Below are 927007 nucleotides of genomic sequence, written 5' to 3' on the forward strand. Positions count from 1 at the left end.
CAGCACTTTGAGCACCACTCGTAGCTCCTGCCCACGGTCCCTGCCAGGCACGAGGGGGTCCTCGTCATCCATCTTGCCCTCCTCAGGGTCCCCGCTGCCCTCCACTCGCAGGCGGCCCTCATACACGTTGGTCCTTGTGCCCTGGCCCAAGTGGGACAGCTGCGGGATCATGTGGCACAGAATACCGCCATGGTGAAAGTTAGCAGCTGATCTCCCAGGGCCCCCAGCACCCACATCCCCAGGGGCCCTGCCCTTGCCCCGGGCCCCTTCCCTGCACCCACCTGGGTGATCTCCTTCTGGTCAACCCGGTGGAAGCTGAGCTGGCTGAGGTTGAGTGTCCTGGGGCTGGCCCGAGCCCCCCGCATGATGATGAGATTGGAGGTTTCTGGGGGCAGGCATCAAGTCATGGAGGGCGGGCCTGGGGGAGAGATGCCACATCCCACCCAGAGGTCCCCCTATCATCGTACCTCCTGGTTGGGGCAGGCAACAGCGACGCAGAGAGAAGCAGTCATCCCCGGCCCTCAGCAAGCAGCCCTGCAAGGCAGCCCCAAGTTCCCGAACGCTGGGGAAGGACCGGCCCCAGCCCTCCAGCACGAAGGCCCCGTCCTGCTGCTCAATGGGGAACTTTCGGAGCCGCAAGCTCTGCATGCCGTCTGGTGCCTGGCAGGAGGTGGCAGAGGTGGGAGCAGTAAGCAGGGGACCAGGCAGGGAACGTGTCCAGCCCCAGCCCCAGCCCCCAGCCCTGGGCTCACCTGGCTACGCTGGGCCACTGTGAGGATCAGGCGGTAGGGGTGGCTGGTGCTCCAGTGAATGAGGTACAGGCCGTCCTCGGGCCGCAGCTTGGCCTGCACAAATGGCTCCCTGGAAGGTGGTCCAGGGGGACTATCAGGCCACCTGGGGCCACTCTGGACCCATACCCGGGAACAATGACACTCATTACCTACTTAGAGGGCACACACACAGCTAGGACAAGTGTCAGACACAGCCACTCTTGTGGGGACACTAACTCTGGACACACAGCCACTTACATGGAGACACAATGCAGCAGCAGGCACACACCTGCTTTTTTGTTTATTTGTTTGTATTTTTTAGACGGATTTTCCCTCGTCACCCAGGCTGGAATGCAATGGCGTGATCTCAGCTTATTGCAACCTCTGCCCACCTGGGTTCAAGCAATTCTCTTGCCTCAACACCTCAACCTCCCGAGTAGCTGGGATTACAGGTCCCTGCCACCATGCCCAGCTAATTTTTATATTTTTAGTACAGAGGGGGTTTCACCATGTTAGCCAGCCTGGTCTCAAATTCCTGACCTCAGCTGATCTGCCAGCCTCAGCCTCCCAAAGTGCTGGGATTACAGGCATGAGCCACTGTGCCCGGCTACCTGATCTCTCTTTTTTTTTTTTTTTTTTTTGAGACAGGGTCTTGCTCTGTTGCCCAGGCTGGAGTGCAGCGGTGCAATCTTGGCTCACTTCAGCCTGGACCTCCCAGGCTCAAGAGATTCTCCCACCTCAGCCTCCTGAGGAGCCAGGATTACAGGTGTGCCCAGCTAATTTTTGTGTTTTCTGTAGTTAAAAGACCTTGCTACATTGCCCAGGCTGCTCTTGAACTCCTGGGCTCAAGTGATTCTCCCACCTCGGCCTCCTAAAGCGCTGGGATTACAGGTGTGAGCCACCACACCCAGCCTACTCCTACTCTTGTACTTGACGCCAGACGGGCCCTGACAAGGTGACACACACTCCAAGATTGGAAACAGCCATCAGGAGCCGGATGGGCACACACCCAGCCATGACCATCGCCACTCACAAGGGTGACACACGGTGGATGGCCAATCACACAAGCAAAGGACAACGATCCCAGACACAACTAATCACCCAATATGACAGGGCAACATAGGGGCCAGGGCATCCCAGACACAGAGGTGACACAAACATGCACTATAAAGTGTCATGGTCACATAGGTCCAGACACCTACATGTGCAGTGGCTGACACACGTGGTCCCCAAACACCTGTCTGTACGGGGGCAGCACACATATAGCCTTGACAGCAGGCACGGCCACAGGCCTCACAAGGTGAAATGGCCACTTCCCCCTCCCCTGGCATCACAGGTAGGACAAGGGACAGAGAGTCACAGGGCCAGTGACCAGACAAAGAGACAGTCACAAATCACGACTTGGCAGCACACAGGACAGCCACACACTCCCCTGCACCTGATGATGACATAAGTACCGACAACTTCACGCCCTCAGGCCCACAAGTCACACACAGGACCCCGCTGAGATGGTGACTCACAAGTTACCAGCACAGGCAGCCGCCTGCAGAGGTGGAAGCATCCAACATACGCCTGAATGGTCACCAGCGTCAGGGTAACACACAGTCCCATGAAAATCACCAGTTCTGTGCAATGACAACCTCAACACACAATGACAGTCATGGCCGGGCGTGGTGGCTCATGCCTGTAATACCAGCACTTTGGGAGGCCGAGGCGGGTGGATCACCTGAGGTCAGGAGTTCAAGACTAGGTTGGCCAATCTGATGAAACCCCATCTCTACAAAAATACAAAAATTAGCCTGGCATGGTGGCGAGTGCCTGTAGTCCCAGGTAGTCAGTTGGGAGGCTGAGGCAGGAGAATCGCTTGAACCCGGGAGGCGGAGGCTGCAGTGAGCTGAGATCATGCCACTGCACTCCAGTTTGGGCGACAAAAAATAAAAAAAAAATAAGACGTGCACCTACACACACACCCTGCACAGCCCCTAGGGCTCACAGTCTAGTTGGCACCCTTGGCGGTGGCCCCCAGCGCCCCCCACCCAGCACTCACAGCAGGGGTCCGTGGATCCCATCCCGGATGCTCATCACCAGCCGTGGGGGAGCCACCTCGTGGCACAGGTAGTGGCTGGAGTCGGCCGTCAGGCGGAAATAGCCGTCCACCAGCGACACGAAGGACAGCGCCGCAGCCCGGGAAGGCAAGCTCAGCTCCTGCCAGCCAGGGGCGCATCAGGTGGGTGTCCTCCCAGGCCATGATGGGCCCTAGCCCAGCCCCTACCCTGGGCCTCACCAGGCACTTGTTGTCCTGCCGGTGGATGCTGACACAGTGCTCTTTCAGCACCACGTGGGTGATGTCCCGGAAGTCACAGAAGTAGGCCCACAGTGGCTCCCGCGGCCTGTCTGCCGGCTGGCCGACTGCCTTGTGAGCCTTGGCCTTCTTCCCAAACAGGCTGGCTTGGGGGTTCCTGCCACTGCTGCCACTAGAACCCTGAACACCCAGCAAGTGGGGCAGAGGATGGAGAGGGCAATGCCCGTTTATACCTCCTGCACTTTCCCCTGGGGAGAGACTGGAGCCAGAAGGGCCAGGCACCAACCTAGGTTGACCTCCCAAGTCCCAGTGTCACAGGTGGGATGGGGACCCACCCCAAAATCATACACATGCTGGAAGCCGGACCCTTAGGGAAGGCAGAGAGAAGAATCCTGACCCCCTCACACCCAGGTGCCAGTCCCCAGATGAAGGGGTTCCCTGGAGGTGCAGACCCCAGAAATAAGGTCCCCAGGGGGTAAGCAGATGGAGGACCTTCTCCAAGAAACTGGCCCTAGCGGACAGGTGCCCCAGAGCCATGTGGGGAGAGGGCTCAGGTCAGCCACCCTCAGAGGCTAGGGTCAAGGATGAACACAGAAACCCACCCCAGCCCAACCTGAACCCCCAGGGCGGAAGGGGCGCCTTGCTCACCTCCTCCTTGTTCACCTCCTCCTCTACTGGCCACCACTGGATGCCACCAGTGCCTGTCACCAGCACCTCGTGGGTTGGGGGCCCAGCAGCAGACTCAGGGCCAGGGTCTGTAGGGGCCACCCCACTGTCCCGGATGTAGCAGGGCTCCCCCTCGGCCTGGGCCAGCAGCCTCAGGTGGCACACGGGCACACGCTCTGTGCCGAAGCGGGGTGCCAGCCGCTCGAGTGTGGCTAGGTATTTGACCATGACCATCTGCTGGGAGAGTCGGCCCGGCTGGAAGTCCCGCAGGAACCTGCGGAAGACGTTCCGAAGGCGCAGCCGGGTCAGGGCGCTGTGCTGCCGGATATGCCGGCGGAAGGAGCGCGGGATGCAGTCCTTGAAGCTGGGGGGAAACACAGTGAGGGGCTGGTCAGGGACCTGGGTTGCAGGCCCAGCTGGGTGACACAGGGCAAGTGGCTTAACCTCTTTGAGCCTCAGCTGCCTCATCTGGAAAACAGGCACACTAGCCAGGTGTGGTGACTTGAGCCTGTAGTCTCAGCTACTTGGGAAGCCAAGGCGGAAGGATCGCTTGAGGTCAGGAGTTCGAGACCAGCCTGGCCAACATGATGAAACTCAGTCTGTCTCTACTAAAAATACAAAAATTAGCTGGGCTTGATGGTGGGCACCTGTAATCCCAGCTACTCAGGAGGCTGAGGAAGGAGAATCTCTTGAACCTGGGACGCAGAGGTTGCAGTGAGCCAAGATTGCGCCACTGTACTCCAGCCTAGGTGACAGAGAGAGACTCCGGCTCAGAAAAAAAAAAAAGTAGAGGCACGGCAATATGCAAAGTCTACCCTGGCTCCCAGATGCTCAGGACATTTCCCCCTGCCTACACAGCGTCCCCACCCCATTCCCAGACACCTGGTCTTCTTGGCCACCTCCTCCAGGGGGATGCCATGGCGGAGAGCGAGGTGACAGAGGTGCAGAAAGGCCATGCCCAGGCTCTCATTCTTAAAGTGGTGGATCTCCTCCTCGGTCGACAGCTCCCACAGTGATGCCACGTCATTCACAAACTCATGCTTGCCCTGGGAACAGGAAATTGAGCAGAAAGGGAGGTGTGAGAATGCGTTCCTCTCTAGCCCAGAGGTATCCAATCTTCTGGCTACCCTGGACCACACTGGAAGAAGTGTCTTGGGCCCTACATAAAATACACTAACACTAATGATAGCTGATGAGCTAAAAAAAAAAAAAAAAAAAGAATATCGCAAGCCGGGCATGGTGGCTCACGCCTATAATCCCAGCACTTTGGGAGGCCAAGGCGGGCGGGTCACCTGAGGTCAGGAGTTTGAGACCAGCCTGACCAACATGGAGAAAACTCGCCTATACTAAAAATACAAAATTAGCCAGGTGTGGTGGCGCATGTCTGTAATCCCAGCTACTCCGGAGGCTGAGGCAGGAGAATCACTTGAACCTGGGAGGCAGAGGTTGCAGTGAGCTGAGATCATGACATTGCACTCCAGCCTGAGCAACAAGAATGAAACTCTGTCTCAAAAAAAAAAAAAAATCACAGCAAAATCTCAGAATATTTTAAGATAGTTTATGAATTTGTGTTGGGCTTCATTCAAAGCTGTCCTGGGCAGCATGCAGTCCGCAGGCCAGGGGTTGGACAAGCTTACTCTAGCCAGAGAACTCTAATTTCCTGCGTCTTACCACCTTGAGGAGGGGAGAGACCACCATTTACTGGAAAGGCCAAATACACAGCATACACCCCTCCTCTTGTCAATCTTGTGCCTGTGGCAGACATTACTAATCAATCACAGCACTCTATCCCCTTCAACCTGAACTCTTGGCTGGGCATGGTGGCTCACACCTATAATCCCACAATTTAGGAGGCTGAGGCAGGTGAATCACTTGAGGTCAGGAGTTTGAGACCAGCCTGGCCAACATGGTGAAACCCCGTCTTTACTAAAAATAGAAAAATTAGCCTGGGGTGGTGGCGGGCTTCTGTAATCTCAGTTACTTGGGAGGCTGAGGTGGAAGAATCGCTTCAACCTGGGAGGTGGAAGTTGCAGTGAGCTGAGATCACGCCACTGCACTCCAGCCTGGGCCACAGAGCAAGACTCCATTTCAAAAAAAAAAGATCGGCTGGGAGCGGTGGCTCACGCCTGTAATCCCAGCACTTTGGGAGGCCGAGGCGGGCAGATCACGAGGTCAGGAGATGGAGACCATCCTAGCTAACACTGTGAAACCCCGTCTCCACTAAAAATACAAAAAATTAGCTGGGCATGGTGGCGGGCGCCTGTAGTCCCAGCTACTTGGGAGGCTGAGGCAGGAAAATGACGGGAACCTGGGAGGCGGAGCTTGCAGTGAGCCGAGATCACATCACTGCACTTCAGCCTGGGCGACAGAGCAAGACTCCGTCTCAAAAAAAAAAAAAAGATCCCCAGATAGCATGAGTTGAAACCTATTAGCTATATTGAATCAGGGAGGGAAATGGGGGCTCCTCAACTGCCCCTAAGTCTCCCACAAATAGTCTTGCCACCCCAGCCCTGCTCATACCTGCTCAAAGAGGTACTCAAATGAGGCTGGGTCCAGGAGTTGCATCCCCTGTGCTGTCTGATCTGAGGATGCCTCGGTTCCTGGGGGCCCACAACGGTACACAGCCGGTTCCCGAGGATTCATGCCATGCCAGTTCCGGAAATAAAACCTGCAGGAAGGAGGGACGCAGCTGGGGCTTAGCACAGAGTCAGACCAGCTTCAGCACAGGAGGGGACGAGCTTTGCAAAGGTCTCCACCCACCTTATGCGGAAATATAGCATCAGGCTTGCATCTCTGGGGATCTCTAGGATGTGGTTTGGGGGCAACCAGACTTGGGCCTGAGCATCGAAGAGGGCAAAGAGATTGAAGCAAGGAGGAGTGATACCTGGATCAGGTGAGAAACGAGGTCAGGAGTCACGTCATTTGCTACCGTCAGCCCCAAAGACCCCCCAGACCCAATGTCTGCCTTCACACTCCCTCTGAGGCCCCCTCCCCCACCTGCAGCTTCAGTCTCACGTTGCCCCTGGGCAGAGGACAGTGCGTATGTTGCCCATGCTGTGGCCTCACAGGAGGACTACATTTCCCAGCCTCCCTTGCAGCTAGGATGGAGCCAATTGCACTGCTGGTTTCTGGCCAAAGGGCTGGGTACATTTCCAAGCCTGGAAATAAATTCTCTTGCCACCTTCACCACCCGAGGTATGATGAAGGCTTCTTGTGACAGATGGTGAAGCTGTAAGACAGAGGTGAACCATCCAACCTGTACTTGATTTTAAGTAAAACTTTTTTTTTTTTTTTGAGATGGAGTCTTGCTGTTGCCCAGGCTGGAGAGCAGTGACACGATCTTGGCTCGCTGCAACTTCCGCCTCCTGGGTTCAAGTGATTCTCCTGTCTCAGCCTCCTGAGTTGCTGGGATTACAGGTGTGCGCCACCAACCCCGGCTAGTTTTTGTATTTTTAGAAGAGACGAGGTTTCGCCATGTTGGCCAGGCTGGTCTCAAACTCCTGACCTCAGGTGATCTGCCCACCTTGGCCCCCCAAAGTGCTGAGATTACAGGCATGAGCCACTGTGCTCGGCCGATTTTAGGTAAACCTTGATTAAGATTTGGGGGGATTGCTTATTCCTGCAGCAAAACTAATCCTAGCCTGACCCACATAACTCTACAAACTGCTGCAATTGTCTGGCGTCTCCCTGAACTCCAGCCCCAAAGAAACATCCAGTCACCTCCTGGCTGTCTCCCCCTGGACATCACAGGCCCCCCCTTAGATATGGCTTGTTCCAAACAACATATCTTATCTGTGGTTGGCAAACTCCAACCTTCCCTTCCTCTGCCCTTTTTTTTTTAAGGGTCAGGGTCTTTCTTTGCCACCCAGGTTGCAGTGCAGTGGTGCAATCCTAGCTCACTGCAGCCTCAACCTCCAGGGCTCAAGCGATCCTCCCACCTCAATCTCTGGAGTTGATGGGATTATGGCTATGAGCCAGGGTGTGTGGCTTCTGCCCAGTTCTTCAAACCAGGAACTTGGTCCTTATCTTCAACCTCTCCCACCTGCTCCAAAACAGATCGGTCACCAAGACCTGCTCTTCCTGCACCCTCCATGTCCTGGGGCTCCATCCACCACCTTCAAATGCAAACCTCAACCCCAATCCAGTCTCCAGACTTGCTGTAATTTCCCACACCAGCTACCCAGGGTATCTTTCTTCTACTGATGTCATTTAAAAATTGTACCTGTCGGCCGGGCGCAGTGGCTCACGCCTATAATCCCAGCACTTTGGGAGGCTGAGGTGGGCAGACCACGAGGTCAGGAGATCAAGACCATCTTGGCTAACATGGTGAAACCCCGTCTCTACTAAAAAATACAAAAAATTAGCCAGGCATGGTGGCGGATGCCTGTAGTCCCAGCTACTTGGGAGGCTGAGGCAAGAGAATGGTGTGAATTCAGGAGGTGGAACTTGCAGTGAGCCGAGATTGCGCCACTGCACTCCAGCCTGGGCGACAGAGCGAGACTCTGTCTCAAACAACACAACAAAACAAAACAAAGAATCAGCCATGGCCAGGCTCGAGGGTGCACACTTGTAATCCCAACACTTTGGGAGTCTGAGGCAGGTGGATCACTTGAGGTCAGGAGTTCGAGACCAGCGTGGCCAGCATGGTGAAATCCCATCTCTATTAAAAAAAAAAATAGCTGGACCTGGTGGCATGTGCCTGTAATTCCAGCTACTTGGGAGGCTGAGGCAGGAGGACTGCTTGAACCCGGGAGGCGGAGGTTGCAGTGAGCCAAGATCGTGCCACTGAGCTCCAGCCTGGGCGGCAGAGTGAGATCTGAAAAAAAAAAATTGGCTGGCCATGGTGGGGTGCACCTTTAGTCCCAGCTACTCCGGAGGTTGACGCAGGACAATCGCTTGAACCCGGGAGGTGGAGGGTGCAGTGAGCCGAGATTGTGCCACTGCACTCCAGCCTGGCGACACAGCAAGACTGTCTCAAAAAAAAAAAAAAAAATGGTATCTGGCTGGGTGCAGTGGCCCATGCCTATAGTCCCAGCACTTTCGGAAGCTGAGGCAGGTGAAGCACTTGAGGGCAGGAGTTTGAGACCAGCCTGGCCACCAGAGCAAAACCTCGTCTCTACTAAAAATACAAAAATTAGCTGGGTGTGGGGGTGAGCACCTGTAATCGCAGCTACTCAGCAGGCTGAGGCAAGAGAATTGCTTGAACCTGGAGGCAGAGGTTGCAGTGAGCCGAGATCACGCCACTGCGCTCCAGCCTGGGTGAAAGAGTGAGGCTCTGTCTAAAAAAATAATAATAAAATGAAATAAATAATTTTATCTAAAGCTGGGTATGGTGGCTCACATCTGTAATCCCAGCACTTTGGGAGGCTAAGGCGGGAGAATCACTTGAACCTAGGAGTTCAAGACCAGCCTAAGCAACATAGTGAGACCCCTCATCTCTAAAAAAACTAAAAATAAAATAAATTAGCCAGGTGTGGCTGGAGTGCAGTGGTGTGATCATGGCTCACTGCACCCTCGACTTACTGGGCTAAAGCAATCCTCCTGCCTCAGCCTCCCAAGGAGCTGGGACTACAGGCGCACGCCACCATGCCCAGCTGATTTTTGTAGTTTTTGTAGAGAAGGGGTCTCACCATGTTGTCCAGGCTGGTCTCAAACTCCTAGGCTCAAGTGATCCTCCCACCTCAGCCTCCTGAGTAGCTGGGAGGCTGAGCTACTCAGCCTCCAAAGTGCTGGGATTACAGGCATAAGCCAGTGTGCTCTGCCCTGAAGTAGTGTTTATAATTTTCATATCCTCTACAATCTAGCCTTAAATGTTATGAACTGTGGCTGGGCACAGTGGCTCACGCCTGTAATCCCAGCACTTTGGGAGGCTGAGGGAGGCGGATCACCTGAGGTCGGGAGTTCGAGACCAGCCTGACCAAAATGGAGAAACCCCGTCTCTACTAAAAATACAAAATTAGCTGGGCGTGGTGGCGCATGCCTGTAATCCCAGCTACTCGGGAGGCTGAGGCAGGAGAATTGAACCTGGGAGGTGGAGGTTGCGGTGAGCTGAGATCGTGCTATTGCACTCCAACCTGGGCAACAGGAGCGAAACTCTGTCTCAAAAAAAAAAAAGTTATGAACTGTAAATGTGTGGTATTATACTGCAGACGTCCCTCTGCAATGTGCTTTTTCAGGCTACGAGAGGTTATAAAGCTTCATGCAGAATGACATGAGTAATTCTGGTTAAATTCCTTCTCCCGGCTGCGCAGTAGTCCAGTATTCAACCAGATTGCAATTTACTTAGGCAGTCTCTTATTGAGGGACTTTGCAATGGTCTCCCCTTTTCCATATGATAAACAAGGCGGCTCTAAACATTCTCATAAGTGTCCCTGGGAGCACATGAGCTGACTGTTTATAGAGTGACTGTCACTGTCCAGGAGTGGAACTATATGGCCTCAGGGAAGATGTTTCTGAGTTTTTGTTTTTTTTTTTGAGACGGAGTCTCGATCTGTCGCCCAGGCTGGAGTGTGGTGGCTCAATCTCCGCTCACTGCAAGCTCTGCCTCCTGGGTTCACGCCATTCTCCTGCCTCAGCCTCCCGAGTAGCTGGGACTACAGGCGCCCGCCACCATGCCCAGCTAATTTTTTTGTATTTTTTTAGTAGAGACGGGGTTTCACCGTGTTAGCCAGGACGGTCGCAATCTCCTGACCTCATGATTCGCCCACCTCAGCCTCCCAAAGTGCTGGGATTACAGGCGTGAGCCACGGCGCCCGGCCTGGGTTTTTTTTTTTTTTTGAAGCAGGATCTTGCTCTGACATATAGGCTGGAATACAGTGGTGCAATCATGGCTCAGTGCAGCCATGACCTCCCTGGCTCAAGCAGTCCTCCTGCCTCAGTCTCCTGAGTAGCTGGGAAATACAGGAACACGCCACCACACACAGCTATATATATATATATATATATATATATTTTTTTTTTTTTTTTTTTTTTTGAGACAGCATCTTGCTCTGTCACCTAGGCTGAAGGGCAGTGGCATGATCACTGTAGCTTCAACCTCCCGGGCTCAAGTGATCCTCCCACCTCAGCCTCCTGAGTAGCTGGGACTACAGGTGCACACCAGCACACAGCACACCTGGCTAATTTTTTGTATTTTTAGTAGAGACGGGGTTTCGCGATGTTGCCCAGGCTGATCTTGAACTCCTGGGCTCAAGTGATCCTCCACGCTTAGCCTCCAAAACTGCTGGGATTGCAGGCGTGAGCCACTGCATCCAGCTTTGACTGTGTTATCAAATCACTCTCCAAAGTCACACCATGGAATTATACTGCCCCTCTGTGAAGGGAGGATACCTCCCTGTGAAACAATATATATTTTTTTTAGATGGAGTCACCCAGACTGGAGTGCAATGTTGCAATCTTGGTTCACCGCAACTTCTGCCTTTCAGGTTCAAGTCATTCTCCTGTCTCAGCCTCCTGAGTAGCTGGGACTACAGGCATGTGCCACCATGCCCAGCTAATTTTTTGTATTTTTTTTTTTTTTGGATAGAGTTTTTGCTCTTGTTGCCCAGGCTGGAGTGCAGTGGCGTGATCTCGGCTCACTGTAACCTCCACCCCCTGGGTTCAAGCGATTCTCCTGCCTCAGCCTCCTGAGTAGCTGGGATTACAGGCGCCCGCCACCACGCCCGGCTAATTTTTTGTATTTTCAGTAGAGATGGGGTTTCATCATGTTGACCAGACTGGTCTCCAACTCCTGACCTCAAGTGATCCACCCGCCTTGGCCTCCCTAAGCGCAAGGATTACAAGTGTGAGCTACGGCACCTGGCCAATGTTTCATATTTTTGTTTTTTGAGACCGAGTCTCTGTCACCCAGGCTGGAGTGCAGTGGTGCGATCTCGGCTCACTGCAACTCCGCCTCCCAGGTTTAAGTGATTCTCCTGCCTCAGCCTCCCAAGTAGCTGGGATGTGCGTCACCACGCCCAGCTAATTTTTATATTTTTAGTAGAGACGGGGTTTCACCATGTTGGCCATGCTGGTCTCAAACTCCTAACCTCAAGTGATCTGCCCGCCTCAGCCTCCCAAAGTGCTGGGATTACAGGCGTGACCCACTGTGCCTGGCTTGAGACAACTTCTTAAAGAACCAGTCAAAAATAAAAAATAAAAATAAAAGAACTAGTCAGACTGCTTCACTCTCTGGCTTAAACCTTCCATGGCTCCCCATTGCTCCCGGAGAATGCCCAACCCCTTGACCCTTGATTCTGAGTACCCCCACCCTGGCTTTTGCCTGCTATGCCCCAATTTCAATTGTTACTTCCCCTTCCAAACTCTCAAAATTGATACCCCAGTCACCCTGAAGGTCTTTCGCTTCCTCAAACAGATCAAGCTCTCCGGGCCTCCATGCATGCTGTTCCCTCTGCTGAGCGTGTTTCACATCACCCGCACACCTGTCTGAATCCTTTAATAATCAGTCATGGGGGCGGGCACAGTGGCTCACACCTGTAATCCCAGCACTTTGGGAGGCTGAGGTGGGCGGATCACGAGGTCAGGAGATCGAGACCATCCTGGCTAGCACAGTGAAACCCTGTCTCTACTAAAAATACAAAAAATTAGCCAGGCGTGGTGGTGGGTGCCTATAGTCCCAGCTCCTCGGGAGGCTGAGGCAGGAGAATGGCGTGAACCCGGAAGGCGGAGCTTGCAGTGAGCTGAGATCGCGCCACTGCACTCCAGCCTGGGCGACAGAGCGAGACTCTGTCTCAAACAACACAACAAAACAAAACAAAGAATCAGCCATGGCCAGGCTCGAGGGTGCACACTTGTAATCCCAACACTTTGGGAGTCTGAGGCAGGTGGATCACTTGAGGTCAGGAGTTCGAGACCAGCCTGGCCAACATGGTGAAACCCCCGTCTCTACTGAAAATACAAAAATTAGCCAGGTGTGGTGGTGGGCGCCTGTAATCCCAGCTACTCAGGAGGCTGAGGCAGGAGAATCACTTGAACCCGGGAGGCGGAGGTTGCAGTGAGCCGAGATCACACCACTGCACTCCAGCCTGGGTGACAGAGCGAGACTCCGTCTCAAAAAAAAAAAAAAAAAAAAAAGCCGGGCACGGTGGCTCACACCTGTCATCCCAGCACTTTGAGAGGCCGAGGCAGGGGGAACAGCATGCATGTTCAAGACCAGCCTGACCAACATGGTGAAACCCCGTCTCTACTAAAAATACAAAAATTAGCTGGGCGTGGTGGCAGGCGCCTGTAATCCCAGCTACTCAGGAGGCTGAGGCAGGAGGATCGCTAGAACCCGGGAGGCGGAGGTTGCAGTGAGCCAAGATTGTGCCATTGCACTCCAGCTTTGAGGACTGAGCGAGACTTCGTTTCAAAAAAAAAAAAAAAATCAGTCATGGCCAGGCGCGATGGCTCATGCCTCCCAACACTTTGGGAAGCCAAGGCGGGTGGATGGCTTGAGCCCAGGAGTTTGAGACCAGCATGAGGCAACATGCAAAAAATACAAAAATTATCCGGGTGTGGTGACATGTGCCTGTAGCCCCAGCTATTTGGGAGACTGAGGCAGGAAAATCACTTGAGCCTGGGCAGTTAGAGGCTGCAATGCGTCATGATTGCACCACTGCATTTCAGCCTGGGCAAGAGAGAGACTGTCTCTACGAAAGAAAAAAAAAAAAAGACTCAGCCATCAATGGGGAAGTAGGAAGTGTTATAAAAATTGATTACAATGCCCCCATCCAGTCATGGAAAGCTGGGAATGGGGGAGGTAAGAGGAGTTTCTGGAGGAAGGTATATGTAACCAAAGCCGCCTTAGAAAGGCCTTTCCTTGGTTGGGCATGGTGGCTCACGCCTGTAATCCCAGCACTTTGGGAGGCTGAGGCAGGTGGATCACTTGAGGTCAGAAGTTCGAGACCAGCCTGGCCAACATGGCAAAACTCCAGCTCTACTAAAAATATAAAAACTAGCCGGGCGTGGGGTGTGCACCTGTAATTCCAGCTACTCAGGCGGCTGAGGCAGGAGAATGGCTTGAACCTGGGACATGGAGGTTGCAGTGAGCTGAGGTCACACCACTGCACTCCAGCCTGGGTGACAGAGTGAGACCCTATGTCATTAAAAAAAGAAAATTGGGCCGGGCATGGTGGCTCACACCTGTAATCCCAGCACTTTGGAGGGCCGAGGCGGGCAGATCACGAGGTCAGGAGATCAAGACCATCCTGGCTAACACGGTGAAACCCCACCTCTACTAAAAATACAAAAAAAAAAAAAAAATCTAGCCGGGCATGGTGGCACACACCTGTAGTCCCAGCTACTCGGGAGGCTGAGGCCGGAGAATCGCTTGAACCCGGGAGGCGGAGGTTGCAGTTAGCTGAGATTGCGCCATTGCACTTCAGCCTGGGACAGAGCGAGACTCCATCTCAAAAAAAAGAAAAAAAGAAAGACTGTAGTAGATATATTTGGAAGTGCAATTTCCTGTGCAGGAGGAGGGAAAGCCTTTCTTTCTTTTTTTTTTTTTTTTTTCTTTGAGATGGAGTTTCGCTCTTGTTGCCCAGGCTGGAGTACAATGGCACGATCTCAGCTCACTGCAGCCTCCACCTCCCAAGTTCAAGCAATTCTCCTGCCTCAGCCTCCTGAGTAGCTAGGATTGCAGGCACCTGCCACCATGCCTGGCTACATTTTGTATTTTTAGTAGAGATGCGGTTTCACTACATTGGCCAGGCTGGTCTTGAACTCCTGATCTCAGGTGATCTGCCCGCCTCAGCCTCTGAAAGTGTTGGGATTACAGGCATGAGCCACCGCACCTGGCCTTTTTTTATTTTTGAAACGGAGTCTAGCTCTGTCACCCAGCCTGGAGTGCAGTGCTGTGATCTCGGCTCACTGCAACCTCCATGTCCCAGGTTCAAGCTATTCTCCTGCCTCAGCCTTCTGAGTAGCTGGGATTGCAGGCACCTGCCACCATGCCTGGCTACATTTTGTATTTTTAGTAGAGATGCGGTTTCACTACATTGGCCAGGCTGGTCTTGAACTCCTGATCTCAGGTGATCTGCCCGCCTCAGCCTCTGAAAGTGTTGGGATTACAGGCATGAGCCACCGCACCTGGCCTTTTTTTATTTTTGAAACGGAGTCTAGCTCTGTCACCCAGCCTGGAGTGCAGTGCTGTGATCTCGGCTCACTGCAACCTCCATGTCCCAGGTTCAAGCTATTCTCCTGCCTCAGCCTCCTGAGTAGCTGGAATTACAGGTGCGCACCCCACGCCCGGCTAGTTTTTGTATTTTTAGTAGAGCTGGAGTTTTGCCATGTTGGCCAGGCTGCTCTCAAACTTCTGACCTCAAGTGATCCACCAGCCTCAGCCTCCCAAAGTGCTGGGATTACAGGCATGAGCCACCGCGCCCGGCCTGACTTTCTTTTTTTAATGACACTGGGTCTCACTCTGTCACCCAGGCTGGAGTGCAGTGACGAAACCATACCTCATTGCAGGCTTGAACTCCTGGGCTCAAGCGATCCTCTTGCCTCAGGCTCTCAAGTTGCTGGGACTACAGGCATGTACCACCATGCCTGGCTAATTTCTAAAAATTATTTTGTTGAGACAAGGTCTCCCTATGTTGCCCAGGCTGGTCTCCAACTACTGGCCTCAAGCAATCCTCCTGCCTGGGCCTCCTCAAGTACTGGGATTACAAGTGTCAGCTACTGCACCTGGCCAAGTTTTCTGATTTATTATATTTCTTGCTGTCCTCCCTACTAAAATTTCAGCTCTACAAAGGCAGTGATTTGCAGCTGCCACACAGTAGATGCTTACAAAATGTTCACCGAATGAACGGGTGGATGGATGGATGGATGGATGGATGGATGGATGGATGGATGGATGGATAGATGGATGAATAGGTGGGTGGGTGGGTGGATGGATGGATGGATGGATGGATGGATGGATGGATGGATAGATGGATGAATGGGTGGGAGGATGGATGGGTGGGTGGATGGATGGATGCATGGATAGGTGGGTGAGTGGGTGAGTGGGTGGGTGGATGGATGGATGGATGGATGGGTGGGTGGGTGGATGGATGGGTGGGTGGGTGGATGGATGGATGGATGAATGGATGGATGGGTGGATGGATGGGTGGATGGGTGGGTGGATGGATGGGTGGATGGATGAATGGGTGGGTATGGATGGATCGATGGGTGGATGGATGGATAGATGGATGAATGGGTGGGTGGATGGATGGGTGGATGGGTGGGTGGGTGGATAGGTGGGTGGATGGGTGGGTGAGTAGGTGGATGGATAGGTGGATAGGTGGGTGGATGGATGAGTGGGTGGGTGGATGTATGGATGGATGCGTGGGTGGATGGATGGGTGGGTGGGTGGGTGGATGGATGCGTGGGTGGATGGATGGGTGGGTGGGTGGGTGGATGAATGGGTGGATGGGTGGATGGGTGAAAGGGTGGGTGGATGGGTGAATGGGTGGGTGAATGGGTGGGTGGATGGGTGGATGGGAGGATGGATGGATGCATGGGTGGATGGATGGGTGGGTGGGTGGATGGATGGGTGGTTGGGAGGGTGGATGGGTGGGTGGATGGGTGGATGGATGGATGGATGGATGAGTGGGTGGATGGGTGGGTGGATGGGTGGGTGGGTGGATAGACGGATGGATGGGGCCCAGCTGCTGCTTGCACACCCACCCCAGTCCCCATGGTGCCAACGCCCCAGACTCACCAACTTTATGTGCAATGTGGATGCAGACTTCCTCAGCTGTCAGCGATGACTCACTGAAAGTGACCCAGGGCTCCCCGCCGCCTGGACCAGCCCAGTGCAGAAGCACCTTCAGGCCTCCCATGGCAGCCATGGGCTGGGCTCCATCCCCAACGGGCTTACTGCCCCTGGCCATCCCCCAGTGGCGCAGAGGCATGCTCCCGGCAGGTGGCTCAGCTGGAAAGGGGACAATCTGTCAGCTCCCAAGTCTCAGCCCAGAGACCCCTGTTAGCTCTTCAACCTTCCACCCACCCCAGCTAAGGCCTGAGGGGAAGATTCTGGGCTCCCATCTTGGCATGACATTAGAGACCCGATTCCCTCTCTGAGTCTCGTTTTCCACATTTATTGGACAGGGTTGGGGTATGCATCCCCACCTAGATCTCTCATCAACAATAACACTGAACCCTCCTCTCTTTCCACAAATTGACACAGATATAAAAATCTGCTCTGGCCAGGTACAGTGGCTCACGCCTCTAATCCCAGGACTTTGGGATGTTGAGGCAAGAGGATTGCTTGAGCCCAGGAGCTCGAGACCAGCCTAGGCCATATAGCAAGACCCTGTTTCTACAAGACGTTTTATTTTATATCTTATCTTATCTTATCTTATCTTATCTTATCTTATCTTATCTTATTTTTGAGACAGAGTTTCACTCTTGTTGCCCAGGCTGGAGTGCAATGGTACAATCTTGCTCACCACAACCTCTGCCTCCTGGGTTTAAGTGATTCTCCTGCCTCAGCCTCCTGAGTAGCTGGCGCCTGCCACCACACCGGGCTAATTTTTGTATTTTTAGTAGAGACAGGGTTTTGCCATGTTGGCCAGGCTGGTCTTGAACCTCTGACCTCAGGTGATCCACCCGCCTCGGCCTCCCAAAGTGCTGGGATTACAGGCGTGAGCCACTGTGCCCGGCCTCTACAAGAAATTTTTAAAATTTAGCCAGGCGTGGGGGTGCACATCTGTACTCCAAGCTACTCGGGAGGCTGAAGTGGGAGGATCTCCTGAGCCCAGGAGTTGGAGGCTGCAGTGAGCAGTGATCGCACCACTGCATTCCAGCCTGGGTGACAGAGTGAGACCCTGACTCTAAAAATATAAATAAATAAATAAATAAATAAGTAATAAAAATATATAAAAAGGGCCAGGCGCGGTGGCTCATGACTGTAATCCCAGCACTTTGGGAGGCCAAGGCGGACAGATCACGAGGTCTGGAGATTGAGACCATCTTGACCAACATGGTGAAACCCCATCTCTACTAAAATACAATAAATAAATAAATAAATAAATAAATAAATAAATAAAAAGTAAAATAAAAATCTGCTCTTAACACACCTCCCCAAAATAACCAGACAGGCAGATGTGGTCAAACATACCTGAGGGTGAGTCCTGGAGCTCCCTGTGTCAACTCAAGCAAGCCACTTAGCAATTCTGGGCCTCAGTTTCCCCATCTGGAAAAGGGAGGTCCTCAGGGTGTTGCCATCAAAAGATGGTTGTAATGTTTCAATATAGTTCCGCATATTACACATTCAGCACAGACCCTGATTCAGGCACACACAAAAAGAACAAATATGACCAAAACAAGAATAACATAATTGTTATTAGTTTCATCGTGGTGATGGCCTCTTTCAGGCCACAATTCTCCTCTCCCACATTTACCCCCATGAGTGACCTCAGTCCCTGTTGACTCCCCAAAGCCTAGGAGAGTTTATGTCCAGCTCCATCCCCCCAATCCAGGGCCTGAGCCTCCTGAGGGCGCCAGTATGGAAGTGGAGGGGCTGTCACTTCCACCCATGTTGCTGGTTTCCTCATCTGGAAAATGGGCATGTAACAGTGTCTACCTCAAAAGGCTGCTGGGAGGATTTAACGCGAGGAGGCAGAGAAAGTGCCTGGTATACAGTAAGCGCTTAATTAGCCTTTGCCATTAATACCTATTCATGTTATAGATGAGATCCCGGGGATGGGGCTTTCGCGGAGCCTACTTCCTCCTTCCTCCTTTCTCGTCCCCACTGGACCCAGACCCAGCTTTGAAGACAGGGTCGGAGTGAAGTTTGCAACTGGGAAGGCTGCACGCCCCCATGTCCTCCCCCCAAAACCTCTAAACCCGGCCGGCAACGGCGGGAACTGGGATGTGCACCCACCGGGCATCGGAGCAGTCCCGAGGCACCAGGTGCTCCCATCCAAGTGCAGCCTGTCAAGCGCAGCCAGTCCCCGCGGCTTCTTCCTGAGGACCTCCGGCCGCGCTCCTTCCGCGCCCGCGTCCAGACTCACCCTTCCGGGGGAACACAAGCTCGAACCCGGACCCCTCCCCGCTCCCGCGGGTAGCTACTGCTTGTCCCCCGCCGAGACGCCTCCTCCCATTGGCCGCCTGAAACGCACACGCCCATTGGCAGCTGCTCTGTTCTCCCTGCTCGTCACCATTGGATTTTTTTTTTTTTGCCATGGTGGCGGCACTCTCATTGGTCCTGGGGCTCATTCGTCACTCAGCCGCGATTGGCTGAGTCGGCACCCAGATGCGCTGTCGCTTCTGCTATTGGCTGGCACTCGGTGGACGGAGACGGGGGAGGGGCTTGCGAGAGGCGGGAGGGAGAGCGAAGTGTGTGGGCAACGCGGCCGGATCCTGGAGTTCCCCTCCGTGCTGTGGAATTGGGTCAGGCGTGTACGGTCCTGACCCTAGGACACAGCTGCATGTCCTCACCTCGGTGTTCAAAGCTGCACCGGCCACCATTCAACCCTCCGACGCCCTGCCCTTTGGCTTCCCCGTTCCATCCGGTCCTGTCTCCTTTCCCTCGTTTCTACCTGGCCGACTCCATCCTGCTGACTAGAATTCCCCCTCCTTCACTCCTGGGAGGCATTCCTCGCCCACCTGCCCCAGTCCTCTTCCTGATCACCTGCAGCCCTGTCCTCTGAAGCTCCCTAGCGGTCAGGGTAGCAGCTTGGACATCCCGCCAGACGTGAATTCAAATCCCCACTCCGCAAGTCGTGCCCATTTGCTGAGAAGCCTACAGCCAGAGCGTTTCACATACATTATCTCATTTGATCCTAGCAGCAATTCCCTGTATGGCGGCTCTTATTATCCCCATTTCACAGAGGAAGAAACTCAGGCATGAAGAGGTAACAAAGACCGTCCTCTGACCCTTCTTCTGTGCCACACCATAACCACTCCTCGACTTTGTCTTTCACCTGCCCAGCCAAGTCTTAGCAAAGAAGCCTATTAAGTCATCCGCTCATCCTTGATGTCTGATCAACTTCCTCATCTTCCACTTTTTTTTTTTTTTTTTTTTAAGATGGAGTTTCGCTCTTGTCGCCCAGGCTGGAGTGCAATGCTGCGATCTCGGCTCACTGCAACCTCAGACTCCCGGATTCAAGCGATTCTCCTGCCTCAGCCTCCTGGGTAGCTGGGACAACAGGCGCCCGCCACCACGCCCGGCTAATTTTTGTATTTTTAGTAGAGATGGGATTTCACCATCTTGGCCAGGCTGGTCTCGAACTCCTGACCTCGTGATCCACCCTCCCAAAGCGCTGGGATTACAGGCGTGAGCCACCGCACCCGGCCCTTTTGTTGTTAATTTTTAAATTTTGTGGCTAATTTTTAAATTTTTGTAGAGATGGGGTCTGGCTATGTTGCCCAGGCTGGTCTTGAACTTCTGGCCTCAAGCAATCATCCTGCCTTGGCTTTCCAAAGTGCTGGGATTACAGATGTGAGCTAAGACACCCAGCTCCATGGAGTTGGTCTTAACTGCCATGGCCAAGGGACATGTGGCTGCTTCTCTCTGAGTCAGAAAATATGGGTAAAAAGCCTCCTCACAGGGCAGCTGTGGACATTCAGTATGAAAATGCTGAAAGAGATCGGGAATGGTCTCTTTCACACCTGTAATCCCAGCACTTTGGGAGGTGGAGGCGGGCGGATCACCTGAGGTCAGGAGTTCAAGACCAGACTGGCCAACATGGTGAAACCCTGTCTCTACTAAAAATGCAAAAATTAGCTGGGCATGGTGGTGGGCACCTGTAATCCCAGCTATTCAGGAGGCTGAGGCAGGAGAATCGCTTGAACTTGGGAGGCAGAAGTTGCAGTGAGCCGAGATCACACCATTGCCCTTCAGCCTGGGCAACAAGAGCTAAACTCTGTCTCAAAAAAAAAAAAAGAAAAAGAAAAAGAAAGAAAATGCTGATAGAGGCCGGGCACAGTGGCTCACGCCTGTAATCCCAGCACTTTGGGAGGCCGAGGTGGGCGGATCATGAGGTCAGGAAATCGAGACCATCCTGGCTAAGGCGGTGAAACCCCGTCTCTACTAAAAATACAAACAATTAGCTGGGCGTAGTGGCAGCCTGAGGCAGGAGAATGGCGTGAACCGGGGAGGCGGAGCTTGCAGTGAGCCGAGATTGCGCCACTGCACTCCAGCCTGGGCGCCAGAGTGAGACTCTGTCTCAAAAATAAAATAAAATAAAATAAAATAAAATGCTGATAGAGACTTGTCCTGGCTGGATGCAGTGGCTCATCCCTATAAACCTAGCACTTCAGGGAGCTAAAGAAGGAGTACTGTCTGGGCCCAGTTCAAGACCAACCTGGGCAATATAGCAAGACCCCATCTCTACCCAAAATAAAAAAAATTAGTCTAAGGCTGAAGTATGAGAATCGCTTGAGCCCAGGAGGTGGAGGTTGCAGTGGGCTGAGATCCCACCACTGCACTCCAGCTTGGGCTACAGAGTGAGACTCCATCTCGGGGGGAAAAAAAATTAGTTAGTCCCAGCTACTCCGAAGGCTGAGGTGGGAGGATTGCTTGAGCCCAGGAGGTTGAGGCTACAGTGAGCCGTGATCACACCACTGCACTCCAGCCTGGGCAACTTGACCTCCTGGGCTCTGCTGTATTTTCTTCAGAGTCCTTATTGCAACCTGACATTTCATGGGAAGTTTCTTTCTTTTTTTTTTTTTTTAAAGAGACAGAGTCTTGCTCTGTTGCCCAGGCTGGAGTGCAGTGGCGCAATCTTGGCTCACTGCAACCTCTGCCTCTCAGGTTCAAGCAATTCTCCTGCGTCAGCATCCCCGGTAGCTGGGATTACAGGCGTGCACCACCACGCCTGGCTAATTTTTGTATTTTTAATAGAGACAGGGTTTGGCCAGGTTGGCCATACTGGTCTCGAGCTCCTGACCTCAGGTGATCCACCCGCCTTGGCCTCCCAAAGTGCTGGGATTACAGATGTGAGCCACCGCGCCCAGCTGGGTTTCTCTTCTTTCTTTCTTTCTTTTTTTTTTTTTTTTTTTTTTTTTTGAGACAAGAATCTCGCTCTGTTGCCCAGGCTGGAGTGCAGTGCTGTGATCTCAATTCACTGCAGTCTCAACTTCCCAGATTCACCATTCACAATCTTCCACCTCAGCCTCCTGAGTAGCTGGGACTACAGATGTGCATCACGATGCCTGGGTAACTTTTTTTTTTTTGAGGCGGAGTCTTGCTCTGTTGCTAGGCTGAAGTGCAGTGGCACGATCTCGGCTCACTGTAATCCCTGCCTCCCAGGTTCTAGCGATTCTTCTGCCTCAGCCTCCAGAGAAGCTGGGATTACAGGCGTGTGCCACCACACCCAGCTAATTTTTTTGTATTTTTTAGTAGAGATGGGGTTTCACCATGTTGGCCAGGATGGCCTCAATCTCCTGACCTCATGATCCTCACGCCTCGGCCTCCCAAAGTGCTGGGATTACAGAAGTGAGCCACCGCGCCCAGCCGCCTGGCTAACTTTTGTGTGTGTGTATTTTTTATAGAAATGGGCTTCCACCAACCCCGTCTCTACTAAAAATACAAAAATTAGCCGGGTGTGTTGGTGGGTGCCTATAATCCCAGCTACTTGGGAAGCTGAGGCAGGTGAATCACTTGAACCTGGGAGGCGGAGTTTGCAGTGAGCTGAGATCGCGCCACTGCACTCTAGCCTGGGCGACAGAGTGAGACTCTATCTCAAAAAAAAAAAAAGGAAAAGAAATGGGTTTTCACCATGTTGCCCAGGCTGGTCTCAAACTACTGGGCTCAAGTGGTCCTCCCGCCTTGACCTCCCAAACTGCTGGGATTACAGGCGCATGCCACCACACCCGGCTAATTTTTTAGTATTTTTTAGTAGGGACGAGGTTTCACCATGTGGGCCAGGATGGCCTTGATCTCCTGACCTCGTGATCCTCCCGCCTTGGCCTCCCAAAGTGCTGGGAATACCGGTGTGAGCCACCTCGCCTGGCCGGCTGGCTAACTTTTGTGTGTGTGTAATTTTTTTAGAAATGGGTTTTCACTATGTTGCCCAGGCTGGTCTCAAACTACTGGGCTCAAACTGCTGGGCTCAAGTGGACCTCTGGCCTTGACCTCCCAAACTGCTGGGATTACAGGCATGAGCCACCGTGCCCAGCCCCTGGGAAGTTTCTTTGAGCACAAGTTCTATTGCCTGTCTGCGGTTCTAGGACCGCACCAGAAAGAGGTCCGTCTGGTTGTCTGCTAAGCCCTCAGTGCCTGAGATTGTGCATCCAGCCCAGTAGGTGGCTTAAGAAGCCACAGCTGGAGGGGAATGAATGGCCTGGGAGCCAGGAATCCCTGGCTGTTGTCCTGCCTGCTGCGGGAGGGCTGGCTGTGAGCTTCCTCTCTGTCGCCGCTTAGAGTACAGTACCTAGAAGCCAAGAGTGCCAGATTTTTCTTTTTCCTTTTTTCTTTTATTGAGAGAGGGAGTTTCGCTCTTGTTGCCCAGGCTGGAGTGCAATGGCACAATCTCGGCTCACCACAACCTCTGCCTCCTGGGTTAAAGCGATTCTCCTGCCTCAGCCTCCCAAGTAGCTGGGATTACAGGCATGCGCCACCACGCCCGGCTACTTTTTTGTATTTTTAGTAGAGATGGGGTTTCTCCATGTTGGTCAGGCTGGTCTTGAACTGCCGACCTCAGGTGATCCACCCACCTCGGCCTCCCAAAGTGCTGGGTAATACTGGTGTGAGACACCGTGCCCGGCCTAGAGAGTGCCAGATTTTTCAACAGCCATTGGGGCAATGCTCCGTGATTAGATGCTAGAACACAGTGGGCCGAGTGGGCCTGGGACCCGGTATTCCCCGCTCCCAAAGGAACTAGAAGGAAATGCCACATGAGGCGATTAATAATAACAATGCTAGTCATACTCCCAGTAACGATATCAATTCTAACAATGAGCTGGTGCGGTGGCTGGCACCTGTAATCCCAGCACTTTGAGAGACAGAGGCAGGAGGATCGCTTGAACCCAGGAGTCCCAGACCAGCCTGGGCAACATAGTGAAACCTCGTGTCTACAAAAAAAATTTAAAAATTAGCTGGGCATGGTGATACACGCCTGTAGTCCCAGCTACTAGGGAGGCTGGGGTGGGAGGATCGCTTGAGTCCACAGGTTGAGGTTGCAGTGAGCTGTGATCGCACCACTGCACTCCAGCCTGGGCAACCGAGCAAGACCCTATCAAATAAATAAATAAATAAATAAATAAATAAATAAATAAATAAAGCTGACATTTTCCCAGCCTGCACACTGGGGCCGAGCGTGGGTATTTAGCCATCTCTGGGTCTTCTCAGTTTCTTTCTTTTTTTTTTTTTTTTGAGATGGAGTCTCACTCTGTTGCCCAGGCTGGAGTGCAGCGGCGTGATCTCGGCTCATTGCAAGCTCCACCTCCCAGGTTCATGCCATTCTCCTGCTTCAGCCTCCCGAGTAGCTGGGACTACAGGTGCCCGCCACCACACCCGGCTAATTTTTTGTATTTTTAGTAGAGACGGGGTTTCACCAGGGTTAGCCAGGATGGTCTCGATCTCCTGACCTCGTGATCCGCCCGCCTCGGCCTCCCACAGTGCTGGGATTCCAGGCACCAGCCACTGCACCTGGCCTCTTCTCAGTTTCTTTGCAAGTGGTATCAGCACCCCCACTTGACAATTGAAGAAAAGAGGCTAAGGAGGCTGTTTTGCCAAGGCCTGGCGCCTCCTGCCCAAACTCAGACCTGGTCCATAAGGGAGGCCCCAGACCCCACATGTGACTAACAGGAGGGGGTTTCCCAGGACTGAGGGGGTTCCCCAATGGGGGGCTTTCCATGCTAAAATTGGGACAGTCCTGGGCAGGCCAGGACAGTTGGCCACGCCACTACGGCGGGTTTCTCAGAAGGAACAAAAGCTGGGGGCTTCCCCTGGCTCTGCAAGGGCTGCAGGGAGGGGCCTCCTCAGAGCCCCCTGGGACCTGGGAAAAGCCAAGAGTTGATGGATTAAAAGTAAAATACCTTTGTGTTTTCATGAGTGAGAAAGTTCAGGGAACAGCCAGTCTCCTCCTCAAAACAACCATGAGATGGATTTCCTGGGAAATCTTTTTTTTTTGAGACAGAGTTTTTCCTCTTGTCGCCCAGGCTGGAGTACAATGGCACGATCTTGGCTCACTGCAACCTCTGCCTCCTGGGTTCAAGGGATTCTCCTGCCTCAGCCTCCCGAGTAGCTGGGATTAGAGGCGCCTGCCACCACGCCCAGCTAATTTTTGTATTTTTTGTAGACACGGGGTTTCACCATCTTGGCCAGGCTGGTCTCGAACTCCTGACCTCAGGTGATCCACCCGCCTTGGCCTCCCAAAGTGCTGGGATTACAGGCATGAGGCTACCGCACTCAGCCTCCTGGGAATCTTTCCACAAAAATTCTACGCTCCTTTGGGCACGTGTGTGAACCTGTGTTCTCTAGAAAATTCTCAGGAGCAGCCCCAAATGGGACACTCGGTGCTGGCCTGAGAGGATACAGAGGAGTAACTTACACACATGAAGGCTGGCACCAGACGGGCTGAGTTCAAGCCCCAGCTCCATCACTGTGTGATCCTGGGCGGCCCCTTAACCCCACTGTGCCTCAGTTTCCTCCTCTGCAAGATGTGACTATTTAGTCCCAAACCCAGAGGCATGTCAGGGACATCAAATGAGTTAATACACTTCATTAGCCAGGTGTGGTGGTGCATGCCTGTACAGGAGGCTGAGGCAGGAGAATCGCTTGAACCTGGGAGATGGAGGTTGCAGTGAGCCGAGATCGTGCCACTGCATTTAAGCTTGGGCAACAGAGCAAGACTCGGTCTCAAAAAAAAAATAAATAAAAGGACTGGTGGTGGATAGCCAGATGCAGTGTGTGTCTCTTGGCTGTAATTTGAGCTACTCAGGAGGTTGAGGCAGGAGAATCACTTGAGCCCAGAGGTTAGAGGCTGCAGTGAGCTATGATTGTGCCACTGCACTCCAGCCTGGGTGACAGAGCCAGATCCCATCTCTTAAAAAAAAAAAAGGGGGGGGCCACACATGGTGGCTCATGTGTGTAATCCCAGCACTTCGGAAGGCCAAGGCGGGCAGTCCTCTTGAGGTCAGGAGTTTGAGACCAACCTGGCCAACATAGTGAAACCCTGTGTCTACAAAAAATACAAAAATTAGGCCGGGTGCGGTAGCTCACGCCTGTAATCCCAGTACTTTGGGAGGCTGAGGCAGGTGGATCATGAGGTCAGGAAATCAAACCCATCCTGGCTAACACAGCGAAACCCCGTCTCTACTAAAAATACATAAAAATTAGCCGGGCGTGGTGCCAGACGCCTGTAGTCCCAGCTACTCAGGAGGCTGAGGCAGGAGAATGGCGTGAGCTCGGGAGGCAGAGCTTGCAGTGAGCTGAGATCAGGCCACTGCACTCCAGCCTGGGCGACAGAGCAAGACTCCATCTCACAAAAAAAAAAAAAAAAAAAAAAAAAAAGGGCCGGGCACAGTGGCTCACACCTGTAATCCCAGCACTTTGGGAGGCCGAGGAGGGCAGATCACGAGATCAGGAGATCGAGACCACGGTGAAACCCCGTGTCTACTAAAAATACAAAAAATTAGCCGGGTGTGGTGGCGGGCGCCTGTAGTCCCAGCTACTCGGGAGGCTGAGGCAGGAGAATGGCGTGAACCCCGGAGGTGGAGCTTGCAGTGAGCCGAGATCATGCCACTGCACTCCAGCCTGGGCGACAGAGTGAGACTCTGTCTCAAAAAAAAAAAAAAAAAAAAGCCAGGTGTGGTGGAGTGCGCCTGTAATCCCAGCTACTTGGGAGGCTGAGGAGGGAGAATCCCTTGAAACTGGGAGGCAGAGGTTGCAGTGAGCCCGAGATCATGCGACTGCACTCCAGCCTGGGCGACAGAGTGAGACTCAGTCTCACAAAATACAAACAAAATCTTCAATAACAAGGAATGCAGTATTTTGAAAAACTGAAATTAACACCAAAATGTGTATGATGAACAAAAATTATTATTATTATTATTATTTTTGAGACGGAGTCTCACTCTGTTGTCCAGGCTGGAGTGCAGTGGCGCGATCTTGGCTCACTGCAACCTCTGCCTCCCGGGTTCAAGCGATTCTCCTGCCTCAGCTTCCCGAGTAGCTGGGATTACAGGCACGTGCCACCACGCCTGGCTAAGTTTTGTATTTTTTGTACAGACGGGGTTCCACCATGTTGGTCAGGCTGGTCGCGGACTCCTGACCTTGTGACCCGCCCTCCTCGGCCTCCCAAAGTGCTGGGATTACAGGCGTAAGCCACCGCGCCCCGCTCAAAAATTAAAATTTTTACTCGGCAGGGCACACTGGCCTGTAGTCCCAACACTTTGGGAAGCTGAGGCGAGCAGACTGCTTCAGCTCTGTTCAAATCCAGCCTGAACAACATGGAGAGAACCCTGTCTCTGAAAAATAAATAAATAAAAAGATCTTGGAAGGTGTCTGAGGCTCAATCAGGGTTCCAGGAGTCCCCCTGCAGCTCCTACCTGTCGTTCTCACTCATACAAAACACTAAGGAAAGTTACTAGATTTGCAGCTCACTCCTGCCCCCTGGTGGTGATCGGCTTGGGCACAACAGCATTCCAGGGGTTTTTATCCAATGCTTTTGCAAATGTTTCCTGAAGGTCCCCTTTCTGGCACTGTGTATGTTGCAAGAAAAAGTCCGTGCTCTGGTGGCACCCACAGTACATGGGAGGTGACAATACACAGGTCTGTGTGAAGAAAGGCATGTGAGGCAGGTTTGGTGGCTGAGCATGAGGGGAATTAAAGTAGGTCAAGGAGGGCCTCAGAGAAGTGGCATTGATCTGTGGTCTGAGTGACAAGCAGTCCCCTCAGAGATGATGTCCCCCAGGAGAGGTAGGCATAAGTCTACTGGATCGGAGGTATTTCATGTCTTAAACTGATGTGAACCTGGGTATTTATTGTACTTTGATCTTAGCTCACTGCAGCCTTGACCTCCCGGGCTCAAGCAATCCTCCTGCCTTAGCCTCCCAAGTATCTGTAACTACAGGTGCGCCCCACTGCGCCCAGCACTGTTTTTTTTTTTTGTTGTTGTTGTTGTTTTTGAGATAAGTCTTTGTCACCCAGGTTGGAGCGCAGTGGCGTGATCCTGGCTCACTGCAACCTCCACCTCTCAGGTTCAAGCAGTTCTCCTGCCTCAGCTTCCTGAGTAGCTGGGACTACAGGCACGTGCCACCATACCTGGCTAATTTTTGTGTTTTTAGTGCAGACTGGGTTTCACCATGTTAGCCAGGCTGGTCTTGAACTCCTGGGCTCAAGTGATCCTCCTGCCTCAGTCTCCCAAAGTGTTGGGATTACAGGTGTGAGCCACGCCTGGCCGTGCACTCTTCTTTAAGACTTTTCCTGTGGCAGAAATATTTTGTGACTTTTGAAGACGGCCAGCAAGTGCCAAGGTCCCCGTTCAGAGAATCTGAGTGCCAGGTGCCAGTTGTCTGAACCATTACCTCACTTGTCCCCCTCACTACGGCCTGAGGAGGGCACTAGCGCGACGACGTTAGCCCTAAGAGCAGGGACACTGAGGCTCAGCGCATCACCCAAAGCCACACGAAGAGAAATTTCAAGTGCTCAAGGGCCAGCATGGAGTTGGGGACAACAGGGCAGCGAGGCAACAGGCAGATGGTGCTGGGGGCCTGGTCAGTTGCAGGGAGGACTTCGGCTTCTGCTCCCAGGGAGGGGAGTCCTGCGAGGCTTTTGAGCAGAGGTGGGACATGCCCTGACCTGGGTGTTCACAGGTACCCTCTGGCTGCTGCCTGTTCAGGGGCTGACTTGTAGTGGGGAATGAGGAGGAGGCTGGGGCAGGAATTAGAGCCAGAGGCGATGGGGACCTGAAGGCCATAGGGACAAAAGGCAGTGGTCAGAATCAAGAATGTTTGGGGGGGTGGGGCCAAGTGCAGCGGCTCACACCTGTAATCCCAGCACTTTGGGAGGCCAAAGTGGGAGGATCACCTGAGGTCAGGAGTTCAAGACTAGTGTGGCCAATATGGTGAAACCCCATGTCTACTAAAAACACAAAAAATTAGCCGAGTGTGGTGGCGGGTGCCTATAATCCCAGCAGGAGGCTGAGGCAGGAGAATCACTTGAACCTGGGAGGTGGAGGTTGTAGTGATCCGAGATTCCACCACCGCACTCCAGCCTGGGTGATAGCTGGACTCTCAAAAAAAAAAAAAAAAAAAAATCTGTTTGGGGGCAGCGCTGGCCATAGGGTGGGGAGATATAGTCCATCCAGGATGCTGCTCCAAAAGGTTGTAGGAAGCTGGAAAGGTGTGGGGTGCGGGCAGGTGCGCCAGATCCACAAAACCCTAGGGAATGTGACTTGGTTTGCAGATCACTACTGCCCTCTGGTGGTGATCAGCTTGGGCCACCCTGCATTCTGGAGGTCCAAGTAGGGACAAGGGAGTGGGTGGGTGAGACTGAAGGTTGGGGGCTTTTGAGGCCTCTGGAAGAAGACTGTTCCAAGTTGTGGAACAGCATGTGTGAGGCGAGGACCCACGATGGCTGGTGGGCAAAGGACCAGAGAAGCACAGCTCAGCCCCCAATATCCCACCAAGTTTCCCTCCCACCTACAAGAGATGGGCTGCCTGAACGGCCCTCCCAGCAGCCCAGAGAGCATCTGAAATCTTTTATTGGAAGATCATTGCTGTTTGCCAAATAGAAGACACAGACAGCAGACGAACAGTGAAAACAGAGCCCAGTGACGAGAGCCGGCCCCTTGGCTGGGGACCCTCCCCAACTACCTGGTAGACCAGCCTGGTGACCTCTGCCCTTCCCCGGACCCCCGGGCCTTTGGCATAATGCTGATGGGGGGCTGCAGGCAGTGAAGCCCCTTGACTCAAAGCAGAGACTTGAATGGGCGCTGGAGAGTGGAGACAGTGGAGAGGCCAGGGAGGGCTGGGCGGGCCCCCCAGGCTGGGCCGAGCAGCGCAAGTAGAGGAAGTCAGGAGCGGGCGAGATGGCATCTATCTGTTTTCTGAAAAGGGGCACATAGGGGCCTGGAAGCAGGTGGCGGTGGTAGCTGGGGCAGGTCACACACTGACATCCTTCTCATCGCCCGTCTTGGGAACAGCTTCCAGTAATGGGTCCCCAGGACCTGCCTCCTCTCCCTCCTTGGCCTCGCTGGCCTTAGAGTTGGGGACCCAGAGGCCAGAGTCAATGCAGCGCTGCATGTGGTACTTTGCGTCCTGTGAGGAGAAGGCAGGCAGATGAGGTGGGGCCGCCAGCCGGTGGTCCCCGTTGTCCCCGTTGTCCCTTGCACATCCCCAAGCTGGCTTCCTGCCTATTGATATTTTACCTATTTGAGACGGAGTCTCACTCTGTCACCCAGGCTGGAGTGCAGTGGTGCAATCTCGGTTCACTGCAACCTCCACCTCCCAGGTTCAAGTGATTCTCCTGCCTCAGCCTCCCAAGTAGCTGGGGTTACCGACGCCTGTCACCATGCCTGGCTAATTTTACTTTTAGTAGAGATGGGGTTTTGCCATGTTGGCCAGGCTGGTCTTGAACTCCTGCCCTTAGGTGATCTGCCTGCCTTGGCCTCCCAAAGCACTGAGATTACAGGCGTGAGCCACCGTACCCAGCTGGAAATTTAAATTTTATTTAACTTTAATTTAAATTTAGATAGTGCAATCTAGAACAAAAGCCAGCAAATTTTTTTTTGGTAAAGGGACAGACTAAATATTTCTGGTTCCGTGAGCCATATGGTCTCCATCACGACTCAACTCTGCTGTGGTAGAGCAAGATCGGTTGTAGATGATAGGGAAACAATTGAGTGTGGCTTCTTTGTTCTAATAAAACTTTATTATAAAGACAGGCAGTGAGTCTGGGAGCTGCGGTTTGCAGAACCTGGTCTAGATGGCTATGCCCATAGAAGCTTCTAGAAACTCAGGGCCAGTCCTGCAGCTAGACCCATTTTACAGACGAGAAAACCAGTGTGATCAACCAGTGAGCCAAGTGGTAGGAATAGGATCAAACAGTGTCCTACTTAGATTCAACGTCTATTACCACTTCCAAAAATATAGCCAGTGAGACCTTGTCTTTATAAAAACATAATTTAAAAAAAAATTAGCTAGATGTCATGGTGTCAGCCTGTAACCCCAGCTACTTGGGGAGGCTGAGGTGGGAGGATCACTTGAGCCTGGGAGGTCGAGACTGCAGCCTGGGTGAGAGAGGAAGACCCTGTCTCTCAAAAACAAGTAGACAAAATCCAATTAACAGCCAGCGTTTACCAGCCCCTGCCATGTGCTCACCTCCCTTTCCCACGCATTTTGTGAGCTGATATTGAGAGAAAATGTGGTTTGGATAAGGAAACTGAGGCTGGACTCAGTCACAGTAACAGTGACAGTCACGAAGGACATGCGCTCAAAGCTCAGCATTTATCTGCTGGATACTGGGATACAGTAGGTGCTCAATATATGTGGGTGTGTGCCAAGGTGACACGACCCCCCTTACTCCTTGGAGAAGCCTTGGAGGGGCACTTTCACCAGCCGGCTTCAGAGACTTGGGACACAGGGCTGGGGGAGACACACGGCCCGCCGGGAAGGCATGGGGCGCGGGGGTTACTCACGGTGGGGTCCATCTTGCTGATGGCGTCCTGCAGCATCTGCACGTCCTTCACATCGAAGCACTTCTGGAGTTCCTGGGGGTACAGAGGGGCTGGGGTCAGGGGCTGGGTCCCTGTGGCCCTGGGGGGTCCCGCTCAGGGTCTTCCTGCTGCCCGCCTGGGCCGGGGAGCCCCACCTCAGGGAGGGACTCGTAGACCTCGACGGGGTCCAGGCCGCCGGGGCCGAGCCGCTTCTTGCGCTCCTCCTCCTCGTACTCCTTCATGGCCTTCTCGATGCGCAGCTTGGCACGGCCCCGCACACGCTCCTTGAAGGCTTCCAGCTCGTCGTTGAAGCCCTCCATGTACTGGCGATCGGCTGTCTATGGGGGTTGGGCAGTGCTCACTGGACCTGGCCCAACGCTCAGGAGGGACTGGGGGGCCCAGGACCCTCCAGCCACAGCTCCTCAGAGGCGCCCCACGGTTCCCCAAGTCTATTCCTGACCTACATGAAGGGCTCCCCAAGGCCTGGGCTCCCCCGCCGGGGACCTCATCTGGCATTTGCCAAAGACCACCTGCTTGGGAGCCCTGCTCTACTGCAGATCTGAGACACTCATGTCCTCAGTGTCCCTGCATGGGCACCTCTAACTCAACATGGCCACCTCCCAGCCTGCCTTGTCCTTGGTCTCCCTAATCTCGGTAAGGATAGCCCTGTTCCTCCAGGTACGCAGGTTAAAAATCCTAGAGGCTAGGCCGGGCGCGGTGGCTCACGCCTGTAATCCCAGCACTTTGGGAGGCCGAGGCGGGCGGATCACGAGGTCAGGAGTTCGAAAACATCCTGGCTAACACGGTGAAACCCCGTCTCTACTAAAATACAAAAAATTAACCGGGCATGGTGGCACATGCCTGTAGTCCCAGCTACTCAGGAGGTTGAGGCTGGAGGATCGCTTGAACCCAGGAGGCGGAGGTTGCAGTGAGCCGAGATCGTGCTACTGCACTCCAGCCTGGGCAACAGAGTGAGACTCCATCTCAAAAAAAACAAAACAACAACAACAAAAAAACCCTGAGGCTGGCAGGCACCTGTAATCCCAGCTACTTGGGAGGCTGAAGCACTAGAATTGCTTGAACCCGGGAGGCAGGGGTTGCAGTGAGCTGAGATCACGCCACTGCATTCCAGCCTTGGTGACAGAGCAAGACTCTGTCTCAAAAATGAACTAAAACCCAAAACCCTAGAGGCACCCTCACCTTTGTCCTTTACCCACATATTCACCTGGGTACCTTCAGCACATCCTACTGCTCCCACATTTTTTTGTAATGCAGTTTTGCTCTGTCACCCAGGCTGCAGTGCAGTGGCAAACCACAGCTCAAACTCCTGAGCTCAAGTGATCCTCCTGCCTCAGCCTCCCAAATAGTTGGGACTATAGTACTCAGTCACCAAGCCTGGCCTGACCTCCACTTTTATTTAATTAATTAATTTATTTATTTATTTATTTTTGAGATGGAATTTCGCTCTTGTTGCCTAGGCTGAAGTGCAATGGCACGATCTCGGCTCACAGCAACCTCTGCCTCCCAGGTTCAAGCGATTCTCCTGCCTCAGCCCCCCGAGTAGCTGGGATTACAGGCACACACCACCATGCCCGGCTAATTTTGTATTTTCAGTAGAGATGAGGTTTCTCCATGTTAGGCTGGTCTCAAACTTCCAACCTCAGGTGATCTGCCCACCTCAGCCTCCCAAAGTGCTGGGATTACAGGCGTGAGCCACTGCGCCCGGCCTCCACTTTTAAAGTCTGGCAGAATCTGCCCACTTCTCTCCTCCTCCCTGGCCCCACCCTCTCCTGATCTAGGATGCGGTGACTGGAGGGGCTTGAGTCCCAGTGGAGAGGAGTCGGCCTTACCTAGAGCATTGTGGGCTGGTTCCCTGGGGAGGGGGCCTCCAGCCACCTGGCAGCTCAGGGACCCTACCTTAATCTTAGTGAAGAACTGCCGGAAGCAGGCCCGGGGGTCCACCTTTAGGCTCTTGGCCAGCTCCAGGATAAATTGCATGACGATTGTCTGGTGGGCCACCTGCTCCATGAGTGCACATTTCTGCCAGGAAGAACAGGCACAGCGTCACCAAGTGGCGGCCTCATGGCAGCGCCTTTTCACAGTCCCGGGGAAAGCTCCACTCACCTCCTCCACCTCTAGGTCAATGCACCAAATGACCAGGTAATTGGCTGTCTCCTCGCACACCAGGTGGACGTTGTCTGACAGGTACTTTTGGCTGTCATCCCAGCGGCGAAGCATGCCTGTGGGAAGATGCTGGCAAGGTGCTGGAGGGCCCTGGAGGCAAAGGGCCTGCCTCGACCTTGCCCCCCATAACCCACAAGCCCCACTCACCAAAGTGCTTGATCTGTTTCTCGTATTTTTCCACGAAGGTCTTGTGTTTCTGCTCCCTCACCTCCTCTGAGTCCTCCTCCGTCTTCTCGGGCTTGGTATTTACCATGCTCTGTGGTAGGGTGAGAGGGGGAGTGGGCTGGGGCAAGGCTGCGGAGCGCCTCGAGCGCGGCCGGGCGGGCCGTGGTCGCAGCGCCCATCCCATCCACGGCGGAGGTGGTGACGAAGCCATGAGCATCAAGGTGGCGGGAGCGTGGGCATGGGCCTTGGGGCAGATCAGAGGAGGGGACCGGTGGGGTGTTTCATCCGCCCGGCCCCCCAAGCCTGTCCCCCCTCCCACGTGGCCCCCGTCCATCCCTCAGCTCCCCGCCCCCCACCACACTCTTCAACTACACCACCGGGGTCCTCCCCTGACCAGGCATTGGGTGCGCATGCGTCCTGGTTGCAGGCTCTCTGGCTGCGCATGCGCACTGCCCGCCCCGCCCGCCCCGCACACCTTGCTGAAGCCGTCTTTGCTGAGCGTGTCCACGTTCCAGGGCATGCTCTTCTCCTTCTTGCGCATCTCCTCCAGCTTCTGCTCCCAGCTCCGCTCCTCCTTGCGCAGCTGCTGTGCCTCGGCCTGCAGGCGCTCCAGCTCTGCCTTGCCGCCCTCGGCCACCTCCAGCTCCTTCAGTTTCCTCTGGCACTCGGCCACCTTGCGCTTGCACTCGCGGCAGCCCCTGTCCAGTTCCTCCTTCTCCTTCTGGAACTGCTCCATGCGTTCCACCCGGGCCTGCGGGCAGGGACGGCCTATCAACTCTGGGGAGTCGTCTGTCCCTTACCCCCGCCCCATACCCAATCCCTGCACCGGAGATGGCCCCAGGAAAAAGTACGCGTCCACCTCCCGTGCCCTGGTCTCCCAGCTTCCGCCCCTGCGCCCACAGGTGCCAGCGCACACCCAAGTGGGGTCAGGTCCCTCCGTCCTCTGCTCAGAACCCTGGCGGCTCCCATCTCACAGCAGAACCCAAGTTGTCACCACAGCCTACATGGGCCCTACACAATCTGCCTCGGCACCTCCCCTGGTAACTCTTCCTTCCAGCTACACCAGCCCCTCACTTTTCTCACCTTTTCTTGAGGCCATTTTTTTTGTTTAAGAAAACAAAACAAAACAAAACAAAAAACAGGGTCTCACTCTGTCGTCCAGGTCAGAGTGCAGTGGCCCAATGATGACATACTGCAGCCTCGACCTCCCTGGGCTCAGGCGATCCTCCCACCTCAGTCTCCCAAGTAGCTGGGACTACAGGTGTGCACCAGCACGCCCAGCTAATTTTTGTATTTTCAGTAAAGATGGGGTTTGCCATGTTGCCCAGGCTGGTCTTGAAGTCCTGGGTTCAAGCGATCCTTCCCTCTCGGCCTCCCAAAGTGCTGGGACTACAGGCGGGAGCTACTGCACTCTGCGGAGCCCACTTTTTTCTTGAACCTCAAGGCCTTCGCACTGGCTGTTCCAACTACTTGGAATGCTTTTCCTTCAGAGCCCCCCACAGCTGACTCCATGGCACCCGTGCCATCTGGGCTCCATGTTGCCTTAGCGAGGACCCCTTCCCCAACCACCTTCCTGATGATGGCAACTTCCCGCTGCCCCTGTCTGGAATTCCCTGCCTCCTCAACATCAGCAACCACTAACATCATATGACAATTATTTATCACGTTTTGGGTACTGCCCCCCTCCAATGAATGAAGCCCTGCTCTCTAAATATGGGAACGTGTTCGCCATTTTGTTCCCAGAACCAGGAACGTGGCCTGGTGCAAAGCACGGGCTCAGCAAATGCTTGTTTTTTTTTTTGTTTTTATTTTGTTCAGTTTTGTTTGAACAAGGTCTTGTTGTCATGCAGACTAGAGTGCAGTGGTGTGATAATGGCTCACTGCAGCCTTGATCTCCCAGGCTCAACCTGCCTCAACCCCAAGTAGCTGGGACTACAGGTGCACACAAACCACCAAGCCTGGCTTTTTTTTTTTTTTTTTTTTTTTGAGACGGAGTCGCCCAGGCTGGAGTGCAGTGGCGTGATCTTGGCTCACTGCAACCTCTGCCTCCCGTGTTCAAGCAATTTTCCTGCCTCAGCCTCCTTAGTAGCTGGGATTACAGGCACGCGCCACCACGCCTGGGTAATTTTGTATTTTTAATAGAGACGGGGTTTCTCCATGTTGGCTGGTCTTGAACTCCTGACCTCAAGTGATCCACCCACCTTGGCCTCCCAAAGTGCTGGGATTACAGGCATGAGCCACTGCACCAGGGCCCCTTCTAGATGTTTCTTTGTTCCACCCATAACCTTGCCCCAGGATCACTGCCAAGGCCCTCTTAGCTCTGTCTCCAGCCCAGCATGCCCTCCTGAGCCCCAGCTTGGTGTCTACCTGCTTCCCGCTCACCCCAGCCCCAGATGTCACTCCCCAGGCACTCCTCTTTCTCCTTATAACAGTGCCTCATCTCCTCAGGCTCCTGGTCCCCGCCTCACTCCCTGTCTCCCTCAGACCTCCATCTGGGCCCCATCGGATTGTACAGGCCTCTCCTGAGACCCCTGCGTGGCTCCACCATCACCTCTCCTGAACCTCAGTGGAGGCTGCTCTATCCAGAGCCACTAATCAAACCCTGAAACCCTGAAACGTGCCACCACCTTCAATTGCTGACCCTCTCCAATCCAGGCACAGCTGCCACCAGGGAGGCCTGTGAAGCCCATGCATTTGACCACGTGACCAGAGTCCTCCCCACTACATCTTGGGGGGTCTGAATTCAGATGGGACTTCTGATCCTGGCATCCTGGTCCTGGGTCCCAGGCAGATACTGGCCCTCATCGTTCCCCGAAAGTACGGGCTCTGTCTTGCCTCTTGGCCTCTGCATGTGCGGTTCCCTTACCTGCTTTTGCACCCAAAACTCAGCTTCAACAGAGCCTTCCCCAAATGCTCCCTGCCTGAGGCACCACTGATCCCTAAAGGACCTCCTGTGACCATCTGACGATGTGGTGAGGGTGCTGGAGGACAGCCTTGGGGCAACGGCCCCTGGGTCCTAGCCCACAGCCACCATGTACCGGCTGGGTATCCCGGGCCATCCCCTAACCTCCTGTAACCTCAGTTTCCTCATCTGTCAAACAGTCAACAATGCTGACTGCACAAGCTCATATTGGAAGAAACTAAGGAGATGATTAGAGTAAAATGTCCCGAGCCATGTGGGCCCTCAGCACGCACCCTTCCTGTACTGGCCAGGGTCATTACCATCTGTGCAAGAGAACAATCTCTCTCTCTCTCTGGGGACCACTCTGGGGCCTCAAAAAGGAAATGTCCTTCAAATGCTTAGTTTAATTTCTGGCCCAGAGTACACGCTCAATAACTGGGAGTGGTTGTTACTACATGGTCACAGCACCCGGCTGTGCCACTGACGGGAGATGGAACTTTGGCCATGTCACTGAAACCTTTCCCAGCCTTGGTCTTCCCCTCTGTGAAATGGAGTCTCACAGGATCGCCGTGAGAACTGAATGACTAACTCTATGGAAAATGCTTCCAAAACAGCCCTCAGTAGGTGTGTCCCACTGTTACCATCTCCGTCCTTGTCACTGCCACCTGAATGGTCTGCTGACTCATTCCTGTGCCTTATCTGAGGCTGTGTCCCCAGGTTCTAAGGCAGGGCCAGGCAGAGCTGGCCCCTACTCTAATACCCCAGGGGACTGACACAGCCAGCCTGAGCCTCGGATTCCCCTATATGTATAAGGGGTCAAGAAGGCCTACGTGGTCGAGCGTGGTGGCTCACTCCTGTAATCCCAACACTTTGGGAGGCCGAAGCGGGTGGATCACCTGAGGTCAGGAGTTTGAAACCAGCCTGGCCAACATGGTGAAACCCCGTCTCTCCTAAGAACACAAAAATTAGCCAGGCGTGGTGGCAGGCGCCTGCAATCCCAGCTACTCCAGAGGCTGAGGCAGAATCGCTTGAACCCGAGGCAGAAGTTGTAGTGAGCTGAGATCGCCCCACTGCACTCCAGCCTGGGCGACAGAGCATGACCCTGTCTGAAAAAAAAAAAAAAAAAAAAAAAAAGCTATACCTCATGAGATAAACAGCAGCTGCAGGCTGGGCACAGTGACCCATGCCTATAATCCTAGCACTTTGGGAGGCCGAGGTGGGAGGATCACTTGAGCTCAGGAATTTGAGACCAGCCTAGGCAACATAGTGAGATTCCATCTCTTAAAAAAAAAAAGTTGCTGGGTGTGGTGGCTCATGCCTGTAATCCCAACACTTTGGGAGGCCAGGCGGGCAGATCATGAGGTCAGGAGTTCGGGACCAGCCTGGCCAACATGGTGAAACCCCATCTCTACTTAAAAAATACAAAAATTAGCCGGGCATGGTGGCGCGCACCTGTAGTCCCAGCTACTCGGGAGGCTGAGGCAGGAGAATTGCTTGAACCTGGGAGGTGGAGGTTACAGTGAGCCGAGATGGCACCACTGCACTCCTGTCTGGGCAACAGAGTGAGACTCCGTCTTAAAAAAAAAAAAAAAAAAAAAAAAAGCAGCTGTGGCCTCTCCAACTCCCTTTCTCCACGATGGGCCTGTGTCACCCTGGAGCCTGCCCACCACCCTGCAATCCGCTGCTGGGCTGCCACCAGTCTCCCCTGTGTCCTCTGAACAACTGCCAGGGAGGCCGCAGCTAAAAAAGGCCTCTTGGAGTTGGCGGGGGCGGCAGCCTGCCCAGCCTGGGCTTTACACCTCCTATCGGGGAGGGGCTGTAGCAGGCTGGGCAGGGGAGAAGCCACCCCAGCAAGCAGGGCCCACAGATGTCACTACCCTCCTGCCTTACAGTTAGGGAAACTGAGGCTCACAGAATCTCAATGTCATACAACTCATTAGAAGAAACCACTAACAGCAGCTGTCTCTGGGCAGGAGAGCCGGCGAGCTGGGGCTGAGAAAAGGGATTCATTTGTCCGCTTCTGGAAACTTTGAAATTTTTTTTTTTAAGAGACAAGGTCTTAGGCCAGGCTTGGTGGCTCACACCTACAATCCCAGCACTTTGTGAGGCTGAGGCAGGTGGATTGCCTGAGCTCAGCAGTTTGAGACCAGCCTGGGCAACATGGTGAAACCCTGTCTCTACCAAAAAGTACAAAAATCAACCAGGCATGGTGGTGTGTACCTGTGGTCCCAGCTACTCAGGAGGCAGAAGTAGGAGGATCACTTGAGCCCGGAAGGTGGAAGTTGCAGTGAGCTGAGATGGCGCCACTGCCATCTCAGGGTGACAAAGCAAGGCCCTGTCTCGAAAAAAAAAAGAGAGAGACAAGGTCTTGCTATGTTGCTCAGGCTGGACTTGAACTTCTGGGCTCAAATGATCCTTCTGCCTCAGTCTCCTGAGTAGCTAGGACTATAGGCATGTGCCACCACATGTGGCTACAGATTTTTTTTTTTTTAACCATGAACAGAAATTATTTAAATGATGATGATGATAATAGCCACTGCCCCAAAAGGATTACAAATATTAAATGAATAAGGTAAGCCTTACAACAACCTTATGGGGTGGACATCATTCAGATTCTCAGGTAGGGAAACTGAGGCACAGAGCGATCAAACAGCTCCCTGGCAGTCACGCAGCACGTGAGTGATACAGACAGAGCTGAGATTTGAACCTAGTCAGGCCTGTGCTCTGAACGACAGCAATCTCTCCTTCCCCTCCACAATGCTTCCTTCCAAACCTGCCCCAAGTTTTCCTGACCCAGTCTTAATTCATTCTTACAAAGGTCTCAGGGAGGTGGGGCCATATTATCCCAGGTTTCACATGGGCTCAGGGAGGCTTCTTGTGAGTCTTGCCACATCAAAGAAAGAAAGAAGCAGCAAGAGGTGGGGCTAGGATTGGAACCCAAGCTTGCCTGTCCTTGAACCTGTGCTGGAGACGCTGAAGCCCCCTGCCTCCCTTACATGCCACTACAACCACCGGGGTTCTCAGCGGCAGGACAGGAAAAGCTCTGTGCCAGAGGGAGGAGGGTGTGGCAGGTACACTACGCTGCAGGAGGGGGGCCCTCCCACCCGGCAGGACCAAACCATTCTCCACAGTAGTAAAGATTAACCTCTTTATGTGACAGAAATAGGTCTTCCCAAGAATAGTCTTTGGAGCTTTGAGGAAGTCTTAAATATTTCATAATAAAATGTTACACACGGCAAGAAATAGAAGCGCTAGAACTTTCTTCCCACACTCCAGTGGCTTGCTTGGCAGGTACACTACCCAGGAGACTCAGGATTTAAGGAATAGGTCTGGAAGTGGGACTGGGAGCTAGATGAAGAGACTAATGCCGTATTCCAGAGTATTCTGGAAGGATGGGAAAGGGACCTTCTAGTTGTTTCTGGATAAATGATGGGGAATTGCCCTATGGGAGGGTGGGGTAAGAGATCCTCACTAGAAGGTTCTGAGAGGTATATGCCCTTCGTTTAAGAGCACAACATGGCTGGGTGCGGTGGCTCACGCCTGTAATCCCAGCACTTTGGGAGGCCGAGGTGGGTGGATCAACTGAGGTCGGAAGTTCAAGACCAGCCTGACCAACATGGAGAAACCCTGTCTCTACCAAAAATACAAAATTAGCCAGGCATGGTGGTGCATCATGCCTGTAATCCCAGCTACTCAGGAGGCTGAGGCAGGAGAATCACTTGAACCCGGGAGGCAGAGGTTGCAGTGAGCCAAGATTGTGCCACTGCACTCCAGCCTGGGCGACAAGAAGGAAACTTCGTCTCAAAAAAAAAAAAAAAAAAAAAAAAAGGAATACAACAGACACTGGTATGTAATGCAGGCACACTCATTTGGGGTAGCAGGAGGTTAAACCTTTAAGTCTTAGTCATCCCATTGGCTCGTGAGCACTGAGAGGGTGGTGGGACATGGATCACCCAGGCTTGGGATTCTGGGGTCTGGATTCGGGACCTCTGTTGTGGTCAGATAGAAGAAGGGGTGGTGAATTTAGAATCAGACCAGGAGAGTCCCTGGATAAGAGCAGGGACAATTTGGGTCACAGAGTAGCTAACAGGCTGGGGACAAAAGGTGGGGTGGGTTTGGGGTTCTGGGCTTGAGTTAGGGGAGAGTTTCCAATGCTGGCTGAGGCTCATACAGGAAGCCAGTCTGGGAAGTGGGTGGTGACAGGGTCTGCAATACCAAGTAGGAGCAGGGGCTCTGGCTAGGCCGGAAGCCACGTGGGCAGGATTTCCTGGTATAATGGGAAATGGGTCTACCGGAGGCCAAAGGAGAGGCTGGAATGTGAGGCTCTATCGGGTTGGAGCTGGTAGTTAGATCCAGAGGGGAACCAGATTCCAAAACCCAAGTACTCGGTGAGACTAAGGATCCTGAAGGGGGACGGTTCTACACTCTAGGAAGGGGGTCCTGGGTGTGGGCAGGGACAGGAATATCAGAGTAGCACAGAGTTCCTTGTTCCGTTTAGAAAAGGAGTGGCGACTCCGGATCTGAATGGGAACCCCGGATCAAGATCCCGGAAAGTAGATCCCGGGACAGACCAAAGTATTGGGGGTCCAGACTACGGAGGTGGGGGGGCGATGGGAGATCCCAGATAGGAAGTGAATACCCGAATAGGATGAGGGATCATCTAGAAGAATTTGGGGTCCAAACTTTGAGGCAGAGTTCTGGGTATAAATGTTAACTGCCGAACAGAATTAGGGAGAACCCCCAAGACTCGTCTAGGGGACTCCAGACTATGAAGAAGTTCTAGGGGGTGAATAGGGAATCCCACGCAAAAATCGGAGCAGGGAGTGGGGGAGCGGAGATCCAGGGCAGGGACTCAGGGTCCCAATGGTACTGGGGTCCCGGAGTTGAATCGAAGCTCCTGAAAATCCAGACTGGGGGGGTGAGAATCCTAGGTGTGAACAGCGGGGTCCCTGGGCAGTATCGGGGATCACAACTCCGAAGCGGGGTCCGGGAGTGGGGAAAGGGATGGGCGCGCGCGCCTTACCTGATGCCGCCAGCGGAAGAGACTGGCCGTGTCGATGTTGGGGTGCGTCTCGTCTTCATCATCAGACACCTCAATGTGGTCCCACACGCTGTAGTCCACCATCTTGCCTTGGCGGCCCAGCCCGCTCCGGCTCGGGTGGCGGCGACGGCGGCAGCAGTGGAGACTAGGAGCGCGGAGCCCCGCCCCTTCCGCTTCCGCCGAGCGCGGGAAACCCCGCCCTGTGTGACGTCACATCCCTAGTAACCGCGGCAGCGGCACTAGCTACCCAGCCAGCCTTAAAGGGCCCTGCGTAAGTGTTCCGGCCCCCTGGAGTTCCCGCAGAGACTCCGCGTCATCGGGCGCTGGGGCTCCGCTAGGTCTCCTGGGGGCATATGAGTGCGCGCTTCAACTCCGAGCCCCCCTCATCTCCCGCCGCTCCACGGTGGGCGTTTGGGGTGGCAGGGAGGGGACGGTTGATGAGACTGAGAGGACTGTCCCCTCAGCCACGCCGCAGTGACGTCTGCAAGGGGTAGGGACACGGCGGGAAGGCCCTCCCCCTGCCCTTCGTAAACGGGGACCTAAGCCTGCGCTGGAGAGGGGCGCCTGATGACTCCTCGGACTTTCTCAGCCCGAGGAGGACTGGACCTGCCCTGGGGGTGTCTAAATCGGGGGTGGTATGGCCCTCCCCTTGCAGGGTTAAACGTGGAGGGGAGACTGTGGCCCTGCCTTGGGAGCTGGGGTTTCCCCGCCTCGGCAACAGCCTTCTCCTTGTCTTCCACCTCCTGCCATTCGCAGCGAGGACTCGCGCGAGCGCGCGCGCGCACACACACACACACACACACACACACGCACACACACACACACACACACTTTGGAATCACCCGGACCCCCTCAAAACGGGTCTCGGCTCCCCACCCCGCTGGCCGCTGGGTGTCGCTAGAGTCTAGCCCACGGCGCGTATTCCTGGCCCCGCGCTTGGTGGGGGGAATCGTGGAGGGGTGGAAGGGGGCTTTCCTTGTCGTCACAGTCTGGGGCCACGCATAGCCCCTCCCCGTTCGTCTTGGGGTACGCTTCCTCCGCCGGGGCTCTAAGGACTCCATTACTCTAAGCATGCAGGGCCTCGACCACCTCACACTTCCATGCATCCCAATCCACGCTTTGATACCAGGATAATAGGCCGTGTTGCAGCCTTGGGCCAGGATTATCTCAGATTAAAGGGTGCTCCCTCGGGGGTCAGGCTGGATAGGAGGAGCTCCAGCCACTCCGGTGAGGGGCGCCTCTTCCTAGTCTCCCCTGGAGCCGACGTTGGAGGCAGTGCCTGGAGAGAGCGAGCGAAGTTCTCCAGAAGGGGGAGGATTCCCCGGTGCATGGAGCGGGAAGGGCCATCGGACAAAAACGTCCTCCCGCTGCCGCCCTTCCCCCTCGCGCTTCATTCAAACCCGCGAGTGGGCGGGCAGGGGCGGGGGAGTCCCCATCTCCTACCCCTCCCTCTTCCCCTCCACCCTGGCAGTCCAGCACATCAGTGGCCGTCACGGCCCGGGCACGCGCGCGCACGGACCCACACCCCGGCGGCTCTCACAATCGCACACACACATACACACACACACCAGCAAACAAAGGGTCTGGACACCCCCGTCCCCTCCCGCCCCCCAGGCCAGGGAGGGCGGGGCATCCCCTCCCCAGGCCCCCCGCAAGGTAAGCTTGGGGCTGCGAGCTGCGGTGGGGAGGGGGACACGGTGCCACAGTGGGAGGGGGCCAGGAAGGTAGGGGGTTCCCCGGCTCCCCAGGAAAGTCGTACCCCCACCCCCACCGTATGCCCTTTAGGGATTCGGCCCCGTCATCAGCCTGGGGGTGTTTGGAGAGAATCCCAGATGTCGGGGATTCCCGGATAGGCGCGGGGGTCTCTTCCTGGCTCTGGAGACTGGAGCTGCCCAGCTTCAGCAAAACAGGGTTCCCGGAGCCTCAGCTTCCAGAACTGGGGATAGAGCGCCGGAAGCTTCCCCATCAACCCCAAGCATTTCCTAATCTGCCAGCACAGCACCTCCAGCCCTGGGGACTGAGGAGAGAGACCCCTAAGTTGCTTTGCACTGTCCCTCTGTCCCCGGTCCCCATCCCACCCCCATCGGTGCAAACCCTGCTATGTCTCTCCTGCCTGTGTGTGTGTGTGGGGGGGAGGTTTGCGGGAATTGGGAACGCTTTTTGGGGCTACCTTTGCTTCTTCTGCTACATCCCATAGCCACATACCACTGAGCTGCGGTGGGGCCCGGCAGGCGGCTTTGCCTTCCTGAGTCTCAATTTCCTCCTCTGCAAAGTGGGTAATGACACACACCTAGGATTCCGCGAAATCGTGCTCGCGGAGCCTGCTTTTGCGCCATCATTTTATTTATTAGCTCATTTCACATCTCTTTCCCAAGTGTCTACTTACGATGTACTGGGCACTGTGACCAGGCTTTGGGGCAGCAGCAACCAACAAACCCAGTAGGGGTCCCTGCTCCTGGCTAGTGAGGGAGCAGGATCCCTGTATAAACATACAAATCCCCGCGGGTGATTTCAGACTGTGAAGACTAAAATTCTGTCCTCGGACAGAGAGAGACTAGGGAAAGGCACTCAAGATTAAAGGAGAAGCTGGGCACAGTGGCTCACGCCTGTAATCCTAGCACTTTGGGAGGCCGAGGCAGGCGGATCACTTGAGGTCAGGAGTTCGAGACCAGCCTGGCCAACATGGTGAAACCCCATGTCTACTAAAAATACAAAAATTAGTCGGGCGTGGTGGCAGGCGCCTGTAATCCCAGCTACCCGGGAGGCTGAGGCAGAAGAATTGCTTAAACCCGGGAGGCGGTGGTTGCAGTGAGCCAAGATCACACCACTGCACTCCAGTTTGGGTGACAGAGCAAGACTCTGTCAGAAAAAAAAACAAAAAACAAAAAACAGATTAAGTAAGACTTCTGGATCCTGCCTGCCTTCCTCCTTGGGTCTGAGCTCATGAGGGCAGGATCAGGTCTAGAACAGTGCCTGGCACACAGTAGGTGCTCAATAAATGTTGAATGAGCGTGGCACCCTGGTGTGAGCCTGTAGTCCCAGCTACTCGGGAGGCTGGCTGGAGGATCCCAGCGACACCCATCTCTAAAAAAAAATAAAAACAAAAAATAAATCCTTAGCTGGGCATGGTGGCACACGCCTGTAGTCCCAGCTATTCAGGATGCTGAGGCAGGAGAATGGCTTGAACCCGGGAGGCAGAGGTTGCAGTGAGCTGAGATAGTGCCATTGCACTCCAGCCTGGGTGACAAGAGCAAAACTCAAAAAAAAGAAAATCTTAAATGAATTAAAGAGGGGATTAGTTTAAGACTAGATTCTAGAACTGTAGATTAGGAAGAAGGCTTAGCATAAACCAATCCACCCCACTCCCTTGAATTTGATACAGGAGACAGTGAATCCCAGAATGTCAACATTTCTACAAAATTGAAGATGGGCCCAGCACGATGGCTCACATCTGTAATCCCGATAATTGGGAGGCTGAGGTGGGAGGATCACTTGAGCCCAGGAGGTCGAGGCTGTAGTGAGCCATGATCACGTCACTGCACTTCAGCCTGGGAGACAGAGTGAGACTCTGCCTCACCAAAAAAAAAAAAAAAAAAAAAAAAGAAGGTGGTTAAAGCAAGGGTTGTGAACAGCTGTGGACAGAGACCAGAACTGAGCACTGTGTGCCCAGGAACTCATGGTGTCCAGCCAGTGCCCACTCTTCCCCACATAGCATATAGACACAGCACTGCTTTCATCTATTCAATATTTATTCAGCACCTACTATGTACCAGGTGCCAGGGACACAGCAATTAACAGAACAAAACTCCCTGCCCCAGTGGAGCTGACATTTAGTGGAGGAAACTGAAATGAAATAACATGATCAAAAAGATATAATGACACATTGTTATTAGGATACTGATAGAAATAGAGGGTGTGGCTGGGTGTTTAGAAAGACTTCCTGCAGAAGCTGAATTCAGCACACACACACTCAAACCCAAACATAATCCCACTAATACACATCACAGAAAAGTGGCCATGGGGACTGAGTGGCTGAGCAGAGATTTAAACCTGGAACCTGCATTTCTTTTTTCTTTCTCCTTTTTTTAACTAATTAATTTATTTATTATACTTTAAGTTCTGGGATACATGTACAGAACGTGCAGGTTTGTTACACAGGTATACACGTGCCATGGTGGTTTGCTGCACCCATCAACCTGTCATCTACATTAGGTATTTCTCCTAATGTTATACCTCCCCTAGCCCCCCACCCCCCAACAGGCCCCAGTGTGTGATGTTCCCCTCCTGGTGTCCATGTATTCTCATTGTTCAGCTCCCACCTATGAGTGAGAACATGCGGTGTTTGGTTTTCTGTTCTTGTGTTAGTTTGCTGAGAATGATGGTTTCCAGCTTCATCTATGTCCCTGCAAAGGACATGAACTCTTTTTCCTTCCTTCCTTCCTTCCTTCCTTCCTTCCTTCCTTCCTTCCTTTCTTTCTTTCTTTCTTTAATTGAGACAGAGTCTCACTCTGTCACGCCCAGGCTAGAATGCAGTGGCTCGATCTTGGCTAACTGCAACCTCTGCCTCCCGGATTCAAGTGATTCTCCTGCCTCAGTCTCCCGAGTAGCTGGGATTACAGGCACGCGCCACCACACCCAGCGAATTTTTTGTATTCTTAGTAGAGATGGGGTTTCACCATATTGGCTAGGCTGGTTGAAAACTCCCAACCTCAGGTGATCCGACCGTCTTGGCCTCCCAAAGTGCTCCCAATGAGCCACTGCGCCCAGCCCTCCTTTCTTTTTAAAGACAGGATCTTACTCTGTCACCCAGGCTGGAGTGCAGTGGCAATCGCAGCTCACTTGCAGCCTCAAACTCCTGGGCTCAAGCAACCCTCCTGCCTCAGCCTCCTGAGTAGCTGGGATTACAGGTGCACAGCACCACACATGGCTAATTTTTTTTTTCATTTCATTTTAAAGACGGGGTCTCCAAGAGTTGGAGGCTGCAGTGAGCTATGATCGCACCGCTGCATACCAACCCAGGCAACAGCAGGAGACCTGCCTCAAAAAAGAAAAGAAAAGAGATGGGGTGTCGCTATGTTGCCCTCACTGGTCTCAAACTGCTGGCCTCAAGCGATTCCCCTGCCTTGGCCTCCCAAAGTGCTGGGAATATAGGCGTGAGCTACTGCGCCCAGCCCCCGGAACCTGCATTTCTAGGCACTGTGAAATACTGTTTTCCGCTGCATCTTCACACAGTGACACCCCCACACACCTACACATTCATATTACAGTCACACAGGCACAGCCAACCTCTTATTCACATAGACCGATGTGGTATTGCCCTGACACATAGATTCCTGCGGGTACAATTCGGTTTCAACTATGCAACACTTAGACTCACAGAAGGTTCCACCAGCCCATTGGCACATGCACAGCCAGGTATGAAGTTCATGCACATATATGCATGTATTTGCACACACATGCCTGGAGTCCTTCACAATCCTTCCGAGACCTGCGTCAGCTTTGAGCATGGAGCTTGGGCAGCCGTGAATATTCAGGGCCATGGTGTGGGCAGGGGCTTTTATTCTCACTTCCCTGTTATTTGCTGCACATCGCCACATCCTTCTGTTGAAGGAAGTGGGGAGTGGGCGGGATGTCGGGCTGGGTGACATCAGCTCTCCTCTGCCAGGCCAGGCCAGTGGCTCCCAGGCTGGGCTGGTAGCTGACGGTGCTGACAACATGGGTGGGGGAAAAGGACTCTCGTGGCCTGAGCCTGATGCCAGCTGTCCAGAGCAGCCTGTGCTGCCATCTGGACCCCCATCTCCAGCGGCCTGCTGTCCAGGGAAGGAGAAGGCAGGCCTAGAGGCATCCCTCCACCCTGAGCACTCCCGGGCCCTGCCTCCCTCGCCTGGGCTGCAGCCAGGGCTGATTGCCGCAAATGTGCACTTGTGTCCTGACAGCAGTAAGGGGCATGTCTCTGCCTCTCTCGCCTGGCCGGCTGGACCCCTCCAACATCGTCTTCTTCATTGCTTTCTTCATTTCACAAATCCTTGAGACTTTGAGCAACAGAATTTGCAGAGCCTAGGGAAAATGCACACGCAGGGTTCCTCTTCAAGATTACAAACAATAGGCCGGGCGCAGTGGCTCACGCCTGTAATCCCAACACTTTGAGAAGCTAAGGCAGGGGAATTGCTTGAGGCCAGGAGTTTGAGACCAGCCTGGCCAACATGGCGAAACCCCGTCTCTACTGAAAATGCAAAAATTAACTGCGCGTGGTGGCAGGCGCCTGTAATCCCAGCTACTCAGGAGGCTGAGGCAGGAGAATCATTTGAACCCTGGAGGCGGAGGTTGCAGTGAGTCGAGATCACACCATTGCACTCCAGCCTGGATGACAAGAGCTAAACTCTGTCTCAAAAAAAGAAAAAAATTATAAGTCTAAGGCAAAGAAAACACAAGCAGGGCTGGGAGCGGTGACTCACGCCTGTAATCCCAGCACTTTGGGAGGCCGAGGTGGGTGGATCACGAGGTCAGGAAATCGAGACCATCCTGGCTAACATGCTGAAACCCCGTCTCTACTAAAAAAAAAACCAAAAAATTAGCTGGGAGTGGTGGCAGGCGCCTGTAGTCCCAGCTACTCGGGAGGCTGAGGCAGGAGAATGGTATGAACCCGGGAGGTTGAGGCAGCAGAATGGCGTGAACCTGGGAGGCGGAGGTTGCAGTGAGCTGAGATCGCGCCACTGCACTCCAGCCTGGGCAACAAAGCGAGACTCCGTCTCAAGGAAAAAAAAAAAGAAAGAAAAAGAAAAAGAAAACACAAGCAGAGTCAGGGGGATGGGAAAAGCAACAGGATATCTGAGGTCTGAATATGTTCTAGGTGTTTGAAGAACAACAAAGGGGCTGGTGGGTTGGCCAGACATGGTGGCTCACGCCTGTAATCCCAGCACTTTGGGAGGCTGAGGCAGGAGGATCACCTGAGCCAAGGAATTCCAGACCTGCCTGGGCAACATGGCAAGACACCCTCTCTACAAAAAATTTAAAAATTAACTGGGCGTTGTGGTGCTCACCTGTAGTCCCAGCTACTTGAGAAGCCGAGGCGAGAGGATCACTTGAGCCCAGGCGTTTAAGGCTACAGTGAGGTGTGATAACATCACTGCACTCCAGCCTGGGCAACAGAGTAAGACCCTTGTCTCTTAACAAAATGAAAATAGGCCGAGCACGGTGGCTTACTCCTGTAATCCCAGCACTTTGGGAGGCTGAGGCGGGCAGATCATGAGGTCAAGAGATTGAGACTATCCTGGCCAACATGGTGAAACCCCGTCTCTACTAAAAGTACAAAAATTAGCTGGGTGTGGTGGTGTGCACCTGTAGTCCCAGCTACTTGGGAGGCTGAGGCAGGAGAATCACTTGAACTCAGGAGGCAGAGGTTGCAGTGAGCTGAGATTGTGCCACTGCACTCTAGCCTGGCAACAGAACGAGACTGTCTCAATTTAAAAAAAAAAAGGGGAACAGAAATAAATTCACGTGCATTACTTCACTTCATCCTCACAACAACCCCATCAGATGGGTGTGAATATTATTCCTATTTTACAGATGACAAAACTGAGGGCCAGAGAGGCTGAGTAATTTGCTCTAAAGTATACAGACAGAGCTGAGAGATACTGTGAGTTGAGTTCTAGACTACCACAATAAAGCGAGTATCACAATAAAGTGATACAAAAAATTTTTGGTTTCCTAGTGCATGTAAAAATTATGCTGACACTATACCATATGTATATTAAGTATGCAATAGCATTATGTCTAAAACAACAATGCATATACCTTAATTTTAAAATACTTTATTAGCCTGGTCAACATAGTGAGACCTCATTTCTACGAAAAAAATTTAAAAATTAGCTGGGCATGTTGGTGCTCACCTGTGGTCCCAGCTACTTGGGAGGCTGAGGTGAGAGGATAGCTTGAGCCCAGGAGGACAAGGCTGCAGTGTGCTATGATCACAGCACTGCACTCCAGCCTGTGCAACGGAGTGAGACCCTGTCTCAAAAACAAAACAGAAAAACCTTAAAAACTTTATTGCTGCCCGGGTGTGGTGGCTCATGCTTATAATCCCAGCACTTTGGCTGAGGCGGGCAGATCACTTGAGCCCAAGGGTTTGACACCAGCCTGGCCAACATGGTGAAACCCCATCTCTACCAAAAAATACAAAAATTAGCTGGGCATGGTGGTGCACGCCTGTAGTCCCAGCTACTCCAGAGGCCGAGGCAGGAGAATCGCTTAAACCCCGGAGGCGGAGATTGCAGTGAGCCAAGATCACGCCACTGTACTCCAGCCTGAGCGATAGAGTGAGACCCTGTTTGAAAAAAAACCAAAAACAAAAACAAAAAAACCTTTCTTGCTAAGAAAAGCTAACCATCATCTGAGCCTTCGGCAAGTCATAATCTTTTTCCTGGTGGAGGGTCCTGCCTCAATGTTGATGGCTTCTGACTGATGAGGGTGGTGGTTGCTGAAGGTTGGGGTGGTTGTGGCAATTTTTAAAAATAGGAGAACAGGTCGGGCGGTGGTGGCTCATGCCTGTAATCCCAACACTTTGGGAGGCCGAGGCAGGTGGATCACTTGAGGTCAGGAGTTCAAGACCAGCCTGGCCAACATGGTACAACCCCGTCTCTACTAAATATACAAAAATTAGCCTAGCGTGGTGGTGGGCACCTGTAATCCCAGCTACTTGAGAGGCTGAAGCAGGAGAATCTCTTGAACCCAGGAGGCAGAGGTTGCAGTGAGCTGAGATGGCACCATTGCACTCTAGCCTGAGTGACAGAGCAAGACTCAGTCTCAAAATAAATAAATAAATAAGATAATAATAATAATACTTGAAAGTCAAATGTACTCCTTGATCAGTGGGCTGCAGAATGGACGCTGTGTTAGCAGGCATGAAAACATCTCCTTGTACATCTCCATCAGAGCTCTTGGGTGACCAGTTGCATTGACAATGAGCAGTCATATTTTGAAATGAAACTTTTTTCTGCACAGGAAGTCTCAACTGTTGGCTTAAAATATTCAGTAAACAGATGTGCTGTCACCCAGGCTTTGTTGTTCTATTTATAGCTCAGAGGCCAAGTACACTTAACATCATTCTAAAGGTCCCCAGGATTTTCAGAATAGTAAATGAGAATTGGTTTCAACCGAAAGCCACCAGCTGCATTAGCCCTTAACAAGAGTCAGGCTGTCCTTTGAAGCCAGTCATTGACTTCACTTCTCTCTAGGGTGAAAGTCCTAGTTGGCATCTACTTCCAATAGAAGACTATTTTGTTGGGCAGGCGCCGTGGTTCACGCCTATAATCCTAGGAATTAGAAACCAGACGGGGCAACATGGTGAAACCCCGTCTCTATAAAAATACAAAAAATTAGGTAGGCGTGGTGGCACGCACCTGTAATCCCAGCTACTCCGGAGGCTGAGGCATGAGAATCGCTTGACCTGGGAGGCGGAGGTTGCAGTAAGCTGCAATCTTGCCATTGCACTCCAGTCTGAGCAACAGGCTCTTCCCATCCCCCTGACTCTGACTCAGAAAAAAAAAAAAAAAAAATAGACCAGGAGCTGTGGCTCACGCTTGTAATCCCAGCACTTCGGGGGGCTGAGGTGGGCGGATCATGAGGTCAGGAGATCGAGACCATCCTGGCTAACACAGTGAAACCCTATCTTTACTAAAAATACAAAAAAAAAAAAAAATTAGCCGGGCATGGTGGCAGGTGCCTGTAGTCCCAGCTACTTGGGAGGCTGAGGCAGGAGAATGGCGTGAACCCAGGAGGTGGAGCTTGCAGTGAGCCAAGATCGCGCCACTGCACTCCAGCCTGGGCAACAGAGCGACACTCCATCTCAAAAAAAAAAAAAAAGACTATTTTGTCTACACTGAACAATTTGTTGTTGATTGTAGCCACCTTCATCAATAATTTTAGCTAGATTTCTTCTGGGTAACTTGCTGCAGCTTCTTTCTCTCTCTTTTTTTTTTTATTAAAACATGTTTACTTTTTAGGCCAGGCATGGTGGCCCATGCTTGTAATCCCAGCACTTTGGGAGGTCGAGGTGGGAGGTTTGCTTGAGCCCAGGAGTTCCAGACCAGCCTAGGCAACATGGTGAAACTCTATCACTACAAAAAATACAAAAATTAAGGCCAGGCATGGTGGCTCACGCCTGTAATTCTAGCACTTTGGGAGGCCAAGGCAGGTGGATCATGAGGTCAGGAATTTGAGATCAGCCTGACCAACATAGTGAAACCCCGTCTCTATTAAAAATACAAAAAATTAGCCAGGCGTGGTGGCAGGTGCCTGTAATCCCAGCTACTCAGGAGGCTGAGGCAGGAGAATCACTTGAACCCGGGAGGCAGAGGTTGCAGTGAGCCGAGATTGTGCCATTGCACTTCAGCTCGGGCGACAGTGCAAGATTCTGTCTCAAAAAAACAAACAAAACAACAAACAAACAAAAACCCAAAAAACAAAAATTAGCTGGGCATGGTGGTGTGTGCCTGTAATCCCAGCTACTCAGGAGGCTGAGATGGGAGGACTGCTTTAGCCCAGGAGGTCGAGGCTGAGGGCCACAATGAATGGGTACCATTTCTTGCTCTGTTTGCTGGAGAATACAGGTTACAATCAGAGTGGTGAGTGCTTTAATGGGGGTAGAAAAACCTGCAGTGGGGGCCCAGAACATGGACTGGGGCAGTCTGGCTGAAAAATGGAGGTGACCTTTAAGCTATCTTTTTTTTTTTTTGAGATGGAGTCTCGCTCTGTCACCCAGGTCACCCAGGCTGCAGTGCAGTAGCATGATCTCAGCTCACTGCAAGCTCTGCCTCCCGGGTTCACGCCATTCTCCTGCCTCAGCCTCCCGAGCAGCTGGGACTACAGGCGCCCGCCCCCGGGCCCGGCTAATTTTTTGTATTTTTACTAGAGGTGGGGTTTCACCGTGTTAGCCAGGATGGTCTCGATCTCCTGACCTCGTGATCCGCCTGTCTCGGCCTCCCAAAGTGCTGGGATTACAGGCGTGAGCCACCGTGCCTGGCCTAAGCTATCTTTATACATTCATCCATTTGTTCAACAAATGTCTGTTGAGGGCCCACCAGGTGCTAAAGGCTAGGTTGAAGAAATGATGTTTACATTAGTTTCCATTAATTTACATTGAACTGAAGTGCTAGCTAAGGCAATAAGGCAAGAAAAAGAAATAAGAACCAGACTGAGCATAGTGGTTCATGCCCAGCATGAACATGGGTTCATGTAATCCCAGCACTTTGGGAGGCTGAGGTGTGAGGAGCACTTTAGTCCAGGAGTTTGAGACCAGCCTGGGCAACATGGCAAGACCCCATCTCTACAAAACAACAAAAACAAAAATTAGCCAGGCATGATGGCGCGTGCCTGTAGTACCAGCTGCTACTCTGGAGGCTGAGGTGGGAGGATAGCCTGAGCCTGGGAGGTCGAGGCTGCAGTGAGCTGTGCAATGGTGCCACTGCACTCCAGCCTGGGCAACAGAGTGAGACCCTGTCTCAAATAAATAAATAAATAAATAAATATTAAAAAAAATAAAGAAATGAGAACTAGGCTGGGTGTGATGGCTCACACCTGTAATTCCAGCACTTTGAGTTTGAGCTTTAGTTTGAGCTCAGGAGTTTGAGACCAGCCTGGGTAACATAGTGAGACCCCAGTCTCTATTTAAAAAGTAGAAACAAAAGAACCAAAGTAGGGGATAAACCAGCTAGTACACAGTAGAACTGTTAGGAACATTACACTATCAGGCTCTCAATAATAACCTGACATTGAACAGGTTATTAAAAGCCTATTATGTTCCGGATTCTGTTCAGGACGCTCAGGAGATAGTAAAGAATAATACTACATTATTGTTAACATAATAATTAAACAAAGTTTTCGTGCCCTCCTGCAGCTAATATTCCAGTGTGAGGAGACACAGACAATAAATGTAATAAACAAATTACATAGTGTGGTATGAGGGGGGAAGAGCGGGAAAAGGGGGACCAGAAGTCCTAGGAGGTTGTATTATAATTTTAAGTGGGGGTGGGGTAAGAAAGAAAGAAATGCCTGAAAGGATGAGATATAAGCAAAGACCTAAAAGAGGTAAGGGACCTGCGGATTTTTTTTTTTTTTTTTTTTGAGATGGAGTCTCGATCTGTTGCCCAGGCTGGAGTGCAGTGGCCCGATCTCGGCTCACTGCAACCTCCACCTCCCAGGCTCAAGCCAGTCTCCTGCCTCACCCTCCCAAGTAGGTGGAACTACAGGCGCCTGCCACCACGCACGGCTGATTTTTGTATTTTTAGTAGAAATGGGGTTTCACCATGTTGGCCAGGCTGGTCTCGAACTCCTGACCTCAAGTGATCCACCTGCTTTGGCCTTCCATAGTGCTGGGATTACAGGCCTGAGCCACCGCATCTGGCCAACCTGCGGATATTTGGGGGAAGAGTTCCAGGTGGACAGAACTGAAAGTGCAAAGGGCCTGAGGCACCAGCATGCTTGCTGTGTCCAGAAACAGCTAGACCAGTGTGGCTGGAGCTGAGGGCAGGAAGGTGACTGGGCGTTATCTAGCAGGACTGTGTGGGCCACGCGAGGACTTTGACGTTTCCTCTGAGTGAGGTAAGAGCTATTAGGGCTCTGAGTAGAGGAAGATCATGATCTGAATCGAGTTCTAACAGGCTCCCACAGGGTCAGATGTTACCATTTATTAAATATTTACTGAGTGCCAGACACTATTCTGTTCAATATGGTTTGATCTCATTTCATTCTCACATGGACCCTGTAGGGAATATCATTCCATTTCACAGAAAAGAAACTGAGGCTCACAGAGTTTAAGACACTGACCCATGGCCGCACAGCAATAATCTTCAGCGCCTGGGTGCCAAGGTAAAGTAAGCCAGCCTCTCCCTCCCCCAAGCATTTCAGACAAGGATCGGTGGCTGCAGAGCGCACCCGTCTTCGGGAACGGCGTCTGTGTCCCTGTCTGTCTGTTTCTATTTCCACACGTCCCTGTCTGTCTCCACGCGCCTCTGCCTGTGCGTCCCCCATCTGTGCCCAAGCCGCCGTCTCTCTGCGCCCGGCCCCCGCACATCGGAGCTATTTCGGGTTTAAGGCTTAAAAGCCCAACAGCTCGGAGGAGACGCTTCCTCCGGCCCCCGGCTCGGACCACGCGCCGCACGCGGCCAGCTCTGGGAGCTCCCAGTTTTTTCTGCGGGATCCCCGAGCCGGGGAAGCCCCCGCGGGAGGAAGGGTGGGGGCTGGGGCGACCCGGGCCCGGAGGCTCTCGGCCCCCCAGTGGCCAACCCCGGCATTGACGCCGTCAGGAGCCCAGCCGTGCGTCAGCTGTCGCCCTGGCAACGGGGGCGACGTCACCACATTGGTGGTGCGTCAGTCCGCTGACGTCACGCCCCAGGAGAGGCAATAGGCAAGTGGCGGGGGCGGGTTCTAGGCCCGACCGGCAGGGGGAGCCCTGGGGCACTGATGGCAGATGCGTTTGGCTTGGTCTTGTAGGAGGCCCTGGCCCTGCCGACATGGCCACCGCAGTCCCAACGGCGCGCTAGGTTGGCGAGATGAAGAGGAGTCGCAGTGCCCTGTCCGTGGCAGGGACCGGGGACGAGGTGCGAGAGGAGGGGCTTGGGCTAGGGGCGGGGCTTCGCCCCTTGGGGGAGACTAGCGCCCTCTAGTGACCACGGCTATTTCCTGAACGTGGCTTCACTACCTCCAAGCTGTGAGGAGTTTGGTCCCCTCGTGCCTCAGTTTACCCCCTTGATTCCATTTTTTCTCCTGCTGCCCTAAGAGGCTCTCAGCCGGCCCAGGGACAGCAGGCAAAGGCTTCTCAAATGAGGAGAGGATTTTGGCGAGGAGGTGGGAGGGGGCGCTAGGGGTGGTGAGGTCTTGAGAGTCTCAGATGTGAGGGATGGGAGGGGGGCATTGACATTAAGACCAAGAGGGGCCCTCTTAGACGTGGAGGTTGGGAAGAGACCCTAAAAAGGTGATGTGTTAGAGAGGTCTCACACTTGAGACAGAATGTCTAGATGTGACAGACCCCAAGGCTGGGGCATCGAGAGGGGACCCCACAAAAATTATGGCTGAGAAGGGGCACTCTCAGACCTAAGGGATGGCAGGGCACCCTCTGTGTGAGGGGTCAGCGAGTGGCTCACACGTGAAGGGGAGCCTATACCGCCATTAACTACTCCCTTAGACAGCTAGGTAGGGGTGTTCTTGGGGAGAGGGGCTCAGAGCTTCCCAGCCAGGCCACGCCCCTATTCCACTTTGTCCCTCCCCAGAGGTCGAGGGAGACCCCCGAATCCGACCGTGCCAACATGCTGGGGGCCGACCTGCGTCGCCCTCGCCGCCGCCTCTCGTCCGGTCCTGGCCTGGGCTGGGCCCAGCCTGAGCCCTCGGACCCTGGGGTCCCTCTGCCGCCACGGCCCACCACCCTGCCGCTGCTGATCCCACCGCGGATTTCCATCACCAGGGCCGAGAACGACAGGTAGGTAGGAGAGGGAGCAGAGTGGGAGGTGGGTTGGGGAGGCACAGTGCCAACTGGGCTAGGTCCAGCCACCAGCCCTTCCCGATCTCCATGCTCCCTGCCGTTTGCAAAACTAGCTGCAACTTGTCCTGTGGCGGGCTGTGACACCCCTACCCCAAGGCACCCTTCGCAGGCTCTAGGAACCCCTTATTTCATTTTCCAGCTGCCTGAGTCAGCAAGGGGCAGGACTGAGGAAAGGGGTGTCATGTCTCCAGCCCCCAAGATGCTCCCATATTCACAGAGCTGGGGCAGGTTGATCAGGCGGCTGTGCACCGGCTTTCATGTCCCCGCCTGGGAGGATCAGGTTTCTTCTCCGCCTTGAAGGGGATGGTGGAGTCTTGGAAGGGGTCTGGACTAGTATTTTTCTTTCTCCTGGGGAGATGTGAGAAATATCTGCGAGCTCTGGGTTCACACAGCACCTCCTGCTGATTCTCATCTGGGGACCTTCCAGGTACCCAACCAGTTTCCCAGAGTACTCAACCCCCCTCTTGGCTCAAGAATGAGCTGGAAAGTCAGACAGCTGAGCTGGTCCTGGCTTCTGGCCGGCCCCTGCCCCCATGCCCTCCTCTGGTCACCGCTTTCGGCAGTTCCAATCCACCCCCACCCCCATCTACTCAATTGGAGGGTTCCAGGGTCTCTGTTTCCGTCATGGTCCAATGGTTCATTTCCAGATAGGGAGAGCAAGTGACTGTCTCTCGCCCCTGGAGCTGCTTAATTATACCTCTCCACGCCCATCCCACTAGCCTCAGGTCCAGATCAGTTTATCCCCCAGCTCAGGCCACCGCTCCTCGTTTCCTCCTTCTTCTGCAACCCCAGCTGTGTCCTGACACCCCCACCCACCTCACATTACGCACTCCCACCCGCTTCCAGATCTCTAACCAACGTTACAGCATACCCCGCCAAGAATTTGGCCCAGCCCAGGACTCTCAAATATGATCTGGGGAGAACTCACAGCCCCTGCAAATTCCCTAGAAGCCGTTTTGAGTGTGTAATGGGGGGGGTGTTCCTGAGAGAAGTGGGGAACACAGTTTTGGCCCTTGGAATACCCGGCGGCTGCTGATGGGGGGGCCGGTTTTTGCTCGGCGTTCGCCCACGCCGGGAGCCCCCTCTGGCGGGGAGAAAAGTGGCTGTGGGGGTTGAAGACCGGCAGTCTTTTTTTTTTTTTTTTTTTTTTTTCAAATAAGGAGAAGGGCGCGGGGGGAGGGCGGTGGCAAACGGCATCGCGTGCCCTGGGGAGCCCGTGACAGGGGGCGCACGGGGGCAGGGGTCTGGTCCCCGGGTCCCGCAGCAGAGCAGTTTCGCGTTCGAGCTCTTATCGGCGTGGGGGGGGGGGGCGGTGGGACACGCGGGCGCGTGCACTCCCCCCGCCCAGCAGCCATCCTTGGGGGGGTTGAGGGGGATGGGGGCGCACTCGGATCCCGCTCGCTCTCTGCTTGCTCGCTCGGCGCGGCGCTGGGGGAGGCGGGAGCGTGAGTCACGGCGACTCCCGATTTAGGTGCCGGAAGGGGGGCTCTGCTGGCGGGGGCCGCAGGGAGGAGGCTCGCCTGTTTACTCGCCTGAAAAGGGCACGGGGGTGCGCTCCGCGGCTACCTGGGACCTTCCTCAGTTTACCTCTGGCAGAAGCGCTTTAGAAGAGGCAGCGATGTATAGAGCGGTGGGCCGGCAGCTGCGGTATCCGCCACAGGGTGTCTTCCTGGAGCCACAAGGGAACCAATGGGACACACCCCAGAAACACCCCAGAGGCCCCAGGCCGACCACACACATACACTCACGCACACGCACACACTAACATACATAGACGTCCTCCGACACTACAGTCAGACGACAGAGGCCGAATCGCGTGCACAACTCCGCAAGCACACACCGACCACAAACGCATCCAAGCGCTTGAGAACACATTCACAGTCCCCAGGCCACCTGAAAAAAGACCACGTAGGGATGCACATCCTCCAAATAGGTAGCACATGTGCGCACACATCCTTCACCCACAGACACACACAGTTATACACACAGCCAAATCCAGAGAAACGGGCAGACAACAGCAGCCAACCACGTGCGCACACACACTTCCAGCCGACACTGAAAACACAGACAACCCTCGGAAGAGGCCACGTGCGCGCACATCCCGCCCCGGGCCCGCACCATCACTATCCTCCGACGCACAGACAGGAGATCCCACACACTCTGCCGCCGCCCGCTGCAGGTACCGCGCCGGTGGCACTAGGACCACTCCTCAAAAACTGCCCCCCGCCAGGGGTAGCGGCGAGGACACGCCAACACCGGACTCCGCCCTCGCCATGATGGACCGACTGACTGACACTCTGGCAACCAGTCCGGTGTCTGCTTCCAGATCGGATTAACCGTTTAACTCCTTCGTGCCTGTGCGCGCCGCGGCCAAGCAGGGTGCTTTGAAGACAGACGAGTTCCAGCGCCCCCTCCCAGCCCGGAGCGGGGATCTGCGTGGGCGGGAAGGGCCCCCCTCCTTAGGTAGCTGCCCCCCGCTGGCCCGGACGGAGGAGGAGGGGGGCGGCGCTGACAGCCGCGGCGGGCGGGGGGCGGGGAGGGGCGGGACGGGGCGGAGGAGCCGGGGCTGGCGCCGAGCGGGCCGCGGAACGCGGAGCGCGGAGCGCGGAGAGCGCCGCCGGGCACTGAGCAGAGCTCCAGGCGCCGAAAGGAAGCTGCAGAGCCCGGCCCGGGGGCGATTGGCCCGCAGCGCCCCCGGGTCTGTCCCCGGGGCGCCATGGCCCTACCGCGGCCGGGCGCACCCGCGGGGCCCTGGGCTCGCTGGCTTGCGCGCAGCTGAGCGGGGTGTAGGTTGGAAGGGCCAGGGCCCCCTGGGGCGCAAGTGGGGGCCGGCGCCATGGAACCCCCGACCGTCCCCTCGGAAAGGAGCCTGTCTCTGTCACTGCCCGGGCCCCGGGAGGGCCAGGCCACCCTGAAGCCTCCCCCGCAGCACCTGTGGCGGCAGCCTCGGACCCCCATCCGTATCCAGCAGCGCGGCTACTCCGACAGCGCGGAGCGCGCCGAGCGGGAGCGGCAGCCGCACCGGCCCATAGAGCGCGCCGATGCCATGGACACCAGCGACCGGCCCGGCCTGCGCACGACCCGCATGTCCTGGCCCTCGTCCTTCCATGGCACTGGCACCGGCAGCGGCGGCGCGGGCGGAGGCAGCAGCAGGCGGTAAGACTCCCCGCGGCGGATGCGCGCGGAACGGATGGGCGCGCAGGGAGGAGGCAACTCGAGCTGCCGGCCGCAGGGGGCGCTAGGATGCGGGTGGGGTCGGTTTGGCTGGCGGGGGCGGAGGGAATTCGGCTGCGGGGGCGTCTGGGACCTGGCCCCTGGTTGTGCGCTCTACGGGAGGCTTCCTGCTGAAGCCCATCCTGGGGTCCATTTAGGGGGCGCCACGCTGCGCGTGGTGTTAACGAGGTCTGGGTTGGGGAAGGGGGCTGCACACTTAGGGGTCTGTATTCTTGGTGACAGTGCAGAACAGCTGCTAAGCTGGGAACCACTTGGAGGGACCTTCCTGGGGGCACTATACTGAGGGCTAGATTCGCAGTGTTTGGGGTACTCTTGGAGCACTCCATAAGGGGGTGCCTGCTAGGACCAGGATCTTTACTTCAGGGTGGGGTGCTCTCAGGGTCCTTCTAGGGGATGGAGGACTCTATTGCGGGGATGTTAGTGGACTCCTCCTGCAGCAGCTGGGGTCAGAAATCCAGAGGGTGCCTCTTGGGGGAGCACTGTTTTGGGAGCCTTGCGTTAGATTGGAGTTCCCCTCTCAGGGCAAGAGTGTTAGCGTTAAGTAGCTGTTCAGAGGCAGGAAACAGTGGAGGGGGGGCGCAGTCCCAGCACAGAGGGAAGGAGTCCCTGACTGCAGAGGTGACAGCATAGTGAGGGTGCATGTGTGTTGAGCTTGGTCTCCTCTGAGGGTATTCTCCGATTGACCTCCGTTTGCTCCAGCTGTCCGGGTATGACCAGCTGTGGCTACCTCAGTTGTGTGCTCTGTGTGAGCTTCTGGGGTCTTGTGATGGTGACACGATGACTCTGTGTCCTCCAGGGACAGTGTAATTGTGACAGTGTGACTGTGTATTTCCAGGGTAGTGTGACTGTGTGTTTCTGGGACAGGGTTTGCGACAGTGACTGTGTGTGCTCCAAGAATGCTGTGACTGTCACAGGGTGACTGTGGCCTCATGGGATGCAGTGATTGGGATAGAGTGACTGTTTCTGCTCCTAGGACAGTGATTGTGCAATGGTGTTGGTGGTCTAGGGACAATGTGATTGTGACAGTGTCATTTCTGGCATGCAGTGATTGTGGCACTGGGGTGTTTACACTTGGGGAACAATGTGATTGAGTTCGTGGAACAGTCTGTGCTCCTTGGACACTGTGATTGAAACACAGTGGCTGTGTGTTAGTCTTCACCAGGTGCTCACGTCTGAGCGTCGGTGCTCTGACATGTGGTCTGTGTTCCCTCTGCCTGGTGTATCCTAAGAACTGGTGTCCTCTAACCACCTGGTGTTCTTAGTTATTGTTCCTCCTCTGATGGTGCTCCAGGGTCTGATTGCTTGTGCTCCAGCGATGTGTGCAACTGACAGCTTTGCCCGTGTGCTCTACCTGGATGCCCCACTGCTGGGGATATCACCAAGACGGTCAGATTTGGGCTCCTTATCCCTGGAGCTCCTGAGTGAGGCCTCTCTAAGATGTAGCCCTACTCTTCCTAAGTCTCTTTGGGGGTCTTCAGCAGTCATTGCAGCCCTCCAGGCCACCCCCACCTCTGTTCTGATCACCCCCCAGCCCCAGTCCCCCTGCACCCTTCTACCCACCAGGAAGCAAGTGTCACGGGCCCAGCATACATGGGCTGACATTTCCCAAAGGGAACTGGAGAGAGGCTGAAGGAAGAGAAAGTTGGAATCAACAGAAAATGCTAAAACTGGGGCAGGGGGCCAAACTGGCACAGGTCACTGTCCTAAGACACCAAGGGGTGGGTGAAGTGAAGTAGGTTCCAGGCCCCATTTCTTTGCAAGGCTCCAGGGACTCCTCCTAGCCTGGTCTCTGGGGCACTGAGTCTTAGGGGACAGTGGCTGAGTGGTAATAATCATCATTATTTTGGTGGGTATCCATCTCGCAATGGCTCACCCTCCGGCTCCATGCCAGGGACTTTTCCATATGCATCCTCATCCCCAGTGCCCTGGGTATTCCAGCAGGGTATTCCTGCTGGCATATGGAGAAACTGGAGCCCAGAGACAAAACCCTTTCTCTTTTTTTTTTTTTTTTTTTTTTGACAGAGTCTCCTCTGTCACCCAGGCTGGAGTGCAGTGGCGTGATCTCAGCTCACTGCAACCTCTGCCTTCCGGATTCAAGTGATTCTCCTGCCTCAGCCTCCGGAGTAGCTGGGATTACAGGCGCCCACCACCACACCTGACTAATTTTTGAATTTTTAGTAGAGATGGGGTTTCACCATGTTGGCCAGGCTGGTCTCGAACTCCTGACCTCAGGTGATCTGCCCACCCCTTAGCCTCCCAAAGTGCTGGGATTACAGGCATGAGCCACTGCACCCAGCTAAACCTTTTCTCTTTCTCACCCAAACTCACACAACCAGGAGATGGGGGAGCTGGAATTGCAACGCAGGTCCGCCCAATTCCTGTGCATCTTTGTATAAGTGTCTTGCCCTCTCTGAGCCTTAATTTTCCAGTCTGTAGAGTGGGGCTTTTGTTGGCACTGCCATGTGGGGGTCACTTTGAGGGTTCTGTGAGCTTGGAGATGTGTGTAAAGGACTTAACATAATCAGTAGATCTCCATTCAGGGACCTGGACTAAGGAGGGGGGACCTGGGTGGATCCCATTTCTCCAGGGTGAGTAGAAAAAAACAGGAACCTTAACCACATCCCCACGTAGACTCGGGTTTCTGTTTCACTGTGGGCCTGTGCACCCTTCAGTGTCTGTGCTGAGGTCCAAAGCTGGGACTGATGGGTGGGCTGTAGCTGGCATCAGTGCCAGGGTCCTCCCCCATTCCCAGGGAAAAGGAGGAAGGTGTCTGATGGCAACCTCAATGCTTAGAACAGGCATTTCTTCAAAAAGGGGGTTTTTACCAGGGCACATACAGGATTCAGTGCTCCCCACACTGGAGTTCATCCAGCTACCGCAAAAGGAGTCCAGCGAGCTCCCCCGATTTGGGTCAAAGGAATCCCCAGAGAGAGGGCACTGCCCACCCCCAACCGGAGATGTCATCCAAACCTCCCCTCCAGACCTGAAGATGTATGAGACGGCTGAGTCACGGCACAGCCACGATCTGTCAAGAGGCAGATGGAGAGGGAGGAAGAGGAGGACTTTGGTGGTGGGGGTGGGGAGCTGTCTGAACTGGGGACGGGGCCAACATACGGACCCTGCGTCCCCCCTCCCTGGGCCCTAAAACTTCCCCATCGAGGTGGGGGCACAGTGTGGCCCCAGGAGCAGGTGGAGGCAGCCGAGCTGGGGTATCCGTCTGGTCGCTGGTCTCTGTCTCCACTTGGGTCCTCGCCTCCCCCTTGTCCCTGGCGCTCCCAAGTCCCTGGATGTGGGTTGGGAGCGGGTCTCCCCGCGCGCCCTCTGCTGGACGACGAGGAAGGCACAGCCTGGGTGTGCGCTCCGAGCGCGGACCTGCTCCAGGGACGCCGCCAGTCCCGGAGCAAAGCAAAGTCGCCGCCACCGTCGCGGCGCCCGGTATTATTATTTTATGCTTATTGAGCGTCCTGGAGAGCGGGCGCCAGGCCGGCTGACCGCAGGCTGCGTGTGGGGTCCTCGCCCTCCCGGGCTTGGGACCAGGCCGCTTTCCCCATGCGCCAGCCCCTGCCACACGCTGCGGGGACTGTCGTCTGGAGGACAGGGAGGAACCTGGCCGAAAAGTTGCAGCCGTGGAGTTCCCGTCCCGCCTCTGCGCGCTTGCCCGGCAGGCCGGTGAACCCCAGCATCCTTGGCTCTGCGCTTCCTGCCCGGGAAACAGAGACCATGGGACTTGCCCAAGGTCACACAGCGAGGAAGGTGAGAATAGGAGTTAAAAACCAGATCTCGGCCAGGCGCGGTGGCTCTGTAATCTGAGCACTTTGGGAGACCGAGGTGGGCGGATCACGAATGAGGTCAGGAGTTCAAGATCATCCTGGCCAACATGGTGAAACCCCGTTTCTACTAAAAATACAAAAATTAGCCGGGTATGGTGGCACACGTCTGTAATCCTAGCTACTCGGGAGGCTGAGGCAGGAGAATCGCTTGAACCCGGGAGGCAGAGGTTGCAGTGAGTCGAGATGGCACCACTGCACTCCAGCCTGGCAGCAGAGCGAGACCCTGTCTCAAAAAAAAAAACAAAAAACAAAAAACAGATCTGCTCCACTGCAGACCGCTGGGTAACATTCACATGGCAGCCCTGCCCGCTGACTCGCTGTGTGACTTGGGGTCAGTGCTTGTGCCTCTCGGAGCCTCAGTTTCCTCATCAGTCAAACGGGGCTGAAAAATAAGAACTGTCCACCCCCAGGGCTGTGGTGAGGCTGATATGTTTGACGTAGGTGCTGGGCAGCCAGGAGCTGGTGTTCTGAGAAAGTACTTCCTCAAATGACATCAGCAGAGAGAAAGGGGGCGTCCCCCAAACCGCAAACCCGGCTGGTGGGGAAGGTGCCCCATATTTCATTGGTAACAGATTGACTGCAGGCTCTTATGACTTTAGGAAAACTGGGGCTTTGGACCTGGGAGAGCCACAGTCTGGCAGGGTGAGAACAGAATTGTGAGGGCATCTGAGCCCACTCTTTTCATTGTGGAGTATGAAAGAGTTCAAATCTGGCTGGGCGCGGTGGCTCATGCCTGTAATCCCAGCACTTTGGGAGGCTGAGGCGGGTGGATTATTTGAGGTCAGGAAATTGAGACCAGTCTGGCCAACATGGTGAAACCCCGTCTCTACTAAAAATACAAAAATTAGCCAGGTGGTAGTGGTGCATGCCTGTAATCCCAGCTACTGGTGAGGCTGAGGCAGGAGAATTGGTTGAGCCTGGAAGGCGGAGGTTGCGGTGAGCCGAGATTGGGCCACTGCACTCCAGTCTGGGCGAGAGACTGAGACCCTGTCAAAAAAAAAAAAAAAAAAAAAAAAAAAAAGGAAGGAGGGAAGGAAGGAAAGAAAAGAGTTCAAATCCACTTTTGGCCAGGCGAGGTGGCTCACACCCAGCACTTTGGGAGGCTGATGTGGGAGGATTGCCTGAGGCTGGAGTTTGAGACCAGCCTGGGCAGCATGGTGAGACCCTATCTCTACAAAAAGAAAAAAATAAAAGAAGTAAATCCAGCTTTTGTCCTGGACTCGCTGTGTGACCTTCACCTGTCAGAGCCTCAGTCTCCTCATTTCTAGCAGATTCGTTCATTCCACAAACACTGAGCGCCTTCAGAACTGTGGCTGAGAATGCTGTAGACCAAGTTTGTCCAACCCGTGGCCCAGGATGGCATTGAATTCGGCCCAACACAAATTCGTAAACTTTCTTAAAACAATGAGATTCTTTTTTTTTTCCCTCTCATTAGCTATTGTTAGTGTTAGTGTATTTTATGTGTGGCCCAAGACAATTCTTCGCCTTTCAGTGTGGCCCAGGGATGCCAAAAGATTGCACACCCTTGCCATAGACACATTCCCTGCTGCCCTGAAATTGTCAGACTAGAGGGTGAAGCAGAAATAGCAAGTAAAGGGCTGGGTGCGGTGGCTCAGGCCTGTAATCCCAGCACTTTGGGAGGCCAAGGCAGGTGGATTACTTGAGGCCAGGAGTTCGAGACCAGCCTGGCCAAAACCTGGCAAAACCCTGTCTCTACTAAAAATACAAAAATTAGCTGGGCGCACGCCTGCAATCCCAGCTACTTGGGAGGCTGAGGTGGGAGGAGGATTGCATGAACCCAGGAGGCGGAGGTTGCAGTGAGCCGAGATTGCGCCACTTCACTCCAGCCTGGGTGACAAAGCCAGACTCCGTCTCAAAAAAAAAAAAAGAAATAGCAAGTAAAGCTGTATGATAATTCAAGATGGTCACACATAGGATATGAAAAAAAGAGGGATCCTGAGGTCAGGGAAGGCCTCTCTGAGGAGGTGACATTTGAACAAAGACCCAAATAAAATGAGGGAGGTAAGGGCCGGGCGCAGTGGCTCACACCTGTAATCCCAGCACTTTGGGAGGCCGAGGCAGGTGGATCACGAGGTCACGAGTTCAAGACCAGTCTGGCCAGGATGTTGAAACTCCATCTCTACTAAAAATACAAAAATTAGCTGGGCGCAGTGGCAAGTGCCTGTAATCCCAGCTACTCAGGAGGCTGAGGCAGGAGAACTGCTTGAACCCAGGAAGTGGAGGTTGCAGTGAGCCAAGACCGTGCCAGTGCACTTCAGCCTGGGTGACAGAGCAAGACTCCGTCTAACAAAAAACAAAAGAGGGAGGTTGCTACATGGGTGTCTGATGGAAGAGGGTGCCAACCAGAGGGAAGAGCCAGTGCAGAGGTCCTGTGGTGGGAGTGTGTCTGATACGTTGGAGGCAAGTGTGTCTGAGGCAGAGTGAGCGAGGAGGCAGTGGAAAAAAAGGAGGGAGCGAGGTGACAGGCAGCTCATGTAAGGGCTCATAGACCATTAGGCCATGATCAAGGTTGGCTTTAGGCCTCAGTTTACATCTGGCTTCCTAGGACGGGACAAGCATCATTGGGCTGGAAGGAAACTCATCCATAAAGGGCTTGTGTAGCCTCATGGCTAAAATTCCTGTCTCTGAAGCCAGACAGCTGGGTCCATAATCCAGCTCTGATCTTTCTAGATTGGGAGACCCTAGCCAAGTCACTCCTCTCTGGGCCTTGGCTTCCCCGTCTCTGAAATGGGCCTAGTAAAAACCGTATTCCCAAGGGCTGATCTGACGAACTGGCAAAACAATTCAGGGAAGCTAAGGGCATTGAAACCTTGGTCGGTGAACAAAAATGCATTTCTGGGACAGGTATAGTGGCTCATGCCCAACACACTTTGGGAGGCTGAGAGGGAGGCGGATCACTTGAGCCTGGGAGGTGGAGGTTGCAGTGAGCCAATATCATGTCACTTGCACTGCAGTCTGGGTGACAGAGTGAGACCCTGTCAAAAAAAAAAAAAAAAAAAGAATATCACCTGGTGGGTGTCTGGTGGGTACTTTGTGAGGATTAAATGAGATCATAAGACCAAGTGTGGTGGCTCACGCCTGTAATCCCAGCACTTTGGGAGGCCAAGGCGGGCAGATCACTTGAGTCCAGGAGCTCAAGACCAGCCTGGGCAACATAGGAAAACCCCATCTCTAGAAAAAGTACAAAAAATTAGTCAGGCATGGTGGCGCACATGCTACTCAGCTACTTAGCTGCTCAGGAAGCTGAGGTTGAAGGATCACTTGACCGCAGGAAGTTGAGACTGCAGTGAGCTATGATCGTGCCACTGTACTCCAGCCTCGATGACAGAGTGAGATCCTGTCTCGAGAGAGAGAGAGAGAGAGAGAGAGAGAGAGAGAGATATTGAGAGAGAGAGAGAGAGAGAGATCATAGCTAGAGGCACTGGATGCACAGGAAGCTTTCTAAAGGGTTAGTTGCTATCATCACCATCATCGTCATTATCATCATCATCTATACCCTCTAGCTAGTATAGTGATTTGCATATTATAAGCCTTCAGTAAATATTTGTCAAATACTGATAATAACTGTAGCTCATATTGAGTGCTTACTAGGTTCAGACACTTTTCTGAGCTTTTTATGTGTCCATCCATGGGGTGAGTGGTAGTATTATACCCATTTTACAACTGGGGAAACTGAGGCTCAATGAAATGAAGTGACTAGCCCGAGATCAAATGGCTAAGAAGTGCCAGAGGCCACACGCAAGCCCAGGCTTCCTCACTCTGGGCCCCATGGCATCAGAGCCAACACTAGAGAAGGAAGGATATTTCACAGAGGTGGACTCGAAAATAGAGATTCACTGTTGGGCGCAGTGGCTCACACGGGTGGATCACTTGAGGCCAGGAATTCGAGACCAACCTGGCCAACATGGTGAAACCCCATTTCTACTAAAAATACAAGAAAAATTTGCCAGGTATTGTGGCACATGCCTGTAATCCCAGCTACTTGGGAGGCTGAGGCACGAGAATCCTTTGAACCTAGCAAGCAGAGGTTGCGGTGAGCCAAGATCGTGCCACTGCACTCCAGTCTGGGTGACAGTGAGAGACTGATGAAAAAGAAAGAAAGAAAGAGAGAAAGGGGGAAAGGGAGGAAGGAGAAAGGAAAGGAAAGGAAAGGAAGGAAGAAATGAAGGAAGGAAGGAAGGAAAATAAGGAAAGGAAGGAGAAAAGGAAAAGAAAGAAAGAGAGGGACGGAGGGGAAAGGAAAGGAAAGGAAAGAAGGAAGGAAGGAAGAAAGAAAGAAAGAAAGAAAGAGAGGAAGGAAAGAAAGAAAAGAAAATAGAGATTCACCCTCTTTTCTCTTTTTTTTCGTGAGACAGGGTCTCACTGTCTCAAGATGGTTTAGTGGCACCTTCATAACTCACTGCAACCTCAACCTCTTGGCTCAGGTGATCTTCCCACCTCAGCCTCCAAAGTAGCTGGGACCACAGGCTCATCCCACTATGCCCTGCTAATTTTTGTCATCTTTTGTAGAGATGGGATCTCGCCATGTCACCTGGGCTGGTCTCGAACTCCTGGGCTCAAGTGATCCGCCCACCTTCACCTCCCAAAGTGCTGGGATTACAGGCATGAGCCACCACACCTGCCTTCTAGGGGTGTCTTAAGAGTTGTAAGACACATCTCAGAAGCTGTGGGTGGCATTCTAGGTTGTCCCCAAGGACTGTGGGGTGCATCTTGGGATTCTGTTCTAGGGTGTGAGACTGTCTTAGGAGCTGGAGAGGAATCTAGTTGTGTCCCTGGGGTCTATTGGGGCACCCCAGATTTTGCTGGCATCTCCATGGTTACTAGGGCATCCCCTGAGTCTGAAGGCATTCCCGAGGTTGTCTTGGGGTCTCAGCACTTGTGGGGGCATCTCAGAGATGCTGTAGAACCATTCAGGGATTAAGGGACATCTGAGGGACTGTGGAGGTGTTCCTGGGGTCTGTGGAGAACTCTAGGATTTGGTGGGAACCTATATTCGGTCTATGAAAATGGCTCTGTGGGTGTGGGGGATTCTGGGGGTACTGAGGGAGGGTCTATGCATGATGGGATGATGAGAGTTGGGGATGATGGGGAGCTCTGGAGGAATTTTGGGACATCTGAGGAACTGTGGTGGGGGTTCTGGGATCTGAAGGGTTTTCCCTGGGCTCTCAGAGCACCACTGGCAGGGAGTTTGTGGGAGTGCCCCCAGAGATTTGGGGGCATCCCTGGCATTTGTGGATGCACCCTGGGATTCTCAGGGCACTCCTGGGGCTTGTGGCATGTCCCAGAAACAGTGAGAATACTGCTAGGATTATGGGGGCATCTGGAGAGCTATGAGAGTGCCCTAGGGTTTATGAGGGTGTCTCAGAACACCTCTAAGTTGTGCTGAGAAGCCCCGGGATTTGGGGGGGTACCCCTGGACTTCTTGTGTGGGGTTGTCTCAGGGACAATGAGGGTGCTCCTTGGGATTCTGAGAGACTGTGGGGTGGCTCCTGGGGCTTGTGGGGCCTGTCAACACCACGGGGAGTTTGCAGGAGTGTCCCCACAGATTTGGGGGTGTCCCTGGTGTTTGTGGGGACGCGTCCGGCGATTGTGAGGACATTAGAGCCAACGCGGGCGGCTTTGGGGTCTGCGGGAGAGTCCCCACCAGAGCCGTGCGGGCGCCCCAGACCCGCCCCGCCCTGGGGGCGGCTCCAGCGCGAAGCCGGAAGGGCCGAGGCGACAGGGCGGGGTGGGGCCCGCGGGCCCGGGGCTGGGCAGGCGGCCTGCGTGGGCCTGGCGGGGTGGGCGGCGCAGCTCCCCAGCGCCCGCCGAGGCGGGGCCGCCCCGCGGCCATGGCGCGGCCGCGCGGCCTAGGCCGCATCCCGGAGCTGCAACTGGTGGCCTTCCCGGTGGCGGTGGCGGCTGAGGACGAGGCGTTCCTGCCCGAGCCCCTGGCCCCGCGCGCGCCCCGCCGCCCGCGTTCGCCGCCCTCCTCGCCCGTCTTCTTCGCCAGCCCGTCCCCAACTTTCCGCAGACGCCTTCGGCTTCTCCGCAGCTGCCAGGATTTGGGCCGCCAGGCTTGGGCTGGGGCTGGGTAAGTGCAGCGCTGGTGGCCGTGGGTTCAAGTCGCCCCTGGCCACCTGGCGCACTCCAGGGTCTAGGGTTCGTGGCTCACTCTCTCCAGCCTCACTTTCCTCTTCTGTCACATAGCAGCGATCAAAATCATCCCTGACCGCCAGGGTTGCCCTGGAGACCTCTGATAGGGCATGCAGTAGACGTTTAATAAATGTTGCATCCTTCCCACTTCCTGTGCAAACCTGAAGCTGCGGTCACGCTTTGGAGGAGTGAGGGCGACCTGCCATCCAGGTCATGTGTTCATCCTGGGGTATGTGTTCAGTTCTGTCAGCCTCAGTCTACTGGCCTGTGAAATGGGGCCAGTCATGCCTTCTGTGGGTGGCCTTGCGGTGAGGCTTGGTGTCACTCCTAGTACCGGGCCACAGAGGGCAAATGGAAGTTCCCTTTCTGGCCAGACGGGGTGGGCTGCGGGGGCTTGAAGTCTGGGAGTGACAGGCCCCGAGGCCACATCCAGTCTGGCTTTCTAATGTCCTTATATCCTGGAGGCAGAAGTTGGCAGCCCGGAGTTGGGCACTGGCTGGCCCTGGGGGCTTCTCCGGGTCCTCAGCCTCCCCCTCTTCCACCTACTTTCCACGTGCAATTGAGGCACAGACTGAAGGAGGGCACGGCGGGGCAGGACCGGGCCCAGCGACTGGCCCCAGGAACGAAATGGGGCGGGGACAGAAGAGGAAGAGGGGCCAGGGCCTTTGGGAGCCCCGCGTGGGGTCCGCAGGGTGTGTGTAGGGAAATCGTTGCTTCTCTCCGGGTCTCTCTCTCTGCGTCCTGCGTCTCTGTCTCCACTTCTGTCTCTTCTGTCTCTGTTTTGTTTCTCCTTCCCACCGCTGAGCTGCACCTTCCCCTCCCCTGGGTTTATGTCACCCGGCCCCACACTCGAGTCCCGTTTCCCCGGGGGCGCACGGCGATCAGCGATCAGAGACCTCGAGCGGGCCCAGCTCGACGTCAGGGCGGGGAGGGGGGAAAGGCGGGGCCGGAGGCGGTGGCAGGAGGGCGGGCCCGGAGCCGGGAAACCGGAGCCCCGGGGCACCCCAGAGGCCTAGGAGGGAGGAGACGGGGGGGGGGGGGGGAAGTGTGCGTCCGACTCCGCAGGACCCCTGCAGGGGGAGGCAGACAGAGCGCCCGTGCGCTCCCCTCCCCCGTGCAGACCCGGGAACGCTCGACCGCCCGGGGCTGTCCCTGGGGGGGTCACCAGAGGCGTGGAGGCGGTGCCGGCAGTGGAGGCCGCAGACACCTTGGGCCTGGCCAGCAGCGCGCGCCACACCGCCCTGCCGCCGTCCCCATGCGCGCCCCGACGACGGCGCTTGGCTCCCATGCGCTCCGGTGCAGCGCCCCGGGCCCGGCCCCGGCCCCCTGCCCTGGCACTGCCCCCCACGGGCCCCGAGTCCCTGACCCACTTCCCCTTCAGCGATGAGGACACCCGTCGGCACCCTCCGGGCAGATCTGTCAGGTGGGTGGCCCGTGGCCAGTCAGTCCTCTCTTTTAATACTGAAGGGCACTGGCTGTGCTGGGGGGGTGGGGGTGCTGAGTCTACCTGGGTGAGTCCCCTAAGTGGCTTCCAGGATCTGGCTGGGGCCCCACCCCCTTTCCTGGCTCTAAAGGCCTGGGGTGCTGCTGAGGGCTTCTTGAAGGTGGCAGCCCTCAAAGTGGGTGCTGGGTCCATTCCTGCCTATCCAAGGTAGGACCCGTCACCCTCTTTGTGTCCTTAAACCTGAGCTTCTGGCATTCACTTTGGCTGCAAATATGGGTGTCCAGCGTCACCTGGGCTCCACTCCCAGGCCACTGGCCTAGAACCAGATCCCTAAGTCCCTGCCTGGCTCAGTGTCTCCAGCCTTACCTTCCCCACCCCCTCTCATGCTGGAGCTGCCAGGCTGAAAACCAAGCTGGGTTGGGGGTGGGGAGGGGAGATTCTGGGTCTCATGGAGGGTGTTTAGAATAGGCTGGACTGAGCTGGGGCTGTGAGTGGCCTTTAAGTTCTCAGAATTCTCAGGGGTTTCTAGCCTTGTTCTTGCTTTCCTGCTCCATGGTCTCTAACACAGACACACACACAGGGCCGCACACAGGGCAATCCGGGTCACCTGGTGTTTACCGTACTAGGTATGGGTCTCCTGGCTGCACCAAGAGGACCCTGCAGTTGACTCATGGCCACACACAGGTGACACACAGACCACAGCAACCCTGGCCCAGCCCTCGCACATCCTCGTCTACACTGCGTTCCTCCACAGTGGGGGACACTGTATTTTGGTGAGACACATTCTCACAAAAATACACACCCAGGGCCCACACATGTTCCTGTATGCTGTACTCCCACCTGCACCAGATACACACAGGAACGCACCCCGTGCCCACACAGGGGTCAGGGACTGTCACAGTATCAGTGCGACACGGTCTCATAAAGTCACCCAGACTCAGAAATACACAGATAAAGACACAGAGATGCACACAGGCACCCATGAGCACCCAGCCCCTGCTCACACAGGCAGATGTGCGATGCCACAGAGATGTCTATGTGTGATGCCCGGGGGCACACAGACCTCCCTCTCCCCCAGTCTCTTACATACTCAGCCCCCCAAAGAGCTGTGTCACCTGGCACTACGCGCCTGCCTGGGAGACACACACCAGCACCCGCCTTCAACCTCCATGTGACCTTCACAAAGCAAATGCCAGGCCTTTCCATAAAGGCTGCCTGGCACCACCTACAAGTGAGTCAGGTGGAAAAGCACGGGGAGCCGGGGGAGACACCAGGCCTGCCTGCCCTGTGCGCCCCGGGGGAAGACACTCGTCGCAGCTTTGTAGCTCAGCTGCCTGGGTTCAAATCCACATTCTAGGCCGGGCGTGGTGGCTCATGCCTGTAATCCCAGCACTTTGGGAGGCTGAGGTGGGAGGATGGCTTGAGCCCAGGAGTTTGAGACCAGCCTGGGCAACATAGTAAAACCTCATCTCTACAAAATAAATAAATTTTAAAAGAAATCCATGCTCTGCTACTAATAACCATAGTATTTATCCTTTATGTGCCTCAGTTTCTTTCTTTCTTCCTTCCTTCCTTCCTTTCTTTCTTCCTTTCCTTCTTTCCTTCTTTCTCTCTTTCTTCCTTTTTTTTTTTTTCAGGGTCTCGCTCTGTCACCCAGGCTGGAGTGCAGTGGAGTGATCTTGGCTCAATGCAACCTCTGCCTCCCGGGTTCAAGCAATTCTTGTGCCTCAGCCTCCCAAGTAGCTGGCATTACAGGTGTATGCCACCATAGCCCAGCTAATTTTTTTGTATTTTTAGTTTAGATGGGGTTTCTCTATGGTGGCCAGGCTGATCTCAAACTCCTGGCCCTAAGTGATCCATCCACCTTGGCCTCCCAAAGTGCTGGGATTACAGACGTGAGCCACCGTGCCTGGCCTCAGTTTCTTTGTCTGGAAAATGGAGCATTAATGCATGTTACAGTATAGCACAATGCCTAGCATGTGGTCTTCACATAAGTTTGTTTTTTTTTTCTTTCTTGAGATGGAGTCTCACTCTGTCACCCAGGCTGGAGTGCAGTGGTGCGATCTTGCCTCACTGCAATCTGTGCCTCCTGGGTTCAACCAATTCTCCTGCCTCAGACTCCCAAGTAGCTAGGATTACAAGCGCCCCGCCACCACGCCTGGCTAATTTTTATATTTTTAGTAGAGACAGGTTTCCCCATGTTGGCCAGGCTGGTCTCGAACTGCTGACCTCAAGTGATCTGCCCGCCTTGGCCTCCCAAAGTGCTGGGATTACAGGCATGAGCCACTGTGCCCAGCTTTTTTTTTTTTTTTTTTTTTTTGAGACAGCATCTCTATCATCCAGGCTGGGATGCAGTGGTATCATCTCTGCTCTCTGCAACCTCTGCTTCCCAGGCTCAAGCGATGCTCCAACAGGCATGAGCCACGGCGCCTGGCCATAGTTCTTGTTATTATAATCTTTACCAATGTGTTCGTTTCCCCCGCCCCCGCTCCCTAGCTTGTTTGTGTCCCGTCAGTCCCTGCAGTAGTCATCCCCCAAGGCCTAGACTCTCCCTGGGCTGCATAGCCCTCAACAAGCCCAATTTCATGCTCCCAAAAGCCCTGGTGGGAAGGCCTAGGGGCCACGTGGAGGGGGAAACAGGTAGCAACTTCATCTGAAAGTGTCACCAAATGATCAGCCTGAGGCCAGATGCAGTGGTCATGCCTATAAACCCAGCATTTTGAGAGGGCGAGACTTTGGGAAGCAGATTGCTTGAGTCTAGGAGTTCAAGACCAGCCTGGGCAACATGGTGAAACCCCATTTCTGCTTAAAAAAAAAAATTAGCTGGGTGTGGTGGTGTGCGCCTGTGGTTCCAGCTACTCAGGAGGCTGAGGTGGGAGGATCGCTTGAGCCTGGGAGGCTGAGGCTGCAGTGAACCATGATCGCCCCACTGCACTGCAGTCTGGGTGACAGAGCAAGACCCTGTATCAACACACACACACACACACACACACACACACAAACAAACAAACAAAAAACAATGATTAGCCTGCCTAAGAGGGAGTCTTGGGCGGGTCACTTCACCTCCAATGGAGCGTCTGGGCATGTGGCTGTGATGTAAGGCTGGCAGCTACCCCTGTGTCTGGGTTGCAACCTTGGGTCCCATGGGGATGTTGCTGGAGTGGCCTCTGGCCTAACTTTGGGCCACCCTGAGCAGTCAGTGGCAAGCCAGGGAGGGGTGACTCTCCATGGCTCAGGGATCTGATTCTGGGGCATCACTGGCCCTGACTCTCCCCTATCCCCACCAGCTCCCAGGCAGCAGTTCTATAGCCCTGTCCCCTCCCCTCTGTCCTCCCTCAGCCCAGGGGACATCGGGTCTTGAAACAGAAACAGCAGGGCCCCAGGGAGTGTCCTCTTCCCATCCAGGCCTCTGGGCTCCTGCTGACGTGAGCTGAGTCCCTTGGGGCTGGTGGATGTGCCAGGATGTGCTAGCTGGGCACCTGCTTGGGAACAGAGTCTCACCATCCTAAACTGCAGCTTAAATCCTAGGCCGGGGAGTTGGAGGTGTGTAGCTATGTTCCTCTCGCCTTCTCTGGAGCTGAAAAAAAATCCACCTTAGGAGACAGGACACAGTTCTCAGACAATGAAGCCACCAACCCCTTGTCTCCTTATGCCATGGGAATGTTAACAGGACTTATATGTTGCCAGGCGCAGTAGCTCACACCTGTAATCCCAGCACTTTGGGAGGCCGAGGCAGGTGGATCACCTGAGATCGGGAGTTCAAGACCAGCCTGACCAACATGGAGAAACCCCGTCTCTACTAAAAATACAAAATTAGCCGGGCATGGTGATACATGCCTGTAATCCCAGCTACTCGGGAGGCTGAGGCAAGAGAATCTCTTGAACCTGAGAGGCGGAGGTTGCAGTGAGCCGAGATGGCGCCACTGCACTACAGCCTAGGCAATAAGAGCGAAACTCCGTCTCAAAAAAACAACAAAAACCAGGACCTATATGTTAACTTATAGAGTGGGTTGGAGCCCTCTGTCGGTTAATGTGTATAAAGCACTTTCATAATGCCAGGCACACAGCAAGCATTCAATAAATGTCTTGTTATTATTACTGTATGCCTGAAAGGATCTAACCTGGCACCCAGGACACAGCAGGTGCTCAACAAATGGACACTATTGGCTGGGTGCAGTGGCTCACGCCTGTAATCCCAGCACACTGGGAGGCTGAGGCGGGTGGATCACCTGAGGTCAGGAGTTCGAGACTGGCCTGGCCAACATGGTGAAACCCGTCTCTACTAAAAATACAAAAATTAGCCAGGTGTAGTGGCGCACACCTGTAGTCCCAGCTACTCGAGAGACTGAGTCAGGAGAATTGCTTGAGCCCGGCAGCAGAGGTTGCAGTGAGCTGAGATCACATCACTACACTCCAGCCTGGGTGACAGAGTGAGACTCCATCTCAAAAATAAATAAATAAATAAATAAATGGACATTATCATCAAAGGTCCAAGCTGATGATCTATGATTATCTCACCTTAAGAACCTTAAGAGTGGCTTTTTTTGTTTGTTTGTTTTTTGAGACTATCCCCTAGGCTGCAGTGCAGTGGCTCGATCTTGGCTCACTGCAATCTCCACCTCCCAGGATCAAGTGATTCTCCTGCCTCAGCCTCCTGAGTAGCTGAGATCACAGGCGCACACCAGCACGCCAAGCTAATTTTTGTATTTTTAGTAGAGACGGGGTTTCACCATGTTGGTCAGGCTGGTCTCGAACTCCTGATCTCATGATCTGCCCGCCTTGGCCTCCCAAAGTGTTGGGATTACAGGCGTAAGCCACCGTGCCCGGCCTTTTTCTTTTTTTTTTGAGATAGGGTCTCACTGTATCACCCAGTCTGGAGTGCAGTGGCATGATCACAGCTCACTGCAGCCTCCAAATCCTGGTCTCAAGCAATCATCTTGCATCAGCCTCTTGAGTAGCTGGGACTATACACATGCACCACCATGCTCAGCTAACTTAAATTTTTTGTAGAGACAGGGTCTTGCTATGTTGCCCAGGCTGGTCTCAAACTCCTGGACTTAAGTGATCCTCCCACCTCAGCTTCTCAAAGTGCTGTGATTATAGGAATGAGCCATTCTGCTTGGCCCATTTTATCCATTTTCGAGTGTATAGTTCAGTGGCATTAAGTACATTCACATTGTTGTGCAACCATCACCACCATCCATCTCCAGGACTGTTTTTTTTTTTTTTTGAGACAGGGTCTCACTCTATCACCCAGGCTGGAGTGCAGTGGCATCATCACTGCTCACTGCAGTCTATACCTCCAGGGCTCAGGTGATCCTCCCACCTCAGCCTCCTGAGTAGCTGGGACCACAGGCGCACACCATCATCATGCCTTGCTAATTTTTTTCATTTTTTGTAGAGATAGGGCCTTGCCATGTTTCCCAGGCTGGTGTTGAACTCCTGGGCTCAAGCAATCCTCCCGCGTGGGCCTCCCAAAGTGCTGGGATTACAGATGTGAGCCACTTCACCCAGCCTCCAAGACTTTTTTTTTTTTTTTGAGACGGAGTCTCGCTCTGTCGCCAGGCTGGAGTGCAGTGGCGCAATCTCGGCTCACTGCAACCTTCGCCTCCCGGGTTCAAGCGATTCTCGTGCCTCAGCCTCCTGAGTAGCTTGGATTACAGGCACGCACCACCACACCCAGCTAATTTTTGTATTTTTATTAGAGACGGGGTTTCATCATGTTGGCCGGGATGGTCTCGCTCTCCTGACCTTGTGATCCGCCCGCCTCCGCCTGCCAAAGTGCTGGGATTACAGGCGTGAGCCACCACACCTGGCCAGGACTTTTTAATGTTCTCAGACTGAAACTTTAAGCACAAACACACCATTTCCCTATCTCCCCCAGCCGCTGGCACCCACTCTTCTACTTTCTGTCTCTGAGTTTGAGTACTCCAGGGACCTCATATAAGTGGAATTTCCTGTGCACTATTTGTCTTTTTCTGACTGGCTTATTTTACTGAGCATAATGTTTTTTTGTTTGTTTGTTTGTTTTTGAGACAGAGTTTCACTCTTATTGCCCAAGCTGGAATGCAATGTCCCAATCTCGGCTCACTGCAACCTCCACCTCCCAGGTTCAAGTGATTCTCCTGCCTCAGCCTCCGAGTAGCTGGGATTACAGGCATGTGCCACCACGCCCGGCTAATTTTGTATTTTTAGTAGAGACAGGGTTTCTCCATGTTGGTCAGGCTGGTCTCGAACTCCCAACCTCAGGTGATCCGCCCACCTCATCCTACCAAAGTGCTGGGTCACTGAGCATAATGTTTTCAGGGTTCATCCATGTTGTAGCCTGTGTCAGAATTCCTTTCCTTTTTAAGGCTGAATTCTATTCCATTCAATGGATATAACACATTTTGTTGATCCATTCATCTGTTGATGGACACGTCAGTCACTTCTACCTTTTGGCCATCGTGAATTACGCTGCTGTGAACATGGGTGTACATGTATCTGTTTGAGATCCCCACTTTCAATTCTTTTGGGGATAGACCTAGGAGTGGGATTGCGCGGTTGTGTGGTGATTCTACGTGTTTGTTTGTTTTGAGGGTTTTTTGTTTGTTTGTTTGGTTGGTTTCTGACAGAGTCTCATTCTGTCGGCCAGGCTGGAGTACAGTGGTGTGATCTCGGTTCACTGCAACCTCCGTCTCCCGGGTTCAAGCAATTATCTGGCTGCAGCCTCCCGAGTAGCTGGGACTACAGGTGCCTGCCACCACGCCCACCTGATTTTTGTATTTTTAGTAGAGATTGGGTTTCACCGTGTTGGCCAGGCTGGTCTCGAACTCTGGACCTCAGGTAATCTGCCCGCCTCGGCCTCCCAAAATGCTGGGATTACAGGCGTGAGCCACCGCACCTGGCCTACAAACATTTTTGATTGGGGTTACAGTGGTTCTCTCAACAGCAGGTAGGAATGGATTGTTTGTGAGTGGGGAGGAATCGGAGCAGCAGAGAGACCTGGTTGGAATGGAGAGTGCAGCAGGTGAGAGAGGAGGTGTTGTGACCTCAGGGATGCGAAGAGTCCAGGCCTTCAATAAGGTCTGTCTCTGGAACTCAAATCTGAGGCCCAGGAGGCGGGTCAGAGGCTGAGAGACGGGGTGGATGGAGGTAGGAGTGCCTCCTGGCTCCACAGTCCCTTCTCTTGGAGTGAAGAGACCAGCTGTCTGGAGGGGAGAGCAACTGGGAAACAGGACACGGGTAAAGGCCAGTTACAAGTGGCATCCTGGAGAGAAGGTGGCTCAGGACACAGCTGTCCCCAAAATACCCTCCTTGGCATTGCATGCAGGGGATGGAGGAACCCTAAGATCTTCAAAAGTAAAAGGCCCTTCAGGAACCATCCTAATAGGCGTGACATGGTATCTCCTTTTTTTTTTTTTTTTTTTTGAGACGGAGTCTTGCTTTGTCACCCAGGCTGGAGTGCAGTGGCGTGATCTTGGTTCACTGCAGCCTCTGCCACCCGGGTTCAAGCAATTCTCCTGCCTCAGCCTCCCAAGTACCTGGGATTATAGGCACCCACCACCACACCTAGCTAATTTTTGTATTTCTAGTAGAGACAGGGTTTCGGTATGTTGGCCAGGCTGGTCTCAAACTCCTGACCTCAAGTGATTCACCCACCTTGCCTCCCAAAGCGCTGGGATTACAGGCATGAGCCACCTCACCAGACCTGTATCTCTTTCTTTTGATTTGCGTTTCCCTGATGAGTGATGTTAAGGATTTTTTTTCATATGTTTATTGGCTGTTTTAATATCTTTTCTGCAGATATGCCTATTCAAGTCATTTGCCTATTAAGTCAAATTATTTACAATTTATTATTTATTATTTTGAGACAGGGTCTCACTCTGTTGCCCAGGCTGGTGTGCAGTGGCACGATGTCAGCTCACTGCAATCTCTGCCTCCCGGGTTTAAGTGATTCTCCCACCTCAGTCTCTCTAGTAGCTGGGATTACAGGTGAGAGCCGCCATGCCTGGCTAATTATTTTATTTATTTATGTATTTTTTGAGACAGAGTCTCGCTCTGTCATCCAGGCTGAAGTGCAATGTCGCGATCTCAGCTCACTGCAACCTCCACCTTCCGGGTTCAAGCAGTTCTCGTGTTTTAGCCTCCCCAGTAGCTGGGATTACAGGCACATGGCACCACGCCCGGCTAATTTTTGTATGTTTAGTAGAGACAGGGTTTTCACTGTGTTAGCCAGGATGGGCTCGATCTCCTGACCTCGTGATCCACCCACCTCGGCCTCCCAAAGTGCTGGGATTACAGGCGTGAGCCACCACGCCCAGCCAATTTTTTTTTTTTTTTTTTGGTTGAGACGGGGTTTCACCATGCTGCCCTGGCTGGTTTCAAACTCCTAGACTCAAGTGATCCGCCCACCTCGGCCTCCCAAAGTGCTGGGATTACTGGTCTGAGCCACCAGGCCTGGCCTATTTATTTTTGAAACAAAGTCTCCCTCTGTCGTCCAGGCTGGAGTGCAGTGGTGCGATCACAGCTCACTCACTACAGCCTCAAACATCCCAGGCTCAAGTGATCCTCCAGTCTTAGCCTCCCAGTAGCTGGGACTGCAGGCACACACTGCCATGCCTGGCTAATTAAACAAGTTTTGTTTTTTTGTGTTTTTTGTTTCTTTGTTTCTTTGTTTTTGAGTAGCTGGGACTATAGGTGCACACCACCATGCCCGGCTAATTTTTGTATTTTTAGTAGAGACGGTTTCGCCATGTTGTCTGGGCTGGTCTCGAACTCCTGACCTCAAGTGATCTGCCCGCCTAGGCCTCCCAGAGTGCTGGGATTACAGGCGTGAGCCACCGTGCCCAGCCCTTTTTTTTTTTAAGAGATGGGGTCTCACTATATTGCCCAGGCTGGCCACAAGCTCCTGGTCTCAAGCCATCCTTCCACCTCAGCCTCTGTTGATACACAAAAGTCTTTCATTTTGTTGAAGTCCACTTGTTTGTTATTGTTGTTGCCTGTGCTTTGGTGTCAAATTCAAGAAATCATTGCCAGATCTAATGTCATGAAGCTGCTAAGAGTTTTATAGTTTTGGCTCTTATGTTTAGGTATTTGGTCATTTTGAGTTATTTTTTTTTTTTTTTTTTTTTTTGAGATGGAGTCTCGCTCTGTCATCCAGGCTGGAGTGCAGTAGTGTGATCTCGGCTCACTGCAACCTCCGCCTCCTGGGTTCAAGGGATTCTTCTGCCTCAGCCTCCGGAATAGCTGGGATTACAGGCACCCACCACTACGCCCGGCTAATTTTTGAATTTTTAGTAGAGACGGGGTTTCACCATGTTGGCCAGGCTGGTCTCGAACTCCCGACCTCAGGTGATCTGCCCGCTTCAGGCCTCCCAAAGTGCTGGGATTACAGGCATGAGCCACCACGCCCTGCCTTGAGTTAATTTCTGTATGTGGTCCACCTCTTCAGTTTTCCCAGCACCATCGTTTTGAAAAGACAGTTCTTTCCCCATTGAGTAGTCTCTGGGGTTAGACTAGTAGGTAGATTTCAGGCTATGCTCTGAGTGGGTGCAAGTGGAGAGGGAGAGAGGATAGGAACCCCCCGCTTCCCCTTTCTAGGTCAGCCTATAGAGAGTCACCATAAGACTTTACTGGAATGGTCTCTCTACTAAGAAATAAGTTTGAAATCTCCTAGGCCTGCCAGGCACCTATAATCCCAGCACTTTGGGAGGCTGAGGTGGGCAGATCACTTGAGGCCAGGTGTTTGAAACCAGCCTGGCCAACGTGGTGAAACCCTGACTGTACTAAAAATTCAAAAATTAGCCAGATGTGCTGGTGCATGCCTGTAATCCCAGCTATCCGGGAGGCTGAGGCAGGAGAATTGCTTGAACCCGGGAGGCAGAGGTTGCAGTGAACCGAGATCGCGCCACTGCACTCCAGACTGGGCGACAGAGTGAAATCCTGTCTCAAAAACAAAACAAAGCAAAACAAAAATGTATAAGAAGACACGCTTTAGGCATAGCGTTTCATGTCTGTAATCCCAGCACTGTGGGAGGCCAAAGCGGGAGGATCTCTTGAGCCCAGGAGTTACAGACTATCCTGGGCAACATATTACTATTACTATTATTACCTTATTATTATAATTACTTATTACATATTACCTTATTACTATTATTACATATTACCTTATTACTATTATTACATATTACCATATTACTATTATCACATACTACTAATATATGTAATATTACTAATATTACATATATAATATCAGTAATATTATATATAGTAATATTATATACATGCATGTAATATTAGTAATAGTGCATATACATGTATGCAATATTAGCAATATTGCATATGCATATATAATACTAGCAATATTGCATATGCATGTGTATGTAATATTAGTAATATTACATATTACATATTACCAATATTACATATTACCTATTACTACAAAAAATTCAAAAATTATCTGGGTGTGGTGGCACGTGCCTATAGTCCCAGCCACTCCCGAGGCTTAGGTGGGGGGATCGCTAGAGTCCAGGAGGCTGCAGTGAGCTATGATGGTTCCACTGCACTCCAGCCTGGGCAACAGAGTGAGACCCCATCACTAAATGATAAGCTGCAAACTTGGAGAAAAATACATGATAAGGGATTTGTATCCAGAATATATAATGGGCCAGCCATGGTGGCTCACGCCTGTAATCCCAGTGTTTTGGGAGCCCAAGGCAGGTGGATCACTTGAGGCCAAGGTGAGGGCATTGCTTGAGCCCAGGTGTTCCAGACCAACCTGGACAACATGGCGAGACCCCATCTCTACAAAAAATACAAAATTTATCTGGGGGTGGTGGCATGTGCCTGTAGACCCAGCTGCTTGGGAGGCTGAGGTGGGAGGATTTCTTAAGCCAGGGAGGTGGAGGTTGCATTGAGCTGAGATTGTGCCATTGCACTTCAGTCTGGGTAAGAGAGTGAGACCCTGTCTCAAAAAAAAAAAAAAAAAAAATTAGCTGAGCTTGCTGGCGTACACCTGTAGTCCCACCTACTTGGGAGGTGGAGGTGGAGGATAGCTTGAGCCCAGGAAGTTGAGGCTGCAGTGAGCTGGGATTGCCCTACAGGACTCCAGCCTGGGCGATAGAGCGAGATTTCATCTCAAAAAAACACCAGGCCAGGCGCAGTGGCTCATGCCTGTAATCCCAGCACTTTGGGAGGCCGAGGTGGGTGGATTACTTGAGGTCTGGAGTTCGAAACCAGCCTGGCCAACATGGTAAAATCCCATCTCTACTAAAAATACAAAAATTAGCCAGGTGTGGTGGCAGGTGCCTGTAATCCCAGCTACTCGGGAGGCTGAGGCAGGAGAATTGATTGAGCCCAGGAGGCAGAGGTTGCAATGAGCCAAGATCGCATCACTGGACTCCAGTCTAGGTGACAGAGCAAGACTGTCTCAAAAAAAAAAAAAAAAGATAAATATAGATTATGTCAAGTAAGTAGTGGGATTTTAGTTTGTGTGTGTGTGTTTTAAGGAAGAGAAATAGTATTGGGCTGGGCACGGTGGCTCACGCCTGTAATCACAGCACTTTGGGAGGTAGAGGTGGGCAGATCACCTGAGGCTGGGAGTTTGAGACCAGCCTGACCAACATGGAGAAACCCCATCTCTACTAAAAATACAAAATGGGCTGGGCATGGTGGCCCACACCTGTAATCCCAGCACTTTGGGAGCCTGAGGCAGGTGGATCACCTGAGGTTGGAAGTTCCAGACCAGCCTGACTGTGTCTACTGAAAATACAAAATTTGCCAGGCGTGGTGGTGCATGCCTGTAATCCCAGCTACTCGGGAGACTAAGGCAGGAAAATCGCTTGAACCCAGGAGGCGGAGGTTGCGGTGAGCTGAGATCGCGCCATTGCATTCCAGCCTGGGCAACAAGAGTGAAACTCCATCTCAAAAAAAAAAAAAAAGTATTATGGTTGAAATTTTAGCTGGGTTGGTCAGGGGAGGCTTCTTTGTGGCAGTGACATTTGAGCAGAGGCCTGAAGGAGGGAAAGAGGAGCCGCTGCAAATCTGGGCTGGAGAAACAGCCTGTGCAAAGGCCCTGAGGCAGGACTGTGTCTGAGATTTTTTTTTTTTTTTTTTGAGATGGAGTCTTGCTCTGTTGCCCAGACTGGAGCGCAGTGGCAAGATCTTGGCCCTCACTGCAACCTCCGTTTCCTGGGTTCAAGTGATTCTCCTGCCTCAGCCTCCCAAGTAGCTGGGATTACAGGCATCCACCACCACGCCTGGCTAATTTTTGTATTTTTATTAGAGATGGGGTTTTGCCATGTTGGCCAGGCTGGTAGAGAACTCCTGACCTTCAGTGATCTGCCCACCTTGGCCTCCCAAAGTGCTGGGATTACAGGCATGAGCCACCTCACCCCGGCCTGTGTCTGAGATTTTTAGGGAACAGTGAGGAGGCCATTGTGGCTGGAGCAGAATGAGTGAGGGGGGAAGGGAAAGTCGTGGGACAGGACCTGTGAGCTGCAGTGAGGACTTTGGATTTTGCCCAGAGTAAGGTGGGATCCATCGAAGGTTCTGAGCAGAGGGAGGACTTGACCTCATTCAGGTGTTTCCAAGCTCGCCCTGGTGGCCACTGAAGAAAGACTGGGGGTTGAAAACAGGAGGTGGGTACTAGGGCAGAGGTGAATGCAACCAGTCCTGGCTGAGGGAAGCTGACCAAGGAGTGGGTGAGAAGTAGACAGATTCTGGATAGATTTTGGCACCAAGGCTGATTTGAGGTACGAAGGAAAGAGTGAATGATCCCATAAATTTTGGCCTTGGGGTGTCCCCAGCACAGCAGTGGGGATGGATGCACACCGGTGCTCAAGTTCCATCTTTGCAATTCTGTGTCTCCCGTCTCTTTTAGGGCATCTGTCTTTCTTTAACATCCTCCACTTGGTTGGGCGCAGTGGCTCAGGCCTGTAATCCCAGCACTTTGGGAGGCCAAAGAGGGAGGATCACATGAGGCCAGGTGTTTGAGACCAGCCTGGCCAACATGGTGGAACCCCATCTCTACTAAAAATACAAAAATTAGCCAGGTGCGGTGGTGCATGTCTGTAATCCCAGCTACGCAGGAGGCTGAGGCAGAAAAATCACTTGAATCCGGGAGGTGGAGGTTGCAGTGAGCCAAGATCACACCACTGCACTACTCCAGCCTGGGCCACAGAGCGAGACCATACCTCAAAAAAAAAAAAAAAAAATTCTCCACCTGAATGTCTGCCAGGAATTCCCTTAGGCTCCTCATCCCACCCCCACCTTTTTTTTTTTGAGACATTGTCTTGCTCTGTCACCCAGGCTGGAGTGCAGTGGCACGATCTTGGCTCACTGCAACCTCCGCTTCCTGGGTTCAAGTGATTCTCATGCCTCAGCCTCCCGAATAGCTGGGATTACAGACACCTGCCACCATGCCCGGCTAATTTTTGTATTTTTAGTGGAGACAGGGTTTCATCATGTTGGCCAGGCTGGTCTCGAACTCCTGACCTCAAGTGATTCACCCCCACTTGGCCTCCCAAAGTGCTGGGATTACAGGCATTACAGGCGTGAGCCACCGCACCCGGCCTCCTCATTCCTCTTGACCTCCCTAATAGCGTTTCAGCCTCCTGACCCCTCTTCTCGCCCATCCCCTGCAGCTTCGAGGCAGAGAATGGGCCGACACCATCTCCTGGCCGCAGCCCCCTGGACTCGCAGGCGAGCCCAGGACTCGTGCTGCACGCCGGGGCGGCCACCAGCCAGCGCCGGGAGTCCTTCCTGTACCGCTCAGACAGCGACTATGACATGTCACCCAAGACCATGTCCCGGAACTCATCGGTCACCAGCGAGGCGTGAGCATCCTTCTCCCCACATGCCAGTTCCCCCAGGCCTGGTCCTGCTGGAAGCTGCCCTTCCCAGCAGGGAGTCGGGGGGCACCCACCCCTATCCTCCTCAGCACTCCCAACCTGTCCTCCCCAGTGAAGGGTAAGCAGCACCCTGCCCCTCCTATAAAGGGCTCAGTTCCTTTTTTTTTTTTTTTCTTTTTTTCTTTTTTGAGACGGAGTCTCGCTCTGTCGTCCAGGCTGGAGTGTAGAGGTGCCATCTCAGCTCACTGCAACCTCCGCCTCCTGGGTTCAAGCAATTCTCCTGCCTCAGCCTCCCGAGTAGCTGGGACTACAGGCACCAGCCATCATGCCTGGCTAATTGTGTATTTTTAGTAGAGACAGGGTTTCACCATGTTGGCCAGGCTGGTCTCAAACTCCTGACCTCAGGTGATCCGCCTGCCTTGGCCTCCCAGAGTGCTGGGATTACAGGCGTGAGCCACCGCGCCTGGCCTCAGTTCCTTTTTTTTTTGAGACGGAGTGTCTCTCTGTTGTGTTGCCCAGGCTGGAGTGCAGTGGTGCGATCGCGGCTCACTGCAAGCTCCTCCTCCCAGGTTCACGCCATTCTCCTACCTCAGCTTCCCGAGTAGTTGGGACTACAGGCACCCGCCACCATGCCTGGCTAATTTTTTTGCATTTTTTAGTGGAGACGGGGTTTCACCGTGTTAGCCAGGATGGTCTCGATCTCCTGACCTCATGATCTGCCCACCTCAGCCTCCCAGATTGCTGGGATTACAGGCATGAGCCACCGCGCCTGGCCTCAGTTCCTTTTTTTCTCTTTTTTTTTTTTTTTTTTTTTTTTTTGAGACAGAATCTCACACTGTCGCCCAGGCTGGAGTGCAATGGTGCAATCTCGGCTCACTGCAAGCTCCACCTCCCGGGTTCATGCCATTCTCCTGCCTCAGCCTCCTGAGTAGCTGGGACTACAGGTGCCTGCCACCACACCCGGCTAATTTTTTCTATTTTTAGTAGAGACGGGGTTTCACCTTGTTAGCCAGGATGGTCTCGATCTCCTGACCTCATGATCCGCCTACCTCGGCCTCCCAAAGTGCTGGGATTACAGGTGTGAGCCACCGCGCCCGGCCCTCAGTTCCTTTTTTAAAAAATATAATAGTGATCGGGTCTCACTATGTTGCCTAGACTGGTCTCAAACTCCTGGGCTCAAGCGATCCTCCCACCTCAGCCTCCCAAAGTGCTGGGATTGCAGGCATGAGCCACCCTGCCCGCCCTCAGTTACTTTATAGCATGTCCAGCCAGAAAGGTGTGAGTGCCCACCCACTGTATCCTCCCACAGTGTGTACATCTCACCTGACCCACCCTCTGCCCTTCCTCCAGGTTTTCCTAAGCTAACCTCCCTTATCGTGACACTTGTTGAGGTGTGAGTTCCCCCTGAACCTGCTCAGCCTCTTCCTCTCTCACTGGGTTCCTCCAGGCCTTTCCACCAGCCATTGCTGTACACACCTCAACCCACTTGGTCCCCTTCCTGTTCACTGCTCCCCTCATCAAGCCCCGCCCTTGCAACATATTCACCTCGGGTCAGGCTTGGAAGCTCACACTCATAATCCTAGCACATTTGGAGGCTGAGGCAGAAGGATTGCTTGAGCTCAGGATTCTGAGACCAGCCTGGCCAACATAGCAAGACTTCATCTCTTTTTTATCTCTCTCTTTTTTTTTTTTTTGAGATGGAATCTTGCTCTGTCACCAGGCTGGAGTGCAGTGGCGCGATCTTGGCTCACTGCAACCTCTGCCTCCCGGGTTCAAGGGATTCTCCTGCCTCAGCCTCCCAAGTAGCTGAGACTACAGGCGTGCGTCACCACACCCAGCTAATTTTTGTATTTTTAGTAGAGACAAGGTTTCACCATGCTGGCCAGGATAAGATGTCATCTCTTTAAAAGAAAAAATAAATAAATAAAAAGGTCAGGCACGGTGGCTCACGCCTATAATCCCAGCACTTTGAGAGGCCAAAGTGGGTAGATTGTTCCAGGCCAGGAGTTTGAGACCATCCTGGCCAACATGATGAAACCCAGTCTCTACTAAAAATACAAAAATTAGTGGGGCGAGAGGCACATGCCTGTAATCCCAGCTTCTTGGGAGGCTGAGACAGGAGAATCGCTTGAACCTGGGAGGCGGAGGTTGCAGTGAGCTGAGATCATGCCACCACACTCCAGCCTGGGTGACAGAGTGAGACTCTGTCTAAAAAAAAAAAAAACACCCAACCATATTCACCTCTCCCCTCTCCCCTTTTCCACTTTGTCTCTTCTCCCCGGACCTACCTGAGCCACACTCCTTGACTGCCATTTCTTCCACGATCAGCCCTGGACACATATCCACCCTTATGCAGTACAAGTGTTCTTTCCCTAGGTCCCACAGAGTCCCCTCCCTCCCTCTCAGCCTCCCTGGGTCCAGCCTCACAGGGCATCTACCCCAGACAGTTGCTTCTCTGCGGACCCCTGACCTGCCTCTGTCCTCAATCACAGGCACGCTGAAGACCTCATCGTAACACCATTTGCTCAGGTGAGACCTCTTCCCAAATGGTTAAGGAGAGAAGGGGCTCCAATGCTCCGCCACACTTGGGGACAGGGCCCAGCCCCGCTGCCTCTCTAGGGGAACCCCACTCCTCACTGCCGCTCCCCATCCCAGGTGCTGGCCAGCCTCCGGAGCGTCCGTAGCAACTTCTCACTCCTGACCAATGTGCCCGTTCCCAGTAACAAGTAAGTGAAGGCTGGGCTGCAACAGCTGTGATCATAAGGTGAAGCATATGCGGGTTCTGCTCTCAGCCCTGCTGTGTGACCTCTGGCAGGCAGGTGACCTCTCTGAACCTCTGTTCAGACAACAGCTCCCAGAAAGCCAGAGAGCCATTGCAGGTCAAGTGCCTAAGACACAGAGGTGTTTTTTGTTTGTTTGTTTGTTTTTTGTTTTTTGTTTGTTTGTTTGTTTTGAGATCAAGTCTCACTCTGTCACACAGGCTGGAGTGCAGTAGTGCGATCTTGGCTCACTGCAACCTCTGCCTCCCGGGTTCAAGCAATTCTCCTGCCTCAGCCTCCCGGGTAGCTGGGATTACAGGCATGCACCACCACACCGGGCTAATTTTTGTATTTTTAGTAGAGATGGGGTTTCACCATGTTGGCCAGGCTGGTCTCAAACTCCTGACCTTTGGTGATCCACCCGCCTCAGCCTCCCAAAGTGCTAGGATTACAGGTGTGAGCCTCTGCGCCCGGCCCAGAGGTTTTTATAAATAAAGATTTAGGGGTCTGGATGCATGGTGGTGAGGCCACAGCCACAGTCCCCAGGCCCACCCTGGGTCTTGACACCAAGTTGCTGGGCAAATGGCATTCCATGGTGCTTCTGTTGCCCTTCTGCAAAGTGATGATCACAGCCAAGCGTGCTGGCTCATGCCTGTAATCCAGCACTTTGGGAGGCCAAGGCAGGAGGTCACTTGAATTCAGGAGTTCAGGACCAGCCCAGGGGAAACAAAATGAGACCCTGTCTCTAAAAAAAAAAAAAATTAGCCCAGCATGGTGGCATGTGTCTGTGGTTCCCACCTACACAGAAGGCTAAGGCAGGAGGATAGTTTTGAGCCCAGGAGGTTGAGGCTGCAGTGAGCTGTGTTCCCACCACTGCACTCCAGCCTGGGTGACAGAGCAAGACCCTGGTTCAAAAAATAAATAGATAAATAAAGTGAGGATTACAATAATGCCTCCCTTAGATAACTGCTGTGAGGAGAGGAGATGATGTCTAGAAAGTGCTAGAATATTGCCCTGCGTACATAGGAGTGGATCTTAATTGTTTCAGTGCAAGAGATGTGGCTGAGAGCTGCCAGTCCTTCTGGGGGTGGGGGATAGAGACATCCTTAGGGGCTTGGAGGATTTGTGGAGAGTTAGGCAAGAGAGCAGAGATCTTGGAAGCCCAGGACCTGACCTTAAGGCGGATCAGCCATGTGGTCTTGAAGAAGCTGTTTCACCTCCTTGAGCCTCAGTTTCCACATCTATAAAATGGATTTTTCTGGGACTCATTGAGGCTGCAGGCAGAGTACATGGCAGCGTCCTTAGGACACGGTGAGTTTTCAGACAAATGAAAATTGGCACTGTTCATGAAAGCGGGAGGCAGGGACCTGGTGGGGGGACCCAGGCTGACATTGCAGCCCCATTTTTTTTTTTCTGCAGGCGGTCCCCGCTGGGCGGCCCCACCCCTGTCTGCAAGGCCACGCTGTCAGGTAGCTAAGCCCAGAGGGGTGGGAAGGGGCCCCCCTTGCTGCCCCAGTGGGGGTCCCTCAGCCCCTTCCCCACCCAGCAGTCCACTCACCTGGCGAACCCCGTCACGGCGGTCTGGAGCCTCTGGGCTTCTGCCTACAGACCTTCTCAGTCACTACCCTGGCTGCCCCTTCCTTAGAAGAAACGTGTCAGCAGTTGGCCCGGGAGACTCTGGAGGAGCTGGACTGGTGTCTGGAGCAGCTGGAGACCATGCAGACCTATCGCTCTGTCAGCGAGATGGCCTCGCACAAGGTGTGCAGGTGGTGGGCAGAACCCCTGGGCGGGGCAGGCGGGGGCGGGGCCAGTGGGTAGAGCCAACCGCTGGATGGGACCAGTGGGCGCGGCCTGCGGATGGAGCCAGCCATTAGGTTGTTCCTGTGGGCGGAGATAGCTACTGGGTGTGGCTGATTAGGGCAGGGCCAATCCCTGGGCGGGGGCTGGTGGAGCTGGGCCCTATGGATGGAGCCAACCACTAGGTTAGGCCTGTAGCCGAGGCCAACTATTGGGCGTGGCTCATGAGGGTGGGGCCAATCTCTGGGTAGGGTCTATGGTATGGGGTCAGTCCCTGGGTGGGGCCAACCCCTGGGCGGCAGCTTCAAGGCTTGAAGCTCCTGTAGATTATGACTTTCCCCAGGGCTGGAGGAGCCTGGTGTGTGTTGTGGGGTGGGGTGTGTCTGTCTGGTTGTACATGTGTCAATAGGTGACCGTTTCCGTTGGGGGGTTTTATGCTTTTATGGTCTGCGGGGGTGTATCTGCGGCTATAGGTCTGCGTAGCCGCTGGTTTATTGGCTACGCATTTGCAGCGCTGGGGTGTTGGGAATAGATTCTGAAGAGTGGCACGCCAGTGTGTACTTGTGTAGGTGTATAGGTTTGCACGGGTAATTATGCAGGGTTATAGGTGTGTGGGGCTGTGCCAGAGGGGTGCGCATGTCTGCAGGGGAGAGTTGGACCAGATGGGAAACTGAATGTGTAGCTCTATGTGTTTGTGAATGTGTGTGTTTGCAGGGCCGTAGGGGTGACTGCAATGCTCCCATGTACAGTTGTGCAGACGGTGCACTGCACAACTCCAGGGGACACCATTCAGGAAGCAGGCAGTATGTGTGAATGATGCTTCCTGGAGTTGGAGAGAGTGGTAACAGCCCTTGTGGGCGGGTGCCTATCAAGAAATGATCTGTAGGTGGGAGTGTCTTTGTTGGGGGGTGCTTACAGCAGTGGGTGGAGGCTTGTATAGGAACATAGCAGTCTGAGGGCGATTGTGTCCCTGAGGGTGGATCAAGCATCTGAAATGTAGCTGTGTCTTTGGATATGGGTCTGAGGATGTTTCTGCAATGGTGTGTGTGTGTGTGTGTGTGTGTGTGTGTGTGTGTGTGTGTATTTTTGCATCTGTGAGTATATTTCCTTATGGATTTGTCGGGATATGTTTGTGTCCAAGGGCAGTGGATATTTGCAATGGTTGGAAAGTGTGTCTGTGGGTGTGTTTAGTGTGTGTCTGTAAGTGTGGCTGGCTGGGGAGGCCAAGGCGGGCGGATCACCTGAGGTCGGGAGTTCGAGCAGCCTGACCAGCATGGAGAAACCCCGTCTCTACTAAACATACAAAATTAGTCGGGTGTGCTGGAGGGTGCCTGTAATCCCAACTACTCTGGAGGCTGAGGCGGGAGAATTGCTTGAACCTGGAAGGCGGAGGTTGTGGTGAGCCGAGATCGTGCCATTGCACTCCAGCCTGGGCGACAAGAGTGAAAACTCCGTCTCAAAAAAAAAAAAAGAAATGTGGCTGGTATCTCGGTGTCTGTCTATAGGTGTGGGTCTGGATGTGGGTCTGGATGTGGGTCTGTGCCCTTGGATGGGGCGTGTCTGAAGGCATTTGCTATATGCTCAGCTGTGGACCTATAAGTGTGTTGGACATCAGAGTTGTGACTGTCTCCGGGTGTGTGTGTGTGTGTGTGTGCTGTAAGTGTACAACAGAAAGCATTTGAGTATCTGTGTATATTCAAGTGTCAAGTGCCTGGATGTGTGTGGGTGTCCCTGGAAGGTGTGTCTCAGGGTGTTTGTACATCTGTGAGTGTAAAGTGGATGTGTGTTTCTGTCTCTGGGTGTGTCCATGGAGGGGATGGGTCCTGATGGGGACAGCCCACCTAGGTTCTGGCTGAGGCCCATGGGCTCTGATGCCCCTTTAATACCCCCCCACCCCCAGCACCACCTGACATCCCATGCAGCCTGCCAGTGCTGCAGTGAGCACACACGCACACACACGGGTGCACACACAGAGCTCCGCAGCCTCCTCCTGGGACCCTTGCCCTGCCCCCCTCCCATGGGCACGGACCCCCCACCGCCTCCACCCACTGCCGCGGGGGGGCCCGTTGGGGCCCAGGGCTGGCGGGCCATGTAACCAGGGCTGCTGCTGGGAGCGCGGAGGGGAAGGGAGCCCCCAGCCCTGCTGGGCCGGCCCAGGCCCCTCCGCGGCTCCCCCTTCCACTACCCACCTGCCCGGCACCCCCTCCCCAGTGGTTGTTAACCCCGGGACTCCCCAAGCCCAGCCTCTGTGTGCAGCAGCCCCAGGCGGGCTAAGTCTCCAAGATGCCCTTGGTGGATTTCTTCTGCGAGACCTGCTCTAAGCCTTGGCTGGTGGGCTGGTGGGACCAGGTAGGAGAGTGCAGGGTAGGGGGTGGGCGGGCATCCTGGTGAGCTGGGCCCCCGGTGTGGGCTTGTGTGTGCAGCTGTGCACGTGTGTGGCCTGGAGATGAAGCCTTGTGACTGTCTCTGTGTGTGGCCCAGGGCTGGGCGTGGATGGCGGGCAGCTGGGGGTGTGTGACTCTCCCTGGGGGTGGACTGCGGGTCCCTCACTGGGTGTGACTGTGTCAGTGCCTGGATGTGTGTGTGTGTGTCTGCGATGGTGTGTGTCTGCCTGAGTATAGGCTTGTTTGCCTGGGTCACTGTGTGGCCCTGTCTGAGATCATCTGGCTCTGACCATGGTGTTGTGTGTTGGGTTGTGTGTCTGAGCCCAGAGCTGCCTGATATTTTGGGGACATGTGACCCCAAATGTCAGTGACCGCCTTATTTTGCATGCCCTTTGATCTGTGTGTCTGGGCTGTGTGACGCTGTGTAGGACTGAGAGCCTGTGATTGTGTGTGTGGTTGTGTGAGATTTTGTGGGTCCATCTTGTGTGGATGTGTGTGTCTCTGTACCCAGGGTCTCTGGGTGGCACCGGGAGGAGGGAGCACCCCGTCCAAGCCTGGGCCATGCAGGCTCACCCCTCCTGCCAAGTGTCCCTCCTGCTTCCCTGGACAGAGTCTGCTCCTGCTTTTGGGGTGCTGTGGCAGAGCTTGGGGGTGGGGAGCCAATGCCCTTTCTCCTCTGTGTACAATGTCACAGCAGAGGCCTGTGCAGAGTGGCATGGGGGGACCAGGAGGGGCCTCCAAGCCCGGTTTTGGGTATACTCTGTTCATCTGTGCATCTGTCCACCCTTCTGGGGTTGGGGGAGAGTGGGCTATGATGAGAACCCCCCTCCCCCTCCCCTGGGTGATCAAACTGGGATTTCCTCAGCTCACCATTCTCCCCTACCCCGGCCAAACCTTTTTGTCCCCCAGAGCTTGGCTACCACGTTCCCTTTTTCCAAACTGAGCTGGAGGCCAGGAGCCAGGACCCCCAGGATTGGGGTCCATGTCTGGGAACACTTGGGTCAGGGGCAGCTCTAGGAAGGCAAGGGTTAAGGGGCCTCCGGCTTGCCCCCCTTTTCCCCAGCTCAGCAGCTGGTTGGAGGGGGAGTTGCTAAGGAGACTCCCATCGCCATGGCGACGGGATTCTCCTGCTTCCCTATTGGCTCCCTGTTAGGCAGGAGCCCCTCCCTTCCACAGGTGCCCCTCTAGCTCCTCCTTGGGGGAGATGAGGAGGGAAGCCCCTCTTTCCTCAGGCAGGGAGGGTTATGCTGACCATGACTCCCCAAACCTGGGGACCTCCATCCAGAGCTGGGAGGACAGGAAAGGCTGACCCCAACCCCCCAGCAGTCTTATAGGGGCTCTGTTGGCTGAGCAGAAAAATAGGAGGGACTCATGGGGTCTTCAGGCGTTCTTGGGAAGGACTGACACCCTCCTCACCACTGTGCTTCCCCCATCATTTCTTCCTTGTTGACTCCTTTACCTTAGTTCAAAAGGATGTTGAACCGTGAGCTCACACACCTGTCAGAAATGAGCAGGTCCGGAAACCAGGTCTCAGAGTACATTTCCACAACATTCCTGGGTGAGTGAGGGGAAGCACGTGGGATTGGAGGGGGGACATTTGGGGTAGAGAGGGGGCTGCCCCTGACCGTGGGTCCTGTTGCTCACATCTTCCCAGGGACTCTGACTCTCAACTCCCCAAAGGTCACAGTCACCCTATCCAGGAACCCTCATGTTCCTGATGCCTCCAAACTCTGTGGGACCCCCAGCTTCTATAGAGCCCAACATCTGAAATCATCTGTGAGCTTAAAACCCTTCTAAACTTTAAAAAGCCTCCAAGCGCCGGGCGCGGTGGCTCACGCCTGTAATCCCAACACTTTGGGAGGCTGAGGCAGGCGGATCACTTGACATCAGCAGTTTGAGACCTGCCTGGCCAACATGGTGAAACCCCATCTCTACTAAAAATACAAAAAATTAGCCAGGCATGGTGGTGGGTGCCTGTAATCCCAGCAACTCAGGAGGCTCAGGCAGGAGAATCGCTTGAACCCAGGGGGTGGAGGTTGCAGTGAGCCGAGATCGCTCCATTGCACTCCAGCCTAGGCAACAAGAGTGAAACTCTTGTCTCAAAAAAAAAAAAAAAAATATTAGCCGGGCATGGTGGTGTGTGCTTGTAATCTCAGCTACTTGGGAGGCTGAGGCAAGAGAATCTCTTGAACTCAGGAGACAGAGGTTGCAGTGAGCCAAGATCACACCACTGCGTTCCAGCCTGGGCAATAGAGTGAGACTCCGTCTCAAAACAAACAAACAAACAAACACCTCTTTGTTTTAGCACTCACTTGAACCCGGGAGGCAGAGGTTGCAGTGAGCTGAGATCACGCCACTGCTGCACTCCAGCCTGGGCAACAGAGTGAGACTCTGTCTCAAAAAATAAACAAAAAAAAAAAGCCTCCAAGCTGAAAAGCCTCCTGAACTGAGTAGAACCCCAAATTCAATAGAATTTCCAAACTTGGATTGACTCCCTTCCAAACTCAGTAGACACACCCAAACTCAAGAGAGATGCCCAAACTCAGTAGAGTTCTCAAACTTAAGGGAAGTTCTGTGCTTCCGAGTCCACAAAAGGCCCCCCAACTTTAGCAACCTCCAAACTGAAAAACCCCCAAATTCAATAGGATCTCCAAACTTGGTATGACCCCCCCCCAATTCAGTAGACTCCCAAAATGTTAGAACCCTAATCTCTAGAAGATTATCAAGCTTAAGAACCTGTAAGAGGCAGGAAGAGGCAGCTCTTGCCTATAATCCCAGGACTTTGGGAGGCTGAGAAAAGAGGATCGCTTGAGCCCAGGAGTTCAAGACCAGCCTGGGCAACATAGTGAGAATCTGTCTCTACAAAAAAAATTAAAAACTAGGCCGGGCGCAGTGGCTCACGCCTGTAATCCCAGCATTTTGGAAGGCCGAGGTGGGCAGATCATGAGGTCAGGAGTTCAAGACCAGCCTGACCAACATGGTGAAACGCCATCTCTACTAAAAATACAAAAATTAGCTGCGCGTGTTGGCACACACCTGTAATCTCAGCTACTCAGGAGGCTGAGGCAGGAGAATTGCTTCAACCTGGGAGATGGAGGTTGCAGTGAGCTGAGATAGCGTCACTGCACTCCAGCCTGGGTGACAGAGTGAGACTCCATCTCAAAAAAAAAATAAATAAATAAATAAATAAATAGAATAAAAAACTAGTCGGGCATGGTGGCGTGTGCCTGTGGTCCCAGCTACCTGGGAGGCTGAGGCAGGAGGATCACTTGAGCCCAGGAGTTCGAGGCTGCAGTGAGACATGATTGCGCCACTGCACTCCAGCTTGTCTCAAAAAAACTAACACCTGTAAGATTCCTAATTCAATGGAACCCCAAATGCACCAGAATACCCCGATTTCACTGGAACCCTTAAGTTCATGGGTACCTCAAAACCCTCAAGCTAGAGATATTCCCCCAAACTCAGGATAATTTAATCCTCGCAGTTTATCACTACACTCCAAAGGCCCCCAAATTCGGGAACCGCCCAGACAAGCTCAAGAAAAGTGTTGGGGCTGGGTGCGGTGGCTCACGCCTGTAATCCCAGCACTTTGGGAGGCCGAGGCAGGCGGATCACTTGAGGTCAGGAGTTCAAGACCAGCCTGGCCAACATGATGAAACTCCATCTCTACTAAAAATGTAAAAATTAGCCGGGCGCGGTGGCGGGTGCCTGTAATCTCAGCTACTCGGGAGGCTGAGGTAGGAAAATCGCTTGAACCCGGGAGGTGGAGGCTACAGTGAGCCAGAGATCGTGCCACTGCACTCCAGCCTGGGCGACAGAGCGAGACTCTGTCTCAAGAAAAAAAGTGTTCGGTGTTTCCAGTACTCCCACCAGTGAGGGTGTGTCTCTGAGTTCTGAGGATCCACCCAATGGGAGCATAACATGTAAATGACCCGTATTAGGCCTTTTCATTGACTAGCTAGCTCCAGGTCACAATGGGTGACCTTGGCTCAGCTCTGGAAGCCCCTGAAAGCTCAGGAAAAGGGTTCCTGGGGCTGTCCCCCAGGCAGGCTGGTGCCAAGGTGGGCGGGGGGGGGGGGGGGCAGGGACATGGAGCCAGAGACCACCCTTCCCTCTCTCTTCCCAGTGATGCCACCCCCCACACCAGCACTCTTGGCCCCCATGCTGGGATCTTCCCCACCCAGAAAGGTTCCCTGGGTGTTCGGGGTAGGCAGCGGCTCTCCCTGGCATCCCCACCTCGCTTTCTGACTTCCCACACCACTCTCCATCCATATCTGATGATCAGACCGGGGCCATCCCAGAGCCCTGGGCCCCCACTCCAGCCCACCACCTCCTGGAAGATTTCCCACATCCCCTCTGGTTTCCTGACTCTGAGTAGCCAGCGGCATCACAGCTGAAAGGGTTCTGCCGTTTCGGGTGAGCCTTCCCCGTACGTGGTAGTGGGCTGAAGAATAAGGGAGCCTCCAGGGGTGGAAGGGTTGTTCACACTTGTTCCTGCTCCCCATCTTCTGCAGACAAACAGAATGAAGTGGAGATCCCATCACCCACGATGAAGGAACGAGAAAAACAGCAAGCGCCGCGACCAAGACCCTCCCAGCCGCCCCCGCCCCCTGTACCACACTTACAGCCCATGTCCCAAATCACAGGGTTGAAAAAGTTGATGCATAGTAACAGCCTGAACAACTCTAACATTCCCCGATTTGGGGTGAAGACCGATCAAGAAGAGCTCCTGGCCCAAGTGGGTGGGGGCTCAGTAGGGGCAGGGCTGGAGGGGGTGGTCTCCTGGGACCCTGAGAAGGACTGGGCATTGGGTTATGTCTTAGGCCAGGTTTCCCAGAAGCAGAGCTTGAGATGAGGGTTTGAGCCCATCTTGAGGCAAGCATGCTGGCTCTTTGTACCTCTGTATCATTCATTGCTTGGGGGCCGTCCCCAGGGCTGGACGTATCACCTCTTGCATGTAGCTCCTGTTGGGACTAGTCTTCTGGAAATGCAGGCAGCTGTGAGCCTTAGCAGGCAACACTCCCAGCTGCAGAGGGATTGGTGTACACAGCAGTGACGCTAATCCAGACTGTGCCCCCATAGTGTCCCCAACAGTCCAGACCGGTGTTTCACTCCTAGCTCTTCCAGGGGACAGCGGCAGTGGAAGTGATCCATCTTTGGTGGCTCACTCAGCTGAGGCTTATTGTAACCCTCTTTGAGCCACCTCCTCCAGTGAATCTTCCATTCAGTCACCTGGCCTTTAGTTATTTATTTTTATTTATTTATTTATTTTGAGATGGAGACTCGCTCTGTTGCCCAGGTTGGAGTGCAGTAGTGTGATCTCGGCTCAAGGCAACCTCCACCTCCTGGGTTCAAGCAATACTCCTGCCTCACCCTCCTGACTAGCCGGGACTAAAGGCCTGTGCCAGCACACCTGGCTAATTTTTGTATTTTTAGTAGAAATGGGGTTTCACCATGTTGACCAGGCTGGTCTCGAACTCCTGGCCTCAAGTGATCCACCCGCCTTAGCCTCACAAAGTGCTGGGATTGCAGGCGTGAGCCACTGCACCTGGCCAACTGGTGTTTATTAAGCAGCTACTATGTGCTGGCCCTTTTCTGAATTTTGGAGAGACATGGAAAATAAGCCCTTCTTCCTTTCTCCCCTGGGGCTCGTGAACAGCTTAGCTAAGAGGCTGAGCTGTGCTGGGGCCAGTCGTGCTGGGTTCCTATCCTAGCTTTGCCACTTATGAGCTGCATGATCTTGGAGAAGTCACATCGCCTCTCTGAGCCTTGGTGCCTTCACCTGCCAAACGAGATCAAGTGCTTAGAGCAATACTTGGCAGATCATAAGTACTCAAAAGACAGTGGCTGTGATTGCTTTCGCTATTTTGCAGCCCAGTAGGACGAGGGCAGTACATTCTGTGCTGTTGAACCTGTCACCCACTGGGTGAGCAATAATGGTGCTTCCTTCAGACCAAGGCTTCAAACTCCTAGGAAATGTTCTCCAGGGCCCTGAGCCTTACAGGCTTCTGACCTCTGGCCTCCGTCTCCACCAGGAACTGGAGAACCTGAACAAGTGGGGCCTGAACATCTTTTGCGTGTCGGATTACGCTGGAGGCCGCTCACTCACCTGCATCATGTACATGATATTCCAGGTGATGGGGACAGCTGGGAGTGGGCCCGGGTGAGGGGCTCATAGCGGGGCGCTGGAGGCCGGTGGAGGTCACCACCCTGCCCCTGCCTGCTCTCAGGAGCGGGACCTGCTGAAGAAATTCCGCATCCCTGTGGACACGATGGTGACATACATGCTGACGCTGGAGGATCACTACCACGCTGACGTGGCCTACCATAACAGCCTGCACGCAGCTGACGTGCTGCAGTCCACCCACGTACTGCTGGCCACGCCTGCACTAGATGTGAGTGACTGCCCTGTGAGTGACCGTCCCCATCTCTCTTTGTGACTGCCTCTTCAGCCTCCTGTGTGTCTCTCTGACCCTGTGTCTCTGACCTCCATCTCTCTTTGACGCCATTTCTCTCTCTTTTTTTTTTCTTTTTGAGACGGAGTCTTGCTCTGCCACCCAGGCTAGAGTGCAGTGGCACGATCTCAGCTCACTGCAACCTCTGCCTCCCGGGTTCAAGTGATTCTCCTGCCTCAGCCTCCTGAGTAGCTGGGACTACAGGTGCCCACCACCACGCCTGGCTAAGTTTTTATAATATTTTTAGTAGAGATGGCGTTTCGCCAAGTTGGACAGGCTGGTCTCAAACTCCCAACCTCGTGATCAGCCCGCCTTGGCCTCCCAAAGTGCTGGGAGTAGAGGCGTGAGCCACTGTGCCCGGTCAAAAATCTTATTTCTTAAAAAAAAAAAAGTTTTAGTCCAGGTGCGGTGGCTCACACCTGTAATCCCAGCACTTTGGAAGGCCAAGATGGGTGGATCACCTGAGGTCGGGAGTTTGAGACCAGCCTGACCAACGTGGTGAAACACTGTCTTTACTAAAAATACAAAAATTAGCCGGGCGTGGTGGGGCACGCCTGTAATCCCAGCTACTCCAGAGGCTGAGGCAGGAGAATCGCTGGAACCCAGTAGGTGGAGGTTGCAGTGAGCCAGGATTGCGCCACTGCACTCCAGCCTGGGCAACAAAGTGAGACTTCATCTCAAAAAAAATAAAATAAAAATTGCGGGGGGCTAGGCACGGTGGCTCACACTTGTAATCCCAGTACTTTGGGAGGCTGAGGCAGGTGAATCACCTGAGGTCAGAAATGGCCAACATGGCGAAACCCTGTCTCTACCAAAAATATTTTAAAAATTAGCCGGGCGTGGTGGTGGGAGCCTGTAATCCCAGCTACTAGAGAGGCTGAACCAGGAGAGTTGCTTGAACCCAGGATGGGGAAGTTGCAGTGAGCCAAGATCGTGCCACTGCATTCCAACCTGGGCAACAAGAGCAGAACTCTGTCTCAAAAAAAAAAAAAAAAAAGAAAGAAAATTAAATTTGAGACAGGGCCTTGCTATGTTGCCCAGGATGGCCTCGAACTTCTGGCCTTGAAGTCCTAGGCTCAAGTGATCCTCCCATCTCAGCCTCCTAAGTAGGTGAGACAAACAGGTGCTCACCACCATGCATGGCTTCAACTCTGTTATTCTAACATCCGTGTCTCTGCTCCCAGGCAGTGTTCACGGACCTGGAGATTCTCGCCGCCCTCTTCGCGGCTGCCATCCACGATGTGGATCACCCTGGGGTCTCCAACCAGTTCCTCATCAACACCAGTGAGTGGCCCTCGCCAGGGGCGGGGTTTGCTGAGTTGGAGGCGGTGTTGGCCAGGCTGGGGGCGGAACTAACTAGGCTGGAGGAGGGGCTGGCTGGCCTGGGGGCGGGGCTGGCTGGCCTGGAAAGGGGATGGCCGGGCAGGAGGCGGGGCTGGGGGCGGGGCTGGCTGGGCTGGAAAGGGGATGGCCGGGCAGGAGGCGGGGCTGGCTGGGCTGGAAAGGGGATGAACGGGCAGGAGGCGGGGCTGGGGGCGGGGCTGGCTGGGCTGGAAAGGGGATGGCCGGGCTGGGGTAGAGCTGACTGGGCTGGAGGCGAGGCTGGCCGGGCTGGGGAGGGGTTAGCTAGTTGGGGGCGGAGCTGGCCCTCCTGCGGTTGGAGCTGCACACGTGGGCCCTCCCCTGACCTCCGGGCTGGGCTGCAGATTCGGAGCTGGCGCTCATGTACAACGATGAGTCGGTGCTCGAGAATCACCACCTGGCCGTGGGCTTCAAGCTGCTGCAGGAGGACAACTGCGACATCTTCCAGAACCTCAGCAAGCGCCAGCGGCAGAGCCTACGCAAGATGGTCATCGACATGGTGGGCGGGGCTGGGGCGGGACGGAGCGGGAAAGGAAGCCTAGGAGTCGAGGGCTTTGGGGAGGAGTGGGTCTGAGTCCCAGAGGAACCCTCAACCTGGACAGAGCGGGCGGCTTCTACCTGGTGAAAACTTCAGAGGCCCGGGTCAGTCTGGGGGGCGGGTGTCAGCGGCCCCAGTGACGCCCCCTTGCCCGCAGGTGCTGGCCACGGACATGTCCAAGCACATGACCCTCCTGGCTGACCTGAAGACCATGGTGGAGACCAAGAAAGTGACCAGCTCAGGGGTCCTCCTGCTAGATAACTACTCCGACCGCATCCAGGTGCCCCCACGCCCCATCATCTAAGGAGGGAGGACACTCCCCCAGCCACACCTTTAGGTCTGGGTAGCTAACTGCCCCTTCCTCAGCCTCTTTCTCCCAAGTGGCCCATCTTCCTGTGTCCTTCTTTCTTTTTTTTTGTTTGTTTGTTTTTGAGACGGAGTCTTGCTCTTGTTGCCCAGGCTGGAATGCAATGGCGCCATCTTGGCTCACCACAACCTCCGCCTCCCGCCTCCCGCCTCCCGCCTCCCGGGTTCAAGCGATTCTCCTGTCTCAGCCTGCCGAGTAGCTGGGATCACAGGCATGCGCCACCATGCCCAGCTAATTTTGTACTTTTAGTAGAGAGGGTTTCTCCATGTCTGTCAGGCTGGTCTCGAACTCCCGACCTCAGGTGATCCCCCCCCGCCCCCCGCCTTGGCCTCCCAAAGTGCTGGGATTACAGGCGTGAGCCACCGCGCTCAGCCCTCTTTTTTTAAATTTATTTTTATTTACTTTGTATGTTTAAAGGAGAGTTGGGGTCTCACTATGTCACCCAGTCTGGTCTCAAACTCCTGAGCTGAAGTTATCCTCCTGTCTTGGCCTGCCAAAGTGCTGGGATAGCTGGCGTGAGCCACCACACCTGACCTCTTTCTGTCTGTCCCCTTCTCCATCTTCACTTTCCAATCCCATCTCTCCTTCCCATCTCTCCCACCATTTCCTCCCATTTCCCCCAATTCCTCCTTTCTTCTCATCAACTCCTTCCAGGTCCCCTGTCCCTCTCCCTAACCATCTTCTCTTCCCTCACCCCCCTTCCGACTCCTCCCATATTTTCTCCATCTCCCACACACCTCTCCCCGTTACCTCCTCTGTTCTCTGTTCTCCCCACCTTCTCTCCCTACTCCCTCCCTCCCCAGGTGGGAGATAAGAAAGCCTGAAAGCTGGGTGTGGTGGCTCACGCCTATAATCTCAACTACTCCAGAGGCTGAGGCAGGAGGACTGTTTGAGGCCAGGAGTTTGAGACCAGCCAGAGCAACATTGCAAGATCCTCTTTTCCTTTCCTTTCCTGTCCTGTCCTGTCCTGTCCTTTCCTTTCCTTCTTCTTTCTCTTTCTTCTTTTCTGTTTTTGGTTTTTTTTTTTTGAGATCGGGTCTCTCTGTCACCCAGGCTAGAGGGCACGGATCTTGGTTCCCTGCAAACTCCGCCTCCTGGGCTGCAGCAATTCTCCTGCCTCAGCCTCTAGCGTAGCTGGGATTACAGGTGCCTACCACCAGACCTGGCTAATTTTTGTATTTTTAGTAGAGATGGGGTTTCGCCATCTTGGCCAGGCCGATCTCAAATTCATGACCTCAAGTGATCTGCCCACCTTGGCCTCCCAAAGTGCTGTGATTACAGATGTGAGCCACCGCGCCCAGCCCCATTCTTTTTTTTTTTTTTTTTTTTTTCTGAGATGGAGTCTCACTCTGTCGCCCAGGCTGGAGGGCAGTGGCTTGATCTCGGCTCACGGCAACCTCCGCCTCCTGGGTTCAAGCAATTCTCCTGCCTCAGCCCCACTATAGCTGGGATTACAGGCATGTGCCACCGTGCCTGGCTAATTTTTTTGTATTTTTAGTAGAGACAGGGTTTCACCATGTTGGCCAGGCTGGTCTTGAACTCCTGACCTCATGATCCACCCGCCTCAGCATCCCAAAGTACTGGAATTACAGGCGTGAGCCACAGTGCCTGGCCCCCATTTCTTAAAAAAGAAGGAATGCCTGAGGTCTCAGACTGGGACACAGGCATAGCCTCTGAAGTTTCCCCTGTGCCCCAACCCCATGCAGGTCCTCCGGAACATGGTGCACTGTGCCGACCTCAGCAACCCCACCAAGCCGCTGGAGCTGTACCGCCAGTGGACAGACCGCATCATGGCCGAGTTCTTCCAGCAGGGTGACCGAGAGCGCGAGCGTGGCATGGAAATCAGCCCCATGTGTGACAAGCACACTGCCTCCGTGGAGAAGTCTCAGGTACAGGCTCGGGGCATTGATGGACGGGCACAGGGTGAGTCTCCCCAGCCCATCTTGGCCTGAAGTTCTGAGGCCCAGGAGCTCCTCCCCTGCCTTTCCACAATGCCAAGTTGTCCTGTTTTTGGTTTTGTTTTGTTTTTGAGACGGAGTCTCATTCTATTGCCCAGGCTGGAGTACAATGGCACGATCTTGGCTCACTGCAACCTCCGCCTCCCAGGTTCAAGTGATTCTCCTGCCTCAGCCTCCCAAGTATCTGGGATTACAGGCGTGCACCACCATGCCTGGCTAATTTTTGTATTTTTAGTAGAGATGGGGTTTCACCGTGTTGGCCAGGCTGGTCTTGAACTCCTGACCTTGTGATCTACCCGCCTTGGCCTCCCAAAATGCCAGGATTACAAGTGTGAGCCACTGCGCCCAGCCTCCTGTTTTTCTTTTATTTAGGTTTTATTTATTTATTTTGAGACCGGGTCTTGCACTGTTGCCCAGGGTAGCATGCAGTGGTGTGATCATAGCTCACTGCAGCCTTGAATTCCTGGGCTCAAGCGATCTTCCTGCCTCAGCCTCCAGAGTAGCTGAGAATACAGGTGCACACCACCACACCTAGCTAATTTTTTAAAATTTTTTGTCGAGACAGGGATTTGCTATGTTGCCAGACTTGTCTTGAACTCCTGGGCTCAAACCTTGGCCTCCCAAAGTGCTGGGATATGGGGTGAGTCACCATACCCGGCCTTGTTTTCATTTTTCTTTTTCTTTTTTTTCTGAGACAGGGTCTCATTGTGCCACCCAGGCTGGAGTGCAGGGGCGTGATCTTGGCTCACTGCAACCTCCACCTCCTGGGCTAAAATGATCCTCCACCCCCGCCTCCAGAGTGGCTGGGACTATAGGCGTGCACCACCACACTCGGCTAATTTTTGTATTTTTCATGGAGATGGGGTTCTGTCATGTTGCCCAGGCTGGTCTCGAACTCCTGGGCTCACTCAGTCTGCCTCCCTCAGCCTCCCAAAGTGCTGGGATTACAGGGGTGAGCCACCCTGCCTGGCCCCTCCCCACTTTATATCCTCCCTGGTGAAACCCAACCATCTGAGTTTGATGTCTCTACCCGTCCAGACCTGAGTTTCTAGGCCTCAGCACTGTTGACATTTGGGTGATCATTTTTTGTGCTAGGAGCTGCCGTGGGTATTACAGGATTCTTAGCAGAATCCCTGGTCTCTCTCTACCCACTAGATGCCAGAAGTATCCCCCTCCTCATTTTTTTTTTTTTTGAGACAGAGTTTCCTTCTTGTCACCCAGGCTGGAGTACAGTGGTGCAGTCTCAGCTCACTGCAACCTCCGCCTCTCGGGTTCAAGCGATTCTCCTGCCTCAGCCTCCCGAGAAGCTGGAATTACAGGCATGCGCCACCACGCCCAGCTAATTTTGTATTTTTAGTAAAGATGGTGTTTCTCCATGTTGGTCAGGCTGGTCTCGAACTCCCGACCTCAGGTGATCCGCCCACCTCGGCCTCCCAAAGTGCTGGGATTACAGGCATAAGCCACCGCGCCCAGCCTCCCCCTGCTCATTTGTAAAGACCAAAAATGCCTCCAGACATTGCCAAATGTCCCCTAGGTGTGCAAAATCACTCACACACACCCCATGGAAAACTAATTTTATACACTTTATAACGTAGTTATGTTCATAGGCAACTTCATAGCAATAGTTTGTGGCTTTAGCTTTTTTTTTTTTTTTTTTTTTTTTTTTTTTTTTTGAGATGAAGTCTCACTCTCGTTCCCCAGGCTGGAGTGCAATGGCGCGATCTTGGCTCACTGCAACCTCTGCCTCCCGGGTTCGAGCCATTGTCCTGCCTCAGCCTCCTGAGTAGGTGGGATTACATGTGCCCACCACCATGCCCTGCTAATTTTTGTATTTTTAGTAGAGACAGGGTTTCACCATGTTGGCCAGGCTGGTCTTGAACTCCAGACATCAGGTGATCCACCCACCTCAGCCTCCCAAAGTGCTGGGATTACAGGCGTGAGCCACTGCATCCGGCCTACTTTTTTTTTTTTTTCCTGAGACGGAGTCTCGCTCTGATGCCTAGGCTGGAGTGCAATGGCACAATCTCGGCTCACTGCAACTTCCACCTCCCAGGTTCAAGCAATTCTCCCTGCCTCAGCCTCCCGAGTAGCTGGAATTGCATTTAGCTTTTTAAAAAATAGGCCAGGTGCAGTGGCTCACGCCTGTAATCCCAGCACTTTGGGAGGCCGAGGTGGGCTGATCACAAGATCAGGAGATCTAGACCATCCTGGCTAACACAGTGAAACCCCGTCTCTACTAAAAATAGAAAAATTAGCCAGGCACGATGGCGGGCGCCTGTAGTCCCAGCTACTCGGGAGGCTGAGGCAGGAGAATGGCGTGAGCCCGGGAGGCAGAGGTTGCAGTGAGCCGAGATCGAGCCACTGCACTCCAGCCTGGGTGACAGAGCAAGACTCCGTCTCAAAAAAAAAAAAAAAAAAGTGTGTGTGTGTGTAAACTGCATCAATGTATACATTTTTTTGTTTTTGTTTTTGAGACGGAGTCTTGCTCTGTCACCCAGGCTGGAGTGCAGTGGTGCGATCGCAGCTCATTGCAATCTCCGCCTCCCAGGTTCAAGCGATTCTGTCTCAGCCTCCCAAGTAGCTGAACTACAGGCATGCACCACCACAACCAGCTAATTTTTGTATTTTTGGTAGAGATGCGGTTTCACCATGCTGGCCAGGCTGGTCTCGAACTCCTGACCTCAAATGATCCGACTGCCTCAGCCTCCCAAAGTGCTGGGATTATAGACATGAGCCACCATGCCCGGCCCATAAGCATGTTTTTCATTTCATTAGCTCCCATAATGTGGTGGTATCATCCACCCCATAGGCCGCCCATTTATACTTTCTTCCCCTCCACCAGGTGGGTTTTATTGACTACATTGTGCACCCATTGTGGGAGACCTGGGCGGACCTTGTCCACCCAGATGCCCAGGAGATCTTGGACACTTTGGAGGACAACCGGGACTGGTACTACAGCGCCATCCGGCAGAGCCCATCTCCGCCACCCGAGGAGGAGTCAAGGGGGCCAGGCCACCCACCCCTGCCTGACAAGTTCCAGTTTGAGCTGACGCTGGAGGAGGAAGAGGAGGAAGAAATATCAATGGCCCAGATACCGTGCACAGCCCAAGAGGCATTGACTGCGCAGGGATTGTCAGGAGTCGAGGAAGCTCTGGATGCAACCATAGCCTGGGAGGCATCCCCGGCCCAGGAGTCGTTGGAAGTTATGGCACAGGAAGCATCCCTGGAGGCCGAGCTGGAGGCAGTGTATTTGACACAGCAGGCACAGTCCACAGGCAGTGCACCTGTGGCTCCGGATGAGTTCTCGTCCCGGGAGGAATTCGTGGTTGCTGTAAGCCACAGCAGCCCCTCTGCCCTGGCTCTTCAAAGCCCCCTTCTCCCTGCTTGGAGGACCCTGTCTGTTTCAGAGCATGCCCCGGGCCTCCCGGGCCTCCCCTCCACGGCGGCCGAGGTGGAGGCCCAACGAGAGCACCAGGCTGCCAAGAGGGCTTGCAGTGCCTGCGCAGGGACATTTGGGGAGGACACATCCGCACTCCCAGCTCCTGGTGGCGGGGGGTCAGGTGGAGACCCTACCTGATCCCCAGACCTCTGTCCCTGTTCCCCTCCACTCCTCCCCTCACTCCCCTGCTCCCCCGACCACCTCCTCCTCTGCCTCAAAGACTCTTGTCCTCTTGTCCCTCCTGAGAAAAAAGAAAACGAAAAGTGGGGTTTTTTTCTGTTTTCTTTTTTTCCCCTTTCCCCCTGCCCCCACCCACGGGGCCTTTTTTTGGAGGTGGGGGCTGGGGAATGAGGGGCTGAGGTCCCGGAAGGGATTTTATTTTTTTGAATTTTAATTGTAACATTTTTAGAAAAAGAACAAAAAAAGAAAAAAAAAAGAAAGAAACACAGCAACTGTAGATGCTCCTGTTCCTGGTTCCCGCTTTCCACTTCCAAATCCCTCCCCTCACCTTCCCCCACTGCCCCCCAAGTTCCAGGCTCAGTCTTCCAGCCGCCTGGGGAGTCTCTACCTGGGCCCAAGCAGGTGTGGGGCCTCCTTCTGGGCTTTTCTTCTGAATTTAGAGGATTTCTAGAACGTGGTCAGGAATAGCCATTCTAGGCGGGGCTGGGGCCAGGGTGGGGGGCAGTCACTGTGGGAGGTCCCAGCTCCAGCCCCCCTCTGGTTTGCTGCCTCCTCTCCCCTCTAAAAAAGTCTTCCGCTTGATTTTGCACAATCCCGGCGATACTCCTGGCGATACTGACTAGAAAGTCAGGGAGCTGGGGGAGCTGTTCACTTTAGGATACGGGGGTGGTATGGAAGGGAGCGTTCACACCGCCAGCCTCGGGCCTGGGATTTGAGGAGGGCCCTAGACCTCCTCCACTCTCCATCCCCTTTCCCTTCCACTTTGGGTTCACTTTGAATTTTCTCCGTTTTTTGGGGCAGTGGCTCTGATCCACTCACCCCCCCGCCCCCCGCCCCACTTCTAGCTGCTTCTCCTCTTGTTTCTGCCTTAATAATTCCCACGGCCACAGGCAAGGGGGTTGCAGTGGCCGCCTGCACCTTGGATGAGGCAGGGCCAGGCGCCCAGAACCCCCATCCTGGCCGCACCCCCCTTTCCAGGGTCCTCCGGACCCCACCTTCCACACTCTGATCACAGCCCCCCTACCTTTTGCCCTAGGAGGAAGCAATAATGGTGTATACCCTCATTCTCATTCCTGGGCAGCCCTTCCTTCCACCCTGGCACCAAAATAATTTCTCCTCCATCCGTACCTTGCCTAGCCTCTCCCTCTCCCCCAGCTAGTCCCTGAGCAATACGGCAGACAGATGCAAGACCATTTTTCTCCAAGCCATGGGGGACTGTTTGGAAGGAAAGCCCCCTCTCTCCCTCCTCCCCTCGCCCTCGGCCTGGTTCTGCAGCTGGACCGACCTCATTCATCGCCTGCCCCCTACCCAATTCTGAGCACACGGTACTGTAGCCCCCAGTTCCTCCCTAGCCTTCCATCCCTCTGTCCACCCCAGGGGGAGGTAACCCCGCACTCACACTCCCTTGATGCTGTCTGTACAGGGTTCATATTTTGTAGCGAAAGTCGTTTTTGTCCCAGCCGGCGATCGGAGTGGGCCTTTTCTTTCTTTTTGTTCATTCTTTACCTTTTTTTCTTTTCTTTCTTTCTTTTTTGTACATACTGTAAGGTTGGTTTGTAAATTATTCTACGGAGGCAAAAAGGGAAAATAAAAACTTGCCCTTCCCTGGCTGACCCAGTCGGGAAGGTAGGGAAGGAGGTCTCCCGTTGGGAGAGTCTCTGTTCCTGCTGTATTATACAAACTGTACCATAGTCCTGGGAAAAGGGTGGACTCACCGCTGTTGTTTTATGGGAAGTCGTGTCATCCTAGGGGTTGGGGCTGGGCAGAGCCTGTCCCCTCCCCCCTTCTCCAGGAGCCAGGGGGTGACTGGAGAGACAGACCCACCCCCAAGCAGGGCTCCTCTCCCCAGGGTGAGCACAGGACCTCTGTAAGCTGCTTGTGTATTGTCCACTTTGACGATCAGTCATTCGGTCCGTTGATCAATAATCCTTCGATCTTGTCTCCAATTAAACCGAGGCTTTCACCGATTTTCCTGGCTGATGTGGCTTCATTCCCCATGTTGTTTGTTGAGGTGTCTCCCCGCTGCACCGTCTGCTTGGGTTGGGGAGGGAGTTTCTGTCCCTACTTGTTCCCCAGCAGACGGAATTGTGAAGTAGAGCTTGGACAGAGACATTCCCCAGCCTGAGTCAGGTTATAAAATGGAAATTCAAGCCATGCAGGGTTTGTTTTGTTTTGTTTTGTTTTTGAGATGGAGCTTCCCTCTTGTTGCCCAGGATGGAGTGCAATGGCGCCATCTCGGCTCACTGCAACCTCCGCCTCCCGGGTTCAAGCGATTCTCCTGGCTCAGCCTCCCGCGTAGCTGGGATTACAGGCGCCCGCCACCATGTCTGGCTAATTCTTTGTATTTGTCGTAGAGATGGAGTTTCACCATGTTGGTCAGGCTGGTCTCAAACTCCTGACTTTGGGAGATCCACCCGCCTCAACCTCCCAAAGTGCTGGGATTACAGGCATGAGCCATTGCACCCAGCCCCATGCAGTATTTAAAAGGGAAAAGATGTGGCTGGGCGCGGTGGCTCACGCCTGTAATCCCAGCACCTTGGGAGGCCGAGGCGGGCGGATCATGAGGTCAGGAGTTTGAGACCAACCTGGCCAATATAGTGAAACCCCGTCTCTACTGAAAAATAGAAAAATTAGCCGGGCGTGGTGGTGTGTGCCTGTAGTCCCAGCTACTTGGGAGGCTGAGGCAGAATAGCTTGAACCCAGGAGGCGGAGGTTTCAGTGAGCTGAGATCATGCCACTGCACTCCAGCCTGGGTGACAGAACGAGACTTTGTCTCGAAAAGAAAAAAAAAAAGGCAAAAGACTACCCAGTGCAAAGGCTCATGCCTGTAATCCCAGTGTTTTGGGAGGCCGAGATCAGCGCAGGAGTTCAGGACAAGCCTGGGCAACATAGTGAGACCCTGTCTCTATTAAAAATTTTAAAAATTGGTCAGGCACGGTGGCTCATGCCTGTAATCCCGGCACTTTGGGAGGCTGAGGCGGCTGGATCACCTGAGGTCAGGGGTTCGAGACCAGCCTGACCAACATGGTGAAACCCTGTCTCTACTAAAAATACAAAAATTAGCTGGGCATGGTGGCGCATTCCTGTAATCCCAGCTACTCAGGAGGCTGATACAGGAGAATTGCTTGAACCCGGGAGGCAGAGGTTGCAGTGAGCCGAGATTGTGCCACTTGTACTCCAGCCTGGGTGACAGAGTGAGACTCTGTCTCAAAAAATAAAAAAAAAATTTTAAAAAGTTAGCCAGTGGTGGTGGACCATCCCTGTGGTCCCAGGTACTTGGAAGGCTGAGGCAGGAGGATTGCTTGAGCCTGGGAAGTAGAGGTTGCAGTGAGACGTGCCCATGCCACTGCACTCCAGCCTGGACAACAAGAGCAAAAACTCTCTACCAAAAAAAAAAAAAAAAAATTAATGGCATGGTCTCTCTCTGTTTTCCAGGCTGAAGTGCTGTGGCACAATCAGCTCCCTACAGCCTTGAACTTCTGGGTTCTAGAGATCCTCCTGCCTCACCCTACCTAGTAGCTGGGATTACAGGTGGATGCCACCACACCTGGCCTAACCCACATACTTGAATGCTGTTAATTCCACTCACAGAGCCTAATTTTCCCACATTTATTAGGCTTTTTTTTTTTTTTTTTTTTTTTGGTGGCAGAGTGAGACTCTATCACCCAGTCTATAGTGCAGTGGTATGACATGATCATAGTTCACTGCAGCCTCAACCTCCTGGACTTCAGTGATCTTCCTGCCTCAGCCTCCCATGTAGGCAGGACCATAGGCGGGTGCCACCACGCCCGGCTAATTTATTTTTTATTTTGTAGAGACAGGGTCTCGGTTTGTTGCCCAGGCTGGTCTCAAACTCCTGGGCTCAAGCAATCTTCCCACCTTGGCCTCCCAAAGTGCTGGGATTACAGGCGTGAGCCACCACACCCAGCCCTGTTAGGCTGATTAACAAGCCCCTGGTTTTACCAATAGGTTTCTGACATTCATTATACTAATGAGCAAAACTTCTGAATATAGATAAAGATATGGATAGTGGAAATGTTTGTGATTTGGACCTTGATTAGAATACTGGCTGCCTCGGCTGGGCGTGGTGGCTCACTCCTGTAATCCCAGCACTTTGGGAGGCCGAGGCAGGTGGATCACCTGAGGTCAGGAGTTTGAGACCAGCCTGACCAACATGGTGAAACCCTGTCTCTACTAAAAATACAAAAATTACCTGAGCGTGGTGGCACGTGCCTGTAGTCCCAGCTACCTGGGAAGCTGAGACAGGAGAATTGCTTGAACCTGGGAGCTGCAGGTTGCAGTGAGCCCAGATTATACCACTGCACTTCAGCCTGGGCGACAGATCGAGACTCCGTCTCAAAAAAAGAAGGAAAAAAAAAAAAGAATACTGGCTGCCTCTGGGGCTTAATAAACCAGGATGCACATGAATACATACAGTGCTTGAGTAGGTAGACACAAGGGGGCACTAGACATATATTTTTATACAATGCATGTTCTGAAACATGAGAGCATCTTGCGTGGGTCCAAGGAAAAGTCCACCTGCCTACTCTGCCATTTGTTTCTAGTCCAGGGACTCTGAGATTTTTTTCTATTTTTCTTTTCTTTTCTTTTTTTTTTAGACGCGGATTGGTTCTGTCACCCAGGCTGGAGTGCAGTGGCATGATCAGGGCTCACTGTAGCCTAGACCCTCTGGGCCCAAGTGATACTCCCACCTTAGCCTCCTGAGTAGCTGGAATGATAGGTGTGCACCACCAAGCCCAGCTTTTTTTTTTTTTTTTTTTTTTTGGTAGAGATGGGGATCTCCTTATGCTGATCAGGCTGGTCTTGAACTCCTGGGCTCGAGAGGGAATCTGATTGGTGATCTTGGGGGCGATCTCTCTGAGCTTCACTTGTTTCTTCTACTAAATGGGGATATATTAGCTGAGTGTAGTTGTGCGCACCTGTAGTCCCAGCTACTCCGGAGGCTGAGGCAAGAGGATCACTTGAGCCCAGGAGGTCGAGGCTACAGTGAACTGTGATTGTGCCAGTGCACTCTAGTCTGGGTGACAGAGTGAGACACTGCCTCAAAAAAAAAAAAAAAAAGTAAATAAATAAAATGGGGCCAGGTGTGGTGGCTCACACCTGTAATCCCAGCACTTTGGGAGGCTGAGGCAGGCGGATCACCTGAGGTCAGGAGTTAGAGACCAGCCTGGCCAACTTGGTGAAACCTTGTCTGTACTAAAAATACAAAAATTAGCCAGGCGTGCTGGCGGGGATCTATAATCCCAGCTACTGGGGAGTCTGAGGCAGGAGAATCACTTGAACCTGGGAGGCAGAGGTTGCAGTGAGCCAAGATCGCAACATTGCACTCCAGCCTGGGCAACAAGAGTGAAACTCCATCTCAAAAAAAAAGAATTAATTATTTAAATAAAATGGGATAATGACAGTTACAGAGTTAAACAGTTGCTCTATAGTACGGTTTGGCTAGTAAAACTTTCTTTAAAAAAAAAAAGGTGTAGAGATGGGGTCTCACCATGTTACATGCCCAAGCTGATCTCCTCGAAGTCCTGGGCTCAAGCAATCCTCCTGCCCCAGCCTCCCAAAGTGCTAGGATTACTAGCACTTTGACCCTAAAATCAGGTGTGAGCCACTGTTCCCGGCCTCAGTAAAACTTTCTGTGGTAATAGGAATATTCTTTATCTGTGCTATCCAACAAGTCAGCAACTAGTCACATGTGGCTATTGCGCCCTTGAAATGTGGCCAGTTTTAATTTCCGGCCACAGTGGTGGCCAGAAGCTACTGTATTGGACTTAAATTCTAAAAATTCAGCCAGAGTTAATGGAAAATATTTAGGCTATACAAAGAGTTGTTTGACAACAGCTGTAAAGATTCACAGAAGATAGAACCTAGAAAAGTGGGAGGAGAGAAGCAGAGCTCGAAAAATAGGTAGAAGTTTTCAGGGAATCTGAACTTTGCAAGAAGTGAAAAGGAGACACAGACATTTTCCCCAGGGACTTTCAAATGGAGGCAGAGTCGGGAAAAGGGCTTTGGGCTGGGGGTCAGGAGGTGACAGCACTAATTCTAGCCTGCAGTGGACTGTGGGTGACCTTAGACGAGATTTCTCCTTCCAGGCCTCAGTTTCCCCAAGTGTAAAAGGGTGGGCTGGGTGCGGTGGCTCACACCTGTAATCCCAACACTTTGGGAGGCCGAGGCAGGCAGATCACTTGAGGTCAGGAGTTGGAGACCAGCCCAACCAACATGGTGAAACCCGCGTCTCAACTAAAAATACAAAAAGATTAGCCAAATGTGGTGGCACATGCCTGTACCAGCTACTCAGAAGGCTGAGGCAGGAGAATTGCTTGAACCTGGGAGGTGGAGCTTGCAGTGAGCTGAGGTCAAGCCACTGCACTCCAGCCTGGGCGAAAGAGCGAGACTCCGTCTAAAAAAAAAAAAAAAAAAGACCAGGTGTGGTGGCTCACACCTGTAATCCCAGCACTGTGGGAGGCCGAGGCGGGTGGATCACCTGAGGTCAGGAGATCAAGACCAGCCTGACCAATATGGTGAAACCCCGTCTCTACTGAAAATACAAAAATTAGCTGGACGTGGCGGAGGGCACCTGTAATCCCAGCTACTCGGGAGGCTGAGGCAGGAGAATCGCTTGAACCCGGGAGGTGGAGGTTGCAATGAGCTGATATCATGCCCCTGTACTTCAGCCTGGGTGACAGAGTGAGACTTTGTCTCAAGAAAATAAAAAAATTTTTTTAGGCCGGGCGCGGTGGCTCACACCTGTAATCCCAGCACTTTGGGAGGCCGAGGCGGGCGGATCACAAGGTCAGGAGATCGAGACCATCCTGGCTAACACGGTGAAACCCCATCTCTACTAAAAATACAAAAAATTAGCCAGGCAAGGTGGCAGGCGCCTGTAGTCCCAGCTACGCGGGAGGCTGAGGCAGGAGAGTGGCGTGAACCCCGGGGGGTGGAGCCTGCAGTGAGCCGAGATCATGCCACTGCACTCCAGCCTGGGCGACAGCAAGACTCCGTCTCAAAAAAAAAAAATTTTTTTAAAAAAAGGGCAGATGTGATGTTCGGAACACCTCCTGTATTGGGACAGACTGAAAATATGGGTCAAAAATGGCAGTGATGGCCGGGTGCGGTGGCCCACGCCTGTAATCCCAGCACTTTGGAAGGCCGAGGCCGGTGGATCACCTGAGGTCAGGAGTTCGAGACCAACCTGGCCAACATGGAGAAACCCCGTCTCTCTAAAACCCCAAAACTTATCCAGGCATGGTGGCACACACCTGTAGTCCCAGCTACTCAGGAAGCTGAGGCAGGAGAATCGCTTGAACCCGGGAGGCAGAGGTTGCAGTGAGTGGAGATTGTGCCATTGCACTCAAGCCTGGGCAACAAGAGTGAAACTCTGTCTCAAAAAAAAAAAAAAAAAAAAAAATGGCAATGACACATGACCATCAGCTGGCTCTCCAGGGTGGGGAATTCACCTTTTTTCCAGCAAAGGTGAACAAGGGCAGTGGGGCACAGCAGGGAGGCCACGTAATCTGAAGGAGGCCAGGGGAACCTGGGGAAGGAGTGGAGTCGGTTCATTATCTGAAATTGACATCAAGGCTTGCAGGCTTCCTGGTACTGGTCTTGAGCAAATGGCTCCGCCTCTCCCAGACTTTAGAGGGCTCTATCCTGTGCTAAACTTTTTAAGATTATCTCATTGACTCTCCAGCTGTTCTTGAGATATGGACTAGCATTGGTTCCATTTTGCAATTGAAGAAACTGAGGGCTGGGATGAGATCGCACAATATGGAGAAAATTCGAGGAAATAAGACGAGGACCTCGCTTCACCCAGTGCCTGTTCAACAGTGATAGCTGTCCCCATACTTTTATGTTATTTCAGGTGCACGAAATCTTGAGATGTAGGTAGTATTTCTCCCTCTCTAACAGCATAAAAACGTGTCAGTGCCGGCCAGGTGTGGTGGCTCACGCCTGTAATCCCAGCACTTTGGACGTGGTGGCGGGCACCTGTAATCCCAGCTACTCGGGAGGCTGAGGCAGGATAGTCCCTTGAACCTGGAAGGTGGAGGTTGCAGTGAGCTGAGATCATGCCACTGCACTCCAGCCTGGGCAACAAGAGTGAAATTCCATCTCAAACAACAACAAAAAAAAGTCAATGCAAATCAAAATAAGACATTTATTTTTTATTTTCTTTTGCAAAGCATTTTCACAGCTCATTTCTGTTCGTGCAAGCTAGAACATACAGCTTTCCAGGAATGGTCTGACAATATTTATCAAAAACATAACCAGCTGGGCGCAGTGGCTCTTGCCTGGAATCTCAGCACTTTTGGAGGCTGAGGTGGGAGGATCATTTAAGCCTAGGAATTCAAAACCAGCCTGGGTGACATAGTGAGACATGTCTGTCTGTCTTTCTTTCTTTCTTTCTTTCTTTCTTTCTTTCTTTCTTTCTTTCTTTCTTTCTTTTTCTTTCTTTCTTTCTTTCTCTCCTTCCTTCCTTCCTTCTTTCCTTCCTTCCTTCCTTCCTTCTTTCTTTTCTTTCTTTCGAGACAAGATCTCACTCTGTTATCCAGGCTCCAGGCTGCAGTGGCTAATTGCAGACTCAACCTCCTTAGGCTCAGGTGATCCTCCCAACTCAGCCTCCCAAGTAGCTGGTATTAGAAGCATCTGCCACCATGCCAGGCTAAATTTTTTTTTTTTTTTTTTTTTGCTCTTTTGTAGAGATGGAGTCTCGCCATGTTGCCCAGGCTGTTCTCAAACTCCTGGACTCAAGCGATCCTCCTGCCTCGCCCCCCCAAAGTGCTGGGATTACAGGTGTCAACCATCGCACCTAGACCTGAGACATGTTTCTAAAAAAAATTTTTTTTTTGAGACAATGTTTCACTCTTGTTGCCCAGGCTGGAGTGCAATGGTGTGATCTTGGCTCACTGCAACCTCGGCCTCCCGGGTTCAAGCGATTCTCCTGCCTCAGCCTCCCAAGTAGCTGGGACTGCAGGCACCCACCACCACGCCCGGCTAATTTTTTTATTTTTAGTAGAGATGGGGTTTCACCATGTTGTCCTGGCTGGTCTTGAACTCCTGACCCCAGGTGATCCGCCCGCCTTGGCCTCCTAAAGTGCTGGGATTACAGGCGTTAGCCACAGTGCCCGGCCAAAAATTTTTTTTTTTTTTTAGACGGAGTTTCGCTCTTGTCGCCCAGGCTGGAGTGCAATGGCACGATCTCAGCTCACCGCAACCTCTGCCTTCCGGGTTCAAGCAATTCCCCTGCCTCAGCCTCCCAGGTAGCTGGGACTACAGGGATGCGCCATGACGCCCGACTAATTTTTGTATTTTTAGTAGAAACAGGGTTTCACCATCTTGGCCAGGCTGGTCTCGAGCTGCTGACCTCATGATCCACCCGCCTCGACCTCCCAAAGTGCTGGAATTACAGGCATGAGCCACCGTGCCTGGCCAAAAAATATTTTTTTAAAGATGCAACTGCTTGGCCAGGCACGGTGGCTCATGCGTGTAATCCCAGTACTTTGGGAGGCCAAGGTGGGAGGATCACCTGAGGTCAGGAGTTCAAGACCAGCCTGGCCAACATGGTGAAACCAACCTCATCTCCACAAAAATAACAAAATTAGCCAGGCATGATGGTGGGTGCCTGTAATCCCAGCTACTCCAGAGGCTGAGGTGGGAGAATCGCTTGAACCCATGAGGTGGAGGGTGCAGTGAGCCGAGATCGTGCCGTTGCCCTCCAGCCTGGGTGACAGAGTGAGACTGTCTAAAAAAAAAAAAAAAAAAAAGATGCAAAGATGCAAATGCTCAAATATCTAAAGTAAAAAATGTCTCTATTCTCCTTGGTCAGAATAGTGAAGAATTATTAATAATCCAGGTGACCACTATTAAGGAGTTATTAAATTACTTTTCACCTATATGATGGAATAATATGCAACCATTAAAAATGATCAAGTGGGCTGGGCGCAGTGACTTACGCCTGTAATCCTAGCACTTTTGGAGACCGAGGCTCGTGGATTGCCTGAGCTCAGGAGTTCGAGACCAGCCTGGGCAACACAGTGAAACCCTGTCTCTACTAAAATACAAAAAATTAGACGGGCGTGGCAGTATGCGCCTATAGTCCCAGCTACCCGGGAGGCTGAAGCAGGAGAACTGCTTGAACCCAGGAGGCCGAGGTTGCAGTGAGCCGAGATTGTGCCACTGCACTCCAGCCTGGGCAACAGAGCAAGACTCCGTCTCCAAAAAAAAAAAAAAAAAAAAAAAATCAGGTGGATCTATGTTTATTGAAATGGCCAGAGATATTCACAGTCAGAACAGCAGGTTTCAAAATATTCTGTATTATATGATCCTACTGAAAAGTAACATGCAGAGAAAAGGCAGTTACCCATCCAGATATTCACAGTGTCTCCAGTGGTGGGATTAAGAAAGATCTGTGTCTTCAAACACTGCGGAAGGCCGCAGGGTCCTCTGCCTAGGAAAACCAGAGACCTTTGTTCATATGTTTATCTGCTAACCTTCTCTCCACTATTGTCCTATGACCCTGCCAAATCCCCCTCTCCGAGAAACACCCAAGAATGATCAATAAATACTAAAATAATTTTTTAAAAAAGAAAGATCTGTGTCTTGTGTAGTCTTTGACATTTTCTGAACATTTTGCAATGAGCATATATTACATTCATTGATGATCGATTGATTGGGACAGGGTCTCATTTGTCACCCAGACTGGAGTGTAGTGGTGCAATCACAGCTGACTGCAGTCTCGACCTCTCAGGCTCAAGCAATCCTCCTGCCTCAGCCTCCCAAATAGCTGACAGGCACCTGCCCCTGCCCCCAGCTACTTAAAAAAACTTTTTGTAAAGATGGGTTCTCACTATGTCGCCCAAGCTGGTCTCAAACTCCTGGGCTCAAGCGATCCTCCTGCCTCAGTGTTGGGATTACAGGCGTGAGTCACTGCACCCAGTCTATATTACTTTTATAATCAGAAAGTTATTTTATAATCAGGGGAAATGAAAAACATCTGGTATTTATTATCTGGGAGGCACAAAAACGTGGTGGATAAGCACACAGATTCTAGATTCAGCTTTCCTGGATTTTGGCTCCAACTCAGCCAAGTTAATGGCTGGGTTAGTCTGGGCAGGTTACTGGCCAAGGGGGGAAACCATGCCTCAGTTTCCCCCATTGTAAAATCCAAATAACAATAGCTTAGGTTTACCGAGAGGTTGTTATGTGACAAGCACTGTTTGTTTTACGTAAATCATCGAGGTAAATGCTCACAACAGCCCTATTAAGTAAGTACTATTATTATAAAAAGGGTCACAGGCATAGGCAGGGAAGGAGGTAGGGCTGGGAGTCGGAGCCCGTGAGCGCCCCCTAGAGTAGGGCTAAGGGGCGGGGGGGCGGGCTACAGCAGAATAGGGACCCAGCGCACTCGCAGAACGAGGGGGGAGGCGAGGCGAGAACGAGCGGGAGTTTTTTTCCCGACTACGATTGGCTGGTGTAATTGTCATCACTTGAAAAGGCAGCCAATGAGAGGCGCGGTCGCCTCGCTGGTGGAAGCCGAGAGCTGAGCGAAGTGAGGCGTGCGGAGCCAAAGGCGCTAGAGCGATAGCGGGAGCCCCGGACCCCGAAGCGGTTGAGGGGATCCAGGCCTCACAACGTCTTGAGAGTGGCCCCAGCGTCGTTCCTAGTCTCTTCGGCAGACCCCAGCGTCGTCCTTCTTTTCCTGAGAATATCCTGACACCAGTCGCCCGTTCCAGAAGGGGACACTTGGCGTCATCCCTTTTTTTCTGAGTGACCCCAGAGTCGTCCTCACTTCCTGAGGGGGATCCTGGCGTCATCCGCCCTTCTTGAGGGGACCCTGCTGTCACTACCCTGTCCTGATGGCCAGCACCGCATTGTCCTTTCTTCCCGCGGGAAACCCGGACATCATCCCCTCTTTCTGGCGGGGACCCCCATGCCATTATCCCCTCCTGAGGAGACCCCAGAGCCAGAGCCGTCCCCCCTTCCTCAAGGCTCCCCAGCGTTGTTTCTTCTTCCCGAGAAGGGGCCTGGTGCTGTTCCCCGTTTCCAGAGTGTTTCCTATCGTTGTCCTCCCCACACTCAGAAGGCATCTGTCATCCCCCCTTTTTCTGAGATCAGTCCCTTCCTCCTTTCCAGTTTAAGGCCGACCCCTGCAAACGCTTCTGTGGCACCCATAGATAGAAGGCCCAAAGACCCCCCTGTGCTCCCTTGCCCCCAATTGAGCAGACGGGAAGGCAAAAGACTCAGCTCACCCCATGAAGATGGGAAGAAACCGAAACTAGCTGATGAAGGAACTCACTATGCCACATGAGAAATCATTTAGGGCCGGGCGCAGTGGCTCACGCCCATAATCCCAGAACTTTGGGAGGCCGAGGTTATCATATAAGATCAGGAGTTCGAGACCAGCCTGGCCAACATGGTGAAAACCCGCCTCTACTAAAAAATACAAAAATTAGCCGGGAGTGGCGGTATGGGCCTGTAATCCCAGATACTCAGGAGGCTGAGGTAGGAGAATCGCTTGAACCCAGCAGGTGGAGGTTGCAGTGAGCCGAGATCACACCACTGCATTCCAGCCTGGGCAACAGAGTGAGACTCCATCTCAAAAAGAATAAATAAATAAAAAGAATTTGCCAGTCAACAACAATTTTTTTTTCTTGCCTCCCGGGTTCACGCCATTCTCCTGCCTCAGCCTCCCGAGTAGCTGGGACTATGGGTGCCTGCCACCACGCCCGGCTAATTTTTTGTATTTTTAGTAGAGACGGGGTTTCACCGTGTTAGCCAGGATGGTCTCGATCTCCTGACCTCGTGATCCGCCCACCTCGGCCTACCAAAGTGCTGGGATTACAGGTGTGAGCCACCGCGCCCGGTCAAATACAAAATTTTAAAACAACTTTTATATATACTCAGTTAAGGCAGACAAAACAAGTCTCTGATTATTTCATTCACTGAGGCAATATTAATTTTTGAGACACTTCCACACAGATTTACATTTTAAAAAAAATGTCAGGTGCGGTGGCTCACTCACACCTGTAATCCCAGCACTTTGGGAGGCTGAGGCGGGCGGATCACGAGGTCAGGAGATCGAGACCATCCCGGCTAAAATGGTGAAACCCCGTCTCTACTAAAAATACAAAAAATTAGCCGGGCGTAGTGGCGGGCGCCTGTAGTCCCAGCTACTTGGGAGGCTGAGGCAGGAGAATGGCGTGAACCCGGGAGGCGGAGCTTGCAGTGAGCCGAGATCGCGCCACTGCACTCCAGCCTGGGCGACAGAGCGAGACTCCGTCTCAAAAAAAAAAAAAAAAAAAAAAAAGGAAACTTAAGGGCCAGGCACGGTGGTTCACGCCTGTAATCCCAGCACTTTGGGAGGCCGAGGTGGGCAGATCACCTGAGGTCAGAAGTTCGAGACCAACCTGACCAACATGGAGAAACCCCGTCACTACTAAAAATACAAAATTAGCCAGGCGTGGTGGTGCATGCCTGTAATCCCAGCTACTCGGGAGGCTGAGGCAGGAGAATTGCTTGAACCGGGGAGGCAGAGGTTGCAGTGAGCCAAGATCACACCATTGCACTCCAGCCTGGGTAACAAGAGCGAAACTCTGTCTCAAAAAAAAAAAAAAAAAAAAAAAAAAAAAAAAGAGGCTGGGGGGTGGCTCATGCCTGTAATCCCAGCACTTTGGGAGGCCAAGGAGGGCAGATCAGGAGGTCAGGAGATCGAAACCATCCTGGCCAACATGGTGAAACCCCGTCTCTACTAAAAAAAAAATACAAAAAATTAGCTGAGCGAGGTGGCTGATGCCTGTAGTCCCAGCTACTCGGGAGGCTGAAGCAGAATGGCGTGAACCTGGGAGGCGGAGCTTGCAGTGAGCTGAGATCGCGCCACTGCACTCCAGCCTGGGCGACAGAGCGAGACTCCGTCTCAAAAAAAAGAAAGGGAAACTTAAAATATTCATAAAGATTAATCGAGTGAAAGGCCAGGTGCCGTGGCTCACGCCTGTAATCCCAGCACTTTGGGAGGCCGAGGAGGGCGGATCATGAGGTCAGGAGATCGAGACCATCCTGGCTAACACGGTGAAACCCCGTCTCTACTAAAAATACAAAAAATTAGCCGGGCGCGGTGGCGGGCACCTGTAGTCCCAGCTACTCGGGAGGCTGAGGCAGGAGACTGGCATGAACCTGGGAGGCGGAGCTTGCAGTGAGCCGAGATAGCGGCACTGCAATCCGGCCTGGGAGAAAGAGCGAGACTCCATCTCAAAAAAAATAAAAAATAAAATAACTGAGTGAAGGGGGACAGGTGCTTTGGCTTATGCCTATAATCCCAGCCCTTTGGGAGGCTGAGGCAGGAGAAACTCTTGAGGTCAGGAGTTCAAGACCAGCCTGGGCAACATAGCCTGCTTGGTGGCGTACACCTGTGGTCCCAGCTACTTGAAAGACTGAGGTGGGAGGATCACTTAAAACTGGGAGGTCATGCCTGTAGTAGTGAGCCTTGATCTGGCCATAGCCCTCCAGCCTGGACAACAGAGTCACTCTGTCTCGAAAAAATAAATAAAAATAAAAAAATAAACTGAGAGACGGCCAGGTAGGATGACATGTGAGGAGTAGACGGATGTAGGGTAGAAATAAAAGAGACCCCATGTAGGATAGTTGAGACTTGAGGGAAAAATAAACCAACTTCTTGGGTAATGTAATTATTAGTCTTTCAGGCCCCTGAAGCTGAGCGTAAATGAAGGCTGAGGCAACTGAAGTTGGCACTAGGAGATTCGGTTTCCTTTTCTTACCACCCTTATCAAGATAATTGCTTAATCCCGGAGGATCCTGGGACATGTAGTCTAAAAAGAGTGTTCCTGCTTTAAAAGGTGGCACCGGCCGGGCGCGGTGGCTCACGCCTGTAATCCCAGCGCTTTGAGAGGCCGAGGCGGGCGGATCACGAGGTCAGGAGATCAAGACCATCTTGGCTAACACGGTGAAACCCCAACTCTACTAAAAATACAAAAAATTAGCCCGGCGTAGTGGCAGGCGCCTGTAGTCCCAGCTACTCGGGAGGCTGAGGCAGGAGAATGGCGTGAACCCGGGAGGCGGAGTTTGCAGTGAGCCGAGATTGCGCCACTGCACCCCAAACTGGGTGACAGAGCCAGACTCCGTCTCAAAAAAAATAAAATAAATAAAATAAATATAAATAAATAAAAGGTGGCACCACAGGCCGGGCGCGGTGGCTCACGCCTGTAATCTCAGCACTTTGGGAGGCTGAGGCGGGCAGATCACGAGGTCAGGAGTTCAAGACCACCCTGACCAATATGGTGAAATCTTGCCACTACTTAAATATACAAAAATTAGCGGGACATGGTGGCACATGCCTGTAGTCCCAGCTACTTGGAAGGCTGAGGCAGGAGAATCGCTCGAACCCAGGAGGCAGAGGTTGCAGTGAGCCAAGATCACACCACTGCGCTCCAGCCTGGGCAACAAAGCGAGACTCTGTCTCAAAAAAAAAAAAAAAAAAGTTTGCGCCATAAAATTAGTTACAACCCTGAGCAGTGGATAGGGTGCTGGTGCTTGCAGGAGGGCGAGTCCTTTAAATAGGGAACTCCCTCAAAGCATGTGCACTTTTATTTGATTTATAAGAAATATCATTTGGTCCAAAGTTTTGAAGAATGAAACAGATGTTTGCTCTTGTTGCCCATGCTGGAGTGCAGTGGTTAAGATCTCGGCTTACCACAACCTCCACCTCCCGGGTTCAAGCGGTTCTCCTTCCTCAGCCTCCCGAGTAGCTAGGATTACAGGCATGTGCCACCACGCCCGGCTAATTTTGTATTTTTAGTAGAGACAGGGTTTCTCCATGTTAGTCAGGCTAGTCTAGAACTCCCGAGCTTAGGTGATCTACCCATCTGGGCCTCCCAAATTGCTGCGATTACAGGCGTGAGCCACCCCACCTGGCCCGGAGAATGCTACTTTTAAAAATAGGAACAAGCCAGGAGCTCATCCAATCTTGTTCCTTTTCTAACTTTCTTTCTCTGGAAATAGTTCCTTTTCTAACTTTCTTTCTCTGGGCCTCTTTCACCCAGAGGCCCACAAGAGGGTGCTGTCTGCCTTTTAGATGGAACTTCCTGACTCTGCCCTGAGGGTATTCATCCCAGAGCTATACCTCCCGGGTTCAAGCGATTCTCCTGCCTCAGCCTCCCGAGTAGCTGGGATTACAGGCACATGCCACCACGGGCAGCTAATTTTTGTATTTTTAGTAGAGACAGTGTTTCACCATGTTGGCCAGGCTGGTCTTGAACTCCTGACCTCAGGTGATCCGCCTGCCTCAGCCTCCCAAAGTGCTGGGATTACAGGCGTGAGCCACCACACCCAGCCTTATTTTATTTTAGAGTCAGGGGTATTGCTGTGTCACCCAGGCTAGAGTGCAGTGGTGCAGTCATAGCTCAGTGCAGCCTCAAACTCCTGGGCTCAAGTCACCTCCCGCCTCAGCCTCCCAAAGAGTTGTGATTACTGGCATGAGCCATTGTACCTGGACAGCCTGTGAATTTTACTTATTTATTATTTTTATTTTTGAGACAGAGTCTTACTCTGCTGCCCAGGCTGGAGTGCAGCGGCGCGATCTTGGCTCACCACAACCTCTGCCTCTCGAGTTCAAGTGATTCTCGTGCCTCAGCCTCCTGAGTAGCTGGGATTACAGGCGTGCACCAGCACCCCCAGATAATTTTTGTATTTTTTAGTAGAGACAGGGTCACACTACGCTGTCCAGGCTGGCCTCCCAACTCCTGAGCTTAAACAATCCACCTACCTTGGCCTCCCAAACTGTTGGGATTATAGGCAGGAGCCACCACACCTGGCCCAGCCTATGAATTTTATCTATTTATTTATTTATTATTATTATTTTTTGAGACGGTGTCTCGCTCAGTAGCCCAGGCTGGGGTGCAGTGGCGCGATCTTGGCTCACTGCAAGCTCTGCCTCCTGGGTTTACGCCATTTTCCTGCCTCAGTCTCCCAAGTAGCTGGGACTACAGGCGCCAGCCACTGCGCCCGGCTAATTTTTTTTTTTTTTTGTATTTTTAGTAGAGACGGGGTTTCACCGTGTTAGCCAGGATGGTCTCGATCTCCTGACCTTGTGATCCGCCCGTCTCGGCCTCCCAAAGAGCTGGGATTACAGGCGTGAGCCACTGCGCCCAGCCATGAATTTTAAATTATACAACTAAAGTGGTCTGCTGTGAAATGTTATCATGATCATTCTAACGTCAACAGTCTTGACAATTCTGCCCAATTTCAGCATTTCAGGTTTCCAGTACTTAACTCATTCCTAAGTAAATAATACTACATTACAAGGCAAGGTGACACACACCTGTAATCCCAGCACTTTGGGAGGCCGAGTCAGGGGATCCCTTGAGCCCAGGAGTTCAAGACCAGCCTGGGCAATAAGGCAAAACCTCATTTCTATAAAAAATACAAAAATTAGCTGGGCATAGTGGCACATGTCTGTAGTCCCAGTTACTGAGGAGGCTGAGGTGGGAGGATCACTTGAGCCCAGGAATTCAACGCTGAAGTGAGCTACTATCCCTCCACTTCAGCCGGGGCAACAGAGCAAGACCTTGTCTCTGGGAAAAAAAAAGAAAAACTTGAAAGAGAAGAACTATTGAGGAAGGAAAAGGGTGATACCTTTGGTTGTGTCTAAATTTACCAGGCTGCACGTGGTGGCTCATGCCTATAATCCCAGCACTGTGGGAGGCCAAGGTGGGTGGATCACTTGAGGTCAGGAGTTCGAGACCAGCCTGGCCAATATGGTGAAACACTGTTTCTACTAAAAATACAAAAATTAGCTGGGTGTGGTGGTGCGCAGCTGTAATCCTAGAGACTCGAGAGGCTGAGGCAGGAGAATCGCTTGAACCCTGGAGGAGGAGGTTGCAAAACTCCGTCTTGAAAAAAAAAAGTAGGCCGGGCATGGTGGCTCACGCCTGTAATCCCAGCACTTTGGGAGGCCGAGGTGGGCGGATCACCTGAGGTCAGGAGTTGAGATCAGCCTCACCAACATGGAGAAATCCTACTGAAATACAAAACTAGCCAGGCGTGGTGGCACATGCCTGTAATCCCAGCTACTCGGGAGGCTGAGGCAGGAGAATCACTTGAACCTAGGAGGCAGAGGTCGCAGTGAGCTGAGATCCCGCCATCGCACTTCAGCCTGGGCCACAAGGGCAAAACTCCATCTCAAAAAAAAAAAAAAATGACCTTGGGGAGCCCTAGGAGATGTGACTAGGAATTAGCTGCTTGTCTTCCAAGGCAGCTGAAACTGAAGGACAACTGTGTGGCTTGCCTACGGGGAGAAAGATGCCCTACATATAAAAATGCGATGGGCAAAGATTACAAACTGGTTTCAAATACCAGCCCTAAGTCAAAGAGGAGTGTGTTTCAGAAGAAGAGCCCTTTCTGGCCCCCGGTTTCAGGCCTCCAGCCCAGAGCCAGGGTGAAAGACACTAGTTAGTCTGTTCTTTATTTTCCTTGGAAAATTACAGGGTTACTTATCAACAAAATAACTGTCCATCCGGTGGGGAAGTGCCATCCGGTGGCTTCTATGTACAGGCCCATCCCTGGGAACCACATTTCCAGAGGGGGCCTCCCCCTGAGGCCCCCATTGGCCCCCTCCCAGGTATCCAAGAATAAATCACATGGTGACAGCTGCCGGCATGGGTGAGTGGGACCCAGGCCTATTACCCGGCCAGAGGGTTTGGGGGCCTCTCTCCTGGAAGCCTGCTCTTTCCACACCCCCTTTCCCAGCCAGGCTGTCTTGGACACTCCCGGGGCTCCGCTGAGGGGCACATGATTCCCGCTTTGGACTTCTTTTGAGATGTCATTTTAACACTGAGGCATCCTGGCCTCCCTTCCCGGAAGATGGGTTATTTGCAGTGCTGTCTTTTCTTTTAGTCCCGGTTTTTGTACAAAAACAATGATACTCCCCATTGGACTGTATTTTTGCCCAAGAAACAAAAGTGCCTCAACAGGTACAGTTCTGCTGGTCAATCTGCTTCCGGCAGGGCTCCATGGTGACAGCCACGCCCACCCCACTCCGGCCCGATGTCATTCGGGTCACCTCGCTCCAGGTGTCTGTATCTGGGTCGTAACACTCCACACTGTCCAGGAACGTGTGACCATCATAGCCTCCTGCGGGAAGAACAGAAGGGATGGTCACCACCTGTCACACCACATCCAAGAGCAGGGGACAGAAAGAGAGAGATGCAGCTGTGAGATGCAAAAGCAGGCCGGGCGTGGTGGCTCACGCCTATAATCCTAGCACTTTGCAGGGCTGAGGCAGGAGGATTGCTTGAGGCCAGGAGTTCGAAGCCAGCCTGGGCAACATAGCAAAACCTTAGTCTCTTACTAAAAAAAAAAAAAAAAAAAAAAAATGGCCAGGCTTGGTAGCTCACGCCTATAATCCCAGCACTTTGGGAGACTGAGGTGGGTGGATCACTTGAGTCCAGGAGTTTGAGACCAGCCTGGGCAACATGGTGAAGCCCCATCTCTACAAAAAAACATAAAAATTTAGCCAGGCTTGGTGGTGCGCGCCTGTAGTCCTAGCTATTAGGGAGGCTGAGGTGGGGAGGATCAGTTGAGTCTGGGAGGCAGAGGTTGCAGTGAGCAGAGGCTGCACCACTGTACTCTAGCCTAGGCAACAGAGTGAGACCCTATCTCAAAATAAATAAATAAAAATAGGAAAATAGGCCACTCGCGGTGGCTCATGCCTGCAATCCCAGCACTTTGGGAGGCCGAGGCGGGCAGATCACCTGAGATCAGGAGTTCGAGGCCAGCCTCGCCAACAGAGTGAAACCCTGTATCTACTAAAAATACAAAATTAGATGCGATTGGTGATGCACGCCTGTAATCTCAGCTACCTGGGAGACTGAGGTAGGAGAATCGCTTGAACCCGGGAGGCGGAGGTTGCAGTGAGCTGAGATTGTGCCACTGCACTCCAGCCTGGTGACAGAGCAAGACTCCACCTCAAAATAAATAAATAAATAAATAAACAAAAAATAAAAAAATAAAAATAAAATAAAATAAAGGCCGGGCACAGTGGCTCATGCCTGTAATCCCAGGACTTTCGGAGGCTGAGGCAGGTGGATCACCTGAGGTCAGGAGTTCAAGACCAGCCTGGCTAACATTGTGAAACCCCGTCTCTACTAAAAATCAAAATTGGCCGGGCATGGTGGCTCACACCTGTAATCCCATCCCTCTGGGAGGCCGAGGCGGGCAGATCACCTGAGGTCAGGAGTTCGAGACCAGCCTGACCAACATGGAGAAAACCCTTCTCTACTAAAAATACAAAATTAGCCGGGCGTGGTGGCGCATGCCTGTAACCTCAGCTACTCGGGAGGCTGAGGGAGGAAAATCGCTTGAACCTGCCAGGTGGAGGTTGCAGTGAGCCGAGATCGAGCCATTGCACTCCAGCATGGGCAACGAAAGTGAAACTCCATCTCAAAAAAAAATTAGCTAGGCGTGGTGGCACGTGCCTGTATTCCCAGCTACTCAGGAGGCTGAGACAGGAGAATCACTTGAACCTGGGAAGCAGAGGTTGCAGTGAGCCAAGATTGCGCCATTGCACTCCAGCCTGGGCAACATGAGCAAAACTCTGTCTCAAAAAAATAAAATAAAATAAAATAAAAATAAACAAAAACATTAAGCTGGGCGCGGTGGCTCACACCTGTAATCCCAGCACTTTGGGAGGCTGAGGTGGGCAGATCACCTGAGGTCAGGCGTTCAAGACCAGCCTGACCAACATGGTGAAACCCCATCTCTACTAAAATACAAAAATTAGCTGGGCATAGTGGCAGGCGCCTGTAATCTCAGCTACTTGGGAGGCTGATGGGGGAGAATCACTTGAAACCAGGAGGCGGAGGTTGCAGTGAGCTGAGATCGTGCCATTGCACTCCAGCCTGGCAACAGACTGAGACTCTGTCTCAAAAAACAAAACAAAACAAAACAAAACAAAAAACAAAACAGGCCGGGCGCGGTGGCTCATGCCTCTAATCCTAGCACTTTGGGAGGCCGAGGCAGGTGGATCACGAGGTCAGGAGTTCGAGACCATCCTGGCCAACATGGTGAAACCCTGTCTCTACTAAAATACAAAAAATTAGCCTGGTGTGGTGGCATGTGCCTGTAGTCGCAGCTACTCAGGAGGCTGAGACAGGAGAATCGCTTGAACCCAGGAGGTGGAGGTTGCAGTGAGCTGAGATCATGCCATTGCACTCCAGCCTGGGCAACACTGTGAGACACCATCTCAAAAGAAAAAAAACATTAGCCGGGTGTGGTGGTGCGCGCCTGTGGTCCCTGCTACTTGGGAGGCTGAGGCAGGAGGATGGCTGGAGCCCAGGCTGTTGAGGCTCCAGCGAGCTGTGATCACACCACTGCACTCCAGCTGGGCAACAGAGCGAGACCTTGTTTCTAAAAAAAAAAAAAAAAAAAAAAAAAAGGAAAGCAAAAGCAAAAGCAGTCCACAAAAGATGGGCTAGTCAGGACTCTTCCCCGCCCCCAGGGCCTCACCAAGGACGTAGATTCTCCCCTGGTGGACAGTGATCCCCAGGGCACTTCGCCGGTGCTTCATGGGGGCTACGAAAGTCCACGTCTCTGTTTCCACATCGTAGCGCTCCACGCTGTTCAGCTGGTCCTGACCATCATAGCCCCCAGCAGCATAGATACAGTTGTGCAGGACGCAGACGCCTAAAGGGCACCATGCAGAGAAGGTGACTCTGGGGGTCTGGCTTTGGGAACCCCAGCCATCACCTCCTTGAGGGAGACCTTTCCTCTCTCCTCTCCCTTCTCACCCTCAGAAATGAAGCGGGGAGAGAGAGAAGCTTGGACTCTATCAGAATCCAGGGCTTCTGTGGTTACCCCAGCATGAGGGTTGCAACAGGGGGTCTCTCCCAGGCCTGGCTCAGTTTCACCCCAGGATGGTAGGGGGTGTTCCTGGGTGCTCCCCTCCCTACCGTCCCCACCCACCTGCCCCGCTTCGGATGGTGTTCATTGCTGTGATCATTCGCCACTCGTTCCTCTCTGGGTAGTAACACTCAGCTGAATTAAGGCGGTTTGTCCCGTCAAAGCCCCCCACGGCATAAAGGAGACGATTGAGGACAGCCACGCCCACCCCGATCCTTCGTGTCAGCATTGGGGCCACCAAGTGCCACTCATCCCGCTCTGGCTCATACCTGCAAGGGCGTAAGAAAAATGGGGACAATGGCCATTATAGCTGACCTTCGTGGAATACTTAAGGGCCAGATACTCTTTTTTTTCCTTTTTTTTTTCCCCCTTAAAGAGACAGGTTCATCCGGCGCGATGGCTCATGCCTGTAATCCCAGCACTTTGGGAGGCCGAGGAGGGCGGATCACCTGAGCTCAGGAGTTTGAGACCAGCCTGGCCAACATGGTAAAAACCTGTCTCTACTAAAAGTACAAAAATTAGCTGGGTGTGATGGCAGATGCCTGTAATCCCAGCTACTCGGGAGGCTGAGGCGAGATAATCACTTGAACCTGGGAGGCGGAGGTTGCAGCGAGCTGAGATCATGCCACTGCACTCCAACCTGGGCAACAGAGCGAGACTCCATCTCAAAAAAAAAAAAAGAAAAAAAGAGACAGGGTCTTGCTCCGTTGTCCAGGCTGGAGTGCAGTGGTGCAATCACTGAAGCTTCAAACTTTTTTTTTTTTTTTTTTTTTGAGATGGAGTGCAATGGTGAGAGCATGGCTCACTGCAACCTCCACCTCCTGGGTTCAAGCAGTTATTCAGCCTCAGCCTCACAAGTAGCTGGGATAACAGGCACCCACCACCACGCCCGGCTAATTTTTGTATTTTTAGTAGAAATTGGGTTTCGCCATGTTGGCCAGGCTGGTCTCAAACACCTGACCTCAAGTGATCTGCCTGCCTCAGCTTTCCAAAGGGCTGGGATTATAGGCATGAGCCACCACACCCAGCCTGCAGCTATCAACTCTTGGGCTCAAGGAACCCTCCTGGCTCAGCCTCCTGAGTAGCTGGGACTACAGGTGCACACCACCGTGCCCACCTCCACTCGAACTCTAGTGCTTGCAGTTGTTCTCCAAGGATTGAGGTATCAGCAACTCCATTTTCCAAATGACAAAACTGAGCCTCCTAGCCATCAATTGCTCAAGTTCAAAAACACATCTGATAAACCCCTAGTGGCTCAGCCAGATCCCCCACTTCACAGATAACAAGATAACATCTCAGAAAGGAGAAATCACACATTCAGCATCACTCTTTGATGCTCAAAGAGTCCTTTAGGTCCGGCACAGTGGCTCACACCTGTAATCGCAGCACTTTGGGAGGTTGAGGTGGGAGAATCCCTTGAGGACAGGAGTTCAAGACCAGCCTGGCCAACATGGTGAAACCCCATCTCTACAAAAAATACAAAAATTAACCAGGCGTGGTGGTGGGTACTTGTAGTCCCAGCTACCCCAGGGTCTGAGGCAGGAGAATCACTTGAACCTGGGAGGCGAGGTTGCAGTGACCCAAGATGCACTCCAGCCTGGGCAACAGAGCAAGAGAGACAGGGTCTTACTCTATTGCCCAGGCTAGTCTCCTGGACTCAAGCAATCCTCCCACCTCAGCCTCCCAAAGTCCCTGATTATAGGTATGGGCCACAGTGCCTAGCCCAACAATTTCAAACTGATGGAACATTTTCCAACTCCGCACAAAGGAACCATATGGGTTTGTGACAGTCCCCTAAGCATTTCCCAGCCCCAGGCACAGAATCAAAGGTCACTGACTAGAACTCTCCAAGGAGCTTAGCTTCATCCTGAGGCCTCCACTCCCTGAAGACAGGAAGAGGAAACAGCCTCAGGAAGAATACCCGGATCTCAGTGTCTTGGGACTTGCCAGGAGCAGGACCCTCCGAGCCCACCCCCAGGCCCTGCCACTCACCTCTCCACACTGTTGTGGTGGATGCAGCCGTGGGAGCCGCCGACGGCATAGATGTGGCCATCGATGACCCCCACCCCGATGCGGTTACGGGGCACGCTCATGGGGGCGCAGGGCGACCACTGATTGGTCATGGGGTTGTAACAGTCCAGGGCGCTGGAGTCGGTGTTGCCGTCGGGCGAGTTGTTCCTGCCGCCCACGGCGTACAACAGCCCGCCCACCACGCAGCCGGCCAGGCCGCTCCGCGGCACCTGCAGGTCCGCCAACCGGAGCCAGGTGCCGTCACTGGGGTTGTAAGCCTCCAGGTAGCTGAGCGACTGTCGGAAGTAGCCGCCCGCGGTGTAGATCAGGCGGCCCACCTTGGGCGCCCGGCAGGGCATCACCTGCGTGGGCTTGTGCAGGGTGAGCTCCTCGAAGATCTTGACCAGGTAGTCCTTGCAGCGGGAGTCGGACTGCAGGATCTCGCACTTCTGCAGCTGCATCTGCAGGAAGTTCGGCGTCAACGAGTGGCAGCGCACGGCCCGCAGCAGCGCCTGGACGTAGAACCGTCGCTGTTCGCAGTCGTACTTGACCCAGTTGATGCAGGCGTGGAAGACCTCGGACTCGCAGCGCACGTTCAGGTCGTCCCGGCTGATGAGGGTCACCAGTTGGCAGTGGGACAGGTTGAAGAACTCCTCTTGCTTGGCCACCTGCAGAGGGCGACAGTGGGACGGGCTGACTCTCCAGTCACCCCCACACCTCACCAAGCAGGACCGGGACAAGTAACTTATCACTGCCGCTGACAGTCTCAGCTTCCTTATCTGCTAAATGGGGATTCAAATAATAGGAACCGCGTACATTGTGATGACTAAATGAGTTAATCCTGCCGGGCGCGGTGGCTCACGCCTGTAATGCCAGCACTTTGGGAGGCCGAGGCTGGCGGATCACGAGGTCAGGAGTTGAGAGACAAGCCTGGCCAATATGGTGAAACCCCATCTCTACTAAAAATACAAAAATTACCCGGGTGTGGTGGCACACGCCTCTAGTCCCAGCTACTCGGGAGGCTGAAGCAGAAGAATCGCTTGAACCCGGGAGGCGGGAGGCGGAGGTTGCAGTGAGCCGATATTGCGCCACTGCACTCCAGCCTGGGCGACAGAGCAAGACTCTGTCTCAAAGAAAAAAAAAAAAGAGTTAATACTATGTGCCAAGTATGTCATCAGGACTCAGGAAAATGGGCAAAGACTCAGTAGATCGTGTACCCTGGGGTATCATTTGGCTTTGGTTTTTGAGACAGAGTCTCACTCTGTCACCCAGGCTGGAGTGCAGTGGCATGATCTAGGCTCACTGCAACCTCTGCCTCCCAGGTTCAAGCAATTCTCCTGCCTCAGCCTCTCAAGTAGCTGACATTACAGGCACCTACCACCATGCCCCGTTAATTTTTATTTTATTTTATTTTATTTTGATATGGATTCTTACTCTGTTGCCCAAGCTGGAGTGCAGTGGTGTGATCTTGCTTCACTGCAACCTCCGCCACCCAGGTTCAAGTGATTCTCCTGCCTCAGCCTCCCAAGTAGCTAGGATTACAGGAGTGTGCCTCCAGAGCAGCTAATTTTTTTTTTTTTTTTGGAGACAGTCTTGCTCTGTCGCCCAGGCTGGAGTGCAGTGGAGCGATCTCCGCTTGCTGCAACCTCCGCCTCCTGGGTTCACGCCATTCTCCTGCCTCAGCCTCCCGATTAGCTGGGACTACAGGCGCCCGCGACCACGCCCAGCTAAGTTTTTTTGTATTTTTTTAGTAGAGATGGGGTTTCACCGTGTTAGCCAGGATGGTCTCGATCTCCTGACCTTGTGATCCACCCGCCTTAGCCTCCCAAAGTGCTGGGATTACAGGCGTGAGCCACCGCGCCCGGCCATTTTTTTGTATTTATTTTTAGTAGAGACGGAGTTTCACTATGTATTTTTAGTAGAGATGGCATTTCTTCATGTTGGCCAGGCTGGTCTCAAACTCTTTTTTTTTTTTTTTTTTTTTTGAGATGGAGTCTCGCTCTTTTGCCCAGGCCGGACTGCAGTGGCGCTATCTCGGCTCACTGCAAGCTCCACCTCCCGGGTTCACGCCATTCTCCTGCCTCAGCCTCCCGAGTAGCTGGGACTACAGGGGCCCACCACCGTGCCTGGCTAATATTTTTTGTATTTTTAGTAGAGACGGGGTGACTGTGTTAGCCAGGATGATCTTGATCTCCTGACCTCGTGATCCGCCCGCCTCGGCCTCCCAAAGTGCTGGGATTACAAGCGTGAGCCACCTCGCCTGGCCAGTCTTGAACTCTTGACCTTAGGTGATCTGCCCATCTCAGCCTCCCTAAGTGCTAGGATTACAGGCGTGAGCCACCGGACCTGGCCTGTTTTTGCTTTTGAGACACAGTTTTGCTCTGTCACCTAGGCTGTAGTGCAGTGGCACAATCATAGCTCACTGTAGCCTTGAACTCCTGGGCTCAAACGATCTTCCCACCTCAGCCTCCTGAGTCGCTGGGACTACAGGTGTGTGCCACCACGCACAGCTAATTTTCATATTTTTATGGTAGAGACGGGGTTTCACCATGTTGGCCAGGTTGGTCTGGAACTCCTGACCTCAAGTGGCCCACCCCCTTGCCTTCCAAAGTGCTGGGATTACAGGCATGAGCCACCGTGTCCGGCCGTTGGTCTTAAACTCTTGAGCTCAAATGATTCTCCTACTTCAGCCTCCTGAGGATTACAGGTGTGCATCACCATACCTGGCTTGGCTTTTTTTTTTTTTTTTTTTTTGAGATGGAGTCTCGCTCTGTCGCCCAGGCTGGAGTGCAGGGGTGCAATCTCGGCTCACTGCAAGCTCCACCTCCCGGGTTCACGCCATTCTCCTGCCTCAGCCTCCCGAGTAGCTGGGACTACAGGCGCCCACCACCACACCCGGCTAATTTTTGTTTTTGTATTTTTAGTAGAGACGGGATTTCACCGTGTTAACCAGGCTGGTCTTGAACTCCTGACCTCAGGTGATCTGCCTGCCTCGGCCTCCCAAAGTGCTGGGATTACAGGCCTGAGCCACCGCGCCTGGCCTCTGAGTTTTCTGTTTGTTTCTTTTTTTTTTTTTTTTGAGATGGAGTCTCGCTCTGTCGCCCAGGCTGGAGTGCAGTGGCACGATCTTGCCTCACTGCAAGCTCTGCCATCCAGGTTCATGCGATTCTCCTGCCTCAGCCTCCGAGTAGCTGGGACTACAGGTGCCCACCACCATATCCAGCTAATTTTTTGTATTTTTAGTAGAGACGGGGTTTCACCATGTTAGCTAGGATGGTCTCGATCTCCTGACCTCGTGATCCGCCTGCCTCAGCCTCCCAAAGTGCTGGGATTACAGGCGTGAGCCAACGCGCCCGGCCTCTTTTGTTTCTTTTTTTTTTTTGAGACAGAGTCTCACTCTGTCGTCAGGCTGGATACAGTGGCGTGATCTCGGCTCACTGCAACCTCTGTCTCCGGGTTCAAATGATTCTTCTGCCTCAGCCTCAGCCTCCTGAGTAGCTGGGACTACAGGCACGCACAACCACACCCGGCTAATTTTTGTATTTTTAGTAGAGATGGGATGTCTGAGTTTATTTTTTAAGAGACAGGGTCTTGCTCTGTCACCTATGGTGGAGTGCAGAGGTGCCACTGTAACCTCAAATTCCTGGGCTCATGTGATTCTCCTGCCTCAGCCTCCCAAAGCACTGAGATTATACGCACGAGCCAACTCACCCATCTTGTTTTTTAAAATGAAATCATTTTCTAAAATGGCAAATAGACTAAAAAAGGAAAAAATAAGCAATCACAATAGAATGTTGTGGAAAAAAACAAGTGACAGCTCTGGGCCAGCACAGTGGTTCCCACCTGTAATCCCAGCACTTTGGGAGGCCAAAGCAGGCGGATCACCTGAGGTCAGAAGTCCGAGACCAGCCTGGCCAACACGGTGAAACCCCGTCTCTACTAAAAACAAAAAAATTAGCCAGCTGTGGTGGTGGGCACCTGTAATCCCAGTTACTGAGGAGGCTGAGGCAGGAAAATCGCTTGAATCCAGGAGGCAGAGATTGCAGTGAGCTGAGATTGTGCCACTGTACTCCAGCCTGAGCAACAGAGTGAGACTCCATCTCCAAAAAAAAAAAAAGTGGAAGCTCCGAAGAAACCAGCATGAGTTGGAATTTTGATCCGACCACTTCGTAGGTGTGTAACTTGGGCAAATCTCTGAAATGCTCCATGTCTTGGTTTTCCTCCTCTGTAAAATGGGATTATATTAATGGCCACCTCAAAGTAAGGCTACTTCTAGGGTATACAGAGCCCTGGATAAATATTTCTTGTAGCCAGGTGTGGTGGCTCACGCCTGTAATCCTGGTACTTTGGGAGACCAAGGCGGGAAGATTGCTTGAGCCCAGGAGTTTAAGACCAGCCTGGGCAACATAGCGAGACCTCATCTCTACCAAGAAAAGATATAAAAATTAGCCAAGCATGGTAGCTCACGCCTGTAGTCTCAGCTACTCAGGAGACTGAGGTGGGAGGATCACTTGAGCCCAGGAGCTGGAGTTTGTGATAAGCAGAGATCGTGCCACTGAAGTCCAGCCTGGGTGACAGAGTGAGACCCTGTCTCTAAAAAAAGAAAAAAAAAAAAAAAAGGCCAGGTGCGGTGGCTCACACACGTAATCCCAGCACTTTGGGATGCCAAGTCGGGCGGATCACTTGAGGTCAGGAGTTCAAGACCAGCCTGACCAACATGGTGAAACCCCATCTCTACAAAAAATACAAAAATTATCTGGGCATGGTGACACATGCCTATAATCCCAGCTACTTGGGAGGCTGAGGAATGAGAATCACTTGAACCCGAGAGGCGGAGGTTGCAGTGAGCCGAGATCATGCCACTATACTCCAGCCTGATGACAGAGTGAGACTCTGTCCCCCACCCCCAAAAAAAAAAAAAAGGGGGCTTGGCGTGGTGGCTCAAGCCTGTAATCCCAACACTTTGGGAGGCTGAGGTGGGCGGATCACGTGAGGTAAGGAGTTCCAGACCAGCCTGGCCAACATGGTGAAACCCTGTCTCTACTAAAAATACAAAAATTAGCCAGCGTGGTGGTGCACCCCTGTAATCCCAGCTACTTCGGAGGCTGAGGCATGAGAATCGCTTGAACCCAGGACATGGAGGCTTGCAGTGAGCCGAAATCTTGCCACTGCACTTCAGCCTGGGCGATAGAGCCAGACTCAGTCTCAAAAACAAAAAAGGACTGGGCGGTGGGGGGCGGGCGTGGGCGCAGTGTCTCATGCCTGTAATCCCAGCACAGTTAGGGAGGCCAAGGCAGGCAGATCACCTGAGCTCAGGGGTTCGAGACCAGCCTGGCCAACATGGTGAAACCCCATCTGTACTAAAAATATTTTTTAAAAATTAGCTGGGCATAGTGGTAGGCACCTGTAATCCCAGCTACTTGGGAGGCTGAGGCAGGAGAATTGCTTGAACCCAGGAGATGGAGGTTGCAGTGAGCCGATACAGTGCCACTGCATGCCAGCCTGGGTGACAGAGTGAGACTCCGTCTCAAAAAAAAAAAAAAAAGTTGTCAGGCACTCGTCTATGTAATCAGTTTTAATCTAGTACCCCATGTTCATACAAACACAAGAAAGAAACACTGTATATGTTTCTCCTACTGTATAGACCACTTTCCTAGAAGCTGCAGGCCCTAGGACTAACGCCAGAGAACCCTGGGGCGTCTGATCAACCCCACATGTAACATAGAGGGTAGGAAAGAATCTATCCCTGAAGGAGAGAAATAGAGATCAGTGTAACATCCATCCCAGCTGGTACCAGCCAGTGGGGGACTTAGAAAATTTCCAGGAAGGAACACCAAGACATGGGACTCCCGAAGGCTTAGGGCCTGGGGCACTGCCCTGCTTGCCTAGGCTGAAGGGTAGTACTGCCTCATAGGACAGTTGGGAACAGTCAATGATGCAAAGGACATAAATCACTTAGAACAGGGGCTGGCCCACAGCAAGTGCTCAATAAACACTTCTTGGCCTGGTGTTGGTATGGTGCTTCATACCTGTAATCCCAACACTACGGGAGGCCAAAGCCAGAGGATTGTTCAAAGCCAGGAGGTTCGAGACCAGTCTCAGCAACATAGCAAGACCCTGTCTCTACAAAAAAATTTAAAAACTAAAAAATTAGCCATGCGTGGTGCTGCATACCTATAGTCCCAGCTACTCAGGAGGCTGAGATAGGAGGCCTCCTTGAGCCCAAGAGTTGGAGGCTACAGTGAGCTATGATGGCACCACTGTATTCCAGCCTGGGGACAGAGCAAGACCTCATCTCTTCAAAAACTTTTTCTTTTTTTTTTGAGACAGAGTTTCGCTCTTATTGCCCAGGCTGGAGTGCAATGGCGCAATCTCAGCTCACTGCAACCTCCGCCTCCCGGGTTCAAGCGATTCTCCTGCCTCAGCCTCCTGAGTAGCTGGGATTACAAGCATGAGCCACCATGCCAGGCTAATTTTGCATTTTTAATAGAGACGTGGTTTCTCCATGTTGGTCAGGCTGGTCTTGAACTCCCGACCGCAGGTGATCTGCCCACCTTGGCCTTCCAAAGTGCTGGGATTATAGGCATGAGCCACCGCGCCCAGGCTTTTTTTTTTTTTTTTTTGAGACAGAGTCTTGCTCTGTCGCCCAGGCTGGAGTGCAATGGTGCGATCTCGGCTCACTGCAACCTCCACCTCCCCGGTTCAAGCGATTCTCCTGTCTCAGCCTCTCGAGTAGCAGGGACTATAGTCACATGCCACTACACCCGGCTAGTTTTCTTTTTTTGTATTTTTATTAGAGATGGGGTTTCACCATATTGGTCAGGCTGGTCTCAAACTCCTGACCTCAGGTGAGCCACCCGCCTCAGCCTCCCAAAGTGCTGGGATTACAGGCGTGAGCCACTGGGCCCTGCCCTCTCTTGTCAATTTCTATAGATAATTTCCTTCACTGAGAAATGTGAAAACGAAACCAAAAACAGTATAAGGACATTGTGTGGACCAAAGAAAACATGACTAAGGTTCAGACTTACAGCTTGCAGCCTGTCACGGGTGTCCAATAAACATTTGCTGACTGCCCGAAAGGCTGGGCTACCCTAGGATTTGGCTGCTGTTCACTGCACTCTGCCCCACTTTGACCCCAGAGAAACCAGGGAGCCCAGAGACATATGAAGACCTCACCTTCCCCAGCTGTTCACCAGTCTCCCCACATGTGTAGACAAGGAACTCAGAACCCCAGTTGTTTTTTAATTTTTTTTTTTTTTGAAACTGAGTCTTGCTCTGTTGCGCAAGCTGGAGTGCAGTGGCTCGATCTCCACTCACTGCAACCTCCACCTCTTGGTTCAAGCGATTCTCCTGCCTCAGCCTCCTGAGCAGCTGGGACTACAGGCGCCCGCCACCAGGCCTGGCTAATTTTTATATTTTTAGTAGAGATGGGTTTTAGCTATGTGGGCCAGGCTGGTCTTGAACTCCTTACCTCAGGTGATCCACCTGCCTCGGCCTCCCAAAGTGTTGGGATTACAGGCATGAGCCACCACGCCCGGCCCCAGTTGTTTTTTGTTTGTGTGTTTGTTTGTTTAGAGACAGGGTGTCATTATGTTGCCTGGGCTGGTCTTGAACTCTTGGCCTGAAGCAATCCCCCCGCCTCAGCCCCTCAAACTGTGGAGACTACACCACCATACCCAGCCCAGAACCTCCTTTTTCTCCAGTTTCCTGCCTTGACATCTCAAGGGGAGACAGTGATGAGCACTCGTCCATCCCTGGTCCTTCTCCTGACACTGCCCCCAGCCCCACTTCCCCGCTCACCTCCCCAAAATGCATGTAGATGTACTCCCGGGCACGCTGGTGCAACTCCACACAGCCAATCTGCTCAGCGAAGTTGGCGATGCCGATGGCATTGCTGGGGTCCAGCTGCTGCACCAGGAAGTCACTGCAGGCACGGACAACGCTGTCGATCTGGTACATGACAGCACCGTTCATGACGTGGAGGACACACTTCTCGCCCATGGAGATGGAGGCCGTGTAGGCGAATTCAATGAGGCGCTCCATGACCTTGGGGTGGATACCCTCAATGGACACCACCTCCATGCCCTGCTCCCGCAGCCCGTTGGTGAACATGGCCTTGAAGACAGGGCTGGATGAGGCCAGCACCACCTTGTGGGCCATGAACTGGGCGGCCGGTGCATCCTGGTACTTGACCTGCAGTGTGACGTCACACAGCTGCTGGCTGAGCCGCAGCTCGTTCATGATGCCAAAGGCCTGCTTGGTATGATCCTCCAGGGTGTAGCTGAAGGTGCGGTTGCCATGCTGGGAGGGCGTCACCTCCGCCTTGCACTCAGTGGAGGCGTACATCACCGCGTCCCCTGCCCCCTCAGGGCACTGTGACTGCAGGGGCAGGAATCGGCAGCAGGCCCCAGCCCCGCTAGGCCTGGGATCTGGCTGCATGGGGTTCCAGAAGATAAGCAACACCACCACCTCTGGCACTCAGGGACCTGGAGGGGAGAGAGCACAGGGCAGAGGGCAGGGGTTGGGACTGGGCCAGCACCTGCCGGGCCTCGTTTTGCAAGATAAAGCAATTCCTAGGTCAGTTTTCCTGCAAAGTAGGTGAAGCAGAATCCATTTGCAAACTTGCAAACTTCCCCGACCTGATCAACCTGATTGGCCCAAGAGCCCATCTTAAAACATACATGAAGTCATGTCTCTCCCCTGCTCTGGATCCTCCAATGCCTCCCACAGTACCTAGTAAAACTGAACTCCTCAACAGCCTGCAAAGCCCTACGCAATTAGCCCCTGCCACCTCTTCCCTTTGATCACTCTGCTTCAGCAATCTGGCGGCCTTTCCCTTTCTAGAGCATGTTGAGCTCATTCCTTCATTTGCCTCACCATTTACTGGGCACCTACTGTATGCCAGGCACTGATCTGGGTGCTGAAGACACAGCAGTGAGCAAAATACAAAAATCCTACCCTGCCAGAGCTGACAACTGCAGGGAGGAGCAATCATAAACTAAAATAAGCAAGACCTGGAAAAACAGCTTCATGAAGAAAATTACAACAGCATTGTGACAACGTGAGAATCGGGTGCAGTTTGTTTGCTTTTTTTTTTTTTTTTTTCAGATGGAGTCTCTCTGTCACCCAGGCTGGAGTGCAATGGCTCGATCTTGGCTCACTGCAACCTCCGCCTCCCGGGTTCAAGCGATCCTCCTGCCTCAGCCTCCCGAGTAGCTGGGACTACAGGCGTCCGCCACCACACCCGGCTAGTTTTTGTATTTTTAGCAGAGACTGGGTTTCGCCATGTTGGCCAGGCTGGTCTCAAACTCCTGACCTCAAGTGAGCCGCCCGCCTTGGCATCCCGAAGTGCTGGGATTACAGGCGTAAGCCACCATGCCTGACCCGGGGTGCAGTTTTTTAAAATCTGGCAGACCAAGCCTCTTTGAGAAGGTGAGGTTGGAGCTGAGACAAGGATGAAAATTATTATAAAGTGGGAGGCTGGGGAGTAGTTTTCCAGGCAGAGGAAACAGTAAGTGCAGTGGCTCAGAGGCTGAGACAGTCAATCTGGAGAATTGGGAAGGAGTGCAGTGAGAGCTAAGGACTTAAGGAAGGGTTTCATGGAAACCCCTGGATCCTGGAGGGCCAGGAGATGAGTTATGTGTTTTGTGTTTTGTTTTTCGAGACAGAGTCTCGCTCTGTTGCCCAGGCTGGAGTACAGTGGTGCGATCTTGGCTCACTGCAACCTCTGCCTCCCGAGTTCAAGATATTCTCGACCGGGCGTGGTGGCTCACGCCTGTAATCCCAGCACTTTGGGAGGCCGAGGCAGGCGGATCACAAGGTCAGAAGATCGAGACCATCCTGGCTAACATGGTGAAACCCCATCTCTACTAAAAATACAAAAAAATTAGCCGGGTGTGGCGGCGGGCGCCTGTAGTCCCAGCTACATGGGAGGCTGAGGCGGGAGAAAGGCGTGAACCCAGGAAGCAGAGCTTGCAGTGAGCCGAGATCGCACCACTGCATTCCAGCCTGGGTGACAGAACAAGACTCCATCTCAAATAAAACAAAAAAAAGATATTCTCATACTTCGGCCTCCTGAGTAGCTGGGATTACAGGCACCAGCCACCACGATGGGCTAATTTTTTGTATTTTTAGTAGAGATGGGATTTCACCATGTTGGCCAGGGTGGTCTCAACCTCCTGGCCTCAAGTGATCCCCCTCCTCGACCTCCCAAAATGCTGGGATTACAGGCATAGGCTGCTGTGCCCAGACGTGAGTTACGTTTCAAAAGGAGTGGGGGATCTCCAAGTGGCTCCCCACAAGTGGATCTGCAAGTTCTCACTCCCCTCTTTCTGGGACTCAACTCAAAGTCTCCTCTTCCCTGTTTTATTGTCATCACTGCGCTTGTCAGGAACTGAAATGACCTCCTTTGCTTGTCTGTTGATCGACTGTCTCTCGTCCCCGGCCCCAGCGCCTCAAATGGCAGGGAGACCTATGTAGGTCGGCGTCGGGCCAACCCTCTCCTGTGCCTCTCGCCTGGGGCCTGGCACTGCGCAGGGGTCAATAAACGGGTGGTTGGCTAACTGCCCTGCCACCGTGCCTGCCAGAGCGGCCTCCTCCACCCTCCCTGGGTGCCACTCGGCCCCCACTCTGGTGCCAAGGCCCTGGGTTTGCCTCTTGGTCTTTGGCCAATCGGTCAACAATGCCCCTTGGGCACCGGGCACTTCCCCCACCCTACAAAGCGGCAAGTGGGCGACTGCGCATGCCCCTCCTGAGCCTCCACCAGGCCCAGTGAGGCGAGGAAGTGACCCCACCGCGGCCTCTCGGCTGCCAACCCCAGAACGCAGATCGAGCCCCTCAACGCCTCGGAGCCCCCGGGCCTCCTTCTGCGCAGCGCCTCCTGGTTCTCTCGCTCGGTTTCCGCCGCTCCCGGGCCACCCCAAGAGTTGCGCCGTCCAACAAAAATATCCACCCAGGTCGCGCCCTCCTGGCCCTCCGAGTCCTGGCGGGGAACTCGGAGGCGCCCTGGGCCGTGGCGCCCGTTTTCCTGGTCTCCGGGCACGGCCGCAGGGGCGCTCGCGGCCCGCGATGCCCGCAGCCCGGGCACATCCCGCCTCACTCACCCCGCCATGGCCGCGCTCCGGCTCCGCCTCCACCGCCCGAGCCCCGGCGCCTCCATCGCTGCGCGTGGGGGAGGCGCGGAGCGCGCGCAGGTCACCATGACTAAGCAGAGCCGGGCGCCCGCCGTGTCACAATAAAAGTCCCCGGGCCCTGGCCTCAGGCGGTAGGGACCGCTGAGGGGCCGCTCCCCACCCCCGCCCACGCCTGCTGTCGCCCAGCTGCGCGGCCACCACGGCGCCCAGCATGGCGGCGGGGCGGGGGCACGCGACCCTGAGCGCGCTTAGCCGCGTGGTCCGAGTCGCGGGGAGTCTGAACCCCGAGTTCCAGGCCTGCGCGCCCCGGCCCGCACCAGGGGTGGGGTGGACACCCCTCCCCGTCGCTGCTGCCCAAGCGCTCACCTCAGCCCCCAGGTCGCCTCCGTAGGGGGTCCCTCGGGGTGGGGATGGCCGGGGCGCGCAGGGGCTCCGGGCACAGTGATGCCACCCGCGCACTGCGCTTCCGGGAAGCCGGGGGACCGCGACCCAGTCCAGGAGATTCCTGCCTTACCTTGGCTGTAGGGGACCCGCGGGCGCCTCCGCCGTCGGGGGGCCTCGGCTCCAGGGCTGCGTGGCCTGCGGGGTCTTGGTTGTCGGTTGGGGAGCGGCCTCGGGACGCCCGAAAAGGAGGCGGGGAGAGGGCGGAAAGGGCGCGGCGGGAAAGGAGCGGCGATTCTCCCGCCCTTCCCGCAGGTGCCCGGCGCCCGTCGGCGAGGAGTGGGGCATCGGGCGGGGGCGCACAGCCAGGCCCCCCTTCTCACTGTCCCTTCCATCTCCCGATTTCGTTGCTGGATGTCTCCTCGCGGGGCTGCGCGCCACCATCTGCTATTCTCCTTTTAACAACGCACAGCGCCGGCCTCGTGGTCCGGCGGCCGCAGGATCTAGGGAAAATTATCTACCTCGCTAGGTTTTCTTTTCTTTTCTTTTCTTTCTTTCTTTCTTTTTTTTTTTCCTTTAGAGACAAGGTCTCGCTCTGATCTGCACGCCCAGGCTGGAGTGCAGTGGCGCAATCGCGGCTCACTGCAGCCTTGAGCTCCTGGCCTCAAGCGATCCTCCCACCTCAGCCTCCTGAGTAGCTGGGACCACAGACAGGCGCCACCACACCCGGCTAATTTTTAGTTTTTGTTTGTTTGTTTGTTTTTCTGTAGAGATGGGGTCTCGCAATGTTGCCCAGGCTGGTCTTGAACACCTGGGTTTAAGAGATCCTGACTCCATTGGCCTCCCAAAGTTCTGGGATTATAGGTGTGAGGCGCTGTGCCCAGGCCTCAGGTTTTCCTTGTCTTTTTTTTTTTTTTTTTTTTTTAATTGAGACAGAGTCTCTCACTGTCACCTGGGCTGGAGTGCAGTAGCTCGATCTTGGCTCACTGCAACCTCCGCCTCCCGGGTTCAAAAAATTCTGCCTCAGCCTCCCGAGTAGCTGGGATTACAGGCGCCCGCCATCATACCCAGCTAATTTTTTGTATTTTTAGTACAGATGGGGTTTCACCATGTTGGCCAGGATGGTCTCAAACCCCTGACCTCATGATCCGCCCGCCTCGGCCTCCCAAAGTGTTGGGATTACAGGCGTGAGCCACCGCGCCCGGCCTTCCTTGTCTTTATTTTTGATTTACTTCCTATCAAGAGGCGTGTGGCACCCGTCTTTGGGGGGTTCAAACCCTGGATCTGCCTCTTACCAGCTCAGTGCCCGTGGGCGCTTACTTAGTTCTCTATGGTTCAGTTTCCTCTCTATAAAAAGTAATAATATAATAGCACCTACCTACCAGATTATCATTAAGACTAAATGCGGGGCCGGGCGCGGTGACTCACACCTGTAATCCCAGCATTTTGGGAGGCCGAGGCAGGCGGATCACGAGGTCGGGAGATCGAGACCATCCTGGCTAACATGATAAAACCCCGTCTCTACTAAAAATACAAAAAATTAGCCGGGCGTGGTGGCGGGCGCCTGTAGTCCCAGGTACACAGGAGGCTGAGGCAGGAGAATGGCGTGAACCCGGGAGGCGGAGCGTGCAGTGAGCCAAGATCACCGCACTGCACTCCAGCCTGCGCCACAGAGCGAGGCTCTGACTCAAAAAAATAAATAAGTAAATAAAAAATAAAAATATTAAATGCGAATGCTGGCTCCCAAGAGACAGAAACCATTGCTATTTTTCATGACTGGGGATACTGATTTGTCATGCACACCGTTTATCATGTAACGTTAACTTTTAAATAAATGTATGTAAGTTTATTTTAAAGAATTCATCTAGGCTGGGTGCGGTGGCTCACATCTGTAATCCCAGCACTTTGGGAGCCGAGGTGGGTGGATCACGAGATCAGGAGTTCAAGACCAGCCTGGCCAACATGGTGAAACCCCCATCTCTACTAAAAATACAAAAATTAACCGGGCGTGGTGGCGGGCGCCTGTAATCCCCAGCTACTCGGGAGGCTGAGGCAGAGAATTGCTTGAACCCGGGAGGCAGAGGTTGCAGTGAGCAGAGATCGCGCCACCACACTCCAGCCTGTGCAACAGAGTGAGACTCTGTCTCAAAAAAAAAAAAAAAAAAAGAAAAAAAAAGAATTCATCTAAATTTCATCCAAATTATAATTATTTTTAAAAGATAGAGAGGCCAGGCGCAGTGGCTCATGCTTGTAATCCTAGCACTTTGGTAGGCCAAGACGGGTGGATCACCTGAGGTTAGGAGTTCGAGACCGGCCTGACCAATATGGTGAGACCGCCGTCTCTACTAAATACAAAAAATTAACCGGGTGTGGTGGTGGGTAAGTGAAGGTTGCAGTGAGCCGAAATCCTGCCATTGCACTCCAGCCTGAGCAACAGCGCGAGACTACGTCTCGAAAGGAAAAGAAAAAAAAAAAAGATAGATGGGATTTCGCCATGTAAGTGAATAATAAATGGAAACTCTAGGCCCCTGGAGCCTCCAGGGTGAATTTGAAAGATTGAACGTCCTGGCTCAGGGTCTGGAAGGAATCACGTGTAGGGCTACGTTGGAGTTACCCCGCTACCCCAAATCCTTGTTGCGTGTAGATGCAGTTCCAGACAGCTCCTCAGGGGGGCGGCCTAGATAGTCCGTGAACACGCTGAGTGGCCGAGGTTGTAACCAGCGCCTTCCTGGCACGTTGCAGAAAACAACCTCTCTAATATCTCTCAAAATCAAACCTACAGGTCCAGTGAGCCAGGTGCTTGTAGAGATTTATCCAAGGTGCACTCGCACACATACAGGAGGAAGCATGTGCACACATTCATTGCATTATAATGCATATCATGGCAAAAGGACTGGATCCCATTCACATGTCCCTCTGTAGAGCCCTGGCTTAATCAGTGGTGGCACATCCTTGCTAAGAAATACTATGCAGCCAGTTAAAAGGAGCAGTACATTTACTGTATGGATATGTACCTAGATCTTCTATTTTTTCTTTTCTCTTTTTCTTTTTCGATTTTCATTTATTTATTTATTTATTTATTTATTTATTTTTGAGACGGAGTCTCGCACTGTCACCCGGGTTGGTGTGCAGTGGTGTGATCTTGGCTTGCTGCAACCTCTGCATCCCGGGTTCAAGCGATTCTTCTACCTCAGCCTCCCAAGTAGCTAGGATTACAGGTGCCTGCCACCATACCCAGCTAATTTTTTGTATTTTTAGTACAGACAGCGTTTCATCATGTTGGTCAGGCTGGTCTTGAACTCCTGACCTCGTGATCCTCCCGCCTCGTCTTCCCAAAGTGCTGGGATTACCGACGTGAGCCACTGCACCCAGACTCTTTTTTTATTTTATTTATTTATTTTTCTTTTTTTGAGACAAGGTCTTGCTCTGTCACCCAGGCTGGAGTGCGGTGGCACAATCATAGCTCACTTCAGCCTTGACCTCCTGAGATCAAGTGATCCTGCTGCCCCAGCCTCCCAAGTAGCTGGGACTACAGTCACTCACTACCACACCCAGCTAACTTCCCCCCACCCTTTTTTTCTTTCTTTTGTAGAGCTGGGGCTTCACCATGTTGCCCAGGCTGATCTCGAACTCCTGGGCTCGACGGATCCTCCCTACTTGGTCTCCCAGAGTTCTGGGATTACAGGTGTAAGCCACCACGCCCCACCTCTTTTTTTTTTTTTTTTTTTTTAACAGGGTCTTGCTGTCACCCAGGATGGCGTGCAGCAGTGCAATCATGGCTCACTGCAGCCTCGAACTCCTGGCTCAAGCCATCCTCCTGCCTCAGCCTCCCAAGTAGCTGGGACCACAGGTGTATGCCACCACACTTGGCTAAGTTATTTCTTTTTTGTAGAGATGGTGTCTCACTATGTTGCCCAGGTTGGTCTCAAACTCCTGGGCTCAAGTGATCCTCCTGCTTCAGCCCTGCAAAGTGCTGAGATTACAGGCATAAGTCACTGTACCTGACCAGGCCTCTATTTTTTTAATGTAAAAAAAGAGCCAGGCCCAGTGGCTTACGCCTGTCATCCCAGCACTTTGGGGGGCCGAGGCGGGCAGATCACCTGAGGTCAGGTGTTCGAGACCAGCCTGACCAACACAGTGAAACCTCGTCTCTACTAAAAATACAAAATAAGCCAGGTGTAGTGGCGCATACCTGTAATCCCAGCTACTCAGGAGGCTGAGGCAGGAGAATCACTTGAACCCCGGAGGTGGAGGTTGTGGTGAGCTGAGATCGTGCCACTGCACTCCAGCCTGTGCAACAAGAGCAAAACTGCATCTCAAAAAAAGAAGTGCTATGGACCAAATTATGCACCCGTACCCCCTTTTCGTGTGTTGCAGCCCTAACCCTCAATGGAATGGTATTTGGAGATGGGGCCTTTGGGAAGCGATTAGGTCTAGATGAGGTCATGAAGGTGGGAACCTCATGATGGGATTAGTGTCTTTATAGGAAGAGCACACCAGAAAGTGTTCTCTCTTTCTTTTTTCTTTTCTTTTTTTTTTTTTTTTTTTTTTTTGAGACAGGCTGGAATGCAGTGGTGCCATCTCCACTCACTACAACCTCCGCCTTACAGGTTCAAGCAATTCTCCTGCCTCAGCCTCCTGAGTAGCTGGAGTTACAGATGTGTGCCACCACACCCAGCTGATTTTTGTATTTTTAGTAGAGATGGGGTTTCACCATGTTGGCCAGGCTGATCTTGAACTCCTGGCCTCAGTTGATCCACCTGCCTCAGTCTCCCAAAGTGTTGGGATTATAGTCATGAGCTACCTCGCCCGACCTGCTCTCTGTTTCTTTCCCCAACATGTGGGAACACAGTGAGAAAGCGGCTGTCTGCAAGCTCAGAAGAGAGTCCTCACTAGAACACAACCATGCTGACATTCTCTTTTTTTGAGACCATGTCTCGCCCTGTCGCCCAGGCTGGAGTGCAGTGGAGTGATCTCCGCTCACTGCAACCCCTGACTCCTGGGTTCAAGCGATTCTTCTGCCCCAGCCTCCGGAGTAGCTGGGATTACATGCGCATGCCGCCACACCCAGGTAATTTTTTGTATCTTTAGTAGCAACGGGGTTTCACCATGTTGGCCATGCTGGTCTCAGATTCCTGACCTCGTGATCCACCTGCTTCGGCCTCAGTGCTGAGATTACAGGCGCGAGCCACTGCTCCTGGCCTTTTTTTTTTTTTTTTTTTTTTTTTTTTTCCGAGACAGAGTCTCGCTCTGTAATCCAGGCTGAAGTGCAATGTCGCGATCTCAGCTCACTGCAACCTCCACCTTCTGAGTTCAAGCAGTTCTCCTGCCTTAGCCTCCCCAGTAGCTGGGATTACAGGCACCTGCCACCACGCCTAGCTAATTTTTTTTTTGTATTTTTGGTAGAGACAGCTGTTTCACCGTGTTGGCCAGGCTGTTCTCGAACTCCTGATCTCAGGTGATCCGCCTGCCTGGGCCTCCCAAAGTGCTGGGATTACAGGCGTGAGCCACAGTGTCCGGCCCCAGGCTGCCATTCTGATATTGGACTTCCTACCCTCCAGAACGATGCAAAAGTAATTACTGGGACTTAAGCCACCCCATCTAGGGTATTTGTTATGCAGTCCAAGCTGACTAAGAGCAAGACATTACAAAATGTGTGGGTATTGCCAGGCGCTGTGGCTCATGTCTGTAATCCCAGCACTTGGGAGGCCGAGGCAGGTGAATCACTTGAGCTCAGGAGTTTGAGACCAGCCTCAAAAAAAAAAAAATTAGCTGTGTGTGGTTGTGAGCTGTGTTGTGGTTTTGAGCTCTGTGGTTGTGAGCCAGGTGTGGTGTGGGGATATTTGGTCCCAGCTACTACACGGGAGGCTGAGGCAGGAGTAGTATTGCTTGAGCCTGAGAGGTGGAGGCTGCAGTGGGCCATAATTGTGTCAAATGCACTCCAGCCTGGGCAACACAGCAAGACCCTATCTCAAAAACCAAACAAACAAGAAAATGTGTGGGTGTGCAATATTTTTGCAAGATATACTTTTCAAAAAAATTTTTTAGACAGGTCTTGCTGTATCACCCAGGCTGGAGTGCAATTGTACAATCATAGCTCACTGCAGCCTTGACCTCCCAGGCTCAGGCGATCCTCCCACTCCAGCCTCCCCAGTGTCTGGGACCATAGGCATGTGCCACTGTGCCCGGGTGATTTTTTTTTTTTTTTTAGATAGTGTCTCACTCTGTTACTCAGATTGGAGTGCAGTGGCATGATCTCGGCTCCCTGCAACCTCTACTTCCTGGGTTCAAGCAATTCTCATGCCTCAGCCTCCTGAGTAGCTGGGATTACAGGAACCTGCCACAACGCCTGGCTATTTTTTGCATTTTTAGTAGAGACGGGGTTTCACCATGTTGGCTAGGCTTGTATCTAACTCCTGGCCTCAAGTAATCCTCCCGCCTTGGCCTCCCAAAGTGCTGGGATTACAGGCATGAGCCACCATGCCCGGCCCACCTGGGTGATTTTTGAATCATTTCTAGAAACTGGGTCTCCCTATGTTGTGTGGGCCTATCTCCAACTACTGGGCTCAAATGATCCTTCTGCCTCAGCCTCCCAAAATGCTAGGATTACAGGCGTGAGCCAACATGCCCTGCCAAGATATACTGTTAAGTCAACAAAGCAACATGCAGAACAGTGATAAATTTGTACAAAAAGACAGGAGGTGTATTTACATTTCATTTTGGCAAGGTGAATCCACAGACTAGCTCTGGAAGGTCCCCAGGAGTCCCACTGTGATCGCCACAAGGAAGGGGAACTGCGTGCTTTTTTTTTTTTCTTGAGATGGAGTTTCATTCTTTTTGCCGAGGCTGAAGAGCAATGGCATGAGCTCGGCTCACTGCAACCTCTGCCTCTTGGGTTCACGTGATTCTCCTGCCTTGGCCTCCCAAGTAGCTGGGATTACGGGTGCACGCCACCATGCCCGGCTAATTTTGTATTTTAAGTAGAGACGGGGTTTCCCCATGATGGCCAGACTGGTCTCAAACTCCTGACCTCAGGTGATCCGCCCGCCTCGGCCTCCCAAAGTGCTGGGATTACAGGTATGAGTCCACTGCGCCTGGCTGAACTGGATGCTTTTTAAATTTTCTAGAAAACTCATAAGCAAGTGTGCCTGTGTTCCAACTGGTTGGTTTCCCGTGTGTGTGGCCTCCAGGGGCACTCTGAACGTGGCCAGCAGGGACTTGGGGTCCCCCCAGTCTGGGACACCTGTCCCCAAAACACCGCTTTTTTTGAGGTTGCCTGCAGTTCCAAGGTTTCCCGGAAGGTGGAGCGCTGCAGTCTGAACCCGAAGCCAGACGCCCCCCAACCCGGCCCCAGGGCCCATCCAGCCGTTCAGGGGTCAAGAATGCGCCTGGGGACATGCCGGGGGCAGGGGCCAGCACGTCTGGAGCCTTTTATGGGCACAAACGGCGCCCTGGCATCGTTCCAACCATGAATGCAGACCCCCGTGGGAGGGACTGTTGGCATAGCCTTGCCAGACCCATCTGGAGGGGTCAGATACCAAGCCAGTGCCTCCTGGGGCCTGAAGCTTAAGCTAATGTCCTGGCTCAGACACTGAGACAAGGTAGTCACTGTCTGGAATTTCCTCATCTGTCTAATGGGGATTAGGAAACCTACCTTGCAAAGTTGCTATAAGGCTGAAAAATAGGTGTGTCCCAGAACTGTGCAGAAAACTAGCCAGACAAAATGAACTCTTACTTTAGGCCGGGTGTGGAGGCTCACACCTGTATCCCAGCACTTCGTTGTTGTTGTTGTTGTTGTTATTGTTATTTTGTTTTCTGAGATGGAGTCTTGCTCGGTCGCCCAGGCTGGAGTGCAGTGGCGCGATCTCAACTTACTGCAACCTCCAGCCTCCTGGGTTCAAGTGATTCTCCCTCCTCAGCCTCCCGAGTAGCTCGGACTACAGGCGCGCGGCACCATGCCCGGCTAATTTTTTTTTTTTTTTTTGTATTTTTATTAGAGGCGGAGTTTCACCATGTTGGCCAGGCTGGTCTCGAGCTCCTGACCTCTAGAGATCCGCCTGCCTCGGCTTCCCAAAGTGCTGGGATTACAGGTGTGAGTCACCGTGCCTGGCCTTTATCCCAGCACTTTGGGAGGCCAAGGTGGGTTGCTTGAGCCCAGGAGTTTGAGACCAGCCTGGGCAACGTGGTGAGAAATCATCTCTAAAAAAAAATTCAAAACATGTTTGGTGTGGTGCTCCAGTAGCCCCAGCTACTCGGGTTGGGGGCTGAGGCAAGAGGATCACTTGAGCACAGGAGTTCAGGAGGATCACTTGAGGCTGCAGTGAGCTGGGATTATGCCAGTGTACTCCAGGCTGGGCGACAGAGCAAGATCCTATCTCAAAAAGAAACCAAAAAACGGCCGGGCACAGTGGCTCTACCTGTAATCCCAGCACTTTGGGAGGCTGAGGCGGGCAGATCACGAGGTCAGGAGTTTAAGACCAGCCTGATCAATATGTGAAACCCCATCTCTACTAAAAATACAAAAACTAGCCAGGTGTGGTGGCGGTGCCTGTAATCCCAGCTACTCGGGAGGCTGAGGCAGGAGAATCGCCTGAACCCAGGAGGCGGAGGTTGTAGTGAGCCAAGATTGCAGCACTGCACTCCAGCCTGGTGACGGAGTGAGACTTCATCTCAAAAAAAAAAAAAAGGCCAGGCGCAGTGGCTCACACCTGTTATCCCAGCACTTTGGGAGGCCGAGGTGGGCGGATCACAAGGTCAGGAGATCAAGACCATCCTGGCTAACACTGTGAAACCCCATCTCTACTAAAAATACAAAAAAATTAGCCATGCTTGGTGGCGGGCACCTGTAGTCCCAGCTACTTGGGAAGCTGAGGCAGGAGAATGGCGTGAACCTGGGAGGTGGAGCTTACAGTGAGCCGAGATTGCGCCACTGCACTCCAGCCTGGGTGATAGAGTGAGCCTCCATCTCAAAAAAAAAAAAAAAAGAGAAACCAAAAAACCTCTTATGTTTTCCTAAAAGACATGATTTCATCACACAGGCTGGAGTTCAGTTATGCAAAAATAGCTCACTGCAGCCCCTGAGCTCCTGGGTTCTGGAAATCCTCCTTCTTCAGCCTCCCCAGTAGCTGTGACTATAGGCATGCGTAACCACAACTGCCTAATTTTTAAAATTTTTTGTAGAGATGGGGTCTCACTATGTTGACCAGGCTGGTCTCAAACTCCCAGCCTCAATCGATCCTTCTGCCTCAGCCTCCCAAAGTGTTGGGATTACAGGCATGAGCCACTGTGTCTGGCCTTATTTTGTTATCCTTTTTTTTTTTTTTTTTTTTTTAGACCGAGTCTCACTTTGTTACCCAGGCTGGAGTGCAGCTCTTTGCAACCTCCGCCTCCCAGTTTCAAGGGATTCTCCTGCCTCAGCCTCCCGAGTAGCTGGAACTATATGCGTAAGCCATCACACTTGGCTAATTTTGGTATTTTTAGTAGAGATGGGGTTTCACCATGTTGGCCAAACTGGTCTCAAACTCCTGACATCAGGTGATCTGCCCACCTCTGCCTCCCAAAGTGCTGGGGTTAGAGGCATGAGTCACGGCACCCAGCCTATTATTATTATTTCTTTTAATGAAGGATCTGAAACTGCATTTGAAGAAATTTTATTAACTGGGCATGGTGGTGCATGCCTGTAGTCCCAGCTACTAGGGAGGCTGAAGCAGGAACTCCAGGCTTGATCCCAGGAGTTCCAGGCTGCAGTGAGCTATAATTGTGCCCATTGCACTCCAGCCTGGGTGACAGAGCACAAGATCCCAACTCAAAAAAAAAAAAAAGAAAGAAAGAAAGAAAAGAAAAATAAAAAAGAAATTTTATTACCAGATAGGATTTGGCTGAGTCTCCCAGAGTCAAATTTGGGGGTGCCCCACCCTTGGCATTGTCCTTGATAACTTTATTCCACTCTTACACTCAATTCCTCAGTAATTCTGTCTGCTGCCTCTAAAATCTATCTAGAATCCACGGGGTCTGGGCTTAGCTGGAATCTCCATCATTGTTCCTGTGGCTCAGTGCAGCCCCCCTTCACCTTCTCTGGTTTTCAACCTCCCATGGAGGCCACAAGACACCTGTGATCACCTGAATTAGGGCAAGTCCCTCTTCTGCTTAGAAGCTTCTATGGCTCCCACCTCACTCAGAGCAAAAGCGAAGTCCTCTATATCACCCACAAGGTCCTTCGGGAACTACTCCTTCAGCTCCTTGTCTCCTCCCATTCTCCCCCTCCGTCCCTGCTCCAGGCACACCAGCATCGCTGCATTTCTTAGAACACATGGGCACATTTCAGCCTCAGGGCCTTTGCGCATGCCATTCCCTCATCCTGAAATGCTTTTCTTTTGGTCTTCCCAGGACAGAGGTCTCAGCTCACATCACAAGTCACTACCTCTGCAGAGAGGTCTTCCCTGACCACCATCACCATCTCTGTCGTTTGTCACTGGAATCATCTCCATTATTTCATCACCGAGTTCTTTTCTGTGTTCCCAAGCAGAACGTCAATTCCACGAGGGCACAGATTTTTTGTCTGTTTGTTCACATTGTGGGGTGTCGCTGCATAAATACATTTCCCCTGCATCTTTTCCGACTGCACCTTTGGCTGCATTTCCTACAAATTCCTTTATGTAAAAAGAACAAGTCTGTAAAACTTGGGAAGACAGTCGTGGGCCGAGGGTGTCAGTCTGCAGCCGGTTCTGATACCAGAGTCCGGGCGGCTGTGGGTGCACCGGGGCTGCCTGTGGAGCCGCTGGTGTCCAGCCCGTCGCGCTGGGGCGATGAGCGCTCCGAGCCGCTGAAGCTCCCATCAAGGCCCGGGGGCAGGCAGCGGCGCAGGCCCCCGGAAGCCTCAGCCGCGCTCGCCGACTGCTGGGAGCCACTCGGGTCTCTGCCGCAGGAGTGGCGTCCGCAGCAGACCAGGCGCAGGAGCGCGTGGCGCAGGTCGCGGTTGGTGAGCGTGTAGATGATGGGGTTCAGAAGTGAGTTGGCCATGGCCAGTCCCAGGAAGGGATCGGCCTGCAGGAGTACAGGACAGGTGCGCGCCGGGCACGCCACGTCGAGCAACAGCAGCAGGAAGAGGGGGCCCCAACATGCCACAAAGGCCAGGAGCACCACGCTGAGCGTGCGCAGCAAGGCCAGCGAGCGCGGCTTGCGACGCGCCCGGGTCGAGGTGGTCCCCGCAGTCCCGGGCCGTGCCGGCAGGCGCCGCGCGTTGGCGCGTACCTGGCAGTAGATGCGCGCGTAGAGTGCACAGATAGCGGCCAGGATGCCCACGAAGGCGAGCACGCAGAAGAGCACGTAGGCCTTGGCGTAGAGCGGCAAGACAGTGGAGCAAGCGTCCAGGCGACCCAGGCAATTCCAGCCCAGCGCTGGCAGGAGCCCGAGGAGCAGCGACACGCCCCAGGCCGCGGCTGCCATCGCCAGCGTGCGCCCCCGACTGGAGACGGGCGCGGGCCCCCTGCGCGCCATGGTGAGGCTGCGCTCCAGCGCGATGGCCAGGAGGCTCAGCACGGACGCAGTGAGTGCCACGAAGACGCCTCCCTCCCGTGCGAACCAGAGCGCGGGGGACAGTTTCAGCGTGAGCGGCCCCGACAGTAGGATGTTGGCGGCGTAGGCGGCGCCTGCCAGCAGATCCGACAACGTGAGGCTGCCCAGGAGCAGGAACATGGGAGCGTGGAAGCGCGGGTGGCGTCCGAGCACCAACAACACGGCTAGATTCTCTAGCACGATGAAGGCGCACACCGCCAGGCACACCACGGCGTCGGCGCGCAGGCCGGCACCCGGCTGGTAGCGCGCACCGCGGAGCTTGCCGGTGTAGTTGTAATGCAGGACGATGACCTCGCTCACCGGCGCCGGCCGCAGCAGCCCCGACTCCATGGGCCGCGCGCCCCAAGGCTGTTGGAGAGGCAAGATACGGTGTCAGGCCGCGGTCCCCGTAAGCACGCTCGCAGCAGCCGGCTAAGTCGTGGGAAAGGGGCCCTACCCACTGACCATCACCCCCTATACATGGTGTCCAAGGGGGAGTTCAGGATGGAGGGATAGAGTCCGTGGAGACAGACATACACACAAATAATATCACGAGGGAACAAGGTGACATAGTCCCAAAAAAAGGGACATTAATAACACATGAATGGCTGGGCGCGGTGGTTCACACATGGCTGGGCGCGGTGGCTCAGGCCTGTAATCCCCGCCTGTAATCCCCCCAGGCTCAGGCCTGAGGCAGTGGCTCAGGCCTGGGAGGCCAAGGGGGGCAGATCACGAGGTCAGGAGATCGAGACCATCCTGGCTAACACGGTGAACCCCTCCGTCTCTGCTAAAAACACAAAAAATTAGCCAGGCATGGTGGCACGTGCCTGTAGTCCCAGCTACTCCAGAGGCTGAGGCAGAAGAATCATTTGAACCCAGGAGGCGGAGGTTGCAGTGAGCCGAGATCGCATCACTGCACTCCAACCTAGGTGGCAGAGCGAGACTCTGTCTCAAAACACCCCCCCTCCCCACCAAACACACACACGGCTGGGTGTGGTGGCTCACTCCTGTAATTCCAGCACTTTGGGAGGCTGAGGCGGGAGGATTGTTTGAGGCCCAGGAGTTCGAGATTAGCCTGGACAACATAGGAGAACCCCGTTTCTACAAAAATTAGCCGGGACGTGTTGGTGTATGCCTATAGTCCAAGCTACTCAGTGGAGTCCCAGCTGAGGTGAGAGGATCACTTGAGCCCGCGGGGTCAAGGCTGCAGTCAGTGAGCATTGATTGTGCCACTGTACTCCAGCCAGGACAACAGAGCAAGACTTTGTCTCAAACACACACACACAAACACACAAGCAGGGAGTTCCAGAGACGTAACAGTAAACACACAGAACGCACACAAACGCAACACACACAGAAAGAGACACACAAATACAGCGACACACTACAAGGGCAAAACACACAGTCACACACTATCAGGGAAACTAAAAAATACATCATACAGGAACAGAGTGACGCAGGCAGAAAAACACAGCGACCAAAATTCAGTCACACGAATACAGGGTCTCCCACCCAGTGGCACAGGCCACAATTTCACAACCTCCACTCACACTAGCCTGGGGCCCAGTGCACCACACTCCACACTCTTGTCTCACTGCATACAAAGCTTTTTCCTGCCAAAACCCCCTCATCCACCCAAAACCCCATGAGAAAGTTGCTCCTTGGCCAGGCACAGTGGCTTTCGCCTGTAATCCCAGCACTTTGGGAGGCCGAGGTGGGAGTATCACTTGAGCCCAGGAGTTCGACACCAGCTTGGGCAACATACTAAGACTTCATCTCTACAAAAAAATTTAAAAATTAGCCAGGTGTGGTGTTATGCCCCTATAGTCCCAGCTACTCAAGAGACTGAGGCGGGAGGATCACTTGAGCCTGGGAGGCCGAGGCTGCAGTGAGCCATGATCGCACCCCTGCTCTCCAGCCTGGGTGACAAGAGAGAAACTCCGTCTCAAAAAAAAAAAAAAAAAAAAAAGTTGATCCTATTCACTCATTTTACTAAGGCAGAGCCTGAGGACAGGAGAGAGAATCCACAAGAGGCAAACAGACTCTTACAGAGGGGCACACATGTCATTAAACTGTAATAACACTCCTCACCTGCCTCTGTGACCTTATTAATCCCCACTTCCTTTAGTCCTAATTTACAGATGAGAAAACTGAAGCTCAAAAGAAATGCTTCGTATCGAAGCAGGCGCAAAGGTTTCCATGCTCCCACACAAACATCCATGCACAAATAGTCCCCATGCAAGTCCAGATGAGAAAGCCAAGGCCTGGGGAGGGGAATGGATCTCTTTTGCACAAGGCAGGGATGCGGACATCCCAGAGAGCTTCAGTCACACACAGAGAATCAAGGCAGGCAAACATAGACAGGAAGTCGCTGGCTCACCCATGCTGGAGGTGGGGAGCCCAAATACAGGGAGACAGGGTTACACATGCTCTGAGGGGGAGGCCAACCCCATCCGCCCAGCTTGCCCGGCAGCAGGACTGAAGTATGGAAACTTGCAGTGGCCCGGCCAGGAGGGGGTGGCCAGGGGATTCCAGCCACCTTCACCCCGTATCCCAGGTCCTGCACCCAGCTGGGGAGCCCCCAGCTTCCCCCTCCCCAGAGGCCTCCAGGAAAAGTTCGGAGAACTCCCTGCAAGGAGTGGTGCGCCTTTTTAGACCGGGAAAGTGGCCGCCAGGGCGACCCCCTCCGGGTCAGGCCCAGCCCAGCGCCCCCAAAGGTCCAGTGCAGTCCACTCACTCTGCGCCCTGGTCGTGCGCCACCCGCAGTCGCGCTGCCTTGAACCGAGTGAGCGGACGCCGCTCCGGGGGCGGGGCTGGAGCTGGCAGGCGAGGGGGCGGGCCAGCGACGCAAAGGGCCGGCGGTCGCCAGCAGTTGCCCCCTCCCCTTGGGTCCCGGGCACTCAGCCCATGGCTGCCAGCCTGTGCCACTCGCCGCGGCACCGGAGCGCGCCCCGGCGGCGACTGGCACAGGCGAGCCCTCAGCTGCCCCCTCCGGGCCTGGGCTGTCCTCCCAGGGACGCTCCATCGCGGTGGGAGGACTCGGAGAGGCGGGAAAGGGAGGGTTCTGCAGCAGGGCGGTCGCAGCCTGAGCCTCTTCTCCCCAGCGGAGGGGTCTCCTCTGTCCTGGGTGTCCGGGCACTGCGCCCTCCCATTGCCCACCCACCTGTGAACTGAGCTTCCTGGGCTGCACCCCAAGGACGCCCCGTCGATGATTCGGAGGGGTCTTCAGTGGGTTGCTTAGCAGGAGTCTTCAGTGGGGGCCACCTTAGCCTGAGTCCTCTCCCACCAGCAGATAGGTTCCCGCTGCTCCCGGGCACAGGCCCCTCCCAATTTCCCGCTCCCGCCCCCGGCTCAGGGCGAGTGGGGGTGGGGCGGGCCCGGGCAGGATTGTGATGGGAACTTGCCGCTCCTCAGATAAGGAGGGTCTCTCCTGTCCCACCCCCTGGATTCCGTGTTCCCCCGACCGATTCTCTCCCACCCTTATCGCTGACGACAAAGTGATTTACTCATTAATGGTGTTTCTGGGCTGTGTCCTTAGCAGACAGTAAACCCCAGCAATGTAAGAATTTCTTTTTTTTTTTTTTTTTTGAGACAAGATCTTGCTCTGTGGCCCAGAGTGGAGTGCAGTGGCAACATCATAAGTCACTGCAGTCTCGACCTCCGCGGCTCAAGCCATCCTCCCATCTCAGCCGGCTGAACGTAGCTGCTGGGACTCCAGTCGCTTGCAACCATGCCCAGATAATGAATGAGTGTCTCCCTCACTTCCTCTGTATCTCTCTCAGGAGGATCTCAGAGTCTCTCGCCTGCGTGTCTCTTTGTCTCTGCGTGTCTCTTTGCCTCTGCGTGTCTCTTTGTTGCTGTCTGTGATGCTCTCCCACGCCTCTCCCAGGCCACTGCTCCTCCAACGACCAGTCCCGCTGGCCCCGAAACGCCCCCACCCCGACTTCCCAGGAACTTCCAGACGGTCCCAGCTCTTCCACCCTCAGATTCAGGAAGGGAGGCTGGGTCCCGCTGCTGCGACCTTCTCCAGGACCGTGCCCTTTGCCCCTGATGCTTCAGGCCCTGCTGGCCGCGGGTGGGGTGAGGGCGCCCCAGGAGAGATGAGCCAGAGGCTGAGAATAAGTGTGGATCCGGGATACCCTCGTGGGAGGAAACTCAGGGGGCACTCAGGCCGGGTCAGGCCCCCATGTAGCCCCTTGGGGATCCCAGCCCTCCTGCCCCCGCTGTTCCCTCGGTGGGCAGAACCTTTCCTGCCTGCTCTGCTCAAAGACACAGCCAATGGGACCCGCAGGGTGGGACGGTGTTAACCCTTCAGTGCCAGGTTCCCCAGTCCTGTGGACCAAGCCAACTCCAATGGTGCCCACTGGGATGACCCCTGAAGATCTCCCAGCATGGCTGTGGCTGGCACCCAGTAGGTGCTCAATAAATGACCTCCTTCTGTAAAGGGGAAGCCGCGCCCCAGGGTGGGGAGGTGGCTGCTTCACACCTCCCAGGCGCCAATCTCACTTCTCTCGAAAATGGGGCTCTTCCGGCTGCGGGTCCCGGGCTCAGCAACCTGCCTCTCCAGCTGCCTCCCTGAACTTCTTTCCCACGAATTGGGACCCTGGGGACTCAGGCTCCAGGATCTCGACAGATGTTGGGAGTCCCATCCCTAGCTGCCACTCCACACTCCTGGCCACAGTTCTTAAAACTCAGATCACATTTCTTTTCTGCTCCAAACCCTCCCGTGGCTCCCTGTGTTTCTCAGAGTAAGTGATCAAGTCCTCAGTGAGGACCCCGCAAGGACAAGGCCATATGCCGTCCTGATTTGTCTCTTTCTGTTACTTCTGTGCCTCTCTCTGCTCCACTCTGCTTCTGCCTCCCGGGCTCCTCCGAGTTCCACACACACTTCAAGACTTTTGAACTTGGGGGCCAGGTGGCCTGGAGCACCCTTCTCCCCACCCCTTCCCAGCTGGTCAGCTGGTCACCTCCTCAGAGAGACCTTCCCTGATCTGTCCCTCATCTCAAATGGCAGTTGGCATTATCTGAAATCACCTTGCTTTTGCTTTTTTTTTTTTTTTGTAATCTCCCTTTATTGCCCAGGCTGGAGTGCAGTGGTGCGATTTGGGCTCACTGCAAACTTCGCCTCTGCAACCTCCGCCTCCTGGCTTCAAGCAATTCTCCTGCCTCAGCCTCCAGAGTAGCTGGGATTACAGGAATGCACCACCCCGCCCAGCTAATTTTTGTATTTTTAGTAGAGGCGGGGTTTCACCATGTTGGCCAGGCTGGTCTCCAACTCCTGACTTCAGATGAATCGCCCGCCTCCCCCTCCCAAAGTGCTGGGATTACAGGCGTGAGCCACCGTGCCCGGCCACCTTGTTCATTTCATTTATTTATTCATCTTTCCTAATGTGTATCTCTGACCTAGAGCCTCAGCTCCAGGAAGGCAGGTCTGTCCCTCTGCCCAGATTCCTAAAGGTTAAGGGCTCACAGTTTTTTGATTTTTCTTTCTTTTGTGAGACAGCGCCTCACTCTGTCATCCAGGCTGGGGCACAGTGCCGTGATCACAGCTCCCTGCAGCCTCGACTTTCCAGGCTTCAAGCAATCCTCTGCCCAACCTCCAGAGTAGCTGGGACCGTAGGTGCCAGCCACTGCACCTGGCTACTTTTTAAAATTTTTTGTAGAGACAGGGTCTCGCCAGGTTACCTAAGCTGGCCTTGAACTCCTGGACTCAAGCAATTCTTCTGCCTCAGCCTCCCAAAGTGCTGGGATTACAGGAGTGAGACAGGACTCAAGGTCTTGAGGCAGGCAAGTGATACCCACTGTGAGCCTCAGTGGACTTATCTGTAAAATTGAGATAATAGCCAGGTGCAGTGGCTCATGCCTGTAATCCCAGCACTTTGAGAGGCCGAGGTGGGCAGATCACCTGAAGTCAGGAGTTCAAGACCAGACTGGCCAACATGGTGAAACCCCATCTCCACTAAAAATATAAAACTTAGCCGGGCGTGGTGGCGCGCACCTGTAGTCCCAGCTACTCCGGAGGCTGAGGCAGGAGAATCACCTGAACCTGGCAGGCGGAAGTTGTAGTGAGTCAAGATCGCGCCACTACACTCCAGCCTGAGCAATGCAGTGAGACTCCATCTCAAAAAAAAAATAAAAATAAAATTGAGATAACCGCACCCACTCCAAGGCTGTTGTTGAAGATGAAATGAACAGTTGGAACAGAGCCAAGGTATACAATGAGAGCTCCACAAATGTCAGTGCAGCTATTATTGGTCACCACTGTATCCCCAAAGAAGAATTAGGGCAATGGGCTCATAAGGAATCAGCCCCAGACATTGCCACCACCCGCCCCCACCCCATACCTCCTCCCACACCCCACAGGCCAAACTGTCTCTTCCCGGGTTCAGGGCACCCCTGGCCTCTATGTTCCTGCTGTGTCTTGCAGCAGCCCTCCCGCCTGAAGCATGCCTAGGCCAGCACACCCGCTGGGCCAGTTCTGCTGCCAGCACCCTCGCCCACAGAGGCAGCTCCACCCAGCGCCCGCTCTTGCAGAGCTGGGTCTGCACCTTCGAGAGGGCAAACTGCCTCCCATGGTACCCTCAGATCCCCTTCACCCACTCCCATTCCCACCCTCCTCACTCCCCCTGCCCTTTTTTTTTTTTTTTTTTTTTTTGAGACGGAGTCTTACTCTGTCACCTGGGCTGGAGTGCAATGGCACTATCTGGGCTCACTGCAACCTCCACCTCCTGGGTTCAAGCAATTCTCCTGCCTCAGCCTCCTGAGTAGTTGGGATTACAGGCACGCGCCACCACACCCGGATAATTTTTGTATTTTTAGTAGAGACATGGTTTCACCATATGGGTCAGGCTTGTCTCGAACTCCTGACCTTGTGTTCCACCTGCCTTGGCCTCACAAAGTGCTAGGATTATAGGCGTGAGCCACCCTGCCCGGTCTTTTTTTTTTTTTTTTTCTTGAGATAGGGTCTGGCTCTGCCACCCAGGCTGGAGTGCAGTGCGCAGTGATCTTGGCTCAGTGCAACCTCCACCCCGAGTTCAAGGGATCCTGCCACTACAGCCTCCCAAGTAGCATGCGCCACCATGCCCAGCTACTTTTTTTGTATTTTTGTAGAGACAGAGTTTCGCCATGTTGCCCAGACTGGTCTCAAACTACTGGGCTCAAGTGATCCTGCTGCCTCGACCTCCCAAAGGGCTGGGATTACAGGCATGAGCCACTGCACCCGGCCCACATTCCCTTTTTCACAGCCCTGAAACTTAAATGTGGCTGCAGGGAGGTGTGAACTGACAACTTTCCCACAGCCAGAGAACAGAGAGGCAGGGTTTGGGGGTCTCAAACGGGAGGCCCGAGGGCCAACTCCAACTCACATGCACAAGGCTTGTTTGTGCAGCTCAGTGAGGTTTCACACTCAAACAGCTATCCGAACTGGACAGAAATGCTGCACTCTAGCCAGTAAATTTGTTTCTCTTAGAAGTACAAGGCAACAGGCTGGGCGCAGTGGCTCACACCTCTAATCCCAGCACTTTAGGAGGCCGAGGGGGGTGGATCACCTGAGATCAGGAGTTCGAGACAAGCCTGACTAACATGGTGAAATCCCAATCTCTACTAAAAATACAAAAATTAGCCGGGCATGGTGGTGCACGCCTGTAATCCCAGCTACTCCGAAGACTGAGGCAGGAGAATTGCTTGAACCGGGGAGGCAGAGGTTGCAGTGAGCCGAGATCGCGCCACTGCACTCCAGCCTGGGTGACAGAGCGAGACTCCGTCTCAAAAAACAAAAAGAAAAAGAAGTACAAGGCAACAATTCTGAAAATGCTTTCATGCTAACATTGAACAAATAAGTACACGTGTTGTAGATATGAATAACCAGGTTTCATACTGTTGGGGAAAAAAAATGACAAATAAGCCAGGTACTGCTGCATTGAGGTTATCAGTATGAGCTCAAGTTTATTTTAATAAATGGATAAGAAAATAAATATAGATATGTGACCAGGTGCTGTGGCTCACACCCATAATCTCAGCACTTTGGGAGGCCAAGGCGGGTGGATCATGAGGTCAGGAGATCGAGACCATCCTGGCCAACATGGTGAAATGCCATCTCTACTAAAAATACAAAAATTAGCTGGGCTTGGTGGCACGTGCCTGTAATCCCAGCTACTCGGAAGCTGAGGCAGGAGAATCGTTTGAACCAGGGAGTCAGAGGTTGCAGTGAGCCGAGATCATGCCACTGTACTCCAGCCTGGCAACAGAGCGAGACTCTGTCTCAAAAAAAAAAAAAAAAGCTGGACGCTATGGCTCACGCCCACAATTCCAGCACTTTGGGAGGTCAAGGTGGGTGGATCACGAGGTCAGGAGTTCGAGACAAGCCTGACCAACAAGGTGAAACCCCGTCTCTACTAAAAATAGAAAAAAATTAGCCAGGCATGGGGGTGCATGCCTGTAATCCCAGCTACTCAGGAGGTTGAGGCAGGAGAATCGCTTGAACCTAGGAGGCAGAGGTTGCAGTAAGCTGAGATCATGCCACTGACTCCAGCCTGGGCAACAGGGTAAGACTCCGTCTCAAAAAAAAAAAAATTTTTTTTTAATTAGAATGTGGTGAAGGTTGCACCACTCTGTAAAATACACTAAAAACCACAGTTGTATATTTCAAGTGTGTGAATTTGATGACATCTGAATTATACCTCAATAAAGCTGTTAAAAATTATATTTGACATTTATCAAGTGGTTAGTTCAAAGCGGGGCAATGTGCTGAACTTTCTACACCATGTTACATTCCCACCCAGAACATCATGTGAGAAGGAAAGGGACTTTTATGTCTCCACTTTATAGGTGTCCCAGATTGAGATCTGAGAGGTTAAGCAAGCTGTCCACAGTCACACAGAAATGGGGTGAACAAACTACAGAGGTCTGGCATTGGAGGCCTGGCAACCCTGGGCTTCCCCTCCGGTCCCCTGCTCCTTACTTGTTCTAAGCTGAGCTCATGGCATACTGCAATGATTTTAGTTTCTGCCACACACACATTCTTTCCAGCCTCCAGGTACCTGGATTTGCTGGTTCAATCCTTCTGCCTGGCTGTTTTCCCTTTTCTTTTTCTTTTTTTTTTTTTTTTTTTGAGGGAGTTTCGCTCTTGCCCAGACTGGAGTGGTGCAATGGCGCAATCTTGGCTCACCGCAACCTCCCTCTGCCTCCCAGGTTCAAGCAATTCTCCTGCCTCAGCCTCCCAAGTAGCTGGGATTACAGGCGCGTGCCATCATGCCTGGCTAAATTTTGTATTTTTAGTAAAGGCAGGGTTCCACCATGTTGGTCAGGCTCCTCTCGAACTCCTGACCTCAGGTGATCCACCAGCCTCAGCCTCCCAAAGTGCTGGGATTACAGGCGTGAGCCACCACACCTGGCCTGTTTCCCCTTTTCTTTCCACATAGCCTGTGAAATGAATGTCTAAGTGTGAGGGCACGAGAGACAGATGTAGAGAGAGACAGAGATAGAGGAAAGGTGCCGAGTCCAGAGCTCCACATCTCGGCCTGGGAGGTGAGGGGTGCCAGGGGCACCTGGAAGGGTTGCTTGGAGGGAACTATCCAGGAAATGCTTGGCCACCGACCTCCATCTATAGCGTTTAAAGCCATCTCTCTTCCTTGGCCTGGAGTTTAAGCCAAGCTATAATTCAGGACACTCCTAAGAGGATGAGGTCAGATTTTCCCCAGGAGAATTCACCAGGCCTGGGGGTGAGCAGGTGGCAGGAGAGAGGCATGGCCCTGCCAGAGTCCTCCCAGCACCTTGGGACAAGGTGTTCCCCTCCCCTCACTACTGTGCTGCTTTCTCTTCCCTTCTCCTTCCCAACTCAAAGCCTCATCTCAGAGCCTTTTAGAATCTCTGATAGACCGGGCACGGTGGCTCACACCTGTAAGCCCAGCAACTTTGGGAGGCTGAGGTGGGCGGATCACCTGAGGTCGGGAGTTTGAAACCAGCCTGGCCAACATGGAGAAACCCTGTCTCTACTAAAAAATACAAAATCAGCCAGGCGTGGTGGCACATGCCTGTAATCCCAGCTACTCGGGAGGCTGAGGCAGGAGAATTGCTTGAACCCAGGAGGCGGAGGTTGCCGTGAGCCGAGATCACGCCATTGCACTCCATCCTGGGCAAAAAGATCAAAACTCTGTCTCAAAAAAAAAAAAAAAAAAAGAATCTCTGATAAAATGTACACTAGGGGGTGGGTGCAGTGGCTCACACCCCGTAATTCTATCACTTTGGGAGGCCAAGGTGGGTGGATCGCTTGAGGCCAGGAGTTCAAGGCCAGCCTGGGCAACATAGCAAGACCCTGTCTCTACAAAATAATAATAAAGATTATATATATATATATATATTCACTCATGCGCAGTGGCTCATGACTGTAGTCCCAGCTACTTGGGAGGCTGAGACAGGAGGATCACTTGAGCACAGGAGTTGGAGGCTGCAGTGAACTGAGATTTCACCACTGCACTCCAGCCTGGGCAAAAGAGTGAGATCCGGTCTCAAAAAAACAAACAGAAAAAAACCCTCCAGGGCAGGCACAGTGGCTCACACCTGTAATCCTAGCACTTTGGGAGGCCAAGGCCGGTGGATCACTTGAATCCAGAAGTTCGAGATCAGCCTGAGCAAAATAGGAAGTCCCTGTCTCTATTTAAAAAAAAGAAAAAAAAAAAAATATATACACACACACACACACACACACACACACACACGTACACACACATATATATACGCACACATATATATGTGTGTATATGTGTGTGTGTATATGTATATGTGTGTGTGTGTGTGTGTGTGTATATATATATATATGCAGGGCGTGGTGGCTCACGCCTGTAATCCCAGCACTTTGGGAGGCTGAGGCGGGTGAGTCACCTGAGGTAGGGAGTTCGAGACCAGCCTGACCAGTATGGAGAAACCCGTCTCTACTAAAAATACAAAATAGCCCGATGTGGTGGCGCATGCCTGTAATCCCAGCTACAAGGGAGGCTGAGGCAGGAGAACCACTTGAACCCGGGAGGTGGAAGTTGTGGTGAGCCGAGATCGCGCCATTGCACTCCAGCCTGGGCAACAAGAGCAAAACTCCGTCTCAAAAAAAAAAAAATTATCTGTCCTCTGTGTATTCATCCCCACCTCTTCCCTAACCCCCGGCAACCTCTGATCTTTTAACTGTCTTCATAGCTTTGTCTTTTCTGGAATGTCATACAACTGGAATCACACAACATGTAGCCTTTTCAGATTAGCTTCTTTCACTTAGTGATAGGCAGTTAAGCTTCCGCCATGTCTTTTCAAGGCTTGATAGCTGATTTATTTTATTTTATGTTTTTTTACATACATATATATATACATATACATATACATATACATATACATATACACATATACATATACATATACATATACATATACATATATATATATACATATACATATACATATATATATACATATACATATACATATATATATACACACACATATATATATATATATATTTGAAACGGAGTCTCACTCTGTTGCCCAGGCTGGAGTGCAGTGGTGTGATCTCGGCTCACTGCAAGCTCCGTCTCCCGGGTTCACTCCATTCTCCTGCCTCAGCCTCCTGAGTAGCTGGGACTACAGGCACCCGCCACCACACCCAGCTGATTTTTCGTATTTTTAGTAGAGATGGGGTTTCACCGTGTTAGCCAGGATGGTCTCGATCTGCTGACCTCATGATCTGCCCACCTCGGCCTCCCAAAGTGTTGGGATTACAGGCACGAGCCACCGCGCCCAGCCTTTTTTTGTGTTTTTAGTAGAGACTGGGTTTCGCCATCTTGTCCAGGCTGGTCTTGAACTCCTGACCTGGTGATCCACCTGCCTCAGTCTCCCAAAGTGCTGGGATTACAGGCGTGAGCCAGAGCGCCCTGCTATTATTATTAATTTTTAGAGACAGGGCCTTGCCTTGGCGACCAGGCTGGAGTACAGCAGTGTGATCCTAGCTCACTACAGCCTCCAATTCCTGGGCTCAAGCAATCTTCCTTCCTCAGCCCCCTGAGTAGTTGGGACTACTCCTTATGCTTGGCCAGGCACAGCGGCTCATGCCTGTAATCCCACCACTTTGGGAAGCCAGGTGAGAGGATCACTGGAGCCCAGGAATTGGAGACTAGCCTGGGCAACATAGTGGGACCTCATTTCTACAAAAATATTAAAGAATTAGCCAAGTGTGGTGGGGTGCACCTGTGGACCCAGTTACTCAGGGGGATAAGGTGGGAGAATTGCTTGAGCCCAGGAGGTAGAGATTGCAGTGAGCCAAGATCATACCACTGTACTCCAGAGTGGCTGACTGAACAAGACCATGTCTCAAAATAAATAAATAAACAAACAAACAAACGAAAAAATAAACTCCATACTCATTTAGCAATCACTCCCATTCCCCCGCCTCCCAACCCATGGCAAGCGCGAATCTGCTTTCTGTGTCTATGGATTTGCCTTTTTTTTTTTTTTTTTGAGACAGAGTCTTACTCTGTCCCCCAGGCTGGAGTGCAGTGGTGTGATCTTGGCTCACTGCAACCTCCGCTTCCCAGGTTCAAGCAATTCTCCTGCCCCAGCCTCCCGAGTAGCTGGGATTACAGGCACGCGCCACCATGCGTGGCTAATTTTTGTATTTTTAGTGAAGGTGGGGTTTCACCAAGTTGGCCAGGCTGGTCTCCAAGGCCTGGCCTCAAGTGATCTGCCCGCCTCAGCCTTCCAAAGTACTGGGATGACAGGGGTGAACCACTGAGCCCCGCCAAGGATTTGCCTATTTTGGACATTTTATATCAGTGGAATCATATAATTTATTGTATTCTGTGACTAGCTTCTTGCACTAAGCATAATGATTGAAGGTCAACTCACATTTTAGAATGAATCGGTACTTCATTCCTTTTTCTTTTTTTTTTTTTTTTTTGAGATGGAGTCTCGCTCTTGTTGCCCAGGCTGGAGTGCAGTGGCACGGTGGGATCTCAGCTCACTGCAACCTCTGCCTCCTGGCTTCAGGTGATTCTCCCTGCCCCGGTCTCCCAAGTAGCTGGGACTATAGGCACGCAGCACCACACCCAGCTAATTTTTGTATTTTTAGTTGAGACTGGGTTTCACCATGTTGGTCAGGATGGTCTCAAACTCCTGACCTGATCCACCCGTCTTGGCCTCCCAAAGTGCTGGGATTACAGGCATGAGCCACTGCGTCTGGCCTTTTTTTTTTTTTTTGAAATAGAGATGGGGTCTTGCTATGTTGTCCTGATCTCATGGGCCCAAGTGATTCTCCCACCTCGGCCTCCCAAAGTGCTGGGATTACAGGCATGAACCATCGTGCCCAGCCCAACTTAATTCCTTTTTATGGCTGAGTAATATTCCATTGCATGGACAAATATAGGACATTTTAATTTTCTATTCATCAGCTGATGGACATTTGAGTTTTCTCTACTTTTTACCTGGCAAGAATAATGCTGCTATGAACATTTCCATACGTGCATTTTATATGTTTGTATGTTTTCTTATCTGTTGAATATATACCTAGGCATGCAATTGTTGGCTCATATTAGAACCTGAGGAATTGTTTTCCAAAGCAAACAACTAGACTCTTTTCTTTTCTTTTTTATTTCCTTTCCTTTCCTTTCTTTTCCTTTCCTTTCCTTTCCCTTTCCTTCCTTCCTTCCTTCCTCTCTCTCTCTTTTTTTTTTGAGACAGGGTCTCATTCTGTTGCACAGATTGGAGTGCAGTGTTGTTGTTATCATGGCTCACTGTAACTCCAAACTCCTCGGTTTGAGTGATCCTCCCACCTCAGCCTCCCGAGTAGCTGGAACTACAGGCATGTGCCACCACACCTGGCTAATTTTTTTTTTTTTTGAGACGGAGTCTCGCTCTGTTACCCAGGCTGGAGTGCAGTGGCATGATCTCGGCTCACTGCAAGCTCCACCTCCCGAGTTCACGCCATTCTGCTGCCTCAGCCTCCCGAGTAGCTGGGACTACAGGCGCCTGCCACCACGCCTGGCTAATTTTTTTGTACTTTTTAGTAGAGATGGGGTTTCACCGTGTTAGCCAGTATGGTCTCAATCTCCTGACCTTGTGATTCGCCCACCTAGGCCTCCCAAAGTGCTGGGATTACAGGCGTGAGCCACCGCGCCCGGCCTACACCTGGCTAATTTTTTTGTATTTTTTGTAGAGACAAGGTTTTGCCATGTTGGCCAGGCTGGTCTCGAACACCTGGGCTCAGGTGATCCACCTTCCCCAGGCTCCCAAAGTGCTGAGATTGTAGGCATGAACCACTGCACCCAGCCTAGACCATTTTCTAAAGCAATGGCACCACTGGCCAGGCATAGTGGCCCATGCCTATAACCTAGAACTTTCCGAGGCTGGTGTGGGAGGATCATTTGCCCCCAGGAGTTCTAGAACAGCCTGAGCAACATAACGAGACTCCCATCTCTACAAAAAATAAAAAGTTAGCCATGGTAATGTGCACCTGTAGTCACAGCTACTCAGGAAGCTGATGTGGAAGAATCACTTAAACCCAGGAGTTCCAGGTTACAGCGAGCCATGATCACACCACTGCACTCCAGTCTGTGCAACAAAATGAGACCTTGTCCCTAAAAAAAACACAAAAGAAAAAGAAGGAAGAAATGCATTTAAAAAAATAATAATAAGACCGGGAGTGGTGGCTCACGCCTATAATCCTAGCATTTTGGGAGCCAGAGGCGGGCGGATCACCTGAGGTTGGGAGCTCAAGACCAGCCTGACCAACATGGAGAAACCCTATCTCTACTAAAAATACAAAATTAGCCAGGTGTGGTGGTGCATGCCAGTAATCCCAGCTACTTGGGAGGCTGAGGCAGGAGAATCGCTTGAACCCAGGAGGTGGAGGTTGTGGTGAGCCAAGACCATGCCATTGCACTCCAGCCTGGGCAATAAGAGTGAAAGTCTGTCTCAAAATAATAATAATAATAATAATAATAATAATAAAACAATGACAATATTTTACCTTCCCACCGGCAATGTATAAGGATTACAATGTCTCTGAATCTTCAACAACACTCGTTAATTTCTTCTTTGTTTGTTTTTGTTGTTGTTTGTTTTTTGTTTTTTGTTTTTTTGAGACGGAGTTTCACTCTGTCACCCAGGCTGGGGTGCAGTGGCGCGATATCGGCTCGCTGAAACCTCCACTTCCTAGGTTCAAGTGATTTTCCTGCCTCAGTCTCCCGAGTAGCTAGGATTACAGGCGCACGCCACCATGCCCAGCTACTTTTTGTATTTTTAGTAGAGATGGGGTTTTGCCATGTAGGCCAGGCTGGTCTCGAACTCCTGACCTCAGGTGATCTGCCTGCCTCAGCGTCCCAAAGTGCTGGGATTAGAGATATGAGCCACTGCCCCCAGACCTATTTTCTGATTTTTATTGTGGCCATACTAGAAGACGTGAAGTGGTGTCTAATTGTGGTTTGGATAGTTATTACTAGCTGGGTGTGGTGGCTCACATCTGTAATCCCAGCACTTTGGGAGGCACAGGGGGGAGAATTGCTTGAAGCCAGGAGTTCAAGACTAGCCTGGGCAACAAAGTGAGACCTCATTTCTAAAAAGAAAAAGAAAACATTAGCCAGGCCTGGTGGTGTAGTGGTGGGCCTCTGCAGTCTCAGCTACTCATAAGGCTGAGGCAGGGAGGATCGCTTGAGCCCAGGAGTTCAAGGCTGCGGTGAGCCATGTTCACGTTACTGCATTCCAGCATGGGCGACAGAGCAAGATCCTATCTAAAAAAAAATAGAAACAGGCTGGGCATGGTGGCTCATGCCTGTAATCCCAGCACTTTGGGAGGCCGAGGCAGGTGGATCACGAGGTCAGGAGATCAAGACCATCCTGGCTAACACGGTGAAAACCTGTCTCTACTAAAAATACAAAAAATTAGCCGGGTGCAGTGGCGGGCGCCTGTCGTCCCAGCTACTCCGGAGCTGAGGCAGGAGAATGGTGTGAACCCGGGAGGCGGAGCTTGCAGTGAGCGGAGATCACCCCACTGCACTCCAGCCTGGGTGACAGAGCGAGACTCTGTCTCAAAAAAAAAAAAAAAAAATTAGAAACAGGCCGGGCACAGTGGCTCATACCTGTAATCCCAACAATTTGGGAGGCCAAGGTGGGTGGATCACCTGAGGTGAGGAGTTCAAGACCAGCCTGGCCAACATGGTGAAACCCTGTCTCTACTAAAAATACAAAATTAGCTGGGCGTGGTGGCACATGCTGTAATCCTAGATACTTTGGAGGCTGAGGCAAGAGAATCACTTGAACCCGGGAGACAGAGGTTGCAGTGAGCCGAGATCACGCCACTGCACTCCAGCCTGGGCGACAAGAGCGAAACTCCGTCTCTATTGATCACGACACTCACAGTGCAGTCCATCCTTCTTTTCTTTCTTTTTTTTTGGGGGGGGCTGTGGGGGTTAAGGTCTCACTCTGTCACCCAGGCTAGAGTGCAGTGGAACACAGTTTATTGCAGCCTTGACCTTCTGGGCTCGAATGATCCTCTTCCGTTAGCCTCCCAAGTAGCTGGGATCACAGGCATGCAACACCATGGCCAGCTAATTTTTTCATTTTTAGTTTTTGTAGAAATGGGGTCTCCACATGTTACCCAGGCTGGTCTGGATCTCCTGGGCTCAAGTAATTTACCCACCTTGGCCTACCAAAGTGTTGGGATTATAGGCATGAGCTCACTGTTTTACCCAAGCTGGTCTTGAACTCCTGGCTTCAAGGGATCCTCCAACCTCGCCCTCCCAGAATGTTGGGATTACAGGTGTGAGCTAACATGCCTGGCAAACAGCATACATTCTTTTTATTGCTTTAATAAAAATGTAATTTTGTTTCTCTTTGAAGGATACTGTTGAGAAGTGTAATTACTATGATGTATAATTTGTCCACGTAGGGGTACTTGCTTTTTTTTTCTTTACTTGACTCTTTGTTTTTTTTGAGGCAGAGTTTCACTCTTTTGCCCAGGCTGAAGTGCAGTGGCGCAATCTTGCCTCACTGCAACCTCCTCCTCCTGGGCTCAAGTGATCCTCCTGCCTCGGCCTCCCGAGTAGCTGGGACTACAGGCATCTGCCACCAGGCCAGCCTAATTTTCTTTTCTTTCTTTCTTTTTTTTTTTTTGAGACAGATTCTTGCTCTGTCACCCAGGCTGGGTGCAGTGGCACAATCTAGGCTCACTGCAACCCCTGCCTCCTGGATTCAAGCCATTCTCCTGCCTCAGCCTCCCCAGTAGCTGGGATTACAGGCGTGTACTGCCACGCCTGGCTAATTTTTGTATTTTTAGCAGAGATGGGGTTTCACCATATTGGCCAGGCTGGTCTCGAACTCCTGACCTCGTGATCCGCCCACCTTGGCCTCCCAAAGTGCTGGGATTACAGATGTGGGCCACTGCACCGGGCCCTAATTTTGTATTTTCAGTAGAGAACAGGTTTCACCATGTTGGCCAGGCTGGTCTCAAACTCTTGACTTCAAGTGATCTGCCTGCCTTGGCCTCCCAAAGTGCTGGGATTACAGGCATGAGCCACTGCACCCAGCCTCCAGTGTCTGGGAATGTGCCGTTTGTCTTACCAGGAATACATTTCCTTCCCCCCCTTTTTTTTTTTTGCTAACTCCTACTCATCCATTAGATTCCATGATAGACATTTCTAGCATAGACAACAATCCATTGAATGAAAAACTGCCATTTGCAGATAGCTGGCTCTCCTGACTAATTCTGACCATTGAAGTGGGAGTGAGGTGGCATACATTATTCTATATGTCTTTCAGTTCTGAACAGAGGCATCCAAAAACTTATGCATGGCTCTCCTGTCTGCCTCTTGCTCCTCTGTGATAACTGAAGCAGAGAGTTTCAGATAGTGCAGCCACAAGATGACGGGAGACTTGTCATCCTGGGCTCCTGAATGACTGTGTGGAGCTGAGCCCCTGCCAGTCCATATAGGATGAATAGCCTGAGGGAGAAATCAACTTTGATTGTGTTAAACCACTGAGCTTTGGGCTGGTTTGTTACTGCAGCAAATCTTGACCTACTCTGACTAATACAGAACCCAACTTAAATGTGGCTTCCCCAGAGAAGTCCTCCTGGATCACAGCCCCCAGAATCAGTTTCTTCCCCTTTTGTAAGCTTGTATGTTCTTACTTGATCATTACTGCAAACATAACTGTATAATTATTTGTGTAATGAGTTCATCATCTCTCTGCTCCACCCCATCTCCAAAACCCCAAGGGGAGACAACAGTGTGGATTTTCCATTGCTGCAGCCTGGACTCAAAATAGTGTCTGATGCATAGTAGGTACCCTGGATACATTTGTTGAATGAAAGAGTTTTGTGGCAGGGCGCGGTGGCTCATGCCTGTAATCCCAGAACTTTGGGAGGCCGAGGCAGGCTGATCACGAGGTCAGGAGTTCGAGACCAGCCTGGCCAATATGGTGAAACCCTGTCTCTACTAAAAATACAAAGTTAGCTGGGCATGGTGGCACGTGCCTGTAGTCCCAGCTACTCGGGAGGCTGAGGCAGGAGAATCGCTTGATCCCGGGAGATGGAGGTTGCAGTGAGCCGAGATCATGCAACTGCACTCCAGCCTGGGCAACAGAGTGAGACTCCGTCTCAAAAAAAAAAAAAAAAAAGAAAAGAAAAGAGAGAGAGTTTTTCATCCTTTCAGCCAAAGGCAGCAAGACCAGGCACAGTGGCTCATGCCTGTAATCCCAGCACTTTGGGAGGCCAAGGCGGGCCGATCTTCTGAGGTCAGGAGTTCAAGACCAGCCTGGCCAACATGGTGAAACCCCGTCTCTACTAATAGTAAAAAAATTAGCCTGGGCATGGTGGTGCAAGCCTGTAATCCCAGCTACTCAGGAGGCTGAGGCAGGGGAATCACTTGAACCCTGGAGGTGGAGGTCGCAGTGAGCCAAGATTGCGCCACTGTACTCTGGCCTAGGCAACAGTGAGACTCTGTCTCAAAAAAAAAAAAAAAGGCAGCAATTAGCAGGACTCTTTTATAGAACATCATTCATGTAACCCACAGGGTAATGGATGCATGAGAGGCGGGACTGGATGGCCCCAAGAAACAGGGGAAGTTTGACAAGGAACATGATCTATTGTGAGAAAGTACCTATCCACATAGTTAACGTTTTCTTCAAGACTGTAATTTGTTCCAACAACTGCTCTGCCTGGGAGGGATTTCCGGGCATGATTTATTTCACTAAGAGGCATGGGAACTGGGTGGAGATGCATGGAAACATTTTTTGAATAGTTGAGAGGCCCAGGATAAAATTCATGCACAGACGCCACAATGCAGTCAGTAGAAGGAAATGTTATCTTATTGGGTTCTACTCAAGGGCAGTTTTGAGTCAGTGCTCTAATGCCACCATACTGATTTGTTTTCTCAACTCTATTAAGGAATACTTGACATGTAATAAGCTGCACATACTTAAAATATTCCATAGCAGAACATGGGGGCACATGCCTGTAATCCTTGCTGCTCAGGAGGCTGAGGAGGGAGGATCACTTGAGCCCAGGAGTTTGAGGCTGCAATGAGCTGTGGTGGCGCCACTGCACTCCAGCCTGGGAGACAGAGTGAGACGATAACAAAAATAAAATAAATTAGCTGGCCAGGCGCGGTGGCTCATGCCTGTAATCCACACCTGTAATCCCAGCTCTTTGGGAGGCCAAGGCGGGTGGATTGCCTGAGCTCAGGAGTTCGAGACTAGCCTGGGCAACACAGTGAAACCCCATCTCTACTAAAAATACAAAAAATTAGCCAGGCGTGGCAGTGTGCACCTGTAGTCCCAGCTACTTGGGAGGCTGAGGCAAGAGAATTACTTGAACCCAGGAGGCAGAGGTTGCAGTGAGCGGAGAACACACCACTGCACTCCAGCCTGGACAACAGAGTGAGATTCCGTCTCAAAAAATAAAAATAAAAAATAAAATAAATTAGCTGGGTGTGGTGGCGCATGACTATAATCCCAGCTACTGGGGGAGGCTGAGGCAGGAGAATCGGGAGAATCGCTTGAACCGGGAGGCGGAGATTGCAGTGAGCCGAGATCGCAGCACTGCACTCCAGCCTGGGTGGCAGAGCAAGTCTCCGCCTCAAAATAAATGAATAAAATAAAATAGTCTAGTTCCTGTACATCTTCTCCAACACTCATTAAGGTCAGTGTTTCTCATTTTAGAGGTTCTAGAGGATTTTGGGGGGTATCTGATTTCTATGTTATTTTGAATTTTCCCGATGGCTAATGATGTTCAGATTCTTTTTTTTTTTTTCCCACAGAACCATTCAAGTGTAACTTTTTTTTTCTTTTTATAGAGACGGAGTTTCACTATGTTGCGCAGGCTGGTCTTCAACTCCTGGCCTCAAGCAATCCTCCCACCTCAGCCTCCCAAAGTGCTGGGATTACATGTGTGAGCTACCATGCCAGTCTTTTTTTTTTTCTTTATAGAGACCAGTTCTCACTCTGTCACCCAGGCTGGAGTTAGTGGCACGATCTCAGCTCGTCACAACCTCCGGCTCCTGGGCTGAAGCTATCTTCCCACCTCAGCCTCACAAGTAGCTAAGACCAGAGACATGTGCCATCAAGCCTGCCTATTTTTTTTTTTTTTTTTTGTAGAGACAGGGTCTCCCCATGTTGCCCAGGTTGGTCTCAAACTTGAACTCCTGGGCTCAAGCAATCCTCCTGCCTCAGCATCGCAAGTGCTGGGATTACAGTCATGAGCCACCGTGCCTGGCCATAATGGATATTCTTTTTTTTGAGACAGGGTCTGTCTCTCTCTGGTAACCAGGCTGGAGTGGAGTGCAGTGGCGCACTCACAGCTCACTGCAGCCTCCACCTCCTGGGCTCAATGCTCCCACCTCAGCCTCTGAAGTAGCTGGGACTACAGATGAGTGCTACCCTGCCCAGCTTTTTTTTTTTTTTTTTTTTTTTTTTTTTTGTAGAGACCATGGTCTCACTATGTTGCCCAGGCTGGTCTCAATCTCCTTGGCTCAAGTGATCCTCCTGCCCTGGCCTTCCAAAGTCCTGGGATTACAAGTGTGAGACACTGCACTCGGCTGAGAGTTTTGTTCTTACAGCCGACTTACAGATTCACAAGCAATGACACAGCTGATTAGGAATGATGGCAAGTGTGATCAGGTGGACCTGAGAACACACACAGGGCGACTTGCCCAAGCTGGAGGTCAGGACAGGCCTCTGAGCTGTGGGTGGGCAAGCTGAGGCCTGCTGGAGAAGAGGGAGAAACCGACTCCATTCATTTCCAGGCTTGCAGTAATTAATTCGCACAAACTAGGTGGTTTAAAACAGACGTGTATTCTCTCACAGCTCTGGAAGCTAGAAGTCCAAAGTCAAGGTTGGTGGTAGAGCTATGCCCTGTCTGAAGGCTCTAGAGGGGAATTCATAGCTGGGTCCTTCCTAGCTTCCCATGGTCTTTTTGTTTGTTTGTTTGTTTGTTTGTTTTTGAGATGGAGTTTCGCTCTTGTTGCCCATGCTGGAGTGCGGTGGCACAATCTTGGCTCACTGCAACCTCCACCTCCCAGGTTCAAGCGATTCTCCTGCCTCAGCCTCCTTAGTGCAGGTGCCTGCCACCACGCTCAGCTAATTTTTGTATTTTTAGTGGAGACAGGGTTTTGCCGTGTTGGCCAGGCTGGTCTCGAACTCCTGGCCTCAAGTGATCCGCCCACCTCAGCCTGCCAAAGTACTGGGATTACAGGCGTGAGCCACTGTGCCCCACCCATTTGACAAAAATTTTTTAAAATTAGCCAGGCGTGGTGGTGTGCTCCTGTAGTCCCAGCTACTCGGGAGGCTGAGGCAGGAGGACAGCTTGATTCTTGTAGTTGGAGGCTACAGTGAGCTATGATTACACCACTGCACTCCTGGGCCATAGAGCAAGATCGAGTCTCTAAAAATTAATCAATCAATCTGCAAAGACTCTATTTCCAAATAAAGGCACATTCACAGATACCCAGGGTTAAGACTTCCACATGAATATTTGGAGGACAGAGAATTCAACCCACAATCCAGGCTGACCTGTGACAGTGACAGTTATTTGGCATCCAAAGTGTGGCTACGAGTTCAATCTTGGAAAGCCTGGGACAGCCCAGCCAGGGGGTTCCTGAGGTGTAGGTGCGTGGTGACTGGCTTTTTTAAGGGCACGAATCTTTTGGGAGCAGAAGGAGGAAGACAGGAGGAAGGGAAGAAATTGTTGAGAGACCTGGGTCAGTCTCACCAGACTGAGTGCAGAAGCCGAAGACCCCTGGCCTCTACACTGGGCTCAAAGTGGTCAACTCCACGGCCAGGGGCAATGGCTCACACCTGTAATCCTAGCACTTTGGGAGGCTGAGGCAGGTGGATCACATGAGGTTAGGAGTTTGAGACCAGCCTGGCCAACGTGGTGAAACACTGTCTCTACTAAAAATACAAAAATTAGCCGGGCATGGTGGCACGCGCCTGTAATCCCAGCTACTAGGGAGGCTGAGGCAGGAGAATCGCTTGAACCCAGGAGGCGGAGGTTGCAATGAGCCGAGATTATGCCACTGCAATCCAGCCTGGGCAACAAGACGGAAACTCCAACTCAAAAAAAAAAAAAAGGTGGTCAACTCCAACAGAATGTAGTGGTGTGTGCCCATGGTCCCCCCTACTCGGGAGGTTGAGGCAGGATCGTTTGAACCCAGGAGGTCAAGGCTGCAGTGAGTACTGATTGCACTACTGCACTCCAGCCTGGGTGACAGAGACCTTGTCTCTATTTCATTACATGTTGAGATGATAACATTTTGGATGCGTTGGGATAAATAAAAAGAATTATTAAAATTGATATCACCTGTTTCTTTTTACTTTTAAAAAATGTGGCTAATAGAATATTGAAAATTATATTTCATGTTATTTTTCTACTGGATTGTACTTCTCCAATTTTGGGTTGGTTTTTTTTTTTTGGTTTGTTTGTTTTTGTTTTGTTTTGTTTTTTTAAACGGAGTCTCAATCCCGTCGCCCAGGCTGGACTGCAGTGGAGCAATCTCAGCTCATTGCAACCTCCACCTCCCGGGCTCAAGCGATTCTACTGCCTTAGCCCCCCGAATAGCTGGAACTACAGGTGCCTGCCACTATACCCAGCTAATTTATGTATTTTTAATAGAGACAGGGTTTCATCACACTGTCTAGGCTGGTCTCGAATTCCTGACCTCAAGTGATCTGCCCGCCTCGGCCTCCCAAAGTGCTAGGATTACAGGTGTGAGCCACAGCCGCCGGATTCTTTTCCAGATTTTTTTGGCATGATGGAATTTGTTTATAAAAATACCGTTCTAAGCTGAGTGGGGTGGTGTGTACCTGTATTCCCAGCTACTCGGGAAGCTGAAGTCGGAGGATTCTTTGAGCTCAGGAGTTGGAGACCAGCTAGCTAGGGCAACACAGCAAGACCCTGTCTCAAAAAAAAAAAAAAAACATTAAAATTAAAAAACAGCTAGGTCCTTCTAGCTGTTTGTGGATTTGAGGGGTCAGACATAGCAGCTAAGAGACCAGGGACTAGGATGATGGATGCTGGACCCAGGAGGGCAGTGGTGGGAATAAGAATAACAAGAACAGTCATAATTCACACTGACGTGGTGGAGACCATGTGCCTGGCACTGTTCAAAGCATTGTGCATATTCACTTCATCCTTCTCCCAAACACTAGAAGGGAGGCAGTATCACTACCCCATTTGGCAGATAAAGAAACTAAGACAGTGGCCGGGCACCGTGACTCACCCCTGTAATCCTAACACTTTGAGAGGCTGAGGCAGGAGGATCACTTGTGCCCAGGGATTCAAGGCTGCAGGAAGCAATGATTGCACCATCACACTTCAGCCTGGGCAACAGAGTGAGACCCCGTCTCTCTCTCTTTTTTTTTTTTTCCAATGAATCAATTTTATTTTCAGACTTTCATAGTTAGTCTAATTAAATCAATTTAAAGTTCTCACTTTCTTGACATGCTTAAGAAGTATAGTGTAGTGGGTGAAATCATAGACGCCGGAGACAGGACTTCCTGGGTTAGAATTCCAGATCAGCAACTTACTAGAATGAAACCTTGGCCACATTATGTCATCTCTTTGTGTCTCCATTTGCTCATTGCTTGGCGATAGGTGATTGTCTCACCGCTCAGCGATAGGCGATGGTCTCACCGCTCGGCAATTGGCGAAGGTCCCATCTGGGTCGCCAAAATGTGTCCGGAATTGGTGGGTTCTTGGTCTCACTGACTTCAAGAATGAAGCCGCGGACCCTCGCGGTGAGTGTTACAGTTCTTAAAGGTGGCGTGTCCAGAGTTTGTTCCTTCTGGTGTTCAGATGTGTTCGGAGTTTCTTCCTTCTGGTGGGTTCGTGGTCTCGCTGGCTCGGGAGTGAAGCTACAGACCTTTGCGGTGAGTGTTACAGCTCTTAAAGGCAGTGTGGACCCAAAGAGTGAGCAGTAGCAAGATTTATTGCAAAGAGCGAAAGAACAAAGCTTCCACAGTGTGGAAGGGGACCCGAGCGAGTTGCCCAACCCCATCTCTCAAAGAAAAAGGAACTGAGGCAGAGAGTGGCGAGGTCCCTTATCTGAGCCATCTGGCTGCACAGTCTGTACTGAGTGCAGAATCCAAAGACCCCTGGGCCTACACTGGGCTCAAAGTGGTCAACTCCAATGGAATGCGGTTGTGTGTGCCCACGGTGCCAGCTACTCAGGAGGCTCAGGCAGGATCACTTGAGCCCAGGAGGTCAAGGCTGCCATGAGTCCTGATTGAACCACTGAACTCCAGCCTGGGTGACAGAGTGAGACTCTGTCTCGAAAATAATACACTTGGGCACAGTGGTTCATGCCTGTAATCCCAGCACTTTGAGAGGCTGAGGAGGGCAGATACCCTGAGGTCAGGCGTTCAAGACTAGCCTGGCCGACGTGGCGAAACCTGTCTCTACTAAAAATACAAAAAATTAGCTGGGTGTGGTGGCGCGTGCCTGTAATCCCAGCTACTCGGGAGGCTGAGGCAGGAGAATCACTTGAATCCATGAGGTCGAGGTTGCAGTGGGCCAAGATCGCGCCACTGTACTCCAGCCTGGGCAACAGAGTGAGACTCTGTCTCAAAAAAAAAAAAAAAGGGAATTGGGGTTGGACGCAATCTTGAGGGTGGGGCCCTCACACCATTCTCCTGCCTCAGTCTCCTGAGTAGCTGGGACTACAGGCGCCCGCCACCATACCTGGCTAATTTTTTGTGTTTCACTGTGTTAGCCAGGATGGTCTTTATCTCCTGACCTCGTGATCTGCCTGCCTCGGCCTCCCAAAGTGCTGGGATTACAGGCATGAGCCACCGAGCCCGGCTGAGACCAGGATGTCAAGGCTTCAGTGAGCCAAGATCATGATGCCACTGCACTCCAGTACTGGCAACAGAGTGAGACTGTGAGAAAAAAAAAAAAAAAAGAAAGGAAGGCAGGTGAGAGGATATAAGATAAGAAGAGAATCTCAGCTGGGCGCGGTGGCTCACGCCTGTAATCCCAGCACTTTGGGAGGCCAAGGCAGGCAGATCACCTGAGGTCGGGAGTTCGAGACCAGCCTGAGCAACATGGAGAAACCCTGTCTCTACCAAAAATACAAAAAATTAGCCAGGTGTGGTGGTGGGCGCCTGTAATCCCAGTTACTCGGGAGGCTGAGGCAGGAGAATCGCTTGAACCCGGGAGGCAGAGGTTGTGGTGAGCCGAGATTGCCATTGCACTCCAGCCTGGGCAAAAACTCCATCTAAAACAAAAAAACAAAACAAAACAAAAAATAGAAGAGAATCCCACCAAGAACCATGCTGGCACCCTGATCTGGGACTTTCTAGCCTCTAGAACTGTGAGAAGCAAAGGTGTGTTGTTTTAGCCCCCAAGGCTATGGTATTTGTCACAGCAGCCCAAGGGGATAAAGACAGTAAGGTTGTGATAACTACTCCCATGCGGCGGGGAGGGGGAAAAAGGCAGGGAAGAGAAGGAGACCAAGGATGGAGATGGGGGAGAATTTTGAGAGTGGTAATCTTCGTGTAGGGGTGATATTTGAATAAAGACTTGCGGCCGGGCACAGTGTCTCACGTCTGTAATCCCAGTACTTTGGGAGGCTGAGGTGGGTGGATTACTTGAGGTCAGGAGTTCGAGACCAGCCTGGCCAACATGGTGAAACCCCATTTCTACTAAAAATATAAAAATTAGCTGGGTGTGGTGGCACATGCCTGTAATCCCAGCTACTCAGGAGGCAGGAGGATCACTGGTGCCCAGAAGGTCGTGGTTGCAGTGAGTTATGATCGTGCCACTGCACTCCAGCCTGGGCAACAAAGTGAGACCCTGCCAAAAAAAAAAAAAAAGACCTGAAGGAGGTGACGGAGAGCCATGGTAAGAAACGTGGTCTGGGCAGAGGGAACAGCAAGTGCAAAGACTCTGAGGTGGCATTGGCTCTGTTGAGTTTGAGAAAGGGTGCACTTGGCTGGTTGCAGTGGCTCAAGCCTGTAATCCCAGCACTTTGGGAGGCCCAGGCGGGCAGATCACCTGAGGTCAGGAGTTCAAGACCAGCCTGGTCAACATGGTGAAACTCTGTCTCTACTAAAAATATAAAATTAGCCGGGTGTGGTGGCTCACACCTGTAATCCCAGCTACTCCAGAGGCTGAGGCAGGAGAATTGCTTGAACCTGGGAGGCGGAGGTTGCAGTGAGCTGAGATTGTGCCAGTGCACTCCAGCCTGGGCTACAGAGCAAGACTCTGTCTCAAAAAAATAAAATAAAATAAATCAATAAATTAATAAATTAATGAAAGAGAAAGGGGTCAATTGTGATTGAAGGCGACTGGGAGGAGAGGGGAAAAAAGGAAAGTCAGGGAGGTGACTGCCCCTTTTGTGCCTTCTCCTTCTTGGATCACACCCTCATTCAAATCTTTCTTACCTCCTTCAGAGAGCTGAGGACAGAGCCCCGGGGCTGGCCACTAGAGGCCACCCTCTCCATGGCTCACAGGGTCACTGCATTGTCATCATGCAGTTGGCTCTCACTGAGCCCCAACTGTTCCTCAAATACCACTCTAAGCACTTTACATTGGTAAGTTCAGCTCATTCCCATACATCTTTATGAGTTAGACACATTTAAAACTTTTTCCTGGCTGGGTGCAATCGCTCATGCCTGTAATCCCAGCACTTTGGGAGGCCGAGGCTGGCGGATCACCTCAGTCAGGAGTTCGAGACCAGCCTGGCCAACGTGGTGGAATCCTATCTCTACTAAAAATACAAAAATTAGCTGGGCGTGGTGGTGTGCGCCCGTAATCCCAGCTACTCAGGAGGCTGAGGCAGCAGAATTGCTTGAACCTGAGAGGTGGTGGTTGCAGTGAGCCAAGATCGCACTAGTGCACTCCAGCCTGGGCAACAAGAGCGAAACTCCATCTCAAAATAAATACATAAATAAATGAAAATAAAATAAAAAATAAAAATTGTCCCTGGCCAGGTGCAGTGGCTCATGTCTGTCATCCTAGAACTTTGGGAGGCTGAGGCTAATCGTTTCAGCCCAGGAGTTCAAGACTAGCCTGAGCAACACTGGGAGACTCTATCTCTACAGAAAAATTTTTAAAAATTAGCCAGGGGTGGCCAGGCACGGTGGCCCACGCCTGTAATCCCAGCACTTTGGGAGGCCGAGGTGGGCGGATCACGAGGTCAGGAGATCGAGACCATCCTGGCTAACACGATGAAACCTCGTCTCTACTAAAAATACAAAAAATCAGCCAGGCGTGGTGGCGGGCGCCTGTAGTCCCAGCTACTCGGGAGGCTGAGGCAAGAGAATGGTGTGAACCTGGGAGACAGAGCTTGCAGTGAGTCGAGATCGCGCCATTGCACTCCAACCTGGGCAACAGAACGAGACTCCGTCTCAAAAAAAAAAAAAAAAATTAGCCAGGGGTGGTGGCATGTGCCTATAGTCCTAGCTACTCAGGTGGCTGAGGCAGGAGACTTGCTTAAGCCTCGGCAGTTGAGACTGCAGTGAGCCATGATCAGGCCACTGCACTGTAGTCTGGATGACAGAGCAAGACCCTGTCTCAACAACAACAACCAAAATCTGTTTGGGCCTCGCAAGGTTAGAGAAAAAAAATTAAAAAATAAAATAAAATAAAATATTTTCCTGTAGTCTCAGCTACTTGGGAGGCTGAGGCAGGAGGATCACTTGAGCTAAGGAGTTTCAGGCCAGCCTGGGCAACATAGAGAGAACTTGTCTCTATAAAAAGTTAACTGATTACTTTTTAAAACAAAGAGGTTTTTTTTCAGCCTTATTGAGGTATAATAGACATATACAAAACCATGCAAATTTTAAGCGTACAATCTGATGAGTTTTCACACCTGTGAAGCCACTATTACAGTTAAGATACTGAATTTATCCACAGCTCCAAAAAATGTCTTCCTGCCTGAGGTGGTGGCTCACGCCTGTAATCCCAGCATTTGGGAGGCTGAGGCGGGAGGATCTCATGAAGCCAGGAGTTTGAGACCAGCCTAGACAACATAGCGAGACCCCTTATCTACAAATAAAATTTAAAAAATTAACCAGGCATGGTGGCTCCTGTCTGCGGTCTCAGCTACTCTGGAGGCTGAGGTTGGAGGATCAGAGTTGGAGGCTGCAGTGAGCTATGAAAGCGCCACTGCACTCCAGTCTGGACAACAGAGCCAGATGCTGTCTCGACAAAACAAACACTGAAAAAAACTTTCCTGGAGCACTTCATTCATCCCTCCCTCCCGCGCCTGCCTACCCCTGGATTTTTTTTCCCTGAGCATAATTCTCATGAAGATTCGTCTATGTTGTTGCGTGTATTCCAGCCCTATTTTGCACATGAGGAAACTGAGGCACAGAGAGGCGTGGCTTGCCCCGGAGGTCACACTAGTCGATTTGGTCCCAGGCCAGGGCGGGTTCTGGGTCGGCAGCCCGCGCAGGTGCACTCGGGAGGCGGGGCGGGCGCTGCAGGTGCGCAGTCAGTCTCACCTGGGCGCCTGCCAGGAGGTCAGTCCTGGGCCCTGGGGGGCAGGACTAGGGGCGGGGCCAGGGGCAGGGGTTCCCCAGCTCTGCTGCCTCCGATAAGGGCCTGAAGGGGCTGTCGCGCTCCTGGCGGTGTGATAAGGAGGGCGGGGGGAGGCCGCGGGAAGGCGTCGGGGTTTGAGGTCCCCGCCTGGCGACCCGGGATCGGGGCAGGAAAGGCGGCTGGGCGGGGAGAGGGCGGGGCGGGGCGTCTGGCTTGGCCACGCCCACCGTCATCCGGGGTCCTGGCCCGCTAAGATGGCGATGGCTGCGGTAGCAGCGGCGGCGGCTGTTGCCTGGCCCGGTACCCTGGGGACGGGGGCCGAGTAGCGCCTTCCCCGGGCCCCGTGAACCGGCTGCGGGTCGCCCTTGGGGGGCAGCGGCCGCAGCCCCCCACCTGGGCCCTCGGTCCGCCCTCCCGGCGCGTCCATGAACTCAGTGTCGCCGGCCGCCGCGCAGTACCGGAGCAGCAGCCCGGAGGACGCGCGCCGCCGGCCCGAGGCCCGCAGGCCGCGGGGTCCCAGAGGCCCAGACCCCAACGGCCTGGGGCCTTCCGGAGCCAGCGGCCCCGCTCTTGGCTCTCCCGGGGCTGGCCCGAGTGAGCCGGACGAAGTGGACAAGTTCAAGGCCAAGTTCCTGACAGCCTGGAACAACGTCAAGTACGGTGAGGAGGGGGCCCGGAGATCGTGGGGGTGTCGGGGGCCGTTGAGGAAAACCAGACCCCGGTCCTGCCAGTTATCCCACCCTTGTTCCCGTCCTGAGTCACCTGTGGGTCCCCTCCCTGCCCGGCCCAGGGTGGACCTGTGGCAGGTCCAATAGTGTTTTCAAGCCCCGCCCATTCCCCTGTGTGACCTTGGGCAAGATCCTTTGCTTCCTGGCGCCTCCGTTTTTGCCCCTCTCTGTAAAATGGGTACAATAATCAGAACTACCTTCCTTCATCCTGAATTGATGGTGGACACTCCTGTAGCTGTCACTGGGGGCCCCACCTCCGACGGAATCCCCGGAGCCACCCCGGAGATAGGAACTAGGATCGTGCCCATTTCACAGATGGGGGAATGGAAGCGCTGTTGCTGTCATGCAAGTGCTTCATCTCGCTGGGCGCTGCCCCTACGTCTCCCCAGGTTGGGTGGTTAAAAGCCGGACCAGCTTTAGCAAGATCTCCAGCATCCACCTCTGTGGCCGCCGCTACCGTTTCGAGGGCGAGGGTGAGCTGGTGGTTGGGACCAGGGCTGGGGGAGGCCTCTCCACGCCCGCCGGAGTGTCCCTGGTGGCAGCTGACAGACCCGCTCTTGTAGGTGACATACAGCGTTTCCAGCGGGACTTTGTGTCCCGCCTGTGGCTCACATACCGCCGGGACTTCCCGCCCCTTCCTGGGGGCTGCCTGACCTCGGACTGTGGCTGGGGGTGCATGTTACGCAGCGGCCAGATGATGCTGGCACAGGGCCTTCTGCTGCATTTCCTGCCCAGAGGTGAGCCATAGGGGGGAAGGGGTGCACTAGGAGTACAGGGTCAACTGCCATATCAGCAGTATTAGAATTACTTACCAACTAAGAGTTCAAAGTCACGTTAGAATTGTGTGTCAAGTAAGTTTTGGAGAGATGAGAGTTGTTTATAAGAGTTTCAGCCGGGGTTGGAAACGGTGGCTCATGCCTGTAATCCTAGCACTTTGGGAGGCTGAGGCGGATGGATCCCTTGCGGTCAGGAGTTCAAGACCAGCCTGGCCAATATGATGAAACCCCATCTCTACTAAAAATACAAAAATTAGCCGGTTGTGGTGGCACACGCCTGTAATCCCAGCTACTCCCGAGGCTGAGGTGGGAGAATCTCTTGAACCCAGGAGGCGGAGGTTACAGCAAGCCAAGATCGCACCACTGCACTCCAGCCTGGGCAACAGAGGGAGACTCTGTGTCAAAAATAAAAATAAAAAAAAGTTTCACCAGGCACGGTGGCTCATGCCTGTAATCCCAGCACTTTGGGAGGCTGAGGCTGGTGGATCATGAGGTCAGGAGTTCAAGACCAGCCTGGCCAAGATGGTGAAACCCCATCTCTACTAAAAATACAAAAATTAGCTGGGTGTGGTGGCAGGCACCTGTAATTTGGCAAGGTAAAGCAGAGAATTGCTTGAACCGGGGAGGCGGAGGTTGCAGTGAGCCGAGATCCGTGCCACTGCACTCCAGCCTGGGTGGCAGAGCGAGACTCAGTCTCAAAAAAAAAAAAAGAGTTTTGGCTGGGCACTGTGCTGCATGCTTGTAATCCCAGCTACCTGGGAGGCTGAGGTGGGAAGATTGCTCGTGCCCAGGTGTTCAAGTCTGCAGTGAACTATGATCCTGCCACTGCACTCCAACCCGAGTGACAGAATGAGACTCCAACAATAACAGGTCGAGTGTGGTGGCTCATGCCTGTAATCCCAGCACATTAGGAGGCTGAGGCAGGAGGATCGCTTGAGCATAGGCATTCGACACCAGCCTAGGCCACATGACAAGGCTCCTGTCTCTACAAAAAAATTTTAAAAATTAGCTGAGTGTGGTGGCATGTGCCTGTGATCCCAACTACTCAGGAGGCTGAGGCGGGAGAATCTGTTGAGCTCAGGATTTAGAGGCTGTAGTGAGACGTGATTGTGCCACTGCACTCCAGTCTGGATGACAGTGAGATCCTGTCTTTATTTATTTATTTTATTTATTATTATTATTATTTTTTTTTTTGAGACTGAGTCTTCCTCTATCATCCTGGCTGAAGTGCAGTGGAGAGATCTTGGCTCACTGCAACCTCTGCCTCCCAGGTTCAAGCGATTCTCCTGCCTCAGCCTCCTGAGTAGCTGGGATTACAGGTGCCCGCCACCACGCTTGTCTACTTTTTGTATATTTTTTTTTTTATCAGAGAAGGGGTTTCACCATGTTGGCCAGGCTGGTCTCGAACTCCAGGCCTCAAGTGATCCACCTGCCTTGGTCTCCCAAAGTGCTGAGATTACAGGCATGAGCCACCGCGTCTGGCTGAGATCCTGTCTTTAAGTAACAAAAAATAAATAAATAAATAAGGATAAGTATATGTTTCAGGAATATGTAAATTCTGTTGAATTACGGGGTTCAGGAGCATTCGCATTGTGTGCGGTGCATGTGTAGATGGGACCTCTGCCCCCCACACACTAGCACTGTTTGACTATGTGCTCCATTCCACCAGACTGGACATGGGCCGAGGGCATGGGCCTGGGCCCCCCTGAGCTGTCAGGGTCAGCCTCTCCCAGCCGGTACCATGGGCCTGCCCGCTGGATGCCCCCACGCTGGGCCCAGGGTGCCCCTGAGCTGGAGCAGGAACGCCGGCACCGGCAGATTGTGTCCTGGTTCGCCGACCACCCCCGGGCCCCCTTTGGCCTACACCGGCTGGTGGAGCTTGGGCAGAGCTCAGGCAAGAAGGCAGGTGACTGGTATGGGCCATCGCTAGTGGCACACATCCTCAGGTGAGGGCTGCTGCAGGGATCACGGGAGTTGCTGGGTACCCGCAGGCACTCAGGCCTTCCCTCCTGCCCCCAGGAAAGCCGTGGAGAGCTGCTCCGACGTCACCCGCCTGGTGGTGTACGTTTCTCAGGACTGCACAGGTAAGGGGCTGGGAGCCAAGATCACAGGGGCCCCACCCTGAGCCAGACTCTGCCTTACCCGATTCTTAGAGTGCATCTTCCTCAGAGGCTGGAACAAGTTGTGGGGCAGAGGGACACTGGGGAAGGATGCAAGGCCTGTGCAGTGGGAGATAGTCCCTCTTCTCCGTCTCTCCCTCTGGAACAAGAAACTTCAGGGGCTTCTCCTTGAGTGATAGAATAGAGACATAAGGCCAGGTGTGGTGGCACATACTGTAGTCTCAGCTACTTGGGAGGCTGAGGTGGGAGGATTGCTTGAACCCAGGAGTTCGAGGTTACAGTGAGCTGTCATTATGCCATTGCACTCCAGCCTGGGCGACAGAGTAGGATCCTGTCGAAAAAAAAAAAAAAAAAAAAAAGAGGCCAGGCGCAGTGGCTCACGCCTGTAATCCCAGCACTTTGGGAGGCCAAGGTGGGTGGATCACCTGAGGTCAGGTCACTCTGTCACCCAGGCTTCAGTGCAGAGGCACGATCTCGGCTCACTGCAACCTCTGCCTCCTGGGTTCAAGCGATTCTCCTGCCTCAGCCTCTCAAATAGCTGGGATTACAGGCACGCACCACCATACCAGGCTAATTTTTCTATTTTTAGTAGAGATGGGGTTTCACCATGTTGACAAGGCCGGTCTTGAACTCCTGACCTCAGGTGATTCGCCCACTTTGGCCTCCCAAAGTGCTGGGATTACAAGCTTGAGCCACTGTGCCCAGCCCCTGTAATTTTTTTTTTTTTTTTTTTTTTTTTTTTTTTTTTTTTTTTTTTTTGAGACAGAGTCTCACTCTGTCACCCAGGCTGGAGTGCAGTGGCACAGTCTTGGCTCACTGCAACCTCCGCCTCCTGAGTTCGAGTGATTCTCCTGCCTCAGCCTCCCAATAGCTGGGACTACAGGCGCGTGCCATCACGCCCAGCTAATTTTTTTTGTATTTTTAGTAGAGTTGGGGTTTCACTGTCTTTGCCAGTATGGTCTCTCGATCTCCTGACCTCATGATCCCCCCTCCTCGGCCTCCCAAAGTGCTGGGATTACAAGCTGGAGCCACCGTGCCCGGCTACCTCTGTAAATTTTTTATGCAAAATTGTAGGTGTTTGGGAAAAGATTCGATTTTCAGAGAACCTTATCTCCAAAATGGGTCTAATCTACTTCTCTAGGAGCACAAAATGGGCTTACGTAGCTGCAAGGCAGGGGGCAGGAGAATGGGCCCAAGTAAATGGGACTGGAGGAGGAGGGACATACCAGGATATTTGGTTTAGGGGCTGAGTGCCCAGTGCTCCAGCTTCTGTATTGGCAAACCGAGGCATGGAGTCACTGAGGACCTGTCAGGCATGGGGCTGGGGAGGAGCTTGAGAGAACAGTCTCTACCTCTCCCTTCTGTATATACTTTTGGTCTACATCCCAGGGCCTCAGTTGCCCACTCTGTAAAATGGGGATGTCCACACCTGCCTGGAGGTCCTGGGATTTTCTGGGGGTGTTTGGGGGGCACTAGAATGATGATTTTGGTTAGTGATGACAGTGTTGCCCTCTGAGAAATTGCACGGTTGAGGTTGAGCCCCTGGGGTTAGAGGGCTACGCTGGGGCTTGAAGGGTGGCAAGAAGGTGACCTGCTGCTGTCCCGTCCCTCCAGTGTACAAGGCGGATGTGGCACGCCTGGTGGCCAGGCCAGACCCCACAGCCGAGTGGAAGTCTGTGGTCATCCTGGTGCCCGTGCGACTGGGTGGCGAGACTCTCAACCCCGTGTATGTGCCCTGCGTGAAGGTAGGTTCAGCTGAATTCTAGGACACCTCCACCTGGGAGCCCTCCAGACTTGTTTAGTTTGTGTTAGGGCTGCTGTTTGTGCAGCCCTCATCACTTTTTTTTTTTTGAGATGGAGTTTCGCTCTTGTTGCCCAGGCTGGAGGTCAATAACGTGATCTCGGCTCGCTGCAACCTCCGCCTCCTGGGTTCAAGCGATTTTCTTGCCTCAGCCTCCCAAGTAGTTAGGATTACAGGCATGCGCCACCACGACCACCTAATTTTGTACTTTTAGTAGAGACAGGGTTTCACCATTTTGGTCAGGCTGATCTTGAACTCCTAACCTCAGGTCATCTGCCCACCTCGGCCTCCCAAAGTGCTGGGATAACAGGCGTGAGCCACCACACGGGCCATCCCTTTTTTTTTGAGACAGAGTCTTGCTCTTTTGCCCAGGCTGGAGTGCAGTGGCACAGTCTTGGCTCATTGCAACCTCCGCCTCCCGAGTTCAAGCAATTCTCCTGCCTCAGTCTCCCAGGTAGCTGGGACTACAGGCGTGTGCCACCACGCCCGGCTAACTTTTGTATTTTTAGTAGAGACGGGGTTTCGCCATGTTGGCCAGGCTGGTTCTCAAACTCCTGACCTCAGGTGATCCACCCACCTCAGCCTCCCAAAGTGCTGGGATTACAGGTGTGAGCCACCACGCCCGGCCCATCCCTTCTTTTTTTATACTATGCAGCACCTGCTATGTGTGCTCCCCACTGTCCCGACTGCTGGGGATTCAGAGGGGAACAGAATAGGCAGGAGTTCTGAGTGTGCCTGCTGGGAGCAGACGTTCTGATGGGAGGATGCTCAGCAGTGGCTATGTAACCAAAGTAGCATCACTGTTTGGAATGAAGCCAGGCACAGTGGCTCAGGCCTATAATCCCAGCACTTTGGGAGGCCGAGGCAGGAGGATCATTTGAGACCAGTCTGGGCAACATAGTGAGACCCCCATCTCTACACAATTTTTTTTGAAAATATTCGAGTCTCACTCTCTTGCCCACGCTGGAGTGCAGTGACACCGTCTTGGCTCACTGCAACCTCCGCTTCCCAGGTTCAAGCAAATTTCCTGCCTCAGCCACCCAAGTAGCTGGGATTACAGGTGTATGCCACCACGCCCGGCTAATTTTTGTATTTTTAGCAGAGATGGGGTTTTCCCATGTTGGCCAGGCTGGTCTTGAACTCCCGACCTCAGGTGATCCACCCACCTCGGTCTCCCAAAGCGTTGGGATTACAGGCATGAGCCACTGCACCCAGCCTCTACACAACTTTAAAAAAACAGTAACCCAATGAAGGGCAGATGAGGGTAGCAGCAGAGCCTAGAAAAGCGCCTCTGCAGCCACCAGGCAAATGAGGAGCCAGAGGAGAAGTGCTCCAGGCAAAAGGAACAGCAAGACAGAGACCCTGAGGCTGGAAAGTCCCCTATGTATTTGCATCCGAATAAAAGCCAGTTTTCCCAGTGACCCACAGAGCCCGGCACTATTTGTCCACACCACCTTCTTGATGTCGGGATATCCCCCACCTTGACCTCATATCCTCCTCCCACACTCTGCTGCAGCCACAGGGGCCTCCTCACCTATTTCAGACACTCCCACCTCAGGGCCTTTGCGCTTGCTGCCCCTGCTGCTTGGAGCACTCTTTCAGCAGTGATGCATGTGGCTTTTTTTTTTTTTTTTTTTTTGAGACGGAGTCTTGCTCTGTCACTCAGGCTGGAGTGCAGTGGCATGATCTCAGCTCACTGCAAGCTCCACCTCCTGGGTTCATGCCATTCTCCTGCCTCAGCCTCCCGAGTAGCTGGGACTACAGGCGTCCGCCACCACTCCTGGCTAATTTTTGTATTTTTAATGGAGATGGGGTTTCATTGTGTTAATCAGGATGGTCTCGATCTCCTGACCTCGTGATCCTCCCGCTTCGGCCTCCCAAAGTACTGAGATTATGGACATGAGCCACTGCTTGGCTCCTGTTTTAAAATATTTTTTGCGTGGGGGGTTTTCCAGTGAGAACCAGAAAACCTGAGACAAATTCTAAAAGAGCTGTAATGTTTGACCTCTTTACTTAAAATCACAAGGCTCCCTTCCCTCTTTTATTCTTTTCCATATAGTTATCACCTCTAACACATGAGATAAATCATGTAATTGGCTGGGCGTGGTGGCCCACGCCTGTAATCCCAGCACTTTGGGAGGCAGGTGGATCACCTGAGGTCAGGAGTCCAAGACCAGTCTGGCCAACATGGTGAAACCTCGTCTCTACTAAAAATACAAAAATTAGCTGGGCGTGGTGGCGGGCGCCTGTAATCCCAGCTGCTCGGGAGGCTGAGGCAGGAGAACTGCTTGAACCCAGGAGATGGAGGTTTCGGTGAGCCAAGATCGTGCTACTGCACTCCAGCCTGTAATCCCAGCACTTTAGGAGGCCGAGACGGGCAGATCACCTGAGGTTAGGAGGAGTTCCAGACCAGCCTGGCTAACATGGTGAAACCCCATTTTTACTAAAAATACAAAAAATTAACCCGGGTGTGGTGGCGGGTGCCTGTAATCCCAGCTACTTGAGAAGCTGAGGCAGGAGAATCGCTTGAACTTAGGAGGCGGAGGTTGCGGTGAGCCAATTGGGCCACTGCACTCCAGGCTGGGTGACAGAGTGAGACTCCGTCTCAAAAAAAAAAAAAAAAAAAAAATTCATGTAATCATCTTCCTTGTTAGTCTCTCACACTAGGATGTCAGCTCCTGAGGGCAAGGGTTTTGTGGTCTTGATCACTGCTGCCCTCCAGAGGCTGGGTTCTCACAGAGGAGGTGTTTGCCAAGCGTTTGTTGAGTGGCTGCCTGACAGCACCTGCCTACCCTCCTCCCTGCAGGAACTCCTGCGTTGCGAGCTGTGCCTGGGCATCATGGGTGGGAAACCGCGACACTCACTGTACTTCATTGGCTACCAAGGTAGGCCCACCCCCTCCTCACTCCTCCCACCCCCCACCGCACCCCCACTCACACCTGCACCCCCTGCAGATGACTTCCTGCTGTACCTGGACCCTCACTACTGCCAGCCCACTGTGGATGTCAGCCAGGCCGACTTCCCCCTGGAGGTGAGTGGGAGCCCCAGTGTGTGGTTGGGGCCATGGCGGGTGGGCAGCCCAGCCTCTGAGCCTTCCTCGTCTGTCTGCCCCAGTCCTTCCACTGCACCTCGCCCCGCAAGATGGCCTTTGCCAAGATGGACCCAAGCTGTACCGTGGGCTTCTATGCTGGAGACAGGAAGGAGTTTGAGACACTCTGCTCAGAGCTGACCAGGGTGAGCAAGAGGAAAGCTGGAGTGGGGTGAGGGGGGCGGTTGGGCAGGGCTGGGGGTGAAAGAGGAACAGAGGCCTCGAGTCCAGCAGAGCTGGGGTGCTGCTTCCAGGCTAGGGGTCCTAACCTGGGAAATGTGAAGAATGTCCACCCCTGAAAAGGTGGGAACGCCAAAGCCCACTGTTAAGGCATCATCCCTTGGAGGCAGCTGTATCCAGGGGCTCAAGTGGTGGGAACCCTCCCTGTCTCTTGGCCCTGCTGTCCGACCAGGACTCTACCCTTATGGGGGCGAGAGATGGCCACCAGCCATTCTGGGCACCCACCCTGTGGTCACTGGAAGGGAAACGCAGGTTTTGCAGCAAAAATCCCAGGACTGTCAGTCTTTGGCTGAGCTGGGTCACATGCTCATGGCTGAGCCAATCACTGTGGCCAGGGGATGGAAGGTGCTGATTGGCTGCTCTCTCCTGGAGAGGTGGTCCTGAGAAGCACCTACTAAATAAACCTGGGCTAAGGAATATGGCTTGGCACTGTTTGTGGCTGACCCTGTCTCCCTCTTCCCGCCAGGTCCTCAGCTCCTCCTCAGCCACAGAGCGGTACCCCATGTTCACCCTGGCCGAGGGCCATGCTCAGGACCACAGCCTGGACGACCTCTGCTCCCAGCTCGCCCAGCCCACACTCCGGCTCCCTCGCACAGGGCGGCTCCTCAGGGCCAAACGCCCCAGCTCTGAGGACTTTGTGTTTTTATAAAGGGAGGGGATGAGGGGAAAGATACAACACTATTTATTTTTTTATTTATGTCATGTCGGGTGTGGGATCTTGAGCTCTGGCAGTGATGATGGTACTTCCTGTTGTCAGCCCCTCAAGCCCAGCTGCAACCAGTCTGGGGCCATTCAGCCAGGGACAGAGCCCACAGAGCCCATACACCTGTCTCCCACCAGCGGGGCCCTCCTGGCAGGGTAGGGAAGGAGGACCCCGGGCACCCCCCTCAGGGCCTGACTCACGTACTGTAGTTTGCACTGGACGCCCGGGCCCTCCCTGTCCCAAAGCCCCCTTGGGGGAACTGTGGCTGCTGGGGGCCAATAAAGCTGTGTAACTTGATCGTGGGTGTGGCTGGGCGCAGCGTTCTGAGGGGATGTGGGGTCTGGGAGGTGTCTCGAGGTGAGAGCTCCAAGTCACGGGAAGTTTAAGTCAGCCTCAGTTTCCACATCCATAAAATGGGACGACTTCCTTACCCACAGCTACACGTGTTTTTTAATTTTTTTTTTTTTTTCAAGAGACAGGGTCTTGCTTTGTTGCCCAGGCTGGAGTGCAGTGGTGCAATCATAGCTCTCTGTAGCCTCAAACTCATGGCCTTAAGTGATCTTCCTTCCCCAGCCTCCTGAGTAGCTGGGACTACAGGCATGTGTCACCACATTTTGTAGAGATGGAGTCTCGCTAAGTTGCCCACGCTGGTCTCCAATTCCTGGGCTCAAGTGATCCTTTCACCTCGGCCTCCCAAAGTGCTGGGATTACAGGCGTGCCTGGCCACAGATGAGAGGATCTCTGCAGCAGATAGTACTTGTGGGTGCGAGACCTGTCCAGGGCTTGATTTGAGGAGAGGAGCCTGAGGCCCCTGCCTGCTCCCTGGTGCTCAGGAGCTGTTCTTGGGCCCCTGTTGTTTCCTCCGCTGCCGGCCCAGCTGGCGGAAGTGCAGCCGTTTGGGGTTGAGGCCAAAGGCCTGCAGTCTCTGGCGGCTGAACTCGCATCCACCAAGCATCACAGTGGGGCCCAGCAGCCGTGCCTTCTTGGCCCTCCTCCGCTTCTGGGGGGCTGGCTTCTTGTGGGGTGATACAGGGGCTTCCTCTTCCTGTGCTGGGGGACTCTCCGGCCCCATCAAGCTGCCATCAAGGGCTGGCAGCTGCCTCTGTGGGCCGGCTTCATCTCTCTGTGGCTTCCCTGTGGCTTCCGCAGGTGTCTCTGCCCTGAGGGAGAAAAGTCAGGGCTCAGCCCAGGCCTGTCAAGATCAGGCCCATTCTTGAGCACGCATGCCCCATTTTACAGACAGGGAAAGGAGGGGCATAGTGAAGCAGCCGCACAGCGACCGAGGGCCTGCCTGGGATTCAGACCTGGGTTTCAGGCCAAAGCCAGCGCTTTTCTACGGAACCCAAAGACTAGATTGTGAGGCTGAGGATTCTGGTATTTGTGCCTGGGCCTGCCCTAAGCTAGTCACATCAATTAACTCATTTTAGCCTTTTTCTTCCTTAGAGACAAGGTCTTGCTGTGTCGCCCAGGCTGGAGTGCAGTCGCGTTACCATAGGTCACTGCAGCCTCCAACTCCTGGGCTCAAGCGATCTTCTCGCTTGAGTCTCCCAAAGTGCTGGGATTATAGGTTGGAGCACACACCTGGCCTCATTTTAGCTCTAAATAAACTGTGTGCATCTATCACCCCTGCCTTCTAGACTGGGCGAAAGCAATCCTAATAACAGCTAAGACCTATGGGGCATTTACCATATCTTAATCACTTTACGAGAATTAACTCATTTCATCCTCTGCAACTTGATAAGGCAGAACCGTCTCTATCTCCATCTTATGAGAAAGAGGCCCAGAGAGGGGTAGCGACTTGCCCAAGGTCACACAACGTTGGTGCCCATATAGGATTCGAACCCAGGTCTCAGAGCGGGGGGCGCTGCATTCCCAAAGTCATGCAACAAGAGGTTGACGGAGCCAAGACTCAAGCCTGGGCCTGACAGGCTCCCCACCCACGCTTCCCCAGCCAGCACTGCTTACTCTTCTCGGCAGAGTGACTTGAAGACCTGCCGCTTTTTCCATGAGTTCTGGGCCTTCTGGCTGTACGCCCGCTTGTCCCGCAGCTCCTCCTGCTCTGACCTGCAGACAGATGCCCCTGTGTTGGGTGCTCTGGGAAGTGCCCGAGGCTGCCCGCCCTGCCCCCTGCGCATGTGGCCCCGCCGCGCCCCGCCCCATCACCTGTACATGCAGGTCTTCTTTAGGGAGCACCACCGGTTCAGCTCCTTATCGTCAGCAGCGAGGATCTGCGTGGGAAGGGAGAGTGGGGACCTGCTGTGATATTGCCCAGGCGGGGCCTTCCCTGAGCCTAAGTCATGTCATTAGTCAAAACGGTAATGCCGCTACCACCCAGCAGGGTTGCCATGATGGCCAGAGACAGCTGATCTCTACAGAGGCCAATGATTTTTGTAGAGGTCAGCAGATGGGGTAACTGAGGCTCAGAGAACGGATCCTTGCCCTAGGCCAGATGGCTGGGAAGTTGGCTGAATTGATTCCAGTTTGAGCCTCAGGGCCCTTGAGCTGTCACCCATACCCGGCCATCCCCAAAGCCTCAGAACGGGCAGGGGTCGCTGCCAACCACCAGGCTTCCTAATTACATATGAAACTGTCATTCCCAGCCTCTAGGCCTGTTTCCAAACCTACTGGAAGGCCATCAGAAAGAGGAAGTGATTGAATGCCGATGGTATAAGCTTAGTACACATCGGCTATTTTTACTGACCATGAAAATGGTCGTGCACCTTCAGCCGTCATCAGTCAGGCATAGTAGGTACCCACAGCCTGCCAGGTGCCACACACTTTGGTCTCATTTCTGTTCCTTCCATAGTCACCAAAGTTGGGGTGCTATCAATTATTGTCTCACTTTACAGATGGGGAGTTGAGGCACAGATAGGGGAATCATTTGTCCAAAGACTCAGCTGGTGAGCAGCCAAGCCAGGGCTTGAACCCACCTAGGCCCCCTGGTTCCAGAGGACACCAAGTCTTTTGTTGAGACAGGGTCTCACTATGTCACCCAGGCTGGAGTGCAGTGGCAGGCTCACAGCTCACAGCAGCCTCAACCTCCTGGACTCAAGCAACCCTCCTACCTCAGCCTCCCAAGTAGCTAGGACTAGATCTCCCTATGTTGCTCAGGTTAGTCTCAGAACTACTGGGCTCAAGTGATCCTCCTGCTTCAGCCTCCCAGAGTACTGGGATTACAGGTGTGAGCCAGTGTGACCAGCCCTGCTACCAAGTCTTACCAGCCAGACTGCTGCTAATACATACTGACAGGAATAAAATAATATTGGCTGGGCCTGGTGGCTCACACCTGTAATCCCAGCACTTTGGGAGGCTGAGGCAGGCAGATCACATGAGGCCAGGAATTTGGGATCAGCCTGGCCAATATGGTAAAACTTATCTCTACTAAAAATACAAAAATTAATTGGGCATGATGGCACATGCCTGTAGTTCCAGCTACTTGGGAGGCTAAGGCAGGAGAATCATTTGAACCTGGGAGGCGGAGTTTGCAGTGAGCTGAGTTTGCACCACCGCATGCCGGCCTGGGTGACAGAGCAAGACACTGTCCCAATCAACCAATCAAAAAATAAACAAAAATAAAAAGTAATATTGGCTGGGTGTGGTGGCTCACACGCAGAATCCCAGCACTTTGGGAGGCCAAAGCAGGAAGCTTGTTTAGGCCCAGGGAGTTCGAGACCAGCCTGCACAACACAGTAAAACATCATCTGTACAAAAAATATTTTTAATTAAAAAAAATTAATTGGGCATGGTGGCACATGCCTGTAGTCCCAGCTACTTGGGAGGCTGAGGTAGGAGGATCAATTGAGCCCAGGAGGTTGGCACCACTGCACTCCAGCCTGGGTGACAGAGCGAGACTATGTCTCAAAAAAAAGAAGTAATATTTACGGGGCGTGCCATAGGTGAGGCACTGTTTTAAGCCCCCACCTTGTAGAAGGTAGTAATATTACCTTTGAGGTGAGGTAATGTTATTAGCACTGTCATTAGGACTATTAGCATTTCTTTTTTTTTTTTTTTGGCGCTCTGTCACCTAGGCTGGAGTGCAGTGGTGCAATCTCGGCTCATTGCAACCTCTGCCTCCTGGGTTCAAGCGATTCTCCTGCCTCAGCCTCCCAAGTAGCTGGGACTACAGGCGCCTGCCACCATGCCTGGCTAATTTTTTTGTATTTTTAGTAGAGACGGAGTTTCACCACGTTGGCCAGGCTGGTCTCGAACTCCTGACCTCAGGTGATCCACTTGCCTCGGTCTCCCAAAGTGCTGCGATTACAGGCATGAGCCACTGCGCCCAACCGAATATTATCATTTTCAAGATGAAGAAACAGCCTGCCATGTTGTGGCATTTCTGAGCAACAGAGATTGGGACTCAGGGCCAGCTTTCTACCCCTTCGGCATACCTGGTGCCCCCTGCAGTGTCCCTGCCTGCCCGGGGCCCCTACCTCCTCAGTGCTGAGGCCAAAGTCACAGGGCACCACTGTGCGGTACTTGAAGCGACAGGGCAGGTCGTCGATGATGTCCTCGTAGTCCAGCCGGTAATACTCATCCAGGTACTCCTCGAACGTCTTGTCCCCTGCTCGAGACAGAGCCAGGCTGCTGGGCTATGCCAGGCCCCGCGGTGCCCCCTGCCTACCCACGGCCTGCCCACCTGGGCCTCACCGGGTTCAAACACGGGCTTCTCCTGCCCCACGGCCGCGGCGAAGGGCGACTTGCGCTTCTTCTTGCCCGTCAAGGGGGCCTCGCGCTTTTTCTTCCTCGGCTGGCTGGGGTCGTAGTCGGCGTCCATCTGCCAGGACGCACAGGTCAGATCCCACCAGCCCCCCGTCAGGGCCCCTGGGACTCCCTCAACCCGTGATACCTACGTTGAAGTTGGGGTCCTCACAGTGCAGCTCCTGCTGGCTCCAGTCTCCCTCCTGCTCAGGCCCGTCCCACGTGTCCCAGTTCCAGTCGTCTGGATGCAGGGAGAACAGACAGGTGGGGCCAGGGTGGGACCTTGGGCTTCAGTCCCAGTCCCCAGTCCCCAATCCCCAGCCCAGTGCCCCAGCTGATCTCACCTTCAAGCCCTTCTTCTTCCTCAAATTGTGGCTTCTCCTCCTCCACGGCCCCGTAGTACTCGTCCCCAAAGCACTTCTGCAGGGTCAGGGCTGGCGGTTACCAGAGCCCACTCGAGACATAGGAGCTGAGCCCCCTACGATGCCGCCAATGACCCCCTCCTTGGCAACTTTACTCCTACAGCTAGGGCTCCCTACAGCCCTCCCAGCACCTAGCTCCTGAGGTGGGAGGCCCTGCATGTCCAGGATCCTCCGCCAACTCCCCTGCTGTCTACCCTGTGATGTACTGGCCGCCATTCAGTTCCACATATCCACAGTTCTTCGCCGTCCTACCCACCTTCGCCCCTGTGGTGCCCACCACCTGGTGCACTACTCAGGCCCCAGGTCTTTTTTTTTTTTGAAACAGAATTTCGCTCTTGTTGCCCAAGCAGGAGTGCAATGGCACTATCTCGGCTCACTGCAACCCTTGCCTCCCGGTTTCAAGCGATTCTCCTGCCTCAGCCTCCGGAATAGCTGGGATTACAGGCATGTGCCACCACGCCCGGCTAAGATCTTTTTTTTTTGAGACAGCGTCTCACCCAGTAGCCCATGCTGGAGTACAATGGCGAGATCTTGGCTCACTACAACCTCCACCTCCCGGGTTCAAGCGATTCCCTGCCTCAGCCTCCCGAGTAGCTAGGATTAGAGGTGCACGCCACTACACCCTGGCTAATTTTTTGTATCTTTAGTAGAGATGGGGATTCTCCATGTTGGCCAGGATGGTCTCAATCTCCTGACCTCGTGATCCGCCTGCCTCGGCCTCCCAAAGTGCTGGGATTACAGGTGTGAGCCACTGCACCCGGCCAGGTCTTTTTTTTTTTTTAAAACAGAGGCTCCCTCTGTCGCCCAGGCTGGAATGCAGTGGCATGATCTCGGCTTACTGCAACCTCTGCCTCCCGGGTTCAAGCAATTCTCCTGCCTCAGCCTCTCAAGTAGCTGAGATTACAAGCATACACCACCACACCTGGCTAATTTTTGTATTTTTAGTAGAGATGAGGTTTTACCATGTTGGCCAGGCTGATCTCGAACTCCTGACCTCAGGTGATCTGCCTGCCTTAGCCTCCCAAAGTGCTGGGATTACAGGCGTGAGCCACCGTGGCCAGTGAGAGCCATGTTTGTGTGAACTCAGCGTCATGTTGGGCCGGGATGAGGGCCGCACCTGCATGAGCTGGTCGTGCTGGGCAGGGTCGAAGTCGTCTTCAAGGTCCCCCTCCTCGAGGCCCAGCATCTCGTTGCCTGTTACTTTCCGCAGCTTCTCCAGCTTGGCCAGAATCTCCTTCCTCTTCAGGTTCTTCAGCTGCTTGAGCTCTTCCTGCTTCTTTGCTTTCTCCTGCAGGCCCAGGCAGAGAGGGGGAGGGCATGGGCTTTCCTCCAGGGCTGGGGGGTCCTCCCCAGCTCACCCCCCACACTCACCCTCTTCTTTCGCTCCCGAGTCTCTTCCCTCTTCTCCTTTCTGCGCTCATCCTTACGGCGCACGGAGGACGCGATGCTGCGTGGGTAGGTCTTGACCTAGGCGCAATCAGAAAAGCCCACAAGGGCCGCAGAGATGATGTGGGGTTCCCTGGGCCTGAACCCTGGGGGCTGAGTCCTCCCCAGCCCCAGCCACACACCGATGCTGAGTCCGGCTCCTCGAAACGGAAATTGTACTTCTGTTCAAAGTCCTCCTGTTTCTTCAGAAACAGCTCCCCTTCGTCTGAGGAGTCGTCCACAGCCAGCTGGACTGGGGGACCGTGGACCCTGAGGGGCAAGATGTGGTGATGCCAGGGGGCCAGCCAAGTGAGGTCGAGCCCCCCTTTCCTGCACGCCTGGGTACGAAGCGTATGAACTCATTTAATCCTCACAAGAACCCTACAAGGTGCACGCTGCTATTGTCCTCATTTTACAGATGGGGAAACTGAGGCATGAAAGTCTTGAAGCCGAACCAGGATTTGAGGCAGTGCCACCTGGCTCCAGAGCCTATACTCTGTGGCTCTGCCTTACAGAAGACTAACTCTGCCACCATCTGTGAAAAAAATACACACATGGTGCCCTCTGCCTCCTGGCCAGTGCCGCCTGGGAATACTTCATGAAGCGCACCCAAAATCTAGGTCCTGGGGAGATGCAGTGGCTCACCCCTCCTCTTCCTCCATTTCCTCTTCATCTTCCTCCTCCTCTTCCTCCTCCTCATAGCGTTTGTTGAGGATGTAATCCCGCAGGAACCGCTCCCCTTCATCCAACTCAGGGTCGTTCCAGTATTCCTTGAGATGCGTCTGGGGGTGACAGGAGACAGGACTCTGGTCAATGGAGGACAGGGAAGGAGGGCAGGCATGCTCACCACATGGACCTCACAGCCAGCCTCTGGAGTAGGTGACATTAGCCCCATTTTGGTTTCTTATTTTTATTTCGAGACAGGGTCTTACTCTGCCATCCAGGTGACAGTACAGTCGTGTGATCATAGCTCACTGCAGACCCAACCTCCCGGGCTCACAAGATCCTCCCACCTTAGCCTCCCAAGTATTTGAGACTACAGGTGCATGCCACCATGCCTGGCTAATTTTTTCATTTTTTTGTAGAGCCATTTTGCTATGTTGCCCAGGCCAGTCTCAAACTCCTGGCCTCAAGCAATCCTCCTGCCTTGACCACCCAAAGCACTGGGATTACAGGTGTGAACCACGGCACCCAGCCTATCCCCATTTAAAGAGATGTAGGAGCTGAGGCCCAGAGATGTACATATCCCATCTTCAGAGGGTTACTTTCTGTAAATAGGTTGGATGGACGCGGAACACGCGGTCTACTCCATCAGCGACCATGCGTGAGAACTCACCAGTTCCTTCAGGGAATCTGGGTTCCGAATCTCTTTCTGTCCCTTCAGCCACTCGATGTAGTCGGCCTCCTCCTGGGCCTGGGGGAAAGCTAGCACTGAGCATCCGCAGATGCCCAGCCACCCGCCACCCTGTCCCCCAGCAGTCCAGTCAGGCCCCAGTACCCACCTTCTCCTGCCTGGTTTTGGCACGTTTCTGCAGCAAACTGGAGCCGCCCTCCCCAGCGCCGTCCTCGTCCTCACTGTCCTCCACAAATGCCCGGAAGCTGCCCACGAGAGAAAACAAGCCTCAGGACAGGCAGGCTGGCCCCTGTCTGCTGCCCCAGTATTTATTTTATTTTGTAGAGCTGGGGTCTCACTATGTTGCCCAGGCTGATCTTGAACTCCTGGGCTCAAGTGATCCTCCCTCCTCTGCCCACCAAAGCCCTGAGATTACAGGCATGAGCCACCTCACCTGGCTGGCTGCCCCAAGATTAACCCCATTTACTAAGCCCTGAGCTCTCCTCTCAACAAGCTCAGAGCAGTGCTGTGATGTTATTAACCCCGTTTAACTGATGAGGAAACTGAAGCACATAGAAAGTGACAGAGCTCAATTTGAACCCGTGCCTATCCAACCCCCGAGCCTCAACTTTCCTCCATTGGGCCATTCCCGCCCACCCAGCCTCACCTTTCCTTGAGCTGTTTCTGTTCCTCCACATAACTTTGCGACGATGTCTCCTGCAGAGAGGGCCATAGGTCTCAGGCCAGCCCCAGGCCCCTCAGCCCCCCGACCCAGCCTTCACCCCACCCACCTGGAGTCTGTGATTGGAAGTCTCCCCGTCTGAGTTCTCCTCATCAACATATTTGCTGTAAAGGAAAAGTGGGGTCTTCAGAATATATCTTCCAGGGCCCGCCTGTCCCCATGCCCATGCGGAGCAGCTATTCCAAGCAACAGCTGGCGGGGGTCATCGGAGGGCTATGGAATCACTGAGACTCCTGCTCTCAGGGCTATCTGCGATTCTGGTGAGTTTCCAGCGTTTTTTTTTTTTTTTTCTTTTCCAATCATGGGTGACAGCATTTCTTTTTTGGAGCCAGGGTCTCGCTCTATCCCTCAGGCTGGAGGGCAGTGGCATGATCTCGGAAAACTGCAACCTCCACCTCCCAGATTCAAGCGATTCTCCTGCCTCAGCCTCCCCACGTAGCTGGGACTACAGGCGCCCACCACCACATCTGGCTAATTTTTGTATTTTTAGTAGAGACGGGGTTTCACCATGTTGGCCAGGGTGGTCTCAAACTCTTGACCTCAGGTGATCTGCCCGCCTCAGCCTCCCAAGGTGCTGGTATTACAGGCATGAGCCACCATGCCCGGCCTTTTTTCTTTTTGAGACAGGGTCTTATTCTGTTGCCCAGGCTGGAGTGCAGTGGCCTGATCATAGCTCACTGCAGCCTCCATCTCCTGGCTCAATCCTCCTGCCTCAGCCTCCTGAGTAGCTGGGACTACAGGTACACATCATCATGCCCAGCTAATTTTTAATTTTTTTGTAGAGGCGGGGTATGTTGCCCAGCCTGGTCTCAAACTTCTGTCCTCAAGCGATCCTATTGCCTCAGCCTACCAAAGTGCTGGGATTATGGGCATGAGCCACCATGCCCGGCCCAGGCTGCCAGCTTTTTTCCCTCTCCTGCCCCTAAGACCCCCATAGACCTGACAGGGCTGGGAACCAGGGGGTGGGGATGTAGGCCTTCTCCATACCCTGCCTTCTCCAAGATAACCTTCCTCTCGTAGTCCTTCAGGTACATGGGCCGCACTTTCTTCTGCTTCTCCAAGGCTTCTGGGTCCTCCTCACTGTCTGATGACGATGCTGTTAACCCACCAAAGACACCTGCCATCACCCACAACCCCCTTCTTTGCCGTGGCAGAGAATCCCACAGGGCAGGGCCAGGGTTAGACAGAGGATTCAAATCCCAAATCCACCAATTCCCAGCTGTCCAAGAGTATTGTGCTTGTCACCATCTGGTGGGGTTGGGGTCATTCAGTCAGTAATTCCTGCTTTGATTATTATTATTGTTGTTATTATTTATTTACTTATTTTTTTTTGAGGTGGAGTCTCATTCTGTTGCCCAGGCTGGAGTGCAATGGCATGATCTCGGCTCACTGCAACCTCTGCCTCCCGGGTTCAAGCTGTTCTCATGTCTCAGCCTCCCAAGCAGCTGGGATTACAGGTGCCCACCACCGCGCCCGGCTAATTTTTATATTTTTAGTAGAGATGGGGTTTCTCCATGTTGGTCAGGTTGGTCTCGAACTCCTGACCTCAGGTGATTTGCCTGCATCGGCCTCCCAAAGTGCTGAGATTACAGGCGTGAGCCACCGCACCCGGCCATTATTATTATTTTTTTGAGACAGAGTCTCACTCCGTTGCCCAGTGCATGGCGTGACTTGGCTTACTGCAACCTCCGCCTCCCAGGTTCAAGCGATTCCCCTGCCTCAGCCTCCTGAGTAGCTGGGATTACGGGTGTGCACCACCACGCCCAGCTAATTTTTGTTATTTTTAGTAGAGATGGGGTTTCACCATGTTGGCCAGGCTGGTCTCGAACTCCTGACCTCAAGTGATCCTCCCGCCTCAACCTCCCAAAGTGCTAGGATTACAGGCATGAGCCACCATGCCCAGCCTGATTAATTATTATAATTAATTTTTTTGAGAGTTGGAGTCTTACTCTTGCTCAGGCTGGAGTGCAGTGTCAACATCCTAGCCCACAGCTCACTGCAGCCTTGAACTCATGGGCTTAAGCAATCCTCCCACTTCAGCCTCCCAAATACCTGGGACTATAAGCGCACACCAGCATGCTCAGCTGAGTTCTGAATCTTTTGTAGAGATGGGGTCTTGCCGCCAGGCACAGTGGCTCACGCCTGTAATCCTAGCACTTTGGGAGGCCAAGGCGGATGGATTACCTGAGGTCAGGAGTTCGAGACCAGCCTGGCTAACATGGTGAAACCCCATCTCTACTAAAAATAACAAAAAAATAGCTGGGCGTGGTGGCACGCACCTGTAATCCCAGCTACTCCGGAGGCTGAGGCAGGAGAATCGGTTGAACCGGGGAGGCGGAGGTTGCAGTGAGCCCAGATCATGCCATTGCACTCCAGCTTGGGCAACAAGAGCAAAACTCCGTCTCAAAAAAAAAAAAAGAAAAAAGAAAGAAAGGCTGGCTGGGCGCAGTGGCTCACGCCTGTAATCCCAGCACTTTGGGAGGCCAGGGTGGGCGGATCACCTGAAGTTGGGAGTTCGAGACCAGCCTGGCCAACATGGAGAAACCCTGTCTCTACTAAAAATCCCAAATTAGCTGGGCGTGGTGGCGCGTGCCTGTAATTCCAGCTACTCAGGAGGCTGAGGCAGGAGAATCGCTTGAACCTGGGAGACGGAGGTTGCAGTGAGCTGAGATCGTCCCATTGCAACCCAGCCTGGGCAACAAGAGTGAAACTCCATTTCAAAAAAAAAAAAAGAGAAATGGGGTCTTGCTATGTTGGCCAAACTGGTCTCAAACTCCTGGCCTCAATTGACCCTCCCACCTCAGCCTCCCAAAGTGCTGGGATTAGATGCTTGAACCACCTGCCCAGCCTGGTGGAGTTGGAATCATTCAGTCAGCAATTCCCACCTTGAATAGTGCCAAGGACACAGTCATTAACTCCACCACCAGGTAATAACCTAGGCTCTGCTAAGGACTTGTGACTTGTGAAGCAATTCATTCAATAGTCAAAACAGATGAACTGTGTAAACTGGGTAAATCCCAATCTATCCTTAAAACAGCCCTGAGGGGAGATGCTACCGTTAGATATACTTTACAGACAGGAAAAGAGGCTCAGAGAAGTCAAGTCACTTCTCTGAATCCACAGTCAGGAAAGGACCCCGGATTCTGCTCCAGAGGAAGGAGAGGTTTAGACAGGAGTGGCCCCGGACCTGTTCTGTTATAGAAGGTGGCATCTTTCTGATAAATGCGGGGGTCCTTCTTCTTCAACAAGGAGAGCGTTTTGTAAAAGTCCCGCTCCTGCTGGGGATCAAATTCCTAGGGCAGGAAAAGGGTTGGGGATAGATTTCAGAAGGGAGATAATAAGAGCCCTGGCGCCAGCAGGTGAGCTCAGCGTAGGGATTAGGATGGAGGGGGGTGGATCTGGCTGGGGAGGTCAAACAGGTGGTCAAACAGCAGGAGGGAGAGGGGCCCTCTTGGGGTGGGCAGGGGCAGGCCACAGGTAGGTACAGGATATGGGTAGAGGAAGGTGAGGGGCAAGGAGAAGGTAATTCCTGGGGAAGACAAAGACTTGACAAGGGGCAGGTGGGCTGAGGGCACAAGAGAGACAGCGGGGAGGGGCTGGGCCAGGCCGCACAGTGGGGCCAGGATCAGGGCTGATGTGAGAAGTTGGGCGCCCCACGTGGCGCAAGGAGTACACTAAAAAATGGCTAGACTCTTGAGGATGAAAGAGGAAAGGGGGGGTTCTTGGGGGACAGAGTCGCCCCACACATCAGAGTGGGCAGGTGGGGATCGTGGCAGGGGAGAGAAAATAACGGGGATTTGGCTCCCCTGGGGAGAGGGGGGGCACTGTCTGTCCCTCATGGGATGGGGAGCGGAGGATGGGACGCTCCCGCAGGGCGCTCTGGGGTTGGGGGTTCCCCCCCGTCTACATCGGGGTCGGGGTGCAGAGGGGGGCTTGGACGCCTCCGCACGTCCAGGACGGGGCGGGGACGCGCACCACGCGCTCGTCGCTTGAGTCCGACTCGGAGCTGGAGTCGCTGCTGCTGTCTCGGTCCCCGTAGCGATCCTTCACTGCGGGACACAGACGGGATGCCCCCCCCCAGGTCAGCCGGCGGGGCCACTCGACTCCCCACTTCCCAACCGGCCGGCGCGCGCAGGCTCCCGCGCGCATGCGCCCCGCACTCACGCCGCTGCAGTTCCTCGCGCTCCCGGTAGCGGTTGTACCGCGCGGCAAACGCCGCGTTCACCCGCAGCTGCGACGACCCGCGCGGTTCCGGCATGGCGGTTCTGTGGCCCATTGCGCACGCGCATTGAGGAAGCCCTGGACGGGGCGGGGCCGCCCTCAGTCCCGCCCGCATCCACTTGTAAACGAGGCGTACCGCTGCTAACCCCGCCCCTGGCTTTTCCGGGATCCCTTTCGCCTCATCACCGCAGTCACCGCCCACGGCTACGCCCCTGCGGGGAAGGCCGCGGCCACCGCCCACCCGCCCCACCCCCTGTGCTCCGGGCACCCAGCTGACATCTGGGGGCCCTTTCTCCACTCGCGGTTTCCTGCTTCCCTTCCGTTCCGACAGCGAAAACCGCTGCCCCACCCAGCTCACTCACCCTGGCGCCCTGGGAATTACTATTCTCTCCCCTCACCCACCACATCCACGATCCGCGACCCCCGTCCTCATCCCCATCAACATCCGGGATGTGTAACTCTCCATCCCAGACTCAAAAATCAGAAGCCACCCGTGCTGTGATCATGCACAAGTCTTAATTTAATGGGTAAAAACATTAAATTATTACAACATTTTTTCCAATAAAGCATAATAAATAGAATCCATTTCTTTTAAAACGCTGTACAAGAGACTGGAAAACAAGCTTCCAACAGAATATGAATAACTCATAACTCATTCTACCTTCTTATTGATTTGGGACGCTCCCCCCACCCCCCATGCCTGAAGCAACGTGCACACTTCAGGTCTCTGAGCACAGCCGGCCAAGGCCACCAGCTTCTAGGCTCCCTGGAGGTCATGACTTCACTCTTAAATGCTCTGCCCTTGGGTCTCGTCTGAGGCCCCAGCAGCCTGAGGCGCAGAAGAAACTGAACCGTTTAGGTGGCTGTGGCCTGCAGGAGCCCTTCTCTGTCCAACACACCAAAAGGAGTGAGAAAAACAAATGAGAAACGTCCCCCAAACACTCACACCCCCAAAACCAACACCTATAAGCCACAAACTGTGCTCCTCCCCTACTGCAGCAGTGGGCAGGAGAAACAAGAAGAGAAAGTGTTTCTTCCCCTCTCTTCTGATACATAACCCCACGGGGTTCTCTTGCTGGAGAGGGTGACCCCAGATCACAGCGGGGCCACCATGTGGCCCTGCAGGATGTCCACGAGGTCCTGAGCCCCTCTCTGCAGTGCCAGCTCCAAGGGTGTGAGACCCCTGGCGTCCCTGCGATGGAGATCAGATTCAGCTGCCAGAAAGCTGACCACAGCAGTGTGACCCTCTTGAACTGCCAGATGGATTGGAAGTGCCCCGGTGCCATCAGGCACGTTGACATCAGCCCCGTGCTCCACTAGGACCTTCAGGGTGTCCAGGAATCCAGTGCGGGCTGCGTCATGGACTGGACTGGTACCGGAGGTGTCCTGGACATTGGGGCTGGCACCTTGCTTCAGCAGCTCCAGGGCGATGGCGGTGCTGCCAAACATCATGACCTGTGTGAGGGACAGAGGATCAGGAGGTCCTCAAGGGAGGAGGTTCCACAAAAGGGGTCACTGGAAAGAGAAGGGTCATCCAGAAAGAGGCATCTCCCAGAAACAGGAAATGCTAGAGGAGGGGTCCTCTAGTGAACGGAGAAGCTGCATAAGCCCCCAGGAAAGTTCTTCTGGGAATAGGGACCCCCCCCAAAAGCTGGTCACTCCCTTAAGAATGAGACCCCCCAACCCAGAGAACAGCCCCCCATGGAAACTTTCAAGGAACCTAAGACTCTCCCCCAAGGGACCAAAGACGCCCCCAGATATGGGCAATCACCAGGAAACAGAAAATCCCCTCCAGGAAATGGGCCCCCAGAGATGGAGAACTACCCCCAAAGAATTGATAGTCCTCATAAGGGAAAAAAGATGTCAAAGGAAAGCGAACCCCTTCTCCAGGAAATAGCCTCCTCCTACATAATGGTGATGTCACCTCAGAGTACCTGAGAGCTCCTTTCAAGAAGCGGGATTCCAAAAGTAATAATAAAAGAGAAACGAGACTTCCCTGTAAAATGTCTCCCAGGGAATATAGGGATGTCTTGCAATCTGACATTGTTCCTCCATTGGGGCCCCCATACTATATCAAGGATCCGCATAACCTTTAGGAATGAAGACCCCACCCCCAAGTAACCAGATTTGTCTCAGAGAGCCCCCTACAAAATGAGGAACCCCTAGAGACAGGACCTCTCCTTCCAGAGATCGGATCTCCCCATAGAAGCCCCAAGAAACGTGAGCCGTCCCCATGGAAACGGCATCCAAAGGAGCTGAACCCGCACCCACGGAATAAGAACCTCCCCAGGGAAAGTGAATCCCCGGCACTCAGAGAACCAGGAATCCTCCCAGAGAAGATGCTAAAAAGCTCTCCCCTCCCCCCACAACCTAGCCTCACCCACCACCCACCTTCGAAGGGGGACTGTGGGGGAACAATGAAAGCCTAGAGAAGAAGGACCGGTTCCCAGTGGGTCACCACCAGGGCCAGGAGACCAGAGAGGAGCTCTGGGGTCTCGATCCTCATCCCGCTTAGCCGCCCCGCCCCAACCTGGACCGGCCCGGCCTCACCTGCAGCGCCGTCTTGCCGAAGCGGTTGAGGGCGTCGGGATGCACCAGCTCCCGGTGCAGAAGGCGGCGCACCTCCTGCACGTCGCCCCGGGCCGCCGCCCCACTCAGCCGGTCGCCGGCGCGAACCTCCTCCAGCAGCATGTCGACACTGGCGGCCTGCAAAGCCCCCCGCCCCGCCCCAGCCCGGCGCTGTCAGCGCGGAGCAGCCGGCGGGCGCTGGCCCGAACAGCCCTCCCGGGGCGCGGCCGCGGTGCACCCGGCTGCGCTGCTCTCCCGTCCCGGCTCCCCAGCCCGAGACCCCGGCCCTCCCGGCGGGCTCCTCCCCCTGTCAGCCGGAGGACGGCGAGGGGCTGGGAGCCGGGCCCAACCCTCGGCCGCCCGCGGGGCCCTGCCCGGCGCCCGCCCCTTGGGGGCCGGGTCTCCCCCTAACTCACCCTCCCTCCTCCTCGCCGGGCGGGGTCTGCTCTGAGCCTGCGCCGCCGCCGCCGCTGAGGCAGCCGCCAGGGGGCGGAGCCAACGTGCTCCCGGCCACGCCCCGAACGCAACTGATTTGTTTTCTTACAAACTCGCTACTGTGTAGCGGCACCGCGTTGCCCGGCGCGCGACCTTACGGCGTTCCGCCCACAGGGCCTGCATAACCAGTGGCTGCGCGTCGCCGGGGAAACTTCGGGCTCGGCGTGAAACGCGTCGCTCCTGATTGGTCAGAGTGTGGCAACCGGTGGACCGCCGGCAATGGCGGGGTTTTCGGTTTTCAAATGAACCCGGCAGGCGGGAAAGAAGGCTGGTTTAACTGACCCAGGGAGAAAGGTCAGGGGCAGGGTCGCGCGGGCTGCTCTGGGACCTCGGCGCCTCCTGAGGGAAGGGAGGCAGGGCTGGAGCCACCCAATCCGAGGTTCCACTACTAATAGACATTCATTGGCCCTTACTACGAGCTGGGCGCTTTATTTCATTCATTTATTCATTCACTGTGTGCAGGGAGCGTCCTGGGAGCTGGACGCGCACATTCAAACAACCAAATAATATTAGATAGTGTCAAGCACCGTGAAGAAAGGGAAACGGAGAGACGGAGTGGATGAGGAAGGGATCACCCTGCCGGGCTCAGACTGAGCCAGCAGGAAAGGAGCCTGCAGCTGCCACGTGGGAAGGCCTGAGAGGACATAGTCGCAGCCAGACAGGGACTCAGAGGTCTTCGTTCAAATATTTACTTAGCACCTCCTAGAGGGGCCCGAGTGGAGAGCACGCCAGTCGGCCCCTGCTGCAGGGACACCTATGGTCTGGGGCCAGAGACAATAGTTAATTTTTATTTATATATGTATTTATTTTTGAGTCAGGGTCTCACTCCTGTCACCCGGGCCGGCGTGCAGTGGCGCGATCACAGCTCACTGCAGCCTCGACTTCCCGGGCTCAAGTGATCCTCCTGCCTCAGCCTCCCGAGTAGCTGGGACTACAGGGCGCACCACCACGCCCGGCTAATTTGTGTTTTTAGTAGATATGAGGTTTCACTATGTTGCCCAGGCTGGTGTTTTTTGTTTGTTATTTGTGTTTGGCTTTTAAATACAGATTTTTTTTTTTATGTTGGGGTTCTTGCTTTGTTGCCCAGGCTGGTCCCGAATTCCTGGGCTCAACGGATCCTTCTGCCTTGGCCTCCAAAAGTGCTGGGATTACAGGCGTGAGCTCCTGCTCTCCGCCAATAGTTAAATCTTTTTAGAGTGGTAGAGGACTGACCAGATGAGCCATTGAAACGGAAAGGCAAAAAGCCGGGCGCGGTGGCTCACACCTGTAATCCCAGCACTCTGGGAGGCTGAGGTGGGCGGATCACGAGGTCAGGAGTTCAAGACCAGCCTGACCAACATGGTGAAACCCCGTCTCTACCAAAAATATAAAAAATTAGCCGGGCGAGGTGGCGGGCGCCTGTAGTCCCAGCTACTCGGGAGGCTGAGGCAGGAGAATGGCGTGAACCCCAGGGGGCGGAGCCTGCAGTGAGCCGAGATTGCGCCACTGCACTCCAGCCTGGGCGACAGCGAGACTCCGTCTCAAAAAAAAAAAAAAAAAAAAAAAAATTAGCTGCGCCTGGTGGCACGCACCTGTAATCCCAGCTACTCAGGAGGCTGAGACAGGAGAATCGCTTGAACCCAGGAGGCGGAGGTCGCAGGAGCCGAGATCGCGCCATTGTACTCCAGCCTGGGCAACAGAGTGAGACTCTGTCTCAAAAAAAAAAAAAAAAGAAAAGAAAAGAAAAGAAAAAGAAACGCAAAGGCAGGGAGGGCCTCCCTGAAGAGGTGACATTTGATTTGAGACCTAAAGGTGAGGGAGGGAGACTTGTGGTTATATGGGGAAAAGCACACCAGCTGGGAGGCACAGCAGATGCTAAGGCCCAGAGGTGAGAGCGTGCCTGGTGTGGTACAGAGCAGGGGAGAGCAGGTAGGTGGGGTATCAGGATGGCAATTGTGCAAATCAAGCCATGGCTTTTTTATTTATTTATTTATTTTAATTTTTTTTTAATTTTTTTTTTGAGACGGAGTCTCACTCGCCCAGGCCAGAGTGCAGTGGCGCTATCGCGGCTCACTGCAAGCCCCGCCTCCCGGGTTCACGCCATTCTCCTGCCTCAGCCTCCCGAGTAGCTGGGACTACAGGCGCCCGCCACCGTGCCCGGCCTTTTTTTTTTTTTTTTTTTTTTTTTGAGACAGAGTCTTGCTCTGTCGCCCACGCCCGACCAGGCCATGGCTTTAATAAGATAGGAATGCCGAGCGAAGTGGCTCACACCTGTAATTCCAACATTTTGGGAAGCTGAGGCGGGTGGATCACCTGAGGTGGGGAGTTCGAGACCAGACTAGCCAACATGGTGAAATCCCATCTCTATTAAAAAATACAGGCCGGGCGCAGTGGCTCACGCCTGTAATCCCAGCATTTTGGGAGGCCGTGGCGGGCGGATCACGAGGTCAGGAGATTGAGACCATCCTGGCTAATACGGTGAAACACCGTCTCTACTAAAAATACAAAAAATTAGCCAGGCGTGGTGGCGGGCGCCTGTAGTCCCAGCTACTTGGGAGGCTGAGGCAGGAGAATGGTATGAACCCGGGAGGCGGAGCTTGCAGTGAGCCGAGATCACGCCACTGCACTCCAGCCTGGGCGACAGAGCAAGACTCTTGTCTCAAAAAAAAAAAAAAATTAAGCCAGGCGCGGTGGCTCACGCCGGTAATCCTAGCACTTTGGGAGGCCAAGGCGGGCGGATAATGAGGTCAGGAGTTTGAGACCAGCCTGACCAACATGGTGAAACCCCGTCTCTACTAAAAATAACAATAATTAGTGGGGCATGGTGGCGCACGCCTGTAATCCCAGCTACTCAGCAGGCTGAGGCAGGAGAATCGCTTGAACCTGGGAGGTGGAGGTTGCAGTGAGCCGAAATCGCGCCACTGCACTCCAGCCTGGGCGACAGAGCGAGACTCCGTCTCAAAAAAACAAAAACAAAAACAAAAATTAAGCCAGGCGCAGTGGCTCATGCCTGTAATCCCAGCACTTTGGGAAGCCGAGGCGGGCAGATCATGAGGTCAGGAGTTCGAGACCAGCCTGGCCAACATGGTGAAACCGGTCTCTACTAAAAATACAAAAATTAGCTAGGTGTGGTGATGGGCGCCTGTAATCCCAGCTACTCGGGAGGCTGAGGCAGAAGAATCGCTTGAACCCGGGAGGCGGAGGCTGCAGTGAGCCGAGATCGCACCACTGCACTACTCCAGCCTTGGCGACAGACTGAGACTCCGTCTCAAACAAAACAAACAAACAAACAGACAAAAAAAGCCAGGCGTGATGGTGGGCGACTACGACTATAATCCCAGCTACTCGGGAGGCTGAGGCAGGAGAATTGCCTGAACCTGGGAGGCGGAGGTTGCAGTGAGCCGAGATCGCGACACTGCACTCCAGCCTGGGCTACAGTGAGACTGTCTCAAAAAAAAAAAAAGAAAAAAGAAAAAAGGAAAAAAGAAGCGATGCTAACACGCGCCCTCTAGCGGCTACTGGGGGAACAGACCGTGGAGGTGGGAAGCAAAGGCAACAGCAGAGGACCAGGGCCATGACCCGGGACTGAGGAATGGACTGACACGTGTTACCCACTCCCATTGCAGCACTTCAGTAATGTCCCCAAACAAGCACATAGGCAGCGGCTAGATTCATCTTTTTAATGACATCCTAAAATTCAGAGGAGGGGCCAGCGGGACCTCTGGGCTCAGCGGCTGTGAAGGAGGGACCCGCAACACCCGCTAAGGCAGGTAATTGCAAGAAGGCACTCGCGAGGAGGACTTCAAGCCCCTCTTCTATTTCTTCATATAAAATCAGGGGGATGGGGAAAGCTCCAAGGGCGAGGGAAGCAGAGAGAGTTTCTCTCCCAGCCTATGGAATAAGGAAGAGGTGAGGAAGGGGCGGGTGCTGGGAGCAAGAAACTGCCAAGTCCAGGACCTGCCCTCACACAGACACACACAGCCCGCACCTGCCCTCCCTCTAAAATCTGCATCCGGGGCTGTAAGGAAGCCCCGTGTTCAAGCCCCCATCTCTTCTCCCTTCTAGCTGGTACGAAGTTGGTAATCTGCAGAGAAAGAATGAGGAGGGGCCATCTCAGAAATGGGGAGAGGGGGGCCGGGCACGGTGACTCACGCTTATAATCCCAGCACTTTGGGAGGTCGAGGCAGGTGGATCACTTGAGGTCAGGGGTTCGAGACCAGCCTGGCCAACATGGTGAAACCCCATGTCTATTAAAAATACAAAAATTAGCTGGGTATGATGGTGCACACCTGTAATCCCAGCTACTAGGGAGGCTGAGGCAGAAGAATTGCTTGAACCCAGGAGGTGGAGGTTGCAGTGAGCTGAGATTGCGCCACTGCACTCCAGCCTGGGCGACAGAGTGAGATTCCATCTCAAAAAAGAAAAGAAATGGGGAGGGGTGAAGGAAGAGGGACAGCCTCCCACAGCCCCTCAATTCATCCCCTATCCCAGCACTCATGATCAACAAGGCTAAGAATGGGGCTAAACACAGGTACTGTAACCATAGAAACAAGGCAGTTTCCAGGCAGCAGATGGAGGTGCTATATGTTCAGCCCCTTCTCCAAACTCGCGACCACCCTAGAACTGACGCTGACAACTGTCCCTGCTTTTTTTTCCTTTTTTTTTTTTTTTTTTTTTGAGCCAGGGTCTCACTCTTGCCCAGGATGGAGTGCAGTGGTGCAATCACAGCTCACTACAGCCTCGACCTCCTGGGCTCAGGCGATCCTCCCACCTCAGCCTCCTGAGTTGCTGGGACTACAGGTGTGCACATCACACCTGGCTAATTTTTATATTTTTTGTAGTGAAGGGGTTTTGCTGTGTTGCCAAGGCTGGTCTGGAACTCCTGAGCTCAAGCGGTCCTCCCACCTCAGCCTCCCAAAGTGCTGGAATTACAGATGTGAGCCACCACACCCAGCCAACTGCCCCCATTTTAAAGACGTGCAAACCAAGGCCCAGGGTGCCATGACAAGAAGGGGCAGTTTGCTTTCTTTTTCATTTTTTGAGACAGGGTTTCTGTCGACCAGGCAGGAGTGCAGTGGCACGATCTCAGCTCACTGCAACCTCCACCTCCCGGGTTCAAGCAATTCTGCCTCAGCTTCCTGAGTAGCTTGGATTATAGGCATACACCACCACACCCGGCTAATTTTTGTATTTTTAGTAGAAACAGGGTTTCACCATGTTGGCCAGGTTGGTCTCGAACTCCCGGCCTCAAGAGATCCACCCGCCTTGGCCTCCCAAAGTGCTAGGATTACACACCTGAACCATCACACCTGACCCTTGTTGGTTTTCTGAGCCAGAATGTGGTGAAAGCCTCGAGTCCCTACCCACTGCCTTTCCCTCACCCCATTGTCCCCAGGAGCTGGGCTGCCTTACCGCCACTCTGGGTGATGTAGCGAACCCAGGGCAGGGCCTGGTAACCACTTTTCTCAATGATCTTCATGTATCGGACCTGGAAGGGAATGAAAAGAGGTGGTCCAGGATTGCAGGAGGGAGGAGGCCAGGGCCAGGGAGAAAGAGACGGCTTAGGCCAAGCGGCTATGTGGCACAGGCTGGGATCGATGAGGGGATATCACATGGTCTTAGGGGGATGAGGTGGCACAGGCAACGGAATGGTGAATGGCTTTGGAGGTGGAGAAGGGACAGAAGTGAACAAGCCGGTGGGGAACAAGGTGGCACAGGCCGGGGGAGAGGGAGCACAGGCTGTGGGCAGATAAAGGTAACATTGCTCTGGGAAAGACCAGGCAGCCTTCAGAGGAGTGTTGACACAGGCCAGGGGACTGAGGTGACTCGAGCCAAGGGACAGGAGAGAGGGGAACCCACCGAAGTCAAGGGGAGGATCCTCCCTGCCTGCTTCTCTCACCTGGATCCCAGAGACGGTGAAGTAGGGGATCTCAAACTTGACCCCGATGGGGGGCCGGCCCTCCACCTCTTCCTTTTCCACACTGGGGAGGCCAAAGTGGGCTCGCATCAAGTACTCCTTGCCCCCCTGAGGGAACATGGGGGCATCAGGTACACGAGGGTCCGCCTACCCTCCCGAGACCTTCCTTTCAGCAACCCCTGGAGTCAGATCTGCTCACAGCCCATTTCACAGACAGGAAAATAAAGGCTCCTTAGCCTGGGCAACATATTGAGATACCATGTCTACAAAAAGTTTAAAAATTAGCTGGGTGCGGTGGAACATGCCTGCAGTTTCAGCTACTTGGGAGGCTGAGGCAGGAAGATCCCTTGAGTCTGGGAGTTTGAGGCTGCAGTGAGCCATGATCTCACCACTGCACCCCAACCTGGGTGACAGAGACTCACCAGGGAAGATTCTGACTGCAAAACCCAATCAGGGTTTTTTTCTTTTTTTAACTACCATGTCCTGTTTTACAGGCACTGATGATCCACCTCTCCCAAGATCATGGGGACAAACCAAAACCTCTAGTAGCCAAGGGATGTGGGTCACCTCATCCTGCCCATTTCACAGACAGGCAAACTGAGCCTCCTTAAGTGGAAATGGGTTTCCCAAACCCACCCAGCTCAGCAAAGCAATAGTGAGGAAGGTGAACCCAGGGCTGGTTTCCTCAAGACATTGGCAGGGGGATATTTAAATCCACACACTTCCCGTCATGGAAGTTTACACGTCTGTGAAATAGACTGGCCTGGTTTCAAGCTTGATCACTTGCATACATACGTACCTCTCTGATTTACTTGTATTTCTTTTTTCTTTTTTTTTCTTTTTTTTTCTTTTTTTTTTTTTTTGAGATGGAGTCTTACTCTGTCGCCCAGGCTGGAGTGTAGTGGTGCGGTCTTGGCTCACTGCAAGCTCCGCCTCCCAGGTTCACGCCATTCTCCTGCCTCAGCCTCCCGGTAGCTGGGACTACAGGCGCCCGCCACCACGCCCAGCTAATTTTTTTTTTTTTTGTATTTTTAGTAGAGACGGGGTTTCACAGTGTTAGCCAGGATGGTCTCGATCTCCTGACCTCGTAATCTGCCCGCCTCAGCCTCCCAAAGTGCTGGGAATTACAGGCGTGAGCCACTGCGCCTGGCCTTGTATTTCTTTTTTCTAAGTTTTTTTTTTTTTCTTGAGACAGAGTTTCACTCTGTCACCCAGGCTGGAGTGCGGTGGCGTGATCTCAACTCACTGCAACCTCCGCCTCCCGGGTTCAAGTGATTCTCCTGCCTCAGCCTCCTGAGTAGCTGGTACTACAGGCGCACACCCCCATGCCCGGCTAATTTTTTTTTTTTTTTTTTTTTTGAAATGGAGTCTCGCTCTGTCACCCAGGCTGGAGTGCAGTGGCGTGATCTCTGCTCACTGCAAGCTCCACCTCCCGAGTTCAGGCCATTCTCCTGCCTCAGCCTCCCAAATAGCTGGGACTACAGGCGCCTGCAACCACGCCCGGCTAATTTTTTGTATTTTTAGTAGAGATGGGGTTTCACCATGTTAGCCAGGATGGTCTCGATCTCCTGACCTCGTGATCCGCCCACCTCGGCCTCCCAAAGTGCTGGGATTACAGGCGTGAGCCACCGTGCCCTGCCCTAATTTTTGTATTTTTAGTAGAGACGGGTTTTCACCATGTTGGCCAGGCTGGTCTTGAACTTCTGACCTCAGGTGATCTGCCCGCTTCAGCCTCCCAAAGTGCTGGGATTACAGGTATGAGCCACCATGTCTGGCCTTTTAATCTTTTTTTTTTTTTTTTGAGACGGAGTCTCGTTCTGTTGCCCAGGCTGGAGTGTGCAGTGGCACAATCTCAGCTCACTGCAACCTCTGCCTCCCGGGTTCAAGCAATTCTCCTGCCTCAGTGTCCCGAGTGGCTGGGATTACAGGCATGCGCCACCACACCCAGCTAATTTTTGTACTTTTACTAGAGACGGATGTTAGCCGTCTCTATGTTAGCCAGGCTGGGATTTCAGGCGTGAGCCACTGCGCCCAGCTCCTCTTAATATTTTTATAGAGGCAGGGTCTCACTGTGTTCCCCAGGCTGGTCTCCAGCTCCTGGGTTCAAGCGATCTGCCCGTGTCAGCCTCTCAAAGTACTGGCATTCCAGTCATGAGCCATCACACCTGACTGGGTCTCTGATTTGTTCTCTGCCTTGTTCTCATGGCTCCTGGGCAGCCCCCACACTACTCCAGTCCCCTCCACCCCCAGATCCCCCGCCAGTCCCTGGTACTTACCGGGAAAGACTTAATACTCCAAATCACGACGTTTCTCTCCGGCACATACTTGGCGCTGCCCACACTGGTCTTGAATCTGGGGGAGTCGGCATCGCTGGGTACAGGCACAGATATCTCCACACCGTTGGCCACTGACTGTTTCTTAAACTGCCCCTTGGCCTGTCAGGGGAGCGAGCATGGGGCACGAAGAATTCGCTTGCTCATCCTTCAAATATTTACCAAGCCCTTTTTTTTTTTTTTTTTTTTTTTTTTTTGAGACGGAGTCTCACTCTGTCGCCCAGGCTGGAGTGCAGTGGCGCGATCTCGGCTGGCTGTAAGCTCCGCCTCCCAGGTTCACGCCATTCTCCTACCTCAGCCTCCTGAGCAGCTGGGACTACAGGCACCCGCCAGCACGCCCAGCTAATTTTTTTTGTATTCTTAGTAGAGACGGGGTTTCAGCATGTTAGCCAGGATGTTCTCGATCTCCTGACCTCGTGATCCGCCCACCCCGGCCTCTCAAAGTGCTGGGATTACAGGCGTGAGCCACCATGCTTGGCCTTTTTTTTTTTTTTTTTTTTTAGACGGAGTCTCTCTCTGTCACCCAGGCTGGAGTGCAGTGGCACAATCTCCGCTCACGGCAACCTCCGCCTCCTGGGTTCAAGCAATTCTCCTGCCTCAGCCTCCCAAGTAGGTGGGATTACAGGCATGTGCCACCACGCCCTGCTAATTTTGTATTTTTAGTAGAGACAGCGTTTCTCCATGTTGGTCAGGCTGGTCTGGAACGCCTGACCTCAGGTGATCCTACTGCCTCCGCCTCCCAACATGCTGGGATTACAGGTATGAACCACTGCACCCAGCCTGAAGGGGTCATTTTGAATCAGGCAAAGGTGTATGGTGCTGTCCACATGGAAGGCACCAAGAACAGGGCTTCTCGAGCCTCATGGGTGTGGGCCTGAGTTCTAACAGTTGTTGGCTGTGTATCTGCAGGCAAATGCCTTAACTTCTGTGTGCCTCAGTTTCCTCATCTGTAAAATGGACAGGATAAGGGTCCCCACCTTAGGATTGTGGAGGCCTGGGCTGAGAGGGCATATGAAAGGCTTGTTGAAAAAAGCCGGGGGTGGTGGGCCACACCTGTAATCCCAGCACTTGGGGAGATGGAGGCAGGCGTGGCGGCAGGAGCCTGTAATCCCAGCTGCTCGGGAGGCTGAGGTAGGAGAATGGCATGAACCCAGGAGGCAGAGGTTGCGGTGAGCTGAGATCACACCACTGCACTCCAGCCCGAGTGACAGAGGGAGACTCTTTCTCAAAAAACAAACGAACAAACAAACAAAAAAACCCTTCAGTCCATCACAGGAGAGTTATTATTTTATTTGATAACAGATTTTTTTTTTCTTTTTTCTTTTTGGAGATGGGGTCTAGCTCTGTCATCCAGGCTAGAGTCCTTGTCTCACTACAACCTCCTCCTCCTGGACTCAAGCAATCCTCCCACCTCAGCCTCCCAACTAACTGGCACTACAGGCACTCACCACTTTACCAGGCTAATTTTTGTATTTTTTGTAGAAACAGGGTTTCGCCCTGTTGCCCAGGCTGGTCTCAAAGTCCTGGGCTTAAGTGATCTAACCACCCCGGCCTCCCAAAGTGCTGGGATTACAGGTGTGAGCCACCGCACCCACCCGAGATCATGCATTGTTAATAAGCATTCCCCCAAGGCCCACCTTGACCATGATCTCCACGCGGCTGTGGGAGAACTTCTCAATGACAGACTCAATCCAGATCAGTGGCTTGACCTGTGGGAAGAAGAAGGGGAGAGTTCTTGGAGACTCCATGTTGACTCTCTTCTTTTTTTTTTTTTTTTTTTCTTTCTTTGAGACAGAGTCTCGCTTCTTCGCCCAGGCTGAAGTGCCATGGCGTGATCTTGGCTCACTGCAACCTGCACCTCCTGGACTAAAGCAATTCTCGGCCGGGAGCGGTGGCTCACGCCTGTAATCCCAGCACTTTGGGAGGCCAAGGTGGGCGGATCACGAGGTCAGGAGATCGAGACCATCCTGGCTAACACGGCGAAACCCCGTCTCTACTAAAAATGCAAAAAATTAGCTGGACACGGTGGCATGCGCCTATAGTCCCAGCTACTCGGGACGCTGAGGCAGGAGAATGGCGTGAACCTGGGAGGCGGAGCTTGCAGTGAGCCGAGATAGCGCTACTGCACTCCAGCCTGGGTGAAAGAGCCAGACTCCGTCTCAAAAAAATAATAATAATAAAAATTAAAAAAAACAAATAAAGCAATTCTCCTGCCTCAGCCTCCCCAGTACCTGGGATTACAGCATGTGCCACCATGCCCAGCTAATTTTTGTATTTTTAGTAGAGACAGGGCTTCACCCTGTTGGCCAGGCTGGTCTCGAACTCCTGTCCTCAAGTGATCCACCCGACTCAGCCTCCAAAATTGTTGGGATTACAGGCGTGAGCCACTGCGCTGGGCCCAGGGTCGCTCTTCAGCCTACCCCAACCTACTCCACCCAGATGGGGCTGGACCCTGCCTCACCTGGGTGCTGAGGCGGTATGACATGAGCTCAAAGTCACCATCAGGCGGGATGAAGGAGATGGTGCGGTCGTTGTCAAAGCGAGAGAGCCGCACGCACTGGTGGAATTTTACATCCTCCAGCTCTACTGATTTGTTCTTGCTGCCTGAAACTCAGAGTGGAGAGTGGAGAGTGACCCTGGGAACCAGGAAAGGATCCCTATCCCCACCTTTCCTGCCGACCACTGTCACCTATTTCACATATGGGGAAACTGGGGCCCAGAGAGAATGAGCAAAAACTGGCACAGTAGAGCTGGAATCTGAACCTAGTATCTGTACAGGATCTGGCTTGGTTTTTTTTTTTTTTTTTTTTTTTTTGAGACAGAGTTTCACTCTTGTTGCCCAGACTGGAGTGCGATGGCACGTCTTGGCTCACCGCAACCTCCACCTCCCGAGTTCAAGCCATTCTCCTGCCTCAGCCTACTGAGTAGATAGGATTACAGGAATGTGCTACCACCCCCGGCTAATTTTGTATTTTTAGTAGAGACGGGGTTTCTCCATGTTGGTCAGGCTGGTCTCAAATTCCCAACCTCAGGTGATCCTCCCTCCTCGGCCTCCCAAAGTGCTGGGATTACAGGCGTGAGCCACTGTATACCCGGCAGTGTCTGGCTTTTAAATATGATGCTGAGGCCTGGCGTGGTGGCTCACGCCTGTAATCCCCGAACTATGGGAGGCTGAGATGGGCGGATCACAAGGTAAAGAGATCGAGACCATCCTGGCCAACATGGTGAAACCTCGTCTCCACTAAAAATACAAAAAAAATTAGCTGGGCGTGGTGGCTGGTGCCTATAGTCCCAGCTACTCAGGAGGCTGAGGCAGGAGAATAGCTTGAACCCAGGAGGCGGAGGTTGCAGTGAGCTGAGATCATGCCACTGCACTCCAGCCGGGTGACGGAGCGAGACTCCATCTTAAATCAATCAATCAGTCAATAAATAAGATGCTGAGCCAGGCACAGTAGTTCACACCTGTAATCCTAGCACTTTGGGAGGATTGCTTGAGGCCAGGAGTTTAGACCAGACTGGGCAACATAGCGAGACCCCCGTCTCTATAAAAAATTTAAAAAGTAGGTGGTCCATGCCTGTAGTCCCAGCTACTCGAGAGGCTGAGGTGGGAGGATCAGTTGAGCCTCGGAGGTCAAGGCTGCAATGAGCTATGATCACACCACTGCACTCCAGCCTGGGTGACAGAGCGAGACCCCATCCCAAAATAAATAAATAAATAAGATGCTATTCTGTCTCCTCCTCCCAGTAGGATGTCATCTCTGTAAGAACGCGGGTTTGTCTTTTTCTTCACTGCTGTGTCCTCAGAGCCTAAAACTGCACCTGGCACCCAATAGTCGCTCAATCATGAAACAGCCTTTGCAGTCAGCCAATGGCTGCAATACTGGCCGTGATCAGCAGATGGTGAGCGAGCGCTTATTTCAAAACGGGCTGCGATTCTCTTAAGTCCCCACGTGGGGCGGGTTTGCGACTCCCCTGTGCATTTCTCAGAAGAAAGGTCCCCTAAATGCTTACGGCCAGTGAGCTCGAAGAGCACGCGGTCATTGAGGCCCAGCCGCAGCTCTGGCATTCCTGACAGAAACACCTTGAGCTTGATGGTACCGACGATTTCGCTCAGAAGGACGCTGCCGTTGGCATTGACCTGAGGGAGGACGTTGGGTATAGTTAGCAGGCATCAAACTCCGTCTCCTGCAGCCAGGCCGTGGAAGGGGTGCCGGGGAGGTGTGCAGGCTCACCAGCAGGTTGACAGACTCTATGACATCAATGAAGACCTCGTTCTTCTTATACTTGATACCCTCGGAGCGCCAGGACACAGCGTTGGTGACAGTGGGTGGCACCCGTGACTTGCCCGTCTCCAGCTTGTTGCTCTGCTGAGTGATGTACCTGGAGGGAGGGCGGCAGGGACAAGCAGCTGGACCCAGGGACACCTCCGTGGACCTCCTCCAGTTCCTTACACCCACAGTCCAGCCCATGGCTGCCTCCAGGGGTCCACTCACTCCTGCAGGATCTTGCTGTCGGTGGTCTGCGGGAAGCCAAAGTCCATGAGCTCGTCCAGCAACTCGTAGACGATGACAAAGTTGTCCCGGATGCTCTCCTCCTCCAGCTCCTTGAAGTATTCGCAGAATACCTGGGGGTTGGAGGAGAGAGAGACCCACAAAAGTGTGGCTATGGGTTGGGCATAGTAGCTCATGCCTGTAACCCCAGCACCTTGGGAGGCCAAGGCACGAGGATCACTTAAGGTCATGAGTTCAAGACCAGCCTGGGCAATATAGTGAACCCCTATCTCGTTTTTTCTTTTTTCTTTTTTTTTTCGAGACAGTCTCGCACTGTCACCCAGGCTGGAGTGCAGTGGCACTATCTCGGCTCACTGCAACTCCTGCCTCCGGGGTTCAAGCGATTCTCCTGCCTCAGCCTTCTGAGTAGCTGGGACTACAGGCACGCACTACCAGGGCCAGCTAATATTTGTATTTTTAGTAGAGACGGGGTTTCACAATGTTGGCCAGGATGATCTCGATCTCTTGATCTCGTAATCCGCCCACTTTGGCTTCCCAAAGTGCTGGGATTATGGCATGAGCCACCGGTGCCCGGCCATGAGCCCCTATCTCTAACAACAACAACAAAAATTTTAATAGGAGTTCGAGGCTGCAGTGAGCCATGAGGATGCTACTGCACTCCAGCCTGCGTAACAGAATAAGCCCCTGTCTCAAAAAGAAAAAAGGCCGGGCATGGTGGCTCATGCCTGTAATCCCAACAATGGGAGGCCAAGGGAGGCAGCTCACTTGAGGTCAGGAGTTTGAGACCAGCTGGCCAACATGGCAAAACCCCGTCTATACTAAAAATACAAAAATTAGCCAGGCATGGTGGCACCTGCCTGTAATTGCAGCTACTAGGGAGGCTGAAGCAGGAGAATCACTTGAACCCAGGAGGTAGAGGTTGCAGTGAGCTGAGATTGTGCCACTGCACTCCAGCCTGGGCAACAAAGTGAGACCCTGTCTCAAAAGAAAAAACAAAAAAGAAAAAAGAAAAAGTGTACTGAATGCTTGAAAAATTAGGCAAAAAAGGGCAGGTATGGTGGCTTCTTTTTTTTTTTTTGAGACTAAGTCTCACAGTGTTGCCCAGGCTGGAGTGCAGTGGCGAGATCTTGGCTCACCACAACCTCTGCCTTCCAGGTTCAGGTGATTCTCCTGCCTCAACCTTCCCCGTAGCTGGGATTACAGGCAGGTGCCACCATACCCGGCTAATTTTTGTATTTTTAGTAGAGAAGGGGTTTCTGCATGTTGGCCAGCCTGGTCTCGAACTCCTGGCCTCAAGCAATCCGCCCACCTTAGCCTCCCAAAGTACTGGGATTACAGGCATGAGCCACTGTGCCTGGCCTTTTTCTTTTTTTTTTTAAGCACAGAGACAAGAAGTCACTTGCTCAAGGTCACACAGTGAGGAAGCAGGGAAGCTGGGATTGGATGCCAAGTCCTTGGGCTTAGCTGAGCCGTATGCTCTCTGAGACATTCTTGGTCCCTGTCCTTTAGGGAGAGATGACTTCATAAGCAGCTGATGAGATGCAGAGTGATGGGGCTTTGATGGCGGATGCACAGAGACTCAAACAAGGCCCCAGGGAAGGGGTGAGCGTGGTGGCTCCCATGCTTTGGGAGGCCAAGGCAGTAGGATTGCTTCAATCCAGAAGTTCTAGACCAGCCTGGGCAATATAGCAAGACCCCATCTCTACCAGAAAAAAAAAAAAGGGAAGACCCAGGGAGATCTGGGAAGGCTTCCTATCAGAAAAGGATCTTGAATCTTGAAAGAGGCGGGCAAGAGGGATAGACGGATAGACCAGTTAGCCAATGGGAGGCTAGTACCTACCTCTATTGTCTTATACAGGAAGGAGTACACCAGGGAGGCATTGGCATTCTTCGATGTGGTGGCCACCACTGGGGCAGCAAGGTTAAGGAAAAGGTGCCATTTATGGAGAAGTAAATGGAATACAGACCCCGAACCTCCACCCTGTCCCTTGCCACCACCCTCATCTCTACCTGCCCCTGCCCCCCAGCCTAAGCCACAGAGATGTGCGGTGCAACTCCTGTCCTCAGCCCACCCTCTCTTGGCCTGAGCTGCCACCATCGCCGACAGCCCCCACACCCACCTCCAGGGACACCACGTGGGGTGGATACAGTAGAGGTTGCTGTGTTTGATCCATAGGAAGTGGACCTGGCCGTGGCTCAGCAGCGGGGCCAGGGCGCCTTCCTCCTCCCGCTGTACCAGCAAAGGCATGAAGTGCTCAATCTTGCTCATGGCCACATCGCCCTTGTAGTTGCGGCTGATCAATGGCTGAGGGTGGAAGGAAAGGACCTGGTCACCACCAGCATCCAAGAACCTACCACGCTGAGGAGGCACAGTGCCCGGTTCTGACCCTACTTCCTAGCTGAGGGGCTTGGGCAAGGCTCTGCCTCCTTGTGCCTGTTTCCTGCTCTGTAAAATGGGAGTGTGATGACAACAGCTAATGGGTCTAGGGCCCTCACTAAGTGCCAGGCTGTGTTTTATTAAAGGGTAGGCGATGGCTGGACGCAGTGGCTCACGCCTGTGATCCCAGCATTTTGGGAGGCCGAGGCGGGTGGATCATGAGGTCAAGAGATCGAGACCATCCTGGCCAACATGGTGAAACCCCGTCTTTACTAAAAATACAAAAAATTAGCCGGGCGTGATGGCGTGTATCTATAGTCCCAGCTACTCGGGGTGCTGAGGCAGGAGGATCACTTGAACCTGGGAGGCGGAGATTGCAGTGAGCCGAGATCGTGCCACTGCACTCCAGCCTGGCGACAGAGCAAGACTCCATCTCAAAAGAAGAAAGAGAGAAAGAAAGAAAGAAAGAAAGTAAAGAAGGAAGGGAGGAAGGGAAGGAGGGAGGGTAGGAGGGAAGGAAGGAAGGAAGGAAGGAAGGTAGGCAGGCAGGCTGGCTACTAAAAAAAGAGTAGATGTTTACTAACTTATTAGTTCTTGCCACAACCCTGTGGGGTAGATGTTATCATCATCTCCATTTCACACAGGAGAAGTGAGGTTAGAAACCATGTCCACTGGAAGCATATGGAAACTGGGGATTGATCTAAGGCATCCTGGGTCCAGAATCCCTGCTGTTGCCCCAGACTTCATTTGCACCAAAGTGGGATTATTTAAAAAAACAACAACAACAAAAAAAAAAAACAAAGAAGAGGCCAGGTGCAATGACTCACTCATGAAGACCAAGGCAGGAGGATCCCTTGAGGCCAGGAGTTTGAGACCAGCTTTGGCAACATAGCGGGATCCCTCTACAAAAAATTTCAAGAATTAGCTGAGCATGGTGGCCTGCACCTCTGTAGTCACAGCTACTCTGGAGGCTAAGGCAGAAGAATCAATTGAGCCTAGGAGGTCGAGACTACAGTGAGCTGTGGTCATACTACTGCACTCCAGCCCGAGCAACAGAGTGAGACCCTGTCAAAAAAAGAAAGAAGAAAAGAAAGAAAGAAAGAAGGAAAGAAGGAAAGAAGGAAAGAAAGAAAGAAGAAAAAAAGAAAGAAAGAAAGAAAGAAAGAAAGAAAGAAAGAAAGAAAGAAAGAAAGAAAGAAAGAAAGAAAGAAAGATGACAGTTCATATGATTGTGCCTGGTAGTCAGGAAGACACCCATAATAGTAAACACTTCTGTCTGGACACGGTGGCTCACGCCTTTAATCCCAGCACTTTGGGAGGCTAAGGCGGGTGGATCATGAGGTCAAGAGTTCGAGACCATCCAGGCCAACATGATGAAACCCCGTCTCTACTAAAAATACAAAAATTAGCTTGGTGTGCTGGCGCATGACCGTAATCCCAGCTACTCAGGAGGCTAAGGCATGAGAATCACTTGAACCCAGGAGGTGAAGGTTGCTGTGAGCTGAGATCACACCAGCCTGGTGACAGAGCGAGACTCCATCTCCAAAAAAAAAAAAAATTAGTTAACCACTTCCTAAGGTTGTTTTGTCCAGTGTCTGAACAGGGAGGACCCATGGCAGGTTCTCAAACATCTTAGCTCTCACTATTAATATTAATGGGAATATTATTTTCACCACCACTCTTATTTTGGCTATTAAATGACAAGACAGGCTGACTGCAGTGGCTCACACCTGTCATCCGAACACTTTGGGAGGCTGAAGCAGGGGGATAGCTGGGGACCAGGAGTTCAAGACCATCCTGGACAACATAGCAAGACTCCATCTGTACAAAAAAATAAAAATAAAAAATAGGCCGGGTGCGGCCGGGCGCAGTGGCTCATGTCTGTAATCCCAGCACTTTGGGAGGCCGAGGTGGGCGGATCACGAGGTCAAGAGATTGAGACCATCCTGCCCAACATGGTGAAACCCCATCTCTACTAAAGATACAAAAAATTAGCCGGGCGTGATGGTGCGCGCCTGTAATCCCAGCTACTCAGGAGGCTGAGGAAGGAGAATCACTTGAACCTGGGAGGTGGAGGTTGCAGTGAGCCAAGATCATGCCATTGCACTCCAGCCTGGGTGACAAGGCGAGACTCTGTCTTGAAAAAAAAAAAAAATACAAAAATTAGCCAGGCATGGTGGCATGCACCTGTAGTCCCAGCTACTCGGGAGGCTGAGGCAGGAGAATTGCTTCAACCCGGGAGGTGGAGGTTGCAGTGAGCCAAGATGGAGCCACTGCACTCCAGCCTGGGTGACAGAGCAAGACTCTATTTAAAAAAAAAAAAAAAAAAAAATTAAAAATAGCCGGGCATGGAGGGGTCAGCCCGCAGCCCCAGATATTCAGGAGTTTGAGAGCAGCTTTGGCAACATAGCGGGATCCCTCTACAAAAAAATGTCAAGAATTAGCCAGGCATGGTGGCCTGCACCTGTGTAGTCACAGCTACTCCGGAGACTGAGGCAGGAGGATCGCTTGAGCCCAGGAATTCCAGGCTGCAGTGAGCTATGATCGCACCACTGCACTCAAGCCTGGGAGACAGCAAGAGACCCTGTCTCCAAAATAAAAAAAGACAAGAGGAATAAAAGGACTTCAGGAAGAGGCAAGGCAGCCACAGATGGGGGGAGTTAGAGGCCCCTGTTCCAGTTGCCTTCCCCAGGTATTAACACTGTGGATGCCGACAGTGATGGAGATAATTTCAATTTGCTGAGTCCCTAATATTTCCAGAAAGGCCACTATGCTAAGTAGTTTACACGCAGCGAGTTGTATTAATTCTCATTGGGTGGGGACCTCTGTTGCTCCCATTTTTACATACAGAGAAACTGAGGCCCTAGGAGGCGAACCCCTTGGCCTCAGGCACAAGGCGAGTGGATGCTGGAGGTGGGATTCCCAGGGATTGCAGGGGGAGGGGGTGTTCCCAGACCTCTTCCTGGCCCGCGCGGAGGGGTCGCCCCTGAATCCCTGGGAGCGAGACCTCACCTGTCCGTCTCCCAACTCCTCATGCCCAGCCTCACCTTGCCCTTAACGTCCAGAATGAAGACAGCCGAGGCGGACATGGTGGCGGCCGAAGGACTTAGGAGTCGGGGAGGGAGCGCCGGGAGGCGATGGCGGCGCCGCTTCCTTCTTCCTGCGGAAGCGCCTGCGCCCAGGTGAGAGCCCAGGTGTGTGCGTCTTAAAGGGGAGGCGGCCAGGTGAGCAGCGCTGTCGGCCAACTTGAAGATGGCTGCGGGGCCGGGAGAGGTACTGCGACTTCAGATGGGTCTGCTGCCCCCCTTCACTTTCCCTAGCCACCCAGGAGTAATGACGGGTGGAGACCCCAAACCAATCAACCATCCTTCCATCCATTCATTCATCCTTCCTTTCATTCATCTATCCATCCATTCGTCCATCCATCCATTCATTCTTGCATTCATTAATCCATCCACGCATCCACTCATTTAGCCATTCATTAATCCATCTTCCATCGATTCATTGATCCATCCTTCCATTCGTCATCCATTTCTTCATCCATTTTTGCATTCATTTATTTGTTCGTCTATCCATTATCCATTCATCCATCCATTTATTCATCCATTCATTCATCCCTTCTTGCATTCATTCATTTATTCATCTTTCCATTCATCCATCCATTCATCCATTCTAACATTCATCAATTTATTCATCTATCCATCCATCCATCCATCCGTTCATCCATTCTTGCATCATTAATTTATTCATCTATCCATTCATCAATCCATCCATCCATCCATTCTTGCATTCATTAATTTATTCATCTATCCATTCATCCACCCATCTATCCATTCATTCATCCTCTCATTGATTCATCCATCCATTCACCTTCTTTCTCCTCTGTCTCACCCACACACGTCAGCCCCCATACAGCAGGGACTTTGTCTTGTTCATGTTTATGTCCCTAGTGCTCAGCACTGGGTGCTCAAAATTTGCCCAATTCATTCATTCACTCATTCATATAATAATTTTCACTGGTGAATTTTACTGACTGAATTTGAAATATTCATTCACTCAGTAACAGGAACTGTGGATATAATTCCGAGCAGGACAAATGTACTTGCTTTTATTATTCTTACAAATTTACTCTTATTCATTTCAAATAAAAAATTTATTTTTTTTTGTTTTTTGAAATGGAGTCTCACTCTGTTGCCCATGCTGGAGTGCAGTGGAATGATTTTGGCTCACTGCAACCTCCACCTCCCAGGTTCAAGCAATCCTCCTGCCTCAGCACCCCTAGTAGCTGGGATTACAGGCAAGCGCCACCATGCCCAGCTAATTTTTTTTTTTTTTTAGACTCCAGGCTGGAGTGCAGTGGCATGATCTCTACTCACTACAACCTCCGCTTCCCGGGTTCAAGGGATTCTGCTGCCTCAGCCTCCCAAGTAGCTGGGATTACAGGTATGCGCCATCACGCCTGGCTAATTTTGTATTTTTAATAGAGATGGGGTTTCACCATGTTGGCCAGGCTGGTCTCGAACTCCCGACCTCAGGTGATCCACCCGCCTCAGCGTCCCAAAGGGCTGAGATTACAGGCGTGAGCCACCGCACCCAGCCAAAAAACTTTTTTTGTAGAGACAGGGTCTCACTCTGTACCCTAGACTGGACTGCAGTGATGCAATCATGGCTCACTACAGCCTCAACTTCCTGGGCTCAAGCCATCCTCCTGCCTCAGCCTCCCTAGTAACTGGAACTACAGGCACAAACCGCCACACCCAGCTAATTTTTTTTGAGACAGAATTTTGCTCTAGTTTACCAGGCTAGAGTGCAGTGATGTGATCTCGGCTCGCTGAAACCTATGCCTCCTAGGTTCAAGCAATTCTCCTGCCTCAGCCTCCCGAGTAGCTGAGATTACAGGCATGCGCCACCATGCCCGGCTACTTTTTTTGTATTTTTAGTAGAGACAGGGTTTCTCCATGTTGGTCAGGCTGGTCTTGAACTCACGACCTCAGGTGATCCACCCGCCTTGGCCTCCCAAATTGCTAGGATGACAGATGTGAGCCACTGCGCCTGGCCACAACTAGCTAATTTTTTTTTTTTTTTTTAATTTGGAGTCTCGTCCTGTTGCCCAGGCTGGAGTGCAATGGCACAATCTCGGCTCACTGCAACCTCTGCCTCCCAGGCTCAAGCGATTCTGCTGCCTCAGCCTCCCAAGTAACTGGGATTACAGGCGTGCACCACCAAGCCCAGCTAATTTTTTGTATCTTTAGTAGAGATGGGGTTTCACCATGTTGGCCAGGCTGGTCTCGAACTCCTGACCTCGTGATCCATCTGCCTTGGCCTCCCAAAATGCTGGGATTACAGGCGTGAGCCACTGCGCCTGGCCCACACCTAGCTGATTTTTTTTTTTTTTTTTGAGACAGAGTCTGGCTTTGTCGCCCAGGATGGAGTGCAGTGGCGCAATCTCTGCTCACTGCAACCTCTGCCTCCCAGCTTCAAGCAATTCTCTGCCTCAGACTCCCAAGTAGCTGGGATTACAGGCGCCTGCCACCACGCCCGGCTAATTTTTTTTTTGTATTTTTAGTAGAGACGGGGGTTTCACCATCTTGGCCAGGCTGGTCTTGAACTCCTGACCTCGTGATCCACCCGCCTCAGCCTCCCAAAATGCTGGGATGACAGGTGTGAGCCACCGCGCCAGGCCAGGCCCACCTAGCTAATTTTTTTTTTTCTTTGAGATGGAGTCTCGCTCTGTTACCCAGGCTGGAGTGCAATGGCGCGATCTCAACTCACTGCAAGCTCCGCCTCCCAGGTTCACACCATTCTCCTGCCTCAGCCTCCCGAGTGGCTGGGACTACAGGCGCCTGCCAACACGCCTGGCTAACTTTTTGTACTTTTAGTAAAGACAGGGTTTCACCATGTTAGCCAGGATGGTCTGGATCTCCTGACCTCGTGATCCGCCCGCTTCGGCCTCCCAAAGTGCTGGGACTACAGGTGTAAGCCACCGCACCCGGCCCGACCTAGCTAATTTTTACATTTTTTGTAGAGATGGTGTATCGGTATGTTGCCCAGGCTGGTCTCAAACTCCTGGGCTCAAGCGATCCTCCCCCCTTGGCCCTCCAAAGTACTGGGATTACAGGCGTAGTCTGAGCCACTGTGCCTGGTTTGTGCAGATTAAATGAGTTATTCTGTGCAACGTGGTGTTGGAAGGGAACTTGGATGTAGCTGACTGTCAACCATGTCGCTGAGAAGGAGGAGGATGAAGATGATGATCTGGATGATGATGTAGCAGTTGAGAGCACAGATGCTGGGTTTGATTTTTGATACCACCACACACTGGCTATAAGGCATGGGCTGGTGAATGCACCTGCTGTGCCTCAGTCTCCTCTTATGTTAAATGGGTATAACAGCCATGGTGCCCTCTCCTGCAGTTGCATAGCCAAATACCTGGCATGGCCCCTGGCTCCATGCATGTTTCGTGCACACCAGCTGCTGCAGACCCAGATTCCACCCCTGGACTTTCCTTTTTTTTTTCTTTTGAAATGGAGTCTCAGTCTGTCGCCAGGCTGGAGTGCAGTGGTGCGATCTCAGCTCACTGCAACCTCTGTCTCCTGGGTTCAAGCGATTCTCCTGCCTCAGCCTCCCAAGTAGCTGGGACTACAGGTGCACTCCACCATGCCCAGCTAATTTTTGTATTTTTATTAGAGATGGGGTTTCACCATGTTGACCAGGATGCTGTCGAACTCTTGACCTCGTGATCCGCCCACCTCAGCCTCCCAAAGTGCGGTAGTTTTGAGGACAGGGCAGAAGGAAAGGGAAAGTAAACCTCAGCCTTGCTTAGAACCACCTTGCTTGGCTGAGGGAGGGAGATGTCCTGCAGGGCCTGCAGGGAACAAGACTCAGCCTACCCAGACCTCACTTGTCCTTTCCCCAAACCCTGCCCAGCCCTTTATCAGCCCCTGTAGGTGGGGACTTAGAGAACAGCAGCTATCAGGATCATCCACTTGCCTCTCCACCTGAAATTAACATCAACATTGACAGCAGCACTGCACTTTAATTAAAACATTATCATCTGGGCCAGGAGCAATGTTTCATGCCTGTATCCCAGCACTTTGGGAGGCCAAGGTGGACAGAGCACCTGAGGCCAGGAGTTTGAGACCAGCCTGGCCAACATGGCGAAACCCTGTCTCCACTAAAAATACAAAAATTAGCCGGGCGTGGTGACGCATGCCTGTAATTCCAGCTACTTGGGAGGCTGAGGCAGAAGAATCACTTGAACTGGGGAGGCGGAGGTTATAGTGAGCCGAGATGGCACCACTGCACTCCAGCCTGGGTGACAGAGTGAGACTCCGTCTCAAGAAAATAAATAAATAGAATGAAAAATAAAAAGTTATCATCTGGCACAAGTCTCCTTCGTGCCATCTTATAAAGGTAGAAGCAGGGACACAGAGAAGTGAAGGCACCTGCCCAAGCCCACGGCCCCAGAGCCAGGAGGCAGTTGACCCAGAATTCGAATCTGAGTCCCGGGATTTAAGAATCTGGTCCCAGCCTGCTTCCGCCTGCTTTGCTATATTGCTGGATGCAAATATTACTATTAGTAACACTAACTCTGGCTTAAATGGTGCTCACCATAAGTGAGGGTGGCCCTAAATGTCGCCCATGCAGGAATCCTCAAGACAGCCCCTTGAATTACAGAAGCCTATTTTTTTTTTTTATTTATTTGAGACAAGGACTTGCTTTGTCGCCCAGGCTGCGGTGCAGTGGTGCAAACACGGCTCACTGCAGCCTCAACCTTCTGAACTCAAGAGATCCTCTCACCTAGGCCTCTCCAGTAGCTGGGACTACAGGTGAGCAACACCACTCCCAGCTAATTTTTAAATTTTTTTTTTTTTTTTTTTTGAGACAGAGTCTTGCTCTGTCGCCCAGGCTGGAGTGCAGTGGCGCAATCTCGGCTCACTGCAACTTCCGCCTCACAGGTTCACACCCTTCTCCTGCCTCAGCCTCCGGAGTAGCTGGGACTACAGGCATCCGCCATCAAGCCCGGCTAATTTTTTTGTATTTTTAGTAGAGACGGGGTTTCACCGTGTTAGCCAAGATGGTCTCGATCTCCTGACCTCGTGATCCGCACACCTCAGCCTCTCAAAGTGCTGGGATTACAGGCGTGAGCCACCGTGCCTGCCCAATTTTTAAATTTTTTGTAGAGATGGGGTCTCGCTACGTTGCTCAAGCTGGTCTTGAGCTTCTGGCCTCAAGCTGTCCTCCCACCTCAGCCTTCCAAAACACTGAGATTACAGACACGAGTCACCTCCCCCAACTCTATTATCTTCATTTGACAGATAGGGAAACTGAGGCCTTGAGAGAGTAAGTGATTTGTACAATGTCATCCAGTCAGAAGAAGCAGAGCTGGGATTTGAGCTCTGGAAAGCACAAGGTTTTTTTGTTTTGTTTTGTTTTTTGTTTTGAGACAGAGTCTCGCTCTGTCGCCCAGGCTGGAGTGGAGTGGTGTGATCTTGACTCACTGCAACCTCCGCCTCACGGGTTCGAGTGATTCTTCTGTCTCAGCTTCCCAAGTAGCTGGGACCACAGGTTTGTGCCACTATGCCTGGCTAATTTTTGTATTTTTAGTAGAGATGGGGGTTCGCCATTTTGGCCAGGACGGTCTCAAACTCCTGACCTTGTGATCCGCCCGCATTGCACGTTGGCCTCCCAAAGTGCTGGGATTACAGGTTTGAGCCACTGCACCCGGACTTTTTTGTTTTTTGAGATGGAATTTCACTCTTGTTGCCCAGGCTGGAGGGCAATGGTGCAACCTTGGCTCACCATACCCTCCGCCTCCCAGGTTCAAGTGATTCTCCTGCCTCAGCCTCCCAAGTAGCTGGGATTACAGGCATGCACCACCATGCCTGGCTAATTTTGTATTTTTAGTACAGACAAGGTTTCTCCATGTTGGTCAGGCTGGTCTCAAACTCCCGACCTCAGGTGATCCACCCACCTCAGCCTCCCAAAGTGCTGGGATTACAGGGGTGAGCCATCGCACCTGGCCCTGATTATTATTATTATTATTATTATTATTTTTGAGGCAGGGTCTCTGTCACCCAGGCTGGAGTGCAGTGGTGTGATCTCAGCTCACTGCAACCTCCACCTCCCCAGGTTCAAGCAATCAAGCAATTCTCCCACCCCAGCCTCCTGCACAGCTGGGACCACAGGTGCGTGACCACCACATCCAGCTAATTTTTATACTTTTTGGTACAGACAGGTTTCACAATGTCGCCCAGGCTGGTCTCCAACTTGTGGACTTAAGTGGTCCACCCGCCTCGGCCTCCCACAGTGCTGGGATTATAGGCGTGAGCCATCTCGCCCAGCCTAAAGCCCAAGACTTTATGTTGCTTCTGCCCAAAGGAGGGGGGTGGTCCTTCATGCTCCCAGCAACTGCCTGCTGAGAAGGTCACCTAGGGGGATGCAGTCACTGCTAGGCCCTCACCCCAGCCTAGACATTGCTGAACCTCAAAATAACTCGTCTCCTGGCAGCCGGGCGTGGTGGCTCACGCCTGTAATCCTAGCACTTCGGGAGGCTGAGGTGGGTGGATCACCTGAGGTCAGGAGTTTGAGACCAGCCTGGCCAAAATGGTGAAACCCTGTCTGGACTAAAAATACAGAATTAGCCGGGGGTGGTAGCACATGCCTGTAATCCCACCTACTCAGGAGACTGAGGCAGGAGAATCACTTGAAACTGGGAGGCAGAGGTTGCAGTGAGCCAAGATTGCGCCATTGCACTCCAGCCTGGGGCAATAGAGTGAGACTCTGTCTCAAAAACAACAACAACAACAAAATGAAGAACTCATCTCCTGGGGCCCTGAGATGTTTTCAGGCAGTAAGCAGAACCCGAAAGCCTGGGCCCAGTGCCCTGGAATCTGAAACTCCAGGCTTGTTTGGCATGAAAAATTCATGAGCCCAAAAGCTTACTTGGGGTCAGAGAACAGAGCAGCTCTGTGTGCTGGCTCTGCCTGCCCCGCCTGCCCCACCTCAGTGGCGGCCTCCCCCATCCCCCTGAGGCTGTGGCCTTGTCCTAGTTCCTTCTGGATGCCTGGAGCCTCCTCCAGCCTCTCCCAGGGACCACGCCTCTAGGCCCTGTCCACAATCCCTTCTCCACACCACTAAAGAGATCTCTCTGAAACTCACAATTATTTTTTGACTCTCACTCTCACATCCTCTATGGCCCCCCATTGCCCTCCAACCACCCCCACCTGGCACAGTCAGACACCTGCTGACCTCTGCCACAGGACACCACCTGAACCTGCTGTCCCAGACACCCTAACTGCCCGAATTTCAGTTCCTCTCCTGCTGTCTCAAGCCATCCTCCCACCTCAGCCTCCCAAGTAGCTGAGACTATAGACACGTGCCACCACAGCTGGCCACCTTAGCCATTTTGAAGTGCACAGTTCGGTGGCATTAAGCACATTAATGGCCATGCAACCGTCACCACCATCCATCTCCAGAACTTTCTCATCTTCCCAAAGGAAAACTTCTCCCTATGAAACACTCCTTCTCCCTCTCCCAACCCCTGGCACCCACTCTTCTTCTTCTTCTTCTTCTCCTTTTCCTTCTCCTCCTCCTCCTTCTTCTTCTTCTTTTCTTTTTTTTATTTATTTTGAGATGGAGTCTCACCGTCACCGAGGCTTGAGTGCAGTGGCACAATCTCGGCTCACTGCAGCCTCCATCTCCTAGGTTCAAGCAGTTCTCCTGCCTCAGCCTCCTGAGTAGCTGGGATTACAGGCGCCCCCCACCACGCCCAGCTAATTTTATTTTTTTATATTTTATTTATTCATTTACTTTTATTATTTTATTATTATTTTTTTTTGAGACAGAGTCTCGCTCTGTTGCCCAGGCTGGAGTGCAGTGGCACGATCTCAGCTCCCTGCAAGCTCTGCCTCCCGGGTTCATGCCATTCTCCTGCCTCAGCCTCCCGAGTAGCTGGGACTACAGGTGCCTGCCACCACACCCGGCTAATTTTTGTATTTTTAGTAGAGGCAGGGTTTCGCCATATTGGCCAGGCTGGTCTCTTGGCCAAGCTGGTCTGGAACTCCTGACCTGGAGATGTGCCTGCCTCAGCCTCCCAAAGTGCTGGGATTATAGGCGTGAGCCGCCGCGCCCAGCTTTTTTTTCTTTTTTTTTTGAGACGGATTCTCACTTTGTCGCCCAGGGGCTGGAGTGCAGTGGCGCAATCTCAGCTAATTGCAACCTCCTCCTTCTCCTAGTTCAAGTGATTCTCCTGCCTCAGCCTCCCAAGTAGCTGGGATTACAGGCATCTGCCACCACGCTGGGCTAATTTTTGTATTTTTGGTAGAGACTGGGTTTCGCCATGTTGACTAGGCTGGTCTCAAACTCCTGACCTCAAGTGATCCACCCATCTCAGCCTCCCAATGTGCTGGGATTACAAGTGTAAGCCACCATGCCCAGCTACTCAGGAGTCTGAGGTGGGAGGATCACTGGAGCCCAGAAGATTGAGGCTGCAGTGAGCTATGGTTGCACCACTGCACTCCAGCCTCGGTGACAAAGCAAGAACCTATCTTAAGAAAATACTGTGCTGAGCCAGTTCCTGAGAAAACAAAATAGAAAACAAAACTAAAGAAAAGGCAAAAGTTCCTCCCAGCAGAGATGTGAGAGAAAAAGAAAAAAAAAGTCCCCTGTGACACCCCCATACCCCAATCTTCGTCCCTCTCATAACCACTGGCTGATTCAGATCTTTTTCAGCTGGGTTACATGCAGGGGGGTGTGTGTGTGTGTTTGTGTGTGTGTGTGTGTGTGTGTGTGTGTGTGCGCGTGTTGCCCTCTTTCTCTCTCTTTCTCCCATACCATATAAGACTATACAACTTGTGGATGGGCACAGTGGCTCTCACCTGTAATCCCAGAACTTTGGGAGGCAGAGGCGGGTGGGGCACTTGAGGCCAAGAGTTCAAGAGCAGCCTGGGCAACATGGCAAAAAATCTGTCTCTACTAAAAATATAAAAACTGGCCAGGTGTGGTGGCTCACGCCTGTAATCCCTGCACTTTGGAGGCTAAGGCAGGTGAATCACCTGAGGTCAGGAGTTTGAGACAAGCCTGGCCAACATGATAAAATCCTGTCTCTACTAAAAATACAAAAAATTAGCCAGGTATGCTGGCGGACACCTGTAATCCCAGCTACTCGGGAGGCTGAGGCAGGAGAATTGCTTGAACCCAGGAGGCAGAGGTTGCAGTGAGCCGAGATCATGCCACTGCACTCGAGCCTGGGTGACAGAACAAGAATCTGTCTCAAAAACAAAACAAAACAAAACAAACAAGCAACAACAACTATATATATATATATATATATGTATATAGACTAAGCTGGGCATGGTGGTGCGTACCTGAAATCCCAGCTACTCCAGAGGCTGAGGCACACAAATCACTTGAACCCAAGAGAAGGAGGTTTCAGTGAGCTGAGCTCGCACCACTGCACTCCAGCCTGGGCGACAGAGAGAGACTCTGTCTTAAATAAAAAAAAAAAAATACAACTTGCTATTATCACTCAACAATATGACCTGGACGCTACTCCGGAAAGCATGTGGTTGAAGGGGAAGGAAGTGTGTCTTGGGTGTAAAGTCGGACTCCCTGGGTTCAGATCCTTGCAGAGCCACGGGCTCATTATGTTACTGTGGGTAAATTACTTCACCTCTCTGGGTCACTTTCCCCAATTGGAAAATGATTATAATGATTTAATACAGAGTGCTTGGGCCAGACGCGGTGTCTCACGCCTGTAATCCCAGCACTTTGGGAGGCCGAGGCGGTGGATCATGAGGTCAGGAGATTGACACCATCATGGCTAAGACAGTGAAACCCGTTCTTCACTAAAAATACAAAAAACTAGCTGAGCGTGGTGGTGGGTGCTGTAATCCCAGCTACTCAGAAGGCTGAGGCAGGAGAATTGCTTGAACCCGGGAGGCAGATGGTGCAGTGAGCTGAGATCACGCCACTGCACTCCAGCTTGGCGACAGAGTGAGACTCCATCTCAAAAACTAAAACAAACAACAACAACTATATACACACACACACACACACATACACACACAGAGAGCACTTTACTGGGTGAGCCAAGATCGCGCCACTGCCCTCCAGCAGCCTTGGTTCAAAAAAAAAAGGTGCTTGGCCAGCATGGTGGCTCATGCTTGTAATCCCAGCACTTCAAGAGGCCAAGATGGGCAGATCGATTGAGGCTAATGAGACCTGGTCTCTATTTCAAAAAAAAGAAAAAGAGTTAAAAAAATATATAAAGCATTTAATACCTTGTCTGACACTGACTAAGCTTTCTATAAACATTCACTCTTTCTTTCCTTTTTTTTTTTTTTGAGACCGAGTCTCGTTCTGTCACCCAGGCTGGTGTGCAATGGTGCACTCTTGGATCACTGCAACCTCTGACTCCCAGGTTCAAGTGATTCTCCTGCTTCAGCCTCCCAAGTAGCTGGGATTACATGCATGTGCCACCACACTCGGCTAATTTTGTATTTTTAGTAAAGACGGGATTTCTCCATGTTGGTCGGGCTGGTCTCGAACTCCCGACCTCAGGTGATCCGCCCGCCTCGGCCTCCCAAAGTGCTGGGATTACAGGTGAGAGCCACTGCGTCTGGCCTTAGAGACAGATTTTCATCGTGTTGTCCAGGCTAATCTTGAACTCCTGTCCTCAAGTGACCCTCCTGCCTCCCAGAGTGCTGGGATCACAGATGTGAGCCACCACTCCTGGCTGTAAACAGTCACTCTTATTATAATCTGCAGGACCACCACCTTTTTTCTTAAACTATTTTAAAAATTCTCATTTTGAAATGTAACTTTTTTATTTATTATGTATACAAACACACATATATATTTGCATCATAAATGTTATTCCCAATATGGGACAGATTCCTTTCAACCCCCAGGTGAATCACATGGTACCCTGGAAAGACCTAGGAAGCCCTCCCTCCCACCATCTCCAGGGAGGTAGTGAGAACGGCAGGTGCTGGGGACTGGGAAGGCTTTGGAGTTTCCCAGCCTACCTCTTCTCCCTTTCTCAACAAAGGATACCTGTTCCCTATTATTCCCCTTATCCACTCTTCCCTTTTTTAAAAAAAACCCACAAAACCATCATTAGTAAAAAAACAAACAAAACCCCTTCAAGTATTGGGAGTTAGGGGTCCTGGGCTGGGACTTGGAGTTACAGGTCACCAAGGAAGAGGGAAGGGAAGAGAAGGAGGGGCTGTCACTTACTACTGCTGGCTTTCTTCCTTGCTGCATGCTATGGCAACTGTGTGTCGACCTCCTTTGCTGGCAACTGCACGTATGGGACCACTGAGCCCGGAATGAAACAGTCCTTTTTAAAAAACTTTTTTTGAGACAGAGTCTCGCTCTGTCACCCAGGCTGGAGTGCAGTGGCATGATTTCAGCTCACTGCAGCCTCCACCTCCCGGGTTCCAGCAACTCTCCTGCCTCAGCTTCCCGAGTAGCTGTGAATACAGGCGCCCGCCACCACATCCGGCTAAGTTTTGTATTTTAGTAGAGATGGGGTTTTGCCATGTTGGCCAGGCTGGTCTCAAACTCCTGACCTCAGGTGATCCACCTGCCTTGGCCTCCCAAAGTGCTGGGGTTACAGGTGTGAGCCACTGCACCCAGCCTAGAAGTTCTTCACTGATAAAATGTGAGGATATTTCTCAAGGTGTGTGATACTGATGTCAGCTCATTTGATGTTGAGATACTGATCCACCGAATGGAGGGTGCCACAGATGTTCAGGTCTTTCTTGAGTTCCATGACCACATTCATGCCCACAAGGGACTTGAAAAAAGGAATAGAAGAGCATGATGCTGGCGACCTGACCAGGAAGAGCAACACATATTTTATTTTATTTATTTATTTATTTGAGATGCTGTCTCACTCTTTCACCCAGGCCGGAGTGCAGTGGTGCAATCTTGGCTCACTGCGACCTCTGCCTCCCGGGGTCAAGCAATTCTCTGCCTCAGCCTCCTGAGGAGCTGGGATTACAGGCGCCCGCCGCCACGCCCGTCTAATTTTTTTTTTTTTTTGTATTTTTAGTAGGGACCAGGTTTCACCAAGTTAGTCAAGCTGGTCTTGAACTCCTGACCTTGTGATCCACTCAACTCAGCTTCCCAAAGTGCTGGGATTACAGGCGTGAGCCACCGTGCCGGGCCAGCAACACATATTTTAAAAGGGCAGAAGTCGGTTGGGCACAGCGGCTTACACCTGTAATCCCTGCACTTTGGGAGGCTGAGGTTGGTGGATCACCTGAGATCAGGAGTTCGAGACCAGCCTGGGCAACATGGCGAAACCCCGTCTCTACTAAAATACAAAAATTGCCACTGTACTCCAGCTTGGGCAACAGAGCAAGATTCTGTCTCAGAAAAAAAAGGCAGGCAGAGTACGGGGGAGAAGGTCAAGTATTCACAAACTAAACTAAGCTATGTAACTACAATTCTGTTTCCAGTGCCCAGAAGCTGCTCCTATCATCCCAGTAGTTATTACTACCCCAAAAGTCAACCACTGATATATGTTCTGTTACTATAGGTTGATTAGCTATGCCTGTTCTTGAACTTCAGAAAAAAGTGTGTGGTTTCTTTCACACAACATTATGCTTTTTGGGGAGAGATTCATCCATATTTTTGCCTGTATCAATAGTTTATTCCTGGACCAGGCGCTGTGGCTCACACCTGTAATCTCAGCACTCTAGGAGGCTGAGGCAGAAGGATCACTTGAGACCAGCCTGGGCACCCATAGGGAGACCCTCATCTCCACAAAAATTTAAAAAATTAGCCGAGTATGTCCAGGTGCGGTGGCTCATGCCTATAATCCCAGCACTTTTGGAGGCTGAGGGGGGCGGATCACCTGAGGTCGGGAGTTCCAGACCAGCCCGACCAACATAGAGAAACCCCGTCTCTACTAAAAATACAAAATTAGCCAGGCGTGGTGGTGCATGCCTGTAATCCCGGCTACTCAGAGACTAAGGCAGGAGAATCACTTGAACTTGGGAGACGGAGGTTGCGGTGAGCTGAGATCACACCATTGCACCATTGCACTCCAGCCTGAGCAACAAGAGTGAAACTTTGTCAAAAAAAGAAAGAAAGAAAGAAATTAGCCAGGCATGATAGTGTGTGCCTGTAGTCCCAGCAACGGGAGGCTGAGGCAGGAGGATCACTTGAGCTGAGGAGGTCAGGGCTTCAGTCAGCTATGACTGCACCATCGCAATCCAGCCTGGGCAATACAGCAAGATCCTGTCCCTAAAAAAAGAAAGAAGAAAACATTCATTCCTCATCACTAAGGAGAATCCCATGGTATGGGTGAAACCCACCATGGTTTGCTTCACCAATGATCTGTTAATGGGCATTTGGGCTGCTCCTAGTTTTTTTGCCCACTACGAATAAGGATACTATAAGGCTATCATGAACATTTATATGAATGTGTCTGTGGGTTTTTCTTTTCTTCACTTATACTTTTTCTTGGGTATATACCTAGAAGTGCAATTTCTAGGGTATTAACTTTGCAAGAAACTGCCAGATCGTTTTCCAACTGGTTGTGGCATTTTACATTCTCACCAACAGTGTAGGAGAGCCCCCATATGCTTCCCATCTTCCTCAACACTTGGTTCGACCAGTCTTTTTAATTTTAGCTATTCAGGTGGGTGTGCAATGATATCTCATCGAGGTTTTGATTTACATTTCCCTGATGACTTCGTGCTTTATTCTTTTTTCTTTCTTTCTTTCTTTTTTTTTTTTTTTTTGAGACAGGGTCTCACTCTGTCACCCAGGCTGGAGTGCAGTGATGTTTTCACCCATTTTTCTTTCTTTTTTTTTTTCTTTTTGAGACAGAGTTTCGCTTTTTGCCCAGTTCTGTTGCCCAGTTTGGAGTGCAATAGCGTCATCTCAGCTCACCGCAACCTCCACCTCCTGGGTTCAAGCGATTCTCCTCCTCAGCCTCCAGAGTAGCTGGGATTACAGGCATGTGCCACCACACCAGGCTAATTTTTTGTATTTTTAGTAAAGACAGGGATTCTCCATGTTGGTCAGGCTGGTCTCGAACTCCCGACTTCAAGTGATCCGCCCGCCTCGGCCTCCCAAAGTGCTGGGATTACAGGCGTGAGCCTCCGCACCCGGCCTGTTTTCACCCATTTTTTCCACAATAACTGTCAAGGCTGCAGGGAACACCCCTTGGTTACTACATCCCATGCACACACACCTGCAGTGGTTTGTCCAGGGTCAGTGCCAGACAGGAATCGCACCAGGTGAACATGACTTGGATATACTCTTTCTGCCAGGAAACATTCTGCTTCAAAGTATTCACTCACCTGATTTTATGTTATTAAACTCTAAAATTCTTACCAATCTGATGAATGAAAATGGCATCTTTTGGTATGTTCAGTGGTACACGGTGATCAATATTTACCTATCAATTATTTATCTATCCATCTTCTATTATTATTTTTATTTTATTTTATTTTATTTTATTTTTTGAGACGGAGACGGAGTGTCGCTCTGTCGCCCAGGCTGGAGTGCAGTGACACGGTCTCGGCTCACTGCAAGCTCCGCCTCCCGGGTTCACGCCATTCTCCTGCCTCAGCCTCCCGAGTAGCTGAGATTACAGGTGCCCGCCACCACTCCCGGCTAATGTTTTGTATTTTTAGTAGAGACGGGGTTTCACCGTGTTAGCCAGGATGGTCTCGATCTCCTGACCATCTTCCCGCCTCGGCCTCCCAAAGTGCTGGGATTACAGGCGTGAGCCACTGCGCCCGGCCTATTATTATTATTAATTCTTATTATTATTTTGAGACAGGGTTGCCCAGGCAGTGGCACAATCATAGCTCACTGCAGCCTCAAACTCTTGGACTCAAGTGATCCTCCTACCTCAGGCTCCCGAGTAGCTGAATTACAAGTGTGCCTCACCAAGCCCAGCTAATTTTTTAAATTTTTTGTACAGATGAGGGTCTTCCTATGTTGCCCAGGCTGGTCTGGAACTATTTGGCCCAAGCTATCCTCCCGCCTCAGCCTCCGGAGTGGCTGGGATTACAGGCCCGCGCCACCACGCCCAGCCTCAATATCTCCTTGACGATGAAATGCATAGATGAATGAATGAATGAATGACCTCTGTTTGCTCACCATGCACACCCTCAAGAGGGTTACTTGAGAGCTAAGACTGGAAACAAAGGTTGGGGCCCCACCCCTCCCGGGCCAGGCCCCGCCCCCGGTCCCCGCCCTCGCCCTCTCGAGGCTCCCATTGGAGGAGGCGCGCGGGGGCTGGCCCGGCGGGAGGGGCGGGGCCGGGGCCCGGGGCGGGGCGCTGCAGCCCGCGGAGCCTCCCGCCCGCCCGGGCTGGGGTCGCGCTGGCTCGGACTCCGCTCCCCGCCCCGCCGCGGCCATGGAGGACGAGCGGAAAAACGGAGCCTACGGTAGGAGCCGCCTCCGGTCAGGGGCCGCCTCTGCTGACCTGCGGGTGGGAGGACCTTGAGCCAGGGGGACATCTGAGACCCTAGGCACCGGCGCTGCGGCTGGATGGCCCTCCGCGCTCGGGCCCCCGCATCCGACACTGCGCGGATCCCACGCCCCCTGCTCTAACCGGGTCGCCCCGCGTCCCCTCCCCGGGAGCCCCAGCTCCCCCTCCGGCTGATGGGCCGGGGCTCACGGCGCATGCTCCGCCCGGGGAGGTCCCGTTATCTGGGCGGCTCGGATGGCGGGCGGGGGAGGGGAGGCGCGGCGATCTGGGCTCGGAAAAGAGACAGGGCCCTGACCTCCTCAAATCCCCCTCCTCTTCCAATCCCCTTTGTCCATTTCTTCCTCCTTCCCTTTTCCGCCAGAAGTAGCCGTCCGGGGCTTTTGGCCAGATGGGGAAACTGAGGCAAGACTGGGCAGACCGAATACCCAGCTGAGAGCCCACCGAGTCTGGCCAGCCGCCTGGAAACGGCGGAAAGAAGGGCGCCTTTGGTGAGGGGGCAGGAAGGAAGCAGGAAAAAATTGAGAAACTTTCCCCTCCCTGTGCAAGGGGCTGGCGGCTCCCACCTCCCATTTCGAGAGGTGCTGGCGACTGGAACTTCCTCCGGCGAACCTCTTGGGGCGACCTCAGGCATTTGGCCCCGGGGATGGGCCCAGGATGTGGGCTTCTCCATCACCAGCGCCCTGTGGTGCCGCCCTCCCCTGAATTCCCACGGTGGGAGGAGTTGCCATCCTCAGTTTCTCCTTTCTCTTCTCCATTTTGGGTCCCCAAGACCCAACGGAGCCCCAGCCCCACGTGATACTACCCTGGGGGCAAAGAAGCACTGTCGCGCCCCTCTTTGTGTGACAAGAACTTCCTGGAAACTGTGACACTGAAGGGCCCTGGGGAGGGGGCCGGAAACGGCTCGAAAATATTCAAGAAAAACAAGTTGGGTAGAGCTGTGCCTCCCTGCCCCCAGGGACTGTATGGCCTCAGGAGGCTGCCAGGAGAGACAGATCAGGGAGGCTGGGACCTTCCCTGCAGAGCCCAGCCAAGGGGAGGCAGCAGGACCTGGCCACCTCCCAGCACCCCCTCCCCAATTGAAGCTTCCAGCCCAGTCCCCTGGAGGGACCCCCTTGGTCTTCATTTGGGCTCAAATTCCAGCCCCAGTGGCTGTGGGTGCTGTGTGTCCCTTGGGTGTGGCAGGCTGTCTCTGACCTGAGAGTCTCAGCCTGAGGTTCTAGCCAGGTCTTGCCCGCTTGTGGGCAGCATCTGAGGGGGTCTTGGGTCTCTATGAAGTTTGGCTGGGACAGGGACGAGGGGCAGAATGGACAATGATATGATTCACCCAGCCTTGAATTTGGCCAAAGGATGGAATTGAGCTGTGGTCGGAGCTAGGCAGACCTCCCAGGCCCACACATGAGACAGGGGACCCTGCCAGACAGAGCCTTTGCTGGGCTTAAGGGAGTACCTTCAATCAACAAATATTTATTGAGCACGATTTAGGCAGGGGTCTAGACACTGGAAACCCAGCAGTGAATAGACCAGTGAAATCCTTGACCGCAGGGAGTAGTCAAGGGAAGGAATGTGTAATTTTAGGTTGTTGTAAGTTGTGAAGCAAAGAACAAGACGTCGTGTGATCTTGTGTGGCAGAAACAGCAGCGATTATTTTAGGTTACTAAGGGCTGGAGGTTGAGCCAGCCGTGGGAAGATTTAGGGGAAGTGTGTTTCACACAGAAAGAACAGCAAACAAACCACGTAGTTACTTAATTACATTTTGCCTTGGGGCCAAAGGGGGCATCTGGTTTGATTGCTTGAAGTAGGGGTTTTGCTTAGCTTGGAAGTAGTTCCTTCACATCAGAACCAAAAACCTGGGGGCCTTGGACTGGCCCATGACGTCCCTGATAGATGAAGGGAGCTTTCCCCTGGGGATGGTGTGGAAGAGGGGCTCACTTATCCTACCCTCCTGCCCCAGTGGCTTCCCATCCGTCATGAGTTTAGGGGCTGACATCAGACAAACCTAGGCTCAAATCCTGGCTCTGACACTTAGGAGCCGTGTGGCCCTGGGTGAGTCCGTGACCTCTCTGAAGCTCTGTGTCTTTGTCTATAGGACTCGGTGGACCACACTCACTGGTGGGGGAAGAATTTTGCATAGGCTGTCAAGCTCGATGTGCTCAGGAGGCCTCTGGGGCTGGTAGTACTGGGGACATGGCTTTCCCGTGAGCTGATAGAGAAGCAACCCAAGGCATTGACTTGGGTGAGACCAGGTTGGGCAGGAAGTGCATTCCTCAGCAGAGATCATATCTAAAGGAAGGCAGCAGTTCCAAGGGAAATGGGGAAATGGCTCTGGGCCCCGGCGGATGTCAGCAATGGGCATTGCCATCCTTCCCAGCCAGCCCACCCTTGGCAAGAGCAGTGCAGAAAAAGATTCTGCAATCCAAAACAATAAACTCTGACCATGGAGAAATAAAACTGGGGTCGGGGGGACAGTAGTGATGCTTATTTAAAAAACGGACTCTTGCCAGGTATTGTGGCTGACACCTGTAATCCCAGCACTTTAGGAGGCCAAGGCTGGGGGATCACGAGGTCAGGAGATCGAGACAATCCTGGCTACCACAGTGAAACCCCATCTCTACAAAAAATAACAAAAAATGCCAGCCACAGTGGTTCATGCCTGTAATCCCAGCACTTTGGGAGCCAAGGCAGGTGGATCACCTGAGGTCGGGAGTTCGAGACCAGCCTGACCAACATGGTGAATTCCCATCTCTATTAAAAATACAAAATTAGCCAGGCATGGTGGTGCATGCCTGTAATCCCAGCTACTCCAGAGGCTGAGGCAGGAGAATCGCTTGAACTTGGGAGGCAGAGGTTGCGGTGAGCCGAGTTTGTGCCACTGCACTCCAGCCTGGGCAAAAAGAGTGAAATTCAGTCTCGAAATAAATAAATAAATAAATAATAAAAATACAAAAAATTAGTGTACCTATAGTCCCAGCTACTCGGGAGGCTGAGGCCGGAGAATCGCTTCAACCTGGGAGGCAGAGGTTACAGTGAGCCAAGGTGGCGCCACTGCACTCCAGCTTAGGTGACAGAGTGAGACTCCGTCTCAAAAAAAAAAAAGGACTCTTGGCCAGGCAAGGATTACAGGTTCACACCTGTAATCCCAGCACTTTGAGAGGCTGAGGTGGGTGGGTCACTTGAGGTCAGGAGATCGAGGCCAGCCTGGCCAACATGGTGAAACCCCGTCTCTATTAAAAATATAAAAATTAGCCAAGCATGGTGGTGCACATCTGTAATCCCAGCTACTTGGGAGGCTGAGACAGGAGAACTGATTGAACCTGGGAGGCAGAGGTTGCAGTGAGCTGAGATGGTGCCACTGCACTCCAACCTGGGCTATGGAGCGAGACTCCATCTCAAAAAACAACAAAAACCAGACTCTGGCTGGGCAGTCGCTGATGCCTATAATTCCAGCACTTTGGGAGTCCCAGGTGGGAGGATCGCTTGAGCCCATGAGTTTGAGACCAGCCTGGGCAATATAGTGAGACCCTGTCTCTACAAAAAAATTTAAAAATTAACTGAGCATGGTGGTGCTCAACTGTATTCCAGCTACTTGGGAGGCTGAGGTGGGAGGATTGCTTGAGCCCAGGAGGCAGAGGTTGCAGTGAGCAAAGATAGCGCCACTGCACTCCAGCCTGGATGACAGAGGAAGACCCTGTCTCAAAATAAAAAGCAGATTCCCTGGTCCCATTTGCTAGAATACAATTCAGCCTGCAGTGAGGCCCTGGCACCTGATTTAAATATATATATATACATGTGGCCGGGTGTGGTGGCTCACGCCTGTAATCCCAGCACTTTGGGAGGCCGAGGCAGGTGGATCACCTGAAGTCAGGAGTTCGAGACCAGCCTGACCAACATGGCGAAACCCTGTCTCTACTAAAAATACAAAAATTGGCTGGGCACAGTGGCTCACGCCTCTAATATCAGCACTTTGGGAGGCCGAGGCAAGTGGATCACCTGGGGTCTGGAGTTTGAGACCAACCTTACCAATATCGTGAAACCCTGTCTCTACTAAAAATACAAAAATGTTCTTGGAATAGTGACGTGCACCTGTAGTCCCAGCTATGTGGGAGGCTGAGACAGGAGAATTGCTTGAACCCAGGAGGCAGAGGTTGCAGTGAGCTGAGATCGTGCCATTTCTCTCCAGCCTGGGTAACAAGGGCAAAACTCCATCTCAAAAAATAATTATATACATATATATTAAAATATATATATACACATACACATATATATGTATGTATGTATGTATGTATGAAAAGGTAGTTACTTACGGCTATTTTTTTTTTTTTTTTTTGAGACGGAGTCTCGCTCTGTCGCCCAGGCTGGAGTGCAGTGACACGGTCTCGGCTCACTGCAAGCTCCGCCTCCCGGGTTCACGCCATTCTCCTGCCTCAGCCTCCCGAGTAGCTGGGACTACAGGCGCCCGCCACCACGCCTGGCTAATTTTTTTGTATTTTTTAGTAGAGACCGGGTTTCGCCATGTTAGCCAGGATGGTCTCGATCTCCTGACCTTGTGATCAGCCTGCCTTGGCCTCCCAAAGTGCTGAGATTACAGGCGTGAGCCACCTCGCCCGGCCTCTTGGGGCTATTTTCTTTGAAAGGGATAATACATTCACATGCTTTAAATACAAAAGATACAAAAGATGTTACGGCTTTGAGATGAAAGTTTCCCTCTTGCTCTCCCACCCCGGACCATACTTTATTCTTTGTTGTTGTTGTTGTTGTTTATACACAGGGTCTCACTCTGTCACCCAGGCTGGGCTAGAGTGCAGTGGTGCGATCATAGCTCACCGCAGCCTCAAATTCCTGGGCTCAAGTGATCCTCCTGCTTCTGCCTCCTGTGTAGTTGAGACTACGGGTGTGTGCCGTGATACTCAACTAATTTTTTTTTTTTTTTTTTTTTAGAGGCAGGGTCTCACCATGTTGCCCAGGCTGGTCATGAAGTCCTGGGCTAAAGCAATCCTCCTGTACTGGCCTCCCAAAGTGCTAGGATTATAGGCGTGGGCCACCACACCCAGCTTTTTTTTGTTTATTTGTTTTGCCTAATATACATTGGAGAGGATCTCTTGTCAACACCTCCAAAGCTTCCTCAATCATTTATTATTATTATTATTATTTTTTTTTTTTTGAGACGGAGTCTCACTCTGTCGCTCAGGCTGGAGTGCAGTGGCGTGATCTCGGCTCACTGCAAGCACCGCCTCCCGGGTTCATGCCATTCTCCTGCCTCAGCCTCCCGAGTAGCTGGGACTACAGGCGCCCGCCACTGTGCCTGCCACTGCCCCCGGCTAATTTTTTGTATTTTTAGTAGAGACGGGATTTCACCGTGGTCTCGATCTCCTGACCTCGTGATCCGCCCCCGCCTCGGCCTCCCAAAGTGCTGGGATTACAGGTGTGAGCCACTGCGCCCAGCCACCCCGTTTCTACTAAAAATAAAAAAATTAGCTGGGCATGGTGGCATGCACCTGTAGTCTCAGATACTTGGGAGGCTGAGGCAGGAGAATCGCTTGAACCCAGGAGGTGGAGGTTGTAGTGAGCCGAGATCGCGCCACTGCACTCCAGCCTGGGCAACAGAGCGAGACTCCGTCTCAAAGAAAAAAAAAAAAAAAGGAGAGACAGGGTCTTGCTATGTTGCCTTGGCTAGCCTAGAACTCCTGAGTTGAAGGGATCCTCCCGCCTCAGCCTCCCGAGTAGCTGGGACTGATCACAGGTGTGTGCCATGGCGCCCAGCACAATCTTTTTTCACGGTAGCATAGAATAGTACATTTGTGGATGGGCTGTCTTTTATTTAGCCAATCAAAGGGAATATTTATTTTAAACTTTTTTTCGAAGTTGGAAATACATACATAAAAGGGCATAGATCCTAAATATATGAGGCTGAAGGAGCTTTCACAAGGTGAACACCTTATCTGGCCAGCAACCAGATGAGGAAAAAAGAACATTTCCAGGGCCCTGTCATGTGCAAGGAGGGCCTATTTGTATTATTATTTTATTAGTATATATATATTTTATTTATTTATTTATTTTTTTAATTTGAGACAGGGTCTCACTCTGTCACCCAGGGTTAAGTGCAGTGGTACAATCTCGGCTCACTGCAACCTCTGCCTCCTGGGTTTAAGCAATTCTCCTGCCTCAGCCTCCCAAGGACCTGGGACTACAAGATTCGAGTTACCGTGCCCGATTAATTTTTGTATTTTTTGTAGAGATTGGGTTTTGTCATGTTGCCCAGGCTGGTCTGGAACTCCTGGGCTCAAGCTATCCACGTGCTTCAGCCTGCCAGAGTGCTGGGGCTAGAGTCGTGAGCCACTGCACCCAGCCTACCTTTTTTTTTTTTTTTTTTTTTGAGATGGAGTCTTGCTCTGTTGCCCAGGCTGGAGAGCAGTGGCGCCATCTCAGCTCACTGCAAACTCCACCTCCTGGGTTCAAGCGATTCTTCTGCCTCAGCCTCCCCAGTAGCTGGGATTACAGGCATGTGCCACCACGCCCAGCTAATTTTTGTATTTTTGGTAGAGACGGGGTTTCACCATATTGGCCAGGCTGGTCTTGAACTCCTGACCTTGTGATCTGCCCACCTTGGCCTCCCAAAGTGCTGAGATTACAAGCGTGAGCAACCATGCCCGGCCCAGCCTACATTTTAAATTGAAGTATAATTTGGTTTGTTTTTGTTGCTTTTTTCTTTTTTTTCAAGACAGAATCTTGCTCTGTCGCCCAGGCTGGAGTGTAGTGGCATGATCTCAGCTCACTGCAACCTCCGCCTCCTGGGTTCAAGTGATTCTCCTGCCTCAGGCTCCTGAGTAGCTGGGATTACAGGTGCACCTCACCACGTCCAGCTACTTTTTGTATTTTTAGTAGAGACTGGGTTTTGCCATGTTTGTCAGGCTGGTCTCAAACTCCTGACCTCAAGTGATCCACCCGCCTCAGTCTCCCAAAATACTGGGATTAAAGGCAAGAGCCACTGTGCCTGGCGAAGTATAATTTACATACTAAAAAAACCACACATTATTAGTTTTTTTGTAGAGATAGAGTCTTGCTATGTTGTCCAGGCTGGTCTTGAACTCCTGGGCTCAAGTGATCCTCCCACCTCAGCCTCTCAAGGTACTGAGATTACAGGTGTAAGCCACCATGCCCAGCCCATAACTCTTTTTAAATGTACAGATCTATGATGTTACTCTTATTTATTTATTTATTTTTTGAGACAGAATCTGTCTCTGTTGCCCAGGCTGAAGGGCAGGGCACAATCTCGGCTGACTGCAGCCTCTGCCTCCTGGGTTCAAGTTATTCTCCTGCCTCAGCCTCCCGAATAGCTGGGATTATAGGCATGCACAACCATGCCCGGCTAATTTTTGTATTTTTAGTAGAGACAGGGTTTCACTATGTTGACCAGGCTGGTCTCAAACTCGTGACCTCAAATGATTCTCCCACTTTGGCCTCCCAAAGTGCTGGGATTACAGGCGTGAGCCACCGAGCCTGGCTAATGTTACTTATATTTAGATTGTTGGGTGGTGGCCTGTTTTTGTAAGGCTAGTGGGCTAAGAATGGCTCTTATATTTTTAAATGGTTGTGAAAAAAGAAAAAAAAATATATATATATGACAGATGATATGTGAACCACAAAGCTTAAAATCTTTAATATCTTGTCCTTAACAGAAAACATTTGCAGAGCCCTGGTAGAGAATTCTCCCTAGAGACTTTTCTTTTCCTTTTTTTTTTTTTTTTTTGAGACTGAGTCTCACTCAGTCACCCAGGCTGGAGTGCAGTGACGTGATCTCGGCTCACTGCAAGCTCCGCCTCCCGGGTTCACGCCATTCTCCTGCCTCAGCCTCCCGAGTAGCTGGGATTACAGGCGCCCGCCACCATGCCCGGCTGATTTTTTTGTATTTTTTTAGTAGAAACGGGGTTTCACTGTGTTAGCCAGATGGTCTTGATCTCCTGACCTCGTGATCTGCCCGCCTCGGCCTCCCAAAGTGCTGGGATTACAGTCGTGAGCCACCGCGCCTGGCTTTTTTTTTTTTTTTTTTTTTTTTTGAGATGGAGTTTCACTCTTGTTGCCCAGGCTGGAGTGCAATGGCGTGATCTTGGCTCACTGCAACCTTTGCCTCCCGGGTTCAAGTGATTCTCTGGCCTCAGCCTCCCGAGTAGCTGGGATTACAGGCATGTGCCACCATGCCTGGCTCATTTTTGTATTTTTAGTAGAGACGGGGTTTCACCATGTTGGCCAGGCTGGTCTGGAACTCCTGACCTCAAGTGATCCGCTCGCCTCGGCCTCCCAAAGTGCTGGGATTACAGTTGTGAGCCACCGCGCCCCGCCAAGACTTTTCTTTTGCCATTTCCCAATCGATCCCCAAGGTGAACATGATATTTATTTATTTATTTTTAATTTAAAAAAAAATTTTTTTTGAGAGGGAGTCTTATGATGTTCCCCAGGCTGGTTGAATTCCCCGGCTGAAGCGATCCTTCCCCTTCAACCTCCTAAGTAGGGGACTATAGGCATGTGCCTCTGTGCCGGGCTAGAGAGCATTATTTTAAAATATTATTTTAGGCTGCGTGCAGTGCCTCACGCCTGTAATCCCAGCACTTTGTGAGGCCCAGGCGGGTAGGTCACTTGAGGTCAGGAGTTCGAGACCAGCCTGACCAAGATGGTGAAACCCCATCTCTGCTAACACTACAAAATTTAGCCAGGCGTGGTGGCAGGTACCTGTAATCTCAGCTACTCAGGGGGCTGAGGCAGGAGAATTGCTTGAACCTGGGCAGCAGAGGTTGCAGTTAGCCAAGATTGCGCCACTGCACTCCAGCCTGGGCAAGAGAGTGAGACACTATTTCAAAAAATAATAAATAAATAAATAAACAAACAAGAGACCCGGTGCAGTGGTTCACTCCTGTAATCCCAGCTGTTTGTGAGGCCAAGGTGGGTGGATCGTGGTTCACTCCTATAATCCCAGCTGTTTGTGAGGCCAAGGTGGGTGGATCGCTTGAGTCCAGGAGTTTGAGACTAGCCTGGGCAACATTGCAAAACCCCTTCTTCCCAAAAATATGCAAAAAAATTAGCTGGTCATGGTGGCTTATGCCTGTGGTCCGAGCCACTCTGGAGGGTGAGGTGGGAGGATTGCTTGAGCCTAGGAGGCAGAGGTTGCAGTGAGCCGACATTGTGCCACTGCACTCCAACCTAGGTAACAGAATGAGACCCCATCTCAAATATACAAGTAAACAAATAAACTCTTACATAATAAAATTAATAAATTCCCTCTGTTCTGGCAGGGGGACTAAAAGCTAATTATAAGTAAGTCCTCAAGTCCATGGAAGATTTTAGCTTTCCATGTGAAAGAATCTTCTACAAATCTTTGGCTAGCTGTTTTCACCTCAGAGGTAGCTCAGCCAAGAAGTCTCCTTCCAGATTGTGACCTATTAATTTCTGTGTGTGTGTGGCATCTGGATCTTTTTAAAGCTTCTTAGGCTGAGCCGGGTGTGGTGGCTCACTCCTATAATCCCAGCACTTTGGGATGCCAGGGCGGAAGGATCACTTGAGCCCAGGAATTTTATACCAGCCTGGGCAACATAGTGAGACCCTGTTTCTGCAAAACAAAAAATTAAAAATTAGCGGGGCGTGGTGGTGCATGCCTGTGGTCCCATCCACTAGGGAGTCTGAGGCGGGAGGATCACTTGAGCCCAGGAGGTCAAGGCTGCAGTGAGCTATGATTGCGCCCCTGCACTTCATCCTGGGCAAAAAAGGAGACCCTGTCTCAAAAAATAAAAAATAAAAAAAGGTTAAATGTTTCTAGAAGCAAATCTCTGGTTTGGTGCCTAACATAGTCCAGCATACAGTAGGCGCTCTATCTTTTGCCCTTAACCCTTCTGAGCCTCCCCACCCAGATGCTGTCCTCAAACCCTTTGTCAAAAGAGGTGTCTGGGCAGCTGGCGATGCTCATTCCCCAGGCACAGACTTCTGGGAAGGCAGAGGCCAGTGGCTGGCTGTACGGGTGAGGCCTTGGGCCGCTGCAGCCCTTGGGGACTTGGCCAGTGTCCGGAAGCTGTGGGGGCTGGGTGGCATTTGATGTCCTGGCACCAGCACTGTGACTGGGCAGGCTGTGGCAGTTCTCTTATCGCCCACGCCCACTGCACTTGGGTGGGTCAGCCGTCACAGCCAGCAAGGCTGGCACCCGAAGGCTGCCTCTCCCAATCCTGGCCTTGTCCAACAGCTCAATTTTCCCAATTTTTCTTCCACACCATTGCCGCAACGTTATCTCTGCTTCTCCCAGTACCTGCCAAGGAAAAGGCCTGGGTTGGCTCCAGCAGGGCGTTGGTTTGACTCCTGGCTGTGCTCCTCACCAGCTGTGTGGCCCGAGCAAGCAACCTCAGTGTGCCCGTCGTGAAATGGGATCACACTAATGGTTAGTGGGGATTGGAGAAGTTTTTGTTTTGTTATTTTTATTTGTTTGGTTTTGGTTTTTTAGAGACAGTGTTTTCTGTCATCCAGGCTGGAGTGCAGTGGCGTGATCACAGCTCACTGCAGCCTCTGCCTCCCGGGCTCAAGCGATTCTCCCACCTCAGCCTCCTGAGTAGCTGGGACCACAGGCATGCACCACCACACCCAGATAATATAGTTATTTTTTACTTTTTATTTTCTTTCTTTTTTTTTTTTGAGATGGAGTCTTGCTCTGTCACCCAGGCTAGAGTGCAGTGGCGCAATCTTGGCTTGCCACAACCTCTGCCTCCTGGGTTCAAGTGATTCTCCTGCCTCAGCCTCCCGAGTAGCTGGGACTACAGGCGCCCACCACTATGCCCGGCTAATTTTTTGTATTTTTAGTAGACATGGGGTTTCACCACGTTGGACAGGCTGGTCTCAAACTCCTGACCTCAAGTAATCTGCCTGCCTTGACTTCCCAAAGTGCTGGGATTACAGGTGTAAGCCACTGCGCCTGGCCAAGTTGAAGACTTTGGCTGGGTGTAGTGGCTCATGCCTGTAGTTCAAGCACTTTGGGAGGCTAAGGCAGGAGGACTGCTTGAACCCAGGACTTTGAGACCAGCCTGGGCAACATAGTGAGACCCCGTCTCTTTAAGAAAAATGGAAGAGGGTGGTAGCAGAGTCAGAGGAGGACATGGAACGACGGAAGCGAGGTGGGTTTGATGTGATTGCTGTCTTTAAAAATGGAAGAAGTGGCCAGGAGCCAAGGAATGTGGGCGGCCTCTAGAAGGTGAAACAGACAAGGAAACAGATTTTCCCCTAAAATCTCCGAAAGAAACAGCCCTGCCTACACATCGATTGTAGCCCAGTGAGATGCATTTTGTGCTTCTGTCCTCCTGAGCTGTGAGATAATAAATTTGTGGTTTTTATTTATTATTATTATTATTATTTTTGAGACGAGTTTTGCTCTTGTTGCCCAGGCTGGAGTGCAGTGATGCGATCTTGGCTCACTGCAACCTCTGCTTCCTGGTTTCAAGCAATTCTACTGCCTCAGCCTCCTGAGTAGCTGGAATTACAGGTGCACACCACCACGCCCAGCTAATTTTTTGTATTTTTAGTAGAGATGGGGTTTCACCACGTTGGCCACGCTGGTCTGAAGCTCCTGACCTCAGGTGATCCACCTGCCTCGGCCTCCCAAAGTGCAGGGATTACAGGCATGAGCCACCGCACCCGTCCATAAATTTGTGTTTTTTTAAGCCACCAAGGCATTGGTGTCTTGTTACAGCAACGAAAGGAAATAATGCATTTGACCCTCAAACCACATGGGTGTGAGGGGCACCAACCCCCTGTGAAATTAGAAATCTGTGTATGCCTTAAGTTTTTGTAGAGACAGGGTTGTGATCTGTTGATCAGGCTGGTCTCCAACTCCTGGCCTCAAGAGATCCTCCCACCTCAGCCTCCCAAAATGCTGGGATTGCAGGCATGAGTCACCATGCCCGGCCTGCATATAACTGCATATAAGTCCCCCAAAACTTAATTAGTGATAGCCTACTGTTGACTCTTAGCCTTACGGACAACATATCAACATACACATATTGTGTCTCTGTATTATATATATCGTATTCTTACAATAAAGTAAGCTGAAGAAAAGAAAATGTGGCTGGGCGCGGTGGCTCACGCCGATAATCCCAGCACTTTGGGAGGCTGAGGCGGGCGGATCACCCGAGGTCAGGAGTTTGAGACCAACCTGGCCAACATGGTGAAACCACGTCTCTATTAAAAATACAAAAATTAGCCGGACATGGTGGTGCGTGCCTGTAATCCCAGGTACTTGGGAGGCTGAGGCAGGAGAATCTCTTGAACCCGGGAGGTAGAGGTCACAGTGAGCCAAGATTGCGCCACTGCACTCCAGCCTGGGTGACAGAATGAGACTCCGTCTCAAAAAAAAAAAAAAAAAAGAAGAAGAAAAGAAAAGAAAATGTTATTAAGTTGGTGCAAAAGTAATTGCGTTTTTTTTTTTTGCCATTCCTTTTAAGGGAAAAAATATTAAAATGTAAGGAAAAGAAAATACATTTATTATTTATTAAGTGGAAGTGGATCATCAAAAAGGTTTTCAGAGGCTGGGCGTGGTGGCTCACACCTGTAATCATAGCACTTTGGGAGGCCAAGGCAGGTGGATCATTTGAGGTCAGGACTTCAAGACAAGCCTGGCCAACATGGTGAAAATCCTGTCTCTACCAAAAATAAAAAAAAAAATTAGGGGCCAGGTGCAGTGGCTCATGCCTGTAATCCCAGCACTTTGGGAGGCCAAGGTGGGAGGATCACTTGAGGTCAGGAGTTTGAGACCAGCCTGGCCAACATGGTGAAACCCCATTTCTACTAAAAATACAAAAATTAGCCAGGCATGGTGGCTCACACCTGAAGTCCCCGCTACTCGGGAGGCTGAGGCACAAGAGTCGCTTAAACCCGGGAGGCGGAAGTTGCCGTGAGCCGAGATCACACCAGTGCGCTCCAGCCTGGGCAACAGAGGGAGACTCCGTCTCAAAAAAAAAAAAAATGGTCTTCACATTGAGTGAGCTGAGGAGGAAGAGGAAGAGGAAGGGGAGGGGTTGGTCTTGCTGTCTCAGGGGTAACAGAGGCAGAAGAAAAATTGTGTTTAAGGGGAACCATGAAGCTCAAACCTGTGTTGTTGGAAGGTTAACTGTCCAAACATTGACTTGGGAGCTGGACAGCTTGGGTCTGCTGATTGAAATCTTTCACACCATGGGCACCTTCTTTCTCTCTAGGCCTCAGTTGATCTGTCTGTCAAATGGGGATAATGATAGGAGGTGCTGTAAAGATGAAATGAGGCGGGCTGGACATGGTGGCTCACACCTGTGATCCCAGCACTTTGGGCGGCCAAAGCGGGATTGCCTGAGCCAAGGATTTAGAGACCAGCCTGGGCAACATAGCGAAACCCTGTCTCTACCAAAAATACAAAAATTAGCCGGGCATGGTGACATGTGCCAGCTGAGGTGGAAGATCACTTGAGCCCTGGAGGTCGTGGCTGCAGTGAGCCAAGATGGTGCCACTGCTTTCCAGCCTGGGTGACAGTGAGACCCTGTCTCCAAAGAAAAAAAAAAAAAAGGATGAAATGAGGTGAACCATGTAACATTTTATTATTATGTTTATTTATTTATTGAAACAGAGTGAAACTGTGTTCAATATACACAGTGAGAAAGACAGGGTCTCATTCTGTTTCCCAGGCTGGAGTGCAGTGGGGCAATCTGAGCCCTCTGCAACCTCCGTCTCCCCCGGCTCAAAGATTCTCTCACCTCAGGCTCGCAAGTAGCTGGGACTACAAAGGCATGTCACCACGCCCAGTTAATTTTTGTTTTTTTGTTTTGTTTTGTTTTGTTGTTTTTTTAGAGACGAGGTCTTGCCTGTTGCTTAGTCTGCTCTTGATCTCCTGGACTCAAGTGATCCACCCACCTTGGCCTCCCAAAGTGCTAGGATTACAGGATTGAGCCACCATGTCCTGTCTCTATTTTCACTTTTATTTTTAGAGACCGGGACCTGGCATAGTGGCTCACGCCTGTAATCCCAGCACTTTCGGAGGCTGAGGTGGGCGGATCACCTGAGGTCAGGAGTTCAAGACCAGCCTGGCCAATATGGTGAAACCCTGTCTCTACTAAAAATACAAAAACTAGCTGGGCATGGTGGTGGGCGCCTGTCTCAAAAAAAAAAAATAGAGACTGGGTCTTGCTCTGTTGCCAAGGCTGTAGTACAATGGTGCTATCACAGCTCACTGCCGCCTGTAACTCCTGGGCTCCAGTCATCCTCCCACCTCAGTCTCCCTGGTAGCTGGGACTACAGGCACGGACCACCACGCCCAGCTTGTTCTTCTTATCTTTTATTTTTTATTTTTTTGAGATGGAGTCTTGCTCTGTCGCCCAGGCTGGAGTGCAGTGGCGCGATCTCGGCTCACTGCAAGCTCCGCCTCCCGGGTTCATGCCATTCTCCTGGCTCAGCCTCCTTAGTAGCTGAGACTACAGGCTCTCGCCACCACGCCCGGCTAATTTTTGTATTTTTAGTAGAGACGGGGTTTCATCGTGTTAGCCAGGATGGTCTTGATCTCCTGACCTCGTGATCCGCCCGCCTGGGGCTCCCAAAGTGCTAGGATTACAGGCATGAGCAACCACGCCCAGCCCTTGTTCTTCTTCTTATCTTGCAGCATTGTTGCAAAGATATAGCGAGTTCCCATCCTGCGGGGTTTAGATTAGGCTCTCAGGGCAGAAACCATTAGTATTTGCTGTTCCCCTCCCTTCGTCCCCACCCAGCTAAGGTTAATAAGAGCTAATGGAACCCATCACAAGATATTACCAATGTTCCCTCTTTACAGAGAGCCCACAAAGCCAGGCCTTGAGCCAAGTGTATGCCAGGCACCTCTCTCTGCATTTTCAGCTCCATCTCACAGAGGAGTAACTCAAGTTCACACAGCTAGGCATGTCCCAGCTTTACCATTCATGGCACCAAACCCTCAGGCTCCCCAATCTTTTCCTGAGACAGCTGAGACTCCCTCATGTGTTCCCTCCCCGGTGCGGCCCTGTCATGCTCCTGCTCAAACACCCTCCATGGCTCCCACGTACTCATCAAACCTAGACTGGGAACGGACCGCTCAAGTGACTAGCAAAGCCCTTCCCTTTTCTGAGCCTCGGTTCTCTCTCCTATAAAATGGGTTGATGAAATGGCCTCCAGTATGGTGGAGAGGATCTGAAAGGTAGTGAGTTCGCTTTGCTCACCACTGGCTGTCTCTATGCAGCCGCTCACCCTCTGCCATTCTAGCTGACACCAGAAACTTCCGGTACTCCCTTGTCTCTCTGCCTTCTGGCTTTACCGGTCTTACTGCCTATCTGATGGTAGAAGTATTCTCTTATGCTTTCCCTTCATACTTGTAATAGTTTTGAGTTTTCTGTGTTTGCGTGATTAATCCATGTGGAATTTTTTTTCTTTTAGACAGTTTCACTCTTCTCATCCAGGCTGGAAGTGCAGTGGCGTGATCTCGGCTCACTGCAACCTCCGCCTCCCGGGTTCATGCCATTCTCCTGCCTCAAACTCCCGAGTAGCTGGGACTACAGGCGCCTGCCACCATGCCTGGCTAATTTTTTTTTTTTTTTTTTTTTGAGACGGAGTCTCGCTCTGTTGCCCAGGCTGGAGTGCAGTGTCGTAGTCTCGGTTTACTTCAAGCTCCACCTCCCGGGTTCACGCCATTCTTCTGCCTCAGCCTCCCGAGTAGCTGGGACTACAGACACATGCTGCCACACCCGGCTACTTTTTTGTATTTTTAGTAGAGATGGGGTTTCACCATGTTAGCCAGGATGGTCTCGATCTCCTGACCTTGTGATCTCCCCGCCTTCGCCTCCCAAAAGTGCTGGGTTTACAGGTGTAAGCCACTGCGCCCGGCCTTTTTTTTTTTTTTTTTTTTTTTGAGACGGAGTCGTGCTCTGTTGCCCAGGCTGGAGTGCAGTGGCGCCATCTCGGCTCACTGCAAGCTCCGCCTCCCTGGTTCACGCCATTCTCCTGCCTCAGCCTCCCGAGTAGCTGAGACTACAGGTGTCTGCCACCACGCCCGGCTAATTTTTTGTATTTTTAGTAGAGACGGGGTTTCACCGTGTTAGCCAGAATGGTCTCGATCTCCTGACCTCGTGTTCCGGCCATGCTCGCCTAATTTTTTTGTGTATTTTAGTAGAGGCAGGGTTTCGCCGTGTTGCCCAGGCTGGTCTCAAACTCCTGAGCTCAGGCAATCCGCCTGCTTCAGCCTCCCAAAGTGCTAGGATTACAGGCATGAGCCACCATGCCTGGCCTTTTCTTCCTAATATACATTCAGGGCTACTGAATAAAGAATTTATCCTTTCCCTGTAAATTCTACATGTATCATGTATACAATTCTTTTTTTTTTTTTTTTTTTTTTTGGATACAGGGTCACACTATGTCACCCAGGCTGTAGGGCAGTGGCGCAATCACAGCTCCCTGAAACCTGAACCTGAACCTCCTGGGCTGACGTGATCCTCCCACCCTAGGCTTCCCCAGTAGCTGGGACTACAGGCACATCATGCCCGGCTAGTTTTTAAAAATTTTGGCCGGGCACAGTGGCTCACATCTGTAATCCCAGCACTTTGAGAAGCCGAGGCAGGTGCGTCGCTGGAACTCAAGAGTTCGAGACCAGCTGGGCAACATGGCAAAGCCCAGTCCCTACAAAAAAATATAAAAAATTAGCCGGGCGTGGTGTTGTGTGTCTGTAGTCTCAGCCACTTGGGAGGCTGAGGGAGATGGGCTTGAGCTCAGGGGGTAGAGGTTGCAGTGAGCCGAGATCATGACACTGTACTCCAGCCTGGGCAATACAGCCAGACCATGTTTCAGAAAAAAAAAAAAAAAGTGTTTTTTTTTTTTTTAAGCCTCAGAGCCTACTTTGGCTCAGGAGGCTGCTCGATTTGCAATACAAAAAAGAAAAAATATTTTTGTAGAGACGAGGTCTCAATATATTGCCCAGGCTAGTGTTGAACTCCTGGAGTCAAGCAATTCTCTTGCCAAATGTTGGGATTACAGGCGTCAGCCACTACGCCTGGCCTGAGATTCATTTAAGTATAAAATTAGCAAATCTCCGCCGGACGCAGTGGCTCACACCTGTAATCCCAGCACTTCCAGAGGCCGAGGCAGGCGGATTGCCTGAGCTCAGGAGTTCGCGACTAGCCTGGGCAACACAGTGAAACCCCCATCTCTACTAAAATACAAAAAATTAGCCAGGCGTGGTGGCGTGCACCTGTAGTCCCAGCTACTTGGGAGGCTGAGGCAGGAGAATCGCTTGAACCTGGGAGGCTGAGGTTGCAGTGAGCCAAGATCATGCCACTGCACTCCAGCCTGGGTGACAGAGCGAGACTCCGTCTCAAAAAAAATCTGCAAATCTCCAACCTGGGCAACATGGTGAAATCCTGTCTCTACAAAAAAAAATCCAAAAATAATTAGCTGGGTGCAATGGTGTGTGGGTAGTCCCAGCTACTCGAGAGGCTGAGGTGGGAGGATCACTCGAGCCCAGCAGGTGGAGGTTGCAGTGAGCCAAGATTGTTTCACCACACTCCAGACTGGGCAACAGAGTGAGGCTTTGTCTCAAAAACAAAAACAAAAAAAAAATTACTGGGCGCTGTGGCTCATGCCTGTAATCCCAGCACCTTGGGAGGCTGAGGTGGGCGGATCGCCTGAGGTCAGCAGTTCGAGACCAGCCTAGCAAACATAGTGAAACCCCATCTCTACTGAAAATACAAAAATTAGCCTGGCATAGTGGTGTGCGCCTGTAATTCCAGTTACCCGGGGGTGCTGAGGCAGAAGAATCACTTGAACCTGGATGTTGCAGTGAGCCAAGATCGGGCAACAGAGCAAGACTCCATCTCCAAAAAACAAACAAACAAACAAAAAACGCAAATTAATTTTTAAAATATGTACCCTTAGAAAATTCTAAGCTCGTTTTTATTTTCAGTGTTCACTCTACATACATGTATTATATATTGTGGCTATTCATTCAACAAATACTTATTAAATGTTTGTTTTATGCCAGGGGCTATGCTGTATACTGGGGACGCAGCCGGAATGAAAGACACACAAATCCCTGTCCTTATGCAGGCAATAGGCAAGAGGGCAGATAATTAACAACCAATAAGCAAATGTCTAACATGTCAGATGGTGATAAGAAGCAAAATGTATCACATCTGTAATCCCAGGGTTTTGGGAGGCCGAGGTGGGAGGAAGGCTTGAGCCCATTGAGCACAGGAGTTTGAGACCAGCCTTGGGCAACATAGCGAGACACTGGTCTACAAAAAATTTTAAAATTAGGCAGGCATGGTGGTGTGTGCCTATAGTCACAGCTACTTGGGAGGCTGAGGCGAGAAGATCATTTGAGCCTAGGAGGTTTAGGCTGCAGTGAGCTATGATTGCTCCACTGCATTCCAGGCTGAGTGACAAAGCAAGACTCTATTTGATAATAACAACAAAGAGAAAGTCATAGGGGTCAGGTATAGTGGCTCATGCCTATAATCCCAGCACTTTGGGAGGCCAAGGTGGGCAGATCACTTGAGGTCAGGAGTTCGAGACCAGTAGTAGAGACATGGTAAAAGCCAGTCTCTGCTACTAAAAATACAAAAATCAGCCAGGCACGTTGGTGTGTGCCTGTAGTCCCAGCTACTTGGGAGCCTGAGGCAGGAGAACTACTTGAACCCGGGAGGTGGAGGTTGCAGTGAGCCTAGATGGCACCACTGCACTCCAGCCTGGGCGACAGAGCGAGACTCTGCCTCAAAAAAGAAAAAAAAAATGAAAGAAAGAAAAGAAAAGGTCATAGGACAGAGAGGAAAGGGATGGTTGGGTGTTTTTTTTTTTTTTTTTTTGGTTTTTGTGGGTTTTCTTTTAGATGGAGTCTTGCTCTGTCACCCAGGCTGGAGTACAGTGCCAGGATCTTGGCTCATTGCAGCCTCGACCTCTTGGTCTCAGGTGATCCTCCCACCTCCACCTCCCAAGTTGCTGGGACTACAGGTATGTGTCACCACACCTGGCTAATTTTTAATTTAATTTATTTATTTTTGAGACGGAGTTTCACTCTTGTTGCCCAGACTGGAGTGCAATGGCATGATCTCAGCTTGCTGCAACCTCCGCTTCCCAGGTTCAAGCGATTCTCGTGCCTCAGCCTCCCAAGTAGCTGGGACTACAGGCATGCACCACCTCGCCCCGGCTAATTTTTGTAGTAATAGAAACAGGGTTTCTCCATGTTGGTCAGGCTGGTCTGGAACTCCCGACCTCAGGTGATCTGCCCACCTTGGCCTCCCAAAGTGCTGGGATTATAGGCGTGAGCCACTGCGCCTGGCCTCACCTGGCTAATTTTTGTACTTTTAGTAGAGATGGGGTTTCACAGTGTTGCCCAGGCTGGTCTCGAACTACTGGCCTCCAGTGATCTGCCTGTCTCAGCCTCCCCAAGTGCTAAGATGACAGGCTTGAGCCACCACGCCTTGCCAAGGTGATATTTCAGGCAAGGCCTGAAGGCAACGGAGCTGTATGGATGTCTGAGAGAAGAGCATTCTAAGCAGAGGGACCGAGCAGCTAGTGCAAAGGCCCTGAGGTCAGACCATGCCTGCTGAGCGTGGGACGTACCCAGGAGGCCAGTGAGGCTGAACAGAGTAAGCCATGGAGAGAGAGAGGGAGGAGGTGAGGGCAGGGAGGTGACAGGGCAGGTCATGCAAGGCTTTGTGGGCTGTGGCGAAGAGCTGGGCTTTTTCCTCGGAATGAGGTGGGAACCATGGAGGTTTCTGAGCAGAGCAGGGATGTGTCCTGACTTAGGTGTGCACAGATGTCTCTGGCCGCTATAGTGAGGATAGAAAGTGTCTGTGTTGGTCCAGGCAGGAGATGACAGGGCTGTGTGAAAGGGTGGGTGCTTGAGGAGCAGGTGAGAAGAGGTTGGATTCTGGATAGCTCTGAAGGCAAAACTGATCTCAAGCAGAGAGGCAGCCCAGGTTCCTGGCCAGAGCACGTGGGAGGATGGAGCGGAGTCATGGGATAATCAGAAGCTTGGACAGGCCAGGCACGGTGGCTCACACCTATAATTACAGCACTTTGGGAGGCTGAGGTGGGAGGATCCCTGAGGCCAGGAGTTCCAGACCAGCCTGGGCAACATTGCGAGACCCTGTCTCTACTAAAAATACAAAAAATTACCTGAGTGTGGTGGCGCGTGCCTGTGATCCCAGCTACTCAGGAGGCTGAGGTGGGAGGATCGCCTGAGCCCAGGAGGTCAAAGCTACAGTGAGCTGTGATTATGCCACTGCATTCCAGCCTGGGCGACAGAGTGAGACCCTGTCTCAAAAACAAAAAAGCTTAGATGCCGCCGCACTGAGTATGAGATGCTCACGTGTGTTGGGGGGAGACAGATGTCACATAGGTGTGCAGCTCAGAGACAAGGGTTTCCAGAGGGCTTAACTTTTGGGACTCCTCAGTGTGGAGCTGGTGGGTGGGGCCTGAATAAATTGTCCCCAGGGCACCCTGTGTAGTTGGGAAGAGAAGAGGCCTGTGGCTCGCTCTCTTTGTCCACTGCTTGGAATGGGTAGGGTGGGACCAGCCAGCCTTTGGGCTGGCAGAGACTTCGAGAACCACAGGGCTTCTTTAGGAGTCTGGGTCACCCCAGGGCATGACCTGGCGCCTCAGGCCTTGCCTGTGGTCCAGGTGTTTAGACAGGGCCCCTCTGCTGGTGGCTACTAGGAGGAGAGGGCGCCTTTTTAAGGATAAGTTGAGTTAGTGACCAGAGCCCTGCCTGCGAGTCCTAGAGTCTAAGGCAGCAGCTACAATTATTGGACACCAAATGTATATGATCACGCTGACTGTATAACCTCATGCTGTCTGTGTACACCCAGCACTAAATGTATATTCCTGCTGAGGATACCTCCACACCACCTGTATAATGCCATGTTAACCAAATAATTGGCTGCACTATAAATATCTATAAATATTCAAGTAGAGGCAGGTTGTGGCGTGGTGACTCGTGCCTGCAATCCCAGCACTTTGGGAGGTTGAGGTGGGAGGATTGCTTAAGGCCAGGAGTTTGAGCCCAGCCTGGGTAACACAGTGAGATCCTGTCTCTATTTTTATTGTATTGTATTTTTTTTTTTTTTTGAGGCGGAGTCTCGCTCTGTCGCCCAGGCTGGAGTACAGTGGCATAATCTCGGCTCACTGCAACCTCTACCTCCCAGGTTCAAACGATTCTCCTACTTCAGCCTCCCCAGTAGCTGGGATTACAGGTGCCCACCACCACACCTGGCTAATTTTTGTATTTTTAGTACAGACAGGGTTTTGCCTTGTTGGCCAGGCTGGTCTTGAACTCCTGACCTCAGTGATCTGCCCGCCTCGGCCTCCCACAGTGCTGGGATTACAGGCATGAACCACCACACCCGGCTAATTTTTGATTTATTGATTGATTGATTTTTTGAGACACTCGCTCTGTCACCCAGGCTGGAGTGCAGTGGCACGATCTCGGCTCATTGCAACCTCCGCCTCTCGGGTTGAAGTGATTCTCCTGCCTCAGCCTCCCAAGTAGCTGGGACTACAGGTGCACACCACAACATCCAGCTAATTTTTGTATTTTTAGTACAGACGGGGTTTCACCAAGTTGGCCAGGATGGTCTCGATCTCTTGACCTCATGATCCGCCCACCTCGGCCTCCCAAAGTGCTGGGATTATAGGTGTTAGCCACCACACCCAGCCTATTTTCTTTTTTCTTTTTCTTTTTGGAGACAGAGTCTCACTCTGTCCCCCAGGTTGGAGTGCAGTGAGGCAATCTTGGCTCACTGCAACCTCCACCTCCTGGGTTTAAGCGATTCTCCTGCCTCAGCTTCCCAAGTAGCTGGGATTACAGGCATGTGCCACCACACTGGCTAATGTTTGTATTTTTAGTAGAGAAGGGGTTTCACCATGTTGGCCAGGCTGGCTTAGAAATCCTGATCGACCTGCCTCAGCCTCCCAGAGTGCTGGGATTACAGGCATGAGCCACTGCACCTGGCCTATGCCTGCTCTTTGAGGTCAGTTTTGGTTTCATACTTTAGCCTCATTTTGCAGTTGAGGAAACTGAGGCTTAAGGAAGATAAGCCCTTTGTTAAGTATCCTCTAGTTCAGAGGGTGCAGAAGGAGCATTTGAATTCAGGGCGACCCAGGAGGATGTGGGCTCCACAAGGGTGGAGATTGGGTCTCTCTGGTTCCTCACTGTATGCGGTGCCCCGCCCAAGGCCTGCACCCACTAAGGGCTGAATAAATACTTGTTCTAAGACCAGGCCCAGTAGTGCACGCAGGTAATCCCAGCACTTTGGGGGGCCACGGTGGGAGGAGCCCACGAGTCCAGGAGTTAAAGATGAGCCTGGGCAACATAGCAACATCCCATCTCTACAAAAAAAATTAAAAATTAGCCGAGTGCAGTAGAGCACCTGTAGTCCCAGCTACTCAGGAGGCTTAGTCAGGAGGATGGCTTGAGGCAGGGAGGTCGAGACTGCGATGAGCTGTGATTGCACCACTGCACTCCAGCCTGGGCAACAGAGGGAGATCCTGTCTCAAAAAAAAAAAGCAGCAGACAGAAAGAAAACTAATTTCCTGCACAGCTTGGAGAAGTTTTCAGCACCAACATTCCACAGTTGGTTGTCTGGGTTTGGGCAGTAGGCCGTTTTCCCTCCCAGTGCCTCAGTTTCCACACCTGCAAAACGAAGCCACGGAAACGCCCTTTCAGGGTGGCCAGGGGTTCTAGGCGGCATCGCCCGGTGGCAGGGTGTTCCCAGGGTGAAGCCGCAGGGTTCCCGGGTGGGGGCGGGGAAGGCTAAATGCGGCCGGCCGGTGAGTGGCGGGAGCAGCTGCAGCCCCGCCCGCGCCCTCCCGGGTCCCTTAGTCTGGGCAGCTGCCCAGCTCGGGCCGGTCTGACCGGTTTGGGCCGCCCCGCCTGGCGCTGTGCTGGGAGGAGCCGCCGCCAGTCGCGCGGTCAGTGCCTCCCTCCAGACTCGGGAGGGTCGAGGGGGCGCGGGAGAGAGCGCGGGCGGCCGCCGGGGCTGGTCGCCTGCAGGGATGGGGGACGAGCGGCCCCACTACTACGGGAAACACGGTAGGCAGCGACCCCCGCCCGTAGCCCCGGGCCGACCCCTCGGTCCCTCGGAGGGGGCCTTGAGAGAACATGGGGCGCAGGGAAGGGGGCTGGAGGGGGAGCGCAATTGCAAATCTGCGCCTGGAGCCTCCCCACCATCAGCCAGGCCCCTTCACCCCACTTATCCCCCGCAGCCTCGCAGACGACCCTCCTTACTCTCCCCTACCCGAAGGACCTGCCCCTGTACCCCTCTGCCTGGCACTGCTGCCGGCGCCTCCTTCCCCCTATCCCACCTCAGATCTTCCCCATCTCCACCTGGTTCCGTGGTGGTCACCATTTCAGCCCTCTTCCCAGTGGGTGGCCGCCAGTTAATAAGTTTGTTCACAGTTAGTGATCCCTCCTTCCTCCCCTGTCCTGGCCTGCCAGAACTGGGGGCTTGGGTGTGGTCACCTGGAGGTGGGTGAGGCAGAAAATTCCACAGGTCTCTGAATTTTATTCTTGCCAAGGCAAAGACACCCCTAGGGGCTTTTGGGAGGGGGCTCTCCCAGCCCTGTCTTGGTTCAGGTCTCCAATCCCATCCATCTTAATCTTCTTGACTTTCAGGAACGCCACAGAAGTATGATCCCACTTTCAAAGGACCCATTTACAATAGGTAAGAGCTCTGGGTTTTGGGGGGTTCTCCCCGCTAATACTACCCCAATCCCTGTCTCTTCACACCCCCTCCCATCTGTTCTCCAACAAACTGGTGACAAATATTTGAAACTTTTTTTTTTTTTTGAGATGGAGTCTTGCTCTGTCACCAGGCTGGAGTGCCGTGGCGCGATCTCAATCTCGGCTCACTGCAACCTTCGCCTCCCGGGTTCGAGCAATTCTCCCACCTCAGTCTCCCAAGTAGCTGGGATTACAGGCTTGCACCACCACACCTGGCTAATTTTTTTTTTTTTTTGTACTTTTAGCAGAGATGTTTCGCTGTGTTGCCCATGCTGGTCTCGACCTCGTGAGCTCAAAGCGATCCACCTGCCTTGGCCTCCCAAAGTGCTGGGATTACAGGTGTGAGTTACCACACCTGGCCTGGACTTAATTTTTACCATGTTTATATTTATTTATTTATTTATTTATTTTTGAGATGGAGTCTCACTCTGTCACCCAGGCTGGAGTGGTGCAATCTCAGCTCACTGCAACCTTCCCCTCCTGGTTCAAGCACGTCTTCTGTCTCAGCCTCTCCAGTAGCTGTGACTACTCAGAGGCTACTCAGAAGGCTGAGGCAGGAGAATTGCTTGAATCTGGGAGGTGGAGGTTGCAGTAAGCTGAGATTGCGCCACTGCACTCCAGCCTGGAGGACAAGAGCGAGACTCTGTCTCAAAAAAAAATAACAAAAAAATAAAATACAGCCAGGCACGGTGGCTCACACCTATAATCCCAGCACTTTGGGAGGCCAAGGCAGGTGGATCACTTGAGGTTAGGAGTTCGAGACCAGCCTGGCTAACATGGTGAAACCCTGTCTCTACTAAAAATACAAGAATTAGCTGGGCATGGTGGCGGGCACCTATAATCCCAGCTACTTGGGAGACTGAGGCAGGAGAATCGCTTGAACCTGGGAGGTAGAGGTTGCAGTAAGCTGAGATCGTTCCACTGCACTCCAGCCTGGGCGACAGAGTGAGATTCCCTCTCAAAAAAAAAAAAAAAGTCTAGCTTGGGCAACATAGCGAGACCTTGTCTCTACAGAATGTATATAAATTAAAAAAAAAATGTGTGGTGGTGTGCACCTGTAGTCTCAACTACTTGGGAAGCTGAGGCAGGAGGATCACTTGAGCCCAGGAGTTCGAGGCTGTAGTGAGCTATGATCATGCCACTGTACTCCAGCCTGGATGACGGAGTGAGACTCTGTTGCACAAAATTAAAAAATGAAATGAAATAAAAATTAAAATGCATGTGCCCTTTGGTACGGCATTCAAACGACTCAGGAAAATTTGTCCAAATAACACATGGATGAGGGTGTTTGCAGAGGGCAGATGGGCCCATGGTGCACACAGCACCAAGCCTCCTCCAAACACTGCCCCTCTGCTCCCCAGGGGCTGCACGGATATCATATGCTGTGTGTTCCTGCTCCTGGCCATTGTGGGCTACGTGGCTGTAGGCATCATAGGTGAGTAGAGAATGAGCAGGACTTGGAGTTGCAGGGTAGGCGGAGGCAGCCATGGCCTCTGGAGTGGGAACAGGGCTGGATCTGAGGAGTGGCAGTGTCTCAGTATCCCTGGATCTTTCCACAGCCTGGACTCATGGAGACCCTCGAAAGGTGATCTACCCCACTGACAGCCGGGGCGAGTTCTGCGGGCAGAAGGGCACAAAAAACGAGTGAGTTGACTCCTTGCGGCCTGGTGGGGCTGGGGAAGAGGGGGCAGAAGATTCTAGGCATTCCCCATCTCTCTAAGTCCAGTTAACAAGTGCTTATAGGCTGGGCGCGGTGACTCACGCCCGAAATTCCAACACTTTGGGAGGCCGAGGCAGGAATATTGCTTTAGGCTAGGAGTTCGAGACCAGCCTGGCCAACATGGCAAAACCCCGTCTCCACTAAAAATACACAAATTAGCCAGGCATGGTGGCACATGCCTGTAATCCCAGCTACTCAGGAGGCTGAGGCAGGAGAATCACTTGAACCACAGGAGGCAGAAGTTGCAATGAGCCGAGATCGTGCCACTGCACTTTAGCCTGGGGCACAGAGTGAGACTCTGTCTCAAAACAAACAAGCAAAAATTAAGTGGACGTGGTGGGGCACACCTCTAGTCCCAGCTACCCAGCAGGCTGAGGTGGGAGGATAGCTTGAGCTGGGAGGCCAAGGCTGCAGTAAGGTATGATTGTACCATTGCACTCCAGCCTGGACGACAGAGCGAGACCTGGTCTCAACAAAACAACAAGAAAAGAAAACAAGTACTGATAAACGTCCCACTACCCTCAGCCACTAGTCTAGTCCTTGGGGACACACAGCTCTAAATGAGATAGTAAGCATCCTGTTCTCTGGCAGCACACATTTTAAGGGCGGGAGAGACTGAGAGGGGACAGTCCTGGATTACGCGTCAGGTGGTGATGAACAGGTGAGACAACAGAGCAAGCATAGCCTGAGTGGCGTCACTTCCTGGCTCTGTGACCTAGGGCAGGTGTCTCAATCTCTCTGAACCTCGTTTTCCTCATCTCTAAAATGAGGATCATAACAGTCCCACCCTCATGGGGCTATTTTGATGGTTAGATGTGCCAATACATGTACAGAGCTTAGAATGCCACCTGGCATCGCTGGGCGTGGTGGCTCACACCTGTAATCCCAGCACACTTTGGGAGGCTGAGGTGGGAGGATCAAGACCAGCCTAGTCAACATGGTGAAACCCCGTCTCTACTAAAAATACAAAAAAATTAGCTGGGCATTGTGGCATGTTCCTGTAATCCCGGTTACTCAGGAGGCTGAGGCAGGAGAATTGCTTGAACCTGGGAGGCAGAGGTTGCAATGAGCCGAGATCGTGCCACTGCACTCCAGCCTAGGCAACAGAGCAAGACTCCATCTCAAAAAAAAAAAAAAGAATGGCACCTGGCATAGAGTTGCTGATGCTGCAGTTTTTAAACTATTATTATTATTATTATTACTATTATTATTTTGAAACGGAATTTTGCTCTTGTTACCCAGGCTAGAGTGCAGTGGCACAATCTCAGCCCACTGCAACCTCCGTCTCCCGGGTTCAAGCGGTTCTCCTGCCTCAGCCTCCCGAGTTGCTGGGATTACAGGCATATGCCACCATGCCCAGCTAATTTTTGTATTTTTAGTAGAGACGGGGTTTCATCATATTGGTCAGGCTGGTCTCGAACTCCTGACCTCAGGTTATCTGCCTGCCTTGGCTTCCCAAACTGCTGGTATTACGGGTGTGAGCCACCACACCCGGCCTATTATTATTATTACTATTATTATTATTTTGACACAGTGTCTCACTCTGTCAGCCAGTGGCAGGATCATAGCTCGCTACAGCCTGGAACTCCTGGGCTTAAGCGATCTTCCCACCTGGGCCTTCCAAAGTGCTGGCACAAGACAGGCCTGAGCCACCCTGCCTGGCCCTATATAAGATATCTTTTTTTTTTTTTGAGACAGAGTCTCGCTCTGTCGCCCAGGCTGGAGTGCAATGGTGCGATCTTGGCTCACTGCAACCTCCGCCACCCAGGTTCAAGCAATTCTCCTGCCTCAGCCTCCTAAGTAGCTGGGATTACAGGTGCCCGCCACCACACCCAGCTAATTTTTTGTATTTTTAGTACAGACGGGGTTTCGCCACGTTGGCCAGGCTGGTCTCGAACTCCTGACCTCAGGTGATCCGCCTGCCTTGGCCTCCAAAAGTGCTGGGATTACAGGTGTGAGTTACTGCACCCGGCCATATAAAATATCTTAAAGGAAACAATAGGCCGGGCACGGTGGCTCACGCCTGTAATCCCAGTACTTAGGGAGGCCCAGACTGGAGGATTGCTTGACACCAGCCTGGGCAACATGGTGAAATTCTGTCGCTACCAATAATAGAAAAAATTAGCCAGGTGTGGTTGCGCACACCCGTAGTCTCAGCTGCTCAGGAGGATGAGGTGGAGGATCACTTGATCCTAGGAGGTAGAGGCTGCAGTGAGCCAAGATTGTGCCACTGCTCGCTCTGTCTGGGCAACAGAGAAAGACTCTTGTCTCAAAAAAGAAAAAAAAACAAAAGAGGCCGGGCGCAGTGGCTCACGCATATAATCCCAACACTTTGGGAGGCTGAGGCGGGTGGATCACCTGAGGTCAGGAGTTCGAGACCAGTGTGGCCAACATGGCAAAACCCCGTCTCCACTAAAAATACAAAAATTAGCTGGGCATCGTGGCGGGCACCTACCTGTAGTCCCAGCTACTCGGGAGGCTGAGGCAGGAGAATTGCTTGAACCCAGGAGGCGGAGGTTGTAGTGAGCCCACATCACACCATTGCACTCCAGCCTAGGCAACAGAGCAGGACTCCATCTAAAAAAAAAAAAAAGAGAAAAATAAAAAAAGTTTTCTATAGGGTGGTTAAGAAGTCTTAACAGGTCGGGTGTGGTGGCTTACACCTGTAATACCAACACTTTGGGAGGCCAAGGCAGGCGGATCACCTGAGGTCAGGAGTTTGAGACCAGCCTGGCCAACATGGTGGAAACCCCATCTCTACTAAAAATACAAAAATTAGCCGGGCTTGGTAGCGGGCACCTGTAATCCCAGCTACTCGGGAGGCTGAGGCAGGAGAATTGCTTGAACCCGGGAGGCGGAGGTTGCAGTGAGCCGAGATCACACCATTGCACTCCATCCTGGGCAACAAGAGCGAGACTCTGTCTCAAAAAAAAAAAAAAATCTTAACAGTTTCCATTCTCCCTTCTCTAACTCCAGGAACAAACCCTATCTGTTTTATTTCAACATTGTGAAATGTGCCAGCCCCCTGGTTCTGCTGGAATTCCAATGTCCCACTCCCCAGGTAACCTGGTCCCCACCGTTCCCTTTTTCCTCTCCCCGCTTCCCATCCTTTTCCCCCTGTGAATGTGGGCTGCGACCTCAGTCCTGAGCAGTCTGCCCCAACTCCACCCAATCCCTTCCTTCTCCCCTCCCAGATCTGCGTGGAAAAATGCCCCGACCGCTACCTCACGTACCTGAATGCTCGCAGCTCCCGGGACTTTGAGTACTATAAGCAGTTCTGTGTTCCTGGCTTCAAGAACAATAAAGTGAGTTGTAGACTGTCCTGAGAGCACAGGTATGGGCAGTGGCAGTGTACTAGACTTGGGGACTCACCTCCCTCCATCTCTCTTGGCAGGGAGTGGCTGAGGTGCTTCAAGATGGTGACTGCCCTGCTGTCCTCATCCCCAGCAAACCCTGTGAGTCAGGGGATCCCAGGAGGCTCAGGTGGTGACGGGGAGGCTCTGCAGAGGCTCAGCCTGACTGGTGCCATCCTCTGCTCCATGCAGTGGCCCGGAGATGCTTCCCCGCTATCCACGCCTACAAGGGTGTCCTGATGGTGGGCAATGAGACGACCTATGAGGATGGGCATGGCTCCCGGAAAAACATCACAGACCTGGTGGAGGGCGCCAAGTGAGGATATTGGCGCACCGCGCCAGGGTCTCACTTTGCTGGGTGGGACAGGCAATCCCCTGTGGTTGGCCTGATCATGGAAGAGGGTCTGACCCGAGCCTTGTCCTCCTTCCCCCAGGAAAGCCAATGGAGTCCTAGAGGCGCGGCAACTCGCCATGCGCATATTTGAAGATTACACCGTCTCTTGGTACTGGATTATCATGTAAGTCAGGAGGGAAGGGGCCTCTCCCCTGGCTGCCCCCTCTAAGCCTGGCTGAGGGTGGAGTCTGTTCATGACCGTTTTCTTTTCCCCAGAGGCCTGGTCATTGCCATGGCGATGAGCCTCCTGTTCATCATCCTGCTTCGCTTCCTGGCTGGTATTATGGTCTGGGTGATGATCATCATGGTGATTCTGGTGCTGGGCTACGGTGCGTCACCCCCTCCCTGTGGCTTCTCTTTCCTGAATCCGCACACTGCCCTGCCCTTTCCCGTGGAAATGGCCCATCAGGAAAACAAAAAAAAGTCAGGCCGGGCGTGGTGGCTCACGCCTGTAATCCCAGCACTTTGGGAGGCCGAGGCAGGCAGATCACCCGAGGTCAGGAGTTCAAGACCAGCCTGACCAACATGGAGAAACCCCGTCTCTACTAAAAATACAAAATCAGCCGGGCATGGAGGTGCATGCCTGTAATCCCAGCTACTCAGGAGGCTGAGGCAGGAGAATCGCTTGAACCTGGGAGGCGGAGGTTGTGGTGAGCCGAAATCACGCCATTGCACTCCAGCCTGGGCAACAAGAGCGAAACTCCATCTCAAAAAAAAAAAAAAAAGAAAAAATGTCTCAGCACCGTAGTTAAGGATGCATACTCTGGTATCAGAATAGCAGAGGTTCAAATCCTGGCTTTGCCAATTCTTTGGGCAAGTGCCTCAACCTAACTGTGCTTCAATTTCTTTCTTTTTTTTTTTTGAGACGGAGTTCTGTTCTTGTCACCCAGGCTGGAGTGCCATGGCGCGATCTTGGCTCACTGCAACCTCCGCCTCCTGGGTCCAAGCTATTCTCCTGCCTCAGCCTCCCAAGTAGCTGGGATTACAGGCATGCACCTCCATGCCCGGCTGATTTCGTATTTTTAGTAGAGATGGGGTTTCTCCATGTTGGTCAGGCTGGTCTCGACCTCCTGGCCTCAGGAGATCTGCCCGCTTCAGCCTCCCAAAGTGCTAGGATTACAGGCAGGAGCCACCGCGCCCGGACTGCTTCAATTTATTTCTCTATAAAATGAGGGTAATTCATATTTCTAGTTGGCAAACTAAATGACAAGGAGGTAATGAGCAGATAAAATATGGGTAGGGGCCTGTTTAGTTCAGGCCTGTGGAATCCAGAGGCACAATATCGTGCTCAACAAAACAGTGCTTCATATTTTGGATTTTTGTTGTTTTTGAGTTGTTGTTTTGTTGTTGTTGTTGAGACGGAGTCTTGCTTTGTCACCCAGGCTGGCGTGCAGTGGTGCAGTCTCGGCTCACTGCAATCTCTGCCTCCCGGGTTCAAGCAATTTTCCTACCTCGCCTCCCGAGTATCTGGGATTACAGGCGCACACCACCATGCCCGGCTAATTTTTTTTGTATTTTTAGTAGAGATGGGGTTTTACCATATTGGCCAGGCTGGTCTCGACTTCCTCGTGATCTGCCTGCCTCGACCTCCCAAAGTGCTGGGATTACAGACGTGAGCCACCGCGCCCAGCCTTGATTTGTTTTTTGAGACAGAGTCTCACTCTGTCACCCAGGCTGGAGTTCAGTGGCACAATCACAGCTCACTGCAGCCTTGACCTCCTGGGCTCAAGTGATCCTCCCGTCTTGGCCTCCCAAGTAGCTGAAACCACAGGCAAGCACCATCATGCCTGGCTAAATTTTTAATATTTTTGTAGAGACAGGTTCTCCCTATGTGGCCCAGGCTAGTCTTGAACTCCTGAGCTTGAGCAGTCCTCCCGCCTTGGCCTCCCTAAGTGTTGGGATTACAGGCGCAAGCCACTGTGCCTGGCCCATATTTTGATTATTCCTTGAACTTTCCTGGAAGAAAAATGCTTGGCAATCCAATTTGAGGACACTCATAGTAAAATATTCATATTAATAGTGGTTTCTAGCTGGGTGCGGTGGCGCACGCCTGTAATCCCAGCAATTTGGGAGACAGAGGTGGGCGGATCACCTGAGGTTGGGAGTTCGAGACCAGCCTGACCAACATGTAGAAACCCCATCTCTATTTTTTTTTTTTTTTGAGACAGAGTCTCTCACTGTCGCCCAGGCTGGAGTGCAGTGGCGCGATCTCAGCTCACTGCAACCTCCGCCTCCCGGGTTCAAGCAATTCTCCTACCTCAGTCTCCTGAGTAGCTGAGATTACTGGCGCCCACCACCACGCCCAGCTAATTTTTTTTTTTTTTTTTTTTTTTTGTATTTTTAGTAGACACGGGGTTTCACCATGTTGGTCAGGCTGGTCTCGAACTCCTGACCTCGTGATCCACCCGTCTTGGCCTCCCAAAGTGCTGGGATTACAGGCGTGAGCCACCGCGCCCGGCCAACCCCATCTCTATTAAAAATACAAAATTAGCCGGGCATGGTGGCGCATGCCTGTAATCCCAGCTGCTCGGGAAGCTGAGGCAGGAGAATCGCTTGAACCCGTGAAGTGGAGGTTGCGGTGAGCCGAGATTGTGCCATTGAACTCCAGCCTGGGCAACAAGAGTGAAACTCCGTCTCAAAAAAAAAAAAAAAGAGAGAGAACTTAGACCATGGCAGCATATGATTATGATTCCAAGTAGGGGGAAAGGGTTCTGGAAGTTCTCTTCTGAAGGTGACACTTGAGCAGAGACCTAAGGATGTGTGGGATCCAGCCATGGGGAGAGAATGCACCGGGCGGTGGGAACTGCAAGTGTAAAGTCCCTGAGGCAGAAGCCTCGATGTTTGCTTCTGTTAAATGGGGGCAGTTGTAGCTGCTTTGCAAAGTTGCAGGAGGCACTGCTGGACTGAGCTTGTGGTTCCCCCATGCAGGAATATTTCACTGCTACATGGAGTACTCCCGACTGCGTGGTGAGGCCGGCTCTGATGTCTCTTTGGTGGACCTCGGCTTTCAGACGGATTTCCGGGTGTACCTGCACTTACGGCAGACCTGGTTGGCCTTTAGTGAGTCACAGTCTCCCATTCCTGCCCCCACATGAGGCCTTGGAGGGAGTGGGGAGCCCAGCCGGCTCAGCCTTTGCCCTTTGCAGTGATCATTCTGAGTATCCTTGAAGTCATTATCATCTTGCTGCTCATCTTTCTCCGGAAGAGAATTCTCATCGCGATTGCACTCATCAAAGAAGCCAGCAGGTGGGGGGCCAGGGTGCCAGGGGCCAGGATGGAGCTGTCCCTAGAGTTGTGTCTTTTGCCCTGACGCCTGTGTCTCTGCTCTTCCCTAGGGCTGTGGGATACGTCATGTGCTCCTTGCTCTACCCACTGGTCACCTTCTTCTTGCTGTGCCTCTGCATCGCCTACTGGGCCAGCACTGCTGTGTATCTGCCCCCAGACACTGATCTCTGACCCCAGGGATGGCTAAAGACCAACTTTGCCTAGAAGTGACCTGCAGCTTAGGGATAGGGCTGGAAACTGGTGGGAGAATGGATTCTTTCCCACAAAAGTCCCTGGGGTCCTCAGTCCTAGACCTCTGCTTCCTTAACGAACCTCCAGCTTCCTGTCCACTTCCAACGAAGCGGTCTATAAGATCTTTGATGACAGCCCCTGCCCATTTACTGCGAAAACCTGCAACCCAGAGGTGGGCGTCCCCGGGGTGGGGAGGGCAGGTATTGCCCCAGCAGGCCCCAGATGATTTGAAACCTCTCATGTCCACTTGGAGGTTCAGCAAACAATTGGCCCCTGTTGCATGTCCTGTGCTAGGTGTGGGGGAGGACGCACAGTGGGGAAGAGACTCTCTAACTGGATCGAACAACTTCCCAGGGCAAGCTGGCTTCCTCTCTTCAACTTGACCAGGCCTTCACCCTGGGTGCTAAATCACCCATTTTTCCCTACTTCCTTTTTTTTTTTTTTTTTTTTTAATAAGACAGAGTCTTGCTCTGTCACCAGGCTGGAGTGCAGTGGCATGATCTCAGCTCACTGCAACTTCCAACTCCCTGGTTCAAGCGATTCTCCTGCCTCAGCCTCCCGAGTAGCTGGGATTATAGGCACACACCAGCACACCAGGCTAATTTTTGTATTTTTAGTAAAGACAGGGTTTCACCATGTTAGCCAGGATGGTCTCGATCTCCTGACCTCGTGATCCACCTGCCTCTGCCTCCCAAAGTGCTGGGATTACAGGTGTGAGCCACCTCGCCCGGCCCATTTTTCCCCATTTCATTTCCTGTCTCCATGCCCTCTTCTTGACCCCAGTGATGGCCACGTCTTGTTTCTAGAATCCCTTCCTTTGCACAAGCCATATTCTGAACTCTTAATTCCTTCCCTTAACTTCAATCCCTATGTCTCCTGTCCTACCTCATGGTTTTCCTGGCCCCACACCTGATGCTCAGAGCCCACTGTGAACCCCTGGTGCCTCTTTTTGGACTCGGTTCTCCCTTCTCTCCCACAGACCTTCCCCTCCTCCAATGAGTCCCGCCAATGCCCCAATGCCCGTTGCCAGTTCGCCTTCTACGGTGGTGAGTCGGGCTACCACCGGGCCCTGCTGGGCCTGCAGATCTTCAATGCCTTCATGTTCTTCTGGTTGGCCAACTTCGTGCTGGCGCTGGGCCAGGTCACGCTGGCCGGGGCCTTTGCCTCCTACTACTGGGCCCTGCGCAAGCCGGACGACCTGCCGGCCTTCCCGCTCTTCTCTGCCTTTGGCCGGGCGCTCAGGTGGGCTGGCGTTGCAGGCAGGATGGGGTGGAGGACGAGGCCTGGCCCAGCCACCGACCACTCCCTCGGCCCGCAGGTACCACACAGGCTCCCTGGCCTTTGGCGCGCTCATCCTGGCCATTGTGCAGATCATCCGTGTGATACTCGAGTACCTGGATCAGCGGCTGAAAGGTACGTCCCACCCACGGTTCGCATTAGCTCCTGTTGCGGGGCGAGGCTGAATAGCGAACCAGGATTGGGTCTTGCTTGGAGGTGGGCGGGGCCAAGATAATAGAGCAGTGATGGGTTTCTGTCTATGACGGGGTGGAGTTCAGGAGTTGGCGTGATTGAGTCCTGCGATGGAGGAGCAAACCAGAGAACCTACTGGGTGGAATTCTTGCTGTTGAGGGGACAGGCCCAAGAGGCCTGGCCCACCATTGGTTATTACCAGAGTGAATTGGAGTGGTATATATTTGCGCTGAAGAGAGCAGGAATAAGACTGGTTTATTAGCCGGGCGCCGTGACTCACGCCTGTAATCCCAGCACTTTGGGAGGCTGAGGCGAGCGGATCACCTGAGGTCAGGAGACCAGCCTGGCCAACATGGTGAAACCCCGTCTCTACTACAAATACAAAAATTAGCCAGGCATGGTGGTGTGTGCGTCTGCAGTCCTAGCTACACGGGAGGCTGAGACAGGAGAATCACTTGAACTCCGGAGGTTGAGGTTTCAGTGGGCCGAGACCGAGCGACTGCACTCCAGCCTGGGCAACAGAGCGAGACTCCATTTCAAAAAAAGGAAAAAAAACTGGTTTATTTTTCTTAGAGGAAGGGCTCTGGGGCTGGGATTGATGGTACTTTGTTTTAGAGACAGGATCTCTCACCCTGTCACCCAGGCTGGAGTGCAGTGGCACCATCATAGCTCACTGCAGCCTCAAACTCCTGGGCTTAAGTCCCTGTCTCTTTGACAGCGTGGACTCAGGAGACCTGGACATTGGCAAGTGTGTGTGATAGGGAAGAGGGGATCCCTTCCAAGTCAGGCTGGTGTCCCCTCACTTCCACATCCCTTCCCTTCTCTTCCAGCTGCAGAGAACAAGTTTGCCAAGTGCCTCATGACCTGTCTCAAATGCTGCTTCTGGTGCCTGGAGAAGTTCATCAAATTCCTTAATAGGAATGCCTACATCATGGTGAGTGGGCCTGGGACCCCCAACCAACCCGCCAGCTCCTGCTGGGTGAGAGGACCACCCCCCATGCCCACCCAGTGGGTCTGATCTCTCCCTCCCACTCTCCTCCAGATTGCCATCTACGGCACCAATTTCTGCACCTCGGCCAGGAATGCCTTCTTCCTGCTCATGAGAAACATCATCAGGTCGGGAATCATTATCATCTTCCTCCTGCCACCCGCCTCTTCCCCTAGTCCCTGAAGCCAGCATTCACACCTGCCCCTCACTGTCCCCTGCAGAGTGGCTGTCCTGGATAAAGTTACTGACTTCCTCTTCCTGTTGGGCAAACTTCTGATCGTTGGTAGTGTGGGTGAGTGCCGCCCACCTAGCCTCTCGGGGTGTGGGAGCCTGATTTCTGTCTTCTGTGATGAGTGTCATCTTCTTAGGAGGCTGTTTCCTATATCCAGAACCCTTCGCCATCTTGCTTTCTTCTCCTTCTCCAGGGATCCTGGCTTTCTTCTTCTTCACCCACCGTATCAGGATCGTGCAGGATACAGCACCACCCCTCAATTATTACTGGGTTCCTATACTGGTATGGACCTCTGGGGAGAGATGGGGGTTTGGGAAGAAAGAGGTGTTGGGATTTGCTTGGTCTTCTTTGACTAGATAAATGTGGATAGAGGTCAGAGGTGGGGAATTGATTATTTATTCAGACCACAAACTTTTTGTTTGTTTTTGAATCAAGAGTCTTGCCCTGTCGCCCTGACTGGAGTGCAGTGGTGCAATCTTGACTCACTGCAACCTCTGCCTTCCGGGTTCAAGCGAATTCTCGAGCTTTTGCCTCCCGAGTAGTTGGGATTACAGGTGCCTGCCCCCACACCTGCCTAATTTTTGTATATTTATTTTTTAATTTTAATTTAATTTTTTTTTTGAGACAGACTCACTCTGTTGCCCAGGTTGGAGTGCAGTGAAATGATCTTGGCTTACTGAAACCTTCACCTCTCTAGTTCAAGCGATTCTTGTGCCTCAGCCTCCTGTGTAGCTGGGATTACAGGCACCTGCCACCACACCTGGCTAACTTTTTTTTTTTTTTGAGATGGAGTTTCACTCTTGTTGCCCAGGCTGGAGTGCAATAGGGTGATCTCAGCTCACTGCAACCTCCGCCTCCCAGGTTTAAGTAATTCTCCTGCCTCAGCCTCCCGAGTAGCTGAGATTACAGGCACGAGCCACCACGTGTGGCTAATTTTACATTTTTAGTAGAGACGGGGTTTCTCCATGTTGGTCAGGCTGGTCTCGAACTCCCGACCTCAGGTGATCCACCCGCCTCAGCTTCCCACAGTGCTGGGATTACAGGCGTGAACCACCACACCTGGCTAATTTTTGTATATTTAATAGAGATGGGGTTTCACCGTGTTGGCTGGGCTGGTCTCAAACTCCTGACCTCAAGTGATCCGCCCGCCTCGGGCTCGCAGAGTACTGGGATTGCAGGTGTGACCCACCACGCCCGACCTCAGACCACAAACATTATCAAGCACCTACTGTGTGTCAGGCATCGAGGTGGAGGGCTTCCCTCTAAAGGCCTTAGAGTTTGGGGGTAAACAGATACTCCTCCATAATGATATTGGTGAATGTATGATTGCAAACTGGGACATGCCACGAGTATGTCTGTATAGCACAGGGAACTGTTTGAAACTGTGGTGGGGGCTGGGCAGGTGTGGGGGGGGTCCAGGTGGTGCCATGCAGGTGATGTTGGATCTGAGATCTGAAGCTGCAGGCAATATCCAGGCAGAGGGAACAGTACAGTGGCCCTGAGGTGGGAGTGTGCCAGGAAGCAGTGGGGCTGACGTGGAAGGAGTAAAGAAGTGGAGATAAGGGCCAGGCACCGTGGCTCACACCTGTAATCCCAGCACTTTGGGAGGCTGAGGCAGGTGGATCACCTGAGGTCAGGGGTTTGAGACTAGCCTTGCCAGCATGGCGAAACCCAGTCTCTACAAAAAAAATACAAAAATTAGCGGGGCGTGGTTGTGGGCACCTGTAATCCCAGCTACTCGGGAGGCTGAGGCAGGAGAACTGCTTGAACCTGGGAGGCAGAGGTTTCAGTGAGCCGAGATCGCGCCACTGCACTCGAGCCTGGGTGACAGAGTGAGACTCTCTCTCAAAAAAAAAAAAGTGGAGATACGGCCAAGGAGGTTAACAAGGCTGTGGAGGGATTGAGCCTTCATTGCAAGGGCAGTATTGTATCTCAGTGTAGGTCTTGAAGCCCATTGACCTAGTTTCTTATTTTAGTTCCTCTATTTAGTAGTTCTAAGATGAGTAAGAGTAATCTTGGGCAAATTATTTAATCCTCTAAGGTCCACTGACTTTTTTTTTTTTTTTTTTTTTTCTGCGATAGAGCCTTGCTCTGTCACCCACGCTGGAGTGCGATGGAGTGATCTCTGCTCACCACAACCTCCACCTCCCGGGTTCAAGCGATTCTCCTGTCTCAGCTCCCTGACTAGCTGGGATTACAGGCATATGCCACTGTGCCCGGCTAATTTTTGTATTTTTAGTAGAGACGGGGTTTCACCCTGTTGGTCAGGCTGGTCTCGAACTCCTGACCTCAGGTGATCCACCCACCTCGGCCTTCCAAAGTGCTGCCAATAAAGGCATGAGCCCCTGTGCCTGGCCATTTCATTGTTTTGAATTTTTAATTTAATATAATAGAGATAGGCCAGGTGTTGTGGCTCAGGCTCTACTATAATAACAATAATAATAGAGGCAGTGTCTCCCTATATTGCCAGGCTGGTCTTGAACTCTGGACTCAAGGGATCCTCCTGCCTCAGCCTGCCAAAGTGCAAGGACTACAGGCATGAGCCACCACGCCCAGCCAGGTCCACTGACTTCAGTCAACAAATGTTTATCTAGCAGCTACCAAGGCCGTGTGAGTCTCCAGATTGCTAGGGATGCAGCAGTAAATGGGACTGGGTCTAGTGAGGATGTGAGCATTAAACCTGAAAGCCCTAAACATGCATAAAATTGCAGCTGCACCAAGAGCTCAGGAGGGGTGCCCAGTGCTAGGAGGACATAAAATAGGCTCTAGAGGCCGGGCATGGTGGCCCACACCTGTAATCCCAGCACTTTGGGAAGCCAAGGCAGGCGGATCATGAACGTCAGGAGATTGAGACCATCCTGGCTAACATGGTGAAACCCCATCTCTACTAAAAATACAAAAAAATTAGTCAGGTGTGCTGGTACGCACCTGTAGTCCCAGCTACTCAGGAGGCTGAGGTAAGAGAATCGCTTGAACCCGGGAGGTGGAGGTTGCACTGAGCCAAGGTCCCACCACTGCACTCCAGCCTGGGTGACAGAGCAAGATTCCGTCTCAGGAGGGAAAAAAAAAAGGCTCTCAGCCAGACGCAGGGGCCCACATGTATAATCCCAGCACTTTGGGAGGCCGAGGCAGGCAGATCGCTTGAGCTCAGGAGTTTGAAAACAGCCTGGGCAACATGGCAAAACCCCATCTCCACAAAAAAATACAAAAATTAGCTGGGTATGCTGGAACATGCCTGTAGTCCCAGCTCCTTGTAAGCCTGAGGTGGAAGGATCACTTGAGCCTGGGAGGTCAAGGCTGCAGTGAGCTGAGATGGGGCCACTGCACTCTAGCCTGAGCAACACAGTGAGACCCTGTCTCAAAAAAAAAACAAAAAAAAAACGCCCACTCTAGGTGTCGTAGGTGGTTTCCTGGAGGAGGTGGGACTTGAGGACTTGCTCTTTGAGCTGAAAGCAGAAGGTCGATGGGGCATAAATTAGATTTAAGTCAGGACAATAGCACATGCAGAGGCCCAGGGGTTAAAGAAAGCAAGGGTGAGGCTGAGTGCAGTGGCTCATACCTGTAGTCCCAGCACTTGGGGAGGCCAAGGTGGGCGAATCTCTTAAGCCCAGGATGGGTAATGGGTAACGTGGCAAAAACCCATCTCTACAAAAAATACAAAGGTTAGCCGGGCACAGTGGTGCACATCTGTAATCCCAACTACTCCGGAGGCTGAGGCGGGAGGATCACTTGAGCCCAGGAGGCAGAGGTTGCAGTGAGCTGAGATTGCACCACTACAATCCAGCCTGGGCTACAGAGTGAGACCGTGAGACCCTGTCTCAAAAAAAGAAAAAAAAAAAAGGCCGGGTGTGCGGTGGCTCACGCCTGTAATCCCAGCACTTTGGGAGGCTGCGAGGCAGGTGGATCACCTGAAGTCAGGCGTTTGAGACCAGCCTGGCCAACATGGTGAAACCCCGTCTCTACTAAAAATACAAAAATGAGCCAGGCGTGGTGGCACGTGCCTGTAGTCCCAGCTCCTCCGGAGGCTGAGGCAGAATTGCTTGAACCTGGAAGGCAGAGGTTGTAGTGAGCCAAGATCGTACCATGGCACTCCAGTCTGGGCAACAGAGTGAGATTCCGTCTCAAAAAAAAAAAAAAAAGACGGAGAGAGAGAAAGAGGATTTTGTGTGGATGGTGGGGCCCTGCCAGCGGGGGTGAGGGGTTGGGATGTCACTAATCCAAAGAGGGTTTCTCAGCAGGGGAAGGATGTGGTCCCAGCATAGGATGGACTCAGGGGGTGGGGGCTGCTCTGGGAAGGACACGGAGCAGGGACAGCTCGTTTCTCCTTGCCCAGACGGTGATCGTTGGCTCCTACTTGATTGCACACGGTTTCTTCAGCGTCTATGGCATGTGTGTGGACACGCTGTTCCTCTGCTTCTGTGAGTGACCCCTCACCCCAAACCTTGCTGGGCCCCGAATCCCTTCTTTCCACTGGGCATCACATCACCCTCCAACGGGGCAACACGCTTGCCTGCCCCCAGCTTCCCCAGGGCTTGGCTGTCCCTCGTCCTGGGTCCCCAGCCTGTCTTCCTGGTTTCCTTTTGCGCTTAGAAGCAGCTCCGACCTCCTGTCCACTGGCCCAGGCTGCAGCCTGGACGCTGCCCTGGAGCCCGCCCGCGCTTCGCAGTTTCTGGCTTTGACTGGGGGGAGGGGATCTGTGGCTGCCACTAACTCTGGTCTCTCCATCTGTTTTTTTTGTTTGTTTTTTTCTTCTCTCTTCCTCTCCTCCATGCCTGCTGGCTTCCCTGTTCTTCCCTGCCTCCCTCTTTCCCTCCCTTCCCGACCACCCCATTTTCCCCCTGCCGGTTCCCGGGGGGAGCCCAGGTGAGGACCTGGAAAGGAATGACGGCTCTCAGGAGCGACCCTACTTCATGTCGCCCGAGCTGAGAGACATCCTGTTGAAGGGGAGTGCGGAGGAGGGGAAGCGGGCAGAAGCCGAGGAGTAGAGAGTGAGGGAGACTGGCGTGGGGGCCAGGTTTCCTCCATGTAGACTGGGGGTGCATGAAGCGGGGGGGTTCCTGGCCTGCGAGTGTGGGGATCCTGTGTGTCCCTCGGAGCCCACTACAGTCTGCCCCTCTCTGGTCCCAGTGTGTCTGCTTTCTAACCCTCTGAGGCTTCTCTGTGACCCTCATCCACCTACCCTGTCCTTGAGGCCCCTGCCCGTGGGCTCCCCTCATGCCTCCTGCTCTGGGACCTCTCTCCACAGTGGAGGACCTGGAGAGGAATGACGGCTCGGCCGAGAGGCCTTACTTCATGTCTTCCACCCTCAAGAAACTCTTGAACAAGACCAACAAGAAGGCAGCGGAGTCCTGAAGGCCCCGTGCTCCCCACCTCTCAAGGAGTCTCATGCCGCAGGGTGCTCAGTAGCTGGGTCTGTTCCCCCAGCCCCTTGGGCTCACCTGAAGTCCTATCACTGCCGCTCTGCCCCTCCCCATGAGCCAGATCCCACCAGTTTCTGGACGTGGAGAGTCTGGGGCATCTCCTTCTTATGCCAAGGGGCGCTTGGAGTTTTCATGGCTGCCCCTCCAGACTGCGAGAAACAAGTAAAAACCCATTGGGGCCTCTTGATGTCTGGGATGGCACGTGGCCCGACCTCCACAAGCTCCCTCATGCTTCCTGTCCCCCGCTTACACGACAACGGGCCAGACCACAGGAAGGACGGTGTTTGTGTCTGAGGGAGCTGCTGGCCACAGTGAACACCCACGTTTATTCCTGCCTGCTCCGGCCAGGACTGAACCCCTTCTCCACACCTGAACAGTTGGCTCAAGGGCCACCAGAAGCATTTCTTTATTATTATTATTTTTTAACCTGGACATGCATTAAAGGGTCTATTAGCTTTCTTTCCGTCTGTCTCAACAGCTGAGATGGGGCCGCCAAGGAGTGCCTTCCTTTTGCTCCCTCCTAGCTGGGAGTGACGGGTGGGAGTGTGTGTGCCCAGGTGGGGGTGTCTCCTGGCTGGGAAGGAGGGAAAGGGAGGGAGAGTTTTGCGGGGGTTGGCAGTGGAGAGCAGGCTGGAGAGGAGATGGCTAATAGCTGTTTAATGGAAACCTGCTGGGCTGGAGGGAGTTAGGCTGAATTTCCCGACTTCCTCTGCCAGTTATTGACACAGCTCTCTTTGTAAGAGAGGAAAGAAACTAAACCCACCCAAGGGATGATGTCAGGGGGAGAGGTGGAGGGCAGATGTCCTGGGCAAACCGGGCCCCTCTGCCCACACACCTCACTTGATCCTTTTGCCAAACTTGTCAAACTCAGGGGAACTGGCTTCCCAGTTGCCCCTTTGCCATATTCCAAGTCCCCCTCAGACTTCATGTCTCTGCTCATCAGCACTGTCCCAGGATCCTGGAGAGGGAGAACTCCTGGCCCCAGGGGAAAGAGGGGGGGGTCTCCCGTTTCCTGTGCCTGCACCAGCCCTGCCCCCATTGCGTCTGCACACCCCTGCGTGTAACTGCATTCCAACCACTAATAAAGTGCCTATTGTACAGGTCCAGGCCTGGTGTGTTTGTTGGGGGCAGTGAGCCAGTGGCGGCTGGTAGGGGGAACCCCAGCTTCCAAGGCCCTAGGAGTCTCTGAACTAGGGCGATTCTCTCAAAGGGAACGAGGAGGGGGCAGGAAACCCACTGGCTGCTGGCTCTGCCTGAATTCCAACCTTCAGGCAGCTCAGATTTCCCGATTAGGCTCTAATCCCTGGACTCCAGAAGGCAGAGGCAGCCTGTCCACCTCCGCCATCACCCATCCTGGACACACGCCCCCAGGCCTCCCCTCTCTCAGGGCCCAGGCACCTGAGGTCCTGCAGTCACTATGCTCCCCAGCTACTTTGGATCTGCGAAGGGACTGACTGCCCTTGGGGTGGGCCCCACTGCCTGGAAGCTCGCTGCTGCCCCCTCGTGCCAGCTGCCAGTGTCAGTCACCTCCAGGCAATCCGCCCCAACATTTCAATTCTTTCCACCTCCTCTCAGGGAATTTTTCTTCAATATCCACTTTTTTTTTTTTTTTTTTTTTTCAGACAGTCTTGCCCTGTCACCCAGGGTGGAGGGCAGTGGTGCGATCTCGGCTCACTGCAACCTCCACCTCCCGGGTTCCAGCGATTCTTCTGCCTCAGCCTCCCGAGTAGTTGGGATTACAGGTGCCTGCCACCACGCCTGGCTAATTTTTTGTGTTTTTAGTAGAGACCAGGTTTCGCCATGTTGGGCAGGCTGGTCTCAAATTCCTCACTTCAGGTGATCCGCTGGCCTCGGCCTCCCAAAGTGCTGGGATTACAGGCGTGAGCCACCTGGCCCAGCCTTTTTTTTTTTTTTTTTTTTTTGAGACAGGATCTCACTCTGGCTGAAGCTAAAGTGCAGTGGTGCAATCATGGCTCACCACAGCCTCAGGTGATCCTCCCATCTTAGCCTCCCGAGTAGCTGGGACTACAGGTACACACCACCACACCTGACTAATTTTTGTATTTTTTGTAGAGATTGATTTTTACCATATTGCCCATGCTGGTTTTTTTTGTTTGTTTGTTTGTTTTTTGAGACAGAGTCTCCCTTTGTGGCCCAGGCCACAGTGCATAGTGCCACAGTGCAGTGGCACAGTCTCAGCTCACTAAACCTCCTGGATTCAAGTGATTCTCGTGCCTCAGCCTCCTGAGTAGCTGGGATTACAGGCGCGTACCACCACATCCAGCTAATTTTTGTAGTTTTAGTAGAGACGGGGTTTCACCATGTTGGCTAGCCTGGTCTCAAACTCCTGACCTCATGTGATCCACCTGCCTCGGCCTCCCAAAGTGCTGGGATTACAGGCATGAGCCACCAAGCCTGGCCAGCATTTTTGTTTGTTTGTTTCCAAGAAGGCATTTGAACCCAGGTCTTGGCTCCAGAGTCCTCAAGTTCTACCCTATGCTGGCACTGACCCCTTCCTCGATGCCTTTGTTTCCCTGGATCCTTTGAATCTGGCATTTTATTCAGCCCCAGCTCCTGTTACCATGCCCACCTAAAAAATAGCTCCTGGCGGCCGGGTGCGGTGGCTCATGCCTGTAATCCCAGCACTTTGGGAGGCTGAGGCGGGTGAATCATGAGGTCAGGAGTTTGAGACCAGCCTGGCCAACATGGTGAAAACCTGCTGCTACTAAAAATACAAAAATTAGCCAGGCATGGTGGCACATGCCTGTAATCCCAGCTACTCGGGAGGCTGAGGCAGGAGAATCGCTTGAACCCAGGAGGCAGAGGTTGTGGTGAACCAAGATGACACCATTGCACTCCAGCCTGGGCAACAGAGCAAAACTCTGTCTCAGAAAAAAAAAGAAAGAAAGAAAAAGATTTGTGGTACGATACATATAGCATAAAATTTGCCATCTCCATCTCTTTCTTATTTATTAAGCCACTGGGTCTCACTATGTTACCTGGGCTGGCCTTGAGCTCCCGGACTGAAGGGATCATCCCGCCTCAGCCTCCCAAGTAGCTGGGATGACAGGCACTCGCCACTGTGCCTGGTTTATGTTTAATTTTTTGAGGAACCACCATAGTGTTTTCTGGCTTCATGCTTTGGCTCCACTTCTGGGTTGGCTTCACTCTCTGCCAAGTTCCTTTATCTGGGTATATTCCCTGCCTCCAACCACACTGTGCTGTGATAGTTAATTTTAGGTGTGAACTTGGCTGGATTAGAAAATACTCAGATTTGAGCTGTGATGTGGTAAAAATAAGACAAAGAAAAAAAAAAAAACAGTGGCTGGGCTCCGTGGCTCACGCCTGCAATCAGCACTTTGGGAGGCCGAGGTGGGCAGATCGCTTGAGCTTGAATTCGAGACCAGCCTGGGCAACATGTGGAAAGCTTGTCTCAACAAAAACTATGAAAATTAGCAGGGTGTGGTGGTCATGCACATGTTGTCCCAGCTACTCAGTAGGATGAAGTGAGAAGGTCACTTTAGCTCAGGGGGTGGAGGGTGCAGTGAGCTGAGATCACACTACTGTGCTCCAGCCTGAGCGACAGAGCAACACGTCTGATAAAGCATTATTTCTGGGTGAGCGCCATCCAACTTGCTGGGGCTCCGACAGAACAGAAAAAGGAGAGAAAGCATTTTCCTCCTCAGAACTGGGACACTCTTCTCCTCCTGTCTTGACACTCCAAGACTTATACCAGTGATCCCTGGTTCTCAGGCCTTCGGCCTTGGACTGGGAATTACACCATTGGTGTCCCTGGCTCTGAAGCTTTAGGATTCAGACTGAGCCTCGCTACTGGCTTTGCAGGGTCTTCAGCTACTGGAGCTGCTGGCTTTTCAGGGTCTGCAGTCAATGCATGTGGTAGGACATCTCAGCCTCCATGATCACATGAGCCAATTATTCTGCTAAATCCCCTCTCATCTACCTACCTCCTATTAGCTTTCTCGGAGAAACCTAGTAATACACACATCATACATTTTCCTGGCCTTTTTTTTTTTTTTTTTTTTTTTTTGAGATGGAGTCTTGCTCTGTCACTCAGGCTGGAGTGCAGTGGCACGATCTAGGCTCACTGCAAGCTCCGCCTCCCGGGTTCACGCCATTCTCCTGCCTCAGCTCCTGAGTAGCTGGGACTACAGCTGCCCGCCACCACCCCCGGCTAATTTTTTTGTATTTTTCGTAGAGACAGGGTTTTACCATGTTAGCCAGGATGGTCTCGATCTCCTGACCTCATGATCCGCCTGCCTTGGCCTCCCAACGTGCTGGGATTACAGGCATGAGCCACCGCACGCAGCTACATTTTCCTGGCTTTAAGATGAGAAGTCTTCTCTTTTTTTGAGACGGAGTCTCGCTCTGTCGCCCAGCCTGGAGTGCAGTGGCATGATCTTGGCTCACTGCAACCTCCGCTTCCTGGGTTCAAGCAATTCTCTGCCTCAGCCTCCCGAGTAGCTGGGATTACAGGAGCCCGCCACCATGCCCGGCTAATTTTTGTATTTTTAGTAGAGATGGAGTTTCACCATCTTGGCCAGGCTGCTCTTGAACTCTTGAACTCTTGATCCACCCACCTCGGCCTCCCAAAGTGTTGGGATTAGAGGGCCAGAAAAGTCTTTTCTTGCTCCTAAGTCTCAGGCCTGGAGCTCACTGACTCTGACCAGCCTGATTATGATCATTTACTCATTGTAAATCATTGAGTCAATCATTGTAGTCAAGGTGTGGGCCTAGTTTGGGAGTCAGGCAGCAGGGACCTGCCATCTAGACTACAGTTTGATCAAGGGAGAGGAATGGTTCCCCAACAACTGTGGTCATCCCACAGTGTCCATCCCAGAGTGGTCACCCATGTCCACCCTGGGGGGGGGCAAGAAGGGAACAGGCATAGGACAAAAAGCTTTCGAGAGGGAAGTTAACTGGGTGTGATTGGGAGAGTGGGTGGAATCTTTCAAGATGAGGAAGACAATGAATAGAGAGGCTGTAAGGACAGCAGAGTCACTGAGAGTGACAGGACCTGTCTAGACTGACAGATTACAAGAGGGGGATGACCTCAATCTTCAACCAATGAGTGGGAGGGAGGGAAGAGAGAAGGAATAGCCAGATGACAGATGATGTCACTAAGGCAAGGAGGAGAGAATGGTGTTGTATACAGGGTTTGTGACCACTGAGTGGTGGAAGGACAAGGGCAGAGGTGCGAGGTCGGGTCAGGGTAGCAGTTCAGCAAGACAGGGCAGATGGCATCTTGTGTCTTCCATCCTTTACGGTGACCAGGGACTAGGAACCTGATGGATGGGGTTTATTGGAAAGTTGGGCTGAAAACTTTTTACTTCAAAAAATTTTTTTCTTTTTCCTTTTTTTTTTTTTTTGAGACGAAGTCTCACTCTTGTCCCCCAGTCTGGAGTGCAATGGTGCAATCTCAGCTCACTGCAACCTCCGCTTCCTGGGTTCAAGTGATTCTCCTGCCTCAGCCTCCCGAGTAGCTGGGATTACAGGTGCGTACCACCACGCCCAGCTAATTTTTTATATTTTAAGGAGAGATGGGGTTTCACCATGTTGGCCAGGCTGGTCTCGAACTCCTGACCTCAAGTGATCCACCCGCCTCGGCCTCCCAAAGTGCTAGGATTAGAGGGTGAACCACCACACCTGGCCCTTTCTTTTTTTTTTTAGACACAGTCTCCCTGTCACCCAGGCTGGACTGTAGTGGCTTGATCTCGGCTCACTGCAACCTCCACCTCCCAGGTTCAAGCGATTCTCGTGCCTCAGCCTCCCGAGTAGCTGGAATTACAGATGCCAGCCATCATGCCCAGCTACTTTTTGTACTTTTAGTAAAGACAGAGTTTCACCATGTTGGCCAGGGTGGTCTTGAACTCCTGACCTCAAGTGATCCACCAATCTCGGCCTCCCAATGTGCTAGGATTACAAGTATGAGCCACTGCCCCCAGCCTTCTTTTTGTTTTTATTCTTGAAAACTTTTTTTTTTTTTAATGTAGAGATGGGGCTGGGTGCAGTAGCTCATGCCTGTAATCCCAGCACTTTGGGAAGCCAAGGTGGGTGGATAACTTGAGGTCAGGAGTTTGAGACCAGCCTGGCCAACATGGCAAAACCCAGTCTCTACTAAAAATACAACAATTAGCTGACCATGGTGGTGTACGCCTGCAATCCCAGTGACTTGGGAGGCTAAGGCAGAATTGCTTAAACTCGGGAATTGGAGGTTGCAGTAAGCTGAGATTGTTATCACTGCACCCTAGCTGGGACTACAGAACGAGACTCCATCTCAAAAATAAATAAATAGATAGATAGATAAAAAACATAGAGATGGGGTCTCACTATGTTGCCCAGACTGGTCTTGAACTTCTGGGCTCAAGCAATCCCCCTGCCTCAGCCTCCCAAAGTGTAGGATTACAGGCATGAGCCAGCATGCCTGGCCAAGACAACATTTTTCAGGAAGTTCTGGTTGGATGGGGCACCCGTTCAAGAGGTAACAATCATAACCATTACTGTTTTTGAAGCTTTAACTCCATGCCAGGTACTGAAGCAACCCCTTGATGTTGAATTAACTCCGAATCAGTCCTCCTCCAAATCAAACCCTAGGAGGTTTGGGTTTGATCCAAAGACTGTGCTTGTCATCATGACCCTATCCGCCCTTTACTGTGTTTGGGGTCCCTGGGGCAAGAAACGCCTTAGCGGAATGAGATCTTCAAAAGCGTTTTAAGTAACCTTAGGCTCTCTGGAGTTGGGAGTCAGAAAACTAGTAACCATCCTCGTTCTGCCATTTGGCAGTGCTGTTAGCTCAAGCAAGTCACTAAAACTGACCTGTTCCGAAAAAAAGCCAGTCTAGGCTTTGTTATTAACATTCGTTATTATCACAGTGACCTTCAACAATTTAAAGCTTTAACCAATTTTTTGGTTTTGTTTTTGTTTTTTTGAGACAGGGCTTCTGTTGCCTAGGCTAGAGAGCAGTGGCCCAATCTCAGTTCACTGCAGCCTCAACCTCCTGGGCTCAAATGATCCTCCCACCTCAGCCTCCTGAGTAGCTGGGACTACAGGTGTGTTCCACCATGCCCTGGCATTTTAACCAATTTTATCTTAGTGCATGCCCCAATCATCTTACCAAACCTTTCTTCAATTTCCAGCTCTATTTGTGAGACAGATCTGAGGCACAGGAAATGAAATTAAAAAGCCTGGTGCAGAATAACTTATCAATTTATGTGAAAAACAAGAATATGATTATGCACCTCTGAAAATAAAACTCTACTGTAGTTACACAAAAAACTGTACAATGGCTGGTCGCGGTGGCTCACGCATATAATCCTAGCACTTTGGGAGGCCGAGGCGGGTGGATCACGAGGTCAGGAGATCGAGACCATCCTGACTCACCCGGTGAAACCCAGTCTCTACTAAAAATACAAAACATTAGCCGGGCGTGGTGGTGGGCGCCTGTAGTCTCAGCTACTCGGGAGGCTGAGGCAGGAGAATGGCGTGAACCCAGGAGGCGGAGCTTGCAGTGAGCCAAGATCGTGCCACTGCACTCCAGCCTGGGAGACAGAGCAAGACTCCGTTTCAAAAACAAAAAACAAAAAACAAAACTGTACAATGGCTTCTAAGAGGGAGGGAACTGGATGTCTGAGGAAGACTTTGTGCTCTCATGTCTTTGGCACTTTTTTTTTTTTTTGAGATGGAGTCTCACTCTGTCGCCCAGACTGGAGTGCAATGGCACGATCTCAGCTCACTGCAACCTCTGCCTCCCGAGTTCATGCCATCCTCCTGCCTCAGCCTCCCGAGTCGCTGAGACTACAGATGCCCACCACCACGCCCGGCTAATTTTTTTTTGTATTTTTAGTAGAGACGGGGTTTCACTGTGTTAGCCAGGATGGTCTTGATCTCCTGACCTCGTGATCCGCCCACTTCAGCCTCCCAAAGTGCTGGAATTACAGGCGTGAGCCACCGCGCCCGGCGTCTTTGGCACATTTGACGTATCATGTGACTATGCTACCTATTAAAAATCCACAGTAAAATGTAAATAAAATAGAAAAGCAGAGGGTACAGCATGCACTCATTTCTTTTTTGAGACGGTCTAGCTGTGCCATCCAGGCTGAAAAGTGCAGTGACTCCATCACGGCTCACTGCAGCCTGGACCTCCACAGCTCAAGTGATCCTCCCACCTACTCCTCCCAAGTAGATGGAACTATGGACACAGGCCATCACGCTCAGCTAATTTTTGTAGAGACTGGGTTTTGCCATGTTGCTCAAGCTGGCCTCAAACTCCTGGGCTTAAGGGATCCTCCAGCCTCGGCCTCCCAAAGTGTGGGGATTACAGGCGTGAGCCACCATGCCCGGCTAGGCACTCATTTCTGTAATTGTTGCAGGAAACAAAGGACCAGAGAGACTGACACGGGAAACAGGAGGATTTATTTAGATGTACACCGGCTCAGTGGATTTGTATCTGAAAAGCTGACCATTGAACAAAGACTGAGTGTGGTTTTTATAGGCAAACTTACAGAAGCAAAACAAAAGCAGTTAATGATACAGTCACAGGTCATGTAATCTATAGCATAACTGCTGACTTAGCATAACTTGTGGCTTTGCACAGCTGTTGGCCTTGCAGCTGTGTCAAAAGAAAAACAGAGTCTACAAATCTTACTAAATACAACCATTGGCAAACAGTCATATTTAATGGTTCAGAAAAGGAGAGACAGTAAAGGAATTTTTCTTTTCAACTTTGCTCCGGAGGAGGCTGTCTGGAGCCCATTCCTTTGGCCTCGACTTTTCAGTGTTATAACTGTCCTTGAAGTAAGCTGGCTAAGCAGAGGAAAACTTGTTCTTGTTTTCTTTTTAACCCTTACCCCCTGCCACATAATCACATCTTTACACTTCTTTTTTTTTTTTTTTTTTTTTTTTAAGATGGGAAGTCGGAGTCTCGCTCTGTCGCCCAGGCTGGAGTGCAGTGGTGCCATCTCGGCTCATTGTAACCTCTGCCTCCCAGGTTCAAGTGATTCAAGCCATTCTTGTGCCTCTGCCTCCTGAGTAGCTGGGATTATAGGCGCACACCACCACACCTGGCGAATTTTTTTTTTTTTTTTTTTTTGAGGCTGAGTCTCACTCTATCGCCCAGGCTGGAGTGCAATGGAGCAATCTCGGCTCACTGCAACCTCCGCCTCCTGGGTTCAAGCGATCCTCCTGTCTCAGCTTCCTGATTAGCTGGGATTACAGGCGCCCTCCACCACACCCAGTTAATTTTTCTATTTTTAGTGGAGACGGTGTTTCACCATGTTGGCCAGGCTGGTCTCAAACTCCTGACCTCAAGTGATCCGCCCACCTCAGCTTCCCAAAGTGCTGGGATTACAAGCGTGAGCCACCACGCCCAGCCAGGAAACCCATTTTCAACACCTCCTTGCTCTTTTTTTTTTCTGAGACAGAGTCTCGCTCTGTCGCCCAGACTGGAGTGCAGTGGCGCAATCTCGGCTCACTGCAACCTCCGCCTGCCAGGTCAAACAATTCTCCTGCCTCAGCCTCCCAAGTAGGTGGGACTACAGGCATGTGCCACCACACCCGGCTAATTTTCTTTTGTATTTTTAGTAGAGACGGGGTTTCACCATGCTGGCCAGGCTGGTCTCGAACTCCTGACCTCGTGATCCGCCCGCCTCGGCCTCCCAAAGTGCTGGGATTACAAACGTGAGCCACCGCGCCTGGCCTTCCTTGCTCTTCTTGCTCCAAATCCTGGGAACGTCTGAATCAACAGGCGGACATCTGTCAAACCTTCCTAGCAACTACGCCTGCGGATGGCCAACCTGACCCTGGAAGACAGTGGGGTTTAGTTAAGCACAGATTGTACATCGGGGGCCTCATAAGGCGCCTGGAAGCATTCAAGAACACCACGCTTGTAAGGACAAAGCACTCGGTCACGGGCGCCTTTACTTCGGAGCTCCGCGCTGCTGCTGGACGAGCGTCCGTTGAGTCCCAGCCCCAATTTTTCCAGGAAATGGCGGTGAGCCCTCTAGTGAGATATTTTTTGGCCTGGGCCTCAGTTTCTCCATCTGTCAATGGGGGAAGGGGAAGGCGGGCTAGAGGACCCCGACCAGGTCGGCTGCAGCCTTCGGAAGCTACGGCCCAGGGACGCCACACCAAGGCAGGTCTGCGGGACGAAAGAACCCAAGAACCCGGGCGCGCATTGGCGCCGGTCCCGGGCTCAAGGGGCAGCAACGAGGAGACGCTGGACCTGGCCGTTCCTCGCACACATCTCTAACCTTCTGTGCCTCTCAAGGGAGATGGGGTGAGCATAGCCACCTCCACTGGAGCCCGAAAATCCCCGGCCGAGATACCGCCACTAAAAAGGTACACATGCGTCAAAGCCTCTCGGAGCCATTTCCGCTAACGTACTCAGGGCGACGGGCGTAAGATGGCGGCCGCGCAGGCGCAAAATGTCGCAGCCGTAGGGAGGCTCCGCCTCTGACGCTTGCCTTGCATCACGTGGTAATGGCCGCTCAAAAAACGCCTTAGCGAAAACCAGAGCGTGCCCTCGTCACGTGATGGAGGACTCCCAGTACGGCAAAGGGAAGGCGCCAAAAGTTGTCAGATGGCGAAGGAAACCGCGAAATTCGCCATTGTCACATGATGGAGCAACCTATCGAAAGCGGAGGGAAAGGTGCCGAAGTCACGTGACTACGCACGCAAACACTCCCGCTTGCACCACGTGCAACTCACGCCCACCCCCTCAGCCCCCCCCTTATCTCTTTTCGCCCCTCCCTCCCATTTGGGTTGGGCCTGCGTCGAGGCGCAACGCGGCGTCAAAGGGGGCGGGGCTTCAGCCGGTCACGTGTTCCCGCACCTCCCCGGCGCGCGCCTGCCCGCCCGCCCGCTCGCCCCCGGTCCGGACTCCTCCTCCTCCTCTTCTCGCCATTGCAGTTGGACCCAGCAGCCCGGCGCGCACCGCGTGGCTTTTGGGGGCAGACCCCGGCGGGCTGTGGCAGGAGGGCGGCGGCGGCGGCTGCGGTCGAAGAAGGGGACGCCGACAAGGTAAGCGTCAATGTGGCGGCGGCCGGGCCCGCTCCCGCCTCTGCCCCTCCCCCCGCCCGCCCTCAGTGAGATCCCCACTGAGGGTTCGCGGTGACAAGGCTGGAGGGATCCCACGCTCGCCGCCTCCGCCCGGTTCCCTCATCCCGGCGCCTGGCCCGTTCCTCCCTTGCCGGCCTCGCTCCCGCGCTCGGCCGTTAACTCTCTTCCATTGTGCGGAGGAAACAAAATGGCGGCTGCGGCGGCGGCGAGGACTCGGTGCGCGCGCAGCCGCTCCCCCCCGCACGCGGCCCCTCGGCCGGCGGCGGCGCCACGCGCGGGGGGGTGCGCGCGCACCGGGCCCCCGGCTGCCGCCTCCCCGCGGCTGGGCTTTTGTCTGTTGCGGGGGTCCTGGGGACGCGCGCACGTGCTTGGAGCACACACCCCCTCGGGTCCCGAGTTCCGCGGCGGGGCGACCCCCCTTCCTCACTCCTTCCCTACCCCCTCCTCCTCTTTGTCCCGGTCCCGCCCCCGATTCCAGGAGAGTCCCAGGTTCCCGAGGCGGGAAAAGTCGCCTCCTTTGTCCTCACAGGTCGCGGAGAGGCGGACCCCCTCCTTGGAAGCCCCTTCCCACGCGGATTGCTGAGGAAGCCTTTGTGGGTTCGTCGGGTTTCCAAATCTCTGGTCAGCCAGGCCTCTCTCAGATCAGGGTCAAAACTTGAGAGGGTTTCAGCTTTTTCTTTAGTTAGTTTGTTTTCATTGTTGAATGTTTTTCCAGATTGTTAGTATTTGCCTTCTCTAGACCGGCAATCTACTTGGGTGCAAGCCTGGGCCCCGAAACGTGGATGCTTAAAACCCATTTCTACCTTTATTTTCTCAAGTAGTTGAACGATTGAGATTCTCGAGGTTACTCATGAGGTTCTGCCCCAGTTAATTCACCGCCTGGATGAATTATTTGGGGTGTACGGCGGTCTGCATGCTCCTCCCCCAGTTCAGTGGCCAAATTTGAGGAGAATGAGGGATCTCTTCTCCACATTTCCAACATTGTTTGCCAGTTGCTGCTTAGGTGACATGGATCAGCAACGAAGCGTCGGTTTCAGTGGTTTCTTTTTCTGGACTCCGGTAATTCACTGCTGCTGAATCTTTTTCAAGATTTTGCTCTCTTTAAAATGAGTGGTGTGATGGCATATTTGTGGTCCACATGGAATCGCGAGGTGCCATCCGAAGTTAGGATTCAAATTTAGGACTTTAAGCTCTCTTTTCCTCAGGTATTTGTGGATGGGAATCTCCATGGATTGCTCAGAGTGCTGCCACTGTCCCTTGTGCGTGATGCTTTGTGTGTGGTCTCGTGGGATGTAGTTACAGTAGCCGCCCAGACTGTGAATGAAGTGTGGGAACCAGGGCCTCATTCACAGCTGGAAAGCAGGAGGAGGCCGCAGGACATTGGCAGGTGCTCCTCTCCCTGTTCCGTGGTGCTGGGGCCCCTTGCTTATGTGGGTGGCTCTTGGTCCCTGGGATTTGTGAATGGAGTCTGCAGGCCCCAGTGTTGTCTGGAATATTCTTTAGTTCAGATTGGAGGCTAGCAATGACTGCCAGGCTTGGCCTTGCCGCCACTGGGCGCTATTTATCACTCTCCCTATCTTCCTGGAGCTTAGCCGAGTCTTCCTGGAGCTGAGAGGTGCCTAATTGTTTGTGGTTTTTCTGATTGAACTTGTTTGGTGCCTCTAGGCAAAAATTCCTTTGGCTCCTTCTAGTATTTTCAGGGTCTTGAAGGCCCATATTCCTGAGCATGAGGAATCTAAGTCTGTTATTTTTTCCTAAATTTTCATGTTAAATACCACGTTGACAAAGGACAGCTGCTAATATTTTGATCACACAGATACAGACGGTGCTCCCTGGTTAAGGCCTCCAGGTAGGGGACAGGTAGAGTCAGTGATGGGGAAGAAGCCTTCTGTAAGTCCCTTTCCTTTGGGTAGACAGTAGATTACCCTTTAGGCTTTAGCAAGATGTGGGGGTTAGAAGTCTTCTATTCTTGGAAAAGCCTTTAGTCGTTTTCTTTGGGCTGGGGCCTCTTCTCTTAGGGACTGCTGTCACCCTTTCTCGGTTTCTTTTGATTACCTTTCATGGCCCCAGAGGAGTGATCCCTTCCCTTATTTATACCTCTTGGACTTGTCATCCTGCTACATTTTGTCAGCAAGTTAATTCACCTTGTGCAGTTTTGAAAGATGTGTAAGTGTTAACATTTAGTATTAGCATTTATGGCCCAGGAAATTGTGACCTTAATATTTGAATCTTGCTTTTATTAAACCTTTACAGGAACTAGGATTTTGTAGGGTTTTTTTTTTTTTTTTTTTTTTGAGTTAGAGTTTAGCTCTTGTTGCCCAGGCTGGAGTGCAATGGCGCGATCTCGGCTCACCGCAACCTCCACCTCCCGAGTTCAAGCGATTCTCCTGCCTCAGCCTCCCGAGTAGCTGGAATTACAGGCATGCTCCACTACACCTAGCTAATTTTGCATTTTTACTAGAGATGGGGCTTCTCCATGTTGGTCAGGCTGGTCTCGAACTCCGAACCTCAGGTGATCCACCGGCCTCGGTCTCCCAGAGTTGTGGGATTACAGGCGTGAGCCACCATGCCCAGCCTTCTAGGTTCTGTTTATTGGATGCTTTTTATCTTAACAAAGTCCTGGCAGAGAAAGATTTGATTTGTTTCCATCAGGAAGTTTGGAATCTGAGGCAGATAGTGGTTTGAGTGTCATCTTCACACAATGAATGAGTAGAGATTTGGGGCCTGGGAGGCACGAGGCAAACTTTAGTTTCCTACTGAAGCATTTGTCCGTTTTATCTGAAACAAGTAGATTGCCGATCTGTATTATTATACATAGTAAGCTGCTGTTGAAATGGTTGTGAAAGTAGAGTAGGCAGGTAGGTGGTGGTTAGGGGGCCTCATCGGTGCTGATTTTTAAGAAATTTTTATGATATTTATGATCTGTTATAAATCCTTGTGAAACTTTTCCATGAGAACACTTCACGGGTGATTCCATTATGAATAGCAATTGGTGGCCGGGTGCGGTGGCTCACGCCTGTAATCCCAGCACTTTGGGAGGCTGAGGTGGGCGGATCACGACGTCAGGAGTTCGAGACCAGCCTGACCAGCATGGTGAAACCCCGTATCTACTAAAAAAAAAAAGTACAAAATTAGCCAGGTACGGTGGCACACACCTGCAGTCCCAGCTATTCGGGAGGCTGAGGCAGCGAATCGCTTGTACGTAGGAGGCGGAGGTTGCAGTGAGCTGAGGTCGTGCCGCTGCACTCCAGCCTGTGTGATGGAGCAAGACTTCGTATGAAAAAAAAATAATAACAATTGGAAATTCAGATACATTTAGCATCAGCTGTATTTAGGCATCGTGTAAAAGTGATGTCCAGTTAAAATTTAATTTAATTTTTTTTTTTGAGACAGGGTCTCACTCTGTCACCCAGGCTGGAGTGCAGTCGCGTGATCTCCGCTCACTGCAGCCTCTGTCTCTGAGGCTCAAGAAGCAATCCTCCCACCTCAGCCTCCCAAGTAGCTGGAACCACAGGCACATGTCACCACACCCAGCTAATTTTTTGAATTTTTTGTAGAGACAGGATCTTTCCACGTTGCCCAGGCTGGCCTCAGAACTCTTGGGCTCAAGCAATCTGCCCACCTTGGCCTCCCAAAAAGCTGGAATTACTGGAGTGAGCCCTCACTCCTGGCCAGAATTTACCTTTTTTCTCTTCTCATTAAATGTTTACGTAGTGAAGACATTGAAAATGTAGCTACTAGTTTTTTTTAAATTTTTAATCTAATTTTATTTTTTTGTAGAGATAGGGTCTTAAACTATGTTGCCCAGGCTGGTCTCAAATTCCTAGGCTCAAGTGATCCTCCTGCAGCCTCTCAAAGTGCTGGGATTACAGATATGAGCCGCCTTGCCCAGTGGCACTAATTTTAAGACAAAAATATGTTTACTGTCTGAGGGCCATTCTCTTGTGGAATGCGTGATCACCATGTATCATTTAGTCATAAAGTTGAATGTATTACAGTATGCAAATTTGCTCCAAATTATTTTTATAATTTTAAGTGATAGTAAGAAGTTCTGGCCAGGCGCGGTGGCTCAGGCCTGTAATCCCAGAACTTTGGGAGGCCGAGGCGGGCGGATCACAAGGTCAGGAGATCGAGACCATCCTGGCTAACCCGGTGAAACCCCGTCTCTCTTAAAAAATACAAAAAAATTAGCCGGGCGTGGTGGCGGGTGCCTGCAATCCCAGCTGCTGAGGAGGCTGAGGCAGGAGAATGGCGTGAACCCGGGAAGCGGAGCTTACAGTGAGCAGAGATTGTGCCACTGTACTCCAGCCTGGGCGACAGCAAGATTCTGTCTCAAAAAAAAAAAAAAAAGTTCTACTTTGCAGTGTGAAGTACATAATTTTCACTGAACATGCCCAACAGCTGTCCTTATCTTTTCGAGGATTTTGCTTGAAGCTGAAGGTTAAGGTCTTACTTAGATAAAGATAAAAGGTCTTGGAGATGAGTAAGTCTTCCAGGCCACTTTCTTTTCTGCTGCTTGCCTATAAAACTAGTTTCTCATATCAGAGTGTTGTTTTTTTTTTTTTTTGAGATGGAGTCTCACAGTGTCACCTAGGCTGGAGTGCAGTGGCACGGTCTCGGCTTACTGCAACCTCCGCCTCCTGGGTTCAAGTGTTTCTCTTGCCTCATTTCTCTTGCCTCAGCCTCCCAAGTAGCTGGAATTACAGGCACCTGCCGTCACGCCCAGCTAATTTTTTGTATTTTTAGTAGAGATGAGGTTTCACCATTTTGCTCGGGCTAGTCTCGAATACCTGACCTCAAGTGATCTGCTGCCTCAGTCTCCCAAAGTGCAGGAATTACAGGTGTGAGTCACAACGCCGGTTCTAATTTTTTTTTTTTTTTTTTTTTTTTTTGAGATGAGTCTCGCTCAGTCGCCCAGGCTAGAGTGCAGTGGCGCGGCTTACTGCAAGCTCCGCCTCCCGGGTTCATGCCATTCTCCTGCCTCTGCCTCCCAAGTAGCTGGGACTACAGGCACCCGCCACTACGCCCGGCTAATTTTTTTGTATTTTTAGTAGAGACGGGGTTTCACCATATTAGCCAGGATGGTCTCAATCTCTTGACCTCGTGATCCGCCTGTCTCGGCCTCCCAGAGTGCTGGGATTACAGGCGTGAGCCGCCGTGCCCGGCCAATTTTTGTATTTTTATATAGAGACTGAGTTTTCGCCGTGTTGGCTAGGGCTATCTTGAACTGGCGTCACTCAAGTGATTTGCCTGCCTCGGCCTCTCAAAGTGTTGGGATTACAGGCATAAGCCACCATACCTGACCTGCAGTTATTTCAAAGTAAAAAGGTTTTACTAAACAGTTAACATGTTTGGATGTTAGTATTTAATGTCCATGTGAGAGATGGTCTTTTTAAAAAAAAATCTTAACTGGAAAAATACAGTTCTGGGAGAAGTAAACATTGAACTGTATACTAAGTTTAAAAAAAATAATCCAAGGCTTCGCTCTGGGAATACATGGGGAAGGATTGCTTCTGCCTCCACCCAGATATGGGAGGATCTCTCAACCATGCTTCCCTTGCCCCCCTGCTGCCTGAGAGCATGCTGGAAAGAGGGTTTGATAATTCCCACTTGAAGTCATGTTGAATGTTTTTCTATGGTGGCAGATTTTAAAGCATTTCTGTTGGTTCATCCAAGAGCAGTTAATGTTTTTCTTTTTTTTTTCCTAAGGACTGGCTCTCACTATGTTGTCCAGGCCGGTCTTGAACTTCTGGGCTCAACGAATCTTCCTGCCTCGGTCTCCCGAGTAGCTGGTACTACAGGCATTCACAACTGTACCCAATTTAATCCTCTTCATACATTGCATTTGTAGTATTGTAGTTCACAAAACATTTCCCCATAGTGCCACCTTTAATCCTTGCTGTCTGCAGCCTGAGGCAGGTGGTATTTTCATCCTCATTTTTCACCCACCACCAGAAAGGTAAGTGATTTGCTGTAGGTCCCAAAGCTGCCAGGTTGGAGAGCCCAGGGGCAAATTCCAGGCTTCTGACTCTAGGACTGTGGGCACTCCACAACACTAGTGAGCCTGGAGTCCCGGGTCTCCAGAAACATTTGAGGAACAACTTGTATTTGCCAACTTTTTTTTATGAGATGGAGTCTCACTCTGTCGCCTAGGCTAGAGTGCAGTGGTGTGCTGTCGGCTCACTGCAGCCTCCGCCTCCTGGGTTCAAGCGATTCTCCCGCCTCAGCTTCCTGAGTAGCTGGGATTACAGGCGCCCGCCCCCACACCCGGCTAATTTTTGCATTTTTAGTGGAGATAGGGTTTTGCCATGTTGGCCAGGCTGATCTTGAACTCCTGACCTCGTGATCTGCCTGCCCTGGCCTCCCAAAGTGCTGGGATTACAGGTGTGAGCCACCATGCCCGGCTGTATTTGCCAACTTTTTATTTTGTCAAGGAAAATATCTTTAAATTAGTGATCATTCACCATTTCCGTTTTTCATAATTAGCAAGATTGTCTTTATCACCAAAACTATAGGAATAAAATAAAGGACAGTCCTTTAAGTTGAAAATATTTACTAAAATCTTTATTTCTGGCTGGGCGCGGTGGTTCACGCCTATAATCCCAGCACTTTGGGAGGCCGAGGCTGGCGGATCACTTGAGGTCAGGAGTTGGAGACCATCCTGGCCAACATGGTGAAATCCCGTCTGTACTAAAAATACAAAAATTAGCCAGGAATGGTGGTCTGTGGCTGTAATCCCAGTTACTCAGTAGAGTGAGGCAGAAGAATTGCTTGAACCCACGAGGCGGAAGTTGCAGTTGAGCTGAGATCACGCCACTGCACTCCAGCCTGGGTGACAGAGCAAGACTCTGTCTCAAAGAGAAAAAAAAAAAAAGCTCTTTGATATAATAATACTGTTGCAGTCTGAACTATGAACCATTGCACTGGACTTCACATTTTTAAATATTTCAGAATGGCATTGATAGCAAGATTTTAGACTGGCATTGCCTCGCTCGGTTGCTTGCTTTTTTTTTTTTTTTGAGACGGAGTTTTGCTCTTGTTGCCCAGGCTGGAGTGCAATGGCGCGATCTCGGCTCACTGCAACCTCCATCTCGCGGGTTCAAGCGATTCTCCTGCCTCAGCCTCCCGAGGAGCTGGGATTACAGGCATGCACCACCACACCGGGCTAATTTTGTATTTTTAGTAGAGATGGAGTTTCTCCAAGTTGGTCAGGCCGGTCTGGAACTCCCAACCTCAGGTGATCCACCCGCCTCAGCCTCCCAAAGTGGTGGGATTACAGGTGGGAGCCACTGTGCCCGGCCGGTTGCTTTCTAAGAATAATTTTCAATGTGCCCTTGATGGCGTGACTCTGTCAAAGTTCAAGGAGTCACCAAGACTCCTAGCTCAAGTGTATCATTTCAGCTCACAGCCCAGGATGGGCCAGCTCCAGAGGTCAGGAAACCAGGAGGTGGGTTGAGTCTCTGAATTTCAGAGCCTAATTTGGTCTCTCTCAAGTGAATATCCACTTCAGGACCATTCCCTAGAGTTGCTGGGAAGGCTGTAAGACTTATGAAATACCCCGAAGACAGGTGGGGCCATACCTGTGAGGGTGTTGCCACTGTACCTGTCCATTCCACAAACATCTGTTCATCCACTCATGCTGAACTAACTTGGGCATGTTTCTTTTCCAACAAGTGCCATGAACCTCATAGTGTAATTAGTGAGAGGTCAGAAAGATGGCCATTGCACCACAAACATAATGTTTTGTGGTTGAAGCTTCTGTAACTGCATGTTGTGGGTGGGCTGGATTCAGGAACAAAAGAAAAATGAATCCCTGTGTGTTAAACCATCCCAAACCACCAAGAAGTCATGTTTAAAATCCCAATACTTCATTTACCACTTGATCCTGCCTTGGGTTTGTTTTCAGAGAAGCTGCATGTTGCTGGTGCCCAGGATTGAATCATAAAAATTGTAAGAATAGGCTTTGCTGGTGCCAGGTTTGAATAAATGTGGTTGCAAGAACAGCATTGTTCATCGTTTCGCAGCTTTCGTTTAAAGTTAGATTAGTAGGGGCAGCGGAGTGTTGCGTGTGGGTGGGTGCTGTAGGCTTATTGCCAGCAGTGTGCCTCACTAAATATCCTCTTGAAAGGGAAGTTTCTGCTCACCCTGAAGACTGCTGGATCAGTTAGTGAGACAAATTCCAAGAAGCTGGCTTGGATGTCAAATTGGTCTTGGGCTCATAGAGAGGAATGGATTTGTTGCCCTGAAAAGGAGCGATAACTCTAGTTTTTAAACATTTGTTTTAGTTCAGATAATTACTGCCCTTATTCATTGTGTCCACCTGAGTCAGAAAGCATTGCTGCTGTTGCCTGGTCTAAGGGAGGAGGACCCAGGCATGTAACGGACTGCATGCTGGCCAGTTGTGGTGGTCAGAGCAAGCTGGAGGCCAGCGAGGCCCTTCAGGGGTCTTTTCAAGGGTCTGCCTTGGGGAGCAGAGGAAGATGAAGTGAGGCAGTCGTTATAGCAAGGGCACACCCACGTTTCTCATTTTGAACAGTGAAGAAAGCAGATGGAAAGCCACATGTAGGGCATTTGCTGAAGACAGGTGTGTTGGGGGCGTGTGTGTGTCCTCTGAGGCATTTTGGGTGGGGCGATATTTTGACCGAATGATACCTTGTTCTTCAGTGCTTCAATGGTTGATGGGGTGGCTTTTTTTCGAGATGGAGTCTCTCTCTGTCATCCAGACTGCAGTGCAGTGGCGCGATCTCGGCTTACTGCAGGCTCCGCCTCTTGGGTTCACGCCATTCTCCTGCCTCAGCCTCCCTGAGTAGCTGGGACTACAGGCACCTGCCACCACGCCTGGCTAATTTTTTTGCATTTTTTTTGAGATGGAGTCTCGCTCTGTCGCCCGGGCTGGAGTGCAGTGGCGCGATCTCGGCTCACTGTAACCTCCGCCTCCCGGGTTCAAGCAATTCTCCTGCCTCAGCCTCCTGAGTAGCTGGGATTACAGACGCCTGCCACCACGCCCAGCTAATTTTTGTATTTTTGGTAGAGGTGGGGTTTCACCATGTGGGTAGGCTGGTCTCGAACCCCTGACCTCGTGATCCACCCGCCTCAGCCTCCCAAAGTGCTGGGATCACAGGCGTGAGCCACTGCTCCCGTCCAATTTTTTTGTATTTTTAGTAGAGAGGGGTTTCAACGTGTTAGCCAGGATGCTATCGATCTCCTGACCTCATGATCCACCAGCCTCAGCCTCCCAAAGTGCTGGGATTACAGGTGTGTGCCACTGTGCCTGATAGTGGGGTGATTTTCTACTTCTAACTCTCTAATGTGTCACATGGCTTTTTTTAATAGATTGTCTGTATCAACTGGGGGTGAACTTTAGTCTTTTAACAATTTTCAGACTATGAAGTTTGGATGTAAACACCTCTAATGTGGGAAGTTAGTTTTTTTTAAAGTATCTGTATGGAGTTATGGATATATATAAATTTAATGTGTTGAATCTGTTTTATTTTAGTAACATCTTTTGAAAATGTTCAAACATAGAAAAAAGGGTGATACAATTTTAGTGAACACTTAGGCCGGGGGCAGTGGCTCACTGCCTGTAATCCCAGCACTTTGGGAGGCCGAGGTGGGCAGATCATTTGAGGTCAGGAGTTTGAGACCAGCCTGGCCAACATGTTGAAACCCCCGTCTCTACTAAAAATACAAAAGTTAGCCTGGCATGGTGGTAGGTGCCTGTAATCCCAGCTATCCGGGAAGCTGAGGCAGGAGAATCACTTGAACCTGGGAGGCGGAGGTTGCAGTGAGCCGAGATCGCGCCACTCCGCTCCAGCCTGGGCAACACAGTGAGAGTCCGTTTCAAAAATAATAATAATAAAAAATTTAAGCTGGGCGCAGTGGCTCAACGCCTTTGTAATTCCAGCACTTTGGGAGGCCGAGGCAGGCAGATCACTTGAGGTCAGGAGTTCGAGACCAGCCTGACAAATGTGATGAAACCCCGTCTCTACTAAAAATACAAAAAAAAATTAGCCAGGTGTGGTGGTGCATGTCTGTAATCCCAGCTACTTGGGAGGCTGAGGCAGGACAGTCTCTTGAACCTGGGAGGCAGAGGTTGCAGTGAACCGAGATCGTGCTGTTGCACTCCAGCCTGGGCAACAAGAGTTAAACTGCACTTCAAAATATAATAATAATAAAATAAAAAATTTAATGAACACCTACCTGTATGCACAGCCTAGGTTTTGCTGTGGGCATTTAACTGCTTGTGTTTCACATATTTGTCCATCCACTTATAATTCTTTTCACTTTTCACTTTATTGATTGATCAGAGACAGGGTTACACTTTTGTTGCCCAGGCTGGAGTGCAGTGGTACAGTCATAGCTCAGTGCCATCTCAAACTCCTGTGCTTAAGCAGTCCTCGCGTCTCAGCCTCCCAAAGTGTTGGGGTTATAGGCGTGAACCACTATGCCTGGCCAAATATATGTATATATATTTTTGTATATATTTTTTTAAATTTTATTTTTGTTTTTTATTTTATTTTTATATTTTGAGACAGAGTCTTGCTCTGTCGCCCAGGCTGGAGTGCAATGGCGCGATCTCAGCTCACTGCAGCCTCAGCCTCCCTGGTTCCAACGATTCTTCTGCCTTAGCCTCCTGGGTAGCTGGGATTACAGGTGCACTCCACTACGCCCAGCTAATTTTTGTATTTTTAGTAGAGACAGGGTTTCACCATGTTGGTCAGGCTGGTCTCGAACTCCTGACCTCAGGTGATCCACCCACCTTTGGCCTCCCAAAGTGTTGGTATTACAGGTGTGAGCCACTGCGCCTGGCCACTTTATTTTGATGATGCATTTCAAACTAAGTAGCAGGAAGTTGCAAGTCTTCCCTCTACATATTATTAACTAGAATTTAATATTTATTTACAGTTCTTTTTTGGGGTGGCGGGGGTCAGGGTCTCACACACTTTTTTTGCCCAGGCTGGAGTGCAGTAGCACAGTCTTGGCTTACTGCAGCCTCCATCTCCTGGGCTCAAGTGATCCTCCTCCCTCAGCCTCCTGAGTAGCTGAAATTAACGGCAGGTGCCACCATACCTGGCTAATTTTTTTTTTCTTTTTTTTTAAGAAGGAGTTTCGCTCTTGTTGCCCAGGCTGGAGTGCAATGGTGTGATCTCGGCTCACTGCAACCTCCGCCTCCTGGGTTCAAGCGATTCTCCTGCCTCAGCCTCCCGAGTAGCTGGGACTACAGGCACGTGCCACCAATGCCCAGCTAATTTTGTATTTTTAATAGAGACGGGGTTTTGCCGTGTTGGTTAGGCTGGTCTCAAACTCCCGACCTCAGGTGATCCACCTGCCTCAGCCTCCCAAAGTGCTGGGATTCCAGGCATGAGCCACCGCGCCCTGCCTACCTGGCTAATTTAAAAAAAAATTTTTTTGGAGACCAGGTCTGATTATGTTGCCCAAGTTGGCCTCGAACTACTGTGCTCAAGTGCCTTGGCCTCCCAAAGTGCTGTGATAACAGGCGTGAGCCACTGCTCCTGCCTCACTTTATTTTTATGATGCATTTCCAACTAAATAACAGAAAGTTCTAATCTTCCCTCTACATACTAACAAGAATTTAGTATTTATTTGCAGCTAGGTTTTTATTTTTTTCTTTAAAAATTTTTTTTGTAGATTCACTCAGGCTGGTCTTGAACTCCTGACAAGTGCTGCTCCCAACGTGGTGAGCCACCATGCCCAGCCTCTTTTTTCTTTTTAAATAATGCACAGATCTTTAGTATACCAGTCAGTGAATTCTGGCCACTGCATATACCCAACTCTTGTCAGGAGGGAGAATGTAACCTTCATCTCAGAAAGCTTGGGAGGGCCCCTTCCCATGTGATCCCTACCACCGTTCCCCAGAGGCTGTCCCATCACTGATTAGTTTCGCTTATTCTAGAACTTTATGTAGGTGGAAGCATGATTCTTTTTGAATTTGTTCCAAATGTAGCCAGTGGGACACCTCACAAGTCAGCTCCGATGTCCTCAGGACAAGACTGCTATAGTCACCAGTGCTTTGTTGCTTTCTGGCGCTCCGGTAGGATCCAGGCTCACTTGGTATATCCCCTGCTGCAGATTACGGTCCACTTCTCCCGGGAGCTGCTTTCAGTAGGTTTTTGTTGTTGTTATATTTTTGTTTATTTATTTATTTCGAGACATTCTCTTGCTGTGTCAGGTAGGCTGGAGTTCAGTGGTGCAATCTCGGCTCATGGCAGTCTCCTCCCCAGTTCAAGGAGGTCAAGGAGTTCAAGACCAGCCTGGTGAACATAGTGAAACCCTGTCCCTACTAAAAATACAAAAATTCGCCGGGTGTGGCGACACACACCTGTAGTCCCAGCTACTAGGGAGGCTGAGACAGGAGAATTGCCTGAAACTGGCAGGCAGAGATTACAGTGAGCCGAGATCACACCACTGCATTCCAGCCTGGGCGACAGAGCAAGACTCTCTCAAAAAAACAAAAAGTGTTGGCTTTGCATCGTGGCTCACACCTGTAATCCCAGCACTTTGGGAGACTGAACTGGGAGGATCACTTGAGCCCAGGAGTTTGAGACCAGCCCACGCAACATGGCAGCAACCCATCTCTACAAATAATTAAGAACAAAAAATCTATTATGGAATTTTTAAAACATGCACAAAAGAATTACAGTATCCATCACCCAGCTTCAACAGCTGTCAGTGTTCTACAGTCTTGTTTCATCCTTCTCTACTTTCCTTTTTTTTTTTTTTTGGAGACGGAGTCTTGCTCTGTCGCCCAGGCTGGAGTGCAGTGGCACGATCTCGGCTCACTCACTGCAAGCTCTGCCTCCCGGGATCATGCCATTCTCCTGCCTCAGCCTCCCTATAGCTGGGACTACAGGCACCCACCACCATGCCTGGCTAATTTTTTGTATTTTTAGTAGAGACGAGGTTTCACCGTGTTAGCCAGGATGGTCTCGATCTCCTGACTTCGTGATCCGCCCGCCTTGGCCTCCCAAAGTGCTGGGATTACAGGCGTGAGCCACCACGCCCGGCCTCATCCTTCTCTACTTTCTGCTCCCTGGTATATTTCAGAGCAAATACCAGGTATATAATTTTAGCCATAAATTTGTCTTAAATATGTGTGGAACAGTTAAAGTTGGTTCTTTCCAGCACAACCACAGTATTATTCCCCTAACTGAAGTAACTATAATTCCTTCATAAGGATTCACTTCATGAACAAGATTCCCAGTGTCGTTGCGACTATCCAGGGAAACCATAGCCAAGGGAACAGGCTTGGCAGAATCAGTGGCGAAAGAAGGCCCTGTGGAGCTTGACTCTGGCTCGGTGAAGAGACATGGGTGATGGAGGAGAGGATGCCCTTTGCACACACATCACTCACGCCTGGCCCTCATTGCAGCCTGGGAAGGCAGATTTTTTTCAACAGTAGGATCTAGTACCAATTGTTAGGTCTATGGGATATGTGCTGCATGCTTCAAGTAGGTTGACTTGTTTCATTTTCCTAGTCCTGCCGAGAGTAGAGGGGCCTCTTCCGTGTTGCTAATGCAAGAAGGAAGCTAGTGGCTGGGCAAGTGGGGTTTCAGGTCCAAGTCTGTGCAGAAGCTTTCCTTGGGCGATCGATCGAGTGGCTTGCCCCATGGTGTGAGTCTCAGGCATGTTGAGCCACTGAGCCCAGGGACTGGCTTTCTGCCCTTTTCATCCCATGCCCCCTCACACTCCTTCCCTCCTGCATCCCTACCCTGACATGAAGCCTTTGACCTCACCATGTCCTGTTGCTGGGCTTTGCAGGGGCATCATTTGACTCCTAGGGGTTTTTTGTTTTGTTTTGTTTTAAATGAGACAGAGTTTTGCTCTTGTCACCCAGGCTGGAGTGCAATGGTGTGATCTCGACTCACCGTAACCTCCGCCTCCCAGGTTCAAGCAATTCTCAGGCCTCAGCCTCCTGAATAGCTAGGATTACAAGCATGTGCTACCACACCCGACTCATTTTTTGTATATTTAATAGAGACAGGGTTTCACCATGTTGGCCAGGCTGATCTTGAACTCGCGACCTCAGGTGATGCCTCTGCCTCGGCCTCCCTAAAGTGTTGGGATTACAGGCGTGAGCCACCGCGCCTGGTGACCCCTAGGTTTTATTTATTTATTTATTGAGACGGAGTCTCGCTCTGTCACCCAGGGTGGAGTGCAGTGGCGCGATCTCAGCTCACTGCAACCTCTGCCTCCCGGGTTCAAGTGATTCTTCTGCCTCAGCCTCCTGAGTAGCTGAGACAACAGGCATGTGCCACCACACCCGGCTAATTTTTTGTATTTTTAGTAAAGATGGGGTTTCACAGTGTTAGCCAGGATGGTCTCGATTTCTTGACCTCGTGATCTGCCTGCCTTGGCCTCCCAAAGTGCTGGGATTACAGGCATGAGCCACCGCACCTGGCCGGTTTTATTTATTTATTCATTTATTTTTTTTGAGGTGGAGACTCTATTTGCCACGCAGGAGTGCAGTGGCGCAATCTCAGCTCACTGCAACCTCTGCCTCCCGGTTTCACGCTGTTCTGCCTCAGCCTCCCTAGTAGCTGGGATGACAGGTGCACGCCACCACATCTGTCTAATTTTTGTATTTTTAGGAGAGATGTGGTTTCTCCATGTTAGCCCAGCTAGTCTCTAACTCCTGACCTCAAGTGATCCACCCACCTTGGCCTCCCAAAGTGCTGGGATTACAGGCGTGAGCCACCTCGCTCAAGCACCCTTAGGTTTTAAAGTTTAACCTTGGGGTGTTTAAATTTTGCAGTTAGATTTGCTAGGTAGTCCTGGGTATTTTGGGAAGTTCTTGTTTTGGCAGCATGTCAGACTTTATCCTTGATGCTTGGGCCTTTCAGGTTTGAGCCTGCTCTGCTGGCTCGGAACTAGTTTAGTCGGAAGGGGCTGGCAGTTGCCTGTAGGGGGTAGATTCATCTGGTGTGTATTATGCTGATGGGGTTTTTTGGTTGTTTACTCATTTGGAAGATTTCAGTATGGACCAGACTGTTTGTGTAGAGTGGGAATTGAGTAGGTTGGAGTCGGCATGATTCTGAGACCGAAATAGTAATTATGGCTTCGTTTGTCCTGAAGGATTCTGTCGTGCACTTCAGTTGTCTCAGCCTCTTCAGAGTTGAACGTGATGTGGTTGTCATCGTCCACCTGATATTTCAAATGTTCACTTTTCGGGAGGTTCTTTCTTTTTCATTTTACAGAAGCCTTTTGGGACCCTTTGTCATATGTCTTTCTTCCTTCCACCTCTTCATTACCATCAGAGGTCAGAGCTCCTTCCCTCTCTTTTCCTTCCCCAAGCACCAAGATTTTGATGTGAACATCTTTTTTTTTTTGTTTTTTTTTTTTGAGATGAAGTCTTGCTCTGTCACCCATGCTGGAGTGCAGTGGTGTGATCTCTGCTCACTGCAGCCTCCGCCTCCTGGGCTCAAGCGATACTTGTGCCTCAGCCTCCCGAGTAGCCGGGACTACAGGTGCCCACCACGCCCGGCTAATTTTTGTATTTTTAGTAGAGATGGGGTTTTACAGCGTTGGCCAGGCTGGTCTTGAACTCCTGACCTCAAGTGATCCACCCATCTCAGCCTCCCGAAGTGGCAGGATTACAGGCGTGAGCCACTGTGCCTAGCATGATGTGAACATTTCTACCTGTAGTGTTTTTTGGAGAGCTGTTAATATTTTCATACTTGTAAAAATGGGCATATTTATGTAAAGGAAGATAAAAGAAGTAAAATACCATCTGAGTGGCTTGTGGGCCTGAAGTCAGTTCTGGCTTCTAGAAACCATCTGTTTTCATTTTTAGGGTGTTACGTAGTTAATGCCTTGGCTTAGCAGTGGTTACTTGGAAATAAAGATGTGTCCTGCTGTGTTGACAGGCCCTTCATGAGGCAGCACACATGTCATTCTTGCTACTGTGTACCTAGCTGCTGAAATGAATCCTATAAATTATATGAAACTAAAAAGATTTTCTGATCTTATAGAGTTGAAGTATTGATAACACCAAGGAACTCTATCACAATTTGAAAAGATAAGCAAAAGTTTGATTTCCAGACACTACAGAAGAAGTAAAAATGGTAAGTTTGTTTTTGATCACAGATACTGTTTCTTCACTCATGTACAGAGATGTTTGTAGCCTTTTCCAAAGCATTTGCTTCCATTACCATTTTTATTAGCCCTTTTGGATTATAAAGCAATATTATCTATTCTGTATTCCATTCTGATAGTGTAGGAACGAAGTCAGTGCCCCATTACTCCCACTGCCCAGAGACAACAGCTTTTCAGTTTGCTTGTCCCTCCTTGGTTCTTCAGTTGTGCTCCTGCAGGCTTTGCTTTTACACACGAGCGATATAGCATCATTCTGAATTGTGCAGCTTAAAAGATGAACGTTGGGCTGCTTGCTCTCTTTACATCATTTTTAACTTAATTCTCACATCCCTAGCGTCCAATGCGAATTTTTGTGAATGATGACCGCCATGTGATGGCAAAGCATTCTTCCGTTTATCCAACACAAGAGGAGCTGGAGGCAGTCCAGAACATGGTGTCCCACACGGAGCGGGCGCTCAAAGCTGTGTCCGACTGGATAGACGAGCAGGAAAAGGGTAGCAGCGAGCAGGCAGAGTCCGATAACATGGATGTGCCCCCAGAGGACGACAGTAAAGAAGGGGCTGGGTAAGTGAGGTTTTCCGTTGTCCTTTTCTTTTTTGTAGGGTAGCCAGGGTAGAGGTTGGCACCTGTTTTCTAAGAAACTCCAGCCTCTCTGGGGACCTCTGGGTTGTGGTCAGACTGAATTCCTCACTGAGCTGGGTGTTGGTCTGTCCCTCAGGGAACAGAAGACGGAGCACATGACCAGAACCCTGCGGGGAGTGATGCGGGTGGGCCTGGTGGCAAAGGGCCTCCTACTCAAGGGGGACTTGGATCTGGAGCTGGTGCTGCTGTGTAAGGAGAAGCCCACAACCGCCCTCCTGGACAAGGTGGCCGACAACCTGGCCATCCAGCTTGCTGTAAGTGTGGCCACCACTGCCGGGTAGGTGGGTGGGGGGGTGGTAGGCATGCTGATTGAGGATGTGGGGCCCAGGAAGAAGTGTCCTGCTAGGCTGTGCTCCAAGAAGCACATGCCACACTTGCCCTGGCACTTGCTGTGCGTGTGCCTTCTCAGTAGGTGACAACCAGGACACCACCAAGCCACAGAGATTCTGTGGAACCTGACTGCAGGGGTCATAAGGACCCCGTGCCTATTGTGTGCCAGGCTGCACCAGCCCGAGGTCATTGGGCATAAACTTCACGTCTAGGCTCCATTGGATGGATGGCTAGATAGATAGCAGAGTTGTTATCTCTTCCATTGGATCCAAAGCTGAATGTAAAGAATTTTTTTTTTCTTTTGGGACGGAGTCTCGCTCTGTTGCCCAGGCCTAGAGTGCAGTGGCTCGATCTCAGCTCACTGCAACCTCTGCCTCTGAGGTAGACAATTTTCCTACCTCAGACTCCCAAGTAGCTAGGATTACAGGCATGCACCACTACACCCAGCTAATTTTTATATTTTTAGTATAGACAGGGTTTCACTATGTTGGTCAGGCTGTCCTCTTAACTCCTGACCTCAGGTGATTCATCCACCTCAGCCTCCCAAAGTGCTGGGATCACAGGCATGAGCCACCTCGCCCAGCTGAAAATCTTTTCTATATGTTTATTTTTTATTTTATAAATAGAGATGGGTTCTTGCTATATTGCCCTGGCTGGATTCAAACTCTTGCCCTCAAGCAGTCCTCCTGTCCCCAGCCTCCCACAGTGCTGGGATTAGAAGTGTGAGCCACCACAAACAATTTTTTTTTTTTTTTTTTTTTTTGAGATGGAGTCTTACTCTGTTGCCCAGGCTGGAGTGCAGTGGTGCAGTCTCGGCTCACTGCAACCTCTGCCTCCTGAGTTCAAGCGATTCTCCTGCCTTAGCCTCCCGAGTAGCTGGTATTACAGGCACATGCCACTACGTCCAGCTAATTTTTGTATTTTTAGTAGAGATGGGGTTTCGCCACGTTGGCCAGAGTGGTCTTGAACTCATGACCTCAAATGACCCGCCCACCTCGGCCTCCCAAAGTGCTGGGATTACAAGCATGAGCCACCACGCCTGGCCGTTTTTATTTTTTTAAGATGAGGAAGGTTTCGCTCTGTAGCCCAGGCTGGAGTGTGGTTGCGCAATTATGGTTCACTGCAACCTCCACTTCCAGGGCTCAGGTGATCCTCCCATTGCAGCCCCCTGAGTAGCTAGGACTACAGTCATGTACTACCACCCCGAGCTAAAAGATCTTTTAAAAAAAAAAAAAACATTTATTTGTTTCATTGTGAAAGTATTGCGTAAATAATGGCTTCTGTTTATTGAGTGTTTGCTAAAGTCAGGCCCTCAGCCAGATGTGCTCTTCATGTGTGTTATTTCATCCTCCTCTAAGTGGGACAGATGATGTGACAGAGCTGCAGGGCAGCTGAGGAGTGGATCCCAAGACCCACGGCTGGGCTGTTTGGAGGCATCAGAACCTCTGCCAGCTGTTGCCTCCTCAGGACACAGTCCCCCTGAATTTATTTATAGGATAAGCAAAAAAGAAGTGTACAATCATCTATAAATCTTTGACAGAGTCTTGCTCTGTCATCCAGGCTGGAGTGCAGTGGCCTGATCTGGGGTCACTGCAACCTCTGCCTCCCTGGCTCAAGTGTTTCTCCCACCTCAGCTTCCCAAGTAGCTGGGACTACAGGTGTGTGCTACCACACCCAGCTATTTTTTGTATTGTCTGTGTGTATGTGTGTGTGTAGATACGAGGTTTTCCCATGTTGCCTAGGCAGTTCTTGAACTCTTGATGACAGGCCTGAGCCACCACAGCCTTTGAATCTTTGAATCTTATTCCTTGGAAAGAAAAACCTGATTTACTTTCACAATGCAGATTTGTGTTCTTTCACATGGGACTGACGATTTTGGGTTCAGGACAAAGATCAGGATTAAAATACGGAGCTAATGTAAATGCATTAGATACTTCTGCGGAGCTATTGTAGATGAAGCTGTGAAATTTTTCTAGTGACAATTTTCTTTTTTTTTCTCCTGAAGGTACATCAGCATAGAGGTAATTCCTTTTCTTTTTTGAAACAGTCTTGCTCTGTCACCCAGGCTGGAGTGCTGTGGTGCGATGTTGGCTTACTGCAGCCTCCGCCTCCTGGGTTCAAGTGAATCTCCTGCTTCAGCCTCCTGAGTAGCTGGGATTATGGGTGCCCGCTGCCATGTCCAGCTAATTTTTGCATTTTTAGTAGAGACCATGTTGGCCAGGCTGGTCTCGAACTCCTGACCTCAGGTATTATGCCCGTCTCTGCCTCCCAATAGTTCTGGGATTACAGGCGTGAGCCACTGTGTCCGGCCCATAGTGGTAATTTTTTGGCAGAGGGGGGTGTGGGGGCGGGACAGAGTTTCGCTGTTGTTGCCCAGGCTGGAGTGCAGTGGGGCGATCTCAGCTCACTGCAACCCCCGCCTCCCGGGTTCAAGCGATTCTCCTGCCTCAGCCTCCTGAGTAGCTGGGATTGGAGGCATGCCCCACCACGCCCAGCTACTTTCATGTTTTTAGTAGAGATGGGTTTTCTCCATGTTGGTCAGGCTGGTCTCGAACTCCCGACCTCAGGTGGTCTGCCCGTCTTGGCCTCCCAAAGTGCTGGGATTACAGGCGTGAACCACTGCGCCCGTCCATAGTAGTAATTCTTAAATTAACTTTATTCTTGTCTCTATCTAGCAAGGATATTAAGTGAAGTAAATTGTCATAAATGTTTCTACAGTAAAAACATTTGTGAGAAACCATTCCTTTTTTTTTTTTTTTTTTTTTTGGAGGTGGAGTCTCGCTGTGTCGCCCAGGCTGGAGTGCAGTGGCGCCATCTTGGTTCACTGCAAGCTCCGCCTCCTGGGTTCACACCATTCTCCTGCCTCAGCCTCCCGAGTAGCTGGGACTACAGGCACCTGCCACCACGCCCAGCTAATTTTTTGTATTTTTCGTAGCATCTCTGGTCTTTACCAGGTGAAGTTTCATCTGTGTTAGCCAAGATGGTCTCGATCTCCTGACCTTTTTTTTTTTTTTTTTTTTTTTTTTTAAGGGAGGCAAGGTCTCTTGCTCTGTTGCCCAGGCTTGGGTACAGTGGTGCAATCACAGCTCACTGCAGCCTCAAGCAATCCTCCCACCTCAGCCTCCTGAGTATCTGGGACCGCAAGCATGTGCCACCATGTCTGGCTAATTTTTAAAATTTTTTGTACATACGAGGTTTCATTATGTTGTCCTGGCTGGTTTTGAGCTCCTGGCCTTAAGCTATTTGCTTGCCTCAGCCTCCCAAAGTGCTGGGATTACAGGCATGTGCCATTGAGCCTGGCCAATAATTATTCCTTAAAGATGAAAATAATAGGTATTTTTAAAATCATTTTCAGTGGTTCCTTAAGAGGGGTGAATCACTCTCCTCCCCTGATAACATTTGGTAGTGTCTGTTGACAATGCGGTGTTGGGGTGCTGTGGTGCTGTCAGCACCTGATAGGTGAAGACCAGAGATGAACACCCTATCATGTGCAGAGTAGTCCCCCCAACCAAGAATTATCCAGCCCAGAAGGTCAGTTGTACTGAGGTTGAGAAATCCTGTTTCAGATTTTTCAATGTATTTATTCTCCTCCCAACATATTTACTTAACTTCCTTCAGCTTGAATTTTCTTCTTTCTTTGTTTTGTTTTTTTTTTTTTTTTTTTTTTGAGACTGTGTCTTGCTCTGTCCCCCAGGCTGGAGTGCAGTGGCACAGTCTCAGCTCACTGTAGCCTCCGCCTCCCCGCCTCAGCCTCCCAAGTAGCTGGGATTACAGGGCCTGCCACCGTGCCGGGCTATTTTTTATATTTTTAGTAAAGACAGGATTTCACAATATTGGTCAGGCTGGTCTCGAACTCCTGACCTCAAGTGACCCACCCACCTCGGCCTCTCAAAGTGCTGGGATTACAGGTGCGAGCCACTACCCTCAGCCAAAAGCTTGAATTTTCTTTGTCAAGTCATAAGAAGGTGGTATCAAGAATGAAAATAGTCGTGAGTGTCCTTGTAGATGTGCATTTGCAGCAAGTACATACGTTTAGATGCACCATAGGATACTGCACACTGACTGTTTCACTGCACACAGGGTTTATTCTACACTGGCTGCTCATCCCAGCATGGAAGTAGCAGTGGCTGGATGCCCACTCTGCAGTGTCCACCGCTTTCCCCGCAGCGTCTGTTTGAGGCTTCCAGCAGCCTTGTGGTGTAGTTCGTGTCATTAAGTCCATTATACAGATTAGAGTCTGTATGAGAGTGATTTATCCAAAGTTGATCAACTACTAAAGGGCAAAAGGGGGGTCTCCTCCTCCTGGCTCCTGGATCCGAAACTCTTTGCCATTGGTTTTTTTTTGGAGACTGAGTCTCACTCTTGTCACCCAGGCTGGAATGTAGTGGCGCGATCTCAGCTCACTGCAGCATCTGCCTCCCTGGTTTAAGCGAGTCTCCTCCTTCAGTCTTCTGAGTATCTGGGACTACACGCTTCCACTGCACCCAGCTAATTTTTGTATTTTTAGTAGGGATGGGGTTTCACCATGTTGGCCAGGTTGATCTTGAACTCCTGACCTGACCTCAGCTGATCTGCCCACTCAGCCTCCCAAAGTGCTGGGATTACAGGCGTGAGCCACCTCACCTGGCCTAACATTGCTTTTTTGTTTGTTTGTTTTTTTTTTTTTTTTTTTTTTTTTTTGGTTTTTTTTTTTTTGAGACAGAGTCTCGCTCTGTTGCCCAGGCTGGAGTGCAGTGGCATGATCTTGCCTCACTGCAAGCTCTGCCTTCCGGGTTCACGCCATTCTCCTGCCTCAGCCTCCTGAGTAGCTGGGACTACAGGCACCCGCCACCACGCCCAGCTAGTTTTTTTGTATTTTTAGTAGAGATGGGATTTCACCCTGTTAGCCAGGATGGTCTCGATCTCCTGACCTTGTGATCCGCCCACCTCAGCCTCCTAAAGTGCTGGGATTACAGGCGTGAGCCACTGCACCTGGCCTAACATTGCTTTTTTGTTTGTTTGTTGTTTTGTTTTTGTTTTTGTTTTTGAGATAGAGTCTCGCTCTGTCGCCCAGGCTGGAGTGCAGTGGTGTGATCTCAGCTCACTGCAAGCTCCGCCTCCCGTGTTCACGCCATTCTCCTGCCTCAGCCTCCCGAGTAGCTGGGACTACAGGTGCCTGCTACCACGCCCGGCTAGTTTTTTGTATTTTTAGTAGAGATGGTGTTTCACCGGGTTATCCAGGATGGTCTCGATCTCCTGACCTCGTGATCCACTCACCTCGGACTCCCAAAGTGCTGGGATTGCAGGCATGAGCCACGGCTCCCAGCCCTACCATTGCATTTTTAAGCACCGTTTGGAAATCGCTTCTTTCACTAGTTATCCCTCTTTCAAGTACCCAAAACGTGGCCAAAGACCTGGCCAATTAGAGAGACCCTGACATCCCAGGTGAAATCACTTCCGGGTCATCATACTCAAGACGTTGGCCTTTCTGTTGCAGGAATAGGTGGAGCCAGATAAAATTGTTGATTGCTTTGAGGAGAAAGTGTTTTGAAAGTTGCATTTTATTTTTTAGGCTGTAACAGAAGACAAGTACGAAATACTGCAATCTGTCGACGATGCTGCGATTGTGATAAAAAACACAAAAGAGCCTCCATTGTCCCTGACCATCCACCTGACATCCCCTGTTGTCAGAGAAGAAATGGAGAAAGTATTAGCTGGAGGTAGGGAGGCCGAGACACGCCGGCAGGACTTTGAAAATGTGGTGTTCCCTCACTATTCAAATGTGCTATTCAGTTTTAGACTGCTTTGGTATACGGTGTAGATTGACCACCTTTACTCTGAGATCACATCTCCCGTTGGCTTTGAGTACTTGGGAGTTTGACAAAACAGTCGCACTAAAAGTGAGTAGCACTTTTCATAGGGGACTGCACCATTTTCCTTTATCTTCATCCTTGAACGTTCTCAAACATGAATGTGGAAGTTGCTTTTCTATGGAGCCATTCTCTGGCTGTGGAGAAGTGTCCCTGGTGATTCCATGGTTTTAAAGATGAGACAACCAGATGGTTTCTGCATGAGCACCACGTTGGAGTTTACCAACAGCCTGTGCTGCAGCTGAGCTGAGGGCCTCTTCGTTTGTCCTCTGTCATGGCTCTTTTATCATTTAAAGTGACAGAAGCACAAAGAGCTGATACAGAGTTTTGGATAAAGTTTTAAACTGTTGTCCAATTTTTCAAACCACATCATTGGACCTCACGCTAATAATGTGCTCGCAGTCCATGGCCCGCCGCTCGCATGCCTGTCTTCAGGCCTTATCCAAACCCCTGGTGTGCAGATGGCAGAGAAGATAAACGCTCTGCTTGGCCGCAGCATAGGCTGGCATAGCGCCCTTGTTGCTGTTTACCTTTGGTTCTCATAGCTGATTCCGACTACCAAAGCCCTTCTAGTTGATCAACGTAGGGACGCTGGACCTTTGACCAACAGGACTCTCTCTGTCAAGGGCTGGGGCTAGGGCAGTCCCGCCTGGTGGGCGGAGTTGGTCCCCTTTGCTGCAGATGCCTTGGGATGGCTGTTGTGTGATGCAGAGAGGGAGTTCATTTCCTCTCCCTCGGCCTTTTTAAATTTTTTCCTATTGAACATTTTAGCATAGCTAATTTATTGGGAGAACATGGGGAGGAGGCAAGGGAAGAGGATTAGAAGATAGGCTCCACCTATCTCTCCCCTCCCTCATGAGATTATTCCTTTTAGAATAACTCCCCACTTTTGTTTTTATGTTTGTTTTATTTTTTCTTTTTCTTTCTTTTTTCTTTTTCTTTTTATTTTTGGAGGGGGCCTCCAATTTTTACAATTTCCTCACAGGGCAGAGTTGAATGTGCTCTAGTTTCTCCTTCCCTGGTCCAGGGTGGAGATGAATTCAGCTTCTGGGAAACTCAGCTGCCCTTTAGAAAGCTGCCACATCCCCTTTCCACCTGACAGAAACCCCTTGGTCAAACTGTGCCTTGTCTTCTTATTCCATCCATGAATAGAAACGCTATCAGTCAACGACCCCCCGGACGTTCTGGACAGGCAGAAATGCCTTGCTGCCTTGGCGTCCCTCCGACACGCCAAGTGGTTCCAGGTTTGCATTTTGTTCTTCTATTTGTCTTTTGGTAGAGAATTCCTAAGTTTTAACTTGGCTAACTGTCACCATAAAGATTCCTTAACATTGACGATAGCCGTGCCGAGCTTAGCACCTGCAGCTGCGCAGGTCCTAAAGGAGTGCACCTCAACAAATTCGACCCCAAAAGAGGCTGAGACTGAGTTGGTGGGCTGCTGCTGCTGCTGCTGCTTTGTGTTAAGAGTAACACTCTCTTGTACACGTAGTGACATTGCGGCTGGCCACAGCCTTGGTGGTCGCCAGTGTTGACTGTTTACCCTTGGCAAAGCAGCAACCTGACACTTGTGTCGTTCATGTTGACTTGTGCCCTGGGCGGTGCCTCAGACTGAAGAGCCTGTGTTTTGTTCCCCTAGGCCAGAGCCAACGGGCTGAAGTCTTGTGTCATTGTGATCCGGGTCTTGAGGGACCTGTGCACTCGCGTGCCCACCTGGGGTCCCCTCCGAGGCTGGGTAAGGCATGTTGCTGTGGCTACTGGGGGTGGTGTGTGCAGAGTCTTTTGGATATCCCAGGAACACTTGATGGTCACGGGGCAGGAGTGGCCTCTTGACGCGTGGCTGGTGTGTACTCTCCAGAGCTGCCTGTGGAGCTGCTCCTGCTTGCCACACCTGGGGTTGGGGTTGGGGCAGTGTGGGTCGGGGCCCTCTGCAGGGTCGCACAGCTCAATCCCAGGAGTGGGGGCTGACCAGGAGGTGGGAATGATCCCTCTGGGAAGGTTTGTAGATAGTCTCACGCAGGACCAGTTTTTGGCAGTTGCACCCTTTTTTTTTTCAGCTTGCAGTTGAGGTGGTTTTTATATTTGTAAATAAATGGTTAGATTTTAAGTAAGAAGTACTACATCATAACCTTAGCTTGGTCTCTGAGCTCACACAGCCTGCTAGGATGTCATGTCTGGTCCTTGAAGGCCCCTGTCCTAGATGCCCTGGCTCAGGCTTAGCCCTGAGGCTTTGACTTTACCCGACTGGTTGGCTATGAGTCCCACGTGTGCCCCGACCCACTCATGCAGTGACAGCTCCCCAGTGGCGGCCGGCCCCATCCTGTAGGCTCTTGGCTCACTGTCCCTCTTCCCTTTCAGCCTCTCGAGCTCCTGTGTGAGAAATCCATTGGCACGGCCAACAGACCGATGGGTGCTGGCGAGGCCCTGCGGAGAGTGCTGGAGTGCCTGGCGTCGGGCATCGTGATGCCAGGTTGGGGCCTTGTGCTTTGCAGGTTGCAGGGAAAGGACAGGGTTCCAGGCCGCCTCCTGGCGGGTACACTGACTGGGTTAGGACAGCAGCAGCCCCGTGTCCACCCCCTAGAGCTGAAGCATGTGACTACCCTCTGGCACCATCATATCCAGCCCTGACCGGGTCCGCAGCCGTCATTCAGAGGGCGGATCCGGGGCAGTGGTGACCCACTCCCACGTGACTTTCTTGCTCTGAGACACTTGTGAATTATTTCTGTCAAGGGCTGGACGCCGAGTGGGTCACCGAGCTAGGCATGTTTTCCAGAGCTGGGTGTGGATGGGGCGCGGGGGGTAACACACCTAGTTCCCTCAGCCAGCACACCTCTTCAGAGATGCTAAAAGATAATCCTCTGCATATCTTCCTTGTTTCCTGCCTTCAGATGGTTCTGGCATTTATGACCCTTGTGAAAAAGAAGCCACTGATGCTATTGGGCATCTAGACAGACAGCAACGGGAAGATATCACACAGAGTGCGCAGGTATAGTCATCGCCATTGCCAACGTGCGCCCTGACCCAGTCTGTAATCACTGGCTTCCAGTTCCATTACTGGGTATTCCCAGGGTAGCCCCTGGACTCGTAGGCTCAGGTCGGGGACTGAAGGCAAAAGGATTGTGTCTGATACAGGGCGCCCCAATCTGGGCTGCTTCTTTCCCCTGGTGCCATGCGTGGTTTTCATCTGCCCCCTCCCTTGGCTTGCTCGAGTGCCGTTTTCAGACACTGTGAGTGGTGCTGGGAGATGTGTTTGCTGTGCGGACTGCTCCGGGGGGACCTTCCCCTGCAGGCCCCCACATGGCTCCGTGTGGCAACCAGTCCCCAGGTTGGGGTCTCCTGTATTCCTTTGGAAGGGGGGTGGTCACAGGCTGGCCTTCCCCCACAGCAAGGCTGGGCTTGAGCAGTCAGGCTCTCCCCTGGCTGGTGGGGGACCCCTTGCTGTCGTAAGGGAGACCATTAGCAGCCCTTCAGCTCTGCCCCTCCTCAGAAGGCAGTAGTGAGCACACACTCCATGGCCGGGAGCACAGGGCAGCTGAGTCAGAGCCTCTTCCCCTTCTCCAGCACGCACTGCGGCTCGCTGCCTTCGGCCAGCTCCATAAAGTCCTAGGCATGGACCCTCTGCCTTCCAAGATGCCCAAGAAACCAAAGAATGAAAACCCAGTGGACTACACCGGTAAGCCTGCGGCGGTTGCCTGATGGCTGGGGCTCCAGGAAGAGTCACCATCTGCATCTCCCAGCCATGCCCTGGTCTCTCCTTGCAGTTCAGATCCCACCAAGCACCACCTATGCCATTACGCCCATGAAACGCCCAATGGAGGAGGACGGGGAGGAGAAGTCGCCCAGCAAAAAGAAGAAGAAGATTCAGAAGAAAGGTACAGGCCGGGCGCGGTGGCTCACGCCTGTAATCCCAGCACTTTGGGAGGCCGAGGCGGGAGAATCGCTTGAGCTCAGGAGTTTTGAGACCATCAGCCTGGGCAACATGGCGAAACCCCGTCTCTACAAAAAATACAAAAATTAGCTGGGTGTGGTGGCGCACCTGTAGTGCCAGCTACTTGGGAGGCTGAGATGGGAGGATGGCTTGAGCCTGGGAGGCGGAGGTTGCAGTGAGCAACTGTACTCCAGCCTGGGCAACAGAGCGAGACCTTGCTTAAAATCAGTGTTGAAAAATTTTAGAAGCTAAATAGGTAAAAAAGCAGGAAGGTGCAGACCTCCACTAGTGCTGCTGCTTTATCCATCTGGTCCTGTGAAGGCTCACCCTGAAGCTATGGGATGGCTGCTTTTGTTTCATTTTTCTCACTTGTGATTTCTGAGTCCTTTTAACAATGATGAGGCATGATTGGGGATGTGGAAGATGAGTAGGATGGTGGTGCTACAGCTGGAGGCCACAGGAGAGGTGCAAGCTGGGCTCAGTTTGTGTGGCTGCCCCACCCACTGTGTTACGCCACAGAGGCAGCCCTGGGGGTTAGGATTGGCAGAGCTCTCGTGGAGACCTGCCATCGTGCTGATCCAGAGCCACCTTGCTATTCTCTCTGTAGAGGAGAAGGCAGAGCCCCCCCAGGCTATGAATGCCCTGATGCGGTTGAACCAGCTGAAGCCAGGGCTGCAGTACAAGCTGGTGTCCCAGACTGGGCCCGTCCATGCCCCCATCTTTACCATGTCTGTGGAGGTTGATGGCAATTCATTCGAGGCCTCTGGGCCCTCCAAAAAGACGGCCAAGCTGCACGTGGCCGTTAAGGTGAGTGTGGCCAGCATCACTGTCTTCTAATAGCAGAACCATGGTCTTTGTTTTGGGCCCCTTCTGAGCCATTGTCTCTCAGGGAGGGCATGTAGATTCTAAAAATACACATGGTTAGATGGCGAGTATTTGCCAAGTCACGTGGCAAGAACGCCTTCCCACTGTGGCTGGCAGGCAGAGGGGTCCCCAAACATGATTGGGGCATTAGGGCCTCCTGGGAGCAGGAGCTGAAAGGAAACAGCCCTCCTCCAGATGGCTTCCCGGGTGGGTGCCTGTAGGCCATGAGGAGGCCCTGCATGCAGCCCTGCTTCACTGGGACCTTGGGGGTCTTGCCACCTCTGCAGGTGTTACAGGACATGGGCTTGCCGACGGGTGCTGAAGGCAGGGACTCGAGCAAGGGGGAGGACTCGGCTGAGGAGACCGAGGCGAAGCCAGCAGTGGTGGCCCCTGCCCCAGTGGTAGAAGCTGTCTCCACCCCTAGTGCGGCCTTTCCCTCAGATGCCACTGCCGAGGTGAGCACATGGTGGGCGCTGGGAGTGACTGCCTGGACAGAGCAGGCAGCCATGTGTCCTGTCAGTGAGGTGGTTACTGGTCCTTGTTAATTTGCCCCAAAAAGTGGACCTTTCAGGCCAGAAGTCCGCACAGGAAGCTGGGTGCTGCCCTCCGAGCCGTGTCGGGGAGGGCCTTGTGGATGTTGTCCCAGCATCCTATAGGCTACACTGGGGTGGCCTTGGGTTGATAACGTGCTGTTCAGAGGGGAGGCACAGGAAGGGGGCACATTGCTGGAAGGCCCTCACTAGAGTCAGTGGAGACTCTGGCAAGGGCTGGCAGTGTATGAAGAGCAGAGGCCCTGCCTCAGTCCTGCCACTCCTCCCATGTGACTGGAATGCCCATAGCTGAGTTTGTCGGTCTTCTTTTCTGTTTTCCCTGAGAACGTAAAACAGCAGGGGCCGATCCTGACAAAGCACGGCAAGAACCCAGTCATGGAGCTGAACGAGAAGAGGCGTGGGCTCAAGTACGAGCTCATCTCCGAGACCGGGGGCAGCCACGACAAGCGCTTCGTCATGGAGGTGCGCAGCCTGAAGCTGCCTGCTGGGGCAGTCCCATGGGGAGGCCTGGGGTCCCCCTGCCCCTGGAGGGAGGCACTGAGTCATCTCCATCTGCACTTTCCAGGTCGAAGTGGATGGACAGAAGTTCCAAGGTGCTGGTTCCAACAAAAAGGTGGCGAAGGCCTACGCTGCTCTTGCTGCCCTAGAAAAGCTTTTCCCTGACACCCCTCTCGCCCTTGATGCCAACAAAAAGAAGAGAGCCCCAGTACCCGTCAGAGGGGGACCGAAATTTGCTGCTAAGGTGAGCAGTGGCCCTTGAACCTCCTTGCCCAGGCATGGGTTCTTCTGCAATGTGAGCACGAAGGGAATGTCACTTCCCTGTGTTCTCTTCTAGCCACATAACCCTGGCTTCGGCATGGGAGGCCCCATGCACAACGAAGTGCCCCCACCCCCCAACCTTCGAGGGCGGGGAAGAGGCGGGAGCATCCGGGGACGAGGGCGCGGGCGAGGATTTGGTGGCGCCAACCATGGAGGCTACATGAATGCCGGTAAGGGCCCTCATACTGCACTGTCCCCGCCTTCCCCACGTGCATGCTCTGGGAACAAATGTGTGGGGCTCCTGGGGTGGGCCGGAGACACTGCTGGACCCCGGTAACCCTGTCTTTCCCTTTCCAGGTGCTGGGTATGGAAGCTATGGGTACGGAGGCAACTCGGCGACAGCAGGCTACAGTAAGTGTGCGTTTCTGTCTGTCTGACCTGGGAAGCAGCTGCAGTGTAGCGTCTGGGCCTGAGTTAGCAAAGGGTGGCCAGAGCAGCCTCGAGGAGGCTGTAGAAGGGGCACACACCTTTTTGCGGTGATTAGGTCAGACGGCCCTCGACCCCCACCCCTTCCCGGCCCCACAGTGGGATTGATTGTGTTAATACACGAACTCGTGTAACTGCAAAGTTCCTTAAAAGTTAGAATTTTAAATTTCTCTGCTTTAAGCCATGCGAAGCACCAATCTTGTGAATACGCTTTTCCGGCCAGTGCACAGCTCTTGTCTTGAGAAGGAGCCTTCATTGGGGGGTTACAGGAGCAGAGAAATCTAAAACATGAATTTCAAATGTGGCGCTCTGTGCCCTTTTTCAAAAGAATTCTAATTTCTTCTCTCTGCTCTGTCTCCCCCTTTTGTAGGTGACTTTTTCACAGACTGCTACGGCTATCATGATTTTGGGTCTTCCTAGAGCGTCTAAAAGTATTGCACACAAAATCAACTTTTTACTCCAATTTCCTCCAACTCCAAAACCCAAAGTGTCCGTGCTGTGTCCCTGTGCTTCACTGGGTTTCTCAACCGTGGCTTTTCACCGCAGCTTGTCTGAAACTCTTAGCCTGCAGAATTTAAGACAATGGCAGTTTTTATCGTGATTTGCCTTTGAACTTGGTCCTATTGAAGTTCACAATAAGTGGAAAACAATTTTTTCAGAGAATGTATTTTTGTGCAGAATTGCACAGAATTCTAGAGACAGCGTTGTTCGGCATCAAGGCAAAAGCCCACCTTTGCTTTTTATGGAAAGCATTACTTTATTTAAAGAGACAGACAATGACGCATTTTAATCTACCTTTGTCTTAATTTACAGCAGGTTTTGTATGAATTTTTAACCTTTTAACAAACTCCCAAATCTGGTTGATGCCTTTGACAGTGATGAAAACGATTTCACCACATCTGAATCCAGAGAAACCGGCTTTTTTTCTTATTGCGAGCATGTTAAAACGTTGGGAACATGTGGGGAATTGTATATTGCGCTGAATTAACTTCTCCCGCCTCTTGTAATGCTCTGGTGGGTTCTTGTTTGGGAATGCGATATTTTGTGGCTGGTTTAGCTAGAGAGTGAACTCTCAAAGGTATCAAAACTGTGCTTCCATTATTAGTGCAAGAAACAGACAGGCTTTAAGGGGTAGATGACGTGAAATTTTGCAAGTCTTAATTACAGCTGCAGATGCATGGGATTCTGGATTTTTTTGTTGCTTTTTAGTTTAATGGGACTTTAAAAGTAATTGAGGAGAAAGAACCGTGATGTTCCCTGTTTCTCCAGTAAAGGACTGGCTTTTGCTTGGGCAGAGGTGGTGCTGCTGGGTGTGCAGCTGCCACAGACTCCAAAGGCGTAGAAGTTTGTGCCAACACACGGAGTCATTCTGGCTCTCTGCTGAGGCCCCTGTTTTCTGGCAGGTGCCCTCCTTGGAAACTGGTTTTGGCTCTGATCAGCGGTTCTTTTTGCAGCAAAGCCTGCATCTGTGTTGACTTGCAAGATTTTGCGTTTATTCAGGCAAAAACTGGTCAAAATGGTTACTACATGATTTGTTCCCAGAGGTTTGAAACATTCAGTGAAACTTTTTAAAACTTTGATTGCATGATGTATTTTTTTTTTAGAAAGTTATTGTTTGAGAATAATGTCTTTTTATACCAGGAAAATAGTTATCCTGAATGACGTTGAAAACTCCCCCTCCCCTTTATTTTTTTTTAATCAATACATGTGAAAGTAACAAGCCCTCGGCCCTTGCGTCTTCATTCATTCCCGGCTTCAGGCGGGGCGAGGTGGTGTGCTCAGTGCAGGACACTGGGGAAGCTGGGGCTGTGGGGCTGTGGGGTGTGGGTCCTGGTGGGGGGGTTCTGAAGATCCCATCCTCCCAGTCTCCTCGCTGAGCTGCCGCATGTTCGCTTTCTGGCATTGTGGGACACATCCTCCCCCTTGGTGTCTTGGCTTTGTGATGGCGGGCGAGGGAGGAGGCCTGCCTGAAGAACACAAACTGAAGGTTGCAGATAGTTCTGTCCACGTTGTCATGCAGGCAGCCCACCACACCAGCGTGGGGTACACATCTCCAGTGGGTGGAGGCACGTGAGGACTCCCAGTTACCCTACCCAGGAGGCGGTGGGCCCTTAGTGTCCTCAATCTGGGAAGGAAGGACAGGCAGCGTGGGAGCCTCCCCTTCCCTCCCACCCACCCTGGGCCTGGAGGTCTGGGCAGCCTGACTGGGCAAAGGTGGCTGCATTCACAAGCCGACCCGCTCTGAGAGCCCAGGAACTCAGCTGCGCCTGGTGAGCGCTTGGGCGTTGGCCAGCTTGGCTGGAGAGCCACCACCATGACCCAGCCTCCCACCTCACCCACCCTCTGAGCCTTCCCACACCCACTGTGGAGGCTCCCTGTGTGGGGCTCCCTTGCAAGGCTTGGGGTGCAGCATTCCCTCAGCCAGTGCCGTCCCCTTTGTTCCACTCGAGCCTCTGGCGGGGCCGTGTATTGACAAACCTAGTGACCAGAAGTGGGGTCTCACTGCTACATTTTCAGCTTGCGGCTGAGAATGTAGTGGCTGCACTGCACACTTTCAGCCCTGCTGCTCAGCCCCACCTGCACCCAGCAGCTGTGCTGGGGACAAGGAAGGGGCCTCGGGAGTCATTAGGGCTGTAGGTCTAGGCCTCACCCGGCTTTCCTGCCCCAGCCGTGGCCACTGCCCTCTGCCAGCCAGGCTGGGGCTTGGTCACATCCTGAGTCACATGCTTGCATGAGTATCGCAAGGGAGGTGCCTGCATCATTGACTGAGTCTCGATTTGTCTTCCAAGAACCAAACCAGCTCAGACCAGTTGGTCTTCTCAGGATGATGACGGTCCGGGGCCTCTTTAAATAGCATCTTTTAGGGGCCTCCAGGCCTGTGCCTGTGGAGCCTGTTCCCAGCACAGCAGGGAGGAGGGGGGTGGCTGCTGCTTCTCTGGGGCTTTGCTTTTCCTGTCACCATTGGGGATCTCTGGGTAGCCGTCAGCTAGCTGTGAATGTCGTCCCGCGCTCGGAGTCCATCTCATTGTAATGTTGACATCCGCTGCAAAAGCTGCTGGCGCGTGCTGCTTGGCAAAGCCCCATTGTTGTCATCAGCTGCTGGGTGAGTGGAGCTGAAGGCTGGGCCAGCCCAAACGGCTGTGCTAAGGACCGGAGCCACTGCTCCTCTCCCTCCTTGTCCTACTGCCTCTGACCCGGGCTTGTGGGTCAGCCTTCAGGACCCATGGCTGCCGCCTGCCCTTCCCTCCCTTCCCCCTGCCCTTTCCCGTCCTCCGCCTGACCCACTGCCTCCCTGTTTAGGTCAGTTCTACAGCAACGGAGGGCATTCTGGGAATGCCAGTGGCGGTGGCGGCGGGGGCGGTGGTGGCTCCTCCGGCTATGGCTCCTACTACCAAGGTGACAACTACAACTCACCGGTGCCCCCAAAACACGCTGGGAAGAAGCAGCCGCACGGGGGCCAGCAGAAGCCCTCCTACGGCTCGGGCTACCAGTCCCACCAGGGCCAGCAGCAGTCCTACAACCAGAGCCCCTACAGCAACTATGGCCCTCCACAGGGCAAGCAGAAAGGCTATAACCATGGACAAGGCAGCTACTCCTACTCGAACTCCTACAACTCTCCCGGGGGCGGGGGCGGATCCGACTACAACTACGAGAGCAAATTCAGTGAGTTGGCTTCCAGAGCCCCTCGGCCGGGCCAGGGTCCAGGCCCCAGCAGTGCAGCCCACGGAGTGGCAGAAGCTCGGCACTGCCCAGACCTCTGGCTGAGGGCCTTAGGAGGAGGACAAGTGGTGCTGGCTGCGGGCGGGTGCTAGGAAGATGGGGCGTGGGACCTCATGGTGCCGTCTCCGCCACTCTCTCTGGTGTGTTCTCCGAAGGCAGGGTAGCTGAGGCCTCTGTCCCGAGGCCCTGGCTGTGGGTGAGGCTGCAAGGTGACTTCCTGGGACTTGCTCTAGAGAGTTTTGCATCCAGCCCCTGCAAGAGCCTGACCTCTCCGCCACCGCCTTTCCGCTTCCTCATGCGCAGACCCAGCAGGCCCGGGCTGCACCAGTGACCCAGTGGGGCTGAGTAGGTGTGTCCTTGGGACCCAGCAGCTGTCAGCAGCAGGCCAGGGACTTGACAGAGGCTGTGCTGGTGGGTCAGAAGGGGGTGCTGTGTGTCTGGTGCTGCTGGCTGAGGAGAGGCGGCTGCTGGGGTCTCAAGCACTTCCTCAGCTGCTGCTGGGAAGTTTGGGCTGCAGGAACAGATGGGAAGGCACCCCAGAGCAGGGCTTTGGAGCTTGGTGACCAGCCCAGCCCAGGGCCAGGTGACCCTGCAGGGCTCCAGCTGGCCCCTGGTACTTACCTGATGGGCTGATGTGCGACATTGAAGCAGGCAGGGAGAAGAGTTAGAGGCCCAGGGTCTGGGCCAGGGGCCGGCCGCGTCTGAGGCGCACCACAAGGCCCCCGGGCCGCCCAAGGTGTGTCTTTCCTGGGGCCCCTTAACCATCCTGTCTTCTCTCCCCCAGACTACAGTGGTAGTGGAGGCCGAAGCGGCGGGAACAGCTACGGCTCAGGCGGGGCATCCTACAACCCAGGGTCACACGGGGGCTACGGCGGAGGTTCTGGGGGCGGCTCCTCATACCAAGGCAAACAAGGTGGGCCTGGAGCCCCTGGTGGCACAGCATGGGGGGCCTGGCAGCTGCTGTGAAGCGGGATATGGACCTGGTGGGAGCAGACAGCAGCGTGGGCAGGGCTGCAGTGGCAGGTGGGCCCTGTGAGAACACGCACTCGGATGCACTGGCAGCTGCTAAGGCTTTCGGGAGCAGCCGGAGAGCCAGCAGTGTCCCCACGCTTAACCCCTGGTACCTGTGTGAAATGTGGGTGACACCAAGGCCAAACAGCTGTTCCCCCGGTTCTGGCCAGTAGCTCAGCCTTGGGCTCAGGTAGCTTCTCCCAGAAACGAGGGTCACAGTGGTCCCACCTCTCAGAGTCTTGGTGCCAGCCTGATCCAGTGATGTGTGGTAGGCAGGCAGAGCCGCACAGGAGCCCATAAGTCTTGCCCACCTGCATCCTGGCCGAGGCTTGGGTGTGGGCTGCCTAACCTGAGCCCCGCTGGCTGGGCCCCTCGGCTCTAATCCACCACTCTCTCTCCTAGGAGGCTACTCACAGTCGAACTACAACTCCCCGGGGTCCGGCCAGAACTACAGTGGCCCTCCCAGCTCCTACCAGTCCTCACAAGGCGGCTATGGCAGAAACGCAGACCACAGCATGAACTACCAGTACAGATAAGCCCCCGCGGGGCGGAGATTTCTACCTTCTGCACTTACTCCCCATCAGAAGATCGAGTTTTATGCATCACAGTTAACATGTCAGCTGGCCCTCCAGGCCCCCGCCCCCATCCCGTCCACGTTGCTGTGTCGTGAGGTGCAGCGGGTCACCCTGTGGCCCGTCCTGTGACCCATATTTAGCCGTGTTTGGGACTCCGTGTCTTCAATGGTTTGTTAGTTGCCATTACAACTTTGTCTGGGTAGAGTTTTTGAGTTTTTGCAGTTCAGTATCCCTCTGTCTATTCACACTTCGTGTTAGTGGTAACTCAGTTTGTCTTTAAATAGTTACAGAAGGGATACGTCATTTGTTAATGCTTTTGTGAAGTGAGTTAAACGAGCTTTCTGTATTTTAATGCTTTAGTGTTTCAGTTTTATAAGTGAAGATTTTATTTTAAAAACCAGTGGGAAAGAGTGGGGGGTTTCTTTTTATGTCTGGGTCATTCAGGCAGTACATCTGAATTAAGCTGAATGTAGACAAATAAAGAAAAACAAAACTGCGCCCGTCTTAGGCCTGGGTGTCTGACCCACCAGCAGTGCAATGGGCAGGTTTCCCCACTCTATTCCTGCTCTTGGGAAAGCAGCGTGGGCCATCAGGATGGTCCCTGGTCCTTAGAGAGGGTCCAGTTCAGGCTTCTAGACATTTTACTCATGCTCAGCGAAGGCTGGTTCCTGGTCCCCTGGGCTGTGTAGACCCGGTGTCCCACCAGGCTCCAGGCTCCCACCATCTACAGAGGGGCTTACAGCGCCCATTCTGGTCTTGGGGAACCCATCACAAAATAGGCTTTTTCTGCTCCCCGATTCTGGTGTAGTTCTAAGTACACAGTGATGTCCTCTGTAGGGGCGTGCCTGTGGTGGAACATAACGCAGTTACAAAAGAAAGGGCAGGTGAGGCCTGGGTAACCCCAGCCATGGACCGTCAGTGGCTGGAGGGAGCTTCGTGTCTGTGCTGGAGCTGCAGCCTGCTCGCCATCTGGAGGCTCAGTGGAGTGGGGAGTTGGGGTTCTCATACCAGCAGATTTCCCTAGAGCGTGATTCTCCCATCTGAGGCAATCTTGCCTCCCAGGGGAAATTTTGCAATGTTTGGAGGATGTTGTCACAGCTAGTAGCGGGTGCTCTGGGATCTGGTGGATAGATGCCAAGGATGCTGTCAAGCATACTGTACTGCCCAGAACAGTGGCCCATAGCAGGGACCTGCCCTATCAAAATATCAGGTGTATGGAGGTGGAGTCCCAACGCTAGAGCAGCCCTTCTCAGCTCCACCCTGCCCGGGGAGGGAGGAGGAGCTCTGGTTTCAGAGCAGTGCCGGGATTGCCTTTCCCCAGGATCTGTGTCGGCCATCCAGGAAGAACTGTACTGGCCAAGCCTGGGACCACACGTCTGCAGAGATCCTGCTCTGCTGGCCTGAGCCCCAGGCCTTGGCCTCCTGTGCTTGGGTAACCATGGCCACTGGGAAAAGCAAGGACCGTGTTTGACTTTCTTGGAGAGGTGAAAGAGGTGAAAGAACAAGTTGTGTGCTAGAAAACTTTTGAGGAATTCTTATTTGTGTTAGAGCAGAGGAGGTCCCAGATACCAAGTGGCGCCTCCCAGGAAAGGCTGGGAGAAGAGGTGGCCTGGAGTACCCCGAGATCCCAGCAGCGCACACAGTGGAGGGATGAGGATGGATGGGTCCTAACCCCTGATTTTGATGGGATGTGTTCATGTCCTATCTCCTCTCCTGGACACATTAAGGGGTTGGGACAAGAAGAGACTCCTGTGAGATCAGCAGACCTCGTGTTTAAGGAGAGAATGCCTGCCTGCAACACTCATGGAGAGGGACACTTCCTGGCCCCACCTGCTAAATACCTCCAAACTCTGGGCAGGCGCCTGCATTCTCAACACAGGACTTCCCTTAACAGTTTCCGGATCAGTGACCACCACCACGTTCAGGTTTCTGAATGCAGACCCACCACGAGGGATGGATTCCACCCGCCCGCCCTGCTGCAGATACATGCGGCACAGCAGGCACGTGCCTGGAGAGAACAGCTCCTGAGCACAGCACCCTTGGAGCCCTCACCCCGCTCACGATCCTCACCAGTGCTGATGATGCCGTCATGCTGCTGGCCTGAGACAGTATCCCAGCTACAACAGGACGACACCGGGTTCAGGAATATGTGGCTATCACCTTGAGCACTGACAGTGGCCTTCCAGGCTAGTTGCCTTCCAAACGCAGGTAGCCGACCTGCAGGAGGGCCTACAAACGGGCCCAGCAAGAGCTGGGCAACAGCTGGCTTGTGAAATGAGACACCTTGACCAATATGCTTTGGGTGGACGGTCTCCTACATGTTCAGTGGAGGCCACCAGGAGCATCCATGAGCGGGGAAGGGGTCCACACCCTTACATGGCAAGTTGATACGATGGGGTGCTTGGTGGATGGGCCATGGAGGTCCGTGAGCTGGAACTGGGCACACGCCATCCCAGAGGGCTCAGGATGCCCCAGGAAGGAAAGAAGGGCAACAGACTACACGATTGGACGTGTGTGGTTGACTGGGATGAAGTTGGAGGGAGGGGCAGGGCCTTGCAGGGGATTGGTACTGATCCCAGGGAGGAAGTGTTGGGGCTTCATGAACTAGGATGAAAGGAGGCCCCTGAGCCATGACAAGGGGCACATCCAGGATTTCCGCCACCCTGAATTTAGTAGAGCTAGTAGGCCCTGGTCGTCACTCTGGGCAGGGATGCCGTCAGCCTTGAGGGTCGCCACCCACCTGTGTGTTGCCCTCTGTCCTGGCAGGGAAACATACACCCCTTGTCTCACCACCAACCTTGCTTGTGTAGTCAGCAGGGCTGGCCCTGCCCCAAGGACTCACTGCATGTACCCGGACCCCTAGGCCTGGCCTTTGCAGCATAGTTGGGAGCTTCTGGATTCCATCTGCACCTGTGAGCCCCATGCTGGCTGTGCACTGCGCGGGCCTGAGACTGCTGGATACAATGTTGGGCAACAACTCAGCCAGCCTGATGGCAGCCTCAGAGGCTTACTCTAACCCATCCCAGAATAAATGGAGACTTCATGTGTTCATTGTTTCATTCACTCAACATGCGTTCGTTCATTTTTTAAGAGAGACAGGATATTGCTCTGTCATCCAAGCTGAAGTGCAGTGGTATCATCGTAGCTCACTGCAGTCTTGAACCCGAGAGCTCAAGCGATCCTCCCGTCACAGCCTCTGGAGTAGCTGGGACCACAGGGCTGTGCCTCCATGACTGACTAATTTTCTTGTAGAGGTGGGTCGCCAAGCCTAGTCTTGAACTCCTGGCCTTAAGCAACTCAGCTTCCCTATAGTAGCTGGGATGACAGGCAGCGCCACTGTGCCCTGCTGTCGTGTTTATTATTGCACAGTGATTACATGTCAAGTCTGGTGCTGGTTGCTGGGAACGAAATGGTGAACCTGCTCCCAACCCACATGTAGCTTCCAGGCACAAAGAGGGCTGTGTCACAGTGGGACAGGAAGTGCCTGTCAAGGCTTTCCCCTCAGGTGAGAGGATGGGTGAGTTGGACCCAAGAGTGTTAGGAAGGGAAGGGGAGGCCAGGCAGAGGGAATAGCTTGAGCAAAAATTCAGCTGGGGGATGAGGATGGGCTTCAAGAAGCTGAAGTCAGGTGGGTAGAGCATTTTGATGCAAAACAAAGGAATGCTGGGAAATGAGGCTGGAGGTCAGTGGGATCTTGAGGGCCCCCAAGTGGAGTGCCAGGCACAGGAGTTCTTGCCTTCTTTCTAAGGACAGTGGGGAGCCATGGATGGATTCTGACCTGGGAAGACTTCAGGCCCATTCAGGCTCCCAAGAGTATATATTTGTTTATTTATTTTACTTATTTAGAGATGGAGTTTCGCTCCTGTTGCCTAGGCTGGAGTGCAATGGCACGATCTCTGCTAACCACAACCTCCGTCTCCCGGGTTCAAGCGAGTCTCCTGCCTCAGCCTCCTCAGTAGCTGGAATTACAGGCATGTGCCACCAAGCCTGGCTAATTTTGTATTTTTGGTAGAGACAAGTTTTCTCCATGTTAGGCTGGTCTCGAACTCCCGGCCTCAGGTGATCCATCTGCCTCGGCCTCCCAGTGCTGGGATGACAGGTGTGAGCCACCGCACCTGGCTGTTTATTTTTTAAGATGGAGTCTTGCTCTGTCGCCAGGCTGGAGTGCAGTGGAGCAATCTCGGCGCACTGCAACCTCCGCTTCCCAGGTTCAAGCAATTCTCCTGCCTCAGCCTCCCGAGAAGCGGTAACTACAGGTGTGTGACACCATGCCCAGCTAACTTTTGTTTGAGACAGAGTCTTGCCCTATCACCCAGGCTAGAGTGCAGTGGCATGATCTCCGCTTACTGCAACCTCCGCTTTCTGGGTTCAAGTGATTGTCCTGACTCAACCTCCCTAGTAGCTGGGATTACAGGTATGCACCACCATGTCCGGCTTTTTTTTTTTTTGAGACGGAGTCTCACTGTCGCCCAGACTGGAGTGCAGTGGCATGATACCGCTCACTGCAAGCTCCGTCTCCCGGGTTCACGCCATTCTCCTGCCTCAGCCTTCCGATTAGCTGGGACTACAGGTGCCTGTCACCACGTCCGGCTAATTGTATTTTTAGTAGAGACGGGGTTTCACGTGTTAGCCAGGATGGTCTCGATCTCCTGACCTCATGATCCGCCTGCCTCGGCCTCCCAAAGTGCTGGGATTGCAGGAGTGAGCCACCGCGCCCAGCCAATTTTTTGTATTTTTAGTATTTAGTATTTTTAGTATTTAGTATTTAGTATTTTTGTATTTTAGTTCCACCTTGCTGGCCAGGCTGGTCTCAAACTCTTGACCTCGTGATCCACTCGTCTTGGCCTCCCAAAGTGCTGGTATTACAGGCGTGAGCCACACGGCGCCTGGCCTACAGTTTTTTTGTTTGTTTTGTTTTGTTTTTGAGATAGTCTCTCGCTCTGTTGCCCAGGCTGGAGTGCACTGGAGTGATCTCGGCCCACTGCAACCTCCGCATCCCGGGTTCAAGTTACTCTCCTGCCTCATCCTCCCGAGTAGCTGAGATTACAGGTGCCCAGCATTATGCCTGGCTAATTTTTGGATTTTTAGTAGAGATGGGGTTTCACCATGTTGGCCAGGCTGGTCTTGAACTCTTGACCTTGTGATTCGCCTGCCTCAGCCTCCCAAATTGTTGGGATTGCAGGCGTGAGCCACCGCTCCCAGCTGAAACTATTTTTTAGACAGGGTCTCGGTCTGGTATGCAGTGGTGCCATCATGGCTCACTCATCCTCCTGAGTATCTAGGACTACAGGCCTCACTGCCTGGCTAATGTTTGTTTTTCTTCATAGGGGCAGGGTCTCAGGTTGATGTCCAATTCTTGGCCTCAAGCCATCCCCTCTTCAGCCTCACGAACTGTTGGAATTAACCATTGTGAGCCACCGCGCCTCAGTACAGTTCTTTTGGTTGCTGAGCTGAGTAGGTGTATGGGAGAGGTGAGAATGGGGGCCCTGGAGACGACAAGAGGCTTGACTTTTGGAACATCGGAGCTGAGGTTTACAGTGATTTTTGCAGCTGAGTCCACTGGTCTTGATAAGGGAAGAGTTTCTAGACTCAAGAGGGTTAAAAACGGTATGTCAAAGAAAAGGGGCCCGTCCTTCTCATTCTCAGGGAGACCAGCATTCTCTCCACGGAGTAGCCAAGAAGTCCATGAACTCCCAGGTCTTGGGCCAGTGCTTTTGTCTTCTCAAAAGATCTGGCGCCTAAGGTCTTCTTGCTTGGCAACAGGGCAGTAGGTGGGTGGCAATGTCACAGAGGGACGGTCCCCACACGTCCGATGAATAAACTGGAGAAATCCTCCAGGCTATCGAGACGACCACCCGAACTCAGGGCTCCAAGGACCATTATTTCAGCAAAACCCCTAACTCTCCTCTCCTGAATGTTCTGTATTCCTCAGTCAGTGCTCAGAAGTCCGTATCCTGGACCCAGGACCTCAGCACCCGCTCCCTAAGGCCAACCATATAGTCCCCTGTTTGGGGGCTCCCCTGAGCAGTCGCGGGCGATCCCAGAGAAGGCAAGTTTCGGGATCTGACAGCCCCAGTCACGACCCTGGGTGCTGCGCAAGCCTCCATGTGAAGAGCGCGGAAACCGCCCCAGGCCTAGCTGCTGCAAACCACCGCTTCCAAACTTCCCGCCGGTCTCTAGGCTCCGGGTGCCCACCGCCCCTTCCTTCCTTCCTTTGCGCAATCAACAAGCTCCAACTCCAGATGGGATTTCGCAGGCCCTGCCCTGTGTATAAACTCTCTTCGTCCTGGGGTTGTCAACAAAATTTTTTTTTGGAGACGGAGTCTCGCTGTCGCCCAGGCTGGAGTGCAGTGGCGCGATCTCCGCTCACTCACTGCAACCTCTGATTCCCTGGTTCAAACAATTCTCCCGCCTTAGCCTCCTGAGTAGCTGGGATTACAGGCAAGCGCCACCACGCCCGGCAACAAACTCTTCTAATTGGCCGGACTCGCAGGCCCCGCCCCCACAGAGTGTGCCACTGCGTGGAGCGCGCCGCTCCTCATAGGGCGCTTGCGCAGGCTCCGCTCCCTGAGCGGCCGCTTTCCTGGTCTCCAGGCAACGCGTACGGCGCTGTCCACTGTGCTGAAGCCGCACACCAAGCGCCGCCTCTAGCTGCAGGCTCACGGCGCCCCCAGCTCTCCTAAGTGGGCGGTGCCAACACCCTAAAGCAGGGACCACTAAGCCTCCTTTGCGCCCTATCCCCAGTTTATCTCTTGGTAATAGGTAGAGCCCACTTCCCTCCACGTTGGCTGAGAAAGCCCTACCGTCCCATCCAGCTCAGAGGAAAGCCCAAGGCTTCCCGCGATTTCATGCCGTCACCTCCACACCCTCATCCGCTCACCTCCAGCCACACTGACCTCCGCGCTCACAACAGACAATCCAGACACATTCCCACCTCCAGGCCTTTGCTCTTAACTGTTCACGAGGCCTGGAGTGCTCTCTCCGATTCCGCATGACTCCTCCATCCTCCTTTCAGGCTCAAATCCCACCGTCTCAGTGAGCCCAGCCCTGACTATCCTGTCCTACTGAACACATTGACCTCTCTCTATATGTATGTATGTATATAATTTTATTTTTAGTTTTTTCGAGACAGGATCTTGCTCTGTTGCCCAGGCTGGAGTGCAGTGGTGCGATCATAGCTCACTGCAGCTTCCACCTCCCGGGCTCAAGCTATCCTCCTGCCTCAGCCTCCCGAGTAGCTGGGACTACAGGTGTGCAGCACTGCGCCCGTATAATTTTTGTATTTTTAGTACAGCAGAGGTTTTCGCCGTGTTGCCCAGGCTGGTCTCCAACTCCTGGGCTCAAGCGATCTACCTGCCTCAGCCTCCCAAGGTGCTGGAATTACAGGCGTGAGCCACTGCATCCGGACTAGAATATATTTGTTTAAGTGGGTGGATTAAGCCTCTTTTGATAATTGTTGAAGCTGGGTCATTGGTTACAAGGTGATAACTATGCAATTCTCTGTCCGTTTGTCTATGCTTGAAAAGTGTGTAATGAAGAATGTCAGGTGGCACAGTGATCTCCAGGAGGGGCAGAGAACCAGCATCAGGGGCTACACAGCTAGTGGTGGTACCCCAACGCCAACCCCACACATAGCCCAATCTCACAATGACTAAGTACAGAGACTGTAGTTGATGCTACAAGGATTACTGTGGCTGGAGACCAGATGTGCAACCACCTATAAACTTCCTGAGTGTAGCTTCAGTTTTGACATAAACTGTTCTTATTTTCATGAATCTCTGTGACATGGATGTAGCTGCCTCCAACTCCTGTCCCTAGTGTTTTCGAGCCCAAGGGCCTGTTTCTCCTTATCATTGGCTTTTTTCTTTTTCTTTTTCTTTTTTTTTTTTTTTTTGAGACGGAGTTTCACTCTTCTTGCCCAGGCTGGAGTGCAATGGCACGATCTCGGATCACCACAACCTCCATCTCCCAGGTTCAACCAATTCTCCTTCCTCAGCCTCCTTAGTATCTGGGATTATAGGTATATGCCACCATGCCCGGCTAATTTTGTATTTTTAGTAGAGATGGGGTTTCTCCATGTTGGCCAGGCTGGTCTCAAACTCCCGACCTCAGGTGATCCGCCCGCCTCAGCCTCCCAAAGTGCTGGGATTACAAGTGTGAGCCACTGTGCCCGGCCACCACCACTGGCTTTTGATCCAAATTGTGAATGGCAGAACCTGAGCCTTGTGCAGCCTGGCTGCAGGGCAGGCTGGGAAAGTAACTGTCAATTATAACTTCTATGGAAAGGCAGGCTTAGCCTTAAAAAATATGACATTCTCTCAATGCAGGGGTGTATGAGCGGGGTCAGGTGTTAGGTGGCCAAGAAAAGAAGGGGCTATACTAGCTTCAGAACAGCAAATCCAGGCAACCCTTAATCCAATCAGCCATTCATCCAATCATGGTGATTGCATTCTAAAATGCAGAGGATTCCCTCCAACATCCCAGAAGCTTTGGATAACCAAGAATTGCAGGCAGGTCAGAGCTCCAAGATAAGGTCACCCAGAAAAGAAAGAGACTCACTTTGGATAAGATAATGAAATGCTGTTTTTGGAACCTAAACCACTGAGAGGCAACATTGGCTGCACACAGAAATTCCTTGAGGCTTAAAACAAAAAACAAAAGAAAATTGATGACTGAGTCTCATCCCCATAGATTTTTTTTTTTAAGAGATGATCGGCCAGGTGCAGTGGATCACACCTGTAACCCCAGCACTTTGGGAGACTGAGGCAGGTGGATCACCTGAGGTCAGGAGTTCGAGACCAACCTGGCCAACATTGCAAAACCCTGTCTCTACTAAAAATACAAAAAATTAGCTGGGCATGGTGGTGGGCGCCTGTAATCCCAGCTACTTTAGGAGGCTGAGGCAGGAGAATTTCTTGAACCCGGGAGGTGGAGGTTGCAGTGAGCCGAGATCGCACCATTGCACCCTAGCCTGGGCGACTCTAATTTCTGGCCTCAAGCAATCCTCCTACTTCATCGTCCCAAAGTACATAAGCTACTCACCATAGATTTTAGTTTAAGTTGTCTGGGCATAGAGATAGTTAAAAACTCCACAGGTAATTCTATGTGCAGCCAAGAGTGAAAAACAGTGGTTCTGAAACGAGTGGGCATCAGAATAACACAGAAAGCTTGGCAAGAAGCAGACTTAAACACATATTGGCCAGGCGCTGTGGCAATCCTCCTGCTTCAGTCTCCCAAGTAACTGGAATTATGGGTAATTTTTTAACTTTTTTTTTTTTTTTTTTTTTGCCATGTTGCCCAGGCTGGTCTCTAACTCGTGGGCTCATATGATCCACCCACCTTGGCCTCCCAAAGTGCTGGAATTACAGGCGTGAGCCACTGCGCCTGGTAAACATTTTGAAAAATAGAAATATTAGCTGGGCACGGTGGCTCACACCTGTATCCTAGCACTTTGGGAGGCCTAGATGGGTGGATCGCTTGAGGTCAGGAGTTTGAGACCAGCCTGGCCATCATGGTGAAACCTTATCTCTACTAAAAACAAAAATTAGCCGGACGCGGTGGCTCACACCTGTAATCCCAGCACTTTGGGAGGCCAAGGTGGGAGGATCACCTGAGGTCAGGAGTTCGAGACCAGACTGGCCAATATGGAGAAACCCTGTCGCTACTAAAAATACAAAAAAATTAGCCAGGCGTGGTGGCGTATGCCTGTAATCCCAGCTACTCAGGAGGCTGAGGCAGGAGAATCACTTGAACCCAGGAGGTGGAGGTTGTAGTGAGCCAAGATTGCACTATTGCACTCTCCAGCCTGGGCAACAAGAGCAAAACTCCGTCTCAAAAAAAAAAAAAACAAAAAACGGCCGAGTGCGGTGGCTCACGCCTGTAATCCCAGCACTTTGGGAGGCCAAGGCAGGTGGATCACCAGGTCAGGAGATCAAGACCATCCTGGCTAACATGGTGAACACCGGTCTCTACTAAAAATACAAAAAATTAGCTGGGCGTGGTGGCAGGCGCCTGTAGTCCCAGCTACTCAGGAGGCTGAGGCAGGAAAATGGCGTGGACCTGGCAGGCAGAGCTTTCAGTGAGCAGAGATTGTGCCACTGCACTCCAGCCTGGGAAGCAGAGCAAGACTCCATCTCAAAAATAAAAAAAAAATTAGCCGGGTGTGGCAGCAGGCACCTGTAATCCCGGTTGCTTGGGAGGCTGACGTAGGAGAATCGCTTGAACCTGAGAGGCGGAGGTTGCAGTGAGCTGAGACTGTGCCACTACACTCCAGCCTGGGCAACAGAGTGAGATTCTGTCTCAAAAAAAAAAAAGAAGAAAAGAAAAGAAAGAAAAGAAATAGAAAAGAAAGGATGAGTGTTGTAGACAAAGGCAGGTGCAAAGGCCCTGAGGTTGGCTTGCTGGTGGGCAGGGGTGTTTTCCAGGCGGGTTTTCCGGGTGTGGCCTTACTAAGGATGCCCCACCATCTGGGCAACCGGCATCCTTAGCCTTTCTTACAGGATAGGGGGCTTGAGGCTCCCTTAGACACCCTCTTGGCCAGAGTAGCTCAGTTTAAGACAATTGAAAGGACATCTTCTGGGACAATAGCGCTCTCTGCTGGCCAGGACAGATATCAGATCCAGTTGTAATGATAACAATTACTATATAATATTGTATATTATTATTATCTTTTTTTTTAGGGTTTCGGTCTCACTCTGTTGCCCAGCCTGGTGTACAGTAGCCCAATCATAGCTCACTGCAGCCTCCAACTCTTCAGCTCAAGTGATCCTCCTGCCTCAGCTTCTTGAGTAGCTGAGACTACAGGGGCGTGCCACCACACCATGTTAATGTTTTTGTTTTGATTTTGTTTTTGTTTTTGTTTTTTAGATGAAGTCTCGCTTTGTCGCCCAGGCTGGAGTGCAGTGGCGCAATCGTGGCTCGACCTCCGCCTCCCGGGTTCAAGCGATTCTCCTGCCTCAGCCTCCCGAATAGCTGGGACTACAGGCACGCACCCCCACGCCCGGCTAATTTTTGTATTTTTTTAGTAGAGACGGGGTTTCACCATACTGGCCAGGCTGGTCTTGAACTCCTGACATCGTGATCCGCCCGCCTTGGCCTCCCAAAGTGCTGGGATTACAGGCGTGAGCCACCGTGCCTGGCTCACAACCTGTTAATTTTTTAATTTTTAAAACTTTTTTTTCTTTTTGACACAGAGTTTTGCTCCTGTTACCCAGGCTGGGGTGCAATGGCACGATCTCGGCTCACTGCAAACTCCGCCTCCCAGGTTCAAGCAATTATCCTGCCTCAGCCTTCGGAGTAGCTGGGATTACAGGCATGCACCACCATGCCTGGCTAATTTTGTATTTTTAGTAGAGACGGGGTTTCTCCACATTGGTCAGGCTGGTCTCGAACTCCCAACATCAGGTCATCCGCCCGCCTCAGCCTCTCAAAGCGCTGGGATTACAGGCGTGAGCCACCGCACCCAGCCACACCAGCTTAATTTTTTTTTTTTTTTTTTTTTTGAGATGGAGTCTCGCTCTGTCACCCAGGCTGGAGTGCAGTGGCACGATCTCGGCTCACTGCAAGCTCTGCCTCCCAGGTTCACGCCATTCTCCTGCCTCGGCCTCCGGAGTAGCTGGGACTACAGGTGCCTGCCACTGCGCCCGGCTAATTTTTTGTATTTTTAGTAGAGACGGGGTTTCACTGTGTTAGCCAGGATGGTCTCCATCCCATGACCTCGTGATCCTCCCTCCTCGGCCTCCCAAAGTGCTGGGATTACAGGCGTGAGCCACCACCCCCGGCCCTTTATTCAATCTTTACAAAGTCTTTATGCCGAGATGCTGTAATTCGCCACATTTTATCCAAGAGAAAATTATGGCTAAGAGAGTCTCTGATTGTAGCTCGAAAGTGCTAGGGATGGGATTCGTTCCCAGTTCAATTCTGATTCTTCGCTTTAGCGTGTTGTGGGTAGGAGTTAAATGGGCCCCCAGCCAGGACCAGGGGTTCAAATCCGTTGCCATGGTCCCCCGACGCTTTCCCGGGCTCCAGAACGGATCGCGTGGTCACGTGACAGCGGCCAACATGGCGCCGCCCACTGTGTGGTACGGCCCACGTGGTTCCGACAGTCAAGATGGCGGGAGCAGCTACCCAGGCTTCCCTGGAGTCGGCCCCACGGATCATGCGGCTGGTGGCCGAATGCAGCCGCTCCAGGGCCCGGGCAGGCGAGCTGTGGCTGCCGCATGGGACAGTGGCCACTCCTGTGTTCATGCCAGTGGGCACGCAGGCCACCATGAAGGGCATCACGACCGAACAGCTGGACGCTCTGGGTTGCCGCATCTGCCTGGGCAATACCTACCATCTGGGTCTAAGGCCGGTGGGTGGGCTCTGCCCGCGCGGGGAGGCGGCGAGGCGGCGAGGCGTGGGGAGCCATGGAGCGTCCTCCAGGCCCGGACACTCCTCCCAAAGTCAATCGACCAGCTGTATTGAGCGCCCCCAATGACCAGGCCTTGTACTGGGCGTGAAAGAGCAGCAGGGACTAAAGCTGGCCAGATCTGTCTCCCAAGAAGGGCCCCCAGGGACGCGGTCACCCCTAACCTGACACTTTCTTCCATCAACCCAGGGACCCGAGCTGATCCAGAAAGCCAACGGTCTCCACGGCTTCATGAATTGGCCTCATAATCTGCTAACGGTGAGCTGAGGAGAGAGCCGACGTTCTAGGGCCCTTCTCTGGAGTGAAGGGTCCCCATCTCCACCCCCTGACAGCTTTGCGGTGGGGTTTCCCTTAGGACAGCGGCGGTTTCCAGATGGTGTCGCTGGTGTCTCTGTCCGAGGTGACGGAGGAGGGCGTCCGCTTCCGCTCCCCCTACGACGGCAATGAGACCCTGCTGAGCCCGGAGAAATCCGTGCAGATCCAGAATGCGCTGGGTGAGAGGACCCTGGGGAGCCGCCTCCTTACCCTGTCTGTCAGGGGGTGAAGTTTACACGGGGCCTGTTTTTTAGCTGTTGTGTGGCTTTGAGCAGGTCACTCCTCGCTGAGCTTCAGTTGAACCAACTCAAAGCGGGGGTAAATAGTAGCAGGTCTTTGGTAGAATTGTTGACAAGTACATATGAGATGATGTCAGTAAATCTCCATCCCAGCCATGTAGTAGCTTAAGTATTATTATTGCAGTTTTTCTCTCATTAGCAAATTAAGACTGGACGTGGAAGCTCATGCCTGTAATCCCAGCAATTTGGGAAACTGAGGCGGGAAGATCACTTGAGGCCGGGAGTTGGAGACCAGCTTGGGCAATACAGGGAGACCCTGTCTCTACCAAAATAAAAAATAAAAAATAAAAAAAACAAATTAATTGGACAAATATCTGTTGAAATAATGGTGGCAACAAGAGGATTGGGGAGGCTTTAGGCTTCTCCCATATCCTCAATATCCTTCTTTTTTTTTTTTTTTTTTTTTTTTTTTGAGACAGAATTTTGCTCTTGTTGCCCAGGCTGGAGTGCAATTTTGCGATCTGAGCTCACTGCAACCTCTGCCTCCCGGGTTCAAGTGATTCTCCTGACTCAGCCTCCCGAGTAGCTGGGATTACAGGTGTGCGCCACCACACCTGGCTAATTTTGTATTTTTAGTAGAGACAGGGTTTCTCCATGTTGGTTAGGCTACTCTCAAACTCCTGAGCTCAGGTGATCCGCCTGCCTCGGCCTCCCAGAGTGCTGGGATTCCAGGCGTGAGCCACCACACCTGGCTTTTTTTTTTTTTTTTTTTTTTTGAGACAGAGTCGCCCAGGCTGGAGTGCAATGGTGTGATATCCAGTCACTGCAACCTCCACCTCCTGGGTTCAAGTGATTCTCCTGCCTCAGCCTGCTGAGTAGCTGGGATTACAACTGCTTGCCACCATGCCCAGCTAATTTTTGTATTTTTTGTAGAGACGGGTTTCACTATGTTGGCAAGGCTGGTCTCAAACTCCGGACCTCAGGTGATCCACCTGCTTCGGCCTCGCAGAGTGCTGGGATTATAGGTGTGAGCCACCACGCCTGGCCCAATATCCCCATTTCTTGATAAAGAACCATGGCAACACAGGGTCAAAACCCCTCTTCCCCTCATCATTCTAATAGATTGATGCTGTAGGGAGGAAGAAATATTTTTTCTTCTTAGATTCATGGCTGAAGCCCCTATAACAAAAACCCTTATAAGAAAAGAAGCCACGTGCTGGGTGCGGTGGCCACGCCTGTAATCCCAGCACTTTGGGAGGCGGAGGCGCGATCATGACTCACTGCAACAGCTGCCTCCTGGTTCAAGCAATTCGCCTGCCTTAGCCTCCCAAGTAGCTGGGATTACAGGTGCCCGCTACCACACCCAGCTAATTTTTGTATTTTCAGTAGAGATGGGGTTTCACCATGTTGGCCAGGCTGGTTACGAACTCCTGACCTCAAGTGATCTGCCCATCTTGGTCCCCCAAAGTGCTGGGATTACAGGTATGAGCCACTGTGCCCGGCCTATAAGTTTATTTTTTTATGTTTATTTATTTTTATGTATTATTTTGAGACAGAGTCTCACTCTGTCACCCAGGCTAGAGTACAGTGGCACAATCTCAGGTCACTGCAACCTCTGCCTCCTGGCCTCAAGCAATTCTCCTGCCTCAGCCTCCCAAGTAGCTGGGATTACAGGTGCATGCCACCACGCCCAGCTAGTTTTTTGTATTTTTAGTAGAGACAGGGTTTCGCCATGTTGGCCAGGCTGGTCTTGAACTCCTGACCTCAAGCGATCTGCCCGCCTTGGCCTCCCAAAGTGCTGGGATTACAGGTGTGAGCCACCATGCCCGGCCAAATATTTTTTGTAGAGATTAGAGTCTCACTACATTATCTGGGCTGGTCTTGAACTCCTGGCTACAAACAGTCCTTTGCCTTGACCATTCAAAGTGCTCATGTTACAAGCATGAGCCACTGTGCCAGCCCCCATGTGTTTTTTGTTTGTTTGTTTGTTTTTTCTGGAGATGGAGTCTTGCTTAGTCTCCCAGGCTGGAGTGCGGTGGCGCGATCTCGGCTCACTGCAAGCTCCGCCTCCTGGGTTCATGCCATTCTCCTGCCTCAGCCTCCGGAGTAGCTGGGACTACAGGCACCCGCCATTACGCCCAGCTAATTTTTTTGTACTTTTACTAGAGACGGGGTTTCATCGTGTTAGCCAGGATGGTCTCGATCTCCTGACCTCGTGATTCGCCCATCTCGGCCTTCCAAAGTGCTGGGATTACAGGCGTGAGCCACCGCACCCGGCCTCTTTTTTTTTGAAACCGAGTTTCGCTCTTGTTGCCCAGGCTGGAGTGCAATGGCGCAATCTCGGCTCACAGCAACCTCTGCCTCCTGGGTTCAAGCGATTCTCCTGCCTCAGCCTCCCGAGTAGCTGGGATGACAGGCATGCGCCACCATGCCCGGCTAATTTTGTATTTTTGGTAGAGACGGGGTTTCTCCATGTTGGTCAGGCTGGTCTTGAACTCCCGACCTCAGGTGATCCGCCTGCCTCAGCCTCCCAAAGTGCTGGCATTACAGGTGTGAGCCACCATGCCCAGCTAAAGTTCTAGCTTTTTAATGAATGTCGTAATTTTTTTTTTTTTTTTTGATGTGGAATCTCGCTCTGTCACCTAGGCTGGAGTGCAGTGGCTCGATCTTGGCTCACTGCAACCTCTGCTGCCCGGGTTTAAGCTATTCTCCTGCCTCAGCCTCCCCAGCAGCTGGGACTACAGGTGCCTGCCACCACGCCTGGTAATTTTTGTACTTTTAGTAGAGACGGGGTTTCACCTTGTTGGTCAGGCTGGTCTTGAACTCCTGACTTCAGGTGGTCCACCTGCCTCAGCCTCCCAAAGGGCTGGGATTACAGGCGTGAGCCACCGCACCCAGCCCCATATTTATTTTTTCGTCTTTTCTTTTTTTTTTTCTTTTTTGAGAAGGAGTCTCACTCTTTGACCAAGGCTGGAGTGCAGTGGCACTGTGTTGGCTTACTGCAACCTCTGTCTTCTGGGTTCAAGCACTTCTCCTGCTGCAGCCTCCCGAGTAGCTGGGATTACAGGTGCCCATCACCACACCTGGCTAGTTTTTATATTTTTAGTAGAGACGGGGTTTCACCATGTTGGCCAGGCCGGTCTCGAACTCCTGACCTAAGGTGATCCACCCGTCTCGGCCTCCCAAAGTGCTGGGACTACAGGCGTGAGTCACCACGCCTGCCCCTTTTTTTCTTTTTTGAGACACAATCTCGCTCTGTCACCCGGGCTGGAGTACTGTGGTGCAATCTCGGCTCACTGCAACCTTTGCTTCCTGGGTTCAAGCGATTCTCCTGCCTCAGCCTCCCAAGTAGCTGGGACTTCAGGTGCATGCCACCATGCCGGGCTAATTTTTGTATTTGTTGTAGAGACAGGGTTTCACCATATTGGCCAGGGTGGTCTTGAACTCCCGATCTCAAGTGATTGACCTGCTTTGGCCTCCCAAAGTGCTGGGGTTACAGGCGCAAGCCACCAGGCCTGGCCTGTTCTTTTTTTTTTTTTTTTTTTTTTTTTTTTTTGTGGAGACAGAGTCTCGCTCTGTCACTCAGGCTGGAGTGTAGTGGTGCGATCTCGGCTCACTGCAAGCTTCACCTCCCGGGTGCACACCATTCTCCTGCCTCAGTTCCCGAGTAGCTGGGACTACAGGTGACCGCCACCACGCCCGGCTAATTTTTTGTATTTTTAGCAGAGACAGGGTTTCACTGTGTTCGCCAGGATGGTGTCAATCTCCTGACCTGGTGATCCACACGCCTTGGCCTCCCAAAGTGCTGGGATTACAGGCGTGAGCCACTGCGCCCGGCTGTGGCCTGTTCTTTTTTATTTTAAATTGTTTTCATCTATTTATTTTCTTAATAATGGAGATGGGGTCTCTCTGTGTTGCCCAGGGTGGTCTCGAACTCCTGGGCTCTAGTGATCCTTCCGCCTGGGCCTTCCAAAGTGTTTGGATTATAGGTCATCAAGTTTCATTTTATGCCACTAAACCACTATGCTGTGCACCGTGGCTCATGCCTATAATCTTAGCACTTTTGTTTTGTTTTTGAGACGGTGTCTCGCTCTGTCGCCTTGGCTGGAGTACAGTGGTGCAATCTTAGCTCACCGCAACCTCCGTCTTCCGGGTTCAAGCGATTCTCCTGCCTCAGCCTCTTGAGTAGCTGGGATTACAGGAATATACCACCACGCCCGGCTAATTTTTGTATTTTTAGTAGAGACGGGGTTTCACCACCTTGGCCAGGCTGGTCTCGAACTCCTGACCTCAAATGATCCACCTGGGTTGGCCTTCCAAAGTGCTGAGATGACAAGCGTGAGCCATCGCGCCTGTTTTTTTTTTTTTAACCTTTTTTTTTTTTTTTTAACACAGCCTTGCTCTGTCATCCAGGCTGGAGTGCAGTGGCACAATCTTGGCTCACTGCTACCTCTGTCTCCCAGATTCAAGCTATTCTCCTGTCTCTGCCTTCCAAGCAGCTGGGAATACAGGCACGTGCCATCATACCTGGCTAATTTTTGTGTTTTTAGGAGAGATGGGGTTTCACCATGTTGGCGAGGCTGGTCTTGAACTCCTGACCTCAGATGACCTGCCTGCCTCGGCGTCCCCAAGTGCTGGGATTACAGGCGTAGTCACTGCGCCCAGTCAGCAGAGCCCTGCTGATGGACGTTTGGTTTCCCGGTCTTGCTGTGGCACGCCACATAGCAAGGGATCCCTTTGTATATTTTAGGATTTTATTTTGTGTAACAGGATAGGATTTTAAGCTGGGGAGAGGCAGGATCAAAGGCACATTCTGTAAAGCTCCTTCTGGCTGCTGTATAAACAGACCGGGAAAGTCACGTGGGAGTTAGCAAGACGGGGGATGGGGGGATGCTCTTGGGGAAGTCCAACTTGTCCCCATGTGACGGCAGGCTTTCCCCAAGCATTGCGGGCTTTCCCAGTGATGTTGCCCCCATCTCACCATCAGGCTCGGACATCATCATGCAGCTGGACGACGTGGTTAGCAGTACTGTGACTGGGCCACGTGTGGAGGAGGCCATGTACAGGTGTGTATATGCTGTGTGCATGTGTGGGATATGTGGTGGGAGGGGATCCTGGTCCCTGTAGCCTTGTCTCCTACCCCCTCACCAGGCCCCTGGGGCTTGTGACTGGGGCCCTGTTGCAGGTCAATCCGCTGGCTGGACCGGTGCATTGCAGCCCATCAGCGGCCGGACAAGCAGAACCTCTTCGCCATTATCCAGGGTGGGCTGGACGCAGATCTCCGGGCCACCTGCCTTGAAGGTAGAGCCATGCGCTGGCAGGCCCAGGGCTTGGCCATCGCGGAGGTCCCCACATGGGCCTGGCGTATGGCGGGACTGGATTGCTAATGTGTAGAAGGGCACTGCGCTAGAAAAAATAGCCGGAGCAAAGGCTCTCGGGCCACGTGCAGTAGAATGTATTGAGAGAATGGCCATGATTCCAGTAGTTAATGATCTTCTAGGTTTTTTGTTTGTTTGTTTTTGTTTTTTTTTTTGAGACGGAGTCTCAGGTGATCCACCCCCCTTGGCCTCCCAAAGTGCTGGGATTATAGTCATGAGCCACCGCGCCCAGCCTATTTATGTATTTATTTATTTTACTTTTTTTTTTTTTGGAGGGTGGAGTCTTGCACTGTCGCCCAGGCTGGAGTGCTGTGGCGCGATCTCGGCTCACTGCAACCTCTGCCTCCCTGCAACCTCCGCCTCCCGGGTTCAATCTATTCTCCTGCCTCAGCCTCCTGAGTAGCTGGGACTACAGGCACCCGCCACCAGGCCCGGCTAATTTTTGTATTTTTAGTAGAGACAGGGTTTCACCATTTTGGCCAGGCTGGTTTCAAACTCCTGACCTTGTGATCTGCCTGCCTCGGCCTCCCAAAGTGCTGGGATTACAGGCGTGAGCCACCGTACCTGGCCTCTTTATTTATTTTTGAGACACGGTCTTACTCTGTTGCTCCTCCTGGAGTGCAGTGGCTAGGTCAAAGCTCACTGCAGCCTCAAACTCCTGGGATCAAGCAGTCCTGCTTCAGCTTTCCAAAGTGCTTGGAATATAGGTGCACGCCGGTGTGTCCAGCCATGCATTACCTTTTACATGCAATGCTTTCTGGTGTTTTCTTTTCTCTTTCATTTAAAAACAACGACAACAACCCGTGCGTCATCAAAGTCATTTCTCAACCACCTGCAGTTTGACAAGCACCGCCCCATGGGGTGCTTCTCAAAGTGCTCTGAGGCTTACCTGCCCCAGCACAAACTACTGAAAGTCCTGGTAAAATGCAGCTCCCCTTCCCATGATCCGACCAGAGTTGGAGCTAGGGAAGGCCTAGGAATCTGCATGTAAACACCCTGTGTCCAGTTGGAGGATGCTCACATTACCTTCAAAACCTGGCCCCAGACAACGCCTGCATTCCTTTTTTTTTTTTTCTTTTTTTTTTTTTTTGAGACGGAGTTTCGCTCTTGTTGCCCAGGCTGGAGTGCAGTGGCGTGATCTCAGGTCACTGCAACCTCCACCTTCCGGTTTCAAGTGATTCTCCTGCCTCAGCCTCCTGAGTAGCTGAGATTACAGGCATGCACCACCATGCCTGGCTAATTTTTGTATTTTTAGTAGGGACAGGGTTTCACCATGTTGGCTAGGCTGGTCTTGAACTCCTGACCTCGTGATCCACCCCCACCTTGGCCTCCAGAGTGCTGGGATTACAGGCTTGAGCCACTGCACCTGGCCAACACCTGCGTTCTTGATGGCATGGCCTCTTCGGGTTGAACTGGGCAGCTGGGGCACAAGATAAGCCTGGACTTGGAGGCCAGACCCAGGTTTGAATCCAGCCTTTGGCATATGTAGCCTTGGACTAGTGGTTTAAGCTCTGCAAGCCTCAATTTCCTCTTGTTTCAGGCAAGTTGAACAATAGCACAATTCTGCAGCCCCTTCTGTGTCATCCAGGTCCTCAGAGCGAAAGTCTAAAATCCAGAACATTGGCCGGGTACCATAGCTCACACCTGAATCCCAGCACTTTAGGAGGCCAAGGCAAGAGGATTGCTTGAGACCAGTCTGGGTGACATAGTGAGATCCCATCTCTAAAAAAAGAGAATTGGGCCAGGCACGCTGGCTCACGCCTGTAATCCCAGTACTTTGTGAGGCCAAGGCGGGCAGATCACGTGGTCAGGAGTTCGAGACCAGCCTGGCCAACATGGTAAAACCCCGTTTCTACTAAAAATACAAAAATTAGGCCGGGCGTGGTGGCTCGCGCCTGTAATCCCAGCACTTTGGGAGGCTGAGGCGGGCAAATCATTGAGGTCGGGAGATCGAGACCAACCTGGCTAACACGGTGAAACCCCATCTCTACTAAAAAATAGAAAAAATTAGCTGGGCGTGGTGGCGGGCGCCTGTAGTCTCAGCTACTCGGGAGGCCGAGGCAGGAGAATGGCGTGAACCTGGGAGACAGAGCTTGCAGTGAGCCGAGATTGTGCCACTGCACTCCAGCCTGGGCAACAAAGTGAGACTCCATCTCAAAAAAAAAAAAATTAGCCAGGCATGGTGGTGGGCACCTGTAATCTTAGCTACTCGGGAGGCTGAGGCAGGAGAATCATTTGAACCCGGGAGGTGGAGGTTACAGTGAGCTGAGATCACACCACTGCACTCCAGCCTGGGCGACAGAGCAAGAATCTGTCTCAAAAAAAAAGAAAAAAAGAAAATTAGCACGCAAGCATGGGAGTGTGTGCCTGTGATCCTAGATACTTGGGAGGCTGAGGTGGGAGGATCGCTTGAGCCCAGGGGTTGGTGGCTGCAGTGAGCTATGATGACATCACTGTACTGCAGTCTGGGTAACACAGTGAGACCCTGTCTCAAAAAAAAAGAAGAAAAGAAAAGAGAAAAAACTTAGAATGCCCTGAAAAATTTGCAACTCATTTCATGGCTAACTTAGATCTCTCATTTTTTATCCCAGTTGTTACAAGTATTCACATATTTTTATTTTTATTTATTTTTTATTTTTTTGAGATGGAGTTTTGCTCTTGTTGTCCAGGCTGGAGTGCAGTGGCACCATCTCGGCTCACTGCAACCTCTGCCTTCTGGTTTCAAGCGATTCTCCTGCTTCAGCCTCCCGAGTAGCTGGGATTACAGGCACCAGCCACCACGCCTGGCCAATTTTTGTATTTTTAGTAGGGATGGGGTTTCACCATGTTGGCCAGGCTGGTCTCGAACTCCTGACCTCGTGATCCACCTGCCTTGGCCTCCCAAAGTGCTGGGATTACAGGCGTGAGCCATGTGCCCAGCCTATTTTTATTTTTTAAATTTTACTTTGGCCGGGCGTGGTGGCTCATGCCTGTAATCCTGGCACTTTGGGAGGCTGCAGTGGGCGGATTACCTGAGGTCAGGAGTTCAAGACCAGCCTGCCCAACATGGCGGAACCCTGTCTCTATTAAAAATACAAAAAATTAGCCGGGCATGGTGGTGGGCGACTGTAGTCCCAGCTACTCGGGGGGCTGAGGCAGGAGAATCACTTGAACCCGGGAGGCGAGGGTTGCAGTGAGCCAAGATGGTGCCATTGCACTCCAGCCTGGATGACAAGAGCAAAACTCCATCTCAAAAAAAAAAAAAAAAAAATTAAGTTCTGGGATACATGTGCAGAACGTGCAAGTTTGTTACACAGCTATGAATGTGCCATGGTGGTTTCTGCACACATCAGCCCGTCATCTAGGTTTTAAGCCCCGCATGCGTTATGTATTTGTCCTAATGCTCTCACTCCCCTTTCCTCCACCAAGTCTTAACATATTTTGTTGTACAAATATTACAGTGTTTGATGACAGGCTATTGGGTGTTTTGTTGTTGTTGTTGTTTCGTTTTGTTTTGTGAGACGGAGTCTCGCTCTGTCGCCCAGGCTGGAGTGCAGTCATCTGATCTCGGCTCACTGCAACCTCCACCTCCCGGGTTCAAGCGATTCTTCTGCCTCAGCCTCCTGTGTAGCTGGGACTGCGGGTGCCCATCACCACACCTGGCTAATTTTTGTATTTTTTAGTAGAGACAGGATTTAACCACGTTGGTTAGCCTGCTTTCGAACTCCTGACCTCGTAATCTGCCTGCCTTGGCCTCCCAAAGTGCTGGGATTGAAGGCATGAGTCACCGCGCCCGGCCCTTTTTTTTGAGATGGAGTCTCACTTTGTCACCCAGGCTGGAGTGCAGTGGTGTGATCTTGGCTCACTACAACCTCTGCCTCCCAGGTTCAAGCGATTCTCCTGCCTCAGCCTCCTGTGTAGCTGGGACCAAAGGCGTGCACCACCACGCCTGGCTACTTTTCATATTTTTAGTAGAGACAGGGTTTCACCATGTTGGCCAGATTGTTCTTCAACACCAGACTTCAAGTGATCTGCTTGCCTCGGCCTCCCACAGTGCTGGGATGACAGGCGTGAGCCACTGCGCCTAACATGACAGCTGTTACTCAGCATGTGGGATGTTTACTGTTCTCACATCTGGAAAACTCTGAATTCTGAAACACATCTGGTTCCAACAGTTTCAGCTAAGGGACTGTGGGCTGTGCCTCTTCTGAGTACTGAAGGAAAAGGTCTTGCATACAGCAGGCACTCAATAAATGTTAGCTGAGATCAGCAGTAGTCCCAGCCCCTAGACAGACAGACAAACTGATGGACCCTCTCCTCTGTCTCCCTCTCCGTCTCCCTCTCCGTCTCTGGCTCTGTCTGTCTGTCTCTGTCTGTTTCTCTGACTCTCTCCCTGAGCGACTCTGGAAGTCTGGGCAGGGTGTGTTCTGGGATTGAAGACCAGGCGCATTTCCTCTTCTGTGGCCCTCACCTTACCCTGTACCCTCAGAGATGACCAAGCGAGACGTGCCTGGCTTCGCCATCGGGGGCCTGAGCGGGGGTGAGAGCAAGTCGCAGTTCTGGCGGATGGTGGCGCTGAGCACCTCTCGGCTGCCGAAGGACAAGCCCCGATATCTGATGGGGGTTGGGTATGTTGTGGATAGGGAAGCCAGAGCCCTACCTGTGGGAAGTGGATTCCTGGGGACCCCCTACCCTGCTTGGGGAGGTGGCATTTGGGGGAAACGGACACAGGTCTGATCTGAGGAGACTAGGAAGACATGGCTGTCCCTTGGGGGCCATTCTGAGGGAATATGGCCCAGTCTGGGGCAGTGTGAGGGTTGGGAGGGGCCCTGGGAAGCCCCTGAGGTTCTCTGCCCCCTCCCGTCATGGCTGCAACCCCAGCTATGCCACTGATCTGGTAGTCTGCGTGGCTCTTGGATGTGACATGTTCGACTGCGTCTTCCCCACACGGACAGCGGTGAGGCTCTGGCAGAAGGAGGTCAGGGCGGGAGACGGGTGGGGGACTAGGGAGGCAAGGTTAGGGGTGGGGGGTGGGGAGAATGAAGCCCTGGGTGACGCCCCTTTCCCTGCCCTTCCTCTCCCACAGCGCTTTGGCTCTGCCCTGGTGCCCACTGGGAACCTGCAGTTGAGGAAGAAGGTGTTTGAGAAGGACTTCGGCCCCATAGACCCGGAGTGCACCTGCCCCACGTGCCAAAAGTAGGCAGGATGGCACTGGGAGCTGGGGCAGGGCATGGAGGGGACAGGGCCTGGCCGTGCTGAGCTGTCCCCTGCCGCTCTACAGGCACAGCCGCGCCTTCCTGCACGCACTGCTGCACAGTGACAACACGGCCGCGCTGCACCACCTCACGGTCCACAACATCGCCTACCAGGTGAGCCAGTGCCCGGGGCAAGGTGGGCGGGGGTGTCCTAGGTGCGTATGCCCCACGCTGACCTCCCCTCCCCGCAGCTGCAGCTCATGAGCGCCGTCCGCACCAGCATCGTGGAGAAGCGCTTCCCGGACTTCGTGCGGGACTTCATGGGCGCCATGTACGGGGATCCCACCCTCTGTCCCACCTGGGCCACTGACGCTCTGGCCTCTGTGGGAATCACACTGGGCTGACCTGGCATTGGGAGAGGGAGGGAGGAAGGAAGGGAGGGAGGGGCTGGAAGATACTGAAGGATTCCTTTTTGAAAGGTTTTTTTTATTGTAACTTACAGAGTGTGTCTGTGTCTTCTTGAGGAAGTGGCCTGTCTGGGTCCCCCTCCCAGTCTGAGCGTCATTGCAGTGGAATATCTCCCCTTCTCACCAATCATAACACGTCACTGTGGCAGCAGCGGATAGCTGGAAACCACCTGCCAGTGCCCAGCATGTAGGGCGTGCCCCTAGAGCGGGAGCTGCCACCTGCTTCCTGGGGCCCAGGCCCCCCAGCCACCTTGGAGGGAGGTACTGTTGGCCTCTCCTTTTTTACAGCTGAGGAAGCAGGCCCAGGGAAGGGAGGGAACTTGCCCAAGGTCATCACCATCAAAGAAATGGTATCTTGGCTTTAAGGCATACACTCCTAGTCTGACTTTTATAAATATGAGGCTTAATCTCCTATTTTTTTCTTTCTTTTTTTTTTTTTTCCGAGACTGAGTCTCGCTCTGTCACCCAGGCTGGAGTGCAGTGGTAGGATCTCGGATCACTGCCACCTCCGCCTCCCGGGTTCAAACGATTCTCCTGCCTCAGCCTCCCGAGTAGCTGAGACTACAGGCGCGTGCCAGCACGCCTGGCTAATTTTTGTATTTTTAATAGAGATGGGGTTTCACCATGTTGGCCAGGCTGGTCTCAAACTCCTGACCTCAAGTGATCTGCCTGCCTCAGCCTCCCAAAGTGTTGGGATTACAGGCATGAGCCACAGTGCCCAGCCTCTTTTTTTTTTTTTTTTTTTTTTTTTTGAGACTGTCTCCCTTTGTCATCCAGGCTGGAGTGCATTGGTTCAAACACGGCTCACTGTAGCCTCGATCTGGAGCCGCCACACCCGGTCTACTCTTGCAACTTGATGTTGCATGTACAGTCGTGTTCCATTTTACGGAGGAGGACACTGAGGCACAGAGGAATGAAGTTTACATGGTCACTGTCACTTTCTTAGTCCGTTCTGGCTGCCATATATAACAAAATACCATCAACTGGGTGGCTTATAAACAGCAGAAATTTATTTATCACAGTTCTAGAAGCTGGGAAATTCAAGATCAAGGTACCAGCAGATTCAGTGTCTGTTGAGGGCAAACTTCCTAGATGGCGATCTTTTCTCTAATCTCACATGGCGGGAGGGGCAAGGCAGCTCTCTGGGGTCTCTTTTATGAAGGCGCAGTGAGAAGCTCAGCAGGTTTGTGAAAAGAAAAAAAAATACATAAGGGCACAAATCCCATTCACCTAATCACCTAATCGCCTTCCAAAGGCTCCACCTCCAATTACCATCATGTTGGGGATTAGGTTTCATCATGTCAATCTTGGTGTGGTGGGTGATGGGGTAGAGGGCTGGTCTATAAACATTCAGACCATAATAATCAGTAAATAAACAGGCCCAGGATCTAACCCAGATATGATCAGTTACAGAGCTAGTGATCTTCACCAGCCTGGGCAACACGGTGAAACTCCTTCTTTACAAAAAATACAGGTGGTGTGCATCTGTGCTCCCAGCTACTGAGGAAGCTGAGGTGGGAGGATTGCTTGAGCCCAGGAGGTTGAGGCTGCAATTGCACCACTGCACTCCAGCCTGGGCAGCGGAGTGAGACTCTGTCTCAAAAACAAAAACCAGTGCTCTTCAAAAATGAAGTTTTTGAAATGGAAAAAGTAGGCCAGGTGCAGTGGCTCACACCTGTAATCCCAGCTACTCTGGAGGCTGAGGCAGGAGAATCACTTGAACCCAGGACGTGGAGGTGGCAGTGAGCCGAGATCGCACCACTGCACGCCACCCTGAGAGACAGCGAGATTTCGTCTAAAAAAAAAAAAAAAAAGGTTGGACGTGGTGGTGGCTCACACCTGTAATCCTAGCACTTTGGGAGGCCAAGGAGGGCAGATCATGAGGTCAGGAGTTCAAGACCAGCCTGGCCAACATGGTGAAACCCCATCTCTACTAAATATACAAAAATTAGCTGGGTGTGGTGGCACGTGCCTGTAATCCCAGCTACTCTGGAGGCTGAGGCAGGAATATCGCTTGAAGCCAGGACTTGGAGGTTGCAGTGAGCCAAGATCGCACTACTGTACTCCAGCCTGGGAGACAGAGCAAGCCTCCATCTCAAAAAAAGAAAAGAAAAGAAAAAAAAAGTCCAAGCGCGGTGGCTCACACCTGCAATCCCAGCACTTTGGGAGGCCAAGGAGGGAGGGTCATCTGGGTCAGGAGTTCGAGACCAGCCTGGCCAACATGGTGAAACCCCATCTCTACTAAAAATACAAAAATTAGCCAGGTATGGTGGCAGGCGCCTGTAGTCCCAGCTACTTGAAAGGCTGAGGCAGGAGAATCATTTGAACCCGGGAGGCGGAGGTTGCAGTGAGCTGAGATTGCATCACTGCACTCCAGCCTGGGCTACAGAGCAAGACTCTGTTTCAAAAAAAAAAAAAAGTGAAAAAGTAATACATGTATGTAATCCACAATTCAAATCACATCAAAAGTGCAACTACTTTTATCAATTTATGTATTTTTCCAGCAATTTTCCGTGTGTACATATGGTTTTCATGCATGTCAGCATCCTTCACACACAGTTCTGTACCTTGCTTGTTTTTTCCTCTTAGTATATCTCAAATTATTTATACTTCAGTACATGAAGAGTTTCCTCAACGTTTTTGTTTGTTTGTTTATTTGTTTTTGAGACGGGGTTTTGCTCTTGTTGCCCAGGCTGGAGTGCAGCGGTGCGATCTCAGCTCACCGCAACTTCTGCGTCCCGTGTTCAAGCGATTCTCCTGCCTCAGCCTCTCGAGTAGCTGGGATTACAGGCACGCACCACCACGCCTGGCTAATTTTTTGTATTTTTAGTAGAAACGTGGTTTCACTATGTTAGCCAAGCTGGTTTCGAACCTCTAACCTCAGGTGATCTGCCCTCCTTGGCCTCCCAAAGTGCTGGGATTACAGGCATGAGCCACCGCACCTGGCGCTTTTTGCCTATTTCTTTGAGACCTGGGGTTTTGGGTCACAAAACAGGCAAATGCCATGAGCCACCCTCCTCCTCTTTCTCCATCTTCTTGTGCTGCCTCAGGTCAGAGCACTTACCTGCTCCTGCCTTCTCACTGGGTTTCCTTGTCTCTGGCCTATTTGTCTCCAGAGGGGTCAAAACACTTCAAATCCTCCTATTTGTCTCTGTCCACTGTCAGGAGTTCCAGTTCCCAGAACCCCAATTTTGCCTACAAAATAGCGTGTCTTTTCACGGGGAGAGGATTTGTTGAGTTTTAGTGGGTACTCAAAAAGATCTAAAGCCAGTTGGGGGGGTTCACACATGTAATCCCAGCACTTTTGGGAGGCCGGCCTGTGAGGGTCGTTTGGGCGCAGGAGTTTGAGACCAGCCTGGACAACACAGCAAGACCCTGTCTCTATAAAAAATAAAATAAAAATAATTAGCTGGGCATAGTTGCGCACGTCTGTGGTTCCAGCTACTCGGGACGCTGAGGCGGGAGGATCGTTTGAGCCCAGGTGCTTGTTGAATTGAGCTATGAGTGCACTACTGCACCCCAGCCTGGGCAACAGAGTAAGGACCCAGTTTCTAAGAAAAGAAGATTCATTAGCTAGACGCGGTGGCTCACACCTGTAATTCCAACACTTTGGGAGGCCAAGACGGGCGGATCACTTGAGGCCAGGCGTTCGAGACCAGCCTGGCCAATATGGTGAAACCCCGTCTACTAAAAATACAAAATTAGCTGGGCGTGGTGGCTCACACTTGTAATCCCAGCTATTCGGGAGGCTGAGGCAGGAGAATTGGTTGAACCGGGGAGGCGGAGGTTGCAGTGAGCCAAGATCGCGCTACTGCACTCCAGCCTGGGTGACAGAGTGAGTACCCCGCCTCAAAAAAAAGAAAAGAAAAAAGATTCATGATCTGCTAAAGTTGAAGAAGTGGGGGAAAACATTGGAGTGTTAGCGGCGTCAAGATCGGGCGTGAGCAGAAAGGGCACAGCATTTGCAAAGGCGTGGAGGAGTGATTTTATTGCGTTCTATCCCTAGGAAGCAATGACTTGGCCTCTACCATTTGCAGAGCGCATTGGGACCCTGCTCCCAGAGCTGGTTTGCAGTCTGGGAACTGAGATGCGCTCTGGGACTTGTAGTTTTCCCCAGTGCCAGGAAACTCAAAAATCGAGACATCGGATCCCACCACGAGGTGTCGCCCTTGAGCGAGTACGGTGGGATCTATCCTATACTTCAGAAGGCTGTTGCAGACATCCAACAATCACAAGGAAGAACGGGAGTTTTTCTGATTGACAGATATGGTTCTCAATGATAGTCAAGATTCGGATGTTAAAGCCCGCCCTCTTTTGCCTGGTTGGCTGGAGCAACGAAGTGATATTTATATGAACCAATGGGAAATTCTTAGGGAACGAGGTAGTAGCTCAATCCCCAACACCATTGGTCCACATTGTCTACTGGCACGTCTGCCTGCCAATAAGATGGTGGAACTTCGCCAATGGGCAGAGCCAACGTGCCTTTTTCGGAAACACCCCCTTCCTCTCTTGACAACTTGCTTTCTGCCGCTATTGGCTGTTGCACAACAGTGACGGTTCTTTTGTCCAATAAGTCAGCAAGACGGTCCCCAGGGGGAAGGTTTACTCAACCATAGGCCCGTGCCTAGTTTTTATTGGCTAGTGTATCCGAGTGGCGGTGCAGCAGGCCAGTCGCGTGCGGCGCGAGTGCTTTGGGCGCAGCCCCCGGGGCCGGGGCGGGAGGTCGCTCGGGTCGGGTGTCGCCTGAGAACCGGATGAGGCGGCGACCGTGAGGCCGAGCCGGGAGCGGGCGTCTTGCCGAGGCCCGGGCGGGCGGGGAGCAACGGCTACAGACGCCGCGGGGCCAGGTCGTTGAGGGTCGGCGGCGGGCGAGGAGCGCAGGGCGCTCGGGCCGGGGGCCGCCGGCGCCATGGGCAACCGCGGGATGGAAGAGCTGATCCCGCTGGTCAACAAACTGCAGGACGCCTTCAGCTCCATCGGCCAGAGCTGCCACCTGGACCTGCCGCAGATCGCTGTAGTGGGCGGCCAGAGCGCCGGCAAGAGCTCGGTGCTGGAGAACTTCGTGGGCCGGTGAGCGGGCGCGGCAGGGATCGCGGGCGGGTGGCGGCCTAGGGCGCGGAGGGCGGACCGGGAATGGCGCGCCGTGCGCCGCCGGCGTAACTGCGGCGCTTGCGTGCCCGCGGCGGGGAACCGGACGGGGTCGGGGAGGCGGGCCCTGTGGGACGCCCTGGGCAGAGGACTCCCTGCAGGGGCTCCGGAGCAGGCCCGGGCCCCAGGGGCGGTGTCACGGGCCAGGGCGCCGTAGGACAGGAGGTGCGCTGGAACCCTGCGGTCCATCTGGTCCCAGCTTTCGTGGGTGAAGTCTGCCATCTGGTTGGCCGTGGGTCTGGGGTAGATCCCTCTTCTGCTCTTTCGGGCTGTCCATCAGAGGTGAAACCGGCCATCTAGATATCTATTGGGGCGACCGCTGCGGTCTGGCTGGCTTGTTCTTGTATCTGGAGCTGCCCCCGCCGTCTGGTTGGCTGTCTCTCTGTCCTGGGCAAGCCTCCCTGCCACCACCATTTGGTTGTCCATCTGTCCAGTCCCACCTGGCAGCCCCCTGCTGTCTGGCTAGCTGTCCAGGGTGACCTCTGCTGTCTGGCCGCCCATCCGTGCCCCTCACAGACTTTAACACTGAGCAGTCCCTCTGTTGGGTGACACCAGCTGGCCTCTACTGTCTGACTGGCTAGCTGACTCCTAGGGGACCCTGTTTGATTCTCTCTGGCTGACTCTTACAGCTTGATTCCTGGCTAGCGCTGGCTCCTCTCTTCCGTGTGAATTCTTCTGTCTGTCTGGCCATCTCCTAGTCTGCCCATGACTACCCCTGAGTGTCTGGCACAACGGCTCTGGAAAGGGGTGGTAGGAGGGTAGAGGGGAGAACAGAGCTGAAGGAGGAGGTTTGGACCCTACTTCCCCTCTCAGCTGGAAGGAGGACTCTGGGGGTACCTTACTTCAGGATTCCTTTCCGAGTGCTAGAACACAGGGGCCCGCCTCCCAGCTACAGCCTACAAATTGGGGGCCCTCCTTTGGAGCCTGGGAAGGGGCTTCTTGCGTGATCAGGCCTCAGTGGCTAGCGCTGGGATGTAGCCTTCTCTGGACAGCCTTGAGAAGCCGCGGTGTGCCCATCTGTCCAGTGGGCAAACTCCACTCTCTGGGGCTGTTTCCAGGATTCAGGAAGCAAATGAATGAGAACAGCCCGTGCAGCCACCTCTCCCTCCCACCAACCCCTCTTGCCTTTCTTGTCTCCCAGATGGGCGGCCACTTCTCCATTCCAGGAACTACTCATTTGTGGTGGTGTGGCTGCCAAATGATAACATCCTCCTCCTGTCATTATTGTCATTGTTATTGTTGTTATCATTGTCAAGGGATAATGTCCCTTCTTGATTCAACATCTTGAATCCCAAGTAAGGAGTGGGGTGGAGGCTGTGTTATCATCCCCACCTTAGCTGAGCTGGGAGGCTCAGAAGGGACTGTGATCACCCAAGGCCACTAGGCTGGCGTAAGGCCTTGTGTCTGCCATCCCAGAGCCTTGGGGCTTTGCTCCAAGCAGCACAAATCTCCTCTTTTGCTACCTTGTCTCTAGCTCATTGCCTTCTGTCTACCGTGGTGGAAAGGTGTGGACTTGCAGCCAGCTGGGCCTGGCCTGATCTCAGGCTGGACTGTGGTGTGGGCCCCTTTGAGTGACCATCTTCCTGCCTGCCCAGGCTTCTGGGACGGGGGTGGGGGGTGTTTGCAAAGCTCTGTCTCTTTCACTTGCCTTGTGACCTTGCACAGGTTGTCTTGGCCTCTCTAAGTCTTGGTTGACTCTCCTAAACAAGTTTATTTTATTTTATTTATTTATTTATTTTTTTTTTTTTTGAGACAGAGTCTCCCTCTGTCATCCAGTCTGGAGTGCAGTGGAGCAATCTTGGCTCACTGCAACCTCTGCCTCCCAGGTTCAGGCCATTCTTCTGCCTCAGCCTCCCGAGTAGCTGGGATTACAGGCGTCTACCACCAAGCCCAACTAATTTTTGTATTTTTAGTAGAGACGGGGTTTCACCATGTTGGCCAGGCTGGTCTCAAACTACTTACCTCAAGTGATCCTCATGCCTTGGCCTCCCAGAGTGCTGGGATTACAGGTGTGAGCCACCAAGCCTCGCCCCAGGAGTTCCAAGACCAGCCTGGGTAACATGACAAGATGCCATTCTACAAAAAATAAAAAAATTAGCCAGGTAGGGTGGTAGTCCCACACCTGTAGTCCCAGCAACTCAGGAGGCTGGCCCTGGGAGGACTGCTTGAGCCCAGGATGTCCAGACTGCAGTGAGCCGTGATTGCACCATTACCCTCCAGCCTGGGTGACAGAACCAGATCCGGTTTCAAAAAAAGAAAAGAAAAAGTGCTTACTTACCTAACGCACTGCCTGGCACATAGTAGGTCTACATGGATGGGGCTATTGTTGTTTATCTGGCTGGTTCCTTTGCTATCAGGGACAAAAGCTAACCAGAATGAAAGTGCTTTCACGTTACACACTTAAGCCTTATGAGGGAGGCATTGCTATAATCCCCATTTTACAGAGCAGGAAACTGAGGCTCAGATAGCTGAGCAGAACACTCTCACTGGAGGCTGTAAAGTGAGGAGTTAGGTGTTCTGGGTTGGGAACCTGGGTCTCTCTCCCATCCTTACCTCTCCTCAGTCCCTCTACCCCTTGCCTTTCTCTCCTGTCTACCATGGTGTCTGGCAGCTGCCGGCCAGTATGGAGCTGGTTCCTGTGGCGACCTCCTAGAATCCTGCAATGCAGGAGTTGCTCATTATATATATATTTTTACACCGAGTCTCACTCTGTTCCCCAGGCTGGAGTGCAGTGGTGTTATCTCAGCTTACTGCAACCTCCACCTCCCATGTTCAAGCGATTCTCATACCTCAGCCTCCCGAGTAGCTGGGATTACAGGCGCGCGTTACCACACCCGGCTAATTTTTGTATTTTTAGCAGAGATGGGGTTTCACCATGTTGGCCAGGCTGGTCTTGAACTCCTGACCTCAGGTGATCCGCCCACCTCGGCCACCCAAAATGCTGGCATTAAAGGTGTGAACCACCATGGCTGGCCTCGTTAAGAGTATTAATTCAGTACCTGAAAGCCAAAGTTGTAAAAAGGCCTCTCTTTGGGTATGAGGGGCTCAAACAAGGCTTACTTTTTTTTGGGGGGGTGTAAGAGATAAGGTCTCTCTTTGTTGCCGAGGTTGGAGTGGAGGGGTGCAGTCCTAGCTCATTGCAGCCTCGAACTCCAGGGCTCAAGCAATCCTCCTGCCTCTGCCTCTAAAAGCACTAGGATTACAGGTGTGAGCCATTGCGCCGAGCCTGGATTTTCTAAGGATGTGGTCCGAGTGGGAACAGCCCAGTTAGTTCAGCCCTATAGCTGGAAGTCCAGATCACTGGCTCTGGGGGCCAAGGCCTGCCTGCTGGGTCTTTTGTTTTACCTGCGTAGCTTTTGTTTTTAATAAGACTTTCCAGTGTTAGATTTCCAGTCAATATCCGGATTTCTTGTGGCTCTAAGACACTCAGATCTATAGAGTTCTGAGTTGTCATGCAAAGGCTGTGGGCCTAAGGCCTGGTTCCACCATGTCTGGCTGTGCGACTCGGCCACGTGGATTTGGCGTTCTGGGCCTCAGATTCCTTTTCTGTAAGCTGAGGGTGGTAACTGGTACCCTGGGGCCTAGATGGGTGATTGGGTGATGCGTGCCGAGTGCATGTGTCTTATACGCATGGTGGCTGTTGTTGTAATCAGTTTCACCTGGCGTTGCTGAGCCTTTGTCCCTTGTGGCAGTAATGGCTTCGATTTCAGAAGCACCAGTCACTGTCCCATCAGACTAAGAGTGGCCACTCCAGCTGCCACAGTCCCCACTACTCCCTAGCACTCACCCAGGCCTAGATCATTTTGCTTGGAGCCTCCTGGCCCTGGAACCTTTGAGTTTGAGACCCCTGGCTTGTCTGCGGTGCACCAGCAGATAGAACTTTGGCCCTAAGGAGAAAGGAGGGCATCACTCCCTCTTGACCCTTGTCATTTAGCCTCAGGGGCTGGCCAGAAGGAAGGCCTTAGGCATTCCCGCACCCTAGCCTCCCGAGTAGCTGGGACTGCAGGCACCCGCCACCACGCCTGGCTAATTTTTGTATTTTTAGTAGAGACGAGGTTTCACCATGTTAGCCAGGATGGTCTCAATCTTCTGACCTTGTGATCCGTCCACCTCGGCCTCCCAAAGTGCTGGGATTACAGGCGTGAGCCACCGCGCCTGGCCTGAGATAGGGTCTTATACTGTCACCCAGGCTAGAGTGCAGTGGCACCATCTCTGCTCACTGCAGCCTTGACCTCCTGGGCTCAAGCGATTCTCCTACCTCTCAGCCTCCTAAGTAGCTGGGACTACAGGCACGTGCCACCACGCTTGGCTAATTTTTCATTTTTTGTAGATACAGGGCCTTGCTGTGTTGCCCAGGCTGGTCTCGACCTCCTCGCCTCAAATGATCCTCCTGCATCAGTCTCCCAACGTGCTGGCATTACAGGTGTGAGCCACTGCGCCCAGCCTCCTCTTCATTAAAATACAAGTTATAATAGCACTTCTTTCCCTTTCTTTTTTTTTTTTGAGACGGAGTCTGGCTCTGTTGCCCAGGCTGGAGTGCAGTGGTGCGATCTCGGCTCACTGCAATCTCGCCTCCTGAGTTCAAGTGATTCTCCTGTCTCAGCCTCCCGAGTAGCTGGGACTACAGTTGCGAGCCACCACACCTGGCTAATTTTTTTTTTTTTTTTTTTGAGACGGAGTTTCATTCTTGTTGCCCAGGCTGGAGTGCAATGGCACGATCTTGGCTCACCGCAACCTCCCCTCCTGGTTTCAAGCCATTCTCCTGCCTCAGCCTCCTGAGTAGCTGGGATTACAGGCATGCACCACCACGCCTGGCTAATTTTGTATTTTTAGTAGAGGCGGGGTTTTCCCGTGTTGGTCAGGCTGGTCTCGAACTCCCGACCTCAGGTGATCTGCCGGCCATGGCCTCCCAAAGTGCTGGGATTACAGGCGTGAGCCACCGTGCCCGGCTAATTTTTCTATTTTTAATAGAGATGGGGTTTCGCCATGTTGGCCAGGCTGGTTCCAAACTCCTGACCTCAAGTGATCTTCCTGCCTTGGCCTCCCAAGGTGCTGGGATTGCAGGTGTAAGCCACCGCGCCCAGCCCCGTCTTCTTTAAAATAGGAGTTATAATAGCACTTCTTTCCCTTTCTTGAATAGGGATTAAGTGAGACAGTTTGGAGTGCTTGGCATAGAAGAAGTGCTTAAAACATTAGGTGTTGTTCGTTCATTAAAAAATGTTTCCTGAGTACTTTTACTGTGTGCCTGGGGACATGGCCCTGAGCAAGTTACCAGAACTTCTGCTCTGGAGGAGCTGGCCTTTCAGCAGGAAGCAAATAAAGGAGAAGCATGGGCCACTTAGTGGCTCAGGCCCACAATCTCAGCTCTTTGGGATCCAGGCGGGAGGATCACTTGAGCCCAGAAGTTGGAGACCAGCCTGGGCAACATAGACCCCGTCTCTACAAAAAATAAAAACATTAGCTGGGCATGGTGACACCTGTAGTCCCAGCTACTCAGGAGGCTGAGGCCGGAGGATGGCTTGAGCCTGGGATTTCAAGGCTGCAGTGAGCTCTGATCACGCTACTGCCTTCCAGCCTGGGCGGAAGAACGAGACCTCGTCTCAAAAAAAAAAAAAAAGGCGATAAGTATGATGGAAAAAAGGATCAAGGAGCAGGATGAGGGAGAGATCACAGTTGGAGGGGGTACATTTTATTTTATTATATTATTATTCTTTGAGACGGAGTCTCACTCTGTCTTCCAGGCTGGAGTGCAGTCACGCGATCTCGGCTCACTGCAACCTCCGCCTCCCAGGTTCACGCCATTCTCTTGCCTCAGCCTCCCGAGTAGCTGGGATTACAGGCGCCTGCCACCAGGCCCGGCTAATTTTTTGTATTTTTAGTAGAGATGGAGTTTCACCATGTTAGCCAGGATGGTCTCGATCTCCTGACTTCGTGATCCGCCCGCCTCGGCCTCCCAAAGTGCTGGGATAACAGGCGTGAGCCACTGCGCCTGGCCAGAGGGGGTACATTTTAAATAGGGAAATTGGTGACATTTGAGCAGAGCCTTGAAGGAGGCGAGGAAGGAACCCCTGGAGACGGGAAGAGAATCCAGTGCAAAGGTCCTGATGTGGGAGGATGCCCGGAGGCCAGTTTAGCAGGCCAGTGGAGGGAGATCAGATCTGGGAGATATTAGGGTGGGACCAGGCCTCTAGGAACATTGTGGGCAGGGAGGCTGTCTGAGCAGAGGGAAGTAAAGCTGGTGGCGCTACTGCTGTCCCTCTGGACCTGGCCAAGCTGAGGGCTCTCTCCTTTGATTTCCAGCTTCAACTCAGTTTTCTCAGTAAGCAGACTCCACAGGCATGTAGGCGCCCCGTGCCATTTTTCTTTTAATAAGAAGCAGCTGTGCCGGGGATGCTGGCGTTTCCAGCTGCGTTTTTATTTGGCCTTTGGTGATGTGTCCCTCCAGGGATATGTGGATGAGCCGCGGGGGCACTGCCTGTGCCTCAGTGGGTGCTGCACCAGTGCACATCGGATGCCCGTTGGCTCCTGTCCCTGACAGATGGAGGGGCACGTGATGTGTTCCTTGGGCTGGTTTGTCCCTTTAACAGATCTTATTAGTTTAGAGCCACTTGGAAATGACATCTTCTGTTTCCAGTGACTTTCCTTTTGGGCAAAGACAAATTGCATCTTGAAAAGGCCATACATGGCCGGGCATGGTGACTCACACCTGTAATCCCAGCATTTTGGGAGGCCGAGGCAGGCAGATCACAAGGTTGGGAGTTTGAGACCAGCCTGGCCAACATAGTGAATCCCGATCTCTACTAAAAATACAAAAATTAGCCAGGTGTGGTGGCGCATGCCTTTAGTCCCAGCTATTTGGGAGGCTGAGGCAGGAGAATCACTTGAACCCAGGAGGAGGAACTTGCAGTAAGCGGAGATCACGCCATTGCACTCCAGCCTGGGGGACAGAGTGAGACTCCATCTCAAAAAAAAAAAAAAAAGGAAAAAAGGAAAGGCCATGCAAGGCTCGGTTAGGGTGGTCTGCAGTGCTGGGCCTGCTGGAATTGGTACAGTCCAGAGGGATCTGTGGGAATATGGAAGGCTTGGTTCTGCCACACACCAAAAAAGTGACCTCACTTCTCTGGGCCTCAGTTTCCTCATCTGGAAAATGGGAACATGGTGGTCTCTGCCTACTGGGAGTGGACTGAGAATCACGTAGCAAATTGTTGTGAAACAGGCAGCATTTGTGATCTCGTTGGTTGGCTTTTGTCTCCTTTTATCTGGGATCAGGACTCTGATGACAGGTGTACGTTTCTTTTCTCTTGCTCTGTCCCCCAGACTGGAGTACAGTGGCGTAATCATGGCTCACTGCAGCCTCCAACTCCTGGGTTCAGGTGGTCCTCTCACCTGAGTCTCCTGAGTAGCTGGGACTATAGGCATGAGCCACCACACCTGGCTAATTACAAAAAAATTTTTTTGGCAGGGAGCGATGGCTCACACTTGTATTCCCAGCACTTGGGGAGGCCGAGGCGGGCGGATCACGGGGTCAAGAGATTGAGACCATCCTGGCCAACATGGTGAAACCCTGTCTCTACTAAAAATCCAAAAATTAGGTGGGTGTGGTGGCTCTCACCTGTAGTCCCAGCTGCTCGGGAGGCTGAGGCAGGAGAATCGCTTGAACCTGGGAGGCGGAGGTTGCAGTGAGCCGAGATCGTGCCACTGCACTCCAGCCTGGGCGACAGAGCGAGACTCTGCCTCAAAAAAAAAAAATTTTTTTTTTTTTAGAGACAGGGTCTTACTTTGTTGCTCAGTTTGGTGTCAAACTCCTGGGCCCAAGCGATCCTCCTGCCTTGGCTTCCCAAAGTGGTGGAATTACAGGTGTGAGCCGCCGAACCCGGCCTTAGTTTCTTTTTCCTTAAAGAGAAGGAACTCATCATTACTCTGTTGATATAAATGGAGTGCCTATCAGTGCAGGCAATGTTCTTGCTCTGGGGATACAGCCAGGACCAGGACATGCAGGCACGCCCTGTTCCCCAGATCCTGAAATATCGACCAGAAGTTGTTCCTGGTTCCTTTCTAAGTGGGAATCATGGCTGCAAACAAGTAATTGGCCGTGAGAGTTATTTACACACATTTTGTGTACGGTGATGAGAAATGGGAGAAAAAATGCCCAGCATCGGATCACCAGAGGTCAGGAGTTCGAGACCAGCCTGGCCAACATGGTGAACCCTCATCTCTACTAAAAATACAAAAATTAGCCGGGCGTGGTGGCAGGCGCCTGTAATCCCAGCTATTCGGGAGGCTGAGGCGGAGAATCGCTTGAACCTGGGGGACGGAGGTTGCGGTAAGCCGAGATTGCGCCGCTGCACTCCAGCCTGGGCAACAGAGCGAGACTCTGTCTCAAAACAAACAAACAAACAAAAACCAATGATAGGGGATTTGGCCAGATAAGCGTGTCCAGACAACCGACTATCAACTCGCTACTCAGAGGGATCTAGAAGAATCTTTAATGACCCAGAAAGCTGCACAAGACCTGTTAGGTACCAGATGAAATGGGCTGTGGGATCCTGTCTTGTTTAAAACGATTGTATTTGCTCAGTGAAAAGACCGGAAAGACATACTCTGCCCTAACCCCACATGTGAATCGTCTCCCCATGTGATTCTTGGTTTGTTTTTGCTGGTTTGGGGATTAGGTTTATAATCAGGAAGACAGATTTCTCCAAAGCTGCGCTCTAGGCTGTCCAAGTGCTTTTTCAGAGTTACTTATTGACGGATAACAGCCCTTGATAGGTTCATAACATTGAAATCCCCTGGTAATAACCTGGATTGTTTCTGGATGAGGGCGGAAGATGGCCTTGGGGACAGTTGTAGATTTAGAGAGGAGGTTTTCTTTTCTTTTCTTTTTCTTTTTTTGTTTTTTTTTGAGACGGGATCTCACTCTGTTGCCTAGGCTGAAATGCAGTGGCGTGATCACAGCTCACAGCAACCTCAACTTCCTGGGCTCAAGGGATCTTCCCACTTCAGCCTCCCAATTAGCTGGGACCACAGGTGTGCGCCACCACCCCCAGCTAATTTTAAGAAATTTTTTGTAGAGGTGGGGTCTCATTATTTTTTGCCCAGGCTAGTCTCAAACCCCTGGGCTCAAGTGATTCTCCTGCCTCGGCTTCCCAAAGTGCTGGGATTACAGGCAAGAGCCACGGCACCCGGCCTAGGTTAGATTTAGAGTTTTCAGAGTTGGCTTAGGCGGTAGAGGCTGGCCTTTGAATGGAACCCTGTCTCGCTGTCGCTCTCAGCGTTTATATTTGGCTCAGAGCCACATCTGCCAAACTTCTGCCCGATTTGAATGAAAGTGCTGAAATTATAGGCCCCTCGGCTGCTGAAAAAAAGTGAGAACATCATGTAAACCGTAATTTACTGGGATTGCCAACTACAAGCTGTAATTAAGCCCTTATTGTGTTAAAGCTTTGGAAAAATCCAAGCCAATAATGAGATATTTATAGGGCATTAGCTACAATCTGAATAAAGGGAAAATGTGGCCCTGCGTCTGAAGCAGGACTGCAAAGAGAGGAAAGACGCCTGCTTCCGGGTGCGTTTTGGGTTTCTGTGAATATTGGTAACTAGGTCCCTGCTGGGTGGTGGGAAATTTTCCCCTGTGGCGTCACCCGTAGCTTGAACCGGGAGCTGGATGACTGTTTCAGTTTCATCTGCTGCTGGACATTTATGATGTTAAGAGCCAGTGTTTATGGAGAATCACCGTGTGCCACATGTGCAAGATCTGACCAGTGTCTTCTCTGCCCAGGGGTGGCAGCTGCTGCTCTTAGCATCCCTGCTTTATAGGTAGAGAAACTGAGGCCAGAGAGGGAGACTGGCCTGAAGTCACACAGGGAGGAGGACAGAGGAGTTGGAGCTTGAACTGGATGTGGGCCCTCTAGAGCCACACATATGGCGGCTTTGGGTGGGAAGGTGTGGGCCTGACTCTTGAGAGCAGGGCTGAATGGTGGGCACCATGGCGTTTGTATCTGAGGACTGGGCCAAGATTACAGAGGGAGTGAGCAACGCGTGGCTTTGGATATGCATCGAGGTTGTCAGCTCTGTGTCCAGCCTGCGTGTGGTAAGCAGCAACCACTCTACACCAGTTGCTGGGCACCCAGCAGGGACTGGGACAGACAGGACAGGTGAACAGTTAAATGAGCAAGAACATTCTGGGGCAGGCACAGGGGCTCACACCTGTAATCCCAGCACTTTGAGAGGCCAAGGCGGGCAGATCACTTGAAGCCAGGTGTTCGAGACCAGCCTGGCCAGCATGGCGAGCCCCATCTCTACCAAAAATACAAAAATTAGCTGAGCATGGTGGTACTTGTCTGTCGTCCCAGCTACTTAGCAGGCTAAGGTGGGAGGATCTCCTGAGCCCAGGAATTCGAGGTTGCATTGAGCTATGATTGCACCACTGCGCTCCAGCCTGGGTGACAGCAAGACCCGGTCTCAAAAAAAAAAAAAGGCTGTATGCGGTGGTTCACGCCTGTAATCCCAACACTTTGGGAGGCTGAGGTGGGAGTTCGAGACCAGCCTGGCCAACATGGCGAAACCCCATCTCTACTAAAAATATAGGCAGGAGAATGGCGTGAACCCGGGAGGCGGAGCTTGCAGTGAGCCGAGATCGCACCACTGCACTCCAGCCTGGGCGACAGAGCGAGACTCCGTCTCAAAAAAAAAAAAAAAAAAAAAAAAAATATAAAAAATTAGCCAAGCATGGTGGCGGGCACCTGTAATCCCAGCTACTCGGGAGGCTGAGGCAGGAGAATTACTTGAAGGTTGCAGTGATCCGAGGTGGAGGTTGCAGTAATCCGAGATCATGCCACGGCCCTCCAGCCTGGGCAACAAGAGCGAAACTCTATCTCAAAAAAAACAAAAATAAAAATATTCTGAAGAGTGAGAAGCGGTTTGCCCTGTACTGCATTGGGTGGGGGAATGGCTGCAGGGGGCTGCTTCACATGTGGCTTGTTGGGATGGGTGTCCTGCAGTGGAATAGCCCCGCCAGGACTTGGGGGAACAGCATCGCAGGCCAGGGAAACAGCAGGTGCAGAGGCCTCGCACACACCCGGCCCGCTGAGTGCCCCCTGCGGACCGGAAAGGACCAGTAGGCACGTGAGAGTTAGGACGCTGCCCGTGGAATGCCGACTTTTCTAAATTTGAATTACGCAAGTAGAGCGTGGAGACAGTGTTCTTGGAAAAAGGGAAACCATTACAGATGAGGAAGAGCACACTGCCCAGCCCGTCCCTTCCTCCAGCTCTACCTGGGAGCACCACTGTCACTTCAGGGTATGTCTAGCCAGACCCCTCTGGTGTTTCTGTACTTAGGTACATGCTGGTACCTATAGAGAATACGTGGCACCATTATGGGTGGTTATTTTTTTTTTTTTTGGAACAGGTCTCACTCTGTCACCCAGGCTGGAGTGCAGTGGCACAGTCATGGCTCGCTGCAGCCTTGACATCCTGTGCTCAAGCCATCCTCCTACCTCAGCCTCCTGAGTACCTGGGACAACAACCACATGCCACCACGCCCAACTAATGTTTATAATCTTTTGTACAGATGGGGTTTCTCTATGTTGCCAAGGCTGGTCTCAAACTCCTGGGCTCATGCGATCCTTTCACGTTGGCCCCCCAAAGTACTGGGATTGTAGACATGAGCCACCTCTCCCAGCCACGTGCATATATTTGTTGAATGAAAGTAGCTAAAGGCTGGAAGTGGTGACTCACGCCTGTAATCCCAGCACTATGGGAGGCCGAGGCAACATGGCTTGAGCTCAGGAGTTTGAGACCAGCCTGGGCAACATGGTGAGACCTCGTCTCTACCAAAAATACAAAAATTAGCAGGCGTGGTGGTGCATGCCTGTACTCTTAGCTACTTGGAATCCCGAGGTGCGAGGATCCCTTGAGCTAGGGTAGCGGTGGAACTTGCAGTGAGCCCACACTGTGCCATTGCACTGCAGCGTGGGTGACAGAGCGAGACCCTGTCTCAAAAAAAAAAAAGTAGCTAAAAACCAGAATGGAGTGAATTTCACTGCACAGTCATGGAGGGGACCAGGCAGAGGACAGCCCTGGGTCTTGGTTTTGGAGACTCACAGCCTGCCTGGGGATGCAGGGACCCTGAAGCAAGGACATCTTCCTTTGGAGGAAGTGGAGATTTGCTCCATCTATATAAAGAGTAATAACAGTAATAGGCTGAGACCCTGAGGCTGGGCAGCGTGGGTGTCTATCTGCGTTGGCTTCGAGGGCTGTAAGATGGGGCTAGCAGCGTCCCCTCCAGGGTGGGAGTGAGGCCCTGTATGGCAACCTGCGGGGTGCCCCCTCTGACTTTTGCTTCCTGCCTGGCTGCTCAGTGGCCCTGGCAGGGGCAGGCACCACTGCTCTTTCTGTTACAAGAGACCTCCTTTGGATAAATCTGAACACGCTCCCATGGCAGACCTATGGGGCGGTAGACAAGAGGCCAGCAGAGCTGTCCCAGGCCCTGGTGACACCTCCATGCCCAGGTGAAGGAGGAGCAGGCTACTTGGAGCCTGCCCTGTGACACACTTTCGCGGTGATGAGAGCTTCTCAGGGCTGCGATCCTGGCGGGCCAGTCAAGCGGGCAGGAGCAGCCCCAGCCAGGGTGACCCTGCCTGCTGGGTGATACGCCCTGGCACGACCAGGCCAGCCCTGGGGAAAGCCCCCAGGGCGGATCAGGGAGGGACACAGCTGTCCTGGCCATGAGACTTCTGTCTTTTGTATGGATACACAGGGTCCTTCTAGAGGGTCACAGCCTCCACCCCCGGGAGGCCTACCAGCTGGCCGCGCAGCCAGGATCCTGCAGCCACCAGGACACTGCCTTTCCAGGTTGTTCTTTTCTTTTCCTTCTTTTTTTTTTTTTTTTTGAGGCAGAGTCTCACAGTGTCGCCCGGGCTGGAGTGCAATGCATGATCTCAGCTCACTGCAACCTCCACCTCCTGGGTTCAAGTGATTCTCCTGCCTCAGCCTCCTGAGTAGCTGGGATTACAGGTGTGCACCACCACGCCTGGCTAATTTTTTGTATTTTTAGTAGAGATGGGGTTTTGCCATGTTGGCCAGGCTGGTCTCGAACTCCTGGCCTCAGGTGATCCACCCGCCTCGGCCTCCCAAGGCTCTGGGATTACAGGCGTGAGCCGCCGTGCCCGGCCCCCAGGTTGTTCTTTTCTACATCAACATCAGGGGACAGTGACTGAGAGAGGCCACGAGCCACTGGCTCAGCTTGACGAAGGCTTCCTGTGGTTTGGGTTGATGTATCTCTCTGTCTTGCAACACTGAGTTCCCCGTTGTCTGGGCGGAAGCCAGTCAGACGGAAGCCCGGCTTCTGTGGTGCCTGCCCTGGTGGCCTGGACAGGTTGCTGGGAAGCTCAGGTCAGGCTGCTTTCTGAGGTGGGGAGGCCCCACCTGGAATGTGCTCCCAGCACTGGGTGAAAATTGATGCACAGGCTTGATTTTTTTTTTTTTTTTTTGAGACGGAGTTTCGCTGTTGTTGCCCAGGCTGGAGTGCAATGGTGCAATCTCGGCTCGCTGCAACCTCCGCCTCCCAGGTTCAAGCGATTCTTCTGCCTCAGCCTCCCGAGTAGCTGTGATTACAGGCGTGCACCATCACACCCGGCTAATTTTTTGTATTTTTAGTAGAGACTGGGTTTCACCATGGCCAGACTGGTCTTGAACTCCTGACCTCAGGTTATCCGCCTGCTTCAGCCTCCCAGAGTGCTGGGATTACAGGCATGAGCCACCGCGCCCTTAAACTCTTTTCTGTTAAAGGAGTTATTCAACTGTTTACTCGTTGTGGAGAAAAAAAAAAAAAAAAAAACAGGCCGGGCGGTGGCTCATGCCTGTAATCCCAGCACTTTGGGAGGCCGAGGCGGGCGGATCACGAGGTCAGGAGATTGAGACCATCCTGACTAACACGGTGAAACCCCACCTCTACTAAAAATACAAAGAATTAGCTGGGCGTGGTGGCGAGCGCCTGTAGTCCCAGCTACTCGGGAGGCTGAGGCAAGAGAATGGTGTGAACCCAGGAGGCGGAGCTTGCAGTGAGCCGAGATCGCGCCACTGCACTCCCGCCTGGGTGATAGAGCGAGACTCCGTCTCAAAAAAAAAGGAAAAACAATTCACCCTGTCCGGAAGTGCACAGAGTAAGGCTGGGTGTCCTTTGCATGGGAACGACCTCTAGCAGTCTGTGGCTCTTGCCAGATTTTTTATATATATATATATATTTCTAGGTGTGACTACCCCCGACTCATCCAACCAGTGAGCCTATAAGTCTAGTAACAAACGCTCCCGCTCCACAGTCCAAAGTCTCAACAGAATGTGACTGTCTTGCACCAGGTCCCTGCTATATTTAGTGCCTCCAAGAATGTTTGGCTTTTGTTTTCTGTTTTTTTTTTCTTTTGAGACAAAGTCTCGCTCTTGTTCCCCAGGCTGGAGTGCAATGGCGCGATCTCGGCTCACTGCAAGCTCCGCCTCCCAGGTTCAAGCGATTCTCCTGCCTCAGCCTCCCGAGTAGCTGGGATTACAGACACCTGTCACCATGCCCAGCTAATTTTTGTAGTTTTAGTAGAGATGGGGTTTCACCATGTTGGCCAGGCTAGTCTTGAACTCCCGACCTCAGGTGATCCACCCTCCTCGGCCTCCCAAAGTGCTGGGATTACCAGTGTGAGCCACCGCGCCTGGGCTGGTGTGGTTTTTTTTTTTTTTTTTGGAGACAGGGTCCCACTCTTTCACCCAGGTTGGAGTGCAGTGGCATGATGTCGGCTTACTGCAACCTCCCCCTCTCGGGCTCAAACCATTCTCCCACCACAGCCTCCCAACTAGCTGGGACCACAGGCGCGCACCACAATGGCCGGCATTTTTTTTTTATTTTCGGTAGAGACAGGGTTTCTCCATGTTGCCCAGGCTGGTCTTGAACTCCTGAGCTCAGGTAATCTGCCTGCCTCAGCCTCCCAAAGTGCTGGGATTGTAAGCATGAGCCACAACGCCCTGCCTAGAAATAATTTTAGATTTAGAGAAAATAAATAAGCTTCAAATTTACAGAAAGTACAAAGATAACACAGAGAGCTCCTGTACATCCTTCACCAGTGTCCTCTAATTTTATATTTCTTACAACCAAGAAATTAACCTAGCTACTCAGGAGGCTGAGGCGGGAGGATTGCTTGAGTCTAGGAGTTAAAGCCCAGCTTTGGCAACATAACCTCTTCTCTAAAAATAAATGAATGAGGCCGGACATGGTGGCTCACGCCTGTAATCCCAGCACTTTGGGAGGCAGAGGCAGGTGGATCACCTGAGGTCAGGAGTTCAAGACCAGCCTGGCCAACATAGCGAAACCCCATCTCTACTAAAAATACAAAAAATTAGCCAGGTGTGGGGACATGTGCCTGTAGTCCCAGCTATTTGGGAGGCTGAGGCAGGAGAATTGCTTAAACCTGGGAAGCGGAGGCTGCAGTGAGCCGAGATCGCGCCACTGTACTTCAGCCTGGACAACAAAAGGAGACTCCATCTCAAAAAATAAAAAAAAAAAAATGAATGAATGAAATTAACCTTGGTATACTACTATTAAGTGAGGCCTGGCGGGATGTTGTGGCTCACACTGTAATCTCAGCACTTTGGGAGGCCAAGGTGGGTGGATCACTTGAGGCCAGGAGTTTGAGACCAGCCTAGACAACATATCAAAACCCTGTCTCTACAAAAAATTGAGTGTGGTGGTATACACCTGTAGTCCCAGCCACTCGGGAGGCTGAGGTAGGAGAATTGCTTGAACCTGAGAGGCCAAGGTTGCCATGAGCTGAGATCAAGCCACTGCACTCCAGCTTGGGCAACAGAGGGGGACTCTGTCTCAAAAAAAAAAAAAAAAGGAAGGGAGGCCAGGTACAGTGGCTCACACCTGTAATCCCAGCACTTTGGGAGGCTAGATTGCTTGAGCCCAGGAGTTTTAGACCAGCCTGGGCAATATAGTGAGACCTCGTGTGTAGAAAAAAAAAAAAATTAGCTTGGCCTGGTGGTGCTCACCTGGAGTCCCAGCTCCTCTGGAGGCTGAGACAGGAGGATCACTTGAGCCCTGGAGGTTGAGGCTGCAGTGAGTGATGATTGCACCATTGCACACCAGCCCGGGCAACAGAGCCAGACCCTGTCTCAAAAAAAAAAAAAAAAAAAAAAAGCCAAAGCCAGAATGTACAGATTTCTTCAATTTTTCCCATATGAGACTAATTTAAAAAAAAATTTTTTTTTTTTATCGAGATGGGGGTCTTGCTGTCTGGAAGTATACATACTGAGAAATTTTATTTTTCAAACAAAATCACCCCTTTTCCTGTCTTAGGACTGGACATTGCATCTAGTTGTCGGATCTCCTTAAGCCTTTTTCTGGTCTGGGAAGCAACTCAGCCCTTCCTTGTTTTTTATAACCTTGGTAAGTCATGGAATGTCCCTCAATTAGGGCTTATCTGGAATTCTTCATGGTGAGCCTGGGGTGTGAGTTTTGGGGAAGAAGGCCATTGGTGAGGTGCCCCTCTCTTCTGTGAATCTTTTTTTGTTTGTTTGTTTTTTGTTTTTGTTTTTTTGAGATGGAGTCTTGCTCTGTCGCCCAGGCTGGAGTGCAGCGGCGCGATCTCAGCTCACTGCAAGCTCTGCCTCCTGGGTTCACGCCATTCTCCTGCCTCAGCCTCCCGAGTAGCTGGGATTACAGGCTGCCACCATGCCCGGCTAATTTTTGTATTTTTTTTTAGACGGGGTTTCACCGTGTTAGCCAGGATGGTCTCGATCTCCTGACCTCATGATCTGCCCGCCTCTGCCTCCCAGAGTGCTGGGATTACAGGCGTAAGCCACCTCGTCCAGCCATCTTCTGTGAATCTTATCAGGAGTATAGGATACCAACAAGACTGATAAATTATTGACAGTGATAACTGATGATGCTGACCTTGATCTCTTGGCTGAGGTAGGCTTGCTAGGTTTCCCCACTGGAAAGTTACTAGTTTTCTTCTTTTCATACTCTATCCTTTGGGATCATGGAAAATTTTATTTTTATTTTATTTTTGGAGAGTCTCGCTCTGTCATCTAGGCTGGAGTGCAATGGTGTGATATTGGCTCACTGCGACCTCCGCCTCCCGGATTCAAGCGATTCTCCTGCCTCAGCCGCTTGAGCAGCTGAGACTACAGGCGCCCACCACCACGCCCGGCTAATTTTTTTTTTTCAAGAGATGGGGTCTCGCTGTGTTGCTCAGGCTAGTCTCAAACTCCTAGACTCATGTAATAATCCTCTTGCCTCTGGCTCCCAAAGTGCTGGGATTACAGGCATTAACCACTGTGCCCGGCCTTTTCTGGCACTATTGAAAAGACCATCCTTTCTCCCTAAAGTTGCTTTTGTCTGGAATTAGTTGGCCATATTTGTGTGGGTCCAACCTGAACTGTCTGTTCTGTGACGTTGATGTATGGCTCTGTCCTTTCTCCAAAACCACATATCTTTCTTCTCTTTTTAGATAGAGATGGGGGCTGGGCACAGTGGCTGACGCCTGTAATCCTAACACTTTGGAGGCAGGTGGATCACTTGAGGTCAGGAGTTTGAAACTGGCCTGGCCAACATGGTGAAACTCCGTCTCTACTAAAAATACAAAAAAATTAGCTGGGCGTGGTGGTGGGTGCCTGTAATCCCAGCTAATTGGGAGACTGAGGCAGGAGAATCACTTGAACACGGGAGGTGGAGGTTGCAGTGAGCCAAGATCGCGCTATTGCACTCCAGCCTGGGCAACAGAGTGAGACTCTGTCTCAAAAAAAAAAAAAAAGAAAAAAAGAAAAAAATAGAGATGGGGTCTCACAATGTTGCCTAGGCTGGTTTCAAACTACTGGGCTGGTGATGCTCCTGCCTCAGCCTTCCACAGTGCTGGCATTATGGGCGTGAGCCACCACGCCCACTCATTTCTATATTGCTGTAGCTTTATAGTAAGACTTGAAATCAGGCCATGTGAGTCCTCTTTTTTCTTGTTTCTCAAAATTGTTTTGTCTAGTCTAGTTCCTTTGCCTCCACATATATATTTTAGAATCAGCTTGTTGATTTCATAGAAAAGATCATTGTGTATTAGTACGTGGAAAGCCACGGTATTAGTTTTTTGTTTGTTTGTTTGTTTGTTTAGACAAAGTCTCTCTCTGGCACCCAGGCTGGTGTGCCAATAGTGTTGGGATTACAGGCGTGAACCACTGTGCCCAGCTGGTACTGGTTTTTATAACTGTGTATTATTCCATCCACTGTCACTACTTCCCCAGGACCAGTACAGTTTCTGCCTCCTCAGTCTTGCACCTTTAACCTTGTCCTCACCCCCAGGCTGTTCTCCCTGCAGTGGACAGAGGGAGCCTGTTAAGAATATCCTTCCTAGCTGGGCGCCGTGGCTTACGCTGTAATCCCAGCACTTTGGGAGGCCGAGGTGGAAGGATCTCTTGAGCCCAGGAGTACGAGACCAGCCTGGGCAACATAACGAGACCCCCATCTCTACAAAACATTTAAAAATTAGCCAGGCATGGCAGCGCATACTTACAGTCCCAGCTACTCAGGAGGCTGAGGTGGGAGGATTGCTTGAACCCAGGAATTTGAGGCTGAAGTGAGCTGTGATCCTGTCAGTGCACTCCAGCCGGGGAGACAGAGGGAGACCCTATATCCTTCCTCTACTTGGAATCCTCCCTGGCCCTCAGTTCCCTCAGGGTAAAAATGAAGTCGTCCCTGAGGCTCCATGATGTTCTCATGCAGGTGAGGCGCTGTCCTACCTCATGGCTTTTTCACATGCTGCTTCCACTGCCTGCACTGCCCTTCCCCCAGATAACCCTGTGGCTCATTTCATCAGCATTCTAAGGCCTCTGCTTAAAAGCCTCCTTCTCAAAAGGCTCTCCCCCTGGCCACTCTGCTCAAACGCCCCACCCTGTTCTCTCTGTCCCCTTCCCCTGCTTAATTTTTCTTGGAACCACTTGTCATTCCTGTCATTGTTCCACCTATGCGTTTGGTTTCTTGTTTTCTTTTTTTGGGGTGGAGTCTTGCTCTGACTCCCAGGCTGGAGTGGAGTGGCGATCTTGGCTCACTGCAACCTCTGCTTCCCGGGTTCAAGCGATTCTCCTGCCTCAGCCTCCCAAGTAGCTGGGATTACAGGCGCACGTCAACATGCCCGTATATTTTTGTATTTTTAGTAGAGACGAGGTTTCACTATGTTGGCCAGGCTGATCTCGAACTGCTGACTTCAGGTGATCTGCCAGCCTTGGCCTCCCAAAGTGCTGTGATTACAGGCATGAGCCACCGCACCCGGCCTATTTGTTTGATTTCTCTTTCTGTCTCCCCCCACTAGAAGGGGAATGCCCCATGGTAGGGCGGTGCCCCTGGCTGTAGCGCAGTCCCTTGCATGGTGCCTGGCATGCGATAGGTAATCGGGGCACCCATCTCCCTCTCGGGATGCACTCATTGATGTACTTGTCAATCACTGAGCAAGACCCACTCAGCAATGTCTGCTGAGCCTGCTCTGTGCCAGGCTCTGACCTGAACTGCCACCCTTCTGGAGTCAAACAGGCCTGGTTGCCACCAAGAGGAGTTAGGCCTGGCAGAGGAGACAAGCATTAGTCTCACAACAGAAGGAAGTAGGCCGGACGTGGTGGCTCATGCTTGTAATCCCAGCACTTTGGAAGGCCGAGGTGGGCAGATCATCTGAGGCTGGGAGGTGGAGGTTGCAGTGAGCCAAGATCACGCCGCTGTACTCCAGCTTGGGTGAAAGAGCGAGACTCCATCTCAAAAAATAAATAAATAAATAAATAAATAAAAAGGAAGTGGAGACTTTCATTGAGATCAGTATCAAAGGGCACGAGGTGGCAGGGCATGGTGGCTCACGCCCATAGACCCAGCACTTTGGGAGGCTGAGGTGGGAGGATTGCTTGAGCCCAGGAGTTTGATACCAGCCTGGGCAATATAGTGAGACCTCATGTCAACAAAAACAGACAAAACAAAAAAAACAGGGGAGGGAGGGCTACAGGAGGGTGGGATGAGGACTGGCCACAGTTGGAGGCCAGGCCCTTCCTGGGGATCCCAGCGGTTGTTACTCTTTAAGAAGGACCTGGCCTGGTGTGGTGGCTCACGCCTGTGATCCCAGCACTTTGGGAGGTTGAGGCGGGTGGATCACTTGAGGTCAGGAGTTGAAGACCATCCTGGCCAACATGGCAAAACCCCATCTCTATGAAAAATACAAAAAAAAGTTAGTTAGCTGGGCGTGGTGGTGGGTGCCTGTAATCCCAGCTACTTGGGAGGCTAAGGCAGGAGAAGTGCCTGAACCCAGGAGGCAGAGGTTGCTGTGAGCTGAGATCGCACCGTTGCACTCCAGCCTGGGCAACAAGAGCAAAACTCCATCGCAAAAAAAAAAAAAAAAGGCTGGGCTCAGTGACTCACGCCTGTAATCCCAGCACTTTGGGAGGCCGAGGTGGGCGGATCACGAGGTCAGGAGATTGAGACCATCCTGGCTAACACGGTGAAACCCCGTCTCTACTAAAAATACAAAAGATTAGCGGGGCGTGGTAGCGGGCGCCTGTACTGTAGTCCCAGCTACTCAGGAGGCTGAGGCAGGAGAATGGCTTGAATCCTGGAGGAGGAGCTTGCAGTGAGCCGAGATCACGCCACTGCACTCCAGCCTGGGCGACAGAGCGAGACTCCGTCTCAAAAATAAATAAATAAATAAAAGAAGGACGTGTTCCCTTGTTCTTCTATGGGGACATGGGGAACTCCTGTACTGTTTTATTTTCCTGAAATATTTTTATTGAAATATAATTCACATACCATAATACCTAATCCTTTTGAAATATACTATTCAGTGGATTTTAGTATATTCACAGTTGTGTAACCAGCACCACTATCTGATTTTGTAGCACTTTCATTTCCCCTAAACCCATACATATGAAGCAGTTCCTCCCTCCCCCAGCACCTGGAAGCCACTAATGTCCTTTCTGTCTGTGAATTTGCCAATTTTGGATATTTCCTATAAATGGAATCTTACAGTATATGGCCTTTTGTGTGTGGCTTTGTTTATTTAGCATCATGTTTTCAAGATTCATCCATGCTGGTTGGGTGCAGTGGCGCACGCCTGTAATCCCAGCATTTGGGAGGCTGAGGCGGGCAGATCACTTGAGGGCAGGAATTGATGAGACCAGCCTGCCCAACATGGTGAAACCCCTTCTCTACTAAAAATACAAAAATTAGCTGGGTGTAGTGGCACATGCCTGTAATTCCAGCTACTCTGGGTGGCTGAGGCACGAGAATCTCTTGAACCTGGGGGGCAAGGTTGCAGTGAGCCGAGATCACTCCACTGCACTCTAGCCTGGGCAACAGAGCAAGACTCTCTCTCTCTCTCAAAAAAAAAAAAAAAAAAAAAAAAAAGAATTCACCAATGAAGCCACCTGGGCCTGGACTTTTCTTTGTGGGACGTTTTTTGAATACTAATTAAATTTCTTGTACATCTATTGAGTTTTTCTGTGTCTTCTTGAGTCAGTTTCAGTAATTTGGGTCTTTCTAGGAATTTGTCCATTTCATCTAGGGTGTATTTAATTTGTTAGAATAGTATTCCCTTATCATCTTTTTTATTTCTGAAAGGTTGGTAGTGATGTCTCCTCTTTATTTCTGATTTTTGTAATTTGAGTCTTATCTCTTTTTCTCTTGGTTAATCTAGCTAAAGGTTTGTCAGTTTGGTTGATCTATTCAAAGAGCAAATTGTGGTGGTGTTAACTTCTCTCTCCATTTTTTTAGTCTCTTTATTTCTTCTCTAATTATTTCCTTCTTTTCTCTTTGGATTTGGTTTACCCTCCTTTTCTGAGGTTCTTGAAGTGGAAGATTATTGAAATCTGAAAGTATTTGAAATCTTTCTCTTTTTTTTGTTTTTTTTTTTTGAGACGGAGTCTCGCTCTGTCGCCCAGGCTGGAGTGCAGTGGCACGATCTTGGCTCACTGCAAGCTCCGCCTCCCAGGTTCACGCCATCCTCGTGCCTCAGCCTCCTGAGTAGCTGGGACTACAGGCACCCACCACCATGCCTGGCTAATTTTTGTATTTTTGGTGGAGACGGGGTTTCACCATGTTGGTGAGGCTGGTCTCAAACTCCTGACCTCAGGTGATCCACCCACCTCGGCCTCTTAAAAGTGTGGGGATTACAGGCGTAAGCCACCGCGCCCGGCCAAAATCTTCCTTCTTTTTAAATACAGTTGCTTACATCTATGAATTTCCCTGTAAACCTGCTTTAGCTGCATCCATAAGTTTTGATATGTTGTGTTTTCATTTTCATTTATCTCAGCATATCTTCTCATTTCTCTTATGATTTCTTCTTTGATACATAGGTTATTTAGCAGTATGTTCATTTCTATATATTTGAGAATTTCTGAAAAACATCTTTCTTGTGTTCATTTCTAACTTCATTTCACTGTGGTTGGAGGAACTACTTTGTATGATTTCAATCTCTTTAAAATTATTGAGTCATGTTTTATGGCTTGGCCTCGAATACGGTGTGTCCTGGAGAATGTTCCATATGCACATGATAAGAATGTGTATTTTACTCTTGGGTGGAGTGTTCTGTACACATCTGTCAGGTCTTATTGGTTTCGTATTTTCTATTTCCTTGTTATCTTTTATTTGGTTGTTCCATCCATTATTATTATTTTTCTTGCCTGATACCAATGCTGATATCCATCCATGATTGAAAGTGGGGTATTGAAGTCTCCAACTTTCTTTCTTTCTTTTTTCTTTTCTTTTTGGAGACACGGTCTTGCTCTGTCTCCCAGGCTGGAAACGTGGTGGCATGATCATAGCTCACTGTAGCTTCTGTCTCCTGGGCTCACATGATCCTCCCACCTCTGCCTCCCGAGTAGCTGGGACCACAGGCGTGTGCCACACCCGACTAATTTTTGTATTTTTTCTAGAGGTAGGGTCTTGCTATATTGACCAGGCTGGCCTTGAACTCTTGGGCTCAAGTGATCCTCTCATCTTGGCCTCCCAAAGTGCTGAGATTACAGGCATGAGCCACTGTGCTCAGCCCCAAATTGGCCAATATTTCTTTCTTTTTTTTTTTTTTTTGAGACAGAGTCTTGCTCTGTCGCCCAGGCTGGAGTGCAGTGGCGCGATCTTGGCTCACTGCAAGCTCCGCCTCCCGGGTTCACGCCATTCTCCTGCCTCAGCCTCCCAAGTAGCTGGGAGTACAGGTGTCCGCCACCATGCCCGGCTAATTTTTTTTGTATTTTTAGTAGAGACGGGGTTTCACCGTGTTAGCCAGGATGGTCTCTATCTCCTGACCTTGTGATCCACCCGCCTCTGCCTCCCAAAGTGCTGGGATTACAGGCGTGAGCCACCACGCCTGGCCAATATTTCTTTTGTTCTGTGCTTTTTCCTTCCTCCCTCCCTTCCTCTTTACCTTCCTCTTTACCTTCCTCTTTCCCTCCCTCCCTTCTTTCCTTCCTTCCTTCCTTTTTGTTCTTGTTCTTTTCTTTTTCCTCTACCCTTCTTTCTTTTCCTTCTTTCTTTTTTTCTTTCTTTGTTTTTGCTTGATTGCAGCATCATGAGAGAGTCCTGTGCTTTTTTATAGCTGCAAGTATTCCTGGGTCGAGCCTACTCCCACTAACACTGATCACTCTCCCCCTTGAATTTTTAGGTTATTTCTAGTTTTTCCCCTCCTGCCAGAGACTTGGGGGTCCGCAGGCTTGTGTGTCTGCTATGCTCAGGGTGGATACCCTGCAAGGGAGTGCCATGTTGCATCAGAAGTGGATTTAGAGTGATGTTGCCAGGCCCACCAGGAAAGGCTGTGCCAAGGCTCTTTGCTGGGGTGCCAAGAAGAAGGGTCTGTGCCTGTTGTGGTGCCAGGCATTGACATCCTTCACTCCCACCCCCGTCACCCTCATGAACTAGTGAACTAGTCCTGTGGAATAGGGCCTTATGCGTGCTAGACCCTGGGTTTGTCCTGCTGACAACCCCATAGTGTAGGTGCTGTTATCCCAATTTCATAGAGAAACTGAGGGCTGGGGAAGTGGCAGCCTTCATTCAGTTCCTGCCGTGAGGCTGTGGCTGAGCTGCCAGGCTGCAGAGTCTTCACCCAATGATCTTGCTCAGTTGTCCCCATGAGGAAGCTGAGCCTGGCCTTCCTGTCTCTGGAGTCCAAGGTTTCCTTTCCTTGTGTGCCCCTGGAAGTGCTGTGTGGTGACCGGGATGGTGCCTGGCAGATGGAGATTAGACGCAGGTTGGATTGGTGCCTCATTGGTCAGGAGGGCTGCTCTTAGCTGTGTGCCAATAGACCGGATGACTTAATCTCTCTATCCTTGGTTTCCCCATCTGCAAAACAGGGTTGGCCAGAGCCCTGTGAAGGTGGAAGAAGGCCCTGTGTGCCTGGAGCTTTGTGCAGTGCCCTGGAGATGCTAGCTTGTTTTTCTTTCTTTTTTTTTTTTTTTTTTGAGACAGAGTCTCCCTCTGTCATGCAGGTTGTGGTGCAGTGGCTCAGTCTCCGCTGACTGCAGCCTCAACCTCCTGGGCTCAAGTGATCCTCCCACCTCAGCCTCTCAAGTAGCTGGGACCACAGGCGTGTGCCACCACGCCCGGCTAATTTTTTGTAGAGGCGAGGTTTCATCATGTTGCCCAGGCTGGTCTTGAACTCCTGAGCTCAGGTGTTCCGCCTGCCATGGCCTCCCAAAATACTAGGATTACAGGTGTGAGCCACCACGCCCGGCCGTGATGCCAGCTTCTTTTGCCGTGCAGCTAGCATTTGCTGAACACCTGCTGTGTGCCAGATAGTGTGCTGGAGGCAGGGCAGTGAACAAGACAGACGAGATCCCTGTCCTGTGGAGCTGATGCTCTAGCTGGGGGCCTGAGGGGTGGGAAGGAAGCACAGGTGCTCGGGTGAGAAAAAACATCATGCGGCCAGGCATGGTGGCTCACACCTGTAATCCCAGATCTTTGGGAGGCTGAGGCAGGCGGATCATCTGAGGTCATGAGTTCGAGACCAGCCTTGCAAAACCCCGTCTCTACTAAAAATACAAAAATTAGCCAGGTGTGGCTGGGTGTGGTGGCTCACACCTGTAATCCCAGCACTTTGGGAGGCGGAGGCAGGTGGATCACAAGGTCAGGAGATCGAGACCATCCTGGCTAATATGGTAAAACTCCGTCTCTACTAAAAATACAAAAAATTAGCCGGGTGTGGTGGCGGGTGCTTGTAGTCCCAGCTACTCAGGAGGCTGAGGCAGGAGGATGGCATGAACCCGGGAGGCGGAGCTTGCAGTGAGCCGAGATTGCGCCACTGCACTCCAGCCTGGGTGACAAAGCGAGACTCTGTCTCAAAAAAAAAAAAAAAAAAAAAAAAAAAATTAGCCGTGTGTGGTGGCGTGCGCCTGTAGTCCCAGCTACTTGGGAGGCTGAGGCAGCAGAATTGCTTGAACTCGGGAGGCAAGGTTGCAGTGAGCCAAGATCACGCCATTGCACTCCAGCCAGGGCAGCAGAGCGAGACTGTTTCCAGAAAAAAAAAAAAAATACAAAAATTAGCCAGACGTGGTAGCATACGCCCGTAGTCCCAGCTGCTTAGGAGGCTGAGGCAGGAAAATCACTTGAGCCCAGGAGGCGGAGGTTGCAATGAGCCAAGATCCTGCCACTACACTTCGGCTGGGGTGACAGAGCCAGACTCCATCTAAAAAAAAAAAAAATTCTTTAAAAATCAGGCACACAGTGTGATCTGACTTGCAGTTTTCCAAGCCTGTGGGGCAGGGAGCCTGGGGGAGGCTTTGCCCTGAGATGGGAGACTTGGCCTCAGGACATTAGAGCGAAACAGAGGAGGAGGGGATGGGTCTGGATATCCAAGGCAGGATCTGCCGAGAGATACGCTGTGGGGGTGGGACAAAGACCTCAAGAACGGGTCCGGGCTGTTCCTGTCACTTGTGACATTGTGGACTGAGTCTGCCTGGATATTTCCTTATGGGCTGGCTCCCCATCACCCCGGGAGAGTCTCGGGGTGGAGGGAACTAGAACGTGTTTGCCTGGAGGTCACTACCTACTCCCCTGGAAGGAAGGGGCTCCAGGAGGCTGGCTGTGGAATGCAGACTGTGGGTGGTGCCCGGCTGCCTGCCTCTAGTTCACTTGGGCCCTCAGGGTGGTACAGAGCTGGAAATCCATACATGGCTGACCACCCTGTAAGGGCTGCAGACACAGTGAGCGTTCACTTTGCCCTGGCAACTGGAACTGTCTCCTCCAGTCCTCACCACAACCGTTTTACAGAGCAGGACACCTGTTGCAAGATGGGAGAGACTTTGCTAACAAGGTCCCACAGCTGGCACTCACCAGGCTGGCTGGGGTACTCAGGCCACCCCTTGCAGTGGGGAGCAGTTAGGATGACACCGAGGACACCCCTAGGAGGGCGGAGTTGTGAGCTCCAGGACCCCACATTTGAGCAGTTTCCCCGTCACTCTTGAAAATGCTGCTGGGCCGGCCAGTTTCTTTGGGGTTTCTCAGTACTGCTGAAAGTTACAAGGTCAACACTGGCCTGCAATCACAGTTATAAAAAAGTTATAAAAGCCTGACATTCAAATCACGTTGGAGACTATAAAACAGCAAGTTTTTCATTTGCACACCTCACATGACCTCAAGCCTGCTGTCCATACACAGGAAATGGGGATGTGCGGAAAAAAAACCCGAAGTGGAGGACATCATCCCCCACGCATAATCCAGTCCGTGCATCGCACTTGACCTTCGGCACTGCAGCCTGCATTGCTCCCCGGACTAGCTCCCAAGATTGATTTAGCCAGTTCCCTGCCAGTGGACATTTAGGTCATTATCGGTTTTCATTCCACAAAGTACTGCCCTCAGGGAGTCGGCTGTCCTTGCCAAACCACTGCATTAATATGTTTCTGGGTGCTGGGGAAAGGGCGCTTAAGACCCCTGCCCTCAAGGTGTTGATATTCTAGTTGGGACTGTTAGATAAATGAGCAATTAGGCTGGGCACGCTTGAAATCCCAGGGCTTTGGGAGGCTGAGGTGGGAGGATCGCCTAGGCAGCATATCACTACAGAAAAACACAAATAAAAAAAGTTAGCTGGGCGTGGTGGCAAGTGCCTGTAGTCCGAGCTACTCAGGAGGCTGAGGGAGGAGGATCGCTTCAGCCCAGGAGTTTGAGGCTGCAGTCAGCTATGATTGCATCACTGCACTCCAGCCTGGATGACAGAGTGAGATCCTGTCTCTGAAAAAAGAGGTGCAAATAAACCAGAAAAGTACCAACTAGTGGGCAGTGCTGTGTTTAGAAGGAAAACAGGGCAACATGAAGGGGAGGTGGGCATCAGTAGGGGACAGACCTCTCTGAGGAGGTGACATCTGAGTTGAGTCCCTGGTAACCGGAGATAGCCAGGATTGTGGAAATACTTGGAGGAGATGAGATGGTCTTTCGAAGCAGGAGGCCAGCATGTGCAAAGGCCCTGCGACAGCAATGTCTGGCCTCCTTGCTGTTTCTTTTTATTTCATTTTTTGAGACGGAGTCTCACTCTGACCTATGCTGGAGTGCAGTGGCATGATCTTGGCTCACTGCAACCTCTGCCTCCCAGGTTCAAGCGATTCTCGTGCCTCAGCCTCCTGAGCAGCTAGGAGTACAGGCACACGCCACCACACCCCACTAATTTTTCTGTATTTTTAGTAGAGACAAGGTTTCACCATGTTGGCCAGGCTGCTCTCGAACTCTGGACCTCAGGTGATCCACCCACCTCGGCCTTCCAAAGTGCTGGCATTACAGGTGTGAGCTACCACGCCCGGCCTTTTTGCTGTTTCTTGACCACCAATGTGGCTGGAGGCAGGGAGTGAGGGGGTGGTGGGGGAGGAGGGCACGGAGGTGACAGGGCCATGGGGGGCACTTGGGAACTGTCAAACCGTCAAATGTTATGAGCAGAGGAGGGTCATGTTCTTACATTGTATCGAGTTTTCCTTTTTGTTTTTTTGAGATGGAGTTTCACTCTTATTGCCCAGGCAGGAGTGTAATGGTGTGATCTTGGCTGACTGTAACCTCTGCCTCCCAGGTTCAAGCGATTCTCCCACCTCAGCCTCCCGAGTAGCTGAGATTACAGGCATGCACCACACCTGGCTAATTTTGTATTTTTAGTAGAGACGGGGTTTCTCCCTGTTGGTCAGGCTGGTCTCGAACTCCCAACCTCAGGTGATCTACCTGCCTCGGTCTCCCAAAGTGCCGGGATTACAGGTGTGAGCAACCGTGCCGGCTTTTTTTTTGTTTTTTGTTTTTTTTTTTTTTGAGACAGTCTCACTCTGTTGCCCAGGCTGGAGTGCAATGGCATGATCTCACAATCTCAGCTCACTGTGACCTCTGCCTCCTGGGTTCAAGCGGTTTTCCTGCCTCAGCCTCTCGAGTAGCTGGGATTACAGGTGCCCACCACCACGCCTGGCTAATTTTTGTATTTTTAGTAGAGACGGAGTTTCTCCATGTTGGCCAAGCTGGTCTCAAACTCCTGACCTCGGGTGATCTGCCCGCCTCGGCCCCGCAAAGTGCTGAGATTACAGGCATGAGCCACCGCACTCAACCAATTTTTTTTTTTTTTTTAGTAGTAGAGACAGGGTCTCATCATGTTGCCCAGGCTGGTTTCAAACTCCTGGGCTCAAGAGATTGCGTGCCAAGGTGCTGGGATTATAGGCACGAACCACTGTGCTCAGCCTGAGTTTTACTTTGATTCGATGGGGCGAATGTTCTCTTTTGGGTATCATGGTAAGAGTTTCACAAACCCTTCCACCTCCTCTCTGAGGCAGGTGGCATCATTCCCACATAACAGATTGGGAAACTGAGGCACAAAGAGGTTACCTGACCTGCCCATCTTGTCCAGAAAGGAAATACTGGATTCCAGCCAGGGCCTGGAGAGTCCCAGAGCCACGATCACGAATTGCCACAGGTCACCTCCTGCTTTTGCTCCCAGCCTGTTGTGTCCCTTGGATGAGACCAGGGAGCAGGTGATGCCACGGCTTGAGTGCCAAGGGCGGGCCTCGAGCCGGGAGCTGCAGGATTCCTGATCAGGGAGGGGCTGCTGGGCTGGGAATGTTGGGGAGGAGTGAGGCCAGGAGTGGATTGTGGAAGTGAGAAGTCTCCTCATCTGTAAAATGGCAGATTTGGCCCATTGTTCTGCAAGCATTGGTCATCTGCCTCCTGCCTGGGTGTGTGTTGGGTACTGGGGAGAGAGCAGAGAAGGGGCCGATACGGGACCCTGCGCCCATGAGGCTGCCACTCTAATAGGATGTTGAGGTGGGGGCAGGGACAGACTGCAGCTGGGTGAACACATCAGGAACCCGGAAGATGCCAGTTGTGAGTGGCACTGAGCATTGAGCGGGTTGATGTGTGAAAGAAGGGGAGCAGCTTCCTATGGCGGGGGGAGGGAGGGTGCAGTTTGCTGGGAGCTGCCCGCCTGCTCTGTTAATGCTGCAGGAAGAAGGTTCCAGGCTGAGGGAACAGCCTGGGCAAAGGCCCTGGGGCAGGACAGTGTCTGGTGTGTTTCGGGAACATGGAGGAGGCATATGTGGCTGGAGTAAAGCCAGCAAGACAGAGAGTAGGGGGAGGTGAGGACAGGAAGGTGACAGGACAGGTCGTGCAGGGCTTGGGGGGCTGCAGGGAAAAGTCTGGCTTTTATTCCAAGTGAAGCGGGAGCCCAAGGAGGGCCCATAACAAAGGGGTTTACAGTGACATGGTGTGCACAGGCACCTTGTGGCTGCTTTGTGGGAGGCAGATTGTGGGGACCAAGGGCACGACTGCACTGGTGTAGGCAGGTGACAGTGGGACACGCTGACAGCCTTGGACGTGGAGGGAATTGAGCAGAATCAGGCCTGATGTGGAGGTGAAACCAGCAGGACTCGCGGCTGGACAAGGCGGGTGGGTGAGGGCCAGGGGAGCCCCAGGTCTGCAGCCTCGTGAGGGGTTTCTCCCCTCCCTGCCCTTTGGGGTGACCACAGGGATGCAGTGGCACCTACCTGCGGACACTGTGTGGGCCGAGCACTGTAAGGCTTGGGCGTCCTTGCTGGGTGACCAATGGCTATTGTTGGAAGGATGAGGCAGGGACCGAGGTGGGCAGAGGAGACTGGGCATGGGTCCCCACTTCTGCTCCAACAGAGCGACAGAGAAGCCCCTGAGGTGGGTGCGGGTGACTGCGGGTCTGCCTCATTGGTGTCCCACCCACATTCGTGTCCTGGCTCTGCTCCTCCCTCGCTGAGCGTCCTGGGCAAGTCCTGAGACTGAACCTCAGTCCACCTGTCTGAAATGGGACTTTTGGCCCTGGCATCCTTGTGACTTTCAACCCCTCTGGGGTTGTCAGAGGATTTGCCGCTATGTTGCCCGAGATGGGGTTAGAGACAGCCTGTTGGGTGGCCAGCGTTCCTTGTGTGGCTCTTATCAGAGTCCTGAGAGAAGAGGCCAGGGTGGAAATTGGCCCTGGAGTGTGGGCTCCTGCCGAAGCCTCTTCCTGTGGCCAGTGCCATGCTGAAGGCTGGCTGTGGTGTCACGTGAGCCCTCCCAGCCACATTCAGGCTCAAAGAGACTGTGCTGAGCATATGGTGACAAGGAAGGGATCCCAGCCCAGGGTCCTGGCCAGGCCCTGCCAGCACCAGGCTGCACAGGTGAGGGGTGGCTTGCCCTGGGGTGCTGGCTCTGGGCCACACTGCTGACTCACCCTCTGTGGGCTTATCTGTTGATTCTCCCTCCCATGGGAAGGCTCTGGGTTTGAGCCTGCATCGTTCCTGCACGTAGCCGTCCCCACCCTCATAGGGGCTGGAAGTCAAAAGGCGCCTGGTGGAGCCTTGTGGTCTGTTCAAAAAACGGTAAATAAACAGCCTGGGCTTCTGATCTGCTGGACTCAACCTGGCACCTCTCCCATCGCTGCTGGGTGCTGCCTCCCAGCTGCACCCTTCCCTGCCTGTCCCCTACCGCCTTCCTGGAGCGCTTATCCCCTTCCAGGGAGAGGTGGCCCACTTTAGAGCTCTGAAACCTGCTCTGGTGGGGTGAAGTGACTTGAGCCAGGCCAAGCCGGTGGCTGGGCCCTCTGTGGCAGACTGGAAGTGTCCTCCCATTTCATGGATGGCCAAGTCAGTGCCCAGAGAGGGGTAGAGACCTGTCCAGGGCCACACAGCCCAGGAGGGGCGGAGCTCGACTTTGAACCCAGGCTGCCTGGCTCCACAGTCTGGATTCTTCTTACCCATTCAACAAATACTTAATGAGCACACACTGTCTGGCAGGCACTGTTCTAGGTGCTGAGGATCTAGCAGTGACCAGGCCAGGTGCAGAAGTCTTGGCGTGTCACAGGACTAGACCTTCATCAGAGGCCGTTTTGCTGGGAGTGGGAAGGGGTGTGTATTTGGGAGGGAGGGGCGCAAGCCATCACACCTGCCCATGGCCAGGTAGGCAGGGCCTATGGGAGGGTTTCCTGGCAGAGGGAACACCCCCTGCAAAGGCCTGAAGGCCAGCAGTGCCAGAGAGAACTCAGAGGAGGCAGGTGCAGGGGGTGGGGCTGGGGAACCCGGTCAGCACTGGGACTAGGACTGGACAGGACGGGCTAGGACCAGTCACTTGGTTTCTGCAAGAGAGAAGCTTGGAGGCAGGATCTTCATTTTAGAAAGGTCACTGGGGAAGGTGGGAGGTTGGGCCAGGACCCTGGGGCCTGGCCTGGGCCCATGGATAGGAGGCCAGGTACTGAAATGATGCAATAGTACTAGGCTAGGTGCAGTGGCTCACACCTGTAATCCCGGTGCTTTGGGAGGCCGATGCGGGAAGATTGCATGAGGCCAGAAGTTTGAGACCAGCCTGGGCAACATAGCGAGACCCTGTCTCTGCAAAAAATAAAAAAATTAGCCGGGCATGGTGGTGTGTGCCTGCAGTCCCAGTTACTTGGGAGGCTGAGGTGGGAAGTTCACTAGGGTCCGGGAGTTCAAGGCTGCAGTGAGGTATGATTGTGCCACTGCACTCCAGACTGGGCAATATAGGAAGATGCCATCTCTAAAAAAAAAAAATTAGCCAAGCATGGTGACATATACCTGTAGTCATAGCTACTCAGGAGGCCGAGACTGAGGTTTGCCTGTACCCTGGAGTTTGAGGCTGCAGTAAGCTGTGATTGTGCTGCTGATGCAGCCTGGGCACAGAGTGAGATCCTGCCTCTAAAATAAATAAGGCCGGGCGCGGTGGCTCATGCCTGTAATCCCAGCACTTTGGGCTGCTGAGGCAGGTGGATCACCTGAGGCCAGGAGTTCGAGACCAGCCTGGCCAAAATGGCAAAACCCCATCTCTACTAAAAATACAAAGAAATTAGCCGGGTGTGGTGCTGGGCGCCTGTAATCCCAGCTACTTGGGGGGCTGAGGCAGGAGTAAGCTGAGATTGCGCCACTACACTCCAGCCTGGGTGACAAAGCAAGACTCCATCTCAAAAAAAAAAAAAGTTAATAAACTACTTAATTGTGCATCTCCTGTGTGCCAGCCCTACTCTATGCTTTGGGGATGGAATGTTGGAGGATCCCACCTTGGGGAGCTGTGTGTGAGCTCCCCACACAGCTCAGATGGGGGTATGGGGTCTGTATGTGAGCCAGAACAAAATGCAGCTAAGTGACATTTAGCATGTGTTAGTTCCACAGAGAAAAATGAGGCATGGGGGGTGGAGGTGGGAGAGGTGTGAATGGGGGTGAGAGAAGTCTCTGAGGAAATGTCATTCGAGCGGAATCACTCTGAGCTTGGCAAGGTTACCCTGTCTTACTGACGGGAAACCTAGACCAGAGAGGCCAGGAAGCCCGCCCAGGATCACACAGCACAGAGGTGGCCAAGCAGGGACTGGAATGCAGGGCAGCCTGGGTGCACAGAGGGCACTGTAGCAGCAGCAAAGGGAGAGGAGAGGAGTAGGTAGATTTCAGTACTCTCAGAATGCGGATGGGATCAACGAGGAGGAAGTAGATGACGGAGGCTGGAAAGTCACTTCCTGCTAAGTGGCCAGTGTCAGTGTTCCAGGCAGAGCTGCTTGGGAGGTGGTTTCTGGAAGGCTCCAAGTACTCCTGCTGCTGTGTCCCAGAAAACCCTTAGGGCCAGGCCCCTGCTCACCAAGCTCCTAGGAGACTTCTGGGGGGCTCATTTCGGAGGCAGTCCAGGCCGAGGGTGAATGTTGGTGCCCTTTGCATGCAGCAGTCTGGGAACTTTTAGAAGCAAAATCGGATAAGTCCCAGGGCTCCTGGCGCTCTCAGCCTGGCATGCGAGGCCCTCTGCGCCTGCCCTGCCCTGTCCTCAAACTCTCCCCTGAGAGCTGCGTCTCCGTCGCCCAGGCTGTGCCCTCCTGTGCCCGACTTAGAACTGTTCGGAATAACACTCAAAATTTTAAGGAAATTAAACACTCGAACAAAGGATTTTTAGCAAAGCAATTTTACTTCTGTACAGAGGGGTGCTTGTCCTTGGCCAGTCGCCATGAGAGCACACCTGAACAAAGGGACACGAGAGCCTTTATTCCTGATGCAAGTCCTGCTCCTGTACCCTCTCCCCATTGGCCGGGGTCGGGTCATACAATCTAAACCAATTTTGGTTGGCTAAACATTTGAATTTTTGTAGATAAGGTGGGCACGTAAAAGAGAGAGGAAAGGGGAAGGGATGTCTGTAGTGAACTAGAAAGTTAGTCTTCTTTGTAAATAAGGGAAGGAATGTGAGCTGGTACTGGTAACGCCTGGTACTGTGGCGTGCCTGGGCATCTAACAAAGCCAGAAAGGAAAAAGGAAAAAAGAGTGTGTATGTGTGTGTGGGGTACTATGAATTAAAAGATTGATCAGCCTGTTTGAAGAGAAACCTCATCATATTCCACACTACAAATACCCCAGGCCCAGAAAGTCACCTTCTCCTGCCTGTGCCCACAGCTCTGTGTTCTCTTGGGCGTCACTCCCGCCCTATGTTCTGAAGCTGTGATTGTCCGTTGTCTGAGCTGGGCGCTGGTGGCGTCTGGGGCATCACCATTGTCCTCACAGTGCCTGGCGCCTCAGACACAAAGTGGAGTCACAGGACAGCACAGGCCACAGGCAAACACCAGAGGTCCAAAGCCGGGCCCTGGCTGGGAGTTACTGGAGGGTCTGCCTAAGATGTGTTTGCTCAGAAGGCCAGGTGCCCTGGTGGTTAGACAGCTCAGGCCCTGTGCCTTCAGTCCATGTTCATGCCACCCCCAGATGCTGTGTGACCCTGGGCAGGCCCCCACCCTCTGGGCCTCATTTGCATCTGTAAAATGGAGCCAGCAGACCCATTTTAATGGATCCTGTCATGGTTAAATGGGTTAATAGGCAGGTGCAGTGGGGTCATTGCAGGGAGTTCAAGACCAGCCTGGACACCATAGTGAGACCTTGCCTCTACAAGAAACTTAAGGTGGCCTGGTGTGGTGGCTCACGCCTGTAATCCCAGCACTTTGGACTCCATTGCACTCCAGCCTGGGTGACACAGTGAGACTCTGTCTGTTAAAGAAACAAACAAACAAAAAAACCAAAAAACTTAAGGTGGTGGTGGGTACCTGTGATCCCAGCTACTTGGGAGGCTGAGACGGGAGGATCACTTGAGCCCTACAGTTGGAGGTTGTAGTGAGCTGTGACCTTACCACTGCACTCCAGCCAGGGCAGCAGAGTGAGACCCTGTCTCTATTTAAAAAGAAATCAAAAAGGTTAATAATCATGAAAAGTTCTCAATGCCTTGCTTGGCATAGAGTCAGTGTTGAATAGCTATTAGCTACTCTAATGTTTTGAACTCAGTAATGCGTGTGTATGATGCGGAATTCAAAGATGTCGGAAAACATGCAGTGGCTCCTTCCCCACCAGGCCCCAGCCGCCCCGGGTCCTGTTTTGTTTCCCTTTGGTTGTCTTAGTCACAAAGTACAGACTTTCTTCTGTACCTTTTCCTTCCCCTTCCCCCCTCCCCCTTCCCTTCCCCCCCCCACTTCCCTTTCCCCTTCCCCCTTCCCTTTCCCTTTTCCTTCTCTTCTTCCTTTCCTTTTCTTTCTTCAGTAAAACTGATCACTACAAACCTTTTCTTTTTTTCTCACTTAGTACACCAAAAAGGGAGTTACATGTCTAGAAAGGACAGGCTCTTTTTGTGTGTCTGTTGCTGCATAGCAGCATGGATAGGCCATAATTTATATATAAATACACGTATTTTATTCTATTTTAAAGGTTTTTGTTTTGTTTTTTTCCCCCGAGACGGAGTTTCGCTCTTTGTTGTGCAAGCTGGTGCAATGGCGCGATCTCAGCTCATTCCAACCTCTGCCTCCTGGGTTCAAGCGATTCTCCTGTCTCAGCCTCCTGAGTAGCTGGCATTAAAGGCACCCACCACCACGCCTGGCTAATTTTTGTAATTTTAGTAGAGATGGGGTTGCACCATGTTGGCCAAGCAGGTCTCGAACTCCTGACCTCAAACGATCCACCCACCTCGGCCTCTGAAAGTGTTTGGATTACAGGCGTGAGCCATTATGCCCAGCAATATATCTTATATATAAGGTGATTGAAAATATATGTTTTCAAAAAGAAAACATATTTTCAGTCAGCTTCCTTAGGTTGAACGTAATTTATATTTAACTAGTCCCCTGTTGCTGGGCTTTAAAATTCTTTGAGATCTGAATTTTTCGTCTTATTGAGAAACTAACAGGGTTGTAACAATTCTGTGGGCAAATTTTAATGGAATGTCCACCCTGTACTTTTGTATCTGAATCTTCACGAACATGTTCTCCTTGACTTGTGACCTTTTCCTGAGATTTCAGTTAGATATAGTTAATCGCTTAAGTCTTTTTTTTTTTTTTTGAGACGGAGTCTCACTCTGTTGCCAGGCTGGAGTGCAGTGGCGCTATCTCAGCTCACTGCAGCCTCCGCCTCCCAGGTTCAAGCGATTCTGCCTCAGCCTCCTGAGTAGCTGGGACTACAGGCACCCTCCACCTCGCCTGGCTAATTTTTTGTATTTTAGTAGAGACGGGGTTTTACCGTGTTGGCCAGGATGGTCTTGATCTGCTGACCTCATAATCTGCCCGCCTCAGCCTCCCAAAGTGCTGGGATTATAGGCGTGACCCACTACAACTGGCCAATCGCATAAATCTTAAACATATACCTTGATTTTCTTGTCTTCTTCTTCTTCTTTTTTGGAGACAGTCTCCCTCTGTTGCCCAGGCTGGAGTGCAACGGCGCAATCATGGCTCACTGCAGCCTCAGTCTCCTGGGCTCAAGTAATCCTCCTGCCACAGCCTCCCGAGTAGCTGACACTACAGGGGAATGCCACCATCCGCAGTGAATTACTTTTTACTTTTTGTAGAGACAGGGGCTCGTTATGTTGCCCAGGCTGGTCTCGAACTCCTGACTTCAAGTGATCCACCCACCTTGGCCTCCCAAAGTGCTGGGATTACAGGTGTGAGCCACTGCTGCAAGTTTTGATTTTCTAATAAATGATTGTACCTTGGTACCTACTGGCTAGATCAAGATGCAGGACTTCTTCATGGTCTCAGAAAGTCCCTCCTGCCCCTTCTAGTCCATTTCCCGAAAGGGAACCACTGCCCTGATTTCTATCTCCAGAGACTAGCTTTGCCGGTTCAAGTTCAAGTCCACCCTGTGACTCAGCAAGAGAAACAAGGACATGTGTCTACAAAAAGCGCATATGAGAATGTTCAGAACAGCTTTATTTGTAATAAATTCAAGCTAGGAAGACCCCAAATGTCCATCCAATGGTGACTAGACGAACAGACTGTAGTCCATCAGTGCAATGGACAGATTCGACCACGAAAAGGAATGAACGTCAGACACACGAAGCAGACAGGATGTCTGTGATTGCATCACATGCTGCTCCTGTGTTGTTTTATCGTTGACATCTTCCACTTGCACACTTCAAAAATAGTCATTGAAAGGATGGAGCAGGGGCACTGTTGTGAGGGGCACGTGCTGTCACCGCCGCTGCTGGTGATTCAGTGTCTAGCCAGCGCCGCATGGTTTCTGAGATGCTGCATTTGTCTTTTTTTTTTTTTTGAGACAGAGTCGTTCTGTCACCCAGGCTGGAGTGCAGTGGCGCGATCTCAGCTCACTGCAACCTCTGCCTTCCAAGTTCAAGCGGTTCTCCTGCCTCAGCCTCCCAAGTGGTTGCGATTACAGGTGTCCACCACCACACCCGGCCAGGGTTTTTTTTTGTCTTTTTTTTTTTGTATTTTGTATTGTTTTTGTTTTTGTTTTGAGATGGAGTCTCACTCTGTCACCCAGGCTGGAGTGCAGTGATGCGATCTCGGCTCACTACAATCTCCGCCTCCCGGGTTCAAGCCATTCTCGTGTCTTAGCCTCCCGAGTGGCTGGGATTACATGCTTGCGCCCCCACACCCGGTTAATTTTTGTATCTTAAGTAAAGGCGGGGTTTCACCATGTTGGCCAGGCTGGTCTCAAACTCCTGACCTCAGGTGACCCACCCACCTTGGCTTCCCAAAGTGCTGGGATTATAGGCGTGAGCCACTGTGCCTGACCTGAGACACTGCGTCTCTGATGTGCAAGATGCCAAGTGTCCCTGCCCCTCAGGTCCCTACCTGTGAGCTAGGTGGCCTGGGGCTCTGGTAGGGCCAGGGCCAAGGCTACTTGTGGCGTTCATGAGGTTAATACCCTGGGACAGCCTGGTGTCCACTGTGACTACTGTGACGGAAAGACAAGGGGCCATGCTAAGAGGTGACTTTGGGGTCTGTCACCTGCATGGGGGCGCCCGCTCGCTGTTTCCCTCGTTCAGTTCACTCCGCCTCCCAATTGATGTAGCTTGTTCCCTCAGTCCCCCTGCTCAGAGAACCCTCTCCAATTATCCCAGCCCCCAACCCCTCTCACCCCTGCAGTATGTCTTCCTCGCACCCACCCCCGTCAGAATGTTGGCGCCAGTGTCACCAGCACCTCCCCAAGTGCTCAGGAGCCAGTGAGAAAGGTTCGCTCCTTTTCATGCAAGCCATGAGCTGTGATGTTGTCCAAGTCTCGTATCCTGTTTGTGCCTCAGGCTCCTCATCAGCCGAATGGGAGGCTGACGGAAAGGGATTAGAGCTCAGGCATCAGCTTGAACTGGGGCACGTGGCGTGACAGGCCTAGTGCCTGGCAGGCAGGTCCCTCGGGCTCTTTGTCATCCTCAGGAGTGTGGCTCGAAGACAGGTAGCATCCCAGGCCTGGAGAGCTGACTGTGCTGCCTGTGGCTGCAGAGACAGGATGCAGAGGCCAGGGCTCGTCCCCCAGAGCCTTGCAAGTGTCTGTAGGGCGCTCCCCTCTGTCTTGCCTCCTCCCACTCTCTGGCTCTTCTCTATCCGGCCTGCCCTCAGGTTGTGACCATCCACCTCCCAAACTGCCCTGGAATCTGCCTACGGCCTGTCCACTGGCCTCCGTACCCCTGCCTGCCATCTCTCTGGTTTCGCCCCTGATGTCACTCACATGAACCACAGCGGTCACCCCCACCTGCCTCCTGCTCCTGCCCTCTCCTCTGCCCTGCATCAGCCAGAGGGGGGTTTAAAAGCTTACATTTGTTAATAATCTGGCTAAAGCTTAACATTTATTGTAATCCATCCCTAAATCCCAGCTGGTGGCATTGCTCTAACAGTGATGACCAGCCTCCTCATCATAATCCCCAGCACTGCCACCCTCAACCCCCCAGCGCTGACCACTGGAGGCTGCTTCTAAAACTTCAGCCCTGCTCTGCCAGCAGCGCCCCTGGGGGGTCTTCGTAGCCCTGTTGCCCATCACGATCCCTTTTCTCATGCAGTCCAGGCTGCAAGCCCCCGCCGAGGGCTTGGGCTGACTTGTTGTGTAGTCAGTGCTGTGTCTCTGCACCCAGCCAGAAGTGGTGGGACAGCCCCCCGGCTGACGGGCTAGAACCCATCATCCAGGGTGTGTGGAAAGAGCACATCTCCCCCCCGACGCCAGCCACTGGGTAATACATTCCCAGGAATTTCCAGTGCCCAGCCCCAGCTGAGAAACAGGTCTTCTGGAACCCTCCAGCACCCTCATCAGGGGTTCCCAGCATGGGTAGGGCCACCTGCCAGCTGGGAATGATTGTAGTGCTAGTGACACTCACTCAGGGACCCAGGATGCTGTCTCGTTCTGTACAGGGCACAGCTGTACAGTACCAATTGCCCTGTGTCCTGTACAAATTTTCAACGATCCAAACATCTAGGTGCAAAACCTGTTTGAAATTCTCTGTGTTGGCCAGGCACGGTGGCTCACACCTGTAAACCCAGCACTTTGGGAGGCCAAGGCGGGCAGATCACCTGAGGTTGAGTTCGAGACCACTCTGGCCAACATAGTGAAACCCTGTCTCTACTAAAAATACAAAAAAATTAGCCAGGCATGGTAGCGCGTGCATGTAATCCCAGCTACTCAGGAGGCTGAGGCAGGAGAATCGCTTGAACCCGAGGCAGAGGTTGCAGTGAGTTGAGATCGAGCCACTGCACTCCAGCCTGGGCAACAAGAGCGAAGCTCTGTCTCAAAAAAAAAAAAAAAAAAAAAAGAAAAAGAAATTCCCTGTGCCTAGAACCTTTCACCATTTTGTATGAAACAACAGAATTTCCTTTCGAGCCTTTAATGTACCCCGAGCCCACTGTTTCTACTTCAGTCCTCACTGGAAAGCTTTCATTTTCCTTTCTGAGTGTACAGGGTGACTTCCTGTCTTCCTCCTTGCTGGAATCCTGGTGTATTCACTGTAAGTCGGAGCAGGCTACTCCCTCTATCTTCTGGGGTGGTTGTGCCTGAGTCTTTTCCATTGTGAAAGACATGGAATTGATTCCTTTCTTCCTTCCCTCCTTCCTTCCCTCCTTCCTTCCCTCCCTCCTTCCTTCCCTCCCTCCTTCCCTCCCTCCTTCCTTCCCTCCCTCCTTCCTTCCCTCCTTCCTTCCCTCCCTCCTTCCTTCCCTCCCTCCTTCCCTCCCTCCTTCCTTCCCTCCTTCCTTCCCTCCTTCCTTCCCTCCCTCCTTCCCTCCCTCCCTCCTTCCTTCCCTCCCTCCTTCCTTCCCTCCCTCCTTCCTTCCCTCCCTCCTTCCTTCCTTCCTCCCTTTCCTCCCTTTCCTCCCTTCCCTCCCCTCCCTCCCTTCCCTCCCTTCCCTTCTTTCCTTGATGGAGTCTTGCTCTGTCGCCCAGGCTGGAGTGCAGTGGCACGATCTCAGCTCACTGCAACCTCCGCCTCCTGGGTTCAAGCGATTCTCCTGCCTCAGCCTCCTGAGTAGCTGGGATTACAGGCGTGTGCCACCACACTTGGATAATTTTTGTATTTTTAGTAGAGACGGGGTTTCGCCATGTTGGCCAGGCTGGTCTCAAACTCCTGACCTCAAGTGATCCGCCCACCTCGGCCTCCCCAAAGTGCTGAGGTTACAGGCCTGTGCCACTGCACCCGGCCAGGATATGTACTTTTCTTAAACAGCTCTGTCGAATAGTAATTTACATTCCGCGAAATCGATCCATTTCAGAATTAGTGGTCTTTAGTCATTTTACAGTCCTTTTTTTTTTCCCACACAGAGTCTCGCTCTATTGCCTAAGCTGGAGTGCAGTAGTGCAGTCATGGCTCTGTACAACCTCAGCCTCCCGGGCTCATGCCATCCTCCTCTCTCAGCCTCTCTAGTAGCTGGGATCACAGGCGTGGGCCACCACGCCCAGCTAATTTTAGTTTAGTTTAGTTTAGTTTAGTTTTTGTAGAGATGGGGTCTTACTATCTTGTCCAGGCTTTTACAGTTAATTTTAGTAAACATCACCATAGTCCAGATGTAGAACATTTTCATCACCCCAGAAAGCTCCTTCCCCTCCATTGGCAGTCACCCCCGTTCCCACATCCAGGTATCCACTGATCTGCCTTCTGCTTCTGTAGATGTGACTTTTCTGGACATGAAACACATCCTATTTTGTCATCAATAACTTTCCTCGTATTTTACCCATATACATGTGGCATTGTGTTGATTTAAAACACATAGGAAATGTGTTGATCTCCTGGGTATGGGGGAAATTTAACAAATACATGCCAGGGAATGGGCCCCCTGGGAGTACGGGGGGTGGGGCACAGCCTGCCAGAGGGAAATGGTTCTGGTCACTATGACCTTCCATGCATACCTTCCTGAGCTCTTCAGGCCTCAGGACCCTCCAAGACCAGAGCATTCCCCAGGGCCCAGCTGGGGTTGGTGCCTTTGCTGAGGTCGCCCAAATTGCAAGACAGAGTTGCTCCACCACATGTGGTCACACTTCCTGCCCCTCGATCCGGACGCAAGAGTAATTTCTGTCCCTCTCCCCCCCTCACAGGGACTTCCTTCCCCGCGGTTCAGGAATCGTCACCCGGCGGCCTCTCATTCTGCAGCTCATCTTCTCAAAAACAGGTAAAATGGGGCGGCCTGAGGTTCAGCAGGAAGTGGATGTGGATGTGTGGTTGCCAGGAGTTGCTGGGGGCGGAGGGTGGAACTTGGGTCCTGGGCTGTCATTGGACATTGAATTCACGTGTTCCACATGTGTGAGGAAATTGAAAAACGGCTCAGTGAACACTTACACACCCACACTGCAAGCCCTCAGCTGTGACCAGAATGCCAGGTGCCATGTGTGCTTTCTTTTTTCTTTTTTTTGAGACAGAGTCTCACTCTGTCACCCAGGCTGGAGTACAGTGATGCTATCTTGGCTCACTGCAACCTCCACCTCCCAGGTTCCAGCGATTCTCCTGCCTCAGCCTCCCAAGTAGCTGGGATTACAGGTGTGACCCTCCATGGCCAGCTTTTTTTTTTTTTTTGTATTTTTAGTAGAGACAGGGTTTCACCCTGTTGGCCAGGCTGGTCTTGAACTCCTGACCTCAAGTGACCCTCTCACTTCGGCCTCCCTAAGTGCTGGGATTACGGGCATGAGCCACCACACCGGCCCCATGTGTGCTTTTCATGTGTTATAGATAACCCGATTTTGCTGAACGCTTTCAAAGTCAGTAGCAGACGTGGTGACACATCCATCCTTCACGCCCCAGTGCACCTCCCCATGCAATAAAGACGCCTGTCTACAAAGTCCCAGCACCATGCCCCAGAGAACGAGTCATTCCCGCATGTCATCCACGTCCCAGTTTCTACTCAGCATGTCGCCAGTTGTCCCCCAGATATCTGGCTGGTTTTATAGCTGCTCTGCTCAATCCAATGCTATACTCTTTTGTAATCTCTTCTTCTCTTTTCATTAAAGCAGCCTCCCCATAATCACTTTTTTTATTTTTTTTAAGAGACAGGGTCTCACTCTGTTCCCCAGGCCGTGCAGTGGTGTAGTCATAGCTCACTGCGGCCTCGACCTCCTGGGCCCAAGCAATCCTCTCCAATCAGCCTCTCGGGTAGCTAGGATTACAGGTGCACACACCACCACACCCAGCTGATTTTTTTTTTTTTTTTTGGTAGAGATGGGGGTTATGTTACCCAGGCAGGTCTTGAAGTCCTGGCCTCAAGCAATCCTCCTGCGTCAGCTTCCCACAGTGCTGGGATTATAGGCATGAACCATCACACCAGCCCTCTACCATTGCTTTTTATTTTTTATTTTATTTATTTATTTATTTTTTGAGACAAAGTCTTGCTCTGTCGCCAGGCTGGAATGCAGTGGCGTGATCTCGGCTCACTGCAACATCCGCCTCCTGGGTTCAAGCGATTCTCCTTCCTCAGCCTCCTGAGTTGCTGGGACTACAGGTGTGTGTCACCATGTCTGGCTAATTTTTGTATTTTTAGTAGAGATGGGATTTCACCATGTTGGCCAGGCTGGTCTTGATCTCTTGACCTCGTGATCCGCCCACTTCGGCCTCCCAAAGTGTTGGGATTACAGGCGTGAGCCACCGCGCCCGGCCACCATTGCTTTTTAATCAGACTTTGACTCTTAGGGAGACCCAGCCTGTTGAATATAGTATGGCCTATGTGTGGATTTTTTCCTGTTCTTTCCTTCCCTGATCTCAGTGTATTTCTATTCTTCCCACCCGAGGCTGACATGAGGTGGGCGTATATCCCAGCTGGAAACCCCCTCGGGCCTCCTTGGGAAGGATCTTGGGTCAGAAGCTAGACCCGGGAGAGGTAAGGGTCTCCGTGCCCCTTCCCTGCTAATCTGCAACATCAGCTCTGGGCGTTCAACACTCAGTTTGTGTTAATGTCTTCTTGCGGCCCTTTTAAATACTCTCACACTGGGAAGGCAGCTGACACACACACCCCCATTCTACAGATGGGGAAACTGAGGCTTAGCCATGCTGCCTGCCTTTCCAATGGGCCCCAGATCTGGGACCTGCATCCAGGCAGATCTGACCTCAACGCCAGCTCTCAGCTTGGCCTCCCAAGACTCCTCACTTTCGTCCTCTGGCCCCGCCCAACCTGGCAAGAAGGCGTGTCTCCAGTGAGAGACAGCAGCCGATGGGCCCACCACCTCTTCTTTATGAGCTCTGCTATTTCGTACGCCACCGATGGGCCAATGGGCTGCCACCTCTGGGTTCAGGCGTCCAATCAGCTGTGCCAGGAATGGGCAGCCCCAAAGTCCTGAGAGTCACTATAGAAATCAGTGTTGGTAGTTTTCTGTTTCTCATTGAGCAGGATGGGGACAGATGTGCAAACTGCATTTTTATTTTATTTTATTTTGAGACGGAGTCTCACTCTGCCACCCAAGCTGGAGTACAGTGGCGGGTGATCTTGGCTCACTGCCACCTCCGCCTTCCAAGTTCAAGCAATTCTCATGCCTCAGCCTCCTGAGCATCTACAGGCATGAGCTACCACGCCCGGCTAATTTTTTGTGTTTTTAGTAGAGACAGAGCTTCACCATGTTGGCCAGGCTGGTCTGGAACTCCTGAGCTCAAATGATCTGCCCGCCTCTGCCTCCCAAAGTGCTGGGATTACAGGCGTGAGCCACTGGGCCCGGCCACAAACTGCATTTTTAATGAGTCCCTGGTGATGCTGCCAGTCTCTGGCCACACCACTGGGAGAGCCTGCCCTGCTTGGTTTAGGCTTGGAGCGGAGACTGCCCAGGTTCCCAACCCAGCTCCTAGGGAGGGACCACCACTGTGTTTCCTGTCTGGACAGTGATGACAATAACACCACCTTGTTAGCCTTAAAGCACACGTTATTTACTACATGTCAGGGAGGAGGGGAGAGAAGCAGGCAGAGAGCCTTGGCCAGGAGGGAGCACAGAGCGCAGGCCTACCCAGTACCTGACCCGGATGAACGATGATGGGTTCCTGATGTCTGTCCCCACCTTACAGAGGAGGGAGCCAAGGCTTCCTGACCACTTGCCTTAGGGCACATGGGAACATTGTCTTTAAAGCCCACCCTTAAGCCACCTCTTGGGGGAATGTGGCCTTAGGCCAAGGTGTGACTTGACCAGATCCTGTGGCTGTTGGTGGAAAAGGGACCACAGGGGCCAGTGCTGAGGCCAGTGCCCTGGAGGAGGCAGGAGTAGGTGCTGGAAGGGGTGGGGGCAGGTGGGGGATGGGTGTGGCAGCTGTGGTGGAGGTGGATGCATAGTTGCATCCTGTTGGGCTGGTTGAAAAGGGAGTTCCAGAAGTGTCCCACATGGGTGGGGCCTTTTCCTGCCTCCCAGCTTGCACCCCTCAGCCCCGCCTGATCATGGCATTTTCAGTCTCTGTCTCCTTTTTTGTTTTGTTTTGTTTTGTTTTGTTTGAGACAAGGTTCTGCTCTGTGGCCCAGGCTAGGGTGCAGTGGCACGATCTCGGCTCACTGCAACCTCCACCTCCCAGGTTCAAGCAATTCTTCTGCCTCAGCCTCCCAAATAGCTGGGACTATAGGCGCACACCACCTAGCCTGGCTAATTTTTGTATTTTTAGTAGAGACGGGGTTTTACCATATTGGCCAGGCTGGTCTTGAACTCCTGGCCTCAAGTGATCTGCCCACCTTGGCCTCCCAAAGGGCTGAGATTGCAGGTATGAGCTACCGCGCCTGGCAAATTTTTAAATTGAGATGAAGTCTTGCTATATTGACCAGGCTGGTCTTGAACTCCTGGGCTCAAGCAATCCTCCCATCTCAGCTTCCCAAAATGCTGGGATGACAGGGGTGAGCCCCTGCGCCCGACCAGGCTCCAATCTCTTATTGCTCCAAGTAGGTGCCCACTTGGTGCTGGGCCTTAGCTGATCTCCAGGGAGGCAGCGTGAGCACCTGGCATGGTCCCAGCCCCCGAGCCCAGCCTGTGAGTGTCTGTTGGATTCACCTTGGGGTTGGGGGCCCAGAGAGAACATTCTAGGTAGGGAAACAGCATTAGCAAAGCAGTGTGGGGAGGTGGTGAGGCTTGGGAGGGGCCAGAAGGCAGGAGGGACTGGGACTGGAAGGCATGTTGAGGATTCAGGCAGTGGGAGCTGGGGTGGCATGCATGGTGGCGGGAGACCACTGGCTGCCATGTTCAGGAGGGACAGTCAGGGACCAGAATGCAAGCGGGGAGTGGGGGATAGGGAGTGGCAGAGAGGCTGGCATGGCGCCAGGCAAGAGGCAATGGGGGCCTGGCCCTGGTGGTGCGGGCAGATGCCAGGCAGTCTAGACTGTCTTCCAGGCAAGGCATTAAGCAGCATAGGCACCCTTGCTGGGGGAGGTGGGTGGGAGGTAGGACGCCTTACTAAGAGGAGAGGAAAATGAACACATTGCGGGCATCAGTGATTGCTGGGGCCGGCGGGGCCTTGTGGGGTATACACCAGACCACGTGGCTCCTAGGGATTGGCAGCTGGCTCTCTGTGACCAAACTCAGAACCAGGCTGCCACCCTTTACTGGCCCGGGACTTGTTAAAGTGACTTCCCTCTCTGTGCCTTGGTAGCTTCATCTGTAAAATGGGGGTGATGGTGGCGCTGCCATCGTGGCCATGGCACCCCATTGGCTGTGGTATGCTGTCTCTTCCTGTGGGGTCTGATGTCCAAAGACAGGGCCCCCAGGGCGCAGCCCACGTTCCCCTCTGGTTCCCGCAGCTTGCCCTCATTCCAGCCATCCCCAGTGAACCATAACTTCCAGCCATAGAAGTTTAAACATTACCTAAGACCATAACCACCAGGAAGTTTGGTGGCCCATGAGTGAACCCTGCCCTCACTGGGAAGCAGCCCCGTAAACTCTGAGTGCCTGGGACTGTTCCTGTGTGGAATGTGCACAGTGAGGCCCTGTGAACCACCCCTCCCCACCGCCCTTGGCCTTGAACTGGCCTTTGGTGTGCTCACCGGAACCAAGGAAGAGATGTCAGGACCTGGCTCCAGGGCTTCCCATTGGCCTCAGAATCAAATCGAGCCTCCTTCTCAAGGCCTTGTGGCCCTTGCCAGTCTCTGGGACCTCACCTCCTCCTGGTCCCCAGCCACTGCCCCCATCCATCTCCCTCCTGATTCTCAGGCCCAGCTTGCTGGTTCCCACTGCTTGGCCTCTGTGCTCACTGTGCTGCCTGCCTGGAACGCCCTGTTCCCTACCTGCCACTGTCTGCTGCTCACCCGCACCTGGTCACTTGCCGCCTTCGTTCCCCGGTCCCCGGCAGCACGAGTTATCCTGTTCTTGTTTTTTCTTTTTCTTTTTTTTTTTTTTTTGAGATGGAGTCTCGCTGTCGCCCAGGCTGGAGTGCAGTGGCGCCATCTCAGCTCACTGCAAGCTCCGCCTCCCGGGTTCACACCATGCTCCTGTCTCAGCCTCCGGCGTAGCTGGGACTACAGGCGCCCGCCACCTCGCCCGGCTAATTTTTTTGTATGCTTAGTAGAGACGGGGTTTCACCGTGTTAGCCAGGATGGTCTCGATCTCCTGACCTCGTGATCCGCCCACCTCGGCCTCCCAAAGTGCTGGGATTACAGGCGTGAGCCACCACGCCCGGCCTGTTTTTTCTTAATGGACTCTCTCTGCGCCAGCACACGAGAACAGGCATGCAGATCGGCTCTGCCCAGCACAGGGCCTGGCGCCGAGCAGGTGCTCCGCATGCACGGCCGAGTGAACGAGCTCAAAGGGCTGGTGCTGTGCCCCTTCTTGCCTACTGGGCGGGAAGTGATGGGGGTTACTTTACCAAGCATCTTCCCCTGGTGAGCCTGGTCCATCACTCTGCCATTCCATCTGCAGCCTTGTATCTAGAGAGCAGACCAAGCTGGCGTGCGTCAGGCTGTGGGCTGGCTGGGATGCCTGCCCAGGCTGACACCTTCCCAGTGGCAATTTGTCCTGGACTGGGAGATATTTGCGTATTGCCTCGGATTAGAGAGAACTCAAGGGCTAAATGGGCATGGGAAGTGTTGTGTGCTGTGCCCACTTCTTGGTCTGCTGAAGGCTCTCAAAAGTCCTGCATGAGTGGATCCTGCCTGCTGGCGTGGTAGCTAGGGTCTCCTGATGGTGGCAGATCCCCAAGTTGTTCCCCCTGGTCCTGCCTGCCAACAGCAGGTTTGGGAAAGGCAGATCTCCTCTCCTTGCCTTCAGGGCCAGCCTCGTCATTGTGTTCTTTGCTGGGGGAACGGTGAGAAGATCCAGGGCAGAGCCCCAGTGTGCAAAGCACTGGGACCCTAGCCCAGCCCCTGAGGGTTCCCTGAGACTAACAGCTGAGCCGTGTTTGTGCTCCTGATGGGATTTGATCGCAGTCATATGGGAGCCCCGGCACTGGGTTCTGTGTCATTGCATTTTGGGGAAACTGAGGTGCTGAGAGAAGGGTAGGAACCCGGAGCTGGGTGTCGCTAGGCTGTGAAACCACGAGGCACCCCGAAAACTCTCCTCCCTCTCTCCCTCTCCTCACCTCCCCAAACCCTGCTGTCTTTTCTGTTGGGCTGAAGGCAGGTCTTCCCAGCAGGACCTGGGCATTTCAAAATTCTTAAGTAGTGCCAGCGGGCACGTGACCAGTGTGCTTTGAAGATAGGGAGGGCCATTCTCTGACCAAGGGCCTTCGGTCACTCTGGGGCTCCACAAGCTCCTTTGAAACAGGAGGCTCCGAAGACCTCCAGGGTCTCCAGGCCAGAGGTGACTGTGGCCTCTGGCAAGGGGCTGCTTCTTCATGTCCCAGGCCCCCTGACCCTGAGAAGGTGGCAGCTTGCACCTGTGGCTCCCTTCTGGGGACACCTCAAAGGGCCTGAGGTGCAGGGGATTGACTGTTTAGCACAGTGGGGCCCCAGTTGGGGGTTCCTGGGAGTGATGTCCTCCTAGGTTAGAGCACAGATTCTTTTTTCATGGATTTTAATTAAGCAGCTGCTGTATACGAGATGCTAGGGGGAACTGTGATCACACCAAGTCTCTGCTCTCTCAGAGCTCCAGCTTCAGTAGGGGACACAGGCTTGGGAGGGAGGCAGAACCTCTCTCTGGAAAAACCCGCAAGTACAACCAGTGGGCCCACAGTTAGGAGGCCCTGTGGTGGGCGAGGACGGCTGACTCCCTGGCCTTGGCAGCGTGATTGCTGGATGACTGCCCAGATTAATCCTTTACTCCTGCTGTGTGCCAGGCTGGGTCCCTCAGAGTCCCCAGGGCCTGATCACATGCCAGCTGCGAACCTCTCTGAGGGGGCCCGGGCTGACCCTCCTCCCAGGGAGCCCTCCTGGCTCAGGGTGCCGGGTGACAGTGGGGGTGTGTGTGGAGCTATCAAAATGCTTTGCAGTTTGCCGAGGAATTACAGGAACTGGCTTTGGTATCTGGAAATGCCTGTCTGCAGAGGGTGGCTGTGGGGTGCAGCTTGATGGCAGGGACCGGGACAGGCAGAGCCAGGGGTGGCTCAGTGGCTTGTTGGCTGGGCCTCGGCTGCTGCTGCTGTGGACAAGTTGACAGGGAACTCAGTGTTAAGGCCTCTGGCTGATTCTTTGGGCCAGTGGATTGTTAAAAAAAAAAAAAAAATCATCTCATCTCCAGCACTTGAGCGCATGCAGCGTTCCAGAGGCCCAGGCTAGGCCCTCCACTCTATTTCTCTTTTTGTCATTGTTTTGAGACAGGGTCTCTGGCCTCCCCTTGTCATCCAGGCTGGAGTGCAGTGGCGTGATCACAGCTCACTGCAGCTTCAACCTCCCAGGCTCAAGCAGTCCTCCCACCTCAGCCACCCGTGTAGCTGGAACTACAGGCTTGCGCCACCACGCCCAGCTAATTTTTAATTTTTTTGTACATGTAGGATCTTGCTATGTTGCCCAGGCTGGCCTCCAATGATTCTCCCACTTCAGCCTCCCAAAGTGCTGGAGTTACAGGCATGGGCCACTGCTCTCGGCCTGGTGGAAGCTTTTAAACCTCTATTGGGCTGGGCATGATGGCTCATGCCTGTAATCCCAGCACTTTGGGAGGCCGAGGTGGGCGGATCACCTGAGGTCTGGAGTTCGAGACCAGCCTGGCTAACATGGTGAAACCTCATCTTTACTAAAAATATACAAATTAGCCAGGCGTGGTGGCATGCGCCTATAATCCCAGTTACTTGGGAGGCCGAAGTATGAGAATAGCTTGAACCGGGGAGGCAGAGGTTGCAGTGAGCCGAGATTTCACTACTGCACTCCAGCCTGGGTGACAGAGCAAGACTCAGTCTCAAAACAAACAAACAAAAAACCTCTGTTGACCTGGCATTCAGCATTTACTTTCACCATGCCAGGGAGCCCTGTGAAGAAAGGCAGGCAGCTGCGGCAGACCTGGTCGGTGCCTGGGCCTTTTTCTCTGGTGTGGTTCTGTTGCTCACTGACCCACTAGGGAAGAAACGGTTTTCTGGCACCTGCTGTCCATATCCTTCGCCCACATGGAGGGGTTGGCCGACAGCAGAAGGATCTTGGAGGAGAGATCACAAAGAACAGCCCCTGCTGGCCGGGCGCGGTGGCTCACACCTGTAATCCCAGCACTTTGGGAGGCCGAGGCGGGTAGATCACGAGGTCAGGAGATCGCGATCATCCTGGCTAACACGGTGAAACCATGTCTCCACTAAAAATACAAAAAAATTAGCTGGGCGTGGTGGCGGGCGCCTGTCGTCCCAGCTACTTAGGAGGCTAAGGTAGGAGAATGGCATGAACCCAGGAGGCAGAGTTTGCAGTGAGCCGAGATTGCACTACTACACTCCAGCCTGGGTGACAGAGCGAGACTTCGTCTCAAAAAAAACAACAACAACAAAAAAAAACAGCCCCTGTCTTCTCTGATCCCCTGTTGGTTCCCAGCCTGCATGTGACAACCGGGGAAGGTGCCGTGCTCCAAAGTCTGGCATGTGAGTCTGGCTGCCTGGTTCCAGCCCCATCTCGTGTCTGCCCCTGACTGGGCGGACTTGGGTGGGGCAGGTGGTCCTTCCTGGGCCCGTTTCCTGGTCCTTGCGTTGGGGAATGGCCTGAGGTTCCGGGGGAACCTTTTGCAGCTCAGACACCTAGATTCAGCTTGCTGGGGAAGCCTGTGGCAGCCGGGCAGGCAGAACCTCCATTTCTCACCTAACATGCGTGAGTGTGCCCTTGGGGACACAGCAATGACCAAGGCAGATGGGCGTCCCTTCCCTGGTGGCATGGACATTCAAGGTAAAGCTCTCTATATTAGATTTCTTCTCACCCTTTGTCAGATGGTAGTAAGTGTTATGGGGAAACGAAGGCAGGGGAGGAGGGGGCTGGGTGGAGCAGCTGCTGTGGGGAGAGAGATCTGCAGGAGGTGGGGATGCTGTGTGACTTGAGAGAGTAGCTTGCCCTCTCTGGGCTCCTGCCTGTGTGTGCTGGGGGAACGATGGCGCCCACTGCCCCTGGTGCTGTCTTTGCCACATCATTCCTTGGGGACTTCTGCCCACCAGCTGCTCAGACCGTAGCTGTGCTGGCTATGCTCTTCCTGTGCAGGTATTGACTCTGAGTCCTCATACAGCCTGTTATGATGCGCATTTTACAGATCAGTAGACTGAGACCTGGGCAGGCCCTCTGACTACAGACTGAGCTCATTACTGCACACAGCGTGCTGCCAGTACATGCTGGGCTCTGGGGTGCTGGAGCCGCAGGTCCTGGCCCCATCAATACAATCCAAAGTGAGCTGGCTCTGATGAGGAAGAGGCCAAGATGCCCCACTCAGGGAAGTCTTCCTGGGAGAGGTGGTAGCCAGGCAGACCTGGGAGTAGGAGGAGGTAGGGCTGGGCTTTGTAGACACCACACTTGGTGGGACAGAGGCCTGCTAGGGAGAGGGCCTGTGTCCTTGCCACCAGCCCATCTTCCACGCCATGTCCCCCTGCACTCTTTGAAGGGAGATGGTCTCTTTTGGGGCTAAGCTGGGGTCCTGGAGCCAGAAGAGAACTGAGATTTGCTGTGGGGGGTTGGGAGCTGTTCCATTTTTAGTGGCTGCTACAGGAAGAGCGGCCGAGTGTTTCCCCTTGTCCCTGCAGAAGGCTGGAGTGTAACTGTCCTTGGGAACTGGGTCAGCTGATAGCAGGGCTGGGGGTGGGGGTGGGGATCCTGAATCCTCCAGCAGATGTCCTCATTGCCCTGATCTGGGTGGCCAGTGCCTGTGCTGGACACGGTCCTCAGTCATCGGAGCCCACTGAGTCTCCCCCTGACCCTGCAGAGAATTTCAAAGAGGCGAAGTTCCTTCCAGTGGCCTCACAAAGGCTATCTGGCTTAGGAGCCATTACCTGAAGCCAGAATTTCTGAGTTCCAAGTCCCAGCTCCATCACGGAACTTGGCCCAAGGCCCTTAACCCCTCTGGGCCTCAGTTTTGTCATCTTTGAAATGGGGATCTTAGAGATGCCTACCTGTCAAGGGACTTGTGAGGCGCAACGGGACCACACGCAGGGCCTGGCCAGAGTGCCGTAGTTTCTTCGGTTGCCATGATGGGACGGTGAAACTCCTCACACTCTTCTTTCTGCCTTGAAGATTCTAGACCTGGCTGGGTGTTCATCTCCCTTTTTGCCTTTGCTTGAGGCAGTTTATGGCATGGCTGTGTTATTCACGTCGCCAGGTCTCCTCCTGGTGGACGTTGAGGCCATTTTCATTTTTTTACTCTTAAAAACGACAGGGCAGTGCGCATCTTCGCATCTCCGGGGTGGGTCAGGTCTCTGACCTCTTTGCCAGTGTGACTTATTACCCCTTTCTTTCTTTGTTTTTCTTTTTGAGACAGTGTCTTGCTCTGTCGCCAGGCTGGAATGCAGTGGTGTGATCATAGATCATAGCTCACTGCAACCTCCAGCTCCTGGCTCAAATGATCCTCCCACTTCAGCCGATATTAATCCATTTTCATGCTGCTGATAAAGACGTATTTGAGACCGGGCAATTTACAAAAGAAAGAGGTTTAATGGAGTTACAGTTCCACACAGCTGGGCTGGGGAAGCCCCACAATCATGGCAGAAGGCAAGGAGGAGCAAGTCACATCTTATACGGATGGCAGCTGGCAAAGAGAGTGAGAGAGCTTCTGCAGGGAAACTCCTGTTTTTAAAACCATCAGATCTCGTGAGACTTATTCTCTATCACGAGAATAGCACGGGAAAGACCCACCCCCATGATTCATTGATCTCCCACTGGGTCCCTGCTACAACACAAGGGAATTATGGGAGCTACAAGATGAGATTTGGGTGGGGACACAGAGCCAGACCATATCAGCCTCCCAAGTAGCTGGAACTACAGGTGTGCGCCAACATGCCTGGCTAATTTTTTAAATTTCTGTAGAGACGGGGTCTCACTGTGTCACCCAGGCCGGTCTTGAACTCCTGGGCTCAAGTGATCCACCCTCCTCGGCGTCCCACAGTGCTGGATAATAGGCGTGAGCCACTGTGCCCAGCCATTTCCCCCTTATTTTTAGCATCACTACAGTAGCTGTGATCTCTGAGCTTTGGGGATATCCCCTCCCCAACATTTTACTCTGAAAATTCGAACATCTGGAAACGTCAAGGCTTTGTACAGTGGACACCTGTGTACTCGGCAGCCACCTTCCGTGATGAACATGCCTTATATTTGCTTTGTCCTCAATCTGTGATTCGGGACTGGATTTCTCTTGTTTCCTGGTGGGACCCACACTGCTTGTCAATTACTTATTTTGTTCCCCTTCATCCCAGTCTTGCTGTGACTTTCAGATACCCCCGGGTCTTATATACACTCAGGGTTATACCCAGAAAACATTTCTCCTGGGGGATTTGTCTCTAGGTAGGGGGCCCTCTTGAATAGTCAGGGGGAGAAAGAAAGACTCAAGACCAGCTCTGAGGAGGCGGCAGGGGTGCCCCTTCCCTCTACCTTGTGGGCTCCTTGGGGAAGAAGGACAAGTGAGTGCCATGAGAAATACCCCTGGGGATTTTGTGGAGCTGGAATGTGCTGGTGGACCATGAATCCACAAGGACTTGGGCATCGAACTCCCTTGACTGGGACCCACAGCAAGGGAGGCTCTGCAGCATCACCTTAATCAAATGGACTCACCCTCTCTGGGTGATGTATCCTGGTGCTTCCTCTTCTGTTCATCAGTCAATCAACAAATAAATGGCTGGGCGTGGAGGCATATGCCTGTAATCCCAGAAACTTTGGTCATTGGTTATGTCTACCTGTTTATTTTTGGGGGAGGGGGATTCATAATATGTCATGACGTATATTAACAGTTTGCAAAGTGCCACATGGGAACGTAATCTTCAGGATCTGGAAAGAGGCTCAGTCTATTCAGTCTATAGGAACCCCCGCCTCCCCCAAGACCCTTGTCATGAGAACGAATCTTTCACTCCCAAATTCCTAGAGTGACGATGATTGGGTCATTATTTTCTTTTTTATTTTATTTTATTTTATTTTATTTATTTTTTTATTTTTTTGAGATGGAGTCTTCTCTGTCTCCCAGGCTAGAGTGCAGTGGCGCAATCTCGGCTCACTACAACCTCCGCCTCCCGGGTTCAAGCAATTATCCTGCCTCAGCCTCCTGAGTAGCTGAGACTACAGGCATGTGCCACCATGCCAGGCTAATTTTTTGTATTTTTAGTAGAGACAGGGTTTCACCATGTTAGTGAGGATGGTCTGAATCTCCTGACCTTGTGATCTGCCCACCTCTGCCTCCCAAAGTGCTGGGATTACAGGCGTGAGCTACTGTGCCCAGCCTGGGTCATTACTTTCATTCAACAAAGCATTTCTCCCCGCAGTCCATGCGCACCCTGCCCACAGCTCTTTCTCATTTTCAGCATCTCTCTTCCCTTTCTAGAACATGCCGAGTTTTTGCACTGCAAGTCCAAAAAGTTTACAGACTTTGATGAAGTCCGGCAGGAGATTGAAGCAGAGACCGACAGGGTCACGGGGACCAACAAAGGCATCTCCCCAGTGCCCATCAACCTTCGAGTCTACTCGCCACACGGTAGGCAGCACGGGTGGGGACCCATCACTGACCGTTTCTGGTCGTTCATGGACAGTGCTATGGGTGAGCCTGTGTACTTCCACTCATGGGTATCATGTGCCCATTCACAAACAGTTGATATTCACACACACATAGCCCCTTGATCTGTATCTTCCCACTTGTGCTAGGTATGTAGTACCCAGACCTCTGTCTCAGCTTGAAGAAAGAGCATGCCAAGAAGTTGTTTGGAGTGGTGGGGGATTGCAGCCATTTCCCCCTTTTACCAAGGGCAGCCACCACTTGGCTCAAGGCAGCCAGATCTGCTGGTGCCTCAAGAGAGGCCAGAACCAGTCTTCTGTAAAATATCCTGGGTTTTTTTTTTTTTTTTTTGAGACAGAGTCTTGCTCTGTTGCCCAGTCTGGGGTTCAGTGGTGTGATCTCTGCTCGCTGCAACCTCCACCTCCCAGGTTCAAGCAATTATTGTGCCTCAGCCGCCCAAGTAGCTGGGATTACAGGCATGCACCACTACACCCAGCTAATTTTTTTTTTTTTTTTTTTGAGATGGAGTCTCGCTCTGTCGCCCAGACTGGAGTACAGTGGTGTGATCTCAGCTCACTGCAGTCTCCGCCTCCCAGGTTCAAGCTATTCTCCTGCCTCAGCCTCCCAAGTAGCTAGGACTAGAGGCAACTGCCGCCACGCCTGGCAAATTTTTTGTATTTTTAGTAGAGATGGGATTTCACCATATTGGCCAGGCTTGTCTCAAACTCCCGACCTTGTGATCTGCCCACTTTGGCCTCCCAAAATGCTGGGATTACAGACGTGAGCCGCCGCGCCCGGCCAAATTTTTTTTTTTTTTTTTGAGACAGAGTCTCGCTCTGTTGCCCAGGCTGGAGTGTAGTGGCGCAATCTCCACTCAATGCAACCTTCACCTCCCGGGTTCAAGCAATTCTCTGGCCTCAGCCTCCCGAGTAGCTGGGATTACAGGTGTGTACCACCCTGCCTGGCTAATTTTTTTTTTATTTTTTATTTTTTTTATTTTTAGTAGAGACGGGGTTTCACCATGTTGCACAGGCTGGTCTCGAACTCCTGAGCTCAGGCAATCCACCCACCTCAGACTCCCAAAGTGCTAGGATTACAGGCGTGAGCCACCACGCCCAGCCCATTCAGCTACTTTTTTGTATTTTTAGTAGAGATGGGGTTTCACCATGTTGGCCAGGCTGGTCTCGAACTCCTAACCTCAGGTGATCGCCTGCATCCCCCTCCCAAAGTGCTGGGATTACAGGTTTTAGCCACCTTGCCCAGCCAAATATCCTGATTTTAAAACTCTGCATTCAAACAGCAGCCCGGGGCCATAGACATCCTCTGGCCCAGAGGCACAGATTGCTACCATGATGGGTTCCTTGCGATAAGTTTTAAATTTGTTTTTCAATAAATGACACCTGCATGTGGCTCAGAATTCAAAAATTACAGAAAGGTATATCGCAAAAACCTACCTTGTCAACCAGTTTTGCACACATATTTTAGGTTCTTCAGATGACAATGCAAACATGAGCTGGGTGTGGTTTCACACACCTGTCATTCAAGCTGCCTGAAAGGCTGAGTCAGGAGGGTCACTTGGGCCCAGGAAGTCGAGGTTGCAGTGAGCTATGATCACATCTGTGAATAGCTACTGCACTTCACCTGGGTAACATAGCAAGACCCTCTATCTTAAAAAAAATGTGTAAGCAAAAAACATGTAAGCAATTGTGATTGTATCTATGTATATGTTGTGTATGTGTTTATCACTCCTTTTCCTTAAATTGTTAGCATAACATAAAAATCACTTATGCTTTTTTTGAGATGGAGTTTCACTCTTATTGCCCAGGCTGGAGTGCAATGGTGCAATCTTGGCTTACCGCAACCTCCACCTCCCGGGTTCAAGTGATTCTCCTGCCTCAGCCCCCTGAGTAGCTGGGATTACAGGCATGCGCCACCTCACCCGGCTAATTTTGTATTTTTAGTAGAGACGGGGTTTGTCCGTGTTGGTCAGGCTGGTCTCGAACTCCCGACCTCAGGTGATCGCCTGCCTTGGCCTCCCAAAGTGCTGGCATTACAGGTGTGAGCCACTGCGTTGGCCTATGCTTTTTTTTTTTTTTTGTATGCCTCTCAGAATGTTTCTTTATTATATATTTATTTTTTTTTTTTTTTGAGACAGGGTTTAACACTGTTGGCCAAGCTGGAGTACAGTGGTGAGATCTTGGCTCACTTCTTCTCCTGGGCTCAGGCGATCCTCCCGCCTTAGTCTCCTGAGTAGTTAGGACAACAGATGCACACCATCATGCCAGGCTAATTTTTTATATTTTTGGTAGAGGTAGGGTTTCGCCATCTTGCCCAGGCTGGTTTCGAACTCCTGAGCTCAAGTGATCTACCCATCATGGCCTCCCAAAGTGCTGGGATGACAGGCATGAGTCACCGCGCCTGGCCTCATCCATTTGTCTTTTGTTTTTGTTTTTTTGAGACAGTCTTGCTCTGTCGCCCAGGCTGGAGTGCAGTGGTATGATCTCAGCTCACTGCAACCTCCACCTTCTGGGTTCAAGTGTTTCTCATGCCTCAGCCTCCAGAGTAGCTGGGAGTACAAGTGTGTGCTACCACGCCCAGCTAATTTTTGTATACTTAGTACAGATGGGGTTTTGCCATGTTGGCTAGGCTGGTCTAGAACTCCTGGCCTCAAGTGATCCACCCACCTCGGCCTCCCAAAGTGCTGGGATTGCAGATGTGAGCCACCGCACCCAGCCTCATCTGTTTGTCTGTAATGGTTCTTTGGTATTGGCTGAATGGATGGGCTGAAATTTATTCAGTCATTTAGGTCTATTCCAGTCTGAACTGTCCTGATTTAGAACTGTGCCATTGAAATGGAGTAGGTAGAAGGTATCTGTAGGATGGGATCCTAGAAGGGGAGTTACTGGATCAAAGGTGTGGTTCAGGCAGAGTGTCAGGCGACATCCTCAAGTCTGAGCCCCGCGCAGGAACTTTGGTAGTCAGCTGGGTGGCTGCGGGCCTGTTTGTGCCTCCCCTCTCCTGGCTCTGAATGCCTTTCCTTCTGGTTTCCCTCCCAGTGTTGAACTTGACCCTCATCGACCTCCCGGGTATCACCAAGGTGCCTGTGGGCGACCAGCCTCCAGACATCGAGTACCAGATCAAGGACATGATCCTGCAGTTCATCAGCCGGGAGAGCAGCCTCATTCTGGCTGTCACGCCCGCCAACATGGACCTGGCCAACTCCGACGCCCTCAAGCTGGCCAAGGAAGTCGATCCCCAAGGTAACCCTGAGCCTAGGGCAGTCCCCTCTTCCAGGTGCCTCTGAGCATGGGATGTGCCCAGCATCCTTGGTTCCAAGTCACTGGCGTTCTCTTTAATCCATGGCCGCTGTAGGAAAAGGCCTCCTGGAACATGGCACTTCCTCCGAGAACCAGCAGTGCTGGTGGGCATCCCCTGGGAAGTCACTGTGTGGCAGTTGGACGGTCCTCCTTGGACATGGCAGTGCCCATGTTGCCAGAGTGGGAAGCTAGCCTAGGGCTGAAGGAAGGGCCCAGCGCTCCATCGCCCAGATGCGATCTTAGGTCCCATCTAGCTGTTACTCTGCTCCCTGAGACATGGTCCCCTCTTAGTCAGAACGGGAACTTCAGTCCTAACCCAGATAGCTGATGTGAGGACTGTTGAACTTTTGGGTTGTTTCTGATCTTTGCATGGTGAGATCGTCTATTTCCCTTCGAGTTGACACCCCTGGGCCCCTCTAGTCAGATCCTTCTACTGAACCCTCACTGCAGAATGTGAGCAGGAAGGGGCCCCAGGGAGGGCACAGCTGTGGCCCCCTTGATGCCCAAATTGGCACCCACCAGAGATCTTCACTCTGGCTTCCATCTGTCCCCAGTGTCTCATGCACATGCCACACATATAACACACACGGTTAGCACAGAGCCAGGCCCTCAGCCCCCGTGGGAGCAGTTGATCTGCAGAGGTGAGACTTTGCTAGAAAGACATCCTTGACTCTGGAATGACTTGTGGAGAGGTGGAATTGGATGGGATGGTTTCCAGAGTGGAATTTTAGCCATTCAGGCAAGAGGTAGTCCTGGAAACAGTCGTGTCAAACTCAAATGTTCCCTTGGGACTTTGCCGGCACTTGGAAAGTCCAGCATCAAAATCTGGCCCAGGAATCATGTTTACGTGAGGTTTCCCAAAGCCTGCAGCAGCAGAGGTTGTCCTTAATAACACAAATGACAATAACGGCCAGCATTTGTTGAGTATTTGCCGTGTGCCAGGCTCACCCTTATGACCACCCTGTGAGATCAGGGCTGTGACCATCTTCATTCGACATGTCGGAAACTGGGGTCCAGGCCTGTGACGTTCTGGCTTTCCCAGGTGATGTGACCTGGAAGTTTCAGGGCCAACTGGACCCCAGGTGGCTTGCAGCTGCCAGCTGATGCTCTTTCCTGGTGGCAGCCTCTGACCTCTGACCTCTGGGCTCTTTCAGGCCTACGGACCATCGGTGTCATCACCAAGCTTGACCTGATGGACGAGGGCACCGACGCCAGGGACGTCTTGGAGAACAAGTTGCTCCCGTTGAGAAGAGGTGTGGCTTTGGGGGTGCTGGGGAAGCAGGAGGATGGGTGGGGTCCTTATCATTACTGAAACCCCAGCACCTGTTCCCTGCCTGCCTGGAAGTCATTGCTTCTCCATTTCACCGTAACTCCTTCTTTCTTTTCCCTTTGAGCTATGTATCTTTTTCTTCTGATTTGTATGCATTCGTTTTTCAAGTGCACAATTAACACCTGCTGGTTTCTGAAACATTAGAAAACAAGTGTATAGAAAGAGGAAACTAAACTCACCCGCAGCCACACTTCCCCCAGACAGCCACTGGTGAATCTGCAGCTCCCAGCTCCCCAGGGTTTATAACTTTAATTAATTTTTTTATTACTTTCTATTATGAGCCTTCCCTTCCCTTTTCCTTTTCCTTTTTGTTTTTTGAGACGGAGTTTTTGCTCTTGTCACCCAAGCTATAGTACAGTGGCACAATCTCAGCTCACTGCAACCTCCGCCTCCCAGGTTCAACTGATTCTCCTGCCCCAGCTTCCTGAGTAGCTGGGATTACAAGTGGGCACCACCACGCCCAGCTAGTTTTTGTATTTTTACTAGAGACGGGGTTTCACTGTGTTGGCCAAGCTGGTCTCAAACTCCTGACTTCAGGTGATCCACTTGCCTTGGCCTCCCAAAGTGCTGGGATTACAGCCATGAGCCACCGCACCCGGCCTATTATGAGCATTTTCAAACATTCCCAAAAGTGTGGAAAAAAGTTCAAAGAATCCTCGTGGATGGCTTCCCCAGCTTCGGTGGTTATTATTATTATTTTCTTCCTGGAATATTTTATTTTTTCATTTTATTTATTTATTTATTTATTTATTTATTTATTTATGAGACGGAGTCTCTGTTGCCCAGGCTGGAGTGCAATGGTGCAGTCTGGGCTCACTGCAACCTCCACCTCCCAGGTTCATGCCATTCTCCTGCCTCAGCCTCCCGAGTAGCTGGGATTACAGGTGCCAGCCACCACGCGTGGCTAATTTTTGTATTTTTAATTGAGACAGGGTTTCACCATGTTGGCCAGGCTGGTCTCGAACTGCTGACCTCGTGATCCACCCGCCTCGGCCTCCCAAAGTGCTGGGATTACAGGTGTGAGCCACCGCACCCGGCCATCTTCCTGGAAGATTTTAACACAAATCCTAGGCACTGGCTGGGCGAGGTGGCTCACGCCTGTAATCTCAGTGCTTTGGGAGGCTGAGGCAGGAGGATGCCTTGAGGCTGGGAGTTCAAGACTAGCCTGGGCAACATATCAAGTCCCTGTCTCTACTAAAGATTAAAAAGTTAGCTGGGCATGGTGGCATACACCTATAGTCCCACCTACTTAAGAGGCTGAGGTGGGAAGATTGCTTGAGCCCAGGAGTTCGAAGCTGCAGTGAGCTATGATCACACTACTACACTCTAGCCTGCACAACAGAGCAAGATCTTGCCTCTAAAAAAAAAAAAATTCTATAAATCCTAGGCATTGTAGCATTTTACACATAAATACCCACATTTCTTTTCAAATACTTCCCCTTGCCATCCCATTTGTTTTTTTCTATACCATTCATTTGTGGAAGAAACCAGACCACATCCCACATTTGGGATTTGGCCAATTATTGTTCTCTGTTAGCTGGTAATTAGATCAGGTTCAGGTTCAAGTTCAGGTACAGATCTTCTGATAGGAGTAACCTAAGTATTTTTTATTTTATTTTAAAAATATTTTAAATATTTTGGGTCGGGCATGGTGACTCACACCTGTAATCCCAGCACTTTGGGAGGCCAAGGCAGGCGGATCACAAGGTCAGGAGATCAAGACCATCCTTGCTAACACAGTGAAATGTTGTCTGTACTAAAAATACAAAAAATTAGCCAGGCGTGGTGGCACACACTTGTAGTCCCAGCTACTCGGGAGGCTGAGGCAGGAGAATCGCTTGAACCCAGGAGGTGGAGGTTGCAGCGAGCTGAGATGGCGCCACTTCACTCCAGCCTGGGCCACAGAGCAAGGGTCTGTCTCAAAAAAAAAAAAAAAGAAAAATTTTTCAAGCATTTTATTTTATCGGAGCAGCAGTTTTAGGTTCATAGCCAAACTGAGAGGGAGATACAGAGATTTCCTATCAGCCCTATAGCCCACACATCTGTAACCTCTCCCACTTTCAACGTGCCCAGCAGAGCGGTGCATTTGCTAGAACTGATGAGCCTGCGTTGACCCATTGTCACCACCCCACCCCACATCCATGGTTGACATCAGGGTTCACTCTTGCTGTTATAAGTTTTTTTCTTTCTTTCTTTCTTTCTTTCTTTCTTTTTTTTTTTTTTTTTTTTTTTTTGACGATGTCTTATTCTGTCACCTAGGCTGGAGTGCACTGGGACAATCATAGCTCACTGTAGCCTTAAACTCCCAGGCTCAAGTGATCCTCCGAGCTCAGCCTCCCAAGTATTTGGGATTACAGGCATGTGCGATTGCTCCTGGCTAGGTTTTATTTTGTTTTGTTTTATTTTTTTCAGACAGAGTTTCATTCTTGTTGCCCAGGCTGGAGTGCAGGGGCACAATCTCAGCTGACTGCAACCTCTGCCTCCTGAGTAGCTGGGATTACAGGCACTCGCCACCACACACAGCTGATTTTTGTGTTTTTAGTAGAGATGGGGTTTCACCATGTTGGCTAGGCTGGTCTTGAACTCCTGACCTCATGTGATCCACCCGCCTCAGCCTCCCAAAATGCTGGGATTAAAGGCATGAGCCACCGTGCCCAGCCTTCTTTTGTGTTTTTTTAAAGCCATTCCTCCCCTCTGGCATCTACTCTAAGCTGCGGGCACCTCCTGCCTTTCCCTTCATGCTTAGCCGCAGTCATTTAGAGCATTTCTTTTACTCCTGGGTTTTCCACCTCGATGTCTGAGATAGATGTGGGGAAAAGTTCAGACCTTGGTTGCCAGCATCCCCCAGCACTGCTGAGATATTGAGTGGTGAGGCGACCCCGGATCCCAGGGGAATGCTGTCAGGGCTAAATTCAAAACCCTGTTTAGCTGTGAAGATCCGGGGCTGAGAAGCAAATCTGTGGCTGGCTGAGGTTTGGGGAGGATTTGCTGGTGCTAGAGAGGAAAGCAGACCCTACCCAACCCCACGCCCTACTACAGCCACCCCGACCCGGCTGCCCTTGGACACTGTTAGGCCTCCATCTTGGATCCTAAGGGCCTTTGGGGTCTGTGGGCACTAGCCAGGCTGAGGATTTGGTGATATGGGCCTCTTCCCCTTCCTCCTGACTCACTGATGTCCACAGCTGCCCTTCTCTGCCTTCCTTCCTGTTTCTAAGAACGAAGGCGCTTCCACTCTCAGCTCACTTGTAGGCCTGCTCCCGTTTTGTGACCTCAGGCTTCAGAAGCCCTCCCACTGGACCCTTTTTCCTGGCGTACTAATGACTCACAACTCCTCCTCCTTTACGGGAACCCAGGCTAGGCGTGGTGGCTCATGCCTATAACCCCAGGATTTTGGAAAGCACAGTTGGGAGGATGGCTTGAGGCCCAGAGTTTGAGACCAGCCTGAGCAACACAGCAAGACCCCATCTCTCTCTTAAAAAATTATCCAGGCTGGGCACAGTGGCTCACGCCTGTAATCCCAGCACTTTGGGAGACCAAGGCGGGTGGATCAAACCCCAGCTCTACTAAAAATAGAATTAGCTGGGTGTGTTGGTGCATGCCTGTAATCCCAGCTACTCGAGAGGCTGAGACATGAGAATCGCTTGAACCCAGGAGGCAGAGGTTGTAGTGAGCTGAGATTGCACCACTGTACTCCAGCCTGGGTGACAGAGTGAGACTCTGTCTTTAAAAAAAAAAAAAAAAAAAAAAATCCGTGTGTGATGGTGCACGTGCCTGTACTCCCAGCTACTCAGGAGGCTGAGTCCGGAGGATGGCTTGAGCCCAGGAGTTCAAAGCTGTAGTAAGCTATGATTGTGCCACTGCAATGCAGAATGGGCAGCAGAGCGAGACTCCATCTCTTAATTAAGTAAATCAAGCCAAATCCAAGCCAGATGCTTTTTACTGGCCCCTGCTGTTTCCTTCTTTGTGCTGTCACACAGGTGATGGTGACTCTGGCTTCACAGGGATCTAGGTTCAGATCTTGGGTCTCCTACTGTGACCTCACCTTGGCATGTCTTCGTTTCCCTCCTCCCTCTTGGATCCAAGAGAGATCTGGCGAGGATGAAGAGCAGTCACATCCCACAAGACCCTACAGGATAGATGACCGGCACCTCTCCCTTGCTTCTCAAGAGAAACATGCACAACCCCACTACAAAGAAAAGGGAGCACAGGCCAGGCACTGTGGCTCACGCCTGTAATTCCAGCACTTTGGGAGGCCATGGCGGGCAGATCATGAGGTCAGGAGTTCGAGACCAGCATGGCCAACATGGTGAAACCCCGTCTCTACTAAAAAAACAAAAATTAGCCAGGCGTGGTGACGCACGCCTGTAATCCCAGATGCTCAGGAGGTGGAGGTTGCAGTGAGCTGAGGTTGCACCACTGCACTTCAGCCTGGGCAGCAAGAGTGAAACTCTGTCTCAAAACAAAAAACCCCACAAAACAAAAACCTAGCCAGGAGTGCAATGGTAGGCATTCCACTTGGATTCTTTGCAACAGTGTGTATTGAATTATCCAGCTTTTCTCCCCCATATACTGAAGCGTTAACTTTCAGTTCTACCTCCTTCTCGGTGTAGTTTTGGACTTTCTTTTCAGTTCCATTGATCTCTCTGGACATGAATACCCTGATGTACCCAACTGTTTAAAATATACTCGTTTGATAGTGGATTTTAGCTCTTCCCTATTGCTCTTGTTTTTAAGATGTTATTTCTTTTTTTTCTTGTGAGACAAGGCCTCGCTCTGTTGCCCGGGCTGGAGTGCAGTGGGGTGATTACAGCTTGCTGCAACCTCGAACTCCCAGGCTCAGGTGATCCTCCCATCTCAGCCTCCCAGGTAGCTGGGACTATACACGTGTGCTACCACGCCTCGCTAATTTTTGTATATTTTTGTAGAGATGGGGTTTTGCCATGTTACCCAGGCTGGTCTGGAACTCTTGGGCTCAAGCGTTCCACCCGCCTCGGCCTCCCAAAGTGTTGGAATTACAGGCGTGAGCCACCGCACCTGGCCTTGAGATTTTTTTTCTTTTTCTTTTTCTTTTTCTCTTTCTTTTTATTCAGAGTCTTGATCTGTCGCCCAGGCTGAAGTGTAGTTGCATGATCTTGGCTCACTGCAACCTCCGCCTGCCGGGTTCAAGCGGTTCTCCTGCCTCAGCCTCCCGAGTACCTGGGACTATAGTCACGCGCCACCATGCACGGCTAATTTTTTGTATTTTTAGTAGAGGCGGGGTTTCACCATGCTGGCCAGGGTGGCCTCGAGCTCCTTACCTTGTGATCTACCCACCTCAGCCTCCCAAAGTGATGGGATTACAGGCGTGAGCCACCGCTCCCGGCCGAGATTTTTTTCTCACCTATCTTTGAATCTCAGCTTGTAGATTTCATCTGCCCCAAAGCTTTTTTCTGTCCCTGCGCACACAGGCTGGATGTGAGCTCTCCTTCCTCCAAATACTTAATGTTGCTCTTCGCAGCTGCCATGTGCATTCGCACCCTCTGTGTTGTTTCTGAGTAACATGTTATGACAGCTGTGAGTGCCTCGTGGGACAGGATCCATCTCTATACTTGAATCTTGCCCATCCCCGTGCCAGGTCCACTTGGCTCACCTAGCTTTGCCCCTGACCTGACTGCCTCTCCCCACAGGCTACATTGGCGTGGTGAACCGCAGCCAGAAGGATATTGAGGGCAAGAAGGACATCCGTGCAGCACTGGCAGCTGAGAGGAAGTTCTTCCTCTCCCACCCGGCCTACCGGCACATGGCCGACCGCATGGGCACGCCACATCTGCAGAAGACGCTGAATCAGGTACTGCAAGGGTTTGCACGTAGTGTGCAGTGGCATAGGCTGTGCACTGCACAACAGCTGCAATCCTCACTGGCACTTGTTTCAGGCTAGAGCAGCACTTGTTTTAGCAAAATGGGTTCAGTCCACATTTAGCCTAGGAGTTTGAGACCAGTCTGGGCAACATATGGAGACCCCATCTCTAGGAAAAATAGAAAAAATTAGCTAAGCATGGTGGCACATGCCTGTAGTCCCAGGTACTCAGGAGGCTGAGGCAGGAGGATCACTTGAGCCTGGAAAATCAAGGCTTCAGTGAGCCATGTTCATGCCACTGCACTCCAGCCTGGGCAATAGAGTGAGACCCTGTTTCAAAAACTTAAATAACTAAATAAAAGAAATGTACTTGATTCAGGGTCTGGTGAAGAGCAGATGTTCAGTGACTTGGTGCTGCTACTATTACAACCATCACTGTTATTATTACCAAAATTTTAATTATCATTGTAATTATTCAGTCATTTACCCAGAAGACTGTATGCATTGCCTGGGGTTGGTGACAGGGGGTTAATAACTCTTTTTTATTTATTATTATTATTATTATTATTATTATTATTTTTTATTTTTGGAGACACAGTCTCACTCTGTCACCTAGGCTAGAGTGCAGTGGCATGATCTTGGCTCACTGCAACCTCCACGTCCCAGGTTCGAGTGATTCTCCTGCCTCAGCTTCCTGAGTAGCTGGGATTACAGGCGTGTGCCACCACACCTGGCTAATTTTTGTATTTTTAGTAGAGATGGAGTTTCACCATGTTGGCCAGGCTGGTCTCAAATTCTGAGCTCGAGTGATCCGCCTGTGTCAGCCTCCTGAAGTGCTGAGATTACAAGCATGAGCCACCATGCCTGGCCTATCGTTCTCTTCTTGTAAGTAATTGATTCACATGGTGCATAAACAGAAATGGTATTAAAAGCTATACAGTGGGCCAGTGTGTGGTAGCAGGGGCAAGACGCTCCTCCTCGCTGTTTTCTAGCACCTTCCAGGGTGGCAGCAGGGCCTCAGCAGCACTCCAGCAGTCATCTTTTCATGCACATATCAGGGGGACACAGTGTCCACACGAGAGTAGGTTCCTGTCCTTGTAGAAGGCATAATTCTAATGGGGGAGACTGACACCCAACAAACCGCCAGATAAATGCACGATCAAGAATCCAGTAGGGGCGCGGGGGCCGGGAAAAGAGCCACCCAGAGAAGGCAGCTCAGGAGAGCAAAGAGGGAAGTCAGTGTCTAGAGGGAGGGGCCCTCCAGGAGAGGAAGCTGGGGTGCTTACAAACGGGAGTAGGGAGAGGAAGGGAAGTAAAACTCCGCAGCTGGCTGGGGCCTCCTGAGAGCCAGCAGTGAAAAGTCCAGCTGGCCTCCAGGGAGCCTGGAGGGGGCTCAGCCTCCTTCCACGTGGGGTGCTTCCCAGAGCAGCAGCGCCCCTTCCTCTCCATTTGCTCATGACTTAAGTGCCCTAGTATCCTGTCACAGACCAAGGGAAGGCCAGCGTAGCTCCCTGCCTTTCTAGGCAGCCCACATAGACGGGGGTCGATGGCCAGGGCTGCAGGGCAGGGACCCTTGGTCACGGAGGTCTTTGGGTTACCCCACTTGCTCCATGCCATAGATGTGAGGTTCCTTCATGCCTCTTTTCTAGCTCGCCAGACACTTTGTATTTATTTTTTATTTTTTTGATGATTTTTTTTTTTTTTTTTTTTTTGAGACAGAGCCTCACTCTGTTGCCCGGGCTGGAGTGCAGTGGCATGATCTCAGCTCACTCCAGCCTCCACCTCCCAGGTTCAAGTGATTCTCATGCCTCAGCCTCCCAAGTAGCTGGGATTACAGGCGTGCGCCACCACACTCAACTAACTTTTGTATTTTTAGCAGAGACAGGGTTTCACCATGTTGGCCAGGCTTGTCTCCTAATCTCAGGTGATCTGCCCGCCTTAGCCTCCCAAAGTGCTGGGATTACAGGCGTGAGCCACTGTACCCATCCCGGCCTTCCCCTCAACCCCAGATGGAGTCTCGCTCTGTTGCCCAGGCTGGAGTACAGTGGCACAATCTCGGCTCACTGTAAGCTCCGTCTCCCGGGTTCACACCATTCTCCTGCCTCAGCCTCCCGAGTAGCTGGGACTATAGGCACCCATCACCACACCCGGCTAATTTTTTTTTTTTTTTTGTATTTTTAGTAGAGACGGGGTTTCACCGTGTTAGCTGGGATGGTCTTGATCTCTTGACCTCATGATCTGCCTGCCTTGGCCTCCCAAAGTGCTGGAATTACAGTGTGAGCCACTGCCCCCGGCCCATGCCCAGCCTTTTTGATTTTTCAGACAAGGTCTTACTCTGTTGTCCAGAATGGATTGCAGTGACACAAACACGGCTCATTGCATCCTCAGCCTCCTGTACTCAAGCGATCCTTTTGCCTTAGCCTCCTGAGTAGCTGGGACTACAGGTGTGTGCTGCCACACCTAGCTAATTTTTAAAACTTTTTTTATCTTTTGTAGAGAGAAGGTCTCACCATATTGCCTGGGCTGGTCTCAAACGCCTATCCTCTAGTGATCTGTCTCAACCTCCCCAAGTGCTAGGATTACAGGCGTGAGCCACTGCACCCAGCTTTCTCTGTTGTAGGACAGATGGCCAAACTCTGCTTTACACTTTGCAAGTATAGGCTGATTTTATGGCTTTGTTTTTCTTTTTCTTTTTTTTTGAGACAGAGTCTTGCTCTGTCACCCAGGCTGGAGTGCCATTGTGTGATCTCGGCCCACTGCAACCTCCACCTCCCGAGTTCTTTCTCAGCCTCCCAAGTAGCTGAGACTACAGGCACCCACCACCACACCGAGATAATTTTTGTATTTTTTGGTAGAAACAGGGTTTCATTGTGTTGGCCAGGCTGGTCTCGATCTCTTGATCTTAAGTGATCCTTCTGCCTCAGTCTCCCAAAGTGCTGGGATTGCAGGTGTGTACCACCATGCCTGGCCCACATTTGTCTATTTTGAATCTTCCTTGCTTTTCTCTGTAGATGCAGATGCAGCCGGGGAGCTCATCTTGAGTGCATTCTCCACCTTTTCAGGGGCGATCTTTCCATCTTAGTTTGTAGGGCCTGTCCCCATGTGTGTTCATTGGCCCCCGTTTCCGTGGTCTGGATGGACTGTCCTTGCAAGCTGTTGCTTGTCCTCCAAGGCGTGGATAGGCCCAGTGCCTGATGTCGGCCCCGTGGGCTGTTTGTAGCCTCTTACACTCATGGGCAGCTCCGTGCCGTCTCCGTTCCCAGACATGAGTGTGTCTGTGGCTTGATTTATCTGTTGCTGTCTCTCAAGGCTGTGTGGTGTGGTGGCCGCATAGTGGCACCCTGGTGTTGGCCCTTGGTTGGGGGGAGTGTGTCTGCCACTCCCTGGTATCCTGCCCATGCCACCCTTTCTGATCTCTGACCTCTCTCCTGCAGCAACTGACCAACCACATCCGGGAGTCGCTGCCGGCCCTACGTAGCAAACTACAGAGCCAGCTGCTGTCCCTGGAGAAGGAGGTGGAGGAGTACAAGAACTTTCGGCCCGACGACCCCACCCGCAAAACCAAAGCCCTGCTGCAGTATGTACCCCGGCACCCACCACCACCACCACCCTGGCCCCTGCCTTCCATCAGCCACAGGGCCCCCTAGGCTGGGCACCACTCATCACTCGTCCACTCATTGATTCAGCAGACACTTGCTGCAAGCCTTCTGCGTGCCAGGCTCCATCCTAAGCATGGCATTCGCCCCAGTGGAGGGGACAGGTGTCCGTCCCTGCCCCTGGAGTGCTCAGAATGGGGGGAAGTGGGACGAATGGGACAAAAAACAAGAAAGAAAATGTATAGTGTGTTAAATGTCAAAATATGAAAGTGGTGCTAGTGTGGGAGTTGTCGGGAACAGCCTCCTTTAGAAGGTGAGCATTGGCCGGCCAGGAGCGGTGGTTCACGTCTGTAATCCCAGCACTTTGGGAGGCCAAGGTGGGTGGATCACCTGAGGTCGGGAGTTCGAGACCAGCCTGATCAACATGGTGAAACCCCGTCTCTACTGAAATTGCAAAATTAGGCTGGGCATGGTGGCTCACACCTGTAATCCCCGTACTTTTGGGAGGCCGAGGCGAGCGGATCATGTCAGGAGATCGAGACCATCCTGGCTAACGTGGTGAAACCCCATCACTACCAAAAAAAAAATACAAAAAACTAGCCAGGCGTGGTGGTGGGCGCCTGTGGTCCCAGCTACTTGGGAGGCTGAGGCAGGAGAATGGCGTGAACCCAGGAGGTGGAGCTTTCAGTGAGTCGAGATTGCGCAACTTCACTCCAGCCTGGGCATCAGAGTGAGACTCTGTTTAAAAAAAAGAAAAAAGGCCAGGCACGGTGGCTCACGCCTGTAATCCTAGCACTTTGGGAGGCTGAGGTGGGTGGATCACCAGGTCAGGAGATTGAGACCACGGTGAAACCCTGTCTCTACTCAACGTACAAAAAAATTAGCCGGGCGCGGTGGTGGGCACCTGTAGTCCCAGCTACACAGGAGGCTGAGGCAGGAGAATGACATGAACCCAGGAGGCGGAGCTTGCAGTGAGCTGAGATCACGCCACTGCACTCCAGCCTGGGTGATCGAGCAAGACTGTCTCAAAAAAAAAAAAAAAAAAATTGCAAAATTATCCAGGCATGGTGGCACATGCCTGTAATCCCAGCTACTTGGGAGACTGAGGCAAGAGAATTGCTTGAACCCAGGAGGTTGAGGTTGCAGTGAGCCGAGATCGTGCCATTGCACTCCAGCCTGGGTGATAGGGCAAGACTCCGTCTCCAAAAAAAAAAGATGAGTGTTGGCCAGGGGTGGTGGCTTACGCCTGTAATCCCAACATTTTGGGAGGCCGAGGCGGGAGGATCACTTGAGGTCCGGAGTTCAAGACCAGCCTGGCCAACATGGTGAAACCCCTGTCTCTACTGAAAATACAAAAATTAGCCAGGTGTGGTGGCAGGCGCCTGTAATCCCAGCTACTCGGGAGACTGAGGCAAGAGAATCGCTTGAAGCCAAGAGGCAGAGGTTGCAGTGAGCTGAGAACGTGTCACTGCATATCAGCCTGGGCAACAGAGTAAGACTCCGTCTCAAAAAAAAAAAAAAAAAAAGAAGTTGAGTGTCAGGCGAAGACCTGAAGCAGGTGAGGGCAGGGCAGGAGCCGTGTGGGATTAAGCCCGGCCAGTGCAAAGGCCCTGGGGCAGGACTGGGCCGGGCATGTCAGAGGAAGACCCTGTGGCTGGATGGAGTGAGTGAGGGGAGTGGGAGGAGGTGATAGAGCAGGTTGTGCAGGGCCTTGTGGGGCCTCAGGGAGGACATTGGCTTTTGCTGTGAGTGAGGTGGGAGCCATGGACAGTTCTGAGCGCAGGAGAGTCAGGACTGACTCAGGTGCTCACAGGCTCCCTAGCCGTGGTGGGAGAAGAGACATGGGAGAGCGGGTGGGAGCCAGACCTTGGCTAGGTTAGGTCCCTCTCCAGCTTGGCCTCTTAAGATCCACCCCATGACTTGGTTGGTGCAGCTGCTTAGCTGTGAGATTGGGAAGCAGGTGTGCCCCCACAATCCCAAATTCTCACTCGGGGACTCTTCTGCCTCTGACCTTTTGGCTTTTGGCCTGTAAGGGACCTTGAGGCACTGGAACAGCTGGACCAGAGCAGGTGACAGGGACACCTGGGTAGCTCATACTGCAGACAGTGCCATGCATGAGGCACTTCCCACAGGGACACCAGGAGGACACCGCCTCCTCTGGCCATCACAGCCCTGGCATCCCCCCACCCCCTCTGCCAGGCAGTAGTGCATGGTCGTGGGCTAAGGGGCCAGAGTGCTTTTATGCTCAGACAGCCTTGACTACGTTACAAAACACTTTCTACAGAGCAGATAGTGGCCCTTTGCAGGCTTCAGGAGGAAATTCATAGCCGGGGATGGTGGTGCACCCCTGTAATTCTAGCTACTTGGGAGGCTGAGGCAGGAGAATCGCTTGAACCCAGGAGGTGGATGTTGCAGTGAGCCAAGATTGTGCCACTGCACTCCAGCCTGGGTGACAGAGCAAGACTCTGTCTCAAACAAACAAAGAAACAAACAAACAAACAAACAAAACACAAGATTCAGCCTACTAGACTGAAGGAAGTGTTGTTGTGGAGGATTCAGCCTAAGGGTGGACCTGGGCCTGCTGGGTGACCACAGGCAGGTGATTGGACCTCTCTGAGCCTCATTTTCTGCACCTCTAAAGTGAGGGTCATAGCAGCTGTCATCTCACATGGCCATGGGGACAAACTGGCAGATTACAAGGTGCCTGTAATCCCAGCACATGGGGATGCCAAGTCAGGAGGATTGCTTAAAGCCAGGAGTTTGAGACCAGCGTGAGCAACAAAGTGGGATCCTGTCTCTGAAATTAAGAAAAAAAAAAAAAATTAGGCTGGGGACGATGGTTCACGCCTGTATTCCCAGCACTTTGAGAGGCTTCAGTGGATGGATCACTTGAGGTCAGGAGTTCAAGACCACCTTCACCAACATGGTGAAACCCTGTCTCTATGAAAAAATACAAAAATTAGCCAGGTGTGGTGGTGGGCACCTGTAGTCCCAGCTACTTGGAAGGCTAAAGCAGGACAATCACTTGAACCTGGGAGTCAGAGGTTGCAGTGAGCCAGGATCACACCACTGCACTCCAGCCTGGGCAGACAGAGCGAGACTGTATCTCAAAAATAAATAAGTAAATAAATAAATAAATAAATTTAAATACTACTTGTTAAGCCTATGGCAGGACTGGGCCAGGGGATGCCCATCACAAACAGTCCCTGTCCCCCGGGGCTTAGCACGTTACGTCATTTGTAACCAGTTGCCTTGCAGGGCCCTCCCTGCCCAGGCACTCTCACCATGGAGAAGCGCCACTGTTATCTGTGTCTCCTGTCAAGAGCTGGGCCTTCTTGCTTTAGCATTTTATCTGAGGGTCCAAGGTCCTCATGCAGACATGGGCGGTCTTTCTCGGTTCACGCCTTACAAGAGAACGGGAATTACGGTAATAGACTTCCCCCAGCCTGAATTCTGCACTTGGCTTTTCTCTTCTTGTTAAAGCAAAGCCTGGAGCCTTCTGTCTCCGCCTGGTGCAGCCCACAGACTGTTCATGTATCCCAGTGCCCATGGGGACACCCAGGGTTTTTTTGTTTGTTTGTTTGTTTGTTTTTGGCCTTAACCGATGCTTGTAAGTTCATCTGTGACTGTACAGGCAAGGATTCCTGCAGGGCAAAGACCCCAGCAGAGGGATCTTGGGTTAAGGAACATACGTGTTTAAAATTGATTTTTAATTTTTCATTTTATTTTATTTATGTATTTGGTGGTTTTTTTTGTTTTTGTTTTGAGATAGAGTCTCGCTCTGTCACCCAGGCTGAAGCGCAGTGGCATGATCTCAGCTCACTGCAACCTCCCAGGTTCAAGCGATTCTCCTGTCTCAGCCTCCTGAGTAGCTGAGATTACAGGCATGCGCCACCACACCCAGCAAATTTTTGTATTTTTAGTAAAGACAGGGGTTTCACCATGTTGGCCAGGCTGGTGTCGAACTCCTGACCTTAGGTGATCTGCCCACCTCGGCCTCCCAAAGTGCTGGGATTACAGGCATGAGCCACCATGCCCGGACCTCATGTATTTGTTTTTTAAACGGGGTCTCGCCTTGTTGCCCAGGCTAGAGTGCAGTGGTGCAATCCCGGCTCACCGCAGCCTCACCACTTGGGCTCAGGTGATCCTCCCACCACAGCCTCCCGAGTAGCTGGGAATAATACAGGTATGCGCCACCATGCCTAGCTAATTTTTGTATTTTTGTAGAGACAAGGTCTCACTATGTTACCTAGGCTGATCTTAAACTCCTGACCTCAAGCAAACCGCCTGCCTGAACTTTCCAACTATGAGATCGCAGACGTGAACCACCACGCCTGGCCTTGTTTTTTTAATTTTTATTTATTTTATTTTATTCTTTTGAGACAAGGTCTCTTGTTCTGTTGCCCAGGCTGGAGTGCACTGGTGCAATCACGGCTCACTGAAGCCTGGACCTCCTGGGCTCAAGCAATTCTTCTGCCTCAGCCACCTGAGTAGCCTGATCCTCAGGCGTGCACCACAGCACCTGGCTAATTTTTAAAGTATTTCTAGAGACTGGATCTCACTATGTTGCCCAGGCTGTCTCAAACTCCTTAGCTCAAGCGATCCTCCTACCTCAGCTTCCCGAAGTGATGGGATTACAGGAGTGCACCACCATGCCCAGCCCAACTCCCCCTTTTTATAAGGACACCAGTTATATTGGCTATGAGCACACCCTGTGATATTCTCTTGACTGATTACATCTGCAGTGACCCTGTTTCCAAATAAGAGTACATTCCGAGGTACAGGGGGGCAGGATTCAACCCGAATTCCGCGGGACACCGACCAGCCGGTCACAATTGTCCAGAATGCTCTGATTGTGCAGCGTGGGTTGGGCCTGTAAATCACCTCCAGGGCCCCCAGGAGGCTGGTGCCCAGGTGTGCTTTGTCCCCTGTGGCTGAGAGCAGGTCCCCAGAGTCTCCATCCTTGCCTAACCCTCCCCCTCCCCCCGTCGCCCAGTCTGTTGTCTGTCATTAGTTTAGTGCTATGCCTTTGCTGACCTTGGTCCTGGTTTGGTCCACAATTCAAATTCTCCATTCCAGGCTGGGTGCAGTGGCTCATGCCTGTAATCCCAGCACTTTGGGAGGCCAAGGCGGGCGGATCACTTGAGGTCAGGAGATTGAGAGACCAGCCTGGCCAACATGCCGAAACCCCATTTCTCCTAAAAGCACAAAAATTAGCTGGGCATGGTGGCGGGCACCTGTATTCCCAGCTACTGGAGAGGCTGAGGCAGGAGAATCACTTGAACCCGGCAGGCGGAGGTTGCAGTAAGCTGAGATTGTCCCATTGCGCTCCAGCTTGGGCGACAGAGTGAGACTCCAGCTCAAAAAACAAAAAACAAAAAAAACAAATTCCCCATTCCAGGTGAAGCATTAACCTAGGCCTTTGTGTGTCTCCTGGAAGGAAATTAAATGTGCACACCCTTTACTTCATGTGAGGAAAGAGATTTTGGGGATCTGGGCAGCTTGTGCTTGCCTCTCCCAGTTGGGGTATGAAGGAGACCCCCCTTTCTTTGGCAGCCCAGCCTTGGTGGCCCTGACAGTGGTCACCATTTGAGCAGTTCCCCTTTAGGAGCAAGTCCCCAGGTACTTCAGTAGATCATGATTTTTGGGAGGGAAACTGATGAAGGGAGACAGCCCAGTACCCTAAGGAGAGCAATTAGGAATGCTTAGGAAAACTAAAACGTGAACAAGATCATCCTACTTTTTTACTATTCACGATGCCAATAGGCAATGCTGAGAGACTCTTTTTAAGGGCCAGGCCCGTTCTAAGGGGCGACACATGTTATTACCACTTTTTGTCCATTAGATGAGCAATTGTTTACCAACAAAAATTTTCTTTCTTTTTTTTCTTCTTTTTTTGAGACAGGGTCTTACTCTGTCTCGCCCAGGCTGGAGTGCAGTGGTGCGATCTCGGCTCACTGCAGCCTCCGCCACCCAGATTCAAGCGGTTCTCCTGCCTCAGCCTCCCGATTAACTGGGACTAGAAACGTGCACCACCACACCCAGCTCGTTTTTGTATTTTTAGTAGAGACGGGGTTTCGCCATGTTGTCCAGGCTAATCTCAAACTCCTGGGCTCAGGTGATCTGCCTACCTCAGCCTCCCAAAGTGCTGGGATTATAGGTGTGAGCCACCGTGTCCAGTATATATATATATTTTTTAATAAAATGTGGTCTCACTGTGTTGCCCAGGGTGGTCTCGAACTCCCAGACTAAAGCCATCCTCTCACCTCAGCATCCTAAAGTGCTAATATTGCAGGCATGAGCCACCGCACCCGGCCAATAAAACATTTTAACTTGTGTGAAACCAGGTGTCTTTGCAGAATTACCATTAGTGGCAGCATTTTTTCTTTTTTTGTGGGCACACAAAATAACAGTGCATTTTAGGATCAGTGACTTCTTGGAGGTAATGAGATCTAAAAACATCTTCAGTCTCCACGAAGGAGGTAGATGTTGTTACCCTCAACCCATTTTGTAGATGAGGAATCGGAGGCTCAGAGGGGCAAAGTCCTGTCCAAGGCCTCACATCCCATCGATGGGTCAGGACCAACCCCAGCAGGCTGGGAGGTGGCGGGAACCTATGGAAGCCACCTGAATTGTGGGGAAGTGGCTACCTTTCCTTCCCAGCATCCTGTAAATCAAGTTGAGCTTCAGGGCAGAGGTGCTGAGCTTTGACCCCTGAACTTCACTCCTGTCTTCTGCAAAGTGGGAGGAATAAGTGGGCCTTCTCAGATCGAATGGGTGAATAATCGGAACAGGCTTAGCTTGAGCCTGACTCGTAGCCAGCATTTGCCATTGGGAGCTCTTGAATTTGGTTTATTTGTCTTAATATAGACAGAAGACATTTTGCTGCTGAAAAATGGTAAAAGAACAGTAAACCCTGGCTTGACTTGGAACATCATTCCAGAGTAGTGTGGAAACCTCCGTTTTGATGCTTGCTTTTTCCTTTTCCTCATAGGATGGTCCAGCAGTTTGGGGTGGATTTTGAGAAGAGGATCGAGGGCTCAGGAGATCAGGTGGACACTCTGGAGCTCTCCGGGGGCGCCCGAATCAATCGCATCTTCCACGAGCGGTTCCCATTTGAGCTGGTGAAGGTAGTGCCCCCCGGGGCTGGGCCCTCCCGTCTCTGGTCAGGCACCCTCCTGCTGGCCTCAAGCCAGGCCTCCTCCCAGGCAATAAGGTCTCAAGCTCCTACCTCTAGGCCTGAACTTGTGGTGGGCAGGGTGTGGCCTGGATGAGGTGTCCCCATGGGCTTCCTTTTCTGACACTCAGCTTTGAGGTTTTGGGCAGAACAATATGAAAACCCCTGTGTTTTTCCTCTGACAAAAGCCAATATACATTCTTTGCAAAATACATAGAAAATACAGATAAATTTACATGAGAAGATGTCCCTAGCATGTCATTGAAGAAGGAAAAAATAGGCATTGGAGCCAGCATGTGCAACATAGCACTGAGCTGATATATACAACATCCTTATGTATGAAACTGAACATGGATGTCTGTCTACAAGTGTTTCTTTGTATTTGCAAGGATGTTTGCAAAAATGTCAGCCCTGGGTGCTAGGATTTGGGACTTCTTTTTCCGTGTGTGTGTGTGTGTGTGTGTGTGTGTGTGTGTGATTTGCTTGAAGTTTTATACTGTTTACAATGAGCACATAGCATTTTTTATTAAAAAAACAAACAGTTTTTTAAAATCAGAGGAGCAAGACCAAATGCAGTGGCTCACGCCTATAATCCGTGGGAGGCCAAGGGGGCCTGATCACTTGAGCCCAGGAGTTCAAGACCAGCCTGGGCAACATGGTGAAACCCCATCTCTACTAAAAATACAAAAATTATCCAGGTGTGGTGGCATGTGCCTGTAGTCCTAGCTACTTGGGAAGCTGAGGTAGGAGAATCACTTGAGCCCAGGAGGCAGAGGATGCAGCAATGAGCCAAGATGGCACCACCGCACTCCAGCCTCAGTGACAGAGCCAGACCCTATCTCAAAAAAAAACAAAAAAAACAAAAAGAAAGAAAAAAGAAAAAGCTGGGTGTGGTGGTGCATACTGATAGTCTGAAAAATCTAAGTTTACATGAATTTATATTCCCACCAATATGATGAGAGAGTTGGTGTCATGTCATGCTTTCTGAAACTGGGTTTTAATTAATTAATTTGTTTGTTTATTTTTATTTTTTTTGAGACAGGGTCTTGCTCTTTCACCCAGGCTGGAGTGCAGTGGTGCAATCACAGCTCACTGCAGCTTCGACCTTCCTGGGCTCGGATGATCCTCCCACCTCAGCCTCCCGAGTAGCTGGGACTATAGGCGTGCACCAGCCCACCTGGCCAATTTTTGTATTTTTAGTAGAGATGGGGTCTCACTATGTTGCCCAGGCTGGTCTCAAACTCCTGGGCTCAAGCCATCTGCCTGCCTTGGCCTCCCAAAGTGCTGAGATTACAGGTGTGAGCCACTGTATCTGGCCAGTTTTCAATTTTTTAAATAAAATTTTGACGAGTTAAATATTCTGCCTTGTGAATATAGCCACACGTGGGAGAGAACGTTCCCCAGATGCACGCCTGCCACGGGGGCGCCCCGGGTGCCTCCATGCATGTGCTTGGTTTGTCTCTTCTCAGATGGAGTTTGACGAGAAGGACTTACGACGGGAGATCAGCTATGCCATTAAGAACATCCATGGAGTCAGGCAAGTTCCACGAGGAGAGTCACCACTGTTCCTTCCTCTCCGTGGTGCGACCCCCCAGCTAATTGGGTCACCCACACCTCTGAGTCCCTAATCGTTAGGCCTTAAGAGGGCTCTTGGATGGTTTTCTGTAGCTGCGAGCCCCTCCCTGAGGGTCTCCAAGGGCACATGAGGGTGGATGTGTCTTAGTCCTGCGTCCATTGCAGGCTTCAGGGCTGTCTGCAGCTCCTGATCAAATAGGGCTTAGTTCCTGCCCAGTCGGTTGGTGTGAACCTCATGCTAAACTAAGAATGCTCACTGCAGATTTGCCTGGGGAGGGGCGGGGCGGCACTGAATCAGGGTTTTGGGAAGCCAGCATGAGTCCCCATCATGGCTTCCTCGTGAGCCTCTTGGGTCCCCTCCTTATTCTAACAAAGGTAGTTGCTCCAGGTGTCTGCCCTTCCATCGCCGTGGGGTCCTCGGGTCACCCTGAGGGTTTCCGGGCAGTGGACTCAGGCATCCGACCCCACACATGACACAACCTTCATTCCTTGTTGGGGACCCGGCCAGGGCCAATGAAATTGCTGACCATGCTTTGTTTCTCTCTGACTTATCTCCCCTGCCCCCGGGTCTGGACGGTTTCAGGACCGGGCTTTTCACCCCGGACTTGGCATTCGAGGCCATTGTGAAAAAGCAGGTCGTCAAGCTGAAAGAGCCCTGTCTGAAATGTGTCGACCTGGTTATCCAGGAGCTAATCAATACAGTTAGGCAGTGTACCAGTAAGGTATTGCTCCCTCGGCAGGGTGACTCCTGACCTTGTGGAAACGGGGGTACGGGGGTTTGGTATCAGGCTCCCAGCGCCTCATTGGCCCCCACTGGTGCCTTTTCTCCCCATATCGCTTTGTGTCCGTGAACTTGGCCTCTCCCCAGAGGCTGGGGCAGGAGCATGTAGGCCTGGGCCCAGGCACACAGGGGAGTGCCAGGCCTCCTGGACTGGCCAGACAGATGCACAGTTGTCCCTGGGACCCTGATACCAAGCCTAGCATGTGTCTGATGAAATTGGGGTTTCACTGGGCTGTTGCTTTGCTGCCTCCTGGGAAGCAGAGAGGGACCCCCCGCGTCAACTGCTGGAGGCTGAGCTCCTTGAAGCTCCCTGGCTGTCACCCCTTCTTGACCAATGCCCGGCATTCTCAGACTTCCCTGGAGCCACCGACTTCTCTGTCCCTCAGCTCCGGGAATGGCCTGAATGCCAGCGACATCATGAGAGCCAGCTGGGGTCCTAAGTGCCCCTGCCCACCCCCTGCACCCCACGCTGTCCCCCAGGGGCAGCCCATTTTTGGATCCACTTAGTCACAGTGCCTCTATGCGCTCTCGACGAGCCACTGCCTCCACTCAGCAGGACGCGCCGGGCTCCCCCAACCCGCGCCAACGCCGCGGGCCTGGTTCCCAGGGCAGCACGCTTTGGCCAAGCAGCTGAAATGCCTCCCAGTGGGCAGTCTGTGCTTGCGCGACCACAGTGTCCCCAGCGCTCCGGGTTGCCAGGGAATTTCTGCTTGAGCCCCTCTGTTCTTAGTCTGGAAAAGCCCACATTTGCTGCTTAAGCTTCTTCGATTAGAAAAGGGAGGGGGAAAACAGTCCAAACAGGTTGGAAAACGCTCGTCCTAGAGCCAGGTGTCATGGACATGAATGTTAGAGGACTCCGCACACCTTGGCTGTCTGTCTGTGCAATGACAACCCCCCGTGGCCCTTCTGTAACTACACCCCAGACCGAGCCCACACCCCCAAACCCCAGACCTCTTTGATCCGAAGCAGCTTCCGGGGCAAATGCGGGCGCAGGCTCCCCCATGCATGGACTAATCAGATGACTCTCGTTTCTTCTCTTCTCTCTGTCTCCTGTCCTGCGTGTGTGGCCTGCACTGTCCCTGGGTGTCTTTCTGCCTCATCCTGCCCTCCGCATGACCCAGGACGGGGCTCTTCACCCCCGACATGGCCTTTGAAGCCATTGTGAAAAAACAGATTGTAAAACTCAAAGAGCCGAGTTTGAAGTGTGTTGATCTCGTGGTCTCAGAGCTGGCCACGGTCATAAAAAAGTGTGCCGAGAAGGTAACAGGTTTTGTTCTCATCTCCGCATTTGTCCCCGTCCTCCCCCTCCATGTGTTAGTCTCAACCCGAGCATCTGGAAAATTCAGCCTCGGCAGGAACCCCCTTCCGCCTACCAGTTGTCACTTAGAGATGTCGCCACCTTGCATTGGCAGATGGAATGGGGGGAGTGGCATCACACGTGGGTTGTGGCTGCCCGTGGGGGCGGTCAGCCTTTGTTGTTGCCAAACGCATTGCATTTACTAAGCAGTGCCCTTTCCTGGAACCCCTAGAGAAAGGGGTTTCCCAGCCAGCACCAAAACAGCAAAACACAGGAAACACATCATCTGTATAGCCCTGCATGTTCTCACAGTCTAGGCCACCTGAGAGTAACCATTCCATTTTCCCCGACTCGTGGACTTGACCCACACTGCAGAAGATGGGACTCCCCTGTGCATGAGGTCTGGTTAAGTTGGTGCTGCAGATGAAGCCTGGGGAGGTGGGGGCATTTGGCGAGTGTGTGCCACAGATACAGTGATCAGGAGTGGTTCTCTGCAAGGAGTTCCTATCGAGGCTGATGGCCCAGATACCCGCCTTACCATTCTAGAACAGACGCTACTCACTCACGCTGGCGAGGCCCTTCAGGGTTCCTGCTCTCACCCAGTGCTGGGCAAGAGGGGGGTGCCCTGAAGCCCTGCATGGCAAACATGCCCCTGCTTTTCTGCTTTCATGTTGCCTCCTGCCTCCTGCCCCCCGGTCACTGGCTGGAAAAGCAGCTCTGCTCTCCTGCTGTCTCCGGTCCACGGTGCCCCCACTCTTCTGCTCTTAGCTCCCAGCTGGACTCACTGGGGGCCAGGAGCAAGGTGTGGGCTCGGTGGGCCCCCTCATATCTCATTCCCCACCCCCCTCCGCATTTTCTACCTGTGTGGTTCATGTTGCTTCCCGTGCCACGAGGACCCCGCCAATGCGACCACTCTGCTTGTTCCCCCAGCTCAGTTCCTACCCCCGGTTGCGAGAGGAGACAGAGCGAATCGTCACCACTTACATCCGGGAACGGGAGGGGAGAACGAAGGACCAGGTACTGGCCTTTTGTCTTCTTTATTGGGTATAATTTACATGCAGTAAATGTCAAGTGTACTGTTCTGTGCATGCTGACAGCTGCATATGGCAAAGTAACCCTTACCTCAATCAAGATACAGAGCGGTTCCGTCACCTCCTAAAATCCCTGTCCCTATCATGCTGACAGCTGCATATGGCAAAGTAACCCTTACCTCAATCAAGATACAGAGCGGTTCCGTCACCTCCTAAAACCCCTGTCCCTATCATGCTGACAGCTGCATATGGCAAAGTAACCCTTACCTCAATCAAGATACAGAGCGGTTCCGTCACCTCCTAAAATCCCTGTCCCTATGCCCCTTTGTAGTCAACCTCTCAAAAACCCACAGGCCAGGCTGGGTGTAGTAACTCACGCCTGTAATCCCAGCACTTAGGGAGGCTCAGGCAGGAGGATTGCTTGAGCCCAGGAGTTCGAGACCAACGTGGGCAACATAGCAAGACCTTGTCTCTACGAAAACATAAAAAAATTAGCCAGGCGTGGTGGCGCATGCCTGTGGTCCCAGTTACTTGGGAGGGTGAGGTGGGAGGATCCCTTGAGCCCACAAGATCAAGGCTTCAGTAAGTTATGGTCGTGCCATCGCCCTCCAGCCTGGGAGACAGAGCGAGACCCCGTCTCTTAAAAAAGAAGCAGCAAAGGAAATCCCCAGGCCCTGGCCACCACCAGCCCGCTCCCTATCCTACAGTCCTTCAAGTGGACTCCCACAACGTAAGGCCCATTGACTCTTGACTCCCTTCCTGCCACCCTTCTTCCCTCCCTCCCTCCCCTCGGCGTCTGCATTTGGGAGCCAAGCGTGTTGTTTGTTGTATCTGTAGTTTGCTGCCTTGATTACTAAGCAATCTTCCAGGGAATGGATGGAGCACAGCAAGGACCTCCACTTGCCTGCTGGAGGGTGTTTGGGGTGCTTTTTGTGTTGTGGTTTTTTGTTTTTTTTTTTTTTTTTGAGACAGAGTTTTGCTCTGTCGCCCAGGCTGGGGTGCAGTGGCACGATCTTGACTCACTGCCACCTCCACTTCCCAGGTTCAAGTGATTCTCATGCCTCAGCCTCCGAAGTAGCCAGGACTACAGGCACATGCCACTTTACCCACCTAATTTTTGTATTTTTAGTAGAGAGAGATTTTCACTATGTTGGCCAGGCTGGTCTTGAACTCCTGACCTCAGGTGATCTGCCCGCCTTGGCCTCCCAAAGTGCTGGGATTATAGGGGTGAGCTACCACGCCCAGCCTGCTTTTTCTTTTTTTAACATTTAACGCTTTCTTGCAAAGGCATGCAAGCACACACCCCAAGTTGCTGCCTACCCCTCAGCTGAGACTGTCACCCACGAAGCACTGGGCCGTCCTTATACTCTCCTGCAGCCGCAGCCTCAGCCTCCCAAGTAGCTGGGACTATAGGCGTGAGCTACCACGCCTGGCTAATTTTTGTATTTTTAGTAGAGATGAGGTTTCGCCATGTTGGCCAGGCTGGTCTTGAACTCCTTAGCTCAAATGATCCACCCACCTCAGCCTCCCAAAGTGCTGGGATGACAGGTGTGAGCCACTGCTCCCAGATCTGTTTTGAGTCACTTTCTCTCAGTTGTCCTCTGTGTTCTTTTTACAACTGTTTGTTGAAACCAGAGCTTAATTAAGCCCTTGCTTGCTATGTCACTTTGTTTAAAATGGTCCCTCTCCCCTTGCCATTGATGGGGATGAAATGGGCTCATTTGTCCTGCAGGGAGGCGCCCAGTTTTGATTTGGCCAATTGCTCCCTCAGGGCACCAGTCCACCTATGCCTCATAGCTGCTGTAGCTTGGAAATTGTATCAAAAGTCTGGAAGAGTCTGATTCTTTTTGTTGTTACTGTTGGTAAGAATGCTGCCGGCCCTTCCACAGCCCCTGGTGCCCACCTGCCATGCTGCCAGGCCGGATCTGAGAGCGCTGGGTTGAGGAGACTCAGGCCTTACTAAACCAGCCACGCTCGCTCCCACAGATGGAGCACCCTGGCATTTTCCAGCAGGCGACAGGTCCGAGTGCCTTGCCCTACTTTATTCTCAGGAACTTGGAGGTGCAGTGAGGGGAAGTGACTGGCCAAGGGCCAGGGGAGTCCAGTGACGCGCATCCCAGCGCCTCCTCCCCAGCAGCCTGGCCTGTTATAAATGGGAATCAAGCCAGTGAGCTGCCTGGATCCATGGTTCCCATAGACCAACTTCATCCTGGGCAAAAGACAAGAAGGATGAGGGAGGGAGAGTTTCAGCAAGTGCAGTGGACTCATAAGCCCTGCTCCTCACATGAGACCTTTCTAGCTTGATAGCTTGAGCGTGTGTGTGTGTGCGCGCGTGCACGTGCACGTGTGTGTTTTATTTTAGTGTTCATAATTGGACAAATTAGCTTCGCAGTTTTAATGCAACACTTTGAACACGCCAGGCGCTAAAGACTTTACAGGCTGGACACGGTGGCTCACGCCTGTAGTCCTAGCACTTTGGGAGGCCAAGGCAGGTGGATTGCCTGAGCTCAGGAGTTCGAGACCAGCTTGGGCAACACGGTGAAAACCCGTCTCTACTAAAATACAAAAAATTAGCCAGGTGGTGTGGCGTGCGCCTGTGGTCTCAGCTACTCGGAAGACTGAGGCAGGAGAATTGCTTGAACCCAGGAGGCAGAGGTTGCAGTGAGCCGAGATTACGCCATTGCACGCCAGCCTGGGTAACACAGTGAGACTCTGTCTCCCAAAAAAAAGAAAAAGAAAAAAATACAAGGCAGTGGCTTGCAGTGGTTCACACCTGTAATCCCAGCACTTTGGGAGGCCAAGGTAGGAGGATCACTTGAGCCTAGGAGTTCAGGACCAGTCTGGGCAACATAGTGAGACCCCACCTCTACAAAAAAAGAAAAATCAGCCAGGTGTGGTGGCACATGCCTGCGACCCCAGCATCTTGGGACGCTGAGGCAGGGGGTTGCTTGAGCCCAGGAGTTTGAGGCTATGATTGTTCTACTGCACTCCAGCCTGGGAGACAGTAAGTTCTTTTCTCAAAAAAAAAAAAAAAAAAAAGCCAGGCGCAGTGGCTCATGCTTGTAATCCCAGCACTTTGAGAGGCCGAGGCGGGCGGATCATGAGGTCAGGATTTCGAGACCAGCCTGACCAACTCAGTGAAACCCTGTATCTACTAAAAATACAAAAATTAGCTGGGCGTGGTGGCAGGCACCTGTAATCCCAGCTATTTGGGAGGCTGAGGCAGGAGAATCGCTTGAACCCAGGAGGCAGAGGTTGCAGTGAGCCAAGATTGTCCCACTGCACTCCAGCCTGGGCGACAGAGCAAGACTCCGTCTCGAAGAAAAAAAAAAAAAAAACAAAAAAAACAACTGCACATTATTAAACCCTTGGCAGTTGGGCCTCCTGTCACCCCATTCCACAGCTCAGTAACGTGAGGCCCAGGGTCACACGGCCAATTAGTGGCTCAATCAAGACTCCAGACCTTGGGGACAGCGGCCCTGCCTGTGACTGGCACATTGGGCTGCGTGGCTGTGCTCTGTTGTCCCAGGCTCTGTTGCCTATGAGGGTGTGGGGAGTGCGACGCCAGCCCCTGTTCTCCTGTCTGGGAAGCCTCCTGGTTCCCACGCCTTCCCTGCTGGCAAGGCCAGGAAATGCTCTTGCCGCTGCCCCCCCTTGCCAGGCTTGGCCTTGTACTCACAGTGACCCCCGCTCTCCCCCAGATTCTTCTGCTGATCGACATTGAGCAGTCCTACATCAACACGAACCATGAGGACTTCATCGGGTTTGCCAAGTAGGTACTTTTAGAGACTGGCTGGTCGGGCGGCACCAATCCTCACTCTCAGATCCAAGGAGGTGACTGAGTTGGGATTCTCTGAGAGGGCAGGTGTCAGACAGTCTCTGTCGGGGGTCCTGGGGTGAAGGCAGAGCCAACTGAGAATATCTGGAAGCTCTCCTGGGCTGATAGTGGTCCACTGTCCCCAACCAACACGCCTTCTGTGAGGCATCCCCATGGTTAGTTTAGGGAGAGGGCAGTGCTATGTTCAGATCTGCAGGGAGAGGGGGAAGCCAGCCAGCTGCTGCACCCCCTCTCCTTCAGGACTTCTCAGAGCCTTTAGCGACCAGTGTGCAGCTTTTCCCAGACTCTGCCACTTCATGGACAGCATCTCATGGGCTCAGGGCTCCGGAAGCTGCTCTTTGGGAAATGCTGCCTGGGGTCTCCCTAGCTTCAAGGCATACACTGTAGATTTAAACCAGAACCTTCCGTGGCACCCAGATGAGGGCCCACATCGGGGAGCCCTGATTTCAGCAGGATGTCGATTCAGTGTGCGTGGTCTCAGGCATCACCCGCTGATTCCTTCAGCCCCTTGGCATGCTTAGGCCTCACTCAGATTGTTGGAGAGGCTCACGCAGGCCTTCCTGCCTGAGGCAGGCCGGGTGGTGCCGCTGGTATGCCCTCTCGCTGGGCCCTGTGATAGAGCAGTGGGCAAACCCACACCCAGCTCCCCACCCTCAGAGGAAGACCACATGCAGGGAACCGATGGGGACCCAGGGCGTTAAGGTGTAGTGTGCTTAGTGCTGGGCGGGGCCGTGCAGGGCTTGTGGGTGTCCAGAGGGCGGCCACTGGGCCTTGCCTTGAGGGGTCAGGCAGGCTTCCTAGGGGAGGGCCTCTAGAGCCAAATCTCAGGCTATGGAGTCACCAGATACAACATTTATCGGTGCACCTGACAAAGCTGATTGAGGATCTGTTCCGTGCTGGGCACCAGGTAGGTGAGGAGAAGGGAGGAAGGAAAACGAAGGAATGAGGGCCTCATCAGAACCCCTCCTAGAGATGAGCCGAAGTCCCTGACTGGGCCTCCCCTGCCTGTGGGTGGCAGCCCCCGGCCCTGTGCTCCCGGCCGCCGGGTGTGTGTGGGCTCACAGCGCTGGTCCCCATCTTTGGTTTGCTGCTGTTTTCCTCACCTTGATGTCTCTGCTTCTCACACTTCATCCACAGTTCCTTCTCACAATCTCTCCTGTTTTTCCTTTGACCACTCTTTCCTCTGGATTCCTGGGCCTTCCCACTTACCCCAGCTGTTACTATACTGAGCAGCTGGTGACCTGGTGGGTATTGCCTGCTGTGTGCCTTTGCCCTGGTGTGTGAACGGGGTACGCCCTGGCTGGGTGGCCCCAGCCCTGGGTGGGACATCCCTGGGGCCCGCTGAAGAGCTACGGGGTGCTCTCTCAGAGCCAGGGCCAGTGCTGGGCCTCTGGGCCAGGACCTTGACCGCACCAGCTGTAGCCCCTGCTGTTTCAGAGCCTGCAGGCTGGGGAGGTGGAGTCCTTAAACAAATTGTCACAAGGATGATGAGAGTAGGAAGAGAGGGTAGGGGATAGACTATGGGAAAGGGGAGCTGGGAATGTGGCCTGGAGAGATCTTCCTGAAGAAGTCAGGTGATGCCAGGGGGACCCAGAGAATTGGACCCAGGGAAGGAAGGCTACCAGACCAGGCAGGTAGAGGTAAGAGAGCCAGCGGCCAGGCCCCATCGCCAGGAGGGCCCTGCAGGTCCAGGGGAGGATTTTGGATTTTCCCCCAAGACACCAGGATGCTTCTGATTAGATCCAGGCCCAGGAGAGGGGCCACCTTGTGGGCTGCTATTTGAGGGAGCCCTGGCAAGGATGGGAGCCAGGAGGCCCTTAGGAAATAGCACCTCTGGAACCTCACTGTCACCCAGCCATCACTGTGGAGGTTGGCTCAGCTCAGTGCCACCTCCTTCAGATGCTGTTGATGAAAATCCTTCTTGTGCTTGAATGTTCTGGGCTTCCCATTGCCCTCCAAATGTATATTATAAACAGGGCCCAAGCCTGGCGCAGTGGCTCATGCCTGTAATCCCAATACTTTGCAGGAGGCCAAGGTGGGTCGATTGCTGGAGCCCAGGAGTTTGAGACCAGCCTGGGAAACATGGTGAAACCCTGTCTCTACAAAAAATACAAAAATTAACTGGGCATGGTGGTGGTGCGTAATCTCAGCTACTTAGGAGGCTGAGGTGGGAGAATGACCTGAGCCCAGGAAGTCAAGGCTGTGCTGAGCCATGATCACACCAGGGCTCTCCAGCCTGGGTGACAGAGTGAGACTCTGTCTCAAAAATAAATAAGTAAATAAATAGCCCAGATAAGAAGCCCTATAATAAACTTACTGAATGTTGGGAATATCACTGGATAAAATTCTGCCTTTGTTCTTAGTTTTCCAGCCTTTCCTGATCTAGAAACAGAAGCCTACTTTCTCCCTTATCCTACAGCCAACTTGGACTTTAAAACAAAACCCCCGAGGTAGTCAGCAAAGGAAGGTGACCAAGCTGACTTGCTTTTCCATATTGTTCTGAAAGTTTCAGCCAAAGCAATAAGAAAAGACAAGAAAATATGATGGATAAGTAACAGGAGATATATGTTGTTTGCAAGTGGTGATATGATTGTCAGAGTAGAAAATATATTAGAACCGTAAGGTGGTGGAGTAGGTGTCCACATATAAAATATAGTGGGATTTGTCTATGCCGGCATGAACTAGCCAGGAAGTAGGATGGATAAAGAAGAAAAGAGATCTGGGATTGTGGATGAATAAGGAACCTTATAGAAACACACCCTGTCGACCTTGGATGTCCTCTAAATTTGGGTCAGGAGTCATGCAAGATATGTGTCATTTCATGACCAGCAGCTGTCCCACAGTCTGATGTCTAAGACTGGATGGCTCTGTGGTTAGAGCCACTTACAGGCTGGTGTTGGGATCAAATGATGAGAAGAGTAGGAAGAAGGGCCAGGTGCAGTGGCTCATGCCTGTAATGCCAGCACTTTGGGAGGTGGAGCCAGGCAGATCCCTTGAGTCTAGGAATTTAAGACCAGCCTGGGCAACACAGTGAAACCTCGTCTCTACAAAAAATCAAAAATTAGCTGAGCATGGTGGTATGCACCTGTGGTTCCAGCTACTCGGGAGACTGAGGCAGGGGAACTACTTGAGCCCGGGAGGGTCAAGGCTGCAGTGAGCTGTGATTGCGCCACTGCACTCATCTTAGGCAACACCTTCTCACACTTCCCCTTAGAAACTCCGGGATTCTAGTGACATCTGGAAGTAACCTGCGCTTTAGTAAGTCGGCTGAGATGAGGGCCTAGAAGCCTCAATTGAACCAGATACATTTACTTGTTCCGTGTGCCCAGGCCGTTTCCCTTGCGCAGCTCTGTGTGTGCAGGGGGCTTCTCTCTGCCTCTACCTGTGGCTGCTCACTTGGTCCCCAGGGAGAGAACGGCCACATTCGCCTCTTCCCCTTCTTCCCCCCCGGCATCTTGTCCACGTGAACCCTGTCTGTTCTTTGGTTTCAGTGCCCAGCAGAGGAGCACGCAGCTGAACAAGAAGAGAGCCATCCCCAATCAGGTAGCACACCCCTCTGCAGTCTCCCGCTCTACCCTGGGGGCGGGAGGACGCTAAGTGACAGCTAAGCCCCCGTGATGGAGCTCGGCCTGTGTAAAGCCCCACCCCACAGCCTCAGTACCAGGCCATCTGCTCTCTCTAGAGGCCACTTAGGAATTGATAATTCTGGGAGATGGCCTGAGAGCCAACACTCTGGCAGGGCCTAGTGGGCACATTTTACCCACCCAGAAGGCCCTATGTGCCATCCAAGGCCAGGGTTAGAACTTGACTCTTGGCTGGGCACAGTAGCTCACACCTGTAATCCCAGCATTTTGGGAGGCCGAGGTGGGAGGATCACTTGAGGCTAAGAGTTTGAGACCAGCCTGGGCAACATAGAAAGACTCTGTCTCTACAAATAATAATATTTAAAAATTACCTGGGAGTGGTGGGCTCATGCCTATCACCCCAGCTACTTAGGAGGCCAAGGTGGGAGGGTCACTTGAGCCCAGCAGTTCATGACCATCCGGGGCAATACAATGAGACCTCATCTTAAAAATTAATAATAGGCTGGGCACGATAGCTCACACCTGTAATTCTAGCATGTTAGGAGGCTGAGGCGGGCGGATTGCCTGAGCTCAGGAGTTTGAGACCAGCCTGGCTAACATGGCAAAAACCCCATCTCTACTAAAAATACAAAAAATTAACCAGGCGTGGTGGCACGCGCCTGTAATCCCAGCTACTCAGGAGGCTGAGGCAGGAGGATTGCTTGAACCTTGGAGGCGGAGGTTGCAGTGAGCCAAGATTGCGCCACCGCACTCCAGTGTGGGTGACAGGGCCAGACTCTGTCTCCAAAAATAATAATAATAAAGATATAAATAAGAATTTTTCCCTTGAGCGGGGGTCTGTGACCTCTTTGAGCTTTCCAACACAGCCCCAGGGATTGGGAGCCCCTAGGTGAGAGCCGCTGGAAACTACATTGTCACTAGCAGCTCAGGGGAGCTTGGGATAGTTGAAGCCCCACACCTGGAGAAGCCCTGAGCCACAAAGGGTTGTACCTTGACATCTTAACCCAGCTAGAGGCCTTGTGAAATATGAACGGCTGTATCAATGCCTGCCTTCAGTACCTTATTATTATTATTATTATTTTGACACAGAGTCTCGCATTGTCACCTGGGCTGCAGTGCAGTGGCGCAATCTTGGCTCACTGCAACCTCTGCCTCCCAGGTTCAAGCGATTCTCCTGGTTCAGCCTCCTCAGTAGCTGGGATTACAGGTGCTCACCACAACACCAGGCTAATTTTTTTTTATTTTTTTCTTGAGATGGAGCCTTGCTCTGTGTCCCAGCTGGAGTGCAGTGGCACGATTTCAGCTCACTGCAACCTCCACCTCCCGGGTTCAAGCAATTCTCTGCCTCAGCCTCCTGAGTAGCTGGGATTACAGGCGCCCGCCAGCACGCCCAGCTAATTTTTTTGTATTTTTAGTAGAGAGGGGGTTTCACCATCTTGGCCAGGCTGGTCTCAAACTCCTGACCTGGTGATCCACCCGCCTCGGCCTCCCAAAGTGCTGGAATTACAAGCGTGAGCCATCACGTCCAGCCTTTTTTTTTTTTTTTTTTTTTTTTTTTGAGACAGAGTCTCACTCTGCCACCAAGGCTGGAGTGCAGTGGCGCGGTCTCAGCTCACCACAACCTCCGCCTCCTAGCTTCGTGTGATTCTCCTGCCTCAGCCTTCTGAGTAGCGACGATTACAGGAGCCTGCCACCACCCCTGACTAATTTCTGTATTTTTAGTAGAGACAGGGTTTCACCATGTTGGCCAGGCTGGTCTCGAACTCCTGACCCCAGGTGATCCACCCGCCTCGCCCGGACAAAGTGCTGGGATTATCATGCCAGCCTTTATCATTAATTTTTAAGAAAACCTGGACGGGCACGGTGGCTCACACCTGTAGTCCTAGCACTTTGGGAGGCCGAGGCGGGCGGATCACCTGAGGTCAAGAGTTAGAGAACAGCCTGGCCAACATGGTGAAACCCCGTCTCTACTAAAATACAAAAAATTAGCCTGGCATGATGGTGGGTGCCTATAATTCCACCTACTCGGGAGGTTGAGACAGGAGAATCACTTGAACCCAGGAGATGGTGGTTGTGGTGAGCCAGGATCACACCACTGCACTCTGGCCTGGGCGGCTGAGCGAGACTCCATATCAGGAAAAAAAAAAAGAAAGAAAGAAAAGGAAACCATAATCTTCGCAAAATTTCTGCCTATGTCCCTCCCTTCTCCCCATTGGGCAGGGGTGGGGGCGGGGACTCCACCATGTACCTTGCACGATCATAGAGCCTACTGGAAGGAAGAACGTAACCATTGCATGATTTATTTTTGCGCTTGCCGTAGGTAATACATATGTTGTTGCTTTTTTGTTTCTTGAGATAATAATGAATTAAATATTAACACCATGAATATGATTAATAGCATGTAATTTTTTTTCTTTTGCTGTTTTTTCCCCTGCTCTTCTCTTCTCCTGTTTTTGTGCTTTTCCTGCTTTTTCTTTGTCCCCTTCACGTCCCTTCCATCTCTTTTCCTTTGCCTGCTCTTCCCTGATTTACCCACAACCCTAACTTTGCATATTCAAAGGGGGAGATCCTGGTAAGTACATGCTTAGTGTGGTAGCAAACATTAGAGAATCTAGTGGTGATGGAGACCCCGCCCACCCCTAATATTCCCTGTTCCCCATCCCCTCCAAATAACAAAAATACTAAAAATCGAGCTAACCTGGAAACCCCATGCCGCAGCCGGCGCTGGACTGCACGTTGCCCTGGGTATAAGTCGACTCACACAGGCACTAACTGGACCGCCACCCTTGAAGGCGCACTTCTGCAGCCAGTTCCTGGCAGGTTTTCCTGGTTTCCTGTAGGTCAGGGATGGCAAATACTTACACACCGCCCCTGCCTCCCCTCACATCCCTGGCTGTGGAAGATCTCGCTTAAGCCAGACCAGAATTCATTCTTGGCACTGCCCCTCCTCCTTCTATCTCCTATGCAGATGTCACTCATGGATCAGAGCATATTTTTCCACATGGCAGAAATCTTGCCCTCTTGTGCCCATGGCAGACATGGCTAGTTGATCTAGCACTCTTTGCCTTGTGCCGCTCCTCTAGCACACGCCCATGGCAGACATTGCTAAGCAATCCTAGCATTCTTTCCAAATAAGCTTGCCAGCACTCCTGTTCTATAGCAGATGTGGCTAAGTGATTAAGGTATTGTTTTTCTCCCTATATGATACCCTCTTCTCTATGCATGGCAGGCATGACTAGTCAATCAGGAGCCTCTTTCCTAGATGCTGCCTCTTGTCCTCCAGATAAATTGATGAGGCTCTTCTGTTCCACTTACCCTTTCTCCTATCCTTGGCCTGTGACAGGCAACACTAATTGATCCTAGCACCGTTTCCTGCCACGCCCAGAATTCTCACCACAGTGCTTCAGGTATCTTGTACCAGTCGATTGACATGGCTCCCGAGATGAATCATATTTGCTGTCCATCCCTGCTGTGGGTAACACCTCCTTCCTTTGTGCAGAACCCTCAGCTGGGGCCCAGTGTGGGGCGTGAGATGGGCGTGAGGCCCAGTCCAGCCCAGCCCAGCGGGAAGCAGCCTGCTACTCATAGCTGAGAACTGAACCCAGCTCAAGGAGCTCACCTCTAGGCAGCCGGCCTCAGCCCGGCTCTTACACTTGGACAGCACAGCCTGGGCCTCCAGTCCTAGCAGGGGCTCCCTTTTGCTGGACATTCTCCCACTGCCAGCCACCAAGGCGCTGGTCATCCCTGCCACTGCCCTCTGGCGGGGCTCTTCTGGCAATCCCAGGGTCTTTCTTGTAGCTGAGCCGATCCTATGCCAGGGCCTCGCTGCTCCCAGGGCCTGGGTGTGCAGATAGGGCCATGGGTGGGGCAGTGACGGGAGGAATTAGTTGGCCTCGGGCTTGTGGTTTTCAGGTTCCTCATGTGTTCCCCCCAGTCCCTTTGAATTTGCCAGGCCAAGACCAGGAACCTGCTTCTCCCTTGTACCCCAAGAGGTTTAGGGGTTCCTCTTTTCCTACCAGAGGCCACATAGCCCAGCCCCGTCATGAGCGTGGCCGTGGCCTCTGGGTCTCCCATCTGTGGTTCCCATCTCTACCCGGGAGACTCAGGCCAGGACCCTCACCCAGGAAAGAGACTGGAGCAGCCTGCCAGAGGATCCCTGCTTTGCCGCCCCCTGCCTGCCCTGCCACCCATACCGCCCCATGTGCCTGCCTGCCTGTCACTGTGCACCCTAGCCCGCAACGGCCTGCCGCCTCTTCTGTCTCTCCCACCCCTACTTCCTTCTAAGCCCAGTCCCATTGGGATGTGTCCCTTGGATGCAAACCTGACTTTCTGCTGAGGCCTGGCTGCTCCCTTTCTCTGGCTCACAAGTGGTGGATGGCTAACGGGCCTTTGTTTGCCACCCACAGCTTGCAGCTCCCTAGGGTGGGATTTTGTCTCTGAACCCGTGTGGAGAAGGGCACCTCAGGGCTTCTGCCAGACGTCCTGCCCCAAGGCTTGGTGTGCCATCCCCAGCATGGCCCCGATCAGTGCCCTGGCCCTGTGGCCATGCACCCCAAAGTGTAGCGTGGGCCCTGTGCTCCAGCTCTGACCAACACTAACCCCGGCTGGAGGCAGGAGAGCCAGGCCACCGAGGGGTGTGCGGGCACATCCCTCTCCTTAGAAACCGGGCCAGGCCTAGGAGTATGGAGGCCTCACATTTCTCTGGGGGAGCACCGACAGCCTGTCTCCCTGTTTTCCCTCACCTGGTTGTCATTCAGTCATGGAACCAGGGTCTACTAAGCACTCGTTCTGTGCCCAGCTCTGGGCTGAGACAAGGCAGTGCCCCCACCCCGCTCCCCCCGGGTGAATGGAGGCATTCCCAGACTGCCAGACCTTTGGTGCTAACACCAGGACGTCCTGGACAGACCAGGAAGAGCTCGTCACTGCGTTCCCAGAGGGGATGCTGTGACCTCACAGGGGCTGCTGGCCTCAGCCCCCTCACCCACCACCAGGCAGCCCGTGAATGGCCAGATGCCAGGGGTCACTGCCTGCTCCAAACAACTGTGAGAGTCCTGTCTGCTCATCCCAGGGAGGGATAAGTCTGTACCCTTGGCCTTAACAAGGGGCGCCCGGTGGCATCTCATGCTGTCCCCAGCCTGGGCAGTGACTTCTGCATGGTCCAGGGGTCCCTGGGTACTCTTTAGCCACCTCCGTCTTCATGGCCACCTGGGGCTTAGCACTCACATCCAGCCACCAAGGAGCCGCTGGAGCTGTGGGCTGGTGGCCCTGGTTCAGAATGTCAGGCCCGGGGTGGGTCGGGGTAGTCCGGATGAAGCCCCTCCAGAGGACCGCCCCCGACTAGGACAGCATCTGGGCCCCAGAGGGATTCCTGGAGGCCCCATCTCTGGCGCTCCTGCCGTGCCGTGCCCTGCCATGCCCTGCACTGGGGGATGCAGGCCAGCCCTTCGCAGCTGTCCATGGCCATGCTCAGCCCACCCTTTGTAGCTTGGCCAAGTCTGTCAGTGCCTGGGTCCCAGGCCGCCCTGTGCGTGCCTCCGTGTGCTTCCTGCAGCTCCCAGGGCCCTCGTCCTGAGTGGGGTGGGGGGCTCTGCCCACACATGCCTCCAGCGGCCAGGGAGCATGGGAGCACAGCCCCCAGGCTGCCTGCCGTTAGTTGTCAGGTGAGTCCCTGCGCAGGCCTGGGTTCTGACCCCCACGCAGATGACAGCTACAGCCACACAATCCCCATCCATGGGGTCTCCCAGCCTGAAACCCTGATGTGTCAGTCAAAAGGATGACCACCAGGCTTGCAGCCAGCTTGGGACATGAGCCGCGCTCCTTCAATGTCCTTGGGGAGGGCCCCTGGGCTCACACCTTTGACCCTAGCCCTCTGTGTGGATGCTACCCTTGGAACCTTATCTCACGCAAACAAGTGCAGTTCCTCAGATGTCACATTTCATGTGCCACAGCCCCACACACAAGCCCCAGGGACTCCTCCCATGGGCCCCTTTCCATCAGGCCTCTGTGAGTCTATACCCCATCAGCCCCTGGCCCAGTGAGTCTGTCTGTCCGCCCACCTGCCCAGGTGGCGCCTCATGTTGGTTTCCTGCTGGAAATGCTTGGGACAGGGTGGAACTGGGTTTCCTGGGCTTTGGGGCTGGAGGTGTCTCTATTGCGGTCCCTGGCTTCCCACTGAGCTGTGGGCAAGGCTGCTGCGCTGGGGGATGGCTGGGGCACGGAGCGAGGTTCCCTGCTAAGCTGCGCGCTTTCCCCCAGGTGATCCGCAGGGGCTGGCTGACCATCAACAACATCAGCCTGATGAAAGGCGGCTCCAAGGAGTACTGGTTTGTGCTGACTGCCGAGTCACTGTCCTGGTACAAGGATGAGGAGGTGAGTGGCAGGCGGGAGCAGGGCTGCTGGGGTAGGTGGGGCAGCCAGGGAAGAGCGGGTGGGCGCTCCCTCTGGGCAGAACTCAGTCACTGCGCCACTCTGCCCTGAGTCACCATTAGGACTGTAACTCGCCGGGCACGGTGGCTCCCGCCTGTAATCCCAGCACTTTGGGAGGGCGAGGCAGGTAGATCACGAGGTCGGGAGTTTGAGACCAGCCTGGCCAACATGATGAAACCCCGTCTCTACTAAAATTGCAAAAATTAGCCAGGAGTGGTGGCACGCGCCTGTAATCCCAGCTACTCAGGAGGCTGAGGCAGGAGAATCGTTTGAACCCGGGAGGCGGAGGTTGCAGTGAGCCGAGATTGCGCCACTGCACTCCAGCCTGGGCGAGAGAGCGAGACTCCATCTCAAAATAAACAAACAAACAAACAAAAAACAACCGTAACCCAGGGCTGGAGAGCAGCCACCATGTGCCAAAAGGCTTACATTGTACCTGGCCCCCATGGGACCAGCTCCTAGAGTGCAAAAGGGAGATGGAGGGTGATGGAGTCACTAGCAGGCTAGAAACAGGCCCTGACCTCCAGTGCCACTGTGACTGCCCCGTGCTCAAGAGAAGGGGCCATGCCCAAGGGTCAGGGGCTCAGGCATGCAGCCAGCCTCCAGGGGCACCGGGGTTCCATCACTTACACCTCAGTCAGGCCCCTTGCCTCTCTGGGCCTCAGTTTTTCTATCTGCGAAGTGGTCTAGGATGGTCCCTGCCCACTGTGCGGTGCTTGGCCACAGTGTGCAGAACGATCCCCACATGCTCGTCATTATGGGAAGGAAGTGGAGAGGCCCCTGGGTGATGACTGCAGGGAGCAGTGTTGAGTGCTGAGTCATGGGAGGGACTCGTTCACTGCGAGTGAGGGGGCAGGCCTTGAGCAAGGATACTGCCAACCGGCCTCTGCTCTCCATGCTGACCCAGCATCCCTCCTGATGGTCCTATGTAGAAAAAGATACATAATGTTTGACATATTTATGGGGTCCCTGTGATGTTTTATTAGATGTACAGAGTATGTAATGATCACGGCAGAGTGTTTGTGGTGTCTGTCACTTTGGTATTCCTCATTTTCCTGTGTTCAGAACAGTTCAGGTCCTCTCTTCTGACTACTTTGAAATACACAAGGCTGGGCACGGTGCCTCAGGCCTATAATCCCAGCACTTTGGGAGGCTGAGGTGGGAGGATGGCCTGAGTTCAGGGGTTCAAGACCAGTTTGAGCAACATAGCATTACCCTGTGTCTATTAAAACCCAAAAAAAATTAGCTGGGCATGGTGGTGCATACCTGTAGTCCCAGCTACTCAGGAGGCTGAGGTGGGAGGGTCACTTGAGCCCAGGAGATGGAGGCTGTGGTGAGCTATGATCACACCACTGCACTCCAGCCTGGGCCACAGAGCAAGACACTGTCTCAAAAAAAAAAAAAAAGAAGAAGAAGAAGAAATAGACAATACGTTGTTGCATTGTTGGCTGGGCACAGTGGCTCATGCCTGTAATCTTAGCACTCTGGGAGGCTGAGGTGGGTGGATCACCTGGGGTCAGGTATTCAAGACCAGCCTGGCCAAACGGTGAAGCCCCTTCTCTACTAAAAATGCAAAAATTAGCCAGGTGTGGTGGCGCACGCTTGTAATCCTAGTTACTTGGGGGGCTGAGGCAGGAGAATCACCGGAACCTGGGAGGTGGAGGTGGAGTTTGCAGGGAGCCGAGATGGTGCCACTGAACTCCAGCCTGGGCGACAGAGTGAGAGACTCCCTCTCAAAAATAAAAACAGGCTGGGCGCAGTGGCTCACGCCATTAATCCCAGCACTTTGGGAGGCCAAGGCAGACAGATCACTTGAGGTCGGGAGTTCGAGACCAGCCTGACCAACATGGAGAAACCCCGTCTCTACTAAAAATACAAAATTAATCTGGCGTGGTGGCGCATACCTGTAATCCCAGCTACTCAGGAGGCTGAGGTGGGAGAATCGCTTGAACCTGGGAAGCAGAGGTTGCGGTGAGCCAAAATTGCGCCATTGCACTCCAGCCTGGGCAACAAGAGTGAAAGTGTGTCTCAAAGAAAAAAAAACACCAGACAATTGTTGTTAACTATAGTCTTAACTGCAGTCACCCTACTCTTCTGTTGAACAATAGAAGTTAATGCCTTTTCTCTAACTGTATGTTTGTACCCATTAACCCCACCTCTCTTTACCCCCTACTTGTCCCCACCTTTCCCAGCCTCTAGTATTTATCCTTCTACTCTCCACCTCTGTGAGATCCGCTCTTCTACCTTTTATTTTTTTAGCTCCCACGTATGAGTGACAACATGCAAGATCTGTCTTTTTGTGCCTGGCTTATTTCACTTAACATAATGACCTCCAGTTCCATTCATGTTGCTGCAAATGACAGGATCTCATTCTTTTCTATGGCCCTGATCAACCCGTTTCTTGCTTAATTCTCTTGACGTAACCATGGCTTAGTGGCCTGGAAGGGAAGCCACTTCTGTGTGATAGCTTGTTGCTACTCTGATGCGGTCCAGGTTGGCTTTCAAGAGTCCCTGGCAAAGAGAGCTGTGTTTTTCTCATTGTCCTGGTTGCTCTGGGAGAAGACTGCAGGCTGTCCTGTGAGCCATGGCTGTGTTATGTGGGCAATGGATTTGCGTCTGTAACAGAGGCCCAAAATGAAGGCTCTTAAAGAGATGAAGTCTGTTTCTTGCTCACGTCTCAGTGAGCTTGGTGACCCTGTGCTGCAAGGCTGTCCAGGGCCTGGCTCCGCGTCTCCTGTTGCCACCTTAACACAGGGCTCCCTTCATAGTTTAAAATGGCTGCCCCATACCCATCACCATGTAGCCTCTAGCAGCCCAAGAAGGGAAAGAAGGGCCTCTGTGTGTGGGAACTGTGAGTCCAGCTAACAGTTCTAGCACTTTCTAAGAAGGAAGTGGATATTGGTTGTTTCTGAGCGTGACAGCTGGGGCTTGACACCCGGAAGTCACCAGGATATTGGTTGGGTGGTGTCAACCCTTCGTGTCTCGTCTCCCCACCTATAAAGTCAGGACTCTGGCCTGTCCCCTCTGGACTGCGGGAACCAGTGGGGGAATTCTGGTACTTGAGCCCAGGACTGTGCCTGGCTCACTGCATGTGTCCCAGGTTTTGTCCTGGTAACTACCAGCATCAAGTCCTCCCAGCTCCTCTCTGTAGGAGGGAACCTACCCACCTACCCCCAGTGCACAGAGGAGGAGCTGGAGGCTGTGTCAGGTGCAGGGCCAGCTGGCCAGTCCCCATGGTCCCTGGGATGGCACAGCCACCAACTCAGTCCAGGCAACCTCAGTGGAGAGGCTGGGGTTGCCTGAGGCCCCTGGAGCCGCCCTGCCTGGCTCTCTTCCCCTTGGGTTTGGGGGAATGCTCTGTAGGAGTGCCCCCCACTGGGGACTTGCTGGCACCCAACCCAGCCCCAGGATAGGCAGGACTGGGCTTGGAAGTCCCAGACTTAGAGAGAAGGCAGGCTGGGGGGCCCCGGCTGGCCCCAGGGAGAAGCAAAGAGAGGCGGGCCTCTTGGCTATGGACCCCTGCTCTGTGCTGGGCTCATTGGCTAAGAGAGCCCACTGAGGCCACACCTGAGGAGAACCCTACTCCCCGTGAGGAAACCCTCACGCTTGCTATTCGGGTGGCTCTGTGGTCACCCCCATCTAAGGCTCTGAGCGGTGACTTGCCCCACATCATGGAGCGGGGGAGGGTCCCCCTGGGGTGGAGGCTTCCCCAGTGCACGTCTGCGGGCCCATGCTCCCTGACCTGAGGGACACCCCAGCCCGACATCCGAACACCTCCGCTGCAGCCCAGGCCTGATGTCCCCTTGACTGAGGACATTGGGGGTGAAAGGATCATCCCGCTCCACATGAGGCCAGACGCTCATCTCTGGAATGTTCCTGAAACCTCAGGAGCCCTGAGGCTTCTGCGGGACTCTGGGGCGCTGTTTCTAAACCCAGGGTGGTGGAGTCTGCTGAGCCACCATACAAGCATTTCTGGGGTCCCTGTGGAAGCTTCCAGAACCTCAGATCCAGCGAACCTCATGGGGTTGGGATGTGGGAGGAGTGTGGAGCCAGGCGTGGTCTGCAGCCTTCTCCCCGCCTCAGGCACCTCTAGGAACTCACGTGTCCAGATCGGATGGCTCCTCAAAATGGCTGGGGTGGGGTAGGGTGCCCTTTCTCTTTTTCTCCCCTCTTTCCGCCTTGCAGTGAGAAACCAGCCTGCGCTGTGGTGTGTGGGCTGTCAGGCCGGCTGAGAGCTGGTGCCCTGCCTTTCAGTTCAGGGCTGTGGGGACCTTCCAGGGTCCCCTGGGTGGGAATGCCAGGCCTGGGGCAGCGAGCCTTGGAGGAGCCTCTGGGCCTGAACCTCAGCCTGGCAGCTCTCTGCCTGGCAGCATTGCAAGTCTAGTTTTCAGATCTCCTCTTCCTTCACGTGAGGGGCCCTTCGTGTTTTTCTCATCTGAGAGTTGAAAGCCAGAGCCCCCGACCCTCCCGTGGAGCCCCACACTGGAGTCTGGAGCAGCAGTGGGAGAAGGGCCGGGCGCCGGCCGTAATGAGAAACAGCCGACCTGTGAAAGGGGCCCTGTGTGAGCCCCAGACACAAAGCAGGCTCCATTCAGGAGGGGGCAGCCATGGAACCTGACCCCCGCCACCACCCAAGTTAGGATCCCAGCAGGGACCCTTGGAGTCACACACGTGGCAGCCACCCCTGAGGAGGAGGCCACCCTCTTAGATGCCTCAGTGAGACACAAGACATCAATATCTCTTTATTTAAAAAATAAACAAGACATTTACAGCCATGGGGTGGGGATGGCAGACTGATAGGGCCAGGGCCTCCAACCCCTCGGCCGGCCTCGGGGCTCCCTCTGCCTTTCCCCAGTGCCTCTTCTCCCACCCAGGCCCTCGAATCTTCTATGCGAGGCTCTGCCACAGTGGGAAACGGGGTGGTGGAAAATGACACTCACCTGCCGGCGAGTTTGGGGGGCCTGTCTCGACGAGCCGCTCACCCAAGCCCAGCCTAACCAATGTGCAGACTACTGTACACATTGAGAGCCTCCTGAACAGGTAGTCTGAACACTGGGTTGGCGGGGCCGGCTATCCATCCTGCAGAACCCCCCAGGCAGACGCTGGGGCCACCAGGCCAGGCCGTGCCTCAGCACCTCTGAGCAGCCAAGGAAACCACCACTCTTCCCGAGACGATCCGCTCTGTCCCTTCTGACGTGGCAAGGCTGGGGCCGGCTCGCATCTGGAGAAAGTTCTGGGTTTTCAGGAAATCCTAAAGAGTGGGGGAGGCGGAGCAGGAGGCAGGGTTTGGGATCGTGGCTTCTGGGCTCAGGAGGAATGTCTGACTCTTTGGGGGTCGGGGGTGGGGAGGAGGGGCGCACACACACGTGTGTGTGTGTGTGTGCGCGCGCGCGCACGCGTGCGTGCCGGCAGCACCAGGAAGGCGGCCACTGATTTCTCGGCGGAATCGCACTGTAAACAGTTCCAGATGTGGCATTAGCTGGAATGGCCTGTGACTCAGTTACTTGGCCCTGCTGGCTGGAAGCTTCCGGCCGCGTGATATGATAGGGTCAGGGCAGCAAAGGCCCTTGGGCAAACGTCCGAGCCGGGGGCAGGGCTTCTGCAGAGCCCCCTCCCCTAGCCCCTTCTAAAGCCCCCAAAACTCTTCCCCGAAAGGTGGGAGGGACCCAGGCCCTGTGTTACCCAGCCTTGCCTGGGATGACGGGTGCAGGCTTTCTTCATCACCTTCCCTCCCTTGGGTCCGCAGCGGCATCCCTCCCTCCATGGCCACCGGGCCCCTCTCCTATGCTCTGCTCCCTCCATGGCCACCGGGCCCCTCTCCTATGCTCTGCTCCCTCCATGGCCACCGGGCCCCTCTTCCTATGCTCTGCCCTACTTCTTTGCCTAGAGCCTGGCAGGCTAATCCTGGAGCCGCTCACAAGAGCAACCAAAGAAAATCCCGGGTGCTCATGGGCACCAGCTCTGCAGTGGGCACCAAGCTCCTCCATCCTCCTTGGATAGATGAGGAAACTGAGATGAAATGGGAGGTGGCGGGGAAGTGGCTTGCCCGAGGGCACACGGCCAGGAAAGGGCAGGGCTGGCATCACCTCAACCATGCTGAGCTCCTAACGCCCTGAGGCTGAGCCCATGTGCCAAGCCCACTGCTTCATCCTGGCTCCCCTTGCAAAGTCCTGACAGTCCCAGCTGGCCCCCACTTGCCAGGGAGCCCCCGCTGCCTTCTCCACAGTCACTGTGGCTGCTCCTGAACTTGGAGGCGGCAGCCAGGTTAGGCTTTGTGCTGGGGCAGCGCAGTGAGGGGACATGAGAGGAGTTTCCAGAGACGGCCCAGGGAGAAGAAGGGCCAGGGGCACTGTGGGGAGGACTGGGCTTTGGGTCACAGAGACCTGGCCTCTGAAGTCCTGCTGTGGCTTGCGCTGCCTGCCGTGTGGCCTTCGGCAGCCAGCTTCCCTCTCTGAGCTAGGAGGGATCCGTGAACTGAGACCAAGCAGTGCATGGCATGGGTCCCCAAGAGCTGCTGCTGTGGCGGGTGGGCACACACATCACTGGGTGAGTGTGGGACTCCAGGGTGCCACCCCCAGCTCCGTGACTCGCCAGCCCCTTGCCCCTGGCCGAGGGGCCCACCTCTGAGCTGCCTCCCTAGCAGTCTGGACAGCCGTGGCTGGCACTTGGTGCTTCCTGAACAGGGCCAACCTTAGAAAGCAAGTGATAGGGCAGGTGCGGTGGTGCACACCTGTAATCCCAGCACTCTGGGAGGCTCGCTTGAACCCAGGAGTTTAAGACCAGCCTGGGCAACATAGCGAGACCCCATCTCTATTAAAATAATGATAATGATAATAATAAAGAAAGGGAGTAAGGCTTCTGCAGCACCTGGCCCAGGACCTATCCAGCCCCAAGATGTCCTAAAGCGGCCAAGGTTGAAATCCCAGCCCTGCTCCTCTCTGCCTCAGTCTTCCCCTCTGTAAAATGGCATCACAGAGGTAACTCACTCCTAGGCTCGTTTCAAAGATGGAGCCCAGATAAAAGTTCCATTCACTTCGTGCAAGGCGAGGGGCAGTTGTGTTGTGCGTGCCGTCAGCCACATGTCAGCAGTGAACTCAACAGGAGTCCCTGCCCTGGAGAAACTTGAGTCAGTCCAGTGGCAGTCAGCCACCTAGGTCAATAAGCACAGGCAGTCAGGCACCTAGGTCAACAAGCGCAGGATACGTGACGTGTTGTGTGAGGGAAAAGGAGGATGGAGGTGGGGAGGGTGCGGGTAGAGTTAGGGCAGGAGGGAGCCATGCAAGTGTCAGGATCAGGCAGTAGCCCGGTCGTCCGAAGGCCCTGGGGTAGGAACCCAGGTGGGATACTCAGGGAGCATCATGGAGGGCAGCGTGGCTGGGACAGAGTGACGGACGGGGAAGGGCCGGCAGATGGGCTCATATACAGCAGCGACCAGCATTGAGAAGCCCCCGGGGCTGGTGGTGGCGCATGCTACACGCTCTGGCCTGGGGCATCCTGAGTTGTCACGTGGACCGCTCAGGGTGACTCTTTTCCCTCCACCCTCAGGAGAAAGAGAAGAAGTACATGCTGCCTCTGGACAACCTCAAGATCCGTGATGTGGAGAAGGGCTTCATGTCCAACAAGCACGTCTTCGCCATCTTCAACACGGAGCAGAGGTGAGGGGCCCAGGGGCCTGGGGATGGCTCGGGGTGAAGACCAATGGCCTCATTCACACTCCACAACCTTCACTGAGCACTGAGCACCTGGCTGTCAGCAGTCCCTGCCCTTGGGACCCAGCTTTTAGAAAGGGGAGTCACGTGAGAAATAGCAAATGCCAGGGATGCTTCCCGTGCTGGGTCAGAGATGACCTCTCTGGGCAGAGATGAGGATGAAGGCAGGCTCCGAGTCAGTGGGAGCCATGGAGAGTTCTGAGCACAGGGTGACCAGGACCTGGCTCAGGTGCTTGCAGGAGCCCTCTGGTGGCTGAGAGGGAAACAGTATGAGAGGGTGAGAGATGGGGGACGAGGGCAAAGGCCGCTGCCTTGTCCAAGTGGGCGATGATGGGGCCAGAACCCATAGGGAAGGAGGGTGCAGATTCTGGGTAGAAGAGTCAGGCGGAGCCCTGGTGGGCATGGATATGAGAGAGAAAGGCACCAATTGTGACCCTGAGTACGTGGGCCTGAGCTCCTGCACTGCCCAGCTGCTGCCATTGGCCGAGGTGGGGAAGGCAGCGGCAGGTAGGCCTGGAGACAGCCAAGAGCTCCATTTAGGCCATGCCAAGGGAGAGGGTGCATCAGGGAGGCACCTGGGTAGATCGAGGAGTGTGATGTCCAGGAACGAGCTCCAGTCTGGGATGTGAACTGGGCAGTCACCATTGCGTGGATGGTATTTCAAGGAACGAAACCAGATGAGCTCCCAGGAGAGTGAAGCTGGAGAATGGGAGGCCCCAGGAAGCTCACAGTACATCTGTCCCATGAGGCGTAGCTGGAGACTTTAGCAGAGACACTGCTCTCAGGAAGAAACCCAGCTGGCAGGAGGGCTCTTCCCATGCTCACACAATCACGCTCATCCAGGAAGCAGGGCCCACCTGAGTCAGGGATTAGCTGTCAGTAAAGGCCCGGTGGTACCCTGAGACCTGTAGGCAGGCACTGACGTCCTCCCTGCTGGCCCCAGAACCTCCTTGCCTACTGCTTGGCTACACCCACCAACTCCAGCTGAGTCTCCTGGTTCCCTCCTGCTTTGCTCTGGCTGGCCTAAAGCTCGAGACCCATTTGTCCACCAGCTGGCCGTGAAAACCTTCATAGCTCTTCTAGGCTTGCCCCTGGCCATATGACACCTGGCAGCTGTCCCAGGTCCCTGAGCCGTGTGCCTCCTGTACAGGGAGGGTGACAATATTATCTGATATATCTTTTAAGAGCAGGTTCAGGAAACCCAGAGTAGTAGCTGCAAAAACAAGATAAGATGGTTGATAGTTTTTTGTGTAAATTAAGTCCAGACTTTAGTATCCCGGGCAAAGTGGAGCAGCTCCACAGGCATCAGGGTCCAGGCCCTGCATGTTCCTCAGGATTCCACCTGATATGCAGAAGCCGAGCTCTGCGGTGGGACAGGCCTGCCATGAAATCCTGACTTTTTTTTTAAACGGAGTTCCGCTGTTGTTGCCCAGGCTAGAGTGCAATGGTGCGATCTCAGCTCACCGCAACCTCTGCCTCCTGGGTTCAAGCGATTCTCCTGCCTCAGCCTCCCAAGTAGCTGGAATTACAGGCATGCACCACCACGCCTGGCTAATTTTTTATTTTTAGTAGAGACGGGGTTTCTCCATATTGGTCAGGCTGGGCTCGAACTCCCAACCTCAGGTGATCCACCCACCTCGGCCTCCCAAAGTGCTGGGATTACAGGTGTGAGCTACTGCACCTGGCCCAAAACCCCGACTTCTACTTCTTTGTCCAAAATGGCTGCCCAGACTCCAGCCATTGTGATGATGTCCCAGGCAGCAGCAGGAAGGAGAGGAGGAGCTACAAGGGCATGCCTCTCCCCACACAACCTCATCCAGAGGTCGTTCGGGGCAGCCACTTGCTGACCACAAACCCAACTCTCACTTAAAGGCTTTGTGGGCAGCTTGGCTGTCTTAACCACACCTGGATGTGGGACAGGAAAATGTGCGTGGCATGTGGCACGGGGCCTGGCCTGTAGACCACCATCTGCAAGCACTGTTTAGCATCCATTCCATTTATCTCCCAGCTTTGAGACCCTGGTTCTTTTTTCTTTTTCTTTTTCTTTTTTTTTTTTTTTTGAGATGGAGTCTTCCTCTGTCACCCACCCAGGCTGGAGTGCAGTGGCATGATCTCAGCTCATTGTAGCCTCCACCTCCCATGCTCAAGTGATCCTCCCGCCTCGGCCTCCCGAGTAGCTGGGACTACAGGCGCACACCACCATGCCCAGCTAATTTTTGTATTTTCTGTAGAGATGGGGGTGTTGCTGTGTTGCTCAGGCTGGTCTCCAACTCCTGAGCTCAAGCAATCCCCCTGTCTCAGCCTCCCAAAGTGCAGGAATTACAGGTATGAGCCACCATGCCTAAACTTTACAAAAATTTTTTTGTTTTGTTTTGATACATAGTCTCACTCTGTCGCCCAGGCTGGAGACAGTGGCACAATCTTGGCTCACTGCAACTTCCACCTCCCAGGTTTAAGCGATTCTCCTGCCTCAGCCTCCCGAGTAGCTGGGATTACAGGCATGCAGTACCACTCCCAGCTAATTTTTTGTATTTTAGTATTGACGGGGTTTCACCATGTTGGCCAGGCTGGTCTCAAACTCCTGACCTCAGTTGATCCTCCTGCCTCAGCTTCCCAAAGTGTTGGGATTACAGGCGTGAGCCACTGTGCCCAGCCAAAACTTTTTTTATAAAAAACACACAGGCCGGGCACGGGGGCTCACGCCTGTAATCCCAGCACTTTGGGAGGCCGAGGCAGGTAGGTCACGAGGTCAGAAGATCGAGATCATCCTGGCGAACACGGTGAAACCCCGTCTCTACTAAAAATGCAAAAAATTAGCTGGGGTGGTGGCAGGTGCCTGTAGTCCCAGCTACTCGGGAGGCTGAGGCAGGAGAATGGTGTGAACCCGGGAGGCGGAGCTTGCAGTGAGCCAAGATCGCGCCACTGCACTCCAGCCTGGGCGACAGAGCAAGACTCTGTCTCAAAAACAAAACAAAACACATTCGGGCACAGTGGCTCACACCTGTAATCTCAGAACTTTGGGAAGCCGAGGTGGGCGGATCAGCTGAGGTCAGGAGTTCGAGACCAGCCTGACCAACATGGAGAAACCCCATCTCTACTAAAAATACTAAAATTAGCCAGGTGTGGTGGCGCATGCCTGTAATCCCAGCTACTCGGGAGGCTGAGGCAGGAGAATCGCTTGAACCCGAAAGGTGGAGGTTGCGGTGAGCCGAGATTGCGCCATTGCACTCCAGCCTGGACAACAAAAGCGAAACTCCGTCTCAAAAAAAAAAAATAAATAATAATAATAATAATAAAGTTCTGGTGGACAGTGCTGCTCTGGGCTTTCCTGAAAATGCCCCAGTGGGAGCTTCCCAGCCACAGTTGGTGTCGAGGGTCACATGCCCACCTCTGGGGGCCCAGGAAAAGAGAAGAGTCAGCTGATCCAACAGAAACAAAGAAACTCAGACACTTGCCGAGCTTGTGCACAGCGCTCTTCTGTGTAGGCGTCACTCACGGTGACCCCTCAGCATGACCAGGTGAAGCCTGGGTTGGGTTTGGGTTCCTGATCAGTCAGAAAGACCCCTAGAGCCCATTCCTCTCGGCAGTCTGCCAGACCCATGGCAGGGTCAAGCTTGTGCCCCTCCTTCCCCACCCCCCCGCAGAAACGTCTACAAGGACCTGCGGCAGATCGAGCTGGCCTGTGACTCCCAGGAAGACGTGGACAGCTGGAAGGCCTCGTTCCTCCGAGCTGGCGTCTACCCCGAGAAGGACCAGGTGAGGAGCCGTCCTGCGCAGCCAGGCCCAGAGCCCCCACCTGGGAGAGGAAGCAGGGCTGGCTTTCCCCAGGACAGGTCATTTTCAGGCCATGTTAGCCAGGAGTCTCTGAAATCATGTAGCAGATGCCCACTTGAGCAAGCAAAGGAGAAATTGGGGGTACTTTGTCATCAGGGCCCAGAAAGTTCCCTCACGGAAGCCAGTGACCGGGGCACACAGGGGATGGGGTCCCACTTGCTTTGTTCTCTTCTCTTTTCCCCTTCCATCCTGAGGTAGAGTGAACATGGCCACCCTTGGCCCCAATATTAAAATGCCTTGCCGGGCACGGTGGGTGGTTCGCCCCTGTAATCCCAGCACTTTGGGAGGCTGAGGTGGGCAGATCATTTGAGCTCAGGGGTTCGAAACCAGCCTGGCCAACATGGTGAAACCCCGTCTCTACTAAAACTACAAAAATTAGCCAGGCATGGTGGTACGTGCCTGTAATCCCAGTTACTCAGGAGGCTTAGGCAGGAGATCGCTTAAACCCGGGAGGTAGAGGTTGCAGTGAGCTGAGATCACGCCATTGCACTCCAGCCTGGGCGACAGAGCAAGACTCCATCTCAAAAATAAAATAAAATGTCCCAAGGTTGGGTGTGGTGGCTTACACCTGCAATCCCAACACTTTGGGAGGCAATGTGGGCAGATCCTTTGGGCCCAGGAGTTCGAAAACAGCCTGGGCAATGTTGCAAAACCCTTCTCTCCAAAAAATACAAACATACCCAGGCATGGTGGCGCACCCCTGTAATCCCATCTACTCCAGGGCGCTGAGGTGGGAGGATCACTTGAGCTCTCCCTGGGAGGTTGAGGCTGCGGTGAACTGTGTTTGTGCCACTGCACTGCAGCCTGGGTGACATAGCAAGACTGTGTCAAAAAAAAACAAAACAAAAAAACAACGTTCCAATGCCCAGGTGAGGGGATCCACCCCAGCATCAGCCAGGGTCACCCCATTGTTTGGGCAGCTCTGGCCCAGGGCAAGCAGGCCTATCTGGTGCCAGTGGGGCTGTCAGGGGCCAGCCTGAGGTCAGTTATTGGTGGGACAATAGGGCAGATGGTTTCCAGAGAACCAGGACTTGGCCCAGGCCACAGTCACCCCTCAGCACCTCCCCTCCCGCTTGCAGGCAGAAAACGAGGATGGGGCCCAGGAGAACACCTTCTCCATGGACCCCCAACTGGAGCGGCAGGTGGAGACCATTCGCAACCTGGTGGACTCATACGTGGCCATCATCAACAAGTCCATCCGCGACCTCATGCCAAAGACCATCATGCACCTCATGATCAACAATGTGAGTGGAGAACTAAAAATGAGAAGGAGGTAGCTGGGTGCGGTGGCTCACGCCTGTAATCCCAGCACTTTGGGAGGCCAAGGCGGGCGGATCACTTGAGGTCAGGAGTTCAAGACCAGCCTGGCCAAAACGGTGAAACCCCATCTCTACTAAAAATACAAAAATTAGGCTGGGCGCGGTGGCTCACACCTGTAATCCCAGCACTTTGCGAGGCCAAGGCGGGCGGATCACGAGCTAAGGAGTTCGAGACTAGACTGACCAACATGGTGAAACCCCATCTCTACTAAATATACAAAAATTAGCCGGGCACGGTAGCTCACGCCTGTAATCCCAGCTACTCAGGAGGCTGAGGCAGGGGAATCGCTTGAACCCAAGAGGCAGAGGTTGTGGTAAGCCTAGAGTGCACCACTGCACTCCAGCCTGGGCGACAGAGTGAGACTCCGTCTCAAGAAAAGAGAGAGAGAGAGAGAGAAAAATACAAAAAGTAGCCGGGCATGGTGGCGGGTGCCTGTAATCCAGCTACCCGGGAAGCTGAGGCAGGACAATTACTTGAACCTGGGAGATGGAGATGGCAGTGAGCCAAGATCGTGCCACTGCACTCCAGCCTGGTTGACAGAGCGAGACTCCATCTCAAAAAAAAAAAAAAAAAAAAATGAGAAGGAGGCCAGGCACCCTAGGCCATACCTGTTTGTAGTCTTAGCACTTTGGGAGGCTGAGGCAGGAGGATCACTTGAGCCCAGGAGGTTGAGGCTGCAGTGAGCTATGATCATGCCACTGCACTCCAGCCTGGGCGACAGAGCAAGACCTTGTGTCCAACAACAGCAACAACAAATTTGAATGAATCACCACCCTTTGAACACCAGAATCTGCACGGCCATCCTCTTTGGGAAACCCTAGGGTTTCCGAGCCACACTGGGTCCATAGTCCCATCAAGTCCACTAACTGGAGTGAACACTGCAGGTGTGCGCCTTCTCTGAATTAACTTAGGCTGGCATCAGAATAACTGCAGGAGGGAGAACGGCCATCTTCCCCATTTCACAGACAGAAAACAAGGCCAGAGAGATCAAGTAACCTGCCCCAAGTTCCTTAGGAAAGTGGGAAGTGGGATTCAAACCCACGTTTACCCTGGTTGCAACCATACCCTTGGGTTGTGTTGGGCAGCCGCTGTGTCCTAATGATCTGGGGCCCAGCCTCTTCCTCATGGGCGTCACCCGCCTGGCCCCGGGTTCCCTGGAGACTCTCAGGGCTCTGGGCTCCTCTTCAGTGAAATGCAGCTGTACTGATAGTATCTCCAGCTCAGGCTGCTAGAGGGCTCAGGGCACTTGTGTATCAGGCCTTTGGCATGGCACTAGCCACTCAGGAAGCTTTATAAACCAGCTTTGGGGCCGGAGCAGTGGCTCATGCCTGTAATCCCAGCACTTTGGGAGGCTGAGGAGGGAGGATCACTTGAGCCCAGGAGCTGAAGACCAGCCTGGGCAACATAGCCATACCCCAGTCTCTACAAAAAATTTAAAAATTAGCTGGGCGTGGTGGCAAATGCCTGTAGTCCCAGCTACTCAGAAGACCGAGGTAAGAGCATCACTTGAGCCCAGGAGGTTGAGGCTGCAGTGAGCCATGATTACGCCACTGCTCTCCAGCCTGGGTGATGGAGCAGGAACCTCTTTCAAAAAAAAAGTGTCTTGGGTTTTGTATATGAATGTCAACCACAGAAACCTGCGGATCTAAGTAAAACTCCCACACAGGGTGTGGCTGGGCATGGTGGCTCACATCTGTACTCCCAGCACTTTGGGAGGCTTGGCAGGAGGATCACTCGATCCCAGGAGTTCAAGACCAGCCTGGACAACATAGTGAGACCCCATCCCTATTTAAAACACACACACACCTCCCACGTGCCATGCCCTCCCACCCTGTTGCTCCCATTCTCAGTAGTGATCAGTGTTCACAGTTTCATGGTGTCCTGGTATGTTTCCTCATATACCGATAGGATCGGAGACATATACGGTTCTTCTGCTATGAAATTTAAAATGCATATATCCTTTGACCCTGCAAGTTTACTTTTAGGAACTTCTCTAAGAGAGACAATTGCCCACGTGCAAAGTGAGCTTATACATGCTTATTGTTTTCCATGATGTTTTATAGCAGCCAAAGATGGGACATAATTATCCATTTTTAATAGACTCTTATAAAATAAAAATATTTTATTATTTAAGAAAATAATAAATCTGTCGGCCCAGCTACTCGGGAAGCTGAGGCAGGAAGATCACTTGAGCCCAGGAGATCGAGGCTGCGGTGAGCAAAGATCGCTCCACTGCATTCCAGCCTGAGTGATAGGAGTGAGACCCTATCTAAAAAAAAAAAAAGTTGTGACGGCCAGGTGTGGTGGCTCATGCCTGTAATCCCAGCACTTTGGGAGGCTGAGGCGGGCACATCACGAGGTCAAGAGACTGAGACCATCCTGGCCAACATGCTGAAACCCCCCTCTACTAAAAATACAAAAATTAGCTGGGCGTGGTGGCACGCGTCTGTAGTCCCAGCTACTCTGGAGGCTGAGGCAGGAGAATCACTTGAACCTAGGAGGTGGAGTTTGCAATGAGCGGAGATCATGCCACTGTACTCCAGCCTGGTGACAGAGGGAGACTCTGTCTCAAAAAAAAAGAAAAAAAAAAGTAACTGAAAAACTTCTGTATCCAGTAGGAGGTTCCAGAAAGGACAATGTATAAAATTCATGAACAGAAACTAGTAGTGTTTGAACAGAAGCCAGGTGGAAGATGTAACAGGATTAGCCGGGCGCAGTGGCTCACTCACGCCTGTAATCCCAGCACTTTGGGAGGCCAAGGCGGGTGGATCACCTGAGGTCAGGAGTTAAAGACCAGCCTGGCCAATATGGTGAAACCCCATCTCTGCTAAAAATACAAAAATTAGCCGGGGGTTGGGGGGCACGCCTGTAGTCCCAGCTACTTGGGAGGTTGAGGCACAAGAATTGCTTGGACCCAGGAGACGCAGGTTGCAGTGAGCCAAGATTGCACTGCAGCCTGGGTGACAGAGTGAGACTCTGTCACAAAAAAATAAAGATATAACAGGATTGGCTGGGCGCGGTGGCTCACGCCTGTAATCCCAGCACTTTGGGAGGCTGAGGCAGGCGGATCATAAGGTCAGGAGATCGAGACCATCCTGGCTAACAGGGTGAAACCCTGTCTCTACTAAAAATACAAAAAATAAGCTGGGCGTGGTGGCAGGCGCCTGTAGTCCCAGCTACTTGGGAGACTGAGGCAGGAGAATGGCATAAACCCGGGAGGCGGAGGTTGCAGTGAGCTGAGATTGCACCACTGCACTCCAACCTGGGCGACAGTGAGACTGTCTCAAAAAAAAAAAAGCAAAAACAAAAAAGATATAACAGGATTATTCTGCCAAGGTTAAGGAAATAAATAAATAAGCTAAAACAGGAGAAAAGACATCAATGGAAGAGGCAAGATACTAGAAATAAGTTGAATAAGAATCTCATAACCAGCCTGGGCCACATGGTGGAACCCTATCTCTAAAAAAATTACAAAACTTAGCCAAGCATGGTGTCAACGTGCCTGTCGTCCTAGCTACTTGGGAGGCTGAGGCAGGATAATTACTTGAACCCGGGAGGCGGAGGTTGCAGTGAGCTGAAATTGAGCCACTGTACTCCAGCCTGGGTGACAGAGCAAGACTCTTTTTCAAAAAAGTCTGGGGGTGGCCCCGCCCTGTGAGAGATGTTTTTCCAGCAGTCACTGTGGGTTCTGGGTTGGGGTGATACACAAGCCTGACCCTCCCCAACCCCTGCCCGCAGACGAAGGCCTTCATCCACCACGAGCTGCTGGCCTACCTATACTCCTCGGCAGACCAGAGCAGCCTCATGGAGGAGTCGGCTGACCAGGCACAGCGGCGGGACGACATGCTGCGCATGTACCATGCCCTCAAGGAGGCGCTCAACATCATCGGTGACATCAGCACCAGCACTGTGTCCACGCCTGTACCCCCGCCTGTCGATGACACCTGGCTCCAGAGCGCCAGCAGCCACAGGTCCGGAAGCCTGGTTCCCCTACCCTCAAGCATTCGGCCTGCAGGTTCCTGCCCTCCCTGTGTGTCCTGCAGGGTCCTGGCAGGAAACAGGACACAGCCCAAGGGTGGCACCCAGGGCTGGGCACTGTGGGAGCTGCTGCCCTGCTGAGGCCGGAGGAGGGAGAGAAGGGGTATGGGGGCGAGCCAGCCCTACAGCTCTAGGGCAGGACCCTGTGAATAAATACCCCGCCTGCCCTCTGCTGGTGCCTTCCATTGGCACAGCCCAAATGGAAGCTGGGGTAAGAGGCTGGAGGGGCAGCAGCCACAGGAGAGAGATGAGCCTCCTGGAGCACAGAGAAGGGCAGATGGGAGGCTCTGGAGGGGCAAACGCAAGGCGTGGCCAGAGCTGCTGCCGCCCCTGAGTTGTCCATTGAGGCCGTCGGGCAGGGAACCTCAGAGGGGGCTGCCTTGCAGAGCCCTGGGGGAGCCATGGAGTTCCTTAAGGGGAGGATATCGCACCCAGGCCTGCAGGTGGCAGGGACTGAGGCCCAGGAGGGAATCTGGATGTCTGGACAGGGCTTGCAGGTTCCACGGCCCCTAGAGATATTAGGGCTTGATCTGGAGGACTCTGGAAGTGTCTTTGGCTGTGAGGGTGGATCCCAGGCCCAAGGCCTGAGGGGGCCCTGTGAGTGGGAAGTGCCTGAGGGGGCCGAGGGCAAGGGAAGGTGGGACTGGCGCTCAGGTTGGGGTGGGAGGATCCCACTGCGCCTGCGCTGTCCCCATAGCCAGCCCCCACCTCAGGTTCTGGCAGCCACAGTGGCATGGCGGGGGCTCCTACTCCATCTGTATCTGTAGCTCACACCCTCTCCTTCCTCACAGCCCCACTCCACAGCGCCGACCGGTGTCCAGCATACACCCCCCTGGCCGGCCCCCAGCAGTGAGGGGCCCCACTCCAGGGCCCCCCCTGATTCCTGTTCCCGTGGGGGCAGCAGCCTCCTTCTCGGCGCCCCCAATCCCATCCCGGCCTGGACCCCAGAGCGTGTTTGCCAACAGTGACCTCTTCCCAGCCCCGCCTCAGATCCCATCTCGGCCAGTTCGGATCCCCCCAGGGATTCCCCCAGGAGTGCCCAGGTAAGGCCAACCCCCTGCCCTCCACCCCAACTGCCTGCACCCTGGGGTCTCTCCTCCTGTCTCACTTCCTCCCAGTGAGCTCTCACTACGTGCCCAGCTGCTGGAGTGGAGGAATCGTCCTCATCCCTATTTGGCTTGCGAGGAAACAGGCCCAGAGAGGCCAAGAGGCTTGTTCAGTGTCACAGAGTAGCGGAGCCCTGGTGACTCCGGGGCTCCCAGCTTGCCCTCTGCCTACTGGGGTGTGCCACCAGGCAGCTGGGGAACCCTCACACTGGGCACCTCCTCCCACTGTTTACCTTCTTCTCCTTCCTGCTCCTGCCTGCCTCAACCTACCGTGGGCCAGGCTTTATTCTCCCCACTTCTCCGGTGGGGAAGCTGAGGCCCAGGGAGGGCAGGGGGCTCACTGAGGGTCAAACAGCAGGCGAGTTGATGCCTAGGTTTGGCACTCCTGCCCGACACCCTGGTGGCTTGCGGAGGTCAGCCTGGGAACACCCTGGGGTGGTGTGTGGGTGGGGGCTGGGTCCTCAACCCAGGCCTGCCTCTTGCTCCCGGCCTCACTGCCGTCTCCCCCTCCCCACCTGTCTTTATTCTCTTTGCAGCAGAAGACCCCCTGCTGCGCCCAGCCGGCCCACCATTATCCGCCCAGCCGAGCCATCCCTGCTCGACTAGGCCTCGAGGGGGGCGTGCTCTCGGGGGGGCCTCACGCACCCGCGGCGCAGGAGCTTCAGTGGTCTGGGGCCCTCCGCCGCCCCTATGCTGGGACCAGGCTCCCAGTGGGCAGCCCTGGCCTCTTCCTTAACGCTGGCCCCGGTCCAGGGCCGGCCCCTGTGCCTGGCTGGACACCGCACTGCGCAAAGGGGCCCTGGAGCTCCAGGCAGGGGGCGCTGGGGTGTTGCACTTTGGGGGATGGAGTCTCAGGGTGGCAGAGGGGGGACCAGAACCCTTGACACCATCCTGAATGAGGGGTCCAGCCTGGGGGGGACTCTACCAAGGTCTTCTTGGGCTGGGAAAGCCCATGTAGGGCAGGCCTTCTATAAGTGCGGGCACCAAGGGCGCCTACATCCCCAGGCCTTGCTGGGGTGCAGGGGTATATCAACTTCCCATTAGCAGGAGCTCCCCAGCGGCAAGCCTGGCCCAGTGGGCTCGGTAGTGCCCAGCTGGCAGGCCTGAGGTGTACATAGTCCTTCCCGGCCATATTAACCACACAGCCTGAGCCTGGCCCAGCCTCGGCTGCCAGAGGTGCCTTTGCTAGGCCCGGAGCCGTTGGCCCGGGCCGGCCTTGCCCTATTCCTCTCCTCCTCCTCCTCCTGGGTCCCCCAGGGTGGCTGGGCTTGGGCTATGTGGGTGGTGGTGGCGGGGGGTCTTGGGGGCCTCTCAGCTCCCGCCCATGCCTCCCTGATGGGTGGGCCCAGGGCGGCCTCTCTCTGAGGAGACCTCACCCACTCCTCGCTCAGTTTGACCACTGTAAGTGCCTGCACTCTGTATTCTATTAATAAACTAAAATAAAGGGAAGACGCTGCTGGTGGCTGCTGTGTGGGCCTCTTGTGTTAGTGTTCAGGCTGGGGACATGGGTGCCACCTCCATCAGGCCTCCCATAAGGATGCCCAAGTCCCTGCACTCATAAGTGCCTCCCATCTCCCTGAGGGCTCTGCTTTCGGGGGTGTCACCTTTCAGAGGAAGCCACTCGATACAGGGGAGAGCTTTTACTTTCCTTAGCATGTGAGGAGTGGGAGCAGATATTCTCTGACCCCCTGCACACCCCCACGTGCACAGGCCTGGCTGCTGCCTGGTGAAGCGGGGACCCCAGCGCTCCACCCCCTTCCTACCCTCAGGCCCTGCTTCTCTCACCTCGTGGGGAAGCCCAAGCCTCGTGGCCCAACTGGGGCTCAGTTAAACTTTGCTTTCTGATTTTTCTCTTGTGCCAGGCGACCACCTCCATCGGCTCCCGCACGACCTTTCTTCTGAGCTTCGTGGGAGGCCCCTCCCACCTGTCTGGCTGCCCCCTCGGGGGCCGGTCTGTCCTGGCTGGTGTCCCTGAGCCCCAATCAGCAGGCTCTTGTGATTTTCTGACCATAATTTATTGACTCCAATGCCCAGGCCACACCACCCTTTGTTATAGGAGGCTTCTGCCTAGACTTTGGCCGGGCCATCCCTCATGCCTGTGTGGGGCCCCTGCAGGAGAGGGGCCGGGGCAGGTGGTCTTCCAGGCCCCCTTCCTGGCATTCTGTTACCAGACCTCAACCTGGCTTGGAGGGCCCAGGTTTCCTTGTTAGGCCCTGCCCCGCACCAGGCAACGCTAACACAGGATGGGAGGCTTAGGCTAAGGCACATTTACAGTAGAGGGGCCAGGAAATCCGAGGCTCACGTTCCAACGCTGCAGTGCCCACCATGTGAGATTTCCAGGACCGTCGGTGCAGCCACTGAGCCGTCCCTTCTACAAGCCAGAGGTGTTCCCTGCCCGCTGAGGACGGAAGGAGACTCATGGGGCCAGACCGCAGGCCCTGACTGCACACTCCCGTTTTGGCAGGAAACTAAAATTGGGGAGGGACCCCCAAGTCTCATATGCACACACCCTGCTGCCCCTCCTTTGTCCCGTTCTTCCTTCCATGGCAGGGGCTACGTGGGCACCGGGCGCTTGTCCTGGAAGAAGCGCTTGAGCGTGCAGACCTGCAGCACAGCCACCAGCAGCAGCACCGCCACGTTGACAGCTGACCAGAAGTTGACCCGCTCCAAGTTGCCCTCTTGCAGGTTGCGGTCACGTGCCTCGAAGGCCCGCAGTAGCGTGAGCATCTGGATGCTGCGCTCCAGCCGGGTCCGCATGGTCTCAATGGACTCCTACAGGGCAGCGGGAGGGGAAGGGTCAGGCCTCCCTCCACCCATCAGGGAGCAGAGACCAAAAAAACCGGGGGATACGGAGGGAGGCTGTATTAACCCTGGGAGGTACAGCTGCAAACACAGACTTGTTCAGGCTAAGTTCAAATCCTCACCCTGCCACTCACTGGCTGTGACCATGAGCAACTTAATTAACCTATCTGAGCCTGTTTCCTCTTCTATAAGCTTCCAAATTGCTGTGAACATTTAATGCCTAAATAAATGTACAAGGATGAGCATGGTGGCTCATGCCTATAATCCTAGCACTTTGGAAGGCTGAGGTGGGAGGATCGCTTGAGCCCAGGAGTTTGAGACCAGCCTGGGCTACATGGCAAAACCCCATCTCTACAAAAAATTAGCCAGGGGTGGTGATGTGCAACTGCAATCCCAGCTACTCAGGAGGCTGAAGCAAGATTACACCTGTAATCCAAACACAGGAGGATCACTTAAACCCAGGAGTTCAAGACCACCCTAGCCAACATGGTGAAACCTCGTCTCTACAGAAAACAAAAAATTAGGCATGGTGGTGCACACCCGTAGTCCCACTGAGGTGGCAGGATTGCTTGAGCCCAGGAGTTTGAGGCTGCAATGGGCTATGATCACACCACTGCACTCCAGCCTGAGTGACACAGCAAGACCTTGCCTCGCCGTAGCTCACACCTGTAATCCCAGAGCTTTGGGAAGCCAAGGCAGACAGATCCCCTGAGGTCAGGAGTTCGAGACCAGCCTGGCCAACATGGTGAAACCCTGTCTCTACTAAAAATACAAAAATTAGTCAGTCAGGCGTGGTGGCACAGCTATTCAGGAGGCTGAGGCAGGAGAATTGGCTGAACCTGGGAGGCAGAGGTTGCAGTGAGCTGAGATCGTGCCACTGCAATCCAGCCTGGGTGACCAAGAGAGATCTGTTAGAAAATAAATAAATAAGTAGTTAATTAAAATACTAATAAATGTACAGAACATATTTGCTTGTGGTTAAGAGCATAGTTGCTGAAACCAGCATGGGTTCAATACCAACTCTGCTAGTTGGTCTGTGTGGCCGTGAGTTGCTCAGCCATCTTGTATCTCACTTTCTCCACCTGTAAAATGGGGATGACTTGAGCACAGGGTCTGCTTCACAAGGTGGTTTGGAGATTTACGGTATGAGTTATTTATGATATGAGTTCCTTAAACCTTTACACCAGGGTTTATACCTAGAAATGAACTACTTTTTTTTTTTTTTTTTTTTTTGAGACGGAGTTTTGCTCTTATTGCCCAGGCTGGAGTGCAATGGTGCGATCTCGGCTCACTGCAACCTCTGCCTCCCAGGTTCAACTTCCACCTCCTGGGTTCAAGTCATTCTCTGGCCTCAGCCTCCTGAGTAGCTGGGATTACAGACGCCCGCCACCACACCCGGCTAATTTTTGTATTTTTAGTAGAGACGGGGTTTCACCATGTTGGCCAGGCTGGTCTCAAAACTCCTGACCTCAGGTGATCCACCCGCCTCAGCCTCCCAAAGTGCTGGGATTACAGGCGTGAGCCACCGTGCCCGGCCTGAAATGAACTACTTATTTTAAGAGCTGCTACTCTTACTATAATTCAGTTGGAGGGCACAACTACGGAGGGGAGGCTGGGTCAGCCCAAGGGGGGCACCCCAGGTGAATCCTAGAGATCTGGAAGGAGTGGCCCCAGCGCAGCCTGGACACACCTTGATGTCCTCCATTTTAACATCCAGCATCTCCTCGGGCTCCACAGCCTCTGCCCATCCTTCGACCTCCTCGTCATCCTGGAGGCTGTCAAAGATCAGTTCAAAGAACACCAGCTTCTCGGAGATGGTGCTGAAGGAGTTGTCAAAGCACAGCTTGTAGTCCCCGGCCTCCGTTGGCTCCACCCTGGGCAGACAGACACACAGACATGACCCAGGGTGGCCAGCCAGCCGACTCAGCGGGGCAGTCAGGGCGGTAACCTGAGGCCGCCTGGGAAGGGCAGGGCTGTAACTGAACCCAGGCAGGCATCAAGACTGAACTCACGTGTGTACCCCATCAGCCTTGCGGGACTCGCTGACCAACAGCACGCCCTGAGGGCTCTCCAGCGTGAAGTCCACGTCCAGTCCAGCACCTCCGATCACCTGGGGGGCAGGTAAGAGCGGGTGGAGGGCTAGCGGTAGGCCAAGGGCGCCTGCCGAAGAGGGCTACGGCTGAACCAACACTGATCAATACAGACCACCAAGGGCTTACCTGAACGGCGGCACACCCACACCCGCCCCAACCTGTCCCAGTGGCTGCGCCCCTTGCCTCCACCCTCATTGATATGACAGCTTGGGGTCCATACTTTCAGCTGACCACGCACCTACCAAAAGTACTTAATGGACGTTTACCTGACCACGCCCCTGGTTGGCTCCGCCTCCGAAAGAGGATAGGCCCAGCCTTTTTCCTTAGTCTAACCCCCGAGAAAGGCCTGTGTGGGCAACGCCCCCGCAGTTGACCTATCAGCACTATCGCCACGCCCACCAGCCAGAGTCCTGTCCTCTCAGAGGCTCCCTATACTTATCGATGGCCCCGCCCCCTCTGGATCTCTTACTCTAGCCCCGCCTGCTTCATTACTCCCTCCCCTTCCGCTCCCACACACCGTCCCCGCCCCATCTGTCCATCTCTTTCTAGCTCCGCCCCCGCGCTCCCAAGCACGGATTCCTCCCCCTTCCTCCTAAAGCGCGCCTCGCCTCGACCGCTTGGCCACGCCCCCTCTCCCTGACTCTGCTGGCCGCCCAGCCCGCGACCCTCTACCTGGTATTCGGTCTCGAGGCTTGCGTTGGCCGGCGCGGACTGGTAGAAACACTGCTTCCTCCCCGCCGGCAACAGGAACGTGAACTCACCGTCCTGGATTGGCGGGGGCCCCGCCCCTCCCACCTCCACTGGTGGCATTAGTAGCCACAAGGCCAGGGCTAGGGCCGCGCCGGCCGCCATCATCCGGGTCACCCTCTGGTCTGCAAAGGGGTCGCGGCTCCTTTAAGCGCTAGCCCTGCCCCGGTGCTACTCGGCGGAGCTCATTGGCAGTGGCTTCTGTATGTTGTCCGTAACCAGAGGTGCCAGGAGTGAAGGACCCCCCCACTAGAGGGCAGGCGGCCCGAATGAATGCCTGATGTGCCCAGAAACACTCAACCGTCTGGGAATATTTTTCTCAAAGGCTTCGGCTCTCTTCTCGGCCGCTGGTGGAGGAAAATTACAAAAATAAGTGCCATGATGGCGCATCTTTTGTAGGCAGTAGCTAAGACAACTAAAGTTACAGGCGGCAGGGTCCTTTTTAGTCACCTCCACGTGGTTTTCCCAGAGTGCGCCGCGCGTGACAACCTTTGGCGGGACCGACGTGGTGGAGTGGACCCAAAAATAGCGTCTAGGCGTGGCCCTGTACGCGACCCGTAGGGCTCGCCTATAAAAGGGCTGGGGCGGGGCGGAGATACCTGTGGCGTCGTGTTTTGCTTGCTCTGTGAGCGTGGTCCAGGTTCGACGCCTTTTGCGCCTTAGAGGCATCAGCGTATCAGTTTCCTCGTAAGTCGGGAGTGATGGAACGACCACCCTGTAGTGCGGCTGTGAGAATTGAGATGAGGCTTGGTTCATATTGAGTGCTCAGCTTTCCTGGCTTATAGACAGTGGAGGGGCGTGGCCCCACCATGCACCCCAAGGGTCTCAGACTCAAGGGCCAGCAGGTAAATAGAGCCATTACAGTAGCCTCGGGTCAGAAAAACGACAGCCCAGGTAGGAAGAGATAAGGACAGTGTGGGACTGGGAGCCACGTTGCCTGGTTCAGCTCCTGCCCCACCCATTACTTGAGGCATTCCCTCTGTTGAGCCTCAGTTTCCTCTTCTGCAAAATGGGGATAATAGGCCTACGCTACTGGGCTGTCTTTAGGATACGTGAAATGCTTGTTGAGTGCTTGCTTCCGCAGTGCGTGGGACATCACAGGCCCTCAGTAAATAATAATCTGTTATTTGGTTCCCGTCTAAACATAAACTGTGTACAGGGAGATGTTTAGTCTTCAAAGATAAACCCGGAAAAGGTTGGCAGGTGATGACAAAGATCCCTCAAATACAGCTGGCTGTTGTCAGCACTTTCCTGCATTTGGAGAATTTGGGGAAGTAGCTCTTTGTAATATCAGTTTGGTATTCCTTTTCACTCCAACTTTTTCTATCATTTACACTCACTGCTTGGACAATTTGAAGTAACAGTGGAGAACGGGTGACTCCTTTTCTTTTTTTTCTTTTTTTTTTTAATTTTTTTTTCCTTTTTTTTTTTTTTTTTTTTTGAGACAGAGTCTCCCTCTGTTGCCCAGGCTAGAGTGCAGTGGCGCGATCTCGACTCACTGCAACCTCCGTCTCCTGGGGTTCCAGCGATCCTCCTGCCTCAGCCTTCCGAGTAGCTGAGACTACAGGCACGTGCCACCACACCTGGCTAATTTTTTGTATTTTTAGTAGAGAGGGGGTTTCACCATGTTAGCCAGGATGGTCTCGATATCCTGACCTTCTGTTCCATCCACCTCGGCCTCCCAAAGTGCTGGGATTGTAGGCGTGAGCCACTGCACCCGGCCGGATTTTTTTTAGGACAGGGTCTTGCTCTGTTGCCCAGGCTGGGGTGCAGTGACGCCATCATGGCTCACTGCAATCTCTACCTCCTGGGCTCAAGTGATTCTCCCACCTCAGCCTCCTGAGTAGCTGGGACTACAGGTGTACACCTCCATGCCTAACTAATTTTTTGTAGACATGAGGTTTCCCTGTGTTGCCCAGGCTGGTTTCAAACTCCTGGGCTCAAGCCATCTGCCTGCTCCCTCACCCTCCCAAAGTGTTGGGATTACTAAAATTGATTTTTTTAAATACAGTAAAATTCACATTGCATAAAATTAACAATTTTAAGGCCGGGTGTGGTGGCTTACACCTGTAATCCCAACACTTTTGGAGGCCAAGGCAGGCGGATCATGAGGTCAGGAGATCGAGACTATCCTGGCTAACACAGTGAAACCCCGTCTCTACCAAAAATACAAAAAATTAGCCAGGCGTGGTGGCGGGTGCCTGTAGTCCCAGCTACTCTGGAGGCTGAGGCAGGAGAATGGTGTGAACCTGGGAAGCGGAGCTTGCAGTGAGCCCAGATGATGCCACTGCACTCCAGCCTGGGCGACAGAGCAGGACTCCGTGTCAAAAAGAAAATAAAAATAACCATTTTAAAATTAACAATTCAGTGGCATTTAGTACATTCCAGTGTTGTGCAGTGACTTCTATGTAGTTCCAAAACATTTTCATCGGCTCAGTAAAGATCCCTGTACCCATTAAGCAGTGATTCTGAAACGGCCTCGTTGTCTTGAGTAACACCCGGGGTCGTTGTCTCACAGCCACGAAGAACAAGGACCAGGACACACAAAAGAATGAGGTTGAGAACGAACGTTTAATAGGCAACGGAGAGTATAGCTCTCTGCTACAGAGAGGAGTCCCAGAAAAATGGGTTGCTGGTCCATAGCAAAATACAGGGGGGTTTATAGATGAGCTGGTGAGGAGACTTAGCCTGATTTACATAGGGGATGAAAAACTGGTTAGAACAGGTGTGCCATTTGCATAGGGTGTGAATTTCTGGTATCTGCTAATCTTTTATTATGCAGCCGGGGTCTCTACCTGAGCTGTGCCACATCGCCCATTTCTTTTTCTTTTTTTTTCTTTTTTTTTTTTGAGACAGAGTCTTGCCCTGTCACCCAGGCTGGAGTGCAGTGGCGTGACCTAGGCTCTCCGCAACCTCCGCCTCCCAGGTTCAAGGGATTCTCCCGCCTCAGTAGCTGGGATTACAGGTGCCTGCCACCACGCCCAACTAATTTTTTGTATTTTTAGTAGAGACAGGATTTCACCATGTTGTCCAGGCTGATCTTGAACTCCTGACCTCATGATCCGCCCACCTTGGCCTCCCAAAGTGCTGGGATTACTGGTGTGAGCCACCTTGACCAGCCCCATGTTGCCCATTTCTTAGTTCCTGTACACGTGGTAGCAAAAAAGGGGAGATGGAGCCTCCGTGTTGGATATGCCTGGCTCCCAGGTAGCCATTTTCTGTTGGTGCAGCTGCCAGCATTCCCACGTGCAAGCTTCCAGCTTCCTTATCTATGTTTGCAGCTTGAGTTTTCAGGCTGCTATTTATTAGAAAAGAAATGATATCAGGGGCTACTTTCTGTTAGAAAAGAAATTCTGCTGAGGACTCTTTGCCCTCACTGCCTGCCTAAATACTTTCTATCTCCTGTATCAACTCCTCATTACACTTTGCCCCCCGCCTCTCAACTAGCTATGTGCTTTTTGCCTCTAGGGATTTACCTACTCTGGATATTTCATATGAATAGAAGCAGACAATGTGTCACCATTTGTATTGAACTTCTTTTACTTAGCATGTTTCTAGGGTTAGACCATGTATCAATATTTAATTCCTTTTTATGGCTGAGTAGTATTCTATTGTATGTACATACCACAATCAATTTTTCTTTTGTTCTTTTTTTTTTTTTTTTTGAGACAGTCTCGCTGTGTTACTCAAGCTGGAGTGCAGTGGTGTGATCACAGCTCACCGCACCCTCCACTTCCCGAACTCATGTGATCCACCTCAGCCTCCCAAGTAGCTGGGACTACAGGTGCACGCCACCACACCTGGCTAATTATTTTTCTGTGGAGACAAGAGGTCTCCCTGTGTTACCCAGACTGGTCTTTAACTCCTGGGCTTAAGTGATTCTCCTGCCTCAGTGCCCAAAGCGCTGAGATTACAGTTGTGAGTCACTGTGCCTGGCCCCACAATTTCTTTAGCCATTCATTATTGAGGGACAGTAGAGTTATTTCAACCTTTTAGCTATTGTGAGTACAGCTGCTGTTAACATGTATGTATGTGTATTTTATTACTTGCGTTCAGTTCTTTGGGGTATAGATCTCGTGGTGGAATTGCTGGATCCTATGGTATTTCTATGTTTAACTTTTTGAGGAACAACCAAAGTGTTTTCCACAGTGGCTGTACTGTTTTCCATTCCCACCAACCACGTATGAGGGTTCCAGTTTCTCTACATCCTCACCAACACTTGTTACTTTGCATTTTGTTTTTTGTTTTGTTTTGTTTTTGAGACAGTCTCACTCCTTCACTTTGGCTGGAGTGCAGTAACTGCAATCTCCATCTCCCAAGTTCAAGTAATTCTCCTGCCTCAGCCTCCCAAGTAGCTGGGATTACAGGCACATGCCAACACACCCAGCTAATTTTTGTAATTATAATAAAGACAGATTTTTGTTTTTGTTTTTGTTTTTGTTTTGTTTTGTTTTGAGACGGAGTCTTGCTGTATTGCCAGGCTGGAGTACAGTGGTACCATCTTGGCTCACTTCAACCTCTGCCTCCCAGGTTCAAGTGATTCTTCTGCCTCAGCCTCCTGAGTAGGTGGGACTATGGGCGCATGCCACCATGCCCAGCTAATTTTTGTATTTTTAGTAGAGACGTGGTTTCACCATGTTGGCCAGGATGGTCTCAATCTCTTGACCTCGTGATCTGCCTGCCTCAGCCTCCCAAAGTTCTGGGATTACAGGCGTAAGCCACCGCGCCCAGCCTAGAGACAGGTTTTTGCCATGTTGACCAAGCTGGTCTCGAACTCCTGACCTCAAGTGATCTGCCCACCTCGGCCTCCTAAAGTGCTGGGATTACAGGCGTGGGCCACTGTGACCGGCCCTGTTTTGTATTTTTTGTTTGTTTGTTTGTTTGTTTATTATAGCCAACCTAGTGTATGTGCATTTCCCAAATGATTAGTAAGGTTGAGCATCTTCTTATCTGCTTCTCGGTGGTGTGTATATCTTCTTTGGAAAGGTATCCATTCATGTCTTTTGCCCATTTAAAAATTGGGTTGTTCATCTTTTTGTTGTAGGAGGTTTTTTAAACACATATTATAGAGAGGAAAAGATAGAAAAGTGAAACAAAAAAACTTCTCTAGCTGGACCCTCATGCTTGTAATCCCAGCACTTTGGAAGGCTGAAGCCAGAGGATCTCTTGAGCCAAGGAGTTTGAGACCAGCCTTGGCAACGTAGAGAGACTCTCCCGCTCCTACCACCATCTTTACAAAATAATAAAATATTAGCCAGTTGTGGTGGCATGCACCTATAGTCCTAGCTACTCAGGAGGCAGAGGTGGGAGGCTCGCTTGAGCCCAGGAGTTCAAGGCTGCAGTGAGCCATGATTGGCCCACTACACTCCAGCCTGGGTGACAGTGAGACCCTGTCTCATAAACACACACAAAAAAATACCCTCTCGCGGCCGGGCACAGTGGCTCACGCCTGTAATCCCAGCACTTTGGGAGGCCGAGGTGGGTAGATCACAAGGTCAGGAGATCGAGACCATGTCCCTTGAGTAAACAAAACCAAAAACTCTCCTCCCTAATTATTCACCAAATATTTACTGAGCCTCTGACAGTGAATAAAACAGACACTGTCAAAGCCAGGTGGAGTGGCTCACGCCTGTAATCCCAGCATTTTGGGCGGCCAAGTTGGGAGGATCTCTTGAGCCCAGGAGTTCCCGACTAGCCTGGGCAGCATAGTGAGATCCCATCTCCACAAAAACATTTTTTAAAAAATTAGCTGGGCATGGGAACAATCCCATTTCCTGAGGGAATGGGAGGATCTGTCTACTTTTCTTATCCTGATTCAAATGGAATGCCAGTGTGGCAACTCCTAGGATTTGTCACGAATGGGAAGCCAAGTGCCATCTTCAAAATTTCAGGTCTTAAATCTGGAGAAGGAAGCCAACATCCTTTTGGAGCCATGAATATTGTCCGAACTCCATCTGTTGCTCAGATTGGAATTTCAGTGGAATTATTGGACAGTATGGCTCAGCAGACTCCCGTAGGTAATGCTGCTGTATCCTCAGTTGACTCATTCACTCAGGCCCAGATGACACCAAGCCCATCTGAAATGTTCATTCCGGCAAATGTGGTTCTGAAATGGTATGAAAACTTTCAGTGATGACTACCACAGAACCATCTCTTGGAAAACATAATTTGAATAAAATACTTTTTTTTTTTTTTGAGACGGAGTCTCACTCTGTCACCCAGGCTGGAGTGCAGTGGCGCGACCTTGGCTCACTGCAAGCTCCGCCTCCCGGGTTCACACCATTCTCCTGCCTCAGCCTCCCGAGTAGCTGGGACTACAGGTGCCCGCCACCATGCCTGGCTAATTTTTTGTATTTTTAGTAGAGATGGGTTTTCACCGTGTTAGTCAGGATGGTCTTGTTCTCCTGACCTCGTGATCCGTCGGCCTTGGCCTCCCAAAGTGCTGGGATTACAGGCGTGAGCCACTGCGCCTGGCTAAAATAATTTTTAATGGAAAAAAAAAAAGTAGCTGGGCATGGTGGCACACGCCTGTAGTCCCAGCAACACAGGAACCTGACTCAGGAGGATCGCTTGAGCCCAGGAGGTTGAGGCTGCAGTGAGCCATGATTGCACTACTGCACTCCAACCTGTGCAACAGAGAGAGACCCTGTCTCAAAAAAAAAAACCAGAATTCCAGGTTGTAGATTCCTTCACCATATTGACTCAGGATTTTTCTTAGCCACTTTGCCAGCCGGGGACATCTATGGCCGGCAGTGCCCCCTACCACCCGCAAGGGCATGACACTGGAGGCACCCTGCCCACTCAGCCCACCTGTGTTATAGCTTGTATCTGCATTCGGCAGTTCTCAAGCTCTTGTCCTGCATCCAAGAAGAATGAGGAAATGCTGACAATTGAAGGGTGAAGATGGGAGGAGAATTTTTTTGAGCGACAGAACAGCTCTCAGCAAAGAGGAGATGTGGGGGTGTGGTTTATCTTTCAGTGTGGCTGGATCCGGGGCTTTTTATGGACTCAGAATGGGGAATGTGTGCTGATTGGATTGTGAGTGTGCAAAAAAGGTTAAAGCGAAGACACCACTCAAAGGTGGGTCCAACAGTATAGAAAACCAATTAGGAAAGGGTAGGTATATGCAAACTAGGTGGAGGGTGGGGATCAATCTGAGGAAAGCACGCCAAATAGAAGACAGATTCTCTGTCCAGTCCCTGGATTTGACTTGTAGCTTTGCTTTCAGGCTTTAAACTGTCTTTGGCTTGGAGGTGGGGTTTCACCAGGGACCTGCCCCTATCTGCCTAGGCATTTGTCTGCCTCTTGCCACTATCAATATCAATCAGAAGGCTTCCCTGACCCTGCTGTAGCTGGGTTGAGCCCCCTCGGCCACTGCCTCTGTTACTGCACTTCACCACTGGACTCTCCTTGTCTTCTTGTCTGACTCTTGAACGCTGAGCTCCTTGAGGACAGGAGCCATTTTCATTCATCCTAATGTCTCTGGCACAATTCTGGGAACATGATGATGCTCAGTACTCAGTTGGTGGAAAAAATAAGCCAGGAATCTCTCTTAACTCCATCTCCTGTACACCCAGTATACAGCCACAGAAGTGGCTTGAATGGATGTTTTTTTTCGCTGTCAGGTCAGATGATTGAGAAATATTTATGATGTGCCAAGCATGGTGGGAGACACGGGACACTGCAGGTAACAACACAGACCCCATCCTTGTGCTCCGAGAGGAGGAGGAAAGCTGTGTTAAGATATCATGAAGGCTGGGCATGGCGGCTCATGCCTATAATTCCAACACTTCGGGAGGTGGGCGGATCATTCGAGGTCAGGAGTTCAAAACCAGATTGGCCAACATGGTGAAATCCTGTCTCTACTAAAAATCCAAAAATTAGCCAGCCGTAGTGGTGCATGCCTGTAATCCCAGCTACTCAGGAGGCTGAGGCAGGAGAATCACTTAAACCCGGAAGATGGAGGTTGCAGTGCAGCCGAGATTGCGCCACTGCACTCCAGCCGGGGCGACAAAGTGAGACCATGTCTAAAAAAAAAAAAGGCTGGACACGGTGGCTCACGCCTGTAATCCCAGCACTTTGGGAGGCTGAGGTGGGTAGATTACGAGGTCAGGAGTTCAAGACCAGCCTGACCAACATGGTGAAACCCTGTCTCTACTAAAAATACAAAAATTAGCCAGGCATGGTGGCACACGTGTAATCCCCGCTACTCAGGAAGCTGAGGCAGGAGAATCGCTTGAACCCAGGAGGTGGAGTTTGCAGTGAGATGAGATCGCACCACTTCACTCCAGCCTGGGTAACAGAGTGAGACTCCGTCTCAAAAAAAAAAAAAAAAAAATTTAAAAAGCTAGGCGTGGTGGCTCACGCCTGTAACCCCAGCACTTTGGGAGGCCAAGGTGGGAGGATTGCTTGAGCTCAGGAGTTCATGACCAGCCTGAGCAACATAGCAAGACCCTGTCTCTGTTTAAAAAAAAAAAAGAAAGGCCGGGTGCAGTGGCTCACGCCTGTAATCCCAGCACTTTGGGAGGCTGAGGCGGGCAGATCACAAGGTCAGGTGATCAAGACCATCCTGGCTAACACAGTGAAATCCCGTCTCTACTAAAAAATACAAAAAATTAGCCGGGCGTGGTGGCGGTTGCCTGTAGTCCCAGCTACTCGGGAGACTGAGGCAGGAGAATGGCGTGAACCCAGGAGGTGGAGCTTGCAGTGAGCCGAGATTGCGCCACTGCACTCCAGCCTGGGCGACAGAGCGAGATTCCATCTCAAAAAAAAAAAAAAAAAATGAAGGAGGCTGGGCGTGGTGGTGGCTTACGCCTGTAATCCCAGCACTTTGGGAGCCCAAGGTGGGAGGATTACTTGAGCCCAGGAGTTTGAGACCAGCTAGGCAATGTAGTGAGACCCTTTCTCTACAAAAAAAAAAAAAAAATTTAGCCAGGTGCCGTGCATGCCTGTGGTCCCAGCTACTTGGAAGGCTGAGGTGGGAGGATCACTTGAGCCTGAGAGATGGAGACTGCAGTGAGCCATGATTATACCACTGCACTCCAGCAGCCTGGGCAAGAAAGCAAGACCTTGTCTCCAAAAAAAAAAAAAGGCATGAGGATGAATTCAATAAATTCAAGAATATTCTGTGTACTACCTTGACCAAATTGTATTAATATTTAGAGAATATTATACCAAACAACTACACCGTGTACTTGAATTTCTAGCGTACGTACAATGTGGATCGAGATACCCTGCACCATTCTAAAAAGTCAGTACATTTCAAAGTATTGAAATTATATGACCACAAAGGAGTTAAAAATCATTAACAGTAAGCTGCCCCCCAAAAAGCCCAAGTACTTGGGCATTAAGCAACACACATATTCTCTGGATCATAGAAAAGAAAGCACAATGGAAATAAGCAAATATTTCTAACTTAATGACGCTCAATATATGAAAATGTGTGGCATGCAGTTAAAACAGTTCTTGGAGGGAAAGGTGTACCTTTAAATGCTTGTATTAGAAGATAAAGGTGGGCCGGGTGCGGTGGCTCACGCCTGTAATCCCAGCACTTTGGGAGGCCGAGGCAGGTGGATCATGAGGTCAGGAGATCGAGACCATCCTGGCTAACATGGTGAAACCCCATCTCCACTAAAAATACAAAAAATTAGCCATGCATGGTGGTGGGTGCCTGTAGTCCCAGCTACTCAGGAGTCTGAGGCAGGAGAATGGCGTGAACCTGGGAGGCAGAGCTTGCAGTGAGCCGAGATCACGCCATTGCACTCCAGCCTGGGCGACAGAGCAAGACTCCGTCAAAAAAAAAAAAAAAAAAGAGGGTTTAAAGTTAATGAGCTGCCTGTAATCCCAGCACTTTGGGAGGCTGAGTCAGGAGGATTGCTTGAGCCCAGGAGTTCAAGATCAGGCTGGGTAACATAATAGGACCCTGTCTCTACAATTTTTTTTTTTTTAATTAGCCAGGTGTGGTGGTGGACACCTGTAGTCCCAGCTACTCAGGAGGCTGAGATGGGATGATCTCTTGAGCCCAGCAGGGTGAGGCTGCAGTGAGTCATGATCATGCTGCTTCACTGTAGCCTGAGCAATAGAGCAAGACCCTGTCTCAAAAAAAAAATGTTTTTTTGTTGTTTTTTTTTTGAGACAGAGTCTCGCTCTGTTGCCCAGGCTGGAGTGCAGTGGCATGATCTCAGCTCACTGCAAGCTCTCCTTCCCGGGTTCACGCCATTCTCCAGCCTCAGCCTCCCGAGTAGCTGGGACTACAGGCACCCACTACCACATCTGGCTAATTAAAAAAAATTTTTTTTTAATAAAAAGAGTTTATATAAGCATCCATCTTAAGAAGCTATTAATACAAATTTCTGCTGGTGAAGTTTAAATTTAAAAACAAAACATGAGCTAGGAAAAGAAGAGCCAATTGAACATAAGGTAACCAGAAAAAAGAAAAGAATAAAGTCAAGTCAAAAGGCAATAAAATAGAAAATAAAACAACAAATCCAAACTGTGGCACTTTGAAAAGATCAATAACAATGATTAGCTCCTAGGAAGACCGATAAGAGACAAGGAGACTTCACTAATTTATGTGTCAGGAATGAAAGAAGGAACATCACTACAGACCCTACAGACATTAAAAGGATAGTAAGGGGATATAAATAACTTTACACCAATACATTTGACAACTCTGATGAAATGAGCAAATTCCTTGAAGATACAAGCATGCCAATTGCAATAAAGGAATATTACAGGGCACTGTGGGAGAATTTAGCTAGGGGATTGTTCTAAGTCCAGAGGGGCCTGGAAAGTTTTCCCAGAAGTGCTATTTAAACTGAGACCTGAAGGAGAAGCAGGATTTGACCAGGTTGACAGAATTGTGTTCCAGGCCAGGGAAATAGTGTGTGCAAAGGCCCTGAGGTTGGATTGAACTTTCTGTGTCCAAAGAAAAAAGTTTACTCTAATGACGCATTTTGGTGTTTGATGACCACATGCCACATCCTTCTTGGGTCCAAACCCCCAAGCAAACCTGACTGGCTTGAACAGAAATGTTTAAAAAGATAAATGCAAACCCAGTAGTAAGAGAAACTTGGAAGTTTCTGGGCTGTAAACAGGAGGCAGTTTATCCTGTGAACTATATCACAAACTATATCCAGAATTGATCTGGAACTGGTATTCCCTTTCATGTGGCTGATCAAACTTCTGAGTCTTTTTCCTCCCTGTAACTTTACCTTGTGAGCATGCACTACCCACTAGGCGTTGCATTTCCTACTACAAGTTCTTTGAATCTAATGTCCACTGCTCTTTTTTTTTTTTTTTTTTTTTGAGATGGAATTTCACTCTTGTTGCCCAGGCTGGAGTGCAATGGCGCGATCTCAACTCACCACAATCTCCATCTCCTGGGTTCAAGTGATTCTCCTGCCTCAGCCTCCCGAGTAGCTGGGATTACAGGCGTGTGCCACCACGCCCGGCTAATTTTTTGTATATAGTAGAGACGGGGTTTCACCACGTTGGCCTGGTCTCGAACTCCTGACCTCAGGTGATCTGCCCACCTCAGCCTCCCAAAGTGCTGGGATTACAGGCGTGAGCCACCACGTCTGGCCTAATGTCTACTACTCTTAGCCCCATTCTGCAGAGCAGTATACTGAAGCCTCAAAGGAGGTAAGCCATGCCTGAGGTCACAGAGGCCAAGCCCTAACCACCATGTCCTCCCACTCCTGCCCATATTTGTTTAAATGTTGGTGCTGGTTAGGCTATGGTTTGTGTCTTGGGCATGGGTTTCCAAACATCCCACTGCTGTCACCCTGTCTCATTCCCAGGAGTTCTCTTAGAAGGAGAGACAAAAGGCTGGGCACGGTGGCTCACGCCTGAAATCCCAGCACTTTGGGAGGCTGGGGCGGGCAGATAATGAGGTCAAGAGATCGAGACCATCCTGGCCAACACAGCAAAACCCCGTCTCTACTAAAAATACAAAAATTAGCTGTGCATGATGGCTCCTGCCTGTAGTCCCAGCTACTCAGGAGGCTGAGGCAGGAGAATCACTCGAACCTGGGAGGTGGAGGCTGCAGTGAGCCGAGATCGCTCCACTGCACTCCAGCCTGGGCAACAGAGCAAGACTCTGTCTCAAAAAATAAAAATAAAAAAAGAGGAAAAAATTGTGAAAACCACCTAAACATCTCATCCATTTTTTTCCCCTCTAATCTGCAGAACCGCAACCAGAGAGGTGCGCGGGTCTGATGTGTGTTTGGGGAAGGGGTGGGGAGGGGAGAGAGTCCCTTTCAGTGCCCAAGCCTGTGTGTGCAACTTCCTGCCAGTGAGGAAACTCTCAGCTCGAGAATCAGCCCTGGTTCTCCTTTCCCCGATCTGGCCTCACAGGAGGAGTTGGCGGGGAGCCTTGGGCCCCTCTGGCCTCAGCCGGATTTCCCAGCCAAACGCAGAGAGAGATGCCCTGGACCATCTTGCTCTTTGCAGCTGGTGAGTCTGAAGCCCCCCTCTCAGATCCCCCACGCCTTTCCCCCCATCCTCTGTCCACCTTGCCGCTCCAGGGGCAGAAACCAGTGCAGGGGCTGCCGTTCTCAGGGCATCGAGGAGGCTGAGCCCTTGGCAGATGGGTTTTCCCCCTGAGCCTTGGAAACTCTCCAGTAGTGTTGGTTTTTTCTTCTTAGGCTCCTCATCACCCCCAAGTTTATGAATATCAGAAATATCACCCCTCTGGAGTCAGCTGTGCCCACACCCCATGATTCAGCCCCGCTTCGTCTCTGAAGGCTCCTTGAGTGCTGGGGCAGCAGGAGGGTCTACCTAGGGGGATATCAGTGTGGCAGGGGTGGGTGGGGGTTGGAGGCTGGACGAGGGAGGGTTTGTATAGACCTCACCTGGCCAGACACTCTGCTCAGAAGCCTGTGGGCAATCAGGAGAGAGATGGATCCCCAGGAGACCATCCTGCAGGAAGCCGTGCTCCAAAATCCGTATTCTTCACCCAAGCCTGGGAAAGGAGATAAAAGTCCTCTGCCCTTCCTTCTCCTGCCCTCCCTCTCACTCACCCCCTCCCCTTCCTGCCACCCACCTCACTCACCCCCTCCCTCCTGCCATGATGGCCTCCTTGCTGCTCCTTTTTTAATATTTATTTTTATTTTTAAATAGAGACAGGGTCTCACTGTGTTCTCCAGGCTAGTCTCAAATTCCTGGGCTCAAGCAGTCCTCCCACCTTGGCCTCCCAAAGTGCTGGGATTACAGGCGTGAGCCACTGCATCAGGTGTTTGCTCCTCCTTAAACACCCCCATTCCCCTTCCATCCCCTGGACCTTTGCCTATGCTGTTCCCTCTGTTGGAATGCCCTTCCCCAGCTCTCCAAATGGGTCCTTCCTCACCACTCAGGACTCAGCTCGTGGGAGGCCAAGGTGGGAGGATCACTTGAGGTGAGGATCTGGGCAACATAGTGAGATCCCATCTCTACACAAAATAAGCAAAATTAGCTAGCCAGGTTCACCAGCCTGGCCAACATGGTGAAACCCCGTCTCTACTAAAAATATAAAAATTAGCCAGGCATGGTGGCACATAGTCCCAGGTACTCAGGAGGCTGAGGCCACTGTACTCCAGCCTGGGCGACAAAGCAAGATTTTGTCTCTAAATAAATAAATAAAGTAATAATAAATTAAATAAAAAATAAGAGTATAGTTGTGTTGCTATGTAATAACCAATGCTATTATTGAAAACTGATGGCCAGGCATGGTAGCTCACGCCTATAATCCCAGCACTTTGGGAGGCCGAGGTGGGGGGAGTCACACGAGGCCAGGAGTTCGAGACCAGTCTGGCCAATATAGTGAAACCCCATCTCTACTAAAAATATAAAAATTGGCCAGGCATAGTGCCACATGCCTGTAATCCTAGCTACTTGGGAGGCTGGAGAATCACTTGAACCCGGGAGGTGGAGGCTGTAGTGAGCCGAGATCACACCACTACATTCCATCCTGGGTGGCAGAGTGAGACTCCGACTCACAAAAAAAAGAAAAAAGAAAAGTAATTCAACTACAGGGAGCCGTCACCATGTGCCAGGCAGTGTGGGGTAGGGTCACTAGCCTCCTGACTCACAGAAAACACAAGGCTGAGGGAGGGTGGTCTACTTGCCCGAGGCCACATAGCCAGGGCAGCCTCCACTCTCACCACGCACCCACCCACCTTACCCTCTGCATTGCAGGCTCCTTGGCGATCCCAGCACCATCCATCCGGCTGGTGCCCCCGTACCCAAGCAGCCAAGAGGACCCCATCCACATCGCATGCATGGCCCCTGGGAACTTCCCGGGGGCGAATTTCACACTGTATCGAGGGGGGCAGGTGGTCCAGCTCCTGCAGGCCCCCACGGACCAGCGCGGGGTGACATTTAACCTGAGCGGCGGCAGCAGCAAGGCTCCAGGGGGACCCTTCCACTGCCAGTATGGAGTGTTAGGTGAGCTCAACCAGTCCCAGCTGTCAGACCTCAGCGAGCCCGTGAACGTCTCCTTCCCAGGTAAGGCCCTTCTATGGGATCTCACTGCCGGGGGCTTAATTTTCTCACATGGACCTCTTGTGTGTACTGTTGACTCAGAGGCCTTCCCAGAAAAAGCCAGGCTTACACCCTGCCAGGACTTACTCGCCTTTCCTTTTTCAATCTTCTCAGCCAGCCCAAAAGGGGATTTGTTGGTTCACTGAGCTTAAGTCAGCTCACAGGGCCGACTTCAGGTATGGCTAGATCCAGGTGCTGAAAGCTGTCAGGGACCATTTGCCCCATCTCTGCTCCACATTCTTCTCCGTCTTATTGTCAGGCAGCCCGTCTCCCTCTTGGTGCCAAAATTGGTGCTGTGATTCTTCCCATTTTGCAGATAAGGAAACTGAGGCACAGGAGGTACACACCTTGTACACAGGTAACAGGTAGCCAGTCTGGGATGCCATTGCCTTCCAAAAACCATGAATTACACCTCCGTGACATACATTACTTCCCCTCTTGGCCACATACTTTTTTTGTTTGTTTGCTTTGAGATAGTTATGCTCTTGTTGCCCAGGCTGGAGTGCAGTGGCACGATCTTGGCTCACTGCAGCCTCTGCCTCCTGGTTCAAGCGATTCTTCTGCCTCAGCCTCCTGAGTATCTGGGATTACAGGTGTGTGCCACCATGCCCGGCTAATTTTTGTATTTTTAGTAAAGACAGGATTTCACCATGTTGGCCAGGCCAGTCTCGAACCCCTGACCTCATGATCCGCCTACCTCAGCCTCCCAAAGTGCTGGAATTACAGGCATGAGCCACTGCACCTGGCTTTTTTTTTTTTTTAAATGAGACAAGGTCGTGCAGACTAGAGGGCAATGGCACAATCATAGCTCACTTCATCCTCCAATTCCTATCCTCAAGTGATCCTCCCACCTCAGCCTCCTAAGTAGCTGAGACTACAGGTGTGCACCACCATGCCCAGCTAATTTAAAAAATTATTTTAGAGATGAGGGTCTAAAATGTTGACCAGGGCCGGACATGGTAGCTCATGCTTGTAATCCCAGTACTTTGGGAAGCTGAGGTAGGTGGATCACCTGAGGTCAGAGCTTAAGACCAGCCTGGCCAACATGGTGAAACCCTATGTCTATTAAAAATACAAAAAATAGGCTGGGCGTGGTGGCTCACGCCTGTAATCCCAGCACTTTGGGAGGCCGAGGCGGGTGGATCATGAGGTCAGGAGATTGAGACCATCCTGGCTAACAAGGTGAAACCCCGTCTCTACTAAAAATACAAAAAATTAGCCGGGCGCGGTGGCGGGCACCTGTAGTCCCAGCTACTCGGGAGGCTGAGGCAGGAGAATGGCGTGAACCCGGGAAGCAGAGCTTGCAGTGAGCCGAGATTGCGCCACTGCAGTCCGCAGTCCGGCCTGGGCGACAGAGCGAGACTCCGTCTCAAAAAAAAAAAAAAAAAAAATACAAAAAATAGCTGGGTGTGGTGGCATGCGTGTGTAATCCCAGCTACTCAGGAGGCTGAGGCAGGAGGATCATTTGAATCTGGGAGGCGGAGGTTACAGTGAGCCAAGACAGTGCCATTGCACTCCAGCATGGGTGACAGAGCAAGATTCTGTCTCAAAAAAAAAAAAGATATTGACCAGGCTAGTCTTGAACTCTTAACCTCAAGTGATCCTCCCACCTCGGCCTCCAGAGTAGCTGGGATTACAGATGTGAGTCACCATGCCCAGCATGAGCCACATAAGGTTTCTGAGCACTTACTATGGACCAAGAACTGTCTTTGGGCTTGCCCAAAGACATTCCAGGCTGACATTCCAGGCGGATGAGGACAGATGATAAACATGAAATCCAATATATATTCAACCTGCCAGCAGGGCACCAGATGAAATCCACCTGGGTGAGGATGTCATTATTTGAAGTAGAGTAGGGCGACTGGCCCCATGTTCTAATGGTCAGCCCTCTGGACTCTGAAGTAGAGTAGGGCAATCAGGGAAGCCCTCTCTGAGGAGGTGGCATTTGAGCAAAAAACTGAATGATGAGGAGGAGCCAATCATGTGGATATCCAGGGCATGTGTTGCAGGCAGAGGATACAGGATGTGCAAAGGCCCCGAGGCTGAAGCTTCCCTGGTGTGTCTGAGGAGCCCAGTATGGCTGAAGGATGGTGAACAAGGAGGAAAATGGGGAGAGGCGGGGCAGGGAGTTCACCAGGAGGATCGTGGGGGGTCTTGTAGACCACAGCAAGGATTCGATCTTTTCACCTGAGTGAGGGAACCCTGGCAGGGCTGATGTCCTTTTCTGATCTCTGAATGAGGAGGCTGGACATGGGTTATGGGTCAAGAAGCAGGAGGGAGGAGCCTTTGGTGGCCTTCTGTGTTACCATCAGTCAGAACTTTCCTGGCCGGGTGCAATGACCCACGCCTATAAGCCCAGGACTTTGGGAGGCTGAGGCAGGACGATTCCTTGAGCCAAGGAGTTCAAGATCAGCCTGGGCAACATAGTGAGACCCTGTCTCTACAAAAAAAAAAAAAAATTATTTTATTTTTTTTTTAGATAGGGGTCTTGCTTTGTTGACCAGGCTAGAGTGCAGTGGCGCAATCACAGCTCACTGCAGCCTCCACTTCCTGGGCTCAATCAATCTTCCCTTCTCAGTCTCCCTAGCAGCTGGGACTACAGCCGTGCACCACCACGCCTGGCTAATATGTCTATTTTTTGTAAAGACAGGGACTCACTCTGTCGCCCAGGCTGGAGTGCAGTGGTGTGACCCCAGCTCACTGCAATCTCTACCTCCGAGGTTCAAGCAATTCTCCTGCCTCAGCCTCTCGAGTCTCACTGCAACCTCTACCTCCGAGGTTCAAGCAATTCTCCTGCCTCAGCCTCCCGAGTAGCTGGGATTACAGGCGTGCACCACCATGCCCAGCTACTTTTTGAGTTTTAGTAGAGATGGGGTTTCACAATGCTGGCCAGGCTGCTCTCAAACTCCTGACCTCAGGTGTTCTGCCTGCCTCGGCCTCACAAAGTGCTGGAATTACAGGCGTGAGCCACCATGCCCAGCTCCCCCCAATTTTTTTTTTTTTTTTGAGACAGTCTCGGTCTGTCGCCCAGGCTGGAGTACAGTGGCACGATCTCGGCTCACTGCAACCTCTGCCTCCCGGGTTCAAGCGATTCTCCTGCCTCAGAGCCTCCCGAGTAGCTGGGACTACAGGCATGTGCCACCATGCCCAGCTAATTTTTTGTATTTTTTTTTTTAGTAAGAAGGGGTTTCACAGTGTTAGCCAGGATGATCTCAATCTCCTGATCTTGTGATCCGCCCACCTCAGCCTCCCAAAGTGCTGAGATTACAGGCGTGAGCTACCCCGTCCGGCTAATGTTTTTTTTTTTTTTTTTTTAATTAGGAGGGACTGCTGGCATGTGTCAGTAGGCTGAGGCAGGTGGATCACTTAAGCCGGGGAGGTAGAGGATATAGTGAGCCATGATCGCACCACTGCATTCCAGCCTGGGTGACAGAGGGAGACCCTGTCTGTAAAAACTTTTTTTTTTTTTTAATTTTTGAGACAGAGTCTCACTCTGTCGCCCAGGCTGAAGTGCAGTGGCCCAATCTCGGCTCACTGCAACCTTTGCCTCCCAGGCTCAAGCGATTCTCGTGCCTCAGCCTCCCGAGTAGCTGGGACTACAGGCGCCAACCACCACACCCTGCTAATTTTTGTATTTTTTAGTAGAGATGGGGTTTCACCATGTTGGCCAGGGTGGTCTTCAACTCCTGACCTCAAGTGATCCGCCCACATCGGCCTCCCAAAGTGCTGGGATTACAGCCATGAGCCACCGCGCCTGGCCCAAAAAAACTTTTAAAAAGAACTTTTTCACTGCAAAAAATAATCTTGTTGCCAGCCGAGGCCAACATGCAGCTATGACAGGGCAGTTCTCTGTCCTTCCCGGCCTCAGGCTCCTCTATCAAAGGCCCCCTTCTCTCACCTTGGCCTTGTGGCCTTGGAGTAGGGAGCTGACAACACCCCTTCTGCCCCAGGTGAATCAATGAACAAGGCTGACATTGTGAGAATACCAAGCGTCTGTCTTCTTCCCTCTTCTGGCTTAGCTCCTCACCTCCCTTGGGGTCAGGGCATCTCCTCTTTCTCCAGGAAGGGGAAGCGAAGTCTTGTGCTGAGAAGGTGACTCTGGAACTGCCACTCCCATGCCTGTGTGACTAGCTTCTGGGTGGATCTCAGGGTCTACCGTTGGGCTGGGGGTGGATGTCATCTGGCCACTGGCACCCAGACTGCAAGTAATAAAAACCTGACTCACACTGGCTCTACCAGCAAGAGGGGATTTGTTGGTTCACTGAGCTGAAGTCAGTTTACATGGCTGACTTCAGATATGGCTGGATCCAGGTGCTGAAAAATGACAGAAAGCATTTGCCTTCTCAGCTCCTCTTCTGTCTTATTCTCAGGTAGTTTCTCCCCCTCATGGAGGCAAGATTGTGCCCTGAAGCTTCAGATATATATTCTTTTTTTTTTTTTTTTTTTTTTTTTGAGACAGATTCTAGCTGTGTCACCCAGACTGGAAGGCAATGGCCCAATCTCGGCTCACTGCAACCTCCACCTTTTGGGTTCAATCGATTCTCCTGCCTCAGCGTCCCAAGTAGCTGGGATTACAGGCACGTAACACCTGGCTAATTTTTGTATTTTTAGTAGAGACGAGGTTTCACTATGTTGGCCAGGTTGATCTCGAACTCCTGACCTCAGGTGATCCACCCACCTCAGTCTCCCAAAGGGCTGGGATTACAGGCGTGAGCCACCGTGCCCAGCCATCTCTTTTTTTGTTTGTTTCTTCAGATGGGGTCTCTCTGTGTCACCCAGGCTGGAGTGCAGTAGCACGATCTCAGCTCAGTGCACCCTCCACTTCCCGGGTTCAAACTATTCTTGTGCCTCAGCCTCTGAAGTAGCTGGAATTACAGGTGTGCACCACACCTGGCTAATTATTTGTGGGGTTTTGTTGTTTTTTGTTTTGTTTGTTTCTTTTTGAGACAGAGTCTTGCTCTGTCACCCAGGCTGGAGTTCAGTGGCGCCATCTCAGCTCACTGCAACCTCCGCCTCCCGGGTTCAAGTGATTCTCCTGCCTCAGCCTCCTGAGTAAGTGGGACTACAGGCACGTGCCAGCACGCCTGGCTAATTTTTTGTATTTTTAGTAGAGACGGGGTTTCACAGTGTTAGCCAGGATGGTCTCGATCTACTGACCTAGTGATCCACCTGCCTTGGCCTCCCAAAGTGTGGGGATTACAGGCGTGAGCCACTGCGCCTGGCCAATTATTTATATTTTTAATATAGACAGAATTTCCCTGTGTTGGCTAGGCTGGTCTTGAGCCCCTGGCCTCAAGTAATCCACCTGCCTCAGCCTCCCAAAGTGTTGGGATTACAGGCATGAATCACCGCACCTGGCCTAAGATATCTATCCTATGCAATGCTAGCCAGAGGAGTAAACCTCTTTTCCCAGTGGTACCACCAAAGTCCCAGAGTTAGCTCTCATTGGCTCCACTTGGGTTACATGCTCATCCTGAACCAATCACAATAGCCAGGAGCGGGGGATAGGCTAATTGGCCAGACACAAAGTTTGCTAAGTCTCTTGGGTCCAGCTGCATTCATGTTCTTTGGTTGGGGGTTATGGGGTAAGGGCTGGCTACTCAAAGGTAACCTGGAGAGACGACACTGACCTGCCCACTCTCTTTTCTGATTTTCCTCCAGTGCCCACTTGGATCTTGGTGCTCTCCCTGAGCCTGGCTGGTGCCCTCTTCCTCCTTGCTGGGCTGGTGGCTGTTGCCCTGGTGGTCAGAAAAGGTAACAGCACGCAAAGCCTGGCACACAAGTTGCCAGTTGACAACTTCTGGAACGTGAAGATGTGCTTACACTCACAACTCACACCATTTTGTTTTCAGGTTCAGTAATTTGTTCATCACACCCCTTTTAAAAGTATTTATTTATTTATTTATTATTTTTCTTTTCAGACAGAGGCTCGCTCTGTCGCCCAGGCTGGAGTGCAGTGGCACGATCTCGGCCCACTGCAACCTCCGCCTTCGAGGTTCAAGCAATTCTCCTGCCTCAGCCTCTCAAGTAGCTGGGATTACAGGCGTGCACCACCATGCCTCGCCAATATTTGTATTTTTAGAAGAGATGTGGTTTTGCCATGTTGCCCAAGCTGGTCTGGAACTCCTGACCTCAGGTGATCCGCCCACCTCGGCCTCCCAAAGTGCTGGGATTATAGGCATGAGCCACAGTCCCCGGCCTAAAAATTTTTTATTTGGAGACTCAGTCTGTCACCCAGGCTGGAGTGCAATGGCAGGATCATAGCTCGCTGCATCCTTGACCTCCTGGGCTCAAGCAGTTCTCCTGCCTCAGCCTCCCAAGTAGCTGGGACCACAGGTGCGTGCCACCACATGCAGCTAATTATTTATTTATTTTTTTTAGGACAGGGTCTTGCTGTGTTGCCCAGGCTGGGTAACTCCTGGGCTCAAGCAATCCTCCCACCTCAGCCTCCCAAAAGTCCTGGGACCACAGGCACACACTACCACACCTGGCTAATTTTTAAAAAATATTTTTTGTTGAGATAGGGTCTTGCTATATTGCCCAGGCTGGTCTTGAACTCCTGGGTTCAAGTGATCTTCCTGCCTCAGCCTCCCAAAATGCTGGAATTACAGGCATGTGCCACCATGCCCAGCCAAATTATGTGTGTTTGTGTGTGTGTGTATGTGTGTGGGTATATATGTGTGTGTATGTATATATATATGTGTGTATATATATACATACACACACACACACATACATATATATATATATATATATATATATATTTTTTTTTTTTTTTTTTTAAGATGGAGTCTTGCCCTGTCACCCAGGCTGGAGTGCAGTGAGGCGATCTCGACTCACTTGCTCTGTTGCCAGCCTGGAGTGCAGTGGCACAATCTCGACTCAGTGCAACCTCCGCCTCCCAGGTTAAAGTGATTCTCCTGCCTCAGCCTCCCGAGTAGCTGGGACTACAGGTGCGTGCCACCACACCCAGCTAACTTTTGTATTTTTAGTGGAGACAGGGTTTCACCATGTTGTCCAGGATGGCCCAGCACTTTGGGAGGCCGAGGTGGGCAGATCGCGAGGTCAGGAGTTTGAGACCAGCCTGGGCAATATGGTGAAACCCCATCTCTAATGAAAACACAAAAATTAGCCGGGCGTGGTGGTGTGCACCTGTAGTCCCAGCTACATGGGAGGGTGAGGCAGAAGAATCGCTTGAACCTGGGAGGCAGAGGTTGCAGTGAGTCAAGATCATACCACTGCACTCCAGCCTGGGCGACAGAACGAGACTCTGTCTCAAAAAACAACAAAAAAAGAAAGAAAGAAAGAAAGAAAGAAAGAAAGAAAGAAAAATCTGAGGCCTTCCAGGCTGGGTGGGGTGGCTTGCCTGTAATCCCAGCACTTTGAAAGGCCGAGGCAAGTGGATCACTTGAGGTCAGGAGTTCGAGACCAGTCTGGCCAACATGACGAACCCTCTTCTCTACTAAAATACAAAAATAGCCTGGCCTGGTGATGCACACTTGTAATCCCAGCTACTCGAGAGGCTGAGGCAGGAGAATTGCTTAAATCCAGGAGGCAGAGGTTGCAGTGAGCCAAGATTGAGCCACTGCACTCCAGCCTGGGTGAAAGAATGAGACTCTGTCTAAAAAAAAAAAAAAAAAAAAAAAAAACAGAAATTGCCGGATACAATTAGGACCAAAATCTAACACATGCTCATTTCTTTTTTGTTCCAGTTAAACTCAGAAATTTACAGAAGAAAAGGTGAGATCATCCCTGGAGACCCACAGAGGGTGGTTTGGGGAAAGAAGGACACTTCCCTGGCAGGGTGGGCACTCCATGCCCCCCACAAACAGCGCCTCCTGGTGGGCATGCTGCGTAATAGGAACAGGAGCCATTTATTAAGTGCCTCCTGTGTGCTGGAGGACTGAGCTGGGACTCTCTGAAGCTGGAGCTCCTTATCCTTATGGCAGCCCTGGAAACAGGCACCATGAATAGCCCTATTTTACAGAAGAGAGGACTGAGGCTCAGCACTCAGTCACAGAGTGAGCAGTTTGCCCAGGGAGAGGCCCTTCCCCACACCCCTTTACCTCCAGCTGCCAGAAAACGGTCACAATCACTCTAGACACCCACAGTCAGTTTCTAAAGAATGCCCCTGGGGTTGTGCAGTGCCCAATTGCACTGTAGGTGATGGCCCAGGTTCCTGGGCACCAGGATGTCCTAACTGGCCCTGGCCTCAGTTTCTCTCCTCCGAGAGTGGGGAGACATCCTGCTGCCTGGAGATGAAAACCTGCTCTGGGGATTGAATCCCAGCTTCACCTGGCTGTGGGCCTCCTAACCAGGAGAATATATATATGTTTTTTTTTTTTTTTTTGAGATGGAGTTTCACTCTTGTTGCCCAGGCTGGAGTGCAATGGCCTGATCTCTGGCTCACCGCAACCTCTGCCTCCTGCGTTCAAGCAGTTCTCCTGCCTCAGCCTCCTGAGCAGCTGGGATTACAGGCATGTGCCACCACACCCGGCTAATTTTGTATTTTTAGTAGAGACGGGATTTCTCCATGTTGGTCCGGGTGGTCTTGAACTCCCAACCTCAGGTGATCCGCCCGCCTGTGCCTCCCAAAGTGCTGGGATTACAGGCATCAGCCACCGTGCCTGGCTTTTATATATGTGTGTGTGTGTGTGTGTGTGTGTGTGTGTGTGTATGTGTGTGTGTATATGTGTGTGTGTGTATGTATGTGTGTGTGTGTATGTATGTGTGTGTGTGTGTGTGTATATATATATATATATATATATATATATATATATATTTTTTTTTTTTTTTTTAGACGGAGTCTCACTCTGTCGCCCAGGCTGGAGTACAGTGGCGCAATCTCGGCTCACTGCAACCTCCGCCTCCTGGGTTCAAGCGATTCTCCTGCCTCAGACTCCTGAGTAGCTGGGACTACAGGCACATGCCACCACACCTGGCTAATTTTTGTATTTTTTAGTAGAGACGGGGTTTCACTGTGTTGTCCAGTCTGGTCTTGAACTCCTGACCTCAAGTGATCCACCTGCCTCAGCCTCCCAAAGTGCTGGGATTACAGGCGTGAGCCACTGCGCCTGGCCCAAGAGAATTTCCATGTTTTTTTCTTCCCCCGGCCAAGGGGCTGTCCCACAGTGTGACAGCTCCAGAAATCAGGATGTTACTGCTCTTCTGTGGGGAAGACCCATGGGTCAGTGGGTGGGGAGCAAAGGCTACATTTTGGGTGTGGTTTGGGGCCAGGGCTTTCCCGATCAAGCCTCCTGACTCAAGGGGCAACCCTGATCCCTGTCACTTTCTCCTGAATTCCTTTGCAGAGATCGAGAATCCTGCTGGGCCCAGATTAACTTCGACAGCACAGGTCTGTGCCTCCACACTCCTGACTCCAGTGGGGAAAGGATTACACCTCCAAATGCCATCAGGCCTCATCACACACCAATCAAATTTCTTCTGTGACTGCTTGTTCCCTTTAGGGTCAAAACACACCCTCGCCACCTCTTCCCCTGGGTTCTCACCTTCTCTCCTTTGACTTAACCTAAAGGTCACCTCCTCTGGGAAGCCTTCCCTGACTCCCTAGACAGGGTCTGTGCCTGCTACTTACAGGACCCCAGGTCCGACCATTCTTCTTACCCCTCGGTAGAAATACAATTAGGCGGCCAGGCGCGGTGACTCACAACTGTCATCCCAGCACTTTAGGAGGCTGAGGCAGGCAGATCACGAGGTCAGGAATTCGAGATCAGCCTGGCCAACATAGTGAAACCCCGTCTCTACTAAAAATACAAAAAAATTAGCAGGGTGTGGTGGCGGACACCTGTAATCCCAGCTACTTGGGAGGCTGAGGCAAGGAGAATCATGTGAACCTGGGAGGCGGAGGTTGCAGTCAGCTGAGATTGCGCCACTGCACTCTAGCCTGGGCAACAGAGCCAGACTCCATCTCAAAAAAAAAAAAAAAAAAAAAAAAAGGCCAGGCGTGGTGGCTCACGCCTGTAATCCCAGCACTTTGGGAGGCCGAGGTGGGCGGATCACGAGGTCAGGAGATCGAGACCATCCTGGCTAAAACAGTGAAACCCCATCTCTACTAAAAATACAAAAAATTAGGTGGGCGTGGTGGCGGGTGCCTGTAGTCCCAGCTGCTCAGGAGGCTGAGGCAGGAGAATGGCGTGAACCCAGGAGGCAGAGCTTGCAGTGAGCCCAGATCGCGCCACTGTACTCCAGCCTGGGCGACAGAGCGAGACTCCATCTCAAAAAAAAAAAAAAAAAGAAAGGGCCAGGCACGGTGGCTCACGCCTGTAATCCCAGCACTTTGGGAGGCCAAGGCAGGTGGATCACGAGGTCAGGAGATCGAGACCATCCTGGCCAACATGGTGAAACCCTGTCTCTACTGAAAATACAAAAATTAGCTGGGCATGGTGGCGTGTTCCTGTAGTCCCAGCTACTTGGGAGGCTGAGACAGGAGAATCACTTGAACCCAGGAGGCAGAGGTTGCAGTGAGCCAAGATTGCGCCACTGCACTCCAGCCTGGTGACAGAGTGAGACTCCATCTCAAAAAAGGAAGAAAGAAACAAAAATGAAACAATTAAGTGATCATTGGGTGCTTGCATATTTCATACTCATTTCCTCTGCTGAACGGCCAGCTCCATGGGGAAAGGACCATGTCTATCTCCGGGACTCCAGGGCCACACTTGCCTTCCAGAACATGCCATTCTGCCAGCTTCCCCAAGGGGGCGAAAGGCAGCCAGTCTGTCATGCAGGATATTCTCTTGAAGGCACCCCAAGCAGAGAAATGTATTCTCTGTACTTCATTCCTGGTCCAACACACACACTTATTGAGCACTTACTATGTGCTAAGATCTGAGAGGGTCCTTTCGTAACCAAGACAGATGTGCTGTCTGTCCACAAGCCCATTCTCCAATGGGAAACAGCCCGTGATGGCACCAGACTGTGTCTGGGACAAGGCAGGTGGTCCCCTGAGGAAGTGATGTTTTTCTTTTTTTTTTTGAGATGGAGTCTCATTGTGTCGCCCAGGTTGGAGTGCAGTGGCACGATCTCAGCTTACTGCAACCTCTGCCTCCCGGGTTCAAGTGATTCTCCTGCCCCAGCCTCCCGAGTAGCTGGGATTACAGGCACGTGCCACCATGCCCGGCTAATTTTTGTATTTTTAGTAGAGGTAGGGTTTCACCATGTTGGCCTGGCTGGTCTCGAACTCATGACCTCAGGTGATCCACCCACCTCAGCCTCCCAAAGTGCTGAGATTACAGGCAATTACAGGCGTGAGCCACCGCCCTTTTGTTGTTGTTGTTTTTTGTTTGTTTTTGTTTTGAGGCGGAGTCTCACTCTGTCGCCCAGGCTGGAGTGCGGTGACGCGATCTGGGCTCACTGCAAGCTCTGCCTCCTGGGTTCAAGCCATTCTCCTGCCTCAGCCTCCTGAGTAGCTGGGACTACAGGCGCCCGCCACCACACCCGGCTAATTTTTTGTATTTTTTTAGTAGAGATGGGATTTCACCATGTTAGCCAGGATGGTCTCGATCTCCTGACCTCGTGATCTGCCCGCCTCAGCCTCCTAAAGTGCTGGGATTACAGGCATGAGCCACCGCGCCCAGCCTGTTTTTTTTTTTTTTTTTTTTTGAGACAGAGTCTTGCTCTGTCACCCAGACAGGAACGCAGTGGCGCAATCATAGCTCACTGCAGCCTCGACCTCCTAGGCTGAAGTGATCCTCCCCTCTCAGCCTCCTGAGTAGCTGGGACCACAGGCATACACCACCACACTCAGCTACTTTTTAAATTTTTTTTTCTAGAGACAAAAAATTATGTTGCCCAGGCTGGTCTTGAACTCCTGGGCTCAAGTGATCCTCCCTCCTTGGCCTTCCAAAGCGTTGGGATTACAGCCGTGAGCCACCTCACCTGGCTAGAAGTGATGTTTAAGCAGAGACCTACAAGAATGGGTAATGGAGGCCGGGTGTGGTGGCTCACACCTGTAATCCCAGCATTTTGGGAGGCCGAGGCAGGCAGATCTCTTGGGGCAAGGAGTTCAAGACCAACCTGGCCAACATGGTGAATCCCTATCTCTACTAAGAATATGAAAATTAGCTAGGTGTAGTGGTGCATGCCTGTAATCCCAGCTATTAGGAGGCTGAGGCAGGACAATCACTTGAACCCAGGAGGCGGAAGTTGCATTGAGCCGAGATCCTGTCATTGCACTCCAGCCTGGGCAACAGAGTGAGACTCCTTCTCAAAAACAAGAAAAAAAAAATGGGTGATGGAGCAATTGGAGGAGAGCCTGGGGAGGAGGAGGAGCTGGCAGGTGCTCCTTCTGGAAGGCCTGAGATAAGACACCCATTTTCCTGAGGGCAGTGAGAGATACCCCTAGGAAGACTGTGTGTAGAAGGACTTGGTTCACTTTGTAGCTGTGAACAGTTCACCGTGCAGAATGGGTTGGAAAGGCGCCATAGAGGATGCTGGGAGATGGACCCCAATTGCTTCCCTGTGGGCTGGGGGGCAGTGCGGGGATGGCAGGGAGCAGGGAAGTTACAACTGGCCCCCAATCCTGGGTTTTCTTTCTCTTTCTGTTTCAGACATGTCCTTCGATAACTCCCTGTTTACCGTCTCCGCGGTGAGTGGTTCTTTTTCTTGGAACCGGTTTTCTGCTGACCGTCCTACCGGGAGAACGGGGCGGGCTCAAGGGGCACCACGAGGCTAAGTTGACCTGCTGTCTCTAAGCTGCGGGGGGGCTAGGAAAAGCCCAGAATCACTGAACAGGGACTCAGTAGTGAGCCGAGAGTTGGCTGTGAAAAAATCCCAGGGGGTGTGTTAATTGAAGGTGGTGACGTCAGGCTGTCTTGTGGCCACAGGCAGGCAGGCCCCTTGGTGGTATGTCCTGGCCTGGTCAGTGCTGCCTTTGGTCTCAGTCATGACAGCCCCTCAGAATGGTGACAGAGGATTCAGGGTGACCTGGTGGCCTCTCATAGAGGCTTGTGACAATCTGTGTCACAATCTGTGACAGGCTGTGGTCGGTCCCCTCTGGGTATAAAGAAAAGCATGAAGTTGCTGGGTGCGGTGACTCACGTCTGTAATCCCAGCACTTTGGAAGGCCGAGGCGGGTGTGGGTCAGGAGTTTGAGACCAGCCTGACCAATATGGTGAAACCTCATCTCTGCTAAATACAAAAAATTAGCTGGGCGTGGTGGTGCATGCTTGTAATCTCAGCTACTTGGGAGGCTGAGACAGGAGAATCACTTGGACCCAGGAGGTGGAGGTAGCAGTGAGCCAAGATTGAGGCATTGCACTCCAGCCTGGGCCACAAGAGCAAAACTCCATCTAAAACAAACAAACAGATAAAAATGAAAAAGTACAAATGCCAAGGCTACCCCAAAATGTAGCTGTGCAGAGAGTCCCATAGACCCAGGTTTAAATCCCAGCCCTGACACTGTGTGACAATGGGGAACAATATCCCCCAAAAGCAGAGGGAGGGATTTGTTTTTTTTCAAGACAGAGTCTAGCTCTGTCGCCCAGGCTGGAGCACAGTGGTGTGATCTCGGCTCACACAACTTCCGACTCCCGGGTTCAAGCAATTCTCATGCCTCAGCCTCCCGGGCAGCTGGGATTACAGGCACATGCTACCACACCCAGCTGATTTTTGTATTTTTAGTAGAGACGGGGGTTTCACCATGCTGGCCAGGCTGGTCTCAAACTCCTGACCTCAGGTGATCCACTGGGATTACAGGTGTGAGCCACCATGCTGGCTGGCTGCGGAAGCTGCTTTAGACAGGAGATCAGGAAAGTCTGAGATGGGTGACAAGCAGGAGGTGGGGAAGATTGGGGATGATTGATCCAGGCTGAGGACACATTTTTGGCACAGCCCAGTAAGCTGGGGTGGAGTGAGGAGTCGAAGGGGACCCCATGAAGAACTTTGATTTTACTGCTATTGAGCTGGGATCCCGGAAGGGTTCCTAGTATAGGAGGGAGGGGACCGGATTCAGGTGCACACAGGCGCCCTCTGGTGGCTTCTGCAGGAGGACAGATTTGGGGAAAGCGGGGATCAGTGGAAGGCAGGAGCCTGGAGACTGAAGAGCTGGGCCAAGCGTGCACCAAAGGGTGGGTGGTTTGGTCCAAAATGTTGGCAGTGGAGTTCGAAGAAGTGATCAGATGCAGGTTAGGGGAGATATAGGGGAGAGAAAACACAGAGCTGATTTTTGATGAGGGGGCCAAGGGAGAAGAGGGAGGCCAAGGAGGGTGAGGCTTGGAGGGTCAGGAGTGTGGAGTCAGCCACCTCAACCCATGGCGCCTGGGAGCAGATGGAGAGGGGAGTCTACAGTTCAGGAGAGAGGTCAGTTCTAGAGATAGACTAGGAGTGCCTGGGATACAGATGGTAGGAAGGAAGGGGGCTTGGCACGGGCCTGTGCAGCCCTCTGAGGTCTCTGCTTCCAGAATAAATCCTGAGGCCATAAGAAAAACCCGGCAGGCAGGGCTCAATCTAAACGTTTCCATGAGAATCCACACCGCACAGAACACCAGCCTGGTGATGCCCCCTCTCCCCACTTTTTGAGGTAGTTTTTATTTATTTTTGTTTGTTTTTTGAGATGGAGTCTTGCTCTGTCACCCAGGCTGGAGTGCAGTGGCTTGATCTCACTGCAACCTCCACCTCCTGGATTCAAGCGATTCTCCTGCCTCAGCTTCCCGAGTAGCTGGGATTACAGGCGCCTGCCATCGCGCCCGGCTAATTTTTGTATTTTTAGTAGAGACGGGTTTTCATCATGTTGGCCAGGCTGGTCTCCAACAACCGACCTCAGGTGATCCGCCCGCCTTGGCCTCCCAAAGTGCTGGGATTACAGGCATGAGCCACCATGCCCGGCCTTTTATTTGTTTTTTTACTTTTTTTTTCTTAAATTAAGGACCAGGCGTGGTGGCTCATGCCTGTAATCCCATCACTTTAAGAGGCCGAGGTGGGAAGATTGCTTGAGCCTGGGAGGTTGAGTCTGCAGTGAGCTATGATTGCATCACTGCACTCCAGCCTGGGTGACAGAGCAAGACTTTGTCTCAAACAAACAAAAAATTTCCGTATGAAAAGCATTCACATGTCAAAATATACAATAAAGTTTTCTTACTAAGCCATGCCTCTTCATCCATTGGTATTCCTTTCTGCAGACATACAGGTAACCACTGTTAGCAGCTGCACGTGGCAAATACACGCAGAAGTGGATCTGTACCTTCACCCACCACCCCCGCCAATTTTTTTTTGAGACAGGGTCTTGCTCTGTCTCCCACGCTGGAGTGCAGGGGCACCATCATAGCTCACTGCAGCCTTGATCACCTGGGCTCAAAAGATCCTCCAGCCTCAGCCTCCCGAGTAGCTGGGACCACAGACTTCCACCACCATGCCCAGCTAGTTTATTTTTATATATATATTTATTTATTTATTTTTCTTCCTTTTTATTTTTAAATTTTATTTTATTAATTTTTTGAGATGGAGTTTTGCTCTTTCGCCCAGGCTGGAGTAAAGGGATGTCATGATCTTGGCTCACTGCAACCTCCCCCCCTGGGTTCAAGTGATTCTCCTGCCTCAGCCTCCCAAGTAGCTGGGATTATAGGTGCCTGCCACCATGCCTGGCTAATTTTTTTTTTTTTTTGAGACGGACTCTCGCTCTGTCACCAGGCTGGAGTGCAGTGGTGCCATCTTGGCTCACTGCAACCTCAACCTCCCAGGTTCAAGCGATTCTCCTGCCGAGTAGCTGGGATTACAGGCGAGCGCCAGCATGCCCAGCTAATTTTTTTTTTTTTTTTTTTTGTATTTTTAGTAGAAGCGGAGTTTCTCCATGTTTGTCAGGCTAGTCTCGAACTCCTGACCTCAAATGATCCACCTGCCTCAGCCTCCCAAAGTGCTGGGATTACAGGCGTGAGCCACCAGGCCCGGCCTTTTTTTTAAGATACAGTTTCACTTTGTTGCCTAGTCTGGAGTGCAGTGGTACGATCTTGGCTTGCTGCACCCAGGTTCAAGCAATTCTCATGTCTCAGCTTCCCGAGTAGCTTGGATTACAGGCACATGCCACCGCGGCTGGCTAAAGTTTTTTTTTTTGGAGACGGAGTTTCGCAATTATCGTCCAGGCTGGAGTGCAGTGGTGCCATCTGCAGCCTCCACTTCTGGGGTTGAAGCGATTCTCCCACCTCAGCCTCCCAAGTAGCTGGGACTGTAGGTGCCTGATACCACACCTAGCTAATGTTTGTATTTTTAGTAGATACAGGGTTTCACCATGTTGGCCTGGCTCGTCTTGAACTCCTGACCTCAGGTGATCCACCCACCTCAACCTCCCAAAGTGTTGGGATTATAAGCATGAGCCACTGCACCCAGCCTAATTTTTGTATAATTTTTGTATATTTTTAGTAGAGACAAGGTTTCACCAAGTTGGCCAGGCTGGTCTCAGACTCCTGACCTCAAGTGATCTGCCCGCCTCGGCCTCCCAAAGTGCTGGGGTTACAGGCATGAGCCACCGTGCCCGGCCCAGAAATTTCTCATCCTCCCAAACTTGTCTCCGTGCAACACCCACTCCCCGTTGTCCCTCCCCCAGCCCCTGGCACCCACCATTCTCCTGTCTCTGTGGATTTGCCTCTTCTGGACATCTCATGGATATGAGATCACATGATATTTTTCCTTTTGTGACTGGCCTGTTTCGCTGAGCTTGATGTCCTCAAGGTTCATTCATGCCATACGTAGCCTGTGTCAGAATGTCCTTCATGGCAGGCACGGTAGCACATGCCTATAATGCCAGCACTTTGGGAGGCCAAGGCGGGCAGATCACCTGAGGTTGGGAATTCGAGACTAGCCTGACCAACACGGAGAAACCCCATCTCTACTAAAACTACAAAAAAAAAAAAAAAAAATTAGCCGGGCATGGTGGCACATGCCTGTAATACCAGCTACTCGGGAGGCTTAGGCAGGAGAATCACTTGAACCCAGGAGGCGGAGTTGCTGTGAGCTGAGATCACGCCATTGCATTCCAGCCTGGGCAACAAGAGCGAAACTCCATCTCAGAAAAAAAAAAGGAAGAACATTCTTTTTTTTTTTTTTTTTTTTTTTTTTTTTGAGACAGTGTCTCACTCTGTCGCCCAGACTGCAGTGCAGTGGTGTGATCTCGGCTCACTGCCACCTCTGCCTCCCAGCCTCCAGCGATTCTCCTGCCTCAGCTTCCCAAGTAGCTGGGATTACAGGCGCCTGCCACCATGCCCGGCTAATTTTTGTAGTTTTAGTAGAGATGGGGTTTCACCATGTTGGCCAGGCTGGTCTTGAACTCCTGACCTCAGGTGATCCGCCCGCCTCGACCTCCCAAAGTGCTGGGATTACAGGTGTGAGCCACCGTGCCCAGCCTGTTCTTCCTTTTTAAGGCTGAATCATATTGTGTTGTATGGATACACCAAGTTTTGTTGATCCATTCAATTGTTGATGGACACTTGGGTTGTTTCCACCTTTTGGCTGTTGTGCAGAACCGTGCCATGACCATGGGTATGCAAATTTCTTTTGGAGTCTCTGCTTTCACTTCTAGTTTCCTTTTGAAGCCTTATACTGCTTTGTCGTTGGCTGAAATGGTAAGGCAGCAGCTGACCTGTCTCTAGCTTTCCCCATTACCTTGCTGAGTGTCTGATATGCAACTTTGTAACACCCTTTCAGGTGGGATCGATTATTTTCTTTTTACGAACAAGGACACTGAGGCTGATAATGGGCCTAGGGTCACCCAGCTTGGGAGGGACAGGACTGTGGGTGGAACCCCCAGCCTGCTGTCAACTGAGTGGCTTTAGTTCTAGCAAATTCATCTCTCTTTAACTAGGATCAGGGTCAGGAGCCTCCAAGGCAGAGGAGGAGGTAGACTTTTGAGGAATGTTTTGCCCATGGGCAAATGGGAGGGGAGGAGGAGATAATACTATTTATTTTTTATTTATTTATTTTTTTGAGACCAAGTCTCACTTTGTTCCCCAGGCTGGAGAGGAGTGGCAGGATCTCAGCTCACTGCAACCTTCACCTCCTGGGTTCAGGTGATTCTCCTGCCTCAGCCTCCCGAGTAGCTGGGATTACAGGCGTGCACCACCACACCTAATTTTTGTATTTTTCTGAGAGGGTTTCACCATGTTGGCCAGGCTGGTCTCGAACTCCTGACCTGAGGTGATCCACCCACCTCGGTCTCCCAAAGTGCTGGGATTACAGGCGTGAGCCACTGGGCCCAACAGAGGAGATAATATGAATGGTTGTGTTCACTTAGCAAAGAAGAGCTTACGATGTGCCATTTGCTTTATCAGTTTTACTCTTTTAAGCCTCATAGCAGCCCTAGGAAGTGGTGGGTACTAGCATTCTGCCCGTTTTGCAGAAGGGGAAACTGAGGTATAGAGGGGTGAAGCCACACAACTGAGGTTACACTGCTATAAAGTGAAGGAACTGGTGTTTGAATCCATGCTCTCTGGTCCCCAGTTTAGCAGAGAGGAAGGCAGGAGAAGGGAAGACCAGGACAGGTGGGTGTGGGTGGGGGCGGGATGAGAGGAGACCTGCTGGGCTGGCAGAGTCTCAGGCTCAGAACATGGAGAAACCCTAGATCCTGAAACCCCAAATCACCCACTTCTGTGTTTCTTCTTACATGGACAAAGAAAACGATGCCAGAAGAAGACCCGGCCACCTTGGATGATCACTCAGGCACCACTGCCACCCCCAGCAACTCCAGGACCCGGAAGAGGCCCACTTCCACGTCCTCCTCGCCTGAGACCCCCGAATTCAGCACTTTCCGGGCCTGCCAGTGAGGCTGAGGACTGGGGGACCCCTCTGTCTCCAGGCATTCGGGGGCCTGAGGTCCCTCCAGCTACTTCTGGGGGGGCTCTGTCAGCCACTTTCTCAGGGAATTGGACAGAGGAAAGGAAGGGGAACCCTGGCCTTGGGATTTTCATCACAGAGGAGTGGGAGAGGGGACACAGGCATGGGCCTGGCACTATACAGACAACAGGAAGTTCCCCTCTCGACCTTCGGCTCCTCAGGACCACCAGAGAAGGAGATGTCAGGACCCCTTCTTGTCCCCCAGCTGGGCCATAAGACGTCCCAGGTCTCTGCACACCCGTGGAATTCCTCCCTTCCCCAGTGGGTTTTTGAGCATAGGGTGCCCTTGGGTGTGTTGTGTGTCTGCCTGCTGGCTTGCTTAAGTTATTAATTATAACACGGGTCAAGGTGTTCCCAGGCCTCTATGGAGTGGAATCCTTCAAGCTGGGGACCTCTGGATCCCATGGTTGGATGGCTGGGGGGTGGAGCGTGTCTGAATTCACCAAATTTGAAGCATCTCTCAAGGGCAGTCAGGGTGGTGTATGCGGAGCCTCCTGGGGGTGTGGGGAGTGCAGCAGTGCCATGCCAGGGTCTCTGCAACGGTACTTGCATTAGAGGGTTTAGGAGGTGGAATGACAGGGGCTACGGGTGAGGGACATGAAGGAGAATGAGGGCCCCTCGCAGTGGCTCACACCTATAATCCCAGCACTTTGGGAGGCCGAGGCAGGGGGTTGCTTGAGCCCAGGAGGTTGAGGCTGCAGTAAGCTATGATGGCACCACTGCACTCTAGCCTGGGCAACACAGTGAGACCCTGTCTCAAAAAACAAAAGGGGCCGGGCGCGGTGGCTCATGCCTGTAGGCCCAGCACTTTGGGATGCCGAGGCGGGCGGATCACCTGAAGTCAGGAGTTCAAGACCAGCCTGACCAACATGGTGAAACCTCGTCTCTACTAAAAATAAAAAATTAGCTGGGCGTGGTAGAGCATGCCTGTAGTCCCAGCTACTCGGGAGGCTGAGGCAGGAGAATCACTTGAACCCGGGAGGCGGAGGTTGCGGTGAGCTGAGATCGAGCCATTGCACTCCAGCCTGGGAGACAGAGCGAGACTCCGTCTCAAAGAAAAAAAAAAAAAAAAAAAAGGAATGAGGCGTAAATGAGGTCTAGGGAAGAGTTAAAGCTGGAGTGCTAGGAAGTGGCCCAAGCTCACTGGGTCGCCCAAAAGAGATGGGGCCACCCAAAATGAAGGGGGATGCAGAGAGAAGACGGGTTTGTGTGGCGGGAGAGGGGCCCTGCGCCGGGCCAGGCTGGACTCAGCATCGTTGGAGGAGGGGCTGAGAGAGGAGGGGGTCAAAGGATATCTTGTGCGAAAGGAGACAGTCAAACATTAAGGATTAAGAAGGCAATGTGGGCAGAGATGATGGGGAAGGGAGGAGGAGCGGTCGAATGTCGGGGAGGGGTCCTTTCAACCGGGCTCAGGTTGCTCCTGGAGGCCAGGGCTCATCGGAAATCGTCGGTGCGGGGGCGGTGGGGGGAAGGGTTGGGGGCGAGGCCCGGGCGCTGGCCACGCCCTTTCCCCCGCCCATTCCCCAGAGCGGGGCGGCTGACAAAGCGAGTCCGGGTGGGAGGGCGCGGGCAGGCACGGGGGCGGGGCCTCGTCGCGGCTGGGCCACGCCTCCCTGAGGGCTGCCTCACAAAGCCGGGCGGGCCCGGGGGGGTGGGGCCCAGTCTCAGGGGCGTGTCCAGGTCGGGGCAGGGAAGCCGCATCACGACGCGCGGCTGCTTGTGTGGGGCGGGGTACAGGGCGTGTCCACGCGGCCGAGCACCGCCCCCGCCGTCCCCGCACCGCCTCACTCGAAAGCAGCCGTTAATGAGGCGCCGGCCTGGGGGCGGGGCCCAGGCCTCCGAGGGGCGTGCCCGCGCGCCCGAGCACCGCCCCCGACGTACCCTCCCGCCCCGCAGTTCCCGGGCGGTGGAGCCACCTCACAAAGCGGCGACCGTTCTCGCGGGGCGGGGCGTAGCCGGTCCCGCCCCACGGGGTGCCCTCTCGTTCGCTCGCTAGCTCCCCGCGCCCAGGACGGCCGGCAGAGGGCGCTGCGCCACGGGGCCGGGCCGCGGCGACGGTGGCGGCGGCGGCGGCGAGGCGGCGCGTGGCCGGCAGGCGGCGCTGCCCGGCTCGGCCTCGGCCTGCACGGCGGCTGCGGCGGCGGTAGCGGCAGCGGCGGCGGCGGCGGCGGCGGCGGCGGCGGCGGCGGCGGCGGCGGCGGCAGCGGCGGCGGCCTGGGCCCGGGCGCAGCGGCGGCGGCGGCGGGGCCTGGAGCCGGATCTAAGATGGCAGCGGCGGCGGCGGCGGTGGGGCCGGGCGCGGGCGGCGCGGGGTCGGCGGTCCCGGGCGGCGCGGGGCCCTGCGCTACCGTGTCGGTGTTCCCCGGCGCCCGCCTCCTCACCATCGGCGACGCGAACGGCGAGATCCAGCGGCACGCGGAGCAGCAGGCGCTGCGCCTCGAGGTGCGCGCCGGCCCGGACTCGGCGGGCATCGCCCTCTACAGCCGTGAGTACGGGGCCCCGGGGCAGGCGCAGGGCCGGGGCTGCTCACGAGGCCGGCCCGGGGCGGGGGCCGGCGGGGAGGGGCCCTGAGCGCGGGGGCCTGGCGTGGGGTCCCCGGGACTGAGCCGGTGGCCTGCAGGGAGCGACCGTGGAGGGCCGGTGCCAGGGGACAGACAGAGAAAAGAGGGCGTGCGTGGTGGCCGGAGGGGCAAGGTGCCCAGAGTGAGCAAGGGAGCGCGAAATGGGGAGTGAAGGGCCTGAGATTTGGGAGGGGTGGGTGAGCAGGAAGTGGGGGGCTCTGAGTGGAAGGGGAATTTGGAGGACGCCAGGCGTGGTGGGCTTAAGCGTGGGGGAGGGAGGTCCGGGGTGCGGGAGAGGTGGGCGTCTCGGGGGCGGGCGTGGCCGCCTCTGCAGGGAGGAGGGTGGGGCGTGGGCGGCCCGGGATCCCTCTGGGGACCCCCTGGATAGCTCAGGACGGTTGGAAAGTGTTTGCTGGTCTGGGGCGCCCGCGAGTACCGAGTTCCACCGCTGTGCGAGGTGTGGCGTTCAGGACCCCCGAATGGGAAACTTCAGGATCTGGGGAGAGGGCCCATGCGGGGACGGTGGGAGCCGCAGGGTGAGCTCCTCGTGGAAACGTGGACGGGACGGGCCCCTTCCTGATGCCGGGCTTCGAAGTAAGAGCTAACAGCCTCCTCCCATCTTCTTTTGGGGGATGTGAGAAGCTGGTTACATTTTCCGAAGCTGCTTTCAAAACTGACATTTCACTGGGGGGAAAAGAAAATCACAAATGCGTTTGCCAGCACCCCCCACCCCCGCTCCCAGTCTTTGTAGTTCATTCTTCTTCTTGTTACTCCTTCTTATCTCTTCTCTTTGATTCCTTGTTCACATTTTGCTACTCTGTGTCATTTGGCTTTGTCTTTCAGGGCTTCTTGCACTGATGCCCTGGGGAACCCCTCAGGAGGCCTCTAGCTAGCTTGGGTCCTGTGTGAATTTTTTGCCACTTTGGAAACGGCCCGATTAAAGGAAAGCCCGAGGAGCAGTCCGTTCACACTGGGTTTTCCCTGCACCTCGACTTTGAAAACGTGGACTAAAGGAGTTGTGTCTGCTGTCCGAGGGTGCCGTCTCTTTTTGCTGGTGCAGAGCCTGGGTCTTCTTGGACCAGATGAGAGGGGAAGGAGGGTATTTCAGCGGGGGTTTCAGAGTTCAAGGCAGACACTCAGCTCAACAGAACCCCAGATCATAAGCAAAACCTATTCACTGGGCAAGCATTGGTAGCCAACTTTGTCCTGAACAGAACAAAGCGGGGCAGCGTTTCCAAAACTAGGGTCCCAGGGCTTATCCTCAAAGGAGTTCCAGGAGAGTTGGCTATCATTTTTAAGTAAACCTTTAAAAAATTTTTTTAGGACCAGGCGGGGTAGCTCAGCACTTTGGGAGGCTAAGCACTTTGGGAGGATCACTTGAGGTCAGGAGTTCGAGACCAGCCTGGCCAACATGGTGAAACCCCGTCTCTACTAAAAATACAAAACAGCGGGGTGTGGTGACATGTGCCTGTCCCAGCTACTCGGGAGGCAGAGGCAGGAGAATCACTTGAACCTGGGAGGCAGAGGTTGCAATGAGCTGAGATCGTGCCATTGCACTCCAGCCGGGGAGACAGAGTGAGACTCCATCTCAAAAAAAAAATTTTTTTTAGAACAATTTTAGTTTAGTTTTTTTTTTTTTTTTTTTTTTTTTTTTTTTTTGAGACAGAGTCTTGCTCGGTCCCCCAGGCTGAAGTGCAGTGGCTCAATCTCGGCTCACTGCAAGCTCTGCCACCTGGGTTCACGCCATTCTCCTGCCTCAGCCTCCCGAGTAGCTGGGACTACAGGCGCCTGCCGCCATGCCCGGCTAATTTTTTGTGTTTTTAGTAGAGACGGGGTTTCACCATGTTAGCCAGGATGGTCTTGATCTCCTGACCTCGTGATCCACCCGCCTTGGCCTCCCAAAGTGCTGGGATTACAGGCATGAGCCACCCCGCCCGGCCAGAACAATTTTAGTCTTATAGATGTATTGGCAACATAGTGAGATGTTCCTACCATCTTATTCCTGGAGTAACATTTTGTGTTTGTATTTGTGTTTTTGTTTTTGTTTTGTTGATACTCTTGAAAGTATTACTTGTTATTAAGACAGCACTTCTCTTTGAGAGGTAATTGGTAACTGAAACATTTTTTATTATTAGAGACAAGGTTTCACTATGTCACTGTGTTGCCCAGGCTGGTCTCCAACTTCTGAGCTCAAGTGATCTTCCTGCCTCCCAGAATGCTGGGATTACAGGTGTGAGCCACCCCACCTGACCGGAAACATTCATAAAAAGGAGAAAGTCCACATTCCTCAGAGAGCCTCAGTCCCAGATTCCCAGATGATATATCCTTAGGGTTCTGAAATAATTTTTTTTTACACTTTTTTGTTTTTTTTCTTTCTTTTTTATTTTTTTTATTTTTATTTTTTATTTTTTCAGACAGGGCCTCACTCTGTTGCTCAGACTGGAGTGCAGTGGTACAGTCTCAGTCTCAGCTCACTGCAGCCTTCCATGGCTAAAGTGATCCTCATACCTCAGCCTCCCTAGTAGCTGGGACCACAGGCATGTGCCACACCCAGCTAATCTTTCATATTTTTTGTAGAGAAAGGGTTTTCACTGTGTTGGCCAGGCTGGTCTCAAACTCCTGGGCTCAAGTGATCCTCCCTCCTTGGCCTCCCACAGTCCTGGAATTACAGGCATGAGCCACCGCACCGCCCTCTTTATCCTTAAGTAACATTGATATGGAGATAAAAAACATGGGTTCTTGGCCAGGCGTGGTGGCTCACACCTGTAATCCCAGCACTTTGAGAGGTTGAGGCAGGCGAATCACTTGAGGTCAGGAGGTTGAGACCAGCTTGGCCAACATGGCAAAATCTCGTCTCTGCTAAAAATGCAAAAATTAGCCAGGTGTGGTGGTACCTGCGACTGTAGTCCCAGCTACTCCGGAGGATGAGGTGGGAGGATCGCTTGAACCAGGGAAGCAGAGGTTACAGTGAGCTGAGATTGCACCACTGCATGTCAGCCTGGGTGACAGAGCAAGACCCTGTCTGAAAAAAAAAAAAAAAGCATGGGTTCTGGAGTTGGAGGTGATCAGTGCTGGGTGTATTAATTTCCCATGGCTGCAATAACAAATTATGACAGATTTTTGGTTTAAGACAACAGGAATGGATTCTCTCTCAGTTCATGGTCAGAAGTCTGAAATCATGGTACTGGCAGGGCCACAATCCCTGGAGAGGTTCTACAGGAAAATCCTTGCATCTTCCAGATTGCAGTGGATCCAGCTGTTGCTTGATTTGCAGCAGCGAAACCCAAGTCCCTGCGTCTGTCTTCACTCCTGTGTCTTGTGTCCTCTTTTTTCCTTTTTTTTTTAAAGTGAGATGGAGTCTCGCCGTGTTATAGGCTGGTCTCGAACTCCTAGGCTCAAGTGATCCTCCCACCTCAGCTGTTCTTTTCTTTTCTTTTTTTTTTTGAGACGGAGTCTGGCTCTGTCACCCAGGCTGAAGTGCAATTGCGCGATCTCCGCTTACTGCAAGCTCTGCCTCCTGGGTTCAGGCCATTCTCCTGCCTCAGCCTCCCGGGTAGCTGGGACTACAGGCGCCCGCCACCACGCCCGGCTAATTCTTTGTATTTTTAGTAGAGACGGGGTTTCACCGTGTTAGCCAGGATGGTCTCCATCTCCTGACCTCGTGATCTGCCCACCTTGGCCTCCCAAAGTGCTGGGATTACAGGCTTGAGCCACCGTGCCCGGCCCCAGCTGTTCTTTTCTTATAAGGACACTGGGCATTGGATTTAGGGCCCACTTTATATCTAGGATGATCTCATCTCAAGATCCTTATCTGCAAAGACCCTATTTCCTAATAAGGTCACCTTCACAGATTCCAGGGGTTACAACTTGGATGTCTGTCTTTTTTTTTTTTTTGAGATGGAATTTTGCCCAGGCTGGAGTGCAATGGCGTGATCTCGGCTCACTGCAACCTCTGCCTCCCGGGTTCGAGCGATTCGCCTGCTTTGGCCTCCCAAAGTCCTGGGATTACAGGGATTAGAGGCATGTGCCACCATGCCCGGTTAATTTTTTTTGTATTTTTAGTAGAGATGGGGTTTCTCCGTGTTGGTCAGGCTGGTCTCGAACTCCTGACCTCAGGTGATCCGCCCACCTTGGCCTCCTAAAGTGCTGGGATTACAGGTGTGAGCCACCGCCACCAGCCTCACATATGGCTAATTTTTAAGTTTCTTCTAGCGATGCGGTCTCACTATTTTGCCCAGGCTGGTCTTGAACTCCTGGGCTCAAGCAGTCCTCCTGCCTTGGCCTCCCAAAGTGCTAGGATTACAGACGTGAGCCACTGCGCCCGGCCAATAAATATTTATGTCCATGTTACTGACAGCAGTGTTCGTTGGTGTGGCATGGGAATGAGCTAGCTTTTCTAGGAGGAGCCCCCTATGCTCCAGGGCTGCCCCGCTGTCTTGGCTCACCGGCCATGGGAGGGAGTCCTGGGCCATGATCTGTACCTAACATAGGAGGCCCAGGAGAGGCACGTGGGGAGGACTTCCAGCCCTGTTCCTTGACGTCTGCACCCTCCAGGGGAAGGATGACAGCTGCAGAAGGGCCTGTCTCTGTCACTCTGTAGTGAACAGTTACTTCTTGCCATCTGAAGTCACCCTGGCCTACGTCCATGAGATTGGCCAAATGGCAACTACCAACACCAGGCCATTTTCCCTGTGCAGAGGGGGAGGCCCTTTGGCGTGGGCTTCCTGGGCTTGAGGAAGCTTTGGCATGGCCTCTGGAGTTCCTGGGCATAGGCTGCCCTCCCTTGGAAAGGAGGCAGTTTCTCAGGGAGGGGTGCCGGGAAAGAGAACAGAACAAACTCTCACTTCCCCAGCCCTGTGGCGCTCTTTCTGGAAATGACTGTGTCACTTTTCTTTCTTGGTCAGCACGAGTCAGTGTGGCCAGTGCTTTAGACTCTCCCATCCCCTTGGCTCAGAAGCTTACACAGCAGCATGGGCTCCGTCAGGGGCTAAACTTCAGTTTGTGAGGGGCATGCCATGGGGTGGAAAGTTCAGAGAAAAACCCTTTGTCCAAAGAAGGTGAAGAATGGCCTGCTGTCACCGAACCAGGGGCCCTTGTGACTTCCTTTGGTTACACTCCTGGGATCCCCCTGACAGCTGGGGCAGGGGTATAGAAGAGCTTGTTATGTGCCCCATCTTTAGGACATCTCGGTGTCAAGCTGGAGTGACAACAGGGAAAGTTAGTAACCCCAGAAAGGCATTTGTGTTTCAGCGGTGCCTGCGTGTGGCTAATGGATACCGTCATTTATTGAGCATTTATCCCGTACCAGACTGTGCATAAACTTGTGTTGACTCAAAATGCTTGACCTTGGGGGCAGCTAGGGAAAGGGCAGTGATATAAATTAGGCCTATGGGCCACATTGAGCCTGTGGCCTATTTTTATCTGTGTTTGTATTTTATTAGTGAGACAGAGTCTCACTGTGTTGCCCAGGCTGGAGTGCAATGGCATGGTCTTGGCTCACTGTAACCTCCACCTCCCAGGTTCAAGTGATTCTCATGCCTCACCCTCCTGAGTAGCTGGGATTACAGGCCTGTGCCACCACCCTGGCTAATTTTTGTATTTTTAGTAGAGACAGGGTTTCACCATCTTGGCCAGGCTGGCCTCGAACTCCTGACCTCAAATAATCTGCCTGCCTCAGCCTCCCAAAATGCTGGGATTACAGGTGCGAGCCACCGCACCCAGCCTGTGTTTTATTATTTATTTATTTTGAGATGGAATCTCGCTCTGTTGCCCAGGCTGGAATGCAGTGGCGCAATCTCGGCTCACTGCAACCTCTGCCTCCCAGGTTCAAGCGATTCTCCTGTCTCAGCCTCCCGAGTAGCTGGGATTACAGGCACATGCCGCCATGCCCAGCTAATTTTTTGTATTTTAGTAGCTCACTGCAGCCTCTAACTCCTGGGCTCAAGTGATCCTCTGGCCTCATCCTCCCAAGTAGCTGGGACTACAAGCACATGTCACCACCCTTGGCTAATTTAAGCAATTTTTTTAGAGACAGAGTCTTGCTGTGTTTCCCAGGCTGGCCCCAAACCCCTGGCCTCAAACCATCCTCCTCCTGCCTGAGCCTCAGAAGTAGCTGGGATTATAGTCACGAACCGCTGGGCCCGGTGTGGCCTATTTTTGTACAGACAAAGCTAAGAAAGGCTTTTACAGTTTTTGAGAGATTGATTAGGGAAAAAAACTAAAACCCAATCCACAAACAACAATAATCAGTTGAGACCACAGTGTCCTGCAAAACCTGAAATATTTACTCACTGGCCCGAGGCAGGGGAAGCTTGTAGACCCCTGGGATAAATGAATGAGGCAGGCAGGAGTTGGGGTCTGTGGGGAGTTTGGCCCCAGCCAAAAGAGAAACCAAAAAATCCTCAGGCCGAATAGAGCATACTTCTGAATTGTGTGAGCCCCTTGTGCCAATTGTGGCGCTTACTGTATGTTACCACTTACTCTGAAAAGAGTTCTGTGAGGTCAGAGATACCAACCCCAATTTACTGGTGGAAAAACAGAAATGAAAGAACTTGACTGGCCAAAGTGATGTGGTTGGCAGGCAGCAGAGATGGCTTTGGCATTCTGGGTGACTGGATGCCCACCTTAAATGCATATATAAGTGGTTCAGTGACATTTATCTGTTCATCACAAAGACCCAAAGTAGCAGAGGCTTAATTAAACACGATGGCATTTTATTTTTTGTGCTCTAATGCTAAAGTGTGAAGATTGTCAGGTGCCAAAGTCTCCTGGGCTCTTGGAAGTTCCCAGATCCAGGTCCTCCCCCCGGCTTTTTTTTTTTTTTTGAGATGGTGTCTCGCTCTGTTGCCCAGGGGCTGCAGTGCAGTGGTGTGATCTCAGCTCACTGCATCCTCTGCCTCCCGGGTTCAAGCGATTCTCCTGCCTCAGCCTCCCAAGTATCTGGGACTACAGGCGTGTGCCACCACGGCTGGCTAATTTTTGTATTTTTAGTAGAGACGGGGTATCGCCACGTTGGCCAGGCTGTTCTCAAACTCCTGACCTCAGGTGATCCACCCGCCTCGGCCTCCCAAAGTGCTGGGATTACAGGCCACTGCCCCAGGCTGATCCTCCACCATTCTTAAGGTGAGGTCTTGTCCTCAGGTTTCAGCATGACTGCTGGAGTCCCGCCATTACACCCTGGCTTCCAGACAGCAGGACAGAGGAAGGGACAAAGGAGAAAGGGTGCAAAGGTCACATCCAGGTGTTTGTTAAGAAAGGTTCCCGGTAGCTGATGCAAGGTGCTTCAGCTTTCATTTTGTTGGCTAGAATGTAGTCACATGATCACTGCCAGCTGCAAGGGATGCTGGGAAATGTAGTTTTCAATCTGAGCGGCCATGTGCTCAGCTGAATTTAGGGTTCCAGTTTCCATGGACAAAGAGAGAACATACAGGGAGTCACCTTGGCCACAGTGGGTAGGATCTGGACCTGGCCAGAATGTTGGGAAGGACGTTTCTGGGTTATGGAGAGGTGCTCCAGTGGGCCAGGGCTGGAGACAGCCACCTGGCTTGGAGCACAGGGTCCCCTGTGAGGAGTGGAGGGGCTAAAAGTGGAAACAGGGCTGGGTTGGAATCGAGGATTTTTTTGGTTTTTTTGGAGATGAATTCTCGCCCTGTCACCCAGGCTGGAGCACAGTGGCTCAATGTCATCTCACTGCAACCTCTAGCCTCCCAGGTTCAAGTCATTCTCCTGCATCAGACTCCCAAGTAGCTAGGATTATAAGTGCGTGCAACCACACCCAGATAATTTTTGTATTTTTAGTAGATACGGGGGTCTCACCCTTTTGGCCAGGCTGGTCTTGAACTCCTGACCTCAAGTGATCCATCTGCCTTGGCCTCCCAAAGTCCTAGGATTACCGGCATGAGTCACCGCACCCAGCCTCAGGTGAAATCTTAATGGAAGGTGTCCAGTGCTGTGAGCAGCTCCTGGTCACCAAGCACTGGCCCTCTGTGTAGGGGGTCTGGATGAGATGGGTGGGCAAGGCCTTTCAACAGAAGCTGGAGTGTGGTGTGAACTTGCTAATGACTTTGAGATGCCAAGCCTCACACACCTCAGACCAGGTTGGATTTAGCAGGTGGAGAGGCTCAGGAAGACCTCTGTGGCAGGTGTGTCTCCTTTCTGCGGAAACCTGCTGCTTCTAAGGTCTGCTGGAGAACCTGGGAGGTGGTGAGTTTGCAAAGACATCCAGGGAAGCAGCCACTTAAGCGAGGGCAGGATGGAGGGGCCCACCTGGGCCACACCTGGCTGCTTGAGGTGGCGAGTTGAGGCTGGGAGGGGTTTCCATCAGTTCCATCAGCTCAGAGCTAGGATTTTTTTTTCTTCTTTTTTTGAGACAGGGTCTTGCTGTGTCACCCAGGCTGGAGTGCAGTGACACGATCATAGCTCATTGCAGCCTTGAACACCCAGGCTCAAGGGATTCTCCCTCCCTCAGCCTCTCTACAGGCTGGGACCACAGGCGCACATCACCATGCCTGGCTAATTTTTTTTTTTTTTTTTTTTTGTAGAGACAGGGTCTCACTATGTTGCTCAGGCGGATGTGGAACTCCTGGGCTCAAGCGATTCTCCTACCTTGGCCCCCAAAGTGCTGGGATTACAGGTGTGAGTCATGGCAGCCACGGCTCCAGAGCTCGGGTTCTTAATCTGGTCTGTGGATGGCCCCTGGGGGCGGTCCCATGAGCCCCTCACAATTGGACACAGTTTTGCAAAGGGGTAAAAGGACAAGAATCGGTAGCTGTGACTGTGGATGAGCCTCTGAGCTTCACTTTCCCTCCCTGAAAGGGGGTGACAGTGGCACCTCCCTGGAGGTTTTCGTGGAGGGGAGGAAACACATGTAAAATACTTCACCCCAGTTGGGCACAGAGGCTCATGCCTGTAATCCCAGGTTTTGGGAGGCCGAGGCAGCAGGGCGGTTTGAGTCCAGGAATTTACAACCAGCCCGGGAAACACAGTGAAACTGTATCTCTTAAAAAATAATTTAAAAAAATTAGCCGGCATGGTGGCACATGCCTCTAGTCCCAGCTATTCCAGAGGCTGAGGCGGGAGGATTGCTTGAGCCCAGAAGCTTGAGGCTACATTGAGCCATAATCGTACCACTGCACTCCATCCCGGGAAACAGGGCAAGACCTTGTCTCTAAAAAAAAATGCTTCTTGCTTGATGACTTGTGATATATGAAAAGGAAGAAAGAAAAGAAAAGCTTTGCCCTGTGTGCCTGGCCCGAAGTAAGTGCTCCATAAATTGGCCGTGGTGTAGCTGTGGATTCTCTGCACATTTTTCTGTGCAGAACCTCCCCTGATTTCGGTCAGCTTCTCAGAAGGATCTGTGACTGAAAAAGGGTACCAGTTCCTGGAGGACAGCACCTGATTGGGGAGTGGAGTCTGCCCTGGCTGGTAAGGGATTGGGGGCTCTCTGCGCAGGGCCAGGACATCTCTCCAGGGACAGGCGAGAAGCTTTGAAAGGGCAGGAAGGAGAGGGCAGCAAGGTCAGATGCCGTGAGAGGTCAGAGTGAGAGCCAAGGGGCGGTCACTGGATTTCTGAGCAGGAGGTCACAGGTGACCTCAGAGAGCAGTCCCCTGGAGGGCTGGGGTGGGGGAGGGGCCAGCCAGATGGCAGGTCTTGGGGGAGGTGACAGTGGAGCTGCAGAGAGAGCAGGGGGGACGGTGACCTTTCCCAGCCCACTGAGACCCACTCTTTCATTCATTCAGCCAGAAACAGGCAGCGAAAGTGGACTCGCCGTCTCCATAGTGCGGTAGCTCCCATCCAGCCAGCTTGAAATGGTCAGCAGAAATTCACCAAGCGTCTGCTGTGCACCAGTTACTGTTTTAGGAGCCCAGGGATGTGGTGACACCCGAGATAAACACAAGGTCCCACATTTGCAGGCCTGGGGACATTGTCTGAGGAGCGCTAAATCAGCAATCACTTAAAACAAGCTGAGGGGCTCCAGGATGCTGGGGGAGGGGCTCTGCTTAGAGGGAGGCTGAGGGCAGAGTCGTGCTTGTGGTAAGAGCTCTAGCAGGGGCCAGCTGGCAAGTCCTGATCCACTCCTTAGCATCCCGGTGACCACTTTGTGCCTCAGTTTCCTTGGCTGTCAGTTGTGGATCTTGACATCGTCTACCCTAGAGGGTTGTTGTGAGTGGCGAGCTGATAGAAGTAAAGTGCTTAAAATAGCGTCTGGCACTGCAGGAGGGAAGACCTCCTCTGGGAATGAACTTGTGGGCCTGGCATGGCCAAGGGCATGCAGTGGGGGGGATGGGGAGGCAAGGGACGCCTGTGATGGAGGCTGGGCTCCAGCCATGCTGTGGCCCGCTGTGCTTTCCTGGCGGGGCGATCATGGGCAAATGCCTCAGTGTCCCCGAATCTCAGCTTCCTTATTGGTGGGAGGATTCGGTGAGTGGCTTCCCTGGTGGAAAGTGGCCTTGGCCAGAGTAGACATCTGTGGCTGGACTGTATACAGAGCCCTGCCCAAGTCGGACACAGCCCCCCAATCTCCAGTGCACTCTGTCTTTTTTTTTTTTTTTTTTTTTTTTTGAGACAGGGTCTCACTCTGTCGCCCAGGCTGGAATACAGTGGAGCGATTTCTGCTCATTGCAACCTCCGCCTCCCAGGTTCAAGTGATTCTTGTGCCTCAGCCTCCTGAGTCTCTGGGACTATAGGCATGTGACACCATGCCCGGCTAATTTTTGTGTTTTTAGTAGAGACGGGGTTTCACCATGTTAGCCAGGCTGGCCTCGAACTCCTAACCTCAAGTGGATCTGCCCGCCTTGGTCTCCCAAAGTGCTGGGATTGCAGACATGAGCCACCGTGCCCGACCTCAGTCTTGGGGAGCAGAGAGAAGGCAGACAGAGAACCCCATCTCCTCTGCTGGGGAAGTGGTCTAGGGAGCACCTTGAAGAGAATGGCAGCTAAGGAGAGGTAGGGGAGAGGCTGGCCTGGCCAGAGAGAGGTGAGCTGCAAAGGAGGGGGACCCAGGGGCCTGCAGGGTGTCTGTGGTCAGCCCTGCTACTCTCTGCCTTTCCTGGCTGGAATGCTATCCCTGGCCTCCCAGCACTCTCTGGGTTAGAGGCTGCAGGCGGTCCTGATTAGCACACATGGGAGCCTCACCTTGGGACCTTGTCCAGGGAACCGTGGTTCTCCCTCCAGTTTCCTCCCATTAAATGGAGGGGGCTTTCGAGGATTGGCCCACACCCAACATAGGTGAATCCTTGGTCTCCTGAGCCTGCTATGTGGCCTGGAAGAGAAGATGTATCCCAAGTTGTCCAGGTGTGGGGGTAGGTAGGACACAGAGTAGCCCTGGGAATCCTGCCCAAGACCCCCTCGTCCCCAGTGATTGAGGAGGAGTCCCTTTCCCCGGTGTAGTTTATCTGTCCCAGGGGCCTTCTCCGGCACCCTCTGGATCTGCTTCCTGATCTCACTCTGGGGAACTGCTTGGGGAGCTTCACGTTTCAGTCTCAAGGATCGCGCAGGGCGGACCCTCAGCAGCCTCCAGATCTGCCCAGAAAGTCCACGGTGCCGGCCCTGCCACTTCTTTGTTTGGCTTAAGAGACAGGGTCTTGCTGTGTTCCTCAGGCCGGCGTGCAGTGGTGCGATCATAGCTCACTGTTAGCCTTGAAATCCTGGGCTCAAGCAATCCTCCTGCCTTAGCCTCCTGAGTAGCTGGGACTACAGGTATGCGCCACCACGGCTGGCTAATTTTTTAAAAAAATTGGCTGGGAGTGGTGGCTCACGCCTGTAATCCCAGCACTTTGGGAGGCTGAGGCAGGTGAATCACTTGAGGTCAGGAGTTCAAGACCAGCCTGGCCAACATGGTGAAACCCCATCTCTACTAAAAATACAAAAATTAGCTGGGCGCGGTGGTGTGCGCCTGTAATCCCAGCTACTTGGGAGGCTGAGGCAGGAGAATCACTTGAACCCAGGAGGCGGAGGTTGCAGTGAGCCAAGATCATGCCACTGCACTCCGGCCTGGGTGACAGAGCGAGACTCTGTTTTTTTTTTTTTTTTTCGTTTTTTGTTTTTTGTTTTTTTAATTACGGGCCAGGTGCAGTGGCTCACACCTGTAATCCCAGCACTTTGGGAGGCCGAGGTGGGCGGATCACTTGAGGTCAGGAGTTCGAGACCAGCCTGACCAATGTGGAGACCCCTTCTCTACTAAAAACACAAAAATTATCCAGGCATGGTGGCGCATGCCTGTAATCCCAGTTACTCTGGAGGCTGAGGCAGGAGAATCTCTTGAACCCAGGAGATGGAGGTTGTGGTGACCACAGATCACACAACTGCACTCCAGCCTGGTCAACAAGAGCAAAACTCCGTCTCAAAAAAAAAAAAAAACAAAAAGACATAGAGATGGGCTCTCTAGTATGTTGTCCAGGCCGGTCTCAAACTCCTGGACATAAGCAGTCCTCCCCTCCTTGGCCTCCCAAAGATCTAGGATTACAGGCCTGAGTCACTGTGCCCAGCCCAACCTGCCACTTTGACACTACACAGCTCTGACTTTTGGTTGAAGAATCTGGAGTCCCCAGTTGCCCCCCCTCCCCCTGTGCTTGCCTTTGTTCCCCAAAAAGCAGTTACATGAAGGAAATGGAGACCAGGCCTAACCCAGGGCTGAAGGAGTTGGGTCTGGAGATTCTAGGCCCCTCCTGTGTCTCCTCTGGTGTTGATTCTCTGCATCGCTTCTTTATTTTATTATTTTTTTTTGAGACTGAGTCTTGCTCTGTCCCCCAGGCTGGAGTGCAGTAGCGTGATCTCAGCTCACTGCAACCTCCGCCTCCCGGGTTCAAGCGATTCTCCTCCCTCAGCCTCCCGAGTAGCTGGGATCATAGACACGTGCCACCACGCCTGCCTAATTTTTGGATTTTTAGTAGAGACGGGGTTTCACCCATGTTGGCCAGGTTGGTCTCAAACTCCTGACCTCAGGTGATCCACCAGCCTTGGCCTCCCAAAGTGCTGGGATTACAGACGTGAGCCATCATGCCTGGCCGCTTATTTATTTTAATTGTTGTTTAGTCAGTACACACACATGCCCAGGCCTTAGTTCTGTTTGATGCTTTTGACAATTATGGACACCCATGTCACCACCACCCAAAGCCAGACATGGAACTTGTTCCCCTCTGGGTAGGTTTGTTCAGTGGGACAGCCCCTCTTTCCCTGTCTGTTCCTCTCATCATTTGTCCCCTGCTGCCAGGCGGGGCATTCTTGTAAACAGGTCCAGACTGGGTTTGGGGGGCTCTGTGCCCCCCCACCCCTGCCAGGAGAACCCCCTTTTATTCTTCCTTTTTGTCTGTCTCTTTAAAGCGATTCATTAGCCTTGGCAGGCGTGGGTCTGAGCTGTTTTCCTTTATGTCGTTGGCAGGTCTTTCTCCCGCTAATTGTGTTCTCGGAGCTGGGGTTCATTTTTGCCGGATGTGTTACACATGTGCAAGCGTAGTGGTTTTATGTATAGAAAACCTGCCCAGCGGTGTGGGCATGGGTGCTACTCCTGGCGAGGACTGCAGAAAGGCCCCTGGCCAATCAGTGCTCTCGTGAAAGAGGGATGCTCTTGTTAACCATCCCGGGCAGGGGGCATGTGAATAAATAATCAAAGACTGGGGTGCCTCTTGCAGACTGAGGGAGGGACATTCCAGAGAATTTGCTGCATTCTTCCTTGAACAGGACGGGAAGGCGAAGATAGGCTGGAGCTTCCAGATTTCCATCCTGTGCCCTTGAGGGACCCTCTGCAGGAGCCTGGCTCTGCCTTTGAGCCCTGGAGCCCCTAGATGCAGGATGATGGGATGCCTGGCTCTTACTCCCGCTCACACACTCCAAGTCTCGCTATCAGGACAGCCCCCCACAGGGAGCCACAGCAGCCACAGCTCACTCCCTCATTTTTTTTTTTTTTTTTTTTTTTTTTGAGACAGGGAGTGCAGCGGTGTGAACACAGCTCATTGCAACCTCAACCTCCCAGGTTCAGTTCATGCTCCTGCCTCAGCCTCCCGAGTAGCTGGGACGGCAGGTGGCCCCACACCTGGCTAATTTTTTTCTTTCTTTCTTTCTTTTTTTTTTTTTTTTTGAAATGGAGTTTCACTCTTGTTGCCCAGGCTGGAGTGCGATGGTGTGATCTCAGCTCACCACAACCTCCACCTCCTGGGTTCAAGTGATTGTCCTGCCTCAGCCTCCCCAGTAGCTGGGATTACGGGCATGCGCCACCACGCCCGGCTAATTGTGTATTTTTAGTAGAGACGGGTTTTCTCCATGTTGGTCAGGCTGGTTTCGAACTCCTGACCTCAGGTGATCCACCCGCCTCAGCCTCCCAGCCTGTAGCTGGGATTACAGGCGTGAGCCACCGTGCCCGGCCTAATTTTTGTATTTCTTGTAGAGACGGGGTCTCAACCATGTTGCCTAGGATGCTCTCCAACTCCTGGGCTCATGCAGTCCTCCCACCTCGACCACCCAAAGTGCTGGGATTACAGGCGTGAGTCACCATGCCCCGCCCCCTCCCTCATTTTTATCTTTTATCTTTTTTTTTCTTTTTTAGAGATGGGGGCTGGGTGCGGTGGCTCACGCCTGTAATCCCAGCACTTTGGGAGGCTGAGGCAGGTGGATCACAAGGTCAGGAGTTCAAGACCAGCCTGGCCAAGATGGTGAAACCCCATCCCTACTAAAAAATACAAAAAAAATTTAGCCGGGTGCAGTGGCAGGCACCTGTAATCTCAGTTACTCTGGAGGCTGAGGCAGGAGAATCACTTGAACCTGGGCAGCAGGAGTTGCAGCAAGCCGAGGTCGCTCCACTGCACTCCAGCCTGGATGATAGAATGAGATTCCATCTCAAAAAAAAAAAATGGGGTCTCAATATTTTGCCCACGCTGGTCTCAAACTCCTGGCTTCAAATGATCCTCTTGCCTCAGCCTCTCAAGTAGCTGGGCCTCCTGCCTCAGCATTCTGAGGAGCTGGGCCTCCTGCCTCGGTGTCCCGAGGAGCTGGGCCTCCTGCCTCGGTGTCCTGAGGAGCTGGGACTGCAGGGGGGCACCACCATGCCCAGCTCACTCCCTAATTTGTATAAGAGGAAACTGAGGCACTAAAACTTTGGTGGCAGAGTTGGGATGTGAACCCAGGTTTGGCCCTGATCCGTTCACTTGGCCATCAGCCCTGCAGCCCCTCCTGCCACTTTTCCCACTCTCTGACTCCTCCACAGGGCAGTGCAAGGCCATGGAGGAAGTGCCTGCCCAAGGCTTACCCCTGCTGCTCCTGGTCCTTGTCCTGTGTCACCGTGTTGGCCATAGCGACCTCTTCCAGAGCTCGCCAAAGCCAGGGTCCCGTCTCCCCTGGTTCCTGCCGTGTGCCTGATTTCTTTGTGGCATCAGTAGTGTCTGCCCCCTTCGCCTGTGCCACATCTGGAATCACATCTGGCGAAGCAGCCTGCAGGTCCTGGGGCGGAAGGCGGCCTTCCTAACCCAAACATACTGTTCTCTGAGCCTTGGTGGGGCCAGAAGGGCTCCTGGAGCGCCCTGGGACCTGGCAGAGGGCCTTCCTGCAGCTTTGTGGCCCAGGACATCCTGTGTCTCTGGCTGATGGTCAAAACCTTTCCTTATTCTTTATTTTTTTTTAAATGTTTTACTTTTTGTAGAAGCAGGGTCTTGCTTTGTCACCCAGGCTGGTCTCAAACTCGTGGTCCCAAGCCATCTCTCTGCCTTGGCCTCCCAAAGCACTGGGATTACAGGCATGTGCCAGCATGCTCTGACTCAGACTCTTTCAAGAGGTGCACTAGGCAGGGACTTCAAGTGGGCCTCAGCCCCAGGGCAGCTTCTCCCTGACCCAACTTCGATTTCCTCCATTGGAGGCTGCCTCCGCTCCAGCCTCTCTGGAGCGCCCCCCTGTACTCCCCTCCTCTGGGTGAGGCCCTTTTGCCAGCCTGAAGGCAGGCCCCAGCCCAGCTTGCTGCACTGAGCTCTCTGTCCTTGGCAATGAGAGCCAGGGTGTGGAGGGTCCCAGTCGCTCTGGGAGATGATCCCCCTCAGCAGCCTGGGGTCTTCTTGCCGCTCCATGACACGCCTCATTCAGCCCGACCTTCCAGGCCACTGTGGGTGTCTCCTCTGCAAAGGGCCTCCTGCTGGCCTAGTCCCCATAGAGAGCTGCAGCCCAGCTCCTGCCATGTGTCACAATGTGACAGACCCTCTTTAGCACCAGGAAGCAGGCTTGATTGCCTCCTTGTAGTGGTGAGGCTCAGGGGTCAACTAGCCTGGCCTGGCATTGCCCAGGCCCAGAGCACAGGTAGAACCTGGGGTCCCCTGAGCGTGGCCCCCAGTACCTCCCAGCTGGCTCTCTGGAGGCTGGGATGGAATTTGGCTGTCTTTGGACCAGCTTCTGGGTCCCCAGCTGAGCCACCTGGAGACTGTCATCGCTCTGTTGCTTGGTTTCCCCTCTTAAAAATAGGACTAAGGTCGACCTGGAGGGTGGTTTGAGCACTAACCGAGGCCCTGCACAGCCAACACCTAAGAGTGCTTCCTGGGGCTCCATAAATCACAGCTTCAAAGTCTTGGCCCGCGGGAGAAGAAAGACTGGGCGAGCTGGCCCAGCAGACAGCATGTGGAGCGAGGGGGCTGGTGCAGGCCGGTTTTGTGGCTTTGCACCGCGCCCCCACCCCCTACCCTCCACAACCCCATGCTTTTCATAATTATCCACTAAGCTCCCGCGCTTTCTGGGGCTGTGGAACCCCAGCTCACATCTGCTGTCTCTTTTGTAGTGCACAAAGCCCCAGGCGGTGGCAGCTGATTAGCATGGATGCAGGAGACATTTGCATGTAATAGCTCCCAGTGAAGGGGGTGCCCCGTCTCTTTTTCAGAAAAGCCAAGCTCTTTGTCTTGGCCTTCTATTCTTGGGGTTGCCCTTCGCACACCCCACAACTGAGCAGACTGTCACCCACAGGTCAGGACTACAGGGGAAGCTGTCGACCCTTGAAGGTGGAGCTTAGGGACCAGACCTTAGAGGGAGCCCCCTACTGAGTGCCCCCCAGGCCTCTGACTGAAGAAGCTTCACAGTGATTTATGAGGTTTGGGTGTCCTCAGTTCAGGGGGCTTTCTCCAGAGCCCACCTAGATGGGGCACGCATTGAGTGCTCTGTCTCCTGAGATCTGACCTGGCAGTCTGGGGCAGGGGGAAAGGGCAGCTGCCCCAAGTAGTGCTTGGGGGCACCATGGAGGCCTTGGCCTACCTGAGATGCCAACAGGACACCCACAGACACCTCTGTTCCGTAGGTGGCTGCCTCTCAGCCCTGCCCATACACCACCCAGTGTCCTGTCACTGCGCAATTTGAGAATTTTTTTTTTTTTTTTTGAGACAGAGTCTCCCTTTGTCACCCAGGCTGGAGTGCAATGGTGCAATCTCGGCTCACTGCAACCTCCGCCTCCCCAGTTCAAAGGATTCTTCTGCCTCAGCCTCCCAAGTAGCTGGGATTACAGGTGTTCACCACCATGCCCGGCTAATTTTTTTTTTTTTTTTTTTGTATTTTTAGTAGAGACGGGGTTTCTCCAAGTTGGCCAGGCTGGTCTCGAACTCCTGGCCTCAGGTGATCCGCCTGCCTCAGCCTCCCAAAGTGCTGGGATTACAGGCGTGAGCTACCATGCCTGGCCCAGAATTGTTTATTACCTTCTGTAATCCTACATTCTTGGGGACTCCTGAAGTAGATTCAACACTTTGACTTTGTGAGTTGCCAATGCATTTCCAAGCCCGGATCCAACCGTGGACCCTGGCCTTTTGGGCCAGCAGAAGAGGTGGCTGTTTTTTCTCATGAAATATTTTTGAAGGAATGAAGACGAATGCAGCCAACACCTGTGCACTTCCCACCCTCATTTTAAGGAAACCTTGCCCATGGAATGAAGCCCCCCATCCAATCCCCTCCCCAGGGAACAGCTTTATACTAACTCTGGTGGTCGGCTTTTGGAGGGGCCATAAATGGCCTGAAAAGCTAACCTGTAACCTGTAAAGCTTAAACTTTACAGGTGGGATGTAAATGTTGAGGCGGGAGGATCGCCTAAGGCTGGGAGTTTGAGACCAGCGTGGGCAACATAGCAAGACCCCATCTCTACAGAAAAATAAAAAATTAGCCTTCCATGGTGGTGCATGCAAGCCTGGGGTCCCAGGTACTCAGGTGGCTGAGGCAGGTGGATTGCTTGAGCCCAGGAGTTTGAGACCAGCCTGGGCAACATAGGGAGACCCTGTCTCTACAAAAAATATAAAAATTAGGTGGTTTTTTTGTTTTTTGTTTTGTTTGTTTTTTTTTTTTTTTGAGACAGAGTTTCGCTCTTGTTGTCCAGGCTGGAGTGCAGTGGCGCGATCTTGGCTCACTGCAACCTCCGCCTCCCGGGTTCAAGTGATTCTCCTGTCTTAGCCTCCCAAGTAGCTGGGATTACAGGCGCCCACCACTACACCTGGCTAATTTTTGTATTTTTAGTAGAGATGGGGTTTTACCATGTTGGCCAGACTGGTTTCAAACTCCTGACCTCGGGTGATCCACCTGCCTCGGCCTCCCAAAGTGCTGGGATTACAGGTGTGAGCCACCCCACCGCGCCTAGCCTAAAAATTAGTTTTGTGTGGTGGTACATACCTGTGGTCCCAGCTACTTTGTTTTATTTACATATATATATGTATATGTATATACGTATATATGTGTATACGTATATACATATATACACACATATATACACACACATATATACACATGAATATATAGACACATATATACACATGCATATACACACACACATATACACACACACATATATATATATATATATATATTTTTTTTTTTTTTTTTTTTTTTTTCTTGGTATAGCTCTATCCTTCCTGAAGTCCCAGCTCCTTAGGAGGCGGAGGTGGGAGGATTGCTTCTTGAGCACAGGAGGTCGAGGCTGCAGTGTGCTATGACTGGGCGGGCCATTGCACTCCAGCCTGGGTGACAGAGGGAGACCAAAACTGAGTCAGTGTTCCCAAGCAGTGTGTGAAGCTGATTCTCTGTCAGCCACGTGCCAGATGGGTTGGGTCCCAGGGGTGGCCACCTGGGGGACAGGGCCAGACACTTGTTCTGGGCCCAATATGGCCTTGTGTCCAGAACTCTCTCGGTGGCTCCTTCTCTCGACCCTTTGCCTTGAGCCGGAGCACTGTGGGGACACAGGAACCAAGACTGGTGTTTTGTGCCAATGCCACACTACTGTGTGCCCGTGGGTCTTGGGCCGGGCATGGGTGGGTTCGTCCTCATGGCTACACAGTGAACCATGTGTTATTTTATTTTTCTAGACACTAAAGCTGAGGTGTCGGGAGGTGATGGTCCCTTGCTTGCAGGTGGCAGAGCTCAGGTTCAAACCTGGATCTTACTGCACCTGGCTCGTTTGGGAGGCCTCCCTTGCTGGAATGCAGGTCAGGGAGCCCCGATGCCCTTGGGCTGACTGCCCCACGTCCATCACACCCACTGAGGGCCGTGGGGTGGGTGCAGGGCTTGTTCTGGGAGATTCCAAGCTGAGGAAAGCAGGGCTGTCCGCCAGCCTCCAGCTGGGTCACAGAAGAGGCTCAGGGCCTGTTCCCACTCCCCTCCCCCAGCCAGCAGGGTCCAAAAGGATGTTGGGGGGGTGGTCCCCAGTCCGGCCTGCCCACTCTAGGGAGGGGCCCAGATAACTTGCGTAGACGCCGGCCCTCCCGCCCCCAGCCTTCGCCATTGCCTTTTGTCTGGCTATCTTTCATGTACAAGGGAGAAATTCAAGCCACTCAGGAGGGTGTAACATGAAAAGTCAGTCTCTCCTTCTCTCCGCACTGCCCGTGACCTGTGGTTTCTCAGGCACATACAAGCGCGCACGCATAAATCTCTCCTCCAACCTGCTGGGCTTCAAGTTATGCACGTTCACACAATGGCAAAGGAGGGTGCGGATTGAAAAGTATGACTTGCTTCCCGGAGGCAGCACTGAAGTCACTTTATTGTGTTTCCAGACAAGCCCCATGAATGCAGTGTGCACTGCCCCTCCTCCCTCTGTCCCTTCCCCGCCCATCTGTACACCTGTGGTGCGTAGGTTTTACACCACTCTGTGCCTTACGTTGTGGCTCGATCATTTAACATGTCAGTGTGTACCGATGGAAATTGATCTCTTTTAATTTGCCACATCTTCATTTATTCATTCTTTGATTAATTGATGGATATTTAGGTTTTCTGCTTTGGGGGCATTCAGATCCAGGTGTATCTCTGCAAGTAGAGCTTGTAGCATACATAAGGCCCTGCAAAGGGATTTCTGGGCCGGAAGTTTTTGATCAGTTGCTCAGACATAGTTCTGATGTGCTGGGGAAGTGCCCGTTCAGGGCCATGGCTGCAGGGCTCCTGGACACCCAGCTCCGGTGCTGGAGTGGGGTTGGGATTCGCCCAGAGGCCAGGGCTGCGCCAGAGGAGCCCAGGGTGACCTCATGGTCCTCAGATACCCGGGGCTGGGCAGCACAGTGGAACAGCTGCTCCAGAGCTTCTCCGAGGACGACATCGGAGGATCCGACTCAGGTTACGGCAGGAGAGGGAGGCCAGGCCGGGTTAGGGTTCTGGGGTTTGGGATTCTCTTCCGAGGCTGGCATTGATCTGTTGCTGATGATGGTAACAGCAGCTGCTCTTGTTTATGAAGTACTTAACACCTCCAGCTCCCTCCATTACCTAGGAATCCTCACTGCAGGGAGGGGTTTTCATCCCCATTTTGTGCCTATTTTATTTATATTATTTTATTTTTTGAGGCAGGGTTTTGCTCTTGTTGCCCAGGCTGGAGTGCTATGGCACGATTTCTGCTCACTGCAACCTCTGCCTCCTGGGTTGAAGTGATTCTGCTGCCTCAGCCTCTTGAGTAGCTGGGATTACAGGTGCCCGCCACCATGTCTGGCTAATTTTTTGTATTTTTCGGTAAAGATGGGGTTTCACCATGTTGGCCAGGCTGGTCTCAAACTCCTGACCTCAGGTGATCCACCCGCCTCAGCCTCCCAAAGTGGTGGGATTACAGGCGTGAGCCAACACTCCCGGCCCTGCCCATTTTATTTATTTATTTTTATTTTTATTTTTTTCAGATGGAGCTTTGCTCTTTTTGCCCAGGTTGGAGTGGAATGCAACCTCTGCCTCCCAGGTTCAAGTGATTCTCCTGCCTTAGCCTCCCGAGTTGCTGGGATTACAGGCATGTACCACCATGCCTGGCTAATTTTATATTTTGAGTAGAGACGGGGTTTCACCATGTTGGCCAGGCTGGTCTCGAGCTCCTGACCTCACATGATCCACCTGCTTCGGCCTCCCATAGTGCTGGGATTACAGGCGTGAGCCACTGCCCCCACTGTGCCTATTTTATTTCATTTTGAGACAGAGTCTTACTCTCTCCCCCAGGTTGGAGTGCAGTGGTGCGATCTCGGCTCACTGCAACCTCCACCTCCTGGCTTCAAGTGATTCTCCTGCCTCAGCCTCCTGAGTAGCTGGGACTACAGGCACCCGCTACCACGCCCGGCTAATTTTTTTTATTTTTAGTAGAGATAGGTTTTCACCGTGTTAGCCAGGATGGTCTCGATCTCCTGACCTTGTGACCCGCCTGCCTTGGCCTCCCAAAGGGCTGAGATTACAGGCGTGAGCCACCGCCCCCTGTCATTGTGCCCATTTTATAGATGGGGCTCCTGAGGCCAGGGGTGAAGGCAGGTGCTAGTTCGGGGGATCCAAGCCCTGCCAGACTCTGCTGCATGTGGGCTCTGACCTAGTGAAGTTCCAGGATGGTGCCCTGGGGCCGGGCTGTCAGGCCCTCCACGTGGGTTATGTCACCTCACCCTTTGGGATGTGTCAGGGTGGTGGTTGAACAGATGAGGAAGCCAAGGCCAGGGCTGGAGAACAGTGGGTTCGGCCCTGAACCCAGTCCCTCCTTGATAAACCTAAGTCCTCCTTGATGCCAAAGCCCATCCTTTCAGCCATCTCCCTGCTGGGTGACCCTAGGGTCATCTCTGCCGCCTCTTGGGCACATGGGTGCCAAGCCACACAGGAATGGGGGGAAGCTTCTGGTTCCCAGTTTGGAAACAAGGTCACCTCTGCCAGGGCAGTGGGGCCTGGCTCAGGTGTCGCCTCCTCCCGAGTCTGCCTGGAATCTGAATTGGGCCTGGTCCGCATGCATCAGCTTCCGTGCTTTCCCTCCTCTCAGCGCTTACTGCCAGTTCCTGTTGTCCGTCTCCTCACTGCCCTGCTGGGTGCTGTCTGCCTCCCACTGTGGACTCCCAGCATGGGAGGGCCGGGGGTGGCTCTCTGGTTCACCGCCAGGTCCTCTGTGCCTGCATGTGGTCCGGGCAGAGCAGGCTGAGCAGAGATGCCAGCTGAGTGGGCTTCAGAAAGCGTGTTTTTTTTTCCGTGCCTGTGGGATGGGAGTTGGCCACGGGGGGTCGGGGTGTCTCCCTCTTTTTACCTAACTCTCCTCCTTTGATCGGGAATATTTTCCTCTGGAAGGTGAAGAGCCCATGTTGTCTTTGGCAGCAGGAGGCGATTTAATACAAGACGTACCATTTGGACAACGGCTTCTACAGCTACCAGCTACTCCCCCGCCCCAGGTTTGCCGAGATAAATAGCTTTAATTATTCCTCCATTTGGTGGCTACAGTTGTGTTCCCCCTGGAGATGCAAGAGCTTGAAATGTGGCCTTTCTCCCCCGAGCTGCTGCTGCTTTTCTTCTTGCCCTCCACCTCCTTGTGTTTTTTTTTTTTTTCTCTCTCTCTCTTTTTTTTTTTCTTCTTGAAATGGGGTCTCACTCTGTCGCCCAGGCTGGAGTGCAGTGGCACGATCTCAGCTCACTGCAGCCTTGACCTCCCAGGCTCAAGGGATTTTCCTGCCACAACTTCCCACATGGTTGGGACTACAGGTGCGCATCACCATGCCCAGCTAATTTTTTTATTATTATTTGTAGAAGATGGGGTCTCACTGTGTTACCCAGGCTGGTCTCAAACTCCTGGGCTCAAGTGATCCTCCCCGCTCAGCTTTCCAAAGTGTTAGGATTACAGGCGGGAGCCACTGTTCCCAGCCGGCCTCCTTATTCTCTATCTGCCAAAGAATGTGGCCCTGATGTCACGACAGCATGGGAGGTTCTCTTTTTTTTTCTTTTTGAGAGAGTCTCGCTCTATCACCCAGGCTGGAGGGCAGTGGCGTGATTTCTGCTCACTGCAACCTCCGCCTCCCAGGTTCAAATTATTCTCGTGCCTCAGCCTCCCAAGTAGCTGGGATTACAGGTGCCCACCACCACTCCTGGCTGATTTTTGTATTTTTGGTAGAGATGAGGTTTCACCATGTTGGCCGGACTAGTCTCAAACTCCTGGCCTCAAGCGATCCACGTGCCTTGGCCTCCCAAAGTGCTGGGATTACAGGCGCAAGCCACTGTGCCTGGCCTAGGGATGGGAGGTTTGAAGGGACTCCAGGTCCCCCTGACCCAGGTCTAACGAGCCTCAAGGGCCCAAAGACCCCCTGCTTGTTCCGTTGCTTTCTGGAAGCAAGGGGGAGGGGAAGGAGGTGAACAAATAGTGCTGCTGTGTGGCCACCTGATGCTAAACATCTCTGCGTGGTGAAGCCACTTCCCCAATCAAGGCCATGCGCACAGTGAGGGCAGGCTAGCACTCCAACTTGGACACCTAGACCCCTGAACCCACTGCCCCCTGTGCTTAGGGAAGAGGCTGGGCTGCCCCTGCCCCTATCCCGGGGAGGGCATTCTGGTCAGTACCCATGAGTGCCCCTTGTGTGCTAGGTACTGTGTGGGTCATGCCCAGAGCCCTGGATCTGCGCTTTGTGGGGCTGTCAGGTAGGCATTAAATAATGAGCTGCCAGGCAGTGAGGGCTTGTCCGGGAAATGCTGGAGGACCTCTAGGAGGAGGTGACAAGGAAGCAGGGGAAGAGGGGAGGGTGATCTCTAAGGAGCATCAGAGGCCAGAGAGAACCTCTGCCCATGATCTTGACCGGGAGAGAGTGTTGAAGGCCAGCGAGGTTTGGCTGGAGTGACCCAGGGGGCAGCAGTGAGACTGCAGACATTGGCAGGGGGCTGGTTCCGGAAGGTGCTGGGGAACCGTGGGGCGGTGTGAAGCAGGCGGGTTGTGTTAGACACTGTGCGGCTTGAAGGGTGGACTGGGAGGTGACTGAGGCATGGTATGTCGCCCGGCACCATCTGCTCAGTGAGACCCTTGAGAGACGTCTCCCCGTTCTTCCAAGACCCTCCTGCATGCTGGGACCCAGGGCTGCCGTGGAGCTGCTTGCTGCCCCACCCACCATTCTCTAGTGTATTTTCTTCAAGTCTGGGGCTAGGGAATCCTTATACCTTAGAGTCCCCCAGATTCTGCTGCCCTGGGGGGCCAATAAGGAGGGGATGTGCAGCATGCTGACTCTAAGGCAGGTGGGGAACAGCAGCCAGTCCACCAAGAGCTGCCCTCTTCCCCATCCCCATTGCCTCCTGCCTGGCCAGCCATAGCACTTGGCTCCTTCCCTATCCTGTGTGACGGTGGGTCTCTCCCCACCCTGCGCAAGATCCCTCCCAGTGCTGCCCAGAGCCAAGCCACCAGTCCACTGGGGCCTCTTGCAGTCCCTCCACAGCGCCCCTACCCACATCAACCCACGTTTCTTGGAGGTCTGTCCCAGTAGCCTCCCAGGGCTCACCACACTGTCTGGGCCACCCCTGTTTCCCTGCGTTCCTGCACTCTTCCCCTTACTGGCATATCTGTCCCCAGTCTCCTTCCCAGGCTGGGTCAGGTGCCACCTCCAGGCACCTACAGAGTCCACCACTTGGGGATCTCTGTCAGTCTGCCACTCGGCTGTCCTCACCGCCTCTAGGATGGGGAGTGTGTCTCCATTGCCGAGTGCCTAGTGAGCAGATAGGGAAGTGGGTGGCGAGGATGCTGAGGGTCCAGCCTCTGCTCTGCACCTGTAATCCTTCCGGGTTTTGCAAATGAAGCTTTATGGGCACACAGCCATGCTCATTTGTTTACATATTGTCTGCTGCAAGGCAGAATAGAATCATTGTAGCAGAGATCAGATTCCCCAGCAGAGATCAGATTCCCCAGGAAGCACACAATATTTACTGTCTGGTCCTTTACACAGAAAGTCAGCCAAGGCCTGCTCTAGGAAGCGCAGAGACATTGGGTGGTGCATTGGTGAGGAATAGGGATGCTGGTGCCAGTCACCTCGGCCACTCTTGCTGTGTGACCTTGAGCAAGACACTTAACCTCTCTGAGCAAATAAGGGCATAGTGAGAGTAGATACTCCCAGAAGTGATGAGAAGAGGAAACAGGAGGTCGACATAAGGCACCGGAACAGAGCCTGGCTGTTAGAGTGTTGTCACTCTTATGTCATGTGACATCCCAGCCTCTGCAGGGTGTGGGCAGGCCTGGCTCATGGCAGCTGGGGGTTTGTGACCTGGATTCACATGGTGGAGGGCTGCTTCCTGGGAAGCAAGAAAGGCTGCCTCAAAGATGGGGCAATTTTTCTACCCCCTTCCCTGCAGTTCCAGCCCCTCCTCCCTTGGCCCCAGAGCTTCATCAGGGCCGACTGCAGTGTGGCAGGCCAGCGAGTAGCCCCAGGCTGGGTCCAGGGGTGGCCAAAGCGTAACACTCAGTCCGGGTTTGTGTTCTTTACGTTCCCCGTTGGAGACTCCACCTGGAGATCCCAGTCCCTTTCCTTTTACTGCAGGGTAAAGAAATGCTAGCTCTGGGCCGGGCACGGTGGCTCACACCGGTGATCTCAGCACTTTGGGAGGTCGAGGTGGGTGAATCACCTGAGATCAGGAGTTTGAGATCAGCCTGGTCAACGAGGTGAAACCCTGTCTCTAGGCTGGATGCGGTGGCTCACTCCTGTAATCCCAGCACTTTGGGAGGCTGAGGCAGGCGGATCACGAGGTCAGGAGATCGAGACCATCCTGGCTAACACGGTGAAACCCCGTCTCTACAAAAAATACAAAAAAAATTAGCCGGGCGAGGTGGCGGGCGCCTGTAGTCCCAGCTACTCGGGAGGCTGAGGCAGGAGAATGGCGTGAACCCCAGGGAGTGGAGCCTGCAGTGAGCCAAGATTGCGCCACTGCACTCCAGCCTGGGAGACAGCGAGACTCCGTCTCAAAAAAAAGAAAAAAAAAAAAAGAAACCCTGTCTCTAATAAAAATACAAAAATTAGCCAGGTGTGGTGGTGCATGCCTGTAATCCCAGCTACTCGGGAGGCTGAGACAGGAGAATCGCTGGAACCTGGGAGATGGAGGTTACGGTGAGCTGAGATTTTGCCACTGCACTCCAGTCTAGGCGACAGAGTGAGACTTAGTCTCAAAAAAAAAAGATACCCCAGCTGTGGCCTGGCCTCAATTGGCCTGAACTCACCACGGCCTCCTGGCTCTAGAGTCTGCTTTTTGGTCACCCTTGCCTGCTAGCCCTGCAGCCTGTCCCCCACCTCTCCAGGCCATGTGCACACAGTCCCCAACATGCGCCGGCTGATGCCGCAACAGTGGTGCTTTTTGGATTTGTCTCTAGAGGCCAACACAGAGGGCCTTTCTGAATCCTGGGGTCCTGCCCCCTTCCGCGGCTCCCATACTGCTCCTCCCCAGCTGAATGGCCGCTTTGGGAGGTGGTTGCTGGCCTTGAGAGGATGCCACAGTGAGTTTCCTGCGGGCAGGGCTGCATCTGTGGCGAGCACTGAATCGCCACTGCTGGATCCAGATGCCTGTGCGTCCCGGGCCCCAAGGCTCCCTTCTACCCTCCTCCTGGGGTGCTGTTCGCAAGCCAGGAGACAGGCTGTGCATTCCCTGCCTACTCAGAGGTGACCCTGGGCCAGGTGTGCGATGGCCCACTGGACCCATAGTAGCAGAGGGAGGGGAGAGGAAGGGAGAAAGTGGGAACAGCATGTGCAGAGGCCTGGGGCCTGGCCCATGTAGGGACTAGAGGGTTGAGTGTGTCCATGGGGAGGGGCCAAGACGGGGAGAGCCATGAGGAATGATGGGCACAGAGCTCAGAGGCTCGGGAGTCTCCTGAACAAAGAGAGGAACACGGCTTAGCTTGTTTTTTTTTTTTTTTTTTTTGGTTTGTCAGTATTTCCCAGGTGTCTTCTGTGTGCCAGGGACTAACTTGGGGATAAAGCTGTGACTTTGAGAAGCTGCCGGCTCCGCGGGCTTTAGCAGCTGCTGCTGTGATGAAGCGATCCACTTGCCCTCAGCCCCGGCATCTTTGGCCCAAGCCCAGCCCTAGCCCTGGCTGGGCACAGCCAGGCTTCACTTGGCCACAGGTCCTGTAGTTGCCTGCCTGGCGCCAGGTCAGAGAGGGACGCCTCAGGCAACATCGGGTTGCCAGGCTGCTTGGTAAACAGGCCTCCCTGGGCCCACTTGCTGTCGCCCAGGTGTGGCTAACAGATCGACAGTATCTCCTGCCCCAGGACGGGTATGAGTGTGGGCACCATGCCAAGGTTGGATGTCCCTTCCTGGGACCCACCCACAGCTGGGAGCACTTTATCTTGGGCCTCTGTGGGTGTAGTGAGGCTGTGAGTCTGGGGCAGTGGCCTGCTGACACCCTCCTGGCAGGGCTCAGGAGGTTCCTCCATGCCCTGCCCTCAGGAGGGCGGCACCTGGCTCCTGGGGTGGGAGAGAGTCTGGCAGGACTGGCTGGGTGTGGCCGGGGAGCTGCCCTTCAGGTCTCATATCTGTAGGCCCTCATACCTGGACTCGTCAGTTAGGAACAGTTTTCTTTTTCTTTTTCTTTTTTTTTTTTTTTGAGACGGAGTCTCACTCTGTCGTCCAGGCTGGAGTGCAGTGGTGCCATCTCGGCTCACTGCAACCTCCACCTCCCGGGTTCAAGCGATTCTCCTGCCTCAGCCTCCTGAGTAGCTGGGATTACAGGCACCCGCCATCATGCCTTGCTAATTTTTGTATTTTTAGTAAAGACGGGGTTTTGCCATGTTGGACAGGTGTGTCTCAAACTCCTGGGTTCAAGTGATCCGCCCACCTCCCAAAGTGCTGGAATTACAGGCGTGAGCCACCACGCCTGGCCCATTTTTCATTTTCTATTGAAACAAAATTCACACCTGTAATCCCAGCACTTTGGAGGCCAAGGTGAGAGGATCACTTGAGCCCCAGGAGTTTCAGACTAGCCTGGGCAACATAGTGAGACCCTCATTTCTACAAAAAAATAAACAAAATTAGCCAGGGGTGGTGGCATGTGCGTGAGGTTCCAGCTACCCGGGAGGCTGAGGTGGGAGGATGTCTTGAGCCTGGGAGGTCAAGAGCTGTTGTTTCATAACATGAAATTAGCCCTTTTACAATGTTGCATAACAATCACCTCTATCTACTCCCAAAATATGTTTGTCACCCCAAAAGGAGACCCCACATCCATTAAGCAGTTGCTCCCCATTCCTGCCTTCTCCCAGCTCTCAGCCACCAGCAGTGTGCCTTCTGTGACTATTTCATATAAATAGAATCATTTGTGTCTGGCTTCTTTCGGCATGATGTTTCTGCTATTCATTCATGTTGCAGCATGGCTCAGTGCTTCCTTTATTTTTATGGCTGAATAATGTTTCATTTTATAGATAAGCCATATTTGTTTATCTGTTTGTCAGTTTATGGACATTTGGGTTGTATTTCTATCTTGTGTCTGTCGTGAATAAGTACTGCTGTGAATGCTTGCATACGAGTGTCTGTTGGTTTTTTTTGCTTTGTTTTGTTTTTATTTTTATTTTTTTGAGATGAGTCTGGCTCTGTCGCCCAGGCTGGGGTGCAGTGGCGTGATCTCGGCTCACCGCAAGCTCCGCCTCCCAGGTTCCTGCCATTCTCCTGCCTCAGCCTCCCGAGTAGCTGGGACTACAGGCACCCGTCACCACACCCGGCTAATTTTTTGTATTTTTAGTAGAGACGGGGTTTCACCGTGTTAGCCAGGATGGTCTCGATCTCCTGACCTTGTGATCCACCCGCCTCGGCCCCCCAAAGTGCTGGGATTACAGGTGTGAGCCACTGCACCCGGACTTTTTTTTTTTTTTTCTGAAGCGGAGTCTCACTCTGTTGCCCAAGCTAAAGTGCAGTGGCGCTATCTCAGCTCACTGCAACCTCCACCTCCCTGATTCAAGCAATTCTCCCTGTCTCAGCTTCCTGAGTAGCTGGGACTACAGGCACCCACCATCATGTCTGGCTAATTTTTGTGTTTTTAGTAGAGACGGCATTTTGCCATGTTGACCAGGCTGGTCTTGAACTCCTGACCTCAGGTGATCTGCCTGCCTCGGCCTCCCAAAGTGCTGGGATTACAGGCATGAGCCACTGCACTTGGCCAGCTTTTTGTTTGTTTGTTTGTTTTTGTTTTTGTTTTTTTAAAGAGGTGGAGTCTTGCTATGTTGCCCAGGCTGGAGTGCAGTGGCTGTTCACAGGCAGTCATAGCTAACTGCAACCTTGAGCTCCCGGGCTCAAGCAATCCTTCCACCTCAGCCTCCCGAGTAGCTGGGATCTCAGGCATGCACCACCATGCCCGGCTAATTTTGTTTATTTTTTTGTAGCGATAGAGATGGGGTCTTACTATGTTGCCCAGGCTGACCTTGAACTCCTGGCCTCAAGTTATCCTCCCATCTTGGCCTCCCAAAGTGCTGGGATTACAGGCATGAGCCTGTGCCTGGCCCTGGCTATCTCTTTGTTGTTGAGTTAAAAAAGTTCTTGGCCCAGCCCAGTGGCTCATGCCTGTAATCCCAGCACTTTGAGATGCCGAGGCGGACAGATCACACGAGGCTAGGACTTCAAAACCAGCCTGGCCAACATGACAAAACCCCGTCTCTACCAAAAATACAGAAATTACTGGGTGTGATGATGCATGTCTGTAATCCCAGCTACTCAGGAGGCTGAGGCATAAGAATCGCTTGAACGCAGCTACTCAGGAGGCAGAGGTTGCAGTGAGCCAAGATAGTGCTGCTGCACTCCAGCCTGGGCAACAGATCAAGAATCTGTCTCAAGAAAATATATAGGCCGGGCACAGTGGCTCACCTCTGTAATCCCAGCACTTTGGGACGCCGAGGCAGACAGAGCGCTTGAGCTCAGGAGCTCAAGACCAGCCTGACCAACATGGTGAAACTCCATCTCTACGAAAACTACAAAAATAAGCTGGACGTGGTGGTGCACACCTGTAGTCCCCCAGCTACTCGGGAGGCTGAGGCAGGAGAATCCCTAGAATCTGGGAGGCAGAGGTCACAGCAAGCCAAAATTGTGCCACTGCATTCCAGGCTGGGTGATGGAGTGAGACTCCATCTCAAAAAATAAATATAATAAAAATAGATACAAAATAATTGTTGTTTCTTTTTTTTTTTTTTTTTTTTTGAGACGGAGTCTTACTCTGTTGCCCAGGCTGGAGTACAGTGGTGTGATCTTGGCTCACTGCAAGCTCCACCTCCCGGGTTCACACCATTCTCCTGCCTCAGCCTCCTGAGTAGCTGGGACTATAGGCACTTGCCACTATGCCCAGCTAATTTTGTTTTGTTTTGTTTTGTTGTATTTTTAGTAGACACAGGGTTTCACTGTGTTAGCCAGCATGGTCTTGATCTCCTGACCTCGTGATCCACCCATCTTGCCCTCCCAAAGTGCTGGGATTACAGGCGTGAGCCACTGTGCCCAGACTTTTTTTTTTTTTTTTTGAGACATGCTCTTATTCTTGTCACCCAGGCTAGAGTGCAGCGTTGCCATCTCTGCTCACTGCAGTGTCAACTTCCTGGGCTCAGGTGATTCTCCCACCTCAGCCTCCCAAGTAATTGGGACTACAGGCGCATGCCACTACACCGACTAATATTTTTATATTTTTAGTAGAGACGGGATTTCACCATGTTGCCCAGGCTGGTCTCAAACTCCTGGGTTCTAGTAATCTGCCTGACTCCCAAAGTACTGGGATTACAGGTGTCAGCCACCATGCCTGACCCTAAAATAGTTTTTTATATATTCTGGACACTAAATACTTAACAATAGATGATTTGCAAATAGTTCTCCTAAGAGTTTTCTTGTTTTAGCTCTTATATTTAGGTCATTGCTCCATTTGAGTTCTGTTTTGTTTGTATATGGTGTGAGGTAGGGGTTTAACTTCATTCTTTTCTCTGTGGTTATCCAGTTTTCTCAACAGTGTTTGTTGAAGACACTATTCTTTCCCCATTGAATGTTCTTGGCATCCTTATCAAAAATCAATTGAGGATAAGTATAAGGGTTTATTTCTGGACTCTGATTCTGTTCCATTGATCTGTGTCTCCTTTCTTTTGCCAGTACCACTACACTGTTTTCATTACTGTACCTTCGTAGTAAAATTTGAAATTGAGACATGGGAATCCTCCAACTTCATTCTTTTTCAAGACTGTTTTGGCTATTCAGGGTGATTGAGAACACTTTGCCATATTTGCACTCATGTTGTTGTTGTTATGATGGGCTATTCAAAAGCAAGCTACTGACATCATGGGAATTTGCCATAAATACTTCCGCATATGTTTTCTAAGAAAATATGCATTTCTCTACAAAACCACAATACCATTGTCACATCCAAATAACTTAAAATTATGGAATATGTAGTCCACACTCACATTTCCCTAGTTGTCTTTTTTTTTTTTTTTAATAGGATCTCACGTCTGTTGCCTAGACTAGAGTGCAGTGGCACCATCATACCTCACTACAGCCTCAACCTCCTGGGCTCAAGCGATCCTCCCACCTCAGCCTCCCAAGTAGCTAGGACCACAGGTGTGAGCCACTCTGTCCAGCTCCCCAGTTGTCCTTTATTTATTTTTTTGAGACAAGGTCTTGCTCTGTCACCCAGGCTGGAATGCAGTGGCACAGTCATGACTCACTGTAGCCTCAGCCTCCTGAGTCCCTAAGACAACAGGCGCATGCCACCATGCCTGCCTAATTTTTAAATTTTTTTGTAGAGATGGGGTCTTGCTATGCTGCCCAGGCTGATCTCCAGCTCCTGGGTTCAAGTGATCCTCCTGCCTTGGCCTCCCAAAGTGCTGGGATTAGAGGTGTGGGCCCAGCCTCCCCAGTTGTCCTGTATAACTTTTAAAAACATTTTTCGTTTGGCTCCAGCCCAGGGTCCCACTTTGCATTGCATTGGGCACTCCCCTCTTTCTTGTCTCCTGCACTCTGGAATAGCTCCCACCGTTTTGGTCTTTCCTGACATTGGCCTGTTCAAGGAGACCAGGCTGGTTGTCCTGTAGCCTGCCCCACAACTTGTCCTTTTCTGTTGTCCCTTGAAGATGAGACTAGGGCAAACATTTTTGCCAAGAATACTACAGATGATGCACCTGTCCCACTGCAGTATGGCAGGCAGGGGCACAGTGCCTGATTGGGCTGGCCCGTTCCTGGCATCGCTAAGTTTCACCATTTGGCTGGAGTGGAGTGGCTGCAGGTTTGTGGAATGAATGACTGGTAACAGCTATCATGATGGGTACAGGGAGACAGTGTCCTAATTCACTAGACCACTGCCCCGCCATTAGCCCCATCTGATGGTGAGAACCCCAGTTCCAGAGAGGCTGAGGGACATGCCTGTGTCACAGTGAACAAATGGCATGGATGGGGTGTGAACCCAGCGGTCTGACTCCACTGGCCACATGCAGTCACTGCTCTGCGCCCATCCAAGAACAGAAGGGCTCAGCCGAGCAGGGCAGAGGCAGCTCCAGCTCTGAGTTCCTGTGGGCCAGCACCATGCCTTGTGGCCCTGTCTGCCCACCTCAGCCTTCACCATGCCCGTCTCAGCCCTGATCATCCTGAGGACACAGGCTGTGTTCCTGCTGTCTGATCAGTCGCTCCCTTGTCTTCCATGTGGGCTGGGCAGTCAGGGCACCCGGCAATGCTGCCAGGGTGGTTTTGTGGCACTCTGGAAGAATCTGGGGGCACCAAGGGGAGGCAGCAGGAGGGCGACAGGGACCCAGGCTCAAAAGAAGGCAGCTGACAGGGCTGCACCGCTCACGCCAGCCTGTCTTCTCTCGTAGATGAAGATGTGTGTGTCTTTAAGTGCTCAGTGTCCCGAGAGACAGAGTGCAGCCGTGTGGGCAAGCAGTCCTTCATCATCACCCTGGGCTGCAACAGCGTCCTCATCCAGTTCGCCACACCCAACGGTACGTGGCCCTCCTTCCATTCCGGTGACACCAGCCCAAAGCGCCCAGAGCCCTGGTGGGCAGGGGCGTAGAGCCTGGCTGAGGGGTGGCCCGTGCATCCTTAAGAAGGCTCCACTGCCCTCAAAACCACATTCCCACATGCAGGTATGCCCAGAATACACTCTGGCCTGGGCAGACCCTGGATCCCAGACCCTCCCTCACCGGCTCCTCCGGGTCTTTTGGGGCTTGGCTTCTATGTCCCCACCTCCAAGAGGCCCATCCTGACCACCTGGGACCAGTCTTTCTGGCAGTGGCCAGCCCTGGGCCAGCTGTGACTGGGCCAGCTGTGGATGGAGTGAGGCGAGGTCCTAGAGGCAGGAAGAGTTTGCTCAGGGCGCAGAGAAGCCACCAGAAGGGCTTAACCAACCCACCTTGGGGGCACAGGTGGACACAAGATTCCTGACTAGGGGTGGGAGAACCCCAGGTGGATGCAGCCAGGGTAGCAGAGAGGTGTCCAGGAATGCCCAGGGCTGGAGATGGTCTGAAGGTCCCACCGCAGGCTTGGTTACCAGAGACCTGAAGTGAGTCCAGTGGTTGACACAGGTGCTGGTGCGAGGACAGCTGGAGGTGGAGAGGCTGCGTGCCCATGAGCCACTGCCGGCCTCCCCCTTGTCTCAAGGTAGCTGTGCAGTGACCCAGATGTACCTTGGGCAGCCTGAGCCCTCGGGGCCAGCTGTGTGAAGCTGCCATGCCTGGCTAATTTTTTGTAGAGATGGGTTTTCACTGTGTTGCCCAGGCTGGTCTTGAACTCCTGGCCTCAAGTGAGCCACCTGCCTCAGCCTCCCAAAGTGCTGGGATTACAGATGTGAGCCACCGTGCCCGGCCCCTTTTTTTTTTTTTTTTTTTTTTTTGAGAAAGAGTGTCACTCTGTTGCCCAGGCTGGAGTTCAGTGGTGCTATCTTAGCTCACTGCAACCTCCACCTCCCGGGTTCAAGGCGATTCTTATGCCTCAGCCTCCCGCGTAGCTGGGACTACACGTGTGTGCCACCGTGCCTGGCTAATTTTTGTGTTTTTAATATAGTAGACATGGAGTTTTTCATATTGCCCAGGCTGGTCTCAAACTCCTGGCCTCAAGTGATCCACCCGCCTCAGCCTCCCAACGTGCTGGGATTACAGGCATGAGCCACTGCACCCGGCCGTTCCCACTCTTAAGACTATTTGTATTTTAATATTTTTTATTTCAGTTCTGTCAGTTTTTAAAAGTTGTGCTAAAATCTACATAACAAAATGTGATCATTTTAACCCTTTTGAAGTGTGTAGGTTGGTAGCAAGCAGCACATTAACATTGTTGTGCAACTGTCACTACCGCCCATCTCCAGAACTTGCTCATCCCGAACTGTGTCTTTTCATTGTTTTTGAGACGGAGTCTCGCTCTGTCACCCAGGCTGGAGTGCTGGAGTGCAGTGGCGCGATCTCGGCTCACCGCAACCTCCATCTCCCAGGTTCAAGCGATTCTCCTGCCTCAGCGCCCTGAGTAGCCGGGATTACAGGCACGTGCCACTGTACCCAGATAATTTTTTGTATTTTTAGTAGAGACGGGGGTTTCACCATGTTGGCCAGGCTGGTCTTGAACTCCTGACCTCAGGTAATCCGCCTGCCTCCGCCTCCCAAAGTGCTAGGATTACATGCGTGAGCAACCATGCCTGACCGTGTCTTTTAATTTTTAAAGAGATTGTCTTTTAAATATTGTTTTGTTTTTTACTTGATATAATTTAGTGGCTATTATTCTATGTTAATAAATATAGCTTTATTTTATTTTATTTTATTTTATTTTATTTTATTTTATTTTATTTTATTTTATTTTATTTTGAGACAGAGTCTCACTCTGTTGCCCAGGCTGGAGTGCAGTCACACAATCTTGGCTCACTGCAACCTCCACCTCCCGGGTTCAAGTGATTCTCCCACCTCAGCCTCCTGAGTAGCTGGGATTACAGGTGCCCGCCACCACCCCTGGCTAATTTCTGTATTTTTAATAGAGACAGGGTTTCACCATGTTGGCCAGGCTGGTCTCGAACTCCTGACCTCAAGTGATCCACTCGCCTCAGCCTCCCAAAGTGCTAGGATTACAGGCATAAGCCACCGTGCCCGGCTTATTATTTCTTGTAGAGACAGGGTCTTGCTATGTTGCCCAGGCTGGCCTCTTAAACTGGGCTCAAGCAGTCCACCCGCCTCAGCCTCCCAATGTGCTGGGATTACAGTTGAGAACCACTGTCCCCAGCCAAATAGATAGAGCCTGCTTTAAAGGGCCACATACCATTGCATCTCTGGGAAGGGTGGTGATTGGTGATTCTCTGCCATGCTTTTCTTAATTTTTTATTTCATGTTTTTGTTTTTGTTTTTTAACGAGGCAGGGTCTTGTTATGTTGCTCAGGCTGGTCTGGAACTCCTGACAGCTGATCTGCCCACCTCAGCCTCCCACCTCAGCCTCCCAAAGTGCTGGGATTACAGGCATGAGCCACTGCACCTGGCCTCTACTGTGCTTTTCTGTGCCCCTGGCATTTGTCCAGTCCCCTCTTACTGGACATTGCAGTGTCTGCTGCCCCCACACAGATGCTGCCCTGAGCTTCTGGGTGGACTTGGGCTTATTTGCCAGAGCTTTGACTCCTGGGCCGGTGGGCGTGTGCTTGAGAGAGCTTCACCAAGCTGCCCTTTGGTGAGGAATCCCCAGGCCCACTCCCACCAGACAGCAGCCCCACATGCAGGCTACCTGCCCTCTTCTCATGTCAGTCACCACAGTGCAGGCATGGCTGCCCTTCATCTTTTCTTTGAACTTTGAAAATTGTTTTTCGGGGAAGAGAAATCACCAGCCCTGTATGTTCAAGGGAGAAACGTCAGGACATACGGCCATCCAGAACCTTCCCTCCCAGATGGCCACATGCTGGGTTGCTGACCGCCCCCCGGTGACTTGGCTTCCCTGTTCCAGATTTCTGTTCCTTCTACAACATCCTGAAAACCTGCCGGGGCCACACCCTGGAGCGGTCTGTGTTCAGCGAGCGGACGGAGGAGTCTTCTGCCGTGCAGTACTTCCAGGTGGGTTGTACTCCCCCTCAGCCAGGCCGCCTCCCCCCGGCAGCCCCCCTGCCACTCACCCGCAGGAGGCCACACAGCACAGGGAAGGCCCACCCAAGTTCCCGTCCTGGCTCTGTCCCTTACTGGCCATGTAGCCTTGGGCAGGTTTCCTCTGCTGGCTGGGCCTCAGTTTCCTCATCTGTGAAGCGGAGATGCAGGTGCCTGCCTGAGAGGGTTGCTGGAAGGATCTGAGCACAGGTGGAGCTCAGGGCCACAGGCGTTGTGAATAACGGTAGAGCAGTTACAATGCCCTGAGCGCTCCCTGCATGCCAGGCCCTGGTCTAAGCGCTGTCACATGCACAGAAGCACTTGGACCCTCCCAACAACGCTAGGAGGTAAGTGCTATTATTGTCCCCATTTTACAGATGAGAAAACTGAGGCTCAGAGAGGTTAAGTGACTTGCTCCAAGTCACACAGCTATATGCAACAGAGCCAAGATGGGAAGCCAGGTCTGCCTGATGCCAAAGTCTGTGCCCCTGCCCAGGTGCCACGCTGCCTCCCGATCGCCCGTTGTCTTACAGAGAGACACCACACCTCACCTGCCTGGCGCTCTGAGTTCTAGGGCTCTGTTCGATCTGCTTCTCTTCTTCTTTGGGGCCCTCAAGATGAGGCAGGTGGCCCCCGATGCCAGAACCCTGCCTGTGGCAAATCTTGAGTTCTCCTGGGCGGCTTCCAGGTCCAGGCGGCATCAGCTGTTGCCATCGGCTGCAGTGATAGTGGCGGTGTCCTCCTGGGGGCTGCCCTCCGGCTTCCTGCTCCCTCTCCTGGAGCTGCTAGTGGGGCCCAGGCAGAGGGTGCACGACCTCCCGAGGGAGGTTTGTGCCCTAGATGGCCCCTTGCTCTATCACAGGGCTGGCCAGGGCCTTGGCTGCCTCGTGCCACCATGTGCCCCGTGCCATCGGTATGTCTCTGTTCCAGTTTTATGGCTACCTGTCCCAGCAGCAGAACATGATGCAGGACTACGTGCGGACAGGCACCTACCAGCGCGCCATCCTGCAAAACCACACCGACTTCAAGGACAAGGTGAGTGGCCCGCGCATGTGCCCACCTCTCTGCTTCTGTCTCGGTTTTTTTTTTCTTTGCTCATTGATTTTATCTTTAATTTTCTCAGATTAGAAATGCATTTATCTCAGTTACTGCAGAGGCTGAGGCAGGAGGATCGCTTCAGTCCATGAGTTTGAGGCTGCAGTAAGCTATGATTCTGCCACTGCACTCCAGCCTGGGCGACAGAGCGAGACTCTTGTCTCTTAAAAAAAAACAAATAAACAAGGCCAGGCGCGGTGGCTCACGCCTGTAATCCCAGCACTTTGGGACGCCCAGGCGGGCGGGTCACAAGGTCAGGAGATCGAGACCATCCTGGCTAACACGATGAAACCCCGTCTCTACTAAAAAATACAAAAAAATTAGTTGGGCGTGGTGGTGGGCGCCTGTAGTCCCAGCTACTCAGGAGGCTGAGGCAGGTGAATGGCATGAACGCAGGAGGCAGAGCTTGCAGTGAGCTGAGATCGCGCCACTGCACTGCAGCCTGGGCAACAGAGTGAGACTCCATCTCAAAAAACAAACAAACAAACAAAAAAAACAAAAAGCAAGAAAAACAAATGCATTTGATATATAAACTCAACACAGCATGTACATTATAGGCTTGAGAGGCCTCTATCAGTTCCCTCCAAGATAGCCGCTACCCCTCAGTATGAGGTCTCTTCTTCAAGATTTTTCCCCATACAGACATCAGCGTATATTTTACAATTATTTTATTGAGCTGGGCAGAGTAGCTCACACCTGTCTGTAATCCCAGCACTTTGGGAGGCCAAGGCAGGGGGATCATTTGAGCCCAGGAAGTTGAAACTGCGGTGAGCTGTGATTGGGGTACTGCTCTCCAGGCTGAGCCAAAGTGCGAGACCCTGCCTCAAAAACAAAATAAATAAGCTTTTTGATATCACCAAATAATGTGCACTCATGATTAAAGAGAGAGAGAACAGAGCAGAACGTCTGTATTCAAAAGTAGAAATCGGCCAGGCACAGTGGCTCACACCTGTAATCCCAGCACTTTGGGAGGCTGAGGCAGGTGGATCACTTGAGGTTAGCAGTTCGAGACCACCCTGGCCAACATGGCAAAAGCCCATTTCTACTAAAATAAAATACAAAAATTAGCTGGGCGTGGTGGCAGGCACCTGTAGTCCCAGCTACTCAGGAGGCTGAGGCAGGAGAATCACTTGAACCTGGGAGGCGGAGGTTGCAGTGAGCCGAGATTGTGCCACTGCACTCCAGCCTGGGCAAGAGAGCAAGACTCCGTCTTAAAAAAAAAAAGTAGAAATGTATAATGTATTCCCTTCTCATCCCATTTGCCAGAGTTTTTGGTGTCTACCTTTTTTATTTTTTTATTTTTACTTTTTTTTTTATGAGATGGAGTCTTGCTTTGTTACCAGGCTGGAGTGCAGTGACACAATCTCGGCTCACTGCAACCTCCGCCTCCCGGGTTCAAGCAATTCTCCTGCCTCAGCCTCCTGAGTAGCTGGGACTACAGGCGCACACCACCAAGCCCAGCAGATTTTTGTATTTTTGGTAGAGACAGGGTTTCACCATGTTGGCCAGGATGGTCTAGATCTCTTGACCTCATGATCCACCCACCTCAGCCTCCCAAAGTGCTTGGATTACAGGCATGAGCCACTGCACCCGGCTTACTCAGAATTTTTGTTTTCTCTTTCTGTTTTTGGGGGGTTTTTTGAGACAGATTCTCACTCTGTCACCCAGGCTGGAATGCAGTGGCACAATCTCAGCTCACTGCAGCCTCTGCCTCCTGGGTTCAAGCGATTTTTGTGCCTCAGCCGGCCAAGTAGCTGGGATTACAGTCATGTGCCACCATGCCCGGCTAATTTTTGTATTTTTAGTAGAGATGGGGTTCTGCCATGTTGCCCAGGCTGGTCTCAAACTTCTGGCCTCAAGCAGTTCATCCGCCTCAGCCTCCCAAAGTGCTGAGATTACAGGTGTGAGCCGCCGCACCTGGCCTGTTTTCTCTTTTGAATCAAATGGGAGCCTGTTTTTTTCCTCCAAGTATTTTGGGGATCTCTCCACGTGGATCTGCATGGATCTGCCTCATCCAGCGCCTGGGTCACGCCCCCCTAGCATCGCTTACCGTCCCAGAGGATGGTAGGCCTTGGGCCCTGGGGAGGAGTTGTCTTGACACAAGAGTGTCTGCCCTGGCAGGGCCATCCCGAGCCTCCTCCTGGCCACTGAGGTCTGGGAAGGACGTCCTCCGTTGGTGAAGTCCCTTCCTGCTCCCCAAGGATGGAGATCCATTTCCTGGTTCATCTGGAGCTCTGATCAGTACCCTGAGGCCTTCCCACCTGACCCCAGCTTCCCCTGCAGGCACTCACCATGCCCAGAGCATTTGTCCTTCAAAAGCTCATGCCTGTCACCACCAGGAATGTCTGTCCTTGGTCTGCTCGTGTGGAAGCAATCCCACAAATCCAGAACAGGTGGTGTGTTCTCCCAGACCCTGGCCTGGACTCTGCCATGAGTGACCACCACGGGCCAGTAGCCCTGCGGGGAGCCCAGCCGGCCCCAGGGCTTGGGCGGCTCACCTGCCCCAGCCAAGACGGGCTGCTTCTCCAGGCATGAGTCAGCATGGAGCTGGGAGACACTGCCACCAACAACTCGGGCCCCTTTCCTCCATGCTAGAACTGCGGAGGCCCCGGAAAAATGCTTTTCAACTGCCAGTGAGCTTCCAGGGGAGGCCCGTGCCACTCACCCCAGACGATCCGGAGGCCTGCAGGCCACAGGGTTGGGGCCGAGCGGGAGCTTCCCCAGGGCTTCTCCTCCCGGAGGACTGGCCCATGGCTCATCTTGAGTTCTCGCTTCATTTTGACCAAGAGCCCATAAAGGGCAAACATTGAGAGTGAAGACAGACGCCTCATGATGTGCACATCCCTTATGATCACTGTCACCTCCCCATCACCGTCGCCTCCTATGTCTCGCTCTCACCTCCCACTCCTCCCTCAGATCGTTCTTGATGTTGGCTGTGGCTCTGGGATCCTGTCGTTTTTTGCCGCCCAAGCTGGAGCACGGAAAATCTACGCGGTGGAGGCCAGCACCATGGCCCAGCACGCTGAGGTCAGTGGCCCGCTGGTGCCCACCCAGCCTCGTCCTCGCCCATGAGTGCCATGCCGGCCCCAGCCTAGAGAAGCTTGGGAACCCCCAGGGGCCTGGGGACATTACTTCTGTGCTTTGGTCTCTTTATTGTCCCCAAGACAGTCATTTCAGGGAGGGGCTTCAGGGCCTGAGATGATTTTCTCTCATGGCCGGTAGTCAGGGCCACATGTCATTTCCCTGTTTTCTTTTTTTTTTTTTTGCACTGAAACCTTCATTCACAAAGTTCAAAACATAAAAGCTAAAAAAGAGCAGACAGCGTGCTCTCCTTCCCCACCCCAGCTCCCACCCCCAGCCCCATCATGAGAGAGGAGCTACGGCCACAAAGTCTGAGCAGAGCTATTCCGTGAGCGTCCTCTCGCACCAGTGGAGGCTGCACCCTCCATTCCCTGCTCTGCCTCTCCCATGGATCTGGGGTCGCCGGGGTCGTGGAGGGGCCATCTTTGTTCTGTCTTGCCGCCGCAGAGCACCCCTGTGCCCAGCCGTGCCGCTGTTGCTTTAGCTGCATTGTGTCCGCAGCGACACTCAGACTCCTTCCAGGTCTTCACGTGGCCAACGCTGCTGTCCTGAGCCCCTCTCCCACATGCGGTTGTGTCTGTAGGACACACCCTAGCCCTGGAATCGCTGGGTTGGGGGTGCATCCAGCTTTAGCTTTGGTGGCTGTTGTGATGTCTGCTCGTCCCCCTCTTTGCAGCCACCAGCAGTTGTCGACGCAGGGTGGGGGACCTAGGAGGCCGCAGCAGGGGACGGCCCTGAGGCAGGGCCGGGGTCACAGTGAACTCTCTTTTTTTTTGGGGGGGGTCTCACTCTGTTGCTCAGGCTTGAGTGCAGTGGTGCGATCCTGGCTCATTGCAACCTCCACCTCCCGGGTTCAAGTGATTCTCCTGTCTCAGGCTCCTGAATAGCTGGGATCCACCACTGCAACTGGCTAATTTTTGTATTTTTAGGCCAGGCATGGTGGCTCACACCTGTAATCCCAGCACTTTGGGAGGCTTAGGTGGGCGGATCACCTGAGGTCAAGAGTTCGAGACCAGCCTGACCAACGTGGCAAAACCCCATTAGCCAGGCGTGGTGGTGGGTGCCTGTAGTCCCAGCTACTCGGGAGGCTGAGGTGGGAGAATCGCTAGAACCCGGGAGGCAGAGGTTGCAGTGAGCCGAGATGGCGCCACTACCACCTCCAGCCTGGGCAACAGAGTGAGAATCTGTCTCAAAGAAAAAAAAAATAGTTTTTTTTTTTTGGTATTTTTAGTAGAGACAGGGTTTCTCCATGTTGGTCAGGCTAGTCTCCCAACTTATGAGGTCAAGCAGTCCGCCTGCCTCGGCCTCCCAAAGTGCTGGGATTACAGGCATGAGGCACCGTGCCCGGCCCACAGTGAGCTCTTAACAGGCTATGGCCAATCGCAGCCATGGTTGGGGCGCCAGCGAAGCAGGCAGAGGGGCACCCAATGCCCATGTGTGGATGGAGGCTGTCCCTTGAGAGCAGGTCTAGGGAGGGCCCCATGGCAGGAAGACGCAGGGAAGCCCACATGGCCCTGCCCGCCTGCAGGTCTTGGTGAAGAGTAACAACCTGACGGACCGCATCGTGGTCATCCCGGGCAAGGTGGAGGAGGTGTCACTCCCCGAGCAGGTGGACATCATCATCTCGGAGCCCATGGGCTACATGCTCTTCAACGAGCGCATGCTGGAGAGCTACCTCCACGCCAAGAAGTACCTGAAGCCCAGCGGTGAGCACTGGGGGGTACACAGGCCAGGCCCCTCGGTGGAGGCCCTGGCTGCCGCTGAGCCAGGCCATCAGTGCTTCAGCTCCCTGCTTACTGTCGGTGGCCCGGGGTGTAGGGAAGCCTGGGCTTTTCCCCCGCTCCCACCCCAACCCCACTCCAGCCAGCTGTGGCTTTTGGAGCCCTGGGCCCCAAACACGGCCAGACACCCAGCTGCCCACTCGCCCAGACAGGGTACACAGGATCTCCTGGCACCTCTGCCGTCCCATGTCCTGCTCCTGCGGGACAGCCTCTGGCTGGGAGTGGGGATTGGGACAGGTTCTGTGGTCAGCAGTTCCCCAACAAGCCCTGCTCTCCTCACAGTCCAGGAGGTGGGGTGGGCGAGCATGTGTGCAAATGCAGGGGTGTGGGTGCGAGTGTACGTGTGTGAGGAGGTGAGGTAGCTGTCTGGCAAGCCCATCTGTCACTTCCCATCCGTGCCTCTGGGTATGGCCTCTGGTCACTGGGTGACTGTTTCTTTTTTTGAGACAGAGTTTCACTCTTGTTGCCAAGGCTGGAGTGCAGTGGTGCGATCTCGGCTCACTGCAACCTGCACCTCCCCAGTTCAAGCAATTTTTGTGCTTCAGCCTCCTGAGTAGCTGGGATTACAGGTGTGCACCACCACGCCCAGCTAAGTTTTGTATTTTTAGTAGAGATGGGGTTTCACCGTGTTGGTCAGGCTGGTCACGAACTCCTGACCTCAGGTGATCTACCCGCCTCAGCCTCCCAAAGTGTTGGGATTATAGGCATGAGCCACTGTGCCTGGCCTGGGTGACTGTTTCTATTTGCCCATCTGTCTTGGGGTCTGTGCAGCCCTGACGCCTGAGGCATGTGCCTGTGGCTCTTCTCATGCTAGGTATGTGAGCGTCTGAGCATTTCTGTACAGGCAAGCAGCTGTGTGTGCGTGTGGCAGGGTACAGGTCCCCAGCCAGGGTAGCAGCCATGGGATGGAGCGTGGGCAGCAGCAGGCTGGTGGGGCTTGTGCAGGCAGGGGCAGGGGGGAAGCTTCCACTCTCATCTCTGGCCCGCCCTGGATCCAGGCCCTAGGGTCCTGGCTGGCTGTGCTCCTGGAGGTGGGAGGTGGCGTCCCACAGCTGTGTCTCATGTCTTGGGTGTGAGTATGGGAAGCAAGGCTGCTCCAGGGGCTGTGGGCCCCACTCTCCTCCCCTTCTGCCCTGATGGTGGGGATGGGGGTGGGGACAGCCCCAGCAGAGAGGGCCCCTCCCGATGGGACATGAAGCCAGATGGCAGTCAGGCTCTGTGGGCAGCTGCATGTGCCCCCGACGTCCCAGCAGCCAGCTTGCAGGGAGGGGGGAGGCCAGGCCTGTGCAAGGAGGACTCCTGTCCAGCTCAGGAAGCTCTTCCAGGGGTTAAAGGCAGCCCTCCCCTCTCCCAGTCACATGTCTTCTGGTCAGCAGGAGCCAGAGGTTCCTTCCAGGCTGGGTCACTTCCCATGGTGCCCCCAGGTCCCCCAGGGCAGAAGCCGCAGCATGTGCATCTCCCTCCCCGTTCCAGCAGCTGCAGCCCTGCAGCTCTCGCCTCGGGTACAGCCTGGTGGCGTAAGGAGGAGGCAGAGTCCCACTGATACCTCAGGATCTCCTCCCCCAGCTTGCAAGGCTGGGGGGCCCACATCTGGAGGCCAGGTGCTCCTTGGGGCAGGCGGGGCTGCGGGGCCCTGATCCTCCCTGCCACTGGCCCTGACTCATGCGTCTACCCTTGAGTCACAGAGGGAGGCCCTGCCCTTCCCTCAGTCTGTGTGCCCAGACCAGGCAGGCCAAGTGGCCCATCCTGCCGGCTGGGTGCCTGTGCCAGAACCTAGGCAGTCCCTGTGGTGTGGATTTGGCTTCCCCCACCTGGCTCTTGGCCTCAACTGAGGTCCCCAGCGGCGTTGGGGTAGCCCGGGGCCCACCACCCTCCCTCTGTCCAGAGCAACTTTGCTATGCTTTCCCGGCTGCACACATGCACAGACGGCAGGGCCTGAGAGGCAGCGCCTGGCCACATCCCGGGCACTGCCTGCTTCCCCGTGAGTCTTTGGCAGGTCCCTCACACCTGCCAGGTCTAGTAATAGGACATAAAGATGAGCCACCAGCCTCCCAGTCTCAGGTGGAATTCGTGAGCTGGTGCAGGTCAGGTACCCGTGGTGGTGATGAAACACTGATCAGAATAGGCGCTCGGTGCCACTGTCACAGGAGTGCAGGAACGAATGGATGACAGGCTGGGAGCACCCAGGGTTGGGGGTCTTGGGGTCCTTTGGAAGCTCTGCCAGGCAGTGTGGGATGTGTCACCTGACGCCAGCACCCCTCCCTGCCCCACTCCCAGGAAACATGTTTCCTACCATTGGTGACGTCCACCTTGCACCCTTCACGGATGAACAGCTCTACATGGAGCAGTTCACCAAGGCCAACTTCTGGTGAGTGTGCCCTGGGTGTCCCGCCTGGGCCCCACAGCCTGCCTTCTCAGGGACAGCCCCAGCTCCCCAGAGAGCCTGCACTCCTCTTTTTCTGAAAGACTTGGGCTAGATGAGGGCTGACTGGGAGAGAAGGCAGGGCTACCCCACCTGCCTCTTCTGCAGCCCTGACCTTGCTGTGGGGGTGGGGCCTGTCCACAGGTACCAGCCATCTTTCCATGGAGTGGACCTGTCGGCCCTCCGAGGTGCCGCGGTGGATGAGTATTTCCGGCAGCCTGTGGTGGTGAGTAGGGCCTCCAGGGTACTGCTGCAGTGATCACTTGCCATTGCTGTGCAGCTGTGCAGCCCTCAGGAAGCTACAGCCCCTCTCTGAGCCCTCTCCTCTGCCCTGCACAGCGCTCTCACAGAGATTTGGGCCAAAAGTGTCAATGCATGTAGACACTTAGCACACAGCACACATGCAATACATGTGGAACATTATTAGGTGAGGCTAAGGCAGAGGGGGCATTTAGGCTCAGGAGTTCAAGATCAGCCTGGGCAACACAGAGACGCCATCGCTATTTTTAAAATTAAAATAAATAAATAATAAAAATAAAAAAGAACCATTACTAGATGAATTTATCCTTGGTGAGCTGATGTGATTTATTGATTGATTTTACTTGAGATTTTTGATACATAGATCCATGATTTAAAAATCAAAAGGAAAAAAAAGCTAGGTGCAGTGGGTCACACCTGTAATCCCAGCACTTTGGGAGGCCAAGGCGGGCAGATCACGAGGTTAGGAGATTGAGACCAACACGGTGAAACCCCATCTCTACTAAAAATACAAAAAATTAGCCAGACGTGGTGGCGGGCGCCTGTAGTCCCAGCTACTCAGGAGGCTGAGGCAGGAGAATGGCGTGAACCCGGGAGGCAGAGCTTGCAGTGAGCCGAGATCGCACCACTGCACTCCAGCCTGGGCGACAGAGTGAGACTCCGTCTCAAAAAAAAAGAAAAAAAGGTTCCATTTTATTCTGTTTTCCCCCTGCTCTTGATGTTTTTCATTCGTTTTGGGAGACTCTTGGACTATCTTGGATACTATCTCTTTAAACACTACGTCTGCCCCATTCTTTCTCCTTCTGGGATTCCAATTACGTGTACAGTGAACCTTTTCACCATATCTCAGATGATTGTTATACTCTTTTCTGTCTTTTCCATCCATTTTTTTCTCTCATTTTCTTTTTCTTTTTTTTTTTTTTTTTGAGACGGAGTCTTGCTCTGTTGCCCAGGCTGGAGTGCTGTGGCATGATGTCAGCTCACTGCAACCTCCACTTTCCGGGCTCAAGCGATTCTCAGACTCCTGAGTAGCTGGGAGTACAGGCGCTTGCCACCACTCCCAGCTAGTTTTTTGTAATTTTAGTAGAGATGGGGTTTCGCCATGTTGGCCAGGCTGGTCTGAAACTCCTGACCTTAGGTGATCCGCCTGCCTCGGCCTCCCAAAGTGCTGGGATTACAGGCGTGAGCCACCATGCCCAGCGTGTTCAGTCTTTTGTGATATCACTGGGGAGTGAATGAGTGAAAAAAGCAGGAAATATTTTGGTGGTATTATGCAAATTTTGTATTATGATGAGGGTGCCTTGGAAGAGGCCACAGTTTGAGAAGGTGCTGCTTTATGGTACAGCCTTTGGTAATGTTAATGCAAGTCCAGTGGTTAGCCTCATTACCAATATGCTGCTGAACCACCCGTTAGCTTTTATTGTTTTTTGAAACAGGATCTCACTCTGTTCCCCAGGCTGGAGTACAGTGGCTCAATCACTTCATGGCTTACTTCAGCCTCGATCTCCCAGACGCAAGTGATCCTCCTGCCTCAGCTTCCCAAGTAGCTGGAACTATAGGAGTGTGCCACCATGCCCGGCTAATTTATTTTTTTGTAGATATGGGGCCTCACTGTGTTACTCAGGCTGGTCTTGAACTCCTGACCTCAGGTGATCCGTCCGCCTCGGCCTCCCAAAGTGCTGGGATTATAGGCATAAGCCACTGCACCTGGCGTTGAGCCTCTTATTAGCGGCTTTCTGCTTGGTGTCTTAGCCTCTGATGCCCTGCCTCGCTCAAAGCTCAGGAGTTGGCCAATTTCACAAGCGCACTGAGTGTGCACCGCCCACCTTGCCCTCCTGCACTTATTTCCCTTTGCTTTGACATCACAGCCCCTTGAATCCGAGCTGCCTTGGTAACCCTGAGCTCCCATTTTGCTTTCCCCACCCAAGGAAGCTGCTGAAAGGTCGAGGTGGCCGTTTTCTGCCCTCCCCATGGGGAAAAGGTAGAGGCCAGAAAGGGCTCCCTCCAGAAAGGGCATTTCCCTCCTTTCCAGGAGCTTGATCCCCAAAATCCTGGCCGCTCTGGTTGGTCACCAGTGCTTCCAACAACTGGTTTATTCTTTTCTTTGGATTTTATTCGGTTTACATAGTTCATGGCAGGTGTGTTAGTCGGATATAAACATTGCTGGGAGTGGACAGCAGCACTAGTGTTGTTGTTGTTTTTAAGAGACAGGGTCTCCCTGTGTTTCCCAGGCTTGATTCACACTCTCGGGCTTAAGCGATCCTCCTGCCTCAGCCTCCTGAGTAGCTGGAGTTACAGGCATACAATTCCACACCCAGCTAGCACCTAGTTCTTTAACTTGCTTTTTTGGTTAACTTGCTTAATGATTTAGCTTGGAGATCTTTCCTCATCTGTTCATAAAGAGCCTCTTCATTCTTTCTCACGTCCGCATGGTCTTTGATGGGAGAGCCATCACTGGTTTAATTAGATGGTTTCCAGTGTGTCGCTACCACGGACAATCTAATTATACATGTAAGTTTGTTGATGTGTTCATGTATCTGGAGGTTAAACTCCTGTAGTGCCAAATCTTTTATGTGGATAAACACTTGTCATTTGGAGAGCTGTCACCTGATTGCCCTCGGTGGCGTTGTGCCGGTCCCCTCCTCACGGCGTGTCTGGGAAGAGCAAGCTCGTTTTAGCTGCACAGCCTAGAAGCCGTGGGCAGACCTGGGGGAAGGGGCAGGGCTCTCCCCTCCCATGCTGGCCCTGGCGTCAGATGCCACGTCACACCTGTGGTCTCTCCCAGGACACATTTGACATCCGGATCCTGATGGCCAAGTCTGTCAAGTACACGGTGAACTTCTTAGAAGCCAAAGAAGGAGATTTGCACAGGTACTGGCACCCACACTCCATCCTCCCAGGCCTGGCTCAGGCCGAAGGTCAGGGCCACCCCTGGCTCCCGCCGGCATCCTGCCGTCCCAGGGCAGATGGTGGGCGGGGGCCCCAGGCCTCTGCACCTGGCACCCCCTCTTCTCTCTCGGCAGCGCCTGTCTGGCTTCCCCAGCAGCCACTGCCCTTTGCCTTCCAGGATAGAAATCCCATTCAAATTCCACATGCTGCATTCAGGGCTGGTCCACGGCCTGGCTTTCTGGTTTGACGTTGCTTTCATCGGCTCCATGTGAGTGCCGCAGAGCAGCCCATGCTGCCTCCTCCCCACTCCCAGGGCTTCCTGCAGCTGCAACCTGGCTGGGGGGGTGGAACATGGCTCCAGGTTCCACCATCCCTTCCAATGGGAGTGAGAGCCTGTCTCGGAGCAAGAGACTGTTGTGGGTGGGGTGTGTGTGTGTGTGTGTGTATGTGTGTGTGTGTCCTGTGTTCCCAGTGTCTGTCCCTCATGGGTCTGTGTCTGTCTCTTGGCACATGTCAGGGTGAGTAGGGATCTCGTGGTTGCGGGCCCCTCGTGTGTACATGTATGCCTGCTCATGTTTGTGTCTGGGACTGCCTGGGGGCCAGCCTGTCTCTGCTCCAGGGTCCCAGGGGTCCCTGGCAGAGGGGGCAGGTGCTTGGGGAGGACTCAAGGCATACAAGGTGGTGGCTCCAGTGGTGGCGCCGGCCCAGTCAAGTATGTGCCTGTCCCTGCTCCACAGAATGACCGTGTGGCTGTCCACAGCCCCGACAGAGCCCCTGACCCACTGGTACCAGGTGCGGTGCCTGTTCCAGTCACCACTGTTCGCCAAGGCAGGGGACACGCTCTCAGGGACATGTCTGCTTATTGCCAACAAAAGGTGCGACTGCTCCCTGGGGCTGGTGGTGGTGGGCAGGGGTCCATCTGCCCAGCAGCTCATGCCACGGCCTGCACCCTGTCCGCAGACAGAGCTACGACATCAGTATTGTGGCCCAGGTGGACCAGACCGGCTCCAAGTCCAGTAACCTCCTGGATCTGAAAAACCCCTTCTTTAGGTAGGAGGGGCCCCTTGCCTGCACAGGGGGGCGCCCCGGCCCTGCAACCCCCTTGCCCCTGCCCATGGCTCTGTCTCTGCCATAGATACACGGGCACAACGCCCTCACCCCCACCCGGCTCCCACTACACATCTCCCTCGGAAAACATGTGGAACACGGGCAGCACCTACAACCTCAGCAGCGGGATGGCCGTGGCAGGTGAGCAGGGCCCACCCCAATGCCCAGCCAACCCGGGAGGCCGCCCTCGCCGCAGGCCTGGCCCCTCTGCCTCCAGCCCTGACGTCTCCCTCTCTGGACACAGGGATGCCGACCGCCTATGACTTGAGCAGTGTTATTGCCAGTGGCTCCAGCGTGGGCCACAACAACCTGATTCCTTTAGGTGAGTGTCCCCCAGGGCCAGGGGCAGCAGGGAGCCATGCCCAGGACTGCCCAGGGGCCGGGAAGGGCCTGTGGTGACCAGGGTCGGCCTCTGCTTGGTCCTTTCACCTTTTCCTCTTCCTGGGGGCTCTCGGCCGAGGCTCTCCGTCCTCTCTGCCTCGCTCTGCAGCCTGCTGCTGTGCATGGGCTGGGTGGCTGGGGGCGGTGACGCCGTCTCCCTTCCTTCTTTCCTCCCTCTCGCTGCGCAGCCAACACGGGGATTGTCAATCACACCCACTCCCGGATGGGCTCCATAATGAGCACGGGGATTGTCCAAGGTAACGAGGGTGGCGGGGGCAGGGCCCGTGGGGGCCGAGCTAGCGTGTGAGTCGCCATCCTCTGTCCGGCCGCCCGCCTGCCCTCTTGCCTGCCCTTTCTCTCTCTCTGTGACTCTGCCTGGGGGCTGGGCGGGCCAGGGCAGCCCCTCACTGCCATTGCCTGCTCCACAGGGTCCTCCGGCGCCCAGGGCAGTGGTGGTGGCAGCACGAGTGCCCACTATGCAGTCAACAGCCAGTTCACCATGGGCGGCCCCGCCATCTCCATGGCGTCGCCCATGTCCATCCCGACCAACACCATGCACTACGGGAGCTAGGGGCCCGCCCCGCGGACTGACAGCACCAGGAAACCAAATGATGTCCCTGCCCGCCGCCCCCGCCGGGCGGCTTTCCCCCTTGTACTGGAGAAGCTCGAACACCCGGTCACAGCTCTCTTTGCTATGGGAACTGGGACACTTTTTTACACGATGTTGCCGCCGTCCCCACCCTAACCCCCACCTCCCGGCCCTGAGCGTGTGTCGCTGCCATATTTTACACAAAATCATGTTGTGGGAGCCCTCGTCCCCCCTCCTGCCCGCTCTACCCTGACCTGGGCTTGTCATCTGCTGGAACAGGCGCCATGGGGCCTGCCAGCCCTGCCTGCCAGGTCCCTTAGCACCTGTCCCCCTGCCTGTCTCCAGTGGGAAGGTAGCCTGGCCAGGCGGGGCCTCCCCTTCGACGACCAGGCCTCGGTCACAACGGACGTGACATGCTGCTTTTTTTAATTTTATTTTTTTATGAAAAGAACCAGTGTCAATCCGCAGACCCTCTGTGAAGCCAGGCCGGCCGGGCCGAGCCAGCAGCCCCTCTCCCTAGACTCAGAGGCGCCGCGGGGAGGGGTGGCCCCGCCGAGGCTTCAGGGGCCCCCTCCCCACCAAAGGGTTCACCTCACACTTGAATGTACAACCCACCCCACTGTCGGGAAGGCCTCCGTCCTCGGCCCCTGCCTCTTGCTGCTGTCCTGTCCCCGAGCCCCTGCAGGTCCCCCCCCGCCCCCCCACTCAAGAGTTAGAGCAGGTGGCTGCAGGCCTTGGGCCCGGAGGGAAGGCCACTGCCGGCCACTTGGGGCAGACACAGACACCTCAAGGATCTGTCACGGAAGGCGTCCTTTTTCCTTGTAGCTAACGTTAGGCCTGAGTAGCTCCCCTCCATCCTTGTAGACGCTCCAGTCCCTACTACTGTGACGGCATTTCCATCCCTCCCCTGCCCGGGAAGGGACCTTGCAGGGACCTCTCCCTCCAAAAAAAGAAAAAAAGAAAAAGAAAGAAAAAATAAATGAGGAAACGTGTTGCAGCACAGGCAGTTTTCTTCTCCTTCTGCTCCCCTGTTTCTCATACCCCCAAACTCAGATGCTGGAGCTCAGGCCCGCCGTGTGTGCACCCAGGCAGGAGCGGGCGCTGTCCAGGCTGGGCCGCCCCCTTGGCTCTCCCTCCTGTTCCAGGGGAGCCATAGGAGGGAAAGCAGGTGGCCCGGGGGGGATATGGGGGCCCCAGCCCTGTCCCAAAGCTCCCTGCTCGGCTGCCCCTCGCCCGCCTTTATATAAATTCTCTGAATCACCTTTGCATAGAAAATAAAAGTGTTTGCTTTGTAAGAAAAGTCTGGAAAGTAGCAGAATCATCTCAAGGTGTCAAAGGAGCCTTCAGTCATCGTCTGGGGGGCAGGACAGGCAGAGGGGTTGGTCCACTTAGGTGTTGCCTGAAAGAAAGAATTGTCTGGGAGTGGCCCCAGAACCTCTCGCCTTGACTGGGAGTGGGAGGGCAGCCCCCTTAGCCCAGCTGGGAATAGTCCTTACCTGTGGGACCCGGGCCTTCCTAGGAGGGGGCCAGGGACTGCGGCAAGGTAGGGGACAGCGCGATGTTTGAGGGCAGAGATGTGATTTGGGGTGGAGGAGCCACGTTCTCCGGAGGCAGCGACTGGAAGAAGTACAACTGCACAAGACCCCTGGGGTCAGAGGCAGGGCCAGCCCATGCCCCCCTAGCCCCTCGGCCCCACCTGTGGCCACCCCAGACCCGTACCTTACAGCCCATGGCCAGGAGGGCGTGGAGCAGCACGACCACGGACAGCAGCACTGTGGCCACCAGCCTGGTGTCCTCACGGACCACGGGCCAGAGGGTGAATACCAGCCCGGCGGCTGACAGGCCCAGGGCCAGCGCCCCAAAGAGCCACTGCAGCCAAGGCACAGGGATGAGCCACAGGACCTGGGAGCAACACGGCGGCAGGTGACCATGCCAGTCCCCCCAGCCACCACCCACTCTGCACCAGGCCACCCTCACCACCATGGGAATGAGGCGGCAGGTGACCATGCCAGTGTCCCCACACAGCCACCACCCACTCCGCGCCAGGCCACACTCACCACCATGGGGATGAAGACAAAGAGGGAGTAGCCGTAGATGCACACAGTCTCCAGGAAGGTGTAGGGCCCCATGCGCTCCTGGACACCCTTGCGCCACCGCAGGAAGCCCCACAGGGCCAGGGGCACCAGCCACGCATAGCAGTAGATGCTGATGCCTGCCACGGTCACTGGGGGGGGCAAGGTGAGCAGTCACCCCCTGTACCCCAGGGCCCTGCCAGGCATTGGGCCTGCCCGTCTGCTTACCCTTGTGGAACTGGGGGCTGTAGTGGATGGAGGGGTCCCTCCTCTGGGCCAGCACCAGCGTCAGGTTGCCAGTGACGGCCAGGACAAAGGCCAACGTGGCACAGATCCAGAAGGGGCCTGGGGGTAGGGGGCACAGTCAGGGTCCCGGGCCCTGCACTCCCAGGACAAGCAGACATGTATCCTGACTGAGCTGTGCTGAGACCCCAGCCTCTTCCTAAGCACCTTGCCTGACTCACCAGGACACCGGGGGCCTCCTGGTGGCTGAGCCCAGTGCTGGCTGTCAGTTCATCCCCCTCCCCGAAACACTCAGGACTGCACACCCTTGGCCTGTGTCTCACCTCATTGGTGCCAATTCCTCAACCCCTGTCACCTCCTCTTTGACTCTCTGACCCCTTCAGCCATGGGGAGCAGCCAGGCCCAGTTCTTGGCCCCTTCCATGTCTGCGTTCACCCATAGTATGACCTCCTTCAAGCCCAGGGCCTTATGCCTCCTCTAGAGCCCAGGGCTCTGCCCTGAGCACTGCAGGCTCCAGTTCAAGCTCCCGGGTGGGCATCTCCGGCTTCATCCACACCCTTGCCCTCTGCCCTCACTGCCAAGCTGGTCCCGTGGATACGTGGCAACTCTATCCATCCCGTTAGTCCAGGCAGAAATCCCTAGAGCCTGCCTCCGCTCCTAACCTCCCACTCCCCCCACCCCCACCTATCTAGCCACAAAGCCAGTCTCTTCTACTTCCCCAGCACGTTCCAGAATCCAGTGCCACTCTCCACATCCACAGTCCCCACCATGTGGCCGCCTCCACCCCAGCCTCCTGGCTTCCGCCCTCGCCACTCATGATGGCGAGAGGGACCCCGAAAACACTTAAAGATCCATTCTCGGCCAGATAACAGTGACTCACACCTGTAATTCCAGCACTTAGGAGGCCGAGGCGGGTGGATCACCTGAGGTCAGGAGTTTGAGACCAGCCTGGCTAACACGGTGAAACTCCGTCCCTAATAAAAATATAAAAATCAGCCGGGCATGGTGGCACGTGCCTGTAATCCCAGCCACTCAGGAGGCTGAAGCAGGAGAATCGCTTGAATGCGGGAGGGGAAGATTGCAGTGAGCTGAGATCACATCACTGCACTCCAGCCTGGGTGACAGAGTGAGACTCTGTCTCAAAAAAAAAAAAAAAAGATCTCTTCTTGCCACAGCATGGGAGGCTTGTGTGATCTGTCCCCTCGCCTGTGACCTCCCTGCAGCTCACTCGCTCCAGTGGTAATGCCGCCCTGCAGTTCATGCAAGTTCCTGCCATGAAGCTTACGTCGTTTCTGGAAGCCTCTTTTCCTAGGTCTCCCCCACCCCTCCTGTTGCCAACAAGGCTCATTCCCTCACCCTCCTCAGGGAGGCCTGCCCTGCTGCACCCTGCAGAACTGCAGGGCCACTCCTCCTGTCTGCTCTGCTGCTCTCTACCCGCCACCCTCTGCAGTCCTTCATGTCTCTGTCTCCCTGAACAGCAGGTAAGTCACACTGTCTGAGTGACTGATTTGTCCGCAGCTATACACTGGCATCTGCAACTCAGGCCACACTTGTTGAGTGATCCATCAAGGAACCAAATGCACAACCTCACTCACCATACAGATCCGGCCGATTCCGCAGATGGTGCCGCACAAAGTTGTGGCCAGGCCGGGGCAGCAGTGAGCCTTTGATCCGGTCCAGGACCTGGGGGCAAGGCCAAGGTCAAGGATGGAAGTCTGCCAGGAGCTTCTCCCTTGTCCTGAGAGGCTCCTTCCCTGCTGACCTCCACCCTTCTCTTTCCATGCCCCACCTGAAAGAACTCAGCCTTTCCCTCTCTTTTTTTTTTTTTTTTTTTTTGAGACAGAGTCTTGCTCTGTCGGCCAGGCTGGATGGAGTAGTGGCATGATCTCGGCTCACTGCAACCTCTGCCTCCCGAGCTCAAGCAATTCTCCTACCTCAGCCACCCGAGTAGCTGGGATTACAGGCGTGTGCCACCACGCCTGGCTAATAGTTGTATTTTTAATAGAGACGGGATTTCACCATGTTGGCCAGGCTGGTCTCGAACTCCTGACCTCAGGTAATCCACCCACCTCGGCCTCCCAAAGTACTGGGATTACAGGCGTGAGCCACCGTTCCCAGCCCCCTCTTTTTTTTCCCTCTTTTTTTTTTTGTTTTGAGACGGAGTCTCGCTCTGTCACCCAGGCTGGAGTGCAGTGGTGCCATCTCGGCTCACTGCAAGCTCCGCCTCCTGGGTTCACACCATTCTCCTGCCTCAGCCTCCCAAAGAGCAGGGACTACAGGCGCCCACCACCACCCCCGGCTAATTTTTTGTATTTTTAGTAGAGATGGGGTTTCACCGTGTTAGCCAGGATGGTCTCGATCTCCTGACCTCATGATCCTCCCACCTTGGCCTCCCAAAGTGCTGGGATTACAGGCGTGAGCCACCGCACCCGGCCTCAGCACCCCCTTTTTCTTTTTGAGACAGAGTCTCACTCTGTTCAGGCTGGAGTGCAGTGGCACGATCTTGGCTCACTACCACCTCCGCCTCCCAGGTTCAAGTGATTCTCGAGCCTCAGACTCCTGAGTAGCTGGGACTACAGGTGTGTGCCACCATGCCTGGCTAATTTTTGTATTTTTAGTAGAGATGGGGTTTCACCGCGTTGGCCAGGCTGGTCTCCAACTCCTGACCTCAAGTGATCCACCGCCTCGGCATCCCAAAGTGCTAGGATTACAGGCGCCGACCACTGCACTTGGCTAATTTTTCTATTTTATTTTATTTTTTATTTAATTTTATTTTATTTATCTTATTTTATTTTTGAGACAGAGTCTCATTCTTTTTGCCCAGGCTGGAGTGCACTGGCACGATCTTGGCTCACTGCAACCTCCGCCTGGCGGATTCAAGCGATTCTCCTGCCTCAGCCTCCAGAGTAGCTGGGATTACAGGCGCCCACCACAAAGCCCGGCTAATTTTGTTGTATTTTTAGTAGAGACGGGGTTTCACCATGTTTGGCCAGGCTGGTCTCAAACTCCTGACCTCAGGTGATCCACCCACCCAGGCCTCTCAAAGTGCTGGGATTACAGGCATGAGCCACCCCGCACCCGGCAGTTTTTGTATTTTTGGTAGAGACGGGGTTTCCCCATGTTAGCCAGGCTGGTCTTGAACTCCTCAGGTTATCTGCCCACCTCGGCCCCCTTAAGTGCTGGGATTACAGGCAGGAGCCACTGCGCCCAGTCCATCTTTGGTCTTCTGCATATGCTGTTCCCTGTGCCTGGAACATATACTCCTGCTTCCCTACCCTATTCCCCAGGGAAGCCTTCTGTCTCCTTTAGGTCTCAGCCAATTCCTCACCTCCCCCAGGAGGCCTTTCTCTAACCCACCAGATTGTGTGTGTCCCCTGTGTTCCCATAGTCCCGATCCATAACCAGTCCCACCATAACCCTTTGAGAGCACCACAGTTCGTTCACCAGCACCCACCATCACCAGCACCCTGCCCAGGGGAAGAGTGGCTGAACCCTGAGCATAACTCTGAGCCCCATCCCACCTGCCTCCCCAGCCTGACCTGTGAGGTGTCCACGTCAAAGAAGCTCTGATAGTAGCTGAAGGTCCAGAATCCCGGCTGCTGCTGCTGCTGCTGCTCCTGCAGGAGCTGCACATTGCGGGCATTCAGTGCCTGCCCGGAGAGCCTGGGTCAGCTGGGGGCTGCAAGGAGGCAGGACACAGGGACTCACCGCGGCCTTGTCACTCTCCTCCTCCACCTCATCCTCGGCTCCATAGCTGCCACCTGAGCCCACGGCCACAGCCACGTGCCCTTGTGGGGTCAGCTGATCGCTTCTGCTGGTGGTGGCTGCATCTGGGGTGTCAGCCAGAAGATTAGTGGCCTCCTCGAATTCTGTGGAGGAGGTATATGGGACACACGCACGTTTGAGGGGTGGAAAGAACTCGACTGGGCCCAAGCTAAACCGATGCTCATCTGGGGGCGGAGGCTCTGCTGAGCCATTGATCTCCCCCAAGGTGGGGCCCAACTTCCTCAGTTTGGAGGCATCCGGAGGACATCTGTTCCCTTCCTCCTAAAGTGGAACTGCAACTTAGGGTTGACGCTGGGATGGGGTCAGGGTCTGGGGACGAGAGGCTCGGGTTTGAGGTCTGAGTTCAGGGCGGGGGCGGGGTTCGAGTCAGAGATGGGTCTCACTCCTGGGTCAGGGTTCACAGCCGCCTAGGCTTCGGGGTAGAGAAATTGGAAGCCGTATCGGGGGGAGGTTCTGGCCCGGGGCGGGAGTGGGAGATCCGGCCACGTCGGGGCCGCACTCACCATGGAAGGTCAGCTCGTCGGCCGATGCCATGGTCGTTCAGGGGCGTCTCCGCATCCCTCGCTGAGGACAGAGACCGGTCAGGCACACTTCCCCCCCGCCCCCGAGCCGGTCCCTCGGCCCCCAGCCCTACCTGGCGACCAACTGCACCCACGGAGGCTTGAACTCGTCGTCCCGTCCCCACAGGTGCGCTCCGCCCCCCCTCACCTGAGGCCACCTGGGCCGGCGTGGCTGGGGCTCTCTGCGCCTGCGCGTCTCGCCTACCCGTCAGACTCCAACCGACTCAGACCTGACAGCAACATCCGGCGCCTGTCCTCTTTCTATCCTCTCCCGTTGGGAAGCCACTTCCGGTAAAGTTGGCGCTTGCGCAGAAGAGACTCCCGGGCTCTTAACGTCGGGTATCAGGAGTTTCTTCCCGGAGCAAGGACCCCCAAGACGGAAGAGGATGGCCGCGGCGGCTCTGAGGAGATTTTGGTCCCGGCGCCGCGCAGAGGCGGGCGACGCGGTAGTGGCGAAGCCGGGAGTGTGGGCGCGGCTGGGTGAGTAGCGGCGGAAGGCGGCAGGGTGGGTGGCCGCCGCGACAGGGTGGGTGGCCGCCGCGGCCGGATCACTCTTACCGCGCTCCTCTCCCCTCAGGGTCCTGGGCCCGCGCGCTGCTCCGGGACTACGCCGAGGCCTGCAGGGACGCTTCGGCGGAGGCTAGGGCCCGGCCGGGGCGCGCCGCTGTGTATGTGGGTCTGCTGGGCGGCGCGGCGGCCTGCTTCACGCTGGCGCCCAGCGAGGGTGCCTTCGAGGAGGCGCTGCTGGAGGCGTCGGGGACCCTCCTGCTGCTGGCGCCGGCCACCCGCAACCGCGAGTCCGAAGCCTTCGTGCAGAGGCTGCTCTGGCTGCGGGGCCGTGGCCGCCTGCGCTACGTCAACCTGGGGCTCTGCTCGCTGGTGTACGAGGCGCCCTTCGACGCCCAGGCCAGCCTCTACCAGGCGCGTTGCCGCTACCTGCAGCCCCGCTGGACCGACTTCCCCGGCCGGGTCCTGGACGTGGGCTTCGTGGGTCGCTGGTGGGTGCTGGGGGCCTGGATGCGCGACTGCGACATCAACGACGACGAATTCCTGCACCTGCCGGCGCATTTGCGGGTGGTCGGGCCCCAGCAGCTGCATTCCGAGACCAACGAGCGGCTCTTCGATGAGAAGTACAAGCCTGTCGTGCTCACCGACGATCAGGTGGACCAGGCGCTGTGGGAGGAGCAGGTCTTGCAGAAGGAGAAGAAGGACAGGCTCGCCCTGAGCCAGGCCCACTCGCTGGTGCAGGCGGAGGCCCCGAGATGAAACCCTGAGGCCCCCGAGTCCTGGCAAACTGCTTGCCTGGGGTGGTGCAGTTCTGAGTGTGCCTCACCTGCAGAACAGCTGAGACAGATGATGTGCAAAGTGTTTTCTCACTGGATTTGCACAAGTTTGGGGAGCCTTTCTGCCCCCCGTCTTTGTTCTTTATTAGCTGAAGCTAATTCAGAGCCACCTGGGTCCGGGAGTTGGGGACAGCAGAACGACTTGACACATGTTCATCACTGGCAGAGCTGGTCATGAGCCTTTTATATAAGCCTTTTTCATCGGGCCTCAGAGGCCCTCCTTAAGGAGGTACCACATTGGTCAGCTGACTTGCAAACTCTTCTAAGGCCACTTAGATTTTCTTTTTCAAGTTTGGGTTGTGGCCTGGCATGGTGATGTCTGTAATCCCAGCAGTTTGCAAACTGAGGCAAGAGAATCGCTTGAGGCCAGGAGTTTGAGGCCAGCTAGAGTGACATAGCAAGACTCCGATGCTACAAAAAAGAATAATAATAGTAATTAACTAAATAAAATTTGAGCTGAAATGTTTTTATTCTATGACCTATTCTCTCTCGTTTTTTTTTTTTTTTTTTTTGAGACAGGGTCTTGCTCTGTTTTGCCTGCTGGAGTGCAGTGGTGCAATCTCGGCTCACTGCAACCTCTGCCTCCCAGGTTCAAGTGATTCTCCTGCCTCAGCCTCCTCAGTAGCTGGGATTACAGGCCTGTGCCAACATGCCTGGCAAATTGTTGTATTTTTAATAGAGATGGGGTTTCACCATATTGGCCAGGCTGGTCTTGAACTCCTGACCTCAGGTGATCCACCTGCCTCGCATTTCCAAAGTGCTGGGATTATAGGAGTGAACCACCACACCTGGCCTTTCATTTTGATAAGTAACATTTTTGCCATTCCCAGCTCTTTGGAAGGCTGAGGTAGGAGGATTGCTTGAGATCAGGAGTTCAAGACCAGTTTAGGTAAAATAGTGAGAGCTTTCTCAAAAACTAAAATATTTGGAAGGGTAAAGCAGGCAAATCATTTGAGCTTAGGAGTTCAACACCAGCCTGGGCAATATGGCAAAACCCCGTCTCTACAAAAAGTACAAAAATTTACCAAAGGTGTTGAATGAGAATTGAAAATATGTATACATAGAAAAATTAGCCAGACATGTTGGACCATGTCTGTAGTCCCAGCTATTCAGGAAGGCTGAGATGGGAGGATCACCTGAGCCTGGGAGTTCAACGCTGCAGTGAGCCACGATCGTGCCACTGCACTCCATCTTGGACAACAGAGTGAGACTGTCTCAAAAAGTAAAATAAGTGGATGGGCCCGGTGGCTCAAGCCTGTAATCCCAGCACTTTGGGAGGCCGAGGCAGGTGGATCACGACGTCAGGAGATGGAGACCATCCTAGCTAACACGGTGAAACCCCATCTCTACTAAAAATTCAAAAAAATTGGCCGGGCGCGGTGGCTCACGCCTGTAATCCCAGCACTTTGGGAGGCCCAGTCAGGTGGATCACGAGGTCAGGAGATCGAGACCATCCTGGCTAACATGGTGAAACCCCGTCTCTACTAAAAATACAAAAAATTACCGGGGCGTGGTGGCGGGCACCTATAGTCCCAGCTACTCAGGAGGCTGAGGCAGGAGAATGGCATGAACCTGGGAGGCGGAGCTTGCAGTGAGCCGAGATTGCGCCACTGCACTCCAGCCTGGGCGACAGAACAAGACTCCGTCTCAAAAAAAAAAAAAAAAAAAAAATAGCTGGGCGTGGTGGCAGGCATCTGTAGTCCCAGCTACTCAGGAGGCTGAGGCAGGAGAATAGCGTGAACCCGGGAGGTGGAGCTTGCAGCAAGCAGAGATTGCACCACTGCACTCCAGCCTGGGCAACATAGTGAGACTCCAGCTCAAAAAAATAAATAAATAAGTAACATTTTTGTTTTGATTTTTTTAAGTTTTTTTTTGAGACAGAGTTTCGCTCTTGTTGCCCAGGCTGGAGTGCAGTGGCACTCGCCCCAACCACCGCCTCCTGGGTTCAAGCGTTTCTCCTGTCTCAGCCTCCCAAGTAGCTGGGATTACAGGCGCATGCCACCACGCCCGGCTAATTTTTGTATTTTTTAGTAGAGATGAGATTTCATCATGTTGGTCAGGCTGGCCTCAAACTCCTGACCTCAGGTGATCCGCCTGCCTCAGCCTCCCAAAGTGCTGGGATTGCAGACGTGAGCCACCGTGCCCGGCCCTCGTTCCCTATTAAAAATACAAAACCAGGCAATTGACAGTGTCATGACTATTGGGATGTTACAGGGAAGTTTTTTGTAAAACAACCTGTTTACCAGATGAGCATTGTAAGTTACTGGAGGTGGCTTGGAAGGATAAAGCATTTTCTGGTCTGGAAATCTATATGGAATCATAGATTCTGGTTATGTTGTACTTCAGTAACCCTGAAACAGAATTCTATGAAAAGAAGTAAGTTAGTGTACACAGCTGGTACTTAGCTAGGTTATGGTAAATTGTATTTTTGTTGTTGTTGTTGTTGTTGAGACAGAGTCTCACTCTGACACCCAGGCTGGAGTGCAGTGGCACGATTTCGGCTCACTGCAACCTCTGCCTCCCAGGTTCAAGTGATTCTCTTGCCTCAGCCTCCTGGGTAGCTGGGATTACAGGCATATGCCATGATGCCCAGCTAGTTTTTGTATTTTTAGTAGAGATGGGGTTTCACCATGTTGGCCAAGCTGGTCTCAAACTCCTGACCTCAAGTGATCCTCCCACCTCGGCCTCCCAAAGTGCTGGGATTATAGGTGTGAGCCACTGCGCCCGGCCAATATTTTTTTTTTTTTTTTTTTTTTTTTGAGACAGAGTTTCACTCTATTGCCTAGGCTGGAGTACAGTGGCATGATCTCGGCTCACTGCAGCCTCTGCCACCTGGGTTCAAGCGATTCTCCTGCCTCAGCCTCCCAAGTAGCTGGGATTACAGGCATCTGGCACTGCGTCCGGCTAATTGTTGTATTTTTAGTAGAGACGGGATTTCACTATCTTGGCCAGGCTGGTCTTGAACTCTTTGTGATCCACCTGCCTTGGCCTCCCAAAGTGCTGGGATAATAGGCGTGAGCCACCACACCCGGCCTCAATACTTTTTATTTTTTTTAAGTGTAATTTATGGCCGGCGCAGTGGCTCACACCTGTAACTACAACACTTTGGGAGGCCAAGGTGGGAGGATCGCTTGAGTCCAGGAGTTCGAGACCAGCCTAGGCGACATGGTGAAATCCTGTCTCTACAAAATACACAAAATTACAAAATACACAAAAATTAATCGGGTATGGTACACACCTGTACTACCAACTATTCAGGAGGCTGAGGTGGAAGAATTGCTTGAGCTTGGGAGGTTGAGGCTGCAGTGAGCCAAGACTGCATCACTGCACTCCAGCCTAGGTGACAGAGCAAGCCCCGTCTCAAAAAATTAATAAGGCTGGATGCGGTGGCTCACGCATGTGATCCCAGCACTTTGGGAGGCTGAGGTGGGTGGATCACAAGGTCAAGAGCTCAAGACCATCCTGGCCAACATGGTGAAACCCCGTCTAACAAAAATTAGCTGGGCGTGGTGGCGCACGCCTGTAATCCCAGCTACTTGGGAGACTGAGGCAGGAGAATCACTTGAACCCGGGAGGTGGAGGTTGCAGTGAGCCGAGATCACGCCACTGCGTTCCAGTCTGGGCAACAGAGTGAGACTCCGTCACACAAAAAAAAAAAAAGAGAAAAAATAAATAACATAAAACTGAAGTATTAAGGGAGTGATGCTACCTCAGGGGCCTGTGGCAAGTTAATAAAACCAGGTGGTAAAACAACTATCTTTGTTTGTGATACTTGTTTTTGTGTGTTTGCTACTTTCAAATTTTGGCATTTGACCCTTGCATTCATAATCAGTGGGTTGAACAGGTGTTGGTTTAAGTCAGCATCTCACTTTTACAGAGGAAAAGCTGAGGTTCAGAAAATTTATTTTTCCAAGGCTGTGGCAGGACCAAGATTCGAACTGTAACTCCCAGCTCTGTGACTTAATCCTCAAACTTGTGGACTTTGATCCTAATAATTCTTGTCAGAAATAGTTAAATACTGCTATCAGTTGCCATAAATAAAAATTGGATATAGAAATACATATATAAAGCCGGGCGTGGTGGCTCACGCCTGTAATCCCAGCACTTTGGGAGGCCGAGGCGGGCAGATCACAAGGTCAGAAGATCGAGACCATCCTGGCTAACACAGTGAAACCCCGTCTCTACTAAAAATATTTAAAAAATTAGCCGGGCGTGGTGGCAGGTGCCTGTAGTCCCAGCTACTCGGGAGGCTGAGGCAGGAGAATGGCGTGAACCCGGGAGGCGGAGCTTGCAGTGAGCGGAGATCGAGCCACTGCACTCCAGCTTGGGCGACAGAGTGAGACTTGTCTCAGAAAAAAAAAAAACAAAAAAAAAAACCAGACATATATAGGCTGGGTGCAGTGGCTCACGCCTATAATCCCAACACTTTGGGAGGCCGAGGTGGGCAGATCATCTGAGGTTGGGAGTTCGAGACCAGCCTGACCAACATGGAGAAACCCCATCTCTACTAAAAGTACGAAATTAGCCAGGCGTGGTGGCACATGCCTGTAATTCCAGCCACTGAGGAGGCTGAGGCAGGAGAATCGCTTGAACCCGGGAGGTTGTGATGAGCTGAGATCGTGCCATTGCACTCCAGCCTGGGCAACAACAGCAAAACTCCCTCTCAAAAAAAAAAAAAAAGAAAAAAGAAAAAAAGAAATACATATATAAAAAAGAAATGCAATAAAACCAAAAGACACAGCCTGGATAACATAGCAACACCTCGTCTCTACTAAAAATAAAAATAGGCCAGGTGTGGTGGCTCACATCTGTAATCCCAGCACTTTGGGAGGCCAAGACGAGTGGGTCACCTGAAGTTAGGAGTTCAAGACCAGCATGGGCAACATGGTAAAACCCCGTGTCTATTAAAAATACAAAAAATTAACCGGGCATGGTGGCAAGCACCTGTAATCCCAGCTACTCGGGAGTGAGCCGAGATCATGCCATTGCACTCCAGCCTGGGCAACAAGAGCAAAACTCCGTCCCAATAAATAAATAAATAATAATTAAAAAAAAAATAGCCAAGTGAGACGGTGTGTGCCTGTGGTCCCAGCTACTTGTGAGGCTGAGGTGAGAGGATCCCTTGAGCCCAGGAGTTTGAGGCTGCAATGAGCTTGGTCATGCCGCTGCACTCCATCCTGGGCCACAGAGTGAGACACTATCTCCCCTCTAACCCCCAAAAATGAAAGGAAACAAAAGACGTCGAGATGATACTAACTAAATGCTATCTCTACACCATTACCTGCCAAAAATCTCTGTCCCCAAATCTGCCCTCTGTTAGACATTAGCCAACTTCAGGGAAGGGTTTTAAGGTGTCATCAAAGACACTTGTTTCTCATTGATCAGAAGTATTGGAAAGGGTCCACACCATCATTGCTTGAGTCAGTTATTAAATGCCACTTTTGACTTCTCGCCAGGGTGTGTTCCAGGAAGATCATCTGAAGCTGCTGGGAGCTTGAAGCTGAGGGCAGTGGTCGGCGCTGTTGGTAGGAATTGTGGAGCTTGGGCAGCCTGAAGGCTTTGTGTCTTGGCTTTGGGCAGAGGGTCAGCTTTTCCCAGAGGTCTCACTGTACTTCAGCCCATGCTCTGGTGTAAGGCAGAGGACAGGAGGCATAAGTGGGCTTTAAAGCCAGGATTTGGAACTCAGCTTTTACACTTCCTTGCTTTGTGAGTGAAGTCACTTCTCCATGCTTTGGGCTCCTTATCTCTAAGTGTGGGCTTGTCAGAAAAATTTAAAAGCCCACTAAAGCACTTGGTACAGAGTAGGCATTCACAGTCTGTGGTGCGGCTGTGCAGGGAAGATTATGGCTCCGAATCCATGCTGTGACCTTCCTAAGTGGTTGTGGAGGGGCTGATGCACCCTGCCTAGTGGTGCAGGGCCACCATGTAGGGAGGGCCCAATGTCTGATAGGATAGAGCCAAGGCACGCTTCTTTCTCAGATCCAAGTGACAGCCGAATCTAATATGAACATTTCTGAGTTCTCCCCCACACCTTGTTTTCAGGGACGGTCTCACTCTCTCTCCCAGGCTGGAGTGCAGTGATGCAATCTCAGCTCACTGCAACCTCGACCTCCCTGGACTCAAGCTGTCCACCCACCTCAGGCTCTCAAGTAGCTGGGACTACAGGTGTGCACCACCATGCCCAGCTAACTTTTGTGTATTTTTTTTGTAGAGACAGGGTTTCGCTATGTCACCCAGGCTGTTCTCGAACTCCTGAATTCAAATGATCTTCCCACCTCGGCCTCCCAAAGTGCTGGATTACAAGTGTGCATCACTGCACCCGGCCTGAGTTCTCCCTTGAAAAAAAAGGCGGGGGCGGGGGGGAGCAGTTTGGAGATAGGGTCTCGCTGTGTCACCCAGGCTGGAGTGCATTAACGACCCATTGCAGCCTCGACCTCTTGGATTCAAGCAATCCTCCCACCTCAGCCTCCCAAGCTGCTGGGACCACAGACACACACCACCACACCGGCTAATTTTTTAAGTTATTTGTAGAGATGAGATCTCACTGTGTTGCCCAGGCTGATCTCAAACTCCTGGGCTCAAGTGATTTTCCTGCCTCAGCCTCCCAAGGAAATAAAATATTCTTGGATTCTTGGTTAGCTTTAATTATTTCCGCTTTCCAGGCTAGCCCAGGAGTTGCCCTCCAGCACGTCCTTTGAAAAGTACTTTTCGGCCGAGCGTGGTGGCTCACGCCTGTAATCCAAGCACTTTGGGAGACCGAGATGGGAGGATCACCTGAAGTCAGGAGTTGGAGACCAGCCTGACCAACATGACGAAACCCTGTCTCTACTAAAAATACAAAAATTAGCCGGGCATGGTGGTGGGCGCCTGTAATCCCAGCTACTCAGGAGGCTGAGGCAGGAGAATCACTTGAACCTGGAAGACGGAGGTTGCCGTGAGCCAAGATGGTGCCATTGCACTCCAGCCTGGGAGACAGAGCAAGACTCCGTCTTAAAAAAAAAAAAAAAAGTATCTTTCCCACTGTTGTGATTAGAAAGACCAGCAGAGGGCATCAGAGACTTAGTTCGGAGACAGAACGTAGCTGATTCCATCCTGCCTTACTTAGCCCCCATGGAATGGCTCAACGCAGGTTCCTTTTGTCCGCGGGCAGCAGCAAGTGGAGGTCGTGCAGCTTCCACTTGCACCAGTTTACTGTGCCTTGGAATTGGATAGATGATGGCAGAAGTCGAGGCCCCACGGAGGGGCCACCTTCATCTCTGGAACCTGCACCTTTACCTACTTATGTCCACAAAAAGAGTCAGACTCTGAATCTTTTTTTGTTTTTTTTTTTGTTTTGTTTTGTTTTGAGACGGAGTTTTGCTCTTGTTGCCCAGGCTGGAGTGCAATGGCACGATCTTGGCTCACCGCAACCTCTGCCTCCCGGGTTCAAGCGATTCTCCTGCCTCAGCCTCCCAAGTAGCTGGGATTACAGGCATGAGCCACCATGCCCGGCTAATTTTTTGTATTTTTAGTAGAGACGGGGTTTCTCCATGTTGGTGAGGCTGCTATCAAACTCCCAACCTCAGCTGATCCACCCACTTCGGCCTCCCAAAGTACTGGGATTACAGGCGTGAGCCACCGCGCCTGGCCCAGACTCCGAAAATATCTGAAGAGATTTATTCTGAGCCAAATATGAGTAACCAATGGCCTGGGACACAGCCCTCAGGAGATCCTGAGAACATGTACCCAAGGTGGTTGGGGCATAGTTTGCTTTTATACATTTTAGTGAGACATGAGACATCGGTCAATATGTGTAAGATGGGCTGGGGGTGCCCTGGCTCACACCTGTAATCTCAGCACTTTGTGAGGCCGAGAGGGGCAGATTGCTTGAGCCTAGAAGTTCAAGACCAGTCTGGGCAACACAGTGAGACTCTGTCTCTACAAAAAAATACAAAAACTAGCCAGATGTGGTGGTGCGTGCCTGTAGTCCCAGCTACTTGGGAGGCTGAGGTGGGAGGATCACCTAAGTTAGAGAAGTTGAGGCTGCAGTTGACCACGCTGATCTCGAACTCCTGGCCTCAAGCAATGATCCTGCCTCAGCTTCTCAAAGTGGTGGGATTATAGACGTGAACCACCACACCCAGCCAACAGAAGTTCTTTGTTTTTTTTTTTTGGTCCCAAACTTTACCGTTGACAACCGAAGTATTTTAAAGCAAATCCCAGATATCCTGTCATATTACCCCTATAATTTCATTTTCTTTCTTCCTTTTTTTTTTTTTTTTTTTGAGACAGATTCTCGCTCTGTTGCCCAGGCTGGAGTGCAGTGGCATGATCTCGACTCACTGCAACCTCCCAGGTTCAAGCAATTCTCCTGTCTCAGTCTCCTGAGTAGCTGGGACTACAGGTGCACGCCACCACGCCCAGCTAGTTTTTGTATTTTTAGTAGAGACAGAGGTTTCACCATATTGGTCAGGCTGGTCTCGAATTCCTGACCTCAGGTTATCTGCCCCCTTTGGCCCCCCAAAGTGTTTGGATTACAGGTGTGAGCCACCACGTCTGGCCTATAATTTCATTTTCTTATATCATGACACTACCATTATCACACCTATCAAAGTCCACAATTATTATTTGGTATCATCTGATATTACATTTCCCTGAGGATCTCAAAAGTGTCCTTTTACACTTGGTTTGTTTGATTCATGATCCAAACAAAGTTCACATACTGTATTTCGTTGTTGTGATTTTTCAGTCTCTCTTTTTTAAGACGGAGTCTCGCTCTGTCGTTCAGACTGGAGTACAGTGGCACAATCTCACCTCATTGCATCCTCCGCCTCCTGGCTTCAAGTGATTCTCCCTGCCTCAGCCTTTTGAGTAGCTGAGATTACAGGCACCCACCACCATACCCGGCTAATTTTTGTATTTTCAGTAGAGATGAGGTTTTGCCACATTGGCCAGGCTGGTCTTGAACTCCTGACCTCAGGTGATCCTCCCTCCTCGGCCTTCCAAAATGCTGGGATTACAGGCATGAGCCACTGCGCCCAACCTTAAGTCCTTTTTTTTTTCTTTTTGAGACAGAGTCTTGCTCTGTAGCCCAGGCTGGAGTGCAGTGGTGCGATCTCGGCTCACTGCAACCTCCACCTCCCAGGTTCACACCATTCTCCTGCCTCAGCCTCCCGAATAGCTGGGACTACAGGCTCCCACCACCACACCCGGCTAATTTTTTTTTTTTTTGTATTTTTAGTAGAGATGGGGTTTCACCATGTTAGGCAGGATGGTCTTGATCTCCTGACCTCGTGATCCACCCGCCTTGGCGTCCCAAAGTGCTGGGATTACAGGCCTGAGACACCATGCCCGGCCTCTTAAGTCTCTTTTAACCTAGAAGAGTGCCCCCTATGCATACACTTTTGATGTGTTGCAGAAAACCACTTTTTTTTTTTTTCTGAGACAGAGTCTCACTCTGTCGCCCAGGCTGGAGTGCAGTGGCGTGATCTCAGCTCAGTATAACCTCCCCATGCCGAGTTCAAGTGATTCTCCTGCCTCAGCCTCCTGAGTAGCTGGGATTACAGGCACCTGCCACCACGCCCGGCTAATTTTTGTATTTTTATTAGAGACAGGGTTTCACCATGTTGGTCAGGCTGGTCTCAAACTCCTGACCTCAAGTGATCCACCCGCCTCACCTTCCCAAAGTGCTGGGATTACAGGCATGAGCCACTGTGCCCGGCCCAATTTTATCACTTCTGATGGGTGCCCAGGTCAATCGTTTCATTAATAGCTGTACAAAGAAGCCAGTTCTTTTGTTCTTGCAATCTTATTTATAGCTGGTGAGCCACAGGCATTTCACATTTCCTGTTACTGATTCACCAGGTGAACAAATAAAAACCTGAAAGAGCCAGTCCTTCAAGATGGATCTGGAGTGGCAGACTGGGCTTCAATTTTAAGTACACCCAAGCAACCATTTGCTGAATAGAGGTCACACATGTATTCTGAGTTGCCCCAAAACTCACGCCTCCGTTTTAACTTTTGGACATTCAGAGGTCTCCTGGACCAATCAGTCAGAACTCAGATGTGTCAACCAGTAAAAACTAGGCAAGTTTGACTCCCTGATTTGCATAAACAGACTTGAGTGGGAACCTGGGCTGGAATTTTTGCTATAATACCTGAACCCTCGGGAGGCTAAGGCAGGAGAATTGCTTCAACCCAGGAGGCAGAGGTTGCAGTGAGCTCAGATTGCGCCACTGCACTCCAGCCAGGGTGACAGAGCCAGACTGTCTCACAAAAAAAAAAAAAAAAAAAAAAAAAAAAAAAAAAAAAAAAAAAAACCTGAACCCTCCCTTTGTTCTCTGGAATGCACCTTCATTTTACACCAAATACTGTGTCTCTTCAGTTTGCAAACTGTTGACTGGAATACAATCTATTCCCTCCAAATTCCTTTTCAGAGAACATTGGTTCACAATCATGTCCTACCAGAAGGAGTTTCTGGGGAATTCACAGCCATCTACAGAAGACATCCTTGACTTGCCTTTTGAGGTTTCCCTCAGGGCAGCCACAAGGATGCTGTGTTCCTTTCCCATGTTGTGGCAGGCCACAGTGACAATTTCTTTTTCTTTTTCTTTTTTTTTTTTTTGAGATGGAGCCTCGCTCTGTTGCCAGGATGGAGTGTAGTGGCGCAGTCTTGGCTTACTGCAAACTCCACCTCCCAAGTTCAAGCGATTCTCCTGCCTCAGCCTCCCAAGTAGCTGGAACTAGAGGTGCATGCCACCATGCCCAGCTAATTTTTGTACTTTTAGTAGAGACGGAGTTTCAGCATGTTGGCCAGGATGGTCTCGATCTCTTGACCTCGTGATCTGCCTGCCTCGGCCTCCCAAAGTGCTGGGATTATAGGTGTGAGCCACCATGCCTGGCCCACAGTGATGATTATGAATAGCTATTCATTATTTGAAAATGAATAGTATCTGAAGTATCTGAGACAGGTCTCCATCAAATTAGAAATTCATTTTGCCAAGGTTTAGGACATGCCTGGAAGAAATAAACACAGGGCCAGGTGCAGTAGTTTACACCTGTAATCCCAGCGTTTTGGGAGGCCAAGGCGAGCAGATAACCCGAGGTCAGGAGTTTGAGACCAGCCTGGCCAACATGGTGAAACCCCATCTCTACTAAAAATACAAAAATTAGCCGGGCGCGGTCGTGGGCACCTGTAATCCCAGCTACTAAGGAGGCTGAGGCAGGAGAATCGCTGTGCACCACTGCACTCCAGCCTGGGCAACAGAGGGACAGAAAGAGACAGAGAGACAGAGAGAGACAGAGGGAGGCAGGGAGGGAGAGAGGGAGGAGTGGGGCAGGGAGGGAGGGAAAGGAAAGGAAAGGAAGGAAAGAAAAGAAAAAGAGAAAAAGAACGAAACATAGAATCACGGACACAGTTCATAATCTGTGTCTTTCTCCAAAAATTATTTTGAGGGCTTCAGTATTTAAAGGGGAAAAGTGGGCTGGAGGGCAAATGGGAGAGTAATGTGTCCATGTGTAATAAAATCCATATATGTAATGTATCCCAAATGTATCCATATGTAATTCACATATTCCTACAGAAAAGGAGCAGGTAGGGGGATAGTCAATTATGTATTCGTCTGGCGCCCAGTAAATGGTCACTTTCCATAAGATAAAGTGAACACAGGGTAGGTACCTATGGAGCTTTTTTTTTTTTTTTTGAGATGGAGTCTCGCTCTGGCGCCCAAGCTGGAGGGCAGTGGCAGGATCTCGGCTCACTGCAAGCTCCGCCTCCCGGGTTCAGGCCATTCTCCTGCTTCAGCCTCCCCAGTAGCTGAGACTACAGGCGCCTGCAAACACGCCCAGCTAATTTTTTTTTTTTGTATTTTTTTTTTGTATTTTTAGTAGAGACGGGGTTTCACTGCGTTAGCCAGGACGGTCTCCATCTCCTGACCTCGTGATCTGCCCGTCTCGGCCTCCCAAAGTGCTGAGATTACAGGCGTGAGCCACCGCACCCGGCAGATTTTTTTTTTTTTTTTCTTTGAGATGGAGTCTAGCTCTGTCACCAGGCTGAAGTGCAGTGGCGCAATCTCGGCTCACTGCAACCTCCGCCTCCTGGGTTCAAGCGATTCTCCTGCCTCAGCCTTCTGAGTAGCTGGGACTACAGGCATGTGCCACCAGGCCCAGCTAATTTTTTTTTTTTTTTCATGGAGATGGGGTCTCAGGCTTTTGTCTCGAACCCCTGGGCCAAGTGATCCTCCAACCTCAGCCTCCTGAGCAGCTAGTTCTTTTCTAGTGTAATATATTATCTTACGGAATATATTCCATTGTCTGCATGGACCCCAGTTGGTTTATTCACCCATCTACTTAGTGACATCTTGGTTATTTCAAAGCTGACATGGTAGGTATTACTGGTCGCCTTACAGGGGAACAGCAGGACATCTGTAGTGTGTGGTGAACACTAGAGGGAGCAAGAACCCCCTTTCTCTATCAGGTGGGTGTTACCCATTTCCCAGCTGCACTAATCTGTCGTTCCTTGTAGAGGCCTGATCTGGTGTTTGCCCTGAATGAGAGATGATCTGGAAACCATTTGTGGGAAAATTAAGTTAGACATCCTTCCATTGAAATAAAATGCAGGGGCCGGGCACAGTGGCTCACGCCTGTAATCCCAGCACTTTGGGAGGCCAAGTCGGGCTGATCACCTGAGGTCAGGAGTTCGAGACCAGCCAGGCCAACATGACTAATTTTTTTGTATTTTCAGTAGAGACGGGGTTTCACCGTGTTAGCCAGGATGGTCTTAATCTCCTGACCTTGTGATCCGCCCGCCTCGGCCTCTCAAAGTGCTGGGATTACAGGCGTGAGCCACCGTGCCCAGCCTTGCAGCAAATAATTACATGAAAAAATAATTAATTTAAATTCTGGCAAGTTCTTTGAATCAAAACCAGGGAGAGGTGCTCTGCTCTAATAACCCAGCTCTTGTGGATGTTATTCATGCTAAAACTTGTAGGATTTTCCATTGCTTGAGTTCTGCTGTAGTGTTATTGCTTATCAGTGTAGGATCTGTGCTCTGTGGATTGGTTTAAACTTTACTCGTGGGACAGCTGGCTTTGAAAAGTTTTCATCATCCCCTGCAGGGACTGCACTGGTCTTTGTTGAGGCACATCTAATGTTGATAGCTCTGTTTCCTCCCAGCTGGGGCTCCAATCTGTGACCTTGCTTAGGTAGTGATGCTCTGAAAAGTCTCCCTATTTCTTCTGAGAACAGTTAGATATTGGGTGTAGGCTTTTGAAATAATATGATAGGCCTCACTCTGTAGGGGTTTTTACAAAAGCCACTATAGGCTGGACGTGGTGGCTCACACTGTAATCCCAGCACATTGGGAGGCTGAGATGGGAGGATTGCTTGAGACGAGGAGTTTGAGACCAGGAGTTTAAGACCAGCCTGGTCAACATAGTGACACCTCCATCTCTTTAAAATTGTTGTTTAATTATATAAAAGCCACTGTAGAGTTTGAATGCTTTCAAAATATCAAGAGGATGACCACAATGAAGTAAACTGTCACGGTGGGGCACAGTGCCTCATGCCTGTAATCCCAGCACTTTGGGAGGCTAATGTGGATGGATCCCTTGAGCTATGAGTTTGAGACTGACCTGGGCAACATAGGGAGACCCCATCTCTACTAAAAATATGAAAAATTTAGTAAAAACCCTGTCTCTACTAAAAATACAAAAATTAGCCAGATGTGCTGGCATGTGCCTGTAGTCCCAGATACTGGGGAGGCTGAGGTGAGAGAATCACTTGAACCTGGGAGGCAGAGGTTGCAATGAGCTGAGATCATGCCACTGAACTCCAGCCTGGGCAACAGAGCAAGACTCCCTCTCAATAAATAAATAAATAAATAAACAAATAAATAAATAAATACTAAAATAAAATATAGCCAGGGCACAGTGGCTCGCACCTGTAATCCCAGCACTTTGGGAGGCCGAGGTGGGCAGATCATGAGGTCAGGCGTTCGAGACCAGCCTGGCCAACATGGTGAAACCCCATCTCTACTAAAGATACAAAAAGTTAGGCATGGTGGTGGGTGTCTGTAATCCCAGTTACTCCGGAGGCTGAGGCAGGAGAATCGCTTGAACCTGGGAGGCAGAGGTTGCCGTGAACTGAGATCGCGCCACTGCACTCCAGCCTGGGTGACAGACCAAGACTCCCTCTAAAAAAAAAAAAATTACCTGAGTGAGGTAGTGTGCTCCTGTAGTCCCAGCTACTTGGGAGGCTGAGGTGGAGGATCACCTGAGCCCCGCAGGTTGACTCCATAGTGAGCCATGATCATCTCACTGCACTCCAGCCTAGTTGAACAGTGAGACTCTGTCTCAAAAAAAAAATAAAAATAAAAAAAAAGAGGGAGAGGCTGGGTGTGGTGGTTCATGCCTGTAATCCCAGCACTTTGGGAGGCCGAGGCAGGTGGATCACGAGGTCTGGAGATCAAGACCATCCTGGCTAACACGGTGAAACCCTGTCTCTACTAAAAATACAAAAAATTAGCTGGGCGTGGTGGCACGTGCCTGTAGTCCCAGCTACTCGGGAGGCTGAGGCAGGAGAATCACTTGAACCTGGGAGGTGGAGGTTGCAGTGAGCTGAGATCGCGCCCTTGCACTCCAGCCTGGGTGACAGAGCGAGGCCCCATCTCGAAAAAAAAAAGAGGGAGAGATAACATGTCACACCCATGAGAATAGCTAGTAAAACAAAACAAGGCTGGGTGCTGTGGCTCATGCCTGTAATCCCAGCACTTTCAGAGGCCAAGGCAAGAGGACCACTTGAGGCCAGGATTTTGACACCTTCCTGGGCCAGAGAGCGAGATCCTATCTCTAAACAAAAAAAAATATTTTTTTTTTTGAAATGGGGTCTCACTCTGTCGCCCATGCTGGAGTGCAGTGGTGCGATCTCAGCTCACTGTAACCTCTGCCTCCTGGATTCAAGCGATTCTTGTGCCTCAGCCTCGCAAGTAGCTGGGATTACAGATGTGTGCCACCATACCTGGCTAGTGTTTTGGGTTTTTTTTTTTTTTTTGCTTTTTTTTGAGACACAGTCTCATTCTGTCGCCCAGGCTGGAGAGCAGTGGCGTGATCTCAGCTCACTGCAACCTCTGCCCCCTGGATTCAAGCGATTCTTGTGTCTCAGTCTCCAAAGTAGCTGGGATTACAGACGTGTGCCAACATGGCCGGCTAGTGTTTTGTTTGTTTTGTTTTGTTTCGTTTTGAGACAGAGTCTCATTCTGTCACCCAGGCTGGAGTGCAATGGCATGGTATCAGCTCACTGCAACCTCCACCTCCTGGGTTCAAGCAATTCTCCTGCCTCAGCCTCCTGAATAGCTGGGATTACAGGCACACACCACCACACCTGGCTAATTTTTGTATTTTTAGACAGACGGGGTTTCACCATGTAGACCAGGCTGGTCTCGAACTCCTGACCTCAGGTGATCCGCCTGCCTTGTCCTCCCAAAGTGCTGGGATTATGGGCATAAGCCACTGTGCCAGACCAAAAAAAATTTTTTTTAATTAGCTAGGTGTGGTGGCGCATGCCTGTGGTCCCAGCTATTCAGGAGGCTGAGGCGGGAGAACCATTTGAGCCCAAGAAGTTGAGGCTGTGGTGAGCTTTTTTTTTCATTTTTGGAGACCTTCCAAAAAAGAAAAAAAAAAAGCTCCTTTAATGCAGATGTTTGCTATCAGCTAATGGCCATTTGCCTCTGTCTTTTTCAATTTGCGCCCTGCTGCTTTCCACAAAGGTTGCACCATTTTACATTCTTACCAATCATGCTGCACAGCACTCCGAGTTCTCTATGTCTTCACCCATACTTGTTATTTTCTGTTGTGTTTTGTTTGGGTGTGAAGTGGTATCTCATTGTGGTCTTGATTTGCATTTCCCTAATGATAAGCGATGTTAAGAAAATATTTCTTATTTAAAAATGCTTTCTTTTTTTTTGTTTGAGACAGTCTCGCTCTGTCGCCCAGGCTGGAGTGCAGTGGCGTGATCTCGGTTCACTGCAACCTCAGTCTCCTGGGTTCAAGTGATTCTCCTGCCTCAGTCTCCCGAGTAGCTGGGATTACAGGTGCCCGCCACCACGCCCGGCTAATTTTTGCATTTTTAGTACAGACAGGGTTTCACTGCATTGGCCAGGCTGGTCTCAAACTCCTGACCTCAGGCGATCCACTGGCCTCAGCCTCCCAAAATGCTGGGAATACAGGTGTGAGCCACCATGCTCGCCCAAAAATATTTTAAGGTGAAGGCTGGGTGCAGTGGCTCAAGCCTCTAATCCCAGCACTTTGGGAGGCCAAGGGGTGGGGGGGGGGGGTGGGTCACCTGAGGTCAGGAGTTCGACACCAGCCTGGCCAACATGGTGAAACTCCGTCTCTACTAAAAATACAAAATTAGCTGGGCATGGTGCACACTTCTCTAGTCCCAGCTACCCAGGAGGCTGAGGCAGGAGAATCGCTGGAACCTAGGAGGCAGAGGTGCCAGTGAGCCAAGATTGCGCCACTGCACTCCAGCCTGGGTGACAGAGTGAGTCTCCGTCTCAAAGAAAAAGAAAAAAGAAAAATGGACCAGGCGCCGTGGCTCATACATGTAATTCCAGCATTTTGGGAGGCCGAGGTGGGCAGATGACTTGAGGTCAGGAGTTCGAGACCAGCCTGGCCAACATGGTGAAACCCCATCTCTACTAAAAATAGAAAAAATTTGCCGGGCATGGTGGCAGGCACCTGTAATCGCAGGTACTCGGGAGGCTGAGGCAGGAGAATCACTTGAACCCAGGAGACGGAGGTTGCAGTGAGTCAAGATTGTGCCACTACAGTCCAACCTAGGTGACAGAGCAAATCTCTGTCTCAAAAAAAAAAAAAAAAACAACTCCGGGCACGGTGGCTCACACCTGTAATCCCAGCACTTTGGGAGGCCAAGGCGGGCTGATCACGAGGTCAGGAGATCGAGACCATCCTGGCTAACACGGTGAAACCCCATCTCTACTAAAAATACAAAAAATTAGCCGGGCATGGTGGCGGGTGCCTGTAGTCCCAGCTACTCGGGAGGCTGAGGCAGGAGAATGGTGTGAACCCGGGAGGCAGAGCTTGCAGTGAGCCAAGATCCGCCATTGCACTCCAGCCTGGGTGACAGAGCGAGACTCCGTCTCAAACACACACACACAGACACACACACACACACACAAAGAAAAATCAATTAAATTAAATGTTTTGTTTTGTCCACTGGTTCTCAAGCAGGGGAAATTTTGACCTCCCTGGAAATATTTCACAATATCTGGAGACATTTCTAGTTGTCAGAACTGGAGGAGGGGTGTTACTGGGACTAATGAGCTGCTAAACATTCTACCATGTACAGGAAATCCCCCTCAACCAAGAAGTAACTAAGCCAAAATGCCTATAATGCCAACATTAAAATTCCTGGAATAGCTCTTTTAGTTCGCAGCAGGAGGGTAGACTACACAACCTGGTTTGCTATCAGATCAAACAAACAAAAATCTTCATAATCAGAAATTAAAATATTTGGCCAGACACGGTGGCTCAGGCCTGTAATCTCAGCACTTTGAGAGTCTGAGGCAGGAGGATCACTTAAGCTGAGGAATTTGAGACCAGCCTGGACAGCATAATGAGACCCCTCTCTACAAGAAAATTAAGAAAAAAGGCTGGGCACAGTGCCTCACGCCTCTAATCCCAGCACTTTGGCAGGCTGAGGCAGGCGGATCACCTGAGGTCAGGAGTTTGACATCAACCTGGCCAACATGGCAAAACCCTGTCTCTACTGAAAATACAAAAATTAGCCGGGTATGGTGGGGGGCACCAAATAATCCCACCTACTTGGAGGCCGAGGCAGGAGAACCACTTGAACCTGAGACACAGTGGTTGCAGTGAGCCACTGCACTCCAGCCTGGGTAACAGAATGAGACTCCATCCCAAAAAAGAAAAAAAGAAAATTAAGAAAAAAAAAATGTCATTAACATTCCAGTACTGGCCGGGCCTGGTGGCTCATGCCTGTAATCCCATCACTTTGGAAGGCCGAGGTATAGATATAAGGATCACCTGAGGTCAGGAGTTCGAGACCAGCCTGGTCAACATGGTGACACCTTGTCTCTACTAAAAATACAAAAATTAGCCAGGCGTGGTGGTGGGCACCTGTAATCCCAGTTACTCTGGGGGCTGAGGCAGGAGAATCGCTGGAGCCTGGGAGGCACAGGTTGCGGTGAGACGAGATCACACCATTGTACTCCAGTGTGGGTGAAAGAGTGAGACCCTACATCAAAAAAAAAAAAAAAAAAAAAAAAAAAAAAAGGCCAGGCGCAGTGGCTCATGCCTGCAATCCCAGCACTTTCAGAGGCCGAGGCGGGCAGATCACAAGGTCAGGAGATTGAGACCATCCTGGCTAACACGGTGAAACCCTGTCTTTTCTAAAAATACAAAAAATTAGCCAGGCGTGGTGGCAGGCGCCTGTAGTCCCAGCTACTCAGGAGGCTGAGGCAGGAGAATGGCGTGAACCCAGGAGGTGGAGCTTGCAGTAAACCAAGATTGCACCACTGTACTCCAGCCTGGGTGACAGAGCGAGACTCCATCTCAAAAAAAAAAAAAAAAAAGGAAAACCAGATTTGGCACCCCAAAAGAACAGCTTTTCTTCCAAGTGAGGCCTCTTGGCAGTAATTCCCACGCCTGCTGGCTGACTCACTGCCACCTGGTGCCTTCCTAATTCCATTCTGTCACGTGGAACACGAAACTAATCTCAGAAGGTCCCACGATGTGAGTCCATGACAAGCACCTCCGCGTCCCCTCGCTTTGGAAATAGCCCAGAAATACAGAAGCCATATATATTTTTCTTTTTTCTATTTGAGACACAATCTCACTCTGTCGCCCAGGCTGGAGTGCCATGGTGCGATCTCGGCTCACTGCAACCTCTGCCTCCTGGGTTCAAGTGATTCTTATGTTTCAGCCTCCCGAGTAGCTGGGACTACAGGCACGCTGCCACCATGCCAGCTAATTTCTGTATTTTTAGCAGAGACGGGATTTCACCATGTTGGCCAGGCTGGTCTCGAACTCCTAACCTCGGGTGATCTGCCCACCTCAGCCTCCCAAAGTTCTAGGATTACAGGCTTGAGCCCCCACACCTGGCCCAGAATCCATGTTCTTAATCAGATGAAATCAGTCTCTTAAATTTCCCAGGGCGACCCGATCAGCAGTCAATTCTCAGTTAACTGGGGCTGATTCTTTTCGTTTGAAGATTTCTCACATCTCTCAGCTGGCACCTGAAACTGATCACAAGGACCTAGGCAGAGTTCAGTGGTGGATAGCTGGGTGGCCTGGAGTATTGCTGTTTATGACTTTTTAAAAAATTCTGCAGGCTGGGTGCAGTGGCTCACACCTGTAATCCCAGCACTTTGGGAGGGCAAGGCAGGTGGATCACCTGAGGTCAGGAGTCTGAGACCAGCCTGACCAACATGGTGAAACCCCATCTCTACTAATAATACAAAAATTATCTCGGTGTGGTGGCACGTGTCTGTAATCCCAGCTACTCAGGAGGCTGAGGCAGGAGAATCGCTTGAACCTGGGAGGTGGAGGGTGCAGTGAGCCAAGATCTCGACACTGCACTCCAGCCTGGGCGACAGAGTGAGACTCTGTCTCAAAAAACAAGAAACAAACAAACAAAAAAATTGTGGTAAAGCTGGGCATGGTGGCTCACGCCTATAAAATCCCAGCACTTTGGGAGGCCAAGGCAGGCGGATCACCTGAGGTCAGGAGTTCGAGACCAGCCTGGCCAACATGGTGAAACCTTGTCTCTTCTAAAAATACAAAAAAAAAAAAAAAAAAGCTCTGTCATTGTGGCATGCACCTGTAATCCCAGCTACTCGGGAGGCTGAGGCAGGAGAGTAGCTTGAACCCGGGAGGTGGAGGTTGCAGTGAGCTGAGATTGCGCCACTGCACTCCAGCCTGGGCGACAGGGCAAGACTCCGTCTCACAAAAACAAAAAAAAAAAAAAAAAGAAGAAGGCCGGGCGCAGTGGTTCAGGCCTGTAATCCCAGCACTTTGGGAGGCAGAGGCGGGCAGATCACGAGGTCAGGAGATCGAGACCATCCTCGCTAATATGGTGAAACCCCGTCTCTACTAAAAAAAAAAAATACAAAAAGATTACCCGGGTGTGTGGTGGGCGCCTCTAGTCCCAGGTACTCAGGAGGCTGAGGCAGGAGAATGGCGTGAACCCGGGAGGCAGAGCTTGCAGTGAGCCAAGATCGCGCCACTGCACTCCATCCTGGGCGACAGAGTGAGACTCCATCTCAGGAAAAAAAAAAAAAAAAAGGCTGGGTACGGTGGCTCATGTCTGTAATCCTAGCACTTTGGGAGGCCAAGGCAGGAGGACCACTTGAGCCCAGGTGTTTGAGACCAGCCTGGGCAACATAGCAAGATGTATCTCTAAAAAAAAAAGTTCAAAAATTAGCTGGGTGTGCTGGCACCAACCTGTAGTGGGAGGCTGAAGTAGGAGGATCACCTGACCCCTGGGAGGTTGAGGCTTCAGTGAGCCATGATCACACCATGACATTCCAGCTTGGGCAACAGAGTGAGAACCTGTGCCAAAAAAAAAAAAAAAAAAAAAGAGAAAAAAATTGTGGTAAAATACACATTACATAAAATTTCCCTTTTCTTTGAGACAGGGTCACACTCCATTGTCCAGGCTGGAGTGCAGTGGCACAACCTTGGCTTGCTGCAACCTCTGCCACCCATGTTCAAGTGATTCTGGTGCCTCAGCTTCCCGAGTAGCTGGGACTACAGGCATGTACCACCACACCTGGCTAATTTTTGATTTTTTTTTTTTTTGGTAGTGATGGAGTATTTTTGGTAGAGACAGGTTCTTTTGGGTATTTTTGGTAGAGATGGGGTTTTACTATGTTGGCCAGCCTAGCCTCAAGTGATCTGCTCACCTCGGCCTACCAAAGTGCTGGGATTACAGGGGTGAGCCATCGTGGCCAGACCAATTTTTTATTTTTAGTTGAAAAAAGGTCTTCCTCTGTTGCCCAGGCTGGTCTTGAACTCCTGGGCTCAAGTGATCCCCCCACCCGGGCCTCCCAAAGTGCTGAGATTACAGATATGAGCCACCATGCCTAGCCTTATTTTATTTTTAACAGTAGCTCTCCTAATGGTGTGAGGTGGCTGCCACTTCTGAATTTTTTTTTTTTTTTTTGAGACAGAGTCTCGCTCTGTTGCCCAGGCTGGAGTGCAGTGGCACGATCTCAGCTCACTGCAGTTTCTGCCTCCTGGGTTCAAGCAATTCTCATGCCTCAGCCTCCCAAGTAGCTATAACCACATCTGGCTAATTTTTGAATTTCTAGTAGAGATGGGTTTTCACCATTTTGGCCAGGCTGGTCTCAAACTCCTTGCCTCAAGTCATCTGCCCCCGTAGGCTTCCTAAAGTTGTCACTTATGATTTTTTTTTTGAGACGGAGTCTCGCTCTGTCGCCAGGCTGGAGTGCAGTGGCGCGATCTTGGCTCACTGCAAGCTCAGCCTCCGCCTCTGCCTCAGCCTCCCAAATAGCTGGAACTACAGGCCCAAGCCACCACACCCAGCTAATTTTTGTATTTTTAGTAGAGATGGAGTTTCAGCATGTTGGCCAGAATAGTCTCGATCTCTTGACCTTGTGATCCATCTGCCTCGGCCTCCCAAAGTGCTGGGATTACAAGCATGAGCCACCGTGCCCAGCCTTTTCTTTTTTTTTTTTTGAGACGGAGTCTCTTTCTGTCGCCCAGGCTGGAGTGCAGTGGCACAATCTTGGCTCACTGCAAGCTCCGCCTCCCGGGTTCAGGCCATTCTCCTGCTTCAGCCTCCCCAGTAGCTGAGACTACAGGCGCCCGCCACCATGCCTGGCTAATTTTTTGTATTTTTAGTAGAGACGGGGTTTCACTGTGTTAGCCAGGATGGTCTCGATCTCCTGACCTCGTGATCCGCCCGCCTCTGCCTCCCAAAGTTCTGGCATTACAGGCGTGAACCACTGCGCCCGGCTAGCCTTTTTCTTTTTTAATTGAGATGGAGTTTAGCTCTTGTTGCCTAGGCTGGAGTGCAATGGCGCAATCTAGGCTCACTGCAACCTCTGCCTCCTGGGTTCAAGCAATTCTCCTGCCTCAGCCTCCTGAGTAGCTGGGATTACAGGCATCTGCCACCATGCCCAGCTAATTTATTTATTTTTAGTAAAGACGGGGTTTCTTCATGTTGGTCAGGCTGGTCTCAAGCTCCCGACCTCACGTGAGCCACCCGCCTTGGCTTCCCAAAGTGCTGGGATTACACACTTGAGCCACCGCGCGCCTGGCCGATTTTTTTTTTTTTTTTTTTGAGATGGAGTCCCATTTTGTCGCCCAGGCTGGAGTGCAATGGCACGACCTCGGCTCACTGCAACCTCTACTTCCCAGGTTCAAGCGATCCTCTTTCCTCAGCCTCCAGAATAGCTAGACTACAGGTGTGTGCCACCACATCTGGCTAATTTTTGTATTTTTTTTTTAGTAGAGGCGGGGTTTCACCATATTGGCCAGGCTGGTCTCACACTCCTGATCTTGTGATCTGTGTGCCTTGGCCTCCCAAAGTGCTGGGACTAGAGGCGTGAGCCACTGCACCCGGCCTACACTTACGATTTTTAAGAGGCTGTTGCTGTCTTCTGTTTTCAGAGAAGTGCATTTCAAGTTTACAAAATTGCCTAGCATGGTGGCTCATACCTTTAATCCCAGCACTTTGGGAGGCTGAGGTGAGAGGATTGCTTGAGCTCAGGAGATCAAGACCAGCCTGGGCAACATGGTGAAACTTCATCTCTACAAAAAATAAAAAAAATTAACCAGGTGTGGAGGTGCGCACCAGTAGCCCCAGCTACTCAGGAGGCTGAGGCGAGAGGATGGCTTGAGCTCTGGAGGTTGATGCTACAGTGAACCATGATTGTGCTACTGCACTCCAGCCTGGGTGTGACCAAGTGAGACCTTGCCTCAAAAAGTAACTAACTACCTACCTAATTAAATGTTTACAAAGTCACTAGAAGAATTTGTGTGCAGCCCCAGGGAAAAGTAATAGCTGGATAAGCCCAGAACAGCAAAATGCTTTTTCTGAGAGAAGCAGACCTGCTGAGGCCCAGACTCACTCTTCTCAGACTGAGAGCACATCTGCAGGTGATGTTTGGGAAACCCCGGCTTGGCTTGCCTTGGGACACTTCCAGTAGCTCCAGTTCAGGGTTGGAAAACCTGTTCTGCCACTGTCTTGTGGATGCCACTCCCAGGTTTATATATTTATTTATTTTTTGATGGACTTTCACTCAGTCACCCAGGCAGGAGCGGAGTGGCATAATCTCAGTCACTGCAACCTCCGCCTCCCAGGCTGGAGAGATTCTCCTGTCTCAGCCTCCCGAGTAAAACTGGGACCACAGGTGCCCGCCGCCAAGACTTGCTAATTTCTGTGTTTTTAGTAGAGACAGGGTTTTCCCATGTTGGCCAGGCTGGTTTCAAACTCCTGGCCTCAAGTGATCTGCCCGCCTCAGCCTCCCAAAGTGCTAGGATTACAGGAATGAGCCACCACGCCCAGCGCAATCTTAGGTGGATTTTCTCCATTTTACTTGTACTCGTGTGTGTGTGTGTGTGTGTGTGTGCGCGCGCGCGCGCGTGTGTAGTAAATTGTATACAATTTGCTTCCTATGTAGGTTTGCATATTCACGCCCACATTCAAAATACTGATCATGGCTGAGGCGAGTGGGTCACTTGAGGTCAGGAGTTTGAGATCCACCAGGCCAACATGGTAAAACTCAATCCCTACTAGAAATACAAAAATTAGCCGGGCGTGGTGGTGGGCTCCTGCAATCTCGGCTATTTGGGAGGCTGAGGCAGGAGAATTGCTTGAACCCAGGAGGTGGAGGTTGCAGTGAGCCAAGATTGCACCACTATACTCCAGCCTGGGAGACACAGCGAGACTCCATCTCAAAACAAATCAAATCAAAACAAAACAAAACAAAAAAATTTAATCAGATAGTATGTAACATTTTTGAGATTGGCTTCCCCTCCCCGGTTCCCGCCCAAAGCATAATTCCCTAGAGATTCATTCATCTCGCCTGGGTGCCGTGGTTCACGCCTGTAATCCCAGCACTTTGGGAGGCCGAGGCGGGCAGATCACGAGGTCAGGAGATTGAGACCATCCTGGCTAACACGGTGAAACCCCGTCTCTACTAAAAATACAAAAAATTAGCCAGGCGTGGTGGCAGGTGCCTGTAGTCCCAGCTACTCAGGAGGCTGAGGCAGGAGAATGGCGTGAACACAGGAGACAGAGCTTGCAGTGAGCCGAGATCCCGCTGCTGCACTCCAGCCTGGGCGACAGAGCAAGACTCCGTCTCAAATAAAAAAAAAAAAAAAGAGAGATTCATTCATCTCATCTGTTGTGCATCTCAATAGTTTATTCCTTTTTATTTATTTTTTTGAGACTGGGTCTTGCTCTGTGGCCCTGGCTGGAGTGCAGTGATGAAATCATGACTCACACAGCCTTGATCTCCTGGCCTCAAGTGATTCTCTCTCCTCAGCCTTCCGAGTAGCTGGGACTATAGGCATGTGCTGCCACGCCTCGCTTATTTTTAAAAGTTTTCTAGAGATACTGTCTCCCTATGTTGGCCAGGCTGGTCTAAAACTCTTGGGCTCAGGCGATCCTCCTACCTTGGCCTCCAAAAATGCTGGGAATACAGGCATGAGCCACCGCACCCAGTTTGGTGATTACTCTTGGTGGAGACCCAAAGTGCCATCATTCAGAGCCAGAATCTTAGAAGAGCTTAATAAATTCAACTTAAGATAAAACAATATAGCTAAAATAAAACACCTACAAAATTTCTAACAAATGTGGGCAGTCAGGTTTCCATATGTAGTTGGTAGAAGTGGGATGCTTAGTATAAACATGATGTGAAATGCTGGGGATTTCCTGAATTGTGTTAAAACCACAGCTACTGGATAAAATAAAGCTATTGCCCTGAGTTTCTGTCTTGGAAGAACTGTTTTCTGCATCGTACATCTCACTGCTAGGTTTACGGAAATCACCTTTTTTTTTTTTTTTGAGACAGAGTCTCCCTCTGTCACAAGGCTGGAGTGCAGTGGGGCGATCTTGGCTCACTGCAACCTCACTTCTGCCTCCTGGGTTCAAGCGATTCTCCTGCCTCAGCCTCCCGAGTAGCTGGGATTACAGATGCCCGCCACCACGCCCAGCTAATTTTTCTACTTTTAGTAGAGACAGGGTTTCACCATGGTGGCCAGGATGGTCTCGATCTCTTGACCTCGTGATCTGCCCGCCTCGGCCTCCCAAAGTGCTGGGATTACAGGCCTGAGCCCTGCCAATTCCTTTTTTTTTTGGAGATACAGTCTTGCTCTGTCGCCCTAGCTGGAGCGCAATGGTGCGATCTCAGCTCACTGCAACCTCTGCCTCTGGGGTTTAAGCGATTCTCCTGCTTCAGCGTTCTGAGAAGCTGGGATTACAGGCATGCGCCACCACGCCGGCCAATTTTTGTATTTTTTGTAGAGACAGGATTTCACCATGTTGGTCAAGCTGGCCTTGAACTCCTGACCGTGTGATCTGCCCGCCTTGGCCTCCCAAAGTGCTGAGATTACAAGTGTGAGCCACCGCGCCTGACCTCTTTCTTTTTTTTCTCTTTGAGACAGGGTCTCCTCTATCACCAGGCTAGAGAGCCTTCTGGGCTCAGGTGATTCTCCTGCCTCAGCCTCCGGAGTAGCTCTGATTACAGGTGCTCACCACCATGCCATGCTAATTTTTGTATTTTTAGTAGAGATGGGGTCTCGCCATGTTGCCCAGGCTGGTCTTGAACTCCTGGGCTCAAGCAATCTGCCCGTCTCAGACTCCCAAAATACCAGGATTACAGGTGTGAGCCACTGTGCCCAGGCACAAGAGGTCATTTTTGATGAATAAATGCACATTTTGTTAACTAATGAGTGATTTCATATTCCAAGGAAGATCTGGAGATATTACTGAAAAGGTGTTTAACTTGCAGTGGCAACTGAAGTCAATGTATTTTACATTTTCATGTTCTGGACTTGGGTGAGTTGTTATTTCAAGCCCTCATCTTTGAGTAAAAGAGAAGAATCCACCTGTAATCCCAGCCACTCAGGAGGCTGAGGTAGGAGAATCTCTTGAACCTGGGAGGTGGGAGGTGGAGGTTGCAGTGAGCCAAGATTGAGCCACTGCACTCCAGCCTGGGTGACAGGGCAAGACTCCGTCTCAAAAAACAAAAAAAAAAAAAAAAAAGAAGAAGGCCGGGCGCAGTGGCTCATGTCTGTAATCCCAGCACTTTGGGAGGCCAAGGTGGGCAGATAACGAGGTCAGGAGATCGAGACCATCCTGGCTAACACGGTGAAACCCCGTCTCTACTAAAAATACAAAAAATTAGCCTGGCGTGGTGGCGGGCACCTGTAGTCCCAGCTACTCAGGAGGCTGAGGCAGGAGAATGGCGTGAACCTGGGAGGCGGAGCTTGCAGTTAGCGGAAATTGCGCCAAAAAAAAAAAAAAAAAAATCCATTCTCCTCTGGGATGATTCCCCTCCCCCACTTCCCGTTCCCTCCTCTCCCCTCCCCTCCCCTGCCCTGCCCTCTCCTCCCCTTCTTTTTTTTTTTTTTTTGAGATGGAGTCTCTGTCGCCCAGGCTAGAGTGCAGTGGTGTGATCTTGGCTCACTGCAACCTTCGCCTCCTGGGTTCAAGCGATTCTCCTACCTCAGCCTCCCGAGTAGCTGGGACTACAGGTGCTTGACACCACACCTGGCTAATTTTTGTATTTTAATAGAGACGGGGTCTCTCTTTTTTTTTTTTTTTTAGAGACAGACTCTCGCTCTGTCGCCCAGGCTGGAGTGCAGTGGCGGGATCTCAGCTCACTGCAAGCTGTGCCTCCCGGGTTCACGCCATTCTCCTGCCTCAGCCTCCTGAGTAGCTGGGACTACAGGCGCCTGCCACTACGCCTGGCTAATTTTTTTGTATTTTTAGTAGAGACGGGGTTTCACTGTGTTAGCCAGGATGGTCTCGATCTCCTGACCTCGTGATCTGCCCGCCTCGGCCTCCCAAAGTGCTGGGATTACAGGTGTGAGCCACTGCGCCCAGCTGAGACGGGGTTTCACCATATTGACCAGGTCTCGAACTCCATATTGACCTTGCGATCCCAGAGAAAGTGCTGGGATTACAGGCGTGAGCCACCGTGCCTGGTTGAGACAGGGTTTCACCATATTGACCTGGTCTCGAGCTCCTGACCTTGTGATTTGCCTGCCTCGGCCTCCTAAAGTGCTGGAATTACAGGCGTGAGCCACTGCGCCCAGCCTGTAGATGTTTTTTTTTTAAAGTCTGGAAGCCAAGGGTGTCAATGCAGACATGGGGCCAAGGTCCCAGGGGCAGTTCATTATTAAGAACTGTGCTCTTAATTGAGACACCTGGCAAATTTTGTATTGCTTTGTAGAGATGGGGTTTCACAATGTTACCCAAGCTGGTCTTGAACGCCTGTCCTCAAGTGATCTGCCAGCCTGGGCCTCCCAAAGTACTGCCATTATAGGCATGCATGAGCTACCACAACCGGCCTGTTTTTCTTTTTTGAGACGGAGTTTCGCTCTTGTTGCCCAGGCTGGAGTGCAACGGCATGATCTCAGCTCACCGCAACCTCTGCCCGCTGGGTTCAAGCGATTCTCTTGCCTCAGCCTCCCAAGTAGCTGGGATTACAGGCATGCACCACCACACCCGGCTAATTTTGTATTTTTTTAGTAGAGACAGGGTTTCTCCACGTCGGTCAGGCTAGTCCTGAACTCCTGACCTCAGGTGATCCGCCTGCCTCGGCCTCCCAAGTGCTGGGATTACAGGCGTGAGGCACCGCGCCTGGCCCGGCCTGTTTTTCTTTACACTATTGCATATTAGTGTGATTAGCATAAAAGACAATTAGAGAACAGTCATACCATCCACTCCATGGGCAGCAACCCTGCCTCCTCCATGCATTGCTGCAGGGTATTCCTAGCTCAATGCTTAGCATTTGGAGAGAGCATAAGAAATACTATTTGGCCGGGCGCCTTGGCTCACGCCTGTAATCCCAGCACTTTGGGAGGCTGAGGTGGGAGGATCACCTGAGCCCAGGAGTTTGAAACCAGCCTGGACGACATAGTGTGACTGTCTCTACAAAAAATTTTAAGAAAATTAGCTGAGTGTGGTGTCCCACCCTTGTAGTCCAAGCTACTCGGGAGGCTGAGGCAGGAGGATCGCTTGAGCCCAGGAGGTCGAGGCTACAGTGAGTACTGATCGTGCCACCGCAGTCCAGGCTGGATGACCCAGCAAGCCTGTGTCTCAAAAACAAAAACAAAAAAACAAAAAAATAACTACTTGAATGAATGAGGAATCGAGTTCAGATCCCACTTCTACTTGCTCACTTACTGTGCACTATTCAATAACACTAGCTGAGGATCAGAGAGCTAGCAGGTGGGCTACCTGCTGTCATGATTCCTCATAACCAAACAGTGGAAGTGGGAGCCATTATTGTTTCTGGTGGGTTTTTTTTGTTTTGTCTTGTTTTGTTTTTGAGACGGAATCTCCCTCTGTCACCAGGCTGGAGTATAGTGGCACGCTCGACTCACTGCAACCTCCGCCTCCTGGGTTCATGCAATTCTGCCTCAGCCTCCTGAGTAGCTGGCACTACAGGCACGCGCCACCACAGCCAGCTAATTTTTGTATTTTTAGTAGAGATGGTGTTTCACCACATTGGCCAGGATGGTCTCAATCTCTTGACCTCATGATCCACCTGCCTTGGCCTCCCAAAGTGTTGGGATTACAGACGTGAGCCACTGGGCCCAGCATTTTTTTTTTTTTTTTTTTTTTTTGAGATGGAGTTTTACTCTCGTCACCCAGGCTGGAGCGCAATGACATGATCTTGGCTCACTGTAACCTCCACCTCCTGGGTTCAAGAAATTCTCCTGCCTCAGCCTGCCGAGTAGCTGTGATTACAGGCACCTGCCACTATGCCTGGCTAATTAATTTTTTTGTATTTTTAGTAGAAACGGGGTTTCACCATGTTGGCCAGGCTGGTCTCGAACTCCTTACCTCAGGTCATCTGCCCACCTTGGCTTCCGAAAGTGCTGGGATTACAGATGTCAGCCACCGCACCCAGCCTTATTGTTTGTTTCACAGGTGAAGAAAGTGAGGTGTAGATGCTCTGGTAAACCTGCCTGGTATTACCCATGCATCACCCAGGTAGTAGAAATGGAGTCGTGTTTTAAACCCAGGTCCTTCTGGGGCCTGGCTTGGTGGCTCATGCCTGTAATCCCAGTGCACTGGGAGGCTGAGCCAGGAGGACTGCTTGAGCCCAGTAGTTTGAGACCAGCTTGGGTAACACAGCAGACCTCAGCTCTACAGAACATAACAGACAAAAAAAAAAAAAAAAAAAAAAAGCTGGTGGTGGTGGCATGTACCTGTAGTCACAGCTATTTGGGAGGCTGAGGTGGATCCCTTGAGTCCAGGAGTTTGAGGCTGCACTGAGCTGTGGTTACACCATTGCACTCCAGCCTGGGTTACAGAGCAAGACCCTGTCTCTAATAAAACAAACAATTAAACAAAAACCCACCCAGGTGAGGTGGCTCACGCCTGTAATCCCAACACTTTGGGAGGCTGAGGTGGGCGGATCACTTGAGGTCAGGAGTTAAAAACCAGCCTGGCCAACATGGTGAAACTCTGTCTCAACTAAAAATACAAAAATTAGCCGGGCGTGGTGGCGGACGCCTGTAGTCCCAGTTACTCGGGAGGCTGAGGCAGGAGAATCGCTTGAATCTGGGAGGCAGAAGTTGCAGTGAGCTGAGATCGTGCCACCTCACTCCAGCCTGGGCAATGGAGTAAGACTCCGTCTCAAAACAAACAAACAAACAAACAAACAAACAAACAAACACACAAAAAAGAAAACACACAGAAGAGGCCAAGAGGCTCAGGGCCTTCACTCTCGGAGGAAGGTTTCTCTCTTTCACCACCAGCCTGTATGCATTCAAACGTGTTCTTTGCAACGACGACTTCCGTGGCTGCCCTATTTAAAATGTCCATGATCCTCCCAGTGTTCACCTCACACTGTACTATTTATTTTTTTTGAGACGGAATTTCACTCTTGTTGCCCAGGCTGGAGTGCAATAGTACGATCTCGGCTCACTACAATCTCCACCTCCTGGGCTCAAGCGATTCTCCTGCCTCAGCCTCCCGAGTAGCTGTGACTACAGGCGTGTGCCACCACGCCCGGCTAATTTTTTGTATTTTTAGTAAAGACGGGGTTTCACCGTGTTAGCCAGGATAGTCTCATCTCCTGACCTCATGATCCACCAGCCTAGGCCTCCCTAAGTGCTGGGATTACAGGCATGAGCTACCGCGCCCGGCTAATTTTTGTATTTTTAATAGAGACGGGTTTCACCATGGTGGTCAGGCTCGTTTCTAACTCCCGACCTCAGGTGATCCGGCCGCCTCGGCCTCCCAAAGTGCTGGATTACAGGCGTGAGCCACCAAGTCCGGCCTCTCATACTGCACTATTTTGCTTATTAATCTTGCTTCTTGTCCTCCTTCCCCACTAGACCGAGGGCTCCACGGCGGCTGGGACACAGTAGCAGATCAATAAATATTTGCTAAGCTAATTAATGGCACTTGGGAAGTTTTGCAGAGAAGGCGGCCACGGTCGGGCCCCGCCTTGCCTCCCCAAATAGGCCTCGCCGCCCCAGGTCAGGGATCAAAGCGGTTCCCAGGCGCGCCCTTGGCCCGCGGGAAACCACTGCCCGGTCTTGGTCCAGGCGGCCCGTCCTACGGTCCAGGGTTCCTATTTCCGAGCCTCAGGGACCTCCTTTCCCCACGGACCCCACGGCCACCGGGATCCCATTCTCCAGTTGCCCCATCGTCACCGCGGCCGCCGCCACCGCCGCCGCAGTGGCGTCCGCTCTGCGCATGCTCCGGGGCGTCAAGACGCGAGGCGTGCAGAAGGCGAAGCGTGCGCAGGCGCGGGGCCATCGCGGCCCGAGTGGGGCGGTGCATCGGACGCGCGTGCTTCCTCCGGGCCACGCCCACCCCCGTCCGCCCAGGGACGGGCGCGCACGCGCGCCGGGAGCGGAAGGGCGGGCTGGCGCGCGCACGAGGCCGGGCAGGCGGCGGAAGCTGGAGAGGCCGCCGCGGTGCTGAGGGGGAGGGGAGCCGGCGAGCGCGCGCGCAGCGGGGGCGCGGGTGGCGCGCGTGTGTGTGAAGGGGGGGCGGTGGCCGAGGCGGGCGGGCGCGCGCGCGAGGCTTCCCCTCGTTTGGCGGCGGCGGCGGCTTCTTTGTTTCGTGAAGAGAAGCGAGACGCCCATTCTGCCCCCGGCCCCGCGCGGAGGGGCGGGGGAGGCGCCGGGAAGTCGACGGCGCCGGCGGCTCCTGGTAAGGAACGCGGGCCGCGGGGGCAGCGCGGCGCGGGGCCGGGGAGGGCGGTTTGAATGGAGCCGGGGCGCCGAGGGGGGAGGGGGCTGCCGGCGCGCCCTGTGCGGGGCCGGGGTACGGCGGCGCCCGAGGGTCAAGAAGCCCAGCCGGCAGCCGCGCGCGTGGGGAAGGCCACAGTGTCGCGAGGCCGTGGCAGCGGCGGCCCCCGCGGAGCGGCGGGGTGGGTGGGGGGCCCGGGCCGCGTGGAGGCCGCGCGATCCTCTCCGCGCGCGCTCTCGCCGGGGTCGCCGGACAAAGCTCGCCCCCCTCGCCCGGCACCCCTACAGTCGCCCTCCCAATTACAGCGGCTGCAACAATAGGCAGGCGTTGGGGCTTTTCTGGCTGCGTGGTAACGGGTCCGACCCGAATGTTGCGTTTTTGGCGAAGCTGCGATCGGGGCTCAGCCAAACCTCCAGATATGTCCGGCGTCGGCCGGACACGGGCATTAGCGGTCCCCTTGGGCTAGCCGACCTCAAATTGTCTTAAAAACGTGTCATTCCAGATTTTCAAGGAAAGGTAAAGGACTCCCCCGATGCCTTGCAGTTAGTGACTTCAAAATGTTTGCCCGAATTGGGGTTGGGGATGGGGTCGGCGGCAAGTAGGGGAGCACGGAGGAAATCCTTTGCTGTGTAAAAGCATTGCTTTTCTTTTGCATCCTTTTTTCTCCTTCCCAATTGGTTTTTCAGATTAAGGCTTTTATTTTCAACGTGGACCTTTTGGGCGAGTGTTTTGTCCCGATCTTGAAGATACCAGTCTTGATTTTTTTTTTTTTTTTTTTTGGTCAGTGACTCCTTGGGGAAAGTAGCAAGGGAATAAGCGGAAAAGCCGCTTCGCAGGAATTTGAAGCAAGTTTTCAGTTTGGATTGATAGGCTGCATTCAAGCTTGATTCCTGGTGCTGTCAGTCACTTAGCACACTGTCACTTTAGGGAAGTGGCTTAACCTCTCTGAACCTCTTAGTTTTCCTCCTTTGTGAAAGCTCCTTTGTGAAAGGGGGTAATCTCCCAAATGGAATTGGTGAAAGCCTGTAAAATGGTTCCTCGCAAGCGGGAAGCACTATTGTAATTGTCTGGTCCAATCTCCCTCATTGTTCAGCAGATAACTTCTTGAGGCCCTACTAAGTGTTGGATGGTCGGGGGTTGGATCCTGGAGCCTCTGCAGTCTTGGAGGGGAGCGGGTGGTAAATGTGGGAACAAACTCTCTTGGCCTATCGTTTATTGCTCTGAACCTGCACTGTGAGAGGGACACAGCGGACAGGCAGGGGATCGGTGGTAGCCAGAGATCACGGGGGCTGCTTGGAAGAGGGGGCCTCAAAATCAGGGAGGGTGTGTAGGATTGTATTTTGTTTTTGAGGCAGAGTCTTGCCTGTCGCCCAGGCTGGAGTTCAGAGTCCCAATCTCCGCTCACTGTAACCTCCGCCTCCTGGGTTCAAGCGATTCTCCTGCCTCAGCCTCCTGAGTAGCTGGGACTACAGGCGCCCGCCACCACGCCTGGCTAATTTTTGTATTTTTAGTAGATATGGGGTTTTACCATGTTGGCCAGGCTGGTCTCAAACTCCTGACTTAAGGTGATCCACCCACCTCGGCCTCCCAAAGTGCTAGGACTACATGTGTGAGCCACTGCGCCAGGATTGTATTTTGACTTTCCCTGGCCACCTCGGACTAGCCATTGTTCCCCTCAGCTACATTCATACATCAACTTGGTCCTTTCCGGTGTAGCTGTCACCCCCAGCACCGTGAGAGCTGGGGTTGTGTCTGCCTGGCTGGCCCCACAGTACCCTGGGCCTGACACATAGTAGGTCTTTAGCGAACTTATGTGGATTGAATGAGGGGGTCCTGTGGAAGATCGCGTGACCATCTGTGTAAAAGGCTTGGTGCAGGGCCAGGTGCAGTGGCTCATACCTGAAATCCCAGCACTTGGGGAGGCTGAGGCGGGAAAATTGCTTGAACCCGGGAGTTTGAGACTAACCTGGGCAACATAGTGAGACCTCATCTCTACAAAAAATACAAAAATTAGCCGAGTGTGGTGGCATGCACCGGTGGTCCCAACTACTCAGGAGGCTGAGGTAGGAGGACTGCTTGAGCCAGAGAGGTGGAGGCTGCAGTGAGCCATTCTTGTGCCCCTGCATTCCAGCCTGTGCACCAGAGTAAGACTGTCTCAAAAAAAAAAAAAAAAAAAAAGAAAAAGAAAGCTTGGTGCAGGACTGGGGGTGGATTGTAAGGGATACAGGTTAGTTGTTTGAACAGTTTTTGCACTTTCCAAGCCATTGTTTCCTGAACCTCAGTTGTCCTCATCTCCCCTACAAAGTGTGGGGTGGTGGTTAGCGTGGGGTGGTGGTAAGGAGTACTCATTCTGGAATCAGACCTCCTGAATTCACACCCAGCTCTCTAAATCGTAGCTTAACCTCAAGCGAGGCGCTTAGCAGTAGGGCCCCCCACTTGTGAAACAGGTAGGACGAGGATGCCCGAAACTTCACAGGCTTCTTGTGAGGGTTGAATGAGGTCACATGGGAAGCCGCTAACACACTGCTGCACCTGATGCGTAGTGAACACTTGATTTTTTTTTTTTTTTTGAGACGGAGTCTCGCTCTGTCATCCGGGCTGGAGTGCAATGCCCCTGTAGTCCCAAGCTCCTTGAGAGGCTGGGGCAGGAGGTACAGGCTGCAGTGGACCATGATTGAGCCACTGCACTCCAGCCTGGGTGACGAAGCGAGACCCTGTCTAAAAAAAGGAATAAAAATTAATTCATGCATAGTTAGGAAAGTAATAAATGGTTTTGCATGGGCCACCTAAAATCATTTTGTGTCCAGCCCTTTAGGAGACGTAAATGTTGATCGTGCAGGCTTTTGAGCAGGGGAGGTGATGTCATCAGAATTGTGATATAGGGCAGTGCAGTGGTCTCTAAACTTCTTGTCAGTGAGGAGCATTCCAACATATGTGTATTTATTTACAATTTATTTGTGTACCTTTGCTTCTCCTTGGGAACCCTCAAAACACCAGGAGATAACCTTAGACCATTCCATGTTTTGGCTGTTTGTGGGAGGTGGGAGCATGGGAGGGACTAGGGTTTTGGGCAGATGTCTGGTGGAACTTTCTTTCTTTCTTTCTTTTTTTTTTGAGACGGAATCTTACTCTTGTTGCCCAGGCTGGAGTGCAATGGCACGATCTCGTCTCACTGCAACCTCTGCCTCCCGGGTTCAAGCGATTCTTCTGACTCAGCCTCCTGAGTAGCTGGGATCACAGGTGTGCACCACCACACCTGGCTAAGTTTTGTATTTTTAGTAGAGATGGGATTTCATCATGTTGGCCAAGCTGGTCTTGAACTCCTGACCTCAACTGATCCACCCACCTTGGCCCTTGGCCTCCCAAAGTACTGGGATTACAAGTATGAGCCACCGCGCCCGGCCTCTTTTTTTTTTTTTCTTATGAGACAGAGTCATTCTGTCGCCCAGGCTGGAGTGCAGTGGTGCGATCTTGACTCACTGCAACCTCCGCCTCCTGGTCTCAAGCGATTCTCATGCCTCAGCCTCTGGAGTGGATGGGACTAAGGACGTGCACCACCATGCCCAGCTAATTTTTGTATTTTAGTAGAGACCGGGTTTCACCATGTTGGCCAGAACTCCTGGTCTCGAACTCCTGGCCTCCTGTAATCTGCCCACCTCGGCCTCCCAAAGTGTTGGGATTATAGGCGTGAGCCACCGTGCCCAGCCAGTCTGGTGGAACTTTCTATCAGTAAGGAAACTGAGGCCTAGGGTTATTTTCTTTCCACAAGGGTTGTCAAGTCAACCACCTGGGTTTGACTCCTGGTTTTGTCTTTCCATCCCTCGGTCATCAAGGCTGCCATGGCACAGAAGGACCCATTCATGGTGCCTGTAGACAGAACACAATGTGAATAGTGCCCCCTGGAGTTGTGCAAGAAATGACCCAGCCACTCTTCCCCATTTATGTGGCGAACAAGCATGCATTGAGCGCCTGCCATGTGCCAGGCACTGCTGGGGAGCTGGGGATTCCATGGGGAACAGGCAGACAAGGGTCCTGTTCTTAGTAGCTCACACCCCACTCTTGACTTGCAAAGGGGGACAGTACTAGTACCCAGCTTGTAGGATTGCTGCAAGAGCTGAACAACCAGTGACAAATGCGAAGTGCTTAGAATGGTGCCTGGCACATAGTGCTAAACAGTTGTTAGTGCTCATCATTTATTAGGATTCCTGCAACAGCCTGGTGGGATGACACAGATAATATACTTTTTCCTCTAGTCATAAGTTCTGTATGTTTCAAAGTGGTAGCAAAGGAGTCAGCTCCTCCATTTTGTCCTTAATGGCTGCACATTGTTTAACAGCAGGGATGCATTCTGAGGAATGCGTTGTGAGATGATTTTGTGGTTGCGTGAAGATGATAGAGTGTGCTTACACACGTCTAGATGGTGGAGCCTAGTCCACATGTAGGCTCTGTGGTATAGCCTATTGTTCCCAGGCTATACACCTGTACAGCATGTCACTGTACCGATTATTGTAGGCAGTTGTGACCCGATAGTATTTGTGTATCTAAATATATCTAAACAGAAAACGTATGGGAAAAATACAGTATTATGATCTTTAAAAAATTTTTCTAATTAGACAATTCAAGGAGGAAGGTATAATCTTATGGGACTATTGTATATTTGGTCCATCATTGACCAAAATGTTATGTGGTGAAGAAAACCATGCTTTGAAATTTCACCATAAGGCATTGGAAAAGGGAGAGTGTGTTTAGTGGCATGGTTTTTTTTTTTTTTTTTTTTTTTTTTTTTGAGGTGAAGTTTCGCTCTTGTTGCCCAGGCTGGAGCACAATGATGCGGTCCTGGCTCACTGCAACATCCGACTGCAGAGTTCAAGCAATTCTCCTGCCTCAGCCTCCCGAGTAGCTGGGATTACAGGTGCCCGCCACCATGCCTGGCTAATTTTTTGTATATTTAGTAGAAACGGGGTTTCACCATGTTGACCAGGCTGGTCTTGAACTTCTGACCTCAGGTGACCCACCTGCCTCAGCCTCCCAAAGTGCTGGGATTACAGACGTGAGCTACCGCGCCCGGCCAGGTTTTTAAAAATATCAAATGTTCAGCCGAGTGTGGTGGCTCATGCCTGTAATTCCCACACTTTGGGAGGCCCAGCAGGGCAAATCACTTGATCCCAGGAATCCAAGACCAGCCTGGGCAGCATGGCGAAACCCCGTCTCTACAGAAAAGTTAAAAAATTAGCCAAGCATGGTGTTGCACACCTGTAGTCCCAGCTACTTGGGAGGTTGACGTGGGAGGATCAAGCCGAGGAGGTGGAGGCTGCAGTAAGCTGTGATCGCACCACTGCACTCCAACCTGGGTGACACAACAAGACCCTATCTTAAAAAAGCCGGGGGTTGGGCTGGGCGCGGTGGCTCATGCCTGTATTCCTAGCACTTTGGGAGCCGAGGCGGGCGGATCGCCTGAGCTCAGGAGTTCAAGACCAGCCTGGGCAACATTGTGAAACCCCGTCTCTACGAAAATACAAAAGAAATTAGCTGGGCATGGTGGTGTGCGCCTGTAGTCCTAGCTACTTGTGAGACTGAGGCAGGAGAATTGCTTGAACCCGGGAGGCCAAGGTTGCAGGGAGCCGAGATCGTGCCGCTGCACTCCAGCCTGGGCGACAGAGCAAGACTACGTCTCTACAAAAGAAAAAAAAAAAGCCGGGGGTTGGGAAGGATAACAGCTGCTGGAATACTGGGGGAAGGTATGAGAGGGAACAGGTCAGAATGAAGCCTGAGGCTGAATGGAGCTTCAGGTGCTGCCACCCTCATAGGTGTCAACCCTAAGGAGACATAGCGGACTCATTAGTATGCCCAGTGATTTCTTGATTGAAGTTTTCTGTTAACTGCATCCTAAGGACATTAATCATTAATTTTTCAGGGTGTGGGATTGATGGGCATGTGATTTGTGGCCTCAACTCTTCTTCATATATGGGAAAGGGCCTGGATGGAAGTGCCAGGTGTAGCTGGGTTTGTTGTTACAGGGCAGAGAGAAGGGACACATTGATTTCCCTCCAATTCCCTCAGGGAAGGGGGCTTTCTTGTTTTTATTTTATTTTATTTTATTTTATTTTTTGAAATGGAGTCTTGCTCTCTCTCTGTCGCCCAGGCTGGAGTGCAGTGGCACGATCTCAGCTCACTGCAAGCTCCCCCTTCCGGGTTCACGCCATTCTCCTGCCTCAGCCTCCTGAGTAGCTGGGACTACAGGCGCCCGCCACCACGCCCGGCTAATTTTTTGTATTTTTAGTAGAGACGGGGTTTCACCATGTTAGCCAGGATGGTCTTGATCTCCTGACCTCGTTATCCGTCTGCCTCAGCCTCCCAAACTGCTGGGATTACAGGCGTGAGCCACTGCGCCCGACTGGAAGGGGGCTTTCTTTAGAAAATAGGTAAATGTTAGTAGGGTGGAAACCAACCCTGGCCCCTTTCAAATGTGTGGTTTTTTTTTTTTTTTTTGGAGACAGTTGTACTCTTTTCTCCCAGGCTGGAGTGCAGCGGTGTGATCTCGGCTCACTGCAACCTCTGCCTTCCAGGTTCAAGCAATTCTCCTACCTCAGCCTCCTGAGTAGCTGGGATTACAGGCGTGCGCCACCATGCCCGGCTAATTTTGTATTTTTTTTTAATTTTTATTTATTTATTTATTTTTTTGAGACGGAGTCTTGCTTAGTTGCCCAGGCTGGAGTGCAATGGCACGATCTTGGCTCACTGCAATCTCCGCCTCCCGGGTTCATGCCATTCTCCTGCCTCAGCCTCCCGAGTAGCTGAGACTACAGGCGCCCACCACCATGCCCTGCGGGGGTTTCACCATGTTAGCCAGGATGGTCTTGATCTCCTGACCTCATGATCCGCCCGCCTCAGCCTCCCAAAGTGCTGGGATTACAGGCGTGAGCCACTGCGCCCGGCCAGTAATTTTGTATTTTTAGTAGAGACGGGGTTTCTCCGTGTTGGTCAGGCTGGTCTCAAACTTCTGACCTCAGGTGATCCGCCTGCCTTGGCCTTCCAAACTGCTGAGATTACAGGCATGAGCCACCACTCCTGGCCTCAAATGTTTTTTTAAGTCCCAGACTGGTTTCCAGAGCTTTGCTTTTGGGGACTCTGTTACCTCCCTAAAGGGGCATAGCTTCATTTATGTATGTGGACACTTGTCACTGTGAACCGTTTTGCTCTGTGTGCAGCCAGCTGTGAGTGTGATAGAGTAGCACGGGCCCCGTTTTTAATAGTGATCGACTTTAAAATGGTTCTTTGAGGAGGTGTTTTTTTTTTCTTTCCACTTTTTATTTTTTTAGAGACGGAGACTCGCTGTGTTACTTAGGCTGGTCTTTAACTCCTGGACTCAAGTGATCCTCCAGCCTCCACTTCCTGACTAGCTGTGATTACAGGCGTGATCCACTGTGCTAGCTCTTGGGAGTTTTTTAAGTTTTCTCTTTGCCACTGGCAAGTCACGCCCCAGTGGCTCAGGAAGCAGGTGGCTGATGTGACAGTTGCTGCTCACCTGTTCCAGTGGGAGACTTGAGGGGGAGGGTCTGCTGTGTGCGACCCATCTTGCTCCGAAAGTCCCAGTAAAGGGGCATAGTGGATGTCTCATTGTGCCCAGGGAGCTGAAACTGCCCCTGTGATGATCAAATGTGATTCTGGCACAGCCTGGACTGGCTGGGCACCTGAAGGCCTTGCCTGCCTCCTGGAGGCATCTCCTGGGTGCCTGTGGGAGTGGCTCTTTACTTGCCCTTCCTCTTGACTCTGCCCTTCCTCGACCTTCAAGGTTCTCATCCTATTCCTTTTGATCCTCGGCCTGAATCAGTTACTCAGGCCCTGGAGTCAAAGAGACTTGAGGCGGGATTCTGTTCTGCATGGCTTAACCTCTTTGAACTCAGAATTCCGTTTTCCTCTCAGAATCTCCCTGGCCTCCACCCTCTACCTCAAGAACCAGGGGCTGAACCCCGGCCCTGCCTGTCTTTGCCAAGCCTTGCTCTAGGGCTTGGTCAGCCTCGAGGAAGGGGGGCCTTGTTATGTTTATTTAAAAATTTATGTTTTAGGTTTTACTTTCTTAGAAGTGGAGGTCTTGATGTTATCTCCCAGGCTGGTCTTGAACCCCTTGGCTCAAAGGATCTGCCTACTTCAGCCTCCCAAAGTGCTGGGATTATGGGCGTGAGCCACCACGCCTGGCGCCTTTTTATATTTCTTTCTTTTTTTTTTCTTTTTTTGAGACAGAGTTTGTCTCTTGTTGCCCAGGCTGGAGTGCAATGGCGGGGTCTCGGCTCACTGAAACCTCCGCCTCCTGGGTTCAAGCGATTCTCCTGCCTCAGCCTCCCGAGTAGCTGGGATTACAGGCATGCACCACCACACCTGGCTAATTTTGTATTTTTAGTAGAGACGGGGTTTCTCCGTGTTGGTCAGGCTGGTCTCAAACTCCTGACCTCAGGTGATCCACCTGCCTCAGCCTCCCGAAGTGCTGGGATTACAGGCATGAGCCACTGCACCTGGCCCCCTTTTTATGTTTCTAACAGCACGTCCCAGCCGAGACCCTGGTGTTCACCCTTGCCTCATCTCTTGCCCTCACTTGCACATCCATTCCATCAGCATGTCCAGAGAAATTAAAGTCATTATCAGACCGTGCCACTCCCGTGCCTGGAACATTCTAGCAGCTCCCCACTGCACTGGATGCTCCTGGAACCCCTTTACTGTGGCCCTCAAGGCCTGTGACTTCTCCCCTATGCCCCACCTGTGGCCGCACCCACTTGCCCTCTGAGGTATGATATGGAATATATTTGGTCTTTGCGCCACATGTCATAGGAGTGATAGGTGTGTCTTTTAAAATTCATAATGAGCCCCTTTTGATCACAGCTGAGTTTATGCTTATGAGGTGATTTAGGATGGGGCTCCTAGATAGCCCAGGATGGGGCTGGTTACCAGAAAGACCAAGTGCTTAGAGGGTGGCATGTACGGAGGGGCCATTGAAGCTGTCTGTATTGCTTCCATCTGGTTGACCCCGAGTCGTATCCGTTATAATAAACCATTAATGGGAAGTGAAGTGCCTGCCTTAGTTCTGGGCGCTGCTTTAGCAAATCAATCAAATCGAGGAGGGGGTTGTGGGAATTCCCAATTTATAGGTGGCTGGGCAGAAGTACTGGACCCTGGGATGTGCAAATGGCATTTGTAGTGGGAGCAGTCTTATGGGACAGCTCTTTTTCTTTTAGAGACAGAGTGTCACTCTCACCCAGGCTGGAGTGCAGTGATACAGTCATAGCTCACTGCAGTGTCCAGCTCCTGGGCTCATGTCATGCTCCCGAGTAGCTGGGACTACAGGTGTGCACCACTGCCAGGCTTAGCTAATTTTTAAATTTTTTGTAGAGACAGGGTGCTATACTTCCTAGGCTGGTTTCAAACTCTTGGCCTCAAGCAGTCCTCCCACTTTGGCCTCCCAAAGCACTGTGCTTAGGTGAGCCCACTGCATCTGGCCGATAAAGTCCTTAACTTGTGGGAGATAGAGTCTGAATTGAGTTAAATTGTAGGACACCCAGCTGGTGTTTGGAGACTTGGAGAATTACTTGGAAAAGACCCACGCATCTGGTCACAGAATTGTTCTCGGTTATGAGAGTATAGTAGAAGAAAACTGGTTTTCTCTGAGTTGGTGTCAAAAGTGCTGTGTGAGAGTGTAGAGAAACGGAGTGTGGGCCAGGCACGGTGGCTCACGCCTGTAATCCCAGCATTTTGGGAGGCTGAGGCGGGTGGATCACCTGAGGTCGGGAGTTTGAGACCATCCTGACCAACATGGAGAAACCTAGTCTACTAAAAATACAAAATTAGCTGGGCGTGGTGGCGCGTGCCTGTAATCCCAGCTACTTGAGAGGCTGAGGCAGGAGAATCACTTGAACCCAGGAGGCAGAGGTTGCAGTGAGCTGAGATCGCACCATTGCACTCTAGCCTGGGCAACAAGAGTGAAACTTCATCTCAAAGAAAAAAAAAAGAAACAGAGTGTGTTTTCCCACCTTCCCTGCTCCAGCCACACTGGCTGACTTGCTGTGCCTTGGAATATGCCAAGCACAGTCCAGGGCCTTTGCACTTGCTGTTCCTCTGTGGTAGATAAATAACCACATGGTGCCCATGTCACTACAGATCTCTGCTCAGACATCTTCATCACTGAGGTGTCCCAGGCTACCATAGAAGGAGTGCTTCTCATCTGTTAACCCTGCGAACCCTGCTTGATTAGATTTATAGCACTTCCACCCTCTATGTGACATTGTGTCTTTTTTTTTTTTTTTTCTCTTTGAGACAAGGTCTTGGTCTGTCACCCAGCGGGGAGTACAGTGGTGCAATCATAGCTCATGGCAGTCTGGACCCTCCCACCTTGGCTTCCCAAGTAGCTGGGACTACAGCCGCATGCCAGCTAATTTTTGTATTTTTCGTAGAGACGAGGTTTCACCGTGTTGCCCAGGCTGGCCTCAAATTCCTGGCCTCAAGTGATCGACCTGCCTCAACCTCCCAAAGTGCTGGAATTACAGGCGTGAGCCACCATGCCCACCCTGAATACTTTTTTTTTTTTTTTTTGGAGGGGGGAGATGGAGTTTTGTTCTTGTCGCCCAGGCTGGAGTGCAATGGTGCGATCTTGGCTCACTCCAACCTCCGCCTCCCGGGTTCAAGCGATTTCAATTTTCCTGCCTCAGCCTCCTGAGTAGCTGGGATTACAGGCGTGCACCACCACGCTTGGCTAATTTTTTTTTTTTTTTTTTGAGACGGAGTCTCGCTCTGTCACCCAGGCTTGAGTGCAGTGGCACAGTCTCAGCTCACTGCAACCTCCGCCTCCTGGGTTCAAGCGATTCTCCTGTCCCAGCCCCCACACCGAGTAGCTGGGATTACGGGCGCCTGCCACCATGCCGGCTAATTTTTGTATTTTTAGTAGAGATGAGTTTTAACCATGTTGGCCAGGCTGGTCTCAAACTCCTGACCTCAAGTTATCCACTCGTCTTGGCCTCCCAAAGTGTTGGAATTACAGGCATGAGCCACCAAGCCTGGTCCTAATTTTTTTATTATTAGTAGAGATGGGGTTTCACCATGTTGGTCAGGCTGGTCTCGAACCCCTGACCTCAGGTGATCCACCTGCCTCGGCCTCCCAAAGTGTTGGGATTACAGGCATGAGCCACCACGTCCGGCCCTGAATACTTTTTTTTTTTTTTAATATAACACTTCCACTTTCTATGTGACATTGTGTCATGTTTGGCTATTTCTGTCACTCTGCTGTCCACTCCTCCAGGTAGGAATTGTGTTGTTCTCTGCCAGATGCCTGGTGTTTGGAACCAGCTTGGTGCATTCAGCGCTGTTCGTATTTGGGGGTAGTCATCAGTAAGTCCTCTGCTGTGGCGGTGGGGAAGGCCTGTCACGAGTGACACTGGGCAGGTATGGATTCTGCATCTCCCTGCCCACTCTTGGCCTTTGCATGCCTCTGTTGTGGGGACTCCTCTTGCCGTCTCCACACAGTGTCACTCCTCACGCTCAGTGTTGCGTATATAGCTGATAACACAGCAGACCCGGTGGTGGCGCAGGACATCCATCCAGTGGGCCTCGGCCAGCCGAAAAGAAAGAATAGGGGCCGGGCACAGTGGCTCACGCCTGTAATCCCAGCACTTTGGGAGGCCAAAGTGGACGGATCATCGGCTCAGGAGTTTGAGACTAGCCTGGCCAACATAGTGAAACCCCATCTCTACAAAAAATACGAAAATTAGCTGGGCATGGCGGTGTGCGCCTGTAGTTCCAGCTACTTGGGAGGCCGGGGCAGGAGAATTGCTTGAACCCGGGAGGCCGAGGTTGCGGTGAGCTGAGATTGTGCCACTGCACTCCAGCCTGGGTGACAGAGCCAGAGTCCATCTACAAAAAAAAAAAAAAAGAATGGGGTTATTGATGTTCCACAGGGAGCGTGGGTCAGGATGGATTTGTGACACTTGATGCGGTTACTCTGCGTGTTATGTTTCTGCTGGGTCACATTGTCACATGGAGACATGATCAGAAGAGCTTGAAAAACATCCATCTAATTGATAGCTAGGATAGCATTTGCAGGCTTGCAGTGTAGACACCACACGTCCCTGTGGGGTTAGAGGACACTCCCCTAAGGCAGAGAACCGTCCTGGATGCTTTTAGGTCCCTTGGGTAGGTGCTCTTAAGCGGTTTTCTTTTTTTTTTTTTGAGACGGAGTCTCGCTGTCACCCAGGCTAGAGTGCAGTGATGCAATCTTGGCTCACTGCAAGCTCCGCCTACCAGGTTTACACCATTCTCCTGCCTTAGCCTCCCGAGTAGCTGGGACTACAGGCCCCCGCCACCACGCCCAGCTAATTTTTTTTTTTTTTTTTTTTGAGACAGAGTCTTGCTCTGTCACCCAGGCTGGAGTGCAGTGGCATGATCTTGGCTCACTGCAAGCTCCGCCTCCCGGGTTCACACCATTCTCCTGCCTCAGCCTCCCGAGTAGCTGGGACTACAGGCGCCTGCCACCACGCCCGGCTAATTTTTTGTATTTTTAGTAGAGACGGGGTTTCACCGTGTTAGCCAGGATGGTCTCGATCTCCTGACCCTCGTGATCCACCCGCCTTGGCCTCCCAAAGTGCTGGGATTACAGGCGTGAGCCACCGCGCCCGGCCTGGAGGTTTTCTTATAGACCACCGAGGGGAACATTTTGTTTTGTAGTTCACGCATAGTAAACGGGGCTGGCTCTGCGGAAGCCATCCTGCCCATTGCTGTTGTTCCGCCCAAGCCTCTGCCATAACCTGACTCCCACGTTGGTCTGCTGCTGAAATGTGTCCGTGAACAAATTTCCCCAAGCCCCAAAAAACACAATAGCAGATATCCTGGGACCAAACTTAAATATAATGCTAGTTTCTCATGCAAGGTGAAAACAACCACCATAATTCCAACAAACAGATTTCCAAGGGATCCGATTGCTGGTTAGCAACCTGCCCTGCCTGGGGCTGGTCACCGCAGTGCTTTAAGACAAAAGCTAGGGGTGGCGTGAAAGAAGAGACCAGACCTCTTCTCTTCCTCAAGCAGTCTCCTTCCACATTTGAACGTCAACAGATGTTTCTATTTTAGATGATAATTTTGATGAAGTTGAAAATAATGAGAACATGGTAGTTCTCACATCCTTTGATCTTTCTCTTTTATTTCCACAAAGACACTTCCTGGGCATTTCTTGTGGGTATTTATTTCATGGGTATTCTGATTTAGGCTTTTTTTTTTTTTCTTGGAAGTTTTTCTTTAAAAATCTGAATATAAAAAGTAATAGATGGCTATTGTAAAAAATAAATAAAAAGCGCCAGACATCTGTGATATGGAAAGGGTAAGTTCCTCATCACATGCCATCAGAGAGAGCTACTGGCTGTGCTGACAGCGGTTTGTGCATGTTTTCTTTGGGGTAATTTCTATGCATGGATTAACATGCATATATATATATATATATATATATTTTTTTTTTTTTTTTTTTTTTTTTTTTTTTTTTTGAGACAGAGTCTTGCTCTATTGCCTGGGCTAGAGAGCTGTGGTGCGATCTTGGCTCACCGCAACCTCTGGCTGCTGGGTTCAAGTGATTCTCCTGCCTCTGCCTCCCAAGTAGCTGTGATTACAGGTGCCCACCACCACGCCTAGCTAACTTTTGTGTTTTTGTAGAGATGGGGTTTCACCACGTTTGCCAGGCTGGTCTCGATCTCAGGTGATCCGCTCGCCTCAGCTTCCGACAGTGCTGGGATTACAGCTGTGAGACACCATGCCCAGCCATATGCATATATAGTTATTCTTTTTTTTTTTTTTTTTTTTTTGAGACAGGGTCTCTGTCGCTCAGGATGGAGTGCAGTGGCGTGATCTTGGCTCACTGCAACCTCCGTTTCCTGGTTCAAGTGATTATCGTGCCTCAGCCTCCTGAGTAGCTGGGACTACAGGCATGCACCATTACCCCTGGCTGACTTTTGTATTTTTACTAGAGATGGGATTCTGCTATGTTGGCCAGGCTGGTCCCGAACTCTTGGCCTCAGGTGATCTGCCTTCCTTGGCCTCCAAAGTGCTGGGATTATAGGCATTAACACCATATCCAACCTTACTTTTTTTTTTTTTTTTTTGAGTGTTTCTCTGTTGCCAGGCTGGAGTGCAGTGGCGCGATCTTGGCTCACTGCAACCTCCACCTCCCGGGTTCAAGCGATTCTCTTGCCTCAGCTTCCCGAATAGCTGGGACTACAGGCCAGCTCCACCACGCCCAGCTAATTTTTGTATTTTAGTAGAGATAGGGTTTCACCATGTTGGCCAGGGTGGTCTCAAACTCCTGACCTTGTGATCCGCCCACCTTGGCCTCGCAAAGTGCTGGAATTGTAGGCGTGAGCCACCACGCCCAGCCTCTCAATTCTTTTTTGATGTGCCAAGACTTCTGCAGCGTGGGTTGTGTGGGGGTTCTGATTGCTGGGCAATTGAGGAGCTTCTCAAGAAATTGAGGCAATATGGCCACACCACTTCTAGACCCTTTGGCCCAGGGAAAGGGTTAACCTCCTGGACTTTTAACTGAGTGTTTTACATCTTAGCTTTTAGATTCTTGTGCCAGAGTAGTTTCACTTCCGGTCATTCCTTCTGGCTGCTGGCCTGGATTCCCAGGCTCTGTTTTCTCCTTGTGGAGGCCCCGGCAGCACCCGATCCAAGGGCCGCACACATCTGGATTTGGCTTCCACACGCTGTACTAACTATTCTTGCCCTTTTGGCCCCTGAATCCCCTCATCCTTTGCTTTTTCCACCTGAGTAGGTGTGGCCTCCTGGTCTGCAATGGATTTCATTGCTGCGTGAATTTCCCCTGCTAGTGACTTATCATTGAGGGCCCCATTGCAGGACTCTAAGCGGCACCGTGTAAGACACCTTAGGGACGACCTTTGGCCACCCCAGGACTTTGCTGAAAATGCCAAATCCTTCGTTTCCTGTATAGAAGGGCAGGGATGATTGGCGATGGGGTAAGAAGGGGTAGAGAGAGAGGTGTTCCTTGTCCTTAGACACCTTTCCTGGCCGTGCTCGTTTGGCCTTCCCGTGTAGACATCTCGCCGGAGCAAGGTGCACCCAGCCCCACACCCCATCCAGCTTCTACAGGGCTGGCCTCACCCCAGCCCTTCAGGGAGGGTGAGCTGGCCAGGAGGAGGTTGAGGGCTGAGAACAACACCATGCTTATGGCTGTGGGAGCAAGGAGGGATAAGAGATGTTTGTGGGTCAGGCACTGTGGCTTGGGCTAGGTGCGGTGGCTCATGCCTGTAGTCCTAGCACTTTCGGAGGTTGAGGTGGGCGGATCACTTGAGCCCAGGTGTTTGAGACCAGCCTGGGCAACACGGCGAGACCTCATTTCTATAAAGAAATACAAAAATTAGCTGGGCATAGTGGCATGAGCCTGTAGTCCCAGCTACTCGGGAAGTTGAGATGGGAGGATCACTTGAGCCCAGAAGTTCAAGGCTGTGAGCTGTGATGGCGCCACTGCATTCCAGCCTGGGAGACAGAGCGAGACCCTGTCTCAAAAAAAAAAAAAAAATTGGGCCGGGCGTGGTGCCTCTCATCTGTAATCCTAGCACTTTGGGAGGCCGAGGCAGGCGGATTGCCTGAGCTCAGGAGTTTGAGACCAGCCTGGGCAACATGGCAAAAACCCTGTCTCTACTAAAATACAAAAAAATTAGCCAGGTTCGGCAGTGTGCGCCTGTAGTCCCAGCTACTCGGGAGGCTGAGGCAGGAGAATCGCTTGAACCTAGGAGGCGGAGGTTGCAGTGAGCCAAGGTCGCACCACTGCGCTAAGCCTGGGTGACAGAGCGAGACTCTGTCTCCAAAACAAATAAATAAACAAATAACAAGAACAAAATTCTTGGCAGCCGGCCAAATCTGTGTGCATTGCTTGCCAGGGTGGGCGTGTCATGGCTGACAGCAGGTCCTGGATCGCACCTAGGGGTTTGCTGCTCTCCAGCCAGCTGCTTCTACCTGATGCGCGCCCAAGAGGGGAAGCCAGTCTGTTGTTCCTGAGCATTGCGGGGCAGGAGTGTTACCTGCGGTTTGTGCTGGGGGGAGGCTGCGTTACGGACTCGAGTTTTTTTTTGTTTTGTTTTTGTTTTTTTTGAGATGAACTCTTGCTCTGTTGCCCAGGCTGGAGTGCAGTGGTGTGATCTCGGCTCACTGCAGCCTCTGCCTCTCGGGTTCAATCAATTCTCCTGCCCCAGCCTCCCGAGTAGCTGGCATTACAGGCATGCACCACCATACCCAGCTACTTTTTGTTTTTTAAGTAGATACGGGGTTTCACCAAGTCGGCCAGGCTGGTGTTGAACTTCTCACCTCAAGTGACCCGCCCGCCTCGGCCTCCCAAAGTGCTGGGATTACAGGCATGGGCCACCATGCCCAGCCCATGACTCAGTTTTCTCATTTCTGTTCAGGGAAAGGAGCCTCTGCTTCACATTTTGATGGGAGCATCTGAGGACCTCATCTGTGTGATGCTCCTAGTGCGATACCTTTCACGTGCTAAGCAGCTGCTCAGTAAACCTGGGGAGAGATGGGGCACCTTGGTTTCACCAGCTGAGCGGCTGGCACTTCCTGCCTGTGAGTGATGGTTCGATGTTCCAGCCTGTGGAGGAGGAGGTGGAGCCACAGGGAGGTTACCCGTGAGGCAGGTGGCACCGTGGCTTCACAGTCCATGTTCAGAGTGTGGGATGCATGGCAGTGAGTTCCACTGTGGCCTTGGCCTTGTGACCTGAACTCTTCCACTTCCCTGTCATCTGTCAGCTGGCCAGCAGGACCACTGTAGTCCCTGTGTGGTGGTGAGGGCCCAGTGCGGGGAGTCTCAGTTGTTACCATCAAGTAGGCTGAGGCCCCTACCTCCTGGCTAGATCTTCCTTCCTTGCCATTTCTTTGTGACTGAGACATCCTCAGCAGTTGTAAATCACAGGGAGGTGAAGGCAAGCCACAGTCCCCGCTGGATTTGCAAATATCCCTTCCCTTCCTCTGTCAGCATGACCTTACGGTAGACGAGGATTTCTTAAATAGGACCCCAGAAATGTTAAACCTCAAAGACCAAACTTGATGAACTGGCCTTCATTAGAATTAAGAGCTTCTCTCTCTTTTTTTCTGTTTGTTGAGATGGAGGTTTACTCTTATTGCCCAGGCTGGAGTGCAATGATGTAATCTCGGCTTCACTGCAACTTCCACCTACCGGGTTCAAGTGATTCTCCTGCCTCAGCCTCCTAAGTAGCTGGGATTATAGGCATGCACCCACCACGCCTGGCTAATTTTTGTATTTTTAGTAGAGACGGGTTTTACCATTTTGGTCAGGCTGGTCTCGAACTCCTGACCTCTGCTTGCCTCGGCCTCCCAAAGTGCTGGGATTACAGGTATGAGCCATCACGCCCGGCCGATACTTTCTACTTTTTAAAAGTGGATACCGGCCACATATGTGGTGGCTCGTGCCTGTAATCCCAGCACTTCTGGAGGCTGATGCAGGTGGATCAGGAGTTCAAGACCAGCCTGGCCAACATGGCGAAACCCCGTCTCTACTAAAAATACAAAAAATATATATATATATATATTTTAGCCAGGTATAGTGGTGCGTGCCTGTAATCCCAGCTACTCGGGAAGCTGAGGCACGATAATCGCTTGAACCTAGGAGGCGGAGGTTGCAGTGAGCCGAGATCACGCCACTGCACTCCAGCTTGGGTGATGGAGCAAGACTCTGTCTCTAAATAAATAAATAAATAGATAGATAGATATCTCAATAGCCAGTAAGCATACAGAAAGGTGCTCCGTGCCATTAGTTGTGAGGGACATGCAAATGAAGACCATAAGAAGATGCGATTGGACATTGGCAACATTGTTAAAAGTTGTAAGGACTGACAGCAGCAAGTGTTGGGGTTGATGAAGAGCACCTGGAATGCTGTCCCTGTGTGGGAGGTGGGACCGTGTGTGTAGATGATACAACTATTTTGGAAAACTAGCAAAGCTAAGTTTATGCCTCCCTTTATAACCACCAGTTTCATTCTTGGACACCCAAGAAGAACCAATGCATGTGTTCACCAAATGACTCTCATAGCAGCTTGATTTGTGCTGGCCAGAACCTGGTAGAGTACAATGTCTATGAAAATGAGAATGCTCACATAAAAAGAACGGATGACTCTCCCAGACATGGTGACCCTGTGTGATTGTCTTTTTTTTTTTTTTTTGAGACAGGGTCTTTCTCTGTTGCCCACGATCATGGCTCACTGCAGCCTTGACCTCCTGGGCTCAAACAGTTCTCCCTACTCAGCCTCCTGAGTATAAGCTAATTTAAAAAAAAAAACTTGTAGAGACAGGGTCTTGCTATGTTGCCTAGGCTGGTCTTGAATTCCTGGACTCAAGCGATCCTTCTGCCTTGGCCTCCCAAAGTGCTGGGATTATAGGTATGACCCACTGCCCCCAACATTATATTATTTATATGTTACATATATTATATGTTATAAGTATATATTGTATATTATATAATATATGTATTATAGACGTGACCCACCACACCCGTCATTTTATTGGAAGTTCAATAACAGGTGAAAGGAAGCCACAGTGATAGTCAAAATAGTGGTTTCCCTGGGAGAGTGGTATTGACTGGGGGGGCCCAAGAATGCCTTCTGGAACGTCAGGAGGGATGTCTGACGCAGTGTTCTTCAAGCTGTTCACCTATGATCCTGCGATCAGGGCATGTACAAGTCAGTGAGAGTAAGCAGAATCACACGCTGCTCCCCTCAGTACTGAGCTGAGGACGTGGAGTCGCTCCACGGCTCTCCACTTTGTGCTGCAAGTCGGCCAGTGCTTGTTCAAGTGCAGGCACCAGCAACCTCATCACAGGCTTTGGCACTGGGCGATACTGCTGGGGATGGCTTTGCATCACTCCCGGGCTGTTGGGATCCCCTTTACTGTCACTCTGCACGTGTCTGAGCTTTCAATCCGGAAATGAATTTGCGGATGCTGGTGGCACCCGCGTTCCTGTTTCACTGCAGCCTGACTCTAGAGGCAGCATTTTCAGGAGGAGAGGCCATTCTAACAAGCCTCTGTGAAACCCCGTGCTTCTAAAAAGCAGACTTGCCTTATTCGGGCACAAAATGGTTTTTTGGGGCAGCATCTTCAGTGTACTCTGTTTTTCCGTTGACAAAGTTAGCGCTGCTTTGAGTTGGAGCCGTTCCTGGAGGCTGTGACGGCATCGCATGATTTGATGGAAGGGAGAGGGGAGAAGTTCTAATGCTCAGTGTAAAGTACGATTAGGTGGCATACGCCTGTAGTCCCAGCTACTCGGGAGGCTGAGGCATGAGAATCGCTTGAACCCCGGGGACGGAGGTTGCAGTGAGCAGAGATCATGTCACTGCACTCCAGCCTGGGCGACAGAGTGAGACTCTGTCTCAAAAAAAAAAAAATGTACAATGAGGAGAGCTATAATTTCAGTCACTTCCCAGTGTATGCTCGTTGGCTTGTCCACCTTCAGAGAGGGAAAAGATGGTTTGCCCTCAATGACCTGGATCTTTTTCTCTTTTTCCTCTGAGACAGCGTCTCGCCCTTTTGCCCAGGCTAGAGTGCAGTGGTGCGGTCATGGTTCACTGCAGCCTCAACCTCCTGGACTCAGGTAACCCTCCCACCTCAGCCTCCCAAGTAGCTGGGGCTACAGGCATGTGTCACCAAGCATGGCTAATTTTTGTATTTTTTGTAGAGATGAGGTTTTGCCATGTTGCCCAGGCTGATCTTGAATTTCTGGGTTCAGGCCATCCCCCTGCCTTGGCCTCCCAAAGTGCTGGGATTACAGGCGTGCTGGATTGTATTTTGCTGTCAGTTTCAGTTTATTTGACTTAGAATAAAGACCTTCAAGTGAGGAAGAAGCTATAGGTCCCTGAATATCACAGGATCTATGAAGTATGTGGCAGTCCTGCTGTCCCTTTTCCTACCTCATTGCAACACTCTGTGGACCTGAGAAGACTGTGGGGACAGAAGGCCCAGAGGGGAGCGCCAAGGAGCCAGTGCCTCCCCCTGCCCTGGCCGTGCCCACGTTGCTGGGCTTCCCACCTATGGAGGTAGCTGCAGGCGCATCCTCCCTGCAGACATACCCATGGACCAGAGGCTTCAGGCTCCAAAATCAGCATCTTAGTAACATAAACGCAAGGTTCAGACTGTTGTCACATGGCAGAGGCCAGGGCGGCATCTCATAATCAGACAGATCCTGTTTCTGTAGCAGAATGTGCGAATATCCACACGGAGCAGAATCAGGTCAGATTTTGCCTCCAGATGAATTTCCTTGCAGTAACACATTTAGGTTTGTTTATGTCAGGGGCCATCTTTTCAGGATTGGCTGGAGTGCCAGCCACTGGTTCCTCCCCTGCTGAGTTTCCTGGTCCTCTCTCCTGCTGTTAGCCATGAAAGTGGAATGAGGTCATTTTGAGCCTTTCATCTCTTGTCTAAGAATATATCCCTATGGCTGGGTGCAGTGTCTCACACCTGTAATTCCAGCACTTTGGGAAGTCCAGGCTGGAGGATCCCTTGAGCCAGGATCAACAAGTGTTTGAGACCAGCCTGGGCAACATAGAGAGACCCCTGTCTCTACAAAAAAATTAAGAAAAATTAGCCAGGCATGGTGATGCACTCCTATGGTCCCAGCTACTCGGGAGGCTGAGGCAGGAGGACGGCTTGAGCCCCCGAGGTCAAGGCTGCAGTGGGCTATGATGGCTCCACTGCACTCCAGCTTGGGTGATAGAGTAAGACTCTGTATACAAAACAAAAACCCCTACCTTTCAAATTAAAACTTTTTCCGCTAGATCACCTAATACAATGTAATTTTTGGCCAGGAACGGTGGCTCACACCTGTAATCCCAGCACTTCGGGAGGCCAAGGCGGGTGGATCACCTGAAGGTCAGACGTTCGAGACCAGCCTGGCCAATGTGGTGAAACCCCGTCTCTACTAAAAATAAAAAAATTGGCCTGGCGTGGTGGTTCACACCTGTAATCCCAGCACTTTGGGAGGTCGAGGCGGTTGGGATCACGAGGTCAGGAGTTCAAGACCAGCCTGAATAACATGGTGAAAGCCTGTCTCTATTAAAAATACAAAAATTAGCTGGGCATGGTGGTGTGTGCTTGTAATCCCAACTACTCAGGAGGCTGAGGCAGGAGAATTGCTTGAACCTGGGAGGCGGAGGTTGCCGTAAGCCAAGATCACGCCATTGCACTCCAGCCTGGGCAACAAGAGTGAAACTTCGTCTCAAAAACATAAATAAAACAAAAATAGAACTTTTTTTTTTTTTTTGAGACGGAGTCTTGCTCTGTCGCCCAGGCTGGAGTGCGGTGGCACGATCTCGGCTCACTGCAAGCGCCGCCTCCTGGGTTCACACCATTCTCCTGGCTCAGCCTCCCCAGTAGCTGGGACTACAGGTGCCTGCCACCATGCCCGGCTAAGCTTTTTTTTTGTATTTTTAGTAGAGACAGGGTTTCACCATGTTACCCAGGATGGTCTCGATCTCCTGACCTCGTGATCTGCCCGCCTTGGCCTCCCAAAGTGCTGGGATTACAGGCGTGAGCCACCGCGCCTGGCCAAAAAATGGAACTTTTTAAATCAAGAGAATTAAAAATGTTTCTACACTTCTTACAGAATTTATCCTTAGAACCAGAAATATGCCGGAGAGTTCAGGGGCAAAGAGATTCATTCCAAAAGGCAGCAGAAACAAGACAGATTTGCGACATGCTTAACCAGAGAGGGGCTATCAAAAAACCCAGGGTGTCAGAGCCAGGAAATGCAGTGTAGCTTTTAGAATTTGTGTTTTAAAGACTATTAAATGATAAGAATTGCCATGGGTAAGATTATATGAAAGCCTAGAATGTATTGAGAAATTTCACTGAGTGTGGGTGCGTCTTCAGCCAGCGAGGGCCTTCAGCCAGCGAGGCGGAGAAGCCTCTTTACAGACACAAGTATCTTTCCTTTCCCATTTGTCTCTGGGTGGTTGGAGGACATCCCCTTATGCATATTAGCATCTAAAGGAAAAGGTGACGTTTCCAAGTGTCAGGGACCAAAAAGTGCCATTATTTGTGTAATACTTTATCCTTTTTAAACTTAAGTTCATTTATTTTAAGGGAAACTTGGTCTTACTACTTTCAATGGAAAACCAGCAGTATTTGCCATAAATATCTGTTTTGGCTGAATTGATGGAATTTCGGTTAGAGGCTTGTTTTTTTTTTTTTTTTTCTGAGACAGAGTGTCGCTCTATTGCCCAGGCAGGAGTGCAGTGGTGCGATCCGGGCTCACCGCGATCTCCGTCTCCCAAGTTCAAGCGATTCTCCTGCCTCAGCCTCCGGAGTAGCTGGGACCACAGGCGTGTGCCACCATGTCCAGCTGATTTTCGTATTTTTAGTAGAGATGGGGTTCGCCTTGTTGGCCAGACTGGTCTCGAACTCCTGACCTCAAATGATCTGCCCGCATTGGCCTCCCAAAGTTCTGGGATTACAGGTGTGAGCCACTGCACCCGGCCAGTCAGAGGCTATTTGAGCTATAGTCCTGTTCTTTCTGTTAGGAAGATAAGCAAGTGGAGAGCAGTGTGAAGGGTAGACCAGCACCCCCTGAGACACCCTCTGCCGTGATCAGGAATATGGCAGGAGCCCCTGAAGGCCCCTGTGGGGCAGTGCTTGTCTGTGAGCGTGGCCCACCCCTTCCTGGGTAGACTGACTGATCTTGTGTGCCTGAGATGTAGGACTTCCTCTGAGAGTGATCATGGAGAAACGGTTTGGGTGGCTGGTGGGGAAGGTACTGGCTTCCTGTGGGATGTAGATTCTGATGTGACCGTATGATTGTCCCTTGCTATCCCTGTCCTGCCTCGCCCTTGGTCATGAACCCCAGACTGACCAGGACTGTCTTCCAGCAGGAGGCCACTGTCTGCAGCTCCCGTGAAGATGTCCACTCCAGACCCACCCCTGGGCGGAACTCCTCGGCCAGGTCCTTCCCCGGGCCCTGGCCCTTCCCCTGGAGCCATGCTGGGCCCTAGCCCGGGTCCCTCGCCGGGCTCCGCCCACAGCATGATGGGGCCCAGCCCAGGGCCGCCCTCAGCAGGACACCCCATCCCCACCCAGGGGCCTGGAGGGTACCCTCAGGACAACATGCACCAGATGCACAAGGTAGGGATCCCTGTGCCCGCCTCGCACCTGCGGCCTCTGCCCACTAGGGCTGCAGGCAGCCTCTGGACCGAGGGCCTTACTTGGAGGATGGGGGGAAGCCTTCTTGTTGGAGGTGTCCTGCCTTGGCTCAGCCCCCTACCCCAGGGCCCACGGCCATGAACAGAAGGTTCAGCTCGTCAGACCCCAGCCTGTGCTGGCGCATGATCTGGGCCCCGCGGGCACCTGCCCCACCGTTTCCCGCTCCCTTGCTTTCTGCATGTGAAATTTGGGAATATCACTACAAAGTTTTCTTTTGGTAATGAAGAAAAACATCCAAATTCCTAAAAAGGCTTTTAGCCACGTGGTTTCCCCCGTTCTGGCTGTCAGGCTCACCTGTGCAGCTCGCAGAGCCGAGCAGCGGGTTCCCTTTCCTCCAAGGCGTGCCCCTCAGCCACTGTCTTTACCTCACCTGCGCTGAGCAGGGCCTTCAGTCAGCAAGGTGGAGAAGGCTCTTTATGGTCACAAGTCTCTTTTGCATGTCCCTGGATGTGGTTAGAGGACATATTCCCTTATACATACAGCATCTGAAAGGAAAGGTCATATTAGCATCCATGAGAAAAGGTGACATTTCTAAGTGTCACGGGCCACAGGAGGTCCCGGGTGGTAGAAGATGAGGATTGCTTGACCACAGTCTCCCATATGCTCGTGCTCCACTGGGCGACATTTATTTTGTGTACCTGTCTCGAGGCCTAAGTAGGTGTCAGAACCTTGCCTTGGAGTCATGCTGGGGACTGGGGAGATGCGCGTCATCTTCGGGTGGCTGTTCTCGGTGCCCTCGAGCTTCTCTCGGGCAGCGCATAGCTGCGCTGCCACCTCACGTTCCACATGCTGACCCTGCCTTGCCATGGTCCCTCTCGCAGCCCATGGAGTCCATGCATGAGAAGGGCATGTCGGACGACCCGCGCTACAACCAGATGAAAGGAATGGGGATGCGGTCAGGGGGCCATGCTGGGATGGGGCCCCCGCCCAGCCCCATGGACCAGCACTCCCAAGGTACAGAACTGCGTTCCTTCCTGCCTTGTGTTTGTCATACTCCAGAGTCCTCAGATCATTTTCCTCCCCTGGGTTCCCACAGGATGGATTCAGGGAGTACCTAGGATGATGTAGCCGGGTGGGTGGCCCGCCACAGAGAGCTGTCTGGCATGGCGTGGCTGGTGCTCTGTTCTGGCCACCTCGTCTCGGAGCAGCCCTGGAAGGGGAAATGCTGGTTGGGGGGCAGACCATGTTCAGCATGGGTGATAGAGGAGGGCTGTGCAGGGCAGCAGCCCCGTGCCACCCAGGAACTTACTGGAAATACAGATTCCTGGGGCCTGGGACTCTGCTTTAATGAGCCCAGCAGGTGCCTTTTCTGTACGAGGACAATTGAGAAGTGATATGGTGGGTGACTTTCCAAGGCCTTGCTGTCATCAGGGGTGGGAAGCTCAGGGGCTGCACTGGGAATGGAAGTGTTGGGGGTGGGCCTGGCGAGCCCGAGGATGTGGACCCCGCCTGTGGACAGGCAGGCGGAAGCCGGGAGAGAGCCGTGATTTCATGCACAGGTTCTCAGCATTAACCAGAAGCACCTTACTGAGACGTGGGCCAAACCAAATCCACCAGGTCGGCTGCTGGGCTGAGGTGCCTTCAGCATGTGCCCTCCAGGTGCCCCTGGTTGACTCAAGAGAAGGATGCCATTTGGCTGTGCCCTGTCTCAGAGTAGGAGCTGGTGTAGGGGGAAGAGGCTGTAAAAATCACAGACATATGCTGCCGAGTGACCAGTGGGCTGACCTTTCTCTGCAGGTTACCCCTCGCCCCTGGGTGGCTCTGAGCATGCCTCTAGTCCAGTTCCAGCCAGTGGCCCGTCTTCGGGGCCCCAGATGTCTTCCGGGCCAGGAGGTGCCCCGCTGGATGGTGCTGACCCCCAGGCCTTGGGGCAGCAGAACCGGGGCCCAACCCCATTTAACCAGAACCAGCTGCACCAGCTCAGAGCTCAGATCATGGCCTACAAGATGCTGGCCAGGGGGCAGCCCCTCCCCGACCACCTGCAGATGGCGGTGCAGGGCAAGCGGCCGATGCCCGGGATGCAGCAGCAGATGCCAACGCTACCTCCACCCTCGGTGTCCGCAACAGGACCCGGCCCTGGCCCTGGCCCTGGCCCCGGCCCGGGTCCCGGCCCGGCACCTCCAAATTACAGCAGGCCTCATGGTAAGACTGGCTGCCCTGGCCCTCAGGTGTCTCAGAGCGAATGGCTGGGGCGTGGGTGGCGGGGTGGACAGACCGTGCTCTGTTGCCGACTGGGTTCCCCGGTTTGGGATTGCACGGGCCCATACTGCACTTCTGGGTGCTCGGGTGGTGGGGGCAGCTAAATGCTGCTTCCCCAGCTCCCCGCTTCCCCTGGGGCCGCTGGTTAATAGGTGTATCTGCTGTGTCCCCTGGAGCCAGGGCTGCCCACGGGGCTGGGCGCAGGCATAAACCTGGGACGCACTGTTTTCTCTTTTGTTTCTCCCTACATGTAGGTATGGGAGGGCCCAACATGCCTCCCCCAGGACCCTCGGGCGTGCCCCCCGGGATGCCAGGCCAGCCTCCTGGAGGGCCTCCCAAGCCCTGGCCTGAAGGTGAGCTCCCTCTTCTATGGTGGTGCACCCGTGCCCTTACTCCCCATCTCAAGCTTGGGTCCTTGAGATGAGCTTTGTCAGGGAGAAAGGGCCGAGGGTGGTCAGGCTGAACTGCAGCCTGTACTTTTCTTGTGGTGGTCCCCGGGTCTCCCCTGTAGCCAGTCAGTTCCCAAAGGCTGTCGTTCATCCCTCCTCTGACAGCTTGTGGCCTTCACCCAGTCCCTGAGCCCTGTATATGTAATTGCTCAGTAAGTGCTGCAGGCTCCCATCTGTTGGGCTCAAAGAGGCAGTGGGACTCATTACCCATCCTCTTGGAGCCTGAGGTTTAGCGATGGGCATTGAGGGGCAAATTGCTTCCACTGGATTTAGTTGGCACTAGGAGGAGATGACAGGAAATGCTGCCATAGAGCCACAGACAGAACAAAAAGGCCTTGGGAGCCTGGGGCTGGCCCCAGTGGAGGGTGTGAAGGACGAGGGTGAGGCTGAGATCTGGAGGAGGTTGGAGCCCAAGGCAGGTGTGAAGGACACCCCTGGGTGAAAGGTGGGAGATGGGCGGGGTCTGCCTGTCCCCAGTGCCTCAAGCAGCTCAGCAGCTTTCCATTTCCAGCCCGGGATGGGCCCCAGAGCTCAACATGACGCCCTGGCCCCTTGCCTTCTCCCAGGACCCATGGCGAATGCTGCTGCCCCCACGAGCACCCCTCAGAAGCTGATTCCCCCGCAGCCAACGGGCCGCCCTTCCCCCGCGCCCCCTGCCGTCCCACCCGCCGCCTCGCCCGTGATGCCACCGCAGACCCAGTCCCCCGGGCAGCCGGCCCAGCCCGCGCCCATGGTGCCACTGCACCAGAAGCAGAGCCGCATCACCCCCATCCAGAAGCCGCGGGGCCTCGACCCTGTGGAGATCCTGCAGGAGCGCGAGTACAGGTGAGGGCGGGGCCCAGTTGCCAAGGTCACTGCCCTGTGTCCCCCATGTCCCCCTGGGGAAGCCACTCAACTTTCTCCCCCACTCTAGCAAACAGTGCCCTGTGCCCACCACTGCCACTTGGCCTACACCTCCTTCCTCACCTCCCTGCTCCCACCCTGGCTGCGGTCTGTTTCCCACACAGCAGTTTGAGTTCTCTCTCTTTTTTTTTTTTTGAGACGGAGTTTCACTCTTGTTGCCCACGCTGGAGTGCAATGGCACAATCTCGGTTCACTGCAACCTGCATCTCCTGGCTTCAAGCGATTCTTCTGCCTCAGCCTCCTGAGTAGCTGGGATTATAGGCATGCGCCACCACACCTGGCTAATTTTGTATTTATTTTAGTAGAGGCAGGGTTTCTCCATGTTGGTCAGGCTGGTCTCGAGCTCCTGACCTCAGATGCTCCCAAAGTGCTGGGATTACAGGCATGAGCCACCGCACCTGGCATGAATTCTCTTTTTATGATTGATATCAGATCTACTCCGTGGATTAAAACCTGCCTGTAGCTTCAATTATCTGCCCAATAAGCTTTGCCTTATGTCCACTCCTGCCCAGCATCCTTCCTCACCCATCCCAGTCTCTCTGTTCCTCTTTTCATTTATTTAACAAGTTAGACTTGTTCCTGCCCCAGGACCTTTGCACAGGCTGTGCATGGCTCCTTCTACTCATTCAGGCCTGATTGCTGGGGTTCCCTCCTCATGGAGGCCCTTCCTGTCACTTCCAGCCACTCTCTGGAATTGCAGTGGATATTTTATTTTTTTTAAATCTCCTTTATGGCCTGTGTTTTCTAATGAGACTGAGAGTTCCTTGCTTTGTTGTTCTTGTTTAGTGCTAAGGCCCTGCACTTAAAATGGTCCCTGGCATACAGTTGGTGCTCAATGAGTATGTGCAGAAAGACTGATTAAGAGAATTAGCCCACATAACCTTCGCATGTAACCTTCGTAACCTTCAGACCAAGCCTCTAGGGTCACTCCGAGGGGTTGCCTCAGTTTTGAGGTGAGAATGCTGAGGTGTGCAGTTGAAATAGATTCCCACCGCCCTGCGCCTCATCCATGCCAGAGCTGCATGAAAACCTTGGCCCGCCTGACGCCAGAACCTGGCTCACACCACTGAAAAGGCATGACCTGGGCGCGTCTATCAGGAATCTTGTTTGCTGTCCCCTGAGGCCCGGTCCTGAGGAGTGCCCCGGGCTATCTCCCTCTCTGCTGTGCCCTGCGGCCAGCATCCTCTTCTGAGGCATCTCTTGCCTCATGACTAGTGCCTGCCTCTCTCGAGGGATGGGTCCCCTGCAGCTCCAGCTGTAACTGGGTGCCCTGGCAACCCTCTCACCGCCTTTGCTCCTTGTCTCTGCTCCCAGGCTGCAGGCTCGCATCGCACACCGAATTCAGGAACTTGAAAACCTTCCCGGGTCCCTGGCCGGGGATTTGCGAACCAAAGCGACCATTGAGCTCAAGGCCCTCAGGCTGCTGAACTTCCAGAGGCAGGTGGGTGCTGGCATGGCCGCAGCTTTCCGAAAAGGGCCTTTGTCACCAACACTGCTGCTAAGGCTCCAAATACGGCTTGCCTGGCTAGTATTACACCTGCCTGGGCTGTGAAAAGCAGCCGTGGCCATCCATGGGCACTCAATCACTGCAGAGCCTTCCTCTTACGGCCTGCGCAGTGCTGGGGACGTGGACCTCACTACCCTAAAGCACTTGCCGCCTCAAAGCAGACTTGTATGGGCTTCTTTCTTCCTTTCCCTTTCCCTTTTTTTTTTTTTTTGGAAACAGTCTTGCTCTATCACCTAGGCTGGAGTGCAGTGGCATAAACTCTGCTCACTGCAACCAACGCCTCCTGGGATCAAGCAATTCTTCTGCTTCAGCCTCCCAAGTAGCTGGGATTACAAGCGTGTGCCACCATGCCTAATTTTTATATTTTTAGTAGAGACAGGGTTTCACCATATTGGCCAGGCTGGTCTCAAACTCTTGACCTCAAATGATCGGCCTGCCTTGGCCTCCCAAAGTGCTGGGATTACAGGCATGAGCCACCACGTGCTGTCCTGCATGGGTCTATTTCTGAGGGTACTGTGCTTAGACCCTGGAGTGCAGTGGAGAGATCACAGCTCACTGCAAACTTGACCTCCCAGGCTCATGTCCTCCTCCCGCTTCAGCCTCCTGAGTAGCTGGGACTATAGGCGTGCACCATTACACCTGGCTATATTTTTCTTTTTTTTGAAACAGAGTCTCACTCTGTCACCCAGGCTGGAGTGCAGTGGTGCCATCTCACCCCACTGTGGCCTCTGCCTCTGTGGTTCAAGTGATTTTCCTGTCTCAGCCACTGAGTAGCTGGGATTACAGGTGTGCACCACCATGCCGGGCTGATTTTTTTGAAGTGCAGTGGCACAATCTTGGCTCACTGCAACCTCTGCCTTCCAGGTTCAAGTGATTCTCCCACCTCAGCCTCCTGAGTAGCTGGGATTACAGGCATGTGCCCCACGCCTGGCTAATTTTTGTATTTTTAGTAGAGACAGTGTTTCACCATGTTGGCCAGGCTGGTCTTAAACTCCTGACCTCAGGTGATCCTCCTGCCTCAGCCTCCCAAAGTGCTGGGATTACAGGCATGAGCCACCACGCAGGCCTGGTTTTTGTATTTTTAATAGACACAGGGTTTCGCCATGTCGCCCAGGCTAGTCTCGAACTCCTGAGCTCAAGCCATCCACCTGTCTCAGCCTCCCAAAGTGCTGGGATTACAGGCATGAGCCACTGCTCCTGGCCGCCTAGTTAATTTTTCTTCTAGTTTTTGTAGAAGTGAGGTCTCTCCATGTTGCCCAGGTTGGTCTCAAACTCCTGGGCTTGAGCAATCCTCCCACCTTGGCCTCCCAAAGTGTTGGGATTACTGGCGTTAAGCCACCACACCCAGCCAAGAGTGTTATACTTCTGAATGACTCCTAAGACGTGTGTGTGGTAGAGGGGAGGCAAGCTGGAGGTCCGAGAGGACCCCCTGGATAGATGTCCAGAAGTGATCACCTTCTGTCCTGTGCTCGCCCTGCCCGGGGGCACCTGCTAGACGTCCCCTGCACACACGGACTGGGTGTGTAAGGCACTTACAATGCTCCTTTAGCGGTGAAGCATGTGACATCACCATACGTGTTTGTCATTGTGGATGCCACAGAGCTGTGCAGTGCGCGGGCTTGTCCTCTTCCCTCCTACAGCTGCGCCAGGAGGTGGTGGTGTGCATGCGGAGGGACACAGCGCTGGAGACAGCCCTCAATGCTAAGGCCTACAAGCGCAGCAAGCGCCAGTCCCTGCGCGAGGCCCGCATCACTGAGAAGCTGGAGAAGCAGCAGAAGATCGAGCAGGAGCGCAAGCGCCGGCAGAAGCACCAGGTACGCTCCGGTGGCCCCAAGGCCCTGCAGCCCGCCCACCTGGCTGCCTGGCTTGTCCAGCGGTTGCCACGGGGCTGTGTTTGCTTTGTTCCTAAACATGCTGCTTGTCTCTCTCTTTTGCTCATTGTAACAGTATTCTAGGTACTGAGAGTGTATTGGTGTAAAAACCCAATGGTAGGGAGAAGATAGTGATGAAATCCACGCGTAGCACGTCTGGAAGGTGATAGGGCACAAAGAAAAATCAAGCCAGGATAGAGAGGAAGGAACGGGCTGTTGTAGAACTGATGTTGGGGGAGTTCTTTCTTTTGGAGGTGACATCTGGGCAGACCCCCAAGGAAGGGAGGCACACAGATCTGTGGGAAAGAGCTTTCTGGGAAAAGGAGAAGGTGCAAGGGCCCTGGGGCTGGAATGTGCCTGTGTTTTCTCTGGAAAGCAAGGACCTGCATGAGCCAGAGTAGAGTGAGTGGCGGGGAGAGCTGGAGGAAGGGAGCGCAGGGAGGTGACGAGCAGGTGATGCAGGGCCTTGCGAGCTGCATGGAGGATTTGGGCTTTTGCTCTGAGTAAAGTGGGAGCCATAGAGGGTTCTGGGCAGTGCAGGGACTGATCTGACTCAGGGTTTCCCAAGATGAATCAGTAAGACGGAAATCTTCAAATCTAAAATCAAGTAAGGATTTGGGGATGATTGTGCTGATTTGGTCATTTATAGATTTTCTAGAGATTTTCTATAATTAATATCTTATTGGTGTAGTGTAAAATAATCTAGACAGTCAACACAGCAATCTCTGTTAACTTTTTTTTTTTTTTTTGAGATGGAGTCTCGCTGTGTCACTGAGGCTGGAGTGCAGTGGTGCAATCTCGGCTCACTGCAACCTCCATCTCCTGGGTTCAAGCAGTTTTCCTGCCTCAGCCTACCTAGTAGCTGGGATTACAGGCACCTGCCACCATGCCTGGCTAACTTTTTTTTTGTATTTTTAGTAGAGATGGGGTTTCACCATGTTGGTCAGGCTGGTTTCAAATTCCTGACCTCAAGTGATCTGTCCGTCTTGGCCTCTCAAAGTGCTAAGATGGCAGGCGTAATCCCCCGTGCCTGGCCAACATTTTTTTTTTTTTTTTTTTTTGAGATGGAGTTTCACTCTTGTCACCCGGACTGGAGTGCAATGGCACGATCTTGGCTCACTGCAACCTCTGCCTCCTGGGTTCAAGGGATTCTCCTGCCTCAGCCTCCCAAGTAGTTGGGATTACAGATGTGCGCCGCCACACCTGTTTGTTTTTTTCTTTTTTTGAGACAGAGTTTCACTCTTGTTGCCCAGGCCGGAGTGCAGTGGTGCGATCTTGGTTCGACACAACCTCTGCCTCCTGGGTTCAAGCGATTTTCCTGCCTCAGCCTCCCAAGTAGCTGGGACTACAGGCACCTGCCACCATGCCTGGCTAATTTTTTATATTTTTAGTAGAGATGAGGTTTCACTATGTTGGCCAGGCTGCTGGTCTCAGACTGTTGACCTCGTGATCCGCCTGCCTCGGCTTCCCAAAGTGCTGGGATTACAGACGTGAGCCACTGCTCCTGACCACCAACATTTTTTTATATATATTATTTCAGCCTTTTTTCTTGTATATTAATACAAGGTTAAATAGCCCTTTTTAAATTTTTTCTAAAACTTTGCTTTTTTTTTTTTTTTTTTTGAGTCAGAATCTCACTCTGTTGCCCAGGCTGGAGTGCAGTGGCACGATCTCCACTCACTGCAGCCTCTGTCTTCTGGGTTCAAGCGATTCTCCTGCCTTAGCCACCTGAGCAGCTGGAATTACAGGTGTGCACCACCACACCTGGCTACTTTTTGTACTTTTAGTAGAGATGGGGATTCACCCTGTTGGCCAGGCTGGTCTTGAACTCCTGACCTCAAGTGATCCGCCTGCCTTGGCCTTCCAAAGTGCTGGAATTACAGGCGTGAGCCGCTGCTCCTGGCCACATCGCTTTGTTTTTAAGTATCATGGAAACATGACTTTTGATGTCTACACTGTATTCCATTTCTATGTGTCCAGGATCTAATCATTTATGTCACCTTTTTCCTGTTTGAGGACATGCAGCATGTTTCAGCTTTTGAAAATTAAAAATTATGCTAGGACCGGAATTCTTGGCTTGAACATTTTGGAGCTGGTCTCTGATATTTCCTTAAAATAAATTTGTAGTAATGGAATAAGTTGGGTGAAGGGTTGGAAGCATTTTTGAGACATTTCACATCCGTGCCATGCTGCCCTGCCAGTCGACTGCACTGTGTGCCTACCTGCTGTGTTTGAGGGCCTTTCCCACCCACAGTTGCCGGTGCTTAGTTTGTTTTTTTTTTTGAGACGGAGTCTCGCTCTGTCGCCCACGCTGGAGTGCAGTGGCGCGATCTCGGCTCACTGCAAGCTCTGCCTGCTGGGTTCATGCCATTCTTCTGCCTCGGCCTCCTGAGTAGCTGGGACTACAGGTGCCAGCCACCACGCCCGGCTAATTTTTTGTATTTTTAGTAGAGACGGGGTTTCACCATGTTAGCCAGGATGGTATCGATCTGACCTTGTGATCTGCCCACTTCGGCCTCCCAAAGTGCTGGGATTACAGGCGTGAGCCACCGCGCCCTGCCGCCAGTGCTGAGTTTTATCATCAGAGAGAGAAACCCAACCGCGGCAGGCAAAGGGTGTCCCTTTATTGTTTTCATAATAGTCTCGTTTTTATTTTATGTATTATATTTATTTTTTTGAGATGGAGTCTCACTCTGTCACCCAGGCTGGAGTACAGTGGTGCGATCTCAGCTCACTGCAACCTCTGTCTCCTGGATTCAAGCGATTCCCCTGCTTTGGCCTCCTGAGTAGCTGGGATTACAGGCATGTGCCACCACACCTGGCTAATATTTTTTGTATTTGTAGTAGAGATGGGGTTTCACTATGTTGGCTGGGCTGGTCTCGAACTCCTGACCTCAGGCATTTTGTCCTCCTCAGCCTCCCAAAGCGATATTCTAGGTTTTTTTTTTTTTTTTTTTTTTTGAGACAGCGTCTCACTCTGTTGCCCAGGCTGGAGCACAGTGGCACGATCTCGGCTCACTGCAAGCTCCGCCTCCCGGGTTCACGCCATTCTCCTGCCTCAGCCTCCCGAGTAGCTGGGACTACAGGCGGCCCCTCACCACGCCCGGCTGATTTTTTGAATTTTTTTTGTTAGTAGAGATGGGGTTTTACCATGGTCTCGATCTCCTGACCTCATGATCCGCCCGCCTCAGCCTCCCAAAGTGCTGGGATTACAGGCATGAGCCACTGTGCCCAGCCCTAATTTTTTTATTTTTATTTTTAGTAGAGACGGGGTTTCACCGTGTTAGCCAGGATGATCTCGATCTCCTGACCTCGTGATCTGCCCTCCTCTGCCTCCCAAAGCGCTGGGATTACAGGCCAATATTCTAGGTTTTAAACAAGCCTTGCGGGGAGATGTGTCCACCATGCTGCTGAAGGGTCAGCCTTCTCTTTTGTGCTTTCCTGCAGGAATACCTCAATAGCATTCTCCAGCATGCCAAGGATTTCAAGGAATATCACAGATCCGTCACAGGCAAAATCCAGAAGCTGACCAAGGCAGTGGCCACGTACCATGCCAACACGGAGCGGGAGCAGAAGAAAGAGAACGAGCGGATCGAGAAGGAGCGCATGCGGAGGCTCATGGTATGGTCCTGCCTTCTTGACGTGCGCTCTTCTACATGTGTAGCTGGTACTGCGGGCTCCAGGGGTCACTCCCCAGGGTTACGCCAAGGCATTTCACAGCTCGGAGTTAGAGGTGGGACAGAGGGAAAAGAGCAGGCGCGGGCTTGGGAGTCAGTCCTGGGCTCGGATATTTGCTGATCTCTCTGATCATCAGAATGACTGTGTGACCTCAGGCCACTTAGCCGGCTCCTCTGCCTTCTCTGGAAAATGGAGGTGGTGCCCCCTTCCCTCGTTCTGTGAGAGCCAGGTGGTGTGATCCAGACCCCCGACCCCTAGCATAAACATCTCTGACCATTTATTTGTGACTGAGTCGCTGGTTGGGCAGATATTGGCAGCGTGTTCTGGGCCAGGTGCTGCTCTGTGTACGGGGACATGGCCCCTGCCTTTGTGGGGGCTCCTGGTTGTGCTTGAGGGGCAGATACGCGAATGAAGCAAACAGAGTAGTGGATGGTGACCGCTACAGTGAGGAGGGGGAAGTGGAGTGGAAGGGGAGGGACAGGGTAGTAAGTAAAAGCCTTGAAACAGAGGCCCAAAGGGTGGCCCTGATGCACAAACGCAGAGACCCAGGGAAGGAGCCCCAGGCAGTGCGGACAAAGGTTGAGGTGGCAGGCAGCCATGTGCCAGGGCAGCCGGTAGCCCTGGGCTCCCAGAACAGCGTTGTGTGGGGCAGGAGGTGAGGTCAGAGCTTACAGGGGCAGGTGGGAGGTGGGACCTTTCAGACCATTGGGAGGACTCTGGGTTGAGTTCTGATCATGAAGGGGAGCCTCACCCGGGAGGGTTTTGGCTGTGGGGTGATGTGATCTGATGTATTCTTAGAAAGGTGGGGGGCTGCTGTAGGAGGTGGTGGGAGGGATGCACCTTGGACTTGGTGGAGAGAAGGCTTCGGGTTTGGGGTGTATTTCGTGGACAGAGTGGGTAGGACTGGCTCATGGCCTCTGTAAATGGCTGCTGGCGGGACTGTCTGCCTAGCGGGTGCCCTTGGAACCTAGCCCTTGGTGGGTTTTGAGGAAATGATTCCTGAATGAGGAGTCGATTGCCGTGTGAAGGGCTGGTGGCACGGCACCCGCGTGAGCTACGCGTGCCCTCAGTGCGCTTCTGGATTGACTGGCCATGGGTGCTCACAGACATGCACATTGTGCCACCACATTGCAGTAACCCCCATGCTTTTGTAGGCTGAAGATGAGGAGGGGTACCGCAAGCTCATCGACCAGAAGAAGGACAAGCGCCTGGCCTACCTCTTGCAGCAGACAGACGAGTACGTGGCTAACCTCACGGAGCTGGTGCGGCAGCACAAGGCTGCCCAGGTCGCCAAGGAGAAAAAGAAGAAAAAGAAAAAGAAGGTGTGCTGGGCCTGGCATGGTGCCCGCCGCGGGTGGGATGGGAGCAGCCGTCTTCACGTGTGTGGCCTCAGCCTTGTGGGTCAGGGCCTGACCGTGTCTCTCTCTATTTCCAGAAGGCAGAAAATGCAGAAGGACAGACGCCTGCCATTGGGCCGGATGGCGAGGTGAGGAAGCAGGGTTTCTTGTGGAAGTATCAAGCTAGCCCTAAGGCGTTGGTCTGTTTCAGACTTTAAAACCTGTGTTCTTTTAAAATTACGAACAATGATATGTGATGATGGTGAGAATCCCAGGGTGTCCTCTGACGCCCATCCCACCCGACCCCACATCCCACATGTTGTGTTTTCTTCCAGACCTTTTTCTATGCATGTGCCACAGGATTCATCTTTCAGGTTTTACTTTGTTGTAACGTCCGACTTACAGGAGAGGTGCAAGAACCGTCCAGAGATGTCCTGTGTGTTCTTCACCCAGAGTCTCCATTTTCACGTTTTGTGTTTTGTTTTGTTTCTTTGAGACAGGGTCTCTCTGTCACCCAGGCTGGATTGCAGTGGCGGATGGCTCACTGCAGCCTTGACCTCCTGGGCTCAAGTGATCCTACCCTTCGAGTAGCTGGGATTACGGTTATGCCCCACCACACCCAGCTAAGTTGTTTTTTTTTTTGAGATGGAGTTTTGCTCTTTTGCCCAGGCTAGAGTAAAGTGGTGCAATCTTGGCTCATTGCAGCCTCCGCCCCGCGAGTTCAATCAATTGTCCTGCCTCAGCCTCCTGAGTAGCTGGGATTATAGGCATCCACCACCACGCCCATTTAATTTTATTTTTATTTATTTATTTATTTATTTTAGACGGAGTCTCGTTCTGTCACACAGGCTGGAGTGCAATGGCACAATCTCTGCTCACTGCAAGCTCCGCCTCCTGGGTTCACGCCATTCTCCTGCCTCAGCCTCCCGAGTAGCTGGGACTACAGGCACCTGCTACCACGCCCGGCTAATTTTTTGTGTTTTTAGTAGAGATGGGATTTCACCGTGTTAGCCAGGATGGTTTCAATCTCCTGACCTCGTGAACATCGGCCTCCCAAAATGCTGGGATTACAGGCTTGATCCACCATGGCCAGCCAGTTTTTGTATTTTTAGTAGAGACGGGGTTTCACCATGTTGGCCAGGCTGGTCTTGAACTCCTGATCTCAAGTGATCCACCCGCCTTGGCCTCCCAAAGTGCCAGGATTACAGGCATAAGCCACCACGCCTGGCCTAATTTTTTAAAATTTATTTTCTATAGAGACGGGGGTTCCATATGTTTTTCAGGCTAGTCTCCAATTCCTGGGCTCAGGCATCCTCCTGCCTCAGCCTCCCAAAGTGTTAGGATTATAGGCATGAGCCCCCGCACCTGGCCTTCACCTGTGTTTTTTCCTAAACTCTTTGAGAGTCAAATGCAGACGTGACAGCGCCTTACCTCCATGTAATTCATTATCTACTTCATAAAGACAAGGTTGTTTCTGCACACTGTACCGAGGTGACGGACACAGGAGGTGAACATTGGTACAGCACTGTTATCCAATCTATAGGCCTTCGTATGAGGTTTGGCCAGTTTTTCCAGTTATCTTCACAGCAGCAGAGAATCCTGGGTCACATTTAGTGGAGGTCCCTTTAGTCAGCTTTAGTCTTAAAGAGCTCCTTGTGTGTGTGTTTGTTTTTTTGCAGAGATGGGGTCTCATGTTGCCCAGGCTGGTCTTGAACTCCTGGGCTCAAGTGATCCTCCCACCTCGGCCTTCCAAAGGCTGTGATTATAGGCGTGAGCCACCACGCTTGGCTTCAGGCCAGCTATGTCATCCAGTGGCCCCGGACTTTGGTTTGTCTGATGTTCCTTGTGGTTGGAGTTGGGTTATGTGTCTCTGGCAGGCAGACCCAACATGGCCCTGAGTCCCTCTCAGGGTGTCATATCGAGAGTGCATGGCGGAGGTTAGCAAATAAGGTCACTGGTGATGCTGACTTTGAACCCCTGCCAAGGGATCTCCACTGTCCAGTTACTGTTTTTTTCTTTTGTAATCAGTAAGTACCCTGTAGGGAGATACTTGAGACTCTGTAACTATGTTGTAACTCCTCAGAATTCCAGCTACTCCTTTTAGTATCTTTTTTTTTTTTTTTGCCTGTATCAGTTTTTGCTCTGATGGCTACAGGATGGTGACTTTTATTTCCATCGTTCTTTCTGCATTGATTTGTTTGTTTTTCTATAGTAGGAAAAGCTTTCTCTTTGGTCCTGTTAGTCCTGTGGCCATGGTCTGCCAACCCCTGGTGTAGACTTACGGATTCTTGTTTAGTTGAATGAATGGATTCCGATCCTTTAAAATGATTTCTTTTGGTCATTTAGCTTTAGCCAGCAGGAGCCCCTTGCCATTGGCTCCTGTTTGCTTTTGGTACATGCCCACCATTCCTGGAGCACTTCCTTCCTCATCAGACTTTTCTTCTGCTTTCCCTGCCTGAGCTCTCTGGAGCCAACTCTTTCTCCAGGGAGTCCTGGTTCCTTTTTTTTTTTTTTTTGTCTGTCAAGACGGGGTCTCCCTGTGTCACCCAGGCCGGAGTGTGTGGTGGTGCAATCATGGCTCCCTGTAGTCTCAACCTCCTGGACTGAAGCGATCCTCCCACCTCAGCCTCCTGAGTACCTGGGGCTACAGGCGCACGCCACCATGCTTGGTTAAGTGTTCTGTATTTTTTTGTAGAGACAGGGTTTCACCATGTTGCCCAGGCTGGTCTCGAACTCCTGAGCTCAAGCAATCTACCTGCCTTGGCCTCCCAAAGTGCTAGGATTACAGACATGAGCCACTATGCCTGGCTATATTTCGTATTATTACAGAAGAATATTTACATGCCAAGATCTGACTTTGGGGGTGCTTCCTGCTAGTGGGCCATCACTGCTTCTAGGCCCTCTGAGCAGCCGGATCTGGGAAATAGATGTATGTACACATACTCATCTGCATTGCTGTTTGTATATATTAAAACTTGTGGCTGGGCATGGTGGCTCATGCCTGTATTCCCAGTACTTTGGGAGGCCAATATGGGAGGACTACTTGAGCCCAGGAGTTCGAGACCAGTGTGGGCAATATGGCAAAACCTTGTCTTTATAAAAAATTTTAAAAATTAGTTGGGTGTAGTGGCATGCACCTGTGGTCCCAGCTACTTGAGAGGCTGAGGTGGGAGGATCACTTGAGTCCAAGAGTTTGAGGCTATAGTGAGCTGTAATCTCACCATTGCACTCCAGCCTGGTCAAGACAGTGAGACCCTATCTCACACGCAAAAAGAATCTTGAGGTTATACTGACACCTCCAATTCTAATCCAACAGCACAGGGTTAATTTTTATCCTTTCCGCCTTTCCATAATTCTAAAATCAGCAACCTGATTTCCCTTAGCAATAATAGGCTTACTTACCTGCTCCATTTTAGAATACACAGAAAGTACGTTCCAAAGTGCTAATGGACACCTCTATGCAGAAGTCTCCTAGTTAGAGTTCAGTATTTATAGAGTTCCTCTACCTCAGGATATGTGTTCCAAATACTGTGTCCAGAAGTTACTGGGGCCGGGTGCGGTGGCTCATGCCTGTAATCCCAGCACTTTGGGAGGCCAAGGTGGGCGGATCACCTAAGGTCAAGAGTTCAAGACCAGCCTGACCAACATAGTGAAACCTCGTCTCTGCTAAAAATACAAAAAATTAGCCAGGTGTGGGGGCACACGCCTGTGGTCCCAGCTACTTGGGAGGCTGAGGCAGGAGAATTGGTTGAACCTGAGAGGTGGAGGTTGCAGTGAGCCAGGTTCATGGCCATTGCACTCCAGCCTGGGTGACAGAGTGAGATTCTGTCTCAAAAAAAAAAAAAAAGAAGTTACTTTGGACCAGGTGTGGTGGCTCATGCCTATAACCCCAGCAGTTTGGGTTGCTAAGGTGGGTGGATCGCTTGAGCCCAGGAGTTCGAAACCAGCCTGAGCAACATGGTGAAACCTCATCTCTACAAAAAATTAACCAGGCTTGGTGCGCACGCCTGTAGTCCCACCTACTCGAGAGGCTGAGGTAGGGGGATAACTTAGCCCAGGAGGTCCAGGCTGCAGTGCACTGTGTTTGTACCACTGCATTCCAGCCTGGGGAGCTTTTTATTACTTGAGACAGGGTCTCTCTCTGTCAGCCAGTTCTGTCTCACAGTTCTGAAGCCATCTGGAGGACTCAAGAAAAAAGTAATGGGCCAGGTGCGGTGGCTCACATCTGTAATCCCAGCACTTTGGGAGGCCGAGGCAGGCAGATCATGAGGTCAGGAGTTCGAGACCAGTCTGGCCAGTATGGTGAAACCCAGTCTCTACTAAAAATACAAACATTAGCCAGGCGTGGTGGCAGGCTTCTGTAGTCCCAGCTACTGGGAGGCTGAGGCAGGAGAATCACTTAAACCCGGGAGGCGGATCACACCACTGCACTCCAGCCTGGGCGACAGAGTGAGACTCTGTCTCAAAAAAAAAAAAAAAAAGTCATGAAGTGGGAAAGTGCATGAAGTGGGAGCTTGTGCTCAGTCCTGCTGTGGCTGCCTGTCCTGTGGAGTGTTGAGAACAGGCACCGGCACTTGCTGCTGCTTGTGGGTTTTCTTGTTCTCGGACAGTGGTACTCAGCCTCTGTTGTGTGTTCTAGTCACCTGGGGAGCTCTCTATTATTATTACTACTATTATTTGAGACAGGGTCTCTCTGTTGTCCAGGCTGGAGTCCAGTGATGAGGTCATGGCTCACCGCAGCCTTGACGTCCTGGGCTCAAGTGATCCTCCGAGGACCTTTTTCTAAGTAGTAGCTGAGCATGAAGGCATGTGCCTGTTGTTGCAGCTGCTCAGGAGGCTGAGGTGGGAGGATTGCTTTAGTCCAGGAGTTCAAGACCAACCTGGGCAACATAGGGAGACTCTGTCTCTCCAAAAAATAAAATAATTACCTGGGCATGGTGGTGTGCACTTGCGGTCCCAGCTGATTGGGAGCCAGAGGTAGGCGGATCACTTGAGCCCAGGGCTTTGAGGCTGTGATCACACCTGTGAATAACCATGGTACTGAGCCCGTCTCCAAAAAATAAAAAGTAAATTAAAAATCTTAAAAAGCGAGGATGCCCAAGCCTCACTCCAGAGGAGTTCAATCAGAATTTTGGGTGTAGGGGAGGCATGCAGCAATCGGCATCTTTGACTGCTCCTCCCAGTGATCCCAGAGAGGATGTGGAGTTGAAAGTCCCTGACTGAGGCAGCCTGCAGAGCCCATTGTTGGGGTAAGAGGTTGCTCTTATGGTGGCCGCTCTGTGGGTGAGCTTTTAGCGCGTAGAGACTGATATCCCTCCGCTGTGTGGACGGTATTGACACTGTGAGCGCAGCAGTTTTGCAGGTAGTTATAAATTCCTGGAAGATGAAAACCAAAATTTAAACCAATAACTTTTTCTCCATCCTGGAAGTTTTTTCTAGGAAATATACAAGAATTGATGAGGGAGAAAATGTTTATCCATTGAATCTCAACAGGAGGAGTTTCATATTTGTTGCTAAGAGGAATTATTTTTGAAATATTTCAATTAGCTTTTTAACAAAAAAGAATGAGGACCCTTGATGAGATCTACAAATAGAGTATAAGTGGGGGAAAAAATCAAGGTCCAAAGAATGTAAATTATATAACCGTTAGTGTAAAAAAGAGGGAGAAAGTGGAAACGTCTAAGTCCTTGTTTCTTATCCATGGAATTGATCTGGAAGGATGGACAGGAAACTGATACCAGTGGAAAACTGTGAAGAGAAAAACTTAGGCTGGAGCACAGAAGAATGGGGAGAGCCCACATGATGCTCTTCAGTTTTCGTTAAAAAAATAAAAATGGGCCTTGGGAGGCCGAGGCGGGCAGATCACGAGGTCAGGAGATCGAGACTGTCTTGGCTAACACAGTGAAACCCCGTCTCCACTAAAAATACTAAAAATTAGCTGGGCATGGTGATGGGCACCTGTAGTCCCAGCTACTCTGGAGGCTGAGGCAGGAGAATGGCATGAACCTGGGAGGTGGAGCTTGCAGTGAGCCGATACCGCACCACTGCACTCCAGCCTGGGCAACAGAGTGAGACTCCATCTCAAAAAAATAAATAAATAAAAATAAAAAATAAAAATGGGCCGAGCATAGTGGCTCACGCCTGGAATCCCAGCACTTTGGGAGGCCAAGGCGGGTGGATCACATGAGGCCAGAAGTTTGAGACCAGCCCGGCCTGAATTTTCAGCTATGAGTGTCTGGACTATTTGAAAATTACAATGTATATGCCAGTTACCTTAAAGAAACAGGTGTTGGGAGACTGAGGCAGAGAATTGCTTGAACCCAGGAGGCAGAGGTTGTAGTGAGCCGAGAGCCGAGATCACGCCACTGCACTCTAGCCTGGGTGACAGAGCGAGACTCCGTCTCAAAAAAAAAAAAAAAAAAAAAAGAAGAAACAAGTGTCAGCCAAGGTTGATGGGTTATATATTTTTACTGGATTACTGAGTATACAGTTTACGCATTTTCCCACCACTGGCCATGTTTGCCTGCCATTTTCTGTGCAAACAGTTGAGTGGGTGCTTCCCACCTTGGCCTCTGTAAGTGTTTGGTCTGGAGGCCCTGCAACCTCAGTGTCACACGAATGACTCTTTTTCAGCCTCTGGACGAGACCAGCCAGATGAGCGACCTCCCGGTGAAGGTGATCCACGTGGAGAGTGGGAAGATCCTCACAGGCACAGATGCCCCCAAAGCCGGGCAGCTGGAGGCCTGGCTCGAGATGAACCCGGGGTGAGTTGGGCCTTGCATTCCAGATGCAGTGGGGATCCAAGTCCTCGGTGGGCCTTGTTCCAGGGAGGTGGCAGCCAGGAGCAATTTTACTTCTGTTTGAATTCCCGGCAGGTTTGGTAGGGAAAGTGAATTCTGCTGGCTCTGAGCAGATTTGTATGAAAGCCCTTACATTTTTTCTAGGTATGAAGTAGCTCCGAGGTCTGATAGTGAAGAAAGTGGCTCAGAAGAAGAGGAAGAGGTAAGAGTGCATTTCCTGGCTTTCAAGGCTCTCAGTGCCCACTGGCAGTGACTTCCACCCTGTGTGTTGTGACCGTCTCCTGCCCTGGCTGGGCATCTTGTGGGGCAGGGAACAGCAGGGCCCAGGCCTGCCCGAAGTCGGTGCTTTAGAGCTGTCCTATCCAATAGGGCAGCTTCTGGCGACATGTGACCATTTCCATTTTAAATTAAATCAGTCACATTACATAAAATTTAAGACTCATTTTCTCTTTCACACTGGCTGCATTTCAGGTGCTTGGCATCCCTTATCTGGGAATGGTCTGCCTCATTTGCCCATTTTTTTTTTTTTTTTTTGAAACGGAGTCTCACTCTGTCACCCAGGCTGGAGTGCACTGGTGCAATCTCAGCTCATTGCAACCTCCACCTCCCGGGTTCAAGCAATTCTCCTGCCTCAGCCTCCCAAGTAGCTGGGACTACAGGCGCCTGCCACCACGTCCAGCTAGTTTTTTTATGTTTAGTAGAGATGGAGTTTCATCATATTGGCCAGGCTGGTCTCAAACTCCCGACCTGAAGTGATCCACCTGCCTCAGCCTCCCAAAGTGCTGGGATTACAGACATGAACCTCCACGTCCGACTTATGATTTTTTTGTTGTTGTTTTGAAATGGAGACTTGCTGTGTTGCCCAGGCTGGAGTGCAGTGGCGCGATGTTGGCTCACTGCAGCCTCCACCTCCCGTGTTCAAGCGATTCTCCTGCCTCAGCCTCCCTAGTAGCTGGGACTTCAGGCACCTGCCACCATGCCTGGCTAATTTTTGTATTTTTAGTAGAGACAGGGTTACACCATGTTGGCCAGTCTGGTCTTGAACTCTTGACTGGTGATTTTTTTTTTTTTTGAGACAGAGTCTCACTCTATAGCCCAGGATGGAGTGCAGTGGCGCGATCTCGCTCACTGCAACCTCCGCCTCCCGGGTTCAAGTGATTCTCCTGCCTCAGTCTCCTGAGTAGCTGGGATTACAGGCGCCCGCCACCATGCCAGCTAATTTTTAAAATATTTTTAGTAGAGATGGGGTTCCACCATGTTGGCCAGGCTGGTCTCGAACTGCTGACCTTAAGCGATCCACCCACCTGGGCCTCCCAAAGTATTGGGATTACAGGCACGAACCAGTGCGTCAAAGTCTGTTCTGTGTTAGTCACTCTAACCCTCTTATGATTATTGTTCACATGGTACATCTTTTTCCCTTCTTTTACTTTCAACCTGAATCTACAACAGCATATGGGTTTTGCATTTTCAGCTAGTATGACAGTGACTGCTTTTTGACTGAGTTTTTAAGACCATTTATATTTACTGTAATTTCTGATATGATTGGGCTTACATTTGCTATTTCTTTTCTATGCCTCCTGTTTTTGTTCCTCCTTTACTGCCTTTTGTGTTCAATGTTTTTTTTCCCTAGATTTTTATTTTTATAGTGCCTTTTTTTTTTTTGAGACGGAGTCTCGCTCTGTCACCCAGGCTGGAGTGCAGTGGAGCAATCTCGGCTCACTGCAATCTCTGCCTCCCGGGTTCAAGTGATTCTCCTGCCTCAGCCTCCCGGGACTACAGGTGCATGCCACCAAACCCGGCTAATTTTTTTTTGTATTTTTAGTAGAGACAGGGTTTCACCATGTTGGTCAGGCTGGTCTCGAACTCCTGACCTCAGGTGATCTGCCTGCCTTGGCCTCCCAAAGTGTTGGGATTACAGGCGTGAGCCACCACGCCTGGCCTCTCCTATTTTTTTGCTTACCTCTTCATGTTTAGTTGAAGCGTACTTTAGCTACCCTGGAGTCTGACTTTTAAAACTCTGGGAGGTTGTGGTGGCGTCTAGTCTGTTTAGTAATTTCCTGGGGCTCAGTCTGTGAAATCTGGTTCCTGCATAGTGTGTATAGCCTCTGCTGTATTTCCTCAATTCTTTTAAACATTTTTTGGTTTTATCTTATTCGTGATTTTTTTCCTGGTTCATTAGGGGCAGGCAGTGTTTCTTTGTCACTTAGTGGTCATCCAAAGATTGGCCACAGTTTGTGCTCAGACACGCGCCTTCTTTCTCCTGCTGATGGTTCAGTTGTATGAGGAGGTGCATTCCACATTTGGGCCATTGTCGGGTTCTCCCTGGCACTTATGCTTTGCTGAGTCCTTTGGCGTCTCTTTGCATATGCACAGACTCAGCCTCAGCCAGTGATACGCTTTTCCCTACCGTGGCTGATCTCACCTCCATTAGCAGTGCCACTGGCTGTGGGCATTGCTTCCTTCTACAAGTGACTGAGCCCCTTCCACCTCCCTGCCAAGCCTCATGGCCTGCAGCTCTCCAGCTGTAAGAGGTTCATGTGTCCAGAGCTGAGGCAGAAGAAGTGAAAGTGGCCCACAGTAAAAGTGCTACAAACTCCCACTCTTCCCACCTGAAGTTCAGTTTTTTAAGGTTCAATGATTCTAGTAGACCTTTGGTCAACTCGCTGAGCTCTGAAATGCTCACTCTGTCAATTTGTCCGGCTTTATAGTTGCTTTTGGGGAGGAAATTTGCCCACCTCCTCATTTGGGTTTAGCCAGAAGTCTCACTCCTATTTTAATTCCAGCATGTCTGTACCAGCTCTGATTTTCTTGCCTAAAATGTCGGTGTTATTACCACCTGTTTATTCCAAGTGATCTGTAAAATCATTTTTTGTGACCTAAGGGAAATCCTACTGGCTTTTCACTGGAATTATTTAACAGATTAATTGCAGATCATATTTTTAAAGCTTTGTAGCAGTTCCATTATAGATGAGGGAACAATCAACTGTGTTGTATTTGTAGGATTTAAATGGCAATACAAGAATAGTTTAAGATAAGGAAATGCATTCTTGTCTATGTTATCAATATGTGTTATGCAAAATCGCAGTAAAGGCTGGAAAGCCATTAAATGATGCAACATGAATGATTAAACAAGTTCGTAGATAACTTGCAGTAAACTGAGATGCCTCTTGTCGCCAGTGTTATCAGACATATTGTAGATGGTTGAGACTTGTCAGTAAAGCTGGAAGTAAATTACAAGCAATAAATATTGAAAGTTGGTTCTAAGATATTTAAAGCCAGGCGCGGTGTCTCACGCCTGTAATCCCAGCATTTTGGGAGGGCAAGTTGGGTGGATGATCCAAGGTCAGGAGTTCGAGACCAGCCTGGCCAACATGATGAAACCCCGTCTCTACTAAAAAATACAAAAATTAGCCGGGGTGATGGTGGGCTCTAAGATATTTAATACCTAGGAAATCCAAGAGAATCAACTGATAAACTGCTTTAGTAGGTCAGCAGAGAATAGACGTGTAATGTTCATTGTATAACAGGGGTAGGAGAGATATGGAGTCTACTTCTAATTAGTAATGAAAGTCCACAATACCCTGAGATAGCCTTAAAAGAAGCGTCGGGGCCGGGTGCAGTGGCTCATACCTGTAATCCCAGCACTTTGGGAGGCTGAGGCAGGCAGATTCTTGAGCTCAGGAGTTTGAGACCAGCCTGGGCAACATAGTGAGTCCCTGTCTCTACCAAAAATGCAAAACAATTAGCCAAGTGTCATAGTGCACGCCTGTGGTCCCAGCTACTCGAGAGGCTGAGGTGGGAGGATCGCTTAAGTCCAGTGGGTGGAGGTAGCAGCGAGCTGAGATAGCACCACTGCCCTCCAGCCAGAGTGACAGAGCAAGACCCCATCTCAACAATAACAAAAAAAAGGAAGTGTCAGGAATCTGTGGTGGGGAAACCAAAAACGGTTTACTGGGCTGGGTGCGGTGGCTCACGCCTGTAATCCCAGCACTTTGGGAAGCCAAGGCAGGCGGATCACGAGGTCAGGAGTTCAAGACCAGCCTGGCCAACATAGTGAAACCCCGTCTCTACTAAAAATACAAAAATTAGCCAGGCATGGTGGCGCATGCCTGTAATCCCAGCTACTTGGGAGGTTGAGGCAGGAGAATCGCTTGAACCTGGGAGCTGGAGGTTGCACTGCGCCGAGATCACGCCACTGCACTCCAGCTTGGGCAACAGAGTGACACTTCGTCTCAAAAAAAAAAAAAAAAAAAAAAAGATGTAGCCAGTGTGGTGGCATTTGCCTGTAGTCCCAGCTACTTGAGAGGCTGAGGCGAGAGGATTGCTTGAGCCCAGGAGTTTGAGACCAGCCCGGGGAATGTCACGAGACTACATATCTACAAAAATTCAAAACATTTGAGCTGGGTGTGGTGGTGCATAGCTGTAGTTCTAGCTGCTGGGGAGGCTGAGGCAGGATGATTGCTTGAGCTGAGGAGTTCAAAGCCATCTGGGCAACATCCTGAGACTCCCATATATTAAAAAAAATAATAATAAATACATAATTTTAAAACAAAGATGTAAATAATAAACAGCACACATTCCAGGATAGGTAGAGGGGGTGAGGGCTGTAAGAAGATCACTTGCTTCTGAGACTGTTCTCCCCATGGGAGTCCCGTCCCCCCTCTCTGGGGGATGAACTGAGGTGACATGGGCTTGTCTCTTGGTAGGAGGAGGAGGAAGAGCAGCCGCAGGCAGCACAGCCTCCCACCCTGCCCGTGGAGGAGAAGAAGAAGATTCCAGATCCAGACAGCGATGACGTCTCTGAGGTGGACGCGCGGCACATCATTGAGTAAGGGGTCCCGACACAGGTTGTTCTGTGCCAGCTTCCTGTGAGGTGGCGCTGGTGGGAGTGGCTAGAATCCCAGCCATCCCTAGCTGACATTCAGCACTGTCCAGCCAGCTGCTACTGTGGAACTACAGAGACCAAATTTATTTACTTCACATTTCATGTATTTTATAGGGATTTAATAGAGCAATTGCATTCGCATGGTTCACCATATGCTTACGAGGTACAGTCAGGTGTGCGGGAGAAGCCCTCCTCACCCCGTTCTCTGCTCCCCGGCTCCCTCCCTTTCCACTACCCTCCCTGGGGAAACTTTCCAGCCTTGTGTGTCATCTTCCAGAGATGCTGTCTGCATTAGCAAGCAAAATGTGCATATTTTTGTCTTCATTTGCATACATATCTCCAGTGTACATTGGTGTGCACCTTGTTATTTTCACTGAACCTTCCCTCTTGGAGGTCATCCTGTGTCCGTGCAGAGTGCTTCCAGTCTGGTCCTCAGCGTGCAGTGTCATACTGCGTCACGTTATATTCTCATTTTCGTAGCCTGTCCTTTGGTGACAAGCGTTTAGGTTATATTTGTCATCTTTTGCTCCTGTAACACATCACAGTTAACACAGTAATCTCTTCATTGCTTATGGTAAGGAATTAATAGATCCTGTTAAAAAGCAAGTGAGGGCTGGGCGTGGTGGCTCAGGCCTGTAATCCCAGCACTTTGGGAGGCCAAGGCAGGTGGATCACTTGAGGTCAGGAGTTCAAGACCAGCCTGGCCAACTTGGTGAAACCGCATCTCTACTAAAAATACAAAAATTAGCTGGGCGTGGTGGCGTGCACCTGGAGTCCCAGCTACTTGGGAGGCTGAGACAGGAGAATCGCTTGAAATGGGGAGGAGGAGGCTGCAGTGAGCTGAGATAGCGCCACTGCACTCTAGCCTGGGCAACAGAGGGAGACTCCATCTCAAAAAAAAAAAAAATGTAGGTGGATAAAAGTCACTTTTTTTTTTTTTTTTTTTTTTTTTTTTTTTTTTGAGATAGAGTCTTGCTCTTCACCAGGCTGGAGTACAGTGGTGCGATCTTGGCTCACTGCAACCTCCACCTCCTGGGTTCGAGTGATTCTCTTGCCTCGGCCTCCTGAGTAGCTGGCACAACAGGCGCGGGCCACCACGTCCAGCTAATTTTTGTGTTTTTAGTAGAGATGGGGTTTCACCATGTTGGCCAGGATGGTCTTGATCTCTTGACCTCATGATCTACCCACTTTGAGCTCCCAAAGTGCTGGGATTACAGGCGTGAGCCACCGCACCTGGCCAGAGTTACTTTTTAAAAGAAAAACATTCAGATTAGATTACAAATTGCCTAAGTTTTAACAGCTCTGGTTTTGTATGAACCTGTTCAGTCTGTGTTTCTTTTCACCTTTAGGCTCATGAATTGTTCTTAGAAAGGGTGGGTTCTATGATGATCAGCATCTGGCTAGGTGCAGAGTGTCTTTCTGTGCTGTGGCAAGTGACAGCATTCTATTTGTTGTTTTGAGACAGTCTTGCTCAGTCGCCCAGGCTGGAGTGCAGTGGCTCGATCTCTTGACTCACTGCAGCCTCTGCCTCCGGGCTTAAGTGTTTCTTTTACCTCAGCCTCCTGAGTAGCTGGGGTTACAGGCATGCACCACCACGCCCGGCTAACTTTTTTTTTTTTTTTTTTTGAGACAGAGTCTTGCTCTGTCGCCCAGGCTAGAGTGCAGTGGCACGATCTCGGCTCTCTGCAAGCTCCGCCTCCCAGGTTCATGCCATTCTCCTGCCTCAGCCTCCCAAGTAGCTGGGACTACAGGCGCCTGCCACCACGCCCGGCTAATTTTTGTATTTTTAGTAGAGACGGGGTTTCACCATGTTGGCCAGGCTGGTCTAGAATTCCTGACCTCAGGTGATCCACATGCCTTGGCCTCCCAAAGTGCTGGGATTACAGGTGTAAGCCACTGTGCCCAGCCTAATTTTTGTTTTTTGTAGTAGAGATGGGGTTTCACCATGTTGGCCAGGCTGGTCTTGATCTCCTGGCCTCAAGTGATCCACCTGCTTCAGCCTCCCAAAGTGTTGAAATTACAGGCGTGAGCCACCACGCCCATCAGAGTGACAGAATTCTTGTACTGTGGTGGTGCAATCAGGACCCAGAGCTCCCAGGAGTCCAGTCTGGACCCCTCAGGCTTAGTGCGGGCTGCCCTGCCTGGCCTCACACTGTCCGGCTGCACCTCTATGTGTCTTACAGTGCTGGCCACAGGTCATTCAGCAGAAAGGGCCACTCCGCAGAGCTTGTGTCAGGAGCCAGCACATTGTCACAGATAGGAATGTGTGTCCTTACCCGGCACCTCCATCTCACTCCCAGGAATGCCAAGCAAGATGTCGATGATGAATATGGCGTGTCCCAGGCCCTTGCACGTGGCCTGCAGTCCTACTATGCCGTGGCCCATGCTGTCACTGAGAGAGTGGACAAGCAGTCAGCGCTTATGGTCAATGGTGTCCTCAAACAGTACCAGGTGAGGTAGGGGGTGGGGAGGCCACCGCCACGTAGCTGCCTCGGTGCAGGTGTTCCCAGGTGGTGCGGGCTTCAGACCTCAGGCAGACCTGAGTTCACCTTTTGCTCTTTGTGGGCAATGCACTCTTCCCCTCTGAGCCTCGGTTTCCCCATGTGTAAAGCAGAGATGTGGTCTGGTAGGTTAGCTGCCAGGAGGACGTGCAACAGCAGAAAGTCAGTGTCTACTGGGTGCCCGATGTGCCAGGCAGAGTGGGAGCGATTTGCACTCCAGTGGCCTCACAGAGGAGACGGGGCCACCTGAGGAGCAGAGAGGTGCAGCACCTCCTCAGCATCGCACCGTGTGTAGGACTGAACCAGGGCCGGAGCTCAGATCTGGGCATCTGCATGCTCAGGACAGGTTACCTGAGCTCTGTGTGGTGTGAAACGGCGAGCGTCAGGAGCTTAGATCTAGGAGCCGGCAGCCCTGGACTCCGCTCTTTCTTCTGGGGATGAGGTAGCAGGTCCTGTGTGAGGGTGAAAAGTTGGTGGCTCTGAAGCTCTTCACCTGGGCCTGACTTGGGACAGTCACGAAACAGAGCTGCTCATGCTCTTAATGCGGCCTGCCATCCAGAGCTCATTACAAGGCCCCACAAGACAACCAGTACAACTCCAACCAAAGAACAGCTCTCTCTGGTTTTCAATTTGGTTGTTTCTTTTCTTTTCTTTTTTTTTTTTGAAACGGAGCCTCTCTGTTGCCCAGGCTGGAGTGCAATGGCGCGATCTCAGCTCACTGCAACCTCTGCCTCCCGGGTTCAAGTGATTCTCCTGCCTCAGACTCCTGAGTAGCTGGGACTACAAGTGCGTGCCATCACGCCCGGCTAGTTTTTGTATTTTTAGTAGAGACAGAGTTTCACCATGTCGGCCAAGCTGGTCTCAAACTCCTGACCTCAGGTGATCCGCCCACCTTGGCCTCCCAAAGTGCTGGGATTACAGATGTAAGCCAGTGCACCCAGCCCCAACTTTCTTTAAGACAACTCTTAAACCTTTTGTGCTAGTATCAACATTCAAAGCTGCACATGCACCTATAGTCCCAGCTACTTAAGAGGCTGAGATGGGAGGATCGCATGAGCCCAGGAGTTGAAAGTGGGCCTGGGCAACATAGTGAGACACTGCCTCTACAAAAATATTTTAAAAATTAGCTGGGGGTGGTAGCACACATCTGTAGTCCCAGATAGTTGGGCGGCTTAGGTGGGAGGAGAGCCCGAGCCCAGGACTTCTGAGCTGTAGCGCCCTATGTCGATCAGGTGTCTGTACTAAGTTCAGCATGAATATGATGACCTTCCAGGAGTGGGGCACCACCAGGTGGCCTAAGGAGGAGCGAATCTGCCCAGGTCAGAAATGGAGCAGGTCAAAACTGATGTGCTGATCCGTAGTGAGATAGTCCCTGTGAAGAGCCACTGCACTCCAGCCTGGGTGGCATAGCGAGACCCCATCTCTATAAAACAATAATGAAACAAAGGCAAAGCTCATGGTTAGTGGAATTTTCCAAGAGTCCCATGCAATTAAAATAATTAGAACTTGGCTAGGCGCAGTGGCTCATGGCTGTGATGCCAGCACTTTGGGAGACCAAGGCGGGTGGATCACCTGAGGTCAGGAGTTTGAGACCAGGCTGGCCAACATGATGAGACCCTGTCTCTACCGAAAATACAAAAAATTAGCTGGGCATGGTGGTGCATGCCTGTAATCCCAGCTACTTGGGAGGCTGAGGCAGAATTGCTTGAACCTGGGAGGCAGAGGTTGCAGTGAGCCAAGATCGGGCCACTGCACTCCAGCTTGGGTGAGAGTGAGACTCGGTCTCAAAAAAAAAAAAATGAATTAGAACTTGGCCAGAACTTACTTCCTCAATCCATTACGAACATTTCCAAATTTTCCTTCATAACGTTATCTTCAGTTTGCAAATAGTCTTCTGTTTAAGGCCTGTATTTCAGAAAGCTCCCAGGCTTTGGAAATCCCTCTCTTAATCTTGAAATGATGTTCAGGCAGTGAATTCCTCACGAAGTCGCCCTGAAGCCCTCTTGGTTTCCTGAGTGCAAGTGTCCCGTGGTGTGGGCAGGTTTTTCCTGTGTGCTGTGTGGGGCATGGACAGGCAGACAATGTAACAGGTGGGAGTGAGCTGTTGAGATGTGTATTAGAAATGTCACACGTGTCCATCGTTCGCACAGTCATCCTGCAGCTTCACAGACGTTATTGCTAAGGATGAGGCTAAGCGATAAAGAATCAGTTTGGTTCAGAGGAAAAATCCGTGGTAAAGGCAGTAGAGGGTGGGATGTGGCTTAGGCAGAACTCGTGGCTGGCGGTGTCTTGACTCTCTGAAGTGGGAGGACCCTCTGGTGTCCGACCCGGCCTTCAGTCCTGGCGTGGCCGCATCTGTCCTTGCAGATCAAAGGTTTGGAGTGGCTGGTGTCCCTGTACAACAACAACCTGAACGGCATCCTGGCCGACGAGATGGGCCTGGGGAAGACCATCCAGACCATCGCGCTCATCACGTACCTCATGGAGCACAAACGCATCAATGGGCCCTTCCTCATCATCGTGCCTCTCTCGTGAGTACCCGCTGCCAGCAACATCCCACACGCCGCTCACACGCTCCTGTGTTTGTTTCCTAAGTTTGCCGCAGTAGAATACCACAAACGAGGTGGCTTAATTACAGAAATTTGTTTTCCTGGAGGCCAGAAGTCCAGGGTCAAGGTGTAGCAGGTTGCTTCCTCCTGAGGCCTCTCTTCCTGCTTGCAGGGATACGTGCTTACATGTATCTCACTGTGTCTTCACATGGTCCTTCCTCTGTGCGTGTCTGTGTCCTCATCTCTTCTTCTTAGAAGGACATGGGTCAGGTTGGATGAGGGTGCATCCTAATGGCCTGCTTTAACTTCATTGCCTCTGTATTGGCCCTGTCTCCAGGTACAGTCGCATCCTGAGCTGCTGGGGGTCAGGACTGCTCCACCAGCCTCGGGGCTGTGCACAGCTCCACCCGTCACAGCCTCTGCCTCTGGGTCCCGGATCAAGTGGGGGCATGACTGTGCATCCCCTCCACCCCTGGGGAGGCCTGGGGTCCCTCTCCCGGGATGTCCTTGGTGTCCTTTTCAAGTCCCACAACCAGCAAAGTCCATGCAGGGGAGTCGCAGGAGACAAGAACCTCCCACTAGAAAAGTAGGGTGAGGCCATTGAGGCTCCATTGAACAGTCTCTACTTCCTCACTGTGCAGTGCCCTGCAAGGGCCACCAGAGCCCTCGGGCACATCCCAGCATGGCCCAGGTCCTTGGGCATGGTGGGATCCGGACACCCTGAGAGGCTCTCACTTGCCACTGCCTGGCTCCACCGGCCTTTTTCTCCCTGCAAACAGAGTCCGCCCCCCTGCCCACCTCTCTCGACATCTCTCTACCCAGCTCAGCCCCTGCACTAAAGGGGGACCTGCCTAGGGTTTTCCCAGAAAGCCCCAGGGCCGGCTCTTACTGGTCCAGTTCAAGTCACATGTCCAGCAAGCAGACAGTCACCGGCCTGGGGGTTAGTCTGGTCTGATTGGGCAAACTTCAGCATAGCATTTGGTCTGGCCCTAGAGCACAGCCCCTAACTCCAACCAGGCACTCATTGGGACCACTACAGCCACGAGTCAGCAGCGGACCCCCAACTCCTGGCAGGCTGGGGAGCGGCATGCCCATGCTCCAACCCCATGGGAAAATGCCCTTCTGCCTATAAGACAGCCAGGCCCCATGGGTCACACACCCATAGGGTAGGCCTGACGTCCTGACTGTTGCAGGGAGGACTGGAGGAAAGGTGAGGACCCCAGAACCCTCCCAGGTTTACTGTGGAACTGTTTCTTTCTTCTATCTCCCTGCTTCCTACGTGGCGGGTAGAACAGACTGCTCTGAAGGAGCAGGGCGTCCTTGTGCACAGCGCTGCAGGTAGCTGCACCTCCCCTCGTGGTCAGACCCAGATTGCTACAGCGTTCCTGCTGCACCTGCCTGAGCTCTGTCCCCTGTCTGTGTCTGGAGGCTGTTCCTTCCGGCTCTGCCCACCTCCTGGCTCCCCTCTGCCCTTCTTCCCCTGGAGGCTGATGGGTGCAGTGGCAGTCGCCCTCTGCAGTTCCCGATTTTCCCTCCTTTCACTTACAGACTTCTCAGATCACCATCTCTGCTGGAACGCCGCTCTCCAGGGTGCTGTTGTTTTGCAGCCTTGGTTCTTAGTTGTTAATTTTTTGCTTTAAAAAATTTTTTTAAACTTTTCATTTTGAAATGATCTCATTTATTTTTATTTTTTTTTATTTTTTGAGGAGTCTCGCACTGTTGACCAGCCTGGAGTGCAGTGGTGCCATCTTGGTTCACTGCAACCTCTGCCTCCTGGGTTCAAGCGATTCTCCTGCCTCAGCCTCCCGAGTAGCTGGGATTAGAGGCACGCGCCACCATGTCCGGCTAACTTTTTTGCATTTTTAGTAGAGACAGGGTTTCTCCATGTTGGCTAGGCTGGTCTTGAACTCCTGACCCCATGATCTGCCCGCCTTGGCCTCCCAAAGTGCTGGGATTACAGGAGTGAGCCACTGTGCCTGGCGACCTCATTCTTAGAAAACATTGTAGAGTTAGTGTAAAGAATTGCTATGCACCCTTCACCCATCTTCCCCATTCTTTCATAACCCCAAGACAATTATGAAAACCAGGAAGATAACATGGACGTAGGACTAATAGCAAACCAGAGGCCTTATTTACCAATCTTGTCAGTTTTCTCACAAGTGGCCTTGCTCTGGTCCAGGATCCCACACTGTCACGTCTGTGTGGCATGCCTGTGGCAGTTCCTCATTTCGTCTTTGTCCTGGTCGAGCTTGACGCTGTTGAATCCTGATCGGACCTTTGGTAGACTCTCCTTCAATTTGGGTTTGTCCGATGTGATCGCGTGGAGCAACACCACGCCCTGCTTGATGTGCCTTAGCGGGGAAGGCATGAGATGTTGAGGCCTTGGTGTCTCGGGCAAGGTGCCTGCTGGGTTTCCCACTGTAAACCTAGGAGTTACACTTTCCGTTAATAACTGTCTCGTGGGAACGTACTTCGACACTTGTGAATATCTCATTTCTCTTCCTACTTTCCTCAATAATTTCAGCATCTCTTCTACTCCATTTCATGTTGCCATAAAGGAATACCTGAGACTAGGTGATAAAGAAAAGAGGTTTAGCTGGGCGCGGTGGCTCACTCCTGTAATCCCAGCACTTTGGGAGGCCGAGGCAGGCGGATCACCTGAGGTCAGGAGTTTGAGACCAGCCTGACCAACATGGTGAAACCCTGTCCCTACCAAAAATACAAAAAAAAATTAGCCAGGCATGGTGGCGCATGCCTGTAATCCCAGCCACTCAGGAGGCTGAGACAGGAGAATCACTTGAACCTGGGAGACGGGGGTTGCAGTGAGCCAATATCGTGCCATTGCATTCCAGCCTGGGCAACAAGAATGAAACGCCTTCTCAAAAAAAAAAAGAGGTTTATTTGGCTCATGATTCTGCTGGCTGGAAGACTGGGCACCTGGTGAGGGCTTCAGGCGGATTCCACTCCTGGTGGAAGGCAAAGGGGAGCCAGTGTGTAGAGATCCCATGGGGAGGGAGGAGGCGAGGGAGGCGGGGGTGCCGGGCTCCTTTTAACCATAGCTCCCACGAGAGTTCAGAGAGCAGGAACTCATTCATCCCCCATCCCCAGTACAGTACAGGCCGTTCACGAGGGTTCACGAGGCCGTTCACGAGGGAGGCCCCCATGACACAGATGCCTCCCACCAGGCCCCACCTCCAACATTGGAAATCAGACTTCAGCATGAGGTTTGGAGGTGCCAGATACCCAAACTATAGCAGCAAACGTCAGATAAGTCTTGCCTGAAAAAATAATTACATGAGAGTTGCCAAATACATGGTTACCTGTTTCTGTCCGCTCTTCTCTACAAATTAATTGGAATTCCACCGTTAGGAAGAGCTTTCCCGTCTCCCCCATGTGCTTGTTTGGGTAATTATTATATCAGTGTGGGCGTGAACAAATATTATTTATTTTGTTGCTTCAGTTTTTTTCAGATTTGGCCTGGGAGAATTCTCCCTGGAAGAATTGTGTCTTCTCTATGTATTCAGTCATTTGTTAATATGAGTATGGACCCACGGATATTTATTTAGTACTCCAGGCTACGCACCAGTGGCTGGGTTTTTTTTGTTTTGTGGCTCAAATCCATCCAGCTTTGGCCACTGGGAGTGCTTTCAGTTGGCTCTTCTGTCCTTTGACACGCCCCCAGCATCGGGTGAATTTTGAGGACTTTCTTGCTTTTTGGCACCAAGAGATGCTGCAGGCTCATGTAGTCTATTTCCCGCCCACTCCCTCAAATCAGCCATTTCTCCAAGGAGCCCTGGTTTCCCTTCTTACAGAATGGTTTTGGGAACCAAGACCTGGGTCCTGGATGGGCCTGTTGCTTCTGGGGTGTCATTGCTCCTGGGGCCCTCTCAGTGGTCAGTGCTAGGAGATTCATGTGCGCGTGCTGATGCTTTGTGCACGTATCGTCTAAAAGGCCTTCTCTGCCTCGGCATCTGTTTCTGTGTTAAGCTGAACGTGAGTTCATACCACTGTCTGCGGCTCTGAGTGAGGACCACAGGTTCCTTCTCACACTTCCACCCTGTGTGTGCGCCCATTCTCAGCTTCCGTGGACAACAGTTTCAGAGTAGTGAGCCGGTACCTCCGGGAAGCATCTTGAGCCACTAGAGCGCAGGCCTTGGGGCCAGTTCCTTGTGTGTTCAGACCTCCAGATTGCAGTCAGATTCCATTTCCAGGGTGATAGAGGTCACCTTCTTCCCCTACTTCAGTGAGGTTGTGAGGTGGGTGCTCCTGCAGTCTTTCCCACTGCGCCCCACCTGGGCAAGCGTCCATGCTGTGGAACGCCAGCTCCTGCAGGCCAGAAGAGGGCCCGCGCGCTAGGAAATGTTTACGGCGTATGGGCATCCGGCTGTGCCGGCCCTCTCACTGGGAATTGCTGCCTCCTGCCATGAGCTGCTTGTCCTGCCTCCGTTTGGACCTCTGTCTCTGGGACCTGTCCCCTCAGTCCCCTCCTGACCCTTGCTCCTGGCTCTTCTCCCTCCCAGTGCAGATGCTCCGCACACCTCCGGCTTCTCCCTTGGTGCGCTGACTGTCCCCATCACTCCAGGGAGGTTTCACTGTTCCTGAGTCAGCGGAAGCACAGGGTCAGGCCCTACGGGCCAGGTCCGGTGGCTCCAAGATGCCATCAGGGACCCAGCCTCCCCCAGGTTTCTGCCCAGTCATTCTTGGGTGACTCCAACCCTCAGGCTCCTTACCTCATGGTTGCAGGACGGCTGCACTGCCTCCCTCGCCTCATGCAGGAGAGTGGGCAGGAAAGAGTTCTAGGAGAGTGGGCAGGGCAAAAGGCAGCAGAAGCGCAAGGCTGCTGAGCCTCTGCTCCCCACGCTTCTTCAGGAACTCTCCCCAGCCTTCACCACAGCCATGCGTCCTTCTGTCTATTGGCTGTGCCGCCTGGTTGGCTGTGGCTTCCAGCGGGGCTGGAGATGGGTTCATGGTGGACACAGCACCTCCCTCGTGGAGCTGCTTGGGGGCAAACCACGAGTAGTCCCTGGGACTCCAGCTTCGAGCCCTGTCTTTACGGACCACCCCGTCTAGACTTTCTGAGTGGCTTCCCTCCCCCACTGAAAACTCCCTGCCCCAGAGTTCCTCCCAGAGCCCGTCCCCTTTGGGACTCAGCTTTATTACCGCCTCCACCCTCTCCTCAGTCTCTAGGCTGTCGGTCTCAGGTGACTCACCCCTCCCCACTGCATTCTGCCTGCCCCCATGTCCTCCCTCATTCCAGCCCTGGTCATCCCACAGGGGAACAGCCACGAGTTGCCGCTCCCTCCCATCCCTGTCCTCCCGCCTGCCACCTGAGCCAGGCCCCGCCTCGCCCCTCACTGTCCTCGTTCTCTCTCACAGTCAGGAACCTTCCGTGGCTGGAGGGTGGCAGAAAGACTGTTTGGTGTCTCCTATATCCTCAGGTCTCCACAGCACTGTTGCTAGCCTGGCTCTGGGCGTGAAGCCTGTGCTCTGAAGCTGCATTTTCCCGGCAGCAGGTCCAGGCTTCCCCAGCCCTGGCAGCATTGTTTCTGTCCCCCATCACATCTCTGTGTCCCTACTTCTCACTCTAAAGGGCCTTGCCCTCTTTTCCCAGTGGCCTCCCTTCTGTCCTCTGAGGCAGAGCCCTTCACGTCCTCGCCAGTCTCTCTTCCTCCCTCCCTCCCTCAGCTGCCCTAAACACAGTTTCTCTGCCCACTCGGAGGGCTGTGGCCATGTTGGCCTCGCCCCTGACAGCCAGTGGCTATGGGTTTGCACAGTGAGCCATTGATGAGAGACCGGCACTTGACTCTCATTTCCTTGTTCCATCAGAACGCTGTCCAACTGGGCGTACGAGTTTGACAAGTGGGCCCCCTCCGTGGTGAAGGTGTCTTACAAGGTAGGTCACAGCCACTGAGGTTTCCTCTCTTGCTACGGAGGTGCAGGCGGTGGTGGGCAGGACGTCCACACATACCTCTGGACAGTGAACCTGAGAATGCTGGGTCTCCAGTCGCATGGAGTCTCCAGGACAGCCTGGAACTCCAGTCACATGGATCCGGGAGTTTGGACTGGGCAGGGACAGGGCAGATTAGCTCACTGGGGAGGAGACAGGAGTGAGCATGGTGGCCAGCACTCAGAGGCCAGCTCAGGCGCCTGAGATGGGGACCCAGGAAGAGGGGAGCCTGTCAGCCACCAGGAATGTGCAGATGGCGGTGCAGGCTGCGTGGTTCCCTCAGGCCCCGGCCGCCGCTGGCCTGCACTGCTTCCTCTTCCCCCTGCAGCGCGTGTTCTGCGTGGTGAGGTCTGGGGACGCGCCAGCGGCCCTGCCAGCCCCTTTCCCCACTACCCCTGTGAGGACGAGCCCTCCCGCCGTGTCACTGGGCAGTTGCAGGGGGTGCCTGTGCCCCTCTTGCCACCTGGCCACCCGGCTCCAAAAGCCGAGCTGTGCATCCTGCTTCCCTTGCAGGGATCCCCAGCAGCAAGACGGGCCTTTGTCCCCCAGCTCCGGAGTGGGAAGTTCAACGTCTTGCTGACGACGTACGAGTACATCATCAAAGACAAGCACATCCTCGCCAAGGTAACGTGTCCCTGTGGGAAATGCCAGGCCATGGGCCGAGTGCTCACACGTGGGTCACGCTGCCCGTCTCCTCCAAAGCCCCTACAAGTTTCTTCCCGGAGTCCCACCTGCATGTGCGTGAAGACAGCTGCCCTGTGTAGGGGAAAGGCCTAGGTGGGGGCGACCTCAGGTTTACCTCCCTAACTGTCTCCAGGCAGGCCCTGAGTCAGGCCCAGAAGCTGGGGCCATCTACACAGCATGCGCTCTGCCTCCTCTCGGGCCTTCTGCCCAGAGAGCCTCAGCACCAAGGCGTCTCCTGACCCGCCTACAGAGTCCCCATGGGGCCTTGGCCAGACCAGTCTTGTCCTCCTGTCTCATTGCCTTGGCCGTCCCTCCCTGGGGCCCTGGCTTCTCACCACAGGCCATGGGCTGAGATTCAGCATGTGGGGGAGAGCTCGAGGGCCAAATACCATGACTGCCTGCTGGCCTTGGGCAGCTGGTTCGGGCTGTTCTGTGAGGGTCCTACTGTCCTGGAAGCCTCTTCTGGGACGAAACTGTGAAGGGAGTCCCAGCGTGGCCATGACTGAGAATACGGCCCAGATAGAAAACAGACATAGCCCTCTGCCTCCAAAAACTCATGTTCCTCATTTGAGGAGGGGTAAAGATGTACCTGGTCTCACCCCTAAACATCCAGCTGAGTGAGTGTTGAACAGTAGAGAGTTTTTTGCGTTTTGGTTTTTTTTTTTTTGAGACCGAGTCTCGCTCTGTTGCCCATGCTGGAGTGCAGTGATGTGATCACAGCTCACTGCAGGCCTGACCTCCTGGCCTCAAGCGATCCTCCCACCTCACCCTCCTGAGTAGCTGGGACTACAGGTGTGCGCCACCACTCCCAGCTAACTTTTTTAAATTTATTTTTTATGGAGATGGGGTCTTGCTGTACTGCCCAGGCTGGTCTCAAACTCCTGGCCTCAAGGAATCCTCTCGCCTTGGCCTCACAAAGCACTGGGCAACTGTGTCTGGCCTAACAGTAGAGTTCTTGACCCAGGTATGGGGGGATGGAGGAGCTGTTTATGGGTGGCTCCGCCTCTCAGTGCATGGCTGGAGTGACAGTACTGGAATACTGGGGCTGTGAACTGGGTGTTTTCTTTTCTTTTTCTCTTCTTTTTTTTTTTTATTGAGACAGAGTCTCACAGCTGTCACCCAGGCTGGAGTGCAGTGGAGCGATCTCAGCTCACTGCAACAACCTCTGCCTCCTGGGTTCAAGTGATTCTCCTGCCTCAGCCTTCCGAGGACTGGGTGCTTTATCCCGGAGCCAACAAGGGAGGAAACTGAGGCCCAGGGAGCTGGGTATCCCACGTGCAGGCTCTTACCTCAGGTCCATGCTTCAGGTGCCTCCTTTGTGGCTCACCCCTGCTGACTCCTTACAAAGCCAGGCCGTTGGCAGGCACAGGAACCAGGCTCTGAAACCCCGTGCTCCCCTGCCAGTGGCTCAGTTGATGTAATCACCCTGCAGTGGGAGTGCTCTTTGAGTGCGGCCACTGCGCCCCCTCCCGACCCGCATGGCCCTGTATGTAGTGGCGCTGGCCCCTACCCCATGGGGCCCACATTCTGAACCACAGGCTGCTCATTAGAAATGTACCGTCACCAACCCAGTTCCCCTGAGACCCTCCACACCAGCAGGACAAGTCCCCCAGTCAGCAAGATGTGTCTTCTGCCAGAACGTGCTCGGCATTTTTCTGTGCTGTAGATTCATATGTGTGATTTTGCAGGGAAGCCAGATTGCTTTTTTGCAATTTGCATTGTTCACCTGCCAATAGTCATGGGGTCACGGGCCTGTCTCTGCCCAAGGCTTGCAAGAGGCTACGTTGTGTGGCTCCAACTCGGTGAGTCAGCCCCGGGGCAGGACGTCAGGCCTGTGCTCTCCACCCAGCTGCGCTCTTCCACCTGGAGCCTTCCTGGCTGCTGGGCGCAGAGTGGGAGATTCTCCCCATGTGCCGGGCCACCTGCTGCCCCCTGCCCTGATTGCCCACTCTGGGGCCCGCAGATCCGTTGGAAGTACATGATTGTGGACGAAGGTCACCGCATGAAGAACCACCACTGCAAGCTGACGCAGGTGCTCAACACGCACTATGTGGCACCCCGCCGCCTGCTGCTGACGGGCACACCGCTGCAGAACAAGCTTCCCGAGCTCTGGGCGCTGCTCAACTTCCTGCTGCCCACCATCTTCAAGAGCTGCAGCACCTTCGAGCAGTGGTTTAACGCACCCTTTGCCATGACCGGGGAAAAGGTGGGTTTGCCCAGCTGTGCCCATGCTGACGGTTCCAGGTGCGGCTGGCTTTGCTGGTTGGAACGTGTTGAGCACCAGCTACAGCTGGCTGGGCCTGTGCTGGGTGCCTGGTGAGAGTCTGCATCTGCATGGAGCAGGGGAGCCCTGGAACCCAAGGCTGGGGCAGCCACAAGGGCCCCAGGGGAGCAGGGCAGAGGTCATGGTGGTGAATCTCGGAATGCTCGGGGCGTCTCTGACCCTATGCTCCAGGTGCAGAGTGGATGGTGAGGAAGATGGCCCTGAGGCAGCTGTGGGACCGCAAGCGTGTGGAGAGCACAGCTAGAGGCTGTAGCGTGCTGTAGGCCCCTTTAGGTGCCCTCAGAACTCACCCTCAGGGCAGTGGGAAGGAAACTTGGAAGATTCCAGTTAGCGGGGCCACATGGTCAGGTTCTGTCTTACGTTGTTTTCAAAAAGCTCAGTGGCCAGTGTGTCTCAATGTCTGGGTGGCACCATCAGCCAGACTGTGGCATGGCAGCATCATCATTGATGAGTGGTCCCACACCAGCACTGATCCCTGAGCCTAGAGCTCCTTGCTGTTGGAGGTTGAAACTGTGGGACAGACTGTGTTTCCTGCTGAGGGGTTTAAGTAACCAGATGCTGAAGTGTGGGCAGAACTACAGAGGTTACCTCGAAGTGCCCTGCCCAGCACGGCTGGGCCCACCCCCTTCTTCCCACCTTAGACAGGTCCAGGGCAGCTGGGGCCTTCCTGGCCTCATGCGTGAGTTCCCTGCCCTCTCGGCTGCTGGTCAAGGCAGAGACTCTTCTGATGGCGAAACCGAGGCATTCCCCAAAGCCTCGTGATAAAGGAGTCCCCAATTTTTAGACTCCCGGGACCCCCACACTAAGGGCCAGGATCTGATGCTATAGTTTTGTCACTTTCTGAGCCGAGCAAAAGCTCTGCCAAAGGATTGCCAGGGAAGCAATAGAAGAAAAGTTTTGGCGTCGTCTCATTTTCCTTTAACTTTTTTAATTAAAACATTTTAAAAGTTAATTATTAGTAGAGGAGTAGGCGCCGTGGGAGGTCAGGGTTTCTTTCACCTGGTTCCACCCAGGCTGAATGAGAGTCCCTTGGGGCTCCCGGTGGCAGAGCCCTCCCTGAGAATCACCCGCTATAAGCCCCATGTGGTCAGCCTGGCCCCTGCAGCGCTCCTGGCATGAGCTTGGCGTGGGGTGGGTCTGTGGACACTCCAGTTTGTGTTACTCGTGGAGAAGCAGCATGCCCGCTGCCGGGGGTCTTTCTGGTGAGGCACAGGGAGCAGAGTGCTCTGGGTACTGCGGTTCCATGTCCCAGGAATTACATGGAGGGAACCAGATCCTCACAGTTTCCTAAGGAAGAGGGTGCCCTGCCTGGCTCCCAGAAAGCATAAAGCAGGCTGAAAAGCCACGTGCCAAGGGCAAGATCACCCCAGGGGACCCCGTCCACCCTGTCCCCACATCCGCACCTTCTAGTGAGACCTCTGTCGCCCTCCTTTGGAGGTAACGCTTGCTTCTCCTGTCTTGGGGGCTTCCAGGTGGACCTGAATGAGGAGGAAACCATTCTCATCATCCGGCGTCTCCACAAAGTGCTGCGGCCCTTCTTGCTCCGACGACTCAAGAAGGAAGTCGAGGCCCAGTTGCCCGAAAAGGTGATGGAGTTTTGAGGGGAGCCACCAGTGAAGCAGCCTCACGTGGGGGCTTTCTCCAGGGCTGGGCGTGCTCAGGGCCTCTCCCCACAGTCCCAGGCCTGCCCTGGTCAATCCAGCTTGGGGGTGGCGATGACGCCACTGGGTCTGTAAAGCCCTGTGCTGCTGTTGTAGGGATTGAAAAGCACTCATAGGCTCACATAGCTCACAATAGGTTAGAGCACAAAATCCCACTTCCTGTCAGGGGGCCAGGTGCCTGTGCGGGCTCTCCTGGCCACATCAGGAGGGGCCGTGGGCTTGGGGTTGCCCCCCGGCCCCCCATCATGGCTCTGGGTTTTCAAGGCCTGCTGCAGCCACACCCCTGGGCCCAGTTCCCACAGCAAGACCCATGGACTCGGGGTCCCCGGCTGCAGTTGTCCCTCTTGGCTCTTTGTTTCCTGGCTGGCTGTAGAGAGGCCCCCAGAAGATGGCTGGGGGGCCCTTTCTGGCCCAGTAACCCTCTGGTATCTCTGCCTGGTGCTTCCTCTCATTGCCCAGGTCTCCCCTCTTCTCCCCAGCTGTGAGGGTCTCCTCACCCACACCCCAGTGTGCTCTGGTCAGAGCTCATATGACAGGGCCGAGGGGGTCAGAGCTGGGTTCGGATGGGGGGAGTCAGGCCTCAAGCCACCTTGGGCCCTCGTGAGCATTATGTGTCCCCTGCAGGTGGAGTACGTCATCAAGTGCGACATGTCTGCGCTGCAGCGAGTGCTCTACCGCCACATGCAGGCCAAGGGCGTGCTGCTGACTGATGGCTCCGAGAAGGACAAGAAGGTGGGCCCCAGAGTCCCCCAACTGCATTCCCCACTGGGTGTCCAAGGCCGGCAGCGTGGCAGGCAGAGCAGAGCGTGCTCTGACCATCGGGTCATGATCTGGTCATGATCCCCAGGGCATCTGGCCAGCCCTGGTTATGATGGCTGGTGGCTTGTGTCAGGACACACTGACTCAGCTGCCAGTGGCTTCTCCTTTGCCTATGAAACACTGGCTCCTTCTGCAATTGGCAGCCTGGGCCCAGCACTAACCCCAGCAGGGTTAGAGTGTTCTAGAATGCCCCCCTTCTCTGTTATTAAGTGAAAGGAAGGGAGCGGGCTGTCTCCTGCAGGGGCTGCTCTGAGAATCCCAGGCCCCAGGCCCCACCTGCCTGGCTCTCCTCACCAGCAGTGAAATTATCCTCCCAGGAAATGCACCAGACCCCTTGATTCTGCCCCCAAGGCCTTGACCTCGGCCTGGCTTCCCCGAGACGTTGTGTCTGTGCCCCTTCTCCCCTGAGCTGAGCAGCAGTGTGTTCCCTAGTCCATTCCCAGCCCAGAGCATGCACCCCCCGCCCCGCCCCCACCTCCTTCCTCATCCTGGAGCCCAGGGAGCCCTGAGTCATGGCTCACCCGGCTGAGGCCCTCTTGCCCAGCTGAGACCCTCTAGGGACCCCCACAGTAACAGTGCCCAGAACAAAGCTGGCATCACAAAGCATCGGGGACTCTGCCTCAGCCCTTTGCCAGTCTTGTTTCCGTCCCGTCCTGCTGGCCCTGTCCCTGCCATCTGCCCTCTGCTGTGCCAGGCAGTCATTTGTTTCCCAGGGCTTGTTGGGGGCCTCCGGGCCTCCAGCCTGCCATCTCCTCACTCCCAATTGCTGTGCCAAAAGCCACTCTTCCCCACTAGAGCGTCCCCATGGCCCTTCTCCCAACACCCACCCATCCACCAAGCCCACCCCACCCCAGGAGGGCAAGACCCCATTTGGGTCCCTCTCATCTGCCTTCCAGGGCAAAGGCGGCACCAAGACCCTGATGAACACCATCATGCAGCTGCGGAAGATCTGCAACCACCCCTACATGTTCCAGCACATCGAGGTGAGCCCGCCGCGGCTGGGACGGCTCAGGCCCTGCTGTCTGCTGAGCTCCTAGGCAGAGCTGGCTTCTCCTCGACAGCTCTTTAAAAACAGACTCGAATATTTTCATTAGGTAATGCCTGTACATCTGTCTCTCATTTGGTCTTCGCTTCACCAGTGCTTACGGGAAGAATCCCAGCAGTTAGGGCGCAACGTGCGATAGGAATATAGGGCCCTGAAAGCTTGCCCTCAGAGAGCAGGAGCGTTTGGAGACTTCTCTGGGGATGTGTCCCCCCACAGTGGGGTCCTGCTGCGTCTCTTTGGCTCACTGGCTTTTCTCACGTTGCGGGGCGTCAAGAGTCACCACCGTCTTCAGTGAAGTGTGGGGGAGTCAGAACCCTTTTTGGTCATGGTGGCTTTGAGAATCTGGGTTCTTAGAAGCATGCATATGTTCGTGTTTCTTGGTGTAAAGTGTCAGGGTCGTTGGAGACCGCCTGCTGCCCCGAGAGCCCCTGGGGCTGTCTCAGCACCCTGAGCGTGGCTGTGGCCCCATGACGTCCTCGTGCATTCAGGGTGTGAAGAGTGCTGTATGGGATGTCCTTTCCTTCGTTGGAGGAGTGTGAGGGAAAGGATGTCAGTGGACTAAGAAAGATGGTTTTGGCATCTGTGTCTGGTCTCAGAGCCGCCGTGGGCCCGTGCCGAGCACACAGTGTGGGGGCTTTGTCCTCTGAGCACGAGCGGTGTGTGCGGACCGCAGCGGGGCCCGGTGGCCTGCTCCTGCCTGTCACTGACCCCTCTCTCCTTGCCTTGCAGGAGTCCTTTTCCGAGCACTTGGGGTTCACTGGCGGCATTGTCCAAGGGTGAGAAGCTTCCCAACTGGATGGGGTGGGCAGGTGGTCCACCCAGAGGTTTTCTGTCGTTTTGTTGGCTTTATTGCTGCTGTTATGTTGTCCAATTTCAAAGGCAGAAAATTAGAAAATACAGAAGAATCCAAAGCAAATAATACAAATCTTTTTTTTTTTTTTTTTTTGAGGTGGAGTTTTGCTCTTGTTGCCCAGGCTGGAGTGCAGTGACACAATCTCGGCTCACTGCAACCTCTGCCTCCTGGGTTCAAATGATTCTCCTGCCTCAGCCTCCCGAGTAGCTGGGATTACCGGCACCTGCCACCACCCAGCTAATTTTTTGTATTTTTAGTAGAGATGGGGTTTCACCATGTTGACCAGGCTGATCTTGAACTCCTGACCTCAAGTGATCCACCCGCCTTGGCCTCCCAAAGTGCTGGAATTACAGGTGTGAGCCACCGCGCCCGGCCCCATTATACAAATCTTTAGTGCTTGGAGAGCTGACCACTATTAACCCCAAGAGACAGGATTCCTGAGGCAGACCTGGCTTACAGATCCCACTCTGCCGCCTCCAAGCTCTGTGACTCTAGACAGCTTTCTTAACCTCTCTGAGCCTAAACTCTGCTCACTAGTACAGAGGCACTCTTTACATCATGTGGGTGTTTTCTATAGCACCCTTTGTAAGGGGCAGCCCAGACTCCTTTAAGCCCCTAATGGATGTGGATGCTGTGTCTAGATTTTCACCATTGCAAAGAACCTTGCTAAAAGCATTCTTCCAGCTAAAGCCTCCATTCAATTCCCCTGGGGTAGTAAGCCATTTGCAAGAAGAGAGGCGCCTAATGAAAACATCACAAATTCTTTTTGATGTGTTTTTTTATACTGAGTTGTGGAACAGGGTCCTGTACACCTGGCTTCAAGGCTGGGAGGCCTGGCTTGGACATGTGGTCAGCCATATCACGTCGTCCCCCTGCCAGCCTCAGTGTCCACATCTACAACACTTGGGGTTTGGCTGGAGAGAACATGAGAAGCCGAGGTGGCCCTTCCTTCTGGGTCTAGCAGAGCATGGGTGTCTCCAGTGTGGCATTTGCTCCTGGGGCTTCTTTATCGGGCAAGGGGACAAGGTCTGGCTTCCCGGAGCATCCCTGTTCCAGCCCCGTGTTGTGCCGGCCATGTGACTCACAGCTCCTCTCATTTTCATGAGTGTCTGGGTTTGACGAGAAATACATGTGCCACCCTGGTGATACGCCTCCCCAGCGAGGGTGGCCGGGCTTATTTCAGTTGGGGGAAATGGCTTTGCTGAAGCTTTGGGTGGGTGACGTCTGCTTAGGATGCATGTCTGTGCCCTTGAACCCGGCGCCTGGCCTGGAGGCGGGCGATGCACCTCCTGCCTTACCTGCCTGCAGGGTTCCAGGTTTAACATCCTGCGCCTTCTCTCCTGCCTCCTCCACACTCCAGGCTGGACCTGTACCGAGCCTCGGGTAAATTTGAGCTTCTTGATAGAATTCTTCCCAAACTCCGAGCAACCAACCACAAAGTGCTGCTGTTCTGCCAAATGACCTCCCTCATGACCATCATGGAAGATTACTTTGCGTATCGCGGCTTTAAATACCTCAGGCTTGATGGTGAGTATGAGCCAGTGAGGCGTTTCTTACAGGGTTTTGTTGTTGTGGCTGCCACAGAAGCTCCTCACTGGCATTCCCTCCTGTGAGGCAGGGTGAGGCCCAGGCGCTCTGGGTCCAGTGGCCAGAGTGGGCCTAGCCACAGGCTGAGCATCTTGGGCACTCGGCACTGGGACAGGCCGTGGATTGGACGCCGGGTGTCCTGACTCCTAGGCTGACAGTCTTTCCACGACAATGCTGGGCGCACTGGGGAAGGGGTGCCCTGTGCACTTTTAGCTGGAAGTGACAGAATTCCATACCATGTGGACACAGGAAAGAAAGCACCAATAGGCTTACATAGCTCTAACCCCAGGAGGTTAAACATCCTTCAGGCACAGCTGGATCCAGGCATGCAGGTGATATTGGAGAGACTTTTCTCCAGCTCTTTGCTCTGCCTTCTTCCATCTTGGCTTCCTTTCCACCTGCTCAGTGTCCCCAACAAAGGCAGGTCCCAGGCTGGCTCTCATTTAGCTGCTGTGAGCCGCATGCCCATCCCTGGGCCATTCGTAGCAGCCCAGTGACTGCCACCTTGCCACAGGTCAGGCCTGGACCTGGAATCAGACTCTGTGGTGAGCACGGAGGGAGGGAAGCAAGCACTGCCAGGCAGGAGCAGCAGCTGCCGTAGAGAGGCTCTCAGCCCAACCCCCTGCCCTGCGGTCCCTGATGGGAAAGGTCACCGCCTGTGTTTCTGCGCCTGCCTGCCCCAGCACACGGGAGCTCAGGGAGGAGAGGCTGTGAGATGCCGACAGGGCACGTGAGACATGTCTGTCAGTCCCAGTGGGTCAGGGAGCCCTGGAGTGAGTTCTTCGTGGGAGTTACTAGAACTGGGCTTACGAGAAACACGAGCATGAGCTGCTGAGACAGACACGGCTCAGCCAGTTTGTTGTTCCCTACACGACCTCCCAGAGCCTTTGTTGAAGCTCCTGTGCAAGGTCTGTCTCACAGCAGGACACCCCAGACCTCCATACCCCTTGTCCCGTTGATCACTTGGACCTGTGTTTGCTGGGCCAACCTGCCCAGGTGCCACCCGGAGTGTGCCCTGTGTGTCCCTCCAAACTGCAGGTCCTCCCCGGGGTTCTGTCCAGGACCACTCTACAGACACGAGTCTGTTGCAGGGGTCTCCCCGGCTTGCCTTCTTCCTTGGGGGCTTCCCACTTTCAGCTTTGAGGCTGAAAACCAAAATCCTTCAGGGTCCTCATGGCCGGGCCACCCCCCACCCTTTCCTCTCCTACGGTCTCTCCAGCGGCTTCTCCCGTCCTCGAGAGGGCCAAGGCTTCCTGAGGGCCATCCCGTCTGTGTCGTGTCCCTGACTCCCCCAGGAGAGAGCCTGGTTCCCACCCATCCCAGTGCCCTTCTGCCTACTCCATAAGGACAAGGACTTTGGTCAGTTGAACTACAGATGTGTCCTCTGCATGTGATGTGGTCATGGCCACAGGGCCAGAGAATCCATTGCGAGTAGAGGAAGGGTAGGAGCTCAGTGAAGTCTCCTGAGACTGCATCTCCCATGGGTGGGCTGGCATCTGGGAGCCGGGTGGCCCCTCACCTCAGCCCCTCCTCCGAGCTGGAGTAGCAGGGGCACATCTGGTGCCTGAGAGAGGGTGGGACGGCAGGTGGATGGCCAGGCTACTGTGGGCTTCTGCACCGTGCCTGGGCATGTGTAGGCTGGTGGCAGGAAATGGCCAGTTTTTATTTCTTCTTTTTTTTGAGACGGAGTTTCACTCTTGTTGCCCAGGCTGGAGTGCAGTGGCATGATCTCAGCTCACTGCAACCTCCGCCGCCTGGATTCAAGCGATTCTCCTGCCTCATCCTCCCTGGTATCTGGGATTACAGGCGCCCGCCACTACGCCCAGCTAATTTTCTTGTATTTTTAGTAGAGACGGGGTTTCACCATGTTGGCCAGGCTGGTCTCGAACTCCTGTCCTCAGGCGATCCACCCACCTCAGCCTCCCAAAGTGTTGGGATTACAGGCATGAGTCACCGCGCCCGGCCTGCCAGTTTTTATTTCATCACCAAAATGACTTCAGTGTTCAGGGGCACCTCTGTCCGAACTCCCAGCAGCGCAGGGAGTGTTGACATTGCCTTAATGCCCACAACGCTGAGGGCATCGTGGGTTGTCACCCAGGAGACCTGCTCTGGCTCCTTGACTTGGGTTTTCTGGGGCATGGGGACACTGATCCTGCCAGAAAGGACACGAGCCCCCTTTATAAGGTCTCCATGCTTTTACCGTAGAAGATTCTCTTTGTGAACCACAAAACTTTTTGAGACAGGGCTGAAGGCAGGTGCACCCACAGTCACTGTCCACCCACCCCCAGGTCCCTTGTGTTGCGAGCGGCGGTGTTGCCGGCATTGGCCGCTGTGTCTTCCGCTCCCCATGGAATGGCACAGGGTAGAGTAGAGGAGAGAATCCAGGGCTGTGGTGGTGGTGGCTGTGCTGACGCTGGACGCTGTGGCCTAGCTGTGGGCTGGGTGCTGGACTCTGTGCTCCAGGCCCACCTCCTCTAGTTCTCCCAGCGGGGCCTGTTTTCATTTCTGGGATGTGTGGAGAGACGTTTTGTGGTGAAACACTGGAAATCCAGTTATTCGCCAGTGGCCCACAGGCCCGTGTGGAGAGTGCGGAGCCAGGGATCTGGGGATGCTGGCAGGTGCTGATCCTGCTCCTGCTCTCAGAAGCAGGTGTTCCTTGGTGTCCCCACTCTACCCCTGAGGTCACCCCGCTGACCCTGTTCTCCTCTGTGCCCGTCAGGAACCACGAAGGCGGAGGACCGGGGCATGCTGCTGAAAACCTTCAACGAGCCCGGCTCTGAGTACTTCATCTTCCTGCTCAGCACCCGGGCTGGGGGGCTCGGCCTGAACCTCCAGTCGGCAGACACTGTGATCATTTTTGACAGCGACTGGAATCCTCACCAGGTAAAAGCGGGCCGGGCCCCAGGTCGAGGAGAAGGAAGGGGGTGCCTGCAAAACCTCGAGGAGACGGCCCTGGCTTGAGGGTCCTCCAGCCTCCTCCACATTGTCTTGGACCCCAGGAGCCGGGAGGAGCTGCACCCATATCTCCATAGGTCATCAGGGAGAAAAGAGGCGGGGTCCTCCTGTTTCCCAAAATACAAACAGCCTTTCCCTCTGATTGGGAAAGCAGTGTATAAGCCATCCGTCGGTTTGGTTTTTCTTAAATCTTGGAATGGCACCCATGAGGAGGTGGAAAGTATCCTGATCAATCTGCGCCGTCACTGTGGGGCGGCCCCTGCAGTGTGCCCTGTGAGCACACACACTGGCGCTTGTTCAGACACAATTGGGGGTAAACTCCATGCCACTTCGTTTACTTCCTCCTCTTGTTCCATAACCATGTACCCCTCATGGGCCTCGGCATCGGTGGATACCAGGTCATGCTGTTACATAGCTACAAGAATTTGAAAATGAGTTAAACTTTTCTCTGTGTTTCATTATAAGACTGATAAGTTCTTATTGTTTTTAACATGTAAACACCAGTGACAGTCAGGAGTCCCTTTTCCCTTCCTCTCCAACCGTGCTCTCTTCTGAGCCTCTGCCAGCCCATCTGCCTTCGCACATGTATGTACTGAGATTAACACAGATGCGGCGTGGCCTAGCATGTGCCTCTTCCACCAAGCAGTGGGTGTCAACCGCCGAGTGCACATCGGAAGCTACCCAGCCATCTAATCGGCCACCAGGCGTCCCGGCAGATGGCCACCCCTGGACGTCTGCTCTCAAACTCTGGTTGGCAGGCATCCGTCTTTTCTGTTGATCAGCCTGGTCACCAACCCAGCAGGGTCCCTCTTTCTCTCAGAGTGCTTGTGCAAACACCCTAGGTCTGCGCAGCCCTCAGACATGGGGTCGCTCCACCCCAGACATTGTCCTCTTCGTGTTCTGGTTGCTACTGCCAAAGTGGTTTCACTCCTACGCTGGGGTGTGAATGTACCCTGCCCTTCCCTGCAGCGTGAGGGCAGCAGCGTTCTCAGTGTGTAAATTGTCGCTTGTCTGATGGGTGAATGCCGTGGTGGTCACTGGTGGCCCCTTTTACGATCAGGCTGGGGTGTAGCTTCTGCCCAGACCCTGGTGACCAGCCAGTTTCTTAGGAGGTGGTTGAGTTGTGTGTCCCCGTTGGCAGGCCGGCAGCAGGCGGAAGCTGCACCTCAGGGCTGGGGGCGCGTTGGGGAGGGCTGGCCCTGCCAGGAAGTGTGCTGACAGGGCAGGAGGGCTGAGCGGCAGACACAAGGCACTCCTGGTCCCCACCAGCTGTGGCCTCTGCCACCCCATGGGTGCCAGTCTTAAGTTTCAGAGCATCACTGGTACTCACCCTGGTCCTGCAGCTCCTGGGCCCAGAGACAGGATTTCGTGTTAGCCTCCTCGTACTGTGCTGGGGTGATGATAAAACTAACAACCCAGGCTGGACGCAGTGGCTCACACCCGAAATCCCAACATTTTGGGAGGCCGAGGTGGGTGGATCAACTGAGGTCAGGAGTTCGAGACCAGCCTGGCCAACATGGCGAAACCCTGTCTCTACTAAAAATACAAAAATTAGCCAGGCATGGTGGTGCATGCCTGTAGCCCCAGCTACTCAGGAAGCTGAGGCAGAAAAATCGCTTGAACTTCGGGAGGCAGAGGTTGCAGTGAGCTGAGATCGCACCACTGCACTCCAGCCTGGGCGACAGAGCGAGACTTTGTCTCAAAAAAAAAAAAAAAGAAAAAAAGCCCATCCACGGCACCTGCATTGTTGGGAGCTAACTGCACCAGTCACTGGGCCACACTCCTGGTGCTTATTCACTCATTCGAGGTATGCAGTAGCCACGGGTTGGGCCCCATGTAGGCTGAGGGAGTTTTGAGGCTCACAGAGGTGAGACCTGGTTCCGGTTCTGTGTGCACTGTGAGAGTGGCAGGGCCCACAGCCAAACCAAGCACTGCCACAACACGGCCGAGCTTCGGCCCCCTGTTGTAAATGGTGCTCGACTGTGTAGGTCCACGCTGTGGGGAGCTGTGCCGCTGCCACGGGAGCTGCTTGAGAATATAATCCCCTGGGGGGTTGGTGCTTTCTTCCCGAATATCTGTGGGGTCCCAATAAGGTAGAAGGTGGCACTTCTGGAGGAACGTGATGAGAGTCCCCTTCCCCCGAGGGACACATGGCGGCCCAGGCTCCACCAGCTCTGTTTTCATGCGGCGGCAGGTCAGGCTGGGCAGAATTGTCAGGCCGAGGGTGGCACGCACAGCACACCTCTCCAGCTAGTGTCAGAGGCCACCTTCCCTTTTATGACCTCCTGGGCTCCTTTGGGACTGACTGGCACCTCTTCCCCCAGGACCTGCAAGCGCAGGACCGAGCCCACCGCATCGGGCAGCAGAACGAGGTGCGTGTGCTCCGCCTCTGCACCGTCAACAGCGTGGAGGAGAAGATCCTAGCTGCAGCCAAGTACAAGCTCAACGTGGACCAGAAGGTGATCCAGGCCGGCATGTTCGACCAGAAGTCCTCCAGCCATGAGCGGCGCGCCTTCCTGCAGGCCATCCTGGAGCACGAGGAGCAGGATGAGGTGAGCCCAGCACCGGCCCCGACCCCTCCCCAGCGTGAATGGTGGACGCGTGAGCGGCTTTCATTTTTGTTTTTTTACCTTTTTTGCACTCTTATTTTTTTTGCATCCCTTTGGAGTAAAGGGAGTGTGGGCTGAACGGAAAGAGGATGAGTACTTGCTTTTTCTTTGAAGTGGTTTTTTTTTCTAAACTGCTGGTGAAAGACGCCGGATTGACAGCCCTGGAGACTGAAGTCCTCTATTTATCCACAGAGCAGACACTGCAGCACGGGCAGCGGCAGTGCCAGCTTCGCCCACACTGCCCCTCCGCCAGCGGGCGTCAACCCCGACTTGGAGGAGCCACCTCTAAAGGTGAGAGGGGTAGTTCAGTCTCCATGCCCATTCAATCCTCGGCTTCTCGGCTGAGACGGCCAGCAAGGGCCCTGGTCCCACGGAGCGTGCGTGTGCGTGTGCGTGTGTGTGCCTTTCGCTGCCGTGTGGGTCCCCATCCACCGCAGCCGTGCCGGGACCACCAGCTCATTCCCACGGACGCCGCCGCTCGCCTCTGAGCTCGGCCGCCGCCCACCCCGGCCCCTCCTCAGCGGCACTGACAGTTTGCAATCTTATAGGAGGAAGACGAGGTGCCCGACGACGAGACCGTCAACCAGATGATCGCCCGGCACGAGGAGGAGTTTGATCTGTTCATGGTAAGCGCTGCAGGCTGGATGGGGCAGTTCAGGCATCCCACTCTGCTGCCACCAGGAGCAAAGCAGACGTCCTAGTGCCCATGGTGGTATCCCTAGCAGGTCAGGGAGCCAGGGACAGCTCACAGTGCAGCCCACTCCCACCTCCAGACTGACCCGTCTTCCACCCCCAGTCTCCTGAGGATGGCATCGGAGGGCGAGATGCACACCCAGCCTTCTGCATGTGACCCGAGACCTGCCCCACCAGCTCTGTTTTCTAACGGGCTCTCCAGGGCTTCATGCACTCCCTTTCAGAGGGAGTTCGCCCTATCCAAGGCCAAGGGACTGACCAGGCCTTCAGTCGCAGAGCCCCCTTGCCCCTGGGTGGGAAACAGGAAATAAGCCACCCAAGCAGGGGCCCCTTGGCCCGCAGGCCTCATGCCTCCACCAACGCTGGGCCACGCAGCTGCTGCCCCCCTGCTGGGGTCTGCAGCCCTCTTGTGCAACCTTCCATCTTTTCGAGTTTCCTCTGCCTCCTGAGGCAGAGCCTCTAGTCAGGGTCTGACGGAGCCAGGCCAGGTCAGCCACTGAAAAATCGAGAGCTACTGTTTAACTCTCGCAGCAGCGTGGAGCCCCACGGGCAGAGAAAGGCCCTTCTGAACTCTCGGTGTTCTGGCTCTAGCGTGCCCCTGGTGCCTGCATGCTGATGCCTCTCCCGTTGCCTCCCTGCCCACCAGCGCATGGACCTGGACCGCAGGCGCGAGGAGGCCCGCAACCCCAAGCGGAAGCCGCGCCTCATGGAGGAGGACGAGCTCCCCTCGTGGATCATCAAGGACGACGCGGAGGTGGAGCGGCTGACCTGTGAGGAGGAGGAGGAGAAGATGTTCGGCCGTGGCTCCCGCCACCGCAAGGAGGTGGACTACAGCGACTCACTGACGGAGAAGCAGTGGCTCAAGGTACATGCTGGAGAGGCCCAGCAGCTGCCGCAGGCCAGCGCCAGGCAGGGCTGGGGAGACAAAGGGCCCACCGCCAGGACTCAGGCCTGGGTCCAAAATGCTTTCCTTGGGCCACTCCTGGCCAGGCTCCGCAGGCAGCCGAGAGCCTTCCGATGTGGGCCAGGGATGGTCAGGTCCTTTTGGCTCTGCCTTGGAATGCAAGAAGGACCCACGGTTCCTGAGCAGCTCAAAACCTGCTGCTGGTTATGGTTGGTCTTTCAAGTAAAAGGGTTTACCTCTTCCCGAGGTTAAAAATCATGTTGCTGATCTCAGTGGACTGCTGGCTTTCCCAGTACCTGCCAGGAGGGAGGCACAAGGGTGAATCATGGACTATTGAGGCGCCCTGCAAAGCGTTGCACTGCTGGCTGCAGGCAGCCTCACTTTGGGCAAGTCCCCCCCCATGAGCTGGGGAGACTCAGTCATGGGGAGGGAGGAGAGGGCAAGCCCCCAAGGGCCTCTGAACCTGGCAGGTGCTGCACGGGGCTGGCAGTTGCTTGTGGAGCTGACGTGAGGGCCCGTTCTCAGCAGATGGCAGCTGGCCCTGCAACAGCAGCTGCAGATGTCTTTGAGTCAGTCGTGCGGTGCTCCTGGGGCTTCACCCGACCCAACTTTCCCAGCCCAAGGCACACTGTGACAGATGCCTGGCACTGATGTCCTCACTGGGGTTACGGTGACAGATCAGACCCCTTCCCAGCTCAGGGGCTCTGAGTTATAGAGACGATGATTCAGAATCCATCCCTGAAGTTGTGTCATAAAAATGTCCTGAAGCAATAATTCCGAGAAGGCAGGTGGCAGCTTTTGGCTATGCCATGCAAAGTGCCACACCCAGGAAAGAGCCATGTGGCCTAGCCCATGTGGCCAAACAGCCCCGGTTCCCTCCTGGGACCTCAGCAGCCCAGACTCATGAGCTTGCCTGCCAAGCTGTGCACCAGAGGGCGCTGTTGAAACACACCAGGAGCCCAGGTGACAGACAGGCCATCCTGTTCCCCAGCCAGCCTCCCAAGCACAGCGCTCCAGGACCCAGAAGAGAAACCCTGAAAAGACAGTGTGAGCCCTGCCACAGACCTGTGTGACAGCAGAGCTGTTTGGCTGCTGTATGAGTGTCACCGGCCCTGCATTTTTTTCTTTTTTAATAAAGACAAAGTCTTGCTGTGTTACCCAGGCTGGCCTCCAGTTCCTGGGGGCTCAAGTGATCCTCACACCTCAGCCTCCTGAGTAGTTCAGACTACAGGTACACACCAACACGCCTGGCTAATTTTAAATTTTTTGTAAAGTGGGGGTCTCACTGTGTCACTCAGGCTGGTCTCAAACTCCTGGGCTCAAACAATCCACCCGCCTCGGCCTGCAGAGTAGCTGGGATTACGAGCATGAGCCACGGTGCCCAGCTCAGCCCTGCATATTTGAGGCAGTGAGTACCTTTTAAATTTAAGATCAGTTCATACGTGGCTGCTCTATGTACATTTTTTTCTAGGTGTAATTTACATACCATACAGTTCACCCTTTTGGGGTATATGATACAATCATCTTCAGTGTATCCAAGAGTTGTGCATCTCTCACCACAGTCCATTTTAGAACATTCTCATCGCCCCCAAAAGAAGCCCTGCCCCGATTTGCCATTCCTGGTAATTCATGGATTCTCCCCAGCCCCAGGCAACCACTGATGTACTTTCTGTCCATATAGTTTTACCTGTTCTGGGCGTTTCCTGTCAGTGGAGTCCTACAGCGTGGGATGCTTTGGTGTCAGGCTTTTTTCACGCAATGTAACATGCTGACCCATGATGCAGCAGGTGTGTTGCATTCTTTGATGGTGAAATAATCCTGCCTCGTACAGATTTGTCACATTCGGTTTTTCTGTCCATTCTTGATGGACACTTGGGTTGTATCCACTTTCGGGCTATTACAAACAATACTACCGTGAACATTCACGTACACGTTTTTGCGTGCACGCGTTTCTCTTTAATATGTGATTTCTCTTTAATATCTGATTTCTCTTTAATATGTGCCTAGGCGTAGAGTTGCCGGAACAATGTTAGTTCTCTATTTAACCTTTTGAGGGACCCCAGCCTGGTTTCCTTGGTGGCTACGCCAGTTCACAGTTCCACCAGCTGTGTATGAGAATTCCTCTTTCTCTACATCCTCAGCAACCCTTGCTGTTCCCTCGCCCGCTGATTCTAGCCATCCCAGCACGTATGAAGTGCCATCTGAGTGTGGTTGGATTTGCATTTCCCTGATGGCTAATGGTGTGGAGTATCTGTTCATATGCTTCTTGGCCCTTTGTGTATCCTCTAGAAAGAGATGTCTAGTCACATCATCCTTTACCCAAATTTAAAATATATTTATCTTAATATTGAATTGTAAGTTATTTACAAGTGCCTTATCAGATATCATTTGTAAATATTTTGTTCCATTCTGCACATTCTCTTTTCGCTTCCGTGATATCCGTTGAAGCACAGAAGTGTTTCATTGTACTTACAGTCGATTTTTCTTTTTCACCTGTGCCTTGGTGTTGTATCTGAGAAACCATCGCCTATCCAAGGTCACGAAGACTTGCCCCTGTCTTTTCTCCTAGGAGGGTTATAATTTGATCTCTTCCATGTAGATCCATGTAAGATCCATTTTGAGTTAAATTTTATACATGATGTGAGGTAGGGGTCCATCTTCATCCATCCAACTGGAAATCCAGTTGTCCCAGCAGCATTTGTTGAAGAGACTATTTTTTCCCATTGAGCCCATCTTATTACACAGTATATTCAAATTCACAGTTGTGAAAAATATTATACAAAACACTGTCTCCCCACTACTGTTGGCTGTGGAATTGGCACCACTTTTCTGGCAGCCATCTGTTGCCAAGTGAACTCAAAGCCTTCAAAATGCTCCTATGGCCGCCATCGGACATGGCCATGACTGTGGCAGCCTAAAGCAACAGAACTATTTTCTCTGCATTCTGGGCCAGAAGTCTGAACCCACGGTGTGGGCAGGGCTGTGTTCCTTTCGAGGCCCTAGGAGAGGACCCTTCCTTGGCTTTTCCAGCTTCTGATGGTTCCAGAAGCCTCCTGGCTTGGGGCAGCGTCACCCCATCTCTGCCTCTGTCTTCATGGGGACTTCTCCTCTGTGTCCCCTTCTGTGTCTTTTAAGAACAATTTTTAAAACTTAATCCCAAAAGTAAAGACCTCATTTGCAAAGAAGGTCCCATTCCGAGGTTCCAGGTAGACATGAGTCTGGGGGGCACCCGCCGCTCCGCCCTGGGTCTGCAGGGGGCCTTCTCCTGGTGCCTCCTGCCTGCTGTGCCCTCCATGCTGCTTCTTTGACCCGGTTGCCTTCCATCCTCCTGGGCCCCTCAGGCTCTCAGCTTCCCATCTTCTCTAAGACATGTCTGCTCCATCATTCTGGTGTCTCTCTCTTCCCTCCTTCCTGGCACCTGACACGTTTGTTACCCCACTTGTGGGGTGTTGCTGTCTGATCACCATCTTCCTTCCAAGGGTAGGGGAAAGGGCCCTGGCTGGTTCAAGTCACAGCTCTGTCCTCAGCGCCAGGCACAGTGCCCAGCTCACTGGCACAGCCTCAGATTCCCTGGACACCTGGCTCCCCGGCTGCATTTTTTACCATTGGGATAAGTTATTAGTACCATTGAAAATTAATACCTGGGGATTCTCTTAATATTGTTCATATTCATGTTCTTCTCAGCAGTTTTACCATGAGGAATCTGTCTTAAACAATGTCAGTTGTCAATAGCGTTATTTAAAATAGCAACAACAATAAAAAAAGGTGGTCAGACCTGGCAGCTTGTGCCTGTAATCCCAGCACTTGGAGAAGCCAAAGCGGGGGGATCATTTCAGCTCAGGAGTTTGAGACCAGTCTGGCCAAAATAGCAAGACCTTTGTCTCTATTAAAAAAAAAAATGCCAGGCACAGTGACACATGCCTGTAATCCCAAGCACTTTGGGAGGCCGAGGTGGGCAGATCACCTGAGGTCAGGAGCTCAAGACCAGCCTGGCCAACATGGCAAAAACCCGTTTCTACTAAAAATACAAAAATTAGCCAGGCATGGTGGTGGGCACCTGTCATCCCAGCTACTTGGGAGGCTGAGTCAGGAGAATCACTGGAACCTAGGAGTTGGAGTTTGTAGTGAGCCAAGATCGCACCACTGCACTCCAGCCTGGGCGACAGAATGAGACCCTGTCTCTGAAAAAAAGGGAAATGACCTAAATGCCCAAGAACAAGGGGAGGCTAAATTAGGGCACGTTGTGCACTGAAACACTAAACAGACATTAAAAAATTTTGTTGTAGAAAATTACAGGAAAAGATATCCATGACACAGCCAGCAGTGTGGCACGTGGGCTACAATTCCAGCGTGGCCTTCAGTTCTGCACACGTGCGTCAAAGGTGGGGAGAGTTCTGGTGGTGGGTGGCGCTGAGGGCTGCACAACACTGGGGACGTGCCTAATGCCCCTGAACTGTGTACTAAAACATGGCTGCTTTGGTAAATTTTATGTTATATATGATTTATAATATATTTTTTTAAATGCCCAGCTACTCAGGAGGCTAAGATGGGAAGATCACTTGAGCCCAGGAGTTAAAGTCCAACCAGGGCAATGTAGCAAGACCACATGTCTAAGAAAATTTAAAAATCGGCTGGGCGCGGTGGCTCACGCCTGTAATCCCAGCACTTTGAGAGGCCGACATGGGTGGATCACGAGGTTAAGAGATTAAGACCATCCTGGCCAACATGGTAAAACCCTGTCTCTACTAAAAATACCAAAATTAGCTGGACGTGGTGGTGGGCGCCTGTAGTCCCAGCTACTCAGGAGGGTGAGGGAGGAGAATCGCTTGAACCAGGAAGGTGGAGGTTGCAGTGAGCTGAGATTGCACCACTGCACTCCAGCCTGGTGACAGAGCGAGACTGCGTCTCAACAACAACAAAAAAGAAAATTTAAAAATAATTTTTCATACAAAAATTAGCCAGGTGTGGTGGCACGTACCTGTAATCCCAGGTACTTGGGAGGCTGAAGCAGGAGAATTGCTTGAACCCAGGAGGCGGAGGTTGCAGTGAGCCGAGATTGCACCACTGCACTCCAACCTCGGTGACAAGAGCGAAACTCCGTCTCAAAAATATAAAAATAATTTTTAAAATGTCTTAAAAAGGCCGGGTGTGGTGGCTCACACCTGTAATCCCAGCACTTTGGGAGGCCGAGGCGGGCAGATCACAAGGTCAAGAGTTTGAGACCATCCTGACCAACATGGTGAAACCCTGTCTCTACTAAAAATACAAAAATTAGCTAGGCGTGGTGGTTTGCGCCTGTAATCCCAGCTACTCAGGAGGCTGAGGCAGGAGAGTTGCTTGAACCCAGGAGGCGGAGGTTGCAGTGAGCCAAGATCATGCCACTGCACTCCAGCCTGGTGACAGAGTGAGACTCCGTCTCCAAAAAAAAAAAAAAAAAAATCTTAAAAAGAAGAAATAGATGGAGGCCAGGCCCAGTGGCTTATATCTGTAATCCTAGCACTTTGGGAGGCTAAGATGGGAGCACTGCTTGAGACCAGGAGTTCAAGACCAGCCTGGGCAATATTATGAGACCCCGTATCTACAAAAAATTTTTTTAATTAGCTGAGTGTGGTGACACGTGCCTGTAGTCCCAGCTACTTAGGAGGCTGAGGTGGGAGGATCTCTTGAGCCCTGGGAGTTCAAGACTGCAGTGAGCTATGATGGTGCCACTGCACTCCAGCCTGGGCAACAGGTCGAGACCCTGTCTCTAAAAATAAATAAGTAAATAAAAGAAATAGATGGGGAGAGTGTGGAACAGAGGTGTCAACATCACCTCCGGGTGAAGGGATTTCAGGAGCACGTTCTTTTCTGTACAGAGAAGATAGTTCTTTTTTTTTGGTCAAGAAATTCAACCATTAGTTTTTTAAAGACAAGCTTGGGTGGGGTGCCTGCTGGGGGCAGTGCTGGTCTTTCACTGCAGCCCAGGCACCCCTTGAGAGTCCCAGTGTGTGTTATGCCCCGAGCCAGTCAAGCTGAAGGGAGAGCGGGTGCGGGGGCCCTCCTCCGTGTCCCAGCCCGGCCCCTGGGATTGCGTCGCGGCCTCTGCTTGTCGACCTGGGTGCTGGCTGTCCTATTTTACTACTATTGACCCTGAAGGCCATCGAGGAGGGCACGCTGGAGGAGATCGAAGAGGAGGTCCGGCAGAAGAAATCATCACGGAAGCGCAAGCGAGACAGCGACGCCGGCTCCTCCACCCCGACCACCAGCACCCGCAGCCGCGACAAGGACGACGAGAGCAAGAAGCAGAAGAAGCGCGGGCGGCCGCCTGCCGAGAAACTCTCCCCTAACCCACCCAACCTCACCAAGAAGATGAAGAAGATTGTGGATGCCGTGATCAAGTACAAGGACAGGTAAGCGAGGAGGCGGGGAGGGCGGGGGCTGTAGGGGTCCCCGTGGGAGCAGGCCTGGCATCTGCACTCTGACTCTGCACACTCAGGCTTGGGCCGCTCACTCTTTCACTCATCCACAAACACTGACTGAATCTCTGTGTCTTTGAGCCTGGCCCTGAGGAACATGCTTTCTGGAACAGGGAAGCACACATGTATCTGCGGTGATGAGAGGGAATGTCACATGTGGTCGAGAGGAGAGGCAGGGGTGCGGGTCTCGGAGAAGGGGACATTGCAGCAGAGCCTTGAGAGAGGGGAGGTTGGGGAGAGTGCACCAGCAGAGGCCACAGCAGGCGGAGAGGCTCTGCCAAAGTTGTGGCCTGGTGGCCTCAAGGGATGAGGTGGGATGAGGGGTTATATGGCAGTAATGGGTGCTGCCCGTGTGGCCAGGAGGTTGGGGACAAGAGGCTGGCATGTCTGGAGCAGAGAAAGTGGCAGCCCTCTCCTGTCCTTGCACCCTCCCAGGCTACCTGTGCCATCTCTGTGTTGGTGAGATGGTGGCCACACTCCTGCTCTCTGCCAGGCCCTGCTCCAAGCCTGGAGATCGCTGTCCTCACAGACATGTCCTATATACGAGGCAGCATGCGGTTCCAGCTGTGGCCACGGCCCAGCGGCGGATCATAACGTGTTGGTGGATCATGAGTGCCATTTATATGTTTTTCATTTACTAATATCCTTTTCCGTGAGCGACTCTATATGGGTACCATTTAAATAAGAAGAAAGGAATGTTCTCAGCAACTCCCCAGGGAGGCATGTGCACCTTCTGCCAGCCCAGGGCAGGTCACAGAGCTGGGCAGGAGCCAGCAAAGGTGTAAGGCCCATGCCTGGCCCAGGACTCACCCAGTCTTCCACTCTCCAAGGTCTTATTTCACTTCCTGGTACACACTGGCCAGTACGGCTGTCCCCGTAATGGGAGGGTTGTACTGTTTGATTTTAAATAACAGTTTGCTGTTAGTCATGAAGCAGAGCGTGGGGGAATTGTATCTGTTGGAGGGGAAAGTGAAGGGAGCCCACATGCATGGTTTGGAGAGAATCTTACCAAGTGTGAAGTTTTAGAGGATGGTAACAATTGGAGTGCCTAAATTAATGAGTCAAAATTACCGCGCAAGGCCAGCTGTGGTGGTCCACACCTGTCAGCCCAGCACTTTGAGAGGCTGAGGTGGGAGGATCACTTGAGGTCAGGAGTTTGAGACCAGCATGGACAACATGGTGAAAACCCATCTTTACTGAAAATAGGAAAACAATTACCTGGGCGTGGTGGCACGCTTTTTGGGAGGCTGAGACAGGAGAATCACTTGAACCCAGGAAGTGGAGGTTGCTGTGGACCAAGATTGCACCACTGCACTCCAGCCTTGGGTGACAGAGCAAGACGCCCACTCCAAAAACAAAATACTGCTTAAAAAGGTTCTTTTAGCCAGATGCGGTGGCTCATGCCTGTAATCCCAGCACTTTAGGAGGCCAAGGCGGGCGGATCACTTGAGGTCAGGAGTTTGAAACCAGCATGGCCAATATGGCGAAACCCCCTCTCTACTAAAACTACAAAAATTCGCCGAGCGTAGTGGTGCATGCCTGTAATCCCAGCTACTCGGGAGGCTGAGGTAGGAGAATCTTGAAGCTGGGAGGCGGAGGTTGCAGTGACCCAAGATCACATCAGTGCACTCCAGCCTGGGGGACAGAGTGAGACTCCGTCTCAAAAAGAGAAAAAAAGAAAGGTTCTTTTATTATTGGAAGAGAAACAGATGATGAAGGAAAGGAGACATATTCAAGTTCAATGCCAGATCTGAAAATGTCATGTGTTGTCAGTATTGAGAAAAAAATATATAGACTCTAATTCACAAACCTAACTCCAAGGCTAAGTCCTCAAAGAGGAAAGCAAGTGGAGGACTTAAGTTACTTAAAGTGCGGGATACAGCTGCGGGCAGTAGCACATGCCTGGGGTCCCCACTACTTGGGAGGCTGAGGTGGGAGGATCACTTGAGCACAGCAGGTCCAGGCTACAGTGAGCCATGATCACACAGCTGCACTCCATCCTGGGTGATGGAATGAGACCCTGTATCTTAAAAAAATGAAATAAATACAGAATACTTATTTAAAACATGGGCCAGGTATAGTGGCTCGTGTAATCCCAGCACTTTGGGAGGCTGAGGTGGGCGGATCACTTGAAGTTAGGAGTTTGAGACCAGTCTGGCCAACATGGCAAAACCCCATCTCTACAAAAAATACAAAAATAGAAATTAAACTGGCATGGTGATGCGTGCTTGAGCTCCCAGCTCGGGAGGCTGGGCACGAGAATCGCTTGAACCCAGAAGGCAGAGGGTGCAGTGAGCCAAGATTGCACCACTGCACTCCAGCCTGGGTGACAGAGTGAGACAATACCTGAAAAACAAAAAACAAAAACAAAAAAAGGGAATTCGCAGAAATCTAATGACAATGACAGACCCTCCCCATGTTTTATTTCTAATGATAATCTTGTGAGGGAAACTTAACATTACCAACCTAAAGAAGACCCTTGAAGCGCAGTGGGGAAAGCACGGGTGTCTCCATCACACTGGTCTCCTGGGTATCCACGTAGAGAGGATGAGCCTCGACCACCCCCACACACGCACACACCATGCACTTGGATCCACGTGACATGGACTGTGGATGTAAGAACGTGAAAGGTAAAACAAAATTCTAGAAGAAAGCACGGGAGAAAATCTTCATGAGTAGGCATCGATTTCTTCCACGGGAGCCAAAAGCCACTAATCACAAACAATTGAGAAATTAGACCTCACTGAAATTAATAACATCTGTTTATTAATGGACACGCTGATGGAGACAGTGAAAACTCCTCATAGATGAGGAAAAGACAACACAATTTAAAGCTGGACAAGAGCCGGGAACAGACGCCTCCTTACACAGGACATCCCAGGACTAATCAATGTGGGGAAAGGTGCTCACGTCATTGCATTAGCATCACAACTTCAAGAAAATGCTCGTTAAAACCAGAGTGACTTGCACCAGCACCCGCCCCAGAACGGCCGAATGCCCATCAGTGCTGGCAAGTCTGAAGCAGTCTGGCCTCACACCCTGCGTGTAGGAGTATGCAGCTCTTTGGCAATCTCTTCTGTTTTGCTTTGTTTGTTTTTAACCATCGAACTGCAGAAGATAATATTTTCTGAGGCTCAGCCTGTACATACCCTCTGACCCAGCAGCCTGCAGCCCTCGTTCTACCCAGGAGAGCTGAGTGCATCTGTCCACACCGACAGACGTGTCCATAGCCACTTTGGTCATAATCTCCCAAAACAAGAATCAGCCCAGTGTCCATCTACAGGGGCATGGATCAGTGGAGGCCTAATCGTACAGGGCCCCAAACAGCTGTGAAAACAGACATAGTACTGCTACCTGGAAGAAGCTTACATTTTGTTGAGTGAAAGAAGCCAGACACTAAAAAGGGCATACTGGCCGGGCACGGTGGCTCACGCCTGTAATCCCAGCACTTTGGGAGGCCGAGGCGGGCGGATCACGAGGTCAGGAGATTGAGACCATCCTGGCTAACATGGTGAAACACCGTCTCTACTAAAAATACAAAAAATTAGCCGGGTGTGGTGGTGGGCGCCTGTAGTCCCAGCTACTCGGGAGGCTGAGGCGGGAGAATGGCATGAACCCAGGAGGCGGAGCTTGCAGTGAGCCGAGACCGCGCCACGGCACTCCAGCCTGGGCGACAGAGCGGGACTCCGTCTAAAAAAAAAAAGAGGGCCTACTGTGTGCCTCCAGTTCTGTGAGGGTCAGAAGCTGATCCACAGTAATGGCTGCCAAGCAGTGCTTACCTTGAGAGAGGGAATAGCAGGAAAGCCACACGACGAGCCTTCTAGGATACTGGGGATATTCTCTCTATAGATCTGGATGTGTATATGATGTGTACATTCACCAAGGTGTACACATGAGATATGTACACTTCTCTGTATTCCATTACACCTTGGTTTTTGAAAAGACAGAAACAGCATGCTCAGCTTATTAAGAACCTGAATATTTTCAGACAAAAAGTATGTCTAGTGTTAGTCCACTTTTTTTTTTTTTTAGTTTTAGACTCACAGAGCCCTCTTAGGGTCATATTTAGTTGTATATCATCTGACAAAAGAGGGAATGGCTCACCCAGCTGCTACAGTCAGTCTTGTAGCCTTTGTAAGATTTGATGATAAATCATACAATAAATTAAAACTTTCGGCTGGGCACAGTGGCTCACGCCCATAATCCCAGCACTTTGGGAGGCCGAGGCGGAGGATCACTTGAGCCCAGGAGTTCAGATGAGCCTGGCCAACATAGTGAGACTCTGTCTCTATTTAAAAAAAAGAAGAAAAAAAAAGTCTGGGTGTGGTGGCTCACGCCTGTAATCCCAGCACTTTGGGAGGCTGAGGCGAGCGGATCACAAGGCCAGGAGATCAAGACCATGCTGGCTAACACAGTGAAACCCCGTCTCTACTAAAAATACAAAAAATTAGCCAGGCGTGGTGGCGGGCGCCTGTAGTCCCAGATACTCGAGAGGCTGAGGCAGGAGAATGGCGTGAACCCGGGAGGCAGAGCTTGCAGTGAGCCGAGATTGTGCCACTGCACTCCAGCCTGGGCGACAGAGCGAGACTCCGTCTCAAAAAAAAAAAAAAAACCCCAAATCTTAACTCTTACTGCTAAGTGACTGCTTTATCGAAACTGTTCTGTTTCGGGACATTTGATTCTGGTAGAGATTTTGAGACCTGCTTTGAAGAGGACACCAACATTTCAGTCACACAGCAATGCTCCTGTCTTACCTGGGATCCATGTGGGAGGATGCCTCAGTGGGGGATTTGATCTGTGTTTTCAATTTAACCTCACATCTTACTGGAATGGATGGATTCACAGACCTGGGGGTCGCCCATTGGACTGGGAGTAACTACGTTGGAATTACAAGTAGGACAACAAAGATGACTATTAAAGAAAGCCTCCTGAGTGCTGGAAGCACAGCAGGCGTGGGTCTGTCCACTCACTGTAATGTGATTTGCACAGGAAAACATCACATAGGGCACATCAACTCAGGAAAGATAGTCGTTGAAAAGCTACCTCAGCTGGGCGTAGTGGTCACGCCTGTAATCCCAGAACTTTGTAAGGCTGTGAGGCTTGTGGATCCCTTGAGACCAAGAGTACGAGACCAACCTGAGCAAAACAGGGAGACCCCGCCTATGCAAAAAATACAAAAATTAGCCAGGCGTGGTGGTGCACTCCTGTTGACTCAGCTATTCAGGAAGCTGAGGCAGAAGGACCACAAGAAGTCAAGGCCGCAGTGGGGTATAATCACATCACTGCACTCCACCATGGGTGACAGAGGTGAGACCCTGTTGCAAAAAAAAAAAAAAAAAAAGCAAAAGAAAAGCTGCCTCCATTTAGCAATAATTTCAAACATGATGTTTGGGTACAAAATTGGTGTACTTAATGGATATTTCTGATATTCTTAACTAAATTTGAAGCTGTGAGGGAAGACAAACTCAGGGTCCACAGGGTGGGAAAAGTCCACAAGATCACCCTCAAGTGCCGTCATTCTCTAGGACCCCGAGAGCCCTAGCGGTTGTTACGCTTGCAGTTATGATTTATTACAGTGCAAGGCTACAGATTAAAATCAACCAAGGCAAGAGATGTATGGGGCCTCTTGGGGGCCAAGGTGGGCGGATCACTTGAGGTGATCTGGACGGTTCCAGACACAGGGCTTTCCTTTGTCTCCTCCCTGTGGAGTTGAAGACAGCGCTGATGTTCCCGGTGACGTTGACACAGAGCACTGCCAACCAGAGAAGCCTCCGTGTCCAGAGGTTTTTTTTTTTTTTTGGAGATGCAGTCTCACTCTGTCACTCAGGCTGGAGTGCAGTGGCACTATCTTGGCTCACTGTAACCTCTGCCTCCTGGGTTGAAGTGATTCTTCTGCCTCAGCCTCCTGAGCAACTGGGATTACAGGCTCGCGCCACCACGCCTGGCTAATTTTTGTATTTTTTAGTAGAGATGGGGTTTCACCATGTTGGCCAGGCTGGTCTCGAACTCCCGACCTTAAGTGATCCGCCCGCCTCAGCCTCCCGAAGTGTTGGGATTACAGGCATGAGCCACCGTACCCACCCTGTGTCCAGCATTTTTACTGGGACTTGGTCACAAAGACACAGCTGGCTACCCACGTGGCTGACCTCCATCTCCAGCCCCTCTGCAGGTGAGCAGAAACTACATAGCCCAAAGCCCCAACCTAGGACTGGTCCCAGACCCCACGTAAACAAAGACAGCCATTAGGTGTGACATTCTAAGGACTCAGAGATCACCTCCCAGGAGCCCCAGGCAAAAGCCAGACCTCATTTGGGGCGAAGTTACATTCTTTTTTATTATTATTATTATTTGCCCATCATTGTCTAGAAGTTACATTCTGTATGACACATCTGTCAGATCCCTGGAAGCTTCCTCGCCACCGACTGCATGGCAGGTGGTGCTCATGTCACTCGGCCCTTCCTTGGCCCCACACAGCTGCACCAGGCTGAGAAGAGCTTGAATGGAATAAAGTCAGACACAGCTAACAGCTCACTTTTTTGTCTCCAACTTTGAATTGCTCCTTTCCAAGAAAAGAAAAAAAACTTCTTTTTGTTTAATTGGATTTTTTTTTTTATTTATTTTTTGAGGCAGAGTCTCACTCTGTCACCCAGGCTGGAGTGCCATGGCACAATCTCGGCTCCCTGCAACCTCCACCTTCCAGGTTGAAGTGATTCTCCTGCCTCAGCCTCCCAAGTAGCTGGGATTACAGGTGCACACCACCATCATGCCTGGCCGGAATTTTTGTTTTTTAGTTGGCTCTCCAGAACCCTCTAAGTAGTTCAGCTCTGCAATTGAGTTAAATGTGAAGCCTGAAAAGAGACTGGCATCTGTGTAGACCTGAGTTCTAACAATTCAAAGAGTGAACACGGGACGTTGTCCTCTGGATTCGGTGTCAGGAGCCTGCCTCGCCGAGCTGGAGAGTGTGCCCATGACTGCAGGTGGGAGCCACATGGTCCGTCTAGGTGGCGACACCTGAGGACAGAAGTGGTTTAGCTGGGCACCCGCTGCTGTGTTGGGGCCAGACCCTTTTGGAGAGGCAGGGACGCCCTTCCTGTCAGGTGGAATCTTTTCAAATATTGCTTTTGATCGTTGGAGATACTTGCAGCCCCCTAGTTCGTGTTTTATTCTGGCAGAATTGTGTTTGACGTGACCTCTGTGTTGACCTCATCATACGTGTACAGTTGTCTTGCCTGGGAATCTTATACTCTGTTCTTCTGCACTCAGATTCACAGCCATGAGGCCGCTCCTCCCAAGGCCCTGGAGTGTGGCACTGCCAGCTGTCACAGCCACGGTCCTTTACATTGTATACACAGAGTGCAGTGACATGCCCCTCCTGCTCAGGGGCCACAGTAGGAACAGGCTGGAGTGTTCTGTGGTACCATGCCGGCAGTGCTGGCTTCTGCTGTCCAGGGGCTTGTGGTGGCTCCAGTGGGAAGGGCCACGTAAGCAGAACAGGAAGTGTGAGCAGTGTCCACTGGGAGGAGAGGGACAAGTGTCCCAGGCAGAGAGGACACAGTGCATGCAGAGGCTGGAGGGAGGCTAGGGGCTTGAGTGGGGCTGCGCCAGCACCAGGGGCCTCACAGGGGCCCTGGGCCACACACCTGCCCTTAGCCAAGGGCGTTTCTCCTTGGTGGTTTGAAATCTCAAACCACATTGAGGAACCTGCCAGAAATCGAAACCAGAATTAAGAAATTAAGTTACATGTAGGAGATTTTACTTTAAAATCAGAACATGCAGAAACGTTCTCTGTGGCTTCGGGTCAGGTTCGGGCTTGTGGGGCTGTACACTGCCAGTTGATACCTTCTTCCCTGGGTTCTGTGTTTTTTTTTTTTTTTTTGAGACAGAGTCTTGCTCTGTAGCCCAGGCTGGAGTGCAGTGGCACAGTCTTGGCTCACTGCAACCTCTGCCTCCCTCCCTGGGTTCTTTATAGCAGTCAGCAGCTGGTGGCTGAGGCATTTGGGGCACTGTGTCCAAGTGTCAAGGCCGCATGTGTGTCAGGGGGCACACCCTTGGTGTGCTTGGTAAGGGCTCAGAGAAGGGCATCTGCTGGTCCATGTGGGCTCAGCCAGCAGCCTGCTAAAGACCACCCCGCCAGCCACCAGCCTGCCTGCGACAGTGATAGGGCAGAGATGCTGCTACAATAAAGACCATGCGGGCCAGGCGCAGGCGCTCACATCTGTAATCCCAGCACTTTGGGAGGCCAAGCCGGGCTGATCACTTGAGCTCAGAAGTTTGAGAACAGCTTGGCCAACGTGGCAAAAACCCCGTCTCTATTAAAATACAAAAATTAGCCAGGCATGGTGGCACTCGCCTGTAATCCCAGCTACTTGGGAGGCTGAGGCAGGAGAATCGCTTGAACCCAGGAGGAGGTTTCGGTGAGCCAAGATTGCACCACTGCACTCCAGCCTGGGTGACAGTGAGACTACGTCTCAAAAAAAAAGACTGTGCTAGACGGTGGTGTTGAACTTGAACTTGATGCTTGTGCTGAGGTCAGGAGACACGTGCACAGCTTCAGGGCTAGAGGGGCACAATGGCTGCAGACTATGCTCGGGCAGCTCGGAAAGACGGTGACGGGTCCAGGCTGCCGCAGCTAAGCCTCACAAGAGCTCTGGCCCCACCAGGCGGGCCCTCTGGGTTCCATTCCCACTCCCCACTGCCTGGAGGCAGCAGCCCTGTGGTTACTGTAGGAGGGACCTGAATGCAGTGAAGATCTGCACTCCACACCTGTCTCTGTGCCTCAGTCTCCACGTCTGCAGCACAGGGGCCTGACTGAAATAACGTGGCCAGGCACACAGCCCAGACGCCAGCACTGTGTGCACTGTGGGAGGGGACGATGGTCCCTAGCCCAGGGCCTGAGCTGCTGCCTTGCCAATTCGTGGTGACAGCTTTGGCCTGGGTCTGGCAGGGGCTGGCTGCTACTGCTGAAGGCCTGTCTGCACTGTTTCCCTGCCTTTCCACAAGCACTGTCCCTCCTGGCTCTTCAGAGTTGAGTGGTTATACCTTGTGCAAGAAAAACAATGAAACAGATTGTCTGAATGTTTCAGACCTGCCTGAAACATTCTGCAGGAGAGGTCATCCCAAGGCTTGAAAGTGTTTGTCACACTCCTTCAAGCCCCCAGGGCAGGGCCCCTGAGGGAAGGGTGCAGGTGGAGGGTGGGCAGGAGTGGGAGCCATTCCTTGGGGACAGGGGGGCTCCTCAGGGCTGTCTGGCCCTTGGCCTGTGGTTCCAGGTCTATGGTCTGCTTGGCACATAGCCTGGACCCTGGTGCTGTGCAGGCACTGGCTGGATGAGGGCACCGAGCAGATGAGCCCCAGGCATGCCCACTTATGGGCATAGGCTGGGTGCAGGGCACTGGGTCCAACATAACCATGGCAGAGGGCTCAGGGGGCCTAAAAGTCATGGATGGAGTTGCCCACGCAGCCTGCGGTCAGGTTCCCTGTGGAGCCGTGCTGGGGTTCTGCGCCTGCCCCAGGATTTGCTGGAAGAAGCTCCCCCTCCTCTGTTTGTGAGTCGGGCCCTACCCCCAAGTCTCCCCCTCAGTGATAGAGACCTTTACATAACACAAATAAACAAGGCAACTGGTTTAGAAGAATGAGTCTGAAAACTAGAATGGCGTGTTTAAGGAAAGCTTAGGACAGGACAATTAGAGACAGAGGTGCAGGTGTGTGGAGTTGGCAGCAGGAGGCCTGGGGGAGCCGCTCGTGCCTTTCCCTCCTGCCCTGGCCTCCCTTGGAACTCGGAGCAGCCCCCTGCCTTGAGGAGGCCCTTCCTTTCAGTGAGCCTGTGCCGCAGTCGTCCGAGGGAACACAGTGGGGACATATTTCCTTTTTTTTTTTTTTTTTTGAGACAGAGTCTCACTCTGTCGCCAGGCTGGAGTGCAGTAGCCTGATCTCAGCTCACTGCAAATTCTGCCTCCTGGGTTCAAGCAATTCTCCTGTTTCAGCCTCCCGAGTAGCTGGGACTACAGGCATGCACCACCACGCCCAGCTAATTTTTGTATTTTTAGTAGAGATGGGGTTTAACCACGTTGGCTAGGATGGTCTCGATCTCTTGACCTCATGATCCGCCAGCCTCGGCCTCCCAAAGTGCTGGGATTACAGGAGTGAGCCACCATGTCCGGCCGGAAATGTTTATTAAAATAGCAGATGAGGCCGGGTGCTGTGACTCAGGCCTGTAATCCCAGCACTTTGGGAGGCTGAGGCGGGTGGATCACGAGGTCAGGAGTTCAAGACCAGCCTGACCAAGATGGTGAAACCCATCTCTACTAAAAGTACAAAAATTAGCCGAGCGTAGTGAGACTTGCCTATAATCCCAGTTACGAGGGAGGCTGAGGCAGGAGAATCGCTTGAACCCAGGAGGCAGAGGTTGCAGTGAGCCGAGATTGTGCCACTGCACTCCAGCCTGGGCAACAGAGCGAGACTCCGTCTCAAAAATAAATAAATAAAAATAGATGATCATAGACAGGAGGGATGAAGTAGAAGATTCAAAGCAGCTTAAAAAAAGGAAGTAAAAAAGAAATAAGGTCAGGAGACAAGATTGAGTGACTGTGAAACATCAACAATAGGCAGATTTAAAATAAAGTCAGGAAATAGCTAGATCAAAGAATAGAAAGGTGAACCAGGTGTGATATCCACCTGTAGTCCCAGCTTCTTGGGAGGCCAACGCGGGAAAATCACGTGAGCCCAGGAGTTGGAGGCACCGCTGCACTCAAGCCTGGGTGACACAGTGAGACCCTGTCTCAAAAAGCAGCAGGAAGAGAGGCTGGCATGTGGGGCTCCAGGGGGTGTGAAGGAGGGTCCACACCCTCCTTCCTCCACCTGGCCATACTGAGCAGCACATTCTCTGAGCCAACGGCCCCTACAAACACCCACCCTTTCCTCCTGGTAGCCCAGAGGGCGCCCCTGCCTGCTCACTTCCCAATGTCGGGATCCTGTGATTTCTGCCTCTTCAGAAAGGACTTGAGGCATTTTCTGACTCAGAGCCACTCAGGATTCCAGGACCTCCTGTGGTGACAACAGGGACACCAGTAGTGATGAATTCAGAAAAGAGCGAACGCCCCTCAAGCTGCCCTCCCCCAGCCCTGCAGACAGTGGCCATGGGCCTCCCTGCACTCAGGACCGACTGCACCTGCCTGCGGCGTAGGGGAGCTGGGGCTGGCCTTTCCTTTTCATCTTCCCCTGGCACTGGGAAATGCTCTGGGTGGTGCCATGTATAACACCCTTTGTCACAGTGCTCTCATTTCGTCGTGTAAAAGGCCAGTCCCCGCCTCGCAGTGTTGGGGCAGCCAGCACAGGCACGTGAGACAGGAGCCACACCTGGGTTCTCATCTGGCATCTGCCTCTTGCCATGCTCAGGTTCTTGCCTCCAGATATAGGGCATCAAACTAAGTGGTTTCCAAACTTGGGTTCTTGGTGGGGAGTGAGATCAGGGTTTCTTAAAAACTGCACTTGGAGGCTGGGCACGGTGGCTCACGCCTGTAATTCCAGCACTTTGGGAGGCCGAGGCGGGCGGATCACCTGAGGTCAGGAGTTACAAAAAACGGAACCTAGGCTCATGCCTATAATCCCAGCACTTCGGGAGGCCAAGGCTGGCGAATCGCTGGAATTTAAGAGTTCCAGACCAGCCTGGCCAACGTGGCAAAACCCTGTTTCTACTCAAAATACGTAAGTTAGCCGGGCATGGTGGTGGGTGCCTGTAATCCCAGCTACTCGGGAGGCGGAGGTTTCAGTAAGCCAAGATTGCACCACTGCACTCCAGCCTGGGTGACAGAGTGAGACTCCGTCTCAAAAAAAAAAAAAAAAAGAAAGAAATTCAAATCTCAGTGTCGATAAATGAAGTTTTGTTGGAATGCAGCCAAAGCCCACCGATTTCTGCGTTGTCTGTGGTTCCCTTCATGGAACAGTGGCAGAACTGAGCAGTTGCAACAGAGGCAGGCCCAGCAAGCCTCAAATATTTACACTGAGCTGAGCGCAGTGACTCACACCTGTAATTCCAGTGCTTTGGGAGGCTGATGTGGGAGGATCCCTTGAGCCCAGGAGTTTGAGACCAGCCTGGGCAACCTAGTGAGACCCCATCTCTACAAAATATTTTTTAAATTAGCCAGGTGTTGTGGCGTGTGCCTGTAGTCCTAGCTACTTGGGAGGCTGAAGCAGTAGGATCTCATGAGCCCAGGAGTTGGAGGCTTCAGTGAGCTAGGATGGCACCACTGCACTCTAGCCTGGGCAACAGAACAAGATCGTGTCTGTAAAAAGAGAGAAAAGAAACAGACAATTCCTAGACTGCAGCAGGTGTTTGCAGTAGTGCATCCAGCAAAGGACTCCCCAGGGAAGGAAATGGGCCAAAGATGGGAACAAGCGCTGCTTGGAAGAGCCTGTGAAACAGTGCTTGGCTTCTCTGCACAACAAGGAAACGTGTTTAGGGCCACATTGTAGAATGGCTACAAGGACAAGCACCACTCACGCTGGCTCAGTATCTCCCAAGTAGAGCATTTCCCCACCCTGTGACCTAGAGTATCTTCTCCCAGATAAATTCCTAGGAGAACTGCAAACTAAACACTTGTTCCTGAGTGTCCACAGACACTTGCTTCCTGGTGTCCAACCCTGAGCACAGCCCAGATGCCCGGCAGCGGGAACTGGGCATGGCTGGTGTGTGCCCACCTCGGGACCTGCTGCTGCACTCGGCAACAGGGACAGCAAGGAGGCAGGAGGCCAGGCCAGGTTTGGGGGCTCCCCTGTGTGTTTCTGCATCATCAACTTGAAGAAGCAGCCAACCTCGGCCCAGGATCATCCCTGGGGGAAGGACTGACAGGAGCGCATCTTTAGCCTCATGCTTAAGATCTGTGCATTGGGCCAGGTGCGGTGGCTCAGCCTGTGATCCCAGCACTTTTGGGAGGCCAAGGTGGGTGGATCAGGAGGTCAGGAGTTCGAGACCAGCCTGACCAACATGGTGAAACCCGTCTCTACTAACAATACAAAAATTAGCTAGGTGTGGTGGTGCACCTGTAATGCCAGCTACTTGGAGGCTGAGGCAGGAGAATCGCTTGAACCCTGGAGGCAGAGGTTGCAGTGAGCCGAGATCACGCCACTGCATGATGTGTGCATTGGTGTTAAGTCAGCTATTAAGAGGTGTGGGCTGGGTGTGTGTGGGGGTCAGAGGAGGTGATGTTTGCCCTGAGATGAGGTCAGAGCCCACATTCCCATGGGGGTGGACTCCCCTTTGTAGGCCTTGACACGAGCATGGGAGCGGAGCTAGGGGCACTGACATCAAAGGTGGTGGCGCCTATCCAGAGGACTCCGGGTTTCATTCCAAGTGCGGGGAGGCTGCAGCATGTCCCTCTTTAATATAGAGGTGAGGGAGGCTCTCAGCACCCTGCCTGTTGCAGGGAAGCCTGAGGACAGGACCTCCAGGGAACTCTGCACCAGAGCGGAATCCTCAGACCGGCAACTGGGTGGTCTTGATTCATCCAGAACGTAATTCTCCTAGAGGTCTGGGAAGGGGTGCTCTTGTACCTTGGTTTTGTGTTTTGTTTTTGTTTGTTTTTTGAGACAGAGTCTCACTCTGTCGCCCAGGCTAGAATGCAGTGGTGCGATCTCGGCTCACTGCAACCTCTGCCACCCAGGTTCAGGTGATTCTCCTGCCTCAGCCTCCCGAGTAGCTGGGATTGCAGGTGCCTGTCACCACGCCTGGCTCATTTTTGTATTTTTAGTAGAGACGGGGTATCACTATCTTGGCCAGGCTGGTCTTGAACTCCGGACTTCGTGATCCACCCACCTCAGCCTCCCAAAGTTCTGGGGTTACAGGCGTGAGCCACTGCGCCCAGCCGCACCTTGTTTTTTTTTTGCTGCCTGTAGCTGTTTCTCATTAGCCTGATGGAGGTGGCTGTTGGGGTGGTGGGGTGCTTATTATAAAGCCTTCTGCTGTCACAGCCCTGGGGTCTCACTTCCTGGGCTCTCTGCATAGGGAGCCGCCCTCCAGGGCAAGGGCCACAGTGTGCAGTAAGCCCCCCATGGCCACAGGGCAGGGCGTTTCAAGCCAAGAGTCTGCACTGTTTGCTGGCCACTAAGGGCATTGAATGGATCACAAAACTGGCTTTTTTTTCCCCCAGTCAAATAGAAATGGGGTTTTGCCATGTTGTCCAGGCTGGTCTCAAACTCCTGGGCTCAAGCAATCCTCCCACGTTGGCCTCCCAAAGTGCTGGGATTACAGGCACGAGCCACCATATCTTTAAAAATGTAATAGAATGGAAAATGGCAAAGCGCGCTGCTTTTCATAGAAGAGACTATCGCATTGGGGTTCTTCTGTTGCCCCTGCCTGTGCTGCACGTCCTGCTTCACAGTGTAAAGCGCAACTCTTGCTGTGCCTTATTGTAACAGGTATAGGGTGGATGCTGCCATCATGAAGAGAGAGGAGAGCTCTTTGCTTATAAAATTCCGTAGAGTGGAGAACAGGATGTGCCGGCTTAGGAGAGGGAAGAGGTACAGGCCCGCTCTGCCCGAGCTGCAGATGGGACACACATTTCCCGACTCAGAGGGGAGTCGTGTCTTTCTCCAGGGTCACCGAGCAGCAAGCGCATCCACTGTGTGTTCTTATTTTCTGAGCCTGTGGACTGGGTTTACCAACAGTTGCCTGTGGCAGAGCCGGCCACCAGCCCGCTCATAGGAAAAAGGAAGCCTGTGCCTCCAGGGAGGGCCCACGATGGGAATGCAGTCTGAGAAGGGTATGTGCTCCCATGCTGGACCGGCTGGTCCCACACCCAGGACCAAAAACACCTCCTGGCAGGAGATGGGGAGATGTACTTCATGAACACACGTTGGGGAAGGACACTCCTGGAAGGCAGAGGCTCAAGGCGGGCTGTGTCCAGGCCAGGAGATTCACTCCCACCTCAATTTCCTCCTCAGCACGGCTGGCCTGGCACTGGTGCCTGCTTCAGAGTTTAGTGTGTGTAAAGTGTGGCTGGCCCAGCAAGCAGGGGATGATGGCGGTTGTCAAGGCCAGGGGAGGTGCAGGGACAGGATTCTGGCTCCCGTGTGTAACGTCTGCATCTCAGGAGGCTCTCATGTTAGAAGCTGGGTCAGGGGCTTCGTGATGCACACAAACACCAAACAAGCAGGAGGCCTTCCGGGATCCTGCTCACGAGCAGCTTCCTGGAGGCAAGCCTGGCCCGTCTGCCCCTTGGTGACATCAGGACCCCAGCAACAGAACCAGGGAAGCCACCATGTTGTCGCTGCCATTTTCCAGCGTGGTAAACAGAAGCAAGACAAGGCGCACTCAGGACACCCAAACAGACGGCGGGGCCAGCCAGTGGCATGGGCGGGCTGCCCTGCCCTCTGGAATTTTCTGGGAAAGAACATAAGGAAAGAAGCGGTGCTGATGAGGCAGCTGGAGTTATCAGGACCCAAGCTCAGCTCCTCCTTCCCATCAGGCCCCGTTGGCCACTTTTAGGCTTCGTCCGCCTGGTGGCTCCCTGCTTGGGGCCGTTCCCTGGCTAGGCCCTTCCTCTGGGCCAAAGCAGAGAGGAGAGCGCGTTTGCCATGCGTTCTCATTTTCCCAGCCTGCGGGCTGGGTTCTGTCAGAGCAAGGTCAGCTCTCAGAGCTTCTGTCCCCACCCACCCTGTCCTGCTGAGCCAGGCTCAGGTATGGGTAAGAGCTGGGAGCGCTGTGCACGAGGCCTGGCAGCATCTCATCACTGCCGCTGTACCGAGTGCACAAGGGCGCTTCCTGTGGTGTTCAGGGGGTTAGATCAGTCCCCAGTGAGGACAGAGCAGAGATCCAGATGCATCCCAGGCCGGCTGCAGTGGCTTCTGCCTCTAATCCCAGCACTTCGGGAGGCCAAGGCAGGCAGATCACGAGGTCAAGAGATCGAGACCATCCTGACCAACATGGTGAAACCCTGTCTCTACTAAAAATACAAAAATTAGCCGGGTGTGGTGGCTGGCATCTGTAATCCCAGCTACTCGGGAGGCTGAGGCAGGAGAATTGCTTGAGCCCAGGAGGCAGAGGTTGCAGTGAGCCGAGATCATTCCATTGCGCTCCAGTCTGGCGACAGAACAAGACTCTGTCTCAAAAAAAACAAAAAACAAAAAAATGTATCACAGGCCTGTTTGTGTGGTTGTCTCTGGGAAATGTTCCAGAAGCTACAAGAAAGCACATGTGCAGGCCAGGCATGGTGGCTCACACCTGTAATCCCAGCACTTTGGGATGCTGAGGCGGGCTGATCACCTGAGGTCGGGAGTTTGAGACCAGTCTGACCAACATGGAGAAACCCTGTCTCTACTAAAAATACAAAATTAGCCTGGCATGGTGGTGCACGACTGTAAAAAATCCCAGTGACTCCAAAGGCTGAGGCAGGAGAATCTCCTGAACCTGGGAGGTGGAGGTTGCAGTGAGCCGAGATCGCACCATTGCACTCCAGCCTGGGCAGCAAGAGCGAAACTCCGTCTCAAAAAAAAAAAAAGCGCATGTGCAAGAAATAGCTCCTGAGCTGAGTTGGAATTTCTCATCCTTAAACAATGTGGGAACCTGCTGAGGTGGGGTGGGGGCTCCCGGGTGGGCGGACTCGGGGGTGATAGCCGCCGGTTCTGCCTTGCAGCAGCAGTGGACGTCAGCTCAGCGAGGTCTTCATCCAGCTGCCCTCGCGAAAGGAGCTGCCCGAGTACTACGAGCTCATCCGCAAGCCCGTGGACTTCAAGAAGATAAAGGTAACCCTGACGTTGTACCTGCGCCCCGCATGTGCCCGGAGGGGAGTCTGACCCAGGGGCACCCCCATCTGAGAGCTGTGGTGTGTGGGCAGAATGACCAGAAACCACCTAGGCGGTGCCTTGGGCTACCTGGTTAGGGACCTGGTCGTGGGCTTTTGGGGTTCCTTGTAAGGGTTGGGGGTGTCCTGAGGGATGTCAGTGGGCAGTCGGTGTTGGGTGTTCCTTCAAGGTCCCACTCACTTAGTGCTGGGCCTCAGTCATGCAGTTCCCATGCCTAGTGAGCCAGGTTACCGAGGCTGGCGCTTCGGCCACATCCTCATAGGCACGAGGAATCCTAGCCCGTGGGGTCTCCAGCACACAGCCAGGCCTGCGGGCAGGCGAGGCGGGGTCCTGAGGTAAGACCTGCTCCTCCCGTCCACTGCAGGAGCGCATTCGCAACCACAAGTACCGCAGCCTCAACGACCTAGAGAAGGACGTCATGCTCCTGTGCCAGAACGCACAGACCTTCAACCTGGAGGGCTCCCTGGTGAGGGCACCGCTGGGGGTTGGGGATGGGCCACTCCCACAGCTGGGCTTTGACCCAACCCGCCCCTCCTTCCCTTCTGAATTGATGGGTTAAAAACAAGTCCCGCTAGCTGTGGTGGTTCGTGCCTGTAATCCCAGCACTTTGGGAGGCCAAGGCGGGAGGATCACTTGAGACCAGGAGTTCACGACCAGCCTGGGCAACATAACAAGACCCTGTCTTTAAAAAAAAAAAAGAAAAAATTAAAAATTTCCAACTTGGGATATTTTAGCAATTACAAAAGCAGTATGTATTTACCGAAGAAAATAAAGATAGGCACAACAGAAGAAATAGACTCAGAGTCCTCTGTCTGTTGGAATTTTATTTTAAATTCCCTGGGGCACATTCTCTTCAAAGGAATCCTGTGGGTTTGTTCTTTCCTGTGATAGAATTGACACATACACAGCCTCAACTTGGCAAACTTTCTTAAGTGTCTTTGGGATTGATTCCTCTCAGAAAAAAGACTTGACTTTGATGAGTTTGGGAAAGATGCTGGCTTCAACAAGGGGCATGTATTTCCAATGTTATTGCAGACCTCAGAGATTGTGCAGAAGGAGGGAGGCACCTGCAGCTATTCCCAAACCAGTGTGCCTGACCTTTCACCCTGGAGCATTTCAGAAGTCTGATGCTCGGGCCCCTATGGAGGAAGATTATGGAGAGGGCCTTCCACCCTGGGTGGGCTGAAGCCCCGACCCGCTGAGGCTCGCATTGGCCACTGATCAGCTGTCCAGGGGCAACACAGGGCTGGGGCTGGGGCTGGGGCCAGGGCCGGGCAGGCAGCCCTCCAGTCGGGCCCATCCACTCAAGCCCCTGGTGTCTCTGCCCAGATCTATGAAGACTCCATCGTCTTGCAGTCGGTCTTCACCAGCGTGCGGCAGAAAATCGAGAAGGAGGATGACAGTGAAGGCGAGGAGAGTGAGGAGGAGGAAGAGGGCGAGGAGGAAGGCTCCGAATCCGAATGTGAGTCCCGGGGGGGTTCAGGACGCCGGGGTTCACGCTGGCCCGAGAGCCCCCAAGGCCCCAGCTTTTCACAGCCCTCCCGGCTCCCAGACGCCCCTTGCTGTGGGGGTGCTGCATTCCCAGAGCTCAAGGCTGTCTTTCCCTCCCGGTCCCCTCCAGCTCGGTCCGTCAAAGTGAAGATCAAGCTTGGCCGGAAGGAGAAGGCACAGGACCGGCTGAAGGGCGGCCGGCGGCGGCCGAGCCGAGGGTCCCGAGCCAAGCCGGTCGTGAGTGACGATGACAGTGAGGAGGAACAAGAGGAGGTGAGGCCGGGCCCCCGAGCAGGCAGAGCTGGCATGTGGCAGGAGGCATCCCGGGGCCCTGATGGGACAGCCCTGTGGGGCGGTGCTCCCACGCCCCCACGCTGCAGGTGGGAAAGCTGAGGCTTGACCTGCCATGGCTGACCCCAGGTCACACAGCCAGTATGTGGCAGGGCTGCCACTCAAAGCCAAGCCTGTGTGACCCCGGAACCAGCTCTCAGTACCCGTGGGTGTCTGGGGACTGGGGGACACGTGAGTCCTCAGGACAGGCAGCAGGCGGTCCCAGGGCACCAGGGCTCCTGGGCTGAGGCCGGGCAGGCCAGGGCTTGATTAGGGTTGGGTAGGAGGTGCTAGGATTGGGGACCCACCAGACAGTGCCCCGTCTCCTCAGTGGCATAGAGAATGGGCAGAAACGCCAAGACCACAGTGGATAGTTTTTGGGGTGCAGTGGGGAGCCGGAGAAGATCCACTTGCTGGCTTTAAATAATCTCACCTCTGTCTCTGGCCCTTCCTGGCTGTGGGACCTGGCAGGTCACTTTGCTTCTCAAGCTTCAGTTTCCTCTTATGCAAAGCAAGGAGGCTGCATGGATTAGGGGGCTGCCCCCACCGAAGGGCCTGGCTCCCGCTGAAGCCCAGCGAATGCCATTTTGTCATCACAGAAGCAGCAAATTTCAGTGCCTGGGAATTAGTCTGACGAAAGACGCACGTGACGTTTGAGGACATTCATGAAGTCCTCATGTGGAGGGGAGGCCCCTGTGTCAGGCAGGAGGGTCTGGGCTGTGATGCTGTCTCTCTTGCCTAATCCAGAGCAGGGTGTTTTATGGCCCATGCCAGGCTGTTTAAAAAGGTTTTATGAGGCCAGGTCCAGTGGCTCACACCTGTAATCCCAGCACTTTGGGAAACTGAGGCAGGAGGCTCACTTGAGCCTGGGAGGTCGAGGCTGCAGTGAGCCGTGATAGCACCACTGCACTCCAGCCTGGGCAACAGAGCAAGACCCTGTCTTTAAAAAAAAAAAAAAAAATATATATATATATATATATATATATATATATATATATGAAAGAGCAAAGATCTTTCACAGTCAGGAAGAACCAAGATGGTTTGGAAGCTGTAGGTCAGGGGCCAAGGGCCAGGCAGGTGACATGGGACAGAGCAGGGAAGGCACGTGGAGCCTCGAAGGTCCCGAGAGGGCCGAGTGTGGTCACAGGGACTCGTCCTGTAGAGAAACATGAAGTTTGGGCATGGCCATGGCGCCATCTCGGCTCACTGCAAGCTCCACCCCCCGGGATCGCGCCATTCTCCTGCCTCAGCCTCCCAAGTAGCTGGGACTACAGGCGCCCGCCACCACGCCCGGCTAATTTTTTGTATTTTTTAGTAGAGACGGGGTTTCACCGTGTTAGCCAGGATGGTCTCGATCTCCTGACCTCGTGATCCGCCCGCCTTGGCCTTCCAAAGTGCTGGGATTACGGGCGTGAGCCACCGTGCCCGGCCCACATCAGTGTTTTCTTGAGCAAGTTTATTTAAAGTTTGGCAGGTCCCTGGCAAGGTGCCCTGGCAGGGGTGGCCAACGCACACTCTCTCCTCCTGTCCCCTCTCCAGGACCGCTCAGGAAGTGGCAGCGAAGAAGACTGAGCCCCGACATTCCAGTCTCGACCCCGAGCCCCTCGTTCCAGAGCTGAGATGGCATAGGCCTTAGCAGTAACGGGTAGCAGCAGATGTAGTTTCAGACTTGGAGTAAAACTGTATAAACAAAAGAATCTTCCATATTTATACAGCAGAGAAGCTGTAGGACTGTTTGTGACTGGCCCTGTCCTGGCATCAGTAGCATCTGTAACAGCATTAACTGTCTTAAAGAGAGAGAGAGAGAATTCCGAATTGGGGAACACACGATACCTGTTTTTCTTTTCCGTTGCTGGCAGTACTGTTGCGCCGCAGTTTGGAGTCACTGTAGTTAAGTGTGGATGCATGTGCGTCACCGTCCACTCCTCCTACTGTATTTTATTGGACAGGTCAGACTCGCCGGGGGCCCGGCGAGGGTATGTCAGTGTCACTGGATGTCAAACAGTAATAAATTAAACCAACAACAAAACGCACAGCCTTGCCTGCAGGTGGACTTGTGCCTGGCTCCCACCGTTTCTGCCAGCAGGAGTGGCGGGGGCCACCTCATGTCCAGGTCCCTGTCCTTCTCCTGGCACCAGAACCCATGGGGCCCGTTTCACAGAGGAGGATACTGAGGCCCCGGCAGGGGAAGAGGACTTGTCTGGTCACGCGTGTGGCCTTTGCCACTGCAGGTCTCCAGCATTTGTTCAGCTGAGACCTACAGTGCAGGGAGCAGGCAGCTCCATCCGTTCCCTGCCCGTGGCCCAGCCTGGGTTGGGGAGACCATCACAGAAATGGGCAGATGCCACATAGAGCTCTCAGGGCCATGATGCAGGAAGCTCAGGGCATAATGGGAGCCCAGGTGGTCAGTGAGGGAAGGGACGGAGCCGCCTGCTCCCTTTCAAATCCAGAACATAATTTGAGTTTTTGTTTTTTTGTTTTGTTTTGTTTTGTTTTTGAGACGAAGTCTCTGTCACCCAGGCTGGAGTGCAGTGGCATGATCTCGGCTCACCGCAACCTCAGCCTCCTGGGTTCCAGTGATTCTGCTGCCTCAGCCTCCTGAGTAGCTGGGATTACAGGGGTGCGCCACCATGCCCAGCTAATTTTTGTATTTTTAGTAGAGATGGGTTTCATCATGTTAGCCAGGCTGGTCTCAAACTCCTGACCTCAGGTGATCCACCTGCCTCGGCCTCCCAAAGTGCAAGGATTACAGGCATGAGCCACTGTGCCCAGCCCCTAATTTGTGTATTTTTAGTAGAGGCAGGGTGTCACCATGTTGGCCAGGCTGGTCTCAAACCCATGACCTCAAGTGATCCACCCACCTTGGCCTCCCAAAGTGCTGGTATTACAGGCATGAGCCACCGTGCTTTGAGTTTTTTTACAGTAAGTCTTGGCCGGAGTGCAGTGGCTCAATCTTGGCTCATTGCAACCTATGCTTCCTGGGCTCAAGCAATCCTCCCACCTCAGCCTCCTGAGTAGCTGGGATTATAGGTGCACGCCACCATGCCCAGGTAATTTTTGTTTTTGTTTTTGTTTTTGGTGGAGACAGGGTTTTGTAATGTTGCCCAGGCTGGTGTCAAACTCCTGGGTTCAAGCAGTCCACCCGCCTCAGCCTTTCAAAGTGCTGAGATTACAGACGTGAGCCACTGTGCCTAACCAATTTGAATTCTTATCATTTTTGTCTGTTCATTAAGAGCCATTATTAGTGGGTCACTGTCGTCATACTTGGCTTTAATTCTTGAGATGTGGTTTCTTCTAGCTCTTTGAACCTTTTTTTTTGTTTTGTTTTTAATTGAGACAAGGTCTTGCTGTGTCACCCAAGCTAGAGTGCAGTGGTGTCATCACAGTTCACAACAGCCTTGACCTCCTGGGCTCAAGTGATCCTCCTGCCTCAGCCCCCTGAGTAGCTGGGACCACAGGTGCACACCAGCACACTTGGCTAATTATTATTATTATTATTTTTTTTGTAGAGATAATGTTTCGCTTTGTTGCCCAGGCTGGTGGTCTGAACTCCTGAGCTCAAGTGATCCTCCTGCCTCAGCCGCTCTATTTTTTTTTTTTAATCGAGACATGGTATTGCTCTGTTGCCCAGGCTGGAGTGCAGTGGTGGGATGGTAGCTCAACTTCCAGAGCTCAGATGATCCTCCCTCTTCAGCCTCCAGTGTATCTGGGACCACAGACATGCACCACCCAGCCCAGCTTGAACCTGTTTTTAGTAGCTGCTTTGAAGCCTTTTGGTCCAACATCCGGATCCATTCCTCCACAGAAAGGTTCTGTTGACTCCTTTTTGTCCTCAGCGTAGGTCACACTTTCCTGTTTCTTCACATGTCTGGCAAGCTTTTGTTGTCAGAAAGTAGACATTGTATTTTTATTTATTTGTTTTTAATTTTGTTATGTTTTTGAGATGGAGTCTCTCACTGTCGCCCAGGCTGGAGTGCAGTGGTGCGATCTCGGCTGACTGCAGCCTCCGCCTCCTGGGTTCAAGCGATTCCCCTGCCTCAGCCTCTGGAGTAGCTGGGATTACAGGCACCCGCCACCACGCCCGGCTAATTTTTGTATTTTGTATTTTTAGTAAAGACGGGGTTTTACCATGTTGGCCAGGCTGGTCTCGATCTCCTGACCTCAGGTGATCTGCCCACCTTGGCCTCCCAAAGTGCTGGGATTAAAGGCGCGAGCCACCGCGCCTGGCCTTGTTTTGTTCTTAATTGTTGTTTTTCTTTTCTTTCTTTCATGTTTCCCCTCGGAGACAAGGTCTTGCGCTGTCACTGATGCTGGACTGCAGTGGTGCAGTTTCAGCTCACTACAGCCTCCCGGGCTCAAGCCATCCTCCCACCTCAGCCTCCCGAGTAGCCGGAACTACAGGCTTGTGCCACCACACCCAGCTAATTTTTTTTTTTTTTTTTTTTTTTTGGTAGAGACAGGGTTTCTCCATGTTGCCCACGGTGGTCTTGAACACCTGGGCTCAAGTGATCTGCCCGCCTCTGCCTCCCAAAATGCTGGGATTACAGGTGTGAGCCACCGCGCCTGGCCCAATTCTCATTTTTATTTAGAAGGAGTCACCCCTGGGTCAGCCAAGCTGAGACATCAGTTGGTGGTTGGTCAGAACTTGTGCCCAAATATGCTGAGTCAGCGGCTCTGCCCGGGCCCAAATGCTGAGTCAGCACCTCTGCCCGGGCAGTCTGCAGGCTGGCCCTACCTTTGCTTTCTGCCTGTGGTTCCTATCAGGGCACGCACTTCAGTTCTGTTGGGCAGGGAGACGTGCATCAGACTCTCTCCAGGGCATATGTGCTGTCTTGCGCTTGCGCGTGGCCTCCCAAACCCCTAGGGATACCTGGGGCCAGCTGGGGCAGTCTCTGTCTCGACCTCCTTTTCCATTTCTGGCTAGTTTACCAATCTGTTTCATCCTTAGGCCAGCTGATGACCTTGGCCCTCTCCTCCCGAGATCCCTGCAGCTTCCAACAGTGAGGCCCTCCAGCAGTGAGGCTGCTGATTTTCATGGCCTGGCTGGAGCTGGGGGCCCAGGCCAGGAGCAGCCCCAGGCAAAAATCACCTCCCGCTGCTCTTCCCTGCCACTCAGTACTTTTTCTGGAATAAACATTTCCTCACTGGGTGAACACCTTTGACGAGATCTTCACAGTCCTGGGATGGTTGCTTTGGACAATTCTGTTTAGCTTTATTGTTGCTTTTAGGGAGAGGATTTGCCAAGATCTTCACTCCACCATTTGGGAAAATCCACATTTCGTTTGTTGCAATAGCTTTGGCTTTATTTTAATAGATTATAATTTATTTATTTTTTATTTATTTATTTTTGAGACAGGGTCTTGCTCTGTCACCCAGGCTGGAGTATAGTGACATGATCTCTGCTCACTGCAACCTCCGCCTCCTGGGCTCAAGCAATTCTGCCACCTCAGCCTTTTGAGTAGCTGGGATTACAGGCGTGCACCACCATATCTGGCTAATTTTTTTGTATTTTTAGTAGAGACAGGATTTTGCCACGTTGCCCAGGCTGGTCTCAAACCCCTGGGCTCAAGCAGTCTGTCCACGTTGGCCTCCCACAGTGCTGGGATTACAGATGTGAGCCACCACTCCCAGCCAGAATTTATTTTAACGTTTATGGAAAACCAACTCACCAAACCTATGATTTCATGGTTTTCAGAATGAGGCCAATTTAAAAATAAGTGCCTTAGTCTGGGGGTGTTGGCCCATATCCATAATCCCAGCACTTTGGGAGGCTGAGGCAGGAAGATTGTGAAGATTGCTTGAGGCCAGGAATTTGAGACCATCCTAGACGACATAGAGACCCCCCATCTCAACAACAAAAATAAAAAAATTAGCCAGGCACAGTGGTACACATCTGTAGTCCTAGCTACTTGGGAGGCTGAGGCAGGAGGATCACTTGAGCCCAGGAGTTCGAGGCTGCAGTGAGCTGTGATCCCACCAGCGCACTCCAGCCTAGGAGACAGAGGAAGACCCTGTCTCAAAAAAAAATTTTTTAAGGAAAATTTTTTAAGAAAAAAAATGAGGGGAGCCTACAGAAATAACTTTGAGTGTCCACCTGTGCAAAACCCATGTCATGGGGACACAGGGACATGTTAGCTGTGGTGCAGATGAGTGGTCCGGGCTGCAGGCCTGTCTGACTCAGGTCTCAGACATCGGCTTTGGCCTGAGGGCCTGGAACCAGCTTGGTCCCCATATGGCAGTGGCCCCAAGCCAGGGGCCTTCACCTGTGTGACCTGGTGACAGCTGCTGGCTGGCTGCTGCCCTTCCTGACCTTTGCTCTCCACACCTGCCCCTCTCGCAGGCCTTTCCTCTGTCTTTCAGTCCCGCTGGCCAGTGCCCTTCTCCCAACAACCCCAAGGGCTGGGGGACTTCATTCCTGTTTCCCAGATGACACAAGTGGAGCTCGGGGAGGTTGAGCCAGTGGCCTAAGGCTACACAGATCTGAGCTTGGGTTTGGGGGACATGAGACTCCTCAGGGGCTGCCACCTGCTCTGGGGTCTGGAGCAAGGACCCTGAGACTTGAAAGTTGAAATGGCGCCTGGAACCAGGTGGTGGACTAAGCAATGGCGGGCAGGTCGGTGTGTCCCCAGGAGTCAGGAGAGGCTGCCACAAGACAGGAGTGAGCAGGACCTTAAAGCTGAAACGCCGGATGGTCAGGGCATGATGGGACCTGACACGGCCTGGACTAGGAGGGGGTGGGAAGAATAATACGGGACATCATATGTGGCAGGGGGTCATGCGCTTTCCCATCCAGCCATCTAGGCTGGCTCTCCTAGATTCTTTTTGTTTTGTTTTGAGACAGAGTCTCGCCCTGTTGCGCAGCTGGAGTACAGTGGCACCATAGCCTCTCGAGTAGCTGGGACGACAGGCGCGCACCCACACCCAGCTAATTTTTGTATTTTCAGTAGAGACGTGGTTTTGCCATGTTGGCCAGGCTGGTGTCAAACTCCTGACCTCAGGTGATCCGCCTGCCCCATCCTCCCAAAGTGCTGGGATTACAGGCATGAGCCACCAGGCCCGGCCTCTCCTAGAGTCTTGCTTCCATCAAGTCATGGAGTCTCCTTTTCCTTCCCTGGAGTTTGAGTGTACTTGGGACTCACTGGTAACCAACAGAGTTCAATGGAAGTGACATCATGTAACTACTAAGAGTAGGTCACAGAAAGCACAGCTTCCGCCTTGCTTGCTCGCTCACTCTTGAATCACCAGCTGCCATGTAACAGCCTGACTTCCTGGAGCCTGCCATTTTGTGAGGAGGCCCAACCAAGCCCATGCTATAAGGCCACCAAGACCACGGGAAGAGAAAGCAATGGCTGCCCCAGCCCTAGCCCTCAGCTGTCACCAGCTGCATCAGAGACCCTGAGCCCGTACCGCCGAGCTGAGCCCTTCCCACATTCCTGACCCTTAGAAACCACAAGAGCTAATAAACACATTGTTTTAAGCCACTAAGCTGTTAGGCAGCAACAGTACTGGAACATCATAAAATAATTTTTTAAATGACAGGGATCTAATTAAACGTGGAAGGATCTTGAGAACATTGTTGAGGATAGAACAGCAGGCTGCACAGTGAAGCAAATGTCCAGCAAGATGGACACACACTGGATCCTGGATATGTGTTCTGGACCATGTCACTAGTACATCACATTTAGAGAAAGCTGTGTCAGGACCCACCCCAAACACAAAACAGCCTGAACTGCTGCTGTTACCCTTGGCAGTGGGGGAGGGAAGGGTGGCGTTAAGAGATTCCCCAAGATGGTGAGGTCACCTGGCCATTTTATTTTTTATTTTTATTTTTTATTTTTGTATATATATATATATATATATATATATATATATATATATATATTTTGAGACAGAGTTTTGCTCTTTTGCCCAGGCTGGAATGAAGTGACGCAATCTCAGCTCACTGCAACTTTTCCCCCCAGGATCAAGTGATTCTCCTGCCTCAGCCTCCCAAGTAGTTGGGATTATAGGCACCCGCCACCACGCCCAGCTAATTTTTGTATTTTTAGTAGAGGCGGGGCTTTGCCATGTTGGCCAGGCTGGTCTCAAACTCCTGACCTCGTGCCACCCACCTCGGCTTCCCAAAGTGCTGGGATTACAGACATGAGCCACTGCACCCGGCTGCCTGGCCATTTTAAGAGCCACTTTTTGGGCCGGGTGTGGTGGCTCATGCCTGTAATCCTAGCACTTTGGGAGGCCGAGTTGGGCAGATCCCTTTTTTTTTTTTTTTTTTTTTTTGAGGTGGAGTCTTGCTCAGTGGCCCAGCCATGAGCGCAGTGGTGCAATCTTGGCTCACTGCAACCTCTGCCTCGGGTTCAAGCGATTTTCCTGCCTCAGCCTCCCATGTAGCTGGGATTACAGGCACGTGCCACCATGCCCAGCTAATTTTTTGTATTTTTAATAGAGACAGGGTTTTGCCATGTTGGCCAGGCTGGTCTTGAACTCCTGATCTCAAGTGGTCTGCCTGCCTCAGCCTCCCAAAGTACTGGCCCAGTTTCTGTATGTTTGAATAGAGACAAGGTGTCACTATCTTGCCCAGGCTGATCTCGAACTCCTGAGCTCAAGGGATCCTCCCACTGCAGTCTCCCAAATTGCTGGGATTATAGGGTGTGAGCCATTGCGCCCAGCCAGAACCTCTTCTTGATTCCTCACCAATGTTTTGGTCAACAGCACACTTGGATTCTAGTTTCTGTCATGGTCTCAAAGATTTCTACTGAAATAAGACCGTTCTTGGTCGTGCCTTGTGGCTCAAGCCTGTAATTTGAGCACTTTGGGAGGCCAAGGTGGGCGGATCACTTGAGGCAAGGAGTTTGAGACCAGCCTGGCCAACATGGTGAAACCCCATCTCTACTAAAAATACAAAAATTAGCGGGGCATGGTGGTGCATGCCTGTAATCCCAGCAACTCAGGAGGCAGAGGCAGGAGAATCGCTTGAACCCGGGAGGCGGAGGTTGCAATAAGCCAAGGTCATGCCACTGCACTCCAGCCTGCCCAACACAGCAAGACTATGACTCAAAAAAAAAAAAAAAAAAATTCTTACCTGCTGGAGCGTTAATATGAATGAGGTGTCCAGAGCCCAGCTCCTCCTGATCCACCCATGTCTGATTCTGCTTCTGTGTCCCCACCTCACAAGTGGCCACTGGCCTACAAGGAGTCCATGTCAGCTGCCATCCCTTTCCATCAGGCCACACCAGCCGATCCCCCCTCACCCACTCATTCTCCTTCCTAAATATCCCCTCAACCCACCCACCTCTCTCTCCACCCTTGACCTTCACCTGCACCAGCCTCAGCCTATAGCTGGCCTAGACCAGCATGGTCAACTCCTTGGTTTCTCCGCTTCCACCCACGCTGCGCTCCATGTGGCCAGAGGGTTCTAAACTCTTGCAGTTCCTCAATGCACAAGGGGGCCTGGTCAGCTGAGCCTGGCACCTGCCCAGCCTTCTCTAAGCCTCAGCTAAAATTCTATACCACATACTTCTAGACACTGGCATGCGCAGGGGCCTGTTGTTGCAACCCCTCATGTGGTGAATCTCCCTCAGAGCCCTCAGACATCAGTTCCCGCCCCTTCTTGCCTTCTTTGGTAATCTGGGGCAGGAAGCACTTGGGGCGGGTCATTGTGGCTCACGCGTATAATCCTAGCACTTTGGGATGCTGAGGTAGGAGGATCGCTTGAGCCCAGACGTTCAAGAGCAGCCTAGGCTCTACAAAAAAGTCCTACAAAGCTCAGTTTTCAAAGCATATTTCTGGCCGGGTGTGGTGGTGCACGCCTGTAGCAGCCAGCTACTTGGGAGGCTGAGGCAGGAGAATTGCTTGAACCCGGAATGCAGAGAGTTTGCAGTGAGCCCAGATTGCACCACTGGACTCCAACCTGGGCGACAGAGCGAGACTCTGTCTCAAAAAAAGAAAAAAAGAAAACAGAAAAGGAAATGCTAGTGTGTATGCTGAATAAATAAGCACTTTGAGAAGTTGACAGGGAGGCTAGGCATGGTAGTTCACACCTGTAATCCCAGCACACTGGGAGGCTGAGGCAGGAGGAGCACTTGAGCCCAGGAGTCTGACATCAGCCTGGACAATATAGTGAGACACCGTGTCTACAAAAAAAAAAAAAAAAAATTATCCAGGCATGGTGGTGTCCGCCTGTAGTCCCAGCTACTCAGGAGGCTGAGGTGAGAAGATAACTTAGGTTGAGGGGGGCAAGGCTGCAGTGAGCTGTAATCCCACCACTGCACTCCAGCCTGAGTGACAGAGGAAGACTTTGTCTCTACAAAAGGAAAAAAGAGAAATTGACAGAAGAGAAGTTCCTCCTACTTCTATTTTTTTTTTTTTTTTGAGATGAAGTCTCACTCTCGTCCAGGCTAGAGTGCAGTGGCTGGATCTAAGTTCACTGCAACCTCCCCCTACCATATTCAAGAGATTCTCCTGCCTCAGCCTCCTGAGTAGCTGGGATTACAGGCACCCGCCACCACACCTGGCTTTTTTTTTTTTTTAAATAGAGACGGGATTTTGCCATGTTGATCAGGCTGGTCTTGAACTCCTGACCTCAGATGATCTGCCCACCTTGGCAACCCAAAGTGCTGGGATTACAGGCATGAGCCACTGCGCCCGGCCTCTTATTTCTTTAGAGGCCCCAAAAAAGAACTGCAAAGAAGAAACACGAGTGCATTAGAAAAACTGTTCAGGCTGGGCACAGTGGCTCACACCTATAATCAGTTTCAGAGGCCATGGCGGGAGGATCGCTTCAGGTCAGGAGTTTGAGACCCCCTTGGGGAACATAGTGAGAGTCCTGTCTTTATTTATTTATTATTTATTTATTTATTTATTTATTTATTTTCTTGAGACGGAGTCTCACTCTGTCACCCGGGCTGGAGTTCAGTGGTGCAATCTCAACTCACTGCAAGCTCCACCTGCCGGGTTCACGCCATTCTCCTGCCTCAGCCTCCTGAATAGCTGGGATTACAGGCGCCCACCACCACGCCTGGCTAATTTTTTTGTGATTTTTGTAGAGACGGGGTTTCACCGTGTTAGCCAGGATGGTCTCGATCTCCTGATCTCATGATCCGCCCGTCTCAGCCTCCCAAAGTTCTGTGATTACAGGCGTGAGCCACTGCGCCCAGCCTCCTGTCTTTATTTTTAAAAGAAGGGCGCAGTGGTTCAAGCCTGTAATCCCAGCACTTTGGGAGGCCGGGGCGGGCGGATCACGAGGTCAAGAGATCAAGACCATCCTGGCCAACATGGTGAAACTCCGTCTCTACTAAAAATACAAAAATTAGCCGGGCATGGTGGCAGGCTCCTGTAATCCCACCTACTTGGGAGGCTGAGGCAGGAGAATTGCTTGAACCTGGGAGGCAGAGGTTGCAGTGAGCCAAGATTGCGCCTCTGCACTCCAGCCTGGGGACAGAGCAAGACTCCATCTCAGAAAAAAAAAAAAAAAGAAGAAGAAGAAGAAAGGGGGGAAAAAAAGCCGGGTGTGGTGGCTCAAACCTGTAATCCCAGCACATTGGGAGGCTGAGCAAGAAGGATTACCTGAGCCCAGGAGTTTGAGACCAGCCTGAGCAATAAAATGAGACCTTACCTTTACAAAAGAAATTCACAACTTAGGTGGTCATGGTGGCACACACCTGTGATCTCAGCTACTCGTGAGGCTGAGGTAGGAGGATTGCTTGAATCCGGGAGGTGAAGTCTGCAGTGAGCTGTGATCACATCACTACACTCCAGCCTGGGTGACAGAATTAGACTCTGTCTCAAAAGAAAAAGAAAAAAACTGGTTATAAATCCTCTTAATAAGTAAATGATAGCTGGACATGGTGGTGCATGCCTGTAATCCCAGCTACTCGGGAGGCTGAGGCAGAAGAATTGCTTGAACCCAAGAGGCAGAGGTTGCAGTGAGCCAAGATTGCGCCACTGCACTCCAGCCTGGGCGACAGAACAAGACTCTGTTTCAGGAAAAAAAAAAAAAAAAAAAAGACGTTCTCCTATTTATTAGCATACTGTTCACAATAGCCAAAATATGGAATCAACCTAAGTGCCCATCAATGTTTGAATGAATAAAGAAAATGTGGTGTATATACACAATGTAGTACTACACTGCCATTAAAAAGACTGAAATTTTGGCCAGGCTCAGTGGCTCACGCCTGTAATCCCAACACTTTGGGAGGCCAAGGCAGGTGGATCACCTGAGGTCAGGAGTTCGGGACCATCCTGGCCAACATGGTGAAACCCTGTCTCTAGTAAAAATACAAAAATTAGCCAGGTGTGGTGGCGGGCACCTGTAGTCTCAGCTACTTGGGAGGCTGAGGCAGGAGAATCGCTTGAACCTGGGAGGTGGAGGTTGCAGTGAGATGAGATTGCGCCATCCAGCCGGGGCAACAAGAGCTAAATCCATCTCAAAAACAAAACAAAACAACAAACAAACAAAAAAACACCAGCATCACTGAAATGGATCATAAACTATGTTCTTTTATTGAACAGACCAGAAGAAACCTACTTTAACCTTTAAAAAAGAAAAAGGAAAGCCAGGCGCGGTGGCTCACATCTGGAATCCCAGCACATTGAGAGGCCAAGGCAGGCAGATCATGAGGTCAGGAGTTCGAGAATAGCCTGGCCAACAGTGAAACCCCGTCTCTACTAAAAATACAAAAATTACCAGGGTATGGTGGTGAGCACCTGTAGTCCCAGCTATTCAGGAGGATGAGGCAGGAGAATCCCTTGAACCTGGGAGGTGGAAGTTGTGGTGAGCCGAGATCGAGAGCCACTGCACTCCAACCTGGCAACAGAGCGAGACTCCATCTCAAAAAAAAAAAAAGAAAAGAAAAATAACTTGCCCAAGGTCACACAGTAAAAGACAGAGGTAGGGTTTCTGCTCATTGTGATTCTAAACGGCTGTCCACAAAATCAAAGTTAAGGTAAAATACTCTCTCAGAAGGCCCCGTAAGGGCAGGTGGCACTTTTTCTTTGAAGCCTGTATGTCAGAATTGCAATCAGTTACACCAACCCATTTAAATCAGTAGGATTGCCCGGGGGTGGTGAGTGGTGGCTCACACCTGTAATCCCAACACTTTGGGTGGCCGCAGAGGGCGGATCACTTGAGGTCAGGAGTTTGAGACCAGCCTGGCCAACGGGCGAAACCCCATCTCTACTAAAAATACAAAAATAGGCCGGGCGTGGTGGCTCACGCCTGTAATTCCAGCACTTGGGGAGGCCGAGGCGGGCGGATCACGAGGTCAGGAGATTGAGACCATCCTAACACGGCGAAACCCCGTCTCTACTAAAAATACAAAAAATTAGCCGGGCATGTGGCGGGCGCAGGAGGCTGAGGCAGGAGAATGACGTGAACTCGGAAAGCAGAGCTTGCAGTGAGCCGAGACTGCGCCACTGCTCTCCAGCCTGGGTGACAGAGTGGGACTCCATTTCAAAAACAAAAAACAAAAAACTAAAAACTGTGTGGTGGTTCCCTCTCCAGAAAATAAGTGGAATTACCATAGGACCCAAGCAGTTCCCCTTTTGGGTATATCACCAAAATAATTGAAAGCAGGATGGCCAGGCGCAGTACCTCACACCTATAATTGCAGCACTTGGGGAGGCCGAGGCAAGCAGATCACTTGAGGCCAGGAGTAGTTCAAGTGCAGCCTGGCCAACATGGTGAAATCCTGTCTCTACTAAAAATACAAAAATTAGCTGGGAGTTGTGGCACACACCTGTAGTCCCAGCTACTGAGGCTGAGGCAGGAGAATCGCTTGAACCCCGGGAGGCGGAGGTTGCAGTGAGTGGAAATCACGCGACTGAACTCCAGCCTGGGCAACAGAAAGAAACTCCGTCTCAGAAAAAAAAAAAAAAGTGGGAGCTCAAAGAGATTATTTGCATGTCCATGTTCATAGCAGCATTATTCATCACAGCCAAAAGGCTGAATCAACCCAAGAGTCCGTGGATGGAAGAACAGGTAAACAAAAGATGGTGTATCCATTCAATGGAACATTATTTGGCCTTTAAAAGGAAGGAAATTCTCACTGAGCATAGTGGTTTATGCCTGTAATCCCAGCACTTTGGGAGGCTGAGGCAGGGGGGAGGGGGCGGTTCACCTGAGGTCAGGAGTTCAAGACCAGCCTGGCCAACATGGTGAAATCCCGTCTCTACTAAAAATACAAAAAAATTAGCCGAGTGTGGTGGCACACACCTGTAAGCCAGGCTACACGGGAGACTGAGGCAGGAGAATCGCTGGAACCCGGGAGGCAGAGGCTGCAGAGAGCCGAGATTGCGTCACTGCACTCCAGCCTGGGTGACAGAGCGAGACTCTTGTCTTAAAAAAAAAAAGAAGGAAGGAAGGAAGGAAGGAAGGAAGTTCTGACACAGGCTCCAACACAGATGTTATGCTCAGTGAAATAAGCCAGACATGAAAGGACAAATACTGCCTGATCTCATTCATAAGAGGTCCCTAGAATTGTAGAATGGTGTGTGCCACGGGCTGGGAGGGGGTGTGGCCAGAGTTTCAGTTTGGGAAGTTGAGAATGTTCTGGAGATGGATGGCGGTAGTGGTGGTTGCACAACTGTGTGAATGCGCTTAATGCCTCTGAATTGTGCAGTTACAAGTGGTTCGGATGGGCCGGGCGCGGTGGCTCATGCCTGTAATCCCAGCACTTTGGGAGGCCGAGGCAGGTGGATCATGAGATCAGGAGATCGAGACCATCCTGGCTAACACGGTGAAACCCCATCTCTACTAAAAAATACAAAAAATTAGCCAGGCATGGTGGTGGGCACCTGTAGTCCCAGCTACTTGGGAGGCGGAGGCAGGAGAATGGCGTGAACACGGGAGGCAGAACTTGCAGTGAGCCGAGATCACGCCACTGCACTCCAGCCTGGGCGACAGAGTGAGACTCCGTCTAAAAAAAAAAAAGTGGTTAAGATGGGCCGGGCATGGGGGATCACGCTTGCAATCCCAACACTTTGGGAGGCTGAGGTGGGTGATTACGAGGTCAGGAGTTCGAGACCAGCCTGACCACCATGGTGAAACCCCGTCTCTACTAAAAGTACAAAATTAGCCGGGTGTCGTGGCACACGTCTGTAATCCCAGCTACTGGGGAGGCTGAGTTGGGAGGATCACCTGAGCCCAGGGAGGTCCAGGCTGCAGCAAGCCATGATTGCACCACTGCACTCCAGCCTGGGTGAGAGAGTGAGACCCTGTCTCCAAACAAACACACATGAAAAACAGATTTTTTTTGCCAGGTGCAGTGGCTCACACCTGTAATCCCAGCACTTTGGGAGGCCAAGGCGGGTGGATCACGAGGTCAGGTGACTGAGAGCATCCTGGCTAACACGGTGAAACCCTGGCTCTACTAAAAATACAAAAATTTAGCCGAGCATGGTGGTGGGCACCTGTAGTCCCAGCTACTCGGGAGGCTGAGGCAGGAGAATGGCATGAACCTGGGAGGCGGAGCTTGCAGTGAGCTGAGATCACGCCACTGCACTCTAGCCTGGGGGACACAGCAAAACTGTCTCAAAAAAAAAAAAAAAGGTTTTTTTAATTTAAAAAGGAAAGAAAAGGAGAGTGCTCGTGTGGCAGGCACCTAGCCCTGTCCAGCGCACCCTGAGACAGGGATGATGTCTCCTCCTTGACCTAAGACCACAAGTTCTAACCAATTCAACCGAGGACAGAGCCCCAATTCCAGGCAGGGCAATGGGGTCGCCTTGTGAACTAAGATGCAGATGGAGAAGAGCAGACACAGACACAGGTCTTGGGGCCCCTGCAGGGGTTTCTCACTGGCTTTTTCCCCCTGGATTCCTATGGGTTCTGGGGAACAGAGTTAGGTCGGCTGGCAAGACAGATGCATGAGGCTGTGGCGCCCTTGACATTGAGCCGGAGGGCCAGAGTTCGTCATTGCTGACGCAGAGAAGCTGGGAGCCAAGGTTAGCCAGATGGTTTGGAGGAGTTTTAAACAATCTTTTCTTTTCTTTCTCTTTCCATCTGTCTGTCCTTCTTTCCTCCCTTCCTGCCCCCTTTCTTTTCTCCTTTCTTTCCTTCCTCTCTCCTTCCTCCCTTTTTTTCTTTTTTTTTGGTTTTCTTTTTGTATTAGTATTATTATTTTTTAGACAGGGTCTTGCTCTGTTGCCCAGGCTGGAGGGCAGTGGCACGATCACAGCTCAGTACACCCTCAACCTTCTGGGTTCAAGCAATCCTCCTGCCTTGGCCTCCCAGGTAGCTGGGACTACAGGCGTGTGCCACCACACCTGGTTAATTTTTTTTTTTTTTGAGACGGAGTCTTGCTCTGTCACCCAGGCTGCAGTGCAGTGGCGTGATCTCGGCTCACTGCAACCTCCACCTCCCGGGTTCAAGCGATCCTCCTGCCTCAGCCTCCCGAGTAGCTGGGATTACACGCGCCCGCCACCAAGCCCGGCTAATTTTTTTATTTTTAGTAGAGACAGAGTTTCACCACGTTGGCCAGGCTCGTCTCAAACTCCTGACTTAGTGATCTACCCACCTTGGCCTCTCAAAGTGCTGGGATTAGAGGCGTGAGCCACCATGCGCAGCCAATTTTTGTATTTTTAGTAGAGATGGGGTTTCACCATGTTGGTCAGTCTGGTCTCGAACTCCTGACCTCAAGTGATCCACCTGCCTCAGCCTCCCAAAGTGCTGGAATTACAGGCATGAGCCACCGCGCCCAGCCCTCTTAACCATTTTTAAGTGCACAGTTCAGCAGCATTAAGCACATTCACATTGTTGTGCAACCATCAGCCCCCGTCCATCTCCAGCTTTCTCTTTTTTTTTGTTTGTTTTGAGACAGGGTCTTACTCTCTCGCCCAGTATAGAGTGCAGTGGTGCGGTCTTGGCTCGCTGCAACCTCTGCCTTCCAGGTTCAAGCTATTCTCCTGCCTCAGTCTCCCCAGTAGCTGGGATTACAGACACACATCACCACGCCCTGCTAATTATTTTGCATTTTTAGTAGAGATGGTGTTTCACCATATTGGCCAGGCTGATCTTGAACTCCTGGCCTCAAGTGGTCTGCTCCAAACTGCTGAGATTACAGCCGTGAGCCACTGCTCCCAGCCATCTGCACCTTTCTCATCTTCCCAAATGTAACTATGTCCCCGTGAAACACTCACTCCCCATTCCACCTCCCCAGCCCCTGGCACCCCCCATTTTATTCTGGTGCTAGGGGAATTTCAAACCAGGCAAGTCTCAACACATGCTCGAGTGTAAGAACCAGCCCACAGCCTCGTTCCCTAATCACGGTCAAACCAGAATTCTACTCCAGGTTCTACTCTGTGAATCTGCTTTCTGTGAATCTGTTACTCTGGGGACCGCCTATAAGTTGAATCCTACAGTGTCTCCACTTCAGTGACTGGCTTATTTCACTTTTCTCCTCTTTATTTATGAGACAAAATTTCGCTCTTGTTGCTCAGGCTGGAATGCAATGGCGTGATCTCGGCTAATTTTTTTGTATTTTTAGTAGAGGCGGGGTTTCACCATGTTGGCCAGGCTGGTCTCGAACTCCTGACCTCAGACGATCCACTTTGGCCTTCCAAAGTGCTGGGATTACAGGCGCGGCCCACCTTTCTCCTCTTAATCACACAGGTAATCCATACATACGACATTCTTTTTTTTTTTTGACACGGAGTCTTACTCTGTCACCTAGGCTGGAGTGCAGTGGCGCAATCTTGGCTCACTGCAACCTCTGCCTCCCAGGATCAAGCAATTCTCCTGCCTCAGCCTCCTGAGTAGCTGGGATTACAGGTAACCATCACCACACCTGGCTAAATTTTGTATTTTTAGTAGAGACGGGGTTTCACCACGTTGGCCACGCTGGTATTGAACTCCTGGCTTCAAGTGATCTTCCTGTCTCGGTCTCCCGAAGTGCTGGGATTACAGGAATGAGCCACTGTGCCCGGCCAATACGACATCTGTGCAATGAAGTGCAACATATAAGACACCCTTCCCCCACCCACTGCCCCCACCACCGCCCCCACGCCCCCACCCCCATCTCCAGATCAGAACCTGGGGCTGTGCAATTTTAAACGTTGTAGCCACTTGCTACTTGGGTAGTTGAAGTTCAGTCTCAGCCAGGTTGGAGTCCTGGACTCTGGCCCCTCTTTTATTTTTATTTTTTATTTTTTTTTGAGACAGAGTCTCGCTCTGTCGCCCAGACTGGAGCGCAGTGGTGCGATCTCGGCTCACTGCAAGCTCTGCCTCCTGAGTTCACGCCATTCCCCCGCCTCAGCCTCCCGAGCAGCTGGGACTACAGGCGCCCGCCACCACACCCGGCTAATTTCTTGTATTTTTTAGTAGAGATGGGGTTTCACCCTGTTAGCCAGGATGGTCTAGATTTCCTGACCTTATGATCCGCCTGCCTCGGGCCTCCCAAAGTGCTGGGATGACAGGAGTGAGCCACCGCGCCCGGCCTCTTTTTTTTTTTTTAGACAGTCTCTGTCACCCAGGCTAGAGTGCGATGGTGCGATCTCGGCTCACTGCAACCTCCACCTTCCGGGTTCAAGCGATTCTCCTGCCTCAGCCTCCTGAGTATCTGGGATTACAGGTGCCTGTGACCACGCCCGGCTGATTTTTGTATTTTTAGTAGAGACGGGGTTTCACCACATTGGTCAGGCTAGCCTCAAACTCCTGACCCCGTGATCCTTCCGCCTCAGCCTCCCAAAGTGCTGGGATTACAGGACTCTGGCCCATCTTGGCTGCTGCCAATGTCCTTCCTTCTATCTTGGTTTTTCCACAGTTACGCACATGCCAGATAACGGCGAGTCTGTTCCCCAGCAACTGCAACGGATCTGCCCACCACTGGGAAATGGAAGACCTTGCAGCCCAGGTCTTTGTAGACCAAGATTAGATTGTGGTCAACAAACACCTGACCTTGGCCTTTGGAACCATCAGCCATGTCAGCTAAAATAAAAGCAGAATCTGGCTGGGCGCAGTGGCTCACGCCTGTAATCCCAGCACTTTGGGGGGCTGAGGTGGGCAGACCACCTGAGGTCCGGCGTTCTAGACCAGCCTGACCAATATGATGAAACCCCGTCTCTACTAAACATACAAAAATTAGCTGGGCATGGTGGCGGGCACCTGTAATCCCAGCTACTCGGGAGGCTGAGGAAGGAGAATTGCTTGAACCCTGGAGGCAGAGGTTGCAGTGAGCCGAGATTGCGCCACTGCACTCCAACCTGGACTGCAGAACAAGACTCTGTCCCAAAAGCAGATAAATAAAAATAAATAAAAATAAAAATATGGCCGGGCATGGTGGCTCACACCTGTAATCCCAACACTGGGAAGATGAGGCGGGCAGATCACGAGGTCAGGGATTCGAGACCAGCCTGGCCAACATGGTGAAACCCCGTCTCTACTAAAAATACAAAAATTAGCCGGGCATGATGCTGCATGCCTGTAATCCCAGCTACTCTGGAGGCTGAGGCAGGAGAATCGCTTCATCCCGGGAGGTGGAGCTTGCAGTGAGCTGAGATCGCGCCACTGCACTCTAGCCTGGGCAAAAGAGTGAGACTCCATCGCAAGAAAAAAAAAAAAAAAAGCTGCAAGCTCTGTCTCCCGGGTTCAAGTGATTCTCCTGCCTCAGCCTTCCAAGTAGCTAGGATTATACGCGCCCGCCACCATGCCTGGCTAATTTTTGTATTTTTAGTAGAGATGCGGTTTCACCATGTTGGCCAGGCTGGTCTCAAACTCCTGACCTCACGTGATCCACCTGCCTCGGCCTCCCAGAGTGCTGGGATTACAGGTGTGAACCCCTGCGCCTGGCCAAGAAAAGTTGCTTGAATGAAGAGTAAATAGAAGACCCAGAAAGAAATGATTCGTCCGAGGAAGGTCACAGAAGCAACGTAATCAAGATGGAAATCTGACTCTTCCTAATTTTGGCCAGACTTCCCATCCCTCCAAAGCTTTCCAGACTCTTCCAGATCATTCTAGATATTTCCAGAAATCATTCGTGAAATCTAACTAGGAGTAGTCTGTAAACAATGTGTTTCACACAGATACAATTCATAAACGATGAGAAGACAAGGACACTTCATGAATGAAATTTTTACGGCCGGGTATGTTGGCTCACGCCTATAATCCCAGGACTTTGGAAGACCCAGGCAGGAGGATTGCTTGAGTCCAGGAGTTCAAGACCAGTCTGGGCCACATAGTGAGACCCTGTCGCTACAAAAAATTTAAAAATTAGGTAGATATGGTGGTGTATGCCTCTAGTTTTAGCTTTTTTGGAGGCTGAAGCAGGAGGATCTCTTGAGCCCAGGAGGTTGAGCTGCAATGAGCTACGATTGAACTACTACACTCCAGTCTGGGTGACAGAGAAAGAGGCTGCCTCAAAAAAATAAAAATAAAAAAATAAGGCCGGACGCGGTGGCTCACGCCTGTAATCCCAGCACTTTGGGAGGCTGGGGTGGGCAGACCACGAGGTCAGGAGATCGAGGCCATCCTGGCCAACATGATGAAACCCTGTCTCTACTGAAAACACAAAAATTAGCTGGGCGTGGTGGCGTATACCTGTAATCCCAGCTACTCGGGAGGCTGAGGCAGGAGAATCACTTGAACCAGGGAGTCAGAGGTTGCAGCGAGAGGAGATTGTGCCACTGCATTCCAGCCTGGCAACAGAGCAAGACTCCGTCTCAAAAAAGAAACAACAACAGCAACAACAACAAAAAAAACATAAAAAAGTTCGGGCACGGTGGCTCACACCTGTAATCCCAGCACTTTGGGAGGCCAAGGTGGGTAGATCTCTTGAGGTCAGGAGTTCAAGACCAGCCTGGCCAACAAACATGGTGAAACCCCGTCTCTACTAAAAATACAAAAAGTAGCCGGGTGTAGTCCCAGCTACTCGGAAGGCTGAGGCAGGAGAATCGCTTCAACCTGGGAGATGGAAGTTGCAGTGAACTGAGATTGCGCCACTGGGTGACAGAGTAAGACTCTTGTCTCAAAAAAAAAAAAAGAAAGAAAGTTTAATTTAATGATTCAAATAATGACCTGCTCGAGAGATAAATATAAAGTCTAACGTAAGAGGTGTATACTTTTTCCTCTGTCCTGCTGTCCTCGCCCCACCTCACCCCAAGTCCCAACCTGATTGATCAGTCTCCTTTCCCTCTGGTAGCCCCACTCCCATGACCGAACCGAGAAGTCATGCACCCGCATAAGAACTCTAATTTTTTTTTTCAAAGTCTTCTCACTGCCCCAAAAATAGTTTCTTTCATTCCCAGGGGATGTGAAAGTGTCTCTCCCAATTTTATTTCAACCTCCCAGCGTTCCACACATATGCCTTGCCTCAGCCAGCTTTCACTGATCTGCCATTTCCACCTCGGCGCTGCTCCTACCTGCGGAAATCCTGTCCATCCATAGTCTGATTTCTGTTGTTCCAGAACATTCTTTTTTTTTTCCCCTGGAACATTCTTTAAGATACCTCAATAAATGAAACCAGAGGGTATAGAGCAGTATGAATGGGTACTACAATGTACAGGGGGAAATGGAGGGGAATATGATATACTCTCCTCCTTGTATATGCTTAGAATGTTCTAGAAGGATATGCTTAAAAGGTTAGCAGTCCTGGCCAGGCGTGGTGGCTCACGCCTGTAATCTCAGCACTTTGGGATGCCAACGCGGACGGATCACAAGGTCAGGAGTTCTAGATCAGCCTGACCAATATAGTGAAACCTCATCTTTACTAAAAATACAAAAATTAGCCGGGTACGGTGGCATGTGCCTGTAGTCCCAGCTACTTTGGAACCTGAGGCAGGAGAATCGCTTGAACTCGGGAGGCAGAGGTTGCAGTGAGCCGAGACTGTGCCATTGCACTGCAGCCTGGGTGACAGAACAGGACTCCGTCTCAAAAAAAAACAAAAAAGGTCAGCAGTCTTAATTGTCAGAGGGCAGGGGACCTGCATGGGATGGAGGTTTTTCCATGTGTCCACCTTTTGAGCCCTTTTGCTTTTTTTTTTTAAATCTTTTTATTGTAGCAAAATAGATATAAAATTTACCCTTTTTTTTTTTGAGACAGGGTCTCACTCTGTTGCCCAGGTTGGAGTGCAGTGGCATGATCTTGGCTCACTGCAGCCTCTGCCTCCTGGGTTCAAGCGATTTTCCTGCCTCAGCCTCCCGAGTAGCTGGGATTACAGGTGCTTGCCACCATACCCGGCTAATTTTGTATTTTTAGTAGAGACGGGGTTACGCCAAGTTGGCCAAGCTGGTCGCAAACTCCTGACCTCAAGTGATCCGCCCCCCTCGGCCTCCCAAAGTGCTGGGATTACAGGCAGGAGCCACCACGCTCAGCCCTAAAATTTACCATATTAACCATTTTCAAGTTCAGAGGCATTAAAGTATACTCACATTGTTGTTCAACTGTCACCACTACTCACCTGCAGAAGTTTTTCATCTTGCAAAGTGAAAACCCCATACCCAATTTCCCGTTCTTCCTCTCAGCCCCTGGTAATCACTATTCTACTTTTTGTCTACTTTTTGTATGAATTTGCCTATTCTAGGACCTAATAGAAGTGGAGTCAAACCTGTTTGTCCTTTTGTGGCTGGCTTATTTCACCCGGCCTTATATCCTCAAGGTTTATCCATGTTGGAGGATGCCTGAATTTCCTTGTTTTTAAGGCTAAATTTTATTCTATTATATTAATATGTCATATTTTGTTTATCCTGATGGACACTTGGGTTGATTCCACCTTTGGCCATTTTGAAGAAGCTTCTATGTACATGGTATACACATATATCTTTGGGTCTCTGCTTTCAATGCTTTTGGGGATATTTCAGATGTGGAATTTCTGGATTATAAGGCAATTTTTTTTTTTGAGACAGACTCTCGCTCTTGTCGCCCAGGCTAGAATGTGGTGGTGTGATCTATTTTTTTTTTTTTTTTGAGATGGAGTCTCGCTCTGTCGCCCAGGCTGGAGTGCAGTGTCACGATCTCAGCTCACTGCAAGCTCCGCCTCCCAGGTTCGTGCCATTCTTATGCCTCAGCCTCCCAAGTAGCTGGGACCACAGCCGCCCACCACCTCACCCGGCTAATTTTTGTATTTTTAGTAGAGACAGGGTTTCACTATGTTGGCCAGGATGGTCTCGATCTCCTGACCTCGTGATCCGCCTGCCTCGGCCTCCCAAAGTGCTGGGATTACAGGCGTGAGCCACTGCACCCGGCTGGTGTGATCTTGGCTCGCTGCAACCTCTGCCTCCCAGGTTCAAGCGATTCTTGTGCCTCAGCCTCTCCGCAGCTGGGACTACAGGTGTGCGCCACTGTGCCCAGCTACTTTTTAAAAATATATGTGTATTTATTATACTTTTAAGTTCTGGGATACATGTACAGAACGTGCAGGTTTGTTACATAGGTATACATGTGCCATGGTGGTTTGCTGCACCCATCAACCGGTCATCTACATTAGGTATTTCTCCTAATGCTATCCCTTCCCTAGCCCTCCACTCTCCCGGTTTTTTGTTTTGTTTTGTTTTGTTGTTTTGTTTTTAGTAGAGACAGGGTCTCACCATGTTGCCCAGGCTAGTCTTGAACTCCTGACCTCAAGTGATCCGCCCACCTCAGCCTCCCAAAGTGCTGGGATTACAGGTGTGACCCACTACACTCGGCCTTATTTTCACTTATTTATGCAATTTTCACTATTGCTATATTCTAGGAGGCACTGTGGAATTGCACTGTGGAATTTTAGTATTGCTGTATTTCAGCAAGCCATGAGGTCTGTCAGCACACGGCTTTGGGCATTTTGTGAAGATAACTGATGCCAGCTGAGCCAAGGCAGGTTCCTGATTCCACCCACTGGCAGGCACCGAGGTCTCTGCTGTTACTGATGGTTTCTCTGTGGATTGATGGGCTTAAGGCCAGACCACAGCTGCAATGGCTCACCTCTGCCAAAGGCCAGGCTCGTTGGGGCAGAGACCTATTCCGGACTGAGCCTCCTGGTGAATTAGAGAGGTAGAAAATGGGAGGACGGGGGCAGGTGGGCTATTACAGCGAGGAAAATGCCCACCCTGAGTTGTATTAGATAACTTTGGGAGTTCAGGAACTTTCCAATAAAGTGGGTTCCACAGCAGGATTACTTACTGACTCCCTAATAGAAAGAAGGCAGGCACAGGCCGGGCGTGTTGGCTCATGTCTGTAATCCCAGCACGTTGGGAGGCTGAGGCGGGTGGATCACAAGGTCAGGAGATCCAGACCATCCTGGCTAACAAAGTGAAACCCCGTCTCTACTAAAAATACAAAAAATTAGGCTGGGCGTGGTGGCTCGTGCCTGTAATCCCAGCACTTTGGGAGGCTGAGGCGGGCGGATCACGAGGTCAGGAGATCGAGACCGTCCTGGCTAACACGGTAAAACCCCATCTCTACTAAACATACAAAAAAAAATTAGCCAGGTGTGGTGGCGGGCGCCTGTAGTCCCAGCTACTCAGGAGGCTGAGGCAGGAGAGTGGTGTGAACTCGGGAGGCGCAGCTTGCAGTGAGCCGAGACTGCGCCACTGCACTCCAGCCTGGGCAACAGACAGAGACTCCGTCTCAAAAAAAAAAAAAAAAAATACAAAAAATTAGCCAGGCGTGGTGGCACGTGCACGTGACTGTAGTCCCAGCTACTTGGGAGGCTGAGGCAGGAGAATTGTTTGAACCCGGGAGACGGAGGTTGCAGTGAGCCGAGATCGCGCCACTGCACTCCAGCCTGGGTGACAGAGCTAGACTCCGTCAAAAAACAAAAAACAAAAAACAAAAAAACAAAAAAAAAAAAACAGCAGGAACTGGCAGGTCTTCCCTGAAGAGATAAAAAAAAAAAAATGCAGTTGCAACACAAAAGCAGCCACAGAGAAAAGCAAACCCATATATGGTATTTATTATGCACCGAGTGTGGCTCTAATCACTTTTTTTTTTTTAATTGAGAGACAGCCTGGCTCTGTTGATTGGGCTGGAGTGCAGTGGCGCGACCGTAGCTCATTGCAGCCTCAACCTCCTTGGCTCAAGCAATCCTCCTACCTCAGCCTCCTGAGTAGCTGGGACCACAGGTGTGAGCCACCACGCCTGGCTAATTGTTTTTTTTTTTTTTGTAGAGACAGGGTCTCACTATGTGGCCCAGGCTGGTTTCCAACTCCTGGGCTCAAGTGATCCTCCCACCTCTGCCTCCCAAAGTGCTGGGGATTACAGGCATGAGCCACCTCGCCTGGCCTCTAGTCGCTTTATATATTTTAACTTAATCCTTACAAGAGCCCTGTGAGCTAGTTACAGGAGCACAAATGGAAACCAAGAAACAGAAAAATTTATCAGCATGACTCAGTCCTCAGAGCCATGTATGGCCGTGTCCGTGCATGGCAGGCAGGTCAGGGGCCTGGGGAACGCTGTTCTGGAAACCTTGGCCAGGCCTTGGCACCCGAGGAATGTGCTTTTCAGAGTTTTTGTGGCTCTTTTCCAGACCTGCCCTGACCTCTAGCTCTGGGAACTATGTAAGCCAAGTGCCTTCCGGGAAGGGAGTCCCTCTCCTGGTAACTCTTTCTGGGTAACCAGATGTGGACTCATGACACACACTGAGCCTACGTCTTATAATTTTTTGTTTTTGTTTTTGAGACAGTTTCGGTCTTCTTGCCCAGGCTGGAGTGCAATGGTGCGATCTCGGCTCACTGCAACCTCTGCCTCCCAGGTTCAAGCGATTCTCCTGCCTCAGCCTCCCTAGTAGCTGGAATTGCAGGCATGCGCCACCACGCCTGGCTAATTTTTTGTATTTTTTTTTTTTTAGTAGAAACGGGGTTTCACCTTGTTAGCCAGGCTGGTCACCAACTCCTGACCTCAGGTGATCCGCCCACCTCTGCCTCCCAAAGTGCTGGGATTACAGGTGTGAGACAGCTGTGAGCCACCACGCCCGGCGCATTTTTTTTTTCTTTTTTTTCAGAGGGAGTGTCCCTCTGTCACCCAGGCTGAAGTGTAGTGGCGTGATCTCGGCCCACTGTAACCTCTATCTCCCAGGTTCAAGTGATTCTCCTGACTCAGCCTCCCAAGTAGCTGGGACTACAGGCGCCTGCTACCATGCCTGGCTAATTTTTGTAGTTTTAGTAGAAACCGGGTTTTGCCATGTTGGCCAGGCTGGTCTCAAACTCTTGACTTCAGGTGATCCACCTGCCTTGGCCTTCTGAAGTGCTGGGATTATAGGGCATGAGCCACTGTGACTGGCCATCTTAAATTTTTTTTTTTTTTTTTTTTTTTTTTGAGACAGGGTTTCACTCTGTCGCCCAGGCTGGAGTGCAAAGGCGCGATCTTGGTTCACTGCAAGCTCCGCCTCCTGGGTTCATGCCATTCTCCTGCCTCTGCCTCATGAGTAACTGAGACTACAGGCGCCCACCACCACGCCCGGCTAATTTTTTTGTATTTTTTTAGTAGAGATGGGGTTTCACCTTGTTAGCCAGGATGGTCTCGATCTCCTGACCTCGTGATCCACCCGTCTCGGCCTCCCAAAATGCTGGCATTACAGGCGTGAGCCACCGCACCCAGCCTTAAATTTTTTTTTAAGGGAAATCAAACCCAGTGATATTGGGCCAGTACAGTGGCTCACACCTGTAATTCCACCACTTTGGGAGGCTGAGGCAGGTGAATCACCTGAGGTCAGGAGTTCGAGACCAGCCCGGCAAACATGGCGAAACCCCGTCTCTACTAAAAATAAGAAAATTAGCCGGGCGTAGTGGCATGCACCTGTAATCTCAGCTACTCGGGAAGCTGAGGCATGAGAATCGCTTGAACCTGGGAGCAGGATGTTGCAGTGAACCGATATCACACCACTGCACTCCAGCCTGGGTGACAGAGCAAGACTCTGTCTCAAAAAAAAAAAGAAAAAAAAATCCAGTGATACTTACTTTTTAAATTTTTATTTACTTATTTTTTGCTTTAAGTTGAATCTTTAAACTTATCTTTATTTTTGAGACACAGTCTCACTCTGTCGCCCAGGCTGGAGTGCAGTGGTACAACCACAGCTCAGTGCAGCGTTGACCTCCTGGGCTCAAGCCATCCTCCCGCCTCAGCCTCCCGAGTAGCTGGGACTACAGGCGCACACAACCATGTCCAGCTTATTTTTGTATTTTTTGTAGAGACAGGGTCCCACTGTGTTGCCCTGGCTTGTTCTGAACTCCTAGGCTCAAGTGATCCCCCCGCCTCACCCTCCCAAAGTGCTGGGATTACAGGCATGAGCCACCACATCCAGACTTCACTTTTTTGTTTAATGTCGCAAATGGCATAAGGAATGGGATTCAATGGGGACACATTTATAAACGTTGCAGCAGCTCCTAGAACTTGCCTATCCTTGTAAACTTCTCTAGGTGATTGCTAATTACTTCTTTTTTTTTTTTTTTTTTTGAGACGGAGTCTCACTCTGTCGCCCAGGCTGGAGTACAGTGGCGCAATCTCGTCTCACTGCAAACTCCACCTCCCGGGTTCACGCCATTCTCCTGCCTCAGCCTCCCGAGTAGCTGGGACTACAGGCACCCGCCACCACGCCCGGCTAATTTTTTGTATTTTTTTTTAGTAGAGGTGGGGTTTCACTGTGTTATCCAGGATGGTCTTGATCTCCTGACCTCGTGATCCACCTGCCTCAGCCTCCCAAAGTGCTGGGATTACAGGCGTGAGCCACCATGCCCAGCCCGCTAATTATTTCAATTTGACCTTGACACTGAGCCTGCCAAGTAGGTTCAAGCATTTTGATGGCCCCTTTACAGGTTGGGAAAGCTAATTTATCTGTCCAAGGCCGAATTCTGAAACTGAGTCTTAACTGCCAAAAATTCTTATCATCAATTTCTTCTTCTGGGTTGGGCACAGTGGCTCATGCCTGTAAAGCCAGCAATTTGAGAGGCATCATGATGCAAGAGGAAGAGGATTGAGTGAAGCTAGGAGTTTGGGACCAGCCTGGGCAACATAGTGAGACCCCATCTATAAAAAAAAATTAAAAATTAGTTGGGCATGGTGGTGCACTCCTGTGGTCCTAGCTATTCAGGAGGCTGAGGTGGGAGGATTCCTTGAGCCCAGGGTTGACGCTGCAGAGAGCTGTGATCACGCCACTGCAGTCCAGCCTGAGTGACAGCTGGAAATAATGATAAATAAATAATAAATAATTATTTAAAAAATTATAATAAAAATAATTAAAAAATTATTTTCCCTGATTAATCTTTTTTTTTGTCCTTCTGAGAGTTCAATTTGTCCCTTTTCTGCCTGGTCTCCTAGGTTTCCCTAAAATCCTGCTGAGAGGTTAGCACTGCCTGCCAAAGTCAGTTTGCAAAATCCCAGAGAAATCCAGCTTATTCCTGGGGGAACCGCCAAGACTGCCCAGCCCTGTGTGGGGTTCAGGCAAGTTTCTCACATGTGCCTTTTTGGCAAGAGGCCTCTGGCAACCCCATGAGTCCCCAAAGAGACTCAATTCTAAAAGTTGGTCTCCACCAGCTCTCTGTGGCTTAGGGGTTCAAGTTCAACTGTGAAAGCCCTGTTTTGTTTTGATTTTGCTTTGAGGGAGAGGAAACCGCCCTTCTGTTTGTTCAACTCCTTCTCCTAAGGGGAGAAATCAATATTTACGTCCAGACTCCAGGTATCCGTACAATTGATTTTTCAGATGTTTATACTCAGCCAAAGGCGGGATCCCACAAAACAAAAAATATTTTTTTGGCTGTACTTTTGTGAAGATTTTATTTAAATTCCTGATTGATCAGTGTCTATTAGGTGATTTGGAATAACAATGTAAAAACAATATACAACGAAAGGAAGCTAAAAATCTATACACAATTCCTAGAAAGGAAAAGGCAAATATAGAAAGTGGCGGAAGTTCCCAACATTTTTAGTGTTTTCCTTTTGAGGCAGAGAGGACAATGGCATTAGGCTATTGGAGGATCTTGAAAGGCTGTTGTTATCCTTCTGTGGACAACAACAGCAAAATGTTAACAGTTAAACATCGAGAAATTTCAGGAGGATCTTTCAGAAGATGCGTTTCCAATTTTGAGGGGGCGTCAGCTCTTCACCGGAGACCCAAATACAACAAATCAAGTCGCCTGCCCTGGCGACACTTTCGAAGGACTGGAGTGGGAATCAGAGCTTCACGGGTTAAAAAGCCGATGTCACATCGGCCGTTCGAAACTCCTCCTCTTGCAGTGAGGTGAAGACATTTGAAAATCACCCCACTGCAAACTCCTCCCCCTGCTAGAAACCTCACATTGAAATGCTGTAAATGACGTGGGCCCCGAGTGCAATCGCGGGAAGCCAGGGTTTCCAGCTAGGACACAGCAGGTCGTGATCCGGGTCGGGACACTGCCTGGCAGAGGCTGCGAGCATGGGGCCCTGGGGCTGGAAATTGCGCTGGACCGTCGCCTTGCTCCTCGCCGCGGCGGGGACTGCAGGTAAGGCTTGCTCCAGGCGCCAGAATAGGTTGAGAGGGAGCCCCCGGGGGGCCCTTGGGAATTTATTTTTTTGGGTACAAATAATCACTCCATCCCTGGGAGACTTGTGGGGTAATGGCACGGGGTCCTTCCCAAACGGCTGGAGGGGGCGCTGGAGGGGGGCGCTGAGGGGAGCGCGAGGGTCGGGAGGAGTCTGAGGGATTTAAGGGAAACGGGGCACCGCTGTCCCCCAAGTCTCCACAGGGTGAGGGACCGCATCTTCTTTGAGACGGAGTCTAGCTCTGTCGCCCAGGATGGAGTGCAGTGGCACGATCTCAGCTCACTGCAACCTCCGCCTCCCGGGTTTAAGCGAGTCTCCTCTCTCAGCCTCCCGAATAGCTGGGATTACAGGCGCCCAACCACCACGCCCGCCTAATTTTTGTATTTTTAGTAGAGACGGGTTTTCACCATTTTGGCCAGGCTGGTCTCGAACCCCGACCTCAGGTGATCTGCCCAAAAGTGCTGGGATTACAGGCGTCAGCCACCGCGCCCGGCCGGGACCCTCTCTTCTAACTCGGAGCTGGGTGTGGGGACCTCCAGTCCTAAAACAAGGGATCACTCCCACCCCCGCCTTAAGTCCTTCTGGGGGCGAGGGCGACTGGAGACCCGGATGTCCAGCCTGGAGGTCACCGCGGGCTCAGGGGTCCCGATCCGCTTTGCGCGACCCCAGGGCGCCACTGCCATCCTGAGTTGGGTGCAGTCCCGGGATTCCGCCGCGTGCTCCGGGACGGGGGCCACCCCCTCCCGCCCCTGCCCCCGCCCCTTTGGCCCGCCCCCCGAATTCCATTGGGTGTAGTCCAACAGGCCACCCTCGAGCCACTCCCCTTGTCCAATGTGAGGCGGTGGAGGCGGAGGCGGGCGTCGGGAGGACGGGGCTTGTGTACGAGCGGGGCGGGGCTGGCGCGGAAGTCTGAGCCTCACCTTGTCCGGGGCGAGGCGGATGCAGGGGAGGCCTGGCGTTCCTCCGCGGTTCCTGTCACAAAGGCGACGACAAGTCCCGGGTCCCCGGAGCCGCCTCCGCGACATACACGAGTCGCCCTCCGTTATCCTGGGCCCTCCTGGCGAAGTCCCCGGTTTCCGCTGTGCTCTGTGGCGACACCTCCGTCCCCACCTTGTCCTGGGGGGCGCCCTCGCCCCACCAGCCCCGATCAAGTTCACAGAGGGGCCCCCGGCCACCCTCAAGGCCTCGGTTCCTTACGAGGTTGAAACGTTGCCTCAGAATCTCCCCGCCCCTCCTTGGTCTGCAGCCGAGATCTTCAGCCACGGTGGGGCAGCTATCCCCCGGGACCGACCCCCTGGGGTGGCCTCGCTTCTTCAGAGGCTGTGAATGGCTTCGGTTCAGCTGTCCAAGCGGCGATTTTTCCTCTGGGTGAAATGGATTAGATTTTAGATTTCCACAAGAGGCTGGTTAGTGCATGATCCTGAGTTAGAGCTTTTTAGGTGGCTTTAAATTAGTTGCAGAGAGACAGCCTCGCCCTAGACAACAGCTACATGGCCCTTTCCCTCCTGAGAACCAGCCTAGCCTAGAAAAGGATTGGGATTGCCTGATGAACACAAGGATTGCAGGAAACTTTTTTTTTAATTGGCAAGGGGGTTGGCTTTGACTGGATGGAGAGCTTTGAACTGCCTTGAAATTCACGCTGTAACTAACACACCAGTTTCCTCTGGGAGGCCAGAGAGGGAGGGAGGGTGTAATGAAATACGGATGATTGTTCTTTTATTTTTATTTACTTATTTATTTTTTAACTTTTTGTAGAGATGAGGTCTCGCTTGGTTGCTCAGGCTGGTCTTGAACTCCTGGCCTCAAGCGATCCTCCTACCTCAGCCTCCCAAAGTGTTGGGATTACAGGAGTGAGCCACCGCGCCCCACCGGGGATGATGATGATTGCAAACATTCTGCCACTCAGTTTTACAAAAGAAAGAGAGGCACTGGATTAATGTGTATCTCACTCACCAATCAACCTCTTCCTTAAGAGAAAATGTTAAGGAAGTCTTAGGCAAGGCCTTGTTTGTTCATCACTTTAGTTTCTCTCTCCCGGGATGGCTGAGAATGTGATGTTTCCTCTGTTGTCAAGGAGACTACACCCCTGATGTTTTCCTCCAGACTTCTGAGAGCTGGTGTGTGTTTCTAGCACTTTCTAGCTGCACCACCTCACGCTGTAGCTGGCTTCAAGGCATATCCAGGGGGGAGTTTCTTGTCCATTTCCTTTACAAAGGGAAGTTGTTGGAATCTGAACCGCAAGCCTTCACTTAGACCAAAATCAGGCAACAGCGGTGAGCGCAGCTCCAAACGTGTCAATGACTCACCCAAATTTGAGTAAGGGAGTTGGCTGCTTTAACGAGCCGCAGGGTGATTCCCTTGTCATTTCCGGAAATACCTATCTTCCAGGGAACACTGGGAAAAAACAGGGAGACCTTTGTTGAGACAGAAAACCTGTAGGGGAATTCTGTTCCTCATTCCTGCTCTTATCTGTAGACTTCCTCCCTGATAAGATCCAATTCTAGATGGGTCGGTTGCTCCTTGCTTTGATGGGTGCTTTGATGGGCTTTATTATTATTATTATTATTATTATTATTATTTTGATGGGCTTTTTGATGTCCCTTTTCCTTCCACACTCTGTCCCAACTGTCAAGCAAATAGCCTTTTGTTGCTAAGAGACTGCAGATGTAACCGACCAGCAGCAAACAGTGAGTCAGGCTCTCTCTTCCGGAAGCAAAATCAATTGCTGAGATCACTCTGGGGAAAATACCCACCTTATTTGGAAAGAAGCACTGATCAATTGATGTCTATTTTTTTTTTTTTTGAGTTGGAGTCTCGCCCTGTCACCCAGGCTGGAGTGCAATGGCATAATCTCGCCTCACTGCAATCCCCGCCTCCCGGGTTCCAGCAATTCTCCTGCCTCAGCCTCCTGAGTAGCTGGAATTATAGGCGCCTGCCACAACACCCGGCTAATTTTTGTATTTGTAGTAGAGATGGGGTTTCACCACGTTGGCCAGGCTGGTCTCGAACTCCTGACCTCGTGATCCACCCGCCTCAGCCTCCCAAAGTCCAAGGATTGCAGGCGTGACCCACTGTGCCAGCCAATCAATTGATTTCTCATTCATTTTCAGCTGGCTCTGTTCCCTTAAGCCAGGGGATTTTCGTTTGTTTGTTTCCCCTTCAAGGAAATGATTCTAGCTACAGTTTTGATTTCCTTGTACAACTGTTTTCAGTAGCACAGGGAAAGAAAACATCGAAAGCATTCACCACCTCATTTGTGTGCTGGGGGAAAAAGCAGAAATGTGTATTCTCTTTTTTTGTTTCGATGACCTTGTTCCTGACTTGTTACTCGTGACTTGAGAGATCAGAGGGCTAGAGGACTAGAATTTATAGAGGTGTTTTTTTTGTTTGTTTATTTTTGTTCGAGTTGCCCAGGCTGGAGTGCAGTGGCGCAATCTCGGCTCACTGCAACCTCTGCCTCCCAGGTTCAAGCGATTCTTCGGCCTCAGCCTCCTGAGTAGCTGGAACTACAGGCGCCCGCCACCACACCCAGCTAATTTTTGTATTTTTCAGTAGAGATGGGATTTCACCATATTGGTCAAGCTGGCCTCGAACTCCTGACCTCGTGATCCACCCGCCTCAGTTTCCCAAAGTGCTGGGAGTACAGGCGTGAGCCGCCGTGCCCGGCCTTTTTGTGTTTTTGTGTTTTTGAGAGGAGCTCATTGCTTTTTAGGCTTCCCTAGCGTGAGAAAATCTGGGGATCCATGCTCTAGTTTACTTCCTTTTTTTTTTTTTTTTTGAGATGGAGTCTCGCTTAGATTGCCTAATCTCAGCTCATTGCAACTTCTGCCTCCGGGGTTCAAGGGATTCTCGTGTCTCAGCCTCCTGGGTAGCTAGGATACGGGCACCCGCTACCATGCCTGGCTAATTTTGTACTTTTAGTAGAGACAGGGTTTCGCCACGTTGGCCAGGCTGGTCTCGAACTCCTGACCTCAGGTGAGCCGCCTGCCTTGGCCTCCCAAAGTGCTGAGATTACAGGCGTGAGCCACCGCGCTTGGCCTAATTTGCTTTTCCTGAAATTCAAATGGTCTAATATGAAAAACGCCAACCTTGCTTGAAAGAATAAGAAAGAGGTGCGGTTTCGTTGGGCCGTTGATGTTTGGAACAGGACTGGTTTTGTCCCCTTGCTCGGAAAGGGCAGCAACTGTGAGGACAGCTCCCTGACGTGCTCTCACTCAGCACTGTTCCGTTCCTGAGCACTGTCCCCACTAGCTAGGCCAAGGGAGCTCATTTGGCAGGCAACTGCTGTCTGGCTGCGCCTGTGGCAGTAAAATCTGCCTTTATTTTTTGGAGGCAGGGTCTTGCCCTGTCGCTCAGGCTGAAGTGTGCAGTTATAGCTCACTGCAGCCTCCAGCTTCTGTACTCAACTGATCCTCCTCTCTCAGCCTCCTGAGTAGCTGGGACTATACGCACGTGTTACCACTCCCACCTCAGTTTGTTTGTTTATTTATTTATTTATTTATTTATTGAGATGGAGTTTTGCTCTTGCTGCCCAGGCTGGAGTGCAATGGCGCGATCTCGGCTCACCGCAACCTCCACCTCCTGGTTCAAGCGATTCTCCTGCCTCAGCCTCCTGAGTAGCTGGGATTACAGGCATGCACCACCACGCCCGGCTAATTTTGTATTTTTCGTAGAGATGGGGTTTCTCCACATTGGTTCAGGCTGTTCTCGAACTCCCAACCTCAGGTGATCCACCCGCCTCAGCCTCCCAAAGTGCTGGGATTATAGGCGTGAGCCCCCGAACCCGGCCACTCCCAGCTAAGTTTAAATTTTTTGTTTGTTTGTTCGTTTGTTTTTATTTTTTGAGACAGAGTCTCCCGCCCAGGCTGGAGCGCAGATCACTGCATCCTTGACCTCCCAGGCTTAAGCCATCCTCCCCACTCAGCCTCCCAAGTAGCTGGGATTACAGGTGTGTGCCACTATGCTTGGCTAAGTTGTGTATTTTTTGTAGAGATGGGGTTCAAGGGATTCTCGCTTTGTTGCCTCGGTTGGTCTCAAACTCCTGGGCTCAAGCAGTCCTCCCTCCTCAGCCTCCCAAGGTGCTGGGGAAATCCACTTTTGAAACATTGTCTGGAGAGTTGCCCAGGTGGTAGATCACAGAAATAGGTCATCGTGGGGTCCTTCCCATGGGTGCAGTCTTGAGCCACCTGTGGCCAGCAAATATTTGGAGAATAATAGTCAGGGGAGAGCTTGAGGTCCAGGGAAAGGTTTTGTTTTTCTTCAGGGAAAGGTTTTTATTGTTCTTTATCCCTCCTTAAAGGACCTTCAGGTGTTACTGACATTCCCGGTCTACCCAGTGGCACATTTAGTTTGTAAGCTGGGCCCTCGTACAGAGGTAGGGAGGTGAGAGCATTGGATTAGTGGTCACCAAAGCTGCGGTCACCTAGTGGGGTGATCAGAGGCTCCTCCCTTAAGATCTTGATTGCCAACGCCTCTGGCCCAACTTTCCTTTTTATTTATCGCAAGCCTCCTGGAATCTCAATTGCTTTTTGCCCACCCGGTGTGTCAGCACAAGAAATGAGTCATTTCCTCCTTTAAGCACAGTTGAAATTGAGCTGTGAGTCAGTGAGGTGTGTACGATATTGTCAAAGCGGGGTGTGTACAGTATTGACAGATCTGTAGTTGGGCAAGAGAATTATCAGAGTTTGTGACCACAGCAGATTCCAAAGCTCGACTCATTTTCTTCTCTCTTCCTTCCCTTTTTTCTTTTCTTTTTTTTTTTTTTTTTGACAGAGTCTCGCTCTGTTGCCCAGGCTGGAGTGCAGTGGCACAATCTGGGCTCACTGCAGCCCCTGCCTCCTGGGTTCAAATGATTCTCATGTTTCAGCCTCCCGAGTAGCTGCAATTACAGGCATTCGGGTTCAAGTGATTCTCCTGCCTCAGCCACCTGAGCAGCTGGGATTACAGGCGCCCGCCACCACGCCCGGCTAATTTTTGTATTTTTAGTAGAGACGGGGTTTCACCATGTTGGCCAGGCTGGTCTCGAACTCCTGAACTCAGGTGATCCGCCCACTTCGGCCTCCCAAAGTGCTGAGATTACAGACGTGAGTCACCGCGCCCAGCCTGTTCTGTTCTTTAATTCTCAAAACACCCTCTAGGAAGTAGAGACTGCCATTCTCCCCCATTTTACAGATCAGGAAACTGAGTCCCAGAAGGATTTAGTCAGTTACCCAAGTTGTTCTAGTTAAATGGCCTGGAAAGCCAGTGAAGCCCAGGATTGTCTATCTAACCCCCTTACTACTCTAACTTTCAGGGAATCCACATGAATGTGCTGGGTCAACCATCAAAGTTGAAATGGATAAAGGGGGCTGGATGCGGTGGCTGATGCCTGTAATCCTAGCACTTTGGGAGGCCGAGATGGGTGGGTGGATTGCTTGAGCCCAAGAGTTTGAGACCAGCCTGGGCAACATAGTGAGACACCTGTCTCTGCAAAAAATAAATAAAAAGTTAGCTGAGTGTGATGGTGCACCCCTCTAGTCACAGCTGTTGAGTTAGGCTTAGGCAGGAGGATCGCATGAACCTGGGAGGTGGAGGCGGCCGTGAGCCTCAGTCATGCCACTGCACTCCAACCTGGGCAACAGAGTGAAAGCCGGTGTCCGAAAGAGAAAGAAAAAAAGACATAGATACATCTTTTAAAGTTAGGTTGTATGTTAATTACCTACAACTCAGTTTCAACTGTGCTTAAAGGAGGAAATGACTCATTTCTTGCTACATATCAAATTAGCCCAAAATGTAGTGGCTTAAAACAACACATTTATGATTTCTCAGTTTTTGCGTGTCAGGAATTTGGAAGCAGCACAGCTAGACGGTTCCAGCTCAGGGTCTCTCATGAAGTTGCAATCAAAATATTGGCAGGAGAGAAAAACATATTTTCAGAAGCTGCAGGCATAGGAAGACTTGGCTGGGGTTGAAGGATCCACTTCCAAGATGGCGCACTCAGTGGCTCTTGGCTGGAGGCCTCAGTTCCCTGCTGCGTGGAGCTCTCCCTCCAGCTGCTTGAGTGGACTCATGACATGCAGCTGGCCTCCCCTGGAGCAGTCGATCCAACAATGAGCATGGCCATGAACTAGGCTCAGAAGCCACTCCCTGTCGTCTCTACATTTTCCTATCAGAAGCAAGTCATTAAAAGTCCAGTGCCACTCCAGGGGAGACGAATTAGGCTCTGCCTTCTGAAAGGATTATCACAGAAGATGCGGTCCTATATTCTTTTTTTAAAATTATTCTTTTTTTTATTTTGTAGAGATGGGGTCTTGGTATGTTGCCTAGGCCAGTCTGGAATTCCTGGGCTCAAACAATCCTGTCTCTGCCTCCCAAAGTGTTGGGATTACAGGCATGAGCCACTGCACCTGGTCATGTGGTCATATTTTCTTTTTCTTTTTTTTTTTTTTTTGAGACAGAGTCTCTGTCGCCCAGGCTGGAGTATGGTGGCGTGATCTCAGTTCACTGCAGCCTCCGCCTCCCGGGTTCAAGCGATTCTCCTGCCTCAGCCTCCTGAGTAGCTGGGATTACAGGCGCCCGCCAACATGCCCAGCTAATTTTTTTAGTAGAGATGGGGTTTCACCATGTTAGCCAGGATGGTCTCGATCTCCTGATTTGGTGATCCGCCCACCTTGGCCTCCCAAAGTTTCAACCATCGATCAGAACTTATTGATGTACTTATGTAGCTAGGCACGGTGGCGCGTGCCTGTAATCCCAGCTACTTGGAAGGGTTAAGGCAGGAGAATCGCTTGAACCTGGGAGGCAGAGGTTACAGTGAGTCAAGATCATACCATTGCACTCCAGTCTGGGCAACAGAATGAGACTCTGTCTCAAAAACAAAAAACAAACCCTTGTATGTGATTTTCCTGGATAGCATCTGTTACATCTTCACAAAGATAAAAAGTCAGACTTGGCTGGGCATGGTGGCTCACACCTGTAATCCCAGCACTGAGAGGCTGAGGCAGGCAGATCACTTGAGGTCAGGAATTTGAGACCAGGCTGGGCAGCATGGTGAAACCCCGTCTCTACAAAAAATACAAAAATTAGCCGGGTGTGGTGTCACGCACCTGTATTCCCAAGCTACTCAGGAAGCTAAGGCAGGAGAATCACTTGAACCCAGAGGTGGAGGTTTGCAGTGAGTTGAGATTGTGCCATTGCACTCCAGCCTGGGCGACAGAGTGAGACTCTGTGTCAAAAATAAAATAAAATAAAATTTTAAAAAAGGCAGATTTTTTTTTCTTCTTGGTATTGTTACCTTATTATAGTAATAATAAGTGCATAGTGCATGCTGAGATAAGCAATCATAATTTGTTATTGCGGCCGGGCATGGTGGCTCCAGCCTATAATCCCAGCACTTTGGTCAGGAGTTCAAGGCCAGCCTGGCCAATATAGTGAAACTCCATCTCTACTAAAATACAAGAAATTACCTGGGCATGGTGGCAGTTGCTGGTGATCCCCAGCTACTTGGGAGGCTGAGGCAGGAGAATCGCTTGAACCTGGGAAGCAGAGGTTGCAGTGAGCCAAGATTGCACCACTGCACTCCAGCCTGGGTGACAGAGTGAGACTCTGTCTGAAAATAATAATAATAATAATTTGTTATTGCTTTTATTGCCTTAGTTTACATAGGGAATCAAAGTTTATACTTTGATTTATAAAAGTTGCTTTGATTCTAGTTCACAGAACCAGAATCTTTCATATAAAGGTATTAGAGGGCCCAGTGTGGTGGCTCATGCCTGTAATCCCAGCATATTGGGAGGCTGAGGAGGGAGGATCACTTTAGGAGTTTGAGGCCAGCCTAGGCAACATAGTGAGACCTTGTCTCTACAAAAAATTCCAACATTAGCTGGGCATGGTGGCATGTGCCTGTAGTCCCATTTATTTGGGGGGCTGAGGCAGGAGGATCACTTGAGCCCACGAGGTTCAATCCAGGTTGCAGTAAGCCATGATCCTGCCACTGCACTCCAGTTTGGGTAACAGAGCGAAGCTATGTCTCAAAAAAAGAAAAAAAAAGTATTCTAAATCCAAATTTAATATATAAAACTAAATGCAGGCCAAGTGTGGTGGCATATACCTATAATCACAACACTTTGGGAGGCTGAGGTGGGAGGATTGCTTGAGCCCAAGAGTTCAAGACCAGCCTAGGTAACACAGTAAGACCCCATCTCTACAAAAAGTAGAAAAATTAGCCTGGCATGGTGGTGAGTGCTTTTAATCCCAACTACTTAGGGGGCTGAGATGGGAAGATTGCTTGAGCCTCAGAGTTTGAGGCTGCAGTGGGCCGTGATCGCTCCACTGATCGCTCTAAAGTGAGACCCTGTCTCAAAAAAAAAGAAAATAGAAGAAAACTAAATACATTCAATAAGACTTTGATCTCTTTTCCAAGGTGTAAATATATTTTGGGAAATTTTCCAGTTACTTTGTTCTCATTTTAATGTAATAATCTAAGTCTTGGTTTTCTAAGGAAAAGTTTTCTCTTATTATATCTTTTGTTAATGTTTCTCTCCCATTTCTTTTGATCTGATCTTCAGATACATGATTATCTTCACTGCTAAATTTGTGTTCTCTGGCCTCTACATTTATAATTTCTCATAATTCTTTATCTAAGTATTTCTTCCCTACCTACTGAAGAAAACTCAAGTTTTCTTCCACCTTAATGATTATGCTGTGTCTGTGAGTTTTCTTCATGACTCTTTACAGTACAAGTTTTTTGTTTTTGTTTTTTTAATGGTCAGATGGATAGAACAACACAGGTTTTGTTTGTTTTGTTTTAACTTTTAAAAAAATTATAATAGATAAAGGGTCTCACTACGTTGTCCAGGCTGATCTCATACTCCTGGGCTCAAGCAATCCACCCACCTCTGCCTCCCAAAGTGCTGGGATTACAGTCATGAGCCAACATGCCTGGGCAGTACAGGTTTTTTTTGAGACGGAGTTTTGTTCTTGTTGCCGAGGCTGGAGTGCAATGGCACAATCTTGGCTCACCACAAAGTCTGCCTCCCAGGTTCAAGTGATTCTCCTGCCTCAGCCTCCTGAGTAGCTGGGATTACAGGCATGTGCCACCACGCCCAGCTAATTTTGTATTTTTAGTAGAGACGGGGTTTCACCATGTTGGCCAGGCTGGTTTCGAACTGCTGACCTCAGGTGATCTGCCCACCTCGGCCTCCCAAAGTGCTGGGATTACAGGCATGAGCCACCATGCCCAGCTGTAGTACAGGTTTTAATATGCTAAATACTCTTCCTTTCTTTATTAATGTGCATGGAAGTTCTAATATTTTTTTCCCATACCCCAGAGAGTCCATATTTTGGAATCAACAACACTAGCCTTTGTTGACAAGTGTCTCTCTTGGGTTCCTTCTTTGTGTCCTCCACTGAATTTTGGGGTTCATAAAATTTCATTTGTTGTGCTTGCTTAATTCCCTGGGAATCAGACTGTTCCTGATCGGATGACATTTCTGGTTAATTCTTTAGTTGGCAGGAAATAGACACAGGAAACGTGGTCAGTTTCTGATTCTGGCGTTGAGAGACCCTTTCTCCTTTTCCTCTCTCTCAGTGGGCGACAGATGCGAAAGAAACGAGTTCCAGTGCCAAGACGGGAAATGCATCTCCTACAAGTGGGTCTGCGATGGCAGCGCTGAGTGCCAGGATGGCTCTGATGAGTCCCAGGAGACGTGCTGTGAGTCCCCTTTGGGCATGATATGCATTTATTTTTGTAATAGAGACAGGGTCTCGCCATGTTGGCCAGGCTGGTCTTGAATTTCTGGTCTCAAGTGATCCGCTGGCCTCGGCCTCCCAAAGTGCTGGGATTACAGGCACCACGCCTGGCCTGTGACACGATTCTTAACCCCTTTTTGATGATGGCGGCTGGAAAAGTGGCCAGTGGATTTTGATGTATTCAATCATGAATTAGGAGGTGGGGAGAGAATGAATTATTGGAGCTTTCCTTAAAGCCATTAAATGGCTCTATTGTTTTTTCAATTGATGTGAATTTCACATAACATGAAATTAACCAGCTCAGTGGCATTAATACATCTGCAATGCTGTGTGGCCACCACCTCTATCTTGTTCCAAAACTTTGCATAACCTAATGTCTTTTTTTTTTTTTTTTTTTGAGACGGAGTCTCGTTCCATCACCCAGGCTGGAGTGCAGTGGTGTGATCTCAGCTCACTGCAACCTCCGCCTCCCAGGTTCACGCCATCCTCCTGCCTCAGCCTCCCGAGTAGCTGGGACTACAGGCACCCTCCACCACATCCGGCTAATTTTTTGTATCTTTAGTAGAGATGGGGTTTCACCATGTTAGCCGGGATGGTCTCGATCTCCTGACCTCGTGATCCACCTGCCTCCGCCTCCCAAAGTGCTGGCATTACAGGCGTGAGCCACCATGCCCGGCCTATTTTTTTTTTTAAGAGATGGAGTCTAATTCTGTTGCCCAGGCTGGAGTCCAGTGGTACCATCATACTTCACTGCAGCCTTGACCTCTTGGGCTCAAGTGATTCTCTTGCCTCGAACTCCCAAAGTATTGGGATTACAGGTGTGAGCCACCGCACTCAGCCTAATGTCCAGTTTTTAACAAGCTCCATTTAAATGCCCTCCGTTTTGACCCATAAAGGGGTAGGCTTGGCCGGGCACAATGGCTTGTGTCTGTAGTCCCAGCTACTTGGGAGGCTGAGGCAGAAAGGCAGAAAGATTGCTTTATAAAGCCCAGGAGTTTGAGGGCCACCTGGGTGGCATAGCTAGACCTCATCTCTAAAAAATAAGTAATAAATAAATATTTGTTTTTGTTTTTTTCTTTTTCTTTTCTTTTTTTTTTTTTTTTGAGACGGAGTCTTGCTCTGTTGCCCAGGCTGGAGTGCAGTGGCGCGATCTCAGCTCACTGCAAGCTGTGCCTCCTGGGTTCATGCCATTCTCCTGCCTCAGCCTCCCGAGTAGCTGGGACTACAGGCGCCCACTACCACGCCCAGCTAATTTTTTGTATTTTTAGTAGAGATGGGGTTTCACCACGTTAGCCAGGATGGTCTCAATCTCCTGACCTCGTGATCCGCCAGCTTTGGCCTCCCAAAGTGTTGGGATTACAGGCGTGAGCCACTGAGCCCGCCCCATATGTATGTATATATATATTTTTTTAAAATGGGAGACCAGGCATGGTGGCTCATGCCTAGAATCCCAGCACTTTGGGAAGCTGAGGTAGGCGGATCACTTGAGGCCATGAGTTTGAGACCAGCCTGCTCAACATGATGAAACTTCTATCTCTACTAAAAAAAAAAGTGGGATTAGGTCAGGCACGGTGGCTCACACCTGTAATCCCAGCACTTTCAGAGGCCGAGGCAGGAGGATCATGAGGTCAGGAGATCGAGACCATCCTGGCTAACACGGTGAAACCCCGTCTCTACTAAAAAAATACAAAAAATTAGCCAGGCGTGGTGGCGGGTGCCTGTAGTCCCAGCTACTCAGGAGGCTGAGGCAGGAGAATGGCGTGAACCCGGGAGGCGGAGCTTGCAGTGAGCCAAGATCGTGCCACTGTACTCCAGCCTGGGCGACAGAGCAAGACTCTGTCTCAAAAAAAAAAAAAAAAGTGGGATTGACATTCTCTTCAAAGTTCTGGGGTTTTCCTTTGCAAAGACAGGATTGGCAAGGCCAGTGGGTCTTTTTTGTGTGTGTGTGTGTGACGGAGTCTCACTCTGCCACCCAGGCTGGAGTGCAATGGCAGGATCTCGGCTCACCGCAACCTCCTCCTCCCAGGTTAAAGTGATTCTCCTGCCTCAGCCTCCCGAGTAGCTGGGACTACAGGTGCCCGCCACCACACCCAACTAATTTTTGTATTTTTAGTAGAGACAGGGTTTCACTATATTGGCCAGGCTGGTCTTGAACCCCTGACCTCACGTGATCCACCCGCCTTGGCCTCCCAAAGTGCTGGGATTACAGGCGTGAGCCACTGTGCTCGGCCTCAGTGGGTCTTTCCTTTGAGTGACAGTTCAATCCTGTCTCTTCTGTAGTGTCTGTCACCTGCAAATCCGGGGACTTCAGCTGTGGGGGCCGTGTCAACCGCTGCATTCCTCAGTTCTGGAGGTGCGATGGCCAAGTGGACTGCGACAACGGCTCAGACGAGCAAGGCTGTCGTAAGTGTGGCCCTGCCTTTGCTATTGAGCCTATCTGAGTCCTGGGGAGTGGTCTGACTTTGTCTCTACGGGGTCCTGCTCGAGCTGCAAGGCAGCTGCCCCGAACTGGGCTCCATCTCTTGGGGGCTCATACCAAGCCTCTTCCGCCCTTCAAATCCCCCCTTGACCAGGAGGCATTACAAAGTGGGGATGGTGCTACCTCTTCGGGTTTGTCACGCACAGTCAGGGAGGCTGTCCCTGCCGAGGGCTAGCCACCTGGCACACACACTGGCAAGCCGCTGTGATTCCCGCTGGTCGTGATCCCCGTGATCCTGTGATCCCCGCCCCGTGAGGCTGAACACATAGTGACGCTTGCTAGCCAAGCCTCAATGACCCACGTAACATGAAGGGGGAAAAGCCAGAAAGTTCTGCCAAGGAGCAAGGCCAAGAATCCCGAAGGGAAATGGACTTTGAAGCTGGGCGTCTTCTTGGCTGTCTTAATACAAGTGGCACATCCAAATCCAAAACCCCGAAATTCAAAGTCTTGAGCACCCGAAATTCTGAAACGTCTTGAGCACTGACCTTTAGAAGGAAATGCTTATTGGAGCATTTTGGATTTCGGATTTTTACCACTGAGTGTGGAGTCCTAATTAGGAAAAAAACCAGGCTGACCGAACCAAAGGAAAGCAATAAAAGAAGGCAGATAGGGTCAGGCACGGTGGCTCACCCCTGTAATCCCAGCCTTTTGAGAGGCTGAGGCGGGTGGATCACTTGAGGTCAGGAGTTCGAGAGCAGCCTGGCCAACACGGTGAAACCCCATCTCTACTGAAAATACAAAAACTAGCCAGGTATGGTGGCGTCTGCCTGTAATCCCAGCTACTCGGGAGGCTGAGACAGGAGAATCACTTGAACCTGGGAGGCAGAGGTTGCAGTGAGCCAATATCACGCCATTGCACTCCAGCCTGGGGGACAAGAGCGAAATTCTGTCTCAAAAAAAAAGAAGAAGAAGGCCGACAAACTATGTAACTCTGCCTTTCTCCATGGTCCAGAACACACAGCCCTCCTGCGTAAATAACTCCTTATCTTCCTGCTCCCAGCTATCATCAGACACCTCGGCTGATAGAAAATTGCAAGTTAGCTCACTGCAACCTCGGCATTATAAGTACTGCACAAAGCCCTCTTCAGCGCACAGCACAAGCACCATTCTATAAAATCTCCAGCAAGCGGCCAGGTGCAGTGGCTCATACCTGTAATCCCAGCATTTTGGGAGACTGAGGCGGGCGGATCACCTGAGGTCAGGAGTTTGAGACCAGCCTGGCCAACATGGTGAAACCCCGTCTCTATTAAAAATACAAAAAAATTAGCCAGGCGTGGTGGCAGGTGCCTGTAATCCCAGCTACTTGGAAGGCTGAGGCAGGAGAATCGCTTGAACCCGGGAGGTGGAAGTTGCAGTGAGCCGAGATCTTGCCATCGCACTCCAGCCTGGGGGACAAGAGTGAGACTTCGTCTCAAAAAAAAAAAAAAAAATTCCCAGCAAGCCTTTGTCTTCTGGCAGTCAGCTCCTCTCTTGCTGACCTGCTCATTGCTTTCTTGCAAGGTATTTTCCTACCTACTTTCTGGAATAAATCTGTCTTTCTGTACTTACAACTACCTTTTTTAAAATTTCTTTCTTTTTTGAGATGGAGTCTCACTCTGTTTGCCCAGGCTGGAGTTCAGTGGTGCAATCTCAGCTCACTGCAACCTCTACCTACTGGGTTCAAGCGATTCTCCTGCCTCAGCTTCCCGAGTAGCTGGGATTACAGGCGTGCACCAGCACGCAGGCTAATTTTTGTATTTTTAGTAGAGACGGGGTTTCACCATGTTGGCCAAGGTGGTCTTGAACTCCTGACCTCAAGTGATCCTCCCACCTCAGCCTCCCAAAGCGCTAGGATTACGGCCATGAGCCACTGAGGCCGGCTGCACCTACAACTGTCTTGATAAATTCTTACCCCCACACCACTGGTCCAGATAGTCAGTGCTCACCCACAACATTAAGGATATTCCAAATTTGAAACATTCCAAAATCAGAAAAATATTCCAACTCTGAAAATATTCCAAAATCCAAAAAAATTCAAAATCCAAAACACTTCTGGTCCCAAGCATTTTAGAGAAGGGATACTCAACCCAAAATAAGGACAGCAATTCTATAAATTGTGCTACCATCTTGCAGGTCTCAGTTTAACAGCTTTACACCTATTAGCGCACCAGTGCTCATAGCAGTGCTGGGAAATGTGTACAGATGAGGAAACTGAGGCACCGAGAGGGCAGTGGTTCAGAGTCCATGGCCCCTGACTGCTCCCCAGCCCGCCTTTCCAGGGGCCTGGCCTCACTGCGGCAGCGTCCCCGGCTATAGAATGGGCTGGTGTTGGGAGACTTCACACGGTGATGGTGGTCTCGGCCCATCCATCCCTGCAGCCCCCAAGACGTGCTCCCAGGACGAGTTTCGCTGCCACGATGGGAAGTGCATCTCTCGGCAGTTCGTCTGTGACTCAGACCGGGACTGCTTGGACGGCTCAGACGAGGCCTCCTGCCCGGTGCTCACCTGTGGTCCCGCCAGCTTCCAGTGCAACAGCTCCACCTGCATCCCCCAGCTGTGGGCCTGCGACAACGACCCCGACTGCGAAGATGGCTCGGATGAGTGGCCGCAGCGCTGTAGGGGTCTTTACGTGTTCCAAGGGGACAGTAGCCCCTGCTCGGCCTTCGAGTTCCACTGCCTAAGTGGCGAGTGCATCCACTCCAGCTGGCGCTGTGATGGTGGCCCCGACTGCAAGGACAAATCTGACGAGGAAAACTGCGGTATGGGCGGGGCCAGGGTGGGGGCGGGGCGTCCTATCACCTGTCCCTGGGCTCCCCCAGGTGTGGGACATGCAGTGATTTAGGTGCCGAAGTGGATTTCCAACAACATGCCAAGAAAGTATTCCCATTTCATGTTTGTTTCTTTTTTTTCTTTTCTTTCTTTATTTTGTTTTTGAGATGGAGTCTCACTCTGTGATTTTTTTCATCTCTAAATTTCCTACATCCATATGGCCACCATGAGGCCCCAGGCTGGCCGATGGTTGCTGTTAGCTTATTGGGAAATCACTGTTTGGAAGGTGCTGGTTGTTTTTTGTTGTTTGTTGTTTTTGTTTTTGTTTTTGTTTTGAGACGGAGTCTCGCTCTGTCGCCAGGGTGGAGTGCAGTGGCGCGATCAGCTCACTGCAACCTCCGCTTCCTGGGTTCAAGCCATTCTCCTGCCTCAGCCTCCCAAGTAGCGCGGATTACAGGCATGTGCCACCACCTCCGGCTATTTTTTTTTCTATTTAGTAGAGATGGGGTTTCACCATGTTAGTCAGGCTGGTCATGAACTCTTGACCTCAGGTGATCCACCCGCCTCGGCCTCCCAAAGTGCTGGGATTACAGGCGTGCACTGCTGCACCCAGCCTTTTTTTGTTTTTTTGAGACAGGGTCTTGCTGTCACCCAGGTTGAAGTAAGGTGGCACGATTATGGCTCACTGCGGCCTTGATCTCCTTGGCTCAAGCGATCCTCTCACTTCAGCCTCTCAAGCAGTTGGAACCACAGGCTGTACCACCAAGCCTGGCCAATTTTTTTGTACAGACACAGGCTGGTCTTGAACTCCTGGGCTCAAGCAATCCTCCTGCCTTGGCCTCCCAAAGTGCTGGGATTCCAGGCATGAGCCGCTGCACCCGGCAAAAGGCCCTGCTTCTTTTTCTCTGGTTGTCTCTTCTTGAGAAAATCAACACACTCTGTCCTGTTTTCCAGCTGTGGCCACCTGTCGCCCTGACGAATTCCAGTGCTCTGATGGAAACTGCATCCATGGCAGCCGGCAGTGTGACCGGGAATATGACTGCAAGGACATGAGCGATGAAGTTGGCTGCGTTAATGGTGAGCGCTGGCCATCTGGTTTTCCATCCCCCATTCTCTGTGCCTTGCTGCTTGCAAATGATTTGTGAAGCCAGAGGGCGCTTCCCTGGTCAGCTCTGCACCAGCTGTGCGTCTGTGGGCAAGTGACTTGACTTCTCAGAGCCTCACTTCCTTTTGTTTTGAGACGGAGTCTCGCTCTGACACCCAGGCTGGAGTGCTGTGGCACAATCACAGCTCACGGCAGCCTCTGCCTCTGATGTCCAGTGATTCTCCTGCCTCAGCCTCCCGAGTAGCTGAGATTAAAGGCGTATACCACCACGCCCGGCTAATTTTTTGTATTTTTATTAGAGACAGGGTTTCTCCATGTTGGCCAGGCTGGTCTTGAACTCCTGGTCTCAGGTGATCCACCCGCCTCGGCCTCCCAAAGTGCTAGGATTACAGGTGTGAGCCACTGCGCCAGGCCTAATTTTTTTGTATTTTTAGTAGAGATGCGGTTTTGCCATATTGCCCAGGCTGGTCTCGAACTCCTGGGCTCAAGCGATCTGCCTGCCTTGGCCTCCCAAAGTGCTGGGATTACAGGCACAAACCACCGTGCCCGACGCGTTTTCTTAATGAATCCATTTGCATGCGTTCTTATGTGAATAAACTATTATATGAATGAGTGCCAAGCAAACTGAGGCTCAGACACACCTGACCTTCCTCCTTCCTCTCTCTGGCTCTCACAGTGACACTCTGCGAGGGACCCAACAAGTTCAAGTGTCACAGCGGCGAATGCATCACCCTGGACAAAGTCTGCAACATGGCTAGAGACTGCCGGGACTGGTCAGATGAACCCATCAAAGAGTGCGGTGAGTCTCGGTGCAGGCGGCTTGCAGAGTTTGTGGGGAGCCAGGAAAGGGACTGAGACATGAGTGCTGTAGGGTTTTGGGAACTCCACTCTGCCCACCCTGTGCAAAGGGCTCCTTTTTTCATTTTGAGACAGTCTCGCACGGTCGCCCAGGCTGGAGCGCAATGGCGCGATCTCGGCTCACTGCAACCTCTGCCTCCCAGGTTCAAGTGATTCTCCTGCCTCAGCCTCCTGAGTAGCTGGGATTACAGGCGCCCACCACCAAGCCCGGGTAATTTTTTGTATGTTTAGTAGAGATGGGGTTTCACTATGTTGGCCAGGCTGGTGTTGAACTCCTGACCTCATGATCCGCCCACCTCGGCCTCCCAAAGTGCTGGGATTACAGGCGTGACCCACCCCATGAAAAAAAATTAAAAAATGAAGCGATGCTGGGCGCGGTGGATCACGCCTGTAATCCCAGCACTTTGGGAAGCTGAGGCAGGCAGATCACGAGGGCAGGAGATTGAGACCATCCTGGCTAATACGGTGAAACCCCATCTCTACTAAAACTACAAAAAATTAGCCGGGTGTGGTGGCAGGCACCTGTGATCCCAGCTACTCAGGAGGCTGAGGCAGGAGAATCGCTTGAACCCAGGAGGTGGAGGTTGCAGTGAGCCGGGATCACACCATTGCACTCCAGCCTGGGTGACAGAGTGAGACTCTGTCTCAAAAAAAAAAAAAAAAAAAAAAGCGAATTCTGAAATACATGAATTCTTTTCCTTAGATGCCTGCTTCTGTCTTGAGGTTTGTTGTTGTTATTTCGAAACAGAGTCTTGCTCTGTCGCTCAGGCTGGAGTGCAGTGGCATGATCTTGGCTCACCACAACCTCCGGCTCCCAGGTTCAAGCGATTCTTCTGCCTCAGCCTCCTGAGTAGCTGGGATTACAGCTGAATGCCACCTTGCTGGGCTAATTTTTGTATTTTTAGTAGAGATGGGGTTTCACCATGTTGGCCAGGCTGGCCTCGAACTCCTGACCTCGAGTGATCTGCCCGCCTCCTGAAGTGCTGGGATTACAGGCGTGAGCCACCTCGTCCTGGTGAGGGTTTTTTTTTTTCCCCAACCCTCTGTGGTGGATACTGAAAGACCATATTAGGATAACTGTACAGTATAGAGAAGGCAGTGGCAAGTTTTCTCTGTCATATACCAGAGTGGGCTTGGGCATGGTGGCATACTCCTGTAGTCTCAGCTAATCAGGAGGCTGAGGAAGGAGGATCGCTTGGGCCCAGGAGTTGGAGACTGTAGTGAGCTGTGATCACACCACCACACTTCAATCTGGGCAACAGAGCAAGAGACCCTATCTCTAAAAAAAAGTAAGTATTTCGGACACTGTGGGCCATACGGTCTCTGGTGCAGTTTCTCAACATGGCTGTTGGGTGAACACAACCACGCACAGAACGCAAACCAATACACGTGGCTGTGGGCCCAGAAAATGTTATTTATGGACACAAAAATTGGAATTTCATATAACTGTTTTGTGTCATGAAAATGATTTCCCTTTTTATTTTTATTTTTCTTCTCAAGTATTTAAATATGTAAAAGCCATTTTTAGGCCTGGCAGGATGGTTCACAGCTGTAATCCCAGCACTTTGGGAGGTCGAGGCGGGAGGATCACGAGGTCAGGAGATCGAGACCATCCTGGCCAACACAGTGAAACCCCGTCTCTACTAAAAATACAAAAAATTAACCAGGCTTGGTGGCGCGCGTCTGTAGTCCCAGCTGCTCAGGAGGCTGAGGCAGGAGAATCGCTTGAATGCAGGAGGCGGAGGTTGTAGTGAGCCGAGGTTGCACCACTGCACTCCAGCCTGAGCGACAGAGTGAGAGTCCGCCTCAAACAAAAAAATGTTTGCCCATGCTGGTCTTGAACTCCTGGGCTCAAGCTATCTGCCTGCCTTGGTCTCCCAAAGTTCTGGGATTACAGGCATGAGCTACAGCGCCCGGACTTTTGTTGTTTTATATCTATATATCTATATATAACTTGTTTTATGTATATATATAACTTGTTTTATATATATACATAAACTGCAGTAAAAAACATGTAACATAAAATTTACCTTCTCAAACCTTATTAAGTGCACAGTTCTGTGCCATTAGCAAATTCACACTGTTGTACAACATCACAACCACCATCTCCAGAACTTTTTTTTTTTTTTTTATTCTTTTTGAGACAGAGTCTCACTCGTCGCACGGGCTGGAGTGCAGTGGTGCGATCTCGGTTCACTGCAACCTCCACCTACCAGGTTCAAGCAATTCTCCTGCCTCAGCCCCCTCAGTAGCTGGGATTACAGGTGCCCGTCCTACCACGCCCAGCTAATTTTTGTATTTTCAGTAGAGACTGACTGGGTTTCACCATGTTGGCCAGGCTGGTCTCGAACTCCTGACCTCAAGTGATCCTCCCACCTCAGCCTCCCAAAGTGCTGGGAATACAGGCATGAGCCACTGCGCCCGGCCCCAGAACTCTTTTATCTTCCCAAACTGAAGCTCTGTCCCCATGAAACACTCACTCTCCATCCCCTCCCCAACTCCTGGCACCCACCATTCTACTTTCTGTCCCTATGAATGTGATGGCTCTAGGGACCTCCTCTGAGTGGAATCAGACAGCATTTTCCTTTTTTGACTGGCTTATTTCACTGAGCCAAGTGCGGTGGCACACGCCTGTAATCCCAAAACTTTGGGAGACCGAGGCGGGCGCATCACCTGAGGTCAGGAGTTCGAGACCAGCCCGGCCAACATGGTGAAACCCCATCTCTAGTAAAAATACAAAAAATTAGCCTGTCATGGTCGTGGGTGCCTGTAATCCCAGCTAAGTGGGAGGCTGAGGCAGGAGAATCGCTTGTACCCAGGAGGCGGAGGTCGCAGTGAGCCGAGATCGTGCCATTACACTCCAGCCTGGGCAACAAGAGTGAAACTCCGTCTCTCCTAAAAATACAAAAAAATTAGCTGGGCATGGTGGCACATGCCTGTAGTCCCAGCTACTTGGGAGGCTGAGGCAGGAGAATCACTTGAACCCGGGAGGTGGAGGTTGTAATGAGCCAAGGTTGGCGGCGAAGGGATGGGTAGGGGCCCGAGAGTGACCAGTCTGCATCCCCTGGCCCTGCGCAGGGACCAACGAATGCTTGGACAACAACGGCGGCTGTTCCCACGTCTGCAATGACCTTAAGATCGGCTACGAGTGCCTGTGCCCCGACGGCTTCCAGCTGGTGGCCCAGCGAAGATGCGAAGGTGATTCCCGGGTGGGACTGAGCCCTGGGCCCCCTCTGCGCTTCCTGACATGGCAACCAAACCCCTCATGCCTCAGTTTCCCCATCTGTTAAGTGTGCTTGAAAGCAGTTAGGAGGGTTTCATGAGATTCCACCTGCATGGAAAACTATCATTGGCTGGCCAGAGTTTCTTGCCTCTGGGGATTAGTAATTAAGAAATTTCAGGCCGGGTGCGTAATCCCTGTAATCCCAACACCTTGGGACGCCGAGGCGGGCAGATCACCTGAGGTCGGGAGTTCCAGACCAGCCTGACCAACATGGAGAAACCCCGTCTCTACTAAAAATACAAAATTAGCCGGGCTTGGTGGTGCATGCCTATAATCCCAGCTACTCAGGAGGCTGAGGCAGGAGAATCACTTGAACCTGGGAGGTGGAGGTTGTGGTGAGCCAAGATCGTGCCATTGCACTCCAGCCTGGGCAACAAGAGTGAAACTCCATCCAAAAAAAAAAGAAAAGAAAAGAAAAAAAAGAAAAGAAATTTCAGCTGACACAGCTTCACACTCTTGGTTGGGTTCCCGTGGTGAATGATGAGGTCAGGTGATGACTGGGGATGACACCTGGCTGTTTCCTTGATTACATCTCCCGAGAGGCTGGGCTGTCTCCTGGCTGCCTTCGAAGGTGTGGGTTTTGGCCTGGGCCCCATCGCTCCGTCTCTAGCCATTGGGGAAGAGCCTCCCCACCAAGCCTCTTTCTCTCTCTTCCAGATATCGATGAGTGTCAGGATCCCGACACCTGCAGCCAGCTCTGCGTGAACCTGGAGGGTGGCTACAAGTGCCAGTGTGAGGAAGGCTTCCAGCTGGACCCCCACACGAAGGCCTGCAAGGCTGTGGGTGAGCACGGGAAGGCGGCGGGTGGGGGCGGCCTCACCCCTTGCAGGCAGCAGTGGTGGGGGAGTTTCATCCTCTGAACTTTGCACAGACTCATATCCCCTGACCGGGAGGCTGTTTGCTCCTGAGGGCTCTGGCAGGGGAGTCTGCCGCCCTGTTAGGACTTGGGCTTGCCAGGGGGATGCCTGCATATGTCCTAGTTTTTGGGAATATCCAGTTAACGGAACCCTCAGCCCTACTGGTGGAACAGGAACCGGCTTTCCTTTCAGGGACAACCTGGGGAGTGACTTCAAGGGGTTAAAGAAAAAAAATTAGCTGGGCATGGTGCCACACACCTGTGGTCCCAGCTACTCAGAAGGCTGAGGCGGGAGGATTGCTTGAGGGCAGGAGGATTGGTTGATCCTCCCACCTCAGCCTCCGGAGTAGCTGGGACCTCAGGTGCATGCCACTATGCCTGGCTAATTTTCTTTTTTCTTTTTTTTTTTTTTTCGAGACGGAGTCTCGCTCTGTTGCCCAGGCTGGAGTGCAGTGGCAGGATCTCGGCTCACTGCAAGCTCCGCCTCCCGGGTTCACGCCATTCTCCTGCCTCAGCCTCCCCAGTAGCTGGGACTACAGGAGCCCGCCACTGCACCAGGCCAATTTTTTTGTATTTTTAGTAGAGACGGGGTTTCACTGTGTTAGCCAGGATGGTCTCGATCTCCTGACTTCGTGATCCGCCCACCTCGGCCTTCCAAAGTGCTCGGATTACAGGCGTGAGCCACTGCGCCCAGCCGCTAATTTTCATATTTTTAGTAAAAACAGGGTTTCACCATGTTGGCCAGGCTAGTCTTGAACTCCTGAACCCAAGTGATCCTCCTGCCTTGGCCTCCCAAAGTGCTGGGATTACAGACACCACACCTGGCTATTATTATTTTTTAGAGACAGGGTGCTGCTCTATCTTCCAGCCTGTAGTGCAGTGCAGCCTCCATCATAGCTCGCTGCAGCCTTGACCTCCTGGGTTCACGTGATCGTCCCGCCTAAGCCTCTGGAGGAGCTGGGAGTACTGGCATGTGCCACCATGCCTGGTTAATTTTTTTTTTTTTTTTTTTGAGACAGAGTCTCATTCTGTCACCCAGGCTGGAGTGCGGTGGTGCGATCTTGGCTTACTGAAACCTCCACCTCCCAGGTTCCAGCAATTCTCCTGCCTCACCCTTCTGAGTAGCTGGGATTACAGGTTCCGGCTACCAAACCTGGCTAGTTTTTGTATGTTTAGTAGAGACAGGGTTTCACCATGTTGGTGAGGCTGGTCTCGATTCTCCCGCCTCAGCCTCCCAAAGTGCTGGGATTACAGGCTTGAGCCACCGTGCCTGGCTTTTTTTTTTTTTTTTTTTTTTGTGGCAATAAGGTCTCATTGTCTTGCCCAGGCTAGCCTTATGCTCCTAGCCTCAAGTGATCCTCCTCCCTCAGCCTCCCAAAGTGCTGGGATTACAGGTGGGCGCCACTGTGCCTGTTCCCGTTGGGAGGTCTTTTCCACCCTCTTTTTCTGGGTGCCTCCTCTGGCTCAGCCGCACCCTGCAGGATGACACAAGGGGATGGGGAGGCACTCTTGGTTCCATCGACGGGTCCCCTCTGACCCCCTGACCTCGCTCCCCGGACCCCCAGGCTCCATCGCCTACCTCTTCTTCACCAACCGGCACGAGGTCAGGAAGATGACGCTGGACCGGAGCGAGTACACCAGCCTCATCCCCAACCTGAGGAACGTGGTCGCTCTGGACACGGAGGTGGCCAGCAATAGAATCTACTGGTCTGACCTGTCCCAGAGAATGATCTGCAGGTGAGCGTCGCCCCTGCCTGCAGCCTTGGCCCGCAGGTGAGATGAGGGCTCCTGGCGCTGATGCCCTTCTCTCCTCCTGCCTCAGCACCCAGCTTGACAGAGCCCACGGCGTCTCTTCCTATGACACCGTCATCAGCAGAGACATCCAGGCCCCCGACGGGCTGGCTGTGGACTGGATCCACAGCAACATCTACTGGACCGACTCTGTCCTGGGCACTGTCTCTGTTGCGGATACCAAGGGCGTGAAGAGGAAAACGTTATTCAGGGAGAACGGCTCCAAGCCAAGGGCCATCGTGGTGGATCCTGTTCATGGGTGCGTATCCACGACGCTGAGGGCTGCAGAGGGAATGGAGGGAGCAGGAAGGAGCTTCAGGAACTGGTTAGTGGGCTGGGCATGGTGGCTCAAAGCACCTGTAATCCCAGCACTTTGGGAGGCCAAGGTGGGTGGATCATCAAGACCAGCCTGACCAACATGGTGAAACCTCGTCTCTACTAAAAATACAAAAATTAGCCGGGTGTGGTGGTGGGCACCTGTAATCCCAGCTGCTCGGGAGGCTGAGGCAGGAGAATCACTTGAACCTGGGAGATGGAGGTTGCAGTGAGCCAAGACAGCCCCACTGCACTCCAGCCTGGGTGACAGAGTGAGACTCCGTCTCAAAAAAAAAAAAAAAAACTAAACAAAAAACTGGTTAGTGGCTAGACAACAGGATGGTATCTTCCAAGCCCATGGCTGACTCAGCAGCTCCTGGGTCAAGACACTGTGACCTGTGTCCCCTGGCAGGAAGCATCGCCCCTGCCACCTGCCCGGTGTACTCTGTACCTGTCAGGTGACATCTGCTACCTAAGCACGTGAGAGGTGGCATTTCACAGTTTCAGTGTGGTGCTGACAACCCGGGACGCACACTGTCCTTGCAGCTACAATCAGGAGGTGAATGTTGGGTTTCCAGCAGAGAACACTGGAGAAGGCACACTTGGTGTCTGGAAGGGAAAAGCAGGGAAGAGAGCATCATCAGATGCCTGCGGGTGAAGGTGGGCCCGCTATGGCCAGCGTCCCTTTTTATTTTTATTTATTTATTTATTTGAGATGGAATCTCGCTCTGTCGCCCAGACTGTAGTGCAGTGGTGCGATCACGGCTCACTGCAAGCTCCGCCTCACAGGTTCACGCCATTCTCCTGCCTCAGCCTCCCGAGTAGCTGGGACTACAGGCACCCGCCACCACGCCCGGTTAATTTTTTGCATTTTTATTAGAGACGGGGTTTCACCGCGTTAGCCAGGATGGTCTAAATCTCCTGACCCTGTGATCCACCCGCCTCGGCCTCCCTAAGTGCTTGGATTACAAGCGTGAGCCACCACGCCCGGCCCCCTTTTTATTTTTTATTTTTTGAGACGGAGTCTCGCTCTGTCGCCCAGGCTAGATTGCAGTGGCGTGATCTCGGCTCACTGCAGCCTCCGCCTCCCAGGTTCAAGTGATTCTCCTGCCTCAACCTCCCAACTAATTAGGATTACAAGCATGTACCACCATGCCTGACTAATTTTTTGTATTTTTAGTAGAGACTGGGTTTCACCATGTTGGCTAGGCTGGTCTCGAACCCTTAGCCTCAAGTAATCTGCCTGCCTCAGCCTCCCAAACAGCGGGGATTACAGGCATGAGCCACTGTGCCCAACCCAACCCTGGATCTCTTTTAAACAAGACAATGCTCGCTGTTGCCACAGAACAATGGGTGGGGTACATGTGGCCCAGTGTGTTTGGCCACATAACTGCCAGGCCAGAGGGAAAGAGACTCTCAGACTGTCTCCACTCAGATACAAATGTGTGTGTTGTGTGCGTGTGTTCTGGTCTCATATTTGTTTGTTTTGAGACAGGGTGTCGCTCTGTCACTGAGTCTGGAGTGCAGTGGCGCAATCAGAGTTCACTGCAGCCTCAAACTCTTGGGCTCAGTTGATTCTCCCACTTCAGCCTCCCAAGTAGCTGGAACTACAGGTGAACACCACTGTGCCCAGCTAATTTATTTTATTTTTAGTAGAGATGAGGTCTCACTATGTTGCCCAGGCTGGTCTTGACCTCCTAGCCTCAAGCAATCCTCCTGCCTTGGTCTCCCAAAGTGCTGGGATTACACGTGCGAGCCATTGCGCATGGCTTGTGTTCTTGTGTTTCTTCCTTTTTCTTTCGAGATGGCGTCTCAGTCTGCCACCCAGGCTGGAGTGCAGTGGTGTGATCATAGCTCACTGTAGCCTCAACTTCCTGGGCTCAAGCAATCCTCTTGATTTCAGCCTCCCGGGCCTGGCCAGCATGGTGAAACCCCGTCTCTACTAAAAATACAAAAATGTAGCCAGGCGTGGTGGTGGGCGCCTGTAATCCCAGCTACACCAGAGGCTGAGGCAGGAGAATCGCTTGAGCCTGGAAGGTGGAGGTTGCAGCAAGCCAAGATCGTGCCACTGCACTCCAGCCTGGGCAACAGAGACAGACTCTGTCTCAAAAAAAAAAAAAAAAAACCCAAACAAGCCACATTTGGAGTTTGGGGTTCCCAGCAGGACTATTTCCCAAGCCTGAGCCTGGCTGTTTCTTCCAGAATTCGTTGCACGCATTGGCTGGGATCCTCCCCCGCCCTCCAGCCTCACAGCTATTCTCTGTCCTCCCACCAGCTTCATGTACTGGACTGACTGGGGAACTCCCGCCAAGATCAAGAAAGGGGGCCTGAATGGTGTGGACATCTACTCGCTGGTGACTGAAAACATTCAGTGGCCCAATGGCATCACCCTAGGTATGTTCGCAGGACAGCCGTCCCAGCCAGGGCCGGGCACAGGCTGGAGGACAGACGGGGGTTGCCAGGTGGCTCTGGGACAAGCCCAAGCTGCTCCCTGAAGGTTTCCCTCTTTCTTTTCTTTGTTTTTTCTTTTTTTGAGATGAGGTCTTGGTCTGTCACCCAGGCTGGAGTGCACTGGCGCAATCGTAGCTCACTGCAGCCTCCACCTCCCAGGCTCAAGTGATCCTCCTGCCTCACCCTCCTGAGTAGCTGAGATTACAGACACGTGCCACCACGGCAGACTAATTTTATTTTATTTTTGGGAAGAGACAAAGTCTTGTTATGTTGGCCTGGCTGGTCTCAAACTCAGGGTGCAAGCGATCCTCCCGCCTCAGCCTTCCAAACTGCTGGGATTACAGGCGTGGGCCACCGTACCCAGCCTCCTTGAAGTTTTTCTGACCTGCAACTCCCCTACCTGCCCATTGGAGAGGGCGTCACAGGGGAGGGGTTCAGGCTCACATGTGGTTGGAGCTGCCTCTCCAGGTGCTTTTCTGCTAGGTCCCTGGCAGGGGGTCTTCCTGCCCGGAGCAGCGTGGCCAGGCCCTCAGGACCCTCTGGGACTGGCATCAGCACGTGACCTCTCCTTATCCACTTGTGTGTCTAGATCTCCTCAGTGGCCGCCTCTACTGGGTTGACTCCAAACTTCACTCCATCTCAAGCATCGATGTCAACGGGGGCAACCGGAAGACCATCTTGGAGGATGAAAAGAGGCTGGCCCACCCCTTCTCCTTGGCCGTCTTTGAGGTGTGGCTTACGTACGAGATGCAAGCACTTAGGTGGCGGATAGACACAGACTATAGATCACTCAAGCCAAGATGAACGCAGAAAACTGGTTGTGACTAGGAGGAGGTCTTAGACCTGAGTTATTTCTATTTTCTTCTTTCTTTTTTTTTTTTTTTTTGAGACAGAGTTTTGCTCTCGTTTCCCAGGCTGGAGGGCAATGGCATGATCTCGGCTCACCGCAACCTCCACCTCCCAGGTTCAAGTGATTCTCCTGTCTCAGGCTCCCCAGTAGCTGGGATTACAGGCATGCACCACCACCATGCCCGGCTAATTTTGTATTTTTAGTAGAGACGGAGTTTCTCCATGTTGGTCAGGCTGGTCTCGAACTCCCGACCTCAGGTGATCTGCCTGCCTCGGCCTCCCAAAGTGCTGGGATTACAGACTTGAGCCACCGCGCCCAGCTATTTCTGTTTTCTTTCTTTCTTCTTCTTCTTTTTTTTTTTCTAAGAGACAGGATCTCACTCTGTCCCCAGGCAGGAGTGCAGTGCTGTGATCATAGCTCACTGCAGCCTTAACCTCCTGGGCTCAAGTGATCTTCCCACCTCAGCCTCCCAAGTAGCTGGAACTACAGGTGCACACCACCATGCCCAGCTCATTTTTGTATTTTTTTTTTTTTTGAGACAGTCTCGTTCTGTCACCCCGGCTGGAGTGCAGTGGTACAATCTTGGCTCACTGCAACCTCTGCCTCCCAGGTTCAAGCGATTCTCCTGCCTCAGCCTCCTGAGTAGTTGAGATTACAGGCATGTGTGCCATCATACCTGGCTGATTTTTGTATTTTTTTTTAGAGATGGGGTCTCAGTATGTTGACCAGGCTTGTCTTAAACTCCCGGCCTCAAGTGATCCTCCCACTTCAGTCTCCCAAAGTGCTGGGATTACAGGCATGAGCCACTGCGGCCGGTTTGTTTTCTTTTTTTTTTCGTTTTTTGGAGACGGAATTTCACCTTTGTTGCCCAGGATGGAGTGCAATGGCACGATATCGCCTCACCACAACCTCTGCCTCCTGGGTTCAAACCATTTTCCTGCCTCAGCCTTCTTAGTAGCTGGGATTACAAGCATGTGCCACCACGCCCGGCTGATTTTGTATTTTTAGTAGAGATGGGGTTTCTCCATGTTGGCCAGGCTGGTCTCGAACTCCTGACCTCAGGTCATTCGCCCACCTCTGCCTCCCAAAGTGCTGGGATTACAGGCGTGAGCCACCGTGCCCGGTGGTTTGTATTCTTTTTACTGAGAGTCGTGAAAGGCAGTGATCCTCTGTCACATGTGATCTTGGCTCTCAGGGGACATTTGGCAATTTCTAGAGATTTTTTGGTTGTCACAAGTCAATGGGGAAGACTGTTGGCATTTAGTGGGTAGAGGCTGGTGACGCTGCTGAACACCCAGAACAGGGAAGTAGCAGGCCCTAGATAGAGCCATCGTGGGGAAACCCTGCTCTAAGGAAATGGCGCTATTTTATAACCCCACGTTCCTGGCATGATTACCAACAGCCAAAAGTGGAGTCCCCCCAAGTGTGTTCGTCCATTTGCATTGCAGTAAAGGAATAGCTGAGGCCGGGTAATTTATAAAGAAAAGAGATTTAAACTGGGTATGGCAGTTTATGCCTATAATCCCAGAACTTTGGGAGGCTGAGGCAGGAGGATCGCTTGAGTCCAGGAGTGTGAGACCGAGACCAGCCTGGCCAACATGACGAAACTCTGTCTCTACAAAAAATACAAAAAGTAGGCCAGGCACGGTGGTTCACGCCTGTAATCCCAGCACTTTGGGAGGCCGAGGCGGGCGGATCACGAGGTCAGGAGATCGAGACCATCCTGGCTAACACGGTGAAACCCCGTCTCTACTAAAAATACAAAAACAAAATTAGCCGGGTGTGGTGGCAGGCGCCTGTAGTCCCAGCTACTCGGGAGGCTGAGGCGGGAGAATGGCGTGAACCCGGGAGGCGGAGCTTGCAGTGAGCCAAGATCGCGCCACTGCACTCCAGCCTGGGTGACCGAGTTGAGACTCCGTCTCAAAAAAAAAAAAAAAAAAAAAAATACAAAAAGTAGCCAGGTGTGGTGGCAGGCACCTGTAATCCTGGGTTCTCGAGACCGAGGCATGAGAATTGCCTGACCCCAGGAGGTGGAGGCTGCAGTGAGCCAAGATCATGCCACTGCACTCCAGCCTGGGCGACAGAGTGGGACTCTGTCTCAAAAAACAACAAAAAAAAAGTTCTGGAAATGGATGGTGGTGATGGTGATACTTCCACAACAGCGTGAATCTGCTTAAGGCCACCGAACTGTGCACTCACAAATAGTCGAGATGGTACATTTTATGTTATGTGTATTTCACCACAATTAAAAACTAGTTGTGGGCCAGGTGTGGTGGTTCATGCCTGTAATCCCAGCACTTTGGGAGGTCAGAGGGAGGTGGATCATGAGGTCAGCAGTTCGAGACCAGCCAGGCCAACATGGTGAAACCCCATCTCTACTAAAAATACAAAAATTAGCCAGGCGTGGTGGCACATGCCTGTAGTCCCAGCTACTTGAGAGGCTGAAGCAGGAGAATCGCTTGAACCTGGGAGGCTAAGATTGCAGTGAGCCGAGATCGTGCCACTGCACTCCAGCCTGGACGACAGAGTGAGACTTCGTCTCAAAAAAAAAACCAAAAAAAAAATTAGCTGTGGGTCAGGCACTGTGGCTCACGCCTGTAATCCCAGCACTTTGGGAGACCGAGGTAGGTGGATGGCCTGAGGTCAGGAGTTCGAATCCAGCCTGGCCAACATGGTGAAAGCCCGTCTCTACTAAAAATACAAAAAATTAGTCAGGTATGTTGGCACACCTGTAATCCCAGCTACTCGGGAGGCTGAAGCAAGAGAATCGTTTGAACCCAGGAGGTGGACGTTGCAGTGAGCCGAGATTGGGCCACTGTACTCCAGCCTGGGCAACAAAAGTGAAACTCTGTCTGAAACAAACAAACAAACAAACAAACAGACAAACAAAAAAACTAGTTGTGGAGAGAGGGTGGCCTGTGTCTCATCCCAGTGTTTAACGGGATTTGTCATCTTCCTTGCTGCCTGTTTAGGACAAAGTATTTTGGACAGATATCATCAACGAAGCCATTTTCAGTGCCAACCGCCTCACAGGTTCCGATGTCAACTTGTTGGCTGAAAACCTACTGTCCCCAGAGGATATGGTTCTCTTCCACAACCTCACCCAGCCAAGAGGTAAGGGTGGGTCAGCCCCACCCCCCCAACCTTGAAACCTCCTTGTGGAAACTCTGGAATGTTCTGGAAATTTCTGGAATCTTCTGGTATAGCTGATGATCTCGTTCCTGCCCTGACTCCGCTTCTTCTGCCCCAGGAGTGAACTGGTGTGAGAGGACCACCCTGAGCAATGGCGGCTGCCAGTATCTGTGCCTCCCTGCCCCGCAGATCAACCCCCACTCGCCCAAGTTTACCTGCGCCTGCCCGGACGGCATGCTGCTGGCCAGGGACATGAGGAGCTGCCTCACAGGTGTGGCACACGCCTTGTTTCTGCGTCCTGTGTCCTCCAACTGCCCCCTCCTGAGCCTCTCTCTGCTCATCTGTCAAATGGGTACCTCAAGGTCGTTGTAAGGACTCATGAGTCGGGATAACCATACTTTTCTTGGATGGACACATCAGCACCGGGCTTGACATTTACCCAGTTCCCCTTTGATGCCTGGTTTCCTCTTTCCCGGCCCCCTGAAGAGGTGATCTGATTTCTGACAGGAGCCCTGAGGGAGGAAATGGTCCCCTTTGTTGACTTTTCTTTTTCTTTATTTTTTTCTTTTGAGATTTGCTGTCACCCAGCCTGGAATGCAGTGGTGCCATCTTGGCTCACTGCTACCTCTCCCACTGGGTTCAAGCAATTCTCCTGCCTCAGCCTCCCAAGTAGCTGGGATTACAAGCATGCGCCACCATGCCTGGCTAAGTTTTGTATTTTTAGTACAGACAGGGTTTCTCCATGGTGGCCAGGCTGGTCTTGAACTCCTGACCTCAGGTGATCCTCCCACCTCTGCCTCCCGAAGTGCTACGATTACAGGCATGAGCCACCGCGCCCATCCCCCTTTGTTGACTTTTCTCATCCTCTGAGAAAGTCTCAGTTGAGGCCAGCACCTCCCTCAAGTGAATTGAATCTCCCTTTTGAACAACAACAAATAACAATATGACCCAGACGTGGTGGCTCACACCTGTGGTCCCAGCTACTCGGGAGGCTGAGGTGTGAGGATTGCTTGAGCCCAGGAGGTCAAGGCTACAGAGAGCTATAATCACACCACTTCACTCCAGCCTGGGGGACAAAGTGAAACCCTGTCTGAAAAAAACAAAAAAAGAAAAAGGAAAAAGAAACAATACGATCACAAAGTAGATATTCATAGTGTTTATTTTCAGTACTCTTTTTTTTTTTTTTTTTTTTTTTTGAGACGGAGTCTTGCTCTGTTGCCCAGGCTGGAGTGCAGTGGCACGATCTTGGCTCACTGCAGCCTCTGCCTCCCAGGTTCAAGCGCTTGGCTCACTGCAACCTCCGCCTCCTGGGTTCAAGCGCTTCTTCTGCCTCAGCCTCCCCAGTAGCTGGGACTATAGGCACGTCCCACTACGCCCAGCTAATTTTTTGTATTTTTTAGTAGAGATGGGGTTTCACTATGTTAGCCAGGATGGTCTCGATCTCCTGACCTCGTGATCTGCCTGCCTTGGGCTCCCAAAGTGTTGGGATTATGGGCATGAGCCACTGCACCTGGCCTTTTTTTTTTTTTTTTTTGAGATGGAGTTTCGCTCTTGTTGCCCAGGCTGGAGTGCAATGGTGTGATCTCGGCTCACTGCAACCTCTGCCTCCTGGGTTCAAGCAATTCTCCTGCCTCAGCCTCCCGAGTAGCTGGGATTACAGGCACCTGCCACCACGCCTGGCTAATTTTTGTACTTTTAGTAGAGACGGGGTTTCTCCATGTTGGTCAGGCTGGTCTCAAACTCCTGACCTCAGGTGATCCACCCACCTCGGCCTCCCAAAGTTCTGGGATTACAGACATGAGCCACCGCGCCTGGCCGTGTCTGGCCTTTTTTAGTTATTTCTTTTTTTTTTTTTTTTTTTTTTGAGACAGAGTCTTACTCCGTCGCCCAGGCTGGAGTGCAGCGGTGCGATGTCTGCGCACTGCAAGCTCCGCCCCCTGGGTTCATGCCATTCTCCTGCCTCAGCCTTCTGAGTAGCTGGGACTGCAGGCGCCTGCCACTACGCCCGGCTACTTTTTTGTATATTTAGTAGAGATGGAGTTTCACTGTGTTAGCCAGGATGGTCTCGATCTCCTGACTTTGTGATCCGCCCGCCTCGGCCTCCCAAAGTGCTGGGATTACAGGCGTGAGCCACCATGCCAGGCTTTTTTTTTTTTTTTTTTTTTTGAGACGGAGTCTTGCTCTGTCGCCCAGGCTGGAGTGCAGTGCCATGATCTCAGCTCACTGCAAGCTCCACTTCCCAGGCTCACGCCATTCTCCAGCCTCAGCCTCCCAAGTAGCTGAGACTACAGGGGCCCGCCACCACACTCGGCTAATTTTTTTGTATTTTTAGTAGAGACGGGGTTTCACCATGTTAGCCAGGCTGGTCTTGAACTCCTAACCTCAGGCGATTCACCTGCCTCGGCCTCCCAAAGTGCTGGGATTAAAGGTATGAGCCACCTCGCCTGGTGTGAGCCACCTCGCCCAGCCTGAGCCACCTCACCCAGCCTAAGCCACTGTGCCTGGCCTGATTTTGGACTTTTTAAAAATTTTATTAATAATTATTTTTGGGTTTCTTTTTTTTGAGACAGGGTCTTACTCTGTCATCCAGGCCATCCTGTCTGTCTGTCATCCCAGTGATGGGATCATACCTTGCTGCAGCCTCTACCTCCTGGGCTCAAGCGATCCTCCCCCCTCAGCCTCCTGAGTAGCTGGGAGTACAGGTGTGCACCACCACACCTGGCTAATTTTTTTTTTTTTTTTTGTATATAGAGATGGTATTTTGCCATGTTGACCAGGCTAGTCTTAAACTCCTGGACTCACTCAAGAGATCCTCCTGCCTTGGCCTCCCAAGGTCATTTGAGACTTTCGTCATTAGGCGCACACCTATGAGAAGGGCCTGCAGGCACGTGGCACTCAGAAGACGTTTATTTATTCTTTCAGAGGCTGAGGCTGCAGTGGCCACCCAGGAGACATCCACCGTCAGGCTAAAGGTCAGCTCCACAGCCGTAAGGACACAGCACACAACCACCCGACCTGTTCCCGACACCTCCCGGCTGCCTGGGGCCACCCCTGGGCTCACCACGGTGGAGATAGTGACAATGTCTCACCAAGGTAAAGACTGGGCCCTCCCTAGGCCCCTCTTCACCCAGAGACGGGTCCCTTCAGTGGCCACGAACATTTTGGTCACGAGATGGAGTCCAGGTGTCGTCCTCACTCCCTTGCTGACCTTCTCTCACTTGGGCCGTGTGTCTCTGGGCCCTCAGTTTCCCTATCTGTAAAGTGGGTCTAATAACAGTTCTTGCCCTCTTTGCAAGGATTAAATGGGCCAAATCATATGAGGGGCCAGGTCCTTCAGGCTCCTGGTTCCCAAAGTCAGCCACGCACCGTGTGGGTCCCAAAATTTTATCAAGGCACATTCGTTGCCTCAGCTTCAGGCATCTGCCCAAAAAGGCCAGGACTAAGGCAAGGAGAGGGAGGGATTCCTCAGTACTCAGCTTTTCACAGAGGCTCCAAAAGGCTAAGGAATCCAGTAACGTTTTAACACAATTTTACAATTTTTTTTTTTGAGACGGAGTTTTGCTCTTGTTGCCCAGGCTGGAGTGCAGTGGCACGATCTCGGCTCACTGCAACCTCTGGCTCCCGGGTTCAAGCGATTCTCCTGCCTCAGTCTCCCGAGTAGCTGGGATTACAGGCATGCGCCACCACGCTCGGCTAATTTTGTATTTTTAGTACAGAAGGGGCTTCTCTGTTGGTCAGGCTGGTCGTGAACTCTCAACCTCAGGTGAGCCACCCGCCTGAGCCTCCCAAAGTGCTGGGATTACAGGTGTGAGCCACCACGCCTGGCCTTTTTTTTGAGACAGAGTCTCGCTCTCGCCCATGCTGTACTGCAGTGACGCAGTCTGGGCTCACTGTAACCTCCGCTTCCCAGGTTCAAGTGATTCTTCTGCCGCAGCCTCCCATGTAGAGTAGCTGGGATTACAGGCACCCGCCACCATGCCTGGCTAATTCTTGCATTTTTAGTAGAGATGGGGTTTCACAGTGTTGGCCAGGCTGGTCTCAAACTTCTGACCTCAAGTCATCTGCCTGCCTTGGCCCTGCCAAAGTGCTGGGATTATAGATGTGAGCCACCGCGCCTGGCCTACAGTTTATTCTTTGGTGGCTCACACCTGTAATCTCAGCACTTTGGGAGGCCAAGGTGGGAGAATGGCTTGAGCCCAGGAGTTCAAGTCCAGCCTGGGCAACATAGCAAGACCCTATCTCTACTACAAAATAAATAATAAATAAACTAATTTTTTTTCTTTTAAAACCCAACTATTCAACATGGCAATGCAATATATTAAAAAAATTTTTTTTTTCTTTGAAACGGAGTCTCTCACTGTCACCCGGGCTGGAGTGCAGTGTCGCCATCTTGGCTCACTGCAACCTCCGCCTCCCAGGTCCAAGTGATTCTCCTGCTTCAGCCTCCCGAGTAGCTGGGATTACAGGCACCCACCACCATACCCAGCTAATATTTTTGTATTTTTAGTAGAGATGGGGTTTCACTATGTTGGGCAGGCTGGTCTGGAACTCCTGACCTCGTGATCTGCCCGAGGATCGGCGGCCTCCCAAAGTGCTGGGGATTGCAGGCATGAGCCACCGTGCCCAGCCAAAACTTTTTTATTTTTATTTTTTTGGGACACGGTCTCACTGTGTACCCCAGACTGGAGTGATAGAGTGCTGTCATGGCTCACTGCAGCCTCAACCTCCCTGGGCTCAGGTGATCTTCCTGCTTCAGTCTCCCAGGTAGCTGGGACTACAGGCATGAGCCACCACACCCAGCTAATTTTTGAATTTTTTTGTAGAGACAGGGTTTCACCTTGTGGCCCAGACTTGTCTCTAACTCCAGGGCTCAAGCGATCTGCCCACCTTGGCCTCCCAAAGTGCTGAGATTAATGCAATTTAAAAAATTTTTTGGCCAGGCCTGGTGGCTCATGCCTGTATTCACAACACCTTGGGAGGCAAAGGTGGGCAGATCACTTGAGGTCAGGAGTTCGAGACTAGCCTGGCCAACATGGTGAAACCCCCTGTCTACTAAAAAAATACAAAAATTACCTGGGCACAGTGGTGGGTGCCTGTAATCCCAGCTACTTGGGATGCTGAGGGTGGAGAATTGCTTGAACCTGGGAGGCAGAAGTTGCAGTAAGCCAAGATCATGCCACTGGACTCCAGCCTCAGTGACAGAGCAAAACTCTGTCTCCAAAAAAATTGTTTTTTTTTTTTTTTTTTCAAATCATCACACTACAGCCAAGGCCTGGCCACTTACTTTTGTAAATAAAGTTTTATTGGAGCCAGTGGACCAGTGAGGCCGAATCTTGCAGGTGTAAGATCACAGTCTATCCTTGAAAATTTTGATATTTTGTTCATTGGGTGGTTTTTCATTAATTTAAATTTTAAAAAATAACATATTAAAGGCTGGTGTGGAGGTGCACGCCTGCAGTCCTAGCTACTCCCAGAGGCTGAGGCGGGAGACTTGCTTGAGCCCAAGAGTTGAAGTCCAGCCTGGGCAACATAGCGAGACCCCCATCTCTAAAAATAAAAATAATGCATTAGAATATTATTGGATTCCTGGGCAGGGCACAGTGGCTCACACCTGTAATCCCAGCACTTTGGGAGGCTGAGGTGGGTGGATCACCTGAGGTCAGGAGTTTGAGACCAGCCTGGCCAACATGGTGAAACCCCGTCTCTACTAAAAATACAAAAATTAGCCAGGCGTGGTGGCAGGTGCCTGTAATCCCAGCTACTCGGGAGGCTGAAGCACGAGAATCGCTTGAATCCAGGAGGCGGAGGTTGCAGTGAGCTGAGATTGCGCCATTGCACTCCAGCCTGGAGGACAAGAGTGAAACTCCATTCCCCTCTGCAAAGAAAAGGAATATTATCAGATTCCTAAGCTTTTTGGCTCCCCCTTTAGTTTGGGGGCTGGGGTGGTGAGTGTCTGACCTGGCCTCACTGTCCTCCCTGGATGTGATGAGACCCAGGTGTGGGTCAGGATGTCATTCGTTTGTCCACCAGAGGGCGCCCAAACTGCTTTGAGCTGCTGGGAAATGGTGCTCCTAGACTTTTAGCAAACAAACAAAAAAAAATGGCACATCGGCAAATTTCAGACCATTCTTTTTTTTTTTTTTTTTGGTTCCAGAGTAGCTGAAATCTTTGTTCAGTTACAAGCAGGATAAAATGGAAACTGCCTGGGAGAGGCTGAGAAACCTTCTTGCTTGGGGGAGGTGGGGCACTGCTAGAATTAATCGCTTCACAGACCAGCCCATCCAGGACTCCTCAAATTTGGCAAAAAAGCCATTCATTCATTCATTCATTTATGTAGAGACGAGGGGGATCTGGCTATATTGCCTAGATTGGTCTCAAATTCCTGGCCTCAAGTGATCCTCCTGCCTTGGTCTACTAATGTGCTGCGATTACAGGCATGAGCCACCGTGCCTAGCTCTAGTGGACTTGAAATGTTGCCTTGCCCAGGGCCCTTATGTTGAATGGCCCAGGTCCACTTGTATGGTTCTGTACCAAGGTTAACCCCATCCCATAATGCCTGGGACAGTTGATGCAGGACAATCAGCTTCTGTGCCATTCAACCTCAGGACTGAGCATGCTGGGCATTGTGGGGTCCGAAGGTGGCTCCCCTGTCCCCTTCAAAATACCCTCTTTTTCTTTTCTTCTTTTTTTTTTTTTTTTTTTTTTGAGACGAAGTCTTGCTCTGTTGCCCCAGCTAGAGTGCAGTGGTGCGATCTCAGCTCCCCGCAACCTCTGCTTCCCGGGTTCAGGCGATTCTCCTGCCTCAGCCTCCTGAGTAGCTGGGATTACAGGTGCCCACCGCCACAGCTGGCTAATTTTTGTATTTTTAGTAGAGACAGGGTTTCACCGTGTTGGCCAGGCTGGTCTTGAACTCCTGACCTCAGGCAACCTGCCCACCTCAGCCTCCCAAAGTGCTGGGATTACAGGTTTGAGCCACTGGGCCTGGCCTTTTTTTTTTTTTTTTGAGAGGGAGTCTCACTCTGTTGCCCAGGCTGGAGTGCAATGGCGCGATCTTGACTCACTGCAACTCCATTTCCCGGGTTCAAGTGATTCTCCTCCCTCAGCCTCCCAAGTAGCTGGGATTACAGGTGCATGCCACCACGGCCAGCTAATTTTGTATTTTTAGTAGAGACAGGGTTTCACTATGTTGATCATGCTGGTCTCAAACTCCTGACCTTAGGTGATCTGCCCGCCTTAGCCTCCCAAAGTGTTGGGATTACAGGTGTGAGCCACCGCGCCCAGACCAAAATATGCTCATTTTAATAAAATGCACAAGTAGGTTGACAAGAATTTCACCTGCAACCTTGTCAACCACCTAGAATAAAAGCCTCTGCAGCCCTCCCCTAAAGACTCATCAATGTGAGGCTCAAGAACCTTCTTAGGCTGGGCTCGGTGGCTCATTTCTGTAATCCCTGCACTTTGGAAGGCTGAGGCAGGAGGATCTCTTGAGGCCAGGAGTTCAAGACAAGCCTGGGCAACATAGCCAGACCTCTGTTTCTATCCCCCACAAAAAGAACCTTCTTAAACCGGAATTGAGTCCTACAACCTCGATAACTCACAAATAAGCCCGTGTGGCCTCTCACAGACTTGGGAAGTTCTCCAAGTGTCCAGGGAGATGTGCCAGGCGCTTTCCTGCCGTGACCACCGTCCTCTGCCTGCTCCATTTCTTGGTGGCCTTCCTTTAGACCTGGGCCTCACTCTTGCTTCTCTCCTGCAGCTCTGGGCGACGTTGCTGGCAGAGGAAATGAGAAGAAGCCCAGTAGCGTGAGGGCTCTGTCCATTGTCCTCCCCATCGGTAAGCGCGGGCCGGTCCCCCAGCGTCCCCCAGGTCACAGCCTCCCGCTATGTGACCTCGTGCCTGGCTGGTTGGGCCTGTTCACTTTTTCTCCTGGACAGGGAACAGCCCCACTGGTGTCCTTTATCACCCCCACGGCCTCTCCTGGCTTGGGGCTGACAGTGACAAGATCAGACAGCTAAGGGGTCAGATGGAGGATGTGGAGCTGGGTCCCGTGCTGTGGAATAGCCTCACCGAGATTTGAGTGCCTTCTGGGGAACTGGTTCCCTTGCAGGGGGCTGTGTGGAGAGGCGCGCTCTCCCTGCCTCACCCATGCTCATCCTAACTCGGTTACCATCACATCTCTTTTTTCTTTTTTTCTTAAATTTTAAGAAAAAAGAAATTTAATTTTTTTGAGAGACAGAGTCTTGCTCTGTCACCCAGGCTGGAGTGCAGTGGCACCATCATGCCTCGCTGCAGCCTCAATGTCTGGGCTCAAGCGATCCTCCCACCTCAGCCTCCTGAGTAGCTGGTGCAAGCCACTATACCCCACTTCCTATTTCTTAAAAAGTCACAGCCCTGTGTGTGGCTAATCCTGGACAGAAATCTAGAAGAAGTCAGCTACTTCTGGGGCGTGGCTCACCCAGTGGGCTTCAGGTTAGATATTTCTTATACTTATGAGGCTGGGTGTGGTGGCTTATGCCTGTAATCCCAGCACTTTGGGAGGCTGAAGTGGGTGGATTGCTTGGGCTCAGGAGTTCGAGACCAACCTGGGCAACATGGCGAAACCCTGTTTCTAGAAAAGGTACAAAAATTAGCTGGGCAGGTGGCACGTGCCTGTGGTACCAGCTACTTGAGGGCCTGAGGCAGGAGGATCGCTTGAACCTGGGAGGTCGAGGTTGCAGTGAACTGAGATCATGTCACTGCACTCCAGCCTGGTGACAGAGCAAGACCCCGTCTCAAAAAAAAAAAAAGAAAGAAAAAAATTCTTATGCATAGATTTGCCTCTTTTCTGTTTGTTTGTTTTGAGATGGAGTCTCGCTCTGTCGCCCAGGCTGGAGTACAGTGGCTCAACCTCGGCTCACTGCAACCTCTGCCTCCCGGGTTCAAGCAATTCTCCTGCCTCAGCCTCCTGAGTAGCTGGGACTACAGGCGCCCGCCACCATGCCCAGCTAATTTTTGTATTTTTAGTAGAGACTGACTGGGTTTCATCATGTTGGCCAGGCTGGTCTCGAACTCTTGACCTCATGATCCGCCCGCCTCAGCCTCCCAAAATGCTGGGATTACAGGCGTGAGCCACCAGGCCCAGGCCGCAAGGCGATCTCTAAACAAACATAAAAGACCAGGAGTCAAGGTTATGGTACGATGCCCGTGTTTTCACTCCAGCCACGGAGCTGGGTCTCTGGTCTCGGGGGCAGCTGTGTGACAGAGCGTGCCTCTCCCTACAGTGCTCCTCGTCTTCCTTTGCCTGGGGGTCTTCCTTCTATGGAAGAACTGGCGGCTTAAGAACATCAACAGCATCAACTTTGACAACCCCGTCTATCAGAAGACCACAGAGGATGAGGTCCACATTTGCCACAACCAGGACGGCTACAGCTACCCCTCGGTGAGTGACCCTCTCTAGAAAGCCAGAGCCCATGGCGGCCCCCTCCCAGCTGGAGGCATATGATCCTCAAGGGACCAGGCCGAGGCTTCCCCAGCCCTCCAGATCGAGGACAGCATTAGGTGAATGCTTCTGTGCGCTCATTCAGAATGTCAGCGGACAATGGCCTTGGTGGTGTAGAGGAATGTTGGATAAGCAAATAGAGAGCTCCATCAGATGGTGACAGGGCAAAGAAAGTCAAAAGGAGTTCAGAGGCCGGGCGCGGTGGCTCATGCCTGTAATCCCAGGACTTTGGGAGGCCGAGGCTGGCGGATCACCTGAAGTCAGGAGTTTGAGACCAGCTTGGCCATCATGACAAAACCCCGTCTCTATTAAAAATACAAAAAATTAGCCAGGCGTGGGAGTGGGCGCCTGTAATCCCAGCTACTCGGGAGGCCGAGGTAGAAAAATCGCTTGAACCTAGGAGGCAGAGGTTGCAGTGAGCCGAGATCGCGCCACTGCATTCCAGCCCGGGAGGCAAGAGCAAAACTCCATCTCAAAAAAAAAAAAAAAAGGAGTTCAGAGGCCCGGCATGGTGGTTCACACATGTGATCCCAGAACTTGGGGAGGTTGAGGCAGGAGAATCACCTGAGCTCAGAGTTCAAGACCAGCCTGGGCAGCACAGCAAGACCCCATCTCTGCAAAAAATAAAAATTTAGCCCAGTGTGGTGATGAGCGCCTAGTTCCAGCTACTAGGGAGGCTAAGGCAGGAGGATTGCTTGAGGCTAAGGTAGGAGATTGAGACTGCAGTGACTTGTGATTGCGTCACTGCGCTCCAGCCTGGGTGACAGAGCAAGCCCTTGTCTCTTAAAAAAAAAAAAAAATTCAAAGAAGGGTTTCCAGAGGGCCAGGAGGGAGGAAGGGAGAGGAGGTGTTTTATTTTTTTGCTTTTATTTTTTATTTTGAGACAGAGTCTCTCTCTGTCACCCAGGTTGGAGTGCAGTGCTGTGATCTTGGCTCACTGCAACTTCTGCCTCCTGGGTTCAAGCAATTCTTATGCCTCAGCCTCAGCCTCCTGAGTAGCTGGGATTACAACACTATGCCCGGGTAATTTTTGTATTTTTAGTAGAGACGAGGTTTCGCCATGTTGCCCAGACTGGTCTCGAACTCCTGACCTCAAGTGATCCACCCGCCTTGGCCTCCCCACGTGCTGGGATTGCAGGCGTGAGCCACTGCGCCCGCCTTGATCTTTACACAAGGGGTTTAGGGTAGGTAGCCTTCTCTGAACCAGGAGAACAGCCTGTGCGAAGGCCCTGAGGCTGGACCGTGCCTGTTGGGTTTGAGGCCGTTGTAGCTGGAGCAAACAGAGAGAGGGGTAAAAAGGCAGGAGGCTACCAGGCAGGTTGTGCAGAGCCTTGTGGGCCACTGGGGAGGACTTTGGCTTTTGCCCTGAGAGCGGTGGGAAGTGACTGAATCCGGTACTCACCGTCTCCCTCTGGCGGCTCCTGGGGGAACATGCTTGGGGATCAGGCTGGGGGAGGCTGCCAGGCCCAGGAGGTGAGAAGTAGGTGGCCTCCAGCCGTGTTTCCTGAATGCTGGACTGATAGTTTCCGCTGTTTACCATTTGTTGGCAGAGACAGATGGTCAGTCTGGAGGATGACGTGGCGTGAACATCTGCCTGGAGTCCCGTCCCTGCCCAGAACCCTTCCTGAGACCTCGCCGGCCTTGTTTTATTCAAAGACAGAGAAGACCAAAGCATTGCCTGCCAGAGCTTTGTTTTATATATTTATTCATCTGGGAGGCAGAACAGGCTTCGGACAGTGCCCATGCAATGGCTTGGGTTGGGATTTTGGTTTCTTCCTTTCCTCGTGAAGGATAAGAGAAACAGGCCCGGGGGGACCAGGATGACACCTCCATTTCTCTCCAGGAAGTTTTGAGTTTCTCTCCACCGTGACACAATCCTCAAACATGGAAGATGAAAGGGGAGGGGATGTCAGGCCCAGAGAAGCAAGTGGCTTTCAACACACAACAGCAGATGGCACCAACGGGACCCCCTGGCCCTGCCTCATCCACCAATCTCTAAGCCAAACCCCTAAACTCAGGAGTCAACGTGTTTACCTCTTCTATGCAAGCCTTGCTAGACAGCCAGGTTAGCCTTTGCCCTGTCACCCCCGAATCATGACCCACCCAGTGTCTTTCGAGGTGGGTTTGTACCTTCCTTAAGCCAGGAAAGGGATTCATGGCGTCGGAAATGATCTGGCTGAATCCGTGGTGGCACCGAGACCAAACTCATTCACCAAATGATGCCACTTCCCAGAGGCAGAGCCTGAGTCACTGGTCACCCTTAATATTTATTAAGTGCCTGAGACACCCGGTTACCTTGGCCGTGAGGACACGTGGCCTGCACCCAGGTGTGGCTGTCAGGACACCAGCCTGGTGCCCATCCTCCCGACCCCTACCCACTTCCATTCCCGTGGTCTCCTTGCACTTTCTCAGTTCAGAGTTGTACACTGTGTACATTTGGCATTTGTGTTATTATTTTGCACTGTTTTCTGTCGTGTGTGTTGGGATGGGATCCCAGGCCAGGGAAAGCCCGTGTCAATGAATGCCGGGGACAGAGAGGGGCAGGTTGACCGGGACTTCAAAGCCGTGATCGTGAATATCGAGAACTGCCATTGTCGTCTTTATGTCCGCCCACCTAGTGCTTCCACTTCTATGCAAATGCCTCCAAGCCATTCACTTCCCCAATCTTGTCGTTGATGGGTATGTGTTTAAAACATGCACGGTGAGGCCGGGCGCAGTGGCTCACGCCTGTAATCCCAGCACTTTGGGAGGCCGAGGCGGGTGGATCATGAGGTCAGGAGATCGAGACCATCCTGGCTAACACGTGAAACCCCGTCTCTACTAAAAATACAAAAAATTAGCCGGGCGTGGTGGCGGGCACCTGTAGTCCCAGCTACTCGGGAGGCTGAGGCAGGAGAATGGTGTGAACCCGGGAAGCGGAGCTTGCAGTGAGCCGAGATTGCGCCACTGCAGTCCGCAGTCTGGCCTGGGCGACAGAGCGAGACTCCGTCTCAAAAAAAAAAAACAAAAAAAAACCATGCATGGTGCATCAGCAGCCCATGGCCTCTGGCCAGGCATGGCGAGGCTGAGGTGGGAGGATGGTTTGAGCTCAGGCATTTGAGGCTGTCGTGAGCTATGATTATGCCACTGCTTTCCAGCCTGGGCAACATAGTAAGACCCCATCTCTTAAAAAATGAATTTGGCCAGACACAGGTGCCTCACGCCTGTAATCCCAGCACTTTGGGAGGCTGAGCTGGATCACTTGAGTTCAGGAGTTGGAGACCAGGCCTGAGCAACAAAGCGAGATCCCATCTCTACAAAAACCAAAAAGTTAAAAATCAGCTGGGTACGGTGGCACGTGCCTGTGATCCCAGCTACTTGGGAGGCTGAGGCAGGAGGATCGCCTGAGCCCAGGAGGTGGAGGTTGCAGTGAGCCATGATCGAGCCACTGCACTCCAGCCTGGGCAACAGATGAAGACCCTATTTCAGAAATACAACTATAAAAAAATAAATAAATCCTCCAGTCTGGATCGTTTGACGGGACTTCAGGTTCTTTCTGAAATCGCCGTGTTACTGTTGCACTGATGTCCGGAGAGACAGTGACAGCCTCCGTCAGACTCCCGCGTGAAGATGTCACAAGGGATTGGCAATTGTCCCCAGGGACAAAACACTGTGTCCCCCCCAGTGCAGGGAACCGTGATAAGCCTTTCTGGTTTCGGAGCACGTAAATGCGTCCCTGTACAGATAGTGGGGATTTTTTGTTATGTTTGCACTTTGTATATTGGTTGAAACTGTTATCACTTATATATATATATATACACACATATATATAAAATCTATTTATTTTTGCAAACCCTGGTTGCTGTATTTGTTCAGTGACTATTCTCGGGGCCCTGTGTAGGGGGTTATTGCCTCTGAAATGCCTCTTCTTTATGTACAAAGATTATTTGCACGAACTGGACTGTGTGCAACGCTTTTTGGGAGAATGATGTCCCCGTTGTATGTATGAGTGGCTTCTGGGAGATGGGTGTCACTTTTTAAACCACTGTATAGAAGGTTTTTGTAGCCTGAATGTCTTACTGTGATCAATTAAATTTCTTAAATGAACCAATTTGTCTAAACTCGATGCACGTTCTTCTGTTCGCGCGCTTCTTTTTGTTTTTTTTTTTTTCCTGAGATGGAGCCTGGCTCTGTCACCCCTGGCTGGAGTGCAGTGGCATGATCTCGGCTTACTGCAAGCTCCGCCTCCCAGGTTCAAGCAATTCTCCTGCCTCAGCCTCCCTAGTAGCTAGGATTACAGGTGAGTGCCACCACGCCTGGCCAATTTTTTTTTTTTTTTTTTTTTTGAGACAGAGTCTCGCTCTGTCACCCAGGCTGGAGTGCAGTGGTGTGATCTCGGCTCACTGCAAGCTCTGCCTCCCAGGTTAATGCCATTCTCCTGTCTCAGCCTCCTGAGTAGCTGGGGCCACAGGCGCCTGCCACCACGCCCGGCTAATTTTTTTTTGTACTTCTTTTAGTACAGACGGGGTTTCACCATGTTAGCCAGGATGGTCTCGATCTCCTGACCTTGTGATCCACCTGCTTCGGCCTCCCAAAGTGCTGAGATTACAGGCGTGAGCCACCGCGGGTGGCCAACGCTAATTTTTTTGTTTTTTTAGATGGAGTCTTGCTCTGTCGCCCAGGCTGGAGTGCAGTGGCGTGATCTCTGCCTACTGCAAGCTCCGCCTCCCGGGTTCATGCCATTCTCCTGCCTCAGCCTCCTGAGTAACTGGGACTACAGGCACCCGCCACCACGCCCGGCTAATTTTTTGTATTTTTAGTAGAGACAGGGTTTCACCGTGTTAGCCAGGATGGTCTTGATCTCCTGACCTTGTGATCCACCCGTCTCGGCCTCCCAAAGTGCTGGGATTAGAGGTGTGAGCCACCACACCTGGCCTAGCCTGGCTAATTTTTGTATTTTTGGTAGAGACGGGGTTTCACCATGTTGGTCAGGCTGGTCTTGAACTTCTGACCTCAGGTAATCTGCCTGCCTCAGTCTCCCAAAGTGCTGGGATTACAGGTGTGAGCCACCGCGCCTGGCCTCACTTCCTTCTGTCATCTGTTTGTGGATTGGACTCCCCAGGAGAAGGACCCAGAAGGGGAAGACTCCCAGAACTCCGGGCAAGATGCAATCTCCGTGGGCTGCCACAGTGCCTGGCAGGTGCTGTGATGGCTGAGCTGGTGATTGTGTTCTCTGCTGTCGCTTCTCTGAGTTGGAGATTTTGTCAAGTCCCCTGCTCATCCATTCATACACTCGACAAATATCTGTTGAGTGCTAAGTGCGAACCATGCTCTGCCGTAGGCTTGTGGGACACTACAGGGGATATAAGAAATGAAAGCCGGGTGTGGTGGCTCACACCTGTAATCCTAGCAGTTTGGGAGGCCGAGGCGGGCAGATCATGAGGTCAGGAGATCGAGACCATCCTAGCTAACACAGTGAAACCCCATCTCTACTAAAAATACAAAAAATTAGCCAGGCGTGGTGGTGGGCGCCTGTAGTCCCAGCTGCTTGGGAGGCTGAGGCAGGAGAATAGCGTGAACCTGGGAGTTGGAGCTTGCAGTGAGCCGAGATCGCACCACTGCACTCTAGCCTGGGCAACAGAGCAAGACTCCATCTACAAAAAAAAAAAAAAGAAATGAAGTCTTGATACGGTGGCTCATGCCTGTAATCCCAGCACTTTGGGAGGCCAAGGCAGGCGGATCACGAGCTCAGGAGATCGAGACCATCCTGGCCAACGTGGCGAAACCCAGTCTCTACTAAAGATACAAAAAATTAGCCAGGCATGGTGGCGGGCGCCTGTAGTCCCAGCTACTTGGGAGGCTGAGGCAGGAGAATGGCATGAACCCAGGAGGCAGAGCTTGCAGTGAGCTGAGATCGCGCCACTGCACTCCAGCCTGGGCGACAGAGCGAGACTCTGTCTCAAAAAAAAAACAAAAAAGAAATGAAAATCTCCCTGTCTGTCCTTAAGGACCTGACATCATTTTATTTTATTTATTTTTTTGAGACAAGGTCTTGCTTTATTGCCCAGGCTGGAGTGCAGTGGCACAATCTTGGCTCACTGCAACCTCCACCTCCCGGGTTCAAGCGATTCTCCTGCCTCAGCCTCCTGTGTTGCTGGGATCACAGGCGCGTACCCGGCTAATTTTTATATTTTCAGTAGAGATGGGGTTTTGCCATGTTGGCCAGGCTATTCTTGAACTCTTGACCTCAAGTCGTCTACCGCCTCGGCCTCCCAAAATGCTAGGATTACAGGTGTGAGCCACCGCACCAAGCCAAATGTTACTTCATTAGAGAAACTCCCCCTGAAGAAAACTTCCTTCCTGCCAGTTGCTTTTCTGTCCCCATACTCTGTTTAATATTCTTCTAGAATATTCTTCTAAAATGTAGCAATTTTTTGTATCTATTCTAAAAATGGAGGCCAAGGAAGGCAGATCACTTGAGGTCAGGAGTTTGAGACTAGCCTGGCCAACATGGTGAAACCATGTCTCTACTAAAAAGGGTAAGATTTTGAGGCTGCAGTGAGCTATGACGGCACCATTGCACTCCAGGCTGGGCAACAGAGCGAGACACCATCTCAATAAAAAAAAAAAAAAGCAGGGTGCGGTGGCTCAAGCCTGTAATCCCAACACTTTGGGAGGCTGAGGCAGGCGGATCATGAGGTCAGGAGTTCGAGACCAGCCTGCCCAACATAGTGAAACCCTGTCTACTAAAAATACAAAAAAATTAGCCGGGTATGCTGGCAGGTGACTGCACCATAAAAAATGTTCAAGATTAAACAGGGGGACGGTGAGGTAACCCAGAAATAAGCAACAGCAGAAAGCGCCACCACCACAAAACCAGGAGAGGAAGATGTGGTTTCTGGAGCCTGGGAGCTGGTGAGAGCCAGAAACTCATAGGAGGGAAAGAAGTGCTGCAGACATGGTCCCCAGCAGAGCGAGGCGGGGAAGAGCCCAGCCTGTCCCCCGCTCCAGGCTCTATCTCCCACCAGTGCCTCCCACGGGCTGAGCCCAACAGGGACAGGCTGATGAAGCCCAGGCAATGGTGCCTTACTGGGTGGATCGAAGGAGGGACAGGGTTGGCCCAGGGGTGACACGACACTGGGGTGGTTAGGTCCACAAACGTGGCTCATGCCTGTAATCCCAGTACCTTGGGAAGCTGAGGCAGGAGGATTGCTTGAGCCCAGGAGTTCAAGAGCAGTCTGGGCAACATAGCAAGACCCCATCTCTAAAAAACGTTTTTAAATTTCTGGGCTCAGTGGCTCATGCCTATAATCCCAGCACTCTGGGAGGCCGAGGCAGGCGGATCACCTGAGGTCAGGAGTTCAAAACCAGCCTAGCCAAAATGGCAAAACCCCGCCTCTACTAAAAATACAAAAATTAGTTGGGTGTGGTGGCGCATGCCTGTAATCCCAGCTACTTGGGAGGCTGAGGCAGGAGAATCGCTTGAACTCGGGAGGCCGAGGTTGCACTGAGCCAAGATCGCACCACTGCACTCCAGCCTGACAGAGCGAGACACTGCGTCAAAAAAACAGACAACAACAACAGAAAAAGTTTTAAAATTACCAGCCGGATGCGATGGCGCACACCTGTAGTCCCAGATACTTGGAGGCTGAGGTGGGAAGATCTCTTGAGTCCAGCACTTTGGGAGGCCAAGGTGGGCGGATCACCTGAGGTTGGGGGTTTGAGACCAGCCTGACCAACATGGAGAAACCCCATCTCTACTAAAAATACAAAATTAGCTGGGTGTGGCGGCGCATGCCTGTAATCCCAGCTACGCGGGAGGCTGAGGTAGGAGAATTGCTTGAACCTGGGAGGAAGAGGTTGCGGTGAGCCGAGATTGCACCATTGCACTCCAGCCTGGGAAACTCTGTCTCAAAAAAACAAAACAAAACACAACAAAAACCCAAAAAGAGCAGACTGACCAGGCCGTCTGGGTTCATAACCTGGCTCTGCCACTGACTCGCTGGGTGACAGGCACCTCAGAGCCTCAGTTTCCCCACCTGACAATGGAGACAAAGCTAATCTCCCCCTCCCCAGGGGCTCTGGAAGTGGGGCAGGATGGGGCTGCGCAGGCGCTCGGAGACAAAGGCAGGGCCTGTCATCTTTCCTGCGTCCACGGGGTGGCACTTCCTTCCTGCCTTCCGCCTTTTGTTTTGGGACGCTTCCAAAACGCCCCTGGGAGGGAAAACTGAGCAGCCCACACAGGAAGCGTCCTGGAGCCTGCACACAGGCGCTCGATAATTGCTCGATTGACGAAATTGGTGCTCAACCAAGTGGCAAACAGGATAAGCGGGCTCAGATGGCCAGGAAAACGGGAGGGCCTGGGAGGTGGCGGCTCGAGGGTGCTGAGACTGAGACGGGAGGGTGGGCAGGACCGGGGTGCATCCCCAGGCAGGGGTGGGGACTGGGAGCACAGCATGGGTGGGGCATGGCCCAGAGGAGAGGCCAGAGGTGATGGAAGGTTCTGGTATTCGGCCTTGGCTGCTGCATTGGGAGCTTGTATCAGAGCTTTGAGGGTGACACAGACATGCAGACATTCAGTTTCCTGACAATCCATCGTTCTGCCCCGATGGTCGCCAAAGGGAGGGAGGGTTGACAGCCACCCATTTTACAGAGAGAAATAGGAGGCTCGGGTCACTGTGGCTGGATTCTGATCCTCGCCGGTTCCAGTTCTCTGGCTCAGAACGGGGCCCTGGTAAAATGCGCTGCTGGCTCCCTGGTCTATAGGCTCAGCACCCACCCACCCACCCACTTGTCCTGCAGGGCTGGGGGCAGCCTGCAGCTTGGGGAACGCCACCCCTGCAGGCTGGTGGTCCTGTCCTGTCTCCGCAGGCTCAACAGCTCTGGCCAGGACAGGGTGGAAGGTGGGAGGAATTTGTCCCACTCCCAGCAAGTCTGACACCCACAACTAGTGTCCCCTGCTGTCCCTCCCCTTCTCCTGTCCCCAGGCCGTTCCCCTTCCAGCAGCCCGAGGCATCCCAGACCACAGCTGTCTGCAGTGAGTCAGCCTGGAGCCTCTGGGCTGAGCCGCGGCTGCCAGAGGGAGGTGGGGAGAGGGGTGCAGGCTGCCCTGCCCTGCAGCTGGCCCTGGCCTAATCCCCTCCCCGCTCCCCAGTCTGGGGTCAGCACCCTCCTCCCTTGCAGGCAGTGATTTTCCGTGATGATGAAGGAATAAAAAAGCCACGGAGGGTTCTGAGTGGGAGTCCCTGGTCCCCATCACCCCACTGAGCATGGCCGCTGGGGTTTCCTGGCAACTTTCTGCTCCATCCGGAGCCGTCCCTCCCCTGGGCTGGGCTGCTCTGGGGCTGTTCCTGGGATGGGGAGCGGGGAGCTTGGGAGTAAATAGTGACATCAGCCACCTAGACAGGCGGGGCCACTGTGTCAAGGGGCCATGTCAGGTTCCCTTCTCCCAGAGCTGGGGCTTGTCTTGGAATTGGAAAATCCTCCCCACATTGCCCTGTGGACTGCAGGCCTGGCGTGATCAAGGACCCCTGCCCTCCTGCCATCCCCCTTGGTCTCCTCCATGCCAGCCTTGCTGTTTCCCCTGCCTGGCTCACAGTCTCCACACCTTTATCCCCTGGGGGCTCAAGTCTGGGACAAATGACACCTCCTCCCTGGGCCTCCCACAGAGCCACAGAGCGTCACCCCCCACCACCCCACAGCGTTCATTTGTGGGTCAGGATTAAGAGCACAAGCTCTGAACACACTCAGCTCAGATTAAAGCCCTGGCTCTGCCACCCGTCTACAGAAAAACTGACACAGTGGCCTCCACTGGGGTGTGGCTCCATGAAGGAGGGTCTGGCGGGCCACAGGCTTACAGTACTCATTTCTCTTTTCTTTTCTTTCTTCCTTCATTTCCTTTCTCTCTCTCCTTCCTTCCTCCCTCCCTCCCTTCCTTCCTTCTTTCTTCCTTTGTTTCTCTCTCTTTTTTTTTTGAGACGGAGTCTCGCTCTGTCGCCCAGGCTGGAGTGTAGTGGTGCGATCTCAGCTCAAGGCAACCACCACCTCCTGGGTTCAAACGATTCTCTTAGCCTCCTGAGTAGCTGGGATTACAAGCACGCACCACCACGCCTGGCTAGTTTTTGTGTGTTTAGTAAAGATAGGGTTTCACCATGTTGGCTGAGCTGGTCTTGAACTCCTGACCTCAAGCAATCTGCCCCACCTCGGCCTCCAGAAGCGTTGGGATTACAGGCGTGAGCCACCACACCGGCTTCTCCTCTCCCTCTCCTCTTTCTCCTTTTCCTTCCTTTCTTCCTTCCTTCCCTTCCCCTTCCTTCCTTCCTTCCTTCATTCTTTCTTCCCCCCGCTCCCCCCTCTTTTTTTTTGAGACAGGGTCTTGCTTTGTCACCCAGGCTGGAGCGCAGTGGTGCAATCCTAGCTCACTGCAGCCTTGACCTCCCAGGGTTGAGGCAATCCTCCCACCTCAGCCTCCCAAGTAGCCAGGACTACGAGTGCACGCCACCATGCCTGGCTAATTTTTTAGTTTTTTTTTGTAGAGACAGGAGTCTCACTGTGTTGTCCAGGCTGGTCTTGAACTCCTCGGTTCAAGCAATCTTCCTGCCTTGGCCTCCTAAAGTGCTGGGATTACAGGCGTGAGCCACAGCACCTGGCCCAGTCCACATTTCTAAGTAAATATGGGAGGCCAGCCAGGTGCAGTGGCTGTAATCCCAGCACTTTGGGAGGCCGAGGTGGGTGGATCACCTGAGGTCAGGAGTTCCAGACCAGTCTGGCCAACATGGTGAAATCCCGTCTTTACTAAAAATACAAAAATTAGCCGGGCGTGGTGGCTCATGCCTGTAATCCCAGCACTTTGGGAGGCTGAGGCGGCAGATCACAAGGTCAGGAGATCGAGACCATCCTGGCTAATACGGTGAAACCCGTCTCTATTAAAAATACAAAAAATTAGCCGGGCATGGTGGCAGGAGCCTGTAGTCCCAGCTACTCAGGAGGCTGAGGCAGGAGAATGGTGTAAACCCGGGAGGCAGAGCTTGCAGTGAGCCGAGATGGTGCCACTGCACTCCAGCCCAGGTGAGAGTGTGAGACTCCGTCTCAAAAAAACAAAATAAAACAAAAAATACAAAAATTAGCGGGGCGTGATGGCAGGTGCCTGTAGTCCCAGCTACTTAGGAGGCTGAGGGAAGAGAATCACTTGAACCCGGGAAGCAGAAGTTGCAGTGAGCCGCGATCGCATCACTGCACTGCAGCCCGGGTGACAGAGCAAGACTCCATCTCAAAAAAAAAAAAAAAAAAAAGGGAGGCCACTGGAGGTTGTGGGGCCACCATGAGAGTCGACAAGGGTGGCCCACATTCCTAGATGAGTTGCCTGGAGGCTGTAGTCCCAGACCTCAGGGGGGTCCCCTCCGGAACCCAAACACTGTCATGCCAATGACACAAAACTGGTCTTCCTGGCCTCTCCCATCCTGTCCAGCCTAGAAGGGAGACTGAGACTTCAGATCCGACAACCATGGGTTCAAATCCAGCCTTGAAAACTTCCCATGCACAGGCAAGCCCCATTGCGATCTGTTTCTTTTCTTTTCCTTTCTTTCTTTTTTTTTTTTTTTTTTTTTTTGAGACAGTCTTGCTCTGTCACCCAGGCTAGAGTGCAGTGGCGTGATCTCGGCTCACTGCAACCTCCGCCTCACAGGTTCAAGCGATTCTCCTGCCTCAGCCTCCCAAGTAGCTGGGATTACAGGTGCCCATCACCGTGCCCAGCTAATTTTTGTATTTTTAGTAGAGACGGGAGTTTCACCATCTTGGCCAGGCTGGTCTCGAACTCCTGACCTCGTGATCTGCTTGCCTCAGCCTGCCAAAGTGCTGGGATTACAGGGGTGAGCCACTGTGCCCGGCTGCGATCTGTTTCTTTTAACCGTAAACTGGGAAGAACTTTGACCACCTCTTAGTCCAGAACTATCAGGGAAGGGGCACTGAATGCCAGGCTGGAGGAGGGTTGCATGAAAGGCTTGACCCCAGCTACTCAGGAGGCTGAGGCAGAAGGACTGTTTGACCTGATGAATTCGAGGCTGCAGTGAGGCTGTGATCGCGCCACTGCACTCCAGCCTAGGCAATAGAGTGAGACCCTGTCTCTAAAAAAAAAAAAAAAAAAATGGCTCAGCCATCCCAAGCTGCTCCCAGCTGCCTGCCCCTCTAGGTGGCCCCCACTACTGGCCTGAGGATGCACTTTATCCCCGCCAGGGCCTGAGGAGTCCTGGGGAAAGGTACCCAAGTCTAGTCCTCAGGAGAAGCCGCCCAGGGAGCACTAGGGCCCGAGGAAGGGTTCAACCTCGAGACTCCATAGCCCCTGGGCTCCCGTCCCCAGAAACACCAGTTACGAGCAGGGGGCTGGCCATGGTGTGAATTCATGACCTGCACACCTCTTGCCGTAATGACTAAGTGGCTAGAGCTTCAGGCTGCCCCACTGCTGCCCTCTGGAGCTCGAGCAGGTGCAGGTGTGGGTGCCCACCCTGGCTTGGCCTCTTCTCACCTGGGTGGCTTCGGACACAGGGTGGACTCCTCAAAGGGGCTGCTTCCCATCTGAGAAGCCAGCATAATCCTCCAGGGGCTACTGATATACACACGCTGCCCCTGGTCCTGAGTTAGATCACCCTGCCCCTAGGGAGGGCTTGGGGGCTTCACTGCTGAAGTTCAGACTCCAGGGTGGTCCTTGTCCTGTGTGCCTCAGTTTCCCCATCTGTAAAATGGATGGTCCTGGGGCTGAGCCTCAGTGCTGCAGGGACTAGTGTGGAACCCTGTGTCCTGGTGCCTGAAACCTTACTCCCACCTCAGCAGGGCTGGGCTGAGCCATCAGCAAGCCTCTGGCCGGCCTCCATCATTCAGGAAAGAGCCGGTGGCTGAAGGCACAGCTCTCAGAGGGAGAACAAACGGGGGCGGGGGTGGGATGGGGGCGGGGCCGGAGGCCACCGGCCTCAGGCTGTCCTGGGCATCCAGCCAGTGCTGGGCAGTGAGTCAGGGGCCAGGCATGTGGAGTGGGGCCTCTCCCAGCCCCGGAGATCAGGCACCTCCCGGAACCCGCCTGCTGGGCCCCCACCAGGCCGCGTTCCTCTCCCACTCGCTCTCCCCATAGAGGGGACCCTGGACCTGCCTGGGGGGGACGAGGATGGGGATGTGGCTGGTGGGCACAGGGCCTCTCTGAGCCCCGGCACAGGCCGCCTGATGGGACCGTCTCTTCCTTGGGGAAACTGAGGCCCAGGTTGCTGGGGTGGAGGGGATGTGGAGTGACAGGGCAGGGCAATGGCTCCTCGGCCCCCTCCGGGAACAAAGCCAGGTCATTCCTGTGGGGAGGGAGCGCCAACCCCAGGGTTGGGGGGGGCACGGGCCCTGGGTCAGGGGTACAGATAAGCCTGGGCTCCCAGAACCCTTGTCACAGCGGCACCCCTGCCCCATGCCTGCTTTCTCTCCAGGGCACTCAGAGCTGCAGTTTGCAGGACGAGAGGGAGACGTGCCCAATCCCCCCATCCCAGGACGCTCAGCCGTGCGTGGGCTGGGCCCACTCCACTCCCGGCGCCCACAGTTGCCCCAGTGAACCGGCCAGTGGAGGCATCCTGTCCCGTGTGCGGGAAAGGAATGACCGCCAAGGTGACAGCAGCGCTTAGCCAACCCTGGCGCTGACACCTGACTTGCAAACTGCTCCCTGCCTGAGGCTTCAAGGCAGGCGAGAGGCTTTGTGTGTGTGACTTCCTCCCCGAAGGGACACTGGCAACAGCTGGAGACATTTCCTGTTGTTAAGGCTGAGGGGGAGCTGCTGGCATTTGGTGGGTGGAGGCCAGGGATGACGTTAACTGTTCTACTACGCCCAGGACAGCCCCCAACACACACAACAGCCTGGCCCAATGTCACGAGAGCTGAGGTGGAACAGCCCTGTTCTGCTTCAGGTCTTCAGGTCTTTGGGGGTCAAGGATGCAAATAGAGGACTCTGCTCCCAATTCAGCTCACATAAAAGAACCGGCCGGGCGCTGTCGCTCATGCCTATAATCCCAGCGCTTTGGGAGGCCGAAGTGGGAGGATCGCTTGAGCCCAGGAGTTTGAGACCAGCCTGGGTAACATAGCAAGATCCCATTTCTACGAAAGTACAAAAATTACCTGGGCACGGTGGCATGCACCTGTAGTCCCAGCGGCTTGGGAGGCTGAGGTGGGAAGTTTGCTTGAGCCCAGGAGGTTGAGGCTGCAGTGAGCCGAGATCATGCCAGTGCACTCCAGCCTCGGCGACAGAGTTAGACTCTATCTCAAAAAAGAAAAAAGAGAGAAAACCCACCAACTTGGAAAATTAAAACAGCCCCAAGGGCATCTAGGAACAGTTAACTGCACATCTAAACCCAGGCCCGCCGTTCTTAGAAGCTCTGCAAGCTGCATGGACTGACTCCTGACATTTCAGGGCTAGACTCAAAAATCCCTTTAAAAAAATTTTGTTTCTGAGACGGAGTTTCACTCTTGTCCAAGCTGGAGTGGAATGGCACGATCTCGGCTCACTGCAACCTCCACCTCCTGGGTTCAAGTAAGTCTCCTGCCACAGCCTCCAGAGTAGCTGGGATTACAGGTGCCCGCCACCATGCCTGGCTAACTTGTATTTTTAGTAGAGATGGGGTTTCACCATGTTGGCCAGACTGGTCTTGAACTCCTGATGTCAGGTGACCCACCTGCCTTGGCCTCCCAATGTTGCTGGTACTACAGACATGAGCCACCATGCCTGGTCTCTTCTTTTTTTTTTTTTTTTTTTTTTTTGAGACAGTCTCGCTCTGTCGCCCAGGCTGGAGTGCAGTGGCTCGATCTCGGCTCACTGCGAACTCTGCCGCCTGCGTTCACGCCATTCTCCTGCCTCACTCAGCCTCCTGAGTAGCTGGGACTACAGGTGCCCACCATCATGCCCGGCTAACTTTTTGTATTTTTAGTAGAGATGGGGTTTCACCGTGTTAGCCTGGTCTCGATCTCCAGACCTTGTGATCCGCCCACCTCGGCCTCCCTAAGTGTTGGGATTACAGGCATGAGCCACCGCGCCCGGCCCCCTTTTTTTTTGTTGTTGACACAGGGTCTCACTTCGTCCCCTAGGCTGGAGTGATGTGGCGCAGTCGTAGCTCACCACGGCAACTTCCTGGGCTCAAGCGATCCTCCCACTTCAGGCCCCGAAGTAGCGGGGGATACAGGCAGGCACCACCATGCCCGGCTAATTTATTTTTTTCTTAGTAGAGGTGGGGTTTCGCAATGTTGCCCAGGCTGGTCTCAAATTCCTAGACTCAAGTGATTTGCCCGCCTAGGCCTCCCAAAGTGCTGGGATTACAGGCATGAGCCACAACAGCTGGCCCCTTTCTAAGACAGGGTCTCATTCTGTCACCCAGGCTGGAGTGCAGTGACACTACCATGGCTCACTGTAGCCTCAACCTCCCAGGCTCAAGTGATCCTCCTGCCTCAGCCGCCCGAGTAGCTGGGACTACAGGCAAGCACCACCAGACGCTGTTAAAGCTTACTGTTCCCTCTGCCTAAAAACGCCCCTCTCTGATTAAGAACTGCACTTAAGTTCAGTCGTGGAAAGGGACATGATGAAACCCAAGCCCAAGTTCACGGAACTAACACATTCAAGGGCAAAGCTGTATCTGGGGACAACTGTCAGTGGGACCCAACCTCCCTCTCTCCTCCCTCAGGCAGGCAGGTGGTGTGCACGCCTCCTTTCCTTAGCGGTACCCAAAACACCGAGGATGGGAGAGTGATGAACACATTGATTGGCCGGCCCTGGACTGGAGTACATGTTCAGTTAGGGTTTATTTTGGTATCTGTCATAGAAAACCCCCAAAACCAGCAGCTTACACAAGGTAGAAGTTGAGATTGGTTCTCCCCTTCTCTCTCCCATTTAAATAAGTTTGTGCTGATATCTGGCTCTGCCATCATCAGGGAACCAGGCTCCTGTCATCCCTAAAGGACGGCACTCGTCTGTACACGTGGCAGTATGGCTGCCAGGGCTCCAGCCATCACACCCACATTCCAGGAAATAGGAAGGGGGAAGAAAGGGTGTATTTGTCTTTTAAGAATCCTTCTAGAAGTGTCATGTAACATTTCCACATACATTTCACTGGCCAGACCTTAACTATAAGGGCAGCTGGGAAGTGTTGTATTTTAACTCCCAAAGTGCTAGGATCACAGGCATGAGCCACCACACCAGGCCAAATTTTTTAATTTTTTTGTAGAGATGGGGTCTTGCCATGTTCCCCAGTCTGGTCTCCAACTCCTGGGCTCAAGTGATCTGCCGGCCTCTGCCTTCTACAGTGCTGGGATTGCAGGCATGAGCCACCACACCTGGCCTCCTTATCTTTTTAAGTCCCGGCACAAAAGTCGCTTCTGTCCTCCATGAAGCCTGCACACTCTGGTGTGGCTCCTGTCGCAATCTGGACCTCTCTCCAGTTCTAGAGTGTTGTCTGCTTTTGTGTTAATTCCTCCGTCAGCAGTGGGAGGAGAACCATGTCACTCGTATCTTGTCTCTCTGGTGCCTAGCAGAGTCTGGGCACACCGTGGCACTCAAACATACCCCCTGAATGAGTAAGGGCCAACCTTGAAGTACCTGGGAGCTGTCATCGAATACCACGGTGTCATTTGTCCCATCCCGTCACAGATGTGAAACTGCAGGCCTGGCATAGATAAGTCGACTCCCGTTGGTTACCTAGCTGAGGCCACTCTAGGAGCTGAGGCCGAAAATCAGGAGAAAAAGAAATCCAGTAAAAAAAAAAAAAAAAAAGGCCAGGCGCGGTGACTCACACCTGTAATCCCAGCACTTTGGGAGGCCAAGGCGGGCAGATCACAAACTCAGGAGATGGAGACCATCCTGTCTAACATGGTGAAACCCCGTCTCTACTAAAAATACAAAAAATTAGCTGCGCATGGTGGCAGGTGCCTGTAGTCCCAGCTACTCAGGAGGCTGAGGCAGGAGAATGGCGTGAACCCGGGAGGAGGCGGAGCTTGCAGTGAGCTGAGATCGCACCACTGCACTCCAGCCTGGGCGACAGAGTGAGACTCCGTCTCAAAAAAAAAAAAAAAAGGAAGACGTCTAGCTGGGCACGATGGCTCACGCCTGGAATCCTAGCACTTTGGGAGGCCAAGGCGGGCGGGTGGATCACCTGAGGTCAGGAGTTCAAGACCAGCCTGACCACCATGGTGAAACTCCATCTCTACCAAATACAAAAAATTAGCTGGGTGTGGTGGCGCATGCCTGTAATCCCAGCTACTTTGGAGGCTGAGGCAGGAGAATCGCTTGAACCCAGGAGGCAGAGGTTGCTGTGAGCTGAGATTGTGCCATTGCACTCCAGACTGGACAACAAGAGTGAAACTCTGTCTCAAAAAAAAAAAAAAAAAGATCTATGTCCCCACATTTCATTTGAAATGGATCTGACCACGGCAGATGCCCGCTGGGTGCAAGACGCAGCCACGAGGCTCCTGGCTACCACTCGGTGTCCACCAGACTCCAGAGGTAGTCGCTGATGAATTTCCTGGAGAGCTGGGTGCTGTCCAGGTGGATGGGCTGGGCCACACTGGGGCCATGATGGACTGAGGCACAGATGTAAGGAAAGCCCGGGACACACAGCCCCTCACACAACCCCACGGGGAAAAGGATACTGCCTTTACTTTTTTTTTTTGAGACAAAGTTTCATTCTGTAGGCCAGGCTGGAGTACAGTGGTGCGATCTCGGCTCATTGCAACCTCCACCTCCAGTGGTTAAGTGATTCTCATGCCTCAGCCTCCTGAGTAGCTGGGACTACAGGCATATGCCACCACGCCTGGCCTCAGGTCTTCTGCCCACCTCGGCCTCCCAAAGTGCTGGGATTACAGGCGTGAGGTACCACACTTGGCCTGCTATACTTTACTATATTTATTATAGACGTGGGGTCTCACTGATACCCAGGCTGGTCTCAAACTCCTGGCCTCAAGTGATCCTCCCACCTCAGCCTCCCAGGTAGCTGGGACAACAGATGCACGCCACCACACCCGGCTAATTTTTACAGGGTCCTGCTATGCACCATTTTATGTCCCTACCTACAGTGCACAAGGGTTAAAATGGCTCCCCAAAAAGGATACTGCCTTTGACCATCCCTGGCTCACACTCATAATCCCACTCAATTTTACTAACTTGGTGGTAAAGTTGAGCCACGTACCTGTACAGGAAGACAAAAAAAAAAAAAAAAAAAAAAGAAAGTTACCCAGCACCAACTTCAACCAAGAGCCGGACTGCACAAGGAGGCACAGGCAGGCACACGTTTTGGCAGAACCTACACGGCCGAGGGGATTGTGACTGTCGTGTCCTCGTCGACCTCCTTCTCCTGTCGCTCCAGATCCGCCTCAATCTCCTTGAGCTCTTCCAGCTCTCTGGTGAGCTGAGTAGGGCAGGTCGTTAAGGACCCCGGCTTTCGAGAGAGGGCTGCCCCTGCGCTAACTGCAGCTGGGAGGCCCAGGGTCTTGGCTCTATTTACGCACACTCTCTTCTTTGAGTCAGAGTTTTGCTTTGTCACCCAGGCTGGAGTGCAGTGGCACGACCTCAGCTCACTGCAACCTCTGCCTCCCAGGCTGAAGTGATTCTGGAGCCCCTGCCTACCGAGTAGCTGGGATTACAAGCACACACCACCATGCCCTGCTAATTTTTGTATTTTTAGTAGAGACAGGGTTTCACCATATTGGCCAGGCTGGTCTCAAACTCCTGACCTCAACTGATCTGTCTGCTTCGGCCTCCCAAAGTGCTGGGATTACAGGTGTGAGCCACCGCGCCTGGTCTTTTCTTTTTTTTTTGAGACAGGGTCTTGCTCTTTCACCTATTCTGGAGTGTAGCCTCAATCTCCCAGGACCAAGTAATCCTCCCACCTCGGCCTCCCAAGTAGCTGAGACTACAGGTGTGTACCACCATGCCCAGCTTATTGATTGATTGATTGATTGAGACAGAGTCTTGTTCTGTTGCCCAGGCTGGAGTGCAGTGGCATGATCTCAGCTCACTGCAAGCTCCGCCTCCTGGGCTCACGCCATTCTCCTGCTGGGACCACGCCCGGCTAATTTTTTTTTGTATTTTTAGTAGAGACGGGGTTTCACTGTGTTAGCCAGGATGGTCTCGATCTCCTGACCTCGTGATCCACCTGCCTCGGCCTCCCAAAGTGCTAGGATTACAGGCGTGAGCCACTGCACCTGACCTAATTTTTTTATTTTTGTAGAGACGGGGTCTCTGTTGTCCAGGCTGGTCTCCAACTCCTGGGCTCAAGTGATCCTCCCACCTGGGCTTCCCAAAGTGCTGGGATTACAGGCTTGAGCCACTGCGCCTGGCCCTATGCGTGTTTTCTAGCAAGGCTGATCCCCTAGCAGAAAAGGATATAGGAGGCTGGCCTTCAGACGGGTGTCCTCCTCCCCAGCCTCCTGAAGCCCAGCTTCCAGCTGCTGCAGCTCCACGCCTCCCTGGTGCACCTGCTCCTTCGCATTGAGAAGGCTCTGGGCCACTTCCTTCTCCATGGTGAGGATCTCTGCAGGGTGGAGAGAAGCAGGCTCCCTAGGGTCTGTCCTTCCCCAAGGAGAGCAGAGAGAAGGTGGTTCCACTTGCCTCCACTGGCAAGAAACATGCCCCTTGTCTGCAGCCCTGTGTCCAGAGAGTTCTACTGGCAACTTGTACAACTACTGTTTCACCAAAACACATTTAAATACACTAAAAATAAAGCCTCGTCCTTCACACACCTAAAATATAACAAAATAGTTGGCCAGGCATGGTGGCTCATGCCTGTAATCCCAGCACTTTGGGAGCCTGAGGCGGGAGGATCGCTTGAGGCCAAGAGTTCAAGCCTGGGCAACATAGGGAGATCCCATCTCTACAAAACTAAAAAAAATTAGGCTGGGCATGGTGGTTCACACCTGTAATCCCAGAACTTTCGGAGGCCGAAGTGGGCAGATCACCTAAGGTCAGGAGTTTGAGACCAGCCTGGTCAACATGGTAAAACCCTGTCTTTTTTTTTTTTTTTGAGACGGAGTTTTGCTCTTATTGCCCAGGCTAGAGTGCAGTGGCGCAGTCTTGGCTCACTGCAACCTCCGCCTTCCAGTTTCAAGTGATTCTCCTGCCTCAGCCTCCCAAGTCACTGGGATTACATGCGCCTGCCACGACACCCAGCTAATTTTTTGTATTTTTAGTAGGGACGGGGTTTCACCATGTTGGTCAGGCTGGTCTCAAACTGCTGACCTCGTGATCCACCCGCCTCAGCTTCCCAAAGTGCTGGGATTACAGGCGTGAGCCACTGCGCACGGCAACCCTGTCAATATTAAAAACACAAAAAATTAGCCAGGTGTGGTGGCAGGCGCCTGTAATCCTAGCTACTTGGGAGGCTGAGACAGGAGAATCACTTGAACCCAGGAGGTGGAGGCTGCAGTGAGCCGAGATCGTGCCACTGCACTCCAGCCTAGGGGGCTGAGGAAACTCCATCTCAAAAAAAAAAAAAAAAAAAAAAAGGCTAGGTGTGGTGGCTCATACCTGTAATCCCAGCGCTTTGGGAGGCCCAGGCAGATCACCTGAGGTCAGGAGTTCGAGACCAGCCTGACCAACATGGAGAAACCCCATCTCTACTAAAAATACAAAATTAGCTGGGCGTGGTGGTGCATGCCTGTAATCCCAGCTACTTGGGAGGCCAAGGCGGGACAATCACTTGAACCTGGGAGGCGGAGGTTGCGGTGAGCCGACATCGCGCCATTGCACTCCAGTCTGGGCGATAGAGCAAGACTCCATCTTAAAAAAAAAAAAGAAAAAAGGCTACTGGTGGCTGGGCACAGTGGCTCATGCCTGGAATCCCAGCACTTTGAGAGGCCAAGGCAGAAGGATCACTTGGACAGGAGTTTGAGACCACCCTGGGCTATGTGGCAAAACCCCATCTCTACTAAAAACACAAAAAATTAGCTGGGCATTGTGGTGTGCACCTGTAGTCCCACCTACTTGGGAGGATCACCTGAACCAGGGAGGTTGAGGCTGCAGTGAGCCATAATCGCTGTCACTGTGCCACTGCACTCCAGCCTGGGTGACAGAGAGAGACCCTTTCTCAAAAACCCAAAGCAAACCAAAATAAAACAAAGATGGCTACTGTTCCTTCCTAGAAACCTGCCAACTCAGAGAATGCAGATTAAATGCCCAGGCCAGGCGCGGTGGCTCATGCCTGTAATCCCAGCACTTTGGGAGGCCGAGGCAGGTGGATCACGAGGTCAGTAGATCGAGACCATCCTGGCTAACATGGTGAAACCCCGTCTCTACTAAAGATACAAAAAATTAGCTGGGCGTGGCGGAGGGCGCCTGTAGTCCCAGCTACTTGGGAGGCTGAAGCAGGAGAATGGTGTGAACCTGGGAGGCGGAGCTTGCAGTGAGCCAAGATCACGCCACTGCACTCCAGCCTGGGCGACAGAGCCAGACTCCGTCTCAAAAAAAAAAAAAAAAAAAAAATGCTTCCCAAAGGGCCCATGTTTAAGTTTTAGAAACTTACATTATTTTTAATCAGAGTATGACATGTATATGGTTCTGCAAACATGAACACACACGCACACACCCTTCTCCAAGCCTCTCCGTCCCTCTGAAGCAGCCACTTTCAAGTTTTAGCTGTTTTCTCTGGCACTGGCCTCCACATTTCTAAGTTAACTTGCTTATGCTGCTATTTCTTGATCGGTCTGGTTCGGATGGGGCCTGCTGATTTCCTGTTAGGACAGCTGAGGCTCTGGCTGGCTCACACAGCCTTCCCACCCGCTGTCTGTCCGCCCTCCCGAAGGACAACCAAGTCTTCTTGAATTCTTCCCTGAGTAGTAATCTCTACCCCATGGCTGTTCATTATAAGGTGCTCCTACCTGACATATTCTCACACAGCTGAGGGGATACTTTTTTTTTGGGGGGGGGGGATGGAGTCTTGCCCTGTCATCCAGGCTGGAGTGCAATGGCACGGTCTCAGCTCACTGCAACCTCCGCCTCCCAGGTTCAAGTGATTCTCCTGCCTCAGCCTCCTGAGTAGCTGGGATTACAGGCACCCACCACCACGCCTGGCTAATTTTTATATTTTTACCGGAGACGGTGTTTCACCATGTTGGCCAGGCTGGTCTAGAATTCCTGACCTTGTGATCCGCCCACCTTGGCCTCCCACAGTGCTGGGATTACAGGTGTGAGCCACCGCACCAGGCCTTTTTTTTTTTTTAAACTTTTATTATTATTTTTGAGACAGTCTTGCTCTGTTGCCCAGGCTGGAGTGCAGTGGCATGATCTCAGCTCACTGCAACCTCTGCTTCCCAGGTTCAAGCTATTCTCCTGCCTCAGACTCCCGAGTAGCTGGGATTACAGGCATGCACCACCATGCCTGGCTAATTTTCTTATTTTTAGTAGAGATGGGGTTTCACCATGTTGGCCAGGCTGGTCTTGAACTCCTGACCTCAGGTGATCTGCTTGCCTCAGCCTCCCAAAGTGTTGGGATTACAGGCATGAGCCACTGTGCTTGGCCTATTTTTTTGAGACAGTCTTGCTTTGTCATCCAGGCTGGAATACAGTGGTGTGACCTCAGCTCACTGCAGCCGCCACCTCCCAGGTTCAAGCAATTCTCCTGTCTCAGCCTCCCGAGTAGCTGGGATTACAGGCATGCGCCACAACGGCCAGCTAATTTTTGTAATTTTAGTAGAGACCAGGTTTCACCATGTTGACCAGGCTGGTCTTTAACTCCTGTCCTCAAGTGATTCACCCACCTCGGCCTCCCAAAATGTTGAGATGAGAGGCGTGAGCCACCACACCCAGCCTGAGGGTGTACTTTAACTCCTCTGCCCCACATCTGTGACATGAAAAACAGGTCCAGAGACAGAAGTTCAGTGACTCGCCCACAGGTACATAGCTCCAAACCTAGGATGTGAACTGGATCTGTTTGACCCAAAGCCTAGGATCCCTGGATCCTGATTCTCAGTTTTCTTGGCCCCAGATTCATCCATTCTGCTAACAGCCAGGCTGGCCGAGTCACATCTTTCTCCTCAAGCCATCAAAGGAGGGGGAGTTAATGGAGGGGTGGAAGAAGGAGGAGGGAAGGAGGGAAGAGCCTGCTTGGGACATCACATTCAGGATAATATTCAGACTCCTCCTGGGCACTCTCCAGGCCTGGCAGTCAGGCGGCTGCTGAGCTCATCTTCTGCTTGCCAAGTTCATTCTCACCTCCTGACCTTTGCATTTGCAATCCACGCTGCCAGGAACACCGTTCCTGAGCCACCCCGTGGACTGGCTCCATAGGCCAATCAAGGCTCAGCCCAGGCCTCCTCATAAAATGTGACTGTATAAGGCACCTGAAACCCCTGGCACTGCAGCTGTCAGGGAGAACCGTATGGCGGTTCCTCAGAAATCAAACTTTGAATTACCATTTGATCTGCTTCTGGCTGAATACAAAAAAGAACTGAAAATAGAGTCTTGGCTGGGCGTGGTGGCTCACGCCTGTAATCCCAGCACTTTGGGAGGTCGGGGCAGGTGGATCACGAGGTCAGGAGATCGAGACCATCCTGGCTAACACGGTGAAACTCTGTCTCTACCAAAAAAAATACAAAAAAAAAATTAGCCGGGCGTGGTGGCGGGTGCCTGTAGTCCCAGCTACTCGGGAGGCTGAGGCAGAATGGTGTGAACCCGGGAGACGGAGCTCGCAGTGAGCCAAGATCACGCCACTGCACTCCAGCCTGGGTGACAGAGCGAGACTCCATATCAAAAAAATAAAAAAAAGAAAATAGAGTCTTGGGCTGGGCGCAGTGGCTCATGCCTATATTCCCAGCACTTTGGGAGACCGAGGCGGGCGGATCACGAGGTCAAGAGTTTGAGACCAGCCTGGCCAACATGGTGAAACCCCATCTTTACTAAGAATACAAAAATTAGCTGGGCATGTTGGCACGTGCCTGTAATCCCAGCTACTTGGCAGGCTGAGGCAGGAGAATTGCTTGAACCCAGGAGGCATAGGTCGCAGTGAGCAGAGATCACGCTGCTGTACTCCAGCCTGAGCAGCGGAGTAAGACTGTCCTGGGAAAAAAAAAAAAAAGAAGAAAATATGGCTGGGCACGGTGGCTCATGCCTGTAATCCCAGCACTTTGGGAGTCCGAGACGTGTGGATCATGAGGTCAGGAGATCGAGACCATCCTGGCTAACACGGTGAAACCCCGTCTCTACTAAAAAAATATATATAAAAATATTAGCCGGGCGTGGTGGCGGGCACCTGTAGTCCCAGCTACTCGGGAGGCTGAGGCAGGAGAATGGCGTGAACCCAGGAGACGCAGCTTGCAGTGAGCCAAGATTGCGCCACTGCACTCCAGCCTGGGTGACAGAGCAAGACTCCGTCTCAAGGAAAAAAAAAATACAGTCTTGAAGAGATATTTGGGCACCCGTGTTCATAGCAGCGTTATTCAACACAGCCAAAAGGTGGATACAACCCAAGTGCCCATGGATGGATGAATGAATAAACACAATGCGGTCCATCCTTCTATATCATGAAATATGACTCAGCTTTAAAATGGACGGAAATTCTGGCCAGGCGTAGTGGCTCACCCCTGTCATCCCAGCACTTTGGGAGGCCGAGGTGGGCGATCACTTGAGGCTGGGAGTTTAAGACCAGCCTAGCCAACATGGTGAAACCCCATCTCTACTAAAAATACAAACATTAGCTGGGCATGGTGGCGCATAAGTGTGTTCTCAGCTACTTGGGAGGCTGAGGTGGGAGGATCACTTAAGTCTGGGAGGCAGAGGTTGCAGTGAGCCAAGATCACACCACTGCATTCAAGCCAGGGTAATGGAGCGAGGCTCTGTCTCACAGTAAGTACACAAAATGAAAGGAAATTCTGATACAGGCTATGACATGGATGAACCTGGAGGACATTATGCTCCATGAAATAAGCCAGACACAAAAGGGTAGATATTGTATGATTCCACTAGGAAGGGTAGATATTGTACAATTCCTCGTAAGGTTCCTAGAGGAGTCAAATTTGAGACAGAAAGTAGAACCCTGGTGGGTGCCAGGGTCTGAGAAGGGGATGGGGAGTGAGTGTTTCATGGGGACAGAGCTTCAGTTTGGAAAGATGAGAAAGTTCTGGAGATGGATGATGGTGCTGATGGTTGCACAGCAGTGTGAATGTGCTTAAGGCCACTGAACTGTGCAGTTACAGATAGTGAAGATGGGCCGGACACAGTGGCTCACGTCTGCAGTCCCAGTACTTTGGGAGGCTGAGGCAGGCAGATTACCTGAGGTCAGGAGTTTGAGACCAGCCTGGCCAACGTGGTGACCCCCCGTCTCTACCAAAAATACAAAAATTAGCCGAGTGCGGTGGCAAGCGCCTGTAATCCCAGCTACTCAGGAGGCTGAGGCAGGAGAATAGCTTGAACCCGGGAGGTGGAGGTTGCGGTGAGCCCAGGGCCTGGCAGCAGCAGATGCTCCATAAAACATCTGAATGCCTTCAGGAAGAAGGGATGGGCTATTGTCACAACCATTTGACAAGGAAGGAAGCTGAGGCACAGAGAATTTAAGAAACTCACCTCAAGTCTCACAGCGGACATGGGGATGGGTGCTAGGATTCAAACCCGGAGCTTTGACTCCTGAGCCCCAGTTCAAACCCTGAGACCCCCAGCTCCTGCTCACGGAGAGCTCAGAAGGGGCCAACCCCTCCAGACTCCTATATTTACCACTAAACCCCTGGGGGGTGGGGGATGGTTGCTGTCATAAAGCCGATTTCTCAGATGGTGAAACTAAGGCTCAGAGGGGGCCGTCCCAGGGGGCATAGGGCAGGAGATGGGAGAGTCCAGGAGAGAAGGGGTTTTGAGGTGGGCCTGGTCGCCCCCTCCCAGCACCCGGGCCCCTTCCCCCGTGGGCCCGCGACCACGCTCCGACCCTCACCTCGCAGCTGCTTCTCGGCACCGTCTTGCGTTTCCAGCAGCCGCTCCACCACCTGCTCGTGGCGCCCCAGCAGCCGTCGCTGCTGCGCCTCCGCGCGGTTGGCGCCCAGCAGGCTGAGCAGCCCCTGGCTCACCTCCTCTATGTCGCGGAAGGCGGCCATGACTACGCCAGGCTCCAACCCGCGCAAATTTGACTGTCCGCGGGGCCCGCCCTCTTCCAGAAGAGGTTGCTTTCCATTGGATTTTTTGATACGTCAGTCATAAGCAATGGCCAATAGGCATGGGGAACAGGATCTTAGACTGGGCTAAGCCGCCTTTGGTCTGGCCTGGTGCGCCTGCGACCACTCCTCCGTCAGTCATCGGTGATGACCAATCGGCGCAGGAAGGGGGAGGCTCCGTTATCCTTCCCGATGCGCCTGCGCGGGAGAGAAAGCGGCTGTTTATTTCTCCATAGGTCGAGCGCTTGCTCTGTGCAGGGTGGGGTTCTAACGGCAAAGCAGCGAGCAGCTTCTCCTGGAACTTACATCCTACAGTGTGTGCGTGGGATACACAATAAGCATAGAGAATAAGTAGATTCTATGAGAGGCTGCATAGCAAAATGGCGTCTGCAGCCAGATTTACTGGGTTCGAATCCCAGCGTTGCCACTTACTAGCTGTGTTACCCTGGACAGACTTCACCTCTCTGTGCGGTACTTTCCTCCTTAGTAAAATGAGGGTCATACTAGTGCCTGTGTCAGCGTTGGCGTGAGAATTCTTCTTATTACTTTTTTTTTAGAGACAAGGTATTGCTCTGTCACCCAGGCTGAAGTGCAGTGCCACAATCATAGCTCATTGCAACTTCGACCTCCTGGCCTCCAGCAATCCTCCTGCCTCCGCCTCCCAAAGTGCTGGGATTACAGGCGTGAGCCACCGAGCCCAGCCTGGCGTGATAGTGTCTCCTATTCAGTAGGTGCTATATAGTTGTTTAATGAAACATACATAGAATCCTAGCATGTAGCTGGGTGCAGTGGCTCACGCCTGTAAGTCTGAGCTCTTTGGAAGGCTAAGACAGGAGGATCGCTTGAGCCCTGGAGTTTGAGACTAGCCTGTCTCAAAACAAAACAAAACAAAGAAAAGATCAGTGCTGACTCTAAGGTGCTGGTTCCATGCTAGACACTGGTATTTCTGCAAGAAACAAGATGTTAAGATGGCATCTTTTTTTCTTTCTCTCTCTTTTTTTTTAAGACAGAGTCTCACTCTGTTGCCCAGGCTGGAGTGCAAGGCATTCCAGCCTGCTTCCTGGGTTCAAGGCATTCTCCTGCATCAGCCTCCCGAGTAGCTGGGATTACAGGTGCCCGCCACCGCACCCAGCTGATTTTTTGTATTTTTAGTAGAAACGGGGTTTCATTATGTTGGCCAGGTTGGTCTTGAACTCCTGACCTCGTGATCTGCCTGCCTCAGGCTCCCAAAGTGCTGGGATTATAGGCGTGAGCCACCGCGCCTGGCGTGGCAACATTTTTATGTGTGCTACCACCTAAAGAACATCTCATTGCTTTCCTATGATTTTTTTTTCTTTTCTTTTCTTTTCTTTTTTTTTTTTCTTGAGACAGAGTTTCGCTGTTGTTGCCCAGGCTGGAGTGCAATGGCGCGATCTCAGCTCACTGCAACCACCACCTCCCAGGTTCAAGTGATTCTCCTGCCTCAGCCTCCCGAGTAGCTGGGATTACAGGCATGCGTCACCATGCCCAGCTAATTTTGTATTTTTAGTAGAGACGGGGTTTCTCCATGTTGGTCAGGCTGGTCTTGAACTCCCGACCTCAGGTGATCCACCTGCCTCGGCCTCCCAAAGTGCTGGGATTACAGGCGTAAGCCACTGTGCCCGGCCTTCTTTTCTTCCTTCTTTTTTTTTTTTTTTTTTGAGATGGGGTCTTGTTCTGTCCCCCAGGCTGAAGTGCAGTGGCTCAGGTGATCCTTTCATTTCAACCTTCCAAGTAGCCGGGACTACAGGTGTGTGTCACCCTTTGGTGCCTGAGAGCATGGCTTCTTGAACCAGCTGTGTAATGTTGGCATAGACCTCACTTCTTTGTGCCTAAAGGCAGTGAATAACAATTAGGCAGAGTGAAATCAAGAGGGGAAAAGACTTCAGGTTCACTTTCTGATGCTGCAGCTTACCTGTGACCTTGGCAGGTTCCTAACCTTTCTAAGCCATAGTGGCTAAAGATAGCCCTTTCTTATTAGCTGCCAGGAGGTGTCCCAGAGATAAGCCAGGCAAGATTGTGCAACTCGAGCCTGATAGATCTAAAGGCTCCTGTGGAAAAATGCCACCCGCCCACCTCCCTTCCAAAAAAGCAAAGCGAGAACCGCTTCCCAGCCATTAGGATGGCTACTGTCCAAAACCAACCAACCAGCCAAGCAACCTGGAAAATAACAAGTGTTGACCAAGATGTAGAGAAATTGGAATGCTGTGTACCCTTGCTGAGAATGTAAAATGGTGCAGCTGCTGCGGGAAACAGTATGGCAGTTCCTCAAAAAATTAAAAATAGTATTACCATATCAGCAATTCCACTTCTGGGTATAGCCCCAAAAGAATTGAAAGCAGGTTGTTGGGCCGGGCGCAGTGGCTCATGCCTGTAATCCCAGCACTTTGGGAGGCCGGGGCGGGCGGATCACCTGAGGTCGGGAGTTCGAGACCAGCCTGACCAACATGGACAAACCCCGTCTCTACTAAAAATACAAAATTAGCCAGGCGTGGTGGCGCATGCCTGTAATCCCAGCTACTAGGGAGGCTGAGGCAGGAGAATCGCTTGAACATGGGAGGCGGAGGTTGCGGTGAGCTGAGATCACGCCATTGCACTCCAGCCTGGGCAACAAAAGGGAAACTCCGTCTCAAAAAAAAAAAAGAAAAAAAAAAGAAAGAAAGAAAGAGAAAGAAAGCAAGTCATAGAGCAGATATTTGCAAGTCTATGTTCATAGCACCCATTATAGCGAAAGGGTGGAAACAGCACAAGTGTCCTTAGATAGAAGAATTAATAAAACGTGGTTCATCTCTACAACACAATTGTTTTTTTTTGGTTCATCTGTACAACGCAATTTTTTTTTTTTTGAGCCACCATGCCCGGACACAATTTTTTTTTCTTTTTCCTTTTTTTTTTTATGAGACAGGATCTCTCTGCCAGGCTGGAGTGCAGAGACGCAATCATGGCTCACTCAACCTCCTGGGCTCAAGCAATCCTCCAACTTTAGCCTCCCAAGTAGCTGGGACTACAGGCACATGCCACTACACCCAGCTAATTATTTTTTTTTTCCTAGAGACAGGGGTCTCATTGTATTGCCTAGGCTGGTCTCCAACTCCTGGGCTCAAATGATCCTCTTGCCTCAGCCTCCCAAAATGCTGGCATTACAGGTATGAGTCACCGTGTCTACCATGTCTGGCCCATAGGACAGAAGATTATTCAGCCTTAAAAAGGAAGGAGGCCAGGTGCGGTGGCTCACGCCTGTAATCCTGGCACTTTGGGAGGCCAAGGCGGGCGGATCACGAGGTCAAGAGATTGAGACCATCCCGGCCAACATGGTGAAACCCCGTCTCTACTAAAAATACAAAAATTAGCTGGGCCTGGTGGCACGTGCCTGTAGTCCCAGCTACTTGGGAGGCTGAGGCAGGAGAATCGCTTGAACCTGGGAGGTGGAAGGTGCAATGAGTCGAGATCGCACCGCTGCACTCCAGCCTGGTGACAGAGTGATACTCTGTCTCAAAAAAAAAAAAGGAAGGAAATGCTGACCAGGTCCAGTGGCTCACGCCTGTAATCCCAGCACTCTGGTAGGCTGAGGCAGGCAGATCGCCTGAGGTCAGGAGTTCAAGAACAGCCTGGCCAACATGGCAAAACCCCGTCTCTACTAAAAATACAAAAATTAGCCAGGCATGATGGTGCACACCTGTAATCCCTGCTACATGGGAGGCTGAGGCAGGAGAATCACTTGAACCCGGGAGGCGGAGGTTGCAGTGAGATGAGATGGCGCCACTGCACTCCAGCCTGGGCGACAAGGAGCAAAACTCCATCCCCACCCCGCAAAAAAAGAAAGGAAATTCTGACACATGCCACGAGGTGGATGAAGACATGTTCAGTGAAATAAGCCAGATACAAAAAGACAAACACTGCGTGATTCCACTTAGAGGAGGTCCCTAGAGTCGTCAGATTCATAAAAACAGAACGTAGAATGGTGGGTCCCGGGGGCTGGGGAGGGGTATGGGGAGTGAGTGTTTCATGGGGACAGAGTTTCAGTTTTGCAAACTGAGAATGTTCTGGAGATGGATGGTAGTGCTGGTTGCACAACAGTGGGAATGTGCTTAATGCCGTTGAACTCTGCACTTTAAAATGGTTAAAGTCGTACATTTTATGTCATGTATATTTTACCACAATTAAAATTAAAAATATACTAAAAAAAAAAAGCAAAGCAAGAAACTGTGTGATGGCGGGAATAGGTCTTAAAGGTGAGCTGAACAAGAGAAGTAAAGATAATGACAAATGGTCCTGGCAATGGCTTTGTGAGAAAGTTTATTTCCTAAGAACCCTTCTTGGCTCACAAAGCCAGAGGAAACTGACACGAGTAATGGACCTTCTGCCTAGAAATACACTCCTTAGCATAACATTTCTGGGTCTTCCAAAAACCTTCTGTTATCTCCTGACTGAACAGCCTAGTGGATAAACAGAGGAAATGAGAAGTCAGGAGATATGATTACCGCTGGGAGATCTGAGGGGAGGGGCCCGTGGGCTGCTAGGGCCAATGATATTCCTTTTCCAGTTCTGGTGCCGGCAACTTGGGGGTGCCGTTTGCAAAAAAGCCATGGAAGGAACTGTACACTTTTGTGCACCATTTGTGCACAGAATGTATTCATTTTATACCTGAAGAAAAAAGAACTGTAAAAAAAAATTAAGACCAAATATATTAGAAAAAGATTTGGTAGGAGATGCTCCAAACTGTTGACAATGGTATTCCTACCAAGTGGGATTATGGCATGCTGCAAGGACTAAACACTGCTGTATTGTTTGAATTTTTATTTTTATTTTTAGATGGAGTTTCTCTCTTGTTGCCTAGGCTGGAGTGCAATGGCGTGATCTCGGCTCACCACAACCTCCACCTTCCAGGTTCAAGCAATTCTCCTGCCTCAGCCTCCTGAGTAGCTGGGATTACAGGGGTGTGCCAGCACACCCGGCTAATTTTGTATTTTTAGTAAAGACAAGGTTTATTTTTTTCTTTTTGAGATGGAGTCTCACTCTGTCGCTCAGGCTGGAGTGCAGTGGTGCGATCTCGGCTCACCGCAAGCTCCGCCTCCCGGGTTCACGTCATTTTCCTGCCTCAGCCTCCCAGTAGCTGGGACTACAGGTGCCCACCACCACGCCTGGCTAATTTTTTGTATTTTTTTAAGTAGAGATGGGGTTTCACCGTGCTAGTCAGGATGATCTCGAGCTCCTGACCTCGTGATGTGCCCGCCTTGGCCTCCCAAAGCGCTAGGATTACAGGCGTGAGCCACCACTCCTGGCCTTTTTTTTGTTTTTTGAGACGGAGTCTCACTCTGTCACCCAGGCTGGAGTGCAGTGGTGCGATCTTGGCTCACTGCAAACTCTGCCTCCCGGGTTCACGCCATTCTTCTGCCTCAGCCTCCCGAGTAGCTGGGACTACAGACACACGCCACCACACCCAGCTAATTTTTTGTATTTATTAGTAGAGATGGGGTTTCACCATGTTGGCCAGGATGGTCTCGATCTCTTGACCTCGTGATCCACCCGCCTTGACCTCCCAAAGTGCTGGGATTACAGGCGTGAGCCACCACGCCCGGCCAGAGACAGGGTTTCGCCATGTTGGTCAGGCTAGTCTCGAACTCCCGACCTCAGGTGATCCACCCGCCTTGGCCTCCCAAAGTGCTGGGATTACAGGCGTGAACCACTGCACCCGGCTCGAATTTTAACTTTTTTTTTTGAGACGGAGTCTCCCTGTTGCCCAGGCTGGAGCACAGTGGCACAATCTCGGCTCACTGCAACCTGTGCCTCCCAGGTTCAAGCGATTCTCATGCCTCAGCCTCCTGAGTAGCTGGGATTACAGGCGTGTGCAAATGCACCTGGCTAATTTTTGTATTTTTAGTAGAGGCAGGGTTTCACCGTATTGATCAGGCTGGTCTCAAACTTCTGACCTCAGGTGATGCCCACCTTGACCTCCCAAAGTCCTGGGATTACAGGGGTTAGCCACTGTGCCCGGCTGAATTTTGACTTTTATAATAAATCGCTATAAATTATTTGGCATTAGAATACAAAAGTCACCGAAGAGCCAAGTTTTAGGCCAGGCATAGTAGTTCATGCCTACGATCCCAGCACATTGGGAGGCTGAGGTGGGGAGATCGCTTGAGCCCAGAAGTTTGAGGCCAGCCTGGGCAGCATAGAGAGACTCCGTCTATACAAAAAATAAAAAAAATTAGCCAGGCATGGTGGCACACACTTGTAGTCCCAGCCACTCTGGAGGCTGAAGTGGGAAGATTGCTTGAGCCCCGGAGGTTGAGGCTGCAGTGAGCTATGATCGCACCACTGCACTCTACCCTGGTGGGCAACAGAGTGAGACCCTGTCTCAAAAAAAAAAAAGAAAAGAAAAGAAAGAAAAAGATTGATTTTTTTTTCCTGAGGTGTTCACAGCAGGTGTTCAACAAAACTTTGTACGATGGCAATATTCAGTATCTCTGCAAGTCAATACAGTAGCCACCAACCACGTAAAGCTATCGAGAACTAATTATAATTCATTGACTTTATTTATTTACTTATTTTTGAGTTGGAGCCTCACTGTCGCCCAGGCTGGGGTACGGTGCTGCAATCTTAGCTCACCGCAACCTCCGTTTTCCATGTTCAAGTGATTCTCATGCCTCAGCCTCCCCAGTAGCTGGGATTACAGGCATGCACCACCATGCCCAGCTAATTTTTTTCTATTTTTAGTAGAGATGTGGTTTCACCATGTTGGCCAGGCTGGCCTCAAACATAAATGATCCACCTGCCTCAGCCTCTCAAAGTGTTGGGATTATAGGCGTGAGCCACCGCGCCAGGCATAATTCATTTACTTAAGATTTTTTTTTTTTTTTTTAGAAACAAGGTCTCACTCTGTCACCAAGGCTGGAGTGCAGTGGGACAATCATAGCTCACTGCAGCCTCGAACTCCTGGCCTCGAGTGATCCTCCCACCCGCCTCAGCCTCCTGAGTAGCTTGGGACTACAGGCACAAGCCACCAAGCCTGCTAATTATAATTAATTAATTCATTCATTCATTTATAGATGGAGTCTTGCTCTGTCACCCAGGCTGGAGTGCAGTGGGGCAATCTCAGCTCCCTGAAACCCCCGCCTCCTGGGTTCAAGTGATTCTCTGGCCTCAGCCTCCCGAGTAGCTGGGACTACAGATGCCCGCTACCATGCCCAGCTAATTTTTTGTATTTTTAGTAGAGACAGGGTTTCACGATGTTGCCCAGGCTGGTCTTGAATTCCTGACCTCAGGTGATCCACCTGCCTCAGCCTCCCAAAGTGCTGGGATTACGGGCGCGAGCCACCGCGCCCGGCCTCATGTACTTTTAAATGAAAATAGCCACATGTAGCTAGCGGCTACACTATTGTTGGGTGCTGGTCTAGGACAGAGCATGAAGGTGTTTACTGTGATATTCTTGCAACTGTTCTGTAGCTTTGAACACTCTCCAAAATAAGTCCATTTTGAAAAAGAGATTTGCAGCAGCTCACGTGTGTAATCCCAGCACTTTGGGAGGCCGAGGTGGGAGAGTGGCTTGGGCAACATAGCAAAACCCCGTTTCTACAAAAAATTTAAAAATTAGTCCAGGCGCAGTGGCTCACGCCTGTAATCCCAGCACTTTGGGAGGTCGAGGCGGGTGGATCACTTGATCAAGGTCGGGAGTTCAAGACTGGCCTGACCAACATAGTGAAAACCCATCTCTACTAAAAATACAAAAATTAGCTGGGTGTGGTGGTGGGTGCCTCTAATCCAAGCTATTTGGGAGGCCGAGGCAGGAGAATTGCCTAAGTCCAGGAGGCGGAGGTTTCGGTGAGCCTAAATCACACCACTGCACTCCAGCCTGGGAGACAGAGGGAGACTCCGTATCAACAACAACAACAACAACAAAAAGTCAGGGGTGGTGGCGCAGCCTGTGGTCCCAGCTAGTCGGGAGGTTGAGGTGGGAGGATCGCTTGAACCCTGGAGGTAGAGACTGCAGTGAGCTATGATTCGCACCACTGCACTCCAACCTGGGAGACAGAGTGAGACTCTCCAAAAACAAAAAGTGGTGGCTCACACCTGTAATCCCAGCACTTTGGGAGGCTGAGGCGCGTGGATCATCTGAGGTCAGGAGTTTGAGACCAGCCTGACCAACATAGCGAAACCCCCGTCTCTACCAAAAATACAAAATTAGCCGAGTGTGGTGGGCACCTGTAGTCCCAGCTACTTGGGAGAATCGAGGCAGTAGAATCACTTGAATCCAGGAGGCAGAGGTTGCACTGAGCCAAGATCGCGCCACTGCACTCCAGCCTGGGTGACGAGAAGCAAAACTCCGTCTCAAAAAAAGAAAAAAGAAAAAAAAAAGGAAAGATATCTATCTTAAAGCTTAAAAGGGAGCACAGCGAAAAAAGAAAAGACACAGAATCATCAACATTATTGGTAGCTTTATTAAATTTGTTTACCTTCTAAAAAAAACGATTACAAAAAAGAATACTTCATTTAAGTGTAATACTGGCTTTATGGACGTACCGTGATCAGAAAGTGAAATTAAAGCTCATGGATATGCGTGAGAAGAGAATGGGCGCAGAGGCACGAGTCCAGTATCCCACGGAGAGAAGGAAGTGTAGAGAGATGCGTGGACCCATCTCAGGGGTCACGCATTCCTGGGCCAAGGAGTTGCTTCTAAGAGCTTAAAATAAATGCACTGGCTGGCTCCAGGGCTGGACACACAGGCACAGAACTCTTGTACCGCTTCTCAAAGCTGCCCAAAGCTGCGACCTTCCCCCTCAGACACCCACAATTAATTGTTTCCAATCAGCTTTGGTTTTGTTTTCTCTGCAATTTACATGCAAACACCATCTATCTATTCATCCATCCATCCATCCATCCATCCATCCATCCATCCATCCATCCATCCTGCTTGTCTCCTTTGACCAGCCAAGCCCTATTTTGTTTTACGTACATTCCCTTCACTAAAAATCAAAGCAAGCCAGTCTACATCAAGCCAAGAAACCTACTTTTCTAAGGAGAGAAACCAGTGCTTTGCCTTCTTTAATGAACCTGCGAGCTCTCAGCGCTTTCTCTTGCTGAAATGTGGCTTTAAAGCCTTGGAGGCTGAGCTCACTGGCCTCGAAAGGGCAGCGCGCGTATTTGGTTTGGAGCGCACTCCTGATCACAAAGCACATTTTTAGAGGCTTGGAACCCTTCCCTTTCTGTTGCTCACCAAGGAAAAGGCACAAGAAAGACAATGATGTGGAGATTCTTAGGGGACCAAAACAGGCCATGAAGGAAACTGTGAGTGTCTCTGGCAAGCCCCGTTTCCCGCAGGCTCTGTTCCAGGCAGCTCCGGAAAGTCTCTAGGTTGTTAAAAAGCCCAGCTGGCCCATGTTTGGTTTTCAGCAAAGCCCTGTCTCTTGAAGTTTGCGCTGGGAGGCCTGGGGACGGCCAACTTTTAATCGTACACACATGGGGTTTTTGGGAGCCGGCCCTGCGTTTTGCCAACAAGCGCATGCCCTGTTTTCTTTCCTTTGAGGAGAGAAATTCTGGAGTCCCGGGGAGGAACAGGACGGCCCTGTGACCATAGTCTGGGGCCTGGCGGCGGGGACGCAGAAGCCACCCTGAGAGCCAGATTCTTTTCCTGCGTCTTCAGGTCTGAAGGATTTTCTAGGAAAATTAACATTTGCCAAGGCCTCCATGTGGGGAAGGGAGGGGTTTCTGGGTAATTTGTCTCTTTTTCTTTTCTTTCTTGAGACAGGGTCTCGCTGTGTCGCCCAGGCTGAAGTGCAATGGTGTGATCATAGCTCACTGTAGCCTCGACCTCCAGGGCTCAGCCTCCCAAGTAGCTGGGACTACAGGCGCGCACCACCACGCCTGGCTAGTTTTTAAATTTCTTGTAGAGATGGGTCTTGCTGTGTTGCCCAGGCTGGTCTTTAACGTCTAGGCTCAAGCTCAAGCTCTTGCCTTGCCCTCCCAAAGTGCTGGGATTACAGACGTGAGTCACCACGCCTGGCCGGTAATTTCTCATTGTGAATTGATTGGGTCCCTGTAAGTCACAGAGCCTGTCCTGAGTCCCTTCATCTGAATGAGGGTGAAAAGACTGAGTTTTCTGTCCCGGGTGACAAGGACAGAATCTGTCTTGTGAAACAACCAGAAGAAAATTCCCCTAAGAAAGCCGTCTAGCGGGGCAGTGGACACAACACTATTCTATATCAGACAATTAAATGTGGGGGATGAAGGGTGAACCCCAACTGGTGCGTAATAACACTTAGGATTAAAATGAAAATATGCAAGTTCCAGTGACTTTCAAATCTGGCAACAAATCCTAAGATTCCCACCCCCTCCTGCAACAATGATTCAAAAATACAATATTTTTTTCCTCTCCCTCTTCCTCCATCCATAATTACCAGCTGATTGTTCTCAATGTTCTTCATAAAACCCACACCCCAGCATCAGCCCTGGCGCCAATGTATACAAGAATTTTGCTTCGGTCTGCGCTGTGGCCACTTTGAACAGGGGAGCCAAGAAAACCCACTTGGAGCTGGAGTCCTGTGGCCGTCGGGGCTCCCCCAGGGAAGCAGAGGGAGAGCTCGCTTGCCTTTGAGCCGTGGGCCTTGGGGAGTGTGAGTGGGGTGGGCCAGGGAGGAACGGGAACAGGGAGGAGACGGGGACAAGGGACGGTTTGCTCCCGGTCTGGCTGGTCCCCGCCTCCCTCACGGCTACTCTTCTGCCGAGGATGATGTAGGGCTCTCGTCATCTGACATTGGGGCAAACTGAAACAGAGAAGCAGAATTCTTTTTGTTTGGGATCCTTTCCAATCCCCCGAGGCGCCAACGTGGTGGCTGGCCTGGTAGATATGATGGGTAAGCAGGAGGGAGGCGTGGCCCCTGGCCCCAAGGAGGTGGCGATCTGGGGGCACCGCCTTGAAGAAGCAAACTCATGACTGTGGTTGAGGATGTTCACCGGGGGTGAGGGATGCAAAGGAATGAGGGTGGACAGTGGCTGGTCAGGGAGGGTGAGTTCTCAGCTGACTGTGAACGGCATCAAGGAGCCAGCGAGCAGGGAAGAGCATTCCAGGCAGCGGAAACAGCACGTGCAAAGGCCCTGGGATAAGTGCAGAGGGGTGTGGCAATAAGGCCAGTGTGGCTAGAGGGGGAGAGAAACAGTAGTGGGGAAGGTGAGGGTGGTTGTGCAGGGCCTGGTGGGCTTTGGAGAGGACCCTGGCTTTTTCTTTTCTTTTTTTTGAGACAGAGTTTCACTCTTGTTGCCTAGGCTGGAGTGCAATGGCATGATCTCAGCTCACTGCAACCTCTGCCTCCTGGGTTCAAGTGATTCTCCTGCCTCAGCCTCCTTAGTAGCTGGGATTACAGGCAGGCGCCACCACGCCCGGCTAATTTTGCGTTTTTAGTAGAGATGGGGTTTCTCCATGTTGGTCAGTCTGGTCTCAAACTCCTGACCTCAGGTGATCCGCCCATCTTGGCCTCCCAAAGTGTTGAGATTACAGGCGTGAGCCACCGTGCCCGGCCTAGATTTTTTTTTGCTTAAAGACAGGGTCTTGCTCTGTTGCCAGGCTGGAGTATAGTGGTCCAATCATAGCTCACAGTAGCCTTGACTATCTGGGCTCAAGCAATCCTCCTGCCTTAGCCTCCCGAGTAGCTGGGACTATAGGCATGCACCACCAGGCCCAGCTAATTTTTTTTTTTTTTTGAGGCGGAATCTCACTCTGTCACCCAGGCTGGAGTGCAGTGGCGCGATCTCAGCTCACTGCAACCTCTGCCTCCCAGGTTCAAGCAATTCTCATGCCTCAGCCTCCCGAGTATCTGGGATTACAGGTGCCCACCACCACACCCAGCTAATTTTTGTATTTTTAGTAGAGACAGGGCTTCACCATGTTGGCCAGGCTGGTCTCGAACTCCTGACCTCAGGTGATCTGCCCGCCATGGCATCCCAAAGTGCTGGGATTACAGGCGTGAACCAGTGAGTCTGGCCTGAATGCTCCTTAAACACGTCAGACACACCCCTGCCTCAGGGCCTTTGCACTGCTTGTTCCTGCTGCCCGGAAGACCATGTGATTCACTCCCTAACTTCTCCAGGTGTTGACTCAAATGTCATCTCTTCTCTGAGGGACTCCAATAGCTTCCCCATCACTCGCCATCCCACGTCCTTGTTTTTTTTTTTTTTTTTTTTTCTTTGAGACAGAGTTTTGCTCTTGTTGCCCAATGTCATGATCTCTGGCTCACTGCAACCTCCACCTCCTGGGTTCAAGTGATTCTCCCGCCTAAGCCTCCAGAATAGCTGAGATTAAAGGCATGCGCCACCACACCCGGCTAATATTTTGTTTTTTTAGTACAGATGGAGTTTCACCATGTTGGCCAGCCTGGTCTTGAACCCCTTATCTCAAATCATCCGCCCACCTTGGCCTCCCAAAGTGCTGGGATTACAGGCATGAGCCACCACGCCTGGCCTCTTTCTTTTTTTTTTTCCCAGACAAGGCGGCACTCTGTCACCATGTAGTGATGCAACCATGGCTCACTGCAGCCTCAAATTCCTGGGTTCAGGTGATCCTCCTGCCTCAGCCTCCCGAGTAGCTGGGAGTACAGGCATGCACCTGTATTTTTGGGGGAGACAGGATCTCCCTATGTTGCCCAGGCTGGTCTCGAACTCTTGGGTTCAAGCAATCCTTCCATCTCGGCCCCACAAGGTGCTGGGATTACAGACGTGAGCCACCGCGCCCAGCCTGATTGTGTCTCTTACCAGAATGCTCACTCCATAAGGGTGGATACTGTTTTCTGTTTTGATCAGTGCTGTGACCACTGGGGACTACCTAGAACTGGGCCTAACATGCAGCAGGCGCTCAATAAATATTTTTCAAATGAGTGAATGGTGACTAAGACACGCATTTGGAACCAGACAGACCCAGGCGTGAATACTGTTATGCCAACCATGACCATGCAGCCTCTCTGTGACTAATTTCCTCACTGGGGCACTATGAAGGTTCAGCAAGCAGCTGACCATATTCTGACTTTATCCTTAGCGTGAACCCCATGCACAATCAGCTCTTCATAAACATCCGTCTCCTCTGGCCAGGCACAGTGGCTGACCCCTGTAATCCCAGCGCTTTCAGAGGCAGAAGAGGAAGCATGGCTTAAGCTCAGGTATTCAAGACCAGCCTGGGCAACATAGTGAGACCCAGTCTCTACAAAAGATGTTAAAAAATGTCCGGGTGCAGTGGCTCACGCCTGTAATCCCAGCACTTTGGGAGGCAGAGGCGGGCAGATCACTTGAGCTCAGGAGTTCAAGACCAGCCTGGCCAACACAGTGAAATCCCATCTCTACTAAAAATACAAAAATTAGCCGGGCATGGTGGTGTGCACCTGTAATCCCAGCTACTTTGGAGACTGAGGCAGGAGAATTGCTCGAACCTGGGAGATACAGGTTACAGTGAGCCAAGATTGTGCCACTGTACTCCAGCCTGGGTGATAGAACAAGACTTTGTCTCAAAAAACAAAACAAAAAAAACTCAGCCAGGTGTGGTGACGTGCGCCTGTAGTCCCAACTACTCAGGAGGCTGAGGTGAAAGGATCACTTGAGCCCAGGAAGTGGAGTTTGCAGTGAGCTTTAATTGTGCCACTGCACTCCAGCCTTGGTGACAGAGTAAGACCCAGTCTGAAAACAAAAACAAGACCAGGCATGGTGGCTCATACCTGTAATCCCAGCACTTTGGGAGGCTAAGGCAGGTGGATCACGAGGTCAGGAGTTTGAGACCAGCCTGACCATCATGGTGAAACCCCGTCTCTACTAAAAATACAAAAATTAGCCGGGTGTGGTGGTGCACACCTGTTATCCCAGCTACTCAGGAGGCTGAGGCAGCAGAATGGCTTGAAGCCGGGAGGCGGAGGTTGCAATGAGCCCAGATCGTGCCACCGCACTCCACCCTGGGCGACAGAGTGAGACTCTGCCTCAAAAACAAAAACAACAAATCTCTGTCCTTTCAGAGACCCACCCATCCCGTGCCTACCCGGCCGGATTGAGACTCACCGAGCACTTGATGTTCATGCGGGAATACAGCATGGACGCAATCTCACTCTGCCCTGCGTCCAAGGCCACCATCAGAGCTGTGCTCCCATCCTGCAAAGTATCCGGTGCTATGAATGACGTCCCCATGCTGTGCTCCCGCCCTCCCCGGGGTGCACCTGGTTGGAGACTCACGCGATCTGTGAGTGAGATGTCACAGCTGGGCACGGCCAGCAGCAGCCCCGCGATCTCCTTGTGGCCGTGCTCACAGGCGCACATGAGGGCCGTGGAGCCGTCATCATCTTGCACGTTGACATCTGCCTCACAGGCCAGCAGGGCTTTGACAACGTCCACCCGCCCGTGGCTGACGGCCAGCATCAGGGCCGTCTGTCCTGCCTGGGGAGGGCAAGGAACAGGATTATGGTTCATGCAGGCCCCAGGGCAGGACACCCCCTGGTCTAGAACCTGCTGTAGCTCCCACATACTCTGATGGTGAAATGTACCCTCAACTTGCTGATCTCCTCCTGAATCTCAAACAACCCTCCCGTCACCAGGGGAGTAATAAATCCACAGAGACAGAAAGCGGATGAGTGGTTGCCAGAGGCTGGGAGAAGCGGGGGCGGAGGAAATGATGGATACAGGTTTCCTTTGGGGGTGAAGAGAACGTTCTGGAACTAGACGGAGGTGTTGGTTGCACAACAGGGTGAATGTATTTCATGCCAGTAGTGCTTTTGGTTTTGTTTTGCTTTATTTTAGAGACAGGGTCTTGCTCTGTTGCCCAGGTTGGCGTGCAGTGGCACGATCGCAGCTCACTGCAGCCTCAACCTCCCCAGGCTCAGGTGATCCTCCCACCTCAGCCTCCCGAGTAGCTGAGACTACAGGCATGCGCCACAATGCCTGGCTAATTTTTGTATCTTTTGTATAGATAGGGTTTTGCCATGTTGCCCAGGCTAATTGTTCCTTTAAAAGGGTTAATTATTTTTTTTTGGAGATGGCGTCTCGCTCTGTCACCAGGCTGGAGTGCAGTGGCGCAATCTCGGCTCACTGCAACCTCCACCTCCTGGGTCCAAGCAACTCTCCTGCCTCAGCCTCCTGAGTAGCTGAGATTACAGGCGTGTGCCACTACGCCCAGCTAATTTTTGTATTTTTAGTAGAGACAGAGTTTCACCATGTTGGCCAGGATGGTCTCAATCTCTTCACCTCGTGATCCGCCCGCCTAGGTTTACAGGCGTGAGCCATCGTGCCCAGCCTAAAAGGGTTAATTCTGGGCACTGTGGCTTACGCCTGTAATCCTGGCACTTTGGGAGGCCGAGGTGGGAGGACTGCTTGACCCCAGGAGTTAGAGATCAGTCTGGGCAACATAGCGAGACCATGTCTCTAGTAAAAAATAAAATTAATAAAATACAGCCTGGACAACTTGGCAAAACCCCAACTCTAAAAAAAAATTAGCCGGGCATGGTGCCGCACGCTTGCAGTCCCAGCTACTTGGTGGCCTGAGGTTGGAGGACTGTTTGAGCATGGGAGGTCAAGGCTGCAGTCAGCTGTGATTGCACCACTGCACTCCAGCCTGGGTGACACAGTGAGACCCTGTCTCAAAAAAATAAAAAATAGAGATAAAATAAAATAAAAAGTTAGAAATAAAGGAGTTAATCTTATGTTTTGTGAATTTCACCTTCTTTTTTTTTTTAATAGAGAGGAGGTGGGGGTGGGGGGGTGTCTCTAGGTTCCCCAGGCTGGTCTGGAACTCCTGACCTCAAGCAATTTATCCCGCTTTGTTCTCTCAAAGTGCTGGGGTTACAGGCATGAGCCACCTTGGTGAGCCTCACCTTAATTTTTTTTTTTTTGAGATGGAGTCTCACTCTGTCACCCAGGCTGGAGTGCAGTGGTGCGATCTCGGCTCACTGCAACCTCCGCCTCCTGGGTTCAAGCGATTCTCCTGCCTTGAGTAGCTGGGATTACAGGCACATGCCACCATGCCCAGCTAATTTTTATATATTTTTTTTAGTAGAGATGGGGTTTCACCATGTTGATTAGGCTGGTCTCAAACTACTGACCTCGTGATCTGCCCACTTTGGCCTCCCAAAGTGCTGGGATTACAGGCATGAGCCACCGCACCCGGCTAATTTTTTTTTTTTTTTTTTGAGACAGAGTCTCACTCTGTAGCCCAGGCTGGAGGACAGTGGTGCGATCTCAGCTCACTGCAACTTCCACCTCCCAGGTTCAAGCGATTCTCCTGCCTCAGCCTCCCGAGTGGCTGGGATTATAGGCACGTGCCACCACGCCCAGCTAATTTTTTAATTTTTTAGTAAAGGCAGGGTTTCACCATGTTGGTCAGGCTGGTCTTGAACTTCTGACCTCAGGTGATCCACCCACCTCAGCCTCCCACAGTGCTGGGATTATAGGCATGAGCCATGGCGCCTGGCCTTAATTTTTTGAAAATGAAGCCACTAAAAAAATTTCTTGGAAATTAAAACAAAATTAAATCAATAAAGATAAGGCAGGATCATGCCTGTTATGCCCCGTCACAGCTCCATTTTGTTCCTTTGCTGTCTTCAGACTGTTGACGATCCCTCTCCTCCTCACTGTCCTCAGTGGGTCCTGGCTTCCCTGCTCTTTTGCCCAGACACCTGTTCATAAGCCCCAGTCACCTCCACAGTGCCTGTTTCTGCTTCCCAACACACAGCTGAAGGGAGCGCTCAAACCAGGAATCAGGCCACGCCACTTCCCTGCCTAAATTCCCCTGGCGGTTTCCTGCAGCCCTGAGTCCAAACTGGCTTGAGTCCCGGTGCTCCCTAAAATGCTTATGGCTTGAAGAACGGGCTAGTGAGCTTCAGGAGACCATGCCTGCTTGTTCGCCATTTCAGTCCCCAGTTTTCGGCCCAGGGAACCCAGCTGCTGCTCAATGAACTGTCCAGCAGGATGTGGGATGGGGTCATATTAAGAAAGGTAAGGACCCTCATATCCTCTACTCCTTCTAGTTTCCACAAGAAGGTCCTGTGTCAGAGACAGCCTGGCCATGAAGAGCAGGGCTCTGGAGTTAGACCACCTGGGTTTGGGCCTGTCACTCAGCTGGGATGTCATAAAGTAGGAAGAGCCACCTGGATCTGCAGCAGCCGGGGTCCCCATACCTGGCTGGCTTTGGCATTGATGTTGCCAAGCCGGAAGAGCTGAAGGACAGTCTCGATGTCGTCCTGGGTCTTCAGGGTGGCCAGGGCGGTGAGCATAATAGGGCTGTAGCCAGCACGGTTCTGTTTGTCCACCTTGCAGACACCTAAGAGACATGGTGTGAACCCTCAGACCAGGGATCGCTGCTAGTGGACTGCCCCAAGGAACGTGGATACCACGTCTCGTCCATCAGTCTAGGCATGCCCTAATCCCTCCCTTTTCTCAGAGGACCCCACTCTGCCCTAGAGGTCTCCATCTCCATTAGACCTGGGGCTCCTAAAGTTGGAGACAGTTCCTCCTCCATCAGATTTGGGGCCCCTGATGCTGGCATCTATATTTAGGGCTGAGAATAGAAACTGGGTCTCCCCTGTTAATTTTGGAACAGCCATTTACCCTCAGACTGGCCCATGTCTCCCCCATCAGATTGTGGGCCCTGAGTCCTTCATCAGCCCGGGAGGCTGTCTCCCCCAGTAGGAGAGGGAAGGGCAAGTTTCTTACTAACTGAGGACCACGTCTTCTTTCCAAGCCCCAGACTTGAGGACGCATCCCTCTCTTAGACCAGGGCTCCAGAGATGTCACCTCCATCATGCAGGCGTGTTAGGTTCACACGTTTCCCTAACATCACTTCTGCCTTTTCCATTATGCTGGCTAAAGGTAGGGCCCGTGCCTCCCCCACCAGACTGGGAAGGAAGTGTCTCCTCCATCAGACTGGGAGGACAGCATCTCCCCCATAAGACCAGGAGGGTAGAGTCTCTGCTATCAGACTAGGAGAGTCATGTCTCCCTCGTTAGACTGGGAAGGTGGTGTCTCACTCATTAGACTAGGAGGGTGGTGTCTCTGCCATTTGACTGGGAAGACAGCGTCTCCTCTATCAGACTGGGAGGGCCACATTCCCCCAACAATGAACCGGGAAGATGATGTCTCCTCCATTAAACTAGGCAGGTGGTGTCTCCTCCATCAGCCTGGGAGGGTGGTGCCCCCCCCATCAGACTGGAAGGGTGGCATCTCCCATATCAAACTGGGAAAGTCACATTTCCCCCATCAGACTGGGGAGGCAGCATCTCCTCCATCAGACTAGGAGGGCCACATCCCCACCACAATGAACTGGGAAGGTGTCTCCTCCATCAGCCTGGGAGGGTGGCATCTCCTCCATCAGACTGGGAGGGCGGCATCTCCTCCATCAGACTGGGAGGGCCATATACCCCACCCCATTGAACTGGGAAGGTGCCGTCTCCTCTATCAAACTGGAAGGCTGGTGTCCCTCCACATCCAATCGGAAGGTGGCATCTGCCACATCAGACTGGGAGAGAGGTGTTCCCTCTATTATACTGAGAAGGCCGCGTCTCCTCCATCATCTTCCCCATCAGATGGGGAGGGCAGTGTCTTCCCTATCAGACTGGGCATGGCGGACAGCTGGCTGGTTTAGAGCCGCCTCGTCCTCCCCGCTGGGCTCACCGCTGTCGAGCAGCTGCTGCACCACGGGGAAGTTGGCATGAGACACGGAGTAGTGCAGGGCTGTGTTGCCGTTGCTGTCGGCGATGTTGACCACGTAGTCCAGCAGCCGCGCAGACATGGCCCGGAACGTGACCAGGTGCCGCCGCACCAGCTCGGGGTGTGCGTCGCTGCGGCAGGCCAGGCGCAGCCACTCCTGCAGCACTGTGGTGTAGGCCACTTTCTGCATGCGAGTCAGGTGGGAGAGGATGTGAGGGCGGGGGAGGCCCACTGGGACACCCCCCACCCCAGATGCGCCCCCGGAGCAAAGCGTGGTGCCCTTGTCCTGGAAAACGATCTCAAGGGAAGTGCAGACCCTCCCAAAGGGAAGTGTAGACATCTCTGTCCCAATAAGACCCTTGGAGTGAGGTGTGGACTTTGCAATCCCCAACACGTTCCCCAAGGAAGGTGTGAGCACCTCCACCCTGGATATAATTTCTCTCTCTCTCTTTTTTTTTTTTTTTTGTGAGACAGAGTCTCGCTCTGTTGCCTAGGCTGGAGTGCAGTTACATGATCAGGACTCACTGCAGCCTCAACCTCCTAGGCTCAAGCTATCCTCCCGCCTCTGCCTCCCAAGTAGCTGGGACCACAGGCGTGCACCACTATGCCTAGCTAATTTTTAAAACAATTTGTAGAGGCTGAGTGCAGTGGTTCACGCCTGTAATCCCAGCACTTTGGGAGGCCAGGGTGAGCGGATCACTTGAGGTCACGAGTTCGAGACCATCCTGCCCAACATGGTGAAACCCCATCTCTACTCAAAATACAAAAAATTAGCCAGACGTGGTGGCACATGCCTATAGTCCCAGCTACTTGGGAGGTTGAGGCAGGAGAATTGCTTGAACCTGGGAGGCAGAGGTTACAGTGAGCTGAGATCGCACCACTGCACTCCAGCCTGGGTGACAGAGCAAGACTCCCTCTCAAAAAAAAAAAAAAAAAAAAAAAAAAAAAGAATTTTTTTGTAGAAATGGGGTCTCACTATGTTGCCCAGGCTGGTCTTGAACTCCTGGCCTCAAGCGATCCTCCTGCCTTGGCCTCCCAAAGCACCAGGATGACAGGCATGAGCCACTGCGCCCAGCCCTGGTTATAATCGCCAAAGTCAAGTGTAGATGCCCAAAAAGGGAAATCTGGGTGCCCCGCCCCTGAAGCCCCCAGGAAGAACAGGAACCCAAGGCCAGGCTTGGCCAGTGAGTGTTCATCCTCCAGCCTCTCCCCATCTCCCTGGCCTCTCTCCGAGGCCCATGACTTGAGCACCACCACCCCCATGCTCTGGGCTTCAGTGTCAGGGTCCCCACTAGGCAGGAGCAGGAAGTCACTGAGGATGAGGAGAGGCCACGGGTGGGGTGGAGGTAGGGGTCCGGGGGGTGGCCAACCTAGGCCCAGGGCCAGATCGTACCAGCTCCCGCTCTGTGAGGGCGTTGGGATTGTCCAGGTACTTTTCCAGGGCCAAGCAGGCTGAGATGAGGTCAGGGCTTAGCTCCATCCTGCCAGGAACAGACAAAGCGGGGAACTAAGTAAGCCCCGCTGCGGTGCCTGGGAAGGGACTTGACATTCTGCACCACGTCACTCACAATAGGGTCACCTGAATGGTGGCATCTCAGACCCTCCTTCACCCGGGACACACATTTACATTGCACCCCAAGGGGCAGCTGTGGGGAACATGCAGACCCCCAAGGGAGAGTGGACACACAAGCCAAAGTTTATTCCAAATGCCCACTGGCAGATGGAAAATATTTCCCAAGGGCAAATTTTTTCACCAGGGGAATAAAAAAGAGACATAAATAGAACAGACAGGTAGAGGAAACGTCCCAAAGTAGGTGGGTGATTTTGGGATAAACTTTGGCTGGTCCCCTAAATCCTAACCCCGGCAGCCCAAAATAGTTCCACCAGGCCCTTTAGCAAAGCCTCCAGAACTTCAGATGCCCAGAAGGAGCAAGTGCTCGTTTGCTAATTCAGACTAAAGTGTGCATGACTGATAGGAGGGTCCTTCAAAGGGCTTGAACGGTGGGGGTTTGAGGCAGAGGTCATCCACCCCCGGCCCTGCCTGAATCCCTCCTACCCAGAAAACTGACCTGATCTCCTCCTCCGTGTTTGATCCTGATGCCCCCTCAGCAGTGGGTATGTGCTGAGATTCTCGAGACAGCTGACACTCCTGCCGGCTGGTCTTGGCCGCTGCCGTCCCTGCAGGCCTGAGCTGGGGGGCTTCGGCCACACTCGGAACCCTCTCCCTCGGCTCTGGGGCCTCGTTCTCTGTGCTGTCGTTGTCTGAGATGTTCTCTGCTGTGCTGGAGTCCTCGGATGACGACTCATACCTGGGGAGGAACGAGCGGGGAGGGGGAGATGCTGCAGGTGGGATGAGAAATGGTGGGAAAGGAAGGCAGGGATCTGGTGATCTGACCTCTGTGGGCCTCAGCTTCCCCATCTGTTCAATGGCAGTATTGACATTCCAGGGTTGTGGGATGTGGTTTACAGCAACTGGCACACAGTAAGCGCTCAATAAACATTAGCAGTGATTATGATCATGCTCGGGGGGAGGGGCACTGCTTTTCACCTCCTGCCTTTTGACACTTCTAGCATACTCACCCTCCTTTTTTTTTTTTTTTTTTTTGAGATGGAGTCTTGCTCTGTTGCCCAGGCTGGAGTACAGTGGCACTCACTGCAAACTCTGCCTCCTGGGTTCAAGCAATTCTTCTGCCTGAGCCTTCCAAATACCTGGGACTACAGGTTTGCACCACTGTGCTCGGCTAATTTTTGTATTTTTTAGTAGAGTCGGGGTTTCGCCATGTTGCCATGTTGGCCAGGCTGATCTCGAACTGGGTTTACAGGTGTGAGCCATTGCGCACAGCCACCTCTAGCCATTTTTTTTTGAGACGGAGTCTCGCTCTGTCGCCCAGGCTAGAGTGCAATGGTGTAATCTCAGTTCACTGCAACCTCTGTCTCCTGGGTTCAAGCGATTCTCCTGCCTCAGCCTCCCAAGTAGCTGGGACTGCAGGCACCCACCACACCCAGCTATTTTTTGTATTTTTAGTAGAGATGGAGTTTCACCATGTTGGCCAGGCTTGTCTCGAACTCCTGAACTCAAGTGATCCACCCGCCTCAGCCTCCCAAAGTGCTGGGATTACAGATGTGAGCCACCGCGCCCGGCCACTTCTAGCCCTTTTAACACAGGTGATTCAGACTCCTGTTCCACTGCAAATAGGGCTCTCTCGTGTTTCTTGCTGGCTCTGGACAAAACCTAATCAAGCTTCTAGGCTCGGCATTCAAGGCCCCAAACCAACCATCACTCCCTGCACCTCCCACTTCTCGTGTCACTCTGCTTTCCCACCTCTGAGCCTTTACCCACGCTGTGCCCCTGCCAGAAGAGCCCTCCCCACACCCTCTCTTCACCTTGCTAGCTCCTACTTCTCCCGTACCACCTGTGTCTCCTCCTTCTGGGACTCCCCTAGGGCCACCTGTGTCTTTCTTGAGGACCTGCACCACCTGAGTGTTCCCCATCACGGCTCCAACCACCCATCAGCACCCAGCTCCCCACTGGACCAGGAGCTCTATCAGGGCAGGAAGCGGCGTCCGGCACCTTCTGTGGGGTAGAGCTGTGCAGTGGTTACACCTTGAGCTCTTGAGCCAGGGCACGCAGGGCTGACTCCTGGGTCACTGAGTGAGCTCCAGAAATGCGCTTAGCCTTCCTATGCCTCAGTTTCCTCATCTCTGTGTTGTGGTTTGATTAAACGAATTAACCAAAGCAAGGAGCTCAGAATGAGGTAATTAGGAGGCTCTCGTGCGTGGATGAATGGAGGAGGGGCGGGAAGTATGGGGTGGGGGGTGGGGTCTTCTCCTCTCACCCGCCGTTGACCCCCACGAACTGGAGGCTCCTCCGGTGGGCCGTGGGGTCTGCAACCTCCTCTTTCCGTTTCATGATAGATCGCACGCCTGCCGGGGGCCCGCCTGGAGGGGAGGACAGCGGAGGTGCTGTGAGAGTCCTTCAGGGCCAGACTCCGAACTGGCGCCATCCCGGTGCCCCGTCCCTCTTGGCGGCCACCCACCACTTACCGGTGCCCCCGGCCTCCTCGGACTCTTGGGAGGCTGCTTGCCTGGTGGGCTCCCTGTGGGTGGGCTCCTGGGTGGGCACTCGGCCTGTGCTCTTCTCAGGCTGTGTAAGGGAGGCTACCTCGGACCCCGGGGGTGACGAAGACGATTCGGCAGGAACTTCTGGGAGGCCTGGAGGGACAGGAAATGAGTGTCTGCTCTTGGTCATAAAAGCCAAACCACCACAGCCCTGCGGGTCATACACCCTGGGCCAGGAGCTGTAACAGGGCTGATTTTTGTGTTACCACATCCAGTCTTCCTGCCCCTTGGAGGGAAATCGGATTATTACAGATGAGGAAACTGAGGCACAGAGCTGCCAAGGTAACCCCTTGAGCAGGTGGCAGAATCCAGTTTGGTGCCTGCCCAGCAGCTAGTCAGGGACAGGGACAACCCTGTGGCCCCATATTCCTGGCTCGAGCCTGAGTGATCGCTAAAAATAAGGTTTGGCCGGGCACGGTGACTCATGCCTGTAATCCCAGCACTTTGGGAGGCTGAGGCGGGCGAATCCCCTGAGATCAGAAGTTCGAGACCAGCCTGGCTAACATGGTGAAATCCCGTCTCCACTAAAAATAGAAAAATTAGCCGGGCGTGGTGGTGCACACCTGTCGTTCCAGCCACTCAGGATGCTGAGGCAGGAGAATTGCTTGAACCCGGGAGGCGGAGGTTGCAGTGAGCAGAGATCACGCCAATGCACTCCAGCCTGGGCAACAGAGCAAGACCCTGCCTCTCAAAAAAAAAAAAAAATCAGAGATAAAAACACGTCTTGGTGGCCAGGCACAGTGGCTCATGCCTGTAATCCCAGTACTTTAGGAGGCTGAGGCGGGCAGATCACGAGGTCAGGAGTTCAAGACCAGCCTGGCCAACATGGTGAAACCCCATCTCTACTAAATATACAAAAATTAGCTGGGCGTGGTGGGGGGATGCCTGTAATCCCAGCTACTCAGGAGGCTGAGGCAGGAGAATTGCTTGAACCCGGGAGGCAGAGGTTGCAGTGAGCAGAGATCACACCACTGCACTCCAGCCTGGGTAACAGAGAGAGACTGTCCTGAAAATAAAAAATAAAAAAAAAAAACACATCCTGACTAAAAAAACGAAACGAAACAAAAGAAAACAAAAGACAACAAAAAACACCCACCCAGGTTGGTCTGAGGACAAAGGTGACTTCCTGGATGCTGAGGTCCTGGACTGCCAGCCAACAGCGTGGAATAAAAGTCCAGTTTCCTTTTTGTGTAGCCACCAATGTCTTGGAATCCACTCAGGTCCCCCTGGGCCACATATGGCTGCTTTGTAAGACAGGGTTTCACTCCCTTCACTGAAGCTTGAGTGCAGAGATGCGATCTTGGCTCACTGTAACCTGTGCCTCCCGGATTCAAGTGATTCTCCTGCCTCAGCCCCCTGAGCGGCAGGCAGTAAAGGCGCATGCCACTGTGCCCAGCTAATTTTCTGTAATGTTTGTAGAGATGGGGTTTCACTATATTGCCCAGGCTGGTCTTGAACTCCTGAGCTCAAGTGATCCGCCTTCCAAAGTGCTGGGATTACCTCCGGAGCAGCACCGCCCAGCCCATGCATGGTTTCTGTGTCAGCATTTCCTCGGGGGTTCCCCTTCCTGTCCCCCGGGGCGCCAACTCTGAAGACCAATTAATTTGAATTCCCTTTAATGGCTAAAAAGGTTGTTGGGGTTTTTTTCTTTGTGACAGGGTCTTGTTATATTGTCCAGGCTGCTCTAGAACTCCAGAGCGCAAGGGATCCTCCCACCTCAGCCTCTCGCATAGCTGGGATTATAGGCATGAGCCACTATGCCCAGCCTTAAATTTTTTTTTTTTGCCATATACAGTGACTTCCTGAGGCCCACAGGCAATATTCAACTTTAGTACAGAACGGTGACCAAATGCTGGACATAGGCAAAGAGTAACATAGACAGGGCCGGCTGCATGAGACACTCGGTCATCGGCATGGCCAACAGCATCCCCAGACCAGGGTGTGGCCAGCTCATACCACAGAAAACATAAAAACCATGCCAGAGCCAAGGCTTGAACTCATGAGTGGGGAACTGAGCGAGAGCAAACGCCAGTTGCTATGTCCCTCTATGATTTTTCTTTTTAAACTTGGCAATAAATTCACGTGAAACAAACAAACATACTGCATGGCCAGGAGACAGATTCACAATCTCAATCTCTGCCCAAAATGCAGGGCGCCTAACTTGAAATCCTGGAGAGGCCGGGCGCAGTAGCTCACGCTTGTAATCCCAGCACCTTGGGAGGCTGAGGTGGGTGGGTCACTTGAAGTCAGGAATTAAGAGACCAGCCTGGCCAACATGGCAAAACCCCGTCTCTACTAAAAATATAACAATTAGCCAGGCATGGTGGTAGACATTTGTGATCCCATCTATTTGGGAGGCTGAGGCAGGACAATCGCTTGAACCCGGAAGGCGGAGGTTGCAGTGAGCCGAGATCATGCCACTGCACTCCAGCCTGGGGGATAGAGCGAGACTCTTGTCTCCAAAAAAAAAAAAAAAAAAAAAAAAAAAATTCTGGGAGAGCCAAAAAATGAGGTGGAGCAATATTATGCTAAGTGAAAGAAGCCAGATGCAAAAGGGACAAAAACATTGCATGATTTGATTCACAGGAGTTCCCTAGAGTTGTCAAGATTTATTATTATTATTATTATTATTATTATTTGATACAGTCTTTCTCCATCGTCCAGGCTGGAGGGCAGTGGCGTGATCTCGGCTCACTGCAACCTCTGCCTCCCAGGTTCAAGTGATTCTCCTGCCTCAGCCTCCTGAATAGTTGGGATTACAGGAGCCAACCACCATGCCCGGCTAATTTTTGTATTTTTACTAGAGACAAGGTTTCACCATGTTGGCCAGGGTGATCTTGAACTCCTGACCTCAAGTGATCCATCTGCCTCCGCCTCCGAAAGTGCTGGGGTTACAGGTGGGAACCACTGCGCCCAGCCCTAGAATTATCAGATTTAAACAGACAGAAAATAGAATGGTGGGTGCCAGGGGCTGGGGGAAGGAGAATGGGAAGTGTGTTTAATGGGGACAGTTTCAGTTTGGAAAGATGAGAAAGTTCTAAAGATGGATGATGGTGACAGTTGCGCAACAGTGTGAATGGGCTGGACATAGTGGCTCACACCTATAATCCCAGGACTTTGGGAGGCTGAAGGGGGAGGATCACTTGAGCCCAGGAGTGTGAGACCAGCTTGGGCAACATAGGGAGATCCTATCCCCAACAAATACAAGAAAAAACAAACAAACAAAAAAATGATGCAAATGTACTTAATGCCACTGAATTACATACTCAAACATGGATAAGATGGTTAATTTTTTTTTTTTTTTTTTTGAGACGGAGTCTTGCTTTGTCATCCAGGTTGGAGTGCAGTGATGCGATCTTGGCTCACTGCAACCTCTGCCTCCTGGGTTCAAGCGATTCTCCTGCCTCAGCCTCCTGAGTAGCTGGGATTACAGGTGTGTGCCACCATGCCTGGCTAATTTATATTTTTAGTAGAGATGGGGTTTTGCCATGTTGGCCAGGCTGGTCTTGAACTCCCAATCTCCAGTGATCCACCCGCCTCAGCCTCCCAAAGTGCTGGGATTACAGGCTTAAGCCAACACGCCCGGCCAGATGCCAAATTTTATGTTCTATCTATGTTACCACAATATTGTAAATGGCGAAAAAATTTGAGAGGCTGAGGCAGGAGGATCGCTTGAGGCCAGGAGTTCAAGACCAGCCTGGGCAACATAGCAAGACTCTATCTCTGCAAAAAATTAAAAAGTTAGCCAGGTGTGGTGGAGTGCGCCTATAGTTCTAACTACTTGGGACTATACTTGGCTGAGATGAAAAGATTGCTTGAGCCCGGGAGTTTGAAGTTACATTGAGCTATGACAGCACTGCTGCACTCCAGCCTGGGTGACGGAGTGAGACCCTATCTTTAAAAAAAAAAACAAAAAAACAAAACAAAACAAAAAAGCCAGGCGCGGTGGCTCACGATTGTAACCCCAGGACTTTGGGAGGCCAAGGCAGGCCAATCACAAGGTTAGGAGATCGAGACCATCCTGGCTAACACGGTGAAACCCCATCTCTACTAAAAATATAAAAAATTAGGAAGGCATGGTGGCACGTGCCTGTAGTCCCAGGTACTTGGGAGGCTGAGGCAGGAGAATCGCTTGAACCCAGGAGGCAGAGCTTGCAGTGAGCCGATATTATGCCACTGCACTCCAGCCTGGGTGACAGAGTCAGACTGCCTCAAAAAAAAAAAAAAAAAAAAAAGTAAAAAAAATCAAACAAACTAGAGCAGAACCAAAGCCCACTCCGCCCCAACAGAAAAGCAGGCAGTGACTTCAAAACCTGGGATGGCTCCTTCCAGTCTAAGGAATTGAAGGTTAGACTTGGAATGCTAGCATAACAAGAAGTAATAATAAAATTGATGATACTTATTATTGTTATCCCACTGGGGAATGGGGCCAACTGACACTAAAATTTACACAAAAGAACTAAAGTCCATTGATAAGCTAAGACAATTCTACAAAACAAGAGCACAGATGGAGTAGTTGGTCTGTGAGAGAGTAAAACATATTTCAAAGCTACAACCATGAGAACAGCAGGGCATTTTTGCATTAATAAATGGACCAATGGGACAGAGAAGACAGGCTCCAATCTCTGGGCACTGAGGGTAAGACAGAGGGGGTTTCCCCAAGCCAGTGGGAGACGGTGGATTCTGTGGTGTGGTTTTAGGAGAAGCAGCTTACTTTACATGAGAAGAGCCAAGCTGGATCTCTATCTCATAGCATACACAAGAAAGAAACTGTGAAGAATTAAGATGAAGGTACAACTACAAAGCTAAAGGGAGATAATGTAGCAGACTATCAGGGACTCAGGAAAGGGAAAGATTCATTCATTCATTCATTCATCCAGTGACACAGTCTCACTCTGTTGTCCAGGCTGGAGCGCAGTGGCGTGATCACAGCTCATTCCAGCTTCGAACTCCTCGGCTCAAGTGATCCTCCCACTTCAGCCTCCCGAGTAGCTGGGACTACAGGCATGCACCACCATGCCCAGCTAATTTTTTTTTTTTTTGAGAGAGTCTCGCATTGTCACCCCAGGCTGAAGTGGAGTGGAGCCATCTCAGCTCACTGCAACTTTCGCCTCCCTGATTCAAGTGATTCTCCTGCCTCAGCCTCCCGAGTAGCTGGGATTACAAGTGCCCGCTACCATGCCCAGCTAATTTTTTTGTATTTTTAGTAGAGATGGGGTTTCACTATGTTGGCAAGGCTGGTCTTGAACTCCTGGCCAATTTTTGTATTTTTTGTAGAGATGGGGGTCTTACTATGTTACCTAGGCTGGCCTGGAACTCCTGGGCTCAAAGCAATTTTCCCACCAAAGTGTTGAGATTACAGGTGTGAGTCAATGTGCCCAGTTAAGATTCTTTTAAAAATTCTTCCAAGCACAATCCACATATGCAAAATATAATGGTTTTACCTATATTCAAAATGAAGACTTCTGGCCAGGCATGGTGGCTCATGCCTGTAATCCCAACACTTTGGGAGGCCAAGGTGGGCGGATCACTTGAGTCAGGAGTTCGAGATCAGCCTGGCCAACATGGTGAAACCCAGTCTCTACTGATAATACAAAAATTAGCAGAGTATGCTGGCAGGCACCTGTAATCCCAGCTACTCGGGAGGATGAGGCAGGAGAATTGCTTGAACCTGGGAGGCAGAGGTTGCAGTGAGCCGAGATCGTGCCACTGCACTCCAGCCTGGATGACAGAGCGAAACTCTGTCTCAAAAACAAAAACAAAAACAAAAATGAAGACCTCTGAGATCCTCATGGGTGCGGTGGGGGAGTGCCGGAGTTTGGCACAGGCAAAAATTGGCAAGGGATAATCTTCTAGAACAGGGTCAACAAACCTGGGAAGGGCTAGATAGCAAACATTTTTGGTTACGTCACACATAAGGACTCGGTTGCAACTGCTCAACTGTGGCATAGTTCTAACACAAAACCAGTCACAGACAGTATGTAAGTGATTCCGCGTGGCTGTATCCAATAAGTTTGAATTTCACATAATCTTGTCATGTCAAGAAATATTTTTTTTGAGACAGGGCAAGACTCTACTTTTTTTTTAATGTGAAAAAAAAAAATCAATAAATAAACTAGAGCAGCGCCTAAATCCCATTCTGCCCCAACAGAGAAGCAGGCAGTGACTTCAGGGAACTTCTTTTTTTTCTTTTTTTTTTTTGAGATGAAGTCTCGCTCTTGTTGCCCAGGCTGGAGGGCAATGGCGTGATCTCAGCTCACTAGCAACCTCTGCCTCGCGAGGTCAAGTGATTCTCCTGCCTCAGCCTCCCGAGTAGCTGGGATTACAGGCACCCGCCATCATGCTCGGCTAATTTTTGTATTGTTGTAGAGATGGGTTTCACCATGTTGGCCAGGGTGGTCTCGACCTCCTGACCTCAGTTGAGCCACCACGCCCAGTCTACTTCAGGCAACTTCTGTTGCCCAGGCTGGAGTCCAATCATAGCTTGCTGCAGCCTCAAAATCCTGGGCTTGCCGGGCATGGTGGCTCACGCCTGTAATCCCAGCACTTTGGGGGGCCGAGGTGGGTGGATCGCTTGAGCCCAGGAGTTTGAGACCAGCCTGGGCAACATGGTGGAACCCCATCTCCACAACAACAACAACAAAATTCCTGGGCTCAAGGAATCCTCCTGCCTCAGCCTCCCAAGTAGCTGGGACTACAGCTGCACGCCACCATGCCAAACTAATTTTTAATTAGTAGAGATGGGGTGTCACTATATTGCCCAGGCTGGTCTCAAACTCCTGGCCTCAAGTGATCCTTCTGCCTTGGCCTCCCAAAGTGCTGGGATTGCAGGTGTGAGCCACTGTACTTGGCCCAAAATATATTTTTAAAATCATTCAACCATTAAAAAAAAACGTAAAAATCATTCTTAGCTGTGGGTTGTAGAAAAACAGGTTTCAGGCTGTATCTGGCCCACAGGCCGTAGTTTGCCAGTTTTGACTCTGGAAGATACCAGCAACTTCTAAAAACTGCTCAGAGAAAAAATGGAGAAAGGCTACAAGTAATTGACTTACAGAGGAACCTTATTAGGCATACACAGAGAAGCCCTATCTCTCACTGCCTATCAGAGCTATGCCAATGAAAACAATAAGGAGGGCTGAATTCCGAGGCTCGCATTTATAATCCCAGGGCTTTGGGAGGCTGAGGTGGATCACTTCAGCCCTGGAGTTCGAGACCAACCTGAACAACAGAGCAAGACCCCATCTCTACAAAAAATTACCTGAATGGGATGGCACTTGCCTTTAGTCCTAGCTACTCAGGAGGCTGAGGTGGAGGGATCACTTGAGCCCGAGAGGTTTAGGCTGCAGTGAACTGTGACTGTGCCACTGCACTCCAGCCTGGGTGACACAATGAGACCCTGTCTCAAAAAACAAACAAAACAATGAGGAGATACCATTATGTAGCAGCTGTCAGATGGATAAAAAAAATTAGAAAGACAGGGCCGGGCGTGGTAGCTCACACCTGCAATCCCAGCACTTTGGGAGGCCAAGGCGGGTGGATCACCTAAGGATGAGAGTTTGAGACCAGCCTGGCCAACATGGTGAAACCCCGTCTCTACTAAAAATACAAAAATCAGCCAGGTGTGGTGGCGGGTGCCTGTAATCCCAGCTACTAGAGATGCTGAGGCACAAGAATCGCTTGAACCTGGGAGGCGGAGGTTGCAGTGAGCCAAGATCGCGCCACCGCACTCCAGCCTGAGAAACAGAGCAAGACTCTGTCTCAACAAATAAAAAAAGAAAGAAAGAAGAGGCCAGGCGCGGTGGCTCACGCCTGTTAATTCCAGCACTTTGGGAGGCCAAGGCGGGCAGATCAACTGAGGTCAGGAGTTGGAGACGAGCCTGACCAACATGGAGAAACCCCGTCTCTGCTAAAACTACAAAATTAGTCAGGCGTGGTGGGGCGCATGCCTGTAATCTCAGCTACTCGGGAGGCTGAGGCAGGAGAATCGCTTGAACCCGGGAGGTGGAGGTTGCGGTGAGCCAAGATCACACCACTGCACTCCAGCCTGGGCAACAGGAGTGAAACTCTGTCTCAAAAAAAAAGAAGAAAAATTAGAAAGACAGATAAAGCCATATGTTGGTGAGGATATGAGAAAATGGACAACTTGAACCGGAGCACGGTGTTAGGAGTGCGGATAGGGACAGCCTTTTTTGGAAAGGATCAGACAGGACTTGGAGTGAAGTTGCAAATCCTCTAGGAATGGGCAGTCCCACAGAAGGGGTCGTGTGAAGATGACTCCAGCATTGTTCGTGGTGGCCGGAAATTAGAAGTAACCAGATACCTACTGTGAAGGGATTAGAGAAGAGGGTAGGTGGGTGGGGTGGCTCACACCTGTAATCCCAGAACTTTGGGAGGCCAAGGCGGACAGATCATGAGGTCAGGAGTTCGAGACCAGCCTGGCCAACGTGGTGAAACCCCGTCTCTACTAAAAATACAAAAATTAGCCAGGCGTGGTAGCAGGGCATCTGTAATCCCAGCTACTTGGGAGGCTGAGGCAGGAGAATTGCTTGAACCCGGGAGGCAGAGGTTACAGTGAGCTGAGATCACGCCACTGCACTCCACCCTGGGCAACAGAGCGAGATTCCATCTCAAAAGAAAAAAGGAAGAAAAAAAAGAAAATAAAAAGTGATAAATCAGATTTACAAACCTCAGTGTGGAGAGTTCAAAAATAGTGTAAGGAGAGGAAAAAATAAGAAACAGAAAGAGATTTTTTTCTGAAGCACAACACCATTTAAGGAAATGAAACACGCACAAGGCATATTTTTCAAGGACACTCAAATGTCTAAATAAGTTTCTGGAAGGTGGTTTGTAAGGAATGGGATTAGATGGGGTGGGGGTGGCACTGACGGTGGAGAGCGGAGGGTGGTGAGCTTCAGTCTGTGGGTGCTGTTTTTACATTTTTAAATGGATGGGAAAGAAGAATTTAATTTGGGACTCATGAAAAGTATGTGAAATAGAAATTTCAGGGTCCTGCAAATAAAGTTTTATTGGAACGCAGCCACGTTCGTTCATTTCCATATTGTCTACGGCTGCTTTTGCAACTGCAAAATGAAGGCCCTGAAGCACCAAATTCAAAAAGGTATACATTAAATATGTGCATTTTTTTGCATATTAAGTATACGTCAATAAAATCAGAAAAAGCTGGGCACGGTGGCACACGCCTGCAATCCCAGCTATTTAGGAGGCCGACGTGGAAGGATCACTTCAGTCCCCGAGTTCGAAACCAGCCTGGGCAACATAGTGAGACCTCATCTGGCAACATAGTGAGACCTCATCTCAATAAAAAGGATGAAAGGAATAAAAATAAAGTGGGGAGGAAAAAAGAACTGAGGCAGAGTTGAATCAATGCAATAGAGACCGTATGACCTGCAAAAGTGAAAATATTTACTGACCCTTAGCATTGAAGGTTGAAGGTGGAGGCTGAAGGTGAAAAAATAATAAGTAATACAAGAGAAGTGGTCTGCACAGGCTAACGTGGATGGTTGTCAGGAGCTGAGGAATGAGATGAACTCAGTTTTGGACTCCTGAAGGCCAAAATAATTTTTTTTTTTTTTGAGACGGAGTCTCACTCTCACTCTGTCGCCCAGGCTGGAGTGCAGCAATGCGAGCTCAGCTCACTGCAATTTCCGCCTCCCCGGTTCAAGCGATTCTCCTGTCTCAGCTTCCCAAGTAGCTGGGATTACAGGTGTGTGCCACCACACCTGGCTAATTTTTGTATTTTTAGTAGGGGTTTTTGCCATGTTGCCCAAGCTGGTCTCGAGCTCCTGACCTCAGGTGATCTGCCCACTTTGGCCTCCCAAAGTTCTGGGATTACAGGCATGAGCCACCACACCCGGCCCATGTAAATTCTTTTTTTTTTTTTTTTTAATTTAGGCTGGGTGCGGTAGCTCATTCCAGTTTGTTCAACCCCTTGATAAGCCCGAGCCTTTGCTTATCTCAGGGCCTTTGTCCCTGCTGTGCTCCTCCCTGGAACATTGTTTTTTCCACCTCTTCTGGTGACTTCTTTCATGTCTTCATTCAAAGATGCTCCTTGGAGGGTGGGTGCCGTGGCTCATGCCTGTAATCCCAGCACTTTGGGAGGCCGAGGCGGGCAGACCACAAGGTTAGGAGTTCAAGACCAGCCTGGCCAACATAGTGAAACCCCGTCTCTACTAAAAGTACAAGAAAATTAGCTGGGTGTGGTGGTGGGTGCCTGTAATCCCAGCTACTTGGAAGGTGGAGGCAAGGAGAATCGTTTGAACCCAGGAGGTGGAGGTTGCAGTGAGCGGAGATAGCGCCATTGCACACCAGCCTGGGTGGCAGTGCAAGACTCCATCTCAAAAAAAAAAAAAAATGCTCCTTTGAGAGGCTATAGGGCCAAGAGCTGACCTTGGGCACCAAGTATCAACCATGCCTGGTACCATGATGAACACTTGACATGAATTGATTCTCTCCCCCCCCACCCCCGCCCACAAGATTGGTCTTGCTCAGGCTGGAGTACAGTGGCGTGGTCACAACTCACTGTAGCCTCGACCCCCTGGGCTCAAGCAGTCCTCCTGTTTTGGCCTCCGAAAGCTCCAGGATTACAGGCATAAGCCACTGCGCCTGGCTGAATTGACATATTAAAGCCTCACATTATTCCAGTGACACTGTGCCATCAGGACCCCCGATTTGCAAATGAGGAAACTGAGGCATAGAGAGATTTCATCGCTTGCTCAAAGGCCGAGAAGGTTGGATCACCTGAGGTCAGGAGTTTGAGACCAGCCTGACCAACATGGTGAAACCCCATCTCTACTAAAAATACAAAAATTAGTCAGTCATGGTGGTGCATGCCTGTAATCCCAGCTACTCGGGAGGCGGAGGCAGAAGAATCGCTTGAACTCGGGAGGCGGGGGTTGCAGTGAGCCGAGATTGCATCACTGCACTCCAGCCTGGGCGACAGAGCAAGACTCTGTCTCAAAAAAAAAAAAAAAAAAAAAAAAAAAAAAAGGAAGATATAGAAATGAATTAAGACATTCCAGCTTGGCTCAAGCAAGGCAGAGATTGGGGCTGGCTGCAGCAAGAGGGAATAAAATGAGACTCCAGGAAGAACTTTCAGGCAGCAGCTTGAATGCAAAGAAGGTGGACATCGCTATGTCTGTTTGTCCTGCAGGCAGAAGGCCTCTCAGCTGCTCTGGGAGGCACGTCTGGAATGGTGGTTGCCTCTCAGAGATTCCGAGGCTGGGCCAGGCGGAGCCTCTGGCAGGGGGCCAGAACCTCAGGACCTGGTGTTTGGGATAGACACAGAACAGGCGGGTGGTGTCCAGAGCTGGCCAGGAACAACACGGGCCGGCGAGAAAACACAGCTGGGTCCCTGCCCTCCAGCCTGTGCCCTCCAGTCTGTTGGTAGGGGCTCTGGCCACCTGACATTTGAGGCTGGGATGAGAACTTGGGCCCTACCTTCGAGCCCTGCTGCAGATTCAAGCTGTCCTGGTTATTTATTTCTTTTTTCTTTTCTTTTCTTTTTTTTGAGATGGAGTCTCACTGTCATCCAGGCTAGAGTGCAGTGGTGCGACCTCGGCCCAATGCAACCTCCGCCTCCTAGGTTCAAGCAATTCTCCTCCCTTAGCCTAGCTAGGACTACAGGCGTGTGCCAACACGCCCAGCTAATTTTTGTATTTTTAGTAGTGACAGGGTTTCGCCATATTGGCCAGGCTGGTCTTGAACCCCTGAGCTCAGGTTATCCACCCACCTCGGCCTCCCAAAGTGCTAGGATTACAGGCCTGATGTTCTGGGTTTGGATACTGGCTCAGTTGAGCCACTTCCTGGCTGTGTGACACAGGACAAATGAATCTCCTCCCTAAGCCTCAGTTTCCCCAGGTATGAACAGGTTGACCAGAACATTATCAGCAGAAGCAGCAACCAGTACTTAACCGTGTGCATTAATTCATAAATTCTCCACCTCTCTAGAGGTGGAGAGCATTATCATGCCACTTCACAGATAGGGACGTTTAGGGCTAGAGAGGTGATGTTGCTCACCAGTATCACACAGCATGAGTTTGAACGCACCTGGCAGAGCCTCCCTGACCATGTTTCCAGAAGAACAGCTGTCATTATTATTGTTGAGACACAGTTTCACTCTGTTGCCCAGGCTGGAGTGCAGTGGCACAATCTCAGCTCACTGCAACCTCCGGCTCCCAAGTTCAAGCGATTCTTGTGCTTCAGTCTCCCAAGTAGCTGGGATTACAGGTGCCGGCCACCACGCCCGGCTAATTTTTGTATTTTTAGTAGAGACAGGGTTTCACCATGTTGGCCAGGCTGGTCTTGAACTCCTGGCCTCAAGTGATCTGCCTGCCTCTGCCTCCCAAAGTGCTGGGATTACAGGCGTGAGCCACCGTGCCCAGCCAGCTGTCATTATTATTATTAATTATTTTGAGATACAGTTTCACTCTGTCGCCCAGGCTGGAGGGCAGTGGTGTGATCTTGGCTCACTGCAACCTCCGCCTCCCGGGTTCAAGCGATTCTCCTGCCTCAGCCTCCGGAGTAGCTGGGACTACAGGTGTGCGCCACCACGCCCGGCTAATTTTTGTATTTTTAATAGAGATGGGGTTTCACTGTGTTGGCCAGGCTGGTCTTGAACTCCTGGCCTCAAGCGATCCACCTGCCTTGGCCTCCAAAGTGTGGGATTACAGGCGTGAGCCACTGCGCCCGGCCCAGCTGTCATTATTATGAGTCATTTGGGTGGCTTCTCCCAGGGACCTCAGGACAACCCAGCAGCTGACATTCTGCACAGCCGGCATCCCCTTTCCTGGCATGAGGACTCAGTACTTCCTCTGGGAAGCACCCCCTTCCTCCCTCAAAGGCCACAGGGCTTGGGTGGGGCTCCCCTACCCCCGGCGTCCATGGCTAGGCAGACAGGGACACCGTGATTGGCTCAGCAATGGGCACATGACCCAGGCCAGCCAATGAGGGCCCCCTCTGGGATTTTTACTGGTGCTCTTTGGATTAAGGATCTCCCTCTCCACTAAACTGGACAGACAGATGCCTGGAGCAGTGAGGTCACTTTCCCTTGCCTGCCTGAAAGAGAAGCTCCCAGGGAAAACAAGAAGAGAAAGGCACCAAGTTAGATTCCTGATGATATCTGAGCACTGAGGCCAGCGTGGTGGCTCATGCTTGTAATCCCAGCACTCTGGGAGGCCAAGACAGGAGCATCATTTGAGCCCAGAAGTTTGAGACCAGCCTGGGCAACATAACAAGACTTTGTCTCTACAAAAAATAAAAAAAATTAACGAGGCACAGTGGTGCATGCCTGTAGACCCAGCTACTTGGGAGGCTAAGGCGGGAGGATTGCTTGAGCCTAGGAAGTCAAGGCTGCAGTGAGCCATGATTACACCAACTGCACTCCAGCCTGGGCAATGGAGCGAGACTCTATCTCTTAATAACGACAACAAGAACAAGATATTTGTGCACCTGGATCCAGCCATGCCTGAAGCTGTCATCAGTTACGTAATAACACATTTCCTTTTCACTGCTTGAACAGCTCCGAGATTGATTCCTGCCACTTACTGAATAAACAGGGAGGTTTCTGCCTGGTAAACCAACAGCCTTGGGGAACTTTCCCCCAAATACCTCCCACTTTCTGGATACTGACAAAGTGGCAGTCACCTAATTTCTCTGCATGGTTGCTACAGCCCTGAGGGTTGGCTGCACAATTCTCCTCCTTTTGTGGATGATAAGACAGAGACTCTAAGAGTTGGACTGATGTGTCTGGTGGAAGGTCGGGGGCTGGGGCTGGACCTTGGCATTCTTTTTTTTTTTTTTTTTTTTTGAGACAGAGTCTCCCTCTGTTGCCCAGGCTGGAGTGCAGTGGTGTAATCTCAGCTCACTGCAACCTCCGCTTCCCTAGTTCAAGCGATTCTCCTGCCTCAGCCTCCTGGGTAGCTGAGGTTTACAGGCGCACGCCACCACACCTGGCTAATTTTTGTATTTTTAGTAGAGATGGGTTTCACCATGTTGGCCAGGCTGGTCTCCAACTCCTGACCTCAAGTGATCTGCCCGCCTCGGCCTCCCAAAGTGCTGGGATTACAGGCATGCGCCACCGCACCCTGCCTGGACCCTGGCGTTCTGAGAGTCCAGGATGAGCCATGGGAAGAAAGAGGCCCCCCCCCCCCAAGCCATTCTCCCCTGCCTGCCTGCGACCGCTTACCTGCTGCTCCATCGCAGCTTCGCTCTGTGATGCTAATCTTCTTCACCATATGGACGTTGCTGGTAGCTGCAGCGGGCACTGGGCACATTGTCTCCACCACCTCCTGGCTGCGGAACACAGGTGGGCTCTCAGGCCTACCAGGCATTGCCAGGGCCCTCAGCCCTGTGCCGTAAGGCTCCAGGCTCTGGGCCCGCTGTGCGGGGGCGCCAGCGGCTGTGCTGGCCACCACCTCCACCTCCCGTGGCCCTTCTACCACCCGGACTGTATCCACGCGGACCGGGCTGTCCGGCGGTGGCCAGGCCTGGGGCTGGGGGTCAGCCTGCCGGGCCTGAGCTGCCTGCAGCTCCTGCAGCGCCTTCTTGAGCTGGGTCTCCAGCACAGCGACCTTGGCGGCGAGGGCAGCCTCCCCATCAGGCATGCCCAAGTCCCGTTCTCGAACCCAGGTGCCCACACTCCGGGTCTCCAGTGCCACTGGGTCCTCTGGGGGATCGGGGAGGTCCAGGCAGAGCTCGCTGCGACCCCGGCCCGCTGTGGGGTGGCCCAGGAACTTCTGGCTCTTAAGTTGTACTGTGAGCTGCCGCTTTTCCTCCTGGAGCACCGAGAGCTTCACCTGGAGCACAGGGATCAGCTTCACCTGCTCCTCCAGCTGCCGCAGCTTCCGCAGGGCACCCGCCATCTGCTCCCGCACGTGGGCCAGGTGCCCGGCACTGGGAGGCACCGGTGTGGACAGTCCTGAACTCCGTGGTGTCGGGGGTGGCAACCCCACGCCCACCAGGGAGGCTGTCGAGCCGGCCGCACTGGGGGTCAGGGAGCCCAGGCCGGTGGGTGTGGCCGCCTGGTCCTCGAGACGGCGACGGGCATCCAGCAGCGTGCGCTCCACCCGCGGATTGAAGCCACCGCGGGTCTCCAGAGCACCATACTGAGGGTAGAAGCCACGGCCGCAGTAGGAATAGGCTGAGTGGCGGCTGTCCCCACTGGCATTGGAGCACAGCGACTCAGTGGACGTCCACCAGGAGCCAGGGCCACGGGGCAGCGAGCTCAGGCGGGGGCGGCGCTGCACTGCCACGCGTCGCAGCGTGTGGCCCTTCTCGATGTCATCCACGTACTTGAGGAAGTCCAGGTCCAGGCGGTAGCCATAGGGGGTCTCCACGGAGTAGGGTGGATCGGGGTCCTTGGCAGGGAAGGCAGGTGGGGAGGCTGGGCCAGGGGTCCCTGGGGATGGGAGAAACACCAGGACCTTTGAATCCTCTTGTCCCCATTCTCAGGGTGAAGACTGATGCCTGGGGAGAGTTGGGGTTTATTTGCCGAAGAGATGGGAGCCCACCTGGTACTCAACCGCGTCTGCTCTCAGACCCTCCAGAGCAGGGCTATGCCTCCCCTTCAGACTCCCGGCGCTAGGCTATGTCGCCTCTCAAATCCCCCAGGACAGGGCTCTATCCCTCGGCTTAGACTACCCCCTTTTTCCGGTAAGACTCTGCCTCCCCCTTCAGACCCTCCCAGGGCAGGACTCTGCCTCCTCCCTCAGACCTCTAATTGTTGGGCTGTGTCCCACCCTCAAAGTCCCCAGGGCAAGGTCCCCAGCCCCCTCAGGCCTCCAGAACTGAAGCTCCCCGGGGCAGGGCCCTCTTCCCTGAGTCCCCTGACCTGGGAAGGGAGCAGGCACGTGCAGGACCTGGGCCATCTTCTTTTCTACAGATGCTCCTTGGAAGTCACTTGAGGGACTGCGAGTCAGACTGCCTGCAGCACCGGCTGAGGCTTACCTGGGGAAAGAGAACCACGGCGCCGGGAGTTAGGAGTCTGTAGGGGGAGGGGAGGAGATGAGGCCAGCCCCCTCCACAGCTGGTTCACCCAGCCCCCCAACCCAGGTCTGGGACCCACTCATAGACGCACACCCAGCCTGGCTGCGGAAGGGCCCCCCCCGACCCCCTCCCCCCCGCAGGTCTGGAACAAAGAAACCAAACCTCACTGCCTGCTTGCACATCTGTCCAGGCCCTGGACAGGCTCCAGCTGTTCCCATAGCCCAGCCTCCACATAGCCCTGGGGCTGGGGGGCCCCAAGCCCAACAGGCCCCACCCTTCCTGCACCCCCTCCCCTCAGCCCAGGCCCGGAGCTGGCCACACGGAAGGATGGGGGTTGAGGCGCTAAGGGGTTGGGGAAGAAGGGAACCTCGTCTTCCTGCAAGGATCTGAGGAGACAGAGACGCAGGGGGACAAAGAGAGGCAAAGCATGGCGAAGGGGACCCCCAGTGACCCCAAAGCTGAGAGCTGGGTCAGGCCTGGACTGGGTCGGGGGGAAGGGGTAGGGAAAGTTGGGGAGGCAGCTAGGAGTGAAGCCTTTCCCCTTTATGGAAACAATTTTCTCTAAAAATAAACAGTTTCACTGCCGGGCTACACAGAACTTCCTGCCCGCCTAGGATGCGTCCGGGCCCAGGGGCGCAGTAGGGATAGAGGGCCGGGTGGAGGCCCAGGAAGTCCTGGGGGTGGAGGGGAGGAAGTAAGAGGGGGCGCCTGGAGGCTGCAAAAGGGAGGGACAGTCAGAGCCTCTCACTAAACCCCCCTCAGCCTTGGAGGCCGGCCAGGGCTCTTTTGTCCCCAATATAACCCATCTGAACTTGGCTGGTCCTTTCTGTTATCTGACCTCCAGCCATCATGCTGCAGAGGCCCCAGCCCATCCCACCATCAGAGTAAATCCTTTCTGGCCTTTGAGTGCTGGGGCCGGCAGGTACCTTGGGAGGATGGGCCAGGTAGGGCACCTGCTGGGCATGAAGGCAGGGCTGGGGCTCCAGGGGCACCTGAGCTTGTCCTTGTTCTCCCGTCCTGTCTTGCTTTGTCTCTCTCCAAGTCTCTCTGTGTCTCTCCACGTCTCTCTGTGTCTCTCCACGTCTCTGTCTCTCTGCGTCTCTCTCCACGTCTCTGTCCTTCTGCGTCTCTCTCCGTGTCTCTCTCCCTGTCTTTCCACGTCTCTGTCTTCGCTTCTCTGTCTTTCAACACCTGGAACACATGGTCACCAATTGCAGGAAATTCCGTTTTCCATTTGCCTGGAGGCTCACCCCTGAGCAACAGAAAGTTGATTGAAAATATTTTCTGGCCACCAAAGAGAGATGGAGAAGCAGGGAGCAAGCGGGATTGGAGCAGGATTGGAATAGCCGAGCGGGGTGGGCTGGGGGTGGGGGAAGTGAGGGTGCTGCTGGGTAAATAGTATAGTAACAGTAATACTAACATCAACTCTTTTTTTTTTTTTTTTCTGAGACGGAGTTTTGCTCTTGTCGCCCAGGCTGGAGTGCAATGGCGCGATCTCAGCTCACGGCAACCTCTGCCTCCCAGGTTCAAGCGATTCTCCTGCCTCAGCCTCCTGAGTAGCTGGGATTACAGGCACCTGCCACCACGCCTAGCTAATTCTGTATTTTTAGTAGAGATGGTGTTTCTCCATGTTGGTCAGGCTGGTCTCGAACTCCTGACCTCAGGTGATCCGCCCGCCTTGGCCTCCCAAAGTGCTGGGATTACAGGCATGAGCCACTGCACCCAGCCTAACATCAACTCTTTTAATTGTCATGACAATTCTATGAGATGGGCACTTATCGCCCCGTTTCACAGACAGGGGATGCAGAGGGTACAGAAAGGTACAGTGGCTTCCTCGGGGTCACTGGGGCCATGGGGAAGTGGCTGGGCCTGAACATGAACCTAAGCCTGGTGGATCCCCCCACTGCCCACCAAGCCACCACCCTCAGACTCCACATCAGATATCTCTACCCGTTTCCCAGATACGGAGACTGAGGTCTGAGGGTACTCAGTCATCTCACCGCCCTCGATGAGGACCAGCACGTCCCGAGTAAGGGGAAGAGAAAGGAGACGAGGGGGTGTGGTGGGGGAGATGGATGTCTGTGGCTGAGACCCTTCTCTCGCCATGGGACCCCTGGGGAATGGGGAAGGGGTGACAGGATAAGACAGAGATGGAGAGACTGGAGCCTATAAGAGGGGACAGGTAGGGAGCGCAGGGAAGGGGCGCGGGTCTCCCCAACCCACCACCCAAGACCGGCCTGCACATCGCGGAGGTCGGTGGTGGTGGTGGGGGGGGGTCTTCCCGCCCCAAACTCGGGGTGGGGGGAGGCGAGAAGGACCCCGCCCCGTGCAGAGAGGGGGCGGGGCCTGTGGGATCCCGGGCTAATGGCAAACAGCTGCCGCTCCCCACGCCGGCCCAGCCGCCAAGCCCAGGCCCAGCCCGGCCGGACGCCCGGCCGCCTTCCCGCCGTCTGGGGCATGGCCGCGGAGGAGGGCGAGGGGGGACAGTGCGGGGAGAGGGCAGAGCCGGGGAGGAACAGAGGCAGAAAGTGGGACAGAGACAGGGGAGAGCGGGCAGAGGGGAGCCAAGACAGGAGAAACGGGCAGGGCACGAGGAATCGATGGGGGGTACTGGGAGGAATCGATGGGGGTATGGGGTCAAAGACGAGGAGGGGGCAGGGACGCGGGGACAGACACTCCAAGTCTGGAAAGTTTGGGCACAGAAGGTGGAGTTGGAGGCAGCGGCTCGTTGAGACCAGCGAGGTCGTGTCCCAGGGTTGGAGGCGGGGGGTAGGGTAGTAGGTGTGTGTGGAGGGGGTGCACACTCGATCCCCGAACCAGACTTGAACCCCTACCCAGCCCCGGGTCCCACTCGCCTTGCGCGCTCCGGCCGCTGCCTTCCCTGGGTCCCGCCGCCCGAGCGTCTTCGCGCGCGCCGCAGCCTGGGCGCCCGGCCCTCGGAGGTGGCTCCGCCCGCACCACGCCCCCTCCGGCTGGTCCCGCCCCCCCAGCCGGCACCGCCCCCTCCAGCCGCCCGGGCGCCCCGGCCGCGGTGGGGGGTGGGGATGGAGAGACGCTGGTTGGAGACTGGATCTCACCTGGACAGCAGGTGTGTGTGCGCGCCGGGGTGTCCGGCCTCGTCCTTCCTTCCTCCCTAAGTCCCCGAGGCAGGGTCCTCCCACTGCCGGCCTCCCCCCCACCGCCTGCTGTCCCTGGGCCGCTGCGGGGGGCGGAACGGCTCGGCGGCGGGAGGGGGTGGAGCTGGCCGGGGCCCAGCTCGGGGAGGGCGCGCGGGGCGGGCGCGGCAGCGGGAGGTCACCCCTCCCCCAGGCGGCCCAGGGCTGGAAGCGGCCCAGCGCAGTCCTGGCACACGGTGGCGTGACCGCCGCGCGAGAAGGGAGGCTGCAGAGTCCTGGGCGCCGGCGCCAGCCAGACCTGCATTCCCATCCCAGACCCACCAAACTTTTGCTGCTCTGTGCCTCAGTTTATTCATCTGTAAAATGGAGATGATCATGTTAGCTACCTGATAGGAGCGTTGAGAAGATTCACTGACCATTAGGAAGGGGCCTAACCATCAGGAAGGAGGCCCTTCGGGTTAAAAACTCTCATAAATGGAGTGGCCTACTTTTGCAGAGATCTTTCTGGGAGCCCTTTTAGTACACAGCCAGCCACTCAGCAAGGGCTTAATAAATATTATTAAGCCGGCGAGGTGGCTCACACCTGTAATCTCAGTGCTTAGGGAGGCCAAGGCAAGAGGACTGCTTGAACTCAGGAGTTCGAGACCAGCCTGGGCAACATAGCAAGACCCTGTCTATGCAAAAAAATTTTTAAGTGAAAAAAAATTAGGCCAGGCGCAGTGGCTCATGCCTGTAATCGTAGCACTTTGGGAGGCCAAGGTGGGCGGATTATTTGAGCCAAGGAGTTGGAGACCAGCTTTGGCAATATGGTAAGACGCCATCTCTACAAAAAACAAAATACAAAAAACCACCTGGGGCCGAGAAATGGCTCATGCCTGTAATCCCAGCACTTTGGGAGTCCGAGGTGGGTGGATCATCTGAGGTCAGGAGTTCAAGACCAGCCTGGCCAACATGGTGAAACCCCTTCTCTACTAAAAATACAAAAACTATCCTGGCATGGTGGTGCACATCTGTAATCCCAGCTACTCGGGAGGCTGAGGTATGAGAATAACTTGAATCTGGGAGGTGGAGGTTGCCGTGAGCCGAGATTGCACCACTGCACTGCAGCCTGGGTGACAGAGTGAAACTCTGTCTAAAAAAAAAAAAAAGAAAAAGAAAAAAAAGCCAGGCACAGTGGCATGTGCCTATAATCTCTGCTACTCAGGAGGCTTGAGCCCCGGAGTTTGAGGCTGCAGTGAGCTATGACTGTGACACTGCATTCCAGCCTGGGGGACTGAGTGAGAGCGTCTGTTAAAAACAAACAAACAAAAACCAGGTATTGTTATTGCAGGTAAGCATGTGACATTATTTGTGTGTTGCCTTCCCTACTAGAACATCAGCTCCACAAGGGCAGGAATTTTTGCCTGTTGTCACCACGATGTCCCTGGCACCCAGTATGTTCTTGGTGTCCCCATTGATGATGCAGGGATGTGTGGATATGGGGCAGTGGACTGTGAGCATGTGATGAGCATGTGACCCAGCCCCTAGTGACCGCACCACATGGCACAGGTTGCTTATAAAAACCATTTTAAATTAAAAAAGGGAGGAAGCATCAGTGCACACAGATGGGGACACAGGGGCAGAGGGCCCAGCCCCAAGTACAGTGTGGTCACCCCACAGCCCAGTGGGCACCAGGGCAGACTCCCCTCGCAGCACAGACAGCTGAGGCCCGGGTGCTGGTTCCTCTAGGTACAGCTTTGGTCCTTGTGGGCTCAGAGGTCTGCCTTTCGGAAACTTGCTCTGTTCAAGGAGTTCCTGGAAAAAGAATGAGGGTGGGTCAGCATGGCCATGGGGCCCCCAACTCCATAGACCTCCCAGCCCACATCCTCTTCCTCCTCCTCCTCGTCTTCCTCCAAGGATCCTTCTGGGATCTCTCCTGTCCCTGATCTGGCTGTGGGATTCTCCGATTCTCTCTTGCAGTCCACCACGGAAGGTATGAATCATCCCCATTTTACAGATGTAGAAACTGAGGCTCAGAAAGATGAATTCATGTATCTGGGAAATGACTGCTCAGAGCCTGCCCTGCCTTTGTACATCTGGATGACATATTCAGATGCTTATGCAAAATTGAAGCCACCGCAGCCAGGCGTGGTGGTGGCTCATGCTGTAATTCCAGCACTTTAGGAGGGCAAAGCGGATGGATCACCTGAGATCAGGAGTTCGAGACCAGTCTGGCCAACATGGTGAAACCCTGTCTCTACTAAAAATACAAAACATTAGCCAGGCGTGGTGGCAGATGCCTGTAATCCCAGTTACTCAGGAGGCTGAGGCAGGAGACTCGCTTGAATCTGGGAGGCGGAGGTTGCAGTGAGCCAAGACTGTGCCAACTGCACTCCAGCCTGGGCAACAGAGGGAGAGTCTCTCAAAAAAAAAAACAAAAAAAAAACCGGAAACAAAACAAAGTCCAAGCTACCAGCAAACATGTTGCTGTGTATGTGTACAACAGCCCCCATCCTGTACCTGTCCTGGTCTGCCTCTGCATCCCCTCTCTAGTCTCTAGGATGGGGGCACTAGGTCAGGCACCTGAGGCCGGGTGGGGTGGGTGCCATCAGCTGGGGCAGGCGCTGGGTAAGCAGGGGCTGCAGAGCCTCCCGCAGGCGGCAGTAGTTGCGCTCCAGCTCACGGTGGTACTCCTTCTGGTCCGGCCCAATCAGGGCCTTATTTTTCCGCAGCGCATCCTCACATCTGAGGGCCAGAGGGTGGGAGATGCTCAGAGACTCGCACACGGGACTGAAAGCAAGACTAGGGGTGGGGGCACCCATAAGGCGGGACCAGGCCTGCAGAAAGACCCGCAATAGGAGGTCAGGTTGGGAGAGTGGACTTAATGGGAATCGGGCAGATGGGGGAGCCATGCAGAGATCAGATGGGCAGAGAGCAGGCCTATGCAGGTTAGGCAGACACGAGACCCCTCCTGGGGGGTTTTGCGCCTACTTCTTGCAGAAGTCCTTGAAGCAGAGCCGCAATTTGTTGTGATGCCGGAAGAGCTTGGGGTCTTCCGGGATCTCTGCTAAAAACACCTGGGCCACCTCCAGGGGACCCTGTGGGGTGAGAGGGACTGGTGAGCCAGCCTGCATGGCACCTGGAGTCCCCCGTGCGGCTTGCATCCCCCTTCCACCAGCCGTGCCTGGTTCACGGTGGGCCCTACAGAGCCCTGAAGCACCATCTGTAGCATCTTAGCATCTGGTGGGTCCTGCTCGGTGGCAAAGGCCAGCTCCCGTGTCTTCTTCTGCATGTCCTCGATGGCCACCTCCACTGGCGTCAGCACCGTCTGTGGGGTAAGGGGAGGGGTGTGTACTCGCTGGGGCCTGAGGAGGTCCTGATCGAAGCCAGTCGGGGGCAGCTCAGACCCCGCTGGGAGTGAGAGGGGTCCAAGAACCCAGGCAATGAACAGAATCTGGGGGCCTTCCTGGGTCTGACTCTGGGGGGGTCCAGCCTTGGGTCTGCTGGGTCTGGTGCCCTGGGGTCCAGGGGCTTTACCTCTGGGGTCTCCAGACTTCCTTGGGTCTGGAGGTAGAGATTTGGACTGGAAGTTGGAGTTTGGGGTCCCCAACCTGGTTCTGGGGTACATGAGCCAATTTCTGGGTCTAGCGTGTCCACGCCTCTCCTCTCTGGGTCTGGAATCCCTGGGCTTCTCCTCCCTGGGCCTTCTTAGATTTGGAGTCCCTGTGCCTCCCCTTTGTGAGTCTAGAATCCCTGGGTCCTCCTGGGTCTGGAGGTAGAGGTTTCAGTTTAGAGATTGGAATGCAGGGTCTCCATATCTTCTCAGCCCAGTTCTGGGGTACCTGGGCCTCTTCCTGGGCCACACCTCTCCTCCCTGGGCCTTCCTAGATCTGGGCTCCCTCTGCCTCCTCTTTCTGGGTCTGGAATCCCTGGGCCACCCTGGGTCTGGGGTCCCTGCATCTTGCCTCCCAGGTCTCCCTGGGTCTGGTCTCCTCCCCTCCCCTCCCTGGGGATCTGGTCTAGGGTCCCTGTGCCACCCCTCTCTGGGTCTGAGGTCCGTGAACCACCTTGGGTCTGGGTCCCTGTGTCTACCCTCCCCTCCCCTCCCAGGGTCTGATGTCCCCTCACCTCCCCACCCCCGCCAGGCCCAGGATCCCCACCCACCTCCTCCCGGTGGCACACACGGATGCGAGTCTTGATGTAGGGGAAGGCGTGGTCGGTGCTGAGCAGCGTCTTACGCTTGTGTTGCTCGGGCAGCTCCCCGTGTGCGCGCCCATCCGGCGTGAACGGCGTGCAGAACAGGAATGTGCGAAGCCCATAGTTGCGGTCAAAGTAGGTCACCCGGTCCTTGAGCTCGTAGGTATCAAAGTACGGTTCCACATACGTGATCTGGATGTAGGCCTGGGCGCAGGGTCAGGTGTGAGGATCCCACAGCCCCAGCACGCACAGCCCAAGCCCTGTTCCTGGAGAGAGGGGATCTGGGGACTTTGTCATTTCCAAGTCTTCCTATGTCTGGATGTTTGGGAATCCCCTGAGGAATAGGTTTTGGGGTCCCTCAGTGAAATATGATTTGGGGTTTCCCAGAGAAAGAGGATTTGAGGGTCCCCAGGAAACAGCACTTGGAGTCTCTGTGAATCTAAGATTTTGGGGAAATGGTTGGGGGACCCACCTTTTGTGAGTCAAGCTTGGACTTGTCCACAGGGTTAGAGTCTTTGATAATCTCAACGACGTCGTCGCCAAATCTCTCCGTGTAGAACTCCTGGAGACACAGGGCTGACTCGGGGCCACCCAGGGACAGCCCCTACTCCAGCCCCAAGGCAGCCCCATGCCCCGTTCCACCCCCAACCACAAGGACGTGCCTCCAGCCGGTGTGAGATCTCTGCCAGCTTCGTGATCGATGGCTCCTTGTACACAAACTCCTGCTCATCCAGGTCACCGAAGTGGGCGCCGTAGAAGCCCACGCGGAAATACGTCCCGAACACGCGCTGGGGCTGTGAGAAAGGGTGTGGTTGTCCGGGAGGCCCCTGCTGGAGGTCTCCCTGCCCCAGAGATAGGTGTCTCGAATATCAGGATGGGAGTGTGAGGACCCCGAGAACATCAGGGCATGGGCACAGGCAGGGGGCCCTGAGAACATTGGGGCATGGATTGCAATAGGAAGTTAGGACTGGGGCTGTATTGTTTACGGGTGTGTCCCTAATGCCCGTGGGACAGGGTATACAGCAGGTACCCAATACATGCATAGATGGCTGAGGAGAGGGATGGCTGTCTCTCACTCTAGGATGGAGGCTCTGCCTCCTTTGTTCTAGGGCATTCTCCTTCCTGTGCCCTGAGGCCCACAAGAATGGGTATACAGTAGGTACCCCATAAATGCTTGGATGGCTGAGGGAAGGGATGGCTGTGTCTCACTCTAGGACAGTGGCTCTGGTTCCCTTGTTCCATGGCATTCCCCTGCTCCTGTCCCCAGCCCTAAGTTTGGAAGAAGGAACCCCCTCCCTACCACCCTAAAAACACCACCCCATGACTGGAAAGGAAGTAGAATGGCTGGATGTTCACTTACCAAGGCCGATCCGGGGAGGATGGGGCAGACATGGTGGGGCCAGAGGTGTGGGGGACAGAGAGACAATGTCATGGGAGAGGTCAGAGGTCAGAGTTCCCTCAACCCCCAGGGTCCTGGTTAACACTGCCCCGTGAGAATCATTCCGTGGGGGGAGAGATCAGAGACGGGAGGGGGGCGGGGGCGAAGAGGACCTGCCCTCCCCACCCAGCTCCCACCCAGCCTGCCTGCCTGGGCTCTGGGTTTCTGCCATCTTTGGCCAGAACATTCTCCCCAAACTAGGAGATGCCTAAAAATAGACCTAAGCAGGGAAGAAGCGGGATTCGGGGGGGCTGGAGCGGGAGGACACATTAACCAGAAATGAGGAGCAGAGAGCCTGGGGGAGGCTGGAAGCTGGGTACGCAGGGAGAGACAGAGACTAAGAGACAGTGAGATACCAAGATAGGGAGAGCCACGTGATAGACTGGGGAGAGATGAGAAAGAGACCAAGAGACCATGAGGGAGTCAAGAGTCACCCCGCCACCCCCCTGCAGTGACCAAGCTGGCCCTGGCAGAGGGAGGGGTGTCTCTGGAGAGCTCCCAGCTGGGTGAGTCACAAGCTGCCCTCGAGATCTGGGGCGGGGGGTGGGGGCATTTTTGGGGAAGGGAGGGAAATAATGGGGTGGGTCCCTTGTGGCCACAGCCCCAGCCCCAAGGGCCAGCGGCCATGCTCCTCTGGTGCCCCCTGGTGTTCACTGATGGCTGCTGGCCAGTCATCACGGGGGTCCCAGAGGCAGGTGGCTGTCCACCAAGGCTGACTCACCTCCCAGCCGGAACTCTGTGGGGAAGAGAAGGGTCAAGGTCAGCAGATCCCTGGGGATGAGGAGTGGGGATGAGGAGTGGGGCTGAGGGTGGGGTCTGGGGAGGGGGTCCTGGGCCCACCTGGTGCATGATCTTGGTGAAGGCCTCCTGCAGTTTGCCGTGCACCGCGGCCAGCTTCTTGTAGTCACGGTGGGCTTCCAGGATGGGGATGAGGTTCTTGTAGACCTCATTCACCGCCTCGTAGAGCCCGCCCTGAGGGTGAGGTGGGGTCAGGATTCCCCAAACTGTCTTCCTCTCTCCACTGTGCTCCTGTCTACCCATCTCCCTTGTGAGCCTCCGTGCTCCTACCCACCCTCCATCACCTCCTCCAGGAAGCCCACCCTGACCACCCCTATCCCAGATAGGGGTTGAGCCTTTCCACTCAGCTCCCACAGAGGGCTCCATGGTCTTCACTGCTACTTATCTTTTTTGTTTTTTTGAGATAGGGTCTCACTCCATCACCCAGGCTGGAGTGTAGTGGTACAATCATAGCTCACTGCAACCTCCAACTCCTGGGCTCAAGAGATGCTCCCACCCTAGCCTCCCACATAGCTGGAACTACAGGTACATGCCACCATGCCCAAATAATTTTATTTTAGTTTTTGTAGAGTCAGGGTCTCACTATATTGCCCTAGTTGGTCTTGAACTCCTGGGCTCAAGTGATCCTCCTGCCTTGGCCTCTTGATTAGCTGGGATTACAGGTGTGAGCCACCACTCTCCCAGCCCTTCACCACTTTTAGCAAGAATATTCTATGGCACAGGTACGATGTACATCTGCACTTCACCCATCTGTCTTCCCTCATTGATGGGAGAAGCAGTTTTTTTTTCCTATTCCTCAAAGAGGAAAGTGAGTCTCAGAGACAGAGGCATTCCCCAGGGCCAAGACCCAAACACCCACCCATCTGGCCCTGTGCCCATGACCTCCATGCCCAACTGCCTTCTGGCATGTGGTAATATGCCCCTCACCCCCAGCGGGTGCTGGCATCAAGCCTGGCTCAAAACAGGCATCCTGTGAGGTTTGCTGACTGTCAGAAGGCCTGTGTCCACCCCCTGGTTTCTTCCCCTGAGGCTTTTGTGTGTGTATGGTTTTTTTTCGTAATCTTTTTTTTAATACTTTGGGGTACATGCGCAGAACGTGCAGTTTTGTTACATAGGTATACACGTGCCATGGTGGTTTGCTGCACCCATCAACCTGTCACCTACATTAGATACTTCTTCTAATGCTATCCCTCCCCTTAACCCCACCCGTGTATTTTTTTTTTTGAGATGGCTGCAGTCCAGTGGTATGATCTCGGCTCACTGCAACCTCTGCCTCCTGGGTTCAAGCAATTCTCCTGCCTCATCCTACTTAATAGCTGGGATTACAGGCATGTGCCACCACGCCCAGCTACTTTTTTTGCATTTTTAGTAGAGACGGGGTTTCACCATATTGGCCAGGCTGGTCTCGAACTCCTGACCTTGTGATCTACCCACCTCGACCTCTCAAAGTGCCGGGATTACAGGCGTGAGCCACTGCACCCAGCCATATTTGTATTTTTAGTAGAGATGGGGTTTCACTATATTGGCCAGGCTGGTCTCAAACTCCTGACCTCGTGATCCGCCTGCCTCGGCCTCCAAAGTGCTGGGATTACAGGCATGAGCCACTGCGCCCATGCCCAGCTAATTTTTTGTATTTTTTTTTTTTTTTGTAGAGGCAGGGTTTCTCTATGTTGCCCAAGCTGGTCTTGAACTCCCGACCTCAAGTGATCTGCCCGCCCCGGCCTCCCAAAGTGCTGGGATCACAAGCGTGAGCCACCGCACCTGGCCCTTCCTCTGAGGCCTTCGTCTCCAAGAATCCAGCAAAGTGACAATAATGAAAATAATGTCACTAAAGGGCCAGCACCACAGAAGAAATCTCACTGGAACACCTGACTTCAAGTGTGACCTTGAATCTCACTGAGCTCTCAAATGTAACTGCCAGTTCCCCAAAATGTGAGGAACTGAGAAACAGGTAAAATGACATCACATGGACACAGCCAGCCCCACACAAACCAGAAAAACACACGGAGCAAAGGCCCCAGGGCTCCTGCAAGTTAAATGTAGAAACCACCAACTGCCCTCATACAAACAAGCAAACTAGAGAAGAAAACCCCTTTTCCACAGTGGAAAATCAGTTGCCGGGCATGCTGGCTCACGCCTGTAATCCCAGCACTTTGGAAGGCCGAGGCGAGAGGGTTGCATGAGTCTAGGAGTTCAAGCCCAGCCTGGGCAACATAGCAAGATCCCATCTCTTAAAAAAAAAAAATGAACGAAGAAAAAAAAATTAGTTGGGTGTGGTGGTGCGCACTTATAGTCCCAGCTACTCAGGAGGCTGAGGTGGGAGGATCACCTGAGCCGAGGACATAGAGGCTGCAGTGAGCCAGGCTGCACTCCAGCCTGGGTGAGAGAGTAAGACCCTGTCTCAGAAAAAAAAAAGAAAGAAAGAAAAAAGAGACTTAGGATACAGATCAGCGACAGCCATTGTGGGCCCTTAATGGATCCTGATTCAAACCAAGTCACCCCAGAAAAGATACATCAGAGATCATCTGGGACATCTAAATATAGAGTGCAATGAAATAAAGGATGACCATTAACTTGGCCACGCGGGATAAAAGTTTTATAAAAGGGTCTTTATCAGGAAGGGTTGCACAGGGGGTACTTGTGGGAGTGGTGGGAAAATAGCTGGGATTTGTGGTGGTTTTTTTTTTTTTGTTTTTTGTTTTTGGAGACAGAGTCTTGCTCTGTCTGTCAGGCTGGAGTGCAGTGGGCATGATCTCAGCTCACTGCAACCTCCGCCTCCCGGGTTCAAGCGAGTCTCATCCCGAGTAGCTGGGATTACAGACACCTGCCACCATGCCCAGCTAATTTTTGTATTTTTAGTAGACATGGGGTTTCACCATGTTGGCCAGGCTATTCTTGAACTCCTGACCTCGTGATCCGCCTGCCTTGGCTTCCCAAAGTGCTGGGATTACAGGAGTCAGCCACTGCGCCCAGCCTGGGATTTGCTTTAAGCTGGAGCTTCTCCAACTTGAAGATGCATGCGAATATCCCAAATCTTTATTTTATTTATTTTTTGAGACAAGGTTTCACTCTGTCACATAGGTTGGAGTACAGTGGCACGATTACAACTCATTGTAGCCCCAACCTCCTGGGCTCCAGTGATCCTCCCGCTTCAAGCTTCCTGAGTAGCTGGGACTACAGGTGCATGCCACCACACCCAGCTAATTTCTTGTATTTTTTTGTAGAGACAGGGTTTGCCATGTTGCCCAGGCTGGTCTTGAACTCCTGGCCTCAAGTGATCCTCCTGCTTCAGCCTCCCAAAGTGCTGGGATTACAGGCATGAGCCACTGCACCTGACTCATTTTTATTTTAGTATAGAAAGTTTCAAGCATTGCTGGGTGTCCCAGCTACTTGGGAGGCTTGGGTGGGAGGATTGAGTGAGGCCAGGAGTTTGAGACCAGCCTGGGCAACATAGTAAGACTCCCTCTCTATGAAAAAATTAAAAATTGGCAGGGTGTAGTGGCACAACACCTGTAATCCCATGACTTTGGGAGTTTGAAGCGGGCAGATCACTTGAGCTCAGGAGTTCAAGACCAGCCTGGGAAACATGGCAAAACCCCGTCTCTACAAAAAAATACAAAAAATTAGCCGGACATAGTGATGTGTGCCTGTAGTCCCAGCTACTCAGGAGGCCAGGGTGGGAGAATCACCTGAGCCCTGGAGGCCGAGGTTGTAGTGAGCCATGATCACGCCACCGCACTCCAGCCTAGGTGACAGAATGGAGGTCCTGTCTCAAAAAATATCACAAAGAAAAAATATATATAATAATTTAAAAATTGGCCAGGCATGGTGGCATGTGCCTGTGTTCCCAGCTACTTGGGAGGCTGAGGTGGGAGGATTACTTGAGCTCAGGAGTTCGAGGCTGAGTGAGCTACAATCACACCACTGTACACCAGCCTGGGCAAAAGAGCAAGACTCTGTCAAAAACAAACAAACAAAAAAACAAGAAAGGAAAAAAGAAAAGAAAGGAAAATTGAAAGCATCTCTAATGTATGTAAGGCTTGCTATATCAGGCCTGCATCAAGGGTCTCATGGAGACATAGGCAAATAACAGGGCCTCTGAGAAACCCAATTCTCCTTCCTTTTTTTTTTTTTTTTTTTTGAGACAGAGTCTCACTCTGTCACCTAGGCTGGAGTGCAGTGGCGCAATTCTGGCTCACTGCAACCTCTGCCTCCCTGGGTCAAGCGATTCTCCTGCCTCAGCCTCCCGAGTAGCTGGGATTACAGCCGTGCGCCACCACGCCCGGCTAATTTTTGTATTTTTAGTAGAGACAGGGTTTCACCATGCTGGCCAGGCTGGTCTCGAACTCCTGGCCTCATGACCTGCCTGCCTCCGCCTCCCAAAGTGCTGGGGTTACAGGCGTGAGCCACCGCGCCCAGCCTATTCTCCTTCTTTCTAAATCCCCTGCTGGAAGGGTCTAGGAAGCAGATCTGATGGCACCTCCCTGGCCCGAGCCCCCTCTCCTGCACCCAGTCCCCAAGGCCTCACCATGGTGAAGTAGCCGGCTGCCTGTTCCAGCAACCCTACCAGCCCCAGCTCAGTGAAGTGCTTCCCGGAGCAGAAGCCCTCCTCGTCGGGCGACAGGATGTCGTCGGAGATGGCGGACTCCTCTAGCACGTTGGATGAGATGTTCTGGGGTGGGAGAGGTGGCGTCAGACCCTGGTCCCCACTGCACTCGTGCCGTCCGCCACCTGCCAACCCCTGGCCACTCACCTGGAAGGAAACGCAGCCCACGGGCAGGTGGCGGTGGTCCTCGAGCAGGGCGAGGTACTCAGCCACGAGGGCGGCCGCGTGCACCATGCACTGGGCGGCCTCGGCGTGGTTGCCCAGCTCCGCGTGCTTCCCGGCCATGTTCTGCAACCAGGTCAGCCGAAGGTCCGGTGAGCCCTGGTAGCCCCGGGCAATTCTGGAGTCCAGGTGAGGGGGGATGTGAGGAGGGGACTCACCTGGTCCTCCCCACCTGCCTCCCACTTGTCCATTCTCTTCACTGGTTACCCCCATGTCCGCCCCAAGGACCAGCCAATCTCCTCACCTGTACCCCATCCCCTCACTCATTCCCTCACCTGGCCATCCCTCATCTATCTCCCCACCTGTCTTCCCCTTCGCCTATTTTCTTACCTGCTGGCCAGTCATCTGTCTTCACCTGTCTCCTCCCCTGCCTACCTTACGTATTCCTGTAGTCATCTTCCTCCTCACTTGTCCTGCTGTCTCCCACTGACCAGCCAGTCTCCTCACGTGTATCCTACTCACCTGTCTATCCCCTCACCTGTCCACCCCCTCACCTGTCCGTCCCTTCACTTGTCTATCCCCTCACCTGTCCACCCTCTCACCTGTCCATCCCTTCACCTGTCTATCCCCTCACCTGTCCACCCCCTCACCTGTCCATCCCTTCACTTGTCTATCCCCTCACCTGTCCACCCTCTCACCTGTCCATCCCTTCACCTGTCTATCCCCTCACCTGTCCAGCCCCTCACCTGTCCATCCCTTCACTTGTCTATCCCCTCACCTGTCCATCCCTTCACCTGTCTATCCCCTCACCTGTCCACCCCCTCACCTGTCCACCCCCTCACTGTCCACCCTCTCACCTGTCCATCCCTTCACTTGTCTATCCCCTCACCTGCCCACCCTCTCACCTGTCCACCCCCTCACCTGTCCATCCCTTCACCTGTCTATCCCCTCACCTGTCCACCCCCTCACCTGTCCACCCCCTCAACTGTCCACCTTCTCACCTGTCTATCCCCTTACCTGTCCACCCTCTCACCTGCCCGCCCTCACCTGTCCACCCTCTCACCTGCCCATCCCTCACCTGCCCACCTTCTCACCTGTCCACCGTCTCACCTGTCCACCCTCTCACCTGTCCATCCCTTCACTTGTCTATCCCCTCACCTGCCCACCTTCTCACCTGTCCACCTCTCACCTGTCTATCCCCTTACCTGTCCACTCTCTCACCTGTCCACCCCTCACCTGCCCACCCTCTCACCTGTCCATCCCTTCAGCTGTTTGTCCCCTCATCTGTCCACCCCTCACCTGTCCATCCCCTCACTGTCTCTTCACCTGTCCACCCCTCACCTGTTCATCCCCTCACTGTCTCTTCACCTGTCCACCCCTCACCTGTTCATCTCACTTGGCCATCCCTTCACCTGTCTCCTTATCTGTCCACCTCCTCACTTGTTCATCTTCTCATCTGGCCATCTCTTCACCAGTCCATCCCTTCACCTGTCTCCTTGCCTGTTCACCCCTTCACCTGTCTCCTTGCCTGTTCACCCCTTCACCTGTCCACCCCCTCACCTGTCTATCCCCTCACCTGTCCACCCCCTCACCTGTCCATCCCTTCACCTGCCCATCCCCTTACCTGTCCACCCCCTCACCTGTGCATCCCCTCACCTGTCCATCCCTTCACCTGTCCATCCCTTCACCTGTCTGTCCCCTCACCTGTTCACCCTCTCACCTGTCCATTCCTTCGCCTGTCTATCCCCTCATCTGTCCACCCCTTTACCTATCTACCCCTCACCTGTCCATCCTTTCACTGTCTCTTCACCTGTCCACCCCCTCACCTGTTCACCTCACCTGGCCATCCCTTCAGCTGTCTCCTTATCTGTCCACCTCCTCACCTGTTCATCTTCTCATCTGGCCATCTCTTCACCAGTCCATCCCTTCACCTGTCTCCTCACCTGTTCACCTCCTGACTTCTTTACCTCCTGACCTGTCCATCCCCTCACCTGTCTATCCTGTCACCTGTGTCCTCACATGTCCACCCCCTCACTTGTGTCCTCACCTGTCCATTTCTTCACCCACTCACCTGCCTGTCCAACCCTTTTCCTGTCTTCCCACTTACCTGTCTCCTCACCCATCCATCCTACTCACCTGTCTCCTCACCTATGCAGCATCTCCCCGCTTCCTCTATTCACCTGTCTCCTCGCTTATCCAACCCCTCACCTGTCTATCCCTTCACCCCCCTGCCCCACCTTTTCATTTCTCACTTGACCCTCCGCTCTTGAGTTGACTCTACCTGTGGAAACTTGAGTCACCTGAACTCACTATTTCCCCTTCCTTGTGCACCATCTCACTTGTCTATCCACCTATCCCTCCCATATGCCCCACCTCCCCCATCTCCATCACCCGTCCGCCTCTCCTACACTCCTCAATGGGTCTACTCTCTGGATCTCATTTCCCTTCACCTGTAAGCACCTCACCTGTCCCCCTCACCTGTCCTGGCTCTCATCTGTCATCCTCATCAGTACATTCTCCTGGCATCCTCTTTACCTGTTTGCTCATCTGTTCTCTCCTTACTTGTGCCCTCATGTCTGCTCACCTGTCCCCCTCACCTGTCTGCTCCCCTATCCCCCTTACCTGTCTGCTCCCCTGTCCCCCTCACCTGTCTGCTCAGCTGTCTGCTCACCTGTCCCCCTCACCTGTCTGCTCAGCTGTCTGCTCACCTGTCCCCCTCACTTGCCTCTGTTAGGGACTGTATGCTCCCCTGCTCCCTCCTCACCTCCTTAGACATCTACTCTCATCCCTGTTCTCCCTGCACCTGTTGGGGCGTGGGCGTGGCTGAAGGTGCCAGCTGGCCCACCTCACCTGTACATGAGGTCGATGAGCATCTCAGGGTCCTCCTGGTGTTCCTTCATCTTCACCGTGTCCGTCAGGATCATGTGCAGGTTGAACATCAGGTCCTGGACCTGGAGCCGGGGAACGTCCAGGGGCCAATGAGAGCATTAGGAAGTGAAGGGAGCCAAGGTGGTGGGGTTGGGAGTTATATGAAGGGGAGGCGGGGCGGGGACCCAGCAGGTGTCACCTGCTCTGCGAAGGTGCTGTCCCGCAGCCCCATGTCCTCCTCAGCATAGGTGAGGATGGTTTTGAGTGAACGTCGCAGGTGCTCTTCACTGAAGTTCTGCGTCGTCCCCACCAGGGACGAGAGAGACATGGTGACCTGCATCTTCACACGGGCAAAGTTCTGCAGGGACAGGGGCGGGAGGGTGGAGCCGGGAGTCTCAGACCCCAGACCCCACATCAGAGTCTGCTCAACCTGCCGACATGGCCCTTGCGTTCTTTATTTTTTTTGAGATGGGGGTCTCACTCTGTCGCCCAGGCTGGAGTGCAGTGGCATGATCTCAGCTCACTGCAACCTCCATCTCCCGAGTTCAGGCAATTCTCCTGCCTCAGCCTCCCGAGTAGCTGGGACTGCAGGCATATGCCACCACGCCCTACTAATTTTTGTATTTTTGGTAGAGACAGGGTTTCACTGTGTTGGCTATGCTGGTCTCGAACTCCTGAACTCAAGTGATTCACCTGCCTAGGCCTCCCAAAATGCTGGGATTACAGGTGTGAGCCACTGCGCCCAGCATTTTTTCTTTTCTTTCTTTCTTTCTTTTTTTTTTTTTTTGAGACTGAGTGTCACTTTATCACTTAGGCTAGAATGCAGTGGTGCAATCTTGGCTCACTGCAACCTCCGCCTCTCAGGTTCAAGCGATTCTCGTGTCTCAGCCTTCCAAGTAGCTGGGATTACAGGCACCCGCCACCATGCCCAGCTAATTTTTGTATTTTTAGTAGAGATGCGGGGTTCCATCATGTTGGCTGGGCTGGTCTCGAACTCCTGACTTCAAGTGATCCACCTGCCTCAGCTTCCCAAAGTGCTGAGATTACAGGCATGAGCCACTGTGCCTGGCCCTTTTTTTTTTTTTTTTTTTTTTATTGAGACAAGGTCTCACTCTTGCTCAGGCTGGAGTGCAGTGGCACAGTCGTGGCCCACTGCAGCCTCAAACTCCTGGCCTCAAGTGATCCTCTCACCTCAGCCTCCCAAAGTGCTGGGATTACAGGAATGAGCCACGGCACCTGACCCCCAATTGCATTCTGAGCCCTCCTCCTGCTCATTATGCTCAATGACTGTCTCCCCCTCCCTCACTCCCTGTATGGTTGAGACCCCACTGGCCACCCTGACCAGAGCCATGTGTGGACCATGCCTCCTAGCCCCCACTCACGTGGCCGATCTCGAAGTTCTGTCGCATGAGCAGGTACAGCGAGGCGCTGGCGTGCGTGCGGATGGTGCTGATGCGGCTGCCACAGTGTCGTAGGAGCCTCAGGCACAGGTCGGCACACAGCTCCGTGTCCTCCTCGAACAGCAGCTCCGGGAACTGCCCCCAAGGACCCAGACAGACACTGTCCAGCCCCTCCCCGTTCTGGCTCAGAAGGGGACTGGCCCAAATGAGGACTGCTTGGGCAGGGGTTTGTGTTCTGTCCTCTTTGGCCAAGTACCACTGGGTTCGGAGTCAGACCTGGGTTTAAGCCCCTTGCTGTGTGACCCCAGGTGAGTGACTTGGCCACTCTGATTCTGCCTTCCTTCCACTGTAAACTGTGGCAAAGCAGTCAGCTCCATGGAGTTGCAGAGCACACAGTAAGTGCTCAATGAATGAGCTCCTTTTTTTTTTTTTTTTTTGAGACGGAGTTTTGCTCTTGTCTCCCAGGCTGGAGTGCAGTGGCACAATCACAGCTCACTGCAGCTTTGAACTCCCAGGCTCAAGCCATCCTCCTGCCTCAGCCTCCCTAGTAGCTCCCTAGTAGCTGGGATCTCAGGTGGTGTGTGCCATCCTCTCTGGCTAACATTTTTTTTTTTTTTTTTTGAGACAGGCTCTCACTGTGTTGCCCAGGCTGGAGTCCAGTGGCACGATCATGGCTCACTGTAGGCTTGACCTCCCGGGCTCAAGTGATCCTCAGCCTTCCGAGTAGCTAGGACCACAGGTGCATGCCACCACACTCAGTTTATTTTTTTGTAGAAATGGGGTCTCACCGTGTTGCCCAGGCTGGTCTCGAACTCCTAGGCTCACATGATCTTCCTGCCTCAGCCTCCCAAAGTGCTGGGATTACAGGTGTGAGCCACCGTGCCTAGTCCTAGCTAATTTTTAATTTTTTTGTAGAGACAGGGGCCTCACTATGTTGCCCAGGTTGGTCTCAAACTCCTGGCCTCAAGCGATCCTCCCACCTCAGCCTCCCAAAGTGCTGGGATTAGAGGCATGAGCCACTGTGCTCAGCCTAGAGCTGCTACTGTTTTTCTAAGAATCATGGTTGTTGAGTGGTGCTCACCTTGGACACAAGGGCCCTCTGGGTGGCCAGGCCATGCTGCAAGAAGAGGGCACTCTGGGCACTGCCCAGGCTGTACAGCACAACCTTCAGCACTGCCCCCAAGACGCTCTCCCGGGCTTCTGAAAGCATCACCGTCTGGAGGGAAGGGGGTCAGAAATCCAGGTGTTAGAGCCTAGGGTGGTTATGGGGAAAGGGAAGGAGAGGGATTATGGAGTCAGAGACCACAGGGCACTGCAGTTGGGCTCAGAGCACAAGGCAGATGCTGGATCAAGCCCTACCTGCACGATGATCTCCAGTGTGTCCAGAACCACTAGGCTTGCCTCGGTTGCCAGGTTCCCTTCCACCAAGGCCTCGTGTTCCATTTCATCCTTGGTCCTGGAAGGGGAAAGGAGGTCTTGGGGGCCCACTCGGGGTGAGATCCTACTCCATGGCTGAGCTCTCTCCTTCCCCTGGCAGCCCAGGGGGCACTGGCTCCCTGGAAGCTGTTCTGTTTTTTGTTTTTGTTTTTTTTGTTTTCTGAGACAGGGTCTTGCTCTGTTGCCCAGGCTGGAGTGCAGTGGTGTGATCACCAGCTCACTGCAGCCTCAACCTCCCAGGCTCAAGTCATTCTCCCACCTCAGACTCATGAGTGGCTGGGACCACAGGCACATGCCACCATGCCTGGCTAATTTTTTTTTTTTTTTTTTGAGATGGAGTCTCGCTCTGTCACCCAGGCTGGAGTGCAGTGGCGCGATCTCGGCTCACTGTAAGCTCCGCCTCCCGGGTTCACACCATTCTCCTGCCTCAGCCTCGCTAGTAGCTGGGACTACAGGCACCTGCCACCACACCTGGCTTATTTTTTATATATTTTTTAGTAGAGACAAGGTTTCACCGTTAGCCAGGATGGTCTCGATCTCCTGATCTTGTGATCCGCCTGCCTCGGCCTCCCAAAGTGCTGGGATTACAGGCATGAGCCACTGCGCCCGGCCCATGCCCGGCTAATTTTTAAATTTTTGGTAGAGAGGGTCTTACTATGTTGCCCAGGCTGGTCTCGAACTCCTGGACTCAAGCAATCCTCCTGCCTCGGCCCAAACTGTTCTGAACTCAGCAGACACCCTCCTGCCCACACCTACTTGTCCACGCGGTCTGAGGTTTGCTTCCAGTGTGTGACGCTCTTCCGCCAGCGCACATTCTCCGGATTCCCAAACGGGCTCCTCTCTGAGACGCGTGGGTGCACGATCACAGATGCGTAAAAACACAGGGCACACGTGAACATCAGGAGAAATGCACAGGCATGAAGATATTCAGGTGGGCTGACCCATGAGGGCACTGGGTGGAGCAGAAGCCTGCCGGGTGGACGCACAGGGGCAAACACGAGTGACAGATGGGGACGCACAGGCGCATGTGTACGGTGATGATTTGTGGACTTCTCTCCAGGAAAAGTGAGGCAGAAAGTAAGCTAGGGATGGCCCCCTTCATGGGGTCCCCTTGACACAAGGTGGGAGCAGCTGGTGGGATGGGGACACGTGGGTATGTCACCCTCTTACCACGACTTCGCCGAACCATTTCTTGTCGAGCTCCGATGGTACCCAGAATGGCTTCCTCTAGCCGCGCCTTCATATCCAGAGATTTTTTGAATGTGAGGCTGTTGATGCGTTCAAAGGCCTTTTTCCCCTGGGGGTGCAGAGAACTGGGGTTCCAGGCTGACTCTGCTCTTTTCGGGGGGACCTGGGCTGGCCCCATCCCTTTCTTTGTGCTCTTTCTCACCTCCGGGCCCCTGTGCTTAAAGACAGATTGCCTTTTTCCTCTAAATTCTTAGCACTTACCAAAAAAAAAATTTTTTTTTTTTCTTGAAACAGAGTCTCTCTCATTCTGTCGCCCAGGGTGAAGAGCAGTGGCATGATCTTGGCTCATTGCAACCTCCACCTCCTGGGCTCAGGCAATCCACCTCAGCCACTTCCATAGCTGGGACTACCAGCATGTGCCACCATGCTCAGGTAATTTTTGTATTTTTCGTAGAGATGGGGTTTTACCATGCTGCCCAGGCTGGTCTCAAACTCGTGGGCTCAAGCAGTTTGCCTGCCTTAGCCTCCTCAAGTGCTGGGATTACAGGCGTGAGCCACCGCACCAGGCCCTGTTTTAAAAAAATTTCTTTTCTTCTTTTTTTTTTTTGAGATGGAGTCTCACTCTGTTGCCCAGGCTGGTGTGCAGTGGCACAATCTCAGCTCACTGCAACCTCCACCTCCCGGGTTCAAGTGATTCTCCTGTCTCAGCCTCCCAAGTAGCTGGGACTACAGGTGCGCGCCACCACACCCAGCTATTATTTTGTATTTTTAGTAGAGACGGGGTTTCAGTATGTTGGCCAGACTGCTCTTGAACTCCTGACCTCAGGCGATCCACCTGCCTCGGCCTCCCAAAGTGCTGGGATTACAGGTGTGAGCCACTGCACCCGGCCTCCACCTTCCAAATTCTATTCACAAAGGCACTTCTGACTTTATTCCTTGCCTCAGCACAGAAACAGTCCACCCCTTTCCTCTCAGTCCCACAGAGTCCTCTGCACAAAGACAGTCCACCCCTTCCCACTCAGCCCGCAGCACGCTGGGTCCCTGGGTACATCCTTAGCCTGCCTCCTCCATCATCTCCTGCCCACGCCCTCAAACCTTGTACTCAAAGGCAGCTAGGCAAAGGTACAGCAAATCCAACAGACGTCCCAGCTGGGGGAGTGTCAGGTCAGTGGCCCAGCGCTGCAGGAGCGCCGGCTCGGTGTTTTTCAGCACCCACAGCACACACGCCAGCAAGGTCCGGCTTGACTCAGCAGAGAGGGCACAGCCTGCGCGAGAAGCCTGGGGCCAGAGAGGAATCAAAGTCAATTTCCATTTTCTCCATGTGAGATGAATCCTGGCCAATCTGTATCTTGATACATGACTTCTCTCATTCAAAGTGGATGATGTCTATGGGGACAAGCCTCCCTACTCACCGTTGGTGGCCCCTGGGAGATGCTGGCCCGGGAGCCAGGGGCTAGGGGGCCACCAGCAATGGCCATGGCCACAGAGGGGTTGATGGTACCCGCAATGTCCCCTTCGCCTTCTGTGTCTGAGTCAAGCATTGAGGCCAGTCTTGACCGCTGACCTGGGCCCTCTGGCAGGGAAAGACAGAGGGAAAGAAAGATAAACCCTTGGTAAGTGCTGTCCCTGTCTCAAATTTCAGAAGTCTTCCCTCATGGCCAGGCACAGTGGCTCACGCCTGTAATACCAGCACTTTGGGAGGCAGAGGCGGGTGGATCACCTGAGGTCAGGAGTTCGAGACCAGCCTGGCCAACGTGGCAAAATCCCATCTCTACTAAAATTACAAAAAATTAGCTGGGTGTGGTGGCGGGCGCCTGTAATCCCAGCTACTCGGGAGGCTGTGGCACGAGAATCTCTTGAACCTGGGAGGTGGAGGTTACAGTGAGCCGAGATCGCGCCACTGCACTCCAGCCTGGGCAACAGAGCGACACTCTGTCTCAAAAAAAAAAAAAAAAAGAAGTCTTCCCTCACAACAGTCCCCAAGAGTGGGTTTCTGGTTGTCTGCTCCTGGAATTCACTTATTTTACTTATTTTATTTATTATTGTTTTTTGAGACGGAGTCTTGCTCTGTTGCCCCGGCTGGAGTACAGTGGCCTGATCTCAGCTCACTGCAACCTCCGCCCCCCAGGTTCAAGCAATTCTCCTGCCTCAGCTTCCGGAGTAGCTGTGATTACAGGCACCCGCCACCACACCCGGCTAATTTTTGTATTTTTAGTAGAGACGGGGTTTCACCATGTTGGCCAGGCTAGTCTCAAACTCCTGACCTTGTGATCTGCCCGTCTCAGCCTTCCAAAGTGCTGGGACTATAGGCATGAGCCATGGCGCCTGGCCTATTTTATTTTTTTTTGGATACAGTCTTGCTTTGTCACATAAGCTGGAGTACAGTGGCGCCATCTTGGCCCACTGCGACCTCTGCCTCCCGGGTTCAAGCAATTCTCGTGCCTCAGCCTCCCGAGTAGCTGGTATTACAGGTGCGCGCCACCGTGCATGGCTAATTTTTGTATTTTTAGTAGAGATGGGGTTTTACCACATTGGCCAGACTGGTTTCAAACTCCTGACCTCGAATGATCTGCCCGCCTCGGCCTCCCAAAGTATTAGGATTACAGGCGTGAGCCACTGCACTTGGCCAATTTTATTTTATTTTTTTCAGACAGGATCTCACTCTGTCACCCAGGCTGGAGTGCAGTGGCACAATCTTGGCTTACTGCAGCCTCAACCTCCTGAACTCAAGTGATCCTCCCACCTCAGCCTCCTGAGTAGTTGGAACTGCAGGTGCGTGCTGCCACGCCCAGCTAATTTTTGTAGTTTTTGCAGAGACGTGGTCTCACTAGGTTGTCTAGGCTGGTCCTCAACTCCTGGACTCAAGTGATCCGCCCACCTTGGACTCCCAAAGTGCTGGGATTACAGGTATGAGCCACTGCACCTGGCCTTGATGTTATTACTATAGCATCAATCAGCACTTATATGGTATCTCCTATGTGCCAGATGCTGTTCTAAGGACTTTAAAAATATTCACTCTTTCAAATCATAGGAGCTCAAGAAAAAAAAAAAATCACTTTTTTTTTTTTTTTTTTTTTTGAGGCGGAGTCTCACTCTGTTGCCCAGGCTGGAGTGCAGTAGAATGATCCTGGCTCACCACAACCTCCGCCTCCCAGGTTCTAGTGATTCTCCTGCCTCAGCCTCCCAAGTAGCTGGGACTGCAGGTGCGTGCCACCATGCCTGGCTAATTTTTGTATTTTTAGTAGAGATGGGGTTTCACTATGTTGGCCAGGCTGGTCTTGAACTCCTGACCTCATGATCTGCCCGCCTCGGCCTCCCAAAGTGCTGAGATTACAGGCATGAGCCACTGCGCCCGGTTTTTTTTTTTTTTTTTTTTTTTTTTTGAGATGGAGTCTTGCTCTGTTGCCTAGGCTGGAGTGCAGTGACGCGATCTCGGCTCACTGCAACCTCTGCCTCCCGGGTTCAAGTGATTCTCCTGCCTCAGCATCCTAAGTAGCTGGGATTACAGGCATGCAGCATCATGCCTGCCTAATTTTTTTTTTTGTATTTTTAGTAGAGACTGGGTTTCACCATGTTGGTCAGGCTGGTCTCAAACTCCTGACCTTGTGATCCGCCCACCTCAGCCTCCCAAAGTGCTGGGACTACAGGCATGAGCCACTGCACCCGGCTTAAAAAAATCACTGTTAATCGGCTGGGCGTGGTGGCTCACGCCTGTAATCCCAGCACTTTGTGATGTCGAGGCGGGAGGATCACAAGGTCAGGAGATCGAGACCATCCTGGTTAATACAGTGAAACCTGTCTCTCCTAAAAATACAAAAAAAACTAGTCAGGCGTGGTGACGGGCGCCTGTAGTCCCAGCTACTCGGGAGGCTGAAGCAGGAGAATGGTGTCAACCCAGGAGGCAGAGCTTGCAGTGAGCCGAGATAGCGCCACTGCACTCCAGCCTGGGCAAGAGCGAGACTCTGTCTCAAAAAAAAAAAAAAAATTTACTCTTAATCATCAAAACAACCATATGGAGATAAGTACTTTCATTAGTCCCACTTTATGGACGAAGAAATTGAGGTACAGTGAGGTTAAGTTACTTGCCCAGGGTCACATAGCAGGTAAATGGAAGAGCTACAATTTTTTTGTTTTGTTTTTTGTTTTTTTTTTGAGACAGAGTTTTGCTCTTGTTGCCCAGGCTGGAGTGCAATGGCACAATCTCGGCTCACTGCGACCTCCATCTCCCAGGTTCAAGCGATACTCCTGCCTCAGCCTCCCAAGTAGCTTGGATTACCGGTGCCCACCACCACGTCGAGCTAATGTTTGTATTTTTGGGACAGACAGGGTTTTACCATGTTGTCCAGGCTGGTCTCGATCTCCTGACCTCAGGTGATCCACCTGCCTCGGCCTCCCAAAGTGCTGGGATTACAGGTATGAACCACATGTGCCCAGCCCAAAAGCTACAATTTTATCCTCAACAGTCTGGTTCCCAAGTCTATGCTCTTAAAAAGGTAACCCCCATTCTCTCCCCTAAAAAGTCTCAACAGAGGGAGGAGTTGTCAACAAATATATAGCAGATCTTGCCCTAGAGTCTCCTGAAACAAAAGGTAGACTGAGTGTAAATAAAGCTCTAGCCCAGTCCAGCCTAGCTCAATTCCTGATTGGACTGAGGTGATCAGCCTGTTATCCTATCTGCCTAAGAGAGGGAAAGGACACTTCTCACTGGGCAAAGATGACATTGCTTCATCCCTATGGTTCTTTTTTATACAATGTCCAGAATATAATAAAAAACTACAAGGCAAGGGATGAGGCAGGAAAATGTGGTGGATAAGAGAGAAAAAGAGACAACAGAAGCAGACACATGGATGATCAAATCTGGAAGTCAGCAAACAGAAACTTTTAAAGTTAGAAGAAAAGATGAGCAAAAATGAGACAAAAGATGGAGAATTTCAACAGGGAATTGGGATCTACAAAAAAATCACATGGATATTTTACACTGGAAAAAAATATATAATATCTGAATTTTTTTTTTTTTTTTTTTTGAGACGGAGTCTCGCTCTGTCGCCCAGGCTGGAGTGCAGTGGTGCGATCTCAGCTCACTGCAAGCTCCGCCTCCCGTGTTCATGCCATTCTCCTGCCTCAGCCTCCCGAGTAGCTGGGACTACAGGCACCCACCACCATGCCCAGCTAATTTTTTGTATTTTTAGTAGAGACGGGGTTTCACCATGTTAGCCAGGATGGTCTCGATCTCCTGACCTCGTGATCTGCCTGCCTCAGCCTCCTGCAGTGCTGGGATTACAGGCATGAGCCACTGCGCCCGGCCTAATATCTGAAATTAAGAACTCAACGGATGGGGTCAACAGGACACTGGGCACAACAGAAGACATAAGTGGTGAACTCATAGACAAGTGAACAAAAAACTTCCCAGTTGGATTACAGAGAGGAAAGAATGGAAAAAACAGAACAGGACATAACAGATGTGATCAAAAGGCCTAATATATGTGTAATTGGAGTCCCAGGAGTGAAGAGTGAAAATGAGGCAGAAAAAAATTCAAGTGAGAATGGCTAAGAATTTCCCCAAACTGATGAAAGGCATCCACCCACAAATCCCAATTTTGTACTTCCAACCACTGTTATACCACCCCCCTCAACAATGCCTATAAATGTTTGTTGAAAATGAGTGAATGAATGTACTCCAATCATTTTCTCACTTGGATGTTCCCTACTTTTTGCTCTTCTTAGAAAATAATAAATGGTACAATAATATCTCCCATCTATTGTAGGCTGACAATATCTCAGTACTACAGCCCCCCACATTTTCACATAACCTTATGAAGTAGTTGGTGTTGTTACTGTCTCCATTACAGGGGAGAAACCTGAGGCTCAGAGATGTTATGACTTAAGTAGTCTGTCCTAGCACTTTAACCTGCTCTGCTAATCCTAATGTCTATACTCATACCAGTGACTGTGTTCTCCCACCTTTACTATCCTGTGCCTTCTGTGACCAAGTCCCTGGATCATGTGACCCCATCTTCCCCTGGCCCACTGACCAGCAAAGTCATGCAGCCGTGGCAAGGTATCCCGTGCAATCGATAGCAGTGGCAGGTACAGCTCGGCCACACGAGCCTTCACAGTGGCCTCGGCGTAGCGGGGGTCAGTGTCATGGCCACATAGCAGGCTGTGCACAGCACTGATGGCCTTCTTGTGCAACAGGAATGCCCTATGGGGTAATGAGGTGCTCAGGACAGGGTGGACATGGCTCCTGGACTGTCCCACCTGTCCTGGGGCTAGACAGGAGCTCTGCTCACCCTTCAGCCTCAGGTTCGAGGGCCAGTGCCAGCTCCGTCAGCAGGAGCCCAGCTAGGAAGTGCTGCTGCCGGAATGGTCCACTCAGTTCGAACATGCTGGTCACCTTGGGGTCCGGGGCTTGGCTGGAGAAGGTGGAGCTCTGCAGAGTGGGGGAAAAATGGGGGATGCCAGCGGTCAAGGGTCAGAGGTGGCAGGTCACCATTAAAGCCATCTTGGAGGTGACAGAAATCATGGTGCCAATAGCCACAGATGAAAGACTGATGTTAAGTCATCTGGAGGTGACAGTGGGCATGGGTTTCAAGGCCAGAAGTGAGGGGCTGACGTTAACCCATCTGTGATGTAACAGGGCACGGAGTCAAAAGTCAGAGGACTGAGAAATAGCAGATGGAACACTGGGCTGGGAGTTAGGATTTAGGGGAGAGAAATCAGAGGTTAGTCCTTCTGGGAAATTGCTGAGAATGGCAAGAGAGGTGAAGGGTCAGAAGTCAAAAGTCAAACATAAGGGATTAGTTCACCTAGGCAGTGGTCCACCGTGAAAGGGACAGAGATGAGGGAACCATAGGAGATGGACTGAAGGTGAGAGGTTGTAGGTCAAAGAGAGGAGGCAGAAGTGAAGGCAGCCCACCTGGGAGGTGGTGGAGGACACAGAGGGGGAGGGCGAGGCTGGAGGTGACAGGGGGCAGCAGGGGAGGTTGAGGGTCACGTAGTGCTCGTGGCTGCACAGGATGCGGGTGAATTCCATGCGCAGGGTCAGCAGGGCTGCTGGATTAGGGGACGACTGGAGCCGCGTGGCCACCTGCAGGAGAGGGGTGGCCATCAGTGATGTCAACATTGCTCCGCCTTCCATCCATGCCATGCCCACCCTGCCCACGCCCACTCCTACCTGCTTGTAGTGGGCCCGGACCAGGCTGAAGACAAAGCCCCGGTCCACCAGGGACAGAAGGTCACTGAGGAAGAAAGCCAGGCTGGCGTTGAGGTGCTCGGCCAGCTCCACATCCTGGGGACACAGGTGCCTGTCAACCCACACACCCAAACCTCAGCCCCGACAGGGGCTTGGCTCTCACCAAGATCATCTGCCACCCCTAGGAGCTGTATCACTGCCCCAAAGCCTTTGTCTGTGGGCTGTGGTGACTCTGGGACTTCCTGGTTGTCCTCCTCAGGCTGCCTTCCCCTCCCATGCTCCTTAAGACACCAAGGCAGATATGGGCTAACTCCCTGCAAGATCCTCTCGCTCTCTCTGTCCAGAGTTCAGAGCTGGGGAGAGACTATATTTCCCAGCCTCCCTTCCAGTTGAACCACATGACCAATTCTGGCCAATGGGATTTGAGGGGAAAGTGAGGTGGCCACTTATATGGCAGAAGCAGGTGGGTGCCGGGGAACTGCCAGGGCCAGGCCCACACAGTGATGCCTCTACAACCTACTTAATACTCAGAAATAAGCTATGGTTATTTAAATCACTTGTGACTGTGTTGAAGCGAATTAGCCTCTGCCCTAACTGATCGACTCTTACCATCATTTATTTTTATTTTAATTTTAATTAATTAATTTATTTTTTGAGATGGAGTCTTGCTCTGTCACTAAGGCTGGAGTACAGTGGCACAATCTCGGCTCACTGCAACTTCTGTCTCCCAGGTTCAAGCGATTCTTCTGCCTCAGCTTCCCCAGTAGCTTGGATTACAGACACCCACCACCACGCCTAGCTAATTTTTTTATTTTTAGTAGAGATGGGGTTTTGCCATATTGGTCAGGCTGGTCTCGAACTCCTGACCTCAGGTGATCTGCTTCCCTTGGCTTCCCAAAGTGCTGGGATTACAGGCGTGAGATACCGCACCCGGCCTCTCAGCACCATTTAATGTGAGCTTTACTGAGCATCTACTCTGTGCCAATCCCTGTGAATGAGGCAGATGCCATCCCTGCTGCGGGTCCAACTCAATCCAGTGTGTGTGTGTGGGGCGGGGGCAGGGAGACACAAAATAAACAAGAATTTCAGATAGTTCTATGTGCTTCAAAGACAATATTAAATTGGTGCAAAAGTAATTGCAGTTTTGCAATTACTTTCAATGGCAAAAACTGTAATTACTTTTCTTTCTTTCTTTCTTTCTTTCTTTTTTTTTTTTTTGAGACGGAGTCTTGCTCTGTCGCCCAGGCTATAGTGCAATGGCGCGATCTCGGCTCACTGCAACCTCTGCCTCCTGGGTTCAAGCGATTCTCCTGCCTCAGCCTTCTGAGTAGCTGGGATTACAGGTGCGCACCACCACACCTGGCTAACTTCTGTGTTTTTAGTAGAGACAGGGTTTCACCATGTTGGTAAGGCTGGTCTCAAACTCCTGACCTCAGGTGATCCGCCCTCCTCGGCCTCCTAAAGTGTTGGGATTACAGGCGTGAGCCACCATGCCCAGCCTATAATTACTTGTCACCAACCTTAACAGACGGGGGTGACATTTTCAGAGATACTGAAGGATACCAAAGAGCCATGGGGAGAATGGCATCCTGGGTTAAGGGAACAGTCAGTGCAAAGGCCCTGAGGCAGGATGTGCCTAGCAAGTCCGGGGAACAGTGAGGTGGCTGATGTGGCCCTGAGGCCCAGCTGGTATTCGTTCTGCCCTCATACTCTCTTGAGCCACTCTGAGGCCTCACAAGTTAGCCTCAGTGGCCCTCAAATCCCTGCAACCCGGCCAGGCATGGTGGCTCCTGCCTGTAATCCTAGCACTTTAGGAGGCTGAGGTGGGTGGATCACAGGGTCAGGAGTTTGAGATCAGCCTGGCCAATATGGTGAAACCCCATCTCTACTAAAAATACAAAAAATTAGCCAGGGGTGGTGGTGGGCGCCTATAGTCCCAGCTACTTGGGAGGCTGAGCCAGGAGAATCGCTTGAACCCAGGAGGAGGAGGTTGCAGTGAGCTGAGATTGCGCCACTGCACTCCCGCCTGGGCGACAGAATGAGACTCCGTCTCAAAAAAAAAAAAAAATTAGCCGGGCATGGTGGCGCACCCCTGTAGTCCCAGCTACTCAGGAGGCTGAGGCAGGAGAATTGCTTGAACCTGGGAGGCGGAGGTTGCGGTGAGCCGAGATCGTGCCATTGCACTCCAGCCTCGGGGACAGAGCAAGACTCCATCTCAAAAAAAAAAGTGGATTATCACAGGCATTGTTCTTCTCTGGATCTCTTTCTTGGGGTAGTTTCCTCACCATCTGGATCAGCCCCTGGGAATGTCAGTCTTTGGGAAGGCTCCAGTGAGACAAGGCCAGAACCTTTGAGACCAGCTTGGAGGTCACATGTGATTGTGTAAGGGTTGGCCTGGGCCAGAACGCCATTTCAAAAATCTGGAAAGTTCCCAGCAAATCCAGAGGTCCCATTTCTCCTTAGACACCAGGCCATCTCCTGGCATGGGAACATAGGAAGACCCCATCTCTACACACACACACACACACAAAAATAGGTGGGTATGGTAGCACGCACCTGTAGCCCCAGCTACTCTGGAGGCTGAGGTGGGAGGATTGCTTTAGCCCAGGAGTTTGAGGCTACAGTGAGCCATGATCACACCACCACACTCTAGTCTGGACAACAGAGCAAGACCGTGTCTCAAACAAAAACAAATAAAAAAACAAAAACAAAACCACACACAAAAAAACCCCAGTCAATCTGGCCAGGCATGGTTCACGCTTGTAATCCCGGCACTTTGGGAAGCCAAAGTGGGAGAAGCCCTTGAGCTCAGGAGTTGGAGACCAGTCTGGGCAACATAGTGAGACCCTGACTCTACTAAAAAAAAAAAAAAAAAAAAAAAAAATTGCCAAGTATGTTGGCTTGTGCCTCTGGTCACAGCTACTTGGGAGGCTGAGGAGAGAGGATCCCTTGAGCCCAGGAGGTCAAGGCTGCCGTGAACTATGATCGCACCACTGCGCTCCAGCCTGGGCAACACAGCAAGACCCTATCTCCAAACAAAAACAAAAACAGCCAATCTGGACATAGCTGAGCCACATTCCTGCAGGGTTTCTGTTGGCTGGATTGAGTGATGGTCACCCCTGTTAGGTGGGACATCTGCCCTCTGCTCCACCATAAGCCCCACTTTCCCAGCTGAAACTGGTATTGACAGTGAGGGGTCTGGAGCTGGTGGCTCAGATTCAAAAGCCTCATTCTGCCCCTTCTCAGTCGTGTGGTACAAGGTTAAGCTACCACTCATTCGATGCCTCAGTTTCCCCATCAGTAAAATGGAGATAACAATAATACTAACTTCATGGGTTGTTGTGAGAATTTAATGATACGATCCAAGGCCGGGCGCGGTGGCTCACGCCTGTAATCCCAGCACTTTGGGAGGGCAAGGCGGGCAGATCACCTGAGGTTAGGAGTTCCAGACCAGCCAGGCCAACATGGAGAAACACTGTCTCTACTGAAAATACAAAATTAGCTGGGCGTGGTAGTGCATGCCTGTAATCCCAGCTACTTGGGAGGCTGAGGCAGGAGAATCGCTTGAACCTGGGAGGCGGAGGTTGTGGTGAGCCAAGATTGCGCCATCGCACTCCAGCCTGGACAACAAGAGTGAAACTCTGTCTCAGAAAAAAAACAACAACAAAAAAATGATACGATCCACATAAAATGCTTAGATATACAGTAAGTGCTCAATAAATGCTCCATATTATTACTATTATGATTAGTATTGCCTGCCTAGCCCCTGAGGGCATTGGAATTGGTAATCCAGGGCCTGAACAAGTCCACTGTCAGGGTCTCAGAACATCAACATCCATTTATTGAGCACTTGCTGTATACTCTGACTGTGCTAAGGGTTAATGGATCTGCCTTGTCACTTCCCCGCTCCCACCAACCCTCATTTCCTTCCTCATTCACTACAATCTAGCCATCCTTACTGCTCTACTGTTAGCCCAAGCATGGTCTTGCCTCAGGGCCTTTGCACCTGCTATTCCCCCTGCCTGGAATGCTCTTTCCCCAGACATTGCATGGAATGATCCCTTACTTTCTTCAAGTCTCCCCTTAAAAGCTACACAAGGGTAAGGATTTGGGTCTGTTTTGTTTATTGTTATATTGCTACACCCAGCACAGGGCTGTGCACGTTACAGGCACTTAAGAAACAGACAATGAATGAACGGATCCACCCAGCAAAGTGGATTCCTGGTCTTACGGCCAGGAGACACTGGGCAGGATTGGCGCCCCCACCTGGCTGGCTCTATGTCCTCCCTCAGGTTTCTTCCCACATTGAGACCCTGCATCTCTCACCTTGTGGACACGGGTGATGACCTCCAGGCCCACAGAGCCCACCAAGGCAGTGATGTCGTCCAGGAAGCGTCCGGGGAAGCGCAGCTTGCGGGGTGTGTCTAGTCGCTGGCCAAGCAGCAGGTGCAGCGCCATACTCTTCACCTGGGGGTGGGGTGAGAGGGCTGTGGGTGGGATTTGAAGGGCTGTGGGTAGGACTTGAAGGGCTGTGGGTGGGGCTTGAAGGGCTGTGGGTGGGGCTTGAAGGACTGTGGGTGGGGCTTGAAGGGCTGTGGGTGGAGGAGGCTTGACAGGAGGGGCGGGGCTTTATTAGCAATGGAGGTGGGCTGAAGGTAGGTTTGAGCCCTGTAGCTGCAGGTAGAAGCTGGGGCCTGAGGGATGTGGGTGGGGCTTGTGACCTATGGATGGGGCTTAAGAAAGCCGTGGGCAGATCCTGTGAGCATCCCAGGCAAAGTGTAGAGAGTGGGAAGGCTGAGAGGATGTGGGAGGGGCTTATGCGGGTCTCCCCAGGGCAAGTCAGAGGTGGGACAAAGGGTGGGGCTTGAGGCACTGGATTTGAAGGGAGCTTTATTGGAGGCCCAGAGGGGATGCAGCCAGCAGGCCCTGGGAAGGAGGCTTCAAATAACCTATTGAAGAGTTTTAGGGATGTGTCTTACCTTGATCAGAAAGCTTTCCCTCTTTTTTTTTTTTTTTTTTTGAGATGGAGTCTTGCCGTCACCCAGGCTGGTGTGCAGTGGCATAATCTTGACTCACTGCAACCTCTGCCTACTGGGTTCAAGCGATTCTCCTGCCTCAGTCTCCCATGTAGCTGAGATTACAGGCACGCACTACTACGCCCGGCTAACTTTTGTATTTTTAGTAGAGATGGGGTTTCACCATGTTGGCCAGGCTGGTCTCAAACTCCTGACCTCAAGTGATCCACCCGCCTCGGCCTCCCAAAGTGCTGGGATTACAGGCGTGAGCCACTGTGCCTGACCACAGCTTTCTCTCTCTATCCAGGAATATCTCCTGCAGGATGCAGGTCTCCTGTCTAGGTGAGGGTCTCTTAATGGTTTCTCTCCTTAAAGAGTCTCATGGGGAAGGGTGGCTCTCTCTAAAGGTGGTTTCAGGTACAGTCTCTCCAGGGAGACACCACCTTAAGTGCCTCTCACCTCCCTAGGTTGTGGGGGGGGGTCTCTTGGGGCCATTTCTCAAATATCTCAGGTGCAATTTCAGGGGGCTTCTCTCTTTTTTTTTTTTTTTTTGAGACAGAGTCTCGCTCTGTCGCCCAGGCTGGAGTGCAGTGGCACGATCTCGGCTCACTGCAAGCTCCTCCTCCTGGGTGCACGCCATTCTTCTGCCTCAGCCTCCCGAGTATCTGGGACTACAGGCGCCTGCCACCACTCCTGGCTAATTTTTTTTTGTATTTTTAGTAGAGACGGGGTTTCACCGTGTTAGCCAGGATGGTCTCGATCTCCTGACCTCGTGATCCGCCCGCCTCGGCCTCCCAAAGTGTTGGGATTACAGGTGTGAGCCACTATGCCTGGCCAGGGGGCTTCTCTCTTTAAAAAAGGAAGGGGCTCCACTGGGGGTCTCTTGCCACCAGGCAGGGAGGAGGGGGTCTCACCATGAGCTGGAAGAAGAACCAGGCGTGCTGGAGGATGGCCTCGCGTACGGCACTGCTGCTGACCACCCACTGCAGAGCCAGCTCCTCGTGAAGCAGCTGGGGACAGAGGCAGGGGTCACAGAGTGCGAGGTGCCACCCCTTCCCGTACCCCCTCTGGAGACATGCCAGGGGAAGATGCAGCTGGAGGGCTCGGGGTTAGTGCAGCAGGAGCCAGGCAGGAGGAGGGGGACAAGAGGAGTGGAAGTGCCCTTTCCCTGGGCTCGCCAGACCCCCCTGGACTCTGGATGGGGGAGGAGCACTGGACCCCTTTGCTGGGGACCAGGACAAAAATAGCGTCATCCGCACCTCCCCCCACTACCTTCTGCACAGTGGGTCTCAGCTGGGTGGCTGGTGGGGCCGAGGAGGAACCCTCGAGGTAGGAGGAGGCTCGGCTAGAGTTGCAGTCGATGGCCTATGATGGGATGTGATGGCGAGGAGAAGGTTAGTGTGGATGAGGTGAAGGGGTATGTGGTTGGAGGAAAGACGTGTTCACACAGACAGGGATGGGGAAAAGAGGTAGGTTAGTGTGAATATAGAGAGAGAAATGCTTCCACATGGATGGACCAGGGCCATGGATGCCAATGGGGACAGGCAAGAAAGAGAGATGGGCCGGCGTGGGTTGGGAGGGGAGGCTGGTTGGAATGGCCAGGGTGCTGTGGGAGTAGACGGGGCAGTGGAGGCAGGGACAAATAAAAGAGTCGCTGGAGAGAGCTGGGTGAGTCAAGATCAAGGTGTGTGGGTATGGGAGAAGAACGTGAGGCTGGGCGGGGTGGCTCAATACCTGTTATCCCAGCACTTTGGGAGGCTGGGGCAGGAAGACTGCTCAAACCCAGGAGTTTAAGATCAGCCTGGGCAACATAGTCAGACATTGACTCTACTAAGACAAAAACAAACAAACAAACAAAAATATATATATATGGCTGGGCCTGGTGGCGTGTGCCTGTAGTCCCAGCTGCTCAGGAGGCCAAAGCAGGAGGATTGCTTGACCCTGGGACTTGGAGGTTGCGGTGAGCTGTGATGGTACCACTGCACTCTAGCTTGGGTGACAGAGCAAGACTCCATCTCAAAAAAAAAAAAAAAAAAAAAAGGAGGATGCTGTAATCCTAGCACTTTGGGAGGCCGAGGCAGGTAGATCACGAGGTCAGGAGATCGAGACCATCCTAGTCAACATGGTGAATGGTGAAACCCCGTCTCTACTAAAAATACAAAAATTAGCTGGGCGTGGTGGCAGGCACCTGTAATTCCAGCTACTTGGGAGGCTGAGGCAGGAGAATCGCTTGAACCTGGGAGGCAGAGCCTGCAGTGAGCCGAGATTGCACCATTGCACTCCAGCCTGAGTGATAAGAGCGAGACTCCGTCTCAAAAAAAAAAGAACGTGATGGAGGAGGTGAGAATAACAATGAAAACACAGTACGCCAGTGACCAGTGACAGCAGTGCAACCACAACAGGCAGGAGGAGTGTGGATGGAGTGGGACCGAGAACACACGAAGGCTGGGAATGGGTACATGGTGTGTGGGGTGAAGGCAGAGGAGATGAAATCAGTGTAGACAGCAAGAATGTGTGTGGCCAGAGAAGGTGAGGGTGAGTGTAGACGAGGTGTAGAGTGTGACCGAGTCAGTGAGTCTAGAGGACAGAGAGGAGGATGCAGAGGTGGAGGAGGGTGAGTGTGGACAGAGGAGGTTAAACACAAGATGGGGAAGGAGGAGAAAGACAAGGCAGGAAGATAAGGACAGAGGAGGTGAGATGTTGGTGAGGTGCCAGGAATAGCAGAGAGAGCCCAAGGTTCCAGGCCTGGCCCTGCCCAAGCCTGGCTTGGGCCTCAGTATCCCCATCTGTGAAATGGGTATAGGCAGAGGAGTTCAAGCTCCACTCTCGCTTCCTCCTTCGCTGGTTAGGGGGTGAGGCTGCTCGCAGGAACAGGAGGTCTGATGACAGAGACGACCCAACCCTGGGACCTACTCTGACACTTGAGGGCTCTCTAGCTACCCCAGTCCCAGCCATACCCTGGCAACTCACTGTGCACCGTGAGGGCCTTCCATTGAAAAGGCCCAGCCTCAGTGTCACCCAGATTTCCAGATTCCCAGCAATCCAAGGAAATGACTGCCCAAAGGCCCCCCCTGCTTGTTCTGCTAGGAGTCCCCTGGGCCTGTCATAGGGTACAGGTTACCTTGGTGATGGGCACAGAGCTGGAATAGGCCCTAGGGCCAAGTGTGTAAGGAAGCAAGCCCTGTGGCCTCCTCTCTGTGCGTACAGTCCTCTGACCTTGGTCCCAATATTTGTACATGCCTTTCCCTCTTCCTGAACACCCACACCCACCCACCCTTCCCTAGCTGACTCTATCTTACCCTTCGGGTCCCAGCAAAAGATGTCACTCCCCTGGAGAAGCCCCCAAGACCACCCAGAGGGAAGCTGGTATTCGGTTGCTACTTGCTTCCTTTCCACGCTGTGTGATCATATACTTATGCATTTGTTTGATCCGTGTCTATTTCCCCAACTAGCTGGAAGCTCAGGGTCAAGGCCAGACCAAGAATCTATCATCCCAACAAAATCCCACTGCAGTGCCCTCAGCCCTAACTCAAGCACAGGCTCAGGACTGCTGGGGGAGCACTATATTTTGAGTCCAAACTGCATCCGAAAATTTGGAGTGTTATCTCCATTTTACAAATGAAGAAACTGAGGCTCAGGAAGATGCATCCAATTGCTCAGAGCATGGGGTGAGCTCATAGCAGAGCTAGGACTTGAACCCAGGTCTGTTTGGAGGCAAAGCGTCCCCCTACACCAGGTACCTGGAAAGAGGCAGGGTAAGGGGAGCTCTTTGTCTAAAATGGGATAGGGGAGCCGAGAGGTTCCATTCCAGCCCTTTGAGAGTCCCATCATCAGGGGTGGATTAAAGGGAGGTGAACAGGCCATGCAGGGCAGTGAGGTTATGGGTGACTGGATTTGCACTTCGTTTGCATGCGATTTGCATATTACCCCTGTGCCTTCTGTCTCCATCTGAGACTGTGGCCTATGTGGCAGCAAAAAGCCAGTTAGGATGACCCAGTGATACCTAAACACAGACTTCACAGCCCCAAACAAAGGCAGGAGAGGGGTCTGCCACCTCCTTCAGGCAGCCCCCCTAGGTTAGTCAGATGCAGCCAGGAAGGTGGGAGGAGCTCATGCTGAGGTGGTGTCACATGAGTGCAGGGACAGGTAGGAAGGGCACCTGTCTGGGGTCGGCCCCACAATAAGGGGGCGCCCGCCGCAGCACAGCCTTACTGCCTCCTGGAGCATAAGCGGAATTCACCCAGGAGTGTGAGCGATCGATGCCCTGGAGATACACGGAGAAGTGGTAGCATCCCCAGTGGAGGGCAGGGAAAGCAGCATGAAATACCAAGCGTGGACATGGTTCTGGACCATACATGTGCCCACATGTGCACCTACACACAATCCTGAAAAATGTGCACGTGTATATAGGTCCATTGGGTGCATGCCTTTACATAACTTGTGTATGTGGGTCCACAGGTGCATGCATACACACCCCTGTAAGTCTGTGCATGGGGTGCATGTGTATACACACCCGTACACATATATGCATCAGGTGAATGTGTATACAGACCCAGGTACATACAGGCACAGGATGACTGTGTATATGCACCTGTGTAAGTATATGCATGGGGTGAATGTGTATACGCACCCGTGTCTGTATATGCATGGGGTGAATATGTATACACACTTGTGTCCACACATGCATGGGGTGAACACGTATACGTGCCCATGTACATATATGCATAGGGTGAATGTGCCTATGTACCTGTGTAGGTATATGCATGTGGGGGTGAATGTGTATATGCACCCATGTACATATATGCATGGGGTGAATGTGTATATGCACCTGTGTATGTATATGCATGGGGGGTGAATGTGTATATGCACCTGTGTAGGTATATGCATGAGGTGAATGTGTATATGCACCTGCTACACTAGGTACATATTGCTCTTTGTTCAGCCACGCCAAGCTCCGCCACCCATCCTCGGGTCAGTCACGGAGTAGAGCTCAACACAAAGTCTGATCCATACCCCACAACCTGTGACAGCCCAGCCCAACTCTGCTGCCCAGAGTGACGCCTTCATTCACGTTGTCGTCTCTGTTGTTTCCCATGCTTCATCAACAGATTCTTCGCCCACACACGTGGCAACCACAACCACTGAGGCTGGAGATTCCAGGGCCCCCGTTGCCCTACCTTGCTGGCCAGGATGCGGGAAACCTCGTCATCCACAGAGCCAGGGGCCACGGCGAGGTCAGGGTTGCTGCTGCTGATGCTCTTGGAACGCGCCAGGTAGAGGCTTGCGGGGCGACCAGAGCCACGGGCCAGTGTGGCAGCCTGCACTGTCACTGGAGGGGCCCCTGAGGATGGAGTGAATAGGGTCAACCACCCACCCACCTGATGTGATGCCTCCCAGTCCCTTCCTACTCAGCTAATCTCTGCAAAATCACTTTCCTTCTCTGAGCCTCTAAGTTCCTCATCTATAAAATAGGCATAATGGCTGCCGCCTCACAGAGATTGGGGGGGCACTGAAAAACTGAGAATAGGCCAGGTACAGTGGCTCATGCCTATAATCCCAGCACTTTGGGAGGGCGAGCCAGGAGGATCACTTGAGCCCAAGAGTTCAAGCCCAGCCCAGCCAACATAGCGAGACTCTGTCCCTACAAAAAAATTAATGAAAAAATTAGCCGGGCATGGCAGTGCGCGCCTGTGGTTCCAGTTACCTGGGGAGGCTGAGGCAACAGGATTACTTGAGCCCAGGAGTTTAAGGCAGCAGTGAGTTATGATCGTGACACTGCACTCTAGCCTGGCCGACAGAATAAGATCCTGACTTTTTTTTTTTTTTCTTAGAGAGTTTCACTCTTGTTGCCCAAGCTGGAGTGCAATGGCACGATCTCAGCTCACTGCAACCTCTGCCTCCCGGGTTTAAGCAATTCTCTTGCCTCAGCCTCCTGAGTAGCTAGGATTACAAGCACGCACCACCATGCTCAGCTAATTTTTTTTTTTTTTAATGAGACGGAGTCTTGCTCTGTCGCCAGGCTGGAGTCCAGTGGGGAGATCTTGGCTCACTGCAACCTCCATCTCCTGGGTTTGTGTGATTCTCTTGCCTCAGCCTCCCAAGTAGCTGGGACTACAGGCGTGAGCCACCATGCCCAGCTAATTTTTGCATTTTTAGTAGAAACGGGGTTTCACCATGTTGGCCAGGATGGTCTCGATCTGTTGACCTTGTCATCTGCCTGACTCAGCCTCCCAAAGTGCTGGGATTACAGGCGTGAGCCACTGTGCCTGGCGTATTTTATTTTTTGAGACAGGCTGGTCTCAAACTCCTGATCTCAGGTGATCCACTTGCCTCAGCCTCCCAAAGTTCTGGGATTACAGCCGTGAGCCACCATGCCTGGCTGACCCTGACTCTTAAAAAAAAGAAAAAAAAAAAGAAGAAAAAAGAAAAAAACCCTGAGAATAATGCCTGACACATAGGGATTGGTGTTTATTTGGCAAATTAAAAAAAAAAAAAAATCCAACTCTATTGAGGGTTCACTATGTGCTAACCATTTTGTGTGGATTACTATGTCACTTACTATTACCAGTGCCCCCATGAGGTGGGTACTATTATTATCCCTGTTTTACAAAAGGAAAAACAGGCTCAGAGAAGTGACGTCACTTGCCCAAGGTCACAGAGACTGTAGGTGGCAGGGCCAGGATTCACATCTAGGCAGCTCAGCTTCAGTCTCCGCTCCAAGCTACTGAAGAGGCTTGCTGACTATCTGAATCGTTTTCCAGCCAAGCACACAGAAGCCACACCCCAGGGATGGGGCAAAAGTGGGCAAAACATTATCTCTCTTGCAAGTTGCTCAAACCAGCCAAGGCCTGTGAGGCCTCAGGGCCTTTGCACATGCTATTCTCACTACCTGGATGCTCTTCTCCCAGATCTTTCTTTCTTATTTTTTTTTTTTTGAAACAGGGTCTTGCTCTGTTGCCCAGACTGGAGTGCAGTGGCGTGATCTCAGCTCACTGCAATCTCCATTTCCCGGGTTCAAGTGATTCTTCTGCCTCAGCCTCCTGAGTAGCTGGGGCTACAGGCGTGCGCCACCACACCTGGCTAATTTTTGTTTTTGTTTTTGTTTTTTGAGATGGAGTTTCACTCTGTCACCCAGGCTGGAGTGCGGTGGCATGACCTTGGCTCACTGCAACCTCTGCCTCCTGGGTTCAAATGATTCAGCCTCCCTAGTAGCTGGGATTACAGGCACCTACCACCATGCCTGGCTAATTTTTGTATTTTTAGTAGAGACGGGGTTTCACCATGTTGGCCAGGCTGGTCTTGAACTCCTGACCCCCTCAAGTGATCCCCCTGCCTTGGCCTCCTAAAGTGCTGGGATTATAGGCATTAGCCACCATGCCTGGCCCCAGCTAATTTTTGTATTTTTAGTAGAGACAGGGTTTCATCATGTTGGCCAAGTTGATCTCGAACTCCTGACCTCAAATGATCCATCCAGCTCGGCCTCCCAAAGTCCTGGGATTACAGGCGTGAGCCACCGCACCCAGCCTCTTCTCCCAGATATTTCTCGTCTCACAGGGATTTCTACAAACTCACCATCCGGGAGGCTGGGCTCAGTGCCAGGAAGGCGAAAGGCGTAGTGGACGTAGGCAGCCAGCTGTGGGCAGTGACCGCGGGCATCCTGGGCTGCCTCCAGGCTCCGGTGAACAAGGCTGACTACATGGGCCATTGCTTCAAAGGCTCCACGGCCCAGGTTCACTGCAGGGCAGAGCAGAGGTCAAGTTCCAGGGCCCAAGGCCTCTCACCTCCCCGCCCACTTTCCAAATATAAAGACATCAGGATTTGAGGGATCATGTGCTCATTAAGGGGTCACAAATTTTTTTTTTTTTTTTTTTTTGAGATGGAGTCTTGCTCTGTTGCCCGGGCTGGAGTCCAGTGGCATGATCTCGGCTCACTGTCACCTCCGCCTCCCAGGTTCAAGCAATTCTCCTGCCTCAGCCTCCCGAGTAGCTGGGATTACAGGCATGCGCCACCACGCCCAGCTAATTTTGTATTTTTAGTAGAGAAGGGGTTTCTCCATGTTGGTCAGGCTGGTCTCAAACTCTCGACCTCAGGTGATCTGCCCGCCTCGGCCTCCCAAAGTGCTGGGATGACAGGCGTGAACCGCTGCACCCGGGCCAAAGGGTCACAGAAGACCTTCTCTGGGTGCAGGGGACTGGAGGTCATTTTTCAGATGAGAAAAATGGCCAGAGAGGTAAATGGGCTTATAGAAGATCCCTCAGGACCTCAGGACTGAGAAGCCATGTGGATGGGGAAACTGAGGTCTGAGGCCACATTCGCTTACCAATCTGGCCACTGATGATCGGGGGCCTGATGACCAGACGCACGAGCTTGTCCAGCACGTGGTGGGAGAAGGCCACAAGGGGTTCGGGGCTGGCCAGGCGCAGTGCTGCAAGACTGGCCCGCAGCTCCTGCTCCACGTTGCCCTCGCTCAGCACAGTGTCCTTGAGCCGGAATGGGAAGGCTCCCTCCTCCAGGACGTGCACCAGGGTGAAGAATTTGTCCAGGTAGGGGTCCTGGGTAGGGATGTGGAGTGAGCAGGGTGGGGCCTCAGGGAATGAAGACCACCCCTGCCTGAATCAGCAGCTTCCCTTAAAGCTGGGTCCAGCTGACCAAAGTCACGTCCAAGGCCTGAGGCCAGACCTCCCCGGCCATCGGCAACTGTTACTCAATCGTAGGGCAGGCAAGAGGGGAGCAGGGCGGGACTCTTGGTTCCCGGCCCACCCCGTACCTGGGGGTGCACAGAGGACACGGCTGTGAGCTCCACACTGAACACGCCCTTGTGACCGTCCACCCAGCGCATGCCCGGAAGCGCCACCTGTGGGAGGGAGGCACCAGGTGGGCACTGGTCAGCCCTCCCTGACTGATCAGGTCACCCAGCGGCCCCAGCCATTGCGACACTGCAGCGTGAGTGTAGCCCGGTCTGGGGGTGCAGCCAAGCACCCTGCCCCCAGCCCTGGTCCCAGTAGACTGAGAGGGTCCACTGGGCAGGCTGGAAATCCACATGCCAAGACGGGGGCAGAGAATGGAGACACAGGGTGAATGAATATTCATTGAGTAGGTCAGGAAACAGGATAGGAGGATTTGAGGCCTAGGGTCATTAACAATGGTGCATTCATGGGGAATGATAAGGTACTACGAGGGCAGGGGACAGTGATCAGGAAGGCAGTCAGGGTGGCTAAAGTGGGAATGGAGCAGAGAGGCAATGGGAATCTTTGGGGAGGACATGTAGGACACAGAGAGGCATTAATAGGGGAATAATGAGCTACACGGGGGCCCTGGAGGCACCAGTAGAGGATAACAAGCCTCCCAGGATTGACAGGAAGGAAGGCAGGTGACTCGGGAGTGCTTCTGGGGACAGTGCATTGGCAGGCAGGAGCTCCAGGGCACATACATCGGGTGTGAGCACGGAATAGCTGGGCGGCGGCTGGTCCACAGACACTGGGAGACAGAAGGGGCCGGTCCTCAGGCGCCCGTGCTGCAGCAGTGGGATCCACTGGGGAGAGGCTGGAGGTCAGGTCTGCGGCCAGGTTGGGGGACGAGGAGGGCTCAGGGGGAGGGAGGGAGGGGACGGCTCACAGTAAAGCCCACGGGTGTCTCCAGGGCAGTGCCCGGCCGGGGCTGGCAGCTGACATGGTAGAAGGTGAACAGCAGGTGATGGTTCTCTGTCACGCAGGCTGGAAGATGCAGCTTGAACTCCTCGTAGAACTCGGGGGACCTGGCAGAATCGGGCTGGGGGATCTGCTGGGGGCTGGGGTCCCCACTGTCTGCCCCATCACCTCTGCCATGCCACGCCCTTATTGCTGCTAGGCCCCACTGTCTCTGCTGTCTGCCTCAGCTTCCCTCATTAGCACTCTGGGAGCCTCTACCTCTCTTCTTCCTGTCCCCCATCTTCCCATCGATGCTGCCTTATGTGTATATATAAGGGACATCCTCCTACCCCCATGAGTGCCCCCAAGTTCCTCACGTGTCCCCCTACATACTTGTTATGGTAGACCACCGGTGTGAAGGCCTCGCGGGTAAATTCACTGCAGCTGGACTTGCCAAAGATGACCTGGGAGAGTGGATTCATGAGGGACCCATGGGGGATGCCCTACCCCCCTTCCCTGGGGCACAGCCACTGACCGGCAGAGCCTGGCTGGGGTCCTCGCCTGTCATGTACTGCACTCGCACAGCAAGGTTGCGCACGGAGCCCTGGCGGCTGCTGAAGTTGAGGCTGTGCGGGTACACGTACAGCAGGTTCCTGTGGGGGGCAGGATGGGGGTGTCAGAGGGACAGGGGCCCTGAAGGTGCACATACAAGGCTGGGGTGATGGGACAAGGCTGGCTGGGAGCACAGACAGTCCAGGAAGAGTAGGTCATGAGGCTGGGGCATTGAGGGCCCGGTGAGAGGTAATACAGGTATCAGTCAGGAGATAGGACAGAGGGCAGAGGGTGGGGGACAAGCGAGCACCCTAAAAACACAGATTGGGAACAGTGTGGTAGAGGGTGGGAATACAGAAGGACATTGGAGGCACTCATGGGGCACAGTGACACACAGAAGGCAGAGAATAGCGAGGCACTCAGGGCCAGAGTTCCAAGGTACCTCAGGTGGCCAGTGGTCAAGCCTAAGCCCCACCCAAGGGCCTGACTGCCCTTCCCCCAGGAGGTCACTAGAGTTATGTGGCCTGTTTCTCAGGTGGGGAAACTGAGGCCAGAGTCCGAGTCCTGCCTCCTTCCCCCAGGGGCAACTCTGTGCAAGCCTTGACCCCTCTCTGGGCCTCAGTTTCCCTATGTGTATAATGGGCACTTCAGGCCTTCCAGCTGAGCCTTTGTAATGATACTGATGATGATAAATAACAACAATGACAATAATTGCACCAAACACTATTACTACAACAATGAAATAATCGCGCCTACTGTGTGCCAGGCTCTGTTCTAAGCACTCAACATGAAATAACTCATTTACTTCTCACAAGTAGCTCATGAGGCAGGACTAACATCACCGCCATTTTACAAGCAGGGAAACTGAGGTACTTGCACAATCACCCACGGAGTAAAATGGCAGTCAGTGGTGATCTGGGCATATGCAGGTCTTGGAGATCAGGCTGTGTGACCTTGGGAGAGTCTCTGCCACCTGCACCTGCCCCCTTGGATACTAACCAGGCCAATAAAAGCCCCCACGTGGCAAGTATGTGGGAGGGGAACAAGAGCAGATATTGTAATGGCAGGTCAAACAGCTCAGGGCAAACCATCAATGCTTATAAAATCTTTACTGTTATTACCATCATCATTGCGATGCCTATTCATAGATGGAGAAACAGGCTCAGCATGGTGAGTCTCAGGAACTCCCAGCAGGGTCTGGGGCCCGTCCTCTCCCAATGCCCCCCACCCACACCTGGCCCTGAGCCCCAGGAAGCGTGATCCCGGCGTGGCCTAGCCGGACATTCGCCTGATGCAACTATCGCACCACTGCCAGGCCCTTGTGCAATGCGGGGCACCAGGTCGGCCAGTTAACGATTGACTGGGGATCAGTGGGGGTATGAGGCATAAAAGGCTTCAGTGACAGTGCTGTGGCTATACCTTAGACCCTCAGTCATGCCAGTGCCTGCTCTGTGCCTGCTCTGGGCCCTGGCAATGGTGACCCGGCCTGCCTCAGCGGCCCCCATGGGCGGCCCAGAACTGGCACAGCATGAGGAGCTGACCCTGCTCTTCCATGGGACCCTGCAGCTGGGCCAGGCCCTCAACGGTGTGTACAGGACCACGGAGGGACGGCTGACAAAGGCCAGGAACAGCCTGGGTCTCTATGGCCGCACAATAGAACTCCTGGGGCAGGAGGTCAGCCGGGGCCGGGATGCAGCCCAGGAACTTCGGGCAAGCCTGTTGGAGACTCAGGTGGGCACCGTAGCTGCGACACTGTGGGGTGGCCAGGAGTCCAAAGAGGAGTTCGTGTCTAGGGTAACCAACCATCCTGGTTTGCCCAGGACTGAAGGGATTCCTGGGATACAAGATTTTCAGCGATAAACTCAGGCAAGTCCTTAGGTACACAAAGATGAGTTGGACATCCTACTAGTGACCCACTGTTTATTAAGCAGATGGAGGAGGATATTCTGCAGCTGCAGGCAGAGGCCACAGCTGAGGTGCTGGGGGAGGTGGCCCAGGCACAGAAGGTGCTACGGGACAGCGTGCAGCGGCTAGAAGTCCAGCTGAGGAGCGCCTGGCTGGGCCCTGCCTACCGAGAATTTGAGGTCTTAAAGGTAAGGAGCTCCCCCAACCCTAGTGGGCTGAGACCCTGATTTCCGGCCAGAACTCGCTTCTGCACCTTGAGTCCCAAAGACCTCCCAGATCAGCCTCCCAGCTCTGTGGCCTCTACCCTGCATGTCCCCAGACAAAACTCAAGTCCTTTTGTGTGCCTCAGTTTCCCTTTTGTGTGCCTCAGTTGCAAATAAGGGCAACACCTGATATCTCACAGTAGGGCCAGGTACTCAATGCAGGTAAAATATTCAGCATGGGGCGGGCACACAGTTGGTGCTCAATAAATTCTTTTTTTTTTTTTTTTTGAGACAGAGTCTCACTGTTGCCCAGGCTGGAGTGCAGTGGTGTGATCTTGGCTCACTGCAACCTCCACCTCCTAGGTTCAAGTGATTCTCCTGCCTCAGCCTCCTGAGTAGCTGGAATTACAGGTGCACCAGCTAATTTTTGTATTTTTTAGTAGAGATGGGATTTCACCATGTTGGCCAGGCTGGTCTCGAACTCCTGACCTCAAGGGATCTGCCTGCCTCGGTTTCCCAAAGTGCTGGGATTACAGGTGTGAGCCACTACACCTGGCCAATAAATTCTTACTACTAGAGAAACTGGTAACATTTTGTGAGCACCCAGTAAGTACCCAGCACTGTTCTATGCCCTTTAATAATCCATATGATGGCCGGGCATGGTGGCTCATGCCTGTAATCCCAGCACTTTGGGTAGCTAAGGTGGGTGGAACACTTAAGGTCAGGAGTTCGAGACCACCCTGGCCAACATGGTGAAACCCCGTCTCTACTAAAAATACAAAAAATTAGCTGGGCGTGGTGGCACATGCCTGTAGTCCCAGCTACTCAGGAGGCTTAGGTAGGAGAATCGCTTGAACCTGGGAGGTGGAGGTTGCAGTGAGCTGAGATCGTGTCATTGCACTCAGCCTGGGTGACAGAGAGAGACTCAAAAAAAAAAAAAAATCCATAGGATGTTCATCACCTCCCCATGAAGTGAGTCCTATTTTATCCCCATTTTACAGATGGGGAAACTGAGGCCAAAGAGCATTGTTGACTTGCTGGGTCACACAGATACAATGAGGGGCTGGGGCAGAGGGTCAGGGGATGGGAGGTGAGGTGGCTGTCGGCTGAGGTTTCCATTCTGACCCCCACAGGCTCACGCTGACAAGCAGAGCCACATCCTATGGGCCCTCACAGGCCACGTGCAGCGGCAGAGGCGGGAGATGGTGGCACAGCAGCATCGGCTGCGACAGATCCAGGAGAGGTGAGCCTGGCAGGGGTTTGGCAGGCAGGGCAGTTGGATGGGGGGCGCACAGGGCAGCTGGAAAGGGGCCCCCTCACCTGGGCTGAGCCACATCTCCCTCCCCAGACTCCACACAGCGGCGCTCCCAGCCTGAATCTGCCTGGATGGAACTGAGGACCAATCATGCTGCAAGGAACACTTCCACGCCCCGTGAGGCCCCTGTGCAGGGAGGAGCTGCCTGTTCACTGGGATCAGCCAGGGCGCCGGGCCCCACTTCTGAGCACAGAGCAGAGACAGACGCAGGCGGGGACAAAGGCAGAGGATGTAGCCCCATTGGGGAGGGGTGGAGGAAGGACATGTACCCTTTCATGCCTACACACCCCTCATTAAAGCAGAGTCGTGGCATCTCACCCAGGGTGTCTGTGTGTGTCCTTGGCTTAGGGAGACCCCACCCAGCATGATGTATGAATACCTCCCATTCAAGTGCCCAGCTGGGCCCCAGAGGCCGTACCTGTAGCTGGTATGGGGGGCATAGACTTCGCGGGCGGGGAACTCCAGAATCTCCTTGGTGGGCCGGCCCCTGGGGTCCGGGTAGGGCTTGATATGAAGCAGCTCAGGGGAGAGGCAGAAGTGGGGATTTTCAGGAGCCGGAGAAATGTCGATCTTGAGCTGGGCTGGGAAGGGAAGAACCGGTTTGCACCTGCCTGGGAGCCTCCTGGCTCAGCCCACCCTTTCTGGGCTGTGTAGTCAGGGCAGACTCTCCCATGATGTTCTCTGGGGACTGGGGGCTGTGTCCCTCAGGCGCCAAGGCCAGAAATTGCCCTCAACTCTGCTGTCTGTCACCCTAAATTTTTTTTCGTTTTTGTTTTTCTTTTTTTTAAGTGGAGTCACTCTGTTGCTCAGGCTGGAGTGCAGTGGGGCGATCTCGGCTCACTGCAACCTCTGCCTCCCCAGTTCAAGTGATTCTCCTGCCTCAGCCTCCCAGGTAGCTGGGATTACAGGTGTGTGCCACCACACCTGGTGAATTTTTGTATTTTTAGTAGAGATGGAATTTCACCATGTTGGCCAGGCTGGTCTCAAACTCCTGACCTCAAGTGATCTGCCCGCCTCGGCCTCCCAAAGTGCTGGCATTACAGGTATGAGCCATCACACCTGGCCCCCAGGCTGGTCTTGAGCTCCTGGGCTCAAACAATCATCCTCCTGCCTCAGCCTCCCAAAGTGTTGGCGTTACAGACTTGAGCCACTGCACCCCAGCCTTACCCCTACATTTGATCAACTCTGCCCCCAGGACCCCTGCCTGCCCCGCTGCCATTAACCACCTATTGACGCTGTATCCATCTTATTTATTCTGCTTCTTGTCTATGGTCCCCATTAGAAGCTGTAGCCAGCCCCTGAGGTCAGGGATTTGTCCATCATGGTCATCGTTGGGTCTCTGATGCCCCTGGCACAGTAGGTGCTCTCAGTGTAGGTTTGTTGAGTGGCTGAGTGAGAGTGATACTTCTTGTGTATGGGGTGTGCCACGCACCAGTCACAGGACGTAGTCGCCGCAGCAGGGACGACGGGCGCCTCATGTCAGCCAGGAACTTGAAGAGGTCCTCGTCACTGAGTCGCTCAGCCTCCTACATGGGACCCACTCCCGTCAGCCTGGGCCAGGGGGCTAGGGGTCCCCAGGGCTAATGCAGCCAGCGGGGAGTGGGAGAGTCCCTGGCCCCAGGGTAGGACACCTGCTTAAAGAAGTTTGTGACAGTTAGCGTGGCTGGACGGAAGCCAGAGAAGCTGCAGGCGTCGTCCCCACTACTCGCCCGGTCCTGGGGCCCCCGACGGCGGCGGTCTGTCCAGGCTGGCCGGCGCTCTAGGGGAGGGAATGACAATGACAAAAGGGGGACCAAGATGAAACAGGGAGACTCAGGGGCGGCACAGTTCGGCCAGCAGAGGGCGCACCCCCTCGCCCCGTAGCCCCGCCCCAGGCCTGTCAGCACCACCCTTTAGCCCCGCCCCAAGCCTGTTAGCCCCGCCTCCTCACCGCCCTCCGAGTCAGAGTCCCGGTCCAGCTGCCCAGCGCTGCTCACGATGTTGGCCAAGTGCACGGCCGTCCAGGCGAAGGGCATGCGGTAGCGGCCCAGGCGGGTGCAGAACTGCTCGGCCGCCAGGCGCAGCTTCTCTAGCTTCTCTTTGTTCTGTGGGGAGACCCCGTCCCCTGCCAGCTCAGCATCCTAGCCCTGCTGAGTCAGGGATCTGTTGCCCCTAGTCCAGCCTCCACACGCTTACCTTGGCTGTGTCCACTTCTTTCAACACCATGTAAGGCTCACAGCACTCACTGATGTCCCCTTGCTGAAGCACCTTCTCCAACTGCGGGGCAGATGAATGAATCCAGTGAGGCGCTGCCCGAACGCTCTGTTCCCCCGTGCTGGCTCCCCAGCCTCCTGGACCCCTCATGGGCCCTCGGACACTCCTAACATATGAAGGCCTTTGCTCCAACACCTCCCATGGCTCCCGCTGTCCTTGGGATCAAGGGTTAGTGTTGGCCTGCCTGGTGGCTACTCCCTCCCATTCTTCAGATCTACCCCTAACCTCCAAGCCTACCTTTAGCTGGTGATATTTTCCCTAAATTTACTTATTTATTTACATTTATGTATGTATGTATGTATGTATTATATAGAGACAGGGGTCTCGCTATGTTGCCTAGGCTGGTCTCAAACTCTTGGGCTCAAGTGATGCCCCTGCCTCTGCCTCCCAAAGTGCTGGGATAACAGGCTTGCTGTGAATTTTTTTTTTTAGACAGAGTCTCCCTGTTGCCCAGGCTGAAGTGCGTGATGGGATCTCAGCTCACTGCAACCTCTGCCTCCTGAGTTTAAGCAATTCTCCTGCCTCAGCCTCCTGAGTAGCTGGGATTACAGGCATGACCCACCACACCTGGCTTTTTTTTTTTTTTTTTTTTTTTTTTTGAGATGGGGTCTCGCTCTGTCACCCAGACGGAAGTGCAATGGCACAATCTCGGCTCACTGCAACCTCTGCCTCCCGGGTTCAAGCAATTCTCCTGCCTCAGCCTCCCAAGTAGCTGGGACTACAAGCGCCTGCTACTACGTCCCGCTAATTTTTGTATTTTTAGTAGAGACGAGGTTTCACCATTGGTCAGGCTGGTCTGGAACTCCCAACTTCAGGTGATCTGCCTGCCTCGGCCTCCCAAAGTGCTGGGATTACAGGCGTGAGCCACCGCGCCCAGCCAATTTTTGTGTTTTTAGTAGAGAATGGGTTTCACCATGTTGGCAAGGTTGGTCTCAAACTCCTGGGCTAAAGCGATCCTCCCGCCTCAGCCTCCCAAAGTGCTAGGATTACAGTTGTGAGTCACTGTGCCTGGCCTTCCCTACATTTTTCTTTGTTAGTGTAAATAGAGGCCACTCTGGGCATGGCTCTGAGCCATGAGGCCTAGACTCCAATCCTGACCACTCAGGGGCTGTGGGACCCTGGGCAGTGGGACCCTATCCACTCTGTGCCTCAGTTTCCCCATCTGGAAAATGGGAACCATGGCACCCCTCCACCTTAGGCCCTGTGGTGAGGACTGAAGGAGGGATCCCTGTGAAGCGTGACCATAGCAGCACCTGCCTGTGGATACTGGATTCATTTCATCATTGCAAACTAATAGAAGGTTTTGAGAAAAGAAATTTGACCTCCCTCCCAGAAACAGAAAATCTCAAATGAGGGTGCCAACTATGTCTTTCATCTGTCCACAAACTTCCCAACAGCATCTCACCCACCTCCGAGGACCCCAGCCTGTCACATGTGCCTAGGGATGGCTTTTCTCCCCAGGCTGCCCACGTATAGTTATCAGCTCAACTGTCGCCTCTCCCTGGAAGCCCTTGGTGATTTCTCCCCACCTGAGTTGGATCAGGGGCCTCCTCCCTGCCTGTGTTTCCCCCACAACAGCCCTGATTACCCTTCTTGGTGATGTATCTGTCTCATTCTGTGAAGGCAGGGACTAAATCAGTGACATTCGCCATTACCACCCCCTTGCCCAGCCCCAGCAGGCACCTTGATGACCAGGAAGATGTCAGGTGAGGGGTAGGTCACAGAGAAGATGGCAGAGCGGGCCAGGGTGGAGATGGCAGGGTGGGTGCCATGAGCCCGAAGCAGCCCCTTCATGGAGTCCGAGTTCAGGTCGAAGTAGAAGTTCTCCGAGATCTGGGGACACCAGAGGCAGCTGGGCCACCACCTCTGGGAAGCCCACAGCCCCCCAACAAGGAGAAGGAAGGGGAGGAAAGAGAAAAAAGGGCCTCCTACCTTCTTTTTCTCCCGCACATCATACAGAGCCAAGATCCCAAAGATGGGCTCAATTTCAATCTCGAACCTACAAGTAAATGGGAGGGAGGGGGCTCTCCTTAACACTTCCCGCTGTCCACACACCCCACTCCCTCTTGAGGCCCAAGGTGGGGGGCATCTGACTCCCACTGGGCCACATGGAACCGCCACTTAAGGGCTTGCAGAAAAGGTACATCTCATTTTGCAAAAGGGGAAACTGAGGCACTGAAGTTTTTTGTTGGTTTTTTTTTTTTTGAGACAGAGTCTCGCTCTGTTGCCCAGGCTGGAGTGGAGTGGTGCGATCTCGGCTCACTGCAACCTCTGCCTCCCGGGTTTAAGCAATTCTCCTGCCTCAGCCTCCTGAGTAGCTGGGACTACAGGCACGTGCCACCATGCCCAGCTAATTTTTTGTGTTTTTAGTAGAGACAGGGTTTCTATGTATGTATTTATTTATTATATAGAGACGGGGTCTCGCTGTGTTGCCCAGGCTGGTCTCAAACTCTTGGGCTCAAGTGATGCCCCCGCCTCTGCCTCCCAAAGTGCTGGGATAATAGGCATGAGCCATCACGTCCCCGGCTTGCTGTGAATTTTTTATTTTATTTTTTTAGACAGAGTCTCCCCTGTTGCCCAGGCTGAAGTGCGTGGTGGGATTTCACCATGTTGGCCAGGCTGGTCCCACCCGCCTCAGCCTCCCAAAGTGGTGGGATTACAGGCGTGAGCCACCGCGCCCCGCCGACACTGAAGTTTTTTTCCCCCTCCCTACACCCTCAGTAAGTAACTCACACAGAGCTCCTCCTCCCTGCAACCACGGCCCTTGTTCCGTTGGCATGGGGGCAGTTTTGGGCTCAACAATCCCCACATCTTGAAATTCTCAACTTCCGGGTTTCCCCATCCCTCCTTTCTGGGGTGTCATCTGCCGCCATTGTCACTCTGCACGGAGTTCCCATCTCGCTCACCTGAACGGCCACCATAAAAGTCCTTCCCTGTCTTACTCCACCTTGCTGGCCTCCGCTCACCACGCACCTCCAAACTGAAACACTGAGCACTCCCCGTTACACCCCTTCCATCCTCTCTATTCAGCCAGCTCCTCTTCCTCACTGGGTCTCCATGTACACGTCCCCCTGCAAGGGAAGCTGTCCCAGATACCCGCTCGCACCCCTCAAGCTGGGCCAGGGGACTCCTCCAGGACTCTAGGCACTTTCAGCATCGCTTATCCCGGCTCTGTGTGGTCATCGCATGGTTATGTGTCCTGTATACAGTAGGGACTTCATAAATGTTTTATTTTTGTTTCTTTGTTTGTTTGAGGCTGGAGTGCAGTGGCACAATCTCGGCTCACTGAAACCTCTGCCCTCCGGGTCAAGAGATTCTCCCGCCTCAGCCTCCCAAGTAGTGGGGATTACAGGTGCCTGCCACCACGTCTGGCTAATTTTTTTTTTTTTTTTTCAGTAGAGATGGTGTTTTGCCATGTTGGCCAGGCTGGTCTCAAATTCCTGAGCTCAGGTGATCCGCCCGCCTTGGCTTCCCAGAGTATTAGGATTACAGGTGGGAGCCACCGTGCCCGGCCAATAAGTGTTTGTTGAATGACTGGATGAGCCCACAGAGCCAGGTCCCAATCCTTGTGTTTAGGGCAGGAGGCCCACCCAGGCCTCAGGCCAGAATGGAGCCTCCCTTTCCTGCCCCGATCCAGGCAAGAACTCGGGGTGGGGAGCGGCAGGGCCAGGCTCAGGTCCAAGTCCACATCCTGTTCAACTCTGTTCCCACGCACTTCTGCTGCTCCCCGGGGGCTGGTGTGGAGGGGCCCTGGGCGGCTGAGAGCCAGGCCCAGGGTCACTAGCACCCGCCCCAAAGCCTCCCGGCCAAACCCTGGATCCCAGCAGCAGAGCAGGCAAGCGCCAGACTCCAGCCTTACAAGTTGTATGGTCTTGGCGTCATGTCACCACTCTGTGCCTCAGTTTCCCCACCTGTGCCCACTTCATGAGGTTGTGGTGAATATAAGACGGGTTCATATACATGAAAGGCTGAGAACTGATCCTGGCATACAATTGGCACTTAAGGATTGGAGACTCGGGATAATGAAAAAGGAAGTCTTCCTTCCCCCATAAAAGCCCATACATAGGTGGCCACATAGGTGACAGGGCCGCACACGGTAATGGCACTACTCATGTAGTGTGTACCCCGCCGGAACCCATGTGGTTGCTTCACGCATCTAAGAAGAGAGACATGTCAGTATACTCACTTGAGCGACAGACACTTGACCAAGATCCTTTGTCCAAAGTGCTCGCGGGGTGGCTCTGGGCGGCTACAGCGTTCCACGGCTTCATCCTGCCAAGAGTGGGGGGTGGGAGCTGGGCGGGAGGAGCTGGGACATCCTCCAGGAAGGGTCTGGAATGCCCAGCCTCAGACCAGCTCTACCCCAGCCTGACTAACCGTCTTTCCATCCCTGCCTCTGAGCCTTTACACGTGCTGTTCCCCTGCCTGGAATGCCCATCTTCTCCCACTCCTCCTTGTCTCGCTAATGTCTGCTCACTGTTCATATATACTTCTACTATATAGAGGTATATAGTAGGTGTCCATATATAGAAGCTTATTTTTTTTTTTTGAGATGGAGTCTCGCTCTGTCACCCATGCTGGAGTGCAGTGGTGTGATCTTGGCTCACTGCAACCTCTGCCTCCCAGGTTCAAGTGATTCTCCTGCCTCAGCCTCCGGAGTAGCTGGGATTGCAGCTTAGCCAACACTTCCTCCAGGAAGTCCTCCCTGACCCCTGAGGCCTGGGCAGGCACCTCTTTCGGGTGCCCACAATGTCCTGGTGTAAGGAGCCATGGTGGCTGGGACACTGAGGACCGTGTGAGGGACAATTACCAGCACCTCATCATGGCACTACTCTGTCTGGGTTATACGTTCCTAGTAGAGAGGTCTCTCCTCCGCTAGTGAACTCTGAAGGCAGGGACTGGGTCTCTCTATTCATGGCTATATCCCCAATGCCAACAATACAGTGGGTACCCAAACATGTTAGTCGAATAATTATAGAGGTATACAATAGGTACCTACTAAAAGTTAGTTGGATGAACATAAGCATATACAGAAAGCATTCAATAAATGTTGACTGGAGATATAGGGATATACACCCAATAACGCACCCAGTAAGTACTGATTGAATAAATATGGGTGTATATAGTAAGCACTCAATAAATGGCCAAATACAACCACAGGAGTATATACTAGGTACCAAATAAATGTTGGTTGGATAAAAATAGACATATGTGGTAGGTGTTCAATAGATATTGGTTGATTAAATAGAGAACTATACAGTAGGCATTCATGTATTGAATAAATATAGGGATATACAGTTGGTACCCAATACATGCTTGTTGGATAAATAATTTTTAAAAATTTATTTTCTGGCCAGGCGCAGTGGCTCATGCCTGTAATACCAGCACTCTGGGAGGCTGAGGCGGGCAGATCACAAGGTCAGGAGTTTGAGACCAGCCTGGCCAACATAGTGAAACCCTATCTCTACTAAAAATACAAAAATTAGCCAGGCATAGTGGCACGTGCCTGTAGTCCCAGCTACTCAGGAGGCTGAGGCAGAAGAATCGCTTGAACCTGGGAGGTGGAGGTTGCAGTGAGCTGAGATGGCGCCACTGCACTCCAGCCTGGGTGACAGAACGAGACTTGTCTCAAAAAAAAAAATTTATTTTATATATTTTTTTACCTTTCCTATGGTGTTGATGGTTGGATAAATATAGGAGTATATAGTAGGTGTCCATATATAAAAGCTATTGAGGCCAGGCGCGGTGGCTCAAGCCTGTAATCCCAGCACTTTGGGAGGCCGAGGTGGGCGGATCACCTGAGGTCAGGAGTTCGAGACCAGCCTGGCCAACATGGCCAAACCCCGTCTCTACTAAAAAAAATACAAAATTAGCCGGGCGTGGTGGCTGGCGCCTGTAGTCCCAGCTACTCGGGAGGCTGAGGCAGGAGAATGGCGTGAACCCGGGAGGCGGAGCTTGCAGTGAGCCGAGATAGCGCCACTGCAGTCCAGCCTGGGCGACAAGAGCGAGACTCCATCTCAAAAAAAAAAAAAAAAAAAAAGCTATTGAATAAACACAGGGGATAGAGTAGGTGCCCAATAAATACTGGTTAGCTAACTATAAAGGTATATAGTAGGTGTCCATATACAGAAGCTATCTTTTTTTTTTTTGAGACAGAGTCTCGCTCTGTTGCCCAGGCTGGAATGCAGTGGTGCGATCTTGGCTCACTGCAACCTCTGCCTCCTAGGTTCAAGTGATTCTCCTGTCTCAGCCTTCAGAGTAGCTGGGATTACAGGTGCCCACTACCATGCCTGGTTAATTTTTGTACTTTTAGTAGAGATGGGGTTTCACCATGTTGGTCAGGCTGGTCTCAAACTCCTGACCTCAGGTGATCCACCCGCCTCAGCCTCCCAAAGTGCTGGGATTATAGGTGTGAGCCACCACGCCCAGCCAGAAGCTACTTTTTTTTTTTTGAGACAGAGTTTTGCTCTGCTGCCCAGGCTGGAGTGCAGTGACGGTGATTTCGGCTCACTGCAGCCTTCACCTCCCGGGTTCTGGCGATTCTCATGCCTCAGCCTCCTGAGTAGCTAGGATTACAAGCACCTGCCACCATGCCTGGCTAACTTTTGTATTTTTAGTAGAGATGGGGTTTCACCATGTTGGCTGGTCTTGAACTCCTGGCCTCAAGCGATCTGCCCACCTCAGCCTCCCAAAGTGCTGGGATTACGGGCATGAGCCACCATGCCCGGCCTAGAAGCTATTAAATAAGCATAGGGTATACAATAGGCACCCAATAAATGCTGGTTGGATAAATATAGGGGTATATAGTAGGTGTCCACATATAGAAGCTATTGAATAAACATAGGATATACAGTAGGTGCCCAATAAACACTGATCGGATTAATACAGGTGTATATAGTAGATGTCCATCTATAGAAGCTATTGAATAAACATGAAGTATACAATAGGCACCCAGTAAATGCTGGTTGGCTGATATCTGGGAAGGGGCACCCACCTCGTCAGGTGCCGGGTAGAGGGTGAGCAGGGCCGGGGGCCGGTGCTGCCGTCGAAGGGTTTCATTGCGCCGGTCCACATCTTCTGGGGCCGCCCGCTCTAGCAGAGAGGGCAGCAATGAGTCAGCTGCCAGGTTCCTCAGGTCGAAGATGCTAGAGGCACCACTGCTTCGAGGGGTGTCTTCCGGGGAGCCCGAGCCACGCCGGGAGTCATTCTGCCAGTGGAGAATGTGCAAGCACTGAGTGCCAGCTGTATACACCTTCACCTCACTCTGGTGAGAGTGTCCTCATACTCATTCTAGAGATGGGGAAATTGAGGGTCAGGGGGTGAGGGTCATCACTCTAAGGGTCACCTGGGGGTTTTGCCTACCCTCTTTCCAGAAACTTCTGTCTGGAGAGCCTCCCAACTTTTACCATTGCTGGGGGAGGCTACTCCTTATCCCACATTTGGGGCTTTAGGTGATCCTTATCTGGTCAATCAAAACACATCTACCCACCCTAGGGACTGGCTCCAAGGGCCTGGGCTGGGCCAATGAAAGCCTTCCCTGGGACTTTGTTCACTGTCGCCAGGGAAGGAGAGAGTTCTTCCTGACCTTCCTGCACTGGATCAAATCCCAGCTCAGCTCTGTGACACTGGGTCTCTGACCCCCAACTCTAAGGGCCTCAGTTTCCCTATGTACATCTAAAAATAATAACAAAATTAGCCGGCATGGTGGCGCATGTCTGTAATCCCAGCTACCCGGGAGGCTGAGGTGGGAGGATCGCTTGAATCCGGGAGGTGGAGGTTGCAGTGAGCTGAGATTGCACCACTGTACTTCAGCCTGGGCGACAGAGTGAGATTCCATCTCAAAATAATTAATTAATTAAAATAATAATAATAATGAAAACAACAATAATCTTTGGAATAATTATGGTTGGTATACAGTAGGTGCTCAGTAAATGTTGATTGACAAAATACAGGCTCACGGCCTCTAAGAACCTTGCTGTGCCTCAGTTTCCTTACCTGGGTGTAATGGCTGCCCTGACTCCTAGGATGAAAGCAGAGGACACATATGAAGCCTTCAGTACACCCTAAGCACTCAATAAATGTTTATAATTATGACCCCTAACTTTTTACTCATGGGGACTGATGCAATTCCTTTTGAGCTCAAGGCTGTTTGGGTCATTTCCTGTCACATGTGACCAAAAGCTGAGGCCGGAGCCTCCACACATACCCCTTCAGTGACCCCAGCCAGGGGCTTCCTCACCGAGTCCTCAGGGCCGGACCTCTCGTCTCCAGAAGCATCCTGCTCAAAGACCTGGCGGGGGAGGCCCTTCTGTCGCTCCCGCTGTGTGTCTGTGGTGACGGGGCTGTATGCTGCACTCAGGTACTGATACCTAGCAGGAAACGGGGCTGGGCAGGTAGGGAGGGCTGAGGGCCCCCAGGGGGTCCCCAGTGTGTTCTGACACACCTACATGGCACCTTCAAAGCCACCGTCCTTGTGCTCCACCAGACAAGTTTGCCTGCTCTTGCAGGGACAATGGGCAGATACACAGTAGGACCGGCTGCAGACATCAGCTCAGCCCTTTTGGGTTCCGAACCCCCTGAGCTGCCCCTAAGTCAGACTCACCTTCTGTGGACAATGACCCAGTCCTCAATATACATCTCCACCGCGGCCCTCACCTGGGCATCCAGTTTTCTGCAGCAAAAGAAGATCAGGGTAAACAGAGACAAGGCCTCTGTGAATCCTTCTGCTAGCCTGTAAGGTTAGCACTGTCCTGCCTATTCCAGACAAGGGGAGATGGAGGCTCAGAGAAAAAGCATGGCTTGTCCAACGTCACGGCCAAGCCAGGAGCTGAAGTCGGGCTGTTGATGGGGTTGGCAGAGACAGAGTGGAATCACAGGCAGAGAGGGCGTGGGGCTGAACCCACTCATCCTTGGGGATCCCGGGCTCCGTGGTCCGGCATTCCCGGGGCTGCAGCAGCAGCTCCAAGTCATCAGCTGGGAATTCTACCAGGTCCCTGAGGGGCCCGGGCTCAGCATCTGGTGGCCGGCTCAGAAGTACATCCTCAAAGTCCAGGGGCTCGACAACTTCAGTCAGTGGGACCTGGATTGGAGCAAAGTGGCTGTGATCGCACTACCTAGGAGGCTGAGAGTGGGGGCACGAGGCAGGGGTGGGTGCGCGCTGGCTTCAAACTCAAATAGGAGGGCGGTGGGAGCCATGGAGGGTGTTGGAGTTACGGAGGAACCATGGAGGATGATGACCTCAGACTCTCCACCCCCACCTCAGCTTTCCCTGCCCTGCCCCTCCCTCCAGGGGCTCCAGGAAGGAAATCACACCCCATGCCTGGAAGGGCAGAAACTAACAGTGGAAGGAAAGAAATGTTGACAGAGGCCAGGCAAGAGACAATTCCTAAAGCCTCCGCAACCCTGTGGGCAACATGGCCCCACCCCTCTCAGGCGAAAGTCACTCCCCTCCCCAACTTCTCCCTCCTCCATCCCCATCTAGGTGGTCCAGGTGGCTGGAGATGGGGGACATCAGGAGGGAGCCACTCCCCTGACCACCCACAGGGTGACAAGCAGCGGCAGGGAGAGTGGCCACAGGAATTGGTGAGACTACTAGGACCAGGACAGGCACTCCCTCCCCCGACACTGCTGGGTCCCTCTCGGTTTCCCCCCAGGACAGGCCACAGGAGGGAGGGGGTGGGATAGAACCTAGGCCAAGGAAGCCCCTACCTCTGTCTGAGAGAGGGCAGAGGGCTGGGGGCGGACCCCCCAAATACTTACCCCCAGGGAGCTGCTGCAGCGCCTGCTGGAGTGGGGGGAGCCACTGCGTTCCCGGGACACCTGCTTCCGCACCTCTGCGGCCACCGTCCTGGAAAGATAGGGAGGGGGCCATTGGGGACGGGAAAACTCAGGCAGCGGAGCGGACAGATTCTTTCTATGAGGAAAATCCAGATTGTGGAACGAAATAAATAGGCCGAGGGCCAAGAGAACCAGGAGTGCTGAGGCTTTAAGGGCCCACAGCTCCCCAGTTCCCCCAACGCGTTCCCCATCAAGCACAGATCAGGAGATGAGAATGCTGCCACCAGTGGGGTCTGAAGCCATCACGGACTCTCCTTCCCCTCCCGGCTGGGCCTGTGGCCTTCCAGGTCTGGAGGGAGGCCCACGGGTCCCTGGCCTCTGCTCCCTCATCTGGGGGACCTCTGTCCATCCTGCTGTTCCCCAACACACCCAGCCCTGCCCCTGGACCCCATCCAGAACATACATCCCTTCCCATCCTTGCTTTGGGGCTTTGGATAAGTCATTTCCACCTCTGAGCCTCAGTTTACCCTTCTGTAGCTGATGCCCTGACTTCACAGAGCTGCTGGGCAGAGCGGAGCCTGGGGCCTGGCCTGAAGTCACAGAGATCCTGAGATGAGGCCATTGTGTCAGAGGTCAACCTGGCCTGCGGGGCCCAGAGCTGGGAGGCCTTCTAAGTAACCCCAAGCAACCAAGGTGGGCCCTGGGGCCTTCCTGGGCCACCTGGATCTGAGCAGGCCTTCAAAATCAGGGAGGATGGCCAGGCATGGTGGCTCACACCTATAATCCCAGCACTTTGAGAGGCTGAGGCAGGCGGATCACCTGAGGTCAGAAGTTCAAGAAGGTCCTGGCCAACAAGGGGAAACCCTGCCTCTACTAAAAGTACAAAAATTAGCCAGACTCCTGTAGTCCCAGCTACTCAAGAGGCTGAGGCAGGAGAATCGCTTGAACCCGGGAGGCGCAGGTTGCAATGAGTCGAGATCGCGCCACTGCACCCCAACCTGGGCAACAGAGCAAGACTTTGTCTCGAAAAAAAAAAAAAATCAGGGAGGATGGGGGTAAAGGGGCAAGACTCGCAGTAGAGGGGACTCTGCAGGAATGTGGAGCAGAGCCAGTGGGGACAGGGATGGCTCAGCCCTCCAATTCCTCTGGCTGAGCTCAGAAGTGGATGAGAGAGCCATGCAGTTACCTGAGGGTAGAGGGTGCCCAGCAGGGGGCACAGCAGGTGCAAAGGACCTGAGTTCGGGCTCCGTGCTTTGAGTGTGGAGACTCCTGCTCCCTGGGGTCTCTGTGAAGGCAGGAGCTAGGGCTGTGTGTCCCCCAAAGAGGGCCTTGCACATACTAGGCACACACTCCTTTTTTTTCTGAGATGGAGTTTCGCTCTTGTTGCCCAGGCTGGAGTGCAATGGCCACAATCCCGGCTCACTGCAACACCTGCTTCCCGGGTTCAAGCGATTCTCCTGCCTCCGCCTCCTGAGTAGCTGGGATTACTGGCATGTGCCACCACACCTGGCTAATTTTTCGTATTTTTAGCAGAGACGGGGTTTCACAATGTTGGCCAGGCTGGTCTCAAACTCCTGACCTTAGGTGACACACCTGCCTCAGCCTCCCAAAGTGCTGGGATTACAGGCATGAGCCACCGCTCCCGGCCTACTTTTTTTTTTTTTTTTTGAGACAGGGTTGCTCTGTTGCCCAGGCTGGAGTGTAGTGGCACGATATCGGCTCACTGCAACCTTCGCCTCCCAGGCTCAAGCGATCCTCCTCCCACCTCAGCCTCAGCCTCCCAAGTAGCTGTGATTACAGGTGTGCACCACCATGCCTGGTTAATCTTTCTATTTTCAGTAGAGACAGGGTCTTGCCATGTTGCCCAGGCTGGTCTCGAACTCCTGAGCTCAAGCGATCTGCCCGCCTTGTACTTTTTTTTGACAGAATGAGTGAGTCCCTTCCAGTCTTCTTCTACAACTTGCCCAAATCTGCTGAGTGAGGGGAAGCCCCAGGTCTTCTGGCTGTGTGGCTTTGGGCAGGTAGGATACCCTCTCTGGGCCTTAGTCCCTCTTAAAATAGACAAGCTGATTGCCTGGGTTTTCAGGGCTTACTCCCTTCTGCTTCCCAATTCCCTGTGTAATTGTAAATTTTTTTCTTTTTCTTTTTGAGACGGAGTCTCGATCTGTTGCCCACGCTGGAGTGCAGTGGCGCAATCTCGGCTCACTGCAAGCTCCGCCTCCCGGGTTCACGCCATTCTCCTGCCTCAGCCTCCTGAGTAGCTGGGACTACAGGCGCCCACCACTACGCCCAGCTAATTTTTTGTATTTTTAGTAGAGACAGGGTTTCACCGTGTTAGCCAGGCTGGTCTCGAACTCCTGACCTCAGGTGATCCGCCCGTCTCGGCCTCCCAAAGTGCTGGGATTACAGGTGTGAGCCACCTTGCCCGGCCCCATTTTTGCTCTTAACAGTCTTGGAGTCTTGCTTCTACTGACTGGGGGGGTTGAGAAAAGCGCTTGTGGGGAATTCAAAGGATGTGAAAAATTAGGGCTTTTGTCTTCAAATTCCTAAAGTCGGGCTGCTGCCTCCAGAACCGTGGGCACACAGGGGCTGGGGGATAATTTACAAAAGATGCTGGGACAGGGGACAAAGCTGTGCCCTGGTCCCAGCTGTTCTGCAGCTGCTGCTCCAGAGGAGGGAGAGGGGAGGAGGGACGGCTGGGCCTCCAGCTTCCTTTTCCCCTTGGCCTTGGAGAGAGGCCCCTGCAGTGGGAAAACGCCGGGTCTGCAACACCACAGCCACAGAGCCAGCTGACTGCATCACAGGACTCTGCACGGAGAGCCGTCAAGCTTGGATGAGTGACCATCAGTCTCTCAGCCTCAGGGCTCAGGCCACTGACCACCTTCTTGAGCTGTTCTGAGTGTAAGGCTTTGCACACAGTAAGTGCTCAATTAGGGCTTGCTGCCACCATGTTGTCTTCAAAGACAATCCTAGGCAGCTGGGATTTCTGACCCTGGTTTTTTGTTTTCGTTTTTTAAAAAAATTTTATTTATTTTTTTGAGACAGAGTTTAGCTCTTGTTGCCCAGGCTAGAGCGCAGTGGCATGATCTCAGCTCACTGCAACCTCCACCTCCAGGGTTCAAGCGATTCTCCTGTCTCAGCCTCCTAAGTAGCTGGGATTACAGGCACCCACCACCATGCCCGGCTAATTTTTTGTATTTTTAGTAGAGATGGGGTTTCATCATCTTGGCCAGGATGGTCTCGAACTCCTGACCTCTGGTGATGCACCCACCTCAGCCTCCCAAAGTCCTGGGATTACAGGCGTGAGCCACCGAGCCCGGCCTGTTTTTGTTTTTTTGTGTCTGTTTTTTTGAGACAGGTCTTACTGTCGCCCAGGCTGGAATGCAGTGGTGCAATCACGGCTTACTGCAGCCTCAACCTCCTGGGTTCAAGGAATCCTCCTGCCTCAGCCTCCTGAGTAGCTGGGACAACTGATGCACACCACCATGCTTGGCTAATTATTATTATTATTATTATTATTTGTAGAAATGGGGTCTCACTATGTTGCCTAGTATGGTCTCAAACTCCTGACCTTCCGTGATCTTCCCGCCTCAGCCTCCTAAAGTGCTGGGATTACAGGTGTGAGCCACTGTGCCTGGCCTCTGACCCTGTTTTTACACCAAGGTGAGATGTAGATGGCAACCATGAGTGTCAGGCATGGTGGCTTGCACCTGTAATCCCAGTGCTTTGGGAGGCCAAGGCGGGAGGATCGCTTGAGCCCAGGAGTTTGAGGCTGCAGTGATGGCACCAGTGCACTCCAGCCTGGGCTACAGAGACACTGTCTCTTAAAAAAAAAAAAAAAAAAAAAAAAAGCTGGGCACTGTGGCTTATGCCTGTAATCCCAGCACTTCGGGAGGCCGAGGCGGGCAGATCATCTGAGGTCAGGTGTTTGACACCAGCCTGGCCAACATGGTGAAACCCCATCTCTACTAAAAATACAAAAATTAGCCAGGCATGGTGGCACATGCCGGTAATCTCAGTTACTCGGGAGGCTGAGGCAAGAGAATCACTTGAACCCGGGAGGTGGAGGTTGCAGTGAGCCGAGATTGCGCCACTGTACTCCAGCCTAGGCAACAGAAAGAAACGCTGTCTCAAGAAAAAAAAAAAATCCATCTATAAGCCAGGTGTTGTGGCTCATGCCTATACTCCCAGCATTTTGGGAGGCTGAGGTGGGAGGATCACATGAGGCCAGGAGTTCAAGACCAGCTTGGGCAACATAGCGAGACCCCATTTCTAATAAACACAAATGTACACACACACACGCACACAGAAAAAACCATCTGTGATTATTAAGCAAGGTTGAAAATATGCCAATCCAGCAATTCTACTCCAAGGTGTGGATTACTCAGAAGGAAACACATGGCCAAGAATGTTGACACCTCTGATCATGACAGCTCCAAAGTGAAACTCACATGTTCACTGACCAAAGAGGGAAATAAATGCATGAGGCAGGGGAATACTACCCAGCAATGAAAAAGGATTGCAGGCAATGGCCCAGCTGAGCCTTCCTGACATGATGCTGAGTGAACAAAGTTGGGCACATGGATGCAACACCTCATGATTCAGTTTATATGACAATCTAAAACAGGCCAGATCAGGTAGGGGTGCTGGCATGCGGGAGGGAGCCAGGAAGGTGGAGATAGTCCCCATGGGAAATTGACCAAGTGGCCATTTCCTCATTTCCTTGCCCTTTGCTTTCAAATTATTCTTTAAACTTCGCACTTTTCTTTCTCTCTCTCTCTCTTTTTTTTTTTTCCTTGAGATGGAGTCTCTGTCGTCCAGGCTGGAGTGCAGTGGTGAAATCTCAGCTCACTGCAACCTCCACGGCCCGGGTTCAAGCGATTCTCCTGCCTCAGCCTCCTGAGTAGCTGGGATTACAGGCACCCACCACCATGCCCAGCTAATTTTTGTATTTTTAGTAGAGATGGGGTTTCACCATGTTGGCCAAGCTGGCCTCGAACTCCTGACCTCAGGTGATCCGCCCACCTCAGCCTCCCAAAGTGCTGGGATTACAAGCATGAGCCAACGCGCCCGGCCTATAACTATTCTTTAAACTTTTCTTTCTCTCTCTTTTTTTTTTCTTGAGACGGAGTCTCTGTCACCCAGGCTGGAGTGCAGTGGCGTGATCTCAGCTCACTGCAACCTCCACGTCCCGGGTTCAAGTGATTCTCCTGCCTCAGCTTCCCCAGTAATTGGGATTACAGGCACTCGCCACCATGCCTGGCTAATTTTTATATTTTTCGTAGAGATGGGGTTTCACCATCTACAGACCCGAACTCCTGACCTCAGGTGATCCACCTGCCTCAGCCTCCCAAAGTGCTCGGATTATAGGCATGAGCCACCATACCCAGGCTACTTTCTTTTTCTTTCTTTTGAGACAGGGTCTCACTCTGTCACTCAGGCTGGAGTGCAGTGGCGCAATCACGGCTCACTGCAGCCTCAACCTCCTGGGCTCCAGCAATCCTCTCATCTCAGCCTCCCCAGGAGCTGGGACTACAGGTATGAGCCACCATCACACCTGGGTAATTTTGTTTCTTGCAGAGACAGGGTCTCGCTATGTTGCCCAGGCTGGTCTTGAACTCCTGGCCTCCCAAAGTGGTAGGATTACAGGTGTGAGCCATCATACCTGGCCCAAAATTTGTAGTTTTTGGTATGAATGTTGTATGTTACAGTTGTTTAAATGGTAAAAAATAACAATATATGTATGTGCTTGTGTTTGCCAATATATTCAAGGATGGGGGAGAGAGAGAGAGAGAGAGAGATGTTTACCTGAAATTTCAGTGGTAACTTTGGGATTTTGAAATTTGTCAATAAATACCTCATTTTCTTCCCACCCCTCCAATGAATCATTATTTCTTTTCTTTTTTTTTTTTTTTTTTTGAGATGGAGTCTCGCTCTGTCGCTCAGGCTGGAGTGCAGTGGCGGGATCTCGGCTCACTGCAACCTCTACCTCCCAGGTTCAAGCAATTCTCCTGCCTAAGCCTCCCGAGTAGCTGGGATTACAGGCGTGCGTCACCACGCTTTTGTAAATTTGTAAAGTTACAAAAAGCTAACTTTTTGTATTTTTAGTAGAGACGGAGTTTCACCATGTTGGCCAGGCTGGTCTCGAACTCCTGACCTCAGGTGATCCACCTGCCTCGGCCTCCCAAAGTCTGGGATTACAGACCTGGGCCGCCGCGCCCGGCCTTTTTTTTTTTTTTTTTTTTGAGACAGAGTCTTACTCTGTCACCCAGGCTGGAGTGCAGTGGCACGATCTCTGCTCACTGCAACCTCCACCTCCTGGGTTCAAGTGATCCTCCTGCCTCAGCCTCTGGAGTAGCTGGAAGATTGTCTAATATTCGGGTTAATCTGGTATTTGTGGAATAAATGACTGAATGGATGAACAGATGAATATAGGACCAGCTCTGAGTATGTAGACACCTGGGTGCCCAAGAGCGAAGTTGCTCTGGAAGCCCTGGGCCACTCCCTCACAGTTCACTAGGGCCCCAGGATCATTCTCTACTCTTACCCTGAGCTCTACAGTATCCAAAACCCCTCTTTCTCACTTGAGTAAAAACCAGGACCCAAGGACATACAGACCAAAATGCAAAGAAACAGACAGCAAGCTGGGCGCAATGGCTCACGCCTGTAATCCCAGCATTTGGGAGGCCGAGGCAGGAGGATCACTTGAGCCCAGGAGTTTGAGGCCAGCCTGGGCAAGATAGTGAGATCCCGTTTCTACAAAAGGTTAAAAAGTTAGCTGAGTGTTGCAGCATACACCTGTAGTCCCAGCTACTTGGGAGGCTGAGGCAGGAGGATCACTTGAGCCCGGGAGATTGAGACTGCAGTGAGCCAAGGTATCACCACTGCACTCCAGTCTGGGTGACAGAGCAAGACCCTGTCTCAAAAAAAGAAAAGGAAAAAAAAAAAAAGCCTGGGTGCAGTGGCTCACACCTGTAATCCCAGCACTTTGGGAGGTGGGCGGATCACCTGAGGTCAGGAGTTCGTGACCAGCCTGGTCAACATGGTGAAACCCCCTCTCTACTAAAAATACAAAAATTAGCTGGGTGTGGTAGTGGGCGCCTGTAACCCCAGCTACTCAGGAGGCTGAGGCACAAGAATCGCTTGAACCCAGGAGGCGAAGGTTGCAGTGAGCCAAGATTGTGCCATTGCACTCCAGTTTGGGTGACAGAGCGAGACTCTGTCTCAAAAAAAAAAAAAGAAAGAAAGAAAGAAAAGAAAAAGAAAAGGAAAGAAAAAGAAACAGACAGCAATAATGTTTGCAGCCTCAAAGACGCCAAAGGTCTAAGACATTTTGAAAGCCAATTTACAGACAAAGATAATGATAGAACATAAAAATTGCCCAGCCATTACGCCCCAGCCACCAAGTCTCATCCCTCCTCTGCTGAGAACTCCCCATGGCTCCCACCTCACCTGGGGTCCAAAGTCAAAGTCCCTTGCACAGCCCACACGACCCTGTACATTCTACTCTTACTGTCCCCCTCCAGCTCTCTGTTCCTGCCTCAGGGCCTTTGCACAAACCCTTCCCACTCTTTCCCCCCACAAACTGGCCTCGATCGATCCCTCTCTCATCTCCTTGAGGTTTTTGCTCAAAGGCACCTGCTCATCCAGGCCTTCCTGACCCACCTCCCGCATCTCAAGCAGCCCCCACCCTCCCATCCCCCTTCCCTGTCTTCTTGTCCCTACAGCACTTGTCACTGACAGGTAATCTACTCGATCAGGCTTCTGGTCTCTCTCCGCCACTATATCCCAAGAGGGGGATCTTTTGTCTCCATAAGACCAGGGCCCAACCCACAGGGCAGCTCTTTCACCTGGGGGCAGTCAGGACAGGTCCCCCGGGGAGAGGATACCTGAGCTTCTGAACGCACCCTTGTCGCAAAGACCCCCCGCCAACTGGGGGCGAGGCTTTTCAGCCCCAGAGAGTCTGATATACCCCTCCCAGGCTGTGACTCTCACAATCCCCAGTGGCCACGGAAATGGATCCCCCAGCGCCTGGGGCCTGTCCCCTCCCCCGTCTGCCCACCAGCTGGTTCTGTCCCCAGCCCCCACTCCCTCCATTCAATCACCCATCCATCCCCAGCGCGGTCCAGCCCGTGACGGGAGAGCCTGAAGCAGAAGGTGGGGGGGCGTCCACAGCTGTCCCCCTTCCCCCCCCCCGACAGCTGGGCACTGGACCCTGGAGGGGGAAGGGCACGGGAAACTCCTCGAGGGGTTTCAAACGCCACCAAGGAGCCCATCTCTGTCCCCAAATCTCAGAGCCTGGAGCCTCCCTGCCCCAAACCAGGCACTGAGGAAGGAACAGAAAGTCCGGCCCACCCCGATCTCCGAGAGCGCGGGGACAGTGAGGGGCCGAGAGGCGGACGGGGAGCGCAGGGAGTTCAGGGGGCGCCCGTCATCCGCATCCCCACGCCACCTCCTCCGGGAAGCCCTCCGGACACACCCCCGCGCGTCACGGAGGCAGAACGGCAGCCGCCATCGCGCTCCCAGCCCCGACGCGACTCCCATCTGGGACCCCCGCCGGGACCCCCGCGGCCCTCCCCGCCTTCTCCCGCTCCCAGCCCCGGCCGGAGGAAGCTGGCGGGACCCGGGCCGAGGCGGAAAGGGGTTGAATTGGGGGCGCCCGGGCGGGGAGGGTCGCACCGCCCCGGGGCGGAGCCGGGCCACGTGGGGGAGGTGGGAGGGGGCCCCGCGGCCACACTACCTGTTGATCTTGTGCGCGAAGGCGCGGCGCTCGGAGGCAGCCATGGTCCTCGCGTCCCGCCGCCGCCGCCCCGGGCCCCGGCCCCGCCGCCGCCGCCGCCTCCCGGTTCTGGGCAGCCGGGGCGGGGCGGGGCCGGCGCGGGGGCGGGGCCCTTCCGGGTGGCCCGGGCCGCTCCGTGCTGCCCCTGCAGGCCGGAGGGGTCGCCTGGAGTCCTGGGGGCTGGGGAAACTGAGGCTGGGGACGGAGAGGAGGCCCCGGGATCCAGGCTGGGCGGGCCCCAGACTCCCGGGCTGGGGGGACGCTCTTTCTACCCTAGGAGAAGGGCTGGGGAAACTGAGGCTGAGGAGGGAAGTTAGGGAGAGGAGGCGCTGGGACCCAGACTGGGGGTGCCCCAGACTCCCGAGCTGGCGGGGGCGCTCTTTCCACCCTGGGAGCTGGGCTGGAGAAACTGAGCCTGAGGAGGGAGGGAGGGAAGGGAGGCGCTGAGACCCGGGCTAGGTGGACCCCAGGCTCCCGGGGTTTAGTGGGGTGGTCTTACCACCCCAGGAGCAGGGCTGGGGAAACTGAAGCTCAGGAGGGAGGGAGGGAGGGGAGGCGCTGGGACCCAGGCTGGGTAGGCCCCAGATTTCCGGGGTTTGGGGGGCGCTCTTTCTGCCCTCTGACTCCTGGCTGGAAAACAATAACGATGTTCATGTATCTAATAATCATACCTGTAAGTATAATCGTGGCCGTGCATGGTGGCTCATGCCTGTAATCCCAGCACTGTGGGGGGCCAAGGCAGGAGGATTGTTTGAGCCCAGGAGTTGGAGACCAGCCTGGGCAACATAATGAGACCCCGTGTCCACAAAAAATGCAAAAATTAACCAGGCATGGTGGTGTGTGCCTGTAATCTCAGCTACTTGGGAGTCTGAGGGAGGAGGATCGCTTGAGCCTGGGAGGTCAAGGCTGCAGTGAGCTGTGATTGTGCCATTTCAATCCAGCCTGGGTGACAGAGCGAGACCCTGTCTCAAAAAGTCTAATTGCTAAGATGTCATTGAGCCTGGCCCTGCAATTCACACATGCAGAAGAAATTATTGTTTTCCTCCTTTTACAGATGAGTAAACTGAGGCACAGAGGTGTTCGGGTGCTTGCTCAGTGTGACTCACAGGGGTCTCCAGCGCCTGCATTGTCCGTGCTCCCAGTCTACAGCATGGGAGTCAGAGGAGCCTGGCTAGGCACTGGAGTGCTCGGAGATGTGCCCCAGGTCCAGGTGGTGGGACCTGAGTGAGCCAGTTTGGGAGTCTAGACTTTCGGGGCCGCCTCTACCAAGAGGAAGAGGTGGGGATGTCTTGGTTAATCTATGGTCTCAAATCTCTCCCCACTGGCCTCTCTCCCAGCACTGCTGCAGCATTTTTAGAGAATTCTCCAGCCGACACTCCCCTCTGGAGGAGCTCACCCCTTTCTCACCTGCATGCCTCTGCACCGGCAGGTCCTTCCTCCTGGACAGCCCTTCTTTCCCTGGTCAGCAAATGCCCCAGGGAGAATTTGAGGTTGAATCAGACAAGGCCGTGGCTCTGCCTCAGGGCCTTTGCACGTGCTGTTCTCATTCCCATCTATGGGTTGCTGGCATTTTATCCTCTATTATTTATTTATTTATTTATTTATTTATTTATTTATTTATTTATTTATTTTGAGGTGGCATTTCGCTCTTGTTGCCCAGACTGGAGTGCAATGGCACAATCTCGGCTCACCGCAACCTCTGCCTCCCAGGTTCAAGCGATTCTCCTGCCTCAGCCTCCCGAGTAGCTGGGATTACAGGCACCCACCATCACACCTGGCTAATTTTTTGTATTTTTAGTAGAGACGGGGTTTCACCATGTTGGCCAGGCTGGTCTGGAGCTCCTGACCTCAGGTGATCCACCCGCCTCGGCCTCCCAAAGTGCCGGGATTACAGGAATGAGCCACATGCCCACCCTGAGTCACCATGCACCCCCGAGACACAGTTTCTTGCCTTGCTGCCCAATGAATCCATGTCAGACCTTGAACCCACAGGAAAGAGGCCTGGATTGTAGGGGAACCCCCAAACCCTGCCAGTCAGACGCAGGATAGCATCCTGCTAGTCAGGCCGCAGTAGGGCTGCTCACAGCCTGGCATGTGACATGTGCACACAGCCCACGTGCCTGCCCGGAGTGGTCCAGCCACTTTGGCCAGGTGGAGCTCCGCCCATCACTCCCCGCCATGCCCCACCAAGTGTCCCCGCCTTGCCTCTCAGGCTGCTGGGAGCTAGGCTGGGCAGGAAATATGCAGATGAGCGAAGATTTGCACATTTCTTAGCCTAGTTCCAGTCCAGCCCCCTTTATATCCGGTCTCCCAGCTTCCTTTCTCATCCTCCCCCCAGCTTGTTCCTGCATCAGTGGCCAGGAAGAGCCTGGGAACACCTGCATCACTTCAGTTCCCTCCTCTGTTCAGAACCTTCCATGGCTCCCACCTCACTCAGGGTAAAAGCCAAAGTCCTCCCACAACCCGCCGGGCACAGTGGCTCCCTGTCATCCTGGCACTTTGGGAGGCCGAGGCGGGTGGATCACTTGAGGTCAGGAGCTCCAGACCAGCCTGGCCAACATGGCAAAACCCCGTCTCTACTAAAAATACAAAAAATAGCCGGGCATGGTGGTGGGAGCCTGAATCCCAGCTACTCGGGAGGCTGAGGCATGAGGATCGTCTGAACCCAGGAGGTGGAGGTTGTAGTGAGCTGAGATTGCGCCACTGCACTCTAGCCTGGGCGAGAGTGAGACCCTGTCTCAAAACAACAACAACAACAAAACAACCAACAAACAAAACCAAAGTCCTCCCACAACCCACAAGGCCCAGCATGATCAACCCTGTCACCTCCCTGGCTTGCCTCTTCCTTTTCTTTCCCTCATTCACTCCACTCCAGCTGCCCCTGCCTCCTGGATGCTTCTCTAAACACCAGGACACAGCTCCACTCAAGGACCTTTGCATGTTCTGTTCCCTTTCCCACATATGGGCGTTGCCAGTAGCCCCCTTTTACAGATAAGGAAACTGAAGAACACCCAGAGAGGGGACTCGCCCTAATGTAGCCTAGTGAATCAGTGTCAGATCCAAGATTTGACTCCAGGGAGCCTGATCCCAAAGCGGTTGTCTCTAAAGTCTCACTGGGTCTCCATCAGACCTGGCTGTGTGACCCAGGATAAATTGCTCAACTTCTCTGAGCCCCAGTTTCCTTGTTTGCTCCCTGAGAGTTCGTGGTTGGTCACAGCTTGAGACCCAGACATCAGGAGGTAGGTTGAGCCATGGAGCAGCAAACTTCAGGGCCTTGTCAGGGCCCATTCCCTGTCGAAGCCCAAGGGGGTTTTGAGCTCAGCGACTCCATGTCCTGCCTTGGTGGAAACGCTGCTTCAGAGATTGCTCCAATCAAAGGCCCTACCCCAGATGCCTCGAGCACAGTACCCGCCCCAGTGCCTGCCAGACCTGACTGGTGAGGCTATTTCTCTCCAGAGCACCACCAGCCCTGACTCAGCTGGGTGTGGCTGGGGTGCCCCTGACAGCTGATCAAACAGAGGCTGAGCGTGGTGGCGGGGACTTTGGCCTCCTCTGCTCTACTGCGTGGAGAACACGTTGCGGACATGAGGCTGGAGCTGGTGGACCAGGGAGGAGGGGCTGTACTGGTCCAGGTTAGGGATGATAGGCCTGGATGGGGTGAGGATACAGGGGAGGTGAGAAGTCGGTGGGCTCTGAGCAGATGGCTCACTGGTGGCTGGACAGTGAGTCCATCTGCAAGTTAGAGTAAGAGAGGAGTCAAAAACCGTCTCCTTCACCCACGCTGCTGCCTAATGCTGCTCCCTCCACGTGGAATGCTGTTCCATCCACTCCTCGTCTGCCTGCACCCTTCTTTGTCCCTTATATCTCAGCTTGGACATCCCTGCCTTTGCCCGCTGCCTCCGCCATGGAGGCCCCAGTCACGCCCCAGTTGCTGGGTTACCTTTCTCTGTGGGGTTCCCAGCACCTGACATTTAGTAGGAGCTCCATAAATACTGACTTTTTGGTTTTGCTCTTTTTTTTTTTTTTTTTTTTTGAGACAGGGTCTCACTCTGTTGTCCAGGCTGGAGTGCAGTGGCTCCAATATGGCTCACTGCAGCCTCCTCCTCCCAGGCTCAAGCAACCTTCATACCTCAGTCCCCAACTCTGGGACTACAGGCATGCACCACTATGGCCAGCTAATTTTTCTGATTTTTTTTGTAGAGACAGGGGTCTCACTATGTTGCCTAGGCTGGTCTCAAACTCTTGGCCTCAAGAGATGCTGCCAACTTGGCCTCCCACAGTGCTGGGATTACAGACGTGCCCTCTTTTGTTTTCCTGATCTGCTGCTCAGAGCTTGTCCCCGACCTCGCTGTTGGAATCACTGTAGCATCATAATATGCTTCTGTATCTTTCTGTGCTGGGTGCAGCTGCCTCCAGACCTTTGCACAGGCCATCCCCTCTGCCCAGAACATGGTTCCCGGACTCCTTACCTTAACAGACTTTTTTTTTTTGGAGACAGAGTTTTGCTCCTGTTGCCCAGGCTGGAGTGCAATGGCATGATCTCGGCTCACTGCAACCTCCGCCTCCCAGGTTCAAGCAATTCTCCTGCCTCAGCCTCCCAAGTAGCTGGGATTACAGGCATGCGACACCACGCTCGACTAATTTTGCATTTTTAGTAGAGATGGGGTTTCTCCATGTTGGTCAGGCTGGTCTTGAACTCCTGACCTCAGCTGATCCGCCCGCCTCGGCCTCCCAAAGTGCTGGGATTACAGGTGTGAGCCACTGCGCCCTGCCACCTAAACAAACTTCTATTCATTCTTCAGGTCTGATGCCTCTTGCAAGCCTTCCGTGACCACCTCTCTCCCCTGTGGAAGCTGGGTCAAGGGCTCCTCTGGGCTCCCGTCCCCTCCAGCCCCTGGGTCTCCCCATCGCAGTCCTGATCACCCTCAGAATAACTGTCTGGTTCTGTGGTGTCTGCTCCTCCCATTCCAATGTCAGCTCCATGAGGACAGAAATTTTTCTTTTTCTTTTTTCCTTCTTTCCATGACAGGGTCTTGCTCTGTCGCCCAGGCTGGAGTGTAGTGATGCAATCATAGCTCACTGCAATCTTGATCTCCTGAGCTCAGGCAATCCTCCTGCCTCAGCCTCCTGAGTAGCTGTGGTCCCCTCCTGGGACCACAGGTGAATGCCACCATGCCCAGCTAGTTTTTAAATTGTTTGTAGAGATGGGGTCTCACTACGTTGCCCAGGCTTTTTTTTGGAGACAGGGTCTTGCTCTGTCAAACAGGCTGGAGTGCCATGACATGATCATAGCTTACTGCAATCTCCAACTCGTGTACTCAAGCGATCCTCCCACCTCAGCCTCCCAAAGTGCTGGGATTGCAGGCGTGAGCCACCACCGTTCCTGGCCTCTCTGCCTTATTCACTGCTGTATCCCCAACACCCAGGACGCAGCTGTGCATACTATAGGTGCTCAGTAAGAGAATGAGTGAGCCAGAGTAGTACAGGGCCTCACTGGCCAGAGGACCTCAGTGCCTCTCTGTCCCCTGGTGTCCGCTATTGATACCATCAGTGTGGCAAGAGCAACCAGTCCCACAGCAGGGAGATAGCTTCCTTGTGGAGAGGGAGTCTGCCTGGGCCTCCCAAACTGAGAGGTGTCGGGGGTGATGGTGAAGAGGGAGGTTGAGTGAGGCTGCCCACTGGCCCCTGGTGCCTGTGGTGAAAATGGTGGGCCCAGCCAGCCTAGGACACTTGCCCCATCCTGCCCATAGGCAGAGGACCCTGCTGCTACGTGGAGAATTGAGGAGCAAGAGCATGCAAGGCACATCCATGCAACAGGCATCCGCGGAGCATCTACCATCTGCAGGCGCCGACTCACCCCGGGAGGTGGAATCATCATCCCGGGTCACCATCCTACAGGTGCAGGAAACTGAGGCTGAGAGAGGAGCAGTCACCAGCCTCAAATCATACAACACTGGTGTGCCAGGCACGGTGGCTCACGCCTGTAATCCCAGCACTTTGGGAGGCTGAGGTGGACGGATCACTTGAGGTCAGGAGTTCAAAACCAACCTGGCCAACATGTTGAAACCCCTTCTCTACTAAAAATACAAAATTAGCTGGGTGTGGTGGTGTGCGCCTATAGTCCCAGCTACTCGGGAGGCTGAGGCAGGAGAATGGCTTGAATCTGGGAGGCAGAGGCTGCAGTGAGCTGAGATTGCGCCACTGCCCTCACTTCAGCCTGAGCGACAAACCAAGATTCCGTCTCAAAAAAAAAAAAAAAAATCACATAACACTGGAGTCGTAGGACTCGAACCCACGTCTGTCAACTTCAGGGAACTCTCTCCTGTGGTTTTTCAGATGCATTTCGGCAATTGGTGAATTACTTGAGTGAATGAATGGGTGTCTTGCAGTCAGTGGTGAGCTCAGAGTAGGAACAGGAATGAGCAGGATTTGGAGTCCCGAGAGACGTGGATTGGAGTTCTGGCTTGGCCACACAGCTGGACTGCGTGACCTGGACCTCTCTGGGCCTCAGTTTCCTCATCTACAAAGTGGGCGCAGCAACCTCAGTGCTCCACTGGCACGGGGCCAGTGAGGTGGCGTCAGGAGAGCACAAAACCAAGGGAGACACTGACGTGTTGGATTGTTTTTTCTGCTGTTTCCGGAGCCGGGGAAGGAAGCCAGAAGCCAACACAGGGTGTCCAGGCCTGCCTTTGGGAGTTTAAGTTACAAAGACAAAAGCTGGGCCTAGACAGGTCAGAGGGGCAGGACACAGGCTTCCTGTTTTTCTTTGAACAGATGGCCCAGCCACCAGATGCTTGTCTGTCCGGACATGTGTGCATTGTCCAAGGAACTTGCTTCTTTTTAAAATACTTTATTTTTAGAGATGGTGTCTCACTATGTTACCCAGCCTGGTCTCCGACTCCTGGCCTCACGCGATTCTCCCACCTCAGCTTCCCAAAGTGTTGGGATTACAGGCATGAGCCACTACACCTGGCTGAGGCCACTTTTGTGTAAAATATTTGGAAAAATGTATATATCTGTATTTCCTTGGTTTTCCAGACATTCTCTTCAGACTTCCAAGAAACTGGTGGGACTGGAGGACGAGCAGGAGGGATGCTTTGTTTTTTAACTGACAGATTTATTGCTTAGAGTCGTGTAAATGACAGAAGATACAGCAGACAGAGGAGAGTTTCCACCCCCGCCCAGAGCAGTTTCCCCTATTAACAACTTGCATCCTGCTGAACATTTGTTATAATTGATGACCCAATCTTGATACATCATTATTCATATAGTTTACATTCCGATGCACTGTTCCTGTTGTACATCCTACTGGTTTTTGGCAAGTGCATATGTTTTTTTTTTTGAGATGGAGTTTCGCTCTGTCGCGCAGGCTGGAGTGCAATGGCGCGATCTTGGCTCACTGCAACCTCTGCTTCCTGGGTTCAAGAGATTCTCCTGCCTCAGCCTCCCGAGTAGCTGGGATTACAAGCACCTGCCACCACGCCCAGCTAATTTTTTTTTGTTTGTTTTGAGACAGACCCTCGCTTTGTCACCCAGGCTAGAGTGCAAATGGCAGGACCTCGGCTCACTACAACCTCTGCCTCCCAGGTTCAAGACATTCTCCTGCCTCAGCCTCCCTAGTAGCTGGGACTACAGGTGCACACCACCACGCCTGGCTAATTTTTTGTATTTTTAGTAGAGACACGGTTTCGGCCGGGCGCGGTGGCTCACGCCTGTAATCCCAGCACTTTGGGAGGCCAAGGCCGGTGGATCAAGAGGTCAGGAGATCGAGACCGTCCTGGCCAACATGGTGAAACCCCGTCTCTACTAAAAATACAAAAAAATTAGCTGGGCGTGGTGGCGGGCGCCTGTAGTCCCAGCTACTCGGGAAGCTGAGGCAGGAGAATGGCGTGAACCCAGGAGGCGGAGCTTGCAGTGAGCCGAGATTGCGCCACTGCACTCCAGTCTGGGCGACAGAGCGAGACTCCACCTCAAAAAAAAAAAGAGACATGGTTTCACCATGTTGGCCAGACTGGTCTTGAACTCCTGACCTCAGGTGATCTGCCCATCTCAGTCTCTCAAAGTGCTGGGATTACAGGTGTGAGCCATCGCACCCAGCCAAATTTTGTATTTTTAGTAGAGACGGGGTTTTGCCATATTGACCAGGCTAGTCTCAAACTCCTGACCTCAAGTGATCTGCCCGCCTTGGCCTCCCAAAGTGCTGAGATTACAGGCATGAGCCACCGTTCCCAGCTATATATATATATTTTTTGGGACGGAGTCTTGCTCTGTGGCCCAGGCTGGAGTACAGAGGCGCGATCTCAGCTCACTGCAACCTCTGCCTCCCGGGTTCACGCCCTTCTCCTGCCTCAGCCTCCCAGGTAGCTGGGACAACAGGTGCCCGCCACCATGCCCGGCAAATTTTTTTTTTGTATTTTTAGTATAGACGGGGTTTCACTGCGTTAGCCAGGAGGATCTCGATCTCCTGACCTCGTGATCCACCCACCTCAGCCTCCCAAAGTGCTGGGATTACAGGTGTGAGCCACCGCACCCGGCTTTTTTTTTTTTTTTTTTTTTTTTGAGATGGTGTCTTGCTCTGTCACCCAAGCTGGAGTGTGGTGGCGCGATCTCGGATCACTGCAACCTCTATGTCCCGGGTTCAAGCTGTTCTCCTGCCTCAGCCTCCCGAGTAGCTGGGACTAGAGGCATGTGCCACCACGCCCAGCTAATTTGTATTTTTAGCAGAGACGGGGTTTTGCCATGTTGGCCAGACTGGTCTCGAATTCCTGACCTCAGGTAATCTGCCTGCCTCTGCCTCCCAAAGTGCTGGGGTTACAGGCATGAGCCACTGTGCCTGGCCAAGGTGCATATGTCTTGTATCTGGTATTATAGTATCATACAGTATCATATTCACAGTGCACAGTATCATATTCACAGTGCACAGTATCATATTCGTTGTGCTAAAAATCTGCCAATTCATCTCTCCCTTCCCATAGGCCCTGGGCAATCCTGACCTTTTTTTTTTTTTTTTCTTTGATACAGAGTCTTGCTCTGTCACCCAGGCTGGAGTGCAATGGCGCGATCTTGGCTCACTACAATCCCGCTTCCTGGTTCCAGCGATTCTCCTGCCTCAGCCTCCCTAGTAGCTGTGATTACAGGCACATACCACCACGCCTGGCTAATTTTTTTGTATTTTTATTAGAGATGGGGTTTTGCCATTTTGGTCAGGCTGGTCTCGAACTCCTGACCTCAGATGATCTGCCCACCTTGGCCTCCCAAAGTGCTGGGATTACAGGCATGAGCCACCACGCCTGGCCCACTTTTTTTTTTTTTAGACAAGGTCTCGCTCTGTTGCCCAGGTTGGAGCGCAGAGTGGCACAATCATAAACTCACTGCAGCCTCCATCTCCTGGGCTCAGATGATCCTCCCACCTCAGCCTCCCAAGTAGCTGGGACTATAGGTGTGTGCCACCACACCCAGCTAATTTTTTTTTTTTTTTGAGACGGAGTATCGCTCTGTCTCCCAGGTTGGAGTGCAGTGGTGCCATCTCTGCTCACTGCAAGCTCTGCCTCCTGGGTTCACGCCATTCTCCTGCCTCAGCCTCCCGAGTAGCTGGGACTACAGGCGCCCACCACTATGCCCGGCTAATTTTTTGTATTTTTAGTAGAGATGGGGTTTCACCGTGTTAGCCAGGATGGTCTCAATTTCCTGACCTTGTGATCTGCCTGCCTCGGCCTCCCAAAGTGCTGGGATTACAGGTGTGAGCCACCACGCCTGGCTTTTTTTTTTTTTTTTCTCTTTTTTTTGAGATGGAGTTTTGCTCTTGTTGCCTGGGCTGGAGTGCAGTGGTGCGATCTCGGCTCACTGCAACATCCGCCTTCTGGGTTCAAGCGATTCTCCTGCCTCAGCCTCCCGATTAGCTAGGATTACAGGCGCCTGCCACCACACCTGGCTAATTTTGTATTTTTAGTAGAGACGGGGTTTCACCATGTTGGCCAGGCTGGTCTCAAACTCCTGACCTCAAGTGATCCACCTGCCTTGCCCTCCCAAAGTGCTGGGCTTTACAGGCATGAGCCACTCACTACACCTGGCCACACCCAGTTAATTTTTAAAATTGGTAGTAGAGATAAGGTCTTGCTATGTTACCCAGGCTGGTCTCCAACTCCTGAGGTCAAGCAATCCTCTCACCTTGGTCTCCCAAAGGGCTGAGATTACAGGCATGAGTCACCTTGCCCAGCCCCTTTCCCCCTTAATAACCTCCACCCAGGTTGCGTGTGGCGGCTCATGCCTGTAATCCCAGCACTTTGGGAGGCCGAGGCGGATGCATCACCTGAGGTAGCGAGTTTGAGACCAGCCTGACCAACGTGGAGAAACCCCGTCTCTACTAAAAATACAAAAATTAGCTGGGCGTGGTGGTGTATGCATGTAGTCACAGCTACACAGGAAGCTAAGGCAGGAGAATCGCTTGAACTCAGGAGGCGGAGGTTGCAGTGAGCTGAGATCGCGCCACTGCACTCCAGCCTGGTGACAGAGGGAGACTCTGTCTCTCAAACAAACCAAAACAAAAAACCAAAACACAACAGGTAGCTGGGTGTGGTGGCACATGCCTGTAGTCCCAGCTACTCGGGAGGCTGAGGTAGGAGGATGGCCTGAGCCCAGGAGGCAGAGGTTGCAGTGAGCTGAGATTGTACCACTGCACTCCAGCCTGGGCAACAGAGCAAGACTCCATCTCAAAAAAATAAATAAATAAGAAGAAGGAAATAGTCTTGGTGCAAAGTCTAGCTCTGTGTTCAAATCTTAATTTTGTCACTTGCCAGCTGGGAAGCCCAAGTCCTGTGGGGTCCAAGATTTTTTATCTGGTGAATGGGCCTTGCAGGCCCCATCTCACAGAGACAAGGTGTCCTAACAATTGAGTGAAATAAGGCCAGTAAAGGGGCCACCAAAAGATGGAGGTTATTTTATTTATTTATTTATTTTTTTGAGACAGAGTTTCACCATGTTGGCCAGGATGATCTCGATCTCTTGACCATGTGATCTGCCCGCCTCAGCCTCCTGAAGTGCTGAGATTACAGGTGTGAGTCACTGTGCCTGGCCTGTATTTCCTTCTTAGCACAACCTTTCAGAGCAGGTGGCAATGACTTTGATAAAGCTCTGTCTTTTAGATGGACCACATTTTCCTTCCTTCCTTCCTTCCTTCTTTCCTTCTGTCCTTCTTTTCTTTCTTTCTTCCTTCCTTCCTTCCTTCCCTCCCTCCCTCCCTCTCTCTCTTTCTTTCTTTCTTTCTCTTTCTTTCTTTCTCTCTTTCTTTTCTTGACAGAGTCTTGCCCCATCAGCCAGGCTGGAGTGCAATGGCATGATCTTGGCTCACTGCAACCTCCATCTCCTGGGCTCAAGCAATTCTCCTGCCTCAGCCTCCCAGGTAGCTGGGATTACAGGCATGTGCCACCACTCCCGGTTAATTTTTGTATTTTTAGTAGTGACGGGGTTTCACCATGTTGGCCAGGCTGGTCTCCAACTCCTGACTTCAGGTAATCTGCCCGCCTCGGCCTCCCAAAGTGCTGGGATTACAGGTGCAAGCCACTGCGCCCAGCCTATGGACCACATTTTCTTAGCCCAGTAGCTCTGCAAAGAAAAGGAGGTGACATCACGCAGTAGTTAGACACCCAGACACTTGAGTTCAAATCCTGCACCTCAGCTCACAACACCAGCTTTAATAGACGGTTGCTCACACCTGTTAGAATGGCTACAATGAAAAATACCAACACCACCAAGTGCTGAGGAGGATTCAGGGAAACTGGACCCTCATACGCTGCTGGTGGGGATGCAAAATGGTGCAGCTGCTTTGGAAAATGGTGGTTCTTAAAATGCTTACCATGCAAGCCCTGTATGACCCAGCAAACCCACTCTTGGGTAGTGACCTAAGAGAAATGAAAATGGATATTGACATAAAAACCTGTATACGGTCAGGAGTGGTGGCTCACACCTGTAATCCCAACACTTTGGGAGGCTGCAGTGGGTGGATCTCTTGAGACCAGGAGTTCGAGACCAGCCTGGCCAACATGGTGAAACCCTGTCTCTACTAACAATAGAAAAATTAGCTGGGCATGGTGGTGGGTGCCTGTAGTCCTAGCTACTCAGGAGGCTGAGGCACAAGAATAGCTTGAACCCGAGAGGCGGAGGTTGTAGTGAGCTGAGATGGTGCCACTGCACTCCAGCCTGGGTGACAGAGCAAGACTCTGTCTCAACAAACAAGCAAAAAAACCTGTACATGAGCTGGGCATGGGTACTTGGGAGACCAAAGTGTGAGGATCACTTGAGGCTGAGAGTTCAAGGTTACACTGAGCTATGATTGCACCACTGCACTCCAACCTGGGGAACATAGCAAGACCTTATCTCTAAAAAATAAACTAATAATTTAAAAGCCTCAGTGTAGTGCTTCATGCCTGTAATCCTAGCACTTTGGGAGGCTAAGGGAGGAGGATCACTTGAGCCTGGAGTTCAAGGCTGCAGTGAGCTATGATCACGTCAACTGCCCTCCAGCCTGGGTGACAGAGCGAGATCCTGTGTCTCAAAAAATAAAAAGTAAAATAGAAGAAAAGGCTGTGCATGAATGTTGATAGCAGCTTTATTCATCATCACCCATGGCTTAAAACAATGGAGTTGTCCCTCAGTGGGTGAATGTAAAACAAACCAGGGTCTTTCCCTACAATGGAATATTCTTCAGCAACAAAAATGAGCAAACTATTGAGACAGGCAAGTACTTGGATGAATCTCAAATGCATTATGCTGCCTGAAAGAGGCCAGACTGAAAAGGCCACATAGTGTATGATTCCAGTTATATAACATTCTCAAAAAGACAAAAGTACAGTGTGAGATAGCAGACAGATGAGGGCCTGCCTAGGGCTCGGGGGAGGGGCTGATGACAGAGGGGCAGCGCCAGGGAGCTTCAGGGGGATGCAGCAGCTCTGTCTGATGGCCCTGGTGGCTCAATGAATCTGGACATGTGTTAAAATTCATAGAACTGTCCACCTCTCCGGGAGGAAATTTTACTGTATTTATACCTAGAGAGAGAGACATTTGCAGGGGGAATGGGTCCGTGAGATTCTAGGAATGTGGTTATTTATCCTTGTAAATCCCAGTCACCCCTGCTGAGACAATAGGGGTGACCCATTGTGCAACCTGCAGCCAGCCAGCCCACTTTGCAAAGTTTTCTTTCTCTTTCTTTCTTTCTTTTTTTTTTTTTTTTTTTTTTGAGACGGAGTCTCACTCTGTAGCCCAGGCTGGAGTGCAGTGGCATGATTTTGGCTAGCCGTAACCTCTGTCTCTTAGGTTCAAGCGATTCTCCTGCCTCAGCCTCCCTAGTAGCTGGGATTACAGGCGTGCACCACCACTCCCGGCTAATTTTTGTATTTTTAGTAGACACGGGGTTTTACATTGTTGGCCAGGCTGGTCTCGAACTCCTGACCTCAAGAGATCTGCCCGCCTCAGCCTCCCAAGTAGCTGGGACTACAGACGCATACCACCATGACCAGCTAATTTATTTTTATTTTTGTAGAGATGGTGTCTTGCTATGTTGCCCAGGCTGGTCTCGAATTCCTAGGCTCAAGCAATCCTCTTGCCTCAACCTCCCAAGTATCTGGGACCACAGGAGTGCCACCACATCTGGCTAATTTTATTATTTTTAATTTTTAATTTTTAATTTTTATTTTATTTTATTTTTTAGTATTTATTGATCATTCTTGGGTGTTTCTCGGAGAGGGGGATTTGGCAAGGTCATAGGACAATAGTGGAGGGAAGGTCAGCAGATAAACATGTGAACAAGGGTCTCTGGTTTTCCTAGGCAGAGGTCCCTGCGGCCTTCCGCAGTGTTTGTGTCCCTGGGTACTTGAGATTAGGGAGTGGTGATGACTCTTAACGAGCATGCTGCCTTCAAGCATCTGTTTAACAAAGCACATCTTGCACCGCCCTTAATCCATTTAACCCTGAGTTGACACAGCACATGTTTCAGAGAGCAAGAGATTGGGGGTAAGGTTATAGATTAACAGCATCCCAAGGCAGAAGAATTTTTCTTAGTACAGAACAAAATGGAGTCTCCCATGTCTACTTCTTTCTACACAGACACAGCAACAATCTGATTTCTCTTTCCTTTCCCCACACTTCCCCGCCTTCCACTCGACAAAACCGCCATCGTCATCATGGCCTGTTCTCAATGAGCTGCTGGGTACACCACCCAGACGGGGTGGCGGCCGGGCAGAGGCGCCCCCCACCTGCCGGACGGGGCGGCTGGCCAGGCGGGGGCTGCCCCCCACCTTCTGGAGGGGGCGGCTGCCGGGCGGAGGGGCTCCTCACTTCTCAGACGGGGCGGCTGGGCAGAGACGCTCCTCACCTCCCAGACGGGGTGGTGGTCGGGCAGAGACACTCCTCCGTTCCCAGACGGGGTCGCGGCCAGGCAGAGGCGCTCCTCACATCCCAGACGGGGCGGCGGGGCAGAGGCACTCCCCACATCTCAGACTATGGGCGGCGGGGCAGAGATGCTCCTCACTTCCTAGACGGGATGGCGGCCGAGAAGAGGCGCTCCTCACCTCCCAGACTGGGCGGCCGGGCAGAGGGGCTCCTCACATCCCAGACGATGGGCGGCCAGGCAGAGACGCTCCTCGCTTCCCAGACTGGGTGGCGGCCGGGCAGAGGCCGCAATCTTGGCACTTTGGGAGGCCAGGGCAGGCGGCTGGGAGGTGGAGGTTGTAGCGAGCCAGAGATCACGCCACTGCACTCCAGCCTGGGCAGCATTGAGCACTGAGTGAGACTCCGTCTGCAATCCCGGCACCTCGGGAGGCCGAGGCTAGCAAGATCACTCGCGGTTAGGAGCTGGAGACCAGCCCGGCCAACACGGCGAAACCCCGTCTCCACCAAAAAAAATACAAAAACCAGTCAGTCGTGGCGGCGCGCGCCTGCAATCCCAGGCACTTGGCAGGCTGAGGCAGGAGAATCAGGCAGGGAGGTTGCAGTGAGCCGAGATGGCGGCATTACAGTCCAGCCTCCGCTCGGCATCAGAGGGAGACCATGGAGAGAGAGGGAGAGGGAGAAGGAGACCGTGGGGAGAGGGAGAGGGAGAGGGAGAGCTCTTTTTAATTTTTTTTGTAGAGGCCAGAGTCTTGCTATGTTGCCCAGGCTGGTTTCAAACTCCTGGCCTCAAGTGATCCTCCTGCCTCAGCCTCCTACAGTGCTGGGATTACAGGTGTGAGCCACTGCACCCAGCTGGCTATGTGGTTTCTTGTGCATCACTCTATCCCTAGTGCGCTGCACACAGCCTGGCACACAGTAGGTGCTCAGTAAGTGCTTTCTGAGTGAATGATTGGGAGAAGCAGAAAGTATTCCAAGGGAGGCATGGGCAATTGTTTTTTTGTGTTTTTTTGAGATGGAGTTTTGCTCTTGTTGCCCAGGGTGGAGTGCAATGGCACGATCTCTGCTCACTGCAACCTCCGCCTCCTGGGTTCAAGCAATTCTCCTGGGTTCAAGCGATTCTCCTGCATTCAAGTGATTCTCCTGCCTCAGCCTCCTGAGTAGCTGGAATTACAGGCATGCGCCACCACACTTGGATAATTTTGTATTTTAGTAGAGACGGGGTTTCTCCCTGTTGGTCAGGCTGGTCTCAAACTCCCGACCTCAGGTGATCCACATGCCTCGGCCTCCTAAAGTGCTGGGATTACAGGCGTGAGCCTCCGTGCCCAGCCAGGCAATTTTGTTAATCGCTGAATCTTCCAGTTTCCACATGCCTCCTCCTCTCTCCAACCCTTCTCGCCCTAACTTTTCCAGATTGTGCATGAAATTTCTAGATTGTGCATGAATGCCCTGCCCAGCCCTGCACATTCAGAATTCATTTGAATTGAACCTGAGAGGTGGAGGTTGTACCGAGCTGAGATGGTGCTACTGCACTCCAGCCTGGGCGACAGACCGAGACTCTGTCTCAAAAACAAACAAACAAGCAAAAACCACAAAAAACCTGTACATGAGCTGGGCAAGGCTGAGTGTGGTGGCTCACACCTGTGATCCCAGTGCCTCCAGAGGGTGAGGCGGGAGGAATGGCTTGAGGTCAGGAGTTTGAGACCAGCCTGGGCAACATAGTGAGACCCTGTCTATAAAAAAAATAAAGAATTAGCCAGGTGTAGTGGCGCATATCTGTGGTCCCTGCTACTTGGGAGGCTGACAAGGGAGGTTCGCTTGAGCCCAGGAATTTGAGGCTGCAGTGAGCTATGATTGTGCCACTGCCCTCCAGCCTGGGTGACAGAGTAAAAGACAATAGCAACAAAAACGCTGAATGAAATACAGCAAACATGCTTTTAAGTTATCAGCTAAGTTCACAAAAAAGTAAGAGAAATCTCCAAGGAACACAGAGGAGGGGAAGTTAGTGCTGAGGCGCCACATTCCTTGACCCTGTGAGATAAAGGCTGCAGTGAGCCGTGTTCACACTGCTGCACTACAGCCTGGGCAACAGAACAAGGCTCTGTCTCAAAAAAAAAAAAAGAAAAAGAGAAAAAGAAACCTCGTCTCCAAAAAAAAAAAAAAAATTAAAAATCAGCCTGTAGTCCCAGCTATTCAGGAGGCTGCGGTGGGAGGATCGCCTAATCCCAGGAGCTCCATGTTGCAGTGAGCTGTGATCAGGCCACTGTACTCCAGCCTGGGTGATAGAACAAGACTCCATCCCCTCCCCTCAAAATAAAAATAAATTGAAAAAATAAAGAACAAATTAAAACAAGGTCATTAGGATGGACCCTAATCCAAATGACCACTATCCTTATAAAATGAGGAGGTATGGGCTGGGTGCAGTGGCTCGTGCCTGTAATCCCAGCACTTTGGGAAGCTGAGGCAGGTGGATCATTTGAAGTCAAGAGTTCAAGACCAGTCTGGCCAACGTAGTGAAACCCTGTATCTACCCAAAATACAAAAATTAGCTGGGTGTGGTGGCGCATGCCTGTAATCACAGCTATTTGGGAGGCTGAGGCATGAGAACTGCTTGAACCTGGGAGGTGGAGATTGCAGTGAGCTGAGATTGTGCCACTGCAGTCCAACCTGGGGGACAGAGGAAGACTCTGTCTCAAAAAAAGAAAAAAAAAAAGAAAAGATGAGGTGATATGGACACAGAGACAAGCATTAAAGAAAGACTATGTGAAGACACAGAAACAAGGCAACTGGCTCTAAGCCAAGGAGAGAGACCTCAGAAAGAATCAACCCTGCTGACACCTTATTCTTGGACATACACCCTCCGGAACTGTGAAATGCCCTGTTTTATAAGCTTCCCTGTCTGTGGTGCTTGGTCATGACAGCCTTAGCAAACTCATACACGTCCCCTCTTCCCAACTGCTGCTTCCTGGCATCACCACCTCTCAGACAAAGTACTTGTATTAAATCCTTGTTTCAGTGGTGGCTTCCACGGAACCCAAACTAAGACAAGGCCACCCCAGGGTACAAAAGGTGGCATGGGGAAAGAAGAGAGTCTCTGGGGAGCATTGTCATGCAGAGAAAGGAAAGGAGAGGTCTTCAAGGAAGTAGAGCCAGACCTCAGTTTCAGAAGCCATTGTATTTGCTCCCAGAACCCATGAGAAAAAACTTCTGCTGTGGTGGTGGTGGTGAATCCCACAATAGGAAGCTTCTCTGTGGTTTTGAGCCACAAAAGAAAGTTGTAGCCCATTGTTTCATGGCCACAAAGGAAATGGTTTCCAGTTGGGTGATGGTTCGCTTGGGTTGCTGGGAGGATCTGACCTCAACCTTCCTGCTGCACCCTGGGCAATGGTGCATCTTCTCTTCCGGCATCTTCTCTCTCCTGTTTTTCAAGTTTACTCTTTTTTTTTTTTTTTTTTTTTTTTTTTTGATACGGAGTCTCACTCTGTCACCCGGGCTGGAGTGCTGTGGCGCGATCCTGGCTCACTGCAAGCTCCGCCTCCTGGCTTCAAGCGATTCTCATGCCTCAGCCTCCCGAGTAGCTGGGATTACAGGCATGTGCCACCATGCTCAGTGGCTAATTTTTGTATTTTTAGTAGAGACGGGGTTTCACCATGTTGGCCAGGCTGGTCTCAAACTCCTGACCTCAAGTGATCCATCTACCTCGGCTTCCCAAAGTGCTGGAATTACAAGCGTAAGCCACCACACCTGGCCCAAGTTTACTCTTTCTAAAAAGAATTTATTTGGGGTTTGCTCTGTTGCCCAGGTTGGATGCAACCTGGTGGTATGATCATAGCTCACTGTAGCCTTGAAATCCTGGATTCAAGTGATCCTCCTGCCTCAGCCTCCTGAGTAGCTGGGACTACAGGTGTCCATCACCTGACCCAGTAATTAAAATTTTTTTTTGTAGAGATGGGGTCTTGCTATGTTGCCCACACTGGTCTTGAACTCCTGGCCTCAAACAATCCTATTGCCTCCAATACATCTGGCCCAGGTTTACTCTTTTTTTTTTTAGACAGTATGTTGCTCTTGTTGCCCAGGCTGGAGTGCAGTGGCACAATCTCGGCTCACAGCAACCTCTGCCTCCTGGGTTCAAGCGATTCTCGTGCCTCACCTCAGCCTCCTGAGTAGCTGGGATTACAGGTGCGTGCCACCACCCCCAGCTAATTTTTTTGTATTTTTAATAGAGACAAGGTTTCACCATGTTGGCCAGACTGGACTCAAACTCCTGACCTGAAGTGATCCACCCGCCTCGGCCTCCCAAAGTGCTGGAATTACAGGCATGAGGCACTGCCGCTCAGCCCCCAGGTTTACTCTTTTTTTTTTTTTTTTCTTTTTTTGAGACAGAGTTTCACTCTTGTTGCCCAGGCTGGAGTGCAATGGCATGATCTCGGCTCACTGCAACCTCTGCCTCCCGGTTTCAAGCGATTCTCCTGCCTCAGCCTCCCGAGTAGCTGGGATTACAGGCATGCACCACTATGCCCTACTAATTTTGTTTTTTTTTTTTTTAGTAGAGACGAGGTTTCTCCATCTTGGTCAGGCTGGTTGTAAACTCCCAACCTCAGGTAATCCGCCCACCTTGGCCTCCCAAAGTGCTGGGATTACAGGCATGAGCTGCCGCGCCCAGCCAGGTTTACTCTTAATTTAAGGTTGAGCCCCTGGGCTGCACACTCAGCCTTGTGGATGGATGACTGGCTTTGGGCCAAGGTTTGGCTTGCAGCTTCTCCTCACTCTCAGCCTAGAGGCAAAAACTTTTCTTTCTTTTTGTTAAAAACAGCTTTACTGAGATATAGTCTACACAGTATAGAATTCACCCCTCGAAAGTGTACAATTCAATGGTTTTTCCTATATTCAGAATTGTACAACCATCACCCAGCCTATTTTGGAACACTGTCTCATCTCCTCAAAAAGCAGCTCCACAGCCTTTAGCTATCATTCCCCTATCCCCTCGTCCCTGCCGCCTCACCCCTAAGCAACTACGAATCTACTAGTCTGGACTGTCACATGAGTGCAATCATACAACATCTGTCATTTCGTGTCTGGCTTATTTCACATAGCTTAAAGTTTGTAAGATTCATCTGCAGCCTGTGTGACTGTATCATTCCTTTAAATTTTGTTTTAATTTTTAAAATTGAGATGGAATCTCCCATGTTGTCCAGGCTTGTCTTGAACTCTTCGGCTCAAACGATCCTCCTACCTCAGTCTCCCAAAGTGCTGGGATTACAGGCGTGAGCCACCGTGTCTGGACATTCATTCCTTTTTTTAATTTTTTTGAGACAGAGTCTTGCTCTGTCACCCAGGCTGGAGTGCAGTGGCGCTATCTCAGCCCACTGCAACCTCTGTCTCCTGGGTTCAAGCGATTCTCCTGCCTCAGCCTCCTGAGTAGCTGGGACTAGAGGTATGCGCCACCACGCCTGGCTAATTTTTGTGGTTTTAGTAGAGAAGGAGTTTCACCATGTTGGCCAGGCTGGTCTTGAACACCTGACCTCAGGTGATCCGCCCTCCTTTGCCTCCTAAAGTGCTGGGATTACAGGCTTGAGCCATCACGCCTGGCCGACATTCATTCCTTTTAAAGGCTGGATAATATTCCATTGTATGGATAGACCACATTTTATTTATCCGTTCATCAGTGGATGGCCCCTATGGACTATTGTTAGCGGTGCTCTTACGCCATTTGAGTTACACATTTTTGCATGGACATATGATTTCATTTCTCTTGGGTACGTATATACCTAGGAGTGGAATTGCTCGGTCATATGGTAATTCCACTTTTAATCTTTTTTTTTTTGTCCTGTAGAGGTGGATTCTCGCTGGTCTTGAACTCCTGGACTCATATGATCCTCCTGCCTTGGCCTCCCAAAGTGCTGGGATTATAAGCATAAACCACTGTACCCAGCCCTTTCTGTAATTTTTTTTTTTTTTGAGACAGTTTCATTCTGTCGCCCAGGCTGGAGTGCAGTGGCACGATCTTGCCTCACTGCAACCTCTGCCTCCTGGGTTCAAGCAATTCTCCTGTCTCAGCCTCCTGAGGAGCTGGGATTACAGGTGCTCACCACCACGCCCGGCTAATTTTTTGTATTTTTAGTAGGGTTTTAGTAGGGTTTCACCATGTTGGCCAGGCTGGTCTCCAACTCTTGACCTCAGGTGATCCACCCACTTTGGCCTCCCAAAGTGCTGGGATTACAGGCCGTGAGCCACCGCACCCGGCCCTATGTGTAACCTCTTGAGAAGCTCTCAGACTGTTCTCCAAAGCTGTTGCCCCAGCTGACATTCCCACCAGTGGTGTATGAGGGTTCTGATTTCTTTGTGTCCTTGTGTGAAAATACTTCTTTAACCAATTTTACAGATAAGACTAAAATATACTGAGGCCCAGCAACGAGCTCAAGCTCCCACAGCTACTGAGACACAGAGCTGGGGCAGGTGCCCAGGTATCCAGACTCCAGACATCAGGATTTGCTCATTTCATTGAGGCTTTAACAAAGACTCTGTGGATCTTTATTGAGCTCCTGTTACATACCAAGCACTGAAGACACACAGTGAACAAACCAATGTAGAAAGGACTCAGATAGCTTAAAATAATAATAGGCCAGTGCCCAGTAGCATACACCTGTAATCCCAGCACTTTGGGAGGTCAAGGCGGGATGATCACTTAAGCCCAGGAGTTTGAGACTAGCCTGGGAAACATGGTGAAACCCCATCTCTACAAAAAATCTAAAACTTAGCTGGTCATGGGTCAGGCACTCCCAAAGTGCAGTGCTCCCACTGTACTCCAGCCTGAGCGACAGAGCGAGACTCCTTCTCAAAAAAAAAAAAAAAAAAAAGGTTAGCTGGTCATGATGGGGGCACATGCCTGTAGTCCCAGCTATTCAGGAGGCTGAGGTGGGCGGACTGCTTGCGCCTGGGGAGGTTGAGACAGTAGTGAGCCAAGATCACGCCACTGCATTCCAGCCCCAGTAACAGACTGAGACCCTGCCTTAATAAAAAGGAAAAAAAAAGTTAAAAATTTAAAAAATATTTGAATTCAGGATGGCAGGGACTACATCTGTATTTTTTGGCATCACAATTGGCATACACTAGGTGCTCAATGGATGCTTATTGAATGAAAGGTTGAATGAATTAGTGAATGAGCAGATGTCACCCATCAGAAAGAATCACTGACCTTGGAGTCAGGAGACCCATCTTCAAATCTGGGCTCCTCTGTTCCAGGCAATGAGCCTCATCTGTTTTTTGTTTTTTGAGACAGAGTCTTGCTCTACTGCCCAGGCTGGAGTGCAGTGGTGCAATCTTGGCTCACTGCAACATCCACCTCCCAAGGTGAATCAATTCTCTTGCCTCAGCCTCTCGAGTAGCTGGGATTACAGGCATGCACCACTGTGCCCAGGTAATTTTTGTATTTTTTGTAGAGACAGGGTTTTGCCATGTTGCCCAGGCTGGTCTCAAACTCCTGACTTCAGGTGAACTGCCCACCTCAGCCTCCCAAAGTGCTGGGATGACAGGTGTGAGCCACCGCACCCGGCCAAGCCTCATTTGTAAAGTGGACATGACAATAGCACCTACCTCTAAGCATGGGAGTGAAGATTCTAGATCATTCTAGCACCTGGCATGAAGTAAAGGCTTCAATAAATGTATACACCAACTCTCCCAGATCTTCTGAAAGAGAAGCACAGAAAACAGTCTGAACACAGCCTGGAAGGAGAATTCCTGTGCTGGGTGGGTTATTTTCCATGAACCCCGAGGACCTGGCTAAGTTTCAGGTCAGAGCTGTTTTTTTTTCCCCCAAAATTCTCTCATTTGCTCTGGTCCAAGTGGAGATCCTGGTTCCCAGTGTCCCCCCTGCCCCCACCCCCTTCCCGCCAGGCGCAGCAGGGAGCGTCCGCTGAGACAGCAAGAAAACCCACCCAAGAATGCAGAGGCCTCAGCTGAGGACAGCACTTGTAATTCAGCTTGGTCACCCTTTAAAAACAATTGTAAGGCCAGGAGTATAATCAATGTACTCGTGCCTGTAATTCCAGCTCTTTAGGAGGCTAAGATGGGTGAATGGCTTGAGTCCAGGAGTTTGAGACCAGCCTGGCCAACATGGTGAAACACCGTCTCTATCAAAAATAATAAGAATAATAGGCCGAGCACGGTGACTCACACCTGTCATCCCAGCACTTTGGGAGGCTGAAGCGGGCGGATCACCTGAGGTCAGGAGTTTGAGTCCAGCCTGGCCAACATGGTGAAACCCCATCTCTACTAAAAATACAAACAATTAACGGGGCGTGGTGGCACATGCCTGTAATCCCAGCTACCTGGGAGGCTGAGGCAGGACAATTGCTTAAACTTGGGAGGCGGAGGTTGCAGTGAGCTGAGATCGCGCCATTGCACTCCAGCCTGGACGACAGAGCAAGACTCCCTCTCAAAAATAAAATAAAATAATAATAATAAAGGCAGATCTTTTTTTTTCTTCTTGGTCTTTTTATCCTATTATAGTAATAATAACTGCATAGTGCATGCTGAGATAAGAGGCAGTGGTCGCTCCAATCACTGCCTCTTCTGATGTCTCGTGGCCTCTTCCCTTCTGTGTCTAAATGTTCCTCTCCTCTCTTTCTCTCTCTCTCTCTTTTTTTTTTTTGAGACAGAGTCTCGCTTTGCCGCCCAGGCTGGAGTGCAGTGGCGCAATCTCAGCTCACTGCCACCTCTGCCTCTCGGGTTCAAGCAATTCTCCTGCCTCATCCTCCCGAGTAGCTGGGAGTACAGGCGTGCACCACCACATCCGGCATATTTTTGTATTTTAGTAGAGACAGGGTTTCACCATGTTGGTCAGGCTGGTCTTGAACTCCAGATTTCAAGTGATCCACCTTCCTTGGCCTACCAAAGTGCTGGGATTACAGGTATGAGCCACCATGCCTGGCTGGATTTTTCAAGAGACGCCTCAAATCCAGACTTCTCCATTGAAAATATTTTGAATTTTTATTTTATTATTATTTCTTTTAGACAGAGTCTCACTCTGTTGTCCAGGCTGGAGTGCAGTGGTACCATCATGGCTCACTGCAGCCTTGACCTTCTGGGCTCAAGCGGATCCTCCCGCTTCGGCCTCCCAAAGTGCTGGAATTACAGGTGTGAGCCACCACAGCTTGCCTTGTTTTTTTTTTTTTTTTGAAACTGGGTCTCACTGTGTCACCCAAGCTGGAGTGCAGTGGCACGATTTCAGCTCTTTGCATCCTCTGCCTCCCAGGTTCAAGCAATTCTCTTGCCTCAGGCTCCAGAGTAGCTGGGACCACAGGCGTGCACCACCACACCTGGCTTATTTTTTGTATTTTTGGTAAAGACAGGGTTTTACCATTTTGCCTAAGCTGGTCCCGAACTCCTGGGCTCAAGTGATCCTCCCACCTTGGCCTCCCGGAGTGCTGGGATTACAAGTGTGAGCCACCGCGCCTGGCCTCGTGCCTTGATTTTTTTAAAGTCAAAGTCACCAGCAAGCCATGAACATTATCTCTCTTCTTAAGGAAGAAAGGGACCAGGGTGGTGGCCTAGGCAACATAGGGAGACCCCGTCTCTACAAATAATATATATATAAAAAAAAACAACTAGCTGGGTGGGGTGGTGCATGGCTGTGGTCCCAGCTACTAGGGAGGCTGAGCTGGGAGGATCCCTTGAGCCTAGGAGCTGGAGGCTGGACTGAGCTATGATGGAGCCACTGTACTCCAGCCTGGGCAACAGAGTGAGACCTTGTCAAAAATAAAAAATAAAAAAATAAAAAATAAAAATAAATAAAAAAAGGAAGGAAGGAAAGGTCTCCTTCACCGGATGTGAACCCTTTTCCCAAATCTTGTGCTGTGTTTCTCAGCCCCCACAGGCAGCTGAAATATGTCATCACCCACCCACTGCTTCCTGTCTGTGTTAGATTTTTGGGAGCTGCCATAACAAATCATCACCAGCTTGCTGGTTTAAAACAACAAGAATTTATTCTTTTATTTTTTGAGACACAGTCTCCCTCTGTCGCCCAGGCTGGAGAGCAGTGGGGCGATCTTAGGTCACTGCAACCACTGCCTCCCAGGCTCAAGCGATTCTTCTGCCTCAGCCTTCTGAGTAGCTGGGATTATAGGCATGTGACACCATGCCCGGCTAATTTTTGTATTTTTAGTAGAGACAGGGTTTTGCCATGTTGGTCAGGCTGGTCTCAAACTCCCGACCTCAGGTGCTCCGCCCGCCTTGGCCTCCCAAAGTGTTGGAATTACAGGCGTCAGCCACCACGCCCAGCCCCCTAAAATTTATTCTTTCACTGTTCTGGATGCCAGAAGTCTGAAATCAAGGTGTCAACAGAGCCGTGCTGCCCCCAAAAGCTCTGGGGAAGGTTCCTTCCTTGCCTCTTCCAACTTCTGGTGGCCCCTGGTGGTCGCTGGATTGTGGCCACGTCACTCCAATCACTGCCTCTTCCATCATCTTGTGGCCTTCTCCCCTCTGTCTGTGTCCAAATGTTCCTCTCCTGTCTCTCTTTCTCTCTCTCATTTTTTTATGAGACAGAGTCTCACTCTATTACCCAGGCTGGAGTGCAATGGTGTAATCTCAGCTCACTGCAACCTCTGCCTCCTGGGTTCAAGTGATTCTCCTGCCTCAGCCTCCCTAGTAGCCTGGAGTACAGGCGTCCACCACCACAACCAGCTAATTTTTCTATTTTTAATAGAGAGAGGGTTTTGCCATGTTAGCCAGGCTGACCTCAAACTCCTTGCCTCAAAATCCACCCACCTCACTCTCCCAAAGCACTGGGTATTACAGGCATGAGCCACCACACCTGGCCTCCTTTTTTTTTTTTTTTGAGATAGAGTCTTGCTCTGTCACCCAGGCTGGAGTGCAGTGGCGCGATCTCGGCTCACTGCAAGTTCTGCCTCCTGGGTTCACGCCATTCTCCTGCCTCAGCTTCCCGAGTAGCTGGGACTACAGGCGCCCGCCACCATGCCTGGCTAATTTTTTTTGTATTTTTAGTAGAGACGGGGTTTCACCGTGTTAGCCAGGATGGTCTCCATCTCCTAATCTTGTGATCCACCCGCCTTGGCCTCCCAAAGTGCTGGAATTACAGGTGTGAGCCACAGAGCCTGGTCTTTTTTTTTTTTTTTTTTTTTTTAACCAACAACCTTATTTATTTATTTTTGAGACAAGGTCTTGCTCTGTTGCCCAGGATGGAATGCAGTGGCACCATCATACCTCACTGCAGCCTCGACTTCCCAGGCTCAAGACATCCTCCCAACTCTGCCTCTAGAGTGGCTAGTACTACAGATACACGCCACCATACCTGGCTAATTTTTATTTTTTTAGAGACAGGGTCTCGATATGTTGCCCGGGCTGGTCTTGAACTCCTGGCCTCAAGCCTCCTGTCTCCTCTGGTCTTGCCCTCCCAAAGTGCTGGGATTACAGGCATGAGCCACCACCCCTAACCCCTCTCCTATGTCTTATAAAGACACCAGATATTGACCAGATATTGGATTTAGGACCTGACCTAAATCTAGGCTGACTTCATCTCAAGATGTTTAACCAATGACATCTGCAAAGACCCTGTTTTCAGATAGGGTCTCATCTGAGGCTCCAGATGGATATGAATTTTGTGGTGACATGACTTAACCCACTGTGGTGCTCACGGTAACCAGAGCTGGACATGAAGTTCTACAGGAACTGCGAGAACATTAGCAGGTACCGGGCCGAGTCATTTCCCTCTATTCCCACCAGGAGGCCTTGTAGTCCTGTTCCTTTTACAACATTTATTTCTTTTCTACTGTGGCAAAATATATATAACTTAAAATTTTGTCATTTTAACCATTTTAAGTGTACAGTTCAGGCCGGGTGTGGTGGCTCACACCTGTAATCCCAGCACTTTAGGAGGCTGAGGTGGGCGGATCACTTGAGGTCGGGAGTTTGAGACCAGCCTGGGCAACATGGTGAAACCCCGTCTCTACTAAAATTACAAAAATTAGCCGGG

General features: G+C 52.4%; 24 protein-coding genes, 4 long non-coding RNA genes, 7 other non-coding genes and 4 pseudogenes across 208 annotated transcripts in view, besides 173 other annotated features; 20 read left to right on the forward strand and 19 right to left on the reverse strand.

Annotated features, from left to right (window-relative positions):
* TYK2 (tyrosine kinase 2) overlaps nt 1-18776 on the reverse strand; it is a 30040-nt gene extending 11264 nt beyond the window's left edge. For 9 of the 20 annotated variants that reach the window (NM_001385200.1, NM_001385198.1, NM_001385197.1 and 6 more), the window contains exons 1-13: nt 18584-18776; nt 17819-17983; nt 16418-16630; nt 6499-6622; nt 6259-6406; nt 4621-4784; nt 3721-4102; nt 3055-3252; nt 2818-2975; nt 753-861; nt 468-660; nt 282-385; nt 1-159 (exon numbers count right to left, since the gene is read on the reverse strand). The exon at nt 1-159 is cut by the window's left edge and continues 27 nt beyond it. In NM_001385200.1, coding sequence (NP_001372129.1) covers nt 1-159; nt 282-385; nt 468-660; nt 753-861; nt 2818-2975; nt 3055-3252; nt 3721-4102; nt 4621-4784; nt 6259-6406; nt 6499-6622; nt 16418-16610 — 1932 coding nt within the window. In that variant the 5' untranslated portion in view covers nt 16611-16630; nt 17819-17983; nt 18584-18776. Of the gene's footprint in view, nt 160-281; nt 386-467; nt 661-752; nt 862-2290; nt 2493-2817; nt 2976-3054; nt 3253-3720; nt 4103-4620; nt 4785-6258; nt 6407-6498; nt 6623-6735; nt 6968-7960; nt 7983-16417; nt 16631-17818; nt 17984-18583 lie in introns of those variants that run through there. The other 11 variants (NM_001385202.1, NM_001406461.1, NM_001385205.1 and 8 more) reach the window with 11 other exon arrangements.
* Nucleotides 2262-2762: an enhancer, noted in NCBI's record as "H3K4me1 hESC enhancer chr19:10474734-10475234 (GRCh37/hg19 assembly coordinates)". NCBI's record gives its function as "activates a minimal SCP1, AML or CMV promoter by ChIP-STARR-seq in naive H9 embryonic stem cells {active_cell/tissue: H9 hESC(naive)}" and the evidence as "EXISTENCE:reporter gene assay evidence [ECO:0000049][PMID:30033119]".
* Nucleotides 18674-18833: an enhancer, noted in NCBI's record as "active region_13961". NCBI's record gives its function as "activates an Ori minimal core promoter by ATAC-STARR-seq in GM12878 lymphoblastoid cells {active_cell/tissue: GM12878}" and the evidence as "EXISTENCE:reporter gene assay evidence [ECO:0000049][PMID:35858748]".
* Nucleotides 18674-19405: a biological region, named in NCBI's record as "H3K27ac hESC enhancer GRCh37_chr19:10491214-10491877".
* Nucleotides 18742-19405: an enhancer, noted in NCBI's record as "H3K27ac hESC enhancer chr19:10491214-10491877 (GRCh37/hg19 assembly coordinates)". NCBI's record gives its function as "activates a minimal SCP1, AML or CMV promoter by ChIP-STARR-seq in primed H9 embryonic stem cells {active_cell/tissue: H9 hESC(primed)}" and the evidence as "EXISTENCE:reporter gene assay evidence [ECO:0000049][PMID:30033119]".
* Nucleotides 24267-24656: an enhancer, noted in NCBI's record as "active region_13962". NCBI's record gives its function as "activates an Ori minimal core promoter by ATAC-STARR-seq in GM12878 lymphoblastoid cells {active_cell/tissue: GM12878}" and the evidence as "EXISTENCE:reporter gene assay evidence [ECO:0000049][PMID:35858748]".
* Nucleotides 24737-24796: an enhancer, noted in NCBI's record as "active region_13963". NCBI's record gives its function as "activates an Ori minimal core promoter by ATAC-STARR-seq in GM12878 lymphoblastoid cells {active_cell/tissue: GM12878}" and the evidence as "EXISTENCE:reporter gene assay evidence [ECO:0000049][PMID:35858748]".
* Nucleotides 26959-27459: an enhancer, noted in NCBI's record as "H3K4me1 hESC enhancer chr19:10499431-10499931 (GRCh37/hg19 assembly coordinates)". NCBI's record gives its function as "activates a minimal SCP1, AML or CMV promoter by ChIP-STARR-seq in naive H9 embryonic stem cells {active_cell/tissue: H9 hESC(naive)}" and the evidence as "EXISTENCE:reporter gene assay evidence [ECO:0000049][PMID:30033119]".
* Nucleotides 27039-27098: an enhancer, noted in NCBI's record as "active region_13964". NCBI's record gives its function as "activates an Ori minimal core promoter by ATAC-STARR-seq in GM12878 lymphoblastoid cells {active_cell/tissue: GM12878}" and the evidence as "EXISTENCE:reporter gene assay evidence [ECO:0000049][PMID:35858748]".
* On the reverse strand, nt 29337-41746 carry CDC37 (cell division cycle 37, HSP90 cochaperone). Its single transcript, NM_007065.4, has 8 exons — nt 41582-41746; nt 34132-34407; nt 33639-33747; nt 33432-33547; nt 33225-33347; nt 31463-31645; nt 31290-31361; nt 29337-29910 (listed from the first exon to the last, which is right to left on the reverse strand). The coding sequence occupies exons 1-8, from the start codon at nt 41681-41683 to the stop codon at nt 29755-29757; spliced, it is 1137 nt and encodes a 378-aa protein (NP_008996.1). The 5' UTR covers nt 41684-41746; the 3' UTR covers nt 29337-29754.
* Nucleotides 41462-41521: a silencer, noted in NCBI's record as "silent region_10066". NCBI's record gives its function as "represses an Ori minimal core promoter by ATAC-STARR-seq in GM12878 lymphoblastoid cells {active_cell/tissue: GM12878}" and the evidence as "EXISTENCE:reporter gene assay evidence [ECO:0000049][PMID:35858748]".
* Nucleotides 41662-41742, reverse strand: MIR1181 (microRNA 1181). The gene has a single exon (NR_031592.1). It is a non-coding gene; the product is annotated as a microRNA 1181 (primary transcript).
* Nucleotides 41922-42271: an enhancer, noted in NCBI's record as "active region_13965". NCBI's record gives its function as "activates an Ori minimal core promoter by ATAC-STARR-seq in GM12878 lymphoblastoid cells {active_cell/tissue: GM12878}" and the evidence as "EXISTENCE:reporter gene assay evidence [ECO:0000049][PMID:35858748]".
* Nucleotides 43232-43281: a silencer, noted in NCBI's record as "silent region_10067". NCBI's record gives its function as "represses an Ori minimal core promoter by ATAC-STARR-seq in GM12878 lymphoblastoid cells {active_cell/tissue: GM12878}" and the evidence as "EXISTENCE:reporter gene assay evidence [ECO:0000049][PMID:35858748]".
* Nucleotides 47275-47384: an enhancer, noted in NCBI's record as "active region_13966". NCBI's record gives its function as "activates an Ori minimal core promoter by ATAC-STARR-seq in GM12878 lymphoblastoid cells {active_cell/tissue: GM12878}" and the evidence as "EXISTENCE:reporter gene assay evidence [ECO:0000049][PMID:35858748]".
* Nucleotides 54647-54916: a silencer, noted in NCBI's record as "silent region_10068". NCBI's record gives its function as "represses an Ori minimal core promoter by ATAC-STARR-seq in GM12878 lymphoblastoid cells {active_cell/tissue: GM12878}" and the evidence as "EXISTENCE:reporter gene assay evidence [ECO:0000049][PMID:35858748]".
* PDE4A (phosphodiesterase 4A) lies at nt 54977-107835 on the forward strand. Of its 13 annotated transcripts, NM_001243121.2 has the most exons (17): nt 54977-55001; nt 55088-55194; nt 55864-56069; nt 84422-84613; nt 87121-87157; nt 87284-87354; nt 88807-88856; nt 89033-89145; nt 93033-93126; nt 96083-96306; nt 97604-97702; nt 97799-97963; nt 99208-99307; nt 99730-99884; nt 100081-100203; nt 101997-102179; nt 105091-107834. In NM_001243121.2, the coding sequence occupies exons 2-17, from the start codon at nt 55147-55149 to the stop codon at nt 105823-105825; spliced, it is 2595 nt and encodes an 864-aa protein (NP_001230050.1). In that variant the 5' UTR covers nt 54977-55001; nt 55088-55146; the 3' UTR covers nt 105826-107834. The 13 variants fall into 13 exon arrangements, with proteins under 13 accessions (NP_001230050.1, XP_047294866.1, XP_011526357.1 ...); XM_047438910.1 differs by lacking the exon at nt 54977-55001 and having other exon boundaries at nt 89036-89145; nt 105091-107835; XM_011528055.4 differs by lacking the exons at nt 54977-55001; nt 55088-55194; nt 55864-56069 and adding an exon at nt 58742-59288 and having other exon boundaries at nt 101997-102213; nt 105091-107835.
* Nucleotides 55017-55136: an enhancer, noted in NCBI's record as "active region_13967". NCBI's record gives its function as "activates an Ori minimal core promoter by ATAC-STARR-seq in GM12878 lymphoblastoid cells {active_cell/tissue: GM12878}" and the evidence as "EXISTENCE:reporter gene assay evidence [ECO:0000049][PMID:35858748]".
* Nucleotides 55439-55990: an enhancer, noted in NCBI's record as "H3K27ac-H3K4me1 hESC enhancer chr19:10527911-10528462 (GRCh37/hg19 assembly coordinates)". NCBI's record gives its function as "activates a minimal SCP1, AML or CMV promoter by ChIP-STARR-seq in naive H9 embryonic stem cells {active_cell/tissue: H9 hESC(naive)}" and the evidence as "EXISTENCE:reporter gene assay evidence [ECO:0000049][PMID:30033119]".
* Nucleotides 55991-56541: an enhancer, noted in NCBI's record as "H3K27ac-H3K4me1 hESC enhancer chr19:10528463-10529013 (GRCh37/hg19 assembly coordinates)". NCBI's record gives its function as "activates a minimal SCP1, AML or CMV promoter by ChIP-STARR-seq in primed H9 embryonic stem cells {active_cell/tissue: H9 hESC(primed)}" and the evidence as "EXISTENCE:reporter gene assay evidence [ECO:0000049][PMID:30033119]".
* Nucleotides 57535-58414: an enhancer, noted in NCBI's record as "H3K4me1 hESC enhancer chr19:10530007-10530886 (GRCh37/hg19 assembly coordinates)". NCBI's record gives its function as "activates a minimal SCP1, AML or CMV promoter by ChIP-STARR-seq in naive H9 embryonic stem cells {active_cell/tissue: H9 hESC(naive)}" and the evidence as "EXISTENCE:reporter gene assay evidence [ECO:0000049][PMID:30033119]".
* Nucleotides 58635-59104: a silencer, noted in NCBI's record as "silent region_10069". NCBI's record gives its function as "represses an Ori minimal core promoter by ATAC-STARR-seq in GM12878 lymphoblastoid cells {active_cell/tissue: GM12878}" and the evidence as "EXISTENCE:reporter gene assay evidence [ECO:0000049][PMID:35858748]".
* Nucleotides 59335-59384: a silencer, noted in NCBI's record as "silent region_10070". NCBI's record gives its function as "represses an Ori minimal core promoter by ATAC-STARR-seq in GM12878 lymphoblastoid cells {active_cell/tissue: GM12878}" and the evidence as "EXISTENCE:reporter gene assay evidence [ECO:0000049][PMID:35858748]".
* Nucleotides 59595-59784: an enhancer, noted in NCBI's record as "active region_13968". NCBI's record gives its function as "activates an Ori minimal core promoter by ATAC-STARR-seq in GM12878 lymphoblastoid cells {active_cell/tissue: GM12878}" and the evidence as "EXISTENCE:reporter gene assay evidence [ECO:0000049][PMID:35858748]".
* Nucleotides 63973-64052: an enhancer, noted in NCBI's record as "active region_13969". NCBI's record gives its function as "activates an Ori minimal core promoter by ATAC-STARR-seq in GM12878 lymphoblastoid cells {active_cell/tissue: GM12878}" and the evidence as "EXISTENCE:reporter gene assay evidence [ECO:0000049][PMID:35858748]".
* Nucleotides 66544-66613: a silencer, noted in NCBI's record as "silent region_10071". NCBI's record gives its function as "represses an Ori minimal core promoter by ATAC-STARR-seq in GM12878 lymphoblastoid cells {active_cell/tissue: GM12878}" and the evidence as "EXISTENCE:reporter gene assay evidence [ECO:0000049][PMID:35858748]".
* Nucleotides 68816-69085: a silencer, noted in NCBI's record as "silent region_10072". NCBI's record gives its function as "represses an Ori minimal core promoter by ATAC-STARR-seq in GM12878 lymphoblastoid cells {active_cell/tissue: GM12878}" and the evidence as "EXISTENCE:reporter gene assay evidence [ECO:0000049][PMID:35858748]".
* Nucleotides 70081-70764: an enhancer, noted in NCBI's record as "H3K27ac-H3K4me1 hESC enhancer chr19:10542553-10543236 (GRCh37/hg19 assembly coordinates)". NCBI's record gives its function as "activates a minimal SCP1, AML or CMV promoter by ChIP-STARR-seq in naive H9 embryonic stem cells {active_cell/tissue: H9 hESC(naive)}" and the evidence as "EXISTENCE:reporter gene assay evidence [ECO:0000049][PMID:30033119]".
* Nucleotides 70081-70765: a biological region, named in NCBI's record as "H3K27ac-H3K4me1 hESC enhancer GRCh37_chr19:10542553-10543236".
* Nucleotides 70266-70425: a silencer, noted in NCBI's record as "silent region_10073". NCBI's record gives its function as "represses an Ori minimal core promoter by ATAC-STARR-seq in GM12878 lymphoblastoid cells {active_cell/tissue: GM12878}" and the evidence as "EXISTENCE:reporter gene assay evidence [ECO:0000049][PMID:35858748]".
* Nucleotides 70446-70765: a silencer, noted in NCBI's record as "silent region_10074". NCBI's record gives its function as "represses an Ori minimal core promoter by ATAC-STARR-seq in GM12878 lymphoblastoid cells {active_cell/tissue: GM12878}" and the evidence as "EXISTENCE:reporter gene assay evidence [ECO:0000049][PMID:35858748]".
* Nucleotides 70765-71447: an enhancer, noted in NCBI's record as "H3K27ac-H3K4me1 hESC enhancer chr19:10543237-10543919 (GRCh37/hg19 assembly coordinates)". NCBI's record gives its function as "activates a minimal SCP1, AML or CMV promoter by ChIP-STARR-seq in naive H9 embryonic stem cells {active_cell/tissue: H9 hESC(naive)}" and the evidence as "EXISTENCE:reporter gene assay evidence [ECO:0000049][PMID:30033119]".
* Nucleotides 73993-74492: an enhancer, noted in NCBI's record as "H3K4me1 hESC enhancer chr19:10546465-10546964 (GRCh37/hg19 assembly coordinates)". NCBI's record gives its function as "activates a minimal SCP1, AML or CMV promoter by ChIP-STARR-seq in primed H9 embryonic stem cells {active_cell/tissue: H9 hESC(primed)}" and the evidence as "EXISTENCE:reporter gene assay evidence [ECO:0000049][PMID:30033119]".
* Nucleotides 74701-74770: an enhancer, noted in NCBI's record as "active region_13970". NCBI's record gives its function as "activates an Ori minimal core promoter by ATAC-STARR-seq in GM12878 lymphoblastoid cells {active_cell/tissue: GM12878}" and the evidence as "EXISTENCE:reporter gene assay evidence [ECO:0000049][PMID:35858748]".
* Nucleotides 84464-84553: an enhancer, noted in NCBI's record as "active region_13971". NCBI's record gives its function as "activates an Ori minimal core promoter by ATAC-STARR-seq in GM12878 lymphoblastoid cells {active_cell/tissue: GM12878}" and the evidence as "EXISTENCE:reporter gene assay evidence [ECO:0000049][PMID:35858748]".
* Nucleotides 89309-89418: a silencer, noted in NCBI's record as "silent region_10075". NCBI's record gives its function as "represses an Ori minimal core promoter by ATAC-STARR-seq in GM12878 lymphoblastoid cells {active_cell/tissue: GM12878}" and the evidence as "EXISTENCE:reporter gene assay evidence [ECO:0000049][PMID:35858748]".
* Nucleotides 99395-99574: a silencer, noted in NCBI's record as "silent region_10076". NCBI's record gives its function as "represses an Ori minimal core promoter by ATAC-STARR-seq in GM12878 lymphoblastoid cells {active_cell/tissue: GM12878}" and the evidence as "EXISTENCE:reporter gene assay evidence [ECO:0000049][PMID:35858748]".
* Nucleotides 99536-100260: an enhancer, noted in NCBI's record as "H3K4me1 hESC enhancer chr19:10572008-10572732 (GRCh37/hg19 assembly coordinates)". NCBI's record gives its function as "activates a minimal SCP1, AML or CMV promoter by ChIP-STARR-seq in naive H9 embryonic stem cells {active_cell/tissue: H9 hESC(naive)}" and the evidence as "EXISTENCE:reporter gene assay evidence [ECO:0000049][PMID:30033119]".
* Nucleotides 99765-99904: an enhancer, noted in NCBI's record as "active region_13972". NCBI's record gives its function as "activates an Ori minimal core promoter by ATAC-STARR-seq in GM12878 lymphoblastoid cells {active_cell/tissue: GM12878}" and the evidence as "EXISTENCE:reporter gene assay evidence [ECO:0000049][PMID:35858748]".
* Nucleotides 117447-117516: an enhancer, noted in NCBI's record as "active region_13973". NCBI's record gives its function as "activates an Ori minimal core promoter by ATAC-STARR-seq in GM12878 lymphoblastoid cells {active_cell/tissue: GM12878}" and the evidence as "EXISTENCE:reporter gene assay evidence [ECO:0000049][PMID:35858748]".
* Nucleotides 124329-141560, reverse strand: KEAP1 (kelch like ECH associated protein 1). Of its 2 annotated transcripts, none has more exons than NM_203500.2 (6): nt 141445-141560; nt 137599-138284; nt 129781-130466; nt 127852-128057; nt 127396-127572; nt 124329-125022 (listed from the first exon to the last, which is right to left on the reverse strand). In NM_203500.2, the coding sequence occupies exons 2-6, from the start codon at nt 138235-138237 to the stop codon at nt 124856-124858; spliced, it is 1875 nt and encodes a 624-aa protein (NP_987096.1). In that variant the 5' UTR covers nt 138238-138284; nt 141445-141560; the 3' UTR covers nt 124329-124855. The 2 variants fall into 2 exon arrangements, with proteins under 2 accessions (NP_987096.1, NP_036421.2); NM_012289.4 differs by lacking the exon at nt 141445-141560 and adding an exon at nt 140901-140975.
* Nucleotides 130123-130623: an enhancer, noted in NCBI's record as "H3K27ac-H3K4me1 hESC enhancer chr19:10602595-10603095 (GRCh37/hg19 assembly coordinates)". NCBI's record gives its function as "activates a minimal SCP1, AML or CMV promoter by ChIP-STARR-seq in primed H9 embryonic stem cells {active_cell/tissue: H9 hESC(primed)}" and the evidence as "EXISTENCE:reporter gene assay evidence [ECO:0000049][PMID:30033119]".
* Nucleotides 138257-138551: a silencer, noted in NCBI's record as "tiled region #8442; K562 Repressive non-DNase unmatched - State 14:Gen5'". NCBI's record gives its function as "represses a minimal TATA promoter and a strong SV40 promoter by Sharpr-MPRA in K562 cells {active_cell/tissue: K562}" and the evidence as "EXISTENCE:reporter gene assay evidence [ECO:0000049][PMID:27701403]".
* Nucleotides 140046-140295: an enhancer, noted in NCBI's record as "active region_13974". NCBI's record gives its function as "activates an Ori minimal core promoter by ATAC-STARR-seq in GM12878 lymphoblastoid cells {active_cell/tissue: GM12878}" and the evidence as "EXISTENCE:reporter gene assay evidence [ECO:0000049][PMID:35858748]".
* Nucleotides 140272-140827: an enhancer, noted in NCBI's record as "H3K27ac hESC enhancer chr19:10612744-10613299 (GRCh37/hg19 assembly coordinates)". NCBI's record gives its function as "activates a minimal SCP1, AML or CMV promoter by ChIP-STARR-seq in primed H9 embryonic stem cells {active_cell/tissue: H9 hESC(primed)}" and the evidence as "EXISTENCE:reporter gene assay evidence [ECO:0000049][PMID:30033119]".
* Nucleotides 140272-140945: a biological region, named in NCBI's record as "H3K27ac hESC enhancer GRCh37_chr19:10612744-10613299".
* Nucleotides 140666-140945: a silencer, noted in NCBI's record as "silent region_10077". NCBI's record gives its function as "represses an Ori minimal core promoter by ATAC-STARR-seq in GM12878 lymphoblastoid cells {active_cell/tissue: GM12878}" and the evidence as "EXISTENCE:reporter gene assay evidence [ECO:0000049][PMID:35858748]".
* Nucleotides 140956-141575: a silencer, noted in NCBI's record as "silent region_10078". NCBI's record gives its function as "represses an Ori minimal core promoter by ATAC-STARR-seq in GM12878 lymphoblastoid cells {active_cell/tissue: GM12878}" and the evidence as "EXISTENCE:reporter gene assay evidence [ECO:0000049][PMID:35858748]".
* Nucleotides 150946-156169, reverse strand: S1PR5 (sphingosine-1-phosphate receptor 5). 2 transcript variants are annotated; one of them, NM_001166215.2, is made up of 2 exons: nt 156028-156169; nt 150946-153233 (listed from the first exon to the last, which is right to left on the reverse strand). In NM_001166215.2, exon 2 carries the CDS (start codon nt 153213-153215, stop codon nt 152019-152021), a length of 1197 nt encoding a protein of 398 aa, NP_001159687.1. In that variant the 5' UTR covers nt 153216-153233; nt 156028-156169; the 3' UTR covers nt 150946-152018. The 2 variants fall into 2 exon arrangements, with proteins under 2 accessions (NP_001159687.1, NP_110387.1); NM_030760.5 differs by lacking the exon at nt 156028-156169 and adding an exon at nt 155602-155651.
* Nucleotides 152941-153534: an enhancer, noted in NCBI's record as "H3K4me1 hESC enhancer chr19:10625413-10626006 (GRCh37/hg19 assembly coordinates)". NCBI's record gives its function as "activates a minimal SCP1, AML or CMV promoter by ChIP-STARR-seq in naive H9 embryonic stem cells {active_cell/tissue: H9 hESC(naive)}" and the evidence as "EXISTENCE:reporter gene assay evidence [ECO:0000049][PMID:30033119]".
* Nucleotides 153535-154128: an enhancer, noted in NCBI's record as "H3K4me1 hESC enhancer chr19:10626007-10626600 (GRCh37/hg19 assembly coordinates)". NCBI's record gives its function as "activates a minimal SCP1, AML or CMV promoter by ChIP-STARR-seq in primed H9 embryonic stem cells {active_cell/tissue: H9 hESC(primed)}" and the evidence as "EXISTENCE:reporter gene assay evidence [ECO:0000049][PMID:30033119]".
* Nucleotides 156996-157558: an enhancer, noted in NCBI's record as "H3K27ac-H3K4me1 hESC enhancer chr19:10629468-10630030 (GRCh37/hg19 assembly coordinates)". NCBI's record gives its function as "activates a minimal SCP1, AML or CMV promoter by ChIP-STARR-seq in naive H9 embryonic stem cells {active_cell/tissue: H9 hESC(naive)}" and the evidence as "EXISTENCE:reporter gene assay evidence [ECO:0000049][PMID:30033119]".
* Nucleotides 173904-174104: a silencer, noted in NCBI's record as "peak3353 fragment used in MPRA reporter construct". NCBI's record gives its function as "represses an SCP1 promoter by STARR-seq MPRAs in K562 erythroleukemia cells {active_cell/tissue: K562}" and the evidence as "EXISTENCE:reporter gene assay evidence [ECO:0000049][PMID:32103011]".
* Nucleotides 181824-181873: a silencer, noted in NCBI's record as "silent region_10079". NCBI's record gives its function as "represses an Ori minimal core promoter by ATAC-STARR-seq in GM12878 lymphoblastoid cells {active_cell/tissue: GM12878}" and the evidence as "EXISTENCE:reporter gene assay evidence [ECO:0000049][PMID:35858748]".
* Nucleotides 181884-182223: a silencer, noted in NCBI's record as "silent region_10080". NCBI's record gives its function as "represses an Ori minimal core promoter by ATAC-STARR-seq in GM12878 lymphoblastoid cells {active_cell/tissue: GM12878}" and the evidence as "EXISTENCE:reporter gene assay evidence [ECO:0000049][PMID:35858748]".
* Nucleotides 182108-191622, forward strand: ATG4D (autophagy related 4D cysteine peptidase). Of its 5 annotated transcripts, none has more exons than NR_104024.2 (10): nt 182108-182529; nt 182987-183070; nt 183161-183334; nt 185043-185275; nt 185393-185457; nt 187108-187238; nt 190101-190179; nt 190249-190325; nt 190409-190528; nt 191089-191622. NR_104024.2 is itself a non-coding variant. In NM_001281504.2 (10 exons), exons 2-10 carry the CDS (start codon nt 182941-182943, stop codon nt 191269-191271), a joined length of 1236 nt encoding a protein of 411 aa, NP_001268433.1. In that variant the 5' UTR covers nt 182108-182529; nt 182913-182940; the 3' UTR covers nt 191272-191622. The 5 variants fall into 5 exon arrangements, 3 of the variants coding, with proteins under 3 accessions (NP_001268433.1, NP_116274.3, XP_006722990.1); NM_001281504.2 differs by having other exon boundaries at nt 182913-183070; nt 185043-185319; NM_032885.6 differs by having other exon boundaries at nt 185043-185319.
* Nucleotides 182274-182453: a silencer, noted in NCBI's record as "silent region_10081". NCBI's record gives its function as "represses an Ori minimal core promoter by ATAC-STARR-seq in GM12878 lymphoblastoid cells {active_cell/tissue: GM12878}" and the evidence as "EXISTENCE:reporter gene assay evidence [ECO:0000049][PMID:35858748]".
* Nucleotides 182499-183094: an enhancer, noted in NCBI's record as "H3K27ac-H3K4me1 hESC enhancer chr19:10654971-10655566 (GRCh37/hg19 assembly coordinates)". NCBI's record gives its function as "activates a minimal SCP1, AML or CMV promoter by ChIP-STARR-seq in naive H9 embryonic stem cells {active_cell/tissue: H9 hESC(naive)}" and the evidence as "EXISTENCE:reporter gene assay evidence [ECO:0000049][PMID:30033119]".
* RNU7-140P (RNA, U7 small nuclear 140 pseudogene) lies at nt 189237-189296 on the reverse strand (annotated as a pseudogene).
* MIR1238 (microRNA 1238) lies at nt 190326-190408 on the forward strand. The gene has a single exon (NR_031603.1). It is a non-coding gene; the product is annotated as a microRNA 1238 (primary transcript).
* KRI1 (KRI1 homolog) lies at nt 191289-204214 on the reverse strand. 3 transcript variants are annotated; one of them, NM_023008.5, is made up of 19 exons: nt 204110-204214; nt 203921-203994; nt 203133-203238; nt 200933-201041; nt 199995-200049; nt 199871-199920; nt 199373-199469; nt 199207-199284; nt 198516-198652; nt 198014-198140; nt 197817-197912; nt 197563-197733; nt 196368-196443; nt 196176-196264; nt 195973-196099; nt 195756-195886; nt 193489-193553; nt 193291-193389; nt 191289-192485 (listed from the first exon to the last, which is right to left on the reverse strand). In NM_023008.5, exons 1-19 carry the CDS (start codon nt 204201-204203, stop codon nt 192155-192157), a joined length of 2112 nt encoding a protein of 703 aa, NP_075384.4. In that variant the 5' UTR covers nt 204204-204214; the 3' UTR covers nt 191289-192154. The 3 variants fall into 3 exon arrangements, with proteins under 3 accessions (NP_075384.4, XP_011526492.1, XP_047295188.1); XM_011528190.3 differs by lacking the exon at nt 203921-203994; XM_047439232.1 differs by lacking the exon at nt 204110-204214 and having other exon boundaries at nt 203921-204094.
* Nucleotides 192284-192453: an enhancer, noted in NCBI's record as "active region_13975". NCBI's record gives its function as "activates an Ori minimal core promoter by ATAC-STARR-seq in GM12878 lymphoblastoid cells {active_cell/tissue: GM12878}" and the evidence as "EXISTENCE:reporter gene assay evidence [ECO:0000049][PMID:35858748]".
* Nucleotides 192474-192523: an enhancer, noted in NCBI's record as "active region_13976". NCBI's record gives its function as "activates an Ori minimal core promoter by ATAC-STARR-seq in GM12878 lymphoblastoid cells {active_cell/tissue: GM12878}" and the evidence as "EXISTENCE:reporter gene assay evidence [ECO:0000049][PMID:35858748]".
* Nucleotides 192554-192633: an enhancer, noted in NCBI's record as "active region_13977". NCBI's record gives its function as "activates an Ori minimal core promoter by ATAC-STARR-seq in GM12878 lymphoblastoid cells {active_cell/tissue: GM12878}" and the evidence as "EXISTENCE:reporter gene assay evidence [ECO:0000049][PMID:35858748]".
* Nucleotides 203319-203886: an enhancer, noted in NCBI's record as "H3K27ac hESC enhancer chr19:10675791-10676358 (GRCh37/hg19 assembly coordinates)". NCBI's record gives its function as "activates a minimal SCP1, AML or CMV promoter by ChIP-STARR-seq in primed H9 embryonic stem cells {active_cell/tissue: H9 hESC(primed)}" and the evidence as "EXISTENCE:reporter gene assay evidence [ECO:0000049][PMID:30033119]".
* Nucleotides 203635-203684: an enhancer, noted in NCBI's record as "active region_13978". NCBI's record gives its function as "activates an Ori minimal core promoter by ATAC-STARR-seq in GM12878 lymphoblastoid cells {active_cell/tissue: GM12878}" and the evidence as "EXISTENCE:reporter gene assay evidence [ECO:0000049][PMID:35858748]".
* Nucleotides 203887-204454: an enhancer, noted in NCBI's record as "H3K27ac hESC enhancer chr19:10676359-10676926 (GRCh37/hg19 assembly coordinates)". NCBI's record gives its function as "activates a minimal SCP1, AML or CMV promoter by ChIP-STARR-seq in primed H9 embryonic stem cells {active_cell/tissue: H9 hESC(primed)}" and the evidence as "EXISTENCE:reporter gene assay evidence [ECO:0000049][PMID:30033119]".
* Nucleotides 203887-204484: a biological region, named in NCBI's record as "H3K27ac hESC enhancer GRCh37_chr19:10676359-10676926".
* Nucleotides 203955-204484: a silencer, noted in NCBI's record as "silent region_10082". NCBI's record gives its function as "represses an Ori minimal core promoter by ATAC-STARR-seq in GM12878 lymphoblastoid cells {active_cell/tissue: GM12878}" and the evidence as "EXISTENCE:reporter gene assay evidence [ECO:0000049][PMID:35858748]".
* Nucleotides 204664-207183, reverse strand: CDKN2D (cyclin dependent kinase inhibitor 2D). Of its 2 annotated transcripts, NM_079421.3 has the most exons (3): nt 207151-207183; nt 206717-206872; nt 204664-205621 (listed from the first exon to the last, which is right to left on the reverse strand). In NM_079421.3, the coding sequence occupies exons 2-3, from the start codon at nt 206855-206857 to the stop codon at nt 205262-205264; spliced, it is 501 nt and encodes a 166-aa protein (NP_524145.1). In that variant the 5' UTR covers nt 206858-206872; nt 207151-207183; the 3' UTR covers nt 204664-205261. The 2 variants fall into 2 exon arrangements, with proteins under 2 accessions (NP_524145.1, NP_001791.1); NM_001800.4 differs by having other exon boundaries at nt 206717-207183.
* Nucleotides 205403-205910: an enhancer, noted in NCBI's record as "H3K4me1 hESC enhancer chr19:10677875-10678382 (GRCh37/hg19 assembly coordinates)". NCBI's record gives its function as "activates a minimal SCP1, AML or CMV promoter by ChIP-STARR-seq in naive H9 embryonic stem cells {active_cell/tissue: H9 hESC(naive)}" and the evidence as "EXISTENCE:reporter gene assay evidence [ECO:0000049][PMID:30033119]".
* Nucleotides 206350-206519: an enhancer, noted in NCBI's record as "active region_13979". NCBI's record gives its function as "activates an Ori minimal core promoter by ATAC-STARR-seq in GM12878 lymphoblastoid cells {active_cell/tissue: GM12878}" and the evidence as "EXISTENCE:reporter gene assay evidence [ECO:0000049][PMID:35858748]".
* Nucleotides 206800-207449: a silencer, noted in NCBI's record as "silent region_10083". NCBI's record gives its function as "represses an Ori minimal core promoter by ATAC-STARR-seq in GM12878 lymphoblastoid cells {active_cell/tissue: GM12878}" and the evidence as "EXISTENCE:reporter gene assay evidence [ECO:0000049][PMID:35858748]".
* AP1M2 (adaptor related protein complex 1 subunit mu 2) lies at nt 210875-225516 on the reverse strand. 3 transcript variants are annotated; one of them, NM_005498.5, is made up of 12 exons: nt 225394-225516; nt 222118-222274; nt 221810-221877; nt 219952-220082; nt 219691-219838; nt 219470-219596; nt 217920-218062; nt 217096-217167; nt 215402-215560; nt 213108-213233; nt 212621-212696; nt 210875-211292 (listed from the first exon to the last, which is right to left on the reverse strand). In NM_005498.5, exons 1-12 carry the CDS (start codon nt 225433-225435, stop codon nt 211270-211272), a joined length of 1272 nt encoding a protein of 423 aa, NP_005489.2. In that variant the 5' UTR covers nt 225436-225516; the 3' UTR covers nt 210875-211269. The 3 variants fall into 3 exon arrangements, with proteins under 3 accessions (NP_005489.2, NP_001287816.1, XP_047293974.1); NM_001300887.2 differs by having other exon boundaries at nt 217920-218068; XM_047438018.1 differs by having other exon boundaries at nt 217920-218068; nt 225359-225516.
* Nucleotides 229184-229384: a silencer, noted in NCBI's record as "peak3354 fragment used in MPRA reporter construct". NCBI's record gives its function as "represses an SCP1 promoter by STARR-seq MPRAs in K562 erythroleukemia cells {active_cell/tissue: K562}" and the evidence as "EXISTENCE:reporter gene assay evidence [ECO:0000049][PMID:32103011]".
* Nucleotides 230797-231321: an enhancer, noted in NCBI's record as "H3K27ac-H3K4me1 hESC enhancer chr19:10703269-10703793 (GRCh37/hg19 assembly coordinates)". NCBI's record gives its function as "activates a minimal SCP1, AML or CMV promoter by ChIP-STARR-seq in primed H9 embryonic stem cells {active_cell/tissue: H9 hESC(primed)}" and the evidence as "EXISTENCE:reporter gene assay evidence [ECO:0000049][PMID:30033119]".
* Nucleotides 231848-232372: an enhancer, noted in NCBI's record as "H3K4me1 hESC enhancer chr19:10704320-10704844 (GRCh37/hg19 assembly coordinates)". NCBI's record gives its function as "activates a minimal SCP1, AML or CMV promoter by ChIP-STARR-seq in naive H9 embryonic stem cells {active_cell/tissue: H9 hESC(naive)}" and the evidence as "EXISTENCE:reporter gene assay evidence [ECO:0000049][PMID:30033119]".
* Nucleotides 233847-234036: an enhancer, noted in NCBI's record as "active region_13980". NCBI's record gives its function as "activates an Ori minimal core promoter by ATAC-STARR-seq in GM12878 lymphoblastoid cells {active_cell/tissue: GM12878}" and the evidence as "EXISTENCE:reporter gene assay evidence [ECO:0000049][PMID:35858748]".
* On the reverse strand, nt 236204-237181 carry LSM2P1 (LSM2 pseudogene 1; annotated as a pseudogene).
* Nucleotides 240435-240964: a silencer, noted in NCBI's record as "silent region_10084". NCBI's record gives its function as "represses an Ori minimal core promoter by ATAC-STARR-seq in GM12878 lymphoblastoid cells {active_cell/tissue: GM12878}" and the evidence as "EXISTENCE:reporter gene assay evidence [ECO:0000049][PMID:35858748]".
* SLC44A2 (solute carrier family 44 member 2 (CTL2 blood group)) lies at nt 240659-282761 on the forward strand. 5 transcript variants are annotated; one of them, NM_001363611.2, is made up of 23 exons: nt 263757-263874; nt 264457-264505; nt 265926-265999; nt 266124-266208; nt 269261-269345; nt 269479-269589; nt 269679-269739; nt 269830-269953; nt 270072-270155; nt 270248-270360; nt 272960-273091; nt 273178-273277; nt 273367-273459; nt 273635-273719; nt 274527-274789; nt 274866-274960; nt 275848-275951; nt 276060-276133; nt 276227-276297; nt 276431-276519; nt 280571-280655; nt 281101-281225; nt 281483-282761. In NM_001363611.2, exons 1-22 carry the CDS (start codon nt 263838-263840, stop codon nt 281220-281222), a joined length of 2136 nt encoding a protein of 711 aa, NP_001350540.1. In that variant the 5' UTR covers nt 263757-263837; the 3' UTR covers nt 281223-281225; nt 281483-282761. The 5 variants fall into 5 exon arrangements, with proteins under 5 accessions (XP_047295069.1, NP_001138528.1, NP_001350540.1 ...); XM_047439113.1 differs by lacking the exon at nt 263757-263874 and adding an exon at nt 240659-240765 and having other exon boundaries at nt 281101-282761; NM_001145056.2 differs by lacking the exons at nt 263757-263874; nt 281101-281225 and adding an exon at nt 240659-240765.
* Nucleotides 241305-241364: an enhancer, noted in NCBI's record as "active region_13981". NCBI's record gives its function as "activates an Ori minimal core promoter by ATAC-STARR-seq in GM12878 lymphoblastoid cells {active_cell/tissue: GM12878}" and the evidence as "EXISTENCE:reporter gene assay evidence [ECO:0000049][PMID:35858748]".
* Nucleotides 242695-242804: a silencer, noted in NCBI's record as "silent region_10085". NCBI's record gives its function as "represses an Ori minimal core promoter by ATAC-STARR-seq in GM12878 lymphoblastoid cells {active_cell/tissue: GM12878}" and the evidence as "EXISTENCE:reporter gene assay evidence [ECO:0000049][PMID:35858748]".
* Nucleotides 262215-262796: an enhancer, noted in NCBI's record as "H3K27ac-H3K4me1 hESC enhancer chr19:10734687-10735268 (GRCh37/hg19 assembly coordinates)". NCBI's record gives its function as "activates a minimal SCP1, AML or CMV promoter by ChIP-STARR-seq in primed H9 embryonic stem cells {active_cell/tissue: H9 hESC(primed)}" and the evidence as "EXISTENCE:reporter gene assay evidence [ECO:0000049][PMID:30033119]".
* Nucleotides 274764-275286: an enhancer, noted in NCBI's record as "H3K4me1 hESC enhancer chr19:10747236-10747758 (GRCh37/hg19 assembly coordinates)". NCBI's record gives its function as "activates a minimal SCP1, AML or CMV promoter by ChIP-STARR-seq in naive H9 embryonic stem cells {active_cell/tissue: H9 hESC(naive)}" and the evidence as "EXISTENCE:reporter gene assay evidence [ECO:0000049][PMID:30033119]".
* Nucleotides 290066-292076, reverse strand: ILF3-DT (ILF3 divergent transcript). Its single transcript, NR_024333.1, has one exon. It is a non-coding gene; the product is annotated as an ILF3 divergent transcript (long non-coding RNA).
* Nucleotides 290558-291060: an enhancer, noted in NCBI's record as "H3K27ac-H3K4me1 hESC enhancer chr19:10763030-10763532 (GRCh37/hg19 assembly coordinates)". NCBI's record gives its function as "activates a minimal SCP1, AML or CMV promoter by ChIP-STARR-seq in naive H9 embryonic stem cells {active_cell/tissue: H9 hESC(naive)}" and the evidence as "EXISTENCE:reporter gene assay evidence [ECO:0000049][PMID:30033119]".
* Nucleotides 291061-291562: an enhancer, noted in NCBI's record as "NANOG-H3K27ac-H3K4me1 hESC enhancer chr19:10763533-10764034 (GRCh37/hg19 assembly coordinates)". NCBI's record gives its function as "activates a minimal SCP1, AML or CMV promoter by ChIP-STARR-seq in naive H9 embryonic stem cells {active_cell/tissue: H9 hESC(naive)}" and the evidence as "EXISTENCE:reporter gene assay evidence [ECO:0000049][PMID:30033119]".
* Nucleotides 291061-291597: a biological region, named in NCBI's record as "NANOG-H3K27ac-H3K4me1 hESC enhancer GRCh37_chr19:10763533-10764034".
* Nucleotides 291428-291597: an enhancer, noted in NCBI's record as "active region_13982". NCBI's record gives its function as "activates an Ori minimal core promoter by ATAC-STARR-seq in GM12878 lymphoblastoid cells {active_cell/tissue: GM12878}" and the evidence as "EXISTENCE:reporter gene assay evidence [ECO:0000049][PMID:35858748]".
* Nucleotides 291838-292307: an enhancer, noted in NCBI's record as "active region_13983". NCBI's record gives its function as "activates an Ori minimal core promoter by ATAC-STARR-seq in GM12878 lymphoblastoid cells {active_cell/tissue: GM12878}" and the evidence as "EXISTENCE:reporter gene assay evidence [ECO:0000049][PMID:35858748]".
* Nucleotides 292398-292637: a silencer, noted in NCBI's record as "silent region_10086". NCBI's record gives its function as "represses an Ori minimal core promoter by ATAC-STARR-seq in GM12878 lymphoblastoid cells {active_cell/tissue: GM12878}" and the evidence as "EXISTENCE:reporter gene assay evidence [ECO:0000049][PMID:35858748]".
* ILF3 (interleukin enhancer binding factor 3) lies at nt 292550-330604 on the forward strand. 28 transcript variants are annotated; one of them, NM_001394808.1, is made up of 21 exons: nt 292550-292691; nt 304696-304853; nt 308720-308812; nt 309178-309407; nt 309562-309739; nt 315367-315514; nt 316817-316908; nt 317301-317396; nt 318020-318131; nt 318550-318647; nt 319223-319334; nt 319423-319533; nt 320197-320396; nt 320741-320908; nt 321329-321466; nt 321570-321746; nt 321840-321993; nt 322121-322174; nt 325550-325912; nt 326754-326882; nt 327383-330604. In NM_001394808.1, the coding sequence occupies exons 3-21, from the start codon at nt 308810-308812 to the stop codon at nt 327514-327516; spliced, it is 2697 nt and encodes an 898-aa protein (NP_001381737.1). In that variant the 5' UTR covers nt 292550-292691; nt 304696-304853; nt 308720-308809; the 3' UTR covers nt 327517-330604. The 28 variants fall into 28 exon arrangements, with proteins under 28 accessions (NP_001381737.1, NP_001381740.1, NP_060090.2 ...); NM_001394811.1 differs by having other exon boundaries at nt 321341-321466; XM_047438779.1 differs by lacking the exon at nt 292550-292691 and adding an exon at nt 293245-294896.
* Nucleotides 292718-292877: a silencer, noted in NCBI's record as "silent region_10087". NCBI's record gives its function as "represses an Ori minimal core promoter by ATAC-STARR-seq in GM12878 lymphoblastoid cells {active_cell/tissue: GM12878}" and the evidence as "EXISTENCE:reporter gene assay evidence [ECO:0000049][PMID:35858748]".
* Nucleotides 329265-330060: an enhancer, noted in NCBI's record as "H3K4me1 hESC enhancer chr19:10801737-10802532 (GRCh37/hg19 assembly coordinates)". NCBI's record gives its function as "activates a minimal SCP1, AML or CMV promoter by ChIP-STARR-seq in primed H9 embryonic stem cells {active_cell/tissue: H9 hESC(primed)}" and the evidence as "EXISTENCE:reporter gene assay evidence [ECO:0000049][PMID:30033119]".
* Nucleotides 330061-330854: an enhancer, noted in NCBI's record as "H3K4me1 hESC enhancer chr19:10802533-10803326 (GRCh37/hg19 assembly coordinates)". NCBI's record gives its function as "activates a minimal SCP1, AML or CMV promoter by ChIP-STARR-seq in naive H9 embryonic stem cells {active_cell/tissue: H9 hESC(naive)}" and the evidence as "EXISTENCE:reporter gene assay evidence [ECO:0000049][PMID:30033119]".
* Nucleotides 333551-334050: an enhancer, noted in NCBI's record as "H3K4me1 hESC enhancer chr19:10806023-10806522 (GRCh37/hg19 assembly coordinates)". NCBI's record gives its function as "activates a minimal SCP1, AML or CMV promoter by ChIP-STARR-seq in naive H9 embryonic stem cells {active_cell/tissue: H9 hESC(naive)}" and the evidence as "EXISTENCE:reporter gene assay evidence [ECO:0000049][PMID:30033119]".
* Nucleotides 334007-334266: a silencer, noted in NCBI's record as "silent region_10088". NCBI's record gives its function as "represses an Ori minimal core promoter by ATAC-STARR-seq in GM12878 lymphoblastoid cells {active_cell/tissue: GM12878}" and the evidence as "EXISTENCE:reporter gene assay evidence [ECO:0000049][PMID:35858748]".
* Nucleotides 339360-340108: an enhancer, noted in NCBI's record as "H3K27ac-H3K4me1 hESC enhancer chr19:10811832-10812580 (GRCh37/hg19 assembly coordinates)". NCBI's record gives its function as "activates a minimal SCP1, AML or CMV promoter by ChIP-STARR-seq in primed H9 embryonic stem cells {active_cell/tissue: H9 hESC(primed)}" and the evidence as "EXISTENCE:reporter gene assay evidence [ECO:0000049][PMID:30033119]".
* Nucleotides 339587-339676: an enhancer, noted in NCBI's record as "active region_13984". NCBI's record gives its function as "activates an Ori minimal core promoter by ATAC-STARR-seq in GM12878 lymphoblastoid cells {active_cell/tissue: GM12878}" and the evidence as "EXISTENCE:reporter gene assay evidence [ECO:0000049][PMID:35858748]".
* On the forward strand, nt 339643-351569 carry QTRT1 (queuine tRNA-ribosyltransferase catalytic subunit 1). The gene is made up of 10 exons (NM_031209.3): nt 339643-339907; nt 340154-340222; nt 340320-340458; nt 345506-345584; nt 345704-345819; nt 350365-350503; nt 350757-350832; nt 350962-351071; nt 351157-351244; nt 351322-351569. Exons 1-10 carry the CDS (start codon nt 339665-339667, stop codon nt 351472-351474), a joined length of 1212 nt encoding a protein of 403 aa, NP_112486.1. The 5' UTR covers nt 339643-339664; the 3' UTR covers nt 351475-351569.
* Nucleotides 339897-339956: a silencer, noted in NCBI's record as "silent region_10089". NCBI's record gives its function as "represses an Ori minimal core promoter by ATAC-STARR-seq in GM12878 lymphoblastoid cells {active_cell/tissue: GM12878}" and the evidence as "EXISTENCE:reporter gene assay evidence [ECO:0000049][PMID:35858748]".
* Nucleotides 340437-340626: an enhancer, noted in NCBI's record as "active region_13985". NCBI's record gives its function as "activates an Ori minimal core promoter by ATAC-STARR-seq in GM12878 lymphoblastoid cells {active_cell/tissue: GM12878}" and the evidence as "EXISTENCE:reporter gene assay evidence [ECO:0000049][PMID:35858748]".
* Nucleotides 353821-354010: a silencer, noted in NCBI's record as "fragment chr19:10826293-10826482 (GRCh37/hg19 assembly coordinates)". NCBI's record gives its function as "represses an EF-1alpha promoter that drives an FKBP-Casp9 reporter gene in an ReSE screen in K562 erythroleukemia cells {active_cell/tissue: K562}" and the evidence as "EXISTENCE:reporter gene assay evidence [ECO:0000049][PMID:32094911]".
* Nucleotides 355362-355551: an enhancer, noted in NCBI's record as "active region_13986". NCBI's record gives its function as "activates an Ori minimal core promoter by ATAC-STARR-seq in GM12878 lymphoblastoid cells {active_cell/tissue: GM12878}" and the evidence as "EXISTENCE:reporter gene assay evidence [ECO:0000049][PMID:35858748]".
* Nucleotides 355742-355861: an enhancer, noted in NCBI's record as "active region_13987". NCBI's record gives its function as "activates an Ori minimal core promoter by ATAC-STARR-seq in GM12878 lymphoblastoid cells {active_cell/tissue: GM12878}" and the evidence as "EXISTENCE:reporter gene assay evidence [ECO:0000049][PMID:35858748]".
* Nucleotides 356142-356811: a silencer, noted in NCBI's record as "silent region_10090". NCBI's record gives its function as "represses an Ori minimal core promoter by ATAC-STARR-seq in GM12878 lymphoblastoid cells {active_cell/tissue: GM12878}" and the evidence as "EXISTENCE:reporter gene assay evidence [ECO:0000049][PMID:35858748]".
* On the forward strand, nt 356283-470107 carry DNM2 (dynamin 2). Of its 5 annotated transcripts, none has more exons than NM_001005360.3 (21): nt 356283-356607; nt 397942-398015; nt 410683-410832; nt 413907-414110; nt 415322-415420; nt 421164-421324; nt 424768-424910; nt 431924-432059; nt 433576-433643; nt 434265-434403; nt 436690-436776; nt 440492-440562; nt 444120-444171; nt 446773-446784; nt 450468-450581; nt 458184-458293; nt 461992-462103; nt 463261-463425; nt 467240-467472; nt 468331-468582; nt 469182-470107. In NM_001005360.3, the coding sequence occupies exons 1-21, from the start codon at nt 356447-356449 to the stop codon at nt 469249-469251; spliced, it is 2613 nt and encodes an 870-aa protein (NP_001005360.1). In that variant the 5' UTR covers nt 356283-356446; the 3' UTR covers nt 469252-470107. The 5 variants fall into 5 exon arrangements, with proteins under 5 accessions (NP_001005360.1, NP_001177645.1, NP_001005361.1 ...); NM_001190716.2 differs by having other exon boundaries at nt 469185-470107; NM_001005361.3 differs by lacking the exon at nt 434265-434403 and adding an exon at nt 435584-435722.
* Nucleotides 356608-356707, forward strand: MIR638 (microRNA 638). The gene has a single exon (NR_030368.1). It is a non-coding gene; the product is annotated as a microRNA 638 (primary transcript).
* Nucleotides 357302-357441: an enhancer, noted in NCBI's record as "active region_13988". NCBI's record gives its function as "activates an Ori minimal core promoter by ATAC-STARR-seq in GM12878 lymphoblastoid cells {active_cell/tissue: GM12878}" and the evidence as "EXISTENCE:reporter gene assay evidence [ECO:0000049][PMID:35858748]".
* Nucleotides 369137-369186: an enhancer, noted in NCBI's record as "active region_13989". NCBI's record gives its function as "activates an Ori minimal core promoter by ATAC-STARR-seq in GM12878 lymphoblastoid cells {active_cell/tissue: GM12878}" and the evidence as "EXISTENCE:reporter gene assay evidence [ECO:0000049][PMID:35858748]".
* Nucleotides 369227-369276: an enhancer, noted in NCBI's record as "active region_13990". NCBI's record gives its function as "activates an Ori minimal core promoter by ATAC-STARR-seq in GM12878 lymphoblastoid cells {active_cell/tissue: GM12878}" and the evidence as "EXISTENCE:reporter gene assay evidence [ECO:0000049][PMID:35858748]".
* Nucleotides 377145-377214: a silencer, noted in NCBI's record as "silent region_10091". NCBI's record gives its function as "represses an Ori minimal core promoter by ATAC-STARR-seq in GM12878 lymphoblastoid cells {active_cell/tissue: GM12878}" and the evidence as "EXISTENCE:reporter gene assay evidence [ECO:0000049][PMID:35858748]".
* Nucleotides 386805-387619: an enhancer, noted in NCBI's record as "H3K4me1 hESC enhancer chr19:10859277-10860091 (GRCh37/hg19 assembly coordinates)". NCBI's record gives its function as "activates a minimal SCP1, AML or CMV promoter by ChIP-STARR-seq in naive H9 embryonic stem cells {active_cell/tissue: H9 hESC(naive)}" and the evidence as "EXISTENCE:reporter gene assay evidence [ECO:0000049][PMID:30033119]".
* Nucleotides 388755-389376: an enhancer, noted in NCBI's record as "H3K27ac hESC enhancer chr19:10861227-10861848 (GRCh37/hg19 assembly coordinates)". NCBI's record gives its function as "activates a minimal SCP1, AML or CMV promoter by ChIP-STARR-seq in primed H9 embryonic stem cells {active_cell/tissue: H9 hESC(primed)}" and the evidence as "EXISTENCE:reporter gene assay evidence [ECO:0000049][PMID:30033119]".
* Nucleotides 393321-398014, reverse strand: LOC124904637 (uncharacterized). Its single transcript, XR_007067139.1, has 2 exons — nt 397756-398014; nt 393321-394865 (listed from the first exon to the last, which is right to left on the reverse strand). It is a non-coding gene; the product is annotated as an uncharacterized LOC124904637 (long non-coding RNA).
* Nucleotides 398280-398339: an enhancer, noted in NCBI's record as "active region_13991". NCBI's record gives its function as "activates an Ori minimal core promoter by ATAC-STARR-seq in GM12878 lymphoblastoid cells {active_cell/tissue: GM12878}" and the evidence as "EXISTENCE:reporter gene assay evidence [ECO:0000049][PMID:35858748]".
* Nucleotides 398610-398659: an enhancer, noted in NCBI's record as "active region_13992". NCBI's record gives its function as "activates an Ori minimal core promoter by ATAC-STARR-seq in GM12878 lymphoblastoid cells {active_cell/tissue: GM12878}" and the evidence as "EXISTENCE:reporter gene assay evidence [ECO:0000049][PMID:35858748]".
* Nucleotides 415559-415908: an enhancer, noted in NCBI's record as "active region_13993". NCBI's record gives its function as "activates an Ori minimal core promoter by ATAC-STARR-seq in GM12878 lymphoblastoid cells {active_cell/tissue: GM12878}" and the evidence as "EXISTENCE:reporter gene assay evidence [ECO:0000049][PMID:35858748]".
* Nucleotides 418458-418539, forward strand: MIR4748 (microRNA 4748). Its single transcript, NR_039903.1, has one exon. It is a non-coding gene; the product is annotated as a microRNA 4748 (primary transcript).
* Nucleotides 449887-450819: an enhancer, noted in NCBI's record as "H3K4me1 hESC enhancer chr19:10922359-10923291 (GRCh37/hg19 assembly coordinates)". NCBI's record gives its function as "activates a minimal SCP1, AML or CMV promoter by ChIP-STARR-seq in primed H9 embryonic stem cells {active_cell/tissue: H9 hESC(primed)}" and the evidence as "EXISTENCE:reporter gene assay evidence [ECO:0000049][PMID:30033119]".
* MIR199A1 (microRNA 199a-1) lies at nt 455630-455700 on the reverse strand. Its single transcript, NR_029586.1, has one exon. It is a non-coding gene; the product is annotated as a microRNA 199a-1 (primary transcript).
* Nucleotides 467177-467239, forward strand: MIR6793 (microRNA 6793). Its single transcript, NR_106851.1, has one exon. It is a non-coding gene; the product is annotated as a microRNA 6793 (primary transcript).
* TMED1 (transmembrane p24 trafficking protein 1) lies at nt 470271-474416 on the reverse strand. Of its 3 annotated transcripts, none has more exons than NR_104015.2 (4): nt 473807-473944; nt 473460-473557; nt 473138-473321; nt 470271-471417 (listed from the first exon to the last, which is right to left on the reverse strand). NR_104015.2 is itself a non-coding variant. In NM_006858.4 (4 exons), exons 1-4 carry the CDS (start codon nt 474393-474395, stop codon nt 471199-471201), a joined length of 684 nt encoding a protein of 227 aa, NP_006849.1. In that variant the 5' UTR covers nt 474396-474416; the 3' UTR covers nt 470271-471198. The 3 variants fall into 3 exon arrangements, 2 of the variants coding, with proteins under 2 accessions (NP_006849.1, XP_006722694.1); NM_006858.4 differs by lacking the exon at nt 473807-473944 and adding an exon at nt 474213-474416; XM_006722631.4 differs by lacking the exon at nt 473807-473944 and adding an exon at nt 473667-473795.
* Nucleotides 472914-473551: an enhancer, noted in NCBI's record as "H3K4me1 hESC enhancer chr19:10945386-10946023 (GRCh37/hg19 assembly coordinates)". NCBI's record gives its function as "activates a minimal SCP1, AML or CMV promoter by ChIP-STARR-seq in naive H9 embryonic stem cells {active_cell/tissue: H9 hESC(naive)}" and the evidence as "EXISTENCE:reporter gene assay evidence [ECO:0000049][PMID:30033119]".
* Nucleotides 474189-474825: an enhancer, noted in NCBI's record as "H3K27ac-H3K4me1 hESC enhancer chr19:10946661-10947297 (GRCh37/hg19 assembly coordinates)". NCBI's record gives its function as "activates a minimal SCP1, AML or CMV promoter by ChIP-STARR-seq in primed H9 embryonic stem cells {active_cell/tissue: H9 hESC(primed)}" and the evidence as "EXISTENCE:reporter gene assay evidence [ECO:0000049][PMID:30033119]".
* Nucleotides 474591-474690: an enhancer, noted in NCBI's record as "active region_13994". NCBI's record gives its function as "activates an Ori minimal core promoter by ATAC-STARR-seq in GM12878 lymphoblastoid cells {active_cell/tissue: GM12878}" and the evidence as "EXISTENCE:reporter gene assay evidence [ECO:0000049][PMID:35858748]".
* C19orf38 (chromosome 19 open reading frame 38) lies at nt 474889-507994 on the forward strand. Of its 4 annotated transcripts, none has more exons than XM_005259846.6 (8): nt 474889-475132; nt 486645-486743; nt 488463-488771; nt 494469-494561; nt 496520-496547; nt 498119-498162; nt 501374-501411; nt 507422-507994. In XM_005259846.6, the coding sequence occupies exons 2-8, from the start codon at nt 486713-486715 to the stop codon at nt 507569-507571; spliced, it is 693 nt and encodes a 230-aa protein (XP_005259903.1). In that variant the 5' UTR covers nt 474889-475132; nt 486645-486712; the 3' UTR covers nt 507572-507994. The 4 variants fall into 4 exon arrangements, with proteins under 4 accessions (XP_005259903.1, XP_005259904.1, XP_047294518.1 ...); XM_005259847.6 differs by having other exon boundaries at nt 474889-474974; XM_047438562.1 differs by lacking the exon at nt 488463-488771 and having other exon boundaries at nt 474889-474974.
* Nucleotides 480044-480416, forward strand: HIKESHIP2 (HIKESHI pseudogene 2; annotated as a pseudogene). The gene has a single exon (NR_170259.1). The product of NR_170259.1 is annotated as an HIKESHI pseudogene 2 (transcript).
* Nucleotides 501057-501905: an enhancer, noted in NCBI's record as "H3K4me1 hESC enhancer chr19:10973529-10974377 (GRCh37/hg19 assembly coordinates)". NCBI's record gives its function as "activates a minimal SCP1, AML or CMV promoter by ChIP-STARR-seq in primed H9 embryonic stem cells {active_cell/tissue: H9 hESC(primed)}" and the evidence as "EXISTENCE:reporter gene assay evidence [ECO:0000049][PMID:30033119]".
* Nucleotides 502782-502901: an enhancer, noted in NCBI's record as "active region_13995". NCBI's record gives its function as "activates an Ori minimal core promoter by ATAC-STARR-seq in GM12878 lymphoblastoid cells {active_cell/tissue: GM12878}" and the evidence as "EXISTENCE:reporter gene assay evidence [ECO:0000049][PMID:35858748]".
* Nucleotides 509017-509806: a silencer, noted in NCBI's record as "silent region_10092". NCBI's record gives its function as "represses an Ori minimal core promoter by ATAC-STARR-seq in GM12878 lymphoblastoid cells {active_cell/tissue: GM12878}" and the evidence as "EXISTENCE:reporter gene assay evidence [ECO:0000049][PMID:35858748]".
* Nucleotides 509757-561279, forward strand: CARM1 (coactivator associated arginine methyltransferase 1). 5 transcript variants are annotated; one of them, NM_199141.2, is made up of 16 exons: nt 509757-510126; nt 543155-543280; nt 546243-546349; nt 547307-547411; nt 550388-550498; nt 552081-552258; nt 554611-554701; nt 554900-554981; nt 557799-557884; nt 558081-558170; nt 558640-558777; nt 558863-558952; nt 559038-559150; nt 559254-559331; nt 559579-559647; nt 559819-561279. In NM_199141.2, exons 1-16 carry the CDS (start codon nt 509907-509909, stop codon nt 559959-559961), a joined length of 1827 nt encoding a protein of 608 aa, NP_954592.1. In that variant the 5' UTR covers nt 509757-509906; the 3' UTR covers nt 559962-561279. The 5 variants fall into 5 exon arrangements, with proteins under 5 accessions (NP_954592.1, NP_001357017.1, XP_047294014.1 ...); XM_047438058.1 differs by lacking the exon at nt 509757-510126 and adding an exon at nt 510633-510796; NM_001370088.1 differs by lacking the exon at nt 559579-559647.
* Nucleotides 509937-509986: a silencer, noted in NCBI's record as "silent region_10093". NCBI's record gives its function as "represses an Ori minimal core promoter by ATAC-STARR-seq in GM12878 lymphoblastoid cells {active_cell/tissue: GM12878}" and the evidence as "EXISTENCE:reporter gene assay evidence [ECO:0000049][PMID:35858748]".
* Nucleotides 510077-510286: a silencer, noted in NCBI's record as "silent region_10094". NCBI's record gives its function as "represses an Ori minimal core promoter by ATAC-STARR-seq in GM12878 lymphoblastoid cells {active_cell/tissue: GM12878}" and the evidence as "EXISTENCE:reporter gene assay evidence [ECO:0000049][PMID:35858748]".
* Nucleotides 511027-511206: an enhancer, noted in NCBI's record as "active region_13996". NCBI's record gives its function as "activates an Ori minimal core promoter by ATAC-STARR-seq in GM12878 lymphoblastoid cells {active_cell/tissue: GM12878}" and the evidence as "EXISTENCE:reporter gene assay evidence [ECO:0000049][PMID:35858748]".
* Nucleotides 511847-511966: an enhancer, noted in NCBI's record as "active region_13997". NCBI's record gives its function as "activates an Ori minimal core promoter by ATAC-STARR-seq in GM12878 lymphoblastoid cells {active_cell/tissue: GM12878}" and the evidence as "EXISTENCE:reporter gene assay evidence [ECO:0000049][PMID:35858748]".
* Nucleotides 512504-513004: an enhancer, noted in NCBI's record as "H3K27ac hESC enhancer chr19:10984976-10985476 (GRCh37/hg19 assembly coordinates)". NCBI's record gives its function as "activates a minimal SCP1, AML or CMV promoter by ChIP-STARR-seq in naive H9 embryonic stem cells {active_cell/tissue: H9 hESC(naive)}" and the evidence as "EXISTENCE:reporter gene assay evidence [ECO:0000049][PMID:30033119]".
* Nucleotides 513005-513505: an enhancer, noted in NCBI's record as "H3K27ac hESC enhancer chr19:10985477-10985977 (GRCh37/hg19 assembly coordinates)". NCBI's record gives its function as "activates a minimal SCP1, AML or CMV promoter by ChIP-STARR-seq in naive H9 embryonic stem cells {active_cell/tissue: H9 hESC(naive)}" and the evidence as "EXISTENCE:reporter gene assay evidence [ECO:0000049][PMID:30033119]".
* Nucleotides 514825-514974: an enhancer, noted in NCBI's record as "active region_13998". NCBI's record gives its function as "activates an Ori minimal core promoter by ATAC-STARR-seq in GM12878 lymphoblastoid cells {active_cell/tissue: GM12878}" and the evidence as "EXISTENCE:reporter gene assay evidence [ECO:0000049][PMID:35858748]".
* Nucleotides 515155-515384: an enhancer, noted in NCBI's record as "active region_13999". NCBI's record gives its function as "activates an Ori minimal core promoter by ATAC-STARR-seq in GM12878 lymphoblastoid cells {active_cell/tissue: GM12878}" and the evidence as "EXISTENCE:reporter gene assay evidence [ECO:0000049][PMID:35858748]".
* Nucleotides 517192-518034: an enhancer, noted in NCBI's record as "NANOG-H3K27ac-H3K4me1 hESC enhancer chr19:10989664-10990506 (GRCh37/hg19 assembly coordinates)". NCBI's record gives its function as "activates a minimal SCP1, AML or CMV promoter by ChIP-STARR-seq in primed H9 embryonic stem cells {active_cell/tissue: H9 hESC(primed)}" and the evidence as "EXISTENCE:reporter gene assay evidence [ECO:0000049][PMID:30033119]".
* Nucleotides 518876-519718: an enhancer, noted in NCBI's record as "H3K27ac-H3K4me1 hESC enhancer chr19:10991348-10992190 (GRCh37/hg19 assembly coordinates)". NCBI's record gives its function as "activates a minimal SCP1, AML or CMV promoter by ChIP-STARR-seq in naive H9 embryonic stem cells {active_cell/tissue: H9 hESC(naive)}" and the evidence as "EXISTENCE:reporter gene assay evidence [ECO:0000049][PMID:30033119]".
* Nucleotides 519719-520560: an enhancer, noted in NCBI's record as "H3K27ac-H3K4me1 hESC enhancer chr19:10992191-10993032 (GRCh37/hg19 assembly coordinates)". NCBI's record gives its function as "activates a minimal SCP1, AML or CMV promoter by ChIP-STARR-seq in primed H9 embryonic stem cells {active_cell/tissue: H9 hESC(primed)}" and the evidence as "EXISTENCE:reporter gene assay evidence [ECO:0000049][PMID:30033119]".
* Nucleotides 520561-521402: an enhancer, noted in NCBI's record as "H3K27ac-H3K4me1 hESC enhancer chr19:10993033-10993874 (GRCh37/hg19 assembly coordinates)". NCBI's record gives its function as "activates a minimal SCP1, AML or CMV promoter by ChIP-STARR-seq in primed H9 embryonic stem cells {active_cell/tissue: H9 hESC(primed)}" and the evidence as "EXISTENCE:reporter gene assay evidence [ECO:0000049][PMID:30033119]".
* Nucleotides 521403-522243: an enhancer, noted in NCBI's record as "H3K27ac-H3K4me1 hESC enhancer chr19:10993875-10994715 (GRCh37/hg19 assembly coordinates)". NCBI's record gives its function as "activates a minimal SCP1, AML or CMV promoter by ChIP-STARR-seq in primed H9 embryonic stem cells {active_cell/tissue: H9 hESC(primed)}" and the evidence as "EXISTENCE:reporter gene assay evidence [ECO:0000049][PMID:30033119]".
* Nucleotides 532211-533012: an enhancer, noted in NCBI's record as "H3K27ac-H3K4me1 hESC enhancer chr19:11004683-11005484 (GRCh37/hg19 assembly coordinates)". NCBI's record gives its function as "activates a minimal SCP1, AML or CMV promoter by ChIP-STARR-seq in primed H9 embryonic stem cells {active_cell/tissue: H9 hESC(primed)}" and the evidence as "EXISTENCE:reporter gene assay evidence [ECO:0000049][PMID:30033119]".
* Nucleotides 537449-538066: an enhancer, noted in NCBI's record as "H3K4me1 hESC enhancer chr19:11009921-11010538 (GRCh37/hg19 assembly coordinates)". NCBI's record gives its function as "activates a minimal SCP1, AML or CMV promoter by ChIP-STARR-seq in primed H9 embryonic stem cells {active_cell/tissue: H9 hESC(primed)}" and the evidence as "EXISTENCE:reporter gene assay evidence [ECO:0000049][PMID:30033119]".
* Nucleotides 543230-543417: a silencer, noted in NCBI's record as "fragment chr19:11015702-11015889 (GRCh37/hg19 assembly coordinates)". NCBI's record gives its function as "represses an EF-1alpha promoter that drives an FKBP-Casp9 reporter gene in an ReSE screen in K562 erythroleukemia cells {active_cell/tissue: K562}" and the evidence as "EXISTENCE:reporter gene assay evidence [ECO:0000049][PMID:32094911]".
* Nucleotides 559236-559415: a silencer, noted in NCBI's record as "fragment chr19:11031708-11031887 (GRCh37/hg19 assembly coordinates)". NCBI's record gives its function as "represses an EF-1alpha promoter that drives an FKBP-Casp9 reporter gene in an ReSE screen in HepG2 liver carcinoma cells {active_cell/tissue: HepG2}" and the evidence as "EXISTENCE:reporter gene assay evidence [ECO:0000049][PMID:32094911]".
* YIPF2 (Yip1 domain family member 2) lies at nt 560397-566843 on the reverse strand. 9 transcript variants are annotated; one of them, NM_024029.5, is made up of 10 exons: nt 566789-566843; nt 566584-566644; nt 566003-566163; nt 565834-565920; nt 563890-563977; nt 562280-562396; nt 562037-562203; nt 561699-561881; nt 561476-561611; nt 560397-561378 (listed from the first exon to the last, which is right to left on the reverse strand). In NM_024029.5, exons 2-9 carry the CDS (start codon nt 566612-566614, stop codon nt 561495-561497), a joined length of 951 nt encoding a protein of 316 aa, NP_076934.1. In that variant the 5' UTR covers nt 566615-566644; nt 566789-566843; the 3' UTR covers nt 560397-561378; nt 561476-561494. The 9 variants fall into 9 exon arrangements, with proteins under 9 accessions (NP_076934.1, XP_024307467.1, NP_001308368.1 ...); XM_024451699.2 differs by having other exon boundaries at nt 560397-561395; NM_001321439.2 differs by having other exon boundaries at nt 566715-566843.
* Nucleotides 565474-566176: an enhancer, noted in NCBI's record as "H3K27ac-H3K4me1 hESC enhancer chr19:11037946-11038648 (GRCh37/hg19 assembly coordinates)". NCBI's record gives its function as "activates a minimal SCP1, AML or CMV promoter by ChIP-STARR-seq in naive H9 embryonic stem cells {active_cell/tissue: H9 hESC(naive)}" and the evidence as "EXISTENCE:reporter gene assay evidence [ECO:0000049][PMID:30033119]".
* Nucleotides 566177-566877: an enhancer, noted in NCBI's record as "H3K27ac-H3K4me1 hESC enhancer chr19:11038649-11039349 (GRCh37/hg19 assembly coordinates)". NCBI's record gives its function as "activates a minimal SCP1, AML or CMV promoter by ChIP-STARR-seq in naive H9 embryonic stem cells {active_cell/tissue: H9 hESC(naive)}" and the evidence as "EXISTENCE:reporter gene assay evidence [ECO:0000049][PMID:30033119]".
* TIMM29 (translocase of inner mitochondrial membrane 29) lies at nt 567015-568458 on the forward strand. Its single transcript, NM_138358.4, has 2 exons — nt 567015-567120; nt 567218-568458. The coding sequence occupies exons 1-2, from the start codon at nt 567027-567029 to the stop codon at nt 567904-567906; spliced, it is 783 nt and encodes a 260-aa protein (NP_612367.1). The 5' UTR covers nt 567015-567026; the 3' UTR covers nt 567907-568458.
* Nucleotides 567091-567370: a silencer, noted in NCBI's record as "silent region_10095". NCBI's record gives its function as "represses an Ori minimal core promoter by ATAC-STARR-seq in GM12878 lymphoblastoid cells {active_cell/tissue: GM12878}" and the evidence as "EXISTENCE:reporter gene assay evidence [ECO:0000049][PMID:35858748]".
* Nucleotides 567411-567460: a silencer, noted in NCBI's record as "silent region_10096". NCBI's record gives its function as "represses an Ori minimal core promoter by ATAC-STARR-seq in GM12878 lymphoblastoid cells {active_cell/tissue: GM12878}" and the evidence as "EXISTENCE:reporter gene assay evidence [ECO:0000049][PMID:35858748]".
* Nucleotides 574278-574609: a silencer, noted in NCBI's record as "fragment chr19:11046750-11047081 (GRCh37/hg19 assembly coordinates)". NCBI's record gives its function as "represses an EF-1alpha promoter that drives an FKBP-Casp9 reporter gene in an ReSE screen in phorbol 12-myristate 13-acetate-treated (for megakaryocytic differentiation) K562 erythroleukemia cells {active_cell/tissue: K562(+PMA)}" and the evidence as "EXISTENCE:reporter gene assay evidence [ECO:0000049][PMID:32094911]".
* Nucleotides 575539-576038: an enhancer, noted in NCBI's record as "H3K27ac hESC enhancer chr19:11048011-11048510 (GRCh37/hg19 assembly coordinates)". NCBI's record gives its function as "activates a minimal SCP1, AML or CMV promoter by ChIP-STARR-seq in naive H9 embryonic stem cells {active_cell/tissue: H9 hESC(naive)}" and the evidence as "EXISTENCE:reporter gene assay evidence [ECO:0000049][PMID:30033119]".
* Nucleotides 598962-599381: a silencer, noted in NCBI's record as "silent region_10097". NCBI's record gives its function as "represses an Ori minimal core promoter by ATAC-STARR-seq in GM12878 lymphoblastoid cells {active_cell/tissue: GM12878}" and the evidence as "EXISTENCE:reporter gene assay evidence [ECO:0000049][PMID:35858748]".
* On the forward strand, nt 599234-700477 carry SMARCA4 (SWI/SNF related BAF chromatin remodeling complex subunit ATPase 4). 25 transcript variants are annotated; one of them, XM_011528198.2, is made up of 37 exons: nt 599234-599378; nt 618981-619056; nt 622325-622577; nt 623477-623609; nt 624393-624797; nt 625109-625207; nt 625870-626128; nt 627521-627647; nt 629354-629527; nt 633032-633205; nt 634417-634584; nt 634698-634748; nt 641233-641363; nt 641544-641601; nt 646106-646227; nt 648585-648735; nt 651153-651316; nt 657161-657227; nt 657795-657905; nt 659929-660171; nt 661722-661835; nt 662535-662642; nt 663626-663712; nt 664504-664550; nt 665988-666154; nt 668934-669097; nt 671494-671721; nt 671971-672069; nt 672327-672404; nt 673118-673336; nt 677662-677757; nt 679511-679764; nt 696459-696567; nt 696992-697093; nt 697957-698089; nt 698249-698391; nt 699988-700477. In XM_011528198.2, exons 3-37 carry the CDS (start codon nt 622356-622358, stop codon nt 700018-700020), a joined length of 5040 nt encoding a protein of 1679 aa, XP_011526500.1. In that variant the 5' UTR covers nt 599234-599378; nt 618981-619056; nt 622325-622355; the 3' UTR covers nt 700021-700477. The 25 variants fall into 25 exon arrangements, 24 of the variants coding, with proteins under 24 accessions (XP_011526500.1, XP_024307426.1, NP_001122316.1 ...); XM_024451658.2 differs by having other exon boundaries at nt 622328-622577; NR_164683.1 differs by lacking the exons at nt 618981-619056; nt 671971-672069; nt 677662-677757 and adding exons at nt 659654-659767; nt 677905-678103 and having other exon boundaries at nt 696462-696567.
* Nucleotides 599432-599491: a silencer, noted in NCBI's record as "silent region_10098". NCBI's record gives its function as "represses an Ori minimal core promoter by ATAC-STARR-seq in GM12878 lymphoblastoid cells {active_cell/tissue: GM12878}" and the evidence as "EXISTENCE:reporter gene assay evidence [ECO:0000049][PMID:35858748]".
* Nucleotides 599542-599601: a silencer, noted in NCBI's record as "silent region_10099". NCBI's record gives its function as "represses an Ori minimal core promoter by ATAC-STARR-seq in GM12878 lymphoblastoid cells {active_cell/tissue: GM12878}" and the evidence as "EXISTENCE:reporter gene assay evidence [ECO:0000049][PMID:35858748]".
* Nucleotides 602119-602248: an enhancer, noted in NCBI's record as "active region_14000". NCBI's record gives its function as "activates an Ori minimal core promoter by ATAC-STARR-seq in GM12878 lymphoblastoid cells {active_cell/tissue: GM12878}" and the evidence as "EXISTENCE:reporter gene assay evidence [ECO:0000049][PMID:35858748]".
* Nucleotides 611493-611542: an enhancer, noted in NCBI's record as "active region_14001". NCBI's record gives its function as "activates an Ori minimal core promoter by ATAC-STARR-seq in GM12878 lymphoblastoid cells {active_cell/tissue: GM12878}" and the evidence as "EXISTENCE:reporter gene assay evidence [ECO:0000049][PMID:35858748]".
* Nucleotides 615350-616042: an enhancer, noted in NCBI's record as "H3K4me1 hESC enhancer chr19:11087822-11088514 (GRCh37/hg19 assembly coordinates)". NCBI's record gives its function as "activates a minimal SCP1, AML or CMV promoter by ChIP-STARR-seq in primed H9 embryonic stem cells {active_cell/tissue: H9 hESC(primed)}" and the evidence as "EXISTENCE:reporter gene assay evidence [ECO:0000049][PMID:30033119]".
* Nucleotides 648054-648554: an enhancer, noted in NCBI's record as "H3K4me1 hESC enhancer chr19:11120526-11121026 (GRCh37/hg19 assembly coordinates)". NCBI's record gives its function as "activates a minimal SCP1, AML or CMV promoter by ChIP-STARR-seq in primed H9 embryonic stem cells {active_cell/tissue: H9 hESC(primed)}" and the evidence as "EXISTENCE:reporter gene assay evidence [ECO:0000049][PMID:30033119]".
* Nucleotides 649912-650210, forward strand: RN7SL192P (RNA, 7SL, cytoplasmic 192, pseudogene; annotated as a pseudogene).
* Nucleotides 666348-666848: an enhancer, noted in NCBI's record as "H3K4me1 hESC enhancer chr19:11138820-11139320 (GRCh37/hg19 assembly coordinates)". NCBI's record gives its function as "activates a minimal SCP1, AML or CMV promoter by ChIP-STARR-seq in naive H9 embryonic stem cells {active_cell/tissue: H9 hESC(naive)}" and the evidence as "EXISTENCE:reporter gene assay evidence [ECO:0000049][PMID:30033119]".
* Nucleotides 674429-674588: an enhancer, noted in NCBI's record as "active region_14002". NCBI's record gives its function as "activates an Ori minimal core promoter by ATAC-STARR-seq in GM12878 lymphoblastoid cells {active_cell/tissue: GM12878}" and the evidence as "EXISTENCE:reporter gene assay evidence [ECO:0000049][PMID:35858748]".
* Nucleotides 684554-684603: an enhancer, noted in NCBI's record as "active region_14003". NCBI's record gives its function as "activates an Ori minimal core promoter by ATAC-STARR-seq in GM12878 lymphoblastoid cells {active_cell/tissue: GM12878}" and the evidence as "EXISTENCE:reporter gene assay evidence [ECO:0000049][PMID:35858748]".
* Nucleotides 687201-687250: an enhancer, noted in NCBI's record as "active region_14004". NCBI's record gives its function as "activates an Ori minimal core promoter by ATAC-STARR-seq in GM12878 lymphoblastoid cells {active_cell/tissue: GM12878}" and the evidence as "EXISTENCE:reporter gene assay evidence [ECO:0000049][PMID:35858748]".
* Nucleotides 687341-687630: an enhancer, noted in NCBI's record as "active region_14005". NCBI's record gives its function as "activates an Ori minimal core promoter by ATAC-STARR-seq in GM12878 lymphoblastoid cells {active_cell/tissue: GM12878}" and the evidence as "EXISTENCE:reporter gene assay evidence [ECO:0000049][PMID:35858748]".
* Nucleotides 694817-695316: an enhancer, noted in NCBI's record as "H3K4me1 hESC enhancer chr19:11167289-11167788 (GRCh37/hg19 assembly coordinates)". NCBI's record gives its function as "activates a minimal SCP1, AML or CMV promoter by ChIP-STARR-seq in primed H9 embryonic stem cells {active_cell/tissue: H9 hESC(primed)}" and the evidence as "EXISTENCE:reporter gene assay evidence [ECO:0000049][PMID:30033119]".
* On the reverse strand, nt 727272-727863 carry LDLR-AS1 (LDLR antisense RNA 1). Its single transcript, NR_163945.1, has one exon. It is a non-coding gene; the product is annotated as an LDLR antisense RNA 1 (long non-coding RNA).
* Nucleotides 727667-772024, forward strand: LDLR (low density lipoprotein receptor). Of its 8 annotated transcripts, none has more exons than NM_000527.5 (18): nt 727667-727819; nt 738427-738549; nt 740868-740990; nt 743424-743804; nt 744769-744891; nt 745596-745718; nt 748856-748975; nt 749718-749843; nt 751482-751653; nt 751739-751966; nt 754298-754416; nt 755063-755202; nt 758296-758437; nt 758574-758726; nt 761378-761548; nt 766212-766289; nt 767717-767874; nt 769485-772024. In NM_000527.5, the coding sequence occupies exons 1-18, from the start codon at nt 727753-727755 to the stop codon at nt 769518-769520; spliced, it is 2583 nt and encodes an 860-aa protein (NP_000518.1). In that variant the 5' UTR covers nt 727667-727752; the 3' UTR covers nt 769521-772024. The 8 variants fall into 8 exon arrangements, with proteins under 8 accessions (NP_000518.1, NP_001182727.1, XP_011526312.1 ...); NM_001195798.2 differs by having other exon boundaries at nt 769491-772024; XM_011528010.3 differs by lacking the exon at nt 766212-766289.
* Nucleotides 727921-728516: an enhancer, noted in NCBI's record as "NANOG-H3K27ac-H3K4me1 hESC enhancer chr19:11200393-11200988 (GRCh37/hg19 assembly coordinates)". NCBI's record gives its function as "activates a minimal SCP1, AML or CMV promoter by ChIP-STARR-seq in naive H9 embryonic stem cells {active_cell/tissue: H9 hESC(naive)}" and the evidence as "EXISTENCE:reporter gene assay evidence [ECO:0000049][PMID:30033119]".
* Nucleotides 728498-728757: a silencer, noted in NCBI's record as "silent region_10100". NCBI's record gives its function as "represses an Ori minimal core promoter by ATAC-STARR-seq in GM12878 lymphoblastoid cells {active_cell/tissue: GM12878}" and the evidence as "EXISTENCE:reporter gene assay evidence [ECO:0000049][PMID:35858748]".
* Nucleotides 728498-729110: a biological region, named in NCBI's record as "NANOG-H3K27ac-H3K4me1 hESC enhancer GRCh37_chr19:11200989-11201582".
* Nucleotides 728517-729110: an enhancer, noted in NCBI's record as "NANOG-H3K27ac-H3K4me1 hESC enhancer chr19:11200989-11201582 (GRCh37/hg19 assembly coordinates)". NCBI's record gives its function as "activates a minimal SCP1, AML or CMV promoter by ChIP-STARR-seq in primed H9 embryonic stem cells {active_cell/tissue: H9 hESC(primed)}" and the evidence as "EXISTENCE:reporter gene assay evidence [ECO:0000049][PMID:30033119]".
* Nucleotides 728828-729007: an enhancer, noted in NCBI's record as "active region_14006". NCBI's record gives its function as "activates an Ori minimal core promoter by ATAC-STARR-seq in GM12878 lymphoblastoid cells {active_cell/tissue: GM12878}" and the evidence as "EXISTENCE:reporter gene assay evidence [ECO:0000049][PMID:35858748]".
* Nucleotides 729704-730903: an enhancer, noted in NCBI's record as "BRD4-independent group 4 enhancer chr19:11202176-11203375 (GRCh37/hg19 assembly coordinates)". NCBI's record gives its function as "activates an origin of replication core promoter dependent on BRD2, P300/CBP, MED14 and CDK7 cofactors, and independent of BRD4, by STARR-seq in HCT116 cells {active_cell/tissue: HCT116}" and the evidence as "EXISTENCE:reporter gene assay evidence [ECO:0000049][PMID:35650434]".
* Nucleotides 729704-731278: a biological region, named in NCBI's record as "BRD4-independent group 4 enhancer GRCh37_chr19:11202176-11203375".
* Nucleotides 730326-731278: an enhancer, noted in NCBI's record as "H3K27ac-H3K4me1 hESC enhancer chr19:11202798-11203750 (GRCh37/hg19 assembly coordinates)". NCBI's record gives its function as "activates a minimal SCP1, AML or CMV promoter by ChIP-STARR-seq in primed H9 embryonic stem cells {active_cell/tissue: H9 hESC(primed)}" and the evidence as "EXISTENCE:reporter gene assay evidence [ECO:0000049][PMID:30033119]".
* Nucleotides 732626-733825: an enhancer, noted in NCBI's record as "P300/CBP strongly-dependent group 1 enhancer chr19:11205098-11206297 (GRCh37/hg19 assembly coordinates)". NCBI's record gives its function as "activates an origin of replication core promoter dependent on BRD2, BRD4, P300/CBP, MED14 and CDK7 cofactors, with strong dependence on P300/CBP, by STARR-seq in HCT116 cells {active_cell/tissue: HCT116}" and the evidence as "EXISTENCE:reporter gene assay evidence [ECO:0000049][PMID:35650434]".
* Nucleotides 733191-733320: an enhancer, noted in NCBI's record as "active region_14007". NCBI's record gives its function as "activates an Ori minimal core promoter by ATAC-STARR-seq in GM12878 lymphoblastoid cells {active_cell/tissue: GM12878}" and the evidence as "EXISTENCE:reporter gene assay evidence [ECO:0000049][PMID:35858748]".
* Nucleotides 740410-741048: an enhancer, noted in NCBI's record as "H3K27ac-H3K4me1 hESC enhancer chr19:11212882-11213520 (GRCh37/hg19 assembly coordinates)". NCBI's record gives its function as "activates a minimal SCP1, AML or CMV promoter by ChIP-STARR-seq in naive and primed H9 embryonic stem cells {active_cell/tissue: H9 hESC(naive and primed)}" and the evidence as "EXISTENCE:reporter gene assay evidence [ECO:0000049][PMID:30033119]".
* Nucleotides 743088-743588: an enhancer, noted in NCBI's record as "H3K4me1 hESC enhancer chr19:11215560-11216060 (GRCh37/hg19 assembly coordinates)". NCBI's record gives its function as "activates a minimal SCP1, AML or CMV promoter by ChIP-STARR-seq in naive H9 embryonic stem cells {active_cell/tissue: H9 hESC(naive)}" and the evidence as "EXISTENCE:reporter gene assay evidence [ECO:0000049][PMID:30033119]".
* MIR6886 (microRNA 6886) lies at nt 751678-751738 on the forward strand. Its single transcript, NR_106946.1, has one exon. It is a non-coding gene; the product is annotated as a microRNA 6886 (primary transcript).
* Nucleotides 779459-782231: an enhancer, noted in NCBI's record as "VISTA enhancer hs1754". NCBI's record gives its function as "enhancer in: heart[9/11]" and the evidence as "EXISTENCE:transgenic organism evidence [ECO:0001131][PMID:17130149]".
* Nucleotides 779756-780699: an enhancer, noted in NCBI's record as "H3K27ac-H3K4me1 hESC enhancer chr19:11252228-11253171 (GRCh37/hg19 assembly coordinates)". NCBI's record gives its function as "activates a minimal SCP1, AML or CMV promoter by ChIP-STARR-seq in naive and primed H9 embryonic stem cells {active_cell/tissue: H9 hESC(naive and primed)}" and the evidence as "EXISTENCE:reporter gene assay evidence [ECO:0000049][PMID:30033119]".
* Nucleotides 780700-781642: an enhancer, noted in NCBI's record as "NANOG-H3K27ac-H3K4me1 hESC enhancer chr19:11253172-11254114 (GRCh37/hg19 assembly coordinates)". NCBI's record gives its function as "activates a minimal SCP1, AML or CMV promoter by ChIP-STARR-seq in naive H9 embryonic stem cells {active_cell/tissue: H9 hESC(naive)}" and the evidence as "EXISTENCE:reporter gene assay evidence [ECO:0000049][PMID:30033119]".
* On the reverse strand, nt 783697-793986 carry SPC24 (SPC24 component of NDC80 kinetochore complex). Of its 10 annotated transcripts, none has more exons than NR_172094.1 (5): nt 793821-793986; nt 787298-787555; nt 786217-786321; nt 786022-786098; nt 783697-785493 (listed from the first exon to the last, which is right to left on the reverse strand). NR_172094.1 is itself a non-coding variant. In XM_005259753.4 (5 exons), exons 1-5 carry the CDS (start codon nt 793978-793980, stop codon nt 785387-785389), a joined length of 456 nt encoding a protein of 151 aa, XP_005259810.1. In that variant the 5' UTR covers nt 793981-793986; the 3' UTR covers nt 783697-785386. The 10 variants fall into 10 exon arrangements, 9 of the variants coding, with proteins under 9 accessions (XP_005259810.1, NP_001381244.1, NP_001303960.1 ...); XM_005259753.4 differs by having other exon boundaries at nt 786217-786275; nt 787390-787442; NM_001394315.1 differs by having other exon boundaries at nt 783697-784483; nt 786074-786098; nt 787298-787442.
* Nucleotides 793943-794102: a silencer, noted in NCBI's record as "silent region_10101". NCBI's record gives its function as "represses an Ori minimal core promoter by ATAC-STARR-seq in GM12878 lymphoblastoid cells {active_cell/tissue: GM12878}" and the evidence as "EXISTENCE:reporter gene assay evidence [ECO:0000049][PMID:35858748]".
* Nucleotides 802474-836069, reverse strand: KANK2 (KN motif and ankyrin repeat domains 2). 28 transcript variants are annotated; one of them, NM_001379563.1, is made up of 14 exons: nt 835911-836069; nt 834254-834431; nt 833760-834024; nt 832679-832794; nt 831035-832246; nt 816757-816924; nt 816549-816651; nt 814782-815021; nt 814106-814193; nt 812677-812896; nt 811185-811327; nt 808252-808452; nt 808081-808170; nt 802474-804815 (listed from the first exon to the last, which is right to left on the reverse strand). In NM_001379563.1, the coding sequence occupies exons 4-14, from the start codon at nt 832713-832715 to the stop codon at nt 804762-804764; spliced, it is 2556 nt and encodes an 851-aa protein (NP_001366492.1). In that variant the 5' UTR covers nt 832716-832794; nt 833760-834024; nt 834254-834431; nt 835911-836069; the 3' UTR covers nt 802474-804761. The 28 variants fall into 28 exon arrangements, with proteins under 28 accessions (NP_001366492.1, XP_047294531.1, XP_047294528.1 ...); XM_047438575.1 differs by having other exon boundaries at nt 833826-834085; XM_047438572.1 differs by having other exon boundaries at nt 833760-834085.
* Nucleotides 804450-804950: an enhancer, noted in NCBI's record as "H3K4me1 hESC enhancer chr19:11276922-11277422 (GRCh37/hg19 assembly coordinates)". NCBI's record gives its function as "activates a minimal SCP1, AML or CMV promoter by ChIP-STARR-seq in naive H9 embryonic stem cells {active_cell/tissue: H9 hESC(naive)}" and the evidence as "EXISTENCE:reporter gene assay evidence [ECO:0000049][PMID:30033119]".
* Nucleotides 827623-828124: an enhancer, noted in NCBI's record as "H3K4me1 hESC enhancer chr19:11300095-11300596 (GRCh37/hg19 assembly coordinates)". NCBI's record gives its function as "activates a minimal SCP1, AML or CMV promoter by ChIP-STARR-seq in primed H9 embryonic stem cells {active_cell/tissue: H9 hESC(primed)}" and the evidence as "EXISTENCE:reporter gene assay evidence [ECO:0000049][PMID:30033119]".
* Nucleotides 828125-828624: an enhancer, noted in NCBI's record as "H3K4me1 hESC enhancer chr19:11300597-11301096 (GRCh37/hg19 assembly coordinates)". NCBI's record gives its function as "activates a minimal SCP1, AML or CMV promoter by ChIP-STARR-seq in primed H9 embryonic stem cells {active_cell/tissue: H9 hESC(primed)}" and the evidence as "EXISTENCE:reporter gene assay evidence [ECO:0000049][PMID:30033119]".
* Nucleotides 829680-829729: a silencer, noted in NCBI's record as "silent region_10102". NCBI's record gives its function as "represses an Ori minimal core promoter by ATAC-STARR-seq in GM12878 lymphoblastoid cells {active_cell/tissue: GM12878}" and the evidence as "EXISTENCE:reporter gene assay evidence [ECO:0000049][PMID:35858748]".
* Nucleotides 835613-836232: a silencer, noted in NCBI's record as "silent region_10103". NCBI's record gives its function as "represses an Ori minimal core promoter by ATAC-STARR-seq in GM12878 lymphoblastoid cells {active_cell/tissue: GM12878}" and the evidence as "EXISTENCE:reporter gene assay evidence [ECO:0000049][PMID:35858748]".
* Nucleotides 837499-900728, reverse strand: DOCK6 (dedicator of cytokinesis 6). Of its 11 annotated transcripts, XM_005260000.3 has the most exons (50): nt 900601-900728; nt 891843-891930; nt 890987-891162; nt 890686-890754; nt 890323-890452; nt 889078-889290; nt 886270-886355; nt 884016-884082; nt 883767-883916; nt 882006-882086; nt 881761-881914; nt 881462-881589; nt 881263-881356; nt 880249-880411; nt 876391-876508; nt 876249-876319; nt 875845-875983; nt 875660-875761; nt 874997-875083; nt 874550-874781; nt 873802-873963; nt 871407-871570; nt 870389-870493; nt 867502-867594; nt 867144-867239; nt 865541-865681; nt 861197-861310; nt 860939-861109; nt 860313-860452; nt 860055-860224; nt 855435-855595; nt 855118-855300; nt 854005-854131; nt 853591-853675; nt 852757-852853; nt 852479-852613; nt 851380-851532; nt 850197-850355; nt 849980-850080; nt 847115-847307; nt 846890-847033; nt 842404-842535; nt 842285-842299; nt 840788-840913; nt 840598-840687; nt 840093-840329; nt 839113-839256; nt 838920-839026; nt 838512-838673; nt 837499-837743 (listed from the first exon to the last, which is right to left on the reverse strand). In XM_005260000.3, exons 1-50 carry the CDS (start codon nt 900642-900644, stop codon nt 837701-837703), a joined length of 6342 nt encoding a protein of 2113 aa, XP_005260057.1. In that variant the 5' UTR covers nt 900645-900728; the 3' UTR covers nt 837499-837700. The 11 variants fall into 11 exon arrangements, with proteins under 11 accessions (XP_005260057.1, XP_047295080.1, NP_001354759.1 ...); XM_047439124.1 differs by lacking the exon at nt 870389-870493; NM_001367830.1 differs by lacking the exon at nt 867502-867594.
* On the forward strand, nt 841832-859777 carry DOCK6-AS1 (DOCK6 antisense RNA 1). Of its 2 annotated transcripts, none has more exons than NR_186345.1 (3): nt 841832-842069; nt 844014-844312; nt 858182-859777. It is a non-coding gene; the product is annotated as a DOCK6 antisense RNA 1 (long non-coding RNA). The 2 variants fall into 2 exon arrangements; NR_134909.1 differs by lacking the exon at nt 858182-859777 and adding an exon at nt 854341-854372.
* Nucleotides 874528-875338: an enhancer, noted in NCBI's record as "H3K27ac-H3K4me1 hESC enhancer chr19:11347000-11347810 (GRCh37/hg19 assembly coordinates)". NCBI's record gives its function as "activates a minimal SCP1, AML or CMV promoter by ChIP-STARR-seq in primed H9 embryonic stem cells {active_cell/tissue: H9 hESC(primed)}" and the evidence as "EXISTENCE:reporter gene assay evidence [ECO:0000049][PMID:30033119]".
* Nucleotides 875339-876149: an enhancer, noted in NCBI's record as "H3K27ac-H3K4me1 hESC enhancer chr19:11347811-11348621 (GRCh37/hg19 assembly coordinates)". NCBI's record gives its function as "activates a minimal SCP1, AML or CMV promoter by ChIP-STARR-seq in primed H9 embryonic stem cells {active_cell/tissue: H9 hESC(primed)}" and the evidence as "EXISTENCE:reporter gene assay evidence [ECO:0000049][PMID:30033119]".
* On the forward strand, nt 877823-880147 carry ANGPTL8 (angiopoietin like 8). The gene is made up of 4 exons (NM_018687.7): nt 877823-878138; nt 878339-878500; nt 879649-879758; nt 879864-880147. Exons 1-4 carry the CDS (start codon nt 877842-877844, stop codon nt 879889-879891), a joined length of 597 nt encoding a protein of 198 aa, NP_061157.3. The 5' UTR covers nt 877823-877841; the 3' UTR covers nt 879892-880147.
* Nucleotides 881685-882495: an enhancer, noted in NCBI's record as "H3K4me1 hESC enhancer chr19:11354157-11354967 (GRCh37/hg19 assembly coordinates)". NCBI's record gives its function as "activates a minimal SCP1, AML or CMV promoter by ChIP-STARR-seq in primed H9 embryonic stem cells {active_cell/tissue: H9 hESC(primed)}" and the evidence as "EXISTENCE:reporter gene assay evidence [ECO:0000049][PMID:30033119]".
* Nucleotides 890952-891920: an enhancer, noted in NCBI's record as "H3K27ac-H3K4me1 hESC enhancer chr19:11363424-11364392 (GRCh37/hg19 assembly coordinates)". NCBI's record gives its function as "activates a minimal SCP1, AML or CMV promoter by ChIP-STARR-seq in naive H9 embryonic stem cells {active_cell/tissue: H9 hESC(naive)}" and the evidence as "EXISTENCE:reporter gene assay evidence [ECO:0000049][PMID:30033119]".
* Nucleotides 891921-892889: an enhancer, noted in NCBI's record as "H3K27ac-H3K4me1 hESC enhancer chr19:11364393-11365361 (GRCh37/hg19 assembly coordinates)". NCBI's record gives its function as "activates a minimal SCP1, AML or CMV promoter by ChIP-STARR-seq in naive and primed H9 embryonic stem cells {active_cell/tissue: H9 hESC(naive and primed)}" and the evidence as "EXISTENCE:reporter gene assay evidence [ECO:0000049][PMID:30033119]".
* Nucleotides 894217-894511: a silencer, noted in NCBI's record as "tiled region #11176; HepG2 Repressive DNase matched - State 9:DNaseU, and K562 Repressive non-DNase unmatched - State 23:Low". NCBI's record gives its function as "represses a minimal TATA promoter and a strong SV40 promoter by Sharpr-MPRA in HepG2 and K562 cells {active_cell/tissue: HepG2 | K562}" and the evidence as "EXISTENCE:reporter gene assay evidence [ECO:0000049][PMID:27701403]".
* Nucleotides 894906-895062: a silencer, noted in NCBI's record as "fragment chr19:11367378-11367534 (GRCh37/hg19 assembly coordinates)". NCBI's record gives its function as "represses an EF-1alpha promoter that drives an FKBP-Casp9 reporter gene in an ReSE screen in K562 erythroleukemia cells {active_cell/tissue: K562}" and the evidence as "EXISTENCE:reporter gene assay evidence [ECO:0000049][PMID:32094911]".
* Nucleotides 900303-900442: a silencer, noted in NCBI's record as "silent region_10104". NCBI's record gives its function as "represses an Ori minimal core promoter by ATAC-STARR-seq in GM12878 lymphoblastoid cells {active_cell/tissue: GM12878}" and the evidence as "EXISTENCE:reporter gene assay evidence [ECO:0000049][PMID:35858748]".
* Nucleotides 900523-900582: a silencer, noted in NCBI's record as "silent region_10105". NCBI's record gives its function as "represses an Ori minimal core promoter by ATAC-STARR-seq in GM12878 lymphoblastoid cells {active_cell/tissue: GM12878}" and the evidence as "EXISTENCE:reporter gene assay evidence [ECO:0000049][PMID:35858748]".
* Nucleotides 900653-900812: a silencer, noted in NCBI's record as "silent region_10106". NCBI's record gives its function as "represses an Ori minimal core promoter by ATAC-STARR-seq in GM12878 lymphoblastoid cells {active_cell/tissue: GM12878}" and the evidence as "EXISTENCE:reporter gene assay evidence [ECO:0000049][PMID:35858748]".

This window comes from Homo sapiens, chromosome 19 (genome assembly GCF_000001405.40).
Source record: "Homo sapiens chromosome 19, GRCh38.p14 Primary Assembly".
NCBI lineage: Eukaryota > Metazoa > Chordata > Mammalia > Primates > Hominidae > Homo > Homo sapiens.

What these genes read in the sequence shown, in the direction of transcription:
- CDC37 (NM_007065.4), bottom strand. Translation starts at nt 41,683, where the DNA reads ATGGTGGACTACAGCGTGTGGGACCACATTGAGGTGTCTGATGATGAA. An exon ending in GAAACAGATCAAGCACTTTG is followed by an intron (nt 33,548 to 33,638) that starts GTGAGTGGGGCT and finishes ATCTTCCCACAG; the next exon opens with GCATGCTTCGCCGCTGGGAT. An exon ending in TTGACCTAGAGGTGGAGGAG is followed by an intron (nt 33,348 to 33,431) that starts GTGAGTGGAGCT and finishes TCTTCCTGGCAG; the next exon opens with AAATGTGCACTCATGGAGCA.
- PDE4A (NM_001111307.2), top strand. Translation starts at nt 58,969, where the DNA reads ATGGAACCCCCGACCGTCCCCTCGGAAAGGAGCCTGTCTCTGTCACTG. An exon ending in CATTTCCACAACATTCCTGG is followed by an intron (nt 93,127 to 96,082) that starts GTGAGTGAGGGG and finishes CATCTTCTGCAG; the next exon opens with ACAAACAGAATGAAGTGGAG. An exon ending in AAGAAGAGCTCCTGGCCCAA is followed by an intron (nt 96,307 to 97,603) that starts GTGGGTGGGGGC and finishes CGTCTCCACCAG; the next exon opens with GAACTGGAGAACCTGAACAA.
- KEAP1 (NM_203500.2), bottom strand. Translation starts at nt 138,237, where the DNA reads ATGCAGCCAGATCCCAGGCCTAGCGGGGCTGGGGCCTGCTGCCGATTC. An exon ending in CACCACAACAGTGTGGAGAG is followed by an intron (nt 128,058 to 129,780) that starts GTGAGTGGCAGG and finishes ACGCCCTTGCAG; the next exon opens with GTATGAGCCAGAGCGGGATG. An exon ending in GGGGAGAATCTACGTCCTTG is followed by an intron (nt 125,023 to 127,395) that starts GTGAGGCCCTGG and finishes TTCTTCCCGCAG; the next exon opens with GAGGCTATGATGGTCACACG.
- S1PR5 (NM_001166215.2), bottom strand. Translation starts at nt 153,215, where the DNA reads ATGGAGTCGGGGCTGCTGCGGCCGGCGCCGGTGAGCGAGGTCATCGTC.
- ATG4D (NM_032885.6), top strand. Translation starts at nt 182,295, where the DNA reads ATGAACTCAGTGTCGCCGGCCGCCGCGCAGTACCGGAGCAGCAGCCCG. An exon ending in CTAGTGGCACACATCCTCAG is followed by an intron (nt 185,320 to 185,392) that starts GTGAGGGCTGCT and finishes TCCTGCCCCCAG; the next exon opens with GAAAGCCGTGGAGAGCTGCT. An exon ending in CGTTTCTCAGGACTGCACAG is followed by an intron (nt 185,458 to 187,107) that starts GTAAGGGGCTGG and finishes CCGTCCCTCCAG; the next exon opens with TGTACAAGGCGGATGTGGCA.
- KRI1 (XM_047439232.1), bottom strand. Translation starts at nt 204,094, where the DNA reads ATGCGCGCGGGAGCCTGCGCGCGCCGGCCGGTTGGGAAGTGGGGAGTC. An exon ending in CACCTTCTATAACAGAACAG is followed by an intron (nt 201,042 to 203,132) that starts GTCCGGGGCCAC and finishes GTGGGTTAACAG; the next exon opens with CATCGTCATCAGACAGTGAG. An exon ending in GGAAGAAGAAGGGCTTGAAG is followed by an intron (nt 196,265 to 196,367) that starts GTGAGATCAGCT and finishes CCCTGCATCCAG; the next exon opens with ACGACTGGAACTGGGACACG.
- CDKN2D (NM_079421.3), bottom strand. Translation starts at nt 206,857, where the DNA reads ATGCTGCTGGAGGAGGTTCGCGCCGGCGACCGGCTGAGTGGGGCGGCG. An exon ending in TCGGCAAGACGGCGCTGCAG is followed by an intron (nt 205,622 to 206,716) that starts GTGAGGCCGGGC and finishes TCCCTCACACAG; the next exon opens with GTCATGATGTTTGGCAGCAC.
- AP1M2 (NM_001300887.2), bottom strand. Translation starts at nt 225,435, where the DNA reads ATGTCCGCCTCGGCTGTCTTCATTCTGGACGTTAAGGGCAAG. An exon ending in GACAGCAAGATCCTGCAGGA is followed by an intron (nt 219,839 to 219,951) that starts GTGAGTGGACCC and finishes CCCTCCCTCCAG; the next exon opens with GTACATCACTCAGCAGAGCA. An exon ending in GGAGTATTAAGTCTTTCCCG is followed by an intron (nt 213,234 to 215,401) that starts GTAAGTACCAGG and finishes ATGTTCCCTCAG; the next exon opens with GGGGGCAAGGAGTACTTGAT.
- SLC44A2 (XM_047439112.1), top strand. Translation starts at nt 263,838, where the DNA reads ATGGGGGACGAGCGGCCCCACTACTACGGGAAACACG. An exon ending in CCTCATCCCCAGCAAACCCT is followed by an intron (nt 269,740 to 269,829) that starts GTGAGTCAGGGG and finishes TGCTCCATGCAG; the next exon opens with TGGCCCGGAGATGCTTCCCC. An exon ending in CTCATGAGAAACATCATCAG is followed by an intron (nt 276,134 to 276,226) that starts GTCGGGAATCAT and finishes TGTCCCCTGCAG; the next exon opens with AGTGGCTGTCCTGGATAAAG.
- ILF3 (NM_001394808.1), top strand. An exon ending in GACACGCCAAGTGGTTCCAG is followed by an intron (nt 316,909 to 317,300) that starts GTTTGCATTTTG and finishes TTGTTCCCCTAG; the next exon opens with GCCAGAGCCAACGGGCTGAA. An exon ending in GAAGAAGATTCAGAAGAAAG is followed by an intron (nt 319,534 to 320,196) that starts GTACAGGCCGGG and finishes TTCTCTCTGTAG; the next exon opens with AGGAGAAGGCAGAGCCCCCC.
- QTRT1 (NM_031209.3), top strand. Translation starts at nt 339,665, where the DNA reads ATGGCGGGAGCAGCTACCCAGGCTTCCCTGGAGTCGGCCCCACGGATC. An exon ending in TCTTCCCCACACGGACAGCG is followed by an intron (nt 350,833 to 350,961) that starts GTGAGGCTCTGG and finishes CCTCTCCCACAG; the next exon opens with CGCTTTGGCTCTGCCCTGGT. An exon ending in TCCACAACATCGCCTACCAG is followed by an intron (nt 351,245 to 351,321) that starts GTGAGCCAGTGC and finishes CCCTCCCCGCAG; the next exon opens with CTGCAGCTCATGAGCGCCGT.
- DNM2 (NM_001005360.3), top strand. Translation starts at nt 356,447, where the DNA reads ATGGGCAACCGCGGGATGGAAGAGCTGATCCCGCTGGTCAACAAACTG. An exon ending in AGGGGAGAACGAAGGACCAG is followed by an intron (nt 436,777 to 440,491) that starts GTACTGGCCTTT and finishes GCTCTCCCCCAG; the next exon opens with ATTCTTCTGCTGATCGACAT. An exon ending in CAGAGCGCCAGCAGCCACAG is followed by an intron (nt 467,473 to 468,330) that starts GTCCGGAAGCCT and finishes CCTTCCTCACAG; the next exon opens with CCCCACTCCACAGCGCCGAC.
- TMED1 (NM_006858.4), bottom strand. Translation starts at nt 474,395, where the DNA reads ATGATGGCGGCCGGCGCGGCCCTAGCCCTGGCCTTGTGGCTACTAATG. An exon ending in GCCTCGAGACCGAATACCAG is followed by an intron (nt 473,558 to 474,212) that starts GTAGAGGGTCGC and finishes CCTGCCCCCCAG; the next exon opens with GTGATCGGAGGTGCTGGACT. An exon ending in AAGGCTGATGGGGTACACAC is followed by an intron (nt 473,322 to 473,459) that starts GTGAGTTCAGTC and finishes CTGTCTGCCCAG; the next exon opens with GGTGGAGCCAACGGAGGCCG.
- C19orf38 (XM_005259846.6), top strand. Translation starts at nt 486,713, where the DNA reads ATGCCCTGGACCATCTTGCTCTTTGCAGCTG. An exon ending in TGCCCTGGTGGTCAGAAAAG is followed by an intron (nt 494,562 to 496,519) that starts GTAACAGCACGC and finishes TTTTTGTTCCAG; the next exon opens with TTAAACTCAGAAATTTACAG. An exon ending in CCCTGTTTACCGTCTCCGCG is followed by an intron (nt 501,412 to 507,421) that starts GTGAGTGGTTCT and finishes ACATGGACAAAG; the next exon opens with AAAACGATGCCAGAAGAAGA.
- CARM1 (NM_199141.2), top strand. Translation starts at nt 509,907, where the DNA reads ATGGCAGCGGCGGCGGCGGCGGTGGGGCCGGGCGCGGGCGGCGCGGGG. An exon ending in AAAGAAGGAGATTTGCACAG is followed by an intron (nt 557,885 to 558,080) that starts GTACTGGCACCC and finishes TTTGCCTTCCAG; the next exon opens with GATAGAAATCCCATTCAAAT. An exon ending in GAGCACGGGGATTGTCCAAG is followed by an intron (nt 559,648 to 559,818) that starts GTAACGAGGGTG and finishes CCTGCTCCACAG; the next exon opens with GGTCCTCCGGCGCCCAGGGC.
- YIPF2 (NM_024029.5), bottom strand. Translation starts at nt 566,614, where the DNA reads ATGGCATCGGCCGACGAGCTGACCTTCCATG. An exon ending in TTGACGTGGACACCTCACAG is followed by an intron (nt 563,978 to 565,833) that starts GTCAGGCTGGGG and finishes CCTTGCCCCCAG; the next exon opens with GTCCTGGACCGGATCAAAGG. An exon ending in GAATCGGCCGGATCTGTATG is followed by an intron (nt 562,397 to 563,889) that starts GTGAGTGAGGTT and finishes CCCTACCCCCAG; the next exon opens with GCCCCTTCTGGATCTGTGCC.
- TIMM29 (NM_138358.4), top strand. Translation starts at nt 567,027, where the DNA reads ATGGCCGCGGCGGCTCTGAGGAGATTTTGGTCCCGGCGCCGCGCAGAG. An exon ending in GGGAGTGTGGGCGCGGCTGG is followed by an intron (nt 567,121 to 567,217) that starts GTGAGTAGCGGC and finishes CTCTCCCCTCAG; the next exon opens with GGTCCTGGGCCCGCGCGCTG.
- SMARCA4 (XM_011528198.2), top strand. Translation starts at nt 622,356, where the DNA reads ATGTCCACTCCAGACCCACCCCTGGGCGGAACTCCTCGGCCAGGTCCT. An exon ending in TGCTGAACTTCCAGAGGCAG is followed by an intron (nt 627,648 to 629,353) that starts GTGGGTGCTGGC and finishes TCCCTCCTACAG; the next exon opens with CTGCGCCAGGAGGTGGTGGT. An exon ending in GTGAGGAGGAACAAGAGGAG is followed by an intron (nt 698,392 to 699,987) that starts GTGAGGCCGGGC and finishes TCCCCTCTCCAG; the next exon opens with GACCGCTCAGGAAGTGGCAG.
- LDLR (NM_000527.5), top strand. Translation starts at nt 727,753, where the DNA reads ATGGGGCCCTGGGGCTGGAAATTGCGCTGGACCGTCGCCTTGCTCCTC. An exon ending in TGAGTCCCAGGAGACGTGCT is followed by an intron (nt 738,550 to 740,867) that starts GTGAGTCCCCTT and finishes TCTCTTCTGTAG; the next exon opens with TGTCTGTCACCTGCAAATCC. An exon ending in ATCTGACGAGGAAAACTGCG is followed by an intron (nt 743,805 to 744,768) that starts GTATGGGCGGGG and finishes CCTGTTTTCCAG; the next exon opens with CTGTGGCCACCTGTCGCCCT.
- SPC24 (NM_182513.4), bottom strand. Translation starts at nt 793,980, where the DNA reads ATGGCCGCCTTCCGCGACATAGAGGAGGTGAGCCAGGGGCTGCTCAGC. An exon ending in CGTCTGAAGGCCAGCCTCCT is followed by an intron (nt 786,322 to 787,297) that starts ATATCCTTTTCT and finishes GACCTGCCCTAC; the next exon opens with TCAGCTCACCAGAGAGCTGG. An exon ending in GCCAGGGATGGTCAAAGGCA is followed by an intron (nt 785,494 to 786,021) that starts GTATCCTTTTTG and finishes TCTGTGCCTCAG; the next exon opens with TCCATCATGGCCCCAGTGTG.
- KANK2 (NM_001379552.1), bottom strand. Translation starts at nt 832,715, where the DNA reads ATGGCCCAGGTCCTGCACGTGCCTGCTCCCTTCCCAG. An exon ending in AACACGGAGGAGGAGATCAG is followed by an intron (nt 814,194 to 814,781) that starts GTCAGTTTTCTG and finishes TGTTCCTGGCAG; the next exon opens with GATGGAGCTAAGCCCTGACC. An exon ending in GCAGCAGCTGCTCGACAGCG is followed by an intron (nt 811,328 to 812,676) that starts GTGAGCCCAGCG and finishes CATGTCTCTTAG; the next exon opens with GTGTCTGCAAGGTGGACAAA.
- ANGPTL8 (NM_018687.7), top strand. Translation starts at nt 877,842, where the DNA reads ATGCCAGTGCCTGCTCTGTGCCTGCTCTGGGCCCTGGCAATGGTGACC. An exon ending in CAAGCCTGTTGGAGACTCAG is followed by an intron (nt 878,139 to 878,338) that starts GTGGGCACCGTA and finishes TTTATTAAGCAG; the next exon opens with ATGGAGGAGGATATTCTGCA. An exon ending in GAGAATTTGAGGTCTTAAAG is followed by an intron (nt 878,501 to 879,648) that starts GTAAGGAGCTCC and finishes TGACCCCCACAG; the next exon opens with GCTCACGCTGACAAGCAGAG.
- DOCK6 (XM_005260000.3), bottom strand. Translation starts at nt 900,644, where the DNA reads ATGGCTGCCTCCGAGCGCCGCGCCTTCGCGCACAAGATCAACAG. An exon ending in GCGACTACGTCCTGTGACTG is followed by an intron (nt 880,412 to 881,262) that starts GTGCGTGGCACA and finishes TTCCCTTCCCAG; the next exon opens with CCCAGCTCAAGATCGACATT. An exon ending in TAGCTGCCTTTGAGTACAAG is followed by an intron (nt 854,132 to 855,117) that starts GTTTGAGGGCGT and finishes CTGCACCCCCAG; the next exon opens with GGGAAAAAGGCCTTTGAACG.